We start from the raw sequence: 1,114,302 nt of genomic DNA, 5'->3' as shown, positions 1-1,114,302 counted from the left end.
CTATAAACTTGCTTCTCAATACTGCTTTTGCTGTATCCCATAAGTTTTGATATGTTGTGTTGTTATCCTCATTTACTTCCAGAAAGTTTTTGATTTCTCTTTTGATTTCTTGAATGACCCAGTGTTCATTCAGGGGCATGTTGTTCAGTCTCCATGTGCTTGCATACTTTCTAGGGTTTCCTGAGTTGCTAATTGCCAGCTTCATTCTGCTGTGGTCAGTTAAGCTGCATGGTAATATTCTAATTCTTTTAAATTTGCTGAGACTTGCTTTATGGCCTAGTATGTGATCAATCTTAGAGAAGGTTCCATGCGCTGCTGAGAAGAATGTGAAGTGTTTAGATGTAGGGTTGAAAGTTCTGTAGATATCTGTTAGATCCATTTGGGCAATAGTGTCGATTAAATCTGCTGTTTCCTTGTTGATCTTCTGTCCGGATGATCTGTCTATTTCTGAGAGTGGAGTTTTGATGTCCCCCAAAACTATTGTATTGGAATCTAAGTCTCCCTTTAAGTCCCTTAACATATCTTTTAAAAAGACCAGTGCCCTGTAATTAGGTGCATATACATTTATAATAGTTACATCTTCCTGTTGAATTGAACCCTTAATCATTATATAGTGCCCCTTTTTGTCTCTCTTAACAGTTTTTGTATTAAAGTTTATTTTGTCTGATATTAATATGGCTACACCTGCTTTTTTTTTTTTTTTGGTTTCTGTTGGCATGGAATATCTTTTTCCAACCTTTCACTTTCAGTCTGCATGCACCTTTGTTAGAGAGATGTGTTTCTTGTAGGCATCAAATAGTTGGGTGTTGTTCCTTAAGCCAATCAGCCAATCAGTGTCTTTTAACTGAAGAGATCAGTCCATTAACATTTAATGTGACTATTGATACATAGTGACTTTGCCCTGCCATTTTCCCAGAGATATTTCTAGTATATGCTTTGAGCTTCCCATGCTCTTTTACTGGTAGGTTTTCTTCCTTTATCTTCTTTCATATTGATGGCCGTGTTTCTGTGTTTCTGAGTGTACCACATCTTTAAGTGTCTTTTGCAGGGCCCGATGAGTGGTGGCAAAGTCTTTCAATTTCTGTTTGCTATGAAAGGTCTTTATTTCACCTTCATTCACAAATGAGTGCTTAGCAGGATATAATATTCTGGGCTGGCAAATTTTCTCTCTTAGCACCTGTGCTATGTCTCGCCATTCCCTCCTAGCTTGTAGGGTTTCTGATGAGAAGTCTGCTGTGAGTCTAATTGGAGATCCTCTGAGAGTAATCTGACATTTCTCTCTTGCACATTTTATGATCTTTTCTTTATGTTTCACTGTGGTGAGTTTAATTACAATGTGCCATGGTGAGGATCTCTTTTGTTCATGTTTACTGGGGGTTCTATGAGCTTCCTATACTAGGATGTCTCTGTCCTTCTCCAAACCAGGAAAGTTCTCTGCAAGTATCTCACTAAAAAAGCCTTCTAATCCTTTCTCTCTCACCATGCCTTCAGGAACTCCTAGAACTCAAATGTTGGTTTTTCTAATAGTATCCTGTAGATTCCCAACAATATTTTTTAGATTTCTAATTTCCTCTTCTTTTCTTTGGTTTGACTGTATGTTTTCCTGTGCTCTGTCTTCTATGTCCGATATTCTCTCTTCTGCTTCACCCATTCTGTTTGTAAGGCTCTCTAATGTGTTTGTCATTTGATCTATTGAGCTCTTCATTTCATTTTGATTTCTCTTCACTATCATACTTTCCTGTTCTACTAGTTTCTGCGTTTCATTTTGATTCTTCCTTAAAATTTCATTTTCATGAGAGAGATTTTCAATCCTGTCCAATAAGGATTTCTGTAGTTCAAGGATTTGCTTTTGAAAACTTCTAAATGTTCTTATCATAAATTTTTTGAAATCCGTATCTTGCATTTCTTCTATCTCATCATCTTCATAATCTTGGCTTGGGGTGTTTTGTTTATTTGGAGGCGTCATAGTGTCATCGTTGATCTTGTTCCCTCGATTTTTGTGTTTGTTGCTTGGCATAGTTTATTCTACTTCCCTCACTGTGAGTGTTCTTTTTTTTTTAATACTATGTCTGTGTTAAGTGGACTGCCTGCTGTTGGAGGAGCCTTGGAGGCTTGAGATAGGTGTGGCCTGAGAGCTCTGCTTGGTTCTTCCAGGTTACAGGCATGCAAAGATGACACCCTCAGGTTATGCATGGTAAATCTCTCTCTCTTTATTTATTTATTTTATTTTTTATTCAGGAGGTAAGTAATACTGCATGGCTGAGCAGAATTGATGGTATTTAGCTTCCGATCTCTGGCTTCTACCCAAAGAGTCTGTGCAGGCTCCGTTTCTCTTGGGGACTCCCACTGGGTTGCCTAGGCTACTGAATTGTAGCCTTAGCTCTCCCCTTTTATTATGTATATCCTAAGTGGGGCTTATTCTTTGTTTCTTGCTTGCCTTTGCAAGTTTGGTGGAGAGAGAGAAACTTGTTTGTACCAGTACCCCCCCACACCCTTTTTTTTTTTTTCCTTCTCTCCTGTAATCAGTCTGGTGAACTTTCCTGCCTCAAAGCCTGCTTCCCTCTAGATTCTGTCCACCGTTTCCCCACCAATGTCTCCGGTTACTGAGCTCACCTCCCCTTCCAGTGCCGATGTGTGGAATCAGAGCCCTGGGCATCCCTGCTCTCCCTGCTGGTGTCTGTGTGACATCCCAAACATAGCTATTTAAAGTCTTTTCTCATCCATAGTTTTGTATATCAGATTTGGCTGCTCTAAACTAAAACATTGTTGTTTCTGTGTTTAGCTGCCCTCCTATAGGTTCTGATGGATTTTTTCCAGCCACTTCTATTGAATTCAGTAGTTTTGAATTGTTCAGTAAACAGATGAAGTGAATAATGCACTACAGGTTCCAACTGGCAGAAAGTATGGTTAATGAAGTTTACCAAGAACAGAAAGTAATTTTAATTGGTTGGTAATAAAAAAAAAACAGCTAAAGATTTTAGGAAACTATTACTAAAACTTCTTTATTGTTCTACCTTGTATATTGTGTTATGTGTGTGTTCATATTGTATGTCTATATGGGAATATTTATTTTGAGCTCTGTCTTAATTGGTTTATAAAGGAAAGATTGTGCATAAATTTAATAGCTAAAATTAATTGAAGACACATTTGATTCATGTGACCTGAATCTCTGTCAGATGTTTTAAATTTGTTGATAGAAAGAAACTAAAAAATGTTTTATGTTTAATTTTGCTGTTTAAACAAGCCACATCATGTTAGATATTTAAGATATATTTAAATACATGTATTCTTAAAATTTATAGAAGGCATTGTACCTACAGTAAATATTTTACCATTTGACATTGTCAGTGGGCATTCTGGAAAGCCTGACTTGCTCGCACATTTCTCTATTCTCTTTAAGATGGGACACTGACTCTGTCCTGAGGGATTCCTCAAGATGTAGTTTGATTTTTAGATCTTATGAAAGGAGTGACTAACATATTCTGTGTAACAACATAGCCAAAATGAGAGCTTAAATCATAATTTCACAGCTGGATTTACTTCACCATGGGATCCCAAATCCCCTTGGGCTAGATGGTGAAAGTGACATCTTACGTTTTAACATATTTATATATATATATATGATTAAGTTTAAAAGTGACTGTATTTGATTGCATTAAGTTTTAGGTTGGTCATATAGGAGGCACTAATTGTTAAAGTGATCATATCAATAGAATTAACAGAATTAAAGAGGAGGAGTAAATGCTTCAACATGGGAAGCAGTCCATACAGCAGACTCATAGAATGGCAATTGCTCTAAGTAATGCTCAATGACCTCAGAGTCATCCCTAAAGGATTCTGGTCTGGCAAAAAGCCCACAAGAGCATTTCAGGCATGGAAAGTCAGGACACTTGTGCAAAAAGGTGTGCCTACATGGAGAGCCTCCCTGGGTGAGACCCCAGTGGAAAGAAGTGGTCATCAAAGAAGGATGTACTCTCTTCAAAGGGAGAACTTTCACTTTGCTTATAGCCTTCTCTCAATATTGATGGAGTTTGTGGATTCAGAAGGCTTCCATAGCCTAGACAGCTCATGTCAAGAGCCTTGGGTGATCACTGACAGCACACAAAAGAGTGTGAATTGTGAGATTAACCATAGGAGTCACTGTGCACTAACTTCCCATGCAGGACCTTAAGACTATGCTTAAAAAACAGAGGGTAATCAAAGATAAAATAAACAAATGGGATTACCTCAAATTGAAGAGTTTCTTAACAGCAAAGGAAACAGTCAGGAAAGTGAAGAGGCAACCAACAGAATGGGAGACGTTATTCGCAAACCACACAACAGATAAAGGATTAACAACTAGAATCTACACAATGATCAAAAAACACCACAGAATCAAAACAAACAACCCAATAAAAAAAATGGGCCAAGGATCTTAACAGACATTTTTCAAAAGAGGAAATCCAATGGCCAACAGACACATGAAAAAATGCTCAGGATCCCTAGCCATCAGGGAAATGCTGATCAAAACCACAATGAGATACCACCTCACTCCGGTTAGATTGGCTTACATACAGAAATCAACCAACAACAGATGCTGGCGAGGATGTGGAGAAAAAGGGACACTAATCCACTGTTGGTGGGAATGCAAACTGGTGAAGCCACTATGGAAGACAGTCTGGAGAATCCTCAGAAACCTGAATATAGCACTACCATAGGACCCAGCCATCCCACTCCTTGGAATATACCCAAATGGAATTAAAGGGGTGAAAAAAAGCCATTTGCACCTCAATATTTGTTGCAGCTCAATTCACGATAGCTAAGACCTGGAACCAACCTAAATGTCCATCAACGGTAGACTGGATAAAGAAACTATGGGATATGTACTCTATGGAACACTATACAGCAGTAAAAAACAATGAAATCCGGGCATTTACAACAAAATGGAGGAAGCTGGAAAACATCATGCTGAGTGAAATAAGCCAGTCCAAAAGGGATAGATATCACATGTTCTCCCTGATCGATGGCAACTAAATGAGCACCTAAAATGATACCCATTGAAGTGAAATGGACACTATGAGAGACAATGACATGAGTAGCCCTTGTCTAGACTGTTGAGGAACAACTTGCTATTTTGTTCCTTTAGTATTTTTGTTGTTGTTGTTGCTCGGTTTGCTCTACACAAGACCACTGGTTGAACTCTGCAATCAATGCACAACCATTCTTAAGAGTTTAAAAATTAACAAAATTGATCTCTGTGAAACATAGGAGTGGGAATAAGAGAGGGAGGAGATATATAGGATGGCACATACTCACTTAGACCTACCTCCAATGGTGGAACTAGAAATGTGCCAGGGGATTTCAACTCAACCTTACCAAGGAGGCAGGTACCAATGCCAGCACACTTGGTAAAGTGATAAATATAAATACACAACTGATCAAAAAGATAAGGTAAGTGTCAAAGAGATTATACAAATAAGACCGGTGTAAGCAAATAATGAAAGATAGAATCAAAAGGGAGAGAATGATCCTACGGGGGAAGCAGGACACACAGCAGACTCATAGAATGGCAAATGCCCAAAACAGCACTCGTGCCTCAGAATCAACCCTTGGGACATTTGGATCTGACTAAAACATCCATGAGAGTCTCACAGGCATGGAAAGCCATGACACGGTGGCAAAAAAACAATCTAAATGAAGGATCCTGGTGAACAACACCCCAGCAGAAGGATCAGGCCATCAAGGAGAGAGGTGCCTTTCTCTGAAGGGAGGAAGGAACCTCCACTGTGATATGGCCTTGACTAAACAAATTCAGAGTTGGTGAACTCAAGGAGATTCCATAGCCTAGACAGCTCATAGCAAGTCTCAGGTGATTGCTGACATCATAAATAAGAGTGCCAATTGTTAACAACGGGAGTCACTGGGTTCATGCTCCCCATGCAGGATCTCTGTCCTTAATATGTTTAACTATGAAACTCAAAAACAACACTACTAGTCAAACAATACCCTATACCTGGTTCGGTTGTGCGAGTGCAACCTGTTGAAATCCCTGCTTAGTATATACTAAGTTGATCTTCAGTATATGAAGGTAATTGAAAATGAAACATGATGAAGGGTGGAATGGGAGAAGGAGTGGGTGAGGGGAGGGCCACAGGAGGGAGGGAGGTTGGGGGGGGAGCCACAACAACACAAAAGATGTATTTTATATTCTACTTAAAACTATTGGTTGAACTCTGTAATTAATACACAATTACTCTTAGGTGTTTAATTAATGCTATAACTAGTACTCAAATAGTATTTTACACTTTGTGTTTCTGTGTGGGAGCAAAATGTGGAAATCTTTATTTAACATACGCTAAATTGATCTTCTATATATAAAGATAATTGAAAATAAATTGTGATGTGAAGGGGAAGGGGAGAGGGAGTGGGAGAGGGGAGCGTTGTGGGTGGGAGGGAAGTTACAGGGGGGGAGGAAGCTATTGTAATCCATAAGCTGTACTTTGGAAATTTATGCTCATTAAAAAAAAAAAAGAAAGAAGTGGTTATCAAAGAGGGATGTACTCTCTTCAAAGGGAGAACTTTCACTTTGCTTATAGCCTTCTCTCAATATTGATGGAGTTTGTGGATTCAGAAGGCTTCCATAGCCTAGACAGCTCATGTCAAGAGCCTTGGGTGATCACTGACAGCACACAAAAGAGTGTGAATTGTGAGATTAACCATAGGAGTCACTGTGCACTAACTTCCCATGCAGGACCTTAAGACAATGCTTAAAAAACAGAGGGGAGAGTACAGTACCCCCACTATGAGTATATTAACTTTGCTCCTTTCACCATAAAGTTCTTACAGGTCTCACCCCTTAGAGAGCCACCAGCAGTGAGACACTGGAGACCTTTCACAGGTGCAACCCAATTGCCTCTGGTTTGATGGAGGCACCCAACCACCCAACAATGGAAGGGGCCTGATCACCTCATAATGATGGGCAAAGGTTTTGCTTGTGCTTTCCAGAGATTACTCTGCAGCCTATGTGGATAGCAGCCTGAAATACCAAACCCTGAGCAGGCGCTGTAGCTCAATAGGCTAATCCTCCACCTTGCGACGCCGGCACACCGGGTTCTAGTCCCGGTTGGGGCGCCGGATTCTGTCCCGGTTGCCCCTCTTCCAGGCCAGCTCTCTGCTATGGCCAGGGAGTGCAGTGGAGGATGGCCCAGGTGCTTGGGCCCTGCACCCCATGGGAGACCAGGAAAAGCACCTGGATCTTGGCTCCTGCCATCGGATCAGTGCGGTGCGCCGGCTGCAGCGGCGGCCATTGGAGGGTGAACCAACGGCAAAGGAAGACCTTTCTCTCTCTGTCTGTCTCTCTCACTGTCCACTCTGCCTGTCAAAAAAAAAAAAAATACCAAACCCTGCACCCAGTCTCTGAAAGCTGACCCTCTACAAACCAACTTCAGCACCTTTCCCTGAACAAGCCATTCGTAGAAAGATCCTCTTCAGATGGGCTACAGCTTAAATGGAAGGGACCTTACCAGGTGCTACTGAACATGACTACCTCAGTAAAATTAGGATTAAATGTCTACCTCTCAAGTCCTCACAGGTATTCTCAAAGGACATGCCTGATTATTCCTGTAAGCCAGAGATCTCAAGCAAAAAAAAAAAAGTAAAGCCTTTGCTCTCCTCACATCACGAGTGCTGCACCTGAAGGCAGGCATGGTGTACCTGCCTCTTTGATCCTGTTATTAACAATAAAACTCCTAATGTGTTCTTCTAATATAATTCTCTATACTCAATCTAAATGGATTTATAATGTATCACCACCCACTATCTGGGAGTCTGTAGGATGTGGTCTTTTCATCTTAAAGGGGCACTCCACTTACAATTGGTCATGTTCCAGTTTTGCTCATACTAATTAACAAACTTATATGTTCCAGAACTCAACAACTTCTGGGAGTCACTGACCATGCAGGGGACACAGACATTGGTGGTGACCAAGATTGCTCCAGCTCACAAAGATAATTTGTTAGGTGAGATAGACAGAGACTTCCAGACCCAGGACAGGCAGGGCCTGCACTACATCCCTCATAAACAGGAAGCAGCTATAGAAGATGTGATGATTCTACACCCTTCAACATCCCTAGGATTAAGGGAATGGAGTCTCTGAAGGGGGGATGATGCAGGCAGTCATATATCATTTGACAAGAGCTGGAAGGCTACGCCTTCATCACACTGTCCCCAGCCCCCGTGTGATCTCATGCCCCTGCTTTCCCATACCTGTGCACCGCCTGCCAATTACAAAGGCCTGAAACATGGTGGGCCTGGCCTTTTTCCCTTTGCCCTTCTTTTCTTCCCTGCCCTTAATCCCTGTGCTAGTTGTTCTTCAATTTAATTTAAAGCTTATTGTGTGCTGCGGCTTGTTGTTGTGCCACACTAAGCAGAGTCACACTTGCCCTAAAACAAAGGGGGGGGAGATGTGGGTGATCCTGTGAGACTTTCTGCCTAGCCCATGTGGCTAGCCTGACTGATGGTGGGAGGTGGGAGCCTCAGGCACATTTTCTCCCACCCCCACCTTCTGCCAACTAGGTAAACTGTTGCTGGGGGTGGTCCAGGCCCACCTGGAAAGCTACCCTAACTATGAGACCTTCAAGCTAATTGGAGATGCATATTGGTGCCAGTGTTGGTTCTATCCTATAGAGTTAGGGTTGCCCTGAATTAGTTACACCCCTTCTGCCTGCCCTTTGAAAGTGTACATGATCATTAATAAAGGTGGACATGTTCACTGAAGCCTGTCCCCGGTGCTTCCTGTGGAAGAACACCATTGCCTCACTCTCCCCGATGGTGTGGGCCTCAAAGGACAAGTCCATAGCTCTTGGCCTGCTCCCTGCTTGGTATGGCCCCTCCTTAATTTCCTGACTTTCCTTTCTCCTTTAGATAGAGCCCTCACTCTCCTATGTGTTTCTCTCACTGAATAAAAGCTTAAAAACTCAGTTTATCATCTGGTCTATTTGAGCCAGTATTCAGAATTTGTCTCTGAATTCATGGCAAGAACCCACACAGATTATTAATTTCAGAAATATTAAGAAGTGCTGAAGTCTCAGGGCCTAATTATTGAGTCTTTTATTTTTAAAAGCCAGTGGCTGCACAGGGGCATGTGCTCTCCAAATCATACTGCCCTGAAGGAGCTCAAGGTTAAGCTTCTAAAGGCCAAAATCATATCTTGTTGAAGTTAATTACAAAGCCAAGCATTTGTTACAGGAGCTAGAGCAAGCAAAATTATGCTTATCTTGGGGATATTAACAAGTTTCCCAGTACTTAATATAAATAAACTTACCAAAAACCTCTCAGAAGATTAGTTTTGAGTAGCTAGCAGTTGTAGGACTGGTTAGAAAAAAATAGAGGACAATCAGGGACAAAATGGAGTGACTCTGGTCAGGCATTTGCACTTGAAAATCAGTAAAACATAGCCTAAGGATCTGCAGCACCTCCTGCATGGGCCCAGAGTCCCCTCTGACTTTGACCACCTTGACCTCAGCATGACCCCAGCATGGCTCCCCATTCTCTGTTAGAGGAAACTGGATTGCCAGCATCACTGCAGAGAACAAGGACAGTCCCACAGTGATAGAGGTGGAGCCTGGAGCTGGAGTCTCTACAAGGGGCAAGGACCCATGGCAGTGTGGCCAGGAGTTCCCCATGTCTCACAGAGGACAGTGAGTGTGCCTCTGGTGGACTTCCTGTTGCAGGCAGAGGATTGCTCACTTCAGGACTGGTTACTACATGAATCATGCTGGCTGTGAGGCCTTAGCTCCATGCAAAACTTGGCTCATGCCTTGGCTGCCTAGAATTAATCTCAGACATGGCCAAGCAGGCCCCACAGCACTGCTCAGTGCATGACATGGCCTCTGTCAGCAAGGATAGTGTCAACATAAAGAAGCCACACCACTGCCCCTGAGCCAAGCACCCAAAAGCACTTGTCTGTCCCAATGTCTGAACACCAGCCTGTTTTCATAATCAATTTCATTGTGACAGGATGAAGAAGTCAATACAACTGGAGAAAAAGTGGGAAAAAACCAATGTAATTCTACACACTTTTCAAAAGACAAAGAGGAAGAATACATCTGGACTAATCCATAATGCAAACATTATCCAACTGCAATGACTGAAGAAGTCAAATTTCCACATGAGCAATAATATAAAAATCAAACTAAATTTTGAAACAGGATATTCTTCAATAGGTGAATGTATGAGTAAACTGTGCTGTATCTCTGAGAGACCTGAGCCTGGATCAAGGCGCAGCTATTTTAGAATAGGCCTCCATCTTGTAACTCGGGCCTGACCGAGCCCTGAACCCTGAAGCTCATGAAAGAAAAAATAAATAAATGAACTCCCCTTGCAATAAACCCTGCCTAGCAACAGCCAATCATCAGATAGCAGGGAGATACCTAAAGTTTCAGGTGTCTTTTCAAGCACTTAAGGTAATTGATAATATCCTGAGACCCTGCAGTTTGGCACATACACCCTAGTGGCTCAGACCCTATACTTTAGCCAATCATTTTAAAAGGCATCAACCCCAAAAGCCATCCCACCATCTTTAATAGGTCCATTCCTGCCGCTGGATGCACTAATCAATTTTAAGAGATGTTCTTTGAATTTCCCGTGGAATGAGATGATTTGCTGAATGGTGCTATAATGTATAGATTGTCTCTGAAAACCCTATAAAAACCCCATTAACTGAAGTTGGGGCTTTCAACCAGACCTGTGGCATCAGTGATAGTTGAACGCCCAAGCCCAGACCTGCAATAAAACTCTCATGTGTTTTACAACAGCATAGGCTCCTTGGTGGTCTTTGGGGACAATCTAAGTGGGCATAACATATCATACAAAAAATTTTATTGCTAAAGGAAATGAGCTCACAAATCATATGGGCCATTAGTATTGAATACCATATCCTGTTTCAACAGCCTGAACATGCAGATGAATATCTGTGAGATGGGATAACTTCAGTCAGAGTAAAGTTTCAAGATAAAGTCTGGGACCTGGCACTGTGGTGTAGTGTCCTAAGCCTCTGCCTACAGTGCTGTAATCCCATATGGGCTCCAGTTTGAGTCCCTAATGCTGCACTTCTCATCCAGCTCTCTCCTTTGGCCTGGGAAAGTAGTGGAAGATGGCCCAAGTCCTTGGGCCCCTGCACCCAGGTGGGAGACCCAGAAGAAGCTTGTGGCCTTGGATTGGCCCAGCTCTGGCCATTTGGGGTATGACCAGCAGATGGAAGATCTTTCTCTCTGTCTCTCTTTTTCTCTGTCTGTAACTCTACCTGTCAAATAAATAAATAAAATCTTTAAAAAGAAAAGATAAAGTCTCCCTGATTCTTTTTTTTTTTTTTTGGAGAGGCAGAGTTAGTGTGAGAGAGAGACAGAGAGAAAGGACTTCCTTCCATTGGTTCACCCCCCAAATGACCAATACGTCCAGTGCACTGCTCCAATCCAAAGCCAGGAGCCAGGTGCTTCCTCCTGGTCTCCCATGCGGGTGCAGGGCCCAAGCACTTGGGCATCCTCCACTGCCTTCCCAGGCCACAGCAGACAGCTGGACTGGAAGATGAGCAACTGGGACAGAACTGGCACCCCACCTGGGACTAGAACCCAGTGTGCTGGTGCCACAGGTGGAGGATCAGCCCAGTGAGCCATGGTGCCAGCCTGAGTAGTAGTTTTACCATTAATTCACATAGTACAACACATTCAGGACAGAGATCCTACATGGGAAGCAGGTGTACAGTGATTCCCATTGTTGATTGAACAATTGACAGTCTTATTTATGATGTCAGTAATCACCCAAGGCTCTTATCTCGAGCTGCCGAGGCTATGGAAGCCTCTTGAGTACACAAATTCCGACCTTATTTAGATAAAGCCATAATCAAAGTGGAAGTTCTCTCCTCCCTTCAGAGAAAGATATCTCCTTTGATGGCCCATTCTTTCCTCTGGGATCTCACTCACAGAGATCTTTCATTTAGCAACCTGGTTATTTTTAAAGTAACAAGCTGATATAAGTGCATACGAAAATGCAAAGAATCTAGGATAGCTAAAATAACTCTGAAAAAATAATAAAATCAAAGGGATGATTTTTAAGTGTTATAAATTTATACTAATCTAAAGTTTGCTGTTGTGATACAGAAAGCCAGACAGATGACTGGAACACAAAAGAGGTTCCAGAGAAGATCCAAACACAAACAGTGAACAGGTTTTCTACAAAGGCACTATTGCAGTGCAGGGGAGAAAGTATAGCATTTTCAACACAAGGTGTTAGCAAAATGAGATACTAATTTCCAATAAAATAGCTTCTATTTACAAAATTGAAAAGAAAATATGCCACAGATCTAACTGCAGTACTGAAAACTACAATACTTCCAGAAAAAAAAATCATAGAAGAAATTTTTTCACTTTAAGTTAGGCAAAGATTTCCTAGATACAAGAAAAAATTAAAATCTATAATTGAGTACAGGGATAATTTACACTTAATCAAAGTCTAAAACTTCTTTTCTTCAAGACTTATTTATTTATTTGAAAGGCAGATTTACAGAGTGGCAGATGCAGAGAGAGAGAGAGAGAGAGAGAGAGAGATCGTCCATCTGCTGGTTCACTCCCCAGATGGCCACAACGACCAGAGATGGGCTGATCTGAAATCAGGAGCCAATAGATTCTTCTGGATTTCCAATGTGGGTGCAGGAATCCAAGCACTTGGGCCATCTTCTACTGCTTTCCCTGGCTATAGCAGTGAGCTTGATCAGAAGTGGAGCAGCCAGGACTCAAAGTCATACCCATATGGAATGCTAGCACTGCAGGCAGCAGCTTTACCCACTATGCCATAGCATGGCCCCAAAAACTGCTTTTCAAAATACTGTTTAAAGAATGAAAGTCAAAGCAAAAAAAAATCTTTGAAAAATATACTGACACCAGCTCTGTGGCATAGTGGGTAAATCTTCTGCCTAGAGTACCAGCATCCCGTATGTGCACTGGTTTGAGTACCAGTTACTCAACTTCTGATTCAGCTCTCTGCTATAGCCTGGGAAAACAGTAGTAGATGACCCAAATCCTTGGGCCCCTGCACCCTCATGGGAGATCCGGAGGAAATGCTTGGCTCCTGGCTTTGGATAGGCACAGTTCTGGCCATTGTGGCCAACTGGGGAATGAATTAGCAGTTGGAAGACCTATCTCCCTCTGCCTCTCCTCGCTCTGTGTAACTCTGACTTTCAAATAAATAAATAAATCTTTTTTAAAAAAGAAAAAGGAAAAATTTACCTGATAAATTAAATTTTATAGTGCAGTACATAAGATACCAACAAAACAACCCTTAATTCTAAAATAGTAAGCATGTTAGAAATAGTTCACCACAGAAGACAGGAGAGGGAGCTGTTGTTTAATAATGGGTTGAGCCATCTCCTACAATACTGGGATTCTATATGAGTGCTGATTTGAATTCTGGCTGCTATACTTCCAAACCAGTTATGTTCATGCTCCTGGGAAAGCAGCAGTGGATTCCACACATATTCTGACCCCCTGGCACATATGTGGGAGACTGATATGCAGTGATCCTCACCAGGTAATCAGTGAGCCCTGAGTACATGCAACTTCCCACAGTGACTGCCCAAATTCCCAGCCACACCCTGAGCCCTCCCACACAGCATCAGTGTTCTCACAGTCCCAGCACACAAGCCTCCCACAGTCATGAGCACCCAGCCCCCCATCAGTTCTCCCCACCAAATTCAAGTTTCTCTGCTCTTCTGTTTGCTGGGTGTGCAGACACTGGTGCATCTATTACATATGTCCAAAATTATGCCTGCTCTCTATCAGCTTGTTACAGAATGCCAGTTTCAGGGTGGTCAGGGAGAGAGAAACATGGCAGGTACACTGTCCTACCTAGGGCTCCTAGCTGGATTCCCACCAGGATCTTTCTGCAACTTTATCACCAGTGGCTTGGGTTGCTCCAGTCTGGTCTTACTTCCTGAGCTGCTGCTGAGGTTTTTGGCTGCTGGGTTTCTGAGTTGTGCATGTCCACACCCTGCACATGGTCCACAGTGTCCCTCTAATTTGTGTGGAGTTTCTTCTGCCATTTTTTCCCTAACTCTTCCTTGAGACTGTACTCTCTCCACTTTTTTCATACTATCTTCTACAACAGTAAGCTCCCTTTATTCCTCCATCTTAATCCAATCCTTGATTTATTTTTTCTCAAGAAATTCATCAATAGGCTTTTACTCATCTGTTCAATTGTTTATTATTGGGTTCAACAAATACTTATTGAACAACCAAAGCATGTCCATGATAGTCACAGTGGAAAGAAACATGGCTTTTAAATTTTAAAATTTTATAATAAAAATGATAATCTGTGATAGATTGCCAATATTTTATTTTCTAAAGTACATATACCGGCCGGCGCCGTGGCTCAATAGGCTAATCCTCCACCTTGCGGCGCCGGCACACCGGGTTCTAGTCCCGGTCGGGGCGCCGGATTCTGTCCGGTTGCCCCTCTTCCAGGCCAGCTCTCTGCTATGGCCAGGGAGTGCAGTGGAGGATGGCCCAGGTGCTTGGGCCCTGCACCCCATGGGAGACCAGGAAAAAGCACCTGGATCCTGGCTCCTGCCATCGGATCAGCGCGGTGCGCCGGCTGCAGCGGCGGCCATTGGAGGGTGAACCAACGGCAAAAGGAAGACCTTTCTCTCTCTGTCTCTCTCTCTCACTGTCCACTCTGCCTGTCAAAAATAAAAAATAAAAATAAAAAAATAAAAAAAAATAAAACATTTGAAAAAAAAATAAAGTACATATACCAAGTCTTCTCATTTTCCCTAGAGTATAAGCAACTATTATACAGCACCCTGAAAAATCATAGCCGTTTATGATAACAGGGTCAATGACACTGTCATATATATAATGCTAAGGAATGGCTAAATTTCATCTTTCAAATTGCTTTTATTGGATGCATGCTTGTGAGAACACTATTAGAAAGGCTTCACCCTAAGCTCATTTTCCCGACCGCACCTCCCTCCCTACAAACTGCCCTCTCTAACTTGGATTCTGTATCATCTTCACTCTATGAAAAAGAATGCACCTGCCAACTAATGTGAAGAGCAAATCACTTCATCTCCTGTTTAGATGCTGCTTTTTGGATACTTGTGTGCTTCTACCTCCAAAAACAGCCACTCTGTCATTCAACGGTCACTGTTACGTCCTTCAACAAACAGGCACTAAAAAAAAGACAAGAGCAATCCCACACTTCATGGGTTTTGTGTCTTCCCAGAGCCTGTAGATTAAAATTCTCATGGCTAAGGTCACCAAGGAGTTGCATCAAGACAGACAGAATAGAGTTCCCTATTAAAAAAAAAAAAGGTCAGGTCTTCCTCTAACACATTTGTGTTAGCCAATTAAAATTTATTAGATTATTAGATCAGCTACTTACTACATTAGGACAAAGAGATAACATAGCACCATGGAACGAATAAGAAAATGAACCTAGGGTGCTGCTATGTTTTCCTTTTTTCATGGAGGCAGCTGGCAGTTTGAGGAAGAAAAGAGTTTGGACAAGAGTGCAAGCTCTGAGCCAGCAAAAGCCAACCCTATCTGAAAGAGTGATGGTCCACACCAAAAGTTCTTCCTTTTCAAAATTCAGAAACAAGCTTCCCAGAAACTGAGATGCCCCAGGAAGAAACGACAGCTAAAGAATCCAGTTAGGCTGACTCCAATGAGACAAGAAGAGAAACACAGTTTTCAACATTATGCTTGAAGTATGTTATCCACCTCATGAAGCATCTGTCCAGGGTCTGGTGCCTTCTTGGTAATGTCAGCCATCAAACAGATGCCATACTTCCCCCCTAGCTGAACTGTAGCCATCATCATTCATTGGCTGGCCCCTACCCTGGTCAGCAGCACTGAAGCCTATACCCTATCCCCAAGCCCTACTTCAACATCCCCAGCTTCTGTAGCTGGATGGACCAGAGAGACTGGTAAGCCAAACTCAAGTGAAGACAAGGCACAGTAAAAAGAAATATGGAGAAGTATGTAATCCAGGTTTGAGTAGTAGAGACAACATGTACTTGACTCACCAGTCTTGGTTCCAATCCAGGTCCTGCAACATGTTAGTCTGTCACAAGACTTTGAGCCAATTATCTTGCTCCTCAGCATCTGTCTCCTCATCTACAGTGATAAAACACTGACTTTGCAGAGCTACTATGAAATTTAAATACATATGAAGTTAGCCTTCAGAAAACAGTAATTAAAATTCTTATTTCTTTATTAAAAGAAAATCCCAAATGCACGTGAGGCAAGAATTAGATTTTACTAGACACAAATCCTACAGTATAACTCTGAGAATATAAAAAAATCAAATCTGAATAACATATAGCAGCTACTTTGATGCAGCAAAATATACATGCACATGCAACAGTTGTACAAATTCCCAGCTTGTGAAATCAGAATTATCTAAAGAAAACTGATGTTAATAACCAAAATGTATGATGAGTTCTGCTTATTTCTTCACCACAAATAAAGACCTTCCAGGATGTAATCAATGTCCTCATTTGCTTTCTCTAAGTTTTGGGGTGGTTAGGATCACTTCATTGGCCTCCTGGGGTTTCCAAGGCAACTAACAGGGTAATTCTCAAAAGGAAAAGAACACCAAGTCTGTGGCAACTATTCTAGAGACACTCATACAGTAATAGACATTATTACTAGAAATGCAGTGCTCTCAACAGCAGCTATCTCCTTTGGATTATTTACTACATTCAAAGCTCTAAGTAAGTAAACTTACACTTCTGCATAAAAAGGAATAATTATTACTACAAGAAACCATCAGAACTCTAAATGGAAAATAAAATTAATTTCATGAAAGTGAATTACAAAACCTAAAGCCCAAATTTGCAGCATAACCCAGTATTGTCTTTCCAATAAAAAAAAAAAGTTAATTCTCAAGTATCTACACCTAAGAGATTCCCACAGCTGCTTCATGTCATCCTTTTCCAGGAGTCCTAGGGAGGGAAAGGACTGGCTAAATTATATTCAGCATGTCCTTAGTGTTTCTGTTTATTATCACATAAATTTATGATAGGTCAACTTTCAGTTCAGCATTCAGTTGTGCTAGAATATTTCATTTGTGGAGCAGGTATGTAACCTAGCAGTTAAGATGCCTGCATCCCATGTCAGAGTACCTGGGTTTCATTTCTGGCTCTAGAACCTGGCTCAAGCTTCCTGATAATCCAGATCCTGGGAGACAGATAACTGCTCTTGCTACCCACCTAGGAGACCTTGATTGAGTGCCTTTTCTGCTGACCTAACCCCAAGTGTTTAGGCACTCATGGAGTGGACATGAAGAGTTTAGCTCTTTCATTACATTCCTATCTCTTTGTCTCTATGCCTTCCAAATTTAAAAAATGACAGTAATTCTATTTCTGAGCCATTTAATAAAGAATCACATCTAACCATGAACTATAAAGCAATTGAAATTCTAAACAGAATTCTTTTATAATTTTTATTTACATAAGGTGAACAAATCCCATGCATTTCATATGTACAGATTTAGGAGCATAGTAATACTTCCCACCAACTCTCACTCTTGCCCTTGCTCCCATCTTCCCTCTTCCTTCTCTTATTAATTTTTCTTTTAATTTTTACAATGACATACTTTTAAAATTCCACTAAGTAAAGAATTCAATAGATATCAAGTAAGAAAACCACTGTTCTTCAAGAGTATAGACAAGGGCACTAAACAATATTCACATTTTAAAGTCTCAATTTTGCTAACATATGTATATTTTGTCACAGTAAATTTATAAAATATGTTTCAAGATTTGTACTGCCAACACATGCAAACAAAAGTATATAGAATAAACACAGCCTTCTCTACCAGATCACTTAAAGCTCTGTAAAAACATATTGTAATTGATTAATTTTTAAAAGAAAACTTCTTAGAATTCCACATTCCTCAATTATCACCAACTTTTCTATTGCCTTTCTTAGTAAAAATGTTTTAAGTTCTCTGAACTTAACCATATCAGTCAAAATTCCATAGCAACCATCTATTGAAATGGTTCCTTAACGAATTCAATTATCAGCTCCCTGTAAAGCATTCAAGGTCATTAATATAGTGAAATATTTTCTTGCTATGACCCAGGGAAGATACAATCCTGTTTTATTTCCAGAAAAGTAATCACTGCTAACATTTTTGCAAAAGAAAATAACGGATTTAGTTTACCTTTTTTTATCCTGATCACATAAACAGTTTTCATCATTCACGTGTAGCAGACTCCTGTATTAAAATCAATTAACTGAGTATTTCATTTAAAAAAACAATGAAGAAAAGCAATTAGCCTACTAATATAGACTTCATCTGATGGTGAACTAAAGGTAGATATTTCTCACCTCTGGAAACATTTTTGAGGTAAACTTGAAGGATTTCTTTAGAGACAAGAGAGGAGTTGTGAAAGAGAGATTAATCAAGAATTGCACTGTGGGCCAGTGCTTTGGCTCACTAGGCTAATCCTCCACCTGCAGCACTAGCAGCCCAGGTTCTAGTCCCAGTTGGGGTGCCAGATTCTGTCCCGGTTGCTCCTTTTCCAGTCTAGCTCTTCGCTGTGGCCCAGGAGTGTAGTGGAGGATGGCCCAAGTGCTTGGGCCCTGCATCTGCATGGGAGACCAGGAGGAAGCACCTGGCTCATGGCTTTGGATCAGCGCTGCATGCCAGCCGTAGTGGTCATTTGGGGGGTGAACCAATGGAAGGAAGACCTTTCTCTCTGTCTCTCTCTCACACTGTCTATAACTCTCTCTGTCTCTCTCTCTCTCACTGTCTACTCAACCTGGCAAATAAATAAATAATTGCACTGTGGATCTCAGCACAGCAACTGCAGAAGCTGCCATTAACTCACATAGGGAAAACTACCTAAGGGACAGGTATGCCAAAGAATAACATTAATAATATTTTGGGACACAGACACCAGCGGGGAAAGGAGGGATGCCCAGGGCTCTGAGTCCACATATCAGTGCAGGAAGGGGAGGTGAGCTCAGTAACTGGAGACATTGGTGGGGAAACGGTGGACAGAATTTTAGATGGAAGAGGGCTTTGAAGAGGGAAAGTTCACCAGACTGATTACAGGAGAGAAGGAAAAAAAGAAAAAGGGTAGGGGGATACTGGACAGACAAGTTTCTCTCTCTGCCAACTTTGCAAAGTGGAGCAAGAGAAAAAGAACAAGCCCCACTTAGGATATACATAATAAAAGGGGAGAGCTAAGGCTACAATTCAGTAGCCTAGGCAACCCAGTGGGAGTCCCCAAGAGAAACGGAGCCTGCACAGACTCTTTGGGTAGAAGCCAGAGATCGGAAGCTAAATACCATCAATTCTGCTCAGCCGTGCAGTATTACTTACCTCCTGAATAAAAAATAAAATAAATAAATAAAGAGAGAGAGATTTACCATGCATAACCTGAGGGTGTCATCTTTGCATGCCTGTAACCTGGAAGAACCAAGCAGAGCTCTCAGGCCACACCTATCTCAAGCCTCCAAGGCTCCTCCAACAGCAGGCAGTCCACTTAACACAGACATAGTATTAAAAAAAAAAAGAACACTCACAGTGAGGGAAGTAGAATAAACTATGCCAAGCAACAAACACAAAAATCGAGGGAACAAGATCAACGATGACACTATGACGCCTCCAAATAAACAAAACACCCCAAGCCAAGATTATGAAGATGATGAGATAGAAGAAATGCAAGATACGGATTTCAAAAAATTTATGATAAGAACATTTAGAAGTTTTCAAAAGCAAATCCTTGAACTACAGAAATCCTTATTGGACAGGATTGAAAATCTCTCTCATGAAAATGAAATTTTAAGGAAGAATCAAAATGAAACGCAGAAACTAGTAGAACAGGAAAGTATGATAGTGAAGAGAAATCAAAATGAAATGAAGAGCTCAATAGATCAAATGACAAACACATTAGAGAGCCTTACAAACAGAATGGGTGAAGCAGAAGAGAGAATATCGGACATAGAAGACAGAGCACAGGAAAACATACAGTCAAACCAAAGAAAAGAAGAGGAAATTAGAAATCTAAAAAATATTGTTGGGAATCTACAGGATACTATTAGAAAAACCAACATTTGAGTTCTAGGAGTTCCTGAAGGCATGGTGAGAGAGAAAGGATTAGAAGGCTTTTTTAGTGAGATACTTGCAGAGAACTTTCCTGGTTTGGAGAAGGACAGAGACATCCTAGTATAGGAAGCTCATAGAACCCCCAGTAAACATGAACAAAAGAGATCCTCACCATGACACATTGTAATTAAACTCACCACAGTGAAACATAAAGAAAAGATCCTAAAATGTGCAAGAGAGAAATGTCAGAGGATCTCCAATTAGACTCACAGCAGACTTCTCATCAGAAACCCTACAGGTTAGGAGGGAATGGTGAGACATAGCACAGGTGCTAAGAGAGAAAATTTGCCAGCCCAGAATATTATATCCTGCTAAGCACTCATTTGTGAATGAAGGTGAAATAAAGACCTTTCATAGCAAACAGAAATTGAAAGACTTTGCCACCACTCATCGGGCCCTGCAAAAGACACTTAAAGATGTGCTACACTCAGAAACACAGAAACACGGCCATCAATATGAAAGAAGGTAAAGGAAGAAAACCTACCAGTAAAAGAGCATGGAAACCTCAAAGCATATACTAGAAAATATCTCCGGAAAAATGGCAGGGCAAAGTCACTATGTATCAATAGTCACATTAAACATTAATGGACTTAACTCTTCAGTTAAAAGACACCGATTGGCTGAATGGATTAAGGAACAACACCCAACTATTTGTTGCCTACAAGAAACACATCTCTCTAACAAAGATGCATACAGACTGAAAGTGAAAGGTTGGAAAAAGATATTCCATGCCAACAGAAACCAAAAAAAAGCAGGTGTAGCCATCTTAATATCAGACAAAATAAACTTTAATACAAAAACTGTTAAGAGAGACAAAGAGGGGCACTATATAATGATTAAGGGTTCAATTCAACAGGAAGATGTAACTATTATAAATTATATGCACCTAATTACAGGGCACTGGTCTTTTTAAAAGATATGTTAAGGGACTTAAAGGGAGACTTAGATTCCAATACAATAGTATTGGGAGACTTCAATACTCCACTCTCAGAAATAGACAGATCAACAAGACAGAAGATCAACAAGGAAACAGCAGATTTAATCGACACTATTGCCCAAATGGATCTAACAGATATCTACAGAACTTTCAATCCTACATCTAAACACTTCACATTCTTCTCAGCAGCGCATGGAACCTTCTCTAAGATTGATCACATACTAGGTCATAAAGCAAGTCTCAGCAAATTCAAAAGAATTAGAATCATACCATGCAGCTTCTCAGACCACAGTGGAATGAAGCTGGCAATTAGCAACTCAGGAAACCCTAGAAAGTATGCAAACACATGGAGACTGAACAAAATGCTCCTGAATGAACACTGGGTCATTCAAGAAATCAAAAGAGAAATCAAAAACTTTCTGGAAGTAAATGAGGATAACAACACAACATATCAAATCTTATGGGATATGACAAAAGCAGTATAGAGAAGCAAGTTTATAGCAATAGGGGCCCATATCAAGAAATTGGAAAGGTACCGAATAAATGAGCTTTCAGCAGATCTCAATGACCTGGAAAAACTGCAGCAAACAAGACCCAAATCTAGTAGGAGAAGAGAAATAATTAAAATCAGAGAAGAAATCAACAGCATTGAATCCAAAAAAAATTACAAAAAATCAGCCAAGCGAAGAGCTGGTTTTTTGAAAAACTTCCCAAAATTGACACCCCATTGGCCCAACTAACTAAAAAAAGAAAAGACTCAAATCAATAAAATCAGAGATGAAAAATGAAACATAACAACAGACACCGCAGAAATAAAAAAGAATCATCAGGAATTACTACAAGGACTTGTATGCCAGCAAACAGGGAAACCTATAAGAAATGGATAGATTCCTGGACACATGCACTCTACCTAAATTGAACCAGGAAGACATAGAAAACCTAAATAGACCCATAACTGAAACAGAAATTCAAACAGTAATAAAGGCCCTCCCAACAAAGAAAAGCCCAGGACCAGATGGATTCACTGCTGAATTCTACCAGACATTTAAAGAAGAACTGACTCTAATTTTTCTCAAACTATTCAGAACAATCGAAAAAGAGGGAATCCTCCCAAATTCTTTCTATGAAGCCAGCATCACCTTAATCCCTAAGCCAGAGAAAGATGCAGCACTGAAAGAAATTATAGACCAATATCCCTGATGAACATAGATGCAAAAATCCTCAATAAAATTCTCGCCAATAGAATACAACAACACATCAGGAAAATCATCCACCCAGACCAAGTGGGATTCATCCCTGGTATGCAGGGATGGTTCAACATTCGCAAATCAATCAATGTGATTCACCACATTAACAGACTGCAGAAGAAAAACCATATGAGTATCTCAATAGATGCAGAGAAAGCATTCGATAAAATTCAACACCCTTTCATGATGAAAACTCTAAGCAAACTGGGTATAGAAGGAACATTCCTCAATAGAATCAAAGGAATTTATGAAAAACCCATGCCCAGCATCCTATTCAATGGGGAAAGTTGGAAGCATTTCCACTGAGATCTGGCACCAGACAGGGATGCCCACTCTCACCACTGCTATTTAACATAGTTCTGGAAGTTTTAGCCAGAGCCATCAGACAAGAAAAAGAAATTAAAGGAATACAAATTGAGAAGGAAGAAGTCAAACTATCCCTCTTTGCAGACGATATGATTCTTTACTTAGAGGATCCAAAGAACTCTACTAAGAGACTATTGGAACTCATAGAGGAGTTTGGCAAAGTGGCAGGATATAAAATCAATGCACAAAAATCAACAGCCTTTGTATACACAAGAAATGTCACGGCTGAGAAAGAACTGCTAAGATCAATCCCATTCACAATAGCTACAAAAACAATCAAATACCTTGGAATAAAGTTAACCAAGGATGTTAAAGATCTCTACGATGAGCATTACAAAATCTTAAAGGAAGAAATAGAAGAGGATACCAAGAAATGGAAAAATCTTCCATGCTCATGGATTGGAAGAATCAACATCATCAAAATGTCCATTCTCCCAAAAGCAATTTATAGATTCAATGCAATCCCAATCAAGATACCAAAGACATTCCTCTCAGATCTAGAAAAAATGATGCTGAAATTCATATGGAGGCATAAGAGACCTCGAATAGCTAAAGCAATCTTGTACAAGAAAAACAAAGCCGGAGGTATCACAATACCAGATTTCAGGACATACTACAGGGCAGTTGTAATCAAAACAGCATGGTACTGGTACAGAAACAGAAGGATAGACCAAGGGAACAGAAAAGAAACACCAGAAATCAATCCAAACAAGTACAGCCAACTTATATTTGATCAAGGAGCTAAAACCAATTCCTGGAGCAAGGACAGTCTATTCAATAAATGGTGCTGGGAAAACTGGATTTCCATGTGCAGAATCATGAAGCAAGACCCCTACCTTACACCTTACACAAAAATCCACTCAACATGGATTAAAGACCTAAATCTACGACCTGACACCATCAAGTTATTAGAGAACATTGGAAAAACCCTTCAGATATTGGCACAGGCAAAGAGTTTCTGGAAAAGACCCGGGAGGCACAGGCAGTCAAAGCCTAAATCAACTATTGGGATTGCATCAAATTGAGAAGTTTATGTACTGCAAAAGAAACAGTCAGGAGAGTGAAGAGACAACCGACAGAATGGGAAAAATATTTGCAAACTATGCAACAGATAATGGTTAATAACCACAATCTACAAAGAAATCAAGAAACTCCACAAGATCAAAACAAACAACCCACTTAAGAGATGGGCCAAGGACCTCAATAGACATTTTTCAAAAGAGGAAATCCAAATGGCCAACAAGCACATGAAAAAATGTTTAAGATCACTAGCAATCAGGGAAATGCAAATCAAAACCACAATGAGGTTCCACCTCACACCGGTTTGAATGGCTCACATACAGAAATCTACCAACAACAGATGATGGCGAGGATGTGGGGGAAAAGGGACACTAACCCACTGTTGGTGGGAATGCAAACTGGTCAAGACACTATGGAAGTCGGTCTGGAGATTCCTCAGAAACCTGAAGATAACCCTACCATACAACCCAGCCATCCCATTCCTTGGAATTTACCCAAAGGAATTTCAATTGGCAAACAAAAAAAAGGTCTGCACCCTAATGTTTATTGCAGCACAATTCACAATAGCCAAGACCTGGAACCAACCTAAATGCCCACCAATGGTAGACTGGATAAAGATATTATGGGATATGTACTCTTTAGAATACTATACCGCAGTAAGAAACAACGAAATCCAGTCATTTGCAACAAAATGGAGGAATCTGGAACACTTCATGCTGAGTCAAGTAAGCCAGTCCCAAAGGGACAAATATCATATGTTCTCCCTGATTGGTGACAACTGACTGAGCACCAAAAAGGAAACCTGTTGAAGTGAAATGGACATTATGAGAAATGGTGACTTGATCAGCATAGCCCTGACTGTTAATGAACAACTTAACACATTATCACTCTAAGTAGTTTTTTTTTGTCTGTTCTTCTTAATATGACTGTTTTAATTCTGAAATTAATACAGTTATTCTTAAGTGTTGAAAATTAACTGAAATGTGATCCCTGTTAGACATAAGAGTGGGAATAAGAGAGGGAAGAGATGTACAATTTGGGACATGCTCAGGCTGACTTGCCCCAAATGGTAGAGTTAGAAACATACCAGGGGACTCCAATTCAATCCCATCAAGGTGGCATGTACCAATGCCATCTCAGTAGTCCAAGGGATCAATTTCAGTTCACAATTGATCATAATGAAAGGACTAAGAGTCAAAGGAAGCACATAAACAAGTCTAGTACCTGCTAACACTAACCGATAGAATAAATAAAGGGGAGAGCGATCCAACATGGGAAGCGAGATACTCAACAGACTCATAGAATGGTGGATGTCCTAAACAGCACTCTGGCCTCAAAATCAGCCCTAAAGGCATTCCGATCTGGCTGAAAAGCCCATGAGAGTATTTCAGGCATGGAAAGCCAAGACACTCTGGCAAAAAAAAAAACCTAAATGAAAGATGTCTGTGAGTGAGATCCCAGTGGAAAGAACAGGTCTTCAAAGAAGGAGGTACCTTTCTCTGAAGGGAGGAGAGAACCTCCACTTTGACTATGACCTTGTCTAAATAAGATAAGAGTCGGAGAAATCTAAAGGCTTCCATAGCCTTGGAAACTCATGACTGGAGCATAGGGAGATTACTGATGCCATAAACAGGAGTGTCAATTTGTAAAGTCAACAACAGGAGTCACTGTGCACTTACTCCTCATGTAGGATGTCTGTCCTTAATGTGCTGTACAGTGAGATTTAATGCTATAATGAGTACTCAAACAGTATATTTCACTTTGTGTTTCTATGGGGGTGCAAACTGTTGAAATCTTTGCTTGATGTATACTAAACTGATCTTCTGTATATATAGAAAATTGAAAATGAATCTTGATATGAATGGAAGGGGAGAGATAGCAGGAAAGGGGAGGGTTGCCGGTGGGAGGGAAGTCATGGGGGGTGGTGGGGGAAGCCAATGTAGTCCATAAGCCGTACTTTGGAAATCTATATTCATTAAATAAAAGTTAAAAAAAAAGATTATAGGCATGGGTGCTGTGGCATAGCAGGTTAAGCCACCGTCTGTGGCACTGGCATCCGTATAGGATGCTTCTTCGAGTCCTGGCTGCTCCACTTCCAATCCAGTTCCCTGTTAACTCACTTGGGATAGAAGCAGAAGATGGCTCAAGTCCTTGGGCTCCTGCACCCAAAATGCTGCTGGTTCCTAGCTTTGGATTGGCCCAACTCAGGATGTTACAGCCTTTTGGGGAGTAAAACAGTGGATGGAAGAGCTCTCTCTGTATCTCCCTCTCTCTCTGTAACCCTGCCTTTCAAATAAATCTTTTATCCACTTCTAAAAAAATAATATTTTGGACCTGTTGGGATTTAAATACACAATAGATAATTAAAGAGAGGTCTCAAGTAGGCAGTGTGATATACTGATCTGAAATTAAGGAGGGGTTCCTGGGCTGGAGATACAAAATTGGAAACCATTAGTACAAACAAGGATGTAAAAGTCATTAGAAAGAATATCAAAGATTGAGCTCTACAGCACTTCTGTTTAAAAAGGAGATGAGAAAAAATCAAAAGAAACAGGCTATTATAGATACACTAGAAAAGCAATAGGAAAACTAGGTGAGTGATAGTTTTAATGCTTATTTCAGAATATTTATGAGTGATAATGACCAGCATTTTCCATTTTCGATTTTTCGATGACAGCTGTTCTAACTGGGGTGAGGGGACTCACACTGTAATTCGTATTTGCATTTCCCTGATGGCAGTGATCCTGGAGTTTTTTCATCTGCCTGTTGGCCTTTTTTTTTTAAAAGATTTATTTATTTATTTCAAAGTCAGAGTTATACACCAAGAGAAGGAGAGAGGGGGGAGGCTTCCACCCACTGGTACACTCCCCAAATGGCTGCAATGGCCAGAGCTGAACCAGTCCAGAGCCAGGAGCCAGGAGCTTCTTCTGGGTCTCCCATGTGGGTGCAGGGGCCCAAGGACTTGGGCCATCTTCTGCTGCTTTCCTGGGCCATAGCAGAGAGCCAGATCAGAAGTGGAGCAGCCGGGACTTGAACCAGCACCCATATGGAATACAGGTATTGCAGGCGGTGGCTTTACCTGCTATACCACAGTACTGGCCCCATGTTGGCCTTTTTTATTTCATCCTTTGAAAATGCTGGTTCCTGCCTTGGCACATTTTTAACTGGATTATTTTGTTGTTGTTGAGTTTCTGGAACTCCTTATATATTCTTGATATTAATCCTTTATTGGATGCATAGTTTTCAAATATTTTCTCTCATTGTTTTTATTACCTCTTCACTTGGTTAATTATTTCCTTTTTTGTGAAACAATTTCTTAGATTGATGCAAACACATTAGTCTATTGGTGCTTGTTTTATTACTAGTGCTTCTGCTATCTTATTCAAGAATTCATTGCCTAGGCCAATAGACTTTCCCCTATGTTGTTCATCAGTAATGTGATGGTTTCAGGTATTAGGTTTAGATCCTTGATCCATTGTGAGTTGATTCTTGTATAGGGAGTAAGATAAAGGTTTGATTTTGAACTACAGCAGTGGAAATCCAACTTTCCAAACATCACTTAGAGAAGAGACAGAATTTATTTCTAAAATATTTATTTATTTATTTAAAAGACAGAGATACAGGTAGGGGAGAGATAGAGAGACAGAGAAAGAGGTTTTCAGTCTGCTGGTTCTCTCCCCAAATGGCTGCAATGGTCAGGGCTGGGCCAGGTCAAATCCAGAAGCACAGAGATCCTTCTGGATGTCTCACATGGGTGCAGGGACCCAAGGTGCATTAGAACAAAGGTGGATTGGAAATGGAGCAACTGAGGCTTGAACCAGCACCCATATGGGATGCAGAAACTGCAGGTGGAAGCTTGACATTCTATGCCCCAGAGCCAGCCCAGAAGCAGCTGCATTTTATCAAACTTTGAAGGAATAACTGATCCCCATTCTTAAATTATTCAAAACAATTGAAAGGGATAAAATCAATCCAATTCTATTCTTTGAGACAAGAATTAGCTCAGTTACAAAAGCACAGAGACGCAATAAATAAGAACTACATACCAATATCCATAATGGACATAGGTTCAAAATCCTCAACAAAATGGTATGAAATACACCAATAAAACCATCAATAATACATCAATAAGACCCCAAGTAGAATTTATTCAAGGGATTCAGGGGTAGTTCAACACATGCAAATAAATAAATATGTTATTTAAAATCAATAAAATGAAAGATAAAGTCATTTGATTTTCTCGATAGATGCAGAGAACCATTTGATAAAATGACATCCTTTCATAATAAAAAACTCTTAAAATTTGAGATAGAAGAAGCATACATTGACACAAAGCAATATATGACTAAACCACAGGCAGCATCATATTGAATGAGGAAAAGCTATGAGGAATTTCACTAAGTCTGGAACCAAAGATGACCATTTTCATTATTATTTTTTCAGTAGACTTCTGAAAGTTTTAGTCAGGCATTAGGCAAAAAAAAAAAATCAAAGTGATACAAATTAGAAAGGAGGAATTCCAATTATCCCTGTTTGCAGATAATATAATCCTTTATATACGGGAGCCAAAAGACTCCACTAAGAGACTATTAGAACTCATAATAGAATTAAGAAAATTTTCAGGATGTAAGATCAACACACAAAAAACCAGTGTCATTCTTATACATGAACAATTCTCTGCCTGAGAAAGAACTGTAAGATTAGGCCCATTCACAGTAGAAAAAAAAAAAAACCCCTTGGGATAAATTTAATCAAGAATGTGAAAGATCTTTACAATAAAAATTACAAAACCTTAATTAAAGAAACAAAAGACATAAAAATGGGAAAATCTCTCATGTTCATAGAACGGAAAAAGTAATATCATCAAAATGTCCATACTACCCCAAGTAATTGATTGAGTCAAAGCAATCCTATTCAAAATACCAAGGACATTCTTCACGATTATAGAAAAAACTGATTTTAAAGTTCATATGGAAAAAAAGAAGACCCCAATTACTCAATTTTAAGCAGAAACGAAGCTGGAGGCATCAGAATACCAGATGCCAAGACATAATAGAGGTCTGCTGTAATCAAAACAGCCTAGTACTGGAACAAAAATAGACATGTAAACAAATGGGACAGAATAGAAACCCCAGAAATGAACACACACATTGACAACCAACTAACATTTGACAAATGAGCTAAAATCACTCCCTAGATGCAAATATTTTGGAAGACAAATGAGGAAGCTATTTTGGAGAAGAGTTTTCTGTTGAGAACAATACTACTGACAGGTTATATTAAATGACATTGAAGAAATGACCTCTAATTTTATAAAAATAATTGTCAACCTGAAGAGAACAAATTTTGAATGGTCAGGGGAGTGGAAATTACTGGAATCAGTTCAGGAGTAAAGGAAAAGGATATTTGAGACAATGCGTAAAGACAGTCCTTTCACAGTCATCATTGCTTAGTGACATAATCTTACACAATCTAATTTTACTTTATCTGAGTTTTCTAATCCTTAAATAACAGTTACAAATTATATTGGCAATACTTCAAAGCTTTAAAACTATGAAATGAATATATAGCAGTAAAAGGCAGACAAAAGTACTAAATGATACACATCTAAAGCTAAAGAATAAAATGACTTCTTCAAAATTCCCAAATATGTATTATGTATACTATTAATCATCTTGCTTAGATTTGTAGATACCATAAAATGTTTGAAAATCTTAAAGACTTGGTAATTCTACCCTAATCAAATATAAAATTTCTTAATCATATTTAAATTTTGAATTACTTAAAAAATAAAAGAAAAAAGGCAGAAAGAAACCTTATTTTGTAATTAAAGATTTGAAAATTTTATTTGAATTTTCACTTGAAAAATGTGGTGTGGCACACATTGGTATCCACAAAATGGGTAATAATATGCATGCAAGATATTCTGAAAAGAAAAAGATTCACCTCTTTTTGTAAATAAAGATTCATTGGAAATCAACCACATTTATTTACTTAAATCCCTTTAACTCAGGAACCTCATAGTACAAATGTTCTCAGATGTTGTCACAGGCTTGTTCTAGCTTTACTTGCAGCTTTGTATAGAGAATTATAATTCATTTTTTAAAGATTTTATTTATTTGAGAGTTAGAGTTACAGACAGTGAGAAGGAGAAACAGAGAAGAAAGGTCTTCTGTCCATTGGTTCACTCCCTAGATGGCCACTGCAGCTGGAGCTGTGCCGATCTGAAGCCAGGAGCCAGGAGCTTCCTCTGGTTTGCCAATGGGTGCGGGGACCCAAGGACTTGGGCCATCTTCTACTGCTTTCCCAGCCACAGCAGAGAGCTGGATAGGAAGTGGAGCAGCCGAGACCTGAATTGGCACCCATATGGGATGCCGGCGCTTCAGTCCAGGGCAGTAACCCCCTGCACCACAGTGCTAGCCTGAGAATTATAATTCTTAAAAACATAGAGCTGCTGAAAACCCAATGAGAGCATTTCAGGCATGGAAAGCAAAGAAACTGTGGCAAAAAAATTATCTACATGAAGAATCTCTGTGAGTGAGATCCCAGTAGAAAGAAGGGGCCATCAAAGAAGGATGTACTTTTCTCTTAAGGGAGGAGAGAACTTCCACTTTGCTTATGGCCCTGTCTAAATACTGACGGAGTTTGTGGACTCAAAATGCTTCCATAGCCTTGGCAGCTCATGACAAGAGCCTCAGGTGATCACTGACATCATAAATAAGAGTGTCAATTGTTCAATCAACAACAGGAGTCACTGTGCACTTGCTCCACATGTAGAACCTCTGTCCTTAATGAATTGTACTATGAGAATTTATAGTAAAACTTGTCTTCAAACATTACTTTGTACTTTGTGTGTCTGTGTGGGTGCAAACTGTTAAAATCTTTACTTAGTATGGAGTTGATCTTCTGTATATAAAGATAATTAAAAATTAATCTTAATGATGAATGGGATGGGAGAGGCAGTAGGAGGTGGGATGACCTAGGGTTGGGAGGGTGGGTATGGGGGAAGAATTGCTATATTCCAAAAGTTGTACCTATGAAATTTATATTTCTTAAATAAAAGCTTTCTTAAAAAATAAAGATATAGTGTGTGTTCCCTAAGAAACTAAAAGGGCCTGACATCTTTCAGACTAACCTTAGCATTTAAAGCTCTGACTTTGAAATTGAATGATGATCCCCTTGCTTAGAAACCTCAAAATTCAGTTCACAATTGATCATAATGAAAGGACTAAGAGTCAAAGGAAGCACATAAACAAGTCTAGTACCTGCTAATGCTAACCAATAGAATAAAGGGGAGAGCGATCCAACATGGGAAGCGAGATACTCAGCAGACTCATAGAATGGTGGATGTCCTAAACAGCACTCTGGACTCAGAATCAGCCCTAAAGGCATTCCGATCTGGCTGAAAAGCCCATGAGAGTATTTCAGGCATGGAAAGCCAAGACGCTCTGGCAAAAAAAAAAAAAAAAAAAAAAAAAAAAAAAAAAAAAAAAAAAAAAAAAAAAAAACACCTAAATGAAAGATGTCTGTGAGTGAGATCCCAGTGGAAAGAACAGGTCTTCAAAGAAGGAGGTACCTTTCTCTGAAGGGAGGAGAGAACCTCCACTTTGACTATGACCTTGTCTAAACAAGATAAGAGTCGGAGAACTCAAAAGGCTTCCATAGCCTTGGAAACTCATGACTGGTGCATAGGGAGATTACTGATGCCATAAACAGGAGTGTCAATTTGTAAAGTCAACAACAGGAGTCACTGTGCACTTACTCCTCATGTAGGATGTCTGTCCTTAATGTGCTGTACATTGAGACTTAATGCTATAACAAGTACTCAAACAGTATATTTCACTTTGTGTTTCTATGGGGGTGCAAACTGTTGAAATCTTTACTTAATGTATACTAAACTGATCTTCTGTAAAAACAAAAAAAAAAAGGAGAAATTATCAATTCCCAACTTGACTCTCACTGGGATTAAACATGACAATAGGTCTGATCTGATTTCATCATCATTTAAAAAATCATCTATTATTTTTCACTTTATGCTTGTGTGGGAGCATACTGTTGAAATCTTTACTTAATGTATGCTAAACTGATCTTCTGTATATAAAGAGAATCGAAAATGAATCCTCATGTGAATTGAAGGGGAGAGGGAGTGGGAATGGGGAGGGATGCAGGTGGGAGGGACGCTATGGGGGGGAAGCCATTGTAATCCATAAGCTGTACTTTGGAAATTAATATTCATTAAATAAAAGTTAAAAAATAAAAAAATTAAAAAAATAAAAAAAGAAACCTCAAAATTCCAAGCCCATCTCTCATGCCCTTCAAGAATAAGATCTACAGATTATGCACCCTCAATCTGATAATCACTTAGAATAAAGATGCCTCTCCTAATGCTTGTACTCACTCAGCACCTTATTAGTAACATCCTTTTTCTTGAACCCCCAGTGACTTAGCTGATTTCATTGTTTCCTCAAAATAACTTCATATTTTAAAATATTATGACTTTTTAACTTGATATTATAACTGCAACTTTTTCCTAAGAAAATACTCAGACATTTTTATAATGCAAAATGTTTGTTCTTTCATGGTATGTGACAGACAGACGTAAGGTTCTCGGTTTGCTTCCCTATTTGCAGTCTCCCTATGGTGCTCTGTATCTTTGTGATCATTTGTAGTAAGCAGAGGTAAAATCTGCAAGAACTACCACGTATATTGAGAGTTATTTCAAGCAGTTCAGGAACGCCCTTCCAGCTGTCTCAGTTAGGAAAGAAGCCATATATCTAAGCATGCCATTTCCCTTGTCAGTCAGAGTGACACCGGTAGCAGGTGGGCTTCATCAGGGTTTCTTTCCTGATGGTATCCTAGTCTCAGCATTTGTTGACCATGAACTTTGTCACCCTGCTAGATGGGAAGTCTTCCTTAAGAGTGTTCATGACAATTTCATTTGTGTTTTTTACATGTCAGTAATGTATACTAAATTGACTTTGAAATGTTTCAGTTATTTTGCTTGGTAAATGTTGCGGCATCCTTAATTTCTCTTCTCCTTCTGTATGTAGGGTAAGGGATTGTTCGGAAGAACCTTTCCATTTAGTGATCAAGATGTGGACGCTGGTCTGTGAAAGTGCTCACTGTGTACCCTGTTTGTCTGTGGTATTTAAACTGTAACTTGCATTTCCGTAGCACATGTTCCCCTCAACATTTGAGAAACTTAATAAAATATGCCTCTAGTTAAAAAAAAAAAGAAATTGAATGATGACTACATGTGCTTGAAGATCCTCCCTCTTAGTTCCTTTTCAGTACATGTGTCTCAGGTAATCCTTGAGTGGGAAAAGACAATTTTAAATTCTTTTTTTTAATTTTTATTTAATGAATATAAATTTCCAAAGTACAGAATATTGATTACAATGGCTTCCCCCCCATAGCGTCCCTCCAACCCACAACCCTCCCCTTATCCACTCCCTCTCCCCTTCCATTCTTATCAGGATTCATTTTCGATTCTCTTTATATACAGAAGATCAGTTTAGCATACATTAAGTAAAGATTTCAACAGTTTGCTCCCACACAGAAACATAAAGTGAAAAATACTGTTTGAGTACTAGTTATAGCATTAAATCTCAATGTACAGCACACTAAGGACAGAGATCCTACATGAGGAGTAAGTGCACAGTGACTCCTGTTGTTGACTTAACAAATTGACACTCTTGTTATGGCATCAGTAATCACCCTAGGCTCTTGTCATGAGCTGCCAAGGCTATGGAAGCCTTTTGAGTTCACTGACTCCGATCATATTTAGACAAGGTCCTAGTCATAGTGGATTTTCTCTCCTCCCTTCAGAGAAAGGTACCTCCTTCTTTGATGACCCATTCTTTCCACTGGGATCTCACTCACGGAGATCTTTCATTTAGGTGTTTTTTCCCCCCAAAGTGTCTTGGCTTTCCATGCCTGAAACACTCTCATGGGCATTTCAGCTGGATCCACATGCCTTAAGGGCTGATTATGAGGCCAGAGTGCTGTTAGGACATTTGCCATTCTATGGGTCTGCTGTGTATCTCACTTCCCATGTTGGATCATTCTCTCCCTTTTTGATCCTATCAGCTAGTATTTGCAGACACTAGTCTTGTTTATGTGATCCCTTTGGTTCTTAGTCCTATCATTACGATCAATTGTGAACAGAAATTGATCACTGGGACTAGTGAGATGGCATTGGTACATGCCACCTCAATGGGATTGAATTCGAATCCCCTGGTATGTTTCTAACTCTACCGTTTAAGGTAAGTCAGCTTGAGCATGTCCCGAATTGCACATCTCTTCCCTGTCTTCTTCCCATTCTTATATTTAACAGAGATCACTTTTCAGTTAAGTTTCAGCACTTAAGAAGAATTGTGTATTGATTACAGTATTCAACCAAAAGTATTAAGTAGAACAAACAAAAAAATACTAAGAGGGATAACATATTAAGTTGCTCATCAACAGTCAGGGTGAGGGCTGATCAAGTCACCATTTCTCATAGTGTTCATTTCACTTTAACAGGTTCCATTTTTGGTGCTCAATTAGTTGTCACCTATCAAGGAGAACAAATGGTATTTGTCCCTTTGGGATTGGCTTATTTCACTAAACATGTTTTCAAATTCCTAACAGGAATCACTTTTCAGTTAAAATTTAAACACCTAAGAATAGTTGTGTTAATTACAGAGTTCAACCAATGGTACTAGAACAAAAAAATACTAAAATGGATAAAGTATTACATTGTACATCAACCATCAGGACAAGAGTGGATCAAGTCACTGTTTCTCATAGTGTCCATTTCACTTCAACAAGTTTCCTCTTTTGAGCTCAGTTAGTTGTAGCCAATCAGGGAGAACATATGCTATTTGTCCCTTTGGGACTGCTTAATTCACTCAGCATTATCTTTTCCAAATTCCTCCATCTTGTTGCAAATGACTGGGTTTCATTGTTTTTGACTGCCGTATAGTATTCTATAGAGTACATGTCCCATAATTTCTTTATCCAGTCTACTGTTGATGGGCATTTGGGTTGACTCCAGATCTTGGTTATTGTGAATTGAGCTGCAATAAACATTAGGGTGAAGACCGCTTTTTTGTTTGCCAATTTAATTTCCTTTGGGTAAATTCCAAGGAGTGGGATGGCTGGGTTGTATGGTAGGGTTCTATTCAGGTTTCTGAGGAATCTCCAGACTGACTTCCATAGTGGCTTGACCAGTTTGCATTCCCACCAACAGTGGGTTAGTGTCCCTTTTTCCCCACATCCTCGCCAGCATCTGTTGTTGGTAGATTTCTGAATGTGAGCCATCCTAACCGGGGTGAGGTGGAACCTCATTGTGGTTTTGATTTGCATTTCCCTGATTGCTAGTGATCTTAAACATTTTTTCATGTGCTTGTTGGCCATTTGGATTTCCTCTTTTGTAAAATATCTATTGAGGTCTTTGGCCCAAGTCTTAAGTGGGTTGTTTGTTTTGATCTTGTGGAGTTTCTTGATTTCTTTGTAGATTCTTGTTATCAAACCTTTATCTGTTGCATAGTTTGCAAATATATTTTCCCATTCTGTCGGTTGTCTCTTCACTTTCATGACTGTTTCTTTTGCAGTACAGAAACTTCTCAATTTGATTCAATCTGAAATGTTAATTTTGGCTTTGACTGCCTGTGCTTCTGGGGTGTTTTCCAAGAAGTCATTGCCGGTACCTATATCTTGCAGGGATTTTCCAATGCTCTCTAATAATTTGATGGTGTCAGGTCATAGATTTAAGTCTTTAATCCATGTTGAGTGGATTTTTGTGTAAGGTGTAAGGTAGCGGTCTTGCTTCATGCTTCTGATGTGGAAATACAATTTTCCCAGCACCATTTATTGAATAGACTGTCCTTACCCCAGGGATTGGTTTTGGATCCTTGATCAAATATGAGTTGGCTGTAGATGTTTGAATTGATTTCTGGTGTTTCAAGTCTGTTCCATTGGCCTATCCATCTGTTTCTGTACTAGTACCATGCTGTTTTGATTACAACTGCCCTGTAGTATGTCCTGAAATCTGGTATTGAGATGCCTCCAGCTTTGTTTTTCTTGTACAAGATTGCTTTAGCTATTCGAGGTCTCCTGTGTCTCCATATGAATTTCAGCATCATTTTTTCCAGATTTGAGAAGAAGGTCTCGGTATCTTGATTGGGATTGCATTGAATCTATAAATTGCTTTTGGGAGAATGGACATTTTGATGCTATTAATTCTTCCAATCCATGAGCATGGAAGATTTTTCCATTTCTTGGTATCCTCTTCTATTTCTTTCATTAAGGTGTTGTAATTTTCATCGTAGAGATCTTTAACATCCTTGGTTAAGTTTATTCCAAGGTATTTGATTGTTTTTGTAGCTATTGTGAATGGGATTGATCTTAGAAGTTCTTGCTCAGCCGTGGCATTGTCTTTGTATACAAAGGCTGTTGATTTTTGTGCATTGATTTTATACCCTGCTACTTTGCCAAAATCTTCTATGAGTTCCAATAGTCTCTTAGTAGAGTTCTTTGGGTCCCCTAAATACAGAATCATATCATCTGCAAAGAGGGATAGTTTGAGTTCTTCCTTCCCAATTTGTATCCCTTTAATTTCTTTTTCTTGCCTATACCTCTGGCTAGAACTTCCAGTACTATATTGAATAGCAGTGGTGAGAGTGGGCATCCCTGTCTGGTGCCAGATCTCAGTGGAAATGTTTCCAACTTTTCCCCATTCAATAGGATGTTGGCTGTGGGTTTTTCATAGATTGCTTTGATTGTATTGAGGAATGTTCCTTCCAAACCCAGTTTGCTTAGAGTTCTCATCATGAACGGGTGTTGTATTTTATCAAATGCTTTCTCAGCGTCTATTGAGATATTCATATGGTTTTTCTTCTGCAGTCTGTTAATGTGGTGTATCACATTGATTGTTTTGCACACATTAAACCATCCCTGCATACCAGGGATGAATCCCACTTGGTCTGGGTGGATGATCTTTCTGATGTGTTGTAGCATTCTATTGGCGAGAATTTTATTGAGGATTTTTGCATCTATGTTCATCAGGGATATTGGTCTGTAATTCTCTTTCAATGCTGCATCCTTTTCCGGCTTAGGAATTAAGGTGATGCTGGCTTCATAGAAAGAATTTGGGAGGATTCCCTCTTTTTTGATTGTTCTGAATAGTTTGAGAAAAATTGGAGTTAATTCTTTAAATGTCTGGTAGAATTCAGCAGTGAATCCATCTGGTCCTGGGCTTTTCTTTGTTGGGAGGGCCTTTATTACTGTTTCAATTTCTGTCTCAGTTATGGGTCTATTTAGGTTTTCTATGTCTTCATGGTTCAATTTAGGTAGATTGCATGTGTCCAGGAATGTATCCATTTCTGATAGGTTTCCCTGTTTGCTGGCATACAAGTCCTTGTAGTAATTTCTGATTCTTTTTATTTCTGCGGTGTCTGTTGTTATGTTTCCTTTTTCATCTCTGATTTTATTGATTTGGGTCTTTTCTCTTCTTTTTTTAGTTATTTGGGCCAATGGGGTGTCAATTGTGTTTATTTTTTAAAAAAACCAGCTCTTCGCTTGGCTGATTTTTTGTAATGTTTTTTTTTTATTCAATCCTGTTGATTTCTTCTCTGATTTTAATTATTTCTCTTCTCCTACTAGATTTGGGTCTGGTTTGCTGTAGGTTTTCTAGATCCTTGAGCTGAATTGAAAGCTCATCTATTTGGTGCCTTTCCAATTTCTTGATGTAGGCACCTATTGATATAAACTTTCCTCTTAACACTGCTTTTGCTGCGTCCCATAAGTTTTGGTATGTTGTGCTGTTATCCTCATTTACTTCCAGAAAGTTTTTGATTTCTCTTTTGATTTCTTCTATGACCCATTGTTCATTCAGGAGCATGTTGTTCAATCTCCATGTGTTTGCGTATGCTCTAGGGATTCCTGAGTTGCTAATTTCCAACTTCATTCCTTTATGGTCTGAGAAGCTGCATGGTATGATTCTGATTCTTTTGAATTTGCTGAGACTTGCTTTATGGCCTAGTATGTGGTCAATCCTAGAGAAGGTTCCATGTACTGCTGAGAAGAATGTAAAATCTTTAGCTGTAGGATTGAAAGTTCTGTATATATCTGTTAGATCCATTTGGGCTATAGTGTCATTTAAATCTACTGTCTCCTTGTTGATCTTCTGTCTTGTTGATCTGTCTATTTCTGAGAGTGGAGTATTGAAGTCCCCTAGTACTATTGTATTGGGGTCTAAGTCTCCCTTTAAGTCCCTTAACAAATCTTTTAGATAAACCAGTGCCCTGTAGTTAGGTGCATATACATTGATAATTGTTATATCTTCTTGTTGTATTGATCGCTTAATCATTATATAGTGTCCCTCTTTGTCTCTCTTGACAGTTTTTGAGTTAAAGTTTATGTTGTCCGATATTAAGATGGCTACGCCCACTCTTTTTTCAGTTCTGTTGGCATGGTATATCTTTTTCCAGCCTTTCACTTTCAGGCTGTATGCATCTTTGTTGGAAAGATGTGTTTCTTGTAAGCAGCAAATAGATGGGTTTAGTTCCTTAACCCAATCAGCCAATCTGTGTCTTTTAACTGGACAGTTCAGGCCATTAACATTCAATGTGACCAATGATAAGTGGTAACTTTGCCCTGCCCTTTGCCAAAGATAAGTTCTAATATATGCTTTGAATTCCCTGTGATCTTTTGCTGTGAGGTTTCCTTCCTTTACCTTCTTTCATATTGATGACCATGTTTCTGTGTTTTGTGTGTAACACATCTTTAAGCATCTTTTGCAGGGCTGGATGAGTGGTGACAAATTCTTTCAATTTCTATTTGCTATGAAAATGCTTTATTTCACCTTCATTCACAAATGAGAGCTTTGCAGGATATAATATTCTGGGCTGGCAGTTGTTCTCTCTTAGTACCTGGGCTATATCTCGCCATTCCCTCCTAGCTTGTAGGGTTTCTGATGAGAAGTCAGCTGTGAGTCTGATTGGAGATCCTCTGAGAGTAATCTGACATTTCTCTCTTGCACATTTTAGGATCTTTTCTTTATGTTTCACTGTGGAAAGTTTAATTACAATGTGTCGTGGTGAGGATCTCTTTTGGTCGTGTTTATTAGGGGTTCTATGAGCTTCCTGTACTAGGATGTCTTTGTCCTTCTCCGAACCTGGGAAATTTTCTGCTAATATCTCACTAAAAAGGCCTTCTAATCCTTTCTCTCTCTCCATGCCTTCAGGAACTCCTAGAACCCGAATGTTGGGTTTTTTAATAGTATCCTGCAGATTCCTGACATTATGTTTTAGATTTCTAATTTCCTCTTCTTTTCCTTGGTCTGACTGTATCCTTTCCTGTTCTCTGTCTTCTAAGTCCGATATTCTCTCTTCTGCTTCACCCATTCTGTTTGTAAGGCTCTCTATTGTGTTTTTCATTTGATCTATTGAATTCTTCACTTCATTATGATTTCTCATCAGTATCACAGTTTCCTGTTGTACTAGTTGTTTCATTTCATTTTGATTCCTCCTTAATATTTCATTTTCACAAGATTTTCTATCTTGTCCATTAAGGATTTCTGTAGTTCAAGAATTTTTGAGAACTTCTTAATGTTCTTATGAATTTTTTGAGATCTGCTTCTTGCATTTCTTCTATCTCATCATCTTCATAATCTTGAATTGGGGTGTCTTTTTCATTTGGGGGCATCATGGTGACTTCCTTGTTTTTATTACCTCGGTTTTTGCGTTTGTTATTTGGCATATTGGAGATATTTGGTTTCTTCACTGTGGTGCTTTTTCTTGTTATACTATGACTCTAGATTAAGTGGACTATCTGTTTTTGATGGAGCCTTAGAGGCTTGAGATGGGTGTGGCCTGAGAGCTGTGTTTGGTGTGCCAAAGGTGACACTCCCAGGTTAGGTGTGGTAGATCTCTCTCTCTCTCTTTCTTTTTTTGAGTCAAAGGGGAAGTAATTCCGCACAGCTGAACGAAGTTGGAGGTAGTTAGCAGGCAAATGATATACCCACAGGAGCCAGAGATTGGAAGCTCTTTCCCAAGGACCACAGAGGGAATCTGTTCTGCCCTCAGAGTGGGCTCAAATTCTCCTTCAGTCTCCCACTGGGTTGCCAAATTTATGGAATTGTAGCATCTCTGGAGAGTACTCACATGAATTCCGTGAGTTCTGTCCCCCACTGTCTCTTTTTTCACAGTCTCAGTTCAGTAGCACCACAAATTTACTAGGTCCTAATCTCCTGTTAATTTGCCCTGCCCAGAGTCAGGTTTTTCTGCTAGGCTCAGGGCCAGTGCAGACCTGAGGTCGCTATTCTTATGACGTATGTCCAAGATGGCGCCTGCTCTTTGTCTTGCTCGCCCTTGAGAGGTGAGCGGAGAGAGAGAAACCCGTGTCCATACCAGTCACCTTTTTTTCTCTCTCTCCCTCTCTTCCAGTTAGCATGGTGAACTTTAACCCCCCGGGGGTCATTCCTTCTAGTCTCCTCTCTCCGCTTGCCTGCCGGTGTCTCGGGCTATTCAGGTTCAGCTCACCTCGTGTTCCAGCGGTGGTGTGTTGAGTCTGCTGCTGGTGTCCCGAACTGTGGGCTCCCACGCTCTCCACGCAGGTCCGCTGTGAATCATGCATTCCAGAAGAGTTTCTTCTGCTGTTTCCTCCCCTACTCTTCCTTGAACTTGCAGTATCTCCACTTTTATTAAACTGTCTCTCCCCATACTATCAGTGTGCTCCCTTCCTATTCTGCCATCTTGCTCCAATCGAGAATTTTTAATTCTAACTTTTGCAAATTGGATTGTGGAATTGAGGGTTTCCATTGATCTGAAAATAACTGCAGTGTAGCTGTCATCCTACCACTGATTGTTCAGTATCAGTCAAATCCTGCACTTGGAGACTACATGTATCCAATGTTCTCCCTTTGTGTATCTATTCCTTTGGGTATGTGCAGCCATATCTGTCCTTTTTTTAAAGATTGGTTTACTTAATTGAAAGGCAGAATTACAAAGAGGGAGGGGGAAGAAAGAGAGACAGAGATCTTAAATTTAAAAAAAATACAGCCCCAATAAAATAGATCCACTATGGCCTTTTTTATGAAATGCATTTCTCATTCTCATAAACTCCATTTTTTCAAGATTTTTACAACTGTTAATCTGTTTATATTTTCATAGTATTAAAATCATTGGTGTTCATTATTTTCTTTGCTTGAGTTCAGATCCAAATACTTGAAAAAAGAAACTATTATGGCAAATTAGGTGCAGTTTTTATGCTTGAGAGATTTCAGTATGCTGTGTATATTCAAACTGTTACAGCTTCATGCCTCCTGCTTCTGAAGCAGTGTATGGTGAGTGCTTGAGAGAGACTGGTATGCATTTGTATATGTATTTTAATATAAATATGTAACTTCCTTTACACTCTATGTTGCTAAGTCATAATTCACATGTGTTGTTATTAATAATGGGCCTTGTAATCTTTGAACCATTTGCAAATAATAAATATGTACTGCTGCATATTAGTAATATTTACTTTTCTTATATTTACTTCTCTTTTGTAAAGACTATTTTACATTCTTATGTAATATTTGATGCATACAAAAGAATATAATTGATATGCTGAGATATAAAACACAATAAACTAGCACTCCAAATCACTTAAGATTGGCACTGTATTTGTTTTTGGCAAGTGCTTGTTCTTTTATTATATATATAATAAAATAAATATTATATAATACATTAATATATTAATATAATATAATATATAATTATATAATAATAATAAAATATATTATATATATAAAACCTTGTACATTTGGGGAAAAAATTCCTTAAATGACATCTGATTTCCTGTTTATTCTACTTTACTGAGCTGGCATTGAAAGGGATCTCAGCATTTCTTCAATCCTCCCATTACAGGCCCTTGCCAAGAGCATTTTGTTTGTAAAATGAAATCAGCATTCCCACCTGAAAACATAAAATGTTGTAAAAAAGGAATCTTTTCTGTAATGGAAACAAGTCTGGGAGACATCTGCTGGGAAGGAATGAAAAGCACAAGTGAGCTCCACCTCTTACTGAACTGGGCAGGTTTTGCTATTGAGTTCCTCGGTTTTCATGAACTTACAGTGTCAGCAGCAAATGATAACATCAGTCACAACACCCATTTTATATTATATGAATTCATGGTTGAAAGAACTCTCTACAAATAGTTTTGTCAAAATATTGTGGTTGCTACCAAAATTAAGCATCTAAAAATGAAACCATCTAAACCTTGAATTATGTATTTAAAATAAATACTCAGGAGAATTTTTACAAACAGCATTTCAGTTACTCTGGGTAAATACAGTAAATCTCTATAATTCCATAGCATCTATTTCAGAGTCAACACAAAGTCAGAAAATTAAACTGCCATGTACACAATATTGAATCCATTCAAGAAACCAGGGCTGCTTGCTATAAGGCAAGTGGTGGGAGCAGGCCAGGAGTGGGGGCAGGGAGGCATCAGCACCCTGTCCTGCAGCACAGACTTTGGCACCTGGGGAAATCTGGCAGAGCCTGGCAAGATGAGGCACCCCCAGCCTCCAGGACCTGCTTGGAAGCTGAGATACCTCGGCCAGCTCCAAAGTTCTCGGGTCTAATCTCAGAGCTGGACCCCATTGCTGATCTTGATGCCTTCAGTTCCAGCATCTAAGGCAGCCCACAAGGTGGCCAATGGTCCAGGTGACTTCCTGTGTCCCCATGCCAACCCACTTGCCAAAACCAATGCACCAGAAGAAGATAAAAAGATAAAGTTATTTTAAAATGGGCAGTTTTGAGAAGAGGTGCAAAGTCACAGCACCATTAAATCACAAACAGATTTAGGTTTGCTCACTGTTTCTCAGTCCTCCCTTTCTTCTCTGCTCCCATGACTGCATATTTTGCTGCTATTCTGATGGGGAAAAATGCAAAATGCCTGTTTTCTCTTTTGTGGTTTGAAGAGTTATTTAGAGCTGGACTTGGGATCAAATTCAAGGTTTTCTTTTTCTGTGGAGTGTTTTAGCCATTACATCTAAATGCTTGAGTGTGAGCATCACTTTTCCAGGCCTCCCTGAGAGGGTGCAGTTTATTTTCACAAGTACTACTCAGATATTATCTTTCATCATAGAGCACAGCCACCGTTGGCATTCAGCTCATTTTTTTATCTGTAAACAATAAAATTCATTTGATCTGCCTTCTATATTTGATTTTTCCACTTAATATGTTTCAAATGATACATTTTCAGCATTTTGTTTGCTTTCCTCCTGTTACAAATTTTACACTAGGACTGGAGGGCCAATCCGTGGCAGTTACTCATAAAGCCTCTATTGGACTTCAATAACTGACTGATGTTTTCTGAAATTTTTTTTGCCAAGTTGCAGTTTTTCCTCATCCTAAGCCACAAGCCTTCCCATATGTATCACCACAGTGACACCTAGAAGTTTAACAACAATTTGCTTGAAAATGGGGTGTTTTCAGAATTGGTGACTAATGATGGCACCATTCAAACACAAATGGGCTTGGGCTCTCTTTCTGTTTCTCTGACCATTTCAGTTACTCAAGTGTATATAAACCCTGACAGCTCATGTGAATGCAAATTCTGCCATTTAGGGTAAGAAGTAAGTGTAGGGCTAGCTATAGGATGAGTGTTAGGGTTATTATTAGGACTCAGATGAGAGCTAGGATTGGTGTTAAGGTTTAGAATGAGTGCTATTATTAAGGCTATTGTTAGGGTTGGGGTTAGGGTAAGATTTAGAGCTAGGTTTATGTTTAGTGTCAGTGTTAGTATTAGGCTTATGGCAAGAGTCGGGGCTAGTTTTAGGATTAGGGTTCTGTTAAGTTTAGGCTTAGGTCTAGGTTAGATTAAAAGCCATGGTTAGGGTTATGGCTAGGGCTAGGCTTAGGGTTAGGGCTACACATAGAGTTATGTTTAGCTTTAGGGTTAGAATAAGGATTAGGTCTAGGGCTAGTGTTATATTTAGGATTAGATTTGTGATTAGAATTATAGATAGGGTTAAGACTATTGTTAGGCCTAGGGATAGAGCTAGGATTAGGGATAAGTTTAGGTGTAGGTCTAGGGATAGAGTTAGAGCTGTGGTTTATATACATTATATATATAATACATATATTTTATATATATGGTTATAAATATATATGGTTATATATGGTTATATATCTATATATAATATATAGAGAGAGTTGTGGTTATATATAATATGCAGTTATAGTTGAAGATAGGGTCATCATCACTAGGATGAAGCTTAGTCTTTGGTTAGCATGATGGTTAGTTTAAGGCTAGTGTTAGATATAGCATTAAAATTAGCTTCAGGACTATGTACAAGTTCACACTGAATGCTAGTTTGTTTTAGGGTTAGGCCTAAACAGAAGGATAGGATTAGTGTTGGGGAGAGATTTAAAATTAGTTTAAGATTAGGGTTATATTTAGTTCTATGGTAAATTTTAGAGTTAGAGCCAGAATTAGGAATATGGTTAGAGCTAGTGTGATAGTTAAAGTTAGGACTATGGACAGGTTTTAGGCCAGGGTTAGGGTTAGGGTTAGGGTTAAGGTTAAGGCAGGATTAGGTTTATGTTTTGGTATTAGTGTTAGGGTTAGAGTTGTGGCTCATATTAGGATTAAGGTTAATGCTTGAGTTATTAAGGCTAAAGTTAGGGATAGGATTAGAGTTTAGATCAGCTTAAAGCATCATGTTGGGATACAATTAGGTTTTTGGCTAACTATAGAGTTAAGGTAACGTTATGGTTAAGATGAGGGACAAATTTAGGGTTAATGCTTTGTCTAGGGATTGACCTAGTATTAGGCTTCAGAATTGGTTTAGATCTAGGATTAGGTTTAGGGTTAGGGTTAGGACTAAGGCTAAGGCTAGGGCCAGGGTAAGGATTAGGGCTTAGACTAATTAATTAATTATTAACTATTAATTTGGTTTATTTTTATAAAATGAAAAGCAATAAAGACATAGTAATATGAATAGCAATCGTATTTTTAAAAATTCCTCCTAATAAATCTCATGTTGATTCTAAAACTGAGGTGAAAGACTAGAATTTAGGTGGATCTACAGAACATGGACACAGAGACAGACCATATCATCCCAAACTGGCTACTGCCTAAAAATTGGTATTCAATTCCAAGTTTTAAAGGACATTTTAAAACTAACCAATGGCAGAGACATCTAGGTTAACATATCCCAACTATAATCAAACTAAGGAGAGAATTACTTTGTTACTTCCCAAGACTCTTTAATAAACTGATTTTAGTTGCTCTTTCTTAATATTTGCTCTTCATTATGGTAGTTCAGTTATTTCCTTATTAACTAGAAAACAGTTCAAAATGTTTGCAGAAAATGGAGTTAAAAGTTGTTTATTTTGTGAATTTTTTAACCTATGCAGTTTTCTCAAAATAAACATTTCCATGAACTTTTTAAAACATCCTCATACATCTTAAGATACTCTTCCAGAATGATATATCAACTCCACTGACTCATGTTACACATCCACATGAGTGGAGATGCAATCTGTAGGTGGTATCATCTTGATGTTTCTGTATGCCTTACACCACACAAAGAAGATCCCTGTCTGTCTCTGACAAGATAATATTAATCTTATTCTCCAAGTGGTCACGCAGAATATCACAAAGGTCAGAAAGAAAACTTCATTCAGTGTTACTGTGTTCACAGAGGATGGCATTTATTCCTTAGGAAGTAGCATCCAGACCATCATAATGGGACATCCCACCCGTGAGGTACAGGTCTGCTTCCACATCCTGCAGGATGCTGCTCCCAGAACCAGCACGCAGGGCCACAGCTTTGACTCATGATGCTAAGGTCCTTCCTACCCCAAGAGTTAATATGAGTTAGTTTGAGGTGTCTTTTGATTCACTCAATCATGGTTGCCAGGGCAACAGATTCATCCAGGGTGCATGATCGACCCATTCCAGTATGTAGAGCAAAGGCTTCTGAAGTGACAGAATTTCAGTTCTCTGGTAAAGTTATCTGTTTTGAGAGAGCTGAGCCACCACCTGTATCAAAGACTTCTCGGTACAATTCAGGCTGATCCTTGTTTTTCTCCTCATCAATCCTAGCAGAAAAAGAAGTGACAGGAGCACCTTCAACTTCTCTCACTGCAGACACAACTTTGTCCATATCTTGGGTATGCTTAATGTTGAATTGTACTCAGTGGTTCCCTCTATAGGATAGCCATGAGCTTTGGAAGGATTTATATGCCTGGATGTGCAGGCTCCAAGCCCTTTGGAAAACCAGTTTTTCAATGCCTGGGGTGCAGCATCATAGGTTGTGTGAAGAGAGTAGATGCCAACTCTGTTCTCCAAAGCCCAGAACACCGGGCGCTCTTTTCAGAACATCCAGGTAAAATGCTTTATGTGTAGCAAAATAGGTGGAAGGTAGGAAAAGATGAGATCTGCCTTCTTATGCAGAGCCTCCTCCATCACCTGCTCAGTCAAGTCATTGGTCAGGAAGAGTGTATTTATAGTTTGTGGTGGGCTTGGTTCCACCAGCAATCCAACATTGTCCCAACTCTCAGCAGAAGACAGGGATGCAAAGTCATTCAAGGAGGAAATGAGAGTCTTCAGACCCATGAAGGAACAGGAAGAATTGCAGTTCAGAGACTACATAAACCAGACTGTCATGGGGACCAGGTGTAAGCAACATGACAACATACAGCAATTTTTGGACAAAACTCAATTTGAGTCCAGGTACATCTCCATAGCCTTTAATCTGTCTTTTTACATTGGCTTTTGTTTTCTAAACATAATTTTTCAAGTTGTTGTATATTTGGATTGCAGAACAGTTTGTAAGACGAATTTTTAACGTGCATTGCTAAAAATGTTCTGAGTGAAGCTAATTGTCAACTTTATTAAGGAGGATTGCTTTCTGTCCACCTAGTGTAAAAATAAAATCAAGTAATGAAAAAAATGTGTTTACAAATTTAAAGCCAAAGAAACAGAAAGATCTGAAATTAGACCTGATAGAAAATGAGGAGTCCAACAAAAATCCCATTATGTTGATTTAAGACATGGCTGGCTTGTACTAATACCATATACAAATAAAAAAGAAGAATGAATGCTGCAGGTTTCATTTGAGATTCATCAAATGTGAGGTATTATTTGAACAGCTACAAAGAAGCATTCAAGATGGAGAAGGAACTATAGTCTAAAGGTCATGGAAGACGTTCATACTGGAAAGAGAAGTGTCTGATTACAGATGGCAAAAATCAGTCAGGCAGAATCAGAGATTGGGATGAATGGGAGATTAGAGGGAATACCTAGATGGGGAATGTTAAGGAGAAAGCAGATGGTTTCAGGAGGAAAATACAAGAAACCATCAGTAGAGTTATGATAGAAACAGAGAGGAATTACTAGGGGAAAATCATATATAGTACTTTCAAATATGACAAAGAAAAGCATTTAAATGGGCATTATGCATTTAGTGTAGTGGTTATGATGCCTATTTTTTTTTTTGACAGGCACAGTTAGACAGTGAGAGAGAGAGAGAAAGACAGAAAGAAAGGTCTTCCTCCCATTGGTTCACCCCCAAATGGCCACTACGGCTGTCGCACTGTGCCAATCCGAAGCCAGGAGCTAGGTGCTTCCTCCTGGTCTCCCATGTGGGTACAGGGGCCCAAGCATTTGAACCATCATCCACTGCCTTCCCAGGCCACAGCAGAGAGCTGGACTGGAAGAGGAGCAACCGGGACAGAACCGGCACCCCAACCAGGACTAGAACCTAGAGTACTGGTGCCGCAGGCTGAGGATTATCCTAGTGAGCCACAGCACCGGCCTATGATGCCTATTAAGATACCCTAGTTCTACTTTAGAGTGCCTGGATGTGACTTCCAGAATCAATTAATTAGGCTTCTATCACACCTCTGAGAGACTGGGACTACATTTCTGGCTCTTGTATTCAGTCTTGGCCCAGGTCTGGCTGCTGTGGGTGTTGAGGAATGAATTAATGCAAAAAAGTGTTTTTATACCTGTATGTCTCATTCTTCCTAGCTCCCTTTCTCTTGAAGATAAAAGTATTTTTTAGACATGACAAAAGATTCAATTAATGCAATGATTAGAGAATAGCCTTTGGCTCTGACTATAATTTATGTTACTGGTAAGTGTTTCAGGGCTTCAATTAAGACTAATTTGAGTAGGTTAAAATTCAAATGTATAATAGAATGATTTGCCTGAAAATATAACATTAAAAAATTTCTGTGCAACCTACATTAATAGACTGAGAGAAATGTATGGAGGATTATTTAAGGCCACACAATAGATTCTGTCCTCCACACACTCCTGGTCTTATCTATACATAAGTACAGGCTCCAAAAAGCTCTCAAAGATCATACTGTTTTAGCAATTCCAAAATAACCTAAATAATCTGTTTATGCTTTTTTTTTTAATTTGACAGCTAGAGTTAGACAGTGAGAGAGAGGTCTTCCTTCTGTTTGTTGGTTAAGCCCCCAAATGGCAGCTACGGATGGCACTGTGTTGATCTGAAGCCAGAAGCTACCTGATTCCTCCTGGTCTCCCATGCAGGTGCAGGGGCCCAAGCACTTGGGCCACCCTCCACTGCCTTCCTGGGCCACAGCAGAAAGCTGGACTGGAAGAGGAGAAACCAGGACTAGAACCCATATAGGTTCTAGTGCCCATATGAGATACTGGCACCACAGGTGGAGGATTAACTGACTAAGCCATGGCACTGACCCCTGTTTATATTTTAACACTAGATAATTCTTGGCTCTGCAGCATATTGAGTGTTTATTTCCAGCCTTGAACTAAAACACTATGCACAACATCATCTTTATGACTCATAAAGGTTCTGTTTCAGAATACATCTCATAGGTATTTAGCAAATTTCCTCTTAATTTTTAATTTGAAATGTAACAAATATATCTTTTTGGTATAGCATCAGAAAGACAAGAGACTGTCTAAAGCCATACAACCCTGAACCTCCCACCCCCAATCTCATCTGATCTTGGAAACTAAGATGGGTCAGGCCTGGTTAGTACATGGATGGGAGAAAGACAAGATACTAATTTGCTCTCAGCTTACATGGCTCTATTGTCTTACAACCATGCCAACTTTATCTTGTTCATGTGCATTCTCTAATGATGAATGTTGTGTTTGCCTTCCCATTTTAATTAACAAATTTTCATAAAGGTCCTAAAGCACAATGTAAAATGAGCTGAGGAATGATGAAGTAAGCAAGTTACTGAGATATATTAATTTCTCTGGTCTTAGAAACATGTAGACATGTAGAAGTCAATAGATCTATATCTGGAAGAGAAAGTGAAAGAAGGTGGTAGTGAGAGAACTGGTCAGGATTGTACCTACATTCTACTGTGCAAAACAAGATTATGATAGAAATGTATACAGAATAACAGATATATAAGCTGGAAGAACAAAAACAATAAACCTCCCTCTGCAAGAATAATGTTTTACCCATGATTACAGGCTGGAAAGACATTCTTGAAAGGGCACTCACAATTTATTAATTGGTAAAGATTAAACACAACTTAGTTTCATGAAGACATTCATTTGCTACTGATTTTTTAAAAAATTTGTTAGTAAAGATAATATAATTTTAAGAATTATTACCCAAATTAATTACAGAATTCCAAAGAAAGATCATGTGTCACTAAGAACTGAACAATGGAAAAATAATTCAATGATATTAACTATGTTCCTCTTAATACAGGGATACCCTTGGGATGCCATGTTAGCATGTTTCAATAGAGTATCTCCAGATTTTATATACCTAAAATTCCATAAAAAGCATGCATGTTGGAGGATTCCAAGATGGTGGAATAGGGAAGCACATATACTAGCGGTAACTAGTTTCAAAAAATGTTGGAAGTACATTGTTGGGGAAGAGTTAGAGAAAACTGCAGTGGAAATTCTACAGAAGAGAAACACCATGGATCAGTGTGGAAGATGCAGACATGCAGCATGAACACAAACACAACATGATGCCAGCAGCCAAGAGGAGGAGAAAGCACCAGCTTTGGAGAGTGAGCTGAGATCAGACTGCAGCAACCCATACCACTGGTGATATAGACAGAGGGAGACTTTGATGTGAGTCTGGCCTGGAGCTCTGAGGGGAAAGTGTACCCACTGACCCAGTAAAAAACAAGGGGGGCATGTTTCTCTCACTACATTCACTAAGCAATGGTGCCCAATAACCAGTTGAGAGGAGGTGGGCACCATTTTGGACAGAAACAGAAGCTGCAGAAGCTCTTGTGCACATGCCCAGCACCTGGCTGAGACAAGACGCCATCTACTAACAGTACCAGTGGCAGCAGCTTGAATGCATGCAACTTGCAACTTGTGGGGAGAAGGAAGCATTTGGTTGGTGGCTGTTGTACATGTGTGTGATCCAGAGATTCTAACAGAAGGAAAACTCCATGTTTCCTACTGACTTTGAGTCTGGCTGGGCAAATTGTGTACCCACATATTACTGAGGTCCCCCCAATCTCTCAACATGTCACAGGCTCCAGTGCTCAAACTGTTGAGGCTCTGGGAATGTCTCTGCCTCTCTGTGAATGAGACAGTCTAGCAAGGTGGAGCAAATCCTCTGCACCCATTGACAGTGGGAGCCTTGTGTGCTGAGACTGTGGAAACTCTGTGACTGCATAAGAAGGCACAGGATACAGCTGGTTCTCTGGGCAACCAATGTGAGCTGCTCTACAGGCACTTATCAAAAGAGAAAATTTTAAAAACCACAGGCAAGTGAAAAATGCTCAGTATCACTAGTCACCATAGAAATACAAATCACAATCACAATGAGGTTTGACCTCACCCCTGTCAGAGTGGCTCTCATACAGAAATCAACAATCAACAAATGCTGGCCAGAATGTGGGGAAAAGGCATCTTAATCCACTATTGGTGGGAAAATATACTAGCACAGCTATTGTGGGAGATGTATGGAGACACCTCAGAAACTTGAACATAGATATAGCATATGACTCAGCAATCTCAATCCTGGGAATTAATCTAAGTGAAATGAAATAGGCATATGAGGGGCCAGCACTGTGGTGCAGTAGGTTAATGCCCTGGCCTGAAATGCTGGCATCCCATATGGGCACCGGTTCTAGTCTTGCCTGCTCCTCTTCTGATCCAGCTCTCTGCTATGGCCTGGGATAGCAGTGGAAGATGGCCCAAGTTCTTGGGCCCCTGCACCACATGGGAGACCTGAAGGAAGCTCCTGGCTTCTGGCTTCAGATCAGTGCAGCTCTGGCCATTGCAGTCATCTGGGGAATAACCAGCGGGTAGAAGACCTCTCTCTCTGTCTCTACCTCTCTCTGTACTCTGTATTTCAAATAAATTAAATCTTAAAAAAAGAAATAGGCATATGAAAGAGCTATCTGTATCCTCCTGTTCATTGCAGCTCAATTAACAATAGCTAAGATATGGATTCAACCTAGATGTCCATCAACTGATGACTGGATAAAAAAATGTGATATATATATATGTACATACATATATATGTATATATAATAAACAACTACTCAGCTATAAAATATAATTAAATCCTTTGTTTTGCAACACAATGAATACAATAGAAAACCATTAAATTTGGTGAAATAAGCAAATCCCAAAAAGACAAATACCTGTGTTCTCCTTGATCTGTGGTAACTAATAGAGCAGCAAAAAATGGAATGTATAGGAGTGAAATTGATATTTTGAGAGTTTATGGTTGTTTACAGCCCTTGTCTCTACTGCTGAACAACAGTACTGTACTCTTTACTTAGTATAAGGTGAATCTTAAGAGTAAAAAGTCCACTGAAAGTAGATCAGTGTAGAAAGTAAGAGAAGTAGGGCTGACACTGTGGTGTAGTGCGGAGAACTGTGCCCAGTTTCAGTCCCAGAGGCTCCACTTCCAATCCAGCTCCCTGCTAATGTGCCTGGAAAAGATCAGATCACTCAGGGGCTTAGGCCCCTGCAACCACGTGGGAAACTTGGAAGAAGCTCCTGGCTCCTGGTTTTGGACCAGCCCATCTCCAGCCATCGCAGCCATGCGGGGAGTAAACCAGTGGATGGAAGATCTCTCTCTGTCTCTTCCTTCCTTTGTCTTTGTAACTTTGCCTTTCAAATAAAAAATGAATAGATCTTTAAGGAAAAATAAGACAGGGAATTAGAGAGAAAGGATGAGAGAGGATGTATGAGTGGGAGAGAGGATAAGATGGGAAGTATCACTATGTTCCTAAATCTGTATATATGAAATACGTGAAATCTGTTTACCTTAAATTAAAAAAATTAAAAACTGACATTTAATCTCAATAGCTGTGAAATAGAATAACTACAATAAAAAATCCTACTTGTAGGCCAAATAAATTGGAATAGTAATAAAAATGCAATATAATTTTAAAAATGGTCTGACTTTAACATGTATCATCCCAGATGATGTATTGAAAACCTAATACCTGGGACTGGTGCTGTGGCACTGTGGGCTGAGCCTCTGCCTGTGGTGCTAGCATCCCATATGTTACCAGTTCATGTCCTGGCTGATGCTCTTCCAATCTAGCTCTCTGCCACCTGAGAAAGCAGCAGAGAATGACCCAAGTGCTTTGACCCCTACATTGATATAGGAGACCTGAAGGAAGCTCCTAGCTCCTAGGTTCAGACTGGCCAAGCTCCAGCCATTGTCGCCATTTGAGGAGTGAACCATCAGATGGAAGACCTTTCTCTCTGTCTCTCCCTCTCTCTGTCTGTAGCTCTACCTCTCAAATGAACAAAATCTTAAAAAAAATCCCCAAGACAATAGTTTCAACCCTCAGGAATAGATTGACACCAATTTTGAAAGGACCTTGAGGTGATAAGTTTTATCTCTTATACTCTCTCTCACCAGTAATGACTTCTGCCAAGTTAAGTTACAGGAATATGGCCCTCTCCTGATGGGGCCTCTTGATCATGGACTTCTCATATGACTGTAAGATACACTTTTTCTTTATAAATTATACATTGTACACTGGTTTTATCTCTTACACTCTCTCTCACCAGTAATGACTTCTGCCAAGTTAAGTTACAGGAATATGGCCCTCTCCTGATGGGGCCTCTTGATTATGGACTTCTCATATGACTGTAAGATATACTTTTTCTTTATAAATTACACATTGTACACTGGTTTTGTAACAACACCAAACAGACTAAGACTGAAAATAGATCAATACATATTTTCTCATCTTTAGGAAAGAGAGAAGGAAAATGGAGAGCCAGCGTGTGGCTTAGCAGGTTAAACTGCTGCCTGGAGTGCTGGCATCCTATTTGGACACTGATTCTAGTCCTGGCTTGCTTTACTTCTGATAACTCCTTATTAATATGCCTGGAAAAGCAACAAAAGATGCCCTAAGTACTTGAGAGTGTACACTCATGTGGAGAATTGGATGAAGATCCTGACTTCTGGCTTCAGCTTGACCCAGCCCTGGACATAGCAGCCATTGGTGAGTGAACCAATGGATGGAATATTCTCTCTCTCTCTGTATCTCTCTCTATTTCCCCCCCTCTCCTTGCCTCTTCCCCTCTCTCTGTAATACTGCCTATTAAATAAATAAATCTTTAAAACAAAACAGAACACTAGCTTCTGGAGGATATCATGTTAATTTAAAAAAAGAGAAGAAAAGTGCACAGAACTTTAGAAAGCCATGAGACTATTAATTTTTTATTTTTAAAATTTTTTTAAAGATTTATTTATTTATATGAAAGTCAGAGTTACACAGAGAAAGAAGGAGCGGCAGAGAGAGAGAGGGATCTTCTACACTCTAGTTCACTCCCCATCTGGCTGCAACAGCTGGAGCTGCACTGATTTGAAGCCAGGAGCCAGGAGCTTCTTCCAGGTTTCCCAAGCAGGTGCAGGAGCTCAAGGTCTTGGGCCATCTTCTATTGCTTTCCTAGGCCATAGAGAGAGCTGAATTGGAAGTGGAGCAGCTGGGACTTGAACCAGTGCCCATATGGATGCCAGCACTGCCGGCAACAGACTTACCGGTTGTGCCACAGTACCGGCCCTATTTTTTTTTTTAATTTAGTTCATGTCTGTTCTCTAATGAGAATAGGGAAGGATTTTTTAATATTTATTTTTTATTTGAAAGGCAGATTTACAGAGAGGCAGAAGGAGAGGGAGGGAGGGAGAGGGAGAGGGAGAGTGAGAGAGAGAGAAAGAGAGAGAGAGAAGTCTTCCATCCACTTGTTCACTGCCCAAATGGCTACAAACAGCCAGAGCTGAGACAATCTGAAACCAGGATCCAGAGCTTCTCCTGGGCCTCCCACATGATTGCAGGGTCTCAAGGACTAGGGCCATCTTCCACTGCTTTCCAAGGCCATAGCAGAAAGCTGAGTGGGAAGTGAAGCAGGCAGGACCTGAACCAGCATCTATATGGGATTGCAGCACTGCAGGCAGTGGCTTTACCCACTATGCTACAGTGCCAGGCTCATATTATTTAGCAACCAACATAAGAAGCATACTTCAAAAAGTTTGCAGAAAGTTGAATTAAAAATAAGAGAAAACTGAAAATAAGCTAAAGAATAATTAAATAATCACCTTACTGGAGAAAAATTAATTTTCTTTGATCTTGGAAATATATAGATGTCCTTATGATCATAACTGGAAGAGAAGATGAATGGAGAGAGTGGTGGTTGGGTGCACACTTCAATTTCAATGTGCAAAATAAAATTATTATTGAAATGAATTGGAAGTGGAGTAGCCAGGACTTGAACTGGTTCCCATATGGGATGCTGGTACTGCAGGCAGTGGCTTTACCCACTATGCCACAGTGCCAGCCCCTATGTATAAATCTTATGACATAAGTAGAGACATTATGTCATATTATCCATTCCACATGAACAGTGAATGGTGATGTGAATATGTGAAAATATTCAATCTATGCATGATGATATGAAGTATTCATGGACAAAAAATTGTGTAACTTTTAGATATAGACAGATACATATATTAAGTGATTTTGTAAAGATGAGTTTAATTAGACCAATATAAATACACTAGTCATATGCTCTGTCAGATGTAGCCACAGGATCTGCAAATGTTTGGAGTTACCAAGTTTACATCCTTAACCAGAAGACATGGTGAATGAGAATTTAGAGTCTTTTTCAATGTATGATTAAATGAATAACTACAGTGAACTGGAAAATATGAATAAGAGGTTGGTGTTATTGGAAGTGGGTCCAATAGAGGGGGAATCCCCTTGCAGTACTACAAATGACTCATATAGAACAATAGTGTGAATAAGCTAGAAGGTGATATTCCAGATAAAATTTGCATCTGGGTGCCGCTGTAGCTCAATAGGCTAATCCTCCACCTGCAGCACTGGCACACCAGGTTCTAGAACCAGTTGGGGCACCGGATTCTGTCCTGGTTGCTCCTCTTCCTGTCCAGCTCTCTGCTGTGGCCCAGGAGTGCAGTGGAGGATGGCCCAAGTTCTTGGGCCCTGCACCCGCATGGGACACCAGGAGAAGCACCTAGCTCCTGGCTTCGGATCAGTGTGGTCCACCAGCCATAGCGTGCCAGCTGCAGTGGCCATTAGGGGGTGAACCAATGGAAAAGGAAGACCTTTCTCTCTGTCTCTCTCTCTCTCACTGTCCACTCTGCCTGTAAAAAAAAAAAAATTGCCCTCTTTCAGGTCCTCGGTTCCAAGATGACAAAGAGAAGAAGGAACAACGGCCGTGCGAAAAAGGGCCGTGGCCACGTGCAGCCTATTCGCTGCACTAACTGCGCTCGCTGTGTGCCCAAGGACAAGGCCATTAAGAAGTTCATAATCCGCAACATAGTGGGGGCCACGGCTGTCAGGGACGTATCCGAAGCGAGCATTTTCGATGCCTATGTGCTTCCCAAGCTGTATGTGAAGCTGCATTATTGTGTGAGTTGCGCCATTCACAGCAAGGTGGTCAGAAATTGATCTCGTGAAGCCCACAAGGACCGGACGCCACCTCCGCGATTTAGACCAGCTGGTGCTGCCCCACGGCCTCCACCAAAGCCCATGTAAGGAGTGTAATCTTTAAGGGCTGAAGAAAAGTTGTTCTCTGGAAAAATAAAGTGGAATCTATGGTTTATGTAAAAAAAAATTGCATCTGATATGTACCCCTAAAGATGTACATGTTTAGGATTCTGAGCTTTGAAAAGAAGTACACATGAATGCAAATTCTTGCCATGTTATATTTTGCAAGGCAATTTTGTTATATTACTAAAACTTTGACCTACATTTCTCCTCACATGGAATTAAGAATTCAATCCATAAGTAGAGGTGTACTTCAAAGATTAAATAAGATAAAATATACAAGACCCCATAGATATGCTTTTAATTAAACAGCATTTGAAAAACTTGTTCTCTTGCTATAGGTCATGGGACTCCAAATCCTATTAAGTTGACATTTACCAATGCCATCTTACTAGTTAAAGTGATCAGTTTAAGTTCATAATTGATCATAAATATAGGATTAAGTGTCAAAGGGATTATATAAAAAAGATCAGTGCCTGCTAATAATAATTGATAGAATTAAAAAGTGGAGAATGATCCAACATGGGAAGTAGGATACACATCAGACTCATATAATCACAAATGCCCTAAACAGCACTCTGGCCTCAGAATCAGCCCTTAAGGCATTCAGATCTGGCTAAAAAGCCCATGAGAGTTTCTCAGGCATGGAAAGCCAAGACATTGTGGCAAAAAATGACCTAAATGAAAAATCTCTGTGAGTGAGATCCCGGTGGAAAGAACAGGCCATCAAAGAAGGAGGTACCTTTCTCTGAAGGGAAGAGAGAACTTCCACTTTGATCATGGCCTTGTCTAAATAAGGTCAGAGTTTGTGAACTCAAGAGACTTCCATAGCCTTGGCAGCTCATAACAAGAGCCTCAGGTGATTACGGACATCATAAAGAAGAGTGTCAATTGTTAAATCAACAACAGGAGTCACTGTGCACTTGCTCCCCATGTAGGACCTCTGTCCTTAATGTGTTGTACCATGAGAATTAACTGTAAAAGTAATCTTCAAACAGTACTTTATACTCTCCTTGACTCCCTCGCTCTCTTTCTCCCTCTCTCTCTTCTGAAAAGTCTGACTTTCAAATAAGTCAATCAATAATTAAAAAAAAAAAAAACTAAGAAAGCAGAACAGATTCAAGAGAAAAAAATAAATGTTTTAATAAGGACTCCAGAACAGACTATAAATGTGGTACTACTGCAGTTTTCTCACTATGATGTACTAAAAGAAAAATAATGTGTATTATCATGTACTAATTTGAATGACTGATTATTGGTAATTAGAATTTAGTTTTAAATGAAAACATTTCAAGTGACAATATTCATCAGCCTAGTAGAAAAAGGTTGAAACAGGCCAGCGCCACAGCTCACTAGGCTAATCCTCCACCTGTGGCGCTGGCACTATGGGTTCTAGTCCTGGTTGGGGTGCTGGTTCTGTCCCAGTTGCTTTTCTTTCAGTCCAGCTCTCTGCTATGGCCCGGGAAGGCAGTGGAGGATGGCCCAAGTGCTTGGGCCCTGCACCCGCATGGGAGACCAGGAGGAAGCACCTGGCTCCTGGTTTGGATCCGTGCAACGCTGGCCGTAGCAGCCATTTGGGGGTGAATCAATGAAAGGAAGAACTTTTGTCTCTCTCTCTCTAACTCTACCTGTCAAAAAAAAAAAAAAAAAGGTTGAAACAAAGCACTCTCAATCTCACAAAGTCATGTGAATAGAAGGCATATCTGATTTATTCTAATAGGCCTTCCTAAAATTTACTAATTTTTTCTGACAATAGTGAATTTGGCTCATCATAGAAAATTCTTTGAAGGCTCTTGTTAAAATTGTCCCTCTTTGAAAAAGTAAATTTTACTGCATGAATCTACGAGAGGTAAATTTTTGATTTATAGAACATTGGAAAACCAATTATGCTTAGTCTCTAATTTCTGATTTACTTTATAGAACAGAAATTATACAGAAAAAATTCACTTTATCTATTTTTTTAAATATTTACTTACTTATTTGACAGAAAGTCAGGAGAGAGACAGAGAGGTCTTCCCTTTGCTGGTTCACTCCCCAGTGGCCACAATGGTCAGAGCTGGGCCAATCCAAAGCCAGGAGCCAGGAGATTTTTCTGGGTCTCTCACATGGGTGCAGGGGTCCAAGCACTTGGGCCACCATCCGCTGCTTTTCCAGGTCATTAGCACAAAGCTGGATTGGAAACGGAGCAGCCGAGACATGAACTGTCACCTGTATGGGATAGCAGAGCCACAGGCAGAGGCTTAATGACTGTGGCATGCACAGGCCCCCACTTTATCTAAATTTATGGTAAGCCCATGAGTTGCACCACAACACAATTTTTTCTTCCTGCTCTCCTGCCCTCCTGCCCTCCTGCCCTCCTCCCCGCCTACCCCCTGCCTTCCTGCCTGCCTGCCTTCCTGCCTGCCTTCTTGCCTGCCTTCCTTCCTGTCTGCCTGCCTGCCTACCTGCCTTCCTTCCTTCCTGCCTGTGGGTAAATTAGGCACAGGAGGCAATTCAAAGATGGTGGCTGAAGGGAAATTACGCACACGTGGCAATTCAAAGATGGCACCCAAAGGAAGTAAGGTGGGCGGTGCCCAAAGTCATTTACCACCAAAGCTGATTGGCCGCGCAGCATCAGGGTTGGTGACAACTGATGATGTGTACAGACATATGGCTGGTCCTGTAAAAAGTTGCAACAGGAGTCACTGCGCCCTGTAAAATGACCTTTTAAGTAATTGGTTGGCCCTTATGCCCTGCCCCAGTAATCATGTGGTCTTGTGCTTTAAAAGGCTTTAAAAGGTTCTTGTTTGCTTGACTTGACTCACCACTGCGTCTAGTGACTGTCTCTGGGATTGGGAGGCTGGGGAATGGGCAAGTGGCACACTTACCTTTCTTCAGACCCAGTCCATCCTCCTTCAGGTGGACTAAGACCCAGCACCTGTCTGCCTTCCTTCCTTCCTTCCTTCCTGCCTTCCTGCCTTCCTGCCTTCCTGCCTTCCTGCCTTCCTGCCTTCCTTCCTGCCTGCCTGCCTGCCTTCCTGCCTGCCTGCCTCCCTTCCTGCCTGCCTTCCTTCCTGCCTGCCTGCCTTCCTTCCTGCCTGCCCGCCTGTCTTTTTCTCTCTTTTTCTTTCTTCTTTCTTTCATTCTTCCTTCCTTTCTTTCTCTTTCTTTTTCTCTCTCTCTTTTTCTTCTTTCTTTTTTCTTCTTCCTCTTTATTTCTTTTTGTTTTCTTCATTCTTTTTCTTTCTTTTTTTCTTTTTCTTTCTGTTAATTTTTCTGTGTCATGATTCTTGCACATTGCATCCAAGGACATGGACCAGGGACAGAGGCTTATGATTACTGTGTGCAAGAACTCTCCTCTTGGGGGTCAAAGCATCTGACAAGAAAGCACTCCTAGATTCTAGATTAAGTCCTCAAGCACCTCTCTCAATAACAAGTGAGAGAAGGTATGCTAACTGGAGAGCATCTTTGGTTTAATTAACTCTGGGAGGTCTGAGTGTTACTGTGGTCCTCATTGGGCTATAATAATGGGTCATGAATCATTTGAATGTGACTATTCACCACTAGAGGGCTCTGTAGGGTAAATTACATTTTCACAGTCATTGACTTCTGATTCCCCACTGTTGTCTCCAGCAGCTCTTCTGAGAAAGAAAATCTGCTTCACTAGCAGGATACTTAAGTCCAGCACTGGCTGAAGCATAATTGAAAGAGCCCACAGCTGAGATAAAGGTAAAAAGACACTTGCTTCCATGTGAGAATGACTAAGAATACTGTCTTGATTGGGTAAAACTCATCATGAAGAGGATAAGGCACCTCTGCATCTCCAAGTGTATTTCTACCTCCCAGCTGCAAACCCAGAATAGTGCATCCATTGAATAAACAATGATTCCATACTTCTATGTGGTGCTTCCCTGCTTAACATTGCCTGCTGAAATCTTGTTTCCATATACTTTTACCCAGCATGATTTGTCTTAATTTTTTCGCTTATCCCTGACAATATTAAGCAATTTGCACACTATGCTCTACATTTGACAGACTGACAACACTTTATTTTTGTGTGCACTATAAACCTGATAAATTGCTCTAATGATTTTCATTATTTCATCATTGTAAAAATTCCTGTATCATGTTCTTTAATAAGTTTGGCATAATACTGAAAGGTGTTTGACACTGAAGACACTGTATTTTTGCTTGCTGGTATTAACTAGATTGGGAGTAGTGATATCCTCTGATTATACCTTCAAATTGAACTAAAGAGAGCCTAAATTCTAAAACAGGAATAAAATTGCTGATAGTGGAGGTGAAGCTGATGAGAAGGAAGACAAGATTGGGCACTCTGATGGTGTGAGTGAGCTGTTGATGGGTGATCTGTTCCTTATATAAAACCTGCTGCTGTGGGTTTGCCAATTTTTATGTACCACTCAGTAACCTTCTTTCACATATCTTTAAGAATTCTGTCTCAAATCTCTCCCTTAATTTCACTTTCACAGTTATGGAAAACAAAGTTTTGAACAAAGCTGATGGTTATGGATTTAAATTATTTGCAGAAATTCTGTGTTGCTATTGCATGGATCACTGATGCTGAAAGTTTCCTCTTATCTCTCCCAGCAAGAATCCTTAATGGCCCACACTGCTGCTGGTGCTGTAGAAACTTACAGTGCTGAAGGTGTAGTCCAAAATGGGGGCTGTCATGATGAAATTCTCTGAGTGCACTATTTTAATATCAGGCAGTGGGTTAACACCCTGGCCTGAAGTGCCAGCATCACTTATGTGCACCGCTTCAAGACCTGGCTGCTCCATTTGTGATTCAGCTCTCTGCTATGGCCTGGGAAAGCAGTAGAAGATGGCCCAAGTCCTTGGACCCCTGCACCCACAAGTGAGACACAGAAGAAGCTCCTGGCTCTTGGCTTCCAACTGGCACAGCTCCGGCTGTTACAGCCAATTGGGGAGTGAACCATCAGATGGAAGACCTCTCTCTCTCTCTGCCTCTCCTCTCTCTGTGTTACTTTGACTTTTGAATAAATAAATCTTTTTTTAAAAAGTTATTTGGCATGTCACCTTTACTATAAAAATCACATCTGAGCAAGGTTTTGGCTCTGGATGCAACAGATGGTCACTGGCTAAGGGGTAATTACAGTGCACTGACCTCATCCAGATGGCAGCAGAACCCACCAGCACAGCCCCTTCTCTGTGCTGACACCACTCCATGTGCCCACTGCTCTCCTGCATGCAGCTCTTGAGCTCTAGCCTTTTAGTTTGCAACCAACCAACCACAGTTGGCTCTAATCACACACACACACATCATGCTGCAAATATCACACGTTTGAGAAAGGACTTACTATTACAAGCCCACTGGTGTGTGGGGATGGGGATGACTGAGCACACCCTGGCACCTGCTCCTAAGAAGTGACACAAAGGGCCCCAGATCTCAGAGCTTGCCCTTTGAGTGTTTACAGCATCTCTTGGTTACGTTTGAAGAGGTCAATTATTTCTGGGTTTTCAGTCCAGCGATCTGACAGCTACCAAGAAATTAATTCTCTCATTCCTTAATCAGGCATTTGAAACTTATTAGCAATATGTGTATTTCTACATCTTTGAATAATGACTACTTCTCTGAAGGAAACAGTGAGAGACACCATGGAGGTTTCCTCTGGTAGGGTAAATCACACTTAGTAATATATGATTCAAATTAGTAGATCATTTTCCATTTTGACTTAAAGATCCTACCAGTTTCTGCTTACTACATTGTACTTCAGAACTCTTTCACATTAAATATGACTAATATGCATTTCCATATTTTGAAAGAGAGTATAAAAACATCTCACATCTTTTAATAAAACTTTCCATTTCCCTTTTGCAGCAAAGAGACAAAATCAGTTCAACACACCAGTATGAGAGGGGGAAAAAAAACTCAACAAATTAAAATAATATTCAAACCACAGCATCAAATATATCTACATCCAGCTCAACATCAACATTTATAATATATCAGTAATTTTATCAGATTTTCTCTGTAGGGAACCTTTATTAATATGTTCTGATTATTTACAACTGTACTAGCAAAGCACACTCCCAAAGTGCACATATTTAATACAGTATCAACTATTTGCATTTACAGGATTTTTAAACAATCAGAAAAAAGATCAACTGTTTAAGATCCTTAAGGTATATTACAAAAACTACTGCTAGTTCTTGTACTATGGTATGCTTACTCAGTAAAACTAGCAACAAAATACACACACAGTAACTGAGTAATTCTGATCCACTCATGCCAACCCGGGGTGTCTCCATGAACTCTAAGCTGTCTTATACAAAAGTTAAGGCAAAGTCATTTTCAAGTTTAAATGCAATTCAAGCCTTTAAATATTGGATGGAAATATTAAAAAAAAACCTCAATCTTGTTAAATAACATTTCATGGAATAAACTGTATGGTTACATGTAGCAGGAAATATTTTAATGTCTGTTGCTTAGAATAATTAAAGAAAAATGTTGGGGGCCACCACCGTGGTTCACTTGGTTAATCCTCCACCTGCAGCAATGGCACCCCATATGGGCACTGGGTTCTAGTCCCGGTTGCTCCTCTTCCAGTCCTGCTCTCTGCTGTGGCCCAGGAAGGCAGTGGAGGATGGCCCAGGTGCTGGGCCCCTGCACCTGCATAGGACACCAGGAGGAAGCACCTGGCTCCTGGCTTCAGATCGGCACAGCTCTGGTCATGGTGGCCATTTGGGGAGTGAACCAATGGAAGGAAGATGTTTCTCTCTGTCTCTCTCTCTCTCTCTCTCTCTCTCACTGTATACCTCTATCTGTCAAATAAATAAAAGAGAATACTTTTAGGCATTTTAAAACCAAATAATTTACAACACTTCTAGAAGTGAATCAATGAGACCCTCATCTTGGGGGTAAAAAGAGCAACAATTTTTGTCCTCCACCAGCCAAAGAGGGGCATAAAACCACAAACAGCATTCTCTCACCATTACATAACTTTTAAATCCATGTGCTGATGCAGAGGTTCAGGAAGACATCCCCATGGAGTTAAGATGAGGACTCTTCCAATAGAGTGCCTGGGGGCAGGGGAACACGGACAGAAATGTGCATGGAGCAGGTGCACTAGGCCAAGAGCCAGAGCAGCCAGCTCACAGGGATCAAAACCATTTCATGATACAACATACTGGCAACATGTCAGTGGCCAACAAAGTATATTTTCATTTAGGTTCTATTCACATGTTTTGAATTGATTTTAGTATATAGCCACTTGCAATTGAGGGGAGAAGCTGGGTACTTGCTGGCAGGATGTCAAAGCTCAAAGCTTTCAGGTTTCTCTAGGGTGTGCTCTGCAGGTTCTTTCTGCCCACTGGATCCAAAAAGGCCTATATGTACATTTATATGTATTTTTAAATGCTGGACTCACTTGTTAACAGTTTAGATGAAAGCACAGCTCCCATGCCAGTGTGTCAGCGACCTGACACTGCCAACCCCCTTCCACCTTGAGGCCAAGGTCGCCATCTGCTGGAGCATCTGAGATATGCACTTGTAGATCAATATTATTTTAAAAAATAAAGCAGCATAGTTCCCTTAATTTAGAAAAATTTACTATATATAGCTTGCATTCAGAACCACACAGAGGGTTAATAAAAAAACATGAATCTGTTGGGATAAATGCATTTTCTATCCTGAAAAAATCAGACTTACACATCACCTCCAGTTAAGCACCAACCAAAAATAAGGTTTATATTAATTAAATCCTGAAAAACAGTTTTTTTAGAGGGGGAGAATCTGACTCACAGAAGAAAAAATAACTTGCAGGCATTCCATGGGGCTCACAGACACTGCAAGTGCCTAACCAGTGGCTCATTCTCATACTGAGTGGGAAGAGTGTTTCATTTGTGGTTAATGCAGCTCTATGCAACCCCTCCCAGACATAGGATTTTCACTGAGGAGACTTGGGGGGAGTGTTCTGCCCTCTCTGAAGACACTTTCCAACAGCTGGGGGTGAGAGCCGGTGCCCAGGCTGCCTTCCCTGGTCTTTGGAGACTCTGGGAGTGGACTTGAGGGCAGGGGCTCCCTCTATTTCTCCACAAGTGCAGTGAGCTTCTCTTCCTCCTTCCTACAACTGCGGGGGTTTGACTTTTGTTCTTTTGGGGGTTGCAGTGGGGAAGAAGGTGGCTCTTCACTCATTCTCTGACAAATCTCCACGTAACTGGGCTTTTGCAATTCTGTGGCAGCTCCATGCACCTGCTCTGATTTGCACGCAGTTGTAGTAAGGACAGGGGGAGTCTGTCCACACTGTGGGTTTCCTTCTGCTATTCTACCACCTTGGGATCCTCAGGTAAATGGGCTGGGGGGGATCATTCATATGTTGCTGATACAGCACAAGAAGCCAGCAGTGAGGGCTCTCTGGGGACCACTACAGGAATAGCGTTCCTACTTGTATCTGCATGGAGGCTCCTTTCCTTTGATAATCCTATTACCAAGCTAGATGGCCTGTTTTCAAACAAGTCCTGTCATCAAATTGCCTGCAGCTCCAGGTAATGGGGGGAAGTTGGACAGCCCCAGTTCAAAGTTTGTGATGGAGGCTTTGGTCATGTTGGAGACTGAGTTTGGCTGCTTGTAAACTTCTCCTCCTTTTTCTTCCTATAGCAAAGGAATTTTTCCTGCTTCTGGGAGGATACTGTCTGAGTGAAGTCAGAGGAGAGGCTGCAGGCTTGAAGGTTGGAGACGTGAACCCATGTATAAATCCAGTATTTGGAAATAGAGTTACCAAGGGTGGATTGAAATAGCTACGCATTGTTGACAATGTCTGGGGGCAGTCAGGCCGTACAGAGGAAACTGTTGTTGGGGACTGTATAGTGGAGGTAAATAAATGATGTGTAACACTGCTGTGTATAAAGGTTCATGTCGAGAGACCTAAATCCATTCTTTGGCAAAAATGGGTTTATAGCTATTGCCTTTCTTTTAGCTGCACCTTAATTGGTTTTCCTTGAAAAGTTTTGACTTTTTGCAGGTATTTGTAAGCCTGTTGTGCATCAGCTTCTGCTTCAAATGTAATAAATCAATTATCACTATGGGCAAATTCACAGTTTATAAATTTCAGTAAATTATTTCCTTTAAATAGTGCTTCTACTTCTTCCACAGGGGTAGATTCAGATATTTCTCACAATATTACTATGCAACGATTTTGATTTGGCCTTACTTTTTCTCCCTTCTCACCCACCTGGACTAAAGGTAAAGATCTTAGCACTTCAACAATCGAATCCACACTAGTACTGAGTTTCTTGATATAGTCAAGGGTAGCTACCATTGTAATTAGAGCATACTAATCACTATCCATCTGTGATGTAAGATACATGGCACTAGCAAGAGTCTCCCTAGATAAACAGAATTCCAATTTTTTAAGTACTTCTTGAGAGTCTTCCTGGCTTTCTGGTTGAGACTCATTTCCTCCTGTTTCACTATTTTCAGGTAGAGATTCGTATTCTGCATGATCCAGAGCCAAAGCGTTCGTGTCTGTTTTAACTCAGGTAAATCTGGTAATGCTGCATTCTCATGACTTTTGTCACCATCACCATTGACATCCAATCCCTGCGGGCTGCAGTCTGCACCATGGCCAGCTGTTTCCTCCCATGCAGCACTCAAACCGACAGCTGCACTACTTGCTTCCAAATGTAACGTGAGTCCCCCACACTTTCGCATTAGGGCTTAGTTCTGAAACATTAGTTGTTGGTACCTGACTCAAAGCTGGGATGGAACTTGTTTGAGAAGTGGTTTGAGATACAGGACCATTCATCAGATGAGAGCTGTCCTTGCCTCTTGGCCTCGCTGTGCCTGCAGTTCAGCCACAACTTTAGCGTCCTGACCAGAAGTCATGGGTTCCACTGGAAGAAGTTTAATGTAAACTTCAGGATGCTGCTGGCACCACCTGCCCCAGCCCACTGGCCTCTGGGGGGCTCCTTGCTGCAGCCCCAGTGCCTGGTGACCCCACAACATGCAGGGAGAGCTGAGGAGGGAGACTAGGAAGAGGCGGCACTGCAGGGCCAGGCTGGATGTAGGGAGGAAGGGCCAGCATGGGCCGGTGCAGCGGCAAAAGCGGATTCTTCCCCTTTGGGACCGAAAATGTCTCAACCTTGAGACTCTGGATCCCCAACACTCCTTCCCTTCGCATGAGAAGACACCTAAATACATCCTTAAAAGGTTGTGTGTGAATCAATCTGGCAGAAATTCACTAAGTACCAAGTTGATCGCATCATCATAGAGCGGATGGGAGACTGAGCAGAGCCCAGCGTCGAACCATGGTGCTTCTGATGAGAATACAGGGCCCACATTTTCTCAGAAAAGATCACTGGAGGGGCCCAGCTTGAGGTGGGTCAGAGGCAAAAGTGCTAAAAGTATAATAACTGGGCATTCTCAATGAATGGGACTCACTCATGGTATTTCTGTAAGTTTGAAATAATTTCAAAATTAACTACTCTTAAAATGACCAAATTATAAGATGGCAATATCCATATCATGTTAGTAAAGCAGGGACAGCATCAAATACTATAAAGGCTAAACCTTACCCAATTCCTATTAGGCCGAAGTTGTAAAACTTGTCCCCTTCTAAGCATCTACATGTGTGGAGACTGCACAAAAAAATAGAATAATATTCACAATACATTTCTTTTTGTGAATATATTTGTGATAATTTGTAAACAGCTTGATCTTTCTATTTTAAATGTTTTGAAAACCCTGTTGCTCTTTAAAAATAATTATTTTATTTTTGTACTTGAAAACTAGAGATGGGGCGTATCTCAAATCTGTTGGTTCACTCCCCAACTTTATGCCACAACTGGGGCAGGACCAAGCCCAAGCCAGCAAACTGAAACACAATCTGGGTCTCTACAAGGGTGGCACGGACTCAACTCCTTTAACCCTCATCACCATCTCTCAAAATGCACACCAACATGAAGCTGGAATCAGAAGCAGAGCTGGGACTTTTCCCAGGCTCTCTGACATGGGATGCAGGCATCCCAAGCAGTGGTCACACCACTATGTCAAATGGCCACTCCTTCATTTTTAATTTAGTTTTGATTTGGGAATCAGAGAGACTGAGAAAGACAAGCAGCAGAAATCACTCATCTGTTGGCTTACTACACAATGCCCACCACAATCAGGACTGAGTTAGATGAAAGACAGGAGCCAGGAGCTTCATCCAGGTCTTCCGTATGGTTGACAGAAATGCTTGGGACATTATCCACTGCTTTCTCAGACAAACTAGCAAGAATCTATATTGGAAGAGGAGTTGCCAGGACTCAAAGCTGCACTCCAGTATGAGATGCCAATGTCAGAAGAGCAGCTTAACCTATTGAATCACATGCTAGTCCCTGCATCAATTCAAACCAGTGCACTCACCCTACCCTGTATATATTCAAAGAATGCAAAGCTGGACATCCCCTCCCTTTCCTTATTATAAAAGCCTGTCCTGCACCACCTCAAAAGAACCTTGGTTCACTTTAAACTGAATCTGTCTCCCAATTTGCAATCCTATTCTGCATCTGAAAAACATCTCTGATTTTTTTTTAATCTCATTTATGACCGTTTGCTTTATATAATCCAGGACTCTCTTGTCTTGTCTTCTTGCCTACTGGCAGATTTGGGAAAATGTTTTATAATATGTATTTTCACTACCTCAGGTGAATACCTGAGGGTTAAAATGTTAGATAAGTGAATGCTACATTTTTTTTCCTAAAAACTCTTCGTTGAATTAGAATTCATATGTCTTAATACTCATGAAGCAGATGTTCTTCAGAATCACATTCTCTACAGCTTTCCCTCAGATGTCTCAAGCAGGGCCTGAACTTCCTTGGTGGCATCCATAATCATATCCTTGAATGTGACTAACTCCTAAAATATGGACATCCTTGCTCAGCCAAGGCCATCTGTACCAGTGTCTAGGAGAGAAGGTCATAACTGTACCAAAGGGGTGGCTCTATGGATAGAAAATTTAAACCATGGTTGGGATTACCCTCAAGTATTTCCCTGTGCTGGCCTTCCACATGTCTTTCCCACATAATCACTGGGATATGTACACAATCTGAACAGTCAGTGATTTCAATATATGGGAGTGTCACAGCTATGCTGTGAAATAACCTGTAGATGTCTGAGTAAAGTGGGAAATTATACATGATTATAAATTTTTGAACTTAAGAATACAAAACTATTTCCTTATCAGTTTCAAATACATCTCCTAACTCATTATGTGGCAGCGAAACATGAATTAATTCTGACATATCAACTATGACCATGAGTGAACTATTCTCTGATATGAACCTTAGGTTCCTCCACAAAATGACTGAACATTGGAAGAGCTAAAGTATACAGTGTTGCTTATGTAGCAAATAATAAATGGGATTTATGTCTGTTTGTGTTAAGGTGGAGAGGATGATGAAACAGTGACCAGCACTATTCAGATTGAACAGTAGAAATACAAAACCTGGGGTTCAGCAGGTGCAGCTCTTTCACCTCTATCTCCATCGTGTTCACTGTCACAAATAAGAAGCAGTTCCAGACAGGCTTGGATTCCTGAATTGCTGCAATATGATGGTTTTAGCCTGATTTCTTTTGTGGTAAGGACTCACTTCTCTCTTCTCCGGGGTTTCCAATCATCAGTCATCATTTTCCTTCTATCTGTTACTATTATTATTTACTTATTTGAGAGGCAGAGTTTTAGACAGAGAGAAGAGAGAGGGGGCTCTTCCATCATCTGGTCCATTACCCAAATGGTCACAATGGACAGAGCTGGGCCAATCCCAAGCCAGGAGCCAGGATCTCTTCTGGGTTTCTCATGTGAGTGCAGGGGCCCATGCACCTGAGCCATCTTCCACTGCTTTTACAGGCCATTATCATGGAGCTGGATTAGAAGTGGAGCAACCAGGAGACCAACCAGTGCCCATATGAGTACCACAGGAGGAGGATTAGCTTCCTATGGCATAGTGCCAGTCCCATTTCCTTGTCTCTTAATCCAGTCTATCTGCTAAATGGGAAACAAAATATTTTCAATTTAATGTCATCTCAACAGTCATCCGAAAAATTGTCATGTAACGTTATTTTTTATTGTTACATGCGTTTTAAATCTACAGCTAGGGGGCCAGCATTGTGGCACAGTGGGTAAAGAAACTGCCTGTGACACCATCATCCCTTATGGGTGCTGGTTCAAGACCTAGCTGCTCCAATTCCAATTCATCTCCCTGCTAATATGCCCAGAAATACAGTGGAGGATGGTCCACGTGCTTGGGCCCCTGTACCCATGTGAGGGATTTGAAAGAAACTCCTGACTCCTGGTTCCAGCCAGAGCATTGTGGCCATTTGAGGCATGAAACAGTGGAAAGAAGATCTCTTGCTCTCTCTCTCTCTCTCTCTCTCTTTTTTTCTCTGTGTAACTCTGACTTTCAAATAAATAATGCTTTTAAAAAAATCTTAAATCCACAGATAAAAGTAAATAAAATTACTCTTCATATATTATATGTATTTTAAAAATATGGATAAGAGGAGCAGGCAGGTCTAGTAGTTAGATGCCTGAATCCTACACTACAGTGCATAAGTTTGATATCTTCATCCAGAGCCATACTCCAGTTTCCTGTTACTGCAGACCCTGGAAAGCAATGGTGATGGTTCAACTAACTGGGTTCCTGTCACCCATTTGGGAAACCTATATAGAGTTCTTGACACCACCTTAAGTATTGGCACAATCTTGACCAATGTAGATATTTGGGGAGTGAACCAGTGACAGGGAGCTTTAAGCCTAAGAGTCAATTTTATTCTGCAGCCAATCTTTTACAACTACTTTGATACACAGAAATCTCTTCAAAATCAGGCCATCCCTGAAATCTTCAGTTTTCATGCTCACACGCTGATGCTTAGATGTTCCAATATCTAATTTGGTCACAGTAGTCTGGATAACCAAGGTTACATGTTGGGGTGTGCAAATGAAAGGAAAAACAGGACATGGGGTCTCTTCCTCCAGAAAGTGTGCACAGACTAACCAACCAGGTGTGGTTTCTTTGCTGATAAGGATTACAACAGCCTATTGTAAAGCACATGCATGTGTTCATAGAACTAAGGATTCTCTGAAACACATTTAGCAAGATATATTAGGTAAACATTGTGAGTGTCCTGAATCCACACTGGTCTGAGGTGTCTCCCCCATTCTTTCTTGGCATCAGAAAGCAAAAGCACAGAGGTACTGTGCTTATGGAGAGCCTCATCTTTCCCACAAATCAGGCCTGAGAGACTTTCTGTGCCTCACTGTTCCCACAACTGCCCCTAGTTATAAATCAGGCAGACATCCTGTGCCTCCTGGTATCAGGTATCTTCTCCAGCTGCTCCAGCCCACATCCCACATCCATTTGTTTGGCTGCTCCAATCCATCTCCCACCTATCTCCCACCTCCCTTGGGACAAGTTCCCTATAACACCCCAGCCCTACACCTGAGCCCAGAGTGCCCCTGCCTCTGAGGATACTCCTGGCAGTTCTTCACCCTAAAACTTTTTCTTTGCTCAGTATGGTCTTGGTTGTAGTTCCCAGTCATGGTTGCAAACCCTAACAAACATGTCTGAGAAAGCAGCTGCATGTTCTTGTGAAGTCTACGTTCTCACAAGCGCTCAATGCTCTTCTTGTTAGAGGTCATAAGCTATCATTAATCAGTACCTGAGGTCACACTCTGTGTACTAGGAAGAAAATGTCTTCACTAAGAGTGGTCTGGCAGAAATCTTATTCTCCACAGTCACACTTTATCATCTTCACAAACCTGCCTGGAAACAACCAGGTTGACCAGATCTGAGTCCACTGTGTGTGTGAATGAACATGACTTTTTGCTTCATATCTAATGCTGTTCCTCTATTTTGGATTGCATATATGTTTGTGGGCTTATGCTTTGATTCGTAGTAATTCCTCATGTTATGGAATTGATTTGCACTGAATACAAACTGCAAATAAAATACCTGAAAGGTTGAAAGAGAAAAAAGGAATTTATCCAAATGTTCCTATACATCCAATAAATTTTTTAAGTTTAAATTGGTGAACACAAATGAATAACTCCATCTTGCTCTTCTATCCAACCCTCTCATTTCTCCCTCACTCAATGTTGTTCAACCTCTCCCAGTCCCTCTAACACTGACGGTGCTCCCTGCAGGAGTGTCTGTCTCCCCACTGCACTATGAGCTTCTGCCTTCACTCAGCTCTATCTCCTGTGTGCACCACTCACTTAAATTCACTTTGATCATTCCAATGGTTAATGAATGAATTATTTCCTAAGCAATTCCATGACATAGAAGAGAAAAATTACAGTCTTTCATGTTTTTTCTCTGTAGGAAAATTCTTCATGGAGAAAGAAATGTTAATGTAAATGTTGGAAAGATATTATTGATCATCCTCTGGCCTGATACACTTGGACAAAGGTCCTACAAAAATAAAACTAGAACTATATTTATTGGATGCATTTCAAAGTCTCAGGCCAAGATGAGAGGCTGCCCATTTTCTTACAAAGGAGGATCCATTCATAGACTGAACTGCAGTTGCATCATCATAAACTCAGCAGAGACTGGTGTATATTCCTGTATTCTCACCCAAAGATAGTGTGATAACTAAGGAGACCAAACTGGAGAGAGAAAGGAGACATCATTGCAGTCTTCCCAACATTCCTAGATAGCACCAGTCATGAATCTCCACTCTTTTGGGAATAGCCTGCCACCAGCCCTACTCACAAGCACCTGAAGAGTGACATATGACCAACAGAGGGAGCCCTTTTCTTATCCAGGGTCATGTAGAAGAGGGCTTGAGTACTGTATCCAACAAGGGCAGGTGTCATTCTAAGGTAGGTGACATATACATGTGTCTACACACACACACCAGATCTCTAGGATTTTTTTAATCTAAAAATTCCATTTCCGCTGAATAGCATACCCTTCCTACCATTTATAACCACTTTTCTACTTTCTGTTTCTAGTATTCTATTTTACTTATTTTAAAGGTTTATATTATTTATTTGAAAGACAGAGTGACAGAGAGTGGTAGAGCCAGAGACAGAGGTCTTTCATCCACTGGTTCACTCCCCAAAACACTGAGATAACCAGAGCTAAGCCAATCTGAAGCCAGGAGCCAGGAGTTTCTTCCAGGCTTCCCACTCAGATGCAGGGGCCCAAGGTCTTGGGCCATCTTCTCCTGCTTTCCCAGGCCATAACAGAGTTCTGGATCAGAAGTGGAGCAGCCAGGACTAGAACCAGCACCATATGGGATGCTGGCACTGTAGGCAGGAGCTTAAACCCACTACCCCACAGTGCCAGTCTTTCTGACTACCTTATTTATTTCATATGATTAGAATATTGCAGTATTTTTCCTTTGGGGACTGATACTTGTGGCTAATTTCATTTAATAAAATATATTCAGGGTTCATCCATGTCACAGGATTTCCTTTTCTTCTGTGCCTGCATAACTTTTCACTTTGAGTACAGGCCACACTAGAAATCTTGGCTACAGTGAATTATGCTGTGGTGAATAATATTTATACTTTGCTTACATTGAACTTTCAATATTTTAGATGTATACTCAGAAGTGAGAGTACCAGATCACATAAAAATTCCATTTTTTAATTTAATTAAGAGACACTGTTTTCTGTGGTGGTTGTGCCATTTTACATTACCACAAACAACACACATGTGGCTGAAAATCTTTGTATCTTCACCAACACAATTGGGTATTCCATTTTTTTAAAAGAATAGGAGCAGGAGATCTTATTGGCCATTTCCAGGCCATGGTTATGAAGATCTCTTTGCATGTGCACTCAAAGTGATTCAGCATTGGGCTTATTGTCAGTGTGGTGCAATTGCTCCTCACCCAGGGAGAAGTATACAACTCTGTTAAGTACATTTTCAACTTCATGCAATGGTTCTTTAAAAAAAAAAGATTTATTTATTTATTTGAAAGTAAGAGTTACACAGAGAAAGGAGAAGCAGAGGGAGAGAGAGGTCTTCCATCAAATGGTTCACTCCCCAATTGGCCCCAGTGGCTGGAGCTGCACTGATCCAAAGCCATGAGCCAGGAGCTTCTTCCAAGTCTCCCATGTGGGTGCAGGGGCCCAAGGACTTTGGCCATCTTCTACTGGTTTCCCAGGCCATAGCAGAGAGCTGGATGGGAAGTGGAGCAGCCAGGACTTGAGCCAGCATCCATATGGAATGCCAGCACTTCAGGCCAGGGTGTTCACCCACTGTGCTACAGTGCTGGCCCCTGTGCAATGGTTCTAACAGTAGGTCTGGTGGTATCATAACCCCATCTGGCTATCAATACTGTTTCTGTTCCAGGTAACTTTCTGTTAGTAAGGCCAAACACAGATTTCTGTCTGAACATTCTCTAGCTTAGGATTCACATAAAAGATGAGCACCATCACATCATTCTTCTTCCCATTCTGTCTGCCATGACCTAGAGTGTAGACCTATCAGGCTGACCCATATTTTAACTCTTCCAATAAATTGTTCCTATACAGGACAGAACACCCTACATGAGGCTCCCATAAAACAGACACAAAAGGGGAAGTAGTGTTGCAATGCCCAAGTGGGATCAAAGTGGTGACCTTGCCTAGAGTTTCCTTCTTTGGGACAACCCATGTCACCATGGGGTCCTTCTTGCCCAAATGTCCGAGGTATCAATAGTGAGAGCTGAGCCAATATCTGCAGGATTTCTTGAGTCTGGGCACCTGGAAAGTCAGGATAGAGCAGAACAGATGACTTTCTCCAGTGGGTCTTCAGCAAAGAAAGCTTGACACAATGAGTTCCAGGTTCTATTGTTGACTTTCATCAAGAAATTGATTTAATTTCTTGGGATCCACTTTCATAGGGTTCCTCAGCAGAAAAGACCTCGCCAAAGTCTCATCCTCCTTCTGACTCATGCCATGTCCATAATCACATAGCTGAATCCAAAAACCCCAGGGAGTGCTGGGTACAATCAGGACCCAGCTTTGCACAGACAGAACTGAGTTCCAACATGGTTCCCTCTAAATGCTCAGTTATGTGACCCTGGAAATTCACTGTACCTCCTAAAGACTCTGTAGCCTGGGCAATGGCAAGTAGAATGGCAGTTACTGGGAGTTAGGGAGAGTGGAATTATAGGAAATTTTCATTCATTGGGTAGAGTTTCAGTCTCATAAGGAAAAACAGTTCTAAATATTGGTCACACAGCAATGTGCTTATCCTCCACATTGCTCAACAAACACAGCAATGTGCTTATACTCAACACTACTCAACATACACTTAGAAATGCTTAAAAGATAAAATTCATCAGCTATATTTTGTTTTGTCAGTACCACACTAACAGTACATTTAAAAAGTGATCAAATAGGGGCTGGAGCTATGGCACAGCTCCAGCCAGTGATGCCTACATCCTATATGGATGCCGGTTTGAGTCTTGGGTGCTCCACTTTCCATCCAACTCTTCACTAGTGTGCCTGGGAAAGCAGTGGGAAATGTCTCAAGTACTTGGCCCCGGCACACACATGGGGTACCTGGAAGAATCCCCTGCCTCTTGGCTTCAGATTGGCCCAACTCAGGCCATTGTGGCCATTTTGAGAGTGAACCAGTGGATGGAAGATCTCTCTGTCTCTACCTCTCTAAATTTGTGTTTGAAATAAACAAAACAAATCTTTAAAACAAAAAAGAACTCTTGATGTAAAAAAGGCAAATACACATCTCATAAAAGTTAACATGTTATGCTTTCTCAGAAGTGCTGTTAATACTTACTAATTTTGTACAATCTCTTATATTAGCCCATTTCCACAATAACATTTCTGATTCCATTTTGATGAGCTGCTATGTTGATTTTTTTTATAGGAATCAGCAGATGCCATCTTCTCTCACTAAGGACACTGGTGACAGAGTGCAGAAGCCATGTTCAATGTGAGTGAGGCCTGGATCCCCTCCCTCCTGGCTGTGTTTGAGGGAAACATAATTTGGTCACCCCTGGCATCTTACACTAGGTGGAAGCAGGTGTGCCTTGTTATGAACATAGAGACCATTTGTTCACAGCCAGGGCTAAATCCTGGGGCCTGTGCATTCCCTCATAAGATGTGCACACCTGAGCCCCAACTCCTCATGCACCAACACTGCCACAGCAGGAAGAACAAGCATGACCCTTGCCCCTGCAGCAGGAGCTAGTTCTATCCTCACTTACCACTTGCACTGACAGGTGGGATGGATCACTCCCTGAAGAAGTCCTGGCATGATGCTCTCAGTAGAAGACATGGATTTGTGCCAGGGAAAAGCATCAGAGCTTGAGGATCATGCAAGCCCAACCCCATTTCTGCATAACAAAATATTTCTTCTGTTGTGTTTCCTTGGAATAGAAGTTTTTAATTTTTTTTCTTTTTATTCATCATTTTCTACATCTTGAAAATTTGTTGATTCTTCTTCAAGGGTCTATGTATATTTTGAATTCCTCATTTTGTTCCCATATTATTCTTGATATTGAGTTGTTCACCTGTGTACTTTCCTAGGTTGAACAACATGTATACTCAACCACAGAGCACTACAATATGTAAAGCAAATGTTGACAGCTCTGAAGGGATAAACAGCAATGGAACAAACAGAAGAGGCCAATACTCCACTTTCAAAATAAAAGAGAATATCTAGGTGGGAAATCAATAGAGAGTGGTAGATTTGAACACTGTAAATCAACTTTTCCTAACAGTTACACAGAGAGCATTCTACCCGACAGCAGCAGAACATGTATTCTTCTCAACAGCTGTCAAAAATTCTCCAGGTGGGGCCGGCGCCGCGGCTCACTAGGCTAATTCTCCGCCTAGCGGCGCCGGGTTCTAGTCCTGGTCGGGGCACTGGATTCTGTCTCGGTTGCCCCTCTTCCAGGCCAGCTCTCTGCTGTGGCCAGGGAGTGCAGTGGAGGATGGCTCAGGTGCTTGGGCCCTGCACCCCATGGGAGACCAGGAAAAGCACCTGGCTCCTGGCTCCTGCCATCGGATCAGTGCGGTGCACTGGCTGCGGCGGCCATTGGAGGGTGAACCAACGGCAAAGGAAGACCTTTCTCTCTGTCTCTCTCTCTCACTGTCCACTCTGCATGTCAAAAAAAAAAAAAAATTCTCCAGGTGGGATCATCTAATTCAGAAAAAAATATGTCAACAATTTTTAGAAAATTGAAGTCATACCACTGTCTTTCATAACCCCAATAGAATAAAAATAGGAATCTATTTGAGGAAAACTGGAAAATTCACACATACGTGGATCTCAATCCACACTGTCAAACAGCCATTGGCTTGAAGAAGAAATGAAAAAGAAAATAAAAAATATTTCCGTGAGTACATTTTGAGTTTTTTTTTAAAGATTATTTATTTGAAAGGCAGAGTTACACAGAGAAAGAAGGAGAGGCAGAGAGTCAGGTCTTCCATTTGCTGGTCATTCTCCAGATGGCCACAATGGCCGGAGCTGAGCCAATCCTGAGCCAGGAGCCAGGAGCTTCTTCCAGATTTCCCACATGGGTGCAGGGGTCCAAGAACTTGTGCCCACTTCTGCTGCTTTCTCAGGCCACAGTAGAGAGCTAGATCAGAAGTGGAGCAGTCGGGACTTGAACCGGTACCCATATGGAAAGCTAGCAGCGGTGGTGGCTTTACCCACTACACCACAGCACCAGCCCCTATTTTGAGTTTTGAGCTGGGATCCATATCAACAATCACAATCCTCAAGTCCAGGCTTGGGTACAAAGAGAAACCAGGTGGATGTGGAAGGTCACCAGTAGAAAAGCTCTTTGAACACTGAGAACCATGGGGATCTTTAAACAGAGCAGACAGAAGTCTTCTTACTGCCCACAACAAATTCAGGAGACCAGGATGCTGATGTTTATGACCAAGTTCAAAGGCAGACTGCAAAGTCATATATATTTTATATAAAATATAAACATTCCATAGTCTGCTGAGCTTTATTTTATAAATGGATTGATTATACATGAGCTCTCCCATAACACTTAGTAAATAGCTCAATTTGCTCATTCAGCATATGTTCTTTCATATCAGGCACTAGACACTATTCTAAGTATATGGGATGGAGCAGCAAAAACACACAATCAGGAAGGATGCTTTTTAATAGGTCACAGACTAGATATGAGAAAATGAATGAAAATTCACACTGATGCCATAATAAGTGCTATAAAAACATAAGTGTGCGATATAAAAAAGCTGCTTTGAGCACTCCGACAAAATCAATCCATTTCCTCCTAAAGTGTAGTATTCTCAAATGTTTGATCATGATGGGAGATTTTATTTTGCTGAAAGGCAGAGTAACAGGGAAGGAGATTCACATACATGAAAGAGGAGTGCAGAGAGAGAGAGACTTCCATTCACTGGTTCCCTCCACTAAATGGCTGAAACTGTTGGGCCTGGGCCAGACTGAAGCTAGCAGTCAGGAACCCCATCTGAGTATTTCATGTGGGTGGCAAGGAGTCAAGTAATTGAGCCATTATCTGCTAATTCCTAGGCACAGATTTAGAGGATTGGATCAGAAAGAACACAACTAGGATTCAAGTTGGCATTCTGATAGGGGATGCAGGCATCATAAGTGATAGTTTAATGTGCTGTACCACAATGCCAGTCCCAGCAACTGAGTTTTATGTATGTTCATATTCTTGATGATTATTTCTTATTCCATTTTTGCATTGGAACCTGTGAACTAAACTGCAGTAGAAGGCAGAGAAACGTTTATTTTCCTGAGAACAAATGTAGGTTTCACTCAGACTTGTTCCTGGAGAATATTTAACACATCTCAGGTTGTTTCTTTGGTTGACTTTTCTTCTAGATGTTCCAGTGTCTCAGGGTCTTTCACATATTAGTCTTGTACTCCCCTCTCTGGATTGTCTGTTCCAAGGGCTCTTGTTTCCTCACATATTAACATCCTCCCACTGTCTCTAACTCTCCTCATTGTGTAAATGAGGGCATAGGCTTTTGGCTTGGTGCAGGAAAAGTGCCACACATGCCACCTTAGCAGCCTCCATATGATATCACTTATCACTTCCAGCTTTTGCATGACATGGGTAAGCTCCAGTGCCACAAAACAGCCCAACATGGACTGACCCAACAGAAAAGCCCACAGACAATTCACACACCATTCAGCTGAGATGCGCAGATTTGTGGATCAAGAATCTAAGTATATTGCAAACCCTCAGCAGTTATGTCACTGTTGCATCCCAGAATCCTAACAGAAAGATAAGACTAAGGGAGGTGTGTGGGGAGCAACTCGGACTAGACTAAGTTACTGGAATTAAGACTTATTCTATGCATCTGCTCTCCCACAATATGGCACTGGGAGAGGAGGCAACAGCTTCTACCCAGCTGCCTCTCACCAACTTGACAAGCTGCAGGAGCTGCTCCTGATTGGAGGAGAGCAGTGTACTCAGCGTGTGGGCAGCCGAGTTAGGATTGGCGGAGGAGGACTATAAAGGAGGAGAGAGACGGCATGCACCAGGAACATCTAAGGGGAACACCTGTGCAGCCCCCGAGAGAGCCGGCCGGCAGTGTGCCGCTCCCCCGCGGAAGTGGGGAATGTGGCAGGGGGAACCGCCCTTCCACGGAGGTGGAAGGGTCGGTAGCCAACCTGGGAAGAACCAGCAGCAAACCCGGGGAGGGCCAAGCAGACGAAAGAACAGCGCAGGGTCCTGTGTCGTTCCTCCACGAAGACGGGGAGCGACAGAGGTGCTTTAATTCAAGCTGTTGAAAGCATGTATCTTTCTTAGACAAATACTAAAATTACAGGAATTTCTACTATCCAGATCTTTATCCTTCACCAACATTCATCAACTTTTCAAAGTTTGGTTTACACTCTAAAATGCTTAACGTCCATTGTAGTGTCATAGTAAATGTTACTATTGTCTGAAATTCTGTGACAGTGGGCATACTTGATGTGAGATTTCTAGTACATCTAGATCTGTATGACAGATTACCATGGTGTCTTTGGAGTGACTGTCTAACTGCTTGTTTCCAAGAAAACAAGCATTCTATGTGACATCCATCATGACCAATAGAAATCTGTGAAAATCAGGGCCAGCACTATGTGCAAATATTAGGCCTCAACCTGCAATGCCAGCATCTTGTATGAGCATTCATTTGAGTCCTTACTGCTCCTCTTCCAATCCAACACCCTATAAATACATGTTGGAAAGCAGTGGAGTCATCACCCAAGTACTTGGGCCCCTACACCCACATGGGAAACCTGAATGGAGTTCCAGGCTCCTGGATTTGTTCTGGTTCAGCCTCAGCTATTGTGGCCATTTGGAGAGTAGACTAATAGATGAAAGATCTCTCTCTCTCTCTTTCAACTATCTATCTTTCTCCTTCTCTGTCACTCAGCCTTCTATATTTTAAAGATCTATTTGTTTCTTTTGAAAGTCAGAGTTGCACAGAGAGAGGAAGAGACAGAGACAGAGGGAGTAATCTTCCATCTGCTTGTTCACTCCCTCCAGATGGCTACAATGGCTGGTGTTGGTTCAGGCTAAAGTCATGAGTCAGGAGATTCTTCCAGTCTCCATGCAAGTGGCTGGAGCTCAAACACTTGTGCCATCCTCTGTTGCTTTTCCCAGGCCATTAGCAGGGAGCTGGACTAGAAATGGAGCAGCCAGAACATAAACATATAAGATGTCAGCATCACAGGTGCTAACTTTACCCATTACCCCTCAAAGCCAGCCCTCTGCCTTTCAAATAAATAAATAAATCTAGTTTTAAAAAATAAATCTTTGAGTATCTTCCTGGTTGTGTCTGAAATCATCTAGCCAACGAATGCAATGGTGTGATAACATCACTACAATGAATGGGGATCCAGACACTGGGAACTGATCCTGTGCCCAGCATGTAGACTGTTTGGTAGGTTGTTTTCTAAGTCTTTTTAAAAATCGATTTATTTGAAATAGAGCTACAGAGAGAGAGAAGAGACAGAGAGAGAGAGAGAGAGAGAGAGAGAGACCTTCCTTCCATTGGTTCACTCCACAAATGCCTGCAATATCCAGAGATGGGCTGAGCTGAAGCCAGAAGCCAGGACATTCATCCAGGTCTCCCACATGGCAGGCAGGGGCCCAAGTCCTTGGGCCATCTTCTTTTTTTAAGATTTATTTTGCTTATTTGGAAGTCAGGGTTACACAGAGAGAAAAGGAGAGGCAGAGAGAGAGAAAGGTCTTCCATCCACTGGTTCACTCCCCAGTTGGCCACAATGGCGGGAGCTGCACCCATCTGAAGACAGGAGCCAGGAGCTTCCTGCAGGTCTTCCCCTGTGGGTGCAGGAGCCCAAGGACTTAGGTCATTTTCCACTGCTTTTTCAGGCCATGGCAGAGAGCTGAATCAGAAGTGGAGCTTGCAGGACTCAAACTGGTGCCTATACGGGATGCCAGCACTGCAAGCTGTGGCTTCACCTGCTATGCCACAGCACTGGCCCCTGGGCCATCTTCTGATGCTTCCAAAGGCACATAGTATTGAACTGGATCAGAAGTGGAGCAGCCAAGTCTCAAACTGGCACCCACATGGGATGCTAGAATCATTGGAAGTGGCTTAAGCCACTATGCCACAACAGTGCCCCCCCCAATGTTTTGAGAGTGCTCCTGGGATGGCAAGTATTTGTCAAGGGGTTTGTATGTGTCAGACTCTACAGTACCTCAACATGTTATGAGTGTCCCTCATATTCAGAAACTGAGTCACCACTCCTCCAAACCTGTTTCCTCTGAGACTGAGTTTCTGAACAGGACTGTTCAGAAACTGTTGCCACAAGAGCCCATCCATCCTCCAGGTCACAAGGGATGCTGAGATGACAGAAGCTGTCAGCTAGCAAGGGGTCATAGAACACTTCAGCACTGGCTGGGGGTGTGAAAGAACATTTCAATTTTGCAGAGACCTGAAATCTGGGGCCTGATCCCTGAGGAGAGAAGCAGCCTCTGTGCTACTGGGAGGAAACATCACAAGATTTCCCTGCTGGGACCCCAAGTTACAGAAAGATGCTGCTGCTCCCTTTTCTGAACCTCCAAATGACAGGTTTGCCAGCTGCAGTCTCCTCAGCCTTCCTGGGCTCCCTTAACCCACATGAGTAGGCACAAGACCCAACAGATAGGTGTCAACAATTCACTGGATTTGGAGTTTTACTGCACATCACTATTGCTCCCTAGAGAGTCCAGTTGACACATTTCAGTAATTTCTCTTTGTGGAACACTCGAAGCAAGTTTACTCATCAGTGCAGTGTATAAGCCCTCTGAGAGTGGTTCTGAGTTGGAGTGCTGAGGAGCCATTGATGTTTAGCTCTACCCAAAAGGTAAGGATGAACGCTGGGATGTATGTCATTTACCTGTGGGTTTACCTATTCAAATATCCCCAAGACATCAAGCATTACAGTTATTAAAAATATATCTTGGGTCCACTGTCTGAAATGATGACACCCTATATAGGCACTGCTTCATGTAGTAACTGCTACACTTCTTTCTTTTTTTTTAAAGATTTATTTACTTATTTGAAAGGCAGAAATACAGAGAGACAGAAACAGAGAAAAAGGGGTCTTCCATCCAGTGATTCACTCTCCAGATGGCTGTAATGGACGGAGCTGAGCTGATCCAAAGCCAGGAGCTAGGAACTCTTTCTGGATCTCTCACTCAAGGGTAGCTGCCTGATGACTTGGGCCATCTTCTACTGTTTTCCCAGTCAGAGAGCAGGATCAGAAGTGGAGCAGCCAGGACTCAAACTGGCATCCATATGGGATGCTGGTACTTTACCTGCTACACCACATGCTGGCTTTACCTGCTACACCACAGCGCCAGCCCCTTCTGCACTTCTGATCTAGTTCCCTGCTAATAGGCCTAAGAATGCAGTGAAAGATGACACAAAGCTTTGGGCCTCGGCACCCTTGTGGAAGACCCAGATGGAGTTGAAGCCTCCTGCTTCAATATGTCCCAGACCTAGCCGTCACTGATAAATTCTCTGTGTGTGTGTGTGTGTGTGTGTTTATGTTTGTAACTCTGCCTTTCAAATATATATAGGTATGTATGTAAATATATATATAGTACATCAAGCTACTGCCTAAAAAAAAAAAAAAAGAAAGAGAAAAACACTCAAAATCAATGGCTACCCTTGTGGCACAGTGGGTTAACCCACCAGCTGTGATGCTGGAGTCCCATATCAGAGTGCTAAATTCTGCATGATTGACATTTTGCCCAGTTCCCTGCTGTTCCACCTGGGAAAGCAGCAGGAAATGGCCCAAATACTTGAGTCTCTGACACTTATGCGTGAGATCCAGTTAGTATTCCTGTCTGATGGCTTCAGCTAAGTCCATGTTGGTTGTTGTCATCATGTGAGATGTGAACCAATGGATGAAAGCTCTCTATCAATATGCCTTTCAAATAAATCATTAAAAATAAAAGAATAAAATGCATAAATATTTAAGCTTAATGCTAGAAAGCATTTGATTAAATTCAGCATCTAATCTTTAAAGAAACTGTTAGCAGAGAAGTAAAATATCAGAATTTTTTATTATAATTAAAATTGTCTCTGAGGAGCCTATAACAACCAGTATCATTAAGAAAAGACAATGAAAGCTCTTTTCCTGGGAGTTTACCCTGACAAAGCTACCTCCTTCCATTCTATTTCTGCAACATTGTACTAGAAATGTAGTCAGGAAAAGGAAACAACAAAATGGCAGCATTAGATAAATGGATCAAATTTTAAACAACAAAATTTTATTTTGTTTTTAGAAAACTTTTATTTAATAAATACAAATTTTGAAAATACAACTTTTGGATTATAGCAGTTTTTCTCCCCATCACCACTCTCCCACCTGCAAAAGATCCCATCTCCTACTCCTTCTCCCATCCCATTCTTCATTGAGATTCATTTTTAAATATCTTTATATACAGAAGGTCAACTTAGTATATACTAAGGAAAGATTTCAACAGATTGCACCTGCACAGACACACAAAGTGTAAAGTATTGTTTGAATACTAGTTTAACCATTAATTCACATAGTACAAAACATTAAGGACACAGATCTTACATGGGAAGTAAGTGCAGGGTGACTCCTGTTGTTCATTTAATAATTGACACTCTTATTTATGATGTCAGTTATCATCCGAGCCTCTTGTCATGAGCTTCCAAGGCTATGGAAATCTCTTGAGTTCACAAACTCTGACCTTATTTAGACAAGGCCATAATCAAAGTGGAGTTTCCTTCTCCTTTCAGAGAATGGTACCTCCTTTTTTGATGGTCCCTTCTTTCCACAGGCATCTCACTCACAGAAATTGTTCATTTAGGTCATTTTTTTTTTTGACAGGCAGAGTGGACAGTGAGAGAGACAGAGAGAAAGGTCTTCCTTTTGCCGTTGGTTCACCCTCCAATGGCCGCCGCGGCCGGCGCACCACGCTGATCCAATGGCAGGAGCCAGGAGCCAGGTGCTTTTCCTGGTCTCCCATGGGGTGCAGGGCCCAAGCACCTGGGCCATCCTCCACTGCACTCCCTGGCCACAGCAGAGGGCTGGCCTGGAAGAGGGGCAACCGGGACAGAATCCGGCGCCCCGACCGGGACTAGAACCCGGTGTGCCGGCGCCACTAGGCAGAGGATTAGCCTAGTGAGCCACGGCGCCGGCCCCATTTAGGTCATTTTTTGCCACAGTGTCTTGGCTTTCCATGCCTGAGAAACTCTCATGGGGTTTTTAGCCAGATCTGAATGTCTTAGTGGCTGATTCTGAGGCCTGAGTGCTGTTTAGGGCATTTGTGATTCTATGAGTCTGCTGTGTATCCTGCTTCCCATGTTAGATCATTCTCTCCTTTTTAATTTTTTCAATTATTATTAGCAGGCACTGATATTATTTATGTGATCCCTTTCACACTTAATCCTATCTTTATGATCAATTATGAACTTAAACTGATCACTTTGACTAGTAAGATGGCATTGGTACCTGCCAACTTAATGGGATTTGGAGCCCCATGGCATGTTTCTAGCTCTACCATTAGGGGTAAGTCTGAGTGAGCATGTGCCAAACTGTACCTCTCCTCCCTCTCTTATTCCCACTCTTATTTTTGACAAGGATCAATTTTCAGTTGAATTTAAACACCTAAGAGTAATTGTATATTAATTAAAGAGTTCAATCAATGGTATTAAGTAGAAAAAGGAAATACTAAAAAGAATAAAATAGTAAGCTACTCCTCAACAGTCAGGACAAGGGCTGATCAAGTCATTGTTTCTCATTATGTCAGTTTCACTTCTACAGGCTTCCTTTTAGGTGCTCAGTTAGTTGTCACAGATCGGGGAGAATATATGATATTTGTCCCTTTGGGACTGACTAATTTTACTCAGCATGATGTTTTCCAGATTCCTCCATTTTGTTGCAAATGATCAGATTTTTAAAAAATTGCTGTGTAGTATTCTATAGAGTGCATATCCCATAATTTATTTATCCAGTCTTCTGCTGATGGGCATTTAGGTTGATTCCATGTCTTAGCTATTGTGAATTGAGCTGCAATAAACACTGAGGTACAAATAGCTCTTTTATTTACCAATTTAATTTCCCTTAGGTAAATTCCAAGGAGTGGGATGGCTGGGTCATGTGGTGGGGCTATATTCAGGTTTCTGAGGAATCTCCAAACTGTTTTATGTAATGGCTTTACCAGTTCTCCTTCCCACCAACCATAGATTAGTGTGCCTTTTTCCCCACATCCTCTCCAGCATCTGTTGTTCATTGATGTCTGTATGAAAGCCTTTCTAACTGGGGCAAGGTGAAACCTCATTGTGGTTTTGATTTGCATTTCCCTGATGCCTAGTGATCCTGAACATTTTTTCATGTGTTTGTTGGCCATTTGGATTTCCTCTTTTGAAAAATGTCTGCTTAGGTCCTTGGCCCATCTCTTAAGTGGGTTGTTTGTTTTGTTGTTGTGGAGTTTTTTGATCTCTTTATAGATTCTGGTTATTAATCCTTTATCAGTTGCATAATTTGCAAACATTTTTTTCCCATTCTGTTGGTTCCCTCTTTAATTTTCTGACTGTTTCTTTTGCAGTACAGAAACTTCTCAATTTGCTGTAATCCCAATTGTTAATTTTAGCATTGACTGCCTGTGCCTCTAGGGTTTTTCCCAAGAAGTCTGCCTGTGCCTATATCTTGCAGGGTTTCTCTTATGTTCTCTAATAATTTGATGATGTCGTGCAGTAAGCTTAGATCTTTAATCTAAGTTGAGTGGATTTTTGTGTAAGGTATAAGGTGTGGTTTTGCTTCATACTTCTGCATGTAGAAATCCAGTTTTCCTAGCACAATTTGTTGAACAAACTGTCCTTGCTCCAGGAATTGGTTTTAGCTCCTTGATCAAATATAAGTTGGCTGTACTTGTTTGGATTGATTTCTGGTGTTTCTATTCTGTTCCACTGGTCTATCCATGTGTTTCTGTACCAGTACCATGCTGTTTTGATTACAACTGCCATGTAGTATGTCATGAAATCTGGTATTGTGATGCCTCCAGCTCTGTTTTTGTTGTACAAGATTGCTTTAGCTATTCGAGGTCTCCTGTGCCTCCATATGAATTTCAGCATCATTTTTTTCCAGATCTGAGAACAATGTCTTTGGTATTTTGATTGGCATCACATTGAATGTATAAATCGCTTTCGGAGAATGGACATTTTGAAGATATTGATTCTTCTAATCCATGAACATGGAAGATTATTTTTCATTTTTTGGTATCCTCTTCTATTTCTTTCTTTAAGGTTTTGTAATTCTCATCATAGAGATCTTTAACATCCATGGTTAAGTTTATTCCAAGGTATTTGATTGTTTTTGTAGCTATTGTGAATGGAATTGATCTTAGAAGTTCTTTCACAGCCATGGCACCGCCTGTGTATACAAAGGCTGTTGATTTTTGTGCACTGATTTTATATCCTGCTACTTTGCCAAACACTTCTATGAGTTCCGATAGTCTCTTAGTGGAGTTCTTTGGATCCCCTAAATAAACAATCATATTGTCTGCAAAGAGGGATAGTTTTGAGTTCTTCCTTCCCTATTTGTATCCCTGTAATTTCTTTTTCTTGCCAAATGGCTCTGGCAAAAACTTCCAGTACTATATTGAATAGCAATGGTGAGAGTGGGCATTGCTGTCTGGTACCAGATCTCAGTGTGTTTGTTCCAGATTGCCCAGATAGAAAGAACCAGTGAGACTCACCATAATGCAAAGAATGAAGGGACTTTATTTGTAGGTCCAGCATGCTGGGGCCACAGCCTCCCATGCAATGCAGTGCTGGGAGACCAAGACCCCCTTCTCTTTGTTCTCAGGGTTTTTATAGTTCCCAGGCACACAAGTATTACATCTGCATGCCTTCCTTCCCCTGGGCCTGCAGGAGCAAGGACAGCCCACCTTATTGGTTGCCTCCACCTGGTCCTGCTGACAGGACCAAGGACTGCCCGGTGTCAGGTTTCATCTTCTCATACCAGGGGCATCCTGGGCCTAGTCAGGTTTTTCGTCTTATGAGAAGCCTGTCATGGCATGACTCTGGCCTCTCACAAGTGGAAATGCTTCCAACCTTTCCCCATTTGCTATGATGCTGCCTGTGGGTTTTTCATCAATTGCCTTGATTGTATTGAGGAATGTCCCTTCTACACCCAATTAAACAACACAAATTTCAATATATGTGGTTGACTCTACAATCTACAGAGGTAATCCAAAACAAACTATAAACTGACAAGAGAATTAAGTGATATTAGTGAGTATAATATCAATATATATCAAGTGGCTTTCCGTGTAGCAGCAGGAAAAAATAGAAAGCCATTTTAAAGGACAAAATACAGACTAGAAAACTTCTATAGAGTATCTTTAAATATTTTTCAAATCATTAAAAAAGCAAAATGACCTAAAACAAAATTAAGTCAAAAACATGAAGAAAATGAAAAGCTCAGAATTCATTAAATTTTGAGTAAATTTCATCTCTTGTAAAGGAGTTTATTGGAAGCTCCAGGTCATAAGATCCCAGCAGAATCACAGACATTGGAGGGTGGGAGAGATCCCCACTCTCATGTGGTTGAGTCATCATGAAGGTGACAGCAGCCCCTGCTCTTAGGAGAGCGAGGCCCAAGGAGGGTGAGCACCTGCAGACCTGAGCCCAATACTCAACCCTTACTACCCCCACCCGCCACAGCCTGGATGAATGGCACCCCTTCTCTCCACTCCTCACAGAAATCTAGTAGGTGTGAATCTGATTGGCTGCATCTTCTCTGACATGATGCCTTCTCATTGGCTCAGCAAACTGTCCAATCAGACACACTGGATCAACAATGAAGAGCAACATGGGGTCTTTTTCTTCATGCTGCTAAATACAGCTTCTCCAGTCTGCTGCTTATAGGGGTTCCACGAGGCTCGTTCTTTGTCATCTGTGAAGTTCTCTCACTACAAAAACCATCAGAAGGATGCCTGGAATCTGGAATATGGTGAGTTTGTGGGGTTAGTTGCCTCCTGCTTGCAAGATGGTATTTCGCATGGGATACTGGATATCTTCTCATTCCTGAATGTGGTGACTTTGGCTCAGCCCTAGAGCTCTGTATTTTTCCAAATTGTGTGGTTAGGATGCACAGGTTCTCAGGGAGAATCCAGATTTCATGCATGAAATTTGGGGGAAAACCCATGATTTGTGGGATCCCCTGTCCCTTGTGTTTCCTCCTGGATAATGTAATTCCCCTCAGTTAGGAATCAGGTCACTAAATCCACAACCCAGTCCTCTTGGCACAGCTCTTCCTAAGGGAGTGAGGCTCTCATATTGTGGTTGCTGGATATGAGCTGACCCTGGGGCAGAGAGCTGGATTAGAAGTGGAGCAGCCAGGTCTCAAACTGGTGCTCATATGGGATGCCGGCGCTTCAGGCCAGGGCATTAACCTGCTGTGCCACAGCACCGGTCCCTGTACTGTTTGCTTTTTAAAAATTGTAAAAGACAATGGACTTTTTTGTTTACATAAATCATTGATACAAGACAAACCATTTTAGACTACTTTAGAATAATTTGAAATTCTACATGTTCTTTTATTAAAATACTTTGCTCTTATTTTAGAGGCTTTTTAGGATTATTTCAAAATGCAAATTAAGGAACCAATAGATAGGGAAGAGAAAAATGAGAATGAGAATGTGTCTTGGCACCCAAGATGTGTTCCAAATAACAAAGTGGTAGCTTTGGGATCCACAAGAGAGAAGTCCCACACTTCCAGGAACAAAAAGTCCTTGCCAAGGTCCCACGTGCACCTAAAGGTCAACCAATGAGGATCAGAGGCGCCTCAACCTTTAACCCCCATGCCCTGTATCTATAAAAGGAGCCCTCCCAACCTCTGAAGTGTGACTTCCCTGGCCCCCACTCTGTTGGAACTCGTGAGCCTTGCCCAGGAGGGGAATCCCAATAAATTCCTGTAAACTGATTCATTTGGCTAGGAAGATTTCTTACACATTGGACACCTTGCATAAAGAATGCAAGTGATCTTTGTCCTAACATGAAATAAAACTGGTGTTTGGCAAGGAGAGAGAGGAACAAAGCAGAACAAATAACTTAAGGAATATAAGGGAATATATGAATGTTACAGATTTGTAGCAGATAACTTTGTGTGAGGTTGCTTTGGCTGAGATTAGAAGGAAATTATTTCTATGAGTTTCTCATGTTATATGAGTACAAAGACAGAACTATGGATTTGGGCAACATGCTAAAGCAATAAAGTTATTTAGTTACAAATATATATGTATATATATATCTGTAATAAGATACATATATGTGTATATGTATGTGTATATATCTGTAATAAGTCATATATATACTTTATATATACATATATATGTATATATATACACATATAAGTCTTAATGTTTCATTTTGAAATCTATTTTTAATGCAATTTCCCTTTTAGTAGTTTCTACTTAATTGATGATTTTCTTTGTCAAATTTCTAGGCATCTCCTGTAAGTTATTTCTTCCTCCTTGGTTCTGACTGTTGTGACCTGACATTAAAACTGTTTTATTTAGAAACCTAAGGTTATGCCTACTTCTATAGGATAACTTGATTCTTCTGTCTTTTTGTTAGGTAGGAAGTCAGAAATTAACCTGTGTGTGTGACAAGGGCCTAAGGAAAGGGACATCTACAGCAGTCCAGCATTCGCATTTCAAAGTCACCCAATAACATTGCAGGTGCTGTCCAGTATCTGCACTTCAAAGTCCTGCCTCAGACCCTGATAACCTTCCAGGGGGCCCTGCCCCTTCTACCTGGCCTGATAAGCATCCTTCCTCTAAGGCAGGCACCCTAGAGAGAAACCCCTTGGCTAAGCTAGCCAGGCTTCCCCTGTCTGACTTCAGTGGGAAACTCAGAAAGGAATTTTTTGTATTTACACCCAAGAAGTCCTTTGTTCTGGAGAAGAAGGAGACATCAAAAAGGTGGAAAGGCAAGACCCAGCCCCTTAAAAGCCCCAGCCTAAATGTGAACTAGGCACTCTCACTGGTTTGTCTGGAGAGGTGCCCATCTGTTCTTATGTACATCCCAACCCTGATAAACTTTGCTACATTGCTTTCCACTGCTCTCTGTCTCACACCTGAGTTCTTTCTTGCACAAATACAAGGACCCTCAGCTTCTTCTCCAGTGACATTTCCTTAATGTGTTTAATTTTTCCCATGTAATCAGACAATTCCTTCAGCTTTTGTTTCTAAGGGTATTCTTCTATCCAAGGCTTTCGTGTGCTTCAATAATATTTTTAGATAGGAAGATAGAAGTTAGCCTATGTGTGTGAAAGCAGCCATGGGAAACAAAACATGTGCTCTGCAGAAGTTATGCAGTAGTCTTAGAAGCATGTGCAGGCCAGCAGCACCAGTCAAACAGAACATGAAGGGGGGAGTGGAAATGAAAAGAGGGACAAGGGTGCAGAGAATGGAGCCAAGACAAGGCTCGTTTATTCCAGTGTCTCAGCGATATTTATACATAACTGAAGGGTTAAAAAGTTAAAAGCCGCTTCCCCCCCAACCTCCTCTGGTGAACTTTCCTGACCTCGTTAGACTTGCTCTGCATAGCCATTCTCTGTAAAGTTAATTGGTCAGTAAATTACCCCAATGTGAGCATAACCTCAGTTTCACCTAAGTGAGATAGAAGAAGTCACCATATATCTCTGCCTCCTGGACCCCTGACTCCACCAGGTGTCCCTTATCGCCATTCGGCTGCATTCCTAGGTATCACTCCCTGTATTCATAAATCAACTGGTTGTAAAATCACTTAACTTGTATCAATTGTTTACTCTATACCACTGTCTGCTCTATGCAATGATTGATTTTCTTTGTTTCAATGTGTATAAAAACCCCAACCCAAGACTATTCGAGGCCGCTCGCCTGTACTGGGACGGGGGCCCCGACATGTCGGAACATCAATAAACTTTACCCTTTGTTAATTACATGAGAGAAGGTCTCTTGGAGCGTTTTTGGGGTGGCAAGAGCAATTCAACTCTAATTCGACTGTAACATAACCAGCTATAGCTCAAGGCAACACAGAGGATAACACCATACACAAGCAACTAATTGGGCTTTCTGCAACACAGTCATAACATAGTTAATTTTAGCAGAATGTTCTTGTTTGATCATTCTGCTTCAACATGGGAGTACGTGACTTTTTTATCCCAGGAATTCCACAAGCCGAGACGGACCTTGACTTGTCGATGACTTCTCTATGGGCTGCCTACAGAAGCAGGCCTTGGGAAACAGCCCAGTATTTTATCCTACAAAGTCCTGCCTTATCCCAATAACTTCATAGGTGGTTCTAGTCTTCCCCTCCAATAAACACACACCCAGAAAACACTGTTTGGAGCAAAGAAGGCTACTGAGTCTGATAACATTACCTAATTTTGTACCTGGGAAATCTTTTGTCTAGGAGAGGAGTGTGTGTGTGTGTGTGTGTGTGTGTGCGTGCAGAAACAGTGAGAAGTAGACACCCAGCTCTTAGAAATCCCATTATTGACCAGTGCCACGCTCACTAGGCTAATCCTCTGCCTACAGCACCAGCACCCTGGGTTCTAGTCCCAGTCGGGGCACCGGATTCTGTCCCAGTTGCTCCTCTTCCAGTCCAGCTCTCTGCTGTGGCCTGGGAAGGCAGTGGAGAATGGCCCAAGTATTTGGGTCCTGCACCCACATGGGAGACCAGGAGGAAGCATCTGGCTCCTGGTTTAGGATTGGCACAGCGCACTGGCCACCACATGCTAGCCAGAGCGGCCACTTGGGGGTGAACCAATGGAAAAGGGAAGACTATTCCCTCAGTCTCTCTCTCTCACTAACTCTGCCTGTCAAAAAAAGAAAAAAGAAAGAAAGAAAGAAAGGAAGAAATCCTATTGTTAACTTTTGCTCCTCACAATCAACTTCATAGGGGCATCTGTGGAAATTTACAGTAGGTTTTTAAGAGAGCAGGGAAGCCACAGGTCTCTGTTCTACCATTAGGCTGAGACAGAGCTGAAGGACTCAGGTGCTGACCACCAGGAGGAATCAGAGAACTTAAGTCTTGTCATCGATCTAGCAACAAGCTATGACATCTGAAACCAGAAGACTGTCAACTCTTCCTCGACTTCACCACACCAAAGTAATGGGGGAAAATGGTGATGAAGGAAGGTGCCTGGGGTGCGTGTCTCACAAGGAATTTAATGTGGACACGCAGTGAGCAAAGCAAGATTTATTTACATGAGAAACCTCTAGCCACAGCAGCCACTAGGGGGTCTCCAAGAGAGAGAGACCTGAAAAATGGAGTGGAGTTTTTTAACTGCAATTTGGATGAGCAGAATAATAACAGCTAACAATTAGTCAGAGGCTGGGGACAAAATCCATCAATAATCCTGTCTAGCTTGCTCTTGTTAAAACAAAAATCCAGCTGAATAGTAGGATAGGCAAATTCTTTCTATTCTCCTGATAAAACTAGAAGCTCAGAAGGGTGGATCATTGCTTCCTTGCTATTCTCATGATAAAACTAGAAACTGGGGGAGTGGGATCACCACTTCTGTCTTGCTAATAGACAGGTTCTGTGGAGAAGCAAGCATCTTGTCCACTCTTACAAGGACTCCCCATTAGTCCTTACATCAGCACCTCCTGCCTTAGAACCTCTTTATAAACCCCAATCACCCTCCTCCAACAGCATGGTAGTCCTAATGAAGGCATCCTGCCTTCCCCTAATCTTGTGAGTAATATTTGCAGAAGAGTTTTGGAAGCCTACTGAAAAAAAGGAGATGATTTGGAAGGGCAGGCTTTTGACCCAGCTGACAGAGAACCCTCCCCCAACTGAGGCAGAATGCACCTCCCTCCTGACACCCTGGACTCCCCTGACTGGCTGGTGGGACCTTCCTCAGAACAAAGCCTGAAAATCTGCATAATTGTCAATTGAATAGACTCATTGTTTTATTTCAAGCCTGGTGCTCCAATTACCCCTGTCCCTTTAAACATCCTCTGTGCTGCGTGGTTTGGTAGAAAAAGGCTTCTTTGGATTGGGAGGATTTTCTTTCCCAAGACTGCAGCCGCCTTCTGGAAATACACCCTTTCCTCTGGCCAGCACTCAGCTATGGCGAATTGAAGCGGTGAGCATCAAGAGCCGGATTGTGTCTGGGAACAACATTGGTGAGCTAGCCCAGAAGTCTGCGATGTATTTTTGTTGTTGTTGTTTTTTAAAGGTTTTATTTATTTATTGGAAAGTCAGAGTTACACAGAGAGGAGAGGCAGAGAGAGAGAGAGAGGGAGAGGTCTTCCATCCGATGATTCACTCCTCAGTTGGCCATAATAGCTGGAGCTGCACCAATCTGAAGCCAGGAGCCAGAAGCTTCTTCCCGGTCTCCCACAACGGTTAGGGGCCCAAGGCCTTGGGCCATCTTCTACTGCTTTCCCAGGCCATAGCACAGAGCTGGATGGGAAGAGGAGCAGCCAGGGCTAGAATCGGTGCCCATATGGGATGCTGGCACTTCAGGCCAGGGCATTAATCCACTGAGCCACAGCGCTGGCCCCGGCAATGTATTTTTCAAGTGGCTTAACCCTTTCACATTAGTAAGGAGGGCAATGGTCACTTGTACCTCCACCCCAGAACTGCTTTTGAGCTAACATTTTGGCTGGGACTCTGGGGACATCCCCACAGCTTCTGAGAGCACTTGCTCTCCAGGACTTTCCTTTCTGTTCCCGCTGTGACATTAGCTACCTTGCGGGGAATCAAAGGCTCCCCGGAGTCAACAGCTCTGAGACTGGATAAGTTGAACCAGGGGCATACCTGAAATTTCTGTCTCTGCTCTTTGGGCTCATGGCATTTGGACCTGGTTTAGGTCATTTTTTGTGTTACTGGTGTGTAGGAGATGGATTGTAAGATTTTTTGGAAGAGTACTCATTTGGTTGTTTGTATGAGGATTTCTTCCTCTTGGGTGAAATATGAGTGGTTCAATTTAATTTTCATCCAAAATCACCTTGAGTTGCATTGTGGCTGATTGGACAGGATATAGTTATGATCTTACGACTAAGAAAAAAATGGTGTTCTATTATAATATTGCATGGCCTGCATATGTGTTAAATTTAAGAGAAGGTGGTTGTTAAGTGGGATTTTTAAATGTTTATTTTATTTGAAAAGCAGAGTTAGAGAGGCAGAGGTGGGGGGGTGTGTCCTGTTAGGAAAAGAGGCACAGAATAGAGAGGAGGTAGTGTATGAATTTATAGGCAGACCAAATTTATTCAGGGAAAATAAATCCGTAGAGATGGGTGACCAACTGCAACTGCCCACGTACCCATGATGGAACACCTGACAGAAGGCCCTGACCCCCAGGGAAGGCTGGGGATGGGGGTGAGGTAGGGGGCAGCAGGCAGAGGGGAATTCCTGGAACTGGTCTTTCAGGTGGCTGTAAGGGGTGGAGTATGAAGACAGCAGAGTCTGAGACCCAATTGAGGTGTTTTTTTTTTTTTTTTAAGATTTATTTATTTACTTGAAAGTCAGAGTTAAGCAGAGAGAGAAGGAGAGGCAGAGAGGGAGAGAGAAGGCTTCCATCCTCTGGTTCACTCCCCAGATGGCCACAATGGCCAGAGAGAGGTACATCAATCTGAAGCCAGGAGCCAGGAGCTTCTTCTGGGTCTCCCACATGGGTGCAGGGCCCCAAGGACTTGGGCTGTCTTCCACTACTTTCCCAGGCATAGCAGAGAGCTGGATTAGAAATGGAGCAGCCAGGACTCAAACCGGCACCCATAAGAGATTCCTGCACTGCAGGCAGCAGCTTTACCTGCTATGCCACAGCGCAGGCCCTCCAATTGTGTTTCTAGGGCAAAGAATACATTCCAATGTTTATCTCTTTTGTTCAATGCAGGAGAATGGCTGAGGCTTATGTCCTTGTTCCTTGTTCCATCAGGTCCTTCATCTACTGGTTTACTTCTCAGATAGCTGCAATGGCCAGAGCTGGGCTGATTTGAATCCAGGAGCCAGGAGCTTTCTCAGGGTTCCCCCCCCACACCTAATGCAAGGGCCCAAGGGCCTGAGCCATCCTCCACTGCTCCCCCAGGGCCATATCAGAGACCTAGATCACAATTGGAGCACCCAGGACTGGCCCCAACGGGCACCCACATGGGATGCTGGCACTCACTGCAGGTGGCTGCCTTACCCAATCTGCCACAGTGTCAGTGGGTTTCTAACAGTAGAGGTTTTGTGAGATTTCTGGTAAATGGGACAGAGTAAGCATTTAAATCCCTTAAACCTTCCAGCAACTGTGTCTGTGGCTGTTGATGTCCAAGGAGACAGGTTAGGAGTCCTTGTCAATTTAGAAAATGCAGGAGCTTCAGCTCTGCCTCAGCCCAGTGGTAGAGCAGAGACCCTGGGGCTCCCTGGTCTCTTAAAAAATCTATCGTAGGGGCCAGCGCCATGGCTCACTTGGTTAATCCTCCACCTGCAGCACTGGCATCCCATATGGGTGCCGAGTTCTAGGCCCGGTTGCTCCTCTTCCAGTCCAACTTTGCTGTGGCCCAGGAAGGCAGTGTAGGATGGTCCAAGTGCTTGGGCCCTGTACCCACATGGGAAACAAGAAGCACCTGGCTCCTGGCTTCATTCAGATCGGCACAGCGCCCGCTGTAGTGACCATTTGGGGGGTGAACCAATGGAAGGTAGACCTTTCTGTCTCTCTCACCAACTATCTGTCAAATAAATTTTAAAAAATTTAAGAAAAATCTATTGTAAATTTCCACAAATGCCTCTGATAAAACTGACTGTGATGAACAAGAGTTAATAAAGCAATAAAAGATGTTTTCCCAACAGAGTGCTTACTGAATCTGAAATGAGGATATAATTATCTTTACATATGTTAGTGTCCAGTACCATCACTGGGACTAGAGTTGCTTTCCAAGTTAAATGCTTAAGTAAATTTTTCAGGTTTCAACTGTGGAACAATAGGGTTAATTGAGGTTACTAACAGCAGAAAGTAATTATATTCAGTTGATTGGAGCTTTTAAAAAGGAATTTTAACCATACTAAATCCATCCTCCTTCCCTTTTCCTTTTCACATTTTATATAGCAAAAACCAATTACTGATCCTGTATATTGCCTGAATAGTAGCATTTGTATAATGGTGGACTTTTGCCCCAGCTAACAAAGAAGCCTTCACCCAACTGATGCTGAGCCCCCTGGTTAAGAGGCATCATCAGAAAAAGCTTGGGTATTTACATACTGTCAATTAAGGTGACTCATTGTTTTATTTACCTCCCCCTGAAGCTACCCTTGTCCTTTAAGGAACCCTTTCCCAGTTATGGCCTGGGATAGCAGTAGAAGATGGCCCAAGTCCTTGGGCTCCTGCACCCAAGTGGGAGACCCAGAATGATCTCAGGCTCCTGGCCTTGGATTGACACAGCTCTGGCCATCACAGCCAATTGGGGAGTGAACCTTTGGATGGAAGACCTCTCTCTCTCTCTCTCTCTCTCTCTCTCTCTCTAACCTTCTTCTCTCTCTGTGTAACTCTGACTTTCAAATAAATAAATAAATCTTAAAAAATTAACCCTTTAACAGAGATAGAACATTTTATATCAAGAGCTCTCTCTTGGGGTTGTAATGTGGCATATAGAGCTGGACCTCCACCTGTAGTGCTGACATCCCATGTGGTCACTGTTTCATGTCCCTGTTGGTCCTCTTCTGATCTGGATCTCTGCTTTGTGGCCTAGGAATGTGGTGGGAGATGCCCAGGGGGGCTTGGGACCCAGTACCCACGTGTGAGATATGGGGAAGGCCCTGGCTCCTGGCTTTGGATTAGCCCAGCCTCAGCCATTGTGGCCTTTTTGGGGGTGGTCCAGCTGGTGGAGGACCTTTCTCTCTGGCTCTCCCACTCTCTGTGGCTCTGTCTCTCAAATGAATAAATAAAATCTTTAAAAAGAGAGAAATTTCTTTCCCCAAGATGCCAGCTTCTAGAAATAAGCTCTTTCCTCTTATCAACATTCATCCCTGTTCAATTGGCTACCCACATGATGAGCCATAGGGCCTGATTAAAAGATTTAAAAAGAGTTGCAGAGATTTCTGTATTTTTCTCTGTCATAATGTATGCTATGCATTATATGTGTGTACTGTTGTATGTGTAAAAGTTGGTTGTGCTTATTTGTGTTATTTAAAATCCAAACGTAATTTTCACCTAAGCACAAACAATAGATAAAAAGATGATGCAGTGTTCATTGCTTGCTATGAAGTCCAATTTAAAGTTGTTCTTTGGCAAGATCATGACTTAAGAGAATAACCATACTTATCTAATATGTTAGTTTCTCAGGCAATGTAAGTATAATTGCTAAAAAATGAATTGGTGGTCTTTGCTGTGGCACCTTGTGCATCATCAGGTCCCTGCAACCTAAAGGATGTCTCCCTCTCCTCACCTTCCTGAGAAATAGACTCAAGTATGCACTGACTGGAGAGGAGGTAGAGAAGATAATGTAGCAGTGCTGGGTCAGAATCCACAGCAAGGTTCAAGCTGATGCTGCAAGCCTTGCTGGATTCATGGATATGTGTGAGATGGAGCAAACATCAGCATCAAGCTGACAGGTGAGCATTTCTGCCTGATCTTTGACACCACAGGGCCATCTTGCTGTTCACTACATCACAGCAGAAGCCACGTGGTGGCAGACATGAGCAGGAGGTGGTATACAAACTGAACTACAAGCTCTGCAAGGTGAGGAGGATGACTGGGTACAAAGGGAATCCCACCCTTGATGGCTCATGATGCTTGTGCCATGCGCAACCCAGATCCTCTCCTCAAGGTGATCACGGGATGGATTACTGATTTGGGGACCCTATGCAATTTGACATGAGGTAATAGACCTCATGTTTTCCTGCCCAGGGATAAGAGCATCTCTGATTTAGAGTGGCTGAAGAGAGATAAAGCAGTGTATCAGCTAGAGAGACCAAGGGCTACTCTGCAGTAGGATGACTTTGTTTGAATTGCTAAATGTAAAAGATAGATTTTTCTAAATACATGTATTCTTGGCTTAAAATATATAGAAGGCATTGGGCCTTTTGGTAAATTTTTTTTTTTTGACAGGCAGACTGGACAGTGAGAGACAGAGAGACAGGTCTTCCTTTTGCCATTGGTTCATCCTCAAGTGGCTGCCACAGCTGGCGTGCTACAGCCGGCGCACCACGGTGATCCGATGGCAGGAGCTAGGTGCTTCTCCTGGTCTCCCATGGGGTGCAGGGCCCAAGGACTTGGGCCATCCTCCACTGCACTCCCTGGCTACAGCAGAGAGCTTGCCTGGAAGAGGGGCAACTGGGACAAAATCTGGTGCCCCGACAGGAACTAGAACCCGGTGTGCTGGCACCGCAAGGCAGAGGATTAGCCTAGTGAGCCACGGCGCCGGCCCGGTAAATGTTTTCATAAGTTGTTAACATATAACTGTTCACAATTACCTGCTAAGTTTTCATTAAACAGTAAATTACCAAGGATAAGAAATATTTTTTTAAGATTTATTTATTTAAATATTTGCAAAGCAGAATAACAGAGAGAGGGAGAGGGAGAAGGAGAGAGAGAGAGAGAGAGAGGTCCTCCATCCACTGGTTCACTCCCCAGAGGGCTGAAATGGCTGGACCTTGCAGATCTCAAGCCAGAAGCCAGGAGCCTCCTCCCATTCTCCCACATGGGTGCAGGGGCTAAAGGACTCTGGGCCACCTTATCTGCTTTCTTAGGTCATTAGGAGGGAGCTGGATAGGAGTGGAGTAACCAGGACTTGAACCAGTGTCCTTATGCAATGCCAGCACTCCAGCACTGCGGGTGGAGGCTTAACCTACTATGCCACAGCACCAGCCCCAATAAGAAATAATTCTAAGTCAATATCCCAAAGTCTAGAATTTTTGAAAGATTTATTTATGTATTTGAAAGGCTGAGTTAGAGAGACAGAAACAGACATCTTCCATCTACTGGTTCATCCCCAGATGTCTGTAATAATCAAGCACTGGGCCAGACTGAAGGCAGGAGCCTGGAGCTCCATTCAGGCCTCCTACATCAGTAGCAGGGGCCTAAACACTTGTGCCATTTTCCTCTGCTTTTCCCAGGCCATTAGCAGGGAGCTTGATCTGAGGTAGAGCAGCTGTGAGATGAACCAGTGCCCATATGGGATGCCAGCATCACAGGTGGTGACTACCCATATATCATAACACTGGCCCTGACATTAAAAATTTTCAGAGTGGGGGCAGCATCATCGGTTAAATGCAGTCTATCATACCTGAATCCCATAAGAGTGCTTCTTTGAGTCCAGACTGCTCCACTTCTAATCCAGCACCCTGCTAATGTGCCTGGGATAGCAGAAGATGGCCCAAGTGCTGGGACCCCTGCCACACATGTGGGAGAACCACATGGACTTCCCTGGCTTCTGGCTTCAACCTGTCCCAGCTCTGGCTGTTGTAGATGGATGGGGAGTGAACCAGATAGACAATCTCTTTCTCATTGGCTTTATTTTTCTGTAACTCTGTCTTTCAAATAAATAAAACTAGGATTTAGTCCCCTATGTTAAATCAGTAAAGTTTTTTTTTAGAAAATATAAATATTAATGATAAATATTTGCTAGAGATTTTTAATATTTCATTTTAAAGTCTGATAACTTTCTAAAAAAGATTTATTCATCTGAAAGGCAGAGATACAAAGTGAGAAAGAGGAAAAGAAAGAGATCTTCCATCCAATGACTCACTACCCAAATGGCCTCAATGGGTGGAGGTTGGGTCAGGCAGGAGCCAGTAAGCAGGAACTAGGAGTGTCTGCTGCGTCTCCCACACAGGTGCAGGGACTCAAGTACTTAGGCCACCTTCCTCTGCTTTTCCCAGGTGCATTAGCAGAGAGCTGATTCAGAAGTAGAGCAGCTGGGACTCAACTGAGCCAGAGTCCACATGAGATGCTGGCACTGAGGAGGAGGCTTAACCTTCTATACCACAGTGCCTAAAATTTTGAGAGAGATAGAGAGAGGGAGAGGCAGAGTGAAAGATCTTCCATCCACAGGTTCACTCCCCAAATGGCTGCAACGGCTGGAGCTGAGCCAATCCAAGAGGAGCCAGGAGCTTCTTGTGGGTCCTCCATTCTTAAGCACATCTTGCACTGCTTTCCTAGGATTAGCCTACTACGCTCCAGTGCCTGGCCCCTCTAATAACATTTTCAACCATCTCCTCAACTGAAGCTTCTTACAGTTTCCATTTGATTGACTCCTTTCCAACAACTAGCCATCTCTTATAAGCTATTTTCTCCCCCTTTATTGTTTAGTTATGGCCTGTCATGAGAAATGCTTGTCTTTACAGCTGATATTGTGGCATAGCAGTTTAAGATGCTGCCTGTGATGGCAGCAACCCATATGGGCACTGGTTTGATTCCTCATGGCCCACTTCTGATTCATCTCCTAGCTAATGCACCTGGGAAAACAGGAGAGGATGGCCCAAGTCCTTGGGACCCTGCGCCCATGTGGGAGACCTGGATGAGTCTCCTGGCATTGGCTTCTGCCTGGCTCAGTTCTGGTTGTAGTGGCCATTTGGCTAATGAACTAGCCAATGGAAGATCTCTCTCTCTCTCTGTAACTCTACCTTGGAAATAAATTAATCTTGAAAGAGAAATATTTATCTTAGGAAACTAGGGATAATAAGAGTACTTGATCTTTACAACTAATTTTTTAAAAAGCTTTATTTATTTAATTGAAAGTCAGAGTTACACAGAGAGAGGTGAGACAGAGAGAGAGACAGGTCTTCCATCTGCTGGTTCACTCCCCAGATGGCCGCAACAGCCAGAGCTGTGCTGATGTGAAGTCAGGAGCCAGGAGCTTCTTCCAGGTCTCCCAAGTGAGTGCAGAAACCCAAGGACTTGAGCCATCTTCTGATGCTTTCCCAGGCCATAGCAGAGAGCTGGATAGGAAGTGGAGCAGCCAGGACTCAAACCAGTGCCCTTATGAGATGCTGGCACTTCAGACAGTGGCTTGACCTGCTACACCACAGCGCCAACCCCTACACCTAATTTTTTTAAGCTTTCTTTTTATTTGAAAGGCACAGTTTACAGAAAGAGGGAGAGACAGAGATCTTTGGTCTACTGCTTCACTCCCCAAATGGCCACAATGGCTGAACTTGAGCCACAATGGCCAGGAATCAGGAGCTTCTTCTGGGTCTCCCACCTCGCTTTCAGGGGCCCAAGGACTTGGCCATTTTTCATTGGTTTTCTAGGCACATTAGCAGTGACTATATCAGAAATGGAATAGTCAGGACTAGAATCAGTGTGCATGTGGAATGCCTGTGTCACAGGTGGTGGCTTTTACACACCATGCCACAACACTGGCCCCTACACCTGACTTTTCTAGATGTATTTAAATTGTTCTATGGGATTTTTTTCTGCTTTTGTTTCTAAGGTGTATTATTTTATTTTGATATATTTATTTATTTGAAATGCAGAGTTACAGAGAGGCAGAGAGAGAGAGAGAGAGGTCTTCCATCTGATAGTTCACTCCCCAGATGACCACAATGGCCAAAGCTGCACTGAGCTGCAGCCAGGAGCTTCTTTTGGGTCTCCCACAAGGATCCAGGGGCCTAAGGACTTGGGCCTTCTGCTGCTGCTTTCCCAGGCCATAGCAGAGAGCTGGATCAGAAGTGGAGCAGCCAGGATGTGAACTGACACCCATATGGGATCGCAGCACTGCAGGTGATGGCTTTACTTGCTAAGCCACAGTGCCGGCAACAGGTGTCATCTTTTCTAAGTTTTTTCATTCTTTTATAATGTTGAATGCTCACGCCTCCAGTGTCTAAGTTTGGGTACCTTTCCATTGGGTTTAACTTCTAAGTTATCTGGAGGAGCTTCCCATTAGAAGAAACACAGCACAAAAGAATTTTCTTTACCTTTTGGTTATTACAGAAGGGAAAGAAATTTTGTGTTTTGTCAAGATTATCTCATGTATTCTCTGAATTTGGGTTTAGAAAACTGAGTTTTAATAGTTGAGATTTTTAATATATTTAAATGTCTATATCTATTAATTACATATTCAGTATACTTAATATATACATAATTTGACTTAATATTATGTAAGTGATTATTATCTCATAATGATCAGGGGTCCTATGTGGTCTTCCATCCACTGGTTCACTCCCCAAATGACCGCAATGGCCAGAGCTGAGCTGATCAGGAGCCAGGGGCCTCTTCTGGGTCTCCCACATGGGTTCAGGGGCCCAAGGACTTGGGCCATCTTCTACTGCTTTTCCAGGCCACAGAAGAGAGCTGGATCAGAAAAGGAGCATCTCATATGGGATGCTAGTGCCACAGGCTGGGTCTTTACCCTGCTGTGCCACAGCTCCAGCCCAGAATAGCAGACTTTGACCCAGCTAACAAAGGAGCCTCAGCCCCATCAAAACATCTTCACCTGGTTGATGCCTTGGATTTCCCCAGATGAGCACTTATTAGAGCAAAGCCTGAACAGCTGCCAAATTGTCAACTAAATAGAATCACTTTGATTTCTAACCCCCATCTGAAGCTACCCATTTTTTAAAAAAGATGTATTTATTTTATTTGAAAGGAAGAGGTACAGAGAGAGAGAGGAAGAGATGGAGAGAGATTTTCCATCAGCTAGTTCATTCCCCACATGGCTGCAATCACCTGAGCTGGACCAGACCAAATCCAGGAGTCAGAAGCATCTCCCAGGTCTCCCAAGGGGGTGGAAGGGGCCCAAGCACGTGGGTGACCTTCCACTGATTTCCCAGCTGCATTCACAGTGAGTTGGATCAGAAGCAGAGCAGCTGGTGCCCATATGTGACAGTGGTACTGCTGCCTGTGCCTTTACCCCATATACCAGTGTCTGCCCCTTGACCCATGTTCTTAGAAACAGCTCTTGCTGGCTCGTTGGGTGAAAAGAGCACGTTTTAGATGAAGAGATCTCTTTCTCCCCAAGATGCCGGCTTCTTGAAATATATGCTTTTCTCTCTGGTGAATCCAGTTGTCGAGAAGCAAGGGCCTGATTATTGTTCGGTAGCACTTATTTTCTGCTGACTTTACATAAAAAGTATAAACACCCACAGAATGCTTACCCAAATGAATGAATGGGCATTTGTCAGTTCAGGTGTCTTCTTGATTTCTTCCCCCACTGCCCTCAGAAGTGACCAGGTCTAATTCTTTGTGGTTCTTTTTGTAGTTTATGATCTACTTCTTCCAAAGAAGAATTTTGCTTGTGTTTGTCTCTTGGCTTTTCAACTTTTCAGAATGCTGATACTAACTGTTGATATTTTACACTAAAAAGATATTTTCCTTTTTTCCCTTGAGTGTTTTGTTCCCATATGTTTCTATTCTAGGTTGTAGTTCAGGCAGTTCACATCAGTGGTGCCAGGAGTTATGGAACGTTGCTTTCTTCTAGATTATTATTTGATGTCTGTGACTGTTACTTTTTTTAATTCCCCACCAGTGCTAATGCATTGCAAATATTTTAAATAACTGAGAAAAATATTGTTAGGCTGCAGGTTGTGGATAAATTCATATTTAATGTAAAGTATTCATAGAGTGGAGGGATTAACTAAATTTTCATTGATGTGTATTTTGTGATTTGTCAACACTGGGATGAGTTTATTTCCTTATTCCATCTAGTAGTAACTGGCATCTCTGATTACTCATTACTAAATACCAATTTCCAGTGATTTGGTACTTCCACTTTTATATTTATTTGTACTGATTACCACTGATGTATCTGTAATGCCCATTCAGTTGTATGGATTTTACTTTACACAGATTGATGCTAAGGAAACAGTGTACTATCCTTTTGGAAAACTGCCTTCAGTTTCATTGTGTAACACTTAAAATTTTTCTGACCTAAATCCTAATCAGAACTGAAGCTATCTTTGTGTTTATCCTACTCTTAATGTACTTATATATTTTCAGTTGAAAAAAATGGAAAAATTTAACACATTAATGGTGATAAATATGTGTGTAGAAGTGAAATAAACCTCACCACCATATGCATTCTATCATGGAGTTGTTTTTGATGATGGTGGAGTCACCATGTTGTAATGCAGATCTTTCACATTTCATATGCAAGTGAAATTTATTCTTTCTTATTTATTTATTTGATTGGGAGAGTGACAGAGAAAGAGATCTTCCATCCTCTGGTTCACTCTACAAATGGCTGCAATGGGCTGGATTGGGCTGGGCTGGGCCTAAGCCAGGACCCTAACTCTTCACCTGGAGGATACCTGAGCTCCATTTGGGTTTCCCACATGGGTGGCAGGAGCCAGGTACTAGGACAATCATCACTGCTTTCCTAGACATTAGAAGGGAGCTCAATTGAAAACAGAGCAGCTGATATTTGATAGTCTGTTGGATGCCAGCATCATAAGTAGGAAGTTAATCTTGATACAGTGCTATAATGCTGGCATCCAATTTTTTTCTTTAATTAACCCAGAATCAGATCATCTTTTTGTGACTTTATATTTAAAATGGTTTTCTTATAGATCACACATAGTTTGGTCTTGGTTTTATTTTGGCTGTTTCAATCTCTTTTAATTGGTATATTTAGATAATTCACATTGAACATGATAATTTATATAGAATTCATTAAAATAGGATATTTTAATTGTTCTCTTTTGCTGTCATTTTTCTTTAATGTCTTATTTATTTTCATTTATTTGAAAGGCAGAGACAGAAAGACCTTCTCATCTGCTGGCTCACTGCCCAGGGGCCTGCAGCAGCTAAATCCAGCATCCAAAAACTGCATTTGCAGCTACCATGTTTATGGAGGGGACTCAAGTACTTGAATCATCATCTCAGGATGAACATTAGCAGGAAGATGGATCAGGTAGGATAAGCAGGCTCCAACAAGGCACTCCAGTATGTAATGATGTTATCACAAGTGGCATTTCTTACCCCCAAACCTCCCTGCAATGTCCACAGTAAGCAAATCTATTTTAATGGAGCACATTGTGGTTGCTTGTGTTGTAAAGTTTAGAAATAGGGAAAAGAGCAGAAGGCAGCCAATTTTTTTTTACATTTTTAAGCTTTTATTTAGTGAAAGAAATGCATATGAGAGTGAGAACACTATCTACAGGAGAGAAGCAAATCTGGATTCATGCTGAGTACTAGGAACCAGCCACTTGGAGGAACATCTAGGCCAGGAAGCATGGGGTGGGTGGCCCAAAGTCCATGAGCCCTGGAGGTGCAGGGCCACAGCAAGCCCCATACTGGCAAAAGGCCAAGGAAAGGAGAGAGAAGGACACCATGTTCCAGACTTTTAATCCATTTCCAAAGGGGAGAGGTTAATTAACCTGATTGGCCAGTGGGTACACAGGTGTGGCCAGGTAGGGGTATGAGGTCACATAGGGGCATGGTGGAAGTGTGGTCTTTTAGCTCACACACCTAATCAATTTTATTCTATATGCCTGCCTACAACATTCTCCCCTCAGAGACTCCATTCTCTTAATCCTAAGGGATGTTGAGGGGCGTAGAGTCAACATCTCTTCTGTAGCTGCATCCTACTTATGAGGGGCATAGCATATTTCTTTAATTTATTCTTTTATTTCTTTTAGGCAGAGACACAAACAGATACAGTGCTTTCATGTGCTGATTCCTCCAAGGCTCACAACTGAGTCTGGGCTAAATCAAAACCAGGAGCTCTGGGGCAGGGATTGTGCTGCATCAGTTTAAGCTGCTGATTGGGAGGCTCACATCAAATACCACGGTGTGTGTCTTGTCTACTATAATTTCTTTAAAAAATTATTGTTTTCCAATTAACATGAAATACAATTTGTCATATTTGATATCTCGAGCTATGGTGAAGTCATTGACAAATATCAAATGATTTGTAGATGTCACAAATTCTGGTTTATTTATTTATTTTTGAGTAGGGTTATTTAATTTACCACATTTACTTTAAAAGTCATATTTTGAGAACCATTTCAGAAACTACAGTTGATTTGGAACAAACACTGTTTTGGAAGACTTTTCCTTGTTCATGGTTATACTTTTTCCCTAATAATCTCTATGGATTGTATATCCAAAAGTGGGCATTATACAAGTTTTTCAGCTTGTAAGTATAAGCTATTCAGCATATAAGTATCAGCTACTTATGTGCTACAAAATTTAGTGTGAATGTATTTTCCATTACTTAAAATGTGAATAAGTCATGCTTTTACTGCTTACTGGTTTGTAAAATACAAATAAATCACAGTACAGTGCTCAAATAGATGTATAAGATTAAAACAGTTTTGCAGCCTGTGTTGAGGCATAGCAGGTGAAGCCACTTCCTAACCCTGGCATCCTATATGGCACCAGTTAATGTCCTGGCTGCCCCAATTTTGATCCAGCCCCCTGCTAATATTCTGGGAAAAAAAACAGGAAGATGGTCCAAGATTCTGGGCTCTTGCACTCAAAATGGAGAAAAATCATGCAGGTATAAAATTCAACCATTTCATTTGTAATTCTTAGTAAGCATTTTGGGGTGGCCTCTGCTAGGCCATCCATATGCTGGTGGTATCTGGAATCACAAATCACCTGTTTTAGTTAGCTACTGCTTTAATTGAGGCTGCTGCTTTCAAGATTGCTTAACTCACACCAATATATTTTTTAAAATTTATTTATTTATTTGTTCATTTGAAAGGCAGATTCATAGAGAGACAGAGACAGATCTATCTTTCTAATACCTTCTGTGGGTTCACTCTTCAAATGGTTTCAGTGGCTAGGATTAGACCAGGCCAAAGCCAGAAGACAGGAACTATATCCAGGTTTCCCAGGCTGATAGAAATGGTCCAAGTAGTTGGACTGTCTTCAGATATTTTCCCAGGTGCATTAGTAGGGAACTGGATTGGAAGTGGAGCAACTCTGGCTTTAACCAGTGGTGGTAGAGACCCATTGTTCCATATCACATACTGATAATTTTTTACTGATTTGTTTATTTGAAAGGCAGAGAAAAAGGTCCTCCATCTGCTGGATCACTCTGCAAAAGCCCACAATAGCGAGTGCTATATCTATGAAAGCCAGGAGGTAGGAACTTTATGTGGGTTTCCCATTTAGATGGCAGGAAACTAAGTTTCTGAGCCATGATCTGTTGACTCAAAAGAACAAACAAACAAAAAAAAAAAACCACTTGCAGGAAGTTGAGTTGGAGGTGTGGAAAAGCCAGGACACAAACCAGGCACTCTGTGATGTGGTATGTCCAGAGAAGTAGGTAAGCCTACTGCATCTTAATGCCTACCCTTCCAATGTCTGCTTTGCACAGCCTTGACCTAGGCCCCAGGGGTCCATCAGGTAAGTCTCAGGATTCTCCACGTGATTACTGTACAAGAAGGCACACTCCCAAAGGTAAAATACTTTACAAACAATGTTGGTATCATATTTATGGTCATCTCATGGGCTAGAACAAGTGAACTGGAAAATGTCAGGGTTTGTGTGGTGGAGAATTATGTTATGATTTGGATACAGAGGAGTGTCACATGGAAGTTACAGAAAGCTGTGCTAGTAGATTCTGTCAATTTTTCCTATACATATAGTTGTGGCTAAAAACTAATTTTCAAGCTGGATACTTTTAAGGAATTTGAGATACATAAAAGCAAGAGATGTTTTAAGGAAAACAGTACTGCCTGAGTAATTTTCTGTGTATATAGATTCTAGTGAAATCATAATTTTTGTTTGGTGTACTGCTACTTATTTGAAAAATTGTGATGAACATTATAAATTATTTCTATACGATTTATTTATTTGAAAGGCTGAGTTACAGAGACAGAGGAAGAGAGAGAGAGGCCTTCCACCTGCTGGTTCACTCCCATATGTCCTCAATTGCTGGGGCTGGGATGATTTGAATCCAGTAGCCTGGAGCTTCTTACAGGTCTCCCATGTGAGTGCACGGGGCCCAAGGACTTAGGTGTTCATCCACTACTTTCCCAGTCCATAGCAGAGAGCTAGACTGGAAGTAGAGTAGCTGGGACTCAAATTGGTGCCTATATGGATGCCCACACTGTAGGAGGTGGCTTTAGCCACGACTCCATAGTGACAGCCCCTAACAATGATTTTTTTTACAGAATTGGTAATAAATTAATATTTTAGTTAGTTTAACAATAGTTTATGTTTAATCAAAGTGATTGGTAGACTTGTGTGTGCTCTTTTGGCATCTTTTCTGTTTTTCCCATGTGTAAAGATTATATTCCTCCACAGGGAGGCTACTTCATTTTTGTCGCTGAGCCAATATGCCCACTTTTCTATATCATTTCCTTCATGCTCTTGATTAGCACAGTAGAATCTAGGAAGAATCTAGACTTTTAGTCTGACCCCTCCTTCTAAGCAATTTCTCTTGCAGATAAGATTCTAGAGACATCTACATGTGGCCAAGACCGACAAAAATAAATATATTGCTGGTAGGTTGTTTATTTATTCCTCAGCTTCTTTCACATTGTATGTTAAGAGTTTTATGAGCTTTTTTAAATAAATTGGAAAAGCATAAAGAAATATAATTCAGAATCAGGATTCATATAAGATAAAGTAAGCATGGTTTCAATATTTAAACCATCTGAGCTGAATTCACATTGGTCTCAATTTTTTTTTTATTGCCATAGCTACAAGACATGGTTTGAATTCAAACTTCAGCAAGAATTTGCTACATCAGAAACTATTAATTAAAAAGCTAATATTTTGATTTATTAAAGTAGAGTTTCTTTAAAAACTTTTGGAGGCTGAACTTGCTTCATGGATTAGATCAGAAAATGTGTAAAGGATAGAATCTATTGCAGGTCCTTAAATAACTCTCCATAGTTTTATCACGGTGAGTGTACAAATGCAGGATTACTTCAGACTCCAGAAAGTTATGTTTCAGGCAAATTATTCCATTTATCAATGGCATAAAATATAGTCAGAGCCCAAGACAATTCTCTAGTCTTTGACTTGAATCTTTTGCCATTTTTTTTCTTTGACAGGCAGAGTGGACAGTGAGAGAGAGAAAGGTCTTCCTTTACTGTTGGTTCACCCTCCAATGGCCGCTGCGGTTGGCGTGCTACAGCTGGTGCAGTGTGCTGATCTGAAGCCAGGAGCCAGGTGCTTCTCCTGTTCTCCCATGCGGGTGCAGGGCCCAAGGACTTGGGCCATCCTCCACTGCACTCCCGGGCCACAACAGAGAGCTGGACTGGAAGAGGAGCAACCGGGACAGAATCTGGTGCTCTGACTGGGACTAGAACCTGGTGTGCCAGTGCTGCAGGCGTAGGATTAGCCTAGTGAGCCATGGTGCTGGCCAATCTTTTGCCATCTTAAAGTATTTATATACTTGAGAGAGAATGAGAAGTTGATGGAAATATAGAGAGACCTTTTTTAAAAAAAGATTTTATTTATTTATTTGATGGGCATAGTTACAGGGAGAGGAGAGACATATAAATTTTTTATCCACTTGTTCAGTCTCCAAATGGCAAAAATAGTTGGAGATGGGCTGATCCAAAGCTAAGAGCCAGAAGCTTCCTCTGGGTCTCCCAGGTGGGTTTAGGGGCAGAAGGACTTGGACTATCTTCCAATGCTTTCCCAGGACAAAAACAGAGAGCTGGATACAAAGAAGAGCATCTGGGGCCCTTGCTGAGGCATAGTTGGTTAAGCCTCTGCCTGTGGTGCTGGCATCCCATATAGGCACTGATTTGAGTCCTAGTTGGTCCACTTCTAATCCAGCCCTTGGCTATGGCTTGGGAAAGTAGTTGAGGATCTCCCAACTCCTTGAGCCCCTGCAACCAACTGGGAGACCTGGAGGATGCTCCTGGCTTCTGGCTTTGTATCCGCCCAGCTCCAGCTATTGCAGCCATTTGGGGAGTGAACCAGCAGATGGAAGACCTTGCTCTCTGGCTCTCTGGCTCTCTCTCTCTGCAACTCTACTTTCAAATAAATATTTAAAAAAGAAGAAGAGCATCTGGAACACAAATTGGTGTCCATATGGGATGCTGGCATCCTGGGTGGAGGCTTAGCCTACTCTGTGTTATGGAATGAGAGAAAGGGAGAGAGAGAAAGAGAGACAGAGACAGACACCTTCAATCCATTGATTCATACCTACAACAACCAGGACTGAGACAGGGTCATAACAGAGAGCCAGGAATATAGTCCTAGCCTCTCACTTAAATTGCAGAAGCTTAATTTCTTGAATTGTCAACACTCACTTCTAGTGTCTAAATTTACAAAAATTGTGACATTGCAGTATATTGGGTTAAACAACTGCCTGGGATTCGAGTATCCCTATGGGTTCTGGTTTGTTTCTTGGTTGCTCCACTTCCAATCCAGCTCCCTGCTTACAGCACCTGTGAAAGCAGCAGAAGATGGTCCAAGTGCTTGGGCACCTGTCACCCATGTGTGAGACCCAGATGAAGCTTCTCACTCCTGGTTTCAGTCTGGCCCAGCTCTGGCTGTTACAGCCACTTGGGGAGTAGAGCAACAGATGGAAGATCTTCTACTGCCTTCTGCTCTCTCTCCAAAACTATGTCTTTTAAAGCAAAAAAGTAAAAAATTAAAAATAAATAAGATGAAAAACGCATCATTCATTCTTTGCTTTTAAATATTGCTACCAAGTAGCCTTGACCCAAATCATCAAAATGAAAATTTTCCTGGAATGTTCCTTTCATATCTTTTTTTCCTTAGAAACCTTTTATTTAAGGAAGACAAACTTCATGCATTTCATAGTTACAACTTTAAGAACATAGTGACTCTTCCCACCATAGCCACCCTCCCACCTACATTCTTCCTCTTCTTCCTCTCCTATTCTCATTACTATTTTTTACTAAGATCTATTTTCAATTAACTTTATATACATATGAGTAACTCTATACTAAGTAAAGAGTTCAACAGATAATGTGAAAAAATTGTTCCTCAATAGTCAAGACAAGGGCTGTTCAAAGTCATTGCTTCTCAAAGTGTCAATTTCATTTCTATAGGTTACCTTTAGGTGTGCTATTAGTTATCACAGGTCAGGGAGAATATACGGTTTTTGTCCTTTTTAGACTGGCTTATTCACTAAGTATGATGTTTTGAGGTATCTCCATACTGTCTTCCATGGTGTCTTTACCAGTTTACATTCCCACAAACAGTGGATCAGGGTTAACTTTTCCACACATCTTTGCCAGCATTTGTTTGATTTCTATGTGAATGCCACTCTAACAGAGGTGAGGTAAAACTTCCTTGTGGTTTTGATTTACATTTCTCTGTTGAATGGTGATCCTGAGCATTTTCTTATGTATCTGTTGGCTATTTGGATTTCTTTTTAAGAATACCTATTTAACTCCTTTGCCTATTTCTGCACTGGGTTTTTTGTTTTGCTGTTGTGGAATTTCTTGAGCCTTTATATATTCTGGTTATTAATTCTTTATCAGTTGCATAGTTCGCAAATCATTTCTCCCAGTTTGTCAGTTGGCTCTTCATTTTGCTAACTTTTTTTTTTTTTGGCAGTACAGAAGCTTCTCAATTTGATGTAATCCCATTTGCCAATTTTGGCTTTGATTGCTTGTGCTTCTGCGGTCTTTTCCAAGTAGTCTTTTTCTATGCCAATGTCTTGCAGGGTTACCCCGACTTTCTCTAATAATTTGGTATCAGGTTGCTATTTGAATCTTTAGTCCATTTTAATCCATTTTGAGTGTATTTTTGTAAGGTGTAAAGTAGGAGTATTGCTTCATACTTCTGCATGAGGAGATCAGTTTGCCCAGCATTATGTGTTTAAGAGAATATCCTTCTCCAGGATTGATTTCTGCATTTATATTCTGTTCCATTGGTCTATCCATCTGTTTTTGAACAAGTACTAGGCTCTTTTGATTACTGCACTATAGTATATCTTGAAACCTGGGAGTGGTGCTGTGATACAGTGGGTGATTCTCCACCTGCAGTGCTGGAATCCCATGCGGGCACCAGTTGAAGTCCTGGCTGCTCCTCTTCCAATGCAGCTCTCTGCTATAGCCTGAGAGTGCAGTAGAGGATGGCCCAAGTGCTTGATCTCCTTCCTGTGTTCACATAGGAGACTTAGAAGAACCTCCAGGCTCCTGACTTTGCATTGGCCCAGCTCAGGCCATTGTGAACAATTGGGTAGTGAAGCAGTGGTTAGAAGACCTCTCTCCCTCCCTCTCACTGTCTGCAACTCTACCTCTCAAATAAGCCTCCAGCTTTGTTTTTGTTGTATAAGATTGCTTTAGCTATTCAGGGACTCTTGTGTTTCCATATGAATTTCAGCGTCCTTTTCTATATCTGAGAAGAATGTCCTTGGTATATTGAATCAGTATATTGAATCTTGGTGTGTTGAATCTTGAAATTGTTTTCAGTAGTTTGGAGTTTGATATTGATTCTAACTCCATGAACATGAACAATTTTTCATTTTTTGTCTCATTTCTTTCTTTAATATTTTGTATTTCTCGTCACAGAGATCTTTGACATTGCTTAAATTTACTCCAAGGTAGTTGATTGTTTTTATAGCTATTGTGAATGGGATTGATGTTAGAAGTTCTGTCAGCTGTGGCATTGTCTGTGTATACAGAAGCTATTGATGTCCGAGTGTTATCTTATATCCTGACCTAATCCAATCTGATATATAAAAGATTATTTATTTATTTATTTGAGAGGTAGAGTTATAGACAGTGAGAGGGAGAGACAGAAAGGTTTTCCTTCCATTGGTTCGCTCCCCAAATGGCCACAATGGCTGAAGCTGTGCCGATCTGAAGCCAGGAACCAGGAGCTTTTTCCCAGTCCCCCATGTGGGTGCAGGAGCCCAAGCATTTGGGCCATCTTCTATTGCTTTCCCAGGCCATAGCAGAGAGCTGGATTGGAAGAGGAGCACCTGGGACTCGAACCGGCATCCATATGGGATGCCAGCACCGCAGGCATGGAGGATTAACCTACTGTTCCACGGCGCTGGCCCCTCCAATCTGACTTTGAAAGAGAGTCCCTAGAGATGGGAGGAGAAACAGACTAGATCCCAAAGGTTATGTTGGAAATTTGATGATCTTGAAATAAGAGAATGTCCTCAGAAGAAATCAAAACTTCAGGCAGCATAGTGTCAAACTATGAGAAAATAAATTTCTGTTATTTTATTCATCTAGTGTTTAGTACAATGTTACGGAATTTTCTCACTCAAAATTATAAATCATATACCTCATGTACTTGTCAAGTTTTTGTACATTTGATGTGATCTTTGGATTCCATTTTAGCTTTTTTCTGTATTTTTTAAGATTTATTTATTTCTGTGTCTTGATCTAAAACTTTATTTTTTATTTTCTTTTTTTTAAAAGATTTCTTCTACTTATTTGAAAGACAGAGTTACAGAGAGAAGAGAGGCAGAGAGAGAAGTCTTCCATCTGATGGTGCACTCCCCAGATGGCTGCAATGGCCAGAGGTGTACCATTCTGAAGCTGGGAGCCAGGAGCTTCTTCTGGGTATCCCACATGGCTGCAGGGGCCCAAGGACTTGAGCCATCCTCTACTGCTTTCCCAGGCCATAACGGAGATCTGGATCAGAAGAGGAGAAGTCAGGACTAGAAACTGCACCCATATGGGATGCCAGTGCTTCAGGCCAAGGTATTAACCTGGTGCGCCACACGCTGGTCCTTTTCTCTGTATTTGTGTTAAGCACTATTTATTAAAAATTCCAGAGATATAACCCATGAACTTGCAGTGCCATCTATTTATTAGTGCCATCTACTACAACTAATGGTCTTTTAATGGCTTTCTCAGGTAATCAATGACCCAGTTTCTTCAAGTCTTCCACATTTAAGCTGTGCATCAGTTGTCATTTTGACCTCAGGCTGATAGAATGGTGTCTACTGATGGTCATTGTGGCTGGATGATAAAGAACAGTGATTTTCTGTGATTTTATCAAATGTGACAATTTTCTTCCACTGTATGTGGAAAGAGTCACATGGCCTTGTCTGCATTTTTAAGTATGGGAATGGGGATGTAAGATCCTCTACAAGAAACAACACTGAAGATGAGTGGTTCCTGGTCATCACATGCCGGAATGTCTCTTCTCCCACAGGTATGTTTTTTTTTTTAAATTTATTTGACAGAGTTATATACAGTGAGAGGGAGAGTCACAGAGAAATGTCTTCCTTCTGTTGTTTCACTCCCCAAATGGCTGCCTCAGCCAGCACTATGCTGATCTGAAGCCAGGAGACAGGTGTTCCTCCTGGTCTCCCATGCAGGTACAGGTGCCCAAGCACTTGCACCATCCTTCACTGCCCTCCCAGGCCACAGCAGAGAGCTGGACTGGAAGAGGAGCAACCAGGACTAGAACCCAGTGCCCATATGGATGCCAGCACTGCAGGCAGAGGATTAACCAAGTGAGCTGCAGCGCCAGCCATCCCACAGGTATCTTAACTTTTTCTCAACCAGAGACCACAATGTCCCATGTTTCCATCATTTTACACTCAAATCCAGAATCTAGAATAATGCCAGACAACCATGTAGTCTCCAGATGTAGCTACCCTTGATCTATAGACCTGTTAACAGAAGAAACAAGTTATGTGCCTTCTGTGTACCCCATGTAGAGGGTGAAGCATGAGTAAAATAACCAGAGTAACTCTTCAGGTTTTCAGATTCCTTTATGATCTGAAAAAAGTAGGGAGTCACGAAGTGGGGGGGATCATCATAGCAATTTATCTATCATGGAAGCAGAAATAGAGAGTGACCTAAGTTCACATGGCACACACTCTACTGAGGCCTTGATTATGCATCCTCACTGCACATGTCTCTGCCCTCTGCAGTAGCCTTCCTCTGCAATCCACATTGCAGCCTTTGGCAAAGATTCTCATGGCTAGATTGCTTAGGTGTTGTATTTCCTATCTATCACCCTTGGCCTCTATGGCTTAAACCCTCAGTACGTTTTGTCAGTTGGATTGCTTCTGACAATAAAAAGGGGACTTAGATATATGTTTTCATAGTTTTAGATGGAGTCAACCTTTTTCTTTCTTTCTTTCTTTTTTTTTTTTTTTTTTTTTGACAGGCAGAGTGGACAGTGAGAGGGAGAGACAGAGAAAGGTCTCCCTTTTTTCATTGGTTCACCCTCCAATAGCCACTGCGGCCAGTGTGCTGCAGCCGGTGCACCACATTGATCTGAAGCCAGGAGCTAGGAGCCAGGTTCTTCTCCTAGTCTCCCATGCAGGTGCAGGGCCCAAGCACTTGGGCCATCCTCCACTGCACTCCCAGACCACAGCAGAGAGCTGGACTGGAAGAGGAGCAACCGGGACAGAATCCAGTGCTCCGACCAACCGGGACTAGAACCTGGTGTGCCGGCGCCACAGGTGGAGGATTAGCCTAGTGAGCCATGGTGCCAGCCTGGAGTCAGCTTTTTGAGATGATGTTTTAATCTTTCATTTTATGATTTTTTAAACATGTTTTATATATGCTTCATTCTCCTTTCTTTTGGCTAATTTTGAGCATTTGAAAGTATTTGGGGTCTATTTAACTGTTCACATATTTAACAGTGTTGTCATGGCCATAACCTTCAGGTATCAGTTACTTTGGAGATGACAGATTGCTATCATTTCCCAAAGGATTGCTTGTACTTTTTAGAAGAACTGGAGGAGGCAACATTAAACAATAATATATAAAATAAGAATACTCTCTGACTCCCACTATTGTCCAGCAGTGGTCCTGTTTCATCTTTTTTTAATGGTTTATTTATTAATTTGAAAGGAAGAGTTACAGAAAGAGGAGAGAGAGAGAGGTTCTGTCTGCTGATTGACTGCTGCTATCACAGTCTGAAGCTAGGATTCTGGAGCTTCTTCCATATCTCCTACATAGGTGGATGAGACCACACCCTTGGGTTGTCTTCTGCTTTCTGATACCTTAGCAGGGAGCTGGGTGGGAAGTGGTATAGAGAGGTTTTGTACTGGCACCTGTATGGGATTCCAGTGTTGCCAGCAGTGGATTAACCTGCTACACCACAATGGTGGCTCCAGTATTCTTTTTTTTATTGAACCAACCAAATAGGTGTTTTCAGGAGATTCTTTGAGTCTTGCAGGTAGAAACTGTGTGGAAGCAATCTTTTTTTTTTTTTTTTTCAAGACTTAAAAGTTAAGCTATAGCCTGTAACGCCAGCGTCCGATATGGGTACCAGTCTCACTTCTTTGCATCATATTCTTGTTGATTTTTTTTTCCAATTTCAACTTCCTGTGCCAGTGTCCACACAGTCTTTCATGCACACATCATGGAATTGAACTCCACTTTCTTCTTTTTTTTAACATTTATTTAATGAATATAAATTTCCATAGTACAGAATATGGATTACAATGGCTTCCCCCACATACTATCCCTCCCACCCGCAACCCTCCCCTTTCCCACTCCCTCTCCCCTTCCATTCACATCAAGATTCATTTTTGATTCTCTTACTATACAGAAGATCAGTTTAGTATACATTAAGATTTCAACAGTTTGCTCCCACACAGAAACATAAAAAAAAGATGATTTTTTAAATGATGAAATCAGATCAGACCTATTGTCATGTTTAATCCCAGTGAGAGTCAAGTTGGGAATTCATAATTTCTTTTTTTTTTTTACAGAAGATCAGTTTAGTATACATTAAGTAAAGATTTCAACAGTTTGCACCCCCATAGAAACACAAAGTGAAATATACTGTTTGAGTACTCATTATAGCATTAAATCTCAATGTACAGCACATTAAGCACAGAGATCCTACATGAGGAGTAAGTGCCCAGTGCTTTAGCTATTCGAGGTCTCCTGTGTCTCCATATAAATTTCAGCACCATTTTTTCCAGATCTGAGAAGAATGTCTTTTGTATCCTGATTGGAATTGCATTGAATCTATAAATTGCTTTTGGGAGAATGGACATTTTGATGATATTGATTCTTCCAATCCATGAGCATGGAAGATTTTTCCATTTCTTGGTATCCTCTTCTATTTCTTTCTTTAAGATTTTGTAATTCTCATCATAGCGATCTTTAACGTCCTTGGTTAAGTTTATTCCAAGGTATTTGATTGTTTTTGTAGCTATTGTGAATGGGATTGATCTTAGCAGTTCTTTCTCAGCCGTGGCATTTCTTGTGTATACAAAGGCTGTTGATTTTTGTGCATTGATTTTATATCCTGCCACTTTGCCAAGCTCCTCTATGAGTTCCAATAGTCTCTTAGTAGAGTTCTTTGGATCCTCTAAGTAAAGCATCATATCGTCTGCAAAGAGGGATAGTTTGACTTCCTCCTTCTCAATTTGTATTCCTTTAATTTCTTTTTCTTGTCTGATGGCTCTGGCTAAAACTTCCAGAACTATGTTAAATAGCAGTGGTGAGAGTGGGCATCCCTGTCTGGTGCCCGATCTCAGTGGAAATGCTTCCAACTTTTCCCCATTCAATAGGATGCTGGCCGTGGGTTTTTGCAAAAATTGCTTTGATTATATTGAGGAATGTTCCTTCTATACCCAATTTGCTTAGAGTTTTCATCATGAAAGGGTTGTTGAATTTTATCGAATGCTTTCTCTGCATCTATTGAGATAATCATATGGTTTTTCTTCTGCAGTCTGTTAATGTGGTGAATCACATTGATTGATTTGCTAATGTTGAACCATCGCTGAATACCAGGGATGAATCCCACTTGGTCTGGGTGGATGATTTTCCTGATGTGTTGTTGTATTCTATTGGCGAGAATTTTATTGAGGATTTTTGCATCTATGTTCATCAGGGATATTGGTCTATAATTTTCTTTCAATGCTGCATCTTTCTCTGGCTTAGGGATTAAGGTGATGCTGGCTTCATAGAAAGAATTTGGGAGGATTCCTGCTTTTTCGATTGTTCTGAATAGTTTGAGAAGAAATGGGATTAGTTCTTCTTTAAATGTCTGGTAGAATTCAGCAGTGAATCCATCTGGTCCTGGGCTTTTCTTTGTTGGGAGGGCCTTTATTGCTGTTTGAATTTCCGTTTCAGTTATGGGTCTATTTAGGTTTTCTATGTCTTCCTGGTTCAATTTAGGTAGATTGCATGTGTCCAGGAATCTATCCATTTCTGATAGATTTTCCTGTTTGCTGGCATACAAGTCCTTGTAGTAATTTCTGATGATTCTTATTATTTCTGTGGTGTCTGTTGTTACACTTCCTTATTCATCTCTGATTTTATTGATTTGGGTCTTTTCTCTTTTTTTCATTAGTTGGGCCAATGGGGTGTCAATTTTGTTTATTTTTTTCAAAAAACCAGCTATTCGCTTGGCTGATTTTTTTGTAGTGTTTTTTGGATTCAATCCTGTTGATTTCTTCTCTGATTTTAATTATTTCTCTTCTCCTACTAGATTTGGGTCTTGTTTGCTGCAGTTTTTCTAGATCCTTGAGATGCGCTGAAAGCTCATTTATTTGGTACCTTTCCAATTTCTTGATATAGGCACCTGTTGCTATAAACTTGCCTCTCAATACTGCTTTTGTCATATCCCATAAGTTTTGATATGTTGTGTTGTTATCCTCATTTACTTCCAGAAAGTTTTTGATTTCTCTTTTGATTTCTTGAATGACCCAGTGTTCATTCAGGGGCATGTTGTTCAGTCTCCATGTGTTTGCATACTTTCTAGGGTTTCCTGAGTTGCTAATTTCCAGCTTCATTCCACTGTGGTCAGAGAAGCTGCATGGTATGATTCTAATTCTTTTAAATTTGCTGAGACTTGCTTTATGGTCTATTATGTGATCAATCCTACAGAAGGTTTCATGCACTGCTGAGAAGAATGTAAAGTCTTTAGATGTAGGATTGAAAGTTCTGTAGATATCTGTTAGATCCATTTGGGCAATAGTGTCGATTAAATCTGCTGTTTCCTTGTTGATCTTCTGTCTGGATGATCTGTCTATTTCTGAGAGTGGAGTATTGAAGTCCCCCAGTACTATTATATTGGGGTCTAAGTCTCCCTTTAAGTCCCTTAACATATCTTTTAAAAAGACCGGTGCCCTGTAATTAGGTGCATATACATTTATAATAGTTACATCTTCCTGTTGAATTGAACCCTTAATCATTATATAGTGTCCCTCTTTGTCTCTCTTAACAGTTTTTGTATTAAAGTTTATTTTGTCTGATATTAATATGGCTACACCTGCTTTTTTTTGGTTTCTGTTGGCATGGAATATCTTTTTCCAACCTTTCACTTTCAGTCTGCATGCATCTTTGTTAGAGAGATGTGTTTCTTGTAGGCAACAAATAATTGGGTTGTGTTCCTTGAGCCAATCAGCCAATCGGTGTCTTTTAACTGAAGAATTAAGACCATTAATGTTTAATGTGACTATTGATACGCAGTGACTTTGCCCTGTCATTTTCCCGGAGATATTTTCTAGTATATGCTTTGAGCTTCCCATGCTCTTTTACTGGTAGGTGTTCTTCCTTTCCCTTCTTTCATATTGATGGCCGTGTTTCTGTGTTTCTGAGTGTAGCACATCTTTAAGTGTCTTTTGCAGGGCCCGATGAGTGGTGGCAAAGTCTTTCAATTTCTGTTTGCTATGAAAGGTCTTTATTTCACCTTCATTCACAAGTGAGTGCTTAGCAGGATATAATATTCTGGGCTGGCAATTTTTCTCTCTTAGCACCTGTGCTATGTCTCGCCATTCCCTCCTAGCCTGTAGTGTTTCTAATGAGAAGTCTGCTGTGAGTCTAATTGGAGATCCTCTGAGAGTAATCTGACATTTCTCTCTTGCACATTTTAGGATCTTTTCTTTATGTTTCACTGTGGTGAGTTTAATTACAATGGGTCGTGGTGAGGATCTCTTTTGGTCATGTTTACTGGGGGTTCTATGAGCTTCCTGTACTAGGATGTCTCTGTCCTTTTCCAAACCTGGAAAGTTCTCTGCTAGTATCTCACTAAAAAGGCTTTCTAATCTTTTCTCTCTCTCCATGCCTTCAGGAACTCCTAGAACTCAAATGTTGGTTTTTTTAATAGTATCCTGTAGATTCCCAACAATATTTTTTAGATTTCTAATTTCCTCTTCTTTTCTTTGGTTTGACTGTATGCTTTCCTGTTCTCTGTCTTCTAAGTCCGATATTCTCTCTTCTGCTTCACCCATTCTGTTTTTAAGGCTCTCTCATGTGTTTGTCATTTGATCTATTGAGCTCTTCATTTCCTTTTGATTTTTCTTCACTATCACACTTTCCTGTTCTACTAGTTTCTGCGTTTCATTTTGATTCTTCCTTAAAATTTCATTTTCACGAGAGAGATTTTCAATCCTGTCCAATAACGATTTCTGTAGTTCAACGATTTGCTTTTGAAAACTTCTAAATATTCTTATCATAAATTTTTTGAAATCCGTATCTTGCATTTCTTCTATCTCATCATCTTCATAATCTTGGCTTGGGGTGTTTTGTTTATTTGGAGGCATCATAGTGTCATCGTTGATCTTGTTCCCTCGATTTCTGTGTTTCTTGCTTGGCATAGTTAATTCTTCTTTTGTCACTGTGTGTTTTTTTTTTTAATTTTTTTTTATTTTATACTATGTCTGTGTTAAGTGGACTGCCTGCTGTTGGAGGAGCCTTGGAGTCTTGAGATGGGTGTGGCCTGAGAGCTTTGCTTGGTTCTTCAGGGTTACAGGTGTGCAAAGGTGACACCCTCAGGTTATGCATGGTAAATCTCTCTTTATTTATTTATTTATTTATTTATTTATTTATTTTATTCAGGGGATAATACCGCACCACACGGCTGTGCAGAATTGATGGTATTTAGCTTCCGATCTCTGGCTTCTACCCAAAGAGTCTGTGCAGGCTCTGTTTCTCCTCTGGACTCCCACTGGGTTGCCTAGGCTACTGAATTGTAGTGACTCAGTTGCTTACCTCTCCCCTGTTGTTATGTAAATCCAGAGAGGGGGGCCTGCTCTTCCTCTCTTGCAAACTCTTGCAAACTCTTGCAAACTCTTGCAAGCCTTGCAGCCTTGCAACCTTTTCAAGGTTGGCAGAGAGAGAAACCACCCACCTTTTTTTCCTTCTCTCCTGTAGTCGGTCTGGTGCACTTTCCCACTCCCCTCTAGATTCTGACCACCGTTTCCCTGCCAATGTCTCGGGTTATTGAGCTCACCTCCCCTTCCAGCGCCGATATGTGGACTCGGAGCCCTGGGTGTCCCAACTCTCCCCACTGGTGTCTGTGTGACATCCACTCCCCTTCCTGCACTGGTGCGCAGACCCTGCGGCTCCCGCGGCTTGGCTTCCATGCGGTGAGCAACCTTGTTCTCCCAGTAGGTCCTCTGAGTCACAGCCACTAGATCCAGAAGAGTTTCCTCTGCAATTTTTTCCTGATCCTTTTTCTGAGGCTACCGTAACTCCACTTTTACTAAACTAAATTTTCCCGGACTATCGGTGTGCACCCTCACTATTCCGCCATCTTGGCTCCACCCCCCAAACTCCACTTTCAACCCTCTGTGTAAACAATTGTTATTGAATTGTGTTCATGCTTCCTGTCTTTTTCTTCACTATTCTGACTACTCTATGTATAATGGTTGGTCATCATGTCTTCTCCAATTCTTCCTCTCTATTTTTTCATTCTCCTTCCAGACACTGACTCTCAAATTCAAATCTTCTGCGGGCCAGTGATGTCGCACCAGCATCCAATATGGGTACCCGTTTGTGTCCCAACTGCTCATCTTCTGATCCAGTTCTCTGCTTGTGGCCTGGGAACATAGTGTAAGATGGCCCAAGTGCTTGGGCTCTGGCACCCACGTGGGAGACTTTGAAGGAGCTCCTGGCTCTTGGCTTCTGAGTGACTCAACTCTGGCCATTGAGGCCATTTGGGGAGTGAACCAGCAGATGGGAGAAATAATCTCTATCCCTCCCTCTCTGTGTCTGTCGTTGTACCTCTCAAATAAATCAATAAAATATTTTTTTAATCGTGTCCCTTTAATTTGTTATTTTTAAATATTTATTGTTATTTATTTGAAAGATAGAGGTAGAGCCAGAGAGAGAGAGGTCTTCCTTCCACTTGTTCACTCCCCAAATGTCTGCAACAGCCATAGGTGAGCTGAACCAAAGCCAGGAGCCAAGAGTTTCTTTTGGGTCTCCCACATGGGTACAGGGGCCCAAGCACTTGCACAATCTTCCACTGTTTTCCTAGGCCACAGCAGAAGCTAGATTGGCAGTAAAGCAGCCGGGATTCGAACTGTTGCCTGTATGGGATGCTGGCACTGCAGGGTGGGGCATTAACCCACTGTACCACAGTGCCAGCTCTAATAAAATCTTTAAAAAAATGAAAATCTTCTAAGATAACTTTCCAAGTTTATGGGCCCTGTTTTAGGACATAGGCAATATCTTTCATGTAAACAATAGCAATTACATGGATTTTTGGAAGAAGTATGAAAAAGCGTATAAGTATACTTTTTTTTTATCTTTTATTTAATGAATATAAATTTCCAAAGTACAACTCATGGGTTACAATGGCTTCCCCCCCCATACCGTCCCTCCCACCCACAACCCTCCCCTTTCCCACTCCCTCTCCCCTTCCATTCACATCAAGATTCATTCTCGATTATCTTAATATACAGAAGATCAAAAGCTTATAAGTATACTTTTGTTTATAAATAATTTTCAGAAACAGTGATTCATTCAGTTAACACTTCTTTGAACATGTTTACTGTTTTTTTTCTCCTCACAGTCCAGGACCACTCACCTAGATATGGTGCATTTGTAGTTCCCATCACTTGTCCTAGTTTTTTCTTTGCCTTTTTGCCAGTGTGTTTTGCAATTTTATATTCATGAGGACACATTGATGAAGAGATATGTCTTTTCTGTGAAGTGTAACCTGATGATCCAAAAAAGTTTTATTTACTACTTATTTATTATTTATTTGAAAGGGAGTTATAGAGAAATAGAAAAAGGTCTTCCATCTGCTGGTTGTACCCAAATTGCTACAACGGCTCGGGTTGGGCCAGTACCTGCCCAGAACTTCTTCCTAGTCTCCCAGGTGGGTGGCAGAAGTCTAGGTACTTGGGCCATCTTCCACTGGTTTTCCACATTTATTCACAGGGAGTGGATCAGAAATGGAATAGGTGTGGCTCATATTGGTGCTCATGTGGGATGCTGTGGGTTCAGATGGTAGCTTAATCTGCTGTGGCACTATACCATCCCCTAAAATTTATTGTTTAATAGATTTATTTAGAAAGAAAGAGATCTTCCATCATTAGTTCACTCCCCAGATGGTGGCAACAGCTGGAACTGGAACAGATGGGAGCCAGGAACTTCTCTTAGGTCTCCCAGGTGGCTGCAGGGGCCCAAGGACATGGGCCATCTTATGCTTTCCCAGGTGCATTAGCCGAGTCCTGGAAAGGAAGTTAGCAACTGGGTCTTAAACAGGTTCCCTGTGGTTTTACACACTATGCCACAAGGCCATCCTTCCAAAGTTTTTAAAACATTGTTAGCCTGATCTACTTTGAATGGATGTCTCACTTGATCTAGCACTCTTCAGTTACACATTTGCACTTGTGTCTACAGATTAAACTGTGATCTTTTAGAGAATAAGGGAAACTCAATTATAGTAAATTTCATAATTGCAAAGTTAATATGAAATTGATATGTTTTGATTATCATTTTCCTTTCTGTTGGCCTATAGCATACAAAAATAGCTTCATCTTATATAAGAGGCAAGATAGACAAAAAGAGAAGAATGAACTCCCTGTCACCCTTCTTTGTGACCCAGAGCTGATACCTTTTGGAGAAATGCACTATTACAGGTGTGGACTGTGGACTTCACCCTGGAGGAGCAGCAGGACCTGGACACTTTAAAAGGTTTAATATTATCTGTACCCCTTGTGTAGCCCCTGCATTTCCAGGCAAAAGAAGGAAATCATTTTGCTGATGGAGCAACTGTGTTCAGCATTAAGCAGCACAATCCTTTGTCTCTGACCCAGGTGAAAATACAAAATACCCAGGATATTCAAACATGCCGCCTTCTTACAATTGGTATGTAGTAAACCCTGCAGGGTTTTTCACCCTGTCAGCCAACAGACAAGAGCATGTGGGTGGTAAATCTTAAATTACTCTTCCTGGGCTTGGTTTACATGCACAGCAGGGGTTGTATGACTTTCCCAGAGGCATCAGCAGAGTCCAAAGAGGAGCCAGAAGTGAGTATGGTAGGTTGATATCAAGGTGCAGAGATTATAGGTCTTGGTGAGGGAGGCATCCTTGCCACATGCTAGCATCACAGCACTGCTTCTTTCCTACATGAAGATGGGGAGAATTACCCCTTCCTGTCTCGACCTTCTCCATTTTACTCCTTATTTCTTCTGCTTTCTTGTTTTGGCTTCAAATTTTTTTTAGCTTCAAATGTTAGAATTATAGCTATGCCACAGTGCTGGCCCCTCAAGTTTTATCCTGCTATGGAATGCATGGAACATTTCTCTTTGTATTAATACAAAAAAGTTTTAAAAGATGTTTTAATCCTATACAGATTATATTGTTCTTTTTTTTAGTGTAACCTGACAATATTTGCCTTTTTAAAATATTCAACTGAAAAATAGTTGTAGATACTTTAGGGTATGATGTGATCATTTGATGAATGTTAATTCTGGGATTTTCAAATGAGAATTCTTCACATTCTTTTTTTTTTTTTTTTTGACAGGCAGAGTGGACAGTGAGAGAGAGAGAGAGAAAGGTCTTCCTTTGCTGTTAGTTCACCCTCCAATGGCCATCATGGGCAGCACGCTGTGGTCGGCGCACCACGCTGATCCGAAGGCAGGAGCCAGGTGCTTCTCCTGGTGTCCCATGGGGTGCAGGGCCCAAGCACTTGGGCCATCCTCCACTGCACTCCTGGGCCACAACAGAGAGCTGGCCTGGAAGAGGGGCAACCGGGACAGAATCCGGTGCCCCGACCAGGACTAGAACACTATGTGCCGGTGCCGCAAGGTGGAGGATTAGCCTATTGAGCCACGGCACTGGCCCAGAATTATTCACATTCTTCACCTCATATTTTATGGTGAGAACATTTAAAAACCTCTACAAGAAATTTGAAATATGAAATGCAGCATTATATTTTCATTCACGGTGTCTAGGGGAAACTTTGTGAATATTTACCAATGTGTTCCCTTTATCCTTACTCCACCATTCTTCTCTCTAACATGCATTCCAGATTTTTAGTGAGGTAATATTTGTCCTTTTGTGTCCTTCTGGGTTTGGCACTTCACATGATAATCTCTATATTCACATAAATGGTCAAAAGTGACAGAATTTCACTATGGAAGGCTCAGTGGAACCCTATTGTGTTTATGTGGCACATTTCAAGTCTATTCATGTGTAGGTAGATATGTCCACTGTTTTTACATCTAACATTCTGAGTAATGTGTAATACACATGAGAATATAGTTAGCTCTTCATTATACTGGTTCTATGCCTTTCATTTATATACCTTAGTAGAGCATTGTTAAAAGTAATGGTATTTCTGTGTAAGTTTATGCTGTCTGTTTTAATACACAATTGCATATGGTACAATAAGTCTCTTAATGGTGAAACATAATTTAGTAGGCTATTTGGAAGCTGAGGAGGGACTGACAATGACCTAATTTCATTCAAAATATCACCTCATGTCAGCTTCAGTAATTCATTCCCCAAATGTCTGAAACAGCTGGGTATGGCCAGGCCAAAAGCCTGGGACTCCATCCAGGTCTCTACTTGGGTGGCAGAGATCCAAGAACTTAGGCCATCTTCCACTGCTTTTTTAGGAGCAGTAGCAGGGAGTTTTTAGCACCAAAAGTGGAGTAGCCAGGACCTTAACCATATGGGATGCTGGGATCACCAAAGCATCACCGCAGTTTTACTCTATCTTGCCTCCAGCTGGGGAACATTTCCCTCACCAAAACCTTGATGGTCAATTGGTCAATGCCTATATTGGGCTAATATAGAACTCACAAGGGGATAATTGAGATGTGACAGAGCTTAGCACAAGACATTGCCTTGCATCACACAAAGAAATAGATGTGGCATAATAAACAGACTGGGTATAGAAAAATACATATCAGCATGATCCAGGCCATAGCTAGATCACTGCTCACGGTATTCAGTCATCTCCTCTAATATCAAGAAGATAAGGATCCCTGCCCTCATAATTTCTTTTGCTTGTAGCAGTGGAACTTCAAACTAGAGCTATTAGGCAAGAAAGAGAGCAAACTGATAAAAATAAGAACGTAGAGGAATTAGTTGTCTGTTACATGGCATGTGTATCATTAACAGAGACAGCAGGGGGTTGATGCTTCAAGTCGTCCCTTTCCCTCACATGAGAAACTTAGATTGAACTCTCAGATCCTAACTTTGACTTAACTCATCCCCAGCCACTGTGATCATTCGGGGCATGAACCAACACGTGGCTGCTCTCTGTCCATCCATCCCTCCCATCTCTTGGAATTTCAAATATCAAAAAACCCTAATGAGTCCACTAAAAATGTTAGAACTCAGAAAAATTACAGAATATAAAATCAAACCAATGCAATTGCAATGAAAATTTCAATGTTATTCTTTAGGGATTTTTTTTAAGATTGATTTATTTGAAAGCAGAGTCACAGAGAGACAAAAAGGGAGAAGTAGAGTTGTCAACTAGTGTTAGGGCACATATTTGCCATTTTCAGTAATGGAAAGAAGTTTGCAAAGTAGCTTGGAATATATTGGAAAGGATATAGGAAATATGAACATCATGAAAGAACTTGACAGGATAGTTGGACAAGAGAATACACTTGCTGTTCAAGTGCACATGTAATACTCTGCAGAAGAACTTTTGCTAGGTCACAAAAGAGCCTAAATAAACTGAAAAGATACAAATAAAACAATGAATGTTCTATGACCACAGGGATTTATCTTGAGTGTCAATAACAGAAGGACGTTTGAGAAGTGCACATATATATGGAAAATAGCAGCATATTCCTAAATAGAGAGCTATAGAAAATAGATAACAAGTGAAAGTAGAAAATACGAGATGATAGGAAATGAAAATGAAACATAAAAATAGGATGCAGTTAAAACAGGTTACGGATATGATCCCTCTCAATTCCTATAGCTTTTTAAGTACTAAAATGGAAAATTGGGATCACTTCAACTCTGCTATTCATCATTGTGCAGGGTGGTATGTAAGCAGTTTGTCAGTATCTAACAAAAAATGTATTAGTTGCATCAGAAGCCCAGCAGAGAGCAGTAAGAAACCACTGAACAATGAGTTTGATCCTGAACTCATCCTAGAGGCCTCATTTGGTGCGCATACTTAATCCACCAGGTGATGTAGGTGCTGTGCCTACAGTAAATGCAAGAACATTTTTCCTTCAAGACTGTGCTAAGGAAGCACCATTGCAGCTTCTGGAAGACTTGGGGCTGTTTCCACATGGAGGAAATGATCCTGCACATGAGCCTTGTTGCAGTCCAGGATGTTTCTCATTTTTAAAAATTTTTTATTTGAAAGGCAAGGAGAGACAGACACACATAAGCAAAGAGAGAAAGAGGGAGAGATAGTGATTTTGCATGGGCTGGAACTGGCCAGGCCAAAGTCAGAAGCTGGTCACTCATCTGATCTCCCATGTTGGTGGCAGAGAGACAACTATTGAGCTTGCTGCTTCCGTGGTTGTGCATGTGCAGGGAGCTGGAACAGAATCAGTACTGGGACTTGAGACAGACACCACTGTATGGAATGTGGGTCTTTAACTACCAGGCCAAGTGCTTATTCCCTGGAAGTTTCTCTTAACTAGCATCAGAGAAGCAATCATTTTCTAAGATGTTCCTGGGTGGCTTATTTTTTTTTCATATAAAGTCAATTATCCATCATTGAGTGTTTTAATCAGATGAAGCTACATTGGGCTATGTTGTTTTTATATGTATCCCGGAGTGTTTGGGAAAAGAAATCCCAACACAGATTCAGAGATTGGCAGATAATGAAAGTGTGATAACAAATTTATCAGGATTTTGCAGTACAGACTTGGGGAGCACTCACTGCTGGTTTAGTCTGAGGCAAGAGGAAAAGATGGGAGCTCCTATACTAATGCCTTCATTAATTCTCTATCACTGACTTTTTAAATCAGGAGGGAGTGTTGAGTAGTGGCCCCCCAAAGCCACACTGTATTTTTTTTCTATTTATTTTATTGGAAATAGGTACAGAAAGAGGTAGGGAGAGCGATAGCTAGAAAGATAGCTGTGTCTTTTATGCACTGGCTCACTCACAAAATGACAATTGGCAGAGTTGAGCTAATCCAAACCCAGGGGTTTGTGCTGGGTCTCCTACATCAGTGCGGAGGCACAAGGACTTGGCCATCCCCCACTACTTTCCAAGGTACATTGCCAGGGAGCTGGATTGGAAGTGGAGCAGCCAGGTTCCCATATGGGATGCAGATGCTACAGGCTGGTGCACCACAGCACAAGCCCAAATCAGTAATTTGCAGCTTCAAAATATTTCTAAATATCTTCAAAAGCAGATGTGTGAAATATAATCATGGCTGGTGCTGTGGTATAGTGGGTAAGCCACCACCTGCAGCACTGGCATCCCATATAGGAGCTGGTTCCTATCACAGCTATTCCACTTTCAATACTGCTCCCTGTTTATGCACCTGGAAAAGCAACAGAAGATGACCCAACTGCCATCCATGAGAGAGGCCTAGAATGAGTTCTTGGCACCTCACTTTGGCCTCTAAGCCCCAACTATTGTGGACATTTAGGGACTGAACCAGCAGATGGGTGATCTCTGCTGTCTCCTTCAGTCTATCTGGAATTCAAAGAAAAAATTAGTTTGAAAATGTAAGGGAATGGGATTTGGCATAATGATTGGAGCACTCCTTGAGAAGCCTATCTTTTATGTCAGCATGCCTGGGTTCAAGTCCCATCTCTGCCCTTATTGCAGGACATACCTCCAATCTGGTTGGTGGTGTTGCTGTAGAACCCCTAACCTGTATACACTTGCCCAACACACAGTAAGCTGATCGCTGGCTTTGGTGTGGTGGAGTAAAAAAGCATTTATTTTAAAGCCCAGAGCAAGGAGCTTAACTCCAGGGCTCCCCATGAAGTTAGAGGCAAAGATTCTTATAGATTGAAATTAGAGGTGACAGATGCATGTTCAGTTTGTGTCCAAGTTCCTGATCAGTTCATGATGCTTTTGACCTTCATCTTACTAGTTGAAGATGGTATGTTCTTTAGGGAATTTTAATGGCGTTCAGGTGGGCTTTAGTTATTCTGGGAGTTTACATACAATTGGTAGTTATTTGCTGGCCCAGACTGGGATGTTTCCTTACCTAGATGTGGAACTCCCCTAAATAAACCCATCCAGACAATATTGGCCAGCAGGGTTCTATCTGTTGCAGAAAAGTGACTTCTTGTGTGCAGGCCAGCTGTATCACTCCCTCAATTTAGTGAACTATTTTTGGTACAATATGGATAAGGATGCCTTGGTCTAAGGGAGACAGAGAAGATGCTTGGTCCTGCTTTTGTTCTATAGGGGTTTTGTTTTAGATGCTTTTGTTTCTCCTCCATCCTTAAGGAATAGGGACAGTGATTGGTCAGACTGCTTCATGAAATTTGTGGGGTAATGTGGGGGTATTTTAAGGATGAAAGGAGAGGAGGTTGGAGGCATTTCTTTTACTTACTCATTTGCTTACTTAATAGTTAACACAGAGAGAGAGAGATATCTTCCATCTGCTGGTTCACTTCCCCAGGTGGCTGCATCAGCCAGGGGCACAAGTACTGAGTCATCTTCCAAGGCCATTAGCAAGGTGTTGGATTGGAAGTGGAGCAGCCAAGACTGAAAGCAGTACTCATATGGGATGCTGGGGTCATAGTTGGCAATTTTACATGCTACACCACAACAGCAGCCACCATAGGCATTTCTTTAAGAAAAAAACTTGCTAGTTCTTGGTGTTGCTGTAGCAATCTTATATATAAATAGAAGGGTTACACAGCCATTTTCTGCATAGCTTTACCTTGCAGGTATATAAACATTCTACAGCATTAATAAAAGCAAGAACATGGTCGTATTTCTGTATCTCAAGAGTAACCAGAGAAATTAGTGATTTTTCTGCCAGAAAACTTCCAGTTTAAAACCAGGGATAGTCACTGATTAAGATTTGTGTGCATGTGGCTGGCACTTTGGTGTAGAGGGTAAAGCCACTGCTTGCCTTGCCAGTATCCTATGTGGGCATGGGTTTGAGTCCCAGCTGCTCCACTTCTGATCCATCTTCCTGCTAATGCACCCAGGAAATGAGCAGAGGATGGCCCAAGTACTGGGCTTCTGGAACTACTTGGGAGACCTGGAAGAAGCTCCTGGCTTTTGACATTGAATGGGTCCAGCTCTGGCTGTTGCAGCCATTTGGGGATTGAACCAGCAGTTGGAAGATCTGTCTCTTTCTCTCCTATAACTCTGTCTTTCAAATAAATGAATATTTAAAAAACAATAAAATAGAGACTTAGAGTGAGACCAGACATTGCATTTTAAGACATGTTGAGTTGGGAAGCAGTTCACACAGCAGACTCATAGAATCACAATCATTTTATATAGCATAGTGACCTCAGAATGAGCCCTTAAAGCATTCTTGTATGGTTGAAAAGCCCATGAGAACATTTCAGGCATTGAATTCTAAGACACTATGGCAAAAGTAAAAAAAGTCCTACATGAAGGATTGCCGTGAATGATACCCCAGTGGAAAGAAGGAGCCATCCAAGAAGAATGTAGTTTTCTTTGAAGGGAGGACAGAACTTCCATTTTGCCTTTGGCTTTGCCTAAATACTGACAAAGACTGTGGTCTCAAAAGGCTTCCTTAGCCTGGGCAACTCATAGCAAGAGTCTTGGGTGATCACTGACGTCATACATAAGAGATTTAATTGTTAAATTACAGCAGGAATCGTTGTACACTTACTCCCCATGCAAGACCTCGGTCCTAAATGAGTCATAGTATGTGATATACCTATAAAGGTTGTTCTCAGAAAGTTTTTTTTTTTTTAATATTTAATGTATGTGTCTCTGTGCAAATAGTTGAAATCTTTACTTAGTACAGAGCTGGTCTTCTATGTATAAAGTTTATTGAAAATGAATCCTTCAAGCTGGTGCTGTGGCTCAATAGGCTAATCCTCTGCCTGCCTAGTGGCACTGGCACACCAGCTTCTAGTCCCGGTCGGGGTGCCGGATTCTGTCCTGGTTGCCCCTCTTCCAGGCAAGCTCTCTGCTGTGGCCCGGGAGTGCAGTGGAGGATGGCCCAAGTGCTTGGGCCCTGCATCCCATGGGAAACAAGGAGAAGCACCTGGTTCCTGCCTTCGGATCAGCACAGTGGGCCAGCCGCAGCGTACTGCCTGCAGCGGCCATTGGAGGGTGAACCAATGGCAAAGGAAGACCTTTCTCTCTGTCTCTGTCTCTCTCTCACTGTCCACTCTGCCTGTCCAAAAAAAAAAAAAATGAATCCTAATGGAGAATGGGACTGGGAATGGGAGAGAGAGGATCAACAAGGGAGGCAGTAGGGTGGGACAGTGGATATGGTGGGACGAATCACTCTATTCTTAAAGATGTACTCATGAAATTTATAATCACTAAATAAAATGTTTCTAAAAAAAAAAAAGATTGGCTAGTGCCGTTGCTCCCTGGTCTTCCCTTAAGCTAATAAAAATGACTAAATAAAGAATGAATCCTCAAGATAAAAAAAGACACTTTGAATATAATTTGCCAGTGCCTTATGTACAAAATCACATTCTCCAGTTCTATGTATAGAACGAAGATGAATAGCCAGTGTTCATACAAATAGAACAGAGATATGGACTAGCTTCAAAGAAAGTTTGGGAAACTCACAGATTTCTGTATATCTCTTCCATGTTTCTTGAACCCAAGGAAGTCCCAATGTATGTCTTTATTCTTTATCCCAATAAAAACTCAGACCATCAACATCCCTCTTTCCTAACTCAAGGCAGTATGAGTGTTCACCCTTACCTCCTCTGAGACATAAGGCCTGGGTGAGGACTTTGAGCTTAACCTTCTGTTCTAAGATACCTGGTAACAGTGCTGTTGCTTCCATAGATTCTGGAGGAGTTACTGCTGTGTGTTCAATGGTTGAATCTCCTTGTCTTTGAAGCTGTTTCCATCCTTTATTGTTCAAGGTCTGCAGTCTCTAAAGCAAAGGGCCTTTCTTCCAAGGGACATTTTGGTGTTTATAACATCATTCACAGGACATACAAAATTATCAACTTAAGATTTATTTTGTATAGATTAAATATCAAGTCCCATTTGTAGTTGCTTTGGCAACTTAAGATTTAGTCTGTATAGATTGAATGTCGAATCCCATTTGTAGTTGCCTTGGCAGGGTCAGACCAAATGATTTTATGGGCTTTATGTGGGTAGGGTATGGAAGTCCTCCACCCCTGCTAAAGGGCCATTAGAATAGCCTGCTGGGACACATTTGTTCAATACATGTAGTCATTCACATTTATTGTCTCCAGAGGGGCCCGTGGACAATGTGGCTGGATTAAAAAAAGCTTTTTTTTCTTTTAGTAATATTTCAGTTATCAAATAGTATGGCTTAGACTCTCCCAAATAGCCAGAAATGAGCCAGTAGCCCTCCTTTTTCCAGAAGTGAGCCCAGTATGCACAGTGAGCAGTATGCACAGTGGTAAAAAACTGCCCAAATGTGAACTATTGTGTCTAATTCAGTGAACAAGTGGCTGTAATTCTTAGACATGTCAGCTAGCCTTGGGTGACCAAGTCCACATCTTACAGTATCAGCCCCTTTATGTTTTTTTAGGATTTTATTTTATTTGAGAGGTAAAGTTACAGGCAGTGAGAGGAAGAGACAGGGAGAAAGGTCTTCCTTCCTTTCGTTCATTCCCCAAATGGCTGCAACAGCTGGAGCTGTGCCAATTGGAAACTTCTTCCCAGTCTCCCACATGGGTTCAGGGGCCCAAGGACTTGGGCCATCTTCTACTGCTTTCCCAGTCCATAGCAGAGAGGTAGATTGGAAGAGGAGCAGCTGGGACTAGAACTGGCACCCATGTGCAATGCCAGTGCCACAAGCAGAGGATTAACCTACTGTGCCATGGGGCTGGCCCCAGTTTCTTTGTTTTTGCTGGAGCTGCAAGTTGGGGCTTTAACCCACTGTGCCATAGCACTGGCCCCTCCATTACCAGTTTATGGGGTTTTTAGTTATTTTTCTTTCCCTCAAAGTTCTGGAAATTCTTGTCTAAAGTAGCCAAAAATCTGTATTCAAGAACATTTTCTGTGAAATTGATTACAAGTGTTTTTAGAGAAGAATACAAAACTATGGATGACAGAAGTCTTTAAATAAACATAGTTAAAATTATGAAATTGATTAATTGACATGAGCCATTTGTGTTCATTCCATACAGGATGTTACAAAGCAACTAAAGAGGGACCATTATTGTGGCATTGCAGGTGAAGCTACCAGCTATGATGCTGGCATCCCCTATGGGTTACACTTCGAGTCCTGGTTGCTCCACTCTGATCCAGTTCCCTGCTAATGCACCTGGGAAAGCAGCAGAGGATGGCCAAGTGTCTGTGCTCCTGTACCCATTTGGGAGAACTTGAATTATGACCATATTTTCTGGCTTCAGCCTGGCTTAGCTTTGGTCATTGTGGCCCTTTGGAGTGTGAACCAACAGAAGAAATCCAATCTCTCTCTCTCTCTCTCTCTCTCTCTCCCCCCTCCTTTCTGGAATTCTGTCTTCAAATAAATAGATACATCTTTAAAAAGGAAAGAAAGAAACTGAAGGATTTTACACACCTATTGTCCCTTTTAGGACTCTGGGTCTCCTTTTTATGAAGATAACCATCATGACTAGTAACAACACAAAAGGACTATCAGATTTTAAAACTTTTATAACTTCTAGGACATTTGTATCAATGGCATATCTATGTAAATATAATGTAACATTGAGCATAATTTCATGACAGTACTTTCCTAAAATGCAAGTTGCATAATAAACTATTACCTCTAAAAGATAAGACATATATCCTTTGACACATCAAGGGTTCCTGCTGAAAATCTCAAAGTGAAAAAATTTAGAACCTTGATTCTGAGAAAGTCTCAAGATGTCAAAAGGGCTTAAAATATTTGGTCAAAATAGGCTCACTTATAATTTTGAAATAGCATCCATCTGCTTAGTGTGATTCAACCAGTTCTAAACCAGATTTACTCATAAATCTGATGATTTTATAAAACAAGTATATATACAACTTTTAACTCTTAAGACTCAGCTTTTTCCAAACAATTCTGATTGTTTGCTAAGGCACAACATTTGTGGTTTTTGGTCAGTCACCAAAGTGGAAGTAAAAACCTTGAATAGAAAAATAGCATATAAAATAACCCATTACTTAGAAAAATTTAAGAGTCACAACTAGGAAGGAGAAGAAAGATTAAAGAAGCTGACTAGAAAATTCACAGATGGTTAAAAACTAAGCAAGAATTCTTAAAAGGAGATGCTGCAGTCTTTTTTTTTTTAATAAAAGATATCATGACCAGCACTATGGCATAGCACGTGAAGCTGCCAACTGCAGTGCCAGCCTCTCATTTGGTCACTAATTTGAGTCACAGCTGCTCCACTTCTGATTCAGCTCTCTGCAATGGCTGGGAAAGCAGTAGAAGATGGCCCATGTCCTTGGGCCCCTACATTCATGTTGGAGACCTGGAGGGAGCTCCTACCTCTTGGCTCCTGGCTCAGCTCTGGCAATTGAGGACATCTGGGGAGTGAACAAGGGGATGGAAGATCTCTCTCTCTCTCTCTCTCTCTCTCTCCTCTGCCTCTCTGGAACTCTGCCTTTCAAATAAATCAATAAATCCTTAAAAAAAAAAAAAAAACAGATTCCAAAATTAAAGTCCAAGGCTATTTCTAGATATTTACTAACATATCAATATGCACATATTTTAAACAGCTTGTTTAAAAAAGCATCAAATTCTAATTTTATTTCAGTGTACCTTTGATATTAATTCCAAACTTTTAGAAAACAATGTAAATTTTTAAAATTATAATTGGGCGGGCATTGTGGTATAGTAGATTAGGCAGCTGTCTGGGATGCCTCATCCCAGAGTGCTGGTTTGAATAATGACTGTTCCACATTTGTAAAAAAGAGTTTATTTATTTATTTGAAAGGCAGAGTTATATATAGAGAGAGATTCCAAAAGACAGACATATTTTCATCCAGTAGTTCACCCCGAAATGGCCACAGAATCTGGGGCTAGGCCAGGCCAAAGTCAGAAGCTTCTTCCAGGTCTCCTTATGTGCTTGTAGGGACTCAAGTACTTGGGTCATCTTTTGTTGCTTTTCCAGGTGCATTAGCAGGGAGCTGGATTGGAAATGGAATACCTGGGACATGAACTGCTGCTCAAATGGCTGCCACCATCTCAGCACTCTGCCACAGTGCTAGACCCTGCTCCACTTCTGATGAAGCTCACTGTTAATGTGCCTGGGAAAGCAGTGAGGATGGCCCAAGTGCTAGGCTCCTTCACCCATGTGGGAGATTTGGATGAAGCTTTTGGCTTTCACACACACACAATTTTTCTTACAAGATTTTTCCTTTTCAAACATTTTTTTAAAAGATTTATTTTATTTATTTGAAAGTCAGAATTAGAGAGGAGTAGAGACAGAGAGGTCTTCCATCTGCTTGTTCACTTCCCAGATGGCTGCATTGACCATTGCTGTGCCAATCCAGAGCCAGAAGCCTCCTCCAGGTCCAAGGACTTGGGCCATCTTCCATTGCTATCCCAGGCCATAGCAGAGAGCTGGATCAGAAGAGGAGCAGCCAGGACTAGAACTGGCCAAGGCATTAACCCACTGCACCATAGTGCTGGCCACTTCAAACCTTCTGTTAGGTGCTCATGCTTTCTGCAACTTACTTAAACCTTGAGTTTTTTGCCCTATTTTTTCCCTTACATTCTAGAGTATTGCAGCCTTTCTACCTTATGACAAAAATATACATTTTGAAATGATTCATTTTTTAAAGATTTATTTATTTGTTTGAAAGTCAGAATTACAGAGAGAGAGAGCACGCATTTCCATCTGCTGGATCACTCTCCATATGCCCACAGCATGCAGCACTGGGTCAGAGTGCTTCATCTGAGTCTTCCAAATGGGTGCAGGGAACTAAGCTCCTGGGCCACCTGCTGCTTTTCACCAGCCATTAGCAGGGAGCTGGGTAAGAAGTGTGGAGCCGGGACTTGAACTGGTGTCCATATGAAATAATGGAACTACAGGAATCTGCTTTAGCTGCTATGCCATTATTTTGGCCCCAAAATAATTTTTTTTTCATTTTTAAAGATTTTATTTATTTGAATGGTACAGTTACAGACAATGAAAGGGAGGGAGCAAAAGAGATAAAGGTCTTCCATCTTGCTTCAGCCCCCAAATGGCCAAAATGGCTGGAGGGGTGCCAACCTGATGCCTGGAGCCAGGAGCTTCCTCCCGATCTCCCACATGGGTGCAGGGGCCCAAGGACTTGGGCCATCTTCTACTGCTTTCCCAGGCCATAGCAGAAGCTCTCTGGATTGGAAGAGGAGCAGCTGGGACTAGAACTGGTACCCATGTGGGATGCCGGCACCGCAGGCGAAGGATTAAGCTACTATGCCACAGCGTCAGTCCCATCACCATCTCAAAATAATTCTTTAAAAACTTCTAAATTAACATAATTTTCAAAATGAAACAAGATAAAAATTTCATACTTACTTTTAAACAATCTTGAATTACTTTTAAAGAATGTTAAGATGTTAAGAGTACTTAACTTTGAGAGCAGAGAAGGGGTGGGGGCTATGGGTGGATGGCAGAGTGAGCAGGGGCAGGTGCAACTGCGTGACCCTCATGAATGAGAAACGTCTCACGTGCCTGGGGCAGGGAGCCAATGGGAACACTGGGAGGGCTCGATACCCTGCCTTGAGAGCCATGGCTGTGCGCTGGCTTGCAGAGGAGCGGGACAGGCGTGCAGTGTGTGGGGGCTCTGCGCTGCCTGTCAGAGGCCGGACAGCACTGCAAGGAGGCTGCGGCAACAACGATGGTGGCGGTGATGGGCACCGCTCCAAGGGAGGCACCATAACCCAGTTGAACTCTGTCTGGAAAGCCCAAGATTGAAGAAGAAAGAACAGACACAGTGACTAACCTGGAAACTGGGACATCTTTGGTACTGTGCCTTCTCCCTGAGATATTTTTTAAAGTATCACGTGGTATCGATGTCTTCATCTTATTCTGCTTATTGGGAAGAAAAGGCTTCAAGGATTTTAAGTTTTCCTTCAGTTTTGCATGAACTCTATAGGAAACGGGGCCCTTGAAGGGCTTGGGAATAGCAAGAAGAGATTGAAGACAGAGAAGCTTGCTCTCTCTCTGTTTTCTCTCTTCTTAAAGGAAAGTATTTACAACTCAACTTGTAACAGCTGTAGTCCAGCATTAGCCACCAAGAGAGAAATAAATAACATTCAACAGTCATTGCAGACTACAAACCCTGGTGAAGTCAAGGTGTGGGAGAGGTGGCATTGAGAAGGCTGCCTAAAACTGACAAGGGCTGCAGTAAAAACAGCTCTTCTTTGAAGCTAGAAGGGGCCGCAGGTTCCTTCATGGATAAAAATGCACAGTACACACCTCTTCTAGGTGCTGCTCACATTTTGTGGGAGTGTGGTAGTCGTGGAGGTACTAGGATATCTCCTCAGGAATTTTTCCTTGCTCAGAATTTCCTGCCCTGCCTTGATATTTCCCTTTCTTTTTTTTTTCAAGACCTGCCTCTGTCCATGAGCGGTACCTTGATCTGTCTGACTCTCCATGTTCTCTACCTGCAGCCATTTGTATGTGTACAACCTACTGTTTGTCTCCTATTTCTAAGCTGTTAAACTTGTGTGTGTGTGTGTGTTTAAATATTTATTTACTTATTTGAAAGTTACACAGAGAGAGGAGAGGCAGAGAGAGAGAGAGAGAGAGAGAAGTCTTCCATCTGCTGGTTCACTCCCCAATTGGCTGCAATGGCTGGAGCTGTGCCAATCCAAAGCCAGGAGCTTCTTCCAGGTCTTCCACGTGGGTGCAGGGGCCCAAGGACTTGGGCCATCTTCTACTGCTTTCCCAGGCCATAGCAGAGAGTTGGATCAAAAGTGGAGCAGCCAGGACTCGAACTGGTGTCCATATAGGAAGCTGGCACTGCAAGCAGTGGCTTTACTTGCTACACCACGGTGCCAGCCCCCAAGTTGTGTTTCTTAACCTCCTCTTCTGCCTTTTTTCTGGGGAAGTGGTTATTTATCACTTGCAATCACCTTTCACCCTCCCCTATGCTTTCCTTCGTTTGAGATATTTTGACCTTCAGTTTTGTTTGGGGATGTGGAAGGATGATAATTCTAAATTTTTGGTTTCCCTTTTTTTTTCCTGTACTCTTTGTTGGTTCCCTTATCCCATTGTCTTATCTGTTCTGCCTCTGTGTGGGCCTGGGCTATGCGGCAGGGCAGATCTCCCTTCAGAGCTCCAACATGCCCGCAGAGTCTGGATAGAGATTCAGACCCAGAAACACATCCTGGCCTCAGCAGCCGCTATCTTCTTAGTGGGAGCTACAACACTCTTCTTTGCTTGTACATGTCCAGAACTAAACCTGAATATGTCACCTGCAGTGCCCATCTACAATGCATTTATGTTTCTCTTTGTTCTGGAAAATTTCAGTAGGGCCACCTTCATGGACCCAGACATTTTCCCTCAAGCTGAGGAAGATGAGGAAAAAGAAGATTTTCGAGCACCCTTTACAAAACAGTGGAGATCAAGGGCATCCAGGTGTGCATGAAAGGATGTGCCACCCGCTGCTGCTACTCTCCTCCTCGGCGTTCCCACACAGTGTCTGTGATAATTGTGTGGAGGAATTTGCTCATCCCTGCCCCTGGGTGAACAACTGTATTGGCCACCAGAACTACCATTGTTTCTTCCTCTTCTTCCTTTCCTTGATAGCCCACTCTATGGGTATATTAGGCTTTGGCCTCCTTTATGTCCTCTGCCACATAGAGGAGCTCTCAGGGGTCTTCACACTGTCACAATGGCAGTGATGTGCATGGCTGGCTTATTCTTCATCCCTGTAGCTAGCCTCACAGGGTTTCATGTGGTGCTGGTGGCCTGGGGATGCACAGCCAATGAATAGGTTATGGGTAAATTCCAGGGAGGCATGAGCCCCTTCACCAATGGCTGCTGTAACAATGCACTTTGCAATTCCCCAGCACCCAGATATTTGGGAAGACCAAAGAAAGAGAAGACGATTGTAATCAGACCTCCCTTCCTTCAGCCAGAAGTGTCAGATTACAGTGAAGATCATGGATAATGGCATCCAGGGAGAGCTTAGGGGAACTAAGTCTAAGGGAAGCTTGGAAACAACAGAGAGCCAGTCCGCAAATACCAAACCCCGGCCTCCTCCTATGCCGGACCTGAGCAGCTGCATGGGACTGCGAACACACCTTTGCCTGGCTACTAATGGAGATAGCAGCTTTTGGGGCCAGGACAGCCCCCCACACCAACCATGTACAAGTGTCGGCTGGGTTATAGTAGCAGCAGTACATCAGTTGCCCTGTCTCATTCCTCCAGCACCAAGTTAGTCATGGGGACAGTTTGAGGAAGCCAACCTCAACTGCAGAGAGCAGCCATCATCCCAGTTACCACTCAGAGCCCAGCTTGGAACCAGAGAGCTTCTGTTCGCCCACCTTTGGCAAAAGCTTTCACTTCAATCCACTTTCCAGTGGCTCTTGTTCCTCCAGCCTCAAGTCGGCGCAGAGAACAGGTTTTGTACTGGACCAGTTGCAGTGCATGCGTTCAGAAGGCACCACTTCCACCTCCTGTAAGAGCCTGGCCAATCAGACATGCAACGGAAGCCTGAGCCAGACCCAGCTTTCAGCTGCACCTCTCCCTTCCTGTCAGTATTCCTGGCCCAGCAACAGGAAGCCGAGAGGCATCCACGTTTGGTTCCAACAAGTCCAACACGAGAGCCCTCACTAGTCCATTATGACAATCTGAGGCCTCCCTCCAGGCATGAGAGACGCTGCTGCACCAGTCACCCAGCTCCCAGTCCATGAGGAAGAGCCAGGCTTGGGAGTCTCAGGCATTCAGTCAACACCTGGCTCAGGCCATGCCCTCATAGGGCTTCCTCCTTAGCTGATCCGAAGAGATCACCACCGAGCAAGACTCCACTTGGATGCCCAGCTGTCCCCCATTTGGGGAAGGCAGAAAGGCTAAGGGGCCAGGGACTAGGGTCCCCTGAACCAGATCCAACCACCCCATATCTGGGCCATGAAACATCTTACAGCAGCCAAAAATCCCCACCTGGTGTCTCTGAGATAGAGGAAGTGGCCTTGCAGCCACTGCTGATGCCTGAAGATGAAGTACAGCTCAATATCTCCCACAGCAAATCCAACAGCAACCCAAGAGCATCAGCTCAGCCTCCCCTGGCCCCACAAGGGGAAGAGTCAAGAAACTGTCATGAATGGGCGGTACCACCTGAGATATGGTGTGAGCCGTCAGCACCTCCCCTTCCCCACACCACTGTGTCTACACCAAAGGGTCCTGGGTGGCCAGCTTCCTTCCCTCAAGGGGCTCCCCTCCCCTGCATGGACGTTTTTTAAAACCCTGATTCCCAGAGGGTGAGTGTTTTATAAAATGCAACCGAGTTGGAGAGTTGGGGCGCTGAGGCTGGGGTAGTAGCTCCCCCCTTTTACCTTTTAAGACCTTCCTTCCCTAGTCCCTGGACCAGACTCAGTGGACATTTGTGCAATTGCTTGCCCTGGAGGGAACCAGATCATTTTTAAACCAGAAATAATTTTTTATTATTGTTACAGATCCTATTTTTTAATTTTCTGTGTTACCAGGTGTGTGTATAAATATCAAAGAAATTATATACCTATCTTGGGATGGGAAAATGAGGGAGGGATATGTAAAAGAAGGAGGATCTTACTTTTCCTAGTCCTCAGACCAGCAGGAAAAGAGGGGAGACACCAGAGTCTTCCTCTCCCCCCATGGTCCCTCTCTTGTCTGTTACCAACTAAGGAAGTAGTAGAACCCCCTGTTGGTGCTAAGTGATCAGGAAAGAAACCTGGGGAGAGAGGAGTCTGAGCTCTTGGTTAGAAGAGGAAAGAACTTTCGGAAAGTTAGTTTTCTAGGCTTATTGGCATTTAGTTTCCCAGGAAAGGGGTCAGAGCTCCATGACATTGGTGGTGGTGGTAGGAGGGGGATCAGGAAAAGCATCTGGCCTAATTCAAAACACTATTAGAAAATCCCCCCTTTCTTAGGAGAGAGGGATTGGGTGGCTTTCTTAAGTGATCCCCTCAGAGCTTCCCCTGGCCTACAGTTAAGGTGATTTTAAAGTGCAAGGACCAAAGAGAAAAATCCAAAATGCAATGTTTTTCATCACATGCCAAAAATGGGATAGAGGAAAGGAGTGGCAGGCCTAGGCCCCTCCAGATGTCCCCTGGGGGTTACCCCTCGGTCCACCTTAGTATGGTGCTGGGTAGAGGAGATACCTGGGTTCTAATCTCTAAATAGGGGTGACCCCAGCCTCTTCACAGAGTCCCTTTCATTTTTTATTCTGATTAGCCATTTTCAACTGACAAATGAGAGAAATCCTGATCTATCAGCAAACAAAAAGAGACTACTTAAGTTTATATTTAGAAACATTTATGTCATTTGCTTTCCCCAGTTTATACTTAACAGCAATACCTAGATGTCTTAAGAAACTGAGATAGTATATAACTAAAGCTATAATTTCTTTTCACTACCCCAGAGTCAGTGAATGACTTGCTATGTCTCAGGCAAATGAACCCATTTGAAGTTGCTGTAGCAATTCCTCCAGGCAGTTTTGGGAGTGTTCAGCAGAAACATTTTTTTTAAAGATTTATTTATTTATTTATTTGAAAGGAAGAGTTACAAAGAGGCAGAGGCAAAGAGAGAGAGAGGTCTTCAATTGGCTGGTTCACCTCCCCTAAATGGTCGCAACTGCTGGAACAGGGCCAATCCAAAGCCAGGAGACAGGAGCTTCTTTGGGGTCTCCTCATGGGTGCAGGGGCCCAAAGACTTGGGCCCCCTTCTACTGCCTTCCCAGGCCATAACAGAGAGCTGGGTTAAAAGTGCAGCAGTCAAAACTCAAACCAGTGCCCATATGAGATAATGGCACTGCAGGCAGTGGTTTTACCAGCTATGACTCAGCGCCAGCTCCTTAAAGCTATGATTTTGAAAATTTTTCCTATGAAAGAAAACTCAAAAGGCTGATTCTGATTCATTGTACTTAATACACAGAACATAATTTTAACCTTAGTTAAAATTTTCATATTTTGGCTGACACTCATTGGCTGCTGGTGTTTTGAATGACCTATGAATAATGGTGTTTGCATGGGAGTTTCAGGAGCCCACTGAAAGGAAATGACAGAAGGCAGACCTCACTGACAGCTCATGAGAAAACATGTAACCATCGACTGTGAACAACTGAACTCCATTACCAAGAAGCCTCCACCCAGACCATCTGTAGTTATAGAGAAAGGGAGAGACAGAGAGAAAGGTCTCCCATCTGGTTCACTCCTCAAATGGCCACAATGGCCATGTCTGGGCCAATCCTAAGTCAGGAACAAGAGTTCCTTCTGGGTATCCTATGGGGGTGCAGAGGCCCAGGCACTTAGCAAATCTCTACTACTTTTCCAGGTCACAACATAGAGCTGGATGAGAAGAGGAGCAGCCAGGACTAGAAATCATGCCCAGATGGGATGCAGGCACCTGCAGTGGTAGCTTAGCCCACTACATCACAGTCCCAGCCCCATTCAGAGATCTTTTAAGTGGCCATTTCTTATTCAGTCTTAAGGAGGTCAAGCAGTATTATAGTAAAACAGCTTTTTCTTTTGTAGTTTCCAAATACAATTTATTTATTTTAGAAAATAAGTGCTAAGGGGCAATAAGAATAGAGCTCTGATCACAATTGCTGTTTAGTCCAGACCTGTAAAAGAACCAAGTTAGAAAACATTTTCTTGGGCTGGCACTGTGGCACAGTGGGTTAACACCCTCTCCTGAAGTGCCGGCATCCCATATGGGTGCTGGTTCTAGTCCTGGCTGCTCCTCTTCCAATCCAGCCCTCTGCTATGGCCTGGGATAACAATAGAAAATTGCCCAAGTCCATGGGCCCCTGAACCCATGTGGGAGACCCAGAAGAATCTTCTGGCTCCTGGCTTTGGATTGGAGCAGCTCCGGCTGTTGCGGCCATCTGGAGAATGAACCAGCAGATGGAAGACTTCTCTCTCTGTCTCTAGCTCTCTGTGTAACTATCTTCCAAATAAATAAAATAAATCTTAAAAAAATAAGAAAGCAATTTCTCAGGGAAGAGATATCTAACTACAAAAGGTAGAGCTCTCTTTCTATTTTATTTAATTTTTTTGCAAATCAGAGTTACACACAGAGAGGAGAGGCAGAGGGAGAGAGACAGGTCTTCCATCCACTGGTGCACTCCCCAATTGGCCATAACAGCCAGAGCTGTGGTGATCTGAAGCCAGCATCCAGGAGCTTCTTCCGGGTCTTCCACACAGGTGCAGGGGTCCAAGGACTTGGCTGATCTTCTACTGGCTTTCCCAGGCCAGAGCAGAGACATGGATTGGAAGTGGAGCAGCCAGGACTCAAACTGGCACCACACCACAGCGCTGGCCCCAGGGAGAGCTCTCTTAAATGCAATGTTCAGGGGTCAGCATTGTAGCATAATGGGTAAAGTCACCTTCTATGTTGTCAGCTACTCCACTTCCAATCCAGCTCCATGCTATTGTGCTTGGGAAAGCAGCAGAAAATGATGCAGGAATTTGGGCCCCTGAACTCATGTGGGAGACTTGGAAGAAGAAGGTCCTGATACCTGGTTTTGGACTAACCCAATCCTGGTCATTATGGCCAATTGGGGAGTGAACCATGGATGGAAATTCTTTCTCTCTGTCTCCCTCACTCTCTGTACCTCTGTCATTCAAATCAATAAATAAATCTTTTGAAAATGAAACAAAACAAAAAAACCAATGTCCACTAACAGCTGAACAAAATATTACCTGGTAGCACCATGTACAAGTTTGATACTTACCAAATACATTTCCCTAGATTTCAGTTGGAATTTTAATCTGGTTTCTGCCAGTCTGAAACTCCTTAGGCCAATGACACCAGATCAACAATTAGTTGCTCAGGTTATTTCTAATTCAAAGAAATATTCAGGAAGCAGCAAGACAGCTCACAGGGGTGATTTGTACCAGGGGCTGCTTTGCCTACTCTGGACTGTGCTCCCTTCATGATTGCTGTATCTGTCTTTCAAAATAAAATAAAATAAAATAAATCTTTAAGATAAATTGAAAAAGCCAGAATCATGGAGCAAATGAACCTTAAGCACCAGAACAGTGGTGCTTCTAATACAAAAGTATTAGAGGTTAAAGCATGAAATATGGATATGCAATGTAAGGTAATTATAAAAGAGATGTATATACTTGCTGACCATTCTAATAAGAGAATAAACTCTAAAATAAAGGTACTACAGATAAATGACATTTTAGAGTAATAAAAGGGTCAATCAACCCGGATAAGATTAATTCTAGATATGCATGTATCTAACAAAGAAGCCCAACATTAAATGAAAGAAAATGACAAAAATCATAGAGAAAAGACTGGTCAAGACTAGTATTAGGAAGGGGCACTGTGGTATAGAGAATAAAGCCACCAATTGTGGCACACATTCTAGTCCTGGCAGTTCTAGTGATCCAGCTCCTGGCTAACTCAGCTTTTCAAAAGATTTATTTATTTATGTGAAAGAGTTACAGAGAGTCAAACAGAGAGAGAGAGAGAGAGGTCATCCATACGCTGGTTCACTCCCCAGATTGCCAAAATGGCTGGAGTTGGGTGCAGGGGCCCAAGGACTTGGGCCATCTTCCACTGTTTTCCCAGGCCATAGCAGAGAGCTGGATGATCAGAACTGAAACAGCCAGGACTCAAACCAGGACCCATATGGGATGCTGGCACTGCAGGCAGTGGTTTTGCCTACTGCACCACAACACTGGCCTGCTTTGTAACAATTTTGAAAGAAAATCAGCAGAGGAAGGCCTCTCTCTCTCTCGCTTGCTCTTGCTCTCGCTCAGCATTAGATATAATAATTCTTAAAAAATTAATATTAGGAGACAGAAATATGTCACTTTTAATAATGGACAGAACAGGTTTGCAATATATTGGAAAGGATAAAGCAACTTGACCATGTACTTAAACAAAAGAATACACATTCTATTCAAGTACTCACAGAACATTGTCTGCAGAAGACCTTTTGCTAGATCACAAAAGAACCTAAAGAAAATTAAAAGAATAAAAATAAAAAAGGACATCCTATGACCACAATAGATTCACCTGGAATATCAGTAACAGAAGAACATTTGAGAAGTGCACAATATGTGGAAGATAAGAACACACTCCTAGGAGCTACAGAAACAAGTCACAAAGGACAATAGCAAACATTGTGAAATGATTGGAAATGAAATGCACATAAAAAAGGTAATGGGATACAGTTGAAGCTGAGATTAGAGGAGGCTCAGTCTCTCCATTCCTATAGCTTTATAAAATGGGAAGTTGTGACCACTTTAACTTGGCTATTCATCATTATGTAGAGTCTTTAAAGTTTGTAAACAATTTGTCAGTATCTGACAAACAGTTCCACCAGAGGGCCAGCAGGGGGCAGCAAGCCACCGCTAAACAGTGAGCTTTGCACCAAAACTCACCCTGGAGAAGCCAAGCACAGGCTTGCTACTACCAGTGATGTATGCACAGCACCTACAGGAAAACAAGAGCATTTTTCCCTCAAGACTGAGCTAAGATATGATTGCAGCTTCTGGAAGACTTGGGCAGTTTCCACATGTAGGTAAAGATGCTGAACATGACCCTGATGGCTTAAGAAAAAATATTTTTCTTGTCCATGATGTTTCTCATTTTTAGAAAACATTTCATGGGGCAGCACTGTGGCATAGTGTTACCAGTAAAGCCGCCACTTGCAGTGCCGGCATCCAGTATAGGCATCGGTTTGTGTTCTGGCTGCTCAAGTTTCGATCCAGCTCTCTGCTATGGCCTGGGAAGGCAGTAGGACATGGCCCAAGTCCTTAGGTCCCTGCGACTGTGTGGGAGACCTGAAATAGGTTCTGGCTTCTGGCTTCAGATTGGTGTGGCTCCAGCTGTTGCAGTCATCTGGGAAGTGAACCAGTGGATGGAAGACTTCTCTCTCAAACTCTCTCTGCCTCTTCTCTGTAACTCTCCCTTTCAAATAAACAAATCTTTTTTTTTTAAAAAATTTCATTTGAAAACAGAGATACTGATTAAGAGACAGAGGGACACACACTCACACACACACACACACACACACAGAGACAGAGGGAGAGAGATTGTCTTTGCATCTGCTGGGACTGGCCAGGGCAGTCAGAAGCCAGAATCTTATTCTGAATCCACCACGCTGGTAACAGAGAGATAACTATTGAGCTTGCTGCTCACCTGCTTGTGTATGAACAGGAAGCTGGATCAGAATCAGTACTGGGACTTGAACCCAGGTAACATAACATGGAATGTGGGTTTTTTCACTACCATGCCAAATGCTTTTTCCCTGAATGTTTATCTCATTTTCTGAAATGCTTCCAGGTGAGTTATTCTGTGTTTCTTCATATAAAGTTTAAGGAAGAGTCATGTATCCATTATTGAGTGTTTTAATGGCTTGGAGCTATATCATGCTGTGATATTTCTACAGACTCAAGAGGGCTTGGGGAAGAAATCCCAACATAGATTCAGAGAGTGGCAGACAAAAACAGTGTGAAAATGTACATAATGTATCAGAACATTGCAGTACGGACTTGGTGGTCCTGCATTGGAGCCTGAGGTGAAAAGAAGAATCTGGCCTCCTGCAGTCCTGCTTTCAGTAATTCTATATCATTCTCTTCTACACAACTTCAATGTAGTTGTAAATGTCTTCAAAATCAGAGGTGTTAAAACTCACATTATGCTCGGTTTAGATATATTATTTGTACCCAAACCACGATCTGTTATCTTCTTACTTTCCTGAATTTATTAAAAGCAAACTTTCAAAAATATATTTAAAATAACTACTGAATGTATCTCATTTTCATCTGTGAGAATTTCCTTGCTTAATTTACAATATTTGTCAAAGAAAAATCAGTTTTCCCTCTTTATTTATTTATTTATTTTGCAGGCAGAGTGGACAATGAGAGAGAGAGAGAGAGAGAGAAAGGTTTTCCTTTTCTGTTGATTCACTCCCCAGTGGCTGCTGTGGACAGCACGGTGTGGCCAGTGCACTGCACTAATCTGAAGCCAGAAGCCAGGTGCTTCTTCTGGTCTCCCATGCAGATGCAGGGCCCAAGGACCTGGGCCATCCTCCACTGTACTCCCGGGCCACAGCAGAGAGGTGGACTGGAAGAGGGGCAACTGGGACAGAATCTGGCACCCCGGCCAGGACTAGAACCTGGTGTGCCAGCACCACAGGTGGAGCATTAGCCTATTGAGCCATGGCACCAGCCCAGTTTTCTCTCTTCTAAGTAAAGACAGAGACTTGTGAGGGAAAATATCTCAACAAAGTTAGCTGAGCTGGAATTTGGCACAACAATTAGGCTGTCACTTGGGACACCCACATCAGCTACAAGAGTGCCTGGGACAGAATCCTGGCTCTTCTCCTAATTTCATCATCTTGCTAATGGGCACCCTTGAAGGCTAAGCCACTCAGAACCATGCCAGCCATGAGGGAGACCTGGAATGAGTTCTTAGCTCCTTGCTTTGGCCTCACTCAGCCCCAGCTATTCTGGGCATTTGGGGAGTGAACCATCAGATGGATGATCTCTGCTGTCTTCTCAGTCTCTCTGGCATTCAAATAGAAAGCTAATTTAACAAACTAAGGGAATGGGATTCAGCATAGTAATTGGAGCACTGCTTGAGATGCCTACATTCTATGTCAGCATGCCTGGGTTCAAGTACCATTGCTGCTCCCATTGCACAACAATTCCCCCAAAGTCATTAACAATGTTGTTATAGAACCCCCTAACCAGGACCTGCCCCATGGCATAGTGGGTAAAATCACTAATGACAGATGTCCTAAACAGCACTCTGGCCTCAGAATCAGCCCTTAAGGCATGCGGATCTGGCTGAAATGCCCATGGGAGTATTTCAGGCATGGAAAGCCAAGACACTCTGGGGGAAAAAAAAACCTAAATGAAAGATCTCCACGTGTGAGATCCCAGTGGAAAGAACGGGTCATCAAAGAAGGAGGTACCTTTCTCTGAAGGGAGGAGAGAACTTCCACTTTGACCATGGCCTTGTCTAAATATGATCAGAGTTGGTGAACTCAGAGGGCTTCCATAGCCTTGGCAGCTCATGACAAGAGCCTAGGGTGATTACTGATGCCATAAACAAGAGTGTCAATTTGTTAAGTCAACAACAGGAGTCACTGTGCACTTACTCCTCATGTAGGTTCTTTGTCCTTCGTGTGCTGTACATTGAGATTTAATGCTATAACTAGTACTCAAACAGTATTTTTCACTTTATGTTTCTGTGTGGGAGCAAGCTGTTGAAATATTTACTTAATGTATGCTAAACTGATCTTCTGTATATAAAGAGAATCAAAAATGAATCATGATGTGAATGGAAGGGGAGAGGGAGTGGGAAAGGGGAGGGTTGTGGGTGGGAGGGATAGTATGGGGGGGAAGCCATTCTAATCCATAAACTGTACTTTGGAAATTTATATTCATTAAATAAAAGTTAAAAATAAAAATAAAAAAAAATCACTGCCTGCAGTGCTGGCATACCATATGGGCACCACTTTGAGTCCCAGATGCTCCACTTTTGATCCAGCTCTCTGCTTTGGCCTGGGAAAGTAGTGGAAAATGCCCTAGGTCCTTCGGCCTCTGCACCCACATGGGAGACCTAGAAGAAGCTCCTGGTTTCAAATCAGTGCAGCTTCAGCCATTGCAGCCAATTAGAGTGAACCAGCAGTTGGAAGACCTCTCTCTCTCTCTCTCTCTCTCTCTCTCTCTCTCTCTCTCTGCCTCTCTTCTCTCAGTGTAACTCTGAGTCTCAAATAAATAAATAAATCTTTAAAACAGAAACAAAAAAAGAACCCCCTAACCTATATGTGCTTGCACAACACACAGTAAGCCAATCACTGACATTGAGTGGTGGTAGATTGAGGTATTTATGGCAAAGTCCAAAGTAAGATGAGAACTTTTGCTTCATTTCAGGGCTTCCCGAGAAGTTAGAAGTAAAGGTTTTTATAGATGAAAATTGGGGCTGACAGGTGATTGTTGAGCTTTGGCCAAGTTCCCGATTGTTCAGTGGTGCTTGTGATCTTCCTTTTATTGTTGGCAATGACATGTTCTTTAGGGAATTTTTATGATGTCCCAGTGGGCTTCAGTTGGCCTGGGGTTTACATGTAAATGATAGCTATTTACTTCCCAGACTTGGATTTTTCTTACCTGGATCTGAAACTCCCCTAAATAAACCTTTCCAGACAATTTTGGCTAACAGGGTTTTATCTATTGCAGAAACAAATGACTTCTTTTGTCCAGTGATTACTAGCTTGTCAGGCCAGCTGTATCACTCCTTTTTAAAAAAAAAAAGATTTATTTATTTACTTCAGAGGCAGTGTTTACAGACAAGCAGGGAGAGAGAGAGAGAGAGAGAGAGAGAGAGAGAGAGAGAGAGAAGAGAGGTCTTCCATCTGTTGGTTCACTCCCTAAATGGCCACTATGGACAGAGCTGAGCTGAGCTGAAGCCAGGTGCCAGGAGATTCTTTCCACATGGATGCAGAGGCCTAAAGACATGGGCCATCTTCTGTTGCTTTCCAAAGCCATTAGCAGGGAGCTGGATCAAAAGTGGAGCAGCTGGGACTAGAGCCATCACCCATATGAGATGCTGGCACTGCAGATAGAGGCTTAGCCTACCGTGCCACAGCATTGGTCCCAAATTTTTTTTGATACTGTATAGGCAAGGAAATTTTGGGCTAAGAGACACAGACAAGAGGCTGAGCCCTGATTTGGTATTATAGAAGTTTTGTGTCAATTGCCCCTATTTCTTGTTATTCCTCAAACCTCAGGGAAAAGGAACAATGACTGTCTGACCAGGGTATTGTAAGAATGAAAGGAGACAAAGTTTTAAGTATTTATTTTATTAGTTATTTATTTACTTAATAGTCAAGTTAACAGAGAAAGAAAGAGAGACAGAGATTTTCCATTACTGGTTCATTCTCAGATGGTTGCGTAAGCCAGGGATTGATCATGCCAAAGCTAGGAGCTTCTTCAGGGTGTTCCACATGAGTGGTAGGGGAACAAGTACTTGAGTCACCTTGTGCTGCTTTTGCAAGGCCATTAGCAGGGAGCTGGATCAGAAGTGGAGCAGCTGTGACTCAAACCAGCATCCATATGGGATACTGAGTAGAAGTTGGCTGTTTTACCTGGTACACTACAACACCAGCCCCTGTAGGCATTGCTTCAGATAAAGTTTCTAGTCTCGGGTTTAGCTTTAGAGATCCTCTGCATTATGAGAAGGATTGCACAGCCAGTTTCTGTGCAGCTTTTTTTTTTAGATTTATTTATTTATTTATTTGAAAAGCAGAGTTACAGAGAGGCAGAGGCAGATAGAAGTCTTCCATCTGCTGGTTCTCTGCCCAGATGGCTTCAATGGCAGAAGCTGAGCCAATTCAAAGCCAGGAGCCTTGGAGCTTCTTCCAGGTCTCTCACACAGGCGTAGGAGCCCATGTACTTGGGCCATCTTCCACTCTTCTCCCAGGCAATGGCAGAGAGTTGATTAGAAGTGGAGCAGCTAGGACTTGAAACAGTGCCCATATGGGATGCTGGCACTGTGGCATAGCAGATAAAGCCACTGCCCACAGTGCTAGCATCCCATATGGGCACTGGTTCACATTGCAGCTGCTCCACTTCCAATTCAGCTCTCTACTATGGCCTGGGAAAGCAGTAGAAGATGCCCAAGTCCTGGGGCCCTGTACCTGCTCAGGATACCCGGAAGAAGTTCCTGGATCCTGATTTGGATTGGCCCAGCTCCGGCCACTGTGGCCATTTAGAGAATGAAACAATGGATGGACGATCTCTCTCTCTCTCTCTCTCTCTGCTTCTCAAATAAATAAGTAAATAAATGAATCTTTTTAAAAAAGATTTAGCCTGCTACAGGTTTATTGAATTTCAAGTCCCATTTGCAGTTGCCTTAGCGAGGTCAGACCCATGGGCTTTCTATGACATGGAATGGGTGTTCCCCCCTCTGCTAAAGGGATATTGCTCAGATCCAGCCTGTTCAATATCATAAAATTATTCACATATATGTGCCCTGGAGGGGTCTCATGGCAAGGTGACTGGATTAAGCATTATAGCTTCAGGCTAGTGCCATGGCTCACTGGGCTAATCCTCCTACTGTGACACCAGCACTCAGGGTTCTAGTCCAAGTTGGGGAGCTGGATTCTGTCCCGGTTGCTCCTCTTCCAGTCCAGCTCTCTGCTGTGGCCCGGGAAGGCAGTGAAGGATGGCCCAGGTGCTTGTGCCCTGTACCTGCATGGGAGGCCAGAAGGAAGCACCTGGCTCCTGGCTTCAGATGGGCACAGTGTGCCTGCCATGGCAGCCGTTTGGGGGATGAACCAACGGAAAGAAGACCTTTCTCTCTGTCTCTCTCTGACTGTCTAACTCTGCCTGTCAAAAAAAATTTATAGCTTCAGAGTAACATTTTGGTTTTCAAATAGTATGTCTTAATATCTTCCAAATAGCCCAAAATGAGCCAGTAACCTTTGCTCCAGGAGTGGAAGCACACACAGTGAGTTGTATGTATTGTGTTGGGTTGGCCAAAAGTGAGCTACTCTGTGTCCTGCAGTACACAAATGACTGTTATTCTGAGACATATCAGCCAGCCTCACGTGGCAATGCCCAGATCAATCTTACAGCATCGGTAATTTTATTTTTCCAAAGTTTGAATTAGTACTCTGCATCCTAATCCCAGCTTCTCAGGAACAACAATGTCAAAGAACTTCCTCAGAAGTTCACTGTGAGTGCTGTACAAAATTTCTAGCATTAGGTATGAGAAAACTAAGTATCACATCTAGTTAGCATGTCTCCTTCAAAATGGGAGCCCTCTCTAGAGGATATAGTTCTAACAGAATGTTCTGTTATAGTTACTATCAAACAATAATTCATTAAAAAACCCTTCCTTTATAACCACCCTGCTTCATCTAATCTGATTTAGGATTGACACTAATTGCATCTTGATTTTTGTTTCCTCCTTGTGAACAAAATCCATTTCTGAAAATGCAGCTGATCATGTTCCAATTTTTCCACGTTTTATTTGACCTGGTTTTTGATCCAGACCCATGTAAGAGAGAAACATTTGATGAGAAGGGGTCAGTGTGAGCACATTTTTAGCCAACTTTGAGCAAGAATGAGGGTTTAGAAGGAGTGGTCTTCAGGCTAGCTTTACTTGCAGTCCATTAATAAACTTAGCTATATCTGTTATGTAGCCAGAATTCACTATCTCAAAGTGCCAGGCCAGGAGTATTATGCTGGGAATTATACTTCTGAAAAATTCTGCCAGGCAAGAGGCACAAAGATCAAAAGAAAAATATATAACAATGCTGGCCCTGTGGAGTAGTGGGTAAAGATGCCGCCTGCAATGCGGGCATCTCATATAGGCACTGGTTCATGTTCTGGCTGCTTCACTTCTGATCCAGTTCTTTGCTATGGCCTGGGAAGGCAGTAGAAGACGGCCCAAATCCTTGGGACCCTGCATCTACATGGGAGACCTGGAAGAATCTCCTGGTTCCTGGCTTTGGATTGGCACAGCTCCAGCCATTACAGCCAACTGGGGAGTGAACCAGTGTGTGAAAGACCTCGCTCGCTCTCTCTGCCTCTCCTTCTCTATGTAACTCAGACATACCAACAAATAAATAAATCTTTTAAAAAAGAAAAATATGTAACCAAACCAAAGAATATAACAAATTGAGTTGTCATCCTAAACAAAGAACAGAGTTAAAAGGTAATAGTAGAATATTATACTATAATGACATTATATAAGGAAACTAGAAATGTTGATTAATCATACATTAATAAGCCCCATAAAACATTTTTTAAAAAAGGATTTATTTATTTATTTATTTGAAAAGCAGAGTTACATAGAGATAAAGGCAGAAAGGAAGTCTTCTATCCAGTAGTTCACTCCCCAAATAATCATAACAGCCAGAGATGGGCCAATCCAAAGCCAGGAGCCTTGGAACTTCTTCCAGTTCTCCTCTGTGGGTGCAGGGACCCAAGCACAGGGGCCATCTTCCACTGCTTTCCCAGGCCATAGCAGAGAGCTGGATCAAAAGTGGAGCTGCTGAGACTTGAACCAGTGTCTGAATGGGCACTGCAGGCAATGGCTTTACCCACTATGCCATTGCACCAGCCCCCCATAAAACTTCTAAAATTAGCAAATCTAAAAACAATGAACAAAGTTGCAATTAAAAAGCAAGTGCATTATAATCTATTTTTTATTTGCATTAAACATATATAATGAGCTATGATTCAGAATCTCTCCAAGCTAAAAATCCAATGCAAAAAGGAATTATATTTTCTTTTTTACAGATTTTTGTTTATTTGAAAGGTAGACTTAGAGAGAGAGAGAGGTCTTCTAACTGCTAAATCACTCTCCTATTGGTTACAATGATCAGGGCTGTGCCAGTCTGAAGCCAGGAGCCAGGAGCTTCTTCTGGGTATCCCACATGGGTATAGGATTTGGACCATATTCCACTGCTTTCCCAGGTGGATTAGCAGGGAGTTGGACCAGAATTGAACAGACAGGACTTGAACTGGTGTCCAAATGGGATGCTGGCATCACCAGTGGCATCTTCACCCACTCTGCTGCAGTGCCAGCCCCTTATATTTTCTTTTTTGACTTCAGTATCTAATGTTTTGATGTTTGGGAGGCTAAGAAGTGACAATTTCTATTTACTCACTGAAAGTCTAGGAACACTTGAAGCCATGTGTTCTGTGCTTAATTTGTAATATGCTAATGTTCTCAGTTATAACATGACATCATGAGTACAAATTCTTACTGAACTCACACAATCACAATGTAATAAGAAACCAAAAATCCTCCTAAAAGTTTTACATTTTAGAGGAATTAATTAGGGAAAAGGTGAACACTCCATCTATATACAAAAGTATATCAAAGCTTAATAAACGATAGAAAGTACAGATATATTCCAGAACTTAGATGAAACATTCAAATACAGAACCAAAAATATTTTAAATAAAAACATAAATCCATAAATTTGTTTGATTTATTCATTTTTTTTGACAGGCAGAGTGGACAGTGAGAAAGAGAGACAGAGAGAAAGGTCTTCCTTTGCCATTGGTTCACCCTCCAATGGCCGCCACAGCCAGCGTGCTGCGGGCGACACACTGCGCTGATCTGAAGGCAGGAGCCAGGTACTTCTCCTGGTCTCCCATGGGGTGCAGGGCCCAAGCACTTGGGCCATCCTCCATTGCACTCCCGGGCCACAGCAGAGAGCTGGCCTGGAAGAAGGGCAACCGGGAGAGAATCTGGCACCCCGACCGGGACTAGAACCTGGTGTGCTGGTGCTGCAAGGCGGAGGATTAGTCTAGTGAGCCACGGCACCGGCTTGATTTATTCATTCTTATAACTAATTCTTCATTGCTCTCCTTTAGAATTTTAGTGCTTTTTTTTAAAAAAAATATTTATTTATTTATTTGAAAGTCAGAGTTACACAGAGAGAGGAGAGACAGAGAGAGAGAGAGAGGTCTTCCATTCGATGGTTTAATCCCCAATTGGCCACAACAGCCAGAGCTGCCCTGATCCAAAGGCAGGAGCCAGGAGCTTCTTCCAGGTCTCCCATGCGGGTGCAGGGTCCCAAGGACTTGGGCCATCTTCTACTACTTTCCCAGGACATAGCAGAGAGCTGGATAGGAAGGGAACAGCTAGGTCTCAAAATGGCACCCATATGGGATGCCGGCACTTCAGGCCAGAGCATTAACCCACTGTGCCACAGTGCCAGCCCCTTAGTGCTTTTTCTAAAAAAGTTTTTTTTTTCTTTCCCTCAGAGTTCTGGAAATTTTTATCAAAATTAGTCAAAAACCTGTATTTAAGAACATTTGGGTCTGGCACTGTGGCTTAGCAGGAAAGCTACTGCCTGCCATGCCAGCATCCCATATTGGGTGCTGGTTCGAGTCCCAACTGTTCTGCTTCAGATCCAGCTCTCTGCCGTGGCCTGGGAAAGCAGTAGGAGATGGTCCAAATCCTTGGGCCCCTGCACTTGTATAGGAGTCCCAAAAGAAGCTTCTGGCTCCTGGTTTCAGATTGGTATGGCTCTGGCCATTCATCTGGGAGTGAACCAGCAGATGGAAGACCTCACTCACTGCCTCTGCCTCTCTGTAACTTAGGTCATATATAAGGACTTTTGAAAGTCTTAATCTTGGCCCAGCACTGTAGCATAGCAGGTAAAGCCATTGCATGCAGCTTTGGCATCCCTATGGGCTTTGGTTTGAGCCTCAGCTGCTTCACTTGTGGTCCAGCTCCCTACTGATATGCCTGGAGGATGTGCCCAAGTGCTTGGGCCCTGCACCCACATGAGAGACCAGGAGAAGCACCTGGCTCCTGGCTTCAGATCAGTGTGGTGCGCCAGCCACAGTGGCCATTGGAGGATGAACTAATGGAAAATGAAGACCTTTCTCTCTGTCTCTCTGTCTCACTGTCCACTCTGCCTGTCAAAAAATTAAAAAAAAAAAGTAAAACCTTCTGGAGTGTGTAGATAGTGTATAGAGTGTGTATAATCAACCAGACTCTCACAAATCCAACAAAAAGGAACCATCATCATTAAGAAATGCTTCCAGGTTTGAATTCTGGCTTTGCCACTGCTTAGCAATAGCATCTTGGGTAATCTCCACTCTTCTTCACTTGGAAAATGATGATAATAATAGTATCTTGTGCTTAAGCAAAATGAAATGGGACAACACATTTTAAAACACTACTAGCCATGTCTAGCATATAATGACTCAATGAATACTATTTTATGATTTTTACTAATACTGTGCTATCAGATTGTATCCAGTGGGCCACACTTGAGTTCCCCTACTCTGAGCTTATAAGCCCAATCAACACTTCATGCAGCTGCAGAGACTTGATGTCTCCTGTATCCCTCCCTAGAGTGCTCATATAGGACAATGCATGGGTGAGTGCATGGGAGAGAGTTGCCAGTGAGCATACAGCAGTGAAAAGACCCCCTGCCTTACAGAACAGTGGTTTATATAGAACAAAATGGACTGAAAGGGCTTGGAGATGCTGGGTTGATGAGAAAGAGGGAGAGTTTGGGCTAGATTTCAGGGTCACTTGAGATCACAGTGTGAGCTGGGAGAGGTTCAGGCTGAGGCTGGACTGTGAGGCTGAGCTGCTGAGATATGGGGAGGTAGCTTGAGAGGAGTGAGAGAGATCTTGGGCAGACAGCAGGAGTCTTCTGATAGTAACATGTCCAAAAGTCAAGGCAGGACAGGCCTGGTTAAAGTAGGTTGGAGCTGTATTGGCAAGGCCGAAAAACAGGGGCCTGCTTGTTGCTATGTAAGAGGTCAACAGGGATCCAAGGCTTTTGTCCTTGCTCCATCACTGTGTATGATAAAGTCAGAACAAAGCATGCTTTGATGAAGGTGATTTCTGGTAGAAATTCTACAATAAAAATCTATCCAGTCACAATCTGCTGCATTTCAGTTAGATTTCACTCTTTAGCTAAAGGCATTCATGTTTGGTGCCTTCCAGCTGGGAATCAGAGGAAATGTCCAACCAGGGTAAATGCCATAAGAGTGGCCGTGGACAATAGTAGAGACAACAGTGTGCACCACCAGTGACAAAGTCCAGCTCTAATTACAGAACTCCAAATCCCCAGGGAGGGGCCACACAGTTAGCATCTTTCAAGTTCACAAGGTGTACTTATATTTTGCAAGAACTCTCAGTCAAGCCTCAAGCTATGTGCATGTTTTAAGTAAATATCATTTGCTATACCTTTTGCAGGAAAGACAAACAGAAAATTAGCCACATTGGGCTCTTTACTCACAACTTCCAACATCACTACTACTAACAATTCTGATTTAAGAAGAGGTCAATTGTGCGTCTTGGGGAAGGGGCAACAGGATGTATTATTTTTGCTGTCTCTCTGCTCTGTTTCTAGCCTGCAACTCTCTCCTCTTCTCTAGTAGTCCCAGGTAAGAAGTGAGATTGCTTCACTTGCTCACCAGTCTGCCTTGCAAATCCCATGCCCCACTCTCCCTCTGTCAGAGCCTCATTCATGTTGTAGGTCAGAGGAGCATAAAGGGAAAGACATGGGGTCAGGAGACCAGCTCACCTTACCAGGGCTGTCCCTGTCACATCAACCCCTAAAAGTGTTGTTGCTATGGCAACTCTCCAACCTTGAAGCTAGTGCTTCAGACTTCCTCTGACTGTAGGCCCCTGTGTATCCCTTGACCTCAGCAGGCACTCCAGATGCAGACTTGGTCCATGCATGCTGAAGTGCTGGCCAGTCAGAGGCAGAGCTAGCTCAAACTCCTGCCTATCACCCATTCTTTGTGTGTCAACAGCTGGAGCCAGCACCATGAGACCACAAATATCTTCATGCCTTCTGTGCCCTGCCTACCCTGTTGGCAAATATGCAGTGAGGCCAGCCTCTGAGGCTTCTGCTGTATCCTTGGATGAATGGGTTCTGGTGGGGTGGGGCTTTTTCTCCTCACATGGTTTTGAAAGTGTCTCTCTCTCACTGTCTAACTCTACCTGTCAAAAAAAAAAAAAAAAGGAAAAAGAAAAAGAAAAGGAAAACAAAGGAAAGGACAGGACAGGACAGGAAAGGAAAGGACAGGACAGGACAGGAAAGGAAAGGACAGGACAGGACAGGAAAGGACAGGACAGGACAGGACAGGAAATGACAGGAAAGGAAAGGAAAGTATAGGAAAGGACAGGACAGGAAAGGAAAGGACAGGACAGGATAGGAAAGGAAACGAAAGGACAGGAAAGGAAAGGAAACACTAGGAAAAGAAAGGAAAGGTTACAGAGAGAAGGAGAGGCAGAGAGAGAGAGAGGTCTTTCATCTGCTGGTTCACTCCCCAACTGGCTGTAGTGGCTGAAGTTGTGCCCATCTGAAGTCAGGAGCCAGGAGTTTCTTCAGGTCTCCCACATGGGTGCAGGGAAGCAAGGACTGTGCCATCTTCTTCTGCTTTCTTAGATCATAGCAGAAAGCTGGGTCTGAAGTGGAGCAGCTGGGACTCAAACCAGCACCCACATGGCATGCGAGCACTGCAGGAGGTAGCTTTACTTGCTTCACCATGGCACCAGCCTCCCTGTCTCTCATTTTTTCCCCCAGATGACAAATCTGGGGTTTTAGAAACTGAGCCCCAAGACAAAAGAATTTCTTAGACCAGTATTATATTTTAGTTAGCCTTTAACGTAGACGTTTTAATGATATTGCCATGGGCAAGTTCTAAACTCTTTGCACCTCAGTTTCCCCTTAGTGAACTCCTGATTATACTGTCTCCAGAATTAATCCAAGGTATAAATGCTATGAGGTAAGGTATTTAGTCCCTTAATCTTGCTCCTAGAAGATACTTAGCAATGTTAGTTCAGTATCCAGTTCCCTTCTTTGTTTCTATGCTTGAGGAATTAAAAGATGGTGTAAACTGATTTGAGAAGAACTATAAATATCAATAAAACACAAATAAAATTGTATTATCAAATCTGCATGTTAAACTCTACCCTCTACACCTCTGCTAAAAGGTATATTGCTTTCATAATCATTTACTATGTGAGAGAAGTTTCCAGGAACAATGCAACCTGTAAGATGTTTCTGGAAGAAGACAGAGGTTATGAAGGAGCCAGGATTTGGGATCAGTTACAGAAGAGAGTGCCACGCTTTAAGATTTGATTCAGGAAAGAACACCAACTGATCCTTAAGATTTTGGGGTGGGAAGGAAAAGGAGGGATGTGAACAGAGCGAATGCCCTCTGCTGGCCAGTATTTCTCCATCCACTCCACACTGAAGCCCTAGGGGATCGCCTGCCGGTATCTAGATTTGCGCAGCCTGGACTCCATTTCCCAGAGTCGCCAGGTGCCCTGACGTATTCTGGGTTCCGAATACCTGTGCGTGTTGACGTGGGAGTACCTGTGCCTGCGTGTGTGTACGTGCACGTCGGTGCCTGCCCTCTAGTGCGGAGTTGAGAACAGAGGAAGTTCATTCATGGATCGGAGTCAGCCTGAGAGGCCACGCTGCTCCTTCTCCCGCATTCACTACATTTCTTGCTCTGCACACAATCCCAGGAAGTCTGCGGAGACACCCTGAGCCGCCACCCGCTGCTTCTGTGCCTCTTCATCTGCCGCCTGTGGGTCCCACATGCCGGGGACTTTTTCTGCCCCACACTCTCTGCTTTGCTCCCTGAGTGTCCTGAAGCAGGGGGATGGGCTCCCGGGACTTTCCATGGCAAGTATGGAGAACAGAAGGGGCACAGATGTGTGTGTGGGAGAGGGGTGGTGAGAGGGCGGCTGGCGGCTCCGCCATGTGGCTCACTCGCTTCTCAGTGATCCTGGTGGCTTCCCAGGGCATGGTCAGGCCTGGGACCTTGGCTCTCATTTCTCCCACCGCCAGTGCCCAGCCTCCCAGTGCCCGACTAGTCCGCGTGTTACCTTGCTCAAATTTTCCTCAATGTGCTTTATGTGGTGGTTACAAAACAGAGAGCACCGGTCAGGGCAACTGCACAAGCAGGGCAGGTGAGAGGGTGGGGAAGGAAGGCTGTGAGGCTCCCAGTTTGCTCTATTTAAATAAGCCCGGCTCCCACTTCGGGTGAGTCATGGAATGCCTTCTGGCTGCTGCTTCTGCGGGGTGGGGCTCAGTGGCCTTCAGAGGGGTGCGGGAGGCAGCAGGGGTGGGAAGGAGGGCAGAATAGGAGCTGCTCCATGGCCCCCATTCTGCACCTCATCGGGTGTTGGATTCCCCATGGACACACCTGGCAGTGGTGGCCCTGTGTGCTGAGCTTTTCACCAGAGGGAGCAGCGTGAAGGGTGAGCAGTAACTTTGGGGGTTAATCCTTCTTCCGTGTTTAGTTAACAGACTTTTCAACCTGGAGTTTGAGGCCACAGAATCTTAGCTGATGATTTAATTGTCTGCTTTTCAATTTCTGTCGTCAGCCCTTCTTCCTTCTCCTGTTAGGAAGGATGTCAACTGCTATTGCCTGTCAAGGATCCCTTTACAAAGTGAGAGTGAACTGTGCGGTCAACAACTGGAGCTATTTTAGTCTGGATTTGCATGAAGTGGAGAACCATAAACACAAATACAGAAAAGTAACACTTTCTCTGCCGAGTTCTTCAGTCACCCAGTGCTCCACCAGGCTGATTATCTTACAGTCCATACTTTTTTAAAAAAAGATTTATTTATTTATCTGAAAGTCAGAGATATAGAGGGGCAGAGGCAGAGAGAGAGGGAGAGGTCTTCCATCTGCTGGTTCATTCCCCAAATGCCTGCAATGGCCAGAGCTGGGCTGACCTGAAGCCAGGAGCCAGGAGCTTCTTCTGGGTCTCCCATTGGGTGCAGGGCCCAAGCACCTAGGCCATTGTCTACTGCTTTCCCAGGCCATAGCAGAGAGCTAGATTGAAGTGGGGTAACTGGGACTTAGAAAAAATTCCCCCCTCCCTTTTGAAACAATCCACCTGGCATGGCCCATATGGGATGCGGGCACTGAAGGGGGCAGCTTTACTCACTCTGACACAGTGCTGAACCCCACACTGAGTTAACTAAGAAGTCCAGATACTTGTCTTATTTTGGGTTCTGTGTTTAACCCATGACATTTTTTTATATAGGATGATATTAGTTCTACATTTTCATAAAGACCATGGTCTGTGGAAGCATCTGTACAAGTTGTTAATGGGAGGAGGAGTCAAAAAGAAGAGGGGAAAGAAAAAAGTTCACCTCTCCCCCCACAGAGATGTAGAGTAGAAGAAGTGACCTTGCAAACTATTGCTGAGTGAGTTTCAGTGTAATGCAGTTTTCACATGAATAGCTGAGTGATTCCAGTGTCCTGATAGAATGTCATTGTCACCAGATTACCAGTTTATGAAACTCATTTAGCATAATGAGGCCATCTAGGAAGTAAACACAGAAAGTGATTTCTGGATAGAGGGTGTTAGGGTGACAGCATTTCTCCTCTCAGCCCCAGTGTGTTGTTTTAGACCTTTTCCCCAGTGCCCTCCCTATCACAGAGCTTGTGAATGGACCAGCATTTTTGTGTTTCTGGTGGGAAGAGCTGCTTCACACCCATGAAACAACTGTAAGACCACTTTCTGAGCAACCATGTTGTTTGCCTGTTAATATGACTTGGAAAAAGCTGAGAACCGGATGCTTAGACTCGTCAGGTTAACTGGCTGTCCTTGGCACATCATTCCCCTCTTGGCTATAGGTTTCTGGCAAGTTTTATAAAATGTGTAAGAGAGAAATATTTTGTATGAGATATATAAGCTGGTAATGAAGTAACAGTAGGGACTCCATTTTGGAGCACCTGAGACTCCATCTTGAGAAAGCACCCACCCACAACCATGAGACTCTGGTCTGAAACTATGATCTAAAGCACCATGCATTTGTGTCCCTTCCTCCTTCTTTCCTTCAATGCTGGAGCAGCCTTAACAGAGTTAAACTGGGTAGCACTGGTCATTTTGGCTTTGGGTGCTTGGAAAGCAAGAGAAATTGTTTTTCCTGCAGAAAGGGATTGAGGAGGCACTAGACAAAGTCAGTAGTAGCTTTCTTGGCTCCATCGTATGTCAAATTGAGTCAGAATATTTGTGGTCAGTTTTCTTTAAACAGAAAGGCAGAATGAGAGAGGGGCTTTTTTATTTGTTCTCCTTAATTTTAATCTTTTTTCTATTCTTTTTTAAAACATTTTTTTATTTATTTGAGAGGTAGAGTTATCAGCAGAGAGATAGAGAGAAAGGTCTTCCATCTGCTGGTTCACTCCCCAGTTGGCTGAAATGGCCGGAGCTTTGCTGATCCGAAGGCAGGAGACAGGAGCTTCTTCTGGGTCTCCCACATGGGTGCATAGGCCCAAGGACTTGGGCTATCTTCTCCTTTCCCAGGCCACAGCAGAGAGCTGGATTGGAAGAGGAGCAACCGGGACTAGAACTGGCGCCCATATGTGATGCCAGCACAGAAGGTGGAGGATTAACCTACTGTGCCACAGTGACAACCCCTCTTTTTTCTATTCTAAGAGAAAGATCTTCATCTTCTGGTTCACTCCCCAAATAGCCACAACAGCCTCTGCTGTGCTAGACTGAAGCCAGGAGCCAGGAGCCAGATCTCCTACTTGGGTGTAGGGGCCCAAGTACTTGATCCCAGACCATTGGCAGGGAGCTGGAGGTGAAATGAAGCCACTAGGACTGGTACCTATATGGGATGCCAGTGTTACAAGGGATGTTTTCAACTAGCTGCACCATAGTGTGGACCCCTTTCTAAAACTTTTTAAAAGAATTTATTTATTTGTGGCTGGTGCCGTGGCTCAACAGGCTAATCCTCCACCTAGCGGTGCCGGCACACCAGGTTCTAGTCCCGGTCAGGGTGCCGGATTCTGTCCCGGTTGCCCCTCTTCCAGGCCAGCTCTCTGCTGTGGCCAGGGGGTGCAGTGGAGAATGGCCCAAGTGCTTGGGCCCTGCACCCTGTGGGAGACCAGGAGAAGCACCTGGCTCCTGCTTTTGGATCAGTGCGGTGCACTGACCGCAGCACACTGGCCACAGCAGCCATTGGAGGGTGAACCAACAGTAAAGGAAGACCTTTTTCCCTGTCTCTCTCTCTCTCACTGTCCACTCTGCCTGTCCAAAAAAAAAAAAAAAGAAATTTATTTATTTGATAGGCAGAGTTAGAGGAAAATATAAACACACACACACACACACACAGATATCAATCTTCCATCCACTGGTTCACATCCTCAGTGGCTACAACAGCCAGCGCTGGACTGGATCAAAGTGGGAGCCAGGAAATTCATCCAAGTCTCCCATGAAGAAACAGGGACACAAGCACTTGGGCTATCCTCTGATAATTTCTCAGGTGCATTACCAGGGAGCTGGATTAGAAGTAGGGTAGCTGGGACATGAACCACAGCCCATGTGGGATGTCAGTGTCACAGGCAGTGGCTTTGCATATTATGCCTCAATATTGGCCCCATGTATGCTGGAAACATATTTAAGGGTTATTAGAAGGTCAGTTGATTGCCATCAAATGCCATTCAGGCCTGTCCTACAGAACCATTTTGAAATAAGTAACATTTCTCACATGATTGAACGTCAGTCTACAAGACTGCTTCCTAAGGGAGAGAGCTCCAGGGGCAAAGGGGGCAGTGATGGAGAAAGGGAGTAGGAGTAAAGGAGGAGGGAGGAGGTGGAGGTCAGTAGAGAGGTTGGGAAGTACTCAGAAGCAAAAAGTAATAGGACACGGGTCATTTGTGCAGATTGCCAAAATTAACCATGTATATTATAGCTTTTTGAAATTCAGAGTTAATTTCTGACATAATTTCTGATATAGTTAACTCTCATTTCTGTTTTTTCATATGATAATGTTTATAAGCAGTAGAGAATGGGTGTAATTAAATGCAAAACCATACTCCTGTATAAGAAATTTGTATTAGAAGCCAGCACCACAGGCAGTGTTATTTCCTATGAAATTATTCCCATGTTTCCTGATTAACATTCTCTGTTGGTTGAAGAGGATGGCAGGTTGGGAGACCAGGGAAAGAGTGAGCACCCATTTTCTGTTCAGTTGTGCTGAGCTGCAGGGAAACTATCAGGGAAGTTTGTGAGCAGGAAAAGTGAGGTTGGAGGGTGAGAGAAGGCAGTGTAGAAGGTAAGTAGAGAGGAAATAATTGCAGAACATATTCACAGATTAGTTTGGCAAAAGCCAAGTGTGATCAGAGACCTAAAAAGAGGGAAAGAAAAGTTGAAGACAGAGAGCAGAAGAAATGGGAAATTGGAAGCATCGGAAGGAATTTTGACTCTGATCACACACACTTTTGGAAGGTGTGGGGAAACAGGCCCTTGAACTCATATTGGCAGGAGAATAACACAGTACTCTCTTTGGAGGATAATTTGGCAGATCAAAGTTCTTTAAATGTAAATGTCCCTTGCTAGGATTCAACTGCAAATTTATCTAACATATATTTGGTCAAATACATAAAGACCAAGTCAGGTCTTTGTAGTATTGTTGAAGATGGGAATAAAATAGAAGCAACCTAAATGTATATTGACAGAGAAGTGGGAAAATGCATTATGGTATATCTGTACAGTCAAATACTAAATATGTAATAGGTCTGAAAAATGATGTAGGGACAGAGTACTTATGTAAAACAAGGTACAGAAAAAATTCTTCTTTGTAAAAAAAAAGGACACATGCATATGTATCTCTTTATAAAGTGCTATTTACTCATTGTCATTTCATTCAGAAGGCAGAGACAGGCAAGGAGAGCTCTTCCATCTCTCCCTGTGAATCTGCTGATTTGCTCCCCAAGTGACTGCAATGGCTGGGGCTGAGCCAGGCCAAATCCAAGAGCCAGGAGCCAGGGGCCAGGGGCCAGGGGCCAGGGGCCAGGAGCCAAGAGTTTCCACCAGGTCATCTTTCACTGCTTTCCCAGGCACATAAAGAGGGATTTGGATCAGAAGTGGAGCAGCTGGGACACAAACTAGTGCCAATAAGTGATGTCAGCATTAAGGTGGTGGTTTAACCCATTTATGCCACAATGCCAGCACTCTGCACAACTATCTTTATGAAGGCACTTCAAAAAGTTCATGAGAAATGGAATTAAAGATGACATTATTTTGGTGCAAAACTTGTAATTCATTTACCTCTTTTCATAATACACACTACACAAATGGTTTTGAAACTTTCTTGTATGCATGGACTTTGGAATTAGTTACAAGGGCCGACATTGTGGTACAGCAGGTAAAGCTGTCACCTGCTGTGCCCATTGGGCACTTGTTTGCGTCCCAGCTGCTCCACTTCTGATCCAGCTCTCTGCTATGGCCTGGGAAAGCAGTGGAAGATGACCCACGTCCTTAGACCCCTGTGCCCATATGGGAGACCTGAAGAAGCTCCTGGCTTTGGATCTGCTCAGCTCCAGCCATTGTGGCCATCTGGGGAGTGAACCAACAGATAGAAGACCTCGCTTTCACTCTCACTCTCTCTGTCTCTGCCTCTCTGTAACTCTGCTTTTCAAATAAATAAAAATAAAAATTTAAAAAGAAATTAATTACAGCAAATTAAACTCAATCATTTGATTACATTTTCATGATACTTTAAAGTACTCTTGTATATATGCATATAGAAATCTCAGAAGATAATGTAAGAAATAGTTAAGAGTAGTTTGTTCTGGGAAATGTGACTAGTATAGAATGAAGGGAGTCATGCTTTCATTTTATACTCTTCTGCAGTCTTTAATAGCTAATATGTGTGTTGTTACTAAAGATGTACTTTTAAAGGTAGAGAGAGAAAGAGGGAGAAGTTGAGGAAGTGAGGGAGAGAGAGAACTTCCATCTACTGTTTTCTTCCAGAAATGGCTTCAATATCTAGGGTGGGCTAGGATAAAGCCAGAGACCAGGAACCCCATCTGGATCTCCCACATAGGTGATAGGGATCAATGTGGTGGAACGAGAAGGTGAGAAGGTCATGCCAAGATGGCCACTGGCAACAGAAACTGCCTGGCAACAGGCCGTGATTGGATGGCTTCAGAAACCACATGACAACAGAGCCTAACTGACAACAGGCTGTGATTGGATGGTTTCAGAAACTGCCTGGCAACAGAGCCTGGCTGGCAACAGGCTGTGATTGGATGGCTTTGGAAACTGCCTGGCAACAGGCTGTGATTGGTTAGGGCATAGACCGCCCCTTGGCTGGATTGGCTGCCTTACTATATAAGCAGCTGTAGCAACTGCTTGCCTCAGGCCTGCTTTCACCTGACTCCCGGGGTCTGTGTGGTGACTCTGCACCTCTTTCCCCCACCACGCTCTTCCTCTCAGAAACGAATCCACAACAACAGGGATCTAGGCACTTGGGTCACTGTCTGTCCTTCCAGGTGCATTACCAGGAAACTGGGAGCTGGAACAGAAGAGCAGGCAGGACTCATATCAGGCTTTCTGTTATGGGATACTGGTATTCTAAGCAACAGCTCAACCTGCAGAATCACAATGCCACCCCATGTATTATTTTTATCATTAAAATGTCTAGATTTTGATTTTAAAATGATAATTTGTGGTTACTAAGAAAAAGTATATTGTGCAATAACTGAGAAATTGAAAATGAAATAAAGACTTTAGTTAATGATATGTCAATATCAGGGCCAGTGTTGTGGCACTATGGGTTAAGCCACCTCTGCATGCAAGCAATCCCACCTGCATGTTGGTTGCAGTTTCAGCTGCTCCACTTCCAATCCAGCTCCCTGCTCATGATGTGGAAAAACTCAAGGTAGATAGATAGTTCATGAGCTGAAAGCTACACCTCCTCCACCCCAGGTAGTCCTATCACCCACATGTCAAGCAGACTATGTACACACTGCCCTTTTGGAAGCTCATAAGAAGCTTGGTGAAGGGGAATGCAAGCTTGCTCTCTCTCCCCTCGTGGACACAGAAGAGGCTGGTATGGGAGTCTGTCTTTCCCCTTCCTGCCACACTCTGCTTTAATAAAGACTATTTGTTCCTATGTATTCTCACTATAAATAAGCCTCATCATGCTGCATGTTGTATTTGTGCCTGAACTTAGAATTCTTCTTTAAGTAAAAGGCAAGAGCAAGAAATTGAAGTTTGAGCCTAAGCTAGCCCAGAACACTAATGCACCTGGGAAAGCAGCCCAAGTGCTTGTGTCCCTGCCATCCGTGTGGGAACTCAGATGGAGTTCCAGGCTCTTGGCTTTGGCTTATGATGGGACAAGGACATAAGCTTCAGTCATTTTAGGTTCTTGTTACCCCTGCCTTCTTTCAAGAGACCAGTTCAGTCTCACATCCTATATTGTTCCCACCTCACCCCATACATTCTTCTCCAGGTTTGGAAGCCCTTGAAAAACTTGGAAAACCTATATGGAGATGCTCATCTCTACCTACTATTCCCCACCTTTACCCTAACCCACCTAAGATATAATAAGGCCCAGGTTGCTGGTGTCTGGGACTTGAGCCACATGTTTGGTCTTTGTGCATACTGACAGCTGGTCAACTTCTGCAAGTTCATTTTCTTTGAATAAATTTAGTCTGTGAGTTCATATCATCTCCTTACATGTGGTGTGCCATGTGAGGGGGGAGTGAGAGAATGATATGATATGTCAATATCAGGGCCAGTGTTGTGGCAACTGGCCCCAATCAGCCACTCCCGTATCCTTTTGGTAAGAGCTGTGCATATCAACCTTTCTCCAGACATTCTTCTCCTTTCTGAACTCTTTTCCCTTTTTACTGTCTCTGCCTCGCCTACCTTCCTTTTCCCAACATGTCCTTTTCCCTTCTGACTCAGATGGCACTGAGAGATGCTCTCCAGATCACTTTCTCATCTGCTTGCACTTTCTCATTTCTCAATGCATTCACAGAACCTTTGCCAGATCTCATCACTGCAGGCCACAGTGAACCTAATTCTCACCCCCCTGGCTTGGTAAGAGAGGCCTCTGCCACCTCAAGCATATTGGGGTGATGCTCATGAGGCTTCTTCCTCCCTTTAGGGCCTGGGGTATTTGGTTGGGCCAGTTCATGCCCCTCTTAGGGCCTGGCATGTTTAGTCAGTTTCCTGCTCTTGGGGGAAATGCTTATCTGTAACAGCTTAAAACTGGGACACCGGTCCGAGCTTGGGGATTCTCGTGGTCTCCTCTTAGAGAACTCAGAACTTAGGTTCTCGGTTGGGGTGACTCTTTCCTGAGGGACACCCTGTGAAAGGACCTTCTTCCCTCAGGCTGTATTTTGCTTAATTCATGGGTTCTAAATCTCAATTCCCCTCTAGCCTGTTTTTTTTTTTTTCCAAGATTTTATTTATTGGCCAGCGCCATGGCTCACTTGGCTAATCCTCTGCCTACAGCGCTGGTACCCCAGGTTCTAGTCCCTGATGGGGCATCCATTCTGTCCCAGTTGCTCCTCTTCCAGGCCAGCTCTCTGCTGTGGCCCAGGAAGGCAGTGGAAGATGGCCCAAGTGCTTGGGCCCTGCAACTGCATGGGAGTCCAGGAGAAGCACCTGGCTCCTGGCTTCAGATCAGCATAGTGCCAGCTGTAGCAGCCATTTGGGGGGGTGAACCAATGGAAGGAAGACCTTTCTCTCTGTCTCTCTCACTGTCTAACTCTGCCTCTCAAAAAAGAAAAAAAAAAAGATTTTATTTATTTTATTTGAGAGTGTTGGGCATTGCCTAAAATCTCCATCACAATATGGTGCCTGGTGGGTGTTTGAGGGGTGTGTCTGTGGCTGCTGCCATTAAGCTACGTATGATCATCAGACCACTGGCAGGGATAGGTCTGCTTTAGTTCCAGACACGTGGACAGTGCATGATCTCTATACTTTGCTTAAGGTGCCCCTGTGCGTGGTCCACCCATGGCTGCATGACCCTTTCACTGATTGGCTCCCCTATTGTGCATGTCTTTCGTAAGCTTTATAAGTCTGCACACTTCCTCAATAAAGTGGTTCCTACTTCGACAGAACTCATGGGTGCTTGTGGTGTGTTCACCTGTTGACCTTACCCTTCCCATTCGCCTTTTTGGGGAGTGCTTGTGCTGCCCCTGCTGGTCAGGGGCTAGCATCGGGCTTGAGACCCAACATGAGAGTTATAATTACAGACAGAGAGAGGGAGAGACAGAAAAAGGTCTTCCTTCCATTGGTTCACTCCCCAAATGGCCGCAATGGCCGGAGCTCTGCTGATCAGAAGCCAGAAGCCAGGAACCTCTTCCTGGTCTCCCACATGGATTCAGGGACCCAAGGACTTGGGCCATCTTCTGCTCCTTTCCCAGGCCATAGCAGAGAGCTGGATTGGAAGTGGAGCAGCCAGGACACGAACCAGCACCCACATGGGATGCTGGCACTGCAAGTGGAGGCTTTATTCCCTATGCCACAGCAGTGGCCCATAAGGACTTCTTTAACTAGCTACTTCCTATCCTTCTATGAGTCCTAAAATCCTAAAACCTAACATAATGCAGCCACATCTCGCACTGCTACTCTATATCACATCTAGATTCTCTCTCACATGAAGACAAAAATCTCTGTTCCAGCCGTCTCCAGTAATATATTTGGCAGTGCTAGCAAAGAAATCTCAAGAACTGTGGCAAGTCCTGAGCAACTTCACTTGAAAGAATGCCCCATGCCTAGCCTTCTTCTATCTTTTCCCCTGCCTTGTCTAGCAGCAGCCAAAATCTCTTCGCTAATATTTCATGGAGACAAAGTCTTGCCTGTTATTTTAACCTGGCCACCTTGGAATTTCTCATGACCTCCACCAAGAGGGTCACCAAGTGCTTTGTAAAGTCCTGGTAGGATTTCAGGAATTCCACACCCATGAAGCCCTCTATCCAGCAATATTCCACACAAGGAGTGGAAAGGAAATAAAGGGCCCCTCCCATGGAAATGTTACCCTGGGAGAGCTCTCCTAACCTATGTGGAATAATGCTCGAACCAACTGGCTCTCTGGGTTCATTACTATTTCCAGGCATAGCTCTCTCTCCACACTAGCACTTCATTCTGTCACCTATAACATTGTCCTCATTGGGAATCTCTTCAACAAGAAGGTGCCCATCTGCTCTGATAAATGTCCTCCTTCATTAAATCTAATGTGATGTTGAACAATCACTAGTGAGTAACTTGTCTGTGGCACCCTGGCCACTGGGCACAGTCAACCTTGGGGTCGTGGAGCTGCCTGAAGATGTAGTTGTTTCAGACAGTTCTTAGTAGCTGATGGTTGACCAGACATTATTAGCCCAAGGTGTTTTCTGGATAAAAAACTAGGCTCAAATTCAGTTTAAAATCTAAAAAGATGTCTTTGGTAAATAACGATCTCGTGCATGAAATTTTGGTTCAGCTGTAAAATTCAACTGGATATTGGGTTTGAAGGAATTTCTGTCTTGAATCTAGGAAGATTATTTAAAGAATTATTTTATTTATTTGAAAGAGTTACAGAGAGAGAGGTACAGCCAGAGAGAGAGGTTGCCCATTCCATTGGTTTACTCCCCAAATGACCACAATGGCCAGAGCTGATCTGATCTGATCCAAAGCCAGGAACCAGGAGCTTTTTACAGGTCTCCATGGGTGCAGGGACCCAAGGACATGGGCCATCTTCTACTGCTTTCCCAGGCCATAACAGAGAGCTAGATCAGAAGTGGGGCAGCTGGGACTTGAACCATCGCCCATATGGGATGCTGGTGCCACAGGCTGGGACTTTAACCCACTGCACTACAGTGCTGGCCCCTATTTTGTAATCTCTGATTTACAGTCTATAAAATAATTTAAATTTGTTAACAAATATATTTTTACAAGTGTTCATATATGAAAAATTATTCAAGATCACTTGAGATTAAGGTTGAAATTTGCTATATCCTTTTATTTAGAAAATCTCTTAATTTGGAGATTTTTAAAGGATCAATTCAAAATGTAACTCAAGGAAATCAGCAGAACTATTTGGTGATAGTCTTAATTGCTAATTCTGAAATAGATTAAAAGCATCTCCTTTTAATAGTTTTTTGTTTAATTGGTGACTCTGTCAGTTTTCTACCAACTCCAGTAAGCTCTCTTTTCTTCTCTATTTCTCTGTTAAAATTGCTTCAAATTATGAGATGATTCTGTGTGCTAACTCATTTTAGGTTTTACTTTTCCATTTTAGAGAAAGACCAAAGAGATCAATTGTTTAAAAACACTTGAGTCTTTATTAATAAGAGTTGTGGTTTGATTATATGCTCATTTTAAAGCATTTGAGGGGTCACTTTTGAACAATGATCAAGTCTGGCCTATATTACATTAAGATGTTAAGGGATCCTATTTCTACCAGACATTTTAAGCCTTCTTGGCATCTTTGCAGGCATTCAAAAAATAAAGTTCCAAATTCTTTGGACTTTGATATTTCCAGTTGGGCCCCTGGAAATGTCAAAGGATATTTCTTTCATCTTGTAGAGATATCAACTAATTAGGCTAATTGGGTTATATTAAAGGTTATATTAAAAGTATATTAAAGGTCAAGATGTGAAATGGTACTAAATGTTATGATGATGTAAAATGCTATCAATACAAATGTCCAAATGCTACAAAAGTCCTATCATCTTGTGTTGCTATCAGTCTTAATGGTTATCTTAATGAAAAGGTCCTAGAGGCCTAAAAGACATAAATGTTTTATAAAATCTTGCAGATGCTTTTGAAAATACTGTCTGGAGTAGGCAATCACCTCTTCTTTTTATTTAATGAATTTATAAATTTAACCATTTACAATTTTACCTATTTAAAGTCTTTCATCATTCACCTTTTGTACTAAAAATCAGATTTACTGCTCATGGAAATTGAAACATTGTTGGCTCTATGTTTAAAATGTGTCCTCTTCAAGGTTCTGAAAGACTTTGTACAGTAAACATTTGAAACCTTCCTTTTCAAACCAAACTAAGGGAGAGAGGGTCTTAATAATTACTTCAAAATGCATGACAATTTAGATAAGATGGTCTTAATGTTTGATCTTACCTAGAGGGACATACCTTTCCTTATGGTCATAATCTTATCTTTCTTTTTTTTATTTTTATTTATTCTAAAGGTTTATTTTTATTTTATTTATCTGAAAGAATTACAAAGAGAGAGAAGTCTCCCATCTGCTGGTTCACTCTGCAAATGGCCACATGAGCAAAACTATTCCAAAGCCAGGAGCCAGGAGCTTCTTCCTAGTTCTCCCACATGAATTCAGGGGCCCAAGGAATTGTGCCATCCTCTGCTGTTTTTCCAGGTGCATTAGCAGGGAGCTGGATCAAAAGTGAAGCATCTGGGACTTGAACTGGCATCCATATGGTGAGCCAGCACTGCATGCTGGGGCTTTAACCTGCTGTGCCACAGTACCAGCCCTGAAAAACACTGTGATAACATGCCTGTGACTACAGATTTATAGCTCTGGCCACCAAAGATTAGGGATGGGATTGAGCACCCCCTTGGCTGACCTTCCCAAAGGCTGCCTCTGTAGTCCACTTTAACAGAGATTAGGAGGAAGAGGAGTTATTTAGGCAGCCAATGTACAGGAGCAATGTAAGGATAGATGGCAGGCCAATTAATGGCTGCCTTTCATAGGAATCTTCCACCAAGGAGACCAACAAAGCCAGTCTACTTCAAATGGCACTGATTGGCAATATGAGCAATCTGGGCATTCGGCAAGCAGCAGTCATGCTAGAAGATGGCTCCTGAAGGGGTCTGACAACTCTACCAAGAGTGACACTACTGGAAATGGAACTGCCCTGGAGGTTGAAGGACTCCTACCTGGGTCAGAGCTGCAGACCCTGTTGGCCCTCCCTAAACTGAAAAAGCCCTTCACTGTTCCCAACTTCCAAAGTAACCAGCATGGTTGAAGGGATGACCTAGGATCAGTAACATTGCAGGCAGAGCTCTAAATTTCTTTCAGAGATGTCACCTATTAAAACTAATATAGCCGGCGCCTTGGCTCAATAGGCTAATCCTCAGCCTTGTGGCGCCGGCACACCAGGTCCTAGTCCCGGTCGGGGTGCCGGATTCTGTCCCAGTTGCCCCTCTTCCAGGCCAGCTCTCTGCTGTGGCCAGGGGGTGCAGTGGAGGATGGCCCAAGTGCTTGGGCCCTGCACCCCATGGGAGACCAGGAGAAGCACCTGGCTCCTGGCTTTGGATCAGCGTGGTGCGCTGGCCACAGCACGCTGGCTGCGGCAGCCATTGGAGAGTGAACCAACGGCAAAGGAAGACATTTCTCTCTGTCTCTCTCTCACTGTCCACTCTGCCTGTCAAAAAAAAAAAAAAAAAACTAATCTCTTCAGACCAGCTCTCCTCCCAGGCCAGGTAGGTAATGAGGGTCCCCAGGACTAGAAGCAGGCCAGACTATCCCACAGCTCCTTGACTGCACATACACACTAAACAAAAGAGGAGCACTCAGGCGTACATCTGTCTTCACATTAACTGGCAGGACTCTTTTGCTCTCCTATATCCCTCTTTGTTCTCCTCATTTTGGCCATCTTTCCCACCATGGGCAATGTTTCTAATTTCTCCTTTTATCCTCATAGTCATAATGCTTCCATTATTACCATGTATAATTAACATATTTCAAAAGTCTTTACAGGAGCATATGACTACTAAATCCCCAGCAATTATGCAGGAAAAACCCAAGACTGCTATTCAATCAATCCACTCCAGAGTACAGATACTCACTCCATGTCAATGGTTCGTATCAGCAAGAATTAGCCAGAAAGAAACTGGCACCCCATGTCCTTATCTATACTCAGAGTTGGGACTGATGGAACAAGGACATAAGCCTCAGTCATTTCAGGTTCTTGTTACCCCTTCTGTTTTCTTTCTTTCTTTTTCTGTCTTCCTCCCTTCCTTCCTCCCTCCCTCCCTCCCTTCCATTCATTCATTTCAGATTTTTCTGTTTCCTTCCTTCCTTCCTTCCTTCCTTCCTTCCTTCCTTCCTTCCTTCCTTCCTTCCTTTGTCCCTTTCAAGATTTAATTTGAAAGAGTTACACAGAGAGAGAAGGAGTGGCAGAGAGAGAGAAAGAGGTCTTCCATTTGCTGCTTCACTCCTCAAATGTCTGCAATGGCCAGAGCTGAGCTGATCTGAAGCCAGGAGCCAGGAATTTCCTCTGGGTTTCCCCATGGGTACAGGGGCCCAAGGACCTGGGCCATCTTCTGCTTTCCCAGGCCATAGCAGAGAACTGGATCAGAAGTGGAGCAGCTGAGTCTCAAACCAGTGCCCATATGGGGTGCTGGCATGGCAGGCAGTGGCTTTACTCGCTATGCCACAGTGCCAGCCCCTGTATTTTATAAGAAGGTATTTCAAAAGGTTCATGGACAATACACATTATCATTCAATTTTATAACCATGAAATTTTGATTGCTTTTATATAAAGCATTGTTAAAGAACTAAAAATCATTAGGATTATAGAATGTATGTAAATTCCACAGAAGAGAAAAATCTACCCAATCTGGACCTCCGTATCTGTTCAAGCTGATGTACTAAGACTTTTAAATTGGTATAATGATTGAAAATGTTAGAGATTCCCAAAGCAAATGTACCTAGTTTTAATCTATTTGATTGTAAGTAAAATATGCAACTTTTTTTTTTTAATTATTTTTAAAATAAAATTGAGGCCCAACACTGTGAAAATAGTGGGTAAAGCCAGCGACTATGGTGCTGGCATCCCATATGGCCACCAGTTCAAGTCCCAGATGGTCCAAGTATTTGGGGTCCTGCACCTATGTGGGCAGCCCAGAAGGAACTCCTGGCTTCTGGATTTGGATCAGCCCAGCCCTGGCCATTGTGTTCATTTGGGATGTGAACCAACAAATGGAACGAACATCTCTCTCTTTCTCTCTCTATCTCTCTCTCCCTCCCTTTCTCTATATTTCTCTATATCTCTATCTCTATAGCTATCTCTATAATTCTTTCAAATAAATTTTAAAAATCTCTATCAAAATGGGTTTAAATATTTTCAGCTATTTCCTACAATACAGAAGAATAAAGGACCTTTGAAGAAACATTAAAGAATTCATTTTAACATTGGATAAAATCAACTATTTTTCTCTTTTTAAAGATATATTGCACTCATTTGAAAGGCAGATTTGTAAGGATGGAGAAACAGAGTCAGACTTTCCATCTGCTGCTTCACTCCCCAGATGGCTGCAATGGCCAGAGCTGGGTAAAACCAAAGCCAGGAGAAAGAAGCTTCATCCTGGCCTTCCATGTGGATGGCAGAGCCCAATCATGTGGGTCATTTCAGCTGCTTTCCCAGGCCATTGGCTGGGAGCTGGATAGGAAGTGGAGCATCAGGACCTGAACAGGTACCCATATGAGATGCCAGCCTTGCAGATAGGACATAACCTCCTCAGCCACATTGATGAGCTCCTAAAATCACCTATTTCTAAAGAGTTTATTTTCATTTATATTCTTTTTATAAAAGACTTATTTGTTTATTTGAAAGTGAAAGTTACAGAGAAGAGAGAAAGACAGATCTTCCATCATCTGGTTCATTCCCCAAATGGCTACAAAGACAGGGGTTGGGTTAGGTCAAAGCCAGGAACTTCTGCCAGGCCTGCCACATGGATGAAGGAGCCCAAGCACTTGGCCAATTCTCTGATGTTTCCTCAGGCCATCATCAAGGAGCTGTAGCAGAAGTGTAGCAGCCAGAACTTGAACTGGCACCCATATAGGATTTCATTCTCACAAATGGGGGGTGGCTTAAATGCTAGCCCCTCCTTATATGCTTTATAAAATTACTTTTAAAAGTCTCCTTCTAAATAAACAAAAGATATCTCTGTTATTTACCAAGATTATTGTGCAATTTATTAATTGTCTCTATTTACAAGTCAAGCTAACACCAGGATTTGTTAGAAGACCCAAATGGGGGCAGTGCTATGGTGCAGTGGGTTAAAGCCCTAGCCTGCAGCACCAGCATCCTTTATGGGCACCAGTTCAAGTCTTGCCTGCTCCTCTTCTGATCCAGCTCTCTGCTATGGCCTGGGAAAGCAGTGGAAGATGACCCAGGTCCTTGGGCCCCTAACCTACATGGGACACCTGGAAGAAGCTCCTGGCTCTTGGCTTGGATCAGTTCAGCTCTGGCCATTGCAGTCACTGGGGAGAGAACCAGTGGAATGGAAGACATCTTCTCTCTTTCTTTCTCTCTCTTGCTCTGGCTCTGGCTCTGGCTCTGGCTCTCTCTGTAACTCTGTCTTTCAGGTAAATAAAACATATCTTTAAACAAAGAAACTTAAATGAGTCCTACCCCTTGGGCATAAACTCAGCTAAATCTACAGTGTCTGTAATCTGTCCATAGTAAAACTCAAGTCTGGTACATATCTCTCTTCAGCTAGACATTACTGTGTCCTTCCTTTAAGAATCAAGAACAGGGGCCAGCATTTGGTGCAGATTAAGCAGCTGCTCACAATGCTGGCATCCCAGATGAACTCAGGTTCCAGCCCCAGTTCTGATCCACTTCACTACTAATGTGTGTAGGAAAGCAGCAGAACATTGCTGAAATACTTCGGCACTTCCCACCTATATGGAAGAACCGTTGGAGTTCCATGCTCCTGGTTTTTGCCTGGCCCAGTCCCAGCAATGGTAGTCATTTGGGGAGCAGGTGGAAGATCTCTCTCTCTCTCATAAATAAATATTTTAATAGAGTCCAGAACAGACTATAAATTGCTACTACACTACATTTGTCACTATGATGTGCTGAATAAAAAATAATTAATGTATATTATCATGTACTTATTTGGATGATTGATTACTGGTAATTAGTCTTTAGTTTTAAAGAAAAAATTTCAAGTGACAGTATTTATCAATAGGAAAAAGTTGAAACAAAGCACTCTCTCTTTTTTTTTTTTCTACAGGCACAGTGGACAGTGAGAGACAGAGAGAGAAAGGTCTTCCTTTTCCATTGGTTCAACCCCCAGTGGCCACTGCACCCGCAACCGGGACAGAATCCAGTGCTCCATCCAGGACTACAACCTGGTGTGCCGGCACCGCAGATGGAGGATTAGCCTATTGAGCCACGGCGCTGGCCAAATCACTCTCTTAATCTCACAAAGTCATGTGGCTAGGAGAAGGCATATCTGATTTTTTCTAATCAGCCTTCCTAAAAATTACAAATTTTTTTCTGGCAACAGTGAATTTGGCTCATCATAGAAAGTTCTGCATGATACTGCAAGAGGTAAATTTTTGATTTATAGGAAATTTGAAAACCAATTATGCTTAGTCTCTAATTTCTGATTTACTTATAGAACAGAAATTACACAGATAAATGTTACTTTGTCTAATTTTTAAAAATATTTACTTCTTTATTTGACAAGCAGTCATAGATAGACAAGGGGAAAGACCAAGAGAGAGGTCTTCAATTTGCTAATTCACTCCCCAAATGGACACAATGGCCAGAGCTGGACCAACTCAAAGCCAGGAGCCATGAGCTTCTTCCCACATGGGTGCAGGGGTCCAAGCACTTGCACTGTCTTCTACTGCTTTCCCAGGTCATTAGCACAGAGCTGGATTGGAAGTGGAGCAGCCAAGATATGAACCAGCACCTGTATGGGATACCAGTGCCACAGGCAGAGGCTTAATGATTATGGCACAGCACCAGCCCCCACTTTATCTAAATTTTGGTAAACCCATGAGTTGCACCACAATGCTATTTTCTTTTCTTTCCTTTTTTCCTTCCTTCCTTCCTTCCTTCTTTCCTTCCTTCCTTCTTTCCTTCCTTCCTTTCTTCCTTCCTTTTCTCCTTCCTTCCTTCCTTCCTTCCTTCCTTCCTTCCTTCCTTCCTTCCTTCCTTCCTTTCTTTTCTTCTTTCTTTCTTCCTTTCTTATTTTTCTGCGTCATGAAGCTTGCACATTGCATCCAAGGACATGGACCAGGGAGAGAGGCTTATGATTACTCTGTGCAAGAACTCTCCTCTTGGGGGTCAAAGCATCTGACAAGGAAGCTCTCCTAGATTAAGTCCTCAAGCACCTCTCTCAATAACAAGTGAGAGAAGGTGTGCTAACTGGAGAGCATCTTTGGTTTAATTAACTCTGGGAGGTCTGAGTGTTACTGGGGTCCTCATTGGGCTATAATAATGGGTCATGAATCATTTGAATGTGACTATTCACCACTAGAGGGCTCTGTAGGGTCAATTACATTTTCACAATCATTGACACGATTCCCCACTGGTGTCTCCAGCTGCTCTTTTGGGGAAGAAAGTCTGCTCCACTTGCAGGATACTTAAGTCCAGCACTGGAGGAAGCATAACTGAAAGAGCCCACAGCTGAGATAAAGGCATAAAGACACTTGCTTCCATGTGAGAATGACTAAGAATACTGTCTTGGTTGGGTTGGGTAAAAATCACCATGAAGAGGATCAGGGACCTCTGCATCTCCAAGTGTTTTTCTACCTCCCAGCTGTGAACCCAGAATAGTGCATCCATTGATTAAACAATGATTCCATACTTCCATACTTCCATGTGGTGCTTCTCTGCTTAACATTGCCTGCTGAATTCTTGTTCCCATATATTTTTACCCAGCATGATTAATTTTCTCACTTCTGCCTGACAATACTCAATAATTTACACACTGTGCTCTACATTTGCACACACTGCCAGCACTTTCACTTGATGTGCATTATAAACCTGATAAATTGCCCTAATGATTTTTATTATTCCATCATTGTAAAAATCCCAGTTTCATGTTCTTTAGTAAGTTTGGCATAATACTGAAAGTTGGATGTTTGCCATTGAAGACACTGTATTTTTGCTCACTGGTATTACTTAGATTAGGAGTAGTGATATCCTCTGTTATACCTTCAATTTGAACTAAATTCTAAAACATGAATAAAATTGCTGATAATGGAGATGAGGTTAAAGAGATAGAAGACAAAATTGGGCACTCTGATAGTGTGAGTGAGCTGTTTATTGGTGATCTGTTTCTTATATAAAACCTGCTGCTGTGGGTTTGCCAAGTTATGCACCACTCAATAGCCTTCTTCATGAATCATTAAGAATTCTGTCCCAAATCTCGTCCCTTAATTTCACTTTCACAGTTACAGAAAATGAAATTTTGAACAAAGCTGCTGATTATGGATTTCAATTATTTGCAGAAAATCTGTCTTGCTAATGTGTGAATCAGTGATGCTAAAAGATTCCTCTTATCTCTCCCAGCAAGAATCTTTCATTGCCCACACTGCTGCTTGTGCTGTAGAAACTTAGAGTGCTGAAGGTATAGTCCAAAATGGCGGCTATCATGATGAAATTATTTTAATATGCATTTTAAATAATCACCATATTTTTGTGTTGCTATTGACTAACTCACAGTATCATGTTATCCTTTGTTCAGCTGAGCTATACTGCAATCTTCTTTATGGACATGATCATCACTTTTTACCCAGAGATTAGCATTCATTACATATCTCATCCGAGTTAGGCAAGTATCAAGGAATGAGGTTGTGTTGGTAAATAATTTAGTTATACTGTGTGTTCTGTGGAATTTAAAATTTAAAAGAGATAATTTATCATAACCACCTCAAAGGTCCTTTGGTACATCTTTCTGAATCACTTAGAGATGAGAACTCCTTGGAAAGAAGAAATGAAGTAGCTGACACATGGAGCTACTACCTGTAATGCCAGCATCTCATGTGAGCACTGGTTTGAGTCCCAGCTGCTCCATTATGATCCATCTCCCTGTTACTGCATCTTTTTTGGGGAATGAACCAGCAGAAGAAGATCTCTACCTCCACTGCAGCCTTCTCTCTCTGTATCTCTGCCTTTCAAATACTGTAAATCTTATTTTAAAAGAACTTAGGGTCCAGCACTGTGGTGTAGTGGGCTAAGCCTCTGCCTGTGGTGCCAGTTTGAGTTCCAGCTGTTCTTCTTCCAATCCAGCTCTCTGATTTGGCCTGGAAAAGCAGTAGAAGATGGCCCAAATGCTTGGGATCCTGCACCCATGTGGGAGAGAAGAGTGAAGCTCCAGGCTTCTGGCCCCTGCTGCAGATCAACCCAACTCAGTCTGTTGTGTCTACTGAGAAGTAAACCAGTGGATAGAAGATTTTTCTCTGTCTCTCCCTTTGTCTGTAACTGTACCTCTCAAATAAAACAATAATTTTTTTTATTAAAAACAGAGTTTATCCTCACATTTGGAACTTCTAGTAATTTTGATGGGTTGAGAGGAAATTTGTAAAGTCTGTGATACAACTGAGAGCCTTCCAAGTCCTAGCATGTAAGAAGAGAATAGCGAGCAGACAGCTGGTAGACAAGACCTGACAGGGTACAACCCATACATAGCATTGTCTTTCTGAAGACCATAGTAAGTCCTATGGTCCCTGTTCAAAGGTCATGGGAAACCATCCACACAGTTGAAAGAGGAGTGTGACTTGATGAGATTTTGGTTTGTAAAATGGCCTTAGTACTTAAGAACATCTCCAGAGAAAACATAGAAGAGTACTGCTGGATGGTAAATCTTCATTAATAGTAACAAGACTTGATGAAAGAAATGGCACCTTTAAGGGAAATGTAATTCAGGGAAGGGAGATAAGAATTAGTGAATCTTTTCTCCTAGGATGGTATTTACACCAACTGTAGATATTGGGGCCCTAATTTGGTGTGTTGAAGAAGATTCCTCTAGGATCTGGAATAACTTGAGCAACAGAACACATAATTTCAGACTATAATGCCTTTAACAAGATAAGAATCTATGAACTCATAATGATATAGTACATAATGACACACTAACTAGGACAGAAGAGTGAGCCCTTAGCTTTGATGCTAGATCAAAGTATAAATGGAGAAATAATATTGGGAATTAAAACACCAGCATTTCATATAGTATTGATGATTAAAAATACTATTAAAGGTAGTGGATGAAAATTTGATAGGAAGTAGGATACTGGCATAATATTGGAATAATTTTTAATAAAATCCACACATTCCAAAAAGGAATAAAAATGTGTATATAGCACAGCATATATGAATGCGGTGGTGAAGCAAGGTTTGCCACTGCCTGCCACACCAGCATTCCACATCAGAGTGCTGTGGTGCTGCCTCAAGTTCCAGCTTCCCTGCTTTTGATCAAGCACAATGTGAATGCACCTGGGAAGGCTTCAGAACATGGCCCAAGTCCTTGGGCCCTGCCACCCATGTGGAAGACTGGGAAATAGTCATTCATCCTAGCTTCAGCTTGACAAAGAACTTAACATTGCAACTCTGGAAATGAACCAGCAGAGACAGAGAGAGAGAGAGAGAGATCCAGCTTTTTGCTATGGCCTGGGAAAGCAGTAGAAGATGGCCCAAGTGCTTGGACCTCTGCACCTGCATGGGAGACCCAGAAGAAGCTCTTGGCTCCTGGCTTTGGATTGATGCAGCTCTGGCTGTTGCAGCCAATTGGTGAGTTAACCAGTAGATGGGAGACCTGTCTCTCTCTCTCACTGCCTCTCTTTCTCTCAAATAAATAAATAAATCCTTTTAAAAGATATAGATGTAGACATAGACATAGATATAGATATAAATATAGATATAGATCACTCATTGTAATTCTGCATTCAAAATGGATAAATAAATCCTTAAAAGGTTGCATGTGAATCAATCTGGCAGAAATTCACTAAGTACCAAGTTGATAGCATCCATCATAGCACAGATGGGAGACTGAGCAGAGCCCAGCATCGAACCATGGTGCTTCTGAAGAGAATACAGGGCCCACATTTTCTCAGAAAGGAACACTGGAGGGTCCCAGCTTGGATCATCTCTGCTCTTGATATCTATTAAGAGTTTTCATATTAGGATTTTATATTAGAATTCCAGAAAAATAACATTGAATCACAGTGGGAGAAATGATATTTTAACACGGTTGGAAAAAGATGTGATAGTTCTGTGGATTGGGTTGTGTTGGATTAATGTTGGTTTCTTAAATTGGGGTTCATATGCTATTTATCAGGGGACCACCCTATAGTTAGCAGAAACATCTTGGGTCAGGGGCAAAAGTGCTAAAAGTTTACTAACTGGCCATTCTCAATGAATGGGACTCACTCATGGTATTTCTGTAAGTTTGAAATAATTTCAAAATTAACTACTCTTAAAATGACCAAATTGTAAGATGACAGTATCCACATCATGTTAGTAAAACAGGGACAGCATCAAATACTATAAAGGCTAAACCTTACCCAATTCCCATTAGGCCAAAGTTATAAAACTGGACCCCCTCTAAGCATCTACATGCCTGTATGGAGACTGCAGAAATAATACAATAATATTCACAATGTGTTTCCTGTTCTGAATACATTTGTGATAGTTTTGAAACAGCTTGATCTTTTTATTTTAAAGATTTTGAGAACTCTCTTGATCTTTAGAAATAATTATTTTATTTTTGTACTGAAAAGAAAATATGTGGATATGTCTCAAATCTGTTGGTTCACTCCCCAACTTTATGCCACAGCTGGGGCAGGACCAAGCCCAAGCCAGCAACCTGAAACACAATCCGGGTCTCTACAAGGGTGGCACGGACTCAACTCCTTTAACCCTCATCACCGTCTCTCAGAATGCACACCAACATGAAGCTGGAATCAGAAGCAGAGCTGGGACTTTTCCCAGGCTCTCTGACATGGGATGCAGGCATCCCAAGCAGTGGTCACACCACTATGTCAAATGGCCACTCCTTCATTTTTAATTTAGTTTTGATTTGGGAATCAGAGAGACTGAGAAAGACAAGCAGCAGAAATCACTCATCTGTTGGCTTACTACACAATGCCCACCACATCAGGACTGAATTAGATGAAAGACAGGAGCCAGGAGCTTCATCCAGGTCTTCCGTATGGTTGACAGAAATGGTTGGGCCATTATCCACTGCTTTTTCCACAGACTAGCAAAAATCTAGAATGGAAGAGGAGTTGACAGGACTCAAAGCTGCACTCCAGTATGAGATGCCAATGTCAGAAGAGCAGCTTAACCTATTGAATCACGTTAGTCCCTGCATCAATTCAAACCAGTGCACTCACCCTACCCTGTATATATTCAAAGAATGCAAAGCTGGATATCCCCTCCCTTTCCTTATTATTATTATATTAGTTCCTCAGCAGAACCATTGTTCAGTTTAAACTGAGAGAACAGAGCAGCTCTGATTAGTACAGTGATATGCTTTTTGGGTTTTGGACACTTTTTTAAAGATTTATTTATGTATTTATTTATTTGAAAGTCAGAGTTACACAGAGAGAGGAGAGATGAGAGAGAAAGAGTTCTTCCATCCACTGGTTGACTCCTCAAATGGCTGAAATGGCCAGCGCTGTACCAATCTGAAGCCAGGATCCAGGAGCTTCTTCTGGGTCTCCCACACAGGTGCAGGGGCCCAAGGACTTGGGCCATCTTCTTACTGCCATAGCAGGCCATAGTAGAGAGCTGATTTGTATGCCACAGGTCCAGACCCTGGACACTTTTTTGAAGGTTGAGTAACTGATTTTAGCAATGACAGAAAGTTTCTTTTACAATGACTTTGATGGGGCTGGTGCTGTAGCATAACAGTTAAAGCTGCTGCCTGGAATGCCAGCATCCCATAAAGGTGCTGGTTCAAGTGTCAGCTGCCCAACTTCCAATCCAGCACTCTGCTATGGCCTGGGGAAGCAGTAGAGGATGGCCCAAGTCCTTGGGTCCCTGCACCCACTTGGGAGACTCAGAAAAAGCTCCTGGCTCCTGGATTTGGATCAGCACAGCTGCAGCCATTGCAGCCCTCTAGGGAGTGAACCAGCCAATGGAAGCCCTCTCCCCCTCTCTCTCTTCCACTGCCTATCTGTAACTCTGCCTTTCAAGTAAATAAATAAATCTTTTTAAAAAAGTGAAAGAAAAAGAAATAATAAAATGACCTTGCTTCCCACAGCTAAAGTATTTTATGTTATCAGGATATTTAAGGGCAGCAGCCAGTAAATTAGTTTTGTAAAGCTCAGTCTGTACTGTTTGAAGAAATTTATTCATTTCTGCCATCGTAGTTTCAGGTTTTGGAGACAACAGCTTTTAAAACATTTTTTAATCCTGATTTGCCTTTTCATAAGCCAGTTGTTGTAGTAATATTTTGCCAATTCCTGATTATCTACCTGATGTCCAATAGCTTTTTCTAGCCTATCCACAAAGGACATATAGCCCTCAGTCAGCCCCTGATGGACTAAAGAAAAGGAAGTGGACAGGTCTTTAACATCAAGAATCTTTTTCCATAGTTTTAATTAATGTTGGAAATTTTTACATAAGCCTTCATCAAAGGATAAGCAACTTGTCGACCAAGATCCAAATACACTCCCTCTCTTAGCAACTGCTCAAAATTAGTAGGGACATTGTTATTTAGTTAATCTATGGCTTGTACAGAGGCCCAGTCTCTATTCCTGAGCCCAAACAGTGTACTGGGCTGGAGTAACCAAGATTTTAGTTAAAGTTTTCCAGTTCCATGGCACCATCTCACATCCTTCTCCAATTCCCTCTGGTATGCCCACTTACAAGAACTCTGTATCTTGTACTCCATTAAGCCCTTTTTCAGCCCTCTGTAAACATTATAAAGAAGATGTTCATGACAGGGAGCTGCATTTTCAGGTCAAGCTACAGGACAAACAGTTAACACTGGTGATTCCCCTTGCTCCTTGGCTTGCAGAAGCATACCTAGTACCGATGACACACCTGAAGGGGACTCAGATATCACCACCACAACAGCAGGTGCTGAGAGTGCAGAGGTCTCTGTGAGGCAGTGGGGACAAGCCCATTGACCAACCTTCCTGGCCGGGGACAGTGGCCAAGGGAATTGTAACCTTACTAATGGCATCCCAGCAGAGATATCACACGTGCAAAAACAGAATAGGAGCTCAAGGCTCCTGATGTTATTTTTGACCAACTTTCTCTCAATCAGTTACTTTTTTTTAGATATATTTATTTATTTCAAAGTTAGAGTTACACAGAGAGCGGAGAGGTGAGAAAGAGAAAAAGGTCTTCCATCCACTGGTTGACGCCTCAAATGGCTGCAATGGCCAGTGCTGTACCAATCTCAAGCCAGGAGCTAGGAACTTCTTCCTTGTCTCCCACATGGGTGCAAGGGCCCAAGGACTTGGGTCATCTTTTTACTGCCATAGCAGGCCATAGCAGAGAGCTGGATCAGAAGTGGAGCAACCAGGACTTCAACCAGTGCCCATACAAGATGCTAGCACTGCAGGTGGTGGCTTTTACCCATTAGACCACAGTGCTGACCCAACAATCAGTTATTTTTAAAGTGCCTTCATCAGGGTTCCAAGGATAGCAACTATTAATTTTTTACAGCAAGCATCCAATTACTTTTTGGTAAAGAGGGTCCCTCTTCGGGCCAGCACCATGGCTCACTTGGCTAATCCTCTGCCTGCAGCAGTGGCATCCAATATGAGCACCAGGAGCTAGTCCCAGTTGCTCCTCTTCCAGTCCAGCTCTCTGCTGTGGCCAGGGAAGGCAGTGGAGGATGGCCCAAGTGCTTGGGCCCCTGCACCCACATGGGAGACCAAGAGGAAGCACCTGGCTCTTGGCTATGGATCAGTGCAGCACCAGCCATAATGGCCATCTGGGGAGTGAACCAATGGAAGGAAGACCTCTCTCTCTCTCTCTCTGTCTATAACTCTACCTGTGAAATAAAAAAAATAAAAGTGTCCCTCTTTCTAAAGGAGATAAAGCAGCCCAACTTTATGTTTCCATTACACCAGGTATGGAATTCCCCATCTTATGACTCACCAGGATCTTGAAGAGATGAGTGTGCAAGCGAAAGGAGAGACAGGAGAGACAGCACATGGAAACTGTTCCTCTGCAAAGTGCTGCCAGACTAACCCGGTGTGTTTTCTTTATTGTTTCTTGATAATGATTACAACAGTATATTGTACATCTCATGCATGTGCTCATCTAACTCCAAGGTTTCTCTGGAACATGTTTATCAAGACATATTAGATAAACAAGTCTAGGGAAGCTGCTGCATGTCTTTGGGAAGCCAACATTCCCACAAGGCTCAGTGCTCTTCTTGTTAGTGGACCATAAGCTATACTTAGTCCCTGCAGCCACACGCTGTGTACTAGGAAGAAAATGTCTTTGCTTTGGCAGAAATCTTATTCTCCACAGTCACATTTGACCATCTTTATAAACCTTCCTATGAGCAACCAGGTTGACCAGATCTGAGTCCACTGTGTCTGTGAATGAACGTGACTTTGCTTTATATCCAAATACTGTTCTTCTATTTTGGATTATATATGTGTTTTGTAACTGTGCTTTGATTCATAGTAACTCAGCTTTTTATGTAATTGATTATCATTGAATGGAAACTGAAAATATAAACAAAATATTGAAAGAGAAAAAAATAATTTATCCAAATATTCCAATGTATCCCAGAAAATTTTTTAAGTGTAAAATGGTGACCACAAATAAATAACTCGCTCTTGCTCTTCTACCCAACCCTCTCATTTATCTCTCACTCAATGCTGCTCAACCTCTCCCAGTACCTCTAGTACTGATTGAGCTCACTGCAGGGGTGTCTGTCTCCCCACTGCACTGTGAACTTCTGCCTTCACTCAGCTCTATCTCCTGTGCTCACCACTCACGTAAATTCACTTTGATCACTCCAATGGTTAATGAGGGAATTATTTCCTTAGCAACTCCATGATATAGAAGAGAAAAATCAAGTCTTTCATGTTGATTCTCTGTAGGAAAATCTTTCATGGAGAAAGAAATATTAATGTAAATGTTGGAAAGACATTATTTTATTTATTTATTTTTATTTTTATTTTATTATTTTTTTTTTGCCAGACAGAGTTAGACAGAGAGAGTTATAGACAGTGAGAGAGAGAGAGACAGATAGAAAGGTCTTCCTTCCATTGGTTCACCCCCCCAAATGGATGCTACGGCCAGCGCACTGCAGCGATCCGAAGCCAGGAGCCAGGTGCTTCCTCCTGGTCTCCCATGCAGGTTCAGAGCCCAAGCACTTGGGCCATCCTCCACTGTCTTTCTGGGCCACAGCAGAGAGCTGGACTGGAAGAGGAGCAACTGGGACAGAATCCGGTGCCCCAACCGGGACTAGAACCCTGAGTACCAGCACCACAGGTGGAGGATTAACCTTGTGAGCCATAGCACCGGTAGGAAAGACATTATTGATTATTCTCTGGCCTGATATACATGGACAAGAGTCCTACCAAAAGCACTGGAGGGATTGGCACTGTGGCACAGGGGGTTAATGCCCTGGCCTGAAGCACCGGCATTCCATATGTGTGCCAGTTCAAGACCTGGCTTCTCCACTTCTGATTTAGCTCTCTGCTATGGCCTGGGAAAGTAGTAGAAGATGGCCCAAGTCCTTGTGGCCCTGTGCCCATGTGGGAGACCCAGAGAAAGCTCCTGTCTCCTGGCTTTGGATCGGCACAATTCTGGCTATTGCAGCCAATTGGGTGTGAACCATCAGATGGAAGACCTCTCTCTTTCTCTCTCTCTCTCTCTCTCTCTCTCTCTCTCTGCCTCTCCTTTCTCTGTGTAACTCTGACTTTCAAATAATTCAATAAATCTTAAAAAAATAAAATAAAATAAAACTGTAACTAATATTGTTGGATGCATTTAGAATTCTCAGGCCAAGATGAGAGGCTGCCCATTTTCTTATAAAGGAAGATCCATTCATAGGATTCAATTGCAATTGCATTGTCATAAATTCAGCAGAGACTGGTGTATCTTCCTGTATTGTCACCCAAATACAGTGTGGTAACTAAGGAGACCAAGCTGGGGAGAGAAAAGAGATATGGCATTGCAGTCTTTCCCAACATTCCTAGATGACACCAGTCATGACTCTCTACTCACTTGGGAATAGCCTGCCACCAGCCCTACTCACAAACACCTGAAGAGTGACCAGAGACCAACAGAGGGAGCCCTTTTCTTATATAAGGTCAGGTAGAAGAGGGCTTGAGTACTGTATCTCACAAGGGCAGTTGTCACTGTAAGGTAAGTGATGTATACATGTATCTACACACATACACACCAGATTTCTAAGATTGTTTTCATCTAAAAATTCTATTTCTACTGAATAGCATACCTTTTCTACCATCCACAACTACCCTTCTAATTTATGCTTCTCATATTCTATTTTTTTTAAAGATTTATTTATTTTATTTGAAAGTCAGAGTTACTCAGAGAGGAGAGGAAGAGAGAGAGAGGTCTTCCATCTGATGGTTCACCCCCCAGTTGGCTGCAATGGCCAGAACTGTGCCAGCCCAAAGCCAAAAGCCAGGAGCTTACTCTGAGTCTCCTACATGGGTACAGGGGCACAAGGGCTTGGGCCATCTTCTACTGCTCTTCCAGGCCATAGCAGAGAGCTGTATCAAAAGAGGAGCAGCCGGGACTAGAACTGATGCCCATATGGGATGCCAACGCTTCAGGCCAGGGCGTTAACCTGCTGAGCCACAGTGCTGGCCCTTTGTATTCTATTTTTTAAAAAAGATTTATTTAATTGAAAGAGTTACATAGATAGGTAGAGCCAGAGAAAGATCTTGCATCCACCAGTTCACTCTCCAAATGACCACAATGGCCAGAGCTGAGCCAATCTGTAGCCAGGAGCCACGAGCTTCTTCCAGATCTCCACAGAGGTGCAGGAGCCTAAAGACTTGGGCCATCTTCTACTGCTTTTCTAGGCCATAACAGAGAGCTGGGTCAGAAGTGGAGAAGCCAGGAATTGAAGAGGCACCCATATGGATTGCCGACACTGCAGGTGGGGCTTTAAACCATTGCACTACAGCGCTGGCCCCTCTGACTACTTTAAATACTTCATATGTTGGAATCTTGCAGTATTTATCTTTGGGGACTGACATTTCTGGTTAATTTCACTTAGGAAAATAAACTCACTGTTCATCCATGGCACAGGATTTTCTTTCCTCTGTGCCTGCATAACTTTCCACTGTGAGTGCAGGCCACACTAAAAGTCTTGGCTACAGTGAATTATGCTGTGGCAAACAGTGCTAATACTTTATTTAAATTGAACTTTCAATGCTTTTAGATATTTAATAAGAACTGAGATTATCAGATAATATAAAAATTTTATTTTCAATGTAATGAAGAACATTCATACTGTTTTCCGTGGTGGTTGCATCATTTTACATTACCACTGACACTGTACATGTAGCTGAAAATATATATCTTCATCAAATTATGCACCTGGGTTCTTTGTTTGTGTTTAAAGAACAGGAGCGGGAGGTCGCATTGGCCATTACTGGCCATGGTTATGAAGATGCCTCTGCACTTGCACTCAAGTTGAATCAGCATTGGGCTTCATTGTCAGTGTGGTGAAATTGCCCATCACCCAGGGAGAAGTGTATGACTGTTAAGTACATTTTCAACTTCCTGCAGTGGTTCTAAAGCCAGGTCTGGAGGTATCATAACCTCATCTGGCTATCAATACCGTTTCTGTTCCAGGTAACTTTCTGTTAGCAAGGTCAAGCACAGATTTCCGTCTGAACATTTTTCTAGCTTGGGATTCACATAAAAGATGAGTGCCAGCACAACATTCCTCTACCCATTTTGCCTGCCATGACCTAGAGTATAGACCTAACAGGCTGACCCAGATTTTAACTCTTCCAATAAATTGTTCCTAGATGGGACAGGACAGCCTACAAAAGGGGACGTAGTGTTGCAATGCCCAAGTGGGATCAGCGTGCTGACCTTGCCTAGAGTTTCCTTCTTTGGGACAACCCATGTCACCACGGGGTCCTTCCTGCCCAAATGCCTGAGGTATCAATAGCAAGAGCTGAGACAATATCTGCAAAGTTATAAAGTATTCACATCCTAGATTTCATGAGTCTGGGCCTCTGGAAAGTCAGGACAGAGCAGAACAGATGGCTTTCTCCAGTGGGGCTTCAGCAAAGAAAGCTTAGACACCCTGAGTTCCAGGTTCTATTGTAGACTTTCATCAAGAAATTGATTTCATTTCTTGGGATCCTCTTTCATGGGATTCCTCAGCAGAAAAGACCTCTCCAAAGACTCATCCTCCATCTGCCTCATGCCGTGTCAATAATAACACACATTTATGACAATCCAAAAACCTCAGGGAGTGCCTGGGTACAATCAGGACCCAGCTTTGCAGACAAACTGAGTTCCGAGAGGGTTCCCTCTACCCTCTCAGTTATGTGACCCTGAAATATCACCATACCTCCTAAAGACTCCATAGTCTGGGCAATGGCAAGTAGAATGGCAGTTACTGGGAGTTGGTGGTGGTGGAATTGTAAAAACTTTCCTTCAAAGAGTAGAGAGTTTCAGTCTCATAAGGAAAAACAGTTCTGAATATTCATCCCACAACAATGTGCATATCCTCAACACTACTCAACTATACACTTAGAAATGCTTAAGATGATAAAATTCATCAGCTATATTTTGTTTTGTCAGGACCACAATAATAGTACATTTTAAAAGTGGTCAAATAGGAGCTAGACCTGTGGCACAGCAGGTTAAAACCCTGGCCTGTAATGTCAGCATCCAACAAGGGTGCCAGTTCAAGTCCTGGGTGCTCCACTTCCCATCCAACTCTCTGCAAATGTGCCTGGAAAAGCAGTAGAAGATGGCCCAAATACTTGGGTCCCTGCACCCACATGGGGGACCTGGAAGAAACTCCTGGCTCCTGAATTCAGATTGGCCCAGCTTGGCCCATTGTGGACATTTGGGGAGTGAACCAGCCAATGAAAATTTCTCTCTGTCTCTACCTGTCTTTCTCTAACTCTGCCTTTCAATTTTAAATAAATAACACAGATCTTTAAAAAAAAAGTTGATATGAAAAAAGTGGCCAAATACACATCTCATAAAAATTAACATTTTCTCAGAAGTGCAGTTAATACTTACTAATTTTGTACAATCTCTTATATTTGCCCATTTTCACAATAACATTCCTGATTCCATTTTGTTGAGTTGCTATGTCATTAATTTTTTTTTTGAAATAGGAATCCGATGCCATCCTCTCTCACTAAAGACACTGATGACAGAGTGCAGAAGCCATGTTCAAGGTGGTTGTGGCCTGGGTTCCCTCCCTTCTGGCTGTGTTTGAGGGAGACATAATTTGGTCATCCCTGGGCATCTTACACTTAGGTGGAAGCAGGTGTACCTTGTGCTGAACAGAGAGATGTGTCCACAGCCAGGGCTAAATCTTGGGGCCTGTGCATTCCCTCATAAAATGTGCACACCTGAGCCCCAACTCCCCATGCACCAACAATGCCACAGCAGGAAGAACAAGCATTACCCTTGCCCCTGCAGCAGGAGCTAGTTTTATGATCACTTAACACTTGCACTGACAGGTGGGATGGATCACTCTGAAGAAATCATTGGATGATTCTCTCAGTAGAAGACATGGACTTGTGCCAGGAAAAAGCATCAGAGTTTGAGGATCATGCAAGTCCAATCCCATTTCTACATAACAAAATGTTTTTTCTATTGTGTTTCTTTGGAGTAGAAGTTTTCTGTTTATTTTTATTTCTTTTTATTCACCATTTTCTACATCTTGAAAATTGATTCTTCTTTGTTGTTCTATGTGTTTTTTGAATTCATCATTTTGTTCTTATATTATTATTGATATTCTTGAGTGTTCCTCTGTGTACTTTTCTAGGTTGAATAACATGCATACCCAACCTCAAAACACCAGAATATATAAGCAAATGTTGACAGCTCTGAAGGGATAAACAGCAAGGGAACAAACAGAATGTATTAATATTCCACTTTCAAGAGTGGTAGATTTGAACAATATTATAAATAAACTTTTCCTAACAGTTACACAGAGAGCATTCTACCTGACAGCAGCAGAACATGTGTTCTTCTCAACAGCTGTCAACAATTCTCCAGGTGGGATCATCTGTTATTTCAGAAAATATGTGTCAACAATTTTTAGAAAATTGGAGTCATATCATTGCTTTCATAACTCCAATGGAATTAAAATAGAAATCAATTCCAGAAAAATGGGAAAAGTCACACTTATGTGGATGTCAATCCACACAGTGTCAAACAGCCATTGGCTTGAAGTGGAAATCAGAAAATATTTCAGTGGGTACATTTTGAGTTTTGAGCTGGGATCCATAGCCACAATCACAATCCTCAAGTCCAGGCTTGGTACAAAGAGAAACCAGGTGGACATGGAAGGTCACCAGCAGAAAAGCTCTCTGAACACTGAGATCCATGGGGATCTTTAAACAGAGCAGACAGAAGTCTTCTTACTGCCCACAACAATTAAGGAGACAAGGATACTGATGCTTATGACCGAGTTCAAAGGCAGATTGCAAATTCATATATATTTTATATACAATATAAACATTTCATACTTGGCTGAGCTTTATTTTATAAACGGACTGATTGAACATAAGCTCCTTCATTAACATTTAGTAAATAGTTCAGTTTGTTCATTCAACAAATGATCTTCACATGTCAGGCACTAGACACTATTCTAAGTATTTGGGATGGAGAAGCAAAAGACATACAATCAGGAAGGTTGCTTTGTTTTTTTTTTTTTTTTTTAATCTTTTATTTAATGAATATAAATTTCCAAAGTACGACTCATGTGTTACAATGGCTTCCCCCCCATACCGTCCCTCCCACCCACAACCCTCCCCTTTCCCACTCCCTCTCCCCTTCCATTCACATCAAGATTCATTTTCGATTATCTTAATATACAGAAGATCAGCTTAGTATACCTTAAGTAAGTATTTCAACAGTTTGCTCCCACACAGAAACATAAAGTGAAAAATAATAGATGATTTTTTTTAAATGATGATGAAATCAGATCAGACCTATTGTCATGTTTAATCCCAGTGAGAGTCAAGTTGGGAATTGATAATTTCTTTCTTTTTTTTTTTTTTTTTTTTACAGAAGATCAGTTTAGTGTACATTAAGTAAAGATTTCAGTCGTTTGCACCCCCATAGAAACACAAAGTGAAATATACTGTTTGAGTACTCGTTATAGCATTAAGCCTCAGTGTACAGCACGTTAAGGACAGAGATCCTACATGAGGAGTAAGTGCACAGTGACTCCTGTTGTTGACTTTACCAATTGACACTCCTGTTTATGGCATCAGTAATCTCCCTATGCACCAGTTATGAGTTTCCAAGGCTATGGAAGCCACTTGAGTTCTCCGACTCTTATCTTGTTTAGACAAGGTCATAGTCAAAGTGGAGGTTCTCTCCTCCCTTCAGAGAAAGGCACCTCCCTCTTTGAAGACCTGTTCTTTCCACTGGGATCTCACTCACAGAGATCTTTTTGCCAGAGTGTCTTGGCTTTCCATGCCTGAAATACTCTCATGGGCTTTTCAGCCAGATCCGAGTGCCTTTAGGGCTGATTCTGAGGCCAGAGTGCTATTTAGGACATCCGCCATTCTATGAGTCTGCTGAGTATCTCACTTCCCATGTTGGATCACTCTCCCCTTTATTTATTCTATCGGTTGGTGTTAGCAGATACTAGACTTGTTTATGTGCTCCCTTTGACTCTTAGTCCTTTCATTATGATCAATTGTGAACTGAAATTGATCACTTGCAGTAGTGAGATGGCATTGGCACATGCCACCTTGATGGGATTGAATTGGAATCCCCTGGTATGTTTCCAATTGGGGCAAGTCAGCCCGAGCATGCCCCAAATTATACATCTCTTCCCTCTCTTATTCCCACTCTTATGTTTAACAGGGATCACATTTCAGTTAATTTTCAACACTTAAGAATAACTGTGTGATAATTACAGAATTAAACCAGTCATATTAAGTAGAACAGACAAAAAAAAATACTATGAGGGATAATGTATTAAGTTGTCCATTAGCAGTCAGGGCTATGCTGATCAAGTCACCATTTCTCATAGTGTCCATTTCACTTCAGGAGGTTTCCTTTTTGGTGTTCAGTCAGTTGTCACCGATCAGGGAGAACATATGGTATTTGTCCCTTTGGGACTGGCTTACTTCACTCAGCATGATGTGTTCCAGATTCCTCCATTTTGTTGCAAATGACTGGATTTCGTTGTTTCTTACTGCGGTATAGTACTCTAAAGAATACATATCCCATAATTTCTTTATCCAGTCTACCATTGATGGGCATTTAGGTTGGTTCCAGGTCTTGGCTATTGTGAATTGTGCTGCAATAAACATTAGGGTGCAGACCGCTTTTTTGTTTATCAATTTAAACTCCTTTGGGTAAATTCCAAGGAGTGGGATGGCTGGGTCGAACGGTAGGGTTATATTCAGGTTTCTGAGGAAACTCCAGACTGATTTCCATAGTGGCTTGACCAGTTTGCATTCCCACCAACAGTGGGTTAGTGTCCCTTTTTCCCCACATCCTCGCCAGCATCTGTTGTTGGTAGATTTCTGTATGTGAGCCATTCTAACCGGGGTGAGGTGAAACCTCATTGTGCTTTTGATTTGCATTTCCCTGATTGCTAGTGACCTTGAACATTTTTTCATGTGCCTGTTGGCCATTTGGATTTCCTCTTTTGAAAAATGTCTATTGAAGTCCTTGGCCCATCTCTTAAGTGGGTTGTTGGTTTTGTTTTTGTGGAGTTTCTTGATCTCTTTGTAGATTCTGGTTATTAACCCTTTATCTGTTGCATAGTTTGCAAATAATTTTTCCCATTCTGTCGGTTGTCTCTTCACTCTCCTGACTGTTTCTTTTGCAGTACAGAAACTTCTCAATTTGATGCAATCCCAATAGTTGATTTTGGCTTTGACTGTCTGTGCCTCCCGGGTCTTTTCCAGAAATTCTTTGCCTGTGCCAATATCTTGAAGGGTTTCTCCAATGTTCTCTAATAACTTCATGGTGTCAGGACGTAGATTTAGGTCTTTAATCCACGTTGAGTGGATTTTTGTGTAAGGTGTAAGGTAGGGGTCTTGCTTCATGCTTCTGCACGTGGAAATCCAGTTTTCCCAGCACCATTTATTGAATAGACTGTCCTTGCTCCAGGAATTAGTTTTAGATCCTTGATCAAATATAAGTTGGCTGTAGATGTTTGGATTGATTTCTGGTGTTTCAATTCTGTTCCATTGGTCTATCCATCTGTTTCTGTACCAGTACCATGCTGTTTTGATTACAACTGCCCTGAAGTCTGGTATTGTGATGCCTCCGGCTTTGTTTTTGTTGTACAAGATTGCTTTAGCTATTCGAGGTCTCTTGTGCCTCCATATGAATTTCAGCATCATTTTTTCTAGATCTGCGAAGAATGTCTTTGGTATCTTGATTGGGATTGCATTGAATCTATAAATTGCTTTTGGGAGAATGGACATTTTGATGATGTTGATTCTTCCAATCCATGAGCATGGAAGATTTTTCCATTTTTTGGTATCCTCTTCTATTTCTTTCTTTAAGGTTTTGTAATTTTCATCGTAGAGATCTTTAACGTCCTTGGTTAAGTTTATTCCAAGGTATTTGATTGTTTTTGTAGCTATTGTGAATGGGATTGATCTTAGCAGCTCTTTCTCAGTCATGGCATTACTTGTGTATACAAAGGCTGTTGATTTTTGTGCATTGATTTTATATCCTGCCACTTTGCCAAACTCCTCTATGAGTTCCAATAGTCTCTTAGTAGAGTTCTTTGGATCCTCTAAGTACAGAATCATATCGTCTGCAAAGAGGGATAGTTTGACTTCTTCCTTCTTGATTTGTATTCCTTTGATTTCTTTTTCTTGTCTGATGGCTCTGGCTAAAACTTCCAGAACTATGTTAAATAGCAGTGGTGAGAGTGGGCATCCCTGCCTGGTGCCAGATTTCAGTGGAAATGCTTCCAACTTTTCCCCATTCAATAGGATGCTGGCTGTGGGTTTTTTATAAATTGCTTTGATTATATTGAGGAATGTTCCTTCTATACCCAATTTGCTTAGAGTTTTCATCATGAAAGGGTGTTGAATTTTATCAAATGCTTTCTCTGCATCAATTGAGATAATCATATGGTTTTTCTTCTGCAGTCTGTTAATGTGGTGAATCACATTGATTGATTTGCGAATGTTGAACCATCCCTGCATACCAGGGATGAATCCCACTTGGTCTGGGTGGATGATTTTCCTGATGTGTTGTTGTATTCTGTTGGCCAGAATTTTATTGAGGATTTTTGCGTCTATGTTCATCAGGGATATTGGTCTGTAATTTTCTTTCAGTGCTGCATCTTTCTCTGGCTTAGGGATTAAGGTGATGCTGGCTTCATAGAAAGAATTTGGGAGGATTCCCTCTTTTTTGATTGTTCTGAATAGTTTGAGAAGAAATGGGATTAGTTCTTCTTTAAATGTCTGGTAGAATTCAGCAGTGAATCCATCTGGTCCTGGGCTTTTCTTTGTTGGGAGGGCCTTTATTACTGTTTCAATTTCTGTTTCAGTTATGGGTCTATTTAGGTTTTCGATGTCTTCATGGTTCAATTTTGGTAGATTGCATGTGTCCAGGAATCTATCCATTTCTGATAGGTTTTCCTGTTTGCTGGCATACAGGTCCTTGTAGTAATTTCTGATGATTCTTTTTATTTCTGTGGTGTCTGTTGTTATGTTTCCTTTTTCATCTCTGATTTTATTGATTTGGGTCTTTTCTCTTCTTTTTTTAGTTAGTTGGGCCAATGGGGTGTCAATTTTGTTTATTTTTTCAAAAAACCAGCTTCTCGCTTGGCTGATTTTTTGTAATGTTTTTTTGGATTCAATCCTGTTAATTTCTTCTCTGGTTTTAATTATTTCTCTTCTCCTACTAGATTTGGGTTTGGTTTGCTGCAGTTTTTCTAGGTCCTTGAGGTGCGCTGAAAGCTCATTTATTTGGTACCTTTCCAATTTCTTGGTATAGGCACCTATTGCTATAAATTTGCCTCTCAATACTGCTTTTGCTGTATCCCATAAGTTTTGATATGTTGTGTTGTTGTCTTCATTTACTTCCAGAAAGTTTTTGATTTCTCTTTTGATTTCTTGAATGACCCAGTGTTCATTCAGGAGCATGTTGTTCAGTCTCCATGTGTTTGCATACTTTCTGGGGTTTCCTGAGTTGCTAATTTCCAGCTTCATCCCGCTGTGGTCTGAGAAGCTGCATGGTATGATTCTAATTCTTTTAAATTTGCTGAGACTTGCTTTATGGCCTAGTATGTGGTCAATCCTAGAGAAGGTTCCATGCGCTGCTGAGAAGAATGTGAAGTCTGTAGATGCAGGGTTGAAAGTTCTGTAGATATCTGTTAGATCCATTTGGGCAATAGTGTCAATTAAATCTGCTGTTTCCTTGTTGATCTTCTGTCCGGATGATCTGTCTATTTCTGAGAGTGGAGTATTGAAGTCCCCCAGTACTATTGTATTGGAATCTAAATCTCCCTTTAAGTCCCTTAACATATCTTTTAAATAGACCGGTGCCCTGTAATTAGGTGCATATACATTTATAATAGTTACATCTTCCTGTTGAATTGAACCCTTAATCATTATATAGTGTCCCTCTTTGTCTCTCTTAACAGTTTTTGTATTAAAGTTTATTTTGTCTGATATTAATATGGCTACACCTGCTTTTTTTTGGTTTCTGTTGGCATGGAATATCTTTTTCCAACCTTTCACTTTCAGTCTGCATGCCTCTTTGTTAGAGAGATGTGTTTCTTGTAGGCAACAAATAGTTGGGTTGTGTTCTGTGAGCCAGTCAGCTAAACGGTGTCTTTTAACTGAAGAATTCAGACCATTAATGTTCAATGTGACTATTGATACGTAGTGACTTTGCCCTGCCATTTTCCCGGAAATATTTTCTAGTATATGCTTTGAGCTTCCCATGCTCTTTTACTGGTAGGTGTTCTTTCTTTCCCTTCTTTCATATTGATGGCCGTGTTTCTGTGTTTCTGATGTAGCACATCTTTAAGTATATTTTGCAGGGCCGGACGAGTGGCCACAAAGTCTTTCAATTTCTGTTTGCTATGAAAGGTCTTTATTTCACCTTCATTCACAAATGAGAGCTTGGCAGGATATAATATTCTGGGCTGGCAATTTTTCTCTCTTAGCACCTGTGCTATGTCTCGCCATTCCCTCCTAGCTTGTAGGGTTTCTGATGAGAAGTCAGCTGTGAGTCTGATTGGAGATCCTCTGAGAGTAATCTGACGTTTCTCTCTTGCACATTTTAGGATCTTTTCTTTATGTTTCACTGTGGTAAGTTCAATTACCACGTGTCGTGGTGAGGATCTCTTTTGGTCATGTTTATTGGGGGTTCTATGAGCTTCCTGTACTAGGATATCTCTGTCCTTCTCCAAACCTGGAAAGTTCTCTGCTAGTATCTCACTAAAAAGGCCTTCCAATCCTTTCTCTCTCTCCATGCCTTCAGGAACTCCTAGAACTCGAATGTTGGTTTTTTTAATAGTATCCTGTAGATTCCCAACAATATTTTTTAGGTTTCTAATTTCCTCTTCTTTTCTTTGGTTTGACTGTATGTTTTCCTGTGCTCTATCTTCTAAGTCCGATATTCTCACTTCTGCTTCACCCATTCTGTTTTTAAGGCTTTCTAATGTGTTTGTCATTTGATCTATTGAGCTCTTCATTTCATTTTGATTTCTCTTCACTATAACACTTTCCTGTTCTACTAGTTTCTGAGTTTCATTTTGACTCTTCCTTAAAATTTCGTTTTCACGAGAGAGATTTTCAATCTTGTCCATTAAGGATTTCTGTAGTTCAAGGATTTGCTTTTGAAAACTTCTAAATGTTCTTATCATAAATTTTTTGAAATCCGTATCTTGCATTTCTTCTATCTCATCATCTTCATACTCTTGGCTTGGGGTGTTTTGCTTATTTGGAGGCATCATAGTGTCATCGTTGATCTTGCTCCCTCTATTTCTGTGTTTGTTACTCGGCATAGTTAATTCTTCTTGCTTCACTGTGCATTTTTTTTTTTCTTTCTTTTTTTTTTTTTTTATACTGTGTCCGTGTTAAGTGGACTGCCTGCTGTTGGAGGAGCCTTGGAGGCTTGAGATGGGTGCGGCCTGAGAGCTCTGCCTGGTTCTTCCAGGTTAAGGGTGTGCAAAGGTGACACCCTCAGGTTATGCGTGGTAAATCTCTCTCTTTTTATTTATTTATTTATTTTATTTATTCAGGGGGTAAGTAACACCACAGGGCAGGGCTGTGCAGAATTGATGGTATTTAGCTTCCAGTCTTTGGCTCCTCTGGACTCCCACTGGGTTGCCTAGGCTACTGAATTGTAGTGACTCAGTTCCTTAGCTCTCCCCCATTGATATGTAAATCCAGAGAGCAGGCCTGCTCTTTGTCTCTTGGGAATTCTTCTAGCCTCCCAGTCTTGTAACCTTTGCTAGGTTAGGGGGAAGAGAAACCCTGAAGCTTTTTTTTCCTTCTTTCCGGTAGTGAGTTTGCTGCACTTTCTGGCCCCCCTCTAGATTCTGACCCCCGTTTCCCCACCAATGTCTCGGATTATTGAGCTCACCTCCCCTTCCAGCGCCGATGTGTGGGCTCGGAGCCCTGAGCGTCCCAAGTCTCCCCGCTGTTGTCTGTGTGGCATGCACTCCCCTTGGAGCACTGGGGCTTCTGTGGCTCGGTCCCACGACTTCAGGAAGGTTGCTTTGTAATAGGTCACACACTAGATATGAGAAAATGAATGAAAACTCACACTGATGCTGTCATAAGTGCTATAAAAATGTGTGGACAGAGAAAGAACTGGGATATAAAGAAGCTGCTTTGAGTACTCTGAACAAATCAGTCCATTTCCTCCTAAAGTGTAGTATCCCCCAGATGCTTGATCCTGAAGGGAGATTTTTTAGAGATTTATTTATTTTGCTGAAAGGCAGAGTGAGAGGGAAGGAGATACACATACATAGGGGAGGAATAAAGAGAGAGAGAGATTTCTATTCACTGGTTCCTTCCCCTAAATGGCTGCAACAGTTGGGCCTAAGCCAGACTGAAGCCAGGAGTCAGGAACCTCATCTGAGTATTTCATGTGGGTGGCAAGGAGTCAAGTAATCAGGCCATTATCTGCTAATTCCTAGGCACAGGTTAGGAGATTGGATCAGAAAGAACACAGCTAGGATTCAAGTTGGCACTCTGATAGGAGATGCAGGCATCATAAGTGATAGTTTAATGTGCTGTACCACAAGGCCAGTCCCAGCAAGTGAGTTTTATGTTCATGTTCTTGATGATTATTTCCTATTCCATATTTGCACTGGAACCTGTGAACTAAACTGCAGTAGAAGGTGAAGAAAAATCTATTTTCCTGAGAACAAAAGTAGGTTTCATTCAGATTTGTTCCTGGAGGATATTTAACACATATCAGGTTGTTTCTTTGCTCTGGAACCTGTGAACTAAACTGCAGTGGAAGGTGAAGAGAAGTCGGAGAGGTCCCCTGCTCAGAGGCCTGGTCTGCCTCTGTGGTCTACTCTGGCAGTAGGCTGATATGGACTCCAGGCAAGGTGGTGAGGCGGCATTTCGGCTGGAGCATCTCGTAGTCACCTTGTGTCGCTTAGCAAGGGGGCTAGTGAGCTGGTGCATAAGCTCCAAGTGCGAGGAGATCCAGAGGTTTGCACACACTGGGCCCATGCACACACACACACACTCACAAAGACAGTGGGGTTACAGCTCAGGGACAGCTCTGAAGGTTGGCTTGCGCCGCTACCTGCTCCATGCAGAGTAGCAGGCTGCCTCTTCAGCTCCGGATGTGAGGAGATCCAGAGGTTCACACACACCAATTTGGAAGAGTATTCATTTGGTGAAATACGAGTGGTTCAATTTAATTTCCATCCAAAAGCACCTTGAGTTGCATTGTGGCTGATTGAGCAGCTTATAGTTACAATCCTATTACTAAGAAGAAAGTGGTGTTCTATTATAATACTGCATGTCCTGTATGTGTGTTAAATTTAAGAGAAGTTGGCTGTTGAGTGGATTTTTTTAAATGTTTATTTTATTTGAAAGGCAGAGTTACAGAGAAGCAGAGGCAGAGAGAAAGAGAGAGAGAGAGAGAGAGAGAGAGAGAGAGGTCTTCCATCCACTGGTTCACTTCCCAGGTAGCTGCAATGGCCAGAGCTGGGCTGATCTGAATCTAGGAGTCAGGAGATTCCTCCCAGACTCCCTCCACCCTGGATGCAGGCCCAAGCACCTGAGCCATCCTCCACTGTTCTCCCAGGCCACAGCAGAGAGCTGGATCACAACTGAAGCAGCAGGGAGTGGCCCTAACTGGCACCCAAATGTGATGCTGGCACTGCGGGTGGCTGCTTTACCCATTATGCCACAGCATCAGCCCCTGTTAAGTGGATTTCCTATAGTAGAGGTTTTGTGAGAGATCTGCTAAATGGGATGGAGTAAACATTTAAATCCCTTAAACCATCCAGCAACTGTGTCTGTGGCTGTTGATGCCCAAGGAGACAGTTAGGAGTCCTTGTCAATTTAGAAAATGTAGGAGCTTCAGGGATATTTGTCCCATTCTTGGCTCTTTTTTTTCCCTTCCCTTCCCTTCCCTTCCCTTCCCTTCCCTTCCCTTCCCTTCCCTTCCCTTCCCCTCCCCTCCCCTCTCCTCTCCTTTCCCTTCCTTTACTTTCCTTTCCATATATAAAGCATTTACTTAATGAATACAAATTTCATGGATACAGTTTTAGTTCTTGCCCCCATACCCACCCTCCCACCCCCACTCCTCCCTGTCCCACCTTCTACTCCCTCTCCTATCCCATTCTTCATAAAGATTCATTTTTAATTATCTTTATATACCAAAGACCAACTCTACACTAAGTAAAGATTTCAACAGTTTGCTCGTACACAGACACACAATGTATAAAGTACTTTTGAAGATGACAAGTTTTACCATTAATTCTCATAGTACAACTCATTAAGGACAGAGGTCCTACATGGGAAGCAAGTGCACAGTGACTCCTGTTGTTGATTGAACATTGACACTCTTAATTATGAAGTCAGTGATCACCTGAGGCTCTTGTCATGTGCTGCCAAGGCTATGGAAGCCTTTTGAGTCCACAAACTGTCGGTATTTAGACAGGGCCATAAGCAAAGTAGAAGTTCTCTTCTCCCTTCAGAGAAAGGTACCTCCTTTGATGGCCCCTTCTTTCCACTGAAGTCTAACTCACAGAGATTCTTCATGTAGATTTTTTTTTTTTTTTTTTTTGCCACAGCATCTTAGCTTTTCATGCCTGAAATGGTGTCATGGGCTTTTCAGCTAGATCCAAAGGTCTTATGGGCTGATTCCTATGTCAATGTGCTGTTTAGGGCATTTTTCATCAGCTCCCCACAAAATTTCTCTCAGCTGCAGCCCAGACAAGCTATGCAGGGTGGGTACGGATCACGGATGGGTGAGGGTGTATAGTGCAGGAAGATGAATAGGGTTAGGACTCGTGGGAAGCCAGCCTTTATTATGTTGCTGTTTTTCCTTTTAATATATTTTGGGGAATTATTAAAATCCCTTAAATGTCTCACCCCCCTGGTAGGTAGATTTGCAACCTCTACAGACTGCCACTATTTCTAAGGTATACTAACTAAATACAATGTTTGGAGATCTCTCATCTTATACTCTCACATTATGCTAGAATCTATATACAGCACCCATACTGGGGTTTTCAGATCTGAGATAGGTCTTGGAATTCTTGGTAATCAAGAAGCAAGAAATAGGACTCAGAATACTGACTCAAATTTAAAAATTTAAAAATTTAAAAATCTGGACATTGCTAGCCAAGACTGCCTAATGCATGTAAGAATAACAGCCACTGATGATGTACTATGGAGAAGCAGAGCAGTTCACTCTTGGACAGCCCATCTCACTATTGCAACCTCATAAACAACAGGGAGGTTCCCAGCTCACAGTCACATGACCTGCTCATTAATCTAAAAACGATGAGTGTCAGCCACCTTTCTTCTAAAGCCTTCCGAGGAACATGTGCATGGATGCTTAGAACACTGTAGTCCAGCAAGCCTGTATGTGATTGACATCCCCTTTAGAAATTTGGATCTGGAATTAATTGTTTTTAAAAGATTGATTTTCTTTATTTAAACAGCAGGGTTACAGAGAGAGAAAGAGGTAGGAAGCTATGCTTTTTCTTATTATGCAGGTGCCTATTAGATGGTGAAGGAGAGATAATTGAGCTTAAATTTCCCTACTGAGGAAGGCAATCCCCCAAAGCCAAATGGCTTGAAACACCTCCATGGCCATCCAAAGAAGAAATTTGTGCCTCCATCAAAACAAGATATTGTGTATAAAATCCCAATAGCTCTGGGATCATTGTCCTAGCTAACATGCCCATCCAGTTTAATACTATGTCTGACCTACAAACTGAGCCCTAGTCAATGGCTTTACTTACTTGAGGTTAAAAATTCTTAGTGAAAGCTGCCAACAGTTTTATGATTTGCTGTTTAGGTAGAGTAATGTTAATATGTTGTTGCTTTTATTATTACTGCGAATGATAAGGCACCTGCAAGGTAAAACATGCGGAAACTACCTTTGTGGCTCCCCTTTCTCAAGGAGGTAGAGACTGGTTTTCAAATTCATTTCCTGGATACCATCTGGAACCAGGTCTATTTTAGGAGGAATTTTAAATTAGGGCTAACATTCTAATAATATTATTGGGAATTTACTTAGGGTTTAAAGTCACTATGTTACAGAAACTTTACAAATGAACATATGAGCCAGAAGCTAAACAAATGTTCTTGCCTTTATCTCTCTTCAAAGGGAGAAATCAAGGGTCAAAACAATGTCAATTTTCCATTCCAAAAATTCCCCTACATTACTTTCATTCAGCAGAAAGTAGCCAGAATGGAGTCAATTCCCCTATTCCATACATATGGATCAGAAAACTTAGATAGTGAGGAAGTATTAGCCATAATAAAGGCACCTTCCCTTCCCACATTTTACCTTCATGAAGGCATCTACTCTAACCCTAGTCTTGTGAATATTGTTTTCATAAGAATTTTAGGAGTCCACTGAAAGGGGATGATTTGGAATGGCAGACTTTTGACCCAGCTAAAGAAAGTCTCCTCCCAACTGATGTTGAGCTCTCCCAACTGATGTTGAGCTCCATATCAAGAAACTGCCAGCTGAGGGATCCATGCTACACTCCCTTGCCAAGGTAGGACCCTCATCAGAACAAAGCATGAAAATCTGCATAATTGGTAATCAAATAGACTCATTGTTCTATTTCTAACCTCACTCTGCAACTGTCCTGTTGGCTTGTTGGGAAAGAGCTCATTTTGGATTGGGGGATCTCTCTTTCCCCCAAGAGTACTGGATTTTTTAAATTAACCCTTTCCTTTTACCAACACTCTGATGAATTGACCATCTGAGCAGCAAGGGCCTGATTATTTGGTAACTATCATTGAGATTTGATAGACTTCTGTGTCCTTGCAAAGGATTAACTGTTCTGTTTTATTCTCCCCAAAACCATGTCCTCATTATTTTAATTGGCACTTGGGACAGAGTCCAAGCCTTTGGAAACAACACTATTCTAATTTCTAATTAAATTTTAGTACTTTATCATCAGGTTTGATTTCTGAGTTATCTGGTTGAGCAGCTTGTTAAAATAAACAGACTACAAGAGAATATTTACATTTCTGATTATTAAATGAGGAAAAGACATTTTATGTTTTGTCAAAATCTCATTCTCTACTTTTTTTGGCTTTTTAAGATTTATTTATTTATTTATTTATTTGAAAGTCAGAGTTACAGAGAGAGAGAGAAGGAGAGGCAGAGAGAGAGAGAGAGGTCTTCCATCCACTGGTTCACTCACCAATTGGCTGCAATGGCTAGAGCTGTGCCAATCCAAAGCCAGGAGCCAGGAGCTTCCTCCAGGCCTCCCATGTGGGTGCAGGGGTCCAAGGACTTGAGCCATCTTCTACTTTCCCAGGCCACTTCAGAGAGCTGGATAGGAAGGGAACAGCCAGGTCTCAAAATGGCACCCATATGGGATGCTGGCACTTCAGGCAGTGGCTTTACCTGCTAAGCTACAGCACCAGCCCCTTCATTCTCTACTTTTGTTAGGTTTCCATACTTAAATTTAATAGTTGAAAAGATAGTTTTGTTATTAAGATATTTAAGTAATTTCTTTATTAATCAAATAATTTTTATTACTAGACCAATTCCCCAGAGATTAGAGTTGGCTAGAGGATAAAGGTTTAATTCAAGGACTAAATAGTCTTGGGGAAAGAGATCTCAAGATCCAAAATGTGCTCTTCCTGCCCATAAGCTAGTAAAAAAAATGGAAAAAGGAGTAACTACAGTGAGATTAGAAAATTTGAGTCTAGTTAATTGATGATTTGGCAGATTTTTCAGGCTTTGTGTTCTGATGATTTACTGGGAAACCAAGGTGTCAGTCAAGCATTGGTTTGTAATTTGAATTTTGTCAGGTGCATCAGCTGAAGAGTTTCCTTGTTAGCTGGGTTGATCCTGGATTCCTTGTGTAGGGAACAAAACTTTTGCAAAGGCAAGTGAAATCCACCTTAGCTAAGTGTTGCCAGATCTGACAAGCAAATGCATTTGGTGCACACCAAGGTTGGCTATACATCCAAAGCCAGGAGCAAGATGCTTCTTCTGGGTCTCCCCTGTGGGTGCAGGGGCCCAAGGCCTTGGGCAATCTTCCACTGCTTTCCCAGGCCATAGCAGAGAGCTGGATCAGAAGGAGAGCAGCTGGGTCTTGAACTGGCACCCATATGGGATTCTGGCACTGAAGGCAGTAGCTTTACTTGGTACACCACAATGACAGCTCCAAGTTTGACATTCTAAATCAACTTTCAGTATGTTCCCAAAATTCTGAATTCAAATGTTCACAAAACAGAAGAAGAGAAAATGTCTGCATTAAGCTAAAAATCTGAAAAGGGTAAGGAACATGACTTTATTATGGTTACACGGGTTCCCTGGTGAACTTCGTGTTAAGCAGAATGCTACCCAGAGTTCATTCTCTAATACATTTGTAGAAACTTGCTGCTTTTTATTTATTTTAAAAATATTTATTATGGCCAGTGCCATGGCTCACTAGGCTAATCCTCTGCCTGCGGCCCCAGCACCCCAGGTTCTAGTCCTGGTCGGGGCGCCGGATTCTGTCCCAGTTGCTCCTCTTCCAGTCCAGCTCTCTGCTGTGGCCTGGGAAGGCAGTGGAGGATGGCCCAGGTCCTTGGGTCCTGCACCCACATGGGAGACCAGGAGAAGCACCTGGCTCCTGGCTTCAGATCAGCACAGCGTGCCAGCCACAGTGGCCATTGGGGGGGGTGAACCAATGGAAAAGGAAGACCTTTCTCTCTGTCTCTCTCTCTCACTAACTGCCTGTCAAAAAATTTTTATTATTTGAAAGACAGAGATAGAGAAAGAAGGCAGAAAGAACCTTAATCTGCTAGCTTACTCCCCAAATGACTGCAAAAATTGGAGCTGGGCTATGCTAAAGCAAGAAACCTAAAACTCCACCTGGATCTCCTAGATGCATGACAAGAATTCAAATATATGGGCCATGTTCTTCTGATTTCCTGGGTGCATTAGCAAGGAGCTGGATTGTAAGTGAAGCACGTGAGATCAGAAGCTATCACAAAATGAGGTTTAAGCCACTGGCCCTATTTTTTGCCTTTTACTTATGCTTTGCCAACTTATTTAGAAATGCTGTTCTATTATTTAAGTGTTAGATTGTTATTATCTTCATGGAGCATGAAATTCTTCAATTGTATGATGTGAAAAAGAAAAAAAATTTTTTTTCTTATCGATCACACAAAAGTTGTGTCTGGTTTTATTTTTCCTGTGTCAATCTCTGTCTTTTGGTGCATTTAGATAATTCACATTTAAACTGATATGGTTGAATTCATTAAAATAACCTATTTTAGCTGTCATTTTTCTTTAATGTCTTATTTATTTTTATTTTTTGAAAGGCAGAGACAGAAAGACCTTCCCATCTGCGGGCTCACTGCCCAGGGGCCTGCAGCAACTGTGGCTAGGCAAGGCTAGAGCCAGCACCCAACTGTATTTGCATCTACACAGATAGGCAGGGGACTCAGAACTTGGATCATCATCTCTCAGGATGAACATCAGCAGGAAGATGGATCAGGTGGAATAACCAGGCTCTAACAAGGTACTCCAATATGCAATGCCATTATCACAAGTGGCATTTCTTTTTTTTTTTTTTTTTTTTTTTTTTTTTAATGGTGAAGCATAATTTATTTTGTAAAGATATGCTTATTAGAAATGGGGAAAAGAGTACATCTGAGTATTAAGGTTACTTAATGACTGTAGAGAGATAGTTAGTGTCAGCAGGACCTATTGCTTCCCTGTGATTAGACTCACATGACCAGTGATGTTTGACTTCCCGTTGCATCATGCCAAACACATTTCAATGTTTACCGTTCCTTCTGGTACTAGGTATACATAATTAAGATGCCAAATTTCAACTTTTATCTGTAAGCTCTAACTTGTTAACATACAGAAATTTATATGGAACATTTTTTGGTAAATTAATGCCACTGTAATAAATTGGAATTTAAAAATGTCCCTTTATCCCTCCTCAGGAGATGTGTCACATCCACCTTTGATTCCTGTCAAGGAGTTCACTGTTTTTCTTTTTTACAGACCCTTTTGCCTCTACCAATGATATCTTGCTAAACCTGTCTTCAGCTCAGTTACTTTAGAATCTGCTCATGGAGTCTTCCATTCCTTTCTGGAACCAAGGAAAATTTGAAGTTCTGGCTCCAGATTTCTATTGTTCCTATTATATTTCACATGTTGTTCACACCACACATAGCTGTGGGCCCAGACCTATCTGCATGGTTGTGACTTTAGCATTCAGATGGGGAATGAATGCAGATCTTCTCTGGGCTCCCCCACAGCAGCTCAATCATCATACCCTATCCTCCCTCTGCCATGGAACTCATCTGGGGCAAAAGTAATCGAATCCAATTATTTGGGGGTGGGCATTGTAGCATAGCAGGTGAAGCTGCCGCATGTGACGCCAGCATCCCACATGGGCACTGGCTAGAGTCTCGGATGCTTCACTCCTGTCCCACCCCCCCGCCAATGGCCTGGAAAAGCAGCAGAAGGTAGCCCAAGTGCCTGAGCTGCTGCAATCACGAGACCCACAGAGGCTCCTAACTTCTGGTTTTATTTATTTATTTGAAGACAGAGTTACGGGGAGAGGGGGGCGGCGGAGAGAGACCTTCCATCCTCTGGTTCACTTTCCAGATGGCTAAAACAGCCAGAGCTGGGGCGTCCTGAAGCCAGGAACCAGGAGTTTCTTCTGGGTCTCCTACATGGGTGCAGGAGCCCAAGTACTTGAGCCATCATCCACTGTTTTCCCAGGTTCATTGTCAGGGAGCTGGATCAGAAGTGGAGCAGCCAGGACCTGAACCAATGCCCATATGCGACACTGGTGCTGTTAAGCAGCAGCTTTACCAGCTATGCCACAGTGCTGGCCCCAAACAATAAATAAATCCTTTTTAAAAAATAGATTTAATTATTTGTCTCTCTTCCTTCTGAAAGTATTCTGGGAGCACAGGAGGGAGAGGAGGAGTGGGGTCTGGAGAAAGAACACATCACATTAACAGAATCAAGCAGCAGGGAACATTAGTAAATGACCTTGGGTATAACCAGACAACATAGCAGAACACGAGCTTTCTCCCCAAATGATGCATAATCCCTCAGAGAGCAAAGAAACTCGTTAGTCATGTTAACATGTATGAAATAATTCTGAATGCCAGGATGCACAGTGGCCATTGTTTACTGTCATCATACCTGACACATAGTAGGAAGTTGGCAGGTGAAAGCTAGAAAGAGATCTCTGTCCTGATCCTGACTCAGTTCTTTTGGCTCTTCTGTCACCACTTGGCCCCTGTCTGTTCTAGGCACTATTGCTCACACAAAGAGAGGGTGAAAGGGCTGAAGGGGATAAACAATCCTGTGAAACAAAACAGAATCTACAAGCTGGATTTAGTTTTCTAATGGAAAGCAGTTGAGTAACGCTGCATGCTAACCCAGACAATATGACGCATGATCTCAGTAGACAGAATTACGAAGAGGCAACAGGTTGAGCTCAAGAGCCTATATGCTCTCGTGGACTATTTGCTGAATGGACAGGAAACCACTGCTTCAGCTATGAACTTCCTTTGCTGGTGACAGAGAAAAGAACCACAAGATGGGAGACCCCACAGGCCTGTTTGGAGTACACAAACACAAACGGACACAGTCTTGTCTTCCCATGATAGCAGGAAGTGCAGGATGATCTCCGGGTGCTTGATGCTCACAACCATCACAATGGACTCAGAGATGCCCCTGTTGAGGGTGTTGGTGGCCCAAGAGGTACCTTTGCAAAGTTGCTTGTAGTGACGTGACCAGTAGTTCTTGAAGAGGTAGGTCTGTGAGGGGATGGGCCTTGAATTTACATCATCAGTCATGGCTATGGTTCCGCAGGCTCCCTACTCCTCAAGAACTTAGATGATGTCAAAGAAGGAAGCAGAAGCTGTAAATGTCCTTTAAATCCTGATATTCTAGTCCCATTGAAGGCTTTTTGATAAGATTTTATTCCTGTGGACACACTCGGGGCACAGCATATTGTCCTCCAGGTATGGGGGTGGGAAATTACTTGCAGGAAGCAAGAAGAGTGTACTCACTCTTCCTTTTTTCTTCTCAGGAACCCAGGCTTGTCCTGCATGAAACTGCAGCTGAACCCAACCATGTGTGTTTGCAGGGAGACTTTTCCCATGGACCACACACCATCTGTCACCGGAGGCCTCTGGGGGTGTTTCCACTGCCTTCCTCTTCCCAGCACCAGCGACAATTCTGGCCCAAGAGGCCAGCACAGCCTCTGGGGCAGAAGTTGTCACCTCAACTGTATTCACGTCCTCCAGGAGCACAGGTACTCCCTCCTGGAGTGGAGGAGCCACTTCAGGGGGGTCGGTCCCCGCGGAACACATTGTTTTCTTAGCACTTTCCTGGGATGTTTCCTCTTTGCCCACCTTTGATTTTATTTGTAAGGATGTTTTGATCTTGACCTCCTTTGCTGTGCTGGGAATAGCCTGTAAACAAGGCTTCTGGTGTGGGTAAGCATATTCACATAGTCGCTTATACAGATCTATTTTCGGGCCTTTAGTGCTTAACCTCAGCTTTTGACCCCAGGCCCGCAAAATGTCTCTGTGAACCAGGTCGATGGGTGGCAGATCTACAGGTAACGGAGGAATTGGTACCTTCTTCCGAGGTTTTGGGTTGCCATCACACTGTCCCCTTTCCTTAGGACAGGCAACTTTATTATCTTTCATAGATCTTTTTCGTTTGTTCCCCTCCTTTTCTGATGTTCTTGGTAAAGATGTGCTTGGTTGAGTTAAGGCCCACTGTTCTTCTTCCCTCAACCATCCTGTGGCGGTTCTCTCCTTGCCTCTAGAATTCTCCATACTTGGAAGACAAATGAAGTTGATAAAAAGAAAGGTCTTTTCGCTTCCACGATGGTCCCTAGCCTAAGAGTGCTCTTCAGAGAGTCCCACAAGTGGCATTTCTTACCCTCAAAGCTCCCTGTAATGTCCACAGAAAGCAACTCTATTTTAATAGTGCACATTTGTGGTGGCTTTGTGTTGCCAAGTTTGGAAATAGGGAGAAGATAGCAGAGGGGGGCCAAATTTATTTATTATTTTATTTCTTTCAGTCAGAGACACAAACCGACACAATGCTTTCAAGTGCTGGTTCCTTAAATGCTAACTCAAAACTAGGAGCTGCTGGGGCAGGAACTGTACTATGTCAGTTTAAGCTGCTGTTTGGGATGCTCACATCAAATACCAGAGTGTGTCCTGCCTACTGTGATTTTTTAAAAAAAAACTTTATTGTTTACAATTAATGTGAAACCTAGTTTGTCATGTTTGATATCTAGAACTATGATGAGGTACATTGACATGTCAAATGATTTGTAAATGTCACACATCCTGATTTATTTATTTATTTTTGAGTAGTGTTAATTTACCACAGTTAATTTACAAGTCATGTTTAGTTTTTTTTGTCTTTTTTGTGGCAAGGCAGCAGTGTCATTCTTTTTTTTTTTAAGATTCATTTACAGCCAGCGCCACTGCTCAATAAGCTAATCCTCCACCTGCGGTGCCGGCACACCGGGTTCTAGTCCCGGTCGGGGACTAGAATGCATATACATACATATGCATTTGACTTATAGCAAATAAATAAAAATTATACAGCTATAAAATACACCCATTTTATTTGTAATTCTTACTAAGCATTTTTGGGTGGCTAGGCAGTTCATATGCTGGTGGTACCTGTGATCACAAATGAGGTTCTAGTTGTCTACTGCTTTAATTGAGGCTGCTGCCTTCAAGATTGCTTAACTCACACCAGTATGTTTTTTAAAGATTTATTTATTTGTTCATTTGAAAGGCAGAGTTATACAGAGACAAGGAGAGACAGATATTCTCTCTGCCAGTTTACTCCTCAAATGGCTTCACTAGGCTAATCCTCTGCCTGCAGCACCAGCACGCTGGGTTCTAGTCCCAGTTGGGGCTCCAGATTCTGTCCCGGTTGCTCCTCTTCCAGTCCAGCTCTCCGCTGTGGCCTGGGAAGGCAGTGGAGGATGGCCCAAGTGCTTGGGCCCTGCACCCACATGGGAAACCAGGAGGAAGCAACTGGTTCCTGGCTTTGGATCAGTGCAGCGTAGTGGCCGTAGTGGCCACTTGGGGGGTGAACCAATGGAAGGAAGACCTTTCTCTCTCTCTCTCTTACTATCTAACTCTGCCTGTTAAAAAAAAAAAAAAAGGCTTCAGTGGCTAGGACTGGACCAGGCCAAAGTCAGAAGAAAGGAACTCCATCCAGGTTTCCCAAGTGGGTAGAAAGGGCCTAAGTTCTTGGACTGCCTTCAGATATTTTCCCAGGTGTATTAATAAGGAGCTGGATCAGAATTGGAGGAACCAGGGTTTTAACCAGTGGCGGTAGCAACCCAGGGTTCCATATCACATATCAATACTGTTTTACTAATTTATTCATTTGAAAGGCAGAGAAAAAGACCCTCCTTCTGCTGGATAACTCTACACAAGCCCACAACAGTGAGGGAGGTAGGAATGCCATGTGGGTATCCCATGTAGATGGCAGGAAACCAAGTTTTGAGCCATGAGCTGTGGACTCAAAAGAACACTCATGGGAGCAGTGTTGTGGTGTGGTGGGTAAAGTCAGCACCTGCAGTGCTGGAATCCCATATGGGCATCAGTTCGAGTCCTGGCTGCCCACTTCTATTCCAGCTCTCTGCTATGGCCTGAGAAAGTAGAAGATCACCCACGTCCTATGGCCCCATGCCTCTGTGGGAGACCTGGAAGAAGCTCCTGTCTTCTGGCTTCGGATTGGTGCAGCTCCAGCCATTGCAGTCAATTGGGGAGTGAACCAGTGGATGGAAGACCTCCCTCTCTTTCTCTCTGCCTCTCCTTTCTCTGTGTAACTCTGTGTTTTAGATAAATAAATAGATCTTAAAAAAATTTTTCAGGAAGTTGGGTTGGAGCTGCGGAATAGCCAGGACACATACCAAGCACTCTGGTATGTGATGTGGTATGTCCAGAGAAGTAGCTTAACCTCCTGAATCATAAAACCTACCCTTCTAATGTCTGGTTTGTGCAGCCTGTGACCTAGGCCCCATGTGTCAAACAGGCAAGTCTCAGGATTCTCTACATGATTGCTATGCCAGAAGGCAAACTTCCAAAGGCAAGATACTTTTTGAACTGTGTTGGTATGATATTTACTGTTGTCTCATGGACTAGAGCAAGTGAATTGGAAAATGTCAGGGGGTCCCTGTGGTGAAGGATTATGTCAAGATTTATATACAGGAAGGAGTGTCACATGGAACAGTTACAGAGAGCTGTGCTAGTATATTATGTCAATTTTTCCTGTAGATATAATTATGGCCAAAAACTGATTTTCAAGCTGCATACTTTTATGGAATTTTAAATACATAAAATACTGTAAGGAAAACAGTATTGCCTGAGTAATTTTCTGTGTAACATGGATACTAGTGAAAGCATAATGTGTACTGCTACTTATATGAACAATCGTGATGAACATTATAAATTATTTCTATGCATTGACATTGATTTTTTTTATGATTTATTTATTTGAAAGGCTGAGTTGCAGAGAGGCAGAGGCACAAAGAGAGAGGTCTTCCATCTGCTGATCACTCCCCAAATGGCCTCATTGGCTGGGGCTAGGCCAATATGAAGCCAAGAGCCTGGAGATTCTTCTAGGTTTCCCATGTACCTGCAAGGGGCCCAAGGACTTGGGTCTTCATCCCCTGCTTTCCCAGTCCATAGCAGAGAGCTAGATAAGAAGTGGAGCAGGTGTACTGGAATTGGTGCTTCACCCACTGCTCCACAGTAATGGCCCTGGCATTGATTTTTTTTACAGAATTGGTAACAAATTAATATTTTAATTAGCCTAACAATAGTCTATGTTTAATCTGAGTGATTGGTAGAGTTGTGTGTGCTCTTTCAGGGTCTTTTCTGCTCTTCCCATGTGTAAAACCTATATTCCTCCATAGGTAGGGTACTTTATTTTTGTTGCCCAGCTACTATGCCCATTTTTCTATATACATTTCCTTCATGACCTTGCTAGCACAGTAGAATCATGGAAGAATCTAGATTGTCTCACCCCTCCCTCCAAGTAATTCCTCTTGCAGATAAGATTCTAGAGACCTCAACATGTGGCCAAGTCCAATGAAAATAAATATATTGCCAGTAAGTTGTTTATTTGTTCCTTAGCTTCTTTCACATTGTATTTTAAGAGCTTTCTGAGATTTTGTTAAATAAATTGGAAAAGCATAAAGAAATATAATTCAGAATCAGGATTTATTTAAGATAAAGTAAGCATGGCTGCAAGATCTAAAGCCATCTGAGCTGAATGTACGTTGGTCTCAATTTTTTTATTGCCACAGCTACAAGACTTTTTACATGGTTTGTGTTGAAACTTAGAGAAGAATTGGCTACCTCAGACAATTAATTAAAATGGTTATATTTGGAATTGTTAATGTAGGGTGTCCTCAAAAGCTTTTTGGAGGCTGAGATTGTTTCATGGATCAGATCAGAAATTGTGCAGAGGACAGAATCTATTGCACATCCTTAAATAACTCTCCATAGTTAGGAGACTACTTAGGAATATTTCATACTTGCAAAGTTATGTTATGTATGTTTTCAGGTCAAATTATTCCATTTTTCTTTTTGACAGGAAGAGTTAGATAGTGAGAGAGAGATAGAGAGAAAGGTTTTCCTTCCACTGGTTCACCCCCGAAATGGCCGCTAGGACCGGCACGCTGTGTCCTTCCGAAGCCAGGAGCCAAGTGCTTCTCCTGGTCTCCTATGCGGGTGCAGGGCCCAAGCACTTGGGCCATCCTCCACTGCACTCCCGGGCCACAGCAGAGAGCTGGGCAGGAAGAGGAGCAACCAGGACAGAATCCGGCGCCCCAACTGGGACTAGAACCTGGGATGCCAGTGCTGCAGATGGAGGATTAGCCTATTGAGCTGCGGCGCCGGCCCCAGAAAAGTCTTCCATCCACTGGTTCACTCTCCAAATGGCCCAAACTGCTGGAGATGGGCTGATCCAAAGCTAGGAGCTTCCTCTGGGTCTCCCAGGCCATAAACAGAGAGCTGGATCAGAAGAAGAGCAACTGGGGCCAGTGCTGTGGCTTAGTAGGTTAAGCCTCTGCCTGCAATGATGGCATCCCATATGGGCAGTGATTTGAGTCCCAGTGGCTCCCCTAATGATTCAGCTCTTTGCTATAACCTGGGAGAGCAGTAGAGGATGGCCAAAGTCTTCGGGCCACTGTGTCCACAGGGGGAGATCTGGAAGAAACTTCTGGCTCCTGGCTTTGTATTGGCCTAGCTCCAGTTGTTTGTGACCATTTTGGGAGTGAACCAGTGGATGGAAGACCTGTCTCTCCATCTCTGTAACTCTACTTTCAAATGAATGAATCTTAAAAAGAAGAAGAATAGCATCCAGAAACACATACTGTTGCCCATATGGGATGCTGGCACCATGGGTGTAGTCTTAGCCTACTATGCCACAGAGAGAGAGAGAGAGAGAGAGAGAGAGAGAGAGACCTTTAATCCACTGATTCACACTTCAAATGCCCACAGCAGCCAAGGCTGGAACAAAGTCATAGCTGAGAGCCAGGAATGCAGTCCTGGCCTCTCACTTGAGTTGCAGAAGCCTACTTGGTTGAGTTGTCAGCACTGACTTCTGGTGTCTAGATTTGCAAATATCTAGAATTATGAGCCAGTGCTGGAAGCACAGCCAGAAATGTTATTGTAGGACTAGGGCACAAGCCTAAATGACTGCCTCACTTCTAGAATCTTTTGCCTTGCCATAGTTGAAACTACTAGACAGCCTTCTGGAAGCCATCCTGTTTGTATCATGACATCACTGATGGTTTCTTCTCTTTTTACTGGTATCTTGTTGATTCCACTCTGCAATTCACATTGACAGGTTTGACCCTATCTGGTCTGACATGTCTGTTTCCTTCCAACTTGTATTTCTTGCACAGCATGTATACCACTATATCTACACCCTGTTGACTGTTTCTTTGTAGCTGTCCAAATGGCACCTCATGCCACACAATTCTAAATTGAAAACCTGGGGCTGACATTGTGACATTGTGGTATAGTGGGTTAAACAGCTGCCTAGGATGACAGCATCCTTATGGGTTCTGGTTTGTTTCCTGGTTGCTCCACTTCCAATCCAGCTCCCTGCTTAGGGCACCTGTGAAAGCAGCAGAAGATGGTCCAAGTGCTTTGACATCTGCCACCCATGTGTGAGACCCAGATGAAGCTTCTGGCTCCTGGTTTCAGTCTGGCCCAGCTCCGGCTGTTACACTATTTGGGGAGTGGAGCAACAGCTGGAAGATCTTTCTCTGTTTTCTCCTCTCTCCCAAAACTGTCTTTCAAAACAAATCAGTTAATCATTAAAAATAAATAAGATGAAAAACACATAATTTATTTTCTTTTTAAATATTACTACCAAGTAGCCTTGACCCAAATCATCAGAGTGAAAATTTTCCTGGAATGCTCTTCTATCTTTTTTCCCCCAGAAACCTTTTAGTTAAGGAATACAAACTTCATGCATTTCATAATTAAAACTTGAAGAACATAGTAATTTTTCCAACCATACCCACCCTCCCACCCACACTCCTACACCCTTTCTTTCTCCTGCTATTTGCATTCTTATTTCACTAAGATCTATTTGCAAATAACTTTATACACATATGATTAACTATACTAATTAAAGATTTCAACAAATAATATGAAAAAAAAAAAACTCTTCCTCAATAGTTGAGACAACGGCTATTCAGTCATTGCTTCTCAAAGTGTAAATTTCATTTTTATAGATTACCTTAGGTGCTCTATTAGTTATCACAGATCAGGGAGAACATATGGTATTTATCCTTTTTGGACTGGCTTATTTCACTAAGTATGATGTTTTCCAGTTTTATCCATTTTGTTGCAAATTAAATGATGTTTTTAACCTCTGTCAGTATTCCATGGAGTACATATCCCATAAGTTCCTTTTTAAAAAAATGATTTATTTATTATTTATTTGAAAGTCATAGTTACACAGGAGAAGCAGAGAGAGAGAGAGTCTTCCATCTGATGGTTCACTCCCCAGTTGGCCGCAACAGCCACAGCTGCACTGATCTGAAGCCAGGGACCAGGAGCTTCTTCCAGGTCTCCAATGTGGGTGCAGGGGCCCAAGGACTTGGTCCATCTTCTACTGCTTTCCCAGGCCATAGCAAAGAGCTGGACTGGAAGTGGAGCATCCAAGACTCACCAAACCAGTGCCCATATGGGATGCTAGCACTGCAGGCAGCCGCTTTACCCACTACGCCACAGCACCAGCCCTGATAATCTTTTTCATTTGTATTTCTCAGCATGGCACTGGTTGTGGTAGAACTTAACCTTCAGACCTATCTTTTTTGCCCTCTTTGGACATTCATAGGCTTCCCAACTTTCCTTTTTTTCTCATGGTAATCCAAATGATACTCATATTTTATGGTGTAATTCAATAGTCATAATGTCCCATGTTGCACTCAAATCCAGAATCTTGAATAATGCCAGGCACCCATGTTATCCCCTGAGGTAGCTACCCTTGGTCCATAGACCTGTTCACAGAGAAATAAGTTATGTTCTTTCTGTGTACCCCATGTAGAGGCTTAGAGCATGGGGTAGGAGAATCATAGCAATCTGCCCATTTTGGGGGCAGAAGTAGGGAGAGACCTCTGAGTTCACATGAGACACTCTTCACGGAGGCCTTGATTATGCACCCTTGCTGCACATGTCTCTGCCCTCTGCAGTGTCCTTCCTCTGCAATCCACACTGTATCCATTGGCAAGGACTCTCAGGACTAGATTGCTTAGGTGTTGTGTTTCCTCTGTATCACCCTTGGCCTCTCTACAGCTTAAACCCTCCATACTTTTTTGTCAGTAATGTTGCTTCTGACAAAATAAAAAATAGACTTAGATATATGTTTTTTTTTTTTTCTTTTTTTTTTTTTTTTTATCTTTTATTTAATGAATATAAATTTCCAAAGTACGTCTCATGGGTTACAATGGCTTTCCCCCCCATACCGTCCCTCCCACCCACCACCCTCCCCTTTCCCACTCCCTCTCCCCTTCCATTCACATCAAGATTCATTTTCGATTAACTTAGATATATGTTTTCATAATTTTAGATGGGGCCAATTTTTTGAGACATGATGTTTTAATCTTGCCTTTTATGATTTTTGAAAACCATGTTTTGTGTATATTTCATTCTCCTTTCCTTTGGCCAATTTTGAGCATTTGGAAGCATTTACTTAGGGTCTATTTAACCCATTCACATATTTAACAGTGTTGTCATTGCCATAACCTTCAGTTATCAGTTACTTGAGGGATGACAGATTGCTCTTGGTTCCCAAAGGATTGCTTGTACTTTTTAGAAGAACTGGAGGAGGCAACCTTAAACAATAATATATAAAATAAGAAGACTCTCTGACTCCTGTTACTTGTCCAGCAGTGGTCATGTTTCATCTTTTTTTCAATGATTTATTTATTAATTTGAAAGGAAGAGTTACAGAAAGAGGAGAGATTCTATCTGCCAATTCATTACACAAATGGCTGCAGTGACTGGTGCTATGAGAGTCTGAAGCCAGGATTCTGGAAGAATCTTCCACAGCTCCTATATGTGTGCAGGGGACCATGCCCTTGGCTCATCTTCTGCTTTCTGAGATACCTTAGCAGGGAACTGGATTGGAAGTGGTGCAGAGAGACTTTGAACTGGCACCTATATGGGATTCTGGTGTTGCTGGCAGTGGGTTAACCTTCTATACCACAGTGTTGGCTCCAATATTATTTTATTTTATTGAACCACCCAAATAGAAGTTTTCATGGGGATTCTTTGAGTCTTATAGGTATAAATTGTGTGCAAATAATAATTTTTTTCAAGATTTAAAGGTTAAGCTACAGCCTGAATCCAATATGGGTACCAGTTTGAGTCTGGCTGCTCCACTTCTGATCCAGCTCTCCTAATGCACCTGGCAAGGCAATGGAAGATTGTCCAACTCCCTGGGCCCATGTGGGAGATCCAGCAGAGCCTCCTGACTCTTGGCTTCAGTTGGTTCTAGCCCTGGCTTTTGCAACTGTTTTGGGAGTGAGCTAGCAGATGGAAGACCTCTCTCTGTGTCTCACTTCCTCTCTCTCTAACCCTTTCAATTAAATAAATATTTTTTTACCAAAGAAATATTTTAAAATGTATTTTCTCAATGCCTTTGTTGATGATCATGAAATTTGTTTCAGTAGACCTCTGAATAGCATGAAATATGACAGGGGTACTTCATAAATGTTTGGGAAATAGAATTGAGATGTAAGTTATTTTTGGTGCTGTAAATCTTGAAACCATATATACTCAATAAAATTTTTTAAAAAAATTTATTTATTTGAAAGACAAGAGTTACAGAGAGGCAGAGGCAGAGGGAAGAGAAGTCTTCCATCCACTGGTTCACTCCCCAAATGGCCACAAGGGCAAGACCTGGATCAATCTGAACTCAGGGGCTAGGAAATTTTCCAGCTGTCCCATGTAGGTGCTGGGCCCCAAAGACTTGACCGTCTTCCACTGCTTTCCCAGTCCATATCAGAGAGCTCTATTGGAAGTGGAGCAGTCAGGACTTGAACCAGCACCCACAGGGGATGCTGGCACTGCAGGCAGCAACTTTACCCACTATGCCACATAGTTGACCCCAGATTTTTTAATATTGAGATTTTCATTATCCCTGGAATAAACATTAAAATTCCTTCTCTCCTGTCCTTTTCTTATTATGTCCTTCCCTACCAGTAGGTGTCAGAGTTTCCTCAGATCCTATTCACATTCCTTTTCACATTATATTATCCTGTTCTTTATGATATTTCATTCACTCTGATCGCTGATATTCTGCTACTTTGATCGAGCTCTACCTCATATTTCTAGTTGCCCATTGTTGATCCTGACATACAGAGACTTCAAACACAATGTGTCCAATTTCAGCCTCACATCTTTTCATCATATTCTTGTTGATTTTTTTTCCCAATTTCAACATCCTATACCAGTGCCCACGCAGTCTTCCATACATACATCATGGAATTGAACTCCACTTTTGATCCTTTGCCCAGCCAATTATAACTGAATTGTGTTCTTGTTTCCTGTCTTTTCTGTTCAGTATTCTTACTACTCTATCTAAAGGTTAGTGGTCATGTCTCTTTTTCATTTCTCCTCTAGTTCTTCCTCTTTATGACTCCATTCTCTTTCCAGAGTTTGTCTCTTAAAATGCAAATCTTCTGGGGCTCGGTGATGTGACATAGGCTAAGCCTCTGAATTTGGTGCCAGCATCCCATATGGGTTCCCATTTGTGTCCTGACTGCTCATCTTCTGATCCAGCTCTCTGTTTGTGTCCTGGAAAAATAGTAGAAGATGGCCCAAGTGCTTATGACATGCACCTACATGGGAAAACTTGAAGGAGCTCTTGGCTCCTGGCTTCTGAGTGACTCAACTCTAGCCATTGAGGCCATTTGGGGAGTGAACCAGCAGATGGGAGACCTCTCTCTCTCTCTCTCTGTCTCTCTCTCTGTCTCTCTCTCTTTCTCTCTCTGCCTACAACAAAGCCATCCAGTCCTAGGCTTTTCTTTTTTTGGGAGGGCCTTTATTACTGATTCAATTTCTGTCTTGGTTATGGATCTGTTTCAGTTTTCTATGTCTTCATGGCTCAATTTAGGTAGGTTTGTTGTGTCCAGGAATCTATCCATTTTCTAGGTTTCCCAGTTTGTTGGCATACAGCTCTTCATAGTAATTTCTGGTGATTCTTTATATTTTTGGGTGCCTGTTGTTACAATTCCTTTTTCATCTCTAATTTTAGTGATTTAGGTCTTCTCTTTTTTTTTTTTTTTTTTTTTTTTTGGTTAGTTGGTCCAATGGTGTATCAATTTTGCTTATTTTTTCAAAAAAACCAGCATTTGCTTCTGATTACTTCTGTGTAACCTTATGATCAGTTTTTGGAATTCCATTCCTTGATTTTCTTCCATCTCATCATCTTCACAATCTAGTACTGAAATGCTGTTCTTTTGGGGGTGTCATGTTGTCTTTCTTATTGTTTCTTGAATTGGTTTGTTTGTTGTTTGGCATTTGCAAATTAAACTCTGCTGGGTTGAATATTATTTCCTTCAAATATATCTGGAATCTCAGAATGTTATTTATTCTGAAATAGAATCTTTGCATAGGTAAGTAGCTAAAGTAAGACCTTTCAAGATCAGAATGGGCCCTAAATTTAATATGTTTTTTCTTAATATTGTTTATTTATTTGAGAGGCAGAGTTACAGAGAGGCAGAGGCAGAGAGAGAGCGAGAGAGAGAGCAAGAGAGGGATCTTCTACATGCTGGTTTGCTTTCCAGATGGCCACAATGGCCAGAACTGTGCTGTTCCAAAGCCAGGAGCCAGGAGCTTCTTCCAGGTCTCCCATGTGGGGGCAGGGGCCCAAGGACTTGGGTCATTTTATACTGATTTCCCAGGCCACAGCAGAGAGCTGGATCAAAAGTGGAGCAGCTGGCACTCAAAGTGGTGCTCATAAGGGATACTGGCACTGCAGGTTGAAGCCCTACCTGCTATGCCACAGTGCTGGCCCCGAATATGTATTGTTTTTATAAGCAGATCATATAGGGGCCAGTGCTGTGGCACAGAAGTTTAATCTCCACCTGTGGCACCGGCATCCCATATGGGCACCAGTTCTAGTTCTGGCTGCTCCTCTTCCAATCCAGCTCTCTGCTGATGGCCTGGGAAAGCAGTAGAAGATGGCCCAAGTCCTTGGGCCCCTGTACCCATGTGGGAGACTTGGAGGCAGCTCCTGACTCATGGCTTTGGATCAGCCCAGCTCCAGCTGTTGCCACCATTTGGGGAGTCAACCAGCAGCTGGAAGATCTTTCTCTCTGTCTCTGCTTCTCACTGTCTGTAACTCTACCTGTCAAAAAAATAAAATATTAAAAAAAGAAAGCCATATGAAGACACACAGAAAGGAGATGTCATGACAACAGGGGCAGAAATTAGAGAGATACAGCTTCTAGCCACTGAATGCCAAAGATTGCAGTCAATCATCAAAAGCTAGGTAAAGGCAAGGAGGCATTCTTCTCCAGAGCCATTAGAAGGAACATGGCCCTGCCGACACCCTGATATCAGACTTCCAGCCTCCAGAACAGAAAAAGAGTATATATTTATTCCATATTTTTATATGCCTATCCCATTTTAGTTGTTTTAAGTCACCTATTTTGTCATGATTTTATGGCAGCCTAGGAAACAATACACGTCAATACACGTTCATATGCTTACATCTTTTACTCTGTAACATCAGATTCCACATTTATTCACTAGCAAGGCATTAATTTTTTTTATAGGCAGAGTGGACAGTGAGAGAGAGAAAAACGTCTTCCTTTTACCGTTGGTTCACCCTCCAATAGCCGCTGCAGCCAGTGCACTGCGGCCGGTGCACCGCACTGATCTGGTGGCAGGAGCCAGGTGCTTCTCCTGGCCTCCCATGCAGGTGCAGGGCCCAAGCACTTGGGCCATCCTCCACTGCACTCCCAGGCCACAGCAGAGAGCTGGCCTGGAAGAGGGGCAACTGGGACAGAATCCGGCGCCCCAACTGGGACTAGAACCTGGTGTACCAGTGCCGCAGGCGGAGGATTAGCCTATTGAGCTGCGGCGCCGGTTGGCATTAATCTTTCAGTCTGTCCTTCTCCAAGATAAATCTGCATTCCTTCAAACATTTTTGATGTAGCACAATTACTACAACCTGGTTGATTCTGTATCCTGCAACTTTATGGAATGCATTTTTGGATTTAATAGTTTTTTTTTAATTTTCCTTTTTAAAGATATATCTATTTTAGTCCAGCTACCACCTGCCATTCCACTATACCACGTGTGCACTGATTAGAGTCCTGGCTCCTCTACTTCCTATCCAGCTTCTTGCTAATGCACTGAAAAATCAGGGAAAGATGGTTCAGGTGCTTGGGCCTCTGCAACCTATGCTTCTGGCTCCCCAGCCATGCCACTGTAGACATGTGGGCAGTGAACCAAGATCAAAGATCTCTCTGTCTCCCTGTAACTCTGCCTTTCAAATAAATGAAAGAAATCTTGAAAAATATTTATTTGCTATGTTTGCTTGCTATAATATTTATTTACTTGAAAGGCAGTTACAGAGAGAGAGAGAGAGAGAGAGAGAGAGAGAGAGAGAGAATCAGTTTTTCCATCTGCTGGTTCACTTCTGCAATAACCAGGGCTGGGACAGGCCAAAGCCAGCAGCCAGGAGCTTCTTTCCAGGTCTCCCATGTGGTTGCAGGGGCCCAGGCACTTGGACCTTGGACCCAGGTGTATTACCTGAGAACTGGAATGGAAGTTGAGCAGATGGAACCCACACTGGTATCCATATGAGATGCTGTTATTACAGGAGGCCACTTAACCTCCTCTGCCACAGTGCTGGTCCCTATTTGTCTTAAAAGCAGGAGACTCTGAGATAGGCAGAGACAGATGGGAAGAGAGAGTAAGAATGACAGTTTATTTCTTGAATGGCTACAACAGCTAGATCTTTGGCAGGCTGAAGCCAGCAGCCATCATTGTCTCTTACATTGGGTAACAGGCACATAAGGCTTGGACCATCCTCTGCTGCTTTCCCAGGCATATTAGCAAGAAAATGGATCAGAAGCAAAGTAGCTGGGATTAGAGCTGGTGCTCTGATATGGAATGCTGGCAACACAAACAATGGCTTGACATGCTGCGCAATTCAGGACAATGAATAGCCTCTCATGGAATCATTAGGGTTTTCTAAATAGCTAAGTTCCAGTTTTATTTCTTTTTGTCACTAATTGCTCCCACTAGATGTTTCAGTCCTATACACAATTGAGGTGATGAGAGTAGACATCCTTGTATATTTTGTTGTTATAGGAAATGTTTTTCTTTTCTTTTTTTTTTAAAGATTTATTTATTTATTTCAAAGTTAGAGTTACACAGAAAGAGGAGAGGCAGAGAGAGATAGAGGGGTCTTCCATCTGCTGGTTCACTCCCCAGATGGCTGCAACAGCTGGAGCTGTACCATCAGAGGCTAGGAGCAAGGAGCTTCCTTGGGGCCTCCCACATGGGTGCAGGGGCCCAAGGACTTGGGCCATCTTCTACTGCTTTCCCAGGCCACAGCAGAGAGCTGGATCAGAAGAGAAGCAGCTGGACTAGAACCAGCACCCATATGGGATGCTGACACTTCAGGCCAGGGCTTTAATCCACTGCACCACAGCACTGGCCCTGGAAATGTTTATATTTTCAAGGAGTCAGGAGAGACAGAGAAATCTTCCATGCTCTGGTTCATTCCTGATGGCTGCAATGGCCAGCCTTGGGCCAGCCCAAAGACAGGGGCTTCTTTTGGGGCTCACATGGGTTGCAGGGGCCCAAGCATTTGGAGAATCTTCTGCTGACTTTTTCTGGTCATTAAAAAGGAGCTTCACCAGAAGTGGAGTATCTGGGACACAAACCAATGCCATATGAGAGGTTGGCATTAGATGGTGACTTTACCCAGTATTCCACGATGTCTGCCTAAAAGGAAAAGTTTTCAAATTTTCACTGTTGACTGTAGTGTTAGCTGTGAGCTTGTCATTTATGGCCTTTATTTTATTGAGATACATTTTTTTAAAGATTTATTTAGTCTTTGAAAGTCAGAGTTACAAAGAGAGAGGAGAGGCAGAGATCTTCCATTCACTGGTTCAACTCCCCAAATGAATGCCCAACTGATGGCAGGGCTGGGCCAGGTCAAAGCCAGGAGCCAGGAGCTTCATCCAAGTCTCCAACATCGGTGCAAGCAGTTGGGCCATCCATTGCTGCTTTCCCTGGCACAGTAGCAGAGACCTGGATCAGAAGTGGAGCAGCTGGGTCTTGAATCAGTGACCATGTGGGATGCTGATGCTGCAGACAGTGGCCTAACCATCTGTACTGCAACACTGGCCCTGTCTCTCTCTCTCTCTCTCTTTTTAAAGATTTATTTATTTAATAGTCAGAGTTATACAGAGAGAAGAGAGGCAGAGAGAGAGAGAGAGAGAGAGAGAGAGAGAGAGGTCTTCCATCCAATGGTTCACTCCCCAGATGGTGAGAGAGAGAGAGAAAGAGAAATAGAGGGGTCTTCCATCTGCTGGTTCACTCCCCAGATGGCTGCAACAGCTGGAGCTGTGCCATCAGAGGCTAGGAGCAAGGAGCTTCCTTGGGGCCTCCCACATGGGTGCAGGGGCCCAAGGACTTGAGCCATCTTCTACTGCTTTCCCAGGCCATCAACAGAGAGCTGGATTGGAAGAGGAGCAGCTGGTTCTAGAACTGGCACCCATATGGGATGCTGGCGCTTCAGGCCAGGGCTTTAATCTGCTGCACCACAGCATCAGCCCCTGGCCCTCTCTCTTGAAATTTTTAAATAATGAATCTGGGTTTGTTTTGCCAGATGCTTTTTTCTTTGCAGCTGTTATAGAATACAAAATTAAGAGAATTTATATAACCTAAGAACCAATTTTTTGAAAAACAAATTCTAGCAGAAAAAATAAATATATAGGAGTGAATTTAATCTAGGAAGATAATTACCTGAATGCTGAATATTTTATAATGTTGATAAAAGAAATTGAATACAACAGAAATAATTGACACATTACTCACATTCCTAAATTACAATAGTATTAGGATATTCTTACTATCCAAAGCAATATACAGACTCAGTGCAATTGCAAAGTTTCAATGCTATTCTTTAACAAAATGTTTTAAAAGATTTATTTATTTGAACTTTACCACAAACACTGTTAAGAGAGACAAAGAGGGACACTATATAATGATTAAGGGATCAATTCAAGAGGAAGATATAACAATTATCAATGTATATGCACCTAACTACAGGGCACCAGTTTATCTAAAAGATTTGTTAAGGGACATAAAGGGAGACTTAGACCCCAATACAATAGTACTGGGGGACTTCAATACTCCACTCTCAGAAACAGACAGATCAACAGGACAGAAGATCAACAAGGATACAGTAGATTTAAATGACACTATAGCCCAAATGGATCTAACAGATATATACAGAACTTTCAATCCTACAGCTAAAGATTTTACATTCTTCTCAGCAGTACATGGAACCTTCTCTAGGATTGACCACATACTAGGCCATAAAGCAAGTCTCAGCAAATTCAAAAGAATCAGAATCATACCATGCAGCTTCTCAGACCATAAAGGAATGAAGTTGGAAATTAGCAACTCAGGAATCCCTAGAGCATACGCAAACACATGGAGATTGAACAACATGCTCCTGAATGAACAATGGGTCATAGAAGAAATTAAAAGAGAAATCAAAAATTTTCTGGAAGTAAACGAGGATAACAGCACAACATACCAAAACTTATGGGACGCAGCAAAATCAGTGTTAAGAGGGAAGTTTATATCAATAGGTGCCTACATCAAGAAATTGGAAAGGCACCAAATAGATGAGCTTTCAACGCATCTCAAGGATCTAGAAAAAATGCAGCAAACCAGACCCAAATCTAGTAGGAGAAGAGAAATCATTAAAATCAGAGAAGAAATCAACAGTATTGAATCGAAAAAAAAACATTACAAAAAATCAGCCAAACGAGGAGCTGGTTTTTTGAAAAAATAAACACAATTGACACCCCATTGGCCCAACTAACTAAAAAAAGAAAAGACCCAAATCAATAAAATCAGAGATGAAAAAGGAAACGTAACAACAGACACCACAGAAATAAAAAGAATCATCAGAAATTACTACAAGGACTTGTATGCCAGCAAACAGGGAAACCTATCAGAAATGGATAGATTCCTGGACACATGCAACCTACCTAAATTGAACCAGGAAGACATCGAAAACCTAAACAGACCCATAACTGAGACAGAAATTGAAACTGTAATAAAGGCCCTCCCAACAAAGAAAAGCCCAGGCCCAGATGGATTCACTGCTGAATTCTACCAGACATTTAAAGAAGAACTAACTCCAATTCTTCTCAAACTATTCAGAACAATCGAAGAAGAGGGAATCCTCCCAAATTCTTTCTATGAAGCCAGCATCACCTTAATTCCTAAGCCGGAAAAAGATGCAGCACTGAAAGAGAATTACAGACCAATATCCCTGATGAACATAGATGCAAAAATCCTCAATAAAATTCTCGCCAATAGAATGCAACAACACATCAGAAAGATCATCCACCCAGACCAAGTGGGATTTATCCCTGGTATGCAGGGATGGTTTAATGTGCGCAAGACAATCAATGTGATACACCACATTAACAGACTGCAGAAGAAAAACCATATGTGTCGCTCCCCCTCTTCATGGAGGAATGACACAGGACCCTGCGCTGTTCTTTTGTCTGCTCGGCCCTTCAGTCCGTATCCGAGTCTATGCCTAGGCTTTCGATAGCTTCTTCTGGCACCTTTTCCATCCGGCTTCTCCCTAGGCTCTTTGCTAGTCTCTCTCTCCGGTATTTTCCCACTTCTTCCCGCTTCTTCCCTCCTAGGTTTCCTATCCGAGTCACGGCACCATTATGTCGCTCCCCCTCTTTGTGGAGGAATGACACAGGACCCTGCGCTGTTCTTTTGTCTGCTCGGCCCTTCCCGGGTTTGATGCTGGTTCTTCCCAGTTTGGCTACCATCCTTCCACCTCCGTGGAAGGGTGGTTCCCCCTGCCACTTTCCCCACTTCCACGGGGGAGCGGCACACCACCGGCCAGCTCTCTCGGGGACTGCACAGGTGTTCCTTCAGATAGATGTTCCTCGTGCATGTTGTCTCTCTCCTCCTTTATAGTCCTCTTCCACCAATCCCAACTCTGCTACCCACACGCCGAGTACGCTGCTCTCCTCCAATCAGGAGCAGGACAAGCTCCTGCAGGTCATCACTCAAGTTGGTGAGAGGCAGCTGTATAGAAGCTGTTTTCTTCTCTCCCAGCGCCATATTGTGGGAGAGCAGATGCATAGAATAAGTCTTAATTCGAGTAACAGTCTAGTCCGAGTTGCTCCCCACACATATGATTATCTCAATAGACGCCAAGAAAGCATTTGATAAAATACAACACCCGTTCATGATGAAAACTCTAAGCAAACTGGGTTTGGAAGGAACATTCCTCAATACAATCAAAGCAATCTATGAAAAACCCACAGCCAACATCCTATTGAATGGGGAAAAGTTGGAAGCATTTCCACTGAGATCTGGTACCAGACAGGGATGCCCACTGTCACCACTGCTATTCAATATAGTTCTGGAGGTTCTAGCCAGAGCTATTAGGCAAGAAAAAGAAATTAAAGGGATACAAATTGGGAAGGAAGAACTCAAACTATCCCTCTTTGCAGATGATATGATTCTTTATTTAGGGGACCCAAAGAACTCTACTAAGAGACTATTGGAACTCATAGAAGAGTTTGGCAAAGTAGCAGGGTATAAAATCAATGCACAAAAATCAACAGCCTTTGTATACACAGACAATGCCATGGCTGAGAAAGAACTTCTAAGATCAATCCCATTCACAATAGCTACAAAAACAATCAAATACCTTGGAATAAACTTAACCAAAGACGTTAAAGATCTCTATGATGAAAATTACAAAACCTTAAAGAAAGAAATAGAAGAGGATACCAAGAAATGGAAAAATCTTCCATGCTCATGGATTGGAAGAATCAATATCATCAAAATGTCCATTCTCCCAAAAGTAATTTATAGATTCAATGCAATACCAATCAAGATACCAAAGACCTTCTTCTCAGATCTGGAAAAAATGGTGCTGAAATTTATATGGAGACACAGGAGACCTCGAATAGCTAAAGCAATCTTGTACAGCAAAAACGAAGCTGGAGGCATCACAATACCAGATTTCAGGACATACTACAGGGCAGTTGTCATCAAAACAGCATGGTACTGGTACAGAAACAGATGGATAGACCAATGGAACAGAATTGAAACACCAGAAATCAATCCAAACATCTACAGCCAACTCATATTTGATCAAGGGTCCAAAACCAATCCCTGGAGCAAGGACAGTCTATTCAATTAATGGTGCTGTGAAAACTGCATTTCCACATGCAGAATCATGAAGCAAGACCCCTACCTTTCACCTTACACAAAAATCCACTCAACATGGATTAAAGACTTAAATCTACGACCTGACACCATCAAATTATTAGAGAGCATTGGAAAAACCCTGCAAGATATAGGTACCGGCCATGACTTCTTGGAAAACACCCCAGAAGCACAGGCAGTCAAAGCCAAAATTAACATTTGGGATTGCATCAAATTGAGAAGTTTCTGTACTGCAAAAGAAACAGTCAGGAGAGTGAAGAGACAACCGACAGAATGGGAAAAAATATTTGCAAACTATGCAACTGATAAAGGGTTGATCACCAGAATCTACACAGAAATCAAGCAACTCCACAAGATCAAAGCAAACAACCCCCTTAAGAGATGGGCCAAGGACCTCAATAGACATTTTTCAAAAGAGGAAATCCAAATGGCCAACAGACACATGAAAAAATGTTCAAGATCACTAGCAATCAGGGAAATGCAAATCAAAACCACAATGAGGTTTCACCTCACCCCGGTTAGAATGGCTCACATTCAGAAATCTACCAACAATAGATGCTGGCGAGGATGTGGGGAAAAAGGGACACTAACCCACTGTTGGTGGGAATGCAAACTGGTTAAGCCACTATGGAAGTCAGTCTGGAGATTCCTCAGAAACCTGAATATAACCCTACCATTCAACCCAGCCATCCCACTCCTTGGAATTTACCCAAGGGAAATTAAATTGGCAAACAGAAAGCAGTCTGCACATTAATGTTTATTGCAGCTCAATTCACAATAGCTAAGACTGGGAACCAACCCAAATGCCCATCAATAGTAGACTGGATAAAGAAATTATGGGACATGTACTCTATAGAATACTATACAGCAGTCAAAAACAATGAAACCCGGTCATTTGCAACAAGATGGAGGAATTTGGAAAACATCATGCTGAGTGAATTAAGCCAGTCCCAAAGGGACAAATATCATATGTTCTCCCTGATTGGTGACAACTAACTGAGCAGCAAAGGGGAAACTTGTTGAAGTGAAATGGACACTATGAGAAACAGTGACTTGATCAGCTCTTGTCCTGACGGTTGATGTACAATGTAATACTTTATCCATTTTAGTATTTTTTTTGTTCTAGTACCATTGGTTGAACTCTGTAATTAACACACAATTATTCTTAGGTGTTTAAATTTTAACTGAAAAGTGATCCCTGTTAGAAATTTGGAAAACATTATGTTGAGTGAAATAAGCCAATCCCAAAGGAACAAATACCACTTGTTCCCCTTGATAGGTGACAACTAACTGAGCACCAAAAAGGAAACCTGTTAAAGTGAAATGAACACTATGAGAAATGGTGACTTGATCAGCCCTCACCCTGACTGTTGATGAGCAGCTTAATATGTTATCCCTCTTAGTATTTTTTTTTGTTTGTTCTACTTAATACTTTTGGTTGAATACTGTAATCAATACACAATTCTTCTTAAGTGCTGAAACTTAACTGAAAAGTGATCCCTGTTAAATATAAGAGTGGGAATAAGAGAGGGAAGAGATGTGCAATTCGGGACATGCTCAAGCTGACTTACCTCAAACAGTAGAGTTAGAAACATACCAGGGGATTTGAATTCAATCCCATCGAGGTGGCATGTACCAATGCCATCTCACTAGTCCCAGTGATCAATTTCTGTTCACAATTGATTGTAATGATAGGACTAAGAACCAAAGGGATCACATAAACAAGAATAGTGTCTGCAAATACTAGCTGATAGAATCAAAAAGGGAGAGAATGATCCAACATGGGAAGTGAGATACACAGCAGACCCATAGAATGGCAAATGTCCTAACAGCACTCTGGCCTCAGAATCAGCCCTTAAGGCATGCGGATCTGGCTGAAATGCCCATGAGAGTATTTCAGGCATGGAAAGTCAAGACACTCTGGGGGAAAAAAAACCTAAATGAAAGATCTCTGTGAGTGAGATCCCAGTGGAAAGAATGGGTCATCAAAGAAGGAGGTACCTTTCTCTGAAGGGAGGAGAGAACTTCCACTTTGACCATGGCCTTGTCTAAAAATGATCAGAGTCGGTGAACCCAGGGGGCTTCCATAGCCTTGGCAGCTCATGACAAGAGCCTAGGGTGATTACTGAGGCCATAAACAAGAGTGTCAATTTGCTAAGTCAACAACAGGAGTCATTGTGCACTTACTCCTCATGTAGGATCTTTGTCCTTAGTGTGCTGCACATTGAGATTCAATGCTATAACTAGTACTCAAACAGTATTTTTCACTTTATGTTTCTGTGTGGGAGCAAACTGTTGAAATCTTTACTTAATGTATGCTAAACTGATCTTCTGTATATAAAGAGAATCAAAAATGAATCTTGATGTGAATGGAAGGGGAGAGGGAGTGGGAAAGGGGAGGGTTGCGTGTTGGAGGGACGTTATGGGGGGGAAGCCATTGTAATCAATATTCTGTACTTTGGAAATTTATATTCATTAAATAAAAGTTAAAAAAAAGATTTATTTATTTGAAAGAATTACAGAGAGACAGAGAAAGAGAATCAAGTGTTCCATCCAGTGGTTCACTCCACAGAAGGCCACAAAGGCTGTGGCAGGGTGCTGATCCAAAGCCAAGAAACAGGATTTCTTCCAGGTCTCCAAGGACTTGGGCCATCTTCCACTGCTATCCTAGACCATAGCAGAGAGCTGAATCATAAGTGGAGTAGTCGGTACTTGACCTGGCACGCTTATGGGATGCTGGTACTGCAGGTGGTGGTTTTACCCACTAAACCACAGTGCCAACCAGCCCCTCTTTAACAAAACATTTTAAAGTCCTCAGAATTGTACAGAACTGTGAAGGATAATGAATAGTCAAGTCAATATTGAAGTAAAAGAAGAATGCTGGAATGGTCACACTACTTAATATATTTTACAAAGCTATAGTAATCAAAATAGCATATCACTGGCATTAAAGCAGATACATTAAGCAATGGGTCAGAATAGAGAGCAAGCCATTAACCTATAGTCAATTGACTTTTAAGGTGTCTAGAACAGATGGAGAAAAATGAATAGTCTCTTCAATACAAGGTGTTTGGAAAAGTCAGCAATTCTTTTTGCATTTGAAGAGAAATTATCCAGATAACATTGAGAGCCTGGAGTGCTTCATGAAATTTATGGGGTAATGTGAGGGTATTTTAAGGATGAAAAGAGAGGAGGTTGTAGGCATTTCTTTAATTTATTTATTTGCTTACTTATTAATTAACAGAGAGGGAGAGATCTTCCACCTGCTGTTTCACTTCCCCAGATGGCGGCATCAGCCAGGGCTTGATCATGCCAAATCCAGGAGCCAGGAGCTTCTTCATGGTCTCCTGCCTAGGCAGCTGGGGCACAAGTACTTGGGTCATCTTCCACTGCTTTTGAAAGGCCATTAGCAAAGTGTCGGATTGGAAGTGCAGCAGCCAAGACTAAAATCAGTACTCATATAGGATACTAGAGTCATAGCTGTCAATTTTACCTGTTACACCACAACAGCAGCTGCTGTAGGTGTTTCTTTAAGAAGAAACTCCCTAGTTCTGGGTTTAGCTGTAGTGATCTGCATAAATAGAAGGTTTACACAGCCAGTTTCTGCATAGCTTTATCTTGCAGGTACATCACCATTCTACAGCAGTAATAAAAGCAACATGCTAGTATTTCTGTACCTCAAATGAAACCAGAGAAATTAGTGATTTTTCTACCTGAAAACTTTCAGTTTAAAACCAGGAAGAGTCACTGATTAAGACTTTGTGTGCATGGGGCTTCCACTTTAGTGTAGAGGATAAAGCCACCGCCTGCCTTGGCAGCATCATATGGACATGGGTTTGAGTCCCAGATGCTCCACTTCTGATCCATCTTTGATAATGCACCTGGGAAATGAGCAGAGGATGGCCCAAGTCCTGGGCTCCTGCAACCACTTGGGAGACCTGGAAGAAGCTCTTGGCTCTTGACTTGGGTGGGGCCACCTCTGGCTGTTGCAGTAATTTGGGGAGTGAACCAGCAGATGGAAGATCTCTCTGTCTCTCCCTCTCTCTCTTTGTAAGGCTATCTTTCAAATAAATAAGTATATATTTAGCAAAAATAAATAAGACTTAGAATGAGGCCAGACATTGCATTTTAAGACATGTTGAGTTCGGAAGCAGTCCACACAGCAGACTCATAGAATGACAATCATTTTAAATAGCATTTAGATGTAGTATTAGGTGTGAGAATATTAAGTATCATATCTAGTTCTCATCTCTTTTTCAAAATGGGAGGGCACTCTAGAGATTGTAGTTCTAGCAGAGTCTTTTTGTGCTAGTTACTATCCATCATTCATTAAAAATCTTTATAACTTCTTTGCTTTATCTAATTTGCTTTAGAGTTCACACCAGTGACTCACTACATTGTGACTTTTGTTTCTTCCTTATGATGAAGATCTATTTCTGAAATCACAGCTGATCAATCATGTTCCATCTGTCTCTCGTTGCAAAGTTGTATTTGACCTGGTTTTTCATGCAGACCCATGTCAAGATAGAAACATTTGATGAGAAGTCAGTGTAAATATGTTTTTAGTCACATTTGATTAACAATGAAGATTTAGGAGTGGTCTTCAGGCTAACTTTATCTGTAGTCCATTGCTAAACTTAGATATATTAGTTCTGTATACAGAAGTCATCGCCCCGAAGTACCTAGCCAGGATTATTTTGCTGGGAATTGTACTTCTGCAGAAGTATGCCATTCAATAGGCCCAAAGTTCAAAAGAAAAGTGTTTAACAAAACCAACAAGATGATAACAAATTGAGTTACATCTATGCATATAAGCTATGCAGAAGTTATATGTTAAAACAATGAACAAGGTTACAAGTGAATAGCAGAATACCATAATTAACATCATATAAGTACACAGGAAATGCTTATTGTCGCTCCCCCTCTTCACGGAGGAGCGGCACTAAGCCCTGCCTAGGCTTCATATCCGAGTCACGGCACCATTATGTCGCTCCCCCTCTTCGTGGAGGAACGACACAAGACCCTGCGCTGTTCTTCTGTCTGCTCGGCCCTTCCCGGGTTTGCTGCTGGTTCTTCCTGGGTTGGCTACCATCCCTTCCACCTCTGTGGAAGGGCGGTTCCCCCTGCCACATTCCCCACTTCCGCGGGGGAGCGGCACACCGCCGGCTGGCTCTCTCGGGGGCTGCACAGGTGTTCCTCTTAGATGTTCCTGATGCATGTTGTCTCTCTCCTCCTTTATAGTCCTCTCCACCAATCCGTGCTCTGCTACCCACACGCCGAGCGCGCCACTCTCCTCCAATCAGGAGCGGCTCTTGCAGCTTGTCAAGTTGGTGAGAGGCAGCTGGGTAGAAGCTGTACGCTCCTCTCCCAGCGCCACATTGTGGGAGAGCAGATGCATAGAATAAGTCTTAATTCCAGTAACTTAGTCTAGTCCGAGTTGCTCCCAGTTGCTCCCCACACTTATTAACCTCAGTGAAAGTTTTCAGGCCCATGAACATGGGCTGGTATTGTGGCCCAGTGGTTCAGCTGCCATCTTTGATGCCTACATCCCACATGAGTGCCAATTTGAGTCACTTCTGATTTGGCTCCATGCTAATGGACCTGGGAAAGCAGTAGAGGATGGTATAAGTGCTTGGACCCTGTCACCCATGGGGAAGACTCAGATGAAGTTCCTGATTCCTGGCTTCAGCCTTGCCCCATTCCATATATTGCAGCCATTTGTGGAGTATACCATGGATGGAAGACCTCTCTTTCTCTGTCTCTCCCTCTTTGTCCATAATTCTGCCTTTCAAATAAATGAAAAACTAAATCTTTAAAATAAAACAAAAACAATGAACAGAGTTGTGATCTGAAAGGAGGGGTACATGAGAGTATTTCAGGCATGGAAAGCCAAGACACTCTGGCAAAAGATCTCTGGGAGTGAGATCCCAGTGGAAAGAACAGGTCTTCAAAGAAGGAGGTACCTTTCTCTGAAGGGAGGAGAGAACCTCCACTTTGACTATGACCTTGTCTAAACAAGATAAGAATCGGAGAACTCAGAGGGCTTCCATAGCCTTGGAAACTCATGACTGGAGCATAGGGAGATTACTGATGCCATAGACAGGAGTGTCAACTGGTAAAGTCAACAACAGGAGTCACTTACTCCTCATGTAGGATCTCTGTCCTTAATGTGCTGTGCATTGAGATTTAATGCTATAACGAGTACTCAAACAATATATTTCACTTTGTGTTTCTATGGGGGTGCAAACTGTTGAAATCTTTACTTAATGTATACTAAACTGATCTTCTGTAAAAAAAAAAAAAAAAAAGAAATTATCAACTCCCAACTTGACTCTCACTGGGATTAAACATGACAATAGGTCTCATCTGATTTCATCATCATTTAAAAAAAATCATCTATTATTTTTCACTTTATGTTTCTGTGTGGGAGCAAACTGTTGAAATCCTTACTTAATGTATACTAAGCTGATCTTCTGTATATTAAGATAATCGAAAATGAATCTTGATGTGAATGGAAGGGGAGAGGGAGTGGGAAAGGGGAGGGTTGTGGGTGGGAGGGACGGTATGGGGGGGAAGCCATTGTAATCCATAAATTGTACTTTGGAAATTTATATTCATTAAATAAAAGTTAAAAAAAAAGAAAGGAGGGGTATTACAGTGTGCTAACTACTTACATTAAATATGTAAAATGTCTGATCCAAAAATTCTGAAAGTTAAAAACTGAATCCAAGACAGGCTTATATTTTCTTTTTTTTTTTTTTTTTTTTTTTTTTTTTTTGACAGGCAGAGTGGACAGTGAGAGAGAGAGACAGAGAGAGAAAGGTCTTCCTTTGCCGTTGGTTCACCCTCCAATGGCCACCGCTGCAGCCGGCGCACCGCGCTGATCCTGGCAGGAGCCAGGAGCCAGGTGCTTTTCCTGGTCTCCCATGGGGTGCAGGGCCCAAGCACCTGGGCCATCCTCCACTGCACTCCCTGGCCATAGCAGAGAGCTGGCCTGGAAGAGGGGCAACCGGGACAGAATCCGGCGCCCCAACCGGGACTAGAACCCGGTGTGCCGGTGCCGCAAGGTGGAGGATTAGCCTATTGAGCCACGGCGCCGGCTCTATATTTTCTTTTTTAACTGCAATATCTGGTATTTTCAAATTTTGGGGTTCACGAAGAAGTGACAACTCTATTCACTAATTGCAAGGCTAGGAGTTCATGATGCCAGATATTCTGTACATAATTTTTGTGTATGCTAATGTTTTCAAGAATATTGTGGTATGATGATAATAGATTCTTCTTTTTTTAAATTTATTCATTTTTACTTGAAAGCCAGACTTACAAAGAGGCAGAGGTAAGAGAGAGAAAGATGTTTTCCATCTGCTTGTTCACTCTTCCAAATGACCACAAAGGACAGAGATGGGCTGATCTGAGGCCAGGAGCTTCTTCTGGTTCTCCCACACTGGTGCAGGACCCAAGGGCTTGAGCCATCTTCCATTGCTTTCCTAGGCCATAGCAGATAGCCAGATCAGAAGTGGAGCAGTTGGGATCTGAATCATTGCCCATATGGGATGCCAGCACTGCAGGTAGAGACTGCTGGTATGCCACAGTGCCTGCCCTGATAATGGATTCTTACTGAGCTCATACAATAACGTTGCCACAAGAAATCAAAAAAGTTTTGCTTTTTAGAGAAATTAAGTAGGTGGAAAGGTAAACATTTCCATCTATTTACAAAACTATACTAAAGTATAGTAACCAATAGAAATTGTAGAAATCTTCCTGAATCTAGATGAAACACTGAAATGCAGAACCAAAAAAATTTAAATAAAAGCATAGAAATCCATAAATATGATTAATTCAATCTCATGTAACTGATTCTATGTATTTGAAAGACAGTTACAGAGAGAGATAGAGACACACACAGAGAGAGAGCATTTGCATTTGCTAGTTCACTCCCCAAGTGGCTGAAACAGTTGGAGCTGAGCTGATCTGAAGGTAGGATCCAGGAACTTCTTCTGGGTCTCCCATGTGGATGTAGAGTCCCAAGGACCTGAGCCATCCTCTGTTGCTTTCTCAGGAACATTAATAGGGAGCTGGATCAACAGTGGAGCTCCCAGGACTCAAACTGGTGCCCATATGGAATGCTGGAGCTTTAACCCACTGTGCCACAACACTGGACCCTCTACTAGCAGTTTAATGGGATTTTTAGTTTTTTCTTTCCCTCAGCAGTCTGTCTAAAGTAGCCTAAGATCTGCATTTAAGAATATTTTCTGTTAAACTGATTTCAAGTGTTTTGAGAAAGTACAAAATTTTCCTTTGACATATCCAAGGGTCCAGCTAGAAATCTCAAGGTCAAAATGCTTAGAACCTTGATCCTGAGAAATCCTGTGAAGAATGCAAAAAGGGCTTCACGTGTTTGGTCAAAACTTCTCTTGTCATGAGCTGTATGGAATCCTCTCTGGATTTGGGGGACCAAAAATTGGGAATTTCTTACACCCAGGGGGCTGAAGCTCATGGCTCTAAGGCAATCACCATGCTGAAAAATGACTATCTTGACTCCTCAGGTACCCTAGTCTCTACTGTGGACCACATATTGATTGTCAGAGTGCTTTGCTTGCACACTAGAGTTTCTCACCTGATTTCACTCAGATTTAAAAGCTGTAGGAAATCATGGGAGTAGCCATTAGGAGCTTAGGTCTCCAGACATCACCAGTCACTGGGTTCCACATTCCCCTTCCTTCCCACAACTAAGTTCAGCTATGTCAAAGAAAAAGGGTAGCTCTTTGTATTTCCTTTCTGAAAACATCAATGCTAAAAGCATTTAAGTGAAGTCTTCTTTAGAAATTTCAAGTTGGATGGGCCAGCGCCATGGCTCACTTGGTTAATCCTCTGTCTGCAGTGCTGGCATCCCCTATGGGCACCAGGTTCTAGTCCCAGCTGCTCCCCTTCCAGTCCAGCTCTGCTGTGGCCCAGGAGGGCAGTGGAGGATGACCCAAGTGCTTGGGCTCCTGAACCTGCATGGGAGACCAGGAAGAAGCACCTGGCTCCTGACTTCAGATTGGTGCAGCTCCGGCCATTGATGCCATTTGGGGAGTGAACCAACAGAAGGAAGACCATTCTCTCTGTCTCTCTCTCACACTGTCTATAACTCTACCTGTCAAATAAAAAAGAAAAGAAAAGGAAAGAAATTTCAAGTTGGAGAGAACATTTATACAAGGTCTATGATCTAGATAGCTGATTATTTTTAGAATCTTTGAGCAAGAATTGTTAATGAGCTTTTCATCTTAGATCACCAAAGTGTTCCAAGTTTCAGTGAAGCACCACAGAATTCAAAGGAAATCTCATCAATCTCTTCCTAGCAGTTTATTTTCTGACAGTCACCTCCCAATAAAAGCAGCCAAAAGAACTTCTAAGATCACAGACACACATTAATGGAGCCACATTCCAAGTCCATGTTCATGGTTGGGGATTGGGGTAGTAATCTTAAATCTCCATGCACAAGTCCACAAAACAAGACAAGCTGTGTGCCAAGAAAGAGGAGACAGAGCATGGAGCCACAGGCAGACCAGGTTTATTCAGAAGGTTGATTCACTCCAAGGTGAATTCATGGCAGAGAGTTCCCAGTAAACAAAGCAAAGAGAGAACCCCCTGTCTTACAGACTGCTGCTTTATATAGCACAAAGTGGTGGGAAGGAGCTTGGAGGTCTGAGCTAAAGCAGGGCTGCTGAGATAGAGAAGAGCTTGGGCTAGATTTAAAGGTCCTTTGAGGTCACAGTGTGAGCTGGGAGGGATTTGGGCTGAGGCTGGACTCTGAGGCTGAGCACTGAGATAGAGGGAGACAGCTTGGGAGGAGTGGAGGAGATCTCAGGCTGATAGCAGAGTTTCACATAGTGTTGTGTCCAAAAGTTGAGGCAGGGCAAGGCTGGTCAAGGCAGGGGTGGGGCTGAGAGAGTCTGTATTAGCAAGACAGAGAAACAGGGGACTGCTTGTTGTGTAGGGGAGAGGTCAACATGGACATAAGGATTTTTGTCCTTTCTCCATCACTGTGTATGACAAAGTCAGAATAAAGCAGACTTTGGTGGGAAATTTCTGATATAAATTCTATAATAAAATTTAGCCAATCACCATCTTTTGCAGTTCGGATAGATTTCTGTGGGTGATCCCATGGGACTGCCTGCCCTGCCCATGTGGGAGGTTGAGAGGGCATGGTGCACTATGCCTCCCAGGAGGGACCCCACAGCCTGGCTGCTGGCAAGTGGCAGGAGCTCCAGGCCCATTTCCTCCATCCCCTCTTCCTGTTGGAATCCTTGTGGCTATGCTTTTGTGGTTCATAAACAGAGAGCTGATAAGCAACTCCCAGACATGGGCTGGTTGCACAAAGGAGCCCAGGGGCCTATGTGTGCTAAGTGACCTATAAGTCAATTAGTTAGAGGCCTTTTGGCATGTCGCCCCTTCTGCTCTATAGACTTGCTGTTGCCACCCAAGGTTTTTCATTCCCCTCTTCCCCTATAAATTCTGAGCCTGATTGCTCATTGTTTCTTGTGGAGAGATGCTGTTGCTCTTCCAGCCTGACAGCTGAGGGTCTCACACAAAGAGACCACAGATGTCAGTCTTTAGATAAGAGGATTCATGTTTGGTTGCCTTTCAGCTGGGAATCTGAGGAAATGTCTAGCAAGGGTAAATGCCATAGGAGTTGTCAGAGACCTAGTAGAGAAAATGATGTGCACCACCGATGGCAAAATCCAGCTCTGATGACAGAACTCCCAATCCCCAATATGGAGGCACACATTTAGCATCTTTCAAGTCAGCAAGGAGTACTTACATTTTGCAAGAACTCTCAGTCAAGTCTCAAGCTATGTGCATGCCTATATTTTTTTAAAGCAAATATCATTTGTTGGGCCATTTGTAGGAAAGACAAGCAGAATATTAGCCACATTAGGCCCTTTATTCACAAGTTCCAACATCATTACTACCACCAATTCAGATTTAAGAGGAGGGCAATTGCTAACCTTGGGTGTACATATTGGGGAAGGGGCAAAGGAGATGCAGTGTTTCCTGTCTCTTTGCTCATTTTCTAGCCTGCAAACCTTTCTTCTTCTCTAGTAGCCCCAGGTAAGAAATCAGCCTGCTTCACTTGCTCATAGGTTCTTCTTGAAAATCCCATGGCGCACAGGCACCACGGCTCACTAGGCTAATCCTCCACCTTGCAGCACCGGCACACCGGGTTCTAGTCCCGGTTGGGGCACCGGATTCTGTCCCGGTTGCCCCTCTTCCAGGCCAGCTCTCTGCTGTGGACAGGGAATGCAGTGGAGGATGGCCCAAGTGCTTGGGCCCTGCACCCCATGCGAGACCAGGAGAAGCACCTGGCTCCTGCCACCGGATCAGCACGGTGCGCCAGCTGCAGTGCACTGGCCGCGGCGGCCATTGGAGGGTGAACCAATGGCAAAAGGAAGACCTTTCTCTCTGTTTCTCTCTTACTGTCCACTCTGCCTGTCAAAAAAAAAGAAAGAAAAAGAAAAAGAAAATCCCATTGCCCACTTTCCCTCTGTCTGACCCTCATTCATATCAGGCATGTGAGTGAACACGTGGGACAGCACCCCACATTGCACATTCAGTTGTCATTATGACCCACAACCTGCATACATTAACCAGAATCTCATCTGGTGGTCTCTCAGCATCACCCACCCAGGTTGTTGCACTCAATTCAGGCTCATCTAAGTTCAGAGGAGCATAAGGGGAAGGACATGTAGTCAGGAGTCCACCCTGCCTTGCAGGGCTACCCCTGCCACATCACCTCCTGAAAATATTGTTGCTATGGCAATTTTCCAACCTTGAGGCCAGTGCTTCATACTTCCTCTGACTGTACATCTACACACATCCCTTGGCCTCATCAGGCACTCCAGGAGCAGACTTGCTCCATGCATACTGCAATGCTGGCCATGCAGAGGCAGGATTAGCTCAAACCACTGCCACCAGTCATCCCTGATGTGTCAACAGCTGCAGCCAGTACCACGAGGCCACAGCTCACAGCACATCTGTGACCATCCTACTCTGAGTGCAGATGTGTGATGTGGCAAGCCTCCAAATCTTCTGCTGGATCCTTAAACAATGGGCTCTACAGGGGCAAGGCTTTTCCTCCCCAAATGCTTTCTACACTGTCAAGACAGTGCCTGCCCAACTCTGGTCTTAGGGGATTTTTCATTGTTCCAGGAGCATGTACTCAGGGGTGGGTGGCTGGGCACTTCTGAAGGGTGAACAGTATTTTCTGTGTTTTGTTTTCTTTCTTTCTTCTTTCTTTCTTTCTTTCTTTCTTTTTTTTTTTTTTTTTTTTTTTTTTTGCTTTGTAAGGACTCTATGGTTGAACATGACCAAAGTCCCCTGCCTCAGTTTTCTCACCTTCAAGTACACCCATAAGGTGAGAATAGATTCATGAATCTTCCATTTCATGACACCTCAAGATTCTGTTCATTCAGCCATTCACATTCACATGTGCCCTGTGATGTGGGGCTGTGGGAGGTCTGGTGGCTTGAGAGGTTTATGCTAAGAAGACAAGGCCAGAAAAGCCTTCCTATGAAAGAGGGAATCTCAGGGTTAAAAAGATTCTGGCTTCAAATGTGGGGAGCTCCCACAGTCCCCTCAGCCAAGGCCAGAGATGATTTTCTCTTTCTTGGTTATGCCTCTCTGCCAAGACATGGGCACTAGGATAGAAGTTGGGAGATCCCAGCCTAGTCCAGGTTAATGATTGGTTTGACAGCCTGCCAGTCAAGATCCATGTGCTGATCCCAGCTTTAGTTACCAAGCTTCTACCTACCATCTGCCTATTTTCATTTCATACAATGGTGTCATTTCTGGGCTCTGCTACCTCTGAGATCTGACTCTTTTTTAAAAAAAGATTTATTTATTTATTTGAAAGTCAGAGTTACACAGAGATAGAAGGAGAGGCAGAGAGAGAAGAGGTCTTCCATACACTGGTTCACTTCAATGTTGGTGGCTGCAATAGCCAGAGCTGCACTGCTTAGAACCCAGGAGCCAGGAGATTCCTCCAGGTCTTCCCATGAGGGTGCAGGGGCCCAAGGGCTTGTGCCATCTGCTTTCCCAGTCCACAGCAGAGTTCTTGATCAGAAGTGGAGCAGCTGGGAATTGAGCCAGTGCCCATATGGGATGCTGGCACTGCTGGGGGTGGCTTTACCCTCTACACCACAATGCCAGCCCTGAGATCTGATCTTAACCTGGTGGTTCCTGCCTGATGGTCATGGCATGCACAAGTGATGTAGGTGATTGTATTCTGCATCCACAACTTTTGTCACATTGTTTTTAATTATCTATGTCCTTGTCATTTGTCCACCAGGACTGAAATCACCTTTAGGGTAATCATGATATTCACATTATTCATATTGCATCAATCATACCCAGGAGAGTACCAGGCATAATGCAGACCAGTCACCCCTGTCTCCCTTCCTCCTCTGCTCCTCATTCCCACAGTGCTAGGGGCTCTTGCTCTTCTCCTCCTCCACCCCTCCCTCTGCACAGCTACCACCACCATGAGACCTACACACCATGCTCCTCTACTCCCTCTGACCCCATACACTCTCCAGTTCCAGTGGATCCAAACAGGATGATATATCAAGTGTGGAGGTTTAGTTGTACTCATGAAGCAAAGCTACAGAGCTCCACTATCACTAAGTGAATTGTGGATGTTGGACTTGAAAGCTCTAATTGTTGTGCTCAGTTCTATGGTCCTATGACAACTGAGAACATGGCATGAATTAAGGAGATGCCTGCCTGCATATCCCATTCAGTTAGGAGCCACAGAGCTCTGCAGCATTGTTGTTGGAGCCCTTTCCATTTATTCACTGCTCAAACCTATTGCTTTCTTTTCTGCTTTGTGTCCATCCACTCATATCAGAGTAGCCAGGACAGAGTGAGTTTTTTATGAGTCATGATGGTGAGCCAGTGGCTAGACACCTTACTTGGACTTTATAATGTGCATTTTGGCTATTCCAGGAAATTGTTTTTTTTAAAGATTTACTTATTTATTTGAAATAGTTACGCAGAGAGAGAAGGAGAGGAAGAAAGAGAGGGAAAGGTCCTCCATCCGTTGGTTCATTCCCAATTTGCTGCAATGGCCGGAGCTGTGTCAATCTGAAGCCAGGAGCCAGGAGCCTCTTCCAGGTCTCTCACATGGGTGCAGGAGCCCAAGGCCTTGGGCCATCTTCTACTGCTTTCCCAGGCCATAGCAGAGAGCTGGATCAGAAGTGGAGCAGCCAGGACTTGAACCGATGCCCATATGGGATGCCACACTGCAGGTGGCAGCTTTACCCACTATGCCATAGTGCTGTCCCTCCCCAAGGAATTTTTTTAACTTCTTTCCTGCTTAATTCTGCTTTATTTACCTAAGGTTGATGAATCTATAAATCGTGAATTAGCGAGGTATTCCACATTTAGCTTTGAAATATATGATTTTGTGGGGTTTTTAACTTAACTTTTTTTTACAAATTTTTTTTTTTGACAGGCAGAGTAGACAGTGAGAGAGACAGAGAGAAAGGTCTTCCTTTTGCCATTGGTTCACCCTCCAATGGCCGCCGTGGCCAGTGCACCGTGCTGATCCGGTGGCAGGAGCCAGGTGCTTCTCCTGGTCTCCCATGGGGTGCAGGGCCCAAGCACTTGGGCCATCCTCCACTGCACTCCCGGTCTGGCCTGGAAGAGGGGCAACTGGGACAGAATCTGGCACCCCAACCAGGACTAGAACCTGGTGTGCCAGCGCCACAAGGTGAAGGATTAGCCTACTGAGCCACGGTGCCGGCCTTTTTATAAATATTGACCATTACTACTCTTTTTTAAAAATATTTATTTACTTATTTATTTGAAAATCAGAGTTACACAGAGAGAGGGGAGGCAGAGAGAGAGAAAGAGAGAGGTCTTCTATCTGATGTTTCACTCTCCAATTGGCCACAGTGGCTAGAAGTGTGCTGATTCAAAACCAGCAGCCAGGAGCTTCCTCCAGGTCTCCCATGTGGGTTCAGGGGACCAAGTATCCTCTACTGCTTTCCCAGGCCATAGCAGAGAGCTGGATTGAAAGTGGAGCAGCCAGGTCTTGAACAGGGGCCCATATGGGATGCTGGCACTTCAGGCCTGGGTGTTAACCTGCTGCGCCACAGCGCCAGCCTCTGAATTTTACTTTTTTATTTAGACCATTCTTATAGAAGTGGATTATGTCTTCTAGTTTCTAAGTAACTGTATCATAATGAGGACCATTGTAGATTGTAGCAGTTAAAAGTATTTGGCTTGATGATCAACATAAGGCTTATAGATAGTAGCTACCCATGAGATTGTGTCTTGGATTTAGGGGAAGTTTATAAGTCAGTTGGAGGTAGCCTTTTATTACTGATGAACATGAATGTACTGAGAACTCCTTGTCCATTAAATAATAAAATCCAAATGAAGATTTACACATGAGTTCCCTCCTGCCTTCATCTACCATTGAAATCCTGATGTTTCTGCCTTTTGGATCTCCCTGTAATCTGTTGCCTCTTCTTCATTCCCACTACCACCATACCTTGGTTCAGGTCCTACTAAATTACCTTTGATATACTTTTTAATTGACCTCTCTGCTTTTTGTTTTTCTTACCTTTGTGTAAAGCCTCTTAGTTCATCCAAATATTTTTCTGATTGCTCAGGTTCTCTTACTTCAATAACTAGGAAAATCATGTGGCTGGTAGTTCTTTCAACACACCGCACAAAAGAATGCTCAGTAAATGCTTACTAAATAATGAGTGGAATGCCTTACAAAGCTAGGGTGAACGTTTAACCTGCTTGGCCCTGGATGGTTTCTGTTTATACATTTCAACCCTGTGTCATTATTAATATGTCTCTTTTATTATCAAAGTTGTCTCTGAGCAACAAATTATACATTCATCTAATTGTGTGTGTTATCAAATAGATATCTATTTCATTGTCTCTTCAACTAGGTAGTTATTGGGGACCAGAAATTATATTTGTTTAATTTTTGTAGCCTCATTTATTCATTCAACTAAAAGAATGACTCTATCAAGATGCTGAGTTTTAATCTCAAAGGAAACATGTTTCTTGCCCTCCTGAATTTTCAATCTGGCAAGAAAAAGCAATCTACACAAAGAATATTGCCTGACATAATAAACATTAGTGTGAAATGAATGGATACATTTAAGCATTCCTAATCCAGCAATTCTAATCCCATGAATTATAATTGACAGAAGTAATCACAAACAGAACTCCATGTCATCCTGCTTCCATTTACATTTCTACTTAAAATCTTAAAAATCAAACACCACACATATACCTAAGAATGCATAATATTTATATGCTATCTTGATATTAAGCATGAGAAAAATAACCATACAGCAATAGTAACTTTGAACCTCCTTTCTTTTTTAGATAAATTATAATCCTATGTGTTTCTCTACAGTGAAGATTAGGATTGTAGATACTCTTCCTCTCCCTCACTTTTTATTTTAGAGATGAGAAATCTGGGGTTTTAGAAACTGAGCCCTAAGATAAAAGAAATATTTCTTTTTTTTAAAGAAGATTTTTTTTTTATTTGAAAAGCAGAGTTACAGAGAGGCATGGAGAGAGAGAGAGAGAGAGAGAGAAAGTTTTCCATCCACTTGTTCACTCCCCAAATGGCTGCAATAGCCATAGTGAAGCTGATCCAAAGCCAGGAGCCAGGAAATTCTGGGTCTCTGATGTGGATGCAGGGTCCCAGGCATTTGGGCCATCTTCTACTGCTTTCCCAGGCTATAGCAGAAAGCTGGATTGGAAGTGGAGCAGCAGGGACTTGAACTAGCCCCCCGTATAGAATGTCGGTGCTGAAGGTGGAGGCTTAGCCCACTATGCCACAGTGCTGGTCCCGAAAGACTTCTTAAACCAATATTTCACGTTGGTTGGCCTTTAACCTAGACTTTTTTTTACCATACTTCCATGGGCAAATTCAATTCTAATCTCTTTCCACCTCAGCTTTCTCTTTGTAAATTGAAAATACGGTCTCCAGAATTAACCTAAGGTATAATTGATACAAAGTAAGGCATTTACTCTGTTAATCTGGCCCCCAGAAGATACTTGGCAATGTTAGTCCTGTATCCAGTTCTCTTTTTTTCTGTATGTGTGTGTGTGTGTGTGTTTGTACTTGGTGAATTAGAGGGTGGTGTAAAATGCTTTGAAAAGAACCACAAATAAAAGACACAAATAAAAATTGTATTCTCAAATCTAGATGTTAAACTATGCCGTGTACACCTGTGCTGAGAGTTACATTTAAATCCTTATCATGCATTACTTGAGAGAAGCTGTCCAGGAATAAAGTAGCAGGGGGATTTTCCTGAGGGAAACAGCGTGTGTGAGGGAACCAGGATTTGGGACTCAGCAGCAGTGGCTGTCACTTCTTAAGATTTTGTTCAAGAAAGGAAGAACAGCACCTGACCCTTGAGATTTGGGGTGGGAAGGAAGGGAAGGAGGGATGTAAACAAAAGCAAACGCTCTCTGGTTCCCAGCCTGTCTCCACCCACCCCACACTGAAGCCCTAGGAGAGGGTCAGTAAGTCTATCTAGGAATGCCCTGGCCTGGACTTCATTTCCCAGAGTCACCCTGTGCTCTAACATTTCCTGCTCTGACCGCCTGTGCGTGTGCATGTGGGAGAACGTGCGCATGCGTGCCTTTCCCTGTGGCTTGGGGCTGGGAAAAGAAGTTCATTTACTGATCAGAGAGGGCCCTGAGAGGCCGTGCTGCTCCTTCTCCCACATTCCCTGGGGAGTCTTGCTCTGCAAGTGCAATTGCAGGCGGTTCCGGAGCACACACCCCAGACCTGCTACCCACTGCTTCTGTGCCTCTGCATCTGCCACCGTGGGCCCCAAGTTTCAGCGACTTCTCCTGTCCCACACTCTCCGCTTTGCTCTCCAGGTGTCCTGAAGAAAGGGGACGTGCTCCTGAGAGTTTCCACGGCAAGTATGGAGAACAGGAGGGGCATCTATGCATGTGTGGGAGAGGGGTGGGTGCAATGGCAGGTGGTGGCTCCCAGACCTCGATCACTTGGTTCTCAGTGATCCTTGGAGCTTCTCTGGCAGAGTCAAGGCTGGGGCCCAGGTGTTGTGTCTCCCACCACCACTTCCCAGTCTCCCAGTGCACGGCCAGTCCCACGGGCTGCCTCGCTCAAATTCTCCTTAAAGTACACTGGAAGAGGAATGGCCCAAGCAGGGCAGTTGAGAGCACTGTGAAGGAAGGAGTCCCATTCCCTAGATTTAAATAAGCCCAGTTCTCACTTTGGGTGGGTCAGAGAATGCTTTGTGGCTGGCCTCTGGCTATATCCCCTGGTAGTTCCAGCTGGGCAGGGCTCGGCGGCCCTCGGCGGCCCTCAGCTGGAGCCCAAGGCAGTGGAGAGGTGGAGATGGAAGATCAGAGTAGGATCTGGCTCCTGGCCCCCATGCTGGACCCCGCAGACACATTTTCAGCTGGTGCGCTATATGTTTGGCTGACTTTCCCAGCAGCACGTGAAGCTTGTGCAGTAGCTTTGTGGATTGATCTCTCCTCCGTGTTTAATTAACAGACTTTTTCAATCTGGAGCTTGAGGCCATGGAAACATAGCTGATTTATTTTCCTGCATTTCAATTTCTGTCTTCAACCCTTCTTTCTTCTCATGTTATTAGGGATGTCAACTTTTATTACCTGCTGCTAATCCCTTTGCAAAGTGAGAAGTGAACTGAAATTAATGCAAGTCTACCGTGTGAGTTAATAATGAGCTACTTCAATCTGGATTTTCATAGTGGAGAGCTACAAGAACATAAATACAGAAAAGTATCAATTTTTCTTGTTTAGTTCTTTACAGTCACTCAATGCTCCACCAAGCTGATTATCTTACAGTCCATACAGTTTTAATTAAGGGATCCAGTTACTTTTTTTTTTTTTAATTTGGCAAAGTTAGAGGGGAAGGTCTTCCTTCTGGCCACTATGGTTGGCGCGCTGTGCTGATCCGAAGCCAGGAGCCAGGTGCTTCCTCCTGGCTCCCACGTAGGTGCAGGGACCCAAGCACTTGGGCCACAGCAGAGAACTGGACTGGAAGAGGAGCAAATGGGACAGAATCCGGTGTGCATATGGGATGCCGGCGCTGCAGGCAGAGGATTAACCAAGTGAGCCACGATGCCGGCCAGTTACTTTTTTAAAAATTTATTATTTATTTATTTATTTGAAAGGCAGAGTTACAGAGAGGCAAAGACACACAGAGAGAGAAAGAGAGAGAGAGAGAGCTCTCATCTGCTGGTTTACTCCCCAGATGGTCACAATGGTGAGAACTGCATGGATCTGAAGCCAAAAGCCAGGACCTTCTTCCAGGTCTCCCACACAAGTACAGGGGACCAAGCACTTGGGCCATCTTCCACTGCTTTCCCAGGCCATAGCAGAGAGCTGGATCAGAAGTGGAGCAGCCAGGTCTCGAACCAGCACCCATATGGTTTTACCCGCTCAGCCACAACACCAGCTTCAAGTTACTTTTCTTATGCTGGGTTCTGTGTTTAACCCCATGACATTTGCAACATGGGAGGATATTAGTGATAGATTTTCAAAATGACTGGTCTGTGGAAGCCTTTGTACAAGGTGTTAATGTGAGGAGGGTAAGGAAGAAAAGAGAAAATGTGCCCCTCTCCCCCCACAGAGATGCCCACACAGTATGGTAAAAGATGTGGCTTTGGGCTGGCACTGTGGCTCAGTAGGTTAATCCTCTGCCTGTGGTGCCAGCATCCCATATGGGCACCAGTTCGAGTCCCAGCTGCTCCTCTGATCCAGCTCTCTGCTATGGCCTGGGAAGGCAGTAGAAGATGACCCAAGTGTTTGGGCCTCTGCACCCATGTGGGAGACCCAGAAGAAGCTCCTGGCTCCTGGCTTTAGAACAGAGGAGCTCTTCTGGACATTTTGACCAACTGGGGAGTGAACCAGCAGAAGGAAGACCTTTGTGTCTGTCTGTCTATCTCACTATCTGTAATTCTACCTCTCAAATAAATAAATAAAACATCTTTTAAAAAAAGAGAAATGTGGCCCTGAAAACTATTGCTATAGACTTTCAGTATAATGAAGTTTTCACTTGATTAACTGAGTGATTCATAGATTGTGTTAGAGTCCTGTTGTCACCAGATTACTAATCTGTGAAACTCATTTAGCATAGTAAGGTTATCTAGGAAGTAAGAATAGAAAGGGAATCCTGGATAGAGGTTGTTAGGGTAACATCTTCCTCTGAAACCCAGTGTGTTTTTGAGCTTTTCTCGCATGTACTCCCTATCACAGTGCTTGCGAGTGGACAAGCAGTTATGTGTTTCTGCTGAAAAGAGCTGCTTCACACCCAGGAAACAACTGTAAGACACTTTCTCAGCAACTATGTTGTGCGTACATTAATACGAACTTGAAAACAGCCAAGAACAGATTCCTGTACTACTCAGGCTAACTCACTGTCCTTGGCACATCATTCCCTGCTCTGCAATAAGTTTCTGGCAAGTTCTTTAAAGTTTTTAGGAGAGATATGTTTCATACGAGAGACATAATCTGGTAATGCAGCAGTGATGGCTTTAAGAAAAGGTGCCATGTGAGGAAGCAGTCTGATGTGTCCATTCATCTTCCCATTAATGACTCTCATTCATGTCTAGCATAGGGTGACAGAAGCAATCCCCCTTCTGAACTGCATCAAGCCAGGAGGATTCCTCTACAGTTTATCTGAGCTTTCCTTGTATGAGGGATTAACCAAAATACTACATTGTATAGATTTTTTTTTTAATTCATTTTATTTACTTGAAAGGCAGATTTACAGAGAGATGGAGAGACAGAGAGAGGTCTTCCATCCATTGGTTCACTCCTCAAATGGCCACAATGACTTGGGCTGGGCCAGGTGAACCCAGGAGCTAGGCGCTTCTTCTGGTTCTCACACTTGATTTCAGGGGCCCAAACACTTGGGCCATCATCCTCTGCTTTCTCAGGTGAATTAGTAGGGAGCTATATTGGAAATGGAGCAGCCAGGACTTGAACCAGTGCCCATGTGGGGTGCTGGCACTGCCAGGGTCTGCTTAACCTACTACACCAGTCCCATGTGCATTTTTCAAAGAGGGGGAGGGGTTAAATTTTTTCTAATATGACTCTCAAAATAAAGATTATAATGTGTAGTAGATGGTGATTTTGGTTATATTTTGAGTTTCATTAAATTCTATATTTTTGAAGTTAATGAGTACTAGTAGTTATTTTTTTTTAAAGATTTATTTATTTTACTTGAAAGAGTTACAGAGAGGAGAGGCAGAGAGAGATAAGTCTTCATCTGCTGGTTCACTCCGCAATTGGCTACAGTGGTCGGAGCTGTGCCGATCCAAAGCCAGGAGCCAGGAACTTCTTCTGTGTAGTAGTTATGTTATGTTATCCTTGCTTTGGATAAACAAACTCTCTCCCATCCCTCAGTTAAAATGCTTTTTAAAATAGGTTTATTTTGAGGGCTGGCACTGTGGCATGGCAGGTGAGGCTGCCACCTACAGTGCTGCCATCCCGTATGGGTGCTTGTTTGAGATCCAGCTTTCTGCCGTGGCCTGGGAAAGCAGTGGAAGATGGCCCAAGTTCTTGGGTTCTGCACTGCATGGGAGACCTGACAGAAGCTTCTGGCTCCTGGCTTCAGATAGATCCAGCTCTGGCCATTGCAGTCATTTGGGGAGTGAATCAGTGCATGAAAGACCTCTCTGTGCCTCTGCCTCTCTGTAACTTTGCCTTTTAAATAAACAAATAAATTTTTACATGCTACCCCATGGAGCTGGCCCCAAGACCGAACAGGTTTTCTGGGTGCTTATCTTGGGGTTCACTTTGAGCACTAAGCACAGTTATTCTGTGTGACTGAATATTTCATGTTCCTTTCTCATGATCTGAGTGATTGGCTACATCTGCCCATAGTGGAAACTAAAACTTAATTTGGCATTTGAACACCCAGAGTGCTGATTCCTGTAATCTTCTGAATTTAATCATAAAATATGTTTTGAAACATTTGGTCTGTGGGTAGGCAGGGCAGTTTTCCTGGATCCCTGTGAGAATTGATGAACTGATGGTGTGTTTCTACCCCACATTATATTCTGAAATTTACTTCCTTTTATTTTCTTAAAATAACTATATTTGAAATTTGCTCCCCCCTTCTGAAACGTTTGTGCTTCTGTCCTTCTTATAACCATGGACATGAGTAGCCCTTTTCCTTCTCTCTCTCTCTCTCTTTTTTTTTTTTTTTTTTTTTTTTTTTACAGGCAGAGTGGACAGTGAGAGAGAGAGAGACAGAGAGAAAGGTCTTCTTTGCTGTTGGTTCACCCTCCAATAGCCTCCGTGGCCAGTGCACTGTGCTAATCCAAAGGCAGGAGCCAGGTGCTTCTCCTGGTCTCCCATGCGGTGTAGGGCCCAAGCACCTGGGCCATCCTCCACTGCACTCCCGGGCCATAGCAGAGGGCTGGCCTGGAAGAGGGGCAACCGGGACAGAATCCAGCACCTCGAGCGGGACTAGAACCCAGTGTGCCAGCACTGCAAGGAGAAGGATTAGCCTATTGAGCTGTGGAGCTGTTTCTTTTCCTTCTCTTTATGATGTTACAGGAGCAGTGGGACATTGCAGCTCTCTCCCCTGGCAGCACATCTCCCTCAGTACGTCTCTTTGAATTAGACCCTGGGTTAACTTGGTTGCACAAAAGGCATATATCTAAACCCAGTGTACATAATGAATGAAAGTCATCATAAAATCAATATGCCTTGTAAACCTCTCATCTCTTGTTTTGAAATGTGTTGTGAATGTGTCTTTTATGTCAGTGTCTACAAGCCAGAGACTTCCCACTTAAGGCAGAAGGCTGCTGAGGGACAGCACAACTGTAGCTTTGCTCTGTTACTTTACTGTGGCTACTCTCTCACCCTCTCTATTTTATTAAGATTTAAAAATTTTATTTTAAAGGCAGAGTTACAGAGAAAGAGGCAGATAGAAGGATGGGGATCTTGCGTCTGCTGGTTCACTCAAGAGACTGTAATGAATAATGCTGGCCCAGCCTGGAAGTCCAACCCAGTGTCCCACATTGGTGCAAGGACCCAAGTACTTGTGCCATCTTTTTCTGCTTCCCTAGTTGCATTAGCAGGGAGCTGGATCAGAAGTGGAACAGCTGTGACTCAAACTGGCACTCATGAGGCTGGCATTGTGGCACAATGGGGAAAGCCACCATCTGCAATGCCAGCTTCCCATATGAGCAGCAGTTCATGTCCCATTTGCTCCACTTCTAACCTAGCTCCCTGCTGATGGCCTGAGAAAAGCAGCAGCAGATGACTCAAGTGTTTGGGCCATTGTAACGCATGTGGGAGACCCAGATGAAGTGCCTGGCTCCTGGTTTCTGTGTGCTTCAGCCCTGGCCATGGCAGCCATCTCAGATGGCAGATCTCTCTCTCTCTCTTAGCATTTATTTATTTATTTGCAAGGCAGAGAAAGAGAAAGGGAGAGAATGAGAAAGAGATTTTCCATCTGCTGGTCTACTTCCTAGATGGCTGCAATGGCCAAGACTGGGCCAGGCCCAAGCTAGGCACCAAGAGCTTCATCCAGGTCTCCCACTTGGGTGGCAAGGACCCAGGTATTGGGCCATCTTCTACTTTTTCAGGGCCATTAGAAAAGAGCTGGATTAGAAGTGGAGCAGCCAGGACATGAACTGGTGCCTATACCAGATGCCAGCACTGCAGGCAGCAGCTTTACCTGCTAGTCCACAATGCCATCCCATCTGACTCTCCCTCCTCTCCATAACTCTGGCATTTTTTTAAGATTTATTTTATTTATTTGACAGAGTTACTGATAGAGATAGAGACAGATAGAGAGGTCTTCAGTCTGCTGCTTCACTCCCCAAATGGCCACAGTGGCCAGATCTGAGCTGATCTGAAGCCAGGAGCCAGTAGCTTCTTCTGGATCTCCCATATGGATATAGGGGACCAAGGACTTGGGCCATACTGTGCCACTTTCCAAAGCACATTAGCAGGCAGCTGGATTGGAAGTCGAATAGCCAAGACCCAAACTGGTGACCATATGGGATGCAGGCCAGTGTCTCAACCAGCTGTGCCACAGCACTGGCCCCCAAAACTCTGACTTTCAAATAAATCAATCTATTTTAAAGGATGGACACACATATTGGATCCCAGCATTTTATTTGGTGGTGGTTTAATCCACTGTGCCACAAAGCCAGCCCCACCCTTTATCCTGGTGACTTGTGTGTCAAGATCTTGGTGCTATCTGCTGAACAACTGTTGGTATTATGTTAGACTCTTCTGTTTTATTTTGGTTCTCATTTGTTGAGTTTATTTGGGCTGCCACTTTTGGGTAGCAAGCTGTGATGTCATCAGTGGCTTAAACTGCTGTGTGTTAGGCTGGCACTGATTCTACCTTTCCATTTCTTCAAGTAGAAGTGGAAAATGAAATCCTCTCAAAACTAACATGCTACAAAGTAACAACTGGAAATCAAGCTTCCTTTCTTCTCACCTAACAGACCCAGCTGGTCTCTGTGTTTCTCATTTTAGCTCAAACCTACATCAGATTCCTAGAGCAGAAGGAAGCTTATTTTTTAATGCAGAATTCATAGATGTGGTTGTCCATTCACCTCTGAGAATTAAAGCCATCACTCTGCTTTTTGAATGGTTTTCAGTCTGTGGTGGTGCCATCTCACAGGAAGACAGATTCCTCACAGAAGAATACACCTAGGTGGAGAAAACTTCAAGGAGTGGGTTTTCCAAAGTGAAGTGGAATTCTGGCCTGGACATCCTTGAGATCATGATCAGCAGAGTGGGGAAATTCTTTTTTTTTTTTTTTTAACTTTTATTTAATGCATATAAATTTCCAAAGTACGACTTATGGATTACAATGGCTTTCCCCCCATACCGTCCCTCCCACCCACAACCCTCCCCTTTCCCACTCCCTCTCCCCTTCCATTCACATCAAGATTCATTTTCGATTATCTTAATATACAGAAGATCAGCTTAGTATACATTAAGTATGGATTTCAACAGTTTGCTCCCACACAGAAACATAAAGTGAAAAATAATAGATGATTTTTTAAAATGATGATGAAATCAGAGCAGACCTATTGTCATGTTTAATCCCAGTGAGAGTCAAGTTGGGAATTGATAATTTCTTTCTTTTTTTTTTTTTTTTTACAGAGGATCAGTTTAGTATGCATTAAGTAAGGATTTCAACAGTTTGCACCCCCATAGAAACACAAAGTGAAATATATTGTTTGAGTACTCGTTATAGCATTAAATCCCAATGCACAGCACATTAAGGATAGAGATCCTACATGAGGAGTAAGTGCACAGTGACTCCTGTTGCTGACTTTACCAATTGACACTCCTGTCTATGGCATCAGCAATCCCCCTATGCTCCAGTCATGAGTTTCCAAGGCTATGGAAGCCCTCTGAGTTCTCCGACTCTTATCTTGTTTAGACAAGGTCATAGTCAAAGTGGAGGTTCTCTCCGTCCTTCAGAGAAAGGTACCTCCTTCTTTGATGGCCTGTTCTTTCCACTGGGATCTCACTCACAGAGATCTTTTGCCAGAGTGTCTTGGCTTTCCATGCCTGAAATACTCTCATGAGCTTTTCAGCCAGATCCGAATGCCTTTAGGGCTGATTCTGAGGCCAGAGTGCTATTTAGGACATCTGCCATTCTATGAGTCTGCTGAGTATCTCACTTCCCATGTTGGATCACTCTCCCCTTTATTTACTCCATCAGTTAGCGTTAGCAGGTACTAGACTTGTCTATGTGCTCCCTTTGACTCCCAGTCCCTTCACCATGACCAACTGTGAACTGAAACTGATCACCTGGAACAGTGAGATGGCATTGGTACATGCCACCTCGATGGGATTGAATTGGAATTCCCTGGTATGCTTCCAACTCCACCACTTGGGGCAAGTCAGCCTGAGCATGTCCCAAATTATACATCTCTTCCCTCTCCCATTCCCACCACCATGTTCAACAGGGATCACATTTCAGTTAATTTTCAACACTTAAGAATAACTGTGCATCAATTACAGATCTAAACCAGTCATATTAAGTAGAACAGATAAAAAAACTACTAAGAGGTATAATGTATTTAGTTGTTCATTAACAGTCAGGGCTATGCTGATCAAGCCATCATTTCCCATAGTGTCCACCTCACTCCAACAGGTTTCCCTCTTGGTGTTCAGTCAGTCGTCACCGATCAGGGAGAACATATGGTATTTGTCCCTTTGGGACTGGCTTATTTCACTCAGCATGATGTGTTCCAGATTCCTCCATTTTGTTGCAAATGACTGGATTTCATTGTTTCTTACTGCGGTATAGTATTCTAAAGAGTACATATCCCATAATTTCTTTATCCAGTCTATCGTTGATGGGCATTTAGGTTGGTTCCAGGTCTTAGCTATTGTGAATTGAGCTGCAATAAACATTAGGGTGCAGACTGCTTTTTTATTTGCCAATTTAAATTCCTTTGGGTAAATTCCAAGGAGTGGGATGGCTGGGTCGAACGGTAGGGTTATCTTCAGGTTTCTGAGGAATCTCCAGACTGACTTCCATAGTGGCTTGACCAGTTTGCATTCCCACCAACAGTGGGTTAGTGTCCCTTTTTCCCCACATCCTCGCCAGCATCTGTTGTTGGTAGATTTCTGCATGTGAGCCATTCTAACCGGGGTGAGGTGAAACCTCATTGTGGTTTTGATTTGCATTTCCCTGATTGCCAATGACCTTGAACATTTTTTCATGTGCCTGTTGGCCATTTGGATTTCCTCTTTTGAAAAATGTCTATTGAGGTCCTTGGCCCATCTCTTAAGTGGGTTGTTGGTTTTGTTTTTGTGGAGTTTCTTGATCTCTTTGTAGATTCTGGTTATTAACCCTTTGTCTGTTGCATAGTTTGCAAATATTTTTTTCCCATTCTGTCGCTTGTCTTTTCACTCTCCTGACTGTTTCTTTTGCAGTACAGAAACTTCTCAATTTGATGCAATCCCAATAGTTGATTTTGGCTTTGACTGCCTGTGCCTCCCGGGTCTTTTCCAGAAATTCTTTGCCTGTGCCAATATCTTGAAGGGTTTCTCCAATGTTCTCTAGTAACTTGATGGTGTCAGGTCGTAGATTTAGGTCTTTAATCCATGTGGAGTGGATTTTTGTGTAAGGTGTAAGGTAGGGGTCTTGATTCATGATTCTGCACGTGGAAATCCAATTTTCCCAGCACCATTTATTGAATAGACTGTCCTTGCTCCAGGAATTAGTTTTAGATCCTTGATCAAATATAAGTTGGCTGTAGATGTTTGGGTTGATTTCTGGTGTTTCAATTCTGTTCCATTGGTCTATCCATCTGTTTCTGTACCAGTACCATGTTGTTTTAATTACAACGGCCCTGTAGTATGTCCTGAAATCTGGTATTGTGATGCCTCCGGCTTTGTTTTTGCTGTACAAGATTGCTTTAGCTATTCGAGGTCTCTTGTGCCTCCATATAAATTTCAGCACCATTTTTTCCAGATCTGAGAAGAAGGTCTTCAGTATCTTGATTGGTATTGCATTGAATCTGTAAATTGCTTTTGGGAGAATGGACATTTTGATGATATTGATTCTTCCAATCCATGAGCATGGAAGATTTTTCCATTTTTTGGTATCCTCTTCTATTTCTTTCTTTAAGGTTTTGTAATTTTCATCGTAGAGATCTTTAACGTCTTTGGTTAAGTTTATTCCAAGGTATTTGATTGTTTTTGTAGCTATTGTGAATGGGATTGATCTTAGAAGTTCTTCCTCAGCCATGGCATTGTCTGTGTATACAAAGGCTGTTGATTTTTGTGCATTGATTTTATACCCTGCTACTTTGCCAAACTCTTCTGAGTTCCAATAGTCTCTTAGTAGAGTTCTTTGGGTCCCCTAAATACAGAATCATGTCATCTGCAAAGAGGGATAGTTTGAGTTCTTCCTTCCCAATTTGTATCCCTTTAATTTCTTTTTCTTGCCTAATAGCTCTGGCTAGAACCTTCAGAACTATATTGAATAGCAGTGGTGAGAGTGGGCATCCCTGTCTGGTCCCAGATCTCAGTGGAAATGCTTCCAACTTTTCCCCATTCAATAGGATGTTGGCTGTGGGTTTTTCATAGATTGCTTTGATTGTATTGAGGAATGTTCCTTCCAAACCCAGTTTGCTTAGAGTTTTCATCATGAACGGGTGTTGTATTTTATCAAATGCTTTCTCGGCATCTATTGAGATAATCATATGGTTTTTCTTCTGCAGTCTGTTAATGTGGTGTATCACATTGATTGTCTTGCGCACATTAAACCATCCCTGCATACCAGGGATAAATCCCACTTGGTCTGGGTGGATGATCTTTCTGATGTGTTGTTGCATTCTATTGGCGAGAATTTTATTGAGGATTTTTGCATCTATGTTCATCAGGGATATTGGTCTGTAATTCTCTTTCAGTGCTGCATCTTTTTCCGGCTTAGGAATTAAGGTGATGCTGGCTTCATAGAAAGAATTTGGGAGGACTCCCTCTTTTTCGATTGTTCTGAATAGTTTGAGAAGAATTGGAGTTAGTTCTTCTTTAAACGTCTGGTAGAATTCAGCAGTGAATCCATCTGGTCCTGGGCTTTTCTTTGTTGGGAGGGCCTTTATTACTGTTTCAATTTCTGTCTCAGTTATGGGTCTGTTTAGGTTTTCTATGTCTTCCTGGTTCAATTTAGGCAGGTTGCATGTGTCCAGGAATCTATCCATTTCTGATAGGTTTCCCTGTTTGCTGGCATACAAGTCTTTGTAGTAATTTCTGATGATTCTTTTTATTTCTGTGGTGTCTGTTGTTACATTTCCTTTTTCATCTCTGATTTTATTGATTTGGGTCTCTTCTCTTCTTTTTTTAGTTAGTTGGGCCAATGGGGTGTCAATTTTGTTTATTTTTTCAAAAAACCAGCTTCTCGCATGGCTGATTTTTTGCAATGTTTTTCTTGATTCAATCCTGTTAATTTCTTCTCTGATTTTAATTATTTCTCTTCTCCTACTAGATTTGGGTCTGATTTGCTGTAGGTTTTCTAGATCCTTGAGGTGAATTGAAAGCTCATCTATTTGGTGTCTTTCCAATTTCTTGATGTAGGCACCTATTGATATAAACTTTCCTCTTAACACTGCTTTTGCTGTGTCCCATAAGTTTTGGTATGTTGTGCTGTTATCCTCATTTACTTCCAGAAAGTTTTTGATTTCTCTTTTGATTTCTTCTTTGACCCATTGTTCATTCAGGAGCATGTTGTTCAATCTCCATGTGTTTGCGTATGCTCTAGGGATTCCTGAGTTGCTAATTTCCAACTTCATTCCTTTATGGTCTGAGAAGCTGCATGGTATGATTCTAATTCTTTTGAATTTGCTGAGGCTTGCTTTATGGCCTAGTATGTGGTCAATCCTAGAGAAGCTTCCATGTACTGCTGAGAAGAATGTAAAATCTTTAGCTGTAGGATTGAAAGTTCTGTATATATCTGTTAGATCCATTTGGGCTATAGTGTCGTTTAAATCTACTGTATCCTTGTTGATCTTCTGACCAGATGATCTGTCTATTTCTGAGAGTGGAGTATTGAAGTCCCCCAGTACTACTGTATTGGGGTCTAAGTCTCCCTTTAAGTCCGTTAATAAATCTTTTAGATAAACTGGTGCCCTGTAGTTAGGTGCATATACATTGATAATTGTTATATCTTCCTGTTGAATTGATCCCTTAATCATGATATAGTGTCCCTCTTTGTCTCTCTTAACAGTTTTTGTGGTAAAGTTTATGTTGTCCGATATTAAGATGGCTACGCCCGCTCTTTTTTCATTTCTGTTGGCATGGTATATCTTTTTCCAGCCTTTCACTTTCTTTTTTTTTTTTTTTTTTTTTTTATCTTTTATTTAATGAATATAAATTTCCAAAGTACGACTCATGGGTTACAATGGCTTCCCCCCCCATACCGTCCCTCCCACCAACAACCCTCCCCTTTCCCACTCCCTCTCCCCTTCCATTCACATCAAGATTCATTTTCGATTATCTTAATATACAGAAGATCAGCTTAGTATACCTTAAGTAAGTATTTCAACAGTTTGCTCCCACACAGAAACATAAAGTGAAAAATAATAGATGATTTTTTTAAAATGATGATGAAATCAGATCAGACCTATTGTCATGTTTAATCCCAGTGAGAGTCAAGTTGGGAATTGAAAATTTCTTTCTTTTTTTTTTTTTTTTTTTTTTTTTACAGAAGATCAGTTTAGTGTACATTAAGTAAAGATTTCAGTCGTTTGCACCCCCATAGAAACACAAAGTGAAATATACTGTTTGAGTACTCGTTATAGCATTAAGCCTCAGTGTACAGCACGTTAAGGACCGAGATCCTACATGAGGAGTAAGTGCACAGTGACTCCTGTTGTTGACTTTACCAATTGACACTCCTGTTTATGGCATCAGTAATCTCCCTATGCACCAGTTATGAGTTTCCAAGGCTATGGAAGCCCCTTGAGTTCTCCGACTCTTATCTTGTTTAGACACGGTCATAGTCAAAGTGGAGGTTCTCTCCTCCCTTCAGAGAAACAGCCTTTCACTTTCAGTCTGTATGGATCTTTGTTGGAAAGATGTGTTTCTTGTAAGCAGCAAATAGATGGGTTTTGTTCCTTAACCCAATCAGCCAATTGGTGTCTTTTAACTGGACAGTTCAGGCCATTCACGTTCAAAGTGACTAATGATAAGTGGTAACTTTGCCCTGCCATTTGCCAAAGATAAGTTCTAATATATGCTTTGAATTCCCTGTGATCTTTTGCTGTGAGGTTTCCTTCCTTGGTTTCCGTCCTTTACCTTCTTTCATATTGATGACCGTGTTTCTGTGTTTCTGTGTGTAACACATCTTTAAGCATCTTTTGCAGGACTGGACGAGTGGCAACAAATTCTTTCAATTTCTGTTTGCTATGAAAAGTCTTTATTTCACCTTCATTCACAAATGATAGCTTTGCAGGATATAATATTCTGGGCTGGCAGTTGTTCTCTCTTAGTACCTGGGCTATATCTCGCCATTCCCTCCTAGCTTGTAGAGTTTCTGATGAGAAGTCAGCTGTGAGTCTGATTGGAGATCCTCTGAGAGTAATCTGACGTTTCTCTCTTGCACATTTTAGGATCTTTTCTTTATGTTTCACTGTGGAGAGTTTAATTACAATGTGTCGTGGTGAGGATCTCTTTTGGTCATGTTTATTAGGGGTTCTGTGGGCTTCCTGTACTAGGATTTCTCTGTCCTTCTCCAAACCTGGGAAATTTTCTGCTAATATCTCACTAAAAAGGCCTTCTAATCCTTTCTCCCTCTCCATGCCTTCAGGAACTCCTAGAACCCGAATGTTGGGTTTTTTAATAGTATCCTGAAGATTCCCGACAATATGTTTCAGATTTCTAATTTCCTCTTCTTTTCTTTGGTCTGACTGTATCCTTTCCTGTTCTCTGTCTTCTAAGTCCGATATTCTCTCTTCTGCTTCACCCATTCTGTTTGTAAGGCTCTCTATTGTGTTTTTCATTTGATCTATTGAATTCTTCACTTCAGTCACTATCACAGTTTCCTGTTGTACTAGTTGTTTCGTTTCATTTTGATTCCTCCTTAATATTTCATTTTCACGAGAGAGATTTTCTATCTTGTCCAGTAAGGATTTGTGTAGTTCCAGAATTTGTTTTTGAGAACTTCTTAATGTTCTTATCAATTTTTTGAGATCTGCTTCTTGCATTTCTTCTATGTCATCATCTTCATAATCTTGAATTGGGGTGTCTTTTTCATTTGAGGCCGTCATGGTGACTTCCTTGTTTTTATTACCTCGGTTTTTGCGTTTGTTATTTGGCATATTGGAGATATTTGGTTTCTTCACTGTGGTGCTTTTTCTTGTTATACTATGACTCTAGATTAAGTGGACTATCTGTTTTTGATGGAGCCTTAGGGCTTGAGATGGGTGTGGCCTGAGAGCTCTGTTTGGTGTGCCAAAGGTGACACTCCCAGGTTAGGCGTGGTAAATCTCTCTCTCTCTCTCTCTCTTTTTTTTTTTTGATTCAAAAGGGAAGTAATTCCGCACAGCTGAACGAAGTTGGAGGTAGTTAGCAGGCAAATGATATACCCACAGGAGCCAGAGATCGGAAGCTCTTTCCCAAGATCCCCACAGGGAATCTGTTCGGCCCTCAGAGTGGGCTCAAATTCTCCTTCAGCCTCCCACTGGGTTGCCAAAGTTACGGAATTGTAGCGTCTCTGGAGAGTGCTCACGTGAATTCCGTGAGTTCTCTCCCCCACCGTCTCTTTTTTCACAGTCTCAGTTCAGTAGCACCACAAATTTACTAGGTCCTAATCTCCTGTTAATTCGCCCCGCCCAGAGTCAGGTTTTTCTGCTAGGCTCAGGGCCGGTGCAGACCTGAGGTCGCTCTGCTTATGACGTATGTCCAAGATGGCGCCTGCTCTTTGTCTTGCTCGCCCTTGAGAGGTGAGCGGAGAGAGAAAAACCCGTGTCCGTACTAGTCACCCTTTTTTCTCTCTCTCTCTCTCTCTTCCAGTTAGCCTTGTGAACTTCCCCCACCGGGGGTCGTTCCCTCTAGTCTCCTCTCTCCGCTTGCCTGCCGGTGTCTCGGGCTATTGAGGTTCGGCTCACCTCGCGTTCCAGCGCTGGTGTGTTGAGTCTGCCGCTGATGTCCCGAACTGTGGGCTCCCACGCTCTCCACGCAGGTCCGCTGTGAGTCACGCGTTCTGGAAGAGTTTCTTCTGCTGTTTCCTCCCCTACTCTTCCTTGAACCTGCAGTATCTCCACTTTTATTAAACTATCTCTCCCCAGACTATCAGTGTGCTCCCTTCCTATTCCGCCATCTTCAGACACATCTAGAGTGGGGAAATTCTTAGCTATGTCCATTCACATCCTTTCCTTTTGTGTTCAATGTATTCCTCCCTTACATAGTGCTCTGTGCTCTCCTTCTGTTGCACAGACACAAGGAGTGTCTGTGATTGAGGCTGTTTGTGTACCACTGCAGTATCTGGAGTTGCCTTTGTCTCCATCTCTGACCAGAAACTCAGATGCAGCATGAGGAGGGGACTGCCAGCCGGCCACACAGGGTTTGGGCCCCTTGCTTCTTTACTTTTCTTCAGTGCAGGAGCAGCCTTAGACAGAGCTGTACTGGGTAGTATTATTTCTTTTGGATTTGAGTGCTTGGATAGTAAAAGAAATACATATTTTTTTCCTTATAGAATGGATTGAGGAGGCACTACATAAAGTCAGCAGCAACTTTCTTGGCTCTTGTTACATGTCAAGATGAGTCAGAATATTTAGGGCCATTTGTTAAATTTTTTAAAAAATTAAAAATATTTATTTATTTGAAAGGCAGAGTTACAAAGAGAGAAAGAGAGATGTAAATCATTTATCCAGTGTTTCACACCCCTAATGGCCACAGCACCTGGGGTTGAAACTGGATTAAAGTCAGGAGCCAGTATCTTCTTCCACATTTCCCATGTGGGAGTAGGAGCATAGGCACCAAACTTTAGCTTTCCTAGGCACACAAAAAAGCTGGATCAGAAGTAGAGCAGCTGGGACATGAACTCATGCACAACATGGAATACCAGCATCACAGGCAATGGCTTTCCCACTATGCTCTACTGTCTGTTTATTTTTATTATTATTATTATTATTATTATTGTTATTATTATTCTTTTTATTTGAAAGAGAGAGAGAAGCAGAGGCAGAGAGGGAGAAAGGCCTTCCATCTTCTGGTTTACTCGCAGATGGCTGCAATGGCTGGAGCTACCCTGAACTGAAGCCAAGAGCCGGGAGCCTCTTCCAGTTATCCCACATGTGTGCAGGGGCCCAAGGACTTGGGTCATCTTCTACTGCTTCCCCAGACCTTAGAAGAGAGCTGGATAAGAAATGGAGCAGCCGAGACTCAAAGCAGTGCCCGTATGGGATGCCAGCAGTGCAGGCAGCAGCTTTCCCTACTGGGACACAGTACCAGCCCCTCTATCGTCTGTTTTATGGAAATATTTAAGGGACATTTGAAGGCCATTCAGGCCCTTCCTACAATACATTTTGAAATAATGATTGACAGTCCACAAGACTGCTTCCAAAGGGAGAGAGCTGCAGGGACAGAGAGGCAGTGATATTGAAAGGGTATGAGGAACAAGGGAAGATGGGAAGGCCAGAAGAAATCTTGAAAAGTATTCCAAAGGATAAAGTAATAGGACACAGGTCATTTGTGCAGGTTTCTATTATAGGGTTTTCCTTTTTTTTTTTTTTTTTTAAATTAGAGATAATTTCTAACATAATTTGTGATATACTGGACTCACTTTTCAGTTTTCTTCTCATAGATAAGATGTACTTATAAGATGTAGGGGGCTGGTACTGTGGCTTTGTAGATTAATCCTCTGCCTGTGGCACTGGCATCCTATATGGGCACCATTCTAGTCCCAGATTCTCCTCTTCTGATCCAGCTCTCTGCTATGACATGGGAAAGTAGTAGAAGATGGCTCAAGTGCTTAGGCCCCTGTACCCAAGGGGGAACAGAGAAAAAGCTCCTGGCTCCTGGTTTCAGATCAGTGCAGCTCTATCTGTTATAGTCATTTGGGGAATGAACCAGCAGATGGAAGACTTTTATCTCTGTCTCTTCCTCTCACTGTTTATAATTCAACCTCTCAAATAAATAAAATCTTAAAAAATAAGATGTAGAGAAGTACTGGAATTAAATGCAATAATACACTCCTAAATATGCAGTTAGCATTAAATTTTTATTGAGAAAGGGATGAGCTTGGCTTTATGTGTGTCTTGCTTAGAGCAGAATTTTTATGACTGAATTTGAGATAATTAAAAATTAGTTTCATAAATGAAACATTGACCATTTTTACTGCTGCAGGCTCCCCCTCACTCTGTATCCCTATGCAGATAGTCCACATGAAGGTACAACAGAAAGAGGCCTGCATATCTGGAGTAATGCAAATATGCCCTTTGCTTAAACCAGGGGATTGATCGACTGGAGTTCTTTGTGATTCAGTTTGCATTTTTCTGTAGAGTGAAATATAGTGATTTGGGTAAAGTATCTTGTCTTCTAGTAGATGATTCCAATTGGCTTTCTTATCCATCTACCTGGCATCACAGGTGATTCCCAAGACAGGTGTTGGGCTCTATGGAAAAAAAAAAAAAAGTAGACTTTTCAGAGTTGATGTATTTCTCCTGGAAAATTGGAGAAATATTTTGTAAGAAGCAGTTCATGGAGGATGTGTACTTCCCTAGAAATGAGACAGAAGTGATTCCCTTTCCTTGCCCCTTCCTGAGCTAGTTCCTGAGGCTTATTGATCAGGCCAAGAATGCTAATATTTGTAGGCCAATTATGAATGATCCATGTTTGTCTTACACATGAGATGTCTACAGATCTGTTTCTCAAGGCCTTTAAGATAAATAAGAAAATTTTGCAACAAAAGAGAAGGTTGGCATTGCCTGTTGCCTTGGTCTAGGATCTGTGCATTTATTTCCCACTTAGTACTCTGACTCCTATCGTGCACATCTCCTGATGGTTCTTTTTTGGCCATTCCTGTGTCCAGATTCCTTAATGGGTGACAATCTTTGACCAGACTTCCAGTCTGATAACTCAGCCCAAATTGGAGTTGACTAGTTTGTGTACCCACTTCAGGATTAAGGTGGTCCAAAACTGCCAGTGCCCAATGACTGGGCTGCCTTTATGCTCACTCAAGAGATGACTCTGGGCACAGGTCCCAAGTGGCTTTGCTTGGTCCTTTTCCCTGGATCTCCCTGGTGAGCAGGCTGATTCTCAGGTAGGCAGGGAACTTGTTGGCTCACAGAAGTCTCCAGATTTCTGTTTTGCATTCATCTGCAAAATATTTGAGTTTTCTCTTGGATCTCAAAAGTCCTGAGTAGGGAGTTTTATTTTGTATTGAGATGTGTCTTTATAAAGACAGGTGTCACTGAAGACTGTGTGTCCTCAGAATCAACTGAACTCACCCAGGCCTGGATAGAGTTCTAGGATCCTGGCTTCAGGCTGAACATTGCCTGCTGTTGTGAGCATTTGGGTGTGTACCAGAAAATGGAAGAAATCTCTCTCCCTCTCCATCTCCTCCTACCTTTCAAATAAAATGAAAAACAGACAAAAATTGGAAAAAGTGTGTTTTGCCTTGTGTCCTAAAAAAAAAGTAATTACTGTTGTTAGAGGTAGAACTCATTTGTACACTTCACAAATACTCACAAATCTCAGGTTAAAGGCTTGGTGGTCACTACTGGCTGTGCTGCCTACTCAGCTCCCATTCTGTAATGCATCCCCTTCCATCATCTGCAGTTCACTTTGGGTGCTCATAAAACACCAAACTGCCTCCTGACTTTGCCATCCCTATGTTCTTTATACATAGCTTGGCCACAATCTCATTTTCTTTAGCAGCATGCTAATTTTTATGAGGACTTCATAGGCAAAGAATAATGGGGACATTGATTTTTTTCTGAGCTTTTGTCCTAAGTGGTTTATTTTATTAAGCTGATTCTGGGTACTGTATAGAACTTTGCTGGATCAGAAGTTGGGATGCAGAGGTTGACATTAGAGAAATAGGGCTATCACTGCCACTTCCACCATGCAACCCATGCCTGCCTTGGATGCTGCTTTTATAGAGTGTTGAAATGAGGCAGTTAGTGATGCAATAAAGGAATGAACTTTCAATTGTTAAACATTTTTATTTTTATTAATACAAAGAGAAAAGATTGCATAAGATTGTAATTCCAGAATAACATAACCATACTTTTCTATTTCCCCTCCTTTCTTCCTTTCTCTTTTTAAGGATTTAATAAGCTGGCTTTTTTCCCTAACCTAGTCTTTACCCCTTCACCTCCAGCCTTCCTGTCCATTTGTTCTACTTTTTATTAAAAATTTATTTCTTGATTTACCTTTCTGGAAGAGGCAGCTGGAAGTTCTCCGAGGTCTGTCCTTAGAATGTGAGGAGAGCCAGAGATATTGGATAGACTCTTTACAGTCTGTTTTACTGTGAGAGATGTTGTTCCACTCGCCTGTGGCAGAAAAAAATGAGATTTCAATGATTTTTTTTCTGCATTACTAATTTTTATGATGGGTCTCTTCTTTATCAATGGATAGAGACCTGTCAAATTTGCCATGAGCAAAAAATTTCACAGACACAACTGCTTCCAGAGGAGATGCATGCCTCTCCATTCCCACGTGGCCTTCCCCTGAGATCTCCAGGCGGCTTTCCGTAGACTCCTGGAAGCAAAGAGAAGATTCCAACCATAGAAAAAGCTCACTATGACTGTGGTGTTGTTTCTTGGAAGTTCCTGTCCAAAAAGTAATCATTTAAGAACACCAGGGGCATTTCATTAGTTTCACAGGACTCTCTTCTTCCTGGCTTCAGTGGAGAGGAAAAATAACCACAGTTGAAGCATGATTCTAGCAAAGCACAATTATTTATCTGCATAACAAAAATCCTCATGTTTTTCTGCACATTGTTAGTCTTACATGGGTTAGAAAAAAATGCCATTTAATGTCTTAGAACTCTCTAATGTTAAAAAGTGCAAGAATTAAAAATTGCTGTTATTTTATGCTCTTATAAAGCTCCAAAAGCATTAACATTGTGCATTTCTGGGTGATTTGGAAACTCTAAATTCGAAATCAATTACATTGACTTGCTTTGCAGAGTAGGAAGAAAATAATTGGTTTATTATTTATAAAGAGAGACTATGAAAGAAGCTATTCATTGGTACCAATTGTCTAAGCTTTAGTGTTTATGACTATGATTTATTTATTTGTTTGTTTGTTTATTTATATTTGACAGAGTCATAGACAGTGAGAGAGAGACAGAGAGAAAGGTCTTCCTTCCATTGGTTCACTCCCCAGATGGCTGCAATGGCCAGAGCTACATGGATCTAAAGCCAGGAGCCAGCTGCTTCTTCCTGGTCTCCCATGCGGGTGCAGGTGCCCAAGCACTTGGGCCATCTTCCACTGCTTTCCCAGGCCATAGAAGAGAACTGGACTGGAAGAGGGGCAGCCAGGACTAGAACCGGCACCCATACAGGATGCCGGCACCACAAGCAGAGGATTAACCTCTGCACTGCATCACCAGCCCCAAGTACATGAAGAATTTAGAACAGAAAATCTACCAACCTCATGGAGTTTATCTCCGTTTCAAAACTTTTAATAACCTTTGGGATGGAGAATGCTAATTTAAGATACTGTAATTAAATTCACTCAAACAAAAGATGTTTTAGGATGTTTTACTTCATTATTTAAGTTAGATACTCTTAGGAAATTCTAGATTATTTTGGGGATAAATTGTAATTTCTTTTCACACATGTATTTGAGTAGAAACACAAGCTTTTATAATCAGTTATTTATGTTTAAAAATATGCTTATGTATGTTTTGTATTAAAATAACAGTATTTTATGAAGTTTAGATACATCTTGTTTAATACAAGCCTATACTTTTTTTAAGTTTTATTTAAAAAGAATCTTTGTATTTTTTTTTAACACAGCAAACTCAGGTGACACCGTAAGTCCATAATTTCCCACAAAATTCATAAACTTAACAACTGAGTATCTTAAGTCTTATAAATCTTCTGAATCATTCATAGTTATGCACTCAATGGAATGAACTCCTCAGCAGCTGAGAAGAATCTTAACTTAAAAGCACCAAGTCTACAGACCTCTATTTTTCATTCTCTAAGACATGCAGTCAGACTGCTGATGCAGCAAATACCAATTCACCTTAAACTGAATGTATAAGAAAAGCATTTGGGAAACCAACATTATTAATATTAAGTCTGAAAGCATTTCTACCTCTTTACTGAATGTCTTTCCCTTCTGTCAATGTTAAACTGTAATGAATAAAAATTGTGTTTTGAACATAATGTTTTCAGGTTAATCTAGCACTTTAGGACATTTGTATTTGTTTTATAAGCCTTAAGGAAAACAAAAAGATAACTCTAATCTAGACAATTCTGGAATCTTTTATTAGATTTAGAATTTTACAGCAAAGTAATATGATCTGTCCAAATAGTATGCCTTTTAAAAAATTCTCATCATGTATGTAAATTAATAAAGCTTATTTCCAATATATATTTTCTGTATTTTCATTTGCTGAAGCAGGGTTCAAAGGGTGTTTTTAGGATCTTGCCAACATCAGCCCTTTTTACCCATAAATTATTGGAGCCATTGAATGGACAATAAAAACTGGTTGAGGCTACTGATGAATGCTTCAAAAGGAATCTGAATCTTTTCCAGGTGTCTTTTTAAGCCATTAAGGTGATTGATAACATCCCAAAACCCTGTAGTTTGGAACATGCACCCTAGTGGTTTGGACCCTACACTTTAGCCAATCATTTTAAAAAGCATCAACCCCAAAGCCATCTAACCACCTTTACTAGGTCTATTCCCCCCACTGGATTTACTAATCAATTATAAGAGATGTTCTTTAAATTCTTGCAGAATGAGATGATTTGCTGAATGGTGCTAAAATATGTAGAATGTCTCTGAAAACTATATAAACCCCTCATCAGATGACCACTGTGATGATTGGAGGAGTGGACCCTAGATCAAGCTAGAACAATAAACCTCTTTGCTTTTGCATCATGGAATTCTCTCATTGGGATAATTGAGTCCCATCCAAGTTCGGTCTAACAGAAAGAGAGTCAGCCTCTGCCATCCGCTAGTTCACTCCCTAAATGGCCGCAATGGCCAGAGCTGTGCTGATTTGAAGCCAGGAGCCAGGAAATTCTTCCAGGTCTCCCACATGTGTGCAGGGGCCTAAGGACTTGGGCCATCTTTCTACTTCTTTCCCAGGCCAGAGCAGAGAGCTGAGTCAGAAGTGGAGCAGCTGGGACTTGAACTGGAGCACATATGGTGTGTCAGCACTGTAGGCCAGGGCTTTAACCTGCTGCACCACAGTGCCAACCCCCAACTATTTATTAAGAGCTCCTACCTGACCTGTTAATTTTTATAAAAATTTATGACACTCAGGAGTTTTATTATCAATCTTCATTCTAGTTTGCATGGCATATAAATGACCCCCTTGGTGAAATACATAATGATCAAACAATGGCTGACAACAAACACCCCTCAGATCAATTCTTGAGCAACTATTCAGTAATAGGCCACCACAGGGCCCTACTTGTCATGCTCCTGAACCATCAGGTGATGCTGTATGTTCTTTTATTTTTAAAATTTTTTATTTTATTTTTTTTTTTATTTTGACAGGTAGAGTTATAGACAGTGAGAGAGAGACAGAGAGAAAGGTCTTCCTTCTGAATGTTGTTGGTATTTTGATTGAGATCATGTTGAATCTGTAAATTGCTTTTGAGGGGCTAGCACTGTGGAATAGTAGTTTGAGCCTGTCTGTGGCATTGGCATCTCATATGGATGCCAGTTTGGGTCCCAGCTGGTCCTCTGATTCAGCTCTCTGCTCATGGCCTAGGAAGGCAGTGGAAGATGGCCCAAGTGCTTGGGCTCCTGTATCCACATAGGAGATGAGGAGGAAGCTCCTAGCTCCTGGGTTCAGATCAGCCCAGCACCAGCCATTACAGCTATTTGGAGAATTAACCAACAGTTAGAAGGCATCGCTTTTTGTCTCTCTGTCTCTCTGTCTATAACTTCTTCTCAAATAAATAAATGATTGTAAAAGTAAAATTAAAAATAATTTCTATTGGTAGAATGGGAATTTTGATGATATTTGTTCTTCAATTTATGACCATCAAAGATTTTTCCTTTGTGTTTTCTTTTTTTCTTTAATGTTTTGTAATTTTTCTTATAGAGATCTTTCACACCCTTGACTAAATTTATTCCAAGGTAATAAAAAATTTTATGGTTATTGAGAATGGCACTGATCTGATAAGTTATTTTTCAGCCATGGCATTTTTGTGTATATAATGGTTATTGATTTTTGTGTGTTGATTTCATATTTTACAACTTTGCCAAACTTTCTTGTGAGTTTCAATAATCTCTTGGTGGAGTCTTTTGGTTTCCCAATATTTAGGATCATGTCGTCTGCAAACAAATTATTGGACTTTCTCCTTTCTAATTTGTTTTCCTTTGAGTTCTTTTTCTTGCATTATTGACATAGCTAAAACTGTCAGTAGTGTATTGAACAACAGTTGTGATGGAGAGCAACTTTGGTTTCAGATCTTAGTGGAAATGTTTCCACGATTTCCCATTCAATATGATGTTGGTTGAAGATTTGTCATATATTGCCTTGATTGTGATAAGGAATGTTCCTTCTATTCTCAACTTGCTTACGATTTTTATAATGAAAGGTTGTTTTTTATCTAATACTTTCTCTTCATCTATTGATCATCATGTGGTTTTTATTCTTTAGTTTGCTAGTGTCACATATCACATTTATTGATTTGCATATGTTGAACTATCCCTGCATACCATAGGTACATTCCACTTGGTCCAGGTAAATTATCTTTATGATCTGTTGTTGGATTTTTTTTTTGTTGTTGTTGGATTTTATTAGCTAGTATTTTGTTGAGAATTTTGGGATCTGTGGTTATGAGATATTGTTCTTTAATTCTCTTTCTCTATTGTATCATTTTCTGGTTTAGAAAATAAGGTGACACTGGCCAAATAGAAGGAGTTTGGGAATACTCTTCTCTTTCAATTGCTTTAAATAGCTTAAGAAGAATTGGAATTAGTTCTATTTTTTTTTTTTTTTTGGACAGGTAGAGTGGACAGTAAGAGATAGAGAGAGAGAGAGAGAAATGTCTTCCTTTGTCATTGGTTCACCCTCCTATTAAGGAGGCCTTAGTAGCCATTCTCATGTTTTACTGTTCTATATCCATGGCCAAAGTCCTACTAGATAACAAGGTTTGGAGAACCACAGGCTCAAGGTGTGTAGGTGACTTTTTCCAGTAAAGCACAATTAATAGAAATCTAATTTAATTTTACTGGCACATAGCAAGGTTCCAAGAGAGGTTATTCCTTGCATCACAGCCCTTGAGAAGTAATGGATATCACAAATGATCCAGAGAATTTAGAAGATATATGAGCTCCACGAGTGAAGAAGTCACTGAGAGCACTAAGGATAGTGCCTACAGAATTCAATTTGACTTTTCATTGGAAAAGGGGCCATATAAGCTGGGCTGATTTATAGCATCCATGACAATTAATTTTTTAAATGAGGCATGCATTGCACCAAAACCCAGGAAGGACTAAAAGGTATTAGCGTTGTATGTTCTTCACAAGTGTGTCAAACAGTCTCATGAAGGGAGGAAGTCATCAATGTGATATATTCCCAGAAAGGACTAAAAGGTATTAGCATTGTATGTTCTTCACAAGTGTGTCAAACAGTCTCATGAAGGGAGGAAGTCATCAATGTGATATATTCCCAGAAAGGACTAAAAGGTATTAGCATTGTATGTTCTTCACAAGTGTTTCAAATAGTCTCATGAAAGGAGGAAGTCATCAATGTGATATATTCTTGTGCTCCTGATAAAAGCTGGGTACAGTTAAATTCTTTGCAAAAATTATGTTTGATGGCCAAGTCAATGAAATGCTCATGTATACCCTAGAAAAAGTGTTTTTTCAAAGTGAAGGCAAACTAGACTGAGGAGCTGTTAAAAAAGCTTTGAGCAAAAACACATTTGCCACTTTTTTTTTTTTTTTTTTTGGACAGGCAGAGTGGAGAGTGAGAGAGAGAGAGAGACAGAGAGAAAGGTCTTCCTTTTGCTGTTGGTTCACCTCCCAGTGGCCGCTGCAGCCGGCACATAGTGCTGAGCCGAAGCCAGGAGCCAGGTGCTTTTCCTGGTCTCCCATGCAGGTGCAGGGCCCAAGGATATGGGCCATCCTCCACTGCACTCCCGGGCCATAGCAGAGAGCTTGCCTGGAAGAGGGGCAACTGGGATAAAATCCAGCGCCCCGACCGGGACTATAACCCGGTGTGCCAGTGCCTCAAGGCAGAGGATTAGCCTATTGAGCCACGGCGCTGACATTTGCCACTTTTGTAATAGTTAAGACAGGTCATTTATCTATTAAGAGGCATCAGATATGTTAATATTAGATATAAAGTGTGGTGGACATAATCGATGTCATATAGCATTAAGATTTTAGTAATCTACCATGAGATGCCATTTACTTTTTTCCAGATTCAACAGGTAAAATTGGGCTGCCAAGTGGGAAACAGCTGGAATAATCACCTTTTTGTTTATTAAGTTTAATGTAATAAATTTTAATGCATGGACACATTGAGTTTCCTTTTATTACATCATCTTAATTATTTTAGTTTGGTACCTGTGGAATGTTATTTTCCCTAGTTAAGTTGTAGCTTAAAATTTTTATTTTAATAATTACTTGCTGTGTTAGGCCATCTCTCCCGCCTGTGGGATTTTTTGAGTACATCTGACTATTGGAAATTTAGGTAATACTATAGTTAAAATGAGATGTACCAAATAAATAATTTTTTTCTTCTGATACATATTTTGGAACTTTTCTAAAATGGTATTGAGCACCCTGTTTAAATTTAGGGGGATTCCCTGGGTAAGACTGTTATTTGAGCCACATTACTGATTACTTCTATGAAACTCTGAATAAGTGCATCTAGAACCTGGAAAAGTTGATGTCTTATGCTGAAGAGACATAAGAATCAATGTCTTTTTTATCTTTTTTAATTATATAATTTACAAATAAGTTTTAGATGTCTAAAAGGATGAAATTACGTACTTTTCAGAAATTTATACCTATATACAACTATAATTGATATATTTTACATTTTCTTTCTTTAGGTTTTTAAGACTTATTAGGGCTGGCACTGTGGTGTGGGCAGAGGCCCACACACTTGGGCCATCTTTTGCTGCCATTTTCCCAGGTTTAATAGCAGGGAGCTGGATCAGGAGTGGAGAGACTGGGACACAAACTGGCACAAATATGGGATACCATGCCCATTTAGTAAAACTTGATCAGATAACACTGGTTGCTTCTATTAGTCATAAGTAGCTCAAGCTTGACCTCAAATTTAGTCCTTGCAGGATCCTGAATTACTTTCAGTCTGTGATCCTCACTCTCTTTATGTCTTAGGGACTATATTTTTCATTATTGATTCAGTAAAATCAATTGTTAGAGCTCCTATTTCTAAGTGCTTGAAATTATAAATGCTGGTCAGAAGGTGTATTTAGGGCTTGGCACCATGGCTCACTTGGTTCATCCTCCACCTGTGGCACTGGCATCCCATATGGGCACTGTGTTCTAGTCCTGGTTACTCCTCTTCCAGTCCAGCTCTGCGCTGTGGCCAGGGAAGGCAGTGAAGGATGGCCCAAGTGCGTGGCCCCTGCACCCCCATGAGAGACCAGGAAGATGCACCTGGCTCCTGGCTTTGGATCAATTCAGCGCTGGCGACAGCGGCCATTTGGGGAGTGAACCAGCACAAGGAAGACCTTTCTGTCTCTCTCTTACTGTCTATAACTCTACCTGTCAAATAAAAACAAAGGTGTATTTAAAATCAGTGAGAGAAAATGAATTGTAAAAGATCAATCAACAACAATTGAGTGTTGCGTGCTGCCTTCCCACTTTCTTCTCAGGAATCCCCACAGAATTTTCAACCATAATTCTAAAATCAGCAACTCCTGCTGTCAGAAGTGTGTGGCTACCACTATGGGGAGCAATAATTTTTAGAAAGGACAAGGGAATTCACTATTTCATGATACTATTCTTGTTTGATGCCTACAACTTCATTTTCTGTTTACATTGTATGATGCTGGGAACTAAGTAATAATTTTATTCTGGGTCTGAGATGAAGTTATGTAAGACTGAAGTTCAAGACTGAGGTCCTTCAAGTTGCAGAATGAAGTCACTGAAAGGCAATTACCAGATAAGTGCTGATATAGGCATTTGCATGGCACAATTCATACGCTATACATAGAAAAAATGACCAATAGCTGTGGGCCAACAGTCAATGGCCCATGAGACCATCACTCAAATCCTCAAGAGTTTGTCTGTAATTTCATGGCAATTCTCATTTAGACTAGAAGAGGAGTAAAAGCAGGAGCTCCGTGACACCCTAATATTTGTCTCTTGCCTAATTTGTGTCAGAAACCACTACTTAAGTGGTTTTTTTTTAAATATAGCTTTGTTAAAAATACACAGATAACTGGATGTGATGGATAGATGAATTTCAGGATGTTTTGGGTAAAGAATTTCAAGATAGTGCAGCTTTAAATATTCACAATGATTTTACAAGGCATTCACCCTGTTTTCCAGCCATATTAATGCACCAAATTATTACTATTTTACTGTAAAATATGATCCATTGATGGTCCACAAATTATTTTAATAGGTAAGATCAAACATCATTTTAAAGGATTAAAAATGATTTCTTCAGGATATTATTTTCTTCTTTCAACACTAAAGTTAAAGAGAGTCCTTGGAGGTTTTTTCTAAATATCTGTAGAAGTATTTGAGGTTTTAGAACCACAATTTAATTATGAGAATTTAAAAAATATTAATATATATAATGACAATTTCCAAAAATTCTTTCCCCATTTTAATTTCTCCACTTATAGTATGTTTTTTTTATTTTCTTTCTTTCTTTCTTTCTTTCTTTCTTTCTTTCTTTCTATCTATCTATCTTTTTGACAGGCAGAGTTAGTGAGAGAGTGAGAGAAAGAGAGAGAGAGAGAGAAGGGTCTTCCTTTTTCCATTGGTTCACCCCCCAAGTGGCCGCCATGGCCGGCACACTGTGCTGATCCAAAGCCAGGAGCCAGGTGCTTCCTCCTGGTCTCCCATGCAGGCGCAGGGCCCAAGGACCTGGGCCATCCTCCACTACACTCCTGGGCAACAGCAGAGAGCTGGACTGGAAGAGGAGCAACTGTGACAGAATCCAGCACCCCGACTGGTACTAGAACCCAGGGTGCTGGCACCGCAGGTGGGGGATTAGCCATGTGAGCCATGGTGCCAGCCAACTTATAGTATGTTTCTTTCAAATGTAGTTGCCAAGCCAGGAATTAATGAGGAATTGGAATATTATGCGAGCACTTCATGTGGTTAGACAAGTCTTATGTATCCTTGCTGTATCCTAAGAGGTTGATTTTCCAGCAGATTTCTTCCTAATGGAGGTGTGCACTGTTTTACAGGGAAAATAGCTTCATCAGCCCGTGATGTCAACAGGGAAAGATCATGAAAAGTCTCCTTTGTTTTCCTTTTCAGCATATGCCATTGCAACCACTCCCACCATCTATTTTTTTTTTTAGCTTTTATTTAATGAATATAGATTTCCAAAGTGCAGCTTATGGACTACATTGGCTTCCCCCCTTCCATGACTTCCTTCCCACCAGCAACACTCCCCTCTCCCGCTCTCTCTCCCCTTCCATTCTTATCAAGATTCATTTTCAATTTTCTTTATATACAGAAGATCAGTTTAGTATACATTAAGTAAAGATTTCAACAGTTTGCACCCCCATAGAAACACAAAGTGAGAAATACTGTTTGAGTACTCGTTATAGCATTAAATCTCAATGTACAGCACATTAAGGACAGAGATCCTACATGAGGAGTAAGTGCACAGTTACTCCTGTTGTTGACTTTACAAATTGACACTCCTGTTTATGGCATCAGTAATCTCCCTATGCACCAGTCATGAGTTTCCAAGGCTATGGAAGCCTTTTGAGTTCTCCGACTCTTATCTTATTTGGACATGGTCATAGTCAAAGTGGAAGTTCTCTCCTCCCTTCAGAGAAAGGTACCTCCTTCTTTGAAGACCTGTTCTTTCCACTGGGATCTCACTCACAGAGATCTTTCATTCAGATGTTTTTTTTTTTTTTTTTATTAAGAAGTGAAGTAATTCCACACAGCTGAGTGGAAATGAAGGCAGTCAGTGTCTGAGCTCTGGCTCCTGTGGGTATAATATTCGTCTGCTCTGTCCCAAGGACCACACAAAGGATCTGTGCAGTCCTCAGTGTAAACTCAGATTCCCCTGCAGTCTTCCACCAGGTTGCCAAGGTTACCAAGTTTGCAGCATCTCCCAAGAGTACTCACATCTCAGGCACTCCATGAGTTCTCTCACACACCCTCAGTTTTTTTTTTTTTCACAGTCACAGTTCATAAGCTCCCACACATGACTAGGTCCTAACCTCCTTTTATTTCTCCCACCAGAGTCAGTTTTTTCTGCTTGGCTGAGGGCGGGCGCAGCCCTGAGGTGGCACAGCTTTTACATATGTCCAAAATGGTGCCTGCGCTTTGACTTGCTCACCTTTGTAAGGTGAGTGGAGAGAGAGAATCATGTCCATACTGGTCTATTTTATTTTATTTTATTTTATTTTATTTTATTTTATTTTATTTTATTTTATTTTATTTTATTTATTGCTCTCTTTTAGTTAGCCTGGTGGACTTTCCTCCACAGGGCTTCAAGCCTCATTCCCACTAGGGTCTTCCTGACACTTCCCTGCCAGTGTCTTGGGCTACTGAGGTTTTGCCTCACCTCCCTTTCCAGTGCTGGTGTGTAAACTTGGCAGCTGGGGTCCCGAGCCATGGGCACCCGTGCCCTCCACATACGTCCACCATGTCCCACTAGTTCTGGAAGAGTTTCTTCTGCAGTTTTTTTCCCCTAACTCTTCCCTGAAACTACAATATCTCCACTTTTATTAAACTATCTTTTCCTGGACTGTCAGTGTGCTCCCTCCCTATTCCACCATCTTGGAGGACTCCTGTCCCCTCTATTCTAATAGGCCTTCCTGGTAGCTCAAGGAAGTTTCACCAGGATTTCTGTAAAAAAGATGAAAAAGTTGTATTTCAGGAGAAAATGCTTTGTGTAGTGTCACATGATTTGTAAATACCCAGCACCTTAACTTCTGTCTAATGTTCTCTATCTTGCCACACTTAATTAAAAAACATTTATTTTTCAGATCCATTTCAGAAATTGTCACCAGTTCAAATAGTACTGTTTTAGAAAACTTTCATGAGCATGTCTTCCCTTTTGCTACTAAAGCTATGTTTGGAGTGTATGACTTCAAAAAGCATATCATGAGGCTGGAGCTGTGGCACAGTGGGTTAATGCCCTGGCCTGAAGTGCCCACATCTCATATTGGCACAGGTTCAAGACTCAGCTGCTCCACTTCTGATCCAGCTCTCTGCTATGGCCTGGGAAAGCAGTAGAAGATGGCTCAAGTCCTTGGGTCCCTGCACCCATGTGGGAGACCTGGAAGAAGCTCCTGGGTCCTGGCTTTGGTTGGTGCAGCTCCAGCCATTTCAGCCATTTGCAGAGTGAGCCATCAGATGGAAGATCTCTCCCACTCCCACTCTCTCTCTCTCTCTCTCTCTCTCTCTGCATAAATTTGACTTTCACATAAATAAATACATCTTTAAAAAAAACAAAAAGCATATCAAAAATTTTCTCCCTTTCAGTAATTTCTTATTGAACAATATGCAGTATATATGCAGCTACAGAAAATTACTGTGAACCTTTATCCTGCCTTCTGAGATAGTAAAATGATATTAAATTAGATTTCATATGATAATAAGCTTCTTAAAATATAAACCAAAAGAACACAATGACCATATATAAGCTGAAATGTGAAGAACAACCTTATGGTCTCCAGATGATTTATTTTTATGAATCCCAGGACTTTTTTTTTTTTTTTAGTATCAGCAGCTTTTCTAAGGTCTAATTGATAGGCAAAGATTGTGTTTATAGGAGCTTTTTTCTAAGTTTTTTTTTTTAATTATTTGAAAATATTGTATATAGAGGAGAGACCCAGAGAGATCTTCCTTCTGCTTGTTCACATCACAGATGGCTGCATTGAGCAGGGCCAGGAAAGAATGAGGCCAGGAACCAAGATCTTCATCTGGATCTCCCACATTGGTAGCATTTGCCCAAGTATTTGGATCATCTTCCATTGCTTTTCTCAGGCCATCAGCAGGAAGCTAGATCAAAAGCAGAACAGCCAGAACATGAACCAGTGCTCATATGGGGTGCTTGTATTGCAGTATTGCAGACGGCAGGTTTACTTGCTATGTGACAATGCTGGCCTTGTTTTATGGGAACTTCCAAATGAAATTTTGAAGTTGAATGCATTGTAGTTTGCATGTGATTCAACTTTCTGCCATACTTACTGATATATATCAGCATTTGATGTAGGACAAATCAGAAAACACAATGGCTTAACAAATAGCCATTTGATTTGCAGTTCTGACTCTGTGTTATGGGCTGTACTCAGCTGGGCAGTTCCTATGATCAGTCCAGGAGCAGAAATGAGAGTTTAGCCATTTGGGGAACTGATTGAGGCTTCACTTAAGTGTCTGTGGTTTGTGGTGAATCTTAGCTACATATTATCTCTTTTTTTCTTTTTTTGACAGGCAGAGTTAGTGAGAGAGAGAGAGAGAGACAGAGAGAAATGTCTTCCTTCCATTGGTTCACCCCCCAAATGGCCACTATGGTCAGCATGCTGTGCTGATCCAAAGCTAGGAGACAGGCACTTCCTCCTGGTCTCCCATGTGGGTGCAAGGCCCAAGCACTTGGGCCATCCTCCACTGCCTTCCCAGGCCACAGCTGAGAGCTGGACTGGAATAGGAGCAACTGGGTCAGAACCGGCACCCCAACTGGGACTGTCACCTGGAATACCAGTGCGGTGGGTGGAGGATTAGCCTAGTGAGCCATGGTGCCAGCTTACATACGATCTCTTTAACAGGCAGGCCCCAGGGTTTTTCAGAAGATAACTGTCAGAAAAAGAAAATCTGAGAAGGCAAATACTTTACAAATTGTCTATTTCTGGGGCTGGTTCTGTGACATAGGAGGTAAATCACCGCCTGCAGTGCCAGCATCTCATATGGGTGTCTGTTCGTGACTCGGCTACTCCACTTCTGATCCAGCTCTTTGCTACAGCCTGGGAAAACAGTAGAAGATGGCCCAAGTCCTTTGGCCCCTGCTCCCTTGTGGGAGACCTGAAAGAAGCTCCTGGTTCATATCTTTGGATCTACACAGCTCCAGCCATTGCAGCCATCTGGGGAGTGAACCTGCAGTTCGAAGACCTCTCTTCCTCCCTCCCTCTCTCTCACTCTCTTCTCTGCCTCTCCTTCTCTATTTGTGTAACTCTTTCATATAAATAAATATTTTAAGAAATTGTCTATTTCTATCACTTTTACTGGTATCTCATGGGGTAAATCAAGTGAAATGGTGAAATCAGTGTCTTTTTAAAAAAGATTTATTTAGTTATTTATTAGAAAGAGTTACACACAGAGAGAGAGAGAGGCAGAGAGAGAGAGAGCTCTTCCATCTGCTGGTTCACTCCCCAGTTGGCTGCAATGGCCAGAGTTGTGCCAATCCAAAGCCAGGATCCAGGAGCTTCTTCTGGGTCTTCCACATGGGTACAGGGGCCCAAAGATTGGGCCATCTTCTACTGCTTTCCCAGGCCATAGCAGAAAGCTGGATCAGAAGTGGGGAAGCTGGGAATCAAACCAGTGCCTATATGGGATGCCAGTCTGCAGGTGGCAGTTTTACCTGCTAGGCCACAGTGCCAGCCCCAATCCAGGGTTTTGTGAAGGGATGAATACAGGGAAAGGTGCTACTTGGAATCATTACTGGTAAAATGCACTGCATTAAATATACATTATGTGTATTTGTTAACTTTCTTTAGTATAAACTTTAATAACAACATAATGTTTATCTCTGATAACCTTATTCATTTGAACACTCAACATTTCTTTTTACTTTTACGTTATTATTTTACAAAATTTGTAGATAATGCTTTCGTTAAACCAATGATAACTTCTTTTAATCTCTGCCACTTAATATAGGTTGGGTGCATTTTCCTATGTATTTCTATTTTTACAGGTTTATTCCTCCACAGTGAAGCTGATGTTTTCTTGGTTAATGTATTTATTATTCTATATTCATTCTATTATATCCTTTTTTCCCCCACTGTTCAGTGCAGAAGGAAACCAGAGTGTTTTTTTTTTTTTAAGATTTCATTTATTTATTGAAAGAGTTGCAGAGAGAAAGTCTTCTATCTGCTGGCTCACCCTCCAAATTACTGGAAAGGCTGGAGCTCAGCCAATCCAAAGCCAAGACCCAAGAGCTTCTGGGTCTCCCATGCCGGTGCAGTGGCCCAAGGACTTGGACCATGTTCCACTGCTTTCTCAGGACATAGCAGAAAGCTAGATTGTATGTTGAGCAGGCAGGACTTGAACCAGAACCCATATGGAATGCTGGCATTGCAGGCAGCAGCTTTACCCATTATGCCGCAGCGTTGGCCTCCAGAGTTTTCTTTGAACTCCTGCCATTCACCTTCTCTCCCAGGTATGATTCTGGGTCCTCCACATGTTTCTAAGAGGAAAGAAAATTAATATATCACCTGTAAGTGTTTTTTTGTTTTGTTTTTAATTATTCCCCAGCTTGTCAGTGCTCATTTTAGGTGTTTAATGCTAGTTTATTTAATTTTTTTTAATTTTTTTAATTTATTTGAAAGTCAGAGTTACAGAGAGGCAGAGGGAAAGAGAGAGTCTTCCATCTGCTGGTTCACTCCTCAGTTTGCCACAATGGCCGGAGTTACACGGATCCAAAGCTAGAAGTGAAGAGCTTCTTCTGGGTCTCCCACATGGGTTCAGGGGCCCAAGGACTTAGGCCATCTTTTACTGAATTCCCAGGACCTTGGCAGAGAGCTGGATTGGAAGTGAAGCCACTGGGACTTGAACTGGCACCAATATGAGATGCCAGCACTGAAGGCAGTGGCTTTACCTGCTAGCCACAGTGCCAGTCCCAGTATACTAGTTAATTAAAATGGAAAATATGGGGCCAGCTCTGTGGCTCAGTGGGTTAATGCCCTGGTCTAAAGCATCGACATCCCATATGGGCACCGGTTTGAGACCCGGCTGCTCCACTTCTGCTCCAGCTCTCTGCTATAGAAGGCCCAGGTCCTTGGGCCCCTGAACCCATGCGGGAGACCCAGAAGAAGCTCCTGGTTCCTGGCTTCAGATTGGTGCAGTTCCAGCCATTGCAGCCAATTGGGGACTAAACCAGCAGATGGAAGACCTCTCTCTCTCTGCCTCTCCTCTCTCTGTGTAACTCTGACTTTCAAATAAATAAATAAATCTTTAAAACATTTTAAAATAGAAAAATAAACATAAAATTTGTTCTCACAGAATATACATAAATGAATTATGAATTTGGCATGATTATGAAACATTACTGTCATCTATAATAATGCAGTTTGGTCTCTTGTCTTTCTGTTGCTATAGCAAAATATATATTTGTTACATGAATTGAGTTGAAACTAAGCACAATATGCTACATTTTGGGGGTCATGTCTGAAACAGTCTACACATAGATGATGTACTGAACAGTGTTTTAGTGCTACCTATGAAGTAAACACTTAGCATTCTGCAAGAGGAAGAATTAGCTATGCTAAAACACAAATTAGTTAAGCTTGTTTTCAAATTGTTAGAGTGATGGAGTTCTTAATACCATTGAGAAGCTGAATTGGATTCTGGAATAGGATAAGGAATGTGTGGAGAAAAGAATCTACTGGAGACTCATTTATTTTTTAAGATTATTTATTTGAAAGGTGGACTTGCAGAGATTGGGAGAGACAGGGAGACAAAAGGCGATATCTTCTATCTACTGTTCATTCTCCAAATGCCCGCAATGGCTGGGACTGGTTCAGACCAAAGCCAGGAGCCTGGGATTCCTTGGGTCTCCCACATTTGTGGAAGGGTCCAAATACTCAGGCCATTTTCACTGCTCTTTCAATCAGATTAGCAGGGAACTAGATTGGAAGTGGAGCAGCAAGGACCCAAGTCCTCTGTTCACATGGGATGCCAGCATTGATGGTGGAGGCTTAGCCTGCTGGATCACAATTCTGGTGACTATTGCAGGTTCTGAAACAAATCTCTAAGCATTTTTCTGAGTGAGTCACAAATGTAGATTGTACTGCAGACATTCCCAGGTTCTCTTTTTGGGCAAATAATTCCATTGCTTTCACTTTAATTATGTATAGTGTTATTTCAAATGTTTATCATTTGAATGTTTTGGGCAAGTATTTCCATTGTTTTCACTTTAATTTGGTATGTTATTTCAATTGTTTATCAGTAGAATAATCATAGATAAGGGCAAAAGCTAATTTGTATTCTTTGTCTTACCTGTATTTTCTCTCTTCAAAATATTTATTAGCTTGATAGAGAAAAAAGTTGACGGACTGAGGTATAGAGAGCTTTGACACATTAATTCACTTCCTAGATAACCATACCAAACAGGCGGGGCAGGACTGAAGCCAGGATTGAGGAATGGAATCTAGGCCTCCTTCATTGGTGACATCACCATTGCTTCCCCAGGTTTGCATTAACTGGGAGCTAGAAACTAGAGCTGGCATTGGAAATCATAGACACTCTGAGGTGGCATCATAAACAACACTAAGCTAAATGTCTGCCCTGTCTTTTAATATATTTTTTCTCTGACATTTTGGAAATGATATGCATGGTGTTTTCCTGGAAATTGTTTTCTGTTCATTCCCATCATAGTTTCACTGATGGTTTCTTGCCTTTTTTTTCTTAATGCTTCTACATACTTCTCCTTAACATTGCCCAGTCAAGAGTCAGTATTGCCCCTCTTCTAGCCTGTTGTGCAATTCCCCCTTGAATGAAGTGGCCTTTGTGATTTGAACCTCCTGTTTCCCTCCAGCTTGGGCATTTCTCACAGTCTGTAGATCATGGGTTTGACTCTGTTGAATGCTCTGTGTGGCTTTCTAAACACTCAACAAGTCTAAGGTGAAACCATATCCTTCCTTTTTTCCTTCATATCCATACACAACTGTCAGTGTTTATTTTGTGACAGAGTTAACATGTTGACTTGAAGTGTATTATTATAGGTGATGACAGCATTTGAAGACCTGGCTGTGTACTTTACGTGGGAAGAATGGCAGAAAATGAACAATGCTCAGAAAATCCTGTACAGAGATGTGATGCTGGAGACCTACAGCAACCTGTCCTCCTTGGGTGAGTGACACTCATCACACACCCAGTGATAACATTTTCTTGCTATTTGACAAATAAGGGAACACTTTATAATGTTTAATATTGGGCAGGATTAGAATGTGAGTCCATGAATAATCTGAATATCTACCATCTAACAAAAGATTCAAATTGGAACATTTGTTGCATAGCTCCTGAACCAAGCTGTAGTCCTTTAAATAACCCAAGATAGTGATTTCACAAAGTCTTACTTTGTTTCCATTAATAGGGCACTGCATTACCAAGCCTGACTTGATCTTCAAGTTGGAGCGAGGAGAAGAGCCATGGATGGTGGATGAATGCTTGAATCAGAGCCTTTCAGGTCAGTCTGCACATAAGAGACAGGGAGGCCAAGGCAGAGTGTGCAGATGTTGACTGGTGTTCTTTCCATGAATTTTTTCTCAAGCCTTACTCCCGATGACAGCTGGTTTTGTGCATCAGACACAGGTATTTAGAGATACCAGTATCTTTCTAACTTTTGTTCTTAGTGAAGATGTTCTTTGATTAAAAAAAAAAATCCAGTCATTTTCTGATGTTACTAAGGCTTTTATCTAGGTTTGATACATTCCCCCAATTCTAACTTGTCCTTCTCTACACTTTCATACCTTTTCCTTCATGCACTTATTAGTTCCTTCAGTGCTTGTTAATTAGGCAACATACAGAAACTTATTTTTTTAAGATTAATTTTTCTTTTTTTTTTTTTGACAGGCAGAGTGGACAGTGAGAGAGAAAGAGAGAGAAAGGTCTTCCTTTTGCCATTGGTTCACCCTCCAATGGCCACCATGGCCGGTGTGCTGTGGCTGGCACACCACACTGATCCAAAGCCAGGAGCCAGGTGCTTTTCCTGGTCTCCCATGTGGGTGCAGGGCCCAAGCACTTGGGCCATCCTCCACTGCACTCCTGGGCCACAGCAGAGAGCTGGCCTGGAAGAGGGGCAACCGGGACAAATCCGGCACCGTGACCAGGACTAGAACCTGGTATGCCAGTGCTGTAGGCAGAGGATTAGCCTATTGAGCCGCCACACCAGCCTGTTTCTGTTTTTTTTTTTTTTTAAAGGTTTATTTATTTATTTGAAAGTCAGAGAGAGAGAAGAAGGAGAGGCAGAGAAAGAGAGGTCTTCCATCCACTGGTTCACTTCCCAATTGACTGTCCTGGCTGGAGCTGTACTGATCTGAAGCTAGGAGCCAGGAGCTTCTTCCAGGTCTCCCACATGGGTACAGGGGTCCAAGGACTTGGGCCATCTTCTACTGCTTTCCCAGGCCATAGCAGAGTGCTGGATCAGAAGTGGAGCAGCTAGGCCTTAAACTGGTGCCCATAAGTGATGTTGGCACTGCAGGTGGTGGCTTTACCTGCTATGCCACAATGCCAGCCCCCAGAAACTTATTTCTAACTCATTGCTCAGATTGAGTTCCCACTCATGATTTTGCCCAGGCTTAGAACTTGCTCAGGACTGAATCAATAAATGGGAACTCTCTCTTAGTCTCTTTCTTTTTTTTCCTCTGTGCCTCTCAAATTAAATTAGTCTGTTGGAAACATTTGAGGAGTGAGCCTACAGTTGGCAAACCTCTTTTTCAGTCTGTCTTTATCTCTCACTCTGTCTCTCTGACTCTCAAGTATCTAAATAAGTAAATGCTAAAAGATGGTCATGTGGCTGGTGCTGTGGTGCAGTGAATTAACACCCTAGCATGAAGCACCACCATCCCATATGGGCACCAGTTCGAGACCCAGTTGCTCCACTTCCAATCCAGCTCTTGGCTATGGCCTGGGAAAGCAGTAGAAGATTGTCCAAGTCCTTGGACCCCTGCACCCGAGGGAGACCCAGAAGCAGCTCCTGGCTCCTGGCTTCAGATCAGCACAGTTCTGGCCATTGTGGCCAATTGGGGAGTGAACCATTGGATCAAGACCTTACTCTCTCTTTGCCTGTCCTCTCTCTGTGTAACTCTGACTTTCAAATAAATAAATCTTTAAAAATAAAAGATGGGCATGAGTAAGCCTCTGTGCTGTGACATCAGAAATTATGAAGCTAGGAATGACACTGTGGTGCAGTGTGTTAAAGCTCCAGCCTGCAACACTAGCATTGCATACGGGGGCCAGTTCCAGTCCCAGCTAGTCCTCTTCTAACCCAGCTCTCTGCTAATGCACCTGAGAAAAGAGCAGAGGTTGGCCCAAGTCTTTGGCCCCCTGTACCCATGTGGGAGACAAGAAAGACACTCCTGGCTCCTAACTTCATTTTGGCCCAGCATTGGTTGTTGTGCCCATATGGAGAGTGAACCAGCAGATGGAAGACTTCTCTCTATCTCTCTCTCTATAATTCTAGCTTTCAAATAAATAAAATAAATCTTTAAAAAAAGGAAATCATAAACTAAGCATGAACTTATATAAAACATGAAAATAAGTGATCCTAGACTCACCAAGAAAGTAATGAGATTTTGAGACCCAAAGTCAAGTAGCCTCATGGGTTTATGTTGAGTGGCTCAGATTTCTTGAAGGGTGGAGTTTGAAGTATGATTTCTCTCTTATTTTTCAGTATCATTGAGAAATAAGCAAATAAAAAGATAAGAAAAGCATAGGAAATGAAGCTTTCAGTGAAAATAGGAGGCAACTGATCAAAAGCCTCCAGAAATTCAAATTATCACACACGAATGCTTCTAGAAAGAATTTAGAGGAGGTAACCAGCACTGATGATTTCAGAATGAGTTAGAAAACACTTTTCAAAGAAGATGAGCACATCCCAGTTTGCAGAAACAAATTCTTCAAACTGATTGGGAGTGTTTAACTAAAGTGGTATATTGGGAATTTTCTGTTCCTGTTGTACTTCTGAGAAGCTGAAGGTGTTGGGTGTCCTTAGGAATTTGGGGAAGCTGTCATAGAGTAGAGACAAAGTAGTTTTTCATTTGAAAAATCCCACAAATGATGTTTACCTAGGAAGACTGAGCATGAGACACTCAGAGATTCAAATCATACTCTTTAAATGTTGTCCTGCTTAAAGTACAGGCACATTTCACTCTTCTCCACCTGCAAGTAAATGATCAGTGAAACTTTTTCATGTTTATGGTTGAGATATCAGAGAAGCAAAAAGCACACAATTTTTATAAAAATAAACTGGAGAAAAAGCACAGGGAAAAAAATGGTTGCTAGGTAGTGGGTGAATATTTTTATTAAATATTTGTCCATTCTTTAAAATATTTTACAGTTATTTCATCTTTGTGAAAGTCAGAGTGATAGTGAGAGAAGAGAGAGAGAGAAAGAGGTCCTCTATTAGCTCACTTCCCAGATGCCTGCAACACTTACGTCTAACTAGTCTGAAGCCAAAACTCTAGAATCCATCTAGTCTTCCCTGGTTTCTCACAGGTTCCCAGGCACATGAACCATTATCTGGTTCCTTCCAGTTTACATAGGCAGAGAGCTGTTCTGCAAGCAGAGTAGCCAGGGCTCAAACTGACACTGTTTTGAGATGCAGGCATCCCACACACCATAGCACAAATGTCATTCTACCATCCTTGACAATTTCCCATAGTAAAAAGGATCATGTTTGAACATTGGGAAACCTCATGGTATATTAATGCATTAAGGAGAAAAACCATATAATGGTCACAAATAAGTACCTCATACTGATTTTGTGAAAATCTTATGCCACTTGGATAACAAGTACCTTCATTCCCTTTACATGAGTATGCCAGGAGAAACAGTTACATGTGATTCAGTGACATGATTGCTTTTTCTCATTTCAGTGGTCATGAAAAGGGATGACCTGATTAGGATCAACCAGCAAAGTCAGGACAAAAATCTGAATCAGGATTTTATGAAAAATAACAAGACATCAGCTCTCAAGAGAATTGAATTAAGAAAAACACTTAGTTTAAATTCCAGCCGTATTCCAACACTGATTATTCAAAAGGGAAGCTATTCAGGATTGAAGCCTGAGGAATGCAATAAATGTCACACTGTGTATCCCCCCAGTGGGCCTAATCAACTACAGGCTGAAGAGAAATTTGATAACACTAAGATACCTGGAAAATCTCTCCAGTTCTGTGAGCCCTTTGGTCAGCATGACAAGATTCACATCATGAAGCAGCCATTTGGACCCACTGGACAAGCAAAAGTCTTCACAAGAAAGATGTATTGTAAATCTGAGAGGGTTCATATGACAGAAAACTGTAATAAATCAACTGTCACTTTTGGAAAAGGAACTCAAATAGAAAAAGCTATCCATGAAAATTCTAGCCTCAATATGCATCAACAAACTCACACAAGAAAGAAATTTTATAAGTACATTAGGTATGTTGAACCTGTCCTTCAACAGCCACAACTTGCAATAAATCACAGACTCAATACAAGGGGAAAACTCTATAGATGTAAACCTTGTGAAAATTCACTCAGTTTTAATTCACCTTATGAATATAATGACTGTGGAAAAGCCTTTGGACAAAAGTCAGTCCTAAGGAAACATCAGCGAATTCACACAGGGGAGAAACCTCATGAATGTATTGACTGTGGAAAAGCCTTTACACAAAAGTCACACCTCATAAACCATCAGCGAATTCACACAGGGGAGAAACCCCATGAATGTAATTACTGTGGAAAAGCTTTTGGACACAAGTCAGACCTCATGAAACATCAGAGAATTCACACAGGGGAGAAACCTCATGAATGTAATGACTGTGGAAAGCTTTTGGACACAAGTCAGACCTCATGAAACATCAGAGAATTCACACAGGGGAGAAACCTCATGAATGTAGTGACTGTGGAAAAGCCTTTGGGCGAAAGTCAAACCTCATCATACACCAGCAAATTCACACAGGGGAGAAACCTCATAAATGTAATGACTGTGGAAAAGCTTTTGGACAAAAGTCAGCCCTCCTCATACATCAGCGAATTCACACAGGGGAGAAACCTCATCAATGTAATGACTGTGGAAAAGCCTTTGGACAAAAGTCAGACCTCATAATACACCAGCAAATTCACACAGGGGAGAAACCTCATAAATGTAATGACTGTGGAAAAGCCTTTGGGCGAAAGTCAGTCCTCCTCATACATCAGCGAATTCACACAGGAGAGAAACCTCATCAATGTAATGACTGTGGAAAAGCTTTTGGACACAAGTCAGACCTCATGAAACATCAGAGAATTCACACAGGGGAGAAACCTCATGAATGTAGTGACTGTGGAAAAGCCTTTACACAAAAGTCAAGCCTCATCATGCACCAGCAAATTCACACAGGGGAGAAACGTTATGAATGTAATGACTGTGGAAAAGCCTTTGGACAAAAGTCAGACCTCATAATACACCAGCAAATTCACACAGGGGAGAAACCTCATAAATGTAATGACTGTGGAAAAGCCTTTGGGCGAAAGTCAGCCCTCCTCATACATCAGCGAATTCACACAGGAGAGAAACCTCATAAATGTAATGACTGTGGAAAGCCTTTGCACAAAAGTCAAACCTCATCAAACACCAGCGAATTCACACCGGGGAGAAACCTCATAAATGTAATGACTGTGGAAAAGCCTTTGGACAAAAGTCAAACCTCATCATACACCAGAGAATTCACACAGGGGAGAAACCTCATGAATGTAATGACTGTGGAAAAGTCTTTGGACAGAAGTCAGTCCTAAGGAAACATCAGGAAATTCACACAGGGCAGAAACCTCATTAATGTAATGACTGTGCAAAAGCCTTTGGAGAAAAGTCAGACCTCATCATACACCAGCAAATTCACACAGGGGAGAAACCTCATAAATGTAATGACTGTAGAAAAGCTTTTGGAGAAAAGTCAGCCTTCCTCATACATAAGTGAATTCACACAGGGGAGAAACCTCATCAATGTAATGACTGTGGAAAAGCCTTTGGACAAAAGACAAACCTCATATCACAGCAGGGAATTCACACAGGGTAGAAAACTCAGGATTGTAATAACTGTGGAAAGCATTTAGCCATAAGCCAACTTTCATCATGCATCAGAGAATTCACACAGGGCAGAAACTTTATGAATGTAATGACTGGAAAAGCCTTTGGACAAAAGTTAAACCTCATAATGCACCAGAGAATGCACACAGTATTGAAACTTCATGAGTGTAATCACTGTGGAAAATCTTAAGTTCCAACTCCAAATGCATCAGAGGATTCACACAGGGAAATAACCTTATAAATGTAATGACTGCCGAAAAGCCTTTTTCTATAAGTTATACTCATATCAAAACAATTCACACAGGGCAGAAACCTTATGAATCTAATAAGTGTGGAAAAGCCTTTATAAATCATATGTTATAAATCATAGCTCATATCACACCAGAGAACTCACACCAGGGAGAAACTTCATGAATGCAATGACTCTAGAAAAGCCCTTGGCAATAAGATAATAAATATTTAAAAGTTGAGTAACAGTTATTTCAACAGTTATTTGGAATACCATCTTCATGAATTACAGTTATTTGTTTTATAGCTGCTTTTTTGGCCACCCAGGATTCTTTCCCCACATTATTGTAGTGCAAGCCAGTGATGTGACCATAGGCATATCAAGTGACACATGTTCCAGCCATAATAGTGTACCCTGGCTCTGGATAATAAGTGTTGTGTGCAACACAAGGGAATGAGTGTGTGGTGACATATATACCCATGAGAAATTTCAACTTATCTGTGTGCACATCTGGATTAGACTCCACTACCCAAGGTCTATTTGAATATGCAAGTAGATGTCACCACATACATTATCCTCATTCCTTAAAGGGACAACCTCAAACCCTAAAAGTTGCAACACTCATCTGAATTTTCCTGTATTACTGAGTGCATAATGCCTTTTTCATTCATGGTGCCACTTTTCTATGCTTTTTCATTCTATTCCTAATTGCCTTGAGACAAGAACATGGAATGAAGTCTATCCATGTGGTACCCATTGCAATAGAGAAGCAGGAGCATAAATGTAGTATTTTTTTTAAAGATTTATTTATTTGAAAGTCAGAGTTACACAGAAAGAGCAGAAGCAGAGAGAGAGAATTTTGCATCCAATGGTTCACCCCTAATTGGCCACAATGGCCAGAACTGTGCTGATCCAAAACCAGGAGCTTCCTCCAGATCTCCCATGTAGGTGCAGGGACCCAAGCACTTGGGCCTTCTCCTATTTCCCAGGCCATAGCAGATTACTAGATTGGAAGTGGAACAGCTGGGTCTCGAAACAGCACTCATATGGGATGCCAGCATTTCAGGTCAGGGCATTAATCTGCTGTGACACAGTGCTGGCCCCTGTAGTACACTTTTGTATTAATTTAACTTATAATTTTTTATAACCTTTTTTTGTTGCATTATTCCCTGCTCCTGCAGGTGGCCCTCATTTTTATTGCAATTGTGTGTTTTTATTCCTTCCAATTTACAAAGTCCTTTCTGGATTAATATAAATCTGATTTACATTCAGTTCCTCAGGATACCCTCAGGAGGAACACTTTTCCTAGGTTGCTTGGCTATCCCATGATAACAGGGCTACAAATGCTATGATGCATCTAGCTGCAGTAACTCTTTTATTTCCCATCTAGATATTAGCTGTGCAACTAATCCATTCCAGCTCCATTGCTACCCATAAGAAATAGCTCTTCATCCCTGTTTAAGTCCCCACAGCTTCTTACAAGTGTTCATCAAATTACATCTTATTATAAACAGATTTAACAGAAAATGAATGATGTAGACACTGGTGGTTTCAGTGAGGTTGAATGATTTGCTGGACTGCTGTTTTGTCTGGGTTATCTGTCATATTACTTAGAACTAATTTTTCACAATATTGCTTGCCTGAGCACTTTTTCCTATGCTCCCAGCTAAACAGGCATTTGAAGACTAGTTTTACTGTTAATTCTCACTAAGGACAGAGGTCCCACATTGAGAGCACACATCCTTATGTGGTCCTTGGGACATAGTGAATATTATACCCACTTGATTTAGTACTCAGGCACTGGTCTCCATTGAAGAGAAGAACTGAGCTGAACAGAATATAACTCCCTTCTGATTAAAAAAAGACATTTACTATGCCAAACCTGGGTGTGTCACCTTAGGCATACCCTTTACCCTTGAAAACTGAACAGAGCTCTCTGGCCACACCCACTACAAGCCTCTAGAGATTCAGTGAAAGCAGAAAGTCCATTTATCTACAGTTATAATACAATGATAAAAACTGCCAGAAAAAAAAAAAAAAGACGAGTATTTCCACAAATGCCAAATGCAAGAATCCAAGAAGCAAGAATAAGGAAAACATCATCATGTTCCCAAAAGAACATGACATTTCAATACTAGGTCATGAAGATGATGAGAGAAGAAATGCAAGAAATAGAACTCAAAAATTTGGTCATAAGATTACATAGAAGTAATCAAAAGCAAATGCACAAACTACTGAAATCCATGAAGGACATGAAAGAAAATCTCTCCCATGAAGTAAAAATTATCAGGAGGAATCAAGATGAAATGAAGAATTCAACAGAACATGAAACTGAGATATTAAAAAGAAATCAAAATGAAATGAAGAATTCAATACAACAAGTGAAAAATGCAATGGAGAGCCTTAAAAATAGAATCAGTGAGGCAGAAGAGAGAATACCAGACTTAGTAGACAGAGTACAGGAAAGTATACAGTCAAACCAAACACAAGAACAGGAGATTAGAAATCTAAAAAAGACTGTTGGGAATCTACAGGATACTATAAAAAAAAAAAGACCAACATTCTGGTTCTAGAAGTTGCTGCAGGCATGGTGAGAGAGAAAAGATTAGAAGGCATTTTTAGTGAAATACTAGCAGAAAACTTTCTGGGTTTGGAAAAAGAAAGAGACATCCAAGTACAGGAAGCACACAGAACTTTGAATAGACATGATCAGAAAACATCCTTGCCATGACACATTGTAATCAAACTGCCACAGTGAAACAAAAAGAGAAGATTCTAAAATGCATAAGAGAGAAACATCAGATTACTCTCAGAGGATCTCCAATTAGACTCACAGCAGACTTCTCATCAGAAACCCTGCAGGCTAAGAGAAAATGGCAAAATCTAGCCCAAGTCCTAAGAGAATAAAGCTGTCATCCCAGATTATTATACCCTGCAAAGCTCTCATTTGTGAATGAAGGTGAAATAAAGACCTTTCATAACAAACAGAAATTGAAAGAATTTGCCACCACTTGTCCAGACCAGCACGATTTCTTCTTTTTTATTCCACTGTGGCGGATTTTATTTTTGTACTATGACTCTGTAGATAAGTGGACTTTCTGCTTTCACTGAATCTCTGGAGGCTTGTAGTGGGTGTGGCCAGAGAACTCTGTTCAGTCTCTGGGGTTAAGGGTGTACCTCAGGTGACACACCCAAGTTTGACATGTTAAGTCTTATTTCTCCTTTTTTTAATCACAAGGGAAGTATATTCTGCTCAGTTGGGCTCTTCTCAATGGAGACCAGTGCCTGAGTACTAGCCCCAGTGGGTATAATATTTGCTCTGTCCAAAGAACCACACAAAGGATCTGTGTAGTCCTCAGTATAAGTTCAGATTCTCCAGAAATGTCTCTCATCAGGTAACCAGGAACCCCCAAGCTTGTGGCCTCTCCCACTGAGAGTGCTCAAAGTCCCAGCCACACCGCGAGTCTTCCCACACACCCTCAGTTTTTTATTTTTTCACAGTCTTGCTTCAGAAGTTTCACACAGTCACAAGTTCCTGGCTTCCTGTTATTTCTCCCTACCAGCATCAGGAGTCTCCACTCGGCTGCTTGCCTTGTGCAGACACAAGCTGGCACAGCTGTTATGTATGTCCAAAATGGCTCCTGCTCTATCAGCTTGCATGCCTTTGTGAGGTGATTGGAGAGAGAGAAATGTGTCTGTACTGTCCCTTTTTTTTCTCTCCTCTAGTTTGGCTGGCACACTTTCCCTTGGAGATTTAAGCCTCATTCCCTCTAGGTTCCTGCCACATTTTTGCCAGTGGCTCAGGCTACTGTGGTCTTGTCTCACCTCACTTTCCAGTTCTGGTGCATAGGCTCTCAGCTGTTGGAGTCATGAGCCGTGGGCCCCATGCCCTCCATGTGGGTCCACCGTGTCCCTCTCATGTCAGTAGAATTTCCTCTGTCATTTTTTCCCTAACTCTTCCCTGAGACTACTCTATTTCCACTTTTTAAAAACTATCTTCTCCTGGGCTAGAGCAGTAAGCTTCCTCCCTACTCTACCATCCAATTATTAGCCCATCTCTATGATTATGACTGTTTCTTCCAAATTACTAATTTATACACCATATAATCAAAATTAAATGCCTTCCATGGAATGCATATTTATGTTGTCATTTACTACTATCACCTAATGTGTAATGAATAACCCGATTTGTGACATTCCTAACACAGGGATATGATGGGTACCATGGTTTGATTTATAATTGTGTGGTCCTCAACTCACTCTAAATGCTGGAAGTTGTCCAAGCAACTGTCATGTGTATAGGATTTGAGGACATTGCAGTGCCAGCTCCATCATGGTCATCAGCATAGGATACATTCTTAATGTTTCTAGATGCTCCTGGAACTGTAAATTATTTTCTGATTGTGGAAATTTTCCAAACTGCAAATCTGTATCATACTGTAATTTTTCCAGTTTATTCTAGACTGTTTTTTCACCAAATATTCATCCACATATTTATTTTTTAATTATGGCTCACATTAAAATACTCATTGTTACTAAGGGCAAGGCCAAGTTTTAACTTCCATGTGTATCAGGTTTCTATTTTTTTTTATTTTGTCTTTCATTTTATTAATTTCATCTGAGTATGTCAATATCCACATGGAAAGCAATCTTAGCACTGCCAAGGTATGATGATTCTTTTGGGCACTTATATTTTCATATGATGAGTGCACTAAATAATGTTCAAGTTGTCTTAGCAACCTCCATCTTTATGGCCTATCAAATAATTTTAGAACATTACATTCTTTTACACTTTCAAGGACACTTTTTTATAGCTTCCTTATATTTCGAGAATCAAAATTGTCATTCTCTTTAAAATTTCCATGCATTGGATCAAGACAATTTTATCTTGGTTTTAAAATTACTGAATTCAATGGCATAAGCTTTCTTTGATTTAAGAGAGCACACATTTTCTGTATTTAAATGTGTATTTAGGGCTATTTTTATTAATATCTCTTACATCTCCTTGTAACCTTATTCCTGCTTCTACTAAATTTACCATTTGTACACACAACTGTCAATATATTGAAATGAATACATTTCTCTATTTTTCATGTTGATTCAAATTTATTATTACCACCTCAATCAATAATAACCTAGTTTGTGCCAATTCTAGTGCAGGGAACTTCAGGCTACCATGATTTACTTTAACATTGTAAGGCCATCAAATTCTGGAAGATGTCCAAATTTTATTTTCACAGTATATGAGAACAATTTAGGGCCAGTTCCATCACTCATTAGCAGGAGATTTCATTCTTAGCCTTACAGACATCCATGGAACTTGAAATTAACCTTTAATTATGAAAATTTAAGTAAATTTTTAAATTCACTGGAGTCACTCTTTTGCACAAATATTTTATTCTAGGCCAATCCTAGCTCTGTGAATCTGTGGCCATGGTGATTTCACTTTTACTGTAAGATCATCATCACTCCCAACATTCTGTAAGTTGCCCTGGAAACTGTCAGGTACACAGTGTCTCAGGGCCATTTTAGCCAAGGTAATAATTCTTTCTCCTCAATGTAATATATATATATATATGAATATATGTAACATATATAACATACATATATTTTATACATAGATAAATTTTCATCTGTGTGTCTAGATACTAGTATATTTCTGAAAATTATGTGGGAAAATAGTGGGATCTGAATGTGATTTTTATCCCAGAATCATGTATGTTTATTTAATTTTAGAGGTTGGTAGACTTGGAGACACAGAGAAACAGAGATTATGAGCTACAACTTGGTGGCTTACTCTTCATTCTTGTAATGACCAGAAACTGGATTATTACAGAAATCTGAGCTATTCTTTTCTGATGATAAATACATTATAAAAATTTCAAAATGTTGCTCTCTATATATTTATATTACAAATTATATATATGTACATTTATATTGTAATGTCAAACACAAACACACATATGCATTATTTATATATAAACACCTTTAAAATTCTTGTTATTGGTATAAAATTTTTGAATTTTAAATATTTACTTCTAGAATTTTATTTAATATGTTTGATGTATTTCATATATACAGACTAATGAATGTAAGTGACACTTCCCCTGATACCCTCCCTCCCACACACACGCCAACCCTTTCTCCTCTTCCCTCTCACATTCCCACCTAACTTTTACAAAATCTGTTTTGTTTACTTAATGATTGTATAGTTAACCCTACACTAAGTAAGAGTTCAACAAGTCAGCAAATAGTATGAAGAAAAAAAAAAATTTAAAAAAAATCACTGTTCCTCAGTGGAAGAGACAAGTGCTCTAAACAATCATCAAATCTCAAAATGTGTATATAACTCCAATACATTACATTTTAGGTACTCTATTAGCTACCTCAGATCAGGGCAAACATGATATCTGTCTTTCAGGGACTCGTTTATTTTACTAAGTATAATGGTTTCCAGTTTCATCTATCTTGTTGCAAAAGACAGGGTTTCTTTTTCTTTCTTTTTTAATAACTTAGTAGTATGCCATAGTGTGTATATACCATAATTTTCTTATCAAGTCAACAATTGATTGATATCTGGATTGTTCCCAGATCTCAGCTATTGTGAACTGTGCTGCGATGAACATGAGGTTATAGATAACTCTTGCATATGCTAATTTCTTTTGGTTTGGGTAAATTCCAAGGAGTGGGATGGCTGGATCAAATGGTAGGTCTATAATCAGATTTGTAAGATAGCTCCATATGGTCTTTCACAGTGGCTTGCACCAGTTTACATTCCCACCAACAGTGGACCAGAGAAACTTTTTACCACATCCTCATCAGTTTTGTCATTTGTTGATTTCTTCTTTTTTTTTTTTTTTGACAGGCAGAGTAAGGCAGTGAGAGAGAAAGAGACAGAGAGAAAGTCTTCCTTCCATTGGTTCACCCCCCAAATGGCCCCTACGGTTGGTGCGCTGCAGCTAGCATGCTGCGCTGATCTGAAACCAGGAGCCAGGTGCTTCCTCCTGGCCTCCCATGCAGGTGCTATTCTTTCTTCCCTAGTTCTGACTCTTAAAACTGTTCCAAATTATGGGATTTGATTCAATGCACCAGGTCTTAAATTTAAGGTTTTATTTCTGACTTTTGAAGAACCAAAGAGACAGATTTTGTGTTATTTTAAAGTAATCTATTATGTTCTCTTAATGCCTCTTAAATTCTAGTTGTTTAAAACAACTGAGGTTTTTTTTTTTTTTTTTTTTTTTTTTTTTTTTTTTTTTTTTTTTGACAGGCAGAGTGGACAGTGAGAGAGAGAGACAGAGAGAAAGGTCTTCCTTTGCCGTTGGTTCACCCTCCAATGGCTGCCGCGGCCAGCGCGCTGTGGCCGGTGCACCATGCTGATCTGATGGCAGGAGCCAGGAGCCAGGTGCTTTTCCTGGTCTCCCATGGGGTGTAGGGCCCAAGCACTTGGTCCATCCTCCACTGCACTCCCTGGCCACAGCAGAGGGCTGGCCTGGAAGAGGGGCAACCAGGACAGAATTTGGCACCCCGACCGGGACTAGAACCCGGTGTGCCGGTGCCGCTAGGTGGAGGATTAGCCTAGCGATCAGCGGCGCCGGCCTTAAAACAACTGAGTTTTAAAGGAGTTATGATTTGATCAAATCTGGTCTATACTCTGTCATGATGTTAAGGGATCTTATTTCAACCAGATATTTTAAGCCTTCTTGTCATCTTTTACAGGCATTCAAAAAAATCAAAGTTCCAAAGAATTTGGACTTTGATATTTCCAGTTAGGTTCCTGGAAATGTCAAAGGATATATATCTCTCATCTTGGAGAGACACCAGCTAATCAATCAGGCTATTTGGGTTATATTACAGGTATTGTTAAAATGTGAAGTCATGCTAAATTTTAAGTTTCGATAATGTAAAATGCCACTGATACAAATGTCTGAAAGTTAAAAAGTCTAATGATCTTGTGTTACTGGACATGACGGTTATCTTAATGAGAAAGGCCCAGAGGCCTAAAAGAATTAAATGTTTTTTAAAATCTTACAGGTGCTTTTGAAAATACCGTGTAAAGTAAGCAAATGCCTCTTGTTGGTTAATAGTTTATCATTTTAAACATAGCTATTTAAAGTCTTTTCTCATCCACAGTTTTGTATATCAGATTTGGCTGCTCTAAACTAAAACATTGTTGGTTCTGTGTTTAGCTGCCCTCCTATAGGTTCTGATGGATTTTTTCCAGCCACTTCTATTGAATTCAGTAGTTTTGAATTGTTATGTAAACAGATGAAGTGAATAATGCACTACAGGTTCCAACTGGAAGAAAGTATGGTTAATCAAGTTTACCAAGAACAGAAAGTAATTTTAATTGGTTGGTAATAAAAAAAAACAGCTAAAGATTTTAGGAAACTATTACTAAAACTTCTTTATTGTTCTACCTTGTATGTTGTGTTATGTGTGTGTTCATATTGTATGTCTACATGGGAACATTTATTTTGAGCTCTGTCTTAATTGGTTTATAAAGGAAAGATTGCTCATAAATTTAATAGCTAAAATTAATTGAAGATACATTTGATTCATGTGACCTGAATCTCTTTGTCAGATGTTTTAAATTTGTTGATAGAAAGAAACTAAAAAATGTTTTATGTTTCTGTTTGCTGTTTAAACAAGCCACATCATGTTAGATATTTAAGATATATTTAAATACATGTATTCTTAAAATTTATAGAAGGCATTGTACCTACAGTAAATATTTTATAAGCTATTATTTAATGGTTAAAACCACTTGCTAAGATTCCATTTGACATTGTCAGTGGGCATTCTGGCAAGCCTGACTTGCTCCCACATTTCTCTATTCTCTTTAAGATGGGACACTGACTCTGTCTTGAGGGATTCCTCAAGATGTAGTTTGATTTTTACATCTTATGAAAGGAGTGACTAACATATTCTGTGTAAAAGCATAGCCAAGATGAGAGCTTAAATCATAATTTCACAGCTGGACTTACTTCACCATGGGATCCCAAATCCCCTTGGACTAGATGGTGAAAATGATACCTTAAGTTTTAACATATTTATATATATATGAGTAAGTTTAAAAGTGACTGTATTTGATTGCATTAAGTTTTAAATTGGTCATATAGGAGGCACTAATTGTTAAAGTGATCATATCAATAGAATTAATAGAATTAAAGAGAAGTAAATGCTTCAACATGGGAAGCAGTCCATACAGCAGACTCATAGAATGGTAATTGCTCTAAGTAGCGCTCAATGACCTCAGAGTCATCCCTAAATGCATTCTGGTCTGGCTAAAAAGCCCACAAGAGCATTTCAGGTGTGGAAAGTTAGGAGTGGTTAGAAACAAATAGCGGACAATCAGGGAAAAAATGGAGTGACTCTCGTCAGGCCATAGCTCATTTGCACTTGAAAATCAGTAAAACAGCCTGAGGATCTGCAGCACCTCCTGCATGGACCCAGAGGCCCCTCTGACTTTGACCACCTTGACCTCAGCATGACCCCAGCATGGCTCCCCATTCTCTGTTAGAGGAAACTGGGTTGCCAGCATCCCTGCAGAGAACAAGGACAGTCCCACAGTGACAGAGGTGGAGCCTGGAGCTGGAGTCTCTACAAGGGGCAAGGACCCATGGCAGTGTGGCCAGGAGTTCCCCATGTCTCACAGAGGACAGTGAGTGTGCCTCTGGTGGACTTCCTGTTGCAGGCAGAGGATTGCTCACTTCAGAACTGGTTAGTACGTGAATCATGCTGGCTGTGAGGCCTTAGCTCCATGCAAAACTTGGCTCAGGCCTTGGCTGCCTAGAATTAATCTCAGACATGGCCAAGCAGGCCCCACAGCACTGCTCAGCCAATCATCAGATAGCAGGGAGATACCTAAAGTTTCAGGTGTCTTTTCAAGCACTTAAGGTAATTGATAATATCCTGAGACCCTGCAGTTTGGCACATACACCCTAGTGGCTCAGACCCTATACTTTAGCCAATCATTTTAAAGGGCATCAACCCCAAAAGCCATCCCTCCACCTTTAATAGGTCCATTCCTGCCGCTGGATGCACTAATCAATTTTAAGAGATGTTCTTTGAATTTCCCGTGGAATGAGATGATTTGCTGAATGGTGCTATAATGTATAGATTGTCTCTGAAAACCATATAAAAACCCCATTAACTGAAGTTGGGGCTTTCAACCAGACCCGTGGCATCAGTGATAGTTGAGCGCCCAAGCCCAGACCTGCAATAAAACTCTCATGTGTTTTACAACAGCATAGGCTCCTGGTGGTCTTTGGGGACAATCTAAGTGGGCATAACATATCATACAAAAAATTTTATTGCTAAAGGAAATGAGCTCACAAATCACGTGGGCCATTAGTATTGAATACCACATCCTGTTTCAACAGCCTGAACATGCAGATGAATATCTGTGAGATGGGATAACTTCAGTCAAAGTAAAGTTAAGTTTCAAGATAAAGTCTGGGACCTGGCACTGTGGTGTAGTGGCCTAAGCCTCTGCCTACAGTGCCGTAATCCCATATGGGCTCCAGTTCGAGTTCCTGCTGCTCCAGCACTTCTCATCCAGCTCTCTCCTTTGGCCTGGGAAAGCAGTGGAAGATGGCCCAAGTCCTTGGGCCCCTGCACCCAGGTGGCAGACTCGGAGTGAAGCTCCTGGCTTTGGATTGGCCCAGTTCTGGCCATTTGGGGAGTGACCAGCAGATGGAAGATCTTTCTCTCGGTCTCTCTTTTTCTCTGTCTGTAACTCTACCTGTCAAATAAATAAATAAAATCTTTAAAAAGAAAAGATAAAGTCTGCCTGATTTTTTTTTTTTTTTGGACAGGCAGAGTTAGACAGTGAGAGAGAGAGAGACAGAGAGAAAGGACTTCCTTCCATTGGTTCACCCCCCAAATGACCACTACAGCCGGTGCACTGCTCCAATCCAAAGCCAGGAGCCAGGTGCTTCCTCCTGGTCTCCCATGCGGGTGCAGGGCCCAAACACTTGGGCATCCTCCACTGCCTTCCGTGGCCACAGCAGAGAGCTGGACTGGAAGAGGAGCAACCGGGACAGAACCGGCACCCCACCTGGGACTAGAACCCAGTGTGCTGGTGCCACAGGCAGAGGATTAGCCCAGTGAGCCATGGTGTCAGCCTGAGTAGTAGTTTTACCATTAATTCACATAGTACAACACATTCAGGACAGAGATCCTACATGCGAAGCAGGTGCACAGTGATTCCCATTATTGATTTACAATTGACAGTCATTTATGATGTCAGTAATCACCCAAGGCTCTTATCTCGAGCTGCCAAGGCTATGGAAGCCTCTTGAGTTCACAAATTCCGACCTTATTTAGATAAGGCCATAATCAAAGTGGAAGTTCTCTCCTCCCTTCGGAGAATGGTATCTCCTTTGATGGCCCATTCTTTCTGCTGGGATCTCACTCACAGAGATCTTTCATTTAGCAACCTGGTTATTTTTAAAGTAAGAAGCTGATATAAGTGCATATGAAAATGCAAAGAATCTAGGATAGCCAAAATAACTCTGAAAAAATAATAAAATCAAAGGGATGATTTTTAAGTGTTATAAATTTATACTAAAGTGTGCTGTTGTCGTACAGAAAGCCAGATGACTGGAACACAAAAGAGGTTCCAGAGAAGATCCAAACACAAACAGTGAACAGGTTTTCTACAGAGGCACTATTGCAGTGCAGGGGAGAAAGTATAGCCTTTTCAACACAAGGTGTTAGCACAATGAGATACTAATTTCCAATAAAATAGCTTCTATTTACAAAATTGAAAACAAAATATGCCACAGAGCTAACTGTAGTACTGAAAACTACAATATTCCAGAAAAAAAATCATAGAAGAATTTTTTTTTTACTTTGTTAGGCAAAGATTTCCTAGATACAAGAAAAAATTAAAATATATAATTGAGTACAGGGATAATTTATACTTAATCAAAGTCTAAAACTTCTTTTCTTCAAGACTTGTTTATTTATTTGAAAGGCAAAATTACAGAGTGGCAGATGCAGAGAGAGAGAGAGAGAGAGAGAGAGATCATCCATCTGCTGGTTCACTCCCCAGATGGCCACAATGACCAGAGCTGGGCTGATCTGAAGTCAGGAGCCAATAGATTCTTCTAGATTTCCCATGTGGGTGCAGGAACCCAAGCACTTGGGCCATCTTCTACTGCTAGCCCTGGCTATAACAGTGAGCTTGATCAGAAGTGGAGCAGCCAGGACTCAAAGTTATACCCATATGGAATGCCGGCACTGCAGGCAGCAGCTTTACCCATTATGCCATAGCATGGCCCCAAAAATTCTTTTCAAAATACTGTTTAATGAATGAAAGTCAAAGCAAAAAATCCTTGAAAAATATAGTATGAGACCAGCTCTGTGGCATAGTGGGTAAAGCTTCTGCCTAGAGTACCAGCATCCCATATATGCACCAGTTTGAGTACCAATTACCCAACTTCTGATTCAGCTCTCTGCTATAGCCTGGGAAAACAGTAGTAGATGGCCCAAATCCTTGGGCCCCTGCACCCTCATGGGAGATCCGGAGGAAATGCTTGGCTCCTGGCTTTGGATGGGCACAGTTCTGGCCATTGCAGCCAACTGGGGAGTGAATTAGCAGTTGGAAGACCTATCTCTCTCTGCCTCTCCTTCTCTCTCTCTGTAACTCTGACTTTCAAGTAAATAAATAAATCTTTTTAAAAAAAGAAAAAGGAAAAATGTACCTGATAAATTAAATTTTATAGTGCAATACATAAGATGCCAACAAAACAATGCTTAATTCTAAAATAGTAAGCATGTTAGAAATAGTTCACCACAGAAGACAGGAGAGGGAGCTGTTGTTTAATAATGGGTTGAGCCATCTCCTACAATACTGGGATTCTATATGAGTGCTGATTTGAATTCTGGCTGCTACACTTCCAAACCAGTTATGTTCATGCTCCTGGGAAAGCAGCAGTGGATTCCACACATATTCTGACCCCTGGCACATATGTGGGAGATTGATAGGCAGTGACCCTCACTAGGTAATCAGTGAGCCCTGAGTACATGCAACTTCCCACAGTGACTGCCCAAAGTCCCAGCCACACCCTGAGCCCTCCCACACAGCATCAGTGTTCTCACAGTCCCAGCACACAAGCCTCCCACAGTCATGAGCACCCAACCCCCCATCAGTTCTCCCCACCAAATTCAAGTTTCTCTGCTCTGCTGTTTGCTGGGTCTACAGACACTGGTGCACCTATTACATATGTCCAAAATGATGCCTGCTCTCTATCAGCTTGTTACAGAATGCCAGTTTCAGGGTGGTCAGGGAGAGAGAAACACGGCAGGTACACTGTCCTACCTAGGGCTCCTAGCTGGATTCCCACCAGGATCTTTCTGCAACTTTATCACCAGTGGCTTGGGTTGCTCCAGTCTGGTCTTACTTCCTGAACTGCTGCTGAGGTTCTTGGCTGCTGGGTTTCTGAGCTGTGCATGTCCACACCCTGCACATGGTCCACAGTGTCCCTTTAATTTGTGTGGAGTTTCCTCTGCCATTTTTTCCCTAACTCTTCCTTGAGACTGTACTCTCTCCACTTTTTTCATACTATCTTCTACAACAGTAAGCTCCCTCTATTCCTCCATCTTAATCCAATCCTTCATTTATTTTTTCTCAAGAAATTCATCAATAGGCTTTTACTCATCGGTTCAATTGTTTATTATTGAGTTCAACAAATACTTATTGAACAACCAAAGCATGTCCATAATAGTCACAGTGGAAAGAAACATGGCTTTTAAATTTTAAAATTTTATAATAAAAATGATAATCTGTGATAGATTGCCAATATTTTATTTTCTAAAGTACATATACCAAGTCTTCTCATTTTCCCTAGAGTATAAACAACTATTATACAGCACCCTGAAAAATCATAGCTGTTTATGATAACAGGGTCAATGACAGTGTCATATATATAATGCTAAGGAATGGCTAAATTTCATCTTTCAAATTGCTTTTATTGGATGCATGCTTGTGAGAACACTATTAGAAAGGCTTCACCCTAAGCTCATTTTCCCGACCACACCTCCCTCCCTACAAACTGCCCTCTCTAACTTGGATTCTGTATCATCTTCACTCTATGAAAAAGAATGCACCTGCCAACTAATGTGAAGAGCAAATCACTTCATCTCCTGTTTAGATGCTGCTTTTTGGACACTTGTGTGCTTCTACCTCCAAAAACAGCCACTCTGTCATTCAACAGTCACTGTTATGTCCTTCAACAAACAGGCACTAAAAAAAAGCCAAGAGCAATCCCACACTTCATGGGTTTTGTGTCTTCCCAGAGCCTGTAGATTAAAATTCTCATGGCTAAGGTCACCAAGGAGTTGGATCAAGACAGACAGCATAGAGTTTCCTATTAAAACAAAAAGGTCAGGTCTTCCTCTAACACATTTGTGTTAGCCAATTAAAATTTATTAGATTATTAGATCAGCTACTTACTACATTAGGACAAAGAGATAACATAGCACCATGGAACGAATAAGAAAATCAACCTAGGGTGCTGCTATGTTTTCCTTTTTTCATGGAGGCAGCTGGCAGTTTGAGGAAGAAAAGAGTTTGGATGAGAGTGCAAGCTCTGAGCCAGCAAAAGCCAACCCTATCTGAAAGAGTGATGGTCCACACCAAAAGTTCTTCCTTTCCAAAATTCAGAAACAAGCTTCCCAGAAACTGAGATGCCCCAGGAAGAAAAGACACCTAAAGAATCCAGTTAGGCTGACTCCAATGAGACAAGAAGAGAAACACAGTTTTCAACATGATGCTTGAAGTATGTTCTCCACCTCATGAAGCATCTGTCCAGGGTCTGGTGCCTTCTTGGTAATGTCAGCCATCAAACAGATGCCATACTTCCCCCCTAGCTGAACTGTAGCCATCATCATTCATCAGCTGGCCTGTACCCTGTTCAGCAGCACGGAAGCCTATAACTTATCCCCAAGCCCTACTTCAACATCCCCAGCTTCTGTAGCTGGATGGACCAGAGAGACTGGTAAGCCAAACTCGAGTGAAGACAAGGCACAATAAAAAGAAATATGGAGAAGTGTGTAATTCAGGTTTGAGTAGTGGAGACAACATGTGCTTAACTAACCAATCTTGGTTCCAATACAGGTCATGCAACATGTTAGTCTGTCACAAGACTTTGAGCCAATTATCTTGCTCCTCAGCATCTGTCTCCTCAAATGCAGATAAAACACCTACTTTGCAGAGCTACTATGAAATTTAAATACATATGAAGTTGGCCTTCAGAAAACAGTAATTAAAATTCTTATTTCTTTATTAAAAGACAATCCCAAATGCACATGAGGCAAGAATCAGATTTTACTAGACACAAATCCTACAGTATAACTCTGAGAATATAAAAAAAAAAAATCTGAATAACATATAGCAGCTACTTTGATGCAGCAAAATATACATGCACACACAACAGTTGTACAAATTCCCAGCTTGTGAAATCAGAATTATCTGAACAAAACAGATGTTAATAATCAAAGTGTATGATGAGTTCTGCTCATTTCTTCACCACAAGTAAAGACCTTCCAGGATGAAATCAATGTCCTCATTTGCTTTCTCTAAGTTTGTGGATGGTTAGAATCACTTCATTGGCCTCCTGGGGTTTCCAAGGCAACTAACAGGGTAATTCTCAAAAGGAAAAGAACACCAAGTCTGTGGCAACTATTCTAGAGACACTCATACAGTAATAGACATTATTACTAGAAATGCACTGCTCTCAACAGCAGCTATCCCCTTTGGTTAATTTCCTACATTCAATGCTCTAAGTAGGTAAACTTACACTTCTGTATAAAAAGGAATAATTATTACTACAAGAAACCATCAGAACTCTAAATGGAAAATAAAATTAATTTCATGAAAGTGAATTACAAAACCTAAAGCCCAAATTTGCAGCATAACCCAGTATTGTCTTTCCAATAAAAAAAAAAAGTTAATTCTCAAGTGTCTACACCTAAGAGATTCCCACAGCTGCCTCATGTCATCCTTTTCCAGGAGTCCTAGGGAGGGAAAGAAATGGCTAAATTATATTCAGAATGTCCTTAGTGTTTCTGTTTATTATCACATAAATTTATGATAGGTCAACTTTCAGTTCAGCATTTCAGTGTTCAGTTGTGCTAGAATATTTCATTTGTGGAGCAGGTATGTAACCTAGCAGTTAAGATGCCTGCATCCCATGTCAGAGTACCTGGGTTTCGTTTCTGGCTCTAGAACCTGACTCAAGCTTCCTGATAATCCAGACCCTGGGAGACAGATAACTGCTCTTGCTACCCACCTAGGAGACCTTGATTGAGTTCCTTTTCTGCTGACCTAACCCCAAGAGTTTAGGCACTCATGGAGTGGACATGAAGAGTTTAGCTCTTTCATTACATTCCTATCTCTTTGTCTCTATGCCTTCCAAATTTAAAAAATGAAAGCAATTCTATTTCTGAGCCATTTAATAAAGAATCACATCTAACCATGAACTATAAAGCAATTGAAGTTCTAAATAGAATTCTTTTTTAATTTTTTATTTACATAAGGTGAACAAATTCCATGCATTTCATATGTACAGATTTAGGAGCATAGTAATACTTCCCACCCATCCTCTCTCTCGCCCTTGCTCCCATCTTCCCTCTTCCTTCTTTTCTTAATTTTTCTTTTAATTTTTACAATGACATACTTTTAAAATTCCACTAAGTAAAGAATTCAATAGATATCAAGTAAGAAAACCACTGTTCTTCAAGAGTATAGACAAGGGCACTAAACAATATTCACATTTTAAAGTCTCAATTTTGCTAGCATACATAAATTTTGTCACAGTAAATTTATAAAATATGTTTCAAGATTTGTACTGCCTACACATGCAAACAAAAGTATATAGAATAAACACAGCCTTCTCTACCAGATCACTTAAAGCACTGTAAAAACATTTTGTAATTGATTTATTTTTAAAAGAAAACTTCTTAGAATTCCACATTCCTCAATTATCACCAACTTTTCTATTGCCTTTCCTAGTAAAAATGTTTTAAGTTCTCTGAACTTATCCATATCAGTCAAAATTCCATAGCAACCATCTATTGAAATGGTTCCTTAACAAATTCAATTATCAGCTACCTGTAAAGCATTCCAGGTCATTGATATAGTGAAATATTTTCTTGCTATGATCCAGGGAAGATACAATCCTGTTTTATTTCCAGAAAAAGTTATCACTGCTAACATTTTTGCAAAAGAAAATGAAGGATTTAGTTTACCATTTTTTATCCTGATCACATAAACAATTTTCATCATTTACTTGTAGCAGACTCCTGCATTAAAATCAATTGAGTATTTCATTTAAAAAAATGAAGAAAAGCAATTAGCCTACTAATATAGACTGCATCTGTTGGTGAACTAAAGGTAGGTATTTCTAGCCTCTGGACACATTTTTGAGGTAAACTTGATAGGATTGGTTTGCAGACAAGAGAGGAGTTGTGAAAGAAAGATTAATCAAGAATTGCACTGTGGGCCAGTGCTATGCTTCACTAGGCTAATCCTCTGCCTGCAGTGCTGGCACCCCAGGTTCTAGTTCCAGTTGGGGTGCCAGATTCTGTCCCGGTTGCTCTTCCAGTCCAGCTCTCTGCTGTGGCCTGGGAAGGCAGTGGAAGATGGCCCTGCATCCACATGGGAGACCAGGAGGAAGCACCTGGCTCCTGGTTTTGGATTAGTGCAGCGCACCAGCCGTAGGCCATTTGGGGTGGGGGGTGAGCCAATGGAAGGAAGACCTTTCTCTCTGTCTCTCTCACTGTCTATAACTCTCTCTCTCTCTGTGTCTCTTTCTCTCTCTCACTGTCTACTCTGCCTGGCAAATAAATAAATAAATAAATAAATAAATTGCACTGTGGATCTCAGCACAGCAACTGCAGAAGCTGCCATTAACTCAAGTAGGGAAGACTACCAAAGGGACAGGTATGAGAAAGAATGACATCAGTAATATTTTGGACTTGTTGGGATTTAAATACACAATAGATAATCAAAGAGATGTCTCAAGTAGGCAATGTGATATACCGATCTGAAATTAAGGAGGGGTTCCTGGGCTGGAGATACAAATTAGGAAACCATTAGTACAAACAAGGTTGTACAAATCATTAGAAAGGCTATCCAAGATTGAGATCTACAGCACTTATATATTTAAAAAGGAGGAGATGAGAAATAAAAACAGACTATGATGGGTACACTAGAAAAGCAATAGGAAAACTAGGTGAGTGGTAGTTTTCATGCTTATTTCAGAATATGTATGGTTGATAATGAGCAGCCTTTGCCATTTTTGATTTTGGATGATAGCCACTCTAACTGGGGTGACACCACACTGTAATTGTTATTTGCATTTCCCTGAGGGCAGTGATCCTGGAGTTTTTTCATCTGTCTGTTCCCCTACCCCCCTTTTTAAGGATTTATTCACTTATTTCAAAGTCAGAGTTACACAGAGAGACAAGGAGAGGAAGAGAGAGAGAGAGAGAGAGGTCTTTCATCCACTGGTACACTCCCCAAATGGCTGCAATGGCCAGAGCTGAGCCAGTAAGGAGCTAGGAGCCAGAAGCTTCTTCTGGATCTCCCACATGGGTTCAGGGACCCAAGGACTTGGGCCATTTCTACTGCTTTCCCAGGCCACAGCAGAGAGCTGGGTCAGAAGTGGAGCAGCCAGGACTTGAACCAACACCCATATGGAATACTGGTACTGCATGTGGTGGCTTTACCTGCTATGCCACAGTACTGGCCCCATGTTGGCCCTTTTTATTTCATCCTTTGAAAATGCTGTTTATGCCCTTGGCACATTTTTAACTGGATTATTTTGTTGTTGTTGAGTTTATGCAACTCCTTATATATTCTTGATATTAATCCTTTATAGATTGCATATTTTTTCAAATATTTTCTCTCATTGTTTTGATTACCTCTTCACTTTGTTAATTATTTCCTTTTTCATGAAACAATTTCTTTTTTTTTTTTTTTTTGACAGGCAGAGTGGACAGTGAGAGAGAGAGAGACAGAGAGAAAGGTCTTCCTTTGCCATTGGTTCACCCTCCAATAGCCACCTCAGCCAGTGTGCTGTGGACGGCGCACCATGCTGATCTGAAGGCAGGAGCCAGGTGCTTCTCCTGGTCTCCCATGGGGTGCAGGACCCAAGCACTTGGGCCATCCTCCACAGCACTCCCAGGCCACAGCAGAGAGCTGGCCTGGAAGAGGGGCAACTGGGACAGAATCTGGTGCCCCAACCGGGACTAGAACCCGGTGTGCCAATACCCCTAGGCAGAAGATTAGCCTATTGAGCTGCAGTGCCAGACAGTTCATGAAACAATTTCTTAGATTAATGTAATCACATTAGTCTATTGGTGTTTGTTTTATTTCTTGTGCTTCTGCTATCTTATTCAAGAATTCATTGCTTAGGCCAATAGCTTTTCCCCTATGTTGTTCACCAGTAATGTGATGGTTTCAGGTATGAGGTTTAGATCCTTGATCCATTGTGAGTTGATTCTTGTATAGGGAGTAAGATATAGGTTTGATTTTGAACTACAGCAGTGGAAATCCAACTTTCCAAACATCATTTATAGAAGAGACTGAATTCATTTCTAAAATATTTATTTATTTATTTATTTATTTAAAAGACAGAGATGGGGGAGAGGAAGAGAGACAGAGAAAGTGATTTTCAGTCTGCTGGTTCTCTCCCCAAATGGCTGCAATGGTCAGGGCTGGGCCAGGTCAAATTCAGGAGCACAGAGCTCCTTCTGGGTCTCTCACATGGGGGGACGGACCCAAGGTTCATTAGAACAAAGGTGGATTGGAAGTGGAGCAGCTGAGGCTTGAACCAGCACCCATATGGGATGCAGAAACTGCAGGTGGAAGCTTGATATTCTATGCCCCAGAGCCAGCCCAGAAGCAGCTGAATTTTACCAAACTTTGAAGGAAGAACTGATCCCCAGTCTTAAATTATTCAAAACAATTGAAAGGGATAAAATCAATCCAAATCTATTCTTTGAGACAGAATTAGCTCAATTACAAAAGCACAGAGATGCAATAAATAAGAAATATATACCAATATCCATAATGGACATAGATTCAAAAATCCTCAACCAAATGGCATGAAATACATCAATAAAGTCTTCAATAATACATCAATAAGACACAAAGTAGAATTCATTCAAGGGATGCAGGGGTAGTTCAACATATGCAAATAAATATGTTATTTAAAATCAATAAAATGAAAGATAAATCCATTTGATTTTCTCGATAGATGCAGAGAACCATTTGATAAAATGACATCCTGTCATGATAAAAACCTTTAAAATTCAGGATATAAGAAGGATACCTTGATACATTCAAAGCAATATATGACTAAACAACAGGCAGCATCATATTGAATGAGGCAAAGCTGTGAGGAATTTCGTTAAGTCTGGAACCAAAGATGATCATTTTCATTATTCTTTTTCAGTATACTTCTGGAAGTTTTAGTCAGGCATTAGGCAAAAAAAAAAAAAAAAAAAAAAAAAAAAAAAAAAAAAAAATCAAAGTGATACAAATTGGAAAGGAGAAATTCCAATTATCCCTGTTTGCAGATAATATAATCCTTTATATACAGGAACCAAAAGACTTCACTAAGAGACTATTAGAACTCATAAGAGAATTAAGAAAATTTGTAGGATATAATATCAACACAGAAAAACCAGTGTCATTCTTTTTTTCTTTTTTTTTAAAATTTTTTTTAAACTTTTATTTAATTAATATAAATTTCCAAAGTACAGAATATTGATTACAATGACTTCCCCCCCATAACGTCCCTCCAACCTGCAAACCTCCCCTTATCCACTCCCTCTCCCCTTCCATTCACATCAAGATTCATTTTCGATTCTCTTTATATACAGAAGATCAGTTTAGCATACATTAAGTAAAGATTTCAACAGTTTGCTCCCACACAGAAACATAAAGTGAAAAATACTGTTTCAGTACTAGTTATAGCATTAAATCTCAATGTACAGCACACGAAGGACAAAGATCCTACATGAGGAGTAAGTGCACAGTGACTCCTGTTGTTGACTTAACAAATTGACACTCGTTTATGGCAACAGTAATCACCCTAGGCTCTTGTCATGAGCTGCCAAGGCTATGGAAGCCCCCTGGGTTCACCGACTCTGATCATTTTTAGACAAGGCCATGGTCAAAGTGGAAGTTCTCTCCTCCCTTCAGAGAAAGGTACCTCCTTCTTTGATGACCCATTCTTTCCACCGGGATCTCACTCACAGAGATCTTTCATTTAGGTTTTTTTTTTTTTTTCCCCAGAGTGTCTTGGCTTTCCATGCCTGAAATACTCTCATGGGCATTTCAGCTGGATCCGCATGCCTTAAGGGCTGATTCTGAGGCCAGAGTGCTGTTAGGACATCTGCCATTCTATGGGTCTGCTGTGTATCTCACTTCCCATGTTGGACCATTCTTTCCCTTTTTGATTCTATCAGCTAGTATTTGCAGACACTATTCTTGTTTCTGTGATCCCTTTGGTTCTTAGTCCTATCATTATGATCAATTGTGAACAGAAATTGATCACTGGGACTAATGAGATGGCATTGGTACATGCCACTTTGATGGGATTGAATTGGAATCCCCTGGTATGTTTCTAACTCTACTGTTTGAGGTAAGTCAGCTTGAGCATGTCCCGAATTGCACATCTCTTCCCTCTCTTGTTCCCACTCTTATATTTAACAGCAATCACTTTTCAGTTGTTTCAGCACTTAAGAAGAATTGTGTATTGATTACAGTATTCAACCGAAAGTATTAAGTAGAACAAACAAAAAAAATACTAAGAGGGATAACAACATGAAGAATTCTCTGCCTGAGAAAGAACTGTAAGATTAGGCCCATTCACAATAGCAAAACAAACAAACAAACAAACAAACAAAAAAAACAAAAAAAAAAAAACAAAAACAAACAAACAAACAAAAAATAACCTTGGGATAAATTTAATCAAGAATGTGAAAGATCTCTGCAATGAAAATTACAAAACCTTAATTAAAGAAACAAAGGACATAAAAATGGGAAAAATCTCTCATGTTCATAGAACAGAAAAAGTAATATCATCAAAATGTCCATACTACCCCAAGGAATTGATAGAGTCAAAGCAATCCTAATCAAAATACCAAGGACATTCTTCACAATTATAGAAAAAACTGATTTTAAAGTTCATATGGAAAGAAAGAAGATCCCAATCACTCAATCTTAAGCAGAAATGAAGCTGGAGACATCAGAATACCAGATTCCAAGACATAATAGAGGTCTGCTGTAATCAAAACAGCCTAGTACTGGAACAAAAATAGACGTGTGAACAAATGGGACAGAATAGAAACCCCAGAAATGAACACACACATTGACAACCAACTAACATTTGACAAATGAGCTAAAATAATTTGCTAGATGCAAATATTTTGGAAGACAAATGAGGAAGCAATTTTTTAGAAGATTTTTCTGTTGAGAACAATACTGCTGACAGGTTATATAAAATGACAATGAAGAAATGACCTCTAATTTTATTTATTTATTTTTTGACAGGCAGAGTGGACAGTGAGAGAGAGAGACAGAGAGAAAGGTCTTCCTTTTGCCGTTGGTTCACCCTCCAATGGCCGCCGTGGCCGGCGCGCTGTGGCCAGTGCACTGCGCTGATCCAAAGGCAAGAGCCAGATGCTTCTCCTGGTCTCCCATGTGGGTGCAGGGCCCAAGCACTTGGGCCATCCTCCACTGCACTCCCGGGCCATAGCAGAGAGCTGGCCTGGAAGAGGGGCAACCGGGACAGAATCTGACGCCCCAACCAGGACTAGAACCCGGTGTGCAGGTGCTGCAAGGCAGAGGATTAGCCTATTGAACCACAGCACCGGGCAATGACCTCTAATTTTATAAAAATAACTGTCAACCTGGAGAGAACAAATTTTGAATGGTCAGGGGAGTGGAAATTACTGGAATGAGTTCAGGAGTAAAGGAAAAGGATATTTGAGACAATGCGTAAAGGCAGTCCTTTCACAGTCATCATTGCTGAGTGATGTAATCATACACAATCTAATTTTATTTTATCTGTGTTTTCTAATCCTTAAATAATGGTTACAAATTATATTGGCAATACTTCAAAGCTTTTAAACTATGAAATGAATATATAGCAGTAAAAGGCAGACAAAAGTACTAAATGATGCATATCTAAAGCTAAAGAATAAAACGACTTCTTCAAAATTCCCAAATATGTATTATGTATACTATCTATCTTCTTGCTTAGATTTGTAGATACCATAAAATGTTTGAAAATCTTAAAGACTTGGTAATTCTACCCTAGTCAAGTATAACATTCCTTAATCATATTTAAATTTTGAATTACTTAAAAATGAAAGAAAAAAGGCAGAAAGAAACCTTATTTTGTAATTAAAGATTTGAAAGTTTTATTTGAATACCCCCTTGAAAAATGTGGCGTGGCACACAATGGTATCTGTAAAGTGGGTAATAATGTGCATGCAAAATACTCTGAAAAAGGAAGATTCACCACATTAGTAGTTCCTGTAGGCCAAATACACCTCTTTTTGTAAATAAAGATTCATTGGAATCCAACCACATCTATTTACTTAAATCCCTTTAACTCAGGAACCTCATAGTACAAAAGTTCTCAGATGTTGTCACAGGCTTGTTCTGGCTTTACTTGCAGCTGTGTATAGAGAATTATAATTCTTTGTTTTTTAAAGATTTTATTTATTTTAGAGTTAGCAGACAGTGAGAAGGAGAAACAGAGAGAAAGGTTCTTCCATCCACTGGTTCACTCCCCAGATGGCCGCTGCAGCTGGAGCTGTGCCGATCTGAAGCCAGGAGCCAGGAGCTTCCTCTGGTATCCCAACAGGTGTAAGGGCCCAAGAACTTGCCCCATCTTCTACTGCTTTCCCAGGCCACAGCATAGAGCTGGATTGGAAGTAGAGCAACTGAGACCTGAATCGGCACCCATATGGGATGCCAGCACTTCAGGCCAGGGTATTAACCCACTGCGCCACAGTGCCAGCCCCAAGAATTATAATTCTTAAAAACATAGAGCTGCTGAAAATCCAATGAGAGCATTTCAGGCATGGAAAACCAAGACACTGGTAAAAAATGATCTACATGAAGGATCTTTGTGAGATCCCAGTAGAAAGAAGGGGCCATCAAAGAAAGATATACTTTTCTCTTAAGGGAGGAGAGAACTTCCACTTTGCTTATGGCCTTGTCTAAATACCGATGGAGTTTGTGGACTCAAAAGGCTTCCATAGCCTTGCCAGCTTATTACAAGAGCCTCAGGTGATCACTGACATCATAAATAAGAATGTCTATTATTAAATCAACAACAGGAGTCACTGTCCACTTGCACCCCATGTAGAACCTCTGTCCTTAATGAATTGTATGATGAGAATTAATGGTAAAACTTGTCTTCAAACAGTACTTTATACTTGTGTGTTTGTGTGGGTGCAAACTGTTAAAATCTTTACTTAGTATAGAGTTGATCTTCTTCACATAAAGATAATTAAAAATTAATCTTAATGATGAATGGGATGGGAGAAGCAGTAGGAGGTGGGATGACCTGGGAGTGGGAGGGTGGGTATGAGGGGAAGAATTGCTATATTCCAAAAGTTGTACTTATGAAATTTATATTTATTAAATAAAAGCTTTCTTTAAAAAATAAAGATATAGGATATGTTCCCTAAGAAGCTAAAAGGGCCTGATATCATTCAGACTAACCTTATCATTTAAAGCTTTGGCTTTGAAATTGAATGATGACTATATGTGCTTGAAGATCCTCCCTCTTAGTTCCTTTTCAGTACATGTGGCTCAGGTAATCCTTGAGTGGGAAAAAAGAATTCTAAATTCTAACTTTTGCAAGTTGGATTGTGGAAATGAGGGTTGCCACTGATCTGAAAATAACTGCAGTGCAGCTGTCATCCTACCACGGATTGTTCTGTATCAGTCAAATCCTGGAGACTGCATGTATCCAGTGTTCTCCCTTTGTGTATCTATTCCTTTGGGTATGTGCAGCCATATCTGTCCATCTTTTTTTAAAGATTGGTTTACTTATTTAATTGAAAGGCAGAGGGTCTGCGCCGCAGCTCACTAGGCTAATCCTCCACCTTGCGGCACCGGCACACCAGGTTCTAGTCCCGGTCGGGGCACTGGATTCTGTCCCAGTTGTCCCTCTTCCAGTCCAGCTCTCTGCTATGGCCCAGGAGTGCAGTGGAGGATGGCCCAAGTGCTTGGGCCCTGCACCCACATGGGAGACCAGGAGAAGCACCTGGCTCCTGCCTTCGGATCAGCACAGTGCACCTGCCGCAGTGTGCCAGCAGCGGCCATTGGAGGGTGAACCAATGGCAAAAGGAAGACCTTCCTCTCTGTCTTTCTCACTGTCCACTCTGCCTGTCAAAAAAAAAAAAAAAGAAAAAAGAAAAAAGAAAAAAGAAAAGAAAGGCAGAGTTACAAAGAGGGAGGGAGAAGAAAAAGAGATCTTAAATTTAAAAAAAAGAAACATAGAGCCACAATGAAATAGATCCGCTATGGCCTTTTTTATGAAATGCATTTTTCATTCTCATAAACTCCACATTTTTCAAGATTTTTTCAACTATTAACCTGTTTCTATTTTCATAGTATGAAAATCATTGGTGTTCATTATTTTCTTTGCTTGAGTTCAGATCCAAATACTTGAAGAAAGAAACTTATGGCAAATTAGGTGCAGTTTTTATGCTTGAGATATTTCAGTATGTTGTGTATATTCAAACTGCTACAGCTTCATGCCTCCTGCTTCTGAGGCAGTGTATTCTGAGCACTTGAGAGAGACTGTTATGCATTTGCATGTGCATTTTTAATATAATATGTAACTTCCTTTACACTCTATGTTGCTAAGTCATAATTCACATGTGTGGTTATCACATTAATAATGGGCCTTGTAAGCTTTGAACCATTTGCAAATAATAAATATGTACTGCTGCATTTTAGTAATATTTACTTTTCTTATATTTACTTCTCTTTTGTAAAGACTAAACTTTTACATTCTTATGTAATATTTGATGCATACAAAAGAATATAATTTATATGCTGAGATATAAAACACAACAAACTAGCACTCCAAATCACTTAAGATTGGCACTAAGTGATCAATTACTGTTCACAATTGATCATAATGATAGGACTAAGAACCAAAGGGATCACATAAATAAGACTAGTGTCTGCAAATACAAACTGATAGAATAAAGAAGGGAGAGAATGATCCAACATGGGAAGTGGGATACACAGCAGACTCATAGAATAGCGGATGTCCTAAATAGCACTCTGGGCTCAAAATCAGCCCTTAAGGCATTCAGATCCAGCTGAAATGCCCATGAGAGTATTTCAGGCATGGAAAGCCAAGATACTCTGGCAGAAACAAAAACAAAAACCTAAATGAAAGATCTCTGCGAGTGACATCCCAGTGGAAAGAATGGGTCATCAAAGAAGGAGGTACCTTTCTCTGAAGGGAGGAGAGAACTTCCACTTGGACTATGACCTTGTCCAAATATGATCAGGGTCAGCGAACTCAAAAGGCTTCCATAGCCTTGGCAACTCATGACAAGAGCCTAGGGTGATTACTGATGCCATAAACAAGAGTGTCAATTTGTTAAGTCAACAATAGGAGTCACTGTGCACTTATTCCTCATGTAGGATCTCTGTTCTTAATGTGCTGCACATTGTGATTTAATGCTGTAACTAGTACTCAAACAGTATTTTTCACTTTGCGTTTCTGTGAGGGTGCAAACTGTTGAAATCGTTACTTAATATATACTAAACTGATCTTCTGTATATAAAGAGAATTGAAAATGAATCTTGATGTGAATGGAAGGGGAGAGAGAGTGGGGGGTGGGAGGGAAGTTATGGGAGGGGGAAGCCATTGTAATGCATAAGCTGTACTTTGGAAATTATATTCATTAAATAAAAGTTAAAAAAATAAGCTTCAGTAAATAGGTTGAGATTTCTAGAGTATTTTAATAATGTAGCTCTCTGGGAATTTCTGTAATTGATCTCACACCTTTTTTGTTAACTTTTTAATTTGAAGTAGATTATTTATAAAAGAAATAAAAATATATTTAAACTTGCAAAAAAAGATTGGCACTGTATTTGTTTTTGGAAGTGCTTGTTCTTTTATTTTATATGTATAAGAAAATAAATAAAATATTATATAATATATTGATACAATATTATAGTGAATATTATATAATACAGAATTATATAAATATAATAAAATATATTATATATATAAAGCCTTTTACATTTGGGAAAAATTCCTTAAATGACATCTGATTTCCTGCTTATTCTACTTTACTGAGCTGGCATTGAAAGGGATCTCAGCATTTCTTCAATCCTCCCATTACAGGCCCTTGCCAAGAGCATTGTGGTTGTAAAATGAAAGCAGCTTTCCCACCTGAAAACATAAAATGTTGCAAAAAAGGAATCTTCTCTGTAATGGAAACTAGTCTGGGAGACATCTGCTGGAAAGGAATGAAAAGCACAAGTGAGCTCCACCTCTTACTGAATTGGGTAAGTTTTGCTATTGAGTTCCTCAGTTTTCATGAAACTGAAATTGGCCATGTCATGCATAGGCAGAGAGAGAGAGAGAGAGAGAGAGAGAGAGAGAGAGAGAAGGGAGAGGTGTCTTTCAATTACTGGCTCATTCCCCAGATGGCTGCAACAGCGAGAGCTGTCCCGATCCAAACCCAGGAGCCAGGAGCTTCCTGCGGGTTTCCCACATGGATGCAGGCATCCAAGCACTTGTGCCATCTTCTACTGCTTTGCCAGGCCATGACAGAGAGCTGTATCAGAAGTGGAACAGTCAAGACTCAAACTGGAGCCCATATGGGATGCCTGCACTGCAGGCGGTGCCTTTACCCGCTATAACGCGGTGGCAGCCCACTTTCAATATTTAAATTGCATTTGTTTTCTTGTTCCTGAGTTTTACAAGTTTTTGTTAAATTTTGCATGCAATTCCATCAAGCATGTATTTTTTTTGACAGGCAGAGTTAGTGAGAGAGAGAGAGACAGAGAGAAAGGTCTTCCATCCATTGGTTCAACCCCAAATGGCCACCACAGCTGGCGTGCTGTGCCTATCCAAAGCCAGGAGCCAGATGCTTCCTCCTTGTCTCCCATGCAGGTGTAGGGCCCAAGCACTTGGGCCATCCTCCACTGTCTTCTCGGGCTACAGCAGAGAGTTGGACTGGAAGAGGAGCAACCAACTGGGGAAGAACGGGTGCCCCAACCGGGACTAGAATCCAGAATACCAGCACCACAGGCAGAGGATTAGCCTAGTGAGCCATGGTGCTGGCTTCAAGCATGTATTTTTTATAAGATTGATTTGTTTATTCTAAAGGAAGAATTATAAAGACACATACACACATACAGACACACAGAATCTTTCATCTGCTGGTTCACTCCACAAATGACCACAATGGCTGTTTCTGTGCCAGACTGAAGCCAGAAGCCTGGAACTTCATCTGGATCTCCCATGAGGGTGGCAGTGGACCAAGTACTTGAGTCAACCTCTGCTGCTTCCTGAGGCTCATTAGCAGAGAACTGGATGGAACATGGACTTGAACTGTTGCTCATATGGGATGTCAGCATCATAGGACATGGTTTAACCTGCTGTGCAACAATACCAGTCGCTGTTTTGTCTTTTTGATAATAGGCATTCTAACTGAAGTAACTTGGTATCTAATTGTGGTTTTTATTTGTGTTTCCCTGTTGATTAGTGATGCTGAGCATTTTTTCTGTACTTGTTTGCCATTTGTATGTCTTCTTTGACAAATGAGCATTTAGCTCTATCACCAGTTTTAAAATTTCCTCATTTTTTGTTGAGTTGTTAAAATTTCTTTAACTTATATACATATATATAAATATGTATTCTGGTTATTTATCCCTTACTAGATGTCTAGTTTGCAAATATTTTCTCCAATTTCATAGGTTGGCTGCTGTGTTGATTATTTTATTTGCTGTGCTGAAGCTTTTTAACTTGAAAAAATTCCAACTGACTATTTTTTTTTCCTTGCTGCCCTTTGGTGTCTAATCCCCATAATTCTTGTGCATTCAAATGTCCTGAAGCATTTTCTCCAAATAGTCAGGTCTTACATTTAAGTCTTTAAATTATCTTTAATTAATTTTTTTTGACAGGCAGAGTGGACAGTGAGAGAGAGACAGACAGAGAGAAAGGGCTTCCTTTTGCTGTTGGTTCACCCTCCAATGGCCGCCGTGGCTGGCGCACTGCAGCTGGTGCATCACACTGATCCGATGGCACGAGTCAGGTACCTATCCTGGTCTCCCATGGGGTGCAGGGCCCAAGCACTTGGGCCATCCTCCACTGCACTCCCTGGCCACAGCAGAGAGATGGCCTGGAAGAGGGGCAACCGGGACTAGAACCCGGTGTGCCGGTGCCACAAGGTGGAGGATTAGCCTAGTGAGCCGCAGCACCGGCACCTTTAATTAATTTTAAAGAGTATTTATTTGAGAGCAATGAGACATAGAGAAAGAGACATATAGAGAGCGCTCTCACGTTGATTGACTCCACATATGCCCACAAAGGCCAGGACTGGACCAAACAGAAATCAGTAGTGTGGAATTCAATCCAGCTCTCTCTTGTGGTAGAAGGAACCCAGAGCTTGAGTTATCACAACTCCCTCCCAGCATCTGCATTAGCAGGCAACTGGAGTCAGAAGTCAGAACTTGGTATCTAGCTCAGGTACTTTGATATGAGACACTAGTATCTTAATGATGAGGGTAAATGAACACCCTTGAGTTCATTTTTTGGTAAATGATGAGAGATAATAGCAAGTTTAAATCTTCTGCATATGGGTATTCAATATTGCAAGCATCATTTATTGAAAAGACTGTCCTTTCTGCAGTGTATATTCTTAGCACTTTTTTGAAGATCAGCTGGCTGGAGATGTTGAAGTTTATTTTTAGGTTCTCTAAATTTTTTTATTAATGTTAATAGAACAGATTTCATGTATTTCTTAGGTACAATTCTAAGAAGACACCCATAGTTCCCTCTATCTTTCTCTCCTTGAATCCTTCTTCACCTTTTTTTTCTTTAATTTTTTGCAAAATTATAAACTTGAAAAAACATAATTTCATAACTTCCTTTATAATCTCAGATGTAGTGCAGCACTAACCATAATATTCAGCAAGTAAAAAGTACAAAGACCACAGTTTCACTAGAATATATACAAGGGTAAAAAAACAATAATCAAATCATATGTCCATTGCATTCATTTGTATCCTATGTTAATAGCATATAATAGGGGAAACATGATACTTGTCTTTCTTGAATGGCTTATTTCAATAAGCATCATGTTTTCCAGTTGCATCCATTCTTTGCAAGACAGGATTTCATTCTTTTTTATGACTGGGTAGTATTCCATGCTACTCATTTTCTTTATCCAGTTATCAGTTAATAGAAATCTGACTTGATTTCATATCTTAGTTATTTTTAATCAAGCTGCAATAAATGTGAGGGGTACAAATAACTCCCGTAGGCTGATTTCATCTGATTTCATGTAGTAGATGTACTTTCAGATTTCTGAGGAACATCCTTACTGTCTTCCATAATGTTTGTACCACTTTACGTTCCTCCCAACAGTGTATTAGGGTAACTTTTTCCCTCACGTCCTTACCAGCATTTATCATTTTTTGGTTTTTGGATAATAGACATTCTAACTGGGATGAAGTGAAACTTCATGGTGGTTTTCTTTGCATTTCCCTGATGGTTAGAGATACTGCACATCTTTGCATGTGTCTCTCAGCCATTTATATTGCATCCTTTGAAAAATTTCTATTCATGTCCTTAGCCCATTTGTTAACTACATTGTTTTATTGTAGTTGAGTCCCTTCAGGTCTTTATAGATATTGGATATTAACCCTTTATCAGTTATATAGAGTACAAGTATATTCTTCCATTCTGCACGTTCACTTTGCTGCTGAGTGTTTTCTTTGCAACACAGAAGCTTCTTTGCTTTGCCTCTTTCTTCTATTCTTTGAATCCCCCATGCACTACAGTCAGGACATGAACTCACAGTCCTGTCCCGGGCTCAGCACCACCTGCTCGCTGGAGCTGCCCCCCCCCCCCCCAGGCTGCTTCATGAGAGCAGAACAGCAGGAAGGAGGTCCGGTCCTGGCACTGTCCCCGTGGAGAGGGATCAGGAAAGCACTGAACTTGCTCCTATAAAGTGGGTTTTCTCCTAAGGCTTTGTTTTGGAATAGTGTCACCCTCTTGGGGCTTATCAGCCAGGTCTGAAGGGCCCAGTGTCCTGTGCTCTGCGGATCATGGCAAGAAAGGAATTGCCTCAAGCCCCCTTCCCCTGCTGAGTAACCTCCGAGCTGTTCCATGTTAGACATTCCAGATCATTTAAAGCTAGGTGGCTGCTGCAAGAGGCTTTGATTGGCTGTGGCCAGTTAGCTCTCAGCTGAGCTTCCTAGGGCCAGGGCAGCAGGGCCAGAGGTTGCTGTAGCTAAATTGAAATAAGAGTAGATAATTGCTTTGTATACAAAAAAAAAAAAAGTAATGATGGTGATAATTTCATGGTATAAATAAGCACTGCCATGGATTGAGGGACTGGTGACTTGAGAAACCCAGGTTCCTGCTTGGGAGATTTTATGTAGAAAGGTTTTTTTTCAGGCTCTGTTAGAGGTGAGGACCCAGCAGAGCCTCAGCAAAGCCTGCACCCAACCCTGGGGTTAGTCCAGCATTCTCCAGAGGTGGAAGAGATCCCGTGTCCAGATGAAGGTGGCCATTGAGTTTCTCAGGGCTGGGATCACCTTGTCCATAAGCCTCCGTCCACACTGCCTGGAACAGGTTGGTAGAGCTCTGGGTGTGGGGTCTCCCTGGGTTACCTCCTGCCCCTCTCTACCTCTTCCAGTCTCATGAGAGCACCTCTATAGCTCATGAAGATGAAGAGTAATATTTCTTAAGGACGTGGAAAGAGTTTATTTTAATTAGAAATCCACAGCCTTGGAAGAAATGTGTCTTACAAGTGTAAGCAAAAACAGCCTGTTCAACTCTTGTGTAGCCCTCCTCTAGAGCTGCTTTCCCATGGCTTTGAAAACATCAGGCTGTTAGAGGGCTTCAGGTTTAACACCCTGGAAGTTGAGCCGAGCTTTGTGGACAAGAGGCAAGCACAGGAAGCAGAAGCAGAAATGGTTCTGGGTGCTTTAAACCTCTAGGGTTGGGCAGAGCCAGCAGTGTCCAGGTGTACGGTGGGTGCTGCCTGCATGTGTGCAGGTGATGAGGTGTGTTGGATGGGCAGTGCAGCACACAGGAGCTCCTGGAAGAGCAGCTGTTTAGGTTTTGGCAAAGCAACAAGCTGATGACAGAGATCTGTCTTTATATTTTTAAGAAAGGGGGAGGGGGGTCGGGGGTCAGCCAAGGTCCATCACGGTTTTCTCTGCCCTCCCCCCTCCCCGGCCCCACAGATTGTCAGCTGTTAAGTGAAACTCCTAGTGAAAAAGAGGGAGCCCTGTGCTAGGAGTCTCCATAAACATGTACTGTAATTCTTTGTATATAGAAAAAAATTACTGTAAAGTAAAGTTTAACTTTACTCTTAAAAAAAATTGCTTTAGCTATTTGGGTCTCTAGTGTTTCCATACAAATCTAAGAATAATGTCCTTGGTATGTTGACTGGGATCTCATTGAATCTATAAATTGCTTTGGCTATTTTTGATGATATTAAATCTTCCAATCCACAAGCATGGAAGATTTTTCCAATTTTTTGTGTTATAATTTTTTTCTTTAATGTTTTATAATTTCACATCTTTAGTTAAATTTTTTTCCAAGGTATTTAATTTTTTGGTAAACATGTTTATAGCATCAACTTCGCAAGGGTTTCAAGGATTAATTTTTTGATACAACATTAAAATTATAAAAGGCATTGTTAAATACCCATCCCAGATAAATAATTTCTGTCAAATCATGTGTAAGTAGATATAATTATAGATGTGTACTTTAATTAGCAATGTAGATATTGATGAATCCCTCAAAATTTACTATGGTATTTTTGTTTAGATTTTAAATCATTCCTGAATATAAACCCATGAGTATCATAAAATCTGTGGCAGTGAAGAATGTTCATAACTTACATTCCTACTTTCTCTGCATTCTGAATGATTCAAAACTAGACATGGAAGGAAATATGAGCTTTATAGCCCACAGAGTTATTAGTCTTGGTGCTTAGCAAAAAAGACTCTCTTCTGTTGCTGCAGTACCTTATATCCTTACCTAGTCACTAACAGAGCACAGATTTTCTGCTAAATTTACAGTATAAATGAAGGCAGACAAGAACTCATGTTCATTTGTAGGCATCCTAAAAACATCCTAAGTACAACACAAGGAAGTATGGTAGCTCATTTACTCCTTCCCATATCTCGAATCATGTAAGTCATTAAGAAATCCCATATAGAGGAACAACTGAGGAGAGGTCAGGAGCAATGCTCTAATATTTAGGCATTTTTCTTTGTGGAGTGGGCTGAATCCTTGTCAGTCTAAATTCAAACACTCTGCCCCCCAAAAAACAAGAAGGCTAGAAAAGTGATTATACCCAAATTCCTTATTTTAATTGTAGAAAATCACTTGTGTGGGGCCAGCATTGTGGCACAGCAGGTAAAGCTGTTTGCAGTGCTGGCATCCCACATGGGTGGTGATTTGAGACCTGGCTGCCCCCCTTCCAATCCAACTCTCTGCTATGGCCTGGGAAAGCAGTAGAAAATGGCCCAAATCCTTGGGCCCCTGCACCCATCTGGGAGACCTGGAAGAAGCTCCTGGCTACTGGCTTCAGATGAGTGCATCTCCCGCCATTGCAGCCACCTGGGGAGTGTACCAGCAGATAGAAGACCTCTCCCCCACCACTTCTACCTCTGCCTCTCTGCAACTCTGCCTTTCAAACAAATCAATAAATCATAAAAAAGAGAATCTCTTGTGTCCAGCTACAGTCACTGTATTAAAGTGAATGATGAGAAGAATGTGAAAATTTTGATATTGAGCAAGGAATTCCTCTCATATGACATGGGTATGAATCTATTGTAAGAACAATATGTATGAGTACATGTTTATAGAATATTTCTGCTGTGGTTTTAGAGTTCTTATGGACTTTAATTTTTTAAAATGATGCCAAGTTATTTTATTTACTTATTTCCTCAAGAGATATAATCAATTATTTTTTAAATTTTTTTATTTTTTCACAGGCAGAGTGGACAGTGAGAGAGAGACAGAGAGAAAGGTCTTCATTTTGCCATTGGTTCACCCTCCAATGGCCGCCACGGCTGGTGCACTGCGGCTGGTGCACCGCGCTGATCTGATGGCAGGAGCCAGGTACTTCTCCTGGTCTCCCATGGAGTGCAGGGCCCAAGCACTTGGGCCATCCTCCACTGCGTTCCCTGGCCACAGCAGAGAGCAAGCCTGGAAGAGGGGCAACCGGGACAGAATCCAGTGCCCCAACCAGGACTAGAACCCGGTGTGCCGGTGCTGCAAGGTGGAGGATTAGCCTAGTGAGCTGCAGTGCCAGCCAATTATTTTTATTTGAAGTGAAGAAATAAATTGTAAGTGGTTGGGAAGCAATTAATTCTGGTAGGTGGTTATTTGCAATAACCAGTAAGGATGGATGAAAATATTTATATATAGATCATGTTGCAATTTTAAAATGCAAAGAAGTGAACAGTGTGTTTCAAAATGAACATTATAAATGGTTCAAAAATGAAGATTATGAATTCTCTCCTTAAAATGTATTTCACCTTATATGCTCTCATTATTCTGAAAACATTAAACTGTGACACATTTTTATTGGGAAGGAGAGAATAATGTTCTATTTCAGAATATTAAAAACACGCAATTTTAAGTTTTGTTTAACAGTTTATAATAGTTGAACTTGTATTTTTAGGCATAAATATATTTTCTTCATGATGTACTATTACATGTATTATTATTTAAAGGTAGTGGAATATATGGAGTAAATGATCAAACAGATTTGTTGCCATTAGAGCAAACAACTTGCCCCTGTGGTATCTAAACTTTGAATGAGTTTGATATCACAACACAATTTACCTTCTCTGCAGGAAAAGTAAAGGATGTTTTGTCCCTAGATTTCAAATAAAAAATAAGACAGTCCAATTTATTTTTTGTTCTCAGTGATATATTAGTATGGATTATAACACCATGCATTCATGAAAGCTATATTTTTATTCAAAAATTCACATTTGTACCTTTTTTTCTTTAGCTCTGTAGGTCTAAAATTTTTCTAAAGGACAAGTTTTCTAAAATACACATTCATATGTGTTTTCTGCTGTAATCAATTTCTAAAGTGTAAACACTGACATGAAGAACTACACAAATTACACTCATCTAACAGGCATATCTTTGCTAAATTTGAAGATTGTGGCTTTACCCACTATGCCACATGCTGGTTCTGAGTACCTGTTTCTTTTTTTAAGATTTACTTCTTTATTTGAAAGGCAGAGTTACAGAAAGGCAGAGGCAGAGAGAGGTCATTCATCCACTTATTCACTCCCCAGGTGTCCACAATGGCTGGAGCTGCACTGATCCAAAGCCAGGAGCCAGGAGCTTCTTTTGAGTCTCCTTCAGGGGTTCAGGATCCCAAGGACTTGGGCCATCTTCTACTGCTTTCACAGGCCATAGCAGAGAGCTGGATCAAATGTGGAGCAGCTGGACTTGAACCAACACCATATGGGATGCCGGCTCTGGAGGTAAGCAACTTTACTTGCTATGCCACAGTGCCAGACCCTTTATTTGGTTTTGAGCAAAGTTCATCTGCAGTTTTTCATAGGTTTATCAGAAAGTGTTATTTGATATTAAGATCTCAGTAAAAAATAAGGGTGGGAATAAAAGAGGGATGAGGAAGTGGGGTGGGAGTATGAGTGGGAGGGCAAGCATGGTGGGAAGAATCTTCATGTTCCTAAAGTGGTAATTATGGAGTATATGAATGTTATAACTGTAAAGCTGTGTAGTTCTGCATATACTCCTATGAACTTACTTCTAAGGGTACAATTAAAATCTTGCCATAGGACCCCAAATACCCTGAGATGCACGGAAAAAATACCCTCTTTTTTTTTAAAAAAAAGATTTATTTTATTTATATGAAAGACAAAGTTACAGAGAGAGGTAGAGACAGAGAGAAAGATCTTCCATCCCCTGGTTCACTCCCCAGATGGCCACAAAGGCCAGAGCTACACTGATCTGAAGTGCAGGTACAGGGGTGCAAGGACTTGGGCCACCTTCTACTGCTATCCCAGGCCATAGCAGAGAGTTGGATCTGAAGATGAGCAGCCAGGACTAGAACCGGTACCCACATGGGATGCCGGCACTTCAGGACAGAACTTTAACCCACTGCACCACAGTGCCAGCCCCTAAAATTCCATCTTAAGTGTTAAAGTGATATTATGGTTGGGATAGAATGTCAGGTAAGAATAGAAGTAAAAAGGAGTGAGTGCTCCAACATGAGAAGCAATCCACACACCAGACTCATAGAATGACAATCACTTTAAATAGCACTCTGACCTCAGAATCAGCCCTTAAGACATTCTGGTCTGGCTTAAAAGCCAGGAGAGCATTTCAGGCATGGAAAGCCAAGACACTGTGGCAAAAAAATGTCCTACATAAAGGACCTCAGTGGGTGAGACCCCATTAGAAAGAGGTGGTCATCAAAGAAGGAGGTACTTTTCTCTGAAAGGTGGAGAGAACTTCCACTTTGCTTATGGCTTTGTCTAAATACTGGTGGCATTTGTGGATTCAAAAGGCTTCCTATTCCTAATGTTGTACTTAAGAAATTTTTATTCATTAAAAAATAAATTAAAAAATAAATAAAAATTTAAAAATAGCCTTGAATGATCATTGATGTCATACATAAGAGTGTTAATTATTAAATTAACAATCAGAGTCACTGCACTAACTTCCCATGCAGGACCTCTGTCCCCAAAGAGTTGTATTATTATTATTATGTATAAGTGCTCGCAAAAGATATATCATTCTTGTGTGCTTCTTTAAAATTAAGTTTCTTAAAAAAGAAAAAAAATGAAATTAACTTTAAGATACAATGACTTTGAATAGCTATTGTCTCAGCCATTGAGGAACAGTTGGTTTTTTCATGCAAATTGTTGAACTCTCTACTTAGTATAGAGTTGGTCTTCTGTGCATAAAGTTAATCAAAAATGGATCTTAGTGGAGAATGGGACTGGGAATGGGAGACAGAGGAGGAGGAAATGTGGGAGAGTGGGTGAGAGGGTGAGTATGGTGGAAAGAATCACTGTATTTCTAAAGTTCCACTTACAAATGCATGAAGTTTTTGTTCCTTAAATAAAAAGTTTCTTTGGGGGAAAAATAAAAATATATTTAAAAATATCCTTTTAATGGATATATGAAATAGACCAAATGTTGAATTTAAAAAAAATAGCTTTCATTCAGATCACACCAAGTCTAAAGCTTTGCAACCTCATGATTATGTATCCTTGGGCAAACCAGTTACATAACTTTTCTGGCCTCAGTTCCATATTCTTTTTTTTTTAACTTTTATTTAATGAATATAAATTTCCAAAGTACGATTTATGGATTACAATGGCTTCCCCCACATACCGTCCCTCCCACCCACTACCCTCCCCTTTCCCACTCCCTCTCCCCTTCCATTCACATAAAGATTCATTTTCGATTATCTTTTTTTTATCTTTTATTTAATGAATATAAATTTCCAAAGTACGACTCATGGGTTACAATGGCTTCCCCCCCCATACCGTCCCTCCCACCCACAACCCTCCCCTTTCTCACTCCCTCTCCCCTTCCATTCACCAGAAGATTCATTTTCGATTATCTTAATATACAGAAGATCAGCTTAGTATACCTTAAGTAGGGATTTCAACAGTTTGCTCCCACACAGAAACATAAAGTGAAAAATAATAGATGATTTTTTTTAATGATGATGAAATCAGATCAGACCTATTGTCATGTTTAATCCCAGTGAGAGTCAAGTTGGGAGTTGATAATTTCTTTTTTTTTTTTTTTACAGAGGATCAGTTTAGTATGCATTAAGTAAAGATTTCAACAGTTTGCACCCCCATAGAAACACAAAGTGAAATATATTGTTTGAGTACTCATTATAGCATTAAATGTCAATACACAGCACATTAGGGAAAGAGATCCTACATGAGGAGTAAGTGCACAGTGACTCCTGTTGTTGACTTTACCAATTGACACTCCTGTCTATGGCATCAGTAGTCTACCTATGCTCCTCCAGTCATGAGTTTCCAAGGCTATGGAAGCCCCTTGAGTTCTCCGACTCTTATCTTGTTTAGACAAGGTCATAGTCAAAGTGGAGGTTCTCTCCTCCCTTCAGAGAAAGGTACCTCCTTCTTTGATGACCTGTTCTTTCCACTGGGATCTCACTCGCAGAGATCTTTTGCCAGAGTGTCTTGGTTTTCCATGCCTGAAATACTCTCATGGGCTTTTCAGCCAGATCTGAATGCCTTTAGGGCTGATTCTGAGGCCAGAGTGCTATTTAGGACATCTGCCATTCTATGAGTCTGCTGAGTATCTCACTTCCCATGTTGGATCACTCTCCCCTTTATTTATTCCATCGGTTAGTGTTAGCAGGTACTAGACTTGTGTATGTGCTCCCTTTGACTCTTAGTCCTTTCATTATGATCAATTGTGAACTGAAATTGATCACTTGGACTAGTGAGATGGCATGGGTACATGCCACCTTGATGGGATTGAATTGGAATCCCCTGGTATGTTTTTAACTCTACCATTTGGGGAAAGTCAGCTTGAGCATGTCCCAAATTATACATCTCTTCGCTCTCATATTCCCACTCTTATGTTTAACAGGGATCACATTTCAGTTAATTTTCAACACTTAAGAATAACCGTGTATTAATTACAGAATTAAACCAGTCATATTAAGTAGAACAGACAAAAAAACTACTAAGAGGGATAATGTATTAAGCACCATTGTTGATCTTCTGTCCTGTTGATCTGTCTATTTCTGAGAGTGGAGTATTGAAGTCCCCCAGTACTATTGTATTGGGGTCTAAGTCTCCCTTTAAGTCCGTTAACAAATCTTTTAGATAAACCGGTGCTCTGTATTTAGGTGCATATACATTGATAATTGTTATATCTTCCTGTTGAATTGAACCCTTAATCATTATGTAGTGTCCCTCTTTGTCTCTCTTAACGGTTTTTGTGGTAAAGTTTATGGTGTCTGATATTAAGATGGCTACGCCTGCTCTTTTTTCATTTCTGTTGGCATGGTATATCTTTTTCCAGCCTTTCACTTTCAGTCTGTATGCATCTTTGTTGGAAAGATGTGTTTTTTTTTAACTTTTATTTAATGCATATAAATTTCCAAAGTACGACTTATGGATTACAATGGCTTCCCCCCCATACCGTCCCTCCCACCCACAACCCTCCCCTTTCCCACTCCCTCTCCCCTTCCATTCACATCAACATTCATTTTTGATTATCTTAATATACAGAAGATCAGCTTAGTATACCTTAAGTAAGTATTTCAACAGTTTGCTCCCACACAGAAACATAAAGTGAAAAATAATAGATGATTTTTTTTAAATGATGATGAAATCAGATCAGACCTATTGTCATGTTTAATCCCAGTGAGAGTCATCTTGGGAATTGATAATTTCTTTCTTTTTTTTCTTTTTTTTTTTTTTTTACAGAAGATCAGTTTAGTGTACATTAAGTAAGGATTTCAACAGTTTGCACCCCCATAGAAACACAAAGTGAAATATACTGTTTGAGTACTCGTTATAGCATTAAGCCTCAGTGTACAGCACGTTAAGGACAGAGATCCTACATGAGGAGTAAGTGCACAGTGACTCCTGTTGTTGACTTTACCAATTGACACTCCTGTTTATGGCATCAGTAATCTCCCTATGCTCCAGTCATGAGTTTCCAAGGCTATGGAAGCCCCTTGAGTTCTCCGACTCTTATCTTGTTTAGACACGGTCATAGTCAAAGTGGAGGTTCTCTCCTCCCTTCAGAGAAAGGCACCTCCCTCTTTGATGACCTGTTCTTTCCACTGGGATCTCACTCACAGAGATCTTTTTGCCAGAGTGTCTTGGCTTTCCATGCCTGAAATACTCTCATGAGCTTTTCAGCCAGATCCGAATGCCTTTAGGGCTGATTCTGAGGCCAGAGTGCTATTTAGGACATCTGCCATTCTATGAGTCTGCTGAGTATCTCACTTCCCATATTGGATCACTCTCCCCTTTATTTACTCCATCGGTTAGTGTTAGCAGGTACTAGACTTGTCTATGTGCTCCCTTTGACTCCCAGTCCCTCCACCATGACCAACTGTGAACTGAAACTGATCACCTGGAACAGTGAGATGGCATTGGTACATGCCACCTCGATGGGATTGAATTGGAATCCCCTGGTATGCTTCCAACTCCACCACTTGGGGCAAGTCAGCCTGAGCATGTCCCAAATTATACATCTCTTCCCTCTCCCATTCCCACCACCATGTTCAACAGGGATCACATTTCAGTCAATTTTCAACACTTAAGAATAACTGTGCATCAATTACAGATCTAAACCAGTCATATTAAGTAGAACAGATAAAAAAACTAAGAGGGATAATGTATTAAGTTGTTCATTAACAGTCAGGGCTATGCTGATCAAGCCACCGTTTCCCATAGTGTCCACCTCACTCCAACAGGTTTCCCTCTTGGTGTTCAGTCAGTCGTCACCGATCAGGGAGAACATATGGTATTTGTCCCTTTGGGACTGGCTTATTTCACTCAGCATGATGTGTTCCAGATTCCTCCATTTTGTTGCAAATGACTGGATTTCGTTGTTTCTTACTGCGGTATAGTATTCTAAAGAGTACATATCCCATAATTTCTTTATCCAGTCTATCGTTGATGGGCATTTAGGTTGGTTCCAGGTCTTAGCTATTGTGAATTGAGCTGCAATAAACATTAGGGTGCAGACCTCTTTTTTGTTTGCCAATTGAAATTCCTTTGGGTAAATTCCAAGGAGTGGGATGGCTGGGTCGAACGGTAGGGTTATCTTCAGGTTTCTGAGGAATCTCCAGACTGACTTCCATAGTGGCTTGACCAGTTTGCATTCCCACCAACAGTGGGTTAGTGTCCCTTTTTCCCCACATCCTCGCCAGCATCTGTTGTTGGTAGATTTCTGCATGTGAGCCATTCTAACCGGGGTGAGGTGAAACCTCATTGTGGTTTTGATTTGCATTTCCCTGATTGCTAATGACCTTGAACATTTTTTCATGTGCCTGTTGGCCATTTGGATTTCCTCTTTTGAAAAATGTCTATTGAGGTCCTTGGCCCATCTCTTAAGTGGGTTGTTGGTTTTGTTTTTGTGGAGTTTCTTGATCTCTTTGTAGATTCTGGTTATTAACCCTTTATCTGTTGCATAGTTTGCAAATATTTTTTCCCATTCTGACGGTTGTCTCTTCACTCTCCTGACTGTTTCTTTTGCAGTACAGAAACTTCTCAATTTGATGCAATCCCAATAGTTGATTTTGGCTTTGACTGCCTGTGCCTCCCGGGTCTTTTCCAGAAATTCTTTGCCTGTGCCAATATCTTGAAGGGTTTCTCCAGTGTTCTCTAGTAACTTGATGGTGTCAGGTCGTGGATTTAGGTCTTTAATCCATGTTGAGTGGATTTTTGTGTAAGGTGTAGGGTAGGGGTCTTGCTTCATGCTTCTGCATGTGGAAATCCAATTTTCCCAGCACCATTTATTGAATAGACTGTCCTTGCTCCAGGAATTAGTTTTAGATCCTTGATCAAATATAAGTTGGCTGTAGATGTTTGGGTTGATTTCTGGTGTTTCAATTCTGTTCCATTGGTCTATCCATCTGTTTCTGTACCAGTACCATGCTGTTTTGATTACAACTGCCCTGTGGTATGTCCTGAAATCTGGTATTGTGATGCCTCCGGCTTTGTTTTTGTTGTACAAGATTGCTTTAGCTATTCGAGGTCTCTTGTGCCTCCATATAAATTTCAGCACCATTTTTTCCAGATCTGAGAAGAAGGTCTTCGGTATCTTGATTGGTATTGCATTGAATCTGTAAATTGCTTTTGGGAGAATGGACATTTTGATGATATTGATTCTTCCAATCCATGAGCATGGAAGATTTTTCCATTTCTTGGTATCCTCTTCTATTTCTTTCTTTAAGGTTTTGTAATTTTCATCGTAGAGATCTTTAACGTCTTTGGTTAAGTTTATTCCAAGGTATTTGATTGTTTTTGTAGCTATTGTGAATGGGATTGATCTTAGAAGTTATTCCTCAGCCATGGCATTGTCTGTGTATACAAAGGCTGTTGATTTTTGTGCATTGATTTTATACCCTGCTACTTTGCCAAACTCTTCTATGAGTTCCAATAGTCTCTTGGTAGAGTTCTTTGGGTCCCCTAAATACAGAATCATGTCATCTGCAAAGAGGGATAATTTGACTTCTTCCTTCCCAATTTGTATCCCTTTAATTTCTTTTTCTTGCCTAATAGCTCTGACTAGAACCTCCAGAACTATATTGAATAGCAGTGGTGAGAGTGGGCATCCCTGTCTGGTTCCAGATCTCAGTGGAAATGCTTCCAACTTTTCCCCATTCAATAGGATGTTGGCTGTGGGTTTTTCATAGATTGCTTTGATTGTATTGAGGAATGTTCCTTCCAAACCCAGTTTGCTTAGAGTTTTCATCATGAACGGGTGTTGTATTTTATCAAATGCTTTCTCGGCATCTATTGAGATAATCATATGGTTTTTCTTCTGCAGTCTGTTAATGTGGTGTATCACATTGATTGTCTTGCGCACATTAAACCATCCCTGCATACCAGGGATAAATCCCACTTGGTCTGGGTGGATGATCTTTCTGATGTGTTGTTGCATTCTATTGGCGAGAATTTTATTGAGGATTTTTGCATCTATGTTCATCAGGGATATTGGTCTGTAATTCTCTTTCAGTGCTGCATCTTTTTCTGGTTTAGGAATTAAGGTGATGCTGGCTTCATAGAAAGAATTTGGGAGGACTCCCTCTTCTTCGATTGTTCTGAATAGTTTGAGAAGAATTGGAGTTAGTTCTTCTTTAAACGTCTGGTAGAATTCAGCAGTGAATCCATCTGGTCCTGTTGTTTCAGACTATCTCATCCCTGGCTGGTGTGGTCATTTGGGGAGTCTCTCTCTCTCTCTCTCTCTCTCTCTCTCTCTCATTGGGCCTTTTAAATAAATCTTTAAAAACCCCAATTTTGAGAAGAAAACAGACTTCTTGCTGGCTTGTGAGGACTTCAAAGAATTCCAATCACTCCAGAAGCTGTCCTCAAAAGCAAAGAAAATATATGAAATCTTCTTAGAAAAAATATATAATGGCTTGGAAAAAGCAGCATAAGATGGCCCAAATACTTGGGGCCCTGTACCCATGTCAGAGACCTGGAGGGAGCTCTGGGCTTCTGGCTTCAGTCTGGCCTTCAGCCATGGCTGTTGCAGCCATCTGGGGAGTGTACCAGTGGAAGGAAGATCTTCATTAATCTTCACTCTGCCTTTCAAATAAATAAAAACCTTAAAAACTGATGTATGTAAATCCAGCAATAGTACTGGGTTTCCCATTATTGTTGTGTTAGAATTTTCCATAATTTATGGCTTGTCTCAAACACAAAATTTGAATCCATAGGGGACACAAGATATTGGAATATCATGGTTCTAGCATAGTTTGATTTTTCTTACTGTTTAGAAGTCCACAGATTTCTCTAAATAATTTTTCCTCCTCTGTAGCATCACTAAGTACTTTGTCAGGCAGCTTGGACATAGTAGGTGCTGTCTAGGGAGTCACAGTGTGTTCAAACCCTTGGTAGTGACCACAGGTGAAGGTGGCATTGAAGTGGCAACAGAGATTGCATATTGTGATGGTGTTGATAACCAGCTTTTATGTTCATTTTGATCTTGATCCTTAGGAAAAATTTTTTTCCTAGGATGTCTTCTGTTCAACATGCCTTTTTTAAAAAAAGATTTATTTATATATTTGAGTTACACGGGGGGGGGGTGTCTTCCATCCACTGGTTCACTCCCTCAATGACTGCTGCAATGGTTGGAGCTACACTGATCCAAAGCCAGGAGCCAGGAACTTCATCCAGGTCTTCCACATGGGTTCAGGGGCCCAAGGACTTGAGCTACCTTCCACTACTTTCCCAGGCCATAGCATAGACCTGGATCAGAAGCAGACAGCCTGGACTTGAACAGCATCCATATAGGATATGCTGGCATGGCAGGCAGCGGCTTTACCCACTATGCCACAGTGCCGGCCCTCATTGTGCCTTTAAAATTATTTATGTATTTATTTATAAGTCATAATTAGAGAGAGAGTGAGAGCAAGAGGGAGAGAGGGAAAAAAAGGAGCATTTGCACTTCCATCTGCTGATTCACTCCCTAAATGGCTGCAAATTCTTAATTCCATTGTGATTTCTTCTGTGACCCACTGGATACTGAGGGATATGCTACTGATTTTTCATGTATTTTCCGACCTGTCAAATGTCCTTTTGTTTTTGATTTTCAGGCTTTCAAAAGTTGTTTTCTTTGGGAGCCAGAAACATGGGTAGTGTTATCCATCTGCTGGTTTGCTCTTCAAATGCTTGTAACAGCTGAGCCTTTTCCAGCCACACTGAACTCAATCCAGGTTCCTCACATAACTGGCAAGAACCAAAGTGCTTGAGCTACTAACTGCTTTTTCTCAGCATTCACATTGGTGGGAACTGGAAAGGGAAACAGAGTCAAGACTTGAACCTAGGTAATATAATATACAATGGGCATACCAAATGATATCTTAACTACCAGGCAACTCATCCCTAATTTTTCAATTGAAATCCCTCATGGCCAGAGGAAATATTTTATGGTTTAAATCCTTTCAACTTTATTTAGGCTATTACATGATCTAGTAAACAGTCTTCTCTGGCAAATGTTGCATACATACTCAAATGGAATGCATTATTGAATGGTATAAAATAAACACTTTGTTGTTATAGAGTGTAAATTTTCTATATCCTTTTCAGGCTTTTTTGGTAGTAGTACTTCCATTATTGAAAGATGGATATTGGCATCTCGGAGCACTGTTGTTTTATGGTTTATTTGTCCATATATTTTTGTCCATTTTATTTAATTTTAAAAAGCTTTGTTAAATATATATATATGACATATTTAATACATATTGGATGATCATTTTGCTACTTCATATTTCTTGTTTATTTTTAGTGGCATCTTTTGCCTTAAAGTCTAATATGGGGGTATAGTAGTTGAAGGTGCCGCCTACACAGCCAGGATCCCATATGGGCTCCAATTCAAACCCCAGCTGCTACAATTCCAATTCATCTCTCTGTTATGGCCTGGGAAAGCAGTAGAAAATGCCCAAGTTCTTGGGCCCATGCACGCACATGGCAGACCTGGAAGAGGCTCCTGGCTTTGGATTGCTGCTGCTCTAAACCTTCTGGCCATCTTGGGAGTGAACCAGTGGATGGAAGACTTCTCTCTCTCTCTCTCTCTCTCTCTCTCTGCCTCTGCCTCTCTGTAACTCTACCTTTCAAATAAGTAAATCTTAAAAAAAAAATCTATTCTGTGGGTGATGTGACATACTGGGTAAAGCCACTGCCAGCAGTGTCAGCATCCTATATAGGCACCAGTAGAAGATGGTCCATGTCCTTGAGCCCCTTTATTTATGAAGGAGACCCTGAAGAAGTTCCTGCATTCTGGCTTCAGACTGGCTAAACTCTGGCTGTTGTGGCCATTTAGGGAGTTAACCAGCAGATGGAGCATCTGTGTTTGTCTCTCCCTCTTCCTCTCTATAACTCTTACTTCCAAATAAATTAATAAATCTTTAAAACAAAAAGATGAAAAGTTTAGTCTGAGCATTGTTTGCTAGTATAACCATCATTCTTACATGCTGGAAATTGTGTTTTTTCTTTAATTTCTGATCATTTTGCATCTTTGAATCTTAAGTGTTATCTCTTGTATATGATGTATTACTTGAACTTATCTGCTGTTTTGTTTTAATGGACAAAATTTGCCTTTTTAAAAAAGATTTCTTTCTTTACTTTTTAAAAATAACCTTGTCTTTTAATTCCTTTCACCATGTGCTTTTCTTAAAGATTTATTTAATTTATTTGAAAGGGAAAGATACAGACAGAGGGAAGACAGAGACAGAGAGATCTTCCATACACTGATCACTTCCCAAATGGCCATAATAGCCAGGGATGGGCCAGGCTGAAACCAGGAGCCAGGAGATTCTTCCAGGTCTCCCACATGGGGTCAGGGGCCCAAGTACTTGGACCATCTTCTGTTGCTTTCCCAGGCACATTAGCAGGGAGTTGGAACAGAAATGGAGCAGCTGGGACTGAAACCAGTGCCATTTAGGGATCCTGGTGCTGCAGACAGTGGCTTAACTTGCTGTACCACAGCTCTGGCCTTAACATTTTAAAATCTTAATTTATTAATATTCTCATTTTGATGTTTGATTAAAAATCTCACTCAAATATAATGTGTCCTGGGGGCAGGTGTTGTGGTATAGCAAATTAGACCACCACTAGGAATACCTGCATACTATATTGGAGTGCCTGGGGTGAAGTCCCACCTGTGTTTCTGATCCAGCTCCCTGAAAATGTACACCCTGGAGACAGAAAGTGATGGATCAACATTTGGATTCCTGACACCCAAGTGGGAAGATCAGATAGGGTTCTATGCCTCAGGATTTAGACTGACTCAAGCCTGGCTGTTTTAGGCATCTGGGAAAGTGATCAAGTGTATGCAAGTTCTCTTTGTCTCTGTCACTCAGCCTTTCCAATAAATAAAAATGTTACAATAAATATACCTTAATAGTAGACAATGTGGGGCCAGCACCATGGCTCACTTGATTAATCCTCCACCTGCAGTGCCAGCATCCCATATGGGCACCGGGATCTAGTCCCAGTTGCTCCTCTTCCAGTCCAGCTCTCTGCTGTGGCTCAGGAGGGCATTGGAGGATGGCCCAGGTGCTTGGGTCCCTGCACCCGCATAGGAGACCAGGAGGAGGCACCTAGATCCTGGCTTCAGATCAGTGTAGCTCTGGCCATGGCGGCCATTTGGGGGGGGGTGTGAACCAATGGAAGGAAGATCTTTCTGTCACTATCTATCAAATAATAAAAAAATAGACAATGTGTCCTGGGCTTAAACATGCCCCATTTCCTGTCTACCACCTTTCCCCCAAACAAGTTTAGAATCAATACTGGCAGAGGGCCTTTTGTGTAAACTGGTCCAAGAACTTGCTTTTTCCTTACCTTCCTTACTTCTGTCTAGTGATGGGATGATTGCTTTGCTTAACATCTTAGAATTAAAGTGTTTAGGAGCTCTCATTTCTTTTGCACCATTGGCAGCCTCATTTGCATTGCCACTATTTAGATATTCAGTCTCAACAGTTTCAGTTGGTTTTAGTAGTTCTTACTTTGATGGTAGATTTTTTTTTTTTTTTTGCTGGTCTTGGAGGGTTTCCCCTGGATAAGTGGTGGATATGTTTTGAGCCCAAGCTTAGAGGTCATGACTCAGGGTAGAGTGGTTGTGAAGATGGTCCAAGTCCTTGGGCCCATGCACCCATGTGGGAGACCCAGAAGAATTTCCTGGCTCCTGGCTTCAGATCAGCATACTCTGGCTATTGTGGCCACCTGGGAAGTGAACCAGCAGATGGAAGACTCTCTCTCTGCCTCTCCTTCTTTCTCTGTGTAACTCTGACTTTCAGATAAATAAATAAATCTGTAAAAAAGGATGTCAAAAATTAACTTAATCTGCCAAGCATATGGACAGCCAAGGGCAACATCTGTCTGCATTTCACTAACTGACCCTCTTCTTTCCAGGGGGATGGGCATTCCTTTTAAAATCAGACAACAGGAAGAGATGTTTCAAAACTGTAGCTATCTTATTTCTCAGGTGTTCACGTATGCTCTACTGTCCTAATACATACACAGTACTGTCCTCTGATTTTTGAAACCCAGTTTACCCATCAATAAGAGTTAGATGCCTTCTTTTGCCCCTGATTTTCTGTCTGTAAATAGTTTTACATTACTTGAAAGCCTGCAACTATTCTGAAGAGGGAGCTGTATGAATACCTACACTTTTTCACTCTGATGTGTAATAAAAGTGTATATATAAATACATAATTATGTAATTATATTTATATGAGGATGCATCAGAAAGTTTATGGAAAACAAAAGAGAAGTTTATTTTGTTAAAATATTGTTGAACCCATGAATGGTATTTTTATTGATTGCATTTTTCATGAACTTTTTGAAGAGCAACTTATTTGCATGAGTTTTAACATTTGGTTTTCAATTTGGATTTCAATCAAAATAAACACAGCTTTTAATTCCATTTGCCACCACCTTTTAAAATTGCCCTTGCATATGTATACATGTATTTATACATGATCCAACTTGCTTATATTTTCCATGCAAGAATATTTTTGCTCCAGAAAGTTATCTAATTTCCCCCAAATTCAGTTAAAATGATTTACTTTGTTGACATTAGTGGCAGGAAACATTGCTCTGAGTCAAAAAGAATTCATTTTATTATTTTATTTTCTATCATCATGCATGTTTTTATGGTGCTATTAGTTACAAACTTTGCTATTTTATATATAATTTTAAAATCAGAAACAAATACAAACATATTTAATTCTCCTGGGGGAAATCTGAATTATACATTTAGTCTGAAAGCTGCAATAACTGGAGGTTACTGCCAAACTATAGCTGTGGTGCCTCTGGGTCTACCAGGTCAAAAGGATTTCCATCAGCACAGCACAGCCCTGCAGACCTGGGTGGAATTCCAAGGGTTGACAGACACATTTGAGCAAGGGGTTGCCAGCTCCTCTGCCCCCAGAGGCTGAAGTTACCCTGGGAATCAGAGTGCATCCACCTGCCTATGTGAAAGCACAATTCCATCCCTTAGAACCCCATTCAGCCTGGAAACTGGCTCTGGTTTTGCAGGGGTGTCTTTAGAATAAGATTTGGCTGGAACGCTTCCTACATCCATGTTAACACATGATTATTCTCTCCACCTCTTTCTGCATGCCCAGGACTTCTGCAGCAGTCCATGTGTGTGCAACACTGTTAACTGTAGAGAAAATGGTGTTATTTAGGAGTTTTAAAATATGCATTTGCCTGCTAATAGTTTACTTTCAGAGACCCATTATGTCACTATGCATACTTACATTATTTTAAGCATGTGTAATGCTGGGTGTGTACAGTATAGTACTGAATGTGTAATTTGAATCAAGTGTAGTGCTCTTTGTTCAACCTGGATGGCCTTGCAGAAATGCTTCCTGTGTTACTTGCAGCTTTTTGTGTGGCAGCTGGGGGTGGGGAGAACAACCTTAAAATGGTGGCCCCTGGGATCTCATGATCCCAAGCTATGCTTGAAGCATTCTCATCCCCAGCACTGGACATTTCAAAGTGAACTATTACAGGACAGAATTTCTATGAAATGGAAACTGTATGAGGAGCCACTTATAGAGTAGATTTTAGTAACAGTAGGAAGCTAACGAATAAATATCTGATATTAAGCAAAAAAAAAAGATAACTTCATTGTCAATAAACATCCAGAAAAAATTAAAAAAAAAAATCCTGTTTCTTTAAAATGGTGAATTATCAGACTGGCCTAGTGTGGCACTTGCAAAACTGTATACAGAACATTTCCAGGATGAATACAGATTTTTCAGGGTATTGATTACTTCACAAAAAAACAAATGAAATGACTACAGTTACCCTAGGGCTAGAGTTGCCTTATACTATATTTATATATGCATAGGTTACATTTAAATATTCAAAGAACAAACAAAAAGAATGGGTGCATATGTAATGAATTAAAACAGTGATTATTTGAGAAATTAGTAATTTTAGGAGCAATAATAGAATAACAAGCACATATAAGGAAATTTACCATAAAATAGTCTTCTGCAAATATATTACAAATGAAAATAAGATAAGAAATTGCAAAATGTAAATGAAACAAATATCTTGCTACTTTCTAAATAACCATGATGGAAAGATGTCAAAATATAGAAGTACTCTATTGAAACTTCTAAATATCAACAGTAAATTAATGGTCCTATAAAAATCCAGATTTATTTATTTATTTATTTATTTGAAAGAGTTACACACAGAGAGAAAGAGAGGCAGAGAGAGAGAGAGATCTTTCATCCGCTGGTTCACTCCACAATTGGTCACAACGGCCAGAGCTGTGCCGATCTGAAGTCAGGAGTCAGGAGCTTCCTTTGGGTTTCCCACGTGGGTGCAGGGGCCCAAGGACTTGGGCCAACTTCCACTGCTTTCCCAGGCCATAGCAGAGTGCTGGATCAGAAGTAGAGCAACCAGGTTCTCAAACTGCCACCCATATAGGATTTTGGCACTGCTGGTGGCAGCTTTACCAAATACACCACAGTGCTGGCCTCAGGGAAAATTATCTTACCAGGAAATGGTTAACGCTTAGTCTTTTCTAAGATGGCTCTGGAAAACTGTGTTCATGAATATCCCCAGGGAAATAATTAAAAATTTCAAGGGATTTAATTATTTTACAATGATAAAGACAATCCAGATAGCCATAAATTCATACTGCTAGGATTAACTTATATTAGCATAATAAAGATATATATAGAGGTGAGCCAAAACTGCCATGGCTCACTAGGCTAATCCTCCATCTGTAGCACTGGCACCCCAGGTTCTAGTCCTGGTTGGGGCACCAGATTCTGTCCCGGTTGCTCCTCTTCCAGTCCAGCTCTCTGCTGTGGCCCTGGAAGGCAGTGGAGGATGGCCTAAGTGCATGGGCCCTGTACCCACATGGGAGACCAGGAGGAAGCACCTGGCTCCTGGTGTCAGATCAGCACAGCGCACCAGCAGTAGTGGCCATTTTTGGGGGGGTGAACCAACAGAAAAGGAAGACCTTTCTCTCTGTCTCTCTCTCTCACTAAATCTGCCTGTCAAAAAAAGTTTACTCTCTTGTACACCCTAGTTAACATCTCTCCAATCAGAACTGGCATGTCCACTGATTCTAATAATACACAGGTTACTAATAGGCCCTTGTGTTATTAATTGCTGGACCCAATATATGACTAGCCACCTAAAAGCAGTTAAGTTGATGATACTTAGAACACAATGTAGTTCCTAAACCAAGAAGAATTGATGACTTGACTCCCAAACGAAACCAATGGGGAATGTGATAGGGTGACTTAAAAAATTGGAAACTTAGGAAATTTGTGACAGAATGACCTAAGAAATTTTTTCCACAGGATAGATATAATACCTGAGTGTGCTTTGTTTATATGCCTGTAACCAGCATGTTTTTGGCTTCTGTACAACTGCTTGCTGGCTTGCCAGACAGTAGTTTTTGCCTTTGAAAATTCCCCCACTGGCGCCATGGCTCACAAGGCTAATCCTCCACCTGTGGTGCCAGCACCCTGGGTCTAGTCCCGGTTGGGGTGTCAGATTCTGTCCTGGTTGCTCCTCTTCCAGTCCAACTCTCTGCTGTGGCCCGGGGAGGCAGTGGAAGATGGCCAAGTCCTTCGGTCCTGCACCCACATGGGAGACTAGAAGGAAGCACCTGGTTCCTGGCTTCAGATTGGCACAGTGTGCCAGCTGTAGTAGCCATTTGGGGGGTGAACAATGGAAAAAGAAGACCTTTCTCTCTGTCTCCCTCTCTCTCTCTCACTGTCTAAGTCTGCCTGTCAAAAAATAATTCCCCCAAAATGCAACTCAGGTCTGTCTTCTCTGGACTTGTTCTGTGAGCAGGACAGCCACCAGCTGGCTACTAAAGACTCCTCAATTTGATTTCATTGATTACAGTGGACTTTGTTTGATGTCCCCGACAACAGAAGGTAATATAGAAACAGTATAAAAATTGCATGGACATATTATTTGTGTATAGTTATAAATACTGCTTTATGATTTTATCATGCACATTATAATATACCACATTCCCCATGCTATAATCATTGCCATGAATCCATTTTGTCATATTAATATATCTGTTTTGATAAAACTAAATACAAAATACCTCATTATAAGCTCTAGTCACCCACTGTACTGTGAAACATTAAAATTTATTTATTCTACATTTTGATATTCCTTATCTAACCATTCTTTAGCCCACCCCCATAATTAAGAGTCTCTAGTAACTATTACTCCAATTTCAGGTCAGACAGGGTGCTGGATGAACATGACTGTGGGATCCTTGGGTGACAGGACTGTGAAAATACTGTGGCTGTGTGGGAGGCTGCAGGCTGTGACTGAGACTTTGGGCATCAATGTGGGTGGCTCTACATGCTCATAGCTACCTTATTTTCTGGTGAGGGTCATTGCTGCAGAATACATGTTCACAGGGAGGACTGCTTAGATTCTTTGTGTTGTTCTTGTGGCAGCAAGGATGAGCCCACTGGGGCTCATGCACAGGCATTGGTCTCCTTTGAGGAGAGGAGGTGAGCATAAGAATATGACAACAGAGCAGAACAAATCTTCCTTCATATATAAACAAAAGAGATTTACCACACTTAACTTGGGTGTCACCCTGGACACTCCCTTCACTTGAAACACTGTGCAGAACTCCCTGACCACACCCAGCATTCAACTCTAGGTATTCACTGAAAGAACACTCTTCTAGGCCAAAGAAGCAGAGTCCAAATATAAAAGACATCACAGAGGAAAAAAAATACTAACAAGTATCACCACAAATGCCTAATAATAAATGAAACAATTCAATAAACAAGAAAATGGAAGACAACATGATGATCTCAAAAGAACAAAACTCTTAAATAATAGAATGTGAAGAATAGATGGAAGAAATAGCAGAAATGGAATTCAATAAATTAATCATAGAACTGTAAGTAATCAAAAACAAATTCATGAACTAATATCCAAACATGACAAAAAAGTTGCCCCATGAAATTGAGATTTTAAAATGAAATCAAATTAATTATTGGATATGAAGAATTCAAGGAACAAAAATAAGTACAGTGGAAAGCCTCTCAATGAGGCCGTGGAATAGACTCAATGAGGCAGAAGAAAGAATATACAAATTAGAAGGCAAGTCTCTGGAAAATTTACAGTCAGAAAAAAAGAAAAAAGGAAGAAGAAATTAAAAAGCTAAAAACAGTATCAGAGATTTGATACTATCAAATGTCCCAACATACAGGTTTTACAAATTTCTGAAGGTTTAAAAATAGAGAATGGATTAGAAGGCCTATTTAGTGAAATAATTACAGAAAACTTCCCTAATTTAGAGAAAGGAAGGGATGTCCAAGTACAGGAAACACACAGAGCTCTTAATGGACATGACCAGAAAAGATTTTCACCATGACACATTGAAGTCAAACTCTTCACAGTAAAACATAAAAATAGATTGTAAAATGTGCACCAGAGAAACACCAATTTACTTTCAGGAGATCTCCAATTAGACTCACATCAGATTTCTCATCAGTAACCCTACAGGCTAAGAGAGAATGTCAAGATGTATTCCAAGTCTTAAGCCAAAAAAAAATTGTCAACCCAGAATACTATACTCAGCAAAGCTCTCACTTATGAATAAAGGTGAAATAAAGAACTTTCATAACAATCAGAAATCAAGAGTTTGTCACTGCTCCTACAGCCATAAAAAATATGCTTTAGGATGTGCTATACACAGAAACATAGTCATCGCTACAAAAGGTGAAACCAGAAAATCTCCAAGTAAAAGTTTAAAGGAAAGCCAAAGTAAACAATATGAATATTTATGGAAAAATGGCAGGGCCAAGTTGTTACTTATCAATATTCACCTTGAATGTGAATGGCCTCAACTCTCCAGTTAAAAGATAAAGAGTGGCTGAATGGATTAAAAAACAAAACCCATCTAATTGCTGCATATAAGAAACACATCCCTCAAACAAAAACACATGCAGACTGAAAGTAAACAGATGAAAAAAGTTATTCCATGTTAACAGATGGTATAGCCATCCTAATATCATACAAAATAGACTTTAACATAAAAAAAATTTAAAGAGACAAAGAAGGTATCAATTCAACAGGAGTATGTGACTACTGTTAATGGAGTTAAAGGGAGCCATAAACCCCAATACAATTGTAATGGGGTCTTTAATACTCTACTTTAAGCAAAGAACTAATCAACCAGATTGAAAATCAGCAAGAAACAACAGAGCTAATAGACCCTATAGAACAAAATAATCTAACAGATATCTACAGAACTTTTCATTTTAGATTTATTTACTTATGTGAAAGTCAGAGTTACACACAGAGAAAAGGAGAGGGAGAAAGAGAGAGAGAGAGAGAGAGAGAGAGAGAGAGAGAGAGAGAGATCTTCCATCTGCTGGTTCACTCATCAATTGGCTGGAATGCCCTGAGCTATGCCGATCCAAAGCCAGGAGTCAGGAGCTTCTTCTGGGTCTCCCATGAGGGTTCAGGGGCCCAAGGACTTGGGTCATTTTCAATGCTTTCCCAGGTTACAACAGAGAGCTGGATCAGAAGTGGAGCAGCCTAGATTCAAACCGGTGCCCATATGGGATGCTGGCACTACAGGAGGCAGCTTTACCTGCTATGCCCCAGTGTCAGCTCCAACAGAATTTTTCATCCTAAAGATGCAGAATATACATTCTCCTCACTAGTGCATGCAACTTTCTCTAGGGTAGACCACATACTAGGCCACAAAGTAAGTCTCAGCAAATTCAAAAAAACTGAAATCATACTATGTTTCTTCTATAACCACAAAGGAATGAAGCTGGAAATCAACAACTCAAGCATCTCTAGACCACATGCAAACACATGGAGACTGGACAATATGATCCTGAATGAACAGTGGGTCACTGAAGAAATAAAAATAGAAAAAAATTCTGGAATGAATAAAGATGACAATACAATATATGAAAACTTCTGGGATACAGCAAAAGAAGTGTTAAGAGAAAAGTTTATAGCAACTGGTCACTACTTCAAGAAATTGGAGGGGCCAGCACTGTGGTGTAGTTGGTTAATGCCCTGGCCTGAGGCACCAGCATCCCATTTGGGCACCAGTTCTAGTCCCGGCTGCTCCTCTTCTGATCCAGCTCTCTGCTATGACCTGGGAAAGCAGTAGAAGATGGCTCAAGTGCTTGGGCTCCTGCACCCGTGTGGGAGACCTGGAGAAAGCTTCTGGCTTCTGGCTCCTGGCTTTGGATCAGAGCAGCTCCAGCCATTGCGGCCAACTGGGGAGTGAACCAGCAAATGGAAGACCTTTCTCTCTCTGACTCTGCCTCTCTGTAACTCTGCCTTTCAAATAAATAAATAAATCTTTTTTTAAAAAAGAAAGATATTGGAAAGGAACCAAATAAATGAGCTATCAATGCATCTCAAGGTCCTAGAAAAACAACCATAAAACAACCCAAAATTAGTAGGAGAAAAAAAAACCTTAAAACTAGAGAAAAAATAAACAAAACTGAAACCAAAAAAGAATACAAAAGATCAGCAAAATGAAAAGCAAGTTTTTTGAAAAAATAAACAAAATTGAAACAACACTGGCCTAATTAACCAAAAAAGAGGAAGAATACAAAGAAATAAAAGTAGAGCTGGAAAAGGAAATGTAACAGTGGATACCAATGAAATAAAAAGAATCATTAGCAATTACCACAAAGAACAGTATGCCAACTAATCGGGAAACCTAGAAGAAATGGTTAATTTTCTGGACTCATAAAACTTACCTAAATTGAACCATGAGGACACAGAAAACCTAAACAGACCAAAAAACAAGATAGAAATTGAATCAGTAATAAAGACCCTCCCAGCAAAAAAAAGCACAGGACTGATGGCTTTACTGCTGAATTCTACCAGACATTTAAAGAACAAACTCCAATTCTTCTAAACCTATTCAAAACAATTGAAAGAGGGAATCCTGCTAAACTCCTTTATGACACAAGATATACTGCATGACATTTATAATCAAAACATCCAAGAATTTGCAGGATGGACAGGCCAATTAAACAGAATAGAAACTCCAAAAATCAATCCACACATCTACAACCAAATTATCTTTGACAAAGGAGCTAAAATCAATCCCTGGGACAAGGATATTCTCTTCAACAAATGGTACTGGGAAATCTGGGATTCCACATACAGAAGTATGAAACAAGAATATTACCCTACTCTCTACAAAAAATCCATTCAAAATGTATTAATGACCTAAATCTATGACTCAATATCATCATATTATTAAATAATTCTTTGGGAAACCCTACAAGGCACTGGCATGGACCAAGAGTTCTTGGAAAAGACCCCAGATGCTCAGCAAATCAAAACCAAAATTGCCAAATGGGATTACATCAATTTGAGATGTAATTTCTGCACTGCAAAAAAAAAAAAAAAAACAAAAAACAAAAAAAACACACACTCAGCAAAGTGAATAGGCCACCAACAGAATGGGAGAAATTATTTGCAAACCATGCCACTGATAAAGGATTAATAACCAGAATCTACAAAGAGATCAAGAAACTCCACAACAGCAAAACAAAAAACCCAGTTAAACAGTCATTTTTTCAAAATGGGAAATCCAAATGGCCAATAGGCACATGAAAAAATGCTCACATTCACTAGCTATGAGGAAAATACAATCAAAACCACAATGAAGTTTCAGTTCACCCACATAAGAATGGCTTTCATACAGAAATCAACAAATAACAAATTCTGGTGAGAATGTGGAGAAAAAGGTACTCTAATCCACTGTGGGTGGAATTGTAAACTGGTATAGCCACTGCGGAAGACAGTATCAAGATACCTCAGTAACATGAATATAGAACTACCATATAACCCAGCCATTCCTCTCCTGGGATTTTTATCCAGAGGGAATGAAATTTACATATGCAAGAGTACCTGTACCCCCATATTTATTGCAGCTCAATTCATAACAGATAAGATATGCAATCAATCCAAATGTCCATCAACTAAAGATGAAATAAATTATGGGGTATGTACACCACAGAACACTTACTACACAGCAGTTAAAAAAAAATGGAATCCTTTCAGTTGGAACAAAATGGATGTAATTGGACAAATCATACTTAGTGAAATAAGCCAGCCCCAAAAGGACAAATACAATCTCTGATATTTGATAACTAATAGAACACCTAAATGGTAATCTATAGAAGTAGAATTAACATTTTAAGATTTCATGACTTTGAATAGCACTTGTCTTGACTGTGGAGAAATTTTTTTTTCATACAACTTGTGAAAATCACACACACACACACACACACAAAGAAAAAATTCCATATTGCATACAAGAGAGCAAACATGATTTGTAACACCTAAGACATATCTTGCAAGCAAAAGACATTCTGAGGTATTCACAAAAATGCCAAAGTAAAACTCAGTGACGTTCAGATTATAAAATAAAGATATAAGTATCAAATATATTCCTGTGTATCAAAAATAAACATTATGAAAGTACAAATAGCATTAACATTCAATGTAGCATTAAAGTGAAAATACCACCAAGAAAAAAAAAAAACTTGGAGTTCATATTTGAAAAATACAAAATATAAGAACATGCAATTTTTAAAACAAAGCAGTGATTTCAGTAAGAGACTTAAATTTTAATACAGCAAAAAATAGTAGTCATTTGAAATGCAATCAAATCTTCAGGAAGATATAAATTCATATATAGTAAAATGACTGATTCAGCCATAGATAAATGTTGACAGGGACATTAAGAACACGGAAGCATCATATACCTAAATAAAATAGTGCAGGCATTATGAAAAATAATTTGACAGTTTTTCAGCATGTTCTACATGGGACTATTTATAGCTTCAGCAGGTTATCTCCCAGGTAGGCCATTAAAAGATACAAAATTTATATGCCCATAATGGCTCACTGCAGCAATATTCATGAAAGCCAAATATGAAAGCAACCCAAATACTAATGTGCAAGAAAAACAGAGTTCAGTATATCTTTTATAATGGCATAGTATTTGGCAATAAAAATTAATGAAGAAATGAAAGACCACAAAAATAATGAAAGTCAAAATATTTTTTTAATAAAGAGAGAAGAAATCAGAAGCAAAACCCCACACATTGTATCATATTCAAAAAATGGCTAATCTCTGGATCTGAGTTTAGATTAATGCCTGTCTGCAGCTAATGGTGGATGAGAATTTAATGTAGTTACCTGGTCTATGGAACTTATGTTGGCAACATAAAATGAGGTCAGATCCCAGACACAGCTATGCTGAGAGATCAAGGTCTGGGACAGAGACCTTGCTTCCAATGTCTTCCGAAAACTTGGGGAATCAGGTCACCCTGGGAAGAAAAGAGGAGCCAGGCACCTCATAAATGACAGCCTCTCACCTGCATGAACCCCAACACACAGCCTGCATTCTCTCTAGTGACCATCTGGTCCCCACTGCACTATCAGGGAAAATGCAAGGCTGCCACCACACAGCTGCCCAGAGATGACTCCTGGACTCCTGGGCCAAGTCCCTGCCAGGAAGAGACAAGACTTGTGGAGTCCAGGTGCCAGCCCAGCCCTGAAACTGTGGACAGAGGAGCTGAGGGAAGCGCTGTGCCAGTAGCAAGATGGGACCACAGACTCCAGAGCCCTCACCACCTTCCCCATCTCTGCATGCCTGCCCTGTGCTCATCTTCTCATGGCTGCTGAGGGGTGCGGAATTCTGTGGAGAAAGACTGTCTGAGAACAATGGATGAATCTCCCAGCAGCACAACCCCCTCCTAGGACCTCTGTCTGCCATAGAACTGGACAACGATTAATATGTCAAGATCCCATGGGATTATGTAATATTTATTCCACCGCCACTGATTGGACAGTTTAGATAGCATGTACAACATCACAAAAGATACAACCAATCACCATCCTCACAGCGCTGACATGCCAGATGGGAAAAAATAAGAGGGGAGTCCTGGGTTCAGTACCAAAACTTCATTCTCTATGGCTCTACCATACCTGTAGTGGGAGGGCTTTTCACCCCTGGTCCTACCTCCTGCTGGGCTTCCTCCTGCTTTCTGGTCCCTGTCACTCAGAGGATCCTACCTGGAGGTCACAGCACCTGTTTCAGGTCAATTACAATCCAATGGCTATTTACTGGCATCTGAGCCTTCTTTTCTGCTTACATGTGACACATTTCTCTGTTGAGACTGTTGGGCACCAAAAAATATGTTGTGCCCAGATCATTAGATCCCCGCAGAGACCCCCAGGGAGTCGACCACACTGAACTGCAAAAGTAAGGTTTACTCGGGAGTACAAGCCGTGACAGAGACCTCATCCAACCAACCAGCACAGTGGAAGAAGGAATGAGGCCCCGGTCTTTGGGAGAGTTTTTAAAGGAAAAAAGGGCTACATCAGCAGGAACAAGAGTTACATACAGCATGGAAACTTTGGGTACAGGGAGTTACTTTGTTTAGCAATCTCTACTGTGCTGTCCGTGGTCTACCGAGCTAGCTGTCCCTGGTAAGCTTTGATATCTCCAGAATGCCTGAATGCCTGCTTTTACAAGGACTCAGGTCTGCTATGGGAAATGGAGGCTGCTTTTTTTATTGTTTTAAAATGGAGTCACTTTGGTTCTTCAGAGACATTTGTGTGTGTGTGTTTTTTTTAAATAGTAACTTAAAGAACATTTAAAGACATCGCATTATTTACTCATTTCCCTTTCTCTTTTCAATTTTTTTCTAATTTGCCTATTGTCTTAATTTTTTATTCACTTCCTGCTCATGTGTGTGTGTATGTGAGTGTGTGTCTTTCCAGTAATCTCATTTATAAGTTGTATTTGTTTTTTGTATTTCATGGATTAGCCATTATATAAACATCATCCAATATATTCATATTTTACTGCTCAGAAATTGACATTTAAACCTTATATTTCCTTTTTTATTGTAATATTTCACTGACTACTCCTGCAGTAGAAAGTTGAAGAGATAGTGCAGGCATCAGGGACTAGGTTTACCCCTAGAGAAAACAATTTCAATGATTCTGCATTAGTGGTGGTTGTTGTAGGTTCCCTTCTCTGTTGATTAGATTAAGACACTGGATTGTTGTTGTTTTCTTTGTTACTCTGTATTTTTTTTAACTGGATGCTGCACTTTGCTTTTAAACATGTGACCAGAGTGAGCATGTGATTTTTGTTGCTCCCCCTCTTCGTGGAGGAACGACACAGGAGCCTGCGTTGTTCTTTTGTCTGCTTGGCCCTTCCCGGGTTTGCTGCTGGTTCTTCCCGGGTTGGCTGCCGTCCCTTCCACCTCCATGGAAGGGCGGTGCCCCCTGCCACTTTCCCCACTTCCGCGGGGGAGTGGCACACCGCCGGCCAGCTCTCTCGGGGGCTGCTCAGATGTTCCTAGGTGTTCCCCTTAGATGTTCCTGGTGCATGTTGTCTCTCTCCTCCTTTATAGTCCTCTTCCACCAATCCCAACTCTGCTACCCACACGCCGAGTACGCTGCTCTCCTGCAATCAGGAGCAGGATCAGCTCCTGCAGGTTATTGGTTGAACTGGAGGCAGCTGCGTAGAAGCTGTTTACTCCTCTCCCAGTGCCATATTGTGGGAGAGTAGATACATAGAATAAGTCTTAATTCCAGTAACTTAGTCTAGTCCGAGTTGCTCCCCACAATTTTCTTCTTGTAATTTTTTACCTGCCTGGGTGACTTGTAAGGGAATCTTAACAACCCTTGCATTTTTATTATATATTGCTTACTTTTGATTTTTTATGTTTTCATATGTAATTTCATTTATTATATTAATATTTTGTTTGGGATAGTTCTAGCTCTGTTTTTGAAAGGGATACTTCTAAGAAACTTAATTTTTCTTTCAAGTCATGTTCCACTTGCATCATTATCAATGTAATGCTGATTTTCCAAAAGAAATTTTAAACCTTTCTCTGTTTATTTCTACTTTGGGTAGGTCTGGGAAACATAGATTTTTCTTCCTAAAAGTTTGAATTATTCTGTAAACGTGGATCAAAATTTAGATTTTTGTGACTCTTTTCCTTACTGTACTCTTTGGAACAGGGTCACTATGAATAGCCCATGCTTAAGGAGTAGAGTTAACACATATCCTTGAGGTTGGAATTTGTTTGGGATTCTTTGCCTGGAAGTATTATCTCTCATTTATTTATGTATTCAGTCATTCATCCATGTCACTGTTGATTCAGGAATATTTACTTTATACTTTGAATATTATCTAATTACACAGAAAATACACATTATGAAAAAAGAAACCTATACATGTATGCTATTATTTAACTTATTCCAGTTTTGGCCATTGGGGAATTTTTCATCTGGTTCCATTGTCATACCCCCTCATGATGGAATTATTTATTCATTATGGGAACATCTTATTCTCTGGCACTGTGACATGTCCCAGGCTCATATTTGTATATCTCCTTGCCTGAGACAGACTCAGCCATTTTTCCAAAGAGCCCTGGATCCTTTGATTGTAGAATAGTTTTGGAAATCAAGATCTGGGCACTATGTATGTTCAATGCTGCTGGGTTGTTGTTACTTCCAAGCCCTATCAGCTGTCAGAGCAAGGGAATGCATGTAAACAACTCCGTATATATGGATTTATAAATATTCCTATCCTTTATCTATCTATCGTAAGCTGAATGTGTTCTCATTGTTGTCTCCAACTCCAATCCTTGACCACAAGAGTCTTCTTAGTCATCTCCCTTTGATTTTCTGTAAACTTCCTTTCCAGAATCCTAATTTTAAAACATTTCTGGAGGCCAGCATTGAGGTGCAGTAGGTTAAGCCACTAGCTGTGATGCTGGCATCTCATATGATCATTGGTTCAAGTACTGGCTGCTCCACTTCTGATCCAGCTCCCTTTTAATTTACCCTGGCAAAGCAGCAGAAGAAGGGCAAGTACTTGACTCCTACCATCCATGTGGGAGACCTGGATAGAGTTCTTGGCTCCTGGCTTCTGCATGGCCCAGTGCTGGCCATCGTGGCCATTTGGAGAGTGGACCATCAGATGGAAGATCTCGCTTTTCTCTCCTTCTCCTTCACCATCTCTATAACTGCCTTTAAACTATATAAATATTTTTAAGATTTTCCTTAACTTCATTCTAAAATGTGTCTCTGTTTATATGTATGTGTTATATGTACATCACAGAACATTTGGAAATGTAATATAGGCTATGGGTAGAGATCAAACCTCCTTCTATATTTAGTCACTTAACATTTACACACAGATAACCACATATATACATATACTTTTACAAACAAAACTATGACCAAGGTAGACATGGTATTTTGTAGTCTATTTTTCCTACTCAACAGTGTGTAATGAGCTTTTCCCTTCAGGTTGTTAACTATTCTTTTTAAAGGTCATAATTTTAATTGGCTGAAAATATTAACCTTTCCTTTTGACCACTTAAGTTTTACAATTTTTCTATGATGAATAACTATAGTAAACACTCTTCATATAAGTCATTATGCATATGTCTGATTTTTAAGTTTAGACTGCATTGTGTAAGTTGAACTACTAGGCCTGAGAGGTAATTACGGGGTCCCAGAGTAGTGGCATTTTAAGGACTATGGTAAAAAATGCTAACCTTCCGTATAGAAAAGAGAGCAGTAATTTATCTAGCTACCAAAATTGTAGAAGAGTAATTTTCTTGAGAAAATGCTTAGTAATAAGAGGTATTGAAAAATTTTAAAAGAATCAACTGAGTCATTAAAATGTCATCTCATTGTTGTTTTGCATTAAACTTGTTTTATTATTAATGTGTGAATTTTATTTCCTAAGTTAATTGTATATTTATATTTCTTCATTTCTATACTGCATTTACTAATTTTAAAATAGTTTATAATTAAATGGATGGAGGGGCCGGTGCTGTGGCATAGTGGCTAAACCTGCCATCTGCCATGCTGGTATTCCTTATGGGTACTGATTCAAGACCTGACTGCTCCACTTCCTATCCAGAAACCTGCTGTAGTCTGGGAAAGCTGTAGAAGTTGGCCCAAGTCTTGGGCCCCTTCACCCCTATGGGAGACCTGGAAGAAGCTCCCGACTCCTGGTTTCAGACTGGTCCAGCTCTGATTGGCTGGGCCAATTGGGGATTAAACTAACAGATGGAAGACCTCTCTCTTTCTCTCTCTCTCCCTCTCTCTCTCTTTGCCTCTCTGTAACTGTGCCTTTCAAATAAATAAATAAATCTTTAAAAAATTTTTAAATGAATGGAACAAATTTATATATTTCATATATATGGTTTTAAGAGAATAATGATATTCCCCACTCTACCTTCTCTCTCTCCCTCTCTCCCTCCCTCCTTCTTCTTTTCTTATTTTCCTTTTTATTTTTACAATGACATTCTGTTTCTTTAAGATTTATTCATTTTATTTGAAACTCAGAGATACACAGAGAGAGAAAGACAGGCACAGACCCCCAGAGACACCTGGGACCCCCCAGAGACTCCCCTGAGAACCTGAGATTCCCTGAGACCCCAGAGACCCCCCCCCAGAAATCCCCAGAGTCCCCCAGAGATCACCAGAGAGCCCTGACCCCCTGAGACCCGCTGAGACCCCCAGACACCCCCTGAGACCCTCAGAGATGCCTAGGACCCCAGAGACACTTGGGACCCCCAGAAACTCTCAGAGACCCCCAGAGAACCCCTGGACCTCCAGTGACTCCAAGAGAGGCCCAGGGACCCCCTGAGATCCCAGAGACTGTGAGAGAACCTCAGAGACCCCCAGAGAGACCAGAGACCCTGAGAGACCCCCAAAAGACCCCATAGACCCTCACAGACACCTGGGACCCTCAGAGACTGTCCTGAGACACGCTGAGATCCCAAGAGACCCCCTGGGACCCCCAGAGATTTCCAAGACACCCAGAGATGCCCAGGGACCCCCTGAGGCCCCCAGAGATCTCCTGGGACAACAAAGAATCTCAGAGACCCCCCCAGAGACCCTGAAATACTTGGGACACCAGAAGTGGACTGAAAGTGACTTAGGAACCCGGAAGTGAGTCTGAGAACCATGAAGCTGACTGGAAGTGACATGAAATGGACTGAAAGTGAAATTAGGAACCTGGAAGTGGATCAGAAGTGACCCCGGGAACCCAGAAGTGGACCTGGAAATACCGGAAGTGACTCTGTGAACCTGAAAATGAACCAGAAGTGGGTTTAAAATGACTGGAAGTGGGTCTGGGAACCCATATGTGGTCTGGAAGTCTATTGGCAGTGGGCCCAGGAACTCAGAAGTGGGCCAGATGTGACTGGCAGGAGGGAAGGAGGGAAGGAAGGAAAGAGTGAAAGAAGGGAAGGAAGGAAGGAGGAAGGGAGGAAAGAAAGGAGTGAAGGAAGAAAGGAAGGAAGGAAAGGAGGGAGGGAGAAAGGAAGGGGAAAGGAGGGAAGGAAGGAAGTAAGGAAGGAGGGAGGGAAGGAAGAAGGAAGGAGGGAGGGAAGGAATGAGGAAAGGAATGAGGGAAGGAAGGAAGGAAGGAGGGAGGGAAGGAAGGAAAGAAGGAATTCATGAGTCAAGCTGAAATTCCTGCTGAGTCATCATAACATTTCTGCTGACTCATCATTATTACATACCCACTCACTCAGCATTATTATTTACCTAGTGAGTCATTATTACACACCTGGTGAGTCATCATTTCATACCTGCTGAGTCATGACTATTATACACTTAGTTACACACCTGCTAATGCATCACTATTGCATACCTTCTGAGTCATCATTATTACATACCTGCTGACTCATCATTATTACATACCCAGTGAGTCATCCTGACATATACACTCAGTCATCCTACTATAATTGCTGAGTCATCCTACTATACATGCTGAATCATTCTACTATACTTGCAGAGTCATCCTACTACACTTCCTGAGTCATCATTTCACACCCGCTGACTCATCATTACCTGCCTGCTGATGCATCATTAACATACATGGTAAGACATTATTACACACCAGCTGAACCATTGTTATGACATACCTGGTGAGTCATCGTTATTACACACCTGCGGAGTCACTGTTTCAAACCTACTCATTCATCATTACATATCAACTCAGACATCGTTCTGTACCTACTGACTCACCATTTCATACATGCTGAGTCATCATTACCTACCACAAGTACACACCTACAGTCATAAAACTACACCTACTAAGTCATACTCCTTGACCTACTGAGTCGTACTTCTAAAATTGCCAAGTCATGCTTCTAGATTTCCTGAGTCATGCTTCTAACACTAACCCAAACCCAAATCCCAAACCAACCCTAACCCTAACACCAAACCTAACCTGCTGAGTCATGGCACTAGGCCTGCTGAGTCATGCTTCTAACCCTAACCCTTACCCAACCCCAACCACAACCCTAACATAGCCCCTACCCCTACCCGAACCCAAACCCGAAACCTAACCATAAACTCAACCCTAACCCTAACACTAAGCCATACCCCAACCCCAACCCCAACCCTGGCCCTGGCTCCCAGGCCCAGCCCCAACCCCAACACCAGCCCCAGCCCCAGCCCCAACCCTAACCCCAACCCTTACCTGACCCTAACCCTAACCCAACCCTAATCCTAGCCCTAGCCCTAGCCCTAGCCCTAACCTTAACCCTAACCTAACCATAACCCTAACCCTAACCTAACCATAACCCTAACCCTAGCCCTAGCCCTAACCCTAACCCCAACTTTAGGGTTGTTGTTTTATCTGTGTACGCTTAGAAATAGGTGAGTTTGTTGATCGACTTATGGATGGTTCTGTGGATTAATTGTCCATGTCCCACCTTAGAAGACCCGTGTTCAAATCCCAGCCCTGGCTCCCCAGTCTGGCCTCCTGCCCTTGCTGACCCCCGGAAGGCAGTGTAGATGGATAGAGTCCCGGGAGGCAGTGTAGATGGATACCAAATCCCAGGAGGCAGTGGCCATGACATCATAAAGACAGCAATGCCATTATGAGAATTTAGAAGGCAGTGAGTTGACACAGACTGTGGACTTTGGGCCAAGCGTGGAGGGCTCAGCAGAGAGAGAGAGGAGGGTTAAGGGTGTGCTGGTGACCCCTCCTCTAGTTGGGGGTAGGGAGGAGAGATGAGAACCTATGGCTGCAGTGTCTACCCTGAGGGGCCCGCAAGCCACCAGCCTTTTTCTCGCACCACGTCTGGTTCATTTGGACACTGCACAGCGGGTGAGTGGACGCTGACTCCCCCTGCTGGGGACCAGGATGGAGGTCCTGGGGGTGGGCTCAGGGCTCCATGCACCTGTAGAGACCTGGATGGATTTCAGGCTCAGGACCATTTGTGCACCTGCTGAAACCCGGATGGAGCTCCTGGGGACCCCGTGCACCTGCTGAGACCCGGATGGATTTCTGGGTCAGGGCCCTTTGTGTACCTGCTGAGACCCAGATGGATTTCTGGGTCAGGGCCCCTGTGCACCTGCTGAGACCCGGATGGAGGTCCTGGGGGTGGCTCAGGGCCCCTGTACACCTGCTGGACACCCGGATGGAGGTCCTGGGGGTAGGCTCAGGGCCCTGTACAGGTCCCTGCTGAGACCTGGATGGATTTCAGGCTCAGGGTCCCACAATCCTCCCTGAACAGTGGCTCATGAAATCTGTGTTTTTTGTGGTTGTTGTTGTTTCCTCTCTAGTGTGCGTCTCTGCCGTAAAGCCGTGGGTCTGTCGGCTGCTCAGCGTCCTGTGTGTGGCGTTGTCCTGGGCCCTGGCCTTGAGCCTCGTCTGCAGCACCTCGTGGCACCTCTGGGAGTTCCGCAGCAATTTGGTACCCTTTGTGTCCATCGAGTTCTGGGCGGCCGTCTACTACCAGTGGGTCAACGTGTCGGGGGCCCTGCGGGCGGTGCCCATGTGCAGCCACATCGACAGCAGCTGGGTGCTACCGGCCAAGATGGAGTATGGCCGGGACCTGCTGTTCTTCACCAACTTTGCCAAGGCTGCGGCGCTGCTGCTGGGTTGGGCCCAGCCAGGGTTCCGGGAGCTGCCGGAGCTGGACTCCAAGACATCCACCTTGTTCCTGGCACTAAGTGGCGGCTGCACCTTGACCGCCATGACCTGGAACGTGGCAGCTGATCGGTGGGGGCACAACGCCCTGGGCTTCCCCTTCCTGCTGCACTTCCCCATGGCCAGGGACAGCCTGGTGAGGGCGCACGGCACCTACGTGCTGCCTCTGAGCCTGGCCACTGCCGCGCTGACACTGGCCGGTGCCCTCCTCGTGTTCCTCAGGGAGGTGTCCTGGTACAGCGGCGTAACCAGGTGGCGCCTGGAGCAGACAACCTGGGCTGATAACCCCGCCCCCTGGGCTGAGAGCCCCCAACCAGGGCTGAGAGCTCCCCCCTGAGAGCCCCCCCACCGCCTGGGCTGAGAGCCCTGCCCCCCTGGGCTGAGAGCTCCCCCACCTGCACTGAGACTCCACCTGGGCTGAAAACACCACCCTACCTGGGAAAAGAGAGCCCCCCATCTGGGCTGAGCACCCCCTACCTGGGCTGAGAGCCCCCCCACCTGAGCTGAGAGCACCCCCCCACACCTGAGCTGAGAGCTCCCCCAATCCTCCTTTGGAAAATTTCTTAAAGAAATTTTGGCATCCTTGGCTCTTGTCTACCCAGTCCATGTCCTAGCACAGCGTCCTGCGCCCTCTGCCATCCACTGGGTCCATTCCTGAAATGCCCACAGCAACAGCCACGGGGTGGGGCCAGGCTGGAGTCAGGAGCCTGGAGCTCTCCATCCGGGTCTCTAGCAGGTGCACAGGGCCCCTGCGGCCTCCATCCGGGTGTCTAGGGGCTCCATCTGGATCTTTAGGGGCTCCATCCGGGTCTCTATCAGGTGCATGGGCTCCATATGGGTCTCTAGGGACTCCATCTGGGTCCCCCCAGGGCTCCATCTGGTCTCTAGGGCTCCATCTGGGTCCCCCAGGGCTCCATCCGGGTCTCTATCAGGTGCATGGGGCTCCATACGGGTCTCTAGGGCTTCCATCCTGGTTCCCCCAGGAGCTCCATCCGGGTCTCTAGCAGGTGCACCGGGCCCCCAGGACTGGAATGCATGTAAACAGTGACAGGCAGACAGAAGAAAAGAGGAAACACAAAATGGAGGTTGTGGAGACCATTCATGCATTTTACACTTGGGTGATGATTTATAACGCCTAATAAAATGTAACCTATATGTTGAGTTATTATGACAAGAAAAAAAACATGAAAGAATCAAGATGGTGGGGCAGCAGCATTGCACAGGGGGCGGAGCTGCCTGGGAGGCGTGACCGTCGCGGGCCCCGCCCTTCCGAGGAACCAACATGGCCGCCTGGAGTGTGGCCTCCTCGAGCCCCGCCCCTCCCGAGAAACCAAGATGTCCGCTCGCAGCGGGAACGGAGGGGCGGCCGGCACGGTGACTCCACACTGGCTGATGGCGCGGCCAGGTGGGGCCAGGATGCCAAGGGTGAGCGGGGGCGGCCGGCGGCGGGGACGGGGACCGCAGGGCGATGCCGCCCGGGAGTCGCCATCCCCGTCCCCGCCGCCCTCACCGCCCGCGTCCCCAGCGCCCGCAGCGCCTCAGCCACCGCTGCCGCCAGCCCGGGAGAGCCCCGAGCTGCCGCTGCCCGCCGGCTGGGAGCGGACGAGCGACTACGACGGCCTCCTCTTCTACATCGACCACGACACGCGTCAGACCTCGTGGATGGACCACGCGACCGGTCAGTGTGGGGTCATCGACAGCGCCCCGGGTCCGGAAGGCAGGGGTGGACCCCATCCCCAGGGCCCTGGGCTCCGTGTGACCCCCTGGGAGGGTCCAGGTCGCCAGATCCCTGCCCCAGGGCCCTGGGCTCTGTGTGGTGTCCCCAGGAGGGTCCAGGTCGCCCCGACCCCATCCCCAGGGCCGTGGGCTCGGTGTGACCCCCTGGGAGGGTCCAGGTCGCCAGATCCCTCCCCCAGGGCCCTGGGCTCTGTGTGGGGTCCCCAGGAGGGTCCAGGTCGCCCCGACCCCATCCCCAGGGCCGTGGGCTCGGTGTGACCCCCTGGGAGGGTCCAGGTCGCCAGATCCCTCCCCCAGGGCCCTGGGCTCTGTGTGGGGTCCCCAGGAGGGTCCAGGTCGCCCCGACCCCATCCCCAGGGCCGTGAGCTCGGTGTGACCCCCTGGGAGGATCCAGGTAGCCCCGACCTCACCCCCAGGTCCCTGGGCTCAGTGTAGGGTCCCTGGGAGGGTCCAGGTCACCCCGATCCCACCCCTAGGGCCCTGGCCTCCCTCCAGTCACCTTTCGCAGGGCGGGCACTGGGTTCCCTCACATCACCCGCCATTCCGGCCTTTGGAATTTCCTCTCCCGAGCTGAAGGGCTGATGGACGGCCCTGTCTTCCTGTCCCTGTCCTGGACCTCTGGGAATACCCCTCCCACCCCCCCGGAACACCCCACCCACCCCAGTGCCTGATTCCCATCCAGTGAGACCAGGTGTAGTTGGCTTCGTGGCTCTGTTCCCATAGCCATTGAGGGAAAGCATCTGTCCAAGCCCAGAATTGAGCTCGGATCCACTGCCTGTCACTCTGAGAACGGCCGGCCCCCTCTTTGTCACTCTGAGCCAAGTCACACCCCCTCCCTGTCACTGTGAGCCAAATCGCGCCCCCTCCCTGTCACTCTCACCCAAGTCCCGCCCCCTGCCTGTCACTCTGAGCCTGGCCCTGCTCCCTCCCTGTCTCTCTAAATCAAGCCCCATCCCCTACCTGTCACTCTTGAGCCCGGCCCCGCCCCCTCCAGTCACTCTGACCCAAGTTCCTGCCCCCTGCCTGTCAGCCAGTAGAGGGGATTGGCAGTAAGATGAGGTTGGTAAACTGTATTTTGACTGTAATGAGAATGAAGCACCACCAGAAAGCATAGATGACATTCACTTATGGAAAGGAAGGGGTGTGGTGCATCTAGGCAGACGCACAGCCCTAGGACATTTCCAGCTAAGGATGTGTCTTTGGTTACAAAGAGTAAATCAGGGACCTTCTGGAGCTCAGCCACTGGAATCAGCTGATGGCATTGTGGAGTTCCATTTCACCATGCCCTTTCTTTTTATTTTTTTATTTTTTGACAGGCAGAGTGGACAGTGAGAGAGAGAGACAGAGAGAAAGGTCTTCCTTTTGCCATTGGTTCACCCTCTAATGGCCGCCGCAGCCGGCCCGCTGCGGCCAGCGCACCGCGCTGATCCGATGGCAGGGGCCAGGAGCCAGGTGCTTTTCCTGGTCTCCCATGGGGTGCAGGGCCCAAGCACCTGGGCCATCCTCCACTGCACTCCCTGGCCACAGCAGAGAGCTGGCCTGGAAGAGGGGCAACCGGGACAGAATCTGGCACCCCGACCGGGACTAGAACCCGGTGTGCCGGCGCCGCTAGGTGGAGGATTAGCCTAGTGAGCCGCGGCGCCGGCCCACCATGCCCTTTCAAATACTCAAAGCAGATATATCTGCCATGAAATGGATAGTGTTTTCACATATTCCAATAAATCAATCAAATTTGTGCCGAGGGTTAACTTAAAATTCAAAGTCTCTTAAATATATGTGTTATTTATATTGTACCTTCAGTTTCTGTTTTTTTTTTAATATAGATGGCAGATTAAAAATAAGTAAATAAAATTCTTCATTGCTATAAATTCTCTAGATTATTATCTATTCTACTTTGACCAATAAGCTTGCTTCTTGCTCTTCAAAGTTTTGGAAACCAACTTATTTTCTAGTCTAAATCTTGTTCAAAGATGTCATGATGGGATACCTCATTGTAACTTTCATGAGGTAACACTATATTACTTTTTATTCTCTTTCCAATTTTTTTTTACATTTTATTTCAGACTAGTTTTAAATTTATAAAAGATAAATTGTGAAGTGGTTATACAAAGAGTTCCCATATATCCTTCTCCCCATTTCCTTTGTTAACATCTCATAAACTAAACTCGGCTTCCCCTTTTTTTTTTTTTTTTTTTAATCTGGAAACCTTTTATCCTTCCTATTCTGACCAGCCTCTAGCAATCAACATTCTGTGTTCAGGTTGGTTTTTTTCCCTTTTAGCTTTAGCTCCCACGTGTAAAGGAGAATGTATGCTACCTGTCTTTCTGTGTCTGGCTTATTTCACTCAATGTGGTGTCCTCCAGTCTCATCAGTTTTGCTGTAAATGACAGGATTTCATTCATTTTTTAAACCTGAATTCCACTCTGTGTGTGTGTGTGTGTGTGTGTGTGTATGAGATTTTTCTTTATACATTAGAGAAATGGACAGTGTGGTTTATTCCATATCTTGGATACTGTGAACAATGTTGTTATAAAAGTATATTCATTTTTTGGGGGGGGGTATATACCCAGATGTGGATTTCTGGATTTTATGGCAGATCCTTTTCCAGTTTTTTAGAAATGTCCATGCAGTTTTCCACAGTGGCTGAACTAATTTAGTTACACCAAAGTATGTAAGGGTTCCCTTTTCTCCATATACTTGCTAGTATTTCTTTCTATGTCTCTCTCTCTCTCTCTCTCAGAATAGCCATTCTGACAGGATGAGGCGATACCTCATTGTGGTTTTGATTTGCATTTCTTATTTTGAGAACTATTAGGTCCTTTGCCAATTTCTTAAATTATTTGGTTGTTTTTTTGCTATTGAACTTTTTTTTTAGATTTATTTTATTTATTTGAAAGACATAGTTACAAAGGGGGGGGGGGAGAGAAGTCTTCCATCCACTGGGTCACTCCCCAAATGGCCACAACAGCCAGAGCTGAGCCTATCCAAAACTAGGATCTAGAATCTTCTTGCAGATCCCCCTTGTTGGTGCAGGGGCCCAAGGACTTAGGCCATCCTCAGTTGCTTTCCCAAGTACATTAGTGGGGAGTTGGATTGGAAGTGGAGCAACCAGGACATGCACAGGCACCCATATTGGATACTGGTGCTGCAGGCCAGTCCTTTAACTTGCTGTGCCACAGCAGCTTCCCAGTTGTCGAGTTTTTTGAGTTGTTGCCATATTTTGGATATTAATCCTCCCTATCCCAATGGCTTACAAATATTTTTGACTGTTTTGTTGGATGTCTCATCTTTACTGATTGCGTCCATTTCTGCATAGAGCTTCTTAGTCCAATTTTCCTGATTTTTACTTCCTTTTGAGTTATGTCCTTAGAGCTACACATTTACAAATCTAATTAGAAATGCATTTTGACTGATTATCATATCTGAAAGCATATTTGTCTTGTATAGATTTGGTATAGGTTGTTTATGTCAGAGTCATTGAGCCAGTAGATTTATTATCATATTTATGAACATTCTGCTAGCATCCAAACTTGGATTTCTAATACTAGATTTTTTTCCTTTGCTGGTTATTATGTTTTCACATTAATGGTTGTAATCATGTTCTCTCTTGCACTGACATTGTGAAGTTTTGGTAGGATAAGCCTCTTGTAAATTTTCCTTCACTCTTGACATATGATGACCCCATTAAAATGAAGATTTCAGACCTGGAATTTTTTGCCTTATATATATTTTATTTTATCTTTCTTAAACTCTAATTGAAGTCATAGAAAACTCCCCTTTTGTTTTTTAAATTATTCCAGTTTAATAAAATTATTTGATTATTAAACTCCATATTTAAGTTCTTCCTTAATTTTATTTAAGCAATTACATTTTTAATTTCAAAGAGCTGTTATTCTTTCTCATTTTTCTTTTCTGTACCATTCTTATATTGTTCTGTGCAATATACAATTCCTTGCAAATACCTAGAAAAACTAGAAATTTGCTGCTGTATATTTAATCTTTCCCAGAAACTATGTTGATCATTCATCGACTAATTCATTTTTGATTGATGACTATGTTATATATAGTTTTGTATCTTTATATAGATGGGTGGTTGTCTCTTCAGGTGTAAATACGAAGCTCATGTGAAACTGTGACATTCTAAGCTATTTCATTTCTATATGCAAACAATATTCTGAGTATTCCCTAGATTCTGCTTCTAAAAGGGAAGGCAGTTGAGAGTCAATGTGCTGGATAATGACAAAGCTTTGCTTTACAGTGAAGCCTGAGTCCTGGATGATAAAATCCTCCATCAGTGCCAGGAAGTACATAATGCCTAGTAATTAGGCCTTCAATGTTTATATTAGGTGACTTAATAAATATTTCTGTGGAGACCATGAATGTTACTGAAACTACCCTAAATTTTAGATTATAAAATGATGATTGTATCTTTATGGAACATACCCTGGATTGAGCATTTAGTTATTTTATATGAGCAATAAGAAAAAGATATTAAATACTCTTTTGGCTCTGTTATAAATTGTATATGACTTACAATGTATATCTCTAATAGTCTAGATATTCAGAGTATTCAGCATGCATGCATAATAAATTTCATGTAAAATATCAGTCCATCGAAATTTTTTCAAGAAGATTTGTTAAATGTATGACTGAAAAAATTGGAATTTATTACAATTGATTGTGAATTCTTTTTTTAAGATTTATTTTATTTATTTGAAATACAGAGCTACAGAGAGAGATAGAGGCAGAGAGAAGGGTCTTCCATCTGCTGGTTCACTCTCCAGATGGCCACAATGGATAGAAGTTCAATAGATAGTTGGTTCACCCCTCATTGGCCAGTGCGGCTGGTGTGCTGCACTGATCCAAAGCCAAGAGCCAGGTGCTTCTCCTGGTCTCCCATGTGGGTGCAGGGCCCAAGCACTTCGGCCATCCTCTACTGCATTCCTGGGCCCCAGCAGAGAGCTGGACTGGAAGAGAAGCAACCGGGACTAGAACCCAGTGTGCTGGCGCTGCAGGCAGAGGATTAACCTATTGATCCATGGTGCTGGCCAATTCTTTAGTGGTAAATTTAATTTATCTTTCACTTTTTTCTGATTTAATTTTGTAAATAATAAAATGAAGTAGAACAGAGAGAAATTCAAATCATCTTCTTTAAAAAGGAGCAAAATTTACATTTCACCACATTTCATATTGAAAACAGAAATAAAGTTTCAAAAAGACTTTAAAATAGTTATTTTAAAATACTGAATTTATTATTTAACAATAGAAGATGATATTGTTATGCCATAATATAAATATGTGAATCTTATTTCATAAGAATTAGAAACTAACTAGAATACATGTGGCCACAAACTTTCCTCTCACATTTCTAAATCTCAGAACTGCTGCTATGATCCAGGTATTACAATGTCTAGAGATATTTGACAAAAATAATAATTTTTAAGTAAATGTTAGCAATATCAATGCATGCGATATGTTATAAAGTTTCTAAATTTTAATACCTTTTTAAAAATTTTATCATATAGGTACATTATTATACACTGACTATATGACACTATCATTTTAAGCAATATAGAACATATGTATACATTCAGCACTCATTTCCCAGAATCCATTTGGTAAGTGAATTGAAAAAAGCAAATGGCATTAATAGTCCTTTTCTTACAGAAACTCATGAGTTGAGGGTACTTCAAAAAGTTCATGGGAATATATTTGTGAGATACCTAAACATGGATTTCAATTTTTATACCAAATAAATTTATCATTTAATTCAATTTCTCATGAACTTAAAGTATCCTTTTATATGGCATTGGTCCCAAAAAGACAAGTACCATGTTTTCCCTGATCTAAGGTATCAAACAGAGTACAAAAAAATGTATAGAAGTGAAATTTCCACTTTGAGATTGGATGATTGTTTACAGTCCTTGTCTATACTGTTGAGGAACGGTGTTTTTTTCTTCTTACTATTTATTGAACTCTTTACTTAGTGTATGGTTATTCTTATGAGTATCTACTTTATGCTTATACTGATGAGAATCTACTTTATGCTTTATACCCACATATATGCTGTGGTATATTATATCTGAGTTACTTTTTTTTTGAGTTGTTTTGCTGATAAATAGAAGTATAATTGTTTTACAACTTACGATCAAAAGTAAAAATTGATATTATCTCTCATTTCAGTATTTAATATATAGTTCAGATATAGTAATCTATTGTGGGATTTTTCTTTGTAAGATTGTTTCATAGTTGTGGTAAGATTTATGCCGTATATTTTATCTGTTCATTTTTGAAAGTGCTATTTTCTTAGCGATTTATCTCTTTGGTCTAGCTTTTCAAACTTATTGATGTAAATTTTCTTGTAATTCCCTCTTTGCATTTCAATATTATATTAGATTTTCAGGTTTGTAGTTATGACACTTTTTGATCATTGTTGTTGAATATCTGCATTTCTTTCCTTTATTCTTTTTAGTTTTGTCAGCTAGTTGGTTGGATTATCAAAGGAATCACCACCTGCCTTTGTTGCCTTATGTTTTATACATTTTTTTTTTGACAGGCAGAGTGGACAGTGAGAGAGAGACAGAGAGAAAGGTCTTCTTTTGCCATTGGTTCACCCTCCAATGGCCGCCACCGCCGGCGCACTGTGGCCGGCACACCACGCTGATCCGATGGCAGGAGCCAGGTACTTATCCTGGTCTCCCATGGGGTACAGGGCCCAAGCACTTGGGCCATCCTCCACTGCACTCCCTGGCCACAGCAGAGAGCCGGCCTGGAAGAGGGGCGACCGGGACAGAATCCGGCGCCCCGACCGGAACTAGAACTCGGTGTGCCGGCGCCACAAGGCGGAGGATTAGCCTAGTGAGCCGCGGCACCGGCATGTGTTATACATTTTCTATTCCATTATTTCCCAAAGTTATCCTTATGATATTTATTATTCTTGTCTTCTTTTAGCTTATTTTTTATTTACACAAGTTCTTATTTTTTATTTTTTTAAAAAGATTTATTTAGTTATCTTAAAGGGAGAGAGAGAGAGTTCTTCTCTGCACTGGTTCACATCACATCTGCTATTTGCAACAGCTGGCACTGGCCAGGCTGAAGCCAGGAGCCCATAACTTAATTTCAGCCTCCCACATTGGTGGCAAGAGTCCAAGAACTTAATCTTCCACTGCTTTCTAAAGCACATTAACAAAGAGATCAGAAGCTAAGCAACTGGGACTTGAACCAGTACTCCAAATGGGATGTAGGCATTGGAGGAGGCAGTTTAGCTATCCTCACAATGCCAGCCCCTTTATACAACTTCTTGGGTTAGTTTTTTTTTTTTTATTTATTTGACAGATTTATTTGACAGTGAGAGAGAGAGAGACAGAGAGAAAGATCTACCTTCTGTTGGTTCACTCCCCAAATGGCTGTTACGGAGCTGCACCGATCCAAAGCCAGGAGCCAGGTTCTTCTTCCTGGTCTCCCGTGTGGGTGCAGGGGCCCAAGCACTTGGGCCATCCTTCACTGCTTTCCCAGGCCACAGCAGAGAGCTGGACTGCAAGAGGTGCAATCGGGACTAGAACCGGTGCCCATATGGGATGCCAGTGCCACAGGCAGAGGATTAACCTAGTGAGCCAAGGCACCGGACCCAAGTTAGATTTTCAATCATTAATTTTCTGTTGTGTTCGTTTGGTCATATAGGCATTTTAGGTAATATTGTATCAACACTCATATAAACATTTCTAAGTTTTGTTTTCTAACATTTTGATTACATTTATTATAAAATTTTTACTTAATCCCACTGTTATTGTTATTTTTGAAGAATGAGTTACTTAGGTGTTAGCTGGATATGTTTTCTTTGTTGTATTATATTTCCAGTGCCAAGAAAAGTATTTTTTCATTTCTGAATAATTTTTTGCAGTACCCTTGTTCCAGGTTACTCATTCAGACAACATTGGCATTGGTTTTGAAGCACCTAAAATGTATACATTCACATAAATTTATAAATGTGTACATAAAGTGGATAATAAATATGTATATTGCATCAAATCCTTCCTTTGCTTAATATTGAAAATGATGCTTGTAGCATCATGAATGTCAAAAAGCAGATTATAGAGTGGTGCCGTGGCTCACTAGGCTAATCCTCTGCCTGCGGCGCCGGCACCCCAGGTTCTAGTCCCAGTTGAGGTGCTGGTTCTGTTCCCGTTGCTCCTCTTCCAGTCCAGCTCTCTGCTGTGGCCCGGGAAGGCAGTGGAGGGTGGCCCAAGTGCTTGTGCCCTGCACCCACATGGGAGACCAGGAGGAAGTCCCTGGCTCCTAGCTTCAGACCAGCACAGTGTGCTGGCCATAGCAGCCATTTGAGGGGTGAACCAACGGAAAGAAGACCTTTCTCTCTGTCTCTCACTGTCTAACTCTCCCTGTCAAAAAAAGAATAAAAAAAGCAGATTATTTGTGAAATGGGAACAATTAACTTACAGGAATAACTGCAATGAGGAACATGCCTAGGGTAACAGTTATATATTTACATGTATTTCACAGTGAACATAATGAAATGATCATATTTCAATATAAAATTTTAAAGTACATTATAGGACCAACACAAATAACTATAAATAATTCATGTTACACTATATTACGTTTAGCACTGTCTTTGCTAGACTTTGCTTAGTCATTGCAAATACAGATTTCCTAGGCTAAATATGGTAAGTCCCAGGGAGTTTCAGTTAATTTTGTGTCAACATGTTTAATTAGTTAACATGCTATCTAAAACTGGGAAACTACCTCATTTTTATTATTTTAATATTTTTCCATAACCTTCATCCTCTGATTTACAGGCATGAGAAATGACATTTTGTTATTTTCATGCAAGAAAGAGAAATTATTACTTAGTTATTTATTTGTTATCAACAATGTGACTCATTTTCATAATTACAAAACAAATAGTCAAGTTAGGAAATGCATCAAAATCAGCATCTTGTTAGCTAAAATAAATATTTTTTCCTTTTCTTTTTTTTAATTTGTTATTTTTTTAACTTTTATTTAATGAATATAAATTTCCAAAGTACAGAATATGGATTACAATGGCTTCCCCCCATAATGTCCCTCCCACCCGCAACCCTCCCCTTATCCACTCCCTCTCCCCTTCCATTCACATCAAGATTCATTTTTGATTCTCTTTATATACAGAAGATCAGTTTAGCATACATTAAGTAAAGATTTCAACAGTTTGCTCCCACACAGAAGCATAAAGTGAAAAATACTGTTTGAGTACTAGTTATAGCATTAAATCTCAATGTACAGCACACTAAGGACAAAGATCCTACATGAGGAGTAAGTGCACAGTGACTCCTGTTGTTGACTTTACCAATTGACACTCCTGTTTATGGCATCAGTAATCTCCCTATGCTCCAGTGATGAGTTTCCAAGGCTATGGAAGCTTTTTGAGTTCACCGATTCTTATCTTATTTGGACAAGGTCATAGTCCAAGTGGAAGTTCTGTCCTCCCTTCAGAGAAAGGTACCTCCTTCTTTGATGACCCATTCTTTCCACTGGGATCTCACTCGCAGAGATCTTTCATTTAGTTTTTTTTTTTTTCCCCCAGAGTGTCTTGGCTTTCCATGCCTGAAATACTCTCATGGGCATTTCAGCTGGATCCACATGCCTTAAGGGCTGATTATGAGGCCAGAGTGCTGTTTAGGACATTTGCCATTCTATGGGTCTGCTGTGTATCTCACTTCCCATGTTGGATCATTCTGTCCCTTTTTGATTCTATCAGCTAGTATTTGCAGACACTATTCTTATTTATGTGATCTCTTTGGTTCTTAGTCCTATCATAAAATGAATATTACTACTCTATTGAATTCAAAATTTAGAGAATTTTTTGAAAGATTTATTTATTTATTTGAAAGGCAGAGTTACACAAAGTGAAAGAGACACAGAAAAAGAGGTCTTCCATCCTCTTGTTCACTCCCCAATTGACTGCAATAGCTGGAGCTGTGCCAACCTGAAGTCAGGAGCCAGGAGCTTCTTCCGGGTCTCCCACATGGGTGCAGGGGCCCTAGCACTTGGGCCATCTTCTACTGCTTTCTCAGGCCACAGCAGAGAGCTGGATCAGAAGTGGAGCAGCCAGAACTCGAACCGTTGCCCATGTGGGATGCTGGCACTGTGGGCGATGGCTTTACCCACTATGCCACAGCGCCAGCCCCTCAAAATTTAAAGAATTTGAAGATTCTTCTTCTGAAAAATATCTTTTCTTTTTTTTTAAAGAAAGTGTTATTTGTTTTATTTGAATGGAAAAGGGACAGAGACACACAGAGAGAGACAGAGAAACAGATCTCCCATTCACTGGTTCATTCATCAGATTTCTGTGACAGTGAGGCTCTGATTTTGGGTTTTCCACATGAGTGGCAGGAACCCAACAACTTGAAACTTCACAGTAATCTTGAATTCCTGTATCATTAGTCTTCCAAATTTCTTCTTCATTTTATGTATTTTGTTGACTATTCTGTCTTTATTTCCAAATAATTTATAGAATTATTTTGTTGATATTGACAAAATAGTAAAATAGTTTGCTTGAGATAATACAGATTTTGTTGGCTTTAGAGATCAGGTTGGGAAGAATGAATGAATCTTCCCACACTTCAGGTAGAAATATCTCTGAATTTATCTTTTTAAAGATTTATTTATTTATTTGAAAGGCAGAGTTACAGAGAGGCAGAGAGTCAGAGAGGCAGAAATAGAGAGAGAGAGAAAGAGGAAGAGAGAGAAAGTGAAGGAGTCAGTCTTCCATCCACTGAATCACTCCCCAGTTGGCGGCAACGGCTGGAGCTGGGCCAATCTAAGCCAGGAGCCAGAAGCATCTTCTGGGTGTCCAGTGTGGATGCAGGGGCCCAGGGACTTGCACCATCTTCTACTGCTTTCCCAGACTACAGCAGAAAGCTGGATTGGAAGTGGAGCCACCAGACAGGAACCAATGCCCAAATGGGATGCTGGCACTGCAGGTGGTGGCTTTACCTGCTGCACCACAGTGCTGGCTCCTGAATTTATTTATATAGCTTATTATTTTTGAGAGTTTTCTGATATTGCACTTGTACATCTTCTATGTATTTTGTATCCAAATATTTCATTTTATGCTAATTAAATGGTATTGTATCATTAATCATGCATTCTAAGTTTAAACAATTGATGTTTGTATGTTAACATTTTAGCCTGAAATTTGGCTATAAGTGTATGTTAGTTCAGAATTTTTTTCTTGGTACCTAGGAATTTTGGGGATAGATGGTACAATAATCAGTGAAAACATTTAGTTGCTTCCCTAAAACTCTATCTCTTTGGTATCCTTTTTGGTTCTTACTGCACTAGCTAGGTTTAACATTATGATGTTGCATAGAAAAGTTCTGAAGTAGCATCCATACTTTGTTCTTCATGGTGGAGAAAGCTACAGTTTCTTACCTTTATGTATGATGTCAACTATAGGGTTGTTTTGTAGATGCTATTTATGAAGTTGTAGAAATGCTCCTGATTCCTAATTTACTGAGAGTTATTGCAATAAATGTGTATTAGATTTTGTTGAATGCTTCAACAATTTATAATGTATAGCTTTTCTTCTTTTATTGGTGCGTAGTTTGGTTACAGTTTTTGACTTTTGAATCTTGAATTGGCCTCATATAACTCAATTTTGATAACATTTCTCCAGAGCATGTTGTGTTTATATATTATTGTATTTAATTTGCTAATAGTTGAGGATTTTAGACCTATATTCATAAGAGTTAAGGCTGAGTTTTCTTTCATGTTATGATTTTATGTGGTTTGGTTTTACTCTAACACTGATTGCATAAAATGAATTAGGAGGTATCCCCTCTGCTTCTTTGTTTTTGAAGAGATTTCAGAGAAATAGTATATTTCTTCATTTTAGCATTTGTTACAATTCACTAGTAAAACCATTTGGATCTGTTACTTTGTGATTTGGGATGATATTAACAACTATTTCTTCAATTTCTCCTCTAGTTTTACAGGACTTTTCAGACTATTTTTGTCTCCCTGCAAGATCATTTTTAATTGGGTATTTCTGCATTTGCCATTAGGTTGCTTAACTTTTGAATTTTAATATCTCATATATTTTGGATTTTAACATTTTATTATATGTAGCATTTGGAAATATTTTTGCTCAGTCTGCAGTGTCTTTTCAATCTGTTGATTGCTGCCTATTGTGAAGAAGCTTTTTAGTTTGATGTAACCCCACTTGTCTATATTTGCTTTTATTCCAATACTTTTGCAGTCATATCCAAAAAATCTTTGCCATGTTAATGTTAAGCTTTCCCCCTGCATACCTTTATAGAATCATTTTCTTAAGATTTGTTTTATTTGCAGGAAAGGCAGAATGACAGAGACAGGGGGAGAAAGGGAAGGAGAGAGAGAGTGCAAGAGCCAGGAGTCAGGGACTTCATCCAGGTCTTTCATGTGAATGGAGTAGCTTCTTTTTGAAGACCAATTCACTGTATGTGCATGGATTTATTTTTGGGATCTCTATTCTGTTCCATAGTCTGTTTAGGCCAGTAGTATGTTTTATTACTGTAGCATTAAAATCATTTAAAATTTTTTTTTTATTTCTTTATTTGAGAGTTAGAGTTATAGACAGAGAGGAGAGACAGAGAGAAAGGTCTTCCATCCTTTGGTTCACTCCCCAAATGGGCATAATGGCCAGAGTTGTGTTGATCCACAGCCAGGAGACATTACCTCCCTTTGGGTCTCCCATGTGGGTGCAGGAACCCAATCACTTGGGCCATCTTCCACTGCTTTCTGAGGCAATAGCAGAGAGCTGGATCTGAAGAGGATCAGCAGGGATGAGATGGGATGTTGGCACCACAGGTGAAGGCTTACCTGTTGCTCCCCCTCTTCGTGGAGGAACGACACTAAACCCTGCCTAGGCTTCATATCCGAGTCACGGCACCATTATGTTGCTTCCCCTCTTCATGGAGGAACGACACTAAACCCTGCCTAGGCTTCATATCCGAGTCACGGCACCATTATGTTGCTCCCCCTCTTCATGGAGGAACGACACTAAACCCTGCCTAGGCTTCATATCCGAGTCACGGCACCATTATGTCGCTCCCCCTCTTCGTGGAGGAACGACACAGGACCCTGCGCTGTTCTTTCTGTCTGCTCGGCCCTCCCCGGGTTTGCTGCTGGTTCTTCCCGGGTTGGCTACTATCCCTTCCACCTCCGTGGAAGGGCAGTTCCCCCTGGCCACATTCCCCACTTCCGCAGGGGAGCGGCACACCGCCGGCCGGCTTTCTCGGGGGCTGCATAGGTGTTCCCCTTAGATGTTCCCCTTAGATGTTCCTGGTGCATGCCGTCTCTCTCCTCCTTTATAGTCCTCTTCCACCAATCCCAACTCTGCTACCCACATGCTGAGTACGCTGCTCTCCTCCAATCAGGAGCAGGTCCCACAGTTTATTGGTTGAACTGGAGGCAGCTGTGTAGAAGCTGTTTCCCTTCTCAGCGCCATATTGTGGGAAAGCAGATGCATAGTATAAGTCTTAATTCCAGTAACTTAGTCTAGTCCGAGTTGCTCCCCACACTTACCCCACTATGTCACAGTGCCCACCCTTGTAATTCATTTTTAAATCAAGAAGAATTATATCTTCCTCCAGTGTTTTCTTTGCTCAAGTTTGTGTGTTTATTATATTATATTGTGGTCACAACTGAACTTTAGAATTGTTTCCTGTATTTATATAAAGGATATTGATCTTCTTGTAGGGATTGCATAGATCAGTTTATATGGCATTTTCCTTTTAATAATAATAATTCTTCCAAATCACGATTAGAGGATGATCTCCTATTTGTGTATCTAATTTTATCATTGATATTTTGAAATTGTCAGTATGGAAGTGTTTCACCTCTTTGGTTAATAGTATTACTGAGTATTTTATTATTTTTGTTGCTATTGTGCCTGAGTTTGCTTTTTTATCATTAATTCTTTTTTCTTTTTAATTTTTATTTGAAAGAATTATAGAGAGGGAGAGGCAGAGAGAGAGGGAGGGAGGGAGGGAGGGAGGGAGAGAGAGAGAGATTGAGAGACTGAGAGAGAGAGATTATCCATCCTGTGGTTCAATCCCCAAATGGCTGCAATGGCCAGAACTGGGCCAGGCCCAAACCAGGAGCTGGGGGGCTTCATCTGGGACTCCCATGTGGTTACAGGGGCCCAAGGACTGGGCTATTTTTTGCTCTTTTCTGTGGCACATTAGCAGGGATCTGGATTGGAAGTGGAGCAGCCGGGAGTTAAACTGTCACCCACACGGGGTGCCAGTGTTGCAGGCCTGTCCCTTAATACATTTTAACAAATTTAGAAGTATTATTTAAAAATGTGTCATTAATCTCCACATATACTGAGATTTTTCTGACTATATTTCAAATGCTGATTTCAAGTTTAAATCATCATCAACTGATAGACTGAATAATTTTTATTTCACTAATTTATTAAGGTATATTTTATTCACCAAAATGTGGTTTATCTTTTTTCATTATCTATGCGAAGTTGAGAAGAGTGAATGTTCTGCTGTTGGTGGCTGAAATATTATATGAATGTTAATTCAATCTTTTTGATTAATGATCTTGTTCATTTCAAATATGTTTTCTGAGTTTGAACTTGTGGAATCTATAAATTACTAAAATACAGGTTTGGAAATCTCCAAATATAACATGATGTCTATTCTTCCTTATAGTTCTCTCAGTTTTGGCTTCATGTATTTTGATGCTCTGATATAAGCTACTAACATACTAAAGAAACTTTTGTCTTATAGGAGATCCTTATTTGATATGTCTGATAACTTACCTGGCCTTGAAATATCCTTTATTTTAAATTAGCATAGATATTCCAGTTTTGTGTTTTTTTTTTTTTTTTTTTAGATTAGTGTTATTGTCCTCTTTCTCTTTTCATGTCTGTGCCCTTATATTTAAAGGGGGTTTCTTAGAGACAACATGTAGAAGGATCTTGTTTTTATGTCTCCCTATCCTGTGGTTGTCCATGTCTTTAAGCTGATAGAATATTCACATTGATAGTGATTATTGGCATCATTTAATTCCTGTCTGTTTGTGATTCTTTTCTATTTATTATTACTGTTCTTTGTTTCCCTTTTCTATCCTTATCTCATTTCTGCTTTCTCAGATTTTAATTGTTTATTTTGAATGTACATTCCTTCTTCTATTTTAACAAATATACTTCTTTAAAAATTATTTTTAGGGATTGTCCTAGAATTTTTGATATGCATTTACAGCTAGTCTAAGTGCATTTTTAAATAACACTATGCTATATCCTGGGTAGTCTAAATGACACATATCAAGATATTATCAATATTATCTTCTCTGATATCTATTATAATATTGTCACTCATTTAACTTATGTATATATTAAAATCACCTAATATTTCTTCTATTATAACTTGAGAGTTGTCATTTAGGTCAATTAAGGATAGAAGAAATAAAAATTTATTTTTACTTTGATTTATTTCCTCCTTGACACTGTTCATTATATAAATCTTTGCTTTATGACCTATATTATTTTCTTTCCTATGAATAACTTATTTTATGATAAACCTCCTCTACTTTCTTGTCATACGTCTTTTTTCTACTTCCTGAAGAATAATTTCATTATCCATAAATTTCTAAGTCTGTTTTTCTTTCAATAGATTAAATATTTCACTCCTTGCTTACATGGCTTCTGAAGAGAAATCTAATACATTCCTTCCCCTCCACCTCCTTTAAGGTTAATGTAATCATTTTCTTCCAGTTTATTTCATTTCAAGATTTTCACTTTAGGGTTTTTTACAGTTTAATATGATTTGACCTTGTGTTAATTTGCATACCTTTTATCCTGAATGCTGTTCTGTAAGCTTCTGGGATCCATAGTTCAGAATCTATCTTTAATTTGGGAAAACTTCATCCATTTTCAGTTTTTGGGATGTTTCTGTTGGCATGTCTCAAACTCACTGATATTTTTCACCACTTGATTGAGTGCAGTCTACTGATAAGCCTAAAAAAGGCATTGTTTTTTTCATTTGTGTACAGTTATTTAGATGTTCAGTATTTTCTGCTGATTCTTTGTTAACATTATCATATCTCTGCTTACGTTACCCACTATATTTGCATTTGTAAACATGTTTTCAGTCCTTACCATGTAGTTGTATTTATTACATATTTCTTATCTACTAATTTCCAAAAACACACCCTGTCTAGATCTGATCCTGTTTCTTACTTGATCTTTTCAAACTAAGATTTCTCTTGGCTTCTAATATGACTTACAGTTTTTGTTAATATGTGGAACTAATGTGTAAATTTTTTTCTTACTTTACATTATTCATTGGCTTTGTTTCCCATTTTTCCTGATTAATCCTTTTTTTTTTCTTCCCAAGAATTTTTCTTAAATACAGTATCTGTTTCATAGCTCTTTCCATTTTTACTCATTACTGCTCTACTGGAGGAGTCCTGTTGATGTGACATAAAATATGGCTGAGCAAAGTATTCCACGATGTTACTGAATTCTGGGGATTTGATCTTTGTAGTTGTTAGATTCTTTTGCTTATCTTTCTGGGTGACACAGTAAGACTAAAGAGATTTGAAATTGTCTCATTGCCATTCTCCAGGTTCATGAGGTCCTGATAAACTTATTTTCTCTTGGGAAGGAGGAGCTTGTCATTAAGAAACTTTGGAGCATATTTCAAAATGATTGCTTCCCGCTTCCTGCTGCTTGAATAAAGACCTTTCTCATCTCTTTACTGTGAGAAATTGATGTGGTTCCTGGAACTGAAATTCACAAAAATGTGGAGTACCCCAAGACTGTGGCTCAAAGGAGTTTTCAGTCTCAAAGCCAATCTACACTTAGCTTCCCTCAGTTCACTAAAACTGTCATAAAGTGTCATTATCAGTGTAAATCTCCAGCATCTTCTTCCTCAGATAAACTGATCTCAGTGGTTGTTTTCAGTATGCTCTGTCTCTTGAGATTTTGAGAAGCACGTTTGTCCTGTGATCTCTGTTCTCTGATGGTTATGAGAAAAGTTGTTGGTTTTCAATTTATTCCAAATCTCTCTTCTCAGAAAATCAGGAATGTCAGTTTTTAAGCTCATACATGTCATAGCCAAAACAAGAATTCTATCTTCTTTCCTATGTTGTCACGTTTAAAAAACAGTATTTTTCACTTTGTGTTTCTATGTAGGTGCAAACTGTTGAAATCTTTACTTAATATATGCTAAACTGATCTTCTGTATATAAAGAGAATTGAAAATGAATCTTGATGTGAATGGAAGGGGGGAGGGAGAGGGAAAGGGGAGGGTTGTGGGTGGGAGGGAAGTTATGGGGGGGTGAAACCATTGTAATCCATAAGCTGTACTTTGGAAATTTATATTCATTAAATAAAAGTTAAAAAAAGCCTGAATTTTAGATACTATATTTGCTGAAAAGCATTAATGGTAAAGTGCATCTCTTTATGAAAAACTAGCCAACATGGTAATTCATGCCTTTAAAAGTCCTGAAATGTACAGCAATAATGTCACTGTTTAGTCTTACAGAATATGATAAAAAATAGCCAATACATGCCATCTTGACAGCAATTCTATCTGTTCTGGTCAATGCTGTTCTTTATTCTATATAATTTATTCTTTAGAATATGAACATATTTCATTAATCTTTGTTCATTATATTATGAGCAATTACAACCACTCATACTTAATATATGCTTTGCTGCTATATCAGAAGTTTTCATAACTTTCTCCTCCCTTTACTCCTTCAAAATAAAAATTGAAATAAAGTCAAATGGAAACCCAGATCTCTTTATTATCTATCTTGCTTCAAAGTTTCAGGTTTTTTTCTGTTTGTCCTCAACACACTCAATTCTCCCATGTTCCTATATTTTTGGACATCCTCTACTCTTTTCTATATTACAGGTACATAATTTCTCTGTTATTCCAAGCAAACACAGAGACCATAAAGACCATAAGCAATATAATTGTTGTCCAACACATCTATCCTGTTCAATAATAGCAGGCAGCCTGATTTGATTTAAAATAAATATATCTTGATATTCAAAACTCTTTAATAGCATCTCATCACACGTGAAAAGTCCAAGACTCCTTTCCCTGTCCTAAGGTGTTCTCCTTGAAGAAGTTCAAATTTTTATTCTCTATCATGTCTGCTACTTCAGAGCATTTTTATTGGTTTTTCAGTGCTGTTTAGCAGGAGAATCCAGGCAGTTGGCTGGCTTGGGATAGAAACTATAAAGGGCATTAAAAAAAGGGCCATGTGAGTTTTGGAGGTGCAAAATATGGGGACAAAATAGGTGAAGCATCTATTGTATCTATATGATGCTGTGAGAAAACATGACACTTCATGGAGGTACTGACCAAAAAAAATTTAAAATTAAGGAAAAGTTCAGACTCCTGTCACATGTAACCAAATATCAAAATATATACTCTGATTTCCTTTTCTAATTTCTATAGATTAACTGAGTAGATTTTTGCAGTTGTTCTGACTTTTTCCCTATATCCATGGATTTCCTCTTTCTTTCTTTTTTTTACTATGAAATACACAAATTATCACAAACTTAGAAGCTTAAATTTATAAATTTTTATTTCACAAATTCTTTGTGTCAGCACATCAGGGTATGAGGGAGCTGGCCATTTGCAAAGCAGCATTCAAGATGCTGGCCATGGCAGGGTTCTCATCTAAGTACTCGCCTTGGGATCAGTCTATTTAAAAGTCCACTAGGGTATTTGGGTGACTTTAGAAAGAATCTGTAAGCAATAGAATCTTTTATAAAATGAGGTAATAAGGTGAGCGAAAACCCCTCACTTTCACCATAACTATAACTTTGAAGTAATTCACAAGCATTAGGAGAGGTTTATACAGTGGTATAAATATCAGGAACTGTGTGTCATGAGGGTCTCTTTAAAAATTTGTCCATGACATCCATTAACACCTTTTTTACTAATCTTATTTCTCTACTTCCCTCACAACAGATTAGCTGGAAATGTTTTAACTTGCTGGATTTGATTCCCCACTTTCTTTGCATGTATTCAAGTCATATGCTTCTCCATCATTCTACGAAAATTGTACTATTCCAGGTCACCAATTATCTACCTAACCATGCAGAGTCAAATTGGCAATTATCAGCTCTCCTTTTTCAGCCTAACAGTGAAATCAGCTAATAATTATCTCTCCCTGAAATATCCTCTGAACCTAACATTTGGAATATCCATATTCACTTATTTTTCTCTTTCTTTAGCTATCTCCAATCTCATTTTCTGCTTATTCTTCTTCTATAAAATCTGTTTCCCTTGAAAAAACTCCTGCTTTTATTTTTTTTCTCTCTGTACTCAATTAAGTGCATGGATAATATCTTCAATTCTCATGGTTTTATATATCATCTATAAGGGTAGACATTATGGTAAAGTGGGTATGCCATCACTTGGGATGCCTGCATGTGATATTGTAGTGCCTGGTTTGAAATTAGACTACTTCACACGTTTGACTCAGCTTTCTGGTTTTGTGCCTGGAAAGTTGCAGTTGACAACCCAGTGTTTGGGTTCCTGCTACACATGTGAGAACCTTGATGGAATTCTTGACTTCTGACTTCTTACTGGCCTAAAACTGCTATTGTGGACATTTGTGAGTGAACCAAGAGGTAGACACACTCTCTGATGTGCCCTCTTTATGTCTTTCTCAGCCATTGCCTTTCAAATAAATGCATTTTAAGGAATGGTTATTTAACCATTGAGGAAATTATTTAACCTTGAGGAAAGGTTATTTAATGGATGCAAAGACAAAGATAGGATTAAGAAGTTCTGATATTCTGTTGCACAGCAAGGTCACCCTAGGTAATGATTATTTACTGCACTTTTTAAAAATTTTTAAATTTTTTTAGATTTATTTATTTATTCAAAAGTCAGAGTTACATAGAGAGGAGAGGCAGAGAGAGAGAGAGAGAGGTCTTCCATTGGATGGTTCACACCCCAGATGGCCGCGATGGCTGGAGCTGCACCGATCTGCAGCCAGGAGCCAGGAGCTTCTTCCAGGTCTCCCATGCGGGAGCAGGGGCCCAAGGACTTGGGCCATCTTCTACTGCTATCCCAGGCCAAAGCAGAGAGCTGGATCAGAAGAGGATCAGCTGGACTAGAACCAGTGCCCAGTGATGGCGCTTCAGGCGAGGGCATTAACCAGTTGTGCCACAGTGCCGACTCCATACTGCACATTTTTCTATAAAAACACTATAAGAAATAATTTTAAATATTTCTATCAAAGTAAATGATAATGTTTAAAAAGATAGATATATTTAGCCTGATTGGGCATTAAATAATTTATGCATATGTTGAAATAAATATATCTGATGGATACTTACAATTTTTATGTAAGTTAATTTTTTTAAATAATGAAAATAGGGGCCAGTGTTGTGTTGTGACACAATATGGTAAGCTGCTATTTGTAATACCATCATCCTATGTTGGAGTGCTGATTTGAATCCCTGCTGCTCTGGTTCAAATACATCTCCCTGCTAATGCACCTGGATAGACAGTGGAAAATGGCCCAAATTCTTGGGCCCCCACAATGCATGTGGGACATCAGGATGCAGTTCCTGGCTTTTGGCTTCAGCCTAGCCCAAACCTAACTCTTGTGGCTATTTGGGGAATAAATCAGCAGATTAAAGACCTTTCTCATGGTGTTTGGGTGCTGTGGTGTAGCAGGTAAAGCTGCTGCCTTCAGTGCCGGCATCCCATATGGGTGCCGGTTTGAATCCTGGCTGCTCCACTTCTGATCCAGCTCTCTGCTATGGCCTGGGAAAGCAGTATAAGATGATCCCTGTACCCATTTGGGAGACCTGGAAGAAGCTCCTGGCTCCTGGCTTCAGATGAGAACTGCTCCGGCCATTGTGGCCCATTGGGAGTGAACCAGCACATGGAAGACTTCTGTCTCTCTCTCTCTGTCTCTCTCTCTCTCTGTTTCTCTCTCCTTCTACTCACTCTCTGTGTAACTCTTTCAAATAAATAAAGAAATCTTTTTAAAAGAGACCTCACTCTCTCTCCCTCATTTTCTGTCTCTTTCTCTGTCACTCTGCCTTTCAAATAAATAAATATATAAATAAATACTTAATAAAATTAAACAAAAATTAGCTATGTACCAATGAATCCTAAATTTATATATTTATTCTGGACCTCTTCTTTTTACTCACTTCTATTAATCTGCTGTACAATAACCCATTTAAATGTTTAATAAGAACATTCTCTAATCTGACATTCATCTCAATAGCTGAGAATTTCAATTTTCAATTGTCCAACTGCAAATAATCATAGTGATGCTCATCAACTCATCAATCATCTTCTCTCTCTTTTCCTTTCACATAAACTAATTAATACATAAAAACCTACCTGTTACTGTCTTTGAAATATTTCCCTTATATGACAATTTTTGACCCTATCCTTTCCTAGTGCTCTGGTTCATGTAATCACCATTTTTATTATGGGTTATTGAAACAGGCAGCTCTATTGTCTTTACTTCAATTGCATAGTTTTCCATTTTCAATACTCTCTATCTGGTTTTATTATTAATTTAGAAAATAGAGCAATTTACTTTCAAATGAAATTAAAGCATGTCATTCCACTTACAGAATTCTCTGATTGCCATTATTTCAGAACTAAACTTAAATCCTTTACCATGATCTAGAAGACATTCTCAAACTTACTTCCTGCTGTATTTTTATTGCTTTTATGTTAATGATGAAATTGGGTATTTTGAATTGGTCCTCTGGACCCAGTTTAGATGATTCCAATTTTGCTATAAAATCCAAGCATCATAATCCAGAGCCATTTCATTAAATGCTTTCTTCTCTCCATCAGCCTGATCAGCATGTTCACCTTGGCCACATCTAAGTCGGAGTTGCTTCACAGCTTGTCTGATCTGGTGATAGCTGGCCTTGACATCCTCAAGAAATGCAAGTGTGTGTGGCCTTCCGTCTTCCTCATGGAAGCTCTGCTGTCAGGGGGAATTGATGGCATGCCAATCCAACTTGTTTCTCCTGGAGGTGCACTTTCAGGGATCTTTGGGCTTCCTCCAGAGTTACACTGTTTTATTTGTTTTTCTTCATTCTTTCCTTCCTTCTTCCCTCCCTATGTTTTTTTTCCTTTTCCTCCTCTTCCTCTTTGTCCACCTCTACTTCTACTACTACTACTACTGCTACTACTACTACTACTACTGCTACTACTACTACTACTTCTCCTTCCTTCTCTTTTGCTCTTTCTCCCTTCTTCCCTCCCTTTCTCTATCTCTCTCTCCATTTCTCTCCCTCTCTCCCTGTCTCTCTATTACAGGTGGCTGTAGATAGCTTTCAGTGCTGTTTTCTTGTCCTCAGCATTTGCCTTGACATCCACTTTGGAAGGGGCAGGAGCTTTTTTGTTTTGGTGCCATCTTGTTCAAAAAGGCCATATTTTCTCACTTTGTTTAAATATAACTTATGAGTCATTTTGTTTCAGAATTACACTGAAGGAGGAAAATCTAGTCACTCTGTATTTTTTTTTTGAAGATTTTCTTATGTATTGGAAAGGCAGTTACAGAGAGAGAAGGAGAAACAGAAAAAGAGAAGAGAGAGAGAGAGAGATCTTCTATTGGCTGATTCACTTTGCAAATGGCAGCAGTGGCCAGGACTGGCCAGGATGAAGCTAGAGGCTTCATCTGGATCTCCTACATTGGTGGCAGGGGCCCGTACCCCTACTCCATCTTCTCATCTTCTGCTTTTCTTGAGCCACCAATAGGGAGCTGGATAGGGCATGGAAGAGGTGGGACTCAAACAGGTGGCCTTATGGGATTTCAGTGTTGCAGGCTGTGGCTTTACCAGTTACACCAGGATGCTGGTTCTAGTTATTATGAAAATTTATATAGTTAAGTATGTGAAAGTTTTAAGCAAACAATATCCTATGTCTATTGTCATTAACAGGAAGTTTGTAGAAAAATATATCTTGTAGCACTTTTTATCAGTGAAAAATGTATGTATTTTGGTAGTCAACCTCATTCACTATCTCATAGTTTTAAATAAAAATACCATCTGGTGCTGTGGCTCAGTAGGCTAATCCTTCACCTGCAGTGCCGGCACACCAGGTTCTAGTCCCAGTCGGGGCACAAGATTCTATCCTGGTTGCTCCTCTTCCAGTCCAGCTCTCTGCTGTGGCCCGGGAGTGCAGTGGAGGATGCCCCAGGTTCTTGGATCAGCACAGTGCACCGGCTGCAGCGCGCCGGCCACAGTGGCCATTGGGGGGGTGAGCCAACGGAAAAGGAAGACCTTTCTCTCTGTCTCTCTCTCTCACTGTCCACTCTGCCTGTCCAAAAAAATTATAAAAAAATCAAAAGACCATGTTATGTTGAAAGAATCACATCACCTCCTGAGTTATAATAGGAAAATAAACAATGCAATATTAAAATAAACTAGTATATGCTCTGAAAACATATTTAACCTCTCTTAATGGCATAAATAGTAATTAAAACATTAAACATTGATACACATATATATGTAAAACATTTACTCATAACAGAAGATAAATAGTATAAATGGTATAGAATATTAGCAATGGGTTTCCATCCTCAAGCCAAGTTTAATTGTTTGGTAGTGACTGGTTCAAACATGTTGATTGTGAGTAATGACTTCTCAGGAATGATTGCTATGGAGTTCAGAGGGAAGAACTGAATTAAAGATAGTGTGCTTCACTGTCTGTGTGTCTCATCAGTCATGGTAGAGAGACCTAACATTATTTTTCTCTCAGACATGTAGTTTACCTATTTTCCAGTTGAAGACACATAGATATGAATACAAAAAGGATAGTAACAAATATATAATATAGGCATTAGGTATATTAAATTTCATGTACTGGCATTAAAATGAATAGGTATCATTAAAAAGTGAGTATGACAGACTCCGAAGATTATGCAATGCTAATTTGTGTTTTTGATACTGATCTTCTGTAATTTGAATCTTGCTTCTACAACATACCAAGTACATGATGCTAGTAAATATTCTTAAAATATGAATAACAACTCACTTCATAGAGTTATGTTATTGAAAAAATCACCTTAATACAGTAAGTAAAATCAACATTGTTATGAAAATTAAAGTGTATTTTAAAGGCATCTGCCTAAATAACCTGGATATTTTGCTACCAGTTACAATGGAAGTGGATATAGAGCTTGTTAGCTTCCAAGATGTCTTATTAATCGCAAAGGGGGACCCTAGATTTTATCTTTTTCTAATTTTTTAAAACTTAAAGTAAACAACATTAATGTGTTTAATATATACAGATTTAGGGACATAGTGATACTTTCTACCCTACCCTCCCTCTGACCAACACCCCCATCTTTCCTCATTGTTCCTCTCTCATTCCCTCTTAATTTTTACAATGATATATTTTCAGTTTTTGTTATGCTCATAAGATTAACTTTTTCATATGCTGATTTCCTTTCCCTTGGGTAAATTTTCAAGAGTGAGAATGCTCATCTTATAGTATATCTATTTTTATCTTTCCAAGGTATCTCCATTCTTTTGAATTCCTTTTCAGGCATTTCATCAATCTCTTGATCTTCATTTTTTTAATTAATTAATTTTTCTTGACAGGCAGAGTGGACAGTGAGAGAGACAGAGAGAAAGGTCTTCCTTTTCCGTTGGTTCACCCCCCAATGGCTGCTGTGGCTGGTGGGCTGTGGTTGGTGCACCGCGCTCATCTGAAGCCAGTAGCCAGGTGCTTCTCCTGGTCTCCCATGTGGGCGCAGGGCCCAAAGGCCTGGGCCATCCTCCACTGCACTCCTGGGCCACAGCAGAGAGCTGGCCTGGAAGAGGAGCAACCAGGACCAAATCCAGCGCCCCAATTGGGACTGGAACCCAGAGGATTAGCCTATTGAGCCACGGCTCTGGCCTTCATCTTCACATTCTAATATTGATGTGTTGTCTTGTTTCTTTGGGGAAATCATGCTTTCTTTCTTATTCTGATTTCCTGCCTTTCTGCATTTATTTTTAGTCTTTTGTAAAAAACTTGGTGTTCTCCTCTGATGGATTTCATCTTTAAACCATGCCTCTGTGGCTTAGCGAATTGTCTGTTCTTTCAGATGCTTCTCCCCAGCCGGTACTAGAACCCCAGGGTACTGGCACTGCAGGCAGAGAATTAGCCTAGTGAGCCATGGCCCCAGACCAATATGATGTTCTAATACATGAATACCATTTGCAATGATCAAATCAGAATATTTAGCACACCCATGAACTCAGATATTTATTTCTCCATTGTGGTGAGTACAATAAAAATTATGTTAATTTTTACAAGATCATTTTGACTTGAATGTAAGCAATGCTTAACATAAGGTTAAGTTACAGCTATGCAAAACAAGGAGGATATTATTGCACCAAATGAAAGAGATAATTGGGAGGTTGTTACAGTACTGAGTTCATTTTCTGTTGCTGTAACTGGTTAATTTATAATGAGGTTGATTTTGGCTGCTGATTCTGGAAGCCAGTGGGTTCTAGAGCATGGCCACAGCATCTGGCAGATAGGTAACCATATGCATAGAGGAGACAAAGCATGTAGCATTCCCAGGCTTCACAGCAACTTGTCCTTGAAGTAACTAATCCAGTGTTGCAAGAGCAATAACTCACACACCTCTGAGAAGAAACCCAGTCCTTCCAGGACAACATGAATCCTAAATGACCTAATGACTCCTGAAAGTCCTCACTTCCTGATACCGTATAAAAGACAATCAAATTTCAACATGTGTTACGGAGAAAACCATATTCAAACCTAGCATAGTGCAGAGAAACTAACAAATTGTAAAGGAAAAATGATTTTGAAAGGTAGGAAGTTTCTGATTGGATGCTGGAGATGAATCAGACTCCACAAAAGGATTAATGAATATAAATCATATTTAGGGCACAATAAGAGATGCTAGGGAAGAAAGTAAGATAAACGAGAAATATCCAAATGAGAACTTTTCCATTTTAGTCCTTTCCAAAAACATGAGCACATATCTAGGAATAGTTCCAATTCTGTGAAAACCTGAAAGTCACATTTGAAGAATGCTTAATGAATGTGAAAGTGATTTATCACAAAAGACAAAGGATCTTTTAGGTAGTAAAGTAGCTGTTAGATTGATGTGAGATTTTTTTTTTTCAAATTGGACAATGAGTAGATATCATAGGTAAAGACTTCTGAATCCAACTTAATAATCAAACATAAAATAAATTTAAATTTGATTTTGTATATAAAATCAACAACTAAAAATACATGATAGTGGCTGGCATTATGACACGGTTGGTTATGTCAGTTTGCTGCTCTGCTTCTCATTCAGCTCCCTGCTAATGCACCTGGGAAAGAAGTACAATGGAGCTTGAATGCTTGGCCTTTGCCACCTTTGTGGGAAATCCAGATGGATTTCAATTTCTTGGCTTCAGGCTGTCCCAGAGTTGTCCCTTGCAACCATTTGAGTAGTGAACCAGCAGATTGAATATCTCTGTCTGTCCCTCTGTCTCTGTAAACTCTGAATTTTAAGTAAATAAATAAATAAAATATTTTAAAAAGCATGTGAAATAAATCACATATTGTTGCTTATCCCTTATCTTAGAAAAATACTGTTCACAATTTTGTAATTTAGTTCATTCAGATGAAATCTGAATTCCATTCTTAAGCAATGCTAGCCAAGATAAATGAAAACATGTCCACAGAAAAACTTCTACACGAATATTCCTTCCCATAGTTTTTCACTGTAGTTGGTGAACAAAAATTTACTTGGAGGTAGAAATGGGAAACAAGCCAGAGTGTTAGGGGTATGTCAAGACTTTTCCTAGGAACTGATAGAATCAGCCATTGTTTTCTGGGTAGGTTCTGGGTAGTTGGGCAATATGTTGAGAGGAAATGGGATCCCAGAGGAATATAACTTCTTCTGGTGGTAATACCCATTTTTCTGGATCTGAGCTAGGTGGGGCTTCCTTTTATAATATGGATAATACATCTATTCTTGATACTTTTAATGATTCTTTTGCACAAGTTATTTTATTCTTTTTCTAAACTGGAGCAGATTCTAAACATGAAATCTCTTCAGTAACAGATTAAGTACTTCAGAAATCATAATTTTTCTGTTTTTTAGAGGCAACTTAAGCCAGTAAATTTAGTCTCAGTAATTGCTGATTTGTAAGGATTTATTGCTGAGTATCAAAATAAGGTTTTCTCCATTTTTGACAGCTTTAAAAATATGGTAGTGGGGCTGGTACTGTGGAACAGCAGGTTAAAGCCCTGGCCTGCAGTGCCGGCATCCCATATGGGTGCTGGTTTGAGGCTCGGCTGCTCCACTTCCAATCCAGCACTCTGCTATAACCTGGGAAAGCAGAAGAGGTGGCCAAGTCCTTGGGCCCCTGCATCTGCATGGGAGACCTGGAAGAAGCTCCTGGCTCCTGGCCTCAGATCAGCTCTGCTCTGGCCATTGCAGTCATCTGGGGAGTGAGCCAGCAAATGGAAGACCTACCTCTGGCTCTATCACTCTCTGAAACTCTTTCAAAAAATAAAATAAATCTTTTAAATAAATAAACAAAATATGGTTGTTATTCAATTTCATAGATGTTATGGGGTATCAATTGTCATGTGCTTTGAAATTCTAACACAAAATGAGAATCATGTTACTTAACATATCCAACAAAACATGTTAAAAATTAAAAATAACATAAAAATCCATCAACTGATGAATGGAAAATCACAAATATATCTCTTCAATGAATCATTATTTGGTCATAAAAGGAATGAAGTTATACATACTACAACATGATTTTTTTTAATGATTTTTTTATTTATTTGAGAGGCAGAGTTATAGAGAGAGGGAGAAACAGAGAAAGGTCTTCCATCCATTAGTTTAAATGGCCACTATTGCAGGAGCTGGGCCAGTACAAAGCCAGGAGCCAGGAGCTTCTTCTGGGTCTTCCATGCAGGTGCAAGGACCCAAGCAATTTGATTGGACTGTATTCTACTGCTTTCCCAGGCCATTAGCAAAGAACTAGATCAGAAGAGAAGCAGCTGGGACAAAAGCCTGTACCCCTAATGGAATATCAGCACCATAGGCAGAGGCTTAACCCCCTGCACCACAGCACTGGCCCCCATGGATGTGTTTTGAAAGCATTATGCTAAATGAAAGAAGCTGTTCACAAAAAAACAAACAAACAAACAACAAAATACCATGTTGTATGATTCCACTTATATAAAATGTTTAGAATCAGCTAAGCAATAATATTTTGAATCATTGAGTTTCTTCCTTTTGTGGCTCATATTCCCTCCAGCCCTGCTACCAATCCCATATATTCCTCCTGGTTGAAAAAAGTCTTCCTTTTCTCTCAGTATGTTATTTGTTTCTTATGTTATGTGCCAGCAAATATTTGAATTTTGCTTAAATTATTTTGGCAGGAACCAATTTTAGTACATATCCTTAAATATATTTATGGGTGAATAAACATGATAGTTTTTCTTGTCCCTAGCTATAGATACAAAGCCAATTTGGGAAACATTTGGCTACATATCACTACTTTTTTTCCCTAATAAGTCTACCACTGTACTGATCAACTTGTATGCCCTAGGGACATTTCCTGATGTAGTATCCCCAGCAGGGTCCTTTTTAGTCATTTGGAGTTGGCTTACAGCATGAGACCTGTTTGTCATTCCTGAGATGAATGTAACTGAAGTCTAGAAAATTTTAGAATATGACATTTTGTTTCATTATATCTCTTGGAGAGCATGTCAAAAAAAGGTAATTTATTTTGTTATATTATTAAAAGTGAAACTTCCTAAGAAGTTAAAAAAATTTTTTTTGACAGGCAGAGATAGACAGTGAGAGAGAGAGACAGAGATAAAGGTCTTCCTTTTCTGTTGGCTTACCCCCCAAATGGCCACTACAGCCAGCATGCTGCACTGATCCAAAGCCAGGAGCCAGTTGCTTCCTCCTGGTCTCCCATGCGGGAGCAGGGCCCAAGCATTTGGGCCATTCTCCACTGCCTTCCCAGGCCACAGGAGAGAGCTGGACTGGAAGAGGGGTAACCAGGACAGAACCTGTGCCCCAACCGGAACTAGAACCCGGAGTGCTGGCACCACAGGCAGAGGATTAGCCTAGTGAGCAGCGGCACTGGCCAAGAAGTTAAACTTTAATATAATGATAATAGTTGTGGATGGTTAGATTTATATAATGTTTACCTTCAACCTGAAAAATCCTCCTTTTTCTTTTGTTTTTAAAATTGAAATCATCATTACCAGAAGGGAAGAAACTGTTAACTTCTGTGGCTTAGGAGCTAAATATTACCCTCTGTCTCCCTCTCTCTCTCTTGTTTTTTTGTAATAATAATTTTCTTAAATCATTCAAATCTTGGAAAAGAGATGAATTAGTGTTTAAACTTGCTTCATTTTTATCTTTGGTAAATGGAATAGTGGCAAACAGAATTGCTTCTTTTGAATAGCTATGCAAGGTCAAAAGTGAAGACTTCCTATTTATTTAACTGTCATATTGAAAGGAAACTGGAAGGATTTCTTTTAGTACAGTGTAATGTGAAAATTCATAAGGTTAGAAATAATTCCCATCCCAACTGAAAACTCATAGGTAACTTTTAAAAAAGATTGAATTACAGTTGTCATTTCTGTGTTTTCAACAGAGAAAGCAGTAGGGAGAATACCTGACTGAATGTTCTCCCTCATTTCTGAATAATTACTACATTCTTTGAATAATGACCTTGTCAGGTGACACTTTACTGGGAAGGCCAGAGAGCATATGATTTTCGAAGTGCTTGAATTCATGCATAGTAATTGCACCTTTTTTTTTTTTAAGTAGCATTTTGACTAAGTGAATCCTTTAACTTTTAGTGGTACTCTAATATTGGCTCAAGTGAGTATTTGCCCTTGATATATTGATTGAAAAACAGAAAAATCATTTTGAGCTTTGATGTTTGGGGAAACTTTAAATTTATTGGTTCATGGCATTTTTGTGTGTTAAAATATATTTTAATCTCTAAAAAGAAAGATGGAGACTAATCAAAGTAGTGTCTATTTGACTATTATACAAGTTAATAAATTAATATTTTGTTCTGATTGCTGTCGCTCGCTCCGCAGGCTTGCGGAGGAGCGGCAACGGATTTGCTGTTGTCTCTTTCCCCGGTCTTCCCTGGATTAGCTGCCGCACCCCCCACCTCCACGGAGGGGAGGCACCCCGCCACTTCCCCCACTTCTGTGGAGGAGCAGCAACCTGCCAGCCGGCTCTCTCAGGGGTTCCTCAGGGGTTCCCTCAGGTGTTCCTCTTGCTTGTTGTCTCTCTCCTCCTTTATAGTCCTCTTCCACCAATCCCGACTCTGCTGGCATTCTCTCCCCACGCACTTAGCACGCTGCTCTCCTCCAATCAGGGGCAGGATCAGCTCCTGCAGCTTGTTAGTTGATTTGGTGAGGCAGCTGTGTGGAAGTTGTTTACTCCCTCTCAGCACCATATGGTGGGAGATCAGATGCATAGCGTTAGTCTTAGCAGTTCCAGTAATTTAGTCTAGTCTCGGTAATCTCAGTATTTATCCTCAGTATTTATTTGTCCATAGTCTTGGTATTTATTTGTCTCCTGGGTGATGGGCCCTGCTCCCCATTAGGCCCTGCTCCCCACAGATTCCCCCTTCTTTTTATTCTTTGGCGTTGATACATGCCTGTCTTCGGTGCCCCACGGTGCACACTCTATTCTGCTCTGCTCTGCCCACAGGTGCTTATCGCCTTACTAATCAGGCAGACTGAACCTGGGTTTTCTCATTGCCATGTTGTGGGGAGGCTTTTAGGTGCTGATGAGTGCCTGTGTTCGGTGACCCGCGGCGCATACTCTGCTCTGCTAGAGTTGCCCGCAGGTGCTTATCACCTTACTGATCAGGCAGACTGAATCTGAGCCCTCTCATTGCTATGTTGTGGGGAGGCTTTTAGGTGCTGATGCGTGCCTGTGTTCAGTGACCCACGGCGCATACTCTGCTTTGCTCTGCTAGAGTTGCATGCAGGTGCTTATCGCCTTACCAATCAGGCAAACCAAATCCAGGTCCTCTCATTGCTATGTTGTGGGGAGGCTTTTAGGCGCTGATGCATGCCTGTGTTCGGTGTCCTGTGGTGCATACTCTGCTCTGCTAGAGTTGCATGCAGGTGCTTATCGCCTTACTAATCAGGCAGACCGAATCTGAGCCCTCTCATCACCATGTTGTGGGGAGACTTCCTTATTTTTCTCTATTTTGTTTTTCTCTATCCGGCTTTCTTATTCCTCTCTTATTTTACTTCTATCTCCAGGCATTCTTATTCCTCTCTTATTTTACTTCTATCTCTGGGCATTCTTATTTCTGTCTTATCCCTGCGGGTTCCCGGCACCCACCCCGCAGCGGCTTCCCGGCATCACACAGCTTCCATGCCCCATTGCTTCTCGCGTGCGCTCCATGGTCTTTGTGCCCTTCACGCTCGCCCCGCGGCCTCCATGCTCTGCGGCTTCTCCGAATCACGGCCTAGCTTACATCTCCACTTTTGGCTTAGTTTTCTGTCTTTGCTCCCCGGGCTAATCTGACGAATCCCAACCTAGCTTACGTCTCTGCTTTCGGCTTAGATTTTCGTCTTTGCTCCCTGGGCTAATCTGACGAATCCCAACCTAGCTTACATCTCCACTTCAGCCAACCCCCGGCTTCACTTTCCCCTAGCTTATATTTTTCTCTCCCTGGTACTTTTCCTAGCTTTCTTCCAGCAGTATTTTTCTCTCTATTCTATTACTCTTTATCTCTCTATTCTATTTCTCTATCTCCCTCTAAGCTTTCTTCCAACAGTATTTCTCTCTCATTTCTCCTAGCTTCTCCCTGCAGTCCATATCCAACTCTAAGTTTTTTCTAGCTTTCACTTTTGCTTTCAATCTTAGATTTCTCCTAGCTTCTCCTGGGCATTTTCCAGCTTCTTCCCCCAGTCCGTATCCGAGTTTTTCCCCAGGTTTTCGCTAGCTTCTCCCGGAACTTTTCCATCCGGCTTTTCCCTAGGCTCTCCCTAGTCTCTCTCCAGTATTTTCATGCTTCTTCCCTCCTAGGTTTCATATCTGAGTCACAGCACCATTTGTCACTCACTCCCCAGGCTCGCGGAGGAGTGGCAACAGATTTGCTATTGTTTCTTTCCCCGGTCTTCCCTGGATTAGCTGCCGCACCCCCCACCTCCACGGAGGGGAGGCACCCCGCCACTTCCCCCACTTCTGTGGAGGAGCAGCAACCCACTGGCCGGCTCTCTCAGGGGTTCCTCAGGGGTTCCTTCAGGTGTTCCTCTGGCATGTTGTCTCTCTCCTCCTTTATAGTCCTCTTCCACCAATCCTGACTCTGCTGGCATTCTCTCCCCATGCACTGAGCACGCTGCTCTCCTCCAATCAGGGGCAGGATCAGCTCCTGCAGCTTGTTAGTTGATTTGGTGAGGCAGCTGTGTGGAAGTTGTTTACTCCCTCTCAGCGCCATATGGTGGGAGATCAGATGCATAGCGTTAGTCTTAGCAGTTCCAGTAATTTAGTCTAGTCTTGGTGATCTCAGTATTTATCCTCAGTATTTATTTGTCCATAGTCTTGGTATTTATTTGTCTCCCGGGCAATGGGCCCTGCCATGTTACGGGAGACGGGCCCTGCTCCCCACTAGGCCCTGCTCCCCACAATTCCTACAGAATTTTTGATAATAATAATGTTACACTGTAGATAAAATTCATTACCAGACCCATCACCTTTCTTAGCTGTTACACCATGAACTTAGCATTTTTTAAAGATTTTTTCTTTATTTGAAAGGCAGTTACAGAGGGAGAGACAGAGACAGAGACTTCCTTCCACTGGTACACTACCCAAATGCAACAGCCAGAGCTGAGGCATACTGAAGCCAGGAGCTAGGAACTTCATCCCTGTCTCTCACATGTGTGCAGGGGCCCAAACATTTGGACCATCCTCCACTGTCTTCCCAGACATTAGCGGAGAGCCAGATCAGAAGTGGAGCAGCCAGGTGCCAGCACTGTAGCATAGCAGGTAAAGCCGCCACTTGCAGTGCCGGCATCCCAGACAGCTTTTTTGTTTGCCAATTTAATTACCTTTGGGTAAGTTCCAAGGAGTGGGATGGCTGGGTTGAATGGTAGGGTTATATTCAGGTTTCTGAGAAATCTCCAGACTGACTTCCATAGTGGCTTAACCAGTTTGCATTCCCACTATCAGTGGGTTAGTGTCCCTTTTACCCCACATCCTCTCCAGCATCTATTGTTGGTAGATTTCTGTATGTGAGCCATTCTAACCGGGGTGAGGTGAAACCTCATTGTGGTTTTGATTTGCATTTCCCTGATTGCTAGCGACCTTGAACATTTTTTCATGTGCCTGTTGGCCATTTGGATTTCCTCTTTTGAAAAATGTCTATTGAGGTCCTTGGCCCATCTCTTAAGTGGGTTGTTTGTTTTGATGTTGTGGAGTTTCTTGATCTCTTTGTAGATTCTGGTTATCAACCCTTTATCTGTTGCATAGTTTGCAAATATTTTTTCCCATTCTGACGGTTGCCTCTTACTTTCCTCACTGTTTCTTTTGCAGTACAGAAACTTCTCAATCTGATGCAATCACAAATGTTAATTTTGTCTTTGACTACCTGTGCTTCTGGGGTGTATTCCAAGAAGTCATTGCTGGTCCCTATATCTTGCAGGGTTTTTCCAATGCTCTCTAATAATTTGATGGTGTTGGGTTGTAGATTTAAGTCTTTAATCCATGTTGAGTGGATTTTTGTGTAAGGTGAAAGGTAGGGGTCTTGCTTCATGATTCTGCACATGGAAATCCAATTTTACCAGCACCGTTTATTGAATAGACTGTCCTTACTGCAGGGATTGGTTTTGGATCCTTGATCAAACATGAGTTGGCTGTAGAGGTTTGGATTGATTTCTGGTGTTTCAATGCTGTTCCATTGGTCTATCCATCTGTTTCTGTACCAGTACCATGCTGTTTTGATTACAACTGCCCTGTAGTATGTCCTGAAATCTGGTATTGTGATGCCTCTGGCTTTGTTTTTGTTGTACAAGATTGCTTTAGCTATTCGAGGTCTCCTGTGTCACCATATGAATTTCAGCATCATTTTTTCTAGATCTGAGAAGAAGGTCTTCGGTATCTTGATTGGGATTGCATTGAATGTATAAATTGATTTTGGGAGAATGGACATTTTGATGCTATTGATTCTTCCAATCCATGAGCATGGAAGATTTTTCCATTTCTTGGTATCCTCTTCTATTTCTTTCTTTAAGGTTTTGTAATTTTCATTGTAGAGATCCTTAAAGTCCTTGGTTACGTTTATTCCAAGGTATTTGATTGTTTTTGTAGCTATTGTGAATGGGATTGATCTTAGAAGTTCTTCCTCAGCCATGGCATTGCCTGTGTATACAAAGGCTGTTGATTTTTGTGCATTGATTTTATACCTGCTACTTTGCCAAACTCTTCTATGAGTTCCAATAGTCTCTTAGTAGAGTTCTTTGGATCCTCTAAATAAAGAATCATATCATCTGCAAAGAGGGATAGTTTTACTTCTTCCTTCCCAATTTGTATCCCTTTAATTTCTTTTTCTTGCCTAATAGCTCTGGCTAGAACTTCCAGAGCTATATTGAATAGCAGTGGTGAGAGTGTGCATCCCTGTCTGGTACCAGATCTCAGTGGAAATGCTTCCAACTTTTCCCCATTCAATAGGATGTTGGCTGTGGGTTTTTCATAGATTGCTTTGATTGTATTGAGGAATGTTCCTTCCATACCCAGTTTGCTTAGAGTTTTCATCATGAAAGGGTGTTGAATTTTATCGAATGCTTTCTCAGCGTCTATTGAGATAATCATGTGGTTTTTCTTCTGCAGTCTGTTAATGTAGTGTATCACATTGATTGATTTGCGAATGTTGAACCATCCCTGCATACCAGGGATAAATCCCACTTGGTCTGGCTGGATGATCTTTCTGATGTGTTGATGCATTCTATTGGCCAGAATTTTATTGAGGATTTTTGCGTCTATGTTCCTCAGGGATATTGGTCTGTAATTCTCTTTCAATGCTGCATCTTTTTCCAGCTTAGGAATTAAGGTGATGATGGCTTCATAGAAAGAATTTGGGAGGATTCCCTCTTTTTTGATTGTTCTGAATAGTTTGAGAAGAATTGGAGTTAATTCTTCTTTAAATGTCTGGTAGAATTCAGCAGTGAATCCATCTGGTCCTGGGCTTTTCTTTGTTGGGAGGGCCTTTATTGCTGTTTGAACTTCTGTCTCAGTTATGGGTCTATTTAGGTTTTCTATGTCTTCCTGGTTCAATTTAGGTAGGTTGCATTTGTCCAGGCATTTATCCATTTCTGATAGGTTTCTCTGTTTGCTGGCATACAAGTCTTTGTAGCAGTTTCTGATGATTCCTTTTATTTCTGTGGTGTCTGTTGTTACGCGTCCTTTTTCATCTCTGATTTTATTGATTTGGGTCTTTTCTCTTCTTTTTTTAGTTAGTTGGGCCAATGGGGTGTCAATTTTGTTTATTTTTTCAAAAAACCAGCTCCTCATTTGGCTGATTTTTTGTAATTTTTTTTTGATTCAATCCTGTTGATTTCTTCTCTGATTTGAATGATTTCTCTTCTACTACTAGATTTGGGTCTGGTTTGCTGCAGATTTTCTAGATCCTTGAGGTGACTGAAAGCTCATCTATTTGGTGCCTTTCCAATTTCTTGATGTAGGCACCTATTGATAAAAACTGTCCTCTTAACACTGCTTTTGCTGCATCCCATAAGTTTTGGTATGTTGTGCTGTTATCCTCATTTACTTCCCAAAAATTTTTGACTTCTCTTTTAATTTCTTCTATGACCCATTGTTCATTCAGGAGCATGTTGTTCAATCTCCATGTGTTTGCGTATGCTCTAGGGATTCCTGAATGCTAATTTCCAACTTCATTCCTTTATGGTCTGAGAAGCTGCATGGTATGATTCTAATTCTTTTGAATTTGCTGAGACTTGCTTTATGGCCTAGTATGTGGTCAATCCTAGAAAAGGTTCCATGTACTGCTGAGAAGAATGTAAAATCTTTAGCTGTAGGCTTGAAAGTTCTGTACATATCTGTTAGATCCATTTGGGCTATAGTGTCATTTAAATCTACTGTATCCTTGTTGATCTTCTGTCCTGTTGATCTGTCTATTTCTGAGAGTGGAGTATTGAAGTCCCCTAGTACTATTGTATTGGGGTCTAAGTCTCCCTTTAAGTCCATTAATAAATCTTTTAGATTAACTGGTGCCCGGTAATTAGGTGCATATACATTGATAATTGTTATATCTTCCTGTTGAATTGATCCCTTAATCATTATATAGTGTCCCTCTTTGTCTCTCTTAACAGTTTTTGTGGTAAAGTTTATGTTGTCCGATATTAAGATGGCTACGCCCGCTCTTTTTTCATTTCTGTTGGCATGGTATATCTTTTTCCAGCCTTTCACTTTCAGTCTGTATGGATCTTTCTTAGAGAGATGTGTTTCTTGTAAGCAGCAAATAGATGGGTTTTGTTCCTTAAGCCAATCAGCCAATTGGTGTCTTTTTTTTTTTAATCTAACATTTTATTTATTTTTTAATTTTTTTTAATTTTTACCTTTTATTTAATGAATATAAATTTCCAAAGCACGACTTATGGATTACAATGGCTTCCCCCCCATACCATCCCTCCCACCCACAACCCTCCCCTTTCCCACTCCCTCTCCTCTTCCATTCACATCAAGATTCATTTTCAATTATCTTAATATACAGAAGATCAGCTTAGTATACATTAAGTAAGGATTTCAACGGTTTGCTCCCACACAGAAACATAAAGTGAAAAATAATAGATGATTTTTTTTAAATGATGATGAAATCAGATCAGACCTATTGTCATGTTTAATCCCAGTGAGAGTCAAGTTGGGAATTGATAATTTCTTTCTTTTTTTTTTTTTTACAGAAGATCAGTTTAGTATGCATTAAGTAAAGATTTCAACAGTTTGCACCCCCATATAAACACAAAGTGAAATATATTGTTTGAGTACTCATGATAGCATTAAATCTCAATGCACAGCACATTAAGGACAGAGATCCTACATGAGGAGTAAGTGCACAGTGACTCCTGTTGTTGACTTTACCAATTGACACTCCTGTTTATGGCATCAGTAATCTCCCTATGCTCCAGTCATGAGTTTCCAAGGCTATGGAAGCCCTCTGAGTTCTCCGACTCTTATCTTGTTTCGGCAAGGTCATAGTCAAAGTGGAGGTTCTCTCCTCCCTTCAGAGAAAGGTACCTCCTTCTTTGAAGACCTGTTCTTTCCACTGGGATCTCACTCACAGAGATCTTTTGCCAAAGTGTCTTGGCTTTCCATGCCTGAAATACTCTCATGAGCTTTTCAGCCAGATCCAAATGCCTTTAGGGCTGATTCTGAGGCCAGAGTGCTATTTAGGACATCTGCCATTCTATGAGTCTGCTGAGTATCTCACTTCCCATGTTGGATCACTCTCCCCTTTATTTATTCTATCAGTTAGTGTTAGCAGGTACTAGACTTGTTTATATGCTCCCTTTGACTCTTAGTGCTTTCATTATGATCAATTGTGAACTGAAATTGATCACTTGGACTAGTGAGATGGCATTGGTACATTCCACCTTGATGGGATTGAATTGGAATCCCCTGGTATGTTTTTAACTCTACCATTTGGGGAAAGTCAGCTTGAGCATGTTCCAAATTATACATCTCTTCCCTCTCATATTCCCACTCTTATGTTTAACAAGGATCACATTTCAGTTAATTTTCAACACTTAAGAATAACTGTGTGATAATTACAGAATTAAACCAGTGATATTAAGTAGAACAGAGAAAATAACTACTAGGCTCAGGGCCGGTGCAGACCTGAGGTCGCTCTGCTTATGACGTATGTCCAAGATGGTGCCTGCTCTTTGACTTCCTCGCCCTTGAGACGTGATCGGAGAGAGAGAAACCCGTGTCCGTAGCAGTCACCTTTTTTTTTTTTCTCTCTCTCTCTCTTCCAGTTAGCCTAGTGAACTTTCCCCTCCCGGGGGTCGTTCCTTCTAGTCTCCTCTCTCCGCTTGCCTGCCGGTGTCTCGGGCTATTGAGGTTCGGCTCACCTCACGTTCCAGCGCTGTTGTGTTGAGTCTGCCGCTGGTGTCCCGAACTGTGGGCTCCCACGCTCTCCACTCAGGTCTGCTGTGAATCACGCGTTCCGGAAGAGTTTATTCTGCTGTTTGCTCCCCTACTCTTCCTTGAACCTGCAGTATCTCCACTTTTATTAAACTATCTCTCCCCAGACTATCAGTGTGCTCCCTTCCTATTCCGCCATCTTGCCTCCTCCCTGTCCAATCGGTGTCTTTTAAATGGACAGTTCAGGCCATTAATGTTCAATGTGACTAATGATAAGTGGTAACTTTGCCCTGCCATTTGCCAAAGTTCTAATATATGCTTTGAATTCCTTTGTGATCTTTTGCTGTGAGGTTTCCTTCCTTTACCTTCTTTCATATTGATGACCGTGTTTCTGTGTTTCTGTGTGCAACACATCTTTAAGCATCTTTTGCAGGGCTGGATGAGTGGCAACAAATTCTTTCAATTTCTGTTTGCTATGAAAAGTCTTTATTTCACCTTCATTCACAAATGATAGCTTTGCAGGATATAATATTCTGGGCTGGCAGTTTTTCTCTCTTAGTACCTGGGCTATGTCTCGCCATTCCCTCCTGGCTTTTAGAGTTTCTGATGAGAAGTCAGCTGTGAGTCTGATTGGAGATCCTCTGAGAGTAATCTGACGTTTCTCTCTTGCACATTTTAGGATCTTTTCTTTATGTTTCACTGTGGAGAGTTTAATTACAACGTGTCGTGGTGAGGATCTCTTTTGGTCGTGTTTATTAGGGGTTCTATGAGCTTCCTGTACTAGGATTTCTCTGTCCTTCTCCAAACCTGGGAAATTTTCTGCTAATATCTCAGTAAAAAGGCATTATAATCCTTTCTCCCTCTCCATGCCTTCAGGAACTCCTAGAACCCGATTGTTGCACTTTTTAATAGTATCCTGAAGATTCCCGACAATATGTTTTAGATTTCTAATTTCCTCTTCTTTTCTTTGGTCTGACTGTATCCTTTCCTGTTCTCTATCTTCTAAGTCCGATATTCTCTCTCTGCTTCACCCATTCTGTTTGTAAGGCTCTCTAATGTGTTTGTCATTTGATCTATTGAATTCTTCACTTCATTATGATTTCTCGTCACTATCAGTTTCCTGTTGTACTAGTTGTTTCATTTCATTTTGATTCCTCCTTAATATTTCATTTTCACGAGAGAGATTTTCTATCTTGTCCATTAAGGATTTCTGTAGTTCAAGAATTTGTTTTTGAGAACTTCTTAATGTTCTTATCAATTTTTTGAGATCTGCTTCTTGCATTTCTTCTATGTCATCATCTTCATAATCTTGAATTGGGGTGTCTTTTTCATTTGGGGGGGTCATAATGACTTCCTTGTTTCTATTATCTCGGTTTTTGCGTTTGTTGTTGGGCATATTGGAGATATTTGGTTTCTTCACTGTGGTGCTTTTTCTTGTTATACTATGACTCTAGATTAAGTGGACTGTTTGCTTTTGATGGAGCCTTAGAGGCTTGAGATGGGTGTGGCCTGAGAGCTCTGTTTGGTGTGCCAAAGGTGACACTCCCAGGTTAGGCATGGTAAATCTCTCTCTCCCTCTCTTTCTTTTTTTGATTCAAAAGGGAAGTAATTCCTCACAGCTGAATGAAGTTGGAGGTAGTTAGCAGGCAAATGATATACCCACAGGAGCCAGAGATTGGAAGCTCTTTCCCAAGGACCACACAGGGAATCTGTTCTGCCCTCAGTGTGGGCTCAAATTCTCCTTCAGTATCCCACTGGGTTGCCAAGGTTATGGAATTGCAGCGTCTCTGGAGAGTGCTCACGTGAATTCCGTGAGTTCTCTCCCCCACCATCTCTTTTTTCACAGTCTCAGTTCAGTAGCACCACAAATTCACTAGGTCCTAATCTCCTGTTAATTCGCCCCATCCAGAGTCAGGTTTTTGTGCTAGGCTCAGGGCTGGTTCAGACCTGAGGTCGCTATGCTTATGGTGTATGTCCAAGATGGTGCCTGCTCTTTGTCTTGCTCACCTTTGAGAGGTGAGCGGAGAGAGAGAAACCCGTGTCTGTATCAGCCACTTTTTTTCTCTCTCTCTTCTAGTTAGCCTGGTGAACTTTTCCCCCCAGGGTCGTTCCCTCTAGTCTCCTCTTTCCGCTTGCCTGCCGGTGTCTTGGGCTATTGAGGTTCGGCTCACCTCGCGTTCCAGCGCTAGTGTGTTGAGTCTGCGGCTGGTCCCGAACTGTGGGCTCCCACGCTCTCCATGCAGGTCCACTGTGAATCACTAGTTCTGGAAGAGTTTTCTCTGCTGTTTCTTCCCCTACTCTTCCTTGAACCTGCAGTATCTCCACTTTTATTAAACTGTCTCTCCCCAGACTATCAGTGTGCTCCCTTCCTATTTCGCCATCTTGCCGCTCTCCGTCCACAATATTTCTGATGTCCATATTGTCACATGTGCGTGTGTTTCATTATTTTCTTTTGTAGAATAGTACTACCACATTTCATTTATTTGTTATCATTTGATGATTATTTGGGTTATTTCTGCTTCCTGCTGAGAGTGAATAATCATACTATGAATATAGATGGGTAAGATTTTTATGGATATATTTTTATTTCTCTTGGGTATATGTCTGGGGGTAGAATTTATCTGGATGATCAAGACAACTATATTTAACATTTTGAGGAAGTGGCAAAAATACCTACACTATCTTATAATCACCCCAGCAATATCTGAAATGTTCAGTTTCTGTGTACCTTCTAATATCTGTTATTGTATCTTTATACATCCTCATATACATGAAGTGGTAGCTTGGAGTTTTGGTTTGCATCTCCTTAATAACTAATGACTAATGAACATCTCTCCATATATTTGTGGCATTTCTGTATCTTTTTTAGAGAAATTTCTGTTCAGATCTTTTACTCATTTTTAAAACTGGATTTTTAGTCTTTTCATTGTTAATTTTATGTGTGTTTTACACATTTTGAATATGTGTTCTTTTTTAGCTATATCATTTTCAAATAGTTTCTATGAGTTATCTTTTCACTTGCTTCATGGTGTCCTTTGAAAAACAAAAGCTTTTAATTTTGATAAAGTCCTGTTCATTAAGTCTTCCTTTTATTGCTTGTGCTTTTGGTATCATATCCTAAGCCAGTGTGAAGAATATTATCCCTATGTTTTCTTTCCTTTTTTTTTAAGATTTGTTTATTTGGAAGGCAGAGTTACAGAGAGGCAGAGGCAGATAGAGAGAGAGAGAAAGAGTGAGAGCGAGAGAGAGAGAGATCTTCCATCTGCTGACTCAGTCCCCAAATGCCCACAACAGCTGGAACTGAACCAATCCGAAGCCACGAGCCAGGAGCTTCTTCTGGGTCTCCCACATGGGTGCGAGGGCCTAAGGACTTGGGCCATCTTATACTGTTTTCCCAGGCCATAGCAGAGAGCTAGATCAGAAGTGGAACATCTGAGTCTTGAACTGGCGCCCATATGGGATGCCAGCATTGCAGGCTGCAGCTTTACCCACTACACCACAGTGCCAGCCCCCTTCTGTTTTCTTTTAGCATTTTTTATAGGTCTTTAATCTGTTTTGACTTAATTTTGTATATGCTGTGAGGTAAGGGATTACATAATTTATTTGTATGTGGATAACACAGCATATTTGTTGAAAAGATTTTTCTTTCCTCCATCAAATTATCTTGGCACCCTTGTTGACACTCAATTGACCAGAAATATATGGGTGTGCTTTTAGGATCTTAATTCTCTTTCCTGGGGTATTCTGGGTCCCTTGCATTTCCACTTAAATTTTAGGATTGGTTTGTCAGTTTTTTAAAGAAAGTATCTGGAATTTTAATAGGGATCTTTTGAATCTATACATTAATTTGAGGAGCATTGCTGTCAACAGGTCTTTCTGTTTACTTGAAAACTGTTAGATATCTTTACACTTATTTTGATCTCTTAAGATTTTTTAACATTTTTACTTTAAGGTATAGAAATACACCTTTTTCTTTTAACATTTATTTCTATGTATTTATTTTTGTTGATGCCACTTTAAAAAGAATTATTTACTTAATTTTCAAATATTGTAGCCCATATATTGGTAGCATATTGATATGCATTTGATCTTTGCACAGCATATTGATATATTCTACAATTTGTTGACCCCATTTAATAGATCTAATAGCAATTTTGGCTGATTCCTCAGGATTTTGTATATACAAATTCAAGTCCAGAGTTTATCCATGTTATTGAGTTAATTTCATTGAATACTTCACGTCTTTTGACCCTATCTTCCTGTTCTTATTTTATTCTTCCTTTTTGATGTTACAATTTCTGACTTTGGCCAGAAATTCTTCCTTCATTTATATTTTCAAACATTGTAAATGTACTTCTCTTAACTCTTTGTCAGATGGTTTTTTTTTTAAGATTTATTTTATTTATTTGAATGAGTTTCAGAGAGAGGTAGAGACAGAGAGAGTTCTTCCATCCAATGGTTCACTCCCCAGATGGCCACAACAGCCAGAGCTGTGCCGATTCTAAGTCACAAGCCAGGAGCTTCTTCCAGGTCTCCCACACAGGTGCAGGGGCCCAAGCACTTATGCCATCTTCAACTGCCTTCCCAGGTCATAGCAGAGAACTGGATCAGAAGTGGAGCAGTGGAATTAGACCAGCACCCATATGGGATGCCTGCACTTCAGGCCAGGGCTTTAACCCACTGTACCACAGTGCTGGCCCCTGTCAAACTGTTTCAATTAAACTAATTTTACATGGAATGATAGAATTTTCTGACTGTCAATTGTTCATTCTGTTTGATACCTTTTTGTTGTTGTTGTTTAAAGATTTATTTATTTATTTGAAAGTCAGGGTTACACAGAGAGATGAGAGGCAGAGAGAGTGAGAGGTCTTCCATTTGCTGGTTCACTCCCTAATTGGCTGCAATGACCAGAGCTGCACCAATCTGAAGCCAGGAGCCAGGATCTTCTTCCAGGTCTCCTATGTGGCTTTAGGGGCCCAAGGACTTGGGCCATCTTCCATTGCTTTTCCAGGCCACAGCAAAGACCTGGATCAGAAGCAGAGCAGCTGGGACTTGAACTGGTGCCCATATGGGATGCTGGCACTACAAGCAGCAACTTTTCCCACTATGCCACAGCACCTGCCCTGATACCTTGTTTGTATTAGATTTTTGTGAATTTTGGTTTGCAGGCCTATTTTGAGTGGGAGGTTTTATGAGCTTAGTGTTCTTTTTATTTGACTTTGCTCTTTACTCCCTATGATGATTTTTCAATTACCTGCATCTGGTTCCCTAACATGCCCGTCCATAGGTTTTATAATGACAGTTTGATGTTCAACCCAGAGTATTACTGGGTATTGGTTTACACATTCAGCTACTGCATTTTCTTTCTTTTTTAAAGATTTTGTTTGTTTGTTTGAAATACAGGATAACAGAGAGAAGAGGAGAAAGATCTTCCACTTCTTGATTCATTCCCCAAATGTCCACAGTAGCCAGGTTTGGGCTATACCAAAGCCAGGATCCAGGAACTCCATCCAGACTTCCATCATGGGTGGCTGGGACCCAAGTGCTTGAAACATCTTCCACTGCTACCCTAGCCTGTTGGCAGGAAGCCAACTTGGGAGCAGAGTGTTTGGGACTTGACCAAGCACTCCTATATGAGATGCTAGTATTGCAAGGGGTGCCTTAATCCCCTGCTCCACAACCACAGCCCCCACTGTACTCTATTTCAGGTGAGCAGGAGCCTTGTACCAGCCCTCAATGTCCCATGTACTCTTTTCACAGCCAGTGCACTGCAGCCAGCGCACTGCGCTGATCCGAAGGCAGGAGCCAGGTGCTTCTCCTGGTCTCCCATGGGGTGCAGGGCCCAAGCACTTGGGCCATCCTCCACTGCACTCCTGGGCCACAGCAGAGAGCTGCCCTGGAAGAGGGGCTACCGGGACAGAATCTGGCACCCCGACTGGGACTAGAACCTGGTGTGCCAGCGCCGCTAGGCGGAGGATTAGCCTGTTGAGCCACGGCGCCGGCTGTCCCATGTACTCTTTCCTTCCCATTTCTATGAAACATATGTTCTTACCTCACTGGAGCCCCACCTCTGGCTACCATCATTTCTCTTTGGATCCAGCATGCCAGTAGCCTCAGCCCTGCACCCTGCTTTGAATTTCTTTTTCTATGTTGGGCCATGGAGGTTTTTATCTTATTTCTGAGCTTGGTTATGCTTTTTGTTTTCCATTTTATATTTCATATACAATGTTTTCTGTTTTGAGTAGCTGCTCTACTTCTGGTCCAGCTCTCTGCTAATGTGCCTGGCAAAGCATCAAAGGATGGCCCACGTGCTTGGATCCCTGTGCCCACATGGGAGGCCTGAAAGAACCTCCTGGCTCCTGGCTTCAGTCTAGCTCAGCCCTGTCTCTTACAACCAGAGGATGGAAGATATTCTCTCTCTCTCTCCCCCTCTCCCCCTCTCCTCCTTTCCCTCTCTCCCTCTCTCCCTCTCTTTCTGTATGTTATTCTGCCCTTGAAATAAAACTTTTTTAAAAAATGAATATTTCTCCAGTGGATTTTCCCCCAACTCACAGGAAAATCCTTTCAGTTTCAACTAACAGTTGAATATTTACTTGCTATATTACATTTGCTATGCTGAACATTTTACCTATTTCATTCAATTACAGCAACCCTACAAAATTTATATGATTGTCATTGTATAAAAGAATAATTTGAATCTTAGACTGTTGAAGAACTTGTCAGTAGTCAGTAGAATCAGTACTCAAATGCAGGTATATCTCATTTGAGTCTGTGCTTTAAATCACTTTTTTATGCATTTCTATGCTAATTGAGAGAAGTTTGCATTATATTCTCTTCTTTCTGACAGATTAGTACAATTTAATGATATTTTCATACAAAAAATAAGAAATTAGAGAAGGGAACAGACTGCATGATTTCTGCATTTGTCAGAACTTCAGCTTGTGTTTACTGTAATATAGGATTTCATAATGTGTTTGAGGAACATTCCCTGAACTGCTGGGATTTTTCCTAATAGACTATCATTTATGCTATTGTTAATGTTTAGGAGGTGGTGATGAGAGACTTTGTTTTTCCCCATTCTTCCATTTTTATTAATATGATATTTGTAGATGACTTCCAAAGAGGCATACTTGTGATTGTGTGGCTTTGGTATATTTTTTTAAATGCTAGATTAATCACAATAACTTTTTGCAATCTAAAGGAAAGCATCATTTTTTCCAAGTTAATATTTCAGACTCTTGGTATCTGTTGTGCATGCAATCACTCTAAGAAATGAGACAGACATACTTTACAGAAGGGTAAAAGATGGTGAGAGTTGTCATTACTGAACTGAGTAGTATATTGAGAAGTTTTAGCAACATTCCAAGTATAGGAATTTGTGGGTGAAGAATTAAACTTAAATCTCATGCCTTGCCTGCATTAACTAACTAAAATATGCCCATTATTTACTTAGTAGCAATTGTTAGGCCAGTAAGAAAAAAAGGAAGCTATGCAAGCTTTCAACCTATACTAGGTAATTGGACTTATAGCTGAAGAATAATAATGACTGGGGCAGGTGCTGTACCTCAATGTGTTAAATACCTGGCCTGCGGTACCAGCATCTGATGTGGGTGCCAGTTGTAGTCCCAGCTGTGGTACTTCCAATCCAGCTCCCTGCTAATGGCCCTGGGAAAGCAGTGGAAGATGGCCCAAATACATGAGCGCCTATACCCTCATGGGAGACCCAGAAGTTTCTGGTTCCTGGCTTCGGCCTGGCTCAGTCCTGGCTCTTGCAACCATCTGGGGAGCGAACCAGAGGATGGAAGGTCTCTCTCCCTCTCCCACTCTCTGTCTCTCCTCCTCTCTCTTTATAACTCTGCCTTTCAAATAAAATAATAAATTTTAAAGAATAATAATGACTGTATAAGAGTAGTGCTTATTTAAGTTTGCAAGAAATCAAGAATTAAGATAATGAGTATTACAGCCAGGTAATAAAAAGAACACGTGTGCATGCTAGTGCTTTACTAGGCTGATTATAAATGAGCTTTTGTGTTAGCTTGGAGTGAAACATTGAAGGAATACAATTTTAGTTAGATTTCTAGTGATGAAATAAGTAAGGAAGTATAGAATAATTCTTAATGGGTTGCAACTCTTTGATGAAATGAATTTCCTCTATGCCTTTCCTCTAATTGTGGAGAGGGTTTATTGGAAATCGCAAGTTTGAGCTACTCAGACTGTATCCCATGTATCCCATTTCTCTAGGGCCAGCTCAGCCCTTCATCCTGTCAAAGCAGATAAAATAGAACAGGTTGCAATTTGCTATAGAGGGGTCTTGGGATGAAGCATTTTAATGTCTATAAAGAGTAGGCAAGACCTTTATTTTTAAAGACTCCCATGGAACATTTCAAATGGCATGGATATTTCTTGGTGCCTTTGCCAAAATTAATGGATTTGTGCTATGGAATTAAAGGAAAGCTAAGCATTTAGGCCTGCTTATCAACCATTAACATTTTACTAAGTTTATTTTAGCTGACTTGCCCTAAAACTATCACATATTTGAGTAAATAATACCTTGAAAAGAAAGTCCATTAATTTTTTTTAACTTTTATTTAATGAATATAAATTTCCAAAGTACGACTTACGGATTACAATGGCTTCCCCCCCATACCATCCCTCCCACCCGCAACCCTCCCCTTTCCCACTCCCTCTCCCCTTCCATTCACATCAAGATTCATTTTCAATTATCTTAATATACAGAAGATCAGCTTAGCATACATTAAGTAAGGATTTCAACAGTTTGCTCCCACACTGAAACATAAAGTGAAAAATAATAGATGATTTTTTTTAAATGATGATGAAATCAGATCAGACCTATTGTCATGTTTAATCCCAGTGAGAGTCAAGTTGGGAATTGATAATTTCTTTTTTCTTTCTTTTTTTTTTTTTTACAGAAGATCAGTTTAGTATGCATTAAGTAAAGATTTCAACAGTTTGCACCTCCATAGAAACACAAAGTGAAAAATACTGTTAGGGTACTCGTTATAGCATTAAATCTCAATGCACAGCACATTAAGGACAGAGATCCTACATGAGGAGTAAGTGCACCGTGACTCCTGTTGTTGACTTTACAAATTGACACTCCTGTCTATGGCATCAGTAATCTCCCTATGCTCCAGTCATGAGTTTCCAAGGCTATGGAAGCCCTCTGAGTTCTCCGACTCTTATCTTGTTTAGACAAGGTCATAGTCAAAGTGGAGGTTCTCTCCTCCCTTCAGAGAAAGGTACCTCCTACTTTGAAGACCTGTTCTTTCCACTGGGATCTCACTCACAGAGATCTTTTTGCCAGAGTGTCTTGGCTTTCCATGCCTGAAATACTCTCATGGGCTTTTCAGCCAGATCCAAATGCCTTTAGGGCTGATTCTGAGGCCAGAGTGCTATTTAGGACATCTGCCATTCTATGAGTCTGCTGAGTATCTCACTTCCCATGTTGGATCACTCTCCCCTTTATTTATTCTATCGGTTAGTGTTAGCAGATACTAGACTTGTTTATGTGCTCCCTTTGACTCTTAGTCCTTTCATTATGATCAATTGTGAACTGAAATTGATCACTTGGATTAGTGAGATGGCATTGGTACATGCCACCTTGATGGGATTGAATTGGAATCCCCTGGTATGTTTCTAACTCTACCATTTGGGGCAGGTCAGCTTGAGCATGTCCCAAATTATACATCTCTTCCCTCTCTTGAAAGTCCATTAATTTTTAGAACTGTGTCACTTCAACATAGGAAGAATACAGATTTACAAAAATATCATTTTAAAAATTAAGAATCATGTGTTATGGTCAAGATAATACATCAGATTGGTACAGTTTGACCATTGTTTTTAAAATTTTTGACTCAGTCTGAGATTGAATTGCCTTTTTTATGATTTCAAATAGCTATTCCAGCCAAGAACCCTGATGAGGAGATGGCACGGAGAAACTGGAATGTAATAAAGTGCCAAGTATGAATTTTTGGATTCTTCTCATGCTTTGAGAATAGGAGTATCTTAAGACTTGATAAAATGGTGCAATTTTATATTTCCCATTTGACTACTTTAAAAGGTTGATTGTCTTTTAGTTAAACTATAGAGGGGAAGAGCAGAGATTAAAAGATGTAGTTCTTAAAAGGGGATGGCTTTAACTGCAAGTTACATGAGTGACGACACCCCACTAAAACAAGATGCAGTGCAGCAACAAATATTTTTCATTGAAGGCTCCTCTTTTCTGCAGTAATTTAGAGTTAATTGGTGCAGCTTCTCAATAGAAGACTTTGTGTTTTATGTTCTTTGATTCTTCCTTCTATCTCTTCCCAGCTGCTCTTTTATCTTCCCTTTCATGTAGTGCAGTACAGCTTAGGCAACTAGATGTAATAATGATGTAAACTAGTTTAGGTGAGAAACTTAGATCAGCATGCAGATAGCAAGAAAACAGTGCACACTAACCATTGCCAATTTGTGTTTGCTTAGCCTTTGCTTGGACTGTGTACATGCTAAAACTATAGGTTCCCATAAAATCAATAGATAATGCTAGCAAAACTATTATCACTCTCTCTTCAGGAAATTGGCTAATAACAGAGAACCTCATGAAGTTTGGTATTAAATAATTTTAAGACTTGCAAGAATCTTTCCTCTACTATCTTACATAACTGAATAGAAACGTAGAGGTATCAGGCAACAAAGTGTGACTATCAATGTAACTATAGAACTTCCCATCTCTATAATGTCACCTTAGGGTGGTATGGGATGGGGAATACCCGAGAGACTAAAGATTGGTTAAAAGTGAGTGAAAACTGGCAATAAGAAAATGCCTACTGAACATATGATTGGAGCCAATTTATGAAAATCTATGTTTTATAAGTGTTTTCCTACCATTATCTTTGCAAAACAGATAATGAACTTAGAAATAAAGTAATATTGGGTTGTAGTATTAGCAAGATAAATGAACTTTCATAAAATTACACAGGAAAATATGTACACATTATATACCTTATGCCATATCTAAGCTCTTTGTCTCATCCTTTGCTCAAATATTGCATATCCAATGGGTAATATATGTATTTATATTTAGTTCAGAACCCATTACTTTTATTACTACAATATAATAAAAATGAAGTCAAAGACACATTGCATACTGATTTCCAAACAGATGGTATATAGCTGGAAAATAGACTAAAGCTATAATAAAATGGGGAAAATGGGTTCATGAAATTAAAAGAAAGCTTAAAATACTCAGGGTGTCAATGAGTAACAAAATATGTAGTAACCGTGGGAGATGATGGCTTTATTTGAAGTGAGGGGAAGGAGGAGAAAGCTAGAAGGAGGCAAAAACACAATTGGGTCTAAAATTGAATTTCTCTGATAAGGCATTTCAGAAGCAGCTTGTCTTATTCACTCAGCAGCAAAATAATCATATGCACTTTAATAATCTTTATTTCACAGGAGTGCATTGCCAGAGTAACAGAATGTAAGCAGAGGAACAGCACCTTGCAGATCACAAAGGCAAATTTATGGAAAGAAATTTCACTGAGTTTCCCTTTTTCTTGCCAGGGTAATAACGGCTCTTATTTTTCCTGCACTATTTAATAATCTCACATAGACATTCTTTTACCTTTCCCTTTTTCATATCTGTTCAAACATGGACTATAGCATAAATCAGGAACTGTCAAGCTCAGTGAGCTAAGCAAAAAGCAGATGTTATATCTTTAGCATTTTTATATAATTATTTTTATTGCTATTTTACCACTGTCTCCAACCCTTCCAACTTTATTGTTGTTTTCTTCTCTCCATAAACCAATCTGATGATAATATTCCAAGAAAGAGGGCTTAAGGTGGGAATTGGTATTCAGCTATATTAATCTGTATTTATTAACTAAGCTTGCTTGCATGAAGATTTTAAGGAGATGATTGCAACTGAGGCATTATTTTTAGAAGGAAGTAAATTGATTTGTAGCAAGTGGACTAAAATGCATTTAGGCCAGAAATGCATTTACTGCAAAAATAATGATTTCTTTATACTCATGAACACACACTCAAATATACATACACAAGGGGGGAAGTTAGAACCAAAAGGAAGCAGAGTTAGGTTCTTTCAGCTGTCCGTAGGACACAGAATCTAATAAATTGGCCTTTTTTAATATTAACAAAATGAAAGTTTCCAGTGCTTTTTTTTTAAAGAGAGTAAAAACTGGAGCTAATACTATGCTTACTAAACATCTGATTGGGGCCAATTTATGAAAATCAATGGTTTAGGCCAGCGCCACGGCTCACTAGGCTAATCCTCCACCTTGTGGTGCTGGCACACTGGGTTCTAGTCCCGGTCGGGGCGCCGGAGTCTGTCCCGGTTGCCCCTCTTCCAGGCCAGCTCTCTACTGTGGCCAGGTAGTGCAGTGGAGGATGGCCCAAGTGCTTGGGCCCTGTACCCCATGGGAGACCAGGATAAGTACCTGGCTCCTGCCATCGGATCAGCGCGGTGCACCGGCTGCAGCGTGCCGGCGGTGGCGGCCATTGGAGGGTGAACCAACGGCAAAGGAAGACCTTTCTCTCTGTCTCTCTCTCTCACTGTCCACTCTGCCTGTCAAAAAGAAAAAAAAAAATCAATGGTTTATAAATGTTTTCCTACTATTATCTTTGCAAAAAGCTATACCTTGTAAAAGTGAATTTAGAAATAAAGTTATATTGGACTGTGGTATTAGCAAGATAAATAAATGAGCTTTCATGAAATTACACAGGAAAATATGTTTACATGATAAAGGTTTGACTTCCACCAAGAATTTTAAGTCAATGCTACCTCTTAGTTTTAGCATGTCCTCTGAATGCAAATCTGTGTAGTTTATATAGTTCTTTCTGTGGGTATGAAGGAAAGGTATCATCCACAAAGTAAACTGTGCATAGTTTCATCCTAACATATTCTGAACTTTGATAAGATTTATTAAAATGTAATTTTTAGAAATTATTCTTTCTTACCAGGTAAATCTTGCACAAATACCAAAACTTAAATTCATAAAGCTACCCTAGAAATAGTTAATGGCAAAAGAAAAAGTAAAATTTGAAAATGCCAAGCAAAAACATGTTAAAACAGCAAATTACAGGAAAAACATTCCACAGTGTTGTAGCTAGTGTGTTTCTGATGCTCGTGGAAATGGGTCGTGTTGAAATACTAAGATTTCTGATATTCAAGAGGAATTCCAAACCCAAATGCTGTGGAAGTCAAAGCCTGATTCTCATTAAGCACAATTCAGAGTTCTAGAGATTTTTAAACCCAGCAGACTCTATTTTAGATTGTTTCTCCATATTACAAAACTATTGATTTAAAATCGGCTCCTGATTTTCGTTCTACATAGAGTCACTTTATTTGGGGCTTTCCGGGAGCCACGATCTTCTTTGATGGAAAATCTATTATTTGACCTATCTGATGTTAATTATTTCTTAATAGCCTATGAGTTCCATAAGATAGTATTACCAGAAAGGCAGATATTCCTCTCCTTGAGTTCTTCTTGACCTGTAGATTCTCTAAGGAGAGTCCGCTGTGGAAGAAAGATTATTGGTTTGTGAAAAGAGTAGCGTATCTGTTTTCTTGGGATTTGAGCCTTTATCCCTGCTACATGAAAATCATCAACTCCACCACATTTTTAATTGTTATAAAGATGAGCATGCGGCTGCCAATAAAAGCTTGGAGATAGGTGAATACAGGTCAAATGGTGATCTCACTTCAGCTGTAAATATCTTGAAATCATCTGCTGATAGGGCAAGCATTTAGCCCAGGGTAAGATGCTGTTTATAATGCCCATGTCCCATACATGCCTGAGTTCAAAGCCCACCTGTGGCTCCTGACTCCAGCTTTCTGCTAATGCAGACTCAGGGAGTCAACAGTGGCAGCTCAAGTATTTGGGCTCCTGCCACCCACATAAGGTTTCTAGACTGGGTTCGCAGCTTCTAGTTTTGGTATTGGCCAAACCCTGGCTGTTGGGACATCTTAGGAGTGAACCAACCAAAGGGAGCTCCCTGTCTATATGTCTTTCTGCCTCTCAAAAAAAAATCACCTGTCACCATTTGGTCTACCTCATTTAATAAAAAAATAATAATTATTTTTCCTTACTTGAATTCAAGGCAGTTTTGGAACCACATGAGACAGAATCTTAAAATGAGACTCCTTATTTATGTTAGCTGAGGCACTAGACAAAGGGTTTGAAGGTGAGAGAATAAAACATGATCTAGTTCTTACACGAGGAGGAGGAGGAAATGAGTTACATGATTTTCAAGATATTTAACCATGTCAAGTTTATAAAGGATTGGGAGTGTATGAGTCAGGGAACAGACTGGTCTTCCTGTCAATAAAAACAAAAACAAAAACAAAAACAGAGACTAGCTACTGTGCTAAGTGTCCTATCACACTTCCAAGGGGAAGGAGTCAGGATGCAACAACTCCCTTCATATGATCAGGAGAGAGGGGCTTTCAGAAGATTATCTGGGGAGCATAAATAGTGACTCCTGCCATGTTGGACTTGAATCTGACTCATGCCCAAGACTGATTGGCCACATGTTTTGAAAGTGGAATGACAAAGAGATGGCTTTTTTAAGTGACCTGTATTCTTAGAGTTTGTAAGAACAATTGTTGCTTAAGTTTATGTCATGGAACAGAGGTGGTCCATGTGCACAGGAGAGATGATACAGATTGCCTTAGACCCATATACCTGACTAGAAAGTGCCAGTGATGCCAAAAGTCAAGTGAATTACCATCTTTTCTAGCATAGTAAGTGAAGAGAGAGCTTAACTAAATCAGATTATCTGCAGGTACCTGTCACATCCTATTTCTCCTGTAAATGGTCAGCCTGTATTAGGATTGAATTGGGAAAAAAAGGTAGCTATAATTTTGATTATTGAAAGTTTTTATTATTTTACTAAGATTAGATGTGCCCATGGTGTATTTTGATTATCTGTTAGTGAAGAAAAACATCAACTCTACCCTAAATTTCATGAACAGACATGGGAAGCCCCATAGAATAAATTAAGACATTCTGAATGTCAACAGTAAAGTTTCTTTATAATAAAGAAGTTTTGCTTTTTCAGCCTAATGAGTATGTATGTGTGTGTGTGTGTGTTGGAAAATGGTGATCTTGAAAGAATAGAAAAGTTTGGTGTTGGGGAAAAAACATTGCCAATTTGATCCTTTTGATCCTCAGATTATTATCTCTGGCTCTGGGGCCAGTAAATCAATGCTTTATTCTTGGCCCTGTCCATACTTTAGTGAGAAGATACTAAAGTCAGACAAAAATCATAGTTATCAGGAAGATTTTCATTAGATTATTTTATCCATGTAATCTTTTCTCTTCTTTAGAAGTCCTTCTACAGCTTTACTTGTTCTGATATCGCCCTACTTTCTGTTTTTGCCCAGAGCTCAAGTAACGGAATCAAAATCAAGGAGAATTGATTAACCTTAAAAATCAATCAGATTTTCACTAAGTATCTGAATGTTCCAGATAGTATTTTTTAAAAAGATTTATTTACTTATTTGAAAGGCAGAGTTACAGAGAGAGGCAGAGGCAGAGAGAGAGACAGAAAAAGAGAGAGAGACAGAGAGAGAGGTCTTCCATCTGCTGGTTCTCTCCCCAGATGGCCACAATGGCCAGAGCTGAGATGATCTGAAGCCAGGATCCAGGAGCTTCTTCCTGGTCTCCTGCATGGGTTTAGAGGCTCAGGACTTGAACCAGTTTCTACTGCTTTTCCAGGCCATAGCAGAGAGCTGGATTGGAAATGGAGCAGCCGGGATTTGAACTGGAGCCCATATGGGATGCTGGCATTGCAGGTGGCGGCTTTATCTGCTACATCACAGTGCTGGCTGTGCTTTAAAGAAAAAAAAAATGGCTGCTTTAAAGAAAAAAAATAAAAGAGTTGTTTTACTGCCTTGCTAAAAGTAGGCCTAGACAAAGGGATTCCTTCCCAGTGAGGTCTGTTTGTTGAGTGCATATGAGATGGGCTTTCTATAAAGCTAGTTGCAAGGAGGTGTTTGTTCTGAGAAAGCAGCAGCACCAAGGAAATCTGTGCAAATCCTGCTGGCTTTTAGAGTCACTGGTCCAGAATGAACAAAACATGAGCAGGAGATGGATGTGGTCCTATCAAGTCAAGTCAGACTCTAGTCGAGGAAACAAGGGACTCTCACTTCAAGTTGAGGGGACCTGACCAATGTGTGCCATGCCCAGGTGCCTGAGAGTTCTGTCAGTGCAGATTTTTTAGCTGTGTTCACTGCTGCTATGAACACATACTCATTATTTGGGTCATGCACACTTGATTGATATTTCTCTTTTGTAAGCTGAAAAATAAATATGCATTCAAAAATGTAGACTACTGCAAAAGCTGCACATCCTATGGGTAACCAGAACTTCACCTGGCAACAGAGCTTGTGATTCATAAATATGCAAATATTCTCCTCTGAGAATCTCTACTTGAAAAGGAGGAGGGTCAAAAATTGATAGTTTGCAGAAGTAATAGCTGGCATGAGAACTGTCCAAATTATATAGGAAAAAAGAAACTGTTGCTGCATAATTGATATTGACAGAATTTCAGAGCCTTAATGGACACCATGTTTCCACTCTCCTTTGTCTGCCTGAAGTCACAGAGGACTTGTCTCCCTGTCAGCAGCTGCATTTTGAATTGCAGGACAATCTCGGGGTATTTGCATAAAATTTGAACACCTCCATTCTGAAATGTAAACATCTCATACTTGGCAGAGTCATTGATGTCTCCTTAAAGCGATTCCAACACAGCCAAGGAAAGGTTCAGGTGTCTGGAGTTCTCTGCTGAAGACCTCACTGCCAAGCCCCATCTTTGGGCTTTAAAAGCTGTGGCAGGGGCCAGCACTGTGGTATAGTGGGTAAAGCCACCACCTGCAGTGCCAGCATCCCATATGGCTGCAGGTTCCAGTCCAGGCTACTCCTCCTCCGATCTGGCTCTCTGCTATGGCCTGCAAAAGCAGTAGAAGATGGCCCACATGGGAAACCCAAAAGAAGTTCCTGGCTCCTCATTTCGGATTGACGCAACTCTGGCCATTGTGGCCAAATGGGGAGTTAACCAGTGGATGGAAGACCTCTCTCTCTCTCTCTCTCTCTCTCTCTCAGACTCTCCTTCTTTCTCTGTGTAACTCTTTCAAGTAAATAAATGAATCTTTTTTTAAAAAAAAGCTGTGAAAGACTAGTTACAAATGCTGGCAAATTTTCAGATTCCCTTAATTGATACCATCTTTAATTTACATTTACAGAAAAGGTTGTTTTTTAAATGTAATTATAATGAGCTACTTCTCAGCAATTTCCCTTTTATCTCTGTCATTTTATTATAGTTCTGACCAAGCTACTGATTTTTTTTCACAGTAATGACAATATATTGTATATCGTAAGGTGTGTATCACTTTTAAACTTTCTTTTCTTTGAATTTAGACATATCACTTATGAGCATCTTTAGTATCTTAGCTGAAGGCAGTACTTACACTGTGAAGCTGAGTCACCAGCTTCCTCAGAGTTCTATAAGTTGTCCTGATGATGTTCATATACAAAATTTTTCAGGGCTATCTTTGTCCAATGTAGTCATTCACAAGTACCAGGTAATATACTTAGTACATTTCTTGATTATTATGGAACTTTAAATTTCACTAGATTTAAAAACTAACATATTTTGAGCTAATTCTAATAAGCAGCACAATCTTTGACTTACAATTTTATTGTTTTTTAAAAAATATTTCTTTTTTAATGTATTATAATAGTCTATTTTTCACTAGCTTTCCCATTATCTCATTGCCTGTCTATTATGGCTCCTACTGAATTACTCCTTTCTACTCACAGTCATCATTTTATTTCATAAAAATCCAACATGTTTTTATTACTGTCTTTAAGATTACCATCACCTGTATTTTTCTTTAATATCCCAGTGTATTCCAGACCTGCCACTGTGAATTCATGGCCATGTTGGTTAAGTGTTCATTATGAGGTCATGAACTCCATCAAAATTCTCTAAGTTGTGCTAGCAACCGTCATGCACACATGTTTTCAGAGACATTTTAGACCCACATGATAGTCACTCTTTTCAGGTACTACATTAGGTTCTTTTCAAGTTCTTTTTTATATTTCATGAAATTCTAAACTTCCTATTAATATATGAAAGTTTCAATAGAATGAGTTAAAATCCATCTATTTTAAAGATTTCTCTGATAAGTGTATGATCTTCATTTGATTTACATTTTGTGAAAATTATTTCATTTTCCTTTTTTAAGGTAATTATTATCATTTCCAGTAATTTCCCTCATATTTGCTTGTCATTCTGCTATTACTTCTAGAAAATAATTGTTACTTACCCTGGTCACAGTGTATTTTATTTCATAACACCTGGATTCTCTTTTTATGTATTTATTTTGTGTGTGTGTGTGTTTGAGCTTATATCACCCACATGTATCCTTGGTATCCCATTTAAAGCTAATCTAACCACTGTGAACTTGAGGCCATCTTGGTTGTATTTTTTTTAACTTTTATTTAGTAAATATAAATTTCCAAAGTACAGTTTATGGATTACAATGGCTCTCCCCCATAATTTCCCTCCCACTTGCACCCCTCCCATCTCCTGCTCCCTCTCCCATTCCATTCACATCAAGATTCATTTCCTTTTTTTTTTTTTAAATTTTTTTGACAGGCAGAGTGGACAGTGAGAGAGAGAGACAGAGAGAAAGGTCTTCCTTTTGCCATTGGTTCAGTCTCCAATGGCCGCCACGGCCAGTGTGCTGTGGCTGGCACACCACGCTGATCCGAAGGCAGGAGCCACATGCTTTTCCTGGTCTCCCATGGGGTGCAGGGCCTAAGCACTTGGGCCATCCTCCACTGCACTCCCGGGCCATAGCAGAGAGCTGGCCTGGAAGAGGGGCAACTGGGACAGAATCTGGCACCCTGCCTGGGACTAGAACCTGGTGTGCCAGCGCCGCAAGGCAGAAGATTAGCCTATTGAGCCACGGCACTGGCCAAGATTCATTTTCAATTATCTTTATATACAGAAGATCGATTTAGTATATATTAAGTAAAGATTTCATCTGTTTGCACCCACACAGAAACACACGGTGTAAAATACTGTTTCAGTTCTAGTTATAGCATTACTTCACATTGGACAACACATTAAGGACAGATCCCACATGAGGAGTAAGTGCACAGTGACTCCTGTTGTTGACTTAACAATTTGACACTCTTGTTTATGGCATCAGTAATCTCCCTATGCTCTAGTCATGAGTTGACAAGGCTATGGAAGCCTTTTGAGTTTGCCGACTTCAATCTTATTCCGACAGGGTTGTATTTTGTTTTTAAAGAAACTTTCATTGGCCACAAAATTGCATAAGTTTTTCTGACAATTTTCATGTATACAATTTTTCAGAGACTTCTTAGGCAAATTTGGTCATTCTCCCTTTCCAAGTATCATATTTGATGGCAATTATGAATTTTTCCAGAACTATGACATTTATCTTTGATTTCTGAAAGTGTCAATAGTTTAATTCAAGTTACTGACACTTTTCCTTCATGGTTATAATGGTATTTGATGTGGATTTTTAAATTTTGTGAAAATTTTTAATTTATATTTCTTCTTAATATATTGTAATTGTTTAGTTTTCAACAATTTCATTTATATCTGTTGGTCACTCTATATTGCTCCTACAAAATTTCTCACATCTTTCAAAGTGATCATCATTTATTTATTTCATATCATCTGCATGCTTTTTCATCTGTTTAATAAATTATAGTTAATACTAATACCTGTATATTAACATCCTAGTGCAAGTCAATCTTAGCAGTAGAATCCCATGGCCATCTTGGTTGGCTTTGTTATTATGAGGTCCCCAACTCCATCACAATACTACAACTGTTCCTGGCTACCATATTTTACACATATTTTTAGAAATATCTTAGACTCATTTGATAATTCATCATTTTCAAGTTTTTTTTTACTTTTTCTGGACTTTATGGAATTTTAACTTTCTCTTTGATTTTTAAAGGTTCTAATAGAATATTTCCAGATATAGACATCTTTCCCTCAAGATTTTTGAGGTACATTACAAATTTCCCCATACCTCTGGCCCCTTATGCTCTAATAATATTTCATATCATTATACTTATATACTTATCACAATTAATGAACCACAGCTATATTTCTAAACTTTTTAATCCAAATTTCTTTTATCTCTTTCACCCAGCCCAGTGTCTGTCAATTAACATTCTGTGTTCAGGATAAGTTTTTCTTTTAATATTAACTTCCACATGCAAAGGAGAACAAGCAGTTTTTGTGTCTCTGAGTCTGGCTTATTTCACTCAATGTTATGTTCTCTATTTGTAGCACCCATTTTGCTACAAATGACAGGACTTCATTCTTTTCATAGTTGAATAATAGTTCATTGTGAATATATATCCCATTGTCTTTATCCATTCATCTTATTAAGCATATTTGGTTGATTCCATATTTTCGTTATTGTGAACAGTTCTGCTATAAACATGGTTGAGCAGAATCTCTTTGATACAATGAGTTTAAATATTTTGGATAATACTCAGTGTTGGGATCATTGGAGCATATAGAAATTCTATTTCTAGATTTCTAGGACATCTCAATATTGTTTTCAATGGTGACTGTATAAAGTACACTCCTGATAACAGTGTATAAAATTCTAGTTTTTCTATATCCTCACCAACATATTAATGCTTTCTCCTTTTTGGATAATATTCATTGTGATAAGGGTGAAGTGATATTAATTTGCACTTCCCTGATAGCTAACATTATTGAGCATATATGTGTGTGTGTGTGTGAGTGTGTGTGTTGATCATTTGCATTTATACTTTTGAGAACTGTCTATTCAGGTCCTTTGCTCATTTTTTAAATATGTATTTATTTATTTGAAAGTCTGAGTTACACAGAGAGAGGAGAGGCAGGGAGTCAGAGAGAGAGAGAGGTCCTCCATCCAATGGTTCACTCCCCAATTGGCCACAATGGCTGGAGCTGTGCCAATCCGAAGCCAGGAGCCAGGAGCTTCCTCTAGGTCTCTCACACGTGTGCAGGGGTCCAAGGACTTGGGTCATCGTCCACTGCTTTCCCAGCCAATAGCAGAGAGCTGGATTGGAAATGGAGCAGCTGGGTCTCGAACTGGCATCCATATAGGATGCCGGCACTTCAGGCCAGGGTGTTAACCTGCTGTGCCACAGTGCCAGCCCCTCTTTGCTCATTTTTAAACTGGTATCTATAGGGATATGTAATACACTTTATGTGAAAAACCTCATGAAAATCACTCATAGAGTTTTTATTTTCTCATTTATGTTCAAATAACATGTTCATGGTGCTGAATGCCCCTCATCATCCTCAAAGAACTGAGACTGGGATCTCATTAGTACCCATGATGGTGGATGCAGCTGTATTCTGCGCAGAGCTGTAAGGGAGGAAGCAAAGGCAAGTTCAGGGACCAAAAGGATTCATGACAATGGATAAACTAGATCGACAGCATAATATATAATTATGTATCTTTAAAATTATGAGATTAAACTTTTATATATACATACTTAAATAAAAGTTAATATGAGCTTTTCAAAAAAATATATGGATATACTCTCATATTAACCCTTTGTTGGAGCTTGCAAATATTTTCTCCCAATTTTTCAGACTTCTCTTAACTCCCTGATTGCTTCTTTTGCTGTGCAGAAGCTTCTGAGTCTGATATAAATTCATTTGTCTAGTTCTTCATTTGTCAGTGTTTTGGGGGTCTTATCCAAGAAGTCATCATGTTACACAAATATCTTGGAGAGTTTCCCCTTATATTTTCTTTCAGAAAGTTCAGAGCCATAGATTAAAATCTTAAATTTAGGTTTTTGATCCACCTTGAGTTGATTTTATATATAATGAGAGGTTAATACCACACACACACACACACACACACTTTAGTTTTGAAGAACTGTTTATTGAAAAGACTACCCCTTTTTAAATGTACACTCTATAGAACTTTGGTCAAAAATCAGTTGCCTGAATGCACATGAAGTGATTTCTGGACATTTTATTTTCTTCCATTGATCTATTTGACAATTTTATGTTATTACTGAAACTTTGTAATATGCTTTGAATTAGGTACTATGATGCCTCGACCTTTATTGAAAAATGAAATGACACAGATTGCTAGGTACAAGATCAATATAGGGCTTGGCATTGTGGCATAGCATGTAAAGCTACTGCCTGCAAAGCTAGCATTCCAAATCGGTACCAGTTTGAGTCCTGGTACCTCCATTTCTGATCCAGCTCCCTGCTAATAGCCTGGGAAAGCTGTGGAAGATGCCCCATGTTCTTGGACCCCTGAACCCATGTGGGAGACCAGAAAAAGTTCCTGGTTTCTGGCTGGCTCTGGCCTGGCCTAGTTTAGTTGTTGTAGCCATTTGGAGAGTGAATCAGTAGATGGAAGATTCTCTCTCTCTCTCTCTGTGTCTCTCCTCTTTCTCTCTCTCTCTGTAACTCTGCCTTTCAAATTAATAAAGAAAAAAGTTAAAAATTATTTTAAATGAGACATATCTATCTATCCATCTAATCAACAGAATTGCTATGTACAAAGAAGACACAAATAGGAAACAATTTTAAAGGACACAGACAGACTAGAAAATGAATACCCATACAAGAAATGAAACAAGGAAGGACTAATCTATGTAATATCTTCAAGTGTTATTTAAAAAATATAGAGTAGTACATAATTCCTATCAGTTTGTTTGACAAAGATTTTAAATGAAGTTTGAGAAAACATTGTATTCTCATCAAAATTGATACAGGCCTTTCTTTTTGGTGATTTTAGCTCCCACATATAAAGGAGAACCTGTGGTATTAGTCTTTCTGTGTCTGTCCAGCATGTTTTTGTTTTTGTTTTTGCTTTTTTGCTCAAGTTTACTTTGCTATTCTGGGTAGTTTTTTCATACATATTTTTGGATTGTTTTTCTACTTCTATAAAGAATGTCATTTGTATATTGACAAGGATTGCACTGAATGCATACTTAAGATGCTATAGATTCTTAATGATAATAAATCTTACAATCCATGAGCAAGAAATATCTTCACATTTTTATGTCCTTGATGATTTCTTTCATCCATATTTTATAAATTTTATTGTAGAGATCTTTCATTTCTTTGGTTAAATTTATTCCTAAATATTGGATTGTGTTTGTGATATTGTGAATGGGATTTCAAACCTGATGTCTCTTTCAGTGAGATCATTGTTGGTACATAAAAATCCTACTGTTTTGGTTTGCTCCCTTTGTAACTGTGATTTCACTGAACTGATTTATAAATTCTAACAGCTTTCTGCTGTAGTGCTTGGTTTTCATCCAGGTACAACATCATGAAATTTACAAATGTTAATTTTAAAAGTTTATTTATTTATTTGAAAGGCAATTACAGAGAGGGCAAGGCATAGAAAGAGAAATATTCCATCTATTTGTTCACTCCCCAAATCGCAGCAACAACCAGGCCTGGGTCAGTCTGAAGCCAGGAGCTAGAGATTATCCAAGTCTCCCACATGGGTTCAGGGGCCCAAGCACTTGGTCCATCCTCTGCTGCTTTCCCAGGTGCATCAGTAGAGAGGTGGATCATGAGTGGAGTATCCAAGAATCCAACTGGTGATCATATGGGATGCTAATGCTGCAGGCGGTAGCTTTACCCATGATACCACAGAGCTGGTCCCAAATATGGCTATTTCGAATTACTACTTTCCAATTTTAATTACCTTATTTATTTTCCCTTCCAAAATGTTCTTGCTAGTACTTCCAACAATATACTGAATAAGACTGGTGAAAAATGGACATTTTTCTCTTATTCCATATTTGAAAAGAAGTGATTTCTGCTTTATACTTTTCAGTATAAAAGTAGCTGTTGGTCTGTCTTATAAAGGCTTTATAATTTTGAGATGTGTTCTTTTTAACCTAATTTGTAGAGGATTTTTTTATTATAGAGATATTCGATTTTATCAACTGCTTTCTGTGTCTGTTAAAATGCTCACATGATTTTTTTCCCTCATTCTGTTGATGTGATTTATGAGGTTTTTGATTTCCAAATGTTGAATCACCCTTGCATCTTTAGATGAAATCAAACTTACTGTTTTGTATAATCACTGATGTAGCTTTGGATTTGGTTTACTAATGTTTTGTTGAAAACTTCTGCATTTATGTTCATCAAGCATACTGGTCTGTAGTTTTATTTTTTGTGTTGTGTCTTTGGTTTTGGTATTGGTAATGCCAGCTTTCTGAAAAGTATTTTATAGTTTTCTTTTTTAAAAGTATTTATTTACTTGAAAGGCAGTTACACAGAGGTGGGGGAGGGTAAGATAAATAGCAAAAGCAAGAGTGAGCAAGAGAGAAAGAGTCTTTCATCCATTGGTTTACTTCCCAAATGGCTGCAATGGCCAGGGCTGAGCCAATCCTAAGACAGGAGCCAGGAGCTTCTTCTGGGTTTTCCTCATGGGTGCAGGGGTCCAAGGACTTGGGCCATCTTCTACTGCTTTCCAAGGCCATTAGCAGAGAGCTGGATCTGAAGTGGAGCTGCCAGGCTTCAAATTTTCAAATTGGCACCCACGTGGGATGTTGGCACTCAGGCCAGGGCTTTACCTGCTTCTGCCACAGTGCTGGCCCCTTACAGTTTTGTATACTCTAAAATATTTTGCAGTAATTTGAAGAGTATTTGAGTTATTCCTTTTTAAATGTTTTATAGAATTTAGGGTTTTCTTTGTTGGGAAACTTTTATTAATTACTACTTCAGTAGTATTATTCAGGAATTTACTTGAGGCTTTTAATTTGTTAACACACAGTTCATAGCAGCTTTTTATGACACATCATATTCTGTAGTATCAACTGTAATGTCTACTTTTCTTCTCAACTTTTATTTATTGAGGTTTTTTTCTTCTTTTTTTGTTACTCTGGATAAAGGCTTTTCTATTTTGTTTATCTTCTTAAAGAACCAGCTATTTGTTTTATATCTCTAATATTCTTTTAGTTTCAATTTCATTTATGACTGTTCTTATATTTATTTTTTCTTGTGCCCTGCTAATTTTTGCCTATGGCTTATTTTTCTTTTTCTGTTTTTTTTTTTTTTTTTTTAAGATTTATATTTTTTTGAAAGTCAGAGTTGTTTTTTTTTTTTTTTTTTTTTTTTTTTTTTTTTTTTTTTTTTTTTTTTTTAAGTCAGAGAGAAGAGGCAGAGAGAGAGGTCTTCCATTCACTGGTTCACTCCCCAATTGGCCATAACGACCAGCGCTGTGCGAATCTGAAGCCAGGAGCTTCCTCCAGGTCTCCCACACAGGTGCAGGTTCCCAAGGACTTGGGTCATCTTCTACTGCTTTCCCAGGCCATAGCAAAGAGCTGGATAGAGGCTGGCACCATGGCTCACTTGGCTGATCCTCCACCTGTGGTGCTGGCACCTCAGGTTCTAGTCCGGGTTGGAGCACCAGGTACTAGTCCCAGTTGCTCCTCTTCCAGTCCAGCTCTCTGCTGTGGCCTGGGAGGGTAATGGAGGATGACCCAAGTGCTTGGGTCCCTGCACCCACATGGGAGACCGGGAGGAAGCACCTGGCTCCTGGCTTCAGATTGGCACAGCACCAGTTGTGGCAGCCAATAGGGGAGTGAACCAACAGAAGGAAGACCTTTCTGTCTCTCTCACTGTCTATAACTGTCTCTGTCTCTCTCTCTCTCACTGTCTAACTCAGCCTGTCCAAAAAAGAAGAAGAAGAAGAAGAAGAAGAAGAAGAAGAAGAAGAAGAGCTGGATAGAAAGTGGTGGAGCAGCCGGCTCTCCAACCGGTGCCCATATGGGATGCCAGCACTTCAGGACAGGGTGTTAAACCACTGCGCCACAGTGCTGGCCACTTTTTCTGGGTTTTTGAGATGCAGCATTAGACCATTTATTTAAGATCTTTCAAATTTAAATGTAAGCACTTGTCATTATAAAATTTCCTCTTAATACTGCTTTTGCTGTGTTCTATGCTTTGATATGTTGTGTTTTCATATTCATTTGGTTTAAGAAATTTTCTGACCTCTTTTTAATTTTTTAAAATGATACATTGGTCATCATGTTGTTTAATTTTCATGTACCTGTGAACTTTCCAGTGCCCTTTTTTATTATTATTGATGTCTAGTTTGATTGATTTCAGTCTGAGAAGGTAGGTACATGGTATGATTTCAATCTTTTGAAGTTTTTGAGACTTGATTTCTTCATTAGTAATCAGTGTCAGCATTGTCTACATGTGCCACAGGTTTCCGTTCTTCAGCCTTTTGTGGATGTTACAGTATGACTTTGAAGTGGCGTGAGCTTCCATAGGTTCTTAGTCCCTAGAGTTGTCAGTCATACTGGGGTTTGTGATGTCTGTATCCACATTTCTGGTCATGCTACCCTTTTCTACCAGGCAAACATGAATATTTCTGGTGCTTGTGGCAGCAAAATTTATGGCCTTTTTACTATACTATGTGGATAAGACATTCCCCAGGTCCTGATATGTTAGCCTGAATAATACCCAGAAATTTAGCATCATGAGTTCAAGTCCCAAGTCTGGGAAATGTTAAGGAGACATTCCCTGAGTCCTACAGGGTGAATACAGTTTATGCTGAGGGTTGTGTATCAGCAGGTCTGGGGCTGGAGCACTGGAATGCTTATAGGCTCCATTCCCTAGGGTCTAGGTGTATTTACATGACTCTCTGAAATACAGTACACAGAGTGCCAGCCCTGGAGATACAGGATACAGCGGGGTCCTTATCCAGGTCTCTCAGGTTGACTGCCAATTATTCCAGGGATTGAATTCCAGCCTGAAGCATACAAAGATAGGACTGTATAACTCCCACAGATGAGTGTTATTCCAGGGCTTATAACACCAGCAGCAGCAATCCTAGAGCTTCAGATAGTGGAGAGAACTTTCCTTTGTGCCTACAAGGCATGCAAAAATGATGCACTGTCCTGCCTTCCAGCACCATGTGCCAAGAGTTTCAGAAGAGGCCTCTTTAGTTCTGGTACTCTGGAATTCTGTATGAGATGCTACTGGTTACTAGCCATATGAGGCTGTGAGAATTTCTCTATATCATACAGAGCAAGCAAGTAGAGCTCCAGAGCTCCTGCAGTTGCAGAATTCACAAGGGCTGTCTCTACCATGGAAAATGCCCATGCTGTTTCTGGGGAATTCTGGTAGCAAAGGGGCTGCTTGCTTCATCCAAGGCAGGTGGAGTACAGTAGCTTCTTAAAAGTAGCTTGGGTCTGGCACTTTAGGGACAGATGAAGGTAATGTTGGTTTTGTCTTTGAAGCAAGGAAGTTGCTCAAAACCCAATCATCCCCCACAAATCTGCTTTCACTTGTAGGAAGCCTCCAAAAGGAGACACTGTATTGAATATTTTCCCATTTTGTATTAAAATGAGTATCTTGGCTGGGAAAGAAGGTTTTAAAACATAGTCTTATGTTTATATAAGGTAAATAAATTTTTTACTAACCACTTTTTATGCAAACTTAAAGTTATCATTAAATTCTAGAATTAATTCCAAAGACTGAAATGACTACCTCCACTGAGATAGCTACAACCTTATAGCTAATGTGTGCTCTTCCCCTCCTCCCTTTTGTTCAACAAACAGACCCACCAATCATCATTTCACTAGCTGAAAGGCACTAAATAATTTTCTTCATAGTACCACAGTGACCTAATATCTCCAAGTCAAACAGATAATTGGTTTCTTGATTTTGACAGCAAGAAATGAATCAGTAAGTTATCAGAGGATGACTTCATAATTGCAGAAGGGTTTTAACTTGCTAGCCTTTTTGGGAAACGAAATTATATTTTCCAATAGACATATCTACCACAGTACCTGACAGAGATGATCAATACATCATCATAAATAAAACCAGCAAACATACCATAGTGATTATTTGCACTTTTAATGCATTTGTTAATCTTTATTGAATAGATTTATTGTCATACAATGAAGATAACTGGGTAAAAGCTCTGTCAATCATATGGAAAAACATAAAGGTCACTTTTTATAAGTAAAACTTTCAAGTTTGCACTTAAAAAGCAAAACTAAACAAAAAGCACACTGGCAAGGTGGTTTTCACAGAATGACACACTATATTCAAAACTGAGAAAAGGAAACAATATTGATGCCCCATTCTTAAAAATTAGTCAGATTTTTCCCAAAAATTGAGGTAGACACTCCTAGGGCTGAGTTCTGCTGAACTTTAAAATATATATTAAAATAAAAATACCAAAAGTGGACAGCTCCACATAAAATGAGAACACATTTCCCTAACAAAATTCAGAAAGAGTCCTGATTTCCCCACCACTGAAATCCTGTCATTGGGCTAATGATGCTTCACTGCCCTACTCTGTTATTAGTGGTCAACAAATGTAGATTCTGAATCTACTTTTTTTCTATCCAACTAAAGAACTACATTGGTGATGAGGCAGAAAATGAACAAATTAAATGCAAATACTTTAATTTTCAGAAATTTTGATTTTTTTCATTACTTTACCTCTCCCCAAATTGAAAGAGATATTTTTGAAATGTTTCTAATAAATTAGTATAGAAAAATTATTTTTGGTACATTAACAGAGCAGTTATCCATTTTCTCAAAGTATAGGAATTTCAATTATTTTATTATTTGATTTGTGGTCATTTGTATTATCACATTGCCATAAAAATGATAACTTCAAAATTAAGCCTACAACTAGAGATAAATAGCTATATTTCTATGAATTGTCCATGAGGCAAATGTTATCCAAACATCTCTTGTAGATTTCCATTATTCATTATTCCTGAAAAATCACTTCAGAGACAAAACAATTTTTTGTTTCAAATTTGTGACAACATCTTAATACTTCTGATAACTATAATCAATAGCAGGTAGTAAGACTTGTTTTCCAATGTGTTATATTAATGTATTTAAGTAATTAATAATGTATTTTAAGATAATTCTATTAATGTGTAAGTTTAGTGAAGAAATCTTAATAACACCAGAGATTGCTTAAAAGTGAAAAAATATTATAATTTTAATGAAACTGGCTGATATTGAAGGTTCCCTTCCAAAAATGAAATTCTATAAATCAATAAACTTAAAATTTGCTTTTATTACTAGGCATTTATCTTCATAAAAATATAACATTTAATTTATATGTAATAGTATAGTTCATTTGTATATTATAAGTACTACAGGATTTTTCTTCGCTTATTCTTAAAAAAAAAAAAAAACACTACAAGATAACACTTTGGCTCTCCTGAACTGAAAATAATGAAAATGTTGTTCAGTATGAACTGCTTAAAAGAAGTACATAGGCTGGCGCCATGACTCACTTGGCTGATCCTCTGCCTGCGGTGCCAGTACCCTGGGTTCTAGTCCCGGTTGGGGCCCCAAGTTCTATTCCCAGTTGCTCCTCTTCCAGTCTAGCTCTCTGCTGCTGCCCAGGAAGGCAGGAGGGTGGCCCAAGTGCTTGGGCCCTGCACCCACATGGGAGACCAGGAGGAAGCACCTGGCTCCTGGCTTTGGATCAGCACAGCACACCAGCCATAGCAGCCATTTGGGGGATGAACCAATGGAAGGAAGACCTTTCTCTCTGTCTCTCACTGTCTAACTCTGCCTGTCAAAAACAAATATAAACATATGACCTTGGGAACATTTTTTGAAGCACAAAATCCCTGACATGACACCAGAAGTACATAAGGACATTCAACACACACGGGTCCTTTCTAGCATGTCACATGACAACTTGTAAGATTTTCTTGGTAATACTCAGGCAATATGCATGTTCATGATTCAGAAAATCTGATGAGGTTGCAAGCAATGAAAATAATAGGTGATCCTAGTAGGAAGAAAAGCTTGAAGTCCTTTCCTTTTTTCCTTGAAAGCCCTAAGAAAGGGTGCCTTCTTCCACATGAGGGACACAAGCACTAAATCTCAAAACTAGGTGGGAGGAGACCTGGAAATTTAGGGACCTCCTGCTAGCCTGCATGCTCTCTATTAAACATGGTTTATCCCCTCTGAAACTCATGGGCACGGTTAATCCAGTGATGAGAAATTCAGCAGTGAGAACAGGTGAGGCCCTGTAGGAAGTGATCAGGATCCATTCATGTGTTCATGGATTAATGCCTTATCCTTAGGGGACCGCAACATAGACCACTTTGGATTGGCCCCCTCTGCACCCCTTCTGTCTGTCCACTGGTCTCTGTGCCACCCCAGGACTCTACCAACAAGAAGATCATCACCTGATGCTGCCCCTAGACCCTGCACCAAAACCATGAGGTCAATAATACCGCTTCCTTCTCACACACCAAGCCTGTGCTGCTGCACGATTAGCAACAAGAAAACTGACCCAGACCCCTACGCTGAGAGGACTGCTTGAGATCTGCTGCCTCAAGGAAATCAGGTCATACTGGAAGTTAAAGTTCTCCCTCACCACACAGAGATTGGAAAGCTGATGCCCCAGGGTTCAAAGAAGCTGCAGTCGGGGACTGCACACCACCCCGTGGTCCTGACGACCAGCCCACTGCATACCAGAGTCCTAGCATCCTCCTGAGGGCTCCTGCGGTGTGGAAAACACAAACAGTAGCACTGGCTGAGCCGCCTGGAGCCCCTCTCAGGAGATATACCTTGTTCGATGACCGTACTTTGTGTAGTTCTTCTTGTCAGTGTATACACTTTAGAAATTGATTACAGCAGAAAACACATATGAACATGTATTTTTTAAAAAAACTTGTTCTTTAGGAAAATTTTAGACCTTTAGAGCTAAAGAAAAAAAAAGGTACAAAAGTGAATTTTTGAATAAACATCTAGCTTTCATGAATGCATGGTGTTCTAAACCACACTAAATATATCACTGAGAACCAGAAGTAAATTGGACTGTCTTATTTTGTGATTTGAAATCTAACATCCTTTACTTTTCCTGCACAGAAGGTAAATTATGTTGTGATATGAAACTCAGTCTAAGTTTAGATACACAGGGGCAAGTTGCTTGCTCTAATGAAAACTTAGATCACTTACCCCAGATATTCCACTACCTTTAAAATAATATATCTATTATGGTGCATCATGAAGAAAATATACTTATGCCTAAAAATTTAAGTACAACTATTATAAACTGTTCAACAAAACTTAAAATTGTATGTTTTCAATATTGTGAAATGGAACATTTTTCTTTGCTTCCCAATAAAAGCATGTCGCAGTTTAATGTCTTGAGAATAAGAAGTGAGAGTTTATAAAGTGAAATACATTTTAAGGAGAGAATTTATAATGTTTATTTTTGAACCATTTATAAAATGTTCATTTTGAAATGCATTTTTTATTTGCATGTTAAAATTGTAACATTATCTCTATATAAGTATTTTCATTCATCCTTACTGGTTATTGCAAACTACCACCTACCAGAATTAATTGCTTCCAACCATTTACAATTTGTTTCTTGACTTCAATTAACAATAATCGCACCTCGGATAAACCTCATTGGCTACGATACTGCCACTGTGCAAAGCTGTCTCTTCACTTCAAAGAAAAATAATTGATATATCTCTTGAGAAAACAAGTAAAAATAATTTGGCATCGTTTTACAAAATTGAAGTCCACAGAACTCTAAAACCACTGCAGGAATATTCTATAAACATGTACTCATACATATTGTTCTTACAATAGATTCATACCCATGTCATATGAGAGGAATTCCTTGCTCAAATTCAAAATTTTCACATTCTTCTCAGTATTTAATATGGTGACTGTAGTCGGCACAAGAAATTCTCTTTTTTAATATGTATTTATTTGAAAGTCAGAGTTACAGAGAGGCAGAGGCAGAAGTGGTGGGGGAGAGGTCTTCTATATGCTGGTCCACTCCCCAAATGGCTGCAACAGTGGGAGCTGCACTGATCTGAAGCCAGTAGCCAGGAGCTTCTTCCAGGTCTCCCATGTGTGTGCACGGGCCCAAGGACATGGGCCATTTTCTACTGCTTTCCCAGGCCATAGCACAGAGATGGATTGGAAGGGGAACAGCCAGGTCTCAAGCCACCACCCATGTGGGATGCCAGCACTGCAGGCAACAGCTTTACCTGCTGTGCCACAATGCTGGCCCCACACAAGTGATTCTCTACAATTAAAAGAAGAAATTTGGGTATGATCACCTTTCTAGCCTTCTTGTTTTTTGGGGGGCAGAGTGTTTGAATTTAGACTGACAAGGATTCAGCCCACTCCACAAAGAAAAATGCCTAAATATTAGAGCATTGCTCCTGACCTCTCCTCAGTTGTTCCTCTATATGGGATTTCTTAATGACTTACATGATTGGAGATATGGGAAGGAGTAAATGAGCTACCATACTTCCTTGTGTTGTACTTAGAATGTTTTTAGGATGCCTACAAATGAACATGAGTTCTTGTCTGCCTTCATTTATACTGTAAATTTAGAACATAATATGTGCACTGCAAGTGACTAGGTAAGGATGCAAGGTACTGGGGCAACAGAAGGGAGTCTTTTTTGCTAAGCACCAAGACTAACAACTCTGTGGGCTATAAAGCTCACATTTCCTTCCATGTCTAGCTTTAAATCATTCAGAATGCAGAGAAAGTAGGAATGTAAGTTATGAACATTCTTCACTGCCACAAATTTTATGATACTCATGAGTTTATATTCAGGAATGACTTAAAATTTAAACAAAAATACCATAGTGAATTTTAAGGGATTCATCAATATCTATATTTGTAATTAAAATTCACATCTATAATTATATCTACTTTCACATGATTTGACAGAAATTATTATCTGGGATGGGTATTTAACAATGCCTTTTATAATTATAATATTGTATTAAAAATAATCCTTGAAACACTTGGGAAGTTGATGCTATAAACATGTTTACCCAAAAATTAAATATCTTGGAAAAAATTTAAAGTTGTGAAAGATCTCCACAATGGAAATTATAAAACATTAAAGAAAAAAAAAAACAGAAGAACACAAAAGAAAATGGAAAAATATTCCATGTTTGTGGATTGGAAGAATTAATATCATAAAAATGTTCAAACTAGCCAAAGCAATTTAGATTCAATGAAATCACAGTAAAAATACCAAGGACATTATTCTCAGATTTGTATGGAAACACTAGAGACCCCAAATAGCTAAAGCAACTTTAAACAAGGAAAGTAAAGTCAGAATCATAACAATACTAGATTTCAAGACATACTACAGGGCCAGGGCAGTTATAAACAAAACAGCCTAGAAGTGACACAAAAATAGACATGTGCACCAAAGAAACAAAATATAAACCACAGAAGTTAATCCATGCATCCACAATCAACCAATGAACTAAAAATCAATCTCTGAAAAAAGGACTATCTCTTTAACAAATAGTGCTGGAGAAATTGGACCTCTATATTCAGAAGTATGAAATAAGACCTGTATTAACACCCTATACAAAATCAACTCACAATTGATCAAGGATCTACATCTATGACCTGATACTATCAAATTACTAGAGGAAACCATTGGGGAAACTCTGCAAGACATTGGCATAGGCAAAGATGTCTTGGAAAAGACCCCAGAAGCACAGGCAATGAAAGAAGAAAGAGCCAAAAGCAAAGAAGCTTCTGTGTTGCAAAGAAAACACTCAGCAGCAAAGTGAACGTACAGAACTGAAGAATATAGTTGTACTCTATATAATTGATAAAGGGTTAATATACAATATCTATAAAGACCTGAAGGGACTCAACTACAATAAAACTTATTGTGGCATAGCATGTTAAGCTTCTGACTGCAGTGCCAGCATCCCATATAGGCACTGGTTTGAATCCCAACTGCTCCACTTCTGATCCAGCTCCCTGACTGTGTGTCTGAGAAGGCAGCAAAGGATGGCCCAGGTGTTTGGACCACTACACCTAGAGGGAGTTCCTGGCTCCTGGCTTTGGACAGGCTCATCTCTGACTGCTGTGTTCATTCAGGCAGTGAACCAGCAGATGGAGGACTTCTCTCTGTCCATCTCTCTCTCTAACTCTGCCTTTCAAATAATGACATACATACATACATACATCTTTTTAAAAAAGAGATAGGGGGAGACAGAGAGAAAGAGAGAGCACTTTCATTTTCCAGGTCACTCCCCAAATGTCTGCAATGGCCAGGGCTAGGTTATACTCAATCCAGGAACCAAGAGATTTATCCAGGTCTCCCCCATGGATCACAAGGTCCCAGGTACTTTGTTATCTGCCACTGCTTTCCCAGGTACATTTCTAGGGAGCTGGATCGGAAGTGGAGCAGCCAGGACTTGAACCAGCATCACAGGTTGCAGCTTATCCCAGCATTACAGATTGTGGCTTATCCCACTATGCTACATGCCAGCTCATGTCCTGTCAAAGTTCTAAACTTCTATCAAAAACCACCATGACTGTGCACAGACTCCCCCACTGTGTGGTTGTGGGCCTCTTCTGGTCAGCATTTCAGATAATTTTCTGCAAGAGCATCGATCATTATCTTTAAATAATTTTAAGTTACCAATGTGCTCTAAGGCCATGAACTTCAGACTAGCTCTCTATAAGGAGAGTTGTATAATATCAATTACAGGAACAGGCATTTGAGCACAAAATGTTCAGAGCAACTTGGTGGTTCCCCACTGTTTCTATTGGATCTCAGACTGAATCACTCAAATGTGGTGTTCAAAATTTTAAGGTTAGCATTTTGAAAGTGCAGTATTGAGGCCAGCACTGTGGCACAGTGGGTTAAAGCCATGGCCTGCAGTATTGGCATCTCATATGGGTGATAGTTCAAGACCTGGCTTCCCCACTTCCAATACAGCACCCTGCTAATGCACTGAGAAAGGCAATGGAGGATGGCCCAAATGTTTTGGCCACTGCACTGATGTGGGGGACCCAGAAGAAGCTCCTGGCTCTTTGTTTCAGCTTTACTCAGCCCCCAGTTATTGCAGCCATTTGGGAACTGAACCAGCAGATGGAAGATTTTTCTCTCTGTCTCTCATTCTCTCTAACTCTGCCTTTCAAATAAATATATAAATAAATAAATATTAAAAAGTGCAATATCTTAACTGTTGATGATTGTAGATGGAGACAGGGAGAAACATACAAAATTAGTATATGAACTATTGTAAGAAATTTCTTTATATCAAAATGAACAGTTGGAATTCAAATGTTAAAAATATGCCATTTGCAATACCCCTAAAAATAAGTATTAATCTGGGGCCAGCATTGTGGTGTGGCCAGTAAAGCTGTCACCTGTGGTGCTGGCAGCTCATACAGGTTCCAGTTTGAGTCCTGGCTGCTGTACTTTTTTTTTTTGACAGGCAGAGTGGACAGTGAGAGAGAGAGACAGAAAGGTCTTCTTTTTGCCATTGGTTCACCCTCCAATGGCCGCCACCGCCGGCGCGCTGCGGCCTGCACACCACGCTGATCCGAAGGCAGGAGCCAGGTGCTTCTCCTGGTCTCCCATGGGGTGCAGGGCCCAAGCACTTGGGCCATCCTCCACTGCACTCCTGGGCCACAGCAGAGAGCTGGCCTGGAAGAAGGGCAACCGGGACAGAATCCGGCGCCCCGACCAGGACTAGAACCCGGTGTGCTGGAGCCGCTAGGTGGAGGATTAGCCTATTGAGCTGTGGCACCAGCTGGCTGCTCTACTTCTGATATAGCTCTCTAGTATGGCCTGGGAAAGCAGCAGAAGATGGCCCAAGTCCTTGGGCCACTGCACCTGCATGGGAAGACCTGGAAGAAGCTCCTGGCTCCTGGCTTCAGAACAGCACAGCTCCATCCAATGCAGCCAATTGAGGAGTGAATCAGCAGATGGAAGACTTCTCTCTGCCTCTCCTTCTCTCTCTATGAGGCTCTGAATTTGAAATAAATAAATGAATCTTTTATAAAAAGCATTAATCTACCAAAATGCATATAGATAGTTATGAAACTGGGCAGAAAGAAACAAAATCAAATATAAATAAATGGAGTTATTCTAAATGATCCTTAAATTCAATTTTAATATAGAAATTCTTTTCTTCATATGTCTGTTGGCCATTTCAATTTCCTCTCTTGAAAAATGTGTTTAGGTCGGTGCTGTGGCATACCAGATAAAGCCACCGCCTGCAGTGCCAGCTTCCTATATAGGTGCTGATTTGAGTCCCAGCTGCTCTACTTCATATCCAGCTCCTGCCATGGCCTGGGAAAGCATAGAAGACCTGGAAAGAAGCTCCTGGCTCCTCATTTTGGATTGGCACAGCTCCAGCTGTTGCAGCCAATTGGGGACTAAACCAGAGGATGGAAGATCCCTCTCTTTCTCTGCCTTTCCTTCTCTCTGTGTGTAACTCTGACTTTCAAATAAATAAATGTGTGTTAAATAAATGTGTGTTCAGAGGCTGGTATTGTGGCGTAACGAGTAAAGCTGTTGCCTGCAGTGCCAGCATCCCATATGGATGCTGGTTTAAGTCCTGGCTTCTCCACTTCCAATCCAGCTCTCTGCTATGGCCTGGGAAAGCAGTAGAAGGTGGCACAAGTCCTTGGGCCCCTGCACCCATGTGGGAGACTTGGAAGAAGCTCCTGGCTCCTGGCTTCAGATCAGCTCAGCTCTGGCCATTGTGGTCATTTGGGGGAATTAACCAGTGGATGGAAGGCTTCTCTCTCCGCCTCTGCTTCTCTGTAACTCTTCTTTCAAATAAATAAATAATAAATGTTTTTAAAAAATGTTTGTTCAGCTCCTTTGGCTATTTCTTTCTTCTTCTTCTTCCTCTTCTTCTTTTTTTTTTTTTTTTTTTTTTTTTTTTTTTTTTTTTTTTTTTTACAGGCAGAGTGGACAGTGAGAGAGACAGAGAAAGGTCTTCCTTTGCCATTGGTTAACCCTCCAATGGCCGCCGCAACCAGCGCACCACGCTGATCCGAAGCCAGGAGCCAGGTGCTTCTCCTGGTCTCCCATGGGGGTGCAGGGCCCAAGAACTTGGGCCATCCTCCACTGCACTCCCGGGCCATAGCAGAGAGCTGGTCTGGAAGAGGAGCAACCGGGACAGAATCTGGCACCCTGCCTGGGACTAGAACCTGGTGTGCTGGCGCCGCAAGGTGGAGGATTAGCCTATTGAGCCACAGTGCTGGCCTTTGAGTGGAGTTTTTTGTAAGGTGTAAAGTAGGGATTTTATTTCATACTTCTGCAGAGTTCCAGTTTTCCCAGCATCAAACTGTTGAAGAGACTGTCTTAGCTCCAGGGATTGATTTTTGCTCCTTTGTAAAATTTCAATTGGTTGTAGATACATAGATTGATTTCTGGAGTTTCTTTTCTGTTCCAGTGATCTACATGTCTGTCTGTCTGTCTTTTTTTTTTTTTTCTTGTCACTACCAGGCTGTTTTGAGTATAACTGCCTGGTAGTATGCTTTCAGATCTGGTATTGTGAAGCCTCCAACTTTATTTTTGTTGTTTAAGATTGCTTTAGCTATTCAGGATCTCTGTGTTTCCATATAAATTTTAGCATCATGCTTTTTAGATCTGAGAAGAATGTTATATTTATTGGGATGGCATTGAATCTATAATTGCTTTTGGTAGCATAGACATTTTGATGATGTTGATTTTTCCAATCCATGAACATGGAAGATTTTTCCACATTTTATGTCTTCTTCTATTTTGTTTTTTTAATTTTTTTGAGATTTTCTTTGTAGAGATTTTGACATCCTTGGTTAAATTTATTCCAAATTATTTCAATTTTTTTTTTTGTAACTTTGTGAATGGACTTAATCTTAGAAGTTCTTTCTCAGCTATGGCATTGTCTGTATATATAAAGGCTATTGATTTTAGATCCTGCTATTTTACTAAACCCTTTTTCTGAGTTCCAATAGTCTCTTCATGGAGTCTTTTGTGTTCCCTATATATAGAATCATGCCATCATCAAATGGTGATAGTTTGACTTCTTCCTTCCCAATTTTTATCATTTTTATTTCTTTTTCTCGCTTAATGGCACTGGCTAGAACTTTCAGGACAATATAAAATAGCAACAGTGAGAGTAGGCATGCTTGTCTGGTTCTGGATCTTAACTGAAATACCGCCATTTTTCCCCATTCAATAGGTTGCTGGCTGTGTGTTTGTCATAATTTTGCCTTATGTTGAGGAATATTCCTCCTGTACCCAAATTGCTTAACATTTTCATTGTAAAAGGATCTTGAATTTTATCAAATGCTTTATCTGCATCTATTGAAATAATCATATGGTTTTGTTCTTCAGTTTGTTAATATGATGTATCATATTTATTGATTTTCACATGTTGAACCATCCCTGCATACCGGGGATAAATCCCACTTGGTCTGGATCAATGATCTTTCTGATGTATTCAATTGGCTGGTATTTTGCTAAGGATTTTAGCATCTATGCTCATCAGGGAAATTGGTCTATTATTATTTTCTAAATTAGGAATTAAGGTAATGCCAGCTTCATGGAAAGTGTTTGGAAAAATACTCTCCCTTTCAATTGTTTTGAATAGATTGAGAAGAGTTGGAATTAGTTCTTATTTAAATGTCTGGCTTTTCTTTGTTGGAAGGGTCTTTACTACTGATTCAATCTCCATCCTGGTTATTGGTGTGTTTATGTGTTCTATGTATTCATGTCTCAATTTTGGTAGATTGTGTCCAGGAATCTTTGTTGTTTTTTTTTTTTTTTCCCAAAGGAACCTTTTATTTCATGAATACAAATTTCATAAGTACAACTTTAGGAATATAGTGATTCTTCCCACCATAGCCCCCTACCACTCACACTCCCACCCCACCTTCTCCTCCCTTTTCCTTCCCAGTCCCATTCTCTATTAAGGAAAAAAACTCGTTCCTCAACAGTCAAGACAAGAGCTGTTCAAGTCATCACTTCTCAAAGTTTCAATTTCACTTCTACAGATTTCCTGTTAGGTGCTCTATTAGTTCTCACAAATCAGAGAGAACATATGGCATTTGTCCCTTTGGGACTTGCTTTTTTTAAAAAGATTTATTTTATTTATTTGAAAGACAGAGTTACAGAGAGAGAGGTAGAGCCAGATAAAGTCTTCCATTCCACTGGTTCACTCCCCAGATGACTGCAATGGGCAGAGCTGAGCTGATCCAAAGCCAGGAGCCAGGAAACAGGAGCCAGGAGCTTCTTCCGGGTCTCCCACATGGATGCAGGGGCCCAAGCACTTGGACCATCTTCTAGTGATTTCCCAGGCCATTGAAGAGAGCTGGATCGGAAGAAGACCAGCTGGGACACAAGCCAGTGCCCATATGGGATGCTGGCACAGCAGGCTGGGGATTTAATCCACAGTGCCACAGCGCTGGCCCCAAAAAGGCCTTCTAATTCTTTCTCTTTTTCCACACCTTCAGGAACTCTTATAATCCATATGTTGGGTCATTTGATTGTATCCTGTAGATTTCCAATCGTATTTTTTAGTTTTCTAATTTCTTCTTCTTGTGTTTGGTCTGACTATATAATTTCTTTTTTTTTTTTTTTTTTTTTTGACAGGCAGAGTGGACAGTGAGAGAGAGAGACAGAGAGAGAAAGGTCTTCCTTTGCCGCTGGTTCACCCTCCAATGGCCGCCGCTGCAGCCGGCGCACCGCGCTGATCCTGGCAGGAGCCAGGAGCCAGGTGCTTTTCCTGGTCTCCCATGGGGTGCAGGGCCCAAGCACCTGGGCCATCCTCCACTGCACTCCCTGGCCATAGCAGAGAGCTGGCCTGGAAGAGGGGCAACCGGGACAGAATCCGGCGCCCCGACCGGGACTAGAACCCGGTGTGCCGGCGCCGCAAGGTGGAGGATTAGCCTATTGAGCCACGGCGCCGGCTCTGACTATATAATTTCCTGTTCTTTGTTTTCTAAGTTGGATATTCTTTCTTCTGTTTCCCCAATTCTGTTAATGATTTCCACTGTAAGTATTATCTTTTCTATTGAAATCTTCACTTTTAATATTTCATTTTGTTTTCTCTTTAGAATCCCAATTTTGTGGCAGAAATGTTCTTTCATATCATGTAGGGATTTCATTAGTTCATGAATTTGCTTTTGATTCCTCCTAGGTAATCCTATGATTAATTGTTTGAATTGCATTTCTGGCATTTCTTCAATCTCATCATCTTTACAATCTAGGTTTGAGGTGTTGTATTCTTTTGGGGGTGTCATGTTGCCTTCCTTATTCTTGTTTCTTGAATTGGTGCATTTATTTTTGGCATTTGTGGAGATACTTGTTGTTTTCTTTTCTTTTCTTTTTTTTTGGTATGGTGGCTTTTGTCTTTGAGCTGTGTCTGAGTGACTAGTGTCTGCTTTCAGGGAATATCTAGAGGTGTCTGGTGGGTATGGCCAGGGAGCTCTGTTCTGTACTCCAGGGTGAAGGGTGTGTCTGAGGTGACACATCCAGGTTTGGTGTGGTAAATCTCCTTTTCATTTTTAATCAGAGGGGAGGTTTCTTCTTGTCTGTTTGCATAGAATTAGCTGAGCTCCTCACCTCGAAAGAGGCCAGTGCCTGGGTGCTAGCCCCAATGAGTATATTATTTGTCCATTCTGCCACAAGAACCTGGACAGTCTTCAGTGTAAGCTCAGATTCCCCAGCAATGTCATTTGCCAGGTAACCAGGGAGCCCTGATCATGTGGAGCCTCCCACAGTGACTGCTCTTGCCTCAGCCACACCCTGAGTCCTCCCACGCATCATGAGTGTTTTCGAAGTCCACACACACAAGCCTCCCACAGTCACGAGTCATGTTCTCTCCACCACACTCAGGAGTCTCTGCTTGGCTGGTTGCTGGGAGCGGACACAAGCTGGCACAGGTGTTACATATGTTGAAAATGACACTTTCTTGGTGTCAGCTTGTTACATGATGCCTTTGCAGTGTGATCAGGGAGAGAGAAAACATGTCCCCCCTTTGTCTTGTTTTCTCCGGTTTGACAGGTACACTATCCCCCACAGTGCTCCAAGCCAAATTCCTTCTAGGCTTTTCCTACAGCATTTTTGCCAGTGGCTTGTGCTGCTGAAGTCTGGTCTTACTTCACTCTCCAACATTGGTGCAGAGGCTCTCCACTGCTGGACTCCTAAGTTGTGCATGTCCTTGCCCTCTAAGTAGTTCCATTATGTTCCTCCAATTTGTGTAGTTTCCTCTGCTGTTCTCTCCCTAACTTTTCCCCGAGACTGCACTCTTTCCACTTCATTTTTAAACTGTCTTCTCCTAGACTTGGGCCTATTCTTTTTGGTTTCCTCATTTGTTTGTATATAACTCATTGTAATAACTCCTGATCACTCTTTTTATTTATAGGGTGACCATATCTACATTTTCTTTTTCATGGCTGATTTTATTTATCTGAGTCCTCTCCCTCTTTTATTTGGTTATATGGGCCAATGGTAGGTCAATTTTATTTATTTGTTCAAAAAAGCAGTTCTTCATTTCCTTAATCTTTTGTGTTTTTTGTTTCAATTTTGTTTATTTCTTCTTTAGTTATTTATTTCTTCCTACTAAATTGGGCTTTAATTTGTTGTTTTTCTAGGTCCTTGAGATGCATTCACAGCTCATTTATTTGGTGACTTCCCAGTTTTGTGATGTAGGCACCAATTGCTATGAACTTCCCTCTTAACTCTGCTTTTGCTGTGTCCCATAAGTTTTTATATGGTGTATTTTGTCTTCATTTGTCTCCTGGGTTTTTTTTGATTTCTCTTTTGATTTCTTCTATGTCCCACTATTCATTCAGGAGCATGTTATTCAATCTCCATGTGTTTGCATATGATCTAGTTCATTCCATTGTGATCAGAGAAGATGCAGGGTATGATTTTGATTTTTTTGAATTTGCTGAGACTTGCTTTATAGCCTAGTGTATGGTCTTTCCTGGAGAAAGTTCACCACACTGATGAGAAGAATGTGTATTCTGCAACTGTGGGGTGGAAAGGTCTGTAGATATCAGATAGGTCCCCTTGGTCCATAGTGTCAATTAGCTTTGTTGTTTCTTTGTTGATTTTCTGCCTGATTGATCTATCCAAGGATGAAATTGGGTGTTGAATTTGCCTGTTACTGTTGTATTGGAGTCTATGTCTCCATTTAGATCCATTAGCAGTTCTTTTAAATAACCTGACAGGTTCCCTGTCATTGGGTGCATATACATTTATTACAGTCACATCTTTCTGTTGAATTGATCCCTTAATCATTACACAGTGCCCTTCTTTGTCTCTTTTAACCATTTTTGTGTTAAAGGTTATTTTCTCTGATATTAGATGGTTAAATCTGCATTTTTTGATTTTCATTAGCATCAGATATCTTTTTCCATCCTTTTGGTCTTCATGTATCTTTGTTAGTGAGATGTCTTTCTTGTAGGCAGAAAGTAGATTCGTCTTTTAAAAAGAATCCATTTAGCCAGCCTGTATCATTTAACTGGAGAGTGGAGTCCTTTACATCCAAAGTAACTATTTATAAGTAACTGTTGTCCCTGCCATTTTCCATGAATATTCCTATCATTTACTTTGGATTTCTTTCATACTTTTATTGGGGAATTTTCTGCCATCACATTTATTCATGATGATGGCTTTCTTTTTGTATGTCTGTGTGTAGCAAATCCTTTAGCATATTTTGTAAGGCTCTATGAGAAATGACAAATTATTTCAATTTCTGTTTGTTATTAAAGGTCTTGATTTCACCTTCATTATTAGATAAGAGCATTGCAGGGCATGATATTCTGGCTTGACAGTTTATTTCTCTTAAGACTTGAAATATATCTTGCCATTCTCTCCTAGCCTGTAGGGTTTCTAATGAGAAATCAGCTGTGAGTGTAGTTGGAGATCCTCTGAAAACAATCTGGCATTTCTCTCATGCACATTTTAGAATGTTTTCTTTATGCCTTACTGTGGAAAGTTTGACTACAATGTGTCATGGTGAAGATCTTTTCAGGTCATGTTTCTTATGTGTTCTATGTGCTTCCTGTACTTGGCATCCCTTTCTTTCTCCAAATTGGGGGAGTTTTCTGTGATTATTTCACAAAATAGGCCTTCTATTCCATTCTCTCTTTCTACATCTTCAGGTACTCTTAAGACCTGTATGCTGGGTTATTTGATTGTTTTTTTTTTAAGATTTATTTATTTATTTGAAAGTCACAATTACAGAGAGAGGAGAGGCAGAGAGAGAGAGAGAGAGAGAGAGAGAGAGATCTTCCATCTGATTGTTCACTTCCCAATTGGCCACAACAGCTGGAAATGCACCAATCCAAAGCCAGGAACCAGGAGCTGGGAGCTTCTTCCAGGTCTCCCACATGGTGCAGGGGCCCAAGGACTTGGGCCATCTTCTACTGCTTTCTCAGGCCATAGCAGAGAGCTGGATCAGGAGAGGAGCAGCTGAGCCCTCAAGTTGCACAAAGATGTCATTGATTCCTTTGTGGAGCCTCCAAGTAACAGATCCGTCAGCTGGAGTACCTTTAACTCTCCTGTGGCTCTCACTGACCACATGGTCAGGAACAATATCCAGGAAACAACTCCAACACACCATTGCATTTGAGAGTTTATGGTATGGTCACTTACATGCTCCATAGAGTACAATTGAAAAATTTCTCAATTTCTATTCATGGAAAACTTGAAGCAAGTTTACTCATCAGTAAAATGTGTGAACCACTGAGAGTAGTTCTGAGTTAAAGAACTGGGGAGACATTTGTCTTTGAGTCCTTTCCCCCTAAAGATAAGAATGGGCCCTGGTATGTGTACAGTTTATGTGTGTGTGTGTGTCTTTTTGTGTTTTTACTATTTATAAGTATTTCCCTTATTTCACACATTTGCAATATGGCAATATTTCTACAATATCAAGGGTTATATTTATTTTAAAAATATTTTGTCAATCAGTCTACATTGTAAAAGAAAAATGAACTCTAAATCAATTTTTTGACTTTCTCCTGTTGTTTTTCCCAATGAACTGTCTGATAATTTTGAATTTACAAGAAAGTAATACATGCATAAGCACTTTGCTTAAGCAGAAATATCATAGAAAATAAGTGTGTGCTACATTTGAGTTTCCTTTTCAGAAAAATTTCTTTCCTTAAAACAATCTCATGAAAAAGCCCTTACCAAAGTGTCACTATTTCTATGGGCCCTGAAAAAAAAAATCACATATAACTCCTCTGCTTTCTTTTTCCATCCTTTATCTCTATTTTTATTTTTCAATAATATGATTGTGTAGGTAATGAAAAATTTATCTTCATGCCTAAGTATCTATGTAAAACTTACCTACACAAGTCTTGTGTTTGCCCATAACCTCTATCCATAAACTCCTACAATATACAGCATATCCTAATGTGAATTCATATTTAAAATCCAATATTCTAACTTGCTGTGTTATACATGCTTGTTCTGGGGCTGGCATAGTAGTGTAGCAGGTAAAGCCACTGTCTGCAGTGCCAGCATTCCATATGGGCACCGGTTTGTGTCCCAGCTGCTCCACTTTTGATCCAGCTCTTTGTTATGGCTTGGGAAAGCATAGAAGATGGCCCAAGCCCTTGGGCTCCTGCACTCACATGGGAAGACCTGGAGGAAGCTCCTGGCTCCTGGCTTTAGATCACACAGCTCTGGCCATTGCAACCAATTGGGGGAATGAACCAAATGAACAAATGACCTCTCTTTCTCTCTGCCTCTCCTTCTCTCTCTGTGTAATGCTGACTTTCAAATAAATTAATAAATCTTTTAAAAGAAAAACTGCCTGTTCTGCATGATCATGCTACTCAATAAGAGGTTTAAATTCTTTATTTCTGGACATGTTTTCTCTATAGTTGTGACATTTGAACACAATATTATATTTTTGTTTTTGAATATCTGAAAGGAGACCGCACCTGCATTTAAACTGAACTCCCATGTGGCTTTCACAAATCAGTATACACCAACCAAATTTCAGACCAACCATTCTAGATATGTCTGCCTGAATTGTGTCCAATGAGATGAAACCCTTAATCCACTTCAGGGAGAATTCAACAAAAAGAAGGGATACCATGACTGTTTCATACCAAGTGCATGCATGCAAGCCACAGCAGGCAGAAAAGGCAGGTTAGCATCCCCTCTAGCAGCTGTGACACATAGAATAGGAAAGCAAGAGGATTTGGTGAAGTGGCAGTCATGGGCACTTCATGTTCTTCACTAAATCATTAAAATTCATTTTTCTGACAATCCACTGACATTATTTTGGAAATTCAGAGAGAAATACCTGCCATTATTTTATATATGATGAGACTTGATGGAAATTACAGGAAACCAACTTAACTGGCAATATAGAAAGTAAAATAATACTATATATACCAGACATGGACAATTTGAATTTCAAATAACACAAAAATTTACAATAAACCAAAAATAACAAGACATAATAAGAGAAAGAAGTGAGAATAAAAAAGAATAATTGAGAATAAAAATAATAGAATTATTGAAGCATCATTTCATCAAATTTATATAGATGTGTGTGGAATTTTTTTTAAAATCTATTGAAAGACAAGAAAATTTAAATCAATTTGTGTATATATGTCTTTTTATTGATCAAATGATATATTATTAAGATGTAAATTCTTCCAAGTTTGAGCAATAGATTCAGTACAATCTCAACAATAATCTCAGTAAGCTATTCTGTAGACAATTAAAAGCTATTTTTCATCCTTGAGAAGTCTGGAAAATAAAAAATAAAAGCAAATTTGAGGAATCTACAATTCCTAATTTTATGCTTTAATCTAAACATACAATCAAGAATATGGGGCCAGTACTGTGGCTTAGTGGGTAAATCCTCCCTCTGTAGTGCTGGAATCCCATATGGCCACCTGCTCAGATCCCTGCTGCTCTACTTCCAATCCTGCATCCTGCTGATGTGCCTAGGAAACCAGTGGAAGATGTCCCAACTCCTTGTGCCCCTGCACCCAGGTGGGAGACAGAAGAAGCTCCTGGATCCTGGCTTTGGATAAGCCCAGCTATGGCCATTGCAACCATTTGGGGAGTGAACCAGTGGATGAAGATTTCTCTCTTTCTCTCTCTTTCTCTCTCTTTCTCTCTCTGAAACTCTACCTTTCAAATAAATGAATCTAAAGAAAGTTCATAATGTTGGACAAAGAATAGACATATAGGTAAGTGGCAAGGTATAAATGGTCTCAAATACTTATTAATTTACTAATCTTTGTCAAAGGGACAGAGGCAGCCTGGTACAGGTAATGTAGTCTACAAAAATAGTGAAAATGCAAATGGGTGATAATAAGGGAAAATCAAAAAATGCAAACTGTGCAAATAACACATGAAGTCACTAGTGAATAAGGGGTCAGATTTGTGGTTTAGCAGGTCAAAGTTGGTGCCTACACTGCTGGCATCCCATACGAACACTGATTTGAGTCCTGGCTACTCCATTTCCAATCCAGCTTCCTGCTAATTCACCTGGGGAAGCAGCAGAAATTGGCCCAAGTCCCTGAGCCTCTGCCACTCACATGGGAGATCTAGAAGAGGTTCTTGGCTCCTGGCTTTGGATCGGCCCAGCACCAGCTGTTGCAGCCATTTGGATAGTGGATCAGCAGATGAGAGCTAGCTCTCTCTCTCTCTCTCTCTCTTCCCCTTTCTTTGTGTATAACTCTGCCTTTCAAACAAATAAATTTTTAGAAAAACAAGCACAAACATGCTGAATAAACTTGTATTTTTAAAAAAGTAGAAAGCACAGATATGTAAGAATAAAATGTATAAGAATTCTGTACAAAAATTAGTTTTACATACAATACTGAAAGCATTACCCATAAACATAATGTGGACTTTGAACAGATGTAAGAGAGTAGTGATAAGGAAGGTAGCAAGAATTAATGGGTAGAGAATTTGTCAGAATGGATGGACCCCTCTCTAGACAGAATCTGAGAGAGTACTCAGCCATTCAGACAGGTATAAGCAAAGTTACACAGTTTAATGGAGAGAACACACTTGACTGCTCAGATGTGCATCTCAGCAAAGAACTAGGGGGGGCTGAAATACTCCTGATAGATCAAGTGGACATCTCAGGAAAGAGCTGAGTACATAGTCTATATTCATACAGGAGCTTATCAGGGAATGGGATCAAGTTAGTCCCACAATTTCTCCTTCCCTCCACCCTTCTTCCTGAATAAAGGACTTATTGGGTGTGAAATAGGTAAAATTCATTCTAAGGCTTTAAAAAAACATTTAACTAAGCTCTTTAATACAACATGACACTTTATGGCTGTTATGTATTATAACATATGTAGAGTTGCAGGCAGAGAGAGGGAGAGACAAAGGTTTTAAATTTGTATATTTACTCCCCCAAATAACTGCAATAGCTGGAGCTGGGCCATTCCAAAGCCAGGATCCAGGATCTTCTTCTGGGTCTCCCATGAAGGTGCAGGACCCAAGCACTTGCACCATTGTCCACAGCTTTCCCAGGCCGTTAGCAGAGAACTGGATTGGAAAAAGAGCAGCTGGTACATGAACCAGCACCCATATGGGATGATAATGCCCCAGGTAAAGGCCTAACCTAGTACAACACAGCACCAGCACATGCTTCTAGACTTTAACTTGCAGCAAATATAGTCTGTTAGTATATAAAATAATACTTTGTTTTGAAAATAGTAAATACATTATGTAGGATTTTCCAAAATATGTAGGTTGCTTTTTAAAACTGACATCAGTATATCCTTATTCCACTAAAAACAAATACAATAATCAAACTGGTATGCACTTACTAGGAAGCAATTTTAAACATTTGGATTTTGTTTAAATTGCTCAGATTTGGAAGAGGACTCTCTAAGCATGCTAACAATACCTTAACCATGAACATAGCAAGGACTTTTTTAAAAAAGATTTATTTAGAGGAGGCAAGATGGCGGAATAGGAAGGGAGCACACTGATAGTCTGGGGAGAGATAGTTTAATAAAAATGGAGATACTGCAGGTTCAAGGAAGAGTAGGGGAGGAAACAGCAGAAGAAACTCTTCCAGAATGCGTTATTCACAGCGGTCCTGCGTGGAGAGCTTGGGAGCCTACAGTTCGGGACACCAGCGGCAGACTCAACACACCAGCGCTGGAATGCGAGGTAAGCCGAACCTCAATAGCCCAAGACACTGGCAGGCAAGCGGAGAGAGGAGACTAGAGGGAACGACCCCCGGGAGGGGAAAGTTCACCAGGCTAACTGGAAGAGAGAGAGAGAGAGAAAAAAAAGGTGACTGGTATGGACACGGGTTTCTCTCTCTCTGCTCACCTCTCAAGGGCGAGCAAGACAAAGAGCAGGCGCCATCTTGGACATACGTCATAAGCAGAGCGACCTCAGGTCTGCACCGGCCCTGAGCCTAGCAGAAAAACCTGACTCTGGGTGGGGCAAATTAACAGGAGATTAGGACCTAGTAAATTTGTGGTGCTACTGAACTGAGACTGTGAAAAAAGAGATGGTGGGGGAGAGAACTCACGGAATTCACGTGAGCACTCTCCAGAGACACTACAATTCCGTAACTTTGGCAACCCAGTGGGAGACTGAAGGAGAATTTGAGCCCACTCTGAGGGCAGAACAGATTCCCTGTGTGGTCCTTGGGAAAGAGCTTCCGATCTCTGGCTCCTGTGGGTATATCATTTGCCTGCTAACTACCTCCAACTTCGTTCAGCTGTGTGGAATTACTTCCCTTTTGAATCAAAAAAAAAAAAAGAGAGAGAGAGAGAGAGAGAGATTTACCATGCCTAACCTGGGAGTGTCACCTTTGGCACACCAAACAGAGCTCTCAGGCCACACCCATCTCAAGCCCTAAGGCTGCATCAAAAACAGATAGTCCACTTAATCTAGAGTCATAGTATAACAAGAAAAAGCACCACAGTGAAGAAACCAAATATCTCCAATATGCCAAATAACAAATGCAAAAACCGAGGTAATAAAAACAAGGAAGTCACCATGATGCCCTCAAATGAAAAAGACACCCCAATTCAAGATTATGAAGATGATGAGATAGAAGAAATGCAAGAAGCAGATCTCAAAAAATTGATAAGAACATTAAGAAGTTCTCAAAAACAAATTCTTGAACTACACAAATCCTTAATGGACAAGATAGAAAATCTCTCTCGTGAAAATGAAATATTAAGGAGGAATCAAAATGAAATGAAACAACTAGTACAACAGGAAACTGGGATAGTGACTGAAGTGAAGAATTCAATAGATCAAATGAAAAACACAATAGAGAGCCTTACAAACAGAATGGGTGAAGCAGAAGAGAGAATATCGGACTTAGAAGACAGAGAACAGGAAAGGATACAGTCAGACCAAAGAAAAGAAGAGGAAATTAGAAATCTAAAACATATTGTCAGGAATCTTCAGGATACTATTAAAAAAAACCCAACATTCGGGTTCTAGGAGTTCCTGAAGGCATGGAGAGGGAGAAAGGATTAGAAGGCCTTTTTAGTGAGATATTAGCAGAAAATTTCCCAGGTTTGGAGAAGGACAGAGAAATCCTAGTACAGGAAGCTTACAGAACCCCTAATAAACACGACCAAAAGAGATCCTCACCACGACACATTGTAATTAAACTCTCCACAGTGAAACATAAAGAAAAGATCCTAAAATGTGCAAGAGAGAAACGTCAGATTGCTCTCAGAGGATCTCCAATCAGACTCACAGCTGACTTCTCATCAGAAACCCTACAAGCTAGGAGGGAATGGCGAGATATAGCCCAGGTACTAAGAGAGAAAAACTGCCAGCCCAGAATATTATATCCTGCAAAGCTATCATTTGTGAATGAAGGTGAAATAAAGACTTTTCATAGCAAATAGAAATTGAAAGAATTTGTTGCCACTCGTCTGGCCCTGCAAAAGATGCTTAAAGATGTGTTACACACAGAAACACAGAAACATGGTCATCAATATGAAAGAAGGTAAAGGAAGGAAACCAAGGAAGGAAACCTCACAGCAAAAGATCACAGGGAATTCAAAGCATATATTAGAACTTATCTTTGGCAAATGGCAGGGCAAAGTTACCACTTATCATTAGTCACTTTGAACGTGAATGGCCTGAACTGTCCAGTTAAAAGACACCGATTGGCTGATTGGGTTCAGGAACAAAACCCATCTAATTGCTGCTAACAAGAAACACATCTTTCCAACAAAGATCCATACAGACTGAAAGTGAAAGGCTGGAAAAAGATATACCATGCCAACAGAAATGAAAAAAGAGCGGGCATAGCCATCTTAATATTAGACAACATAATCTTTAACACAAAAACTGTTAAGAGAGACAAAGAGGGGCACTATATAATGATTAAGGGATCAATACAAGAAGAAGATATAACAATTATCAATGTATATGCACCTAACTACAGGGCACCACTTTATCTAAAAGATTTATTAACGGACTTAAAGGGAGACTTAGACCCCAATACAATAGTACTAGGGGACTTCAATACTCCACTCTCAGAAATAGACAGATCAACAGGACAGAAGATCAACAAGGAGACAGTAGATTTAAACGACACTATAGCCCAAATGGATCTAACAGATATATACAGAACTTTCAATCCTACAGCTAAAGATTTTACATTCTTCTCAGCAGTACATGGAACCTTCTCTAGGATTGACCACATACTAGGCCATAAAGCAAGTCTCAGCAAATTCAAAAGAATTAGAATCATACCATGCAGCTTCTCAGACCATAAAGGAATGAAGTTGGAAATTAGCAACTCAGGAATCCCTAGAGCATACACAAACACATGGAGATTGAACAACATGCTCCTGAATGAACAATGGGTCACAGAAGAAATCAAAAGAGAAATCAAAAACTTTCTGGAAGTAAATGAGGATAACAGAACAACATACCAAAACTTATGGGATACAGCAAAAGCAGTGTTAAGAGGAAAGTTTATATCAATAGGTGCCTACATCAAGAAATTGGAAAGGCACCAAATAGATGAGCTTTCAGTCACTTCAAGGATCTAGAAAACCTACAGCAAACCAGATCCAAATCTAGTAGAAGAGAAATAATTAAAATCAGAGAAGAAATCAACAGGATTGAATAAAAAAACATTACAAAAAATCAGCCAAACGAGGAGCTGGTTTTTTGAAAAAATAAACAAAATTGACACCCCATTGGCCCAACTAACTAAAAAAAAGAAGAGAAAAGACCCAAATCTATAAAATCAGAGATGAAAAAGGAAATGTAACAACAGACACCACAGAAATAAAAAGAATCATCAGAAATTACTACAAAGACTTGTATGCCAGCAAACAGGGAAACCTATCAGAAATGGATAAATTCCTAGACACATGCAACCTACCTAAATTGAACCAGGAAGACATCGAAAACCTAAACAGACCCAAAACTGAGACAGAAATTGAAACAGTAATAAAGGCCCTCCCAACAAAGAAAAGCCCAGGACCAGATGGATTCACTGCTGAATTCTACCAGACATTTAAAGAAGAACTAACTCCAATTCTTCTCAAACTATTCAGAACAATCAAAGAAGAGGGAATCCTCCCAAATTCTTTTTTTGAAGCCAGTATCACCTTAATTCCTAAGCCGGAAAAAGATGCAGCACTGAAAGAGAATTACAGACCAATATCCTTGATGAACATAGATGCAAAAATCCTCAATAAAATTCTCGCCAATAGAATGCAACAACACATTAGAAAGATCATCCACCCAGACCAAGTGAGATTTATCCCTGGTATGCAGGTATGGTTTAATGTGCGCAAGACAATCAATGTGATACACCACATTAACAGACTGCAGAAGAAAAACCATATGATTATCTCAATAGATGCCGAGAAAGTATTTGATAAAATACAACACCCGTTCATGATGAAAACTCTAAGCAAACTGGGTTTGGAAGGAACATTCCTCAATACAATCAAAGCAATCTATGAAAAACCCACAGCCAACATCCTATTGAATGGGGAAAAGTTGGAAGCATTTCCACTGAGATCTGGGACCAGACAGGGATGCACACTCTCACCACTGCTATTCAATATAGTTCTGGAAGTTCTAGCCAGAGCTATTAGGCAAGAAAAAGAAATTAAAGGGATACAAATAGGGAAGGAAGAACTCAAACTATCCCTCTTTACAGATGACATGATTCTTTATTTAGGGGACCCAAAGAACTCTACTAAGAGACTATTGGAACTCATAGAAGAGTTTGGCAAAGTAGCAGGGTATAAAATCAATGCACAAAAATCAACAGCCTTTGTATACACAGACAATGCCATGGCTGAGGAAGAACTTCTAAGATCAATCCCATTCACAATAGCTACAAAAACAATCAAATACCTTGGAATAAACTTAACCAAGGACGTTAAAGATCTCTACGATGAAAATTACAAAACCTTAAAGAAAGAAATAGAAGAGGATACCAAGAAATGGAAAAATCTTCCATGCTCATGGATTGGAAGAATCAATAGCATCAAAATGTCCATTCTCCCAAAAGCAATTTCTAGATTCAATGGAATACCAATCAAGATACTGAAGACCTTCTTCTCAGATCTGGAAAAAATGGTGCTGAAATTTATATGGAGGCACAAGAGACCTCGAATAGCTAAAGCAATCTTGTACAACAAAAACAAAGCCGGAGGCATCACAATACCAGATTTCAGGACATACTACAGGGCAGTTTTCATCAAAACAGCATGGTACTGGTACAGAAACAGATGGATAGACCAATGGAACAGAATTGAAACACCAGAAATCAACCCAAACATCTATAGCCAACTTATATTTGACCAAGGATCTAAAACCAATTCCTGGAGCAAGGACAGTCTATTCAATAAATGGTGCTGGGAAATTTGGATTTCCACGTGCAGAATCATGAAGCAAGACCCCTACCTTACACCTTACACAAAAATCCACTCAACGTGGATTAAAGACCTAAATCTACGACCTGACACCATCAAGTTACTAGAGAACATTGGAGAAACCCTTCAAGATATTGGCACAGGCAAAGAATTTCTGGAAAAGACCCGGGAGGCACAGGCAGTCAAAGCCAAAATCAACTATTGGGATTGCATCAAATTGAGAAGTTTCTGTACTGCAAAAGAAACAGTCAGGAGAGTGAAGAGACAACCGACAGAATGGGAAAAAATATTTGCAAACTATGCAACAGATAAAGGGTTAATAACGAGAATCTACAAAGAGATCAAGAAACTCCACAAAAACAAAACCAACAACCCACTTAAGAGATGGGCCAAGGACCTCAATAGACATTTTTCAAAAGAGGAAATCCAAATGGCCACCAGGCACATGAAAAAATGTTCAAGGTCATTAGCAATCAGGGAAATGCAAATCAAAACCACAATGAGGTTTCACCTCACCCCGGTTAGAATGGCTCACATTCAGAAATCTACCAACAACAGATGCTGGTGAGGATGTGGGGAAAAAGGGACACTAACCCACTGTTGGTGGGAATGCAAACTGGTCAAGCCACTATGGAAGTCATTCTGGAGATTCCTCAGAAACCTGAAGATAACCCTACCATTCGACCCAGCCATCCCACTCCTTGGAATTTACCCAAAGGAATTTAAATTGGCAAACAAAAAAGCGGTCTGCACCCTAATGTTTATTGCAGCTGAATTCACAATAGCTAAGACCTGGAACCAACCTAAATGCCCATCAACGGTAGACTGGATAAAGAAATTATGGGATATGTACTCTTTAGAATACTGTACTGCAGTAAGAAACAATGAAATCCAGTCATTTGCAACAAGATGGAGGAATCTGGAACACATCATGCTGAGTGAAATAAGCCAGTCCCAAAGGGACAAATACCATATGTTCTCCCTGATCGGTGACAACTGACTGAACACCAAAAAGGAAACCTCCTGAAGTGAAATGGACACTATGAGAAACGGTGACTTGATCAGCATAGCCCTGACTGTTAATGAACAACTTAATACATTGTTCCTCTTAGTAGTTTTTTTGTCTGTTCTACTTAATATGACTGGTTTAATTCTATAATTATCACAGTTATTCTTAAGTGTTGAAATTTAACTGAAATGTGATCCCTGTTAAACATAAGAGTGGGAATAAGAGAGGGAAGAGATGTATAATTTGGGACATGCTCAAGCTGACCTGCCCCAAATGGTAGAGTTAGAAACATACCAGGGGATTCCAATTCAATCCCATCAAGGTGGCATGTACCAATGCCATCTCACTAGTCCAAGTGATCAATTTCAGTTCACAATTGATCATAATGAAAGGACTAAGAGTCAATGGGAGCACATAAACAAGTCTAGTACCTGCTAACACTAACTGATAGAATAAATAAAGGGGAGAGTGATCCAACATGGGAAGTGAGATACTCAGCAGACTCAGAGAATGGCAGATGTCCTAAATAGCACTCTGGCCTCAGAATCAGCCCTAAAGGCATTCGGAGCTGGCTGAAAAGCCCATGAGAGTATTTCAGGCATGGAAAGCCAAGACACTCTGGCAAAAGATCTCTGTGAGTGAGATCCCAGTGGAAAGAACAGGTCTTCAAAGAAGGAGGTACCTTTCTCTGAAGGGAGAAGAGAACCTCCACTTTGACTATGACCTTGCCTTAACAAGATAAGAGTCGGAGAACTCAGAGGGCTTCCATAACCTTGGAAACTCATGACTGGAGCATAGGGAGATTACTGATGCCATAGACAGGAGTGTCAATTGGTAAAGTGTCCTTAATGTACTGTGCATTGAGATTTAATGCTATAATGAGTACTCAAACAATATATTTCACTTTGTGTTTCTATGGGGGTGCAAACTGTTGAAATCTTTACTTAATGCATACTAAACTGATCTTCTGCAAAAAAAAAAAAAGAAAGAAAAGAAATTATCAATTCCCAACTTGACTCTCACTGGGATTAAACATGACAATAGGTCTGATCTGATTTCATCATCATTTAAAAAAAATCATCTATTATTTTTCACTTTAAATTTCTGTGTGGGAGCAAACTGTTGAAATCCTTACTTAATGTATACTAAGCTGATCTTCTGTATATTAAGATAATTGAAAATGAATCTTGATGTGAATGGAAGGGGAGAGGGAGTGGGAAAGGGGATGGTTGTGGGTGGGAGAGATGGTATGGGGGGGAAGCCATTGTAATCCATAAGTCGTACTTTGGAAATTTATATTCATTAAATAAAAGTTAAAAAAAAACATAAAAAAAGATTTATTTATTTATTTGAAAGGCAGAGTTACAGAGAAGCAGAGGCAAAGAGACAGAGAGAAAGAGAGGTCTTTCATCTGCTGGTTCACTCCCCAGATGGCTGCAGTGACTGAAGTTGGGCTGATCCAAATCCAGGATTCAGGAGATTCTTCTGGGTCTCCCACTCAGGTGCAGGGCCCAAAGACTTGGCCATTTCCTACTGCTTCCCAGGCTATAGCTGAGAGGTGGATCAGAAGTGGAGCAGCCAGGACTCAAACTTTTGCCCATATGGTATGCCAGCACTGCAGGTGGCAGCTTTACTGGCTGTGCCACAGTGTCGGCCCCAAGGACTTTTTTTTTATAAAGATTTATTTGTTTATTTGGAAGGTAGAGTTATAGAAAGTCAGAGAAAGAGAAAAAGGTCTTCCATCTGTTGGTTCACTCCCCAAATGGCTGCAATGGTCAGAACTGGGTTGATGTAAAGCCAGAAGCCAGGAGCTTCTTCTGGGTCTCCCATGTGGGGCCCAAGGACTTGGGCCATCTTCCACTACTTTCCCAGGCCATAGCACAGAGCTGATTGGAAGTGGAGCAGCTGGGACTTGAACTTGCATCCATAGGAGATGTCAGCACCACAGATGGCAGCTTTACCTGCTACACCACAGCACCGGGCCCAGGTATAGCTAATTTTACAGGAAAGCCTGGAAACAGCTTCATCTCAGCAAGTTCTCTCAGTTTGCTTAAATGCTCGAAGGGAGGTATTACTTCTAAAACATTCAATAAAAAATAACACTATACCTAAGGGAATTTCCTGGCTCTCATGACTATCATGCTTTTAAAAGTTTTTGTTCAGGGCCAGCATGGTGGCATGGAGATAAAGTCACCGCCTGCAGTGTTGACATCTCATATGGGTGCTGGTTTGAGTCCTTTTCAGAAACTTTTGAAAACTGGCCTGGGCTATAGACAGACAAGATTTTAAAGTAAGAAAAATGCAAGGATGAGCATGGGTCAGAATTTTAGGAGATGGTGTTACTGGATAGCTGTGGGGAGCAACTCGGACTAGACTAAAGTTACTTGAATTAAGACTTATTCTATGCATCTGCTCTCCCACAATATGGCGCTGGGAGAGGAGGAAACAGCTTCTACGCAGCTGCCTCTCGCCAGCTTGGGTGATGACCTGCAGGAGCTGATCCTGCTCCTGATTGGAGGAGAGCAGCGTACTCGGCATGTGGGCAGCCGAGTTGGGATTGGCGGAAGAGGACTATAAAGGAAGAGAGAGACAACATGCACGAGGAACATCTAAGAGGAACATCTATCTGAAGGAACACCTGTGCAGCCCCCAAGAGAGCCAGCCGGCGGTGTGCCACTCCCCCGTGGAAGTGGGGAAAGTGGCTAGGGGGAACCGCCCTTCCACGGAGGTGGAAGGGTCGGTAGCCAACCCGGGAAGAACCAGCAGCAAACCCGGGGAGGGCCGAGCAGACGAAAGAACAACGCAGGGTCCTGTGTCGTTCCTCCATGAAGACAGGGAGCGACATAATGGTGCTGTGGCTAGGATATGAAGCCTAGGCAGGGTTCAGTGTTGCTCCTCCACGAAGAGGGGGAGCGACATAATGGTGCCGTGACTCGGATAGGAAACCTAGGAGGGAAGAAACGGGAAGAAGTGGGAAAATACCGGAGAGAGAGACTAGCAAAGAGCCTAGGGAAAAGCCGGACAGAAAAGGTGCCGGAAGAAGCTATCAAAAGCCTAGGCATAGACTTGGATACGGACTGTGGGAAAGAAGTTAGGATTGGACGTTAGGATTGAAAGCGAAAGTGAAAGTTGGGAGAAATCTCTAAGGTTGAAACCGAAAGTGAAACCTAGAAGAAACTTAGACTTGGATATGGACTGTGGGGAGAGGCCAGGAGAAATGAGAGGGGAATATTGTTGTTGGAAGAAAAGTTAGGGAAACATACCGGGTAGAGAAAAATATGTTAGGGAGGATGAAGCCGCGAGTGCAGGCTGAAGTGGAGACGTAAGCTATCTTGGGATTCTTCAAGTCAGCCGGGGAGCAAAAGGCGAAAATCTGGAACCAGAGGCAGAGACGTGGGCCGCCAGGTTGGAATCCGTCAGATTAGCCCGGGGAGCAAAGGACGGGAAGCCAAGCCGAAGGGTGCAGATGTGAGCTGGGTTGAATTCGCCAGGTTAGCCCGGGGAACTTGGACTGAATACCGGTGGCAGAAATGTGAGCTGTGCTGTGTGACTCATGGAAGCCACCGCGCGCAGAGAGAGCGCGCGGGGCACAAGTAGATAGGGAACATGGGGCTAGTGCGATGCCGTGGTGCGGGCGTGAAGGGGCGTGGAGACCGCGGAGTGCACCCGCGAAGCCGGGAAGCCACGCAGATGAGAGAAGTGCGGGCTGAAGCGGCTCAGAGCTGGGAAGCCGCCGAGAAGCAGCCTCGGGGCGGGCGCCGGGAAGCTGCGGGAAGTTTAGAAGTAAAATGAGAGAAATAGGAATGCTGGTAGATAGAAGTAAAATAGGAGAAATAGGAATGCCCGGAGATAGAGAAATAGAGAAAAATAAGGCCTCCCCACACCACAGCAATGAGAGAGCTTGGATTCGGTATTCGGTCTGCCTGATTAGTAAGACGATAAGCACCTGTGGGCGGCTGCAGGTCACCAAAGACAGGCACGTTATTAACACCAATAAGTCTCCCCACAAGACGGCAATGAGAGGGCTTGGATTCGGTTTGCCTGATTGATAGGGTTTGTAAGCACCTGCAGGCAGTTCTAGCAGAGCAGAGCATGCGCTGCAGGGCACCGAACTCAGGCACGCATCAGCGCCTAAAAACCTCCTCACAACATGGTGAAGAGAGGGCCCGGATTCAGTTAGCCTGATTGGTAGGGCTTGTAAGCACCTGTGGGCAACTGTAGCAAGCAGAGCAGAGTGTGTGCCATGGGACACCAAAGACAGGCGCATATCAACGCCAAAAATAAAAAGAAAGGGGGATCTGTGGGGAGCAACTCGGGCTAGACTAAGTTACTGGAATTAAGACTTATTCTATGCATCTGCTCTCCCACAATATGGCGCTGGGAGAGGAGGAAACAGCTTCTACGCAGCTGCCTCTCGCCAGCTTGAGTGATGACCTGCAGGAGCTGATCCTGCTCCTGATTGGAGGAGAGCAGCGTACTCGGCATGTGGGCAGCCGAGTTGGGATTGGCGGAAGAGGACTATAAAGGAAGAGAGAGACAACATGCACGAGGAACATCTAAGAGGAACATCTATCTGAAGGAACACCTGTGCAGCCCCCAAGAGAGCCAGCCGGCGGTGTGCCACTCCCCCGTGGAAGTGGGGAAAGTGGCTAGGGGGAACTGCCCTTCCACGGAGGTGGAAGGGTCGGTAGCCAACCCGGGAAGAACCAGCAGCAAACCCGGGGAGGGCCGAGCAGACGAAAGAACAACGCAGGGTCCTGTGTCGTTCCTCCACGAAGACGGGGAGTGACATAATGGTGCCGTGACTCGGATATGAAGCCTAGGCAGGGTTCAGTGTTGCTCCTCCATGAAGAGGGGGAGCGACATAATGGTGCCGTGACTCGGATATGAAGCCTAGGCAGGGTTCAGTGTTGCTTCTCCACGAAGAGGGGGAGCGACAGATAGCAAATATTGTGATTTCAGGCACAATGTTGGATGTATAAATCTGTTGGCATAGCTGCAGGCACAAGGGGATAGAGAAACTGGGAGGCAGACAGGGTCTGCAGGTACAGGACCTGGAACATAAGAAGGAATACATCAGGTGTTATTTAAGGCAGTGCTTAGAGGAAATTTTTAGCCTCAAGTGAATGCGTTAGAACAGAAGACTGAAAGCTCTTCATTTTGGTTTTCTTCTTAAGAACTAAAATGAGCATCCTAAAATAGCATAGAATAAATGCAAAGAAAAAAAGAATAGTAAACATCCATGAAATACCTGTAGTAAAAATGTACAGCAGAGACTAATAAGCAAGAAAAAAGTTTTAAATCGTATTGTAGGGCAAGAGGGACCCTGAAGCAGGGTTAGAGAAAAGAGTAGACTTTGGGAGAATTCCAGAAAAATTCTACCTCTCCAGGGGAAAAAAATGTAACAAAGCACAATTTAGAATAGACCAAAGAGAGGAAGTGGGGTGATATGGCACCTAAGACAAGGATATGGAAAATATTAGTCAATTACCAACACTTCCTGCACAGAGGAAGGGGATCCAATTACTTATCCCTTCTGTACTCCTGGACAGAGACAGGGAAGCCAACCCAAACATGACCTCTACTACATGCACCAGGTGAGGGACTAGTACATAACACATAAGAGAGGGAAAATAGAAATAGCATAAAACAGACCAACCCCCTGGAGGCAATGGATTGCCAACTCCAAGTCCCTTTCCAAACATGTGCGAGCTTCTGTCATTTAATGCAAATAAGCTTGCTCTCACTCTTGTACTCTCTCTTGGACTTTTCTCCTTATTTCTTTTTTAAAGAGCTATTTATTTATTTGAAAGTTAGTGTTGGGTATGGGGAGAGAGTGAGAGAGACAGAGAGTTCTTCCATGTGCTGGTCCACTCCCCAACTGGCCACAACAGCAAGGGCTGGGTGAAGCACAAGCCAGGAGCCAGGAGCTTCTTCTTGGTCTCTCATGTGTGTGCAGGGTGCCAAGTACTTGAGCTATCTTATCCTGCTTTCCCAGGCACACTAGCAAGAAGAAAGCTGAATCAGAAGTGGAGCTTCCAGGACATGAACTGGCACCCATATAGGGTGCTGGCATTGGAGGTGGTAGCTTAACCCAATATGTCACAGTGATGCCCTCTTCTTTTTATTTCTATGCTGAACAACAAGTCCATAGACTATGGGAAGCAGCTCCCCAACCAGGATGTGACAATATTGACAAAATTCGTATCTGATAAAAGTGTTTAAGAGAAAAACAGGAAAGCATCACAAATAACAAATTTCACAAATCAAATAGAATTAGCCTTACAGATGTCACATATCTTAACAAGATATTAAGAGAAGAGGTTGGCATTGTGGAAAAGCAGGTTAATCTTCCACCTGTGATGCCTGCATCTTACATGGGCACTGCTCAAGTCCCAGCACCTGTGAAAGCAGCAGAAGATGGAAAAAATATTTGGGCCCCTGTCACTGATGTGGGAGACCTGGATGGAATTCCAGGCCCCTGTCTTCAGTCTGGTCCCACCCTGACCATTGTAGCCATTTGGGGGGTGAACCAGTGGAAAAAAGATCTCTCTCTTTCCCTCTCTAACTCTGCCTTTCAATATATATATATATATATATATGTGTGTGTGTGTGTGTGTGTATATATATATATATATATATAATATATTAAAGGGGCCAGCGCTGTGACGTAGTGCATGAAGCCATCACCTGCAGTATTAGCATCCCATATGGGTGCTGGTTCAAGTCCCAGCTACTCCACTTCCAAACTAGCTCCCTGCTATGGCCTGGGAAAGCAATAGAAGATGGCCCGAGTCCTAGGGCCCCTGCAGTTGTGTGGGAGACCCAAAAGAAGCCCCTGGCTCCTGGATTTCAATTGGCATAACTCTGGCTGTTGTGGCCATCTTGGGAATGAACCAGCAGATGGAAGACCTTTCTCTCTCTCTCTCTCTCTCTCTCTCTCTCTCTCTGTAACTCTGCCTTCAAATTAATAAATAAATAAATGTTTAAAAAATATTAAGAGGAGTTTCTGAATTAGGAGTATAATTTTTAAAAGAGATCTAAATCTGTTGAAGTGGATTCATTCTGAGAGGAGGAACGTGGTGGGGCAAGAGGCACGAGTCACCACACAGACCCCGGGAGTTGGGTGAAAGCAGGCTTAAGGCGAGCAACCCACAGACTCATTTATTTCAGTTGGTACAGCAGCTTAAATAGCCAAGGCAGCCAATCTGGTCAAGGGGCTGTCTATGCCCTAACCAATCACAGCCTGTTGCCAGGCAGTTTCCATTGCCAGCAGCCATCTTGGCATGACCTTCTCATTCCACCACATTTCCCCCTTTTTTGCTTATTTTTGAGCAATAGGAGGCATGATTCTTGGCCATACCATTGTTGACCCCATTTCCATGTGGTCTCCATATGTGGCTGTGCCTGTCTTAGGTTGTCCCCCAGGGGATCGTACCCTCGTAGACTAACCAGTGCTCAAAATGGGAGACCACGGGAGTGCTTGCTCAGATGGAGGTAGGAATGAGGGACAATGGCAATCAGGAATGGCATAACCACACACAGGCTGTGGGCCATATGAGTGACTGACCAGAGCTAATTGGGGTATAAAGCAGTAGCGGATGTGGCCATGGGCAGTTTCTCAGGCTAGGATGATAGGGCAGGTGCGTCTGCTAACAAGGTGGGCTCTCAGTCTTGTTCAGCTGGTTCTGGTTGACTGTCAGTTGCAGGCTTGATGTTTCTGGCTGCTGCCCAAATGGGTTATCCTGCATTCTCTGGAAAGACACAAGTATATCCTCCACCCTTGGCTAGCAGAGGGTGTGGTCTCTTCCATTCTCCTATTAGGGGGGTCTTTCCACCTAACCATATGGGTTTGGGTCTGGGATGGAAAGGATCCCCAGTGTTTGTAAGCTGGGCTGATCCCTTGGGAATCAAAAGTAAGAAAATTGATAGTGAAAGGGACCTCAGTCAAAGCAAGCTGTGGGTCTGGGGGCATATGATTGTTTTTCTGTTTTTGTAAGAGATCTTTAATTGTCCTATGAGTTGTTTCAATGATTGCCTGTCCCTGTGGGTTGAATGGGATACCTGTGACAGACTATGTTCCAGGATTTCAGGAAGGAATTGAATTCCTGTGATGTATATGCTGGCCTGTTATCAGTCTTTATGATCCAGGGGACACCAAGGATCAGCATGGCTGACTTGACCACCTTTATCACATTACTAGCCTTTTCTCCAGATTGGGCTGTTGAAAATACAGCCTTTGAATAAGTATCTACCACCACATGGACAAACTTAAGTTTACCAAAGGAGTTAATGTGAGTGGTGTCCACTTGCCAGAGCTTATTAGGAGCAAGGCCTCATGAGTTCACTCCTGCTTTTTGCAGTGGGCCTAACAGGATGAGGGGTGCACAATTCTTGCAAGAGTGCACTAGGTGTTTGCACTGGATCATTGTTAGCTCTGGGAAAAGCAATTTTATGTTGCTTGCTGACATATGAAATTTTTGGTGTAGAATATGGGCTTGTTCTAGGTGTCCAATGGTAGCCGTGTTGCAGGAGATAAGACGATCAACCTTTTTGTTGCCTTGGAAAATAAAGCCAGGTAACCCAGTATGTGAACTTCTGTGTGAGATATACCATGGGTGTTTTCTGTTCTCAGTTAGCTCTTTAAGTGTTGTGAACATCTGTCAATTGGCTTATTGGTCAGATTAAAGACTGCAAAAGGGATCACCTTTGCTACCTGTACTGAGTATTTGCTGTCCAAAAATATATTTACCGGCCCATCCTGGCTAAGGAGTAGAACCTTGACTATTGTCCTTATTTCTCCCAACTGTACTGATCCCCCATGGGGTTCTACATGGATCTTATCTTTTTCTGTTGAGGATTTGATCACTATTCCAAACAGTGACGTGTTGGCATCTGTAAACACACATGGTGCCATGGGTATAGGTTGATTAGCAGGGAAAGCATGTTTTGGATAGTCTATTTTCTAAGGTTTGTAATGTCTGGAGTAGCCTGTCCACTGGCAGGTGATTGTCAACCTGTCCTGGGAAATTTATCATTAAAGTATGAAAGAGCATGCTATTCTGCATCAATGTGGACAGTTCTAGTTGTGATAGGGATAGGACCACTATGTCTGGTTCTATGTTAAATATCTTATTGGCATAATATATAAATTTAAGTCCCATCATAAGGATGGCATCTTCTTTGTTAACTATTTTACGACACTTGCTCCAGGTTATGTGCACCCAAAAAAGTGGTCTGTGTTGTTGCCAAATAACTCCTTAAGGGGGTCTTGAGGGTACATATGGTTATGGCAAACAGAGGCACCTGAATGTTTTAAAATTTGATATCTAAATGTTTTAAAATTTGACAACTGGGTGTTTATCTTTCCTATAGTGGATTTGGCTGCTGGTGTCAATGTGATTTTTGAAGAAGGGCTGTTCCCCATAGTAAATTCAATAACAGTCTAAGGGGAAAGTCTTAGGGGAAGGAAGGGTTTCAGCCAATTGATTTGGCTGCATAGTTGCTGAAGTTCATTAAGTGAGTATTTATGCTTGACTTTTAGGTTTGGGCCCATTGGAGATATATGGGAGGAGATTTGATAATCCAAGAATTGAAAGGGAGGAAAATATGGTACCTTTTCTGTGGCAATAGACAAACCCAGGAATTGTAAATTTCTTTTTTTTAAGATTATTTATTTGACAGGTAGAGTTACAGATAGGGAGAAAGAGAGACAGAGAAAGGTCTACCTTCTGTTGGTTCACCCCCCAGATGGCTGCAATGGCTGGAGCTATGCTGATCCAAAACCAGGAGCCAGGAGCTTCTTCCCAGTCTCCCATGTGGGTGCAGGGGCCCAAGCACTTGGGCCATCCTCCACTCCCTTCTCGGGCCACAACAGAGAGCTGGACAGGAAGAGGAGCAACTGGGACTAGAACCCGGTGCCCATATGGGATGCTGGTGCCACAGGCAGAGGATTAACCTAGTGCACCACTGCACTGGCCCCAGAATTGTAAATTTCTTACTGTCTCAATTAGACAGGCCTTCAGAGTTGCTGCATTCTCATAAGCAAGTAAGATATCATCCATATAATATATGACCAAGCACTGATCTTTAAGTGTGCTAGTCACATGAGAAATGTATCTTTGGCAAATGGCAGGGATATTTTTCATACCTTGTGGGAGAAATGTTTTTGCAGGGGGCTGGAAATTGGGCTCCCATACTGTAAAGGCAAAGTAAGCCTTATCCTCCTCCACGAAGGGAATGGAAAAGAAGAAATCTTTGATATCAATAGTAACTATGTGCTATCCATTAGGAATGGCCCCTGGATGGGGAATGCCACCTGAAATGTTCTCATCTTTTTTATGATTTTGTTGATGGCCCTCAAATCCTATAGTAGCCTATATTTTCCCTGTTTCTTTTGTATCACAGAAATGGGGATGTTGTGAGGGCTAGTGGAGGGCTCTATGTGTCCCTTTTCCAATTGTTCCTGTACCAATTCTGTAAGATGCCAAGTTTGGGTTGTAATATTGGCCACTGCTCTACCCAGATGTTTCCTGTTTTTCCCCATTCAGTGGGGTTTGGGTGTGGCTTTTGTATGAGGTGAACAGTGGCTCATAGAATTGGGGGTGAATCTTACTTGTAGGTTCTCCATTAAAGCTGTTGGCTCGTGGAGATTTGTGATCCATAGTAAGGACCATTTGCATTTGTGAGAGCACATCTCTCCCCCATAGGGTCATGGAAACCACAGCAATTAGTGAAAAGATGGTTCCTGTATCTCTGCTGTCATCTCGCCACATTATAGGTGTGCTGACATGATCAGCCAATTTTAATCCTCCAACACCTTGGAGGTCAGGCCTGGGCACTGTCTTCCAATGTTGCATTTTTCTTGCATCCCTAGCTTTTTTTTTTAACTTTTATTTAATGAATATAAATTTCCAAAGTACAGCTTATGGATTACAATGGCTTCCCCCCATAACTTCCCTCCCCCCACACAACCCTCCCCTTTCCCACTCCCTCTCCCCTTCCATTCACATCAAGATTCATTTTCAGTTCTCTTTATATACAGAAGATCAGTTTAGCATATATTAAGTAAAGATTTCAACAGTTTGCACCCACACAGAAACATAAAGTGAGAAATACTGTTTGAGTACTAGTTATAGCATTAAATCTCAATGTACAGCACACTAAGGACAGAGATCCTACATGAGGAGTAAGTGCACAGTGACTCCTGTTGTTGACTTAACAAATTGACTCTCTTGTTTATGGCATCAGTAATCACCCTAGGCTCTTTGTCATGAGCTGCCAAGGCTATGGAAGCCCCCTGAGTTCTCTGACTCTGATCATATTTAGACAAGGCCATAGTCAAAGTGGAAGTTCTCTCCTCCCTTCAGAAAAAGGTACCTCCTTCTTTGATGACCCGTTCTTTCCACCGGCATCCCTAGCTTTTAAGATAGTCGCATCTGCCCCCATATCAATTAAACCCACAAAGGCAATGTCATCTAAGTATAGGGTCCATTTTGGCCTCAGATTGAAGATATTGACCAGTTAGTGGTCAATATCTTACTTGCTGGGCTGAGGGCCACCCCACTGGGAGTGTTTAAAGGCTTGGTCTTGCAATCTTGCCCAACGAAAGCCTTTTTTACATCTGGGTCACAGCGTCTTGGGCTTGCCCCATCTGTCAGTGTTTGGGCAGTTTGGCCATAGGTGTTCTGTTTCCCGACATCCCCAATAAACTGGAGGGTCATTTGACTTCCTTTTGTTCAGTTTGTTAATGGCTTCAGTTAGGGCTTGTATGGCTTGTATGGGTGTATCAGCAGAGTTTACCTCCTATGTAGCTACTATCCATTTAGAAAGGTCTTCTTTACAGACTGGGGCAATTGCAGCTTTTGCCTCTAGTAGCGCCTTCCCAAGATAATTGTTTGACCAAATTTTCTTGATTGAGGCCAAGCAGTAATCTTTTCTCTACTGCTTCCAAGACTCTGGCAAGGAAATTGGTCTGGGCCTTGAACTAGGTTTCTAAAGAGCTGACTATATTTAGGAGGATTTATATTTTTTAAGGCTCTAAGTGCCAAATCTCTGACCTGATCAAAATAGGCAACTACTTCAATGAGGGCCTGTTCATGAGAATATATGTAGGTGCCACGGCCTCTAAGCATATCAAAGGTTACTGCTATTCCATAGGCAGCATTATTCCTCACCACGGTTTTATCCTCTTCCTCATAGGAGGCTTTTGACTGTAAGAACTGTGGTCTTGACAGATATGCTTTGAGCAGTGTAACCTAGTCAAAATGAGTTTGAAGATTCGCTGCCCATTGTGTGAGCACCTGTTCAAAGTAGGGAGAGTCAGGACCTGACTCTTGAGAAGCCTTTTTTAGCATAGTAAGGTCATTTTTTAAAAAATTGTATTTATTCATTTATTTTTTGACAGGCAGAGTTAGACAGAGAGAGAGACAGAGAGAAAGGACTTCCTTCTGTTGGTTCACCCCCCCAAATGGCCACTACAGCCGGTGTGCTGCACCAATCCGAAGCCAGGAGCCAGGTACTTCCCCCTGGTCTCCCATGTGGGTGCAGGGCCCAAGCACTTGGGCCATCCTCCACTGCCTTCCCAGGCCACAGCAGAGAGCTGGACTGGAAGAGGAGCAACTGGGACAGAACCGGCACCCCAACTGGGACTAGAACCTGGAGTGCCAGCACTGCAGGTGGAGGATTAGCCAAGTGAGCCACAGTGCTGGCCAAGATCATTTATTTTTTAGCACAGTAAGGTCACCCAGTCCTGAATTCTGTGTCCACTCCTACATTAATGGCAAACATATGGGTGGGGCTGCCCTGAGAGCCTGAGGTGCCTGAGGACTGCCACAAGTGTGGGAGTCCTCACTGGGTGTGGATGGGATGACCTTGCATGGGTTATTGCCTCGAGGTTGTCTAAGTTCATTCCATGAGTATTTGGGGGGTGGCTGGCTAGGCATTGTTGCATTGTCTGCTGTCATGTCATTTTCACTGTGGGAGCTCTCTCTCCCTAATTCATCAACTGTTGCCTGTGAAGCAGAGGCCTGGAGTGACAGGCTCTTTTTACCCACAGATTCATTGTGTTTGGTAATATGTGTGTGCTTCTGAGAGGGGGGTATCTTTCCCATGCTTGAATGCTTAAGAGCAGTGCGCCACACCAACTCTAGCCAAAGGAAAGACATGCACAGCACTGCTGCCATAACAAAACAAATTCCTAGCACCTCAGTGGCTGATGGCATTCTGCAGGGGTTCCCTACCTTAGACGGACAGACAGTGGTGTATCAGATCGTACGTATGTCCTGTGCTTAGTGGGGGACTTCCTTGATTTATTAGGTCAAGGCCGTATGCCCACATGGTGTCTCTGGAGTGTCACCTCTCTCAAGTGAGGGAAGATGACTTGGTTCTGAATTCTGGGATGATCAGCCCCTTATGTGAATTTGACGGGCAACCTGAAAGTAAAAGGAGGCGCCGAGAAGCAGTGTTATGCTTCTGGGTGATGTGTGCCTACCTGGGGCACTTAGACTGAGGACAAAGACAAGGAAACGGGCATAGGAGGGGGTTCTGTGCTCACCCTTACAGAACCAAACAGCACACAGAACACCGAGGGGCCTACTTGCCGAAATCAAGGGGGACCTTGTGGAGTTTGATAGGCTATTTCTCTCTCAGTCACGTTGGGCACCAGATTTTGAGGTTGATGCGTTCTGAGAGGAGGAGTGTTATGGGAGTAGGAGGCATGGAGTCACCACACAGACCCCGGAAATCAGCCTGAGGCAAGCAGCCCACAGACTTATTTATTTCAGTTGGTACAGCAGCTTAAATAGCCAAGGCAGCCAATCTGGTTGAGGGGCTGTCCATGCCCTATCCAATCACAGCCTGTTGCCAGGCAGTTTCCGAAGCCATACAATCATAGCCTGTTACCAGGCAGGCTCCATTGCCATGTGGTTTCCAAAGCCATCCAATCACAGCCTGTTGCCAGGCAGTTTCCATTGCCAGAAGCCATCTTGGCATGGCCTTCTCATTGCACCACAAAAGTCCACCAAATTTTTGAACTCAGAATATTAAAATGTGAATGTAACATAAATAGGAAAATGTCTCATAAACTAAACAGGGTGAATCAATATTTTACAAATGAAAAGAGCCAACAAACCATGTCTACAAACAAAATTTCAGTCCAAGATTTATGGAACAGCCCAAAGTTGTTTTTTTGTTTTGTTTGTTTGTTTGTTTGTTTTGACAGGCAGAGTGGACAGTGAGATAACTTTTAAGGAAGAAAAAAATTCCAAAATTTTGCAGATTCATCCAAAGTGGAACCAAACAGGAAATAGTTTTAGTGTGAATCAGCATTACATTGATGACAAAGTCAGACAAGGACATGAAATAAAAATGAACTTAAGGACCATCTCTCTATATAAGAGATACAAATATTTTAAAGTATTATCATATTCAATTACATATTGTGACTGAACCCCTATAATGTAAAGGCAGGACCATCATCTCATTTGTTTCCCTAGACCAAGGTCCTTGCTTGTCCTTTACCAAAAGAAATTCACTGAATTGAAGAAGTGATACAGCTGTGCTGACAAATCATCAGGCTCGTGTGATATGGGATAAGGTAGCTAAGTGAGCTGGAGTTCAAAAGCCATAAAGCCCTGCCCCCGTGTAATTCTACAATATTTGTCAGAACACCTCCTTTCCCAGGAAACCTTCTTTTCATCTGGGACCTAGGGGAAAGTCATGTAAATATGTATATTGAGCTCCACTTGGAATTTTATGGAGCTTCCATAAACCTCACAAGTGACCACATTATCTCATAAAAGGAGGTGCTGGGAGGTGCTTATGCTGTCTTCCATTGGAGATCAAGACTAATGGAGGTGGTGAGGTGCCATCTCTATATTTCCTTTCCCCTACACATTCTCTCTCTGACCAACTCTACTCTTCAATTATGCCCACTCATGTTTGTGTTTGCTTTCTTACCTTTTAAATAAACTTTATTACTTCATTCATCACCTATGTTCCTGCACCTAGAATGCTTTTAATGTAAAAGGCAAAGGATATGATTAAAATTAAATGCCATTCTCCCACAGTACAAGGAAGCACTTGCTCCTGCAGTAGATCAAATACTGCTGGTCAATATTCCCTGGATGGGTTAGTTTAGGGGGATTCCAGATTCAGCATGGAAATTCCAGGTCTGGGAAAAAGATAACCACCACTTACATGTAGTCCCCCAGACTAACTGAAGCCCACTGGGCCATTATAAAAAAAAATCCCCCAAAGTGCACCATGCCACCAATCAAAGGAAGGTCATGAGTACCACTGAAACACCAGGGCCTTGCACACAAGACAAACCTCTACCTGTCAGCCCTAGCTTTCATTTATAAAAACCTTCAACCCTACTCCTTGGGGAGTCTAGGAATTAAGCAATAGCTGCATGGATTCTTGCTCTGTCTTTGAAATAAACACCTCTTTGCTTCTACATTGATGTCAGTAATTGGCTTTCTGCATGTTGAACAAGTAGGCCATGTTTGGGGTTCTAAAACAACACTTCCAACTAGTTTGGGGGGTTGTTCTGCAAAAATATGAAATGATCATAAATTAATAATGAACAGAATATACTAAAATGTTCAAAGGGGGTTAACAGTCTGGAACAAATAGAGTAAACATTCACATGGGTGAAAAATACAAGAGAATAATGTGATCATTTAGAGTAAATGTTAAAAAACATATAATAAAATTCATCATTGGGCCATAAACACACAACAACTAATAGAATATTAAAATAGCAACTTCCACATTCCAACTAAGATTGTGTAAAATGAACCTAAGGCAGCATAATTACTACAGAACATTGCAAGCTTTTTTCCTGGGAACAGATCTAGACAAGTCTATCTCTTCTCATTGTTTCTCTCCAACTTCATCTTGGAAGTATAATCAGGTAAATAAAACAACAAAAAAGGAAATATTAGGTATAAATTTTTGATAAACTTTTAAGCAACAAAATTGCTAATATATTGGATGATACTATTGTATACAGAGAAAATACAACATAATCCCTAGATAAATAAAACTGATAAGAGAATTAAGCTTACTAGGTATAAAATAAATACATAAAAATCAACTGGGTTACTATGTACCAGTAAGAAACAAATAGAAAACATTTTAAAGGACAAAACACAGACTAGAAATCAAATACTTATAAGAGAAATGAAACAAAAAACTAACCTACATAATATTTTTAGTCTTAAAATCAATATAAAAAAAGTCAAACAACCTCATAAAATAAGCTATGAATACAAAGAAAAAGAAAGGCCCACAGTCCAGCCAACATTTTGTAAATTGTAGCTCATGTGAAGCAGGTTACTGCAAGCACAGGATCATGAGATCTCAGTAGGATTGTGATCACTGGAGGGAGGGAGGGAGGGTGAGGGGGGGGATCCAAGGAGATGGGACCATCGAGAGCAGAAAGTGCCTCCTACCGCCAGAAGAGTTGCCATCCAAGAGAAGGAGGCAGCTTAAGTCCAAGCTTCTCCCCTCTCCAGGAATAGTTGCAAGGAACCTTAACGGGATTCTGATTGGCTACATCTTTTCTGACGTCGTGCATTCTTGCCGGTTGGGCAAATTGTTCAATCAAGGCGCCCAGGGGCATCATTGGGGAACCACGTGCGATATTATTTTTTGGCACCGCTGTACTCAACTCCCCGGATCTGCTCCCGAGAGAGGCCTTAGCTGGTCCGTCGCTCTGCAAATTTCTGTCATCACAAGACCCCTCAAGAGGGCGCCTGGATATCACGGAAGCAAGGAAATGGTGAGTGTGTTGGGCCAGTTTGCTCGAATTGAGCAGGTAGCTGGGCCCCTCAGCATTCTGTCCCGTTCCTGCACACAGAAACTTCTGGTCAGTGCTGGAGGCCCTCTGGATAGCTGCACGTCTCCCTAAATAGTGTGGTAGGATGAGAGGTCCTCAGAGGGAGTATGTCTGCAGATATGCTATTCACTGGGGGGATCTGCTGTTATCTGTAGGATCCTTAAACCTTCCTCTCATACCAGGGGTGATCTGGTCCCCCTGAGTTGGGAAACAAGATTTCTAGTCCATGACCCTGACCTCTCAGCATGGCTCTTCCTCGGGATCTTAATCTGTATTCTCTTGTTAATAACACAGTATCAGACTGGGTAAGTTACAAAGAAATGGTTTTATTTGGCTCAAGGATTAGGTCCCAGGTTTGAGGGGCAACATCTGGTGCTGGCCTTCTTATTGGCAAAGGCCTAGCACAAGAACCATGTGGACCAATAAAGCTGAGTATAGGAGAGGCTAATGTAAAGTGACTGCTGAAACAGACCCCTGGAGATAAACCTGTAACCCATTAATCACATGAAAGAATTGATCCTAATCACCTCCTCTAAGGTTCCACATGATCTCATCTCTTACTATGATAATTTGGATTAAATTTCCCCATAAGTTTCAAAGGGGACAAACCATTATATGTGGAAATAAATCCTAAATATCTGCATTCAGCCCCACATTGTCAAATGGCACCTTCCCCTCTGAAGTTCCCAACACTATTAAATATTTTCTGCCATGATACCTTTCATTCAGCTTCAGTATTTCAGCATTCTTCCAAAGAACAATCAGCATTTTTCCACAGGAATAAAAAATGGTTTGTTTTCTATTTGTGAACATTTCACATAAGAAGAAAGTGGAGAAAACCTATTTATCATTCTCATGTAAAAACTCTGCTTTGGTGGATGTTTAGAGCAGTGTTGCATCCATTCATCAGCTAAAATAGAATATTACAAAAACAAGTGACAGTCACACATGAATTTAATTGAAAATGAGAGGCAAGGCATCTGATTGGGACCATCACTCCTTACCAGAGTGTGGTCCCCAACAGCGAGTTACACAGTTTTTTACAGTATTCTTCCATTAAGGCTCACAATTTCAAACCCCTGGTATGCAGTGAACAATAAAAAAAAAAAAACAGAATATGGTTGTAAGATAACAGTTAACAATAACAAACCCAGGAACAATAACAACTCTAAAATATGGTTGCAAGATAACAGTGCAGGACACATTTCTCTCAACTTATTTCCTTGGAATTTTGGCCCACATAGTTTTACAGGATACACCCTTAGCCATTAGCAAGCAAAGCTAATATGTACAGAAGCAAGAGATCTGAAATCATATCTTAGCCACACTCACTCCATTTTGATTTTGACTCTACAGCAGGTGTTAAGATGTCACTTCAGATGTCCATATTCCATATCAGAGTATCAGCCTTCCTTCCAATCCACTTTGCTGCTATTACACACTCTTGTAAGCAGTGGATGATGGCCTAAGTACTTGGGTCTCTATCACCCATATGGGAGACCCAAATTCAGTTTCTGGCTTCTGGCTTCAGCCTGGTCCATCCCTTCAGCCTGGTTATCATTGTTGCATGCATTTGAGAAGTGAATCGATGAAGGAGGAAAAAAAATCTTTCTTTTTTCTGTTTCTCTGCATTTCAAATGAGTAAAATAATTTTAAAAAATATTTTCACATGTCCTTTTAGTTACCATAAATGCAGATATCTCATCATGAATGTCATTGGCTTGTTCCCTTGGAAAGTTTACAAGGTAGTGTCTCCTCAAAGCTCCCTTCTCTCTTTTCCTTGTCCTAAGTTTCAAAACTGTGTGAGTGGTGATCTAAGATGCTCCTGGTGGCTCAGTCCCTAGGACTGTGCAGTTTACTCCTAGCTCATTCTTTCTGGAAGAAAGCAAGGTAGTAGCTTATGCTCTAAGCCTGAGAAGTAGCTATAGTATATCCTTGATCTGAAGAGCTAACCCATAGGGACATTAAGATTCTCCTCTCACAAGAACATTCTCATTCCTGGGAGACATGTTAGTTTCTGCTCATTCAGTCATATATCTTCCATCCACTGGTTCACTCCCCAAATGGCCAGCAACTGCCATAGCTGGGCTGATCTGAAGCCAAGAGCCTGGAGTTCATTGAGGTCTCATGGTGGGACAGGGGCCTAAGGACCTGACATCCTCTGCTGTTTACTCAGGTTCATCACTAGGGAGCTGGATTGGAAGTGGAGCAGCCAGGACCTTCTCTCTCTCTCTTTCTCTCTCTCTGACTCTGCAACTCTGCCTTTCAAATAAATAATCTTTAAAAAAAATCATGAAGAGCTACTACAAATAGCTATACATCAATAAATTGGAAAATCCTAGAAGAAATGGAATGTTTTATGGACACATACAATCTGCCAAAATTGACTCCCAAAGACATAGAAAACCTAAATAGGCCAATAACCAAGATGGAGATTGAATCAGTAATAAAGACCTTTTAACAAGGAAAAGCCCAGAACCGAATGGCTTCATGCTGATTTAAAAAAAATATTTAAGGTATACAAATTTCATGTATTTCATATATACTGACTTAGGAACATATTGATACTTTTCATCCCACTCTCTCTCCTTTTGCAATCTTAATTTTTATAAAGATCTATTTTCACTTTACTTTATACTCATAAGGTTAACCCTACACTAAGTAAAGAGTTCAACAAATAGTGAATGGTACTTATCTTAAAAGTTCTTTCTCAGTCATGACATTGTCTGTGTATATAAAGCCCATAGATTTTTCTGTTGATTTTATATCCTGCCACTTTACCAAACTCTTTCATGAGTTCCAGTAGTCTCTCAGTGGAGTCTTTTGCATTTCCTATATATAGGATCATGTCATCTGCAAATAAGAATAGTTTGACTTCCTCTTTTCTGATCTGTATCTCTGTGACTTCTTTGGCTTGCCTCATCAAGTCTGCTGTTAAGGCTTTCCACCACTTTTTTATTTGATCCATTGAAATTTTCATTTCTAAAATTTCATTTTGATTTCTCTTTAAGTTCTCAATTTCTTAGGAAAAATTTTTCATTCATGTCATGTATCATTTTCTTTTGTGGATTTGCTTCTGATTTTTTTTGAGTGACTCATGATTAATTTTCTAAATTTAACTTCTGGCATTTCCTTGATCTCTACTTTAGCATTCTAATGTTGAAATGTTGTGTTCCTCTGAGAGGGTCATGGTGACTTCCTTATTCTAGTTTCTTGCATTTTGGTTCTTATTTTTCAGCATTAGTGGAGTTGATCTTTAATTTTTCCTTTGGTTGGTTTTTGTCTTTGGGGTATGCTTCTGTGACTTCTTGGAATGTCTGCCCTTCCAGTGACTAACAGGAGGTATATGGTGAGTGTGGCCAAGGGGCTCTGGCCAATGCTTTAGGGTGGGGCAAGTTTCCAGGGTAACACCTAAGTTCCAGGAGCAAGGGGGAAATCAATACCCAGCTATGCCCTACACCTTTACTTGTAGCCACCGAGTCCCCATGGTCTCAGCACTCAAGTCTCCCACAGTTGTTGAGTCCAGAGGACATTGCTGGCACAGGCATCCATCTGTCCTTCATTGCTGTCCAGCTGCCTCCCAGCCAAGCTCTGAGTCAGTGGGGGCTGTGGGCCAAGCCCACTGTTTGAAGTTCTGGATCACACACACCCTAGAGTCACTGGCTGAATGCCTGCCTGCCACTGCTGCCAGCAATAACTTCAAGTGTCCTGTCTCAGTGAACTGTTATGTGCACACCTGCAGGCTTCTGTAGTTTTGCCCTGTTTTAAAATGGCACCTGCCCTCTCTCAGCTGGATCACAGTTTCTGTTTTGGAGTGATTGGTTAGAATTGGACAACCCTCTACACTTCCACTAGGACCACTGACAACTTCCAGCAACTACCAGCACCCAGGACTCCAGTCTGGACACACACCATATTCTCTCTCTGCTCTAACCTCATGGGTTGGTACAGTCTATCCTCCCTCCATCTCAAGAATGCTGCCAGCTCTGGCTTTCCATAGCTTTGGCTCTCTGCTCTCTCTGGCTGCATGTCAGCACTCACTATGCAGGTTCAGGCCATTTCCCCTACTCCCATGGGGCTTCCTGGGTGTTTTTCTCTCCAATTCTCCACCAAGAGTGTACCTCCTACACTATTCTCCTCACTGTTTCTCCCTAGCCTTTGAAGCATGCCACTCCCTAATCCTCCATTTTTTTCTTCTTCTGGTCCTCCTACTGATTTTGGGTTTGGTTTGTTCTTGTTTCTCTAGATCCTTGAGATGTATTGTTAGATCATTTAATTTTTCCCTTTCCAACTTGTTGATGTAAGCACTGATTGCTATAAACTTCCCTCAACACTACTTTTTCAGTATCCCATAATTTTTGATATGTTATATTGTCATCTTCATTTGTTTTCCAGAATTTTTTGAATTCTTTTATGATTTTTCCATGGCCTACTGTTCATTTAGGAACATGTTGTTCAGCCTCCATGTGTTCGCATGTTTTCTCACATTTCTTTAGTTAGTTAATTTCCTGCTTCATTCCATTGTACTCAGAAAAGATACATGATATTTCAGGTATTTTTTGATTTATTGAGACCTGCTTTATGGCCTAGGATATGATATATCCTAGAGAAAGTCCCATTCACTGATGAAAAGAATGTGTGTTCTTCAGTTTGGGGATGACATGTTCTGTAGATAACAGGTCCATTTGGTCCATGGTGTAAATTTGTTCTGTTGTTGTGTGTATGTTTTTTTTGTTGTTGTTGTTGTTTTGCCTAGTTGATTTGTCCATTGATGAAAGTGGTGTGTTGAAGTGTCTCATTATTGTATGAGTCTGTGTCTCCCTTTAGATCCATTAACATTGCTTTTAGATAGCCAGATGTACTAGTATTGGGACATGTACATTTATTGTAGTCATATCTTCCTATTGAATTGATCCTTTAATAATAACATAATGCTATTCTTTACCTTTTTACAGTTTTTGTGCTACTCCTGATCATTTTTGCTTTCCATTAGCATGGAATACCTTTTTCCATCCTTTCACTTTTAGTCTGTTTGTATCGTTGTTAGTCATGTGTGTTTCTTACAGGCAGCAAATAGAGGAATTTTATTTTTTTAATCCACTCAGCCAGTTTGTACCTTTTAATTGGAGAACTTAGGGCATTTATATGATTATTGTTGATAAGTAAGGAGTTTGCCCTGCCATTTTCCCATAACTATTCCTATTGTTTGGTTTGGAGTTCCTTTGTACTTTTACTAGATTTTCTGCCTTCACATGCTTTCATAATGATGACTACCTTTCTGTTTCTCTGTGTAGCACATCCTTTTAAAGCATCATTTATAAATCTGGATGAGTGGTGACAAATTCTTTCAATTTCTGTTTGTTATGAAAGGTCTTTATTTCACCTTCACTCATAAATGAGAGCTTTGCACGGTATAGTAATCTGAGTTGACAGTTTTTTTCTTCTAAGACTTAGACTACAGCTGGCCAAGCCCCGCCGGTTCCCCGGGCCTGGTGCCGCGTGGGGAGCCGGCGGGACGCACGTTCAGAGTGGAGCGGCCCGGCCCGGTCCCTGCGTGGGCAGCCCGGCATCCTCGCCCTCGCCTGGAGTGGCGGACAGACCAGCGGGCGGCCGGGACCGGCGGCCGCCATTCCCGTGTCGCTGCGCCCTCCGGGGCCGGCGGAGCCAGCAGCCATGCCGCTGGGCCTGAAGCCCACCGGCAGCGTCTACAAGACCACGTCGTCCTCCATGTGGAAGAAGGGCCCGCAGGGGGAGATTCTCTGCCACCACTGCACGGGCCGGGGCGGCACGTCCGGCGGGGGCGCTGGCGCAGGCCGGCCGGAGCGACTGGGGGGCGGCGGTGGCGGCGGCGGCTTCCGCTCGACCACCTTAGCCAGCACGTCGGCCGCCCCTCCGCAAAGCAACGGCGGCGGGGGAGGCAAGCAGAGTAAGCAGGAAATCCACTGGAGGTCTGCTCGGCTGAGAAACACTAAATACAAATCCGCTCCAGCGGCCGAAAAGAAAGTGTCCACCAAAGGCAAGGGAGAAGGCATATTTTTAAATTGAAAAACCCCATCAAAGCTTCCAAGTCGGTCTCCACCATAATTACTGCAGAGTCCATCTTCTACAAGGGTGTGTATTACCAAATTGGCGACGTGGTTTCTGTGATTGATGAGCAAGATGGAAAGCCCTACTATGCTCAGATCAGGGGTTTCATCCAGGAGCAGTACTGCGAGAAGAGTGCGGCTCTGACGTGGCTCATTCCCACTCTCTCCAGCCCCAGGGACCGGTTTGATCCTGCGTCCTATATCATAGGGCCAGAAGAAGAGCTCCCAAGGAAGATGGAATACTTGGAGTTTGTTTGTCATGCACCTTCTGAATATTTCAAGTCACGGTCATCACCTTTTCCCACGGTTCCTACCAGACCTGAGAAGGGCTGTATATGGACTCACGTCGGACCTACTCCTGCAATAACTATCAAGGAAACAGTCGCCAACCATTTGTAGTTGGAAACTTGCAGTGGGAGGGCGCCTGGTGTAGCAGTGAAGCTGCCAGTTGGGAAGCCACAGCCCATATCAGAGGGCCTGGGCCCAAGGCCTGGCTCCCCTCCACATTCCAGCTTGCTGCTAATGTGCACCTTGGGAGGTAGCAGGTGATGTATCCAGCACTTATCTCCCTGCCACCCGTGTGGGAGACCCAGGTGAAGTTCCACACTCCTGGATGTGGCCTGGCCCAGCCCTGGCATTGCAGGCATTTGGAGAGAGAGCTGGCAGGTGGGAGCTCCCCGCTTTGCCTGTCTCTGTGTGTGTGTGTGTGTGTGTCTCTGTCTCTCAATAGGAAAAAAATAATTAGAACTGGATTTCCAGTTATCTTGTACTCATATTATTACAAGATAATGCCACATGTTTCTTAAATGAAATTTTTAGCTGGAAAAATGAGTAGGTTACAGTTTTTTTCCCTACTACCCGATAATCATTATCATCTTCATTGCTGGTCATTTAAAGAATTAAGAGGAATAGAAAATAATGGACTGTATTTGAGGTTAAATACAACCTTCTGTATGTGTGTTTTCACAGGCAAGGTCTGTAAAGCCCAGGGAGACCATGGACAGCAGGTAGTTTCTATTTTTTTCTCCATAATTTATTCCTAGAAACTCATAAAATGGGATTGTATTTTTTTATAAGAACAAAATATTATGGTTTAGATTTCTGACCAGCGTCTTGGCCACGTAAAATGTAGCTGTGACAAATAGTGTCTATCATAAAACCACGCAAGCCTTATTTTGTGATCTAGAATGGAGTTTTGGCTGCTTCAGCCATGAGTTAAGTGACTGGTGGGTGATTTTATTAGTCCAGTCTTTTTTAAACTTGTATCTACTTCTGTTGCAAACAGGCACTGTCAGTCGTGTAGTGAAACCATTTGCTGTGGACTCAGCCTGGACCGGACAGGCCTGTTGTACAGAAGTGTCCAGAATTCAGCTGCAGGTCTTAGTTCACGTGCAGGTCAATTAAGTAGAGGAGCAGCAGCATGGGTATAGTGGGAAACAGGGTGGCACACACGTGCCTCTACTAACCCAGTTTAACCAGTGTTTTTCAGTCCTGGAAAATTGGTCAGGGTCTCATCTGATCATAACAATTTTGAGCTGAGGCACCATTCAACTGTTAGCCTTTCTGCACTGGTTTGTTTGTATTTTGGGAAGAAGCAACTGTAGACAGCTCTATGTATATAGGTGCGTTTCTATTCATAACAGCTAGAGTAAAATTGACTGTAAATACCTTTGTATATAATTTCCTAAATGCTGTTATTCACATTTTTGGATTAAAATGTGTTTTTCACCAAGTAAAAAAAAAAAAAAGACTTAGACTATGACTCTCCATTCTTTCCTAACCTATAAGTTTTCTGATTCAAAATCAACTGTCCATCTAATTGGAGATCCTCTGAAGGCAATATGGCATTTCTCTCAGGTACATTTTAAAACCCTTTTTTTATATTTTCCTGTTGAAAGTTTGACCACCATGTGTCATGCTAAAGATCTTTTCTGGTCATGTCCATTAGGAGTTCTATGTGCTTCCTGTACTTGATTGTCCCCTTTTCTCCAAAGTAAGGATGTTTTCAGTTATTACCTCACTGAATAGACCTTTTAATTGATTCTGTCTTTCCACACCTTTAGGAAATCCTAAAACCCATATGTTTGTTTATTAAATAGTATCACAGAAGCTGGCACTGTGGCTCAATAGGCTAATCCTCCGCCTTGTGGCGCCGGCACACCGGGTTCTGGTCCTGGTTGGGGCACCAGATTCTGTCCCGGTTGCCCCTCTTCTAGGCCAGCTCTCTGCTGTGGCCAGGGAGTGCAGTGGAGGGTGGCCCAAGTGCTTGGGCCCTGCACCCGCATGGGAGACCAGGAGGGGCACCTGGCTCCTGACTTCAGATCGGCACAGCGCACCAGCCGCAGTGGCCATTGGAGGGTGAACCAATGGTAAAGGAAGACTTTTCTCTCTCTCTCTCTCTCTCTCTCTCTCACTGTCCACTCTGCCTGTCAAAAATAAAAAAAAAAAAGAAAAAGAAATGAATAGTATCACAGAGTAGTTTTTTTCAGGTAGAGTTTTTGCCCATTGAGGATGCCTGGGAAAGTTAGCTTTTGCTGGCTGAGAAAGGGTTTATGAATTTGAGAGTTTATTTGAGAATGTAGTTATAAGAAACAAATTATTTGGCTTTCTACTTATTGTCTAACACAGAGATTTTTAAGGCCTTTATAATTTCCTGAGTAATAGGTGTAGCTCTGATTCTTCATAACACACCCCTTTCTGGCAATAACTGTGAGCTCACTATACAACTTCAGAATGGAGAGAGTTGACCATAAACCACAAACATGCTTGGGTCTGGCATCTTCAAGTTCTCTTCTAGCTCTAGATGGGATCAGAATTGAACTGTCTGATAATTAGTAGGTGTTGGAGAACTGGGTTGGTGTTCAGGAAGCATGACAACTTTGGTGTTAGAAGTGACATCCAAAAAGATTCCAGGGCAGGCACTATGTTGCAGTAATTTAAGCTGTTACCTGCAGCACTCACATCCCTTATGGGTCTCAGTTCAATTCCCAGCTGCCCCATTTCTGATCCAGCTCCCTGCTAATGTGACTTGGAAAGCAGCAGAGGGTGCACCCATGTGGGAGACCTCTAAGTTTAGTCTGAAGTGAATATAGCTATTTTGGGTTACTTTGGACTATTGTTCTAATGGTCTATCTTTCTGCATGTTTTTATATTTAATTTGTGTCTTTATATTTATGTCACTTTTATAATACTTATTTGAGATCTTGCTGCTGCTGAGTGTGGGCACCAGAAGATCATGGAAAAACTCCACCTTGAGACTCCGACCCACACTGCTTGGCACCCAGTGCTTACCTCATTGATGAACATGTACTCCCATTTTGCCACTACTCAAGCTCTGTGGAGAAGTTCCACAGCCACCACAGCCTTCAGAATGAAATTAGAAATGCTGAGGGGCCACTGTCATCACCAGGCCAAAGAATAAAGGTAAGGAGGTAAATAAAGCCATAGAGATTAGAACAGAATTCATTTTATCTAAGTGGAAGTCAACATTTTGCATTTCAGCTTTTTTAAGATTGTCCAGTTTGGATTTTGGCTTCTACCCTTAAAGAAGTTTCAAATTTCATTAACATTATTATAATTTATCAAAGCAGAATGATTTATTTCTAAGGTATTTGTTTCTTTGAAAACTGATAATGCTGAGTGACCTTAAGTAAAATGTGAGGAGGCACCAATATGCAACTCTTTTCCTAACAGCCTCTGCATATGTGATAAAGTTCTTGTTTAGGGATGGTGCCTCTCAGATTGCAGTTTTTTTACTTAACTCCTCAAATAAATATAGTTTGTCTCAAGTTTCTAAATTTACAACTATGGTCTCAATTCATGTATTTGCTAATGATATATATTTTTCTTGCTTAGGTAGTAACCTCCCAGTCTAGTTCTGCTGTATACTAGAAAATCTCAAATCATAATTCAAATATTTGAGGTAAAGTTCTCAACATTATTTGCAGGAATTATTTTATTAACTTGTATTCAATATGGAAATAGTATAGTTCTATATTTTATTGCACTTCAAGTAAGGAATGGAAGTGGTACTCAAAAATTTGTTTTTAACCTTTTGGTTATACTCTTTGATCCCTATAATATGATACTTTATGCAGTGCTCAGAAATAGAAAAATATTTGAAAAATCTTAAAATAAAATGCTTATTTGAGGGCCAGCATTGTGGTGCAAAGGCTTAGGCCATATGGGTACTGATTTGTGTTTTTGGCTGCTTCACTTATAATCCACATCCTTAATAATATGCCTGGGAAATCAGCATAGGATAACCCAAGTGCTTGGGCCCCTGCCACCAACATGGGTGACTCATGGCTTTAGCCTGGTCCAGCCCCAGCCATTGCAGCCACTTGGGGAGTGAACCAATAGATGGAAGATCTCTCTGTCTCTCCTTCTATCTATATAAGTCTGTTTTTCAAATAAATAAAATATTTTAAAAATTAAAATACTAATTTTAATGTTTATCTTAAATTCACAAAAATTGATTGCATTTAGCACATAGAAATGATGGTTGAAAATATTTGCATAATGTAAAATGGATAAACCAAGGTAATTGCCACATACATTCTATCATACACCTATTCTTTATGTTGGAGCTATTTAAAATGTAATCTCTTATTTACTTTCTATAATCAAATGCATTGTCATTAACTACTGTCACCATGATGTATGCCAGACCTCTTTTGAATTTTTTCCTATGCAAATGAAATGTGTTTTCCTTAGACTGATATGTCCTCAAACCCCTCATATGTCTTTATATTTGTTTATTTAAAATATATTCATTTAAAAGGCAGAGTGACATAAAGAGAGGGAGAGACAGAGAGAGAGATATTTCACCTGCTGGTTTACTTCCTAAATGGCCACAATGGCTGAGACTGAACAATGCTGAAACTAGAAGCCTGAAACACCATCTGGGTTTCTAGCATAGGTGCAGGGGCCCAACCACTCTAGTGATTATACAGCATTTCCCCTGGCACATTGACAGGCAGCTGGATTGGAACTGGAACAACTGGGACTTAAACCAGCACTCATATGGCATTCTGGTATCACATGCAATGGCTTAGCCTATTGTAGTGTAGCACCAGCCTTTGTCTGTATATTTAAAATGGTTTTCTGATACACAGCACAGATTTGGGTGTTGGTTTAAATTTTCCCATGTGAAATTCTTTTAATTGATGTATTTAGCTGAAGCACATTTGAAGTGGTTATTGATATTGTTGGATTAATATGTACTATGTTTGCAATTAATTGCTATTTGTTTTAGTTATTTTTTAAAAGATTTATTTTTTTCATGGACCCTATATTTATTATTGTTTGTAATAATGAGTAAAATATACAGCATCTCAAATAGAGAGAAGATGGAAAATAAAGCAGAGAAGAGATGGGATGGAGGGGAGGGAGGGAGTACTTGGAATACCTGTTTAAATAGGGCACTCAGGGAACATGTGCTTTCAGAAATTTCCATACTGTTTAGTGGCTGCACTAACTTATATTCCCATGAACAGTGTATAAGATTTCCCCTTTCTCCTTATCTTTGCCAGAACCTATTACATTTTATCTTTATCTTTTATCTTTATCTTTATCTTTTGGATAACAGCCATTCTGACAGGGGGTAAGTGGTATCTCATTGTGGTTTCAATTTGCATTTCCCTGATGGGTAGTGACTTGTGCATTTTTTCATATATTTCTTGGCCATTCTTTTTCTTTTGAGAACTGTATGTTGAGGTCCTTTGCTCTTTACTTCCTTGGATTTAAAAAAAAATGATTTATTTTGTTGAAAGAGTCATATAGAGAGTGAGAGACAGAAGAGAGACAGAAACAGAGAGAGATCTTCCATCTGCTAATTCACTGCCCACATGGCTACAATGGATGGGACTCGACCAGGCCAAAGCCAGGAGCTTCTTCCAAGTCTCGCACATGGGTAATAGGGGCCCAAGCACCTAGGCTATCCTCTGCTGCTTTTGTCATGTCGGAAGCAGGGAGTTGGATCATAAGTGAAGCAGCTGGGACATGAACTAGCATCCATACTGGATTCTGACATTACAGGCAGAGGTTTTACCCAATATGCCAAAATGCCAGCCTCTGAATTGATTTTTTTTTATTGTTGAGTTTTTGAATGCTGATATAGTCTGGATTTTTATGCTTTGTCGAATAAGTAGCTTTAAATGTCTTCTCCTTCTGTTGGATGTGTCTTCACTCTATTGGTCATTTTCTTTGCCATGCAAAAAGTTCTGAGTTTGATATAGTTCCATTTCTTTAGTTTTGCTTTTGTTGCCTGTTTTGAAGGTCTTGTCCAAGAAATCTTTCTGTACACCAATGTTGGTGTATTTCCCCTACAGTTTCTTCCAGTTATAGTCTCAGTCCTTAAATTTGGGTCTTAGGACATTTTGAGTTGATTTTTATATATGGTGTGAGGTGTGAATTTAATTTCATTCTTCTACATACATAAATCCAGTTTGCCAGAAGAATTTGTGAAGAGACTATACTTACTCTACTGTATGATCTGAGACTATTATCAAAAATAAGTTTTCTGTATGTATGTGGATTAATTTCTGGGTTGTCTATTTTATTTATTTATTTATTTATTTATTTATTTATTTATTTTGAGAGGCAGAGTGGACAATGAGAGAGAGAGAGAGAGAAAGGTCTTCTTTTTTCTGTTGGTTCACCCCCCAATGACTGCTGCAGCCAGTGCACCACACTGATCCAAAGCCAGGAGCCAGGTGCTTTCCCTGGTCTCCCACAGGGGTGCAGGGCCCAAGAACTTGGGCTGTCCTCCACTGCACTCCCAGGCCACAGCAGAGAGCTGGACTGGAAGAGGAGCAACTGGGACAGGATCCGGTGCCCAACCAGGACTAGAACCCAGGGTGCCGGCACCGCAGGCAGAGGATTAGCCTATTGAGGCATGGCACTGGCCAATCTATATGTCACATTTTATGCCAGGAACATATTGTTTTCATTGCTATACTAGTAATTGTACTATGCATTGAAATCAGGCATTGTGATGCTTCCAGCTTGATTTTTCTTACTTATGATCACTTTAGCTATTCTAGGTCTTTTGTGATTCCATGTGAATTTTAGGATTGTTTTTTCCTATTTCTATAAGAGAATGTTGTTGATATTTTGATAGGGATTGCATTGAATCTGTAGGTTATTTTAGGTAGTATAGACATTTTATTTTATTTTATTTTTTTAAAGCTTTATTTATTTGAAAGGCAGAGTTACAGAGGCAGGGGGAGGAGAGAGAGAGGGAGAGAGGGAGAGAGAGAGAGATAGGTCTACCATCCACTGGTTCAATCCCTAAATGACAGCAATGGTTGGAGCTGGACTGATCCAAACCTAGGAGACTGGAGCTTCTTCCAGGTATCCCATGTGGGTTCAGTGGTCAAAGCCCTTGGACCACCTTCTACTGCTTTCCCAGGCCATAGCTGAGAGCTGTATCAGAAGTAGAGCAGTTGGGACTCAAACTGCTGCCCAAATAGTGTGCCATCCCTGCAGGGATGTGGCACTATGCCACAGTGCCAGCCCCTATGGACATTTTAATGATAATCATTCTTGCAATCCATGAGCAAGGGATATCTTTCCATTTCATGGGGGTCCTTGTTGATTTCTTTCATCAGTGTTTGATACCTTTCATTGTAGAGATCTTTTGCTTCTTTGGTTAAATTTATTCATAAATATTTAATTTTTTGGTGGCCATTGTGAATGGGATTTTTTTCTTGATTTCTCTTTCACTGAATTCATCATAGCATATGAAAAATCTCCAGCATTTTGTATATTTATTTTGTGACCTGCAATTTCACTGAATTGGTTTATCTATTCTAACAGCTTTTTGGTGGAGTGTATGTTTTCCATGTGCAATATCATGTCATCTACAAGAATAATTTGACTTACCTTTTTCTAGTTTTGATACTCTTTCTTTCTTCCCACTCCCTAATTGCTCTTGCTAAAACTTCCAGTATTATTTTGAATAAGAGTGGTGAAATTGGACACCTTTGTCGTGTTTCAGATCTGAGAGAAAACACTTTCAGTGTTTTCCCATTCAGCATGATATTGGCTGTTGGTTTGTCATATAAAACCTGTATAATTTTGAGTATGTTTCTTCTCTATCTGATTTATGGAGGGTTTTTATCATGAAAGTGTATTGAATCTTATCAAATGTTCTTTCTGCATCTATTGAGATGACCATGTCGTTTTTATTCCTTATTATATTTATGTGATTTATGATACTTATTGATTTGCAAATGTTGAACCACCCTTGCATTTCTAAGATAAATTCCACTTGATCATCATATATGATCTTTTTGATATTGTTTATATTTGACTTGCTTATATTTTTCCCTGTGCCTATTAAAGTATGTTCCTTTTACCTAACAACCCAACCAGCCAGCTCTTCTCAATATAAGAGTCCTTGAATTTAATGAGATCATATTGAATGATTTTTTTATTTAATGTATGCATTTTTACATAGATACAACTTTAGGAATATAGTGGTTCTTCCCCCCATGCCCCCCACTCCACTCCCTTCCCACCTCCCATTCTCTTTTCCATCTCCTTCTTCATTATAGATTATTTTTAGTATGACTTTATATATAGAAGAGGGCAAATTGTTAAAATCTTTGGCTTGCTTATATTTTGTTGAGAATCTTTGCATCTATGTTCATTCAGGATTTAGGTCTGTAGTTTTCTATTTGTGTTGTATCATTGGTTTTGGTATCAGATTGATGCTAGCCTCATAAAAAGAGTGGCTGAGTTCCATCCTCGTCAGTATTTTGGAATAGTTTAAAAATTATTTGAATGAATTCAGCAGTAAAGCCATCAGGTCTTAGACTTCTCCTTGATGGAAGACTTTTGACTACTGTGTCAATCTCATTGCTTATTATGGGTTTGTTTAGATTGTCTATATTTTCTTGATTTAATCTTGGTAGATTATATGTATCCAGAAATTTATCCACTTCTTCAAGGTTTTCCAGCTTTTTAGCATAGCTCTAATGGGCTTTCTGTGCAGAGCCTAGGCTGCCAAATGAGTCCTGAGACTCCTCACTTTCTGACAATGTTGACACATGTGGAGAAAAATATGAACTTCCTGATCTGCTGAACCAGCTTGAGGTCCTGTCTTGGAAGTGTTATTCCTGTGGGAATCTTCCAATATCAACTGTGGCTACTGCCTTGCTGCTATCCACGGCAGGAACATCTCCCCACTCCCAGATGGATTTAAATTCACTGCCCACTTTCCTAGCCCCATTGCAGCAGGGGCTGTGTCTCTTTCTCAAGAGTCAGGTACGGCAGGCAGAATCAATGTCACTTAACAGTCAACTATCCTAGGCTACCATTTCCTCAGCAGTCAGCACTGCCACTGGTGGTGTGATCTATAAAAGTCTTGATAAAGGCCGGTGCTGTGGCTCAATAGGTTAATCCTCCACCTAGCGGCACCGGCACACCGGGTTCTAGTCCCGGTCGGGGCACCGGATTCTGTCCCGGTTGATCCTTTTCCAGGCCAGCTCTCTGCTATGGCCCGGGAGTGCAGTGGAGGGTGGCCCAAGTGCTTGGGCCCTGCACTCCCATGGGAGACCAGGAGAAGCACCTGGCTCCTGCCATCGGCTCAGTGTGGTGCGCCGACCGCAGCGCGCCAGCCGCGGTGGCCATTGGAGGGTGAACCAACGGCAAAAAGGAAGACCTTTCTCTCTGTCTCTCTCTCTCTCTCACTGTCCACTCTGCCTGTAAAAAAAAAAAAAAAGTCTTGATATTACTTTTATGTCATCCTTTAAGTACTGGAAGAGATTTGGAAAATGTTTAGTCATCTTGTTTGCTACTTATAAAATCTGACTTATGTTGGCCTTTTCTTCAACTGATTTTCTTTCCCTTGAGTAAGACTAAATTTTTTCTTTCTTTACATGAATAGTGATTCTGAATTTTATTATCAATATTGTAAACCATGTGTTGCAGACATTGTGGATACTCATATTCTTCAGAAAAATTATTTCTATTTTACAAGGCAGTTAGTTGGCTGGATTTAAATTCTAAAGTGTATTCCTTACAATGGTCACTAGGTAACTCTTTCTTTCAGCTTCTAGTGACTGCTTTTTTATTGCTTTTTTTTTTATCTGAAGTGTCCCATATAGTGTACTGTAGTATTTTATATCCAAATTTAGGGACTTAAATTCTTTGATTTTCTCTATTCCAGGGCCTATTTTCCTTTTCTCCCATTCTTTGGTTGTCTTTGTAGCCTGAAATTTCTACCAAAATACCCTAATTAAAGCTGTAACTTTCTTTTTAACTTTTATTTAATGAATATAAATTTCCAAAGTACGATTTATGGATTACAATGGCTTCCCCCCCATACCGTCCCTCGCACCCACAGCCCTCCCCTTTCCCACTCCCTCTCCCCTTCCATTCACATCAAGATTCATTTTCGATTATCTTAATATATAGAAGATCAGCTTAGTATACATTAAGTAAGGATTTCAACAGTTTGCTCCCACACAGAAACATAAAGTGAGGAATGATAGGTGATTTTTTTTAAATGATGATGAAATCAGATCAGACCAATTGTCATGTTTAATCCCAGTGAGAATCAAGTTGGGAGTTGATAATTTTATTTTTTACAGAGGATCAGTTTAGTATGCATTAAGTAAAGATTTCAACAGTTTGCACCCCCATAGAAACACAAAGTGAAATATACTGTTTGAGTACTCGTTATAGCATTAAGCCTCAGTGTACAGCACGTTAAGGACAGAGATCCTACATGAGGAGTAAGTGCACAGTGACTCCAGTTGTTGACTTTACCAATTGACACTCCTGTCTATGGCATCAGTAGTCTCCCTATGCTCCAGTCATGAGTTTCCAAGGCTATGGAAGCCCTCTGAGTTCTCCGATTCTTATCTTGTTTAGACAAGGTCATAGTCAAAGTGGAGGTTCTCTCCTCCCTTCAGAGAAAGGTACCTCCTTCTTTGAAGACCTGTTCTTTCCACTGGGATCTCACTCGCAGAGATCTTTTGCCAGAGTGTCTTCATTTTCCATGCCTGAAATACTCTCATGGGCTTTTCAGCCCATTCTTTGGTTGTCTTTGTAGCCTGAAATTTCTACCAAAATACCCTAATTAAAGCTGTAACTTTGACTCCCTTGATCTATGTGTTAATAGGAAAGTGTCCTCTGGTAAAATGCACAAAATGAATAACTTTCTCTTCTGCCAGTTCCCTCAGTTCAGCATCTGCCTTTTATTGTGATGCACTCCAATTCCCAAATGGTTGTGATACAAACTGTGAATTTTATAATTTTTTTTCTTTCATGGGTTCATCTTGTTGAATATTTTGTCATGAACATGACACTTTTGAGTTGTTTCTGTTATAAAATTTTCTCTACACTGTACTATTGATTTAAATAGTTGCCAGTTTTATTTTTTCTCCGCATGTCAGGTCCTTCTTGAATAGGAATAATTTATGTAAAATGGAAATAGAACTAGTCAGATTTAGCTCAATTTAAAAACATTTTGGGCTGGTGCCGTGGCTCACTAGGCTAATCCTCTGCCTGCAGCACTGGCACTCTGGGTTCTAGTCCTGGTTGGGGTTCAAGTTCTGTCCTGGTTGCTCCTATTCCAGTCCAGCTCTCTGCTGTGGCCCAGGAAGGCAGTGGAGGATGGCCCACGTCCTTGAGCTCTGCACCTGCATGGGAGACCAGGAGGAGGCACCTGGCTCTTCGCTTCAGATTGGCACAGTGTGCCAGCCCTGGCGGCTATTTGGGGGGTGAGCCAACAGAAGGAAGACCTTTCTCTCTCTCCAACTGCCTGTCAAAAAAATTTTTGAATTTCCCAAATATGGAACAATATGTTCCCTTGTAATTTTTTTTATAAAATGAACCTTATTTATTTATTTATTTATTTTTTTTGACAGGCAGAGTGGACAGTGAGAGAGAGAGACAGAGAGAAAGGTCTTCTTTTGCCGTTGGTTCACACTCCAATGGCCACCGCAGCCGGTGCACTGCGGCCGGCGCACTACCCTGATCCGAAGGCAGGAGCCAGGTACTTAACCTGGTCTCCCATGGGGTGCAGGGCCCAAGTACGTGGGTCATCCTCCACTGCACTCACTGGCCCAGCAGAGAGCTGGCCTGGAAGAGAGGCAACCGGGACAGAATTTGGTGCCCCGACCAGGACTAGAACCCGATGAGCCGGTGCCGCAAGGTGGAGGATTAGCCTAGTGAGCCACGGCACCAGCCCCCCTTGTAATTTTAATTTGTGTTTCTCATTTATTTGTCCCTCTGTATTCACCTTTTTTATACTTTAAAGAGTGTCTTTCTGGACTATGCACATTTTCCAATTATTTTGCCAACTATATTTTCTTTTCTTAAGATTTATTTATAAAGTCAGAGTTACACACAGAAGAAGAGGCAGAGAAAAAGAGATAGAGAGGTCTTCCATCTGATGGCTCACTCCTCAATTGGCCGCAGTGGCAAGAGCTGCACTGATATGAAGCCAGGAGCCATGGGTCTCCCATGCAGGTGCAGGGCCCCAAGAACTTGGGCCATCTTCTATTGCTTTCCCAGGCCATGGCAGAAGCTGGATCAGAAGCAGGCACCTATATGGGATGCTGGCACTGCAGGTGGTGGCTTTACCTGCTATGCTATAGTGCCAGCCCTGCCAATTATTTTTTCAATATTTTTTATATTTCAAAATGTTTGCCAATTATTTTTTTCATATGATTGGTCATTTTTTGCTATTAGGAAGGTAACTTTTCTGTGGTGTAACTTTTTTCTTTTAACATTGTTGTGTGTTTCTTTAATTTTGTCATAAGGAGTATGGATATTTATATATTCAGATTTCTCAACTTGGGCTTAGATAGCTTCTGAATATTGAGTTTCTGTTAGAATGGACTTTTCAACTGCTGGTGCTGTGGCATAGTGAATTAAGCCACAGCCTGTAGTGCCAACATCCCATTCAAGTCCTGATTGCTCCACTTCTAATCTACCTCCCCATTAATGTGCCTGGGAAAGCAGTGGAGGATGGCCCAAAGTCCTTGGGACCCTACACTCATGTGGGAGACCCAGAAGAAGCTCCTGTCTCCTGGCTGGCCTGGTCCAGCCCCAGCCATTGTGGCCATTTGGGGAGTGAAGCAGTAGATGAAAAATCTCTTACTTCCTCTATGTCTCTCCCTCTCTGTCTCCCTCTCTCTCTGCCTTTCAAATAAATAAATAAATAAATAATAAATAATAAATAAATAAATCTTTTTTAACAGACTTAATTCACTTTGTTTTCTTGTGTAAAATCCTATTTTGTAGCCACATCTGGAGCCTGGGTCCTCTGCACAAATACTCTGGTGTGAGTCTTCATAAGATGGTCCATGCTTTCCTGATAGGGAGACTTGGTGAATACATTCTTTTTCCAGAGGTTGGGGATCAGATTGCTGTAGGTCTTGGGGATAGCATAGAAGGTGCCCTTTGCGGCCCAGGGTAGCAGTGCACCCACTGGCTGAAGTGTGGCAGCCAGCAATGCCAGCTATCATCAGCAACTTCTTGGGGACACGGTGAAGACAATGCCAGTGCTTCTAGGAGCAAGAATTGAGGCACAATAGCACAGAGACACATCAGCTGGTCACCTTGCAAGGCACAGTGTGTGGTTTGCCTATCTTGTTTCCCCAATAGCACCTCCAAATGGGAAAAATGGACAGCTTAGCTAGGATGATGGCCCCTCAGATGGTGGTGGCTATTTCCTTGGTGCACTTCACACTCAGGCTGACATGACCATTGTGTTCTTCAATGGCAACAAATGCCTTGAACCTGCTTCACTGCCAATCTATGCCTGCTTCTGCACTGACATGATCTTCAAAATCTCATCGAGGGATGTCCCCAGGGAAACATCAAAGATCTCGGACTCCTTGATGGGCAGGGAGAAGAGATATATCTCCTACAAGGATTTGATCTTCATGTTCTTAAACAGGTGGCCAAGCCTGGTGACAGGCTCTATGAGTTCCATGACCTTGGCTCTGGCCCTGGCCCTGACTTTGACCATAGCCCTGGATGCCACTACCAAAGCCTCAGCAGAAGCTGCCATGGCCTTCCATTCCAAGGTTCTCAGGGCCTCCAGACCCTCCTGCATCAGCATCATCCTGCCATTTGGTATTCTCTCAGAGAAGAAGAAAACAAATCTTAAAAAATAAAGAATGGACTTGTCCTACTCAACATTATAAATCAAACCTCACACACATTTTCAAGCTGTTACACACTTGGTGTGAAATTCATCTTTAATTTTGTTCTGTATCTGTTTTCCACACAATTTATTGAAAGGTCCATAGGGCCACCCCATAGACATCTATCTGTGAGGGTGAACTGTTCTAAGTAATGTTTTTTTCTGGCTGTCTCAGAATATTAGGTGGTAGTAAATTAACTTATGGGTAGGAAACCACTGACTTACAGCCTCTGCATTCAAAACGTGTATCAAATCTGTTTTTCTCAGGGTGCTAGAATGTCCTTTACTAGAGCATGGATAGAGTTTGTAACTGGAGAACAAAATAGGCACTGAATGAAACAGTGACACAATTAATCTGTAATTACATTTGCTTGGCCAGAATCATCTGGCTCTGCCTTGGTTTCTCCAGACTTGGGGAGGATAGGTTATTCTCCCACATGCAACAATATTGAAATGAGTGGGAAATGGCCACTGCATATTAGAACTCCTCTTTCTGACATGTGTATCTCAACTTCATCCCATACCCAGGAGACAATCTTCAGGGCTCATTTATTCATCACTTTGTACTGATATTCAGGATCTCTGAATGATTCCAGAAATGTAGATCATGTCAAGATGTGGCTTCTTTTTACTGATAGACTCATGTCCCTAGCAAGCAAGTTATCTGTTTTAGCCCTACTCAGAGTGTAGTTGTTAAGCACACTATACCCAGCTGTATTGATTTATTGGGAATTTTCTGTACCTATTGTCATTCTGAAATCCTGAAAATGTCAGGGTTTCTAGAAATATGGGGAAAGTAGTCTTTGCAGAGTGTGCGGAAGAAGAGTTTTTTATTTAAAAACTCCATACATGCTGATAACCATTCCTCCTGGAAGACTAAGCATGAGAATCTGTTCCTAAGCTGTGGTCCTGCTTAACAGACATGTTCCTCTCCTGCATCTACAGGTAAATAATACAATAAAATTTTTCCATCATCCATGCTGAGAATTCTTCAGAGAAACACAGAAAAAGAAGAGAGAAAATGAATGGCTAATCAAAACCACTCAGCTTATTACTCCATTTAGTCAGTGAGTATTTTTTTTTTTTTTACTAAATGTTTCCCCACTTTTAAAAATGCCTATTTGGTTATTTTCTTCTACTTGAAAGAAAAAGTGGCAGTAGAAGTAAGAAGATCTTCCATCTACTGGTTCATTCCCCAACTGCTTGCAACTGTTAGGACTGGCCAGGCTGAAGCCAAAAACCTGAAACTCCATCAAGGTCTCTCAAGTGTGTTATTCTTAAGTGTGTAAGGACCCCAAGCACTTGAGTTTTCCTCTGCAGATTTCCAGGATACATTAGCAAGAAGCTGTGTTGGAAACAAATTAGCCAAGTGTTAAACTGGCACTGCTATGGGTTTGATTCAGGCATCCCAAACACTGGTGTACCATAGTACACCACCCCATTTAGTGAAAACACTAAAGATTGTAGGACCACATGATTGAAAATGGGGAAATATATTGGTGTCATTTTTTATGTTACTATATCAAGAGAAAAAATGTTTTAGTCATAAATAAATACATTTTACTGATATGTTAAAATCATAGGCCACTAGGACACGAAGAAACTTCATTGCTTTTGCATGAGCATTACAAACAAACATATATGTTCAATTGATGTGTTTTTTTCTCATTCCAGTTGTCCAGTGGATGATTTGGTTGTGAAAAACCAGGAGTGTCAAGACATGAATCTGAGGCAAGATGTACTGTTGTTGAACAATCCAATCATCCTTTTCTTTATCTTCATCCTTTTTACATATAATGTTGTATATTTTTCTTAAATATATATCTAAGGTTAAATGTCATTATACCCACATTATTTGACATTTTATTACAGGAAGTGGCCATATATGTCTCTAGAAGCATCTTTTGTTTTAAAATTTATTCTCTGTATTGTGGGATGACCAACCAATGTAGCCATCTTTCTTACATTTTTGCATATCTTTTTCTTGTACTTCATCAGCTTTTTATATATTTGAGTTAAATTTTTTCTTCTATACAAAATATGTTGTTTCATATTATTTGTTATTTTAAACTCATCTGACTTCCTTTGCCTTTAAAGACTTAAATAATTAAAAAATTATTTGAGAGGTAGAATTACATAGAGAGGGAGAGACAGAGAGAAAGGCCTTTCATCCATAGGTTCACTCCCCAGATGGCTGCAACAGCTGGAGCTGAACCAATCCAAAGCCAGGATCCAGGGTTTCTGATGGGTCTTTCAGGTGGGTGCAGGGGCCCAAACACTTGGGCCATCTTCTGCTTTCCCAGGCCACAGCTAAGAGCTGGATTGGAAGAGGAACAGCCAGGGCTAGAATCAGTGCTCATAAGGGATGCTGGTGCTACAGGCAAGGCATAGCTGACTACACCACAGAGCCAGCCTTATCCCTTGCCTTTAAAACAGAGTGACGGAGAGAGGGATGTGAAGAATAAGATTTCTGACAAAGCACTTTTAGTGAAGTATTTTCTTCCTAGAACACAGAATGTGACCACAGGATCCGACTAAGGATATTTTATGGCCTTCTAACAAGAGCACTGAGCCTTTGTTGGAATGTTGGCTTCACAAGGACATGCAGCTGCTTTCCCAGATAGGCTTACCTAATATGTCTTGCAAAACATGTTTCAGAGAAACCTTAGAGTTATTTGAACATGCACATATGCTGTTGTAATCCTTATCAATAAGGAAAAGATGCTGGGTTGGCCTGGCGGCACTTTTGGGAGGAAAAGTTTCCATGTGCTGTCTCTCCTTTCACTTGCACACCCCAAGATCTTGTGCCCAAACAGGGAGCTTTAGTATAAAATACAAGGGATGGCTCACCTTGCATAGCAATGGTTACAGATGCATCATTCATCTCTTTGAGATTTGGGTGAGTCACTAAGATGGGGAACTCCCTGTTCCCAGTGCAACAGAAACATAAGGATGAACTGCTTTATCTTCTTAAGAATGTGGGGCAGTCTTTATCAGAAAAGGTACTTCGACACTTGCTGCAAAAAAATCAATAGTTGCTGCCCTTGGTACCCTGATGGAAGCACTTTAAAAGTAACTGATTGACAGAAAATCAATCAAAAGTTACACTCTATTCCAGTTTTACATGTGTGGTATCTCTGCTGGGATGCCAGTAGTAAGGTTACAAACCTCTTGGCAGCTCTCCCTGGCCAAGAGAGTCAGTCAATGGGCTTGTCCCTACTGCCTGAAGATGAGGTGTCTGTGCTTTCCATGCCTACTGATGTAACGGTGGTGTCTGAGTCCCCTTCAGTTGTGTCAGTGGTACAAGGTATGTTTCAGGAAGCCAAGGAGCAAGGAGAATTACCAATGTTAAGTGTCCTGTTGTTATATCTCAAAATGTGTCTCCCTGGCTTGAGCATCTTCCCTATGTTTACAGAGTTAAAAAAAAAAGAGCTTGACAGAGTACAGGATGCAAAGTTCTTATACAGTGGGCATATTGGAGGGAGTTGGAGGAGGATAGGAGATCTTTGAGATGGTGCCATGGGATTGGAAAACTCTAGTTAAAATTTTGGTTACCCCATCCCAATACACTGTTTAGGTTTGAGAATATAAAGAAGTGGCTTCTGTACAAGCCATAGATAACTTAAACAACAATGTCCTCATCATTTTGGAGTAGTTGTTGGGAGAGAAAGCATATTCATATCTTGGTCAACAAGTTGTTTATCCTTGAAAGGAAACCCATGTGTAAACTTCTAGCATTGCATTAAAAGCTTGAAAAAAGATTCCTGGGCCTCAGAATCAGCCCTTAAGGCATGCAGATCCAGCTGAAAAGCCCATGAGAGTATTTCAGGCATGGAAAGCCAAAACACTCTGGCAAAAAAAATAAAAATAAAAAAAAAACCTACATGAAATAGCTCCGCAAGTGAGATCCCAGTGGAAAGAACAGGTCATCAAAGAAGGAGGTACCTTTCTCTGAAGGGAGGAGAGAACTTCCACTTTGATTACGACATTGTCTAAATATGATCAGAGTTGGTGAACTCAAAAGGCTTCCATAGCCTTGGCAGCTCATGACAAGAGCCTAGGGTGATTACTGATGCCATAAACAAGAGTGTCAATTTGTTAAGTCAACAACAGGAGTCACTGTGCACTTACTCCTCATGTAGGATCTCTGTCCTTAATGTGCTGTACATTGAGATTTAATGCTATAACTAGTACTCAAACAGTATTTTTCACTCTGTTTCTATGTGGGTGCAAACTGTTGAAATCTTTACTTAATATATGCTAAACTGATCTTCTGTATATAAAGAGAATTGAAAATGAATCTTGATGTGAATGGAAGTGCGGAGGGAGAGGGAAAGGGGAGGGTTGTGGGTGGGAGGGAAGTTATGGGAGGGGGAAGCCATTGCAATGCAAAAGCTGTACTTTGGAAATTTATATTCATTAAATAAAAGTTAAAAAAAAGAAAATTATAGCCTAAATCCCTGATGAATATAGAGGCAAAAATCCTCAATAAAATTCTCGCCAAGAGAATACAACAACACATCAGGAAAATCATCCACCCAGACCAAGTGGGATTTATCCCTGCTATGCAGGGATGGTTCAACATTCACAAATCAATCAATGTGATTCACCACATTGACAGACTGCAGAAGAAAAACCATATGAGTATCTCAATAGATGTAGAGAAAGCATTCGATAAAATTCAACACCCTTTCATGATGAAAACTCTAAGCAAATTGGGTATAGAAGGAACATTCCTCAATATAATCAAAGCAATTTATGAAAAACCCATGGCCAGCATCCTATTGAATGGGGAAAAGTTGGAAGCATTTCCACTGAGATCAGGAACCAGACAGAGATGCCAACTCTCACCACTGCTATTTAACATAGTTCTGGAAGTTTTAGCCAGAGCCATCAGACAAGAAAAAGAAATTAAAGGAACACAAATTGAGAAGGAAGAAGTGAAACTATCCCTCTTTGCACACGATATGATGCTTTTCTTAGAGGATCCAAAGATCTCTACTAAGAGACTATTGGAAATCATAGAGGAGTTTGGCAAAGTGGCAGGACATAAAATCAATGCACAAAAATCAACAGCCTTTGTATACACAAGAAATGCCATGGCTGAGAAAGAACTGCTAAGATCAATCCCATTCACAATAGCTACAAAAACAATCAAATAGCTTGGAATGAACTTAACCAAGGACGTTAAAGATCACTACGATGAGAATTACAAAATCTAAAAGAAAGAAATAGAAGAGGATACCAAAAAAATGGAAAAACTTCCATGCTCATGGATCGGAACAATCAATAGCATCAAAATGTCCATTCTCCCAAAAGCAATTTATAGATTCAATGGAATACCAATCAAGATACTGAAGACCTTCTTCTTAGATCTGGAAAAAATTGTGCTGAAATTTATATGGAGGCATAAGAGACCTCGAATAGCTAAAGCAATCTTGTACAACAAAAACAAAGCTGGAGGCATCACGATACCAGATTTCAGGACATACTACAGGGCAGTCATAATGAAAACAGCATGGTACTTGTACAGAAACAGATGGATAGACCAATGGAACAAAATTGAAACACCAGAAATCAACCGAAACATACACAGCCAACTTGTATTTGATCAAAGATCTAAAACCAATTCCTGGAGCAAGGACAGTCTATTCAATAAATGGTGCTGTGAAAACTGGATTTCCACGTGCAGAAGCATGAAGCAAGACCCCTACCTTACACCTTACACAAAAATCCACTCAACATGGATTAAAGACTTAAATCTACAACCAGACACCATCAAGTTATTAGAGAACATTGGAGAAACCCTTCAAGATATTGGCACAGGCAAAGAGTTTCTGGAAAAGACCCAGGAGGCACAGGCAGTCAAAGCCAAAATCAACTATTGGGATTGCATCAAATTGAGAAGTTTCTGTACTGCAAAAGAAACAGTCAGGAAAGTGTAGAGACAACCGACAGAATGGGAAAAAATATTTGCAAACTATGCAACAGATAAAGGGTGAATGAAAAGAATCTACAAAGAGATCAAGAAACTCCACAAAAACAAAACCAACAACCCATTTAAGAGATGGGCCAAGGACCTCAATAGACATTTTTCAAAAGAGGAAATCCAAATGGCCACCAGGCACATGAAAAAATGTTCAAGATCACTAGCAATCAGGGAAATGCAAATCAAAACCACAATGAGGTTTCACCCAACCCCAGTTAGAATGGCTCACATACAGAAATCTACCAACAATACATGCTGGCGAGGATGTGGGGAAAAAAGGACACTAACCCATTGTTGGTGGGAATGCAAACTTGTCAAGCCACTATGGAAGTCAGTCTGGAGATTCCTCAGAAACCTGAATATAACCCTACCGTTCGACCCAGCCATCCCACTCCCTGGAATTTACCCAAAGGAATTTAAATTGGCAAACAAAAAATCGGCCTGCACCCTAATGTTTATTGCAGCTCAATTCACAATAGCCAAGACCGGGAACCAACTTAAATGCCCATCAACGGTAGACTGGATAAAGAAATTATGGGATATGTACTCTTTAGAATACTATACCGTAGTAAAAAACAATGAAATCAGGTCATTTATAACAAGATGGAGGAATCTGGAACACATCATGCTGAGTGAAATAAGCCAGTCCCAAAGGGACAAATACCATATGTTCTCCCTGATCGGTGACAACTGATTGAACACCAAAAAGGAAACCTCCTGAAGTGAAATGGACACTATGAGAAACGGTGACTTGATCAGCATAGCCCTGACTGTTAATGAACAACTTAACACATTATCCCTCTAAGAATTTTTATTTTGTCTGTTCTACTTAATATGACTGGTTTTATTCTGTAATTAATACACAGTTATTCTTAAGTGTTAAAATTTAACTGAAATGTGATCCCTGTTAAATATAAGAGTGGGAATAAGAGAGGGAAGAGATGTACAATTTGGGACATGCTCAAGCTGACTTGCCGCAAATGGTAGAGTTAGAAGCATACCAGGGGAATCCAATTCAATCCCATCAAGGTGGCATGTACCAATGCCATCTCACTAGTCCAAGTGATCAATTTCTGTTCACAATTGATCATAATGAAAGGACTAAGAGTCAAAGGGATCACATACACAAGTCTAGTGCCTGCTAATACTAACCGATAGAATAAATAAAGGGGAGAGCAATCCAACATGGGAAGTGAGATACTCAGCAGACTCATAGAATTTTGGATGTCCTAAACAGCACTCTGGCCTCTGAATCAGCTCTTAAGGCATTCGGATCCAGCTGAAAAGCCCATGAGAGTAGTTCAGGCATGGAAAGCCAAGACACTCTGGCAAAACAAACAAACAAACAAACAAACACAAACACCTAAATGCAAGATCTCTGTGAGTGAGATCCTAGTAGAAAGAAAGGGCAATTAAAGAAGGAGGTACCTTTTTCTGAAGGGAGGAGAGAACTTCCACTTTGACTATGACCTTGTCCAAATAAGATAAGAGTCGGAGAACTCGAAAGGCTTCCATAGCCTTGGAAACTCATGACTAGAGCATAGGGAGATTACTGATGCCATAAACGGAGTGTCATTTTGTAAAGTGAACAACAGGAGTCACTGTGCACTTACTCCTCATGTAGGATCTCTGTCCTTAATGTGCTGTACATTGAGATTTAATGCTATAACGAGTACCCTAACAGTATTTTTCACTTTGTGTTTCTATGTGTGTGCAAACTGTTGAAATCTTTACTTAATGTATACTAAACTGATCTGTATATATAGAAAATTGAAAATGAATCTTGATATGAATGGAAGGGGAGAGAGAGCGGGAAAGGGGAGGGTTGTGGGTGGGAGGGAAGTCATCGGGGGTGGGGGAATTCAATGTAGTCCATAAGCTGTACTTTGGAAATCTATATTCATTAAATAAAAGTTAAAAAAATCTATGTTTCAAATGATAAATTCATTAACCAACAAGAGGTATTTGCTTACTTTACACAGTATTTTCAAAAGCACCTATAAGATTTTACAAAACATTTAATTCTTTTATGCCCCTGGGCCTTTTTCATTAAGATAACCATCATGTCTAGTAACACAAGATCATTAGACTTTTTAACTTTCAGACATTTGTATCAGTGGCATTTTATATTATTGAAACTTAAAATTTAGCATGACTTCACATTTTAACAATACCTGTTATATAACCCTAATAGCCTGATTGATTAGCTGGTGTCTCTCCAAGATGAGAGACATATATCCTTTGACATTTCCAGGAACCTAACTGGAAATATCAAAGTCCAAATTCTTTGGAACTTTGATTTTTTTGAATGCCTGTAAAAGATGACAAGAAGGCTTAAAATATCTGGTTGAAGTAAGATCCCTTAACATCATGACAGAGTATAGATCAGATTTGATCAAATCATAACTCCTTTAAAACAGTTGTTTTACACAATTAGAACTTAAGAGGCATTAAGAGAACATAATAGATTACTTTAAAATAACACAAAATCTGTCTCTTTGGTTGTTCAAAAGTCAGAAATAAAACCTTAAATTTAAGACCTGGTGCATCGAATCAAATCCCATAATTTGGAACAGTTTCAAGAGTCAGAAGTAGGGAAGAAAGAATAGCACCCGCATGGGAGACCAGGAGGAAGCACCTGGCTCCTGGTTTCAGATCAGCGCAGCATGCTGGCTGCAGCGTGCCAGCCATAGGGGCCATTTGGGGGGTGCACCAATGGAACGAAGACTCTCTCTGTCTCTCTCTCTCTCACTGCCTAACTCTGATGTCAAAAAAAAAAAAAAAAGGAAGAAAAAAAGAAAGAAAGAAAGAAATCAACAAATGACAAAACTGATGAGGATGTGGAAAAAAGTTACCCTGGTCCACTGTTGGTGGGAATGTAAACTGGTGCAAGCCACTGTGAAAGACCGTATGGAGCTATCTTACAAATCTGATTATAGACCTACCATTTGATCCAGCCATCCCACTCCTTGGAATTTACCCAAACCAAAAGAAATTAGCATATGCAAGAGTTATCTATAACCCCATGTTCATCGCAGCACAATTCACAATAGCTGAGATCTGGGAACAATCCAGATATCAATCAATTGTTGACTTGATAAGAAAATTATGGTATATACACACTATGGCGTACTACTCAGTTACTAAAAAAGAAAGAAAGAAAAAGAAACCCTGTCTTTTGCAACAAGATAGATGAAACTGGAAACCATTATACTTAGTAAAATAAACGAGTCCCTGAAAGACAGTTATCATGTTTTCCCTGATCTGAGGTAGTTAATAGAGTACCTAAAATGTAATGTATTGGAGTTAGATACACATTTTGAGATTTGATGATTGTTTAGAGCCCTTGTCTCTTCCATTGAGGAAGTGATTTTTTTTTAATTTATTTTTTTTCTTCATACTATTTGCTGACTTGTTGAACTCTTACTTAGTGTAGGGTTAACTATACAATCATTAAGTAAACTGAAAACCGATTTTGTAAAAGTTAGGTGGGAATGTGAGAGGGAAGAGGAGAAAGGGTTGGAGTGTGTGTGGGAGGGAGGGTATCAGGGGAAGTGTCACTTACATTCATTAGTCTGTATATATGAAATATCAAACTTATATTAAATAAAATTTTAAAAGGAAATATTTAAAATTCAAAAAATTATACCAATAACAAGGAGAATTTTAAAGGTGTTTATATATAATATATATATGTGTGTTTAATTTATGACATTACAATATAAATGTACATATATATATAATTTGTAATATATAGATAGCAACATTTTGAAATTTTTATAATTTATTTATCATCAGAAAATAGCTCAGATTTCTGTAATAATCCAGTTTCTGATCATTACAAGAATGAAGAGTAAGCCACCAAGTTGTAGCTCATAATCTCTGTTTCTCTGTGTCTCCAAGTCTACCAACCTCTAAAATTAAATAAACATACATAATTCTGGGATAAAAATCACATTCAGATCCCACTATTTTCCCGCATAATTTTCAGGAAATATACTAGTATCTAGACACACAGAGGCAAATTTATCTAGGTATAAAATATATGTATTTTATATATGTTACATATATTCATATATATATATATATATATATTACATTGAGGAGAAAGAATTATTAACCTTGGCTAAAATGGCCCTGAGACACTGTGTACCTGACAGTTTCCAGAGCAACTTACAGAATGTTGGGGGTGATGATGATCTTACAGTAAAAGTGAAATCACCATGGCCACAGATTCACTGAGCTAGGATTGGCCTAGAATAAAATATTTGTGCAAAAGAGTGACTCCAGTGAATTTAAAAATTTACTTAAATTTTCATAATTAAAGGTTAATTTCAAGTTCCATGAATGTCTGTAAGGCTAAGAATGAAATCTCCTGCTAGTGAGTGATGGAACTGGCCCTAAATTGTTCTCATATACTGTGAAAATAAAATTTGGACATCTTCCAGAATTTGATGGCCTTACAATGTTAAAGTAAATCATGGTAGCCTGAAGTTCCCTGCACTAGAATTGGCACAAATTAGGTTATTATTGATTGAGGTGGTAATGATAAATTTGATTCAACATGAAAAATAGAGAAATGTATTCATTTCAATATATTGACAGTACAAATGGTAAATTTAGTAGAAGCAGGAATAAGGTTACAAGGAGATGTAAGAGATATTAATAAAAATAGCCCAAAACACACATTTAAATACAGAAAATGTGTGCTGCCTTAAATCAAAGAAAGCTTATGCCATTGAATTCAGTAATTTTAAAACCAAGATAAAATTGTCTTGACCCAATGCATGGAAATTTTAAAGATTATGACAATTTTGATTCTCGAAATATAAAGAAGCTATAAAAAAGTGTCCTTGAAAGTGTAAAAGAATGTAATGTTCTAAAATTATTTGATAGGCCATAAAGATGGAGGTTGCTAAGACAACTTGAACACTATTTAGTGCACTCATGATATGAAAATATAAGTGCCCAAAAGAATCATACCTTGGCAGTGCTAAGATTGCTTTCCATGTGGATATTGACATACTCAGATGAAATTAATAAAATGAAAGACAAAATAAAAAATAGAAACCTGATACACATGGAAGTTAAAACTTGGCCTTGCCCTTAGTAACAATGTGTATTTTAATGTGAGCCATAATTTAAAAATAAATATGTGGATGAATATTTGGTGAAAAAACAGTCCAGAATAAACTGGAAAAATTACAGTATGATACAGACTTGCAGTTTGGAAAATTTCCACAATCAGAAAATAATTTACAGTTCCAGGAGCATCTAGTAACATTAAGAATGTATCCTATGCTGATGACCATCAGGGTGCTGGCACTGCAATGTACTCAAATCCTATACACATGACAGTTGCTTGGACAACTTCCAGCATTTAGAGTGAGTTGATGACCACACAATTATAAACCAAACCATGGTACCCATCATTTCCATGTGTTAGGAATGTCACAAATTGGGTTATTCATTACACATGCAGGTGATAGTAGTAAATGACAAAATATATATACATTCCATGAAAGGCATTTAATTTTGATTATATGGTGTATAAATTAGTAATTTGGAAGAAACAGTCATAATCATATAGAGATACGTTAATAATTGGATGGTAGAGTAGGGAGGGAGCTTACTGCTCTAGCCCAGGAGAAGATAGTTTCAAAAAAGTGGAAATAGAGTAGTCTCAGGGAAGAGTTAGGGAAAAAATGACAGAGGAAATTCTACTGACATGAGAGGGACACGGTGGACCCACATGGAGGGCATGGTTCCCACGGCTCATGACTCCAACAGGTGAGAGCCTATGAACCAGAACTGGAAAGTGAGGTGAGACAAGACCACAGTAGCCTGAGCCACTGGCAAAAAAAGTGGCAGGAACCTAGAGGGAATGAGGCTTAAATCTTCGAGGGAAAGTGTGCCAGCCAAACTAGAGGAGAGAAAAAAAAAGGCATAGTACAGACATGTTTCTCTCTCTCCAATCACCTCACAAAGGCATGCAAGCTGATAGAGCAGGAGCCATTTTGGATATACATAACAGCTGTTGCAGCTTGTGTCTGCACAAGGCAAGCAGCCGAGTGGAGACTCCTGATGCTGGTAGGGAGAAATAACAGGAAACCAGGAACTTGTGACTGTGTCAAACTTCTGAAGCAAGACTGTGAAAAAATAAAAAACTGAGGGTGTGTGGGAAGACTCGCAGTGTAGCTGGGACTTTGAGCACTCTCAGTGGGAGAGGCCACAAGCTTGGGGGTTCCTGGTTACCTGATGAGAGACATTTCTGGAGAATCTGAACTTATACTGAGGACTACACAGATCCTTTGTGTGGTTCTTTGGACAGAGCAGACAAATATTATACCCACTGGGGCTAGTACTCAGGCACTGGTCTCCATTGAGAAGAGCCCAACTGAGCAGAATATACTTCCCTTGTGATTAAAAAAAGGAGAAATAAGACTTAACATGCCAAACTTGGGTGTGTCACCTGAGGCACACCCTTAGCACCAGAGACTGAACAGAGTTTTCTGGCCACACCCACTACAAGCCTCCAGAGATTCAGTGAAAGCAGAAAGTCCACTTATCTACAGAGTCATAGTACAAAAATAAAATCCGCCACAGTGGAATAAAAAGAAGAAATCTTGCTGGTCTGGACAAGTGGTGGCAAATTCTTTCAATTTCTGTTTGTTATGAAAGGTCTTTATTTCACCTTCATTCACAAATGAGAGCTTTGCAGGGTATAATAATCTGGGATGACAGCTTTATTCTCTTAGAACTTGGGCTAGATTTTGCCATTTTCTCTTAGCCTGCAGGGTTTCTGATGAGAAGTCTGCTGTGAGTCTAATTGGAGATCCTCTGAGAGAAATCTGATGTTTCTCTCTTATGCATTTTAGAATCTTCTTTTTGTTTCACTGTGGCGGTTTGATTACAATGTGTCATGGCAAGGATGTTTTCTGATCATGTCTATTCAAAGTTCTGTGTGCTTCCTGTACTTGGATGTCTCTTTCTTTTTCCAAACCCAGAAAGTTTTCTGGTAATATTTCACTAAAAATGCCTTCTAATCCTTTCTCTCTCACCATGCCTGCAGCAACTTCTAGAACCAGAATGTTGGTCTTATTTTTTTTATAGTATCCTGTAGATTCCCAACAGTCTTTTTTAGATTTCTAATCTCCTGTTCTTGTGTTTGGTTTGACTGCATACTTTCCTGTACTCTGTCTACTAAGTCTGGTATTCTCTCTTCTGCCTCACTGATTCTATTTTTAAGGCTCTCCACTGCATTTTTTACTTGTTGTATTGAAATCTTCATTTCATTTTGATTTCTTTTCAATATCTCAGTTTCATGTTCTGTTGAGTTCTTCATTTCATCTTGATTCCTCCTGATAATTTCTACTTCGTGGGAGAGATCTTCTTTCATGTCCTTCATGGATTTCAGTAGTTTGTGCATTTCCTTTGATTACTTCTATGTAATGTTATGACCAAATTTTTGAGTTCTATTTCTTGCATTTCTTCTCTCATCATCTTCATGACCTTGTATTGAAATGTCATGTTCTTTTGGGAGCATGATGATGTTTTCCTTATTCTTGCTTCTTGGATTCTTGCATTTGGCATTTGTGGAAATACTCGTCTTTTTTTTTTTTTTTTCCTGGCAGTTTTTATCATTGTATTATAACTGTAGATAAATGGACTTTCTGCTTTCACTGAATCTCTAGAGGCTTGTAGTGGGTGTGGCCAGAGAGCTCTGTTCAGTTTTCAAGGGTAAAGGGTATGCCTAAGGTGACACACCCAGGTTTGGCATAGTAAATCTCTTTTTTTAATCAGAAGGGAGTTATATTCTGTTCAGCTCAGTTCTTCTCTTCAATGGAGACCAGTGCCTGAGTACTAAATCAAGTGGGTATACTATTCACTATGTCCCAAGGACCACATAAGGATCTGTGCTCTCAATGTGGGACCTCTGTCCTTAGCGAGAATTAACATTAAATCTAGTCTTCAAACACCTGTTTATCTGGGAGCATAGGAAAAAGTGCTCAGGCAAGTAATATTGTGAAAAATTAGTTCTAAGTAATATGACAGATAACCCAGACAAAACAGCAGTCCAGCAAATCATTCAACCTCACTGAAACTACCAGCAGCTACATCATTCATTTTCTATTAAATCTGTTTATAATAAGATTTAATTTGATGAACACTTGTAAGAAGCTGTGGGGACTTAAACAGGGATGAAGAGCTATTTCTTATGGGTAGTAATGGAGCTGGAATGGATTAGTTGCACAGCTAATATCTAGATGGGAAATAAAAGAGCTACTGCAGCTAGATGCATCATAGCATTTGTAGCCCCGTTATCATGGGATAGCCAAGCAACCTAGGAAAAGTGTTCCTCCTGTGGGTATCCTGAGGAACTACCTGAATGTAAATCAGATTTATATTAATCCAGAAAGGACTTTGTAAATCAGAAGGAATAAAAACACACATTTTCAATAAAAATGAGGGTCACCTGCAGGAGCAGGGAATAATGCAACAAAAAAAGGCTATAAAAATTATAAATTAAATTAATACAAAAGTGTACTACAGGGGCCAGCACTGTGTCACAGCAGGTTAATGCCCTGACCTGAAGTGCTGGCATCCCATATGGGTGCTGGTTCAAGACCCAGCTGCTCCACTTCCAATCTAGCTATCTGCTATGGCCTGGGAAATAGTAGAAGGCCCAAGTGCTTGGGTCCCTGCACCTACATGGGAGACCTGGAGGAAGCTCCTGGTTTTGGATCAGCACAGTTCTGGCCATTGTGGCCAATTAGGGGTGAACCATTGGATGGAAAATTCTCTCTCTCTGCTTCTGCTGTTTCTCTATAACTCTGACTTTCAAATAAATGAATCTTTTTAAAAAAATACTACATTTATGCTCCTGCTTCTCTATTGCAATGGGTACCACATGGATAGACTTCATTCCATGTTCTTGTCTCAAGGCAATTAGGAATAGAATGAAAAAGCATGGAAAAGTGGCATCATGAATGAAAAAGGCATTATGCACTCAGTAATACAGGAAAATTCAGATGAGTGTGGCAACTTATAGGGTTTGAGGTTGTCCCTTTAAAGATTGAGGGTAATGTGTGTGGCAACATCTACTTGCATATTCAAATAGACCTTGGGTAGTGGAGTCTAATCCAGATGTGCACACAGATAAGTTGAAATTTCTCATGGGTATATATGTCACCACACACTCATTCCCTTGTGTTGCACACAACACTTATTATCCAGAGCCAGGGTACACTATTATGGCTGGAACATGTGTCACTTGATATGCCTATGGTCACATCACTGGCTTGCACTACAATAATGTGGGGAAAGAATCCTGGGTGGCCAAAAAAGCAGCTATAAAACAAATAACAGTAATTCATGAAGATGGTATTCCAAATAACTGTTGAAGTAACTGTTACTCAACTTTTAAATATTTATTAACAAAATTTACACAAGAGAGCACAGTTCAGTTTGTATACTTGATCCCACTCACAATAAAGAGAAACCAAAAGTTCAGGTTGTATGAGAGAAAAATTTCTGAAAAACAGTTACCACTCTCTTTCACAATTCATCATGAAAACTGCCCAATACTCACTAAGGTGTGATTCCACCAAAGAATTCTTCCAGACAAATTATATTTCAGGGAATTCTCTCTGTAATCTTGCTATGTTTTGTGGAAGTTTGCCTAATAATAAAGGTATTTCCCATTACAATACAGTCATAGGATTTTTTCTTTCTGTGAGTTGTCAGGTAACCATTGAGAGGTGACGTATGGTACATGACTTTTATATGTATGTATGTTTTCTCATTTTGGAGTCTCTTCATGTGAATTGATTAATGGCAGAAAAATTTTTTCACATTCATTAAATTGACATTTTACTGTATGAATTCTCTGGTGTTAGTTGATGTATAATTTCTTGTTTTTCTTTTTAAAATTTTTATTTATTTAACAGGTAGACTTATAGACAGTGAGAGAGACAGAGATAAAGGTCTTCCTTCTGTTGGTTCACTCCTCAAATGGCCACAATGGCCAGAGCTGCACTGATCTGAAGCCAGGAGCCAGGTGCTTCTTCCTGGTCTTCCACGTGGGTGCAGAGGCCCAAGCACTTGGGCTGTCTTCTACTGCTTTCCCAGGCCACAGTAGAGAGCTGGATTGAAGAGGGGCAGCTGGGACTAGAACTGGCACCCATATGGGATGCCAGCATAGCAGGTGGAGGGTTAACCTATTGCTCCACGGCTCCGGCCTGATGTTTAATTTCTGGCTATGGTTTTTTGAGGTCTATTGCACTTGAAGGATATCACCTTTTTTGAGTTGCATATTTATGCAAGCCAGAATTCTATGAAAATATACTTCCACATTCATTACACTCCTAAGAAACCCCTTGTGTGAATTTTCTGATGTATAATGCCATTTCTGACAAATGGCTTTTTGTCACACTAATAATATTTCTGAACTTCTTCATTTTTTAACAATTTACTTTATTTATTTGAAAGAGTTAGAGACAGAGAAGCAGAAAGAGGTCTTCCATTCACTAGTTCACTCCCCAATTGGATGCAATGGCTGGAGCTGCAGGGATCCAAAGCCAGGAGTCAGGAGCTTCTTCTGGGTCTCCCATGTGGGTGCAAGGCCATCTTCTACTGCTTTCCCAGGCCATAGCAGAGAGCTGGATCAGAAGAGGAGCAACTGGGACTAGAACCAGTGCCCACATGGTATGCTGGCATTTCAGGCCAGGGCTTTAACCTACTGTGCCACAGCGCTGGTCCCAACCTTTCTTCCTTATGGGAATGCCTATTGTATGGGATGTAATTTCCAGCAAAAGGCTCCGTCACATGGTTATGTTGATTTTGGAAAAAGTCCTTCACATTCATTATATTCTTAAGTTCTCTCCCTTGTTTGATCTACATGTTATGAGGTATTCCTTCTGACAAAAGGCTTTCCCACATTTATTACAAGATTTACACCATGTAATAAATTCTCTGATGTTATATTGTATGATTTTGGCAGAGTTTTCCAACAATCATTCCATTCATAAGGTTTCTCCCCCATGTGAATTCTAATGTTTTATGAGGTGTTACTTATGGATAAAGGCTTTTCCATATGCATTATATCCAAAGTGTTTTCCCCCATATGAATTAGATGATGTGCAATGAGGGCTGAATTATGGGAAAAAGCTTTCCAAGTCATTATGTCCAAAAGGCTTCTCTTCATGTGAATTTTCTGATGCATTCTGAGATGTGACTTACTGCCAAGGGCTTTTCTACAGTCATTGCATTCATAAAGTTTCTCCCAAGTGTGAATTCTCTGGTGTGACATGAACTATGATTTATAACATATGATTTATAAAAGCTTTTCCACACTTACTAGATTCACAAGGTTTCTGCCCTGTGTGAATGGTTTTGATATGAGTATAACTTATAGAAAAAAAGGCTTTTCTGTAGTCATTACATTTATAAGGTTATTTCCCTGTGTGAATCCTCTGATGCATTTGGAGTTGGAACTTAAGTTTTTCCACAGTCATTACACTCATGAAGATTCAATACTGTGTGCATTCTCTGGTGCATTATGAGGTTTAACTTTTGTCCAAAGGCTTTTCCACAGTCATTACATTAATGAGGTTTCTGCCCTTTGTGAATTCTCTAATGTAATATGAGCTATCACTTGAGTCCAAAGCCTTTTCCACAGTCATTACATTCATGAGGTTTCTCCCCTGTGTGAATTTGATGGTGTATGATGAAGTTTGCCTTTAGTCCAAAGGCTTTTCCACAGTCACTACATTTATGAGGTTTCTCCCCTGCGTGAATTTTCTGGTGTATAATGAGGTCTGACGTTCGTCTAAAGGCTTTTCCAGAGACATTACGTTTATGAGGTTTCTCCCCTGTGTGAATTCGCTGATGTAAGAGGAGGTTTGACTTTTGTGTAAAGGCTTTTCCACAGTCATTACATTTATGAGGTTTCTCCCCTGTGTGAATTTGCTGGTGTATGATGAGGTCAGACTTTCGTCCAAAGGCTTTTCCACAGTCATTACATTTATGAGGTTTCTCCCCTGTGTGAATTTGCTGGTGTACGATGAGGTGTGACTTTTGTGTAAAGGCTTTTCCACAGTCATTACATTTATGAGGTTTCTCCCCTGTGTGAATTCGCTGGTGTATGATGAGGTCTGACTTTTGTCCAAAGGCTTTTCCACAGTCATTACATTTGAGGTTTCTCCCCTGTGTGAATTCTCTGGTGTATGATGAGGTGTGACTTTCGTCCAAAGGCTTTTCCACAGTCATTGCACTAATGAGGTTTCTCTCCTGTGTGAATTCTCTGGTGTACTATGAGGTCTGACTTCCACAGAAAGCCTTTTCCACATTGGAGGCATTTATGAGGTTTCTCTCCGGTGTGAATTTGCTGATGGTTTATGAGGTATGGCTTTTGTGTAAAGACTTTTACATAGTCATTACATTTATGAGTTTTTTCCCCTGTGTGAATTCGCTGGTGTATGATGAAGTGTGACTTTTGTGTAAAGGCTTTTCCACAGTCATTACATTTATGAGGTTTCTCCCCTGTGTGAATTCGCTGGTGTGTGATGAGTTCTGACTTTTGTCCAAAGGCTTTTCCACAGTCATTACATATATGAGGTTTGTCCCCTGTGTGAATTCGCTGGTGTATGATGAGGTCCGACTTTCGTCTAAAGGCTTTTCCACAGTCATTACATTAATGAGGTTTCTCCCCTGTGTGAATTAGATGGTGTATGATGAGGTTTGACTTTTGTCCAAAGACTTTTCCACAGTCATTACATTTATGAGGTTTCTCCCCTGTGTGAATTCTCTGGTGTCTGATGAGTTCTGACTTTTGTCCAAAGGCTTTTCCACAGTCATTGCATTTATGAGGTTTCTCCCCTGTGTGAATTCGCTGATGTTTCCAGAGGCCTGACTTTTGTCCAAAGGCTTTTCCACAGTCATTACATTTATGAGGTTTCTCCCCTGTGTGAATTCGCTGGTGTATGATGAGGTCTGACGTTCGTCTAAAGGCTTTTCCACAGTCATTGCATTTATGAGGTTTCTCCCCTGTGTGAATTCGCTGATGTAAGAGGAGGTTTGACTTTTGTGTAAAGGCTTTTCCACAGTCATTACATTTATGAGGTTTCTCCCCTGTGTGAATTCGCTGGTGTCTGATGAGTTCTGACTTTTGTCCGAAGGCTTTTCCACAGTCATTACATTTATGAAGTTTCTCCCCTGTGTGAATTAGATAGTGTACGATGAGGTTTGACTTTCGTCCAAAGGCTTTTCCACAGTCATTACATTTATGAGGTTTCTCCCCTGTGTGAATTCGCTGGTGTATGATGAGTTCTGACTTTTGTCCAAAGGCTTTTCCACAGTCATTACATTTATGAGGTTTCACCCCTGTGTGAATTCTCTGGTGTATGATGAGTTCTGACTTTCCTCCAAAGGCTATTCCACAGTCATTACATTTATGAGGTTTTACCCCTGTGTGAATTCTCTGGTGTACGATGAGGTGTGACTTTTGTCCAAAGGCTTTTCCACAGTCATCGCATTTATGAGGTTTCTCCCCTGTGTGAATTCTCTGGTGTATGGTGAGGTGTGACTTCCACAGAAAGCCTTTTCCACATTGAAGGCATTTATGAGGTTTCTCTCCGGTGTGAATTTGCTGATGGTTTATGAGGTATGACTTTTGTGTAAAGGCTTTTCCACAGTCACTACATTCATGAGGTTTCTCCCCTGTGTGAATTAGATGGTGTATGATGAGGTTTGACTTTTGTCCAAAGACTTTTCCACAGTCATTACATTTATGAGGTTTCTCCCCTGTGTGAATTCTCTGGTGTCTGATGAGTTCTGACTTTTGTCCAAAGGCTTTTCCACAGTCATTGCATTTATGAGGTTTCTCCCCTGTGTGAATTCGCTGATGTTTCCAGAGGCCTGACTTTTGTCCAAAGGCTTTTCCACAGTCATTACATTTATGAGGTTTCTCCCCTATGTGAATTCGCTGATGTAAGAGGAGGTCTGACGTTCGTCTAAAGGCTTTTCCACAGTCATTGCATTTATGAGGTTTCTCCCCTGTGTGAATTCGCTGATGTAAGAGGAGGTTTGACTTTTTTGTAAAGGCTTTTCCACAGTCATTACATTTATGAGGTTTCTCCCCTGTGTGAATTCTCTGGTGTATGATGAGTTCTGACTTTCCTCCAAAGGCTATTCCACAGTCATTACATTTATGAGGTTTTACCCCTGTGTGAATTCTCTGGTGTACGATGAGGTGTGACTTTTGTCCAAAGGCTTTTCCACAGTCATCGCATTTATGAGGTTTCTCCCCTGTGTGAATTCGCTGGTGTATGGTGAGGTGTGACTTCCACAGAAAGCCTTTTCCACATTGAAGGCATTTATGAGGTTTCTCTCCGGTGTGAATTTGCTGATGGTTTATGAGGTATGACTTTTGTGTAAAGGCTTTTCCACAGTCACTACATTCATGAGGTTTCTCCCCTGTGTGAATTAGATGGTGTATGATGAGGTTTGACTTTCGTCCAAAGACTTTTCCACAGTCATTACATTTATGAGGTTTCTCCCCTGTGTGAATTCTCTGGTGTCTGATGAGTTCTGACTTTTGTCCAAAGGCTTTTCCACAGTCATTGCATTTATGAGGTTTCTCCCCTGTGTGAATTCGCTGATGTTTCCAGAGGCCTGACTTTTGTCCAAAGGCTTTTCCACAGTCATTACATTTATGAGGTTTCTCCCCTGTGTGAATTCGCTGGTGTATGATGAGGTCTGACGTTCGTCTAAAGGCTTTTCCACAGTCATTGCATTTATGAGGTTTCTCCCCTGTGTGAATTCGCTGATGTAAGAGGAGGTTTGACTTTTGTGTAAAGGCTTTTCCACAGTCATTACATTTATGAGGTTTCTCACCTGTGTGAATTCGCTGGTGTCTGATGAGTTCTGACTTTTGTCTGAAGGCTTTTCCACAGTCATTACATTTATGAGGTTTCTCCCCTGTGTGAATTCTCTGGTGTATGATGAGTTCTGACTTTCGTCCAAAGGCTTTTCCACAGTCATTACATTTATGAGGTTTCTCCCCTGTATGAATTCGCTGGTGTATGATGAGTTCTGACTTTCCTCCAAAGGCTATTCCACAGTCATTACATTTATGAGGTTTTACCCCTGTGTGAATTCTCTGGTGTACGATGAGGTGTGACTTTTGTCCAAAGGCTTTTCCACAGTCATCGCATTTATGAGGTTTCTCCCCTGTGTGAATTCTCTGGTGTATGGTGAGGTGTGACTTCCACAGAAAGCCTTTTCCACATTGAAGGCATTTATGAGGTTTCTCTCCGGTGTGAATTTGCTGATGGTTTATGAGGTATGACTTTTGTGTAAAGGCTTTTCCACAGTCACTACATTCATGAGGTTTCTCCCCTGTGTGAATTTTGTGTTGTTTCCTGAGGACTGACTTTTGTCCAAAGGCTTTTCCACAGTCATTACATTCAGAAGGTGAATTAAAACTGAGTGATTTTCCACAAGGTTTATACGTGTAAAGTTTTTCCCTTGTATTTAGTCTCTGATTTATTGCAAGATGTGACTGGTGAATGACAGGTTCAACATACATAATGTACTTATAAAATTTCTTTCTTGTGTGAGTTTGTTGATGCATATTGAGGCTAGAATTGTCATGGATAGCTTTTTCTATTTGCGTTGCTTTTCCAAAAGTGACAGTTGATTTATTACAGTTTTCTGCCATATGAACCCTCTCAGATTTACAGAACATCTTTCTTGTGAAGACTGTTGCTTGTCCAGTGGGTCCAAATGGCTGCTTCATGATGTGAATCTTGTCATGCTGACTAAGAGGCTCACAGAACTGGAGAGATTTTCCAGGTATCTTAGTGTTATCAAATTTCTCTCCAGCCTGTAGTTGATCAGGCCCACTGGGGGGATACACAGTGTGACATTTATTGCATTCCTCAGGCTTCAGTCCTGAATAGATTCCCTTTTTAATAATCAGTGTTAGAACATGGATTGAATTTAAACTAAGTGTTTTTCTTAATTCTATTCTCTTGAGTGCTGATGTCTTGTTATTTTTCATAAAATCCTGATTCAGATTTTTGTCCTGACTTTCCTGGTTGATCCTAATCAGGTCATCCCTTTTCATGACCACTGAAATGAGAAAAAGCAATCATGTCACTGAATCACATGTAACTGTTTCTCCTGGCATACTCATGTAAAGGGAATGAAGGTACTTGTTATCCAAGTGGCATAAGATTTTCACAAAATCAGTATGAGGTACTTATTTGTGACCATTATATGGTTTTTCTCCTTAATACATTAATATACCATGAGGTTTCCCAATGTTCAAACATGATCCTTTTTACTATGGGAAATTGTCAAGGATGGTAGAATGACATTTGTGCTATGGTGTGTGGGATGCCTGCATCTCAAAACAGTGTCAGTTTGAGCCCTGGCTACTCTGCTTTTAGTACAGCTCTCTGCCTATGTAAACTGGAAGGAACCAAATAATGGTTCATGTGCCTGGGAACCTGTGAGAAACCAGGGAAGACTAGAGGAATTCTAGAGCTTTGGCTTCAGACTAGTTAGACCTAAGTGTTGCAGGCATCTGGGAAGTGAGCTAATACAGGACTTCTTTCTCTCTCTCTCTTCTCTCACTATCACTCTGCTTTTCACAAAGATGAAATAACTATAAAATATTTTAAAGAATGGACAAATATTTAATAAAAATATTCACCCACTACCTAGCAACCATTTTTCTCCCTGTGCTTTTTCTCCAGTTTATTTTTATAAAAATTGTATGCTTTTTGCTTCTCTGATATCTCAGCCATAAACATGAAAAAGTTTCACTGATCATTTACTTGCAGGTGGAGAAGAGTGAAATGTGCCTGTACTTCAAGCAGGACAACATTTAAGGAGTAGGATTTGAATCTCTGAGTGTCTCATGCTCAGTCTTCCTAGGTAAACATCATTTGTGGGATTTTTCAAATGAAAAACTACTTTGTCTCTACTCTATGACAGCTTCCCCAAATTCCTAAGGACACCCAACACCTTCAGCTTCTCAGAAGTACAACAGGAACAGAAAATTCCCAATATACCACTTTAGTTAAACACTCCCAATCAGTTTGAAGAATTTGTTTCTGCAAACCGGGATGTGCTCATCTTCTTTGAAAAGTGTTTTCTAACTCATTCTGAAATCATCAGTGCTGATTACCTCCTCTAAATTCTTTCTAGAAGCATTCCTGTGTGATAATTTGAATTTCTGGAGGCTTTTGATCAGTTGCCTCCTATTTTCACTGAAAGCTTCATTTCCTATGCTTTTCTTATCTTTTTGTTTGCTTATTTCTCAATGATACTGAAAAATAAGAGAGAAATCATACTTCAAACTCCACCCTTCAAGAAATCTGAGCCACTCAACATAACCCCACGAGGCTACTTGACCTTGGGTCTCAAAATCTCATTACTTTCTTGGTGAGTCTAGGATCACTTATTTTCATGTTTTATAAGTTTATGCTTAGTTTATGATTTCTTTTTTTCAAAGATTTACTTTATTTATTTGAAAGCTAGAATTATAGAGAGAGAGATAGAGAGAAGTCTTCCATCTGCTGGTTCAGTCCCCATATGGGCACAACAACCAATGCTGGGCCAAAATGAAGTTAGGAGCCAGGAGTGTCTTTCTTGTCTCCCACATGGGTACAGGAGGCCAAAGACTTGGGCCAACCTCTGCTCTTTTCTCAGGTGCATTAGCAGAGAGCTGGGTTAGAAGAGGACTATCTGGGACTGGAACTGGCCCCCATATGCAATGCTAGTGTTGCAGGCTGGAGCTTTAACCCGCTGCACCACAGTGTCATTCCTAGCTTCATAATTTCTGATGTCACTGCACAGAGGCTTACTCATGACCATCTTTTATTTTTAAAGATTTATTTATTTATTTGAAAGTCAGAGTTACACAGAGAGAGGACAGGCAAAGAGAGAGTAAGGTCTTGATCCAATGGTTCACTCCCCAATTGGCCACAACGGCCAGAACTGTGCTGATCTGAAGCCAGGAGCCAGGAGCTGCTTCTGGGTCTCCCTCAGGTGCAAGGGTCCAAGGACGTCTACTGCTTTCCCAGGCCATAGCCAAGAGCTAGATCGAAAGTGGATCAACTGGGTCCTGAACTGGTGCCCATATGGGATGCTGGTGCTTCAGGCTAGGGTGTTAATTCACTGTGCCACAGCACCAGCCACATGACCATCTTTTAGCATTTACTTATTTACTTACTTGAGAGTCAGAGAGACAGAATGAGAGATAAAGACAGACTGAAAAAGAGGTTTGCCAACTGTAGGCTCACTCCTCAAATGTTTCCAACAGACTATAATTTTCTTATTTGTTTGAGAGGCACAGAGGAAAAAAAAAGAAAGAGACTAAGAAAGAGAGAGTTCACATTTATTGATTCAGTCCTGAGCAAGTTCGATGCCTGGGCAAAATCATGACTAGGAATTCAATCTGAGCAATGAGTTAGAAATAAGTTTCTGGGGGCTGGCATTGTGGCATAGCAGGTAAAGCCACCACCTGCAGTGCCAACATCACTTATGGGCACCAGTTTAAGTCCTAGCTGCTCCACTTCTGATCCAGCACTCTGCTATGGCCTGGGAAAGCAGTAGAAGATGGCCCAAGTCCTTGGACCCCTGTACCCATATGGGAGACCTGGAAGAAGCTCCTGGCTCCTAGCTTCAGATCAGTACAGCTCCAGCCATGACAGCCAGTTGGGAAGTGAACCAGTGGATGGAAGACCTCTCTCTCAGCCTCTCCTTCTTCTCTCTCTCTGACTTTCAAATAAATAAATAAATCTTTTAAAAAAAAAAAGAAACAGGCTGGTGTGGCAGCTCAATAGGCCAATCCTCTGCCTACAGCACTGGCACACCAGGTTCGAGTCCTGGTCGGGGTGCCAGATTTTGTCCCGGTCACCCCTCTTCCAGGCCAGCTCTCTGCTGTGGCCCAGGAGTACAGTGGAGGATGGCCCAGGTCCTTGGGCTCTGAACCCACATGGGAGACCAGGAGAAGCACCTGGCTCCTGGCTTTGGATCAGCACAGTGTGCCAGCCACAGCACACTGGCCATGGTGGCCATTGGAAGGTGAACCAATGGCAAAAGGAAGACCTTTCTCCCTCTCTGTCTCTCACTGTCCACTCTGCCTGTCAAAAAAAAAAAAAAAAAAGAAAAATTAATCTTAAAAAAATAAGTTTCTGTATGTTGCCTAATTAACAAGCACTGAAGGAACTAATAAGTGCATAAAGGAAAAGGTATGAACGTGTAGAGAAGGACAAGTTAGAATTGGGGGAATGTATCAAACCTAGATAAAAGCCTTAGTAACATCAGAAAATGACTGGATTTTTTTTTTAATCAAAGAACATCTTCACTAAGAACAAAAGTTAGAAAGATACTGGTATCTGTAAATGCCTTTGTCTGATACACAAAACCAGCTGTCTTCAGGAGTAAGGCTTGAGAAAAATTCATGGAAAGAATACCAGTCAACATCTGCACACTCTGCCTTGGCCTCCCTGTCTGTTATGTGCAGACTGACCTGGAAGGCTCTGATTCAAGCATTCGTCCACCATCCATGGCTCTTCTCCTCGCTCCAACTTGAAGATCAAGTCCGGCTTGGTAATGCAGTGCCCTATTAATGGAAACAAAGTAAGACTTTGTGAAATCACCATCTTGGGTTATTTAAAGGACTACAGCTTGGTTCAGGAGCTATGCAACAAATGTTCCAACTTCAATCTTTTGTTAGATGGTAGATATTCAGATTATTCCTGGACTCACATTCTAATCCTGCCCAATATTAAACATTATAAAGTGTTCCCTTATTTGTCAAATAGCAAGAAAATGTTATCACTGGGCGTGTGATGGGTGTCACTCACCCAAGGAGAACAGGTTACTGTAGGTCTCCAGCATCACATCTCTGTACAGGATTTTCTGAGCATTGTTCATTTTCTGCCATTCCTCCCACGTAAAGTACACAGCCAGGTCTTCAAATGCTGTCATCACCTATAATAATACACTTCCAGTCAACATGTTAACTCTGTCACAAAATAAACACTGACAGCTGTGTATGGATATGAAGGAGAAAAGGAAGGCTAAGGTTTCACATTAGGCTTGTTGAGTGTTTAGAAAGCCACACAGAGCATTCAACAGAGTCAAACCCATGATCTACAGGCTGTGAGAAATGTCCAAGCTGAAGGGAAACAGGAGGTTCAAATCACAAAGGCCACATCATTCAAGGGGAATTGCACAGAAGGCTAGAAGAGGGGCAATACTGACTCTTGACTGGGCAATGTTAAAGGAGAAGTATGTAGAAGCATTGAGAAAAAAAGGCAAGAAACCATCAGTGAAACTACAATGGGAATTAACAGAAAACAATTTCCAGGAAAACACCATGCATATCATTTCCAAAATGTCAGAGAAAAAATATATTAAATGACAGGGCAGACATTTAGTGTAGTGTTGTTTATGATGCCACCTCAGAGTGTCTATGATTTCCATTGCCAGCTCTAGTTTCTAGCTCCCAGTTAATGCAAACCTGGGGAAGCAATGGTGATGTCACCAATGAAGGAGGCCTAGATTCCATTCCTCAATCCTGGCTTCAGTTCTGTCCCACCTGTTTAGTATGGTTATCTAGGAAGTGAATTAATGTGACAAAGCTCTCTCTCTCTCTCAGTCCATCAAGTTTTTTCTCTATCAAGCTAATAAATATTTTTAAGTAAGAGAGAAAATACAGGTAAGAAAAAGAATACAAATTAGCTTTTGCCCTTATCTATGATTATTCTACTGATAAACAATTGAAATAACATTATACCTAATTAAAGTGAAAGCAATGGAAATACTTGCCCAAAACATTCAAATGATAAACATTTGAAATAACATTATACATAATTAAAGTGAAAGCAATGGAATTATTTGCCCAAAAAGAGAACCTGGGAATGTCTGCAGTACAATCTGCATTTGTGACTCACTGAGAAAAATGCTTAGAGATTTGCTTCAGAATCTGCAATAGTCACCAGAATTGTGATCCAGCAGGCTAAGCCTCCACCATCAATGCTGGCATCCCATGTAAACAGAGGACTTGAGTCCTTGCTGCTCCACTTCCAATCTAGTTCCCTGCTAATCTGATTGAAAGAGCAGTGAAAATGGCCTGAGTATTTGGACCCTTCCACCAATGTGGGAGACCCATGGAGTCCCAGGCTCCTGGCTTTGGCCTGGCCCAGTCTCAGCCATTGTGGGCATTTGGGGAATGAACACTAGATAGAAGATATGTCCTTTTGTCTCCCTGTCTCTCCCAATCTCTGCAAGTCCACCTTTCAAATAAATAATCTTAAAAAATAAATGAGCCTCCAGTAGATTCTTTTCTTCACACATTCCTTATCCTATTCCAGAATCCAATTCAGCTTCTCAAAGGTATTAAGAACTCCATCACTCTAACAATTTGAAAACAAACTTAACTGATTTGTGTTCCAGCACTAGGTAACTCTTCCTCTTACAGAATGCTAAGTGTTTACTTCATAGGTAGCACTAAAACACTGTTCAGTACATCATCTGTGTGTAGACTGTTTCAGACATGACCCCAAAAATGTAGCATATTGTGCTTAGTTTCAACTCAATTCATGTAACAAATATATATTTTGCTATAGCAACAGAAAGAGACCAAATTGCATTATTATAGATGACAGTAATGTTTCATAATCATGCCAAATTCATAATTCATTTCTGTATATTCTGTGGGAACAAATTTTATGTTTATTTTTCGATTTTAAAATGTTTTAAAGATTTATTTATTTATTTGAAAGTCAGAGTTACACAGAGAGAGGAGAGGCAGAGAGAGAGAGGTCTTCCATCTGCTGGTTCAGTCCCCAGTTGGCTGCAGTGGCTGGAACTGCACCAATCTGAAGCCAGAAACCAGGAGCTTCTTCTGGGTCTCCCACAAGGGGCCCAAGGACCTGGGCCATCTTCCACTGCTTTCCCAGGCCATAGTAGAGAGCTGGAGCAGAAGTGGAACAGCCGGGTCTCAAACCGGTGCCCATATGGGATGTCGATGCTTTAGACCAGGGCATTAACCCACTGAGCCACAGAGCTGGCCCCATATTTTCCATTTTAATTAACTAGTATACTGGGACTGGCACTGTGGCTAGCAGGTAAAGCCACTGCCTTCAGTGCTGGCATCCCATATTGGTGCCAGTTCAAGTCCCAGTGGCTTCACTTCCAATCCAGGTCTCTGCCAAGGTCCTGGGAATTCAGTAAAAGATGGCCTAAGTCCTTGGGCCCCTGAACCCATGTGGGAGACCCAGAAGAAGCTCTTCACTTCTAGCTTTGGATCCGTGTAACTCTGGCCATTGTGGCAAACTGAGGAGTGAACCAGCAGATGGAAGACTCTCTCTCTCCCTCTACCTCTCTGTAACTCTGACTTTCAAATAAATTTAAAAAATTAAAAAAAATTAAATAAACTAGCATTAAACACCTAAAATGAGTACTGACAAGCTGGGCAATAATTAAAAACAGAAGAAAAAACCACTTACAGGTGATATATTAATTTTCTTTCCTCTTAGAAACATGTGGAGGACCCAGAATCATACCTGGGAGAGAAGGTGAATGGCAGGAGTTCAAAGAAAACTCTGGAGGCCAATGCTGCGGCATAATGGGTAAAGCTGCTGTCTGCAATGCCAGCATTCCATATGGGTTCTGGTTCAAGTCCTGCCTGCTCAACATACAATCTAGCTTTCTGCTATGTCCTGAGAAAGCAGTGGAACATGGTCCAAGTCCTGGGGCCACTGCACCGGCATGGGAGACCCAGAAGCTCTTGGGTCTTGGCTTTGGATTGGCTGATCTCTGGCCTTTGCAGTAATTTGGAGGGTGAGCCAGCAGATAGAAGACTTTCTCTCTCTGCAACTCTTTCAATAAATAAATGAAATCTTAAAAAAAAAAAAAACACTCTGGTTTCCTTCTGCACTGAACAGTGGGGAAAAAACGGATATAATAGAATGAATATAGAATAATAAATACATTAACCAAGAAAACAGCTACTTCATTGTGGAGGAATAAACCTGTAAAAATAGAAATACATAGGAAAACGCACCCACCTATATTAAGTGGCAGAGAATAAACAGAAGTTATCATTGGTTTAACGAAAGCATTATCTACAAATTTTGTAAAATAAAAATGTAAAAGTAAAAAGAAATGTTGAGTGTTCAAATGAATAAGGTTATCAGAGATAAACATTATGTTGTTATTAAAGTTTATACCAAAGAAAGTTAACAAATACACATAATGTATATTTAATGCAGTGCACTTTACCAGTAATGATTCCAAGTAGCACCTTTCCCTGTGTTCATCCCTTCACAAAACCCTGGATTGGGGCTGGCACTGTGGCCTAGCAGGTAAAACTGCCACCTGCAGACTGGCATCCCATATAGGCACTGGTTAGATTCCCAGCTGCCCCACTTCTGATCCAGCTTTCGGCTATGACCTGGGAAAGCAGTAGAAGATGGCCCAAGTCCTTGGGCCCCTGTACCCATGTGGAAGACCCAGAAGAAGCTCCTGGCTCCTTGCTTTGGATTGGCACAACTCTGGCCATTGCAGCCAACTGGGGAGTGAACTAGCAGATGGAAGAGCTCTCCCTCTCTCTCTGCCTCTCCCTCTCTCTGTGTGTAACTCTTTCAAATAAATAAATGAATAAATGAATAAATTTTTTTAAAAAGACCCTGAATTTCACCATTTCACTTGATTTACCTCATGAGATACCAGGAAATGTGATAGAAATAGACAATTTCTTAAAATATTTATTTATATGAAAGAGTTACACAAAGAGAGAAGGAGAGGCAGAGAAGAGAGAGAGAGGAGAGAGAGAGAGAGAGAGGTCTTTGAACTGCAGGTTCACTCCCCAGATGGCTGCAATGGCTGGAGCTGTGTAGATCCAAAGATATGAACCAGGAGCTGCTTTCAGGTCTCCCACAAGGGAGCAGGGGCCAAAGGACTTGATCCATCTTCTACTGTTTTCCCAGGATGTAGCAAAGAGCTGGATCAGAAGTGGAGTAGCCGAGTCATGAACAGACACCCATATGAGATGCTGGCACTTCAGGCGGTGATTTACCTGCTATGTCACAGAACCAGCCCCAGAAATAGACAATTTGTAAAGTATTTGCCTTCCAAGATTTTCTTTTTCTGACAGTTATCTTCTGAAAAACCCTGGGGCCTGCCTGTTGATGAGATCGTATGTAGGCTGCCACCGTGGCTCACTAGGCTAATCCTCCACCCGCGGCTCTGGTATTCCAGGTGACAGTCCCAGTTGGGGTGCCAGTTCTGACCCGGTTGCTCCTATTCCAGTCCAGCTCTCAGCTGTGGCCTGGGAAGGCAGTGGAGGATGGCCCAAGTGCTTGGGCCCTGCACCCACATGGGAGACCAGGAGGAAGTGCCTGTCTCCTAGCTTTGGATCAGCACAGCATGCTGACCATAGCAGCCATTTGGGGGGTGAACCAATGGAAGGAAGACATTTCTCTCTGTCTCTCTCTCTCGCACTAGCTCTGCCTGTCAAAAAAAGAAAAAAAAGAGATAATATGTAGCTAAGATTCACCACAAACCACAGACACTTAAGTGAAGCCTCAATCAGTTCCCCAAATGGCTAAACTCTCATTTCTGCTCCTGGACTGATCATAGGAACTGCCCAGCTGAGTGCAGCCCATAACACAGAGTCTGAACTGCAAATCAAATGGCTATTTGTTAAGCCATTGTGTTTTCTGATTTGTCCTACATCAAATGCTGATATATATCAGTAAGTATGGCAGAAAGTTGAATTACATGCAAACTACAATGCATACAACTTCAAAATTTCATTTGGAAGTTCCCATAAAGCAGGGCCAGCATTGTCACATAGCAAGTAAACCTGCTGTCTGCAATACAACCACCCCATATGAGCACTGGTTCATGTTCTGACTGTTCTGCTTTTGATCTAGCTTCCTGCTGATGGTCTGAGAAAAGCAATGGAAGATGATCCAAATACTTGGGAAAATGCTACCAATGTGGGAGATCCAGATGAAGATCTTGGTTCCTGGCCTCATTCTTTCCTGGCCCTGCTCAATGCAGCCATCTGTGATGTGAACAAGCAGAAGGAAGATCTCTCTGGGTCTCTCCTTTATATACAATATTTTCAAATAAATTTTTTAAAAAAACTTAGAAAAAAGCTCCTATAAACACAATCTTTGCCTATCAATTAGACCTTAGAAAAGCTGCTGATACTAAAAAAAAAAAAAAAAAAAAAAGTCCTGGGATTCATAAAAATAAATTATCTGGAGACCATAAGGTTGTTCTTCACATTTTGGCTTATATATGGTCATTGTGTTCTTTTGGTTTATATTTTAAGAAGCTTATTATCATATGAAATCTAATTTAATATCATCTTACTATCTCAGAAGGCAGGATAAAGGTTCACAGTAATTTTCTGTAGCTGCATGTATACTGCATATTATTCAAGAAGAAATTACTGAAAGGGGGAAAATTTTTATGATATGCTTTTGTTTTTTTTAAAGATGTATTTATTTATGTGAAAGTCAAATTTATGCAGAGAGAGAGAGAGCGAGCGAGTGGGAGAGATCTTCCATCTGATGGCTCACTCTGCAAATGGCTGAAATGGCTGGAGTTGCACCAACCAAAGCCAGGACCCAGGAGCTTCTTCCAGGTCTCCCACATGGGTGCAGGGACCCAAGGACTTGAGCCATCTTCTATTGCTTTCCCAGGCCATAGCATAGAGCTGGATCAGAAGTGGAGCAGCTGAGTTGTGAACCTGTGCCAATATGAGATGTGGGTACTTCAGGCCAGGGCATTAACCCACTGTGCCACAGCACCAGCCTCATGATATGCTTTTTGAAGTCATACACTCCAAACATAGCATTAGTAGCAAAAGGGAAGACATGCTCATGAAAGCTTTCTAAAACAGTACTATTTGAACTGGTGACAATTTCTGAAATGGATCTGAAAAATAAATGTTTTTTAATTAAGTGTGGCAAGATAGAGAACATTAGGCAGAAGTTAAGGTGCTGGGTATTTACAAATCATGTGACACTACACAAAGCACTTTTCTCCTGAAATACAATTTTTTCATCTTTTTTTTACAGAGATCCTGGTGAAACTTCCTTGAGCTACCAGGAAGGACTATTAGAATAGATGGGGCAGGAGTCCTCCAAGATGGTGGAATAGGGAGGGAGCACACTGACAGTCCAGGAAAAGATAGTTTAATAAAAGTGGAGATACTGTAGTTTCAGGGAAGAGTTAGGGGAAAAAAACTGCAGAAGAAACTCTTCCAGAACTAGTGGGACATGGTGGACGTATGTGGAGGGCACGGGTGCCCATGGCTTGGGACCCCAGATGCCGAGTCTACATACCAGCACTGGAAAGGGAGGTGAGAAAAAACCTCAGTAGCCCAAGACACTGGCAGGGAAGTCGCAGGAAGAGCCTAGTGGGAATGAGGCTTGAAGCACTGTGGGGGAAAGTCCACCAGGCTAACTAAAAGAGAGAAATAAAATAAATAAAATAAAATAAAATAAAAGGGACCAGTATGGACATGATTCTCTCTCTCCATTCACCTTACAAAGGTGAGCAAGACAAAGAGCAGGCACCATTTTGGACATATGTAAAAGCTGTGCCACCTCAGGGCTGTGTCCGCCCTCAGCGAAGCAAAAAACCTGACTCTGGTGGGAGAAATAAAAGGAGGTTAGGACCTAGTGATGTGTGGGAGCTTATGAACTGTGACTGTGAAAAAAAAAAAAAACCTGAAGATGTGTGAGAGAACTCATGGAGTGCCTGAGATGTGAGTACTCTTGGGAGACGCTGCAAACTTGGTAACCTTGGCAACCTGGTGGAAGACTGCAGGGGAATCTGAGCTTACATTGAGGACTGCACAGATCCTTTGTGTGGTCCTTGAGACAGAGCAGATGAATATTATACCCACAGGGGCCAGAGCTCAGACACTGACTGCCTTCAATTCCACTCAGCTGTGTGGAATTACTTCCCTTCTTAATAATTAAAAAAAAAAAAAAACAGAGAGAAAAAAAAATTTAATAAACCTAACCTTGGTGTGTCACCCTTAACCCTGAAGAATCAGAGTTCTCTGGCCACACCCATCACAAGCCTCTAAGGACCCATCAAAAGCAGACAGTACACTTAATCGAGTCATAGTATAACAAGAAAAACCACAACAGCAAAAAAAAAAAGAAGAAGAAGAAGAAAACCAAAGAATATCTCCATAATGCCAAGCAACAAATGCAGAAACTGAGTAAACAAGAATAAGGAAGACATTATGATGCCCCCAAATGAACAAGACACCCCAAGCCAAGATTACAAAGGTGATGAGATAGAAGAAATGCAAGATCCGGATTTCCAAAAATATATGATAAGAACACTTAGAAGTTTTCAAAAACAAATTCTTGAACTACAGAAATCCTTACTGGACAGGGTAGAAAATCACTCTCATGAAAATGAAATCTTAAGGAAAAATCAAAATTAAATGAAGCAATTAGTAGAACATGAAATTGTGATAGTGAAGAGAAATCCAAATTAAGGAAGAGCTCAATAGATCAAATGACAAATGCATTTGAGAGCCTTAAAAACAGAATCAGTAAAGCAGAAGAGAGAATACTGGACTTAGAAGACAGAGCACAGGAAAGCATACAGTCAAACCAAAGAAAAGAAGAGGAAATTAGAAATCTAAAAAATATTGTTGGGAATCTACAGGATACTATTAAAAAAACCAACATTCAGGTTCTAGGAGTTCCTGAAGGCATGGAGAGAGAGAAAGGCCATTTTAGTGAGATAGTAGCAGGAAACTTCCTGAATTTGGAGAAGGACAGAAACATCCTAGTACAGGAAGCTCATAGAAGCCCTAATAAACATGACCAAAAGAGATTCTCGACATGACACGTTGTAATCAAACTCACTACAGTGAAACATAAACAAAAGATTCTAAAATGTGCAAGAGAGAAATGTCAGATTACTCTCAGAGGATCTCCAATTAGACTCACAGCTGACTTCTCATGAGAAACCCTACAGGTTAGGAGGGAATGGCAAGATATAGCCCAGGTGCTAAGGGAGAAAAACTGCCAGCCCAGAATATTATCTCCTGCAAAGCTCTCCTTTGTGAATGAAGGTGAAATAAAGACCTTTCATAACAAACAGAAATTGAAAGAATTTGTACCACTCATCCAGCCCTGCAAAAGATGCTTAAAGATATGTTACACACAGAAACACAGCCATAAATATGAAAAAAGGTAAAGGAAGAAAATCTCCCAGTAAAAGATCACAGGAAGTTCAAAGCATATATTAGAAATATCTTTGGGAAAATGGCAGGGCAAAGTCACTACTTATCAATAGTCACATTGAATGTTAATGGACTCAAATCTCCTGTTAAAAGACACGGATTGGCTCATTGGGTTAAGGAAAAAAAAAAACCATCTATTTGCTGCCTACAAGAAACACATCTTTCCAACAAAGATGCATACAGACTGAAAGTAAAAGATTGGAAAAATGTATTCCATGCCAACAGAAACCAACAAAAGCAGATATAGAGATATTATCAGACAAAATAAACTTTAATACAAAAACTGTTAAGAGAGACAAAGAGGGGCACTATATAATGATTAAGGGAACAATTCAACAGGAAGATGTAACTATTATAAATGTATATTCACCTAATTATAGGGCACCGGTCTATTTAAAAGATATGTTTAGAGACTTAAAGGGAGACTTAGATTCCAATACAATAGTACTAGGGGACTTCAATACTCCACTCTCAGAAATAGACAGATCATCCAGACAGAAGATCAACAAGGAAATAGCAGATTTAATTGACACTATTGCCCAAATGGATCTAACAGATATCTACAGTACTTTCAATCCTACATCTAAACACTTTACATTCTTCTCAGCAGTGAATGGAAGCTTCTCTAGGATTGATCACATACTAGGCCATAAAGCAAGTCTCAGCAAATTTAAAAGAATTAGAATCATACCATGCAGCTTCTCAGACCACAGCACAATGAAGCTGGAAATTAGCAACTCAGGAGACCCTAGAAAGTATGCAAACACATGTAGACTGAACAACATGCCCCTGAATGAACACTGGGTCATTCAAGAAATCAAAAGAGAAATCAAAAACTTTCTGGAAGTAAATGAGGATAACAACACAACATATCAAAACTTATGGGATATGACAAAAGCAGTATTGAGGGGCAAGTTTATAGCAATAGGGGTCTATATCAAGAAATTGGAAAGATACCAAATAAATGAGCATTCAGTGCATCTCAATGACCTAGAAAAACTGCAGCAAACCAGATCCAAATCTAGTAGGAGAAGAGAAATAATTATAATCAGAGAAGAAATTAATAGGATTGAATCCAAAAAAAAAACTTACAAAAAATCAGCCAAGCAAGAAGCTGGTTTTTTGAAAAAATAAACACAATTGACACCCCATTGGCCCAACTAATGAAAAAAAGAAACGACCCAAATCAATAAAATCAGAGATGAATAAGGAAGTGTAACAACAGACACCACAGAAATAGAAAGAATCATCAGAAATTACTACAAGGACTTGTATGCCAGCAAACAGGAAAATCTATCAGAAATGGATAGATTCCTGGACACATGCAATCTACGTAAATAGAACCAGGAAGACATAGAAAACCTAAATAGACCCATAACTGAAACAGAAATTGAAACAGTAATAAAGGCCCTCCCAACAAAGAAAAGCCCAGGACCAGATGGATTCACTGCTGAATTCTATCAGACATTTAAAAAAAAACTAATCCCATTTCTTCTCAAACTACTCCAAACAATGGAAAAAGATGGAATCCTCCCATTTTCTTTCTATGAAGCCAGCATCACCTTAATCCCTAAGCCAGAGAAAGATGCAGCACTGAAAGAAAATTACAGACCAATTTCCCTGGTAAGCATAGATGCAAACATCCTCAATAAAATTCTCACTAATAGAATACAACAACACATCAGGAAAATCATCCATCCAGGCCAAGTGAGATTTATCCCTGGTATGCAGGGATGGTTCAACATTCACAAATCAATCAATGTGATTCACCATATTAACAGACTGCAGAAGAAAAACCATATGAGTATCTCAATAGATACAGAGAAAGCATTCGATAAAATTCAACACCCTTTCATGATGAAAACTCTAAGCAAATTGGGTATAGAAGGAACATTCCTCAATATAATCAAAGCAATTTATGAAAAACCCACGGCCAACATCCTATTGAATGGGGAAAAGTTGGAAGCATTTCCACTGAGATCTGGCACCAGACAGGGATGCCCACTCTCACCACTGTTTTAGCCAGAGCCATCAGACAAGAAAAAGAAATTAAAGGAATACAAATTGAGAAGGAAGAAGTCAAACTATCCCTCTTTGCAGACGATATGATTCTTTACTTAGAGGATCCAAAGAACTCCACTAAGAGACTATTGGAACTCATACAGGAGTTTGGCAAAGTGGCAGGATATAAAATCAATGCACAAAAATCAACAGCCTTTGTATACACAAGAAATGCCATGGCTGAGAAAGAACTGCTAAGATCAATCCCATTCACAATAGCTACAAAAACAATCAAATACCTTGGAATAAACTTAACCAAGAATGTTAAGGATCTCTACGATGAGAATTACAAAATTTTAAAGAAAGAAATAGAAGAGGATACCAAAAAATGGAAAAATCTTCCATGCTCATGGATTGGAAGAATCAACATCATCAAAATGTCCATTCTCCCAAAAGCAATTTATAGATTCAATGTAATCCCAATCAAGATACCAAAGACATTCTTCTCAGATCTGGAAAAAATGATGCTGAAATTCATATGGAGGCACAAGAGACCTCGAATAGCTAAAGCAATCTTGTACAACAAAAACAAAGCTGGAGGCATCACAATACCAGATTTCAGGACATACTACAGGGCAGTTGTAATCAAAACAGCATGGTACTGGTACAGAAACAGATGGATAGACCAATGGAACAGAATTGAAACACCAGAAATCAATCCAATCATCTACAGCCAACTTATATTTGATCAAGGGTCTAAAACCAATTCCTGGAGCAAGGACAGTCTATTCAATAAATGGTGCTGGGAAAACTGGATTTCCACGTGCAGAATCATGAAGCAAGACCCCTACCTTACACCTCACAGAAAAATCCACTCAACATGGATTAAAGACCTAAATCTACACCCTGACACCTTCAAATTATGAGAGAACATTGGAGAAACCCTTCAAGATATTGGCACAGGCAAAGAGTTTCTGGAAAAGACCCGGGAGGCACAGGCAGTCAAAACCAAAATCAACTATTGGGATTGCATCAAATTAAGAAGTTTCTGTACTGCAAAAGAAACAGTCAGGAGAGTGAAGAGACAACCGACAGAATGGGAAAAAATATTTGCAAACTATGCAACAGATAAAGGGTTAATAACCAGAATCTACAAAGAGATCAAGAAACTCCACAAAAACAAAACCAACAACCCACTTAAGAGATGGGCCAAGGACCTCAATAGACATTTTTCAAAAGAGGAAATCCAAATGGCCACCAGGCACATGAAAAAATGTTCAAGATCACTAGCAATCAGGGAAATGCAAATCAAAACCACAATGAGGTTTCACCTCACCCGGGTTAGAATGGCTCACATTCAGAAATCTACCAACAATACATGCTGGCGAGGATGTGGGGAAAAAGAGACACTAACCCACTGTTGGTGGGAATGCAAACTGGTCAAGCCACTATTGAAGTCTGTCTGGAGATTCCTCGGAAACCTGAAGATAACCCTACCATACAACCCAGCCATCCCATTCCTTGGAATTTACCCAAAAGAATTTAAATTGGCAAACAAAAAAGCGGTCTGCACCCTAATGTTTATTGCAGCACAATTCACAATAGCTAAGACCTGGAACCAACCTCAATGCCCATCAATGGTAGACTGGATAAAGAAATTATGGGATATGCACTCTTTAGAATACTATACCGAAGTAAAAAACAATGAAATCAGGTCATTTATAACAAGATGGAGGAATCTGGAACACATCATGCTGAGTGAAATAAGCCACTCCCAAAGGGACAAATATCATATGTTCTCCATGATCAGTGACAACTGACTGAACACCAAAAAGGAAACCTCCTGAAGTGAAATGGACACTATGAGAAACGGTGACTTGATCAGCATAGCCCTGACTGTTAATGAACAACTTAATACATTATCCCTCTTAGTGTTTTTTTTTCTGTTCTACTTAATACTACTGGTTTAATTCCGTAATTAATACACAGTTATTCTTAAGTGTTGAAATTTAACTAAAATGTGATCCCTGTTAAATATAAGAGTGGGAATAAGAGAGGGAAGAGATGTATAATTTGGGACATGCTCGGGCTGACTTGCCCCAAATGGTAGAGTTAGAAACATACCAGGGGACTCCAATTCAATCCCATCAAGGTGGCATGTACCAATGCCATCTCACTAGTCCAAGTGATCAATTTCTGTTCACAATTGATCTTAATGAAAGGACTAAGAGTCAAAGGGATCACAAAAACAAGTCTAGTGCCTGCTAATGCTAACCGATAGAATAAATAAAGGGGAGAGTGATCCAACATGGGAAGTGAGATACACAGCAGACTCATAGAATTTGGGATGTGCTAAACAGCACTCTGGCCTCATAATCTGCCCTTAAGGCATTCAGATCCAGCTGAAAAGCCCATGCGAGTATTTCAGGCATGGAAAGCCAAGACACTGTGGCAAAAAAAATAAATAAAAAAAATAAAACCACCTAAATGAAAGATATCTGTGAGTGAGATCCCAGTGGAAAGAACAGGCCTTCAAAGAAGGAGGTACCTTTCTCTGATGGGAGGAGAGAACTTCCACTTTGACTATGAGCATGTCCAAATAAGATAAGAGTCGGTGAACTCAAAAGGCTTCCATAGCCTTGGAAACTCATGACTGGAATACGGGGAGATTACTGAGGCCATAAACAGGAGTTCAATTTGTAAAATCAACAACAGGAGTCACTGTGCACTTACTCCTCATGTAGGATCTCTGTCCTTAATGTGCTGTACATTGGGGCTTAATGCTATAATGAGTACTCAAACAGTATATTTCACTTTGTGTTTCTATGTGGGTGCAAACTGTTGAAATCTTTACTTAATGTATACTAAACTGATTTTCTGTATATAAAGAAAATTGAAAATGAATCTTGATAAGAATGGAAGGGGAGAGAGAGCGGGAGAGGGGAGGGTTGCAGGTGGGAGGGAAGTCCTGGGAGGGGGGAAGCCAATGTAGTCCATAAGCTGTACTTTGGAAATCTATATTCATTAAATAAAAGCTAAAAAAAAAAAAAAATAGATGGTGGTAGTGGTTGCAATGGCATATGCTGAGAAGGAAAACAAAGGAGACTTTTCATGATCTTTCCCTGTTGACATCATGGGCTGATGAAGCTACTTTCCCTGTAAACAGTGCACACCTCCATTAGGAAGAAATCTCCTGGAAAATCAACCACTTAGGATACAGCAAGGATACATAAAACTTGTCTAACCACATGAAGTGCTCGCATAATATTCCAATTCTTCATTAATTCCTGGCTTGGCAAAAACATTTGAAAGAAACATACTATAAGTTGGCCAGCACCATGGCTCACACGACTAATCCCCCACCTGCGGTGCCAGCACCCTGTGTTCTAGTCCCAGTTGGGGTGCTGGATTCTGTCCCAGTTGCTCCTCTTCCAGTCCATCTCTCTGCTGTTGCCCAGGAGTGCAGTGGAGGATGGCCCAGGTCCTTGGGCCCTGCGCCTGCATGGGAGACCAGGAGGAAGCACCTGGCTCCTGGCTTTGGATCAGCACAGTGTGCCAGCCATGGCGGCCACTTGGGGTGTGAACCAATGGAAAAAGGAAGACCCTTCTCTCTCTCTCTCTCTTTCTCTCACTCTCTCACTGTCTAACTCTGCCTGTCAAAAAGAAAGAAAGAAAGAAAGAAAGAAAGAAAGAAAGAAAGAAAGAAAGAAAGAAAGAAAGAAAGAAAGAAAATAAAAGAAATATACTATAAGTGGAGAAATTAAAATGTGGAAAGAATTTTTGGAAATTATCATTATATATATTAATATTTTTTAAATTCTCATAGTTAAATTGTGGTTCTAAAACCTCAAATACTTCTACAGATACTTAGAAAAAACCTCCAAGGACTCTCTTTAACTTTAGTGTTGAAAGAAGAAAATAATATCCTGAAGAAATCATTTTTAATCCTTTAAAATGATGCTTGATCTTACCTATTAAAATAATTTGTGGACCATCAATGGATCATATTTTACAGTAAAATAGTAATAAGTTGGTGCATTAATATGGCTGGAAAACAGGGTGAATGCCTTGTAAAATCTTTGTGAATATTTAAAACTGCACTATCTTGAAATTCTTTACCCAAAACATCCTGAAATTCATCTATCCATCACATCCAGCTATCTGTGTATTTTTAACAAAGCTATATTTAAAAAAAAAACTGCACTTAGGTAGTGGTTTCTGACACAAATTAGGCAAGAGACAAATATTAGGGTGTCACAGAGCTCCTGCTTTTACTCCTCTTCTAGTCTAAATGAGAATTGCCATGAATTACAGACAAACTCTTGAGGATTTGAGTGATGGTCTCATGGGCCATTGACTGTTGGCCCACAGCTATTGGTCATTTTTTCTATGTATAGTGTATGAATTGTGCCATGCAAATGCCTATATCAGCACTTATCTGGTAATTGCCTTTCAGCGACTTCATTCTGCAAATTGAAGGACCTCAGTCTTGAACTTCAGTCTTACATAACTTCACCTCAGACCCAGAATAAAATTATTACTTAGTTCCCAGCATCATACAATGTAAACAGAAAATGAAGTTGTAGGCATCAAACAAGAATAGTATCATGAAATAGTGAATTCCCTTGTCCTTTCTAAAAATTATTGCTCCCCATAGTGGTAGCCACACACTTCTGACAGCAGGAGTTGCTGATTTTAGAATTATGGTTGAAAATTCTGTGGGGATTCCTGAGAAGAAAGTGGGAAGGCAGCACGCAACACTCAATTGTTGTTGATTGATCTTTTACAATTCATTTTCTCTCACTGATTTTAAATACACCTTTGTTTTTATTTCACAGGTAGAGTTATAGACAGTAAGAGAGAGACAGAAAGGTCTTCCTTGTGCTGGTTCACTCCCCAAATGGCCGCTGTTGCCAGCGCTGAAGTGATCCAAAGCCAGGAGCCAGGTGCATCTTCCTGGTCTCTCATGGGGGTGCAGGGGCCCATGCACTTGGGCCATCCTCCACTGCCTTCCCTGGCCACAGCACAGAGCTGGACTGGAAGAGGAGTAACCAGGACTAGAACCCGGTGCCCATATGGGACGCCAGTGCCACAGGTGGAGGATGAACCAAATGAGCCATGGTGCCAAGCCCTAAATACACCTTCTGACCAGCATTTATAATTTCAAGCACTTAGAAATAGGAGCTCTAACACTTGATTTTACTGAATCAATAATGAAAAATATAGTCCCTAAGATATAAAGAGAGTGAGGATCACAGACTGAAACTAATTCAGGATCCTACAAGGACTAAATTTGAGGTCAAGCTTGAGCTACTTATGACTAATAGAAGCAACCAGTGTTATCTGATCAAGTTTTACTAGATGGGCATGGTATCCCATATTTGTGCCAGTTTGTGTCCCAGTCTCTCCACTCCTGATCCAGCTCCCTGCTACTGAACCTGGGAAAATGGCAGCAAAAGATGGCCCAAGTGTGTGGGCCTCTGCCCACACCACAGTGCCAGCCCTAATAAGTCTTAAAAACCTAAAGAAAGAAAATGTAAAATATATCAATTATAGTTGTATATAGGTATAAATTTCTGAAAAGTACATAATTTCATCCTTTTAGACATCTAAAACTTATTTGTAAATTATATAATTAAAAAAGATAAAAAGACATTGATTCTTATGTCTCTTCAGCATAAGACATCAACTTTTCCAGGTTCTCGATGCACTTATTCAGAGTTTCATAGAAGTAATCAGTAATGTGGCTCAAATAACAGTCTTACCCAGGGAATCCCCCTAAATTTAAGCAGGGTGCTCAATACCATTTTAGAAAAGTTCCAAAATATGTATCAGAAGAAAAAAATTATTTATTTGGTACATCTCATTTTAACTATAGTATTACCTAAATTTCCAATAGTCAGATGTACTCAAAAAATCCCACAGGTGGGAGAGATGGCCTAACACAGCAAGTAATTATTAAAATAAAAATTTTAAGCTACAACTTAACTAGGGAAAATAACATTCCACAGGTACCAAACTAAAATAATTAAGATGATGTAATAAAAGGAAACTCAATGTCTTCATGCATTAAAATTTATTACATTAAACTTAATAAACAAAAAGGTGATTATTCCAGCTGTTTCCCACTTGGCAGCCCAATTTTACCTGTTGAATCTCGAAAAAAGTAAATGGCATCTCATGGTAGATTACTAAAATCTTAATGCTATATGACATCGATTATGTCCACCACACTTTATATCTAATATTAACATATCTGATGCCTCTTAATAGGTAAATGACCTGTCTTAACTATTACAAAAGTGGCAAATGTCAGCGCCGTGGCTCAATAGGCTAATCCTCTGCCTTGAGGCTCTGGCACACTGGGTTATAGTCCCGGTCGGGGCGCTGGATTTTTATCCCAGTTGCCCCTCTTCCAGGCAAGCTCTCTGCTATGGCCCGGGAGTGCAGTGGAGGATGGCCCATATCCTTGGGCCCTGCACCTGCATGGGAGACCAGGAAAAGCACCTGGCTCCTGGCTTCGGCTCAGCACTATGTGCCGGCCGCAGCAGCCACTGGGAGGTGAACCAACAGCAAAAGGAAGACCTTTCTCTCTGTCTCTCTCTCTCTCTCACTCTCCACTCTGCCTGTCCAAAAAAAAAAAAAAAAAAAAAGTGGCAAATGTGTTTTTGCTCAAAGCTTTTTTAACAGCTCCTCAGTCTAGTTTGCCTTCACTTTGAAAAAACACTTTTTCTAGGGTATACATGAGCATTTCATTGACTTGGCCATCAAACATAATTTTTGCAAAGAATTTAACTGTACCCAGCTTTTATCAGGAGCACAAGAATATATCACATTGATGACTTCCTCCCTTCATGAGACTATTTGAAACACTTGTGAAGAACATACAATGCTAATACCTTTTAGTCCTTTCTGGGAATATATCACATTGATGACTTCCTCCCTTCATGAGACTGTTTGACACACTTGTGAAGAACATACAACGCTAATACCTTTTAGTCCTTCCTGGGTTTTGGTGCAATGCATGCCTCATTTAAAAAATTAATTGTCATGGATGCTATAAATCAGCCCAGCTTATATGGCCCCTTTTGCAATGAAAAGTCAAATTGAATTCTGTGGGCACTATCCTTAGTGCTCTCAGTGACTTCTTCACTCGTGGAGCTCATATATCTTCTAAATTCTCTGGATCATTTGTGATATCCATTACTTCTCAAGGGCTGTGATGCAAGGAATAACCTCTCTTGCAACCTTGCTATGTGCCAGTAAAATTAAATTAGATTTCTATTAATTGTGCTTTACTGGAAAAAGTCACCTACACACCTTGAGCCTGTGGTTCTCCAAACCTTGTTATCTAGTAGGACTTTGGCCATGGATATAGAACAGTAAAACATGAGAATGGCTACTAAGGCCTCCTCAATAGATGATGCACCCAAACTTGACATACTGCATTTGGCAAAGGGGATGGCTTCCAATGTCTGCTGTCTATGTCCAGATGCCAGGGTACAGCAGGAGGTCACTATTCTAATGATGAAAAAGAAAAACCATTTAAGTTCAGCTGGACACCATTTTGCTGACTGTTGAACTCATTACTATTAATCTGGATGCCTTCACTGGTGACAATCCAGAGACCCAGAGTAGTCACAGCATTATCTGCTAACAAAAGCTTAAACCAAGAGTTATACTTGGCCCACCCATAAATAGGACGTTAATTGTGCCAGATGGGTTATATATCCTTGTACTGCAAGGAAGATGTCATAGATATTGATGCTCCAAACTTATCCAGCTCCCTGCTAATGTGTCTGGGAAAGCAGCAAAGGCTTGCCCAAATGCTTGGGCCCCTGAACCCATGTGATATCTGGAAGAAGTGCCTATCTTACAAGATCAGCCTGGTTTAGCCACAATCATTGTAGCCATTTTGGAGAACAAACCAGAAGGAAGATCAGTCTCTCACTCTAACACTGCCTTTTAAATATATAAATAAATCCTTTAAAATGTAATCATTTTTAATAGATTCCTCAGTGCTCAATCATGATGACTTTTGCCTCCTTAAGAACATTTTCATTTATTTTTTAAATATTTGTTTATTTGAAAGGTAGAGAGGGGACTGGTGTTGTGCTGCAGTATGCAAAGCTGCCATCTGTTATACTGGCATCCCATAAAGTCACCGGTTCAAGTCCCACTTGTTCCACTTCTGATTTAGCTTCATGCTAATGGTCTGATAAAGAGTGGAAGATGGCCCAAGTACTTGGGCTCCTGCCACCCCCATGGGTGACTCAGAAGAAGCTCCTGGTTTCAACAAGGCCCAACACTGGCCATTGGAGCCACCAGGGGAGTGAACGAGATGATGCAAGGTCTCTCTATACCTCTCTCTCTCTCTCTCTCTCTCTTTCAAATAAACAATTAAATAACTTTTAAAATTATTTAAAAAAGGACAGAGAAACGCACAGAAAGTGGTTGAGGAGAGAGAGGCAGAGAGGTCTTCCATATGTTAGTTCACTCTGTAAATGTCTGCAAAAGCTGTGGCTGAACCAGACTCTCAGGTCCCCTAATAAGTAGTAGATCTTGCACTTAGGTGAAAGGAACTGAAGAATTTGAGCCACTACCCCATGATTCCCAGAGATATTAAGCAGGAAACTGGTTTGGAAGTGGAACACTGAAAACTTAGATTAGCACTGCAATATAGAACGTGGGCATCACATGCAATGGGCAACAAATTAGAAAACCTAGAAGAAATCAAACCACATGCTAGATAACAAAATTGAGTCATGAAGACATATAGAAAACCGAAACAAACCCAAAACCAAGACAGAGATTGAATCAGTAACAAAAACTCTCCAAAGAAAAGCCCAAGACCAGATAGCTTCAGTGCTAAATTCTACCAGACTTTCAAAACAGAACCAATTCCAATTCTTCTTAAGCTATTCAAAACAATTGAAAGAGAAGAATATTCCCAAACTCCTTCTATTTGGCCAGTGTCACCTTATTTTCTAAACCAGAAAATGATACGATAGAGAAAGAGAATTAAAGAACAATATCTCTGAAGCACAGATGCAAAAAATTCTTAACAAAATACTAGCTAATAAAAATCCAACAACAGATCATAAAGATAATTTACCTGGACCAAGTGGAATGTACCCCTGGTATGCAGGGATCATTCAACATATGCAAATCAATAAATGTGATATGTGACACTAGAAAACTAAAGAATAAAAACCACATGATGATCCCAATAGACGAAGAGAAAGTATTTGATAAAAAACAAGCTTTCATTATAAAAACCGTAAGCAAGTTGGGTATAGAAGGAACATTCCTTAACACAATCAAGGCAATATATGACAAATCTTCAACAACATCATATTGAATGGGAAATCTTGGAAGCATTTCCATTAAGATCTGAAACCACAGTTGCTCTCCATCACTACTAACAGTTTTAGCCATGGCAATAATTCAAGCAAAAGAAATAGAAAAAAACTCAGAAAGGAGAAAGTCCAATAATCTGTTTGCAGATGACACGATCCTATATATTGGGAAACCAAAAGACTCCACCAAGAGATTATTGAAACTCATAAGAGAGTTTGGTAAAGTTGTAAGATAGAAAATCAACACACAAAAATCAATAACCATTACATACACAAATATGCCATTGCTGAAAAATAACTTATCAGATCAGTGCCATTCACGATAACCATAAAAAAATTTTATTACCTTGTAATAAATTTAGTCAAGGGTGTGAAAGATCTTCACAAGAAAAATTACAAAACATTAACGAAATACATGTTCATAAATTGGAAGAACTAATATCATCAAAATTCCCATACTACCAAAAGAAATTGTTTTTAATTTTATTTTTACAATCATTTATTTATTTGAGTGGCAGTTATATACAAAGAGAGGGAGAGACAGAAAGCAATGTCATCTAACTGCTGGTTAATTCTCCAAATGGCTGTAATGGCTGGTGCTGGGCTGATCTGAACCCAGGAGCTAGGAGCTTCCTCCTCATCTTCTATGTGGATACAGGAGCCCAAGCACTTGGGCCATCTTCCACTGCCTTCCCAGGCCATGAGCAGAGAGCTGGATCAGAGGACCAGCTGGGACCCAAACTGGCATCCATGAGATGCCAATGCCACAGAGGCTCAACTTACTGTTCCACAGTGCCAGTCCCCCAAAAGCAATTTACAGATTCAGTGTGATCTCAATCAAAATATCAACAACATTCTTCTCAGAGTTAGGAAAAAAATGATGTTAAAATTGGGATGAAATGCCAAGGCAATCTTAATAAAAGCAAAGAGGGAGGCATCACACTTCCAGAATTCAAGATCTACTACAGGGCAGTTATAATAAAAATAGCTTGTTACTGGCATGCCAAAAGACATGTAGACCTATGAAACAGAATAGAACCTCTGAAAATTAATCTGCACGTCTAAAACCAGTTAGTTTGTGACAAACAAATTTAAAGCAATCTCTGGAGAAAGGACAATCTCTTCAAAAATAGTGCTGGGAAAATTTGTTCTTCACAATGTAGTAGGAAACAAGATCCCCACATTGCAACTTGTACAAAAATTAACTGTAATTGGATCAATCATTTAAATCTAGGGGAAAATATCAGAGAAACTCTGCAAGACATTGTCATAGTCAAAGACTTTTGGAAAAAGACCCCAGGAAGCACAGACAATGAAAGGAAAAATAGCCAAAGGAGATTATATCAAGCTAAGACGCTTCTGAACTGCAACTAAGGAAGCAACTGACAGAATGCAAGAAAATATTCACAAACTATTAGTAAAAATCTCCAAAATCTCTATGAGCTCAACAAATTCAACAACAAAACAAAGAATCCAGTTCAAGAAATGGGCAACAGCCATTTTTCCTGTTATATTAACAGGCAGTTTTAACAAGCATTTTTCCAAGGAAGAAATTCAAATGGCCAACAGACACATGAAAAAATGTTCAGGATCACTAGTGATCAGGGAAATGCTAATAGAAACCACAGTGAGATTTCTCCGCACCCTAGTTAGTATGGCTATCATACAGAAACCAAAAATCATTTTGGGACAGGCACTGTGGCTTAGTGGGTTAAGCCACTGCCTGCAGTACTGGCATCCCATATGAGTGCTGGTTTGAGTCCTGGCTGCTCCACTTTTGATCCAGCTTTCTGCTAATGAGCCTGAGAAAGCAGTGGAGGATGGCTCATATGCTTGGATCCCTGTACCCATGTGGCAGACCTGGATGAAGTTCCTGGCTCCTGGCTTCAATCTAGCCCTGCCTTGGCCATTGTGGTCATTTGGGGAGTGAACCAGCAGAGATCTCTCTCTCTCTTTCTCTCTCTCTGTAAATCTGAAATTCAAATAAATAAATAAATCATTTTTTAAAATCACCAAGTATTTTACTGAACAATTTTAAATGTTGTATGAGCAGACATCTACAACCATTGAACTATTTTTACAATAGTCAGTCTGGTTTAAACTGCTTTTCTGTGAATGTAAGAATATGTACTTGAAAAAAGAGTGGAGATGGCCGAGCTTGCTCCACTGCCCCCACTCTCCCCAGTTTAAGAACATTCAGCATCACCTGATGGTTCAGGAGCATGACAAACAGGACTCTGTGGTAGCCAGTTACTGAATAGTTGCTCAAGAACTGATCTGAGAGGTGGTTGGCAGCCACTGTTTGATCATTACGTATCTCACAAAGGGGGTTATTTATATGCCATGCAAACTAGAATGAAGATTCATCATAAAACTGAGTGTTGTAAATTTTTATCAAAATTAATGGGTCAGTTAGAAGCTCTTAAGAAACAGTTGGGGGGCTGGTACTGTGGTGCAGCATATTAAAGCCCTGGCCTACAGTGCTAGCAACCCATATGTGCTCCAGTGCAAGTCCCAGCTGCTCCACTTCTGACCCAGCTCTCTGCTCTGCCCTGGGAAAGCAGTAGAAAAAATGGCCCAGCTGGTGCCACAGCTCACTAGGCTAATCCTCTGCCTGCAGTGCCACCACCCAGGATTCTAGTCCCAGTTGGGGCTCTGGATTCTGTCCCGGTTGCTCCTCTTGCAGTCCAGCTCTCTGCTGTGGCCCAGGAGTGCAGTGGGGGACAGCCCAAGTGCTTGGGCCCTGCACCCGCATGGGAGACCAGGAGAAGCACCTGCCTCCTGGCTTTGAATCAGTGCGGTGCACCGGCTGCAGTGTGCCAGCCACAGTGGCCATTGTGGGGTGAACCAATGGAAAAGGAAGACCTTTCTCTCTCTCTCTCTCTCTCACTGTCCACTCTGCCTGTCAAAAAAAAAAAAATGAAGATGGCCCAAGTCCTTGGGCCCCTGCACCCATGTGGGAGACCTGGAAGAATCTCCTAGCTACTGGCTTCAGATCAGCACAGCTCCAGCCATTGCAGCCATTTGAGGAGTGAACTAGCAGATGGCAGACACCGACTCTCTCTCACTCTCTCTGCCTTTCTGTAACTCTGCCTTTCAAATAAATAAATAAATCTTAACAACAACTGTTAGACCAGACTTGGATGGGACTCAATTATCCCAATGAGAGACTTCAATGATACAAAAGCAAAGAGGTTTATTGTTCTAGCTCAAGCTAGGGTCCACTCCTCCAATCATCACAGCAGTCTTCTGATGAGAATCCATCCTATTTCTTTTGTGGGGTTTATATAGGGTTTTCAGAGACATTCTATACATTATAGCACCATTCAGCAAATCATCTTATTCTGTGGGAAATTTAAAGAACATCTCTTAAAATTGCTTAGTAAATCCAGTGGTTGGATGGCTCTGGGGTTGATACTTTTTAAAATGATTGGCTAAAGTATAGGGTATGAGCCACTAGGGTGTACGATCCAAACTGCAGGGTTTTGGGATGTTATCAATCACCTTAGCTGCCTGAAAAGATACATGGAACTTTAGGTATTTCCCTGCTATCTGCTGATTGGCTGTTTCTAGGGGAGTTTATCACAAGGGGAGTTTATTTTTCTTCTTTCAGAGCTTTTGGCTTAGGGTTCAGGGCCCGGTCATGCCTGAGTTACAAGATGGGGGCCTAGTCTAAAATAGCTGCACATTGATCCAGGCTCAAGTTCTTCACAACAACAACAAAAAGAAACAGTTGAGTGATAATGAAGCTATTCCCCAAAGAGCAGTTGGTTCTGCCCATTGGGGAATTATTCTTGGAAAATGTTTATATATGCAGACAGTGAACAATGTGCTGGGCAATTTCACAAAAAAAATGATCAAGTTCTTCTATACTGCAAGTCTTTTAATAGATGTCATAACCATGTTTGACATAACACTAATGAAAATGTGAAACACACAAAGTATGCAAGGTGGAAGGCAACATATATCCATAATTGCTTAAAGAATGAGGAGACTCCTCAAGCAGGCCCTACTGCAATTGAGGAAGATACTGATGGTGAAGAAAATGAAGATGCTGTAGTAGCATCTCTGCCCACTCAACACACCTCAGCCATCATCATCTTCAGAAGTTGACCCAGGCAGCATGCCATCAGACAGCTGTAGTTGAATACAGATTCCTCTGGGTGCACATGCCCCAGCCAACACACCAACGAAAGTGCCTCATAGTATGGGTGTAACAAGGAATACCATCCAACCTACTCTATAGACTATTCCAGCCATTGATCCTGCACTTTCCAGTACAGTTTCCCAAGGCGATACCCACCGCACCCCTGAGGAGTTTGTGAGAGCTCAGAGATACTGCAAATATGCTCACAGTGCTTTGCAATATGAAGATGTAAGCACTGCCATTCAGAATCTACAGAAAGCCCTCAAGTTACTGACGACTGACAGAGAATGAAGCCTTTGTACAACAGATCCACGAATCTTTGGCATAAAGAACTAACTCCATTACCCTATCTTCAGCCTATCAAGAGTACAGTTTTAAGAAAGACTTCAGTTGAATTGAATATGATGATAAAATCTGTGAATATTAGATTCCTTTTGAAGCATTAATCAGTAGCCTCAACCAGTTTTTACTGTCCATTTAATGGCTCCAATAATTTATGGGTACATAGGGCTGATGTTGGCAAGATCCTAAAAACACCCTTTGAACCCTGCTTCAGCAAATGAAAACATAGAAAATATATATTGGAAATAAGCTTTATTAATTACATACATGAAGAGAATTTTTTAATTTGGACAAACAGATCATATTACTTTGCAGTAAAATTGTAAATCTAATAAAAGATTCCAGAATTTTCTAGATTAGAGATTACCTTTTTGTTTTCCTTAAGACTTATATAAAACAAATACAAATGTCCTAAAGTGTTAGATTAACCTGAAAAACTTATGTTCAAAACACAATTTTTATTCATTAGAGTTTATAGTTGACAAACAGAAGGAAAAATCATTCAGTAAAGAGGTAGAAATGCTTTCAGACTTAATATTAATAATGTTGGTTTCCCAAATGCTTTCTCTTATCCATTAAGCTAAAGATGAATTGGTATTTGCTGCATCAGCAGTCTGACTGCATGTCTTAGAGAATGAAAAATAGATGCCTGAAGAGTTGGTGCTTTTAAGTTAAGATTCTTCTCAGCTGCTGAGGAGTACATTCCATTGATTGCATAACTATGAATGATTCAGAAGATTTATAAGACTTAAGATACTCAGTTGTAAAGTTTATGAATTTTGTGGGAAATTATGGACGTATGGTGTCACCTGAATTTGCTGTGTTAAAAAAAATAAATACAAAGATTCTTTTAAAATAAAACTTAAAAAAAGCATAGGCTTGTATGGAACAAGATGTTTCTAAACTTCATAACATGCTGTTATTTTAATACAAAACATACATAAGCAAATGTTTTAAACATAAATAATTGATTATAAAAGCTTGTGTTTCTACTCAAATACACTTGTGAAAAGAAATTACAATTTACCCACAAAATAATCTAGAATTTCCTAACAGTATCTAACTTAAATAATGAAGTAAAAACATCCTAAAACATCTTTTGTTTTTGTGAATTTAATTACAGTACTTTAAATTAGCATTTTCCATCCCAAAGGTTATTAAAAGTTTTGAAACGGAGATAAACTCCATGAGGTTGGTAGATTTTCTGTTCTAAATTCTTCATGTACTTGGGGCTGGTGCTGCTGTGCAGCAGGTAAATCCTCTGCCTGTGGTGCCAGCATCCAGTATGACTACCAGTTCTAGTCCTGGCTGCCCCTCTTCCAGTCCAGTTCTCTGCTATGGCCTGGGAAAGCAGTGGAAGATGGCCCAAGTGCTTGGGCCCCTGCACCCGCATGGGAAACCAGGAAGAAGCAGCTGGCTCCTGGCTTTAGATGGGTGCAGCTCTACCATTGCAGCCATCTGGGGAGTGAACCAATGGAAGGAAGACCTTTCTTTCTGTCTGCAATTTTACCTCTCAACTAAATAAAATCTTAAAAAATATATTCTTTATATACTCATACTAATTACAACCTCCTATTTTAGAAAAACGAGGGTTAATGATTTATGACTTCTGCTAGTCTGTGATTGTTACAAAGTAAAACTTCTAGTTTTATCCAGAAGATAATTCCTTATCTGCAATCACCTTATTGTAACAAAAATTGTGGTACTAAGTTAATAGTCTTTAAGTAAATACAAATTAGGAGAATATTTAGCAACTTAAAAACATCTGGCTAGAAAATTTATTCAGATGCAAACAAGATTCCTTGTGGGGTAACCACATGCTGAATTTCTGGTTTTTTATTTATGTGCCTCATTGTCACAGGCTGAACAGCAACAGAACACAACATGAGAATGGTGAACACTCCTCTAATGCTAGAGACATATGTGCCCTGTCAGGACTTCATTGGCCTAATTCATCAAAAGACTCAGGAATAAATGTTTCTGTTTTCAAGAGAATTGTGGGGCTGGTGCCATGGTGCAGTAGGTTAATCCTCCACCTGCAGCACCGGCATCCCATATAGGCCCCAGTTCCAGTCCCAGCCGCACCTCTTTCAATCCAGCTCTCTGCTATGGCCTGGAAAAGCAGTATAACATGGCCCAAGTGCTTGGGACCCTTCACCCATGGGAGACTGGAAAAAAGCACCTGGCTCCTGGCTTTGGATTGAGCAGCTCTGGCTGTTGCAGCCATTTGTGGAGTGAACCAATGGATGGAAGACCTTTCTCTCTGTCCTACCTCTCACTGTCTATAACTCTACCTCTCAAATCAATAAATAAAATCTTTCAAAAAATCTTTTAAAGTGAATTGCAACCACTATTGCATGTTTTCTTTCACAACTTCAAGTGGACTTAGCTCATAAAATAAAATGAATCATGGTTTCATAAACATTAAAGCTTATCATAGACAATTGGTAACAATGAATAGCTTCCTTCATAGTCTCTCTATATAAATAATTAATAAGCCAATTATTTTCTTCCTACTCTGCAAAGCCAGTCAACGCAATTGCTTTCAAATTTAGAATTTTTAAATCACCCAGAAATGCACAATGTTAATGCTTTTGGAGCTTTATAAGAGCACAAAATATCAATTTTTAATTCTTGCACTTTTTAATACTAGAGAGTTCTAAGACATTAAATAGTATTTTTCTTTCTAACCCATGTAAGACTAACAATGTGCAGAAAAAAAATGAGGATTTTTGTATGCAGATAAATAATTGTGCTTTGCCTAGAATCATGCTTCAACTGTGGTTATTTTTCCTCTCCACTGAAGCCAGAAAGAAGAAAGTCTTGTGAAACTAATAAAATGCCCCTGGTGTTCTTAAATGATTACTTTTTGGACAGGAACTTCCAAGAAACAACACCACAGTTGTAGTGAACTTTTTCTGTGGTTGAATCTTCTCTTTGCTTTCAGGAGACCAAGAGAAGCCACCTGGAGATCTCAGAGAAGGCCACACAGGAATGGAGAGGCATGCATCTCCTCTGGAAGCAGTTGTGTCTGTGAAATTTTTTGCTCATGGTAAACTTGGCAGGTCTCTATCCATTGATAAAGAAGAGACTCATCATAAAAATTAGTAACACAGAAAAAAAATCATTGAAATTTCATTTTTTTTCTGCCACAGGCAAGTGGAACAATATCTCTCACAGTAAAACAAACAGACTGTAAAGAGTCTATCCAATATCTCTGGCTCTCCTCACATTCTAAGAACAGACCTCAGAGAACTTCTAGCTGCCTCTTCCAGAAAGGTAAATCAGTAAATAAATTGTTAATTAAAAAAAAGGAGGTAACTTTTTTTCTGTATTTCTGGATAGGATCCCTGTCTTTGAATCAATATGTCATGATTTTTATTCATTTTTCCTTCTTTGGAATTGGGGTAGGAGTAGGCAAAAACATGCATGAAAGAAGGGAGAAAAAGCTTAAAGCACTAGATTGTAAAGTAGGAACAAATAGACAGGAAGGCTGGAGGTGAAGGGGTAATGACTAGGTTAGGGAAAAAAGCCAGCTTATTAAATCCTTAAAAAGAGAAAGGAAGAAAGGAGGAGGAAACAGAGAAGTATGGTTATGTTCTTATGGAATTACGTTCTTATGCAATCTGATCTCTTTGTATTAATAAAAATAGAAATGTTTAACAATTTAAAATTTATTCCTTTATTGAATCACTACTGCCTCATTCCAACACTCTATAAAAACAGAATCCAAAGGCAGGCATAGGTTGCAGGGTGGGGCACAGTGCAAGTGGCAGTGACAGCCCAATTTCTCTAACATCAAATTCTGCACCACAACTTCTAATCCACCAAAGTTCTACACATCACCCAGAATCAATTTCATAAAATAAACCACTTAGGGCAAAAGCTCAGAGAAAATCAATGTCCCCATTATTCTTTGCCTGTGAAGCACCCATAAAAATTAGCATGCTGCTAAAGAAAATGAGATTATGGCCAAGCTATGTATAAAAAACACAGGAATGCAAAGTCAGGAGGCAGTTTGGTGTTTCATGAGCACCCAAAGTGAACTGCAGATGAAAAGGGGGATGCATTACAGAATGGGAGCTGAGTAGGCAGCACAGCCAGCAGTGATCACCAAGCCATTAACCTGAGATTGATGAGGATTTGTGAAGTGTACAAATGAGTTCTACCTATAACAACAGTAATTACTTTTTCTTTAGGACACAAGGCAAAACACATTTTTTTTCCAATTTCTATCTGTTTTTCATTTTATTTAAAAGGCAGGGGGAGAGGGAGAGGAAGAGAGATTTCTTCCATTTTCTGGTACATCCCCAAATGCTCACAACAGCAGGCAATGTTCAGCCTGAAGCCAGGATCCTGGAACTCCATCCAGGCCTGGGAGAGTTCAGTTAATTCTGAAGATACACAGTCTTCAGTGACACCTGTCTTTATAAAGACACATCTCAATACAAAATAGAACTCCCTACTCAGGACTTTAGAGGTCCAAGAGAAAACTTTCAAATATTTTGCAGATGAATGCAAAACCGAAATCTGGAGACTTCTGTGAGGCAACAAGTTCCCTGCCTACCTGAGAATCAGCCTGCTCACCAGGGAGATCAAGGGAAGAGGACCAAGCAAAGCCACTTGGGACCTGTGCGCGGAGTCTTATCTCTTGAGTGAGCATAAAGACAGCCCAGTCATTGGGCACTGGCAGTTTTGGACCGCCTTAATCCTGAAATGGCTACACAAACTAGTCAACTCCAATTTGGGCTGAGTTATCAGACTGGAAGTCTGGTCAAAGATTGCCACCCATTAAGGAATCTGGACACAGGAATGGCCAAAAAAGAACCATTAGGAGGGCTCACAATAGGAGTCAGAGAACTAAGTGGGTAATAAATGCACAGATCCTAGACCAAGGCAACAGGCAATGCCAACCTTCTCTTTTGTTGCAAAATTTTCTTATTTTATCTTAAAGGCCTTGAGAAACAGATCTGTAGACATCTCATGTGTAAGACAAACATGGATCATTCATAACTGGCCTATAAATATTAGCATTCTTGCCCTGATCAATCAGCCTCAGGAACTAGCTCAGGGAGGGGCAAATAAAGGGAATTATTTCAGTCTCATTTCTAGGGAAATATACATCCTCCATGAACTGCTTCTTACAAAACATTTCTCCAATTATCCAGGAGAAATACATCAACTCTGAAGAGGCTACTTTTTTTTTTTCCATAGAGCCCAACACCTGTCTTGGGAATCACCTGTGATGCCAGGTAGATGGATAAGAAAGACAATTGGAATCATCTACTAGAAGACAAGATACTTTACCCAAATCACTATATTTCACTCTACAGAAAAATGTAAACTGAATCACAAAGAACTCCAGTGGATCAATCCACTGGTTTAAGCAAAGGGCATATTTGCATTACTCCAGATATGCAGGCCTCTCTTTCTGTTGTACTCTCATGTGGACTTCTGCATAGGGATACAGAGTGGGGGGGGGGCTACAGCAGTAAAAATGGTCAATGTTTCAATTACAAACTTATTTTTAATTATCTCAAATTCAGTCATAAAAATTCGGCTCTATGCAAGACACACATAAAGCAAGCTCATCCCTTTCTCAAAAAAAATATAATGCACTGAGAATTACAAAATCTTAAAGAAAGAAATAGAAGAGGATACCAAGAAATGGAAAAATCTTCCATGCTCATGGATTGGAAGAATCAATAGCATCAAAATGTCCATTCTCCCAAAAGCAATTTACAGATTCAATGCAATACCAATTAAAATACCAAAGACATTCTTCTCAGATCTGGAAAAAATGATGCTGAAATTCATATGGAGATGCAGAAGACCTCAAATAGCTAAAGCAATGTTGTACAACAAAAACAAAGCTGGAGGCATCACAATACCATATTTCAAGGCATACTACAGGGCAGTTGTAATCAAAACAGCATGGTACTGGTACAGAAACAGATGGATAGACCAATGGAACAGAATAGAAACACCAGAAAATAACCCAAACATATACAGCCAACTTATATTTGATCAAGGGTCAAAAACCAATTCCTGGAGCAAGGACAGTCTATTCAATAAATGGTGCTGTGAAAACTGGATTTCCACGTGCAGAAGCATGAAGCAAGACCCCTACCTTACACCTTACACAAAAATCCACTCAACATGGATTAAAGACTTAAATCTATGACCCAACACCATCAAATTATTAGAGAACATTGGAGAAACCCTTCAAGATATTGGCACAGGCAAAAACTTCCTGGAAAAGACCCTGGAGACACAGGCAGTCAAAGCCAAAATCAACTATTGGGATTGCATCAAATTGAGAAGTTTCTGTACTGCAAAAGAAACAGTCAAGAAAGTGAAGAGGCAACCGACAGAATGGGAAAAGATATTTGCAAACTATGCAACAGATAAAGGGTTGATAACAAGAATCTACAAAGAGATCAAGAAACTCCACAAAAACAAAACAAACAACCCACTTAAGAGATGGGCCAAGGACCTCAATAGACATTTTTCAAAAGAGGAAATCCAAATGGCCACCAGGCACATGAAAAAATGTTCAAGGTCATTAGAAATCAGGGAAATGCAAATCAAAACCACAATGAGGTTTCACCTCACCCTGGTTAGAATGGCTCACATTCAGAAATCTACCAACAATACATGCTGGCGAGGATGTTGGGAAAAAGGGACACTAACCCACTGCTGGTGGGAATGCAAACTGGTAAATCAACTATGGAGGTCAGTCTGAAGTTTCCTCAGAAACCTGAAGATAACCCTACCATTCGACCCAGCCATCCCACTCCTTGGAATTTACCCAAAGGAAATTAAATTGGCAAACAAAAAAGCGGTCTGCACCCTAATGTTTATTGCAGCTCAATTCACAATAACCAAGACCTGGAGTCAACCTAAATGCCCATCAACAGTGGACTGGATAAATAAATTATGGGATATGTACTCTATAGAATAGTATACAGCAGTCAAAAACAATGAAATCTGATCATTTGCAACAAAATGGAGGAATCTGGAACACATCATGCTGAGTGAAATAAGCCAGTCCCAAAGGGACAAATACCATAGGTTCTCCCTGATTGGTGACAACTAACCGGGCCCCAAAAAGGAAACCTGTTGAAGTGAAATGGACACTACAAGAAATGGAGACTTGATCAGCCTTTGACCTGACTGTTGATGTACAATTTAATACTTTATTCCTTTTAGTATTTTTGGTTGTTCTACTTAATACTATTGGTTGAATTCTGTAATTAATACAGAGTTATTGTTAAGTGTTGAAATTTAACTGAAAAGTGATCCCTGTTAAACATAAGAGTGGGAATAAGAGAGGGAAGAGATGTACAATTTGGGACATGCTCAATTGGACTTGCCCCAAATGGTAGAGTTAGAAACATACCAGGGGATTCCAATTCAATCCAATCAAGGTGGCATATACCAATGCCATATCACTAGTCCAAGTGATCAATTGCTGTTCACAATTGATCACACTGAGAGGACTACGAGTCAAAGGGATAACATAAACAAGACAGTGTCTGAAAATACTAACCGATAGAATAAAAAAAAAAGGGGGGGTGGAGAGAACGATTCAACTTGAGATGCAGGATACACAGCAGACTCATAGAATGGCAGATATGCTAAACAGCACTCTGGCCTCAGAATCAGCCCTTAAGGCATTCAGATCTGGCTAAAAGCCCATGACAGTATTTTAGGCATGGAAAGCCAAACACTCTGGCAAAAAAAAAAAAAAAAAAAAAAAAGCAAGCCGTAAACAAAAGATCTCTGAGAGTGAGATCCCATTGGAAAGAACAGGTCATCAAAGAAGTAGTTACCTTTCTCTGAAGGGAGGAGAGAACTTCCACCTTGTCTAAATATGATCAGAGTTGCTGAACTCAAAAGGCTTCCATAGCCTTGAAAACTCATGACAAGAGCCTAGGGTGATTACTGACACCATAAACAAGAGTGTCAATTTGTTAAGTCAACAATAGGAGTCACTGTGCACTTACTCCTCATTTAGGATCTCTGTCCTTAGTGTGCTGTACATTGTTATTTAATGCTATAACGAGTACTCAAACAGTACTTTTCACTTTGTTTTTCTATGTGGGTGCAAACTGTTGAAATCTTTACTTAACATATGCTAAATTGATCTTCTGTATATAAAGAAAATTGACAATGAATCTTGATGTGAATGGAAGGGGTGAGGGGCAGGAGAGGGGAGGGTTGTAGTTGTTAGGGAAGTTATGGGGGGGAAGCCATTGTAATCCATAAGCTGTACTTTGGAAATTTATATTCATTAAATAAATGTTAAAAGAAAATTAATGTTAACTGCATATTTAGGAGTGTACTATTGCATTTAATTACAGTGCTTCTCTATATATTATTTTTTAAGATTTTATTTATTTATTTGAGAGTTCAAATTATAGACAGTGAGAGGAAGAGACAGAGATAAAGGTCTTCTATCTGCTGGTTCACTCCCCAAATGGCTATAACAGATGGAGCTACACTGATCTGAAGCCAAGAGCTTCTTTTCTGTCCCCCCTTGGGTACAAGGGCCTAAGCACTTGAGCCATCTTCTACTGTTTTCCCAGGCCATAGCTGAGAGCCAGTACAGAAGAGGAGCAGCTGAGGCTAGAACTGTTGCCCATATAGGTACCAGCCCCTCTATATCTTATAAGCCCATCTATCTGTAAGAAAAAAAGTGAGTCCAGTATATCACAAATTATGTTAGAAATTATCTCTATTTTAAATAAAAAAAGGACAACCATAAAGTAGAAATGGTTAATTTTGGCAATCTGTACAAATGACCTGTGTCCTATTACTTTATCCTTTGGAATACTTTTCAAGATTTCTTCTGGCCTTCCCATCTTCCCTTGTTCCTCATACCATTTCATCATCACTGCTTCTCTGTCCCTGCAGCTCTCTCCCTTTGGAAACAGTCTTGCAGACTGTCAATCATTATTTCAAAATGCTTTGTAGGGAGTGCCTGAATGGCCTTCTAATATCCCATAAATATATATTTCCATAAAACAGACAATAGAGGTGCTGGTACTGTGTCCTAGCAGGAAAAACTGCTGCCTGCATTGCTGACATCCCTTATGGGTGCTGCTTTGAGTCTTGGCTGCTCCATTTCTGATCCAGCTCTCTTCTAAGGTCTGGGGAAGCAGTAGAAGATGACCCAAGTCCTTGGGCCCCTGCACACATGTGGGATAACTGGAAGAGGCTCCCAGCTCTTGACTTCAGTTTGGGGTAGCTCCAGCCACTGCAGCCATCTGGGGAGTAAACCAGAAGATGGAAGACCTTCCTTCCTCTCTTTCTGCTTCTGCATCTCTCTAACTCAAATGAAATAAAATTAAAAAAATTTTAAAAAAAGATGGTATAGCATAGTAGAAAAGCTGTTGCCTATGATGCTGGTATTCTATATTGTGCATGAGTCCATGTACCTCCTGCTCTATTTCTTTTTTTCTTTTTTCTTTTCCTTTTTTTTTCTTTTGACAGGTAGAGTAGACAGTGAGAGAGAGACACAGAGAAAGGTCTTCCTTTTCAGTTTGTTCACCACCCCCCAACGGTTGCTGCAGCTGGCACACCACTTTGATCCGAATTCAGGAGCCAAGTGCTTCTCCTGGTCTCCCATGCAGGTGCAGGGCCTAAGGACTTGGGCCATCCTCCACTGCATTCCCAGGCCACAGCAGCTCTACTTCTGATCCAGCCCCTTCATGTGCCTAGGAAAGCTGCAAAGAATGGTGCTTGTGCTCCTACACCCACATGGGAAATGTGGAAGAAGATACTGGCTCCTGACTTTAATCCAGTTCCAACCCCAGCTGCTGTGGCCATTAGGGGTGTGAAACAGTGGATAAATGATTTACATCTCTCTCTCTCTCTGTAACTCTGCCTTTCAAATAAATATTGGCTGGCGCCGTGGCTCATTAGGCTAATCCTCTGCCTGTGGTGCTAGCACCCCAGGTTCTAGTCCCGGTTGGGGCACCAGATTCTGTCCCGGTTGCTCTTCTTCCAGTCCAGCTCTTTACTGTGGCCCAGGAGTGCAGTGGAGGATGGCCCAAGTTCTTGGGCCCTGCAGCTGCATGGGAGACCAGGAGAAGCACCTGGCTCCTGGCTTTGGATTAGTGCAGTGAGCTGGCTGCAGCAGCCATTGTGGGGTGAACCAATGGAAAAAGGAAGACCTTTCTCTCCATCTCTTTCTCTCACTGTCCACTCTGCCTGTCAATAAATAAATAAATATTTTTAACTTTTTAAAAAATTTAGCAAATGGCCCTAAATATTCTGACTCATCTTGACATGTAACAGGAGACAAGAAAGTTGCTGCTGACTTTATGTAGTGCCTCCTCAATCTTTTCTATAAGCAAAAAATATTTATTTCTTTTGCTATCCAAGCACTCAAATCTAAAAGAAATAATACTACCCAGTGCAACTCTGTTCAAGGCTGCTCCTGCACTGAAGAAAAGTAAGGAAGCAAGGGGCCCAAACCCTGTGTGGCCGGCTGGCAGTCCCCTCCTCACTCTGCATCTGAGTTTCTAGTTAGAGATGGAGACAAAGGCAACTCCAGATACTGCAGTGGTACACAAACAGCCTCAATCACAGACACGCCTTGTGTGTGTGCAACAGAAGGAGAGCACAGAGCACTATGTAAGGGAGGAATATAATGAACAAAAAAGGAAAGGATGTGAATGGACATAGCAAAGAATTTCCCCACTCTGCTGATCATGATCTCAAGGATGTCCAGGCCAGAATTCCATTTCACTTTGGAAAACCCACTCCATAAAATTTTCTCCACCTAGGTGTATTCTTCTGTGAGGAATCTGTCTTCCTGTGAGAGATGGCACCACCACAGACTGAAAACCATTCAAAAAGCAGAGTGATGGCTTTAATTCTCAGAGGTGAATGGACAACCACATCTATGAATTCTGCCTTGAAAAATAAGCTTCCTTCTGCTCTAGGAATCTGATGTAGGTTTGGGCTAAAATGAGAAACACAGAGACCAGCTGGGTCTGTTAGGTGAGAAGAAAGGAAGCTTGATTTCCAGTTGTTACTTTGTAGCATGTTAGTTTTGAGAGGATTTCATTTTCCACTTCTACTTGAAGAAATGGAAAGGTAGAACCAGTGCCAGCCTAACACACAGCAGCTTTAGCCACTGATGACATCACAGCTTGCTACCCAAAAGTGGCAGCCAAAATAAACTCAACAAATGAGAACCAAAATAAAACAGAAGAATCTAACATAACACCAACAGTTGTTCAGCAGATATCACCAAGATTGTGACACACAAGTCACCAGGATAAAGGGTGGGGCTGGCTTTGTGGCACAGTGGATTAAGCCACCACCAAATAAAATGCTGGGATCCAATATGTGTGTCCACCCTTTAAAATAGATTGATTTATTTGAAAGTCAGAGTTTTGGGGGCCAGTGCTGTGGCACAGCTGGTGGAAGCCCTGGGCTGCATCCCATATGGTCCCTGGTTCAGGTCTTGGCTGCTCCACTTCCAATCCAGCTGCCTGCTAATGTGCTTTGGAAAGTGGCACAGTATGGCCCAAGTCCTTGGCCATATATCCATATGGAGATGTGGAAAAAGCTACTGGCTCCTGGCTTCAGATCAGCTCAGATCTGGCCACTGTGGTCATTTGGGAAGTGAATCAGCAGACTGAAGACCTCTCTATCTGTCTCTATCTCTATCAGTAACTCTGTCAAATAAATAAAATAAATCTTAAAAAAAAGTCAGAGTTATAGAGAGGAGGGAGAGTCAGATGGAATGCCATTGTGGATTAGCAGGTAAAGCTGCTGCCTGCAATGCTGGTATCCCATATAGGCACCAGTTCATGTCCTGGCTGTTCCACTTCTGATCCAGCTCTCTTCTAATGGCCCTGAAAAAGTAGAAGATGGCCCAATACCTGGGTCCTTGCCACCCAAGTGTGAGACCTGAATGAAGCTCTTGGTGCCTGGCTTGGGCCTGGCCCAGTCTTGGCCATTGCAGCCATCTAGGGAGTAGACCAGCAGATGGAAAATCTCTTTCTCATTCTCTCCCTTTCTCTATCTTTGCCTTGCAAATAAATAAATGCTAAGAGAGAGAGAGAGAGAGAGAGAGAGAGAGATCTGCCATCTGCCATGGCTGCCATGGCCAGGGCTGAAGCACACAGAAACCAGGAGCCAGGCACTTCATCTGGGTCTCCCACATGGGTTACAATGGCCCAAACACTTGAGTCATCCTCTGCTGCTTTTCTCAGGCCATCAGCAGGGAGCTAGGTTAGAAGTGGAGCAACTGGGACATGAACTACTGCCCATGTGGGAAGCTGGCATTGCAGATGGTGGCTTTCCCCATTGTGCCACAATGCCAGCCCCATGAGTGCCAGTTTGAGTCACAGCTGTTCCACTTCTGATCCAGCTCCCTGATAACACAACTGGGGAAGCAGAAAAAGATGGCACAAGTACTTGGGTCCTTGCACCAACATGGGACACTTGGTTGGACTTCCAGGCTGGGCCAGGAGTATTCATTGCAGTCTCTTGAGTGAACCAGCAGATACAAGATCCCCATCCTTCTGTCTGCCTCTTTCTCTGTAACTCTGCTTTAAGATAAAAATTTTTAAATCTTAATAAAATAAAGAGAAAGGGTGAGAGAGTAGCCACAGTAAAGTAACAGAGCAAAGCTACAGTTGTGCTGTCCCTCAGCAGCCTTCTGTCTTAAGTAGGAAGTCTCCGGCTTGTAGACACTGACATAAAAGACACATTCACAACACATTTCAAAGCAAGAGATGAGAGGTTTACAAGGCATATTGATTTTATGATGACTTGTCATTCATTAGGTACACTGGGTATAGATATACGCCTTTTGTGCAGCCAAGTTAACCCAGGGTCTAATTCAAAGAGACGTACTGAGGGAGATGTGCTGCCAAGGGAGAGAGCTGCAATGTCCCATTGCTCTTGTACCATCATAAAGGGAAGGAAAAGGGCTACTCATGTCCATGGTGATAAGGAGGACAGAGCACAAACATTTCAGAAGGGGGGAGCAAATTTCAAATATAGTTATTTTAAGAAAATAAAAGGAAGTAAATTTCAGAATATAATGTGGGGTAGAAACACACCATCAGTTCGTCAATTCTCACAGGGATCCAGGAAAACTGCCCTGCCTACCCACAGACCAAATGTTTCAAAACACATTTTCTGATTAAATTCAGAAGATTACAGGAATCAGTATGCTGGGTGTTCAAATGCCAAATTAAGTTTTAGTTTCCACTATGGGCACATGTAGCCCAATCACTCAGATCATGAGAAAAAGTTTTCCATAAGAAGGAATATGAAATATTCAGTCACACAGAATAACTGTGCTTAGTGCTCAAAGTGAATCCCAGGATAAGCACCCAGAAAACCTGTTAGGTCTTGGGGCCAGCACAGTGGTATAGCATGTAAAAAATTATTTATTTATTTAAAAGGCAGAGTTACAGAGAGGCAGAGACACAGATAGTGGTCTTCCATGCACTGATTCACTCTGAAAATGGCTGCAATAGTCAGAGCTGGATTTATCTGAAGCCAGGAGCCAGAAGCTTCTGTCAGGTCTCCCATGTGGGTGCAGAACCCAAGAACTTGGGCCATCTTCCACTGCTTTCCCAGGCCATGGCAGAAAGCTGGATCTCAAACAAGCACCCATATGGGATGACAGCACTGTAGGTGGCAGCCTCACCTGCCATGCCACAGTGCAAGTCCTCAAAATAAACCTATTTTAAAAAGCATTTTAAATGAGGGATGGGAGAGAGTTTGTTTATCCAAAGCAAGGATAACATAAGATAACTACTACACAGAAGAAGCTCCTGGCTCCTGGCTTTGGATCGGCACAGCTCCAAACACTGTAGCCAATTGGGGAGTGAACCAGCAGATGGAAGACTTCTCTCTCTCTGCCTCTCCTTCTCTCTGTGTGTAACTCTGACTTTCAAGTAAAATAAATAAATCTTTAAAAAAAATAACTACTAGTACTCATTAACTTCAAAAATATAGAAATTTAATGAAACTCAAAATATAACCAAAATCATCATCTACTACACATTATAATCTTTATTTTGAGAGTCATATTAGAAAAAAATTAACCCCTCCCCCATTGAAAAAATGCACATGGGACTGGTATAGTAAGTTCAGCAGGCCCTGGCAGTGCCAGCACCCCACATGGGCACTGGTTCAAGACCTGGCTGCTCCATTTCCAATATAGCTCCCTACTAATTCAACTGGGAAAGCAGAGGATGATGGCCCAAGTGTTTGGGCCCCTGAAATCAAGTGTGAGAACCAGAAGAAGCTCCTAGCTCCTGGGTTCACCTGGCCCAGCCCAAGTCATTGTGGCCATTTGAGGAGTGAACCAATGGATGGAGAACCTCTCTTTCAATCTCTCTGTAAATCTGCCTTTCAAGTAAATAAAATGAATCTAAAAGAAAATACACTGTATACAATGTAGTATTTTGGTTAATCCCTCATACAAGGAAAGCTCAGATAAACTGTAGAGGAATCCTCCTGGCTTGATGCAGTTCAGAAGGGGGATTGCTTCTGTCACCCTATGCTAGACATGAATGAGAGTCATTAATGGGAAGATGAATGGACACATCAGACTGCTTCCTCACATGGCACCTTTTCTTAAAGCCATCACTGCTGCATTACCAGATTATGTCTCTCGTATGAAACATATCTCTCCTAAAAACTTTAAAGAACTTGCCAGAAACTTATTGCAGAGCAGGGAATGATGTGCCAAGGACAGTGAGTTAGCCTGAGTAGTCCAGGAATCCTGTTCTTGGCTGTTTTCAAGTTCGTATTAATGTACGCACAACATAGTTGCTGAGAAAGTGTCTTACAGTTGTTTCCTGGGTGTGAAGCAGCTCTTTTCAGCAGAAACACATAACTGCTTGTCCACTCGCAAGCACTGTGATAGGGAGTACCTGCGAGAAAAGCTCAAAAATGCACTGGGTTTCAGAGGAAGATGTTACCCGAACAACCTCTATCCAGGATTCCCTTTCTATTCTTAATTCCTAGATAACCTTACTATGCTAAATGAGTTTCACAGATTAGTAATCTGGTGACAACAGGACTCTAACAGAATCTATGAATCACTCAGTTAATCAAGTGATAACTTCATTATGCTGAAAGTTAGTCTATAGCAATAGTTTTTAGGGCCACATTTCTCTTTTTTTAAAAGATGTTTTATTTATTTATTTGAGAGGTAGAAATACAGATAACAAGACAGACAGAAAGGTCTTCCTTCTGCTGGTTCACTCCCCAGTTGGTCAAAATGTCCAGAAGAACTGCACTGATCTAAAGCCAGGAGCCAGGAGCTTCTTCTGGGTCTCCCACATGGAGACCTCCCACATGCCTTCCCAGGCCATAGCAGAGATGGATCAGAGGAGGAGCAGCTGGGACTCAAATGGGTGCCCATATGGGACGCTGGCACCACAGGCAGAGGATTAACATACTGAGTCACAGTGCCAGTCCAAAGCCACATCTTTTACTCTACTGTGTATAGTAGAAGTATACTATACTGTGTATAGTAAAAGTATAGTATACTATCTCTGTGGGGGGAGGGGAGCATATTTTCTCTTTTCTTCTTTACCCCTCTTCACATGAATACCTTATATAAAGGCTTCCATAGGCCACAGTCATTATGAAAATCTGTCACTAATATCCTCCCATGTTGAAAATGGCATGGGGTTAAACACAGAACTCAGAATAAGAAATTTGAAGCTGGTGTTGTGGCTGAGCAGGTAAAACCATAAGGGTGCTGGTTTGAGACCTGGCTGCTCCACTTTCTGATCCAAATCTCTGCTATGGCCTGGGAAAACAGTGGAAGATGGCCCAAGTGCTTGGTCCCCTGCATCTGTGTGGGAGACTTGGAAGAAGTTCCTGGCTCCTGACTCCCATGCAGTTCTGGCCACTGTGACCAGTGAACCAGCTGGGAGTGAACCAGCAGATGTGCCTTTGCCTCTGTAACTCAGCCTTTCAAATAAATAAATAAAAAAAATTTAAAAGTAACTGACCCTCTTAATTAAAACCATATGGATTATAAGATAATCAGCTTGATGGAGCATTGAGTGACTGTAAAGAACTAGAAGAGAAAAACTGATACTTTTCTGTATTTATGTTTTCGTAGCTCTCTACTATGAGAATCCAGATTGAAGTAGCTCATTATTAACTCACACGGTAGACTTGCATTAATTTCAGTTCACTTATCACTTTGCAAAGGGATTAGCAGCAGGTAATAAAAGTTCACATCCCTAATAACATGAGAAGAAAGAAGGGTTGAGGACAGAAATCGAAAAGTAGGAAAATAAATCAGCTATGTTTCCATGGCCTCAAGCTCCAGATTGAAAAAGTCTGTTAATTAAACACGGAGGAGCGATCAATCCACAAAGCTACTGCACAAGCTTCACGTGCTGCTGGGAAAGTCAGCCAAACACATAGTGCCCCAACTGTCAAATGTGTCCACAGGGTCCAGCATGGGGACCAGGAGCCAGATCCTACACTGATCTTCCATCTCCACCTCTCCACTGCCTCGGGCTCCGGCTGAGGGCCACCGAGCCTCGCCCAGCTGGAACTACCAGCGGATATAGCCGGAGGCCCAGCCAGAAGGCATTCTCTGACCCACCCAAAGTGGGAACTGGGCTTATTTAAATCTAGGGAATGGGACTCCTTCCTTCAGCGTGCTCTCAACTGCCCTGCTTGTGCCGTTCCTCATCCAGTGTACTTTAAGGAGAATTTGAGCGAGGCAGCCCGTGGGACTGGCCGAGTGTCGGGAGACTGGGAAGCGGCGGTGGGAGACACAACACCTGGGCTCCAGCCTTTACGCTGCCGGAGAAGCTCCCAGGATCACTGAGAAGCAAGTGATCAATGTCTGGGAGCCACCACCCACCATCGCACCCACCCCTCTCCCACACATGCATAGATGCCCCTCCTGTTCTCCATACTTGCCGTGGAAAATCTCGGGAGCACGTCCCCTTTCTTCAGGACACCTGGAGAGCAAAGCGGAGAGTGTGGGACAGGAGAAGTCGCTGGAACTTGGGGCCCACGGTGGCAGATGCAGAGGCACAGAAGCAGCGGGCGGCAGGTCTGGGGTGTGTGCTCCCCAACTGCCTGCAATTGCACTTGCAGAGCAAGACTCCCCAGGGAATGTGGGAGAAGGAGCAGCACGGCCTCTCGGGGACTTCTCTGATCAGTAAATGAACTTCCTCTGTTCCCAGCCCTGAGCCACAGGGAAAGGCACGCATGCGCACGTTCTCCCACAAGCACACGCACAGGTGTTCAGAGCGGGAAGACGTTAAGCACCGGGTGACTCTGGGAAATGGAGTCCAGGCCAGGGCATTCCTGGATAGACTTACTGACCACTCCTAGGGCTTCACTATGCGGTGGGTGGAGACAGGCTGGGAACCAGAGGTCATTTGCTTTTGTTTACATCCCTCCTTCCCTTCCTTCCCACCCCAAATCTCAAGGGTCAGGTTCTGTTCTTCCTTTCTTGAACAAAATCTTAAGAAGTGACAGCCACTGCTGCTGAGTCCCAATCACGGTTCCCTCACACACGCTGTTTCCCTCAGGAAAATCCCCTGCTACTTTATTCCTGGACAGCTTCTCTCAAGTAATGAATGACAACAATTTCAATGTAACTCAGCACAGGTGTACATGGCATAGTTTAACATCTACATTTGAGAATACAATTTTTATTTGTGTCTTGTTGATGTTTATTTTTCTTTTCAAATTATCTTACACCACCCTCTAATTCACCAAGTACAAAAAAAAAAAAAAAAAAAGGAGAACTGCATACTGGACTAACGTTGCCAAGTATCTCCTAGGGGGCCAGATTAGTAGAGTAAATGCCTTACTTTGTAACATTTATACCTTAGATTAATTCTGGAGGCAGTATATCAATTTACAAAGAGAAAGCTTAGGTGGAGTTTAGAATTGAATTTGCTCATGGAAATATGGCCAAAAAGTCTATGTTAAAGGCCAACCAAAGTGAAATATAGGCATTTGGATCTGGCTGAAGAATCCATAAGAGTATTTTAGGCATGTAAAGCCAACACTCTGGCAAAAAAAAAAAAAAAAAAAAAAAAAAACACCCTAAATGAAAGATCTCTTCAAGTGAGATCCCAGTGGAAAGAATGGGTCATCAAAGAAGTAGCTCCCTTTCTCTGAAGGGAGGAGAGAACTTCCACTTTGACTACGACCTTGTCTAAATATGATCAGAGTTGCTGAACTCAAAATGCTTCCATAGCCTTGACAACTCATGAATAGATCCTAGGGTGATTACTGATGCCATAAACAAGAGTGTCAATTTGTTAAGGCAATAACAGGAGTCACTGTGTACTTACTGCTCATGTAGGATCTCTGTCCTTAATGTGTTGTCCAATGTGAATTAATGCTATAACTAGTACTCAAACAGTATTTTTCACTTTGTGTTTGTGTGGGTGCAAACTGTTGAAATCTTTACTTTATATATGCTAAATTGATCTTCTGTATATAAAGATAATTGACAATGAATCTTGATGTGAATTGAAGGGGAGAGGGAGCGGGAGAGGGGAGGGTTGCAGTTGGGAGGGAAGTTATAGGGGGGAAAGCCATTGTAATCCATAAACCGTACTTTGGAAATTTATATTTATTAAATAAAAGTTAAAAAAAAGAGAAATATTTCAGGACCAGCACTCTAGCATAGTGAGCTAAGCCTCCGCCTTCAGCATGGACATTCTATATGGGTGCTGGTTCAAGTCCCTGCTGCTCCAGTTCCAATCCAGCTTTCTGCTCTAGCCTGGGAAAGCAGTAGAAGATGCCCAAATGCCTGGGACCCTGCATCCACATTGGAGTCCCAGAACTTCCTGGCTTCTGGCTTTGGATCAGCTTAACTATGGCCATTGCAGCCATTTGGGGAGTGAACCAGTGGATGGAAGACTTCTTTCTCTGTGCCTCTCATGTAACTCTGCCTTTCAAATTAAAAAAATAAATTTTTAAAAAAGGAAATACTTCTTTTATCTTGGGGCTCAGTTTCTAAAACCCCAGATTTCTCATCTTTAAAATGAAAAATGAGGGAGAGGAAGAGTATCTCCAATGCTAATCTTCACTGTAGAGAAATACATAGGATTATAACTTATCTAAAAAAGAAAGGAGATTCAAAGTTGCTATTGCTGTATGGTTATTTTTCTCATATTTAATATCAAGATAGCATGTAAATATTATGCATTCTTAGGTATATGTGTGGTGTTTGATTTTTAAGATTTTAAGTAGAAATGTAAATGGAAGCAGGATGACATGGAGTTCTGTTTGTGATTACTTTTGTCAGTTATAATTCATGGGATTAAAATTGCTGGATTAGGAATGCTTAAATGTATCCATTCATTTCACACTAATGTTTACTATATCAGGCAATATTATTTGTGTAGACTGCTTTTTCTTGCCAGATTGAAAGTTCAGGAGGGCAAGAAACATGTTTCCTTTGAGATTAAAACTCAGCATCTTGATAGAGTCATTCTTTTAGTTGAATGAATAAATGAGGATATCAAAATTAAACAAATATAATTTCTGATCCCCAAGAACTACCTAGTTGAAGAGATAATGAAATAGATATCTATTTGATAACTGCCACAATTAGATGAATATATAATTTGTTGCTCAGAGACAAATTTGATAATAAAAGAGACATATTAATAACACAGGGTTGAAATGTATAAACAGAAATCACCCAAGGCCAAGTAGGTTAAATGTTCACCCTAGCTTTCTAAGGCATCCCATTCACTATTTAGTAAGCATTTACTGAGCATTCTTTTGTGTGGTGTGTTGAAAGAACTACCAGCCACATGATTTTCCTAGATATTGGAGGAAGAGTACTTGAGCAATCAGAAAAAGTTGGGATGAACTAAGGGGCTTTTGACACAAAGGTAAGAAAAACAAAATGCAGAGAGGTCAATTAAAAAGTATATCAGAGAGAGTGGCAAGATGGCGGAATAGGAAGGAAGCACACTGATAGTCTGGGGAGAAACAGTTTAATAAAAGTGGAGATACTGCAGGTTCAAGGAAGAGTAGGGGAAGAAACAGCAGAGGAAACTCTTTTGGAACTAGTGATTCACAGTGGACCTGCATGGAGAGCGTGGGAGCCCACAGTTTGGGACACCAGCAGCAGACTCAACACACCAGCGCTGGAACGCGAGGTGAGCCGAACCTCAATAGCCCGAGACACCGGCAGGCAAGCGGAAAGAGGAGACTAGAGGGAATGACCCCAGGGGGAAAAGTTCACCAGACTAACTAGAAGAGAGAGAGAGAAAAAAAAAAGTGACCAATATGGACACGGGTTTCTCTTGGCGCACCTCTCAAAGGCGAGCAAGACAAAGAGCAGGTGCCATCTTGGACATACGTCATAAGCAGAGCAACCTCAGGTCTGCACCGGCCCTGAGCCTAGCAGAAAAACCTGACTCTGGGGGGGGGGTAAATTAACAGGAGATTAGGACCTAGTGAATTTGTGGTGCTACTGAACTGAGACTGTGAAAAAAGAGATGGTGGAGGAAAGAACACAGAATTCATGTGAGTACTCTCCAGAGACGCTACAATTCTGTAACCTTGGCAACCCAATGGGAGACTGCAGGAGAATTAGAGACCACACTGAGGGCAGGACAGATTCCCTGTGTGGTCCTTGGGAAAGAGCTTCTGATCTCTGGCACCTGTGGGTATATCATATGCCTGCTAACTACCTCCAACTTCGCTCAGCTGTGCAGAATTACTTCCCTTTTGAATCAAAGAAAGAAAGAAAGAAAGAAAGAAAGAAAGAAAGAGAGATCTACCACGCCTAACCTGGGAGTGTCACCTTTAGCACACCATTAACCCTGAGGAACCAAAGAGAGCTCTCAGGCCACACCCATCTCAAGCCCTAAGGCTCCATCAAAAACAGTCCACTTAATCTAGAGTCATAGTATAACAAGAAAAAAACACCACAGTGAAGAAACCAAAGAATATCTCCAATATGCCCAAAAACAAATACAAAAACCAAGGTAATAAGAACAAGGAAGACACTATGATACCCCCAAATGAAAAAGACACCCCAATTCAAGATTATGAAGATGATGAGATAGAATAAATGCAAGAAGCAGATCTCAAAAAATTGATAAGAACATTAAGAAGTTCTCAAAAACAAATTCTTGAAGTACAGAAATCCTTAATGGACAAGATAGAAAATCTCTCTTGTGAAAATGAAATATTAAGGAGGAATCAAAGTGAAATGAAACAACTAGTAGAACATGAAACTGTGATAGTGATGAGAAATCATAATGAAATGAAGAATTCAATAGATCAAATGACAAACACATTAGAGAGTCTTAAAAACAGAATGGGTGAAGCAGAAGAGAGAATATTGGACTTAGAAGACAGAGAACAGGAAAGGATACAGTCAGACCAAGGAAAAGAAGAGGAAATTAGAAATCTAAAACATATTGTGGGGAATCTTCAGGATACTATTAAAAAGTGCAACATTTGGGTTCTAGGAGTTCCTGAAGGCATGGAGAGGGAGAAAGGATTAGAATGCCTTTTATACTGAGATAATAGCAGAAAATTTCCCAGATTTGGAGAAGGACAGAGACATCCTAGTACAGGAAGCTCATAGAACCCCTAGTAAACATGATCCTCACCATGACATGTTATAATTAAACGCACCACAGTGAAACATAAAGAAAAGGTCCTAAAATGTGCAAGAGAGAAACGTCAGATTACTCTCAGAGGATCTCCAATCAGACTCACAGCTAACTTCTCATCAGAAACCCTACAAGCTAGGAGGGAATGGCGAGATATAGCCCAGGTAATAAGAGAGAAAAATGGCCAGCCCAGAATATTATATCCTGCAAAGCTCTCATTTGTGAATGAAGGTGAAATAAAGACCTTTCACAGCAAAAAGAAATTGAAAGAATTTGTTGCCACTCATCCGGCCCTGCAAAAGATGCTTAAAGATATGTTGCACACAGAAACACAGAAACACGGTCATCAATATGAAAGAAGGTAAAGGAAGGAAACCTCACAGCAAAAGATCACAGGGAATTCAAAGCATATAGTAGAACATATCTTTGGCAAATGGCAGGGCAAAGTTACCACTTATTAGTCACATTGATCGTTAATGGCCTGAACTGTCCAGTTAAAAGACACTGATTGGCTGATTGGGTTAAGGAACAAAACCCATCTATTTGCTGCTTACAAGAAACACATCTTTGCAACGAAGATGCATACAGAATGGAAGTGAAAGGCTGGAAAAATATATACCATGCCAACAGAAATGAAAAAAGAGCAGGCGTAGCCATCTTAATATCAGACAACATAATCTTTAACACAAAAACGGTTAAGAGAGACAAAGAGGGACACTATATAATGATTAAGGGGTCAATTTAACAGGAATATATAACAATTATCAATGTATATGCACCTAACTACAGGGCACCGGTTTATTTAAAAGATTTGTTAAGGGACGTAAAGGGAGACTTAGACCCCAATACAATAGTACTGGGGGACTTCAATACTCCACTCTCTGAAATAGACAGATCAACAGGACAGAAGATCAACAAGGATACAGTAGATTTAAATGACACTATAGCCCAAATGGATCTAACAGATATCTACAGAACTTTTCATCCTACACATAAAGTGTTTACATTCTTCTTAGCAGTACAGGGAACCTTCTCTAGGATTGACCACATACTAGGCCATAAAGCAAGTCTCAGCAAATTCAAAAGAATTAGAATCATACCATGCAGCTTCTCAGACCATAAAGGAATGAAGTTGGAAATTAGCAACTCAGGAATCCCTAGAGCATACGCGAACACATGGAGATTGAACAACATGCTCCTGAGTGAACAATGGGTCATAAAAGAAATTAAAAGAGAAATCAAAAATTTTCTGGAAGTAAATGAGGGTAACAGCACAACATACCAAATTTATGGGACGCAGTAAAAGCAGTGTTAAGAGGGAAGTTTATAGCAATAGGTGCCTACATCAAGAAATTGGAAAGGCACCAAACAGATGAGCTTTCAATGCATCTCAAGGATCTAGAAAATCTGCAGCAAACCAGACCCAAATCTAGTAGAAGAGAAATAGTTAAAATCAGAGAAGAAATCAACAGGATTGAATAAAAAAAATTACAAAAAATCAGCCAAGCGAAGAGCTGGTTTTTTGAAAAAAGAAACAAAATTGACACCCCATTGGCCCAACTAACTAAAAAAAAGAAAAGACGCAAATCTATAAAATCGGAGATGAGAAAGGAAACATAAAACAGACACCACAGAAATAGAAAGAATCATCAGAAATTACTACAAGGACTTGTATGTCAGCAAACAGGGAAACCTATCAGAAATGGATAGATTCCTGGACACTTGCAACTTACCTATATTGAACCAGGAAGACAAAGAAAACCTAAACAGACCCATAACTGAGACAGAAATTGAAACAGTAATAAACGCCCTCCCAACAAGGAAAAGCCCAGGACCAGATGGATTCACTGCTGAATTCTACCAGACATTGAAAGAAGAACTAACTCCAATTCTTCTCAAACTATTCAGAACAATCAAAAAAGAGGGAATCCTCCCAAATTCTCTCTATGAAGACATCATCACCTTAATTCCTAATCCAGAAAAAGATGCAGCATTGAAAGAGAATTAGAGACCAATATCCCTGATGAACATAGACGCAAAAATCCTCAATAAAATTCTGGCCAATAGAATGCAACAACACATCAGAAAGATCATCCACCCAGACCAAGTTGGATTTATCCCTCACATGCAGGGATAAATGCATGTAGACACATGCAGGTAGATTTCTGAATGTGAGCCATTCTAACTGGGGTGAGGTGGAACCTCATTGTGGTTTTGATTTGCATTTCCCTGATTACTAGTGATCTTGAACATTTTTTCATGTGTCTGTTGGTCATTTGGATTTCCTCTTTTGAAAAATGTCTATTGAGGTCCTTGGCCAATCTCTTAAGTGGGTTGTTTGTTTTGATGTTGTGGAGTTTCTTGATTTCTTTGTAGATTCTGGTTATCAACCTTTTATCTGTTGCATAGTTTGCAAATATATTTTCCCATTCTGTTGGTTGCCTCTTCACTTTCCTGACTGTTTCTTTTGCAGTACAGAAACTTCTCAATTTGATGCAATCCCTAATGTTAATTTTGGCTTTGACTGCCTGTGCTTCTGGGGTGTTTTCCAAGAAGTCATTGCCGGTACCTATATCTTGCAGGGTTTTTCCAATGCTCTCTAATAATTTGATGGTGTCAGGTCATAGATTTAAGTCTTTAATCCGTGTTGAGTGGATTTTTGTGTAAGGTGTAAGGTAGGGGTCTTGCTTCATGATTCTGCATGTGGAAATCCAATTTTCCCAGCACCATTTATTCAATAGACTGTCCTTGCTCCAGGAATTGCTTTTGGATCCTTGATCAAATATGAGTTGGCTGTAGATGTTTGGATTGATTTCTGGTGTTTCTATTCTGTTCCATTGGTCTATCCACCTGTTTCTGTACCAGTACCATGCTGTTTTGATTACAACTGCCTGTAATATGTCCTGAAATCTGGTATTGTGATGCCTCCAGCTTTGTTTTTGTTGTACAAGATTGCTTTAGCTATTCGAGGTCTCCTGTGTCTCCATATGGATTTCGGCATCATTTTTTCCAGATCTGAGAAGAAGGTCTTTGGTATCTTGATTGGGATTGCATTGAATCTATAAATTGCTTTTGGGAGAGTGGACATTTTGATGATGTTGATTCTTCCAATCCATGAGCATGGAAGATTTTTCCATTTTTTGGTATCCTCTTCTATGTCTTTCTTTAAGATTTTGTAATTCTCATCGTAGAGATCTTTAACGTCCTTGGTTAAGTTTATTCCAAGGTATTTGATTGTTTTTGTAGCTATTGTGAATGGGATTGATCTTAGCAGTTCTTTCTCAGCCATGGCATTGCTTGTGTATACAAAGGCTGTTGATTTTTGTGCATTGATTTTATATCCTGCCACTTTGCCAAGCTCCTCTATGAGTTCCAATAGTCTCTTAGTGGAGTTCTTTGGATCCCCTAAGTAAAGAATCATATCGTCTGCAAAGAGGGATAGTTTGACTTCTTCCTTCTCAATTTGTATTCCTTTAATTTCTTTTTCTTGTCTGATGGCTCTGGCTGAAACTTCCAGAAGTATTTTAAATAGCAGTGGTGAGAGTGGGCATCCCTGTCTGGTGCCAGATCTCAGTGGAAATGCTTCCAACTTTTCCCCATTCAATAGGATGCTGGCTGTGGGCTTTTCATAAATTGCTTTGATTATATTGAGGAATGTTCCTTCTATACCCAATTTGCTTAGAGTTTTCATCATGAAAGGGTGTTGAATCTTATCGAATGCTTTCTCTGCATCTATTGAGATAATCATATGGTTTTTCTTCTGCAGTCTGTTAATATGGTGAATCACATTGATTGATTTGCGAATGTTGAACCATCCTTGCATACCAGGGATAAATCCCACTTGGTCTGGGTGGATGATTTTCCAGATGTGTTGTGTTCTATTGGCGAGAATTTTATTGAGGATTTTTGCGTCTATGTTCATCAGGGATATTGGTCTATAATTTTCTTTCAGTGCTGCATCTTTCTCTGGCTTAGGGATTAAGGTGATGCTGGCTTCCTGAAGCCTCTCTAACTATCACACTGCCACCACCTTGCTGTATCCTTACATGACATTTTTCTGTCCATTTATATTCCTTTTTATAGGATCATAGTTCGTTTGAATCCGCGCTTCACAATTATAATATCATTTGATGTTATTTACATGCTTAGAGGTCTTTCTGAAAATAGTATCACAGGATGGTTAGAAATATATGAAATAAATTTTAGATAGTTGCTTTGGGCCATATACACAAACACACACTATCATGAAAATGATGGGTGTATATAGATAAAATCAACATAACCATACATAGGTGGTGAATTGGCTAATGGCAACATGTAAGCAAAGAATGATATGATGAATGTGTTTGTTATCCAACTTGTAGTTTCTAACATATGAATGCTGAAGTATAAGAAGTAAAGCAATATGATAACTATGTTTTGTAATCCTACAGAACAGCCAAAATGGGAATGTTGATCAAATACATTGAATATTTTAAAGTAGTGTACCTCAAAACTAGTTCTTAGGAAAGATGCACTCCAAAAGTATATATCCAACAATAATGAAACACAATTTTTAATTAATGTTCTTATTTTCTCAAAATTATCCTCTATTTTCCACATAGTGAAAAATTGTTCATTTTCTGCTCTTTAAAAACATATATAATATTTCAAATATCTTCAAACTTATCATCAGGTATATCTTCTCAACACATGCAATATTACCATTTTAGTGAACATGGGAGTGAGCATTACAGGATTTAAAATAAATGTGTATTGGGGCCGGTGGCCTGATTCACTTGGTTAATCCTCTGCCTGCAGTGCCATATACCCATATGGGTGCCGGGTTCTAGTCCTGGTTGCTCCTCTTCCAGTCCAGCTCTCTGCTGGAGCCCAGGAAGTCAGTGGAGGATGGCCCAAGTCCTTGGGCCCCTGCCCCCACATGGGGGACCAGGAGGAAGCACCTGGCTCCTTCAGATTTGTGCAGTGTGCTTGCTGTACTGGCCATTTGGGCAGTGAACCAACAGAAGGAAGACCTTTCTCTCCATCTCTCTCTCACTGTCTAAACCATCTTTCAAATAAATAAAATAAAAATTAAAACTTTTTAAGAAGTGTGTATTATAACATATTCTTAGTATCTTCAAAGCCTCCAAGTCACATAAATAATCAGTTGGGCTATTTATGGGAGATATTTGACCAAGTTTAATTCTTTTTAACTAACATGCCATTATCATGTGACAATTAGAAATATAATTACTTCTCAGATTATGTAAGCATTAATTTGTATGTCTTCTAGAAAAAAAAAATTGGCATCACAGTTTGAGTAGCTAAATGGGCCTTCACTGAAATAGAGTTTATAAAATTATTTTTAAATGCTTACCAATTTAAAAGCCAGAGTGACAATGAGAGAGCAGGAAAGACACACACAAAGCTCTCTATTCACCAATTTACACCCATAATGACTCCAGTGGCCTAGGCTTGGGCAGGCCAATGTCAGGAGACAAGAACATCATCTGTATGAGAGAACCAAATGCTTTTGCCAATGTCTTTCAGGGTTTCCCCAATGTTCTCTTTTAAGTTGTTCATGTCTGTTTGTTTTACATTGTGATATAGCAGCTTTATCAGGTTTTTTATTAAAATGGAGAAATAAATATGTGATAGGGTAAAATTGCCATGATTATAAGACATTAGATTTATCAAAACTTATAGCAAATTTGTTTCCAGTCTTTGTGATGCTATAACATTGATGTATTTGTTACCTGAGTCAGATTGGAACTTAGAGTCTTCTAAATCATTGTGGGATACGAAACTTGAAATTGTCTTTATTGGTCTTATATATGATACTGTGCATTGGGTTTAATACCAACTTGGAAATAAACACAGTATTTTTTTAAAGATTTATTTTTCATTTATTTGAAAGAGTTACAGAGAGAGGTAGAGACAGAGAGAGAGAGAGCTTCCATCCACTCGTTCACTCCTCAGATGGCCACAATGGCCAGAACTGGGCTGATCCAAAGCCAGAAACCAGGAACTTCTTCCTGGTCTCCCACACGGGTTCAGGGGCCCAAGGCCTTGGACCATCTTCTACTGCTATCCCAGGCCATAGCAGAGAGCCTGATTGGAAGAAGAGCATCCAGGACTAGAACCCGGTGCCCATATGGGATGCTGGCACTTCAGGCCAGGGTTTAACCCACTGAGCCACAGCGCCGGCCCCATACACATAGATTTTTGCAGTGGAAAGTGTTGACTAGTGCTAAAAAACAAATTACTGAATTTTTTTTGTGTGAATTGCTACAATTGTGTGGGTCCTAATAACATTTTGGAGGCTGAATGAGATTCATGGGCAGGACCAGGAATATGTAGAGAACAGAATCTGCTACAGGTTCTTGTTTTATTTTTGTTGCTTTTTAAAATAGGGTTATTTGGTTTATTTTCAAGTCAGAGTCACAAAGATAAAGGAAGGCGAGAGAGAATGAATATGAGAATCTTCTATCATCTGGTTCACTCCCCAAGTACTCACAATTGCCAGGGTTGAGCAAGGTGAAAGCCAAGAGACAGGAGGTTCATCTAGGTCTCCCACTCAAGGCTTTGGGCTGTCTTCCCTTGAAATCCCTGGCAATTAGAAGAAATTTGGATTGGAAATGGAGTTGCTGGGTTGCTGGGACTCAAACCATGATCCGTATGAGATTCCAGCATTGCAGCTGTTGGCTTAACCTGTTAAGCCACAAAGCCGGCTCCCATGGCAGGTCCTTAAACAGCTCTGCACATATTTCTCTCAGCCTGTCTATAGATTCATGTTGTCTTGCAGACTTTCCAAAGGTACATCATACAGCAAATCATTGCATTGTTTATTTTCACTTTATGCTACTCAAAGTAGTTTCAATTAAATTATTCATTAATAATATAAAGTATAGTCAATGACAAAATTATTTTCTAGTTTTTCCATACATGAATAGTTTTCCAAATAAAAATAAATTATATATTTGACAGAAAAACACAGAGAAATTGAGGCTAAGAAAGACAAAAGCAGGGACAGCATTGTGGCATAATTGATTAACCCACTACCTACAATGCTGACATTCCACATTTAGGCCAGTTCAAGATCTGTCTGCTTCACTTCAAATTCAAATCCCTGCTAATGCACCTTGGGAAGCAGAAGAAGATGTCCCAAGTGTTTGGGTCACTGACACCCACTTAGGATACTATGATGATGCTCCTTGCTCCTGACTTCTGTGTGACCCAGCCCTGACAATTGAGGCTATCTGGGGAGTTAACCATTGGATAAAAGATATCTCTCTCTCCTTTCTCTCTTTCTCTCTTTCTCTCTCTCTCTTTCTTTCTCTCTCTCTCTTTCTTTCTTTTCTTTCTTTCTTTCTTTCTTTCTTTCTTTCTTTCTTTCTTTCTTTCTTTCTTTCTTTCTTTCTTTCTTTCTTTCTTTCTTTTCTTTCTTTCTTTCTTTCTTTTTCTTTCTTCTTTCTGTTCCCCCACTCTCTCTCTCAAGACTGCCTTTCTAAATAAATGAAATAAATCTTAAAAAAGGAAAAATAAAAGAATAAAATTACTTATAAACTGATTCATTCCCCCCAAATACCTACAGTAGCCCAGGCAGACACAAGGCTGAAGCTAAGAGGCAGGCCTATCTATGGTTCTATATTCCAAAATGAGTGGAAAAGCCCAATTACTTGAATCATCATGAATACCTCACATCTGTATCAACAAAAGCCTGGAATCAGGAATGAAAGCCAGGGGTCAAATTAGGTACTTTGAAGCAGAAATACAGGATTTTAACTGGTTTTAAACTTAAATGCCTGCCTTCAATTTTTTTCTCAACTACTGTACCTATTCTCCTAAAAATTTCTATCATGAGTTCCATGATGATTTCTTGTCATTCTTCTTGTATTATTCTACTTTCTTCTTAACATAACCCGTCCAAATATTCCATACATTCTCCCATTTATCCCATCCTATAGTTCTTCTTTACAGATCTGACACTATGGGTTATGATACCTGTAATTCCCCCCTAGGTAGCCTCTCCCACAGCCTTGTGAACATAGTTGCTATTCCGTGTTGAATACTTCTGTATAGTTATCCAATCCGCATTTCAGGCTGCACACCTCTAAAATGAAATACATATGATTAATTTCTGAATTTACATGTATAAGCTATGAGCTAGATTTTGCTAAATCATCAAAACGGGGTTTTCTCTAGTTTCCTTCTACTTTCTCATGTCTAAATTCATCTGGTTTCAATCCTGCTACTTTGTTTTGTTTTGTTTTTATTTTTTTGCTGTTAAATATTTATTGTACTATCTGAAACCTGTAAGAAGAGTAAGAAAACATATGTATCATTGTATTCATAGAATTGTCTACAAACTACATTAGATCTGTTCTCTTGATATTTGTAAAACAGAATGTAATTAATATAATTTTCATTTTAAAAAGGAGAAATGTCACTTTTGACAAACTTCTGAAAATATGTATTAGCTCAGCGCTGAGCTTTTATTTCTTCCTGAGATGGAGTGACAGGCCTAGGAGTCAGTGGAGAAAAGCAGTCAGTATTTAGGAGGTCCATGTGAACCAGAGTCAAAGAAAGATTCATAAATAAAGGATACATAGAATGCGATTCTGATAAATTTTATTTGTGTTGAACATTGTCCTGATGACTAATATGCCTCTTCAGTGGTGAGTCTGTGTCACAAGAGCTTAAGTTGTCAGTTGGGATGCCCACATACCATATCAGAGTTCTTGATTTGATCCCCACTACTCTTGCTTTCCTCCACTTCCTGCTAATGTACATCCTGGGAGGCAGCAGATGATGGCTAAAATATTTGAATCCCTTCCTCCCAAATGGGTGACTGAATCAAGTTGAAGTATACTTGCCTAATTTTGGATGAAATGCTTTTTGGATAATGAATTGGAAGGTGGAAGATTTTCTCTCTGCCTTTTAGTCAAAATGAAAACAATAATAATTTTGAAAATTATGCCTCTGACATCACCTGAATTCCAAATAGATTGTGTGTGTTTAAGTCCTAAATCTGCTTCCAATTCCAGCTTTCTGCTAATCCAGACTCTAGGAGACAGTAGGTGATAACTCATTTTTTGAGTCTCGGTCAACAACCAAGAGACCCAGATTGAATTTTAGGCATCTAGAATAAAGCTGGCCCAACCTTGGCTGTTTGTAGGCATTTGGAGAGTAAACAAGCTGATGGAATTTCTATGTCTCTGCATGCATCTATCATAGCAAAAGATTATGGATGAGCACTCTGGTTTGTAGTTTGTTAAAATCAAATATTTTATATGATAAAATGTATAACATACCATTTGACATTTTAAAAATGTACATTTTGTGGTTATTTAGTACATTCTTTTGCTTTAATCAACACCATCCATCTAAATATTTTTTTTTATTTTCCCCAGGTAAAACTTTGTGTGCCTCAAAACATTAAATCTCTGTCCCCCTCCAGTCACTTCGTTATTTTATAACTCTATGAATATGTCTCATCTGTTAACCTCATATAAAGTAAATCACAAATATTTGTCACTATGTAATGGCATATTTTATGTAGCAGTATTCCTTCACAGTTACTCTGTACTTCAAGATTTTTTTAGTAAAGTTTTCTAAAAATTCATAGTGTGTTGATATGTTTTGCATATGATTTGTTGGGAACGATTCCCTATTTGAGGCATTAAAAAGGTGGAAATTTAATCTTTCAATGGTGTTCAGATTTAGATCCTTTGAGAGGTGAGTAGGATTAGATGAAGACATCAGGTTGGGTTCCTCAGGATTGCTTAGATTCTGACACCTTTAAAAGAAGTCAGAGACTATTAGAGCAATCCCATATTCCCTGTTTCCTTCTTTGTGATGCCCAACACTGTCTCTAAGCTTTCTGAGAAGATGAATGGCTTCTGCAGGCCTTAAGTGCTGTTAGCCATATTATTCACATTGTTTAACAAATACAAGAGTAATCACAAGAGTAATTCATGATAATTTCTCTTTCTCTAATATTGTGTGCACTTTTTTTATAATGGACATTGCAATGGATATGAAATGGTATTACACTCTGTCATTTGCATTCACCAAATGATAAGTAATGTTGAGAATCTTGTGTGGTATTAGCCATTTGGATATATTCTTTGTAGAAATGTCTATTTCTTTCTTCATTTTAGAATAAGTATTTACTACTTTTTATTTGCAGGATTTTCTTATGTAGCATATATTGCTAATAGTAATCTTCTGGGCAATACAGTTACCAAATATTTTTCCATCAAATTGGTGTTCTTTTCACTCTTTTGTGAGTCTTTCATATAGAAAAATTTTCAATTTTGTAGTTTCTCTTAACATTTGTTGCCCATGTTATTTTAAATTCATAAGCATATCTTTATACCATAAAATATGAACTGTTGTTTATTTAGAAACCAACGCACATTAAATTTAGGGTGCATCATGACTGAACTATCCTTTGACTCTGTGACTTTTTCATTGTTCCTAACAATGCTAAATTCTCTGGGATAAGTTCCTAGGGCCAGCTCATATCAAAAGTGCCATAGATCCCATCTCAAAGGTCGGATTGGAGAGAATCTTTGATGACTATACCTCTATCTAAAATACCATTATGGTACAATTTGTTGAATTTATTTTATAATTTTTCTTGTTATTTTCTTCTCTAACAGATTATTTAAGAATATAACTACCTCATTTTTAAATATTGAAGACTATTTTTGTTTCTTTTAAAAATAATTTCTAAATTGGTCAAAGAGATTACTTTATGGCTTTAATCTTTTTCAAAAATATTGTGGCTTTCATGTTATCTCTTGAAACATTCTTTAAATAGATTTATTTATTTATTACATAGAGAGAGCGATAGAGTACTCCCAACCACTGGTTGACTTCCCAGATCGCTTCACTGACCAAGGCTGTGCCAATCTGAAGCTAGGAGCCAGGTGTTTTTCATTTCTTCATGTGGCTATCAGAGGCTGAAGCAGTTGTGCCACCTTCTTCAGCTTTTCACAGGCCATTAGCAGAGAGCTGGATCAAAGTGGACACCTGATGCATGAACCTGTGTCTGTATGGGATGCAGGTGATGCATATAGTGGTTTCACTCACTGTGCAAAAGTACCAACCTCATGGTTTTAGTATTGATTTATGGCTTAGCGTGTGTTCTATCTGGGTTCTATAGAGTGATGTACAAACATTAGTTAATTATACTGTCATTTATGTTTATAATTGATCATTATCAATTTGTTTTATTAATTACTATAAAATGAATATAAATGGTCTTACACTATTTGTAACTTTTTTAGTTCCCATTTAGTTCTATGGACTTTGTTTCTTGTCCTTTGAGCCTTTGTTTTTAGGTTCATTAACATTGATTATATCAATCTGATGTATAATCTAAGCTGTGTAGCCAACTCTGCATGGGTATCTTTTCCCATCTTTTCACTTTCAGTCTGTTTTTGTCTTACTTTTTAAATGTGCCACTTTCAGAAAGCATACAGAAATCTTCTGGTTCTTTAATCAAATTTGACAGCTACTGCCCATTCAATTCTGAGGTAATTATTAATATAATTGAAATAATTTCTGTCATTTGATGACTTATTTTCTGTTCCTCTGTTTCTCATTTATTACCTTAGCTTTGTTTCATTAAAGATTTTTAATGATTATTAACCAATTATATTATTTATTCATTGGGATACAAATAAAGAAAGTTTCCCTCAATTGGTTTACTTTCCAAATGTGGGCAATTGATGGGTCTGGACCTGACTGGAGCCAAAGGCTGGTAGTTCATTCCAAGACTTTCTCACAGGTGGCTGAGCCCTGGTTTCTTGAGCCATCACCACTGCCTACCACTGTCTGTGCATGCAGGAAGCTTGTGTCGAGTCAGAGATGGGAATCAAATTTAGGTACTTCAGTATAGTACACAGGGATCTTAACTAATTCCCTAAGAGCTATGCTAAAAGTGTTTTCCCACAAAATATTTAAATATGTCATAGTGGTTCTGCTATAGGATGCTTAACTCAATGTCATAGACTAAATGTGTTCTCCCCCAAATCCATATGAAGACAGTAAACCCCAAATGCTTGTATTTGGGATAGAACCCTAAAATGAGTAGTTAAATTTAATTGAGGCCCTATATGTGGGTTCCAATTCAATTCTAGTGATATATTTAAGAGTGACACAGGGATGGGAGCACAGGAAGAAAAGGCTATGTGAGGACATAGTGAGAAGTTTACCATCCAAGAACAGAAAAAAATGCCACAGAAAAAACTAAACCTGTAATTAGCTCTTAAACTTTCTTTCTGAGGAATTACAAGAAAATAAGTATCTGTTTAAAATGCTCTATCTATGGCATTGTGTTGTAGCACCTTTGGCAAACAAATGCACTGCATTTTTTGCATTAATTTCCTTTGATTTACAAATAATTATGTACTTGAATTTGTTACTTATTGATGTTTGCATTTACAATATGAATAACACACATGGCACTGTTTCGTATACATTATTGGGATATTTCAATTGAATAGTTCTGTTTATGACTGCTATACACTGTACTATTTTTATCCCTTTTTCAAATAATGACTCATATGACCCAATATATGAATGTTTCACATGGTGTTATAAATCTTGCTTCAAATATTCATATACCTTGAATAAAATAATAGAATAAGAATGCTTGAAGTTCTTTGTATTATCCTACACACATGATTACCCTTTTTAATGATCACAATCCTTTCCTGTAAATCAGGAGTGGAGGACATCTGACAGTCATTTGTCTGGACTTGCCAATAAAAATTTAATGCAGTAAATCTATATCAGATTAATTTTTAATTTGATACCATTATATGCCCTTCAAATGTTATAAATCCAAATGGCCCTCACATAAAAGAGGTTCCCCACCATGCAATTCCAAATATTAAGCTTGCATCATTTTCCTTCAGCCTGGAGGAGTTATTTGATCATTCTATAGCTTAAGTCTGCAATGATTATGAAGCTATTTTATTGTTCTGAAAATGTCTTTTACCTGAATCATATATTAATATATATTTATTTGAAATTCTATATAACAAAGAGATCTTTTAAATGCTGGTTCATTCCACACATACTTGTAACTGATGGAGCAAGAACAGGGTAAATTCAGGAGACTGGACTCCAATCTGGATCTCCAATCTAGGACCCAGGTACTTGAGCCATGATATATGGCCTTTTGGAGACAGCATTGATACGAAAGTAAAATTGATGCATAGGCAAGCACCTTGATAATGGATGTGAGTATACCAAGTAATAGCTTGATCCAATGTACTCAAAATCCTGCACCTGTTCATGTAATAATTTATAATAGTACCCACAGGATACTCTCTTTCACTACATTGAATATGTATTCCCATTGTTTCTGTGGGCAAGCCAGCCATCAAATGTATATGATTTTGACTACATATGTCATAAGCTATTGGGCCTTTCACTATTTAAGTTCTTCTTATTCTTTTATTTTATTTATTTATTTATTTATTTATTTTGCATTTGGATCCCTTCAGTTTGTTATTTGCCTAGAGTAGTTTTCTAGCTATGTATTCTGATATGCTGATTAGGGGTTTATTGAGAATTTTGAATCTCTAAATTTATGTCTCGTAATTTTTACATCTTTTCATTTTTTTTTTCCACAGGCAGAGTTAGACAGTGAGAGAGAGGGAGAGAGACAGAGAGAAAGGTCTTCCTTTTCCATTGGTTCACCCCCTAAATGGCCACTACAGCCGGCGTGCTGTGGCCAGTGTGCTGTGCTGATCCAAAGCCAGGAGCCAGGTGCTTGCTCCTGGTTTTCCATGTGGGTGCAGAGCCCAAGCACTTGACCATCCTCCACTGCCTTCCTGGGCCACAGCAGAGAGCTGGACTGGAAGAGGAGCCACTGGGACAGAATCTGGTGCCCCAACCGGGACTAGAACCCAGGGTGCCGGCTCCACAGATGGAGGATTAGCCTAGTGAGCCAAACACCGGCCTCTTATTTTCTTTTGCTTTGAAAAATTTAGATACCCCCAAAGTTTTGATTATTCTGATATTAAGGACATCCTCACATTTTTAACATGCCTCTCAGGTTCAGGTATTAATTCAGAAAAGACTTCAAACTCACATTCCAGTTTATTACTGAAAAGAATCCACAAAAAGAGTTAAATAGTGAGCTGCATTTCGCAAAGACTGATCTATCTAGCTTGACATTCTAGTTGTTTTCCCTTAGTGAACTGGCTCTTTTGTTACCTAGTTCTCCCCAATCACAATGCTTGGCAATGCACACAGGAGGTTGAGAGCCAGTGAACCTCATTTGAATCTGTATTAGCATCCTTTATAGCATTTTGTCTCATAGAGGTGATTGAGGAGCCATTTATTGTTGTCTTTTTCTGCAGATTATTCAGAGTGAGCAGGTACCACAAAAACAAGTACCTGCCACCATAAATCACATTATAAAAGTACACACAATGTGGCTTAAAGTTGTGATGTAAATGAAGACATTGATTTCCAGTGAGACTTTCTAAGTATTGTGAGAACTATCCTGGCTTGGGGTCAGCTCAGCTCTGGCTTTTGGGGTCATTTGGGGAGTGAACCAGTGGATGGAGGACTTCTTTCTCTCTCAGTCTCTACCTCTCTCTGTAACTATGCCTTTCAAATAAATAAAAATCTTTAAAAAATTTGGAACGAATGATTTTAATTTGAACAATTGCAGCCTGAATGAAAAGTTTTGTTTTGTTTTGTTTTAGCATTTTAATGCAGCTAAATTACAGGGAACTTCTACTTTTACACACCTATAAAGAATTATAACTCTATGCACCCTAGTTTTCAGACCCAGCCATAGGATAATTCTGCCTACTTTGTGAGTCAATTGAGCAACTCAAATTTATCTTTAAAAGGCTGAAAGATAAAAATAGTTCTTGCTTTTGACATACACTTCTCTCTTAATAGAGACTAGGCTGCTGCACATTCCAGCTGATATTCTTTTCCTACTTCTACTTTCTTTGGGTACTATCTATTGAAAGGAAAAAGCTTTCTACCATAATGTGAAAAAAATCTTAATATGTAACAGGAAGTTGCTCTTAAAAACTTACCCATTGCTTTGAACTACTTAACCCAGGCATTTCCAACACCCTCAGAAGTTTCACAGTTCTTTATATTCACTTGCTAAAAGGGTAATTGACAACTGATTAACTCTAGAATACCTGCTGGTAGGGAGTTACCTATGACAAAGCCGAATATATACAGTGACTAATAAAACCTGCTGCACTAACATTAATAGCAGTGAGATCATACAAACACATATCAGAAGGATTTATGATCAAACTAGACAGTTCCACAATCTTGATAAGGGAGCACCCTTCACTTCCACCATCTGGGAATTTGTGAAAATGATCTGCCTTCTCTTACAGTGTTCTTACCCTTGATCTATTTTTGCCCAATTGTACTTTTCCTAATGGTGAAATCTGCTTCTTCCAGAATTCAATATTTTAATGTAGAATGATGGTAATGTGGGAATTCTATCCATTGTCAATGACTAGTGGCAAACCTCTAGCTCCTCAAATGAAATTTGTCAAAGAATTAACAAGAAATTTTAATTCCAGGCCTAGGCAGAGACCAAAAACTGACACAGCTTAAAGTTACAGAAGACTGACATTCCTCCCTTGAACTCCCTTAAAAACTAAGGGTTCTGAACATTTTCTGTGTGTGTCTGTTGGCCATTTGGATTTCCTCTTTTGAAAAATGTCTATTGAGGTCCTTGGCCCATCTCTTAAGTGGGTTGTTTGTTTTGTTGTTGTGGAGTTTCTTGATTTCTTTGTAGACTCTGGTTATTAATCTTTTATCTGTTGCATAGTTTGCAAATATTTTTTCCCATTCTGTTGGTTGCCTTTACACTTTCCTGACTGTTTCTTTTGCAGTACAGAAACTTCTCAATTTGATGTTCTTCGTTCACAGTTTCCAGAAGAGCAGTTTCCTGTAAAGACTTGATGGTTTCTGTCTGAAAAAATCTATGTGTTTGTGTCAGATTTTGCATGTTTCCTTGGGCTATATTTATATTTTACAGATATTTTATATAGCTAGATACACATTAACTACATAGTTCTATTTTGGAGATTTAAAAGCTATTTATATCCATATGATTTATTTGAAAGTAAGATATGTGTATTTATCCATATGTACCTATACATAATATACTTCCCTTATGGGTGTCTTACATGGTATGAATAACCTCATATCCCTGATTCAGAAACATGTGTTTGAATAAATTTATATATTTTATGGACTTCTCTGCATATTTATAATGTATGTATAAATTTATGGTACCTCCATTTATATCAATTTACCATCATATACAAATATATGCATATCTATAAGTTGTGTACTTATTTATAATTATTTATGTATGAGTTTACCCAATGGGACCATTTTTTAGCAGAAGCCCATGCAGGTCTCTCATTAAAACTGAATCTGTAGGGTTGTAGGCAAAAGAACCTTTTGACTAAGTCCTCTGCCTGTGTGTCTAATTCTTTGTCTTGAGCATGCACATCAACATCCTCATACTGATGGAGGATTCAAGATGGTCATATAGAGAAAACTAATGTCTACCTCTTCATCCAGTGAAGAAACTCCAAAGCAGCTGTTTGAATACATGAATGCCTGAGGAAGATCACCTAAAAATAGTAATAAAACTATGGAAATACAGTAGGACTGAGAATTGTCACAGCACAACAGAAATAACAGGAAGCGAACAAAGTGAAACTGCAGTGTATGTAGCCCCTGGCCATGGGACTGGGGAGTCCCAGTTGCAGGGGGAAAGGATGATTGGGACAAGATAAGTGGAACTCATCTGTGTGAATCCCTGACATGGGCAACCCTCCCTAGATTAAAATCCAGTCACTGTAGACAGGTAGTTAAGTAATGAAGGCCTCCTGAAAAACTCACAGCTCCTTTATTTCAGAGAAGGAATTTTCATTGGCCCTTCCTCCAGCTCTCAGAGCCAGGCAGTATTATTGAGACACTACCTTGAGAGGAGTCATTGTTATTATCCATGCTGTGCTGGAAGACAGCAGCCCTCCCTTATCCCTTTCCCATGGCCTCCAAGGTCATTCCTCTATTCTAGCAAGGCCAACTGAGCCCAACATGTCCAACTGTGACCAACAGAGCAACAGTGATTCCAGCACACTAACCTATACAGTGATATGCAGTGTATCAGACAGTGTGGGGCAGAATATCTAAGAAAGGCAGGCTCTGAGACTCTGGAAGTAGAGAAGCCTGCTCCCTCAGACCTGGGCTCCATCTCCTTCCACTGCTTCCTTCCCACAGCCACTTCATGTTCTTGCTAAAACCAGGAATTCGATCAGGGTTCTCATGTAACTGCTCAGCCTGAATATGGATCCTCATAGCTCTCTGCACACTGAAGTCTGATCTGGTGGCAAGATTTCAGTGTGCAATAGGGAATTGTCAGGGCCATGAATGGTGTGCACAGCTGGGTGCACATCCCTGGCATTGTGTGCTTACTCTGAACAGTGAAGCAGCCTATTCCTATTGGTATGGTCAGTGGCTGGGGAATAAGCTCCACATGTATTACCTCCAGCAGCCTCTCAATTGATAGTAGACTGGGATGCTGCACCATGCCTATCTTGGGTGTCACTTTGTAGCCCTGCCTCTCATATAGTGACTGAGTTCTCTGGCTTATGCAGAAAACTCATGTTCACATTCAGTTACCCACTGCGCATCCTTGTTGCCCTGGATTATGCCTTCTGTGCATTCAATTCCTTGTTATCTGGCACTTGAAAGTTGGCTCTCCAGACCATGACTAACACAGCTTATCACTACAGTTTGCTGGGTTCTATGGCCCACTTTCTGTACTCTGCCAGGCACAACACAGCACAAGCAAGGCCTGCCACCAACACCTTAGACATTCTTCACACCAGTCACTCCCTCATGAGATAGCATGGCATCTATGTAACATGGATCTTAGTGACAGCACTGAGACAGAGAAACAACCAAGAATACTATTATAACTACAGTCAACTATAGCAAATAAAGGCATAAGGAGATTATACCACAAAATCTACCCAGAACTAAAGCTAAAACAGTGTACCAAATCAATACTTAGAGACACATCTCCAGGAAAAGTCTTCAATCAGCAAAATATATTCTCTAAAGCAATGGAAACAACAATGCCCCCGATACATAAAAATCAATGTAGAAACACAAGGGTCATATTCTGCTGCAGTAGCCAACCCTGTATAAAAATGACTATCAGGGGCCAGCACTGTGGTGTAGCAGGTAAAGCCACTGCCTCCAGGGCTGGCATCCCATATGGGCCCCGGTTTGGGTCCCAACTGCTCCATTTCTGATCCAGCTCCCTGCTATGGCCTGGGAAAGCAGTAGAAGAAAAATATTCAGATCAGGATTCAGATTTAAGTCTGTCCTATGCCAGCAATATACTCTGTTGATTACTTAATTTATGTAGTCTGCTTTGAAATCAACTTTATTTTTTTAAGGTTGTTTTGGTTGTTCTTGGATTACTTTGCCAATTTCTGTAAAAAATCTTAACTGAAATTTTAAAGATACTGTATTGAGTCTGTAGATTAATATCATCTTAACAATGTTAAGTGTGTAAATCCATAAACATGGTCTTCATTATTTATTAATTTAGGTCTTCATTAACATTTTTCCAGAAATATCTTGTAGTTTTCATTATTTTTCTTGTACTTTTCATTCCTAATATAACTCATTAAGTCTTCTATTAAATCTAATTGTTTTAATTACATTTTTCAGAAATTTCATTGCTAATGTATGGAGATGAAATTTATTTTTGTATCCTCACTGAAACTTATGACACATAGTTTTAGGGGATATTTCCCATTCTGAATGTCTTTCATTTTCTCGCTCTATTGTGTTGGATAGTACTTTCAATATGAAGTTGAATAGAGGTAGTGAGGGCAAATATCCTTGTCAAATTTCAGACTATACAAGAAAACTACTCAGTGTTTCAGCATGGAAAGGTAATATTGGCTGGGGGGAGGGGGATATTGTTTCTGTTTTCTTTGTTTTGTTTTTGTTACCCTTCATCAGATGAGGAAGGCCCTTTTTATTTGTCATGAATACAACATTTTTTATTATGAAGGATATTAAATTTTGATAAATATTTTTGTTTATCAATTAAGATAGCCATAGATCTTTTCAAAATCATTTTTATATCTATATGGTATATTCCATTTTCAGATTTTAAATCATGACCTGAATGTAAATCCCATGTAATGTACAATTCTGGTTGTTTTCATTTGCTAGCTGTATTAAAGATTCTTTAATCTGTATTCAAAAGAGATGCTGATCTAAATTTACTTTTGAATTTTTGTCAAATTTTGATATTAAAGAAATGTTGGCATCATTCAATAAAGTTTGAAAATATTCCCTTCTTTGGGCCGGCTCTGTGGTTTAGTGGATAAAGTACTGTCCACAGTGTCAGCATCCCATATGGGCACAGGTTCAAGTCCCAACTGCTCCACCTCTAAGCAAGATCCTTGCCAATGTGATTGGGAAAGCAGTGGAAGATGGTACAAGTTTTTGGGTCCCTGCACCCACATTGATGACCTGGAAGAAGCTCCTGGCCCCTATCTTCATATTGGCCCAGCTCTGGCCATGTGTCCAGCAAATGGAAGGCCTCTCTCTCTCTCTCTCTGCCTCTCTCTGTAACTCAGTCTTTTAAATAACTAACTAAATAGATAAATCTGAAAAAAAAGTTTCCTTCTCTCTGATCTTTATTTTATAGAAACTTAATTATACTTACATATGGAAATCTTTCTCCTATGTAGCTTTATTTCTTCTTCACCACTTTGATGCTATTATTGCTATATATTCTTAATAGTTCTATTCATATTACTAACCCCAAAATACATTGTTAAGCCTATTTGTGCATTATGTGTATATTAAACATAATAAGAACAATTATGTTTAGAGTTTGTTACGTTAGTCTTATTACTCATAATTTTGTCTTCTATATGTATTCATTAGATTCACATTAACACCTGATGTCCTTTCCCTAGTACAATAAATCTTTACTCCTGGCCTCCTTCCTAAGCTTGTTATTGGCAAATAGATCACATTTCTATTCTGGTCCAACAATGTAATTAAATACATGATATTTTAGACAACTGTATTTAAAGCATCAATTAAGAGATCAGATGGAAACAAATATGGTTTTATACTTTAATAACAAAATTAATTATAATTTATAATTTAACTATAATTAAATAATTCAGGCAGAGATCATTTTTGAATGATTCATTCATACCTCAAGAAGACATTTGTTTTTTATTCATTTGAAAGGCAGAGTTCCAGAGAGGCAGAGGGAGGGAGAGGGGGCGGGGGGAGAGAGAGAGAGAGAGAGGTCTTCCATCCACCATCTCACTCCCCAAATGGCTGCAATGGGCAGAGTTGGGCCAATCAAAAGCCAGGAGCCAGGAGCTAGGGGCTTATTCTGGGTCTCCCATGTGGATGGATGCAGGCATAAAAGGACTTGGACCATCTTTCACTACATTCTCAGGCACACCAACAGGGAGGATGATCAGAAGTGGAGTGGCTAAGATTGAAACTGGCTGCACACATGGGATGCCAGCACTGCAGGCAGTGGCTTTACTAACTATATCACAGCCCTGGAATCACACACTTCTAGCTTTTCTCCATTGATTCTTTTTAAGTTGGCTGGCCTATAACCCAGCACATTGTCCTTAACTAAGAACTATTTTTAGGGCTGATATTTGGGTACCGTGGGTTAAGTCATTACTTGGAATTCTAGTACCCTATATCAGAGTGCTAGCTTATGCCCCTACTGATCACTAATAAGTAAATGAATTAAAATTAAAACAATAAATTACTTATCAGATTGTAGAAAATCTAAAAGTATGACAAAACATGCTTTTGGCCAATTTGTGAATAGATATACAATCTTTTATTCTGCTAGTAATACAAACCAGAACAAACCTGCATGGGTAATTTGGTAAATGGTAATAATGCTTTTTATATATTTCTGCCCACATAAGAGATTGTTTCAATAGCTATGGAACACACAGTAAAGCACTGTGCAGCATCATTTAGAATAAAGGTATGGGGCTGTCATTTTGGTGCAGTGGGTTAAGTCACAATGTATGCCATCAATATCCAATATTGGAGTCCCTGTTTAAGCCCCAAGACCTCTCCTATGATCCAATTTCCTGCCACTGTGCCTGGGAGTGCAGTGGAAGATGGCCTAAATATCTGGGACCCTCACTCAAACAGAAAAGCAGAATCATGTTCCTGACTCCTGACTTCAGTCTGGCATAGAGCTGGTTGTGTTGTGGCTATATGTGTGTGTGTGTGTGTGTATATATATATATATATATATATACACACACAATATTATATATAACAATATATTACATGTACAATATATAATATAGTATAAATATATATTATAATCTATAATATATATTATGTAATATATATTATATATAATCTATCTCTGTCTATACCTTTCAAAAAAGTTCTATAAAAATAAGGGCAATAACTGAGATATAAGGTGATTTTTAGGATTTATTGCTAAATACAGAAAATTTATTGCAAAAGATTATCCATAATACAGTTGTTTTCATTAAGAAATCAAGGGGGAGCAGTTGGTTAGCTTAGCAGTTAAGACAGTAATTATGATGCCTTCAACCCATACATGAGTACCAGGGTTTGATATCAGAGATTTCATCCAACTTTGGTTTATTTCCTAAATATCCTTAAAAACCAGAGCTGACCCAGGACAAAAATTGGTGTGGAACTCATCCAGGACTTCCATGTGGGTGGTAAGGACCCAAATAATTGATTTGTCCCCTGATGTTTCACAGGATACAATTACTAGGAAGCTAGAATCAGGAATACAACCAGGACTAAATTTAAACACTCCAATATGGGATCAAGGCATCTTAAAAGGCATCCTAATTGCTAAACACAATACCTGCTCCAAAGTTTCTTTCTTTCAAAAACATAAGAAAAATTAATGAGTCCTTATCCAGAATAACAATGAAAAACATGTGAAAAATGAAAAAAAAATCATAGTGAAAAGGGAGACATCACAACTGATGCTACAGGGATACAAAAGATCATAAGAGAATATTATGAATGAATATAAACAAACAAAATTGATAATATAGAGGAAATGGGTGTATCTCTAGGAACATGCAACCTAACAAAGCTGAGTCAGAAAGAAATAGAGAATATGAACAGAACACCACCCTTGTAAGAGACTAAACAAACATTAAGATTAACGTAAATCTAGAACCTGTACACTCTGTACTGGATTCTACAAAATATGTAAATAAGAAATTATAACAATTCTGTAATTCTTCTGAAAGATCCAGAGTAGAATGTAATTACACATTCATTTTGTGAGATCAGCTATTCTGATTCAAAGGCCAAGTGACAGGGCTGACATTGCCAGGTAGTAAGTTAAGCCCACACCTGTCGTGCAGGCATTACTAAGAGAAGAAAGCTGCAGGCCAGCTTCACTGACACAGACGGAACATTTTTTACAAAGGCTGAACAAATTCAATAGCACATTAAAAAACATGCTCAAATCAGATTTTCAGAAATGCAAGAATAACTCACCATCTGTAAATCAATTAACATAAACATTAACATAGTAAAGAGCAACACACATGATTACCTCAATAAATTCACAAAAAGCATTTGACAGGATTAATTTTACTCATAAGAACTTCTTTAAAAATAGCTACAGAAGGAACGACAGATTCTGCTAGCTCCACCTCCTCCATCTCTGGACACCCATTCCCACACACTCACAATTTCATGGCTTCTGAGTCCTCTTGGCTCCCCTTCACAGAGCAAGGGACCCTGAGCCACTCCATAGTGCCCTATGCAATTGTCTGGATACTTCTGTTTTATGAAGATCTAGCATGTTACATATGGGGGCCCCCAGCACACCTGATTGTAGTTTAAAAACTCAGTGGTAATTTGTAACATCCCAGTTGCTATAGCCAGTTGCTTCATCCTTATATTAACTCTAGTATTTCCATCATTATTTTTGTATGTACCTGCTGTCTAATTTTTCTGTTTCCATATTTGTGTTATTTTTCATACAATCTAAAAATACAGAAGTTTGCATAGGCAACAATTGAAATGTTAATACCACTTTGAATTTTTCACTTAAAAATATAAACTAGAGGTTATTGCTTGGCAGTTTAAATGTTCCTTGTTTCTTAATTATGTCTTTGAATTAGCAGAAACTCCTAATTTCAATAAAATTCAGTTTATTGATTGTGGGGAGCAACTGAGACTAGACTAAGTTACTGGAATTAAGACTTATTCTATGCATCTGCTCTCCACAATATGGCGCTGAGAGAGAGACCAAACAACTTCTACACAGCTGCCTCCAGTTCGACCAATAACCTGCAGGAGCTGATCCTGCTCCTGATTGGAGGAGAGCAGCGTGCTCAGCGCGTTGGGGAGAGAACGCCAGCAGAGTTGGGATTGGTGGAAGAGGACTATAAAGGAGGAGAGAGACAACATGCACCAGGAACATCTGCAGGAACACCTGAGGCACATCTGAGCAGCCCCTGAGAGAGCCGGCCGGCAGTGTGCTGCTCCTCCACGGAAGCGGGGAAGCGGTGGGGGGTGCCTCCCCTCCACGGAGGTGGAGGGACTGGCAGCTAACCCAGGACAGCATCGTTCCTCCATGAATGAGGGGGCCGGCAGCTAACCCGGGAAGGGTCGAGCAGACAAAAGAACAGCACAGGGTCTGGTGTCGTTCCTCTGCGAATGGGGGAGCGACAATTGATACTTTCTTTAAAAAAAACAAAAAACAAAAAACAAAAAAAAAACCTTAGTATTCTGTATAACCTTTTACAAAGTTGTAACCCCCTGTGCAAGAGGTACTAAGTAATTTTCTCGAACATTGCTGTTCAATAGAACTTTCTGACATTGGAAATTCTCATAAATAAGATTTAACGTTGAAATATGGCTAGTGAAATGGAGGGATTTTATTTCAAACACTAATAATTTTAATTAATTTAAGCTTAAATTTAGATAGATACATTTGGTTACTGGCTGCTGTAGGTATAGAACCTTTCTTGTTTTAACCTACACAGTTAAATATTCAATCCCTTAAAATAGCTTTTTGAATATTGTATAACACAGGAATCAATATTGATTTTTCCATGTATACGTCCAGTTGAATTTTCCATATATACATAATTATTTAATAAAAAGACTATCCTTCTTTCACTATGTACTGTAAGTGGCATCTGTGTTACAAAGGAAGTGACCATATACATTTTTTCTACCTCTGAGCTATTGTATTCTTAGGTCCATGTGTCTATTTTAGTACCAACTGCATTCTCTGTTAACTACAGCAACTTTCAATCTGAAATCACTTGCAGTTGTATAAGGTCACCAGTTTTCTTCTTCTGCTTCCTGGTTATCATAGCTATTTTGTACCTTTGTACTGTAGAAATAACTTGCCATTTTTTCCCAAAATTTCTTTTCTGATTTTAATTGGCACTATATTGAATCTGTAGAAAACCTGGGGTTTAATTACAATGTTTTAATTGCATTTTTATTGCATGTATAACATGGGCTGTACTGACATATTGCTAATATCGAAATGAGATTTATTCACCAGACATATTCTTCCATTTTATTATATTCATTATTTTCTCTCAATTATTAAATATGTTTGCATGAGTATATTGTAGAAACATTGTAAGATTTCATTAGCTATCTTATATTTAGTACTACTTTTTAAAAATTTATTTATTTAGTTATTTTTTATTGTTTGAAGGTAGAGTTATAGACAGTGATAGAGACAGAGAGAAAGGTCTTCCTTCCATTGGTTCACTCCCCAAATGGCCGCAATGGCCAGAGCTGTGCCAATCCAAAGCCAGGAGCAGGGTGTTTTCTCCCAGTCTTCCCCGAAGGTGCAGGGACCCAAGCACCTGGGCCATCCTCTGCTGCCCTCCTGGGTCACAGCAGAGAGCTGGACTGGAAGAAGAGGAGCAACCAGGACTAGTACCTGGTGCCCCTACCGGGACTAGAACCTGGGTGCCGGCGCTTCAGGCGGAGGATTAGCCTAGTGAGCCCTGGCACCAACCCATTTAGTACTACTTCAAAAGGAATTTTTCAATATTTATTATTTCAAATATCTGAAAGACAGAGATAGATCTTCTATCTGTTGATTCACTCCTAAACTGTCTGCAACAGGCTAACCTCAGAAGACTGTAACTCATTTTGGGTCTCTCACATTGGTGACAGGGACCTGTATACTTGAGCCATCAACACTGCCTCCCAAGGCACATGTTAGTAGGTACCTGGAATTGGAAAAGGAGCTGGAATGTGAATCCAGACACTTGGATATAGTGTATGGGTCTCATAACTACACCACTAAATCTCTCTTCATTATTTGGCAATATAATCATAACATTTGTATTGTAGGCATATAGAAATAAAACTGAGTTTATATTAATTTGTATCCATGGTCCCTGCTAAACTTACTTAAATATTTTAGCTTATTATTTTATTTTTTAAAGATTTTATTTATTTATTTGAGAGGTAGAGTTACAGATAGTGAGAGGGAGAAACAGAGAGAGGTCTTCCGTCCTTTGGTTCACTCCCCAGATGGCCTCAACAACCAGAGCTGCTCTGATCCAAAGCCAAGAGCCAGGTGCCTCTTCTGGGTCTCCTATGTGGGTGCAGGAGGCCAAGGACTTGGGCCATCTTCTACTTTATTCCCAGGCCACAGCAGAGAGCTAGATCGTAAGAGGAGCAACTGGGACTAGAACTGGCACCCATATGGGATGCTGGCACTGCAGGTGGAGGATTAACCTACTACACCACTGTGCTGGCTGCTAGCTTATTATTTTAGATTTGCTACATATACTGTCATGACATATCCACATGATTTTAATTTTACTATCTTTGTTTTTACTTTCTTACCATATATTTTCTCTGTTAAGGGCTCTGTATTGTAATATAGAATAATGATAATGGGTAGCCATGTCATATTCTTGGCTTTAGAGATGATTTTTTAAATATTTAAAAGAAAATATTAGATTAAGTTTTCTTCAAAGTTTTTTTACAACATTAAGGATCCCTGTCCTATTCTAGTAACTAAAGACCTTTTTTTCAACAATAAATACATACCAAATTTATCATGTTTTTCTGTTAATGGAAGTGGCTGTATGATTTTGTCCTTTTATTAATATCATGATTTATACTGGTTAATGACAAATTGCAAAGTATTTTGTTGGTTAATATTTAAACCCATCTTCTAATATATCCATGTTGATTGTTACTAAGTAACCTTTGTGTAGTCACCATTGTGGCATACTTGGCAAAGCCAGTACTTATGATGCTGGCATTCCATATGGGCACCAGTTCCTGCCCCAGCTGCTCTACTTGCAGTGCAGCTCTGGGCTACTGGCCTGGGAAAAGTGGTGGAAGATGGCCCAAGTTCTTGGGACACTGGCACACAAGTGGAAGATCCAGATGAAGCTTCTGGCTCTGGGCATCAGCCAGGTCCAGCCCTGGCTGTTGTGGTTGTGTAGGGAGAGAACCAGTGGATGAAAGATACCTTTCTGTCTCTTCCTATCTCTCTGTTCAAAATAAATAAATAAATAAATATTAAAAATTAACCATTATATCATGGAATTTAGTTTCCTAACATTTTGACTTCTAAAAATCAATGTTGGGGCAACACTGTGGTATAGTATGTTAAGAGTCCACCTGCAGCACCGGCATCCCAGATTGATGCCAATTTATTGATTGCTCCACTTCCAATCCAGCTGTCCGCTCTAGTCTGGGAAAGCAGGGACGATTGGCTCAAATACTTGGGCACCTGCACCAACACAGGAAAACAAGAAGCTCCTGGCTCCTGGCTAAAGATTGGCTCACCTCCAGCTGTTGTAGCCATTTGGGAATGAACCCACAGATGGAAGACCATTTTTTCTGCCTCTCCCTTTCTCTGTGTATAACTCTATCTCTAAAAATAAATAAAAATGAAACATATGTATGCAATAGAAAGTGGCTTATAATTGTTTGCTCATCATAATTTGGTATCAAGGCTCTGTTGACCTCATACAATAAGTTAAGAAGGGCTACTGCATGTTTTTAAGATTTATTTATTTGAGGCTGGCACCGCGGCTCAATAGGCTAATCCTCCTCCGCCTTGCGGTGCTGGCACACCGGATTCTAGTCCCAGTTGGGGCGCCGGATTCTTTCCCGGTTGCCCCTCTTCCAGGCCAGCTCTCTGCTGTGGCCAGGGAGTGCAGTGGAGGATGGCCCAAGTGCTTGGGCCCTGCACCCGCATGGGAGACCACGAGAAGCACCTGGCTCCTGGCTTCAGATCAGCATGGTACGCCAGCTGCAGTGGCCATTGGAGGGTGAACCAACGGCAAAGGAAGACCTTTCTCTGTCTCTCTCTCTCTCACTGTCCACTATGCCTGTCAAAAAAAAAATTAAAAAAAAAAAACAAAAACATTTTTCCATGGGTCAAGAACTCTAAGATAGCATTTATTTCTTTTTTATATATTAAAACAAAATAATCTGTATTTCCATTTTGCCTTAATCAGTTGCTATATAAGTAATTCTTTTTATCTTCCATTTTTACTAATTTTGTTTTCTTGTATGTCAATATTCTGTTAAATGTATCCTTTCAGTTTTAACCTTTGGTTACTATGATTTTTATTTAAAATATACTAATTAGTGTTCTGTATTTCCGTTTTTGTCTCATTTTGCCAATTTATCAGTAATTTCTTTTTAAAAAAGATTTTATTTATTTATTTGAGAGGTAAACTTACAGAGACAGAGGGAGGTAAACTTACAGAAATATGGAGAGATAGAGAGAAAAGTCTTTCATCTGCTCCATTTGCTGGTTCACTCCCCAAAGGGCCACAATGGCCAGAATTGATCCAAAACCAATAGGAAGGAGCTCCCTCTGGGTCTCCAACTTGGGTGCAGGGTCAAAAGCACTTGGGCTAACTTCTACTGCTTTCCCAGGCCTTAGCAGAGAGCTGGATCAGAAGAGGAGCAGCCAGGACCCAAACCAGAGCCCATAAGGAATATCAGTGCTGCAGGTGGAGGCTTATCCTACAATAGAACAGCATCAGCCCATCAATAATTTCTTTTTATCTTCTAGTTTGAGTAATTTTGTTTTCTTGTATGTCAAGATGCTATTAAAGTATCTTTTGAGTTTTGAAGTTTTATCATGTTTTCTATTTAAAATATTCTAATTAGAGTGTGTTTATCCTAGTGAATATGATATCTGTCTTCCACATTGGACTACCCAGGTTTTATTCCTGACTCTAGTTTCCTTTTCTTTAGGATTTATTTATTTGTTGGACAGAGTGACAAACCAAAGGAAAGATACAGAATCTTCCTTCTACTGGTTTACTCACCCAGATGATTCCAATCGCTAATGCTTTGTCCAGGCTGAGACCAGGAGGCTGGAACACTATCCAGATCTTCAATATGGATGGCAGGAACCCAAGCACTCAGGCTATCATCTGTTGTTTTCTTGGGTGAATCACCAGGGATCTGGATAGGAAGAGGAGCAGCTTAGGTTTCAATCAGCACTCAGATATAAGATGTGAGCATTACAGGCAGTCACTTAACCTGTTGCATCACAATGGCTTGTCCCCTTGGCTCCAAATTTTGAATCTAGCTTCCTGGTAATGCAGACCCTGAGATGCAGAGGTAATGGTTCATGTAATTGGGTTGTAAGCTCTTTCTCTCATCCTCTCAAACTTTTTAAATAGAAATCTTAATTATTCAAAGTTTTACATATTTATAGTTTTTTTTTTTATTTCCTGCAAATACTTTTAAGACTGCTTTTTTATTTTTTAATCATTTTAAATGTCCATCTGGTAATTTCAGTCTGACATCTGCCAATGTGTTTCTGCTGGGCATTGTTGTGACTCAGTTTGCTCATATGTCCATATTTTCATGTGTGCCAGGTTTTCTTTGACTTCTAATGGTCATTACCATGAATATAATGTAATGTTTTGGGATGTCCTGATATCTTGTATGAAAAGTGCTTGCCTTGGAGATACATTTTTATTACTTATGCCAGAGCTTAAATCCTACTTCTTGTAATCCACTTTGGTTCAACTTCAAGAATTGATGATCCTTGGATGCTTAGGCTATGTATTCTCAGCTGTAAATATGTAGGGGCTCAGTATCCAGACACCGATTTCTGAAACTCTTTTGCCAATTCAAACTTCTCAGGAGTTACTTAGGCTGAATAATAGATGAGCTTACTATTGGTATACCTTTACCTGGAGAGCTTTGTCCTTTAGAATGAATGTGGTTTGGGAACTCTGTTAGACTCCTCACCTTAGGTACATACTACTACTTAATTTCCATCTTCCTTACCCAACATGTTATCTGAATGTATGTCCAAGTGTGTGTTGACAAATAGTTTCAAAACAAAAAGGAAGCTCTATATTCATTCCTTTTTAAAAAAGATTTATTTATCTATTTAAATGGCAGAGTTATACAGAGGGAGAGAGAGAGAAAGAGAGGGAGAGGGGGAGAGAGAGAGAGAGAGAGAGAGAGAGAATCTTCAATCTACTGGTTCACTCCCTAGATGGCTGCAACAGCCAGAGCTGTGCCATTCTAAAGCCAGAAGCCAGGAGCTTCTTCCAGGTCTCCCACATGGGTATGGGGGCTCAAGGACTTGGACCATCTTCTACTGCTTTCCAAGGCCATAGCAGAGAGCTAGATCAGAGGTGGAGCAACTGACACTTGAACAGGTGCCCATGTGGGATGCCGGCACTGCAGGCAGTGGCTTAACCCACTATACCACACTGCTGGCTCATCTATATTCTTCTAATCTGAGTGCTACATTACTCCAGTCCTAGCAGTTCCCCATTCTCTTGTCAGATTTTTCTGTGGCTTAAGGATGATTGTTTTATGGGGCCAGCACTGTGGCATGGTATGCTAAGCCTCTGGGATGCCAGCATCCCATATCAGCACCAAGTCCCATACTGTTTGTTCCTCTTCCAGTCCAGCTGTTGACTGATGGCCAAGTACCATCAGTGGAAGGTGGTCCAAATGTTTGGGCCCCTCTGCTCACATGGGAGATCCAGGATTAACTCCTGTCTCCTGCCTTCAGATCATCCCAGTTCTGGCTGTTGTGGCCACTTGGGGAGAGATTAACACATATGAAGAAACTGGCAAATGCTAGCACTTTTTAGGGTTACAGTGTCCTGAATATACATGATATGTAAAAGGAATAATGGGTACAGATTTTAGAATCTGTGAATACCATCTCACACTAAAAGTAATCAAGAATCTTCAGAGAAATAACTGACTCTAGGTATGTACAGGAAATATACTAGAACATGGTGTGATTTCTGAAACCAGGGAAACTTTTAAAAATCTCATGGCTTGCTTGGGGCCACCACTGTGGTGTAGCAGGTAAAGCTGCTTCCTGCAGTGCCAGCATCCCATACAGGTGCTGGTTTTTGTCCCAGCTTCTCCACTTCTGAGCCAGCTCTATGGCTTGAGAAAGCAGTGGAAGATGGCCCAAGTGCTTGGGACCCTGCACCCAGAAGAATTGCCTGGCTCCTAGCTTCAGATCTGGCACAGCTCTGGCTGTTGTGGCCAATTGGGGAGTGAAATAGTGAATGGAAGAACTCTCTCTCTCTCTCTCTCCCTCTTTCTGCCTCTCCTTCTCTCTGTGTGTAAGTGCGACTTTCAATTAAATTAATAAAAATCTTTAAAAAAGCCTTATGGCTCATGACAAACACAGACAGAAACCAACTGTAAGAGGTTCCAACTGATCTGAGTACTATGCAAATAAGGAGAATAATGATGACAATTAATTAATATACATTATATATTTGTAAATATCAGTTACATAATTTCATAATGAGACTGCATAAAAAACACGACCACCAAAACAACTCAAAGGTACTTGCAAATGAGATTGGATATCAACTTACAGTTTTGTAATTTAATAAATAAATAAAATGTTTTCTCATGTATTTTTTGCTGATAAAGGAAAGATCAGCTAAAATAGAAATGTAAAAATTGGACAGCTATCCTTTCACAGTCCATGCAATAATTCTTTTTTTTTTTAAAGAATTATTTACTTTACTTGAAAATCAAGAGTTACACAGAGAGAGAAGGAAAGGCAGAGAGAGATAGAGGTCTTCCATCCACTGGTTCACTTTCCAAATGGTCACAACAGTCAGAGTTGTGCCGATCTGAATTCAGGAGCCAGGAGCTTCTCCTGGGTCTCCCCCGGGGGTGCAGGAGCCCAAGGACTTGGGCCATCTTCCACTGCTTTCTCAAGCCATAGCAGAGAGCTGGATTGGAAGTGGAGCAGCTGAGTCTTGAACTGGAGCCCATATAGGATGCCGGCACTGCAGGTGGTGGCTTTACCCACTATGCCACAGCGCCGGCCCTAGCAATTAATTCTTAATGGATTAATTCTTAATGGATAACATTAAATGAAAGGCTGTGATAGAACTTTATGATAGTTGGATTAGAATGGTTCACAAACCCACTGATCCATTTTAATGTCACTAATATTCAAACAATCTGTTATTGCATTACTTTAACAGTAATATAAGGGAATTACACAACACTGTACCTGTAATCCTTTTGAAAAAAATTAATTTGAATTGTATTGAGTCTCTATGTCTAAATATTAGATTACAAGAATTACAGACTACAAGGGAACGTTAAAGGACACAATCAACCAAGATCAACATATGAGAAGTCCTACAAATGATCCAATTTGATTAATAAATAGAATAAAAAATAAGAGAGGGGGCCTGCATTGTGGTGCAGTGGGTTAAGCCACTGGCTGCAATTCTAGTATCCCATATGGATGCTGTTTTGTGTACCAGTTGCTCTACTGCCATACCTCTAATGTAGGACCCTGCTTATATGCCTCAGAAGGAAGCAGAAATTGGCCTAAGTTCTTGGGTCTCTGCCACTCATGTGGAAAATCTGTATGGAGAACTGGGATACTTGCTTCAGACTGTACCAGCCCTGACTTTGCAGCTATTTGGGGAGTGAACCAACAGAAGTGTGCGCGCTCTCTCTCTCATTAGTCATCAACAGAGGCTAAACTCTATATAAAACATAAAAATCAGAATCATATTCCTGATTCACCAGTTTTGAAATAAAACTAGAACAGTAAGAAAAAATTCAGGATGGCTTAGGAGAACGTAAGGAATAAGGTCACCAAGTCTGGTAGATATTGCTTTATAAGCACCTTCATTCTAGCAGAAGAACACCCTCTCTCCCTGTAGCATTGAAAGCCTGCCATCCTGTAACTTGTAACTATCATAATGACTTACAGTGAAATACAGAAACAAAAACCACCAACATGTCCTAGAATACAAAGCAGAGAGTCCACTAAGTCAGGAGTTACACTAGGGAGAATACAGAATGAGATTAGGATTTAAGACTATAAATTCTACTGTAACTTAAAAAGAGTTACTCTCTATTCATGATTGTTTACTTAAGATCATGACTCAGAGTCTGATTTTGAGCTTGAAAGTGGCAGTTGTCACAGCCAAACCATTAAGGCTGCCCAGTTTGTCTCTGACTCCCTGAGAATAGTCAGACTGGCAGAGAAGAGAGTTGGATAGTAATCAGATGAAACCACCATTCCCATCAGTGGAACTCAGGAGACTGCCTATGATAGAGAATACCATTAACAATTGAATGGAGAAGAATCATTCCTGCTTTGAATCTTTGATTTCATTAGTATAGAGATACTGGTTCCATGAGAGAGCCCAATATAATCAAGTGGTGGGCTAACAGGGTGAAGCTGGAACCTAAGCATGGAACCCTGGGATTTTTTTCAAGGTCCAAGCAGAGGTTGTAGTAATAATAAGTCTAATAAGGGGGAGAAAGTGAAAAGCAGCAGTTTGTTTTTGTATGCACTGAGCCGATAGCACCAGGTTCTGTCGATTACCTGAGGTTTCTTTGCTTTAATGATTAAGGACTATAACACCAGCATGGGCCCCCAGGGCGCAGGGTTCCTTAAGTTGATGCGGCACAAAGCAAGTCACCTTACAGTGAAACTGGGGAGAAAAACAGGTCAATAAATAATTCTAGGCAAAGGGTAATGTTGAAACAAGAAGTACAGTTACACATGCACACATCCCTGCATGTGCTAACACATGCATATCCCAGGCACACATTAAGGACACAACCAGCCCTCTGGGACAGCTCAGAGACACAATTTTGTATTTATTACAGTTTACAAACTTGTAAGACTTCAAAATAACAGGAAAAGATCTGCTAAGCTTTCTGTATAAAGGAATATATACACACATATGTCAGAGTTTTGGAGGGTTTTGTTAATACTAACTGCATACATTCACTTTTCTATTCACTTGATACTTGACATACAGTCGGTTGCTTAGAATTCTCATCAAAAGGAAAATGAAGCCAAGCACCATGGCAATGCCTACCATCTTCTTCTTTCCCCATCATAGATGTAAATCCTTCCAGGTAGCCTTTTCAGTTCATGGAAGCCAGGAAAGAAGGAGGATGTCTCTTCTGGAGTGTGGTTGATTTCAGAGGTAACAAAGAATAAGGAGAACAAAGAATAAAGAACAAACCTCTTCGCCGGTGCTGCGGCTCACTAGGCTAATCCTCCACCTGCAGCGCTGGCACCCCAGGTTCTAGTCCTGGTCGGGGTGCCAGAATATGACCCAGTTGCTCCTCTTCCAGTCCAGCTCTCTGCTGTGGCCCGGAAAGGCAGTGGAGGATGGCCCAGGTCCTTGGGCCCTGCACCCACATGGCAGACCAGCAGAAGCACCTGGCTCCTGGCTTGAGATTGGCGTGGTGCACTGACCACAGCGTACCAGCCATAGTGGCCATTTGGGGGGTGAACCAATGGAAAAAGGAAGACCTTTCTCTCTGTCTCTCTCACGGTCCACTCTGCCTGTCAAAAAAAAAAAAAAAAACCTCTAATGAGTCTGACTAAAAATTAAAATGATGCTTTTACACTTGGCAAGTCTAAAGTGCTTTTATTAGGTTTTTGATAGGAAGGAAGTAAATATAGACTAATGACTAAAAGAAACCTCCATATTGGGAGATTAATTCTAAATCTGACTCAAATTGAGAAGTTTCTGTACTGCAAAAGAAACAGTCAGGAGAGTGAAGAGACAACCGACAGAATGGGAAAAAATATTTGCAAACTATGCAACAGATAAAGGGTTAATAACCAAAATATACAAAGAGATCAAGAAACTCCACAACATCAAAACAAACAACCCACTTAAGAGATGGCCAAGGACCTCAGTAGACATTTTTCAACAGAGGACATCCAAATGGCCAACAGGCACATGAAAAATTGTTCAATCTCACTAGCAATCAGGGAAATGCAAATCAAAACCACAATGAGGTTTCACCTCACCCCGGTTAGAATGGCTCACATTCAGAAATCTACCAACAACAGATGCTGGCGAGGATGTGGGGAAAAAGGGACACTAACCCACTGTTGGTGGGAATGCAAACTGGTCAAGCCACTATGGAAGTCAGTCTGGAGATTCCTCAGAAACCTGAAGATTACCCTACCATTCAACCCAGCCATCCCACTCCTTGGAATTTACCCAAAGGAATTTAAATTGGCAAACAAAAAAGCGGCCTGCACCCTAATGTTTATTGCAGCACAATTCACAATAGCCAAGACCTGGAACCAACCTAAATGCCCATCAACGGTAGACTGGATAAAGAAATTATGGGATATATACTCTTTAGAATACTATACCGCAGTAAGAAACAACGAAATCCGGTCATTTGCAACAAGATGGAGGAATCTGGAACACATCATGCTGAGTGAAGTAAGCCAGTCCCAAAGGGACAAATACCATATGTTCTCCCTGATTGGTGACAACTGACTGAACACCAAAAAGGAAACCTGTTGAAGTGAAATGGACACTATGAGAAATGGTGACTTGATCAGCATAGCCCTGACTGTTAATGAACAACTTAATATATTATCCTTCTTAGTAGTTTTTTTTGTCTGCTCTACTTAATATGACTGGTTTAATTCTGTAATTAATACACAGTTATTCTTAAGTGTTGAAATTTAACTGAAATGTGATCCCTGTTAAACATAAGAGTGGGAACAAGAGAGAGAAGAGATGTATAATTTGGGACATGCTCAGGCTGACTTGCCCCAAATGGTAGAGTTAGAGACATACCAGGGGACTCCAATTCAATCCCATCAAGGTGGCATATACCAATGCCATCTCACTAGTCCAAGTGATCAATTTCAGTTCACAATTGATCATAATGAAAGGACTAAGAGTCAAAGGGAGCACATAAACAAGTCTAGTACCTGCTAATACTAACCGATAGAATAAATAAAGGGGAGAGTGATCCAACATGGGAAGTGAGATACTCAGCAGACTCATAGAATGGCAGATGTCCTAAACAGCACTCCGGCCTCAGAATCAGCCCTAAAGGCATTCGGATCTGGCTGAAAAGCCCATGAAAGTATTTCAGGCATGGAAAGCCAAGACACTCTGGAAAAAAAAAAAAACACCTAAATGAAAGATCTCTGTGAGTGAGATCCCAGTGGAAAGAACAGGTCTTCAAAGAAGGAGGTACCTTTCTCTGAAGGGAGGAGAGAACCTCCACTTTGACTACGACCTTGTCTAAACAAGATAAGAGTCAGAGAACTCAAGGGGCTTCCATAGCCTTGGAAACTCATGACTGGAGCATAGGGAGATTACTGATGCCATAGACAGGAGTGTCAATTGGTAAAGTCAACAACAGGAGTCACTGTGCACTTACTCCTCATGTAGGATCTCTGACCTTAATGTGCTGTACATTGAGATTTAATGCTATAATGAGTACTCAAACAGTATATTTCACTTTGTGTTTCTATGGGGGTGCAAACTGTTGAAAGCTTTACTTAATGTATATTAAACTGATCTTCTGTTAAAAAAAAAAAAGAAGAAATTATCAATTCCCAACTTGACTCTCACTGGGATTAAACATGACAATAGGTCTGATCTGATTTCATCATCATTAAAAAAAATCATCTATTATTTTTCACTTTATGTTTCTGTGTGGGAGCAAGCTGTTGAAATCTTTACTTAATGTATACTAAGTTGATCTTCTGTATATTAGGAGAATTGAAAATGTATCTTGATGTGAATGGAAAGGGAGAGGGAGTGGGAGAGGGGAGGGTTCTGGGTGGGAGGGACGGTATGGGGGCGAAGCCATTGTAATCCATAAGTTGTACTTTGGAAATTTATATTCATTAAATAAAAGTTGAAAAAAAATTCTAAACCTGACTATAATCCTCAGATCCTCAGACATAACTTTTTGTTAGGTCAATCATGTTTTCAATCACGTTTTGTGGAACTATAAAGTGATAGGGTATGGGCAGGACTGTTTATTGTTAGTACAGTATGGAGTAATAAAGGGACTTCAGTTTTAATCATATTTAATCATATTTTTTAAATTACTATCAGGTTCTACTTGGATCGTACTTAAAGTGGCTACATAATTTATCATTTTCACTGCAATAATTTTAAGAATGAAAGAGAGATCAATGATAATAATTATGTTGGAATGAGAGTCATAAATTAGTACTGTGTGAGGAAAGCACTTACATTGATTCCCTAATTAGCATTGTTGGCAGAAGGATAGTTGTTCCTGCATATCTTCAAAATCTATGGTGATCTAGTGGCTAGTTACTTATGAAGTATGAAATACTAATATAATAATTAATAATTTTACTTGCCATCCATTCTTTGTGATCTGCAGTTAAATATATGAGGGAAATGCTATTTGAATGACCTTTTTAAAACATTTATTTATGTATTTGAAAGTCAGAGTTACACAGAGGGAGAAGGAGAGGCAGGGAGAGAATCTTCTATCTGCTGGTTCACTCCCTCATTGGATGCAATGTCCAGAGGTGCTCCGATCGAAAGCCAGGAGCCAGGAGCTTCTTCCAGGTATCCCATTTGGATGCAGGAGCCCAAGGGCTTAGGCATTCTTCTACAGCTTTCCAAGGCTATAGCAGGGAGCTGGATCTGAAGTGGAGCAGCTGGGAATAGAACCGGTGCCTATATGGGATGTTGCATTGCAGGTGGCAGCTTTACACCACAGCGCCAGCCTCAAATATATGCCATTTTACTTCTAAAATGGTAGGCATCTCTGACTGCATATATCAACTCAAATTATACTTTAGTAACTTCCAAACTATAGATTAAGAAGTATGTCTGAGATAACACAGCATTTAAATGGTAGAGTCAGGTCCAGAAAATAGGAAACCAACTTTCTAAACCTAGTGTTCTTTCTCCTGCCTCATAGAAGGTCACTTATTTCTTTCTTTGACCTTAAATCTCCTAGAAAGGATTGCTTGTATTGTTGAAGAACATCACCACAGTAATCTGTGTTAAAACATTTTGTATTTATAGTTCTTGAAAAATTGCTTTCTATATTTGGGAACTAAAAGACATGTGGAATTGATCAAAGCTCTGCCACAAGGTTCAAGTGAATTGTCGAGAAAAATATTTTTTTTTCTTAATGTAAATAGGACTGGGAAATGGGGAGGGAAGAGGGGGTGGGTTGGGAGTAGAGGTGGGAGGGTGGGTATGTTTGGAAGAATCACTATATTCCTAAAGTTGTACTTATGAAATTTGACATTATAAAATGATTTTTTTGGGGTAAAAATGCTCAATTGAAGCTTTAATCTCTACAGTGATTAAATTTAATACCAAACAACCTAAACTATTGAATAAACTCAGTAAAACTCTGTAAAACTAATGGAAGTCTCAGTCTTGATTGCCCATATAGCATCATAGCTTTTTAGGTTTATTTGCAGATAGTGTGATCCATGTGACTGTAAGAGATTATATCAACTTGCCCCAAGTCCAATCTTTCCCTCTGTCTGTTTATAACCTGTTGCTTATGGAATTATCTTCTAGCACAAAACACAGGCTCTAGAACCCAGTGAGTCACCTCAAATTTTTTATTCAATAAACTATACAGTCACAAATAAATCTGGACTATAGCTTAATGAAAAGAGAGTAAGTGTATTCATTCTATGGTGTAAAAGAGTTTCCAGATTAACTGATCCTTGACAAAGTATCTCACACAGTCTGATTGCTACAACAGCATGAATAAACTCAGTGTAAGTGCTGAGTACCTTGATCATGAAGATGTCCCACCACTGGGCTCTCATCAGGTCAGGGAAATTAGCAGCATGGATATTGTTAGAGATAGCTGGACACTTAATCTGCTTCTTCCTCCCTTGGTGGAGATATTGACTTGATATTGAGAGTTCCATTTTATAACTAAGAAGGACATGTATATGTCAACATGTTCTTAAACAGAAGTGCAAAGATTATTATCAACAACCTGAAGAGAGATGGAAATGCCAATAATAAAACCTGTAGGAGGATGCTGGCACTGAGCTTTCCAGGCCAGTGAGTCCCTACCCGTGACAGCAGGTTCTCCTGATAGGTGGGAACATAAGAAAATTATGTGAGGTGGATTACTGTGTTGAAATATAAAGAATTGCATAAATTAAATGATATTGACCCACAAAAAGTCAAATTCATATGCTTCCAATACAACTGTTTCAGCCTCATTGCCTGGATGGTGAGTTTAATCTGATGTGTGTAGAAGGATTAGATTTCCTGAGAAATCTTAACCCTGCTGAAACACCATATCCATTTCTTTTCAAGTTCCCTCTTCAATCAAGGGTTGATAAAAACTAATTCACAAACTTAAAAGTACAATAGACTAAGATATCAGAACTGGGCTTAGCAATCATTTTCTATATAGCCCAGATAGTATATATTTTAGGTGTGTGGGTCTATCTGTCTGTGTTGTAATTTCTCACTCTGCCATAGTAACCTGAAATCAGCCATAATTAGTCCTAAGCAATACATAAATAGGTGCAGAATGTTGTGTTCTGATAAAACTTTATTAATAAAATAGGTGCTTGTCAGATCTAACCTACATGCCATAGTTTCCCAACCCCCAAATTAGAGTTTACATGATTCAGCAAAAGAAAGAGCAGATACATTATCAAACACATAGGGAAACATAGCATTTGGTTGTAACAGAGGAGTTAGATACTAAAAAAAAAATGTGGGGATATAGATAAAGGGGAAAAAGTGAGTGGGAGTAATTATCATCAAATTCTAATCAATACAAATGTTCAAACCTAGTAAGTACCTTCAATAATCATACAGATGCTTACTTACAACTTATACGCTTACAAACTAACAGTCACCCTCATTTTAAAAGGTCACCTACATCAAAGATGAAAGAACCAAGATGCTTGGACACTTGTGTTAGAGTGTTCTCACATATTGCTTTGTTCCTAAAGTTGTACCTTCCCACCACAGGAGGGGTTCTCCGCCATCTGGTGGAATAGGAAAAACAATATGCCCTGGGAGTGAGAAACCCTCAAGCAGAGTCCTACACTTAGGAACAGAAGATAATTTTCTAGTCCATGATCCCAAGTTTCCATGTAAAAAATGAAGGGGTTGATTAATTGCCATAGTTTCTCCCAGCTCATATACACTACTGTTTGATAGTCTGTATCTCTTTCTTGTTCCAGGAATCCTATATGAGAAAAGCAACACTAAATTAGGATAATTTCCACTTCCAAATAGGAACTCAAGCAATGAAATTCTTTTCTTTTTTGATAAAACATGAGCCCATATTGTTTTATTGCTTCCCAAACATATTATCTGCTGACACCAGGAAGAACATAGCCACAATCTCTTTACTGTGTAGGGAGAGCTTCTGCTGGAAGCCTGGGATATTATGACAAGTGACAGAATTTAAAACCACCTTATTCACAGCACACATTGGCCCTCCTGAAGTTCAACTAAGGGAATACGGACAGAATTGCCACCCAGCACTAGAGATGATTAAAACTCCAAATGTCACATTCAGCAAACCTGCACCAGGATCTTTGTGTCATGCAATGAATTTCCATCCTTGAGCCAATTGGAGTGACAGGGAGGGGGCACTAGAATTTTCTACACTACTCAGCCATAGAACTTTCTTTAAAAAAAAGATTTATTTATTTGAAAGGCAGAGTTACAGAGAGGCAGAGGCAGAGGAAGAGAACTTCCATCCATTGGTTCACTCCCCAAATGGCCAATAGCTCAAACTGGGCTGATCTCCCACATGGGTACAGGGTTCCAAGCACTTGGGCCATCTTCTACTGCTTTTCCAGGCCATAGCAAGAGCTGGATCAGAAGTAGAGCACCTGGGTCTCAAATGGGCACTCATAATGTGTACCAGCACTGCAGGCATTGCCACTATACCACAGAACCATCCCTAGAACTTTCTTTAAAATAATGAATGTAAGCAAAGGAAAAGCTGTTTTTTGGTCCATATGGTCCTATATACACTGAGACTTCAAAAAGTTTATAGAAAAAAAGATGGACTTATTTTGGTGCAAAATTTTTGAAATCCATGCGTAGCTTGTATTTCATTCTATTTGAGCACTACTGCTAGGTAAAATGATGCTGTTTCTGGTCAAAAGCAAGAAGAATCTTCCAGCTATCCCATGTGGGTGCAGGAGCCAAGCACTTCAGCCATGTTCTGCAACTTTCCCAGCCACATCAACAGGGGAACAGATCAGAAATGGAATAACTGGGACTCAAATGGGCACCTATATGAAACATCAACAGTACAGGAGATGTCTTTTCATGCTACACCACAATGTCAGCCCCCACTCTTTATATGTTTTATATTTCATCTCTAAAATGTTCATTATAAGTTTAATCATGGGGCATACCTGTGGCATAGCAGGTAAAGCTGCTGCCTGCAGTGCTGACATCCCATATGGGCACCAGTTCAAGTCCCAGGTGCTCCACTTACAATCCAGCTCACAGCAATAGCCGGGAAAAGCAATAGAAGATAGCCCAAGTCCTTGGGCCCCTGCATCCATGTGAGAGACCTGGAAGAAGCTCCTGGCTCCTGGCCTTGGATCAGCACAGCTCAAGCTGTTGCAGCCAATTGGGAAGCAAACCAGCAGATGGAAGACCCCCCCCCCCCCGCCTCTGCTTCTCTTTCTGTGTAACTCTCTCTGTGTAACCCTTGTGATTTGGTGCTTACTAATGTAAGAGGAATTTTTTTTTCCATTTTGATTAGCAGTTTTTGAACTGGCTATACTGTCTATTGAGTTTAATTATTATACACTTTATGTCTTTAATTGAAAACTTGCAAATCTGTTGATGCTCATATTGTCCACAACATATTCCACCACCAGGGATTCACTGAGATACATCCATAGCTTGATGTTTCATTACTCCTCAACAGAGCATTGAGTTCTCCATTCTAGTGTTTATGATTGGAATATGTTAATTACAGCATGTTTTATCATCTTCAGATTATTTATGCTCTTGGCAGAAACACTTTACTACCAGCTATCAATTAAAAATAGAGTATTTGAAAGGGGAATAAGTAGTAAGTTTAGAGTGGAGGTTTCTTAGGAAGTTTAACACTGTTAGCACAACTCCAGCAGAGTATATAAACAGCCTATGACATCATGTACAGGACTTGTTCTCTTCTGAATCAGATGACTTGCTAGAGTTATATAGCATAACCCAGAACCTTGACATTCAGATAGACATCTACACCAATGAATACTGACTTATAGTTTAATGTATATGTTAAGCACTTTAAGCTGTAATATTTATATTGCACATTTTTATGATCATCCTGATTCTAGGACATAACACACTTTATACACATTGTTATATGCAATAAGGACAAAACTGTATATTAAAATTTAATTTTTGGTTTTATAAATTTGTCCTAGAAGAGCAGAAAGCTTCCAAATGATTCAACTAGCTACAAGTATGATAATGCACACCCATGAAAATTAGTTTCCATCTCTGATTAATCTAAAATTAATAACTGTGGCTATAAAGCATTTTAACATAACTATCATTTTAATGCTGATAATATTAATCCAACAAGTGGTTATGGGGGTAAAGCAAGAAAGGTTATTAAAAGAAGACTAAATTATGATAGTACTCCAATGAAGCCTTATAATATGCTTACATAATCTTGATGATAGTATAACCTGCTATGCTCCTTTCTCTTGAGGGAAATGGTCTTTCACTAGTAGAATTAACTATACTCTCTTGCCTAACTAGTCCCCAGACAATGGACTTTCTAAAATTGCTCAAATTGTGGCCATTCTGACTTCATGAACTTATGTCAATATAATATTATAATATCTCATATGTCTTAGGGATAGAAAGAAGTTTGCTACCCAGAAATAGATGTCATTTTGGGATTTTACTGCATCTACTCTTTCTAACAGCAGCTTTCAAGACCTGTGGGGAGCAACTCGGACTAGACTAAGTTACTGGAATTAAGACTTATTCTATGCATCTGCTCTCCCACAATATGGTGCTGAGAGAAAGAGACCAAACAACCTCTACGCAGCTGCCTCATTAGTTTGATAAGCTGCAGGAGCTGATCCTGCTCCTGATTGGAGGAGAGCAGTGTGCTCAGCGTGTGGGTAGCAGAGTTGGGATTGGTGGAAGAGGACTATAAAGGAGGAGAGAGACAACATGCACCAGGGAACATCTGAAGGAACATCTGAGCAGCCCCCGAGAGAGTCGGCCGGCGGTGTGCCGCTCCTTCGTGGAAGCGGGGAAAGTGGCAAGGGGTGCCGCCCCTCCACGGAGGTGGAGGGGTTGGCAGCCAACCGGGGAAGGACCAGCAGCAAACCCGGGAAGGGCCGAGCAGACAAAAGAACAGCACAGGGTCCTGTGTCGTTCCTCCGCGAATGGGGGAGCGACAAAGACCAAATAATCTTTTCATGCTAATGGCCCCAGCTATAGAAGTATAATCTTTTAAGTGAGAAAAAGTGCTGTGTCTCAAAAGAAACAGTTACAAGGCCCAGCCAATATGTATTATCAGGAGTGGCAGAGTGTGCATGAGACTGAGTCCTGAAGGTAGAGTAAAAAGTTAGAAAAGGGAGGATTTCTCAATGTGAGAACACTCATCAACCACAAAGGTTTTAACCCATTATCAAAGATCCCAAAGGATGATGGTAATACTAGGATGCCATTTGAAAACTTGAACCAAAAGCAGTCCATGTTAAGGGAGGTGGAAATACCTGAATTGCTGTGATAAAGAAACAATCAAAATCTCACAGGAATTATGCTACAGTTACTAAATTGATACAGCTGAAAAAGTCATAAAATGACTATGTTCTACTAGAGGCCCAAAGACATTCCATTTACAAAAATGATAAAATTGGTGTTGGTGAGAAAGGCACTGTTACTGCTGAGAATCACAGAGGTGGATCTTTTCTGTGGGTCATTCCTCATGGTAGGGAATGTCATAAACACTGGGAACTCAGATAGCAATTTGAATGTTAAGATTCCAAAATAATAGTGACTATGGTAGAAAACACTGCTCTAGTCCAAGGTAAGTTTTCAAAGAGTCTACTGGCTCCCCTAGCCCAAGATGGTTAACCTCTCTGCTCTCAAATTGTAAAATGGGAGGAAAATACTTGGTAATGGGAAGGAACACAACATCAGTTCCATGGCCTACCGTGTAAGAGTAGGTACAAATGAAACCCCCTAACCATCCTTCCAGCTATACCTAAGTCAGAATCTATGTTACATGTCAGAAGCAATGGATATTAGATAATATTATCAATTTTGAAAGTTGGTATACTGATACTGGATTTATATTTTAAAGAGTATTATCTGTTTAGGTTCTTCCCTTAAAAATAAATGAAGCAGGAATCAGAGATTGTGAACTCTAACATATCTAGATTTATTTAAACAGTTTAGATAGTTAAAATCAGACAGATACTGGAGAATGAAGTTAGACTATCACAAATTCAATGCATGCCAAGGATCAGAAATGGTAAATGAGAGGTGGGGAGGAACAATGCCAGATTTCATGGGAAAACATGGATCCTGCATTAATAATGTTGACCATGAAATTATCCTAAGTCTGTCAGTGACCCAGCAGGGCTTATGCACTGCAATAATGAATTGGAGAGAGCATGCTCTATAATTCAGTGCTCAATCAGGCCACAATTATCTATGTCATGAGCCAGTAAAAGGTGACTGTCATCCAGAGGAGTGCCTGTGGGGTTTCAGACCTAGTATGCCAGTGGGGCTACCACTGGTGACTATCTGGTGACTATATGGGTGGATGAGCCTTATCAGTGTCAAGGAAGGTCCAGAGGAACCCATGAGATTTCCCTGAAATGAGTCAACTTAGGAGCCTCCTTCAGGACAGCATCAAGTAGAGTTTTCTGCTTTTGTTGTGCATGGCCAGATTGGGTACCAGCCAGTGGATAATGGATAAAGGGAAGTCAGGGAGAACATCATGTGGTGGTACACTCAGTAGTGTGGCAGGAAGCTGCTGCTGTGAACACTCCTTGGATGCTTGTGCTTGGGGATTTTCCAGGGCAGTGAGATAGCGAGAGCTTAATTTCAGGGGCTATTAGACATCAGAGCCAGGAGATTTGGTTTGACCTGCAATGAGGGCCCTTTTAAAAATAATAGATGAGTCAGCATTGTGGCATAGCACTTAAGATAGTTCCTTGGAGGCCCACATCCTAAGTCTGAGTGCACAGGTTTGAGACCCCACTCTACTACCAATCCAGCTTCTTGCTAAAATGTACCCTAGGAGTCAGCAGATGATAGCTCTACAACTTGGGTCTCTGCTACCCAGACTGAGTTCTGGGATCTTCACTTCAGAATGACTCAATCCCAGCTGTTGTCAGCATTTGAGGAGAGACAGTGGATGAAAGATAAGGGAATGAATAAAATGAGCTTTTTAAAGATTTAATAAACCTCCTGGGCCCTTTCCTGTGATAACTAATAGATTACCTAAAAGGCAATGTACCAAAGGGAAATATGAGTTTGAGAATCAATGACATTGAAAAGCCCTGCCTTGACTGTTAAGGGAAAGTTCTTTTTTATACTATTTTTTGAAATCTTTACTTAACATAAAACATAAATTAAAAATCACTTTGGAATCTAAGTTATGCCTTATATATTTGTGATTGTGAAGTTTATCATAGAAGAGAAAATAATTTTGAAACACTTATAAATTTGACTAGATAAACTTTTTATTTTGAAAGTTCCAATACAGATGACAGCCTGTCAAAGTAATGTGTAAGGACCACGATGACATCCCAGTACCAAATTACAGAGTCCTCCTGTCCCCCTAAGACCTGGACCAAAAACTTTGATCCTAATAAAATGCTTTGTTTGCTTGCCTAGTCTCTAACACTGTTATTGGCAACAGAAAACGGAGTCAGACCCCCAGAAAGAGGTATGCTGAGAGGTCAAGGTCTATGCACTGAGACCCTGCTTCTGACAAAATCAGAAAACTCAGAGGAATAAGGTCAACCCTTGGAAGAAAAAAGGAACTGAGGACCCCATAAACAACAGCTCCCTGCCTGCATGAACCATCTGACCACTAGCCTGGATCCTCCCCATTGCACAATTTGAAAAGCCAAGTGACCATAGCCACACAGCTGCCTAAAGACAGCTCCTGGGTTGACAAGTCCCTGCAAGAAAGCACAGGGAGCCTGGAGTCCCAGGTGCCAGTCCAGGCCCCACACTGCAGGGTGAAGGAAGTGAGGAGCTAGTAGTGAGAGGGGGCCCAGAGTGGACCTCTGTGAGCTCTGTTAGTCTTGTGAGGCAGTCTTGTGAGGCTTTTCCATCAAATTCTGCCAACTTTGCCTTCTCCCACCTTGCACTCCCTGTCCCCCAGACTCACCATTGCCACATGTCCTAAGGTGAAGAGAGATCAGAAAACAGCAGACTTTGGTTACCTCGGGAGTTTCCCAGCCATGGAACCTTCTCCCTGAACCTCTCTTTTCAGCCAAAACTGGAAGACTACCCTGTGTGATTGTGTATTGTTCACACAATTGCTCCTGATTGGACAGTTTGGATAGCTGCGAGCAAGCACAATGTCATAAAGAACACAGCCAATCAGCATCCTATGTAGTGCAGACATGTACCTTTAGGGCAGGACAGGTGGAAAAAGCAGGGTTCAGTTTTGAAGCTGTGTCCTCCAGGACACCACCCTCCTAGCTGAGGGAGGGATTTTTACCTGCTGGTCCTGACACCTGCTGGGCTCCCTTCTTCCTCCTGGGTCTGTGTTCCTGAGAGGATCCTTCCTGGAGGTTGCAGCAGCCTACTTCAGGTCAGTTACAATTTGGTGGCTGTTTCTCGACTTCTGAGTCTTTTTTTCATGATATATTGACTCGTTTTCTTTTGAGTCATGTGTTTTTATTTGATTTGAAGAATATTTAAAGATGTCACATATTTTAGTCCTTTTTTCCGTTTCTCTTGCAGATTTTCTTTCTAGTCTGTCTATTGCCCTTTAATATTGTTTTCTATTAGTTCCTTGCCACACTTAGTAATCCAATGGATTTTATATATTTTGAGTATTATGAATATGTTGATCTTTTCTCAACATCAGTTTATTTGATTTTAGATTTCATGGATCATCTCCATATATAAACATCATCCAATATATTCTTATTTTGTTACAAAGAAATTGATCTCTGAGCCATAGAATTTCTTCTTACTGTTTTAGCTCTCTTACTCCTGCACTAGAAAGTTGAAAAATGATAGTGCTGGTATTGTGTTCTAGGTTTATTCCCAGGGTGGGGGAGAGGGAATACAATGATCCTGAATTAGTTGCATTGTCCATTGTAGGTTCCTTTTGATCTTGATGATCAGAGTAAGGAAGTCACTGGCTTTTATTTTCTTAATGTTCTGCTAGCAGTTTATTTTTTCCTAGAATTTGAACTTTATTAATGGTTTACATGATCATATGATTTTCCTCTTGTAATTTTTACCTATCTGGATGACTTGCCTGAGAACCTTTACTATTATTGCATTTTTATTACATCTCTCTTGCTATTGACATATTTTCTTATGTAATTTAATTCATTACATTAATATGTTGCTTAGGATACCTATAGTTTGGCTTATGAAATGAATGCTTTTTAAAAACTTGATTTTCATTTCACATCCTGGTCAGCATCAGTGTAATGCTGATTTTCCAATAGAAATTTTAGAATGTTCTCTGCTTTTCTACTTTGTGTAGGTCGGGGAAATGTAGATTTTTTTTCCTGAAAAGTTTGGATCATTCTGTAAGTCTGGGCCTGAAAATTTGATTGTGTGTTTTTCTTGGTTGGTTGTTTGGGATCTTCAAAATGTGACTCAACTTTCTGGGTTTAAAAAGGGATTTTCCTGTTTTATGTTGTGCTTGTGTTTTGTAAATTTGATTTTCAAAATATGGTGCATTTTCATCTTTTCAGTAAAAATTTATTTTCAATAATTTCACACATTTCTCCTAATATCTATATATCTTTTTTTTTATTTTTTTGACAGGCAGAGTGGACAGTGAGAGAGAGAGACAGAGAGAAAGGTCTTCCTTTTCCATTGGTTCACCCTCCAATGGCTGCCGCGGCTGGCGCGCTGCGGCCGGCGCACCGCGCTGATCCGATGGCAGGAGCCAGGAGCCAGGTGCTTTTCCTGGTCTCCCATGGGGTGCAGGGCCCAAGCACCTGGGCCATCCTCCACTGCACTCCCTGGCCACAGCAGAGAGCTGGCCTGGAAGAGGGGCAACCGGGACAGAATCCGGCGCCCCAACCGGGACTAGAACCCGGTGTGCTGGCGCCGCTAGGTGGAGGATTAGCCTAGTGAGCCGCGGCGCCGGCCCCTAATATCTATATAAAACAATGATTCTGTTTTAATTGCTCAAAATAGTTCTTTGTATTACTTTTTCTTTTCTTTCCTCAATTTTTTTTACTAATGATTTATTAAGTTTGTTAACATTTTTGTTAAAAAATAATTGGATCCTATCTGTGTGTGATACTTTTTGATGCCACTTCATAGATGACTGTTTATTTTTCTTACCTCTATTCCACATTATTTCATTTTTAATTCATTTTTAGAGATTTATTTATTTGAGAGGCAGGGAAACAGATAAGTAGAGGCAGAGAGAGAGAGAGAGAGAGAGAGAGAGGTTTTCCATCTGCTGGTTCACTCCCCAGAGGGCCACATACCATACAGCTCTTATGTTACTGCAGATTTTGTTGTCAGTTTTTCTATTGCTCATCATTTTTAATGTTTTCTAATATCCCATCTTATGTAGACTATATTAAAGATGCACACAAGCATCAAACATATTCATTCTAGTGTGTATGTGTACACAGCTGTGTGTATGTCTGTGTGCCTGTCCCCATGCTTGGCAGAGATAATAATAATATGAGAACTTCATTTTCATGCATAAGTATATATATAAAACTGAACTATGCAAGTCCTATGTTTGTCCATAAACTGTCAAATATATATTTATATTCAAAATCTAGTATTATTTATTTATTTTTTATTTGACAGAGTTATAGACAGTGATAGAGAAAGACAGAGAGAAAGGTCTTCCTTCCATTGGTTCACTCCCCAAATGGCTGCTATGGCCGGCACTGTGCCAAAGCCAGGAGCCAGGTGCTTCTTTCTGATCTCCCATGTGGGTTCAGCGGTATAAGCACTTAGGCCATCCTCCACTACCCTCCTGGGCCACAGCAGAGAGCTGGACTGGAAGAGAAGCAACTGGGACTAGAACACAGGGCCCATATGGGATGCCAGCACCACAGGCAGAGGATTAAACAAGTGAGCCATTGTGCCAGCCCCAAAATCCAGTATATAATTGGTTATATTTTGAATATCTATTTTGCACAGTTGTCCATTAAATAAGAAGTGGTTTCCGTTTTCTTGTTGCAGGGAAGGCATTGTTCATGGTTATGCCATTTGTATGTATAATTAGCATTTTTTAACTTTTATTTAATGAATATAAATTTCCAAAGTACAGCTTATGGATTACAATGGCTTCTCCCCCAATAACTTCCATCACACCCACACCCCTCCCCTTTCCCTCTCCCTCCCCCCTTCCACTCACATCAAGATTCATTTTTTTTAACTTTTATTTAATGAATATAAATTTCCAAAGTACGATTTATGGATTACAATGGCTTCCCCCCCATACCGTCCCTCCCACCCACAACCCTCCCCTCTCCCACTCCCTCTCCCCTTCAATTCACATCAAGATTCATTTTTGATTATCTTAATATACAGAAGATCAGCTTAGTATACATTAAGTAAGGATTTCAACAGTTTGCTCCCACACAGAAACATAAAGTGAAAAATAATAGATGATTTTTTTAAATGATGATGAAATCAGATCAGACCTATTGTCATGTTTAATCCCAGTGAGAGTCAAGTTGGGAGTTGATAATTTCTTTTTTTTTTTTTTTTTTTTTTTACAGAGGATCAGTTTAGTATGCATTAAGTAAAGATTTCAACAGTTTGCACCCCCACAGAAACACAAAGTGAAATATATTGTTTGAGTACTCGTTATAGCATTAAATCTCAATGCACAGCACATTAAGGTCAGAGATCCTACATGAGGAGTAAGTGCACAGTGACTCCTGTTGTTGACTTTACCAATTGACACTCCTGTCTATGGCATCAGTAATCTCCCTATGCTCCAGTCATGAGTTTCCAAGGCTATGGAAGACCCTTGAGTTCTCCGATTTTTATCTTGTTTAGACAAGGTCATAGTCAAAGTGGAGGTTCTCTCCTCCCTTCAGAGAAAGGTACCTCCTTCTTTGAAGACCTGTTCTTTCCACTGGGATCTCACTCACAGAGATCTTTTGCCAGAGTGTCTTGGCTTTCCATGCCTGAAATAGTCTCATGGGCTTTTCAGCCAGATCCGAATGGCTTTAGGGCTGATTCTGAGGCCAGAGTGCTATTTAGGACATCTGCCATTCTATGAGTCTGCTGAGTATCTCACTTCCCATGTTGAATCACTCTCCCCTTTATTTATTCTATCGGTTAGTATTAGCAGGTACTAGACATGTTTATGTGCTTCCTTTGACTCTTAGTCCTTTCATTATGATCAATTGTGAACTGAAATTGATCACTTGGAATAGTGAGATGGCATTAGTACATGCCACCTTGATGGGATTGAATTGGAATCCCCTGGTATGTTTCTAACTCTACCACTTGGGGCAAGTCAGCTTGAGCATGTCCCAAATTATACATCTCTTCCCTCTCTTATACCCACTCTTATGTTTAACAGGGATCACATTTCAGTTAATTTTCAACACTTAAGAACAACTGTGTATTAATTACAGAATTAAACCAGTCATATTAATAGAACAGACAAAATAACTACTAAGAGGGATAATGTATTAAGTTGTTCATTAACAGTCAGGGCTATGCTGATCAAGTCACCGTTTCCCATAGTGTCCATTTCACTTCAACAGGTTTCCTTTTTGGTGTTCAGTCAGTTGTCACCGATCAGGGAGAACATATGGTATTTGTCCCTTTGGGACTGGCTTATTTCACTCAGCATGATGTTTTCCAGATTCCTCCATCTTGTTGCAAATGACTGGATTTCGTTGTTTCTTACTGCGGTATAGTATTCTAAAGAGTACATATCCCATAATTTCTTTATCCAGTCTACCGTTGATGGGCATTTAGGTTGGTTCCAGGTCTTGGCTATTGTGAATTGTGCTGCAATAAACATTAGGGTGCAGACCGCTTTTTTGTTTGCCAATTTAAATTCCTTTGGGTAAATTCCAAGGAGTGGGATGGCTGGGTCGAACGGTAGGGTTATCTTCAGGTTTCTGAGGAATCTCCAGACTGACTTCCATAGTGGCTTGACCAGTTTGCATTCCCACCAACAGTGGGTTAGTGTCCCTTTTTCTCCACATCCTCTCCAGCATCTGTTGTTGGTAGATTTCTGCATGTGAGCCACTCTAACCGGGGTGAGGTGAAACCTCATTGTGGTTTTGATTTGCATTTCCCTGATTGCTAATGACCTTGAACATTTTTTCATGTGCCTGTTGGCCATTTGGATTTCCTCTTTTGAAAAATGTCTATTGAGGGGCGGAGCCAAGATGGCGGAATAGTGAGGGCGCGCGCTGATAGTCCACGAAAATTTAGTTTAATAAAAGGGGAGTTACGGCAGCCTCAGAAAAAAGAACCAGGAAAATATTGCAGAGGAAACCCTTCTGGATCGAGTGGCCATGAATCGGAGGACCTACTGGGAGAACAAGGTGGCACACCACGCGGAAGCCGAGCCGCGGGACCGAGCCGCAGGGTCTGCGCGACAGTGCTCGAAGGGGAGTGCGTGCCACACAGACAACAGCGGGGAGGCTTGGGAAGTCCAGTGCTCCAAGTCCACACATCGGCGCTGGAAGGGGAGCGGACCTGCGTGGAGAGCGTGGGAGCCCACAGTTCAGGACACCAGCGGCAGACTCAACACACCAGTGCTGGAACGCGAAGTGAGCCGAACCTCAATAGCCCGAGATACCGGCAGGCAAGCGGAGAGAGGAGACTAGAGGGAACGACCCCTGGGGGGGGGAAGTTCACAAGGCTAGCTGGAAGAGAGAAAGAGAGAAAAAAAGAAAGGTGACTGGTACGGACACGGGTTTCTCTCTCTCCGCTCACCTCTCAAGGGCGAGCAAGACAAAGAGCAGGCGCCATCTTGGACATACGTCATAAGCAGAGCGACCTCAGGTCTGCACCGGCCCTGAGCCTAGCAGAAAAACCTGACTCTGGGTGGTGCGAATTAACAGGAGATTAGGACCTAGTAAATTTGTGGTGCTACTGAACTGAGACTGTGAAAAAAGAGACGCTGGGGGACAGAACTCACGGAATTCACGTGAGCACTCTCCAGAGACACTACAATTCTGTAACTTTGGCAACCCAGTGGGAGACTGAAGGAGAATTTGAGCCCACTCTGAGGGCAGAACAGATTCCCTGTGTGGTCCTTAGGAAAGAGCTTCTGATCTCTGGCTCCTGTGGGTATATCATTTGCCTGCTAACTACCTCCAACTTCGTTCAGCTGTGCAGAATAACTTCCCTTTTGAATCAAAAAAAAAAAGAAAGAGAGAGAGAGAGAGAGAGGTTTACCACGCCTAACCTGGGAGTGTCACCTTTGGCACACCAAACAGAGCTCTCAGGCCACACCCATCTCAAGCCCTAAGGCTCCATCAAAAACAGATAGTCCACTTAATCTAGAGTTATAGTATAACAAGAAAAAGCACCACAGTGAAGAAACCAAATATCTCCAATATGCCAAATAACAAATGCAAAAACCAAGGTAATAAAAACAAGGAAGTCACCATGACGCCCTCAAATGAAAAAGACACCCCAATTCAAGATTATGAGGATGATGACATAGAAGAAATGCAAGAAGCAGATCTCAAAAAATTGATAAGAACATTAAGAAGTTCTAAAAAACAAATTCTTGAACTACAGAAATCCTTAGTGGACAAGATAGAAAATCTCTCTCTTGAAAATGAAATATTAAGGAGGAATCAAAATGAAATGAAACAACTAGTACAACAGGAAACTGGGATAGTGACTGAAGTGAAGAATTCAATAGATGAAATGGAAAACACAATAGCGAGCCTTACAAACAGAATGGGTGAAGCAGAAGAGAGAATATCGGACTTAGAAGACAGAGAACAGGAAAGGACACAGTCAGACCAAAGAAAAGAAGAGGAAATTAGAAATCTAAAACATATTGTCGGGAATCTTCAGGATACTATTAAAAAGTGCAACATTTGGGTTCTAGGAGTTCCTGAAGGCATGGAGAGGGAGAAAGGATTAGAAGGCCTTTTTACTGAGATATTAGCAGAAAATTTCCCAGGTTTGGAGAAGGACAGAGAAATCCTAGTACAGGAAGCTCACAGAACCCCTAATAAACACGACCAAAAGAGATCCTCACCACGACACGTTGTAATTAAACTCTCCACAGTGAAACATAAAGAAAAGATCCTAAAATGTGCAAGAGAGAAACGTCAGATTACTCTCAGAGGATCTCCAATCAGACTCACAGCTGACTTCTCATCAGAAACTCTACAAGCTAGGAGGGAATGGCGAGATATAGCCCAGGTACTAAGAGAGAACAACTGCCAGCCCAGAATATTATATCCTGCAAAGCTATCATTTGTGAATGAAGGTGAAATAAAGACTTTTCATAGCAAACAGAAATTGAAAGAATTTGTTGCCACTCGTCCAGCCCTGCAAAAGATGCTTAAAGATGTGTTACACACAGAAACACAGAAACACAGTCATCAATATGAAAGAAGGTAAAGGAAGGAAACCAAGGAAGGAAACCTCACAGCAAAAAATTACAGGGAATTCAAAGCATATATTAGAACTTATCTTTGGCAAATGGCAGGGCAAAGTTACCACTTATCATTAGTCACATTGAACGTGAATGGCCTGAACTGTCCAGTTAAAAGACACCGATTGGCTGATTGGGTTAAGGAACAAAACCCATCTATTTGCTGCTTACAAGAAACACATCTTTCCAACAAAGATCCATACAGACTGAAAGTGAAAGGCTGGAAAAAGATATACCATGCCAACAGAAATGAAAAAAGAGCGGGCGTAGCCATCTTAATATCAGACAACATAAACTTTACCACAGAAACCGTTAAGAGAGAAAGAGGGACACTACATAATGATTAAGGGATCAATTCAACAGGAAGATATAACAATTATCAATGTATATGCACCTAACTACAGGGCACCGGTTTATCTAAAAGATTTGTTAACGGACTTAAAGGGAGACTTAGAAACCAATACAATAGTACTGGGGGACTTCAATACTCCAATCTCAGAAATAGACAGATCAACAGTACAGAAGATCAACAAGGAGACAGTAGATTTAAACGACACTATAGCCCAAATGGATCTAACAGATATATACAGAACTTTCAAGCCTACAGCTAAAGATTTTACATTCTGGAAGGGGAGAGGGAGTGGGAAAGGGGAGGGTAGTGGGTGGGAGAGACGGTATGTGGGGGAAGCCATTGTAATCCATAAATCGTACTTTGGAAATTTATATTCATTAAATAAAAGTTAAAAAAAAGATTTTACATTCTTCTCAGCAGTGCATGGAACCTTCTCTAGGATTGACCACATACTAGGCCATAAAGCAAGTCTCAGCAAATTCAAAAGAATTAGAATCATACCATGCAGCTTCTCAGACCATAAAGGAATGAAGTTGGAAATTAGCAACTCAGGAATCCCTAGAGCATACACAAACACATGGAGATTGAACAACATGCTCCTGAATGAACAATGGGTCATAGAAGAAATTAAAAGAGAAATCAAAATTTTTCTGGAAGTAAATGAGGATAACAGCACAACATACCAAAACTTATGGGATACAGCAAAAGCAGTGTTAAGAGGAAAGTTTATATCAATAGGTGCCTACATCAAGAAATTGGAAAGGCACCAAAGAGATGAGCTTTCAATTCACCTCAAGGATCTAGAAAAACTACAGCAAACCAGACCCAAATCTACTAGGAGAAGAGAAATAATTAAAATCAGAGAAGAAATTAATAGGATTGAATCAAGAAAAACATTCCAAAAAATCAGCCAAACGAGGAGCTGGTTTTTTGAAAAAATAAACAAAATTGACACCCCATTGGCCCAACTAACTAAAAAAAGAAGAGAAAAGACCCAAATCAATAAAATCAGAGATGAAAAAGGAAATGTAACAACAGACACCACAGAAATAAAAAGAATCATCAGAAATTACTACAAGGACTTGTATGCCAGCAAACAGGGAAACCTATCAGAAATGGATAGATTCCTGGACACATGCAACCTCCCTAAATTGAACCAGGAAGACATAGAAAACCTAAACAGACCCATAACTGAGACAGAAATTGAAACAGTAATAAAGGCCCTCCCAACAAAGAAAAGCCCAGGACCAGATGGATTCACTGCTGAATTCTACCAGACATTTAAAGAAGAACTAACTCCAATTCTCAAACTATTCAGAAGGATCGAAGAAGAGGGAATCCTCCCAAATTCTTTCTATGAAGCCAGCATCACCTTAATTCCTAAGCCAGAAAAAGATGCAGCACTGAAAGAGAATTACAGACCAATATCCCTGATGAACATAGATGCAAAAATCCTCAATAAAATTCTGGCCAATAGAATGCAACAACACATCAGAAAGATCATCCACCCAGACCAAGTGGGATTTATCCCTGGTATGCAGGGATGGTTTAATGTGCACAAGACAATCAATGTGATACACCACATTAACAGACTGCAGAAGAAAAACCATATGATTATCTCAATAGATGCCGAGAAAGCATTTGATAAAATACAACACCCGTTCATGATGAAAACTCTAAGCAAAGTGTGTTTGGAAGTAACATTCCACAATACAATCAAAGCAATCTATGAAAACCCACAGCCAACATCCTATTGAATGGGGAAAACCTGGAAGCATTTCCACTGAGATCTGGTACCAGACAGGGATGTCCACTCTCACCACTGATATTCAATATAGTTCTGGAGGTTCTAGCCAGAGCTATTAGGCAAGAAAAAGAAATTAAAGGGATACAAATTGGGAAGGAAGAACTCAAACTATCCCTCTTTGCAGATGACATGATTCTTTATTTAGGGGACCCAAAAACTCTGCTAAGAGACTATTGGAACTCATAGAAGATTTAGGCAAAGTAGCAGAGTATAAAATCAATGCACAAAAATCAACAGCCTTTGTATACACAGACAATGCCATGGCTGAGGAAGAACTTCTAAGATCAATCCCATTCACAATAGCTACAAAAGCAATCAAATACCTTGCAATAAACTTAACCAAGGACGTTAAAGATCTCTACGATGAAAATTACAAAACCTTAAAGAAAGAAATAGAAGAGGATACCAAGAAATGGAAAAATCTTCCATGCTCATGGATTGGAAGAATCAATATCATCAAAATGTCCATTCTCCCAAAAGCAATTTATAGATTCAATGCAATACCAATCAAGATACCGAAGACCTTCTTCTCAGATCTGGAAAAAAGGTGCTGAAATTTATATGGAGGAACAAGAGACCTCGAATAGCTAAAGCAATCTTGTACAACAACAACAAAAAAAGCCGGAGGCATCACAATACCAGATTTCAGGACATACTACAGGGCAGTTGTAATCAAAACAGCATGGTACTGGTACAGAAACAGATGGATAGACCAATGGGACAGAATTGAAACACCAGAAATCAACTCAAACATCTACAGCCAACTTATATTTGATCAAGGATCCAAAACCAATCCCTGGAGCAAGGACAGTCTATTCAATAAATGGTGCTGGGAAAACTGGATTTCCACGTGCAGAAGCATGAAGCAAGACCCCTACCTTACACCTTACACAAAAATCCACTCAACATGGATTAAAGACCCAAATCTACGACCTGACACCATCAAGTTACTAGAGAACATTGGAGAAACCCTTCAAGATATTGGCACAGGCAAAGAGTTTCTGGAAAAGACCCGGGAGGCACAGGCAGTCAAAGCCAAAATCAACTATTGGGATTGCATCAAATTGAGAAGTTTCTGTACTGCAAAAGAAACAGTCAGGAGAGTGAAGAGACAACCGACAGAATGGGAAAAATTATTTGCAAACTATGCAACAGATAAAGGGTTAATAACCAGAATCTACAAAGAGATCAAGAAACTCCACAAAAACAAAACCAACAACCCAATTAAGAGATGGGCCAAGGACCTCAATAGACATTTTACAAAAGAGGAAATCCAAATGGCCAACAGGCACATGAAAAAATGTTCAAGGTCATTAGCAATCAGGGAAATGCAAATCAAAACCACAATGAGGTTTCACCTCACCCCGGTTAGAATGGCTCACATTCAGAAATCTACCAACAACAGATGCTGGCGAGGATGTGGGGAAAAAGGAACACTAACCCACTGTTGGTGGGAATGCAAACTGGTCAAGCCACTATGGAAGTCAGTCTGGAGATTCCTCAGAAACCTGAAGATAACCCTACCGTTTGACCCAGCCATCCCACTCCTTGGAATTTACCCAAAGGAAATTAAATTGATAAACAAAAAAGCGGCCTGCACCCTAATGTTTATTGCAGCACAATTCACAATAGCCAAGACCTGGAACCAACCTAAATGCCCATCAACGGTAGACTGGATAAAGAAATTATGGGATATGTACTCTTTAGAATACTATACCGCAGTAAGAAACAACGAAATCCAGTCATTTGCAACAAAATGGAGGAATCTGGAACACATCATGCTGAGTGAAATAAGCCAATCCCAAAGGGACAAATACCATATGTTCTCCCTGATCGGTGACAACTGACTGAACACCAAAAAGGAAACCTCCTGAAGTGAAATGGACACTATGGGAAACGGTGACTTGATCAGCATAGCCCTGACTGTTAATGAACAACTAAATACATTATCCCTCTTAGTAGTTTTTTTGTCTGTTCTATTAATATGACTGGTTTAATTCTGTAATTAATACACAGTTATTCTTAAGTGTTAAAATTTAACTGAAATGTGATCCCTGTTAAACATTTTTTTTGTGCAAACTGTTAAAATCTTTACTTAATGTATACTAAACTTATCCTCTGTAAAAAAAAAAGAAATTATCAATTCCCAACTTGACTCTCACTGGGATTAAACATGACAATAGGTCTGATCTGATCTCATCATCATTTAAAAAAATCATCTATTATTTTTCACTTTATGTTTCTGTATGTGAGCAAACTGTTGAAATCCTTACTTAATGTATACCAAGCTGATCTTCTGTATATTAAGATAATCAAAAATGAATCTTGATGTGAATGGAAGGGGAGAGGGAGTGGGAAAGGGGAGGGTTGTGGGTGGGAGGGACGGTATTGGGGGGGAAGCCATTGTAATCCATAAATCGTAATTTGGAAATTTATATTCATTAAATAAATGTTAAAAAAAATAAAAGAAAAATGTCTATTGAGATCCTTGGCCCATCTCTTAAGTGGTTTGTTGGTTTTGTTTTTGTGGAGTTTCTTGATCTCTTTGTAGATTCTGGTTATTAACCCTTTATCTGTTGCATAATTTGCAAATATTTTTTCCCATTCTGTCGGTTGTCTCTTCACTCTCCTGACTGTTTCTTTTGCAGTACAGAAACTTCTCAATTTGATGCAATCCCAATAGTTGATTTTGGCTTTGACTGTCTGTGCCTCCCGGGTCTTTTCCAGAAACTCTTTGCCTGTGCCAATATCTTGAAGGGTTTCTCTAATGTTCTCTAGTAACTTGATGGTGTCAGGTCGTAGATTTGGGTCTTTAATCCATGTTGAGTGGATTTTTGTGTAAGGTGTAAGGTAGGGGTCTTGCTTCATGATTATGCATGTGGAAATCCAATTTTCCCAGCACCATTTATTGAATAGACTGTCCTTGCTCCAGGAATTAGTTTTAGATCCTTGATCAAATATAAGTTGGCTGTAAATGTTTGGGTTGATTTCTGGTGTTTCAATTCTGTCCCATTGGTCTATCCATCTGTTTCTGTACCAGTACCATGCTGTTTTGATTACAACTGCCCTGTAGTATGTCCTGAAATCTGGTATTGTGATGCCTCCGGCTTTTTTTTTGTTGTACAAGATTGCTTTAGCTATTCGAGGTCTCTTGTTCCTCCATATAAATTTCAGCACCATTTTTTCCAGATCTGAGAAGAAGGTCTTCGGTATCTTGATTGGTATTGCATTGAATTTATAAATTGCTTTTGGGAGAATAGACATTTTGATGATATTGATTCTTCCAATCCATGAGCATGGAAGATTTTTCCATTTCTTGGTATCCTCTTCTATTTCTTTCTTTAAGGTTTTGTAATTTTCATCGTAGAGATCTTTAACGTCCTTGGTTAAGTTTATTCCAAGGTATTTGATTGTTTTTGTAGCTATTGTGAATGGGATTGATCTTAGAAGTTCTTCCTCAGCCATTGCATTGCCTGTGTATACAAAGGCTTTTGATTTTTGTGCATTGATTTTATACCCTGCTACTTTGCCAAAATCTTCAATGAGTTTCAATAGTCTCTTAGCAGAGTTTTCGGGTCCCCTAAATAAAGAATCATATCATCTGCCATCTCACTATTCCAAGTCATCAATTTCAGTTCACAATTGATCATAATGAAAGGACTAAGAGTCAAAGGGAGCACATAAACAAGTCTAGTACCTGCTAACACTAACCGATAGAATAAATAAAGGGGAGAGTGATCCAACATGGGAAGTGAGATACTCAGCAGACTCATAGAATGGCAGATGTCCTAAATAGCACTCTGGCCTCAGAATCAGCCCTAAAGGCATTCGGATCTGGCTGAAAAGCCCATGAGAGTATTTCAGGCATGGAAAGCCAAGACACTCTGGCAAAAGATCTCTGCGAGTGAGATCCCAGTGGAAAGAACAGGTCTTCAAAGAAGGAGGTACCTTTCTCTGAAGGGAGGAGAGAACCTCCACTTTGACTATGACCTTGTCTAAACAAGATAAGAGTCAGAGAACTCAAGGGGCTTCCATAGCCTTGGAAACTCATGACTGGAGCATAGGGAGATTACTGATGCCATAGACCGGAGTGTCAATTTGTAAAGTCAACAACAGGAGTCACTGTGCACTTACTCCTCATGTAGGATCTCTCACCTTAATGTGCTGTTCATTGAGATTTAATGCTATAACTAGTGCTCAAACAGTATATTTCACTTGTGTTTCTGTGGGGGTGCAAACTGTTGAAATCTTTACTTAATGTATACTAAACTTATCCTCTGTAAAAAAAAAAAGAAATTATCAATTCCCAACTTGACTCTCACTGGGATTAAACATGACAATAGGTCTGATCTGATTTCATCATCATTTAAAAAATCATCTATTATTTTTCACTTTATGTTTCTGTGTGGGAGCAAACTGTTGAAATCCTTACTTAATGTATACTAAGCTGATCTTCTGTATATTAGGAGAATTGAAAATGTATCTTGATGTGAATGGAAGGGGAGAGGGAGTGGGAGAGGGGAGGGTTGTGGGTGGGAGGGACGGTATGGGGGGGAAGCCATTGTAATCCATAAGTCGTACTTTGGAAATTTATATTCATTAAATAAAAGTTAAAAAAAATTCATATGGAGACACAGGAGACCTCAAATAGCTAAAGTAATCTTTTACAAAAAAAAAAAAAAAAAAAAAACAAAGCCAGAGGGCTTCACAATCAGAATACCAGATTTACCAGATTTCAGGGCATACTACATGGTAGTTGTAATCAAAACAGCACGGTACTGGTACAGAAACAGATGGAAAGACCAGTGGAACAGAATTGAAACACCAGTAATCAATCCAAGCATCTACAGCCAATTTATAACTGATCAAGGATCCAAAATCAATCCCTGGATTAAGGACAGTCTATTCACTAAATGGTGCTGGGAAAACTGGATTTCCACGTGCAGAAGCATAAAGAAAGACCCTATCTTACACCTTACACAAAAATCCACTCCACATGGATTAAAGTCCTAAATCTATGACCCAACATCATAAAATTATTAGAGAACATTGGAGAAACCCTGCAAGATATAGGTACCAAGAAGCAGAGCCTTCTTGGAAAAGACCCTGGAGGTGCAGGCAGTCAAAGCCAGAATTAGCATTTGGGATTGCAGCAAATTGAGAAGTTTCTGTACTTCAAAAGAAACAATGTGCACTAACACATTGTTGGTTAAGCCACTATGGAATTTAGTCTGGAGATTCCTCAGAAACCTGAATATAACCCTACCATTCAACACAGCCATCCCACTCCTTGGAATTTACCCAAAGGAAATTAAATTGGCAAACAAAAAAGCTGTCTGCACATTAATGTTTATTGCAGCTCAATTCACAATAGCTAAGACCTGGAACCAACCCAAATGCCCATCAACAGTAGAATGGATAAAGAAATTATGAGACATGTACTCTACAGAATACTATACAGCAGTCAAAAACAATGAAACCCAGTCATTTGCAACAAGATGGAGGAATCTGGAAAACATCATGCTGAGTGAAGTAAGCCAGTCCCAAAGGGACAAATATCATATGTTCTCCCTGATTGGTGACAACTAACAGAGCACCAAAAAGAAAACTGTTGAAGTGAAATGGACACTATGAGAAACAGTGACTTCATTAGCCCTTATCCTGAATGTTGATGAACAAGTTAATATTTTATCCCTTTTGTATTTTTTTCTGTTCTGCTTAATACTATTGGTTGTACTCTGTAATTAACACACAATTATTCTAGGGTGTTTGGATTTAGCTGAAGAGTGATCCCTGTTGGATATAAGAGTGGGAATAAGAGAGAGAGATGTACAATTTGGGACATGCTTAATCAGACTTTCCCCAAATTGTGGAGTTAGAAACATGCCAGGGGATTCCAATTCAATCCCATCAAAGTTGCATGTACCAATGCCATCTCACTAGTCCAAGTGATCAATTTCACAATTGATCACACTGATATGTCTAACAGTCAAAGGAATCACATAAACAAGACTAGTCTGCTAATACTGATAGAATAAAAAAGGGAGAGAATGATCCAACATGGGAAGCGGGATACACAGCAGACTCATAGAATGACGGATGTCCTAAACAGCACTCTGGCCTCAGAATCAGCCATTAAGGAATTTGGATCTGGCTGAAGAGCCCATGAGAGTATTTTAGGCATGGAAAGCCAAGACACTCTGGCAAAAAAAAATGAGGACATAAATGACTATGACCTTGTCTGAATAAGATCGAAGTTGACAAACTCAAAAGGCTTCCATAGCCTTGGCAACTCATGACTAGAGCCTAGGGAGATTACTGACGCCATAAACAAGAGTGTCAAATTGTTAAGTCAACAACAGGAGTCACTGTGTACTTACTCCTCATGTGGGATCTGTCCTTAGTGTGTTGTCCAATGTGAATTAAAGCTATAACTTGCACTGAAACAGTATTTTACACTTTGTGTTTCTGTGTGGGTGCAAACTGATGGAATCTTTACTTAATATATACTAAATTGATCTTCTATATATTAAGATAATTAAAAATGAATCTTGATGTGAATGGAATGGGAGAGGGACCGGGAGATGGGAGGGGTGCGAGTGGGAGGGAAATTATGGGGGGGAAAGCCATTATAATCCATAAAGTGTACTTTTGAAATTTATATTTACTAAATAAAAGTTAAAAATTAAAAATATGCAACACAAATAGCCAGTGACAGAAATTCAAACAGCATTGTTCTTGATAAAGTTTAGCAAGACAGTTAAAGGATATTCTGAAGTGCATAGAAGAAAGTTTTTTAAAACTTAAACCCAGAGCCACCACTTTATGAAATAAATTTATCAAAAATCTCGCATAACATAGGAATCTGGTGGAATTAGAAACGTGCCAGGGGATTCCAATTCAATCCCATCAAGGTGGCATGTACCAATGACATCTCACTAGTCCAAGTGATCAATTTCTGTTCTCAATTGATCATAATGATAGGACTAAGAACCAAAGGGATCACATAAACAAGAATAGTGTCTGCAAATACTAGCTGATAGAATAAAAAAGGGAGAGAACAATCCAACATGGGAAGTGAGATACACAGCAGGCCCATAGAATGACAGATATCTTAAACAGCACTCTGGCCTCAGAATCAGCCCTTAAGGCATGTGGACCCAGCTGAAAAGCCCATGAGAGTATTTCAGACATGGAAAGCCTAGACACATCTTTATAAAAAGAGGTACATATATTTTAAGCAAAATGGTAATATGAAGGAAAATATGAATCACAAAAGATCAATTAAAAGCAAGATAGACTCAAGGATGCCAAGGTGTTTAACATTTCAAAATAAATCATGTAAATAATTCATGTGGAAGAGAAACAAAAAAAATTACATGGTAACTGCAATTAAATAATGAAAAGCTTTGAATAAAATTAAGCAGCTAATCACAAAAATAAATTGTGAGAAATGCAGTAAAATTGCTATTACTTATTATAACTAAGATGGGCTGCAATGCACCTCTAATATAAAGCATAATTGTCATAGAATACTGAAAGCTATTTCCCTGGGAATGCAGATGTGGAAGCCACTCTCCTTTTTTTTTTATCTTTTATTTAATGAATATAAATTTCCAAAGTACGACTCATGGGTTACAATGGCTTCCCCCCCCATACCGTCCCTCCCACCCACAACCCTCCCCTTTCCCACTCCCTCTCCCCTTCCATTCACATCAAGATTCATTTTCGATTATCTTAATATACAGAAGATCAGCTTAGTATACCTTAAGTAAGTATTTCAACAGTTTGCTCCCACACAGAAACATAAAGTGAAAAATAATAGATGATTTTTTTTAAATGATGATGAAATCAGATCAGACCTATTGTCATGTTTAATCCCAGTGAGAGTCAAGTTGGGAATTGATAGTTTCTTTCTTTCTTTCTTTTTTTTTTTTTTACAGAAGATCAGTTTAGTGTACATTAAGTAAAGATTTCAGTCTTTTGCACCCCCATAGAAACACAAAGTGAAATATACTGTTTGAGTACTCGTTATAGCATTAAGCCTCAGTGTACAGCACGTTAAGGACAGAGATCCTACATGAGGAGTAAGTGCACAGTGACTCCTGTTGTTGACTTTACCAATTGACACTCCTGTTTATGGCATCAGTAATCTCCCTATGCACCAGTTATGAGTTTCCAAGGCTATGGAAGCCCCTTGAGTTCTCCGACTCTTATCTTGTTTAGACACGGTCATAGTCAAAGTGGAGGTTCTCTCCTCCCTTCAGAGAAAGGCACCTCCCTCTTTGAAGACCTGTTCTTTCCACTGGGATCTCACTCACAGAGATCTTTTTGCCAGAGTGTCTTGGCTTTCCATGCCTGAAATACTCTCATGGGCTTTTCAGCCAGATCCGAGTGCCTTTAGGGCTGATTCTGAGGCCAGAGTGCTATTTAGGACATCCGCCATTCTATGAGTCTGCTGAGTATCTCACTTCCCATGTTGGATCACTCTCCCCTTTATTTATTCTATTGGTTGGTGTTAGCAGATACTAGACTTGTTTATGTGCTCCCTTTGACTCTTAGTCCTTTCATTATGATCAATTGTGAACTGAAATTGATCACTTGGAGTAGTGAGATGGCATTGGCACATGCCACCTTGATGGGATTGAATTGGAATCCCCTGGTATGTTTCCAACTCTACCAATTGGGGCAAGTCAGCCCGAGCATGTCCCAAATTATACATCTCTTCCCTCTCTTATTCCCACTCTTATGTTTAACAGGGATCACATTTCAGTTAATTTTCAACACTTAAGAATAACTGTGTGATAATTACAGAATTAAACCAGTCATATTAAGTAGAACAGACAAAAAAAAATACTATGAGGGATAATGTATTAAGTTGTCCATTAGCAGTCAGAGCTATGCTGATCAAGTCACCATTTCTCATAGTGTCCATTTCACTTCAGGAGATTTCCTTTTTGGTGTTGAGTCAGTTGTCACCGATCAGGGAGAACATATGGTATTTGTCCCTTTGGGACTGGCTTACTTCACTCAGCATGATGTGTTCCAGATTCCTCCATTTTGTTGCAAATGACTGGATTTCGTTGTTTCTTACTGCGGTATAGTACTCTAAAGAATACATATCCCATAATTTCTTTATCCAGTCTACCGTTGATGGGCATTTAGGTTGGTTCCAGGTCTTGGCTATTGTGAATTGTGCTGCAATAAACATTAGGGTGCAGACCGCTTTTTTGTTTATCAATTTAAACTCCTTTGGGTAAATTCCAAGGAGTGGGATGGCTGGGTCGAATGGTAGGGTTATATTCAGGTTTCTGAGGAATCTCCAGACTGATTTCCATAGTGGCTTGACCAGTTTGCATTCCCACCAACAGTGGGTTAGTGTCCCTTTTTCCCCACATCCTCTCCAGCATCTGTTGTTGGTAGATTTCTGCATGTGAGCCATTCTAACCGGGGTGAGGTGAAACCTCATTGTGGTTTTGATTTGCATTTCCCTGATTGCTAGTGACCTTGAACATTTTTTCATGTGCCTGTTGGCCATTTGGATTTCCTCTTTTGAAAAATGTCTATTGAAGTCCTTGGCCCATCTCTTAAGTGGGTTGTTGGTTTTGTTTTTGTGGAGTTTCTTGATCTCTTTGTAGATTCTGGTTATTAACCCTTTATCTGTTGCATAGTTTGCAAATATTTTTTCCCATTCTGTCGGTTGTCTCTTCACTCTCTTGACTGTTTCTTTTGCAGTACAGAAACTTCTCAATTTGATGCAATCCCAATAGTTGATTTTGGCTTTGACTGTCTGTGCCTCCCGGGTCTTTTCCAGAAATTCTTTGCCTGTGCCAATATCTTGAAGGGTTTCTCCAATGTTCTCTAATAACTTAATGGTGTCAGGACGAAGATTTAGGTCTTTAATCCATGTTGAGTGGATTTTTGTGTAAGGTGTAAGGTAGGGGTCTTGCTTCATGATTCTGCACGTGGAAATCCAGTTTTCCCAGCACCATTTATTGAATAGACTGTCCTTGCTCCAGGAATTAGTTTTAGATCCTTGATCAAATATAAGTTGGCTGTAGATGTTTGAGTTGATTTCTGGTGTTTCAATTCTGTTCCATTGGTCTATCCATCTGTTTCTGTACCAGTACCATGCTGTTTTGATTACAACTGCCCTGTAGTATGTCCTGAAGTCTGGTATTGTGATGCCTCCGGCTTTGTTTTTGTTGTACAAGATTGCTTTAGCTATTCGAGGTCTCTTGTGCCTCCATATGAATTTCAGCATCATTTTTTCTAGATCTGCGAAGAATGTCTTTGGTATCTTGATTGGGATTGCATTGAATCTATAAATTGCTTTTGGGAGAATGGACATTTTGATGATATTGATTCTTCCAATCCATGAGCATGGAAGATTTTTCCATTTTTTGGTATCCTCTTCTATTTCTTTCTTTAAGGTTTTGTAATTTTCATCGTAGAGATCTTTAACGTCCTTGGTTAAGTTTATTCCAAGGTATTTGATTGTTTTTGTAGCTATTGTGAATGGGATTGACCCTAGCAGCTCTTTCTCAGTCATGGCATTGCTTGTGTATACAAAGGCTGTTGATTTTTGTGCATTTATTTTATATCCTGCCACTTTGCCAAACTCCTCTATGAGTTCCAATAGTCTCTTAGTAGAGTTCTTTGGATCCTCTAAGTACAGAATCATATCGTCTGCAAAGAGGGATAGTTTGACTTCTTCCTTCTTGATTTGTATTCCTTTGATTTCTTTTTCTTGTCTGATGGCTCTGGCTAAAACTTCCAGAACTATGTTAAATAGCAGTGGTGAGAGTGGGCATCCCTGCCTGGTGCCAGATTTCAGTGGAAATGCTTCCAACTTTTCCCCATTCAATAGGATGCTGGCTGTGGGTTTTTTATAAATTGCTTTGATTATATTGAGGAATGTTCCTTCTATACCCAATTTGCTTAGAGTTTTCATCATGAAAGGGTGTTGAATTTTATCAAATGCTTTCTCTGCATCAATTGAGATAATCATATGGTTTTTCTTCTGCAGTCTGTTAATGTGGTGAATCACATTGATTGATTTGCGAATGTTGAACCATCCCTGCATACCAGGGATGAATCCCACTTGGTCTGGGTGGATGATTTTCCTGATGTGTTGTTGTATTCTATTGGCCAGAATTTTATTGAGGATTTTTGCGTCTATGTTCATCAGGGATATTGGTCTGTAATTTTCTTTCAGTGCTGCATCTTTCTCTGGCTTAGGGATTAAGGTGATGCTGGCTTCATAGAAAGAATTTGGGAGGATTCCCTCTTTTTCGATTGTTCTGAATAGTTTGAGAAGTAATGGGATTAGTTCTTCTTTAAATGTCTGGTAGAATTCAGCGGTGAATCCATCTGGTCCTGGGCTTTTCTTTGTTGGGAGGGCCTTTATTACTGTTTCAATTTCTGTTTCAGTTATGGGTCTATTTAGGTTTTCTATGTCTTCCTGGTTCAATTTAGGTAGGTTGCATGTGTCCAGGAATCTATCCATTTCTGATAGGTTTCCCTGTTTGCTGGCGTACAGGTCCTTGTAGTAATTTCTGATGATTCTTTTTATTTCTGTGGTGTCTGTTGTTACGTTTCCTTTTTCATCTCTGATTTTATTGATTTGGGTCTTTTCTCTTCTTTTTTTAGTTAGTTGGGCCAATGGGGTGTCAATTTTGTTTATTTTTTCAAAAAACCAGCTCCTCGTTTGGCTGATTTTTTGTAATGTTTTTTTGGATTCAATCCTATTAATTTCTTCTCTGGTTTTAATTATTTCTCTTCTCCTACTAGATTTGGGTTTGGTTTGCTGCAGTTTTTCTAGGTCCTTGAGGCGCGCTGAAAGCTCATTTATTTGGTACCTTTCCAATTTCTTGGTATAGGCACCTATTGCTATAAATTTGCCTCTCAATACTGCTTTTGCTGTATCCCATAAGTTTTGATATGTTGTGTTGTTGTCTTCATTTACTTCCAGAAAGTTTTTGATTTCTCTTTTGATTTCTTGAATGACCCAGTGTTCATTCAGGAGCATGTTGTTCAGTCTCCATGTGTTTGCATACTTTCTGGGGTTTCCTGAGTTGCTAATTTCCAGCTTCATCCCGCTGTGGTCTGAGAAGCTGCATGGTATGATTCTAATTCTTTTAAATTTGCTGAGACTTGCTTTATGGCCTAGTATGTGGTCAATCCTAGAGAAGGTTCCATGCGCTGCTGAGAAGAATGTGAAGTCTGTAGATGTAGGGTTGAAAGTTCTGTATATATCTGTTAGATCCATTTGGGCTATAGTGTCATTTAAATCTGCTGTTTCCTTGTTGATCTTCTGTCCGGATGATCTGTCTATTTCTGAGAGTGGAGTATTGAAGTCCCCCAGTACTATTGTATTGGAATCTAAATCTCCCTTTAAGTCCCTTAACATATCTTTTAAATAGACCGGTGCCCTGTAATTAGGTGCATATACATTTATAATAGTTACATCTTCCTGTTGAATTGAACCCTTAATCATTATATAGTGTCCCTCTTTGTCTCTCTTAACAGTTTTTGTATTAAAGTTTATTTTGTCTGATATTAATATGGCTACACCTGCTTTTTTTTGGTTTCTGTTGGCATGGAATATCTTTTTCCAACCTTTCACTTTCAGTCTGCATGCCTCTTTGTTAGAGAGATGTGTTTCTTGTAGGCAACAAATAGTTGGGTTGTGTTCTGTGAGCCAGTCAGCTAAACGGTGTCTTTTAACTGAAGAATTCAGACCATTAATGTTCAATGTGACTATTGATACGTAGTGACTTTGCCCTGCCATTTTCCCGGAAATATTTTCTAGTATATGCTTTGAGCTTCCCATGCTCTTTTACTGGTAGGTGTTCTTCCCTTCCCTTCTTTCATATTGATGGCCGTGTTTCTGTGTTTCTGAGTGTAGCACATCTTTAAGTATCTTTTGCAGGGCCGGACGAGTGGCCACAAAGTCTTTCAATTTCTGTTTGCTATGAAAGGTCTTTATTTCACCTTCATTCACAAATGAGAGCTTGGCAGGATATAATATTCTGGGCTGGCAATTTTTCTCTCTTAGCACCTGTGCTATGTCTCGCCATTCCCTCCTAGCTTGTAGGGTTTCTGATGAGAAGTCAGCTGTGAGTCTGATTGGAGATCCTCTGAGAGTAATCTGACGTTTCTCTCTTGCACATTTTAGGATCTTTTCTTTATGTTTCACTGTGGTAAGTTTAATTACCACGTGTCGTGGTGAGGATCTCTTTTGGTCATGTTTATTGGGGGTTCTATGAGCTTCCTGTACTAGGATATCTCTGTCCTTCTCCAAACCTGGAAAGTTCTCTGCTAGTATCTCACTAAAAAGGCCTTCCAATCCTTTCTCTCTCTCCATGCCTTCAGGAACTCCTAGAACTCGAATGTTGGTTTTTTTGATAGTATCCTGTAGATTCCCAACAATATTTTTTAGGTTTCTAATTTCCTCTTCTTTTCTTTGGTTTGACTGTATGTTTTCCTGTGCTCTATCTTCTAAGTCCGATATTCTCTCTTCTGCTTCACCCATTCTGTTTTTAAGGCTTTCTAATGTGTTTGTCATTTGATCTATTGAGCTCTTCATTTCATTTTGATTTCTCTTCACTATAACACTTTCCTGTTCTACTAGTTTCTGAGTTTCATTTTGACTCTTCCTTAAAATTTCGTTTTCACGAGAGAGATTTTCAATCTTGTCCATTAAGGATTTCTGTAGTTCAAGGATTTGCTTTTGAAAACTTCTAAATGTTCTTATCATAAATTTTTTGAAATCCGTATCTTGCATTTCTTCTATCTCATCATCTTCATACTCTTGGCTTGGGGTGTTTTGCTTATTTGGAGGCATCATAGTGTCATCGTTGATCTTGCTCCCTCTATTTCTGTGTTTGTTACTCGGCATAGTTAATTCTTCTTGCTTCACTGTGCGTTTTTTTTTTTCTTTTTCTTTTTCTTTTTTTTTATTTATACTGTGTCCGTGTTAAGTGGACTGCCTGCTGTTGGAGGAGCCTTGGAGGCTTGAGATGGGTGCGGCCTGAGAGCTCTGCCTGGTTCTTCCAGGTTAAGGGTGTGCAAAGGTGACACCCTCAGGTTATGCGTGGTAAATCTCTCTCTTTTTATTTATTTATTTATTTTATTTATTCAGGGGGTAAGTAACACCGCAGGGCAGGGCTGTGCAGAATTGATGGTATTTAGCTTCCAGTCTTTGGCTCCTCTGGACTCCCACTGGGTTGCCTAGGCTACTGAATTGTAGTGACTCAGTTCCTTAGCTCTCCCCCATTGATATGTAAATCCAGAGCGCAGGCCTGCTCTTTGTCTCTTGGGAATTCTAGCCTTGCAGCCTTGTAACCTTTGCAAGGTTAGGGGGAAGAGAAACCCTGAAGCTTTTTTTTTTCCTTCTTTCCGGTAGTGAGTTTGCTGCACTTTCCGGCCCCCCTCTAGATTCTGACCCCCGTTTCCCCACCAATGTCTCGGGTTATTGAGCTCACCTCCCCTTCCAGCGCCGATGTGTGGAGCGTCCCAAGTCTCCCTGCTGTTGTCTGTGTGGCATGCACTCCCCTTGGAGCACTGGGGCTTCTGCGGCTCCGTCCTGCGACTTGGCTTCCGCGCGGTGGGCGACCTTGTTCTCCCAGCAGGTCCTCCGATTCACGATTCCCGTGCAATTTTTTCCTGGTTCTTTTTTCTGCGGCTACCGTAACTCCCCTTTTATTAAACTAAATTTTCCCGGACTATCGGTGTGCGCCCTCACTATTCCGCCATCTTGGCTCCGCCGTAAATTCTGCTTGAAATTAAAGATAAGCAAGGTACATTAGGCCGGCACCGCGGCTCAACAGGCTAATCCTTCACCTTGCGGCGCCGGCACACCGGGTTTTAGTACCGGTCAGGGCTCCGGATTCTGTCCCGGTTGCCCCTCTTCCAGGCCAGCTCTCTGCTGTGGCCAGGGAGTGCAGTGGAGGATGGCCCAAGTCCCACTCTCCTTTTACTTTCTATCTTCAACAATGTCCTAGATGTGCAGTTAGGAAATTTGAAAAACAGAAAATTTTAAGTATAAGGATATGCTTTTAAGCAAAAAAACCATCAATAATTGTTAATTAAACTATTATATGTGGAGATAATCCCATAAAATTCAAAACAAATAAAAACTGACCAGAGAATTATGCAGGATTACTGTGTATAAGATCAATATATAAACCCAGTGTGTTATGACATACCAGTAAGAACAAAACAGACAACAATATTAAATTACATAATACAGAAATACAAGTAAATATCTGTAAGTGAAACAAGATAAAGAGAGGTCAATGTAATGTATTTTTTAGTATCTTAAAATAGTCCTGGAATCAATATATTTTTTAAATGTCAAATGACCTTAAAAAAGAGCTAAGAATATAAATAATGTAAAGACCCAGAATACCAGAAAAATTTAGCACTTTGTTACACATGAGAAGATTATTGACAGTCCAAGGGTCACAAGATTTTAGTAGGGTTCTGGAAAAAGGAGGGAGGGGCAGTGCTCTGATGTCATGATCATCAGGGAGGTGAGAGTGGCCCCTGCTGTTGGGAGGATCAAGCTGCAAAGATGAGGCAGTTTCAGACCTGAGACCATGCAGAGCTCCTCTCTTCCCCCACCTGCCACAACCCCAAGCTACTTCCCTCATGCTAGGAGCATTTTGATTGGCTGTGTGTTCTCTGATGTAATGCATGCTCATGGTTAGGGCAGACTTTAAAATCAGGTGTTCAAAGGCAACACTGCTAAACCACACAGCGTCTTTTCTGGCATCCCAATACTGGGCTTTCTGGGTTTGTTCCTGAGAGAGGTCTCAGGTGTTTCACCCATTGCTGAACTGTGAACTTCCCTCACCACTCTCAGGATCCCTCAGGAGGACGCTGGGACACCTTGGAAGTTGGAAAGTGGTGAGTGTCGGAGACCAGTAGTCTGTGGTCACAGGATGTGAGCTGGGCCAGTAGCCAGGACCCTGGTGTCCTATCTTGTGTCTAAATGAAGAGGGTTTGTGTGAAACCTGGGGCCTCACATCTTTCCAAATTGATGGTGATTACAGAATCCCCGTGGAGAAATGAACTTCCACATATGATCTGATATCCTTTGGTTGAGAAATGAGGTCACTAGTTTACAATTCAGTGCTGACAGCTCAGCTCTTCCTAGGTTCTGAGTCAGGGTTTTTTTTATGCTAATAACAGAATAGTACAGACTCAGTAATTTAGAAAGAAATGGTATTTCTCATGGTTTTGGTCCAAAGTAAGAGGGCAGTATCTGTTGATGGTCATCTTGTTGGCAGAGGCTTGGGTGGCACAGAGACCATATGACCAAATAATGCAATTGCAGGAGATTCAAATATGAAGTAGTTTGTATAGCACACACCTGGGAATAAGCAGTAACTTAATCATCACATGAACTGATTTAGTCTAATCACTTCTATAGGATCCCACCTGTTCCCAAGGATTAATGTCTCCTAATTGGGATTAAATGTCTCCACACCCTTGCGTGGAGAATAAAATCTTTGTAAAGGCCAATCATTCTTCAATCCCCAACCCCAAGCTAACCAGTGTGAGAACTGGAAATCAAATAAACTGTTGAACACACAGTAGTTTCATTGTGCATCCAGATTCGGTTTAGTCAAATGATAGTTTGTAGCATTTGAGAATACCTCAGAAGATCAGATTCTGCTGGCTATAAAATGGTTTATAAATTTGAGAGTTTATTTGTGACTGGTAAAGGAAAAAAAATTCTTTTCTCCTCAATTCCTATCCCTTTGATTTTTAAGACTCAGATATTTCATGGGCAATATGAGTGTTATGATTCAGTTGAATACACAAATTTCAGGCCATAGTTAAGCTCATGCTAATAAGATAGCTTTAGAAGGGATCTCTGGGTAACTTCATAATTTTGACTGGAGCCAGAAAATCAAATACATGCTTTCATTGGTATATGCCTGGGGTGTGTTTAGACTAAGATCTTAATCTCTTATGTCTACTAACTCTATATAATGTCAGAATTGAACTGTTGGAAAATCATAGGTGTTATAGATGTGTTGTTTGATATTAAGCAAACAAAACACATTTGGTGTTAGTTATGATGAAAATGACTGCACAGGTCACATACTTAAACTGATTTTAAGTGTTTGATTTCTTGTGAGAATTAAGATCCTGGAGGAGGGAGCCAATGCAGACTGTTGGGAGGGAAAAGTAAAAAGTGTAGAACTCTCAGATTTTCTGGCTGCTGAGGTTTGCTTTACTCAGTTCCTGAGAGTGAATCCCCTTAGTCTGCATCTCTTGAGAGTGATCCCCAAAGTCTGGGAACCTGGGTAGCCTATATTATGCACTTTAGTTCACAATAAGATACCCTATATAAGAAATTGGAATGGAGGAGCTTGTAGGCCTTAAACACAAAGAAAACAAGGAAAATCCTGTTTTCCTAGATTGATTAAATAATGTGTAAGTACTCAAATGTTGCACTGTATCCTATAATAATATACAAGTAGTAAATGGTAATCAAAGGCTGAGTAAAATTTTAAAAATCAGAAGTGCCTCTATATTCTATCAATGAACTATCTGCAATATGTGATTAACCAAACTACATCATTTACAAAGCATAAGAAAGTCATTAGGCAATAATCTACAGTCCTGTTAAGGATTATTTAAATAATCTTATAATTTAAAAATCAAGGTTGCCTTTCCCATTGAACTTTCTGCTCATCCCTTGCATGATTTATCACTAGACTTTCTGATAGTCTATGAATGCCATTGTTGCAAAGCTAAGCTTAAATCTAGATGGAAGAACAGTTACAACTTTTTAATATGTATTTATTTACTGGAAAGGATGAGGAACAGAAGTGGATAGAGAGATCTTCCATCCACTAGTTCACTTGTCAATACTTGCAAAACCTGGGACTGGTCCAGTTTAATCTAGGAGCCAGGAACACTTTTGTTTCCCCAATGTAGGCAGAAGGTACATAAATACTTAAGACATCATCAAATGTCCCTCAGATACATTTTAGCAGGAATCTGGATTGAAAGTGGGGAATGGCCAGGACCTGAATGAGGAAGATAAATATGAGATGAGGGCATCCCAAGTCGTGGCTTAACTCACTGCTCATGACCCCATCCCTTTATACTGTTTCATGCATTCTTAATACTGTTGTCAAATTACAGGCACAATGTTCAACTCTGGATCCATGTATTTCAGTTTAAAAACAGGCTTAAGAAATTGTTAAGTGTAGTGATTAATAAAACTGTATTCCACAATAGAGGACCTGGGTGCATTTCCTGTTTCTGATCCTAACTCCAGCTTCCAATTAATGCAGACCCTGGGAAGTCATGGTGATGTGTCGAGACATGTGGTTTGTGCCACCCACATGAAAAACCTGAAGTGAGTTACCTTCTCTCAGGTTTCGATCTGATCCCTCCCTGGAAGATGTGAGCATGTGGGAAGTGAATTTGTGAGTAGGAGCTCTTTTTCTCATTTATTGTCTCTTGTTTTCTTTCAAGTGAATAAGAAAATAATTCATCAGACATAAAGAGCAACATAGTCTTGGATGTCATCCAAGTAAGGAAAAGACCAAAAGCAAATGGAGGTACAGGAAAATATTTATATTCTTTATTCCAATGTAACATAACAGATAATATTATCATTTTAATAAAAAATTAACAATGAAAAGTATTGTTACAATTTCTGATCATTAAAAATAATGACAGAAAGTATATAAAGGATAGGAGTAAAGAGTTGAGAACATTCTTTTATAAGATATCTGAGCTTCCAAAGTAATAGTGTTATTGAATTTGGGTACAGATTATTTGAAAATGTATATTGCCAACTTCAGTGAAATTACCCAAACAAAAAATTTAAAAGACATATATTCATGGTACCTTAAAAATAGAGTTAAATGGGATCCTATAATATGTTCAATCAAAAGAAGTTAAGACATTGGGCATTTGGCATAATCGTCAAGAGGCTCCTTAGGATGCCTTCTTCCCACATTGGAGTGCCAATGTTATGTTCTGGCTAAACTCTCAATTCCAGCTTTGTGCTAACATTGTGCAAGACATAGGTACCAGCAAAGACTTCTTGGAAAAGATCCCAGAAACACAGGCAGTCAAAGAAAAAATTAACATTTCGGATTGCATCAAATTGAGAAGTTTCTGTACTGCAAAAGAAACAGGAAAGTGAAGAGACAACCAAAAGAATGGGAAAAATATTTGCAAACTATGCAACAGATAAAGGGTTGATAACCAGAATCTACAAAGAAATCAAGAAACTCCACAAAAACAAAACCAACAACCCACTTAAGAGATGGGCCAAGGACCTCAATAGACATTTTTCAAAAGAGGAAATCCAAATGGCCAACAGGCACATGAAAAAATGTTCAAGGTCATTAGCAATCAGGGAAATGCAAATCAAAACCACAATGAGGTTTCACCTCACCCCGGTTAGAATGGCTCACATTCAGAAATCTACCAACAACAGATGCTGGAGAGGATGTGGGGAAAAAGGGACACTAACCCACTGTTGGTGGGAATGCAAACAGGTTAAGCCACTATGGAAGTCAGTCTGGAGATTCCTCAGAAACCTGAATATAACCCTACCGTTCAACACAGCCTCCCCACTCCTTGGAATTTACCCAAAGGAAATTAAATTGGCAAACAAAAAAGCTGTCTGTACATTATTGTTAATTGCAGCTCAATTCACAATAGCTAAGACCTGGAACCATCCCAAATGCCCATCAACAGTAGACTGGATAAAGAAATTATGGGACATGTACTCTATAGAATACTATACAGCATTCAGAAACAATGAAACCTGGTCATTTGCAACAAGATGGAGGAATCTGGAAAACATCATGGTGAGTGAATTAAGCCAGTCCCAAAGGGACAAATATCATATGTTCTCCCTGATCGGTGACAACTAACTGAGCACCAAAGAGGAAATTTGTTGAAGTGAAATAGACACTATGAGAAACAGTGACTTGATCAGCTTTTGTCCTGACTATTGATGTACAATGTAATACTTTATCCATTTTGGTATTTTTTTGTTCTAGTTCTATTGTTTGAACTCTGTAATTAACACACAATTATTCTTAGGTGTTTAAATTTTAACTGAAAAATGATCCCTCTTTAATATAAGAGTGGGAATAAGAGAGGGAGGAGATGTACAATTTGGGACATACTCAATCGGACTTGCCCCAAATGGTGGAGTTAGAAACGTGCCAGGGGATTCCAATACAATCCCATCAAGGTGGCATGTACCAATGCCATTTCACTAGTCCAAGTGATCAATATCAGTTCAGAATAGATCACACTGATAGGTCTAAGAGTCAAAGGGATCACACAAACAAGACTAGTGTCTGCTAATACTAACTGATCGAATCAACAAGGGAGAGAATGATCCTTCTTGGTAAGTGGGATACATAGCAGACTCATAGAATGGCGGATGTCCTAAATAGCACTTTGGCTTCAGAATCAGCCCTGAAGGCATTCAGATCTGGCTGAAGATCCCATTAGAGTATTTTAGGCATGGAAAGCCAAGACACCCTGGAAAAAAAAGACCTAATTGAAAGATCTCCATGAGTGAGATCCCAGTGGAAAGAACGGGGCCATCAAAGAAGGAGGTACCTTTCTCTTAAGGGAGGAGGGAACTTCCACTTGGACTAAGACCCTGTTTGAATTAGATCGAAATCAGCGAGCTCAAAAGGCTTCCATAGCCTTGGCAACTCATGACTAGAGCCTAGGGAGATTACTGACGCCATAAACAAGAGTGTCAAATTGTTAAGTCAACAACAGGAGTCACTGTGTACTTACTCCTCATGTGGGATCTGTCCTTAGAGTGTTGTCCAATGTGAAGTAATGCTATAACTAGTACTAAAACATTATTTTACACTCTGTGTTTCTGTGTGAGTGCAAACTGATGAAATCTTTACTTAATATATACTGAATTGATCTTCTGTATATAAAGATAATTGAAAATTAATCTTGATGTGAATGGAATGGGAGAGATGGGAGAGGGAGCGAGAGATGGGAGGGGTGCGAGTGGGAGGGAAGTTATGGGGCATAGCCATTGTAATCCATAAACTGTACCTTGGAAATTTATATTTACTAAATAAAAGTAAAAAAAAAAAAAGCAATGCAGTAGAATTGAAGACGACCTGACAGTCACAAAATATTTCACAGTCACGTGAACCTTACTTAAGATGGGAATGGGTAGAATAAATCTTAAATAGAAAGACAGTCTTCTTATGTTCAAAGGAGAAAGAACTAGAGAGGTAAAATGACTTGCCAGTGTCTCTTAGCTGTTCTGGGGCTATATTACCTGCCTCAACTAGATGAGCCCATAATTTTAAGAACATCAGACTTAGGCACAATGAATTCAATGGGCTGTTTAAGGTTACATAACAAAAAAGTATCAAAGCCAAATATAAAAATTATTGCCCACATCTCTCTTCTCTATCCATTATGTAAGCTTGATTTGTAATTGTACATTATTCAAATATCATTTACAACCAAGAATTATTTTTGCTGAATTTAACAATGAAAATGCTTTTAGCCATTTAGTCCTTTTATTTGTAAACATAGACATAGGTTTTTTGTTTTGTTTTGTGTTTTAATTTGAGAGGCAAAAAACCAGAGAAGAAATATTCACCCTCTGGTTCACTGCCCAAATGTACACAATGTCCAGGGATGGTCTTGGAGCAGGGAACTCAATCATTTCAGCCATCACACTGCTGCCTTCCAGGGTCTGCATTGGCAGGAAGCTGTAGTCAGGGGTCAGAACTGGGAATCAAACCCAGAAACTCCAATATGTGACACCGGCATCTTAACCACAAGGCTAAATGCTGTCTTCCTAACATGTTTTCTCATCAGTCATTTGAAAATAAAAGCTAAGTCAGACCTGCAATCTAAGATTTTGGAGTCCTCAGGTATGTGTATGCAAGTTAATGCATGAAAGTTATTTAGGAGCTCAAGAGTCTGTAGTTTAGAGAACAGAAGAGGCCAACATCTGTGACAGGATGTCAACATTTGGGAGATGTGTTGTGCTCTATTCAGAGATTGAGAAGAACTAGTCAACAGATTGCTGTAGCACCAAGGGAGAATGCTATTCTAGAAGCTAGAGAAAAAAATTGAAAAATAAATTCACTTTTTAAAGATTTACTTATTTGAAAGGCAGAGACAGAGATACAGAGAGAGAGACAGAGAGAGAGAGAGATCCATTTCCCATCTGCTGGTTAACTCCCCAAATGGCCACTTTGGCTGGGGCTGGGTCAGGCCAAATCCAGTAGCTGGAACTCCATCCAGGTTTCCCGTATGGAAGGCAGGAACTCAAGAACTTGGATCATCTTCTGCTGCTTTCCAGATGCATTAGCAAGGAACTGGATAGGAAATGTAGCACCTGAGATGCAAGATGGTGCTCATATGGGATGCCAGCATCACTGGCAACAGATTAACCTTCTGGATCACAATACTAGCTCTGAAAAATAAAGTTAGGTAAAACAATTCAAAATTCCATAGAAATAGAAAATATCAAAGAAATGTCAAATAAAATGCTAGAGATGATATTATGGTGCAGTAGGTTAAGCTACCACTTGGGATGCCTACAACACATATTAGAATGCCTGGGATTGAATCCCGCCTCTGCTTCTGACCCAGCTTCCTATTAATGTGCATGGGTGGCACCAGATGATGGCCCAAGTACTTAGGGCTCTAATACCCATGTGTGAGATCTGGATGGAATTCCTGGCTCCTTGCTTCAGCCTGACCCAACTCCAGCTGTGTGGGCATTTGGCAAGTGAATCAGCAGGTGAAACACCCCTCCCAACACTGTGGGTTGTTATCTCTCTCTCTGCCCCTCTCCTTCTCCCTCCCCCTCCCCCCTCCCCTCCCTCTGCCTTTCCCTCTCCCTGTTCTTCTCTCCCTCCTCCCTTTATCTCCCTCCCTGTCACTCTGCCTTTCAAATAAATAAGCTTTTTTTTTAAAGTTATCAGGCCATTGGATTTATGATGTCTATAATCATTTGACTAAAGATTTTGTATTTGATTCCTAATGAAATATGGATGCCTTTTTGTTCTCTTAATCACTTTTGTACAAGAGCGTAACAAGATAAAAACTGTTCTCCAACAAGTTTAATACGATCACTTCACATAGGATAGACTGAGATGAGAAGAAACTGCAAGATAGAATAAAATTGTGCAAATAAGAAATGAAAATAAAACTAGAGTGATATCAGTAAGGCCAAAATGAGAAAGGAAATACTATGCATGCTTTGCAAGACATGCAAATATATGTGTTATTTATAGGAAAATAGAAATAAAAGCAAATATGAGAGATTTTCAGAAAATTTGTGAAAAATTGTATTAAAATGTTTATTTTGTGCAACAAATTTTGAAATCCTCCTCAAAAACTTCATGCAAAATGCATATTATACAAAAATGGTACATGGATCTCAAACTTTTTAAAAAATTCTACTTATTTATTTGAATGGCAATTATATTGGGGGTTGGGAAGGAGAAGATACAGCTATTTCCTTTACTGTTTCACTCCCAAAATGTCCACAATAGCCAGGTCTGGGCCAGGGTGAAGCTGGGAACCATAATTCTATCTGAGTCTCCCTCATAAGTGGTAGTGGCTCTAGCAGTTGAACCATCTTCCTCTGCCTTCTCAGATGTACTAGCAGGAAGCTGGATTAGAAGCAAAACACCTGGGACTCTAACTGCACTCTGATATGAGATGCCAACATCACATGCTTAACCTACTGCATCACAAAAATGGCCATTCAAAATAAATTCTTGAACATTTAACAGACCTATTGCAATCCAAGTGCATAGTTACTTGCTAAGCATAAATGCTAATGCAGGTGCCAGAAGTGTTGGTATCAGGGATGTCTTGGTAAAGAAGTAGGGAAGCAGGCAGGTCACTCAGAAGCCAGGCAGCAGTGTTTTAGAGTTGAAGAGAAGGTATTAGTTGGTAAATTATGTATTAACTTCCAACTGGGAGATCAGTAATTGAGTCAAGGTGGAATTAGTCATTTAAATAGGCATGTAGTCAAACCTGTAATGACAACCTCTTTATTTCTAAACACAGAAATTATTTTAAATGAGACATACTTATCTAAATACTGTAGGTGAGACTCCAGTTGTCAAAAGTTGTTATGACCAAAGGCCAGCACTCCCTGAGGCAGCATGGAGACTGCAGGAGAAGAATGCAAAACACCTGAACCAGTCAGCCACAGACAAAAGTGTCTGCAGCTGATGCAGGACTCGCAGTCTTTAGATGACAGACACATGTTTTACAACCAGAAAGAGAAAAAAACCACCTGAGAAGAAGCAGAGAGCTAGGGACAGACATAGAACCATGGGATTCTAGGGTATAACGCCTTTGGTCCTCCATGGTTACCTCCACTTAGCACACAGGCAGAGCCTAGAGCTTTGTACTACCCACACCCTCTCCACCCATAAAGAAAAAGAGGGCTTGAACTGTGTGGTGTAGTAGTCCAAGTCTCCACCTGCAATGCCAGCATTCCATGTGGGTGCTGGTTCAAGTCCCAACTGCTCCTCTTCCTATCCAGTTCTCTGCTATAGCCTGGACAAACAGTGGAAGATGGCCCAAGTGCTTGTGCCCCTGCACCCACATGAGAGGCCCAGATGAAGCTTCTAGATCCAGGCTTCAGATTGTCCCAAATCTGCCCATTGTGGCCATTTGGGGAGTGAACCAGTGGATGGAAGATCTCTCTCCCTCTCTGCCTCTCCTTCTGTCTGTGGCTCTACCTCTTGAATAAATGAATGAAATCTTTAAAAACATAAAAAGTTGGAGGAGCCCATGGAGAAGTGGTACATCCTGGATGAGTCCCTGGAGAAGAGGGCAGAGTGAGTGCAGAGCTCACCCAGATGTGTCTGGGGACAGTTTCTCCACTACTACATTTTAATGGGGACAGAAAACACCTTAACACTCCCACAACACCCTGCAGAGGCTAAATTGCTGAATCCTTTAAGACACTAAGGATTGGGTTAGGAGCTAAACACAACAGCTTCCTGTAGAGCTGCAGCTAGGGAAACAGGTCCCACTCACAGATGGAGGGGATGGGGACAGGCCACACCCCACCAAACACAGATCAGGTCAGAAGCCTCTGACCAGCTGGGAGCTTTCTGGCCTCATCTCCTGGATCTCTTTTTTTCTGACAAGCTCTTCTTCCCAACCTCATTGCTGGGAGGGATGCACTGAGGAGACGACTTAGTGGCAAACCTAGGAATTCGAGTTGAGATAGTGGATAGTGCACTGTGATCCCCAAGTCTAACGTAGTCATGGGCAATGTTAATAGAGATGGTGCAGGCAAAGGGAAATGACAGGCATGCTCTGCTGCAGACCTGTGACACAGGGGCAGGCACTCCAGGCCAGGATCCCCTGAGGTTCCCCTGAGGTTCCCAGCCTTTACTTTCTCCTCAGTGACCACTCCTCAGGCCACCTCTTCTCTGTGGCCACAGACAGTCTTGAAAGCAGTACCCTGGGACGGGGCATTTAGTCATTACTGAAGGCTACTACAAGTGCAGGAAAGGAAGGATGCATGGCATATCTATGAGTATTTAGTCCAGAGGGAGCATTTTTAAAACATTATAGTCCTGTTTGCCACAAGCAGCCCTGCCATGTACCCACTTCCTTGGCTTTGGCCTTGATGGTCATTTGTCTGTTAATGTCTTACTTCAGAATATACTCCCAACCATTGCTATTGGACAGCAGATGGTTGGTGAGAAAACTCTTTATAGATTTTTTAAGATCTATTTGAAAGGTAGAGTGACAGAGAGTGAGAAGGAGTGATCTTCCATCCACTGGTTCATTCTCCAGATGTCTGTGAAGCCACGGATGGGCCAGGTTGAAGGTAGGAACTCCATCCTAGTCTCCCACATGGATGGGAACTCACATACTTAGACCATCACCTGTTGTCTAAGTGCATTAAGAGGAAGCTCAATTGGAATCAGAGGTGGGACTTAATTGCAGGTCCACTAATATGGGCTGTGGTCATCCCAAGTGACAGCTTAACCCGCTGCACCACAACACCTTCTACCTTGATTTTATTAATTTATGTATGTACTTAAATATTTATTTATTTCAAAGATAGAGATCTTCCATCCACTGCAATGATTGTGGCTGAGCTAGGCTGAGGTTGGGAGTAGAGAACTCAATCTGGTTTCCCACATGGGTGTCAGGGACCCAACTACATAAGCCATCACCTGTTGCCCCCAGGACACATTGTCAGGAAGTTGGAATTGAAAGTGTGGAGAGCACTTGAACCCAGGCACTTTAGTTTGGGTTGCAAGTGTTCTGAAGCATCTTAAGCACTGTTCCAAACACCCACCCCCACCTCAGGTTTTAAAGAAAGAGAAGAAAATCCATTTCTCTTTCCTTTTGCTGTAAATAAAAGAATGGATAATATTAATTGCTTGTTCCAAGCATCATTCCTGTTGCCACAAAAGAACCAACTTTTGGATAATGCTAGTGCTGTGTGTCACAGAGCAGAGGTTAAAAGAACCCATACTCTCAGTAATATCACTCAGCCACCAAATTCATCAACCCCAGGACCACTCTGTCTGAATCTCATTCAAGCCAGTTTAAGTTGGGCTTTTAGTGATTTGAAGTCAAAATCATCTTCAGAAAAACATCATGTATTCTCTGCAAGGTGTTTGTGGGAAGGACTTTGAACTAAACTACCCATGGACAGCTAATGGGCAACCAAAGAGTTGGCTTTGCAATTTTGTGTTACTACAAGCTGTCCTAACTAAAGACACAAGACTGTTGGGAATTCTTCTATTTGATCACTCTTACATTTGGTGCCTAAAAGGGGCAGAGGTAACTCAGCTTTACCATTTGGCTGTGTGGTCTCAGGGCCTCATTTTCTTCACCTACCCATGGAGATCATCACAGTTCTTGCCTTAGAGGGTTATGATCAGAATCAAAAGAAATGACATGACTTATGTATATTAGCTAGAATTTATTTAAGCTATGAGTAGCAAGCAAAAATAAATATTTAAAAGTGTGACTTAGGGGCTGATGTTGTAGTGTAGTGGGTTAAGTCACATTCTGTGACTCCAGCTTCCCATATTGGTGCCAGTTCCAGTACTAGCTTCTCTACTTCTAACCCAGCTCCCTGCCAATATAGCTGGGAAAGCATTGGAGGATGGCCAAGTGCTTGGTCTCCTGCATCCATATGGGAACCCGGATAAAGCTCCTAGCTCATGGCTTCAGCCTGGCCCAGCCCTGGCAGTTGTAGCTATTTGAGCAATGAACCAACAGATGGAAGATCCTTCTTCTCTCTCTCTCTCTTTCTTTCTTTGTAATTCTGCCTTTCAAAAAAAAAAACACTTGTAGGTTAACACTTCCTTCACTCTTACATTTAAGGATCCAAACATATTTATTATAGGACAAGCATGGTTCTTCATAGTAGCAGATCCAGGCCCTTTCTTCCTTGTCACCTCATCCCTAAGGTTCCCTCATGATATAAAATGTTTCCTGCAGCTCCAGGAAACACACACTCTCCATCCAATCCAGGAGGACAACAGAAAATAAGTTCATGTTCCTACTCTTTAAGAACATTTCGTTAAGTTCAGCCTTTGGCCTAGCAGTTAAGATGTCTTGTCCCATATCAGAGTGCCCAGCTTTCATTCCTGGCTTTCATTTCCAATTCCAGCTTCCATCTAATATTCACTCAGGGAAGCAGTAGTGGTGACCCAAGTAATTGGGTTCCTGCCACCCTTTTGGGAGACCTGGATTGAGTTCCTGGCCCCTGACTTGGGCCCAGCCCAGTACTGGCTGTTGCAGATATTTGAAGAGTGAATCAGCAGATGGGAGATTTCTCCATGTCTACCTGTCTCCTTCTCTCTTCCTCTTAAATAAATAAATAAGTAAGTAAATATTTTAAAAGAACATTTCTTAGAAGTCACACACTATGACAACAGGTGTGCTCAACTGAGGAATCAAGGAATCTGTTATTGAAAAGGGGAAGGAAGGATCCAGCTTTTGCTACCCTTGCAGATGATGAGCCCTACGATGTGGAACAGAGGCAGAATCTACACAGGGCAGATGTTCTCATTAAAATTTCCACAGGGCAAGTCTTCTCCTCACCACGCAGACAACAACCCTAATCTTACTTCTGTCAAAATCTCATGTTTTAGTCTCATCTAGGGTACATTTATGCTAACGGTTTTCGAGCTACTTCACTGCATAGACACATAGGATCTGGGTAATTTCAGTGTGAAGTAAGGGACATGGTTGCCAAGTCACTGCACACTGGCTCATAGGATGTACTCAGTGAATCTTTGCAATTACCATCCTTGTGTTTAAACAACTAGATTATCAAGGTCATGAAAAATGCATCTTAAATTCCTCCTCTACCACTTACCAGCTGTATGATCTTGGGAAAGTCCTTAAACCTCTCTGTGTAGTAGCCCCATTTCCATGTGTTTCAGAGCTGCATTTAGCTCTTGCTTCATGCATTCCTTTATAAACTCAAAATTCCTTTCTAATCTTGATTTTCCTGTCACAAGCCTTTAAGACCACAGCACTCATAAGTTATTGTCTGAATGAGACCTCTAAATGTAACTACATGAGAAAATGTTTCTCATTCTTGCTCTTTTATCTAGTGATACAAAGAACATGTTTTGATAAGTAGATGAGATTCTAATACACCAGGAAGATACTTAGACAAAAGAACAAACATCCAAGAAAATATGTGAGACAACTTAGTCTAAATGTACTCATTCTCCTTGGAGAGAGAAGGCAGCTAATGTTTTGATCATATGGCTTGGAAATCTACAAATAGCTTTTTCACAAAAGGCCAGATTCATGAAACATGAAATAGAAAAGATGGTAGACAGATAATGTAAGTTTGGTGTTGATTCCATAGTTACATGTTAATCCAAGGTAAGTACGAATAAAAATTTGATTGGATGAGTTTGCAGTCAATTCATTGACTTTTCATCATGAAAAGTTTAAAAATAGATAGATGTTTCCAATAAGAAAATTGTCTCTAGAATGAGAAATGAAAAAAGAGAGAGATGAAGGAGAAAAATGGTATCTGTATTTGTAGGAAGCTTGGGAATCATAGCTGCTTCAGCAAAGGAGTGAGAGGCCTGTGCTTGGTGTTGCAGAGGAGGTATGTTTCTCTCTCCCATCTCCTCAGTCAAACCAGGGACAGGAATATGAGAGCAATTAGAAAATATCTAATTGTTTTCTAAAGAGCATTTAGTCTGATGTTATCAGAATTACTCATAATTCCTTTCCATGACAAATGGCTCTCTCAGGTGAAGATTGCAATCAACAATGTGGTGACATCTCCTCCTTTGGGAGATGTGACTTTCCCTACAACATACCTTGCAGGAAGTTATTCAATCATTAATCAAAGTCTAAGACTCTAAAAACATTAACAAAGTACTCACAAAAAAGAGCATCCAATAAACCAAATCTTGTGAAGCTACTCAGACTTCCAAGTACACAGCTCTGCAGGAGGGCACCCCTGTTCAAAAGAGCACATCTCATTCCCTTGTCTTAGCTCTTACATTCTGTTCCTCATCTGTTACTGTGGCCCTGGTAAATGGGGTCTCACTGTAACATGTAAGCAAGAGCAATATGAGGAAATAGAAATTTCACAAAGAACAGCCCAGAGATAGCAGAACTTATAAATCCAGAGTCTATAAAACACAAGGTTATTCAGGACCCAAGATGTTTGCAAGAAAGAAAAGGTCTGGGGAAACTACTAAGAAAGCATTACTGTTGGTGATGATGCTTTTGTGAAGAAATAACAGCAAACCTGATTCAAGTGGTTCAAATGTTAACAAAATATATAAAATGAACTTCAAAAACTTTTCACATCTCATTGAACAGAAGCAAAAGCCCAGCAAGTACATTCACAATTAAGATCACACACTGCACACACTGAAATATTTAACCATTGCACACAAGATGATGAATGATACTTGTATCTTTATCTTCATGGGGAATCAAGAAGGCAGGACTGTCTATATTTCTCAACCATCTACACTCACATAGGAGCAGGTTCTGAACCTACGTATTAAAATTGGAAATAGGTAATCAATTATGACATACTTCTGACACCTGCACTTTCCACAGGGAAAATAACACACTCAAGCTTCCTTATGAGCACAGACACCATCATTTACATTCCCTCAAAATACTTATTTCCAACATATAAAACAACTGCTACTATTTGTTGCCTATTCCTCTTTTATCAAAAGTAGAAGCACTGGATTTCAAGTTTTTTTTTCTTTTATATATTTCTATATCTATGGTTAGTGCTTGGATTCTTTGTGTTCCTACAACTTCAGTTTACAATTCTGGAATATGAGGGAATGTTAACAAATTAGCATCAAGAACCTATTTCCTAAACCACAAAGACCTGATTGAAATAATGATCACATTTGATTTTTGCTGGATTACATTCTGGAAATTGTCTCCAATGTTTTGTCTTCATGTGAATTATAAAGGTGATTTTTTAATAAAATGATACATAATTTTCCTTTTTAAAGGATTTATTTATTTATTTGAAAGTCAGCATTACTCAGAGATAGAAGCAGAGGCAGAGAGGACTTCTATCCACTAGTTCACTCCCCAACTGGTCTCAATGTCTGGAGCTGCACCCATCTGAAGCCAACAACCAGGAGGTTCTTCTGGGTCTCTCCCATGTGTGCAGGAGCCCAAGTACCTGGGCCATCTTCCACTGCTTTCCCAGGGCATAGCAGAAAGCTGGATTGGAAGTGGAGCAGCTAGGTTTTGAACTGGCACCCATATGGGATGCTGGCACTATAGGTGGCAACTTTATCTGCTATGCCACAGTGCTGCCTCCAACATAATTTTCTAAAGAGCATGAGTATTTATTTTAACTGGAGTACTTCATGGAAAACAGAATACAATACAGAACAGGAAATCTTTCTGTGTTTAGCTAACTATTAAGAAAGGCAAAACAAGACCTGAAGACTGCAGCTGGCCTCACCTCAATAGAAGGCCTAGACTTACGCTGTTGAAGAGATGTATGAATATGTCATGTGTGAGTATGTCACACACTCTCGACACCAGACAACACTTCTCAGTGACTATGTTAAGTCAAGACAAAAAAGCCATTGTGTAAATACATCTCTCTGTGTTTGTGACTTGTTGCTCCCCCTCTTCGTGGAGGAACGACACCAAGCCCTGCGCTGTTCTTTCGTCTGCTCGGCCCTCCCCGGGTTCGCTGCTGGTTCTTCCCGGGTTGGCTACTATCCCTTCCACCTCCGTGGAAGGGTGGTTCCCCCTGGCCGCTTTCCCCACTTCCGCAGGGGAGCGGCACACCACCGGCCGGCTTTCTCGGGGGCTGCACAGGTGTTCCTTCAGCTAGATGTTCCCCTTAGATGTTCCCTGGTGCATGCCGTCTCTCTCCTCCTTTATAGTCCTCCTCCACCAATCCCAACTCGGTTGCCCACACGCCGAGTACGCTGCTCTCCAATCAGGAGCAAGTCCTACAGTTTATTGGTTGAACTGGAGGCAGCTGTGCGGAAGCTGTTTACTTCTCTCCCAGCGCCATATTGTGGGAGAGCAGATGCATAGAATAAGTCTTAATTCCAGTAACTCAGTCTAGTCCGGTTTGCTCCCCACAGATCCCCCTTTCTTTTTATTTTTGGCGTTGATACGCGCCTGTCTTCGGTGTCCCGCGGCACACACTCTGCTCTACTTGCTAGAGTTGCCACAGGTTCTTACAAGTCCTATCAATCAGGCAAACCGAATCCGGGTCCTCTCTTCGCCATGTTGTGAGGAGGTTTTTAGGCGCTGATGCGTGCCTGTGTTCGGTGACCTGCGGCTCATACTCTGGTCGAGCCACCTGCTGGCGCTTACCGCCTTAATCAGGCAGACCGAATCCAAGCTTTCTCATTGCCATGTTGAGGGGAGGCCTTTCTATTTCTCTATTTCTCTATCTCCGGGCATTCCTATTTCTCCCATTTTACTTCTATCTTCCAGCATTCCTATTTCTCTCACTTTACTTCTAAACTTCTGTTTCTCTTATCCCCGCGGCTTCCCGGCGCCTCACCCTGCCGGCAGCTTCACGGCTCCGCGCAGCTTCCCGGCGCCTCGCCCCGCCAGCGGGCTCTGCCCCGAGGCTGCTTCTCGGCGCCTCGCTGGCTCTGAGCTGCTTCAGCCTCTCTCATCTGCACGGCTCGGCTTTGCGCGCACACTCCGCGGTCTCACACTTAGCCCAGCGTTCCCTATGTACTTGAGCCCTGCACGCTCTGTCTGCGCGCGGCAGCCTCCACGAGTCACACAGCGTAGCTTACGTGTCCGCCACTAGCATTCAATCTAAGTTCCCCGGGCTAGCCTGGCGAATTCAACCCAGCTTACGTCTCCGCCCCACGGTTTGGCTTCCCGTCCTTTGCTCCCCGGGCTAATCAGACGGATCCCAACCAGGCTTACGTTTCAGCTTCTGGTTTCAACTTTTCGCCCCCTATTCCCAGGCTAACTTGAGAATCCCAAAGTGGCTTTCGTTTCAGCCTCGGCCTGCCCCCCGCGGCTTCAATTTCCCTAACACTTTTCTCTACCCGGTATGTTTCCCTAAGTTTTCTTCCAACAATATTCCTCCCTCATTTCTCCTGGCCTCTCCCCACAGTCCGCGTCCGAGTCTGTTCTAGCTTTCACTTTCGCTTTCGACCTTAGAGATTTCTCCCAGCTTCCCCCCGTAGTCCGTATCTGAGTCTATGCCTAGGCTTTCAATAGCTTCTTCCGGCACCTTTTTCGTCCGGCTTTTCCCTAGGCTGTTTGCTAGTCTCTCTCTCCGGTATTTTCCCAGTTCTTCCCGTTTCTTCCCTCCTAGGTTTCCTATCTGTCCTGGGTTTCCTATCCGAGTCACGGCACCATTATGTCGCTCCCCCTCTTCGTGGAGGAACGACACAGGACCCTGCGCTGTTCTTTCGTCTGCTCGGCCCTCCCCGGGTTCGCTGCTGGTTCTTCCCGGGTTGGCTACTATCCCTTCCACCTCCGTGGAAGGGCGGTTCCCCCTGGCCACATTCCCCACTTCCGCAGGGGAGCGGCACACCGCCGGCCGGCTTTCTCGGGGGCTGCACAGGTGTTCCTTCAGCTAGATGTTCCCCTTAGATGTTCCCTGGTGCATGCCGTCTCTCTCCTCCTTTATAGTCCTCCTCCACCAATCCCAACTCGGTTGCCCACACGCCGAGTACACTGCTCTCCAATCAGGAGCAAGTCCTACAGTTTATTGGTTGAACTGGAGGCAGCTGTGCGGAAGCTGTTTACTTCTCTCCCAGCACCATATTGTGGGAGAGCAGATGCATAGAATAAGTCTTAATTCCAGTAACTCAGTCTAGTCCGGTTTGCTCCCCACAGTGACTCTGCTTTGATCCAGTTCCCTGTTAATAACATGGGAAAGTAGTGGAAGATGTCTCAAGTGCTTGGTTACTGCCACCCATGTGAGAGACCTGGGAGAACCTCCTGGCTCCTGTTTCTTGGCTTTAGTTTGGCACAACACTGGCCACTGTGGCCATTGGGGAGTAAAACATTGAATAGCAGTTCTCTGTGTGTGTGTGTGTGCCTTTCTCCCTCTCTCTTCCTCTCTCTTCCTTTCTCTGTCTGTAATTGATTTTCAAGTAAATAAATAAATGGTAAAGGAACACACGAAAATGCCCATTATGTCCCTCTTGTTACTACAATAACTAACTGGTCCTCCATAAGAATTAACTTTAGCTCTACTGCATTCTCTCTGCATCCCAAATAAGAACTATTAGGATTACCAAGGGCCGAATAAACTTCCTCAAGATAGCCAATACAGAGAAGCATCTTTCTTCCTTGAACAATAATCAGTATATGTGAAATGGGCCCAAATGCATTCAGAAACTCTCTTGAGTAGCCTCTGTGTGACATACTACACAATCATTTCTGGTCTGCAATCATATTTATTACTCAAAATATTTACTCTTTAGACAACAGCTGTCATACTGATGGTCTTTGGGAAAAGTGGCCTCATAAAAGTATTTTTTAAAATTTTTGTCATCACAGCACAATAAAAAATAATGATCATGACAAACATTGTGACTATGTGAGGGTGAAAAGTAAAATTCACAGGTGAAAACAAAATTGAAGATACATAGCAATACTGTCAATGTCAAAATTCTTAAAATTATAAAGTGGAGTGTAAAGGTCATTGGATTCATGAATGCCGAGAGATATTTTAATTTATCTTCTCGTTAAAATAAAGTCACAAAACACGTATTAAAATGCAACACTTAAGATCTATGAACCAGAAAATGTGGGCAAATATCAAACATATATTTTTATCATTCAACAGATGCAAATTCTCAAATCTCTAAGCTTTTTCTCCACAGGCAGAGTCTTGCCTTCCCAGACAATCTCACTTGCGGTCTAACAACACCAACTCCCTGGAAGAAAAAACAAACTGCTGTGTGCCCACCAAAGTGCATTTGCTTTTCAGATCCGGCACTGCTTAGCTAGGGTGGGTTTGCCCTGACTTCTGTGACAACCTTTTTCCCTTTAGAAGTATCAGAGAATCATTTCTGTCTTGTCCCCAGATACCAGCATCTATGTAGTTGACTATTAATATGTCTCCCAGAATAGAAACTGCAGTGAGAGGAAAACCTTAATGTCCCAAAGGCTTAGCCATACAGATGACAGGTGTACCCAGAATTTTCACCCAGTCCTAAGAGAAACTTCAGGGGCAGGATGAGACCCAGGGAATGACATCCACTAGACACTCTTGGAGCCTTGGCCATGGGGGACTTTTTGGAACATCACCCTCAGTCAGTTTTAAAAATTAGGAGAGGAAAAGGGAGGAGGGTGAGTGGAGGTGACATCATCCTGCAGTTTGCAAAGGTAAAGTCAAGCCAATGGCTGCATTTAAGGAATGCAAAATGAAGACAGGCCCAAGGATATTTTGCACTGGAATGTCAGGGAGACGTTCTCTGATTTCCTCTTTTGTGAAACTTCACCAAATAAACATTCAAGCGCCCTGATGATGCCTGCAGCTGCCTCGGAACTCTGCCAACAAGTTCATCATCAGGTGCCCTTCCCAATCCTTGGACCGAAAAGATGAGTCAAAGCTGTTTCTTCTCTGATTTACAGAGTTTGTGGTACTCTATGCCGATGGGGAGAAAGGAGGGACCGGGCACCCCCAACAGACCACAGCTCCTCCATGCATGAACCCTGTACTCCAAGTCCAGATTCTCCCTGATCACCCTCCTGTCCTCACTGCACAACCTGAGGAGAGGTGGCACTACAGCCACTCGGAAGAGATGGCTCTGGTGCTAAGCCGGGGTCACTGTGCAGGGACAAGGTATGTCGCCCATAATCTGGAGCCAGCCCAGCCTTCACCTGGTGGAGTCTGCAGATGCAAGAGCTCACCGTGGGGAAGTCCAAGTCCCTCCACACTCAGTTCAAGCAGGATCTAACTTTTCCACCTCCCCTTTCTCAGACACCTGGCCCTAAGCATACTGCATTTCATGCTTTTCAAGTGTCCGGCTTCCTCTTTGCAGAGGGGAGAAAGCTAAGCCACCACACGGACATTTCTCCCAGTGCAGCCTGGAAGAGACTGTGACATGACAATATCGCAAGATTCCGTGGTTGCCCCTCCCTTGAGGGGTGCCTGGTTGGACAGTTTGTAAGGCAGGTGGGCATGGATGATGTCATAAAGCTGTAGCCAATCAGTATGCTCCCTGGCATAGTGGGTATGGGGTACTGTTGCCAGGTGAGGGGAGTGAGGAACTGGGGCTCTGGTCTGAAGATGCTTCCTCTACTGCTGGATTCCCCAGTGGCCAGTGCCATCACCTCTGTGTTTCTGCACAGCTCTGGTGATCTAAAGCCACATTCAGGTGAGATACAATTTCCTGACCTACTGGTATTTTATTGACTTCTGGGTCTTTGCTTTTCTCCATGTTCTGGAGTCATTTCTTGGTTGTGTCATTTGTGTGTGTGTGTGTGTGTGTGTGTGTATTTAATGTGCATTTGAATAAGGTTTAAAGATATTACATAAATTGAATTTCTCTTGTAGATCCATGTTTGCTAGTTTGCCTTTTGTCCTTTAATATTGTCTGTTTCTTGCTGTGAGTTATATTGACTGTCCACCTGGTAATCTTGCTAAATTCATTCACTTACAGGTCGTATTTGGCTTGGGGTTAGATTGGATTCTCTCTCCCTATAATGGTGTCATCCACATATATTTTTATTGCTTAAAAGTTGAAACTTAAATTTGTGTTACTTTTTTGTTGCTTGATTTCTGACCATTCCTTCCATATAGTGTTGAAGAGGGAGGGGAGAGAAGGCAGTCATGTCCGGGTCTGTTCCTAGGGAGAAGGCTTTCATGGGTCCTGTTTTAAGTAGTGTGCTGTGGTCCATTTTAGACTATCTTGATCACAAGAAGGAAGTCACTGTGTTTTCCTATTCTGCTGTAAGTTGATTTTTTATGGTTTGATATTGAATTTTATTAAGTGCTTTTTAATATCTAATCTAAATTGTCATGTAATTTCCTCATATTTTTCAGCTACATGGATGATTTATAGAGCTTGTTTAAGAATGCTAAAAAGTTCTTCACTTTTTAGTGTAGCTCACCTGATATTGATCTATTATGCTTTCCTATGTGATAGAATTCATATAATCATATTTTGCTTAGAATATATGTACCTCAGTTTATGAAAGATGATTATTTCATTTTAATTTAATATCCTGGTCTCATTTGTATCATAATGTAACACTGGCTTCCCAAAAGAGATTCAAAATTATTCTGGGTATGCCCACTTGGAACAAGTCAGGGAAATTCAGTGGTTTTTCTCTTAGAAGTGTATAATGTCATATAAGTCTGGACCCAGGTTTTTGCTTGTGGAACATTTTTCTTGATTGGTTGGTTTGAGTTGCAAAAATTGGTTCAACTTATAAAATTATATAGGAATTTTCCTATTCCATCTTATATTTGTGTTTTGGAACTTAGATATCAAAATCTAGCAGATTTTGAACTCTGAAGTCAATTTTTAGATAATTTTTAGTTATATAAAGTGAATAAATTTCATATATTTCATATATACAGACTTAGGAGCATAGTGGTACTTCCCACCCTACCACCTGTCCTGCTCATGCTGCCATCCTCCCTCTCACTTTCTGTCATATTCTTTAATTTTTTTAAACTTTTATTTAATGAATATAAATTTCCAAAGTACAGCCCATGGACCACAATGGCTTACCCCCCATAACGTCCCTCCCACCCACAACCCTCCCCCCTCCCACTCCCTCTTCCCCTCCACTCACATCAAGATTCATTTTCAATTCTCTTTATATACAGATCAGTTTAGTATACATTAAGTAAAGATTTCAACAGTTTGCTCCCACACAGAAACATAAAGTGAAAAATACTGTTTGAGTACTAGTTATAGCATTAAATCTCAATGTACAGCACACTAAGGACAAAGATCCTACATGAGGAGTAAGTGCACAGTGACTCCTGTTGTTGACTTTACAAATTGACACTCTTGTTTATGGCGTCAGTAATCACCCTAGGCTCTTGTCATGAGCTGCCAAGGCTATGGAAGCCCCCTGAGTTCACTGACTCTGATCATATTTAGACAAGGCCATGGTCAAAGTGAAAGTTCTCTCTTCCCTTCAGAGAAAGGTACCTCCTTCTTTGATGACCCGTTCTTTCCACTGGGATCTCACTCGTGGAGATCTTTCATTTAGGTTTTATTTTTTTTTCCCCAGAGTGTCTTGGCTTTCCATGCCTGAAATATTCTCATGGGCTTTTCAGCCAGATCCGCATGCCTTAAGGGCTGATTCTGAGGCCAGAGTGCTGTTTATGACATCTGCCATTCTATGAGTCTGCTGTGTATCTCACTTCCCATGTTGGATTGCTCTCCCCTTTTTTTATTCTATCAGCTAGTATTTGCAAACACTAGTCTTGTTTATGTGATCCCTTTGGTTCATAGTCCTATCATTATGATCAATTGTGAACAGAAATTAATCACTGGGACTAATGAGATGGCATTGGTACATGCCACCTTGATGGGATTGAATTGGAATCCCCTGGTATGTTTCTAACTCTACCGTTTGAGGTAAATCAGCTTGAGCATGTCCCGAATTGCACATCTTTTCCCTCTCTTATTCCCACTCTTACATTTAACAGCGATCACTTTTCAGTTAAGTTTCAGCACTTAAGAAGAATTGTGTATTGATTACAGTATTCAACCAAAAGTATTAAGTAGAACAAACAAAAAAAATACTAAGAGGGATAACATATTAAGTTGCTCATCAACAGTCAGGGTGAGGGCTGATCAAGTCACCGTTTCTCATAGTGTTCATTTCACTTTAACAGGTTTCCTTTTTGGTGCTCAGTTAGTTGTCACCTATCAAGGAGAACAAGTGGTATTTGTCCCTTTGGGATTGGCTTATTTCACTCAGCATAATGCTTTCCAGATTCCTAACAGGGATCACTTTTCAGTTAAAATTTAAACACCTAAGAATAATTGTGTGTTAATTACAGAGGTCAACCAATGGTACTAGAAGAAAAAAAAAACTAAAATGGATAAAGTTTTACATTGTACATCAACCATCAGGACAAGAGCTGATCAAGTCACTGTTTCTCATAGTGTCCATTTCACTTCAAGTTTCCCCTTTGGTGCTCAGTTAGTTGTCGCCGATCAGGGAGAACATATGATATTTGTCCCTTTTGGACTGGCTTAATTCACTCAGCATGATGTTTTCCAAATTCTTCCATCTTGTTGCAAATGAGCGAGTTTCTTTGTTTTTGACTGCTGTATAGTATTCTATAGAGTACATGTCCCATAATTTCTTTATCCAGTCTACTATTGATGGGCATTTGGGTTGGTTCCAGGTCTTAGCTCGGATGAATTGAGCTGCAATAAACATTAATGTACAGACAGCTGGTTTGTTTGCCAATTTCATTTCCTTTGGGTAAATTCCAAGGAGTGGGATGTCTGGGTTGAATGGTAGGCTTCTATTCAGGTTTCTGAGGAATCTCCAGACTGACTTCCATAGTGGCTTAACCTGTTTGCATTCCCACCAACAGTGGGTTAGTGTCCCTTTTTCCCCACATCCTCGCCAGCATCTGTTGTTGGTAGATTTCTGAATGTGAGCCATTCTAACCGGGGTGAGGTGAAACCTCATTGTGGTTTTGATTTGCATTTCCCTGATTGCTAGTGATCTTGAACAATTTTTCATGTGCCTGTTGGCCATTTGGATGTCCTCTTTTGAAAAATGTCTATTGAGGTCCTTGGCCCATCTCTTAAGTGGGTTGTTTGTTTTGTTTTTGTGGAGTTTCTTGATCTCTTTGTAGATTCTTGTTATTAACCCTTTATCAGTTGCATAGTTTGCAAATATTTTTTTCCCATTCTGTCGGTTGTCTCTTCACTCTCCTGACTGTTTCTTTTGCAGTACAGAAACTTCTCAATTTGATGCAATCCGAAATGTTAATTTTTTCTTTGACTGCCTGTGCTTCTGGGGTGTTTTCCAAGATGTCATTGCCAGTACGTATATCTTGCAGGGTTTTTCCAATGCTCTCTAATAATTTGATGGTGTCAGGTTGTAGATTTAAGTCTTTAATCCATGTTGAGCGGATTTTTGTGTAAGGTGTAAGGTAGGGGTCTTGCTTCATGATTCTGCACGTGGAAATCCAATTTTCCCAGCACCATTTATTGAATAGACTGTCCTTACTCCAGGGATTGGTTTTGGATCCTTGATCAAATATGAGTTGGCTGTAGATATTTGGATTGATTTCTGGTGTTTCAATGCTGTTCCATTGGTCTATCCATCTGTTTCTGTACCAGTACCATGCTGTTTTGATTACAACTGCCCTGTAGTATGTCCTGAAATCTGGTATTGTGATGCCTCCGGCTTTTTTTTGTTGTACAAGATTGCTTTAGCTATTCGAGGTCTCTTGTGCCTCCATATGAATTTCAGCATCATTTTTTCTAGATCTGCGAAGAATGTCTTCAGTATCTTGATTGGGATTGCATTGAATGTATAAATTGCTTTTGGGAGAATGGACATTTTGAGGATGTTGATTCTTCCAATCCATGAGCATGGCAGATTTTTCCATTTTTTGGTATCCTCTTCTATTTCTTTCTGTAAGGTTTGTAATTCTCATTGTAGAGATCTTGAACGTCCTTGGTTAAGTTTATTCCAAGGTATTTGATTGTTTTTGTAGCTATTGTGAATGGGATTGATCTTAGAAGTTCTTCCTCAGCCATGGCATTTCTTGTGTATACAAAGCTGTTGATTTTTGTGCATTGATTTTATATCCTTCTACTTTGCCAAACTCTTCTGTGAGTTCCAATAATCTCTTAGTAGAGTTCTTTGGGTCCCCTAAATAAAGAATCATATCATCTGCATAGAGGGATAATTTGAGTTCTTCCTTCTCAATTTGTATTCCTTTAATTTCTTTTTCTTGTCTGATGACTCTGGCTAAAACTTCCAGAACTATGTTAAATATCAGTGGTGAGAGTGGGCATCCCTGTCTGGTACCAGATCTTAGTGGAAATGCTTCCAACTTTTCCCCATTCAATAGGATGTTGGCTGTGGGTTTTTCATAGATTGCTTTGATTGTATTGAGGAATGTTCCTTCCATACCGAGTTTGCTTAGAGTTTTCATCATGAACGGGTGTTGTATTTTATCAAATGCTTTCTCGGCGTCTATTGAGATAATCATATGGTTTTTCTTCTGCAGTCTGTTAATGTGGTGTATCACATTGATTGTTTTGCGCACATTGAACCATCCCTGCATACCAGGGATGAATCCCACTTGGTCTGGGTGGATGATCTTTCTGATGTGTTGTTGCATTCTATTGGCGAGAATTTTATTGAGGATTTTTGCATCTATGTTCATCAGGGATACTGGTCTGTAATTCTCTTTCAATGCTGCATCTTTTTCTGGCTTAGTAATTAAGGTGATGCTGGCTTCATAGAAAGAATTTGGGAGGACTCCCTCTTTTTCGATTGCTCTGAATAGTTTGAGAAGAATTGGAATCAATTCTTCTTTAAATGTCTGGTAGAATTCAGCAGTGAATCCATCTGGTCCTGGGCTTTTCTTTGTTGGGAGGGCCTTTATTACTGTTTCAATTTCTGTCTCAGTTATGGGTCTGTTTAGGTTTTCTATGTCTTCTTGGTTCAATTTAGGGAGGTTGCATATGTCCAGGAATCTATCCATTTCTGATAGGTTTCCCTGTTTGCTGGCATACAAGTCCTTGTAGTAATTTCTGATGATTCTTTTTATTTCTGTGGTTTCTGTTGTTACATTTCCTTTTTCATCTCTGATTTTATTGATTTGGGTCTTTTCTCTTCTTTTTTTAGTTAGTTGGGCCAATAGGGTGTCAATTTTGTTTATTTTTTCAAAAAAAAAAACAGCTCCTCGTTTGCTGATTTTTTGTAATTTTTTTTTGGATTCAATCCTGTTGATTTTTTCTCTGATTTTAATTATTTCTCTTCTCCTACTAGATTTAGGTCTGGTTTGCTGTAGTTTTTCTAGATCCTTGAGGTGAATTGAAAGCTCATCTATTTGGTGCCTTTCCGATTTCTTGATGTAGGCACCTATTGATAAAAACTGTCCTCTTAACACTGCTTTTGCTGCATCCCATAAGTTTTGGTATGTTGTGCTGTTATCCTCATTTACTTCCAGAAAATTTTTGATTTCTCTTTTGATTTCTTCTATGACCCATTGTTCATTCAGGAGCCTGTTGTTCAATCTCCATGTGTTTGCGTATGCTCTAGGGATTCCTGAGTTGCTAATTTCCAACTTCATTCCTTTATGGTCTGAGAAGCTGCATGGTATGATTCTAATTCTTTTGAATTTGCTGAGACTTGCTTTATGGCCTAGTATGTGGTCAATCCTAGAGAAGGTTCCATGTACTGCTGAGAAGAATGTAAAATCTTTAGCTGTAGGATTGAAAATTCTGTAATCCATAAACTGTACTTTGGAAATTTATATTTACTAAATAAAAAAAATCAAAGTGTCAATATCAAGTCTGTAGATTACTTCTTAATTACTGTATTATACCACAGATCAGGGAGAATATATGGTGTTCGTCTTTTGGGTACTGGCATATTTCATTAAGTATAGTAGTTTACAGTTCCATCCATTTTATTGCAAATGACAATATTTCATTTTTTACCACTTTGTAGTATACTGTGGTACATATACCGTGATTTCTGTTTTTTTTTTTTAAAGATTTTATTTACTTATTTGGAAGGTAGAGTCACAGACAGTGAGAATGAGAGACAGAGAGAAAGGTCCTCCCCGCATTGGTTCAGTCCCCAAATGGCCACAATGGCTGGAGACGTGCTGATACAAAGCCAGGATTCAGCTGACTCTTCAATGTCTCCCACATGAATGCAAGGGCCCAAGCACTTGGGCCATCCTCTACTGCTTTCTCAGGCTATAGCAGAAAGCTATATTAGAAGAATAGCAGCTGAGATAAGAACCAGCACCCATATGGGATGCCAGTGCCATGGGCAGAGAACTGCACTATGGCACAAGTCCCCTATAATTTCTTTATCTAGTCTTCAGTAGATGGACATCTGGATTGATTCTGTATCTTAGCTATTATGAATTGAGTTGCATTAAATGTGGCAGTACAAATCACTCTTTCATATGTTGATTTCATTTTCTTTGGGAAAATTCTCAGGAGTGGGATGGCTGGGTCATATTGTAGGTCTCTATTCAGATTTCTGAGGTATCTCCATAATATCTTTCACAGTGGCTATACCAGATTAATTCTCACCAACAGTGCATTAGGGTACCTTTTTCACCACATCCTCCCCAGCATTTGTTACTTTTTGATTTCTGTATGAAAGCCATTCTAAGTGGGTTGAGATAAAACAACTGAGATACTTTAATATGTAATTCCAGCATCACAACTACTGTCTTAACTGCTAGGATAAATGAACATGCCTGAGTTAACTTTTTGTACACAGTGAGTGAGAAATAAGGTCTAGTTTAATTCTTCTGCATGTGGATATTCAATATTCTATGCACCATTTTTTGAGAAGACTGTCCTTTCTGCAGTGCATATTCTTAGTGCCTTTGTTGAAGGTCAATTGGCTGGAGAAGTTTGAATTTATCTTTAAGCTCTCTATTCTGTTCCTAACATATATGATATTATTTGAAAAAGTTTAGGAAATGGAATTAAAAGATAAGATTAGGGATAGGCATTGTGCCACAGCAATTAGGACATCACTATGACTCCCACATCTCATATTGGAGGGACTAGGTTTGAGTCCTGCCTTTGCTTCCAATCCCCCTTTCTGTTAATGCATATCCTGGGAGGCAGCGGGTGGTGTCTCAAGTTCATGAGTCCCTGCCACGAACATGGGAGACCCAGATACAGTTCCTGGTTCTTGGTTATGGCCAAGCCTAGCCTCAGCTGTTGCAGGCATTTGGGGCATGAACCAGTCAATAGAAAATCTCTGTCCCTCCTTCCTCCTCTTCCTTCCTCCCTCTCTCTCCCTCCCTTCCTCCTTTCCTACTCCCTCTACCTCTGTATTTCAAATAAAAAGGATAAATTTATAGTTTATTTTAGCACAAATTTTTTGAAAGTCAGTAGTTTTTTGTGATGTACTTTTCCACAGGCCATTTTTTTTATCTTTTATTTAATGAATATAAATTTCCAAAGTACGACTCATGGGTTACAATGGCTTCCCCCCCCCATACCGTCCCTCCCACCCACAACCCTCCCCTTTCCCACTCCCTCTCCCCTTCCATTCACATCAAGATTCATTTTCGATTATCTTAATATACAGAAGATCAGCTTAGTATACCTTAAGTAAGGATTTCAACAGTTTGCTCCCACACAGAAACATAAAATGAAAAATAATAGATGATTTTTTTTAATGATGATGAAATCAGGTCAGACCTATTGTCATGTTTAATCCCAGTGAGAGTCAAGTTGGGAATTGATAATTTCTTTCTTTTTTTTTTTTTTTTACAGAAGATCAGTTTAGTGTACATCAAGTAAAGATTTCAATCGTTTGCACCCCCATAGAAACACAGAGTGAAATATACTGTTTGAGTACTCGTTATAGCATTAAGCCTCAATGTACAGCACATTAAGGACAGAGATCCTACATGAGGAGTAAGTGCACAGTGACTCCTGTTGTTGACTTTACCAATTGACACTCCTGTTTATGGCATCAGTAATCTCCCTATGCACCATTCATGAGTTTCCAAGGCTATGGAAGCCCCTTGAGTTCTCCGACTCTTATCTTGTTTAGACACGGTCATAGTCAAAGTGTAGGTTCTCTCCTCCCTTCAGGGAAAGGCACCTCCCTCTTTGAAGACCTGTTCTTTCCACTGGGATCTCACTCACAGAGATCTTTTTGCCAGAGTGTCTTGGCTTTCCATGCCCGAAATACTCTCATGGGTCCACAGGCCATTTTTGTTAGCATGCAATACATGTACATTTTTAAGAGACACAGGCCATTTTTGTTAGCATGCAATACATGTACATTTTTAAGAGATGCAGTGCATTATCTCAACACATGTATATATAATAAACTAATAAAATAATTGGCATTCCAATTTTCTTATTTTTCTTTTAGTTTGGAGCCTATAAGCTCCTCTATTAAAGTTCTTCAAAGAGCATATAATACATGATTGTAAGCTATGATTATAAGCTCTGCTGTGCTGTGGGACACTGCAACTTACTACTTCTTTGTCACTGTTATTTGGTTCCTGTTATTCAATCTTCCTCTTTGCCATTTCACCATACTTTCCCCAACTTATAGTAATCACTATATGAAGTTCAGATCATCATTTTCCAACATCCATATATGAGGGAGAATGTATGGTATTTGCCTTCTGTGTCTGACTTATTTCACATACCCTAATGACCTCTAGTTCTATACATTTGCTACACATATCAGGATTCCATTCTTATCTGTGGCTGAACACAACTCTATTGTGTATATATATCATATTATCTATTTTTTGAGTTTTTTTAACTTTTATTTAATGAATATAAATTTCCAAAGTACAGCTTATGGATTACAATGGCTTCCCCTCCATACCGTCCCTCCCACCCGCAACCCTCCCCTTTCCCACTCCCTTTCCCCTTCCATTCACATCAAGATTCATTTTCGATAATCTTAAAATACAGAAGATCAGTTTAGTATACATTAAGTAAAGATTTCAACAGTTTGCTCCCACACAGAAACATAAAGTGAAAAATAATAGATGATTTTTTAAATGATGATGAAATCAGATCAGACCTATTGTCATGTTTAATCCCAGTGAGAGTCAAGTTGGGAATTGATAATTTCTTTTTTCTTTTTCCTTTTTTTTTACAGAAGATAAGTTGAGTATGCATTAAGTAAAGATTTCAACAGTTTGCACCCCCATAGAAACACAAAGTGAAATATACTGTTTGAGTACTCATTATAGCATTAAATCTCAATGTATAGCACATTAAGGACAGAGATCCTACATGAGGAGTAAGTGCACAGTGACTCCTGTTGTTGACTTTACAAATTGACACTCCTGTTTATGGCATCAGTAATCTCCCTATGCTCCAGTCATGAGTCTCCAAGGCTATGGAAGCCTTTAGATTTCTCCGACTCTTATCTTATTTAGACAAGGTCATAGTCAAAGTGGAAGTTCTCTCCTCCCTTCAGAGAAAGGTACCTCCTTCTTTGAAGACCTGTTCATTCCACTGGGATCTCACTCACAGAGATCTTTCATTTAGTTTTTTTTTTTTTTTTTTTTTTGCCAGAGTGTCTTGGCTTTCCATGCCTGAAATACTCTCATGGGCTTTTCAGCCAGATCCGAATGCCTTTAGGGCTGATTCTGAGGCCAGAGTGCTGTTTAGGACATCTGCCATTCTATGAGTCTGCTGAGTATCTCACTTCCCATGTTGGATCACTCTCCCCTTTATTTATTCTATCGGTTAGTATTAGCAGGTACTAGATTTGTTTATGTGCTCCCTTTGACTCTTAGTCCTTTCATTATGATCAATTGTGAACTGAAATTGATCACTTGGACTAGAGAGATGGCATTTGTATATGCCACCTTGATGGGATTGAATTGGAATTCCCTGGTATGTTTCTAACTCTACCATTTGGGGCAAGTCAGCTTGAGCATGTCCCAAATTATACATCTCTTCCCTCTCTTTTTCCCACTCTTATGTTTAACAGGGATCACATTTCAGTTAATTTTCAACACTTAAGAATAACTGTGTATTAATTACAGAATTAAACCAGTCATATTAAGTAGAACAGACAAAAAAATACTAAGAGGGATAATGTATTAAGTTGTTCATTAACAGTCAGGGCTATGCTGATCAGGTCACCATTTCTCATAGTGTCCATTTCACTTCAACAGGTTTCCTTTTTGGTGTTCAGTCAGTTGTCACCGATCAGGGAGAACATATGGTATTTGTCCCTTTGGGACTGGCTTATTTCACTCAGCATGATGTGTTCCAGATTCCTCCATTTTGTTGCAAATGACTGGATTTCATTGTTTCTTACTGTGGTATAGTATTCTAACGAATACATATCCCATAATTTCTTTATCCAGTCTACCGTTGATGGGCATTTAGGTTGGTTCCAGGTCTTGGCTATTGTGAATTGTGCTACAATAAACATTAGGGTGCAGGCCGCTTTTTTGTTTGCCAATTTAATTTCCTTTGGGTAAATTCCAAGGAGTGGGATGGCTGGGTCGAACAGTAGGGTTATCTTCAGGTTTCTGAGGAATCTCCAGACTGACTTCCAAAGTGGCTTGACCAGTTTGCATTCCCACCAACAGTGGGTTAGTGTCCCTTTTTCCCCACATCCTCGCCAGCATCTGTTGTTGGTAGATTTCTGTATGTGAGCCATTCTAACCGGGGTGAGGTGAAACCTCATTGTGGTTTTGATTTGCATTTCCCTGATTGCTAATGACCTTGAACATTTTTTTTCATGTGCCTATTGGCCATTTGGATGTCCTCTTTTGAAAAATGTCTATTGAGGTCCTTGGCCCATCTCTTAAGTGGGTTTTTTTTTTTTTGTGGAGTTTCTTGATCTCTTTGTAGATTCTTGTTATTAACCCTTTATCTTTTGCATAGTTTGCAAATATTTTTTCCCATTCTGTCGGTTGTCTCTTCACTCTCCTGACTGTTTCTTTTGCAGTACAGAAACTTCTCAATTTGATGCAATCCCAATAGTTGATTTTGGCTTTGACTGCCTGTGCCTCCCGGATCTTTTCCAGAAACTCTTTGCCTGTGCCAATATCTTGCAGGGTTTTTCCAATGTTCTCTAATAACTTGATGATGTCAGGTCATAGATTTAGGTCTTTAATCCATGTTGAGTGGATTTTTGTGTAAGGTGTAAGGTAGGGGTCTTGCTTCATGCTTCTGCACGTGGAAATCCAGTTTTCCCAGCACCATTTATTGAATAGACTGTCCTTGCTCCAGGGATTGGTTTTGGATCCTTGATCAAATATAAGTTGGCTGTAGATGTTTGAGTTGATTTCTGGTGTTTCAATTCTGTCCCATTGGTCTATCCATCTGTTTCTGTACCAGTACCATGCTGTTTTGATTACAACTGCCCTGTAGTATGTCCTGAAATCTGGTATTGTGATGCCTCCGGCTTTGTTTTTGTTGTACAAGATTGCTTTAGCTATTCGAGGTCTCCTGTGTCTCCATATGAATTTCAGCATCATTTTTTCTAGATCTGAGAAGAAGGTCTTCAGTATCTTGATTGGAATTGCATTGAATTTATAAATTGCTTTTGGGAGAATGGACATTTTGAGGATGTTGATTCTTCCAATCCATGAGCATGGCAGATTTTTCCATTTTTTGGTATCCTCTTCTATTTCTTTCTGTAAGGTTTGTAATTTTCATCGTAGAGATCTTGAACGTCTTTGGTTAAGTTTATTCCAAGGTATTTGATTGTTTTTGTAGCTATTGTGAATGGGATTGATCTTAGCAGTTCTTTCTCAGCCATGGCATTGCTTGTGTATACAAAGGCTGTTGATTTTTGTGCATTGATTTTATATCCTGCCACTTTGCCAAACTCCTCTATGAATTCCAATAGTCCCTTAGTAGAGTTCTTTGGATCTTCTAAGTAAAGAATCATTTGTCTGCAAAGAGGGATATTTTGACTTTTTCCTTCTCAATTTCATGTTATCTATTCATCCATTGATGGACCCCTAGATTGATTCCAAATCTTGGCTGCTGCTAATAGTGCTACAGTGAATATGGGAGTGCAGCTATTTTCTCCAAATCCTGAATTCATGACCTTTGGGGTATATATACATACAAGTTGGATAGCTGGGTCACATAGATCTGTTTTTAGTTTCCTTGAGGAACCTCCATACCATCCTCCTAATGTCTATACAAATTTTCATTCAGACCTAGAATGTATAAGGGTTCAGTTTTCTCCAAATTTTCACCAGACGTTTTGTTTTGTCTTGTTGGTATTGTCCATTTTAGTTGATGTAAAATATCACGTTGTACTTTTGATTTGATTTTTGCTGATGGATAATGATATCAGGAGCCAGGAGCTTCTTCTGGGTCTCCCACATGAATGCAGGGGCCCAAGAATTTGGGCCATCTTCTACTGCTATCCCAGGCCACAGCAGGGAGCTGGATGGGAAGTAGAGCAGGTGAGACTCAAACCGGCACCCATATGGGATGCTGGAACTTCAGGCCAGGGTGTTAACCACTGTACCACAGTGCCAGCCCCACCTTTCCAATTTTTTAAGGTAGACACCAATTATTATAAACTTCCCTCTGAACACTGCTTTTACTGTATCCTGTAAGTCTTGATATCATGTATTCTGCTCATTTGTTTCCAGAAATTTTTTGATATCCCATTTGAATTCTTGTATGACCCACTGTTCATTCAGGAGCATGGTGTTCAGTCTCTATGTGTTTGCATATATTCTAGAGATTCTTGAGTTGTTAATTTGCAGCTTCAATCCATTGTGTCAGAAAAGATGCATATTATGATTTCATTTTTTTTAATTTGCTGAGACTTGCTTTATGGCCTAATATGTTGTCAATGCTAGAGAAAGTGCCGTGCACTGATGAGAAGAATGTGTGTTCTGCTACTGTAGGATAAAAGGTTCTGTAGATATATGTTAGGTCTATTTGGTCCACAGTGCTGATCAGCTTGGTTGTTTCTTTATTGATTTTGTTTAGTTAATCTATCCATTGATGAAAGTGGGGTATTGAAGTATCTCACTACTTTTGTATTGGAGTCTAGGTCTCCCTTTTGATCAATTAGCATTTTTTAAGATTTATTTATTTATTTGAAAGTCAGAGTTACACACAGAGAGATGGAGAGGCATAGAGAGAGAGAGAAAGGTCTTCTTTCCACTGGTTCATTCCCCAATTGGCCGCAAATGCCAGAGCCATGCTGATCCAAAGCCAGGAGCCAGGAGTTTCTTCCAGGTCTCCCACATGAACAGGGGCCCAAGGATTTGGGCCATCTTTTACTGCTTTCCCAGGCCATAGCAGAGCTGGATTGGAAATAGAGCAGCACCCAAATAGGATGCCAGCACTGCAGGTGGCATCTTTATCAATTAGGCCACAACACAAGCCCCAAGATAAATTTTTAATCTCTATGTAAGTTTAAGAAGACACTGTATTTTTTAAAGATTTATTTATTTATTTTTAAATTCAGAGATGCACAGGGAGATAGAGAGAGAGAGAGAAAAAAAGAGATCGAGAAAGAGAGGAAGCACACACTTGCAGTTTCACTTTGCAAATACCCTTAATGTGTAGAGGTGTGCCAAGATGAAGTGAAGTCTGGAGCTGAAATAACAGTCCTGAATTTGCACATAGATTGCAGGGACTCTACTAAATGCACAGTTTGCTGCTGTCTCCCAGGGTACACCTAAGTAGAAAGCTGAAACTGAGAGATGACCTGAATCTGGAACACAGCTGCTCTGAAATTGGAAACAGCCATTCCAACTTGTGTCTTAAGTCTTAGGCCATACTCACACAACTATGATATGCATTTTGCATAAGCTTTTGATGAACCCTCATGTGCATGGAATCTCTAAAAGTGGTTTTTATTTATCTGTGTAAGACCGGCGCATCCAGAAATCCCATAAGGGAAAGTGGCCATGGAATAAAGTTACACATGCTCCTAGAGAATGAGATTTCCTTATCAGTGCTGCACAGATCCTTCTCTGTGTTTGTTGAAATCCACTGCAGTTTGCTCTGCCAGCTGCCTGCCCTGGGACCTTCCTCCCAGAGTCACATACACCCCAGTCTCTTTACCAGCTGTGTGTGCACTGTGTCTTCCTATGCAATTATTCCTGTATAGAAACCTCACCAAAAGCAGACTTTTCTAGGGATATAATAAATATGCCTCAAACTCATAATATTTGAAGTCTTTGAAAAATGGCATCAACTGTTGGAGTTGTGAACCCCACAAAATGGAACTCATTTAACTTTCAATATGTTTTTGTTGTTTAAAAATAAGAAGAGAAATCAACAAATGGAGACTGGAAAAAGCCATCTGGTCTGAGATTCTAAGGTTGGTCTCACTGCCACATTAATGTCCTCCTTTATTTCAGAGGTATTCTTTGCAGGGCAAAAATACTAGGTTTCAGAGAATGTCCCTCTCCTGCCAGCTGTAGTCCTTCCTTCCATTCTGACCTCTGTGCTAATCCCCATGGATCCTGAACTAAAGTGGAGGGCCTTGGGGCTGCTTACTGCTTCTGGGATAGATGAACTTTCAAGCAATAAAGGGCAAAGTGGCAAATGCAGCATTAGGAGTCACCCATTACACGTGTGTGCACTCACACTTTAGTTTGGGAAGTGTTTCCAGCTCCACTCCGGTTGCTTGAAGGAAGAAGCTGCTGAACAGAGGGTGTGGGCACATGGGCAAAGGAATGCAGATTATTTGCTTGTACCTTGGGTCTCAGTCTCCTGAAAGGCCTGGCTTGATGCTCCAAGTGTCTCCTGAGGTGCCCTTCCAACAGAAGTCTTTTCTTCAACTGATGGCCAGATTTGCCCAGAGGCTGGGGTATCTGGCCACCGGCTGCTTTCCTGCCCTTGGCAGTCCTGGTAGTTGGCTAGAATAGTGGCTTCCAGGTCACTGCAATAGACAGAGGCCCTTGAGATCCCACGGGAGCCAACACATTGGGCGGAGCAGCCAGGTCAGCCTTGGTGGGATGACAAATCCACCAGAGGATGCCCTAGCCACCAGCACCAACGCTTTCACTGTCAACACCTGGGATAGCTGCAGACCACCCCCCCCCCCAAGTTCCTTCAAAGGTCTTTGGTGAACAAGCACTGCCAGAGTTAAGGGCTTTTAGGTTCACCTGTTTGCAATCACCACACCCCACCAGGTGAGTCTCCTTGGAAGGAGACAGGTGTGTGCCTGGTCCCAATGAGGGCCATATGTGGCCATGTGACCTGGTCAGGGGAGCCCTTTTTCTCTGTTTTCCATCCACACATCACCCCTCAAGTTTTCCAGCCTGTGCCCAGGGAGTCAAATTGATGTGTCATGCAGGTGGAGCTCCAGGTAAAGGGCTGGGTGCCTTTCCCCGGAGCCCAGCCAGAGCCACAAAGGCTCACGGGCTAGCGTTATGCTTCCCAGGTGGGCCTTGGGTGCCAAGTTCCAGGATAGGGGCGGGGAGGAGCGGCAACTGAAGTCTGGTTCACGGAGAGCAGAGCGGACTGCAGGAGACGTAAGGTGTTGAAGTCCGGCCTGGCTGAGACTGCTCAGCAATCTGGGCTTGGCCCTGGTGGCCCAGGCGGACAATAATCTTGTAAGCGTGCAGAGCCCAGGCAGCAGTGGGCAGAGTGTCCCTCGTCCCGGCCTCCCCGAGACTTTCACCACCGCCAGTGGCAGGCATCCATCGTGGTGTGTCCTGCAGCACTCGAGGAGCCCACCGCGCTAGGAGATCTAGCTGAAATGGCTTTCTGGCGGTGGTGCTGGAGCTCACACGTCTCCTCTCAAGGCTGAGAGAATGCAATTGGAGCCCTGGGACAGCGGGTTGGGAGGTGAAGAGATGGCTCTATGGCCTCCTAGAGGCTGGTGAGGGATTCACACCTTGGGCACTAACTAGCCTGCTTTCTTGCACTATGGCTTCTGGAGTCAGAATCTGGCACCTCCGCACAGCCCAGCATGGTGGAGACCAGTAAAGAGGGTTGCTTTCACCGTGGGGGGTGCAGTTTTGGCTGTGGGATCCGGAACAGGAAATTGCCCCAGCCTCATGTTCCTCATCATCATGCATATCTGTGCAGCTTTCAGACATGGGCACAGGCAGTTACGGTGGGCACATGTGCCACTTCCTGGGAGCTGGCTTAGTGCCACCTTCAGACACCGGTCTCCAGCCCTGGGGCCCCTGCAGGAGAGATGCTGTTTTTCAGGCATGCACAGACACCTGTGGGATTGTTCTGTTAGAGTGGCCCTTGGGGAGAAGACGCTGTCCAGGCCTGAGTGGCCTGAACTTTTGTTCCTTGCACCTTTTTTTCTCTGCTACCTTCCCCCAGCCTATCCTCTCCTGAGCTCCACCACCTCAAGAATTTCTCTCTGGTTTTTTGGATGGCTGTGGGTTCTGCCTGTCTCGAGGAAAAACTCCTCTCTGTGAGGTTGCTGATCTGCTTTCTTTTTTTTTCTTTTTTTTTTTTTTGACAGGCAGAGTGGACAGTGAGAGAGAGAGACAGAGAGAAAGGTCTTCCTTTGCCGTTGGTTCACCCTCCAATGGCCGCCGCGGCCAGCGCGCTACGGCCGGCGTACCACGCTGATCCGATGGCAGGAGCCAGGAGCCAGGTGCTTTTCCTGGTCTCCCATGGGGTGCAGGGCCCAAGCACCTGGGCCATCCTCCACTGCACTCCCTGGCCACAGCAGAGAGCTGGCCTGGAAGAGGGGCAACCGGGACAGAATCCGGCGCCCCGACCGGGACTAGAACCCGGTGTGCCGGCGCCGCTAGGCGGAGGATTAGCCTAGTGAGCCGCGGCGCCGGCCATGATCTGCTTTCAATATTGGCTGGACCTCCATTGAAAAGCTTCTCCTTAAAAATTGCCTTGTAACTTGCCAAACTTGTTTTGTTAATTGTTTTAATAGATCCAGATGAAATAACAATGAGTAATCAGCTCTAAGGTGGATTTTGCAATCTCTCGTTTATGTTACTGATTTCTAGCTAAAGTTTTTAAAAAGGACTAAAATTCCATGTAAATTTTGAGCATAATTCAGATAAAGGTATGATATAATATCAGCATCTTAAGTCATGTAGATGTGGGGATGGTGCTGTGGCACAATGGGTTAAAGCCCTGGCCTGCAGCACCAGCACTGTTTCAAGTTACAGCTGTTCCACTTTCAAGACAGGCAGATGACTGCAGCAAAATGGCATCCAATGGCAGGACCTTCTGTGAACTGAGATTCTGACAACAATGGGAGAGAAAGATGTGGAGACAGCAAGAGGAGGGAGGAAGAACTTTCATCTGAGAAGGCTCAAGAGGAGGTCAAGTACCAAAGGGAGGACCAGGCAGGAGAGCAATGCTCAAGAAAGCAATGAAAAACCAGTGCTGGAGTTGTCTATGCCAGTGCCTCTGTGAAGGGCCTTTCTCCTTGTCCCAGGCTACTTAGAAGTGTCAGTGAGTTCAAACAACCTGGGCTCACTTCTGGGAATTCACAGCTCTGTTTCAGACTTGCTTTTAGTAGTGTGGTTTAATCTGCCCACCCAACACTTTCCCTCAAACACATTCTAAAATAAACAACTCCTGCTCAGAAGACAAACCGTATGGTAGATACCTAACTCTCCCTGACCCAAGGCTGCTGTATTGAAGTTTTATATATATATATATATATATATATATATATATATATATATATCATATATATATATGACAACATATTTTGAAAAACCCAAATAGTTTTTCCATAGGATAAAAGGTGCTAAGGATATTAAAGCTTACATTTAGATACATTTATCTCATTTACATTTATCCAAGTTACATTCAGCAATTACACCTTGAGGACTTTTTTGAAATACAGAGTTGTGGAAAGAAGCAGAAACAGAGAGAGGTGTTCAATCTACTGGTTCACTTCTCAAATGGCTGCAATAGCCAAAGTTGAGTCTGCCCAGCAGCAGGGCGAAAGAACACTGGTGGCAGTGTCTCTGCTCCAGCACCTCGCCTCAATGCAGCTGAGCATGCTGGATCCCCACTGCATGCCTTCTTCCCGCCACTGCTGATCTGCCGCAAACTGCCTTTCTCTGAGCCCTTCACTCTGCCTGCTGTCTGTCATCCAGAGCCAAGCACATGCTCCAATCTGCCTTGTCCTGCATCGTCTGAGCTCTTGCCTTTCCCCCTTCTTCCATACACTTAGTGCAGTAGCCCTCACGGTGTGTTTGCACAGACAAGCAGGGCATCTGGTGACACCAAGGGCCTTGTCCTTAATGGGGTCCCCAGAGGTGACAAGAATGAGTTAGGTGAGGGGTTGTGGCTGCTCTGGCTGTGCTGCCAGTGGGTCCTGAGTCATAATCCACATACCCCATCGGGGCGTTCTGTGGCCAGGAAATGTTGGGCCCCTGCAGGCACAGCAGCAGCTGCTGCACCTGGGACACTAGGGTCCGATTGGAGTACCAAGTCCAGCTCAAGACTCACATCCTCTGTGCCAACCACCAATGGGTCCTGCTGCATGTTGTCCAGGCACTCTAGGCCTGCAAGCACCCATGACAAAGCTGCCTCATGGCCTCTGGCTGGATGGCCTCATGCACAGCCTACAGCTCTGCTGCACCCAGCGCCTGGAAGCCTTCCTGGGCCGCTGGCAGGAGCCTCTGCAGAGCCTCTGCCTGGCCCCAGGGCACTGCCGCAGGTGCTCCAGCTCCTCACAGCCACTGATGCTGGCCCTATCTGATTGCAGCAGAGAGAGCCACAGTTTCTATCCCCATGCTATCGCACCTGGTCTGCGAATCATCCTGTGAAGCTCCAGGTCAAGAATCCACACAGCTAGCAGAGGGATCCCTCAGCCAGGGCAGCCTGCACTGCCTCTCCCAGTGCTGGTGCAGGGGCTCCTGTTCCCCTCCAATCCAGATAGCACTGGTTCAGCACATTAGCCTGCAATGCCCAGGGACTGGGTGCTGCTAGTGGGCAGCTCAGCTTGCCCAGGAAGAGGCCTGGGCCTGCAGCACTCAGGTTGGGCAGCCTGGAGTCTAGCTGTCCCTAGAGAATCTCCATAAGGTCCACATCCTCGCCGCACAGCACTTGGATCAATGCAGAGTTTCCAGAGACCGAGAACCCAAGAACAAGGCTGTCAGGTCACCCCTGGTGAAGGCAATGCCTTCTCCACTCCAAATCACAAACTGGGAAGATCTGACTCATGGGAAAGCACTGTTGGGTGGCTGACACACTCCAGAGACTTTGATCTGTTGTCACTCCCCCTGACAGGTGGTATGTTGTAAGCAAGGCTGCAGAGACTCCCATGAGACATTCTGGTCAGAGCTTTCCATAGTTCAGTTAAGCGCCTCTCCAGTCAGGATAGGCAGATGGCAGAGACCTACTTGTAGAAGGAAACAATCAGAGCCCAGAGTTTAGTTAACTTGTCCAGGGATACCATCTAGCAGTGATGGGACTGATATTTAACGTGAAGGCTGCCCCATGGCTGTGCTCAGTTCTTTCTATGTCATGAGACATATTGAGAAGGGAGAGAAAAATATTTATGGGCAATGAGAAACCTTTTGTCAAGTGATAGTCTTATGAAGGTGGGACTGATGTGTGAGCCCAGACTGGCAAAGGATCAGGGGATGCCAGACAGCTGGAAGCTATCATGTGGGAAGCCTGGAGAGAGCTGAGGTCACGAAAAAAAACTCTCAACCAGAGACGGTGTAGGGAGTCCTGGGCAGGCACCAGGAAGGTAGAGCCTACAGCCAGTGTTTGGTGAACTTGACACAGTTCCCCAGTGATTGACCTGGGCCAGTTGTTATCTTTGTTAAGGTTCATAATGTGCTAGAATCCTTTGTCTGGACACTGGATTGAGTACACCATGAGTAGACTTCCTCCAGTCTGACCCCATCTGTCTTCCTCTAGAATTGTGCCCCCTGCAATTAGGTGGCATATTGAGGGACTTCACAAAGATCGTGGAAAAATAATATTAAAAGATAACTATTTGAACCATGGTGGCATTTCCTCCAACTCTCCCTCCCAACCATGCTCCAACCCTTCCTCCCCCTCCCTCTCATATCTCACTCTCAATTTTTACAATGATTTTTTAGTGCACTTAACGCTCATATACTTAATGCTACCCTAAGTAAAAGTGTTCAACAGAACAAAACAATGCAAAACAAAATATGCATGGATTACAAAATGTTTTGGACCAAAGTAAATTTATCTTTTTTAAAGACTTTACTTATTTGAGACACAGGGCTACACATGGAGAAAAAGGGAGAAACAAAGAGAAACCAGAGCTGAGAGGATCCAAATCAAGGAGCAGGAGCTTCTTCTGGATTTCCCACATGGGTACAGAGGCCCAAACACTTGGGCTATCATCTACTGCTTTCCTACGCCAAAAGCAGAGAGCTGGATCATTAGAGAAACAATCAGGACATGAACAAACACTCATGTGGGATGCCAGTGCTGCAGGTGAAGGCTTAGCCTACTATGCCACAGTGCTATCCCCTAAATTTATCTTTTGTAAATTCATTACTCATTCATTCCACCAAAAATGTAATTCCATCTGAAATAAGCATTACAGAGGAGAATAAAAGAAGTGAAATGTGATTTTTTTATTTTTAAAATATATATTTTATTAAAGTTTTACAAAGTTCATACATTTCTTTAATACCATTACAGGAACATAGTGGAATTTCCCCCACCCTCCCTCCCATCCACCCTCTATCCCTTCTTCCCTTTCCCTCTCATATTTTCTCTCCTAATTTTTACAATGATCTTTTTTTAGTACACTTAATGCTCATATAGTTAATACAACCAAAAGTAAAAGAGTTTAACAAATAGCAGAAATAGTAGAGAAAACAAATTAAAGAAAAACCAAACTATTGTTCCTAAACAAAAGAGACAAGAGCTATAAACCATCATTGATTCTTGAAAGGTCTATTTCACTTCAACACATTATATTTCAGGTACTTACCTCTGATCAGGGAAAACATATGATATTTGTCTTTTTGGGACTGGCTTATTTCACTAAGCATAATGGTTTCCAGTTGCAACCATCTTGTTGCCAAAGAAAGGATTTCATTTCTTTTTTACAACTGACTAGTACTCCATTGTGTATGTGTGTGTGTGTGTGTGTGTGTATGTGCCCTAATTTCTTTATCCAGTCATTTGTTGATGGCCATCTGGGTTGATTCCATATCTTGGCTATTATGAATTGTGCTGATAACTTATTGATATACTTGTGTTACCAAATGAATTCTAGGATCATTTTTGCTAGATCTGCAAAGAATGTCATGATTATTTTGATTTGGATTACATTGAATCTATAAATTACTTTTTGGTAGTATGGACATTTGGATGATGTTGTTTCTTCTGATCCATGAATATTGAATATTTTTTCATTTTTATTGTCCTCTTCTATTTCTTTCTTTAGTCTTTTGTAATTTTCATCACATACCTTTTGACATCTTTGGTTAAATTTGGTGCTGTTGTGAATAGGACTGATTTTAAAAATTCTTTCTCAGCCATGACATTGTCTGTGTATGCTAAGTCTTGGCACTTTAAAAGCTCTTTTATGAGTTCCAATAGCCTTTCAGTGGAGTGTTTTGGATCCCTTATATGATGGATCATGCCATCTGCAAATAGGGATAGTTTGATTTTCTCTTGTCTAATTTGTATCCCTTTGATTTCTTTTTCTTGCCTTACGGCTCTGGCTAAAACCTCTAGTACTATATTAAACTACAATGGTGAGAATGGCCGTCCTTGTCTGGTTCTGGATCTTAGGTGGAATGCTTCCAGCTTTATTTCATTCAATAGGATTCTGGATGTGGGTTTGTAAAAAATTACTTTGAGTGTATTGAGGAATGTTCTTTCTATAACCAATTTGCTTAAGATTTTCAACATGAAGGGATGTTGTATTTTATCAAATGCTTTCTCTACATCTATTGAGATAATCATATGGTTTTTGTTCTCCTATTTGTTAATGTGTTAATGTGATAACATTGATCTGTGAATGTTGAACCATCCCTGCACAACAGGGGTAAATCCCACTTGGTCTGGGTGAATGATCTTTATGATGCTTTGTTGGATTTGATTGACTAATATTTTGTCGAGAATTTTTACATCTATGTTCACCAGAAATATTGCTCTACAACTATCTTTCTCTGTTTCATCTTTTTCTGGCTTAGGAATTATAGTAATGTAGGCTTCAGAGAAGGAGTTTGGGAGGTGTCCATCCATTTCAATTGTTTTGAATATCTTTATGAAAATTTGAATTAGTTCTTCATTAAATGTCTGGTAAAGTTCAGCAGAGAAGCTATCCAGTCCTAGGCTTTTCTTCTTGGGAGGGTCTTTATTATTGATTCAATTTACATACTGGTTATTGATCTGTTTAAGCCTCCTATGTCTTCACAATTCATGATTGTGTGTATCTAGGAATCTATCCATTTCTTCTAGATTTCCAATTTTGTTGGCATATGGCTCTTTGTAGTAAGTCCTGATGACTCGTTTTATTTCCGTTGTATTTTTGGTTGTATTTCTTTTTTTAATTTGATTTTATTGATTTGGGTCTTCTCCCTCTTTTTTGGTTAGTTGGGCAAATGGTATATCAATTTTTTTATATTTTCCAAAAAAACTCACCATTTTCACCAATTTTTCACCAATTTTTTGTATTATTTTTGTTGCAATTTTGTTTATTCTCTAATTTTTATTCTTTCTTTCCTCCTACTAATTTTGGGTTTGGTTTATTGTTGTTTTTCTATCTCCTTGAGATGTCTAGATAACTCATTTAATTGGTACCTTTCCAATTTCTTCATGTAGGCACTGATATAAACTTCCCTCTTAACACTGCTTTTACCATATCCCATAAATTTTGATATGATGTATTGTCATCATCATTTGTTTTCAGAAATATTTTGATTTCTCTTTTCATTTCTCCTAAAACCCACTGTTCATTTGGAAGCATGTTGTTTAGTACCCATGTGTTTCCATATGATGTGGAGATTCCTGAGTTGTTTAATTTGTTTTATTCCACTGTGGTCTGGGAAGATGCATGGTATTACTCTGAATTTTTTTAATTTGCTGAGACTTGCTTTAAGGCTTAGCATATGGTCTATCCTAAAGAAAGTTCCATGCACAGGTGAGAAGAATGTGTATCAGCCACTGTGGAGTGAAAGGTTCTGTAGACATCTGTTAGGTCCATTTGGTCTATAGTGTCGATTAACTCTGCTGTTTCCTTGCTGATTTTCTGTCTGGTTGATCTGTCTATTGTGAAAGGGGTATTAAAATCTGCTGTTACTATTGTATTGGAGTCTATTCTCCCTTTAAATCCTTTAACATTTCTTTTAAATAGTTAGGCATTCTGTAGTTGGGTGCATGATCATTTATTATAGTACATCTTCCTGTTGAATTGATCCCTTAATCATTACGTAGTGCTGTTCTTCATCTCTTTTAACAGTTTTTATGTAGAAGTATAATCTGTCTGATATTAGCATGGCAACACTAGCTCTTTTGGTTTCTGTTAGAATGGAATACCTTTCTCCATCCTTTCACTTTCATTCTGCATGTATATTTGTTGGTGAGATGTGCTTCTTGTAGGAAGCACATAGATGGGCCGTGTTTTTTGATCCATTCAGCCAGTCTGTATCTTTTAACTGGAGATTTGAGGCCACATATTTTCAAGATGACTATTGATAAGTAATGACTTGGCCCTGCAATTTTTCCATAAATATTCCTTTTGTTTACTTTGAATTTCTTTTGTTCTTCTACTGGTGGTTTTTCTGCCTTATCATACTTTGAAAATGACAGCTATTTTTCCATGTTTCTGTGTGTAGCACGTCTTTAAGTATCTTTTGTAAGGTTGGATGAATGATGACAAATTCTTTCAATTTCTGTTTTTTATAGGCGGTCTTTATTTAATCTTCATTCACAAATGAGAGCTTTGCAGGATACATTATTCTAGGTTGGTAGTTTTTTTTTTCTTTTAAGACTTGGGTGATATCTCACTATTCCCTTCTATCCTGTAGGATTTTTGATGAGAAGTCAGTTATGAGTCTAATTGGGTATCTTCTAAAATAATATGGCATTTTCTCTCATGCATATTTTAGATTTTTTTATATTTTACTGTAGAGTTTGATTACAACGTGTCCTGGTGAAGATCTTTTCTGGTCATGTCTGTTGGGAGTTTGCACATCTACTTGGACATCCTTTTCTTTATTTAAATGGGGAAGTTTTCTGTAATCATTTCACTAAATAGGCTTTGTAGTCCATTCCCTCTTTCCACACCTTCAGCAACTCCTAGTACCTGTATGATGAGTCACTTGATGGTATCCCATAAATTTCCAACACTGATTTTAAGTTTTCTCTTTTATTCTTTGTTTTGGGTCTGACTGTAGGATCCAAAAATTTATTTTCTATTTATCTTCTAGTTTGGTTACTCTTTCTTCTGCCTTTCTGAGTCTGTTGTTAAGGGTTTCCACTGCATTTTTATTTGATCTATTCAGTTCTTCATTTCTAGCATATCATTTTGATTTCTTTTTAAAGATTTATTTATTTATTTAAAAGGCAGAGTTATATGCCACATTGTCAGCCCCTTGATTACCCTTTAAAAATCTCAATTTTATGGAAAAAAAATTTCCATTCATGTCCGTATGGTATTCTTTAGTTCGTGGATTTGTTTTGATTGCTTCTGAGTGATCCTACATTTAATTTTGAATTCCATTTCCAGCATTTCATCCATCTCTTCATCTTCACATTGAAATATTGAAGTGTTGTGCTCCTTTGGAGGCATCATGTTGTCCTACTTATTCTTGTTTCTTGAATTGCTGCATTTATTTTTAGGCATTTGTGGAGATACTTGTGGGGTTTTTTTCCCCTGTGATGATATTTATCTTTGGACTCTGCTTCTGTGGCTTAGTGGAATATATGCTCTTTTGGTGAATACCCAGAAATGAGTGCTGGGCATGGTCAGGGAGCTGTGTTCAGTGCTCCAGTGTGGAGCAAGTAGATGGAGTCTGATTCCCCCAGCCAGATTCAAAGTCTGTGGAGAACTTGCATTTTTATCTCTGGTAGAATCCCCAGGTCACAATCTAGCAAAATACCCTAGACCACAGCCTTACTACTTTCACAATTGTGCTGGGTGGGTACAATGGTACCCACGGACTCACTTCCTTTCATTGGGGATGGATCCCTCTCCCTGCCCATTGCCAGGTGGGTGCAGTGGAGCTGGTGGTGTCATTGCCCTGATGACAAGGTGGAGATAGACCCCACCAGTTGATTTGAACTCTTGTGGTTGTCCCTACCAGCAACCCCCACAACCTGCTGGGTGCACGCAGAGAAGTTGAAGCTGCTGCTCCTGTTTATGTCTGAAATGCCACCAGCTTTCTCCCAGCTAGTTGGTTTCAGGGTGCTTGTGTGTTGGGAGAAAAAGTGGAGAGAGAGGCACATGCCCCCCCCCACCCCAACTACCACCATGAGCAGTCACCCAGTTCCTCTGAGGATTCTGGATTGGACTCAAACATGATGCAGTCTACTACACTTCCCCTCCAGCTGTATAAACAGTGGTGCAGTGTGGGCTGGTGCAGTCTGACCTAGCCTCCCTATCCAGCACGGGCTGCTGGTTCTTTTGTTGTGTTCATGCTCCATGCTCATAGCTGCACATCTGTGCCTTCCCTTTAGGTCCAGGCTATTTCCACTGTTTTTGCAACAACTCTCACTGCTGTTTTCTCTGCAACGTTCCCCTGAGAGTGAACCGTCTCCATTTTTTCCTGCTAATTTTGCAGAGCCTAGAACAGACATCATTGTCACCATTCCACCATCTTAGCAGCCAATGTGTCATTATTCTTTACATTTATCATTTAATCCCCACAAACTGTTTGAAGTCCCCTTATATGATTAGCACCTGCTGCCTGATGGCTGCTGGGGAGCTGGGTGTCCTCAACAAGCATTTTTGAATGCAGAGACTGACATATTTTCTTTCTCCATTTGGCGATTTGAGACTTTCTGGAAGTAAATGAGGATAGCAAAAGAACATATCAAAACTTATGGGATATGGCAAAAGCAGTGTTGAGAGGAAACTTTATAGCAATAGGTGCCTACATCAAGAAATTGGAAAGGCACCAAATAAATGAGCTTTAAACACATCTCAGGGATCTAGAAAAACTGCAGCAAACCAGACCCAAGTCTAGTAGAAGAGAAATAATTAAAATCAGAGAAGAAATCAATATGATTGAATCAAAAAAATTACAAAAAATAAGCCAAGCGAAGAGCTGGGTTTTTGAAAAAATAAATAAAATTGACACCCCATTGGCCCAACTAACTAAAAAAAGAAAACACCCAAATCAATAAAATCAGAGATTAAAAAGGAAACAAAAAGGCATTTGGATCCAGCCAAAAAGCCCATGAGAGTATTTCAGGCATGGAAAGCCAAGACAATCTGGCAAAAAAAAAAAAAAACCCTAAATGAAAAATCTCTGCAAGTGAGAACCTAGTGGAAAGAACAGGTCATCAAAGAAGGAGGTACCTTTCTCTGAAGGAAGGAGAGAACTTCCACTTTGACTATGACCTTGTCTAAATATGATTAGAGTCGGTGAACTGAAAAGGCTTCCATAGCCTTGGCAACTCATGACAAGAGCCTAGGGTGATTACTGACGCCATAAACAAGAGTGTCACTTTGTTAAGTCAACAACAGGAGTCACTGTGCACTTACTCCTCATGTAGGATCTTTGTCCTTAATGTGCTGTACATTGAGATATAATGCTATAACTAGTACTCAAACAGTATTTTTCACTTTATGTTTCTGTGTGGGAGCAAACTGTTGAAATCTTTACTTAATATATGCTAAAGTGATCTTCTGTATATAAAGGAATTGAAAATGAATCTTGATGTCAATGGGAGGGGAGAGGGAGTGGGAAAGGGGAGGGTTGCGGGTGGGAGGGATGTTATGGGGGGGGAGTCATTGTAATCCATAAGCCTTACTTTGGAAATTTATATTCATTAAATAAACATTAAAAAAATTAGAGTTGAAATCAACAAAATTAAAAATTAAAAATCTTTTTTAAGATCAGGAAAATGAAGAGCTGGTTTTTCAAAAAAAGAAATAAACAAAATAGACACACCATTGGCCCAACTAATCTGAAAAATGAGAGGGAAAACCCAAGTCAATAAAATTAGAGATGGAAAAGGAAATGTAACAACAGATACCACAGAAATAAAAAACATCATCAGAAACCATTACAAAGAGCTGTATGCCAACAAACTGGGAAACCTAGAAGAAATAGATTCCTATGAAGCCAGCATCACCTTAATTCCTAAACCCTGGAAAAATGTAACAGAGAAAGAAAACTATAGACCAAAATCATTGAAAAACATAGATGCAAAAATTGTCAATAAAATCCTAACCAATTGAATGCAACTACAAATCAGAAAAATAATTCACCTGGACCAAGTGGGATTTATTCTTGGTATGCAGGAATGGTTCAAAATTTGCAAATAAATCAATGTGATACATCACATTATCAATTTTAAGAACAAAAACCATATGGTTATCTCAGATGCAGACAAAGCATTTGACAAAATACAACAACATTTCATGATGAAAAATCTAATCGAATTGGCTGTAGAAGGAACATTCCTTGACACAATCAAAGCTATTCATGACAAACTTATGACCAGCATCATATTGGATGGAGAAAAGTTGAGGGATTTTCCACTGAGATATGGTACCAGACAGGGATGCCCACTCTCACCATTGCTATTTAATATAGTACTGAAAGTTTTAGTCAGAGCCATTAGGCAAGAAAAACAAATCAAAGAGATAGAAATTGGGAAGGAAGACATCAAACTATCTCTTTTTGCTGATGACATGATTCTAAATATATGGGAACCAAAAGACTCCACTAAGAGACTACTGGAATTCACAGAAGAGTTTTCTAAACTATCAGAATATAAATTCAACACACAAAAATCAACAGCCTTTGTATGCACAGACAATGCTATGGCTTAGAAAGAACTTCTAAATTCAATCTCATTCACAATAGCTAGAAAAAAATAAAATATCATGAAATAAATTTAACCAATAAGGTCAAAGATCTCTATGATGAGTGTTACAAAATCTTAAAGGAAGAAATAGATGAAGATACAAAAAAAAAAGGAAAAATCTGCTGTGGTCATGGATTGCAAGAATCAATATCATCAAAATGTACATTCTTACAAAAGCAACTTACAAATTCATGGCAATACCAATCAAAATACAAAGACATTATTCTCAGATTTAGAAAAAATAATGCTGAAATTCATATGGGGGCACAGGAGACCTCAAATAACTAAAGAAATCATACAAATAAACAAAGCTGGAGGCATCACAATACCAGATTTCAAGACATACTATAAGGCAGTTATAATCAAAACAGCATGGTACTGGTACAAAAACAGATGATTAGCCAAATGGGACAGAATAGAAACACCAGAAATCAATCCAAACATCTACAACCAACTTATATTTGTTCAAGGAGCTAAAACCAATTCCTGGAGCAAGGATAGTCCATTTGGGGAACAAACCAGTGGATGGAAGACCTTTCTTTCTCTTTGCCTCTCTTCTCTCTGTGCAACTCTGACTTTCAAATAAATAAATGGAAAATATTTTAAAAAATAAGAGGGGAATAAGAGAGGGAGGAGGTAGTTTATAACTGTAAAGCTGTATATGTCTGCATACAGTTCCACTGACTTACTTCTAAGCGTACAGTTTAAAAACTTATCATGTGACTCCAATCCCATTAAAATTGTTGGTAAAAATGCCATCTTAATTGTTAAAGTGACCATACTAGGTGTTAAAGTGAATGTATAGATAGGAATAAGTGTAAAAGAGATCATATAAATAAGACTAGGTGCAATAATAATAGAATTTAAAAGGAGATAATGTCCAATATGGGAAGCAGTCCACACCACAGAGTCCTAGAATGACATTCACTGTAATTAACACTCTGACCTCAGAATCAACCCTTAAGTCTCCCTGGTCTGACTGAAAGGCTTGTGAGAGCATTTCAGGCATGGAAAGGCAAGACTCTGTGGCAAAAAATATCCTACACAAAGGTTATCTGTGAGTGAGACCCCAGTGGCGTGCCATCAAAGAAGGATGTTTCTCTGGAGGGAGGAGAGAACTTCCACTTTGCTTATGTCCTTGTCCAAATATTGAAGGTGTCTGTGGTCACAAAAGGCTTTTATAGCCTTGGCAGCTCATAGCAAGAGCCTCAAGTGATCACTGACATCATAAGTAAGAATGTTAATTATTAAGTGAACAAAAGAAGTCACTGTTCACTTAATCCCCATGTAGAACCTCTGTCCTTAGTGAGTTTTGTATTATGAGAATTAACAGCAAAACTTATTATCAAACTGTACTTTATGTGTTGTGTGTGTGTGGGTGCAGACTGTTGAAATCTTTACTTAGCAAAGAGACCTCTCTCTATAAAGTTAATCTAAAAATGAACCATAATGAAAAGTGGGATGGGAGAGGGATTGGGAGGTGGGACAGGAGTAAAGGTAAGAGGGCGGTTGTGGGGGAAAGAGCCACTATAAGCCTAAAGTTGTACCTATGAAAAATGCATTCATTAAATAAAAGCTTTAAAAAATCTATACAAACATTGAAATTTTTTCTTAATTATTTTTTAATTCCATTCTACATGAACCTTTTGAAGTGTCATTGTCATATTGCTTTGAAATATGCATGTATTGTGGAATGGTTTAATAAAATGAATCAACATACATATTATTCTGCACTTTTAAATATATTTTCTCAACACTTTTGGAGAATAAAATACATTATCATTAATTATACTCATCATGTTTCACTTTTTTCATCTTCCAGCTTAATCATCTTCTATCCTTTGATTATATACTGATATTTTCTTCCCTTCATTATGATCTTCAAATTTTTTGTTTGGTTCTTCAGCTTAAATATTCTCTTCTGTGCTTCTTTATTGAAAGATACTTGCCATTATTATGTTTTAAGATGAAATATTATCCATTAATTAGGCCTTTCATACTATTCTAGCTATGGTAATCTTTGCTTCAGTGCTAAGACCTATCCATTATTTTATTTTTTTCTCTTTGGTGTCAAAATCCACCCAATTTTGAAAATAATATTTCCAAAACACAAATATAACAAAATAGGAAAACACCTATATAAACCAAGTAAGTTGAATCACATTTTGAAAACTCCAACCAATCAACCAAGAAAAAAGTCATACAATCAAAACTTTAGGTCCAGAGTTACAGAATATTCCAAAATTTTACAGAAGAATATATGAATCTATATTTCAAAGACCTACCCAAAGCAGAAATAAGCAAAGCATATTGGTTTTAGTTTCTTTGAGAAAACCAGCATTACAGTGAGGATGATGCAAGGGGACCAAGACTTGAAATAAAAATTAAAGTTTTAGATCAGGACTTGAAATAAAAAATTAAGTTTTATTAAATGCATCCCTTTCATAAGCAGAGCTATAAGTATCCTCAGCAAAATATTAATTTAATAAATGAAATCACATAATATCTCAATAGAAAGCAGGATATATTAAAAAACACAAGAGTGCTGTAGATTCCCAGACAAGTCAACCAGGTAGGTAAAAAAATAAAAGAAGAAAATCACATGATCATTTAGATTACATGTTGAAAGGCATTTAATGAAGTTCATAATCTGGTAAAAAGAATACTGCTAACAGAACAACAACTAAAAAGCCAGCAACTTCCTAACTCCAATCAACAACGAAATGAACCTACGACAAACAATGCAAGTAATTAGGATCATTGAAAACTTTTTTTTACCCTAGGAGTAAACCTAGACCATGAGTCTGTGCTGTCTCTCAAACTTTCTACTGCAGTGATAGTAAGGAGAATAAAACAGTAAAAACAAATTATGAGGTATAAAGATCAATTTCAGACATAAAATGAATATATTTGATGATGTTTATATAGAAAGATAATCCATAAAATTATAAAAACAAATACAACAGATAAATGACATTACTGGAAAGACCAATTTTATATATACATATATGTATATTTATAAAATCTACTAATTTCTAAGTGCCATCAAGAAATAAATAGAAAATAATAGTAGAGGACAATAGGCAGTCTAGAAAAAATGTGCAAGAAAAATGGGAAAAAAGATTAAATTATGTGGTGTCTTTAAACATTCTTTAAATGAATACTAAAAAACCCATAGATGACTCGATAGAAAAAAAGTCACATATATGATGAAAAAGAAAGGCTCTGAAGGCAATAAACCACCATTAAACTGTAACTGACCTGAAGCAGGTTACTGCAACTTCCAAGTAGGATCCTCTCAGGATGATGGGCTGGGAGGTCAGAGGGAGCCTAGCAGTTGGCAAGACCAGAGAAGAGAAAATTCCTCCCACTACAGGCATGGCATAGCTTAGAAAGACACGTTCCAGCATGACCTGAAAATATGCATCACTGCTATGGAGGATGCTGGTTGGCTGTGTCTACTGTGATGTTCATACCCATGGAAATGCAAGCTTTCCAATCATGTGTGGTGGCATAAATGTTACATAATCACCAGAGATCTTGACACCATAGTAGTGTTCCAGTTCCATGGCAGATAGAAGTCCTAGGAGGGGCCTCCACCGCTGGGAAACTCGGAAGGTAGCCAGCGTTCACTGTTCTCTGACTTTCTTCTATTGCAGAATTCCACCCACCTCAGATGCTGAGAAATGGTGAGTGTGTGGGGCCGGGCTTGAGGAGAGGGGGAGGTGTAGTGGGAAGAAGTCACCAGAAAATGATGGCAGGATACGGGCTTCCCACATGTTATCCCTGGAGTTTGTAGGCCCCATCTCTGCTGGCACAACCCTTCCTTTGACCCCTTCTTTTACACAGTGTATGGGCTGGACTGGCATCCAGAACTCCAGGTGCCCTGTTCCTTTCCTACTCAGAGCCCAGAGGCCATCGCTGGGCAGCCGTTGGCAGTAGCTCCTTGCATTCCCTGATTGAGCCATGGGGAAAGGATAGTCATTATGGATTAATATGGGCTGTGTGCAGGGTTCGTGTGGTGAGGAGCAATCATTTAAGGGGTTCTTAGTTTCTCTCTTCTTCCAAGGGTTGCTTCTAAATTTGTCAGAAGAATGTTCTTACTACACAGACTCTGACAACTCAGCATAGCTCTTTTTAGGGGTCTGACCTCATTTTCTGTTGGCATTAACAGAGTCAAAGACAATGTAAGTTAAAAACAAAGCAATTTTATTTTGCTCAGGATGTTGGTCCAGGTTTTAGGGGGCAGGAGGACACTGTAATTTGTATTTGCATATTATCTTAGCCCTTACATGTTCATTTGACAGGCTGTCCTCTGTCTCTGAACTTTGAAATTAGAAATCTTAGGAAGCCACATTTATGAATGTTTTAAAAATTGTTTCTGTTCCATGACAACCATCTCAACCTCAAAGATATAAGCCTAGATTCCTGTTAGTTTTAATTTTTATTTTGATATAGAGTGATTTTTTGAGTGTTACTGGAGTATAATTGGCAAACAAAATTTATATATATTCAAGGCCTGCAGGCTGATGTTTTGATATGTGAGGAGACTTTTTAAAGTTTAGGGAAAATTCATCTTATCTTTTAATCCCATTTTTCACAAAGTTTTATGAGTCCCCTTGTACATATACATTATGGAATGATTAGGACAATCAAACAAACATACTCATTATCTTTCTTTAATTTTTGACAGGCAGAGTGGACAGTGAGAGAGAGAGACAGAGAGAAAGGTCTTCCTTTTGCCTTTGGTTCACCCTCCAATGGCCGCCGCGGCCGGCGCATTGTGCTGATCCAAAGCCAGGAGACAGGTGCTTCTCCTGGTCTCCCATGGGGTGCAGGGCCTAAGCACTTGGGTCATCCTCCACTGCACTCCCAGGCAACAGCAGAGAGCTTCACTGGAAGAGGGGCAACCGGGACAGAATCCGGCACCCCCACCGGGACTAGAACCTGGTGTGCTGGCGCCGCAAGGTGGAGGATTAGCCTATTGAGCCACGGTGCTGGCCCAACTCATTATCTTTCATAGTTTTTAAAAGAATAATTAATATATTAACAAGTTATGTAATAATGTATTCACATCATTTTTGTGGTGTATATTATCTCCTAACTGCAAATGTGTGTTGTTCAACTAACATCTTCCCACTTCCTTCACTCTCATGTCCTGGCAACCACTATTTTGTTTTGTACTTAAGTTTGACTTTCTTAGATTCCACAAATAAGGGAGATTGTGCTTGACTTGTGGACATAATTACCTCACAAAAGTAATTATGTTCACAAGTCAAGCACTTATCCATAAAAGTGGTTGCCAGCCACCACTCTCTCATGAACAATGGTTAATAGTACCTGAGTAATTTAAAATGACTATCAGTTGTTTTAATGGAGACAACTATAGTTTTCTACTAAACTTTTTTTTTTGGACAAGCAGAGTGGACAGTGAGAGAGAGAGACAGAAAGGTCTTCCTTTTCCATTGGATCACCCCACAATGGCCACTACGGCTGGTGCACTGCAGCCAGCGCACCGTGCTGATCTGAAGCCAGAAGCCAGGTGTCTCTCCTGGTCTCCCATGTGGGTGCAGGGCCCAAGGTCTTGGGCCATCCTCCATTGCCTTCCCAGGCCACAGCAGAGAGCTGGCCTGGAAGAGGAGCAACCGTGACAGAATCTGGTGCCCTGACCAGGACTAGAACCTGATGTGCCAGCACCGCAGGTGGAGGATTAGCCTATTGAGCTGCGGCGCCGGCCTCTACTAAACTTTCAATTACTGAATTGCATGTTTTTTTTCACCTTGACAGGTTATGGTCATTAGGAATCTATTTATGTATTATAACAATATATAATGATAAATGCCCATGTGTAACTGCAAGGAGGTCACAGGCATACTATTGACTATATTATAACTATCCTGACACAAATTTTGATGTAAAAGATTTACTGCAGAGATTCCAAGATGATGGAATAGAGAAGGAGCTCATTACTCTAGTGTAAGGGAAGGTAATTAAAAAAAAAGATAGTTAAAAAAGTGGAGAGAGTGCAATCTTGGGGAAGAGTTAGGGAGAAAACTGCAGAGGAAATTCCATGCAAATTAAAGGAACACTGTGGATCTATGTGGGGGATGTGGATGTGCACAGTTCAGGACCACTGTAGCCTAAAAAACCTCAGCACCAGCTTTGAAGAGTGAAGTGAGATCAGGCTGCAGCAGCCCAGGCCAATTGCAATTACACTTCAGGAAGAGCCTGGTGTGAGTCTAGCCTGGAGCCCAGTGGGGGACAGTGTCCCTCCAACCTAGAGGAATAAAAAGGGAGAACACATTTCTCTCTCACTGACCCCCTAGCACCAGCATCCTGTAACTGTGTCAGCTTGAGTCCACATGCCAAGCAACTAGCTGAGAGGAGTTGGGTCTGAGTCTGGCTGAGAGAATTGACAGGGGACTAGGTTACCATTACTTGGGAGCCTTGTTACTGTTATGGACTATGAAAACACTGTGGCTGCATGGGAGGGTGCAAGGTGTGTCTGAATCTATGAGCAGACATTGTGGGTGGCTCCATATGCTTGGAACTCTCTGACTGCCTGGTGAGAGTCACTGTTAGAGGATCCATGCTCACACTGCATTGATCCTTTGTGTCGCTCTTGTAGCAGTGCAGATGGTTGCACTCACTGAGGATAGCGGCTGGGCATAGGTCTCCTTGGAGGAGACGTGAGCGTGAGAATATGCCAATAAAGTGAGCCAAACCACCCTGATTAAAAAAGAGATTTACCACGCCTCACTTGGATGTCACCTTGGACACTTCCATCACACTGTAGCACTGAATGGAGCTCCTGGGTCACACTCATCACATGCCTCTGGGTATTCACAGAAAAAGCAGATACTACACTGAACCACATAGGCATAATCCAAAGAGGAAGACCATCACAGCGAGGAGAATAACCAACATGGATAGTAACAGAAAATTTCCGTAAATTGGACAAAGATAGGGACACCTAAGTACAGGAAGTACACAGAACTCCCAAAAGACATGCCCAGAAAAGGTCTTCACCATGACACAATGTAGTAAAACTCTCCACAGTGAAATATAAAGAAAAGATTCTAAAATGTGCATGAAAGAAATGCCAAATTACTTTCAGAGCAACTGCAATTAGACTCACAGCAAATTCTCATCAGAAACCTTACAGGCATGGAGAGGATGGTGAGATATATCCCAAGTCTGAAGAGAAACAAAAAACTTTCAACCCAGAACACCGCACCCTGCAAAATTTTCATTTATGAATGAAGATTAAATAAAGACCTTCCTTAACAAACAAATTTAAAGAATATGTCACCCATTTATCCAGCCTTACAAAAGATGCTGAAGGATGTGCTTCAGAAAGAAACATGGTCATCACTATGAAAGAAGATGAAAAGCAAAAACAAAAAGATGAAAGCAAAAAATCTCCCAATGATAGTGCCAAGAAAGTCCAAAGTAAACAATATGAATATATATGGAAAAATGGCAAGGCCAAGTCATTTTTATCAATATTCAACTTGAATGTAAATATCCTCAACATTCCAGTTAAAAGTTACAGTTTGGCCAATGGAATAAAAACAAGACCCATTTCTTTGCTGCCTATAACAAATGCATCTCACCAACAAAGATACACTTGGACTGTAATTGAAAGGATGGAAAAAGATATTCCATGCTAACAGAAACAAAAAGGACATGGTGTAGCCATCCTAATATCAGACAAAACAGACTTTAATAGAAAAACTGTTAAAGGATACAAAAAAGGGCATTATGTAATGATTAAGGGATCAGTTCAATGGGAAGATGTGACTATAATAATGCATATGCACCCAAATACTAGGGTACACAGGTATTTTAAAGAAATGTTAATGGATCTAAAGGGAATCATAGACTCCAATACAATAGTCATACAGGGTTTTAATTCCCCACTAGCATCAATGGACAGATCAACCAGAAAGAAAATCAGTAATAAAACAACAGAGTTAATTGACACTATAGACCAAATGAACCTAACAGATATCTACAGAACTAATCATCCTACAGTTGTAGAATACACATTCTTCTCACCATTGTTTGGAACTTTCTCTAAGATAGACAACATGGTAGGGCATAAAGTAAGTATCAGCAAATAAAAAAAAAATAAAAATGATACCATGTATCTTCTCTGACCATAATGGAATAAACTGGAAATCAACAGCTCAAGAATCTCTAGAACATATGTAAAAACATGGAGACTGAACAACATGCTCCTAAATGAAGAGTGGGTCATAAGGAATATCAAAAAAATTTCTGTAAGCAAATAAAGACAATACAACATGGCAAACTTTATGGGATACAACAAAAGCATTATTAAGAGGAAAGTTTATAGCAATTGGTGCCTACATCAAAAAATTGGAAAGATACCGAATATATTATCAATTCATCTTAAGGAACTAGAAAAACAACAGCAAACAAAACCCAAAATTATTAGGAGAAAAGAAATAATTAAATTTAGAAAACAAACAAAATTGAAACCAAACAACAAAAAAGATCAATGAAACAACAAATTGGGAAACCTAAAGGAGATGGATAGATTCCAAGGCACATACAACTTACCTAAATTGAGCCATGAAGACACAGAATATCTAAACAAGTCAATAATCACAATGAAAATTGAATAAATAATAAAGACCCTACAAACAAAGAAAATCCCAGTACTGGATGGCTTCACTGCTGGATCTTCCAGAGATTTAAAGAAGAATTAACTTCAATTCTTCTCAAGTTACTCAAAATAGTTGAAAGAGAGGGAATCCTTCCACATTCTTTCTATGAAGCCAGCATCACTGTAATTTCTAAACCTGAAAAAGATACAACAGATCAAGAGAACTACAAGCCAATTTTTCAGATGAACATAGATGCAAAATACCCAATCAAATCCATCAATATTTAAGAAAGATCATTCAACTGGACCAAGTGGATTTATCCCCAGTGTGCAGGGATGGTTCAAACATTCACAAATCAACAAATGTGTTACATCACATTAACAAATTGAAGAACAAAAACCAAATGATCTCAATAGATAGAGATAAACTTTTGATAAAATACAACTCTTTTAGGATAAAAGCTTTAAGCAAATAGAAAGAACTTTCCTCAACACAATCAAAGCAATTTATGACAAACCATGGCCAGCATCCTATTGAATGGGGAAACCTTGTAAGTATTCCGTCTAACATCCAGAATCTGACAAAATGCCCACTCTCAGTATTGTTATTCAGTATAGTACTGGAAGTTTTAGCCAAAGTCATTTGGCAAGAAAAAGAAATCAAAGGGATACAAATTGAGAAGGCAAAAGCCAAAATATTTACATGAATGTATATATAGAGGATCCAAAAGACTCCACTAAGAGAATATTGGAGCTCATAAAAGAGTTGATAATGTGGCAGGCTATAAAATCAACATTCAAAAATCAACAGTCCTTAATGCACAACTGAATACGTTATCCCTCTTAGTAGTTTTTTTTGTCTGTTCTACTTAATATGACTGGTTTAATTCTGTAATTAATACACAGTTATTCTTAAGTGTTGAAATTTAACTGAAATGTGATCCCTGTTAAACATAAGAGTGGGAAAAAGAGAGAGAAGAGATGTACAATTTGGGGCATGCTCAAGCTGACTTGCCCCAAATGGTAGAGTTAGAAACATACCAGGGGATTCGAATTCAATCCCATTGAGGTGGCATGTACCAATGCCATCTCACTAGTCCAAGTGATCAATTTCAGTTCACAATTGATCATAATGAAAGGACTAAGAGTCAAAGGGATCACATAAACAAGACTAGAGTCTGCAAATACTAGCTGATAGAATCAAAAAGGGAGAGAATGATCCAACATGGGAAGTGAGATACACAGCAGACCCAGAGAATGGCGGATGTCCTAAACAGCACTCTGGCCTCAAAATCAGCCCTAAAGGCATTCGGATCTGGCTGAGATCCCAGTGGAAAGAACAGGTCTTCAAAGAAGGAGGTACCTTTCTCTGAAGGGAGGAGAGAACTTCCACTTTGACTATGACCTTGTCTAAATAAGATAAGAGTCAGTGAACTCAAAAGGCTTCCATAGCCTTGGAAACTCATGACTGGAGCATAGGGAGATTACTGATGCCATAAAAAGGAGTGTCAATTTGTAAAGTTAATGACAGGAGTCACTGTGCACTTACTCCTCATGTAGGATCTCTGTCCTTAATGTGCTGTACATTGTGGTTTAATGCTATAACGAGTACTGAAATAGTATTTTTCACTTTATGTTTCTATGTGGGTGCAAACTGTTGAAATCTTTACTTAATGTATACTAAACTGATCTTCTGTATATATAGAAAATTGAAAATGAATCTTCATAAGAATGGAAGGGGAGAGAGAGTGGGAAAGGGGAGGGTTGCCTGTGGGAGGGATGTTATGGGTGGGGGGGAAGCCAATGTAATCCATAAGCTGTACTTTGGAAATCTATATTCATTAAATAAAAGTAAAAAAAACAACAACAGTCTTTGTATACACAGAGAATGCCACAGCTGATAAAACTTCTAACATAATTCCGTTCATAATAGCTACAAAAACAAACACTTTGAAATAAATTTAATCAAGAACATCATAGATCTCTGCAATGAAAATTAGAAAACACTAAAGAAAAATAGAAAAAGACACAAAAATGGAAAAATTTTTCATGCTCATGTATAGTAATAATTGATGTAATCAAAATGTCCATTCTACTAAAGTAATTTATAGATTCAATGTGATACCATCAAAATACCAAGGATATTCATCTCAGATCAAAAATAAAAGGATGCTGAAATTCATATGCAGACACAAGAGATCCTGAATAACTAAAGCAAGTTTATACCACAACAACAAAGCTGGAGGCATCACAATACCACATTTCAAAATGTATTACAGCACAGTTATATTCAATACAGTCTGGCACTCTCACAAAAATTGATGGATATGCCAATGGAAAGAAAGAGGAACTCCAGAAATCAACCTATGCATCTACAACCAACTTATCTTTGACAAAGGAGCTAAAATCAATTCCTTGAGCAAGTACAATCTCTTCAACAAATGGTGCTGAGAAAATTGGATATCCACATGTAGAAGTATGAAGAAAGGTCCCCTCCTTACACAAAAATCCACTCAAAATGGATCAAAGACTTAAATCTATGACCAGATACTGTCAAATTATTAGGGAACATTGGGGAAACACTGAAAGATTTTGGTATACACAAAGAGTTCTTGGGGGAAAATCAAGAAGCACTGGGAATCAAAGCCAAAATTGACAAAGGGGAGTACATGAAACTGAAAAGTCTCTGCACTGCAAAAGGAACACTCAGCAAAGTGAAGAGGTAACTTGAAGAATTAGAAAAATTATTTGCAAACTATGCAACTGGTAAGGGTTTAATATCCAGAATCTATAAAGAGTTCAAGAAATTCAATAACCACAAAACAAAAAATCCATTGAAAAAATGAACCAAGTACTTAGAATTTTTTCTTTTCTTTTATCTTCATTTATTGATTGTTTTATAAGTATAAAGTAAATCTTTAAAGTATTTTTTCACAGGGGAATAGTTTACATTATTGTTTTAAAGACATTTATTTATTTTAATGGCAATTACATACAGAGAGATATTTCTTTTGCCGGTTCCCTACCCTAGATAGCTGAAACAGGCAGGACTTGGACAGGCCAAAGCCAGGAGCAGGGAACTCCATCCAGGTCCTCCATATGGATGGCAGGGGCCTCAAAGACTTGTCATTCTCTACTGCTTTCCCAGGTGCATTGCCAGAGAGTGAGATTGGAAGTGTAGCAACTGGGGCTTGAACTGGTACCCATATGGAATGCTAGAGTTGCAGGTGGTGGCTTAACTTGTTGTGCCACAATGACAGCTCTGATTTACTGCTATATATTTTTGAATGTTAAATTTGTGATTATAAAGTAAATTGAAAGCATTTCATAGTACAAATTAAAATTTTAAAAAAAGAAGGAGGAAGGAGGGTGGGAGTGAGAGAAGGCAGGAGGGAGGGGTGTGTGAGAAGTATCATTATACTCTTAAAATTGTATGTAAGAAATACATGAAATTTCTTCTCTATATAAATAAAAAGTAAAAATATTAGAATATGCTTTTGATAGGAGATAAAGATTCTTAGTAATTAACAGGCAGTTTAAAATGTACTTAAGGCTATAGCCCTTCTAAATGTGTTGAATAACGATAAAACCAATTGATTCTATGTTTTTGTGTTGATGGTCTGTTAAGAAATGACAATATTTTTCATAAATTAAATGAAAATTACTAGCGTGAAGAAATACTTCTAGATTATGAGGGCTATGAAATTTAATCATGTGCCCCTTAAATTATTAAGATAAGGAAAATTATACAGTTTAAATGTCAATTTCATTTGTAATGCTGCTAATTTCCTTCAGTAATTACATTTGTTTTTTGTTATCAATTAATTGATAAATCCAGTTGAAAATAAAACTACAAGATATGGATGGTCAATATTTTGTTTTACAGACCCCCGAAACTTGTATCATTAATATTGGAGATGTGAATGACAACATGCCAACACTTACTCATTCTTCTGTAAGTATATGGATAATAGAAATATGTATAATCCTTTGTTAATTATTTTTTTTATTTTTTTAATTATTTTTTTTATTTTTTATCTTTTATTTAATGAATATAAATTTCCAAAGTACGACTCATGGGTTACAATGGCTTCCCCCCCCCATACTGTCCCTCCCACCCACAACCCTCCCCTTTCCCACTCCCTCTCCCCTTCCATTCACATCAAGATTCATTTTCGATTATCTTAATATACAGAAGATCAGCTTAGTATACCTTAAGTAAGGATTTCAACAGTTTGCTCCCACACAGAAACATAAAGTGAAAAATAATAGATGATTTTTTTTAAATGATGATGAAATCAGATCAGACCTATTGTCATGTTTAATCCCAGTGAGAGTCAAGTTGGGAATTGCTAATTTCTTTTTTTTTTTTTTTTTTACAGAAGATCAGTTTAGTGTACATCAAGTAAAGATTTCAATCGTTTGTACCCCCATAGAAACACAAAGTGAAATATACTGTTTGAGTACTTGTTATAGCATTAAGCCTCAGTGTACAGCACATTAAGGACAGAGATCCTACATGAGGAGTAAGTGCACAGTGACTCCTGTTGTTGACTTTACCAATTGACACTCCTGTTTATGGCATCAGTAATCTCCCTATGCACCAGTCATGAGTTTCCAAGGCTATGGAAGCCCCTTGAGTTCTCCGACTCTTATCTTCTTTAGACACGGTCATAGTCAAAGTGGAGGTTCTCTCCTTTGTTAATTATTAAATATGCACATCTCTGCTCGTGACATATAATTTCTTTTTTAAAAGATTTATTTATTTATTAGAAAGTCAGAGTTAAACAGAGAGACAAAGAATGGCAGAAAGAGAAGCAGAGAGAGAAGTCCTCCATTCACTGGTTCATTCCCCAGTTGGTCATAATGGCTGGAGCTGTGCCAATCTGAAACCAGGAGCCAGGACCTTCCTCTGGGTCTTCCTATTTGAGTGCAGGAGTCCAAGGACCTGCACCATCTTCCACTGCTTTCCCAGGTATAGCAGAGAATTGAATCAGAATTAAAGCAGCCAGGACTCAAATACGCACCCATATGGGATGCCAGTAATGCAGGTTGTGGCTTTATCCACTATACCACAGCTTAAAAAGACATTTTTCAACAGAGGAAAGTCATATGGCCAACAGACACTTAAGAAAATGTTCAGAATCACTAGCCATCAGAGAAATGCAAATCAAAACCACAATGAGGTTTCACCTCACTCTAGTTAGAATGGCTCTCATACAGAAATCAACAAGCAACAAATGCTGGTGATGATGAGGGGGGAAAGTTACCATAATCTATTGTTAATAGAAAGGGAAACTGCTACAGCCACTGTGGAAGACAGCATGGAAATACCTCAGAAATTTGAATATATACCTACCATGTGACCCAACCATCCCACTGCTGAGAATTTACCCAAAGAAAATGAATCAGCATGTGAAATGAAAATGAATCACCATGTTTATTTCAACTCAATTCACAATAGCTAAGATATGGAATCAACCCAAATGTCTGTCAATGTAAGACTGGATAAATAAATTATGGGATATGTATACCTACATAGCAGTAAAAAAAAGCAAATCTTGTATTTTGCAACAAAATGTAAGCAACTAGAAAACATTATACTTAGTGAAATAAGCCTGTCCCAAAGGGCAAATACTATATGTTCTCCCTGATCTTTGATAACTAATAGAACACCTAAAAGGCGATATAGAATATTAGAGTTTAACATCGAGTTCAAGAGAAAACCACCACTACTTTCAGGATACTCTCATGGGCCACAGCTTCCTATTCGCCCTTAAGGCTGGAGGTGGGTCAAGAAGTCTGTAAATCAGAGACTTTTTACATTAATACTAGTAAAACAACATAATAAATAGATCTTAAACATAAAACATGAAAAAAGGAGAAAAGATATACTGCACACTCTCATAAAGCAAGAACAACTGAAATTTATATTGTCTATTTTTAAATAAATAAAAAATAAAATGCTATCCTGTATATAAAATTATACTAGCCCATTTTATATAATATTAAAAAGCTTAGAAATGCTTTATCTCAGTAAATAAACATGACACTACAACACATTTAAAAAGGAAAAAAGTCATCAGACTGGCCCATGGAAATACCTAAGATTATTTCATAGCTCCTAATACAGAAAAATTAAATGAAATAAGGGAAAAAACTAAAGTGAAACAAAAAATACAAAATTACAACCATGATCTTAAAAAGCATACTGTAATATCTTCAATCAAATTCAGTAACTAAGTCATTTATGGAATGAACACTGCAGATAATTAGGTTAGGGGAGTGGTTTTGCTGGCACTCAGATCAAAGTCACAAGGTATATAGAAATAATTTATTATTAAGAAAGACTAATTCTAAAACAGCCGGACTATTTAAAAATCATATACCTACTGATATACAGAAGAAGGATAGAGATGTAGGTGGGAGCAGCAGTTCTGTTTGTGCTATATTGCAAAGTAAGGTAAGTGAAGCATATGTGATGGAAATTTTAAAAGTTCATGAAAAGCTGAATTAAAGTATGAGTTTGCTGTGGCACAATTTTTTGGCAAAAAGGCATTTTCATAATATATGGAAAATGCATAATATGAAAAATACATGAATTTCAAAATTGGTATTGCACCAAAATTACCTCATCTTTTAGTTCTATTTTATGAACATTTAAAAATGCTTTAAATATTATTTATTTATTTATTTGAAAGAGTTACAGAGAGAGATGAAGAGAGAGCAAGGGGAGGAGGTAAGAAAGGAAGGAGGGAGGGAGAGACAGGGGGAGAGAGTGGAGAGAGAGAGAGAGAGAGAGAAAGAGAGACTTTCTATTTTCTAGTTCAATTTTGCTGGTTCAATTCCCAGAAAGCTTCGTTGGTCTGGGCTGGGTCAGGCAAAACTATGGAACCAGGATATTCATCTGGTTCTCCCATGTGGGTGGCAGGGGCCAAAGGATTGAGCCATCTTCAACTGCTATTCCCAGGCCATTATCAGGTATTTGGGTCAGAGGTGAAGCAGCTGGTACTCAAACTTGTGCCTATATTAGATATTGGCATCACAGGCAGTGGCTTTACCCACTGCACCACAATTGTGTCTCTAAAATGTTTATAAATGTTTGTATATTTAAAATGCAGAGTGCCTGAAAGAGAGTGATCTGTCTTCCATATTGTGGTTTGTTCCCCAAATGTCTGCAACAGCCAGGGATAGGCAAGTCTAAACACAAGACCAAGGAATTCCTTTGTGGTCTACCAGATGAGTGGCAGTAATGCAAGCACTTAGGTCACCATCTACTACCTCCCCTGCATATTTCTAGAAAGATAGATGAGCAGCAGAGGTAGAACTTGATACGAAGCACTCTGATGTGATATGTGGGCATTCCAAGTAGTGGCTAAACCAACTGCTAAACCAGCTACTCTTTGAATATTTTGAAGTAACACTTACCTTTATTTTACCATGGTTCTGATATTCCAGGTGTGACTTATTACTTCCACAGGACCTACTTTCATCTTTTCAGCAAAGAAATGTGTATCATGAAGAGAAATGCTGCCAAAAACAAACAAATCTTGAAATACAAAGATTAATAAGAAAAGCAAGTTCTTATGAATAAAATGAATTAACTTTTCTATGCAGTGGCAAATATTTGGTAAAATGCTTACCCATAGTATCTAAAAGCACTGTGAAAGCAGATTATCCCATGAAATAATTATTAGAAAATAGTGTTTGGGTCTGGAGCCATGGCATGGTGGGTAAAACTGCCACCTGTGATGACAGTATTCCATATGGATGCTGATTTGAGTCCTAGTTGCTCCACTTCTGATCCAGCTCCCCAGTAATGCACCTGGGAGGGCAGTGGAGAATGACCCAAGTTCTAGGGCCCCTGCACCCATGTGGAAGATCTGGAAGAAGTTCCTGGCTCCTGGCTTTGGATTGGTCCAGCTGAAAGTATTGAGGCCATTTGAAGAGTAAACCAATGGATAGAGGATCTCTCTCTCTCTCTCTCTCTCTCTCTCTCTCTCTCCATCTTTGTAACTCTGACTTCCAAATAGATAAAAAAATCATTAAAAAAGAAATTAATGTTCAGCAAGCTGATGATTTCTAGAACTGGTGGAAAATTGAGGTTTTTTTTTTTAAAACCTCAATCATAAAGCAATCAATTAATGAGACTTTAAAAATAAAGACCTATTAAATCATTTTACGAAAACATTGTGCTGTATGTTAAAGGAGAGACCTTGTACTGTCATTTTACCACTGCTTCCAGGTAATTTGCTTTATGCTGAGATTAAAAAAAAAACGTGCATGGGAGAAGTAATACAAAGATTTTTTTAGGCCATGCCATGAAAAGGACTTTGGAACAAGGGAACAAGATAATACTTCAAAATAAAGACAAATGACTTACTAAGTCTTTACATTAAATTTTTTAAAAAAATCACTTTATTTGAAAGGTTGAGAAAGTGTGTGTGTGTGTGTGTGTGTATGTGTGAGAGAGAAAGAAGGAGAGAGAGAAATATATTGAGATAGAGATCTTCCATTCACTGGTTTATTCCCTAAATGCTTTCAAAAGTCCATTATGGGTATTACCAAAGCCAAAAACCTGGAACTCAATTCAGTTCTTACACATTGGTGTCAGGGAATTATCTACTTGAGCCTATACCTGCCACCATGCCTGATACCCATTAGCAGGAAACTGGACTGTAAGTGGAGGATCCAGGACTCTGACAAAGGATATAGTTATCCCACATGGCCACCGCTATGCCAAATAAATAAATAAATCTTTTAAAAACTTTAAAAATTTAATAAGTAATGTTTATGTTATTGATGTCACAAATTATATCTTTGTATACAATGTATCCATCAACATAGATTTATATTTTATGATTTACATTTTAAAACCCAATAGAATAACAAAAATGGAGTTAGAATCAAAATTACAAGAATACTGATTTTTATATTTTTACTTATCTTTCCTAGAAAAGTTTCTATACTCACATATCTTTGGTTTAAAATGTATTGTCCTTTTATCTGCATTGAGAAAAGCCTCTATGGGTCTCTCACAAGTAGTAGGGATGCATGTATTTGAGTTATCATCTGATGCTATCCTGGGCACATCAGCAGAAAACTTGATCAGAATCAGAGCAGTCAAGACTTGAAATGGGTATTTTTTTTGTAGGATTTGGACATTGAAAGTGGTGACCTAATCCAATATGTTATAAGGTCTACCCCTACATTTTGTAAAATGGAAAATTGAGAATACTTCAGTTTTATTCATTTTCAAGTCTCTTTTCGATTTTCAGATTCTATTGAAATTCTATATGAATTGTAGGGTGAGCTTTCCCTTCTTTCAAAATTCAGCTGGAATTTTGACAGCCACTTACTTTGAATCTGTACAATAAGCTGGGCAGCATTGCTATCTTTTTTTTTTTTTTTTTGGACAGGAAGAGTTAGACAGTGAGAGAGAGAGAGACAGAGAGAAAGGTCTTCCTTCCATTGGTTCACCCCCTGAATGGCCACTACGGCCGGTGCGCTGTGCTGATCTGAAGCCAGGAGCCAGGTGCTTCTTCCTGGTCTCCCATGTGGGTGCAGGGCCCAAGCACTTAGACCATCCTCCACTGCCTTTCTGGGCCACAACAGAGAGCTGGACTGGTAGAGGAGCAACCAGGACAGAATCCGGCTTCCCAACCAGGAATAGAACCCAGGGTGCCGGTGCCACCGGTGGAGGATTAGCCAAGTGAGCCGTGACACCAGCCCAAAGTGCTGCTTTCTTAACAATAGTAACTTTTCCAATGCATGAATGTGGGATATCTTTCCATTTATTGATGTGTTGTTTAATTTCTTTCTAGCTAGTTTTATAGTTTAAAGTGAACAAATCTTTCATCTCATTGGTTAAATTAATATCTAAGTATCTTGTAATTTTGAGTCATTAAAAACGAATCATTTTATTCATTTTACTTTAAGGTTGTTTGTTATACATTAGTGTATAAGAATATACTTGAGTTTTCAGGTTGTTCTTTCATCCTGGAGTTTTCTGATTGAATTTATGAGATCTAACAATCTTGTTATCAATGTTTAGGCTTTTATACATAAAATATTTCTATCTGTAATGACACTGATTTTTTTTCTGTATGAAAATTATTGTTTTACTTGCTCTAGTCATGATAGTGCAAGGTCAATGTTTTAGACACAACAGGGGAAAATGTCCTTTCAATGATCTTAATCTTGTGGGTATAGTTTCAGTATTTATCATCAAGTATGATGTTAACTTGATATTTCCAAAATTCTTCTATTTACTTGAAGAAATTCCCTTTTAATACAAGTTATTTCAGGAATGGGTGATATATTTTGTAAATTTTCTTCTTGCATAAATGGATATTATGATGTGTTTTCTCTTTGATTCTGTTTATATGATGTATACATTTATTTTTCTATGTTGAACCATTATAGCATTCCATGAATAAAGTCCACTTATCTATGATATTTTATTTGTAACTTTTTTACTTTTATTAACAACAATTATATATAAATATATATATGGGGTGCTGTGATATTTATTTTTCTCTTCATTCGCCTAGAAACATTTTTTGTAAGTTTATTTTTAGATTCAACTTTCTTAATATTTTGTCATATTAACTTTATATAAAAGTATTATATATCTAATCATGCATACTAAATTTATTAAAATAGAAATACTAATATTATAAAATTATTCATTAAAATATCTTAAAGTGGAAAGATATATTTCATATCATTCATATAATTCAGTGAAGGCCATATTTATAACTATGTGTAAACCAAATAATATGTCATTCAATTTTCATAACATATATTAACTTCCACATATAAAAAAGATAGGATATTTAGGTTTCTGTCTTTTTTACTTCATTAGCATAATGATTTTCCATCCATGTTGATGCACATGTCAGGGTTTTATTATCTTTATAATTGAGTAATATCCCAAAACACACACAGACTCACACACATGCACAATCACATTTTAATTAACCATTCATCGTTAAGGATATCTAGTTTGATTCCATGTCTTTTCCATTGTGAATTCTGGTGCTATAAATATGGGAGTGCAGTTTTTTTAAGATTTATCTATTTATTTGAAAGAGTTACACAGAGAGAGGAGGAGAGGCATAAAGAGAGAGAATGAGAGAGCAAGAGAGAGAGAGAGAGATCTTCCATCTATTGGTTCACTCCCCAGTTGGCTACAAAGGCTAGAACTACACCAGTCCAAAGCCAGGAGCCAAAAGCTTCTTCTGGGTCTCCCACATGGGTGCAAGTTCCCAAGGACTAGGGCCACCTTCTTCTGATTTCCCAGGTCATAGCAGAGAGCTGGATCATAAGTGGAGCAGCAGGGACTCAAACAGGTACCCAAATGGGATGCCAGCACTACAGGCAGTGGCTTTACCTGCTACACCACAGCACCAGCCCTGGGAGTTATAGGTTCATACCCTAATTCCATTTTCTTGGCAGATACTCCCAGAACTGGGATTATTGGGTCATATGAATGAACAATAGGTCAAAAAATAAATAAAAGATAAATCAGTATTTTCTTAAAACAAATGAAGATGACAGCACAACATATCAAAATTTATGGGAAAAAGCAAAAGTAGTGCTAAGAGGAAAGTTTATAGCAATAAGTGCCTACATCAAGAAATTGGAAAAGCACCAAATAAATGAGCTATAAGTGCATCTTAATGATCTAGAAAAACAACAGCAAACCTAACACAAAATTATTAGGAGAAAAGAAATAATTAAAATTTGAGAAAAAAGCAACAAAATTGAAACCAATAAATAATATAGATCATGAAAACAAGAGCTGTTTTTTTTAAAAAATAAAAAAAAAAATTGACACATCATTGGCCCAACAAATCAAAAAAAGTAAGAGAAGTCCCAAATCAATAAAAGTAGACGTGAAAAAGGAAATCTACAACAGGCATGAGAGAAATAAATATAATCATCAGAAATTATTACAAACAACTGTATACAAACAAACTGGAAAACCTAGAAGAAATGGACGGATTCTTAGACACATACAACCTACCTAAATTAGGACATGAAGACATAGAAAGCCTAAACATCCATAACCAAGATGGAAACTGAATCAATAATAAAGGCCCTCCCAACAAAGAAATGCACAGAACTGGATGGCTTCATTGCTGAATTCTACCAGACATTTAAGAACTAACTCCAATGCTTCTCAAGTTATTCAAAACAGTTGAAAGAGAGAATCCTCCCAAATTCTTTCTACAAAGCCAGCATCACCTTAATTCCTAAATCTGAAAAAAAAATGCAACAAAGAATTGCAGATAAATTTAGCTAATGAACCTACATGCAAAAAATCCTCAAGAAAATTCTAGCCAATGGAATCCAACAACACATCAGAAATATCATGCACCAATACCAAGTGGGACTTATCCCTAGTATGCAAGGATAGTTCAACATTTGCAAATAATTCAATGTGATATAACACAATAATAAACTGCTGAACAAAAACCATATGATTACCTCAATAGATGCAGAGAATGCATTTTATAAAACACGATACCCTTTCATGTTGAAAACTCCAAGAAAATAGAGTATAAGACAAACATTCCTCAACACAATCAAGGCAATTTATAGCAAACCCATGGCCAGCATCATACTGGATAGGGAAAAGTTGGAGGAATTTCCACTGAGATCCAATACCAGCCAGGGATGCCCACTGTCACCACTGGTATTCAATTTTGTCCTGGAAGTTTTAGCCAAAGCTATTAGGCAAGAAAAAGAAATCAAGGGATATGAATTGTTAAGGAGGAACTTGAGCTATGCTTATCTGCAGATGACATAATTTGATATATAGAGGATCCAAAAAATTCCACTAGGAGACTATTGGAACTCATAGAAGGGTTTGGTAAAATAGCAAGATATAAAGTCAGTACACAAAAAATCAACAGCCTTTGTATACACAGAAAATGACATGGCTGATAAAGAACTTCTAAAATCAATCACATGCACAATAGCTACAAAAGAATCATAAATGTTGGAATAACTTTAACCAAGAATGTCAAAGATCTCTATGATGAGAACTACAAAGCATTAAAGAAAGAAATAGAAGAAGATATAAAAATGAAAGAAAATCTTTCATGTTCATGGATTGGTGCTGCGAAACCTGGATGTCCACATCAGAAGTATGAAGCAAGACCCCTACCTTACATCTTAACAAAAATCCACTTAATATTGATTAAAGATCTAAATCTATGACACTACACCATCAAATTATTTGAGAACTTTGGAGAAAACATGTAAGACATTGGCACAGTTCTTGGAAGGACTCCAGAGGTACAGGCAGTCAAATCCGAAATTAACAACTGGGATTACAAAAATTGAGAAGTTTCTGTACAGCTTTAAGAAACAGTCAGGAAAGTGAAGAATAAATAGAAAAACCCACAGCCAACATCCTATTGAATGGGGAAAAGTTGGAAGCATTTCCACTGAGATCTGGTACCAGACAGGAATGCCCACTCTCATCACTGCTATTCAATATAGTCCTGGAAGTTCTAGCCAGAGCTATTAGGCAAGAAAAAGAAATTAGATGGATACAAATTGGGAATGAAGAACTCAAACTATCCCTCTTTGCAGATGATATGATTCTTTATTTAGGGGACCCAAAGAACTCTACTAAGAGATTATTGGAACTCATAGAAGATTTTGGCAAAGTAGCAGGGTATAAAATCAATGCACAAAAATCAACAGCTTTGTATACACAAGAAATGCCATGGCTGAGGAAGAACTTCTAAGATCAATTAACTGAAATGTGATCCCTGTTAAACATAAGAGTGGGAATAAGAGAGAGAAGAGATATACAATTTGGGACATGCTCAAGCTGACTTGCCCCAAATGGTAGAGTTAGAAACATACCAGGGGATTCCAATTCAATCCCATCAAGGTGGCATGTACCAATGCATCTCACTAGTCCAAGTGATCAATTTCAGTTCACAATTGATCATAATGAAAGGACTAAGAGTCAAAGGGAGCATATAAACAAGTCTAGGACCTGCTAATACTAACCGATAAAATAAAGAAAGGGGAGAGTGATCCAACATGGGAAGCGAGATACTCAGCAGACTCATAGAATGGCGGATGTCCTAAACAGCACTCTGGCCTCAGAATCAGCCCTAAAGGCATTCGGATCTGGCTGAAAAGCCCATGAGAGTATTTCAGGCATGGAAAGCCAAGACACTCTGGCAAAAAAAAAAAAAAAAAAAAAAAAAAAAAAAAAAAAAAAAAACTAAATGAAAGATCTCTGTGAGTGAGATCCCAGTGGAAAGAACAGGTCTTCAAAGAAGGAGGTACCTTTCTCTGAAGGGAGGAGAGAACCTCCACTTTGACTATGACCGTGTCTAAACAAGATAAGAGTCGGAGAACTCAAGGGTCTTCCATAGCCTTGGAAACTCATGACTGGAGCATAGGGAGATTACTGATGCCATAAACAGGAGTGTCAATTTGTAAAGTCAACAACAGGAGTCACTGTGCACTTATCCTCATGTAGGATCTCTGTCCTTAATGTGCTATACATTGAGACATAATGCTATAACGAGTACTCAAACAATATATTTCACTTTGTGTTTCTATGGGGGTGCAAACTGTTGAAATCTTTACTTAATGTATACTCAACTGATCTTCTGTAAAAAAAAAAGAAATTATCAATTCCCTACTTGACTCTCACTGGGATTAAACATGACAATAGGTCTGATCTGATTTCATCATCATTTAAAAAAATCATCTATTATTTTTCTCTTTATGTTTCTGTGTGGGAGCAAACTGTTGAAATCTTTACTTAATGTATGCAAAACTGATCTTCTTTATATAAAGGGAATCGAAAATGAATCCTCATGTGAATGGAAGGGAAGAGGGAGTGGGAAAGGGGAGGGTTGCGGGTGGGAGGGACGTTATGGGGGGGAAACCATTGTAATCCATAAGCCGTACTTTGGAAATTTATATTCATTAAATAAAAGTTAAAAAAATAAAAATAAAAAAAGACTAATCCCATTCACAATAGCTACAAAAACAATCAAATACCTTGGAATAAACTTAACCAAGGATGTTAAAGATCTCTACGATGAAAATTAAAAAACCTTAAAGAAAGAAATTGAAGAGGATACAAAGAAATGGAAAAAATCTGCCATGCTCATGGATTGGAAGAATCAATATCATCAAAATGTCCATTCTCCCAAAAGCAATTTATAGATTCAATGCTATCCCAATCAAGATAACAAAGACCTTCTTCTCAGACCTGGAAAAAACGATGCTGAAATTCATATGGAGACACAAGAGAACTCGAATCGCTAAAGCAATCTTGTACAACAGGGCAGTTGTAATCAAAACAGCATGGTACTGGTACAGAAACAGATGGATAGACCAATGGAACAGCATTGAAACACCAGAAATCAATCCAAACATCTACAGCCAACTCATATTTGATCAAGGATCCAAAACCAATCCCTGGAGTAAGGACAGTCTATTCAATAAATGGTGCTGGGAAAATTGGATTTCCACGTGCAGAATCATGAAGCAAGACCCCTACCTTACACCTTACACAAAAATCCACTCAACATGGATTAAAGACTTAAATCTATGACTGACACCATCCAATTACTAGAGAGCATTGGAAAAACCCTACAAGATATAGGTACTGGCAATGACTTCTTGGAAAACACCCCAGAAGCACAGGCAGTCAAAGCCAAAATTAACATTTGGGATTGCATCAAATTGTGAAATTTCTGTACTGCAAAAGAAACAGGAAAGTGAAGAAGCAACCAACAGAATGGGAAAATATATTTGCAAACTATGCAACTGATAAAGGGTTGATAACAATAATCTACAAAGAAATCAAGAAACTCCACAGCATCAAAACAAACAACCCACTTAAGAGATGGGCCAAGGACCTCAATAGACATTTTACAAAAGAGGAAATCCAAATGGCCAACAGGCACATGAAAAAATGTTCAAGATCACTAGCAATCAGGGAAATGCAAATCAAAACCACAATGAGGTTCCACCTCACCCCGGTTAGAATGGCTCACATACACAAATCTACCAACAATAGATGCTGGAGAGGATGTGGGGAAAAAGGGACACTAACCCACTGTTGGTGGGAATGCAAACTGGTCAAGCCACTATGGAAGTCAGTCTGGAGATTCCTCAGAAACCTGAAGATAACCCTACCATTCAACCCAGACATCCCACTCCTTGGAATTTACCCAAAGGAAATGAAATTGGCAAACAAACAAGCAGTCTGCACATTAATGTTTATTGCAGCTCAATTCACAATAGCTAAGACCTGGAACCAACCCAAATGCCCATCAACAGTAGACTGGATAAAGAAATTATGGGGCATGTACTCTATAGAATACTATACAGCAGTCAAAAACAATGAAACCCATTCATTTGCAACAAGATGGAGGAATTTGGAAAACATCATGCTGAGTGAATTAAGCCAGTCCCAAAGGGACAAATATCATATGCTCTCCCTGATCACCAACAACTAACTGAGCACCAAAAAGGAAACCTGTTAAAGTGAAATGAACACTAGGAGAAACGGTGACTTGATTAGCCCTCACCCTGACTGTTGATGAGCAACTTAATATGTTATTCCTCTTAGTATTTTTTTTTTGTTTGTTCTACTTAATACTTTTGGTTGAATACTGTAATCAATACACAATTCTTCTTAAGTGCTGAAACTTAACTGAAAAGTGATCACTGTTAAATATAAGAGTGGGAGTAAGAGAGGAAAGAGATGTGCAATTCGGGACATGCTCAAGCTGACTTACCTCAAACGGTAGAGTTAGAAACATACCAGGGGATTCCAATTCAATCCCATCAAGGTGTCATGTACCAATGCCATCTCACTAGTCCCAGTGATCAATTTCTGTTCACAATTGATCATAATGATAGGACTAAGAACCAAAGGGATCACATAAACAAGACTAGTGTCTGCAAATACTAGCTGATAGAATCAAAAAGGGAGAGAACGATCCAACATGAGAAGTGAGATACACAGCAGACCCAGAGAATGGCAGATGTCCTAAACAGCACTCTGGCCTCATACTCAGCCCTTAAGGCATGCGGATCTGGCTGAAATGCCCATGAGAGTATTTCAGGCATGGAAAGCCAAGGCACTCTGGGGAAAAAATAATAAACCTAAATGAAAGATCTCCGTGAGTGAGTTCCCAGTGGAAAGAACAGGTCATCAAAGAAGGAGGTACCTTTCTCTGAAGGGAGGAGAGAACTTTCACTTAGACCATGGCCTTGTATAAATATGATCCGAGTCAGTGTACTCAGGGGGATTCCATAGCCTTGGCAGCTCATGACAAGAGCCTAGGGTGGTTACTGATGCCATAAACAAGAGTGTCACTTTGTTAAGTCAACAACAAGAGTCACTGTGCACTTACTCCTCATGTAGGATCTTTGTCCTTAGTGTGCTGTACATTGAGATTTAATGCTATAACTAGTACTGAGACTCTATTTTTCACTTTATGTTTCTGTGTGGGAGCAAACTGTTGAAATCTTTACTTAATGTATGCTAGATTGATCTTCTGTATATAGAGAGAATTGAAAATGAATCTTGATGTGAATGGAAGGGAGAGGGAGTGGGAAAGGGGATGGTTGCGGGTGGGAGGGACGTTATGGGGGGGAAGCCATTGTAATCCATAAGCTGTAGTTTGGAAATTTATATTCATTAAATAAAAATTTAAAAAAAACTAAAAAAAAAAGAAAGTGAAGAGGAAATAGACAGAATGGGAGAAATTATTTGCAAACTATGCAACTGATAAAGGATTAATAACCAGAATCTACAAAGATTAAAAAAAAATCACAAGAACACAAAACAACCCAGTGAAGAAATGATCTAAGGACTTAAACAGACATTTTTTCAAAAGAGGAAGTCCAAATAGGCAACAGACACATGAAAAAATGTGCATAAAATAGTTCAGGATTACTAGTCATCAGGGAAGTACAAATCAAAACCACAATGAGTTTTCAGCTCACCCTGGTTAGAATGGCTTTCATATAGAAATGAATAAACAACAAATGCTAGTGAGGATGTGGGTAAAAAGGTACCCTTATCCACTATTGGTGGGAATGCAAACTGGTAAAGCCACTATGGAAGACAGTTTGGAGATACCTCAGAAATCTGAATATAGTCCTACCATTCTTCCCAGCCATCCCTCACCTTGGAATTTGCCCAAATGAATTGAAATCAGCAAATAAAAGAGCTGTCTGCACATTATTGTTTATTGCAGATCAATTCACAATAGCTAATACATGGAATCCACCTAAACACCAATCAATGGAAGACTGGATGAAGAAATTACTGGATATGTACTCTATGGAATACTGCACAGTGCTAAAAAAAAGATAGGGTCATTTATAACAAGATGGATGAATCTGGAAAACATCATACTTAGGTAAATAAACCAGTTCCAAAGGGACAAATATCACATGTACTCCCTGATCTGTGACAACTATCAGATCACCTAAAAGGAAATCCGTAGAAGTGAAATTGACACTATGAGAAGCAATGACATGAACAACCCTTTTCTTGACTTTTGAGGGACAGTTTATTATTACTATTATTTAAAAGATTTTATTTATTTATTTGAGATGGAGAGTTACAGACAGTGAGAGGAAGAAACATGGAGAAAAGCCTTCTGTCCATTGGTTCACTCCCCAATGGCTGCAACAGTCAGAGCTGCGCCAATCCGAAGCCAGGAGCCAGCTGCTTCTTCCCAGTCTCCCAAACAGGTACAGAGGCCCAAGGACTTGGGACATCTTCCACTGCTTTCCCAGGCCACAGCAGAGATCTGGATTGGAAGATGAGCAGCCGGGAATAGAACTGGTGCCCGTATAGGATGCTGGCACTGCAGGCAGAGGATTAGCTTACCATGCCACAGCACCAGCCCCAAGGGACCATTTATTATTTTATTATCTTTTTCTACTGTTTTATTTTTCTACTTAATGCCATTGTTTGAACTCTTTACTTAACATAGAATTAATCATAGGGGTATAACATCAATTGAAACTAGATCCTAGTAAAAAACAAAAATGAGAATAAGAGATGGAGGAGATGTACAGTTTGGTACACATTCCCACAGACTTACCACTAAGGGTAAAGCTACAAGCTTGCCATGGGACTGCAATTCCCATAAGCTGGGTGGTACTAGTTCCATCTTGTGTTAAAGTGATCATATTAATTGTGTAGCTGATCATAAAGATAGGATTAAGTCTCAAAGGGATCACATAAGTAAGACCAAGTGTCTGGTAATAACTATAGATAGAATTGAAAGAGAGAGAATGATCCAACATGGTAAGCAGGCCACACAGCAGACTCATAGAATGACAAACATCTTCAATAGCACTCTGTTCTCAGAATCAGCCCTTAAGGCATTTGAATCTCACTGAAAATCTTCTGAGAGCATTTCTGGCATGGAAAGTCAAGACACAGTCTCAAAAAATAATCTAAATGAAGGATCTCTGTGAGATAAATAAACAGAATTCCATAGGTAAAATTGTTATCCCATATGGGACACCAAGAAGAATCTCCTAGATCTTGGCTTCAAATCTGCTCAGATCCAGCCATTGTGGCCATCTGGAGAGTGAACCAGTGGTTGGAAGATCTCTCTCTCTCTCTCTCTCTCTCTCTCTCTCTCTCCCTCTCCTCTTCTGCCTCTCTGTAGCTCTGCCTTTCAATTAATAAAATAAATATTTTTTTAAAAAAGAATACATTATAATACACATTGTATTTTAAATCCTGTAATGCTCACCCCCATGTTCACTAAACTATAATATCAGTGCTTGTGTTTAGAAAACATACCTGGTGATAAATTTGAAGATATGTTAAGTGTTATAAAGGATTATCAAAGAGCAGAAAAACCAATAATGCTTCACTATCTGGATAATTTAGGAGATATTTTTGTGAAAACATGAATTAAAAGATTGCTACAATATTGTTGTTTATGCTTTTGAGAGTGCATCTTTCCTAAGTGCTACTTTTGAGCAACAGCAAAGCAAAATTTGCAGGGTCTTAGGAAAACATCCCTCAGGTTGACTGTTCCATAAGATTATAAAGTACAGTTTTTTAATCACTTTATGTTGCTCTCCCTCTTCGTGGAGGAACGACACAGGACCCCGCGCTGTTCTTTCGTCTGCTCGGCCCTCCCCGGGTTTGCTGCTGGCTCTTCCCAGGTTGGCTACTGTCCCTTCCACCTCCGTGGAAGGGCGGTTCCCCCTGGCCACTTTCCCCACTTCCGCAGGGGAGCGGCACACCACCGGCCGGCTCTCTCGGGGGCTGCTCAGGTGTTCCCCTTAGATGTTCCTGGTGCATGTTGTCTCTCTCCTCCTTTATAGTCCTTTTCCACCAATCCCAACTCTGCTACCCATACGCCGAGTACGCTGCTCTCCTCCAATCAGGAGCAGGTCCTACAGTTTATTGGTTGAACTGGAGGCAGCTGTGTAGAAGCTGTTTCTCCCTTCTCAGCACCATATTGTGGGAGAGCAGATGCATAGAATAAGTCTTAAGTCCAGTAACTTAGTCTAGTCCGAGTTGCTCCCCACAGATCCCCCTTTCTTTTCATTTTTGGCGTTGATATGCACCTGTCTTCGGTGCCCCGCGGCACACACTCTGCTCTGCTTGCTAGAGTTGCCCACAGGTGCTTACAAGCCCTACCAATCAGGCAAACCGAATCCAGGTCCTCTCTTCGCCATGTTGTGAGGAGGTTTTTAGGCGCTGATGCGTGCCTGTGTTCGGTGCCCTGCAGCGCATGCTCTGCTCTGCTAGAACTGCCTGCAGGTGCTTACAAGCCCTACCAGTCAGGCAAACCGAATCCAAGCCTTCTCATTGCCGTATTGTGGGGAGACTTATTGATGTTAATTCGTGCCTGTCTTTGGTGACCTGCGGCGCATAAGCTGCTAGCCGCCCGCAGGTGCTCACCACCTCCCTAATCAGGCAGACCGAATCCAAGCTCTCTCATTGCCATGTTGAGGGGAGGCCTTATTTTTCTCTATTTCTCTATCTCCGGGCATTCTTATCTCTCCCATTTTACTTCTATCTGCCAGCATTCCTATTTCTCTCATTTTACTTCTAAATTTCTGTTTCTCTTATCCCTGCGGCTTCCCGGCACCCGCCCCGAGGCTGCTTCTCGGCGGCTTCCCGACTCTGAGCCGCTTCAGCCCGGGCTTCTCTCATCTGCGCGGCTTCCTGGCTTTGCACGCGCACCACGACCTTGCACTAGCCCCACGTTCACTATCTATTCACGCCCCGTGCGCTCTCTCTGCACGTGGCAGCTTCTGCGAGTCACACAGCGTAGCTTACGTTTCCGCCACCACCAGTATTCAATCTAAGTTCCCCGGGCTAACCTGGCGAATTCAACCTAGCTTACGCGTCTCCGCCTTATGGTTTGGCTTCCCGTCTTTTGCTCCCCGGGCTAATCTGACGGATTCCAACCTGGCCCACGTTTCCGCCTCTGGTTTAACTTTTTGCCTTTTGCTTCCCAGGCTGACTTAAAGAATTCCAAGCTGGCTTACGTTTCCGCCTCGGCCTGCCCCCCGCGGCTTCAATTTCCCTAACATTTTTCTCTACCCGGTATATTTCCCTAAGTTTTCTTCCAACAATATTCCTCCCTCATTTCTCCTAGCTTCTCTCCACAGTCCGTATCCGAGTCTGTTTGTTCTAGCTTTCACTTTCGCTTTCGACCTTAGAGATTTCTCCCAGCTTCCCCCCGTAGTCCGTATCTGAGTCTATGCCTAGGCTTTCAATAGCTTCTTCCAGCACCTTTTTCGTCCGGCTTTTCCCTAGGCTGTTTGCTAGTCTCTCTCTCCGATATTTTCCCACTTCTTCCTGTTTCTTCCCTCCTAGGTTTCCTATCCGAGTCACGGCACCATTATGTCGCTCCCCCTCTTCATGGAGGAACGACACAGGACACTGTGCTGTTCTTTCATCTGCTTGGCCCTCCCCGGGTTTGCTGCTGGTTCTTCCCAGGTTGGCTACTGTCCCTTCCACCTCCGTGGAAGGGCGGTTCCCCCTGGCCACTTTCCCCACTTCCGCAGGGGAGCGGCACACCACCGGCCGGCTCTCTTGGGGGCTGCTCAGGTGTTCCCTTTAGATGTTCCTGGTGCATGTTGTCTCTCTCCTCCTTTATAGTCCTTTTCCACCAATCCCAACTCTGCTACCCATACGCCGAGTACGCTGCTCTCCTCCAATCAGGAGCAGGTACTACAGTTTATTGGTTGAACTGGAGGCAGCTGTGTAGAAACTGTTTCTCCCTTCTCAGCACCATATTGTGGGAGAGCAGATGCATAGAATAAGTCTTAAGTCCAGTAACTTAGTCTAGTCCGAGTTGCTCCCCACACTTTACATCTTATAATTCAGTGTTTATTTGTTAGAAAGTATACGTATTGGGTAACAAACATAATTGTTCTATCATTCTGTTTATTATGTTTTAATATGTACTAATATATCAACTTATGGATTGCTTTACTGATTTTACCTGTATGCACCCATCAAAAATTCTCATGGTAGTGTGTTTATGTGTATATGTCTCTGTGTATGTGTGTGTCTATGTGTGCACAAATTTTGATGCAGACTGTATAGAAAATTGTACTGTGAGAAAGCATAACAGTCAAAAACCAATTTCTCCTATGAGGCAGACCACTGGGTCCCTTCTAACTGTTGTGCTCTGAAGCAATTTTCCCTACAATTTATATCATAAATTGTTAACCATCAATGTGATTCTATTTGGAGATAGAACCTTTAAGCATGTAATTAACATCAAATGATATCATAAATGCAAAGCCCTGATTCAAACTTACCTATAACCCTATAAAAAGGGGTAGACATAGAACAAATCTCATGTAAGGATTCAACAAGGTAGTAGCTGTGTGGTAGAGAGAGAGACCTCAGGAGAAACCACACCTGCTATCACCTTGCTCTTAAAATTTCAATCTCTAGAACTTCAACAAATAAATTTCTGTTATTTAAGCCACACATTCTACAGTAGTTTGTTATGACAATCAAATCAAAGTAACACATTCTTATCTCTACCTATTTTTCTGCAATCAACTAGAAGGCCAATAATGTTATCAGAAATATAGAAAAAGAGGAAGACAACAAAATGCTCCCAAAGAAAAACAACACTTCAATACAAGACTATTAAGTTGAAGAGATAGATGAAATGCCAGAAACAGAATTCAAAATTTAATCATAGGTTTACTCAGAAATAATCAGAAGCAAACACATGAGTTAAAGAAATCCAAACATAACAGTAATAAATTTTCCCATGAAATTGAGATTTTAAAGAGAATTCAAATGAAATATTAAAAATCAAGAACTCAAAAGATCCAATTAAAAATGAGGTGGAAAGCCTTAATAACAGACTTGGTGAGGCAGAAGAAAGAATAACCAAGTTAGAAGACAAATCACTGGAGATTTTACAGTTGGACCAAACAAAAAGAAAAAATTAGAGAAATTAATACAGTGTTGGAGATTTATGGGATACAATCTAATGACCCAACTTATGGGTCTTAGGTGTGCCTGAAGGAGTGAAAAGAGAGAATGGATTAAAAGGCCTTTTTACTGTAATAACTACAGAAAACTTTTCCAGTTTCAAGAAAGAAAGAGACATCCAAGTACAGGAAGAAAGCAGAACTCCAATAGACATGACTAGAAAAGATCTTCACCATGACCTAAAGTGATAGAATGCAAAAAGATATTCCATGCTAACAGAAACCAAAAAAAAAAAAAAAAAGCTGGTGTAGTCATCCTAATATCAGACAAAATAGGTTTTCATCCAAAAACTGTTAAAAGAGACAAAGAAGGGAACTATGTGATGATTCAGGGATCAATTCAACAGTAAGATATGAATATAATAAATGTATATGCACCCAATTATAAGGTACTTAACTATTTAAAAGAAATATTAATGTATCTAAAGAAAGACTTAGACTCCAATACAATAGTAATGCTTCAATACTTCAATACCCACTTCCAGAAATTGACACTTTAACCAGAGAGAAAATCAGAAATATCAAATGGACAGATATCTACAGAACTTTTCATCCTACAATTGCAAAATATACATTTTTCTCACCTGTGCATAAAACTTTCTCTAGGATAGACTACATGCAAGGCCATAAGGCAAGTCTCAGTGAATTCAAAAAAAATGAAATCATACCATTCCTTAACAAAATAAAGACAATTTATGATAAACACACAGTTAGCATCCTACTGAAAGGGAAAATTTGGCAGCATTCCCACTAAAATTCAGAGCCAGATAAGGATGCCCACTCTCACCAATGCTATTCAATATAGTTCTGAAAGTTTTCAATAGAACCATTAGACAAAAAAAAAAAAAAGAAATCAAAGGGACATAAATTTTGAAGGAAGAAATATAACTATCCCTATTTGCAGATGTCATGATTCTATTTATAGGGAATCCAAAAGACTGCACTAAGAGACCACTGGAACTCATAAAAGAGCTTGGTGATGTGGCAAAATACAAAATCAACACATAAAAATCAACAATGTTGGTATACACAGATAATATCATAGCTGAGAATGAATTTAAAGATAAATTCCATTCACTATAGCTACAAAAATAAATAATTTGCAATAAATTCAGCCAAATAGATCAAAGATCTCTATAATGAAAGTTAAAAAGTACTAAAGAAAGAAATAGAATTATACATTAAAATGAAAAAAATTATTCTATGTTCATGCATTGGAAGAATAAACATCATCAAACTTTTCATACTATCTGAAGCAATTTACAGATTAAATGAGATCTCATTCAATTTATCAATGATTTTTTTGCAGCTATAGAAAAATCTTTGCTGAAATTCATATGGAAATGCAGAAGATCCCAAATTGCTAAAGGAATCTTATACAACAAAGACAAAGCCAGAGGCATCACAATACCAGAATTCAAAATGTACTCAGTGCAGTCTGAAGCTGGCAAAACAATGGACTGTAGACCAATGGAAGAGAACAGAAACTCCAGAAATAATTGACTTATGTACAGCCAATACATCTTTGATAAAGGAGCTAGAATCAATACCTGGAGCAAATACAGTTGATGCTAGAAAAACTGGATCTCCACATGCAAAAATATGATACAAGATCCCTATCGCACATCTTTTATTTATTTAATTATTTATTTTTTTGACAGGTAGAGTTACAGACAGTGTGTGAGAGAAAGACAGAGGTCCTCCCTCCATTGGTTCACTCCCCAAATGGTCATTATGGCCTGTGCTGTGCTGCCTGAAGCCAGGAGCCAGGTGCTTCTTCCTGGTCTCCCATGAGGGTGCAGGAGCCCAAGCACTTGGGCCATCCTCCACTGCCCTCTGGGCCACAGTAGAGAGCTGGGCTGGAAGAGGAGCAACCGGGACTAGGATATAGGATATAGGATGCCAGCACCGCAGGCAGAGGATTAGTCAAGTGAGTCATGGCGCCAGCCCCCCAACCTACCACACATCTTATACAAAATCCACTGAATATGGCTCAAAGACCTAAATCTATGACCTGATATCATCAAATTAGTAGAGAACATTGGGGGAAATCCTGCAAGACATTGGCATAAGCAGACTTTTTGGAAAAGACCCCAGAAGCATAGGCAATTAAAGCCAATATTGACAAATGGGATTACATCTAATTGAGAAGCTTCTACACTACAAAAGAAACACTCAGCAAAGTGAAGAGGAAATTGAAAAAAAATTTGGAAACTATGGAACTGATAAAGGATTAATATCCAGAATATATAAAGAGCTCAAGAAATTCAACAACAGTGAAACAGACTATCCAGTTAAGAAATCAGCAAAGGACTTGAACTGGCATTTTTTAAAAGGGGAAATCCAAATGGTTAAGAGATTCATGAAAAATCCTCAGGATCACTAGCCATCAGGGAAATGCAAATCAAAACCACAATGAGGTTTCACCTCACCCCAGTTTTAATGGCTTTTATAGAGAAATTAGTAAACAACAAATACTGGTGAGGAGACAAGGAAAAGATACCCTAATACATTGTTGTTGGAAATGTAATGGGTACAACCACTGTGAAAGACATTATGGAGATACCCCCAGAAATGTAAATATAGACCTTCTATATGACCCAATCATCTCAGTCCTGGGAATTTACCCAAAGGAAATGAAATCAACATATGAAAGGATTATCTGTATACCCATGTTCATTGCAGTTCAAATCGTAAGAGCTAAGATATGGGGTCAGAGGAGGCAAGATGGTGGAATAGGAAGGGAACACACTGATATTCTGGGGAGAGACAGTTTAATAAAAGTGGAGATACTGAAGAGTTAAAATTGTATATGTGTGGGTGTAAAAAGTTAAGCTTAAGCTTACAGGTTTAAACCTTCCTGGTACAGCTGTAAAAATAAGACAGAGTGAAGTAGCACCTTGACAGTAGGGACTCCATTTTGGAGCACTTGAGACTCCATTCCGAGAAAGCACCCCCCCCCCCCGTGAGACTCTGGTCTGAAACTATGATCTCAAATAGTCGGACAATAGCAGCGCACTACATCACCATTGGCAGAGCACAAAACCCCCCTAGCATGATTGCTCAAGCTTAAAAGTAGAAAGGTTGCACCTGGGTTACCTGGGCTAATAATGAAGATGTGATTTGTCTGTGTCTTACATTAATGTCAAGTCCTAATTGCTAATTGTAATATTGTAACTGGTATTGTCAAGATTATGATGAATATTAATTTCACTTAGGTTTTAGGTTATGTTGACCCCAGTAACCATATACTCTCTTTTGATTTTATGTACTCTCTTTTGATTTCAGCAACTGTGTATAGCAACCGTGCATAGCAACCATGTATTCCCCCCTTCCCGGTTTTGTGGTTTTTGCCTTCATAAACCCTAACCTTTGGTTATTCAGGGCTGCTCTGTTCATGTATGATCAGACAGCCCCAGCATGCTGGATAATCAATAAATCTTTAACCCTTTGCTGGTTGCATGAGAGAAAAGTCTCTTGGAGTCGTTCCTTGGGCAGTGGGCTTTTTCAGACTCTAACAATACTGCAGGTTCAAGGAAGAGTAGGGGAAGAAACAGCAGAAGAAACTCTTCTGGAATGAGTGATTCACAGTGGACCTGTGTGGAGAGCGTGGGAGCCCACAGTTCGGGACTCCAGCGGCAGACTCAACACACCAGCACTGGAACGCGAGGTGAACTGAACCTCAATAGCCCGAGACACCGGCAGGCAAGCGGAAAGAGGAGACTAGAGGGAATGACCCCGGGGGGAAAAGTTCACCAGGCTAACTAGAAGAGAGAGAGAGAAAAAAAAAGTGACTGATATGGACATGGGTTTCTCTCTCTCCGCTCACCTCTCAAGGGCGAGCAAGACAAAGAGCAGGCGCCATCTTGGACATACGTCATAAGCAGAGCGACCTCAGGTCTGCACCAGCCCTGAGCCTAGCAGAAAAACCTGACTCTGGGCGGGGCGAACAAACAGGAGATTAGGACCCAGTAAATTTGTGGTGCTACTGAACTGAGACTGTGAAAAAAGAGACGGTGAGGGAGAGAACTCACGGAATTCATGTGAGTACTCTCCAGAGACGCTACAATTCCGCAACTTTGGCAACCCAGTGGGAGACTGAAGGAGAATTTGAGCCCACTCTGAGGGCAGAACAGATTCCCTGTGTGGTCCTTGGGATAGAGCTTCTGATCTCTGGCTCCTGTGGGTATATCATTTGCCTGCTAACTACCTCCAACTTTGTTCAGCTGTGCGAAATTACTTCCCTGTTGATCCAAAGAAAGAAAGAAAGAAAGATCTACCATGCCTAACCTGGGAGTGTCACTTTTGGCACACCAAACAGAGCTCTCAGGCCACACCCATCTCAAGCCTCTAAGGCTCCATCAAAAACAGACAGTCCACTTAATCTAGAGTCATAGTATAACAAGAAAAAGCACCACAGTGAAGAAACCAAATATCTCCAATATGCCAAATAACAAATGCAAGAACCGAGGTAATAAAAACAAGGAAGTCACTATGATGCCCCCAAATGAAAAAGACACCCCAATTCAAGATTATCAAGATGATGAGTTAGAAGAAATGCAAGAAGCAGATCTCAAAGAATTGATAGGAACATTAAGAAGTTCTCAAAAACAAATTCTTGAACTACAGAAATCCTTAATGGACAAGATAGAAAATCTGTCTCGTGAAAATTAAATATTAAGGAGGAATCAAAATGAAATGAAACAACTAGTACAACAGGAAACTGTGATAGTGATGAGAAATCATAATGAAGTGAAGAATTCAATAGATCAAATGAAAAACACAATAGAGAGCATAACAAACAGAATGGGTGAAGCAGAAGAGAGAATATCAGAATTAGAAGACAGAGAACAGGAAAGGATACAGTCAGACCAAAGAAAAGAAGAGGAAATTAGAAATCTAAAACATATTGTCAGGAATTTTCAGGATACTATTAAAAACCCAACATTTGGGTTCTAGGAGTTCCTGAAGGCATAGATAGGGAGAAAGGATTAGAAGGCATTTTTAGTGAGATATTACCAGAAAACTTCCCAGGTTTGGAGTAGGACAGAGAAATCCTAGTACAGGAAGCTCACAGAACCCCTAATAAACACGACCAAAAGAGATCCTCACCACGATACGTTGTAATTAAACTCTCCACAGTGAAACATAAAAAAAGATCCTAAAATGTGCAAGAGAGAAATGTCAGATTACTCTCAGAGGATCTCCAATCAGACTCACAGCTGACTTCTCATCAGAAACCCTACAAGCTAGGAGGGAATGGCGAGATATAGCCCAGGTACTAAGAGAGAACAACTGCCAGCCCAGAATATTATATCCTGCCAAGCTCTCATTTGTGAATGAAGGTGAAATAAAGACTTTTCATAGCAAACAGAAATTGAAAGAATTTGTCGTGACTCATCCAGCCCTGCAAAAGATGCTTAAAGATGTGTTGCACACAGAAACACAGAAACACGGTCATCAATATGAAAGAAGGTAAAGGAAGGAAACCTCACAACAAAAGATCACAGGGAATTCAAAGCATATATTAGAACTTATCTTTGGCAAATGGCAGGGCAAAGTTACCACTTATCATTAAGTCACATTGAACGTTAATGGCCTGAACTGTCCAGTTAAAAGACACAGATTGGCTGATTGGGTTAAGAAACAAAACCCATCTATTTGCTGCTTAGAAGAAACACATCTTTCCAACAAAGATGCATACAGACTGAAAGTGAAAGGCTGGAAAAAGATATACCATGCCAACAGAAATGAAAAAAGAGCGGGCGTAGCCATCTTAATATCAGACAACATAAACTTTACCACAAAAACTATTAAGAGAGACAAAGAGGGACACTATATAATGATTAAGGGATCAATTCAACAAGAAGATATAACAATTATCAGTGTATATGCACCTAACTACAGGGCACCGGTTTATCTAAAAGATTTGTTAAGGGACTTATAGGGAGACTTAGACCCCAATACAATAGTACTGGGGGACTTCAATACTCCACTCTCAGAAATAGACAGATCAACAGGACAGAAGATCAACAAGGAGACAGTAGATTTAAACGACACTATAGCCCAAATGGATCTAACAGATATATACAGAACTTTCAATCCTACAGCTAAAGATTTTACATTCTTCTCAGCAGTACATGGAACCTTCTCTAGGATTGACCACATTCTAGGCCATAAAGCAAGTCATAGCAAATTCAAAAGAATTAGAATCATACCATGCAGCTTCTCAGACCATAAAGGAATGAAGTTGGAAATTAGCAACTCAGGAATCCCTAGAGCATACGCAAACACATGGAGATTGAACAACATGCTCCTGAATGAACAATGGGTCATAGAAGAAATTAAAAGAGAAATCAAAAATTTTCTGGAAGTAAATGAGGATAACAGCACAACATACCAAAACTTATGGGACGCAGCAAAAGCAGTGTTAAGAGGAAAGTTTATATCAATAGGTGCCTACATCAAGAAATCGGAAAGGCACCAAATAGATGAGCTTTCAATTCACCTCAAGGATCTAGAAAAACTACAGCAAACGAGACCCAAATCTAGTAGAAGAGAAATAATTAAAATAAGAGAAGAAATCAACAGGATTGAATCCAAAAAAAAATTACAAAAAATCAGCCAAACGAGGAGCTGGTTTTTTGAAAAAATAAACACAATTGACACCCCATTGGCCCAACTAACTAAAAAAAGAAAAGACCCAAATCAATAAAATCAGAGATGAAAAAGGAAATGTAACAACAGACACCACAGAAATAAAAAGAATCATCAGAAATTACTACAAGGACTTGTATGCCAGCAAACAGGGAAACCTATCAGAAATGGATAGATTCCTGGACACATGCAACCTACCTAAATTGAACCAGGAAGACATAGAAAACCTAAACAGACCCATAACTGAGACAGAAATTGAAACAGTAATAAAGGCCCTCCCAACAAAGAAAAGCCCAGGACCAGATGGATTTACTGCTGAATTCTACCAGACATTTAAATAAGAACTGACTCCAATTCTTCTCAAACTATTCAGAACAATCGAAAAAGAGGGAGTCCTCCCAAAGTCTTTCTATGAAGCCAGAATCATCTTAATTCCTAAGCCGGAAAAAGATGCAGCATTGAAAGAGAATTAGAGACCAATATCCCTGATGAACATAGATGCAAAAATCCTCAATAAAATTCTCGCCAATAGAATGCAACAACACATCAGAAAGATCATCCACCCAGACCAAGTGGGATTTATCCCTGGTATGCAGGGATGGTTCAATGTGTGCAAAACAATCAGTGTAATACACCATATTAACAGACTGCAGAAGAAAAGAGATTATTGGAACTCATAGAAGATTTTGGCAAAGTAGCAGGGTATAAACAAGTCTAGTATCTGCTAACACCAACCGATAGAATAAATAAAGGGGAGAGTGATCCAACATGGGAAGTGAGATACTCAGCAGACTCATAGAATGGCAGATGTCCTAAATAGCACTCTGGCCTCAGAATCAGCCCTAAAGGCATTCGGATCTGGCTGAAAAGCCCATGAGAGTATTTCAGGCATGGAAATCCAAGACACTCTGGCAAAAAGATCTCTGTGAGTGAGTTCCCAGTGGAAAGAACAGGTCTTCAAAGAGGGAGGTGCCTTTCTCTGAAGGGAGGAGAGAACCTCCACTTTGACTATGACCGTGTCTAAACAAGATAAGAGTCGGAGAACTCAGAGGGCTTCCATAGCCTTGGAAACTCATAACTGGTGCATAGGGAGATTGCTGATGCCATAAACAGGAGTGTCAATTTGTAAAGTCAACAACAGGAGTCATTGTGCACTTACTCCTCATGTAGGATCTCTGTCCTTAACATGCTGTACACTGAGGCTTAATGCTATAATGAGTACTCAAACAGTATATTTCACTTTGTGTTTCTATGGGGGTGCAAACGATTGAAATCTTTACTTAATGTACACTAAACTGATCTTCTGTTAAAAAAAAAAGAAATTATCAATTCCCAACTTGACTCTCACTGGGATTAAACATGACAATAGGTCTGATCTGATTTCATCATCATTTAAAAAATCATCTATTATTTTTCACTTTATGTTTCTGTGTGGGAGCAAACTATTGAAATACTTACTTAAGGTATACTAAACTGATCTTCTGTATATTAAGATAATCGAAAATGAATCTTGATGTGAATGGAAGGGGAGAGGGAGTGGGAAAGGGGAGGGTTGTGGGTGGGAGGGACGGTATGGGGGGGAAGCCATTGTAACACATGAGTCGTACTTTGGAAATTTATATTCATTAAATAAAAGATAAAAAAAATAAATAAAATCAATGCACAAAAATCAACAGCCTTTGTAGACACAGAAAATGCCATGGCTGAGGAAGAACTTCTAAGATCAATCCCATTCACAATAGCTACAAAAACAATCAAACACCTTGGAATAAACTTAACCAAGGACGTTAAAGATCTCTACGATGAAAATTACAAAACCTTAAAGAAAGAAATAGAAGAGGATACAAAGAAATGGAAAAATCTGCCATGCTCATGGATTTGAAGAATCAACATCATCAAAATGTCCATTCTCCCAAAAGCAATTTATAGATTCAATGCTATCCCAATCAAGATACCAAAGACCTTCTTCTCAGACCTGGAAAAAACGATGCTGAAATTCATATGGAGACACAAGAGAACTCAAATAGCTAAAGCAATCTTGTACAACAAAAACAAAGCTGGAGGCATCACAATACCAGATTTCAGGACACACTACAGGGCAGTTTAATCAAAACAGCATGATATTGGTAGAGAAACAGATGGATAACCAATGGAATAGAATTGAAACACCAGAAATCAATTTAAACATCTACAGCCAACTCATATTTGATCAAGGATCCAAAACCAATCCCTGGAGTAAGGACAGTCTATTCAATAAATGGTGCTGGGAAAATTGGATTTCCACGTGCAGAATCATGAAGCAAGTCCCCTACCTTTCTGTGGGGAGTAACTCGGACTAGACTAAGTTACTGGAATTAAGAGTTTTTCTATGCATCTGCTCTCCCACAATATGGCGCTGGGAGAGGAGTAAACAACTTCTACACTGCTGCCTCCAGTTCAACCAATAACCTGCAGGAGCTGATCCTGCTCCTGATTGGAGGAGAGCAGTGTACTTGGTGTGTGGGTAGCAGAGTTGGGATTGGTGGAAGAGGACTATATAGGAGGAGAGAGACAACATGCACCAGGAACATCTAAGAGGAACATCCGGTAACATCTGAGCAGCCCCTGAGAGAGCCGGCCGGTGGTGTGCCGCTCCCCCACGGAAGTAGGGAAAGTGGTAGGGGAAGCCGCCCTTCCACAGAGGTGGGAGGGACGGCAGCCAACTCGGGAAGGACCCACAGCAAAGGGCTGAGCAGACAAAAGAACAGCGCAGGGTCCTGTGTCATTCCTCCATGAAGAGGGGGAGCGACACCTTTCACCTTACACAAATTCACTCAACATGGATTAAAGACTTAAATCTACGACCTGACACCATCAAATTATTAGAGAGCATTGGAAAAACCCTGCAAGATATAGGTACCGGCAATGACTTCTTGGAAAACACCCCAGAAGCACAGGCAGTCAAAGCCAAAATTAACATTTGGGATTGCATCAAATTGAGAAGTTTCTGTACTGTCAAACAGTCAGGAGAGTGAAGAGACAACCGACAGAATGGGAAAATATATTTGCAAACTATGCAACTGATAAAGGGTTGATAACCAGAATCTACAAAGAAATCAAGAAACTCCACAAGATCAAAACAAACAACCCACTTAAGAGATGGGACAAGGACCTCAATAGACATTTTTCAAAAGAGGAAATCCAAATGGCCAACAGACACATGAAAAAATGTTCAAGATCACTAGCAATCAGGGAAATGCAAATCAAAATCACAATGAGGTTTCACCTCACCACGGTTAGAATGGCTCACATACACAAATCTACCAACAATAGACGCTGGAGAGGATGTGGGGAAAAAGGGACACTAACCCACTCTTGGTGGGAATGCAAACTGGTTAAGCCACTATGGAAGTCAGTCTGGAGATTCCTCAGAAACCTGAAGATAACCCTACCATTCAACCCAGACATCCCACTCCTTGGAATTTACCCAAAGGAAATTAAATTGGCAAACAAACAAGCAGTCTGCACATTAATGTTTATTGCAGCTCAATTCACAATAGCTAAGACCTGGAACCAACCCAAATGCCCATCAACAGTAGACTGGATAAAGAAATTATGGGACATGTACTCTATAGAATACTATACAGCAGTCAAAAGCAATGAAACCCAGTCATTTGCAACAAGATGGAGGAATTTGGAAAACAACATGCTGAGTGAATTAAGCCAGTCCCAAAGGGACAAATATCATATGCTCTCCCTGATCAGCGACAATTAACTGAGCACCAAAGGGGAAAGTTGTTGAAGTGATATGGACACTATGAGAAACAATGACTTGATAAGCTCTTGTCCTGACGGTTGATGTACAATGTAATACTTTATCCATTTTAGTTTTTTTTTGTTCTAGTACCATTGGTTGAACTCTGTAATTAACACACAATTATTCTTAGGTGTTTAAATTTTAACTGAAAAGTGATCCCTGTTAGGAATCTGGAAAGCATTATGCTGAGTGAAATAAGCCAATCCCAAAGGGACAAATACCACTTGTTCTCCTTGATAGGTGACAACTAACTGAGCACCAAAAAGGAAACCTGTTAAAGTGAAATGAACACTATGAGAAATGGTGACTTGATCAGCCCTCACCCTGACTGTTGATGAACAACTTGATATGTTATCCCTCTTAGTATTTTTTTGTTTGTTCTACTTAATACTTTTGGTTGAATACTGTAATCAATACACAATTCTTCTTAAGTGCTGAAACTTAACTGAAAAGTGATCACTGTTAAATATAAGAGTGGGAGTAAGAGAGGAAAGAGATGTGCAATTCGGGACATGCTCAAGCTGACTTACCTCAAACGGTAGAGTTAGACACATACCAGGGGATTCCAATTCAATCCCATCAAGGTGGCATGTACCAATGCCATCTCACTAGTCCCAGTGATCAATTTCTGTTCACAATTGATCGTAATGATAGGACTAAGAACCAAAGGGATCACATAAAGGAGACTAGTGTCTGCAAATACTAGCTGATAGAATCAAAAAGGGAGAGAATGATCCAACATGGGAAGTGAGATACACAGCAGACCCATAGAATGGCAAATGTCCTAAACAGCACTCTGGCCTCATACTCAGCCCTTAAGGCATGCGGATCTGGCTGAAATGCCCATGAGAGTATTTCAGGCATGGAAAGCCATGACATTCTGGGGGAAAAAAAACCTAAATGAAAGATCTCCACGAGTGAGATCCCAGTGGAAAGAACGGGTCATCAAAGAAGGAGGTACCTTTCTCTGAAGGGAGGAGAGAACTTCCACTTTGACCATGGCCTTGTCTAAAAATGATCCGAGTCAGTGAACTCAGGGGGCTTCCATAGCCTTGGCAGCTCATGACAAGTGCCTAGGGTGATTACTGATGCCATAAACAAGAGTGTCAATTTGTTAAGTCAACAACAGGAGTCACTGTGCACTTACTCCTCATGTAGGATCTTTGTCCTTAGTGTGCTGTACATTTTGATTTAATGCTATAACTAGTACTCAAACCGTATTTTTCACTTTATGTTTCTGTGTGGGAGCAAACTGTTGAAATCTTTACTTAATGTATGCTAAAGTGATCTTCTGTATATAAAGAGAAGTGAAAGTGAATCTTTATGTGAATGGAAGGGGAGAGGGAGTGGGAAAGGGGAGGGTTGTGGGTTGGAGGGACGTTATGGGGGGGAAGCCATTGTAATGCATAAGCCGTATTTTGGAAATTTATATTCATTAAATAAAAGTTAAAAAAAAGAAAAAGAAGATATGGGGTCAAACTAGATGTCCATCAGTTGAATACTGGATAAAAAATTAAATGATATACACCATGGAATATGACACAGTGGTTAAAAAAGGAAATTATGTCATTTGCAGGAAAATGGATGCAACTGGAAAACATTACACCTAGTGAAATAAGCCAATATCCAAAAGACAAATAATATCTGTTCTCCCTGATCTGTGGTAACTAATCAAGTACCTAAAAGGTAATCTATGGAAATTAAATTGACACTCTTGAGATGTGATAACTTTAATAGCCCTTATATCAACTGTTGAGAAATTTTTTATGCTATTTGTTGAACTCTGTACTCAGTGTTGGGTTAATTTTATGTGTATAAAGTTAATTGAAAATAGATCTTAGTAAAAAACTAAGACTGGAAATAGGGTAAAGAGGAGGAAGAATGGTTGAAGTGTGGGTTTGAGGGAGGGTAGGTTGGGAAGAATCACTGTGTTCCTAAATTTGCATTTATGAAATACATGAATTTTGTATATCTTAAATAAAATATTTCTAGGCAAAAACCACAAAATTAATAAAAACTAAAAGATAAAAGTCTTCATCTTTAAAAAATAAAAAAGTTGTTTTGCACTTAAAAGAAATATAATATATAAACAAAAGCTAAAAATAACTATTAATTAAATGGTCATTTTATTCAAACTCCTTTCAAATTTCTGCAAGAATTCATAGAAAGTTTAAATAATTCCATTTCAAGTTCTGTAATGTATTTCAGGTTTTGTGAAACACTATTTTAAGGCCAGCATCATGGTATAGTGGGTAAAATGTTGCCTGCCATGCTGACATCCCATATATGGGCCATTTCAAATCCCTGCTGCTCTAATACTGATTCAGCCACCTGCTACTGTCCCTAGGAAAGCAGCAGCAGATTATCCAAGTCCTTGGAACCCTGCATTCATATGAGAGGCCCAGAAAAAAATCTCCTGGATCCTGATTTCCATCTAGCCCAAACCTAGGTCTAGACCTTGTGGCTACTTAGAGGCGAAAAAGCTGATGGAAGCATTCTCCTCTCTCTCTCCTCTCTCTTTCTCTTCATGTGCCTTTCAAATAAATAAAATGGACCTTTGAAATACTATTTTCACAAATTGAAATTATAATGTTTAAGAAGACAAATGTAACCTTACTAAAATGTATACTCTGTTACCACTCAAAGAAGTTCACAATTATATTGAAGCTTTGGTAAACATTGATTTTCTTTTTATCATTAAGTAGATTGTTCACTCTTCTTCTAACCAGATCAGAAAAATAAAAAGTTTTAAATTAGTAGCTATTAAAAGTTATATACAAATACCTTTCCTTATATAGAAGCATGCTCTGGTAGCAGGATTTTCTATTGTTTTACCCCATGATGTTTAAGTACTACTGGATTCATAACAGTGGTACCAAATTAAGTGATAATTATATAAAATTTCAGTTTAATGCATAGGATAGAATAAAACACATATGCATTTAGAAATGTGATTTCTAGAGTTTCAGAAAACAAAACTGGTAAGATGTTAGAACATCCTAACACTTATTTGAAATATTAGTGTAGCACCAAAATATAGAAAAGTGGCTAAATCTTTTTGGAAAAATAACTAAAGGCAAATAAATAACTTTTTAAAAGATTTTTATTATGAATGTTTCTCAAAGACTTTTTTTTAACTTTTATTTAATGAATATAAATTTCCAAAGTACGACTTATGGATTACAATGGCTTCCCCCCCATAATGTCCCTCCCATCCACAACCCTCCCCTTTCCCACTCCCTCTCCCCTTCCATTCACATCAAGATTCATTTTCGATTATCTTAATATACAGAAGATCAGCTTAGTATACCTTAAGTAAGGATTTCAACAGTTTGCTCCACACAGAAACATAAAGTGAAAAATAATAGATGATTTTTTAAATGATGATGAAATCAGATCAGACCTATTGTCATGTTTAATCCCAGTGAGAGTCAAGTTGGGAATTGATAATTTCTTCTTTTTTTTTTTTTTTTTTACAGAAGATCAGTTTAGTATGCATTAAGTAAAGATTTCAACAGTTTGCACCCCCATAGAAACACAAAGTGAAATATATTGTTTGAGTACTCGTTATAGCATTAAATCTCAATGCACAGCACATTAAGGACAGAGATCCTACATGAGGAGTAAGTGCACAGTGACTCCTGTTGTTGACTTTACCAATTGACACTCCTGTCTATGGCATCAGTAATCACCCTATGCTCCAGTCATGAGTTTCCAAGGCTATGGAAGCCCTCTGAGTTCTCCGACTCTTATCTTGTTTAGACACGGTCATAGTCAAAGTGGAGGTTCTCTCCTCCCTTCAGAGAAAGGCACCTCCTTCTTTGAAGACCTGTTCTTTCCACTGGGATCTCACTCACAGAGATCTTTTGCCAGAGTGTCTTGGCTTTCCATGCCTGAAATACTCTCATGGGCTTTTCAGCCAGATCCGAATGCCTTTAGGGCTGATTCTGAGGCCAGAGTGCTATTTAGGACATCTGCCATTCTATGAGTCTGCTGAGTATCTCACTTCCCATGTTGGATCACTCTCCCCTTTATTCTATCGGTTAGTGTTAGCAGGTACTAGACTTGTTTATGTGCTGCCTTTGACTCTTAGTCCTTTCATTATGATCAATTGTGAACTGAAATTGATCATTTGGAATAGTGAGATGGCATTGGTACATGCCACCTTGATGGGATTGAATTGGAATCCCCTGGTATGTTTCTAACTCTACCATTTGGGGCAAGTCAGCTTGAGCATGTCCCAAATTATACATCTCTTCCCTCTCTTATTCCCACTCTTATGTTTAACAGGGATCACATTTCAGTTAATTTTCAACACCTAAGAATAACTGTGTATTAATTACAGAATTAAACCAGTCATATTAAGTAGAACAGACAAAAAAACTACTAAGAGGGATAATGTATTAAGTTGTTCATTAACAGTCAGGGCTATGCTGATCAAGTCACCGTTTCCCATAGCGTCCATTTCACTTCAACAGGTTTCCTTTTTGGTGTTCAGTCAGTTGTCACCGATCAGGGAGAACATATGGTATTTGTCCCTTTGGGACTGGCTTATTTCACTCAGCATGATGTGTTCCAGATTCCTCCATTTTTTTTGCAAATGACCGGATTTCGTTGTTTCTTACTGCGGTATAGTATTCTAAAGAGTACATATCCCATAATTTCTTTATCCAGTCTACCGTTGATGGGCATTTAGGTTGGTTCCAGGTCTTAGCTATTGTGAATTGAGCTGCAATAAACATTAGGGTGCAGACTGCTTGTTTGTTTGCCAATTTCATTTCCTTTGGGTAAATTCCAAGGAGTGGGATTGCTGGGTTGAACGGTAGGGTTATATTCAGGTTTCTGAGAAATCTCCAGACTGACTTCCATAGTAGCTTGACCAGTTTGCATTCCCACAAACAGTGGGTTAGTGTCCCTTTTTCCCCACATCCTCGCCAGCATCTGTTGTTGGTAGATTTGTGTATGTGAGCCATTCTAACCGGGGTGAGGTGGAACCTCATTGTGGTTTTGATTTGCATTTCCCTGATTGCTAATGACCTTGAACATTTTTTCATGTGCCTGTTGGCCATTTGGATTTCCTCTTTTGAAAAATGTCTATTGAGGTCCTTGGCCCATCTCTTAAGTGGGTTGTTGGTTTTGTTTTTGTGGAGTTTCTTGATCTCTTTGTAGATTCTGGTTATTAACCCTTTATCAGTTGCATAGTTTGCAAATATTTTTTCCCATTCTGTCAGTTGTCTCTTCACTCTCCTGACTGTTTCGTTTGCAGTACAGAAACTTCTCAATTTGATGCAATCCCAATAGTTGATTTTGGCTTTGACTGCCTGTGCCTCCCGGGTCTTTTCCAGAAATTCTTTGCCTGTGCCAATATCTTGAAGGGTTTCTCCAATGTTCTCTAGTAACTTGATGGTGTCAGGTCGTAGATTTAGGTCTTTAATCCATGTTGAGTGGATTTTTGTGTAAGGTGTAGGGTAGGGGTCTTGCTTCATGCTTCTGCACGTGGAAATCCAATTTTCCCAGCACCATTTATTGAATAGAGAAGTCCAAAGGCAGCAGCTCCTGAGGCTCTGAAAAAGTGCTGGTAATTATGAAGACCAGAACAGCTAATGGGAACTGCAAGCTAGGAGCCAGTTGCTGGAGGGCTCTGGAGGATGTGGAAATTCTCGCCTTACTGGTCTTGTCTGAAACAGGAGCTAGGTCCTCTTGGAACCAGGAACATGGGGTTCCCGGTCCAAGGGAGGTTCCTCTGCACCTGAGATGGACAAATAGCGTCCAGGCCACCTTTCTGAGCAGCAAAAACAAAACAACAAAACCTCAGCAGGTTTCCCAGCTACTTTTCACCCCCTTTATTGACACTTTACTGAAAATTGAAAAGTGCTTTAAATTATAAAATTACATATGTGCAGTTATTTGTTTTAATGGACACATTTTATGGTATACACCGTATATATTATGGAAAATGAAATGGGCGAGAAACAATTACCATAATATATCAATTTGGGTCCCATAAATCTTTTGGTAAAATCCAGTATTTCTTTGAAATCAGGTGAAATAACTTAATGAGGGGGACTTAGATGGGAACATGGAGCTAGTTTCTGCCAGCCCCGTGGAGAATCAGACTTTAAGTTCTTGCCTGGTCAACCCTGGCTATTTTTGACATCTAGGGAATTAAGCATCAAAGGAGAAATCTCCTTATATCTTATGAACAAAATAAATATTTTCGGAACCTTCATGTTTAAATGGACCTTTAACATATTTTGGTTTTTGAAAATGTTTTTAAATTTAGCCATTATCTGGCTCATAATATGAAGTAATATATATTGCAGTTTGTTACCAGTGGGAGTTGCACAATTTTAATATGACTTCATTCTAACTTTGCTATAATATATATAACATATATATTAAAACTCTTTTACATTAAAGACACTTACCAGCTGCTGACATGAACTCAAGAAGAGAGTTCTTATCATTTGTAATTTGTAGAAATACAGTTACTTAAGCAAGCACAGAAAAGTGTAGCATAAGAAAATAATTCAAAGAATACTGTGTGAGTTAAGTAGCACTGGTTTGACTAGAGGATGCTTGTAAAAACTGAACACCAACATTTTCACACACTTTCCATTTTATAACTTTGAAATTTTATTGGATGAATCATCTTACAATTTTGAAAACAACATTACAATGGATAATAATTTTTAAGTTATTCTGTTGAAGACACAGCTGTATAAATATCAAACATGCATTATGTTCTACAGGCATTTATGAGCAGTAATGCAAAAGCTAGTTCTATTTGAAATTTTACCAGCATTTTTACAGTTTAGTTCTTTCTATGTTAAGGAAATGTAAAATACAATTTGAGGAAATAAAAAGCATTATGCTCAAATAAGCACTTATTTAATATATATAAGTATGTACATTACATACATACATAACATGTACATATAATGTATTATGTAATGTCAGCTTCCAGATTGTTACCAACTGGCCAGGAAACCAACTATGGGTTCAATAAAGGAGACTGAGAAGACTCAGGTACACACCTTAAAGCTCTTTATTACGGCATCTAGAGGGAGAGACTACTCAGCCAAACTCTTGCGGTCACAAGGCGCTGTGGACCAGGAGAGTCCCCGCGGGCACAAGATGCTATGGACAGGGAGAGAGGCTGAGCAACCTCTGCTTAGAGAGTCTGAGGGTCCACTTATATACAGTTTTGAAAGGTCACCCCCGCCCAAACGCTGCCCTCCCAGGGTCTCCGTAGCTATGGTGATGCGGTTTGCGGTTTGGTGATTTCCTCTTGCAGGGCAGCTTAGAGTGCAGCTTCTTCTCCATAATTCCCTGACAATGTAATGTAACAGGTATATATACAATGCATTTCATATGTATATTATATACGAATTATATATGTATATATATATAAAATAAGAATCAATGTACATGACACATGATGTACTGTATTGTGATCATTGTGAGCAAAAATGAGGCATTGGGCACTTCTTCTCCACAGCCTGGTTTGGGGCTGGGGAGATCCCTGGCGTCCCCCAGCTCCACATCACGTTCAGGCAACAGGTCCCTTCCGTGGTCGGGACCGCTGACCCTGCTGGGAGAGGGGTGGGCCCTCGGGCCCGGTCTGTTCTCCCCTCTGCCCCGTCCTTCCGCCCCCCTGCCATTACACCTGTGGTTCAGGCCAGCCGCGGGATGATCCTTGGGCGGCTGCAGAGCTGGGGGCGGGGGCGGAGGGGGAGGGCGTTGGGCCAGGTTGGGGTCGGCTGTGGGTAGGGTGCTTGGGAGGGGATCCAGAGCCCGGGTACAGCTACTACGTCCTTGTGTCACAGGCGACACGATGAGCCGGAGAGCAGCCATCCTGTCCTGGGGTGGGGCCCGGTGGTAAGAGGCTTTGGTGTGGGACGGGGAGGTCGGGGGTGAGACGCTGGAGCCAGCGGCGGCTAGTGTGCTGGTTCCCAAGGGGCGGGCGCTTCTCTGATCTCGGAGAAGCTGTGTGGCAGGGCCGCGGTCAGGGTGGGGAAGGAGGTCCCGGGTCTACCTTCCAGTGGAAGGCGGGAGCTGAGCCCTGGGGATTCCCCTCGGAGCTCTGCGGAGGGCCGCTAGGTGGCGCCCAGGAGCAACGCCCCAGCCTGCCCAGAAGCTGCCCTGGCCCAGGACTGGGACAGGGAAAGGGTTGAGGGCAAAGTGGAGAACCCTGTCTGTGCGTCTTCGTGCATCGTGTGTGTGTGTGTGTGTGTGTGTGAGAGAGAGAGAGAGAGAGAGAGAGGTGTTTGTGAGAGACAGAGACAAAGAGAGGTGTTTGTGAGAGACAGAGAGAGAGACAGGACAGAGAGAGGTCAGAGAGAGGTGTATATGTGGGAGAAAGATGAAAAGAGAAAGAGTGGGTGACGGAAAGAAAGAGAGCAAGAGAGAAAGAGAGCGAGAGAGCGGAGGAGAGAAAGAGCCTGAACCCGAGCAAACTGCCACCCTTCCCTTGCCACCCTGCGCCGGGTTTGGGTTTCCTGGCTTCCACTCCAGGGGCCTCCTGGGCCCAGGAAGGTGTGTCTTGCCAAGGCATTCCAGGATTGGTGGTGGCGTGCTTGTGGGCCTGCCGGTCCTGGACCTGGAGTGCGGCAGCGTCTGCTTGTGTCCTCTCCCCCAGAGCGCCCTGGGTGGCACCCAGAGCACGGCCTTTGTCTCCTGGGGCCCCAGCATCCCCGAGGCCCTGGTGCCTTCGGACACTGTCGCTCCTCCCCTCCCCACCTCAACACCCCTCCCCGACCTCTCCCGCCTCATGTGCCCCCCCCACCACCACCACCGCCATCCTCACTGGGTCTGGGATGTTTCTGTCGGGAGGGAGGCTCCATGCACCCAAAGGCATGTCGCCAGGCATCCCCTAGACCTGCCGCCCCGGGGAGGCCTGCAGCAGCTGGAGGAGAGCCTGGCATTCACCCTCGCTGAGGGGCGGCTCTGGGGCTGCCTGAGGGCCCGCCTCACAGCCTTCGAGAGGGCCAAGGACCTGGGCCATGTCGAGAAACTCCGGGCTGGACAGCAGCTCGTCCAGCAGGCTGGGAGCCTCCGCCGGGGCCCGGCCGCCGCGGGCCCTGGTGGCTGAGAGCCCGGCTGGCTGGCTGCCGGCTGCGGCTGCCCCTGGAAGGCCTGGGCCAGGGCGGGTGAGGCGTTCGCCTGTGGCGCGTGTGCCCAGCACCACATCTGGCTGGGGCCTGGGCTGGCCCCCTTGCCAGGGACCCAGAGCCGGCCCGGGCTGCTGGCAGGTCTCGGGTGCGGGCCCAGCGGGGTCTCCAGAGGGTGGCAGCAGGAAGAGGGTGCCCGCGTTCCCCCTGGGCATCCTGCACCTTCCTTGCTGTGGGGGCCACCGCGGTGTCTGCGTGGGAGAGAGCCCCACCGGTCCGGTGGGCCGTGGCGCTCCAGGGCCCGGGAGGCTCAGAGGGGGAGTCATGGGCTGCCACCTCGGCACGGCCTGGCTGGGTGAGAGGCCCCTGGGCACGGGTGCCAGGCTCCCGCAGTCCACAGGGGGCCCGCCGGGGCTGGGGGGCCCGCGGGGTGCGGGAGGGGCTGGCGGCAACACCCCTCTGTGGCTGCAGGGGCCGCAGCCGGGAAAGAGAGCAGCCCCAGAGCCTCGTTCAGGGCAAGGCAAGGCTCCGCAGGAGCTCAGGCTCTGCTGCTGCGGGCGGGCGGTGGGCTCTGCGGTACTGCAGGCCCAGGTGCTTTCCGACTCCGTCGTCCTTCCCCTCCCCACTGCAACACCCCTGCCCCCACCTCTTCCACCACTGCCCCGCCCCCCACTGCCATCCTCACTGGGCCTGGGACATTTCTGTCAGGAGGGAGATTTCCTGCGCCCAAATGCAAGTCTCCCAGCATCTCCTAGACCTGCCGCCCCTGGGTGGCCTGTAGCAGCTCAAGGAAAGCCTTGTATTCGTCCTCACTGAGGGAAGGCTCTTGGGCTGCCTTTGGGCCTGCCTCCCAGCCTTCCAGATAGCCAAGGGCTTGGGCCATGTCAAGAAACTCTGGCTCCGCTCGTGGCCGCTGATTGGCGCCAAGAGGCAACGCCCCAGCCTGCCCAGAAATTGCCCAGTCCCAGGACTGGGGCAGGAAAAGTGTTGAGGGCAATGTGGAGATCCCTGTTTGTGCATCTTTGTGTGTGTGCTTGTGTGTGTTTGTGTGTGTGTGAAAGAGAGATTGAGACAGAGACAAACAGAGGTGTTTGTGAGAGACAGAGGACAGAAAAAGAAAGAGAGAGAGAAAGAAGAAAGTGAAGACACAGAAAACCTAAACAGACAAAAATAACCAAGATGGAGTTAGAATCAGTAATAAACACCATCCCAACAGAGAAAGCTGCACCTTCACTGCTGAATTCTCCCAGACATTTAAAGAACTATTTCCAAACCTTCTCGATCTATTCAAAATAATTTAAAAGAAGGAATTCTCCCAAACTCCTTCTTTGAAGTCTGCATCTATTTAATACCAAATGCAGTCTGCATCTATTGAATACCAAATCCTGGAAAAGATGAAACAGGGAAAGAGAACTATAGACCAATATCCCTGAAAACACAAACGCAAAAATCCTGAACAACATATTAACCAATAGAGGGGCTGGTGCAGTGGCACAGTAGGTTAATCCTCTGACCTGACCGCAGTGCTAGCATTCTGTATGGGCCCCAGTTCTAATCCCAGCTGCTCCTCTTCCGTTCCAGATATCTGCTGTGGCCTGGGAAAGCAATAGAAGATGGCCTAAGTGCTTGGGCCTGTGCACCCGATGGGAGATTGGGAAGAAGCACCTGGCTTGCATGCTGGGTTCAGATCAACACAGCTCTGGCTATTGTGGCCATTTGAGGAGTGAACCAATGGAAGGAAGACCTTTATCTCTGTCTCTCCCTCTCACTGGTTGTAACTCTATCTCTCAAATAAATAAATAAAAACATAAAAAGATTTAGAGCTGTTGAATTTTAAAAAAATATATTAATCAATTGAATCTAACAACACAACAGAAAAATCATTCACCATAACCAAGTGGGATTTACCGCTAGATTCAGAGATGGTTTAACATTCACAAATCAATGTGATGCATAACATTAAAAGATAGAAGCACAAAAACCATATGATTATCTCAATAGATTCAGAGAAAACATTCGAAAAATTCAACACTTTCTTGATAAAAATTTTAAGCAAATTGTAAATAGAAGGAACATTTCTCAACACAATCAAGGCTATTTATCACCGTCCCATGGCCAGTGTCCTGTTGAATGGGGGAAAGTTAGAAGCATTCCAACTGAAATCTGGAACCAGCCAAGGATACCCATTCTCACCACTGCTATTTAATATAGTTCTAGAAGTTTTAGCCACAATCATTAGGCAAGAAAAAAATGAAAGGGATATAAATCAGAAAGGAGGAAGTGAAATTATCCCTATTTGAAGATGGCATGATCTGATATATAGGGGATCCAAAAGACTCTACTAAGAGACTATTGGAACTCATAGAAGAGTTTGGAAAAGTAGCAGGATATAAAATAACACACAGCAATCAACAGCCTTAGTATACATAGACAATACCATAACTGAGAAAGAACTTCTAAGATGAATCTCATTCACAATAGCAACAAAAATTCAAGATACCTTGAAATAAATTTACCCAAGGATGTCAAAGATCTCTATGATAAAAATTGCACATTAAATAAAGAACTAGAAGAAGAAACAAAAAATGAAAAAAATCTTCCATGTCCATGGACTGGAAGAATCAATATCATCAAACTGTCCATACTACTGAAAGCAAATTAGACTTTCAGTACGATGCCAATCAAAATATCATGGGCATTCTTCTAATATATAGAAAAATGATGCTGAAATCTATATGGAAACACAGGAGACCCTGAATAGCTATAACAAAAAAAGCTGCAGCATCACAATACCAGATTTCAAGATATACTACAGGGCAGCTAAAATCAAAACAGCCTGGTACTGGTACCAAAACAGTAGAACAGAATATAAATGTGAGAAATCAACCCATGCATCTTATTTTTAACAAAGGTGCTAAAATCAATCCCTGGAACAAGGACTGTCTCTTCAACAAATGGTGTTGATTTCCATGTGCAGAAGTATGACCCAAGACCTACATCTTACGTCTTTCACTAAGATCCACTCAAAATGGACTAAAGACTGAAATCTATGACCTGACACCATCAAACTATTAGATAACATTGGGGAAACTCTACAAGACATCAGCACATAAAAAGAGTTTTTAGAAAAGGCCCCAGAGGTACAGGCAATCAAAGCAAAAACTGACAAATGAGATTACACCAAATCAAGAAGCTTCTGTACTGTGAAAGAAACAATCAGCAAAGTGAAGAGGCAGCTGTTTAATTGGAGAAACTATTTGCAACTATACCTCTGATAAAAAATTAATAATAACCAGAATATATAAAGAGACAAACTCAACAACAACAAAACAAACAATCCAGTTAAAAAATAGGCAAAGGACTTAAGCAGATATTTTTCAAAAGAGGAAATCCAAGCAGCCAATAGACACATGAGAAAGTACTCTGGATCACTATCTCTCAGAAAAATACTAATCAAAATACAATCAGGTTTCACCTCACCCTGGCTTAGAATGGCTTTCATACAGAAATCAACAAGTAACAATTGCTGGAGAGGATGTGGAAGAAAAGGTACTCTAATCCACTGTTGATGGGAATGTAAATTGGTAAAGCCACTATGGAAGACAGTATGGAGATGCCTCAGAAATCTGAATATAGACTTACCATATGACACAGCCATCTCGCTCCTGCAAATCTAACAAATGGAAATGAAAACAGCATATGAAAGTCCTATCTGTACCTCTATGATTATCTTTGCTCAATTCACAAGAGCAAAGAAATCAAATCAAACCAAATGCCCAAAAACTGAAGCCTGGATAAAGAAATTATGTCCTCTCAACAAGAAAAAGCTCAGGACCAAATGGCTTCACTGCTGAATTCAACCAAACATTTAAAAAACTAACTTCAATTCTTCCCAAGCTATTTAAAACAAATTCCTTCTATGAAGCCAGCATCACCTTAATTCCTAAATCTGGAAAAGATGCAACAAAGAAAACTGTAGACCTACTTCCCTGATGTACAAAGATGCAAAAACCTTCAGCAAAATCCTGGCCAATTGAATTCAACAACACATCAGAAAGATCATTCACGCAGACCACGTGAGATTTATCCCTGGTATGCAGGGATGGTTCAACATCCACAAATGAATCAATGTGATACATCAGATTAACAAAAAAAAATATGATTATCTCAATAGTTGCAGAAAAAGCATTTGATAAAATACAACACCTTTTCATGATGAAAACTCTAAGCAAATTTAGTCTAGAAGGAACATTCCTCAACATAATTAAGGCAAGTTATGACAAACCCATAGCCAGCATACTATTGAATGGGGAAAAACTGGAAGTATTCCCACTGAGATCTGGAACCAGATGAGGATGCTTACTCTCTGCAATGCTATTCAGTATAGTCCTGGAAGTTTTAGCCAGAAACATCAGGCAAGAAAAAGAAATCAAAGGGATTCAGGTCAGTAATGATGAAGTCAAACTATCTTTATTTGCAGGTAATATGATTTTATATATATATATAATATATATAATATATATATATATATATGAACCAAAAGATTCCTCTAAGAGACTACTGAAACTCAAAAAAAGAGTTTGGTAAAATAGCAGGATATAAAATCAACACACAGAAAAACAACAACTTTTGTATATACAGACAATGCCAGAAGTTCTTAGAAAGAACTTCTAAGATCAATACCATTCATAATAGCAACAAAAAATTAAATATCTTAGAATAAGTTTAACCAAGGAGGTCAAAGATCTCTATGATGAGAATTACAAAACTCTAAAGAAAGAAATAGAAGACATAAAAAATGGAAAAAAATATTCCATGTTCATGGATTGGAAGAATCAATATCATCAACATGTTCACTCTTCTGAAAATAATGTACAGATTAAATGCAATATCAATCAACGGACCAAAGATATTCTTCTAAGATATAGAAAAAATGATGCTGAAATTAATTTGGAAACACAGGAGAACTCAGGTAAAGTAATGATATAAAAGAAAAGTAAAGCCAAGGCAATTCCCAACTTGACTCTCACTGGGATTAAACATGACAATAGGTCTGATCTGATTTCATCATCATTTAAAAAATCATCTATTATTTTTCTCTTTATGTTTCTGTGTGGGAGCAAACTGTTGAAATCTTTACTTAATGTATGCTAAACTGATCTTCTGTAGATAAAGATAATCGAAAATGAATCTTGATGTGAATGGAAGGGGAGAGGGAGTGGGAGAGGGGAGGGTTGCGGGTGGGAGGGACATTATGGGGGGAAGCCATGGTAATCCATATTCTGTACTTTGGAAATTTATATTCATTAAATAAAAGTTAAAAAAATGATATATTACAAGGCATTTATAATCAAAACAGCCTGGTACTGGTACAAAAACAGATTGATAGACCAATGGAACAGAACAGAAATGCCAAAAATCAATCCAACCATCCACAACCAACTTATATTCAACTAAGGAGCTAAAACCATTTGCTGGAACAAGGATAGTCTCCTCAACAAATGGTGCTGGGAAAACTGGATTTCCACATGCAGAGAAATGAAGCAAGACCCCTACTTTATGCCTTAAACAAAAATCCATTCAAAATGGATTGAAGACCTAAATCTGACTTAATTCCCTCAAATTGCTAGAGAGCATTGGGGAAATCCTGCAAGACATTGGCCTAAGCACAGAGTTGCTGGAAAAGACCCCAGAGGAACAGGCAATAAAAACCAAGATTAACAAATGGGATTGCATCAAATTGAGAAGCTTTTGTACAACAAAAGAAACAGGAAAGTAAAGAGGCAACCAACAGAATGGGAGAAATTATTTGCAAACCATACAACTGATAAAGGATTAATAACTAGAATATATAAAGCAATAAAAAAACTTAACCTAGTTAAGAGATGGGCCAAGGATTTAAGCAGACATTTTTCAAAACAGGAAATACACATGGTCTGCAGACACATAAAAAAATGCTCAGGATCACTAGCCATCAGGGAGATGCAAATCAAAACCACAATGAGGTTTCACCTCACCTCAATTAGAATGGCTTTCATACAGAAATCAACAAACACAAAATGATGGTGAGAATGTGGAGGAAATGGTACCCTAACACACGATTGGTGGGAATGCAAACTGGTAAAGCTACTATGGAAGACAGTTTGGAGATACCTCAGAAATCTGAATCTAGTCCTACCATACAACCCAGCTATCCCATACCTTAGAATTTATCCAAAGGAAATGAAATCAGTGAATAAAATAAATATTCATCTGCGTCTCCATGTTTATTGTGGCTCAATTCACAATAGCTAAGACATGGAATCAACCTAAATGCCTATAAACAGAATGGAATATGTACTCTATGGTATCCTACACAGCATTTTTAAAAAAGAAATCCAGTCATTTACAGCTAAATAGATGAATCTGGAAAATATCATACTTAGTGAAATAAGCCAGTCCCAAAGGGACAAACACCATATGTTCTCCCTGATCTGTGACAACTAATAGAGCATCTAAAAGGAAACCTGTGGAATTGAAACTGACACTATGAGAAGCAATTACTTGAATAGCCCTTGTCTTGACTGTTGAAGAACAGTTTATTATTATTTTATTTATTTATTTTTATTCAGTTTTTCTCTACTTAATACCATTGGTTAAACTCATTACTTAACATGGAATTAATCATAGATGTAGTAAGTCAATTGAAAATAGATTCCAGTTAAAAATAAGAGTGGAGATGAAAGAGGGAGGAGCTGTACAGATTGGCACACATTCCTACAGACTTACCCCTAAGGGTGAAGCTAAAAACTTGCCATGAGATTCCAAATCCCATTTAGCTGGGTGGCACTAATCCCATCTCATGTGATAAAATGATCATATTATGTACAGAATTGATCATATAGATAGTACCATAGTCAAAGGGATCACATAAATAAGACCAAGCGCCTGGTTATAACAATAAATAGAATTACAAAGGAGAGAACGATCCAACATGGGAAGCAGTCCACACAGCAGACCCATATAATGACAAATGCCCTAAATAGCACTCTGACCTCAGAATCAGCCCTTAAGGCATTGGGATCTGGCTAAAAAGCTCATGGGAGTATTTCAGGTATGGAAAGCCAAGACACTGTGGCAAAAAATGACCTACCTGAAAGATCTCTGTGAGTGTGACCCAAGTGGAAAGAAGGAGCCATCAAAGAAGGATGTCATTTTCTCTGAAGGGAGGAGAGAGCTTCCACTTTGCATATGGCCTAAAAACTCTTGGAGTTTGTGGACTCAAAAGGCCTCCACAGCCTTGGAAGTTCATGGCAAGAGCCTCAGGTGATCACTGACATCATAAATGAGTGTCAGTTGTTAAATCAACAACAGGAGTCACTGTGCACTTGCTCTCCATGTTGGACCTCTGTCCTAATGAGGTGTACTATGAGAATTAATGTTAAAAATTGTCTTCAAACTGTACTTTATGCTTTGTGTGTGGAGGGGGTGCAAACAGCTGAAATACCTACTTAGTATAGAGTTGATATTCTGTTTATAAAGTGAATTAAAAATTAATCTTAATGGAAAATGGAATGGAAGAGGGAGTAGGAGATGGGATGTGAGTGGGGATGAGAGGCAAGAATGAGGGAAAGATGCACTATATCCCTAAAAGCTGTATATATGAAATGTGTATTTATTAAATAAAAACAGTAAAAAAAATAAAGAAATAAAATGAAATTGTGGATAGGTACAGCATGGAATACTACAGAGCAGTAAAAAAATGAAATTTCTTCATTTGCAACAAGATGGATGAAACTGTAAAATATTATCTTTAGTGAAATAAGCCAGTTCCAAAGGAACAATTTCTATATTTTCTCCTTGACCTGTGATAACTGATGGAGCAACTGAAATGCAACCTGTAGAAGTAAAATTGACACTTTGAGAAGTGATGGCTTTGAACAGCCTTTTATTGACCGTTAAGAAGAGTTTTTAGAATTTTTTGTTTTTCTTTTCTTTTCCTTTACCTTATTTTATTTATCCTTTTTCCTTCATTCTAACCTTGAACTCTTTACTTAACATATAGTTAACCACATGTATGTAAGGTTAATCGAAAATAGATCTTAGTCAAAAATATGAATGAGAATAAGAATAGGAAGAGTAAGGGGGTGGAAGTATGAGTGGGAGGGTGGGCATGGTGGGAAGAATTAGCATGATCTTAAAGTTGTAATTGTGAAATGTATAAAGTCCATAACTATAAAGCAGCATAGTTTTGGATACATTTCTATGGACTTACTTCAAGGGTATAGTTTATAAAATTGTCATGGGACTCTAAGTCCCCCTAAGATAGGAGGTAAAAATAACAGCTTAAGTATTATAGAGATCATATGGATAGGATTAAATGTTAAGTTGTCCATACAGATAGGATCAAATGCTAAAGTGATCATATAAATAGGACTTAGTGTTTGATAATAATAACAGACAGAACTAAAAAGGACTAGTGAATACACCAACATAGGAAGTAGTCCATGCAGCAGACTCATAGAATGACAATCACCTTAAGTAGCACTCTGACCTCTGAATCATAGTTTGGAAACATGGAGAGTACATGAAATTGCCAGATAAATCAGGGCATAGGAAAATCTTCCATTCTTTACTTAATACCTTAGATTGGAAAACAGCATCATCTCAGATTCCTTCACAATAATTAAAAAGAAAATAAACTCACAAGAATGTTGAGTAAAAGCTAGAAAAATACAACAGTAAACATAGATGAAATGCTTATAATAGCATGCTACAGAAAAATGATAAAAATGTTTTAAAAATATCAGCAAAATTAATAAAGCACTAGTATGATTAAAAACATGAAAAGTAAAACTAATAAATTTACAAATTAAAACAATCTATTTTTGGGGCCAGCTCCGTGGCTCATTTGGTTAATCCTCCACGTGAGGTGCCGGCATCCCATATGAGCACTGGGTTCTAGTTCTGGTTGCTCCTCTTCCAGTCTAGCTCTCTGGTCCAGGAAGGCAGTGGAGGATGGCCCAAGTTCTTGGGCCCCTGCACCCACATAGGAGACCAGGAGGAAGCACCTGGCTCCTGGCTTCAGATCCGGGTAGCTCCAGCCATTGTGGCCATTTGAAGGGTGAAACAATTGAAGAAAGACCTTTCCTTTCTCTCTCTCTCTCTCTCTCTCTGTCTAACTCTGTCAAATTAAAAAATATTTTAAACAATTTATAGAGCTTAACAAGATGCCAAGAAAATTCTCTAAAATGCTTAGAAATAAAAAATATTACTACAGAAAGAAAAACTGTCATATTCTTAAAATCATTTTAAAAATCACAAACATATCAGCTAGTATTTGCAGACACTAGTCTCCTTTATGTGATCCCTTTGGTTCTTAGTCCTATCATTACGATCAATTGTGAACAGAAATTGATCACTGGGACTAGTGAGATGGCATTGGTACATGCCACCTTGATGGGATTGAATTGGAATCCCCCGGTATGTGTCTAACTCTACCATTTGAGGTAAGTCAGCTTGAGCATGTCCCGAATTGCACATCTCTTCCCTCTCTTACTCCCACTCTTATATTTAACAGCAATCATTTTTCAGTTAAGTTTCAACACTTGAGAATAACTGTGTATTGATTACAGTATTCAACCAAAAGTATTAAGTAGAAAAAATAAACAAAAAAACTACTAAGAGGGATAATGTATTAAGTTGTTCATCAACAGTCAGGGCAAGGGCTGATCAAGTCACCATTTCTCATAGTGTTCATTTCACTTTAACAGGTTTCTTTCTTGGTGCTCAGTTAGTTGTCATGGATCAGGGAGAACATATGGTATTTGTCCCTTTGGGACTGGCTTATTTCATTCAGCATAATGCTTTCCAGATTCCTAACAGGGATCACTTTTCAGTTAAAATTTAAACACCTAAGAATAATTGTGTGTTAATTACAGAGTTCAACCAATAGTACTAGAACAAAAAAATACTAAAATGGATAAAGTATTACATTGTACATCAACCGTCAGGACAAGAGCTGATCAGGTCACTGTTTCTCATAGTGTCAATTTCACTTCAACAAGTTTCCCTTTTGGTGTTCAGTTAGTTGTCACTGATCAAGGAGAACATATGATATTTGTCCCTTTGGGACTGGCTTAATTCACTCAGCAGGATGTTTTCCAAATTCCTCCATCTTGTTGCAAACAACCGGATTTTGTTGTTTTTGACTGCTGAATAAAAAAGGGAGAGAACGATCCAACATGGGAAGTGAGATACACAGCAGACCCATAGAATGGCAGATGTCCTAAACAGCACTCTGGCCTCAGAATCAGCCCTTAAGGCACACAGATCTGGCTGAAAAGCCCATGAGAGTATTACAGGCATGGAAAGCCAAAACACTCTTGGAAAAAAAAAAAAAAACCCTACATGAAAGATCTCCGCCAGTGTGATCCCAGTGGAAAGAACAGGTCATCAAAGAAGGAGATACCTTTCTCTGAAGGGAGGAGAGAACTTCCACTTTGACTATGACCTTGTCTAAATATGATCAGAGTTGGTGAACTCAAAAGGCTTCCATAGCCTTGGCGACTCATGACAAGAGCCTAGGGTGATTACTGAGGCCATAAACAAGAGTGTCAATTTGTTAAGTCAACAACAGGAGTCATTGTGTACTTACTCCTTATGTAGGATCTCTGTCCTTAATGTGCTGTACATTATGATTTAATGCTATAACTAGTACTCAAACAGTATTTTTCACTTTGTGTTTCTATGTGGGTGCAAACTGTTGAAATCTTTACTTAATATATGCTAAACTGATCTTCTGTATATAAAGATAATTGAAAATGAATCTTGATGTGAATGGAAGGGAGGAGGGAGTGGGAAAGGGGAGGGTTGTGGGTGAGAGGGAAGTTATGGGGGGGAAGCCATTGTAATCCATAAATCGTACTTTGGAAATTTATATTCATTAAATCAAAGTTAAAAACAAATAAATGAAAATCACAAACATAGGGGCTGGCACTGTGATGTAGAAGACTAAGCTTCTATCTGCATGCCAGCATCCCATATGTGCACCAGTTTGTCATGTCTGCTCCTCTTCTGATCCAGCTCTCAGCTTATTGCCTGAGAAAGCAATAAAAGATGCCCGATTGCACCCATGTGAGAGATCCTGAAGATCCTGGTTCCTGGCTTTGGATGGACCCAGTTCTGGCCATTGTGGCCATTTGTGGAGTGAGCCAGGGGTTGGAAGATATCTCTATATGTGTCTCTCTGTAACTCTACCTCTCAAATAGATAAAACATTTGTAAAAAATACAAAATAGGAAAGATGCTATATAAACTAAGTAAGTTGACTTATTTTTGAAAGTCAAACCAACAAATCAACAACAAAGAGCACCACAAGTAAAATTTCAGGTCCGGACTTATTGGGACACTCTACATTTTTAAGAAAGAAAAATCATGCAAATTTCCCATAGTCACCCAGAGTGGAAATAACTGAAAAGCATTTTAAAATTTTTTGGAAAGCAAGATTACATCAACTTGTAATTGGATCAGGACATGAAATTAAAGAGCATCTCTTTCACAGAAATTAAGTATTGTAAGTAAAATATTATTATATAAATTACACTATACATGGAAACACGATAGATCAATAATAAGTGAGATAAAAATGCATGAATAATTAGCATTCCCAAATAAATCATGGAAACCATTCATGTATGAAATGCAGGTAAATATTACAAGAAAGCCATGTGTTCATTTAAATATTTAAAGAAATATTACATTAAAAATAATGAATTCCTTAATCCAATCAAGTTTATCTAAAATGAACTTGCAAAAATTGATACAGGATCAATGAATACCTTTTCCTCTGAGTGGAGTCAGACAAGGTTCCTCTCATCACTAACTCCCTTCAGCATAGCACTGAAGGTGTAGTCGTGGAAACAAACAAAAAGGAAATGCAAAATATAAGGCCCTATCTTTGAGCAACCACATGTGTATCACATCATTATACACAAAGATAACCTGAAAATATCCAAAATACAGCAATTAAGAAAAATTGCTGGATCCAAGATCAATAAATAAAACTAACAGGATTACTATATACCACCAAGAAAGCAATGGAAACCATATTAAAGAACAAAACACAAATTAGGAAGAAAATATCTAAAAGAAAATGAACCAAAAGATTAATTTATGTAATGTCTTTCAACATTCTTTTTTTTTTTTGACTTTTATAAAAATGTGTTTTATTTTAATACACGTCTATAAAAGTAGAAATCACATACAAAAATACAGATTACTCTGACATGTTGGCAAACTAGCTTATGGCTGGACTTGAGTTTGAAGTATAGGCACTGTTACTGGGGGCATCTGGAAGTCAACGTCCAACCAGATCCTGTCACCAGCCCTTGTCACTAATCTGTAAACAATAATTTCAAGTAGTATTTAGCACTTTTGAACTACTAAGAAATTGAAGCATACTCATTTCCTGTGTAGCACTACTTTAAAATGTTCTTCCTTAGGTCTGAGCAGATAAGGGCACTTCATACTACTATTTCTAACATTTAAAAAGCTGGATTTAAAAAAGTGAACAGAAATGATGGTTTTTGGCACTTCCATTGCATTTTTCACATATGGGGAGGTCATCTGTTAATTTTTTGTGATTTTCAAGAAGCAGAATTTGATCTTTTTGTTTCTTTGTACCTGTTTTTCAATTTTTGAAATCACTGATTTTTTTTTCCAACACCTGAGTCTGAACTCTTACGTAGGTGCAAGTAGTGCTTACTGCTCTGAAACGGTATGGCACGTTTCTGCTCTAATGTGTATTTCTGATTTACAGGAACATGCAGTTCTTACAGAACTTTAGGTCCAATAACCTTATAAAGTAGATAGTTTCAAACAAATACTACAAAGGACCATTAGAAAAAAAGACAAAATACGTGATTCCAGAGTAATATAAAAATAATCTCAAGAACCTCAACACTAAAGGAAAACAGCAGACAACTTCAGAATTCTTCCATTGAGCTTTTCAAGAATAGAGACTGGTTAATACCGTTCTAAAAGCAAGTCATTTTAAAAGCAGAACAACTCATATTCACATAATTTGATTACCAAGTTAGAAAACCACAATTATATTTCCTTACCTAATTTAGTATTCTGGGAATTTAGTATCTTAACATTAAAGGATACTTCAAATTAATCTGATGTAGAAAATGTCTCTTGAACTTTCAAATCCTATATTGGTTCTGCATTTCTGGTGAGTTCTATTTTGTTTTTTAAGTTTTAAGATGAATTACATGGGGCTTTTTTTTTTTTTGTATTAACCTAATTTCAAATCTAAAGGCTGAGTTGAAATGCATTCTTCTTCTTTTCTTTTTAATCCCTAAACGAGACTGCCTCAAAGGCTACCATCCCGATTCTGGTCAGCCCATAATACAATTAGCTTATTGTTCTTTCAAGCTACATCTTATAAAGCAATGCTGAAAAATTAAATAGATAAAAAGTTTACCATGTAGACTATAAAAACTGCCGATAGTAATTTTAAAACTTGCTTCTAAATAGACTAACACAAGGGCACTTGAAGAGGTGGCTCAAATTTTGCTCTTTTCAGGTATCTTGAAATTATAGGCTCATTTTCCTAACATTTCAAAAGGCCTACAACTTAGGCTCAGAAGAGCACAGCACTAACAGAAGCTTCTATAGTCTTTTCAGGAAAGCAGTACTTCCCATTTCCCTCTCAAATCGCTAATATACTTGCAGAATGAAGCAAAGGGAAAGCTAAGACTAAAACTAGCTGAGTGCCCCTGCGATTGGGCGTCCTTCCTATTTTCCCTGTTCCAAAGAAGATACTGTATCCTGCAATAAATACTTCATAGACAACTGGGTTTCTGCAGTGTCAGTCGGCATTTGATGCCCCATATCTCCTGGTTCTTTTTGTTGCCAATAGTTGGCCTGGCAATGGTGGTAAAATGGGAGCAATTAATCTGTAGATGAGGAAGGGCTTCCCTTAGCAGTTGGAGGGTTCCGTCTGGCACGATTCCGAAAACTTGTAGTGTTTTTAGCGTGGGAATTTCTCCAAGTTCAAGTAAAGTTTCAGGTATTATATCATAGCATCGACTGAGTGAGAGGTGTTGGAGGTAGTTGAGCTGGTGAAATTCCGGAAAGCAGTCATTCTTTAGCATGATGCTGTCACTTAAGTCTAGGTGGACAAGATTGGGGCATCTTCTAACTAGGGTAGAGACATCTGACTTTTGGAGATTCTTTCGGTAGCCACTAAGATTCAGCTGGGTGATGGTCTCTGAGACATGCGCCACAGCCACCTGCACGTGCTTCTCAGTGAAGTCATAGCACCAGGAGAGGTTCAGCTCATCCAGTCTGGAGCAGCCACTTAGCAAAGTCTTCAGGGCAGATTCAGAGAATCCAGAACACCCACAAAGGTTTAGTCGCATTAAATTTGAGTTCTGTGCAAGATTATTGACGATGAGATCCGAAAGCTGTAGGCCTTCCAGGCTTAGGTTTTGCAACTTGGAGCACTGAGACAGAATGCCGTGAAGGGTAGACACGTTTATTACTGAGTTCGACAGGTCCATGTGCTGCACACGGAAAGAGCTGAAATGTTCAACCAATGGTCGGTCCATAAATGATCGCGGGCAGCGGAAGGCAACCACCCCTCGAGACAACAAGCGGCCAATCACATCAGGGTGCAGATTTTTACCTGTGAGGTCTAATGTCTGCCACAGAGACTCGTCAAACGCTAGGCAGTACCATCTCTTACAAACCCCGGAGACTTTCAGTAGCTCGGGGAGGCAGAGACAGGAAAAGATTCCCAGGAGCAGCTCATCGGGAAGGGAATCCCATGAAACACCTGGGACATTTTCTCTATTGATCTTCGGTCTGCGGATGATCACGAAGTCTTTCTCATTGCCTTTGCTCTTCAGGCGTTTCCGCGGGGGGCTCTGTGGGTGGCCCACATTGGAGAGCAGTTCCTGGGGGATGTTTTCACTGTCCACTTCCTCCTTCTCCAGGGCGGAGACCCCCATGCCTGACAGCAGTTCAGAAGTCTTGCTGGAATCCCATCCCCACGTGAAACTAGTGGTGACGTTGCCACTCTGGTCTGGAATCTCCTGGAGGTGTTTCCTGCATTAACTGCAGAGCTGCCCGCCTCCTAGATTCCCGCTTTGGCGCGCAGCGGCTCGAAGCGTGCGGCTCCGGCCCCCGGCGCCAGACCCGCGAACTCTAGTAACGTTCCATCCTCCTCTTTCAACATTCTTAAAAACAATATTTTGGGGGGCAGGCACTGTGGTGCAGTGGGTTAAAACTTTGGCCTGAGGCGCCAGCATCCATAGGGGCACTGGTTCTAGTTCAGCTGTTCCTTTTCCCATCCAGCTCTCTGCTATGGCCTGGGAAAGCAGTAGAAGATGGCCCAAGTTCTTGGGCCCCTGAAACCATGTGGAAGACCCAGAGGAAGCTCCTGTCTCCTGGCTTTGGATCAGTGCAGCTTCGGCCATTACAGCCATCTGGAAAGTGAACTAGCAGATACAAGACCTCTCTCTCTGTCTCTACCTCTCTCTGTAACTCTGTCTTTCAAATAAATAAAATAAATCTTAAAAAATTAATATTTTTAAAAAGACCTGACAGATAGGGCTGGCGCCCTGGTTCAGTGGGTTAATCCTCCACCTGTGGCTCTGGCATCCCATATGGGCACCGGTTCTAGTCCCGGCTGCTCCACTTCCTATCCAGCTCTCTGATATGGCTTGGGAAAGCAGTAGAGGATGGCCCAGGCCCTTGGGTCCCTGAAACCATGTGGGAGACCCAGAAGAAGCTCCTGGCCCCTGACTTCAGATCAGCACAGCTCTGGCCATTGTGGCCATTTGGGGAGTGAACCAGCAGATGGAAGACCTTTCTCCCTGTCTCTCCCTCTCACTATCTGTAACTCTACCTCTCAAATAAATAAATAAAATCTTAAAAAAAAGAAGACCTGACAGAAAAATGAGTGGAGAATGAAGAAAGTCGAGAAGCCAAAGAACAACCAGTAACTAGCCAACCTGCAGCAGTTAACAAAAGCTCCACATCACAATTTCCTAGCAGGAACATGGACACAGGAGGTAAGGAAGAATCCCAAGAGGTGGGAGCACTTTGAATGTGATGGCACCCCAGGCTTAATGGGTGAAGGGGAAGGAAGCAGTTTCAGATCTGAACTCAAACCCCTCCACTCACTCCTGCTTCACAGAGCACAATCATAAGTGGTCTGCCTATTTATATGAAGAGTCTTGATTGACTCAACCTATTGTCACATCATGCATAATCAGCAGCTGTGCAAAGTGCCCAATCAAGAAGTGCCCTTGTCACAGCACTATGTAATCTCATGGGATTATCATATTGAGAGCTACCATATTTGCATATTGATTTGGCTGTGTGTAAGTGGCTCAAACTGCTTCCTGTGACCTTCCCTCAGCAGAGGAGCTGGCAAGCAGGTTGCTAGGACACCTTGAAAGTGAGAAATGGTAAGTGTATGTTCCTGGGCATCAGGTAAGGGGAGTGTATAACTTGTTGGAATTTTCTGGAATTGATTTTAGTGAGATCCAGGATTCACAATGGTTAGCTCTGGAATCTGTGAACCCAAGTTCCCTCTGGGAAAGCTCCTGCCTTAATGTCATTGGCCTACAGGGTGTGGACTGGGCCAACACTCAGGATCCCAGAAATCCCATCACATTGCTTCAAGCAGCAACTTCAAACCAGTCAGGGAACTCTAGCTGGGAAACTGTGCCCTCAGCTCTCATCTCCCTCATTGTGCAGTGAGGATGGCAAAGTCATTAAGGAGAAGGAAGGTTGTGGCCTATGGGATCCTCAGTTGCTCCTTTCTCCGTAGTGGCTAACTAAATTATCTGAGTTTTCTATTTCAGCTCCTCCCAATTTAGCTCTTTCTAGGGGTCTGAGCCCATTTTTTCCACATAATACAATGCCACAAATTGGGTATTTGGGATAGAAAATAAATTCATTTTGGCTATAAATTGTGATCCAAAGCTCAGAGGAAGTATGTTCTATCTGACACAATCCTGAAGCTGTGCAAGACATACCACGGCCTCAGAAAGACAGTTCAGGACAAGCTTTACGTCAGATGCCCTGAAGAGAACCCATTAATGGATGCTCCCATCCACTCTTGAGGAAAAAATCCTACTTGTTCTCTAAAGGTTCCACTTAATCCCACCTTTTAATATCTGATAATGGGGATTCAATTTTTTTTACAAGGGATTCTGTTCAGATAAAGCAGATGTCTCCCCTGAGCTGGTTCCCTTTCATATCCTTTATGGAATCTTGCTGATATTTGATTGCTTTTTAGCCTATCAATTTAATTTAGGAATTAGTTCAATTAGTTCCATAATGTTTTATATTTTTTGGATGAAAATTGAGTTGTTTCAATGATAATGTTTGGCCTAAATATGAATTAGAGGCTCAAAATAGCCAGAATTCAGCACTTTAGATTTCCAAATTCTCTGTGACCTTAATAATTTTATGCAGAGAAGAGGAAAATGGTCAGAGGTCTCTTATGTTCAAGCTTTCTTCCTCCTTTTGGGTCAATTTTTCTCATTCCATTTTCTCATAGAGGAAGAAGGCTAGAACCCTTCCTTTAAACTTTCTACCTCCCCAACCCACCTTTCTCTCTCTCCACCTGAGAAGCAAGCACCTCAGTTGTATGCCCTTTAGGTCACTACACCTTAATTTCTTTCTCCCCCATCCTCCTCTTCCACCCCAATGGCAACAGCAGGCATAGTTGCCACCATTCTACTCTCTTCTTCCCCAAATTATCTTTATCCAGTTCTCCCCAAGGAAGAAAAACTCATTGTAAGCCTTCTGCCCTGTCACCATCCCCACCTTTATCTCATCCACTCTGTGACCCTGATCCTGCAGGTGATCCCCTACCCTATCCCCCATCCCAAGGAATTCTGAAGTCTCAACTTCCAGACTCCTCTCTGACTAATCCACCTAATCCTCCATCATATCCCACTCCACACTCCCACCACTCTATCCTCTCCCACCCTGCCTCCTTCCACTACCCTATCCTCTCCAACTTCACCTTCTGCCCCCATCCTATCTCCTCCTCACTTGTACTCCCAAACTATGCAACCCAAACTCCTCCTCCCTTTTTTCCTAATTGAACTTAGTCAGATTGAAGAATGTCTAGGCTCATTCTCAGAGCATCCCTTTAAATATAGAAAGGGATTTCTCCACCTGACTCAGTCCTATAGCTTCACTTGGAATGATCTGTATTTAATTCTATCCCCTACCCTAATTCCAGATGAATTTGAATGTATCTGACATCCCCTGCCAGACAGATACCTAGAGGCAGCTAGAGCTGTCCCCAGAGCCAACCCTAACCTGGATTGGACTTACCAACCCAGGGACTCAGGGCTACGGGTCTGAGACCACATGATCTCATGCCTACTGGTGGCTATGAATAAGAACAGCCATAAGCAGGTTAATTATAAGAAGATACAAGAAGTTACACAGGAATCCAATGATAATTCTGCTCTATTTATGTCCTGTCTTACAAAGGCAATGATAAAGTATACTAACACCAATCCCAATTCCCCAGAAGGACAGCTATTTTTAGATTTCCATTTTATGTCTCAGTCAACTCCACATATCTGTCACAAACTCTACAAATTACAATACGGTCCACAAACCCCTCAGAGGGACCTCATAGATGTGGATTTTTATGTTTTTCACATTATATTTCATGGATTAAGTATTCAGAAGGAAATAGAAAACTAGTTTCAGATGCTTGCCTCTATAATCCATCAACACCCCAATTGTCAGCTAAGTCCCACCCCTCAGGTCCCTGTTATCAATGTTGCAATGCTGGGCACTGGGCAAAGGCCTGCTCCAACTTGAAGACTACCTTAGTTAAAGGATCTATCCCTCTTGGGGCCTGTATTAAGTGTGGCAATATTGGACATTGGGCCAGGAGCTGCCCTAACCCAAGGCCTTCCCCTGTTTCATGTTTCAAGTGCAGACAATGAGGTCACTGGAAGATATACTGTCCCCAGGGAGGCAGACTTCCCATTTCTGGAACAGCCCTCTGCTCAAACCCCTCTGGCACAGGACAACTCATCTCAAACTTAACAGAATGAGGAGGCCCAGATTCCACAGCCTCCATCACAAATGAGTCCAGGGACTCAAGAGTAATAAGGGACAGTGTCCAGCAAGTGAGTTTCTTTCTTGGTGAAAACTGGGGCTAATTTACTTTTTAAATAAATATTGTGGTCCACTCCTTCCTTCCTCAATCTCTGTTGTTGGCAAGAAAGTCTTAACTGAAATGCCTAATAAGACCCCTCCCTTATATTGCTCCTTCTGAGATGTTACTCTCCTGCATTCCTTTTTCATCCTTCCTAACTGCCTCACCCTCCTTTTAAGCAGGTTCCTTCTCCAATGCTTGGGGTCATCAATCTCCATTTCCACCAGGGATAAAACACAAGCTTTTATATTTCACATATGGACCTTCCTTTCCCCATCTCTCCACCCCAGATTCCCTCCCTTCCCTTGGTTAATCCTGTAGTGTATGATATCTCCCACCCAGTAATTGCCACTCGCCATACCCCCATTCACATCTTTCTACAAGACCCTACAAAAACTATTGTTGCCCAATATTCTTTAAGCCCAGAAGGCCATAGAGGTCTAAAGCCTGTCATAGATCACCTTGTCCAAGCTTACATACTCATTCCCACCCACTCCCCCATAACACACCTGTACTTTGAGTTAAAAAACAAGATGGTTCTTATCACTTATTACAGGACCTCTGATGTATTAATTCTGCTGTCCATCCCATATATATTTCTCTGTAGCCCCTTCCAAGACTTGTCTCCAATACACTAGTCTTTTAAACTTTCTAGCTGAGAAAGGTTATAGGGTATCTCTGAAGAAGGTTCTTCTATAAGCACCCACCTTGAACCTTCTCAATCCTCTTAAATAGTTCCTCCTCTATATTCATAGTTCTAAGGGGCAAGAACTTCATCTCCTGGCCCAAAAGGCTGAAGACTATTATACCTGAGGTCCAGTTCTCCAAACAATTAGATGGGGTTTACCAAGGCTAGTCCCAATGCCTAAGTGTCCTGGCCACAGCAGCCCTTCTCATATTTGAAGCCCAGAAGCTGACCCTTTATCAACTCTTCTAAACCTGCTCTTCTCATGGGTTGCAAGACCTCCTCAGCTACTGGGCTTTTCAATCTGTATCACCATCTCAGATCCAATTTCTTCACTCTACCCTTCTCCAGCCCACTGTTACCTTTCATGGCTGCTCTTCTCTCAACACATCTACTCTCCTCCCCACCACTGTCTCTGACCCCTTAGAACCCCATTCCTATTCTGACTTCCTTAATTTTTTTTCCCTGACTACATTTCACCACCTCACAAACACTGCTATTCCCAAAGCCCCAGATTTGGTCACTGATGGTAGTGCTTCTAAAACCCCTTTTCCTGCTGGATATGCAATAATTGAGGGGCATTGTGATGATGTCCTCTTCTTCCTTGCATAGGGTCATAGAGGCTGGGCCCCTACCTCAAGGTACTACCTCTGAGCAGGCTGAATTCTTAGCCTTGATTCAAGCCTTCATCTCAGCCAAAGGGAAGACAGTCAATATATACACAAATTCCTCATATGCCTGTAATATCATCCATTCCAATGTCCAGATATGTCAAGATAGGGGCTTTCTTTCTTTTTTATTTTTATTTTTATTTTTATTTTTATTTTTATTTTTTTGATGGGCAGAGGTAGTGAGAGAGAGAGACAGAGAGAAAGTTTTTCCTTTCCTTTGGTTCACCCCCCAAATGGCTGCCACAGCCAGTGCACTGCACCAATCCAAAGCCAGGAGCCAGGTGCTTCCTTCTGGTCTCCCATGCGGGTGCAGGGCCCAAGAACTTGGGCCATCCTCAACTGCACTCCCAGGCCACAGCAGAGAGCTGGACTGGAAGAGGAGTAACCGGGATAGGATCCAGCATCCCAACTGAGACTAGAACCCAGGGTGCCGGTGCTTCAGGTGGATGATTAGCCCAGTGAGACACAGTGCCAGCCAATAGATTTCATATACACAGATCTATGAACAGAGTGATACTTCCCAACTTACCCTCTCTCCTGCCCATACTCCATACCTTCTTCCACCTCCCTCTCTCATTCCCACTCTTAATTTTTATAAAGATCTACTTTCAGTTTACTTAATGATTATAAAGTTAATCCTACAATAATTAAAAGAGTTCAACCAATAGTATGAAGGAAAAAATAACTGTTCCTGAACACAAGGGCTGTAAACAATCATCAAATCTCAAAATGTCCATTTCACACAAATGCATTACATTTTAGGTAGTCTATTAGTTATCTTGGATCAGGGAAAACATGATACCTATCTCTTTGGGACTGACTTATCTCAATATAAGAGATAAGTATAATGGTTTCTAGTTACATCCTTTTTTTTTTTTTTTGCAAAGACAGGATTTCACTTTTTTACAGCTGAGTGAAATACTCCAAGTGTTTATATACAATAATTTCTTTATCCAGTCTTCAGTTGATAGACATTTGGGTTGATTCAATAGCTTGTTTATTGAGAATTGAGCTGAAGTGAATATAAGAATACAGATAACTAGATAACAGATATCTAGTAGAGAAATTATTAATAAGAATGTACAAGATTGTATAGTTAACATGCTAAGAGATGAAAACAAAAATAGCACACCAAAAATAATTTGAATTCCAGTATGACATGGCTCATATAAAATGCTAATGTCTCTGGAAAAAATAGAATACTTTCAATGTCCATGTCTCAATTTTCAGCAGCCCTGGAAGACAATAAATAATAGGTTAGGAAACACTGATTAAAAAATAGTAAGAAGCATTTGTGGATATTCCTTTAAGAAGCATTTGTGGATATTCCTTTTGAACTATAGTCTTTATTTTTTTAACTTTTATTTAATGAATATAGATTTCCATAGTACAGCTTATGGATTACAATGGCTTCCCCCCACAATGACTTCCCTCCCACCCGCAACCCTCCTAGTTCCCACTCTCTCTCCCCTTCCATTCATATCAAGATTCATTTTCAATTTTCTATATATACAGAAGATCAGTTTAGTATACATTAAGTAAAGATTTAAGCAGTTTGCACCCACATAGAAACACAAAGTGAAAAATACTGTTTGAGTACTTGTTATAGCATTAAATCTCAATGTACAGCACATTAAGGACAGAGATCCTACATGAGGAGTAAGTGCACAGTAACTCCTGTTGTTGACTTTACAAATTGACACTCCTGTTTATGGCATCAGTAATCTCCCTATGCTCCAGTCATGAGTTTCCAAGACGATGGAAGCCTTTTCAGTTCACCGACTCTTATCTTATTTAGACAAGGTCATAGTCAAAGTGGAAGTTCTCTCCTCTCTTCAGAGAAAGGTACCTCCTACTTTGAAGACCTGTTCTTTCCACTGGGATCTCACTCACAGAGATCTTTCATTTAGGTGGTTTGTTTGTTTGATTGTTTGTTTGTTTGTTTGTTTGCCACAGTGTCTCACTTTCCATGCCTGAAATACTCTCATGGGCTTTTCAGCCAGATCGGAATGCCTTTAGGGCTGATTCTGAGGCCAGAGTGCTGTTTAGGACATCCACCATTCTATGAATCTGCTGAGTATCTCGCTTCCCATGTTGGATCACTCTCCCCTTTATTTATTCTATCGGTTAGTATTAGCAGGTACTAGACTTGTTTATGTGCTCCCTTTGACTCTTAGTCCTTTCATTATGATCAATTGTGAACTGAAATTGATCACTTGGACTGGTGAGGTGGCATTGGTACATGCCACCTTGATGGGATTGAATTGGAGTCCCCTGGTATGTTTCTAACTCTACCATTTGTAGCAAGTCAGCTTGAGCATGTCCCAAATTGTACAGCTCTTCCCTCTCTTATTCCCACTCTTATATTTAACAGGGATCACCTTTCAGTTAAATTTCAACACTTAAGAATAACTGTGTATTAATTACAGAATTAAACCAGTAGTATTAATTAGAACAGACAAAAAAAAAACTACTAAGAGGGATAACATATTAAGTTGTTCATTAACAGTCAGGGCTATGCTGATCAAGTCACCGTTTTTAATAGTGTCCATTTCACTTCAACAGGTTTCCTTTTTGGTGTTCAATCAGTTGTCACTGATCAGGGAGAACATATGATATTTTGCCCTTGGGTCTGGCTCAATTCACTCAGCATGATGTTTTCCAAATTCCTCCATCTTGTTGCAAATGACCGGGTTTCATTGTTTTTGACTGCTGTATAGTATTATATACAGTACATGTCCCATAATTTCTTTATCCAGTCTACTGTTGATGGGCATTTGGGTTGGTTCCAGGTCTTAGTTATTGTGAATTGAGCTGCAATAAACATTAATGTGCAGACTGCTTGTTTGTTTGCCAATTTAATTTCCTTTGGGTAAATTACAAGGAGTGGGATGGCTGGGTTGAATGGTAGGGTTATCTTCAGGTTTCTGAGGAATCTCCAGACTGACTTCCATAGTGGCTTGACCAGTTTGCATTCCCACCAACAGTGGGTTAGTGTCCCTTTTTCCCCACATCCTCGCCAGCATCTGTTGTTGGTAGATTTGTGTATGTGAGCCATTCTAACCGTGGTGAGGTGAAACCTCATTGTGATTTTGATTTGCATTTCCCTGATTGCTAGTGATCTTGAACATTTTTTCATGTGCCTGTTGGCTCTTTGCATTTCCTCTTTTATTTATTTATTTATTTATTTATTTATTTATTTGACAGGCAGAGTTGACAGTGGATTTCCTCTTTGAAAAATGTCTATTGAGGTCTTTGGACCATCTCTCTTTTTTTTTTAAACTTTTATTTAATGAATATATATTTCCAAAGTACAGCTTATGGATTACAATGGCTTCCCCCCCATGACGTCCCTCCCACCCACAACCCTCCCCTTTCCCACTCCCTTTCCCCTTCCATTAATGTCAAGATTCATTTTTGTTTCTTTTTATATACAGAAGATCACTTTAGCATACATTACGTAAAGATTTCAACAGTTTTCTCCCACACAGAAACATAAAGTGAAAAATACTGTTTGAGTACTGGTTATAGCATTAAATCTCAATGTACAGCACACTAAGGACAAAGATCCTACATGAGGAGTAAGTGCACAGTGACTCCTGTTGTTGACTTACCAAATTGACACTCTTGTTTATGGCGTCAGTAATCACCCTAGGCTCTTGTCATGAGCTTCCAAGGCTATGGAAGCCCCCTGAGTTCACTGACTCTGATAATTTTTAGACAAGGCCATGGTTAAAGTGGAAGTTCTCTCCGCCCTTCAGAGAAAGGTACCTCCTTCTTTGATGACCCGTTCTTTCCACTGGGATCTCACTCACAGAGATCTTTCATTTAGGTTTATTATTTTTTCCCCAGAGTGTCTTGCCTTTCCATGCCTGAAATACTCTCATGGGCTTTTCAGCCAGATCCGCATGCCTTAAGGGCTGATTCTGAGGCCAGAGTGCTGTTTAGGACATCTGCCATTCTATGGGTCTGCTGTGTATCTCACTTCCCATGTTGGATCGTTCTCTCCCTTTTTTATTCTATCAGCTAGTATTTGCAGACACTATTCTTGTTTATGTGATCCCTTTGGTTCTTAGTCCTATCATTATGATCAATTGTGAACAGAAATTGATCACTGGGACTAGTGAGATGGCATTGGTACATGCCACCTTGATGGGATTGAATTGGAATCCCCTGGTATGTGTCTAACTCTACCATTTGAGGTAAGTCAGCTTGAGCATGTCCCAATTGCACATCTCTTTCCTCTCTTACTCCCACTCTTATATTTAACAGTGATTACTTTTCAGTTAAGTTTCAGCACTTAAGAAGAATTGTGTATTGATTACAGTATTCAACCAAAAGTATTAAGTAGAACAAACAAAAAAAATACTAAGAGGAATAACATATTAAGTTGCTCATCAACAGTCAGGGTGAGGGCTGATCAAGTCACCGTTTCTCATAGTGTTCATTTCAGTTTAACGGGTTTCCTTTTTGGTGCTCAGTTAGTTGTCACGTATCAAGGAGAACAAGTGGTATTTGTCCCTTTGGGATTGGCTTATTTCACTCAGCATAATGTTTTCCAAATTCCTAACAGGGATCACTTTTCAGTTAAAATTTAAACACCTAAGAAATATTGTGTGTTAATTACAGAGTTCAACCAATATTACTAGAACAAAAAAAATACTAAAATGGATAAAGTATTACATTGTACATCAACCGTCAGGACAAGAGCTGATCAGGTCACTGTTTCTCATAATGTCCATTTCACTTCAGCAAGTTTCCCCTTTGGTGCTCAGTTAGTTGTCACCGATCAGGGAGAACATATGATATTTGTCCCTTTGGGACTGGCTTAATTCACTCAGCATGATGTTTTCCAAATTCCTCCATCTTGTTGCAAATGACCGGATTTCATTGTTTTTGACTGCTGTATAGTATTCTATAGAGTACATGTCCCATTCTGTCCGTTGTCTCTTCACTCTCCTGACTGTTTCTTTTGCTGTACAGAAACTTCTCAATTTGATGCAATCCCAATAGTTGATTTTGGCTTTGACTACCTGTGCCTCCCGGGTCTTTTCCAGAAACTCTTTGCCTTTGCCAATATCTTGAAGGGTTTCTCCAATGTTCTCTAATATCTTGATGGTGTCAGGTCGTAGATTTAGATCTTTAATCCATGTTGAGTGAATTTTTGTGTAAGGTGTAAGGTAGGGGTCTTGCTTCATGATTCTGCACGTGGAAATCCAGTTTTCCCAGCACCATTTATTGAATAGACGGTCCTTGCTCCAGGAATTGGTTTTAGATCCCTGATCAAATATGAGTTGGCTGTAGATGTTTGGGTTGATTTCTGGTGTTTCAATTCTGTTCCATTGGTCTATCCATCTGTTTCTGTACCAGTACCATGCTCTTTTGATTACAACTGCCCTGTAGTGTGTCCTGAAATCTGGTATTGTGATGCCTCCAGCTTTGTTTTTGTTGTACAAGATTGCTTTAGCTATTAGAGGTCTCTTGTGCCTCCATATGAATTTCAGCATCATTTTTTCTAGATCTGCGAAGAATGTTTTTGGTATCTTGATTGGGATAGCATTGAATCTATAAATTGCTTTTGGGTGAATGGACATTTTGATGATGTTGATTCTTCCAATCCATGAGCATGGAAGATTTTTCCATTTCTTGGTATCTTCTTGTATTTCTTTCTTTAAGGTTTTGTAATTCTCATCGTAGAGATCTTTTATGTCCTTGGTTAAGTTTATTCCAAGGTATTTGATTGTTTTTGTAGCTATTGTGAATGAGATTGATCTTAGCAGTTCTTTCTCAGCCATGCATTGCTTGTGTATACAAAGGCTGTTGATTTTTGTGCATTGACTTGAACTATAGTCTTTCTGCTTCTTAGTTGTTGAACTCTTTGGTTAGTGGAGCATTAAACCTTTGGCTATACTAGTATTTTAAAATATTGTATAAAAGCAAAATTTAAAAAAATAATATCTTTTAAAAAAAGTACTATACCAAAATGTTAGTGTCCCACACTCAGTGATGGTACCTAATATAAACAGTTATAGACTTATAGATTCATTACAATGGACAAATCTAATACTTAAAGCCCTGCAGAAGTTGGTTAACATCCAACTATCGAGTGTCATTGCCATCCTCTTTTTTTGCAGATACGTTCCTCCATATTCTCATAATCTCTGAAGGCTTATATGTTTTTTCTCAGTCTGGTCTATGAACGTTTCTTTACTCTTGTAAAAATATGATCTATTACTCTTGTAAAACTCTTGATCAGAGTAATCACAGTAGTGCTGAAGATCAGCATAATTAACTTCATGTAACCCTCATTTTAAAATTTATTTTGAATTTTGTTTGGTTAATACCTGCTTTGAGGGGAGCTGGGATCCATTTTCACTTAGTAAAAAATAAGGGAATGGAAATAATCTGCGGAGTTTTGATTTTATTGGAAAATATTTGAAGGACAGAACATACCAGCCTTGTAAGTCTTAAGAGAAAAAAGTCATCCCAGAATACTGTACCCTGAAAAACTCTCAGTTTTGAATGAAAGTGAAATAAAGACCTTACATAACACACAGAAATTGAAAGAATTATTCAACACTCATCCAGCCTTACAGAAGAAGATTAAGGGTGTGCTACACCCAGAAACACAGAAAGATTGTCATCATTATGAAAGAATGTGAAGGCAGAAAATCTCCCAGTAAAAGTACAAAGAAAAAATCAAAGCAAACCATAGGAGTTTTTATGGGAAAATGGCAGGGCCAAGTTGTTACTTATCAATAGTAACTTTGAATGTAAATGTCCTAAACTTTCCAATTAAAAGATGCATGCTGGCTGAACATGTTAAATGCAAGTCCCATCTATTTGCTGCCTGCAAGTAACACACCTCAAAAACAAAGATACACACAGACTGAAAGTGAAAGTATTGAAAAAGATACTCATGCTAATGGAAAGCATAAAGGACCAGGTGTAGCTTTCCTAATGTCAGATAAAATAGACTTTAACACAAAAACTGTTAAAAGAAATAAAGAAAGGAACTATATAATCATTAAGGAATCAATTCAACAGGAATATGTGACTATAATAAAAGTATATGAACCCAATGCTGGGGCACATGGCTATTTAAAACAAATGTTGGGGCTGGTGCTTTGACACAGTGGGTCACTTTGACACAGTGCCCTGGTCTGAGGCACCAGCATCCCATATGGTGCCAATTCTAGTCCTGGCTGCTTCTCTTCCAATCCAGCTCTCTACTATGGCCTGGGATAGCAGTATAAGATGGCCCAAGTCCTTGGGTTCCTGAACCCGCATGGGATACAAAGAAAAAGCACTTGGCTCCTGGCTTCAGATGGGTGTGACTCCAGCTATTGGGGTCATCTGAGGAGTGAACCAGCATATGGAAGACCTCTCTCTGTCTCTACCTCTCTCTGTAATTCTCTTTCAAATAAATAAAATAAATCTTTAAAAAACAAATGTTAAAGGATCCATATGGAGACATAGATGCTAATACAATAGTAATGGAGAATTTAAATACTGCACTTCCATCAATAGATAGATCAACCAGGCAGAAAATCAGCAAAGAAATAAAATGTTAATCTACAATATGGATCCAAAAACTAACTGATGGCTACAGAACAGTTAATCCCATAGTTGGAGAATACACATTCTTTTAATCACTGCAGGGAGCATTCTCTAAGATCATATACTGAGCCATAAAGCAAGAAAGTCTCACAAATTCAAAAAAAATTAAAACCATTCCATGCATCATTTCTCACTACAATGAATGAAGATGGAAATCAACAACTCAAGAATCTTTAGAATATGTGCAAACACATGGGGACTGATCAAAATTCTCCTTAATGAACAGTAGGTCAAAGAAGAAGTCAAAAGAGAAATAAAAAAATCTGCAAATAAATGACAATGACAATACAACATATCAAACTTATGGCATACAGCAAAAGCCGTGTTAAGAGGGATGATTATAGCAATTGATGTCCACATCAAGAAGTTGGAAAGACACCAAATAAGTGAGCTATCAATGCTTTTCAAAGACCTAGAAATACAACCAAAAAACTCACAATATTAATAGGATGAAAGAAATAAATAAAATTAAAGGTAAAATAGACAAAATTAAAAACAAAACATACAAAAGATCAGTGAAATGAAGACTTTTCTTAAAAAATAAACAAAAGGATGCACCATTGGCCTAACTTACCAAAAAGAGGAAGAAGACCCAAATTCATAAAATTAGAGATGAAAAGGGGAATGTAGGATCACATTAACAAATTGAAGAATAAAAACCATATGATTATTTCAATAGATGCAGAGAAAGCATTCAATAAAATACAACATCCTTTCATGATGAAAACTTTAAGTAAATTGGGTATAGAAGGAACATTTCTCAAGACAATCAAGGACATTGATGACAAACACACAGGTGGCTTCTTATTGAATTGAGAAAACTTGGAAGCATTCCAACTAAGATCCAGAACCAAAGATGCCCACTCTCATCCTTGCTATTCAATATAGTTCTGAAAGATTTATCCAGAGCTATTAGGCAAGAAAAAGAAATCAAAAGGATACAAACTGGAAAGGAAGAGTCAAACTTTCCCTATTTGCTGATGACATGAGGCTATGTATAAGGGAGCCAAAGGACTCCACTAAGAGACTATTGGAATTCATAAAAGTGTTTAGTAAAGTGGCAGCATATAAAATTAATGCAGAATATAGCAGCAGGAGGTTTTGAGTCATGCAGGGAAAAATAGATACTTAATGAGCAGAAACAAACAGGCAGCAGAATCTAGAGAAGTTTGTGCAGAGTGGGCCAGGAGTCAACAAGAGACTACTCAGGTCTGTGGTAAACAGAGAGGAGGGAGATGTGGTCGATGTGTAGTGAAGGAGTGGCACAGGGACTGAGAGAGTAGATTGGTGTCACCACCCCCTGAAGCAAACCAGATGAAAGGTAGCAAGTCCACAAGCTGTGGATAGTGGTGGGCAGAGAAACATGCTGAACTGCATTTGGAGCTCTAAGTGGGAAGAAAGAAATTGTAGGGGGATGGGCAGAGAGGTTGAGCATGCCATGGTCGATCTGCGTCTTCCCCTTTCCCCCAGCTGGACTTACTGCTGTCAGGGAAAAGCTATATTGATTGTTTACATTTTAGAATGTAAGCAGGGGACTGCTGCACTTGCCACCCATGCACGTAACCATCAATTGCAGGGTCACCTCACAACACTCCCCACCTGGGAACAGGATTCACAACATTTCAGAGTGATTTCCTCCCCACAACGCAAATTGTATAGCAAGAAGTAATCCTAAGCAGCAAAAACCCAAGTTCCTTCATGCAGAGTTACACTAGTATAAGAACCCATCTTTTGAATATGTGATAAAATTTTGAGTGTGGCCTGGTAATGCTGAGGGTAGGACCCATGCTCTACCCTGAGAATTGTAGCTAGTTGTAAATTCTCAGGCAGCCCTAGGGGCAGTGGGAAAACATAGAATAGAAGAGCACTTCAGAGTGGGGTTGGGCAATCTCCCCATGGTTTAAAGCATCTATGGCCTTTGGAAATATCCTTGGGCCAAACTAAGGGACTGTAACTGAAGACTTCACATCCTTAGTCTGATAATTTCTGTTCATGTCCACAAGGATGCAGACATTCCTCTCTGGGTGGGTAGTTGGCTTGATCATTATATAAACTCCACAAAGCTGGGGACAAAGGGGTATTTTTTATTAATGATCCATTTATTTGTTTGAAAGTTACAGTTACAGAGAGACAGAGAGGCAGAGAGAGAGAGAGAGAGAGAGGTTTTCCATCTGCTGGTTCACTCCCCAGTTGGCTGCAATTGCCCAAACTGCACTGATCCAAAGCCAGGAGCCAGGAGCTTCTTCTGGATCTCCCATGAGGGTACAGGGGCCCAAGGACTTGGGCCATTCTCCACTGCCTTCCCAGGCCACAGCAGAGAGCTGTATCAGAAGTGGAACAGCCAGGACTCAAACTGGCACCCATATGGGATGCCAACACTGCAGGAAGCAGCTTCACCCATTACGTCACAGCTCTGGCCCTGATCAAGGGGTCTTATAGGCTCATTTTTTCAAGGGCTTTCAGATGGAGGATGATCAGATATCTTTGTGGTTAGCAAGACTTGTGATGGAGCAACATCAATGGGTCAAATCAGAGTGCTAGCCTCCCCTCCACTGTTCCAAGAAAGATGGATGAAGAGCATATTTAATAAGTCACCCACATTTCTGACCATGAGTTTCATTCCCACGTTTGAGCTGTGGTGTGGGGATGTTGCTGTACATGCTCAAAGCAAAGGATACATTGTTGTGCATGTTCAAGGCAGAGGATTCAGGCCCTTCAGAAGTTCTTTGGCTCTTAGCTCTAGGAGGGTTTCAGATAACATTTAGGACTTTAGTGGTAGTGAGCAGTCTTCTTGGGTAAGTAAACTCACACATAATCAACTGTAAATTAAGAAGTAACTGAGACACAAATATGTATGTGCATATTTGTTAATATGTATAAAAGGAGGTAACAATACAATGAAAATACCTGGAGAGTCTATGAAATACATGTTTATTCAAACATATATTTCTCAATGGATGATTCACTTTATCATATAAGACACTCATAAGTTCGCTTCATTATTTATAGGTATACTTACACATGTGCTGATTTTTCATACTTGCAAATGAATTACATGGACAAAGATAATTTTTAAATGTCCCAAACAGGAGCATATAAAATATATATGCAGCTATATAATATATATATTAATATATATATTATTACTGATAGGAACCCAATACCTGACACAAACACAGTGGTTCAAACAGGGTTCACTGAAGCTTTAATGGAACCCTTGCCCTCTTCTGAAAACTGTCAGTGGAAAAATAACCACAGTCTCATTGCTATCTGTTCCAGCCTTTATGGACTAACAGCAGGCTCAGACTTATATACTATTTCCCCTTTATGCCCTTTTTTAGGTTATTCACTTCATTTGTGGAACTGGTGAATCATACTTCTTGGTTTTTACTTATTTACATATATCTATACTTCCTCTTGAATATAGGGCGGAATACATCCTCTATGTATGTTTTTTGCTTCTCTTAGGATTCTGTCTATGATATGGTAGACACAGTAACTGACTTACTGAGTGGTGAGCATATAAATAAATGTTTTTTAAGTTCTTTTCTTTTTTTAAAGGATTTGCTTATTCAAGTGAAAGGCAAAATTAGAGACACAGAGGGAGAGACAGAGAAGGAAAGTCTTCCATCTCCTGGTTCACAGCTTGGTCTTGGCCAGGCCTAGGCCAGTAGCCTGGAACTCCACCCATGTCTCCGATGTGGCCAGCTGGGGCCAAAGTATTTGAATCATTATCTGCTGATTTCTCTTTTATATTATCAAAGAGCTGGATTAGATTCTGAGCATCTGGGATTTGAATCACTACTTCACTGTGGAATGCCAACATCAAAAGTTACAAGTTAACATGCTTAACCATGATGCTGGCCCCTTCTGCTCCCATTTAGATTCATTTTTGTTCATATTAAAATGGTAAGGAAGTTATCATCATACTATTTAGAATAATTGCTCCCACAACATAAGTTTACCTAGCCCGGGAAAAAAAAAATCAGTCACTAAAACTGGATTCAATTTTTTTATAGGAGGATTTTTTAAAAAGATATATTTTATTCATTTGAAAGACAAAGTTAACAAAGAGAAGTAGAGACAGAGTGAGCAAGACAGGTCTTCCTTCTACTGGTTCACTCCACAAATGGCCACAATGGCCAGAGATGAGTTGATCTGAAACCAGAAACCAGGAGCTTCTTCCTGGTATCCCATGAGTGTGCAGGGGCCCAACCTCCACAGCTTTCCCAGGCACATTAGCAGGAAGCTGGATTGGAAGTGGAGTATCTGGGATTGGTACCAGCTCCAAAATGATGCCAGCATGCAGGTCAGGACTTTAACCCACTCCACAACAGCGCCGGCCCCTATAGAAATATTTTAAGTCATTTATTTGTGCCTCTAATAATTTTTCTTCCTCTTCTAAAATTTCCAATTTCTCCACTTCCTTTGTTGACCAGATCTAATGAACACACAGGCTCTAATGAAAACCTGACTAATAAGGACTTCATTGGGATGCTATCCTATCTGAGACACACTTCTCCAATTCATCTTCTAAGCTTTCTCTGAATATAATTAGGACCTCACTACCTGCAAACCTGAATGAAGACTGAACAATGAGGTAAGTTAAAGCTGCCATAGTCAGATCTCAAACTGTTCATCTCTTTCCTGAGATGATCCGATGGGAATCAACAGATGTCTGACCCCAAAGTCACATTCTCACCTTTGTTCAAAGCATTGTGGAGACTTACTAAGGTCAAGTTACATTTCATTTTTACTGGTCCTAGATCTACTCAAATCCATCACTGCGACAATAAGAAATTAAATAAATCCTAATGGGTTTTTTTCTTTGTTACAAATGTATATAAGTTCAGTACTCCAGACGCTTCCATCTGTTTGCTGATTGATTATCTGACAATCAGGTCAAGTGTCTCCTCTGAAGGGCTGGCATTGTGGCACAGCAGGTAAACCACTGTCTACAGTGCCAGCATCCCATATGAGAGTGCCACATTGAGTCCTATGTGCTCTTCTTTCAATACAGCTCCTTGAAAATGCACATGGAAAAGCATCACAATATGACTCAAATATTTGGGCCTCTGCTACCCAAATGGGAAACACAAATGGAGTTCCTGCCTCCTAGATTTGGCCTGGATGACTCCCTAAATGACAGCAAAGGCCAGGGTTAGGCTAGGTCAAAGCCAGGAGCCAGGAGCTTCTTTTAGGACTCCCACATAGTGGCAAGGACGTGGGCCATCTTCAGCAGCTTTCACAGGTGCATTAGCAGGGAACTGGATAGGAATTGGGGCAGCCAGGACTCAAACTGGCACCCATGTGGGATGCTGATTTTGCAGGCAGTGGCTTAACTTGCTATGCCACAATGATGGTCCCTGGAAATAATCTTTTTTAAAAAAGATTTATTTTATTTATTTGAAATACAGAATTAAAGAGAGGCAGAGGAAGAGAGAGAAAGAGAGAGAGAGGTATTTCATCTGCTGGTTCACTCCGCAGATGGCTGCAATGGCCAGAGCTGTGCTGGTCCAAAGCCTGGAGACAGGAACTTCTTCCATGTCTCCCACATGGGTGCAGGGCCCCAAAGACTTGGACCATCTTATACTGTTTTTCCAAGCCACATCAGAAAGCTGGATTGGAAGTAGATTAGCCAAGAATCAAACCGTTGCCCCTATGGTATGCCAGCACTGCATGCTTTACCTGCTTTGTCATAGCACCAGCCCCAAGATAATCTTTAATCAGGCCCATATCCTGGTAAATTGTGAACTATCTTGCCCTAGGTCTGGAAAGCCTTGATGCCTAAATCTAGGAAGGAAATTAGTGATACAGGTATTTAAAATATGGAGTACATTATGTCATAGGCATTTAGATGAATAATTAAATAAGTACATATCCTAGAGAGAGATGCAAAATGGCCTCGATAGACCAAACTGAGACACAGATATGGTTATACCTTCAGAAACATGGATGGGAACCTCTCCAAGAGACGATAACAAAGCTCCATAGTTATCTGAGTTTACTCACTTTACTGAGTAAACTCACTTCAAGCCTAGAAACATCCATACATAAGCCATTGCTATGAAGCAGGAGGCAGTAAATGCCGTAATGGAAGTATCAAGTGATTATGAGGATTCAGGTTCATAGGCAATAGGTATGTGTGGGATTTTAGTCTCATGACCCACTAATGTTTACTCATTGACTGAAATCTATATCTGTGAGAGAAACATTACAGTATATTAAGATTATAGATACTTTTTTCCCAAACTAGGAGATCTTACATCATCAGATTCCAAAAATACAGCCAAATCCCTTTGCCTGGATAGGCAAAGGTTGCCTTGTGTTTCACTCTTGAATCCCTAGGAGAGGCAAAAGTGCCAACATCCCTTTGGAAAACAGAATTCAAAATAACTCTTTACATCACCCTCTTCTGAAGGCTGGCTGAGATGGGAGATACTAATATTCTCAGATTTTTCATTCAAGGTGTGATGCAAAGTCCTTTGGTGCCTCAAACTCTTCTCTACTCCCATCAACTTAGGTCATATATAAGACCTTTTGGAAGTCTTAACCTTGGGCTAGCACTCTGGCATAGCAAGTAAAGCCATAGCAAGCAGCTCCAGCAACCCTATGGGCTCTGGTGGGAGTCCCAGCTGCTCAATTTATGATTCAGCTCCCTGCTGATGTGCCTGGGAAAACAGTGGAGGGTGACTCAAGTTCTTGAATCTCTTACCCCAAGTGGGAGGTACAGAAGAAACCCCTGATTTTGGATCTGCCCACCTCTGGCCATTGCAGCCATTTGGGGAGTGAACCAGTGGATGGAAGACTTCTCTCTCTCTCTCTCTCTCTCTCTCTCTCTCTCTCTCTCTCTCTCTTTCTCTCTGCCTTTCAAATAAAATAATTAAATCTTTTTAAAGAAAAACATTTTGAAATCTGTAGACAGTGTATATATATATATATATATATATATACAATATATACAATCAACTGGACTGACAAATCCAAATAAAAAGTAACCATCATCATTAAGAAATGCTTACAGGTTTGAATGCTGACTTTGTCATGCTTAGCAATAGCATGTTGGGTAATCTCTGTTCCTCTTCACCTGGAAAATGATGACAATAGTTATATCTAGTGCTTAAGCAAAAATGAAATGGGACAACACATTTAAAATACTAATAGCCATGTCTTGCATATAATGACTTAATAAATACTAGTTAACCACTATTACTACTATGTCCTAACAGGCTATTTCCAATGGGCCACACTTGAGTTCCCATACTCTGAGTTTATAAGCCCAATCAACACATCATGCAGTTGCAGAGAGATAAGTATCTCCCATATTCCTCCCTAGAGTGCTCTAGACCACACATAAGGCAAACTATATCCAAGGAGACTTTTAAAAATACACAAGAAAAATGGAATTAAAAAGCCAGCACAGTGGCACAGTAGGCTAATCCTCCTCCCGCAGTGCCCACATCCCATATGGGCACCAGTTCTAGTCCTGGCTGCTCCTCTTTGAATCTAGCTCTCTGCTGTGGCCTGGGAAAGAAGTAGAAGATGGCCCAAGTCCTTGGTCCCCTGCACCCATTTGGGAGACCAGGAAGAAACCCCTGGTTCCTGGCTTCAGATTGGTGCAGCTCCAGCTGTTCTGGCCATTTGGTGAGTGAACCAACAGAGGGAAGGCCTTTCTATCTGTCTCTCCCTCTCACTGTCTGTAAATAAATAAAATCTTTAAAAAAAATGGAATTAAAAGGTAAGTTAATTTTATTACAATTAAAAATTTATACCTAGTTTTTCCCTGACACACATTTTTAATGGAATTTTTGAAGACTCCTCATGTACCCTAGTCTCTATTATGGACAACATATTGATTTTCAGAGTCCTTTTGCTTGCACACTATATTTTCTCACTTGATTTACTCACATATAAAAGCTTTAGGAAATCATAGGAGCAGCCATTAATAGGTCAGGCCTCCCACTGGGTTCCACATTCCCCTTCCTTCTCATAACTAAGTTCAGCTAAGTAAAAAAAAAAGGTAGTTCTTTGTATTTTCCTCCTGAAAACATCAATCTTAAAACACTGTAAGTCCTGTTTCAAAACTTCAAGTTGGAGGGAGAACATTTATCCAAGGTCCATGATCTAGGTAGCTGATTATTTTTAGCATCTTTGAGCAAGAATTGTTAATGAGCTTTTAATCTGAAGGTCTTAAATCACCAAAGTGTTCCAAGTTTCAGGGAAGCACCACAGAATTCAAAGGAAATCTCATCAATTCCTTTCTATCAGTTCACTTCCTGACACTCACCTTCCAATAAAAGCAGCCAAAAGAATTTCTAAGATCACAGACACACTTTAGTGGAGCCACATTCCAAGTCCTTGTTTATAAATTGGTTTTGAAATGGTCAGGAATTGAGGTAATATACTTAATCTCCATACACAAGTCCACAAAACAAGAGAAGCTGTGTGCCAAGAAAGAGGAGACAGGGCATGGAGCCACAGGCAGACCAGGTTTATTCAGAAGGTTGATTCACTCCAAGGTGAATGCATGGCAGAGAGTTCCCAGCAAACACAGCAAAGAGAGAACTCCCTGTCTTACAGACTGGTGCTTTATATAGCACAAAGTGGTGGGAAGGAGCTTGGAGGTCTGAGCTAAAGCAGGGCTGCTGAGATAGAGAAGAGCTTGGGCTAGATTTAAAGGTCCTTTGAGGTCACAGTGTGAGCTGGGAGGGGTTTGGGCTGAGGCTGGACTCTGAGGCTGAGTGCTGAGATAGCGGGAGACAGATTGGGAGGAGTGGAGATCTCAGGCTGATATCAGAGTTTTCACATAGTGTTGTGTCCAAAAGTTGAGGCAGGGCAAGGCTGGTCAAGGCAGGAGTGGGGAGGAGAGGCTGTATTAGCAAGACAGAGAAACAGGGGCCTGCTTGTTGTGTAGGTGAGAGGTCAACATGGATGTAAGATTTTTTTCCTTCCTCCATCACTGTGTATGATAAATCCAGAATAAAGGATACTTTGATGGCAAATTTCTGATATAAATTCTATAATAAAAATTTAGCCATCACAATCTTTCTCAGTTCAAATAGATTTCTGTGGGTGATCCCATGGGACTGCTTGCCCTGCCCATGTGGGAGGTTGAGAGGGCATGGTGTGCCATGCCTCCCTAGAGGGACCCCACAGCCTGGCTGCTGGCAAGTGGCAGGAGCTCCAGACCCATTTCCTCCATCCTCCCTTCCTGTTGGAATCCTTGTGGCTGTGCTTTTGTGGTTCATAAACAGAGAGCTGAGAAGCAACTCCCAGATGTGGGCTGGTTGCACAAAGGAGCCCAGGGGCCTATGTGTCCTACGTGACCTATAAGTCAATTAGTTAGAAGTCTTTTGGCATGCTGCTCCTTCTTCCCTATAGAATTCCTGTTACCACCCAAGGATTTTTCTTCCCCACTTACCCTATAAAAATCTGTGCCTGATTGCTAATAAACAGACATGCCCATCAGACCTGTCTCTGGTGCTTCTTGTTGAGTGATGCCGTTGCTCTTCCAGCCTGACAGCTGACGGTCTCAAAGAGACCACAGATGTCAGCCTTTAGATAATGGGATTCATGTTTGGCTGCCTTTCAGCTGGAAACCTGAGGAAATGTCTAGCAAGGGTAAATATCATAGGAGTTGTCAGAGACCTAGTAGAGAAAATGATGTGCACCACCAAAGGCAAAATCCAGCTCTAATGACAAAGCTCCAAATCCCTAATATGGAGCCACACATTTAGCATCTTTCAAGTCAGCAAGGAGTACTTATATTTTGCAAGAACTCTCAGTCAAGTCTCAAGTTATATGCATGCCTATATTTGTTTTAAGAAAATATCATTTGTTGGGCCATTTGTAGGAAAGACAAGCAGAATATTAGCCACATTAGGCCCTTTATTCACAAGTTCTAACATCATTACTGGCACCAATTCAGATTTAAGAGGAGGGCAATTGCTAACCTTGGGTGTGCATCTTGGGGAAGGGGCAAAGGATATGTAGTATTTCCTATCTCTTTGCTCATTTTCAAGCCTGCAAACCTCCCTTCCCCTTCTCTAGTAGCCCCAGGTAAGAAATCAGCCTGCTTCACTTGCTCACACATCCTTCTTGAAAATCCCATGGCCCACTCTCCCTCTGTCCAACCCTCATTCATATCAGGCATGTGGGTGAACACATGGGACAGCACCCAACATTGCACATACAATTGTCATTATGACCCACAACCTGCATACATTAACCAGAATCTCATCTGGTGGTCTCAGCATCACCCACCCAGGTTGTTGCACTCAACTCAGGCACATCTAAGTTCAGAGGAGCATAAGGTGAAGGACATCTAGTCCGGAGTCCTTCCTGCCTTGCAGGGCTATCCCTGCCACATCATCTTCTGAAAATATTGTTGCCATGGCAACTTTCCAACCTTGAGGCCAGTGCTTCATACTTCCTCTGACTGTAGGTCTATACACATTCCTTGGCCTCATCAGGCACTCCAGGAGCAGACTCACTGCATGCATACTGCAGTGCTGGCCAGGTAGAGGCAGGATTAGCTCAAACCACTGCCCACTAGTCATCCCTGATGTGTGAACTGGGCTGATGTGTGGCTGCAGCCAATACCATGAGGCCACAACTCACAAAACGTCTTCAGGTCTTCTGTGATCATCCTACTCTGTGGGCAGATGTGTGATGCATCAAGCCTCTAAATCTTCTGCTATATCCTTTGACCAATGGGCTCTAGTGGGGCAGGGCTTTTCCTCCCCAAATGCTTTCTACACTGTCAAGATAGTGCCTTACCAATTCTGGTCTTTGGGGATTTCCCACTTTTCCAAGAGCATGTACTCAGGAGGTGGGTGGCTGGGCACTTCTGAAGTGTGAATAGGATTTTTTTTGTAAGGAGTACTCTATGGTTGAGCATGACCAAAGTCCCCTGCCTCAGTTTTCTCACCTTCAAGTACACCCATAAGGTGAGAATAGATTCATGAGTCTTCCATTTACATGATACCTCAAGATTCTGTTCATTCAGCCATTCATTATCATGTGCCCTGTGATGTGGGTCTATGGGAGGTCTGGTGTCATGAGAGGTTTATGCTAAGACAAGGCCAGAAAAGCCTTCCTATGAAAGAGGGAATCTCAGGGTTAAAAAGATTCTGGCTTCAAATGTGGGGAGCTCCCACAGTCCCCTCATCCAAGGCCAGAGATGATTTTCTCTTTCTTGGTTATGCCTCTGCAAAGACATGAGCACTAGGATAGAAGTTGGGAGATCCCAGCCTTGTCCAGGTTAATTATTGGTTTGACAGCCTGCCAGTCAAGATCCGTGTTCTGATCCCAGCTTCAGTTACCAAGCTTCTACCTGCCATCTGCCTATTTTCATTTTATACAATTCTGTCATTTCTGGGCTCTGCTGCCTCTGAGATCTGGCCCTTTTTAAAAAAAAAGATTTATTTATTTATTTGAAAGTCAGAGTTACACAGAGACAGAAGAAGAGGCAGAGAGAGAAAGAGGTATTCCACACGCTGGTTCACTCTCCACTTGGCTGCAATGGCTGGAGCTGCACTGCTCAGAAGCCAGGAGCCAGGAGATTCCTCCAGGTCTTCCCATGAAGGTGCAGGGGCTCAAGGACTAGTACCATCTGCCTTCCCAGGCCACAGAAGAGAGCTGAATCAGAAACGGAGCAGCTGGGAATTGAACTTGTGCCCATATGGGATGCTGGCACTGCTGGGAGTGGCTTTACCCTTTACACCAGAATGCCAGCCCTGAGAGCTTAATTTAACCTTATGGCTCCTGTCTGATGGACATGGCATCCAAAATGATGTAGGTGATTATATTGTACACCTACAACTTTTGTCACATTGTTTTTAATTATCTATGTCCTTGTCATCTGTCCACCAGGACTGAAATTGCCTTTAGGGTAATCATGATATTCACATTATTTGTGTTGCATCAGTTATACCCAGGAGAATACCAGGCATAATGCAGATAAGTCATCCTGTCTCCATTCACCCTCTGCTCCTCATTCCCACAGTGCTAGGGGCTCTTGCTCTTCTCCTCCTCCACTCCTTCCTTGGCACAGCTACCACCACCATGAGACTTACACACCATGCTCCTCTACTCCCTCTGACCCTATACACTCTCCAGTACCAGAGGCTCCAAACAAAATGACATATCAAGTGTGGAGGTTTAGTTGTCCTCATGAAGTGAAGCTACAGTGCTCCACTATCACTAAGTGAATTGTGGATGTTGGACTTGAAAGCTCTGATTGTTGTGCTCAGCTCTATGGTCTTATAACAACTGAAAGCATGGCAGAAATTAAGGAGACGCCGGCCTGCATATCACATTCAGTTAGGAGCCACAGAGCTCTGCAGCATTGTTGTTGGAGCCCTTTCCATTTATTCACTGCTCAAACCTATTGCTTTTTTTTCTGCTTTATGTCCATCCACTCATATCAGAGTAGCCAAGACAGAGTGAGTTTTTATGAGTCATGATAGTGAGCTAGTGGCTAGACACCTTACTTGGACTTTATAATGTGCATTTTGGTTATTCCAGGAAATTATTTTTTTAAATATTTATTTATTTACTTATTTGAAATAGTTACACAGAGAGAGAAGGAGAGGAAGAAAGAGAGGGAAAGGTCCTCCATCTGTTGGTTCATTCCCAGTTGGCTGCAATGGCTGGAACTGTGTCAATCCGAAGCCAGCAGCCAGGAGCTTCCTCCAGGTCTCCCATGTGCGTGCAGGGGCCCACGGACTCAGGCTATCCTCTACTGTTTTCCAAGGCCACAGAAGAAAGCTGGATGGAAAGTGGAGCAGCTGGGTCTCAAACAGGTGCCCAAATGGGATGCCAGAACTTCAGGCCAGGGTGTTAACCTACTGTGCCACAGTGCCAGCCCCTGAATTTAACTTTTTATTTAGATCATTCTTATAGACACTGATTATGCCTTCTAGTTTCTAAGCAACTGCTTCATAAAGAGGACCATTGTATATTGTAGCAGTTAAAAATATTGGCTTGATGATCAGCATAAGGCTTATAGATAGTAGCTACCCATGAAATTGTGTCCTGGATTTAGGGGAAGTTTATAAGTCTGTTGGAGGTAGTCTTTTATTACCGATGAACACTAATGTACTGAGAACTCCTTGCCTATTAATTAATAAAATCCAAATGAAGATTTACACATGAGTTCCCTCCTGCCATCATTTACCATTGAAATCCTGTTTTTCTGCATTTTAGATCTCCTTGTAATATGTTGCCTCTTATTCATTTCCACTAGCACCATACCTTAGTTCAAATCCTACTAAATTACCTTTGATAAACTTTTTAACTGACCTCTCTGCTTTTTGTTTTTCTTACCTTTGTGTCAAAAGCCCCTTAGTTCATCTCAGCCTTTTTCAGATTGCTCAGATCTCTTATTCCAATATCCAGGAAAGTCATGTGGCTGGTAGTTATTTCAACACACCACACAAAATAATGCTCAGTAAATGTTTACTAAATAATGAATGGAATGCCTTACAAAGCTAGGGTGAACATTTAACCTGCTTGGCCCTGGATGGTTTCTGTTTATACATTTCAACCTGTGTCATTATTAATATGTCTCTTTTATTATCAAAGTTGTCTCTGAGCAACAAATTATACATTCATCTAATTGTGGCAGTTATCAAATAGATATATATTTCACTGTCTCTTCAAGTAAGTAGTTCTTGGTGATCAGAAATTGTATTTGTTTATTTTTTATATCCTCATTGAGTTATTCAACTATAAGAATAACTCTATCAAGATGCTGAGTTTTAATGTCAAAGCAAACGTGTTTCTTGCCATCCTGAATTTTCAGTCTGGCTAGAAAAAGCAGTCTATACAAAGAATATTACCTGATATAATAAACATTATTGTGAAATAAATGGATACATTTAAGCATTTCTAATCCTGCAATTCTAATCCCATGAATTATAATTGACAGAAGTAATCACAAACAGAACACCTTGTCATCCTGCTTCCATTTACATTCCTACTTAAAATCTTAAAAATCACACACCACACATATACCTAAAATGCATAATATTTATATGCTATGTTGATATTAAACATGAGAAAAATACAGGCATGGAAAGCCAAGACACTGTGGCAAAAAAAAAAAAAAATGAAATGACCTAAATGAAAGATCTCTGCAAGTGAGAACCCAGTGGAAAGAACAGGTCATCAAATAAGGAGGTACCTTTCTCTGAAGGGAGGAGAGAACTCTACTTTGACTATGGCCTTGTCTAAATATGATCAGAGTCGGTGAACTGAAAAGGCTTCCATAGCCTTGGCAACTCACAACAAGAGCCTAGGGTGATTACTGAGGCAATAAACAAGAGTGTCAATTTGTTAAGTCAACAACAGGATTTACTGTGAACTTACTCCTCATGTAGGATCTCTGTCCTTAATGTGCTGTACATTGTGATTTAATGCTATAACTAGTACTGAAACAGTATTTTTCACTTTGTGTTTCTGTGTGGGTGCAACTGTTGAAAGCTTTACTTAATATATGCTAAATTGATCTTCTGTATATAAAGAGAATTGAAAATGAATCTTGATGTGAATGGAATGGGCGAGGGAGCAGGAGAGGGGAGGGTTGCAGGTGGGAGGGAAATTATGGGGGTGAAAAAGCCATTGTAATCCATAAGCTGTACTTTGGAAATTTATATTCATTAAATAAAAGTTTAAAAAATGAGAAAAATAACCATACAGCAATAGCAAATTTGAATCTCTTTTTTTTTTTTTTAGGTAAGTTATAATCTTATGTGTTTCTCTACAGTGAAGATTAGCATTGCAGATACTCTTCCTCTCCCTCACTTTTTATTTTAGAGATGAGAAACCTGGGGTTTTAGAAACTGAACCCCAAGATAAAAGGAATATTTCCTTTTTTAAAGAAGATTTTTTTTTATTTGAAAGGCAGATTTACAGAGAAACAGAGGCAGAGAGAGAGAGAAGTCTTCCATCCACTGGTTCACTCCCCAAATGGCTGCAATGGCCATAGTTAAGCTGATCCAAAGCCAGAAGCCAGGAAGTTCTGGGTCTCCAATGTGGATGCAGGGTCCCAGGCATTTGGGCCATCTTCTACTGCTTTTCCAGGCTAGAGCAGAAAGCTGGATTGGAAGTGGAACAGCAGGGACTTGAACCAGCACTCATATAGAATGCTGGTGCTGAAGGCAGAGGCTTAGCTTACTATGCCACAGTGCTGGCCGTGAAAGATTTCTTAAACCAATATTTGACTTTGGTTGGCCTTTAACCTAGACTTTTTAACCATATTTGCATGGGCAAATTCAATTCTAAACTCTTTACACCTCAGCTTTCTCTTTGTAAATTTATAATACTGCCTCCAGAATTAATCTAAGGTATAAATGATACAAAGTAAGGCATTTACTTTGTTAATCTGGCCCCTAGAAGATGCTTGGCAATGTTAGTCCTGTATCCAGTTCTTCTGATGTTTTGTTTTGTTTTGTTTTGTTTTGTTTTGTTTTTGTACTTGGTGAATTAGAGGGTGGTGTAAAATGCTTTGAAAAGAACAACAAACATCAACAAGACACAAATAAAAATCGTATCCTCAAATCTAGATGTTAAACTATGCCGTGTACACCTGTGCTAAGAGTTACATTGAAATCCTTGTCATTCATTACTTGAGAGAAGCTGTCCAGGAATAAAGCAGCAGGGGGATTTTTCTGAGGGAAACAGTGTGTGTGAGGGAACCGGATTTGGGACTCAGCAGCAGTAGCTGTCACTTCTTAAGATTTTGTTCAAGAAAGGAAGAACAGCAGCTGACCCTTGAGATTTGGGGTGGGAAGGAAGGGAAGGAGGGATGTAAACAAAAGCAAATGCTCTCTGGTTCCCAGACTGTCTCCACCCACCCCGCACTGAAGCCCTAGGAGAGGGCCAGTAAGTCTATCTAGGAATGCCCTGGCCTGGACTCCATTTCCCAGAGTCACCCGGTGCTCTAACATTTCCTGCTCTGAATGCCTGTGCGTGTGCATGTGGGAGAACGTGCGCATGCGTGCCTTTCCCTGTGGCTCGGGGCTGGGAAAAGAAGTTCATTTACCGATCAGAGAGGTCTCTGAGAGGCCGTGCTGCTCCTTCTCCCACATTCCCTGGGGAGTCTTGCTCTGCAAGTGCAATTGCAGGCGGTTCGGGAGCACACACCCCAGACCTGCCGCCCGCTGCTTCTGTGCCTCTGCATCTGCCACCGTGGGCCCCAAGTTCCAGCGACTTCTCCTGTCCCACACTCTCCGCTTTGCTCTCCAGGTGTCCTGAAGAAAGGGGACGTGCTCCTGAGATTTTCCACGGCAAGTATGGATAACAGGAAGGGGCATCTATGCGTGTGTGGGAGAGGGGAGGGTGCAATGGTGGGTGGCGGCTCCCAGACCTCTATTACTTGCTTCTCAGTGATCCTGGGAGCTTCTCCGCTAGAGTCAAGGCTGGAGCCCAGGTGTTGTGTCTCCCACCACCACTTCCCAGTCTCCCGACCCTCAGCCAGTCCCACGGGCTGCCTCGCTCAAATTCTCCTTAAAGTACACTGGAGGAGGAACGGCACAAGCAGGGCAGTTGAGAGCACTCTGAAGGAAGGAGTCCCATTCTCTATATTTAAATCAGCCCTGTTCTCACTTAGGGTGGGTCAAAGAATGCCTTCCAGGTGGGCCTCCTGCTATATCCCATCATAGTTCCAGCTGAGCAGGGCTCGGTGGCCTTCAAAGTAGGATTTGGCCTTGCTTAGTATATGCTAAGTTGATCTTCAGTATATGAAGGTAATTGAAAATGAAACTCGAATGTCAGGATGGGAGAGGGAGTGGGAGAGGGGAGGGCCATGGGAGGGAGGGAGGTTTGGGGGGGAAGCCACAACAATACACAAGTTGCACTTTGTAAATTCACATTTATTAAATAAAAAAAAAAACTATATAACAAACAAAAAAAAAGAAAAAAAGAACTTAATACTTTACCCTTTTAGTATTTTTTATGTTATACTTAAAACTATTGGTTGAACTCTGTAATTAATACACAATTACTCTTAGGTGTTTAATTAATGCTATAACTAGTACTCAAATAGTATTTTACACTTTGTGTTTCTGTGTGGGTGTAAACTGTGGAAATCTTTACTTAATATATGCTAAATTGATCTTCTGTATATAAAGATAATTGAAAATTAAAAAAAAAAAAAACAAAGTAGGATCTGGCTCCTGGCCCCCATGCTGGACCCCAAAGACACATTTGACAGCTGGGCTGCTATGTGTTTGGCTGACTTTCCCAGCAGCCCGTGAAGGTTGTGCAGTAGCTTTGTGGATTGATCTCTCTTCCGTGTATAATTAACAGACTCTTTCAATCTGGAGCTTGAGGCCATGGAAATGTAGCTGATTTATTTTCCTGCTTTTCAACTTCTGTCTTCAACCCTTGTTATGTTATTAGGGATGTCAACCATTATTACCTGCTGCTAATCCCTTTGCAAAGTGAAAAGTGAACTGAAATTAATGCAAGTCTATCGCATGAGTCAATAATGAGCTACATTAATATGGGTTTTCATAAAGTGGAGAGCTACGAAAACATAAATACAGAAAAGTCATAATGGCCAGAACTGCTTGGATCTGAAGTCAGGAGCCAAGAGCTTCTTCCAGGTCTCCCACACAGGTACAGGGGATCAAGCACTTGAGCCATCTTCCACTGCTTTCCCAGGCCATAGCAGAGAGCTGGATCAGAAGTGGAGCAGCCAGGTCTCAAACTGGCACCCATATGGTTTTACCTGATTGGCTACAGTACCAGCTTCAAGTTATTTTTTTTATTCTGGGTTCTGTGTTTAACCCCATGACACTTGCAACATTGGAGGATATTAGTGATAGATTTTTATAATTACTGTGGTCTGTGGAAGCCTTCGTTCAAGGTATTAATGTGAGGAGGGTAAGGAAGAAAGAGATGCCCACATGGTAGGGTAAAAGATGTGGCTTTGGGCTAGCACTGTGGCATAGTAGGTTAATCCTCTGCCTGTGGAGCCAGCATCCCATATGGGCACTGGTTTGAGTCTCAGTTGCTTCTCCTCTGACCCAGCTCTCTACAATGGCCTGGGAAGGCAATAGATGACCCATGTGCTTAGCCTCTGCACCCATATGGGAGACCCAGAAGAAGCTCCTGGCTCCTGGCTTTAAAGCAGTTAAGCTCTTCTGGCCATTTTGGCCATCTGGGGGTGAACCAGCAGAAGGAAGGCCTTTCTCTCTATCTATCCCTCTCAGTATCTGTAACTCTACCTCTCAAATAAATTAATAAAACATCTTTTTAAGAAAAGAGAGATGTGACCCTAAAAACTATTGCTGTAGACTTTCAGTATAATGAAGTTTTCACTTGATTAACTGAGTGATTCATAGGTTCTGTTAGAATCCTGTTGTCACCAGATTACTAATCTGTGAAACTCATTTAGCATCATAGTAAGGTTATCTAGGAAGTAAAAATAGGAAGTGAATCCTGGATAGAGGTTGCTAGGGTAACAGCATTCTTCCTGTCAAACCCAGTGTGTTTTTGACCTTTTTTCCCATGTACTCTCTATTAAAGTGCTTGTGAGTGGACAAGCAGTTATGTGTTTCTGCTGAAAAGAGCTGCTTCACACCCAGGAAACAACTGTAAGACACTTTCTCAGTAACTATGTTGTGTGTATATTCATACGAACTTGACAACAGCCAACAACAGGATTCCTAGACTACTCAGACTGACTGTTCTTGGCACATCATTCCCTGCTCCGCTATAAGTTTCTGGCAAGTTCTTTAAAATTTTTAGGAGAGACATGTTTCATATGAGAGACATAATCTGGTAATATAGCAGTGATGTCTTTAAGGAAGCAGTCTGATGGTGTCTATTCATCTTCCCATTAATAACTTTCACTGATGTCTACCACAGGGTGGCAGAAGGCAATCCTCCTCCTGAATTGCATCAAGCCAGGAGGATTCATCTACAGTTTATCTGAGCTTTCTTTGTATGAGGGAATAACCAAAATACTTTGTTTAGGTTTTTTTTTTAAGATTAATTTTATTTACTTGATAGGCAGATTTACAGAGAGATGGAAAGACAGAGAGAGGTCTTCCATCCATTGGTTCATTCCTCAAATAGTCACAATGGCTTGAGCTTGGCCAGGTGAACCCAGGAGCTAGGAGCTTCTTCTGGTTTTCATACTTGATTGCAGAGGCCCAAACATGTGAGCAATCATCCTCTGCTTTCCCAGGTGAATTAACATGGAACTAGATTGGAAATGGAGCAGCCAGGTCTTGGACCAGTGCCCATGTGCAGTGATGGCCCTGCAAGGGGCTGCTTAACCTACTACACCAGCCCCATATGCATTTTTTCAAAATAGGGGGAGGGGTTAAATTTTTTATAATATGACTCTCAATATAAAGATAATAATTTGTAGTAGTTGATGATTTTGGTTATATTTGAGTTTCATTGAATTTCTATATTTTTGAAGTTAATAAGTATTAGTAGTTATGTTATCCTTGCTTTGATAAACAAACTCCCATCCCTCATTTAAAATGCTTTTTAAGATAGATTTAATTTGGGGACTGGCACTTTGGTGTGGCAGGTGAGGCCACCACTGACAGTGCTGACATCCCATATGGGTGCTGGTTAGAGATCCAGCTTTCTGCCATGGCCTGGGAAAGCAGTGGAAGATGGCCCAAGTTCTTGGGTTCTGCACCTGCATGGGAGACCTGACAGAAGCTTCTGGTTCCTGTCTTTGGATAGATCCAGCTCTGGCCATTGTAGCCATTTGGGGAGTGAATCAGTGCATGGAAGATCTCTCTCTGTGCCTCTGCCTCTCTGTAACTCTGCCTTTTAAATAAATAAATTTTTGCATGCTCCACCATGGTGCTGGTCCCAAGACCTAACAGGTTTTCTGGGTGCTTATCCTGGGGTTCACCTTGAGCACTAAGTACAGTTATTCTGTGTGACTGCATATTTCATGTTCATTCTTTTTTTTTTTTTTTTTTTTTTGACAGGCAGAGTGGACAGTGAGAGAGAGAGACAGAGAGAAAGGTCTTCCTTTGCCGTTGGTTCACCCTCCAATGGCTGCCGCGGCCGGCGCGCTGCGGCCCGCGCACCGCGCTGATCCGATGGCAGGAGCCAGGAGCCAGGTGCTTTTCCTGGTCTCCCATGGGGTGCAGGGCCCAAGCACCTGGGCCATCCTCCACTGCACTCCCTGGCCACAGCAGAGAGCTGGCTTGGAAGAGGGGCAACCGGGACAGAATCCGGCGCCCCAACCGGGACTAGAACCCGGTGTGCCGGCGCCGCTAAGCGGAGGATTAGCCTAGTGAGCCGAGGCGCCGGCCTCATGTTCATTCTTATGGAAAAGTTTTTCTCATGTTCTGAGTGTTTGGATGGGCTACATCTGCCCATAGTGGAAACTAAACCTCCATTTGGCACTTGGAGACAGAGTGCTGAGTCCTGCAATCTTCTGAATGAATTTAATCAGAAAATGTGTTTTGAAACATTTGGTCTATGGGTAGGCAGGGCAGTTTTCCTGGATCCCTGTGAGAACTGATGAACTGATAGTGTTTTTCTACTTAACATTATATTCTGAAATTTACTTCATTTTATTTTCTTAAAATAACTATATTTGAAATTTGCTCCCCCCTTCTGAAATTTTTGTGCTTCTATCCTCCTTATAACCATGGACATGAGTAGCCCTTTTCATTATCTTTATGATACTAGAAGAACAATGGAACATTGCAACTCTCTCCCCTGGCAGCACATCTTCCTCAGTACGTCTCTTTGAATTAGACACTGGGTTAACTTGGCTGCACAAAAGACTTATATCTAAACCCAGTGTACCTTTTGAATGAAAGTCATCATAAAATCAATATGCCTTGTAAACCTCTCATCTTTTGTTTTGAAATATGTTGTGAATGTGTCTTTTATGTCAGTGTCTACAAGCCAGAGACTTCCCACTTAAGGCAGAAGGCTGCTGAGGGACAGCACAATTGTAGCTTTGCTCTGTTACTTTACTGTGGCTACTGTCTCACCCTTTCTCTTTATTTGTTTTAAGATTGAAAAATTTTATTTTAAAGGCAGTGTTACAGAGAAAGAGGCAGAGACAGAAGGATGGGGATCTTGTGTCTGCTGGTTCACTCAAGAGACTGCAATGAATAATGCTGGCCCAGTCTGGAAGTCCAACCAAGTGTCCCATGTTGGTGCAAGGACCCAAGTACTTGTGCCATCTGTTTCTGCTTCCTCAGTTGCATTAGCAGGGAGCTGGATCAGAAGTGGAGCAGCTGTGACTCAAACTGGCACTCATGAGGCTGGCATTTTGGCACAATGGGGAAGGCCACCATCTGCAATGCCAGCTTCCCATATGGGCAGCTGTTCATGTCCCATTTGCTCCACTTCTAATCTAGCTCCCTGCTAATGGCCCGAGAAAAGCAATAGAGGATGACTCAAGTGTTTGGGCCATTGTAACCCATGTGGGAGACCCAGATGAAGTGCCTGGCTCCTGGTTTCTGTGTGCTTCAGCCCTGGCCATTGCAGCCATCTCAGATGGAAGATCTCTCCTTTTTAGCTTTTATTTATTTATTTGCAAGGCAGAGATTGAGGAAGGGAGAAAATAAGAAGAGATTTTCAATATGCTGGTCTACTCCCTAGATGGCTGCAATGACCAGGACTGGGCCAGGCCCAAGTCAGGCACCAAGAGCTTCATCCAGGTCTCCCACATGGGTGGCAGGGACCCAAGTATCAGACCATCTTCTTTTCCAAGGCCACTAGCAGAGAGCTGGATCAGAATTGGAGCAGCCAAGACATGAACTGGTGCCTCTATGAGATGCCAGCATTGCAGGCAGCAGCTTTATGCTAATCCACAATGCCACCCCATCTGACTGTCCTCTCCATACCTCTGATTTTTTAAAGATTTATTTTATTTAATTGACAGAGTTACTGACAAAGGTAGAGACAGATAGAGGTCTTCAATCTGCTGGCTCACTCCCCAAATGGCCACAGTGGCCAGATATGAGCTATTATGAAGTCAAGAGCCAGTAGCTTCTTCCAGGTCTCCCATGTGGATATAAGGTACCAAGGACTTGGGCCATACTGTGCCACTTTCCAAAGCACATTAGCAGGGAGCTGGATTGGATGTGGAGCAGCCAAGACCTGGACCAGGGACCATATGGGATGCAGGCCAGGGCCTCAACCAGCTGTGCCACAGCACTGGCCCCCAAAACTGACTTTCAAATAAGTAAATCATCTTTAAAGGGTGGACACACATTGGATCCCAGCATTTTATTTGGTGGTGGCTTAATCCACTGTGCCACAAAGCCAGCCCCACCCTTTATCCTTCTGATGACTTGTCTGTCAAGATCTTGGTGATATCTGCTGAACAACTGTTGGTATTATGTTAGACTCTTCTGTTTTATTTTGGTTCTCGTTTGTTGAGTTATTTTGGCTGTCACTTTTGGGCAGCAAGCTGTGATGTCATCAGTGGCTAAAGCTGCCGTGTGTTAGGCTGGCACTGGTTCTACCTTTCCATTTCTTCAAGTAGAAGTGGAAAATGAAATCCTCTCAAAACTAACATGCTACAAAGTAACAACTGGAAATCAAGCTTCCTTTCTTCTCACCTAACAGACCCAACTGGTCTCTGTGTTTCTCATTTTAGCCCAAACCTACATCAGATTCCTAGAGCAGAAGGAAGCTTATTTTTCAAGGCAGAATTCATAGATGTGGTTGTCCATTCACCTCTGAGAATTAAAGCCATCACTCTGCTTTTTGACTGGTTTTCAGTCTGTGGTGGTGCCATCTCACAGGAAGACAGATTCCTCACAGAAGAATACACCTAGGTGGAGAAAACTTCATGGAGTGGGTTTTCCAAAGCGAAATGGAATTCTGGCCTGGACATCCTTGAGATCATGATCAGCAGAGTGGGGAAATTCTTAGCTATGTCCATTCACATCCTTTCCTTCTTTTGTTCAATGTATTCCTCTCTTACATAGTGCTCCATGCTCTCCTTCTGTTGCACACACACAAGGTGTGTCTGTGATTGAGGCTGTTTGTGTACCACTGCAGTATCTGGAGTTGCCTTTGTCTCCATCTCTGACCAGAAACTCAGATGCAGAGTGAGGAGGGGACTGCCACCCTGCCACAGAGTTGGGGCCCCTTGCTCCTTTACTTTTCTTCAGTGCAGGAGCAGCCTTAAACAGAGCTGTACTGGGTAGTATTATTTCTTTTGGATTTGAGTGCTTGGATAGCAAAAAAAACAAATATTTTTTTCTTATAGAACAGATTGAGGAGGCACCACATAAAGTCAGCTGCAACTTTCTTGGCTCCTGTACATGTCAAGATAAGTCAGGATATTTAGGGCTATTTGTTAAATTTTTTTAAAAATTAAAAATATTTATGTGAAAGGCAGAGTTATAAAGAGAGAGACATAAATCATTTATCCACTGTTTCACACCCCTAGTGGCCGCAACAACTGGGGTTGGACTGGATTAAAGTCAGGAGCCAGTATCTTCTTCCACATTTCCCATGTGGGAGTAGGAGCACAGGCACCATCCTTTGCAGCTTTCCTAGGCACATGAAGGAGCTGGATCAGAAGTAGAGCAGGTGGGACATGAGCTCATGCACAATATGGAATACCAGCATTACAGGCAATGGATTTCCCAGTATGCTCTACTGTCTTTTTATTATTATTATTTTTATTTGAAAGGAAGAGTTAGAGAGAAGCAGAGGCAGAGAGAGAGAGGGAGGGAGAAAGACCTTCCATCTTCTGTTTTACTCCCCAGTAGGCTGCAATGGCTGAAGCTATGCCAAACTGAAGCCAAGAGCCAGGAGATTCTTCCAGTTATCCCACATGGGTGGAGGGGCCCAAGGACTTGGACCATCTTCTACTGCTTCCCCAGACCTTAGAAGAGAGCTGGATCAGAAATGGAGCAGTCGAGACTCAAAGCAGCACCCGTATGGGATGCCGGCAATGCAGGCAGCAGCTTTTCTTGCTAGGACACAGTACCAGATCCTCTATTGTCTGTTTTATGGAAATATATATTTAAGGGATATTAGAAGGCCATTCAGGCCCTTGATACAAAACATTTTGAAATAATGATTGACAGTCCACAAGACTACTTCCAAACGGAGAGAGCTGCAGGGACAGAGAGGCAATGATTTTGAAAGGGTATGAGGAACAAAGGAAGGTGAGAAGGCCAGAAGAAATCTTGAAAAGTATTCCAAAGGATAAAATAATAGGACAAAGGTCATTTGTGCAGATGTCTATTATAGGGTTTTCCTTTTTTTTTTTAAATTAGAGATAATTTCTAACATAATTTGTGATATACTTGACTCACTTTCCAGTTTTTTTCTTACAAATAAGATGTGCTTATAAGATGTAGAGGGACTGGTACTATAGTTTAATCCTCTGCCTGTGGCACTGGTACCCCATATGGGCACCAATTCTAGTCCCAGCTGCTCCTCTTCTGATCCAGCTCTCAGCTATGACTATGACCTGGGAAAACAGTAGAAGATGGCTCAAGTGCTTATGTCCCTGTACCCAAGGAGGGGACAGAGAAGAAGCTCCTGGCTCCTGGCTTCAGATCAATGCAGCTCCATGTGTTATAGCCATTTGGGGAGTGAACCAGCAGATCTGGTTATCTCTGTCTCTTCCTCTCACTGTCTATAATTCTACCTCTCAAATAAATAAAATCTTAAAAAATAAGATGTAGAGAAGTACTGTAATTAAATGCAAGAGTATACTCTTAAATATGCAGTTAGCATTAAATATTTGTTGAGAAAGGGATGAGCTTGGCTTTGTGTGTGTCTTGCTTAGAGCAGAATTTTTATGACTGAATTTGTGATAACTAAAAATCAGTTTTATAATTGAAACATTGACCATTTTTACTGCTGCAGCCTCCCCCTCACTCTGTGTCCCTACGCAGATAGTCCACATGAGAGTACAACAGAAAGAGGCCTGCATATATGGAGTAATACAAATATGCCCTTTGCTTAAACCAGGGGATTGATCCACTGGAGTTCTTTGTGATTCAGTTTGCATTTTTCTGTAGAGTGAAATATAGTTACTTGGGTAAAGTATCTTGTCTTCTAGTAGCTGATTCCAATTGGCTTTCTTATCCATCTATTTCACATCACAGGTGATTCCCAAGACAGGTATTGGACTCTATGGAAGAAAAAAAAAAAAGTAGCCTTTTCAGAGTTGATGTATTTCTCCTGGAAAATTGGAGAAATGTTTTGTAAGAAGCAGTTCATGTATACTTCCCTAGAAATGAGACTCAAGTGATTCCCTTTATTTGCCCCTCCCTGAGCTAGTTCCTGAGGCTCATTGATCAGGGAAAGAATGCTAATATTTATAGGCCAATTATGAATGATCCATGTTTGTCTTACACATGAGATGTCTACAGATCTGTTTCTCAAGGCCTTTAAGATAAAATAAGAAAATTTTACAACAAAAGAGAAGGTTGGCATTGTCTGTTGCCTTGGTCTAGGATCTGTGCATTTATTACCCACTTAGTTCTCTGACTCCTATTGTGTGCATCTCCTAATGGTTCTTTTTTGGCCATTCCTGTGTCCAGATTCCTTAATGGGTGACAATCTTTGACCAGACTCCCAGTCTGATAACTTAGCCCAAATTGGAGTTGACTAGTTTGTATACCCACTTCAAGATTAAGGTGGTCCAAAACTGCCAATGACCAATGACTGGGCTGCCTTTATGCTCACTCAAGAGATAAGATTCTGGGCACAGGTCCCAAGTGGCTTTGCTTGGTCCTCTTCCCTTGATCTCCCTGGTGACCAGGCTGATTCTCAGGTAGGCAGGGAACTTATTGGCTCATAGAAGTCTCCAGATTTCTGTTTTGCATTCATCTTCAAAATACTTGAATGTTTTCCCTTGGATCTCAAAAGTCCTGAGTAGGGAGCTTTATTTTGTATTGAGCTGTGTCTTTATAAAGACAGGTGTCACTGAAGACTGTGTGTCCTCAGAATCAACTGAACTCACCCAGGCCTGGATAGAGTTCCAGGATCCTGGCTTCAGGCTGAACATTGCCTGCTGTTGTGAGTATTTGGGGATGTACCAGAAAATGGAAGAAATCTCTCTCCCTCTCCATCTTCCCCTACCTTTCAAATAAAATGAAAAACATAAAAATTGGGGAAAAAATGTGTTTTGCCTTGAGTCCTAAGGAAAAAGTAATTACTGTTGTTATAGGTAGAACTCAAATGAGTGCACTTCACAAATACTTATCAATCTCAGGTTAAAGGCTTGGTCATCACTGTTAGCTGGGCAACCTACTTAGCTCCCATTCTATAATGCATCCCCTTCCGTCATCTGCAGTTCACTTTGGGTGCTCATAAAACACCAAACTGCCTCCTGACTTTGCATTCCTGTGTTCTTTATACCTAGCTTGGCCATCATCTCATTTTCTTTAGCAGCATGCTAATTTTTATGAGTGCTTCACAGGCAAAGAATAATGGGGACATTTATTTTCTCTGAGCTTTCACCCTAAGTGGTTTATTTTATGAAATTGATTCTGGGTGATGTGTAGAACTTTGCTGGATTAGAAGTTGTGGTGCAGAATTTGATATTAGAGAAATTGGGCTGTCACTGCCACTTGCACTGTGCCCCACCCTGCAACCCATGCCTGCCTTTGGATTCTGTTTTTATAGAGTGTTGGAATGAGGCAGTAGTGATTCAATAAAGGAATGAATTTTCAATTGATAAATATTTTTATTTTTATTAATACAAAGAGAACAGATTGCATAAGAATTTAATTCCAGAAGAACATAACCATACTTCTCTATTTCCTCCTCCTTTCTTCCTTTCTCTTTTTAAGGGTTTAGTACGCTGGCTTTTTTCCCTAACCTAGTTTTTACCCCTTCACTTCCAACCTTCCTGTTCATTTGTTCCTACTTTACAATCTAGTACTTTAAGCTTTTTTTCCTTTCTTTCATGCATGTTTTTGCCTACTCCTACCCCAATTTCAAAGAAGGAAAAATGAATAAAAATCATGAGATATTGATTCAAAGACAGGAATCCTATCCAGAAATACCCTGCTGTGTATCTCACTTTCCATGTTGGATTGCTCTCCCCCTTTTTTTATTCTATCAGCTAGTATGTGCAGACACTAGTCTTGTTTATGTGATCCCTTTGGCTCTTAGTCCTATCATTATGATCAATTGTGAACAGAAATTGATCACTGGGACTAGTGAGATGGCATTGGTATTTAAACACCTAAGAATAATTGTGTGTTAATTACAGAGTTCACCCAATGGTACTAGAACAAAAAAAAATACTAAAATGGATAAAGTATTACATTGTACATCAACCGTCAGGACAAGAGCTGATCAGGTCACTGTTTCTTATAGTGTCCATTTCATTTCAACAAGTTTCCCCCTTGGTATTCAGTTAGTAGTCACCAATCAGGGAGAACATATGATATTTGTCCCTTTGGGACTTGCTCAATTCACTCAGCATGATGTTTTCCAAATTTCTCCATCTTGTTGCAAATGACCAGGTTTCATTGTTTTTGACTGCTGTATAGTATTCTATAGAGTACATGTCCCATAATTTCTTTATCCAGTCTACTGTTGATGGGCATTTAGGTTGGTTCCAGGTCTTAGCTATTGTGAATTGTGCTGCAATTAACAATAATGTGCAGACAGCTTTTTTGTTTGCCAATTTAATTTCCTTTGGGTAGATTCCAAGGAGTGGGATGGCTGGGTTGAATGGTAGGGTTATATTCAGGTTTCTGAGGAATCTCCAGACTGACTTCCATAGTGGCTTGACCAGTTTGCATTCCCACCAACAGTGGGTTAGTGTCCCTTTTTCCCCACATCCTCGGCAGCATCTGTTGTTGGTAGATTTCTGAATGTGAGCCATTCTAACCGGGGTGAGGTGAAACCTCATTGTGGTTTTGATTTGCATTTCCCTGATTGCTAGTGACCTTGAACATTTTTTCATGTGCCTGTTGGCCATTTGGATTTCCTCTTTTGAAAAATGTCTATTGAGGTCCTTGGCCCATCTCTTAAGTGGGTTGTTTGTTTTGTTTTTGTGGAGTTTTTTGATCTCTTTGTAGATTCTGGTTATTAACCCTTTATCTGTTGCATAGTTTGCAAATATTTTTTCCCATTCTGTCGGTTGTCTCTTAATTCTCCTGACTGTTTCTTTTGCAGTACAGAAACTTCTCAATTTGATGCAATCCCAATAGTTGATTTTGGCTTTGACTGCCTGTGCTTCTGGGGTGTTTTCCAAGAAGTCATTGCCAGTACCTATATCTTGCAGGGTTTTCCAATGCTCTCTAATAATTTGATGGTGTCAGGTCGTAGATTTAAGTCTTTGATCCATGTTGATTGAATTTTTGTGTAAGGTGAAAGGTAGGGGTCTTGCTTCATGATTCTGCATGTGGAAATCCAGTTTTCCCAGCAGCGTTTATTGAATAGACTGTCCTTACTGCAGGGATTGGTTTTGGATCCTTGATCAAATATGAGTTGGCTGTAGAGGTTTGGATTGATTTCTGGTGTTTCTATTCTGTTCCATTGGTCTATCCATCTGTTTCTGTACCAGTACCATGCTGTTTTGATTACAACTGCCCTGTAGTATGTCCTGAAATCTGGTATTGTGATGCCTCCAGCTTTGTTTTTGTTCTACAAGATTGCTTTAGCTATTTGAGGTCTCCTGTGTCTCCATATGAATTTCAGCATCATTTTTTCCAGATCTGAGAAGAAGGTCTTCGGAATCTTGATTGGTATTGCATTGAATGTATAAATTGCTTTTGGGAGAATGGACATTTTGATGATATTGATTCTTCCAATCCATGAGCATGGAAGATTTTTCCATTTCTTGGTATCCTGTCAAATAAATAAAAATAAATCCTTAAAAAAAAAAAAGATGATGTGTCTGACAGAAGACCAGTGGGCCTCCAGGTATACAGAAAGGGGTTCTAAAATTTCTGTAGACAACTGGTCTCATACAAGATGGCTGTGGGGTGGAGATGGGTGTTCACACCATTTGAGCTGAATTGTATATGAGTTGAACGTAGGTTGCACCTCTGCCACTATTTACTCATTTCTGAGATGAGTGTAGCAGTAATACTAGTGAAATGTCCTTACTGTGAGATGTGTGCAGCCTGACTTACACTGTGTTGCAATTGTATTTATGGGGTTTCTGGTATATCTTCTTCAAGTGAAGTTTCTGGTTTCCTTCATTGTATAGCCTGCCCAGTACTACTCATTCAAGGTTACAGAACTTACACAATACCTAGTTTCTGGGGACATGGAAGTTTGGGTACTGGGGGACAGTCCCTTTTCCTTTGGAATTTAGTAGTTGTTATGGTATTTGAAGAAGGCAGCTCCAGAAATAGGAATTTTTTCTCACAGAATACAACTTAATGCTCTCTGAGACAACACCTAAGGCTCAGAGCACAGACAAGAAATCATTGAAAAGTAAAGATACTAGTTGCATGGTCCAAGCAGTTACAGATCATACTGACCAGAGTGAACAAGATGTACATGATATCAACTTATCTCATCCATTAGTTTTTAAGACTTGGTGGTACTAGAAGTTCTGGACCAGCATTCAAAAGACAGCTGTGAATAGATTAGAAAGACAGTGGTCTTAAGGGTGCAGCCTGGGGTAGAGGGATAACCTCTCCTATCTGAGAGTCACTATCTTCATTGCTTCCTACCACATGCCCATTACTTCATTCCACTACCAGGATCTCTAGAAATAGGGGTCTGTGAAACCTAGTCTGTCATATACTTAGAACCTGGGCTATGCTACTACCCCCTGACTTCTTCCTGGTAGCTCAAGGAAGTTTTTCCAGGATCTCTGTAAAAAAGATGAAACAAATTTTATTTCCGGAGAAAAGTGGTTTGTGTAGTGTCACATGATTTGTAAATACCCAGCACCCTAACTTCTGTCTAATGTTCTCTGTCTTGCCACACTTAATTAAAAATCATTTATTTTTCAGATCTGTTTCAGAAACTGTTACCAGTTCAAATAGTACTGCTTTAGAAAACTTCCCTGAGCATGTCTTCCCTTTTGCTACTAATGCTATGTTTGGAGTGTGTGACTTCAAAAAGCATATCATGAGGCTGGTGCTGTGGCACAGTGTGTTAATGCCCTGGCCTGAAGCACCTGCCTCCCATATGGGCATGGGTTCAAGATGGCTGCTCCACTTCTGATCCATCTCTTTGCTATGATCTGGGAAAGCAGTAGAAGATGGCTCAAGTCCTTGGGGCCCTGCACCCATGTGGGAGACCTGGAAGAAGCACCTGGCTCCTGGCTTCGGATTGGTGCAGCTCTGGCTGTTGCAGCCAATTGCGGAGTGAACCATCAGATGGAAGACCTCTCTCTCTCTCTGCCTATGCTCTATGCTCTATACTCTCTCTGTGTAACTTTGATTTTCAAATAAATAAATAAATCTTTAAAAAAAAAAACAAAAAGCATATCATAAAAATTTTCCCCCTTTAAGTAATTTCTTTTTGAACAATATGCAGTATACATGCAGCTACAGAAAATTACTGTGAACCTTTATCCTGCTTTCTGGAATAGTAAAATTATATTAAATCAGATTCATGTGATAATAAGCTTCTTAAAATATAAACCAAAAGAACACAATGACCATATAGTGAAGAACAACCTTATGATCTCCAGATAATATATATGTATGAATCCCAGGACTTTTTTTTGTGTGTGTCAGCAGCTTTCCTAAGGTCTAATTGATAGGTAAAGATTGTGTTTATAGGAGCTTTTTTTCTAAGTTTTTTAAAAATTTATTTGAAAATCTTGTATATAGAAGAGAGACCCAGAGAGATCTTCCTTCTGCTTGTTCACATCACAAATGGCTGCATTGAGCAGGGCTGGGACAGAATGAGGCCAGGAACAAGATCTTCATCTGGGTCTCCCACATTGGTAGCATTTGCCCGAGTATTTGGATCATCTTTCATTGCTTTTCTCAGGCCATCAGCAGGAAGCTGGATCAAAAGCAGAACAGCCAGAACATGAACCAGTGCTCATATGGGATGCTTGTATTGCAGATGACAGGTTTAATTGCTATGTGACAATGCTGGCCCTGTTTTATGGATTTGAGGTTGTATGAATTGTTTGCATGTAATTCAACTTTCTGCATACTTAATGGTATGTATCAGCATTTGATGTAGGACAAATCAGAAAACACAATGGCTTAACAAATAACCATTTGATTTGCAGTTCTGACTCTGTTTTATGGGCTTGGCTCAGCTGGGCAGTTCCTATGATCAGTCTGGGAGCGGAAATGAGTTTAGTCATTTGGGGAAATGATTGAGGCTTCATTTAAGTGTCTGGGGTTTGCGGTGAATCTTGGCTACATACTATCTCTTCAACCGGAAGGCCCCATGGTTTTTCAGAAGATAACTGTCAAAAAAAGAAAATCTGAGAAGGCAAACACTTTACAAATCATCTATTTCTGGGGCTGGTGCTGTGGCATAGCAGGTAAAGCCACCGCCTGCAGTGCCAGCATCCGATATGGGTGCCAGTTCAAGACTCAGCTGCTCCACTTCTGATCCAGCTCTTTGCTATGGCCTGGAAAAGCAGTAGAAGATGGCTCAAGTCCTTGGGCCCCTGCTCCTATGTGGGAGACCTGGAAGAAGCTCTTGGCTCCTATATTTGGATCTACACAGCTCGAGCCACTGCAGCCATCTGGGGAATGAACTAGTGGTTCAAAGACCTCTCTTCCTCCCTCCCTCACTCTCTCTCTCTCTGCCTCTCCTTCTCTCTGTGTGTAATTCTTTCAGATAAATAAATCTTTTAACAAATTGTCTATTTCTGTTACATTTACTGATATCTCATGGGGGTAAGTCAAGTGAAATGGTGAAATTCAGGGTCTTTTTTTTTTTTTAAAGTTTTATTTATTTGAAATAGTTACACACAGAGAGAGGGAGAGGCAGAAAGAAAGAGGTTTTCCATCCACTGGTGCTCTCCCCAGTTGGCTGCAATGGCCAGAGTTGTCCCAATCCAAATCCAGGAACCAGGAGCTTCTTCTGTGTCTCCCACATGGGTGCAGGGGCCCAAGGACTTGTGCCATTTTCTGCTGCTTTCCCAGGCCATAGCAGAGAGCTGAATCAGAAGTGGAGCAGCTGGGATTTGAACCAGTGCCCAATGCCCGTGCTGCAGGTGGCAGCTTTACCCACTAGGCCACAGTGCCAGCCCCAATCCAGGGTTTTGTGAAGGGATGAATACAGGGAAAGGTGCTACTTGGAATCATTACTGGTAAAGTGCACTGCATTTTATATACATTATATGTATTTGTTTCAATGCATTTTTGGCCAAAAAAATTTGAAACTATAAGTTGCATGCTTTCTATAGAATTTCAGATGTAAGTAAACAAGAAGTGTTAGTGTTCTTAATATAGAATCCTGTGTGGTACATTTGTGTTAAAAGACAAATAATGTCCAAAATAAATAACTTTCTTTAGTATAAACTGTAATACAACATAATGTTTATCTCTTTGATAACCTCATTTATTTGAACACTCTTAAATTTTCTTTTTACTTTTACATTATTATTTTACAAAATTTGTAGATAATGCTTTCATTAAACCAATGATAACTTCTGCTTAATCTCTGCCACTTAATATAGGTGGGTGCATTTTCCTGTATATTTCCATTTTTACAGGTTTATTCCTCCACAGTGAAGCTGATATTTCCTTGGTTAATGTATTCATTATTCTTTATTCATTCTATCATATTCCTTTTTTACATTGTTCAGTGCAGAAGGAAACCAGAGGGTTTTTTTTTTAAGATTTCATTTATTGAAAGAGTTGCAGAGAGAGAGAGAGAGAGAAGGTATTCCATCTGCTGGCTCACCCTCCAAATTACTGCAAAGGCCAGAGCTGAGCAAATCCAAAGCCAAGACCCAAGAGCTTCTGGGTCTCCCATGCAGGTGCAGTGGCCCAAGGACTTGGACCATGTTCCACTGCTTTCTCAGGACATAGCAGAAAGCTAGATTGTACATTGAGCAGCCAGGTCTCAAGCCAGTACCCATGTGGAATGCTGGCATTGCAGGCAGCAGCTTTACCCATTATGCCACAGAGTTGTCCTCCAGAGTTTTCTTTGAACTCCTTCCATTCATCTTCTCAGGTATGATTCTGTGTCCTCCACATGTTTCTAAGAGGAAAGAAAATTAATATATCACCTGTAAGTATTTTTTTTTAATTATTCCCCAGCTTGTCAGTACTCATTTTAGGTGTTTAATGTTAGTTTATTTATTTTTTTAGATTTGTTTATTTATTTGAAAGTTAGAATTACAGAGAGGCAGAGGGAGAGAGAGAGAGTCATCCATCTGCTGGTTCACTCCCCAGTTTGCCACAATGGCTGGAGTTGCACTGATCCATAGCCAGAAGTGAAGAGCTTCTTCTAGGTTTCCCACACGGGTGCAGGGGCCCAAGGACTTAGGTCATTTTCTACTGTTTTCCCAGGCCATAGCAGAGAGCTGGATTGGAAGTGAGCCACCGGGACTTGAAGTGGCACTAATATGGGATGCCAGCACTGCAGGCAGCGGCTTTATCCACTATGCCACAGTGCCAGCCCCAATATACTAGTTAATTAAAGTGGAAAAATATGGGCCAGCTCTATGGTTCAGTGGGTTAACTCCCTGATCTCAAGCATCAGCATCCAATATGGGTGCCGGTTTGAGACCCGGCTGCTCCACTTCTGTTTCAGCTCTATACTATGGCCTGGGAAAGCAGTGGAAGATGGCCCAGGCCCTTGGTCCCCTGCATCCATGTGGGAGACCTGGAAGAAGCTCCTGGTTCCTGGCTTCAGATTGGTGCAGCTCCAGCCATGGCGGCCAATTGGGGACTGAACCAGTGGATGGAAGACCTCTTTCTTTCTGCCTCTCCTCTCTCTGTGTAACTCTTGACTTTCAAATAAATAAGTAAATCTTTAAAAAAATTTAAAATGGAAAAATAAACATAAAATTTGTTCTCATGGAATATACAGAAATGAATTATGAATTTGGCATGATTATGAAACATTACTGTCATCTACAATATTGCAGTTTGGTCTCTTTCTGTTGCTATAGCAAAATCTATATTTGTTACATGAATTGAGTTGAAACTAAGCACAATATGCTACATTTTTGGGGTCATGATGTCTGAAACAGTCTTTATTATCACATAGAAGATGTACTGAGCAGTGTTTTAGTGCTATCTATGAAGTAAACACTTAGCATTCTGCAAGAGGAAGAGTTACCGAGTGCTAAAACACAAATCAGTTAAGTTTGTTTTTGAATTGTTAGAGTAATGGAGTCCTTAATACCTTTGAGAAGCTGAATTGCATTCAGGAATAGGATAAGGAATATGTGGGAGAAGGAATCTGCTGGAGAATCTCTTATTTTTTTTAAGATTTATTTATTTATTTGAGAGGCAGAGTTACAGAGATTGGGAGAGACAGAGAGACAGAAAGAGATATCTTCCATCTACTGTTTCATTCCCCAAATGCCCACAATGTTTGAGACTGGGCCAGACCAAAGCCAGGAGCCTAGACTCCATCTAGGTCTTCCACATTGGAGGAAGGGTCCAAATACTCAGGCCATCTCCAACTGGTCTTTCAGTCAGATTAGCAGGGAGCTGGATTGGAAGTGGAGCAGCCAGGACTCAAATCCTCTGTTTACATGGGATGCCAGCAGTGATGGTGGAGGCTGAGCCTGCTGCATCACAATTCTGGTGACTATTACAGGTTCTTAAACAAATCTCTAAGCATTTTTCTCAGTGAGTCACAAGTGCAGATTGTACTGCAGACATTCCCAGGTTTTCTTTTTGGGAAATAATTCCATTGCTTTTCCTTTAATTATGTATAATATTATTTCAAGTGTTTATCATTTGAATGTTTTGGGCAAGTAATTCCATTGTTTTCACTTTAATTATGTATAATGTTATTTCAAATGTTTATCAGTAGAATAATCACAGACAAGAGCAAAAGCTAATTTGTGTTCTTTCTTACCCATATTTTCTCTCTTACTTAAAAATATTTATTAGCTTGATAGAGAAAGAAGTTGATGGACTGAGACAGAGAGAGCTTTGACACATTCATTCACTCCCTAAATAACAATACCAAACAGAGTTGGGGCAGGACTGAAGCCCGGATTGAGAAATGGAATCTAGGCCTCCTTCATAGGTGACATCACCACTGCTTCCCCAGGTCTGCATTATCTGGGAGCTAAAAACTGAAGCTGGCATTGGAAATCCAACATAGGCACTCCAAGGTGGCATCATAAACACTAAGCTAAATGTCTGCCCTGTCTTTTAGTATATTTTTTTTCTCTGACATATTGGAAGTGATATGCATGGTGTTTTCCTGGAAATTATTTTCTGTTTATTCCCATAATAGTTTCACTGATGGTTTCTTGCCTTTTTTTCCTCAATGATTCTACATACTTCCCTTAACATTGCCCATTCAAGAGTCTGTATTGCCCCTCTTCTAGCCTGCTGTGCAATTCCCCTTGACAGATGTGGCCTTTGTGATTTGAAACTCCTGTTTTCCTCCAGCTTGGGCATTTTTCACAGCCTGTAGATCATGGGTTTGACTCTGTTGAATGCTTCTGTGTGGCTTTCTAAACACTCAACAAGTCTAATGTGAAACCATATCCTTCCTTTTTTCCTTCATATCCACACGCAATTGTCAGTGTTTGTTTTGTGACAGAGTTAACATGTTGACTGGAAGTGTAATGTAACAGGTAATGATAGCATTTGAAGACCTAGCTGTGTACTTTACCTGGGAGGAATGGCAGAAAATGAACAATGCTCAGAAAATCCTGTACAGAGATGTGATGCTGGAGACCTACAGCAACCTGTTCTCCTTGGGTGAGCAACAACCATCACATGCCCAGTGATAACATTTTCTTGCTATTTGACAAATAAAGGAATATTTTATAATGTTTAATATTGCACAGGTATAGAATTTGAGTCCATGACTTGTCTAAATAAGATCAGAGTTGGCAAACTCAAAAGGCTTCCATATTCCAAAGCCTTGGGAATTCATGACAAGAGCCTAGGGTGATTACTGAAGCCATAAAAAGAGTGTCAATTGTTAAGTCAACAACAGGAGTCACTGTGCACTTACTGCCCATGTAGGATCTCTGTCCTTAACATGTTGTACAATGTGAATTAATGCTGTAACTAGTACTCAAACAATACTTTACACTTTGTGTTTCTGTGCAGGTGCAAACTGTTGAAATCTTTACTTAATATATGCTAAATTGATTTTCTGTTGTATATAAAGATAATTGAAAATGAATCTTCATGTCAATGTAATGGGAGAGGGAGCGGGAGATGGGAGGGTTGCATGTGGGAGGGAACATAGGGGAAAAGAGCCACTGTAATCCAAAAGCTGTACCTTGGAAATTTATATTTATATTTTATGTTTATAAATATAAATATATTTAAATTTATATTTATATTGATTAAATAAAAGTTGAAAAAAATAAATTTAAACCAACACACACACACACACACACACACAGAATTTGATTCCATGAATAATCTGAATATCTACCATCCAACAAAAGATTCAAATTGGAAGATTTGTTGCATAGCTCTTGGACCAAGCTGTAGTCCTTTAAATAATCCAAGATAGTGATTTCACAATCTCACATTGTTTCCATAAATAGGGCACTGCAGTACCAAACCTGACTTGATCTTCAAGTTGAAGCAAGGAGCAGAGCCATGGGTGGTGGAAGAATGCCTGAATCCAAGCCTTCCAGGTCAGTCTGCACATAAGGGACAGGGAGACCAAGCAGATAGTGTGCAAATGTTGACTGGTGCTCTTTCCATGAATTTTTCAGAAGTCTTACTCCTGATGACAGCTGGTTTTGTGCATCAGCCACAGGCATTCTAGAGTCTTTAGAGATACCAGTATCATTCTAACTTTTGTTCTTAGTGAAGATGTTCTTTGATTAAAAAAAATCCAATCATTTTCTGATGTTATTAAGGCTTTTATCTAGGTTTGATACATTCCCCAAATTCTAACTTGTCCTTCTCTACACTTTCATACCTTTTCCTTCATGCACTTATTAGTTCCTTAGTGCTTGTTAATTAGGCAACATACAGATACTTATTTTTTTTAAGATTAATGTTTCTTTCTGTCTTTTTGAAAGATTTATTTATTTATTTGATAGAGAGAAGAAGGAGAGACAGAGAGAATAAGACAGAGAGAGAGAGAGGTCTTCCATCCACTGGTTCACTTCCCAATTGGCTGTAATGGCTGGAGCTGCACCAATCTGAAGCCAGGAGCCAGGAGCTTCTTGCAGGTCTCTAAAGTGAGTACAGGGACCCAAGGATTGGGCCATCTTCTACTGCTTTCCCAGGCCATAGCAGAGTGCTGGATCAGAAGTGGAGCAGTTAGGACTCAAACTGGTGCCCATAAGTGATGTTGGCACTACAGGTGGTGGCTTTACCTGCTATGCCACAATGCCAGCCCCCAGAAACTTATTTCTAACTCATTGCTCAGATTGAGTTCCCATTCATGATTTTGCCCAGGCACAGAACTTGCTGAGGACTGAATCAATAAATGTGAACTCTCTGTTAGTCTCTTTCTTTTTTTTCTCTGTGCCTCTCATAAATAAGAAAATTATAGTTTGTTGAAACATTTGAGGAGTGAGCCTATAGCTGGCAAACCTCTGTTTCATTCTCTCTTTGTCTCTCTTTCTATCTCTGATTCTCAAGTAAGTAAATAAGTAAATGCTAAAAGATGGTCTTGGGGCCAGCACTGTGGCATAGTGGGTTCACACCCTGGCCTGAAGTGCCGGCTTCCCATATGGGCGCCATTTCAAGACCCAGTTGCTCCACTTCCAATCCAGCTCTCTGCTATGGCCTGGGAAAGTAATAGAAGATGCTCCAAGTCCTTGGACCCCTGCACCTGAGGGAGACCCAGAAGCAGCTCCTGGCTCCTGGCTTCAGATCAGCACAGTTCCAGCCATTGTGGCCAAATGGGGAGTGAACCATTGGATAGAAGACCTTACTCTTTCTTTGCCTGTCCTCTTTCTGTGTAACTCTGACTTTCAAATAAATAAATAAATCTTTTAAAAAAGAAAGAGATGGTCATGAGTAAGCCTCTGTGCTCTGACATCAGACATTATGAAGGTAGGAATGACACTGTGGTGTAGTGTGTTAAAGTTGCAGCCTGCAGTACTAGCATCATATATGGGTGCCAGTTCAAGTTCAGCTGGTCCTCTTCTAATCCAGCTCTCTGCTAATGCACCTGAGAAAGGAGCAGAGGTTGGCCAAAGTCCTTGGCCCCCTGCACCCATGTGGGAGACATGAAAGAAACTCTTGGCTCCTGGATTCATTTTGGCCCAGCATTGGTTGTTGTGTCCATAGGGGGAGTGAAGCAGCAGATGGAAGACTTCTCTCTGTCTCTATCTCTCTCCATAATTCTAGCTTTCAAATAAATAAAGTAAATCTTTGAAAAAAAAGAAATCATAAACTAAGCATAAACATGTATAAAACATGAAAATAAGTGATCCTGGACCCACCAAGGAAGTAATGAGATTTTGAGACCCAAGGTTTATGTTGAATGGCTCCGATTTCTTGAAGGGTGGAGTTTGAAGTATGATTTCTCTCTTATTTTTCAGTATCATTGAAAAACAAGCAAACAAAAAGATAAGAAAGGCATAGGAAATTAAGCTTTCTGTGAAAATAAGAGGCAGCTGATCAAACGCCTCCAGAAATTCAAATTATCACACAAGAATGTTTATAGAAAGAATTGAGAGGAGGTAACCAGCACTGATGATTTCAAAATGAGCTAGAAAACACTTTTCGAAGAAGATAAAACACATCCTGGTTTGAAAAATCAAATTCTTCAAACTGATTGGGAGTGTTTAAGGTGGTATATTAGGACTTTCTCTACCTGTTGTATTTCTGAGAAGGTGAAGGTGTCCGGCGTCCTTAGGAATTTGTGGAAGCTGTCATAGAGTAGAGACAAAGTAGTTTTTCATTTGAAAATTCCCACAAATGATGTTTACCTAGGAAGATTGAACATGAGACAATCATAGATTCAAATCCTACTCCTTAAATGTTGTCCTGCTTAAACTACAGGCACATTTCACACTTCTTCACCTGCAAGTAAATGATCAGTAAAACTTTTTCATGTTTATGGTTGAAATATCAGAAGTACAAAACACACAATTTTTATAAAAATGAACTGGAGAAAAAGGACAGGAAAAAAACTGGTTGCTAGGTAGTGCGTGAATATTTTTATTAAATGTCTGTCCATTCTTTAAAATCTTTCAGTTATTTCAACTTTGTGAAAGCAGAGTGATAGTGAAAGGAGAGAAAGAGGTCCTCTATTAGCTCACTACCCAGATGCCTGCAACACTTAGGTCTAACTAGTCTGAAGCCGAAACTCTAGAATTCATCTAGTTTTCCCTGGTGTCTCACAGGTTCCCAGGCACATGAACCATTATCTACTTCCTCCCAGTTTACATAGGCAGAGAGCTGTACTGAAAGCAGAGTAGCCAGGGCTCAAACTGACACTGTTTTGAGATGCAGGCATCCCACACATCATAGCACAAAAGTCATTCTACCATACTTGAACAATTCCCATGGTAAAAAGGATCATGTTTGAATATTGGGAAACCTCATGGTGCAATTTAATATATTAATGTATTAAGGAGAAAAGCTATGCTATATAATGGTCATAAATAAGTACCTCGTACTGATTTTGTGAAAATCTTATGCCACTTGGATAACAAGTAACTTCATTTCCTTTATATGAGTATGCCAGGAGAAACAGTTACATGTGATTCAGTGACATGATTGCTTTTTCTCATTTCAGTGGGCATGAAAAGAGATGACCTGATTAGGATCAACCAGCAAAGTCAGGACAAAAATCTGAATCAGGATTTTATGAAAAATAACAAGGCATCAGCTCTCAAGAGATTTGAATTAAGAAAAACACTTAGTTTAAATTCAAGCCATATTCCAACACTGATCATTAAAAAGAGAACCTATTCAGGATTGAAGCCTGAGGAATGCAATAAATGTCACAATGTGTATAGCCTCAGTGGGCCTGATCAACTATAGGCTGGAGAAAAATTTGATAACACTAAGATACCTGGAAATTCTCTCCAGTTCTGTGAGTCTCTTGGTCAGCATGACAAGATTCACATCATGAAGCAGCCAATTGGACCCACTGGAGAAGCAAAAGTCTTCACAAGAAAGATGTTCTGTAAATCTGAGAGGGTTCATATGGCAGAATACTCTAATAAGTCAACTGTAATACAAGCTTTTTCAACTTTTAGAAAAGCAACTCAAATAGAAAAAGCTATCCATGAAAATTCTAGCCTCAATATGCATCAACAAACTTACACAAGAAAGAAATTTTATAAGTACATTAGGTATGTTGAACCTGTCATTCACCAGTCACATCTTGCAATAAATCAGAGACTAAATACAAGGGAAAAACTCTACACATGTAAACCTTGTGGAAAATCACTCAATTTTAATTCACCTTATGAATGTAATGACTATGGAAAAGCTTTTGGACAAAAGTCAAAGCTCATAATGCATGAGAGAATTCACACAAGGGAGAAACCACATGAATGTAATGACTGGAAAAGTCTTTACACAAAAGTCACACCTCATAAATAATCAGCAAATTCACACAGGAGAGAAACCTCTTGAATGTAATGACTGTGGAGAAACCTCTACACAAAAGTCACTTGTCATAAACCATCAGAGAATTCACACAGGGGAGAAACTTTATAAATGCCATCATTGTGGAAAAGGCTTTCTGTGGAAGTCAGTCATCATTGTACACCAGAGATTTCACACTGGGGAGAAACCTCATAAATGTAATGACTGTAGAAAAGCCTTTGCACAAAAGTCAGACCTCATGAAACATCAGTGAATTCACACAGGGGAGAAACCTCATGAATGTAATGACTGTGGAAAGGCCTTTGGGCGTAAGTCACACCTCATCATACACCAGCGAATTCACACAGGGGAGAAACCTCATGAATGTAGTGACTGTGGAAAAGCCTTTGGACGAAAGTCATACCTCATGAAACATCAGCGAATTCACACAGGGGAGAAACCTCATGAATGAAATGACTGTGGAAAAGCCTTTACACAAAAGTCACACCTTATCGTACACCAGAGAATTCACACTGGGAAGAAACCTCATAAATGTAATGACTGTAGAAAAGCCTTTGCACAAAAGTCAGACCTCATGAAACATCAGCGAATTCACACAGGGGAGAAACCTCATGAATGCAATGACTGTGGAAAAGCCTTTGGACAAAAGTCAGACCTCATTATACACCAGCGAATTCACAGGGGAGAAATCTCATAAATGTAATGACTGTGGAAAAGTCTTTGGACGAAAGTCAGACCTCATCATACACCAGCAAATTCACACAGGGGAGAAACCTCACAATGACTGGAAAAGCCTTTGGACAAAAGTAAGACCACATGAAACATCAGCAAATTCACACAGGAGAGAAACCCTATGAATTTAATGACTGTGGAAAAGCCTTTGGTCATAAATTAGGCCTCATGAAACATCTGCAAATTCACACAGGGCAGAAACCTCATGAATGTAATGGCTGGAAAAGCCTTTGGACAAAAAACAAGCCTCATATCACACCAGAGAATTCACAGAGGGTAGAAAACTCATGATTATAGTAACTATGGAAAAGCATTTAGCCATAAGTCAACACTCATTGTGCATCAGAGAATTAACACAGTAGAGAAACTTTATGAATGCAATGACTGGAAAAGCCTTTGGACAAAAGTCAAACTTCATAATGCACCAGAGAATGCACACAGTGTTGAAACTTCAGGAGTGTAATGACTGTGGAAAAACCTTTGGTCTTAAGTTCCAACTCCAAATGCATCAGAGAATTCACAGAGGGAAATATCCTTATAAATGTAATTACCTTTTTCTATAAGCCTTTTTCTATAAGTTATACCTCATATTAAAACAGAATTCACACAGGGCAGAAACCTTATGAATCCAATGAGTGTGGGAAAGCCTTTTGTTATAGATCATAGCTCATATCACACCAGAAAATTCACACTGGGGAGAAATCTCATGAATGCAATAACTAGAAAAGCTCTTGGCAATAAGTCACATCTCAGAATTTATTAGAAAATTCACATGAAGAGGCCAGTGCTGTGGCTCAGTAGGCTAATCCTCTGCGGCGCCAGCACACCAGGTTCTAGTCCCAGTCGGGGTGCTGGATTCTGTCCCAGTTGCCCCTCTTCCAGGCCAGCTCTTTGCTGTGGCCAGGGAGTGCAGTGGAGGATGGCCCAAGTACTTGGGCCCTGCACCCCATGGGAGACCAGGAGAACCACCTGGCTCCTGCCTTCGGATCAGCATGGTGTGCTGGCCACAGTGGCCATTGGAGGGTGAACCAATGGCAAAAGGAAGACCTTCCTCTCTGTCTCACTGTCCACTCTGCCTGTCAAAAAAAGAAAAAATTCACATGAAGAGAAACTTTTTGAACATAATGACTTGGAAAGCTTTTTCCCATAATTCAGCCCTCATTGCACATCATCTAATTCATAGAGGGGGAAAACACTTTGAATATAATGCATATGGAAAAGCCTTTATCCTTAAGTAACACCTCATAAAACAGAGAATTCACATGGGGGAGAAACCTTATGAATGGAATGAATATTGGAAAACTACCAAAATCACACAATGTAACATCAGAGAATTTATTACATGGTGGAAATCTTGTAATAAATGTAGGAAAGCCTTTTGTCAGAAGTAATAACTCATAACAGATGTAGTTCAAACAAGGGAGAGAACTTAAGAATATAATGAATGTGAAGAACTTTTTTCCAAAATCAATATAACCATTGTGACAGAGCCTTTTGCTGGAAATTGCATCCCATACAATAGAGACTACCATAAGAAAGAAAGGTCAGGACCAGTGCTGTGGTGCAGGGGGTTAAAGCCCTGACCTGAAGTTCTGGGATCCCATGTGGGCACTGGTTCTAGTCTCAGCTGCTCCTCTTCTGATCCAGCTCTCTGCTATGGCCTGGAAAAGCAGTAGAAGATGGCCCTAGTCCTTGGGCCCCTGCACCCATGTGGGAGACCCAGAAGAAGCTCCTGGCTCCTGGCTTTGGATCGCTCCAGCCAATATGTCCATCTGGGGAGTGAACCACTGGATGGAAGACCTCTCTCTGTAACTGTCTTTCAAATAAATAAAGTAATTTGTTTTAAAAAAAGGAAGAAATGTCAGAAATATTAATGTGATGAATTCACACAAGGGGTTTCTTATGAGTGTAATGAATGTGGAGGTATATTTTCATGGAATTCAGGCTTGCATAAATATGCAAATCACCAAAGGTGATATCTATTAAGTGTAGCAGATATGAAAAAACCATAGCCAGAAGTTAAACATTGGGGCTGCTGCCATGGCACAGTAGGTTAATCTTCTACCAGTGGTGCTGGCATCCTATATGTGTGCCAGTTTTACTCCCAGCTGCTCCTCTTCCAATCCAGCTCTCTGAGGTGGCCTGGGAAAGCAGTAGAAGATGGCTCAAGTGCTTAGGCCCCTGCACCCACATGGGAGACCAGGAAGATGCACCTGGCTCCTGGCTTTGGATTTGTAAAGCTCTGGCCATTGTGGCCATTTGGGGTTTGAACCAATGGAAGGAAGACCTCTCTCTGTCTCTCTCACTGTCTGTAACTCTACCTGTCAAATAAATAAATAAAAATCTTTAAAAAAAAACCAAGAAATTAAACATCAACAAACACCAGAGAATTTATACAGTAAAATGTCAATTTAATGAATGTGAAAAATTCTTCTACCATTAATGAATTCACATAAAGAGACTCAGAAATGAGAAAACATTCACGCATAGAAAAGTTATGTACCGTACGTCATCTCTCAATGGTTACCTGACAACTCACAGAAAGAAAAAAGCCTATGACTGTATTGGAATGGAAATGCCATTATTAGGCAGACTTCCACAAAACATAGCAAGATTACAGAGAGAAGTCCTTGAAATATAATTTGTTTGGAAGAATTCTTTGGTGGAATCACACCTTAGTAAGTATTGGGCAGTTTTCATGATGAATTGTGACAGAGAGTGGTTAACTGTTCTTCAGAATTTTTTTCTCTTATACAATCTGCAGTTTTAGTTTCTCATTATTGTGAGTGGGATCAAGTATATGAACTGAACTGTGCTCTCTTGTATAAATTTTGTTAATAAATATTTAAATGTTGAGAAACGGTCATTGCAACAGTTATTTGGAATACCATCTTCATCAATTACAAAGTTATTTATTTTATAGCTGCTTTGTTTTCCACCCAGGATTCTTTCCCCACATTATTGTAGTGCAAACAAGTGAAGTGACCATAGGCATATCAAGTGACACATGTTCCAGCCATAAAGGTGTACCCCAGCCTTTGATAATAAGTGTTGTGTGCAGCACAAGGGAATGGGTTTGTGGTGACCTATATACCCATGAGAAATTTCAACTCATCTGTGTGCACATCTTGATTAGACTCCACTACCCAGGGTCTATTTGAATATGCAAGTAGATGTTGTCCCACACTCACCCTCATTCTTTAAAGGGACAACCTCAAACCCTGTAAGTTGCAACACTCATCTCCTGAATTTTCCTGTATTACTGAGTGCATAATGCCTTTTTCATTCATGATCCCCCTTTTCTACTCTTCTTCATTCAATTCCTAATTGCCTTGAGACAAGAACATGGAATGAAGTCTATCCAGGTGTACGCATTGCAACAGAGAAGCAGGAGCATAAATGTAGTACACTTTTTTTTAAGATTTATTTATTGGAAAGTTAGTTACACAGAGAGAGGAGAGGCAGAGAGAGAGAAATGACTTCCATCCTCTGGTTCACTCCCCAATTGGCCACAATGGCTGAAACTGTGCTGATCCAAAGCCAGGAGCTTCCTCCAGATCTCCCACATAGGTGCAGGGGCCCAAGCACTTGGGCATTCTCCTACTATTTCCCAGGCTATAGCAGAGAGCTGGATTGGTATTGGAGTAGCTGGGTCTCGAACTGGCACCCATATGGGATGCCAGCACTTCAGGCTAGGGCATTGACCTTCTGCACCACAGTGCTAGCCCCTGTAGAACACCTTTGTGTCAATTTAACTTTACTGTATTTTTTATAACATTTTTTATTTTGTTATATTATTGCCTGCTCCTACAGGTGGCCCTCATTTTTATTGAAAATGTGTTTTTGGGCCAGCACCGTGGCTCACTAGGCTAATCCTCTGCCTTGGAGGAGGTTCTAGTCCTGGTCAGGGCACCGGATTCTGTCCCGGTTGCCCCTCTTCCAGGCCAGCTCTCTGCTGTGGCCAGGGAGTGCAGTGGAGGATGGCCCAAGTACTTGGGCCCTGCACCCCATGGGAGACCAGGAGAAGTACTTGGCTCCTGCCATCAGATCAGCGCGGTGCACCAGCCACGGCGGCCATTGGAGGGTGAACCAACAGCAAAGGAAGACCTTTCTCTCTGTCTCTCTCACTGTCCACTCTGCCTGTCAAAAAAAAAAAAAAAAAGAAAAAAATGTTTTTATCCCTTCCAATTTACAAAGTCCTTTCCTGATTTACATAAATCTAATTTACATTCAGTTCATTCCTCAGGATACCCTCAAGAGGAACACTTGGTCTAGATTGCATGGCTATCCCATGATAACAGGTTTGCAAATGCTAGGATGCATCTAGCTGCAGTACCTCTTTTATTTCCCATTTAGATAATAGCTGTGCAAGTAATCCATTCCACCTCCATTACTACCCATCAGAAATAGCTCTTCATCCCTGTTTAAGTCCCCACAGATTCTTACAAGTGTTCATCAAATTAAATCTTATTATAAACAGATTTAATAGAAAATGAATGGTGTGGCTGCTGGTAATTTCAGTGAGGTTGAGTGATTTGCTGGACTGCTGTTTTATCTGGGTTATCATTCATATTACTTAGAACTAATTTTTCACAATATTGCTTGCCTGAGCACTTTTTCTAGGGTCCTAGCTAAACAGGTGTTTGAAGAATAGATTTACTGTTAATTCTCATGGTACAACTCATTAAGGACAGAGGTCCCACATGGGGACCACAGATCCTTATGTGGTCCTTGGGACAGAGCAAATATTATACCCACTTGATTTAGTACTCAGGCACTGGTCTCCATTGAAGAGAAGAGCTCAACTGAACAGAATGTAACTCCCTTCTGATTAAAAAAGAAGTATCACCATGCCAAACGTGGGTGTTTCATCTTAGGCATACGCTTTACCCTTGAGAACTGAACTGAGCTCTCTGGCCACACCCACTACAAGCCTCTAGAGATTCACTGAAGGCAGAAAGTCCATTTATCTATAGTGAATACAATGATTTAAGCCGCCACAACAGAAAAAAATGAGTATCTCCACAAATGCCGAACAAATGCAAGAATCCAAGAAACAAGAATAAGGAAGACATCATGATGCTCCCAAAACAACACGACACTTCAAGTAATGACTTTGCCATATTTCTCTGTGTACCACATCTTTAAACATCTTTGCAGGGCTGGACAAGTGGTGGCAAATTCTTTCAATTTCTCTTTGTTATGAAGTCTTTATTTCATCTTCATTTACAAATGAGAGCTTTGCAGGGTATGATAATCTGGGATGATAGTTTTTTTCTATTAGGACTTGGGCTAGATTTTGCCATTTTCTCCTAGTCTGCAGGGTTTCTGATGAGAGTCTGCTGTGAGTCTAATTGGAGATCCTCTGAAAGTAATCTGGCATTTCTCTCTTAGGCATATTAGAATTTTGCTTTTTGTTTCACTTTGGTTAGTTTGATTACAATGTGTTATGCAAAGGATGTCTTCTGGTCATGTCTATTTGAAGTTCTGTGTGCTTCCTGTACTTGGACATCTTTTTCTTTTTCCAAACCCAGAAAGTTTTCTGCTAGTATTTCACTAAAAATGCCTTCTAATCCTGTCTCTCCCTCTCCATGCCTGCAGGAATTCCTAGAACCCGAATGTTGTGTTTTTTTTTTTTTTTAATAGTATCCTGTAGATTCCCAACAGTATTTTTTAGATTTCTAATTTCCTCTTGTCTTTGGTTTGACCGTATACTTTTCTGTGCTCTGTCTACTAAGTCTGAAATTCTCTCTTCTGCCTCACTGCTTCTATTTTTAAGGCTCTCTACTACATTTTTTATTTGTTCTATTGAATTCTTCATTTCACTTTGATTTCTCTAATATCTAAGTTTCATGTTCTGTTGAATTATTCATTTTGTTTTGATCCCTCTTTATAATTTCAATTTCATGGGAAAGATTTTCTTTAATGTCCTTCATGGATTTCAGTAGTTTGTGCATTTGTTTTTGATTACTTCTATGTAATCTTATAATCAATTTTTGAGTTCTATTTCTTGCATTTCTTCTATCTCATCTTCATGATGTAGTATTGAAGTTTCATGTTCTTTTGGGAGTGTCATAATGTCTTGTTGTTTCTCATATTGTTGCATTTGTTGTTTAGCATTTTTGAGATACTCATTGGTTTCTTTTTTATTTTTTTTCCACTGTGGTGGATTTTATCTTTGTACTAGGACTCTGTAGATAAGTTGACTGTCTGCTTTCACTGAATCTCTGGAGGCTTGTAGTGAGTGTGGCCAGAGAACTCTGTTCAGTCTCCAGGGTTAAGGGTGTGCCTAAGGTGACATAACCAAGTTTGGCATGTTAAGTCTTCTCTCTCCTTTTTTCAGTCAGAAGGGAAGTATATGCTGCTCAGTTGGTCTCTTCTCGATGGAGACCAATGCCTGAGTACTAGCCCCAGTAGGTATAATATTCATCTGCTCTCTGCAGAGAACCACACAAAAGATCTGTGTAGTCCTCAGTGTAAGTTCAGATTCTCCAGCAATGTCTCTCATCAGGTAACCAGGAACCTCCAAGCTGTGGCATTTCCCACTGAGAGTGCTCAAAGTCTCAGCCACACTGTGAGTCTTCCTACGCACCCTCAGTTTTTTATTTTTTCACAGTCCTGCTTCAGAAGCTTCACACAGTCATGAGTTCCTAGGTTCCTGTTATTTCTCCCCACCAAAGTCAGGAGTCTCCACTCAGCTGCCTGCCAGGTGCAGAAACAAGCTGGCACAGCTGTTATGTATGTCCAAAATGGCTCCTGCTCTATCAGCTTGCATGCCTTTGTGAGGTGATTGGAGAGAGAGAAATGTGTCTGTACTGTGCCTTTTTTTTTCTCCTCTAATTTGGTTGGCACACTTTCTCCCATGGAGAGTTAAGTCTCATTCCCTCTAAGTTCCTGCCACTTTTTTGCTGGTGGCTCAGGCTACTGTGTTCTTGTCTCACCCCACTTTCCAGTTCTGGTGCATAGGCTCTCAGCTGTTGGAGTTGTGAGCCGTGGGCACCACACCCTCCATGTGGGTCCACCATGTCCCTCTAATGTCAGTAGTTTCCTCTGTCATTTTTTTGCTAACTCTTCCCTGAGACTGCTCTATTTCCACTTTTTTCAAACCATCTCCTGGGCTAGAGCAGTAAGCTCCCTCCCTACTCTGCTATCCAATTATTAGCGTATCTCTATATGATTATGACTCTGTTTCTGCCAAATTACTAATTTATACACCATATAATCAAAATTAAATGCTGTCCATGGAATGCATATTTATTTTGTCATTTACTGCTCTCACCTGCATGTGTAATGAGTAACTCAATTTGTGACATTCCTAACACAGGGAAATGATAGGTACCATGGCTTGATTTATAATTGTGTGGTCATCAACTCACTCTAAATGCTGAAAGTTGTCCCAGCAGCTGTCATGTGTATAGGATTTGAGTACATTGCAGTGCCAGTACCATCATGGTCATCAGCATAGGATACATTCTTAATGTTTCTAGATGCTCCTGGAACTGTAAATTGTTTTTTGCTTGTGGAAATTTTCCAAGCTACAAGTCTGTATCATACTGTATTTTTCCAGTTTATTTTGGACTGTTTTTTCACCAAATACTCATCCACATATTTGTTTTTTAATTATGGCTCACATTAAAATACATGTTGTTACTAAGGGCAAAGGGAAGTTTTAATTTCCCATGTGCATCAGTTTTTTATTTTTTATTTTGTCTTTCATTTTATTAATTTCATCTGAATATGTCAATATCCACATGGAAACCAATCTTAGCACTGACAAGGTAAGATGATTCTTTGGGCACTTACATTTTTATGTCATGAATGCACTAAATAATGTTCAAGTTGTCTTAGAAACCTCCATCTTTATGGCCTATCAAACAATTTTAGAACGTTACATTCTTTTACACTTTCAAGGGCACTTTTTTATAACTTCTTTATATTTAGAGAATCAAAATTGTCATTCTCTTTAAAATTTCCATGCATTAGATCAGACAATTTTATCTTGGTTTTAAAATTACTGAATTCAGTGGCATAAGCTTTCTTTGATTTAAGAGAGGAAAATTTTTCTGTATTTAAATGTGTATTTAGGGCTATTTTTATTAATATCTGTTACATCTCCTTGTAACCTTATTTCTGCTTCTAGTAAATTTAACATTTGTACACACAACTTTGAATATACAACATATATTGAAATGAATACATTTCTCTTTTTCATGCTGATTCAAATTTATTATTACCACCTCAATAAATATCAATAACCAAATTTGTGCCAATTCTAGTGCAGGGAACTTCAGGTTACCATGATTTACTTTATCATTGTAAGGCCATCAACTATCTAAATTCTGGAAGATGTCCAAATTTTATTTTCACAGTATATGAGAACAATTTAGGGCCAGTTCCATAACTCATTAGCAGGAGATTTCATTCTTCGCCTTACAGACATTCATGGAACTTGAAATTAACCTTTAATTATGAAAATTTAAGTTAATTTTTAAATTCACTGAAGTCACTCTTTTGCACAAATATTTTCATCTAGGCCAATTGTAGCCCTGTGAATTTGTGGCCATGGTGATTTCACTTTTATTGTAAGATCATCATCACCCCCAACATTCTGTAAGTTGCCTGGAAACTGTCAGGTACACAGTGTCTCAGGGCCATTTTAGCCAAGGGTAATAATTCTTTCTCCTCAATATAATATATATATATATGAATATATGTAACTTATATGATATACATATATTTTATACATATATAAATGTGCCACTGTGTGTCTAGATACTAGCATATTTCCTGAAAATTATGTGAGAAAATAGTGGGATCTTAATGTTATTTTTATCCCAGAATTATGTATGTTCATTTAATTTTAGAGGTTGGTAGACTTGGAGACACAGAGAAACAGATTATGAACTACAACTTGGTGGCTTATTCTTCTTTCTTGTAATGATCAGAAACTGGATTATTATGGAAATCTGTGCTTTTCTTTACTGATGATAAATTCATTATAAAAATTTCAAAGTGTTGCTCTATATACTTATATTATAAATTATTTATATGTACATTTACATTGTAATGTCATAAATTAAGCATGCACACGTATATTTGATTATAAACACCTTTAAAATTCTCCTGGTTATTGCTATAAATTTTTTGAATTTTAAATATTTACTTATTTTTAAAATTTTATTTAAGTAATATGTTTGATATATTTCATATATACAGATTAATGAACATGGTACTTTCCCCAATACCCTCCCTCCCACACACAATCCAACCCTTTCTCCTCTTCCCTCTCACATTCCCACTTAATTTTTATAAAATCTGTTTTCAGTTTACTTAATGATTGTATAGTTAACCCTACACTAAGTAAGAGTTCAACAAATCAGCAAATAGTATAAAGAAAAAAAATAAATTAAAAAAAATCACTGTTCCTCAATGGAAGAGAAAGGGCTGTAAACAATCATCAAATCTCAAAATGTGTATCTAACTCCAATACATTAAATTTTAGGTACTCTATTAGCTACTTCAGATCAGGGAAAACATATCTGTCTTTTGAGGACTGCCTTATTTCACTAAGTATACTGGTTTCCAGTTGCATCTATCTCATTGCAAAAGACAGGGTTTCTTTTTTTTCTTTTTTTTTTATAACAGTAGTATGCCATAGTGTGTATATAACATAATTTTCTTATCAAGTCAACAATTGATTGATATCTGGATTGTTCCCAGATCTCAGCTATTGTGAATTATGCTGCAATGAACATGGGGTTATAGAAAACTCTTTCATATGCTAATTTCTTTTGGTTTGGGTAAATTCTAAGGAGTGGGATGGCTGGATCATATGGTAGGTCTATAATCCGATTTGTAAGATATCTCCATACTGTCTTTCACAGTGGCTTGCACCAGTTTACATTCCCACCAAGAGTAGACCAGAGTAACTTTTTCCTCACATCCTCATCAGCTTTTGTCATTTATTGATTTCTATATGCAGGCCATTCTCATTGTGAAACCTCATTGCTTTTTTGATTTGCATTTCCCTGATGGCTAGTGATCCTGAGCATTTTTGCAAGTGTCTGTTGGCCATTTGAATTTCCTCTCTCACAAAATGCTCAAATCCCTTTCCCAATTCTCCACTGGATTGTTTGTTTTGTTGTTTAATTTCTTTAGCTCTTGATAGATTCCGGATGTCAATCCTTTTTTTTTTTTTTTTTGACAGGCAGAGTTAGTGAGAGAGAAAGAGAGACAGGTCTTCCTTCGATTGGTTCACCCCCTGCCCCAAATGGCTGCTACAGCTGGTGTGCTGCGCCAGTCCAAAGCCAGGAGCCAGTTACTTTCTCCTGGTTCAATCCTTTATCAGTTGTGTGATTTGCAAATACTTTTTCCCATTCTGTCAGTCACCTGTTCACTTTGCTGAGTGTTTCTTTTTCAGTACAAAAGGGTCTCAGCTTGATGTAATCCCATTTGTCAATTTTAGCTTTGATTTTCTGTACTTCTAGGGTCTTTTCCAGGAAGTGTTTGCCTATGCCAATGTCTTGCAGAGTTCCCTCAATGTTCTCTAGTAATTTGATGGTATTGGGTTATACATTTAGGTGCCTGATACATTTTGAGGGATTTTTTTGTGTAAATTTTAAGGTATGGATCTTGTTTCATACTTCTGCATGCATAGATCCAGTGTTGCTAGCACTATTTGTAGAAGAGACTGTTATTGTTCCAGGGATTGAATTTAGCTTCTTTGTCAAAGAGAAGTTAGTTGTAGATATGTACATTAATTTCTGGAGTTTCTATTGTGTTACATTGTTCTATACATCTGATTTTGTGCCAGTATCAGGCTCTTTTTGTTATAACTTCCCTGTACTATCTTAAAATCTGGCTTGAGATGCCTCCAGCTGTTTTTTGTTGTTGTATAAGATTGCTATAGCTATTTGGGGTCTCTTGTTTTTCCATACGAATTTTAGCATCTTTTTTTTTTTTACATCTGAGAAAGAACATTATAAAACAATAAAAAAGATATATAAGAAGACATTAAAAAATTGAAAAATCTTCCATGTTCATGGATTGGAAGGGTCAACTTCATCAAAATGTCCCTACCACCAAAAGCAATTTACAGATTCAATGTGATCCCAATCAAAATACCAATAACATTTTTTGCATATCTAGAAGAAATGATGCTGCAACTCATTTGGAAACACAAGAGACCCTGAATAATTAAACCAATCATATAGAACAGAAACAAAGCTGGATGCATCACAATATCTGATTTCAAGACATACTACAAGGCAGATATAGTCAAAACAGACTGGTACTCCTACAAAAAATGGTAGACCAATCAAACAGAATATAAACTCCAGAAATCAATCCATGCATCTACAACCAACTTATCTTTGTCAAAAGTGTATATTTTGCTTACATTCCTTTGTTTTCCTTACTTTCTGTTTTTAATGTAGATTTGTGCTATTTTTCAAAAAAAATTCCTTACATGCGATTATCTCATTATTACTGATATTATCAAGTAACTGACTTCCATTCACACTAATAAAAGTATAATTTACATTCCAGTTAGTATACCTCTTTGTATATTTTGTTTTTTTTTTTCTTTGAATTTACACTTGTCTATTGTGTAAATTGTTAGTAGCCTAATGAAAGTCCATCCTGTGGGGTCGGTGCTGTGATGCAGCTGGTTAACGCCCTGGCCTGGAATGCCAGCATCCCATATGGGCACCGGTTCTAGTCCCGGCTGCTTCACTTCCAGTCCAGCTCTCTGCTGTGGCCTGGGAAAGCAGTAGAACATGGCCCAAGTGCTTGGGCCCCTGCACCCACGTGGGAGAACCAGAAGAAGCTCCTGGCTTTGGATCAGTGCAACTCTGTCTGTTGTGGCCATCTGGGGAAAGTCCATCCTAGGACTAAACCTATCAGTATTCTGCTCGAATTTTATGTTAGAAGATCATAAACAATGGCAAATTTTGTGAATTTTTGCCACTTTTATGTATACAGTTCATTGGAAGCAATTTTGGCCAATATTATCGTTCTCTGTTTCCAGGTAATATACTTTTAACTTTCTCTGGTGGTTTATCAGAATGTACATAAATCTGTGATTATTAGCATTTTCCTAAGTGTCACTGTAGATGTCAGTATCTTACATTTCAGCATTTTTTGATAAATGGCATGATATTTTCTTTATTTATCATTGTTGATTTTTTCTTTTATTTCTCAAGTTTAATGCACATTTAGTATATGTTGTGTAAGTTTGTCATTCAGTTATTGCTCCTATATTATTCCTGTCATTTTCAGTAATAAGAATATAGGTTATATATTAACATGCACATATTTTTAAATTTTTATCTTTTATTTCTGTGATACATACACATCATGATGTAGTGTATATCAATCCTAGTACAGAGAACTGTAGCCTTTCCTGGTTAACTTTTTCATTGTGTTTTTGTCAATTTGATGAAAATTATTTATGTTTACTTTTCAGTATTCCTTGATTTAAATTCCTTGAATTTAAAAATTTGCTGACAGTAAAATAATTTCCTGGGTTATTGTTCACAAAGTTTTTTTATATCTACTGATCACTCTATTATCCTAATTCCAATTACAATTATCAAAATGCAATTTATGTTATAAAATTTGCATTTATTTATTGTCTTAATTCACTAATATGACCTGTTAAAATGATCGATATCTGATTATAAGCCAATCTAACTACTATTAAACTTAGTCCTTCATTTTTTATCAAAAGAAACCTTTTATATAAGGAATACAGACGATGAATTGCACAAGTACAGCTTTAAGAATATAGTGATTTGTTCCATGGAGCATGCCTTCTCACATTCCCACTCTCTTCTTTCCTCTCTTATTCCCCATCATATTTTATACTAAATTTTATTTTCAATTAACTTTATACACCAAAGATTAAGTTTATAGTAATTGAAGAGTCCAACAAACAAACAAAAAAAGAAGGCTATTCAAAGTCATTGCTCTTCCCAAGTTAATTTCCCTTCTTTTTTTTGAGAAACTTTATTTTTTAAAAAGATTTATTTATTTATTTGAGGGCTGGCACTGTGGCACAGTAGATTAATCCTCCTTCTGAGGTGCCGGCATCCCTTATGAGCACCAGTTCAAGACCTGGCTGCTCCTCTTCCAATCCAGCTCTTTGCTATGGCCTGGAAAAGCAGTAGAAGATGGCCCAAGTCCTTGGGTCCTTGCACCCATGTGGGAGACGCAGAAGAAGCTCCTGGTTCCTGGCTTTGGATTGGTGCAGCTCCAGCCATTGCAGCCATTTGGGGAATGAAACAGCAGATGGAAGACATTTCTGCGTCTCCTTCTCACTGTCTGTAACTCTAACTTTCAAATAAATAAAGAAAATATTTTTAAAAAATATTTATTTATTTATTTATTTATTTGAAAGAGTTACACAGGAGAAGCAGAGAGAGAGAGAGAGAGAGGTCTTCCATCTGATGGTTCACTCTCCAATTGGCCACAATGGCCAGAGCTGCACCAAGCCAAAGCCAGGAGCCAGGACTTCTTAGAGGTCCCCCACTTGGTCACAGGGGCCCAAGGACTTGGGCCATCTTTTACTGCTTTCTCAGGCCAAAGCAGAGGCTGGATCAGAAGTGGAGCAGCTGGGACTTGAACCAGCACCCATATGGGATGCTGGTTCTTCAGGCCAGGGTATTAACCTGTTGCACCACAGCACTGGCCCCAAGAAACTTTATTAACTTTAAAGAAGCACCCAAGAGAGGCCAGCACCATGGCTCACTTCGCTAATCCTCTGCCTGTGGTGCCAGCATCCCATTTGGGTTCTGGGTTCTAGTTCTGGTTGCTCCTCTTCCAGTCCAGCTCTCTGCTGTGGCCTGGGAAGGCAGTGGAGGATGGCCCAAGTTCTTGGGCCCCTGCACCCACATGGGAAACCAGGAGGAAGCACCCAACTCCTGGCTTTGGATCAGCACAGCATGCTGGCTGTAGCAGCCATTTAGGGGGTGAACCAATGGAAGGAAGACCTTTCTCTCTCTCTCTCTCTCATGAACTCTGCCTTTCAAAAAAAAAAGAAGAAGAAAAGAGAAGCACCCAAGAATGATTCATCTTTTGCAAGCACTTAGACATAATTTTAGCTTATGAGACATAAGGATATCCTCCTCTTAATCCATTAGAAGAAAGTAAGTCTTTGGGAACAAGTTTTATCATTAATTAAAGAAGCACCTAAGAAAATAAGCGATGAAGTTGGACACTTTGACATAACTTAAACTTATGAAAATAAGGGATGAAGTTGGACACTTTGACATAACTGAAACTTATGAGACATAAGAATATCCTCCACTTAATATACTAAAATGGAATAAATCTTTGAAAACAAGCTTTACTGCTAACTCTCCTGACACAACTCTTTGAAGGCAGAGATCTTGCATGGGTAGTGCACAGTGACTACTGTTGTTATTTTAACAATTAACACCCTTATGTATGCCACCAGTGATCACTGAAGGCTCTTGACATGAGCTGCCTAGGCTATGGAAGCCTTTTGAATATACAAGTTCTGTAAGAATTTAGAAAAGACATTAAGCAAAGTGGAAGTTTTCCCCAAAGAAACCTTTTATTTAAGGAATACAAATTTCATAAGTACAACTTTAGGAATATAGTTATTCTTCCTACTCTACCTACCCTCCCACACACACACTGATACCTGTCCCTTCTCCTTCTACCATTTCCAATCCCATTCTCCATTAAGATTCATTTTCAATTAGCTTTATATAAAGAAGATCAACTCTAAAATAAGTAAAGATTTCAACAATTTGCACATACACACATACACATACAAAACTGAGAACAAGTTTTACAGTACAATTCATTAAGGACAGAGGTCCTGCATTGGAAGATAGTGGACAGTGTCTCTTGTTTTTAAATTAAAAATTAACACTTCTATGTATGATGTCAGTGATCACCCAAGGTTCTTGACATGAGCCACCTAGGCTATGGAAGCCTTTTGAATCCACAAGCTCCATCAGTATTTAGATGAGGTCATCAGCAAAGTGGAATTTCTCTTCTCTCTTCTGAGGAAAGTACATCCTTCTTTGATGACAACTTCTTTCCCCTGGGGTCTCACACTTAAAGGTTCTTCATGTAGGACATTTTTTTGCCACTGTGTCTTGGCTTTCCTTGCCTGAAATGCTCTCATGGTCTTTTCAGCCAGAATAGAATGCCTTAGGTGCTGGCTCTGAGGTCAGAGTGCTTCTTGAAGTGATTGTCATCCTATGAGTCTGCTGTATGGACTGCTTCCCATGTTGGAGCACTCACTCCTTTTTAATTCTAGTATTATTACCAAACAATAAATGCTATTTATATGATCATTTTAACACTTAACCTATCTATATGATAATTTTAACACTTAATCATATCCATAATATCACTTTAACACTTAAAATGCTATTTTTACTCCAAACTTAAGAAAATTTGGAGTCCCCTGGCAAGTTTTTTTTTTTTTTTTTGACAGGCAGAGTGGACAGTGAGAGAGAGACAGAGAGAGAAAGGTCTTCCTTTTTGCCGTTGGTTCACCCTCCAATGGCCGCCGCTGCAGCCGGCGCACCACGCTGATCCGATGGCAGGAGCCAGGAGCCAGGTGCTTTTCCTGGTCTCCCATGGGGTGCAGGGCCCAAGCACCTGGGCCATCCTCCACTGCACTCCCTGGCCATAGCAGAGAGCTGGCCTGGAAGAGGGGCAACCGGGACAGAATCCGGCGCCCCGACCGGGACTAGAACCCGGTGTGCCAGCGCCGCAAGGTGGAGGATTAGCCTATTGAGCCACGGCGCCGGCTTTTTTTTTTTTTTCCATGGCAAGTTTTTAAAGTGCACCCTTAGGGGACAGTGCTGTGGCACAGCAGGTTAAAGCCCTGGTCTGCAGCACTGGCATCCCATTTGGGTGCCAGTTTGAGTCCCAGTTGCTCTACTTCCAACCCAGCTCTCTGCTGTGGCCTGGAAAAACAGTAAAAGATGGTCCAAGTCCTTGGACCCCTGCATCCACACAGGAGACCCAAAAGAAGTTCCTGGCTCCTGACTTTGGATCAACGTAGCTTTGGCTGTTACAGCTATCTGGGGAGTGAATCAGCAGATGGAAGATTTTCTCTCTCTCTTTCTCTCTCACTCGCTCTCACTCTCGCTCTCTGTCTTTGTCACTCTGCCTTTCAAATAAATAAATAAATATCTAAAAAATCAATAAATAAAATAAACTCTACCCTTAGCTATAAGTCCATAGGAATATATTCAGAACTGTACAGCTTTACAGTCCCAAACATAATACTTATAAATTTGGAACATGGCATTTCTCCCCACTGTGCCCACCTTCCCAACCACACTCCCACCCCTTTTCTTCCTCCCTTTCTTATTCCCAATCTTATTTTTTACTATGATCTATTTTCAATTAACTTTATGTACGTATGATCAACCCTTTCCTAAATAAAGAGTGCAACAAATAGTAAGAAAAAAACAGTCATGACAAGAGCTGCTCAGAGTCATTTCTTCTCAAAATGTCAATCTCACTGCTACAGATTGCCTTTTATGTTGTCTACTACTTATCAAGGGTCAGGGAGAATGTATTGTATTTGTCATTTTGGAACTGGCTTATTTCACAAAATATGGTTTCCAGTTTCATCCATTTTGTTGCAAATCACTGGATTTCTTTTTTTTACCACTGTGTAATATTCTACAGTGTACATACCCCATAATTTCTTTATCCAGTATTCAGTTGACAGGATTTGGAATGATTCCATGTTTTAGCTATTGTGAATTAAACTGCAATAAACATGGGGATGGGGTATAGATATCTTACATATACTGTTTTCATTTTCCTTGGGTAAATTCCCAGGAGTGGGATGGCTGGGTCATATGGTAGGTCTATATTCAGATTTCTGAGCTACTGCCATACTGTCTTCCACAGTGACTTTACCAGTTTACATTTCTACCAAGATTGAATTAGGGTACATTTCCCCCCATATCATCACCTGCATTTGTTGTCTGTTGATTTCTGTATGAAAGCCATTCTGACCGTTTGAGGTAAAACCTTATTGTGGTTTTGTTTTGCATTTCTCTGACAGCTAGTGATCCTGAGCATTTTCTCATGTGTCTGTTGGTCATTTGGATTTCCTCTTTTGAAAAACACCTGTTAAAGTCATTTGCCCATTTCTTAATTGGGTTGTTAGTTTTGTTGTTATTGAGTTTCCTGATCTCTTTATATATTCTGATAATTAATCATTTATCAGTTTTAAAGTTTACAAATTTTGGGGCTGGTGCTGTGTGTTGCAGGTAAAGCCACTGCCTGCAGTGCCGGCATCCCATATGAGTGCTGGTTTGAGAACCGGCTGTGCCACTTCTGATCCAGCTCATTGCTATGGCTTGGGAAAGCAGTAGAAGATGACCCAAATCTCTGGGTACCTGCACCCACGTGAGAGAACTAGAAGAAACTCGTGGCTCCTGGCTTTGGATTGGCACAGCTCCAGCCATTGTGGCCAGTTGGAGAGTGAACCATCATGATGGAAGACCCTTCTCTCTCTCTTTCTTTTCTCCTCCTCCTCCTCCTTCTTCTCCTCTTCCATCTCCTCCTCCTCCTCCTCCTTCTTCTACTCCTTCTCCTTCTCTCTCTGTGTAACTCTGACTTTCAAATAAATAAATAAATCTTTAAAAAAAGTTTGCAAATATTTTCTTCCATTCTGTCCATTGTCTTTTCACTTTGCTGATGTTTCTTTTGCAGTACAGAAGCTTCTGAATTTGATGTGTTCCCATATGTCAGTTTTAGCTTTGATTGCATGTGCCTCTGGGATCTTTTCCAGGAACTCTTTGCCTATGCCAATGTCTTACAGATGTTCCCCAATGTTCTCTAATAATTTTATGATATCAGGTCATAGATTTAGGTCTTTAATCCATTTTGAGTGGATTTTTGTGTAAGGTAGTGGTCTTGCTTCCTACTAATGCATGTGGTGATCCAGGTTTTTCAGAACCATTTGTTGAAGAGACTCCTTGTTCCAGGGATTGATTTTATTTTTTAAAGGTTTAGTTATTTATTTGAATGTCAGAGTTACACAGAGAGAGGAGAGGCAGAGAAAGAGAGAGAGAGAGAGGTCTTCCATCCACTGGTTCACTCCCCAAATGGCCACAATGGCTGGAGCTGCAGCAATCTGAAGCTAGGAGCCGGGAGCTTCTTTTGGGCTTCCCAAGTGGGTTCAGGGGCCCAAAAACTTGGACCATCCTCTACTGCCTTCCCAGGCCATAGCAGAGAGCTGGATCATAAGAGGAGCAGCCAGGACTAGAACTGGTGCCCATATAGGATGCTGCCACTTCAGGCCTGGGCATTAACCTGCTGAGCCACAGCACCAGCCCCCAGTGATTGATTTTAGATTCTTTGTCAAAGATCAGTATATGTCGATGTTTGCATTGATTTCTGGTATTTCTGTTCCATTGGTCTATCCATCTGTTTTTGTACCAGTACCAGGCTTGAAGTCTGGTATTGTGATGCCTCCAGCTTTGTTTTTGTTGTATAAGATTGCTATGACTATTTGGGGTCTCCTGTTTTTCTGTATGAATTCCAGCATCATTTTTCCTACATCTGAAAAGAATGTCCATGGTATTTTGATTGGTATCACATAGAGTCTGTAATTTGCTTTCGGAAGAATGCATATTTTGATGATATTTTGAGTAATATTTTGTTAAGGATTTTTGCGTCTATGTTCATCAGAGTTATGTAACTATATTTCTCTCTTTTTGTTGCATCTTTTCTAGGTTTGGGTATTAAGATGATGCAAGCTTCATAGAAGCATGAAGCAAGACCCCTATCTTACATATTACACAAAAATCCACTCAACATGGATTAAAGACCTAAATCTACAACCTGACACCATCAAGTTATTAGAGAACATTGGAGAAACCCTTCAAGATATTGGCACAGGAAAAGAATTTCTGGAAAAGACCCAGGAGGCACAGGCAGTCAAAGCCAAAACCAACTATTGGGATTGCATCAAAATGAGAAGTTTCTGTACTGCAAAACAAACAGTCAGGAGAGTGAAGAGACAACCAACAGAATGGGAAAAAATATTTGCAAACTATGCAACAGATAAAGGGTTAATAACCAGAATCTACAAAGAGATCAAGAAACTCCAAAACATCAAAACAAACAACCCACTTAAGAGATGGGCCAAGGACCTCAATAGACATTTTTCAAAAGAGGAAATCCAAATGGCCAACTGGCACATGAAAAAATGTTCAAGGTCATTAGCAATCAGGGAAATGCAAATCAAAACCACAATGAGGTTTCACCTCACCCCGGTTAGAATGGCTCACATACAGAAATCGACCAACAACAGATGCTGGCGAGGATGTGGGGAAAAAGGGACACTAACCCACTGTTGGTGGGAATGCAAACTGGTCAAGCCACTATGGAAGTCAGTCTGGAGATTCCTCAGAAACCTGAAGATAACCCTACCGTTCGACCCAGCCATCCCACTCCTTGGAATGTACCCAAAGGAATTTAAATTGGCAAACAAAAAAGCGGTCTGCACCCTAATGTTTATTGCAGCACAATTCACAATAGCCAAGACCTGGAACCAACATAAATGCCCATCAACGGTAGACTGGATAAAGAAATTATGGGATATGTGTTCTTTAGAATACTATACTGCAGTAAGAAACAACGAAATCCAGTCATTTGCAACAAAATGGAGGAATCTGGAACACATCATGCTGAGTGAAATAAGCCAGTCCCAAAGGAACAAATATCATATGTTCTCCCTGATCAGTGACAACTGACTGAACACCAAAAAGGAAACCTCCTGAAGTGAAATGGACACTATGAGAAATGGTGACTTGATCAGCATAGCCCTGACTGTTAATGAAAAACTTAATACATTATCCCTCTTAGTAGTTTTTTTTTGTCTGTTCTACTTAATATGACTGGTTTAATTCTGTAATTAATACACAGTTATTCTTAAGTGTTGAAAATTAACTGAAATGTGATCCCTGTTAAACATAAGAGTGGGAATAAGAGAGGGAAAAGATGTACAATTTGGGACATGCTCAAGCTGACTTGCCCCAAAATGGTAGAGTTAGAAACATACCAGGGGACTCCAATTCAATGCCATCTCACTAGTCCCAGTGATCAATTTCAGTTCACAATTGATCATAATGAAAGGACTAAGAGTCAAAGGGAGCACATAATCAAGTCTAGTACCTGCTAATACTGACCGATAGAATAAATAAAGGGGAAAGTGATCCAACATGGGAAGCGAGATACTCAGCAGACTCATAGAAAGGCGGATGTCCTAAACAGCACTCTGGCCTCAGAATCAGCCCTAAAGGCATTCAGATCTGGCTGAAAAGCCCATGAGAGTATTTCAGGCATGGAAAGCCAAGACACTCTGGCAAAAAAACAAACAAAGAAACAAAAAACACCTAAATGAAAGATCTCTGTGAGTGAGATCCCAGTGGAAAGAACAGGTCTTCAAAGAAGGAGGTACCTTTCTCTGAAGGGAGGAGAGAACCTCCACTTTGACTATGACCTTGTCTAAACAAGATAAGAGTTGGAGAACTCAGGGGGCTTCCATAGCCTTGGAAACTCACGACTGGTGCATAGGGAGATTGCTGATGCCATAAACAGGAGTGTCAATTTGTAAGGTCAACAACAGGAGTCACTGTGCACTTACTCCTCATGTAGGATCTCTGTCCTTAATGTGCTGTACCTTGAGACTTTATGCTATGATGAGTGCTCAAACAGTATATTTCACTTTGTGTTTCTATGGGGGTGCAAACTGTTGAAATCTTTACTTAATCTATACTAAACTGATCTTCTGTAAAAAAAAAAAAAAAGAAAAAGAAGAAATTATCAATTCCCAACTTGACTCTCACTGGGATTAAACATGACAATAGGTCTGATCTGATTTCATCATCATTTAAAAAATCATCTATTATTTTTCACTTTATGTTTCTGTGTGGGAGCAAACTGTTGAAATCTTTACTTAATGTATGCTAAACTGATCTTCTGTATATAAAGAGAATTGAAAATGAATCCTCATGTGAATGGAATGTGAGAGGGAGTGGGAAAGGGGAGGGTTGCGGGTGGGAGGGACTTTGTGGGGGGGAAGCCATTGTAATCCATAAGCCATACTTTGGAAATTTATATTCATTAAATAAAAGTTAAAAAAAAAGTTTGAGAGGATCCCGCCTTTTTAGTTTTTTTTAATAGATTGAGAAGAATTGGAATTAGTTCTTCCTTAAATGTCTGTTTGAATTCAGCAGTGATGCTATCTGGTCTTTTAGGTTTCTTTGTTGTGAGAGTATTACTGATTCAATCTCTATTTTGGTTATTGGTGTGTTTACATTTTCTATAAGTTCATGACTTAATTTTGGGCGATTGTATCTTTCTAGGAATCTATCCATTTCTTCTAGGTTTTCTAGTTGTTGGCATAGAGCTCTTTGCAATAATTTCTGATAATTCTTGTTTTTGTGGTATCTATTATTACATTTCCTTTTTCATATCTTATTTCATTGTTTTGACTTTTTCTTTTTTTCTTGGTCAGTTTCACCAATGGTGTATCAATTTTGTTTATGTTTTTTTAAAAAAAACTAGCTATCCATTTCATGGATTTTTGTAATTTTTGTATCAGTTTTGTTTATTCTCTAATTTTAATTATTCTTTCTTTCTACTAGTTTTGTGTTTGGTTTGTTGTTGATATTCTACATCCTTTAGTTGCATTGATAGCTCATTTATTTAGTGCCTTTCCAGTTTTTTCATGTAGACACTGATTGCTATGAACTTCCTTCTTAACACACTTTTGCTATATCTCATAGGTTTCAATATAATGTATTGCCATCTTCATTTGTTTCCATAAATTTTTTTATTACTCTTTTGATTCTGTTCAGTCCCTATATTTAATTATGTTCTAGAGATACTTGAGTTGTTGGGTTCTAGCTTCATTCCACTGTGGTTTGAAAGGTGTGTGGATGATCTCAATTATTTCTAATTTGCTGAGACTTGCTTTGTGATCTACATTATGGTTTAGCCTAGAGAATGTTCCATGTAGTTATGAGAAGAATGTGTATTCTGTCACTGTGGGGTGAAAGGTTATGCAGATATCCTTTAGGTTCATTTCATCTATACTGTCAATTAACTCTGTTGTTTCCTTGCTGATTATCTGTCTGGCTGATCTGTCCATCAATGAAAGTGGGGTATTGAAGTCTATGTCTCCCTTAGGTCTATTAACATTTTTTAAGTAGTCAGGTGCCCTGTAATTGGGTATATATACATTTATTATAGTCACATCTTCCTATTGGATTGATCCATTAATCATTACATAGTGCCCTTCTTGTCTCTTTTATCAGTTGTTATGTTAAAGTTTATTTTGTCTGATATTAGAATGGCAACACCAGCTTATTTTTGGCTTCTGTTAGCATGGACTATCTTTTTCATCCTTTCACTTTCCATCTGCATGTATCTTTGTTGATGAAGTGTGTTTCTTGTAAGTAGCAAATAGAAGGGTCTTGATTTTCAATCCATTCAGCCAGTCTGTATCTTTTAACTGGAGAATTGAGGCCATTTACATTCCAGGTGAGTATTGATAAGTAATGACCTGGCCCTCCATTTTTCCATAAATATCCATATTGTTTACTTTGTATTTATTTTATATTTCTATTGGTGGGGTTTTCTGCCTTCTCATGCTTTCATAATGATGGCTATCTTTCTGTGTTTCTGTGTGTGGCACATCCTTAAGCATCTTCTGTAAGGCTAGATGAGTTTTGATGAATTCTTTCAATTTCTGTTTGTTGTGGAAGGTCTTTATTTCACCTTCATTCATAAATGCAAGCTTTGTAGTGTACAGTATCCTGGGTTGAAAGGTTTTTTCTTTTAAGACTTGGACTATATCTCAGTATTCCCTTCTGGCCTGTAGGGTTCCTGATGAGAAGTCAACTGTGAGTCTAATTAGCGATACTCTGAAAGTGATTTGTCATTTTTCTGTTGCCCAGTTTAGAATCTTTATGTTTTTCTGTAGAAAGTTTGACTACAATGTGTATTGGTGAATATCTTTTCTAGTCATGCAGTTCTGTATACTTCCTCTACTTGAACATCTCTAACTTTCTCCAAATTGGGACAGTTTTCTATAATTATTTCACTTAATTGGTTTTCTATTCCCTTTTCTCTTTCTTCTCCTTCAGGAACTCCTAATACGTATGTTGGGTCATTTGATAGTATCCCATAGATTTCCAACACTGTTTTCTAGTTTCTTCTTCTTTTTTTTTTGTCTGTCTGTAAGATTTTCAAAGCTTCATCTTCTAATTCAGATATTCTTTTTTCTGCCTGTTCAAATCTGCTGTAAAGACTTTCCACTGCAGTTTTTATGTGATCCATTTTATCTTTCATTACTAAAATTTCATTTTGATTTCTCTTTCTATTCTAAGTTTCCTGGGAGTTTTCATTCATGTCTTGTATGGTTTTCTTTAGTTCGTAGATTTTCTTCTGATTTTTTTTTGAGTAATTTTATGATTAATTTTCTAAGTTACTTTTCTAGCATTTCCTCAATCTTTTCATCTTAATATTCTAATATTTAAATGTTGTTGTGTTCCTCTGGGGGTCATGGTGACTTCCTTATTCTTGTTTCTTAAATTTCAACTCTTATTTTCTGGCATTTGTGGAGTTGATTTTTTTTTTTTGACAGGCAGAGTTAGACAGTGAGAGAGAGACAGAGAGAAAGGTCTTCCTTCCATTGGTTCACCCCCCAAGTGGCCACTATGGCCTGTACACTGCACCGATCCAAAGCCAGGAGCTTTGGATCCTCCTGGTCTCCTAAGTGGTTGCAGGGCCCAAGCACTTGGGCTATCCTCCACTGCCTTGTGAAGCCACAGCAGAGAGCTGGACTGGAAGACAAGCAACTGAGACAGAACCTGGTGCCCCAACAGGGACTAGAATCTGGGGTGCCAGTGCCACAGGTGGAGGATTAGCCTAGTGAGCTGTGGCATCAGCCTGTGGAGTTGATTTTTAATTTTTTCTGGTGTTGGTTTTTATCTTTGGGGTTATGCTTCTATGGCTTCATGGAATGTCTGCCCTTTCAGTTACTACCAGGAGGCATGTGGTGGGTGTGACCCAGAGGCTTGGATTAATGATCTAGGGTGGGGCTAGTTTTAGGGGTAACACCAACATGGGTGTGGTAGAACTCCAAAGCCAGCTCTGCCCTACACCTTTTTGTGTAGCTACAAATGTTCCAATGTCTTAGCATATAGGGCTCCCACAGATGCTGAGACTATAGGGTGCTATTGGTGCAGGTTCTCCTCTGTCTCTCATAGTTGCCCAGCCACCTTCCTGCCAAGCTCTGAGGCAGGGAGGGCTGTGGGCCATTCCCTCCATTGGTAGCTCTGGATCACATGTACCCACTAGGGTCCCTAGTCTAAAGCCTGCCTGATGCTGCTGGCAGCTCTGCATCCAGGTGTCCCATCTCAGTGAACTGTTATGTACATGCCTGCAGTCTTCTGAGTTGTAGCACTGGTTTAAAAGTATGCCTACTCCCTCTATTGGTAGAGTCATGAGTTTTGTATTGGATAGATTGGTTTGAATTAGCTGTCCCTTCTACTTCAACTAGGACTGCCAGCAACTGCTAGCTCCCCAGGCTCCAGTTTGGACACACTGAATGCTCTCTTTTTATTATTTAAAAATCTAAGAGGGAAAGGAAAAGAGAGAGAGAGGATGGAGAGAGGGAGGAAAGAGAGAGGAAGAGAGAGATCTTTCATTGAATGATGCACTACACAAATGACTGCACCATTCAGAAGCAATGAAATTGAATAAGCCTCCCACATAGGCAGTAGTAGGAAGTTAAGAATTTTAGCTATCGTTTGTTCCCTCTTAGGCACACCAAAAGTGAGCTGGATCCAAAAGAGTGTAGATGGGACTCAAATGGTCAGTTTGATATGGGATGCAGGCATTGCAAACAGTGGCATGTCCCAGTGCATCAGGAAAGCAACATATACACATATCCTTGGACTAATGTAAAACTTCTCCCTTTCAGGATCATGTATTCTTTGCCTTCTTTGTAGTTTTTTTTGCATAGAACTTCAAATTATCCTTATGTTCTGAAATTGGCAAGTGTAATTCTTGATGTACATACATTTTAATACTATCCTAATACTTGGCCTGATCTTTCCTTGATTTAACCTTTTTTTTTTGATTTAACCTTTTTTAAAAGGTTTATTTATTTGGAAGTCAGAGTTACACAGAGAAGGAAGGAGAAACAGAAAGAGAGAGGTCTTATTTCAACTGCTAGTTCACTCACCAATTGGGCGCAATGGCCAGAGCAGCACCGATCTGAAGCCAGGAGCCAGGAGCTTCTTTTGGGTCTCCAATGAGGATGCAGGGACCTAAAGACTTGGGCCATCCTCTTCTGCTTTCCCAGGCCATAGTAGAGAGCTGGATCAGAAGTGGAACAGCAGGGATTTGAACCAGCACCCATATGGAATGCTGGCATGCAGGCAATGACTTTGCCTGCTATGCCACAGCACCAGCCCCTGTTTAACTTTGACTATTTTTTAATTATCTAATTCTCATTTAACTATGATGGATTATTGCTTAGCAAATTCTTTTTATCTGCTGTTGCCCTGCCATTGCTTTTTCATTATTCAGTACCACTTCCAGTAATTAATATATACTCTTTTTTTTTGCAAAAAAACCCTTTTATTTAATGAGTACAAATTTTTTTTCATGATATTTGTGTTTGTAAACATGACATTGGATCCACTTGCTGAACAGAAAGATTGTGCTTTTCTTTTTTTTAACTTTTATTTAATGAATGTAAATTTCCAAAGTACGGCTTATGGATTACAATGGCTTCCCCCCCATAACGTCCCTCCCACCCGCAACCCTCCCCTTTCCCACTCCCTCTCACATTCCATTCACATGAGGATTCATTTTCGATTCTCTTTATACACAGAAGATCAGTTTAGCATACATTAAGTAAAGCAGCTTAATATGTTATCCCTCAGTATTTTTTTTTGTTTGTTCTACTTAATACTTTTGGTTGAATACTGTAATCAATACACAATTCTTCTTAAGTGCTGAAACTTAACTGAAAAGTGATCGCTGTTAAATATAAGAGTGGGAATAAGAGAGGGAAGAGATGTGCAATTTGGGACATGCTCAAGCTGACTTACCTCAAACAGTAGAGTTAGAAAAATACCAGGGGATTCGAATTCAATCCCATCGAGGTGGCATGTACCAATGCCATCTCACTAGTCCCAGTGATCAATTTCTGTTCACAACTGATCATAATGATAGGACTAAGAACCAAAGGGATCACATAAACAAGACTAGTGTCTGCAAACTAGCTGATAGAATAAAAAAGGGAGAGAATGGTCCAACATGGGAAGTGAGATAAACAGCAGACCCATAGAATGGCAAATGTCCTAACAGCACTCTGGCCTCAGAATCAGCACTTAAGGCATGCGGATCCGGCTGAAGAGCCCATGAGAGTATTTCAGGCATGGAAAGCCAAGACACCCTGGGGGAAAAAAAAACCTAAATGAAAGATCTCCACAAGTGAGACCCCAGTGGAAAGAACAGGTCTTCAAAGAAGGAGGTACCTTTCTCTGAAGGGAGGAGAGAACTTCCACTTTGACCATGGCCTTGTCTAAAAATGATCAGAGTCGGTGAACCCAGGGGGCTTCCATAGCCTTGGCAGCTCATGACAAGAGCTCGGGTGATTACTGAAGCCATAAACAGGAGTGCCAATTTGTTAAGTCACCAACAGGAGTCACTGTGCACTTTCTCCTCATGTAGGATCTTTGTCCTTAGTGTGCTGTACATTGAGATTTAATGCTATAACGAGTACTCAAACAGTATTTTTCACTTTATGTTTCTGTGTGGGAGCAAACTGTTGAAATCTTTACTTAATGTATGCTAAACTGATCTTCTGTATATAAAGAGAATTGAAAATGAATCTTGATATGAATGGAAGGGGAGAGGGAGTGGATAAGGGGAGAGTTGCAGGTTGGAGGGATGTTATGGGGGGGGAAGTCATTGTAATCAATATTCTGTACTTTGGAAATTTATATTCATTAAATAAAAGTTAAAAAAAAAGAAAAAAAAGATTTCAACAGTTTGCTCCCACACAGAAACATAAAGTGAAAAATAATAGATGATTTTTTAAATGATGAAATCAGATCAGACCTATTGTAATCTTTAATCCCAGTGAGAGTCAAGTTGGGAATTGATAATTTCTTCTTTTCTTCTTCTTTTTTTTTTTTTTTAACGGAAGATCAGTTTAGTATACATTAAGTAAAGATTTCAACAGTTTGCACCCCCCATAGAAACACAAAGTGAAATATACTGTTTGAGTACTCGTTAGAGCATTAAGTCTCAATGTACAGCACATTAAGGACAGAGATCCTACATGAGGAGTAAGTGCACAGTGACTCCTGTTGTTGACTTAACAAATTGACACTCCTGTTTATGGCATCAGTAATCTCCCTATGCACCAGTCATGAGTTTCCAAGGCTATGGAAGCCCCTTGAGTTCTCCGACTCCTATCTTGTTTAGACAAGGTCATAGTCAAAAGTCAGATTACTCTCAGAGGATCTCCAATCAGACTCACAGCTGACTTCTCATCAGAAACCCTGCAAGCTAGGAGGGAATGGCGAGATATAGCCCAGGTACTAAGAGAGAAAAACTGCCAGCCCAGAATATTATATCCTGCAAAGCTATCATTTGTGAATGAAGGTGAAATAAAGACTTTGCATAGCAAACAGAAATTGAAAGAATTTGTCACCACTCATCCAGCCCTGCAAAAGATGCTTAAAGATGTGTTACACACAGAAACACAGAAACACCGTCATCAATATGAAAGAAGGTAAAGGGAAGAAACCTCACAGCAAAAGATCACAGGGAATTCAAAGCATATATTAGAACTTATCTTTGGCGAATGGCAGGGCAAAGTTACCACTTATCATTAGTCACATTGAACGTGAATGGCCTGAACTGTCCAGTTAAAAGACACCGATTGGCTGATTGGGTAAGGAACAAAACCCATCTATTTGCTGCTTACAAGAAACACATCTTTCCAACAAAGATGCATACAGACTGAAAGTGAAAGGCTGGAAAAAGATATACCATGCCAACAGAAATGAAAAAAGAGCGGGCGTAGCCATCTTAATATGGGACAACATAAACTTTACAACAAAAACTGTTAAGAGAGACAAAGAGGGACACTATATAATGATTAAGGGATCAATTCAACCGGAAGATATAACAATTATCAATGTATATGCACCTAACTACAGGGCACCGGTTTATCTAAAAGATTTGTTAAGGGACTTAAAAGGAGACTTAGACCCCAATACAATAGTCCTGGGGGACTTCAATACTCCACTCTCAGAAATAGACAGATCAACAGGACAGAAGATCAACAAGGAGACAGTAGATTTAAATGACACTATAGCCCAAATGGATCTAACAGATATATACAGAACTTTCAATCCTACAGCTAAAGATTTTACATTCTTCTCAGCAGTACATGGAACCTTCTCTAGGATTGACCACATACTAGGCCATAAAGCAAGTCTCAGCAAATTCAAAAGAATTAGAATCATACCATGCAGCTTCTCAGACCATAAAGGAATGAAGTTGGAAATTAGCAACTCAGGAATCCCTACAGCATACGCAAACACATGGAGATTGAACAACATGCTCCTGAATAAACAATGGGTCATAGAAGAAATAAAAAGAGAAATCAAAAATTTTCTGGAAGTAAATGAGGATAACAGCACAACATACCAAAACTTATGGGATGCAGCAAAAGCAGTGTTAAGAGGAAAGTTTATATCAATAGGTGCCTACATCAAGAAATTGGAAAGGCACCAAATAGATGAGCTTTCAATTCACCTCAAGGAGTTAGAAAACCTACAGCAAACCAGACACAAATCTAGTAGGAGAAGAGAAATAATTAAAATCAGAGAAGAAATCAACAGGATTGAATCCAAAAAAACATTACAAAAAATCAGCCAAACGAGGAGCTGGTTTTTTGAAAAAATAAACAAAACTGACACCCCATTGGCCCAACTAACTTAAAAAAGAAAAGACCCAAATCAATAAAATCAGAGATGAAAAAGGATTTGTAACAACAGACACCACAGAAATAAAAAGAATCATCAGAAATTACTACAAGGACTTGTATGCCAGCAAACAGGGAAACCTATCAGAAATGGATAGATTCCTGGACACATGCAACCTACCTAAATTGAACCAGGAAGACATAGAAAACCTAAACAGATCCATAACTGAAACAGAAATTGAAACTGTAATAAAGGCCCTCCCAACAAAGAAAAGCCCAGGACCAGATGGATTCACTGCTGAATTCTACCAGACATTTAAAGAAGAACTAACTCCATTTCTTCTCAAACTATTCAGAACAATCGAAAAAGAGGGAGTCCTCCCAAATTCTTTCTATGAAGCCAGCATCACCTTAATTCCTAAGCCAGAAAAAGATGCAGCACTGAAAGAGAATTACAGACCAATATCCCTGATGAACATAGATGCAAAAATCCTCAATAAAATTCTCGCCAATAGAATGCAACAACACATCAGAAAGATCATCCACCCAGACCAACTGGGATTTATCCTTAGTATGCAGGGATGGTTTAATGTGTGCAAAACAATCAATGTGATACACCACATTAACAAACTGCAGAAGAAAAACCATATGATTCTCTCAATAGACGCCGAGAATGCATGTGATAAAATACAACACCCGTTCATGATGAAAACTCTAAGCAAACTGGGTATGGAAGGAACATTCCTCAATACAATCAAAGCAGTCTATGAAAAACCCACAGCCAACATCCTATTGAATGGGGAAAAGCTGGAAGCATTTCCACTGAGATCTGGTACCAGACAGGGATGCCCACTGTCACCACTGCTATTGAATATAGTTCTGGAAGTTCTAGCCAGAGCTATTAGGCAAGAAAAAGAAATTATAGGGATACAAATTGGGAAGGAAGAACTCAAACTATCCCTCTTTGCAGATGATATGATTCTTTATTTAGGGGACCCAAAGAACTCTACTAAGAGATTATTGGAACTCATAGAAGATTTTGGCAAAGTAGCAGGGTATAAAATTAATGCACAAAAATCAACAGCCTTTGTATACACAGACAATGCCATGGCTGAGGAAGAACTTCTAAGATCAATCCCATTCACAATAGATAGAAAAACAATCAAATTCCTTGGAATAAACTTAACCAATGAGTACAAATTTTATAAGCACAACCCCCACAACACCTCCTCCACCTTCTCCCATTTACAGTCTCAACTCCATTAAGAAAAAAAAAAAAACTTCCTCAACAGTCAAGACAAGGGCTTTCAAGTCATTGCTTCTCATACTGTCAATTTCACTTCTACAGATTGCCTTTTATCTGCCCTATTAGTTATCACAGATCAGGGAAAACATATGGTATTTGTCACTTTTTTGCTGGCTTATTTCATTAAGTCTGATTTTTTACAGATTCATCCATTTTGTTGCAAATGACAGGATTTCTTTTTTTTTTACTGCTATGTAGTATTCCATAGAGTACATATATCATAATTTCTTTAACCACTCTTCAGTTAATGGACACTTAGATGATTCCATATCTCAGCTATTGGGAATTGAGCTGCAATAAACATAGAGGTGCAGAAAACTCTTTAATTTACTGATTTCATTTCCCTTGGGTAAATTCCCATGAATAGGATGGCTGGGTCATATGGTATGTCTGTATTCAGATTTCTCCAAACTGATTTTCATTGTAGTTTTTTTACCAGTTTATATTCCCCAAGCACGCATTAGGGTAAGTATTTTTCCTCACATCCTTGCCATCATTTGTTGTCTATTTATTTTTGTATGAAAGCCATTCTAACTGGGATGAGGTAAAACTTCATTGTGATTTTGATTTGCATTTCTCCAATGGCTTTTCATGAGCATTTTTTCACATGTCTGTTGATTTGGATTTCCTCTTTTGAAAAATGTCTCTTTAAGTCCTTGGCCCATTTCTTAACTGGATTTTTTGTTTTGTTGTGGTGGAGTTTCTTGATCTCTTTATATATTCTGATTATTAATCCTTTATCAGTTTCATTGTTTGCAAATACTTTCTCCCATTCTGACAGTTGCCTCTTCCCTTTGCTGGGTGTTTCTCTTGCAGTACAGAAGCTTCTCAATGTGATGTAATCACATTTGTTGATTTTGGCATGCTTGCCTCTGTCTCTGATGTCTTTTGAAAATAGTTCTTGCAAAAGAAATTTTCTGGTGCCAATGTATTTCAGGGTTTCTCCAATGTTCTCTATCAGGTGGTATCAGGTGATAGATTTAGGTCTTTAATCCATTTGAATGGATTTTTGTGTAAGGTGTAAGGTTTTGGATCCTGCTTCATACTTCTGCATGTCAAAATCCAGTTTTCCTAGCAGCATTTGTTGAAGAGACTATCCTTGCTCCAGGGATTGGTTTTGGCTCCTTGGTCAAATACAAGTTGGTTGTAGATGCCTAGATTGATTTCTGATTTTCTATTCTGTTCCATTGGTTTACCCATTTGCTTTTGTACCAGTACCGGGCTGATATGATTATAACTGCCTTGTAGTATGTCTTGAAAAAGGATATTCTGATGCCTCTGGCTTCATTTTTGTTTTATAAGATTGCTTTAGCTATTTCAGGTCTCCTACTTGATCTGAGGGAGTGATCTTTCTGATGTTGTTGGGTTCTATTTAACAGAATTCTGTGGAGGTATTTTGAGTCTATGTTCAGCAGGGAAATTAGTCTGTAATTCTCTTCTGCTCTTGTATCTTTTCCAGGTTTCAGAATTAAGGTGATGCTGGCTACAAAGAAAGAATTTTGGAGGATTCAGCTTCTTTCAATTGTTTTGAATAACTTGAGATGAAATAGAGTTGTTTTTCTTTCAATGTCTGGTAGAATTCAGCAGTGAAGCCATCTGGTCCTGAGCTTTTCTTTGCTGGGTGGGTCTTTATTATGGATTCAATTTCTGTCTTTGTAATGGGTATTTTAGGTTCTCTGTGTCTTCATGTCTCAATTTAGGTGGGTTGTATGTGTCCAGGACTATCCCTTTCTTCTTGCTTTCCAATTTTTTGGCATACAGCTCTATTGCAATTTCTGATGATTCTTTTTATTTCTGTAGTGTCTGTTGTTACATTTCCTTTTTCAACCCTAATTTTATTGATTTGGGTCTTCTCTATCCTTTTTTTTTGCTTAGATGGGCCAATGGTGTGTCAATTTTTTATTTTTTCAAAAACTCAGATCTTCATTTTACTGATGTTTTGTATTTTTTAATCCAATTTTGTTTATTATTCTGTAATTTTAACTATTTCTTTTCTCCTACTAGTTTTGGGTTTCAGTTGTTTTTCTAGATCCTTGAGATGCATTGATAGCTCATTTATTTTGTGCCTTTCTAATTTCTTGATGTAGGCACCAATTGCTATATACTTTCCTCTTAACACTATTTTTGCTGTATCCCATAATCTTTGATATGTTGTAGTTTCATCTTCATTCATTTCCAGAAATTTTCTTATTTAACTTTTGATTTCTATTATGACCCACTGTTCATTCAGGAACATGTTTTTCAATCTCCATGTGTTTGCATATGGTCTAGAGATTCCTGAGTTGCTGATTTACAGCTTCATTTCACTGTATTCAGTGAAGATGCATGGCATGATTTTGATTTTTTTTGAATTTGATGATATTTGTTTTATGGCCTAGTGTGTGGTACAATCCTAGAGAAATTTCCATGCACTGGTGAGAATAATGTGTATTCTGCAACTGTAGGATGAATAGTTCTGTAGATATCTGTCCAGTCCATTTGGTCTATAGCATTGATTAAATCTGCTGTTTCCTTGCAGATTTTCTGTCTGGTTGATCTGTCCATTGCTGAAAATGGGGTATTAAAACCCCCCATTCTATTGTTTTTTTTTTGACAGGCAGAGTGGACAGTGAGAGAGAGAGAGACAGAGAGAAAGGTCTTCCTTTGCCGTTGGTTCACCCTCCAATGGCCACCGCGGCCAGCACGCTGCAGCCGGCGCACCGCGCTGATCCGATGGCAGGAGCCAGGAGTGAGCCAGGTGCTTTTCCTGGTCTCCCATGGGGTGCAGGGCCTAAGCACTTGGGCCATCCTCCACTGCACTCCCTGGCCACAGCAGAGAGCTGGCCTGGAAGAGGGGCAACCGGGACAGAATCCGGTGCCCCGACCGGGACTAGAACCCAGTGTGCCGGCGCCGCTAGGCGGAGGATTAGCCTAGTGAGCCGCGGCGCCGGCCCCCCATTCTATTGTATTTGAGTCTATGTCTCCATTTAGATCTCTTAATATTTTAAATAGCCAGGTATCCTGTAATTAGGTGCATATATATTTATAATAGTTACATCTTCCTGGTGAATTGATCCTTTAATCATTATATAGTGCATTTATTTGCTCTTTTATCATTTGTGTTAAAATTTATTTTGTCTGCTATTATGATAACTACATCAGCTCTCTTTTTGCTTCTGCTAGCATGGAATACATTTTTCCATCCTTTAACTTTCAGTCTATATGCATCTTTGTTGGCAAGATGTGTTTCTCGTAGGCAGCAAATAGATGGGTTTTGTTTTTTCATCCATTCAGCCAGTCTGTGTCTTTTAACTGAAGAGTTAAGGCCACTTACATTCCAGATGACTATTGAGAAGTAACAACTTTGCCCTGCCATTTTTCCATAAATATTCCTATTTTTTTTTACTTTGGATTTCCTCTTATTTTTATTGGAAGGTTTCCTTCCTTTACCCTCTTCCGCAGTGATGACTATGTTTCTCTTTCTGTGTGTAGATATCCTTAAGTATCTTCTGCAGGGCTGGGTGAGTAATGACAAATTCTTTTAGTTTCTGTTTGTCATGGAAGGTCTTAATTTCACTTTCATTCATAAATGAGAGCTTTGCAGGATATAGTATTCTGAGATGACACATTTTTTTCTCTAAAGACTTGGACTATAACTAACCATTCTCTCTCCAAATTGGGAATATTTTCTGTTATTATTTCACTAAAAAGACCTTCTAATCCTTTCTCTCTTTTCACACCTCCAGGAACTCCTAGAACCCATATGCTGGGTCATTTGATAGTATCCTGTAAATACCCAACAGTGTTTTTAGTTTTCCTATTTTTTCTTGTGTTTGGTCTGACTGTATAATTTCCTGTGCTTTGTCTTCTAAGTCTGATATTCTTTCTTCTGCTTCACAAATTCAGTTGTTAAGGCTCTCCACTGTATTCTTTATTTCTTCTATTGAATTCTTAATTTCCAAGATTTCATTTTGATTTCTGTTTAAGATCTCAATTTCATGGGAGAAATTTTCCTTCATGTGATGTATGAATTTCATTAGTTTGTACATTTGCTTCTGATTACTTTTAAATAATCCTATAATCAATTTTTTGAATTCCATTCCTGGCATTTCTTCAATCTCATCATCTTCACAATCTAGTATTGAAGTGTTTTGTTCTTTCAGGGATGTAATGTTTTCTTCTTTATTTTTGTTTCTTGAATTGGTGTTTTTGTTATTCAGAATTTTTGGATTTACTTGTTTGGTTTCTTCTTTTTTTCTGCTGTGGTTGTTTTTACCTTTGAACTATGCCTGAGTGCATTAGTGGAGTGATTACTTTCAGAGAATACCTAGAGACTTGTGGTGGGTGTGGCCAGGGAGCTCCATTCAGTAGTCCAGGGTGAAGGGCATGTCTAAGGTGACACACCCACATTTGATGTAAATCTCCTTTTTTATCAGAGGGGAGGTTTCTTCTTTTCTGTAGACTCAGCTGAGCTCCTCTCCTCAAAGGATACCAGTGCCTGGGTGCTAGCTCCAGTGGTTATATTATTCATCCACTCTGCTGCAAGGACTACACAAAGGATCCATGGAGTCCTCAGTGTAAGCTCAGATTCCCCAGCAATGTCTCTTGCTAGGTAACCAGGGAACCCTGATCATGTGGAGCCTCCCACAGTGACTGCCCAATGTCCCAGCAACACCTTGAGTCCTCCCACACAGCCTCAGTGTTTTCACACAGCCTCCCACAGTCATGAGCACTGAGCTTCCTGTTTGTTCTCTTCACCAGACTCAGGAGTCTCTGCTTGGCTGGTTGCTAGGCACAGACATGAGCTGGCACCATTGTTATGGGTGTCCTAATTTGCACCTGTGCTCCGTCAGCTTGTTACAGGATGCCTTTGCAGGATGATTGGGGAGAGAGAAAACATGCTTCCTCTTTTGTTTTTTTCTTCTCTAGTTTGGTGGGGACACTATTCCCCACTGGGCTCCAAGCCAAATTCACTCTAGAATCTTCCTTCAGCTTTTTGTCAGTGGCTTGGGCTGCTGCAGTATGGTCATCTCACTTTCCAATGCTGGTGCAGATGCACTTGGCTGCTGGTGCTCTAAACTGTGCACATTCTCACCCTCCACATAGGTCTACTGCGTCCCTCCAGTTTGCATAGTTTCATAGGCTGTTTTCTCCCTAACTCTTCTGTTTTCTCCCTAACTCTTCCCTCAGACTGTTATTCCCATTCTTTTGACCCAGAGGTGAGTCAGTGTCTTCAGGCTACCCAACTAGTTAAGTGGTATCTCTGAGGTCAAAACCCAGACTTATCTCTTAATATTTCTTTAAATTATAACAGATGTATCTTTATTTTTTTAAATTTATTACTATCACCTGTACCAATCAATGTCCTAGTGAAAGCCAATCTTAACAATATGAACCCTTGTAAGCTTTTTCATTGTGATTTCATTTTATTTTTCAACTCAATGAAAATCTGTGTTCTCCTGAAAATTTTATGCATACAGTTTCTCAAATATTATCGAGTGGAATCATTTTCACATTCCAAGTTTTTAAATCTTTCTTTTGTTCTTTTTTATGATTTTATTTATTTCAGAGAGAGATTTACAGAGAGGGAGAGACAGAGAGAAGTCTTCCATCAACTAGTTCACTCCCCAAATGGCCACAAAGGCTGGAGCTGAGCTGATCTAAAACCAGGAGCCAGGAGTTTCTTCCAGGTCTCCCACACAGATGCAGGGCCCCAAGCACTTGGGCCATCTTCCACTGCTTTCCCAGACCATAGCAGAGAGCTTGATCAGAAGAGAAGCAGCTAGGACTCAAACTGGTGTCCATATGTGTTGCGGGCACCGCAGGTGGAAGCTTTGCCTACTGCACCACAGTGCCAGCCCACTTTTTTAAAAAAGATTTATTTCTTTTACTTGAAAGTAACAGTTACACAGAGAGAGAAGAGACAGAGAGAGAGAGTGAGAGAGAGAGATCTTCCATCCACTGGTTCACTCCCCACATGGCCACAATGGCTGGAGCTGTGCTGATCCAAAGCCAGGTGCCAGGAGATTCTTCCGTGTCTCTCACACAGGTGCAGGGGTCCAAGGACCTGGGCCATCAACTACAGCTTTCCCAGGCCATAGCAGAGAGCTGGATTGGAAGTAAAGCAGCTGGGTCTCAAACCGGCACCCATATAGGATGCCAGCACCACAGGCGGTGGCTTTACCTGCTACGCCACAGCACTGGCCCCAAAACCACTTTAATTCTTAATATCCTCCCCTTATTCTCCCTCACTGTCCTGGATCCTGTTGTCCTGTGCCTTTAGGCCACCTGCTCTCTCTTCTCTGCTTTCCCTTCACTGTTTGTACTAAGCTGCTTGTGGCTGCTCCTAATCAAATGCTCGCTGTACACAGCTCTTGGCCTGCTCTCTGCTTGGCACCACCACTCTTGGGACCAACTGTTAAGGCATACTCTTCCCCATTTCTCAGCTCAATCACTACACACCTGCTGCTCAGTCATCTTTGTAGTTGAGGCACACCAGGCCCAGATGAAGAAGAATCACCATGTTGGATTAAGCACAAGTTTATGAATTCTTTAATGAAATGTAGACTACAGATCTTCCTCCTCTGCCTGGCTCATTCAACTTCCTGAAGCATGATAGAACTGAATGTATCTTCCATCTGGAAGACAGAGAGAACTTCTCTGAGGTATCTAGCTAGTCCAGAGGGAAAATGAGGTTAGTAACATTTAGAGTTCCCCCAAGATTAGGCTAGCCAGGTCACCCATGGTGAATACCATAATCACAGTCACATGTCTTTCCTGAACCAGTTAAGTACATCACCCTTAAGTTGAAGTAAAGCCACTAGACACATGAAGAAAATTTCTCATATAAAGGACAGAGAACACAGCAGAACAAGTAAATAACAAAGAAAGAAAGACCCCCCCCCCAAAAATCACCACATCCTCAAAGACTTAAAATACTAGATTTTTTAAAATTTTATTTTATTTTTTTTTTTTTTTTCATTTTTTTTTTTTATCTTTTATTTAATGAATACAAATTTCCAAAGTACGACTCATGGGTTACAATGGCTTCCCCCCCCCATACCGTCCCTCCCACCAACAACCCTCCCCTTTCCCACTCCCTCTCCCCTTCCATTCACATCAAGATTCATTTTCGATTATCTTAATATACAGAAGATCAGCTTAGTATACCTTAAGTAAGTATTTCAACAGTTTGCTCCCACACAGAAACATAAAGTGAAAAATAATAGATGATTTTTTTTAAATGATGATGAAATCAGATCAGACCTATTGTCATGTTTAATCCCAGTGAGAGTCAAGTTGGGAATTGAAAATTTCTTTCTTTTTTTTTTTTTTTTTTTTTTTTTTTACAGAAGATCAGTTTAGTGTACATTAAGTAAAGATTTCAGTCGTTTGCACCCCCATAGAAACACAAAGTGAAATATACTGTTTGAGTACTCGTTATAGCATTAAGCCTCAGTGTACAGCACGTTAAGGACCGAGATCCTACATGAGGAGTAAGTGCACAGTGACTCCTGTTGTTGACTTTACCAATTGACACTCCTGTTTATGGCATCAGTAATCTCCCTATGCACCAGTTATGAGTTTCCAAGGCTATGGAAGCCCCTTGAGTTCTCCGACTCTTATCTTGTTTAGACACGGTCATAGTCAAAGTGGAGGCTCTCTCCTCCCTTCAGAGAAAGGCACCTCCCTCTTTGAAGACCTGTTCTTTCCACTGGGATCTCACTCACAGAGATCTTTTTGCCAGAGTGTCTTGGCTTTCCATGCCTGAAATACTCTCATGGGCTTTTCAGCCAGATCCGAGTGCCTTTAGGGCTGATTCTGAGGCCAGAGTGCTATTTAGGACATCCGCCATTCTATGAGTCTGCTGAGTATCTCACTTCCCATGTTGGATCACTCTCCCCTTTATTTATTCTATCGGTTAGTGTTAGCAGATACTAGACTTGTTTATGTGCTCCCTTTGACTCTTAGTCCTTTCATTATGATCAAGCCAGTCCGAAAGAGACAAATATCATATGTTCTCCCTGATTGGTGACAACTAACCGAGCACCAAAAAGGAAACCTGATAAAGTGAAATGAACACTATGAGAAATGGTGACTTGATCCGCCCTTGCCCTGACTGTTGAAAAAAAAAATACTAGATTTTGAAGAACATGCAGTTTCAAGAGTGAACACTGAGAGGCTGGTGCTGTGATATAGTGAGGGAGGCCACCACCTGAAGCACCAGCATCCCATGTGGGTGTGGCTCAGGCCCTGGATGCTCCTCTTCCAACCCAGCTCCCTGCTATAGCCTGGGAGGGCAGTAGAGGATGTCCCAAATGCTTGGCCCCTGGCACCCACATGGGGGACCCAAGGGAAGCTCCTGGCTCCCGGGGTTTTGGCCTATTCCAGCTCTGGCCTTTATGGACATTTGAGGAGTTAACCAGCAGATGGTAAATCTCTTGGTCTCTTCCCCTCTCTCTGTAACCCTGCCTTTCAAATAAATAAATAAATCTTTTAAAAAGAGAAGTGAACATTGAGAAAGCAAAAATGTGACCTATAAAATGAAATCATGGTAGCAGAAATTGTTCAAAACTGAATAAAATAATAAAAATAGGAAAGATGCAAAAAATAAATTTAAATTTAAAAATTTCTTAATATCCATAAATTACCCTATTGCTTTGAAATCAACAATGTAACCTCTGATACAAGTATCTTTCTTTTAAAATATTTTTTTAAATTTATTGGGTATTTGGTCTAATTTTACTTTATGCTCATTATTTTGTGTTTTTTAGCTTTTTTCAATTTTGCTATAAAATAATGGACAATTTTTCATCAAATAATCATTATAAGTGTTCTTACTACTGTACTCTTACCAATGAATTTTTACTCATAATAAATAATATATAATTTATATGTAACAATTGTAAGACTTTTGTGGTGTTAGTCTTATCTTTGAATTTATTTTCAATGTCATACATATTCTATGGTCAGCCACTTCTACTGTGGACATTAGGTATCATGCTCACATTTTAATTATAATGTCACTGACTCTTTTTTAAAAGATTTATTTATTTATTTGATAGAGTTACACAGAGAGAAGAGAGGCAGAGAGAAAGAGAAAGAGAGAGAGGTCTTCAATTCTTTGGTTCACCCCCCAAATGGCTGCAATGGCCGGAACTGCAGCAATCTGAAGCCAGGAGCCAGGAGCTTCTTCTGGGTCATCCATGCAGGTGAAGGGTCCCAAGGACTTGGGCCATCTTCTGCTGCTTTCCCAGGCCATAGCAGAGAGCTGGATTGGAAGTGGAGCAGCTGGGATGTGCCCATATGGGATGCCAGCACTTCAGGCCAGGGCGTTTACCTGCTGTGCCACAGTGCCGGCCCCAAGGTCACTGACTCTTCATTTGTCCTGGTCATCTTTGTGTACACATTTCTCAGGACCATCATATTCCAATGTAATCACTTTCCCTTTACAGGTTATAAATGTGTTGTCTTTTCTATGAAAAAGTAAATTTACCTTTAAATTTTAAGGAGTATTTCTAGAGATAGTATCTTTCATTGAAAATTTTACTTTTTACTGATGTGAGCTTTGTTTTATTTACATGTGTTCTTTTTAAGTAATTATAAATAAATTCTTTTTCACCAAATTACCTTTTTCATATCTGTTTGTCATGTTATTATAGTCACTACAAAGTAACTGAGACCTATATATGGCAAAAGCAATACAATTTATATTATATATAATGCCTCTCTTCTGTATATTGTTTAAAGATTTATTTATTTATTTGAAAGGCAGAGTTATAGAGGCAGAAGCAGAGAGAGACAGAGGTCTTCCATCTGTCGGTTTACTCGCCAAATGGCCACAATGGCCAGAGTTGCACTGATCCAAATCCAGGAGCCAGGAGCTTCTTCCGGGTCTCCCACATGGGTGCAGGGGTCCAAGGACTTGAGCCATCTTCTGCTTTCCCAGGCCACACCAGAGAGCTGGATTGGAAGAGGAGCAGCTGGTACTCAACCCGGTGCCCATATAGGATGCCAGCACTGCAGATCAGAGCTTTAACCCACTGTGCCACAGCACCAGCCCTTGTATATTCTGTTTTATATTTGAATTTATTTAGTACAACTTGTATATATAACCATTTACAGTATTTCTGAAGGATAGTTTGTCCTTCCTTGATTTATTGTCATTGATTTTTAAAAATTATCCAATTTTAATGGACTCTTGTTCATCAATTGCATAATGTTATTTTCCCCTGCATCATTGCTCATGCATTATTACCCAGTGCTATTTCTGGTAATTCAAGCATAGATTATATTTTTTGTTTTTTAGTATCTTTTTAAAGACATTTTTATTTATTTGAAAGTCAGAGTTGCACAGAGAGGAGAGGCAGAGAGAGAGAGAGAAAGAGAGAGAGAGAGGTCTTCCATCTGATGCTTCACTCCTCAGTTGGCCGCAATAGCAGGAGCTGTGCCAACCTGAAGGCAGGAGCCAGGAGCTTCTTCTGGGTCTTTTGCATGGATGCAGGGGCCCAAGGTCTTGGGCCATTTCTACTGCTTTCCCAGGCCACAGCAGAGAGCTGGATCAGAATTGGGGCAGCTGGGCTTCGAACCAGCACCCATATGGGATGCTGGCACTTCAAGCTGGGGCATTAACCCACTGTGCCACAGTGCCGGCCCCTTTAGTTTACTATTATCAACAGTATATCTAATAATTAACATAAAGTAAGCCAATCCTAGCACTTTGAAATTTAGCACCTCTTGCTGGGCTTTTTTTATGATGAGATCATTAAAATCAAAATTTTTGCTAAATTTTCTTAACCACTTCATGTTTACCTCTCATAAGAACTATGTTTTGCCACTGTAGTAATTTTATGTTTTGAGGTGTTATACATTTTAACTTTTCTGGTGGTCCATAAGATGGTAAATAAATCTTTGATTATTAATATTTTATATAGATTAAAAAATTCTCTAAGTTTTACTGACAATGTTCACATACACCTCTTCAGAAACTCTTATGCTAGAGTACTCATTCTACCTTCCCGGGTGATATTTGTTCAGCATTTCTGGAGTTCTAAGGGATTAAACTAATTTTTCATTGTGATGTTCAAAAGTATAGCTTCAAATAAGAATATCTTCACATTAATATTATCTGGTTATTGGTATACATTTGTTTTTATATCTTCATATTTTTAATTGTAATGATTGGACTATTGTTGAACAAATTCCTTTATATATACTGAAACCCTATTATGGCTCTTATATTATAATGCTGAATACTACTTGTAATAAAATATTGTAATTTTTATCATAATGTGTGCATTTCTTTTATTTTCACTTACTAGTATCATCTTTATACATTATCAGGATCCTGTTATAGGCGAATCCTAGTACTATGAGCATCACATTTACTTGGTTAGCTTTTTTTGTTGTGACATAGCAACTTCATCTAAAATTTTATGAACTTCTGGCAACTTTCCTGTTCCTAGTTCCTCAGAACACTCTCAGGCCAGTAAATTCCATTCCCTTTTTCAGGTGACATTTTTTAACTTTTTGGAGTTCCAGGGATTTTAAATTTATGCTTAATTTTGAATTACAAAAGTAAACTCTAGATACAGTACATTTCCTTTATCGTCATCCTCAGAATTGGCATGAAATTTATTTATGTCGTTTGTAAAGTTGTAATTTTTTTTTATTTTTGTGTAACTGAAATGAAATATTTTTCTCTAAAATCCATTATATACATATGTATATGTCACTTTATTTTGGTTTATATCAAATGACAATTTTATCGTCTATAGTCATCATCCAAAATTTTCATATCCCCCAAGGCTTTTTCTCCTCTGTAAATTCCCAGAAGGTATATTAGTGATTAAAAAAAGTCTAAGTGTTTTTAATATAAAGTGACTACATCAAGGGTGAACATTTGGCCTGGCGATTAAAATGTTCATGTCCAAAATTGAAGTACCTGGGTTCAATTCCTGGTTCTGTTTCCTGACCCCAGCTTCCTATCCAAAAAGACCCTTGGACTGACTAGTGATGGCTCAAGTAATTGAGTTCTTGCCATCATGTGGGAAACCTAGGTTGAGTTCCAAGATATTTTTGTTGGTTCTTGTTCTTCCCCCAAGATTTTGCAGGCAGCAGGCATTTGGGGGAGTTTATCAGTGGATGAATGTTCTCTCTCTCCCACTCTTTCTGTGTGTGTGTGTGAGTGTGTGCATGTGTGTCTACCTCTCTCACTCTGCTTCATGATTTTTTTGGAAATGTAACTAGATCATTCCTCAAAATATACCATTGTTGATCCCACTCAACTGGTGATGATTTAACTGATCTCATTTATCTTATTGTAAAGATTATTGTAGTCCTCTAACTTTATTTTTCATTTTTATTCTTAAGCAAATTATGTTAATCTTTCATATGAAACAACTGCAGCCTGTGTTTTCAATACTCTGAAAGAAGATCTTATCAGGGATAAAATGAGAAAATATATATTAATATTTTATATAAAGTTCTGTTCATTTTCCCATTCATAAACTCATGCAGTGTACAAATATATATATATATATATATATATATATATATATATATATATTGGGGCTGGCAGCACAGCTCACTAGGATAATCCTCCACCTGAGGCACTGGTCCATGGGTTCTAATCCTGGTTGGGGCACCAGATTCTGTCCCAGTTGCTCCTCTTCTAGTCCAGCTCTCTGCTGTGGCCCGGGAGGGCAGTGGAGGATGGCCCAAGTGCTTGGGCCCTGCACCCACAAAAGGGGGGCCAGGAGGAAGTACCTGGCTCCTGGCTTTGGATCGGTGCAGCACATGGGCCGTACTGGCCATTGAGGGGTGAACCAATGGAAGGAAGACCTTTCTCTCTGTCTCTCTCTCTCACTAACTCTGCCTGTCTAATATACATATACATATATATATATATATACACACATGAAACTCACACTGTTTAAAACATTATTACACTAGGTTCTGCAAATAAAACAGACAAGGAGCCAGCACTGTGGCACAGCCGGTAAAGCCTCTGCCTGTAGTGCCAGCATCCCATGTGGATGCCAGTTCAAGTCCCAGCTGCTCCTCTTCCATCCCACCACTCTGCTGTGGCCTGAGAAATCAGTAGAGTGTGGCCAAAGTCCTTGGACCACTGTACCTGCTTGGAAGACCCAGAGGAATCTTCTGGCTCCTGATTCCCATCAGCCCAACTCCAGCCATGGTGGCCACTTGGAGAGTGAACTAGAAGATGGAAGATTTTCTCTCTTTCTTTCCCTCTCTCTCTCTCTCTCTGCCTCTGCCTCTCTTAACTCTGCTTTTCAAACAATAAATAAATAAAACTTTTTAAAAGTAAAACACAAAATTCCTGCCCTTATTCAGATTATAGTCTAGTGGAGAATACATAAAGATAAAATTACAACTCTAAATCAAAGATAACAAGAGTTTAATGATCACATAAGAAAATTAAATCCACACTGAGTCTGGGGAATATTTTTCTGAAGACAACATGAGTAGACTGAGACATAAAGGATAAGAAAATAGCTGCTAAGCAAAGAATGAAGGGAGCTGGTGCCATGGCATAGTGGGTTAAGCTGCTGTGACCTGCAGTGCCAGCATCCCATATGGGCACCAGTTAGAGACCTGGCTGCTCCACTTCTGATCCAGCTCTATGCTGTGTCCTGGGAAAGCAGTAGAAGATGGCCCAAGTCCTTGGGCCCCTGCACCCACATGGGAGACCCAGAAGAAGCTCCTGGTTCCTGACTCCTGGTTCCTGGATTCAGATTGGCTCAGCTCCAGCCATTGCAGCCAGTTGGGAAGTGAACCAGCAGATGGAAGACCTGTCTCTGCCTCTCTTTCTCTCTGTGTAACTCTGACTTTCAAATAAATAAAGCTTTAAAAAAATGAAGAATATTCCAACCAGTCTAAAACACATGCTGAAGCTCAGCTGCAATTTGCCTGTAGCTGAGATGAAGTAACACTTGTTCTTTACCTACCTACTTTGAACAATGAAAAACAAAAAGGAAAACCTGCATTTACCACCACTTTCATAATTAATAATTAATTAAAATCATATATTGTCACTGGTGAGTAATCACCTTGTAGCTATGATTAAATCTGGTCTATACTACGTCATGATATTAAGGGATCTTATTTCAAAAAGATATTTTAAGCCTTCTTGTAGTACTTGACAGGCATTCAAAAAAATCGAAGTTCCAAAGAATTTGGACTTTGATGTTTCCAGTTGGGTCACTGGAAATGTCAAAGAAAATATGTCTCTCATCTTGGAGAGACACCAGCTAATAAAGCCTCCTGGGTTATATTACAGGTACTGTCAAAATGTGAAGTGGTGCTAAATGTTAAGTTTTGATAATATAAAATGCCACTGATACAAATGTCTGAAAGTTAAAAAAATCTAATGATCTTGCATTACTAGACATGATGGTTATCTTAATGAGAAAGGCCCAGAGACCTAAAAGGGTTAAATGTTTTTTTTGTAAATCCTACAGGTGATTTTGAAAATATTGTGTGAAGTAAGCAAATGTTTCTTGTTGATTAATGAGTTTATAATTTTAAACATGGCTATTTAAAATCTTTTGTCATCCACACTTTTATATATCAGCTTTGCTGCTCATAAAACTAAAACATTGTTGATTCTGTGTTTAGCTGCCCTCCTATAGGTTCTGATGGACTTTTTCCAGCCACTTCTATTGTATTCAGTACTTTTGAATGGCTCTGTAAACAGATGAAGTCAATAATGTACTACAGGTTTCAACTGGGAGAAAGTATGGTTAATTGAGGTTACCAAGAACAGAAAGTAATTTTACTTGGTTGATTGCAATACAAAAAAACAGCAAAAGATTTTAGGAAACTATTACTAAAACTGCTTTATTTGGGACTGGTGCTGTGATGCAGTGGGTTAACACCCTGGCCTGAAGTGCCGGAACCCCATATGGGCAGCTGTTCTAGTCTCGGCTGCTCCACTTGTTTTTTTTTTTTTTTATCTTTTATTTATTTTTTTTATTATTTTTTTGCTTTCAAACTTTTATTTAATGAATATAAATTTCCAAAGTACAGCTTATGGATTACAATGGCTTTACCAGAATGTTAATATCTTTTGTGAATTAACCAGCTATAAATCAAGCATCACTCACCCAATCTACCTTATACTCAAAGATATCACAAAAGGCTTAAATCTGTAAATTTGGGGGCCAAATTCCTTACGGGGAATAAGGAGTATGTCTGCCATTTCTCCATTCTTCCTATGTAGAATCTATGCTGAAACATGAAATGACATTGGTATACATTGACTTATGAGAATGCAAACACTCTGGCTCCCCCTAACAGCTTCATGAACTATCTATAGAGTAACCTGCTGCAGAACTTTATTGTTCCAGTGATAGGCCTCGTACTTGTGAGTTCCCAGTTTCTAATATCATTCTGCACATATCATTGGTGGTAATCACATTGATACTGACATGTTCTTTTTAGTGTCTTCCCTCCTACCCTCCTTTTCTCTATCTCAGCCAAGAGTTTCCCACTGTTCTATTTAGGCCAAGCTCCTCTTATTGTCCAAGCCAGTTTTCAGTAGTGGGATTTTTTTTTATCTTTTATTTAATAAATATAAATTTCCAAAGTACGACTCATGTGTTACAATGGTTTCCCCCCCCATACCGTCCCTCCCACCCACAACCCTCCCCTTTCCCACTCCCTCTCCCCTTCCATTCACATCAAGATTCATTTTCGATTATCTTAATATACAGAAGATCAGCTTAGTATACCTTAAGTAAGGATTTCAACAGTTTGCTCCCACACAGAAACATAAAGTGAAAAATAATAGATGATTTTTTTTAAATGATGATGAAATCAGATCAGAACTATTGTCATGTTTAATCCCAGTGAGAGTCAAGTTGGGAGTTGATAATTTCTTTTTTTTTTTTTTTTACAGAGGATCAGTTTAGTATGCATTAAGTAGATTTCAACAGTTTGCACCCCCATAGAAACTCAAAGTGAAATATATTGTTTGAGTACTCGTTATAGCATTAAGCCTCAGTGTACAGCACATTAAGGACAGAGATCCTACATGAGGAGTAAGTGCATAGTGACTCCTGTTGTTGACTTTACAAATTGACACTCCTGTTTATGGCATCAGTAATCTCCCTATGCACCAGTCATGAGTTTCCAAGGCTATGGAAGCCCCTTGAGTTCTCCGACTCTTATCTTGTTTAGACACGGTCATAGTCAAAGTGGAGGTTCTCTCCTCCCTTCAGAGAAAGGCACCTCCCTCTTTGAAGACCTGTTCTTTCCACTGGGATCTCACTCACAGAGATCTTTTTTCGGCTGCTCCACTTGTGATCCAGCTCTCTGCTATGGCCTGGAAAAGCAGTGGAACATGGCTGAAGCCCTTGGGCCCCTGCACCCATGTAGGAGACCCGGAAGAAGCTCCTGGCTCTTGGCTTTGGATAGGCACAGTTCTGGACATTATCTATGGTAGCTGTCATGCTGAAATGACAAAAAAAAAGTTGTAGAAATTGTATTGGTACAAATCAAAAATATTTACCATCATTAGTAAGAGAGTAGTTTGAGAAAGAAAACAACTGATAAGCACTGGTCTAGATAAAAATTCTGATGGCATAAGTCAAAAACATAATGAAGCAATAAGTAAGTTTAGTAAAATGAGAAGATACAAAATCAATACAGAAAGATAAAATGCATTTATATATACCACCAATAAAAATCAAAATTTTAGAATCACCACTAGTTCACTTAAAATATGAAATACACATCTGATGAAATATTGACAGACCTACAAAAACAACTTAATATTCAATTAATATTTTTCTCTAAGTGGAAATATTTTATTCAAGAATCTCAGGATTCATCATTGTTAAAACATCAATTATCCTAACATCATTTTACCGACTCAAAACAGTTTCAATCTCTTTTCCAGCGAGAAACCTTGTTATTTTTTCTTTTTTTAAACTTTTATTTAATAAATATAAATTTTGAAAGTACAACTTTTGGATTATAGTGGCTTTTCCCCCCATAACCTCCCTCCCACCTGCAACCATCCCATCTCCCACTAATCTCCCATCCCATTCTTCATCAAGATTAATTTTAAATCATCTTTATATACAGAAGATCAACTTGGTATATAATAAGTAGAGATTTCAACAGTTCGCACCCACACAGATACACAAAGTATGAAGTACTATTTGAGTATTAGTTTTACCATTAATTTGCATACTACAACACAATCTAGACAGAGATCCTACATAGGGAGCATGTGTACAATAATTCCTGTTGTTGATTTAAGAATTGACAGTCTCATTTATGACATCAGTAATCACCCGAGGCTCTTGTCATGAGCTGCCAAGGCTATGAAAGCCTCTTGAGTTCACAAACTCTGACCTTATTTAGACAAGGCCATAATCAAAGTGGAAGTTCTCCCCTCTGTTCAGAGAAAGGTATCTCCTTCTTTGATGGCCCGTTCTTACCACTGGTATCTCACTCACAGAGATCCTTCATTTAGCAACCTGGTTATTTTTAAAGTAACAAGCTGATATAAGCACATATGAAAATGCAAAGAATCTAGGATAGCCAAAATAACTTTGAAAAAGTAATAAAATCAAAGGGATGATTTTTTTTTTGGACAGGCAGAGTGGACAGTGAGAGAGAGAGACAGAGAGAAAGGTCTTCCTTTGCCGTTGGTTCACCCTCCAATGGCCGCTGCGGCCGGCGCGCTGCGGCCGGCGCACCGCGCTGATCCGATGGCAGGAGCCAGGAGCCAGGTGCTTTTCCTGGTCTCCCATGGGGTGCAGGGTCCAAGCACCTGGGCCATCCTCCACTGCACTCCCTGGCCACAGCAGAGAGCTGGCCTGGAAGAGGGGCAACCGGGACAGAATCCGGCGCCCCGACTGGGACTAGAACCCGGTGTGCCGGTGCCGCTAGGTGGAGGATTAGCCTAGTGAGCCGCGGCGCCGGCCTCAAAGGGATGATTTTAAGTGTTATAAATTTATACTAAAGTGTGCTGCTGTCACACAGAAAACCAGACAGATGAATGGAACACAAGAGGTTCCATAGAAGATCCAAACACCGTGAACAGGTTATCAAGAGAGTCACTATTACAGTGCAGAACAGAAAGTATAGCCTTTTCAGCTAGCACAATGAGATATTAATTTCCAATAAAATAGCTTCTATTTATGAAATTGAAAAGAAAATCTGCCACAGATCTAACTGTAGTACTGAAAACTAAAATACTTCCAGGAAAAAAAATCATAGAAGAAAATTTTTTTTTTTGCTTTAAGTTAGGCAAAGATTTCCTAGAGGGAAGAAAAAATTAAAATCTATAATTGAATACAGGGATAATTTATACTTAATCAAAGTTAAAAACTTATTTTCTTCAAGACATTTATTTATTTGAAAGGCAGATTTACAGAGTGGCAGAGGCAGAGAGAGAGAAAGGGAGAGAGAGAGAGAGAGAAAGAGAGAGAGAGAGAGAGATCATCCATCTGATAGTTCACTCCCCAGATGGCCACAATGGCCAGAGCTGGGCTAATCTGAAATCAGGAGCCAAAAGATTCTTCTGGATTTTCCACATGGGTGCAGGAGCCCAAGTACTTGGGCCATCTTCTACTGCTTTCCCAGGCCATAGCAGAGCTGGATCAGAAGTGGAGCAGCCAGAACTCAAAGTGGTACCCATATGGGATGCTGGCATGGCAGGCAGCAGCTTTACCCACTATGCCATAGCACTGGCCCCAACAACTTGTTTTCAAAATACTGTTTAAAGAATGAAAGTCAAAGCAAAAAAAATTCTTGAAAAATATACCATGGGACCAATTCGTGGCATAGTGGGCAAACCTTCTGCCTAGAGTGCCAGCATCCCATGTGTGCACCAGTTCGAGAAACAGCTGCTTAACTTCTGATCCAGCTGTCTTCTATGGCCTGGGTAAACAGTAGTAGATGGCCCAAGTCCCTAGGCCCCTGCATCCTCATGGGAGACCCGGAGGAAATGCCTGGCTCCTGGCTTTGGATAGGCACAGTTCCAGCCATCGCGGCCAACTGGGGAGTGAATTAGCAGATGGAGGACCTATCTCTCTCTGCCTCTCCTTCTCGCTCTGTGTAACTCTGACTTTCAAGTAAATAAATAAATCCTTTTTAAAATAGAAAAAGGAAAATATACCTGATAAATTAATGGTATTCACAATATAGGAAGAACTTTTGTAGTGCAACACGTAAGATGTCAACAAAACAACCGTTAATTTTAAATTAGTAGGCATGTTAGAAATAGTTCACCACAGAAGATGGGAGAGGGGGCTGTTGTTTAATAATGAGTTGAGCCACCCCCTACAGTACTGGCATTCTATAAGAGTGCTGATTTGAATTCTGGCTGTTATACTTCCAAACCAGTTATGTTAATGCTCCTGGGAAAGCAGCAGTAGATTCCACACATATTCTGACCCCTGGTACATATGTGGGAGACCTATATGCAGTGATCCTCACCAGGTAATCAGTGAGTCCTGAGTATGTATAACTTCCCACAGTGACTGTCCAAAGTCCCAGCCACATCCTGAGCCTTCCCATGCAGCCTCAGTGTTTTCACAGTCTCAGCACACAAGCTTCTCACAGTCATGAGCACCCAGCCCCCCATCAGTTCTCCCCACCAAATTCAGGTTTCTCTGCTCTGCTATTTGCTGGGTGTGCAGACACTGGTGCCTCTATTACATATGTCCAAAATGCTGCCTGCCCTCTACCAGCTTGTTACATGATGCCAGTTTCAGGGTGGTCAGATAGAGAGAAAAACAAGCCTAGTTTGGCAGGTACACTGTACCACCTAGAGCTCCTAGCTAGATTCACACCAGGCTCTTTCTGCAACTTTGTTGCTAGTGGCTTGGGCTGCTCCAGTCTGGTCCCACCTCCTGAGCTGCTGCTGAGGTTCTGGCTGCTGGGTTTCTAAGTTGTGCATGTCCACACCCTGCACATGGGTCCACAGTGTCTCTCTAATTTGTATGGAGTTTCCTCTGCCATTTTTCCCTAACTCTTCCTTGAGACTGTACTCTCCACTTTTTTCCTACTATCTTCTACAACAGTAATCTCCTTCTCTATTCCTCCATCTTAATCCAATCCTTGATTTATTTTTTCTCAAGAAATTCATCAATAGGCTTTTACTTATCAGTTCAATTTATTATTGGGTTATTGAACAACCAATGCATGTCCATGATAGTCATGGTGGAAAGAAGCATAGCTTTTAAATTTTAAAATTTTATAATAAAAATGATAATTTATGATAGATTGCCAAAATTTTATTTTCTGAAGTATATATACCAAGTCCTCTCATTTTCCCTAGAGTATAAACAACTATTATATAGCACTCTGAAAAATCATAGCCATTTATGATGACAATATCAATGACACTGTCATATATATAATGCTAAGGAATGGCTAAATTTCATCTTCCAATTTGCTTTTATTTTATGCATGCTTGTGAGAACACTATTAGAAAGGCTTCACCCTTATCTCATTTTCCTGACCGCACCTCCCTCCCTACAAACTGCCCTCTCTAACTTGGATTCTGCATCATCTTCACTCTCTGAAAGAGAATGCACCTGCCAACTAATGTGAAGAGCAAATCACTTCATCTCCTGTTTAGATGCTGCTTTTTGGACACTTGTGTGCTTATACCTCCAAGAACAGCCTCTCTGTCATTCAACGGTCACTGTTGCCTCCTTCAACAAACAGGCACTAAAAAAGACAAGAGCAATCCCACACTTTATGGATTTTGTGTCTTCCCAGAGTCTGTAGATTAAAATTCTCATGGCTAAGATCACCAAGGAGTTAGATCAAGACATACAGCATGGAGTTCCCTGTTAAAAAATTCTTTTAGCACATTTGTATTAGCCAATTAAAATTTATTAGATTATTATATCAGGTAGTTACCATGTTAGGACAAACAGATAACATAGCATCATGGAACGAACAAGAAAATAAACCTAGGGTCTAGCTATTTTTTCCTTTTTTCATGGAGGTACCTGGCAATTTGAGGAAGAAAAGAGTTTGGACAAGAGTGCAGGCTCTGTACCAGTGAAAGCCAACCCTAACTGAAAGAGTGATGGTCCGCACCAAAATTTTTTGCTTTCAAAAATTCAGAAACAAGCTTCCCAGGAACTGAGATGCCACAGGAAGAAAAGACAGCTAAAGAATCCAGTTAGGCTGACTCCAATGAAATAAGAAGAGACATACATTTTTCAACATGATGCTTGAAGGGTGCTCTGCACCTCATGAAGCATCTATCCAGGGTCTGGTTCCCTCTTGGTAATGTCATCCATCACCATACTTCCCCCTAGCTGAATGTAGCCATCATTCATCGGCTAGCCTATACCCTATCCCCAAGCCCTACTTCAACATCCCCAGCTTCTGTAGGACCAGCAGGTACTTTGATGCAGCAAAATATACATGTACACACAACAGTTCCACAAATTCCCAGCTTATGAAATCAGAATTATCTAAACAAAACAGATGTTAATAACCAAAGTGTATGATGAGTTATGCTCATTTCTTCACCACAAATAAAGACCTTCCAGGATGAAATCAATGTCCTAATTTGCTTTCTCTAAGTTTGGTTAGGATCGCTTCATTGGCCTTCTGGGGTTTCTAAGCCAACTGTTAGGGTGATTCTCAAAAGGAAAAGAACACAAAATATGTGGCAACTATTCCTGAAACACTCATACAGTAATAGACATTATTACTAGAAATGCACTGCTCTCAACAGCAGCTATCTCCTTTGGATTATTTACTACATTCAATGCTCTAAGTAGGTAAACTTACACTTCTGCTAAAAAGTAGTGATTATTACTACAAGAAACCATCAGAACTCTAAATGGAAAATAAAATTAATTTCATGAAAGTAAATTACAAAACCTAAAGCCCAAATTTGCAGCATAACCCAGTATTGTCTTTCCAAAAAAATGTTAATTCTCAAGTGTCTATACCTAAGAGATTCCCACAGCTGCCTCATGTCATCCTTTTCCAGAAGCCCTAGGGAGGGAAAGAAATGGCTAAATTGCATTCAGCATGTCCTGAGTGTTTCTGTTTATTATCACATAAATTTATGATAGGTCAACTTTCAGGTCAGCATTTCAATGTTCAGTTAAGCTAGATTATTTCATTTGTGGAGCATGTATGTAACCCAGCAGTCAAGATGCCTGTATACCATGTAGGAATTCCTGGGTTTCATTTCTGGCTCTGGAACCTGACTCAATCTTCCTGATAATTCAGAGCCTGGGAGACAGATAACTGCTCTTGCTACCCACCTAGGAGACCTTGATTGAGTGCCTTTTCTGCTGACCTAACCCCAAGTGTTTGACACTCATGGAGTGGATATGAAGACTTTAGCTCTTTCATTACATCCCTATCTCTTTGTCTTTATGCCTTCCAAATTTAAAAAGTGAAAGTAATTTTATTTCTGAGCCATTTAAATATGAATCACATCTAACCATGAACTATAAAGCAATTGAAGTCCTAAACAGAATGCTTTGTTAATTTTTTATTTACATAAGGTGAACAAATTCCATGCATTTCATATGTACAGATTTAGGAGCATTGTAATACTTCCCACCTCTCTCACCCTTGCTCCCATCTTCCCTCTTCCTTCTTTTCTTAATTTTTCTTTTAATTTTTGCAATGATATACTTTTAAAACTCAACTTAGTAAAGAATTCAATAGATATCAAGTAAGAAAACCACTGTTCTTCAAGAGTATAGACAAGGGCAATAAATAATATTCACATTTTAAAGTCTCAATTTTGCTAACATACATATATTTTGTCACAGTAAATTTATAAAATATGTTTCAAGATTTGTACTACCTAAACATGCAAACAAAATTATATAGAATAAACACAGCCTTCTCTACTAGATCACTTAAAGCACTATAAAAACATATTGTAGTAGATTTTTTTTTAAAAGAAAACTTCTTAGAATTCCACTTTCCTCAATTATCACCAACTTTTCTATTGCCTTTCTTAGTAAAAATTCTTTAAGTTCTCTGAACTTATCCATATCAGTCAAAATTCCATAGCAACCATCTATTGAAATGGTTCTTTAAAAAATTCAATTATCATCTACCTGTAAATCATTCAAGGTCATTGATATAGTGACATATTTTCTTGCTATGACCCAGGGAAGACACAATCCTGTTTTATTTCCAGAAAAAGTTATCATTGCTAACATTTTTGCAAAAGAAAATGAAGAATTTATAGTTTACCTTTTTTATCCTGATCACATAAACAGTTTTCATCATTCACTTGTAGCAGACTCCTGCATTAAAATCAATTAACTGAATATTTTATTCAAAAAATGAAGAAAAACAATTAGCCTACTAATATAGACTGCAGCTGTTGGTGAACTAAAGGTAGATATTTCTAGCCTCTGGACACAATTTTGAGGTAAACTTGATAGGATTTGTTTACAGACAAGAGAGGAGTTGTGAAAGAGAGATTAATCAAGAATTGCACTGTGGGCCAGTGCTGTGGCTCACTAGGATAATCCTCTGCCTGTATTGCCGGCACCCCAGGTTCTAGTTCCAGCTCGGGTGCCAGATTCTGTCCCAGTTGCTCCTCTTCCATTCCAGCTCTCTGCTGTGGCCCGGGAAGGCAGTGGAGGATGGCCCTGCATCCACATGGGAGACCAGGAGAAAGCAACTGGCTCCTGGCTTCAGATCAGCGCAGCGCACCAGCCGTAGGCCATTTGGGGGGTGAACCAACAGAAGGAAGACCTTTCTCTCTGTCTCTCTCACTGTCTATAACTCTCTCTCTCTGTGTCTCTTTCTCTCTCTCACTGTCTACTCTGCCTGGCAAATAAATAAATAAATAATTGCACTGTGGATCTCAGCACAGCAACTGCAGAAACTGCCATTAACTCAAGTAGGGAAGACTACCTAAGGGACAGGTATGAGAAAGAATAACATTAGTAATATTTTGGACCTGTTGGGATTTAAATACACAATAGATAAGCAAAGAAAGGCCTCATTAGGCAAGAAAAACAAATCAAAGTGATACAAATTAGAAAGAAGGGATTCCAATTATCCCTGTTTGCAGATAATATAATCCTTTATAAACTGGAGGGTTGTGGGTGGGAGGGAAGTCATTGGCAGGGGGAGGCCAATGTAATCCATAAGCTGTACTTTGGAAATCTATATTCATTAAATAAAAGTTAAAAAAAGAACTCATAAGAGAATTAAGAAAATTTGCAGGATATAAGATCAACACACAAAATCCAGTGTCATTCTTATATATGAACAATTCTCTGCCTGAGAAAGAACTGTAAGATTAGGCCCATTCACAATAGTTATATAAAAAAAAAACCTTGGGATAAATTTAATCAAGAATGTGAAAGATCTCTACAATGAAAATTACAAAACTTTAATTAAAGAGACAAAGGGGGAGAAGTGGTAAGATGGCAGAATAGGAAGGGAGCTGATTGTCCAGGAAGAGACAGTTTAATAAAAGTGGAGATACTTCAGGTTCAAGGAATTGTTGGGGAAGAAACAGCAGAAGAAATTCTTCCAGAACTAGTGATTCACAGTGGAGTTGTGTGGAGGGCGTAGGAGCCCACAGCTTGGGACACCAGTGGTGGAATCTATGCACCACCGCTGGAATGAGAGGTGAGCCAAACTTCAGTAGCCCGACACACCAGCAGGAAAGTGGAAGGAGGAGCCTAGAGGGAATGAGGCATGAAGCCCCATGAGGGAAAGTTCACCAGGCTAACTAGAGGAGAGAAGCAAAAAAAAAAAAAAAAAGATACTGGTATGGGCACAAGTTTCTCCCCGCTCCCCTCTCAAAGGTGAGCAAGACAAAGAGCAGGAGCCATTTTGGACATACATGAAAGCTGCATGACCTCAGGGCTGTGCCCACCCTCAGCCAAGCAGAAAAATCTGACTCTGGGGGGGATGAAATAACAGGGACCTAGTGAATGTGTGGAGTTAATGAACTGAGACAGTGAAAAAAGAGATGGTGGAGGAGAGAACTCACGGAATTCACATGAGTACTCTCCAGAGACACTACAATTCGGAAACCTTGGCAACCCAATGGGAGACTGCAGGAGAACTTGAGCCCACACTGAGGGCAGCACTGATTCTCTGTGTGGTCCTTGGAAAAGGGCCGGTGAATGTTATACCCACAGGAGCCAGATATCAGAAGCTGACTACCTTCAATTCCTCTCTCCTGTGCAGAATTACCTCCCTTCTGAATCAAAAAAAAAAAAAAAGAAAAGAAAAGAAAAGAAAAGAAAAGAAAAGAGAGAGAGAGATTTACTACGGCAAACCTGGGAGTGTCACATTTGGCACACCCTTAACCCTGAGGAACCAAACAGAGTTCTCTGGCCACACCCATCTCAAGCCTCTAAGGCTCCATCAAAAGCAGACAGTCCACTTAATACAGTCATAGTATAACAAGAAAAAAAACACCACAGCAAGGGAAGAAGAATCCAAAGAATATCTCCACAATGCCAAGCAACAAATGCAGAAACCGAGGATACAAGAACAGGGAAGACATTATGATGCCCCCAAATGAACAAGACACCCCAAATTGAAGATTATAAAGATAAAGAGATGGAAGAAATGCAAGATACGGATTTCAAAAAATTTATGATAAGAACATTTTGAAGTTTTCAAAAACAAATGCTTGAGCCACAGAAATCCTTACTGGACAGGATAGAAAATCTCTCTTGTAAAAATGAAATCTTAAGGAGGAATCAAAATGAAACGCAGAAACTAGTAGAACAGGAAAGTGTGATAGTGAAGAGAAATCAAAATGAAATGAAGAATTCAATAGATCAAATGACAAACACACTAGAGAGCCTTAAAAACAGAGTCAGTGAAGCAGAAGAGAGAATATCGGACTTAGAAGACAGAGAACAGGAAAGTATACAGTCAAACCAAAGAAAAGAAGAGGAAATTAGAAATCTAAAAATTATTGTTGGGAATCTACAGGATACTATTGAAAAAACCAACATTCAGGTTCCAGGAATTCCTGAGGCATGGAGAGAAAGGATTAGAAGGTCTTTTTAGTGAGATACTAGCAGAGAACTTCCCGGGTTTGGAGGACAGAGACATCCTAGTAGAGGAAGTTCATAGATCCCTAGTAAATATGACCAAAAGAGATCCTCACCATGATACGTTGTAATCAAACTCACCACAGTGAAACATAAAGAAAAGATCCTAAAATGTGCAAGAGAGAAACATCAGATTACACTCAGAGTATCTCCAATTAGACTCACAGCAGACTTCTCATCAGAAACCCTATAGGCTGGAAGGAATGGCAAGACATAGCCCAGGTACTAAGAGAGAAAGACTGCCAGCCCAGAATATTATATCCTGCAAAGCTCTCATTTGTGAATGAAGGTGAAATAAAGACCTTTCCCAAATGCCCATCAACAGTAGACTGGATAAACAAATTATGGAACATGTACCTATAGAATACTATACAACAGTCAAAAACAACGAAACCCAGTCATTTGCAACAAGATGGAGGAATTTGGAAAACATCACGCTGAGTGAATTAAGCCAGTCCAAAAGGGACAAATATCATATGTTCTCCCTGATTGGCGACAACTAACTGAGCACCAAAGGGGAAACTTGTTGAAGTGAAATGGACACTATGAGAAACAGTGACTTTATCAGCTCTTGTCCTGACGGTTGATGTACAATGTAATATTTTATCCATTTTAGTATTTTTTTTTGTTCTAGTACCATTGGTTGAACTCTGTAATTAACACACAATTATTCTCAGGTGTTTAAATTTTAACTGAAAAGTGATCCCTGTTAGGAATTTGGAAAACATTATGCTGAGTATAATAAGCCAATCCCAAAGGGAAAAATACCACTTGTTCTCCTTGATAGGTGACAACTAACTGAGCACCAAAAAGGAAACCTGTTAAAGTGAAATGAACACTAGGAGAAACAGTGACTTGATCAGCCCTCACCCTGACTGTTGATGAGCAACTTGATATGTTATCCCTCTTAGTATTTTTTTTTGTTTGTTCTGCTTAATACTTTTGGTTGAATACTGTAATCAATACACAATTCTTCTTAAGTGCTGAAACTTAACTGAAAAGTGATCGCTGTTAAATATAAGAGTGGGAGTAAGAGAGGGAAGAGATGTGCACTTCAGGACATGCTCAATCTGACTTACCTCAAACGGTAGAGTTAGAAACATACCAGGGCATTCCAATTCAATCCCATCAAGGTGGCATGTACCAATGCCATCTCACTAGTCCCAGTGATCAATTTCTGTTCACAATTGATCACAATGAAAGGACTAAGAACAAAAGGGATCACATAAAGAAGAATAGTGTCTGCAAATACTAGCTGATAGAATAAAAAAGGGAGAGAATGATCCAACATGGGAAGTGAGATACACAGCAGACCCATAGAATGGCAGATGTCCTAAACAGCACTCTGGCCTCAGAATCAGCCCTTAAGGCATGCGGATCAGGCTGAAGAGCCCATGAGAGTATTTCAGGCATGGAAAGCCAAGACACTCTTAGCGAAAAAAAAAAAAAAACAAAAAAAAAACACCTAAATGAAAGATCTCCACGAGTGAGATCCCAGTGGAAAGAATGGGTCATCAAAGAAGGAGGTACCTTTCTCTGAAGGGAGGAGAGAACTTCCACTTTGACCATGGCCTTGTCTAAATATGATCAGAGTCAGTGAACTCAGGGGGCTTCCATAGCCTTGGCAGCTCATGACAAGAGCCTAGGGTGATTACTGATGCCATAAACAAGAGTGTCAATTTGGTAAGTCAACAACAGGAGTCACTGTGCACTTTCTCCTCATGTAGGATCTTTGTCCTTAGTGTGCTGTACATTGAGATCTAATGCTATAACTAGTACTGAAACGGTATTTTTCACTTTATGTTTCTGTGTGGGAGCAAACTGTTTAAATCTTTACTTAATGTATGCTAAACTGATCTTCTGTATATAAAGAGAATTGAAAATGAATCTTGATATGAATGGAAGGGAAGAGGGAGTGGATAAGGGGAGGGTTGCGGGTTGAAGGGACGTTATGGGGGGAAGCCATTGTAATCAATATCCTGTACTTTGGAAATTTATATTCATTAAATAAAAGTTAAAAAAGACCTTTCATAGCAAAAAGAAATTTAAAGAATTTGTCACCACTTGTAGACCTAAATCTATGACCTGACATCATCAAATTATTAGAGAACATTGGAGAAGCCCTGCAAGATATAGGTACTGGTAAAGACTTCATGGAAAAGAGCCCAGAAGCACAGTCAGTCCAAGCCAAAATTAACATTTGGGATCGCATCAAATTGAGAAGTTTCTGTACTGCAAAAGAAACAGCAAAATGAAGAGGCAACCGACAGACTGGGAAAAAATATTTGCAAACTATGCAACAGATAAAGGATTAATAAACAGAATCTACAAAGAGATCAAGAAACTCCACAACATCAACAGAAGCAACTCATTTAAGAGATGGGCAAAGGACCTCAATAGACATTTTTCAAAAGAGGAAATCCAAATGGCCAACAGGCACATGAAAAAATGTTCAGGATCACTAGCACTCAGGGAAATTCAAATCAAAACCACAATGAGGATTCACCTCACCCGTTAGAATGGCTCACATTCAGAAATCTACCGACAAGAGATGCTGGCGATGATGTGGGGAAAGAGGGACACTAACCCACTGTTGGTGGGAATGCAAACTGGTTAATCCTCTATGGAAGTCAGTCTGGAGATTCCTCAGAAACTTGAATATAACCCTACCATACAACCCAGCCATCTCACTTTTCGGAATTTACTCAAAGGAAATTAAATTGACAAACAAAAAAGCTATCTGCACTTACTGTTTATTGCAGCTCAATTCACAATAGCTAACACATGGAATCAACTCAAAGGCCTATCTACAGTAGACTGAATAAAGAAATTATGGGACATGTACTCTATAGAATATTATACAGCAGTCAAAAACAATGAAATCCGGTCATTTGCAACAAAATGGAGGAATCTGTAAAACATCATACTGAGTGAATTAAGCCAGTCCCAAAAGGACAAATATCATATGTTCTCCCTGATCAGTGAGAACTAACAAAGCACAAAAAAGGAAACCTGTTGAAGTGAAATGGACACTATGAGAAACAGTGACTTGGTCAGCCCTTGTCCCAACTGTTGATGTAAAATTTAATACTTTTTCCCTTTTTGTATTTTTTTTGTTTTAGTTAGTAATATTGGTTGAACTCTGTAATTAACACACAATTATTCCTAGGTGTTGAAATTTAACTGAAAAGTGATCCTTGTTAAATATAAGAGTTGGAATAAAAGAGCGAGGAGATGTACAATTTGGGACATGCTCAAGCTGACTTGCCCCAAATGGTAGAGTTAGAAATGTGCCAGGGGATTCTAATTCAATCCCATCAAGATTGCATGTACCAATGCCATCTCACCAGTCCAAGTGCCAATTTCTGTTCACAATTGATCATATCAAAAGGTCTAAGAGTAAAAGTAAAAAAAAAAAAAAAAAAAAAAAAAAACAAGACTAGTGTCTGCTAATACTGATAGATTAAAAAAGGGTGAGAATGATCCAACATGGGAAGTGGGATACACAGCAGACTCATAGAATGGCAGATTCCTAAACAGCACTCTGGGCTCAGAATCAGCCCTTAAGGCATTTGGATCTGGCTGAAGAGTTTTAGGCATGGAAAGCCAAGACACTCTGGGAAAAAAAAAGAGATCCTAAATGCAAGATCTCTGTGAGATCCCTGTAGAAAGAAAGGGCAATTAAAGAAGGAGGTACCTTTCTCTGAAGGGAGGAGAGAACTTCTACTTAGACTATAACCTTATCTAAATAAGATCAAAGTCGGCGAACTCAAAAGGCTTCCATAGCATTGGCAACTCATGACTAGAGCCTAGGGAGATTACTGACGCCATAAACAAGAGTGTCAAATTGTTAAGTCAACAATAGGAGTCACTGTGTACTTACTCCTTATGTGGGATCTCTGTCCTTAATGTGTTGTACTATGTGAATTAATGCTATAACTAGTACTCAAACAGTATTTTATACTTTGTGTTTTTGTGTGGGTGCAAACTGATGAAATCATTACTTAATATATACTAAATCGATCTTCTGTATATAAAGATAATTGAAAATGAATCTTGATGTGAATGGAATGGGAGAGGGAGCAGGAGATGGGAGGGTTGCGAGTGGGAGGGAAGTTAATGGGGGGGGGAGCCATTGTAATCCATAAACTGTATTTGGAAATTTATATTCACTAAATAAAAGTTAAAAAAAGCATAACTGATAGTAGTTACACATAGTTTGAGACAAGATGTGATTACGTTAGAAAAAGAAGCTTATTTGTAAAGTTAGTCAACACGTATGATTGAACTGGAACCTTCAATAGAAAAAAAATTAAAAACCACTTGGAATGACAATTTTAGAAAAAGGGTTTTTCCAGGACATTAACCAAATGTAACCTAACCAGATATAATCTTAATGGCAGAGATCCAGTAACCTGGAGATGTATGCTCTCCTAAGCAGGAAGTTTTTTAACTTTTATTTCATAAATACAAATTTCCAAAGTACAATTTTTGGATTATAGTGGTTTTTCCCTCCATGATCTTCCTGCCACCTGCAACCATCCCATCTCCCACTCCCTCTCCCATCCCATTCTTCATCAAAATTCATTTTCAATTGTCTTTATATACAGAAGATCTACTTAGTATTTATTAAGTAAAGATTTCAACAGTTTGCACCCAGACAGATACACACGGATTCAGATTTAACATAGATTTTAGGGCATATATTTCAAGCAGGGGTTATTCAACCACTGGGAATGTACCTATACATTTCTGAGTGCCTGCTTTCATCCATTCCACGTCTCATTCCTCCTTCTTGCTAATGCACACTCTGAGATTGGGCATCATGTGGTGGCTCAAGTATTTACATCTCTGTCATTCATTAGGAAAGACCAGATTGAGTTAGCATCTTAGCTTCAAACTGCCCCAGAGCTAGCTGTTCTGAGCATATGGGACTAGAACAAGTGGTTATGAGATCTCTCTCTTTCATCAATGTGACCCTTTATCAGTTTCTGTGATTTCAAAATTTAAAAAAAGATAGGTAATTTTGACAATTTCTCCTCTCTCTTGGATCAGGGATTGCACATTTTTTGTGACTGGTTATCTATTGAAGATTTTTTAAACTTTTATTTAGTAAATATAAATTTCCAAAGTACAGCTTATGGATTACAATGGCTTTTCCCCCTCATAACTTCCCTCCCACCTGCAACCCTCCCAACTCCTGCTCCCTCTCCCATTCCATTCACATCAAGATTCATTTTCAATCTAAATCAACAAGTTAATTATCCCCTAAGAGGAGCAAATGCTCAAATTTCTAATGTGGCTTTGAAAGCCTGGAAAAAAGATACCTGATGCCTGTGATCCATCTACCTCTTTCTCTGCTGTAAAACATGGACCTACTAAAAATCATATGTCCTTCATTGATAAATTACAAAAAACTATTTGATGACAATAGAAAATCAAGAGCCACTGATTTTTTTTGGGTCAACTGGCCTTTAAAAATGCTAATCAAATTGTGAAGATGTGTTAATGCTTACTGCTGATAAACCTAAAACATAAAACCAACCTGTGGCTGTCACTTTTTTTTAAGATTTATTTTATTTATTTGAAAAATAAAGTTACAGAGAGAGGTAGAGACAGAGAGAGGGGTCTTCAATCCACTGGTTCACTCCCCAGGTGACTGCAACAGCCAGAACTGTGACCTTCCGAAGCCAGGATCCAGGAGCTTCTTTTGGTTCTCCCATGTGACTGCGGGGGCCCGAGGACTTGGGCCATCTTCCACTGCTTTCCCAGGCCATAGCAGAGAGCTGGATCAGAAGAGGATCAGCTTGGACTAGAACCGGCACCCATATGGAATGCCCCCACTTCAGGCCAGGGCTTTAATTTGCTTTGCCACAGCACCGTCCCTTGGCTGCCACTCTTAAAGGTCCTGATAAAAAGTGTATTGGTTGTTATGATCTTGAGGGCCACCACCTCATTGCTCACAATTGCCCTTATATTCATCTTATTCCCTTTCCTATTTGTGGTTGAGATTTATTACATCAAATTCAAGCTACTATTCATGTGATAGGATCCTGAATCAACCCATCCCCACACAGGGCTGCCTTTAACCTGGCAGCCTGGGGAGCCAGTATGGGTCAAACAATGGCCCCTTCCTAGAAAAAGGTTCCTCACAATGGATGCCCTAGTTCAAGAACAATTACAATTAGATCAAAAGTTACTTACTTCCAAATCTGTCCCTACTCTTCCCCAATTGCTTTTGCTTCAGCCTTTAACCTTGGTACAATTACAACAGTATTGAGGACAACTTAATTGGGCCTGCCCTTATTTTAGGTTAAGTTCCCAGCAGTTACAACTGCTTCTTAAAGCCACGAAGGGAAAAACATATCTGACAGCTACCATTAAAATTTCTCCTCAAATTCAACAATCTCCAGAAGATACCAACTTGATCTCATGGCAGTTTTATTAATCACGTTCCTCAGAAGGCCCGTTTACAACTAGCTATTTTTCCCAGACTTATTAGCCCCATTGGAGTATTGCTTACAAAGGTTCCTGAAAATATTTCCATGTTGAATGGCTTTGTTGACCTCATACCTCTTCCTTTAATTTCTATCCTTACTCTCAGGCTGTTGCAGATTTAATTGCCAAAGGATATCGCCAATCTTTTAACTTGATTGGGCTTGATTTGGTTAATATTTATTGCCTTTTTCTGTACAGGAACTTCAACAATTTCAACTTACTTATCAAATTTCTTTCATTGACTATAGGAGATCTCATAATTTTCCTAAGGACTCTTTTAACAACATTGCTGCTTTGGGGTGTAAAATTCTTCCTTTCCCCAAAAAGTTATTCTTAGCAAGTTCAGAAATGCCTGGATGCCCAGTCTCACAAATTTACTATGAGCAAAGCAAGGGAGTGGTGAGCTCCTGAGTTCACAGATTATTGTGAAAACAAATTAGCTATCTCACCCTTGAGATGGTTTTTGTTTTATCATGAGCAAGCCAGATAAGAAAAGGATTGTGAGTCAAGTTATCATGATGGTTTTCATCCTAGTCTGGTAACTGAATGCAAATTTGTCATTTTTTTCCTTAAAATTGTACTTAAGAACTGCACTTTAAAAACTGCAGTGCCATGGAGTCTTTTTAGTTTTGCCTCTCTTACAGCCCCCTTCCACGCCATTCTGGCTGAAGGTCTTTGACTCTAGGAAATCTTGCTTTTAAACTTTTAAATCTTGCTTTTCTCTTTATCTTATCAGCTTCAAAATTCATCTTCCATGTGAGACATAAAGCAGGGTAGTAATAATTTCTCTGCTGCCATTTTTCTATAACAAAACCATTGATCTTAATTTACTTAGTTAATTTAACTTACAAACTCTGCTTTGCCTAGGACAATTTCCTTATTTCCTTTATATGTTCCTCATATTCACAGTCACACCTCCTTACCAGGTTTTTTTTTTCAGAAGGGCAGAAAACATGCAGATGAAGCTTGACATGTTGGTAACCTATTTACTGATCTTCTTTAGAATCATGAATAAATAAAGTGATGCTGGCTAGCTGGCTACATTAAAATGATCAGCTATGTCTCTCCATAAACAATTTAAAATTCCTCTTCCTGATGTTCCTGCTATTATCTCTAGTTGTAACAAATGTGCTCAAACACCTCATTATTTTCCTTTTGCTGCTGCAACCTTCAAGATTATCATGCCAAGAAGCTTTGGCAAATGGACATAACTCATTGGCTTTTATTAAAATCATTCTGTTATTTACATGTTGCTATTTATACCCATTCAGGTTACATTTGTACAAACCTGCTCAAGGGAGAATCTACTCGCTATGTCTTTGAGTCCAATTTTTTAATGAATCAGGTCTGGGCATATGTTTATAAAATCCACTTGGGGGAAGGAGGATGCTATAAATCATTTGCATTAGTTTTACTTTGGCAAGTAAGTAAAGCATTAACCATAAGGTAAAATTTGTTACCCATGCCCCCTACCTCTTTTTTCTTAAAAGTTTTGAATTTGTAGTGTGTGTGTGTGTGTGTGTGTGTGTAATTTGTAATGTAATTTGTAATGCATGTGTGTATGTGTATGTATAACTATTTCTCCAAAGGAAAATTATAGCTGTCATGGACAAACATATCCAGTTAAAGACTGATACTGGACCTGCCTATACCTCCTCTGCATTCAATCACTTTTGTCAATTATGGGATATTATACTTACTCATGGCATTCCCCATAATCCTAAAGGTCAAGCCATTGTTAAACAGACACATCATATGCTTAAAACTCTTATTCAAAAATAAAGAAAAAGGGTAAACACCCGCAGAGAGATTAATCAGACAATGGCCACTGTTTTATTTAATCTTAAGCATTTAACCTATTTTCAAAATTCATTTCTCCCTCTCTAGATTGTGAAACCCCATTACAAAAGCATTTGTGTTGTGCTCATGAAGAACCACGGATATTAGTTATTACAAGGAGCACCCTATCTTAATTGAAAAAGCCCTAAACCAATCATAACATGGGAAGTGGGTTTGTTTCTGTTTTATCAAACCCTTACAGGTCCTGTGTAGATCCCATCCCACTGTTTCTGATCTACAGACACCGTGAGTTGCCAGCAGCAGTTACAGGATCCAATTCCTGCTTTATGGCTAAAGAAGACAAAGAACTGATGCTACTGTTTGACCCTCCTTCAAAGAATCAGAAAACAAAGCCACTTCATTGCAAATCTTCCAAGAGAATCGATCACCTAAGGAGATATAAAATCACAGATTGCTGATTGCTTCTGCACACTAATTCCTAGCTTAAGAACACATTATATTTTACTGGTATTGCATTGAATCTGTAAATTGCTATTGGAAGAATGGACATTTTTTTTTTTGACAGGCAGAGTGGACAGTGAGAGAGAGACAGAGAGAGAGAAAGGTCTTCCTTTGCCGTTGGTTCACCCTCCAATGGCCGCCGCTGCAGCCGGCGCACCACGCTGATCCGATGGCAGGAGCCAGGATCCAGGTGCTTTTCCTGGTCTCCCATGGGGTGCAGGGCCCAAGCACCTGGGCCATCCTCCACTGCACTCCCTGGCCATAGCAGAGAGCTGGCCTGGAAGAGGGGCAACCGGGACAGAATCCGGCGCCCCAACCGGGACTAGAACCCGGTGTGCCGGCGCCGCAAGGTGGAGGATTAGCCTATTGAGCCACGGCGCCGGCAGAATGGACATATTGATTCTTCCAATCCATGAACATAGAAGATTTTTTCAATTTTTTATCTTTTACTTCTTTATTTAATGTTTTGTAATTCTCATCATAAAATATTGTGACATTCTTGGGTAAGTTTATTCCAAGGTATTTGACTTTTTTGTAGCAATTGTGAATGGGATTGATCTTATAAGTTCTATCTCAGCCATTGCATTGTCCATATATACAAAGGCTGTTGATTTTTGTGTATTGACTTTATATTCTGCTACTTTACCAAACTCTTCTATGAGTTTTAATAATCTATTAGTGGAGTCATTTGGATCCCCTGTATAAAAAATCATGTCATCTGCTAATAGGGAGAGTTTGACTTCTTCCTTCCAAAATCGTATACTTTCTTAGTTGTATTGAGTGTCTAAAGGCTCTGGCTAAAATTTCCAGTACTATATTGAATAGCAATGGTGAGAGCAGATGCCCCAGTCTGGCTCTGGATCTCAGTGGGATTGCTTCCCCTTTTAATATGATGCTGGCCATGGGTTTGCCATAACTTACCTTGATTGTGTTGAGGAATGTTCCTTCCGTACCCAATCTGCTTAGAGTTTACATCATGAAAGGGTGTTGTATTTTATCAAATGCTTTCTATGCATCTATTGAGATAATATATTGTTTTTGTTCAGCAGTTTGTTAATGTAGTATATAACGTTGATTGATTTGCAAATGTTGAACCATCCCTACATAACGGGGATAAATCCCACTTGGTCTGGGTGGATGATCTGTCTGGTGGTCTGTTGGATTTGATTGGCTAGAATTTTCTTGAGGATTTTTGCACCTATTTTCATCAGGGAAATTGGTCTACAATTCTTTCTCTGTTGCATCTTTTTCAGGCTTAGGAATCAAAGTGATGCTGGCTTTGTAGAATGAATTTGGGAGGATTCCCTCTCTTTCGATTGTTTTGAATAACTTGAGAATTGGGGTTAATTTTTCTTTTTAAATTTTTTGGGGCATTTTTTAAACTTTTATTTAATGAATATAAATTTCCAAAGTACGGCTTATGGATTACAATGGCTTGCCCCCCCATAACGTCGCTCCCACCCGCACCCTCCCCTTTCCCACTCCCTCTCCCCTTCCATTCACATGAGGATTCATTTTCGATTCTCTTTATATACAGAAGATCAGTTTAGCATACATTAAGTAAAGATTTCAACAGTTTGCTCCCACACAGAAACATAAAGTGAAAAATAATAGATGATTTTTTAAATGATGATGAAATCAGATCAGACCTATTGTCATGTTTAATCCCAGTGAGAGTCAAGTTGGGAATTGATAATTTCTTCTTTTTTTTTTAATAGAAGATCAGTTTAGTATACATTAAGTAAAGATTTCAACAGTTTGCACCTCCATAGAAACACAAAGTGAAAAATACTGTTTGAGTGCTCGTTATAGCATTAAGTCTCAATGTACAGCACATTAAGGACAGAGATCCTACATGAGGAGTAAGTGCACAGTGACTCCTGTTGTTGACTTAACAAATTGACACTCCTGTTTATGGCATCAGTAATCTCCCTCTTCACCAGTCATGAGTTTCCAAGGCTATGGAAGCCCTTTGAGTTCTCTGACTCTTATCTTGTTTAGACAAGTTCATAGTCAAAGTGGAGGTTCTCTCCTCCCTTCAGAGAAAGGTACCTCCTTCTTTGAAGACCTGTTCTTTCCACTGGGATCTCACTCACAGAGATCTTTCATTTAGGTGTTTTTTTTTTGTTTTGTTTTGTTCTTTTTTTTTTTTGCCAGAGTGTCTTGGCTTTCCACGCCTGAAATACTCTCATGGGCTTTTCAGCCAGATCCGAATGCCTTTAGGGCTGATTCTGAGGCCACAGTGCTGTTTAGGACATCCGCCATTCTATGAGTCTGCTGAGTATCTCGCTTCCCATGTTGGATCACTTTCCCCTTTATTTATTCTATCGGTCAGTATTAGCAGGTACTAGACTTGATTATGTGCTCCCTTTGACTCTTAGTCCTTTCATTATGATCAATTGTGAACTGAAATTGATCACTTGGAATAGTGAGATGGCATTGGTACATGCCACCTTGATGGGATTGAATTGGAATCCCCTGGTATGTCTCTAACTCTACCATTTGGGGCAGGTCAGCTTGAGCATGTCCCAAATTATACATCTCTTCCCTCTCTTATTCCCACTCTTATGTTTAACAGGGATCACATTTCAGTTAAATTTCAACACTTAATAACTGTGTATTAATTACATAATTAAACCAGACATATTAAGTAGAACAGACAAAAAAAAACTACTAAGAGGGATAATGTATTAAGTTGTTCATTAACAGTCAGGGCTATGCTGATCAAGTCACTTTATTTATTTATTTGAAAGTCAAAGTTACACAGAGAGAGAAGGAGAGGCAGAGAGGGAGAAGTCTTCCATCTGCCAGTTCACTCTTAAATTGTCCACAAAGGCTGGAGCCAGGCTGATCCAAAGCCAGGAGCCAGGATCTTCCTGCACATCTTCCAAGCAGGTGCAGAGGCCCAAGGACTCGGGCCATCCTCCACTGCTTTCCCAGGTCACAGCAGAGAGAGGATCAGAAATGGAACAGCCAAGACTCAAACCACTACCCATATGGGATGCCGGCACTGTAGGCATCAGCTTTACCCACTATGCCAAAGGGCTGGCCCCAGGGTTAGTTCTTCTTTAGATGTCTGGTAGAATTCAGCAGTAAATCAAACCACTCCTGGGCTTTTCTTTGTTGAGAGAGCCTTTATTATTGATTCAATTTCCATCTTGGTTATAGGTCTGTTTAGGTTTTCTGTGTCTTCAGGGTTCAATTTGTGTAGGTTGTATGTGTCCAGGAATCTATCCATTTCTGCTAGGTTTCTCAGTTTGCTGGCATATAACTCTTTGTAGTTATTTCTGATGATTTTTTTATTGTTGTGTTGTCTGTTGTTTCATTTCCTTTTTCATTTCTAATCTAGAAAAAATGAAGCTGAAACAACAGAGGCACAGGCAGCCAAAACCAAAATTAACAACTGGAATTACATCAGATTGAGAAGTTTCTGTACTTCAAAAGAAACAGTTGGAAAATTAAAGAGGCAAACATTAAAATGGGAGAAATTATCTTCAAACTGTGCAACTGATAAAGGATTAATAACCAGAATCTACAAAGAGATCAAGTAACTCCACAACAACAAAACTAACAGCACACTTAAGCGATGGGCCAAGGACTTAAACAGATATTTTTCAAGAGAGGAAATCCAAATGGCCAACAGACATGTGAAAAAATGTTCAGGAACACTAGCCATCAGGGAAATGAAAATCAAAACCACAGTGAGGTTTCACGCCACCCCATTTAGGATGGCTTTCATACAGATATCTAGAAACAACAAATGCTGGCAAGGAACTTGGGAGAAAGGTACCCTAATCCATTGTTGGTGGGAATGCAAACCGGTAAAACCACTATGGAAGACAGTTTGGAGATTCCTCAGAAACCTGAATATAGTCCTACCATACAACCCAGCCATCCCACTCCTCATAATTTACCCAAGGGAAATTAAAGTGGTAAATAAAAAGCTATCTGGACCTCCATGTTTATTACAGCTCAATTCACAATAGCTAAGACATGGAATCAACCTAAATGTCCATCAACAGAAGACTGGATAAAGAAATTATGGAATATGTGCTCTATAGAATACTATACTGTGGTTAAAAATGAATTAAGGTCATTGCCCACAAAATGGAGGAATCTGGAAAATATCACACTCAGTGAAATGAGCTAGTCCCAAAGGGACAAATATCATATGTTCTCCCTGATCTGTGACAACTAACTGAGCACCTAAAGGAAACCTATAGAAGTGAAACAGACACAATGCGAAGCAATGACTTGATCACTCCTTGTTCTGATTGTCAAGGAGCAGCTTATTATTTTATTATTTTTTTATACTTAATACCATTGGTTGAACTCTTTACTAGACACAGAATTATTCTTAGGTGTTTAAGTCCAATTGAAAATTGACCCCTGTAAAAATAAGAGGGGGAATAAGAGAAAGATGAGATGTACTATTTGGCATATGTTGCCTCAGACTTACCCCTAAAGGTAAATTATAAACTGCTATGGGACTCCAAATCCTATTAAGTTGGAGGTATTAATGTCATCTTACTAGTTAAAGTGATCATTTCAATACATAACTGATCATAAAAATAGGAATAAATGTCAACAGGATCATACAAATAAGATCAAGTATCTGCTAATATCAATGAATAATAAGGAGAGCTTAATCCAACATGGGAAGGAGGACACACAGCAGGTTCATAGAATGGCAAATTCCCTTAACAGCACTCTGGCCTCAGAGTCAGCCCATAAGACATTCGAATCTGGCTAAACAGCCCATGAGAGCATTTCAGACATTGAAATCAAGACAATGTCACAAAAATGGCCTGCATGAAAGATCTCTGTGCGATCCCAATGGAAAGAAGGGATCACCAAATGGAGGTACAATTCTCTGAAGAGATGAGAGAACTTCCACTTTGCTTATGGTCATGACTACATAAAGACAGAATTTGTGGACTCAAAAGTCTTCCATATCCTTGGCAGTTCAGGGCAAGAGCCGAGGATGATCACTGATGTCATAAATAAAAAATGTCAATTGTTAAATCAACAAGAGGAGTCACTGTGCACTTGCTCCCCTTGTAGGACCTCTGTCTTTAATCAGTTGTACTATGAGAATTCATGATAAAAAATGTCTTCAAACAGTACTTTATACTTTGCGTGTCTCCGAGGGTGCAAACTGTTAAAATCTTTACTTAGTATAGGTTGATCTTCTGAATATAAAGAGAATTAAAAATGAAACTTAATGAAGAATGGGATGAGAGAAGGAATAGGGGGTGGGACGGGATTGGGAGTGAGAAGGAGGGTATGGAGGAAGAACTGTTATATTCCAAAAGCTGTATATGAAATTTATATTTATTAAAGAAAAGCTTTCTTAAAAAAGAGTACACTATAGATTCCTGAGACTTTACTTACCACTATTTTTGTTCAAATTACATACAGGGGCTGGCTCTTTGGCACACCAGGTCAACGCTCTGGCCTGAAGTATATATGGGCACTGATTCTAGTCCCAGCGGCTCCTCTTCTGATCCATTTCTCTGCTATGACCTGGGATAGCAGTAAAAGACAGCCCAAGTCCTTGGGCCCCTGCACCCATGTGGGAGACTGGGAAGAAGCTCCTGGCTCCGGGCTTCAGATCAGCACAGCTCCAGCCATTGTGGCCATCTGGGGAGTTAACCAGCAGATGGAAGACCTCTCTCTCTGTCTCTACCTCTCTCTGTAACTCTGTCTTTCAAATAAATAAAATAAATCTTTAAAAAAATAAAAAATATAAAAAAACAAATTACATACAATTCTACTTTGATATTGTTAATCATTATGTTATGTTTTCCCTTCTCTGTTGGATCTTACTGTTTAATGACTGTTACTCCTGAGGCAACATACCTACAGATAATCCTGTGTTGCTCTCCTGGTTTTAGAATTGTTCTCACCCTTCTTCCTAGAGGAGCTTGCCTGTACTATATAAAAATCTGCTGATGCCATTTCTACTGCCTTATTTAATATTACATCAGAATTAAGTCAAGTTCAGAAAGGTATTCTACAAAATTGTTCTGGTATTGATTATTTACTACTTAAACATCACATTGGATGTGATGTTTGAACATCTCAACTAATTCTAATTTAATTCAAAAGGAAATTGATAACATCAAAATGAACTTTCTAATTTAAATGTTAAATCTAAATGTTGGCAATTGGGATCCTGGATGCACTGGCTGTTTCCCTTTGTGCTATTATTAGGATCCTCATCCTGTGTATGTCTGGTCCATGTCACATCTCTTGAATATCTGACCTAGTATCCCAAAACTTAAAATTCATGCTTAAAATAAAGAAAGTGGGGGATGTATTGATGCTGCATAAATGCCTCTCATCCAGGCACACCCATCCCTCCCCAAAATTAGAAGCATGGCCACAGTTTCTGCTCAAGTCAAAACAGACCATGGATGGGCACACCTGCCCCAGAGGAATGAGACAGCAGGAGCGGCGGGGGCTAATGGATATTAATTGGTACCTGGAGTGTTTTCTGGAGTTTCTAAATTAGCACAAGCGACTATATGGGCCTGTCTCAGAAGATATGCAATGCAGCTCTGATCCCTATGTTGGACCACCAGACCAAATTCCTTTTCTCCTATCCTTAAGTTGATGTATAACCTTGCCTACATGCCTGCTGTCTTGTGGATTTGCTAGTACCCTCTAAATAAAAGTAAAAGCACATAGCTATCCAGAAGTGCACTATTAGAATGGATGCTCCCGTGTCCTGTCTCATCATTTGAAAAATCCCACATTCGGTTTCACTCCCCAAATGACTGCTGTGACTGGAGGTGAACAAATCTGAAGAGAGGAGCCAGGAACTTCTTCCCAGACTCCTAGTATATATAGGTGCCCAAGGTATTGTGCTATCTTCCAGTGCTTTCCCAATTATTAGCAGGAAGCTGAATGAAAATTGGAGCAGCCAATATTCAGACTGCACCCATATAGAATGCTGATGCTACAGGCAGATGCATATCCTAAATGCTATAGCGCTGGTCCCTGTAGTCCTCATATATTCAGTGGCTTTTGGGCAATGCAGAGGTAGCAAAGGTGATATTGGTGTCTGTAGCAGTATCATTGTAGCTCAAGACCCCAGAACACACTTGATGTAATTTTGGTCCAGATGGATTATGAAATTTTAATGCATTAGATTTTTTTTAAGATTTATTAATTATTTATTTGAAAGACAGAGTTACAGAGAGAGGTAGAGACATAGAGGTCTTCCATCCACTGGTTCACTCTCCAGATGACTGAAACACTGGAGCTGTGCTGATCTGAAACTAGGAGACAGGAGCTTCTTCCAGGTCTCCCACATGGGTGCAGGTACCCAAGGACTTGGGCCGTCTTCCACAGCTTTCCCAGGCCATAGCAGAGAGCTGGATCAGAAGTGGTGCTCTGCGACTAGAACCAGCGCCCATATGGGATGCCAGCACTTCAGGCCAGGGCTTTAACTCACTGCACCACAGCACCAGCCAATGCATTAGATTTTAAAAGATATTGCCTTATTTGAGAATATGTTAATTCAGTGACCACTTATTTGCAATGAAAATACCCATGGCTGACATTAGAGTTCCAGCATTACCTTAAAGGTTGATCTTATAATTATACTAGTTGTTATGGCCCATTGATAGAGTTATTAGTCTGGTTACAATATATCTAGATGCCAATGCTTGCTTAGAAAAAATTATTGGCATGTAGCCAACATCATTTGTCATTATTGCTTGGTTTCATGGCTTCTTTAAGGTTTGGGTTTCTGGATAACAAACCAATGCATGCATTCGGAACAGCAATAATAGCATCAAATTCAGCAGAATTGTGTGCAGCTGCATTTGAATAGTTTTGTTCTTACTATTTATCTTATTTATTTGGAAAGTAGATTTGAGAGAGAGACAGAGACAGAGACAGAGACAGAGAGAGAGAAAGATCTTCCACTGGTTCACTATCCAAATTCTTGAAATAACCAAGGCTGGATCAGATTGAATCCTGAAAACTGGAACTCCATCAAGGTCTCCTATACGTGTGGCAGTGTCCCAGTACTTTGGCCATCCCCTACTGCTCTCCCAGGCACATGAGAAGGGATCTGGATCAGAAGTGGAGCAGCAAGAACTTGAATTAGTGCTCATATGGGATGCTGGCATCCCATGAAGAACCTTAACCCACTGAGCCACAATTTTGGGCTCCTTAAATAGCTTTTATTGTTTGATTCTGTGAGTGACATTTCCTATATCCTAACATAAGATTTTTTTTTTTTGGACAAGCAGAGTTAGACAGTGAGAGAGAGAGACAGAGAGAAAGGTCTTTTTTCCATTGGTTCACCCCCCAAATGGCCTCTACGGTTGGTGCGCTGCAGCCGGCGCACTGTGCCAATCCAAAGCCAGGAACCAGGTGCTTCCTCCTGGTCTCTCATGTGGGTGCAGGGCCCAAGCACTTGAGCCATCCTCCACTGCACTCCTAAGCCACAGCAGAGAGCTGGACTGGAAGAGGAGCAACCGGCACAGAATCTGGCACCCCAACCGGGACTAGAACCTGGGGTGCCGGTGCTGCAGGTGGAGGATTAGCCACGTGAGCCGCAGCGCCAGCCATAAGATCTTGTCTACATCCATACAAACCTGTACATGCCCTATCTCATCTTTTAACAAGACTGACATAAAACAATGGAAGCCATAGGTTTCCACAGTGGAATTTATCACAAAGTCCAGATTTGGTTGCATCATTTATTTTTCCTTTCCTATTAAAATTTTTATGAAAACAATGAGGACAGATTTTAGGTAGTTCATAGGTACAGATCCAAGAAGACAATCACACTTCCCTCGACACCCTGCTCCTTCAATACTCTTCCCTCTCAGTCATGTCTTCATCAATGTGTCAAAGAGATAGTTTGAATCCACTCTATATTCACAGGCTTAATTCACCATGTATGATAATATTCAACAAATAAAATGTGTGAATACTGCAGTTACACAGAAGTCTAAATATGAGCAAAATGTGACAAACATTTCCGAATATTAGACCTGTACTAAGTAAAGAGTTCAATACTAGAAGGAAAAAAAATGAAACTTCCTCACCAGAAAAGACAAGGGATGCAAGCAATCATGGAATCTAAACATTTTATTTTCACTCTGAAATATTACAATCTTAAATGTTTGTTAATTAACACAGACCAGGGTAAACATATGATGTCTGTCTTCTGGGGACTGGCCTATTTCACTAAATATAATGGTTTCCAGTTGCACCCATTTTGTTGAAAAGACAGGATTTCATCTTTTATTACTGAACAGTCTTCTGACGTGTATATACATACTAATTTCTTTATCAAGTCATTAGTTGGTGGATATCTGGGTTGATTCTATAATTTAAGTACTTCAAATTGAGCTGCAGTGAACATGGAAGTACAGACAAGTCTCATTTGTTAATTTCATTTTGTTTGAATAAATTCCCAGGACTGGAATTGCTAGGTCATTTGGTAGGCCTATATTGAGATTTCTGAGATATTTCCATACTGTCTTGCCACGTGGCTAAACAAGTTATATTCCCACCAAGAGTGGATTAGGGTACCTTTTTACCACATCCTAGTCACCATTTCTTGATGATTAATTTTTGTCAGGGAGCCATTCTAATTGGGGTGAGATAGAAACTCATTTTTATTTGTATTTGCATTTCCCTGATGGATAGCCATTCTGAGCATTTTGTCAAATATCTATTGGCCATTTGAATTTCCCCTCTGGAAAAATTTCTGTTAATGTCCTTTGGCCATTTTTAACTAGATTATTAGTTTTACTGCTGAATTTCTTGGAGCTCAAGAACTTAACCTTCATTTATACTTTTTAAAAACTTTTTTGACAGACAGAGTGGACAGTGAGAGAGAGAGACACAGACAAAGGTCTTCCTTTTGCCATTGGTTTACCCTTCAACGGCTGCCGCGACCAGCGAGCTGCATCTGGTGCACCAAGCTGATTGGAAGCCAGTAGCCAGGTGCTTCTCCTAGTCTCCCCTGTGGGTGCAGGGTCCAAGGACTTGGGCCATCCTCCACTGCACTCCCAGGCCACAGTAGAGAGCTGGCCTGGAAGAGGGGCAACTGGGACAGAATCTGGCGCCCCGACTGGGACTAGAACCCAGGTGCCAGTGCCGCAGGCGGATGATTAGCCTAGTGAGCCATGGCGCCAGCCTTGACCTTCATTTATAAAAGACAGCTTATTTGATAAAATATTCTGCATTGACAGTAATGTTTCTTTGTTGCTTTTTACTTTCATTTTTTTCTTTGACTATGTTTCTCCATTTATTTTTCAGCCTTTAAGATTTCTAATAAGAAATCAGTGATTAGTGTAATTGTTGGCAATCTAGTGTCTCTCTCATGCACATTTAAAAACCTTTTATTCATTTTTATTGAAAGTTCAACTATACTGGGTATTTGTGAAGAAATTTTCTGATCTTGGGGCCAGTGCTGTTGGCATATCTGGTAAAGCCACCGCCTGCAGTGCCAGCATCCCATATGGATACAAGTTCGAGTCCTGGCTGCTCCACTTCTGATCAAGCTCTCTGCTATGGTCTGGGGAAGCAGTAGAGGATGGCCCAAGTGCTTGGGGCCCTGAACCCTCTTGGGAAACCTGGAAGAATCTCCTGACTCCTGGCTTCAGATCAGCACAGCTCCAGCCATTGTGGTCATATAGGGAGCGGACCAGCAGAGGGAAGACCCCTCTCTCTCTTTCGTCTCTCTCTCTCTCTCCCTCTCTCTGTCTCTCTACTTCTTCTTTTTTTAAACATTTATTAAATAAATATAAATTTCCAAAGTACAACTTTTGGATTATAGTGGCTTTTCCCCCCATAACTTCCCTCCCACGTACAACTGTCCCATCTCCTACTCCCTCTTCCATCCCATTTACATCAAGATTCATTTTCAATTATGGTTATATGCAGAAGATCAATTTAGTATATACTAAGTAAAGATTTCAACAGTTTAAACCCACACAGAAACACAAAATACAATGTACTGTTTGTTAGAGTTATACCGTTAATTGACATAGTACAACATATTAAGGACAAAGATCATACATGGGGAGTAAGTGCACAGTGACTCCTGTTGTTGATTAAACAATTGACACTCTTATTTATGATATCAGTAATCACTCGAGGCTCTTGTCATGAGCTGCCAAGGCTATGGAAGCTCTAGAGTTCACCAGGCAGAGTGGACAGTGAGAGAGAGAGAGAGAGAGACAAAGAGAAAGGTCTTCCTTTTTGCCATTGGTTCACCCTCCAATGGCTGCACGGCCGGTGTACTGTGGCCGGCACATGGCACTGATCCCAAGCCAGGAGCCAAGTGCTTCTAGTCTCCCATATGGGTGCAGGGCCCAAGCACTTGGGCCATCCTCCACTGCACTCCTGGGCCATAGCAGAGAGCTGGACTGGAAGAGGGGCAACCAGGACAGAATCTGGGGCCCTGACCAGGACTAGAACCCGGTGGGCTGGTGCCACAGGCAGAGGATTAGCCTATTGAGCCGTGCCACCAGCCAACCACCTCTGATCTTATTTAGACAAGGCTATAGTTAAAGTGGAAGTTCTCTCCTCCCTTCAGAGAAAGGTACCTCCTTCTTTGATAGCTCATTCTTTGTGCTGGGATCTCACTCACAGATCTTTCATTTAGGCCATTTATTTATTTATTTATTTTGCCACAGTGTCTTGGCTTTCCATGCCTGAAATACTCTCATGGGTTTTTTAGCCAGATCTGAATGCCTTAAGTGCTGATTCTGAGGCCAGAGTGCTGTTTAGAGCATCTGCCATTCTGTGAGTCTGCTGTGTATCCTGCTTCCCATATTGGATTGTTCTCTCCATTTTAATTCTATCAGTTAGTATTCACAGACACTAGTCTTCTTTATGTGATCCTTTTGACAGTCCTATCATTATGATCAATTATGAACTGAAAATGATCACTTTGACTAGTGACGAGTTTTTGTAGCTATTTTGAATGGGATTGACCTTAGAAGTTCTTTCTCAACTGTGGTATTGCCTGTGTATATAAAGGCTGTTGATTTTTGTTTTTTGATTTTATATCCTGCTACTTTGCCAAACTCTTCTATGAGTTTCCACAGTCTCTTAGTAGAGTTCTTTGGATTCCTTAAATAAAGAATCTTATCATCTGCAAAGAGGGATCGTTTGACTTCTTCCTTTCATATTTGTATCCCTTTTATTTATTTTTCTTGCCAAATGGCTCTGGCTAAAACTTCCAGAACTATATTGAATAGCAGTGGTGAGAGTGGGCATTTCTGTCTGGAACCAGATCTCAGTGGAAATGCTTCCAACTTTTCGCATTCTGGCCGTGGGTTTTGCATAAATTACTTTGATTGTATTGAGGAATGTTCTTTCTATACCTGGTTTGCTTAGAGTTTTCATCATTAAAGGGTGTTGAATTTTATCGAATGCTTTCTCTGTATCTATTGAGATAATCATATGGCTTTTCTTCTGCAGTCTGTTAACGTGGTGAATCACATTGATTGTTTTGCTCACATTGAACCATCCCTGCATACCAGGGATAAATCCTACTTGGTCTGGGTGGATGACCTTTCTGATGTGTTGTTGCATGCTATTGGCCAGAATTTTATTGAGGATTTTTGCATCTATGTTCACCAGGGATATTGGTCTGTAATTCTCTTTCAATGCTGCATCTTTTTCAGGTTCAGGAATTAAGGTGATGCTGGCCTCATAGAAAGAATTTGGGAGTATTTCCTCTTTTTTGCTTGTACTGAATAGTTTGACGAGAATTGGAGTCAGTTCTTCTTTAAATGTCTAGTAGAATTCAGCAGTGAATCCATCCAGTCCTGGGCTTTTCTTTGTTGGGAGGGCCTTTAATACTGATTCAATTTCTGTCTCAGTTATGGGAATGTTTAGGTTTTCTATGTCTTACTGGTTCAATTTAGGTAGGTTGTGGGTGTCCAGGAATCTATCCATTTCTGATAGATTACCTTGTTTGCTGGCATACAACTCTTTGTAGTACTTTTGATGACTCTTTTAATTTCTGTGATGTCTGTTGTTACATTTCCCTTTTTCATCTCTGCTTATTGATTTGGGTCTTTTCTTTTTTTAGTTATTTGGGCCAATGGGGTGTCAATTTTGTTTATTTAAAAAAAAAGCTCTTCCTTAGGCTGATCTTTTGTAATGATTTTGGATTCAATTCTGTTGATTTCTTCTCTAATTTTAATTATTTCTCTTCTCCTACTAGATTTGGGTCTGGTTTGCTGCAGTTTTTCTAGAACCTTGCGATGCATTGAAAGCTCATTTATTTGCTGCCTTTCCAATTTCTTGATGTAGGCACCTATCACAATAAACTTCCCTCTTAACACTGCTTTTGCTGTATCCCATAAGCTTTGATGTGTTATGTTGTTATCTTCCTTTTGATTTCTTCTATGACTCAGTGTTCATTCAGGATCATGTTTTTCAGTCTCCATATGTTTGCATACGCTCTGGGGATTCCTGAGTTGATAATTTCCAGCTTCATTCCACTGTGGTCTGAGAATATGCATGGTAAGATTTTAGTTCTTTTGAATTTGCTGAGACTTGCTTTATGGCCTAGTATGTGGTCAGTCCTAGATTATGTTCCATGTACTGCTGAGAAGAATGTGTATTCTTCAAGTGTAGGATGAAAAGTACTGTAGATATCTGTTAGATGCACTTGGGCTATAGTGTTGATTAAATCTGCTGTTTCCTGGTTGATCTTCTGTCAGGTTGATTTGTTTATTTCTGAAAGTGGAGTATTGATGTCCCCCAATATTATTGTATTGGAGTCTAAGTCTCCCTTTAATTCTTTAACATATCTTTAAATAATCTGGTGCCTTGTATTCAGGTGCATATACATTTATTATAGTTATATCTTCCTGTTGAATTGATCCCTTTATCATTATATATTGACCCTCTTCATCTCTCTTAACAGTTTTTGTGTTAAAGTTTATTTTGTCTGATATTAAGATGGCTGCGCCAGCTCTTTTTTGGTTTCTGTTGGCATGGAATATCTCTTTCCAAACTTTCACTTTCAGTATGCATGCATCTTTGCTAGAAAGATGTGTTTCTTGTAAGGAGCAAATAGATGAGTTTTGTTTTTTAATCCATTCAGACAGTCTTTGTCTTTTAACTGGGAGTTGAGGCCATTAACGTTCAATGTGACTATTGATAAGTAGTAACTTTGCCCTGCCATTTTCCCAAAGATATTTTCTAACATATGCTTTGAACTTCCTGTGATCTTTTGCTGTGAGGTTTCCTTCCTTTACCTTCTTTCATATTGATGACCGTGTTTCTGTGTTTCTGTGTGTAACACATCTTTAAGCATCTTTTGCAGGGCTGGACAAGTGGTGACAAATTCTTTCAATTTCTGTTTGCTATGAAAGGTCTTTATTTCACCTTCATTCACAAATGAGAACTTTGCAGGATATAATATTTTGGGATAGCAGTTTTTTTTTTTTCTCTTAGTACCTGGGCTATATCTCACAATTCCCTCCTGCCTATAGGCTTTCTGATGAGAAGTCTGCTGTGAGTCTAATTGGAGATCCTCTGAGAGTAATCTGATGTTTCTCTCTTGCACATTTTAGAATCTTTTCATGATATTTCACTTTGTTGTTTAATTACAATGTGTCTTGATGAGGATCTCTTTTGGTCTTATTTATTGGGGCTTCTATGTGCTTCCTGTATTTGGATGTCTCTTTCCTTCTCCAAACTGGGGAAGTTTTCTGCTAGTATCTCACTAAAAAGGCCTTCTAATCCTTTCTCTCTCTCCATGCCTTCAGGAACTCCTGGAACCTGAATGTTGATTTTTTAAATAGTATCCTGTAGATTCTCAACAATATCTTTTAGATTTCTAATTTCCTCTTATTTTCTTAGGTTTGACTGTATACTTTCCTGTGCTCTGTCTTCTAAGTTCGATATTCTCTCATCTACCTACGGATTCTGATTTAAGGCTCTCAAATGTGTTTTTCATTTGTTCTATTGAATTCTTCATTTCATTTTGATTTCTCTTCAATATCTCAATTTCATGTTCTATTGAATTCCTCATTTCATTTTGATTCCTCCTTAAGATTTCATTTTCATGAGATTTTCTGTCCTGTCCTGTATGGATTTCTGTAGTTCATGCATTTGTTTTTGAGAACTTCTAAATGTTGTTATCATAAATTTTTTGAATTTTGTATCCTCCATTTCTTCTATCTCATCATCTTCATATTCTTGTATTGGAGTGTCATGTTCATTTGGGAGCATCACGATGTCTTTCTTGTTATTTCCTTAGTTTTTGTGTTTGTTGTTTGGCATTGTGGAGATATTCTTTGTTTTCTTTTTTTCTCACTCTGGTGGCTTTTTTCGTTATACTATGTCTCTAGATTAAGTGGACTGTCTGCTTTTGTTGAATCTCTAGAGGTTTGTGGTGGGTGTGGACAGAAAGCTCTGTTCAGTTCTTCAGGGTTAAGGGTGTGCCAAAGGTGACACACCCAGGTTTGATGTGGTAAATCTTCTCTCTCTCTCTTTTTTTTTTATTCAGGAGGGAAGTAATTCCACTCAGCTGAAATCTCCTTAGTGGCAATCAGTGCCTGAGCACTAGCCCCAGTGGGTATAATATTTATCTGCTCTGTCCCAAGGACCACACAAAGGATCTGTTCAGTCCTCACTGTAAGCTCAGATTCCCTGTAAGCCAGTGCAGCCCATGCTTGTGGCATCTCCCACTAAGACTACTCAAATCTCAGCCACACTGTCAGTTATACCACACACCCTCAGGTTGTTTTTTCACTGTCCCAGTTCTTAAGCTCCACACATTCATTAGGTCTTAGTCTCTTGTTATTACTCCCCACCAGAGTGAGGTTTTTCTGTTGCTGATTGCTGAGTGCAGCCCCGAGCTGGCCCAGCATTATGTATGTCCAAAATGGTGTCTGCTCTATCAGCTCCCAGGCTTTTGTAAGGTGATTGGAGAGATAGAATCATGTCCATACCATCCTTTTATTTTTTCTCTCCACTAGTTAGGCTGGTGTTTATTCCCCCATGGGGCTTCAAGCCTTGTTCCCTTTAGGCTCTTCCTGCCATTTTTCCACCAGTGTCTCAGGCTACTGTGGTTTCATCTCACTTCTCTTTCCGGCACTGGTGCAGAGCTCTCAACAGCTTGAGTCCCAAGCTGTGGGTACCTGTGCCCTCCACGTAGGTCCACTGTGTCCCTCTAATTATGCTGTTTTTCCTTAATTATTCCATGACACTACACTATCTTCACTTTTATTAATCTGTCTTCTGGACTATCAGTAAGCTGCCTTCCAATCCGCTATGTTGGCTCCTACTGATTTTTGATTATTGAACCATCCCTACATACCATAGATAAATCCCACTTGTTTGGGGTAAATTATTTTCCTGATGTGTTGTTGGACTTGTTTGGCTAGAGTTTTGTACAGAATTTTAGCATTTGTGTTCATGGGAAATTGGTCTGTAGTTCTCTTTCTCAGTTGCATCTTTTTCAGATTTAGGGATTTAAGGTGATGCTGGGTTCATAGGAAGAACTTGGGAGAATTCCCTCCTTTTCAATTATTTTGAATAGCTTGAGAATAATTGGAGTTAGTTCTTTAAATGTCTGGTAGAATTCAGCAGTAAAGCCATCCAGTCCTAGGTTTTTCTTTTTTTGACGGCCTTTATTAATGATTCAATTTCTGTCTTGGTTACAGGTCTGATTAGGTTTTCTATGTGTTCACGGCTCAATTTCAGTTGGTTGCATGTGTCTAGGAATCTATCCATTTCTTCCAGGCTTCCTAGTTTGTTGGCATACAGCTCTTTGTAGTAATTTCTGAAGATTACTTTTATTTCTATGGTGTCTGTTACATTTCCTCTTTCATCTCTAATTTTATTAATTTGAGTCTTCTTTTTTTTTGCTAGTTCTGCCAATGGTGTATCAATTTTATTTTTTCAAAAAACCAGCTCTTAATTTTGCTGATATTGTATATTTTTGTTTCAGTTTTGTTGATTTCTTCTCTAATTTTAATTATTTCTTTCTCCTACTAGTTTGGGGTTTGCTTTGTTTTTTTATGTTTTTGAGATCCTTGAGATGCAGTGATAGCTCATTTATTTTTTGCCTTCACAATTTCTTGATGTAGGCACCATTTGCTCTGCCACAGTGCTGACCCTGGAAATGGAAATTTGAAATCCATGTATACAACAAACTTTTAAATTTTGTATGAAATACTTATGCTATTAAAAACTATAAATGGATTTCAAAACACATCTTTAATTCCATTCTTCCATGAATTATGCAAAGTACAATCATATATATGTATTCTAATTTTTGCCATAATTTCAATATTGCATGCTTACCAGTGATTGTAACATGCACAGAATTTGTTTTGAGGAACAACAAATTTTTTTTCTTAGTACTTGAAGGTTAACTAGTAGAATCTTATTTTATAAAACTTTTTACCATGTTTGATCTGTTCATTCACAGTAAGAACATTCCAAATTTATCTGTCATAGTATTGTATTTGTAATATCAACTTGTTTTCATCAGATTAGTTCTTGTGAATATGAGACTGCTGTGAAAGTATATAAAAACTCACAGCTATTTTAACTTATTTGTGGACTGTAACTTTATGAATAAGGTATCACTCTTTTTTAAAGATTTATTTTATTTATTTGAAAGACAGAATTACAGAGAGAGGTAGAGACAGAGAGAGAGAGGTCTTCCATCTACTGCTTCACTCCCCAGATGGTTGCAACTGCTGGAGCTGAGCCCATCCAAAGCCAGGAGCCAGGAGCTTCTTCAGGTCTCCCACATGAGTGCAGGGGCCCACGCACTTGGGCCATCTTGTACTGCTTTCCCAGGGCATAGCAGAGAGCTGTATCAGAAGAGGAACATCCGGAATTAGAACCAGTGCCCATATGGGATGCTGGCACTTCAGGCCAGGGCTTTAAACTGCTGCGCCAGCTGGAGCCATGGCTCACTAGGCTAATCCTCTGCCTGCAGCACTGGCACCCTGTTCTAGTCCCGGTCAGGGCGCTGGATTCTGTCTCAGCTGCCCCTCTTCCAGTCCAGCTCTCTGCTGTGGCCCGGGAGTGCAGTGGAGGATGGCCCAGGTCCTTGGGCCCTGCACCCACATTGGAGACCGGGAGAAAGCACCTGTCTCCTGGCTTTGGATCAGCACAGTGCACTGGCCCCAAGGCACTGGCCATAGCAGCCACTTGGGGAGTGAACCAATGGAAGGAAGACCTTTCTCTCTCTCTCTCTCTCTCTCTCTCTCTCTCTCTCTCTAACTCTGCCTGTCAAAAAATTCAATAAATAAATAAATAAACTAACTGCTGTGCCACAGCACCAGCCCCAGGTATCACCCTTTATACCTTTTGTCTCAGTTGAATTGAGTTATATTTTATTTGAGATTTATAGCAATATAGTAGCATTTTTCTTTTTGTAACGATCAGCTGACATAATGAATGCCACAGTACTATTTGTACCAGGAAGTTCATAACTAACCGACCACTTCAGAGGGAACAACTGGTCACTGATGTGCTCCACTCTGGGAAGGCAACTGCTCCACAGACAGAGATTTGTGAAAAACTAGCCAAAATATGCTAGATGACTCCTGATGTCATCTATGTATTTGGATTTAGAACCCATTTTGGCAGTGGCAAGACAATGGACTTTGGTATGATTTATGATTCCTTGGATTATGTTAAGAAAAATGAACCCAAACATTGACTTGAAAGACATGGCCTGTATGAGAAAAAAAATCTCAACACAACAGCAAAAGGAGTGTAACAACAGGATGAAGTTCAGGGGAACTGCCAAAGCCAATGTTAGTGCTGGCAAAAAGCTGAAGGAGTAAAGTTTTTGTAGTGACTTTATCTATGGTGATTTTGTGAATTTTTCATGAGAATTAATAAACTGTAAAACTTTAAAAAAATGTGTGGAGTGAACTGTGTTTTTTCTGTGTGGGGTACATGTGCTTTACTCAGTTAAATGATCCAGGAGACACTACAAAGAAGAAATGATGACAGTTTACAGTGACTATTTGTGCTGCAAATACTAGAGTGTGGGGCAGTTATTAGCTCAATCTCAGGCACAGCCATGTTCTAGCTTTTCCTTTTCCTGCACTCTTTATTCTAGCAAATTGCACTTGGATGATGAAGTCCAACCAGTGGTTGGAGTACTTTTTTTCTGTAGCCCAATCATCCCCTCACAGCAGCACTGCTTCAAAGAAAGCTTTCCAGGTGCACTGTCCACCCTACCTTGAAGGATCACATCAAATAATAAAGCTTTTATTCATTTTTGTCAAAGTTGAGTTACTGGTACCATTATCCTCATAAAATATTATTAATATTATCTTTAAATTTTATTTCCTATTTCTTCTTTTGGCACCACACTTTTTATTCCAACCTTCAAAGAATATAAAGAGGTGACAACATCTGATGCCAAACCATGCCAGTGATAATAAAGGAATGGAAAAACAATTAACAACAAAAAGAAAATGATTTAAAAAACAAATATTTCACATTTCACAGCACCGCTCTGGCAGCATTGACAAGTATTTCTGGCCAACTTCTTCAACCAAGAGGGATTTGAACAACCCCCTGATCTTAGCAAAGGTACTACCACAATTGACCCTGAGAGTTTACATTCTGAGTCATGTCACACTGCTCCACTCAGCAGACTTTGTAAACCTGATCTTCAGAAGTGACTTTATTGTGCATGATTACAATGAGAATAAACTAAAAACACAACAGAGAATGGCAGAAAAGTAAACCAAGTATCCTGTTAGGCATCAGGAGATCACTGCTGGCCAAGTCCTTCATGTTATCAGCTTCAAGAAAAACTCTGATATTCATTTCTCAGCAAACCCAATATTCAGAAGCTTACCCAGCAGGTTCAAGTTAAAGGCTTTAGAGATAGTCTCCCCCTTCTTGCCCTATTCTTTTTATTTTTTTGGTAAATATTTTACACAAAACATGAACTCCAGTTCTGCTTTATATAAAAACTAAATATTTTTAATGGTAAAAAATATATATCTTTAAATTTCTATTTAAAAAGACATAGTAACAGTACTGCAGAAGATTGTATTTAGTCCCTCCATCCACACACAGATACATTAAGGCAAAGGCTCCTGGAAAGGCACGTCCACCCTGGATGTGGGCTGGAGATCAAGGTGAACACATCTGCTCCTCATGGGGTCAACAGAAGGGTTTCTCTCACACGTTCACTTAACCTTTCTGCATCCCAAAGAAGACTGTCTCAGCCATGTTGATGAACAGCCCTGTGTCCACCATGCCTGGGATCATTTTGATAGCCATGTTCACTTGACTACATTTGTGTACACAATCAAACTTCCAGTCCAGGATAAAATTCCCATTATCTGTCAACATAGGACCTGCCTATGGACAGCCATTCAAAGTTGAACTTCCTCCAAACTTCCAGGTCACTGCTAGGCTCACATTTATAAATTTTTGAGGTTTAAAGTTATTTTACAGCCATATGCAATTCTACAAATTCCATTTCTGATATTAATATATATATCAATAAACATAAACTATTACATAACAGTGATAGAAACTTGTCAACAAATACATATGAAGGTGTTAAGTCTCCCATCTAAGTCTACAAAAGTTATCAATAATTAATTTACATTAAACAAGAAAAATGTTAGTATGCTCACAGAATCAGAACATTTACAAGTAAAAATTTCTGCTTGATAATAATTTGAGAAATTTAGCACATCTACAACCACTGTCTAATCAAAATTTTATTTTCATTGACTCAACATTTGTTATTTAAATACAGATTTAAAATAACATTTGATGGCAAAATGTTTATTCTGTGCAAAATAAATTGGTACAATACAGTCCTGGCACACAAGTTGACAGAAAAATCAATCAGATTGATGATAGAACAGCCTAGTAAGTGTTGTCAAAAAGATCTGCCCAGGGATTCACTAGTACCATGGAGAGAACAAAGGGGTCAATCCACTGAACTCTGGGCAAGGAATCCCTGGTTACATCCTAGCTCAAGGAAGTCACCAAACCTTGTTTTAACTGAGTTCATCTGTACACATTGGAACAATGAAATATCGCTCATCATACACTGTCCTTGGGAAAAGCATTCATATCCACTTCACACTCACTCTGCACCACATACTGTATTAAGGGTTCAGAGAAACAAAGCATATCCCATAGGGTCCCAGTGTGGTTAGGGGGTAAAAGGGCTGAGGATTGTTGGATGTATCATCACTTAGCACTGACCTCTCTATCAATATATAATTTCCTAAAAGGATCAAAGATTTTAAAAGTTCCTAAACTGCATTTCAGAAGGTGAGACATCCACAGTTTTGTTATCTTTTGTCATGTATGTTTGGAATGAGATCAGTGCACATCAGAATTACCTGTGATGCTAAGAAGTGCACATGCACTGCCTCACCCAAAGCTTACTGTTTTAGAAACCTCTAGGAGCCTGACAGTTCTGAAGTAACTCCCTAATCAAACTCTTTCATTTCAGACTGCTAACAAAAATTTGGATGATTATTAATAGGAACACACACATTGCCATACCACTTGTATTCTTTTACCATAAAACAATAAGTGTCATAAACCCTTTTAAAGTTCTCATTAAAAAAACCTCTAATCAAAACATGAGAACAACAGCAAATGGCCACAGCAGTGCTGACTTTAGCCGACACTATGCATAATCTGTGTGCATGCACACATGGGCATCTTCTTCCAGGGAAACAAGAGTTGGGCAAGCGAATAAAGGTTATGAATCCTTAACAATATTTTCAATATTAAACAACTAGTCTTTAAAAGAAAATCTGAACACTGTTACAAATGGGGTAAATTGATACAGCTGGTTGCCTGAACAGACATGTCCAAAGGGTTAGATCACAACTATGTTTTTGCAAATTGCACCTGTAACATGGGGCACATTTCTCATCTGGGTCAGTTGCAGCACCTCAGTAAAATGGAAGTAACAGGATTTCATTCACAGCTAGTATTGCATGAAAGAAATCAGAAACTTATAAGTAACACAAAGACATTATCTATCTTAAAATCTAGCACAAGTGCAGTCTCAAAACCCCCTCATTCATATGTAAATTTTACACTACATATGGAAGAATTACTTAATATTAAAAACTTAACTCATGGGCTGGCGCCGCGGCTCACTAGGCTAATCCTCCGCCTTGCAGCACCGACACACTAGGTTCTAGTCCCCGTCAGGGCACCAGATTCTGTCCCGGCTGCCCCTCTTCCAGGTCAGCTCTCTGCTGTGGCCTGGGAGGGCAGTGGAGGATGGCCCATGTGCTTGGGCCCTGCACCCCATGGGAGACCAGGAGAAGCACCTGGCTCCTGGCTTCAGATCAGCATGGTGCGCTGGTCACAGTGCGCCAGCCATGGCAGCCATTGGAGGGTGAACCAACGGCAAAGGAAGAACTTTCTCTCTGTCTCTCTCTCTCACTATCCATTCTGCCTGTCAAAAAAAAAAAAAAACTTAATTCATTCAGAGTACACAAGCACAATGGAGTGCTGTTTTTAAGGACTCATGATACAAATATTGTGTTACCTTAGGCACCTCGCATATAAGTTAGAGAAAACAGTCTTACCAGAAAATGATTTGACAGTAACATCTGTTGACTCTCTCCAGTTTCAGGATTTATGGTTCACCCTAAAGTTACACAAATCTAGCTTTTTTCCCTACTCTGCAAGGTTAGAACAAGCAGGAAGAAAAAACAGGTGTGTTTCAAGCATTTCCTATCAAACAGAAATATTACAAGCTTATGGACTGGTTGGGTGGGGGAAGCTGATAAAAAGCCCAAATGGGAAATGTTGAAGGAAAAAGTTAGTTCATCCATCTTGGAGTCAGTACTTGTTCCTAATGTGGAAGAAAATACAGAGAGGAAAGAAATCTATTGGTGTAGATTCTGTGACATACAAAGCATGAGGATGAAGGCAGGTACAGCCTGCATGTCTAGGATCAAAACCTGCTGTACCTTTCCAGACAAATGACAATCCTAATGAAGAAGGCAGAGATGTACAAGGAACACCTGTAACACAATCTCAGGTCCTTGAAGATGAAATAAAAACCAGCATCCAGGTAATAGGGCCAGCCCTGTGGTATAGTGGGTAAAGACCCCTGCAGTTCCAGCATTCCATATGGGCGCCAGTTCAAGACCTGGCTGCTCCACTTCTGATCTAGCTCTCTGCTATGTCTTGGGAAAGTGTAGAAGATGGCCCAGGTCCTTGGGCAGCTGCACCCACGTGGGAAACCTGGAAGAAGCTCCTGGCTCCTGGCTTCACTTTGGTGCAGCTCGGGCTGTTGTGCCCAAGTGGGGAGTGAATCAACAGATGGAAGACCTCTCTATCTCTCTCTGCCTCTCCTTCTCTGTGTGTAACTCTGATTTTAAATAATATAAATAAATCTTAAAAAAATGCAGCCAGGAACTAACAAAAAGTCCCCATACCTACCCAGGATGGCCACCACTTCCGACCTCAGGCGTTCTGTTTCATGGTGAGGCTGTGCAAATCAGCGCGCGGGCGAGGGTCGCTGCTTCTTTTCCCAAAATTTCCTTCCTTAGCGCCTCAGAGATCCACGCTACGGGAGGCCCAGCAGAGGCTCTCAGCACCGAGCAGTCCCCTCCCCGCTGACCTCGGCTCAGAGCTTGGATCACAGCCACAGTGTCTGCTAGGCTTTATGACGCTCAGATGTCTCGGGTTGCGTCACTTCCAGCCCAGGCAGACTGGGGCCGCACCGTCCGAACCCCGGCCCACACTCAGGGGCCCAGATGGACCAACCCACACCCGTGAGCCAATGGCGTGCTCACCCGCCCCTCTCCGGGGCGACACTGACACCGGGAAGAGGAACGTTGGCCTCCTCCCAGCGTGGGGGCAGCGGTGGCATCAGGATCAGAGAAGCTGACCAGTTCACACGCCTCTGTCCCTGTGACTCCGGCGGCACTCACAGGCCGCCCTCCTCTGCACTTCAGTATCTTCCCTGCACCTGCCCACTACAAGAGCTGGGCTCGCTGCTTGCTGCTCCCCAGTCTTGGACCCTGTCTGAAGGCCGCTTTGGCGCCAAATCCCGAGGTAAAGTTAGAAGACAGTGGGGCGAGCCTGACGCGGAACCCAGGCAGAGGCTGAACCCTCGCCTTTTATTTGTGCTACGGGGGCGGCGATGGCAGCGCTGGGTGCTGCACAGTGGGCCGGGCCACTCTCCTCACCACCCGGAGCCTGGGGGAGTGAGGGGCGCCCTGACCGGCAGTGACCGCGTCCTGCTCAGATGCCATCATTCCCTGTCCCGGGCCCTCTAGCGCAGCCATTTTTCCTTCTCCAAGGAGACTCCTCGGCTGGGCGGGCTCCCTTCTCCTTTGGGCCTCTCCGTATTCCCTCTTTCAGTTGTTCCCTGGCTCCTTGCCCCACCGCTTCTCCCTGGCCCAACAGCCACATTGTCTGAAGGGGAGCTTGAAGATAAAGTGTTTGTAACTTCTAACTAGGTATCTTACAAAAAAAAAATCGCTGTAAGTTAAGCCAGTGATTATTTCTTTTCCTTGTCATTAGTAGCCTTTTTTTAGATCGATAGCAAATCTATAAAATTATATTATTGATTGCTTTCTATTAGTGTGCATTTTGAATGAACAATAGTTGTTTAAAAACATTTGACCCCAGTTCAGTTAGAGGGAATAGTTAAGTGTAAATAACTTCTGGCACCTTGAATGGTAACAAGAAGCTAGAGAAATATGAAATAAGCCTTCAGCACTCTCTACTGGCCTCGCTGCCTGGGCCGGCCGGGGGTGCGGCCTCTGGTGGAGGCAGGAATAGCTCAGGCCTTTTGGGCTCCCACGTGCAGCCGCTGGGACATACACAGACTGGGACTTGTGTTGCTACCGGCATCACCAGCACCAGTGTCCTGGACGGCAGCAAAGTCTGCACAGCCCCCTCCATGATGTCAAGGCCAAGGATGCCAAGAGGGTTGCAGAGCGGTGGAGAACCATGTGAGGAATAACCAAGTGATGGGAATTGGAAGTGGTTCTACAGTTGCCCATGCTGTGCAGCGAATAGGTAAGGACACAGAGTGAAAGGCAGCTATTATTAGTGGGAGACGGACCCTGTCCCTTCTGCAGGGTTTGAGCAAATATACCGGTGACAAGAAGAAAAGTGAGGAGAGTGAAACACCTCGGATATGGTTTTGTCTCCACAGCTGAAAGAGTGAAACAGGAGAATCTGAACCTTGTTTGTATTCCCACTTCCTTCCAGGCCTGGCAGCTCATGCTGCAGTATGGTTTAACCCTCAGTGACCTAGATAGACACCCAGAGAGGCTGCCTGACTCAGGGGAAGATTGTAGCAGGCTATGCCAGTCACTTCATTGTGATCAATGATTTCAGGAAAGATTCAAAGAGTCTCAGGGATCAGTGGCATAAGGGAATCCTCATCGAGGTCATCCTGATAATTCATGGTGTATGTTCTTACCTTAGCTAGATTTGACCCTGGTTGGAATTTAAGGTCAAGAATGTAGGTCATAGGCACCTAAATGTGATTTACATGAGAAAATGTTATTTTCAAATAAAAATTCTTATGATGTTAAAAACTTAAAAATATTTTTGTGGGGCTGTCGTGACATAGTGGATAAAGCTACTTCCTGCAATGCCAGCATCTCATGTGGGCACTGGTTCATGCCCCAGCTATTATGCTTCCAATACAGTTCCCTGTTACTGACCTGGGAAAAGCAACAGAAGATGGCTCCTTTGGCCACAAGTCACCCATGTGGAAGACCTAGATGAAGCTCTTAGCTCTTGGCTTCAGCCTGGCCTAGTGCTGGCTATTGTGTCTATCTAGGGAGTTAACCAGCAAATGGAAGAACTCCCACTTTGTCTCTCCTTCACTCTCTAACTTTAAAAATAAATAAATCTCATTTTCATCTCTAAAATGCAAATATCAGAACTTGGAATTATGGTTGAATTGTATAAAACATTAATTTCTTCCTCACAAGATCACTGTCTTTGTTTTACAAGGTCAGTAACTCTTCTTACTCTTTGGTCTCTTTTTTAACTACACCTTTGATCTTCACCAAAATGTAGTACACTGACATAATTCCAGATTGTTCTGAGATTTTTCTGTGTACTCTTTGCCCATTATGATCATTTTCTTCATCTTTACATCAGATTATCTTGGCAAATACTATCCTTTTGCACTTTAGAAACTGAAATTAAAGTTTCTCTTTAATCCCACACAGTGTGCTCATGAGATTTTTTTCCTAATTACCTCTGGTTACTAGAGTCTAGGTGTCCAGTTAATAGAGGAATGCTAGGAAGAAAGATCATTCCTAAGTGTTAGAATGAGCAGCACAATTACAACTCTAATGGGAAGTTAACAGTCATTGATGAAATTCCAGCAGAGTAATCTGATTTGGTTTCACATACTTTTTTCTTTTTTCCATTTTAATTAATTAATTAATTAATTAATTTTTAAAGATTTTATTTATTTACTTAACAGGTAGAGTTACAGACAGTGAGGGGGAGAGACACAGAGAGAGGTCTTCCATCCACTGGTTAGCATCAACTGGTTAACATCCACTGATTAATTCAATGGCAGGAGCTAGGCTGATCAGAAGCCAGGAACCAGGAGCTTCTTCCCAGTCTCTCACGCATGTGCAGGGGCCTAAGCACTTGGGCCATCTGCTGCTTTCCCAGAACATAACAGAGAGCTGGATTGGAAGAGGAGCAACCTGGACTAGAACTGGCGTCCATATGGGATGCCAGCACTTCAGGTGGAGAATTAACCTACTGTGCCACAGTGCCATTCCCTTTTAATTTATTTTTTAAGGTAAACAAAATTCAAATATACAAATTTGGGCACACAGGAATACTTCCTACCCATGCTACCATCCTTCCTCCTCCTTTCTCATGCTTTAATTTTCATAATCTATTTTCAGTTTATTTTACACTCATAAGATTAATCCTAAATTAAGTAAAGAATTCAACAAAGAGTAAGCAGAAAATAACATTGTTCCTCAAAAGTAGAGACAAGGGCTATAAACAATCATTGAATCTCAAAATGTCATTTTTGCTCATATAAAAACTTTCTCTCCAGTTTTTCCTTTGCATATTCACTACATCTGAATGAAGCTCAATCCCATGATTTATTCTTTTTTTTTAACTTTTATTTAATGAATATAAATTTCCAAAATACGGCTTATGGATTACAAAGGCTTCCCCCCCATAATGTCCCTCCCACCCGCAACCCTCCCCTTATCCACTCCCTCTCCCCTTCCATTCACATCAAGATTCATTTTCGATTCTCTTTATATACAGAAGATCAGTTTAGCATACATTAAGTAAAGATTTCAACAGTTTGCTCCCACACAGAAACATAAAGTGAAAAATAATTGATGATTTTTTAAATGATGATGAAATCAGATCAGACCTATTGTCATGTTTAATCTCAGTGAGAGTCAAGTTGGGAATTGATAATTTCTTCTTTTTTTTTTTAACAGAAGATCAGTTTAGTATACATTAAGTAAAGATTTCAACAGTTTGCACCCCCATAGAAACACAAAGTGAAATATACTGTTTGAGTACTCGTTATAGCATTAAGTCTCAATGTACAGCACATTAAGGACAGAGATCCTACATGAGGAGTAAGTGCACAGTGACTCCTGTTGTTGACTTTACCAATTGACACTCCTGTTTATGGCATCAGTAATCTCCTTCTGCACCAGTCATGAGTTTCCAAGGCTATGGAAGCCCCTTGAGTTCTCCGACTCTTATCTTGTTTAGACAAGGTCATAGTCAAAGTGGAGGTTCTCTCCTCCCTTCAGAGAAAGGTACCTCCTTCTTTGAAGACCTGCTCTTTCCACTGGGATCTCACTCGCGGAGATTTTTCATTTAGGGTTTTGTTGTTGTTGTTGTTGTTGTTGTTGTGTGTGGTGTTGTGGTTTTTTTTTTTTTTTTTTTTTTTTTGCCGGAGTGTCTTGGCTTTCCATGCCTTAAATACTCTCATGGGCTTTTCAGCCAGATCGGAATGCCTTTAGGGCTGATTCTGAGGCCACAGTGCTGTTTAGGACATCCGCCATTCTATGAGTCTGCTGAGTATCTCGCTTCCCATGTTGGATCACTCTCCCCTTTATTTATTCTATCGGTCAGTATTAGCCGGTACTAGACTTGTTTATGTGATCCCTTTGACTCTTAGTCCTTTCATTATGATCAATTGTGAACTGAAATTGATCACTTGGACTAGTGAGATGGCATTGGTACATGCCACCTTGATGGGATTGAATTGGAGTCCCCTGGTATGTTTCTAACTCCACCATTTGGGGCAAGTCAGCTTGAGCATGTCCCAAATTGTACATCTCTTCCCTCTCTTATTCCCACTCTTATGTTTAACAGGGATCACATTTCAGTTAAATTTCAACACTTAAAAATAAGTGTGTATTAATTATAGAATTAAGCCAGTCATATTAAGTAGAACAGACAAAAAAACTACTAAGAGGGATAATCCCATGATTTATTCTAAAAGGACCTGTGGCACAGCTGTTCAGCCCAGCTCACTGTAGCAATGTGCAGGGTCAGGCTCTTAAGAATTGGCGAGCTCCCTGGAAGCCAGCTGTTGCCACCATAATACCACCACCTTTTAAAAATGTATTATTTTAAAATTGTGTTAATTGGGGCTGGCACTGGGCATAGCAGATAAAGCTGCTGCCTGCAGTGCTGGCTTCCCGTATGGGCTCAAGTTCATGTTCTGGCTGCTCCACTTCTGATCCAGCTGTCGGCTGTGGCCTGGAAAAGCAACGATGGCTCAAGTGCTTGGGCCCCTGCACTAATGCAGGAGACATGGAAGAAGCTCCTAGCTCCTGGCTTTGGATTGGTGCAGCTGCAGCAGCTGCAGCCTTTTGGGGAGTGAACAAGTAGATGGAAGACCTCTCTTTCTTGTCTCTGCCTTTCAAATGAAATAAATCTTTTTTTAAAAAAGTATTCATTCCGGTGCCACAGCTCACTAGGCTAATCCTCTGCATGCAGTGCTGGTACCCCGGGTTCTATTGCTGGTTGGGGTGCCGGGTTCTGTCTCAGTTGCTCCTCTTCCAGTCCCACTCTCTGCTGTAGCCCAGGAAAGCAGTGGAGGATGGCCCAAGTGCTTGGGCCCTGCACCCGCATGGGAGACCAGGAGGAAGCACCTGTCTCCTGGCTTCAGATCAGTGCAGCACACTGCCCTTAGTGGCCATTTGGTGGGTGAACCTATGGAAAAAGGAAGACCTTTCTCTCTGTATCTCTCTCTCACTGTCTAACTCTGCCTGTCCAAAAAAAAAGTATTCATTTATTTTTTTTGAAAGGGCAAAATTGTAGAGATGGAGAGAGAGAGAAATGAGAATGAATCTTTTCAGTTTCATTCCCAAGTGCCCTAAAAAGCTCAGCTGGGCCAGGCCAAAGCCAAGAGGTAGAAACTCCATCCAGATCTCCTGTGTCTGTGGCAGGAACCCATCTAGTTGAGCCACTATCTGCTTCCTCACAAGTGAATTATCAGGAAGGTGGATTGCTGTGTGCATTCTAAATGTCAGATTAACCAGATATGCTACAGAAGTTACCCTAAAATAACAATTATTTTGTGGATAAAAATAAGTGATAACAAAATGATCCAGGCATTACTAGCAAGAATTGAATGTGTATAATTAGCAGGCAAGTGTTAGTATGCTCCCAATAGGTATTTATTTAAATTATAATACCTTTTATTTATTTCTCTAGCTTTATGACTGCCGTCTATTTATTAATTTAAAGGGAAAATTGTAAGAAATGTCTTGAAAATTGCTTTCTCTACACGTTCGCTCATTGTAGGAAAAAACAATAGTGAAGTCATATTGAAGTAAAAATAACGCTGCTGTTTTGATTTAGATTAATTATAATCAACTGTCTCTTAATAAAAAAGATAAGAGGAACAGCAAGCATCGTTTTAGACTCTAAAATATTATAGTGTACAATATATCTATATGATTTGGTAAATCTTTCTGAAAGTTATTCTCCTGAAGTAATGCTAGGATTGTTGAAGCTGAGGGGGGACAGACACTGGGAAGTCTTTTCCCTAATACCAGAGGGGCTTCATGCATCATTTGTGGGAGACTAAATTACCATAATGGACAACCTGGGTAAGAGATAAGGAGGGTGATTGATAATAATTATAAATAAATAACTAAATAACATAAAGCATTGTTTCCATTCAGTTAAGAATAAACCTGATTGAGTATAATAGATAATTGAACTCATGGGCTTTTCTAAATCATTTGTATTTTTCTAACAGGCTCCCCAAATTATATGATCTGGGGCTAATACAGTAGTCTGAGAGTGTAACATTAACATGATCCTGACCATGTGGCTTATATTCTCCTTACTCTTACATAATGGTTTCTGTATGACCAACACACTATCTGTGTTTCAGGAAGGAATAAAGAAAATGATTTTGCAGCTAAAGCTTCCTCCTTTATAATCAACATTCTAACAAAATTATCTCAATTACTTCCACTTTCATCTTAGTTTTCAAGAAAATGCATCACAACAGATATTTTTGCTCATGTATTGTGAATTACAGTAGCAGCTATTAAGCAAGATACGCTAACAGATTTTATGCAAGTCTTGTTGATACACATGAAAAATATAGCAAAATGTTCAAAGTTAGCTCTGTGTTCTCTATTTAAAAATAAAATTAAAAAGGCAAAAATGAATTGAAAAATAATAATCCAATATTAATACATTTGAAGGTATCACATGGAAAATGAACATTAAAAACATAGGGCCTAAAATATGATTATGGATGGAAAATAAATTATTTGAAAACAAAAAAACTGAAACAAAGCAGAAGATCAAAATGAACATTGAAAATAAAAATGATTATCATATAGTGTGTATACTTTTAGGTAAAAATCATTTTCCTAATATACAGAGATGGTGAATTTGGGAGGTTGACAAGGAGTGTGGTGTGATGGGGTTGATAAGATGTTCTAGCTTTAATCTAATGAGTTAAACATTTTAATTTGAGACATCAACATTGTGAAAAACAACATAGTGAAAAACTCTTAAAGGCAGTGTATGGTATCATTTCAATCTCCACTCTTTCAGAGACATTCCTCCCATCAAATAAATAAGTCTATCTTCGTTGTCTGTTTCAGAATCAATAACAGAGTAATAAAGTTACTGGTTTCCATTGTGTTACTGTATCCAACTGATATATATTAATTATAATTCTATAAAAGTGCTTTTGTAACATTTTTAAATGTCACACAGTGTTACATTCTATATACCATATTTATTGTTTGAATTTATATATTTCCTCTATTTATTTTTTCTATTTTTCCTGTACTTGGAGGATGAGGTCTCTGCCTGATCCCTGCCATGGAAGGGAGGGAGCAAAATGCCGTCATGGCAGTTGGACTGTAGCAGCCATGTATATGGAGGGAAACATGAGCCTAACATTAGCTGTGAATGAAGAGGACGGGACATCTTCTGTGACAGATGTTGATGTTTCTATGTCTACCCCAAGTGGCCCATGGTGTCCTTCCCTCCAGGCCACCTGTTCCAGCTCTTAGTGTGCGGTGGGAGAGGGGCCTGAGGCCTGAGAGACAGCATAACAGCAGAAAGCAGGGCCTAAGGGTGGAGGCTTTCTGACAGTTGCGGTGGGTTGTACATTCAAATGTGAAGGAAAGTCTGGTTGAGAGGGGTCCCCCAGGGCTTGCCTTCAATCTTCCCTGGCTACTCATCAGGGCTACCCATCACCACTGAGCCTCTGAGTCTAAGGAGAGAAGGGGTAGCTGGCTGAGCCCACCTGGCTGGTTTTTTCAGGAAGTCTGTCAACTGACACTGGTTCATTTCCAAAAATATATAATTTACTAAAAAAAACAGCTTTCCAAATCCATGGTAACCAAGGCATGATAGTTGAAATGGAGTTTCCAGCCAGCTGGGCTCATTAGCAGCTGTTCTTCTCCTGCCATCCCACCCAGGTGCAGTTGTCAAGCCCAACAGGGCTGACAGCAGATGTCAAATCAAGGTCAGGATGATGGTTCCCCTGATGTGATCTTACATAAAATATGAAAATTACATGTGCTGAGGTCCAGGACATGGGCAGCAACTGCTATCCGTACGGTATAGAAAGTTCCAAGTTCACAAAGCTGAGATGTTCCTGAAAGCATTCCTCCAGCCTTGGCAAATGGTGATGATTGGAGCAGGTACCAGATCTTGTAACAGTGTGACAGGGGATCTGTCATGGCCAGGCATAGCCACATGGTCTTTATGGAGCCAATAAGAGCAACACCAAACCAGAAGGCCAGATCATGGGCCCTCCCTGATTACAGCATGTGGAGTTTGAATGAGAGTTATGTTCCTTGCAAATCTCCCTCTTTGGTATCTGTGATGTCCCTGCTGCCATCTGAAATCCTGTCACAGCCTTCCCCACCACCTGCCCTTGCCACATCGGACATCCTGGCACTGACCCTGCCATCCCTGCCACAATGTTACTTTTCACCGCTACTTGGGTTGACCGCATTTTATATCAGAGTAGCTGGGTTTGAGTCCAGGCTCTATTTCCAACTCTGCTTTTGACCAGTGCATACCCTGGGAGGCAGCAGGTACGTGGTCCCTGCATCCACATGGGAAACCTAAATTCAATTCTAGATTCCTGGCTTCAGTCCACCTCACCCCAAGTTTTGTGAGCACTTCAGAAGTGGATCAGCAGATGGAAGACTTATTCTCTCTCTCTCATATTAATTTAAAATATTTGGAAATGCAAGGGACATAAAGGTCATTGAAATTTGAAATTTGGCATGTAAAAAGGCCATAGAATTTTGGTATAGAGAAACCAAAATAATGCTTTTATATGGTTTTGTCCCTATACATATTCTCTACTTCATGTGACTATGTTAATTTCTTTCGGATAATTTCTTATAATTTTATTTATATATCTCACATTAACACATTATATGCAATTTTGCTACATTCCTTTTCCATTTTCTTTTTAAAATTTTATTGGTTTATTTACTTGAAATACAGTGTGACAAAGAGGGAGAGATGGAGAGAGAAATCATCCTCATTTTTGTCAATTTAAATATTATGGGACAGATTTTCTGTATGTGGGATCATTGCATCAAAGCATAATGAACAGAGAGTTTCCAAAAAACCTTCATGTTCACTTCCACAGAAGCTATGACAATTTGAATTCCACACAGAAATCTGTGAGGGAGCTAATTCCTCATGAAAACATTTTCAATTTGGGGGACTTTTGCTCATGGGATATAGTTTTCCAAAAATACCAAATTTATGCACCATTTAGTTTATGCCTTATTTTTAGCACTTGTGTAGACATAATTTATGATAATAAAATGTATCCCTTCAAAGTACAATGTTGGGTGAGTTTTAATAAATATAAACATTACTGTAATCACCACACTTGAGATTTCTAATAATTCCATCATTCCAGAAAGCTCCATTTGGATTCACTCCCTCAAATAGCCCTTATCTAAGACAACCACCTCACCATATTTTCTCCAGAATGGTGTTTTTAATATTTTTCAATGATGAGAATATCTGTGGTTCTATAAATTCACTCTAGGTAATACAAAAATATAATCCCTAATTAATGACCCTTATGAATAAATCTTCTGTGAAATTCTTGTAAAAATATTGGTGAGTATTTTTTTTCTTTTCTCTTGAGAAAATACATAGAAGTGGAATTGGTAACTCATGTGATACACGTTTTAATTGTGTAAATTGCTCGAGCCACCAAACTGTTGTTCCATTTATATTCTGAACAGCAATATATGAAAGTTTCAGTGATTCCACATCCTCACCAATGTTTGGTATCCTCAGTCTTCTTAAATTTAGTCAATCTGCTGGTATTTAGTGATATGTGAAAGTGTTTTAATTTGAACTTCCATTAATAGGGCTTATGTTAAGTTTCTTTTCTTGAGACTAGTAGGCATACATAAAGCTCCTTTAAAACATCTTTTCAAGTATTTTTCATGTGTCCTAGGACTTACTGTTTTATTATTATTGAATTATCAGAGTTCTTCATACGTCTGATTTAAAAAAGTTTGGCTTGGCTGTGGGCATTTCGTGTAGCAAGTAAGATGCTGCTTGGGATACTTACATTCATATCCAATGTCTGCTTGCAAGTTTTGGCTGCACTTTGGATCCTAATATCCATACAGGAGCTTGGATTGAGTCCAGGGCTGTGATTTTTGATTAGGTACTGTGAGGCTGTTACAATCATTTGGGGAATGAAGCAGCATAGGGAAGATCTTCTTCTGTCACTGTATCTCCCTCTCCATTTCTCTCTTTTTTAAAAAGATTTATTTATTTTTTTGGAAGGCAGAATTACAGAGAAGCAGAGGCAGAGACAGAGAAATCTCCCATCTGCTGGTTCATTCCCCAAATGGCTGCAAAGGCTGGAGCTGGGCCAATCTGAAGCCCAGAACCAGGAGATTTTTCTGGCTCTCTCACAGGGGTGCAGGGGCCCAAGGCCCTTCCACTGCTTTCCCAGACCATAGCAGAGAGCTGGATCAGAAATGGAGCAGCCAGGACTTTAATTGGAGCCCATATGGGATTCCAGCACTGCAGAGGGTGGCTTTACTCTCTACACCACACTTCTGGCCCCTCTATTTCTCTTTCTATATCTTTCTCTCTGTGTGTATCTCTCTCGATTTTTCAAATCAAATGAATATAAATACATAATTCAAATTTTGGTGAATTTATTCCCCAAGTAAATGGCTTCTATGTAATGGTCATGTATTACAATGAGAATACATTTTGGGAAATTTATCATTAGGCAGTTTTGTTACTGATGAACATCACAAAACATATCTACACAAGTCAAGATTTTTGCCATTACTTGTCAACATAATCTTATGGGATGACTTGGGGTTCTGCGTGGTATGTCATTCACTGAAGCTTTGTTATTAAGTATGTGACAGGATGTAGTGTTTTCTGAGAAATTAAATATTACAATTTTAATGTAGTACAATTTTCTGTTGGATGTGTGTGTTTGATATCTAAGAAATACTGGCCAATGATAAAGTCAGCATGGTGTTCTTCTATAATTTGTTTTTGAAGTTTTACAGTTTTTGTTTTTGCCAGGAAGTCTATAATTTACTAAATGTGTATTTGTATGTTGTCATGCAGGAATCAAGGTAAACTTCATTCCACAGATATATCTAAGTGTTCAGTACCATTTAGAGAAAAGTCTAACCTTTAACACTTTGATTACATGAGTGCATTAGTTGAATATCATCAAATGAAATGTTCAGGTCAGTTTTTGGACTCTATTAATTATATATTTGAAAAACAGAGTTCCAGAGAGAGAAGGAGATACCCCCCCCACAAACACACAGGAGAGAGAGAGAGAGAGAGAGAGAGATCTTCCACATCCTGATTTACTCCCCAAATGGCCACAACAGTCAGGGCTGGGCCAGGCTGAAGCCAGGGGTCAGGAGGTCCTTCTGGGTATCTCATGTGGATGCAGAGGCCCAAGCACTTGGGCCATATTCCACAGCTATCCTAAGTGCATTAGCAGAGAGTTGGATTGGAAGTGGAGCAGCCAGAACATGAACTGGCACCCTTATGGGATGTCAACATCACAGGCAGCAGCTTTATGCACTATGCCAAAATGTCATACTCCCATTTTAAATCTTGGTATGAGGTAGTTGAAAATCACAATATTTGATCTTAAAATTAGCTTTACTATTTTATGTCCTTTTCATTTTAAAGTTTTTCAGTTAGAAGGTGATTTTTCATGAGGACAAACACACAGAGTTGTTGGAATTGTGATGGCATTTCTTCATATTTTAAAATAAATTTGGGGAAATTCATGTCTTGAATTACTGAATTTTCTTAGCTTTATTTGTCTGAAAGTCAGGGTGACAGAGGAAAAGATAGAAATTAATCTTTTATCTGTAGTTTTACTCTTCAAATACTTGTAACAGAGCTATGTGAAGTCAAAAACAAAACAAAGACAAAAACTCAAAAACACAATAATCTATCTAGGTCCCCACATGGGTGGCAGGGGCCCAAGCACTCAGTGTATCATTTCTGTCCCCTAGACACAGTAGTAGAGAGTTATATCAGATGTGGAGGTGGGATTTCATCAGAAGTAGAATAATATGGGACATTAGCACCCCAAATGTCAACTTAACCCACTGCATGACAAAGACCACACCAACATTGAGTTTTATATTCAATGCATGTATTATAAATTTCCACTTCATTTGGATCTTCTTTATATACTATCAGGAATATTTTGTTTTTCTTTTTTTTTAAACTTTTATTTAATGAATATAAATTTCCAAAGTACAGCTTATGAACTACAATGGCTTACCCCATAACGTCCCTCCCACCCGCAACCCTCCCCTTTCCCACTCGCTCTCCCCTTCCATTCACATCAAGATTCATTTTCGTTTCTCTTTATGTACACAAGATCAGTTTAGCATACAATTTTTAAATTTTTTTAACTTTTGTTTAATGAATATAAATTTCCAAAGTACAGCTTATGGACTACAATGGCTTCCCCCCCCCCATAACGTCCCTCCAACCCGCAACCCTCCCCTTATACACTCCCTCTTCCCTTCCATTCACATCAAGATTCATTTTCGATTCTCTTTATATACAGAAGATCAGTTTAGCATACATTAAGTAAAGATTTCAACAGTTTGCTCCCACACAGAAACATAAAGTGAAAAATACTGTTTCAGTACTCGTTACAGCATTAAATCTCAATGTACAGCACACTAAGGACAAAGATCCTACATGAGGAGTAAGTGCACAGTGACTCCTGTTGTTGACTTAGCAAATTGACACTCTTGTTTATGGCATCAGTAATCACCCTAGGCTCTTGTCATGAGCTGCCAAGGCTATGTAAACCCCCTGAGTTCACTGACTCTGATCATATTTAGACAAGGCCATGGTCAAAGTGGAAGTTCTCTCCTCCCTTCAGAGAAAGGTACCTCCTTCTTTGATGACCCATTCTTTCCACTGGGATCTCACTCGTGGAGATCTTTCATTTAGGGTTTTGTTTTTTTTTTTCGCTAAGAGTGTCTTGGCTTTCCATGCCTGAAATACTCTCATGGGCTCTTCAGCCTGATCCGCATGCCTTAAGGGCTGATTCTGAGGCCAGAGTGCTGTTTAGGACATCTGCCATTCTATGGGTCTGCTGTGTATCTCACTTCCCATGTTGGATCATTCTCTCCCTTTTTTATTCTATCAGCTAGTATTTGCAGACACTATTCTTCTTTATGTGATCCCTTTTGTTCTTAGTCCTTTCATTGTGATCAATTGTGAACAGAAATTGATCACTGGGACTAGTGAGATGGCATTGGTACATGCCACCTTGATGGGATTGAATTGGAATCCCCTGGTATGTTTCTAACTCTACCGTTTGAGGTAAGTCAGATTGAGCATGTCCTGAAGTGCACATCTCTTCCCTCTCTTACTCCCACTCTTATATTTAACAGCGATCACTTTTCAGTTAAGTTTCAGCACTTAAGAAGAATTGTGTATTGATTACAGTATTCAACCAAAAGTATTAAGCAGAACAAACAAACAAAAATACTAAGAGGGATAACATATCAAGTTGCTCATCAACAGTCAGGGTGAGGGCTGATCAAGTCACTGTTTCTCCTAGTGTTCATTTCACTTTAACAGGTTTCCTTTTTGGTGCTCAGTTAGTTATCACCTATCAAGGAGAACAAGTGGTATTTTTCCCTTTGGGATTGGCTTATTATACTCAGCATAATGTTTTCCAAATTCCTAACAGGGATCACTTTTCAGTTAAAATTTAAACACCTGAGAATAATTGTGTGTTAATTACAGAGTTCAACCAATGGTACTAGAACAAAAAAATACTAAAATGGATAAAGTATTACATTGTACATCAACCATCAGGACAAGAGCTGGTCGAGTCACTGTTTCTCATAGTGTCCATATCACTTCAACAAGTTTCCCCTTTGGTGCTCAGTTAGTTGTCGGCGATCAGGGAGAACATATGATATTTGTCCCTTTGGGACTGGCTCAATACACTCAGCATGATGTTTTTCAAATTCCTCCATCGTGTTGCAAATGACCGGGTTTCATTGTTTTTGACTGCTGTATAGTATTCTATAGAGTACATGTCCCATAATTTCTTTATCCAGCCTACTATTGATGGGCATTTGGGTTGGTTCCAGGTCTTAACTATTGTGAATTGAGCTGCAATAAACATTAATGTGCAGACAGCTTGTTTGTTTGCCAATTTCATTTCCTTTGGGTAAATTCCAAGGAGTGGGATGGCTGGGTTGAATGATAGGGTTCTATTAAGGTTTCTGAGGAATCTCCAGACTGACTTCCATAGTGGCTTAACCAGTTTGCATTCCCACCAACAGTGGGTTAGTGTCCCATTTTCCCCACATCCTCTCCAGCATCTGTTGTTGGTAGATTTCTGAATGTGAGCCAATTTGATCAGGGTGAGGTGAAACCTCATTGTGGTTTTGATTTGCACTTCCCTGATTGCTAGTGATCTTGAACATTTTTCATGTGTCTGTTGGCCATTTGGATTTCCTCTTTTGAAAAATGTCTATTGAGGTCCTTGGCCCATCTCTTAAGTGGGTTCATTGTTTTGATGTTGTGGAATTTCTTGATTTCTTTGTAGATTCTGGTTATCAACCTTTTATCAGTTGCATAATTCGCAAATATGTTTTCCCATTCTGTTGGTTGCCTCTTCACTCTCCTGACTGTATCTTTTGCAGTACAGAAACTTCTCAACTTGATGCAATCCCAAATGTTAATTTTGGCTTTGACTGCCTGTGCTTCTGGAGTGTTTTCCAAGAAGTCCGGTACCTATATCTTGCAGGGTTTTTCCAATGCTCTCTAATAATTTGATGGTGTCAGGTCATAGATTTAAGTCTTTAATCCATGTTGAGTGAATTTTTGTGTAAGGTGTAAGGTAGGGTCTTGTTTCATGATTCTGCACATGGAAATCCAATTTTCCCAGCACCATTTATTGAATAGACTGTCCTTACTCCAGGGATTGGTTTTAGATACTTGATCAAATATGAGTTGGCTGTAGATGTTTGCATTGACTTCTGGTGTTTCTATTCTGTTCCATTGGTCTATCCATCTGTTTCTGTACCAGTACCATGCTGTCTTGATTACAACTGCCCTGCAGTATGTCCTGAAATCTGGTATTGTGATGCCTCCGGCTTTGTTTTTGTTGTACAAGATTACTTTAGCTCTTCGAGGTCTCCTGTGTCTCCATACAAATTTCAGCATCATTTTGTCCAGATCTGAGAAGAAGATCTTCGGTATCTTGATTGGTATTGCATTGAATGTATAAATTGCTTTTGGGAGAATGGACATTTTGATGATATTGATTCTTCCAATCCATGAGCATGGAAGATTTTTCCATTTCTTGGTATCCTCTTCTATATCTTTCTTTAAGGTTTTGTAATTTTCATCGTAGAGATCTTGAACGTCCTTGGTTAAGTTTATTCCAAGGTATTTGATTGTTTTTGTAGCTATTGTGAATGGGATTGATCTTAGCAGTTCTTCCTCAGCCATGGCATTGCCTGTGTATACAAAGGCTGTTGATTTTTGTGCATTGATTTTATATCCTGCTACTTTTCCAAAATCTTCTATGAGTTCCAATAGTCTCTTAGTAGAGTTCTTTGGGTCCCCTAAATAAAGAATCATATTATCTGCAAAGAGGGATAGTTTGAGTTCTTCCTTCCCAATTTGTATCCCTTTAATTTCTTTTTTTTTTTTTGACAGGCAGAGTGGACAGTGAGAGAGAGAGAGACAGAGAGAAAAGTCTTCCTTTGCCGTTGGTTCACTCTCCAATGGCCGCCGCAGCCGGCGCGCTGCGGCCGGCGCACCACGCTGATCCGATGGCAGGAGTGAAGAGCCAGGTGCTTTTCCTGGTCTCCCATGGGGTGCAGGGTCCAAGCACCTGGGCCATCCTCCACTGCACTCCCTGGCCACAGCAGAGAGCTGGCCTGGAAGAGGGGCAACTGGGACAGAATCCGGCGCCCCGGCCAGGACTAGAACCCGGTGTGCCGGTGCCGCTAGGCGGAGTATTATCCTAGTGAGCCGCGGCGCCGGCTAATTTCTTTTTGCCTAATAGCTCTGGCTAGAACTTCCAGAACTATATTGAATAGCAGTGGTGGGAGTGGGCATTCCTATCTGGTACCAGATCTCAGTGGAAATGCTTCCAACTTTTCCCCATTCAATAGGATGTTGGCTGTGGGTTTTTCAGATTGCTTTGATTGTATTGAGGAATGTTCCTTCCAAACACAGTTTGCTTAGAGTTTTCATCATGAAAGGGTGTTGTATTTTATCAAATGCTTTCTCGGCGTCTATTGAGATAATCATATGGTTTTTCTTCTGCAGTCTGTTAATGTGGTGTATTACATTGATTGTTTTGCACACATTAAACCATACCTGCATACCAGGGATAAATCCCACTAGTACAGAAAGCTCATAGAACCCCTAATAAACATGAGAAAAAGAGATCCTCACCATGACACCTTGTAATTAAACTCTCCACAGTGAAACATAAAGAAAAGATCCTAAAATGTGCAAGAGAGAAACGTTAGATTACTCTCAGAGGATCTCCAATCAGACTCACAGCTGACTTCTCATCAGAAAGCCTACAAGCTAGGAGGGAATGGCGGGATATAGCCCAGGTACTAAGAGAGAAAAACTGCCAGCCCAGAATATTATATCCTGCAAAGCTATCATTTGTGAATGAAGGTGAAAGAAAAACTTTTCATAGCAAACAGAAATTGAAAGAATTTGTCACCACTCGTCCAGCCCTGCAAAAGATGCTTAAAGATGTGTTGCACACAGAAACACAGAAACATGGTCATCAATATGAAATAAGGTAAAGGAAGGAAACCTCACAAAAGATCACAGGGAATTCAAAGCATATATTAGAACTTATCTTTGGCAAATGGCAGGGCAAAGTGACCACTTATCATTAGTCACATTGAACGTTAATGGCCTGAACTGTCCAGTTAAAAGACACCGATTGGCTGATTGGGTAAGGAACAAAACCCATCGATTTGCTGCTTACAAGAAACACATCTTTCCAACAAAGATCCATACAGACTGAAAGTGAAAGGCTGGAAAAAGATATACCATGCCAACAGAAATGAAAAAAGAGAGGGCGTAGCCATCTTAATATCGGACAATATAAACTTTACCACAAAAACTGTTAAGAGAGACAAAGAGGGACACTATATAATGATTAAGGGATCAATTCAACCGGAAGATATAACAATTATCAATGTATATGCACCTAACTACAGGGCACCGGTTTATTTAAAAGATTTGTTAAGGGACTTAAAGGGAGACTTAGACTGCAATACAATAGTACTGGGGGACTTCAATACTCCACTATCAGAAATAGACAGATCAATAGGACAGAAGATCAACAAGGATACAGTAGATTTAAACGACACTATAGCCCAAATGGATCTAACAGATATATACAGAACTCTCAATCCTACAGCTTAAGATTTTACATTCTTCTCAGCAGTACATGGAACCTTCTGTAGGATTGACCACATACTAGGTCATAAAGCAAATCTCAGCAAATTCAAAAGAATTAGAATCATACCATGCAGCTTCTCAGACCATAAAGGAATGAAGTTGGAAATTAGCAACTCAGGAATCCCTAGAGCATACGCAAACACATGGAGATTGAACAACATGCTCCTGAATGGACAATGGGTCATAGAAGAAATTAAAAGAGAAATTAAAATTTTTCTGGAAGTAAATGAGGATAACAGCATAACATACGAAAACTTATGGGATGCAGCAAAAGCAGTGTTAAGAGGAAAGTTTATATCAATAGGTGCCTACATCAAGAAATTGGAAAGGCACCAAACAGATAAGCTTTCAATTCACCTCAAGGAGTTAGAAAACCTACAGCAAACCAGACCCAAATCTAGTAGGAGAAGAGAAATAATTAAAATCAGAGAAGAAATCAACAGGATTGAATCAAGAAAAACATTACAAAAAATCAGCCAAACGAGGAGCTGTTTTTTTGAAAAAATAAACAAAATTGACACCCCATTGGCCCAACGAACTAAAAAACGAAAAGACCCAAATCAATAAAATCAGAGATGAAAAAGGAAATGTAACAACAGACACCACAGAAATAAATAGAGTCATCAGAAATTACTGCAAGGACTTGTATGCGAACAAACAGGGAAACCTATCAGAATTGGAGAGATTTCTGGACACATGAAACCTACCTAAATTGAATCAGGAAGACATTGAAAACCTAAGCAGACCCATAACTGAGACAGAAATTGAAACAGTAATAAAGGCCCTCCCAACAAAGAAAAGCCCAGGACCAGATGGATTCACTGCTGAATTCTACCAGACATTTAAAGAACTGACTCCAATTCTTCTCATACTATTCAGAACAATCGAAAAAGAGGGAGTTCTCCCAAATTCTTTCTATGAAGCCAGCATCACCTTGATTCCTAAGCTGGAAAAAGATGCAGCATTGAAAGAGTATTACAGACCAATATCCCTGATGAACATAGATGCAAAAATCCTCAATAAAATTCTGGCCAATAGAATGCAACAACACATCAGAAAGATCATCCACCCAGACCAAGTGGGATTTATCCCTGGTATTTTGTTTTTCATAGTATGGGATATTACATAATATTTGTTATTTGTTCCCAAGTGTTTTATATTTTTAATGCTTTTGTAAATAGTTTTATTTCATTTTATTTGTTTGTTCTTAAAACAAATTTCATTGAATTTTGCATGCTCACCTTCCTTGCTGGGGTTTCTTCTAGTGCATTCAGTTTATTTGACATTTACCAAATATTCTCTTATTATCATCCAAAAATCTTTTGAGAAAAAATCATTTAAATTCAAGATTTTAATGTGTCCTTATTTTCAAATTACTTTTCTATTGTAATCTCTTTTATTTTTCATTTATATTCTGCTGTGATCTCTATGTATGTATTTGGTTGTGCAAATATGGGGTTGTTTTCCTGTTTTTTACAAATTATTTATTTATTTATTTATTTTTTAACTTTTATTTAATGAATATACGTTTCCAAAGTACGAATAATGGATTTCTATGGCTTCCCCCCATACAAATTATTTATTTTTAATTTTTAAACTGTGATAAAAATGAATCATATTTATGAATAAACATAAAAATTGTATATTTATGGGACACCATGTGCTATTTTGAAACATGCATACATTGCATAACATTCAAATCAGGGTAAACAAATCTATCTCCTCAAACATATTATTTCTTTTTTTAAAAGATTTATTTATTTATTTGAAAGGCATATTTACAGAGAGGGAGAGAAAGAGAGAGAAACAGAGAGAGGGAGAGAGAGCTGGGCCAATCCAAAGCCAAAAGCCTGAAGCTTCTTCTGGATCTTCCATGTGGATTCAGGGGCCCAAGGACTTAGGCCATCTTCTACTGCTTTCCCAAGGAATAGCAGAGAGATGGATCAGAAGTGGGACAGCTGGAACTTTAACTGTCACCCATATGGGATGCTGGCACTGCAGGCAGTGGCTTTACCCACTACGCCACAGTGTCATCCCCAAACATATCATTTCTGGTGCTGAAAATACCCAAATTTCTTTCTGTTAATTTTTATTTGTTTTAAAATTTCTTATGGTAAACAAATTTAATTTATTTCATAAATACAGATTTAGAGCATAGTATCTAAATAAACATTAAACATTTATTTAAAATAAAATAAGCATTATCATTGTGTATTGTCACTCTACTGTGCAATGCAACAACAGAACTTTCATCCCCAATGTGTAGTGTAGGATTTTACTATCACTTGTACCATTTACATTTCCCTATCATCTCTCACCATAGTCTCTTCAGACTCTGGTAACTATCCAAATACCCCCAACTTCTGAGATTAGCTTTATTATATTTCACATATGAGTAGAATTTTGTGACTTATTTTTCTGTTCCTACCACGCTACCCAGATCCCCCTAGTAACAGGTGTGTTTCCTAATAGGGCTTCAGACTCTGCCAACTCCCATGTACCTCCCCATGATGGCCCCTGGAGTATGCTGGGAAAACTGGGAAGCACCTGCTGCAACTCTGATGGAAGTCTCATTCAAGAGATGACAGTGACAGTAAGTTTTGTACATTGAGCATGAATCAGCAAGACCCTGCTAGAGTGCTAGAACATACACACCCAGAGGACACTCATGGGCTTATTTTATCCACATCCACAGTGGCACAACCATGAACTACACAGGAGAATGCAGTCCAGGGTGGGGAGAGCAAGAAACAGCTGTAGTACAGCAGGAGTTAGAGTTTGCCAACCTACAGAAAACTGACCAGTCTCTTGCTGCCTCTGCAGGGCCAAAAGAGAACAGGAGGAGAGTAGGATTTGGAGAGATGGGGCTGCTCTTTGTGACAGGGATGTCCACCACTCTGAGTCAGGGCCCTACCAGTATGAAAATATCCTAGGTACTCTCAACATCAGCTTCAGTGTTGGGCACATGAGTGTCAGGAAAAGTAAAAGTGATCCACCCCTTAATCCCTCATCTGCATCAAGAAAAGGGTTTCTGTTCTTCCTACAGATTGTACAGCTCGAGATCCCAGGCAGCCTGTGCTCAGTTACACTCTCCCCTTTCCACCATTCCAGGAGGACTCCTTGGAGCCCAGTGTTGACAGCACAAGAGAGATGGGGCAGTATTAGAGCAGAAGGCATCCGATTGGATCAGCAGGGCTGGTGTGAAGACTCTTCTGCGGAGGAGGTTTTACCATTGTATTACTCAGTTCTTATTGAAGGAATGGAAGCAGAGTATGTGAACCTTAGGAAGATGTAGTAGGTTTGTGTGGGGACTCACTGCAAAAACTTTGATTCAAAATTAAAAGGGCTTAAAAAGTTGTTACAAAATATAATTGCATTGGGGGAAAGAGGATGGGTTGGAAGTAGAGCCTTGAAGGAACCTGTGACCTTGTATAGCAAGTAATAGAAGGCACTGGTATACCTGGTCTCATGGAATACCTACCACAGATCTTACGTTTTACCTGTTTCCTAGAAAGACCCCAAGATCCATCCCTGGAGATTTTGGTTATTCATTGGGTTGAGGAGGCTGACTTTGGCCCTAGTATCTGTGGAGTGTACCATTGTGACAGCTGGTTCCATGATGTCACTGTTGCCCAGCACCCCTCTCTCTGTGTTCTACTGCAGTTAGAGCCTTACTGACTTGGAGGTTTTTTATTTAGGAAGCTTATTCATCACAGGAGGACACAGGTGACTGCAACCTGCTTTCTTCATTTCCTGCTGAGTTGGGGACAGTCCCTGCAAGGTGTGTGGCCCTGATTTCTCCTGGCTAATGAGAAAGGTGATATTTGCTATACCCTCAGTGGTGTCCACTGTATACTGCATATGAATATAGTTGTTTCTGACCCTGTGGGATGATGGAGCAAATTTCCCTTTAATATGGATCTGTGGAGGGACATGAGTCCCTAGGGAACCATTGTATTTAACAGTGATCTCAGTGCTCTGGGTGCACCAGACTCAGAGGCTTCATGACCTATAATGGGATGGGAATGGCCCTTTATGATGGAAAATGTGGCTGCTGGAGGATACTCATAACCCAATCTGTGTGAGGAGCAGTCTTCCTGTGTGTCAAGAAAGTTGGACAGAGACCCTAAGTCTGATGTTCCCTCTGTCCCTGTACTTTAAAGAAGTCACCTTTCTGGAAACTAGGCTCCAGGTGTCATACACCTGTCTGTGGACCTGAATCTTACTTCAATGAAATGGACAAGAGCTCTGTGAGGAGTAGTTCCCTGCAGTTATCCAGTATTTTTGTCCTGTAGCTTTTAGCAGATGTAGGCCCTGAAGGTGTAGTAGGTAAAGGGGTGAGCAGACACCATAGTCAAGGGTGAGCAGTTACAGACCTGGATACTCCACAAAGGAGGAAGAATCAAACCTTGTTCTGTGCCTGTGGTCACAGGGCCCTGGGATCCCTCAGGACAGACAGGCTGCCCTGCTGCCCCAAGACTCCAAGTGCCTCTGGTCATTCACCTGAGTCTCCTTGTTGGTTGCAGCATTACAAAGGAGGGAAGCAAGTGTGGCTTAGGGAGAAGGATGTAAGCTGCTGCCTAGTCATAGACAGGTTGGAGGTCCTGCAATGAGTTATCTGTCTGCATCTCATCCAAGTTGTGAGACCATTTTTAGAAACACCTGCCTTGAGATAAGACAGGTCTCCACAGAGTTGGGACCCTGTTTCTGGCTGCCATCACAGTGTTCATCCTGGTGAACATTAGATTAGAGCTGACTGACCCATTGAGTGATCCAGAGTGACTGGCAGGGATGGAGCTGGATGTGAGGTAGTTGTGGTTTATGCAGTGCTGAGGCCTCTTCTGCACAAGGGGAAGGCCATTCTGAGGTCTCAGTCTGTGCCTGATGGAGCTTGCCTTTTTCTGCACCATTATATAGGATGTGTCCCAGGGTTAAAGATATCTATTCCTTTTTTTTTTGACAGGCAGAGTGGACAGTGAGAGAGAGAGAGAGAAAAGGTCTTCCTTTGCCATTGGTTCACCCTCCAATGGCTGCTGCAGCCGGCTCACTGCAGCCGATGCACCACGCTGATCCGATGGCAGGAGCAAGGTACTTATCCTGGTATCCCATGGGGTGCAGGGCCCAAGCACTCGGGCCATCCTCCACTGCACTCCCGGGCCATAGCAGAGAGCTGGCCTGGAAGAGGGGCAACCGGGACAGAATGACTAGATGTGTTGACATGACTTTGGGTATGTAAGTTTTTATCACTTGAACTAATGGTTCCATTAAACATAGTAACTGTTATGAATTCAATAAAAATGCTAATATGCATGTGCTTATTTCCAACCTGAAGTAATTTTTCCCATTTGTTCTCAAGCCTCATAGTGAGCAGCAAGATAAAATTGCCTCAAATACACAAATATACCAACTTGAATATATTTGTTTTAATTTTTTCTTTTCTTGAAAGACACATATAGATACAGAGAAATAGTCCATCTCTGGTTCATTTCTCCAAATGTCCACAATAACAAGTGCTAAGTCAGATAAGCCATGAGAGAGGAATTCAATGAGTGCCTCTCATGAAAGGAGCAAGGAGCCAATCACTTGAATTATCATTTGCTGCATCCCAGAGTGTACAACAGCACAAATCAGAAATACCCAGGATGTAAACCCAGGCATTCATGTATCAGATGAAGGAATACCAAACTGTGATTTAACATCTGTGCCAAGCATCTACTCAATGGTGAGCAAGTTGACATAAAAATATGAGGCCATCTTATACTAGCAGGCTGGGATGTTGTAGAAGGTCAGGCAAGATTAGCCAGAGCTTGCCCAGATCAGCAGCACTGTCCATCAGACCTCCAGTACAAAATTTACACCTAAAATACTTTTTTAAAATTTCATGGCACTAGGTGTTGTCATTTCAAGCAATTAGGGTTGCCAGCTTTATCAAATAAAACGTGCAGAATGTTTGGTCTAATTGGATACATACAGTACATTGAAGAAAACATTTTTGAATACCATAGTGAGCAAATTCTCAACATTATCATTTTAGTCTGATATACTGAATATATACTGGAGTAACATTAATAACTTTGAGAATTAATTTTTAAAAGATTTATTTATATATTTGAAAATCAGTGTTATACAGAGAAAAAAGGAGAAGCAGAGAGAGAGAGAGAGAGAGAGAGAGAGAGATTGGTATTCAGTGCATTGGTTCACTCCAATTGGCTGCAATGGCCAGAGCTGGGGTGATTTGATGCCAGGAGCCAGGAGCTTCCTCCAGGTCTCACACACAGGTGCTTTTGATTTCCTAGGCCATAGAAGAGAGCTGGATTGGAAGTAGAGCAGCCAGGACTTGAACCAGCACCAATGTGGGATGCTGGCACTGCAGGCAGCAGCTTTACCAGCTATACCACAGCACCAACCCTGAGAATTAATTTTCAAATCAATTTTGTGGAAGCATATAACATCATTTTCATTTCATAACTGACTTTTCCATTCTTTAACATTATGTTGCATATCTTGATCAACATCTTTTTTTCTTACAAAAAGAGCTTTATTATATGTTTTTATTCTGTGCTTCAATACTACATACCATGATTTCATTTATTCTCATACTAGAAGAATATTTACCAACATTTATTTACAAAAATTTATTTATTTATTTAAATATTTAGTCATTTATTTGAAAGGCAGAGCTACACAGAGAGAGGGGAGGAGAGAGAGAGAGAGATCTTTCATCCACTGGTTCACTCCCCAGTTGGTCGCAACAGCTGGAGCTGCACCTATCTGAAGCCAGGAGCATCTTGCGGATCTTCCACATGGGTGCAGGGGCCCAAGGACTTGGGCTATCTTCTGCTGCTTTCCCAGGCCATAGCAGAGAGCTGGATTAGAAGTGGAGCAACCAGGTCTCAACCTGCACTCATACAGGGTGCTGGCACTGCAGTCCAGGGCATTAGCCCACTGTGCCACAGTGCTGGCCCCCCCAATTTTTTTTTTTTTAGTTTTAAACTTCATTTCAAAGATAGTCATGACAAACATCTAAATAATTACACTCCTCAAGTCAAAATTTATTTTGCCAGGGATTCCAAGGTAGCAGAATAGGGAAAGATCAGTTCACACTAGGCTAATAAAAAAAAGTGAAGAATGCATTTTCAGGAGTGAGTTGGAGGGAAAACTGCAGTGGAGATTCTGTGGAAGGAGGAGAGACATTGTGGATCTGTATGGAAGGTGAAAATATGCGGCAATGTGCACAGACATACCACATAACCCCAGAAGCCAAGAGCTGGAGAAAGAAAGAACTAGCTTTGGATGGTGAGGTGTGATCAGACTGCAGCATGCTGTAACACTGGTGATATAGTTGGAATGAGAACCTAGTAGACTACACTTTCGCCTGGAGGCCTGAGGGGAACAGAGTGCATGCTCACCCAGGAAAGAAAAGGGGATTATTCTTTCTACCCATCTCTCTCCCTCATATACACAACAGTGCCTGGAAACCAACTGAAAGAGGGTGGGTGCCATTTTGTACATAAGTACGTAGCAGCTATAGCAGCTCTTGCGCACTTGCCCAGAAACCAGCAAGGACAGATGCCATCTTGCCAGCTCCCAGCAATGGGGGAAGATAGGTGCTATGCTGACATTAGTAACAGTTGAAGAGACTCTTGTATGTGCCCAGTAACTGGTGGGGAGAAGGCGTGATTTTGAAATGATTAAGGCTGCAGCCAGTGTGTACTGTGCACATGTGGGATCCAGGGATTTTACCAGAGAAAAAAAAATCCATGCTTCCCACTGACTTTGAGTCTGCTGGATTGAAAGGGGCTGGGCACCCATGTACAACTGTGAGGTGCCTCCAGCTTCTCAATGTATCGCTGGCACTAGGTTCAAACCGCCTATGCAGTATACTCACATGCAGCTGGCTCTGGGAACATCTTTGCCTCTCTGTGAATGGGACAAGGCTAGTGGGGCAGAGTGGATCCTATGTACAACATGACTATGAGTGCCTTGTGGGATGACACTATGGGAACCCTGTGACTGAGAGAGTGCAAGGTGTTGCTGGTTTTCTGCATAATTACTGTTTATAGCTCCACACACTCTGAGCTCCCTAATTAGGGTGAGACATTGCAGCAGGATCTGTGCTCATCCTGATGACTACATCGATCCTTTGTGCAATTCATATACCAGCACAGGTGAAGGTTACACCCACTGGGGCCTAACACTCAGGCATTAAACACCTTAGAAGAGAGGAGGGAAGGGTGTGATGATGCCAACATAGGTGATCATTCCTTCCTTTCTGTTGACAATTAAGAAGACGTACCATGTCCAAAATGGGTGTGACCCTGGATACTCACTCCATCCTGGAGCACAGACTAGAGCCCCCAGGACACACTCAGCTCAAGCATCTGGGTAGTCACTAAAAGAGCAGATGCTTCGCTAAGCCACAGAGGCATAGTTCAAAAATAATGCATCAAAGGAAAAATCCAACAAATGTCTCCACAAATGCCTAAAAATAAATGCAGAAATTCAAGAAAAAGAATAAAGAAAACAACATAATTCCACCAAAGGAATACAAATACTTCAATATTAGACTGAAGATGAAGAGATTGATGAAATGCCTGAAACGTAATCCAAAAAATTAATCAAAGGATTAAGAAGCAATGAGAAAAAAATTCCAAAATTAAAGAAATCCATAAATGACATGAATGAAAACTTCTTCCATAACGTTGAGATATTTAGAGAAACCAAAATAAATTATCAGAAATGAAGAATTAAATATGTCAAATAAAAATGTAGTGGAAAATCCTAACAGACTGGTTGAGACAGAAAAAAGGATATCCGAGCTAGAGTACAAAATCACTGGGAATTTTTCAGTGAGAACAAAAAAAAAAAAAAAAAAAAAAAAAAAAAAAAAAAAAAGAAGAAGAAGAAGAAATTAGAAAAATTAAAAACAATGTTGGAGACTGTTGGGATACTAGCAAAGGATCCAGCATATGGGTCTTAGGAGTTCCTGAAGGTGTGGAAAGAGAAAATGGATTAGAAAACCTATTCAGTGAGATAATTACAGAAAACTTCCCTAATTTGGAAAAAGAAAGGGAAGTCAAAGTACACAAGGCACACAGAACTCCTTATAGCCATGACAAGAAAAGATCTTCATCACAACACATTGCAATCAAATTTTCAACAATAAAACATAAAAAAATATTTAAAATGAGCATAAAATACCAGATTGCTTTCACAGGGTCTACAACTGCACTCACATCTGAATTCTCATGAGAAACTCTGCAGGCTAGGAGAGAATGGAGAGACATAATACAAGGCTTTGAAAAAACAGTCAACCCAGCATACTGTACCATGTAAAGCTATTATTTATGAATTAAAGTGAAATAAAGAGCTTCCATAACAAGCAGAAATTGGAAGTGTCACCACTCGCTCACCCTTACAAAAGTTCCTTAAGAATGTGCTACACACAGAAACACAGAAAGATAGACATCATTATGAAAGAATGTGAAGGAAGTAAAAGTACAAAAGAAATATAAAGCGAACAATATGAATATTTATGGAAAAAATGCCAGGGCCAAACCACTACTTATTGACCATAACCTTGATGTAAATGGCCTGAACTCTCCAGTTAAAAGATACAGACTTGTTGAATGGATTCAAAGTCAAGACCCATCTATTTGCTGCCTAGAAGAAACACACCTCAACAGCAAGGAGAAATGCCAATTGAAAGTGAAAGAATGGGAAAAGATATTCCATGCTAATGGAAATCATAAAAGGGTCCGGCGCCATTACTCACTTGGTTAATCCACTGCCTGAGGTGTCGGCATCCCATATGGGCACAGGGTTCTAGTCCTGGTTGCTCCTCTTCCAGTCCATCTCTCTACTGTGGCCCGGAGGGCAGCAGAGGATGACTCAAGTGCTTGGGCCCCTGTACCCACTTGGGAGACCAGGAGAAGGCACCTGGCTCTGGGCTTTGGATTGGTGCAGTGCCAGCAGCCATTTGGGGAGTGAACCAATGGAAGGAAGACCTTTCTCTCTGTCTCTCTCTGTCTTTAACTCTACCTGTGAAATAAATTTTAAAAAATAACAAGTGTAGTCATCCTAATATCAGATAATACAGACTTCAACCAAAATACTATTAAAAGATTCAAAGAAGGGCACTATTGTCGCTCCCCCTCTTCGTGGAGGAACGACACTAAACCCTGCCTAGGCTTCATATCCGAGTCACTGCACCATTATGTCGCTCCCCCTCTTCATGGAGGAGCGACACTGAACCCTGCCTAGGCTTCATATCCGAGTCACGGCACCATTATGTCGCTCCCCGTCTTCGTGGAGGAACGACACAGGACCCTGCGCTGTTCTTTCATCTGCTCGGCCCTCCCCGGGTTGGCTGCTGGTTCTTCCTGGGTTGGCTACCGTCCCTTCCACCTCTGTGGAAGGGCGGTTCCCCCTAGCCACTTTCCCCACTTCCGCGGGGGAGCGGCACACTGCCGGTCGGCTCTCTCGGGGGCTGCTCAGATGTTCCTCAGGTGTTCCCCTTAGATGTTCCTGGTGCATGCCGTCTCTCTCCTCCTTTATAGTCCTCCTCCGCCAATCCTAACTCGGCTGCCCACACGCTGAGTGCGCTGCTCTCCTCCAATCAGAAGCAGGTCCTGCTGTTTATTGGTTGAACTGGAGGCAGCTGGGTAGAAGCTGTTTTCTCCTCTCCCAGCGCCATATTGTGGGAGAGCAGATGCATAGAATAAGTCTTAATTCCAGTAACTTAGTCTAGTCCGAGTTGCTCCCCACACACTATGTGGAGATTAAGGGGCCAGTTCAACACAAGATAAGACAATAATAAATGTTTAAAATCCAATGCCAGGGCATCTGGCTATTTACAAGAAATATTAACAGATCTAATGGGAGACAAAGACTCCAATACAATAGTAATGAGAGACATCAACACTGATTTTCCTCAATGGACAGATCAATTAGCAGAAAATCAACAAAGAAACAACAGAGCTAATTGATATTATGGATCAAATAGACCTAAATTATTGATAGAGCTTTTCAATCCACAGTTGCAGAATACATTATTTTCATCATTGTATGGAACATCCTATATTATCGACCATATTGCTAAGCCATAAAGCAAGTCTCAGAAATCTTAAAAAATCTGAATCATACCATGCATCTTCTCTGACCATAATGGAAATAAGCAGGAAATTAACAACTCAAGAATTTCTAAAACATATTTAAACACATGGAGACTGCAGAATATGCGCCTGAATGAATAGTGGGTCATAGAAGAAATAGAGATAAAAAAGTTCTGGAAATGAATGAAGATAATACAACACATCAAAACTTATCGAATACAGCCAAAGTAGTGTAAGAGGGAATAATTCAATAACATTTGTTTCAATAACAATAAATAATTCAATAACAATTGAATGCCTACATGAAAAAATTGGAAAGGTATCAAATAAGCAAACTTTCAATACATCTAAGGTGTGGGGTTTCAAAAATGAATGAGACAGAACACAGACATCTTCACGTAAAGAGTGCTCCCCAGATTGCTCTGGCCAGCACTTTTTATTAGAAGATACCAGCAAGTCTGCAAGCTAGCAAGCATATAGGCACAGTTGGTGTACAACTTTAGGTGGGAAAGGAAACCAGTCTGGTGATCCATTACAGAGAACAGAGCAGTGGTGTAAATCTTTAAAGACAGGTCTATTCAAATACTAGCAAGTCTACAAATTCTGGAAAACATCCCAGGTACCAATTAATGTCCATTAGCCCCCTGCTGTCTCTGCTGCCACATTCTTTTGAGGGACAGTGCGCCCATTCCCCAGCCTCTTTTGGTGGGTATCAGAAACTGTGGCTATGCTTCTAATTTCAGGAAACTGTGCCCTCCTGAGAGACGCTTAGGCAGCATCCTCTATTTCCCTCCTTTCTTTATTTTAAGAATAGATCTAGATCAGATATGCATGAGATGATGCATGTATCAGACAAACACAGGATGAGGACCATAATAACTGGTACCAAAAAGTGCAGCAGCCAATGCAGCCAGAATCCCAATTGCCACCAATCAGATTTAATATTTAAATGAGAAATTTCATTTTTGATGTTATCAATTTCCTTTTGAATTAAATTAGAATTATCTGTGATGTTGAAACAACACAGTCCTGGAAATTATTGTCATCCAATTTGATGGTTAAGTAGTAAATAATCAATAGCAGCATTTTTTTATTTAGTGAATGCATTTTTATATAGATACAACTTTAGGAATACAGTGGTTCTTTCCCCCTAGACCCCTACACCACTCCCATCCCACCTCCCATTCCCTCTCCCATCTCCTTCCTCATTATGGATCATTTTTAGTATGACTTTATATACAGAAGACCAAATGTACGGTAATCATAGATTTCGTTTTTTTTTTTTTTTTACAGGCAGAGTGAACAGTGAGAGAGAGAGAGACAGAGAGAAAGGTCTTCCTTTGCCACTGGTTCACCCTCCAATGGCCGCCGCGGCCAGCGTGCTGCAGCCGGTGCACCGCGCTGATTCGAAGGCAGGAGCCAGGTGCTTCTCCTGGTCTCCCATGGGGTGCAGGGCCCAAGCACTTGGGCCATCCTCCACTGCACTCCCTGGCCACAGCAGAGAGCTGGCCTGAAAGGGGCAACTGGGACAGAATCCGGCACCCCAACCAGGACTAGAACCCAGTGTGCCGGCACCACAGGTGGAGGATTAACCTATTGAGCCATGGCGCTGGCTGCAAATCATAGATTTCAACAATTTGCCCCCATGCCCACACACAACATATAGAGTACAGTTTGGGGAGAGAATTTTCAGTTGATTCTCATATTATAATTCAATAGGGACAGAGGTCCTACCTGGGGAGCAAGTTCACAGTGACTACTGCTGTTCCTTTAACAATTAACACTCTTTTTATGATGTCAGTGATCATCTGAGGCCCTTGTCATGGGCTGCCAGGGCTATGGAAGCCTTTTGTGGTCATAGATACCATTGGAATTTGGACACAGCCATGAGCAAAGAGGATGTTCTCTTCCTCCTTCAGAGAGAGGGTCTCCTTTGATGACCCTTTCTTTCCTCTGAGGTCTCACAGAGATCCTCCATGTAGGATTTTTTTTGTCATAGAGTCCTGTCTTTCCATGCTGAAATGCTCTTGCATGCCTTTCAGCCTGACCAGGAAGCGTTATGGGTTGATTCTGAGGTCAGAATGTTATTTACTGCAAGAGTCATTCTAGGAGTCTGCTGTGTGGACTGCTTCCCATGTTGGTCCTTCCTTCCTTTTTAATTCTGTTATTTTTATCAGGTGCTTGATGTTATTTATATCATCAATTTTAAACAGTCTATCTCTTGTGGCATAATTTTGTAAAACACCTTCATGAATTTGACTTAACTCTAAATGCATTGCTAATGCAGCAATGGCCTTATCAGTTTTTTCCTAAAAATTGGCAAGCTCTTTTAGGAAGATGGGAGATAACAGTTCCAAAAAGAGGAAAACCACACATGGTCTCCTATAAGTATCTTTACCTCAGGAGTAACAGTTGTTAAACAATAAAAGCCAACAGGGAGGGAAAAACATAACATAATGATTAACAAGCTCAAAGTAGAACTGTATGTAAGTTCAGCAAAAATAGTGGTAAATAAATGTCTCAGGAGTTTCTATAATGTGCTCCCATTGTGCAGAAGTAATCAGCAATCAGTGACTTCATATCTCCCCAGGTGGTCGATCTGTTTGGGGGGACTTGCAATGAAGTGGCTTTGCTTTCTGATTCTTTGAAAGAGGGTGAAACAGTGGTACTGATTCTTTTTAACTTCTATTTAATGAATATAAATTTCCAAAGTACAGCTTATGGATTACAATGGCTTCCCCCCCATAACTTCCCTCCCACCTGCAACCCTCCCCTTTCCCTCTCTCTCTCCCCTTCCATTAACATCAAGATTCATTTTCAATTCTCTTTATATACAGAAGATCAGTTTAGCATATATTAAGTAAAGATTTCAATGTTTGCACCCACATAGAAACACAAAGTGAAAAATACTGTTTGAGTACAAGTTATAGCATTAAATCAAAATGTACAGCACATTAAGGACAGAGATCCTACATGAGGAGTAAGTGCACAGTGACTCCTGTTGTTGACTTAACAAATTGACACTCTTGTTTATGGCATCGTAATCACCCTAGGCTCTTGTCATGAGCTGCCAAGGCTATGGAAACCCCTGAGTTCACCGACTCTGATCATATTTAGTCAAGGTTGTAGTAACAGTGGAAGTTCTCTCCTCCCTTCAGGGAAAGGTACCTCCTTCTTTGATGACCTGTTCTTTCCACTAGGATCTCACTCACGAGATCTTTCATTTAGTTCTTTGTTTTTTTGTGTGTATGTGTGTGTGTGTGTGTGTGTGTGTGTGTTTTTTGCCAGAGTGTCTTGGCTTTCCATGCCTGAAATACTCTCATGGGCTTTTCAGCCAGATCTGCATGCCTTAAGGGCTGACTCTGAGGCCAGAGTAATGTTTAGGACATCTGCCATTCTATGAGAATGCTGTGTATCTCACTTCCCATGTTGGATCGTCCTCTCCATTTTTTATTCTATCAGCTAGTATTTGCAGACACTATTCTTGTTTATATGATCCCTTTGGCTCTTAGTCCTATCATTGTGATCAATTGTGAACAGAAGTTGATCACTGGGACTAGTGAGATGGCATTGGTACATGCCACCTTGATGGGATTGAATTGGAATGCCCTGGTATGTTTCTAACTCTACCGTTTGGGGCAAGTCAGCTTAAGCATGTCCCAAACTGCACATCTCTTCCCGCTCTTATTCCCACTCTTATGTTTAACAGCGATCACTTTTCAGTTAAGTTTCAACGCTTAAGAATAACTGTATTAATTACAGAATTTAGCCAATAGTATTAAGTAGAACAAACAAAAAAATACTAAGAAGGATAACGCATTAAGTTGTTCATCAACAGTCAGGGCAAGGGCTGATCAAGTCACCGTTTCTCATATTGTTCATTTCACTTCAATAGGTTTCCTTTTTGGTGCTCAGTTAGTTGTCACCAATCAGGGAGAACATATGGTATTTGTCCCTTTGGGACTGGCTTATTTCACTCAGCATAATGTTTTCCAGATTCCTCCATTTTGTTGCAAGTGACCAAACTTCATTTTTTTTACTGCTGTATAGTATTCTATAGAGTACATATCCCATAATTTCTTTTTTGTATTTCTTTTTTTTAATTTAGAAAATATAAATTTCCAAAGTCCAGTTTATGGATTATAATGGCTCCCCCCCCCCATAATTTCTTTCCCACACGCACCCCTCCCATCTCCCGCACCCTCTCCCATTCAATTCACATCAAGATTCATTTTCAATTAACTTTATATAGAAGATAAATTTAGAATATTAAGTAAAGATTTCAACAGTTTGCACCCACACAGAAACACAAAGTGTAAAATACTGTTTCAGTACTAGTTATACCATTACTTCACATTGGACAACACATTAAGGACAGATCCCACATGAGAAGTAAGTGCACAGTGACTCCTGTTGTTGACTTAACAATTTGACACTCTTTTTTATGGCATCAGTAATCTCCCTAGGCTCTAGACATGAGTTGCCAAGGCTATGGAAGCCTTTTGAGTTCACCAACTTTGATCTTATTTCAACAGGGTCATAGTCACAGTGGAAGTTCTCTCCTCCCTTCAGAGAAAGGTACCTCCTTCTTTGATGGCCCTGTTCTTTCCACTGTATCCCATAACTTCTTTATCCAATCTACTGTTGATGGGCATTTAGGTTGATTCCAGTTCTTAGCTATTGTGAATTGATCTGCAATAAACATTAAGGTGCAGACCACTTTTTGTTTGTCAATTTAATTTCCTTTTGTAAATTCCAAGGAGTGGGATGGCTGGGTTGAATGAAATCTATCAGAAATGGATAGATTCCTGGACACATGCAACCTACCTAAATTGAACCAGGAAGACATAGAAAACCTAAATAGACTCATTACTGAGAAAGCAATTGAAACAGTAATAAAGGCCCTCCCAACAAAGAAAAGTCCAGGACCAGATGGATTCACTGCTGAATTCTACCAGACATTTAAAGAAAAACTAACTCCAATTCTACTCAAACTATTTAGAACAATCGAAAAATGGAATCCTCCCAAATTCTTTCTATGAAGCCAGTGTCACCTTAAACCTTAAGCCAGAGAAAGATGCAGCACTGAAAGAGAATTACAGACCAATATCCCTGATGAACAAGGATGCAAAAATCCTCAATAAAATTCTCAGCGATAGAATACAACAGCACATCAGAAAGATCATCAACCCAGATCAAGTGGGATTTATCCCTGGTATGACGTTTCTCTCTTGCACATTTTAGGATTTTTTCTTTATGCTTCACTGTGGAGAGTTTAATTACAACGTATCATGGTGAGGATCTCTTTTGCTCATGTTTATTAGGGGTTCTATGTGCTTCCTGTACTAGTGGGATTTATCCCTGGTATGCAGGGATGGTTTAATGTGCACAAAACAATCAATGTGATACACCACATTAACAGACTGCAGAAGAAAAATCATATGATTATCTCAATAGATGCAGAGAAAGCATTTGATAAAATACAACACCTTTTCATGATGAAAACTCTAAGCAAACTGTGTTTGGAAGGAACATTCCTCAATACAATCAAAGCAATCTATGAAAAACCCACAGCCAACATCCTATTGAATGGCGAAAAGTTGGAAGCATTTCCACTGAGATCTGGTACCAGACAGGGATGCCCACTCTCACCACTGCTATTGAATATAGTTCTGGAAGTTCTAGCCAGAGCTATTAGGCAAGAAAAAGAAATTAAAGGGATACAAACTGGGAAGGAAGAACTCAAACTATCCCTCTTTGCAGATAATATGATTCTTTATTTAGAGCACCCAAAGAACTCTACTAAGAGATTATTGGAACTCATAGAAGAGTTTGGAAAAGTAGCAGGATATAAAATCAATGCACAAAAATCAACAGCCTCTGTATACACAGGCAATGCCATGGCTGATGAAGAACTTCTAAGATCAATCCTATTCACAATAGCTACAAAAACAATCAAATACCTTGGAATAAACTTAACCAAAGACGTTAAGGATCTCTACGATGAAAATTACAAAACCTTAAAGATAGAAATAGAAGAGGATACCAAGAAATGGAAAAATCTGCCATGCTCATGGATTGGAAGAAACAACATCATCAAAATGTCCATTCTCCTAAAAACAATTTAGAGATTCAATGCGATACCAATTAAGATACCAAAGACATTCTTCTCAGATCTGGAAAAAAATGATGCTGAAATTCATATGGAGATGCAGGAGACCTCGAATAGCTAAAGCAATTTTGTACAACAAAAACAAAGCTGGAAGCATCACAATACCAGATCTCAGGACATACTACAGGGCAGTTGTAATCAAAACAGCATGGTACTGGTACAGAAACAGATGGATAGACCAATGGAACAGTATAGAAACACCAGAAATCAACACAAACATCTACAGCAAACTTATATTTGATCAAGGATCTAAAACCATTTCCTGGAGCAAGGACAGTGTATTCAATAAATGGTACTGAGAAAACTGGATTTCCACGTGCAGAATCATGAAGCAAGACCCCTACCTTACACCTTACACAAAAATCCACTCAACATGGATTATAGACTTAAATCTACAACCAGAAACCATCAAATTATTAGAGAACATTGGAGAAACCCTGCAAGATATTGGCACTGGCAAAGACTTCCTGGAAAAGACCTGAAGGCGCAGGCAGTCAAAGCCAAAATCAACTATTGGGATCGCATCAAATTGATAAGTTTCTGTACTTCAAAAGAAAGTCAGGTGAGTGAAGAGGCAACCGACAGAATGGGAAAAAATATTTGCAAACCATTGCTACAGATAAAGGTTAATAACCAGAATCTAAAAAGAGATCAAGAAACTCCACAACAAAAAAACAAACAACCCACTTAAGAGATGGGCCAAGGACATCAATAGACATTTTTCAAAAGAGGAAATCCAAATAGCCAACAGGCACATGAAAAATGTTCAACGTCGCTAGCAATCAGGGAAATGCAAATCAAAACCACTATGAGGTTTCACCTCACCCCGGTTAGAATGGCTCAGAAATCAACCAACAACAGATGCTGGCGAGGATGTGGGGAAAAAGGGACACTAACCCACTGTTGGTGAGAATGCAAACTGGTAAAGCCACTATGGAAGTCAGTCTGGAGATTCCTCAGAAACCTGAATATAACACTACCATTCAACCCAGCCATCCCCTTTTTCTTTTATTTGTTTTTGAAGAAGGGTTTTAGGCATATGATGGGCCCACTCAACAATAGCTTGACCTGCAGTATTATGGGGAATGCCAAGAGTAAGTTTAATATCTCGTAATTGACAAAAATGATTCAATACAGAAGAGGTATAGGTGGGCCCATTATAAGTCTTTAATTGAGTAAGTTTGTCCATGACAGCCTTAATTTTTCCTTTGGAGAAATAGTTTCTTTATAGCAAAGATAAAAGTACCATACTCCCCATTCTGTTTCTTAAGCATAGTATTAAGGTCCTGCATGGGAAGTTAGTTAACTCATGTTGTTAATTTAACCATTAATACTCTTATGTGTGACATCAGTGACCACCCGAGGCTCTTGACATAAGCTGCCTAGGCTATGAAAGCCTTCTGAATCTAAAGACTCCAACAAAATTCATACAAGGCCATAAGCAAAGTGAAAGTTCCCTCCTCCCCTTGGAGAAAAGTATGTCTTTCTTTGATGACCATTTCTTTCCACTGGAGTCTCACCCAGGGAAGTTCTCCATGCAGAGACAACTTTTCCCCACAAGTGTCCTGGCTTTCCACACCTGAAATGCTCTTGTGAGCTTTTTAGCCAGACCAGAAGACCAGGATGCCTTTAGGGCTGATTCTGAGATCACAGAGTGTTACTTAGAGCAACTGCCATTCTGTGAGTCTGCTGTATGGACTGCTTCACATATTGGAGCATTTACTCCTGTATAATACTTATTAATTCTATTGCTATGATCAGTTTAACAATTAGTCCCATCTATACGACCACTTTAAAGCATAATCCAATTCAATAGGGTCATTTTAAAACTTAATCTAGGGCCAGTGCCACAGCTCACTAGACTAATCCTCTACCTGTGGTGCAGGTACTCTGGGTTCTAGTCCCATTTGGGGTGCCAGATTCTGTCCTGGTTGTTCCTCTTCCAGTACAGCTCTCTGCTGTGGCCCAGGAAGGCAGTGGAGGATGGCCAGTTCCTTAGGCCCTGCACCCACATGGGAGACCAGGAGGAAGCACCTTGCTCTTGGCTTCGGATTGGTGCAGTGCACCAGCCATTGTGGCCATTTGAGGGGTGAACCAATGGAAAAAGGAAGACCTTTCTCTCTGTCTCCCTCTGTCTAACTCTGCCTGTCAAAAAAAAAGAATTACTTTCTGCTCTTAATAATCTAAATTAACCAAACTTTTTAAAATTGGAACCTGTAGTACATTATTGGCTTTATCTGTTTACAGAACTGTCCAAGAGTATTGAACACAATAGAAGTCAGGGCAAAAGAGGTCCTTTTAAACCTAAAATGACACATTTAAACACAGAACCAACAATGTTTTAATTTCATGAGCAGCAGATCTGGTATATAAAACTGTGGATTACAAAAAGTTTTAAGTAGTCATGTTTAAAATTAGAAACTTATTAACCAACAAGAGGTGCTTCCTTACTCCATATAATATTTTTTACAAAGCACCTGTAGGATTTTGTAAGAGAAATAACCCTTTTAGGCCTCTAGGCCTTTCTTGTTAAACTAACCATCATATCTAATAACACAAGATCATTAGACTTTAACCTTTAGACATTTGTATTGGTAGCATTTTATATTATCAAAATGCAAAATTTAGCACCACTTCATATCTTGACAGTACTTCTAATAAAATCCAAGTAGCCTGATGATTTGGTGTCTATACAAGATGAGAGACATATGTCATTTGATATGTCCAGGGGCCTATTTGGAAATACCAAAGTCCAAAATTTTTAGAACTGAATTTTTGAATGCCTGCCAAGGATGCCAATAAGGCTCAAAATCCAAAACATCTGGTCAAAATAGGATCCTTTTACATCATGATATCATATAGACCAAATTTGATCATTGTTATAAGGTGATTATACATGTTTCAGAATAAGCATATATTTTAAACAAATCATAACCCAAATAAAAACTCAGCTGTTTTAAACTATTAGAACCTAGCAGAGACATTAAGATAACATAATAGATGAACTGAACACAAAATCTGCATCTCTTCGGTTGTTCCAAAAATGATAAATAAAACCTTAAATTTAAGATCTGGTGTATTCAATCAAATCCCATAATTTGGATGTTTTAACAGAGTCAGAACTAGGGAAGAGAGTAGCTACTGGAGCCTGTTAGAAAACTGAGCAGTCACTGATTAAATGAAGCTATCAAAAGGAGATGCTGCAGGTTTTTAAATATATTTTTAACACTATTTTGGAATATTTACTAACATGCATTGTAAAGTCCTCATTGCTCTAACAGGATCAGATTTTAGTTCTGTCAAGTAGACAAATAGATTCACATTTTGAAATAACCCTCTAGGATTCTCCACATTAAGACAGCACTTTTTAAAATATAGTAACACATCAAATTTCAAGCCTAGTTATTTCCAAATGGTGTTGAACTATTTTCATATGGACAATTTATGAAAACATGTTAGCAAGCCCAAATGGTTTTTCTATATAGACAAATTCATCTCATTAGCTTTACCCAATTTTGCATTTAGCACTTACACCTAAATGACTTATGATGCTGATATTATATTATATTATATTATATCTCTATCTGAACTTAATCAAAATTAAAACTGCATTTATCTATAACTAGTACTGATTACCCATTGCTGTTTTCATAGAGTACTGATTGATTACCCATTTCTGTAGCATTGGAAAGCTGTTAAAATATATATTGCAAAATAAGTTTGGCAAGTTACAAAGCAATAATTTTGAAGGCAGCTGTGGGGAGCAAACCGGACTAGACTGAGTTACTGGAATTAAGACTTATTCTATGCATCTGCTCTCCCACAGTATGGCGCTGGGAGAGAAGTAAACAGCTTCCGCACAGCTGCCTCCAGTTCAACTAATAAACTGTAGGACTTGCTCCTGATTGGAGGAGAGCAGCGTACTCGGCGTGTGGGCAGCCGAGTTAGGATTGGCGGAGGAGGACTATAAAGGAGGAGAGAGACGGCATGCACCAGGAACATCTATGGGGAACATCTAAGGGAACCCGTGCAGCCCCCGAGAAAGCCGGCCGGCGGTGTGCCGCTCCCCTGCGGAAGTGGGGAATGCGGCCAGGGGGAACTGCCCTTCCACGGAGGTGGAAGGGATAGTAGCCAACCCGGGAAGAACCAGCAGCAAACCCGGGGAGGGCCGAGCAGACGAAAGAACAGCGCAGGGTCCTGTGTTGCTCCTCCACGAAGAGGGGGAGCGACATAATGGTGCCGTGACTCGGATATGAAGCCTAGGCAGGGTTTAGTGTCATTCCTCCACGAAGAGGGGGAGCGACATAATGGTGCCGTGACTCGGATAGGAAACCTAGCTCAGATAGGAAACCTGACTCGGATAGGAAACCTAGCTTGGATAGGAAACCTAGGACGGATAAAAAACTTAGGAGGGAAGAAACGGGAAGAACTAGGGAAAATATCGGAGAGAGAAACTAGCAAACAGCCTAGGGAAAATATCGGAGAGAGAGACTAGCAAACAGCCTAGGGAAAAGCCGGACGAAAAAGGAGCCGGAAGAAGCTATTGAAAGCCTAGGCATAACTCAGATGCGGACTACGGGGGGAAGCTGGGAGAAATCTCTAAGGTCGAAAGCGAAAGTGAAAGCTAGAACAAACAGGCTCGGACGCGGACTGTGGGGAGAGGCCAGGAGAAATGAGGGAGGAATATCGTTGGAGGAAAGCTTGGGGAAACATACCGGGTAGAGAAAAATGTTAGGGAAATTGAAGCCGCGGGGGGCAGGCCGAGGCGGACACGAAAGCCACTTTGGGGTTCTCAAGTTAGCCCGGGAATAGGGGGCGAAAAGTTGAAACCAGAAGCTGAAACGTAAGCCAGATGGGGATCCGTCTGATTAGCCCGGGGAGCAAAGGACGGGAAGCCAAACCGTGGGGCGGAGACGTATGCTGGGTTGAATTCGCCAGGCTAGCCCGGGGAACTTAGATTGAATGCTAGTGGCGGACACGTAAGCTACGCTGGGTGACTCACGGAGGCTGCTGCGCGCAGACAGAGCGTGCGGGGCTCAAGTACATAGGGAAAGCGGAGCCGCGCAGATGAGAGAGGCGCTGGCTGAAGCGGCGCAGAGCCGGGAAGCTGCAGGGATAAGAGAAATAGAAGTTTAGAAGCAAAGTGAGAGAAATAGGAATGCTGGAAGATAGAAGTAAAATGGGAGAAATAGGAATGCCCGGAGATAGAGAAATAGAGAAATAGAAAGACCTCCCTACCACACTGCAATGTGAGAGCTTGGATTCGGTCTGCCTGATTAAGTGAGGCGATGAGCACGATGAGCACCTGCGGCGGCTAGCAGCTTATGCGCCGCAGGTCACCGAAGACAGGCACGAATTAACATCAGTAAGGCTTCCCCCACAATACAACAATTAGGAGGCTTGGATTCGGTCTGCCTAATTAAGGCGGTAAGCGCCAGCAGGCGGCTCGACCAGAGTGTGAGCCGCAGGTCACCGAACACAGGCACGCATCAGCGCCTAAAAACCTCCTCACAACATGGCGAAGAGAGGACCCGGATTCGGTTTGCCTGATTGATAGGACTTGTAAGAGCCTGTGGCAACTCTAGCAAGTAGAGCAGAGTGTGTGCCACGGGACACTGAAGACAGGCGCGTATCAACGCCAAAAAATAAAAAGAAAGGGGGATCTGTGGGGAGCAAACCGGACTAGACTGAGTTACTGGAATTAAGACTTATTCTATGCATCTGCTCTCCCATAGTATGGCGCTGGGAGAGAAGTAAACAGCTTCCGCACAGCTGCCTCCAGTTCAACCAATAAACTGTAGGACTTGCTCCTGATTGGAGAGCAGCGTACTCGGCGTGTGGGCAGCCGAGTTGGGATTGGCGGAGGAGGACTATAAAGGAGGAGAGAGACGGCATGCACCGGGAACATCTATGGGGAACATCTAAGGGAACCCGTGCAGCCCCCGAGAAAGCCGGCTGGCAGTGTGCCGCTCCCCTGCGGAAGTGGGGAATGTGGCTAGGGGGAACTGCCCTTCCACGGAGGTGGAAGGGATAGTAGCCAACCCGGGAAGAACCAGCAGCAAACCCAGGGAGGGCCAAGCAGACGAAAGAACAGCGCAGGGTCCTGTGTTGCTCCTCCACGAAGAGGGGGAGCGACAGCAGCGATCCTGCTTGATTCAAAGCAAAAAATTTTCTTGGTGTTGTTACAAGGCAGGGACAACCTGTGACAGTAACTATAGAGTTAAATTGAAAAATCTTTCTCATCTGTGTCTGTATTTGGTAGCATCAGGTTGGCATAGGAGCCTGCAGAGCCACAGGAGTCCAGGTTGGGCCTGCTGGAGTGGGCACTGCCCTCATCCCTCATGGTGGCCTGAGGCTGGGGTGCATGTTTGAACCACCAGAATGCAGGTGGCCAGGGTGTGGGCAAACACCACCACCACCATGAATGAGTTGCTTTCCCCTCTGTGGAGTTCTTGCATTGGCGAAAGCCAATACAGGTCTCAGGCAGGTCTGTGAGAACATGCTCTACAGTGCAAGCACACCCAAGCCCCATCTTCTCCATCCCTGCCCACAGCCTGGGCAGGGGGCAGAGACAATTGAGTGTAGGAGGAGGAGCAGAGCAAAAAGGCTTGGGCAGCCATTTTTCACCATGTTGCTGGGTCCCCTTTCCACATGGGGAGCTTGTGGCCAAGGCAGATGGAAATCTTTGGGGCCAGTCATGGGAGAAGTCTGTTCAATGAGACATGATTTCCTCTCTCCTGGCAGAGAGGCCCAGAAGCCTGTGCAGTGGAGGGTCTCTATAATGAGATGTATAGGAGTTTAACCTAACAGGGGGAGGGTTCCAGGGGCCTGAACAATGGGCAATGCCTCTTCACCTAGCAAAAGAGGACCCTGCTCTTTGCCTACCTTACACGTTCAGGTCCCTGTTCAGGGTGCCAGTTCTAGCTTGTCCTGGAAAGCCACACCATCAGGGAAGAGCAGAGCAGCAGTGTCCTTTACCACAAAGAACACCAGAGACAAGTTTCAGGGAACATGTCCATTTATTAACAGCCACATACGCTTTTTAAAGAGCAGGGAGAAGGAGCTTAGCTAACTCAGGGGAACACTGACTACAGGACAGAACTGGTACTGATGCCAATATGCCTCTCCACTCAGCTTTTCTGGTGGGCCTAACAGGCCAGGGCCACACCTGGGAGCAGTTTACCTGATTGGCAGAAGGTGAGGATGGGGAGAAATGTGCCTGGGCTCAGGCTAACTGCTGGGATGACCCATAGAGATCTAGTTTCAATTAACTTTATACACATATGATTAACTCTGTGTTAAGTAAAGAGTTCAACAAATGGTATGAAGAAAAGGGAAAAAAACTATTCCTCAGCCATCAAGACAAGGGATGTTCAAGTCATTGCTCCTCAAAGTGTCAATTTCACTTCTACATATTTCCTTTTAGGTGTTCTATTATATATCACAGGTCAGGGAGAACCCTTTCAGATTGGCTTATTTCACTAAGATGTTTTCCAGATTGATCCTTTTTTTTCATTTTTTTTTTGGCAGGCAGAGTGGACAGTGAGAGAGAGAGACAGAGAGAAAGGTCTTCCTTTGTCACTGGTTCACCCTCCAATGACTGCTGCGGCCAGCGCGCTGTGGCCAGCACACCGCGCTGATCCGATGGCAGGAGCCAGGTGCTTATCCTGGTCTCCCATGCGAGTGCAGGGCCCAAGTACTTGGGCCATCCTCCACTGCACTCCCTGGCCACAGCAGAGAGCTGGTCTGGAAGAGGAGCAACCGGGACATAATCCAGCACCCTGACCGGGACTAGAACCCGGTGTGCCGGCGCCGCAAGGCGGAGGATTAGCCTAGTGAGCTGCAGTGCTGGCCAATTGATCCATTTTGTTGCAAATGACTGGATTTCATTTTTTTTTACCACTGTGTAGTATTTTATAGAGTATATAACCTATAATTTCTTTATCCAGTCTTTAGTTGACCAGCAATTAGGTTGATTCAATGTCTTCGCTATTGTGAATTGAGCTGCAATAAACATGGAGGTGCAGATAACTATTTTTTTTTTTGCTGATTTCATTTTCATTTGATAAATTCCCAGGAGTGGGATGGATGGTTATATGGTAGGTCTATATTCAGATTTCTGAGGTATCTCCAAATTGTCACCCATTTTGGCTTTACCAGTTTACATTCCCATCAACAGTGGATTAGGGTACCTTTTTACCCACATCCTCATCAGCATTTGTTCTTTGTTGAAAGCCACCCTGACTGGGGTGAGGTCAAACTCATTGTGGTTTTATTTTGCATTTCCCTGATGCCAGTAATCCTGAGCACTTTTTCCTGTGCCTGTTGGCCATTTGGATTTCCTCTTTTGAAAAATGTCTGTTTAAGTTCTTTGCCCATTTTCTTTTTTAAAGATTTCTTTATTTATCAGGTTTGGCACTGTGATGTAGCAGGTAAAGCTGCCGCCTACAGTGCCAGCATCCCATATGGGCACCGGTTCAAGTCCCAGATGCTCTACTTCTGATCCAGCTCTCTGCTATAGACTGGGAAAGAAGTAGAAGGTGGTCCAAGGACTTGGGCCCCTGCACCCATGTGGGAGACCTAGAAGAAGCTCCTGGCTCCTGGCTTCAGTACAGCACAACTCCAGCCATTACAGCCAACTGGGGAGTGAACCAGTGGATGGAAGGCTTCTCTCTCTCTGCCTCTCCTTCTTTCTCTATAACTCTCTCAAATAAAATAAATAATTCTTTTAAAAATTTCTTTATTTGAAAGAGTTACATAGAGAGAGAAGTAGAGGCAGAGAGAGAGACAGAGAGAGAGACAGAGAGGTCTTCTATCTGGTGGTTCACTACCCAATTGGCTTCAATAGCCGGAACTGCTGATCCAAAGCAGGAACCATGGGCTTCTTCCAGGTCTTCTCATGTGGGTGCAGAGGCTCAAGGACTTGGGCCAACTTCCACTGCTTTCCTAGGTCATAGCAGAGAGCTGGATTGGAATCAAGAAGCCAGGACTTGAGCTGGAGTCCAAATGGGATGCTGACACTGCAGGCAGTATCTTTACCCACTACATCACAGCGCTGGCCTCATTTGCCTATTTCTTAACTGGGTTGTTTGTTTGGTTGTTATGGAGTTTCTTGATCTCTTTTTATATTCTGGTTATTAATTCTTTATCAATTGCATTATTTGCAAGTAATTTCTCCCAATCTGTTGATTTTCTCTTCACTTTCCTGAGTGTTTCTTTTGCAGTATAGAAGCTTCTCAATTTTATGTATCCTATTTGTTAATTTTGGCTTTGATTGCCTATGCCTCTAGGGTTTTTCCCAAGAACTCTTTGTGCCAATATCTTGCAGGTTTTCCCCAGTGTTTTATAATAATTTGATGGTATCAGGTCATAGTTGTAGGTTTTTAATCCATTTTGAATAAAATTTTGTCTAAGATAGGGGTCCTGCATGTGGAAATCTGTAGGCAGCCCATAAACAAGTCATGGATAAGTCAAGGTCAATCTTGGCTTGTGGAATTCCTGGGATGAGAAAGTCATGCACTCCCATGTTGAAGGAGGATGCACTCTGCTAAATTTAACTATGTTGTGACTGTGTTGTAGAAAGCCTGATAAGTTGCTTGTGTATGTTGTTAACTTCGTAGTTGCCTTGAGCTGCAGCTGGTATGCATAAATATCTCTGAGACACTGGAATAAACAAGCTTTGATCAGCCTTGTTGTCTTGGCTCCATTCTCTGAGCCCTTGTCCCTCTTTGCATTCCCACTCCCTCCTTTAGGTTCCATTCTACTGGTGCGACAGGCCCGCACAGAAATCTAGTTTTCATAGCACCATTTGTTGAAGAGGCTGTCCTTCTCCAGGGATTGGTTTTAGCTTTTTGGTCAAATATAAGTTGGTTGTAGATGCTTGACTTGATTTCTAGCATTTCTATTCTGTTCCATTATTCTATCCATCTGTTTTTCTGCCTTGTAGTATGTCTTGAAATCTGATATTGTGATGTCTCTGGCTTTGTTTTTATTGTATAATATTGCTTTAGCTATTTGAGGTCTCCTGTATTTCCATATGAATTTCAGCATCATTTTTTCTAGATCTGAGAAGAATGTCTCTGTTATGTTGATTGATATCACATTGAATGTAACTTGCTTTTAGAAGAATGGATATTTTGATGATACTAATTCTTTCAACTCATGAACATGGAAGATTTTTGCATTTTTATTGTATCCTCTTCTATTTCCTTCTTTAGAGTTTCGTAATTCTCATAGTGATCTTTGACATTCTTAGTTAAATTTATTCCAAGGTATTTGATTATTTTTGTAGCTATTGTGAATGGAATTGATCTTAGAAATTCTTTCTCAGCTGTAACATTGTCTGTGTATACCCAGGATGTTGATTTTTGTTTTGCTGTTTTCTCTTTCAATTTTCCCTGAGACTGCACTTCTTCCACTTTTTTAAAACAATCTTCTGCTAGAGTAAAGCAACAAATTCCCTCCCTACTCTGCCATCCAGAGTAATCACATTGCTTTTATGATACTTAAATTAACCAGTATTTCTTGTATTTTTTAATTTAATAAGTCAGGCAGAAAGGAAAGAATTTCATTGTGATCAAATAAGAGTGCATTAAACAATTAGACAAAAAGCTTGTCATTGTGGGCTGGCATCGTGACATAACACATAACGTTGTTACCTGTAACACTGGCATAACATACGGGTGCTGGTTTGTGTCCTGGCTGTTCCACTTCAGATAGATCCCTGCTGATAGACTGAGAAAAGCACAATCTTCTGAATAGTACCGATGAAATCAGAGGAAAAATGACCCCACTACATGAGAGGCCTGAACAACGCTCCCTCTGCAGTTATGTGCTCCAGTAGATGCTATGAAAAGTCAGTGTGGCCTGCATGCCCTGTGGATCACACATTCTCTGCAGGCTGAAGAGAGCTAACTTATATTTGGTACCTTCTATGTGCCAAGAAGTTCAGACATCTCTTACTTGCCACTCTACCTAATTAGCTTCACCTGGAGCTCTGGGTGCTCCTGTCTTAGTTGAGTGCCTGGATACCCAACACATTCTATGTCTACCTCCATCTTTGGGGACATATGTGTACATGGGAGAGTGAACACCTTCTGTGTAGCATGAAAACAGCCATGGATGCACATGTGCATGTGTGAGCACCTTTGTGTACCAGGCACACATTTGTGCATGTACATTTCTATGTGTAAACAGCTTGTACCAGGCACATGTCTGTGTATTCACATGTATACAGGAGTACCTCTGTGTACCAGGCACACATCCATGAATGCACATGTGCTTGTGTGAACACCTTTGTGTATGAGGCATACATCTGTGTGCTCATGTGCAGGTGTGAACACCTTTGTGTACCAGGCACACATCTGTGCATGAACATGTCTGTGTGCCAATACATTTGTGTACCATTCACATGTGTGCATGCACACACATGTATGTGTGTGTATGTTAGCACCATTGTGTACTAAACACATATCTATACATGCACATGTGCTTTTTGTGAACACGTCCATGTACCAGGCACACATCTGTGCACACAGGTTTGCCCATATGAACCCCTATGTGTGCCAAGTGTCTTCACATGCATCAGCCTCCCAACCTCCCTCTGAGGGCGATACTACTATTTTTCCCATTTTTTATATGAGCAAAAAGAGGGTATGCCATCTTGACTAAGATACCTCAGCTGCAGTGAGGAACCCAACCCTTAGTTGTCCAAGCACTTAAGCCCAAGTACTTGAGCCCCAGTGTAGACCACTCCACTCACATAGTAAGTGACATATCAAAAGTCCTTGCCCCCAAATCATCTGTATCCCCAACCCTGATCCCTAAACTCTCAAGAAAGAATTCCCTCTTGTTGACTATGTCACTCCCATCAGTGACAGATATTTGTTAAAATGAGAAATAAACTGACCAATTTACTCATCAGTTACTTTGTTCAGTTCACCAAAGTTTGGTTACTCCCTCACTTCACTCAGGAAACCTCTGGTCCAACAATCTCTCTGTCCAAATGAGAGCTTCACCAACGTGCTGATTCCCCAAGCTACCTGCAGCATCAGACCTCACCCTCCTGCCTATTCAGGCTCTTTTCACTCTTGACTTTTACTGTTGCCATCTCTTCTCACCACATCAGGCCAAGAGGCTGTCTCCTAACATAGGACCGTAGAGCACAGATTCTGAACTTTTCTCCCACTGTCCATGGGCCACACTTCTTAAAACCTAAACTTCTTTCATGATATCCCTCTCTTCTCATTATAAACAAGATGAAGTCCAAATTCTTGGCCCTGAATCCTAGCCACTCACTTTCCTTCCAAACATCCTTCCCTCAGCTTAGCTGTCACTGTCCCAGCTCCACACTTGGCTGTGCCCTGGACAATGCTACTGCCTCTCTGACTTCTGCTAGCATCCAACACAGGCCTCCACTCCCTTAAACCATTCCCTACAAGGGATTTCTCAGGTATCTCAGATCTTGAACTCACTCTTTAGCACATGAATTTACTTCTTAGAAAGCATGTGTTGAATTATTTAATAATTTCAATTGCTTTCTAAAGTAATTGAGATCATTATGAGTTTTATTATCTTTGTGTAAACTTTCATATAATTGTTATTGCCATTTTGTGGCATTTAATGTAGTTTTAAGATAATAACTTTTTGAAAAAAATAAAAATATACACCACTGGCCCAACTAACCCCCAGAAAAGGAAGAAAACCCATATTGAAAATTGGGGATGAAAAAGGAGATGTTATAATGAATACCACATATAAAAGAAGAATCATCAGGGCCAGCACTGTGGCATAGCAGGTGAAGCTGCCACCTGCAGTGCTGGCATCTGATATGGGTGCTGGTAAGAGAATGTTAAAATAATATCATTTATGAACATAGATGCAAAAATCCTCAACAAAATACTAGCTAACTGACACATCAGAAAGATCACTCACCCAGACCAACTGGGATTTATCTCTAGTATGTAGGGATGGTTCAACATACACAAATCAATAACTATAATACATCACATTAACAAATTGAAGAATTAAAGCTATATGATTATCTCAGTAGATGCAGAGACAGCATTTGATAAAATACAACATCCCCCAAATAACTGCAAGTTATATGAGGGCAGAAGCCATTTTCTCCCTTTCATGTCTTACATCATTCCTCACTCCATCGCAACATCAATGGTGGTAGTTCAATATATATGTTCTCTGAACAGTGACTTGATCTGCTCTTGTCCTTACTGCTGATGTACAATGTAATACTTTATCCATTTTAGTATTTTTTGTTGTAGTACTATTGGTTGAACTCTGTAATTAACACACAATTATTCTCAGGTGTTTAAATTTTAACTGAAAAGTGATCCCCGCTAGGAATTTGGAAAACATTACGCTGAGTGAAATAAGCCAATCCCAAAGGGACAAATATCATATGTTCTCCCTGATCGGTGACAACTAACTGAGCACCAAAAAGGAAACCTGTTAAAGTGAAATGAACACTATGAGAAACAGTAACTTGATCAGCCCTTGCCCTGACTGTTGATGAGCAAGTTAATACGTTATTCCTCTTAGTATTGTTTTCTTAGTTCTACTTAATACTTTTGGTTGAATACTGTAACCAATACACAGTTATTATTAAGTGTTGAAACTTAACTGAAAAGTGATCGCTGTTAAATATAAGAGTGGGAATAAGAGAGAGAAGAGATGTGCAATTTGGGACATGCTCAAGCTGACTTGCCCCAAACGGTAGAGTTAGAAACATACCAGGGGATTCCAACTCAATCCCATCAAGGTGGCATGTACCAATGCCATCTCACTAGTCCCAGTGATCAATTTCTGTTCACAATTGTTCATAATGATAGGACTAAGAGCCAGAGGGATCACATAAACAAGACTAGTGTCTGCAAATACTAACTAATAGGATAAAAAATGGAGAGAATGATCCAACATGGGAAGTGAGATACACAGCAGACTCAAGAATGGCAGATGTCCTAAACAGCACTCTGGCCTCAGAATCAGCCCTTAAGGCATGCAGATCCAGCTGAAAAGCCCATGAAAGAATATCAGGCATGGAAAGCCAAGACACTCTGGTAAAAAAAAAAAAATGACCTAAATGAAAGATCTCCACGAGTGAGATCCCAGCGGAAAGAACAGGTCATCAAAGAAAGAGGTACCTTTCTCTGAAGGGATAAGAGAACTTCCACTTTGACCATAGCCTTGTCTAAAAATTATCAGAGTCGGTGAAGTCAAAAGGCTTCCATAGCCTTGGCAGCTCATGACAAGAGCCTAGGGTGATTACTGATGCCATAAGCAAGAGTGTCAATTTGTTAAGTCAACAACAGGAGTCACTGTGCACTTACTCCTCAAGTTAAGATCTCTGTCCTTAATGTGCTGTACATTGAGATTTAATGCTATAACTAGTATTCAAACAGTATTTTTCACTTTGTGTGTCTGTGTGGGTGCAAACTGTTGAAATCTTTACATAATATATGCTAAACTGATCTTCTGTATATAAAGAGAATTGAAAATGAATCTTGATGTGAATGGTAGGGGAGAGGGAGTGGGAAAGGGGAGTGTTGCGGGTGGGAGGGAAGTTATGGGGGAGAAGCCATATTCATTAAATAAAAGTTATGTTCTCTAGTATGTTCCATAGCAAGTAAATTAAATGTGTTCCTAAAACTTATCAAGCTTATCCTGCATGCTAGCCTCCATTTTAAGCATTTTAGAAATATTAACTCCTCTATTTCTAAAATAAATCTTAAGTATTGTAGAATTTTATTACCCACATTTTACACATGAGAAAATAGAAATTCATTAAGTAACCTGATAAGGAAGATGAAACTGGCAGAGCCAGAATAAAATCCCAGGTGGTTAAGTCCATGTTCCATGCTACTACTAAACATTGGCTCTGAAGGGGCCTATTTACTGAGCTCTGTATCTATGTGGCCAGGTTCTAATAACCTGAATTCTGATTTGGAAGAGCTCAGTTCATTGTTTCAACTGAAGTTTCTGAAATTCATTCTTTCCCTCAAATATAGAGCATAATCAAGCCATCTGCATATGTAAGAGAAATGTGCAGCTCTGGCAACACAGAAATTCAGTTCCTTGGGGTTACATTCCCATGGGCATCAGGTAGGCTGGCAGGAAAGCTGTCCAACCTTTGTCATTTTCAGGATGGCAAAGTGTGGCTGCCACAAATGAATTGCAGTTCTGTATCTCATTGTTCATTCTCTTCTGTTCTCCCTCATCCCTCTCCTTGCCCCACACTGCCCATATGAATTAGGAATTGTCATTTCTCTGAAGCAGCAATGCTTAACATACTGTGAGGCCTTCACTGGGATTTAAAATTGGTAATATATATCATTTTGGAAATCTGGAGTGCACATAATAGGAAGATCAGTTTTTATTGGGCATTTACTATGAGCTAAATGCACATGTAGATCCTAGAGACAGAGCAATGCCAAGATGCCAGCACTAGAAAAACTCTCATCCTCTGGTACTTTCTTTAGTCTATCAAGACAATTCAGAATACCATGTATAAGTCTGGCTGCTTTACTACCTATGGTGGTTTTTTAAAGTATATTTATTCATTTGAAAGGCAGAGTTAAGCGGGGGGACTCCCATACACTGATTTACTCCCCCAAATGATCACAACAGCTGGGGCTGGGCCAGGACAGTGCCAGGAGCCTGGAACTCCATCTGAGTCTCCCACATGGGAGGCACATTGGCCATCCTCTGTTGCCTTCTCAGGAACATTATTAAGAGTAGAATTGGAAGTGGAGCAGTTGAGAAATGAACTGGGAACTCTGATATGGGATGCCAGTGTCTTAGACTGTGGCTTAATACACTGGAACACAGAGTTGGCCCCAGGTGTCATGGTTTTAAATCTTTCTCTGAATTACACAAGATAGAAATTAAGTCTGCTGGGGAGTGACAACTGTTATGTCAGTTGACCAGAGGCCACAAGCAAAAATGTTTGAGAATTACATTTCTATTCCCTGAGAGAGAGCATTGTGTAGGCAGAGACAAATAGGGAAACAATGGCAGTTGTGACTTAACTAACTCAGTGGAAGCCCTTGTAGAAAAACTCCCAGGGCAGACCTGTAACCACTGTGGGCATGGGGCCCTCAGAGAAAGGTCTGGCTGGTGTCCCCTGGGCAGACAGTATTTGAAGGCCCCTTGGGACAGATAGCAAAGTCAGAGGATGACTCAGAGGAGCAGTGAAGAGGCAGACATTGAAGGGAAGATACCTGAAGTCATGAATCTGGAACAGGTCTTCTGTCACAAGGACAGTAACTCCAAAACTTGCAGAAGCAAGACCCTGACCCTAGAATCCTGACAGAAGAGGCAAAGCAGCTTCAGAAAGCAGTGATGAAGAAGAGTTGTCTTTGAGCCAGATGATTAAATCCCTCTGATTTTTGCTGATGCTGGTTATAATCTAGCTGGTCCAGCTGTTACTTCTGTGCAAGCCTAGGCTGAGAGTTTCCTGAGGAAGGTCTGGACCTCACAGAGCATAGTCAGGAACTTTTAAAATAGTATGGATCGAGGCACAATCCTGATAATGTAGACCTGGCTCTTGCCATTAAAACCATTGCAGTGCCCACTGACCACTCAAGACAGTCCCTGGGGCCAGCATCCACAGGAGTTTAGCTGAATATCAAGGGCAAGAAAAAGGAGGCAACATCCATGCAGGGGACAAACAGGGGTCTATTTTCCTTCCTGATGACCAAGCTGTCCTGAAGCTCCTTGTCAGAAATGCAGTGAGGCTTAGCCTCCCACAACCAGTCTTAAGTGTGGTGATGGTGCTGTGGGAAAAATATCTTGGATGGATCCCCAGAGTGCCCCTGTCCAGGTCACAGTCCCTCAAAAGCTTGGAAAAACAAAGGGTCAGCAGGTCAATGTCCTTCCATCAGGGAACCCCAAAACCAAAGACCTTGGAGCTCAGACAATAGTGAGAAGAGCAGAAAAAGTTCATCATGGAGGCAAGAGGCATCTGAAGGGGCCCTGATGGCCAACTCAGCCCCCAGGTTGGGTTCAAACCCCACTGGGAGGGGGTAAATTACAGAGAATAACCCTGGGCTTACCCTGGACTGTTCTCTGGAGTCAAATGCTATTCTCAGGTCAGACATTAACCTTCCCGTTACCTCTACACTGGCCACTAGATTCCCTAGATATCAAGGAGCAGACACAGTCCCAACAAGCAGGGATTATGTTTCCTGATGCAAGTAGAAAAGAGGCCACATAAAGCACCACACCTTAAAAGCCCAAGAAGTGGGTCATGGACCTCCAGACACAACCCTCCAGTCAACAGTTCCCACCATCTCCTGGGAAAACCTGGCCCATGAGTGAAAGTGAAACCAGATGCACACCTTGATGGTGAAGGTCCTGATGGCGCTGCTGAAGCAGTAAAGAAGGAAGGCATGGACATCACCAAGATCAGAAAGGATCATCACAGGAGCTGCAAAGCAGAAGCTTCGAGGTCTTGTTGGCAACTAGGGCCCCAGGAGCAAGCAGAAACAGAAGTTGATTGCTGGGGAGGTGGAGATGGTGTTGATTCCCAAGAGCATGCCTCTAGGACTTCCAAGGGGAAATAAAAAAAAGAGTGCAAGTGGCAATGGCAAAGAAAAAAGGAAAGGAGGCTCCTGACTCCCAAGGATCCAAGGACAAGCCACAGGGGATTTGGGATGGTGAAGATCAAGGATGGAGATCAAAGCAACTTGCAAACAAGGAGGAGCAATCTAAGAAGGAAAGACAAAGGACAGGACAAAATGGAAATGAAGAAAGCAAAATAAAACCCTTATCCAAAGACCCTAAGTCATCATCCAGAATAAGGAGATGGCAGACAAGTAGGTGTTGTGAGGGGTCTGTGCCATAGGTGCACAACCAAGTGGTGACCATCGTCATGTCTATGAGCTGGAACTACATTTTTAAAATTCTGTGTCTCATAGCAAAGTCTGGCCAGCCTCAAGGGCTCCATGCTGGGCAAGCTAGTGAGTTTTACAGGAAGTTGGTCCAATGAAGAAGCATGCTCTGATCCCTTAATTTTACTTTTCCTAACACAGGGTGTTTTGTATAGATGTACTCAGTGTGCGAGTGTGTGTGTGTGTGTGTGTGTGTGTGTGTTTACTCATTAAAGCCAACATGCCCAATGACCTCAGGACTTCCCATCACCCTGCTCTGTAGAAACAGAAAAACGAGCCTGAAGCTCATCCTGCTCTACTTTGTCTCTGACTGATCCTCAGGCTTTCTCCTTTTTTCAGTTTTATGTTGCTCTTTTTAAGAATTTGGAAAAATCATTAAAAGAAAAAAATCATTACTTAACTTGTTTTACTGAACATTAGAGCTCAACAACACATCACACTGCAAAGGATCAGTTGCTTGCCCTCATGATCATGTGGCTGATGATGGGGACTTGCTGCCACTGCCCAGAATTGCCAGAGAGAGTGTCATAGCATAGATTACAAGCCTAAGGAAAAAAATCACAATTAAAACTGTAAATATGTCTTCTATTAAATATGTATCATTTTTGCACCATCAAAAGTGGAAAATACCTAACTGAACCCTCATTAGATAGCAACCATCTATATTACATTTTTCATCTCTTTCCAAACTTCTTTTTCTTTCTTTCTTTTTTTATTTGACAGGTAGAGTTATAGACAGAGAGAAAGGTCTTCCCTCTTCTGGTTCACTCCCCAAATGGCCGCCATGGCCGGAGCTGCACCGATCCAAAGCCAGGAGCCAGGTGCTCCCTCCTGGTCTCCCATGCAGGTGCAGGGGCCCAAGCACTTGGGCCATCCTCCACTACCCTCCTGGGCCACAGTAGAGAGCTGGACTGGAAGAGGAGCAACCTCTTCCAGTCTAGAACTGGGACTAGAACCTGGTGCCCATATGGGATGCCGGTGCCACAGGCGGAGGATCAACCAAGTGATCCATAGTGCCAGCCCCCCAAACTTCTTTTTCTAAAGACTTATTTATTTATTTGAAAGTCAGTTACACCAGGAGTGGAGGGAGCTATCTTTCCTCTGCTGGTTCACTCCCCAGAAGGCTGCAATGGTCAGCACTGGGCCACGGAAAATGTGTATTATACAAAAAAAATATACATTGATTTCAGGTTTTTGCACAAAGATGATCTATTTGCAGGAACTCCAGCCATTTTACAGACAAGTAAACTGTAATTGATGTACTGTGATTATCTGGAAATATAGATATAAAGAATTATTCTCTAATGGATGAAGCACTAATTTACTAATCAGGACCAATGTGTATCAGGCACAGGAATGGAACTACTTGTAACCCGTAGGCACATGGGAGTGGAAACACTGAGAGGTGGACAGGGTCTGCACATACAAGGTTTGGAAAGAGAGGAGGGGATCAATAGGTTGTAGATAAATCCGTGCTAGAGAAAATTATAGTCTGATTATATTAGAATGAAACACTAAAATCAATCATCACAACTCCTTCTGAACAATTGAAAAAGAGGAGGGGCAGGCACTGTGGTGCAGCAGGTTAATCCTCCACCTGCAGCACCGGCATACCCTAAGGGCACCAGTTCTAGTCCTGGCTGCTCCTCTTCCAATACAGCTCTCTGCTATGGGTTGGGATAGCAGTAGAAGATGGCCCAAATGCTTGAGGCCCTGCACCCGCGTGGGAGATCTGGAAGAAGTTCCTGGTTCCTGGCTTCAGATTGGCACAGACCTGGCTATTGTGGCCATTTGGAGAGTGAACCAATGGAAGGAAGACCCTTCTCTCTGTCTCTCTCTCACTGTCTGAAACTCTACCTCTCAAATAAATAAATAAAATCTTAAAAAAAAGAAAAACAGGAAAGTATATAAAATAAAAGCAAACAAAATGTTATAATATATATAATTTTTTTTCACTCTTCTTAATAGTCATAAGATTAACCCTACAGTAAGTAAAGAGTTTAACAAATAGTATGAGGAAAAAATGTTCCTCAACAGTAGAGACATTTTAGATGCTCTATTATTTACCACAAATTAGGTAAAATATATGATATTTGTCTTTTGGGGGCTGGCTTATTTCACACTGAGATGGCAATTTCTAGTTGCATCCATTTTTTTTTTTTGCAATAGACAGAATTTCATTATTTTTACTGTGAGTAGTATTCCATAGTATATTTATGTCATAATATGAAATGGTATTTAAAAAGTACCACAAAGGATATACACATTATTGTTAACAAAACTAATAAACTATGAGTAAAACTAATTAAGGTAACATAGGGAAGAGTAACACTAATATCCATTTTCAGGTATTAAAACAATTCTTTACAGAGAATATAGCATTGTCAAGATGCTAGAAAAAATTTGTAAAACTCTTATGAGTACTAATTTTACTAGAGATAAAAATCCACAACACTTTGAAAATCAAATTCCCAAAACACAAATATGAATTTCCAAAATCCGATATAACAAATGTAAAATAGGAAGACTCCAAATTAAACCAAGAAAGTCGAATCATAATTTGAAGACCACCAACCAATAAAAGTTACAGGAGTGAAACTTAAATTATAGAAAAAAAATATTCCAAACAATTTAAGGAATAAAAATCCATGCCTATATTTCTCAGATGTACCAACGTATAAATAAGCAGAGAATATTTTCAAATTTCTTTTAGAAAGCCAGCATTACATTGATAATGATGCAAGTTGACCAGAACCTGAAATATGAATTAAGTATAAGCCTCTCTTTCTTAAGCAGATGCATATATCCTTAGTATTTTTATCATAGATAAAATCATATATGAAAATATAATGAATAACAAGGGCCACATAAGAAAAAATGCAAAAGGTGGTTAACATTTCTAAACAAGCAATGTATATTTTCCAGGTAGGTGAAAAACTTGAGAGAAACACATGACCATTTAAATGAAATGTTAAGAAGAATTTAGAAATTAGCATGTAATTAAAAATCTGCTAGCAGCATAGTAAAAACTCAGTGGCTTTCATATTTGGATTAATATTGTTTAAAAAGATTCTTTAACAAACAACACAATTAACACGGGATCATTGATAGCTTTTTCCCTGTAAGTAAACCTAGATCAGGATGCCTCCACTGTCTCCAACTTCTTACTGGGGGAGTAGTCTAGGGAAGGGGAAAGAGCAAAAAGAAAAATAAGGAGTAAAGATCAATTTCTAAGCAATAAATTGCCAATATATTGGAGATATTTATTTAGAGAGAATCTATAAAATCTAAAAATAAAGACAAATGAAAATTGATTTTAATGAGATTGTGAGAAAGATCAATATTTTAAAAATCTACTAGATTACCATGTACCAGCAAAAAACAAATAAAATACATTAAAGGTCAATAGGCAGAGTGGAAAATAAATATTGACAGAAGAAAAGGAAAAAAGGAATAAATCATGTGATGTCTTTAAGCATTCTTCAAGTCAACATTAAAAAGTAATACAAAAGACCCAACAGAAAAATGAACAGATATATGAGAAAAAAGAAAGGCCCAGAAGCTGATAAACAGACCTGAAGTGTGTTATCACAAGCTCCAGGCAGGACCCGCCAGGGAGAAGGACAGGGCGACATTCGGCGACCCTAGTGAGTAGCAGGAGCACAGAGGTGAGAGGCCCTCCTGCTGATCCCACCCAGCACAACCTGAGGTTCCAGGTCCATGCTATGGGGGAATGCTGATCTGCTGCATCTTCTGTGAAGCTGCTTGTGCTGAAGGCCATGCAAACTGTCCGTTCAGGCATGGTGACGTCCACGAAAAGTCATCCCGCGGGGTCTTGATGTCACAATCTTTCAGTTATGAGGTGGAGCATGGAGAGGGAGAGGTCTCTGCTGCCGCAAGGCTTCCGAGGCTCGCAAGGGAGATCGGGCTCTGCTGCTCTCTACCTTTGCTCAACTGAGAGACTGGACATCTAGGAAGCCAAGAGCAGACATGGTGAGTGTGTGGACCGCAGTGTGCAGAGAGGGAAGGCGGAGCCGAAGGTCAGGAGGGTAAGTGCCTCCAGAATCTGTGGGCGCCATAATGGTTCTGGTACAGGGCTTCTCTCAGTACCCTCGGATCCATGGGTTGGGGGCTGGACCAGCATCCGCTACTCACGATGCCCAGCTCCTTCCCTGCTAAGGAGACTTCTCAGCCCCCAGAGCCATAGATGAGTAGCTAGCTGTGTGGCCACCACTATGTGTCACCCCAGATGTTGCTGTGAGGGCTGGCTGCTCACTAGGGAGAATGCGGGCTCTGGGTATGGGGTTCATGTGGAGCAGGAACTGTCATTAATGTGGCCCTAGGTTCCTCCTCCTTTCCCCATGGGGACCTGGTTCCTCCGAGTTTTCTAAACACGTGGGCTGCAGGGTCTCTTCCAAGATGCTGACCTCTTCGCGTAGCTTTTTCTAGGGGGTATCACTTTATTTCTGTTGACAATAACACAGCAACATAGATTGGGGAAGGAAACAACAAAAGTTTTATTTGGCCCGGAGTTTTTATCCAGGTTTTAGAGGGGCAGGAGGACCTTGTAATTTGGGAATGCATATCGTCTTAACCCTTACAAGCTCCCCTGACAGGCTGCCATCTGTATTGTCACTTTCAGAATAGAAGTTTTGGCTACTCAAATTTATTTGGGTTTTTATTTTAATAAAGGATTCAGTTTCTTTTTGCTTGTTTTAATTTTTTCAAGATTGACAGTATGATTGACAAAATTTGTGTATACTCAAGGTATGCAACCTGACGTTTTGATATGTTAGGGGACTTTTAAAAGTTATGGACAATTTACATGATCTTTAATTACATTTTTTCATAAACTTTTTGGAGTCCTCTTGTACATGTACATTATGAAATGATTAGCAATTAACAATCTAACATATCCATCACCTTACATTGCTGTGTTTTTAAAAGAATACCTAAGACATTTGCAAGTAGTGAGTATATAACAGCATAATCATCTAGTTACTGTGTTGAATATTAAGATCTGGAGTTAATTTTATCTCATAGCTGCAAATGTGTGTTCAGCTAGCATTTTCCCATTTCCTTCACTCTCAGCCTCCACAACCACCATTCTGTTTTGTGAATGTGACTTTCTTATATTCCACATATGAGTGAGATTGTGTGGCATTTATCTTTCTGTGCCTTATTTCAAATAGCCTAATATCCACATTAACATTTTTGGATCCGTATTTTGGCAAAATGGCAGGATTTCCTTTTAAGATTGACTGTGATTCCTGTGTGTGTTTGTGTGTGTGTGTGTATCACATTTTCTTTATTCATCTGTTGACAATGTTGTTGTTTCTATATCTTGTTCTTGTAGATAATGCTGACATGAATGTGTAGATAGAGGTGTCTATTTGAGATACTGATTTGATTTCCTTTGGATACATATGCAGTAGTGAGGTTTCTTTGTCATATGTTCTATATTTAATCGTGATTGAAGACCTACATAGTGTTTTCTGTATTGATGTAGCAATTTACATTCCTGCCAACAATTTATTCCCTTTTTTCCACATCCAACAACCCTTTTTACCACATCTGATCCAATGTTATCTTTATTTTTGGATAATAGTCATTTTAGCATATATGAGGTGATAACCATTATGGTCTTGATCAGCATTGTAGTCTTGATTAGCAGTTGTTGAGCCCCTTTTCAGTTATCTGTTGACTACTTGTGTATCTTCAGCAGAAAAACTGAACAATATTTGTGTGTTTTTTATTGTAATATTTGCTTTTGAGTTGCCTGTGTCCTTGCTTTATCTGTTCAGTTTTTCCTTTAGTATGCAGAATGTTTTTTTTAGTTTTTTTGTAGTCTAATCTTTGCTTTTGTCACCTGTGCTTTTAGTGTCACACCTAAACAGTCATTGTTGAGAATAATGTCAATGAATTTGCTTGCATTTGTAAGGAGTTTTAAATTCTCAGCTCTTCTTTGTAAGCCTTCAATTCATTTCAAATTGAAATTCATGGCTGGTGTAATATAATAATATCATATATCAATTTTTGTCATGTGGATGTCCAATTTGCCTCCACTTCAGATGTGGTCACTGAGTACTGAATGGCCATTTGGTAACTGTGGTGTCACTTGCTGGACCCAACACCCACCATGATGTGCCTCTAGCTGGGCAGGAAGCAGGCAGAAACTGTCAGAGTCCAGTTTTTCCCTAATCTTCTTTGTCCCCCAGACCCATTCTGCTGTGCTCTACAGCTCTTCCCTGTTTACATGAAGAGACCTCAGAAGTAAGCATGCACAGAGAAACATGTGAAGCAGTGTGGAATGTTGTGGAGAAGCAGAGACTATCCAGTAAAGGGGCTAGACCCATAAGGCTCTGTCCCCTTTCTCTGAAAGTCTTGGATATATGAAATCACTTCAGAAATTCATGGAGGGATCCACATTTGGCATTGTGTTACAACCCTGCTTAGTATGCCCACATCGCATATTGGAGTGTTTCTGTTAATGTGCACTTTTAGAAGCAGTGATGGCTGAAGTATGTGGGTCCCTGTAACCCACATGAGAGACTCATATCATCTGGGACTCACAGCTGATGGAGTCCTCAGTGCAGAGTGGTTGGACATAAGGTATTATTTTGCTGCAGTGTGTATTTGTGAACATAGCAAATTCCATCATGAACTTCTTTATGTCAAACAATGATGCCTAAGTAGAGGCATCTAGGCATTGTTCAATTAGTCTATGCAGCTGCCATCCCCACGGGAAAGGGGCACAACTGGAATAGTCGCAGTATTACCACATGGATGCAGGAGGTTTTTTAAACTTTGAAAATTCATTTTATTCACATTAAAGGCACAAAGATCTCTCATCCACTCTTCTTTCTCCAACTGTTCACAGTAGCTGTGACTGAGTGAGGTTGTGATGTGAAAACATCAGGTTTTGTGACATGGAGATCCCACAACAGTATGGATGACAGGAACCTAAGTAATTTGAGCTATCATCTGCTGCCTCCTAAGGTACACTTTAGTAGGAAGCTGGATTGGAAGTGGAGTGGGTCTCAAACCCACACACTCTAATATAGGATGTGGGTCTCCAAAGAGCCATCTTACATGCTGTTTCCCAATGTTCGTCCCTCTATTATTTTAAGAGGACTCCTACCGCAGGCCAAAACAACTCTCTTGGCCCTGATGGCCATAGTCCCTGAAGTTAAGCTGTGCAGACCCTTAACACCCCAGAAAATACACAAACACAACCACCCAATGGAGTGTTCACAACAGCAGCTTTGTACTGTGCTTTCTTGCCACCCAAAACTATGTAGCTAGCATTGTGCCACCAGGAGCTGTTCTCCCTGATATCTCTTCATCCATTTTTCCATATGTTGATACCCAATCTGGCCATCCACATCAAAGTGATCACTACTGGATGCTGTTCTGAAGTGGGATCACAAGTTGGCTCATTTCAGGTAAACCTCATGTGTTGCTCCAGACACTCCTTGGCACTAATGTGGCTCCCCTGGCACAGAAGTTCATGCACCCCACAGGCACCCCTGTGGTGACAGTCACCCATTTACTGGGCTCATAGCCTAGATAATTGTGACCTTATTGGGCACTGAATCAGGCATCATTTCATCAGTGTGGTGATCCAACCCTGCTGGGTCATTGGCAAAGAGGGTGGCAAGCCCTTAGGATACTTACATGGTCAACATATTAAGACAGGACTCTTCCTTTTACTATGAACCCCAGTGTTGCTCCTCCCCACCTCTCATTTACCATTTCTTATTCTTGCTTGGCATGGATAGTTGGAACATCTCCACCAAGCCTAATGCTTTGTACTGATGGGATATGCCCACTAGGTGCCTGCACAGTTCTTCAAGCCCCTCTACAGCATCAAACCTCAAGCAGGCCATGATAGGAATTGCCTCAGTTAATCACCACACATTGGAAGCATGTGTTTTGAAATGTGTCTCTGTAACTCATCACTCTTGCCCTTTGTCAAGGCTGGAGAAAAGGAGGCACACTGCTGATTACCACAACCTCAGCAAGGTCATGCCTCCTTTTACCAGACATTGTCAGTATCTTCCAAGATATTCATATGCCTATGCCTTAAGTTTGCTATTACTGATGTGAAATCCATGTCTTTTTTGGTGTCTATAACAGGCTTCATTCCCTTTTACATTTGGAGACCAAGATACAGCTTTATGAAGCTTCTAAGGCATGACTTAGTAGTCTACCTTCTCTCCCTCCTCTGTGTATGACCTTTCTTCTCTCCCTCTTGCTTTCAGAGAGAATGAGGAATAATGGAAACTTTAGAGACAGGCGTAAGAACTCCAATATTGACCTTATTATCAATTCACTGTATGAATTATATGTTTGTTATGTAAACTTTAAACTTTCTAAAGTCATTTGTCACATCTGTAAAATAGCCATGATAAAATTATTTTTCATAAATTTGTTGTGAGAATACTCTAATAAAATTTGTGCTGTGGCTTGCTGCCAGCATGAGTTTATCAGCAAAAATATACTGTCCTTATTTTGCCACCTGCCAGTAGTGTTAGCTCTTGATGGTCTTCCTCTAAGTCCCCTCCTAGATATTATCTCCATGTCACTCATGGTTCTGTTCTCCTGAGTGGCTACTATTCCTAAAGACTAGTTGAAGTTCAAAGTCTTACCTTTATCTCAAATTAGTGATTTATCTCTTTTTCTGAAGGGGCATTGCAACCTCAGATTTTCTTGTGAGTTCAATTGAGGCTTTTGTTGTGACTGCATCATGGCTCAGCTTCTCATTTGCTGATCTTGCTTTTTGCTCCAACCAGCCTTTTCCAATAAATCTCCTGAAAATTGCTGTGTCTTTCTCATCCAAGAAAAGATGGCTAAAATGATCCCAAACTCATACTAGCTACCCAATAAATTGTTGTTTTCCTTTCTTTATTTTTTTGAAATTCAGAGGAGAGGCACACACACACACACACACACACACAGAGAGAGAGAGAGAGAGAGAGAGAGAGGAAGAGTGAGAATTTATAATCTAAATGAGACATTAATGCAGCAGAGGTTAAGACCTTATTAACCTGCAGAAAGTTAATGACTTTTTAAATGTATTTTGTAAGATTCATTTATTTGAAAGTCAGAGTTACAGAGAGGGAGAGGCAGGGTGGGGGGAGGAGAGAGAGGTCTTCCATTCTATGGTTCACTCCCCAATGGCCACAATGGCTAGAGTTGCACCCACCTGAAGCCAAGAGCCAGGAACTTCATCCCTGTCTCCCACATGAGTGCAGGGGCCCAATCTTGAGCCATCTTCTACTGCTTTCCCAGGCCATAACAGAGAGCTGGATTGGAAGTGGACCAGCTGGGACTTGAATTGAATCCCATATGGGATGCCAGCACTGCAGACAGGGGTTTTACCCTCTATGCCACAGCGCTGGCCCCAGTCAATGACTCTTACATCTAAGTTAATAATTAGGCATTTCTTTCCTATTATAAGTCCCAGTTTCTATAAACATGTTGGATTTAAATTTTTCTCTTTTCTGGTTACTTTCTTAATGCATTAAATAAAATTTTGTCAAATGCTCACTATTGTGTGAGAATGGTGTTTTCAACGGTGGTTCTGCATGAGAAAGTGCAGTAAATATTGGTTTTTGAAGGGCAGCATTGTGATGGGATGGTTCCCAAAGTTTCATGGAGGCAATTGCAATAAAGAAGTTGACACTCTGAGGTTAGCCAAGCTTTAAGATCCTAAGTGTAAACTTAAAGTCCAAACTATTAGTCAAAATTATGCTCAATTTTGGTGTATTTGATAGGGTTCCCTTCACAAAATTCCACAAACTGAGTGGCTTAAAACACAGAAAGATATTGTCTCACAGTTCTGGAGCCTTGAAGTCTGAGATGAATGTGTCTGTAGGGCAAGCTCCTATGAAGGCTATAGGTGAACTGGATCCACATTTCTCCCTTGCAGCCTGTGGCTTTCTGGCAGCCTTGGGCTTGTATTCTCCTTCATATAGCTTTCTCCCTATACATGTGTCTGCATCCAGATTTTCCCCTTTTTTAAAGATTCCAATTTTACTGGATCATGAGCCCATCCTGATGACCTTGTTTTGACGTGACTACTTCTGCAAAGATTTTTTTTTAAAGATTTTATTTATTTATAAGAGAGAGAGTCACAGTGAGAGGGAGAGACAGAGAGAAAGGTCTTCCATCCACTGGTTCACTCCCAAATGGCTGCAGTGGCCAGAGATCCAAAGTCAGGAGCCATTTCTTCCATGTCTCTCATGGGGGTACATGGGCCCAAGCATTTGGGCCATCTTCTACTGCTTTCCCAGACCATAGCAGAGAGCACGATCAGAAGAGGAACAGGTGGGATTAGAACCAGCACTCATATGGGATGCTGGCACTGCAAGCAGAGGATTAACCTATTGTGCCACAGCTCCACCCCATTTATTTATTTATTGCAAAGATTTTATCTCAAATAAGGTAACATTGTCAGGTCCAGTTTTTTGTTATGGGGGGGACACAATTTAACCTGTAACATTTTATTACTTCCTTTCCATTTCCTAAGGGTGACTTTTTCTCACAAATAACACCTTAATGAACAGAATTTCATTAACTCATGAGGCACTTTCAGGTGAGAAACAGCACTTTGGGTTTTTTTGTTTGTTTGTTTGTTTGTTTGTTTTTATAAAACCCACAGTAATTCAAACTTCTTACTTTGGGCTATAGTTTTTTTTTAGTTCTTTTTTTTTTAACTTTTATTTAATGAATATAAATTTCCAAAGTACAGCTTATGGATTACAATGGCTTCCCCCCATAACATCCCTCCCACCCACAACCCTCCCCTTTCCCACTCCCTCTCCCCTTCCATTCACATCAAGATTCATTTTCAATTCTCTTTATATACAGAAGATCAGTTTAGCATATACTGAGTAAATATTTCAACAGTTTGCACCCACACAGACACACAAAGTGAAAAATACTGTTTGAGTACTAGTTATAGCATGAAATCACAATGTACAGTACATTAAGGACAGAGATCCTACATGAGGAGTAAGTGCACAGTGACTCCTGTTGTTTTAAAATGAAGTTCATTGCTTCACCTCACACAAGCCACATTCCAACCTGAATCTATGGATGTGGTTATGATGAATTACATTTGGGAACTAAATCCTGTCTACCAGATGAGTTCAAAAGTTATTAGGGTCATTTGGCAATCAGTCTCTTATTAAAAAAAAACATTTTATCTATTGAAAGAGTTACAGAGAGAGGTATAGACAAAGAGATAGAGAGGTCTTCCATCCACTGATTCACTTCCCAGGTGGCTGTAATGGCCAGAGCTGCACTGACCCAAAGCCAGGAGCCAGAATCCTCCTCCAGGTCTCCCACGTGGGTGCAGGGGCTCAAGGACTTGGGCCATCTTCCACTGCTTTCCCAGACCATAGCAGAGAGCTGGATTAGAAGAGGAGCAGCTGAGACTCGAACTGGTGCCCATATGGGATGCTGGCGCTTCAGGCCAGGGTTTTAACCCATTGTGCCACAGCACCAGCCCCCACTTTTAAGATTAGTTATATGAGAGGCAGAGCTACAGATATGGGGAGAGACAGAAAGAGAGAGGTCTTCTATCCGCTGGCTCCCCAAATGGCCATAACAGCAGGAGCTGAGTCAATCCAAAGCCAGGAGCCAGGAACTTTTTCCCAGTCTCCCACCTGGGTGCAGGGTCCCAAGCACTTGGGCCAACTACCACTGCCTTCTCAGGCCAAAATCAGAGAGCTAAGTTAGAAGAGAAGCAGTTAGAACTTGAACTGGTGCCCGTATGGGATGCTGGCACTGTGGGTGAATGCTTAACCTATTACCTCACAGCCCTGGCTCCAACCAGTCCATTTTAACAGTTTAAACAAATCATTTTCAGATTGCATTGCTTTGCATGAATGTGATAAAATAGTTCCAATGGCATTGGGTTAGATGTTTAACATGTTGGTAACTTTGGAGAGTGTGCAGTGCCTTCTAATTTTGTATTATGAAGGAAGGCAAGTTGGGAGTGAGAACCATGGCATTATGTAGTGAGTAGAACACAACTTTTCTGTTTGGTTCACCCCTTTGAACAGCCTGACATGCAATAGAAACTGCTCAAATGTTTGTTGAATGAGTAGAAATATCCAAGGAACTTTGAAGATATGAGAAAAAAACCCAAAAAACATTTTTTCAAAGATTTACTGTATACACAGCTTTGGCTGCATGCTGTGAGAGCCAATGCTGTGTCTGAGAATACTGATAGCTGTAGCAATTTATTATGCTTCCTATGAATCAAGCATTCTACACACATTTGTTTTTCAGTCTCTCTGCTACTGTGTGATTTGGACACTGTGGTTTTATTTTATCTACAAGGAACCTGAGAATAAAAGAGGCCAAGCAGCTTGACAACACAAAGTAAGTTGTACCTTTATCCCCTGTACTATACGACCTGCTTGGCTTGTAAAAGTGTGCTTTCTTGTGGGAAGGAAACATAATTAGAACAATTATCATGTAAAAGATTAATCATATAGTATGTTTCATTTACTATGTATTTGTATTCTACCAGCATTTCCTAAAGTGTACAATTTTGTCATGGGTAAGTATGTATACTCTGGAGTTAGATGTCTGGATTTCACCCATTCCTTTGTGCATAAACTTGGACATGTAGATATGAATTAAAAATTTTTTTGCAACTTCTTATAAAGTGTGGATGATAAAGGCACCTACTTCCTTGTTTTGAGGGATACATAACTTAGAATAATAATTCAGTGTGTAGTAAGCATTGCATCTCATCAGGTTAAGCTATGGACTGGGATGCTCCCATCACATATTGGAGTGCTGATTTGAGCCCCAGCAACCACCATCCAGCTTGCTACGAATGTACTTGAGAAAGCAGTAGAAGATGGCCCAAGGACTTAAGTCCCTGCCCCACCTGTGGGATGCTTAGATGGAGTTTCTGGCTCCTGACTTTGGCTTGATTCAATCTTAAATGTGGACATTTGAGGAGTGAACCAGTGGTTGGAAGATAAATCCCTCTGTTCTCCCCCCAACTTCTCCCCCATCTCTATTGCCCTCCCTCTTTATCTTTTACTTTGCATTTCAAATAAATAAAAACAAAATGATTCAGTGTCTGACAAACTGGTTCTCATACAATGTAAGGTTCACAAAGCCACTGATTTGTATCAGTTTTATTCATCTATCCTACACATCTCAAACGATGCTTTAAAATAGGTAAACAGTAAATGTTGACTGGATGAATATCTTTTAATATATAAATAATTAGGTCCAGTAACATTAGAAGACATGGTGAACTAGTCAGATGCTTGCCTATCAATGTGGGACAGGGGTTTACAGTCCAGGATAAACTGTGTAGATATCAGGAAGGCTTTTAAATGAGATGGTTTTCATTCTCTACCATGGGCAAAGCTAAATTCTATTGCTGGAGAATCATTGTGAAAGAACTGAATGTAGAGGAATCTAGGCACATAATGTTGAAGATACAATATCAAAGTAATTTTTTTCAGTGATTTCTTCTTAGGAAACTAAACATGACCTTTGTTTCAATAGTAATGACATTCTTGAGAACATTGATATACATTGAAATTACGAAAAATACTTTGAAATCATCTGTAATATGAAGTAGGGTTGAGGCTACCACAGGTAGAATTTGTTCTCAACATAAATATCTGGGGGCTGGTGCTGTGGTGTAGTGGGTTAAGCCTTCACCTGCAGTGCTGTCATCCCTTGTTGGCACTGGCTCAAGTCTCTGCTGCTTCACTTCTGATCCAGCTCTCTGCTATGGCCTGGGAAAGCAGTAGAAGATAGCTCAAGTCCTTGGGCCTCTACACCCATGTAGTAGATCTGGAAGAAGCTCCAGGCTTCTGGCTTTGGATCAGCACAGCTCTGGCCATTTCAGCCAATTAGGGAGTGAACCAGCAGATGGAAGACCTCTCTCTCTCTCTCTCTCTCTCTCTCTCTCTGCCTCTCCTTCTTTCTGTGTGTAACTCTGACTTTCAAATAAGTAAATATATCTTAACAACTACAAAACTATCTGGCAGAACATTTGGACTCTCAGACTTGGGAGAATGTTTTATCTTGTGGACTATCCTTAGTGATGCTGGCAATTGTCTAGGTCAACTGAGAAGCCCTGAGGGCAGTTTGAATATAAACAGACTCAGTGCTTAGGTCATATGGGAAAAACACACCCAAAATCCAAGGTGCTTAAGATCTCTCTTGAGGCACATGGGGCATTAAACTAAGATGGAGTCATATTTTATAATGTGTCAGTCTGCAGGAGATGTCCTGGTTCAGGGACTGATTGCTTCAGAAGGAACTAGCAAGAAGGGGATCAATGAATATGGGGCCACTTAAATCTGAAGGCAGAGGAGAACCAGATTAAATAAGAAACATATGCAAAATCAATAATTGGAGAATATTCTGTCTAAATAGTCCATTTGCATGTTTCCTCACAAGTTTTCAGGAAAAGCATACTCTGTGTGTTTCTCTTGGTAAGTACATTTTTACTAATATTAACACCTTAATATGATGTTTACAAGTGTTGTGGCACTAGGACTTCATTTTAGTGTTTATCCCAAAAAAGCTATTTTGATGTTTCTTAGGCTTAACATTGGATTCCATCTCACTTGTATTTTTCATTAGAGAGCTGTTGTAGAAGATTTCTGTTCTTCTCAGGAAAGAGTGACACTGACATATAAGTCCAAGAGCATAACTCAGATCATCCCAGTCAGATTTCTCTATGCTTGGTCTAATCACCAAACTGTACTTGCTTAGCTTCCTTATAAAGTTCATTCATAAACTCACAAAGCATTTATTGAATATATGTGTGTCTACCCATGGCTCTAATGTAGCAAGTTTAGTCTATGAATTCAGCCCTGTTCTTAGGAGTTTGTAGGCTTATTGAATTAAGTAAGGGGCATAATATATTTTTTTAACATTTATTTAATGAATATAAATTTCCAAAGTACGATTTATGGATTACAATGGCTTCCCCCCCATACCGTCCCTCCCACCCACAACCCTCCCCTTTCCCACTCCCTCTCCCCTTCCATTCACATCAAGATTCATTTTCGATTATCTTAATATACAGAAGATCAGCTTAGTATATATTAAGTAAGGATTTCAACAGTTTGCTCCCACACAGAAACATAAAGTGAAAAATAATAGATGATTTTTTTTTTAATGATGATGAAATCAGATCAGACCCATTGTCATGTTTAATCCCAGTGAGAGTCAAGTTGGGAGTTGATAATTTCCTTTTTTTTTTTTACAGAAGATCAGTTTAGTATAAATTAAGTAAAGATTTCAACAGTTTGCACCCCCATAGAAAAACAAAGTGAAATATATTGTTTGAGTACTCATTATAGCATTAAATCTCAATGCACAGCACATTAAGGACAGAGATCCTACATGAGGAGTAAGTGCACAGTGACTCCTGTTGTTGACTTTACCAATTGACACTCCTGTCTATGGCATCAGTAATCTCCCTATGCTCCAGTCATGAGTTTCCAAGGCTATGGAAGCCCTCTGAGTTCTCCGATTCTTATCTTGTTTAGACAAGGTCATAGTCAAAGTGGAGGTTCTCTCTTCCCTTCAGAGAAAGGTACCTTCTTCTTTGAAGACCTGTTCTTTCCACTGGGATCTCACTCACAGAGATCTTTTGCCAGAGTGTCTTGGCTTTCCATGCCTGAAATACTCTCATAGGCTTTTCAGCCAGATCCGAATGCCTTTAGGGCTGATTCTGAGGCCAGAGTGCTGTTTAGGATATCTGCCATTCTATGAGTCTGCTGAGTATCTCACTTCCCATGTTGGATCACTCTCCCCTTTATTTATTCTATCGGTTAGTGTTAGCAGGTACTAGACTTGTTTATGTGCTCCCTCTGACTCTTAGTCCTTTCATTATGATCAATTGTGAACTGAAATTGATCACTTGGAATAGTGAGATGGCATTGGTACATGCCACCTTGATGGGATTGAATTGGAATCCCCTGGTATGTTTCCAACTCTACCATTTGGGGCAAGTCCAATTGAACATGTTCCAAATTATACATCTCTTCCCTCTCTTATTCCCACTCTTATGTTCAACAGGGATCACATTTCAGTCAATTTTCAACACTTAAGAATAACTGTGTATTAATTACAGAATTAAACCAGTCATATTAAGTAGAACAGACAAAAAAACTACTAAGAGGGATAATGTATTAAGTTGTTCATTAACAGTCAGGGCTATGCTGATCAAGTCACCGTTTCCCATAGTGTCCATTTCACTTCAGGAGGTTTCCTTTTTGGTGTTCAGTCAGTTGTCACCGATCAGGGAGAACATATGGTATTTGTCCCTTTGGGATTGGCTTATTTCACTCAGCATGATGTGTTCCAGATTCCTCCATTTTGTTGCAAATGACTGGATTTCGTTGTTTCTTACTGCGGTATAGTATTCTAAAGAGTACATATCCCATAATTTCTTTACCCAGTCTACCGTTGATGGGCATTTAGGTTGGTTCCAGGTCTTGGCTATTGTGAATTGAGCTGCAATAAACATTAGGCTGCAGACCGCTTTTTTGTTTGCCAATTTAAATTCCTTTGGATAAATTCCAAGGAGTGGGATGGCTGGGTCGAACGGTAGGGTTATCTTCAGGTTTCTGAGCAATCTCCAGACTGACTTCCAAAGTGGCTTGACCAGTTTGCATTCCCACCAACAGTGGGTTAGTGTCCCTTTTTCCCCACATCCTCGCCAACATCTATTGTTGGTAGATTTCTGTATGTTAGCCATTCTAACTGGGGTGAGGTGAAACCTCATTGTGGTTTTGATTTGCATTTCCCTGATTGCTAATGACCTTGAACATTTTTTCATGTGCCTATTGGCCATTTAGATGTCCTCTTTTGAAAAATGTCTATTGAGGTCCTTAGCCCATCTCTTAAGTGGGTTGTTTGTTTTGTTTTTGTGGAGTTTCTTGATCTCTTTGTAGATTCTGGTTATTAACCCTTTATCTGTTGCATAGTTTGCAAATATTTTTTCCCATTCTGTCGGTTGTCTCTTCACTCTCCTGACTGTTTCTTTTGCAGTACAGAAACTTCTCAATTTGATGCAATCCCAATAGTTGATTTTGGCTTTGACTGCCTGTGCCTCCCGGGTCTTTTCCAGAAATTCTTTGCCTGTGCCAATATCTTGAAGGGTTTCTCCAATGTTCTCTAGTAATGTGATGGTGTCAGGTCATAGATTTAGGTCTTTAATCCATGTTGAGTGGATTTTTGTGTAAGGTGTAAGGTAGGGGTCTTGATTCATGATTCTGCACGTGGAGATCCAATTTTCCCAGCACCATTTATTGAATAGACTGTCCTTGCTCCAGGAATTAGTTTTAGATCCTTGATCAAATATAAGTTGGCTGTAGATGTTTGGGTTGATTTCTGGTATTTCAATTCTGTTCCATTGGTCTATCCATCTGTTTCTGTACCAGTACCATGCTGTTTTGATTACAACTGCCCTGTAGTATGTCCTGAAATCTGGTATTGTGATGCCTCCAGCTTTGTTTTTGTTGTACAAGGTTGCTTTAGCTATTCGAGGTCTCTTGTGCCTCCATATAAATTTCAGCACCACTTTTTCCAGATCTGAGAAGAAGGTCTTCGGTATCTTGACTGGTATTGCATTGAATTTATAAATTGCTTTTGGGAGAATGGACATTTTGATGATATTGATTCTTCCAATCCATGAGCATGGAAGATTTTTCCATTTCTTGGTATCCTCTTCTATTTCTTTCTTTAAGGTTTTGTAATTTTCATCGTAGAGATCCTTAACGTCCTTGGTTAAGTTTATTCCAAGGTATTTGATTGTTTTTGTAGCTATTGTGAATGGGATTGATCTTAGCAGTTCTTCCTCAGCCATGGCATTGTCTGTATATACAAAGGCTGTTGATTTTTGTGCATTGATTTTATATCCTGCTACTTTGCCAAAATCTTCTATGAGTTCCAATAGTCTCTTAGTAGAGTTCTTTGGGTCCCCTAAATAAAGAATCATATTATCTGCAAAGAGGGATAGTTTGAGTTCTTCCTTCCCAATTTGTATCCCTTTAATTTCTTTTTCTTGCCTAATAGCTCTGGCTAGAACCTCCAGAACTATATTGAATAGCAGTGGTGAGAGTGGACATCCCTGTCTGGTACCAGATCTCAGTAGAAATGCTTCCAACTTTTCCCCATTCAATAGAATGTTGGCCGTGGGTTTTTCATAGATTGCTTTGAGTGTATTGAGGAATGTTTCTTCCATACCCAGTTTGCTTAGAGTTTTCATCATGAAAGGGTGTTGTATTTTATCAAATGCTTTCTCTGCATCTATTGAGATAATCATATGATTTTTCTTCTGCAGTCTGTTAATGTGGTGTATCACATTCATTGTCTTGCGCACATTAAACCATCCCTGCATACCAGGGATAAATCCCACTTGGTCTGGGTGGATGATCTTTCTGATGTGTTGTTGCATTCTATTGGCCAGAATTTTATTGAGGATTTTTGCATCTATGTTCATCAGGGATATTGGTCTGTAATTCTCTTTCAGTGCTGCATCTTTTTCTGGCTTAGGAATCAAGGTGATGCTGGCTTCATAGAAAGAATTTGGGAGGATTCCCTCTTCTTCGATTGTTCTGAATAGTTTGAGAAGAATTGGAGTCAGTTCTTCTTTAAATGTCTGGTAGAATTCAGCAGTGAATCCATCTGGTCCTGGGCTTTTCTTTGTTGGGAAGGCCTTTATTTCTGTTTCACTTTCTGTCTCAGTTATGGGTCTGTTTAGGTTTTCTATGTCTTCCTGGTTCGATTTAGGTAGGTTGCATGTGTCCAGGAATCTATCCATTTCTGATAGGTTTCCCTGTTTGCTGGCATACAAGTCCTTGTAGTAATTTCTGATGATTCTTTTTATTTCTGTGGTGTCTGTTGTTACATTTCCTTTTTCATCTCTGATTTTATTGATTTGGGTCTTTTCTCTTCTTTTTTTAGTTAGTTGGGCCAATAGGGTGTCAATTTTGTTTATTTTTTCAAAAAACCAGCTTCTCATTTGGCTGATTTTTTGGAATGTTTTTCTTGATTCAATCCTGTTGATTTCTTCTCTGATTTTAATTATTTCTCTTCTCCTACTAGATTTGGGTTTGGTTTGCTGTAGGTTTTCTAGATCCTTGAGGTGAATTGAAAGCTCATCTATTTGGTGCCTTTCCAATTTCTTGATGTAGGCACCTATTGACATAAACTTTCCTCTTAACACTGCTTTTGCTGCGTCCCATAAGTTTTGGTATGTTGTGCTGTTATCCTCATTTACTTCCAGAAAAATTTTGATTTCTGTTTTAATTTCTTCTATGACCCATTGTCCATTCAGGAGCATGTTGTTCAATCTCCATGTGTTTGCATATGCTCTAGGGATTCCTGAGTTGCTAATTTCCAACTTCATTCCTTTATGGTCTGAGAAGCTGCATGGTATGATTGTAATTCTTTTGAATTTGCTGAGACTTGCTTTATGGCCTAGTATGTGGTCAATCCTAGAGAAGGTTCCATGTACTTCTGAGAAGAATGTAAAATCTTTAGCTGTAGGATTGAAAGTTCTGTATATATCTTTTAGATCCATTTGGGCTATAGTGTCGTTTAAATCTACTGTATCCTTGTTGATCTTCTGTCCTATTGATCTGTCTATTTCTGAGAGTGGAGTATTGAAGTCCCCCAGTACTATTGTATTGGGGTCTAAGTCTCCCTTTAAGTTCGTTAACAAATCTTTTAGATAAACCGGTGCCCTGTAGTTAGGTGCATATACATTGATAATTGTTATATCTTCCTGTTGAATTGATCCCTTAATCATTATGTAGTGTCCCTCTTTGTCTCTCTTAACAGTTTTTGTGGTAAAGTTTATGTTGTCCGATATTAGGATGGCTACGCCTGCTCTTTTTTCATTTCTGTTGGCATGGTATATCTTTTTCCAGCCTTTCACTTTCAGTCTGTATGGATCTTTGTTGGAAAGATGTGTTTCTTGTAAGCAGCAAATAGATGGGTTTTGTTCCTTAACACAATCATCCAATCGGTGTCTTTTAACTGGACAGTTCAGGCCATTCACGTTCAATGTGACTAATGATAAGTGGTCACTTTGCCCTGCCATTTGCCAAAGATAAGTTCTAATATATGCTTTGAATTCCCTGTAATCTTTTGCTGTGAGGTTTCTTTCCTTGGTTTCCTTCCTTTACCTTCTTTCACATTGATGACCGTGTTTCTTTGTTTCTGTGTGTAACACATCTTTAAGCATCTTTTGCAGGGCTGGACGAGTGGCGACAAATTCTTTCAATTTCTGTTTGCTATGAAAAGTCTTTATTTCACCTTCATTAACAAATGATAGCTTTGCAGGATATAATATTCTGGGCTGGCAGTTGTTCTCTCTTAGTACCTGGGCTATATCTCGCCATTCCCTCCTAGCTTGTAGAGTTTCTGATGAGAAGTCAGCTGTGAGTCTGATTGGAGATCCTCTGAGAATAATCTGACGTTTCTCTCTTGCACATTTTAGTATCTTTTCTTTATGTTTCACTAAGGAGAGTTTAATTACAACGTGTCGTGGTGAGGATCTCTTTTGGTCGTGTTTATTAGGGGTTCTGTGAGCTTCCTGTACTAGGATTTCTCTGTCCTTCTCCAAACCTGGGAAATTTTCTGCTAATATCTCAATAAAAAGGCCTTCTAATCCTTTCTCCCTCTCCATGCCTTCAGGAACTCCTAGAACCCGAATGTTGGGTTTTTTAATAGTATCCTGAAGATTCCCGACAATATGTTTTAGATTTCTAATTTCCTCTTCTTTTCTTTGGTCTGACTGTGTCCTTTCCTGTTCTCTGTCTTCTAAGTCCGATATTCTCTCTTCTGCTTCACCCATTCTGTTTGTAAGGCTCTCTACTGTGTTTTTCATTTGATCTATTGAATTCTTCACTTCAGTCACTATCACAGTTTCCTGTTGTACTAGTTGTTTCGTTTCATTTTGATTCCTCCTTAATATTTCATTTTCACGCGAGAGATTTTCTATCTTATCCATTAAGGATTTCTGTAGTTCAAGAGTTTGTTTTTGAGAACTTCTTAATGTTCTTATCAATTTTTTGAGATCTGCTTCTTGCATTTCTTCTATGTCATCATCTTCATGATCTTGAATTGGGGTGTCTTTTTCATTTGAGGGCGTCATGGTGACTTCCTTGTTTTTATTACCTTGGTTTTTGTGTTTGTTATTTGGCATATTGGAGATATTTGGTTTCTTCACTGTGGTGATTTTTCTTGTTATACTGTGACTCTAAATTAAGTGGACTATCTGTTTTTGATGGAGCCTTAGGGCTTGAGATGGGTGTGGCCTGAGAGCTCTGTTTGGTGTGCCAAAGGTGACACTCCCAGGTTAGGCATGGTAAACCTCTCTCTCTCTCTCTCTTTCTTTTTTTTTTTTTTTGATTCAAAAGGGAAGTTATTCTGCACAGCTGAACAAAGTTGGAGGTAGTTAGCAGGCAAATGATATACCCACAGGAGCCAGAGATCAGAAGCTCTTTCCCAAGGACCACACAGGGAATCTATTCTGCCTTCAGAGTGGGCTCAAATTCTGCTTCAGTCTCCCACTGGGTTGCCAAAGTTATGGAATTGTAGCGTCTCTGGAGAGTGCTCACGTGAATTCCGTGAGTTCTCTCCCTCACCGTCTCTTTTTTCACAGTCTCAGTTCAGTAGCACCACAAATTTACTAGGTCCTAATCTCCTGTTAATTCGCCCTGCCCAGAGTCAGGTTTTTCTGCTAGGCTCAGGGCCGGTGCAGACCTGAGGTCGCTCTGCTTATGACGTATGTCCAAGATGGTGCCTACTCTTTGTCTTTCTCGCCCTTGAGAGGTGAGCGGAGAGAGAGAAACCCGTGTCTGTACCAGTCATCTTTTTTTTTCTCTCTCTCTCTCTTCCAGCTAGCCTGTTGAACTCCCCCTCCCCCCCCGGGGGTCGTTCCCTCTAGTCTCCTCTCTCCGCTTGCCTGCCGGTGTCTCGGGCTATTGAGGTTCGGCTCACCTCGCGTTCCAGCGCTGGTGTGTTGAGTCTGCCGCTGGTGTCCCGAACTGTGGGCTCCCACGCTCTCCACGCAGGTCCGCTCCCCTTCCAGTGCCGATGTGTGAACTCGGAGCCCTGGACTTCCCAAGCCTCCCCGCTGTTGTCTGTGTGGCACGCACTCCCCTTCGAGCACTGTCGCGTAGACCCTGCGGCTCGGTCCCACGGCTCGGCTTCCACGCGGTGGGCGACCTTGTTCTCCCAGTAGGTCCTCCGATTCACGGCCACTCAATCCAGAAGGGTTTCCTCTGCAATATTTTCCTGGTTCTTTTTTCTGAGGCTACCGTAACTCCCCTTTTATTAAACTAAATTTTCCCGGACTATCGGCGCGTGCCCTCACTATTCCGCCATCTTGGCTCCACCCGGCATAATATATTTCTATTTAAAATGTATGAGGGCCAGCACTGTGGCTCACTTGGTTAATCCTCCACCTGCAGCACCAGCATCCCATATGGGCACCGGGTTCTAGTCCAGATTGCTCCTCTTCCAGTCCAGCTCTCTGCTGTGGCCCTGGAAGGCAGTGGAGGATGGCCCAAGTGCTTGGGTGCCTGTACCCGCATGGGAGACCAAGAAGAAGTACCTGGCTCCTGGCTTTGGATAGGCACACGCCAGCCAAAGCAGCCATTTGGGAAGTGAACCAACAGAAGGAAGACCTTTCTCTCTGTCTCTCTCTCTAACTCTGTCAAATAAATAAAAAAAATGTATTTCCAAAAAAATCTAAAATGTATGATGGCTTTTGTACTTAAAATATGTTCTAAGTCTTTCATGGCAGCTAATTGACATTAACTGTTACTACTATGTACCCTTGGAACTACATTATGGAATATTTTCTTTTCATAATTCAAAGTTAATATCAAGATTCTCTTTTTATGTGGTTTAAGGAATACAACTTCACGCATTTAATACATACAGATTTGGGAACATGATGGTTTTGTGTGTGATTCATTCTAATCATATTGTAATCAGTTGTCATTGATTACAACATGTTGCTGTGAAAATAATAGAATCACTGCCATTCCAGTTTTATTGATTGCAGGCTTGGGGAGATTACAAAAGGGAGAAAAGAATAAGGTGAAACTCTACTGATTTTTTTTAATTGGAGCATTGTGCAGCATAAAACCACTGCCCTCAAGCATTCTTCAACCACATACATAGTTCTGCCAAACTCTTTTTTTTTAACATGTTCTATGATTCCACTTATACAGAAAAGGCAAATATATATGGAGAGATAGCAGATTATGACTTACATGGGTCTAGGCTGGGGTGAAATTAGAGAAAGCCTTCAAAAATACTTGAGGGAACTTTTTGGAGTGATGGAGATTTCCTAAAGCTGGATTGTGGTGACGGTTTCCCATCTGTATACATTTACTAAAAGTCATGGAACATTACTCTTAGAATGCATGATTATTTTATGTATATGCTATACATAAACTATTTTAACTTTCTAAAAGTATGGTATTTTACCTTTAACAGAAGAGAGAATAATTGATGTTTTAATTTTATCTAGACAAGTAGTATAAAATATCAAAACATTATATAATATACATCTAACAATAATATCTAACCATAATAGCTAATAACATTTTTTTCTGTCTGTATATTAATTTGTCTGATCCAACCAGCCTATGAAGCAAATACAATAATTGTTTTCATTTTCCAGATGAAGGGCACTAATATAGCTTTATATTTTGCCTAAGGTAACACAAATTGTAGTTGGTAGACATACAATTTGTATCCTGGAGCTGGCGCCATGGCTCACTTGGTTAATCCTCCACCTGCAGCAGTGGCATCCCATATGGGCACTGGGTTCTAGTCCTGGTTGCTCCTCTTCCAGTCCAGCTCTCTGCTGTGGCCCAAGAAGGCAGTGGAGGATGGCCCAAGTGCTTGGGTGCCTGCACCCACATGGGAGACCATGCAGAAGCACCTGGCTCCTGGCTTCGAATCAGCTCTGGCTGTTGCAGTCATTTGGGGAGTGAAACAACAGAAGGAAAAGCTTTCTCTCTGTCTCTCCCTCTCACTGTAACTCTACCTCTCAGATAAATAAATAAAAATCGTTTAAAAATTATTAAATCAGCTGGTGCCGAGGCTCCCTAGGCTAATCCTCCACCTGCGGTGCTGGTACCCTGGGTTCCAGTCACGGTTGGGGCGTCGGATTCTGTCCCGGTTGCTCCTCTTACAGTCCAGTTCTCTGCTGTGGCCCGGGAGTGCAGTGGAGGATGGCCCAGGTCCTTGGGCCCTGCACCCTCATGGGAGACCAGGAGGAAGCACCTGGCTCCTGGCTTCGGATCGCCGCAGGGCACCGGCTGCAGCACGCTGGCCCTAGTGGCCATTTTGGGGGTGAACCAATGGCAAAAGGAAGACCTTTCTCTCTGTCTCTCTCTGTCTCACTGTCTAACTCTGCCTGTCAAATAATTAATTAATTAATTAATTAAAAATTGTTAAATCAACAGCAGGAGTGACTATACACTTACTCCTCATGTAGGATCTCTGTCCTTAATGTGTTGTACTATGAGAATTAATGGTAAAACTCCTATTCAAGCAGTACTTTATACTTTGTGTGTCTGTGTGGGTGCAGTCTGTTGAAATCTTTACTTAGTATAGAGTTGATCTTCTGTATATAAAGATAGTTAAAAATAAATCTTAATCAAGAATAGGGTGCGAGAGGGAGTAGAAGTGGGATGATTTACATTTGGGAGGGTGGTTATGGGGGAAAATCACTATAATCCAAAAGTTGTACTTCAAATATTTATATTTATTAAATAAAAGTTTTGTAAAAAAAAGAATTCAATTAGTATTTTGGTGATGATTTTTTCTTTCATCTATGTTCATCTGATCCCATCATCTGTAGTTCTCTGTTTCTTCTGGTTTTGGAATTCAAGTGACATGGTCTTCATACAAGCAGTTTAGAGGATTCTCTCCTTTTTCATACTTTTTAATAGTTTGAGAAGAATTAGAATTATTATTCTTTAAAAGTTTTGTAGAATTCAACAGTAAAGTAATTGGGTTCCAGTGTTTTCTTTGTTGGGAGAGTATATTTCTGATGAAATTTGAAATTTTTATGTTGGTTTTTGTCTGTTTACATTTTGTATGGCTTCATGAGCTGGCATTGCTGTGCAATGGATAGATCATTGGACTTCTATGTGCCTTCCTGACTCAATTATTGTAGGTTGTATGTGTCCAGGAATCTATCATTTTCTTCCAGATTTTCCAGTTTGTTGGCATATAGCTATTTGTAGTATTATAGTATATAATATTGTATACATATAAAATTATATATTATATAATAATATATTATATTATATATATTATATATTATATATAATTTAAATATAATATATATACTATATAAATAATGTAGTATATATAGTATAGCCTGTTGATTTTTTTTTATTTCTGTGATAAACATTGTAACATCACTTTTTCATTTCTGATTTTACTAATTTGAGTCTTCTCCCCCTTTTTTGGTTAGGCCAATGATGTATCTTTTTTAATAAAAAGCTCTTCCTTGATCTTTTGTATCTTTGTTGCTTCAATTTTGTTATTTATTCTCTAATTTTTTGTTATTGCTTTTCACCTACTAATTTTGTATTTGGTTTGTTCTTTTTTGGAGATGCTTGAGATGCATTGTTACATCATGTAGGTGATACATCTTCAATTTCTTGATGTAGGCACTAATTGCTATAAACTTTCCCCTTAACACTGCTTTTACTGTATTCCATATTTTGAAATGCCATGCTGTCATCTTCATTTGTTTCTAGGAATTTTTTGATGTCTCTTTTGATTTCAGTCTCCATTTGTGTATTTTTTGGAGTTAAATTCCAGCTTCATTCCATTGAGTTCAGAAAAAACAAATAATACAATTTCAGCTTTTTAAAAAAATTTTGTTGAGACTTACTTTATGGCCTAGCACATGGTATATCCTAGAAAAATTCCATGCACTGATGAAAAGAATATGTATTCTGCAGCTGTGGGATGAAATGTTCTGTAGATATTAATTAGGTCCTTTTGATCATAGTGTGGATTAGCTCTGTTGTTTCTCTGTTGATTTTTTTGTCTAGTTGATCTGTCCATTCATGAAAGTGGGGTGTTGAAGTACATCATTATTATTGCTTTGGAAACTATGTCTCCCTTTATGTACATTAACATTTACTTTAAATATCCAGTGCCCTGGCATTGGGTGCATATATCTTCACTATATTCACATCTTCCTATTGAATTGATTCCTTAATCATTGCATAATGCCATCCTTTGTCTCTTATAACAGTTTTTGTGTTAACCTTGTCTGTATTAGGATGGCTACTCCTTTTCTTTGGCTTTTTAATATGGAATAACTTTTTCCATCATTTCACTTTCAGTCTGTGTATATCTTTGTTGATGAGGTTTGTGTTTTTGTAGAGAGCCAACAGATAGGTCCTTTTTAAAATTGATTCAATCAGTTTGTGTGTTTAATTTTAGAATTTAGGCCATTTACATTCAAGATTATTATCAATAAGTATCAATTTGTTCTTGCCATTTCCCATAAATATTCCTATTATTTGATTTAGATTTCTATTATACTTTTACTAGATTTTCTGCCTTCACATTCTTGTTTGATGTGGCTATCTATGTTTCTGTGTGTAGTACATCCTTAAGTATCATTTGTGAAGCTGTTTGAGTGCTGACAAATTCTGTTTGCTTTGAAAGGTCTTTACTTCACCTTCATTCATAAATGAGAGATTTGCAGTGTACAGTATTCTAGATTGACAGTTGACAGGTTTTTTTAAGTACTTGGACTATCTCTCCATGATCTCCTAGGCTATAGATTTTCTGAGGAGAAATCAGCTGTCAATCTAATTGTAGATCTTTCAAGGTAATCTAGTGTTTTTCTTTTGTACACTTTAGGACATTTTCCTCATGTTTTACCTATGAAAATTTACATTGTGTTAAAATATTTTCTGATAATTTCTTTCAGGAGTTTTTTGTGCTTGCTGTACTTGGATGTCCCCATCTTTCTCCAAATTAGGTTTTTTTTTTTTCTTCTACTATTTTACTGAATAGGCCTTCTAATCAATTCTCTCATTCCACACCTTCAGCAACTCCTCAGACATATGTTTGGTTGATTGAAGTCTCCCATAAGTCTCAGACATTATTTTCAGTTTTTATAATTTTTTTTCTTAATAAGTTAGCTAATCACATTCAACAACACATCAAAAAGATATTTACCTAGACAAAGTAAGATTTATCACTTGGGATGCAGTGATGGCCCAACATATGAACATCAATAAACATGAAGCATATTAACAAATTGGAAACTGAAAAGCATAGTATGATCTGAATAGATGTAGAGAAAGCATTTTTTCATTTCATTTTTTTACCTGGAAAATATATATTTAAGGTAAACTTCATGGGTTTCATAAACACAAATTTAAGAATATAGTTTCTTTCCATCCTACCCTCCTCCCCTTCCGCACTTACACCCTTCTTCTTCCTCCCTCTCCTATTCCCATTCTTATTTTTTAGTAAGATCTATTTTCAGTTAACTTTATAAAATTTTTAACCCTATACTAATTAAAGAGTTGAACAAATAGTATGAAAAAAAAAACTGTTTCTCAACAGTTGAGACAAGGGTGTTCAAAGTGATCATATCTCAATATGTCAACTTCACTTCCATAGATTACCTTTTCGGTACTCTATTGGATTTATCTTTTGAAGCCTTGAATGAAAAGCCAGCAGGAGCAGGTGTGTATGTGTGCGTGTGTGCATGTGCATGCACACATGCATTCATGTGTATATGTTCTCATTTCCATGTGATTTCATATGCAAGTCCTAGGAGATCTATGCCTTCTTTTCAAGTATTAGGTCCTCCCTCTTAATCAGGTTTCTGTGTCAGTGTCCTGCCCTCATATCTCCCCGCCTTCATCCTATCTCAAAAATTAAGTCAGGCTTATCAAGACAGAAGAATGGTGAGCAGAGCATGAGGAAATCCTTGCTATAAATCAGTGACAGTCCTGGCCCTAGCCAGCTATGCTAGCAGTGGGGCAGGTCTACCATGATTTCATGGCCCTCACTATTCCTTTATTTTCTAAAATTGAGAGGATTTCAAGTTAAATTACTCTAGAAGCTGGGGGAACTAATATTCTGTAATTTCAAAGGTCTGGGACAAGTGTCTATGTCTGTTCTACTTCCATACAGGTGATTTCAGTAGAAACAGATGTGAGTTGTAATTATAAATTTTCTGGTAGTATTATTAAAAAAGTGAAAATAAAGAGATAAAGGTATTTAATGCCATTCTCTTCAGCTAAATATATAAAATATATTTCAACTTATTAAAAATTATTGGTGGGTGAAGAATTTTACATTCTTTTTTCAACACCAAGTCTTTGACTCTGTTGTGAGACTCACACTGACAGCATATCTTGGTTAATGGTAGCTACATTTCAGGCACTGTGTAGCAATAAACACACTGAACATTGCCACTGTAAATCATCCAAGATAGTTTTTGTCTGAGAGGAAATCCACATTGTATTTTCTTTTAGGATTTTGTAAGGACATTTATATAAGATACATACTTATCATTCTTATTGTTTCAAAACATTTTTATAAGTAGGTGCTCTCATTTTTTGTATATAATTTGCTTCTAGTGTGTTGCTCCCCCTCTTTGTGGAGGAACAACACAGGACCCTGCGCTGTTCTTTTGTCTGCTCGGCCCTCCCAGGGTTTGCTGCTGGTTCTTCCCAGGTTGGCTACTGTCCCTTCCACCTCCGTGGAAGGGCGGTTCCCCCTGCCACTTTCCCCACTTCCACGGGGGAGCGGCACACTGCCAGCTGGCTCTCTCGGGGGCTGCACAGGTGTTCCTTCAGATAGATGTTCCTGGTGCATGTTGTCTCTCTCCTCCTTTATAGTCCTCTTCCACCAATCCCAACTCTGCTACCCACACGCCAAGTACGCTGCTCTCCTCCAATCAGGAGCAGGATCAGCTCCTGCAGGTCATCACTCAAGTTGGCGAGAGGCAGCTGCGTAGAAGCTGTTTACTCCTCTCCCAGCACCATATTGTGGGAGAGCAGATGCATAGAATAAGTCTTAATTCCAGTAACTTAGTCTAGTCCAAGTTGCTCCCCACACTAGTGTGACTGTACTTTTTTCAAACTTGCTGTTCAGTCTCTAGCATACCACACACCTTTACCTTCTCCTGGATAACCCTTACTAGGGTTTCCAGAGAACTTCAGCAAGGAATCATTTCTCAATCTGTAAATCTATATTTATGTATATCTGAGTGAATTTCTACTATAATGTAAATAAATCTATTGATATAAATGTATACATTTATAAGTGTATGTACTTCTCAGCACTCCCAAGGACTAATGAAATGTTATGTTCATTAAGCAGTGAAAGAGTCATTTTATATGATATTTGAGATGGTATTTCAAGGTAGATGTGTACAGAAGCAGCAGAAAGTTGCTCCCAGGTGAGAACAGTGGAATTAATCAAGCATGACATCTTAAATGGAAAATACAGAACATTTTTATGAAGAGTGATGAGAGCAAAATGTATGAAGTTAAATAAGAGAAATTAAGCATAAACTGAAATCCTTAAAAGAAGACCCAATTGCTAGTGCATTTAGATTTTATTTTATAAATTCAGGGAATTCTCTTAATATTCTAAGCAAGGGAGAATCATAGTCAAAGCTGTTTGTTAGGGGAATTAAATTTATACCAGTGCAAAATAAATGAGGTTTTCATATTGAAGAGTTCTGAGAAGAAAAATTGTCTTACAGATTAGACATACTATCCAAAGTGTAATAATTAATTTGGCAGTTGATACAATGAAGGAAAACAAACACAAAAATAAAAACAGAGATGTATATTTTCTGGGATAAACCAGGCCACAGTAAATAAAAGCTTCAAATGTGTGATGGTTCAATGTAGCAGAAGTTTGTTTTTCACCCATACAAAATGGACCAAGAATATTCCAGGGAATTAGGTGGGGTGTTGGGCCCACTTTTAAATATTAAATCATCTATACTAATGTCTTTCTAGTAGGCTTCCAAAATCAGTGCAGGGGCTAACTTTCTAATCAGCCAGTACTGAAGAAATGCGTGTGGAAATATTTAATGCCTCAGGTTTGGAACGTTTGTTGGTGTTCCTTGGTTAGAATTTCGTCTAACATCACAACAGTTAATTACAAGGGAGACTGGGAAATAGGTCTAACTGTATCTCTGAAGAAGAGAAAAAATATTCTGGCAAATGTCTTAAAGTCTTGGCCACATATATCATGGGGAGAAACTTGGATAATTCCAACTCTACGGATAAGAGGAAAGAAGGAAAACCAGTCAGAGAAACAGTCAAAAAAATCTATAATGAACACTGATTAACTTCTCATTCCATACATTGGGCTTTAAGCACTTTATATTTAAACATCAGTCATTCTCTGAGGGAGCTACACTATTTTTTGTTTTTATTGATGATTTTTAGGGGTGTGAGAGAGGCCCTAAGTCATATAACTAATGTAGTAAGTCATAGACTCTAAGGCTCATGTTAAACATCTGAGAAACCTAGGGAAAAAAAAACAAAATAGTTCATTTGTCTACTTCATTCTTCTAGTACCACCTGGGTTAGGTGACTTTATGTAGACTTCAGGAAGCTGAAGACTACTCTCACTTCTTTTTTTATTTTTTTTTATTTGAAAGACAGAGTTACATAGAGAGGTAGAGATGGAGAGAGAGGTCGTCCATCCACTGGTTTACTCCCCAGATGGCCGCAACAGCTGAAGCTGCACCAATCCAAAGCCAGGAGCCAGGAGCTTCTTCCAGGTTTCCCACATGGTTGCAGGGACCCAAGCACTTGGGCCATCTTGTACTGCTTTCCCAGGCCATAGCAGAGATCTGGATAGGAAGTGGAGCATCTGGGTCTTGAACTGGCACCTACATGGGATGCTGGTGCTTCAGGTTAGGGCTTTAACTCACTGCCCCACAGTGCCAGCCTCAACTATCCTCACTTCTGGCATCAACTGCAAGTTCAGAAATATCCAGGATTCCATTCAGGTTCAATAATATACCAACAAGACTCATAGAACTTACTGAAAGTTGTTATACTCACATTTGTGATCTCTCACATTCCTCTCCCAGTGGAGTGGCAAGCAAACTAATTTCTCCAGAAACCATGTTTGACAATACACATGGTGTGTTGCCAAACAAGGAAGCTCATCTGAGCCTTAAGGTCCAGGATTTTAATTGGACGTTGGCTGTATCACAAAGTTGACTGACCATGTGGTTGATCACAGCCTCTCACTTCTCTGGAGGTCAAGCTGATATCCTACAGCCCAAGGCCACCAAGTAAGGAAAACATTCTTATCAGGCAGGAAATTCCAACTACCTAGAAATTACTTTCTTGGAGCTCAAGGCAAAAGAGCTAGACCTCTCCATAGGTAAGTTTCCTTCTTTACTTGACTTTGTTGGACATCAGAAAAGGCAGGCATGAAAGACAAGGGTGGGACGGAGGTAAATGTAGTCTAGCAAAATGTTATGCTTCATCTTTTTATTGCATGCATCTTTAAAGACTGCTTCTTTTCCTAATTTAAAAGACTACCACATCTTTATTAGGCACCCATATTTCTCACAGTTTTTGCCTCTGTACTCGTTGGAATAGGGCATATAGTGGTTTTTAGCCTTCTTTTTAGCTTCAAAAATTTATTAATTATCTACTGTTTGCCAGGCACTCTTTTAGGTAGGTGCTGGATACTCATTGTCTTAATGGATCTTAAAATCTAGTATAAAAATAAAATATTCATGCCAAGATATGAATAACTACCAACTTGGGTAAATTTAGGGAAATGTGTATTGTGTGGGAGAAACTAGCAAATAAGTTGACTTAGATTTTGGGCTTAGTGTTACTTGAGGAAGTGTCACTTGATGAGATGAACAAAGTGTAGTTAAAATTAACCATTTAGAGACAGATTGGAGAGTTATACACAATTTGGATAAGGAAATAATATTCAGTGAATCATCTTTGGTGTGGGGACATTTGAACAGACCTGAATGAAGTTAGGATTGCAAAATTCTGGTATTCAATGGAAGCAAGTTTTAGGCAAAGGGGTGGTAAGTTCAGTGGAATTGAGGATTGAGGCAATAGCTTACTTAGACTGTTTGAGAAGTATCAAGGAGACCAGGGCAACTATAAGACAATTATTGAGTGTAAGTGTAACAGAAGGTGAGGTAAAGGAGATGGGAAATGATTTAGAAAAAGAACTTAGAGATGGACCCAGAAACTACATAAATAAAGCCTTAAGATTCTCCCAACAGCCTAAAAAGCCACTGAAGAATTTTTTTAAAGATTTTATTTTATTTATTTGAAAGTCAGAGTTACACAAAGAGGGAAGAGAGGCAGAGGGAGAGATAGAGATCTTGCATCCACTGGTTCATTCCCCAGATGGCCACAACAACCAGAGCTATGCTGATCTGAAGCCAGGAGCCAGGAGCTTCTTTTAGGTTTCCCATGTGGGTCAGGGGCCCTCTTCCATTGCTTTCCCAGGCCATAGCATAGATCGGAAGTGGAGCAGCCAGGACTTGAACCAGTGCTCATATGGGATGCTGGCATTGCGGGTGCAGCTTTACCTGCTATGACACAGCACCAGCCCACCACTGAAGAATTTTGAGAGTGACTTGACTATATCTACACTTTAAAATAATTACTTTGTTTGCTATTTGGAAAACAGACTATAGGTTGTCAAGAAGGTAGCAAGGACACAAGTTGAGAGGGTATTATGATATTACAAGCCAGAGATGATGGGATCAGTAGAGGCAGTGAGAAAAAATTGAGTGTCATAAGCATTTTGAATCTGGAATAAATCAGATTAGCTGATACATGAGTTGAGAAAGAGGATGGATCTTCTGTGTATCTTAGAATGACTACATTTATCTTATACATTAAGAATGGAAATACTATTTACTGAAAATTAAGGGAGAAGATTAGGGTAAGAGTAGATCTAGGGAGGACATCCAGAGTTCAGTTGTGAGACGTTTATTGGGTATAAGTAAGAGTTATAAGAGTTATAAGTAGAGAGGGAGAGACAGAGAGAAAAGTCTTCCATCCTCTGGGTCACTCCCCTGATGGCTGCAACCAGTTCTGGGTCAAGCTGAAGCCAAGATCCAGGAGCATCATCCAGGTCTCCCACATGCATGGCATGGGCTTGAGCACTCAGAACATCTACTGCTTTTCCCAGGCCATTATCAGGGAGATGGATGAGAAATGGACAGGGGTCGGCACTGTAGCATAGGCTGAGCCTCCACCTGCAGCACCGGTGTCCAATTAAGATGCCCCACTTCTAATTCGAATCCCTGCTAATGGCCTGTGAAAATAATGGAAGATGGCTCAAGTGTTTAGGCCCCTGCACCCATGTGGGATAATCTCCTGGGTCCAGGTTTTGACTAGGCCCAGCTCTGGCCATTGTGGGCATTTTGGGAGTGAACCAGCTGATGAAAGACCTCTCTCTCTCTCTCTCTCTCTCTCTCTCTCTCTTTCTCAAATAAATAAATTTCAAAAAAAGAAGTGGAGCAGCCAGAACCTGTACCAGCACCCTTATGGAATGCCAGCATCACAGGCAGTGCCTTAATCTAGTTTGTGGGACTATGCATGGATATGTTAGAGCAAAATCATTCTGCTAACATTTCTGTGTGCTGCCAGGATAGAGAGCCACTGATAAATTTCATAGTTTTAGGACCAAATGAAATGGCATGGCCCTCATACCTGGCACTCAACACTTGTTACATGTTAAATGTGTACCCAGAAAAGATATGTTAATGTCCTTTGCACAGGACCTCAGAATGTGACCTTATTTGGAAGTAGGATTGTTGCAGATGGCATTAGTTAGGATGAGGTCCTACTGCAGTAGAGTGAGCACTGATCCACAATGGCAAGTGTCCTTATAAAAAGAGAGAATAAACAGAAATACATAGAAGACTATGCAATAATGGAAGCAGAGACTGGAGTGATACAGCCCCTGGCTATCATCAGAAGGTTGGCGAAAGACATGGAATAGATTTCTCCCTCAGAGTCCAGTCCTCAGAAAGGTGTTCAGACTGAGTTTGATTTTGGACTGCTGGCATTCAAAACTGTGAGACAATACATTCCTGTGGTTTTAAGCAACTCAGCTTGTGGTACTTCTTTAGGGAAGCACTAGAAAACTAATATAGTAGCCGTTCTAGTAAGCAAGTTACCTTATCTGGCCATACAGTGACTCCCTCAATTACCCAGGCTCACAGCTACCCACACACAGAGAGGGATATCTAAATGAGTTTCCAGGATTTATATTGAGAGTTATGAGATTGCTGGTTACATAAGCAGTCAGGCAGATAAGTGTTAGAGCTGAGAGCTACAGAGAAGAGAGTAGGTATATGGTTGAGTGAGGGAGAATATAGGTTGCATAAGAGGGGAAAAAAGAAAGGTCAGAATGCTGTTTCCAGATTTCTCTCCTTTATTTTTTAATAAACTTATGGCACTTCTTTGTGGATAGGCTAATAGGTACTGGTTTGCTTTTGCTTTAGTTTCACTCTTTTTGTTTTGTTTTGTTTTGCTTTTATCTTTTCCTTGTGGATAATGTTTGGAAAAATAAGTAAACACACTAATAACACTTGCCCTTAATTCTAAGATGTCTTTCTCTTTTCTTGTAGTTTTAATAAGTAAATTGACTGCACTAAGGAACTCAGATGATAGGGAAGTCAGCAGAGTGGAGAGTGAGAGGCCATGCATATCAGAAGCAAAAAGACCTGAGCAAAAGTCCAAGCTGTGCCCTGAATTTCTGAGTTTCTGACATTCTGAAAAACAGCAATTATCAGATTTAGCTCTCAGAATCATTAGAAGGATCAACTTTACTACAGTCTGCATGTTGTCTCTCTTTTGGTTTCTGCTTACAGTGTGATGTTGTTAAGTTGAAAGGTGACTAGTCTGGCTGAGTTTTTTTTTTCTTTTAAAGATTTATTTTATTTATTTGAAAGAAAGTGTTACAGAGAGAGGTAGAGACAGAGAGAGAAGTCTTCCATCTTCTGGTTCACTCCCCACATGGCCGCAACAGCCAGAGCTGTGCTGATCCAAAGCCAGGAGCCAGGAGCTTCCTCCAGGTCTCCCACATGCGTACAGGGACCCAAGGACTTGGGCCATCTTCTACTGCCTTCCCAGGCCATAGCAAGGGGCTGGATCAGAAAAGGAGCAGCAGGGACTAAAACCGATGCCAATATGGGATGCTGGCATTTCAGGCCAGGGCTTTAACCCACTGTGTCACAGTGCTGGCCCCAGGGTTTTGATTTTAACAAGGTCTTACATTTGGCATGATTCTGTCTATCCCCAGCACTAAGATTCTTACACCTACACCTGTCATTTTGCTGCTGTGAACTCTATTCCCGTTCTAACGTCATGGTTGTGGTGGTGCTGCAACTGAGTGTGACAAGTCAAAGTAACTCCTAAAGTTTCAAAGATGGTCTTACTGGTGGATCAGAAGCCTTGTTGTCTGTAATGGGGTATTATAACATGTGTTCCTGGTGGTGCTGGCTGTGTTCTTGGATTCTGAATGAAATACGTAAGAAACAGTAGCTCTCTGCCCTGTTAGAAGAAAGCTTTCAGCTTTCTGCTTTTTAAAATTAGAAATTACTCTAAACCTATTTCTACCCTGTCTGTTCATGTCAGGAAGGTTGGAGAAGAGGCAGCAGAATATATATAAATATTAGTCCATAAGAAACTGTGTGTTGTGGGTAGGAAGAGGACAAAATCAGAACCATGCATGCACTGCTGGGGACTTTCTGCCCATCTGTATGCTAGGGTCTGGCAGATGTGTGCCACACAATACCAGCATTGGAATCAGAACACAAGATCTGCCTGTATATTGCTTCTGTTCTGTCAGCCTCAACTGCCTGTTGTCCAGAATAGCAAAATCAGCAACTGATGAGCCAGTGCTATGACAGTGGGTTAAGCCACTGTCTGCAGTGCCAGTATCCCATATGTGTGCCAATTTAGTCCTGGATGCTTCACTTTTGATCCAATTTCCTGCTAATATGTCTGGGAAAATAGTGGAAGATAGCCCAAGTGCTTCAGCCCGTGGACCTTCATGGGAGACCTGGAAAAAACTTATGGCTCCTGCCTTTGGATCAGCTGAGCTCAGGTTGTTGTAGCCATTTGGGGAGTGAGCCAGTTGATGGAAGATTCTCTCTCTATCTCTGTCTCTATCTCTATCTTTCTGTCTCTGTGATCTCTGCCTTTCAAATAAATAAATTCTTTAAAAAAATAGAAAAAAAAATCAGCAACTGAAACCATTTAGCTTCCTGTGCATGCCCTCACATGATACCTCAATAAATTGAAGGTTAACATCAGGAAACTTCTTGCAAAGATGTTCTTTTGCCAGAAAGTCTAATTCTTTTTAGAACTTTAAAAATAAAACACAGATCACATTACTTATTAGATAATGCTTTCTTCAAGTTACTCATCTTACAAATAAACTATTCTGTGTCAAAGTTAATATTATTGGACTGAACGAAGGACATCTGTCACTCAGTTCTCTCTATAGTCCAACTTAGAGGCACTGAGGTAATGGCTATTGCTCCAAACGTCATCTATCCCTCTAGTTCAGGGAAGGGCTTACCACAGGAACAGAAACAGAACCTGGGGCACATTCAAGGGAAGGCTTGAGCTTTGGGAAATGGCCTTGGTTCATCTCTGTTCTTGCTGTGCACCTGTGTAGCTTCAGATTGTTTGGCCTTGGGACCATCAATATGATGTAGCTTTCCAATATGAGGTTACTTTTTAAAGAAACAGTAAAAAAATTTGCATGTGGTTACTAATGGTAACAGAGTTGAGGAGATTGGTTTTGTTTTTGCAGTCAGGCATGCAAAAGGACCCGTAAGAGAAAAAATAGGTCTTTTTTTTATTTTGAGGAACCTGCTAGAATATTACTTTTTTTTTTTACTTTTATTTAATGAATATAAATTTCCAAAGTACAGCTTATGGATTACAATGGCTTTTCCCCCCTGTTGCTCCCCCTCTTCGTGGAGGAATGACACAGGACCCTGAGCTGTTCTTTTGTCTGCTCGGCCCTCCCTGGGTTTGCTGCTGGTTCTTCCCGGGTTGGCTACCGACCCTTCCACCTCCGTGGAAGGGCGGTTCCCCCTGCCACTTTCCCCACTTCCGCGGGGGAGCAGCACACCGCTGGCCGGCTCTCTTGGGGGCTGCACAGGTGTTCCTTCAGATAGATGTTCCTCTTAGATGTTCCTCGTGCATGTTGTCTCTCTCCTCCTTTATAGCCCTCTTCCGCTAATCCCAACTCTGCTACCCACACGCCGAGTACGCTGCTCTCCTCCAATCAGGAGCAAGATCAGCTCCTGCAGCTCAGTCAATCAAATTGGCGAGAGGCAGCTGTGTAGAAGCTGCTACTCCCTTCTCAGCGCCATATTGTGGGAGAGCAGATGCATAGAATAAGTCTTAATTCCAGTAACTTAGTCTAGTCCGAGTTGCTCCCAGTTGCTCCCCACACCCCCCATAACTTCCCTCCCACCTGCAACCCTCCCCTCTCCCACTCCTTTTCCCCTTCCATTCACATCAAGATTCACTTTCAATTCTCTTTATATACAGAAGATCAATTTAGCATAGATTAAGTAAAGCTTTCAACAGTTTGCACCCACACAGAAACACAAAGTGTAAAATACTGTTTGAGTACTAGTTATAGCATTAAATCACAATGTACAGCACATTAAGGATGGAGACTAGTTTTACCATTAATTCTCATAGAACAACACATTAAGGACAGAGATCCCACATGGGGAGTAAGTGCACAGTGACTCCCATTGTTGATTTACCAGTTGATACTCTTATTTATGATGTCAGTAATCTCCCAAGGCTCTTGTCATGAGCTGCCAAGGCCATGGAAGCCTCTTGAGTTCACAAACTCTGACCTTATTTAGATGAGGCCATAATCAAAGTGGAAGTTCTCTCCTCTCTTCAGAGAAAGGTACCTCCTTCTTTAATGGTTCCTTCTTTCCACTGGTATCTCCCTCAAAGATATCTTTCATTTAGGTTATCTTTTTGCTGCAATGACTTGGCTTTCCATGCCTGAAATGCTCTCATGGGCTTTTTAGCCAGATCCAAATGCCTTGAGGGCTGATTCTGAGGCCAGAGTGCTGTTTAGGGCATTTGCGAGTCTATGAGTCTGCTGTGTGTCCTGCTTCCCATGTTGAGGGATCCATCTCTTTTAATTCTACTCTTAATGGAATGGCAGAAGCCACTTGTCCCACTCAGGTTTGTGCTGCAACTTCCAAGTTAATTCACCTGAGGACACTTGGAGGAATCCTTTCCATTTCAGGCACTATTGTATTTGCAATAAACCTGCAATGTATAGGTATATGGATCTAAATTTTGTCTAATTCAGTTTATTAATGCCACTAACTTAGATAATGTTCCTTTCTAACATGGAAACAGGAGATTCTGGCAGAAGCAGAATGGAATGCATTCACATCTTTATCCCTGTTCCATAGGTGAAGGACTACAGAAATCTCTTTGTCTCTCTCTCTCTCCTGATGTTCTTTTTATATCACATCTTTTATTAGAAAGGTCTTCCTTATGAATATTTAACACTGAAGATAAGGTTCCAGTATTTAGCATAAATTTAACTTTGTCTCTAACTAGATTACCTGGAGACCCTCATGGGAGATGAAGATGTGGTCAAGGACTAACTGGAGAATCTCATTTTGTTGTCATCTGTTTTAAGTCAAATGAGATTGGCATGACTCAGTTCTTTCTGATTCTTTACCTCTTTGTAGATATTTCAAACATTTTGTTTCCACTGTTTTTTTTGTTTGCAATAACCATACTGATAAGCCCCAGTATTGTTGATGTCCTTTTTATGCCATTAGTGAAGGATATAGTCATTCATACATAGCATCTCTTCCTCTCCCCCAGTTATTTCCAGCAGAGTAGGGAGTCATGGCTCACAGAATTTTGTGATCTTTGTATCTTTTTGTCTTCTTTTCTTTCCTCAGCACTCCTTAGTTGTTAAACACTGAATAGTATCTTGAATGAGTAAGGTTAGCATCAGGACGTATCATCAATTATTGAAGCTATCTCCAGATGTGTGGGGTACTCTGAGATATGAAGTACATATTTAGAACCACTTCCCTGGGGCCATATTTTTGGTACAATGTAAAGCTGTTGCAATGCCAGCATCCTATATGGCAGTGCTGGTTCATGTCCTGGCTGTTTTAGTTCTTTTCTAGCTCCCTGTTAATGTGACTGGGAAAGCAGTGGAAAAAGGCCCAAGTATTAGGCTACTGACACTCATGTAGGAGACCTCAATTTAGTTTTGGGCTCCTGGTTTTGGCCTGGTTCAACTTTGGCCATTGTGTTCTGATAGTGCATCAGTTGATAGGAGATAGTTCTCTTTCTTTCCCTCCTTCAGTCACTCTGCCTTTGAAATCAATAAATAAATCTTTAAAAAAACCACTGCACTGCTCAGGCCTCAGACCTCTACTTTTCAGATTTTCTGAGGCTGTCCTGCCACCTCTACAAAAGGTGATGTGATTTCCCCAGGGCCCTGCTGGACCTCTCTCAGATAAAGCAGTTGTTGGGAGGGTGATTAGTAGCCACATTGCCTTCAATAGGAGACTCCAAAAGTGTCCTAATTTCTCTTGTCCCTCAGGATCTTGTGGATCTTGTTTAGGGCAGATCCCTGCCAGATCCTCTTCACTGAGTCTCCTAACTCTTTACCCTAGCTTGTATTTATCATCTCCAGCAGAAAAGCCAACTTCTCAACAGGGAGGTGAGCAGGCACCAGAATTTGAATATTTATGCAAGTTGGACTGTGCATAGAGAAAATCCTTAGGTTTATAAATTTCTCTGACTCAATTCTGTGCCCTGTGATGTGTGCCTTTCATTTTAAAAAAATTTATTTAACTTACATGAGTTTCATGTATTTCAGATACACAGATATAGGAAAGTTATGATACTTTCCACCCTACTCTCCCTCCTGCCCATACTCCAGACTTTCTTCTTCTTCCCTCTCCCATTCCCACTCTTAATTTTTTTTTACAAAAATATATTTTCAATTTATTTAATCATCATAAAGTTAACTCTACACTAAGTAAAACTGTTCAACAAATAGCATGAAGAAAAAAAAAAACAATTGCTGTTCCTCAATAGAAGAGACATGGACTATAAGGAATGATTGAATCTCAAAATGTCCATTTCACTCCACTACGTTATTTTAGGTATTCTGTGAGTTATTTCAGATCAAGATAAACATATGGTATCTGTCTTTTTGGACTGGCTTGTTTCACCAACTATAATGGTTTCTAGTTGCATCTATTTTGTAGCAAAAGACAGGATTTCTTTTTTTTTATAGCTGAGTATATATATATATATATATTATAATTTCTTTATCCAGCTAACATCTGATGGACATCTGGGTTTATTCCATATCTTAGCTATTGTGAACTGCAATGAATATGAGTACCCAATAACTGTTTCATATGCTGATTTGTTTTGGTTTGGGTAAATTCCCAGGAGGATGGCTGGATCACATGGTAGGTCTATATTCAGATTTCTGAAATATCTCTATACTGTATTCCATAGGGACTGCACCAGTTTACATTCCCACCAACAGTGGATGAGGGTACTTTTTCCCTACATCCTTGCCAGCATTTATATTTTGTTGATTTCTTTATGGCAGCCATTCTAACTGGGGTGAAGCGAAACCTCACTGGGATTTGGATTTGCACTTCCCTGATGTCTAGTGATCCTGAGCATTTTCTCAAGTGTCAATTTGAATTTCCTCTGTTGAACAATGTGTGTTCAATTCCTTTGCCCATTCCTTAACTGGATTGCTGATTTTGTTGTTGAATTTCTTGAACAGTGTGTGCCTTTCAATTATGTAAATCAGCTCTGGATAAGGGGTCATGAGCATCAGAAGGTCTCCTCTTATCACCAGGCCCCTGCCTTTGCAGGGCCATTCTAGTCTTGTTGCTGATTCTTGATCTAGTGGAGCTCTGTGTCAGAGAATGGTAAAAGATTTGGGGCTGTTGAGGAGACAAGCTCACAGAAGAGTGACAAACCCACTGGGGTTAGAGATTTTGGGCTCCTGATGCCCTGCTCTAGCAAGGGTATATTCTGGTCCTGGGGCCTCTCAGGGCTGACCAGCTGACTCAGTGATGGGGTTAAGGCCGAAGTTGTGAGCGGGGCCTATCCTCATGTGCCCTTTTCATTACTTCCTAGCCTGGAGGAGCAATTCTTCCTCACCCACAAAACTTGTAGTGTGAGGAAATATTTTAAAGTCTAAAGTTCAACATTTTCAGTCTATAAATTTTCCATTTTCTCCCCTGCACTCGCATGGGAGACTGGGAGGAAGCACCTGGCTCCTGGCTTCAGATCAGAAGTTCTGGACGTAGTAGCCATTTGGGGGGTGAATCAACAGAAGAAAGACCTTTCTCTCTGTCTCTCCTTCTCACTGTCTATAACTCTATCTGCCAAATAAATACAAAAAATAATTTCCCATAAAGAAATTATGGGATATGTACTCTTTAGAATACTATACCGCAGTAAGAAACAACGAAATCCAGTCATTTGCAACAAAATGGAGGAATCTGGAACACATCATGCTGAGTGAAATAAGCCAGTCCCAAAGGGACAAATACCATATGTTCTCCCTGATTGGTGACGACTGACTGAACACCAAGAGGGAAACCTGTTGGAGTGAGGTGGACACTATGGGAAATGGTGGCTTGATCAGCATAGCCCTGACTGTTAATGAACAACTTAATACATTATCCCTCTTAGTAGTTTTTTTATCTGTTCTACTTAATATGACTGGTTTAGATCTGTAATTGATGCACAGTTATTCTTAAGTGTTGAAAATTAACTGAAATGTGATCCCTGTTGAACATGGTGGTGGGAATGGGAGAGGGAAGAGATGTATAATTTGGGACATGCTCAGGCTGACTTGCCCCAAGTGGTGGAGTTGGAAGCATACCAGGGGATTCCAATTCAATCCCATCGAGGTGGCATGTACCAATGCCATCTCACTGTTCCAGGTAATCAGTTTCAGTTCACAGTTGGTCATGGTGAAGGGACTGGGAGTCAAAGGGAGCACATAGACAAGTCTAGTACCTGCTAACGCTAACTGATGGAGTAAATAAAGGGGAGAGTGATCCAACATGGGAAGTGAGATACTCAGCAGACTCATAGAATGGCAGATGTCCTAAATAGCACTCTGGCCTCAGAATCAGCCCTAAAGGCATTCGGAGCTGGCTGAAGAGCTCATGAGAGTATTTCAGGCATGGAAAGCCAAGACGCTCTGGCAAAAGATCTCTGCGAGTGAGATCCCAGTGAAAAGAACAGGTCATCAAAGAAGGAGGTACCTTTCTCTGAAGGGAGGAGAGAACCTCCACTTTGACTATGACCTTGTCTAAACAAGATAAGAGTCGGAAAACTCAGAGGGCTTCCATAGCCTTGGAAACTCATGACTGGAGCATAGGGAGATTACTGATGCCATAGACAGGAGTGTCAATTGGTAAAGTCAACAACAGGAGTCACTGTGCACTTACTCCTCATGTAGGATCTCTATCCTTAATGTGCTGTGCATTGAGATTTAATGCTATAACGAGTACTCAAACAATATATTTCACTTTGTGTTTCTATGGGGGTGCAAACTGTTGAAATCCTTACTTAATGCATACTAAACTGATCCTCTGTAAAAAAAAAAAAAAAAAAAGAAATTATCAATTCCCAACTTGACTCTCACTGGGATTAAACATGACAATAGGTCTGCTCTGATTTCATCATCATTTAAAAAAAATCATCTATTATTTTTCACTTTATGTTTCTGTGTGGGAGCAAACTGTTGAAATCCATACTTAATGTATACTAAGCTGATCTTCTGTATATTAAGATAATCGAAAATGAATCTTGATGTGAATGGAAGGGGAGAGGGAGTGGGAAAGGGGAGGGTTGTGGATGGGAGGGACGGTATGGGGGGGAAGCCATTGTAATCCATAAGTCGTACTTTGGAAAATTATATGCATTAAATAAAAGTTTAAAAAAAATTAATTTCTATTTTCTGTGCAATCCCTCATTCTGACAGTCCACTGAACATGATGGGATTTGCTCCCAACTTCTAGGCATTTTATAGTGTAAGTCCAGTTATAATGTGGTGTTCAAATGTGGATCATCATTTCATATTTCCTAATGAACACTGCAGTCAGGATGTGCTACAAGAAAGATCATCTGCTTCTAGATCAATGAGGTGTAACCAAAGGCCTTCAAACTCTGGGAGGTTGCAGCCCTGTCTACTCTCTCTGGCATGAGACTTGCCTCCATGCATTCTATAATTCTTTCTCAGAGTTTTTAACATCTCAAAGGCATTTCAAAATATTTTTTGATAGGCAGCATGACAGAGAGAGAGAGAGAGAGAGAGAGAGAGAGAGATCTTCTACCTGTTGATTCAATACCCAAGTCACCAGAACAGGTGGGATTGAGTCGTGCAGAATTCATGAAACTAGAGCCTCATATAGGACTTCTACTTGAATGACAGAGACTCAAGCACCTGAGATATAATCCATTACTTCCTGGGCACATTCACTGGAACCTGGAATGTAGCCAGGATTTGAATGACACTCTAATATGGGGGGGGGTGTGCCATAATCAGCACCTTAATCTGCTGTACCATAATACCTGCTCCCTGATCTTTTAACAGGTACACAGATACATCAAAATTTTGCCAAAATCAAACTATAAATCTTGCTGACCTGAAGCTAGGTCATATAAATATGACTACTTTCACATATTTGGTTATCCCAGTCTCTGTAATTTAAAAATAAAGATCCAATTGGGCACTTGCACTTGGCTTTCAGTAGCCAGGAACTGAAAAGGTTGAAGTCAGAAATAAGCTCTGAGATAGAACAACTCAAGAGGACAGCCTCCCTATGAGTTTGCCTTATTGAAAAGAGGAAGAGGGTGGTTTCTCATTCCTCATGGGGTTCAAGAAGATGAATGTCTCCATAAGGACTTTTTTTCTGAATCCACTGTTTGGGAAAATGACAAACCAGATACACAAAATGCAATCACAAAAGTTGGGCAACTTACATAGAGACAGAATAATGATGGAGGTCAAAAATTTAGAGCTGGGTTATGAGAAAGTCAAAGTTTACCATGGCCCATTAAGGTGTACTGGGAAAGGAACAGAGGGAAAGTGTTTCATCTAGCCTGAAATCCAGCCTGATCAAAAAAGAAGGAAGGAAAAAATGCCAGACATCCCTGAAAACTTCTCAAACCACAGGCAGTAACAAGGATCTTGATGTCTTGGAGGGAGTCAAACCATTGATTTGTCGTGGGCTAAATCTGCCAAAGGGATGCTAACCTACTTGTGCCATACACCTCAGATTGGCTAGTCAAACTTCATGCTAGAGCATTGCTTGATCTAGGTGGTGGGGGTCTTCAGATTCCAGAAGCCAGGCATTATATGGACATTTCTAGACCACTTATAGCCACACAATGAGGGTCAGTGGCACTTATTTCTACCAAGATATCATACAAGCAAATATACTCAGTGCAGCCACTGAGCATCTTGAGGGGCAAGGAGGACCAGTGGCAACATTTCCAAGGCTGGAGCCACCTCAGTGAGGCCAGAACCTCAAATTACAGTAGAATAAATGAGCTAGGCTAGCCTCTCTGCCACTGTCCTCTGCACTGTTCATGAGAAAATGGGGAGTTAAAAGACCAGGAACTCTGAAGGGTGAGGTCCAACTGGGCCACAAAATTTACCCAGTCAAAATTTTGGTCTCATTTTCCAGTGTGTTCTAAGGAATGCACCAAAAATTGTGAAGTAAAGGAAGATGTTGCAAATAAGATAACCCAATTTGAACCAGGAGCCAGAAGCCTCTTCTAGGTCTCCCATTTGGGTGCAGGAGCCCAAGGACTTGGGCCACCTCCACTGCTTTCCCATAGCAGAGAGCTGGATACAAAGTGGAGCAGTCAGGACTAGAACTGGTGCCCATATGGGATGCCAATGCTCCAGGCCAGGGCGTTAACCCACTGCACCACAGCACTGGCCCCAGTACTTTTTGATTCATCTACTCAGACTTTTCTTCTTCAGTAGGATGTGGGCCATTCCAAGGTGGTTGCTGGATTCATGTCTTCCTGCAATGTGACTGAAAAGCTGAAGACAAATTTGGAGATCATCAGGTCTAAACATTGAAGAGTCAGAATAAAAATTTTTGATCTGCCCAGAGTATCAGCCAGTGAAAGCACCCTGGTGTTATCTACCCTTCTGTATTGTAAGTTTGCAGGGGAACCTGAAACCTCAGAATTAGTGTAGCTTTTCTTTAAGATAGAGTCTCAACTCCACCCAATGCACTGTGTGGCAAAATCCCAAATTCCATTTTTTGGTCCACTAGATGAATTCTTATGCTGATGGAAATAATAATAAAGAAGCCAGTATCTCATTAAGAATGCTATACCTTTGGTTGTACCTGGCTAGAGGGCCAGATTCTAGAAGTTCCTGGCAGACATGGGCAGCTGCAATTGGCTGGAAATGGCCTGCCTGGAAGTTTTTTTCTCTATTTGCTGCCAGTAAAGATTAAGCTACCCCCTGCAATGCCATAATCTCATATGGGCATCTGGTTTACATCTCAGACTATTCCACATCTGATGCAGCTCCCTGCTAATTTGCTCAGGAAAGCTGTAGAAGATGGCCTAAGTACTTACGCCTTTGCACCCATGGGGGAAATGTGGATGAAGCTCTGGCTCCTGATTCAGCCTGACTCAGCCCTGAATGTTGCAGCCATTTGGGGAGTGAAATACTAGATGGAAAATCTGTCTCTCCTCCCGCCTCTTCACCTCTCTCTCTCTTTCCATCTCTCTGTAACTATGCCTTCAACACAAATGAATTGATACACACAGAGAGGTACTCCATGGGTCCAATTCACAGATGGCTGCAATGGCTGGTGTAGGCTGGGCCAGGCCACAATCAGGAAGCAGGAGTTTCCTTCAGGTCTCCCACATGGATGCAGGGGTGCAAGCACTTGGGCCATCCTCTGCTACTTTCTCAGGCACATTACCAGGGAGCTGGATCAAAACTAAAGCAGCCAGGACTCAAACCAGGGCCCATATAGGATGCCAGCATTGCAGGTGGCTGTTGAAGGCACTATGCCACGATACTGACGCTACTAAAATAAATCTTTATGATGAAAAAACAACAGTCCATACTCATCCTTCTCATGAATGAATGAATGAATATATCAATTTCATATTTTATGAATTTCCTTAGGCAATGATTATGTTGTTTATTTTATGCATGTGTGTGCATAGATTTAATATAGTAACATATTACATCACCTTGTGAAAAAATCATAGATGTAATGAACATTGCAGAACCTATACAAGTAAAATTCATAAGTCTGAGGTACTTCACCATAGAAAATAAAGAGCATGAATACAGATTTGTATATAAATTTGTACCTAAACACATACATTCTTGTGAAATAAATTATATGAATATGGACCAATTAATGTATCTTCCAAATATAATAGAAAGAAAATATACTCATATCTACAAAATGCATGACCACTATACAAAAAAACCCCAAAACCTAGTATGAACAAACCAAATCTGAAACAAACATGTTTGTTTTGGAGAGGGGCCAGAGAAGCCTCTCGTTCTCTACTCAGAGTCACATTTCCAGAGAAAAGGAGCCTTTGCTGTCTATTGCAGGTGACTTATGACTGAGAGAAACAACTAGAGCCTGGCCTTTAACCAGGCCTACTACAGATACAAAATTCCCAGTGAGATACTGGCATCCTTTATACAGAGTTGCTCCAGGATAAGAACTCATGTTTTAAATAATAAGATTTGGAGTGTGCCTTGGCAATGCTGAGAGTAGGATTCAGGCTCTGCCTAGAGGAGAACTATAGCCAACTCTGGGATCTCAGACAGCCCTGAGAACAGTAAGAAAATACAGAAAGGAAGAGAGCTTCAGAATGGGGGGAAATGTTGCCAGCATTTAAAGCAGCACCTATGGCCTTCTGAAAATATCCTAAAGCCAGACTAAAGAACCCTGACTCTGGGACTTCACATTCTTGGTCTGATAATTTCTATCCATGTCCACAAGGAGGCAGACATTTCTCTTTTGGTGGTCTGTTGTCTGCTCGTTATCTAGACTCCACAAAGCTGGGGATCAAGCATCCTTGAGGGCTCATTTTTTCAGGTGCCTTCCAGGTGGAGAATAGATCAGATATCTTTGTGTTTAGCAAGACTTGTGATGGAGCAACAACAATTGGTCAAAATTAGAGTGTTAGCCCCACCCCCATTTCAAGGCAGTTGGATGAGGAGTATATTTAATGAGAGATCCCGTATTTCTGACCATGCATTTCATTCCTGTGTTTGAGGTGTAGTGTGAGGATGTTTTTGTGATGTTTAAAGCAAAGAACATGCTGCAATGCATGCTCAAGGCAGAGGACTCAAGCCCATCTGAGCACTTGGGCTTTTAGCCCTAGGAAGATTTCAGACAATATTCAGGAGTTTAGCAATAGTGAGTGATCTTTATGTGGTTTTCTTGGGTAATTAAACTCACAAATAATCAATTGTAAATTAAGAAGTAACAATGACACACATATGTAGGTATATGTTTGTTAAAATGTATAAATAAAGATAACAAATGTACACATTACAATGAAAATACCTGGAGAGTCTATGAAATGCATGTTTATTCAAACATATTTCTCACTAGATGATTCACCATAACATGGAAGACACTCATAAGTTCACTCCATTATGTATGGATAGACTTACACATATACTGATATATCTTACTTTCAAGTGACTTATATAGACATGAATAATTATTAAATCTCCCAAACAGGAGTATATAAACACATGTATATATAACTCTACAGCATGTGCATATAAATATTATCAGTAAAAATGCAACACCTGACACAAACACAGTGGTTCATTCAGACAGGGGCTGCTGAGGTTCTAATGGAAAGCTTACCCTCTTATGAAAATTTCCAATGGAAAAATGATCAGAGTCTTGTTGCTTTCAGTCTTTAAGAACTAACAGTAGGCTCAAGTCCTGGCACAGCACTAGGCACAAAGTAATACCTTTCCAATGCTAGTCCCCAGAATCAAAAACAAACATTTTTAAAACACTGTTTTTATGTGTATTTATTTTTCATCTACTTGAAAGAGAGAGAAAGTGAGTGAGTGAGTGAGAGAGAGAGATCATCCATCTGCTAGTTCACTCTACAAAACTTGCAACACCTGGGGGTAGACAAGTCCAAAATCAAAAGCCAGGGATGGGGCTGGTGCTGTGGCTCAGTGGGTTAATGCCCTGGCCTGAAGCCCTGGCATCTTGTGTAGGCACCAGTTCAAGACCCAGCTGCTCCTCTTCCAATTCAGCTCTCTGCTAAGGCCTGGGAAAGCTGTGGAGGATGGCCCAAGTCCTTGGGTCCCTGCACCCAAGTGGGAGACCTGGAAGAAGCTCCTGGCTCCTGGCTCCTGTCTTTGGATCAGCACAGCTCTGTCCATTGCGGCCATCTGGGGAATGTACCAGGAGATGGAAGACCTCTCTCTCTCACTCTCACTCTCTGCCTCTCCTCTCTCTGTGTAACTCTGACTTTCAAATAAATAAATATTTTTTAAAAAGCCAGGGACTCCATTTGGGTCTTCTAGGTGGGCAGCAGCGGTCCAATAACTTAGGTCCATTATCTGGTGTCCTCCCAGGCATGTCAGTAGGAAGCTGGGTAAGAACCAGATTGGCTGGTACTCAAAGTGGCACTCCAATACGGGATGCTGGCATCCTAACCATTGTCTTTTTTTCTTATTGTTGTCAAGGTGGCAAAGGATGATGAAACAGTGTTCAGCATTCTGCAGATTATATGGTCTAAACACAGCATGGACATCAGTGGGTGCAGCTTCCCTCATCTCTACAGCCATGTGTTCACAGTAACAAATAAGGTACAGTCAGAAGATAGGCCTGGAACCCTAAGACTGCTGTAGAAAAGGATGGTCATAACCTGACTTCCTGTGGTCTCTCCAGGAGGTGAGACCTCCTGTTCTCTTCTCTGGAGCTTCCAAATACCAGTTGTCATGTTTTTGTATCTTAATGTATTTATCTGTTAAATGGATAGAAGAAAACTCAATTCAATGTGACTTCACTAGTCACTCAAAAATTTTCACATTATCCCACTTTTTTTGTTATGTACTAACCACATGACCAAAAGTAAGGAAACGATATTTGCCATAAACTTCATGAATTTTAAAAATTTTGAGAATGAAGGGTATCCATTTTGCTTAATAGTTAAGATACTTCCAACCTAACCATAGTGACTGGGTTTGATATACCTGACTTCAGTTTCCTGCACACCCAGGGAGGCAGCCATTATGGATTAAGTAATTGGGTTCTGGGCATCAATGTGTGTTCCAGGCTCCCAGCTTTGGTATTGGCTCAGTCCTAATGATTGCAGACATTTGGGGATTGATCTAGTGAATGGGAGCTCTTTTTCTCTCTGTGTAATTGTCTCTCTCTGTCTCAAATAAGTTTAAACTATATTATAATTGTAATAAACACTAATTACCAAGGGGCAAACAGGTTTGCTGGAAACAGGAAGGAAAGTTAAATTATTTTAAGAATTTATCAAAATGTTCCATTAAATCCTAAATAAAACTTTTACTGATTTAAAACTTGAACACAAACACATGATTCCTTCTTGTTGCCTACTCTAACCCCTCTTTTCTCCTCCATCAATGCTATGCGGCCCTCTTCCAGCACTTTTACTGTGTTTATTGAGCCCACTGAGGAAGGTGCTGCCTCCACAGGGCACTGAATTTCTCTCACTCAGCTGTCTCCTGTGCTCACAGCACACAGCCCACTACAGTCACTGCCACAGTTAATAGAGGATGATTTCCTCACCAAGACGATGGGATAGAAAAGAAAAATGCCAGTCTCTCATGTTCCTTTTCTGCAAAAACATTCTTAATGGAGAATGAAGTGTTAGTGAAAATGTGGGGAATGTTGGCCGGCACCGCAGCTCACTTGGCTAATCCTCTGCCTGTGGCATCAGCAGCCTGGGTTCTAGTCCCGATTGGGGCGCCAGATTCTGTCCCAGTTGCTCCTCTTCCAGTCCATCTCTCTGCTGTGACCCAGGAGTGCAGTGGAGGATGGCCCAAGTGCTGGGGCCCTGCACCCGTATGGGAGACCAGGAGGAAGCACCTGGCTCCTGGCTTCAGATTGGCGCGTTATGCTGGCCGCAGCACACTGGCCCTAGTGGCCATTTGGGGGGTGAACCAATGGAAAAGGAAGACCTTTCTCTCTGTCTCTTTCTGTCTCACTATCTAACTCTGCCTGTCAAAAAAAAAAAAGTGGGGAACGTTATACATACTTGATTCTTTTCTGCACTGCTATATACACTTACCAGAGTCTTAGTGAAGTAAAATTGGAATTAATATTTCCTGGGTGTACTTGAAAGTCTTCAGCCAAGATAAGGAAACTGTCCATTTACTGACAAATGGAAGTCCCATTCATAAGACACTGCAATTGCATTGTTATGAACTCACCAGAGTCCTCTAGGGTTTCCTGTGTTCTCATGAAAAGACATTCTGATAACTACACAGAAAAGATTGGGGGAAGAGAAAAGAGACATGGGCTTGCAGTGTTTCTCAATACTCCTAGACACACCAGTCATGGATTGCCCAACATCCTCCTGGGAATGACCTGTTACCAACCATGCCCACATGCAATCTCAGAGTGACATAAGACCATAGGCAGAGTCATATTTTTAGGGTAAGGCACAAGAGGACTTAGATACAGCATCTCACAAGAAAAATAAAACTACACTCATTCTAATTATGATAAAGGCAAATGATATTAACTTTACCATCTTTAACATTTATATATTCAGTTTGGTAGTGCACACAGAAACACATTGTTGTGCAATGAATCTGTAGTATATCTTCTTGTCATTGAACAATAAATCCTTCCTGACATCCATAACCACATTTCTGCTTTCTAGCATTTTGACTTCTTTAAATACTTTATTTGGGTGGCGTCTTACAATATTTTTTCTTTGCTTGGCTTATTTGCTTATTTCAATGTCTTAAAAGTTCATCCATGTCAAGGAATTTCTTCTTTCCTATGGCTGCAATAAATCCCACTGTGTGCATGTTTTCTTCACAAGTTTATCATTAGAGGGACATTTCTTCCAAATCTAGGTTGTAGTGAATTATTCTATGATGAGTAATAGTCAATGTAAAGATTGACATATTAGAAGGGGAATCAGATAGCAATGGAATAACTAGAAAGAGATGTCAAATCATAATTTCCAAGAAAAGACAGAACTACCAGACAGAAAATCAGTAAGGAATAGTGTTGGCATTGCCTAAAATCTCCATTACAATATGGCACCTGGCAGATGTTCGAGGGGCGGGTCTGCAGCTGCTGATCAGACCACCAGCAAGGATAGGTCTGCTTTAGTTCCGGACACGTGGACAGTGCGTGATACCTATACTTTGCTTAAGATGCCCCTGTGCATGGTCCACCCATGCCTGCATGACCTTTTTGCTGATTGGCTCCCCTACTGCCCATGTCTTTTGTAAGCTTTATAAGGCTGCATACTTCTTCAATAAAGTGGTTCCTGCTTCCACAGAACTCACGGGTGCTTGTGGTGTGTTCATCACCCGTCGACCTTACCCTTCCCATTTGCCTTGTTGGGGTGTGCTTGCACTGCCCCTGCTGGTCAGGGGCTAGCATCAGGCTTGAGACCCCAACAAGTGGTGCCCAATGTGGGGCACGATGGACTCAAAAGAGTCCTAAAGAAGGACTGACTCTGGCCGAGAGAAGGACTGACTCTGGCTTAAGTGAAAGTACTGGCGGACATGGCTAAGCGAGGCTCTAGAGGTAAGGTATCCCTGAAAGGATGGGGCAATATCATGCTAAGTTTGAGGACCCAGTGTCTAAGGCACTGAGATACATACTAAAGACTCAAGGCTTATAGTCACACAAAAAATTTTGCACACCTAAGCTGGTTGATATGAAACAGACGGGCTGGGTGGCCTTTAATGAGGAATGTCAGAAGGCTCATAAATCCCCAGAGGCAGTTGAAACTCAGGTATAGCCTTCAGGTGTGGTGGCAAACCCTAAAGGCCTAGTGCTGTCTCAACCCACCATGCCTCCAATTACAGAGGGGACATTTGGCCTAGTACCACCCCTGTGGTCACCCCTTTAAGGGTATTTCCCTCCCTTGGATCACCCACTGCCATCTTGTAAACAGTGTACCTACCCAACCCCATGGCCTGCGCAGTCTTCCCTGTAAATGGGGGACCACAGCCTTTCTCTGCACTCTCTTCCAGTCAATGTGGCCTGCTGCACCCACACAGGCATGGCCATAACATAGGGTCAGATATTTAAAGGCAGCCAAGGAGATTTCTGAGAATGGCAAGATTCTGTGAACTTTGGACTCCACAATTTGGATCCCCAGCTTTCACATGTAGCTTTAAAGATGCCCTGATGCAGTCTCCGTACTGAAAAGGGTAGCTGCAAAGTTGTTCCAGAGAACTAAGGAGCTTCTAAATAAAAGCTCCGGTATTGGGAATTACTGATGACAGGATTCTATGGAATTTGGATTCCAAGATTTGTATTTCAAACTTTTGTGTACAGCTTTAAAGAGGCCCTGATGTAGACTTTGTACTGAAAAGGGTAACTACAAAAGTTGTTATGGAGTCCAGGATTTGTATTCTAAGCCTTGTGTTTGCTTAAAAGCCTCTGAAACAGACACTGTGTTGGACAGGGGAGCTGCAAAGGTGTTCCAAGGAATCAAGGAGTTTTTAACAAAAACTCCAACATCAGAAATTCCTGAGCAAGCCATTCATAAGAAGATCCTCTTCAGATCAGTTTCAGCTTAAATAAAAGGGACCTTACCAGGTGCTAGAGAACACGACTACCTCCGTGAAATTTGGATTAAACTTCTACCTCTTAAGTCTTCACAGGTGAATACGAAAGACATGCCTGACTGTTCCTTTAAGCCAATCAGAAACCTTAAGTCAAGATGTGTTCCCTGTCCTAAGCAATGGGCTCCTACACTGATAACCAGCCCTTCTCTGTGCTGCTATAGCTAACTTATCTGATGAGAGTTTGCACGTGTCTTGAAGGTTTCATGTTTTATTGGATTTGCCTGTCTTTAATGTTTGAGTGATTACCTTAAATCTGATCAGATCTAGCCCACAGCCTTGGTTAAAATGCTCAGGTTAAACATATCACAAAACAAAATAAGATTATAAAAAAAACTTATAAAACAAAAAGGGGGAATCATACCCCCACAAGAGCAGCTACTAATGGCCATGCTCATATTTTAAATTTTCCAAAACATCAGCCCTTGTCAGCCTTTCACAAACATTGGTCCCTCCAAGTATCCTACCTTTCAGTTAGGGTAAAATGGACAGACCCACTGACAGGATGCTGGCAAGGACCAGACCCACTGATAAGTGTTAGTAAAGGATTTGGATGTGTCTTCCCTCAGGGGAATTCTAATCCCATATGGGTACCCTGCCAAAGAAGGTCACCCAGGAGGACCCCCTCCTGAGGAGTGATTTTTCTTTTTCTCTTACAGGGATGAAAAGACCGTATTGGACTCTCTGTCTCATTGTGACTGGATCATCATGGTACATCAGGAGTGCTGCTTTTATGCTAATTGCTCCAGCATCATTAAGGACAAGATAAAGACCCTCCAAGAAGACCTTGAAGCTCTAGTTACCTGTGGTTGGGGCTTGGGGATGGCTTCCTTATCTCCTCCCCCTTGTGGGCCCCTTGGTCTCCATTGTCCTTGTAAATTTGTCCAAGATTGCATCACTGCAGTCCAGTTAATGGTGGTCCAACAACAATATGCCACTCTTTAAGAACCGGGTTATGCTGCTCTTCAAGCACCAGATTGGAAACCCTATATATCTGCCCATGGCCGCTGCCAAGATGTAGAGGTATAATACATCAGACTCTGAGTTGCTGAGGTGGTAGCCAATGATGGGTAAGATCCCCTTGGGGTAGCCCTTAACAGCTGGAGAAGTAGTCAAAGACAGGTAAGATCCCCAGAGGGGGACAATCTAAGGTAGACATGCTCCCTAAAAGGCTGATACCAGTCAGAGGGGACAACCTAAGACAGGCACCCTATCCGCTCAGTTCCTCTTCCTCTCTTTAATATAAAACAAAAAGGGGGAAATCTTGGGCATTGCTTAAAATCTCCATTACAATATGGCACCTGGCAGATGTTCGAGGGGCATGTCTGCAGCTGCTGATCAGACCACCAGCAGGGATAGGTCTGCTTTAGTTCTGGACACGTGGACAGTGCGTGATACCTATACTTTGCTTAAGATGCCCCTGTGCATGGTCCACCCATGCCTGCATGACCTTTTTGCTGATTGGCTCCCCTACTGCCCATGTCTTTTGTAAGCTTTATAAGGCTGCATACTTCTTCAATAAAGTGGTTCCTGCTTCCACAGAACTCACGGGTGCTTGTGGTGTGTTCATCACCCGTCGACCTTACCCTTCCCATTTGCCTTGTTGGGGTGTGCTTGCACTGCCCCTGCTGGTCAGGGGCTAGCATTGGGCTTGAGACTCTGACAGAATAGTCTATTTGAAAAACAGTGTAGATCAACTTTTTGAGCAGTCATATAAGGAGCCTTCTACCTGACAGCATCAGAACACATACACTTAAAAAAAAAGTTTATTTAGTTATTTGAAAGACAGAGTTGCAGAGAAAGAGAGTAAGAGATAAATTGATAGATCTTCCATCTGCTGGTTCACTAACCTAAAGGCCACAACAGTCAGGAATGAGTCAGGCGAAAGCAGGAGCTAGGCGCTTGTTCCAGGTCTCTGACAAGGATTCAGAGGCCAAGGAATTGAGGCATCTTCTGCTTTCCCATGTGCATTAGCAATGAGCTGGAACAGAAGTGTCAGTGGCTTAATCTACTATAAGACAACACCCATCCCAGATCACATGTTCTTAACCATTCTTCAGGTGGGATCACCTGTAGTTCAGAAAATTCAGTTTCAAATAGTTTTAGAAACTTGGAATTGTACCAAGCACATTCCCTAAGTGTAATGGAATAAAAATATAAATCAACACTAGAAGTACAAACTGGGCAAAATTTCACATGTTGGTTTTCAGGACTTTTTTTTTTTTTTTTGACAGGCAGAGTTAGACAGTGACAGAGAGAGAGAAAGGTCTTTCTTCCTTTGGCTCACCCTCCAAATGGCTGCTATGTCCAGCACACTGCACCTACCCGAAGCCAGGAGCCAGGTGCTTCCTCCTGGTCTCCCATGCGGGTGCAGGGCCCAAGCACTTGGGCCATCCTCCACTGCCTTCGCAGCCCACAGCAGAGAGCTGGACCAGAGGAGGAGCAACCAGGACAGAATCTGGTGCCCCAACCGGGACTAGAACACAGGGTGCCGGTGCTTCAGGCAGAGGATTAGCCAAGTGAGCCGCAGCGCCGGCTTTCAGGGCTTTTTTAATCATATATTTTTTCTTTGAGAATCAGGGAGATTGTGCATCTGTGGGCTTTCTCCCCAAATTCCCACAATAGCTGGGGCTAGGCCAGGCAAAAGCTGGGAAGCAGGAACTCAGAGATTAAGATTGAGATAGCCAGAATCAGCCCTTAAGGCATTCAGATCTGGCTAAAAAGCCCATGAGAGTATTTCAGACATGGAAAGCCAAGACACTCTGGCAAAAAAAAAAAAAATGACCTAAATGAAAGATCTCTGAGTGAGATCCCAGAGGAAAGAATAGGTCATCAAAGAAGGAGGCATCTTTCTCTGAATGGAGGAGAGAACTTCTACTTTGACTATGGTCTTGTCTAAATAAGATCAGAGTTGGCGAACTCAAGAGGCTTTCATAGCCTTGGCAATTCATGACAAGAGCCTAGGGTGATTACTGATGCTATAAATAAGAGTGTCAATTGTTAAATCAACAACAGGATTCACTGTGCACTTACTCCCCATGTAGGATCTCTGTCCTTAATGTGTTATTCGATGTGAATTAGTGGTATCATTAGTACTCAAACAGTACTTTATTCTTTGTGTTTCTGTGTGGCTGCAAACTGTTAAAATCTTTACTTAATATATGCTAAATTGATCTTCTGTATATAAAGATAATTGAAAATGAATCTTGATGTGAATGGGATGGGAGAGGGAGTAGGAGATGGGATGGTTGCGAGTGGAAAGGAGGTTATGGGGGGGGAAGCTGCTATAATCCAAGGTTGTGCTTTGGAAATTTATATTTATTAAAAGATAAAAAAATAAAAGAAGATGGCCCAAGCCCTTGTACCCCTGCGCCCACATGGGAGACCCGGAGGAGGCTCTTGGATCCTGGCTTCCCCATTGGCACAGTTCAGGCCATTGTGGCCAATTGGGGAATGAACCAGCAGGTAGAAGACCTCTCTCTCTCTGCCTCTGCCTTTGCCTCTGCCTCTACCTCTGCTTCTCTCTGTGTGTAACTCCAAGTTTCAAGTAAATAAATAAACCTTCAAAAAAAAAAAGATTGAGATAGCTCCCATGTTATCCACTGGTTCACTCTCCAACTACCTGTAATGGGGAGAAGACAGGACCAGAAACTTAATCTTAGGCTCCTATATGGGTAGAAAGAATCCAATTAATTATGCTATTATCACTGTATTCCAGGGCTTGATTTTGTGTTAAATTGGAGTTAGGAGTCACAGCCAGATAGATAATTAAATCCAGGTTCTCCTTTGTGGGGGTCAGGTGTCTTAATAATTTGGCTAAAAAATTAGAGGTATAAGAGTGCTTCTGAAACTCCAAAAATGGGAAACTACATTGTGGCATAACAGGTAAAGCTGCCACCTGAGTTGCTGGCATTCCACTGGACATTGAATTGAGTTCTGGCTGCTCCCATGAAATTGAGATCTTAAAGAGAAATCAGAATGAAGGCCGGCGCCGCGGCTCACTAGGCTAATCCTCCGCCTAGCGGCGCCGGCACACCGGGTTCTAGTCCCGGTTGGGGCACCGGATTCTGTCCCGGTTGCCCCTCTTCCAGGCCAGCCCTCTGCTGTGGCCCGGGAGTGCAGTGGAGGATGGCCCAGGTGCTTGGGCCCTGCACCCCATGGGAGACCAGGAAAAGCACCTGGCTCCTGGCTCCTGCCATCGGATCAGCGCGGTGCGCCGGCCGCAGCGCGCCGGCCGCGGCGGCCATTGGAGGGTGAACCAACGGCAAAGGAAGACCTTTCTCTCTGTCTCTCTCTCTCACTGTCCACTCTGCCTGTCAAAAAAAAAAAAAAAAAAAAAAAAGAGAAATCAGAATGAAATCTTGGAAATGAACAATTCAATAGAACAGGTAAAAATACAATGGAGAGCCTTAATAACAGAATCAGTTAAGCAAAGGAAAGAATATCTGATTTAGAATACAAAGCACAGGAAATTATAGTCAGACCAAACACAAGAAGAAGAAATTTAAAAAATAAAAAATAAAAAACACTGGTGGGAATCTATAGATCACTATCAAATGAACCAACATACAGGTTCTAGAAATTCCTGAAGGCATGGAAAGAGACGTAGGATTATAAGAACTTTTTAGTGAAATAGTAACAGAAAATTTTCCCCAATTTCAAGAATGAAAGGGACATCTAATTACAGGAAGCACATAGAACTAATAGATATGACCGGAAAAGATTGTCTTCAAGACACATTGTAATCAAACTCTCCACAATAAAACATTAAAAAAGATTCTAAAATGTGCACAAGAGAAATGCTAGATTACTTTCAGAGGATCTGAAATTAGACTCACAGCAGACTTCTCATAATTAACTCTACAGGCTAGTAGATAATGGTGAGAAATACTCAAAGTCATAAGAGAAAAAAAAAACTGTCATCCCACAATACTGCACCCTGAAAAGCTCTCATTTATGAATGAAGGTGAAATAAAGACCTTCATGACAAACAGAAACTGAAAGAATTTGTGACCACCCATCCAACCCTGCAGAAGATACTTAAGGATGTGCTGCACACAGAAACACAAAAACATGGTCATCATTATGGAAGAAGTTAAGGGAAGAAATCTCCCAGTAAAGGCACAAAGGAAATCCAAGATGAAAAACTGGAATATTTTTGGAAAAAGGCAGGGCAAGTCTTTCCTTATCAATAGTCACCTTGAATGAAAATTGCCTTAATTCTCCAGTTAAAAGGCACAGACTTGCTTAATGGATTAAAAATCAAAACCCATCTATTTGCTGCCTACAAGAAACAGCTATCACCAACAATGATGCACACAGACTGAAAGTGAAAGGATGGAAAAAGATATTCCATGACAACAGAAACCAAAAAGAGCTAGTGTAGTGTTGCTGTTGCTTTCTCAACAATGTTGCAGTGTATTCATTTCTGAGAGGAGCAGCGTGGTGGGGGCAAGAGACGTGGGGTCAGCACACAGACCCCGGGAGTTGGGTGAAAGCAGGCTTGAGGCAAGCAGCCTGCAGACTTGTTTATTACAGTTGGAACCACATCTTATATAGTCAAGACCAGCCAATCTGGTCAAGGGGCAGTCTATGCTCCAACCAATCACAGCCTGTTGCCAGGCAGGCTCCATTGCCAGGTGGGTTTCAAAGCCATTCCTGAGTAACTGACACTCGCTTGCCAGTGGCCACCTTGGCATGGCCTTCTCATTCCACCACATTTCCCCCTTTTCATTTATTTTTGAGCAACGGGAGGCATGATTCTTGGCCATAACATTGTTGACCCCATTTCCATGTGGTCTCCGTACACAGCTGTGCCTGTCTTAGGTTGTCCCCCAGAGGAACTTACCCGTCATTGACTAACCAGTGCTCAAATCGAGAGACCACAAGATTGCTTGCTCAGATAGGGGTAGGAATGAGGAATAATGGTTATCAGGAATGGCATGACCGCACACAGACTGTGGGCCATTTGAGTGGCTGACCAGAGCTAGTGGGGTATAAAACAGTAACAGGTATGGCTATGGGCAGTTCCTCAGGGTAGGATGATAGGGCAGGTGCGTCTGCTAACAAGGTGGAGTCTCAGTCTTGTTCAGCTGGTTTTGGTTGGCTGTCAGTGTGATTTTGAAGAAGGGCTGTTTCCCTTAGTCAGTAAATCATATAGCGGTCTAAGTTCTGCAGGTGTTAGGGGAAGGAAGGGCTTCAGCCAATTGATTTGGCCACATAGTTGCCGAAGTTCATTAAGTGAGTATTTATGCTTCACTTTTAGGTTTGGTCCTATTGGAGATATATGGGAGGAGATTTGATAACCCAAGAATTGAAAGGGAGGAAAATGTTGTACCTTTTCTGTGGCAATAGATAAACCCAGGAATTGTAAATTTCCTACTGTCTCACTTAGACAGGCATTCAGAGTTGCTGGATTCTTGTGAGCAGGTAAGATATCATCCACATAATGTATGACCAAGCACTGATCTTTAAGTGTGCTGGTTGCATGAGAAACTTCTCATTCCACCACAGTGTAGCCATCCTAATATCACACAAAATAGACTTTTAAACAAAAACTGTTTAAAGAGACAAAGAAGGGCACTATGTAATGATTAAGGGATCAATTCAACAGGAAGATTTAACTATTATAAATGTGTATTCATCTAGTTAAAGGGCACCTGGCTATTTAAAAGAAATGTTAAGGAAGCTAAAGGGAGACATAGAATCAAATACAATTGTAAAGCTGTATTTCAATACCCCACTTTGAGCAATGGACAAATCAACCAGACAGAATATCCCCAAGGAAACAGAATTAATCAACACTATAGACCAAATGGACCTAAGTGATATCTACAGAACTATTAATCCTACAGTTCCATAATAAACATTCTTCCCAGCAGTGCATGGAACCTCCTCTAGGACTGGCCACAAGGTAGGTAATAAAACAAGTCTCAGCAAATTCAAAAAAATCAAAAACTCTCTGAATACAATGTAATGAACTGGAAATTAACAAATTAGGACTCTCCAGAACATATGTAAACATATGGAAACTGAACAACATGCTCTTGAATGAACAGTGGGTCATAAAAAAATCAAAAGATAAATAAAAGAATTTCTGGAAACAAATGAAGATGACAATACAACATATCAAAAGTTATGGGATACAGCAAAAAACAGTGTTAAGAGGAAAGTTTATAGCAAATGGTGCCTACATCAAGAAATTGGAAAAGCACCAAATAAATGAGCTATCAATGCATCTCAAGAATTTAGAAAAACAACAGCAAACTAAACCCGAAATTAGTAGGAGAAAAGAAATAATTAAAATTGGAGAATAAATCAACAAAATAGAAGCAAAAAACAATGCAAAAGATTTTTTGAAAAAACAAAATTGACCCACCATTTGCCCAACTAACCAAAAAAAGGAGAGAGAAGACCCAAATCAGTAAAACTAGAGATGAAAAAAGAAATGTGACAATAGTCATGGCAGAAACAAAAAGAATCATCAGGCCGGCGCCACGGCTCACTAGGCTAATCCTCCGCCTAGCGGCACCGGCACACCGGGTTCTAGTCCCGGTTGGGGCGCCGGATTCTGTCCCGGTTGCCCCTCTTCCAGGCCAGCTCTCTGCTGTGGCCAGGGAGTGCAGTGGAGGATGGCCCAGGTGCTTGGGCCCTGCACCCCATGGGAGACCAGGAAAAGCACCTGGCTCCTGGCTCCTGCCATCGGATCAGCGCGGTGCACCGGCCGCAGCGGGCCGGCCGCGGTGGCCATTGGAGGGTGAACCAACGGCAAAGGAAGACCTTTCTCTCTGTCTCTCTGTCTCTCTCTCTCACTATCCACTCTGCCTGTCAAAAAATAAAAAAATACAAAAAAATACAAAAAAAAAAAGAATCATCAGAAATTACTACTACAAAGAGCTGTATGACAACAAACTGAGAAACAGAGAAAATGGATAGATTCCTGGACACATGCAATCTACCTAAATTGAGCCATGAGACATAGAATACATAAATAGACCAATTACCAAGAAATTGAATCAGTAATAAAGACCCTTCCAACAAAGAAAAGCCCAGGACCAGATGGCTTCACTGCTAAATTCTATCAGACATTTAAAGAAGAACTAACTCCAATTCTCCTCAGATTATTCAAAATGATTGAAAGGGATGGAATCCCCCCCAAATTCTTTCTATGAAACCAGCTTCACCTTAATTCCTAAACCAGGAAAAGATACAACAGAGAATGAGAACTACAGACCAATTTCTCTGATGAATGTAGACGCAAAAATCATCAACAAAATTCTGGCCAATTGAATCCAATAACAGATCAAAAAGATCACTCACTCAAACCATGTGTGATTCATGCCTAGTATGCAAGAATGGTTTTACATTCACAAACCAATCAATGTCATATATCATTGTGGTGGAATGAGAAGGCCATGCTAAGATGTTGTCAGTTAGGGGTGGCTTCAGAAACCCCCTGGGCAACCCCCTGGGAAACCACCAGGCAACAGAGCCTGCCTGGCAACAGGCTGTGATTGGATGGCTTTGGATACTGCCTGGCAACAGGCTGTGATTGGTTAGGGCATAAACTGCCCCTTGACTGGATTGGCTGCTTTGACTATATAAGCAGCCATACCAGTTGAAATAAATGAGTCTGTGGACTGCTAGCCTCTGGCCCACTTTCACCCAACTTCCGGGGTCTGTGTGGTGATTCCTGCCTCTTGCCCCCACCATGCTCCTCCTCTCAGAACAAATCCACAGCAACACATCATAACAAATTGAACAAAAACCATATAATTATCTCAATAGATGCAGAGAAAGAATTTGATAAATTACGACACCCTTTCATGATGAAAACTCTAAGCAAATAGGATATAGAAGGAACATTCCTCAACACAATCATAGGAATTTATGACAAATCCAAGGCCAGCATCGCATTGAATGAAGAAAACTTGGAAACATTTCCACTGAGATCTAGAACAAGACAAGGATAACCATTCTCACCATTGCTATTCAATATAATCCTGGAAGATTTAGCCAGAGCCATTAGCAAGAAGAAGAATTCGAAGGGATACAAATTGGGAAGGAGGAAATAAAACTATACCTATTTGCAGATGACATGATTCTATATATAGACAAATTCTATATATAGACAAAGGTTCACATTCTAGCATGACACATATTTTTTGGGTTGGCTCTGACTTTACCATTTTTCACTCTGCCTCTTTCCCATTGAATATGTTCTTGTTTTACCACATGACTTGGCATACATCATTTCCCATGTTTCATAGCTCATATTTTGTTCATGCTTCCCTGTCTAGGATGACCTTCTCACACTATCTTTGCACTTGGTCCATTTGTCAAAATTTGGCATTACTTTTGCAGCATTTTCTGAGCTGCCCAGACTTATATCCTGTCATCTCCTCTATGCCCTTACTTTAAGTTATTCACTTCATTTGTAGAACTGGTGAATTATACTTTTCTGTTTTACTTGTTTACATTTTCTATACTTCCACTTGAATGTAGGGCAGAATCCATCCTCTATTTATATGTTTGGCTTCTCTTAGGATTGTGCCTATGATATGGTAGGCTCAGTAACTACCTTACTGAGTGTGTAGGCATACAAATAAATGTTTCTGAAGTTCTTTTCTTTTTTTCAAAGATTTGTGTATTTATTTGAAAGGCAAATTTAGAGAGACACAGGGAGACAGATAAAGAGTGAGAGGTCTTCTATCTCCTGCTTCACAGATGGGTCTGGGCCTGGCTGAAGTCAATAGCCTGGAGCACAATCCATTTCTCCCTCTTGAGTAGCCAGGGCCCAAGCATTTGAGTCATCATCTACTGATTTCTCTGGTGTATTAGCAGGGAGCTGGATCAGAAGCAGAGCAGTTGGGATTTGAATAACCACTTCAATATGGAATGCCAGCATCACAAGTTTCAATTTAATCCACTGGATCAAAATGCTGTCCCTCCTGCCTCAATTTAAATTCATTTCTGTCATTATTAAAAGGAAAATGAAGTTATCATCATACTACTTGGAGCAATTACTCCCCACATGATAAGTTTATTTAGCCTGGAAAAGAAATTAGTTACTATAACTGTATTCAATTTGTTTTCTTTTTATAGAAAAATTTTAAGTCACATATTTTTGGCTCTAATGATTTTTGTTCCTCTTCTGAGCTTTTCCAATTTCCACACTTGTTTTTTTTTTTTTACTTTTTTTTCTACACTTGCTTTGTTTACCAGATCTAATCAACACACAAGCTCTAATGAAAACCCAACTGATAATGAATTCACTGAAGCAATGCTGTCCTATCTGGGACTCTCTTCTCCCACTGATATTCTAAGATTTCTGTGAGTACTATTAGAGCCTCACTACCTGCAAACCTGAAAGAATATTGAAAATTAGATGACTTAAAGCTGCCACACTCAGTTCTCAAACTGTCCATTTCTTTCCTGAGATGATATGATTGGGAGTCAAACAGATGTCTGACCCCAAAGTCACATTCTCATTTTTGTTCACAGCATTGTGGAGATTTAATGAGATCAGGATGCATTTCACTTACAGGTCCTAAGTCTACTCAAATCCATCACTGATACAACAAGAAATTAGATGGATCTTACAGGATTTTCTCTTCATTACAAATTTGTGTAAGTTATTACTCAGCACTCCAGGCACTTTCAGCTGTATATTGATTGATTATCTGATAATCAAGTTGTGGGGAGCAACTCAGACTAGACTAAGTAACTGGAATTAAGACTTATTCTATGCATCTGCTCTCCCACAATATGGCGCTGGGAGAGGAGTAAAAACAACTTTTACACAGCTGCCTCCAGTTCAACCAGTAACCTGCAGGAGCTGATCCCGCTCCTGATTGGATGAGAGCAGTGTACTCGGTGTGTGGGTAGCAGAGTTGGGATTGGTGGAAGAGGACTATAAAGGAGGAGAGAGAAAACATGCGCCAGGAACATCTAAGGGGAACAGCTGAGGAACATCTGAGCAGCCCCCAAGAGAGCCGGCCGGTGGTGTGCCACTCCCCCGCAGAAGTGGGGAAAGTGGCAGGGGGGCCGGTCCCTCCACGGAGGTGGAGGGACGGCAGCCAACCCGGGAAGAACCAGCAGCAAACCCGGGAAGGGCCGAGCAGACAAAAGAACAGCGCAGGGTCCTGTGTCGTTCCTCTGCGAAGAGGGGGAGCGACACAAGTCAAGAATCTTCTTTGCAGAACTGGCATTGTGGTACAACATGCAAAGCCACTGAGTGCAATGCCAGCATCCTGTATGAGAATGCCACTTTGAGTCTGTCTGCTGTGCTTTCAATATAGCTCCTTGTGAATGCACCTGGGAATACATCACAATGTGGCCCAAGTCCTTGGACCCCTGCCACACAAATGGGAAACCCAAATGGCATTCCTACCTCCTGGCTTTGGCCTGGGTCACTGGTTCACTCCACAAATGGCATCAATGGCCACAGCTTGGCCAGGCCAAAGCAAGAAGAGAGGAGCTTCTTCCAGGACTCCTACATGGTGGCAGAGGCCCAGGGATTTGGGCCATCTTCAACTGCTTTCACAGGTGCATTTTCAAGGAATTAGACAGGAAGTGGAGCAGCCAGGGCTCAAACTGTATTCTACATGGGATGCCAGGTTCACAGGCAGTAGCTTAACCTGATATGTGACAACATTGGTCCCGGGAGATAATCTTTAATCAGGCCCAGGTCCTGGTAAACTGCATGAACTAACTTGGCCTAGATCTGGAAGATTTTGGTGCCTAAATCTAGGAAGGAAATTGGTGATGCAGTTCTTTAAAATATGAACTACATGATGTCATAAGCATTTAAATATAAAAATAAAAATGAATAAATAAGTAATTATCCTAGAGAGAGAGAGAGATGCAAAATGCCTATGTTCAACCAAATTGAGAAACCAATAAGGCTTTACCTTCTGGAACATGGATGGGAACCTTTTCAAAAGAGTAGAATAAAGCTCTGTAAGTATCTGAGTTTATATCCCACTTCAAGCTTATAACATGTACATATAAGCAGGTGAATGGAGAATAAGGGAAGAAAGGGAAAGGTGAAGTGGTTGTTGTGTTCTATTATAGGTGAAATATGCTACTTTTTAAAATGTATCTACTGATGTGGAACTGATCCTTCTGTATCTCCTGAACTCTCCCTGCTATATATCTTCTGTTACTGGTTTTCATTTTTAATGTTTCAGAGAGATAGACATATAGAATTAGATCTTTCATTTTCTGGCTCATTTCCCATATTACTGTAATGGCCAGAGCTGGGCTGGTCTGAAGAGAGGCGCCAAAAGCCTCTTCTGGGTATCCCACATGGTTGCAGGTGCCCAGGTGCTTGGGCCATCCTCCACTGCTTTCCCAGGCATGTTAGCAGGGAACTGGATGGGAAGCAGAGCAGCAAAATCATGAACTGGCTCTCATATGGAATTCTGGACCCCACACATAGCTGCTCTACCTGCTACACCCAATGCTATCCCCCAGGATGCTACTTTCCTAGAGACCCCTGAAAAAACCAACCACAAGAAATGAACCCAGGGTCTGATATTCAGACACATTGTGTTAAGACAGCCCACAGTGCCAGTATCTCAATTGGGTACCAGTTTTTTTTTAAATTTATGCTTATTTATTTATTTTTGACAGGCAGAGTTAGACAGTGAGAGAGAGAAAGAGACAGAGAGAATTGTCTTCCTTCCGTTGGTTCACCCCAAAAATGGCCACTACAGCCAGCGTGCTGTGCTGCTGATCCAAAGTCAGGAGCCAGGTGCTTCTTCCTGGTCTCCCATGTGGGTGCAGGGCCCAGCACTTGGGCCATCCTCCACTGCACTCCAGGACCACAGCAGAGAGATGGACTGGAAGAGGAGCAACCAGGGCAGAATCTGGCACCCCAACCAGGACTAGAACCCGGGGTGCCAGTGCCGCAGGCAGAGGATTAGCCTAGTGAGCCATGGCACCAGCCAATTGGGTACCAGTTTGAGTCCTGACTACCCCATTTCAGTTCTAGCTCCCTGTTAATTTACCTGCGAGACCTCTATAAAGTGACTGACTCCTAGCTTTGACATGGCCCAATCCCCCAATTCCAGCTATTGTGGCCTTTGGGGGAGTGATCCAGTGGATGAAAGATCTCTCTCCCTCTCCCTCTCCCTCTCTCTCTCTCTCACTCTTTCCTTTTTGCTTACTAAGGAAGCAGCTCCCACAGTGATATGTTTATGCATCTCAGTGGTGTAGCCTTGTAGGACAGTCATAATCCTGGAGCCAGACACAACAAAGGCATCTGTCCCCAATTGTCCCTCAAAGTAAATATTAAGCACTCAGAATCATAGTGTACATGCCTCTCTGCTGCTACTCCGTGCTTCTAGGAGTACTGCTGTATGAGGCGAAATGTCTTTGAGCACAGTTTCTCTTAAAGGAAAATATGGAAGCCAAGAGGTTTTCCTTTCTAACAACCAAAAATATACTAACTTATGCTATCTAATGCTTCTCTCAAGAAACTTTCCAAACTGTGGCTTTAAAAAAATCATTAGATCATTGGTTGCTATTGTTCACATTCCTGTGAGTTGGGAATGTTTGAGAGGATTGAGTGTGTGCAGGCTCTCTCCTGAGGCTGAAGTTGGACATTCACTGGAGCTGTCATCATCTGAACACTCGATTAAGGCTGATGGACTCACTTATAACTCATTCACGTGGTTGACACGTTGTCACTAGATTTTGGCTACAGCCTATTTTCTACACACATGTATCATTTCACATGCTTTCCTTAGTATCCTTACAGCATGGGGATTTTCCCCAGAGGGACTAATCCAAGGCAGATGGGAGTGATCTTTATAAGTGCCTCAGAAGTCATATGTCATCACTTGCATGACATACTACTGTTTCTACAGGGCTATCTCAGATTCAGTGAGTGTGCAAAGGGTGTGAATACTGATAAGGATCATTGGGGATCATTTTGGGGATTTGCTGAACTAGTACTTAAAAGAATAAGAAGCATATCATAAAAGAGATAGAAGGGAAAGAGAGGGAGCATGGGAGAGAAGGAAATGTTTTGATGCCTAAAAGCTGAGAGCAGATAGAAACAATGTACACAGTTCTTTCCTGAGACCTCTGAGGCCGACCTTGATGTCTCTTCACAGTAGAATCCTCGAATCCAAACTCCAGCCTCTAAGGCAGAGATTTCAGAAGAGTCACAAAAAGACAGGATGTGTTGAGAAACCTCTTCCTGGTCCCAGGAGGCACAGCTGTCTTCCTTTCCCCTTTTCCTACCTTACCTTTGTTGAAGCTATGATGTGACAGGTACCTAAGAATAAGTCTGTGGCTTGACACACATGTTCTCAAAACTGGTCACTAAAAAGTGATCATACTGGGGTCAGTGCTGTGACAGAGTGGATAAAGCTGCCAGCCACAGTCCTGACAACCCATCTGGGTGCCAGTTTGAGTTCTGGCTACTCTACTTCTAGTGCAGCTATCTGCCATGGCCTGGGACGGCAGTAGAAAACAGCCCAAGGCCTTGTGCCCCTGCACCCATGTGGAAGACCTGGAAGAAGCTCCTGGATGCTGGCTTCATATCAGCTCATCTCTGGCCATTGCAGTCATTTGGAGAGTGAACCACTGGATGGAAGACCTCTCTGTGACTCTCTGCCTCTGCCTCTCTGTAACTGCATTTCAAATAAATAAATCTCTTTAATAAATGTGAGATTGCTTTTAAAAAAAAGTGATGCCTCTGGGGAAGGAATGATGCTAATGTAACCATGGATGCATGAATATCATAGTCTTCAACTTTCTACTGAATATATAGAGCAGGAATTTGGAACACCACTGGAAGAAAGTGGGAACCTAGCACTTTCCTTGCTCTTGAAAGTAAATACAAAGCAAGAGATTTACTACAATCTGTAAAGATGGTAGAATTTAACACAGAGATGCATCTAAAACATGGGGGAGGGAAGTAAAGATAAAGATAAAGCCCTGTTCCTCCTCTCCTACTGTATCCACTGTGACCCTGTTATAACCAGTCAAGTAATGTCCATTCAGCATGTGCATATCCTGTGTCTCATCACTGGAAATTCAAGACCCTAATTATGTGTCTGATGCATTATTATAGCTCTGAATCCCCCAAATCATTTTCAAAACACCATGCACCACTTACCTCCACCTGTAGATGCAGCTCTGAAGCTCAAATGAGAGAAAGTTGAAAGTCTGGACACTTCTTAGGTGGCAATTATCCACATTAAACCTCTGGGAAACATGCCACAGGGTCTCCACTCAGCTCTATTACTAACCATTCACCCCTAGGTTTTCTGTCTCAATCTGGACATCTCTGTTCAACCTCTTCCATTCTCCCAATGTGAAAACAATGTCCAGCACAGGGGAGTTTGCTCTGGACATTCAGGCAATTCCTGAACCTCCTGTACTAGGAGGTGGCATGCTAGGGGCTGAACAAGGCCTGGAGAGTACAGGTGACCACAGCCCCTTTCCATTTGCTGCCTTCAGGATCACTCTCCTCAGAGGCCCTGAGGAACTGCAGGACTTTTTACATAAGGAAAGAGAGAAAAAGCAAATTCAGTAGTAATGGGAGCATTGCAGAAAGTCTCAAAAACCTTCATGAACCTGTGAAGAAATTATTTTCTCTTGACATTTTTCTTTGAAATTTGTAGGATGTTTTATCCTCAGAGGCCTAACTAAATATAAAAATCATGGCCTAAGTTTTACTTACAAATAACTCAAATCTCCTAAAATAAAGGTAAGGCAGAAATTTTGTGTCTTTCCTCCTTTTAAACCCTGCACCTAAATTTCTCACTACTTTAGTCTTCAAACACAAAACTTCACTGCTCATTACAGAAATGGCCTTATTGCAACACACCCAAAGACTTGTCTCTGAGTTGCTTCAAGTGGGCACCTGGCTGCTTCCATCTCAGGTAGAGTGGATGACACCCAGTGAAGTCAACAGCATGCTCAAAGCCAAATAGCCCACTGCCACCTTCAGGGAGTGGAATGTCAAGTGTCATTTCTCTCCCCAGCTCTCTCCTGCCTCACTGAACTAGACACACTCACTCACTTGCATATTGACTATGTGCTCTGTGCTAATGAGAGTCCCCAAAGTACCCTTTATTTATTTGAAAGATTCATTTATTTATTTATTTATTTGAAAAGATTTATTTATTTGAAAGAGTTATATAGAGAAGTAGAGACAGAGAGAGAGAGGTCTCCCACTGGTTCACTCCCCAGATGGCCACAATGGCTGGAATTGCACTGATCTGAAGCCAGGAGCTTCTTCCAAGTCTCCCATGTGAGTGCAGGGGCCCAAAGACTTGGGCTATCCTCCACTGCCATTCCAGGCCACAGCAGAGAGCTGGATCAGAAGAGGAGCAGCCAGTACTAGAACTGGTGCCCATATGGGATGCCGGCACTTCAAGCCAGGGCTTTAACCCACTGCACCACAGCGCCAGCCCTCCAAAGTACCTTTAATTCTAGTGAGCACTCATGGGGATTCAGTTGTGCTAAGGCTTAAAATTATATGAAATATTTCCTGGATCCTGCACAAGCACAGAACTTGCTTTAAGCATTGTTTTACAGTCACTCCTAAAATAAAGCCAAAATCCCTCTGCTGGAAATACAAAGGCTACTTTGTGTTTTACTATGGAATATCTAGGACAAGCAAAAATGTTCAACATCCATTTTCTTTTTAAAGATTTATTTATTTGAAAGGCAGAGTTACAGAGAGGCAGAGAGAGAGGGAGAGAGAGAGAGAGACAGAGAGAGAGAGAGAAAGTCTTACATCTGCTGATTTACTCCCCAAGTGGCTGCAATGGCCTGAGCTGGGCTGATCCAAAGCCAGGAGCCAGGAACTTCTTCCAGGTCTCCCACATTGGTGCAGGGGCCCAAGGACTTGGGCCATCTTCCACTGCCTTCCCAGGCCGCATAGAGAGCTGGATCAGAAGTGGAGCAGCTACGAACCGAACTGGCACCCATATGGGACCCCAGCACTGCAGGTGGCGTTTTACCTTCTACCCCACAGCATAGGCCCCACAACATTTCTTTGAAGACAGTGCTAAATAACTATTCATCACTCTCCTGAAAGTTGACTGAAATGGGAAATATTAGTAGTCTCAGATTTTTTTTATTCAAGTGGGATGTAACGTCCCTTGGGGCATCAAATTCTTCTCTAGACCCATCAAGTTAGGTCATGTACAAGGACTTGTAAAATTCTTAACCTTATCCAGTGTACAGAGTATATAGAGTATGTACAGTTAGCCAGACTATGACAAATCCAACCAAAATTAAGCATCAGCAGTAAGGAATGTTTCCAGGTTTCAATGCTGGCTTGGCCACTTATTAGCTGCAGCTTCTTGGGCACTCTCAGTTCTCCCTCACCTCTAAAATGATGACAATAATGCAACCTACTGCTTAAGCAAGAATGAAGTGGGACAACACATTTAAAATGCTAAGTGCCATGTCTAGCATATAGTGACTCAGTACTAGCTTACCATTATCACTACTACTGTTCTATCAGGCTAAGCGCAGTGGGCCACACTTGAGTTCTCATACTCTGAATGTATAAGCCCAATCAACACGTGATGCAGCCTCAGAGACAACAATGGCTATTGTTGTCTAAAGTGCTCTAGACCTCACATAGAGCAAACCATATCCAAATGGGCTTTAAAAAGTTCATAGGAGAAATTGAATTAAAAGATAATTTTGTTTCATTTAAAAAATCAGTACCTAGTTTTCTTCCACTTGAGAGACATTTTAATGGAATTTTTAAAGACTCTTCATGCACCCCAGTCTCTACTATGGACAACATATTGATGGCCAGAGTCCTTTTGCTTGAATACTGTCCTTTCTCACTTGATTTCACTCACATAGAAAAGCTGTAGAAAATCATGGGAGTATTCACTAGGAAGTCACGTCTGTAGACATCAATAGTCACTGGGTTCCACACTCCCCTTACTTCTCAAAACTAAGTTCTGTTAAGACAAGGAAAAAAGGGTAGCTCTTTGTCTTCTCTTATTGAAAACCTCCCTCCTAAAAAATTAAATGAAGTCCTCTATAGAAATTTCAATTTTTAGAGAAAACACATAGCCAACATCTGTGAATTAGATAGATGATCATTTTCAGCATTTTGAGCAGGAATTATTAATGAGCTTTTAATCTGAAGGGCTTAAATCATCAAAGTGCTCTAAAATTTATTGAGAATTCATAAAGGAGGCCTATCAATGCCTTCCCAGCAGCTCCCATCTTGACACCCATCTCCCAATAAAAGCAGCTAAGACTGGGCTGGTGCCCTGGTACAGTGGGTTAAAGCCCCAACCTGCAGTGCCTACATCCCATATAGGCACTAGTTCGAGTCCTGGCTGCTCCTCTACTGATCCAGCTCTCTGCTATGGCCTGGGAAAGCAGTAGAAGATGGCCCAAGTCCTTGGACCCCTGCACCAGCAAGAGAGACCAGAAGAAGCTCCTGGCTCCCACTTTGGATTAGTTCAGCTCTGTCCATTGTAGTCATTTGGGAGTGAACCAGTGAATGGAAGACCTCTCTCTGTCTCTACTTCTCTCTGTAACTCTTTCAAATAAATAAAATAAGTCTTTTAAAAAATGCAACCAAGATGATTTCTAAGACCACAAGCACACATTAGTGAGGCCACATTACAAGTCCTGTTTAAAAATTGGCTTTTAAATGGTAAAGGTTGAGGTACTTTAACCTCCAACCACAAGCCTGCACAACAAGATATGCTGTGTGTCACAAAAGAGGGGAAAGCATTAAGCCACTTTCAGACCAAGTTTATTTAGAAGAATAAAGTCTAGGAGGGGCTCACTACCAGGTGAATGCATTTAAGACAGTTGCTAATGAATACAAAGCAGAGGGGAAACCCCCTCCCTTAAAGACTAGTGTTTTATATAGCACAAAATAACTGGGAGGGGCTTGAAGGTCTGGGCTAAAGCTAGGCTAGTGAGACAAAGGGAGAATTTGGGCTAGATTTAAAGTCCCTTTGAGATAGAGTGAGCTGTGAGGGGTTGGGCTGAGGCTGGACTCTGAGGCTGAGCTGTTGAAATAGGGGGAGAGAACTTGGGAGGAGTAAGAGAGATCCTAGGCTGGTAGTAGGCATCTTTTGATAGCATTGTGTCCAACAATCAAGGCAGGACAGGGCTGGTCAAGGTAGAGTGGGGCTGTATTGGCAAGGCAGAGAAACAAGGACCTTCTTGTTAGTTGAGAGGTCAACATGGATCCAGTTTTTTGTCCTAGCTCCATCACTGTGTATGATGAAGTCAGAATAAAGCACACTTTGATTAAGGAAATTTCTTGCACAAATTCTTTTTAAAAAGATTTTATTTATTTTATTTGAGAGGTAGAGTTACAGTGAGAGGGAGAGACAGAGAAAGGTCTTCTTTCCATTGGTTCACTCCCCAAATGGCTGCAATGGCCAGAACTGTGCTGATCAGAGACCAGGAGCCAGGCATTTCTTCCTGGTCTCCCGTGTGGGTGCAGGGGTCCAAAGACTTGGGCCACCTTCTATTGCTTTCCCAGGCCATAGCAGAGAGCTGGACTTGAAGTGGAGCAACTGGACTAGAACAGGTGCCCATATAGGATGCTAGCACTGCAGGCAGAGGATTAACCTACTGTGTCATGGCACAGGCCCCTGGTAGAAATTCTATAATAAAAATATAGCCAATTGCAGTCTATGGCAATTCACATAGATTTCATTCTAGCTAAAGGGATTCATGTTTGGTGCCTTTAACTGAGAACATGAGGAAATGTCTAACAGGGGTGAATGCCATAGAAGTGGCCAGAGACTCTAGTAGAGAGAACAGTGCAAACCACCAGTGACAAAATCCAGCCCTAATGACAGTACTCAAATCCCCATGAGGGGCCACACATTTAGCATCTTTCAAGTTCACAAGGTGTACTTATATTTTACAAGAACTCTCAGTCAAGCCTCAAGTGATGTGCATGTCTATGTTTGTTTTAAGGAAATATCATTTGCTGGAACATTTTCAGGAAAGATGAGCAGAAACATAGCTGTATTAGGCCCTTCACTTACAATGTGCAACATCCCTACTACCACCAACTCAGATTTAAGAAGAGGTCAACTGCTAATCTTGGGGGTGCATATTCAGGAAGGGACAAAAGGGATGTGCTTTCTGCTATCTCTGCTCTGTTTCTAGCCTGCAAATCTCTCCTCCCCTTCTCTAGCAGTCCTAGGCAAGAGGTTAACCTGCTTCACTCACTCCCCAGTTTGTCTGGGAAATATGATGTTCCACTATTACTCTGTGAGACCCTCACTCAGATCATGCATGTGGGTGACTGCATTGGCCAGCATCCACTGCTGCACATACTGTTAGGACTATGACCCACAACCTGCATATATTAACGAGAATCTCATCTTGTAGCCTTTCTTTTTTGTCCTTTTTTTTAACTTTTATTTAATGAATATAGATTTCCAAAGTACGACTTACGGATTACAATGGCTTCCCCACCATAACTTCCCTCCCACCCGCAACCCTCCTCTTTCCCACTCTCTCTCCCCTTCCATTCTTATCAAGATTCATTTCCAATTTTGTTTATATACAGAAGATAAGTTTAGTATACATTAAGTAAAGATTTCAACAGTTTGCACCCACACAGAAACACAAAGTGAAAAATACTGTTTGAGTACTAGTTATAGCATTAAATCTCAATGTACAGCACATTAAGGACAGAGATCCTACATGAGGAGTAAGTGCACAGTGACTCCTGTTGTTGACTTTACAAATTGACACTCCTGTTTATGGCATCAGTAATTTCTCTATGCTCCATTCATGAGTTTCCAAGGCTATGGAGCCCTTTTGAGTTCACCGAATCTTATCTTATTTAGACAAGGTCATAGTCAATGTGGAAGTTCTCTCCTCCCTTCAGAGAAAGGTACCTCCTTCTTTGAAGACCTGTTCTTTCCACTGGGATCTCACAGAGATCTTTCATTTAGGGTTTTTTTTTTTTTTGCCAGAGTGTCTTGGCTTTCCATGCCTGAAATACTCTCATGGGCTTTTCAGCCAGATCCGAATGCCTTTAGGGTTGATTCTGAGGCCAGAGTGCTGTTTGGGACATCCGCCATTCTATGAGTCTGCTGGGTATCTCGCTTCCCATGTTGTATCTCTTTCCCCTTTATTTATTCTATTGGTTAGTATTAGCAGGCACTAGACTTGTTTATGTGATCCTTTTGACTCTTAGTCCTTTCATTATGATCAATTGTGAGCAGAAATTGATCACTGGGACTAGTGAGATGGCATTGGTACATGCCACCTTGATGGGATTGAATTGGAGTCCCCTGGTATGTTTCTAACTCTACCATTTGAGGCAAGACAGCTTGAGCATGTCCCAAGTTGTACATCTCTTCCCTCTCTTATTCCCACTCTTATATTTAACAGGGATCACTTTTCAGTTAAATTTCAACACTTAAGAATAACTGTGTATTAGTTACAGAATTAAACCAATAGTATTAAGTAGAGCAGACAAAAAAACTACTAAGAGGGATAATGTATTAAGTTGTTCATTAACAGTCAGGGATATGCTGATCAAGTCACCATTTCTCATAGTGTCCATTTCACTTCAACAGGTTTCCTTTTTGGTGTTCAGTCAGTTGTCACTGATCATGGAGAACATATGATATTTGTCCCTTTGTGACTGGCTTATTTCACTCAGCATGATGTGTTCCAGATTCCTCCATTTTGTTGCAAATGACTGGATTTCGTTGTTTTTTACTGCGGTATAGTATTCTAAAGAGTACATATCCCATACTTTCTTTATCCAGTCTACCGTTGATGGACATTTAGGTTCGTTCCAGGTCTTAGCTATTGTGAATTGAGATGCAATAAACATTAGGCTGCAGACCGCTTTTTTGTTTGCCAATTTTAATTCCTTTGGGTAAATTCCAAGGAGTGGGATGGCTGGGTCAAACGGTAGGGTTATCTTCAGGTTTCTGAGGAATCTCCAGACTGACTTCCATAGTGGCTTGACCTGTTTGCATTCCCACCAACAGTGGGTTAGTGTCCCTTTCTCCCCACATCCTCGCCAGCATCTGTTGTTGGTAGATTTCTGTATGTGAGCCATTCTAACCGGGGTGAGGGGAAATCTCATTGTGGTTTTGATTTGTGTTTCCCTGATTGCTAGTGATCTTGAACATTTTTTCATGTGCCTGTTGGCCATTTGGATTTCCTCTTTTGGAAAATATCTATTGAGATCCTTGGCCCATCTCTTAAGTGGGTTGTTGGTTTTGTTTTTGTGGAGTTTCTTGATCTCTTTGTAGATTCTGGTTATTAACCCTTTATCTGTTGCATAGTTTGCAAATATTTTTTCCCATTCTGTCAGTTGCCTTCTCACTTTCCTTACTGTTTCTTTTGCAGTACAGAACTTCTCAATTTCATGCAATCCCAATAGTTGATTTTGCCTTTGACTGCCCATCCCTCCTTGGTCTTTTCCAGAAACCCTTTGCCTGTGCCAATATCTTGAAGGGTTTCTCCAATGTTCTCTAATAACTTGATGGTGTTGGGTTATAGATTTAGATATTTAATCCATGTGGAGTGCATTTTTGGGTAAGGTGTAAGGTTGCAGTCTTGCTTCATGCTTCTGCACATGGAAATCCAGTTTTCCCAGCACCATTTACTGAATAGACTGTCCTTGCTCCAGGAATTGGTTTTAGATCCTTGATCAAATATGAGTTGGCTGTAGATGTTTGGATTGATTTCTGGTGTTTCAATTCTGTTCCATTGGTCTATCCATCTGTTTCTGTACCAGTACCATGCTGTTTTGATTACAACTGCCCTGTAGTATGTCCTGAAATCTGGTATTGTGATGCCTCCAGCTTTGTTTTTGTTGTACAAGATTGCTTTAGCTCTTCGAGGTCTCTTGTGCCTCCATATGAATTTCAGCATCATTTTTTCTAGATCTGAGAAGAATGTCTTTGGTATCTTGATTGGGATTGCATTGAATCTATAAATTGCTTTTGGGAGAATGGACACTTTTGATGATGTTGATTCTTCCAATCCATGAACATGGAAGATTTTTCCATTTTTTCATACCCTCTTCTATTTCTTTCTTTAAGATTTTGTAATTCTCATCGTAAAGATCTTTAACGTCCTTGGTTAAGTTGATTCCTAGGTATTTGATTGTTTTTGTAGCTATTGTGAATGGGAATGATCTTAGCAGTTCTTTATCAGTCATGGCATGGCTTGTGTATACAAAGGCTGTTGATTTTTGTGCATTGATTTTATATCATACCACTTTGCCAAACTCCTCTATGAGTTCCAATAGTCTCTTAGTAGAGTTCTTTGGATCCTCTAAGTGACGAATCATATTGTCTGCAAAGAGGGATAGTTTGACTTCTTCCTTCACAATTTGCAACCCTTTAATTTCTTTTTCTTGTCTGATGGCTCTGGCTAAAACGTCCAGAACTATATTGAATAGCAGTAGAGAGAGTGGACATCCCTGTCTGGTACCAGATCTCAGTGGAAATGCTTCCAGCTTTTCCCCATTCAATAGGAAGCTGGCCATGGGTTTTTCATAAATTGCTTTGATTATATTGAGTAATGTTCCTTCTATACCCAATTTGCTTAGAGTTTTCATCATGAAAGGGTGTTGAATTTTATCGAATGCTTTCTCTGCATCAATTGAGATAATCATATGGTTTTTCTTCTGCAGTCTGTTAATGTGGTGAATCACATTGATTGATTTGCGAATGTTGAACCATCCGTGCATACCAGGAATAAATCCCACTTGGTCTGGGTGGATGATTATCCTGATGTGTTGTTGCATTCTATTGGCGAGAATTTTATTGAGGATTTTTGCATCTATGTTCATTAGGGATATTGGTCTATAATTTTCTTTCAGTGCTGCATCTTTCTCTGGCTTAGGGATTAAGGTGATGCTGTCTTCATAGAAAGAATTTGGGAGGATTCCATCTTTTTTGATTGTTCTGAATAGTTTGAGAATAAATGGGATTAGTTCTTCTTTCAATGTCTGGTAGAATTCAGCAGTGAATCCATCTGGTCATGGGCTTTTCTTTGTTGGGAGGGCCTTTATTACTGTTTCAATTTCTGTTTCAGTTATGAGTCTATTTAGGTTTTCTGTCTCCATGGTTCAATTTAGGTAGATTGCATGTATCCAGGAATCTATCCATTTCTGATAGGTTTCCCTGTTTGCTGGCATACAATTCCATGTAGTAATTTCTGATGATTGTTTTTATTTTGGTGGTGTCTGTTGTTACGTTTCTTTTTCATCTCTAATTTTATTGATTTGGTTCTTTTCTTTTCTTTTTTTAGTTAGTTGGGCCAATAGGGTGTCAATTTTGTTTATTTTTCAAAACACCATCTCTTCACTTGGCTGATTTTTGTAATTTTTTGGATTCAATCCTGTTAATTTCTTCTCTGGTTTTAATTATTTCTCTTCTCCTACTAGATTTGGGTCTGGTTATTGCAGTTTTTCTAGGTTCTGGAGATGCGCTCAAAGCTCATTTATTTGGTACCTGGGCAATTTCTTGATATAGGCACTTATTGCTATAAACTTGCCTCTCAATACTGCTTTTGCCGTATCCCGTAAGTTTTGGTATGTTGTGTTGTTATCCTCATTTACTTCCAGAAAGTTTTTGATTTCTCTTTTGATCTCTTGAATGACCCAGTGTTCATTCAGGAGCATGTTGTTCAGTCTCTATGTGTTTGCATACTCTCTAGGGTTTCCTGAGTTGCTAATTTCCAGTTTCATTCTTCTGTGGTCTGAGAAGCTGCATGGTATGATTCTAATTCTTTTAAATTTGCTGAGACTTGCTTTATGGCCTAGTATGTGATCAATCCTAGAGAAGGTTCCATGCACTGCTGAGAAGAATGGAAAATGTTTAGAGGTAGGATTGAAAGTTCTGTAGATATCTGTTAGATCCATTTGGACAATAGTGTCGATTAAATCTGCTGTTTCCTTGCTGATCTTCTGTCCGGATGATCTGTCTATTTCTGAGAGTGGAGTATTGAAGTCCCCCAGTACTTTTGTATTGGAATCTAAGTCTCCCTTTAAGTCCCTTAACATATCTTTTAAATATACCGGTGCCCTGTAATTAGGTGCATATACATTTATAATAGTTACATCTTCCTGTTGAATTGAACCTTAATGAATATATAGTGCCCCCTTTGTCTCTTTTAACAGTTTTTGTATTAAAGTTTATTTTGTCTGATATTAATATGGCTACACCTGCTTTTTTTGGTTTCTGTTGGCATGGAATATCTTTTTCCAACCTTTCACTTTCAGTCTGCATGCATCTTTGTTAGAGAGATGTGTTTCTTGTAGGCAGAAAATAGTTGGGTCTTGTTCCTTAATCGATTCAGCCAGTCTGTACCTTTTAACTGAAGAGTTAAGTCCATTAACGTTTAATGTGACTATTGATGCATAGTGACTTTGCCCTGCCATTTTCCCGGAGATATTTTCTAGTATATGCTTTGAGCTTTCTATGCTCTTTTACTGGTAGGTGTTCTTCCTTTACCTTCTTTCATATTGTTGGCTGTGTTTCTGTGTTTCTGACTGTAGCACATCTTTAAGTATCTTTTGCTGGGCCAGATGAGTGGCGGCAAACTCTTTCAATTTCTGTTTGATATGAAAGGTCTTTATTTCACTTTCATTCACAAATGAGAGCTTAGCAGGATATAATATTCTGGGCTGGCAATTTTTCTCTCTTAGCACCTGTGCTATGTCTCGCCATTCCCTCCTAGCCTGTAATGTTTCTGATGAGAAGTCTGCTGTGAGTCTGATTGGAGATCCTCTGAGAGTAATCTGACGTTTCTCTCTTGCACATTTTAGGATCTTTTCTTTATGTTTCACTGTGGTGGGTTTCATTACAACGTGTCGTGGTGAGGATCTCTTTTGGTCATGTTTACTAAGGGTTCTATGAGCTTCCTGTACTAGGATGTCTCTGTCCTTCTCCAAACCTGGAAAGTTTTCTGCTAGTATCTCACTAAAAAGGCCTTCTAATCCTTTCTCTCTCTCCATGCCTTCAGGAACTCCTAGAACTTGAATGTTGTTTTTTTTTTTTTTAATAGTGTCCTGTAGATTCCCAACAATATTTTTTGGGTTTCTAATTTCCTCTTCTTTTCTTTGGTTTGACTGTATGTTTTCCTGTGCTCTGTCTTCTAAGTCCAATATTCTCTCTTCTGTTTCACTGACTCTGTTTTTTAGACTTTTTAATGTGTTTGTCATTTGATCTATTGAGCGCTTCATTTCATTTTGATTTCTCTTCACTATCACACTTTCCTGTTCTACTAGTTTCTGCATTTTGATTCTTCCTTAAAATTTCATTTTCATGAGAGAGATTTTCAATCCTGTTCAATAAGGATTTCTGTAGTTCAAGGATTTGCTTTTGAAAACTTCTAAATGTTCTTATCATAAATTTTTTGAAATCCGTATCTTGCATTTCTTCTATCTCATCATCTTCATAATCTTGGCTTTGGGTGTTTTGTTTATTTGGAGGCATCATAGTGTCTTTGTTGATCTTGTTCCCTCAATTTTTGTGTTTGTTCCTGGCATTGTTAATTTTTCTTCCCTCACTGTGAGTTTTTTTTTTTTTTAATACTATGTCTGTGTTAAGTGGACTGTCTGCTGTTGGAGGAGCCTTGGAGGCTTGAGATGGGTGTGGCCTGAGAGCTCTGCTTGGTTCTTCAGGGTTACGGGTGTGCAAAGTGACACCCTCAGGTTATGCGTGGTAAATCTCTCTCTTTTTATTTATTTCTTTATTTCTTTTATTTTTTTATTCAGGAGGTAAGTAATACCGCACAGCTGTGCAGAATTGATGGTATTTAGCTTCCGATCTCTGGCTTCTACCCAAAGAGTCTGTGTGGGCTCAGTTTCTCCTGCAGACTCCCACTGGGTTGCCTAGGCTACTGAATTGTAGCGCCTCAGTTCCTTAGCTCTACCCTTTTGTTATGTATATCAAGAGTGGGGCCTGCTCTTTGTCTCTTGCTCACCTTTGCAAGGTTGGCAGAGAGAGAAACTCGTCTGTACCAGTACCCCCCCACCTTTTTTTTCCTTCTCTCCTGTAGTCAGTCTGGTGAACTTTCCCGCCTCAAGCCCACTTCCCTCTAGATTCTGTCCACTGTTTCCCCACTAATGTCTCAGGTTACTGAGCTCACCTCCCCTTCCAGTGCTGATGTGTGGACTCGGAGCCCTGGGCATCCCTGCTCTCCTCGCTGGTCATCTGTGTCACATCCACTCCCTTTCCAGCACTCTCTTGTAGCCTTTCAACATCACCCACTTAGGTTTTGCACTCAGGCTCCCCTAAGTTCAGAGGACATATGGCAAAGGACACGGGGTCAGGAGACCAGCCCACCTTTGAAAGTTGAACTTTTAATAGTAAAACAAAGAAAAGTTTCTAAGGTGTGCATGAGAGAAATGCCAGATTATTTTCAGAGACATTCCAACTAGACCCACAGCTGACTTCTTGTCAGAATCTCTATTGGCTATGGAAGAATGCAGATACATAGTTTAAGTTTTAAGAGAAAAAAATGAAAACAGAGAATATCGGACTCTGCAAAGCTATCACTTATGAATGAAAGTAAATAACGACCTTTCATAACACACAGAAATTGAATTTGTCATCATTCATCTGGCCTTATAAAAAATGCTTAAGGATATGCTACACACAGAAATACAGGAATATATTCACCATTATGAAAAAATGTGAAGACAGAAAATCTCCAAGTAAAAGTACAAAAGAAATCTAAAGTAAACAATAAGAGTATGTATGGAAAATCTCAGGGCCATGTCATTACATAATCATAACCTTGAATGTAAATAGCCTCAATTCTTCAGTTAAGAGATATAGACTGATTGAAAAGATTAAAAAACCAAGACCCACCAAGGTGTAGCTTTCAAGAATCACACCTCACCAACAAAGAAACACACAGACTGAAACTGAAAGGATGGAAAAAGATAATTGATGCTAGTGGAAAGCAAAAAAGAGCAGATATAGCAATCCTAATATCAGATAAAATAGACTTTAACAAAAAAAACTGTTAAAAGAGACTAAGAGGGGCACTATGTAATGATTAAGGGATCCATTCAACAGGAAACTGTGACTATAGTAAATGAATATAAACCCAATTATAGGATACCTGGGTATTTAAAAGAAAGATTAATGAATTCAAAGAGAAGCATAGACTACAATACAATACTAATGGAGGACTTCGACAAGCCACTTTCATCAATGAACAGATCTACTAGACAGAAAATCAACAAAAAATGACAGTTAATTGATACTAGGGACCAAATGGATCTAACTGAAATCTGCAAAATTTTTCATCCTACAGTTAAAGAATACACATTCTTTCCATCAGTCCATGGAACTTTCTCTAGAATAGATCATATGCTAGGTAATAAAGCATATCTCAACAATACTATGCATCATCTCATACCACAAAGTAATAGAATTGGAAATCAAGCACTCAAGAAACTCCAGAACATATGTGAACACATGGAGGATGAATAACATGCTCTGAATGAATAGTAGGTAACAGAAGAAATTTTAAAAAATAAAAAAATTCTGGTAACAAATGAAGATGATAATATATCAAAACTTATGAGATGTAACAAAAGCAGGGTTAAGTGAGTTTATAGCAGTTGGTGCCTACATCAATGAATTTGAAACATACCAAATAAATGAGCTATCAGTGCATCTCAAGGACCTAGAAAAGCAACAACAAAACAAACTCCAAATTATTAGGAGGAAATAAATAATTAATATTAGGGAAGAAATAAACACAATTGAAACATAAAATAAAAAAGATCAGTGAGGTGAAATCAAAACAGCCTGGTATTGGTTAAAAAAAAAGAGAGATGTGTAGACCAATGGAAGGAGTAGAAACTTGAGAAATCATCCATGCATCTGCAACCAACTGATCATTGACAAAGGAGCTAAAATATATCCTTGAATCAAGGGCAGTCTCTTCAACAAATGATGCTGGGAAAACTAGATCTCCACATGCAGAAGTATGAAACAAGACCCCTACTTTACACCTTACACAAAAATCTACCCAACATGGATCAAAGACCTACATCTATGATATGACCCGATACCATCAAATTACTAGACTATACATTGGAGGAACTCTACAACATATTGGCAGAGGAAGAATCTTCTTGGAAAAGATCCCAGAAGCACAAGCAGTCAAAGCCAAAATTGACAAATGGGATTACATCAAGTGGAGAAGCCTCTTCCCTGCAAAGGAAAAACTCAGCCAAATGAAGAAGCATGACAGAATGGAAGAAAACATTTACAAGCCAGTAATCAGAACACACAAAATGTCAAGAAATATAATGAGAAGAAAACAAGCAATCTGGTTAAAAGGGGGGCAAAAGACTTGAACAGCCTTTTTATCAAGAGAGGAAATTCAAATGGCAATAAACACATGAAAAAATGTTCAGGATCACTAGCCATCAGAGAAATGCAGATCAAATTACAACGATGTTTCACCTCACCACAGTTACAATAGCTCCAATGGAGAAATCAGCAAACAACAAATTCTGACTAGGATGAGGGGGAAAAATATCCTAATTTATTGTTGATGGGAATGTAAACCGGTGCAGTTACATTAAAAGAAATCAGTGTATGAAAAATTTATCTGTATCCCTATGTTGATTGCAGCTCAATCCACAAGGGCTAAGATTTCAGATCAACCCAGATGTCCATCAATTGAAGATTAGATAAAGAAAATGTGTTATATATACACCAAGGAATACTATACAATGGTTAAAAATGATATCCTGTTGTTTGCAAAAAAATGGATGCAACTGGAAATCATTATACTTAATGAAATAAGTCAGTCTGATTGTGGTAAGTAATAGAGTACCTAAAAATTAATCTATAGGAATGAAGTTGACATTTTGAATTCAGTGATTTTTTTAAAGAATTGTTTTATTTATTTGAAAGACAGACTTAAAGAGATAGAACCAGAGAGAGAGAGAGGTCTTCCATTCCACTGGTTCATTCTCAAAATGACCACAATGGCCAGAGCTGAGCTGATCCAAAGTTAGGAGCCAGGAGCATCTTCCAGTCCTCCCATGAAGGTACAGGGGCCCAAGGACTTGGGCCATCTTCTACTGCTTTTCCAGGCCACCAGCAGAGAGCTGGATAGGAAGAGGAGCAGTTGGGACTCAAACTGGTGCCCATATGGGATGCTGGCACTGCAGGCTAGGGCTTTAACCCACTGCACCACAGTGCCAGCCCTTGCAGTGATTTTTAAGTCTTTGTCTCTACTGTTCAGGTTCAATGTTCTTTTGTGTTTTTTTTCTTCATACTATTTGTTGAACTCTACTTAGAGCATGGTTATTTTCATGAGTATAACAAATTGAAAATAGATATTTGTTAAAAATAAGAATGGGATGGGGGAAGAAAAAGGGTGGGCACATGTGTTGTATGGAGGGCAGGGTTGAAATTATCACTGTTTCTGAATCTGTACATATAAGTACATGCAATTTGTATAATTTGAATAAAAAATTATAAAGACTTCTATTTGTGATCTTAATTTTAATCTCATGATAAAATATTTTATATCCCAAATGGTCTAGTCCAAATCTGATGTGAAAATTTCATGGGTTAAATTGTTGTTCACCATTTTGAAAATGCCGTGTTTATTCAATATCTAGTCTCTGGATTTATGGTTGTACAATGCCATTCCTGAGAAGCCATGGTTAACCCCACCAAGAGCATCTTCTCTTTTGGACCCTCAGAGCTGAGCTACTGTATACCTGTCCATCCAGGGCAGACACATAAGAAATTGACTGATATTTTACCTTAAGGGGGACAGGGATTAGTAAACTTATGTAATCTTTTGGTTTTTGTAAAATTTATCTATTCATTTGAAAGATTTACAGAGAGGGACAAGGCAGAGAGACAGAGGGAGCTAGAGGTCTTCCATCTGCTGGTTCATACCCCAAATGGCTGCAATGGCTGGAACTGAACAGTTCTGAAACCATGAGCCAGGAGCTTTTTCAGAGTCTCCCACATGGATGCATGGTCCAAGCACTTGGGCTATCTTATGCCACTTTCCTAGGCACATTACAGAGTGCTGAATCAGAAGTGGAGCAGCTGGCACTTGAATCAGCACAGCTTAAAGCCAGGATGTTAGAACTCAATTTGGTCTTCCAATTTGAATGGCAAGATCCAAATATGTGTAGTATCAGGCAACTAGAATCAGAAATGAAGCTGGACTCAAATCTAGATATTCAGACCTCCCAAGTGCTTTATTAAGCACTGCACCAAAGATCTTTCTCCAAATCAACTAATTTTAAACTTGAATCCATAATATAATACTTGTTCACAACATTTCATTCCTTCAGTCTTGTGGCTAACTGTGTTTCTATTAAGTGGCCCCATATGACCTGTTCTTCATCACCAGGCACTTTTTGCTATAACAAATCTACAAAGATCTTTCATTCATCTAGATTGACTATGCCAGGCTCTCTTAAAGCTCACGAAAGTTAACAGAGCTATAAAAAGTTCACAGACAATATCCAGCAATTCACAATGGCATCAGACTCCAAATCTTAGGACATCAGTTGATAGCAAATTCTTGGCTGGATACAGTTACAATTGATATGGATACCAGCTGGCTCACATTAGCTACCAATTCACCAGCATTTTCTTCTGTGAACTTGCTTCCCCTTCTCATATTTTCTATGCCCTCACTCTACATCTGGCATCAAGTCCCATATAAGACCCTCATATATGCTCCTGTCTCAGCCTTGTTTTGAAGGAAAACAAAACTAAGATAGAAAGAAATACAAACAGGTCAAAATATCCCCCACCCTGATCAAGTCATAGATAATCAAACAAAGCCCATAGAGAAACAGACTCCTTAAGTATAGAGGAAAGCAAGACTCCCAGCCAGAAAATGTACAATTACTTGGCATAAGAAATTATGGCATCATCAGTCATTAAACTAACCAGTGTCTCTTTCAATAGAACTCATAACACATGTTGGAAATTAACACCAAAACAAAAATTCAAAGAAATTAATGGATTTCTGACAATAACTGTCTTCTCCCGGTCCCCGAGGACTATTTGTAAATAAAATATATCACATTTAACTTTAGAAAAAAAGAATTTATTGAGGCATCAGTGATTAAAAACATTGGCAAAGCACAAATGACACAAAACAAATAAACCAAAAGAATTATATTCCATTCAGAATTAAGAAATGGCTTCTAGAGGCATACCGCATTATTTATAGTCCAACAATAATAATTATAAGGAAATAATTAGATGTGGATCAGGGAGCTAATTGATCCATCCGTTGACCCTACTAGCATGTTTTTGTCAATTTTCCCAGATATGATCAGTTTTTTTACTTCTACCACCAGAGTGTGCTCATGTTTCATGAAATTTCAGTCACTTCCAGGTTAGTAGTAAGAGAATCTGGTTACCTATTGTTACTGTCAAAAATTATCACAAGCTTAATGACTTAAAAAAAGTAAAATGTATACTGTCACTCTTTGAAGGATAAAAGTGAAATCACTCTCTCTGGCTCAAACTGCAATGCAGGGAGTGAGGTCTGTATCTACAGAATAATCTCTTCATTGCCAACTTCAGCTTCTGGTAGCCTCTGTCTTTATGATTAGATGACTTTCATCTTTGCCTTCATGATGACATTGATTTTCATTTTGAGTATAATCCTCCTTTTGCCTTTGGAAAAGGATGAAAACACACATTTTCAATAAAAATGAGGGTCACTTTTAGCAGTACGAAGTAATACTACCCAAATTATTGTCTCTGTGCAAGAAATTAAAGGAAGAAAAGTATAAAATAGGGGATTGTAAGTGAAATATTTTAAAATGGATTGCAACTCAGTAATCCAAGAAAATTTAGGAGATAAAGAGCAATTTATAGGATTTGATATAGTCCCATTATATAATGAAGGTGATGTGTGCAAAAAGTCCTACCTGAATATTCGAACAGACCTCAGGCAGTATAGTCTAATCTAGACATGCACACAGATAACTTGAAAGTTCACATGAGTATACAGGTGCCACAGGCTCATTCCCTATACTGGACACAACACTCATCAACCAGGGCTGGAGTACAGAATTATGGCTGGAACATGTGTCAGTTCAGCTCACATGCCTGTGGTCACATCACTTCTTTGTACTACAATACTACAATAATGTGGGGAAATTCTTCCTAGGCAGGCGATAAAACTGCTATACAACAATAACTTTGTAATTGGTGAAGGTATTCCAAGTAACTGTTGAATCAACCGTTGAATATTTGTTAGCAAAATTTATACTTGAAAGCATAGGTCATTTACTTGGTCTCACAATAATGGGAAACTAAAAACACAGGTTATATAAGAGAAAGACTTTCTGAAGAATGGTTAACCTGTCTCAGTCACAATTCATCATGTGAATTGCCTAACACTTGCTGAGGTGTGGTTGTATCTAAGAATTCTAAACACATGACATTTTCAGAAACTTCTCCCTGTAATATTGCTAAGTATTGCAGAAGTTTGCCTTACAGTAAAGGTTTTTCCAATTACATTACAATCAAAGGATTTTCTCTTTGGTGAGTTCTCAGCTAACCATTGAGAGATGAATTATGGTAATCTCATTTCTGAGTCACTTCTTGTGAACTAAAGAAAGATTTACAGGAGATGAATTTTTTAAACATTCCTTACATTTATTTTTTCTTTATGGATTCTCTGATGTCTATTGATATCTAATTTCTGGCTAACTGTTTTGTCATATTTTTTGAATTCTGTATCAATGTAAGCATGAATTCCAGGAAAATACTTTTCAACATTCATTACACTTGTAAGAAAACCCCTGTGCGAATTCTTTGATTATAACAATTGATTTTGGAAGAATGATGTTTTTCACACTAATAACATTCATTAGCTTTCTCCTTTACATGAGTCCCTGTTGTATGGGCCATGGTTTCTAACAAAAGGCTTTGTCACAAAGATTACATTGATTTTGGGAAAAAGCTCTTCCACATTCAATATATTCTTAAACTATTTCCTTTGTTTGAATTCCATGATGTGTTATGGGGCATTACTTCTGACAAAAGGATCTCTTACATTTATTACACTCAAAAGTCTCTACTCTAAATTCTCTGACGTTATAAGGCATGATTTTGGCAAAGAGCTTTCTAACACTCATTATATCCATAAGGTTTCCCCCCCCATGTGATTTCTGATGTCTTAAGAGGTGTGACTTCCAGATAAAGGCTTTTTCACATGCATTACATTCAAAAGGGTTTTCCCCTATATGATTTGATGATGTGCAGTTAGGGTTGAATTATAGTTAAAAAGTTTCTGAGTCATTACATTCATAAGGTTTCTACTTGTGTGAATTCTCTGGTGCATTGAGTTCTCACTTATTGTCAAAGGCTTTTCCACATACATTACACTCATAAGGCTCCTGCCCTGTGTGAATTCTCTGGTGTTCAATAAGGTCTGATTTTTGGCCAAAGATCTTTCCATTAGTCATTAGCTTAATAACGTTTCTCACCTGTGTGAATTTTCTGGTGTATAGGAGTTGTGATTTTTCACAAAAGACTTTTCCAGTCATTACATTCATGACATTTCTCTCCTGTGTTAATTCTCTGATGCATTGAGTTGTGATATATTTCCAAAGGCTTTTCCTCAGTCATTACATTCATAAGGTTTCTCCCCTGTGTGAATTCTCTGATGCATTATTAGGCTTGCCTTCCGGCCAAAGGCTTTTCTACAGTTATTACATTCATAAGAATTCTCCCCTGTGTGAATTCTCTGATGTCTAATGAGGTGTGACTTCTGATCAAAGGCTTTTCCACAGTCATTACATTCATAAGGTTTCTCCCCTGTGTGAATTCTCTGATGCATTATTAGGCTTGCCTTCTGGCCAAAGGCTTTTCCACAGTCATTACAATCATAAGGTTTCTCCCCTGTGTGAATTCTCTGATGCATTATTAGGCTTCTTTTCTGGCCAAAGGCTTTTCCACAGTTATTACATTCATGAGGTTTCTCCCCTGTGTGAATTCTCTGATGCATTATTAGGCTTCTTTTCTGGCCAAAGGCTTTTCCACAGTTAGTACATTCATGAGGTTTCTCCCCTGTGTGAATTCTCTGATGCATTATTAGGCTTGTCTTATGGCCAAAGGCTTTTCCACAGTTATTACATTCATGAGGTTTCTCCCCTGTGTGAATTCTCTGATGCATTATTAGGCTTCTTTTCTGGCCAAAGGCTTTTCCACAGTTAGTACATTCATGAGGTTTCTCCCCTGTGTGAATTCGCTGATGGTTTCTGAGGATTGACTTCTGGCCAAAGGCTTTTCCACAGTTATTACATTCATAAGGTTTCTCCCCTGTGTGAATTCTCTGATGCATTATTAGGCTTGCCTTTCGGCCAAAGGCTTTTCCACAGTTATTACATTCATAAGGTTTCTCACCTGTGTGAGTTCTCTGATGGTTTCTGAGGACTGACTTCTGGCCAAAGGCTTTTCCACAGTTACTACATTCATAAGGTTTTTCACCTGTGTGAGTTCTCTGATGGTTTCTGAGGATTGACTTCTGGCTAAAGGCTTTTCCACAGTCATTACATTCATAAGGTTTCTCCCCTGTGTGAATTCTCTGATGTCTAGTGATTGTTGACTTCTTGCCAAATGCTTTTTCACATTCCTTGCATTCATAAGGTTTCTCCCCTGTGTGAATTCTCTAATGCATTATTAGGCTTGTTTTCTGGCCAAAGGCTTTTCCACAGTTACTACATTCATAAGGTTTCTCCCCTGTGTGAATTCTCTGGTGTATGATGAGTTCTGAATTTTGTCCAAAGGCTTTTCCACAGTCATTACATTTATGAGGTTTCTTCCCTGTGTGAATTCTCTGATGCCTCATGAGATTTGATTTCTGGCCAAAAGCTTTTCTACAGACATTACATTCATAATGTTTCTCCCCAGTGTGAACTCTTTGATGAATTATGATGCTTGACTTCCAGCCAAAGACTTTTCCACAGTCAAAACATTTATAAGGTTTCTCCCCTGTGTGAATTCTCTGATGCATTTTGAGGTTTGATTTATGACCAAAGGCTTTTCCATATTCATTGCATTCATAATGCTTCTTCCCTTTGTGAATTCTCTGCTGATTGATGAGGTTGGACTTGTTCAAAAAGTCTTTTCCATAGTCATTATATTCATGAGGTTTCTCCTCTATGTGAATTCTCTGTTGTGTTATGATGTACGGTTTTGGGAAAAAGACTTTTCTACTATCAGTACACTCATGAGGTTTCATCTGTATGTGAATTTTCTGTTGTCTAATGAGATCTGACTCCTGGTGAGTGGTCTCTCCACATTCAATACACATATGGGGGTTTCCCTGTATGTGAGTACAGTGATGGATGTTATGGCAGGACTCACAACTGAAAGATTTTTCACAAGGTTTACCTGCATGGAGTTTTTTCTCTACATATGGTCTCTGATTTATGGCAAGATGTGATTGGTAAATAACAGGTTCCACATATCTAATATATTCATAAAATTTCCCTCTTATGTGGATTTGTTGATGCGTACTGAGGTTAGAGCTTTTGTGGAAAGCATTTATTATTTGAGTTGCCTTTCCAACAGTGATAGTTGACTTATCACAGGTTTCTCCCTTATGAACCTTCTCAGATTTAAAGAACATCTTCCTTGTGAAGCCTTTCCCTTGTCCAATATGCTCAAATGTCTGATTCACAGTCTGAATCTTGTGACACTGATTAAGAGGCTCACAGAACTGGAGAGAGTTCCCAGGTACCTTAGTGGCATCAAATTTCTCTTCAGCTTGTAGTTGATCAGACCCCCTTTGGGGATACACATTGTGACATACATTGCATTCTTCAGGTTTAATTCTTAAATAATTTCCCTTTCTCATATTTAGTTTTGGAATATGGCTTGAACATAAATTAAATGTTTTTCTTAATTCAACTCTCTTTGGAGTTGATGTGTTGTTATTTTTCATAACATTAAGATTCAGACTTTTGCCCTGACATTCCTGGTTGGTCCTAATCAGGTCATCCCTTTTCACAGCAACTGAAATGAGAAAAAATAAACAACCACTTCACTGAATCACATAGAACTTTCTCCTTGATAACTTATGTAAATGGAATCAAGTTACTTATTATTCAATTGGCATAAGATATTAACAAAATCAATATGAGAAACTTAGTTATGATTATTATATGGCTTTTCTCCTTAACACATTAATATATTGAATAGTATCAATAGTCTCCCAATGCTCAATCATGATTGTGTTCACTACTTGAATTCTGTTCAGATATGCCAGTTTGAAACCTGACTACTCTTGTCTCTAATACAACTCTCTGCTTTGAATATAACTCTCTGCTTATGTAACCTGGGAGGCTGCAGATGACGGTTTATGTGTTTGGGACCCTGTGATACACCAGAGAAGACTAGATAGAATTCCAGGATATTGGCTTCAGACTAGTCAGACCTAACTGTTGCAGTCATTTGCAGACAGTGAGTTAAAAGATCTCTCTCTACTCATTGACATTCTGCTTTTATCAGAGATGAAACAACTACACAAGATTTCAAAGATTAGACAAATATTTAGCAAAAATTTTCACCCCTTGCCTAGCAAACATTTTTTTCCTTGTGCTTTTGCTCCAGTTTATATTTAGAAAAATTGTGTATTTTGGGCTTCTCTAATATTTCAGAAATACGAGAAAGTTTTACTGGATCATTTACTTTCAGGTGAAGAATGAAATGTGTTTGTATTCCAAACAGGATCACATTTAAGGAATAGTATACAAGTGTATGTTTCCTCATGTTTAGTCTTCCCTGGGATTTGTAGGATTTTTCAAATGAAAAACTTTTATCTGCAATCTATGACAGCTTCCCATATTCCTAAGTAAATCTGACATCTTCAGCTTCTCATATCTGTTACTGGTACAGAAAAATCACAGTATACCATCTTGGGTATAAACTTGATACCAGTTTAAAGAATTTGTTTCTACAACCCACGGGGTGCTCACTTTCTTCGAAAAGTGTTTTCTTATTTTTTTTAACTTTTATTTAATAAATATAAATTTCCAAAGGACAGCCTTTAGATTATAGTGGCTTTTCCCCCCACATATCTTCCCTCCTACCCACAACCCTCCCATCTCCCACTCCCTCTCCCATCCCATACACATCAAGATTCATTTTCAATTATCTTTATGTACAGAAGATCAATTTAGTATATATTAAGAAAAAGATTAACAGTTTGCACCCACACAGAAACACAAAGTGTACAGTACTGTTTGAGTACCAGTTATAGCATTAATTCACATTGTGCAACACATTAAGGACAGAGATCCTACATGAGGAATAAGTGCACAGCGACTCCTGTTGTTGACTTAACAAATTGACACGCTTGTTTATGGTGTCAGTAATCACCCTAGGCTCTTGTCATGGGTTGCCAAGGTTATGGAAGCCTTTTGAGTTTGCCAACTCTGATCATGTTTGGACAAGGTCATAGTCAAAGTGGAAGTTCTTTCCTCTCTTCAGAGAAAGGTACCTCCTTCTTTGATGACCCATTCTTTCCACTGGGATCTCACTTGCAGAGATCTTTCATTTAGGTCATTTTTTTTTGCCAGAGTGTCTTGGCTTTCCATGCCTGAAATACTCTCATGGGCTCTTCAGCTGGATCCAAATGCCTTTAGGGCTGATTCTGAGGCCATAATGCTATTTAGGATATCTGCCATTCTTGAGCCTTCCTTGTATCCCGCTTCCCATGTTGGATCGTTCTCTCCTTTTTAATTCTTTCAGTTAGTATTCACAGGCACTAGATTTGTTTATGTGATACCTTTGACTCTTAATCTTCTCATTATGATCAATTTTGGACTGAAACTGATCACTTGTACTAGTGAGATGGCATTGGTACATGCCACCTTGATGGGATTGAATTGGAATCCCTGGTACATTTCTAACTCTACCATTTGGGGCAAGTCCGATTGAGCATGTCCCAAACTATACATCTCCTCCCTCTCTTATTCTCACTCTTATATTTAACAGAGATCACTTGAAAAGTGTTTTCTAACTAATTCTGAAAACACCAGCTGTGGTTATCTCCTCTCAATTCTTTCTATAAACACTCCTCTGTGATAATTTGACTTTCTCAAGGCTTTTGATTAGTTGCCTCCTATTTTCACAGAACACTTCATTTCCTATGCTGTTTTGTTATTTTCTTGTTTTTCAATGACAATGAAAAATAAGAATTCATAATTCAAACTCTTCTCCCAAACAAATCTGAGCCATTCAACATGAACCTATGAGGTTACTTGACCTTGGGATTGAGAAACTCATGAATTTCTTGGTGAGTCTAGGATCACTTATTTTCATGTTCCCATACAAGTTCATGCTTAGCTTTATGATTTTTGATGTCACAGCACAGAGGCTTATTCATGATCATCTTTTAGCATTTAATCATTTATTAACTTACTTCTAAGCCAAGAGACAAAGATTGAGGCACAAAGAGAATGAAAGAGAGGGTTGCCTGCCACTGAAGGAGTTAATAAATGCATGAATGAAAAGGTATGAAAGTGTGGAGAATGACAAGTTAGAATTTGTAGAATGAATCTAACCTGGAAAAAAAACCCTTAGTAACATCAGAAAAGCATTATATATATTTTTTTAATTTAAGAATATCTTCACCAAGAAAAAAAAGACAGACATTGGTATCCCCAGATATTCTAGAATACCTGATTTACAAATCCAGATGTCATCAGGAATAAGACTTGAGAAAAATTCATGGAAAGAGCACCAGTCAACATCTGCTGCACTGCTTCTACTTTGGCCTCCCTGCCCATTATGTGCAGACTGACCTGGAAGGCTCTGATGCAAGCATTCTTCCACCATCCAGGGCTCTGTTCCTTGCTCCAACTTCAAGATCAAGTCAGGTTTGGTCATGCAGTGCCCTATTAATGGAAACAATGTCAGACTTTGTGAAATCACAATGTTGGGTTATTTAAAAGACTAGAGCTTGGTCCAGGTGCTCTGCAACAAAGGTACCAATTTGAATCCTTTCTGGATGTTAGAAATTCAGATTATTCATGTTCTCAAATTCTACACCTTCCAAACATTATACTTTATAAAGTGTTTACTTATTTGTCAAATAGCAGAAAAAGTTACCATTGGGAATGTGATGGGTGTCACTCACCCAAGGAGAACAGGATGCTGTAGGTCTCCAGCATCACATCCCTGTACAAGATTTTTTGAGCATTGTTCATGTTCTGACATTCTTTCCAGGTGAAATACACAGCCAGGTCTTCAAATCCTATCATCATCTGTAATAGAATACTTCTGGTCAACATATGAACTCTGTCACAAAACAAACACTAAAAGCTGTGTATGTTGTATACAGGTATGAAGGAAGAAGGAAGGATGTGATTTCATTTTAGACTTGAGCATTTGGACAACCACATAAGAAGCATTAAACAGGGAGTCAAACTATTGTCTGAAAGCAGTGAAAAATGCCCAAGCCAGAGGGAAACAGGAGTTTCAGATCAAAAGGGCTACATCTGTCCAGAGGAATTACATAACAGACTGAAAGGGGGATAATATTAACTTTGAGTGAGCAATGTTAAAGTGAAGAATTTAGAAGTATTTAGGGAAAAAGACAAGATCCTATCAGTGAAGCCTTAATGAGAATGAACACAGAAGAATTTCCAGGAAAACATCATCCATAGTCACTTCAAATATAGCAGAGGACAAATATTTTAAAGAGAGGGCAAGCATTTAGTTTAGTGTTTATGATGCCAGCTAAGAAACCCTAGTTCTACTTCAGAGTGCCCAAGTTGGATTTCCAGTGCCAGTTCTAGTTTCCAGCTCTCAGCTAATGAAGAACTGGGGAAGCAGTAGTGATGCCACCAATGAGGCAGGCATAGACTCCATTCCTAACTCCTGGATTCAATCCTGCTCACCTCTGCTTGGTATGGTTATTTAGGGAGTGAATAAATGCATGGGAGCTCTCACTCTCTCTCACTCTCACTCTCTCTCTTTCTGTTCTTTAACTTCTTTCCCTATCAAGCTCATAAATATTTTTAAATAAGAACATTGAGGTAAGACAGACAATAGAAAATAGCTTTTGGCTTTGTCTATGATTATTCTACTGATGAACATTTGAAGAACTGAAATAATATCAAATTAAAGGAAAACAATGGAATTATTTGCCTAAAAACAGTACTAGGGGAAGTCTGCACTACAATCTGCATTTGTGACTAATTGAGAGAAATGCATAAAGATTTAAGAAACTGAAGTAGGCATCTGCAATGTGATGTAGCAGGTTAAGCCTCCATCTGCAATTCTGTCATCCCTTGTGAGCATACAATTTGAGTCCTGCCTCTCTATTGCAACCCAGCTCCATTGCTAATATGTCTGAAAGAGTACTGAAAGATGGCCTGAGTATTTGGGCCCCATCCCCTAATATGGGTGACCAAGACAGAGTCCCAGGCTCTTGGTTTAGCCTGGCCCAGTCCCAGCCACTGTGGCCATTTGGGAAATGGAGCAGAAAGATGGAAGATATCTCTTTTTCTCTCCCTGTCTCTCCCAATCTCTGTAACTCTGCCTTTCAAATCAATCAATGAATATTACAAAAACAAAATAACCTGAACTAGATTCTTTTCCCCACATTTTGGATCCTATACCTGAATCAAGTTCAGCTCTTCAAAACTATTAAGGACTGCATTACTCTAAAAATTCAGAAATGAATTTAATGGATATGTGTGTTAGTACTAGGCAATTTTTACCTTTGTAGAATTTTAAGTATTTATTTTCAAGGTAGCACTAAAATGTTGACCACTATGTCATGTATGTGACAATAAAGACTGGGACATCATGATCCAAAAGATTTAGGATATTTTGCTCTGAGGTTCAACTCAAACATGTAATATATATTTTGTCATGGCAACAGAAAGAACAGAGACCAAACTGCCCTATCTTAGATGAATGTAATGTTTCATAATCATGACACATTTGTTATTCATCTTATTTTTGGATATTCTCTGAGAACAAAGTTATGTTTATTTTCCTTTTTGATTGATGAACAATTATAGATTTCCTAAAATGAAAACTGACTACAAGCTGAGGAATAATTAAGAATGCACTGCCTACAAATTTTGTAAAATAATGAGATAATAGTAAAAAAAAATTAAAACTTTAAGGGCGATTATCCAAATAAATGAGGTTATCAAAGAGATAAGCATTATGTTGTCACTAAAATTTACATTAGAGAAAGTCATTTTGAATTCATTCTTTTTCTATGATTTCAAAAATACCATATAGGATTCCATATATATGTGTGTACACTAGAATACTTCTTGTATTTTTAGACCTGAAAGTCTATAGAAAGAATGCAACTTACAGCATCACATTTTTGGCCAAAATTGCATTGGAACAAATATACATAATATATATTTAATGTAGTATACTTTTTCAGTAATGATTTCAAATAACACCATTCCCTGTATCCATCCCTTCACAAGACCTTGGATTTCACCATTTCACTTCCTTTACCTATGAGACATCAGGACATGTGAGAGAAACACACATTGTAAAGCATTTGCCTTCTCAGATTTTCCTTATTTGACACAGTTATCTTCAGGAAAACCCTGGGGTCTGCTTGAGGAAGAGATAAGATCTAGTCAAGATTCACTAGAAATTACCATTTGAGTGGCTACTCCCCTCCTGATTCAATTCCAGCTCCTTGCAAAATCACATACTGAAAAATACCTCCCGGGAAGCAATGCCTCAAGTAGGTGAAGGCCTTTGAGCCATGTCAGAGACTTGGATTGAGTTATTTCTTAAACAAAATAACTTATTTGAAAAACAGAGAGAGAGAGAAAGAGAGAGAGAAAGAGAGAGAGAAAGAGAGAGAGAGAGAGAGAATCTTCCTTATCCCAAAAACTTACAACCAAAATTCACCACAAGTATGGTCAATTTCTGTAGACATGCTTACTGTGGACATAACATATAGTGGAAGATGGGATCTATGTGTTCTCTTGACAAATACAGAGCCTCCATCATTCAGATAGGATGGGGCACTACCTCTCAGCCATATTCACCCAGGACATATTCTTGGCAACAGGAAACTGGAGTCAGAACAAATGAGGATGCCTTGCCCTTCAGTTGGTGGTAGAGAGGAGAGGGATCCTGATGTTTCCATTTCATTGTGTCACGATAGGGGATAAGAAAGCAGACCAGGTTTCAACTGGCACCAAATCTCTTTGCTCTTACTTTCTGTGGTATTTATTTACTCCCTATATGTCTTTGGAGTTTACTAGAATAGCTTCTTATTTAGATTTTAAGTAACCCTCATCAATTTTACTAAAAAACATGTTCCCACTGCTACACATGATCATTTCCAAATTCTATGAATCATTCAATTTTAATGCTTATATGCTTAATTATTAATTATATTTGTAATTGCCACATACTAATGACAAATTAGCTTAAAAGAATTGAACTCAATCAAATGTAAGTCTCATATCTGATCCATGGTATTATTTCTATGTTTTGGAAGCTTTGTAGATGTTTATTATATGTGCCACTAAAATTCAATTTCATGTTCATTAAACTGGTAAAATTCAGTGCATGTTTTGAAAAACACACATAGTGATAAATTTGGAAAAGCTGTGAAGTACTACAAGTGGTTGTCAAAGAGATGAAAAACCCACAATGATTATTCTTTTTTTTTTTTTTTTGGACAGGCAGAGTGGACAGTGAGAGAGAGACAGAGAAAGGTCTTCCTTTTGTCTTTGGTTTACCCTCCAATGGCCGCCACGGCTGGTGCACTGCGGCTGGCGCACCGCGCTGAGGTGAAGGCAGGAGCCAGGTGCTTTTCCTGGTCTCCCATGGGGTGCAGGGCCCAAGCACTTGGGGCATCCTCCACTGCACTCCCTGACCATAGCAGAGAGCTGGCCTGGATGAGAGGCAACCGGGACAGAATCTGGCACCCTGACCGGGACTAGAACCCGGTGTGCTGGTGCTGCAAGGCAGAGGATTAGCCTAGTGAACCACGGTGCCGGCCCACAATGACTATTAATTTAGTATCTAGTGTTGAGAAAATCAGAAGTATTTGTGAAAATTTTGCTACAATGCATTACATTTATGATTTTCAGAATCTATCTTTCCTATGTATAATGTAGTTCTGTGCTAGCTTTGAGTAACAGAAATTTAAAATGTGAAGATTTTTCAATATTTTATAAAGATTCAATTTTTATTTGAGAAGCAGCTATGGACATAAAGAAGGAGAGACAGAAGAGGGGTCTTCTATCCACTGGTTTACTCCCTATATGGCCACAATGGCTGGAGCTGGGATGATCCAAAGCCAGGAGCTAGGAGCTTCCTCTGGGTCTGCCACATGGTTGCAGGGGCCCTAGTATTTGGGCTATCATTCACTACTTTCTTGGCCATTACCAAGAGCAGAACTGGAAGTGTAGCAGCAGGCACTTGAATTGGCACCCATGTGGGATTCCAGTGCTGCAGTTGAAGACCTAACATACTATGCCAAAGCATTAACCCAATGAATGGTTTTGGGAAGACATTCTCCATGCAGCATAGTCTGTAATATTGAGAGGTAAGATTTAGGTTTTATTTCCCACACATCAGTATTTATCTTCTAGCAACTATAAATATTGAATATCATATATACATATATTTACATATTTTTGTAGTGGCAGATTTTGTTTTAATTCTCTCCAATACTCTTTTTAATGGTTTGCTAATTTGCCACCTTATGGTTATTGTATTGATGTTACCTATAGGTAACAACCATTAGGCATTTCCACTGTAGTATGTGTTTAAATTTTTGTTTCTCTGTGTGTGCAAGTATTTTTGTTTCTCTGTGTGTGCATGCATGCACAATTTTCAATGGAGTTACCTCTGAAAGTAATACTGTAAGAATCCTAACACTCATTTCAACATCTCTATCCTCCCCAGAGATGGCTGTCTTTGAGTCAGACCATGTAGCTCATATAAGTGTTATGGACTGAAATGTGCCTCCCTAAAACTCATACCTTTAAGTGCTAAGTGCCAATATGACTCTACCTGGAGAAATTGCTTTTGAGCAGAACAAATAATATCATATGTGTGAGGTCCATTGGGAGAAAGACCTCTAGAAGAAAATCAAGCTTGTTATGACTTTGATCTTGTGTTTTCAATCTCCACAACTCTGAGAAGTAAATTTCTCTGATTAAAATGACACTATCTGTGGTATTTTGTTAGCAACCTAATACAGCCTCATTTCTGCAAGTGTTCTCTGCAGTCACCTAGAAGGTCCCCACAGTTATCAGGGAAACATAGAAATTAAAACTATATGTTGGCCAAACATATAGAAACACAATAAAGATATCAGATAAGTAACCTACTATCCTTCTCAAGTACCCAGAAAAAACAAGAATGAGTCAAATCCAAGGGAAGTAAATGAATAATAAAGATCAAAGCAGAAATAAATAAGGAAGAATCTTAATCAATACTAAAAATTAAAATGAAGAGGGACCAGCATTGTGGCATAGCAGGTAAAGCCACTGCCTGTAGTGTTGGCACCCCATATGGGAGACAGTGCAAGTCCTGGCTGCTCCACTTCTGAACCAGCTCTCTGCTATGGCCTGGGAAAGCAGTAAAAGATGGTCTAAGTCCTTAGGCCCCTCAACCCACATCTGAGACCTGGAAGAAGCTCCTGGCTCCTGGCTTTGAATTAGTGCAGCTCTGGCCATTGTGGCCATTTGGGGAGTAAACCAGTAGATGGAAGACTCTATCTCTCTCTCTCTCACTCTCTCTTTCCCTGCCTCTACTTCTCTGTAAGTCTACCTTTAAAATAAATAAATCAGTCTTTAAAAAAATGAAGAGCTGATTCTTTGAAGAAAATAATTTTCTAGCTAAATTAAGAGAAACAGGAAATGATTCAAATGAATACAATCAAAAAGAGAAAATATCTACTCAAACAGGAAAGTAAGAATTTAAATTTATATTTCTGTTTGCAGATAACATGGTTCTATATGGAAATAAATAAGAACATCATCAAGAGAATTCTGGAACTGATAATTTAATAAAATTGACAATACAAAATGAATTCAGTAGCACTTTGATATATAATAATGAACTTAGTGGGAAGCAAATTTTAAGAGCAAACATATTTACAATTATCACAAGAAAATAAAATACCATGCAATAAATTTAACCCAGGATATGAAAGCCTTCTACAATAAAACCTCTAAACTGATGAAATATATATATATATATATATATATATATATATATATATATATATAATTGGAAAGTTGTCTCATTATCCTAGGTTGAAATAATTTGTATGATTGAAGGAGGTGAAGAAAATTTTATTCTTTTCCTAATGGATTTGTTAGATTCTTGACCAGTGCCTCTTAGCCTTGCCACAAACTTTTATATCACGCTACTTTCCTTCTGCCGAACTTCTATTTAGTCTCTTCTCTGTGGCTTTAAAAATAGTATACCTGCTGTATACCAAGGATTTTTTTTTCGTTTTATTCCTTATTACATTTCTCCAAGAAATTGTGATCCTCAAAAGATTCACTCATTTATACAGTCTGTAGTTTTCATGAGCCATGGTTTTCCCATGTCAAGTAGTATATTAAGGGCAAGGTATGGAGCAGGAACTGAGCAAAAGTTCACAGTGATTAAAGCAGAGTTGGGGTCAGGGGCCACTGACAAAGATGAAGATGAAGAAGTAGGCAGAAGTGAGATGTGGAAGAGTCATGTGGTGTAGATGAAGATATGAAAGAGAAATAAGGTGACAGCTATTGTGTTTAATTTGCTGCTTGGGGAATGGACTGAAGTTGAGAGCAAGAGTGGGAGCCATCTTAGATAACTATTGTAATTTCATTTATGTAGGTGACAGCAGATATAAGGAAGGTGGGACCAAGGAGGTAGCAGGTAGAATGAAGAGATTTGAAAAATAGGTAAGGAATACACTCATCCAGTCATAGGTAAGTGAACAAAAAGGGAAAGAATTGATTATTCCCAAATATTTACCTTTTATAGAAAGTGGAATGTTGGTGACATATTCTGAGATAAGGTTTACCAAGGGGGAAGCAAGTTTTACTTTTACTTTTGTTCATATTGATTTTGAGGAACTGTGAAGCTCATAGTTGCATAAATATGTGTTCTATGCTCAGGAGAAATGTAAATTTATTTAATGTAACATAAAGTATGATGTCATGAGGAGTAGATGAGTTTAGCCAAGCACTACATGTATTTGTAAAGTGTGTAGACAACCACTGCAATGGTAAACATCTGAGAAATATCAATATTTGATTTTAAGCACATGAGACTGCAAATGAACTTAAAAGGAGTAATCAGAAGTACAGAGGAAATTGAAGGAGATGTGTTACAATGTATGCTGAGGGAGACAGTGTTTGAAGAGGGAGCTAGGAAATGTGTCAGATGATGCCTTCTAAACCCATTCTTTGTTCTGATTAGTTACTTATCCCATTACTATGCTTCATTTTCATAACACAATTTATTCTCAGTGAAAGTGTACTTTATGTTATCTTGTGAGCATGTTGTCATATTAACCCTTAAGAGAAAAAGAGCCTATATTTTGTGCCTAGAAGAGGGTTTGGCATGCAGTAGAACTTTACAAAGTGCACTCTGTAAATGAGGAATTAAAAACAAAAATTCCATTTAACAAACACAGTAATCACTAATGACCTTGGGAAGAGCAATATTAGGAATAGTGGAAATAAAAACAAAACTTCAATAAATTGAATAGCAGAGAGAAAAGGAAATGGGGTGAATGCTGACATTAATGACTTTTTGAGGACTAAAATGATAGGGAGAGGGGCTGGCATTGTGGCATAGTGAGTAAACTGCCAATTGTGAGGCCAGCATCCCATGGGAGTGCCAATTTGACTCTGAACTACTCCACTTCCAACTCAGACACCTGCTAATGCACCTGGAAAAACAGCAGAAAATGGTCCAAGGACTTGGGCCCCTGCTTTTCATGTGGGAAACCCAGAAGAAGCTCCTGACTTGAGCCTGGCCCAGCCCCAGTTTGCAACTCTTGGTGGCGTATGCTATCAGATGAGAGATCTCTCTGCCTTTCCCTCTCTATATTTAACTCTTTCAAATAAACAATGAAATACTTAATAAAAATAAATAAGCCAATAGAAAAACCCCACAATATTATAAATTATTCCAAAAATATAAAAAAGAAAACAAATGCTAGAGAGGATATGAGAAAAGAAAACTCTCATATGCTACAGGTAAAAATGTAAATTAGTACAGGAGTTATGGAGAACTGTATGGTCATTACTCAGAAAAGAAAAATTAATCTACATGACATAGCCATCTTACTGCTGGCTATACAGTAAAAGGAAATGAAATAAGAATATCAAAGAGACAGCAATTTTCCTACAGTCACTACAACACAGTTCATAGCAGTCATGATTTAGAACAAATCTAGCTGTCAATCAATGAGACAGTGTACAAGGGAACACCATTTGGACAAAAAAAAATAAAATATTTTATATCTTTTAAAACATAGAGATACTTAAATTAACTGAAATAAGCCAGACACAGAAACACAAATGTCACACATTCCTTGTCATATATTGAAGAGACAAAAAAATGGGTCTGAATTGTGATGAGTAGAAGCTGAGAAGGGTGGCAGTTAGGGAGAGAGGGGTATTGCTAACAGGTAGCAAAGCACAGGGAAGCAGAAGTAACTTCTGGTGTTCCATAATACAGTTTGATGACTAGAGTGCACCATATTAGGTACTATGTAAAGAACTGGAGGAGAGGAGCTGGTAGGCTCAAATTATGAAGAGGAAATGGAAAACTAGTTATCTAGCTTAATTAGTTTCTACTGTGTATATGTGTTCAAATATTGCACTATATCCTATAATAATGTATGACTAGTATACATTAATCAAAATTGCTGAAATGCAACTGTAAAAAGCAAAAGCATTTGTATGTACTAATAATGAACTACTACAAAATTAAATTAGTAAAACACTTCCATGTATAACAGCATGACAAACAGTTGGAAAAATATCCCCCAGCACTCTCAGTGATTAATGAAATACACAGCTTAATAATCAAAAAAATCAAGGTGGTCTTCCCACTTTAATTTTTCAGATCAATCCTTACATGATTTATAATCAGATTAAACTAAAATGTGCAAGAGAGAAACGTCAGATTACTCTCAGAGGATCTACAATCAGACTCACAGCTGACTTCTCATCAGAAACCCTACAAGCTAGGAGGGAATGGTGAGACATAGCCCAGGTACTAAAAGAGAACAACTGCCAGCCCAGAATATTATATCCTGCAAAGCTCTCATTTGTGAATGAAGGTGAAATAAAGACTTTTCATAGCAAACAGAAATTGAAAGAATTTGTCGCCACTCGTCCAGCCCTGCAAAAGATGCTTAAAGATGTGTTACACACAGAAACACAGAAACACGGTCATCAATATGAAAGAAGGTAAAGGAAGGAAACCTCACAGCAAAAGATCACAGGGAATTCAAAGCATATATTACAACTTATCTTTGGCAAATGGCAGGGCAAAGTTACCACTTATCATTAGTCACATTGAACGTTAATGGCCTGAACTGTCCAGTTAAAAGACACCTTGGCTGATTGGGTTAAGGAACAAAACCCAACTATTTGCTGCTTACAAGAAACACATCTTTCCAACAAAGATGCATACAGACTGAAAGTGAAAGGCTGGAAAAAGATATACCATGCCAACAGAAATGAAAAAAGAACGGGCGTAGCCATCTTAATATGGGACAACATAAACTTTACCACAAAATCTGTTAAGAGAGACAAAGAGGGACACTATATAATGATTAAGAGATCAATTCAACAGGAAGATATAACAATTATCAATGTATATGCACCTAACTACAGGGCACCGGTTTATCTAAAAGATTTGTTAAGGGACTTATAGGGAGACTTAGACCCCAATACAATAGTCCTGGGGGACTTCAATACTCCACTCTCAGAAATAGACATATCAACAGGACAGAAGATCAACAAGGATACAGTAGATTTAAATGATACTATAGCCCAAATGGATCTAACAGATATATACAGAACTTTCAATCCTACAGCTAAAGATTTTACATTCTTCTCAGCAGTGCAAGGAACCTTCTCTAGGACTGACCACATACTAGGCCATAAAGCAAGTCTCAGCAAATTCAAAAGAATTAGAATCATACCATGCAGCTTCTCAGACCACAAAGGAATGAAGTTGGAAATTAGCAACTCAGGAATCCCTAGAGCATACACAAACACATGGAGATTGAACAACATGCTCCTGAATGAACAATGGGTCATAGGATAAATTAAAAGAGAAATCAAAACTTTTCTGGAAGTAAATGAGGATAACAGCACAACATACCAAAACTTATGGGATGCAGCAAAAGCAGTGTTAAGAGGAAAGTTTATATCAATAGGTGCCTACATCAAGATATTGGAAAGGCACCAAATAGATGAGCTTTCAATTCACCTCAAGGATCTAAAAACCTACAGCAAACCAGACCCAAATCTAGTAGGAAAAGAGAAATAATTCAAGTCAGAGAAGAAATCAACAGGATTGAATCCAAAAAAACATTACAAAAAATCAGCCAAACGAGGAGCTGGTTTTTTGAAAAAATAAACAAAATTGACACCCCATTGGTCCAACTAACTAAAAAAAGAAGAGGAAAGACCCAAATCAATAAAATCAGAGATGAAAAAGGAAACATAACAACAGACACCACAGAAATAAAAAGAATCATCAGAAATTACTACATGGAATTGTATGCCAGCAAACAGGGAAACCTATCAGAAATGGATAGATTCCTGGACACACACAACCTACCTAAATTGAACAAGGAAGACATCGAAAACCTAAACAGACCCATAACTGAGACAGAAATTGAAACAGTAATAAAGGTCCTCCCAACAAAGAAAAGCCCAGGACCAGATGGATTCACTGCTGAATTCTACCAGACATTTAAAGAAGAACTAACTCCAATTCTTCTCAAACTATTCAGAACAATCGAAAAAGAGGGAGTTCTCCCAAATTCTTTCTATGAAGCCAGCATCACCTTAATTCCTAAGCTGGAAAAAGATGCAGCACTGAAAGAGAATTACAGACTAATGTCCCTGATGAACATAGATGCAAAAATCCTCAATAAAATTCTCGCCAATAGAATGCAACAACACATCAGAAAGATCATCCACCCAGACCAAGTGGGATTTATCCCTGGTATGCAGGGATGGTTTAATGTGCGCAAGACAATGAATGTGATACACCACATTAACAGACTGCAGAAGAAAAACCATATGAATATCTCAATAGACACCGAGAAAGCATTTGATAAAATACAACATCCGTTCATGATGAAAACTCTAAGCAAACTGGGTTTGGAAGGAACATTCCTCAATACAATCAAAGCAATCTATGAAAAACCTACAGCCAACATCCTATTGAATGGGGAAAAGTTGGAAGCATTTCCACTGAGATCTGGTACCAGACAGGGATGCCCACTCTCACCACTGCTATTCAATATAGTTCTGGAAGTTCTAGCCAGAGCTATTAGGCAAGAAAAAGAAATTAAAGGGATACAAACTGGGAAGGAAGAACTCAAACTATCCCTCTTTGCAGATGACATGATTCTTTATTAGGGGACCCAAAGAACTCTACTAAGAGACTATTGGAACTCATAGAAGATTTTGGCAAAGTAGCAGGGTATAAAATCAATGCACAAAAATCAACAGCGTTTGTATACACAGACAATGCCATGGTGGAGGAAGAACTTCTAAGATCAGTCCCATTCACAATAGCTACAAAGACAATCAAATACCTTGGAATAAACTTAACCAAGGACGTTAAAGATTTCTACGATGAAAATTACAAAACCTTAAAGAAAGAAATAGAAGAATACGAAGAAATGGAAAAATCTTCCATGCTCATGGTTCAGAAGAACCAACATCAACAAAATGTCCATTCTCCCAAAAGCAATTTATAGATTCAATGCTATACCAATCAAGATACCGAAGACCTTCTTCTCAGATTTGGAAAAAATGGTGCTGAAATTTATATGGAGGCACAAGAGACCTCGAATAGCTAAAGCAATCTTGTACAACAAAAACAAAGCTGGAGGCATCACAATACCAGATTTCAGGACATACTACAGGGCAGTTGTAATCAAAACAGCATGGTACTGGTACAGAAACAGATGGATAGACCAATGGAACAGAATTGAAACACCAGAAATCAACCCAAACATCTACAGCCAACTTATATTTGATCAAGGATCTAAAACCAATTCCTGGAGCAAGGACAGTCTATTCAATAAATGGTGCTGGGAAAACTGGATTTCCATGTGCAGGAGCATGAAGCAAGACCCCTACCTTACACCTTACACAAAAATCCACTCAACATGGATTAAAGACCTAAATCTACGACCTGACACCATCAAGTTATTAGAGAACATTGGAGAAACCCTTCAAGATATTGGCACAGGCAAAGGGTTTCTGGAAAAGACCCGGGAGGCACAGACAGTCAAAGCCAAAATCAACTATTGGGATTGCATGAAATTGAGAAGTTTCTGTACTGCAAAAGAAACAGTCAGGAGAGTGAAGAGACAACCAACAGAATGGGAAAAAATATTTGCAAACTATGCAACAGATAAAGGGTTAATAAACAGAATATACAAAGAGATCAAGAAACTCCACAAAAACAAAACAAACAACCCACTTAAGAGATGGGCCAAGGACCTCAATGGAAATTTTTCAAAACAGGAAATCCAAATGGCCAAAAGGCACATGAAAAAATGTTCAAGGTCACTAGCAATCAGGGAAATGCAAATCAAAAGCACAATGAGGTTTCACCTCACCCCGGTTAGAATGGCTCACATTCAGAAATCTACCAACAACAGATGTTGGTGAGGATGTGGGGGAAAAGGGACACTAACCCACTGTTGGTGGGAATGCAAACTGGTCAAGCCACTATGGAAGTCAGTCTGGAGATTCCTCAGAAACCTGAAGATAACCCTACCGTTCGACCCAGCCATCCCACTCCTTGGAATGTACCCAAAGGAATTTAAATTGGCAAACAAAAAAGCAGTCTGTAACTTAATGTTTATTGCAGCACAGTTCACAATAGCCAAGACCTGGAACCAACCTAAATGCCCATCAACGGTAGACTGGATAAAGAAAGTATGGGATATGTACTCTTTAGAATACTATACCGCAGTAAGAAACAATGAAATCCAGTCATTTGCAACAAAATGGAGGAATCTGGAACACATCATGCTGAGTGAAATAAGCCAGTCCCAAAGGGACAAATACCATATGTTCTCCCTGATCGGTGACAACTGACTGAACACCAAAAAGGAAACCTGTTGAAGTGAAATGGACACTATGAGAAATGGTGACTTGATCAGCATAGCCCTGACTGCTAATGGACAACTTAATACATTATCCCTCTTAGTAGTTTTTTTTGTCTGTTCTACTTAATATGACTGGTTTAATTCTGTAATTAATACACAGTTATTCTTAAGTGTTGAAATTTAACTGAAAAGTGATCCCTGTTAAATATAAGAGTGGGAATAAGAGAGGGAAGAGATGTACAATTTGGGACATGCTCAAGCTGACTTGCCCCAAATGGTAGAGTTAGAAACATACCAGGGGACTCCAATTCAATCCCATCAAGGTGGCATGTACCAATGCCATCTCACTAGTCCAAGTGATCAATTTCAGTTCACAATTGATCATAATGAAAGGACTAAGAATCAAAGGGAGCACATAAACAAGACTAGTGCCTGCTAATACTAACCGATAGAATAAATAAAGGGGAGAGTGATCCAACATGGGAAGTGAGACACTCAGCAGACTCATAGAATGGCGGATGTCCCAAACAGCACTCTGGCCTCAGAATCAGCCCTAAAGGCATTCGGATCTGGCTGAAAAGCCCATGAGAGTATTTCAGGCATGGAAAGCCAAGACACTCTGGCAAAAAAAAAAAAAAAAAAAAAAAAAAAAAAAACCAAACACCTAAATGAAAGATCTCTGTGAGTGAGATCCCAGTGGAAAGAACAGGTCTTCAAAGAAGGAGGTAACTTTCTCTGAGAGGAGGAGAGAACCTCTACTTTGACTATGACCTTGTCTAAACAAGATAAGAGTCGGAGAACTCAAGGAGCTTCCATAGCCTTGGAAACTCATGACTGGTGCATAGGGAGATTACTGATGCCATAAACAGGAGTGTCAATTTGTAAAGTCAACAACAGGAGTCACTGTGCACTTACTCCTCATGTAGGATCTCTGTCCTTAATGTGCTGTACATTGAGACTTAATGCTATAACGAGTACTCAAACAGTATTTTTCACTTTGTGTTTCTATGGGGGTGCAAACTGTTGAAATCTTTACTTAATGTACACTAAACTGATCTTCTGTAAAAAAAAAAAAAAAGAAATTATCAATTCCCAACTTGACTCTCACTGGGATTAAACATGACAATAGGTCTGATCTGATTTCATCATCATTTAAAAAATCATCTATTATTTTTCACTTTATGTTTCTGTGTGGGAGTAAACTGTTGAAATCTTTCCTTAATGTATGCTAGACTGATCTTCTGTATATAAAGAGAATTGAAAATGAGTCCTCATGTGAATGGAAGGGGAGAGGGAGTGGGAAAGGGGAGGGTTGCGGGTGGGAGGAACGTTATGGGGGGGAAGCCATTGTAATCCATAAGTCGTACTTTGGAAATTTATATCCATTAAATAAAAGTTAAAAAAAATAAAAAATAAAAATAAAAAAAAACATTAAAAAAGTCATGGACTTAAACACAAAACGTAAAATAAGCAAAGTAACTGGACTTCTTAATTAAAACAGTATGGTCTGTAAGATAATCAGCTTGGGGGCTGGTGCTGTGGTGTAATGGGCTAAGTCTTTTCCTGCGGCACCAGCATCCCATATGGGCACCAGTTCTAGTCCCAGCTGCTCCTCTTTCAATCCAGCTTAGTAGAATATGGCCCAACTGCTTGGGTCCCTGAACCCCTGTGGGAGATCCAGAGGGAGCTCCTCGCTCCTAGCTTCAGATTAGCTCAGCTCCAGCTATTGCGGCCATTGGGAGAGTGAGTCAGGGGATGGAAGACCTCTCTCTCTGTCTCTCCCTCTCTCTGTATGCAACTCTGCCTCTCAAGTAAAACAAAAAAATCTTTAAATAGCTTGGTGAAGCATTGGGTGACTGTAAGAAACCGGGCAGAGAAAAAGTTACTTTTCTGTATGTGTGTTTCTAGAGTTCTCCACTTTAACCAAACCCAGATTAAAATAGCTCCAGTTACTGACCCACACAATAGATTTGCATTAACTTCGGTTCACATCTCACTTTGCAAAGAGTTCAGTGGCAGTTAATAAGAGTTGACTTCCTTGTTAACAGAAGAGAGAAGGATGAAGATAGAAACTAAAAAGATCCAAATAAATAATCAGCTAGGTTTTCATGCTGCAAACTCCAAATTGATAAGTCTGTTAACAAAATACAGAACAGACATCAAGCCACAAAACTGCCACATACCCATCAAGCTGCACTGCCTAGAAAACGTCAGCTGGGTAAGCAGATCCCAGCTGTCAGGTATGCCACTGGGACCCCACCCTCAGGGCCTTTGAGGTGCAGGGTGGGGACCAAGGAACAGAAGCAGATCCTAATCTGAGTCTCCTTCCCCAACCCCCTGCAGCCTTTGGCCCCTTGCCTAAGGCCACCGAGCCCCGCCCCACTGAAACAACCTCGGAAACAGCAAGAGGCCTAGCCAGATGGAATTCTACAACCCATCCTACCTGTAAATCACGCTTATTGAAATATAGAGAATGAGAGGCTCATTGCCTTCCTTGGCTGTCCCTTTGCTTGCCCCTCTGCTTGCCCTGCTGTAAAGCTCTCCTATTCTGTGCCCCCTCTCTAGTAACCACTACATAAGACACATTAAGGAAAGTTTGAGCAAGGTAGCGTGCGGGACTCATTGGGTACAGGGAGGTGGGGAAGCAGCGGTGGAAGACTCAACAGCTCCTACTGTGGGTCCCAGCCCCTACCGTGCCCAGGGAAGCCTCCAGGTTCCCTGGGAAGCAAGCGAACAGCGTCTGGGATCTGCCAGCCCCCCTCACACCCACCCCTCTCCCACACATGCATCAGTGCCCCCTTTCCGTTCTCCATACTTACAAAAAAAGTCCCAGACACACGTCCCCTTTCTTCAGGACAGACAGGGAGCAAAGCAGGGAGTGGGGGGCAGGAAAAGTCCCTGGCAGTGTGACCTACAGGCGGTAGATCCTGAGGCTTAGTAGCAGAGGGTGGCAGGCTGCAGGATGCCTGGGATTGCACTTCCACAGCAAGAGACCTGGCGAATGCAGGAGAAAGCAGTGCAACCGCTCAGTGAGTGAACTCCCTCAGTTCCCAATTCCAGGCAACGTGGGCAGTGATGTGCAGGTGCACACACTTTCTGCCACATTCACCCTCACAGGCATTTGGAGCACGGAATACGTTAGGACACCTGGGACTCTGGGAAATGGAGTCCAGGATAGGGCATACCTAGAGAGACCACTACCACTTGCCCCATCCCAAGGACTTCAGTCTGGGTTGGAGACAGACTGGAAACCAAAGGGCATTTGCTTCTGTTTACATCCCTCCTGCCCTTCCTTCCCATCCCCAAATCTCAAATTGGTGTTTTTCAAGAGTGGTTACCGACTGCTGCTAATTGATCCCCAAATCCTGGCTCCTTCATAACCTCTTGTCTTTTTCCAGAAAAATCTTACTTGTTGCTTTCTTCTGAGAGACCTGAGCCTGGATCAAGGTGCAACTATTTTAAAATAGGCCTTCATCTTGTAACTCGGGCCTGACCAGGCCCTGAACCCTGAGCCAGAAGCTCCTAAATAAAATAAATGAACTCCCCTTGCAGTAAACTCTCCCAGCAACAGCCAATTAGCAGATAACAGAGAAATACCTAGAGTTCCTGGTGTCTTCTCAAGGCAATTAAGGTGATTGATAACTTCCCGAGACCCTGCAGTTTGGCATTATACCCCAGCAGCTCAGACCCTATACTTTAGCCAATCAATTTAAAAGACATCAGCCCCAAAGCCATCCAACCACCTTTACTAGGGCCATTCCCATCACTGGATGCACTAATCAATTCTAAGAGATGTCCTTTGAATTTCCCATGGGATGAGATGATTTGCTAAATGGTGCTATAATATATAGAATGTCTCTAAAAACCCTGTAAAACCCCTGTTAACTGAAGAGTTGGGGCTCTCAATTCAAATCTGCTGTGTTGGTGATAGTTGAGAGCCCAGGCATGGACGTGTAATAGAACTCTCATGTGTTTTACAGTGGTATCGGCTCCTTGGTGGTCTTTGGGGACAATCAAACTGGGCATAACACTTCCAGGAATGATTCTCTCAAATAATAAATGACTATAATTGCAATACAGTTTTTAGAGGAGTATAGATGGAATGGTTTAACATCCAGATTTAAGAAAACAATTTTTATTTGTGTTTTATTGATGTTCAATGTTCGTTTCAAATCATTTGACACCATCCTTTAATTCACCAAGTACAGAAACGAACAGGGGAACTGATACAGAACTAGCATTGCTGAGTATCTTCTAGGAGCCAGGTTAAGATACTGAATGCCTTACATCACATCATTTATACCTTAGGTTAATTTTGGAGACAGGATTATCATCAGTTTACAAAGAGAAAACTGAGACAGAAAGAGTTTAGAATTTGCCCATAACAATATTGTTAAAAAGTATATGTTAAAAGCCAACCAAATTCTATACTAGTTTAAGAAATCTCTCTTTTTTCTTGGGGTTCAGTTTCTAAATCCCAGATTTCTCATCTGGAAAAAAAAGAGAGAAAAAGAGTACCTACAATGATTATCTACACAGCAAACTGCATAGGTTTATACCTTGTCTAAAAAGGAAAGAAATTCAAAGTTGCTATTATTCCAAGATCATTTTCTTATGTTTAATATCAAGATAGCATACAAATTTTATGTATTCTTGGGTATATGTGTGTTGTTTGTTTTTTAGGTTTTAAAGTAGAAACGCAAATAGTTAACTGGATGACATGGAGTTCTATGTTTATGATTCTTCTCTCAATTATAGTTCATAGGATTAGAGCTGCTGGATTGGGAATGCATAAATCTTTATCCATTCACTTCACATTAGCACTTACTAGATCAGAACATTCTTTGGGTAGATGCTCTTTCTTGCCAGATTGAAAACCTCATTAAGACAAGAAAAATGCTTGCTTTGACATTAAAACTCAGCATTGTGATAAAGTAAACCTCTTAGTTGAATGAATAAATGAGGATATAACAAATATAAATAAGATTTCTGACCTTCAATAACTATCTAATAGAGGATACAAGGAAATAGAAATCTATTTGATGACTGCCACAATCAGCTGAATATATAATTTGTTGTTCTGAGAAAAGTTTGATCATAAAAGGACCAAGTTAATAACTATACAAGATTGAAGTGTAGAAATAGGAACCATCCAGGACCAATCAGGTTAAATGTTTACCCTAGCAATGTAATGCATTCCATTCATTTATTTAATATGCATTTATTGAGCATTCTTTCATATGGTGATTTGAAGGAGCTACCAGCAGGGCTGCTGCTGTGGCATACTGGGTAAAGCTACCTCATACAGTGCCAGCATCCCACATGGGCAACTTGTTAGAAACCTGACTGCTCCAGTTTCTATCTAGCTCTCTGCTATGGCCTGGGAAAGCTGTAAATGATGGTCCAAGTACTTGGGCTTCTGCACCCACATGGGAGACCCAGAGGAAATTCCTGGCTCTTGACTTTGAAACAACCCAGCTCTGACTCTTGTGGCCATTTGGGGAGTGAACCAGTGGAGGAAAATCTTTCTCTCTCTCTCTCTCTTTCTCTCTCTCTCTCTCCCTATGTCTCTATGTAACTCTGCTTTTCAAATAAATGCATTAATCTTAAAAAAGAAGAAGAAGAAGAAAGAATTACCACCTACTTGATTTCACTAAAAATTGGAGTGAGATACTGAGCTACCAAATACAGCCAAGAAGAGTGGGCCAAATCACAAAAGTCTTTGAACACAAAGGTAAAGAAGACAAAAGGCAAGAAAGTCAATTAAAGAGTCCATTAGGAGCCAGCACTGTGGTGGGGCAGGTAAAGCTGATGCCTGCAGTGCTGGCATCCCTTATGGGTGCTGATTCTAGTCCTGGCTGATCCTCTTTCAATCCAGCTCTTTGCTATGGCCTGGGAAAACAGTAGAAGATGGTCCAAGTCCTTGGGCCCCTGCATCTGCATGGGAGACCTGGAAGAAGCTCCTGACTTCTGGCTTTGGGTCAGCACAGCTCCTGACATTGCAGCCAATTGGGGAATGAACCATCGGATGAAAGATCTCTCTCTCTCTCTCTCTCTGTAACTCTGCCTTTCAAAGAAATAAATATATCTTTTTAAAAAAATCACACAAAAATTAGCATTAAAAATGCTTTTAAAAAAACTATTAAACGTAATTTAGTAGGATCAGAACCAAGGAACTGTGGCAGTGGGAATAAAGAGGCAATAAGTGAGATCTAAAAAGTATAATCAACAGAATTTCAATGCTTTACTATGGTCGATGAAGGCAGAAGGAATTTGGATTTCATTATTTAAAAGACAAGGTGTTGTCAGTACATTAATGTTCATCAGTAATAAAATGCTTCCTCCAACCAAATTATGGTGTCCCCATAAATCCAGAACACAATCTCATGAGTATATGCTCTCTATAAATTCTAGGTCAATCATCAAACATTTTAACTGCTACCATATACAATGGCCCTAATTATGATATATTAACTTAGAAACTAGAAGACATAACCAGGGTTGATAACCAGAATCTATAAAGAAATCAAGAAACTCCACAAAAAGAAAACAAACAACCCACTTAAGAGATGGGCCAAGGACCTCAATAGACATTTTTCAAAACAGGAAATCCAAATGGCCAAAAGGCACATGAAAAAATGTTCAAGATCACTAGCAATCAGGGAAACACAAATCAAAACCACAATGAGGTTTCACCTCACCCCAGTTAGAATGGCTCACATACAGAAATCTACCAACAACAGATGCTGGTGAGGATGTGGGGAAAAAGGGACACTAACCCACTGTTGGTGGGAATGCAAACTGGTCAAGCCACTATGGAAGTCAGTCTGGAGATTCCTCAGAAACCTGAGGATAACCCTACCGTTCGACCCAGCCATCCTACTCCTTGTAATTTACCCAAAGGAAGTGAAATTAGCAAACAAAAAAGTGGTCTGCACTCTAATGTTAATTGCAGCTCCATTCACAATAGCTAAGACCTGAAACCAACCTAAATGCCCATCAACAGTAGACTGGATAAAGAAATTATGGAATATGTACTCTTTAGAATAATATACAGAAATTTAAAGTCTCCAGTAGACAGCGCTGGGTAAGGCAAGGGTGGGGATAGGGCTGGGTTATTAAGATGCAGGCTGCTGTATTTTAACCAATGGTTTGGGGAGGGGTGCCTGGAGAAAACAAAGTGACTTCACTGTTTTGAAACGTGAAATTATTATTTTTTCTTGGTAAAAATGGGAGAAAATTCTAACATCCCTGGCCATAAGTGACCACTTCCACTGAGAAATGAGCAGTGGGAACTCAAAACTTTGAAAACATTTGGGGAAAGGGAAAATTGGCTTTCTGTTAATTGGCAAATGTTCCAATGGTCCTCTGTTTTTGTTGGGATGTGCTATGTTGTATGTACACATTTATGGACCAGAGTCTCCTGAGGTTACAAGGTTCAGAAAATACGAGTGGTAAAATCTGGATTTTTGTTCCTTTATCTCAATAAAAGCCCACTGGAACTACAAAAAAAAAAAAGAATACAGCAGTAAAAAACAATGAAATCTGGTCATCCGCAACAAAATGGAGGAATCTGGAACACATCATGCTGAGTGAAATAAGCCAGTCCCAAAGGGACAAATATCATATGTTCTCCATGATCGGTGACAACTGACTGAACACCAAAAAGGAAACCTGTTGAAGTGAAATGGACACTATGAGAAACAGTGACTTGATCAGCCATAGCCCTGACTGTTGATGAGCAAGTTAATACGTAATTCCTCTTAGTAGTTTTTTTTGTCTGTTCTACTTAATATGACAGGTTTAATTCTGTAATTAATACACAGTTATTCTTAAGTGTTGAAATTTAACTGAAATGTGATCCCTGTTAAATATAAGAGTGGGAATAAGAGAGGGAAGAGATGTACAATTTGGGACATGCTCAAGGTGACTTGCCCCAAATGGTAGAGTTAGAAACATACCAGGGGACTCCAATTCAATCCCATCAAGGTGGCATGTACCAATGCCATCTCACTAGTCCAAGTGATCAATTTCAGTTCACAATTGATCATAATGAAAGGACTAAGAGTCAAAGGGAGCACATAAACAAGACTAGTGCCTGCTAATACTAACCGATAGAATAAATAAAGGGGAGAGAACGATCCAACATGGGAAGCAAGATACACAGCAGACTCATAGAATGGCAGATGTCCTAAACAGCATTCTGGCCTCAGAATCAGCTCTAAAGGCATTCGGATCCAGCTGAAAAGCCCATGAGAGTATTTTAGGCATGGAAAGCCAAGACACTCTGGCCAAAAAAAAAAAAATGACCTAAATGAAAGATCTCCACAAGTGAAATCCCAGTGGAAAGAACAGGTCTTCAAAGAAGGAGGTGGGGGTGGGGCAAGATGGTGGAATAGGGAGGGAGCACATTGATAGTCCGGGAAAAGATAGCTCAATAAAAGTTGAGATTCTGTAGTTTTGTGGAAAAGTCAGTGAAAAAATACTGCAGAGGAAACTCTTCCAGAACTAGTAAGAAAAGGTGGACCTGTGAGGAGGGCGCAGATATCCACAGCACAGGACACCAGCCGACAAGTCTAAGCACCAGCACTGGAAGCTGAGGTGAGACAGGGCACTCGCCCAGCTCTGCTGCAACAGCTGGTGCCGCCCCTCCCCCAACCCACTCTGGGACAGACACTGAGACATGCATGACTGAGTTGGGGTGGGAATAGAAAACGGAACAGAGTGTGCAGTGCCTGTGGAAAGAGTACGTGATTCAGGGGGACTAACTGAGGGTGTAAACAAGTGAGGATCCTTTGCTGCCTCCACCTTTTCCCAAATTGGAGCTGCAGTGGGTGGGAAGCAGCCATCTTGTTTGTTTACATTCAGGCTTAAAGGAGAACTGCCTTTGCCTCCGCACTAACCTTCGGAGGTGGAGCCCAAAGGTGGAGTGGAGTGACACAGCATTCCTCTCGCAGTGGCGGGCATCGAGGGAGGGCAGCTCAAAGCCCTGACACCAGTCTGCTCAAGTTACTAGAAAAAAAAAAAAAACTACCTAGATGGAATGCCAAAAACAAAACAAAAACCCACACTAAGAATATGGAAGAACATATAAACTCACCAATGGGGCAGGCTAAACCAACCATAACAGAAGCTGAAGAAGAAGAATTTGAAGCCATGCCAGAAAAAGAATTCCGAAAATTAATAATCAGATTACTTACAAATAATGAGAAACAGTGTCGAGAGCTGAATGAAAAACAAGCCCAAGGATTAGAGATCCTAAAGAGAAACCAGAACAAAATAGTGGAAATGAAAAACTCATTTGACCATATAAAAAACACCGTGGAATCCCTCAGAAATCAAACAGAGGAAATAGAAGACCGAATATCAGAATTCTAAGACAAACTTCCAGAAATAATACAGTCAGTTCAAACACAGGAAGAAGAAATTAAAAAATTAAAAAATATGGTCGGAGACCTACAAGATTCAATCAAACGGTGTAATGTTCAGATAATAGGAGTCCCTGAGGGGGTGGAAAGAGAGATTGGATTGGAAGGTGTTCTCAATGAAATAATATCAGAAAACTTTAAACAAAGGCAGCTGGATAACAACAGACAAATGCAACAGATAGTCAGGACTCCGAACAGGGTAGACCAGAAGAGAAATTCACCGCAACACATTGTGGCAACACTCAGCTCAGTGACACACAAAGAACAAATCCTAAAATGTGCCAGAGAAAAACAACAAATCACATTCAGGGGTAAGTTAATCAGACTCACCCCAGACTTCTCATCGTAAACACTACAGGCAAGGAGACAATGGCATGATATATTTCAAGTATTAAAAGACAAACAATGCCAACCTAGAATACTATACCCTGCAAAGCTATCATTTATGAATGAAGGGGAAATAAAGATCTTCCAAGACAAACAGAAACTGAAAGAATTTGTATCCACGCGTCCAACCCTACAACACTTGCTCAAAGATGTGCTGCACATAGAAATACAAAAACAAGAACTTCACTACAAAAAAAAAAAGTGAATGTAGCCAGTTAGATTGGCTTACATACAGAAATCAACCAACAACAGATGCTGGTGAGGAAGTGGGGAAAAGGGGACACTAATCCACTGTTGGTGGGAATACAAACTGGTAAAGACACTATGGAAGACAGTTTGGAGAGTCCTCAGAAACCTGAATATAGCACTACCACAGGACTCAGCCATCCCACTCCTTGGAATATACCCAAATGGAATTAAAGGGGAGAAAAAAGCTATTCACAATAGCTAGGACATGGAATCAACCTAAATGTCCATCAACGGATGATTGGATAAAGAAACTATGGGATATATACTCTATGGAACACTATACAGCAGTGAAAAACAATGAAATCTGGGCATTTACAACAAAATGGAAGAAGCTCGAAAACATCATGCTGAGTGAAATAAACCAGTCCAAAAGGGACAAATATCATATGTTCTCTCTGATCAATGGCAACTAAATGAGCATCTAAAATGATACCCATTGAAGTGAAATGGACACTATGAGAGACAATGACATGATCAGCCCTTGTCTAGACTGTTGAGGAACAACTTACTATTTTATTCCTTTTAGTATTTGTTGTTGTTGTTGCTCTGTTTGTTCTCCATAAAACTACTGGTTGAACTCTGTAATCAATGTACAATCATTCTTAGGTGCATAAAATTAACAGAATAGTGATCTCTGTTAAACATAGGAGTGGGAATAAGAGAGGGAGGAGATATATAAGTCGGCACATGCTCACTCAGACTTATCTCCAATGGTGGAACTAGAAATGTGTCAAGAGATTTCAGCTCAATGTTACCAAGGAGGCAGGTACCAATGCCAGTGCACTTGGTAAAGTGATAAGTATAAATACACAACCAATCAAAAAGATAGGGTAAGTGTCAAAGAGATTTCACAAATAAGACCAGTGTAAGCAAACAATGAAGGATGGAATTAAAAGGGAGAATATGATCCTGCGGGGGAAGCAGGACACACAGCAGACTCAGAATGGCAAATGCCCAAAGCGGCACTCCTGCCTCAGAATCAACCCTTGGGACATTCGGATCTGGCTAAAAGGTCCATGAGAGTCTCACAGGTATGGGAAGCCATGACACGGTGGCAAAAAAAAAAAATCTAAATGAAAGATCCCGGTGAACAAGACCCCAGCAGAAGGAACAGGCCATCAAGAAGGGAGGCGCCTTTCCTGAAGGGAGGAGGGAACCTCCAGTGTGATATGGCCTTGACTGAACAAGTGCAGAGTTGGTGAACTCAAGGGGCTTCCATAGCCTAGACACCTCATGGCAAGAGTCTCGGGTGATTGTTGATGTCATAAATAAGAGTGCCAATTGTTAAATCAACAATGGGAGTCACTGAGTACAAGCTCTCCATGTAGGATCTCTGTCCTTAATGTGTTTTACTATGAAACTTAAAAACAACACTACTAGTCGAACAATACCATATACCTTGTGCGATTGTGTGAGTGCAGCCTGTTGAAATCCTTGCTTAGTATATACTAAGTTGATCTTCAGTATATGAAGGTAATTGGAGGGCCACGGGAGGGAGGGAGGTTGGGGAGAGAGCCACAACAATACAAAAGTTGTATTTTGTAAATTCACATAAGCTGTACTTTGGAAATTTACATTCATTAAATAAAAGTTAAAAAAAAGATAATTGAAAATTAATCTTGATGTAAATGGAAGGGGAGAGGGAGTGGGAGAGGGGAGCATTGCGGGTGGGAGGGAAGTTATGGGGGGGAGATATTGTAATCCATAAGTTGTACTTTGGAAATTTATGTTCATAAAATAAAATAGAAAAAAAGAAATTAATTACTAGCCCACCATGTTGTCAAACTTTAAAAAAAAAAAGAAGGAGGTACCTTTCTCTGAAGGGAGGAGAGAACTTCCACTTTGACTATGACCTTGTCTAAACAAGATAAGAGTCGGTGAATTCAAAAGGCTTCCATAGCCTTGGCAACTCATGACTGGTGCATAGGGAGATTACTGATGCCATAAACAGGAGTGTCAATTTGTAAAGTCAACAACAGGAGTCACTGGGAACTTACTCCTCATGTAGGATCTCTGTCCTCAATATGCTGTACATTGTGATTTAATTCTATAACGAGTACTCAAACAGTATTTTTCACTTTGTGTTTCTATGTGGGTACAAACTGTTGAAATTTTTACTTAATGTATACTAAACTGATCTCCTGTATATAAAGAGAATTGAAAATGAATCTTTACCCACTGGACCACACTGCCAGCCCTGAAAGAAAATTACAGACCAATATCCCTGATGAACATAGATGCAAAAATCCTCAATAAAATTCTGGCCAATAGAATACAACAACACATCAGGAAAATCATCCACCCAGACCAAGTGGGATTCATCCCTGGTATGCAGGGATGGTTCAACATTCGCAAATCAATCAATGTGATTCACCACATTAACAGACTGCAGAAGAAAAACCATATGATTATCTCAATTGATGCAGAGAAAGCATTTGATAAAATTCAACACCCTTTCATGATGAAAACTCTAAGCAAATTGGGTATAGAAGGAACATTCCTCAATATAATCAAAGCAATTTATGAAAAACCCACAGGAAGCATCCTATTGAGTGGGGAAAAGTTGGAAGCATTTCCACTGAAATCTGGCACCAGGCAGGGATGCCCACTCTCACCACTGCTATTTAACATAGTTCTGGAAGTTTTAGCCAGAGCCATCAGACAAGAAAAAGAAATCAAAGGAATAAAAATCAAGAAGGAAGAAGTCAAACTATCCCTCTTTGCAGACAATATGATTCTGTACTTAGAGGATCCAAAGAACTCTACTAAGAGACTATTGGAACTCATAGAGGAGTTTGGCAAAGTGGCAGGATATAAAATCAATGCACAAAAATCAACAGCCTTTGTATACACAAGTGATGCCATGACTGAGAAAGAACTGCTAAGATCAATCCCATTCACAATAGCTACAAAAACAATCAAATACCTTGGAATAAACTTAACCAAGGACGTTAAAGATCTCTACGATGAAAATTACAAAACCTTAAAGAAAGAAATAGAAGAGGATACCAAAAAATGGAAAAATCTTCCATGCTCATGGATTGGAAGAATCAACATCATCAAAATGTCCATTCTCCCAAAAGCAATTTATAGATTCAATGCAATCCCAATCAAGATACCAAAGACATTCTTCGCAGATCTAGAAAAAATGATGCTGAAATTCATATGGAGGCACAAGAGACCTCGAATAGCTAAAGCAATCTTGTACAACAAAAACAAAGCCGGAGGCATCACAATACCAGATTTCAGGACATACTACAGGGCAGTTGTAATGAAAACAGCATGGTACTGGTACAGAAACAGATGGATAGACCAATGGAACAGAATTGAAACACCAGAAATCAACCCAAACATCTACAGCCAACTTATATTTGATCAAGGATCTAAAACTAATTCCTGGAGCAAGGACAGTCTATTCAATAAATGATGCTGGGAAAACTGGATTTCCACGTGCAGAAGCATGAAGCAAGACCCCTACCTTACACCTTAGACAAAAATCCACTCAACGTGGATTAAAGACCTAAATCTACGTCCTGACACCATTAAGTTATTAGAGAACATTGGAGAAACCCTTCAAGATATTGGCACAGGCAAAGAATCTCTGGAAAAGACCCGGGAGGCACAGACAGTCAAAGCCAAAATCAACTATTGGGATTGCATCAAATTGAGAAGTTTCTGTACTGCAAAAGAAACAGTCAGGAGAGTGAAGAGAAAACCAACAGAATGGGAAAAAATATTTGCAAACTATGCAACAGATAAAGGGTTAATAACCAGAATCTACAAAGAGATCAAGAAACTCCACAAAAAGAAAACCAACAACCCACTTAAGAGATGGGCCAAGGACTTCAATAGACATTTTTCAAAAGAGGAAATCCAAATGGCCAACAGGCACATGAAAAAATGTTCAAGGTCATTAGCAATCAGGGAAATGCAAATCAAAAGCACAATGAGGTTTCACCTCACCCCGGTTAGAATGGCTCACATGCAGAAATCTACCAACAACAGATGCTGGCGAGGATGTGGGGAAAAAGGGACACTAACCCACTGTTGGTGGGAATGCAAACTGGTCAAGCCACTATGGAAATCAGTCTGGAGATTCCTCAGAAACCTGAATATAACCCTACCGTTCGACCCAGCCATCCCACTCCTTGGAATTTACCCAAAGGAGTTTAAATTGATAAAGAAAAAAGCGGTCTGCACCCTAATGTTTATTGCAGCACAATTCACAATAGCCAAGACCTGGAACCAACCTAAATGCCCATCAATGGTAGACTGGATAAAGAAATTATGGGATATGTATTCTTTAGAATACTATACCGCAGTAAGAAACAATGAAATCCAGTCATTTGCAACAAAATGGAGGAATCTGGAACACATCATGCTGAGTGAAGTAAGCCAGTCCCAAAGGCACAAATACCATATGTTCTCCCTGATCGGTGACAACTGACTGAACACCAAAAAGGAAACCTCCTGAAGTGAAATGGACACTATGAGAAATGGTGACTTGATCAGCATAGCCCTGACTGCAAATGGACAACTTAATACATTATCCCTCATAGTATTTTTTTTTGTCTGTTCTACTTAATATGACTGGTTTAATTCTGTAATTATCACACAGTTATTCTTAAGTGTTGAAATTTAACTGAAATGTGATCCCTGTTAAACATAAAAGTGGGAATAAGAGAGGGAAGAGATGTATAATTTGGGGCATGCTCGGGCTGACTTGCCCCAATTGGTAGAGTTGGAAACATACCAGGGGATTCCTTTTCAATCCCATCAAGGTGGCATGTGCCAATGCCATCTCACAATTCCAAGTGATCAATTTCAGTTCACAATTGATCATAATGAAAGGACTAAGAGTCAAAGGGAGCACATAAACAAGTCTAGTATCTGCTAACACTAACCGATAGAATAAATAAAGGGGAGAGTGATCCAACATGGGAAGTGAGATACTCAGCAGACTCATAGAATGGCGGATGTCCTAAATAGCACTCTGGCCTCAGAATCAGCCCTAAAGGCACTCGGATCTGGCTGAAAAGCCCATGAGAGTATTTCAGGCATGGAAAGCCAAGACACTCTGGCAAAAAGATCTCTGTGAGTGAGATCCCAGTGGAAAGAACAGGTCTTCAAAGAGGGAGGTGCCTTTCTCTGAAGGGAGGAGAGAACCTCCACTTTGACTATGACCTTGTCTAAACAAGATAAGAGTCGGAGAACTCAAGGGGCTTCCATAGCCTTGGCAACTCATGACTGGTGCATAGGGAGATTACTGATGCCATAAACAGGAGTGTCAATTTGTAAAGTCAACAACAGGAGTCACTGTGCACTTACTCCTCATGTAGGATCTCTGTCCTTAATGTGCTGCACACTGAGGCTTAATGCTATAACGAGTACTCAAACAATATATTTCACTTTGTGTTTCTATGTGGGTGCAAACGATTGAAATCTTTACTTAATGTACACTAAACTGATCTTCTGTAAAAAAAAAAAAAAGAAATTATCAATTCCCAACTTGACTCTCACTGGGATTAAACATGACAATAGGTCTGATCTGATTTCATCATCATTTAAAAAAAAATCATCTATTACTTTTCACTTTATGTTTCTGTGTGGGAACAAACTGTTGAAATCCTTACTTAAGGTATACTAAGCTGATCTTCTGTATACTAAGATAATCGAAAATGAATCTTGATGTGAATGGAAGGGGAGAGGGAGTGGGAAAGGGGAGGGTTGTGGGTGGGAGGGACGGTATGGGGGGGAAAGCCATTGTAACCCATGAGTCGTACTTTGGAAATTTATATTCATTAAATAAAAGATAAAAAAAAATAAATATGCATATACTCACAAAAAAAAAGAAAATGAATCTTGATATGAATGGAAGGGGAGAGTGGGAAAGGGGAGGGTTGCGGGTGGGAGGGAAGTCATTGGAGGGGGGGATGCCATTGTAATCCATAAGCCGTACTTTGGAAATTTATATTCATTAAATAAAAGTTTTCAGAAAAAGAACAAATGAATTAAAAAAGTTAAATCTCAAATACTGAATGCACAATGAAGCAGGAAGTAAGTAAAAACAAATTCCAGAATAGCCAAAATATGCATTATAAAATCCAAGTCAAGTGCCCCGCCACTGACTCAGCATCACAGCTCTTAAATGAAGTCACTCTGTCTTCACAACTCTGGCAGGAGTGGATGGGCACATAGAGAAGAAGAAAGCAATAGGTATGCACAGTGAATTACTAGAAAGGGCTCCAACAACAGTGCTGCAGAACTCTTTGGCCACTAACTGAAATGCAATATGCAGGCAGACATCTTCATTTCTGGTAGACGGCTAGAAATGAAAACAAGAACTCAGTTGTTGAGAACTGAGCACAATCAGAGCATTCAAGGCCAACATCCACAATTCACTTAGTGATAATAGAGCACAGTAGCTTGGCTTCATGGGTACAACTAAGCCTTATTCGCCTGCTATATCTTTTTGTTGGAGCCACTGGAACTGGAGAGAACATGGCGTTAGAGGAAATATAGGAGTGTGGTGTGTGGGGGTCTCATGGTGGTAGTTGTGCAGAGGGAGCTGTGGAGGAAAAGATCAAAAGCATCTAGCACTGTGGAAGTGAGGAGCAGAGGACAGAAGGAGAAAGGATGACTTGTCTCATTATGCCTGGTGCTCTCCTAGGCATCAGTGGTACAATATGAATGATATGAATATAATGCTTACCCTAAAGGTACTTAAAGTCCTGGGGGACAGATGACAAGGACATAGACAATTATAAAGCCATGTGAAAAAAGCTCTAGGTGAATAATAGAATCACCTACATCATTTGTGGATGTAATATCCTTGCCAGGTAGGAAATATTGGTTTAAGGTCAGATCTCAGAAGTAGCAGAGCCCAGAAATGACACCACTGTCTGAAATGGAAATAAGCATAAGGTGGGCAGAGGCTTGGTGACTGAAACTGGGGACAGAACATGGATGCTGACTGACTGGGAGACTGCTAAACCCGTCAATAACCTGGGCAAGACTGAGATCTCTAGTTTCTTCTTCTTTTTTTTATTGGAAATTTTTTTAACTTTTATTTAATGAATACAATTTCCAAAGTACAGCTTATGGATTACAATGGCTTTTCCCATCCCCACCCTATAACTTCCCTCCCACCCCCCGCCCTCTCTCCCCTTCTGTTCACATCAAGATTCATTTTTAATTCTCTTTATATACATAAGATCAGTTTAGTATATATTAAGTAAAGATTTCAACAGTTTGCACCCACACAGACACACAAAGTGAAAAATACAGTTTGAGTACTAGTTATAGTATTAAATCACAATGTACAGTACATTAAGGACAGAGATCCTACATGAGGAGTAAGTTCACAGTGACTCCTGTTGTTGACTTAACAAATTGACACTCTTGTTTATGGCATCAGTAATCACCCGAGGCTCCTGTAATGAGTTGCCAAGGCTATGGAGGCCTTTTGAGTTTGCCAACTCTGATCATGTTTGGACAAGGTCATAGTCAAAGTAGAAGTTCTCTCCTCCCTTCAGAGAAAGGTACCTCCTTCTTTGATGACCCGTTCTTTCCACTGGGATCTCATGCGCAGAGAACTTTCATTTAGGTCATTTTTTTTTTTTTTTGCCAGAGTGTCTTGGCTTTCCATGCCTGAAATACTCTCATGAGCTTTTCAGCTGGATCCAAATGCCTTAAGGGCTGATTCTGAGGCCAGAGTGCTGTTTAGGACGTCTGCCATTCTATGAGTCTGCTGTGTATCTCGCTTCCCATGTTGGATCATTCTCTACCTTTTTTATTCTATCAGTTAGTATTTGCAGACACTAGTCTTGTTTATGTGATCCCTTTGACTCTTAGTCCTATCATTATGATTAATTGTGAACAGAAATTGAGAGATCTCTAGTTTCTATCCTAGTGCCCATGTCTTTACAGAGAGGCATAACCAAGAAAGAGAAACTCACCTCTGTAATTTGGCTGGCTGCGGGGACTATGAGAGCTCCCCACAATTTGAAGCCAGAATAATTTACCCTGAGGTTTGCTCTTTCATAGGAAGGCTCTTTTTTCTTCTTAATATAAACATCTCTTGCCACCAGCTCTCTCACAGGCCTACATCAGAGGGCAGATGATAATGACTTGCTGAATGAACAGAATCTTGAGGTGCCATTTAAATAGAAGATACATGCTATAAGTGAATACTCACATTATGAGTGTTTGGCAAGGTGATAAAACTGAGGAAAGGGACATTGGTCATGCTCTAACTTAGAGTCTTACTTAAAAAACAAAATAAATAAATAATCCTTTCCATAGCTCAGAAGTGCCCAGCTGCTAACCTGTTGAGTACATGCTCCTAAAAAACAACAAATCTCCAAAGACCAGATGTGGGCATGGAACTATCTTAACACCGTAGAAAACATTTCGGGAGAAGAAGCCCCACACCACTAGAACCCATCTGTCAAAGGATCCAGCAGAAGCCTCAGAGGCTAGTCTCATCACACATTTGCTGACAAGGTAGGCCAGGCACAAAACATGTGGTGGGTTGTGGGCTTGTTGTGATGACTGCAGCAATTGACCCACCAGGAATTGGTAGTAGTAGGCAGTGGTTTGAGCTAGCCTCGCCTCTGTCTGGCCAGCTGCAGTACGCATGAACTGAGTTTGCACCTGGACTGCCTGCCAAGGCCAAGGGATACCTGGGGACTTGTAATCAGAGAAAGTCTGTTGCACTGCCTCAAGATTGGAGAGTTGCCATAGCAATAGCATTTTTAGGGGGTGATGTGTCAGGGGCAGCCCTGGGGAGGCGGGCTGGTCTCTTGATCTCATGTTTTTCCCCTTATGCCCCTCTAAATTTCTGTGAGCCTGAGTTTAATGCAACAACCTGTATGGGTGATGCTGAGAACCCACAAGGTGAGATTCTGCTTAGTCCTACAGAAACAATTGTATGTCATGGAAGAGATGATATGTGACTTCTGAGGCTGTTATAAAGACCATTCTCATCTGCCTTGGATCCTTTCCACTGGGGAAAATTCCGATGCTACAAGGAAACTCAGGAAACCCTGGGGAGAAGCAAGTGTTGTATAGAAATTGGGCTGCAGCCAAAATGCAGTGACGACTCATCAATCATGTGAGTGAGTTTTAAGTGTGTCCATCAGCCTCAGTCAAGCACTCAGATGACTATATCTGCCGTCAAAATCAGGAGAGACTCTGCACCAAACAGTTACTTAATCTTCTGCCACATTCCCAATTCACAGGATCTGTGAATAACAACAACTTACCATCTAATGATTTTTTAAAGTCACACTTGGGATAATTTCTTGAGAAAAGCATTAGGTAACCTAAATAAGTACACTTTTGATTGTTGGAAAGGAAAATTTCTTGGCTTGCTTATTTCCTTTGTGACCAACTAAGCTCAAAGACTTTTCACCTCATACAGCAGTACTCCCAGAAGCCTGGAGTGGCAGTAGAGAGGCAAGTGCACTGTGATCATGAAGTGCTTGGTGTTTACTTTGAAGGGTAACTTGGGGGAAGCTGTGGTAGTTACTGCATTGTGAATGTCTTGGTGGTGTCTCTAGGACTATGACTATCCTGCAAGGCTACACCACTGGGATGCAGACATCTATTGCTTTGGAAGACGCTTCCTTAGTAGGCAGGGGAGGGAGAAGATAACCTCAGCACTGGTCACTTTGGTAACAGGCAGGAATAGGACCCATTCAAAGAAAACTGGACCCCTGTCCTTTCTAGTGCTTTATTTTTTATTTGTGTTTATTTGTTTAAAAGACACAGATACAGAAAGAAAAAGAAAAAAAAAGGGGAGGTAGGGGAGAGAGAAAGAGATAGAGAGATAGAACTTATATCCACTTATTCACTCACCAAAAGGCCAAAATAGCTGGAATTGGGCCATGTCAAAGCCAGGAGCCAGTTCCTTCATACAGGTCTCCCACATGGATGGCAGGAGTTCAGACATATGGGATATACTCCACTGCCTTCACAGGTACATTAGCAAGGAGCTGGATCAGAAGTTGGGTAGTCAGAACTCAAACTAGTACCCATAAGAGATGCTGACACTGTGGCCTCTGTGTCAGCCTACTGTGGCTCAGACATTGGGCTCATTTCTTGGAACTGATTTTCTGGAATATGTGTTGAGGAAAGTAGCCTATTAGGGGGCAGCTTTAATCATCTGAAATTTGCCTACTCTCAGATGTGTAATCTTTAGAAAAGTATTTAAATGTAATCTGAGTTTAATTTATGGATACTGAAGCAAAATCCTTCAAATTTAAGAAATTTTCTAATAATGACAACTACCTCTTGATTTATTATTAATACATTTAAGGCACACTTTTAGTTTAGTCTAAACATTCACAAACTTTAATTTTACATTAATGATTTTGTTGCATTTTAGGAAATAGTAATGCATGATGGTAGCATTAAATTAGTAAATTAATATTTGATGGTAGCATTAAAAATAAACATGAATTTTAGCAGCTAAATTTAGATTATTTTGTAAGTTTTATTTGTTCGTAGTTGATAATTTAAAGTTATTTTTTCAAGATTTATTTATTTATTTGAAAATCAAAGTTACAGAAAAAGAAGAGAGACAAGAGTCTTCTGTCTACTAGTTCACTCCCCAAATGGCCAGAATGGTTACGGCTGGTCCAGGCCAAAGCCAGGAAGGAGCAAGAGCCTACTTTCAGTTGGCAGGGACCTAGGTACTTATGCCATCTTTCTCTGATTTTCAGGTTTAACTAGCAGGGGCTGGATCACAAGTGGAGCAGCTGCGACTCTAACTGATGCCCAAATGGGTTGCCAGCACTGGAGATGGTGGCTTCACTCACTATGCCATGGTGCCAGTCCCATTTAATTGTTGTTTTTAGATCTTGTTTATACTCCTGTGGAACTGTGGTCTTTCTAGTTTTTACTTGTTAAGTATTATCGGTAGTGGTGTGTTAACCCTGTGATTATAGAGTGGATTGGAATTATAGTTTTTATAAAAGTAAAAATAAAAATTCATAAAAGAAGGAAGGCATGGGATTGAGGAAAGGAGAAAAGGAAGAAGAGAAATATGGTTATCACCTTAGAATTGTATTTATAAAACATGTTCTCTTTATACTAATAAAATTTTAAAAGAATATTTTATCACAAAGACAAAATACAATATTCTTTGGACACTATTGTAATGAAATAATATCTGGCTTCTATGTCTTATGAAGGCATAAAGGGACATGTCTTTCTAGTTAACTGTTGTACTCTCAGTACCTTTCATGGTACCATACACTTAGCATACATTCAATAAATATTTGTTGTTTGTGTAAAAGTTACTTTTAAAACATGTACATGACTTCTGTCCAGAGGCAACACACTAGCTGCCCTATGACAAATAATATGCTCAATGACCAAAGCAGATTTCAGAAAGGAACATTGATTCAGATGAACACTGTAACATCCATTTGTGAAGAGAGTATGCGTAGTACCTCTCTTTGTTACAGTAGTTTTTCCAATTAGTTTTGAAAAACATACAATCCTAGGTGTTCGAAAAAGAAAGATTTTAAGCAAGGGTTTGAATCACCAGTGCTTTAGGACACATGGGATCCTGCAACACTGTTCAATCACATGAAGCTCTCAAATTACATAAATTCTGAGTCACTGTGATAACTGCTTATTTTCTGTAATTGCACACCCAGGTATGGTCCTAGCTCTATTCCTAGAGATGACCCTGGAATGTGTTCCTAAAGACAGCAAGATTCAGGGAAAGAGATATAATGTGAAGATGCCCAAGTCCATTTTTGGGAAACATAGCCCCAGTACTCAGGATGATGCATGAAATTTGATGTGGGAGGACTGCCAAGCACCCTGTGGACAGCAGTGCACAGCAGTGGAAACATGGTAAAATAGCCAATGCAAAATGATCACAAAAAATTAACTGAAAGAGTGGAGAGTCACATTTCTGCTATACAAAGCATAGATTGCACCTTCCTCCAGAAAGGGGAGCAGTTGAGAACCTAGTATTGGATAGCAACTCTGGAGCAAATTTCAGGGTCACCTAATAGCACTGGATTAACATACAACCAGATGCAAGGTGCCTCAGATGTACTTTCCCACTCTGTCAGCCATGACATGGGGTATGATCATAACAGGGCCACCAGCTTACAACTTGTTTCTTCCCATGATTCTATCCTTATACATCCATTCACCTCACATACAATAGGAGAGAATGGCACTGCCCAAGTGGGCTCACGGTGGTGGCCTGCTCCTAAGAGGCCTGCCTTGCATCAGTCTTTATCCTGAATTATTTTTAAAGATTGTGGTATGGTGATCTAAAGCAGCATCTGAAGTAAGTGTTGGAAAAGCCTTTGACCCTATGGCTTTCTGGCCACAACCTCTGGGAGTAAGTAGGATTTCAACATCAAAGCACCATGTCCACATTGTCTCTGATCAAGTTAGCTGAGTGGTGATTATTTCTTGATATGTACATGCCTGGTCACCAGGGTTCTAAGTTCTGTTGTCTTTTATCACTAAGAAAGTGGTATCAACCTGGACTCCTTTTATCTGACCACTCTCCTCTGCCAGGGTTGTGGGGTGGGAGTAGGGGTGGGCAGGGCAGGGCAAGCAGGCTTATTGTGACCAGGACTTTTCCATCACCAATGCACCTAATTATAATGAGTGACATACCAGCAGGAGAAAGAGGACACAGTGGCAGAGCAGTGGAAAGGAGGAAGAAACGTCAACCTCTGGTTGCAACTAGAGGATTCCCAGGTGGGCAGGAAGGGACACAAGAGGTCTCTCCAGTCAGGATCTGAATCCAGATTGTGTAAAAATGGGCAAGCCCCTGGGAGCAGGAACTCAGGGAACTTTGAGTCAGGGGCCTGGGCCTAGTGACCCACAAGGCACTCCTATCCAATTGGGGGGCTCCAGATGGTCGGGATCCCTACCTGTGGCTGTGGGGACCTCTAGGAACTAGTGCTCGATAATGGTGCAGAGTCTCACTGCAGTGTCACCAGGGAAAGACTGAGTGCTCCATTTTCGCTGCTGGTGTTAATTTTTATGTCTTTATGTGTGTGTACACTGGGCTTATGGGAGAGTAAAGAAGTGTTGGGAGGGAAGAGGGTTGGGGTTGTAAGGCAGGGCTGGGGAAGTGTGGGACGACTCTTGATCCTAGGTGGGAAAGCTACCTGGAGCCAGATCCCCTTCCAGAATGCTGCACTGGGCCTTTTGGGGCTTTCCATTTAACAGAGAGCAGACCTGTCTCCTCCAGGACAGATGGGGCCCCCAACAACAGCAATTCAGCTTCTACCAGCAGCCCAGGGAGGGTCAGTGATACGGACATAGGAGGAACAAACTCCAAGGCTTGAGAGATGTGGGTGGAGGTGAGAAGCTACTTCTGTTCCCTTTCTTTCCTGGAGGTGACCAGAAGGGGATGTCTGTCCCTTGGGTGGGCCTGCAGTGCCTGCTGGAAGCTCTGTGCTGGGCTCCAGTTCCCAACCGCACATGGTGGTTTGTGATGGGTACTTCAGGGCCCTGACATGGATACAGTGCCTACTGAAGGAGATACCTCATGGGGGCTGAGGGTTGGATGCCTGGCCAGAACTGGTCTTTTCTACTCTTCCCCAGGTTCTGTGCTTGCCTAGTGGGAGCTTTGTTGCCCTAGGGGCAGCTGGACAGGTTTAGCACATGGTCACACAGCTCCATGCCTACAGCCTGAGCGCTGCCATGCACCAGACACCCAGGGCACCCTCCCACCTTGTCTGGACCCTACATGCCTAGACCATGGTCCTGGCTGCTGACTACGGTGCTGCCAACCCCTAATAGCAGCACATTTGCCTGACCATGCTGTTGGTCATAATGAGGTAAGCATGGGCATCATGGATAAGGACCTGGTGAAGCAGAACCAGAGGGGAGCAAGATTGCTGTGCACAAATGCGTGCTGGTGGGAGACCAATGCTTCCTGCTGGTGTTGTGCTATTTGGCATCATGGACCAGAGTCAAGGTGTATAGGGCCAGCAGCAGCTATGCCATGGTCTTCTGGTTCCTGTACATCTTTGTGGTGGGGGTCAAGCTCTATTCTATCTTTCATAAGTGCTGGGTGGCACAGCATGGCACGGCTGATGCAGTGGCTTACAATGCTCTGACACTCTTGCTGTCAGTGTGTGCTGGGTATCTTCTTGCTGCTTGAGGCTTAAAGTACCATCATAAAGAACACTAGGTTTGAAGGCTTACTGCTAAATCATGGTCCACTTAGAGCCCAAGGAAACAGCTTGTCCCCTTGTAGTGGGGTGACATAGCTGATTGATGGAGCTGTGCTGGAAGAAAGAATGAGCCAGCTCAGCTTCAGGAAGACAGTGTCAAATATCCTGCAGCTGACTGATCAGAATGGAACTGAAGAAGAAAATGAAAAAGAGGAGGGGATACCAGGAACTACAGTGGGAAATAAACTAAAACCATTTATGCTCATTTTATTTTGCAATCATTAAGTTATTAATGTTTATCCAGTTCTGATCATGTTTATTATCAAACAAGTGTAATGGGATTACGGGAGGTTAACCTTTTTATGAATTTTTTAAAGATATTTGCTCAAGTTGATTCACTTTAATACACTACACAGTATTTAATCAGCATCTTATATTTTTAAATAAAAACAAGTTTAAATTCTGCATTCCCTTCAAAGTCATAAAACCTGAATCTTCATACTTAATTCCTCAATCTTCAAACAGGTATTCCGTGTTACAGACTCCTGTTCAGATGATGTTCACTCCAAATATATCACAGAATATTAAGTCAGCATCTTATATAATGTTTCAGTAAATATTAAATATTAAACATTGTTAAATATTAAAGACAATCCTAAAGTCCCTATGGCCTTCATAGTCATAAATCTTCAAACTAGCATAAATCCAAACATACATATCAATATTATAAACTTTTTATAAAATTACTAATTTCTTCAGGGCATAATTGGAATAAGTGTAAATTTTAGGAATGCCTTTTTATATGTCTCCATATTTTAGTATAAGAATAGATAATTCTCTGAGCTACATGCTATAGTAATCATTTATCTGAACAGTGGTTAGTTATGAAATCAGTTGTACTATTATGACAAACTGTTTTACATTTTAAAACCTGACACCTTTTCTGTTTTTCAGATGATGCTAATGAGATTTCAAGCTATATTTTTCTTTAAAAAAGATGCACTTTGGGTGCTGGCACTCTGATGTAATGGGTAAAGCTGCTGCCTATGGACCAGGTATCCCATATGGGTACCAGTTAAAGTCCCAGCTGTTTTACTTCCAATCCAACTCCATGGCCATGCTCCTGGAAAAGCAGTGCAAGAGAGCCCAAGTGCATAGGCTCCTGCATCCACAAAAGAGACCCAGAAGAAGCTCCTGGCATCAGACTGGCCCAGCTAAAGCCATTACAGCCATTTGTGGAGTGAACCAGCAAATGGAAGATTTCTGTCTCTCCCTCTTTCTCTGTATCTCTTACATTCAAATAAATAAATCTTAGAAAATGCATTTTTGGCATAAAATCTTGGAGTATCCTTTTATCTATAATGCCTCTGTTCAAAGGTGTCTTGAAAATATTTTAACTCCACCACTTCTTCATGAACATCTATAAAGCTGAGTGTTTTCTTGAACTTGAATGTTGTAGACATCTGCATTCACATGCTTCACTTAAATTTACTGCTTTTCAAATAAATTTTATGTCATTTGTGTTTATTTTAATCTGTTGACTGCTTTCTTAATGATGATATAAAGGATTATAAAATTGCACTTATCATCTTTTGATGTCTTCAATATTAAATTTTTAAATGTAATATCACTTTTCCTTTTTTTTATTTGACAGAGTTACAGACAGTGAAAGAGAGAGAGACAAAAAGAAAGGTCTTCCTTCAGTTGGTTCACTCTCCCAATGGCCGCAATGGCCGGAGCTGCACCAATCCAAAGCCAGGAGTCAGGTGATTCTTCCTGGTCTCCCATGCAGGTGCAGGGGCCCAGGCACTTGGGCCATGCTCCACTGCTATCCATGGCCATAGCAGAAAGCTGGACTGGAAGAGGAGCTACCAGGACTAGAACCAGCACCCATATGGGATGCCAGCGCCATTGGTGGAGGATTAACCTAGTGCACCATGGTACCAGCCCCCGTGTAATATCACTTTTCTATATCCTACCATTTTTTAGAAAACTTTTATTTAATGAATGCAAATTTCATAGATACAACTTTATTAATATAGTGGTTCTTACCCCACCCTCACTCTCATCCCACCTCCTACTCCCTCTCCCATCCCATTCTTCATTACAATTCATTTTTAATTAACTTTATATACAGAAGACAAACTCTATACTAAGTAAAGATTTCAACAATTCACACCCACACAAACACACTAAGTATGAAGAACTGTTTGAAAACAAATTTTACAGTTAATTCTTATAGTATAACTCATTAAGGACAGAAATCCTACATAGGGAATAGTGCACAGTGATTCCTGGTGTTGATTTAAGAATTAACACTGTATTTATTATGTCAGTGATCACCCGAGGCTCTTGACATGAGCTGTCAAGGTTATGGAAATGTTTTGAGTCCACAAACTTCATCAGTATTTAGACATGGCCATAAGCAAAGTGGACATTCTTTCCTCCCTTCATGAAAATGTACATCCTTCTTTGATGCCCCCTTCTTTCTACCAGGATCTCACTCACAGAGATCCTTCCTGTAGAATATTTTTTGCCACAGTGTCTTGTCTTCCCATCCCTGAAATGCTCTCATGGGCTTATCAACCAGTACAGAGTGCCTTGAGGGCTGATTCTGAGGCCTGAGTGCTGTTTAGGGCATTTGTCATTCTATGAGTCTGCAGTGTGGACTGCTTCCCATGTTGAAAATTTCCTTTTCATTCTATCTATTGTTATTACCAGACACTGGTCTTATTTATGTGATCCCTTTGACACTTAATCCCATCTATATGATTAATTACATACTTAATATGATCTCTTTAACATGTAAGATGGCATTAGTACCACCCATTTTAATGGGATTTGGATTCTCATGACTAGTTTTTAGCTTTATCCTTAGGGGTATGTGCCTGAGCATGTGTGCCAAAACATACAACTCCTTCTCTTATTCCCGCTCTTATTTTTGTTTAGTGGGATCTATTTTCAATTGAATTTATACACCTATGGCTAATTCTATGTTAAGTAAAGAGTCAATCAATGGTATTAAGTAGCATAAAAATAATAAAAAAATAAAATAATAAACTGGTCCTTGACAGTCAAGACAAGGACTGTTCAAGTCATTGCTTCTCATAGAGTCTCTTTCACTTCTACAGGTTTCCTTTTAACCTCCAATATTTCTTAACTGACACTTTCCTGAGCAGTTTCCTTAACTGATTTCTCTTAGCTGATGTCTCCTGCTAAAAATTTTTTTCTAAATTAAATATTTTTCTTTTTTAAACTTTGTTTATGTTTTTCTGATTTCTGAGAGAATTGAGAGAAAGAGTTTTCTTTGTTCTTTTTACTTTTTTTTTTTTTGACAGGCAGAGTGGACAGTGAGAGAGAGAGACAGAGAGAAAGGTCTTCCTTTTGCCATTGGTTCACCCTCCAATGGCCGCCCTGCAGCTGGCACGCTGCAGCTGGCGCACCATGCTGATCCAATGGCAGGAGCCAGGTACTTATGGTCTCCTGCAGGGTTCAGGGCCCAAGGACTTGGGCCACCCTCACTGCACTCCCTGGCCACAGCAGAGAGCTGGTCTGGAAGAAGGGCAACCGGGACAGAATCCGGCGCCCCGACCGGGACTAGAACCCGGTGTGCCAGAACACAAGGCAGAGGATTAGCCTAGTGAGCCACGGTGCCGGCCAAAAGAAAGGGTTTTCTTAAATCGTTCCAGCTCCAGTTCTATAATGTATTTCAGGTTTCGAATACACTATTTTTCTAAATTGAAATTATAAAATTTGGGAAACCAAAATAGTCTCATTAAAATTTACACCCTTGGCAATAATTCCATATTTACTTTTGTATCAAAGTTTGGGTAAAAATTTATCTTACTTGTCATTTTATAATTTTTCTTCTACTCAGATTTTAAAAAGTAGGTTTTATATCAGTATGCACTATGAAAACCATATATAAAGTCTCTTTTTCATATGTGAAAGACATGTACTCATTAGCAAGATTTTCTGTTGTTTTCCTTCATAATAGTGGTACCAAATTAAATGATAGTTATACAAATTCTACTCTATTTATTTCATAGGCCAGTATAAAACACATAATTCACTTACAAATAAAATTTCTGCAGTTTCAGAAAATAAAACTGGTAAGATGTCAGAACATTTCAACAATAAAAGTCAGTGTGGGCCTGTGCCATGGCTCACTAGGCTAATCCTCTACACTGGCACCCTGGGTTCTGGTCCCAGTTGGGGCACCGGTTCTGTCCTGGTTGCTCCTCTTTCAGTCCAGCTCTCTGCTGTGGCCCAGGAAGGCAGTGGAGGATGGCCCAAGTGCTTGGGCCCTGCACCCGCATGGGAGACTAGGAGGAAGCACCTGGCTCCTGGCTTCGGATTGGCACAGCGTGCCAGCTGTAGTGGCCATTTGGAGGGTGACCCAATGGAAAAGGAAGACCTTTCTCTGTCTGTCTGTCTGTCTGTCTCTCTCTCTCTCTATCTCTCACTGTGTAACTCCGCCTGATTCCAGTGTGGCATCAAACTAGAAAAGGGATTAAAAAGTTTTGGAAAAGTTAGCTAAATGCAAGCAAGTTACTTTTTAAAAGATGTATTAAATATCCTCAGGGAGTTTTATTTATTTATTCATTTGAAAGGCAGTGTTACAGAGAGGCACAGGCAGAGAGAGAGAGAGAGAAAGAGAGAGAGATCCTCCATCTACTGGTTTACTCCCCAAATGGCTGCAATGGCTGGAGGTAGGCTGATCTGAATCCAGGGCCCAGGAGCCTCCTCCAGCTCTTCCACATGGATGTAGGGGCCCATGCACTTGGAAGATCTATTGCTTTCCCAGGCCCTAGCCAAGAGCTGGATCAGAAGTGGAGCAGCTGGGTCTCAAATCAGCATGCATATGGGGTGCTGGCACTCTAGGCAGTGGCTTTACCCAGTATGCCACAATGCCATCGACCCTTGAAGATTTTTTAAGTCTGTTCTGCATTACAGAGAGTCTAAGCATATTGTATTTTATATGATCTGCAACACATAAAATCATAAGTATCAGGAATTTAGCAAAATGATTTCTAAATGAGTTTTAATCAAAGGAGTAGCAAATATTAACTCTCCTAGCAGAGATTATAAAAGATACTTGCTGTATAGTCTCAGAATGATAGTGAACTTTGTTGCAAGGTAAGCTGATAGACATGAATTTTAATTTGAGGATGCACATTTTGTAACTAAAAAAGTTTTTAAGTAGTTTAGATGTGAATTTTAATCATAACCATTGCCCATGTCATTCTCTCTCTGTTTAAAAGCATTGCTTATTGAGTATCCAAGTTACTCTTTGAAATACTAGATATTTGTATGTTTGAAAAACAGAGTTCTTATAAAAATTTCACAGATTGTGGGGAGCAACTTGGACTATACTGTTACTGGAATTAAGACTTATTCTATACATCTGCTCTCCCACAATATGGCGCTGGGAGAGGAGCAAACAGCTTCTACCCAGCTGCCTCTCACCAACTTGACAAGCTGCAGGAGCTGCTCCTGATTGGAGGAGAGCAGCATGCTCAGCATGTGGGTAGCAGAGCACGGATTGGTGGAGAGGACTATATAGGAGGAGAGAGACGGCATGGTGGTTTGGGTTGGTTGGAGAGTGCATTGGAGAGTTCGCGGGGAAGTTTGTTGCTTCGTTCTTTCTCATTTCTCTCTACTCATTCTTGCTTTGGGAGTTCGCTGTTTACTTATTCTTACTTTATTATAGAAAAGACTTGTATAAAAGGGGAACAACAAGCGTCCAGTCCGGTGCGGCTCCTCCGCGTGCGGAGGAGCAACAACAGATGACATGTATTACCAATGTGAAAGTACAGTGAAAATCAGATATTCTCTGAAGACATGGAATATTTGTATCCTGATGGTAGCTCTACGACTTCTACAAGTGCAACTTTGAACAGGTTATTAATTTCTATGCACCTTTATTTTCATGTATATTAAATCAATAAAGTCAAATTCATATTTTTAAAGGAAAGTTAGACAATATAATATATGGCTAAATTGTGTAAATTTACTTTTCCTTCTGTCTCCAAAATAAATCAATGAGTACCTTACATGATCTCAAGAAGAGAAATTATATGTGGTTCCTGTTGCCTTTTCTACTTTCCAATTCTCCACAAATATGTTTATATTACTCTTATATGAAAACAAAATATTAAAAAATAATATTCTAATGTTAGTTGCTTTATAGATAGGCATGTGGCAAAAATTCCTTTTTATATTGTGTATGAGAGCTAGCATTGTGGCTTAATGGATCAAGCTACCACCTGCAGTGAGAAATCCCATATAGGCACAGGTTTGAGTACCTACTGCTCCACTACTGATCCAGCTCCCATCTAATACATTTAAGAAAACAGCAGAAGATGTCCCAAGTACTTGGGCTCTTGTACCCATGTGGGAGACCTGGAAGACTCCTGGCTCCTGACTTCAGCCTGGCACAGCCCCAACCATTGTGGCCATTTGGGGAATGAACCAAAAGATGGAAGATCTCTGTGTGTGTGTGTGTGTGTGTGTGTCTGTGTGTGTGTGTCTTCCTCACTCTCTGTAACTCTGCCTTTCAAATAAAATAAAATATACCATTTTAAAAATTGGGTATTAAAAATTGGGTATAACTTCATCTCCATAGATATTTCATCAATTAATTCACTTTAAATGTTTTTACTATTTTGTGAATATCTATTTTTTCTCATGCTAATACTTCACTTTTAATAATTGAACCATATAGATCTATTGCAGTGTTTTGAGGATTGAATAGATAATATAGAGGTAGTGGGTAGACAATCACTTTGGGAATCTAGAATAAAAGCCCATTAAACACATGAACTACATATTATTGGTAAGAATCTAGACTTCAACATCAGATATACCTATATTCAAGTTTAAGTTCTGTCACTGACATCCTGGGATCTTCTGGGCAATATAATGTCCCTTTCTAGTCTCTATCTTCTGTGTCAGCAATCATAGGATAATGGCAACCTATCTCAGAGAGTGCTAGTGAAAATTCAATGAAGTAAGTAACACTTACCAGTAACAGTGTCTGACAAAAATTAAGGACTCATTCATTGAATATTTTTGTGTGCAATCCATTTGAGGTTACTTCTGAGGTTAATTCAGCAGAATGGAAGATCCAAGATGTATGAATAGGGAAAAGAGGTGCTGATTTTGACCACAGGAAGATAACAGAAGAAAAGTAAAGTAGCTGCATTCCAGAGGAGAGTTGGAGAGAGGTTTTCAGGGGAAATTCTACGGAAAGAAGAGAATCTCCTTGAAGGAGTGTGGACACTACAAACACGGAGCAGTGGGCAGTGACAGCACTGCCAACTCCCACAGCTGAGGGCTGGAGAAGCCATATTCTTGTGACAAGGTGAGAAGAGTCTGTGACAACACATGTCACTGGTGATATTGCCTGATTGGGAACTTTGTGGACACACTGACTTGATTCTGGTCTGGAACTTTTGTGGGGCGCATAGTGCCCATTTTACCTCCATGAAAAGAGAGCACATGGCTTTCTTCCCATTCCCTACAAGGGTGTCTGGGAACTAGCAGTGGGGAAGTGCCACCTTAATAAGGTGAATAGAAACTGCTATGGTTCACATGCATTTGATTAGGAAATTTTATCACAGAGATAAATACATGGTTCCCATTGACTTTGAGACTGGCCCTGAGGGTTGGCAGGGATAGGCACCCTGGGAGGCACTCACCACCCCTCACTCTTATCATGAGCACCCAGACACAAACTTTCAAGGTGGAGCACTGATAAGAAGCTGACTCTGGGAATGCCTTGGCTCTCCATATAAATAGGGCAGGATCAAAGGGCTGAATGAATCCACTGCTCCCCATGACTGTGGGAGCCTTGTGCTCTATGGCTGGGGAAATTCTGTGACTACACAAAAGGTAGGGAATGTGATATATCTGAGTCTCTGGGCAATCACTGGGTCTGGATTCAGAGGCTCATAGTTTCCAGAGTGCCTGGGGTGGGTCATTGCACAGATTTCATGCTTACACTTAGGATCTCATAGATCCTTGGTGTGGACCACACACCTATATAGGTTGGGTGTGTAGCCACTGTTGGCTTATCCTGGGCATTGATCATCTTGGCAAAGATGAGGTGAGGTTATGATCACACCAGATGATGTGCTCATACCCTACACCCTACTGACATTAGAGGAGATCATTCACACTCAGATTGGGTGTCATCCTGAATTCTTGCTCCACACTTGAACACTGACTAGAACTCTATGGTCCCACCCACTCATGACTCTGAGTATCCACTCAAGCAAAAGACACTAAATCACAGCATATTTTAAAGATAAGAGCCAGCAGAGGAGAAAATCAGCAAGTGTTTCTACAAATAAATGTAGAAATATAAGAAACATGATCAAGGAAGACAATAAGACTCTTCCAAAGGAATACCACAGCACATCAATGATAGAATCCAAAATCAAAGGGATTGACAAATTTCCTGAAGAGGAATTCAAAATAATGGTCATAAAATTACTCAAAAATACAGAGAAGGAAATTCATAAGTTAAAGACATCCATGCATGACATAGCTGAAAAATGTTGCCAGGAGGTAAAGAGGTTGAAGGGAGATGAAACTGAAATACTACAAATGAGAATTCAGTATGTCAGATAAAAATAAAATAGAAAGTGTTAACAATATAACGTGTAGGAGAGAACAAAGAGCTAGAAGACAAATCTTTGGAACTATTTAAGACAAATGAAAAAACTGAAAATAGTGTATGAGAATTATAGGATACTATCACATGACCTAACATAGATTCTTAGTAGTTCCTGAAGGTGTGAGAACAGAGAATGGACTAAAAGACTTATTCAGTGAAATAATGGCAGAGAACTTCTTTAACTGGGAGAGAGATATTGACAGGCAAGTAAAAGAAGCACATAAAACTCCTAACAAACATGATCAGAAAAGAGGTTACCAAGACACATTATTAGACAAACTTTCAAAAGTAAAACATAAAGAAAAGATGCTTCAAAAATATCCAATTATACTGGCAGATGGTTTCTCATGAGGAACCCTACTGGATAGGAGAGAATGGAAAGATATAGTCCAAGTCCCAAAAGAAAATCAACAACAACAAACCTTAACAAAGAACATTAAACTCAGCAAAGCTGTCATTTATAAATGAAAGTAAAATAAAGATATTCCAAAATAAGCAGAAATTATAAGAATTTGTCACCACACATCCAGCCTTACAAATGACACTTAAGAATGTGCTACAAACAGAAACAGAGGAAGATAGTCATTATTATGAAAGAATGTGAGGGAAGAAAAATCTGCTAGTAAAAGTACAAAGGAAATCCAAAGCAAATAATAGGAATTTTTATGGAAAAATGGCAAGACCAAGTCACTATTTATCAATAATAATGTAACTAGCCTAAATTCCCCAATGAAAAGATATAAACTACTGGAATGGATAAAAATAAGACCCATCTATTTGCTGCCTACAAGAAACACATCATCAACAAAGATAGACAGACTGAAAGTAAACGATTAGAAAAAGAGCTTTGTGATATCAGAAAGCAAAAATAAGCAGGAGCAGCAATCCTAATATCAGACAAAATAGACTTTAACATAAAAACAATTAAAAGAAACAAAGAAGGGCTTTATGTAATTATTAAGGGATCAATTCAAGACGAAGTTGTAGTAAATATATAGTGACCAATACCAGGGTGCTTGGAAATTTAAAACAAATATTAATGGATCTAAAGGGAGACATAGACTCCAATACAGTAAGAATAATGGGTAACTTCAATACTGCACTATGATCAATGGACAGGTCAACTAGAAAAAGAAAATCAACAAAGAAGCAACAGTACTAATCTACATTGTGGACCAAAGGTTTCTAATTTATATCAATGGATACAAATTAGGAAAATATAGAAAACCTAAATAGACTAATAAACAAGTTAGAAATTAAATAAGTAATAAATACCCTCCCAGAAAAGAAAATCCTCTTCTTCAGATATTGATTTGAAGCCAGGAGCCAGGTGCCTCTCCTGGTCTCCCACACAGGTGCAGGGCCCAAGGACTTGGCTCATCCTCCACTCAACTCCCAGGCCATAGCAGAGAGCTGGACTTGAAGAGGAGCAACCAGGACAGAACCAGCACCCCAAGTGGGACTAGAACCCGGGTTGCTAGCCCTGCAGGCAGAGGATTAGCCTATTGAGCTGTGGCACAGGCCACCAGGGGACATTATTAAACTAGGGGAACTAGATATTGAGCCTGGCCTTGTACATGGGTAATACACACCTGGCTCTTCTAGCAAATAACTGTCTCTATCCAACATTGAGGATCCCTACATAAGACGCACTCCTTATTCATCTATCTGGATTAGCAGATTCTATGAGTCACAGCTTTATTTCTATCTGTATTTCTTACTTCTCAGATATGTACATTTGTATGTATTTGTAAATGTATACCTTTCCAGAAATAATGGTAGTAATGATTTTGTTCTTAGGATGCTGAAGCATCCAAGATGCAAAGTTAAAAGTCACACAGGTAAGGAACCATTTATTGTACTTTTAGTGTTTCTCCATTTCTGCTTAAATCTGTGGACATTCAGTAAAGATTTATATACATTTCCATAAGTGTATGTAGCCTGATTTTTTCCAAGACAGGAATTTTTGCAAAAGATACTATGTAGACGTCAACCACTCATTGGTGACATCACCCTGGAGACTTTGCTGAGCTGAGTTTAGAGGGGAGCTGTACATGGGAATCCACATCCCCACTCACTGCCAGCAGTTGTGCTAACCATCTTTATGCAGTAGCAGTGGCCCTTACTTTAGACAACCTACGTCAGCATCTATGAGGCTTGCTGGCCCAAACCCAGGCTCTGACCAAATAATTGGTATTAATTTTCGAATTTGAGGTGAATCACTCTGTTGATACAAACATTAGTGGAGGTGTTTTGAGTGTATTTGAAAGCTGTGGATTGATTTTATACACAAAATTTGGTGTAATTCTGATGAATTTTTTTCAAATTGTGCATTGTATTATACCTACACCAGGTAATCTTTATAGTTTTTTTTTTAATTTTATGCCAAACTTTATTGAGGTAATATTAACAAAGAAATAATGTATCTACTTTTTAGACTTTATTTATTTTAAAATTTTAAGGTAAAAAATTTAATGTATTTCTCATATATAGATTTAGGAAAATAGTGATACTTCCCACCCTACCATCCCTCTTGACCATGTTCCAATACTTCTTACTCCTTGATCTCTTATTCTGTTTTTTGACAGGCAGAGAGGACAGTGAGAGAGAGAGAGACAGAGAGAAAGGTCTTCCTTTTTGCCATTGGTTCACCCTCCAATGGCCGCTGCAGATGGTACACCGCACTGATCCGAAGCCAGGAGCCAGGTGCTTCTCCTGGTCTCCCATAGGGTGCAGGGCCCAAGCACTTGGGCCATCCTCCCCTGCACTCCTGGGCCATAGCAGAGAGCTCTCATGGAAGAGGGGCAGCAGGGACAGAATCCGGTGCCCCGACCAGGACTAGAACATGGTGTACCGGCACCACAAGGTGGAGGATTAGCCTATTGAGCCGTGGCGCTGGCCTTTATTCTGTTAATTTTTATAATGATCTACTTTCAGTTTACTTTATACTCATAAGGTTGACTCTACACTAAGTAAAGACTTCAACAAATACTAAGAAGAAAAATAAACTGTTACTCAACAGTAGAGACAAGGGCTACAATCAATCACAAGTTCTCAAAATGTTCATTTCACGCATATACCATACATTTTGGTATTCTGTTAGTTACCACAGACCAATGAAAGCATATGGTATTTGTCTTTGAGACTGGCTTATTTCACCAAGTAGAATGGTATCAAGTTGCATCCATTTTGTTCCAAAACACAGGATGTCACTTTTATTTGAGGCTGAGTAGTATTCCACACAATTTCTTTTTTTTTTAACTTTTATTTAATGAATATAAATTTCCAAAGTACGATTTATGGATTACAATGGCTTCCCCCCCATACCGTCCCTCCCACCCACAACCCTCCCCTTTCCCACTCCCTCTCCCCTTCCATTCACATCAAGATTCATTTTCGATTATCTTAATATACAGAAGATCAGCTTAGTATACATTAAGTAAGGATTTCAACAGTTTGCTCCCACACAGAAACATAAAGTGAAAAATAATAGATGATTTTTTAAATGATGATGAAATCAGAGCAGACCTATTGTCATGTTTAATCCCAGTGAGAGTCAAGTTGGGAGTTGATAATTTTTTTTTTTTTTACAGAGGATCAGTTTAGTATGCATTAAGTAAAGATTTCAACAGTTTGCACCCCCATAGAAAAACAAAGTGAAATATATTGTTTAAGTACTTGTTATAGCATTACATCTCAATGCACAGCACATTAAGGACAGAGATCCTACATGAGGAGCAAGTGCACAGTGACTCCTGTTGTTGACTTTACCAATTGACACTCCTGTCTATGGCATCAGTAATCTCCCTATGCTCCAGTCATGAGTTTCCAAGGCTATGGAAGCTCCTTGAGTTCTCCGACTCTTATCTTGTTTAGACAAGGTCATAGTCAAAGTGGAAGTTCTCTCCTCCCTTCAGAGAAAGGTACCTCCTTCTTTGAAGACCTGTTCTTTCCACTGAGATCTCACTCCCAGAGATCTTTTGCCAGAGTGTCTTGGCTTTCCATGCCTGAAATACTCTCATGGGCTTTTCAGCCAGATCCGAATGCCTTTAGGGCTGATTCTGAGGCCAGAGTGCTATTTAGGACATCTGCCATTCTATGAGTCTGCTGAGTATCTCACTTCCCATGTTGGATCACTCTCCCCTTTATATATTCTATCGGTCACTGTTAGCAGGCACTAGACTTGTTTATGTGCTCCCTTTGACTCTTAGTCCTTTCATTATGATCAATTGTGAACTGAAATTGATCACTTGGACTAGTGAGATGGCATTGGTACATGCCACCTTGATGGGATTGAATTGGAGTCCCCTGGTATATTTCTAACTCTACCATTTGGGGCAAGTCAGCTTGAGCATGTCCCAAATTATATATCTCTTCCCTCTCTTATTCCTACTCTTATGTTTAACAGGGATCACATTTCAGTTAAATTTCAACACTTAAGAATAACTGTGTATTAATTACAGAATTAAACCAGTCATATTAAGTAGAACAGACAAAAAAAAACTACTAAGAGGGATAATGTATTAAGTTGTTCATTAACAGTCAGGGCTATGCTGATCAAGTCACCGTTTCCCATAGTGTCCATTTCACTTCAGCAGGTTTCCTTTTTGGTGTTCAGTCAGTTGTCACCGATCAGGGAGAACATATGGTATTTGTCCCTTTGGGACTGGCTTATTTCACTCAGCATGATGTGTTCCAGATTCCTCCATTTTGTTGCGGATGACCAGATTTCATTGTTTTTTACTGTGGTATAGTATTCTAAAGAGTACATATCCCATAATTTCTTTATCCAGTCTACCGTTGATGGGCATTTAGGTCGGTTCCAGGTCTTAGCTATTGTGAATTGAGCTGCAATAAACATTAATGTGCAGACCGCTTTTTTGTTTGCCAATTTAAATTCCTTTGGGTACATTCCAAGGAGTGGGATGGCTGGGTCGAACGGTAGGGTTATCTTCAGGTTTCTGAGGGATCTCCAGACTGACTACCTCCACACAATTTCTTTATCCAGTCATCAGTTAATGAATATCTGGGCTGATTTCATATCTTAGATGTTGTGAATTGAGCTGCTATAAACATGGAAGTGCAGATAACTGTTTCATATGCTGATTTCATTTCCTTAAGGTAAATTCCCAGGAGTGGGATTGCTGGGCCTTTGGTAGATCTAGATTCTTGAGCTATCTCCATACAGTCTTCACAAATGGCTGTAGCAGTTTACATTCCCACCAACAGTGGATTAGGTTACATTTCCCTCACATCCTCGACAACATTTATTGTTGATTCCTGTATGAGAGATATTCTAACTGGAGTGAGGTGAAACACCATTGTGGTTATTTGCATTTCCCTGATAGCTAGTTATCCTGAGCATCTCATGTGTCTGTTGGCCATTTAAATTGCCTCTCTTGAAAATTGCCTTTCAAGTCCTTTGCCAATTTGTTAACTGTATTGCTTGTTTTATTTCTTTTTTTTTTATTTTTGACAGGCAGAGTGGACAGTGAGAGAGAGAGAGAGAGACAGAGAGAAAGGTTTTCCTTTTGCCATTGGTTCACCCTCCAATGGCTGCTGTGGCCGGCGCGCTGCAGCCGGCGCATCGCACTGTTGTGAAGCCAGGAGCCAGGTGCTTCTCCTGGTCTCCCATGGAGTACAGGGCCCAAGCACTTGGGCCATCCTCCACTGCACTCCCGGCCACAGCAGAGAGCTGTCCTGGAAGAGGGGCAACCGGGACAGAATCTGCACCCCAACCGGGACTAGAACCCCATGTGCCAGCACCGCAAGGTGGAGGATTAGCCTATTGAGCCACAGCACCGGCGCTTGCTTTATTTCTGTTGAGTTTCTTGAGCTCTTTATAAATTCTGGATCTTAATCCTTTATCAGTTGCATAGTTTGCAGTTATTTTCTCCCATTCTGTCAGTTGCCTTTTCAGTTTGCTGAGTATTCCCTTTGCAGTACAGAAGCTACTCAGTTTGAAGTAATCCCATTTGTCAATTTTAGCTTTGGTTGCCTGTGCTTCTGGGGTCTTTTCCAAAAATTATTTGCTTATGCCAGTGTTTTGCCAAGTTTCTCCCAATGTTCTCTGGTAATTTTATGATATTACATTGTTGTTGTGGGTCCTTGATCCATTTTGAGCAGATTTTTTTCTGAGATGTAAGGTCTAGTTTCAAATTTCTACATGAGAAGATTCAATTGTACAGCACCATTTGTTGAAGAGACTACTCTTTCTCCTGGGATGGATTTTATCTCCTTTGTGAAAGAACAGTTGGTTGTAGATGTGTGTATTGATTTCTGGAATTTCTATTTTGTTCCATTGGTGTACATGTCTACTGTTGTGGTGGCATCAGGCAGAGTTAGACAGTGAGAGAGAGAGAGAGAGACAGGGAGAAAGGTCTTCCTTCCATTGGTTCACCTGCCAAATGGACGCCACGGCCAGTGCTGTGCCGATCCGAAGCCAGGAGCCAGGTGCTTCCTCCTGGTCCTCCATGCAGGTGCAGGGCCCAAGCACTTGGGCCATCCTCCACTTCCTTCCCAAGCCACAGGAGAGAGCTGGACTGGAAGAGGAGCAACCGGAACTAGAACTTTGTGCCCATATGGGATGCTGGCACCACAGGTGGAGGGTTAACCAAGTGAGCCATGGTGCCAGCCCCTTGTAGTATATTTTATGATCTGGTATTGTGACACCTCCAGCTTTGTTTTTGTTGTTTAAGATTACTTTAGCTATTCAGGTTCTCTTGTTTTCATATGAATTTTAGCACTGTTGTTCTGCTAGATCTCAGAAGAATGTCATTGGTATTTTGATTGATAATTCATTGAATTGGTAAATTACTTTTGATAGTATGGACATAATGATATTAATTCTTTCAATCCATGAATGTCATAGATTTTTCCATTTTTTGGCTTCTATTTCTTTTTTAATGTTTTGTAGTTTTAATCCCAGAGATCTTTCACCTCCTTTCTTAAATTTATTCCAAGCAACTTAATTTTTTGTAGTTCTTGTGAATGGGTTTGATCTTAGTTCTTTCTAGCCATGGCATTATCTGTTGTACAAAGGCTACTGATTTTGCTGCATTAATTTTATATCCTACAAATGACCAGACTTTTCTGAGTTCCAATAGCCTCTTAGTGTATTCTTTCAATTTCACTATATATAGAATCATGTCATCTGTAAACAAGGATACTTTGACTTCCTCCTTGCCAATTTGTATCCCTTTAATTTATTTTTCTTGCCTAATGTCTCTGACTAAATCTTCCAGGACTATACTGAATAGCACTGGTGAAAGTGGGTATCTTTTTCTGATTCTGGATTTTAGTAGAAACGCTTCCAACTTTTCCCCATTCAATAAGATGCTTGTTGTGTTGTTTGTCATAAATTGCCTTTATTGTGTTGAGGAATGTTTTTTCTTTAAGATTTTTTCATTTATTTGAAAGTCAGAGTTACAGAGTGAGGTAGAGACAGAGAGAGAGCTCTTCCATCTGCTGGTTCACCCCCCAGATGGCCACAATGGCTGAAACTGCACTGATCAGAAGCCAGGAGCCAGGTGCTTCCTCCTGGTCTCCCATGTGGGTGCAGGACCCAAGCACTTGGGCCATTCTCCACTGCCTTCCTGGGCCACAGCAGAGAACTGGACTGGAAGAGGAGCAACCAGGACAGAAACTGGTGCCCCAACTGGGACTAGAACCTGAAGTGCCAGTGCTGCAGGCAGAGGATTGGGCTAGTGAGCCACGGCACCGGCCTGAGATGAAATTTCTTGATGCAGGCACCAATTTCTATAAACTGCAATTTTAACACTGCTTTCACTGTATCCTGTAAGTTTTAATATTTTGTATTGTCATCTTCATTTGTTTAGGAATATTTTTATTTCCAATTTGATTTCTTCTGCAATCCACTGTTCATTCAGAAGCATGTTGATTAGTCTGCATGTGTTTGTGTATTTTCTAGATGTTCTTGAGTTGTTTCTCCATTTTCTCCAGCCCCTAGTGTTTCTGGTGAGAAATCAGCTGTGAATGTAATTGAAGGTCCTCTGAAAGTAATCTGGCATGTCTCTTGTATGCATTTTAGAAACTTCTCTTTATATTTTACTGTTAAAAGTTTGACTACAATGTATTGTGATAAGGCGTTTTTCTGGTCATGTCTATTAGGAGCTCTATGCGCCTTGTGTACTTGGATATCTCTTACTTTCTCCAAATTAGTAAAAATTTCTGTAATTGCTTTACTGAATAGGCCTTTTAAACCATTCTCTTTCCACACCTTCAGAAACTCTTATGACCCATAATTTGATAGTATCCCATAAATATCTAATATAGCTTTTAATTTTTCTAATTTCATCTTTTTTTGATCTAAGATATTTCCAAAGATTTGCCTTCTAGCTCAGATATTCTTTCTTCTGCATCAACAAATCTGTTGATAAGGCTTTCCACTATATTTTTCATTTGACATATCAAATGCTTCATTTCTAATATCTGCTTCTCAATTGAAATCTCAATCTCATGGGAAATTCTTTCCTCCATCTCATATATAGAATCCTATAACTCATGAGTTTGCTTCTCATTGCTTCTGAGTAATCCTATGATCATTCTTTTGAATTCCCTTTCAGGCATTTTCATCAATCATTTTCACATTCTAATATTGAAGTGTTGTGTTCTTTTGGGGGAGTCATGTTGTCTTCTTGTTTCTTGAATTTCTGCATTTATTTTTAAGTATTTGTGGAAATATTTGTTACTTTTCTATTTTGATGGATTTTATTTCTAAACCATACCCCCTTTGGCTTAGTGGAATGACTGTTCTTTCAGTTGATACAGAGACATGTTCTAGGAGTGTCCAGGAAGCTCTGGACAGTGCTCTAGAGTAGGGCAAATATCCAGATTAACACCCAACTTTGGCATGGTAGATCTCCTCTATTGTCAGCAGGGGGAAGTGTGTGGTCACCTCTGTTGGTATCTTCACATTGTTACCATCTCTCTTCCAAAGTGATCAAACCCAAGGCTTAGACCACCGTGGGTACAACACTCACTTGTACTACCACATGAACCACACAGCAGATCTGTAAAGTCCTTAATGTGAGCATGGATCCCACTGCTGGGACCCACTGAAGGTAATTGCAGAGCTCTGAGCTTCTGGTCCCAGACATAGTTATTGCCCAGAGACCCAGCTATACATTGTGCCCTATCTTAGAGTCAGAGAATTCTGAGCCACAGCATGCCATGCTCCCACATGGAGAGTGGGAGTGCAGAGGATCAATTCCACCCCACTACGCTGTTCTGTTGACAGAGAGAGCAAAGACGTTTCCAGAGCCAGCTGCCTGTGGGTGCTCCACTTAGAGTTTGAGCCCTGCAGCCTATATGTTGAGATGATGGGTCACCTCGCAGTTCTACATGGGTGCCTAGGCCCTGTCAAACCTCCCAGCCAGAATCAAAGTCAATGAGGAATACACAGTTTTCTCTTTCATAAAATCCCTTGATCATACCCGTGTAGCTGCTACTGGGGTCAAATGGCACCTTCTCCCCACCAGTTGCCAGGTGCCCTTGTGGGGGCACGGGGAGAAAGAATTGCTCTTTTCTTTTGCTGGGTTAGACAGGTACCCTGCCCCCTGTTAGCGCTCCAGGCCAGAATGAAAGACAATGTGATCCTCAAGGTTCTCCCTCTGGCAGTATCACCAGTGGCACAGGCTGCCTCAGTCTCCTGTCACCCCACTCTCCAATGCAGACAAATACCCCAGCTCTCAACTGCAGGAGTTGTGTGTGGAGTGTGCACTGGTTATTTTGTGTTGGCATCTTCCATGCTGATCCATGGTCTCCCTCTTCCTTCTGCAGGATTTCCAGAGCAAATTTCTCTCTGACTCTCCTCTGCAAATGCACTTCCTCTGCTTTTTGTTGTTGTTGCTGCTGTTTTCCTCTCTTCTAAAGCAGTATGTCTTTTCCCTATTCAGTCACTTAAAATCTTCTTTAGTGTATCTATCTTAAACATTTTTTTTAAAGTATGTACTTTCCATGCTGAGAGAGAGACAGAGTGCTCTACTCCTCTTATAAATGCCTCTATGTCTGCCGAGGCTGGGGTAGATGAGGGTTGAAGCCATGAGCTGGAGACTCAATCCAGGGTGATAGAAACCTAATTACTTGAGTCATCACCTGCTGTGTCCCAGAGTCTACATTGAAAGGAAGGTGGAACTGGGAGCCAGAGCTGAGACTCAAACCCAGTCACACCTATGTGAGACATTGGTCACATAACTGGTGTCTTAACTTCTAGACTAGATACCTTCCATCTCTATATTTAATGAGTACAATGCACTAAATATACATGTATATATAAAATATACATACACAAATACACATAAATATTGTGAAATGAGGAATGCAATGAAGCTAATTAACCTAACATCTTCCATACTGAAAGATCTACTCCTTCATTTAGCAAATTCTAACACTATGATATTAGTAACTGTAATCAAATTCTATGTTAAATCTCAGGAACTCATTCATTCTATTTAAATGGAACTTTGTATACTTTGGCCAACACCTCCCAATATCCTTAAACCCAAGCCTCTGGAAGCACCATTCTACTCCAGTTTCTACGTGCTTGATATTTGTCCTGTCTGATGTGATACATACTTGTTTTTCTGCATCTAGCTTACTTCACTTACTATAATGGGACATCTTTACGGAGTATAGCATAAGAATTCATTATATGTAGACAATTTGTGATGATCAAATCAGGCTGGTTTACATTTCCAGTTCCCTAAATATATTTTATATTCTTTTGATTGATATTAAATACTTTCACAGGTTTGGAGTATAGTGCGATGTGTCAAATATGTATAGTGTACATATGGTCCAAATGAGGACCATTAACATTCCCCCTTCCTTATTATGATAAGTTTGGAGCCTTTGAGCTACTCCCTTCTATTTATTCTGTTTATTCCTCCTGGATATAATGGGTTATGGTAAACTCCTGGTCTTTCTTTTCCATGTGATGTATGCATATCCCTTGAGTCATTGGCTCCCCAGGTTCATGCTACCCAATGCCAATGGTAGGATCATTGATCAAGAAAGTTAGCGTTTGGTAGGCAATGATGTCTTACTATGCTGCATAAGGGATTTGTGACAGGGTGACAAGTACTTTTGTGTACAGGGTGTGTGCTGCTGCATTTAAACATACATGTTTAAGGCTCATGTTGATGATCGATTAAATCTAATAAAGGTCTGGTGCTGCGGCTCAACAGGCACCACCTGCAGCACCAGCACCTGGGTTCTAGTCCCGGTTGGAGTGCCGGATTCTGTCCTGGTCACTCCTCTTCCTGTCCAGCTCTCTGCTGTGGCCTGGGAGTGCAGTGGAGGATGGCCCAAGTGCTTGGGCCCTGCACCCACATGGGAGACCAGGAGAAGCACCTGGCTCCTGGCTTTGGATCAATGCAGTGCACCAGCCGCAGCAGCCATTGAGGGGTGAGCCAACAGAAAAGGAAGACCTTTCTCTCGTCTCTCTCTCTCTCACTGTCCACTTTGCCTGTCAAAAAAAAAAAAAAAACCTAATAGTGTCTCCCTTTGTCTTGCCTATTTAGGCCAGGTACTGAAAAAGACTGGACTTAACAGAGGTTGATCTTTGCTTTCTGACATGGTGCCACACACCTCTCAGAATTTGTGAGTTGATGAGGATTACTGTTTGTGTGTTACAATGCTCATGATGCTGCCAAAGCCTGCAATTTGGTGTACCTATTGCTACTTGGATTGTGTGATAACAGAGATCAGCTTATAATTATGTACAGCATTTAGGATCTCTGTGGATCTAATAATTCTTGGCACGTAAGTGCTGGGACTCCCTTGCATGGTGGTGCTAGTTATGTCATGGTTCGAAGTTCACTGCAGTCAGAAGGATCAACGGGGGCACTTATTTGCCTCTCTCACTTTGGCCATCAAGGTCTTGGGCAATTTGTGCATGTATCATGTCTGTCTGAGCTGTGGAAATGTAACTTATCTGTCAGACATTAGGCGGGGATAGGGTTGAATGAGTCCATTACATAAAGTTAATTACATAAAATGATCAGATTCTTCTCTATTTTGAGAAGTTAATCTTGAGCTGTGCATAGGAATGCATTGCCTGGGGAAAACACACACACACACACACACACACACACACTCATGCACACTTTTAAAAGCATACATGATCACTCATGAAAACTTCACAACATTGATGCACATAGACCCACACGATCTCTAAATGACACAGCTACTTCCAGGGCCTGCCTTAGATGCCCATAGCTCTGTGCTGGCCTATCTGTTCCTTTCACCACACCCGAGATCTTGTTATCCACCAGGAAGCTGGAATCGGATTGAATCACCAGAAGAGAACAGGCAGGAAGGTCCCACTCTCTCATCCCTTCAGCTTTTCCTCAACAACTGAGGGATTCCAGAACACGTACAGTTTTCACTGGATCTTGAGTCCATCTGTAATCAGAGAAAGAAAGTCAAGTCGCTATAGGACCACATTCTGTTTGCACAGGTCTCTTTTTCCCTTGCTTACTGTGGGAAACCTGATGCATGAGGCAGCTGCCCTCAGATAAAGCATAGATGACACTTGTGTGCAAGACATGACCTTTCACAGGTGACATTGCATGTCCATTTTGCTTGGCAAATACAAGATGCAGTTTTTTAAAAAGATTTTTTATTTATTTGAGAGAGCTAAAGATGGTGTGAGAGAGATACAGAGAGAAAGGTCTTCCTTCTGTTGGTTCACTCTCCAAGTGGCCACAATGGACAGAGCCGTGCTGATCTGAATCCAGGAGCCAGATGCTTCTTCCTGGTCTCCCATGTGCATGTAGGGTCCCAAGCACTTGGTCCATCTTCTACTGCTTTCCCAGGCCACAGCAGAGAGCTGGACTGGAAGAGGAGCAGCCAAAGAATGAAAAACTGCTACTGAACAAACGCCCTGTACCATATAACTTGTAAATGATGCTGTCATTTTTGAAGACCATCTTGAATCGGGTCACAATTAACAACAGGCATGCACTTCATTTATCTCAAGAAAACTGAGGTAGTCATCTCCAATGTATGTAGGCAGATTTTCATATTTGAGAAAAAACTAATTGTAAACAAAAAACAATTCTGTCTCCAAAATAAAGGTACCAATACCTTCGCAAAGGATATGGCTTTCTCCTCCACCCTGTCTTTGGGAAGTTCTTGGAGAACACAGGGTAAATGTCAGTAAATTTGCGTTGCGGATGAGTTAGGAAGGGACACTTGCATGCAGTGGACATAGAACTAGGCTTTGTGGGGTGGGTGGTGAACAGTGAACAACATGAAAAGTTCTGTGCTGCACTCAGTGACAGAGCAAGAAAAAACCCAGCCCTGCACCCACAAATAATTCAGGAAGGTCAACTGATGCAGGCTGTGAACTGTTCTGGACCATCTGAACTTTGGGACCACCCTCATTGATGGATGAAAGAAGGCCAAGAAGAGGGCTGGGAAATAAATAAGAAATGGAGTCTTGATATCTTTCCCAAAGCAACCAAATCACTATGAAATAGTCAGTTTAAGATTTTTTATTTGAAAGGCAGAGATAGGGAGAGAGGGGAAGAGGGAGAGAGAGAATCTTCTACCTGCTGGTTCACTCTCCAAATGGTTACAATGGCCAGGGTTAGGCCAAGTAAAACCAGGAGCCCACAGCACAATCTGGGTCTCACATGTGAGTGGCAGGGTCCCAGCACTGGGACCATTCTCCACTGCTTTCTCAGGAACAGGAACAGGGGGCAGGAACAGCAGCAGCTGGGACTCAAACTGGAGCTCTGATAGACAGAGGCTTTCCTCATCACATGAGAAGGCCCAAGCCAGGAACCTGGACTCCACCCACATCTCCCACACGGTGGCAGGGGACCACAGGCCGCTGCTTTCACAGGTGCATTAACAGGGAGCTGGACCAGAATCAAGGCAGTGGAGACTCGACTGGGCACTCTCATAGGAGATGCTGGAGTCACAGGTGTCAGCTTAACCTGCTGCACCACAGCAATGGCCAGAAACTGCCTGCTTCTATCGCTGTGTCTACAGTGAGGTAACAAAGTTCACTGCCCAAGACATAAAATGTCCATGTCTCATTTCTCTCCTCCCACACCCAGGAAGAGAAAGCAGCTTCTTCTCTTCTTCCTTCCTCTGCCACAGATCCTGCACCCCTGGCCCAGCAGGCAACTCTACTCACAGCTACTCCACTGCCTCTTGGTAACAGCTGATTCAAGAGGCACCACAGGCAAGCCCAGGGCCCTCCCTGCTCCCACACCCACAACACAGTTGCTCCAGGGCTGGCTTCCAAGCTCTGAATTCAAGACATGGTCCACAACAAGAACTCAGTGAACACTGGAAATAACATCCAAAAGTAGACTAACATGAAGCCGAGAAAACTCGAAAGTGTCTGCAACCCAAGCAACAGACCCAGGGTGAAGACCCTTAACATGTGAAAAGTCCCTACCAATCAACAAGCAAATCAGAAAGAGAAATAAAATTACTGGGTTCCGAAGTATCAATGAATGCTTAAAAATGCATTCTGGGGCCAGCGCTGTGGTGTAGTGGGCTAAGCTTCTGCCTGCAGCACCAGCATCCAATATCGGTGCCAGTTCTAGTCCCAGCTGCTCCTCTTCCGATCCAGCTCCCTGTTATGGTCTGGGAAAGCAGTAGAAGATGGCACCTATGTGGGAGACCCTGGAAGAAGCTCCTGGATCCTGGCTTCAGATCAGCATAGCCCCAGCTGCTACAGCCATTTGTGGAGTGAAAGAGCAGATGGAAGACCTTTCTCTGTCTCTCCCTCTCTGTAACTCCACCTCTCAAAGAAATAAATAAAATACTTTTTTTAAAAAAAATGCAGTTGTGTTTCTATGGTCACCTCAATAACAACACTATAACATTTCCACACACCAGAGAGGCAAAAATTCTAAAAATCAATAACATCCAGCAGTGTCAGGATAGAAGGAATTTTCTTTTTTCCTATTTTTTCAAATTAGACAAAGTAATATATGCTCATTTTCAGTAGTCAAAAAATGCAAACTGTTAACGTATTTTCAAAGAGACACATGCACTGATTTGTTTTCCTGACACCATACCACATAAATGTGTTTGTGATTCTGCAAATGAGCTATTTAAATACTTTGGAGAAATTTCAATGGCAGCAGAGAGATCAATCTCAAGCTTCCTCCAGCTGAATTCCTCCACACAGGTGTGCTCAAATGTATTCCACCAAGACTTGGCCAGAGGAATCTGCTTCCAGACTGCTTTCCCCAGTGTTAATACACAGCTGAGCATTCTGACACGTGGCTCTGTGGGATGGGTCCCTGGGAAGGGACTTGCTGAGGCCAAGGCAGCACAGCCCAGCAGGTTCCCACATCCTCACATTTCCAAGTTCTGCTGTTCTAGCCCTTCTCAGGTGAGGACTTGGAGGTTAGCTCTTGCCCTGGGGTCAGGTGATGGCTGAGCCCAATCCTCAGCTCTTCTCCCATGCTCGCCAGTGGGTGGACACTCTCGCCTTAGCGACTTCTGCCAAAGTGGTCAGCAGGGAAAAGCAGCGAGTGGGGGGAAGGCTGAGACAAGGACATGAAGCCACCCCCTCCCCATTCACAATGTCATAAAACTCCCAGTGCAGAACCAGGCAACTGAGCTTCCATGGTCACAGGGGTGGGGAGTGCAGCCCTCACAGGAGAGGCCACGTGCAGGAAGTCTGATGTGTAATGTGCAGGTCTGGACCTGCCCCCAGCATCACACAAGAGAGGAGACGAGCGGGCCATGCAGAGAAGCCCTGCCCTCCATCCGAGAAGAAATGCCAGAAATGGTGAGAGGGGAGGGGATTGGCACTGTTGGCCCCAGACCATGGCCCCAGTGACCACCTGAGTCCTTGGGGACACCCTGGGGACAGCAGGCGTGGGGCCCACCTGGGGCGCCCCACTGAGCAGCAGCCTGGGGGGCAGGTTGTCCATGCAAGCCTCGCCCGGTTGCTGTAATCCATGTGGCTGGGCTGTGGCACCGTCCACTGCTGGTACTACAGGGACTGCTCCATGGACATCATGGTCTTGCTGAGTAGCGGGCGGAAGAAGCTGGCCCACATGACCGAGGGAGAGGGCAGCAGCGAGGCAGCCTTGGGCAGGCTGCTGCTGTCAGTGGCCAGGACCATGTCTGCAGGAGCTTGGGCAGGAAGATGATGGGCAGCGGCCAGCAAGCCTTGGCCAGGGAGCACTGTGGGGCCTACAGGATGAGGGCGCTGCTGGTGGCGGCCGTGTACAAGGAGCACGAGCCCGAGGAGGACGGCTGGCCAGATGAGGTGACCACCACGTGCAGGCTGCTCCACCCAGGGCTGTGTGTGCTGGCTGCGGGTGGGGGATCCTGGCTCACCTGGCTCCCCTGCTTCTCCCTGGGGACCCTGCCCTCCTCAGAAGGGCAGCTGGGCAGGGGTGAGCTGGCCTGCTCTCTCTGCAGGGGCCCCACAGGCAGAGCCCCAGGCTTGCCAATGAGCGTGGAAGCTGAGGAGAGAACACCGGTCAGGCGCGTCCCATGGGAACCTGTGCAGAGCCTATGCAAAGTCTGCCAGCTGCTCCCATGTCTACCCAACTCCCTGAGCTGTTTCTGGTGGCAGGAAGTGGCCCACTGGTCGGGGGCTTGGAGCCTGCTGGTCATGGCACCAGGCCGGCCACCCAGCTCACGGCTACCCATGGGTCAAGTTAGCCAAGAAGAAGAAAGGCAGCCAAAGGCCCCCCTGGGCCCTGCCTCAGGTCATGCAACAGGGTTTCCCAGCAGCCCCCAGCCAGCCCCTTGCACCCCAGGCTGGAGCTGCTGGAACTCCCAGAGCCCAGGCCCTGCACCCCTGCCCTTCAGCAGCTCCTCTGCCCAGGAAGCTCTCCTACTTGGGCCACTTCCTCCAGGGCCGGGCAAGGGGACACTTAGGGCAAGGGCCAGGGGAGGAGTTTTTGTTCACAGCCCTTCTCCTCTCTGCCAAACTCGGTTTTCGGCCTGAGGCCACAAGTCCTAGCAGCGAAGCCTCCCATGTCTATTCACCTAGACAGGGGACACCTCATCCTCACCCCTACTCCCAGCATAGGTGCTTTCCAAATCAGTAGCTTCACTGAGGACATGGCCACCACTCCCAAGATGGCCCTGGCCAGGGGCAGACCCCATGGTCCTCTCCGGGCCCACCCCTCCCCAAAGCATCCAAGCCCTTGGGTCCCAAGTTCACTCCCGTTCTGCTCCCTGGAGGACCCATGTCTTCAGAGTCTCCCTCCTTTTTCAGGACCCCATGGAGCTACACCAGTGCCAGCGAAAAGCACCTCCCTGTGTCTTCATTCTTGGAAACCTCAGCCCTCACCCAGCTCGGACCCCTGCACGGGAACTCACCGGACGCTGTGGAGGACGGGGTGAGGACGCTGAGTCCTGGGAGCAGGGCCTTTCCATTGTCACCAGGCTTACTCACTCCCAGGTAGAGCCTGCTTCAAAGCATACAGGCGCTGGAAAGGCATGGGCAGCTGTGACCCTGCTGCATGCCCAGCCCTTCACACATCATCTCCTCTCCCCCTACCCACTGCTGGAGCATGGAGGTGGCAGAATGAGAGATGTGGAGGTGGCCATGGGTGCTCCCAGACCATAGGCTCCCACCCAGGCAGTGCAGCTCAGAGGAGGACCACGTGGTCAGCAGGTGGCGCTGCAGCCATCTCATCCCACTCCACAAAGGCCTTGTATTTTTCATGTGCTTGGCCTTCTTCTCATCCCCCTTGGCCACAGCCAAACACCCTCTGCCACTCTCATTTGTGTGGTCTATGGGAGACCCAGTGTCGGGCTGCAAGGGGCTGCAAAGGAGACCAACCAGCTCGCACAAACTGTGGTCATGGACAGCACAATGGTGGCTCTGTTGGTGTAGGGGCAGAGAAAGAGGGAGCCCAACACGGGAAGGAATGCAGCTAACAATAGGAACAAAGCCTCAACCTAGCCCTAGGAAACCTCAACGTCCTTCTCAGCCTCCAAGAGTTCTAGGGCAAGAAAGAACCCACAGGGACTTCCTACTGACCCCACCAAAACATAGGAGCAAAACGTGTATTGAGTGAGGGCTGCTCTGGAGGATCCCAGCCCCACGACCACGTGGCAAGGACCCCAGGGGGACAGGCGGGCCTCACCTTCAGTCCCTGCTCCTCCTCCTCATTGTTCGTGTTGCTCAGCGTCTCTGTGTCACTCTCCAAGGCCTCGCTCCTGGGCCCCTTGTCCAAGGGCAGCTCGCTGCTCACAAAGTGGGCGGCCAGGCCCAGCTCCTGCTCCAAGGCCATTCTTGCCAAGCATGAGGAGTTGATCTGGTGCAGAGACCAAGGAGGCAGGCACAGTGTTAGGGAGTGCCCTGTGCAGAGCAGGTGCCCAGGGGGCTGGGGACCCCTGACCTCCTCCTTGTGATGGCAGGACCGGTGCCCGTGGGAAGACAACCATGCTTCTGTGAGCCTTCACAGCAATGCCAACTTGCCGGCAAGCCTCTGGGGCGCCTGCTGCATTTCCGGCTTGGCTGCATGTGATTGAAAGAGCAATGATTTCAGGGTCAGGTGACACAGGGCTGGAATCCAGCTCGGCCACATCCACATGACAGAACCTTCTATAACTATGCAACTTCTCTGAGGCTTTGATTTTAAAAGATCTGCTTATTTACTTGAAAGGCAGAGTTTCAGAGAGAGAGGGAGAGAGATATCTTCCATCTTCTGGCTCATTCCCCAGAATGGCCACAGTGGCCAGGGTTGGGCCAGGCCAAAGCCAAGAGCCTGGAACTCCATCCAGGTCTCCAACGTGGGTGCAGGGAGTTCAGCAGCAGCCCCACCCCTAACCACAGGTGCCTTTCTGAGAAGTGGGAAAAAGCTGCTTGTGCTTCTGATGAATATCACTGCCATCTGCTGGAAGCTCCTAAGAATTACACCACCTACCATAACCATAGCTGACAGTGAAGGGCGCCACCTGGAGCCAGGCCGTGGTAACACAAGGACTCCCTGAGCTGGTCCACCCCACTGAAGAAGAGGATGCAAGGCAGGCCCTCCAATTCCAGGTAGGTCTGGGGTCTCCATGCTGCATCCTCGATGTTCTGCCACATCTGCAGATAGTTAGAAAGAGATGAGGTCCAGAGGCTCCTTCCTCCCCCCGGGCCCAGCTGCCCAGGACCCGCATGTTCTCTGAATGATTTAAAGCCCTCACCATGCAGCTCTCTGCACTGCAGACAAGCACACCGTCCACTTTGTTCCCCATTAGGTGTGAGCGTCCTATCCCTTTCTGTACTTTATTCATTAATTTTAGAGGCAGGGAGGCAGAGGAGGGGGTTAGGATGGGGGAAGATAAAGAGTGTGCTCCTCCACCCACCAGTTCACTCACCAAACACCTACAATGGTGGGGGCTGGACTGCAGGGACCTGGGCCCAGCCCCAGCAGTGGGGCAGTGTGTCCTTGTGAAAGGGGAAATGACATTGAGCTGGGTCCCACAGCAGAAGGAGAAATGCACCGCAGGATGCAGGAAAAGCTGGGACAACCCTAGGGGTGTGAGAAAGGTGACCCCAGGTCCAGGGAAGCAGCATGGAGAGCTGCACAGTGGAGAAGTGGCCCTGGGCCAGAGGAGTGGTGGGGTCCCAGGAGACCAGCAGGCATCCGTGGTGCCCACCATTAGCTGCTTTACGAAGTGCTTGCTCACCGTGGCGTCCATGCTGGGGGTGCCCCGGATGATCCAGAAGCACTCCTGCAGTGCCAGGCACGCACACACGTGGGCCAGGGACTCCTCCGCGCAGGGCACATGCATCAGCACCATGAGCCCGTGTCCACAGGGGCATTGTGCAGAAGCATGCAGCAGGTGCTGTGTGATCTCCAGCTTCTCCACTGACACATGATTCCTCCTCTGCCACAGGCCACTCCCAGCCATCAGCACAGCTGCCTAGTGCTACAGAACAAAGGTCTGGATTGCCACACTGTGCAGCTGGGGAATCAGACACACGGATGTGGTGTCCCTTTGTGCTTCCCAGCCCCTGGCACCCCGAAGCGGAATACTCAGCATGTGCAATGAGCAAACGGATGGAGGAAGGAAGGGCCTGTGCAGCTCTCAATGGCTTCCGGAAGGCTCCCCAAGGAGGCAGGTGAAGCTCCCAGGGCTCCCCCTAGCATCAGGAGAGCCTGCAGCTACCAACAGGCAGAGGCAGCCCCTGCCCCTCAGACCCAGGGCCCATCTTCCACAAACTGCTTTGTTTCCATTACAGGAGTCATGTTTAACAGATGAGTCTTAGAACACATGAAGTCAAGCTGACAGTTACCATGCATCCCCACAGAGCTGGTGGCTCCAGGAACAGCTCTGACCCACACATCAGGAACAGGCCCCAGGACCCGCTGGAAAAACCCAAGTCCCCCTGGGTCACTGTGTGCCTCCCAGGAGCATAGAAATATATATGCTCCGTTTTTTTTGAAAAGATTTATTAATTATTTGGAAGGCAGAATTACAAATAGAGGGAGAAGGAGACAGACAGACAGACAGACACACACACACACACACAGACACACACAGATCTTCTATCCACTGGTTTACTCCCCAAATGGCTGCAATGGCTAGGGCTGGGCCAGACCAAAGCCAGGAGCCAGGAGCCAGGAGATTCTTCCGGGTCTCCCACATGGGTGCAGGGGCCCAAGCACTTCTGCCATCTTCCACTGCCTTCCCAGGACATTATCATGGAGCTGGACCAAAAGTGGAGCAGCCAGGTCTGGAACCCGTGCCTATATGGGATGCTGGCATCACAGATGGCGGCTTAACTTGATATGCCACAGTGGCGGACCCAGACATCCAGTTTCCAAACAGTGCCCTTGTGAGTTCCTGTAGCTGGAGTGAGTGCCCCTGAACCTGCAAAGCTAGGAATCATGCAGTAGCCAGGCACTTGTATGTGCTCTTGGGGCAGCCAGCTGACACCTGGATGACACTTCTGCTCCCTCCTCTTCTTCATTCTTCCCTGAGCAGGGCAGCTGCTTTTTTTTGGGGGGGGGGGTTGTAAACTGGAAGCCTGGCCTAGTGGACTTGCCAGGACTTAGCACAGTTCCAGGAGGGCATAAGTGGTTCATGGGGTCTGGCACAAAGGGGACTCAGTGGCCCAGGGACTTCTTACCCTGCCCCTGGTGCCCAGCCAGATGGCATGGAGGGAGGGAAGGACAGAGGGAGTGGGTTAACTCTCTTCTGCTCAAGGGCAAGCAGAGACTTCCACTTCTGGCCATGAAAGAGTTGCAGGGATCAGGTTTATCCTCCCAGGGGGTGGAACAACGGTGTGTCAAGACCTTGGTTGTCCGAGCCTCCAGCCCCTGCCTGCTCAGGAAGGGAGAACCAAGGCAAAGCCCAGGGGTCTCTCCAAGTTGAACTGAGATGTCAGATTCCAGGGAAACCAAGGCAGCTGCGTGGCACAGCCAGAGTGCCAAGGAGGAGAGAGCTGTGTAGACAAGGAGAGCTCCAGAGATCTGCAGCGCCCACCCCCTCAAGTCTTCAGCTGAGCTGTGGTTAGCACTGGTTAGGTGAGGAGGCTGCCCAAGGCAAGGAAAGGATGTGCTGCTGTGAGCCCCCGGGGTTGGAGGCAGTCCCTCTTCCCTCCTGAGATGTGGAAGACCTCAGAGGCAGGGGACACTGCCTGCTGCTCTGCTCCTGCCTGGCAATGTTCAGCAGCAAGGATTGAACTGTTCCAAGCATCTTCACTGTATTCCAGGAAGAAAAACCAAAACTCACTATTTCTAAGAATACCAACATATGTAACACCCAGTAAGGTAAACTTCACAATGACTAGCACCCTCTCAAAAATGATCAGATAAGAAAAGCAACAGAAAAAACAAGCCTAAGGAAGAGAAGGCCAGCCAGTCAACAGAAACCAACCCAGAAATGCTACAGCTGAATCAGCAGACAGGAAACCTAACACAAGCACCCTGCCTGCGTTCTGTATTCAAATAACTAGAGGAAAAATGGAATGTGCTAAGTGGAGATGTCTTTAAAAAAACAAATTACAGAGGTGAAAGCTATTTCTAAATAGGACCCTGAGTTCTCCCCAGGAGCCATTGCCTCTGTCCATGGTCTCACCCTGCCAGCCACAATAAGCTGGCTCAGGAATGGGAACCTGACCCAACAAGGGCCAACAACATGTTTCCAGGATTATTCCCCCTGAAGAAGTCAAAGACTGTGAGGTCCACTGACAACCACAGGTAATGCTTTTCAGCCCCTGGGCGATGCCCACGGGTATAAGCTATGTATAGTAAAGCCACTCCAGAGACAGCCAAGGCAGGATGGCACTGTTGTGACAATGGTTGAACACCTAACACAACTACTCTCAGAACCATCAGTGGCTCTGCTTAGCCTTTTACTTCATGAGCCAATACATCCCTGTTCTTCCTAAAGAGTTCAAGCTTGGTGGTAGGGTGGGGGCAGCACTGCAGCATAGCGGGTTAAGCCTCCACCTGAAGGGCCGGCATCCCATATGGATGCCAGTTCCAGTCCCAACTGCTCCACTTCTGATCCAGCTCCCTGCTAATGCACCTGGGAAAGAAGCCGAAGATGGCCCAGGTGCTTGGGCCTCTGTACCTGCATGGGAGACCTGGAAGAAGCTCCTGGCTCCTGGCTTGAACCTGGTCCAGCCCTGGCTGTTTCAGTGATTTGGAGAGTGAAACATTGGATGGAAGCTCTCTCTCTGTAATTCTGCCTTTCAAATAAATAATTATTAATTTTTAAAAAATATTTAAACTTGAAAACAGCAGCAGAAACCAAACTGACTGAGGAAAAAAATGAAATGGAGGCAGGGACCCAGCTTCAAGCAGCCTGATCCTTGTGTGATTGTTTTCCTCTCTGATAGAGGTGGGTGGGAGACAGAAAGGCTGAACTTTTGAAGTAAGGCTGAATTTGCTCAGATGTGATGAAAACTCAAGCACAAGAAAGATGAAGAGAATTATGCCCAGCCATGCCGAGCTTGTATGGCTTTAAATGAGTGTGTGTTTTAAAAGCTTCCAAGCCACCAGCAGGGACAGGGGAGACAGCAGAGAGACACAGCAGGGATGATGTTTCTGGACTGAAATGACGCAAGACACAAGACAGCAAAATAGCACCTCTAACGTACTAACAGAAAAAGTCGGTCCAGCACTTATGAGGCCTTCCAGGGAAAATCGCTCTTGAGGATGAGGCAAAGACAGACTTTTTCAGACATACAAAAGCTGAACAAGTTCATCACTAGCTGACCTGCTCTATAAGAAATGTTAAATGAAGGCCTTAATACAAGGAGGAGACTGAGCTGTGGTGTAGCGTCAAGTCTCTGCCGGGGACACTGACATCCAGTGACACCAGAAGATAGCCCAGGTGTTTGGGCCCCTGCTACCGAAGTGGAAGACCTGGAAGAAGCTCCTTGCAGCCATCTGGAGATTTAACCAGTGATGTAAGTCCTCTCTGACTTTCAAATAAATTAAATCATTTTTTACAAATGTGCAAAACGGAATTAAAAGACCAGGTTTTTTGGTGCAAAAAAAAAATGAAATCCACTCACACTTTCTTCCCACTACCTATTCTTTTTAAACTTTTCAAAGTCTCCTCAAATGCATGGACTCTAGAGTTTACTTTGGTACAAAAAGATTTTATCTTTTAATTCCATTTTCCACAAAATTTTGAACACTCTCATAAGCTGCTGAAAGAATCTTAAACATGACCTGAGAGCACAGTGTGGTTAGATGTAAACCATACATGTAAGGCAGCCATGAGAGAGTGCAGCAGTTTGTATCAGATAGTATAAATAATCTAGAGATGATTTAAAGTATACTTGAGAATGTGCATAGGTTCTATGCAAATACTGTACAATTTTCCATAAGGACTTGAGCATCCATGGATTTTGATAATTGCTGGGGTTCTGGAAACAACCCCTCATGGACATGGTTGGATGACTGTATTTATCTTACAAAAATAGTATCATATTATCTCCCAAATTTTGTGTCTATGAGTGTGCATGTCTAAATAATATCATGGTGTTCTTTGCACATTTTTTAAGAAAACTTTTATTTAATAAATATAAATTTTGAGGGGAGGTTCCAAGATGGCGCACTAGGGAGGGAGCTTACTGATCTAGTCCAGGAGAAGATACTTTAATAAAAGTGGAGATAGTGTAGTTTCAGGGAAGAGTTAGGGTAAAAATGGCAGAGGAAACTCCTCCGTAATTGGAGGGACACGGTGTACCTACGTGGAAAGTGTGGGCGTCCACGGCTCAGGACTCCAGCAGCTGAGAGCCTCCGCACCAGTGCTGGAAAGTGAGGTGAGACAAGACCACAGTAGCCCAAGACAATGGCAGAAAAGTGGCAGGAAGTGCCTAGAGGGAACGAAGCTTGAAGCCCCGTGGGAGAAAGTACACCAGCCTAACTATAAAAGGGAAGGTACAAACACAATTCTCTCTCTCCTGTCACCTTACAAAGGCCCAATCACCTTACAAATGCATATGGGCCAATAGAGCAGGCACCATTTTGGACATATACAGCAGCTGTGCCAGCTTGTTGTCTGAGCCCAGCAATCAGCCAAGCAGAGAAACCTGACTCTGGTGGGGAGTAATAGCAGGCAAATAGGACCTGGGGATTGTGTGGAGTTTCTGAACTAGGACTGTGAAAAAAAATTGAGAGTGTGTGGGAGAACTCACAGTGTGGCTGAGACTTTGAGTAGTCTCAGTGGGAGATGCACAGCTTGGGCAGTCCTGGCTACCTGGTGAGAGACAGTGCTGGGGAATCTGATCTTACACTGAGGGCTACACAGACCCTTTGTATGGTCCTTGGGACAGAGAAGATGGATATTAGATCCACTGGGGCTAGCCCTCACATACTGACCACCATGAAGAAGAAGAGCACAGCTGAGCAGAATTGCTTCCCTTGTAATTCAAAATAAAAGAGAGAGAGAGAGAGAGAGAAGGAGGGAGGGAGGGATTTACAGTGACAAACCTGGATGTGTCACATTAGGCATGCCCTTAACCCTGAAGAACTGAGCAAAGCTCTATGGCCAGACCCACCACAAGCCTTTAGAGATTACTGAAAACAGACAGTACACTTATCTACAGAGTCACAGTACAATGAAAAAAGCAGCCACAGTAGAAAAAAAAGGAGAAGAAACCAATGAGTATCTCCACAAATGTCGAACAACAAACACAACAATCCAACAAACAAGAATAAGGAAGACAACGTGACACTCCCAAAAGAATGTAGCAATTCAATACAAGATTATGAAGATGATGAGATAGAAGAAATGCAAGAAATGAAACTCAAAAAATTTATGATAAGAATACTTAAAAGTAATCAAAAACAAATCCACAAACTACTGAAATTCATGCAGGACAGGAAAGAAAATCTCTCTCATGAAAATGACACCTTAAAGAGGAATCAAAATGAAGAATTCAATAGCATATGAGATTGAAATATTGAAGATAAATCAATGTGAAATGAAAATTCAATAGAACAAATACAAAAAGCAGTTGAGAGCCTTAAAAACAGAATCAGAGAGGCAGAATAGACAATATCGAACTTAGAAGACAGGGTACAGGAAAGTATACAGCCAAATCAAAGAAAAGAAGAGGAAATTAGAAATCTAAAAACTATTGTGAGAAATCTACAGAATACTATTTAAAAACCCAACATTCGAGTTCTAGAAGTTCCCTGAAGTCATGGAGTGAGAGATAGGATTAGAAGGCCTTTTTAGTGAGATACTAGCAGAAAACTTCCTGGGTTTGGAGAGAGAAAGAGATGTCCAAGTACAGGAAGCATACAGAACTCCTAATTGGCATGACCAGAAAAGATCCTTGCCACTACACATGGTAATTAAACTCACCACAGTGAAACACAAACAAAAGAGTGCAAGAGAGTAATGCAAGATTACTCTCAGAGGATCTCCAATTAGACTCACAGCAGACTTATCAGAAACCCTACAGGCTAGGTGGGAATGCAAGATATAGTCCAAGTACTAAGAGAAAAAAACTGACATTCCAGAATATTATATCCTGCAAAGCTCTCATTTGTGAATGAAGATGAAATAAAGACCTTTCACAGCAAACAGAAATTGAAAGAATTTGTCACTACTTGTCCAGCCCTGCAAAAGATGCTTACAGATGTGTTACATACAGAAATACAGAAAGACAGCCATCAAAGTAAAGGAAGAAAATCTCTCAGTAAAACATCACAGGTAGTCAAAGTATATATTAGAAATATTGTTGGGAATTTGGCAGGGCAAAGTGACTACTTATCAATAGTCACACTGAATGTAAATGGCCTCAACTCTCCAGTTAAAAGACACAGACTGGCTGAATGGAATAAAAAACAAAACCCATCTATTTGCTACTTGCAAGAAACACATCTTTCCACAAAGGTGCACGCAGATTGAAAGTGAAAGGTTAGAAGAAGATATTCCATGCCAACAAAAACCAAAAAAAAAAAAAAATAGCTGGCATAGCCATCTTAATATCAGACAAACAGACTTAAAAACAAAAACTGTTAAAAGACACAAAGAGGGGCACTATATAACTTAAGTATGGAGGCCTTTATTAATCCAGGCTCATAAAACAATATTCCCTTTACTCATTTACTTCAAGGCAAATTATTAAGAATATCAATTTTTACCACACCCCCAAAGTGTATTTCATATGCCTGGGCAGTAGGAAAAGAACAGTTTTTTTTTTAAATATTTATTTATTTATTTCAAAGTCAAAGGAGAGAGAGGAGGTACTGGAAAGAGAGACTGATTTCCATCCATTGGTTACTTCCCAAATTACTGAAACAGCTAGCACTGGGCCTGGCTGAAGCCAGAAAGTTTTTTCAGATCTCCCACATTAGTGGCAGGAGCCAAATACTTGCACCATTTTCTGATGCTTTTCCCAGGCTATTAGCATGGAGCTGGGTAGTAAATGGAGCAGTTAGAAATTAAACCAGTGTCCAAAGGGGATACTGGCATAATGAGTGTTGGTTTAACCTGCTATACCACAAAATCAGCTCCAGAAAACAACAATTTAATATTCTCCCACGAGATCCTTAACCTCATTTTTCATTGAAGTTGAAGGAAATTTACCATTTTTCACCAGAGTTTGAAGAGCTCTGTATCGTATTTCTGAGCCACAGTTTTTATCAAAAGAAAACTAGATCTCTGTGGATTTGGAATCTACAACTTGCACCTTTGGTTTTTGTGGGGAGCAACTCGGACTAGACTAAGTTACTGGAATTAAGACTTATTCTATGCATCTGCTTTCCCACAATATGGTGCTGAGAAGGGAAACAGCTTCTACAGAGCTGCCTCCAGTTCAACCAATAAACTGTTAAACATAAGAGTGGGAATAAGAGAGGGAAGAGATGTACAATTTGGGACATGCTCAAGCTGACTTGCCCCAAATGGTGGAGTTAGAAACATACCAGGGGACTCCAATTCAATCCCATCAAGGTTGCATGTAGCACTGCCATCTCACTAGTCCAAGTGATCAATTTCTGTTCACAATTGATCATAATGAAAGGACTAAGAGTCAAAGGGAGCACATAAACAAGTCTAGTACCTGCTACTACTAACCAATAGAATAAATAAAGGGGAGAGTGATCCAACATGGGAAGCGAGATACTCAGCAGACTCATAGAATGGCAGATGTCCTAAACAGCACTCTGGCCTCAGAATCAGCCCTAAAGGCATTCCGATCTGGCTGAAAAGCCCATGAGAGTATTTCAGGCATGGAAAGCCAAGACACTCTGGCAAAAAAAACAAAAACAACAAAAAAAAAAAACCTAAATGAAAGATCTCCACAAGTGAAATCCCAGTGGAAAGAACAGGTCTTCAAAGAAGGAGGTACCTTTCTCTGAAGGGAGGAGAGAACCTCCACTTTGACTATGACCTTGTCTAAACAAGATAAGAGTCAGAGAACTCAAGAGGCTTCCATAGCCTTGGCAACTCATGACTGGAGCATAGGGAGATTACTGATGCCATAAACAGGAGTGTCAATTTGTAAAGTCAACAACAGGAGTCACTGTGCACTTGCTCCTCATGTAGGATCTCTGTCCTTAATGTGCTGTACATTGAGACTTAATGCTATAACGAGTACTCAAACAGTATTTTTCACTTTGTGTTTCTATGGGGGTGCAAACTGTTGAAATCTTTACTTAATGTATACTAAACTGATCTGTAAAAAAAAAAAAAAGAAGAAATGATGAATTCCCAACTTGACTCTCACTGGGATTAAACATGACAATAGGTCTGATCTGATTTCATCATCATTTAAAAAATCATCTATTATTTTTCACTTTATGTTTCTGTGTGGGAGCAAACTGTTGAAATCTTTACTTAATGTATGCTAAACTGATCTTCTGTATATAAAGAGAATCAAAAATGAATCTTGATGTGAACGGAAGGGGAGAGGGAGTGGGAAAGGGGAGGGTTGCGGGTGGGAGGGACCTTATGGGGGGGGAAGCCATTGTAATCCATAAGCCGTACTTTGGAAATTTATATTCATTAAATAAAAGTTAAAAAATAGAATAAATCATGGGATTGAGCTTCATTCAGATGTAGTGGAATATGCCAAGGAAAAACTGGAGAGCTTTGTCAAAAATAATAGCTTTGATAAATTTAAGTTCTGTGAATCTGCATTTGTAGTTGGTAATTGCCTCTAGAAATGTCTTACAGTTATCAGTATGATCAAATTTATTGTGGTGCTAGAGCCCAGAAAGGCCATGAAAAATATGTGAAAATTTTACTGAATGTGAGAGGCATACTAGTCATGCCTATAGATCAGTTAACACAGATTATGCTAACTGGAAAAATCACTTGGGAAAGTGATAATTCCTGAAGTCTTGAGCATGTAGCATTTGTTAGGAGTTAAAAAAAAAACTATTTCTTTCATCAGAGTGAATTTTAGGGAGGAAAAAGTATAACTTGTTTCTGTTAGTAACAAAAATAATGTACTGAGACATTAAAAAGAATCCCTTTTATAAAAATCTATTTTTCTTTAAATCTTGGGAAAATGCTGCTGGATAAGAGTCACCACAATGCTGGAACTCTTAAACCAAATATTTTTTACAGTCAACTATAGAAAAACAATCCTTAATAGACGTTGAAAATCGCCAGAGTCAAGATGACCTCATTAACTTTAAATACTGCAAATATAAAGGAGCTATAAAAATTGAGAGTTGTATTAAGTGTATACTTTCTTTTTTTTAACATATAAAGTTAGAGAGAAAGATCTTCCTTCCTTTGGTTCACTCCCCAAAAGGCCGCTACAGCCGGAACTACGCCAATCTGAAGCCAGGAGCCAGGTGCTTCCTCCTTGTCTCCCATGCGGGTGCAGGTCCCAAACACTTGGGCCATCCTCCACTGCCTTCCCAGGCCACAGCAGAGAGCTGGACTGGAAGAGGAGCAACCAGGACTAGAATCTGGTGCCCACATGGGATGCCAGTGCTGTAGGTGGAGGATTAACCTAGTGAGCCACGGCGCCATCCCCAAGTGTATACTTTCTAATATTCACTTGCTGTGCTCTTAAAAACCTCTGAGAGAAGCAGATATCCCCGCTCATCCCACACACAGGTCTTTTGGGAACAGATTCAAAAGCAGAAGTTGCAGCACTGTAAAATTTCATGAAACTTGCCTTTTTTAAAAGACAAATTACTTGATAGGTTGCATTATTATTGCACTCATATATTGCCTGGAATATATCTACAGCAACTCAGAAATAGTAATTGCAACAAAAGTAAAGTAAATAGGTTTACAAATCATTTGATTTCCTTATAAGATAAGTTTTCATAGAGGAAATAAAATAACTGTAATTCAAATCAGATTTATATGCTTAAGAAACAGGCAAAGGTCTTGAACAGATGTCTTTCACAGGAGGAAATTCAAATGGTAACACATGAGAAAATACTCAGGATCATTTGCCATCAGGAAAATGCAAATAAATACCAAAATGAGGTTTCACCTCACCCCAGTTAGAATGGCTCTCATAAAGAAATCAATAAAAAAAATTAATGCTGATGAGGATGTGTGGAAAAGGGTACCCTAATCACTATTGTTGAGGTTGTAAACTAGTACAGCCATTGTGGAAGACAACACAGACGTCCATCAACCAATGACTGGATATAGGAAATGTGATACACACACACTATGGAATACTATTCAGCTGGAAAAAAAGAAAGAAATCCTGTATTTTGCAATAAAATGGATGCAATGAAAACCATTATATTGATATACACCAGTCCCAGAAAGACAAATACCATATTATTTCCCTGATCTGTGGTAACTAGTAGAATACACAAAAAGTTTTTATATGAGCAAAAATGACATTTTGAGATTCAATGATTGTTTATAGCCCTTGTCTCTACTTTTGAGGAACAATGTTATTTTCTGCTTACTCTTTGTTGAATTCTTTACTTAATTTAGGATTAATCTTATGAGTGTAAAATAAACTGAAAATATGAAAATTAAGGCATGAGAAAGGAGGAGGAAGGATGGCAGCATGGGTAGGAAGTATCCCTGTGTGCCCAAATTTGTATATATAAATTTTGTTTACCTTAAAAAATAAATTAAAAGGGAATGGCACTGTGGCACAGTAGGTTAATTCTCCACCTGAAGTGCTGGCATCCCATATGGACGCCAGTTCTAGTCCAGGTTGCTCCTCTTCCAATCCAGCGCTCTGTTATGTCCTGGGAAAGCAGCAGATGGCCCAAGTGCTTAGGCCCCTGCACATGTGTGAGAGACTGGGAAGAAACTCCTGGTTCCTGGCTTCTGATCAGCCCAGCTCCTGCCATTGAATTAATCAGTGGATGTTAACCAGTGGATGCTAACCAGTGGATGGAAGACCTCTCTGTGTCTCTCCCTCTCACTGTCTGTAACTCTACCTGTTAAGTAAATAAATAAAATCTTTTAAAATTAATTAATTAATTAATTAAAATGGAAAAAAGAAAAAAGTATGTGAAACCAAATCAGATTACTCTGCTGGAATTTCATCAATGACTATTAACTTCCCATTAGAGTTGTAATTGTGCTGCTCATTCTAACACTTAGGAATGATCTTTCTTCCTAGCATTCCTCTATTAACTGGACACCTAGACTCTAGTAACCAGAGGTAATTAGGAAAAAAATCTCATGAGCACACTGTGTGGGATTAAAGAGAAACTTTAATTTCAGTTTCTAAAGTGCAAAAGGCTAGTATTTGCCAAGATGATCTGATGTAAAGATGAAGAAAATGATCATAATGCGCAAAGAGTACACAGAAAAATCTCAGAACAATCTGGAATTATGTCAGTGTACTACATTTTGGTGAAAATCAAAGGTGTAGTTAAAAAAGAGACCAAAGAGTAAGAAGAGTTACTGACCTTGTAAAACAAAGACAGTGATCTTGTGAGGAAGAAATTAATGTTTTATACAATTCAACCATAATTCCAAGTTCTGATATTTGCATTTTAGAGATGAAAATGAGATTTATTTATTTTTAAAGTTAGAGAGTGAGGGAGAGACAAAGTGGGAGTTCTTTCATTTGCTGGTTAACTCCCTAGATAGACACAATAGCCAGCACTAGGCCAGGCTGAAGCCAAGAGCTAAGAGCTTCATCTAGGTCTTCCACATGGGTGACTTGTGGCCAAAGGAGCCATCTTCTGTTGCTTTTCCCAGGTCAGTAACAGGGAGCTGTATTGGAAGCATAATAGCTGGAGCATGAACCAGTGCCCACATGAGATGCTGGCATTGCAGGAAGTAGCTTTATCCACTATGTCACGACAGCCCCACAAAAATATTTTTAAGTTTTTAACATCATAAGAATTTTTATTTGAAAATAGCATTTTCTCATGTAAATCACATTTAGGTGCCTATGACCTACATTCTTGACCTTAAATTCCAACCAGGGTCAAATATAGCTAAGGTAAGAATGTATACCATGAATTATCAGGATGACCTCGATGAGGATTCCCTTATGCCACTGATCTCTGAGACTCTTTGAATCTTTCCAGAAATCAGTGATCACAATGAAATGACTGGCATAGCCTGCCACAATCTTCCCCTGAGTCAGGCAGCCTCTCTGGGTGTCGATCTAGGTCACTGAGGGTTAAACCATACTGCAGCATGAGCTGCCAGGCCTGGAAGGAAGTGGGAATACAAACAAGGTTCAGATTCTCCTGTTTCACTCTTTCAGCTGTGGAGACAAAACCATATCCGAGGTGTTTCACTCTCCTCACTTTTCTTCTTGTCACCGGTATATTTGCTCAAACCCTACAGAAGGGACAGGGTCCGTCTCCCACTAATAATAGCTGCCTTTCACTCTGTGTCCTTACCTATTCGCTGCACAGCATGGGCAACTGTAGAACCACTTCCAATTCCCATCACTTGGTTATTCCTCACATGGTTCTCCACCGCTCTGCAACCCTCTTGGCATCCTTGGCCTTGACATCATAGAGGGGGCTGTGCAGACTTTGCTGCCGTCCAGGACACTGGTGCTGGTGATGCCAGTGGCAATGCAAGTCCCAGTCTGTGTACGTCCCAGCGGCTGCACGTGGGAGCCCAAAAGGCCTGAGCTATTCCTGCCTCCACCAGAGGCCGCACCCCCGGCCGGCCCAGGCAGCAAGGCCAGTAGAGAGTGCTGAAGGCTTATTTCATATTTCTCTGGCTTCTTGTTACCATTCAAGGTGCCAGAAGTTTTATTTACACTTAACTATTCCCTCTAACTGAACTGGGGTCAAATGTTTTTAAACAACTATTGTTCATTCAAAATGCACACTAATAGAAAGCAATCAATAATATAATTTTATAGATTTGCTATCGATCTAAAAAAAGGCTACTAATGACAAGGAAAAGAAATAATCACTGGTTTAACTTACAGCGATTTTTTTTTGTAAGACACCTAGTTAGAAGTTACAAACACTTTATCTTCAAGCTCCCCTTCAGACAATGTGGCTGTTGGGCCAGGGAGAAGCGGTGGGGCAAGGAGCCAGGGGACAACTGAAAGAAGGAATACGGAGAGGCCCAAAGGAGAAAGTGGAGAAGCAGGAAGGGAGCCCGCCCAGCCGAGGAGTCTCCTTGGAGAAGAAAAAAATGGCTGCGCTAGAGGGCCCGGGACAGGGAATGATGGCATCTGAGGAGGATGCAGTCACTGCCAGTCAGGGCGCCCCTCACTCCCCCAGGCTCCGGGTGGTGAGGAGAGTGGCCCGGCCCACTGTGCAGCACCCAGCACTGCCAACGCCGCCCCCGTAGCACAAATAAAAGGCGCGGGTTCAGCCTCTGCCTGGGCTCCGCGTCAGGCTCGCCCCACTGTCTTCTAACTTTACCTCGGGATTTGGCGCCAAAGCGGCCTTCAGACAGGGTCCAAGACTGGGGAGCAGCAAGCAGCGAGCCCCTCTCTTGTAGTGGGCAGGTGCAGGGAAGATACTGAAGTGCAGAGGAGGGCGGCCTGGGAGTGCCGCCGGAGTCACAGGGAGACAGAGGCGTGTGAACTGGTCAGCGTCTCTGATCCTGGTGCCACCGCTGCCCCCACGCTGGGAGGAGGCCAACGTTGCTCTTCCCGGTGTCAGTGTCGCCCCGGAGAGGGGAGGGTGAGCACGCCATTTGCTCACAGGTGTGGGTTGGTCCATCTGGACCCCTGAGTGTGGGCCGGGGTTCAGACGGTGCGGCCCCAGTCTGCCTGGGCTGGAAGTGACTCAACCCGAGACGTCGGAGCATCATAAAGGCTAGCAGACACTGTGGCTGTGATCCAAGCTCTGAGCCGAGGGCAGCGGGGAGGGGACTGCTGGGCGCTGAGAGCCTCTGCTGGGCCTCCCGTAGCATGGATCTCTGAGGCGCTAAGGAAGGAAATTTTGGGAAAAGAAGTGGGGACCCTCACCCGCGCGCTGATTTGCACAGCCTCACCACGGAACAGAACACCTGAGGTCGGAAGTGGTGGCCGTCCTGGGTAGGTATGGGGACTTTTTGTTAGTTCCTGGCTGCCTTTTTTTTTTTTAAGATTTATTTATATTATTTGAAAGTCAGAGTTACACACAGAGAAGGAGAGGCAGAGAGAGATAGAGAGGTCTTCCATCTGTTGATTCACTCCCCACTTGGGCACAACAGCCCGAGCTGCACCAAAGTGAAGTCAGGAGCCAGGAGCTTCTTCCAGGTTTCCCACGTGGGTGCAGCTGCCCAAGGACCTGGGCCATCTTCTACACTTTCCCAAGACATAGCAGAGAGCTAGATCAGAAGTGAAGCAGCCAGGTCTTGAACTGGCGCCCATATGGAATGCTGGAACTGCAGGGGTCTTTACCCACTATACCACAGGGCTGGCCCTATTACCTGGATCCTGGTTTTTATTTCATCTTCAAAGACCTGAGATTGTGTTACAGGTATTCCTTATACATCTCTGCCTTCTTCATTAGGATTGTCACTTGTCTAGAAAGGTACAGCAGGTTTTGATCCTAGACATGCAGGCTATACCTGCCTTCATCCTCATGCTTTGTATGTCACAGAATCTACACCAATAGATTTCTTTCCCCTCTGTATTTTCTTCCACATTAGGAACAAGTACTGACTCCAAGATGGATGAACTAACTTTTTCCTTCAACATTTCCCAATTGGGCTTTTTATCAGCTTCCCCCACCCAACCAGTCCATAAGCTTGTAATACTTCTGTTTGATAGGAAATGCTTGAAACACACCTGTTTTTTCTTCCTGCTTGTTCTAAGCTTGCAGAGTAGGGAAAAAAGCTAGATTTGTGTAACTTTAGGGTGAACCATAAATCCTGAAACTGGAGAGAGTCAACAGATGTTACTGTCAAATCATTTTCTGGTAAGACTGTTTTCTCTAACTTATATGCGAGGTGCCTAAGGTAACACAATATTTGTATCATGCATCCTTAAAAACAGCACTCCATTGTGCTTGTGTACTCTGAATGAATTAAGTTTGTTTTTTTTTTTTTTTTTGACAGGCAGAGTGGATAGTGAGAGAGAGAGACAGAGAGAAAGGTCTTCCTTTGCCGTTGGTTCACCCTCCAATGGCTGCCACGGCTGGCACACTGCGGCCGGCGCACCATGCTGATCTGAAGCCAGGAGCCAGGTGCTTCTCCTGGTCTCCCATGAGGTGCAGGGCCCAAGCACATGAGCCATCCTCCACTGCCCTCCCAGGCCACAGCAGAGAGCTGACCTGGAAGAGGGGCAGCTGGGACAGAATCTGGTGCCCTGACGGGGACTAGAACCCAGTGTGCCGGTGCTGCAAGGCGGAGGATTAGCCTAGTGAGCCGTGGCGCTGGCCCATGAATTAAATTTTTAATATTAAGTAATTCTTCCATATGTAGTGTAAAATTTACATATGAATGAGGGGGTTTTGAGACTGCACTTGTACTAAATTTTAAGATAGATAATGTCTTTGTGTTACTCATAAGTTTCTGATTTCTTTCATGCAATACTAGCTGTGAATGAAATCCTGTTACTTCCATTTTACTGAGGTGCTGCAACTGACCCAGATGAGAAATGTGCCCCATGTTACAGGTGCAATTTGCAAAAACATAGTTGTGATCTAACCCTTTGGACATGTCTGTTCAGGCAACCAGCTGTATCAATTTACCCCATTTGTAACAGTGTTCAGATTTTCTTTTAAAGACTAGTTGTTTAATCTTGAAAATATTGTTAAGGATTCATAACCTTTATTCGCTTGCCCAACTCTTGTTTCCCTGGAAGAAGATGCCCATGTATGCATGCACACAGATTATGCATAGTGTCGGCTAAAGTCAGCACTG

General features: G+C 40.7%; 4 protein-coding genes, 2 long non-coding RNA genes and 11 pseudogenes across 27 annotated transcripts; 8 read left to right on the top strand and 9 right to left on the bottom strand.

The window, feature by feature from the left end:
* Nucleotides 1-45,297: 45,297 nt before the first annotated feature.
* On the bottom strand, nucleotides 45,298-58,493 carry LOC149124797 (NIF3-like protein 1; annotated as a pseudogene). The gene is made up of 4 exons (XR_016212500.1): nucleotides 58,327-58,493; nucleotides 57,716-57,947; nucleotides 45,658-46,626; nucleotides 45,298-45,548 (listed from the first exon to the last, which is right to left on the bottom strand). The product of XR_016212500.1 is annotated as an NIF3-like protein 1 (transcript).
* LOC100359088 (small ribosomal subunit protein eS26 pseudogene) lies at nucleotides 55,356-55,806 on the top strand (annotated as a pseudogene).
* Nucleotides 58,494-58,602: 109 nt separating the features above from the next.
* Nucleotides 58,603-60,725, top strand: LOC149124796 (uncharacterized). The gene is made up of 3 exons (XR_016212499.1): nucleotides 58,603-59,164; nucleotides 59,352-59,447; nucleotides 60,327-60,725. It is a non-coding gene; the product is annotated as an uncharacterized LOC149124796 (long non-coding RNA).
* Nucleotides 60,726-63,646: 2,921 nt separating this feature from the next.
* On the bottom strand, nucleotides 63,647-65,583 carry LOC138843363 (la-related protein 4B pseudogene; annotated as a pseudogene).
* Nucleotides 65,584-92,070: 26,487 nt separating this feature from the next.
* Nucleotides 92,071-123,483, top strand: LOC149124795 (uncharacterized). 12 transcript variants are annotated; one of them, XR_016211510.1, is made up of 7 exons: nucleotides 92,071-92,319; nucleotides 96,526-96,727; nucleotides 103,803-103,965; nucleotides 107,455-107,512; nucleotides 112,382-112,666; nucleotides 112,823-113,123; nucleotides 122,646-123,483. It is a non-coding gene; the product is annotated as an uncharacterized LOC149124795 (long non-coding RNA). The 12 variants fall into 12 exon arrangements; XR_016211511.1 differs by lacking the exons at nucleotides 112,823-113,123; nucleotides 122,646-123,483 and adding an exon at nucleotides 104,693-104,844 and having other exon boundaries at nucleotides 112,382-112,752; XR_016211515.1 differs by lacking the exons at nucleotides 112,382-112,666; nucleotides 112,823-113,123; nucleotides 122,646-123,483 and adding exons at nucleotides 104,693-104,844; nucleotides 107,711-108,020.
* A 13,121-nt stretch (nucleotides 123,484-136,604) lies between these two features.
* Nucleotides 136,605-139,481, top strand: LOC127489747 (palmitoyltransferase ZDHHC5 pseudogene; annotated as a pseudogene).
* A 66,197-nt stretch (nucleotides 139,482-205,678) lies between these two features.
* LOC100342841 (developmental pluripotency-associated protein 4) lies at nucleotides 205,679-209,125 on the bottom strand. The gene has a single exon (XM_089301828.1). It carries the CDS (start codon nucleotides 208,938-208,940, stop codon nucleotides 208,041-208,043), a length of 900 nt encoding a protein of 299 aa, XP_089157954.1. The 5' UTR covers nucleotides 208,941-209,125; the 3' UTR covers nucleotides 205,679-208,040.
* Nucleotides 209,126-244,540: 35,415 nt separating this feature from the next.
* LOC103345491 (zinc finger protein 717) lies at nucleotides 244,541-799,297 on the top strand. Of its 9 annotated transcripts, none has more exons than XM_089301827.1 (5): nucleotides 772,029-772,426; nucleotides 789,201-789,257; nucleotides 791,746-791,923; nucleotides 792,730-792,822; nucleotides 795,894-799,297. In XM_089301827.1, exons 3-5 carry the CDS (start codon nucleotides 791,800-791,802, stop codon nucleotides 796,139-796,141), a joined length of 465 nt encoding a protein of 154 aa, XP_089157953.1. In that variant the 5' UTR covers nucleotides 772,029-772,426; nucleotides 789,201-789,257; nucleotides 791,746-791,799; the 3' UTR covers nucleotides 796,142-799,297. The 9 variants fall into 9 exon arrangements, 6 of the variants coding, with proteins under 6 accessions (XP_089157950.1, XP_089157949.1, XP_089157951.1 ...); XM_008249894.5 differs by having other exon boundaries at nucleotides 772,032-772,426; nucleotides 791,797-791,923; XM_089301824.1 differs by lacking the exons at nucleotides 772,029-772,426; nucleotides 789,201-789,257; nucleotides 791,746-791,923; nucleotides 792,730-792,822; nucleotides 795,894-799,297 and adding exons at nucleotides 244,541-245,102; nucleotides 280,946-281,072; nucleotides 281,317-281,409; nucleotides 284,819-294,438.
* On the bottom strand, nucleotides 410,279-470,383 carry LOC149124793 (inducible T-cell costimulator-like; annotated as a pseudogene).
* LOC149124794 (U4 spliceosomal RNA) lies at nucleotides 425,535-425,658 on the bottom strand (annotated as a pseudogene).
* LOC149124792 (GATA zinc finger domain-containing protein 1 pseudogene) lies at nucleotides 470,382-471,211 on the top strand (annotated as a pseudogene).
* Nucleotides 484,047-484,806, bottom strand: LOC149124791 (small ribosomal subunit protein uS5 pseudogene; annotated as a pseudogene).
* LOC149124790 (uncharacterized) lies at nucleotides 500,516-552,456 on the bottom strand. The gene is given in 5 exon segments (XM_089301821.1): nucleotides 500,516-503,146; nucleotides 503,148-507,087; nucleotides 510,500-510,592; nucleotides 510,837-510,963; nucleotides 552,065-552,456. Coding segments are annotated over 4 exon segments (4,698 nt in total). The 5' UTR covers nucleotides 510,961-510,963; nucleotides 552,065-552,456; the 3' UTR covers nucleotides 500,516-502,605.
* On the top strand, nucleotides 534,124-535,077 carry LOC138843307 (vacuolar protein sorting-associated protein VTA1 homolog pseudogene; annotated as a pseudogene).
* LOC149124789 (S-phase kinase-associated protein 2 pseudogene) lies at nucleotides 740,135-743,176 on the bottom strand (annotated as a pseudogene). Its single transcript, XR_016211504.1, has one exon. The product of XR_016211504.1 is annotated as an S-phase kinase-associated protein 2 pseudogene (transcript).
* A 72,188-nt stretch (nucleotides 799,298-871,485) lies between the features above and the next one.
* Nucleotides 871,486-881,473, top strand: LOC138848174 (small ribosomal subunit protein eS24-like; annotated as a pseudogene).
* Nucleotides 881,474-1,025,033: 143,560 nt separating this feature from the next.
* LOC138843454 (uncharacterized) lies at nucleotides 1,025,034-1,048,485 on the bottom strand. The gene is given in 5 exon segments (XM_089301820.1): nucleotides 1,025,034-1,026,952; nucleotides 1,026,954-1,029,381; nucleotides 1,032,174-1,032,266; nucleotides 1,032,509-1,032,635; nucleotides 1,048,404-1,048,485. Coding segments are annotated over 4 exon segments (2,715 nt in total). The 5' UTR covers nucleotides 1,048,404-1,048,485; the 3' UTR covers nucleotides 1,025,034-1,026,885.
* Between the last annotated feature and the right edge of the window lie 65,817 nt (nucleotides 1,048,486-1,114,302).

This window comes from Oryctolagus cuniculus, chromosome 8 (assembly GCF_051225735.1).
Source record: "Oryctolagus cuniculus isolate XC-2025 breed Fujian yellow rabbit chromosome 8, ASM5122573v1, whole genome shotgun sequence".
Taxonomy (NCBI): Eukaryota; Metazoa; Chordata; class Mammalia; order Lagomorpha; family Leporidae; genus Oryctolagus; species Oryctolagus cuniculus.
This window is presented reverse-complemented; position numbering and strand designations above follow the sequence as displayed.

What these genes read in the sequence shown, in the direction of transcription:
- LOC100342841 (XM_089301828.1), bottom strand. Translation starts at nt 208,940, where the DNA reads ATGGAGAATTCTAGAGGCAAGGAGAGAACCGCCACAGGATGGTTGAGG.
- LOC103345491 (XM_089301824.1), top strand. Translation starts at nt 280,949, where the DNA reads ATGACAGCATTTGAAGACCTGGCTGTGTACTTTACGTGGGAAGAATGG. An exon ending in CAGCAACCTGTCCTCCTTGG is followed by an intron (nt 281,073 to 281,316) that starts GTGAGTGACACT and finishes TTCCATTAATAG; the next exon opens with GGCACTGCATTACCAAGCCT. An exon ending in CTTGAATCAGAGCCTTTCAG is followed by an intron (nt 281,410 to 284,818) that starts GTCAGTCTGCAC and finishes TTCTCATTTCAG; the next exon opens with TGGTCATGAAAAGGGATGAC.